The 945,373-nt window shown below is 33.4% G+C and overlaps 3 protein-coding genes and 1 non-coding gene across 8 annotated transcripts; 2 read left to right on the forward strand and 2 right to left on the reverse strand.

The window, feature by feature from the left end:
• Nucleotides 1-332,483: 332,483 nt before the first annotated feature.
• Nucleotides 332,484-337,162, reverse strand: LOC146995324 (uncharacterized). Its single transcript, XM_085823323.1, has 3 exons — nucleotides 336,894-337,162; nucleotides 336,005-336,158; nucleotides 332,484-332,937 (listed from the first exon to the last, which is right to left on the reverse strand). Exons 1-3 carry the CDS (start codon nucleotides 337,042-337,044, stop codon nucleotides 332,484-332,486), a joined length of 759 nt encoding a protein of 252 aa, XP_085679449.1. The 5' UTR covers nucleotides 337,045-337,162.
• A 111-nt stretch (nucleotides 337,163-337,273) lies between these two features.
• LOC118183159 (solute carrier organic anion transporter family member 74D-like) lies at nucleotides 337,274-368,622 on the forward strand. Its single transcript, XM_035352602.2, has 9 exons — nucleotides 337,274-338,327; nucleotides 338,439-338,525; nucleotides 347,353-347,529; nucleotides 347,663-347,827; nucleotides 350,604-350,790; nucleotides 351,306-351,453; nucleotides 352,476-352,654; nucleotides 358,304-358,368; nucleotides 367,739-368,622. Exons 1-9 carry the CDS (start codon nucleotides 337,706-337,708, stop codon nucleotides 368,029-368,031), a joined length of 1,923 nt encoding a protein of 640 aa, XP_035208493.1. The 5' UTR covers nucleotides 337,274-337,705; the 3' UTR covers nucleotides 368,032-368,622.
• A 20,550-nt stretch (nucleotides 368,623-389,172) lies between these two features.
• LOC118183158 (solute carrier organic anion transporter family member 74D-like) lies at nucleotides 389,173-890,423 on the reverse strand. 5 transcript variants are annotated; one of them, XM_085823324.1, is made up of 15 exons: nucleotides 890,011-890,423; nucleotides 779,539-779,563; nucleotides 690,971-691,026; nucleotides 598,022-598,197; nucleotides 484,534-484,626; nucleotides 414,674-415,643; nucleotides 408,759-409,016; nucleotides 407,617-407,706; nucleotides 406,492-406,797; nucleotides 404,489-404,653; nucleotides 402,294-402,483; nucleotides 401,182-401,332; nucleotides 400,104-400,264; nucleotides 399,273-399,337; nucleotides 389,173-396,770 (listed from the first exon to the last, which is right to left on the reverse strand). In XM_085823324.1, exons 6-15 carry the CDS (start codon nucleotides 415,608-415,610, stop codon nucleotides 396,478-396,480), a joined length of 2,616 nt encoding a protein of 871 aa, XP_085679450.1. In that variant the 5' UTR covers nucleotides 415,611-415,643; nucleotides 484,534-484,626; nucleotides 598,022-598,197; nucleotides 690,971-691,026; nucleotides 779,539-779,563; nucleotides 890,011-890,423; the 3' UTR covers nucleotides 389,173-396,477. The 5 variants fall into 5 exon arrangements, with proteins under 5 accessions (XP_085679450.1, XP_085679451.1, XP_035208492.1 ...); XM_085823325.1 differs by lacking the exon at nucleotides 890,011-890,423 and adding an exon at nucleotides 838,338-838,368; XM_035352601.2 differs by lacking the exons at nucleotides 598,022-598,197; nucleotides 690,971-691,026; nucleotides 779,539-779,563; nucleotides 890,011-890,423 and adding an exon at nucleotides 571,202-571,421.
• TRNAM-CAU (transfer RNA methionine (anticodon CAU)) lies at nucleotides 535,831-535,903 on the forward strand. Its single transcript has one exon. It is a non-coding gene; the product is annotated as a tRNA-Met (tRNA).
• Nucleotides 890,424-945,373: the final 54,950 nt, after the last annotated feature.

The following is a 945,373-nucleotide window of genomic DNA, read 5'->3' on the forward strand; positions in this document are numbered from 1 at the left end:
GTGAATGAAAACCTGAGCTTAAATATTGCTTAAATCTGAAATGTGGAGAGAAAGGGAAAAACTGAAAAGTGACAATTGTTATATTACTTTAAAATATCATGTAGAAATGAAGTAGTTATTTCCCTAACAAACACAAGAAGTATATCTTTAATTTAAGAGCTCTGCTTTTTTAATTCAATAAAATACTATATCTCTGTCTTTAAAAATTTCTAATGGGAATTTATGGATGTAAATCCAAAAACATATATTCAAATCTTAATTAAGATACTTATTTTTTTTCGTTGTTGTTTGAATCTCTACATGTGAAAACACAATTGGTGAGTTCCTTTTAACGTATCTTTGAGTCCATTTATATAAAGATATTTCAGAAGACCTTACAATAACCACCAAATAAACAGAAATAAAACTACGTAAAAATCCAATCACTGCGTTCAGGGAATTTCATTTTAATGGTGAATGGCACCACAGCCCCTGCTGGGCACAGGTTTAGTCGAATTATAAGAAAAATATCTGCTTGCAAATGCTATCTTCAATTTTCTTTTCTTGACCGTTGACTTCTGCACTCGTTCATACATGTTGCAGGTTGTTTGAATTTAAATTGAAATACTTAGTCAGGTAAACAAAACAACTAGGATTAGTTCCTGTTTTCAAACAACCTACTGATAGGCCTCTAAAAGTAATAAAATTTGCTCTGTTGTATCAATTTAATTTTAGATGCATAAATTCAAAATTAAAAAATTAGACAGTAACGAGCATTGAATTTTGTTACGTCCGATTCTCAGCAAAAGATTGTTGCGTACTATTTCTCAGTTATTTCTAGCGCAGAATCAAATTAATTTATCTTTAATGAGAAACTTTACTAACTTAAACTGATTTCTGTTTCAAATCCAGTATTAAAGTAGTTTATAAAACGCTTTGCTGTAAGAACTAAAAGTTAATAGCAATCACTAGAAATCTATAGTGCTAGCACAATTCTGGTGTTGTATGTCAGTTGCAAGCTAACCTTGTGGAAGCCTAGGGAGTTGTTGATCTGAATATTATTGATCTCCGAGGTTTTCTCTTTCGGTCTTATCATTCAATGAATAAATGGGGAATTGTTTTGGAGGTTTACGGCATTTTAAGTGAAAAACAGAGTTTTTAACCCCTTAATCTACAATGACAGGCATAGCCCGCGTACGATGGTCGGTCCAAACCTAACTTTCGGGGGCATAGCCCGCGTACGGTGATCAAGTCAGAAGTAAATATTACGTGGAATATTTGATACGCAATTACAGTCTGATGCAATAATTGTGGTAGACGCAAGTATTACAAAATGTTTATTTATACAAAACTCCAAAATACAAAATTAGTAATCTGTAACGGTATGATGTATTTCAAAACATCCTGGTACATGTAACGGAACTTTACACTTTTTACACTCTTGTTCTATGTGGATTTTCTTGTACTTGATCTGCATACTGATTCGTTTCGGTTACAATATTGTTACAAAATAGGTCATCAAATATTAGATTAAATATATCAAATTCTCCTCTACTTCCTCCTAATTGACATAAAGCTTCCTCTCTTATGCCAGGAGTCATCGTATAGTCCATGATTTTTGGACTACTTCTCATTTCTTTCCAAAGCCAGGAATCTGGTAGTTGATAGTCATCGGATGTATCATCAATAATTATTCGTCTATACTTTCTTCGAAAATTGCACAATTCGTCATGTTTATGATTGCCCGGATTAGCGTGTTACACAAGTCGTGCAAATGTCCCTAACGCTACGCAAGCTTGTATACAATTTCGGCCCAACATCTTCGAATCTAAATCGTAGGTTAAGGGGTTAATACAAAATAGTCATCAAATATAAAGAAAAGGAACTTTAAAAAATAGTACCGTTTAGAATGTACGTAGACAGTATTCTGTTTTATTATTTATCATCATGAAATGTGAAGTAGTACAGTAGAGCTCCAACTATCCGAGTCAACTGGGATCGAACCCAATTCGGATAATCGAAAATTCGGATAATTGGATTTTTTTCCGAAGAAAGGATCTACGTACACTTTAATTACTGTATGTTGAAATGGAAGAAAAACTATTTTTAAGGAGGTTTTAATTAAATTATATTTTTCCAAAACTTATTTGTGTGTATTTTAACGTCCATAATACTGTGTATGTTAAGGACTTTATTTCCATCATTTCATGCTGCTCATTGCGACTTAAAGCGCCACTGTACAGTTCAACTCCTATTTCTACCCATAACTAGCTTGAACAGCTGGAATTCTTTCGCCATTTATCGGTGGCGCTCCACGCTTGTTTGATGATAGGCAGATAACCTTCGAGAACTTTGGCATAATCAAATAAACCAAACCAAAACAAACATAAAGGCAATAATATAGGCATGCTTATTTCAGACGAAATTTGACAATGAAGATTACAGGTCACGACTTATGTTTAAATGACTACTGCATGGTGCGATATTATTGTAAACGTAAAGTGCAATGTTAAAAATTAAAATTGTAATGACTGTATATAATCTTTTTTACAATCTCGTATGTCAAGCTCTTGGATGAATAAGGAAATATTTCTCCTAAACCTAGAACCCTAAAGCCTTTTAAATCTCTAGCGTCTTTCTGGATATCAATCTGCTTCACTTACTAGCCTCTCAGTTTAAAATTTAGCCTTTTCATTAAGGTTAACCAGTATTAATATAATTTCTGCTCTGTTTCCTACAGACTAATTTGAAGCATATTTAGACAAAAGAGACTTAAAAGATTTTAGTAAAGGGAACATCATATTTTATCTAAATCCTTCGACGGTCTGATATTTAACTCTTTCATGGGTCACCAGCAGAGCGACTAAGTAGCCTAAGATGTCTTTTGACCACAGACAAAGATGTTACGTAAACCAGATTTTGGATTTATCCTACTACTTCTTCTTTATATGATTAGTGGCAGCATACTGTATGAGAACATGCATTTTTTAAAATGAAGAATATTAAATATTTTAATCGCAAATATAAAGAAATTGCTGAGTGAAAATGCACGTTCTTCGCAATCTACAAAAAAGAAATTCAGTGTTAAATTATTTTACTTTAGATATATGTTTAACATATTTGCAAATATTTGCATTAGAATCAAGCTTATGTACAATATCAAAATTTCTTTATTAGTAATTACTGTTAGATCAACACTAACTGAAGGATATTACAATTGGTAAATTCATTTTTAGTGTGTAAACATTAAATTCAAAAGATGTATATTTCTTAGATTATTTCTCAAGTGAATTATAACAGTTTGAGTAATTTGTTTCTGGGATTCCCACAAGAAAATACATTTTTCAATTGCTGCGTTACGTACTGCATCAATGTGTTTTCTTATTATATATTGTTTAGCTAGACAATATGCACAACTGAGATAAAAAATGTAAAGTTTAAATGTAGAATATCTTTTATGGGTTAAGCTTATGGTATGTATTTCTTAGTATCTTTTATTTCTGAGTAATCGCTACGTGGCTGCTAGTCATCAAAAATCAAGAGAACCTTTTCAAAAAAAAATTCAAGAAAGCATTGTCAAAAAAAAAAAAAAAAGAAAAACACAAATTTCAATAAAAATGTATTACATGTAAAAAAATTGCACTGAAAAAAGCAGTATCCTCTAATACAAATGTTAATTATCCTAATAAATTAACTTCTCTCGCCTTCTCTCGACAAACGCCCAGTACCCAAGAGAAACATTAAATTTAAAAACTGCACAGAATTATCGCCCTCATTTTTACGAGTGGCAACAGTGCTGATATCAGCGACAATGACAACGGTGATATATCAAAAACAATGGTTGCGTGCCATTGTTGCTGATATAATGAGGCAGAAAAAAATAAATTAAAAAATAATCTGATTAGAATTTTGAAACAAAATCGCTTCAAGGTGCCCTGGCTTTTTTCTAGATGCACCTATGTACCAAATTTCGTAGCTCTGGGTCTATTAGCTTACTCGCAGCACGAACGAAAGACACACACACAAATAGACGCTCTTCCTTTTATATATATAGATAAATGCAGACTTATCTGACAAGCAAATGAAGATAATTCATAAGTGGAGTTGCAATATCGTGGGTAGCATGTAGAATGTCTTACAAAATGATCAGTCGAAGAAAGAATGCAATATGAAAAGCAAAACTTCAGAAACCATTTTTGCAAAGTCGTTGACTGGTTTGATCGGTTGAATAGTTTTGGTAAAGAACTCTATGACAACCTATCTAAGGGCAAGGATGCCAGAGTTAAAGTATTCTAAAGGGTTCTGGATTGCATTTTTCATTATACATGAGAAAAATCACAGTAAGAAGACTAGCACGATCTTCCAAACATCTGCAACTATAAGAACCTTTTAACTTCCCAGTAATTTAGTCCTTGCAAAACGAACACAATAATCATTAACTGGTTGACAGCAAATTGGCGTATATTAAGCCCATGTTACCGTCCTCTCAGACCGAATTCTTCTCGACATGTTAAAAGCTGAGAATAGTTCTAGCTAGACTGGCATTTATCAATAATAATATGACCACTGAATCTTGATTAGAGCGTTTAGTCTAAGGACACAGGCGCCACTAGTTATTAAGTAATTCTGTAGGATATGAAAAAAAATCGTTCTAAAATAAATGGTAACCTGCTCAGCTGTTGACCATTGTATCCGTAGCAATCTACCCATTTCCAACAGCCTTAGCCATGAGCCCACAGATGTGCTTATAAAGCATAGAAAATAATGCTGAATGATATTTAAAGACAAGCAAACAAATGTTAAATCAAATAGTATAAAGTTAAGAATCCGTAATAATAAAATAAAATAGGAATAATAAATAGACAGAAAAACAATCTGAAAGGTTTCAGATATTAGCATCACGTCAGAGGTTTTGTTAAGGATTTTTTTAATCCTGTCGATGTGTATTGTAGTTTGCTAGTCCGCTGTTGGACTCACTCAGGCTAATATAACATTCTTGTCGTTTTCAGGTCTGTTATTAAGCATCGTTTTCTTCGCCATATACGATTCAACAGCAAAATTATAAAATATTTCAGGCAATCATATCTTTAGATTTCCCGATAGAGTGTTAGGGGTTGAGATGTTTTTTTTTTTTTCCGCTATATTCTTTCTGTGAAAACTAGTCGCTCGATCGGCCAGCCGTCTTAAAGTGTTGTCATAGAAAATAATAATAATGTAATTTTAATGAGTCCAGCTAATGTCATTTTCTAAAAATCCTTATCATTTCTAATTAGACATCTTGTGACTTTTAATTAAATCAATCGGATTAAAAATTAGAAAATTACTTGTAAGAACTGCATTTGTTGCTTTCCAGTCACTTTGGTTTGCTACTCGGTAACAAAAAGAGTAAATGTGAAAGTTAAATATCTTACACTTTTTCTGAATGGCAAAACGTTCGTGCGAGAAGATAATAAGTTCGTAAATTGTTGCCACTTCTCGCTTTGAAATCGCTGAGTTTGTTAACTGTGTATTAAAACTTGGGTGGCTCTTGGTGGCGTTTTGCTCTCGCAGTGCGAGAGGCCATACATACATCCATTCACACCCATACGCAGATTCTTAAGCACTTGTTTTCTGCAAATAATATATCTCGACAATATTTAGTGGCAACAAGTTGAAAAAATACTGGGACACAAAAGGAAATTTTGAGATTAGTGTAGTACCTCTGCAGCTAACAGAAAAAATTTACTTACGTTTAGTTAAACAATAAATTTATGTGTATTGATAGTAATAAAACATTAACAGTATACACATAAATTAATATTACGGAAAAGACAATTGGTATTTTTCTCTAGGAATTAGGATTTTTCAGTTATAAGCCATGAAATATTATTAGTCCTAGATGAATATAATTTACTAGCTTTTGCATTAGCAAATGTTTAATTAATTAGTTTCTTAATCGAACATTTATTCATGAGTAGGAACATTACCTGTATCATTCATCTAAAAAAATTGTATCGACGAAGGAAGCTTTAAATCCATACGAAATGAATCTAGTAACATGCAGAATCATACACTTTTTTCATTAACAAGAATTTATTCTTAAACTAACGCTTTAAGACTTAATTTTAAGACTACTGTGCACATAAATGTATTGCTGCAAGCGTACCGGATTCGCAATACATTGACTGCTCACGGTTTCGATGATTAGTTGATGACATTTATTTTTTCAAATGAAACACTTCAGAGATCTGGAACTTTCTACAAAGATAGTCGTACAACTGTTCATAATATCACAGCGTACAATCAATAGTTACAGTTAGACTACTATTAAATTTATACAACGCAATGCAAAGCGCAGCTAAAGAGAAAGCTAGTCGAAGATATCTCAATACTCCGAAATCAAGCTGAGCTAACAGCTAATAACAACTAAGAGCAGATATTATCTAAAGCCTTATATAGTTTTCACCCGGCCGCCGAGATATTTCTAGTACTTTCTGCTTCTTTAAATCTATATAAGGGTTTAAATTTTATCTGGCAATTTAAGGGTCGACAAACGGTTACAGCTAATATAGTGATCAATTACATTTATTCAATTACAATACTTAACACGGTGATGCACGGACTGGACCAAAATGTCACCAAATGGCCACCAAGTTTGGAGACATTTGGCGATTTCGCGCCAACTTTCGAGCCAAAAAGTAGTCGCTAAAACCGTTGCCAGCTTTCCGATATCTCGCCACATTACCTAGATACCGATTTACTCTATGTTAAATAGACCTATCTCTGTATTCGGCAGCTCATCTCTTTAGATTTTTCATGTTACATTATACAAAAGAAATACAATAATTTTACTCAGAATTTCACTAAAATTACCTATCTGAGTACAAAATTGGTAACAATATTTATTAAATCAAAGCTATTTTGCACCGTACTAATCAATAATTAAATAACAATCAAACTTTCAAGACTATCGATAAATTATTCCGAAACGTCAGTAATTTAGCATTTTATGTCAAACTACAGGTACTTTTATCAAGAAATATAAAAATGTATATAATTACAGCTACATTTTATTTAGAATTCCTTTCACAGCAAAACAAGTAAATAAAAAAAACATGCTATGTCTTTTTTCTATATAAAACTTAGCTTTTTCAAACAGTGATGCTTTGAGATTTGTTACATGTATACATGCTTTTGACATTACCAGGTACATTTTCCTCACATATTCTCGTACTGACACGTACGAGTTTCTTATTCCTGTTCTTATGCTGTTTGACAACTAAATCAAGGAAGTTAATTATGAAAATAATAATCTCCTACTTTGTCGTATCGGACGTCAAACTCCGTCGACCTAAGGTCTCGTATCCCCTTGGCCGAGAAGCGAACCATTTGAGAGGACGCTCGAGGGCGGGAGAGACGTAATTATTAATAATTACCGTTATTTCAAAATTAAATTATCACTTAAGTAATAATTTATAGTAAATGAGAAGAGGATCTTATCTCTTCACTTTTGTTGTCTTATGAAGAGGTTCTATTATTTTAGAAGAATATTAAGAACCGCTGAAAAGTTACATTCGTAGCGCACCGCTGAAGAACATTAAGAACCGCTGAAAGGTTAGATTACTTCTTTTTTGTAGCGCTACTGAGGTGAAGTAACATATTATGAGAATAGGGCTAGTAATTCTTTGTAAGAAATGATGATTTACATATATGCATGTGACTTTAAGAGGACATTTTAGAAGGATCCTCGCCCGCTGTGGCATAATATTTGACATAATGTGGATTCGAAAATCAGTTGTTTGGCTTAGAATGGGTAAATAATTTTTTCCCTTTAGGATTTAATTACTTCATGTATGGTTCAATAGTGATCTTGGTACGACAACTGCGTTTCTGCTCATTACAGTTAGATGTACAGCTACACATTAATTGAGATATACTGAGTAAAAATTAAAAATGAAACCTACAAATATATATTAATTTATCACTGTAAAAGATTAAGTGCTGACTCAGTTCGAAATCTGGCCTTAAAAATTCCATATCATTAAGAAATATGCTGTGAAGAACATTTTAATAAAAATGACGATTTAACTTTAATACTCAAATAGACTTCAAATATAAATCAAATTTTATCTCTTCCTCTCTTTTATATTCTCCCATGCCGCCCAACTGGGACAGAGGTCAGCGACGCTGACTGTTGTACAAAAAGGCCCGGGTTCGAATCCCGGAAAAGGAATGAATGTCTGCGTGGCATAAGGGCACTCTAAATGCCCGGCGAGGCGAAAGTCCCATCCAGAGGTTGGTGATAAGGAAAAGAAAGAGGAATAGGGAAGAGGGAAAATACTCTCGAATCCGTTCCCCCGGTGTGTTCTCCACCAATTTCGGGGGCGGAACTGAGCAAAGTCATAATGTCACCTATATGGTGCTCAAGGCTGTTGCCAACGACCTTCGCAATCTTGATCCCTTGCCACGATGAATTTCGTGGGCTTACTCTGATTTCAGAGACATGATCTGATATTACTATCGAACAGGTGGGATAAGTCACAACAACAACAGATTCTCACATATGTAATTTTACTGTAAATTATATCTCTTGACTTGGATTACTTTCTTCGCAGAATTAATTATTCTAAATCATATCAGTTTATTGTAAATCAAATTAATTGAACGTATGCAGGAAGAAGGTAGTTACTTATGCAAATTACAACAATAGCGAACAAAAAGCTACATTTTTATCAAAATATGTATATTCATATAGCGATTCTCACCAATTCCATTTTTAATGTTTTTGAATAAATTAAGAAGTTCTGTGAGCCCTTCTTTCTTTAATTACGAAAAATTAATAAAGTGGTGTTTGTTTTAGAATCGCAGTAAGATCTTAAAATGCAAATTTAATTTAAATTCAAAGCAATTTGTCTGTCATATCTTACATCTGATGTGTCATCTTTTTCTACCTCTTCTACAGTAGTATACTACTCTAGGCTTAGAAGAAGGAATTCTTGGGGCTGTATACCTTCGAACACTTTTTTTATAATTTTTAAGTTTGTGCATTTAATTTTGGATTTAAAGTAATTAATGATAAAAAAATGAAGAAACTGAGTTATTTAATGACCATTCATTTTGTATTTTTGGAATAAAGTTAGAAAACAAGCCAAAAAACAACAATATTTACAGTAAATTAGAAACACTGTGTTAAAAAAAGTATTATATATTTTCATATTTTGTAAAATGCACACCCGTCATAATAATATTCTCAAGGAGGTAGTTTATTATTTTAAAGCTAGAAAGTTATTTTAAAAAATTTTAAGCTAGAATGTGTAAAATAACAAAAAAAGCATATTTTCTCATCAAAATTCATGTTTATCACATAATAACTTTATAAAAATACATTTATCAATTAGTAAATAGTAATAAATAAATAAAGCGCTTATCAGCAATGTAAACACAGAATCAAAACATGAGAAAAAATGCGTTAGTGAATTCAGAACACACAGCTTGAAAATATGCTAGAACTTTGTTTTGTTGCCATCATAAAAATGCGTTTTGGTCTTAAAAATGCAATTAGATAAAGTTTTAAGCCCCTAAACAAACGACTATGACACACCCACTTCGGCCTTTTAAATATTTACGTCTTGTGCACTTCTGGTATGCTTTTCGAGGACAAGGTGCCAAATAAAGTATCATAACTCCGGTTTAAATGAACGTAGGAAGAAACTTCAAACAGTTTTGGAAACATAACAAATACGACTTTCATCGAGCATAAGAAAAAAAGAAGTGTTTAGACCAAAATCTCGGTTTCTAAGGTATACAGCCCCCTTTACACACATTTAAGTCGTTCAGTTTCTTGATCACAGGAAAAGGTCTTTTTCGAAGTCCCCTTCCACTGAATTCACATCGTGTTTCGTCTTCAACCTCTCAGTTGCTGTGTTGACCCTTTTCCCTGTCAAAAAGATAACAGTTTTCTAAACCTGGCTTCAGATCTTGTAAGTACTGTTCAGGCGAACAGAGTTTGTTCGGTGGTCCGTCACACGATAGACTAAAATTAAATGTCATATGCGGCGGAGAAAATCCATTGCCATCACAAGCGGCACTTCATTACGCTAATAGGAATAATGGCAGTTTGTGGTTCTGGTCCTGCTCATTCTGGGATATGAATGCAGAGATTTCGTTAAATATTGTGCAATTAAATATCTCCACCATGCCATCCGGTTGTGGATGTAATGATGAGATTTAAAATTTTTTCATACCGAGAATTCTGCATAGTCCTTTGAATATAGAAAATATGAAGTTTCTTTCTTGCTCAGAGTGATTAAAAAGATGCACTCCAAATCATTAAATCCAGTTTTCCAATAGAGCTTCTGCTACGGTTTAAGCTTTTTGATCACGGATGTCATAAACTTCCTAACATTTGCTAAAATAGTCTATAACAGAAACGATATTCTTACTCGTAACTGTACCAGGTAAAGTCCCACTATTCTTAGGAATACTGATGTAATATAGTAGCATTGTAATCATCGTCCGGTACTTGTTCGTGGATATATTTGACCACTGCGCGCGTCACAGAATTTGCACCATTTTCTTCATCACCTTTAGAACAATGTTTTTGACGTTTGTGTACAACGTTTATCTTGAAAGTACACTAGCATTCGCCTGTGAAGCTCCTTTGCGATGTCGAATTTCTATGTGATATTCCCGTAACCACTCTACCCATCTTGCCACTTTACATCCGGATTTTTTTTTAATTAAGTAACAGAATTAATGAGGCGTGGCCAGTGCCTGGCAGAAATTTTCTACCGTAAAGATATTGTTGGACATATTTTATTGACTTCTTGATGGCTAACAGCTCTTTCCTGGAGACGCAGTAATTTCTTTCTGACATTGAGAAGGTTTAACTAAATATTGCCAAAAATGTGCTCTTGGGGGAGAAATTATTGTGAAAGTACTGAATTCTTTTACTGTTAGAGTTTGCATCAAGAATAAAGTCCTATTAAGAAAACACAGGATCTGAAGTTAAAGCATTTTTAGGCAATGTAAAAGCGATATTAGGCAATCTGAAAATCATATTCCTATTCGAGCAACTGATTGAGGGTGGCACAGTAATCATACGCACGAACAGACTAGATTCTTTCAATATCTATGTCTACACCTTCAGCAGAAATAATATAACAAAGACCGCTAACTACCGGGCAAAATAATTTACATTTCGAAGAACTGATCTCTAAATTAGCTTCTCCAAGATTTTTAAGTACCTTTCTGTTATTTTATAAATGTTCTTCGGAACTGCATCCTACTTTAGAAGTGTAGTCGAGGTACACAAGGCGAGCTTCATATGACAGTTCTCCTTCAAATATCACTGGAGAGTTTCACAGTCTAAAAGGCATTACGTTAAATTGTCAGAGTGTCTGAAAACCAGTAAGCACAGTCTTCCCTCAAATTTTAGAATCTATATCCACCCGCCATTTTCCAAACCCAGAGGGAAAACCCAAATTTTCCCTGCTAGCGTTTCTAAAGGGTAATCATTTCTGCGTTAACGTACATAAATGACTTGCCCGAATTTGGGATTTGGTTTACCATTTCCTGCCTTGTAAAATTTTAACGAATTTCTCAACGATTTCAAAGCAAGTAATGGCAACAGTGTGCGGAAAAAAACATTTTTAGCTTCAGCGCGCGAGACTGCCTATGCAAAATTCTAAACATATGCTGTTTTTAAATATTTTTAGCTCATCAAGGGACATTATTCCAAATGCTCTCGAAACGTGTGAGAAAACGCCTTTTGGGCGTGATATAAAATCTGAAAGCTTTCAGATTTTTAATATTTAATCTATTTTGGGGGGAACTTTGTTTTAATAGTTAATGCTTTTAAGTGAATTTTATAATCTGCTTGATTGGCTTATTTAACTTATTCGATTCTGATTATCTCAACTCCTATTTAAACTTAAATAGCTTTTTATTTATTTATTTATTACAAATAAATTTTAGTTGAGGCATTATTTTAACATATAATCGTTTTACGATATAGTAAAAAACTTTAAGATCCCCAAAAATAGCATAAGAAAATGATGTAGCAACAATTTCACAAAATTCCATACACATAAATTTTAGTCGCATTGGAATGTCAAAAATAGGAAATTTGCGAAAAATCACATGATTCGGCAACACTGAGTGGTTGGCTTCCAGTGGAAATCTGGTGCTGTGTAACATTCATATTACCAATCTCCCTAGATAAAGCTGAAAATACATCCTTGCACTTCTCTATTAAATTATTTGCACCTTGCAACTGTTAAGCATTTAGTACTGTAGTAGCAATTAAATTTATTAATTCAGGCAGACACTGCTTCTTTTAGATGAAACTTCACAGGAAAGGAACATAAAGTAATTTCCTTTTGCTACGTAAAGTTCGAGACCTGTCACAGATTTAAGGGAGGGATGCCTTCATGGAGGACGTTTGAAGGAAATCTGGCTCGCATACACGTATACATGAGGAAAAACACGAAAACACCCTTGCAGCCTGCGCTTTGCTCCTGAAACTGGCCTTGTAGATATTTCTTCCCTCATTTCACCAGCTGTCAAGACTGTTTAGAAAACCGCATACTCTTTCTCCTACAAAACAGAAAAATTTGATTTTTGTTTTTAGTCTCTTATGTAAAAATTAGCAAAGAAATGTCTCTAAAAGCACCTTTTAAACTTCCATCGTTTTGAAAAAAATCTATGATTTTAAATGAGTAGTTTCGTTGCAATAGCAGTTGAAGGGCAGGCCTGAAGTGCACTCTTGTTTTCTAGCTTTGTAAGTGACCTTTGTGCTATCTGGATACAGCCCAGCTGTGGGGGAGATCACCAATCCTTACCAATCACCTATCGAAGAGCCTCTCTCGGGAAAAAACGGTGAAATGGTTAAACCGTGTGCATCGTTTGATGCACTACTGTACTTTTAAGTTTGGCGAATTTTTTTATTCTTACCATGAAATAAAAGGAAATTCTCTGTAATAAACTTATTGCTAATTGAAAAAATATCTTAAAATTATATAAAAAATGAAGTACTTCGATTTAAGAAATATTATTTATTTAGATTGAGTACTTTCTTTGTAAATGATAGCTTTCGAACACCTCAAAGGACTTGACAAACTGAGCGAATGAAAGTACTAAATCTGATTAGACATTTTGATTTATAAATCAAAGATGACAATTTTCAAAGCCGGTAAATTACATTCATTCGTCAGCATTGACGCTTTTTATATTAATAGTACCCTGCTAAAAATGCTCCATAGAAACCAGTAAAACTTAGGGTGCCCATAAAAGGTACCCATAAAATGTTATGGGTTTCTATTGACTCTTACTGATTTATGTTGTTCTCTGGGGTTTTTCTTACTGATTTCAAAATGCGCCATAAAATCCAGTAAAACTTACTGGTACCTATAGAATTTTTGTTAGTCTCTACTGACGTTTACTGATTTCTGTTGATCGCTGTGGGTTTTTCATACTGTTATCAATTGACAAACATGGAACCAACATCAATGTCCGAACTTTCTACTGGTTTGTACGTGTTTATATTGACTTTTACTCCGGACTTGAATATTATTTGGAGTGGCATATTTGGAGCCAAAATGGGCATATTTGGAATCCAAACTTCATTCCCGATTTCCACCTCCATCCGGAATTTCGGAATTAGAGACAGCTCTGCAGGAGGAATGGCTTAATATTCTTTTAAATATTGTCCATGTCCTTTATGCATCTATCCCACGTCGCATTCAATCTGTACTTCAGTCAAAGGGTATTCTAACCCCCTATTAATAAAGATTTTCCATTATTTCATAAGTGTTCCTATTATTTTGTCCTCCATCTGTATATGTACACATATCATTCGATGGTTGTGAATCATGACTTTGACTACAGAGATTACTATCTTTCTTTTAATTTTATTTTCAAAATTATATAAAGGGAGTAATTTTGTAAAGAGAATTCATACAAATATTGTGTAATGTGTTTATAGATATTGGCATGCATTGAGAAGGACGGGGGGCTTGTAGACTTCTAGATATCTAAAAATTTTTATTTATTCGCACTGGATTTTATTTCAAATTACTCTACATGCGTTCTCCGCCATTTAGTTCTGTGTATTTCATCAGTGCTAATTATGTACTTCTGCTGGTTTATGTTTTTATTTACTAGTTTTTATGGAAATTTGATCTACAGTTCTATTTTTTTGTATTGGTTTTTATAGGGATTTTGTATATGGATATCTGTTCTATGTACGATTCTATGTACGAATACTCCGCTATGGTATAATTCCATTGGTTTTGTTTATGGGGTTTTGTCTACTGTTTTGTGCAACGATTTTTCCAAGAGGTACCTTTATTGGTCTGTGGATTTTTGTGTGCTGGATTTTATAGGGATTTGGCCTATGGGTACCTATATAGGTGTACGTGTCTTTGTCCACTGGGTTTTACGACGCATAGATCTATGGAATATCCATTTTTTAATGGAGATATGGCCTATGGATATGCATAAAGTTTCGATTTCTGGCTATGGGTTTTTACTGGGATTTCGTTTATGGTGCCTATAGTTCTACAGGTTTCTACAGAGATTTGGCCTACTCGTATCCTTACAGTCGTACAGTCGTATAGGTTTTTACGGGTATTTGGCCTATGGATACCCGTACAGTTATACGGGTTTCTGTTTATGGGTGTTTACGGTGATTTGGCTTACGGGTACCCGTACAGCTGGACGGGTTTCTTTCTATGGGTTTTTACGGAGATTTGGCCTACGGATACCCATACAGTTGTACGGGTTTTTATCTGTGGGTTTTTACGTGGATTTGGCCTATGGGTACCCGCAGAGCTGTACGGATACACGGAGGCCAATTCCCCGTAAAAGCATTTTATGGGTTTCTACGAGGCAATTTTAGCAGGGTATACATTTAGAACTTTAAATGATTAATTTTAAATTACCGTAAAGTAATCCTGTGTTCCTATCATTATTTTCCCAGTACATATTATCCTCAGGGATGTTCAATGGTATAGTTTTATAATAGTTCATAGTTTAATATGATAGATCTGTGGTTCAATGATAAATCGACTTCTTCTTTAATGAGCATCTAAATGTAAGCCTAGAGTGTTCCATAGAAACATTTGATATGCTTCAAGAGAGGGGACAATAATTAGTTTAAATGAAGATGTTAAAAATAAGCTTGCTAAATTTACCTAGACATTATATTTGAAGTTAGTAGCTGACTGACGAAAGTGAAAGCCAAGTTTTATTTTCATTCAAAATGAACAAGAAAGCTTGAAACCCTGTGTCATCAAAAATGCGATTATCTGCCTAACTGAGATTTTAGTCCAGAAAATACTGGACTTATTTAAATTAATAAATTAATTAATTCTGAATTGTCAAATGAATGCTATAGTTAGTACAAAAATGCTGTATCAATAGGTTTGAATGATTCTAAGGTTGTACTATTTTAATCATAAACTATACTATAAATTGCAAGTGTTTATCCACTATGGCAGATCTACAGGATATATATTGTAGGAAAACGTATTTTGTATTTTGTTCTAGGATAAGTGTAGGAAGTACTTCAGCTTTAAGCTTCATCATATGGTCGCGCTTCACGTTTGAATTGCCAGTCGTTGGAGCGAATGACAAGATCTGCGCAAAAATAATGACTTCACTTTGTGTAATGACTCACTCGCAAATTAACTACTGAGTCAAATGGGTACTTGGTAAATCCAAAACTAAGTCATTCGTTAATTCACTAGATTTCACTATCAATAAAAAATAAAATAATCATAGGAAACATTCAGAGGTGGAAAATGATGTAATTTGCTTTTAAAATTTATCTTTCTGAAATTAATGTTACTTATTGATAAATGATAATTTTGATTATAAATGTTAATCTGGTTCATAGATAAAAGTTGTAAATTAAAAAAAAACTTGAAAAATATAGTTTGGATATTTAAATGATATTTGTAATGATTTTGAAAGAACCGGTTATGGCTCCTCATAATCAACGGTAAAATAAAATTTAAAAAAAAAAAAAAAAAAAAAAAAAAAAAAAACATAACTTTCCTACTTTTATCATCGAAAACATGTTTAATTTATTCACAATGTATTCTCCTTCAAAATTTGTTTCTTTTTCTTTGAGTCGACTCTAAGCTAGAAAACATCACTGACTTAATACAAATAATTATTTTTTTTAATATTTGTACATTTTTAGGAACATAATCTTTTTAGAAAAAATGTATTACCTGTTATTTATAACTCAGTATCATGCAGTTTGGCTGATTCGTAAGTCTATAAATCTAGCATTAAAATAATGAGACTAAGATAAAAAAAATAAGAATATTATTTAATTTTGAGTCAAAGCGTACCCATTTCATACCGATATAATCAACAACCGTTCTCAGATCTTCATAAAGAGTTCATCATGTTTATCATCATCATTACGAACAACGTTCGAAAGTCGTGGTTGGAACGTGTTACCTTACCAAAGGTAACACACTTTAACTTGACCATAATAAAATTAATTTCTTATTTTATTTTATCTCATCATTTAGATAAAATTTGGTACTAGATTAGCAAATCTTATCTTGACAATTATCACGTTAACTATAAGGTGCTTTATAAAAGTTATGGATAGAATCACAGGTTAGAAAATCTTTAGTTGGATTATTATATATTACTTAAAATGTATAACGTGTGTAACATTACAGACAGCCTTTTTAAATATAGGTCATTTATCAAGGAGTGGCAGAGAAAGTTTTTGCTAATTTGGAAGCATAAATTCCCAATGCTAACATGTAACTTAAGATGATAGCGAAAATCCTCTTGTCACAATATATTCCGAAACATTTTTATTTCTTTGAGCTGTTTTAAAAATGTCTTTTGCTTTCTGAATACTTTCCAATTTAAATCATGTGAGAAGATATTCAGCGCAGACTAGGAAGCAAACCTCATTTTCACTAATTCTCTATTAACATTTTGTGAATTATACCTTTATTAATTGCAAAATGATCTGCATGAATTATTACAGAGGATTTTGATGATGATGATAATCTTCTTTATCTGTTCTCTCCTAATGTATCATTAATTTTTACTGCGAAGAGAAATTGGATGTTCGAGTTTTAATTCACATCTCTTTTCACATCCGAATAGTGAAAACTAGTCAAATATCTCTACACAAAATAAATTCTATTGCAGTGCATATTTACCTTGTATCAGGGATCATATTTATTTTGTGTACATTCTTGATCGTTTTCACAGTATAAGGTATTTTAATATGATATTCGCTTGCTTTTACATCATGTCATCTTTGAAAAGTTATTTTTATTATATTTACCCATAATGATAATTTCTCAGCATGATTGACATTTTATCATACGATCTTCTAAGTCTAGAATATATCTCATAAATTACTCTAATTGGTTTGTGATTTATTCCTTAGAAATATTTAATTAAATGATTATCAGACTTCCTTTTATGTATGCCTTTGCCATTAAATTATGCACACCCACACAAGGTTTTGTGATATTTTGAATCATGAGGATATATATATATTATATCCTCATGATTCTGTCAAGAACAGCACAAGCCGTCAATGAATATCACGCCCTATATTCGCCCTATATTCTAAGCAATATTGCCATATTGCTCCTCTCTTACGACGATCCTGTATACACCGCCTAGTGAAATCTTTATTCTCTGGAAGCTGTAACATTTCATTTCATCAGACGAATTTGATATTCACTAAATTCTAAAATTATTCTGAATGGACATTAACCCATGTTTTTTGAGACAGCAACGTGCAATAGCTGCACTGAGATTCAAATGAGAATTCAAATTAGAATCAAATTTAAAATGCTAAAAGACATAAGTATACATCTACGAAACTAGATGAATATAATGATTTGTAATATTTACAAGGTATTTCTCCCGCCTTCTTAGCATACCTTCGTGGTGTAGTGGTCAGCACACTCGACGCGAATTCGAGAGGTCCGTGGTTCGGGTCCCGAAGAGGGCATTGCTAATTTTACATGGCTCCTGCTTTAAAAAAAACTGATGTCTCTACAGTGGCACCCGAACTAAAAGGTGGTGAATGATGATTCTTCACCACCAGAATTTGGCAATTGGGTCCCTTAAACTCCAGTCTCTCTTTAAAAACGGGGGAGTATTTAAGGTATTTCTCCTGCCTTCTTAGCATGCCTTCGTGGTATAGTGGTCAGCACTCTCGACGCGTATTCGAAAAGCCGTGGTTTGAGTCCCGGCGAGGGCATTGCTCATTTTTCATCTCTCTTACTTTCTGGTGCAAATTGCCACCCTCAGGACAAAAAAAGAGAGATTTTCTCTGACGGTTCAAAATTTTCAGGACGAGTAGGGTCCGCGCTCACGGTTTTTTCGAACAATGAAGAAATTTATCAAGCACAATTCCGTCTAAGCAACCATGCTTCAGTCTTCCAAACCGAGTCCTTAGCACTCAAAGAAGCAGCACTATGGTTAGGTACGCAACCAGCAGCTCACACTTCATTCTTCACAGATAGCATGAGAGTTCTGAATGCGCTGAATTCCTTTCCTCCAAACCATCCGCACACGGCAGAGATCCTCTTGGCGTTAGGCTCTTCCATACCTTTAAAGATCAACTGGATAAAAGAACATACCGGGCAGAAAGGCAACGAACGAGCGGATGAACTAGCTAAGACTGCAACTTTCAAACCAGAAATTGACAAGGAAGTTCCGCTTTTCGCAGAAGTTACAAAACGTCTCCTCAAGACAACATTTCAAGAGACATGGTCATCACGATGGCAGGAAGAAGAGACAGGAAGATTTACTTACTACATCTTTTCAATACCTTCTCTCAAGAGGCTCAAATGCAACCGACTCTTTCTCCAAGCCTGTACCAACCACGGGAAATTCCCAGCGTATTACAGACAATTCCTCAGACGGGACGTCAACTGTTCTTGCGGTTTTCGCGGGGAAGACACGGACGCACTTCATTACCTGCTATCCTGCCCTCTGACAGAGCACCTTCGACAGCAGTTCCTTCCTTCCGACTACATCACATATTCTGTGAATAGACTGTTCACGGACTATTACTGCAACAACGGCATCTTAAAGATAATGAAGCAAGTGAATGAAAATAATTATATCCAAGAAACTACAGATTAATGTAAAATGTAGAAAGGCGGCCTAACCGTCAGATTGCTAGCAACGACTAAAATGACTTCCTATGCTTGTAGTGCCATTAACTTAGTTTGGAGGAACAGGTTAAATAAAGGGACCAGAGCTGTTAGAAAGAATCTTCGGCATTTTCCGGAGTGTAACTATAGCGTGCTGATCTCTAGATGATGAAGTACCGAGTTCGTATCCTGTCTGAAAAGAGCAACATTGCAGTAACACAAAAAATTTAAGAAAGTAATTAAAATTCAAAGCTCAAACTAAATGAGCTATGTAACTACTTACGATGTTGCGTTTCATATTCTTTAACATGCATGAAGATATTTATGCAAAAAAATATGTGTCTTGATTTAAATGATAGCTAATGACTATCCTACTTCTTGCGCTTCTCATCACCCAAACTATAACTTTGTTTCTTTCTCTTACTTTTTAGCAAAGCCATTTGAGGAACATAAATAAGTAGAGTATTGTTGTTCAGGATTAATAACTAAACTGCTGTATGGAAACCTCTATGGTTCAGAGAGCAAATACAGTAAATTCACCATCAGGTCACCATCAACCGTTCAGATAATTCAGGTCTTCATGGAAGTGTTTGGACAATAAAGGTAATGATTAATTTCGATGTTTGTTTGTATTCTTAAAAACTAGTCACTTTCAGAGGGAAGTGGTCTTAGGTTAATATGATTTAGTGTGTGTGAAATAGCATTAAATTTGTAAAGGTTTACATTCAACCGCTTGCTTCCATGAAATTCTTCCATTTATCACATATATATCTCAGCTCAGTGGTTTCAAACTCGCAGCTCGCTAATACATTTTAATACGTATTTGTTGTGAACATTATGCTTATAATTTTAAAGACACAAAAGTAGGGAGGGAACTTTTGCGCATTACTGCTATTAAAAGAAAACGATTAAATGATAGGTTGGGACTTCGTCTTATATTAATGTACGCTTGTACGTCAGGACACGTTGCTAGGGTCAGGCTGAAAAATGTTCTATGATGATATAGTAAGTAAATTTAGCTTACCAGTTGGTAGGCTTGCTAGTAGCGCTTTAACATTCTGATGTTTCTTTTTTTCGGGTTTAGGTTAAAAGTGAGTTATTTAGTGGTTAGGTTAACATATTGGAATTATCTTAAATAAATGTCAATCTAAAATTTAATATTTAGCTGTGTATGTTTAATATTTAGCTTAGTCCGTTTGATTTAAAAAGTTCAACCAAAAGAAATGTTTTGCAGGTACCAACCTTCAGATTTCAGATAAAAAACAAACATATATTTGATACTTTTCCCTTTACGTTATTATTATTATTTACGTATGTTTTGAAACATATTTAAATTTAGTTTTTTAGCCCAAAGGTGTGTTAGCCCAGAACGGCTGTTATTCGCGAAACGGCATTTTACGTCTAATCACTATAAATAGCTATATCACTTTTCAAATTGTTGCCATTAAATATTATCGCCTTGTATTATAATTAAATAAATCAAATAGTTAAAAATATGCACGAATGTATGCATGTTTCTCGCACTATGAAAAAACAACGATACTTAGAGCCATCAAATTTTGAATAACTTACTCCTCCATCTGAATGTGGGCACTTGAAAGCCCGAATCTTGAATCTTCTAACCCGTCGGCTTCTTTCCGATCGTGCATGCGCCCTACTTGCAGTTTGACATTGAGTCCATTGCCTTAGCTAATAAAATTACCTCATCATGTGTAATCTGTTTCCAATTTAAGTATGATTAGCAATATTTTTGCTTTCATTTGGGCACTAACAATATTTTAGCTTACATTTACGTAATTTTTTGTTTCAACAGAAATCTTTTATCTTTATTTAATTAAGACCTATCAATATTTTTAAAAATTATATAATGCATAAGTACTGTATTTTTATAATTATTTCGGGTAAGTATCCAGTAAGTACTGTTTCAAATGCTTTTGCATGGTTAATTCACATATATAGTTAATTCACAAATGGGCGAATTACTCATTTAGAGCCTATTAAAGAGGCTAGTGCAATAAAAAAATTAATTACGTAATAAAAGTCATCAAAAGGGCTAAATGCTGGAGAAGCCAGTAGTAACCAACAAGAAACGGAAATCTTATATGTTTAGAATATGTAATAAATTTGATTCCAGTCGCTCTAGTATTTCAAATAGAAATGCTTTAACTATCATCCCTCAGGAACATTGATTTACAAAACTTTTCTTTAAAAAAAAATAATTACTTCAAATCTGTAAAATTAAGTTTAAGGATTCTGTTACAAAGCAAGAAATGAGTAGTAATTAATGGAGAAAATTAAACAAAAATTTATGCCAAAAAAGACGGAAATTCAAGACAAAAAACAAAAGTATCTATTTACGGATAATTTGTCATTAATTAATCAAGGAAGACTATGCTGCTTGTTTCTCCTGAAATTTATTTTCTCGTTTGAAAAAAAAGTGACCCAAATTTGATTTCGAAGAAAAGTACGTTGTTTCTGGTTACAAATGAGTTGGAATTCATTACAATGTGCGTGTCCTCAGCTTAGACACGGATGAACAACATTTTGTTCTTACCGCAATTACTCAAGCGTTGCTGACATTATTTGGTATGTTGAGATAATACTGACTACAAAAATGTCGAGGTCACTATTAAAAGAAAAGCACGACATTGCAACTATAGCTTCTTTTTTCGATTTAGGATTAGTTTCTGTTAATGGGTTTGATAAAATACACTCATCTAGTTCAAAAGAAAAGAGTTATAAATGTACCTGTACTCATTTTACTCAAGAAATATTTTTTCTCTCTGTTTTAATATTAATGATTCAGAACAGGTAATTTAAAATCGTACTGTGCATAAAAATAAATGATCAGAAATGCAATAAAATAGCATTGCATTACCACTCAAAATCTTAAACATTGCCTTTATTTGTAAGATTGCTCCAAGAGTTTTGAGGGTGGTCACCCTCCTCGGACGTTCACTTCTAACTGTATAGCTAGAGAGATTTATATGTATTTTACTGTTAATTTATGGCATAGATTATATATATATATATATGTGTGTGTGTGTGTGTGTGGTGAGAAAAAAAACACTAGGTTATGAAACAGAAGAAAGTCCCATTTACTTGTATTGTATTTTTAACACTGATAAATATGAGTCATTCTTATCATTCTAGTAAGGAAAGCTGATGCGTTTAGAAACGTTAACCACACCGTTAATCACTAAGGTCGATTTCATTTAAAATATATATTACACACATGATTTTCTTAATATGGAAATATAGTTTTTACACTTTTAAACTAAACTAAAACTCAGTGACGTAACAGCGCTAACGGGCCAATGCCTGCAGTGCCCCGAAATCTGCTTTCTGTACCGTGGACCCCGGGATTCGTAAGAACAAGTGGTCAGCTTGTCGCAGGACCACAGTGTTTAATCGCCAAGTGAACTTGGTACTCATTTTATCGACCCAAAGGATGAAAATTAAGGGATGCAAGGTTGAATCGGCCTTGCCCAGCCCGGTGATCGATTCCCGGACCTGCGGGGCTGCTGCGCGATGCGCTAGCCACTGCGCCACCGGGCCTTTTTACACGTTTAATTTTCCCAATTATTTCCAATTGTATGGGCTATAACGTTACATTGCATTACGGAACTATGACGTCTGTTATGCACACGGCTCTATAAGTAGTGCTATGCAAATAGGCTTAAAATCCGTAATTTAACTTTTGTGAGGTTTAGAAAATGGGGACGAAATATGCAGTATCCACAGGGCTTAGTAAGTGGTACTATTCAAATAGGTTTACGATCTTTAATTTAACTCTTTAACTTCTGTGCGGTTCGGAAACGGAGAGGAAATATATCATTATCCACAGGACATGGTAAGTGGTACCAATCAAATAGGTTTAGGATACTTAGTTTAGCTTCTTTGCTGGTTAGAAAACAGGGAGACAACCCACAGAGCTTGGTAAGTGGTACCAGTGAAATAGGTTTAGGATCCTAGTTTTACTTACTAGGTTTAATTACTAGGCTACTAAGTTTAGGTTAACTTCTGTGCTTTTTAGAAAATGCAAAGATAATATGCCAGTATCCACAGGGCTTAATAAGTGGCATATTCAAATAAGTTTAGGATCCTTAGTTTAACGGTTTGACTTCTGTGTGGTTTCGAAAATAGAGAGGCAATATATCATTACCTACAGGGCTTGGTAAGTAGAACCGATCAAATAGGTTTAGGACCCTTAGTTTAATTTCTGTGCGGTTTAGAAAATGGTAAGGTAGGTAAGGTAATATGCCACTATTCATAGGGCTTAGTAAGTGGTACTATTCAAATAGGTTTAGGATCGTTAGTTTGATTGTCTAACTTCTGTGCGGTTTCGAAAATAAAGAGGAACTATACCATTATCCACAGGGTTAGGTAAGTGGTACCAATCAAATAGGTTCAGGAAACTTAGTTTAACTTCTGTGCCATTTAGAAAATAGCGACGCAATAGGCTAGTATCCACAGAGCTTAGTAAGTGGTACCAATGAGTTAGGTTTAGTATCCTTAGTTTAACTTTTGTACTTATTATAAAATATAGAGATGATATGCCAGTATTCACAGGGTTTGGTAAATAGTGTTACTAAATTGGGGTTGTTCAAATAAAATTATTCAGACTACAGAAAGAAAGAATAACATTTTCAGAAAAGAAATAATATGCCATAATAATATCATTTTAACAGCACATCAGGAAATAATAAAAGCTCTTAAAAATGGACTTATACAATTTTATTGCCTTAATCAGCATGAAAGCGTGTAGGGTTTTTCTTAATTTGCATAACAAATTTATTTTAAGTTTTCCTGTTCTCAACTTCTCAAACTTCCCCTCACATTCTCTCACCAGGATGTAAATTTAACGTTAAGTGAAGTGCTATTTAAACGTGTGATTATCTCAGTTTATTCATAGCGTGTTTCACTAGCCTAGCGCAAGTTTCGTTGTTATTTTGCGGTCACTCGAGTAACCCTTTGGGCCTTAGTAGTTTAGTATCACACCGGTTAGATTTCTGCGAGTCCATCTCGTAGGAGTAATTTTGAAGTGTGTTCTTGCACTCATTTATTTTTCAGATTTGATTTTGTATTCTCATCTACGTTTAAGTTATCGCCGCAAGTGAACAGTGTTTTTGTAACGCACGAAAACCGGTGCTGTCTGTTATTTTAGTTTGAGTTAATAAAGAGTTATTTTGCACCCTTCTTCTGTGCTGGTATTTATTTCACGCCTGTGCGAGAATTCGCCGGATTCATTGTAGGATCTAAGTGGATGTGTAAAAGTAGAAAAAGATCTTACAAGCGATATTTATACGTTCACTGAGTGTAGAAAGAAGAACAGGTTACGTCATGTAATTTCTTGTCTTGAAACTTCAGACTGTTGTGTCTCATACAGTACGCTTAACCTAGCGCTATACAGAGAAGCATGATTTTCTTCTGAGCAGCAACGCCATATGTATACGGCCTAGAATATTTTTGTGTTTTTGTGGTATATATACGTGCATCTTGAAATATGTCCAAGAAATTAAGACAATATATTAGAAGTACATAAATACAGGTATAAAGTACCAGGGATATTTTGGCTTTAAAATAAAAAGTACCTCTTTCTCATGGTAGTTTTTGGAATTTTGGCTTTTCTTATTGACACCCCGTGCCGGTCAAAGGGTTCTTCTTCCACGTATATAGTAGGTAGAATGTTGCCGTATACAAACTGTTTCAATAGGTCTAAAAGTTACAATTTCTATAAGGTATTTCTCCCGTCTTCTTAGCGTGCCTTCGTGGTGTAGGGGTCTGCATGCTGGGCGTGTATTCCAGAGGTCAGTGGTTCGATTCCCGGCGAAGGCGTTGTTCATTTTTCATCCCTCCTGCTTCCAAAAAATACCCAATGTCTCTACAATAGCACCCAAACTAAAAGGCTGGTAGATTATGATTCTCCACACCCAGGATTTGGCGACTGGTATTTTTCCCACCTTCATAGCGTGCCTTCGTGGTGTAGTGGTTTGCATGTTGGGCACGTATTCGAGAGGTCGTGGTTCGATTCTCGACGAACGCGTTGCTCATTTTCCATCACTCCTGCTTCCAGAAAAAATACCTAATATCTCTACAATTCTTTTAACCGATATTGTACAGCGTTTAGACCTTAAAATTATTTCTGGGTTTCTTTTCTTCATCGTTTATAAACTTACACAAATTTCTAATGGTTTCTGAACAAATAATCTTTCACATTGATGCTTTATTTATTAATACGCAGAGAGCTGAAATGAATTGAGGTAATATACAACATAAGCAAAGTACTTTTTGAACAGGAAATAGCTATCTAAAATCTCAACGGCTCACTTTCGATTTCCCTTTTCCTTTTAATTATCTTTCCGAAGCCACAGGACTTGAAGAAAGTGAATTAAATGGGATCTTGCTTTATTATAAGCACTTCTTTTCGTTGCGTCTGCACGAAACATTTGTAACATTTGTTAATATAGCGCTGCACATTGCAGCACTATATTAACAAATGGGTTTCTTAGAACAGTGTCTAGAACCACAGTTTTTTCTTGCGTTTTCAGAGGAATTTACAAATAAAAAGCCGCAAACACTATCTTCATGGCCTGAATTCTTAGCCTTTGACATAATAGGAATAATGAAGCACACCAAAAGATGGAATTTAGGGCTTCTGTGGTCAGATAATTTACAGGAACTAAATAGAGTGCTCAAAAGCGCAAAAGCCATTATTATCCAGACTTAAGAACATATCACGACATGATAGTTATCTATAATGTTCTATTTGTTTATATGAAATGGGTATAATATGAAGGCGTAATCCTTATACATAGTTAACATTCCTTCATCTCTTTTTTGTTGTACTAACAGAAATATTAAATTTTTTATCAAGTATATTTTAAATTTCTATACTTAATATATTCTCTGAAATATCTTTTTATATAGTCTTCTGTTTCAATCGTCATTTTAAAATATGCAACATAATTAAGGAAAATTATGTAAACCGTATTCTAAATTTTTCTTGCTAACTGAAAATTGCGAAGAACTTAACGACTGTGATCCTATGCAAAAAATGAAATTAATATATGTAATTAATATATACATGATGTTTTTGGATGGTACGATGAGAGAAGAAAACCTCAATTAACTCCGCAAATCACGGCCGAAGAGGTGGTGGAAATGGCAAACATACTGACGGCGTCCTCTTAACTAGATAGAAGTTTGGAAAAACCACACAAATACTCGGATAATCGCAACGGAAATTTATTACTTGACGACTATCTTCTAGAGTGGGACAGCCCAATGGGTGCGATCTGCACCCTTCAATATTATATAAAACAAATTATATTTTTAGACAGCGATTAATGGGCATGCTTACGAAGCTACAGCAGGGGAAACAGAGATGCGTATTCAGTAGCTGAAGTTATTTATAGGCTCCGCTCCTTTGTTGCAATCCTTAATAGCGATTGGTCAAGAATTTACAACAATAAGGATTACTGAAGATTGGTGATACAAATTACTGCAGATTGATGATACGGATTACTGCAGACTGCTATAGACCATTTTAAATTGAAATTCATTGTTATTTTAGTTGCATTACCACGAGTTGCGGCTGTTTTGTTATCACAAGAAAGTGCATTTATTTTCTACGTTCACTTTAAATAAAAAGGTTTATTTAAACCAGGAATCTGTAGTTACTTCAGACATAGCGATAATTCGCTTTATGTCTGTTAGGGCTTCTGACTGTTTAACCTTTGTAGAGTCATTAGGTTTTTTTGAAGCTGGAGTTATGAAAATTGAGCAATGCACTTGCCGGGACTCGAACCTGGACCTCTCGAATACCCGCCGAGTGTGCTAACCGTTACACCACGAAGGCATGCAGAAAAGAGGATAAAAATATACTCCACCTTTTAAAGCAGCGATCGCCAACCGGTGGTCCACGGACCACTGGTGATCCGTGAAAATCTTTTGATGGTCCGAAGCAAAATTGGGACATTATTTATATTTTTATGAAGATTCAGTTTAAAAAATGACGAGTAACAAAAACCTATTATGAATTATGGATTATATATATTTTTTTTTAATTTTAGCTACTACTTTTAGCGAAATGCCTTCTGAATTGAGCGACTTTTTAGATACTTTTGCAGGTGTATCTAGTGACATTTGAAATTGAGAGTTGGCTTTCATGGATATGCTGCTGTTATCAATAATAGCGCGAAATGGAATCCTCTTTCCTTTTGAATTACAAACATATGCTACACAGTTTTTCTCCGTGTCAATAAACAACTAGATGGATTTAAGAACCATCTGCATTCTTGTTTATAATTGCATCACTGGATGGTTCCGTTTTTGTTTTGTCTAACTGTTGATCGATTTCGCCATTGCTGAGTAAGCGATGATTATTATCTTTACAATAATTAAAAATTGGCGGCATAACGCTTTCAGTTTATTGATATTGCTTTGCGTTGCTTTTCGTGAAGTTCCTTTTCAGTCATATGGAAATGTGAAGCTTTGTGTACAAGAAGGTAAGATTTTTGTATTTTCAATGTGAACGAAATATGTGTATCAGGGAGATATTAATAGTGTTTTAATTGTTATTCATAATCAGTGGCGTAGCCTGAATTTCCATAAAGGCATGCTGCTGAACAAATGTTTTAAAAATTATATTAACAAATGAAAATTAGAATTACATGTACTCTAAAGTTGAATATTGCTTTTACGTATTAATATGTTGTTAAATCATGTTAGTGGTCCGCCAAATATAAAATTTTATCTATAATGGTCCGTGAAGTTCTAAGGATTGACGACCGCTGTTTTAAAGGACAATTGAGAATTAGGAGACCCAATCGCCAAATCCTTCTGGTGAAGAATCATCATTTAGCACCTTTTAGTTAGAGCCCATTTGTCGAGTCATTATGTTTTTTGAAGCAGGAGCCATGGAAAGTGAGCAATGCCCTTGCTAGGACTCGAACCTGGTTCTCTCGAATACGTGTCTAGTGTGCTAACTCTTACAACACGAGGGCATGCAGAAAGAAGAGAGAAACTGCTTTATACCTTTACCATTTCAAGGAAAGCCTTAGAAAGTCGATAAATTTACAAACGCTCATTTAAACCAGCCTACAAGATTAAGAAAATTACTTTAAAAATATCAGCAAATTTTTACAAATTACATTACTACGTAAATATTTTGTCATCCTTATTTAACTTATCTCTGGCCTTTACTCTAGACACGTTTATTGTTTTCTCCTATCTTAAAGGAAGCATGCTTTCCCTACAAGACACTCAACACTCAATTTCCGACATCCAGCACTTTTTCATCCGCAATTTCTCAACAACACTCCAACATAGCTGACAACATAAGGCAGCATGGGCAATAAATAATATAAAGTACGACGACATGAAAGAAATCAGACACCCAGCTAACATACAAGTCATTCCAGGTCAGTCTCAAACACGTGACTGGCGTGGCCGACACGATACTTGTCATCAATGACGAGTGCGTGACGCGCATGTTCTTGACACGATAGTCGTCATAGAGGCTCGGGCGTTACATCACGGTTAGTTTTAAAGATGAGAGTCATGGATCAGAAGTCGAAAACCATGCAGTTTTGTAAATTTGAACAAAAGACATCAGGCAGTGAATCAATCACACATTTTACTTCAGTTACTTCAGTAATGTCACTGACCTTGTCAAAAGAAACAATTGCTGTACTCTTAACGACTTAAATCCAGATAGGCATACTCCCTGCGTGATCAAATCTAATGTCTTTGAAAATGAGAAATATTCAACTTGGCAGAGTGGTTGGCATGATTAAAGATACAAAATAATCTTTTCTCCAACATCACATTCATGCGTAAAGCTTCTGACAACAAAGAGAAGTGGTCAAACCGAAAACTATGCTTTGATTATTTTTGACTCTAATGCATATTTTAAATTCGCTAATATCTTAATACGCGTCGATATGTGCAGAGCAGATGTCTTTTGTATGTTAATAATGACGATATGAAATTTAAAACTGTAGTTCCCCCCTTATTTCAGATTTTTAGATATTAATCTCCGACATATGTGTTATGATCGTCGATATTTACATTTAAATCAGTACTTTTGGCATGGCAATTCTTGCATTTGTCGAGAATTATCCTATAGATCCGCCTCTTTTGCATGAAAACGTTTTAAAAGATAAACGAAAAATAAAACTTCATGATATTTTTATATCCGACAATAGAAAAATAATAAAAATGTTTTACATTTGTAACTTCAGATTCAATACAAATCGTAAAATCTTTTATAAAAGTATATATATATATATATATTACCTGAGGATCATAATATTAAATCAATATCATTATCATAGGAAAATTTTATGCAACCATAAAAGTACTTTAATTTATCTTCCAGGTACTTTTCAAATATGTTGTAGATTAAGAAATAGATTTTCGAATTATCTGGTTTTTTCTTCAGCCCAAAGGGGAAATTTGCCCAGAAGAGTTATTAAATTCGTTTTGGCATTTTGCTTCGTTTATTGTAAAATGACCTTTCACTTTTCCAATTGTTGAAACCAAATAGTAGAGCCTTGCATTATACTTAAAGACATTAAATAAAGAATAATCTGCATGAATGTATATATGTTTCTCGCACTGTGAAAAAACAACGGTACTTAGAGACATCAAATTTTAAATAACGTAGTCTTTCTGAGGAATATAGGCATCTGGAAACCCGAACTGGAATTTGTTTTGTTGTCTGTTTCATATTCTGTAAAATGTTAACGAAATTTCGATTAACAAATCAACAATTTGAAAAGGAACAATGGCAACACTGTACGGAAAAAAATAATTTAATGTCTAGCGTGCGTGACTGTCTATCGAAAATAATATTTGTGCTATTTTAAATATTTTTAGCCCAAAAGGACATTAGCCCAAATACTCATGAAAAAATGTATGTGTATGAATTGAAAAAGCATTCAGATTTTCTACATAGATTTTCCAAAATTTATGGATATGCCTACTAAGCTAAGGAAAGAAATAAAAGTCTACTCTAAGCTGAGGAAAAAAATCATTCATGGTAAAAGAAGGGAAGCTTTTTTAAACAAACCGCTAAAAATGATCTCAGCGTTACTTTTAAATAAAATTTTAATTATCGCTTTTAGTTTTTTACGAAATGGACTTACTTTAATCAGGCAAGGAATCTAAAGTGATCTATATCTCTATGTTTTCTCCATTATTATTTCCTCAGTCTGTGGTGAATATAACATAAAGGCCACAAACTAAAGGCTAATAATTCAAGAAAGAAAATGATAATGTGTAAATTCTTTTTTACTTACGTTTGAAACTACGTTTAATGACAACAAAAGTCATGACTAATACGAGTTTAAGGGTATATTCAAGTGTGAATTCTGAAAATAGTTAAACTGCTTTATATTCGATAAGAAAACATGACAACAGATTCAGAAAAATTCATGATTTTAAGTTGATTACATTAAATCACGGAGTTTTAATTTGACATATTTTTTTGATTTATAAAACTACTGATTTCATACTGGTTGATTTTGCAAACTGATAAATCAGAAATATTACTTTATGATTGAAGAAAAGAATGTTGTATAGTAAAAAATAAAACTCTCAGCACCATGCAAGAAATGTATATTTTCCTTTAGTGATAATGATATAAAGCAAATAATATATAGTATAAAGATATAAAGATAGTATAAAGCAAAGCAAACTGAAGCTTCACACGTTTCCGTTCTTTTTGTTTAGTTCATTCTTGTTGCTTTAGTTTATTCTTTTCATATTTCTATAGTTTATTCTTTTCATATTTTATTCTTAAAATTTTCTTAGCTCTTATTGCATCCTGGAACAACATTTAAGAGAAAGAATTGGCACTTTGTTTTGCTATGATTGTATCACAAATACTGTACGAAATATGCAAATTGTGGAAATAGAGGAAAAGTAGATTAAATCTGAAAATTATGAAACCCTCAAAGATTTTTTATTTATTAGTAACTTCTTAAAAATACGAACAAGTATAGCTCTGACCGACTTTTCTTGTTGAAAGGCTTGTTTAAAGGGCTCAGTTGCTTCATTAACATTACCTACAATTTAGGTTACAGCTAGCTTCTGAAACATCCGAAAGAAAATAACTTCACAAGCTTAATGAAAGCTCTTCTTGCTGAAAGTGGTTATTTGCTACACTGCTGCTTTCTGTCAGGAAGACAGAAGAAGCTTTACATTCTGGACATGTGCGTACCGAAGCATTTTCCTGTTCCATTCAAATAAAATTTGAAACAAGGAATGAAAGCATCCAGAAAGCGAATACTGAAGAAATCTTCATAAATGACATATATAGCAGATGCGAATGACAGATATCTTGTGTATCCTTATAGAAGTGACGACCCGCTTTTGTATCCCTGAAGGCTAATTTGTGTCCTGGAGCCATGGGCGATACAATATATCCTGAAATCATAATAAGCTCAGAATATTTCCAAGATTTTTCTAGGATTAATGTAAAATACTTTTTCATAAAGTTGTTCTTAAAATGGATAGATCTAAGAAAAGATGCGCAAATTCTAAAATCCGATCAACAATAATTATTAATTTTTAACCTATGGTCGCTAGGTGACCTTACAGAATTTCACATTTTCAAAACTGAATGGTTTATAAAATTAAAATGTTTCACTCAAAACACATTTTAAAGAGTTTTTATTAACTGTCTCTATTTGTTTTTATTTAATATGTTTTCATTAGTTGGATTTAGACTTAATTGTTCCAGATGTGAATTAAACTCACATCACCCATAGGAAACTGAGAATTTAAAAACATGAGCGTAAAGGTATTTTCTCTTTTTTTTTTCTGTAAGCCTTCGTGATGTGACGGTAGAACATTCGGTGCGTATTTGAGAGATTCAGGTTCGAGGTCCGGCGAGGGCATTGCCCGTTTTTCATACCTCCTGCTTCACAATATCCTAATCACTACAGTGGCTCCCGAACTAAAAGGTGGAAAATGATGGTTCTTCATCGCCAGAATTTGGTGATTGGGTCTCCTAATCCCCAGTCGTCATTTAAAAGGGGGAGTATATAAGGTATTTTCTCCCTCCTTTTTTCATACCTTCGTGGTGTAACGGTAACACACTCGGTGCTTATTCGAGAGGTCCAGATTCGAGTCCCAGTGAGGTTATTGCTCATTTTTCTTGTCTCCTACTTCAAAATATATCCTAATGACTCTACAAGCGATCAAGATTTCATTGCTCTCGGTTTTCTATTAATGCCCTAGTGGATAGGAAGGCCAGAAGTTCTTCTTGAGCTCATTTCTTGTTGGCAATACGGCCTAGATGCGCTAGGTTTAGTCTGCCTTATGAAACGTGAATATGAACCAGTTTCGCTTAGAAGCGCTTCCAAGAACTTCTCTTTCTAAGCGATACACGTGAGTGTTTTGCCATAAGAAATTATCTAGCTGTTTTAAATTACATAAAAGCCCACCTGAATTACAGACCAGTAAAGGGTAAATTCGCGAAGAATAATTTTGTAAAACTGGGTATTTCTCCTTTGTTTAAGGGATTCGTACACCTTAAACCTTTAAGATTTTTCGAATATGTTACTGTTGAAAGAACTGGGACAACTTATTTATTTTAAAAGCAATTACTTCCAACCTTTTACAGCTCACCACATAATAGAGCTGCTTTGGGGATCTAGTAAACATAAAGTTTGTGTTGCCACAAATATTTTTATAATTTTATCTGCTTTGTGACAAAATATTTTATGCGTTCACGTCATGTTTCCCCCTTGCGTGCATTATATTTTAAAAATGGCTAATGGTACATACTAAAATTTGATGGAATTCTTTATATGCGCACAATCTTCTAATTCAAAATTCTGATGAATATTTTAATATTATGAAATTTTATATATAAAAGCATTACAGTTTTTTTTAACAAAATACATTTATAAACTGAACTCCAAATAAAATAAGGATTTAACATGAAATTCTTAGGGGTTTTGGTTCACAGTAGTTTTCAAATGTTATAAAAGCTTTATATTAAATATGGAATTAAATTATGCATCAGAATGTTTTAAACTGTGCGCGCGTGGCAACACAAACGTTCTCGTTATTAGTTCCCAAAGCAATTATCTGTAAAAAATTGGAAGTAATTGCTTTTAAAAAAAATAAATTATCCCAATTCTTTCAACAGTAACCAATTTTAAGGTCTTAAGGGTTTTATTGTGTACAACAGTAACCAATTCGAAAATCGCAAGGGTTTTAAGGTGCAGGAGCTTCCTTAAAATCCCTTAATAAGGCAGTATAAACAATTCAAATTACTTTTTAAGTTTCGTAAAATTAGAGTGCGCTTCTAATGGCAACAAAAAACTATAATTTGTTCCAATTGTCTGATATTTTCTGTAGATAATTAGGAAAACTTCTGAGAAGTAAAGGAGGGGTAAATATATTGAGTAAACCTGTTTAATATAAAAAACTTGTCTGTCGGCTACAAAATCTCCTTTTTTGTCTTAAATGTAAGCTGACAAAAAAGGTTAAAAACTGGAAATTAATCATAGTTAAGAGTATGAGTATCGTACTTAGAATGTATTCTCTTACTGTAAAAAGCTAATCTACTCTTTTCTTTCTGGTTAAATCGTAACAGCTTCACACTCTTCAGATAAAAATTTGAGTTTCACGTACATAGGTACTTACTAATTATATAAAAGTAACATTAACTTTCTTAATCTCGACTGAAATTTTATTTTTATGGTAAAACTTGCGTCGTATTTAGTATCATTTTTATTATATATTAACCTTAGTTTGAATAAATATTTTCTATTCATATTTAAAGTTTTATGTATCAGTGTAAGTTTATGTCAAAGAATGATCTTCCAAGAAATCTGGTTTTGATTTTTAACTAAATACATATAAGTAAATAACAAATAGCTGCAAATACCTTATAAGGTATTTTCTCCCTCCATACATTATGTCTTCGTGGCGTAACGGTACCACACTCGGTGCGTATTTGAGAGATCCAGGTTCGAGTCCCGGTGAGAGAATTGCTCATTTTGTTATGTCTCCTGCTTCAAAAAGGCCTAATGACTCCAGAGACGCCCGAACTAAAATGTGGTAGACAATCATGCGTCACCATCAGGATTTGGTGATTGTTTTTAAATTATTCATAATTCTACAGTAACTGCATGCATTAACCAAAGATACAAAACCTTAACCGGAAAATAACACCAATATATGCAAGCCTTTTTAAACAAAAGATCCGTAATTTAGAAACATATAAGAATTAAAAAGAAAAAAGAATTCAAAGACCGGGTAAGAGGATTTGCATATATATATATATACGTTTGGTTAGGGCGATTGCAATAAAACATGAAGGTGAACGGCAAGATCATATACCAGACTCATACGCAAAATTTCAATGTTCTACGTGCAGTCGTTTCGTTACGCAATATAAATAGATATGTACGTTCGCATGTAAAGTCGTCACAAAAAATGCTTTCTGAATCCACTTTCAATCTATTTTACAACTAGTTTTGGAACAAAGAGTCCTTTATTTTTCCGTACTTACAGATGCCACTCAAAAAAGTCTTCTAAACGGATTCGAAAGTTGTTATAGGACGTTTTCGTTGCAGTTTGATAATCGAAATTTTTGCGATACGTTCTTTACTTCGTATAAAGTATAAAAAAGGACAGAGAATTTTAAAGGGTTCAGATTTTAACCTCACACCAGAGGATTTATTAAGGTAGTTTATACTCTTGCTGAGCATCTGAAGTTACTAATCTGCTCTTAGACTCACAATTTTTGGTCTGTTTAGATTTATTATTTCAGCTAGCTTTCTTCGTGCTTACGCCACTTAACAGCAAAATCACAAAATGTTTAAAAACAACGTTTCTTTAGAATTCCCGTTAGAGTGTTAGGTTTCGCCATAATTTATTTGTATTCGTTTATTATTTTTTTAACTAATCTTTCGAATGGCCAGCAGTCATAAGAAGTTATGATAAAAAAGAAAACATACAATGTGATTTTATCGTATCCAGCTAGTGTCATTTCGCAGAAATATTTAATTTTTCTAATTAGACATCTCATATTTAAATGTATTTTTGTTCAACTCAGAGAGAGTAGATAAGTTTTTCTTCCTTTTAATTACTCAAACAAATTAGTTAAAGTAGAAAAACATTTTTTAGAACTGCGGTTATCGCTTATCAATCACTTGGTTTGCTACTCAGTAACGGAAAGATTAAATATGAAAGTTAAATATCTTACGCTTTATTGACTGAATGGCAACACGCTGGTGAATGGAGATAATAAGTATTCTGTTTGAAGCAATGGCAACACATTGCATTCAAGCAGCCGAGTTTGTGGATTAAATTTGAAAGTTAAATGTTTTACGCTTTATTGAATGTCAACCCGCTGGTGCGGGGAGATAATAAATATTCTATTTGAGGTAGTGGCAGCACATTGCTACTAAATAGCCACATTTAGTAGATTAACATTGAAAGATACATATATTACATTTTCCAGAATGACAACTATCTAGCGCGCCAGAGATAAAAATGTTTTTATTTGAACAGTGTTGCCAATTTTCGTTTTCAAATTGCTGAGTTTGTTAAACAAAAATTCGTTTTATTTGTGCAGAACGTAAAATAAATCAAAATAAAATTTGAAATTGAAGCTTCGGGTTTCGAGATGCCATGTTCGGGTGTATAAAACGTTCGGTGATTGTAGGTGCTGTCGTTTTTCCACAAAGCGAAAAAAATATATATATGTTCTTCATTATTTATTTTTTTAATATAATTATATTTCTTCCTGGGAGGAAATCAAGTTACATGTGAACGAAGGCTGTAGAAAGATTGCTTTTTGAAATCACGATGAAAACATTTCAAAACCTCGGTCGTAATTAAAAAAGAATACTTTTCCCCCTTTTGATCTAGATTGCCCTTGGGTAGAAAGAGAATAAGATGTCTCTCTTGAGATCTTATCTGTAAGTAATATACTGCTTCTTAAGTGGATTAAACTCATGTTTTTCTAAAATATTGACTTACCTACAACGAGAAAAGTTGTGATAACGATTTTGAGCTCAAAGGGCAGTCATATCTTTTCAGGGACACTGGCGTGTACATACACGTTTAATTTCATTAATTCAAATATTAAAGATAAGAATTAAAGATAAAGATACAAAAATTTCACATTCTTAGTTACAAAAATGTTCGCTAAATGTTAATAATTATTTTAGGTAACTGAAAATGTTACGGTATAAAATACTGACTTCTTTAACATTCACAAAAATTTTTTTTGAAGAACATTTTTGTGATTTGATTAAAAAAACGCTTTTGTATAACATATGTTCATACTTTTGGTTCGAGTTTTGAATCCTGTAAAAATCATGCATATTTGTAAGTGCGTGTTATCTGTGCCACATGAAAGCACTTAAGATACCGGTTCTCTAGAGTGGTCTTGTAGCAGAGAAAAGGAATGGGCGACCGTCTTTAGAAACAGCTGCATAGTTAGTGCGGTAGACTTAGTTTTCAAATATGTGACAATTTAAAAATATGATTAGCAGCTAAAAACGTACTTTAGAAAGAATTTACAAATGTAAATTTAAATGTTATGTTTACTGATGCTATTTTATTTCAAAACAATTTTTGAAAGTCCATGGTAAAAAGATTTATATTTAAAATTAGACGAGGATTGGATCATTAATAGTTGCAGCTACTTTTTTACAACTGGCAGTAAGGAGATTGCTCTGTGAAGTCTTTACTCTTCTTTGATGTAGTCATGAGCTATGAGTACAATTCGTCACCAAGACGAAGTATACCTGTAGCAAATTCGAAAGTAGCGGTCTGCTGCCTGGAGATTCCAGAAGAGATCGGAAAAGAGTACTACCAAATATTTTCTTCATTTTTAGAACCAAAGCATAATCAGTGATACTAAAATTCATAGAGTACGCTAGAGCACATCTCCCTTACAAGCAAGATTACCATCACAGATATAAGTCCTTTGGAATCACTTTATGTCGTCTCAGCGAAGTGTCTTTGCAGATTATACTGCAAAGAGAAAACTCTATATAAATATCAGTAACGCTATTAATGCTGTTCATAACAACAGTTCGAAATCTATTGCTTACGTCGCATTCTGTGTAGAAGCGAATTCAAAAATTAACTTGCTACTATTAAGCATAATGCGTAATTGGAATTAATTTTAACGTAAATTTCTTTAATGTTATTATTTGTTTTTTTAACCACTTCATGTTAACGCCATCTAATCAAGTATCGTCTTTGAGGTTGCTCTACAGATAAATCTTCTTCATTAGTTTATGTGTCAATAACGAAGCTTAAATTTGTAAATTCAGTTTATGTCCAGTTGTAAAAATTAATTACTGTTCTTTTTGACCAAAAATTTCCATGATCGATCGATTAAAGATAAAATGAATTCGGATTAGCATATTTCTGCGATTCTGTGATGCGATCGCTAACAGAAGAAAGACGCAATTCTTAATTTCTTAGATGGAAAAATAACTTTATTCCAATAAAAATCAAATAATTGTAATAAATTACTAATGATGTATACAATGAATATCTTTATTACGAAAGAAACATTAATGTCTACATGTTGGCAAGCATGCTATTACCTAGGCCGTCTCGGCCATGGGGGTATAAAATTCACGAACGTGGCGGTTTCCATGGTCCATAGGGTGGAGCGTATCTTCAGTCGTCATGGGCCAGGAGGCAGAAATGCTCATCAACCGGGGTATTGGTAGCCAAATAGCACCTGGGCCATTTAGCGTCCAGTCACTCCTGTCCTTGGTATTCCATGTAAAGCCTAAGGAAAGTGCAGCCCGCGTAGTACTGGCAGGTACTACGAACGGCCACGAAGAACGGCCAGACATCGCTCCAAGTTCTCATGCTCACCCCACTGTGGTCTCTATTCACTGGGACTGTGGTCTTGGCTGATTAGTTCGGCGGTGGGTTTTTCAGAGGGAGCCTAAATTTGTTGGTATCTCGGGCATGTGGGACCCTAGGCCCAGCTGATGTGTCTATTCTCATCGTTAGGGTGACATTGACTGGTATTCCGTACCAGTCCCCAAATTGTGATTTACTTCACGGGTTGGGTACAAATATTAGTTAGTTTGTTAGGCGGCTTTGCCATAATCACATACACAAACCTAAATCAATACAAGAATCTGATTCTTTTGATCTCTCAACAGAAGCCACATTTAAAGCAATATCGCAGTCTACTTCAGTTCTCTGTGCGCTGACAATTTTCTGTAGAAAGAAAATTTGTAGAAAGAAATCTGTAGATCTTTCTGTAGAAAAGAATTTGAAGAAAGACATGAATTTTATGACTCTGAAAGACTCTCTCTCGTTTCCATCACATCGAACATAATTTCTGTGCATTCTGAGTGGTTGTTGTATATAGTTTGCAAATAAACCCACATCTCAAGATTCGTCGAACGAACTCACCTGACTAGCTTCCAAGCCTCCGGTCTGCTCCCAAGCCTTCAGTCTAAATGCTCAAACGTTCTTCCCCGACAAATTCATCTCATCTAGAGGATATATTTAACTGCGGATTTTACAAAGGTAACGATAATTTCTAAAGTACTGATAAGAGCAGGGAAAAATATCTCCTGCTGTAAGCCAGTATACCAATGAAAGTATCAAAGTACTTCAGTTCAGCATCTGATACTTTTAAACTTTCTTTATCTGTATTATTTACTAAATATTCTTCTAATCGTCAAAAGCTTTACGATGTACGTAGAAATACTAGTTTCCAAGATATCTGTCCCACCAGTGGTGGGTATAAGGTACAATCTTCACTTGCTACGTGTTTCAAATTTTCTGTAACAATCAGCAATCAGTATTTTGAGGATAATGATTTCATAATTTCAACTCCTATGAAGGCTACGTGAAAATGTTTGAAGCAACTGTTGTATTACTGTTTTTAAATATATATGGCAATATGGTTCTTTTTAAATGTAATGTAAGGCTGTTACGATTTTAGAGCCACCCAACCGGTAGAGTGGTTATCGTCACTGACTACGGTTCCGAAGGGTCCGAGCTCGAACCCCGGAGAAGGCATGCATGTTTGAAAGTGTATAGTGTTCGTGCGTCATGGGGGCAATCTAAATATCCGGCGAGATGATAGCCCTTTTGAGAGGTTGGTGGCCCATTTTGATAGCGGTGTGGTATTTGTTATTCCATAAAATAATGGGAATGTTTTGAAGTCAACAGCTAGAATTTATTTTCTCACGAAAATTAAACAGAGGGTTTTGTGTGATGCTGAAGTTAAGAAAGCAGAAAAGAAGAAGAAACCTGCAATTTTGACCAGTGAACTAATCTAATGCATTCTTACAATACATTCCTGTCTTACTGAATATCTTTACCTAAATGTGAGTATTAATAACTGCGTTAGTTTTATTGATTTTTCTACATTTTAAATTTAGGTTTAAATGGAATAATGAATAGGAATTACTAAAAACATGTGATGAAATACGTCTAGAAAGATACACAAAGTATATTTGCGCAGCTGAATATCGCACAGCACTTCAGCGCCCCCTTGTTTTGAACGGGTAATCTCCAAGCCTTGAGGACGACATCTGTGAAAGTGTGGCGCCCAACATGTCCGATGATGCCATCAAGGAAAGAAAAACACTTATGATCACCAGGGTATTTTTGCGGCACACCGCGAAAAGTGTCATTGCGACCTAAATCTGAGTAGAGAAAATTAGGTGATAGACTGGTGATGTCAAAATATGAAAGCATGTGGTAATAATGGAAGTAAAAGCAATATTCCATAAAAACGCAAAATTAGAATATTAGCAAAACTGCTTAAGCCTATTATTAGTAAAAATGTTTAACTCGTGTAAATCATGGTACTCGTATAAATTAAGTCCTGATTTCAATCCTGATTTCAAGCACCACATTTTCAAACCTGATTTCAAAATAAATAACAACTTTCTAAATACATAAATCAATTACTAAACCGGAGAACTCAGCTAATGAAAACTGTTTAAAGGCTCTCTTGTCACAAATACATATTATTATTACAATGAACAAACCTCGAAAAACAATTATTTAAATATCTTAAATTAATTATTTTTAGCGTACCATTATCGTTTATACAAATATTTAAAACGTTTTCAATGAGTAAATGATTTCTTATCAAAAATATAATAAATTACCTCTAAAATTCTTTCTATACTTTGGCAGTTTCACGGAATTATCTTTGAAAAAACATACGATAAAGTATTTTTATTCGTTTATGCTAATATTTGCCTCATTATGGAAGTAGATTTAATTTTACTAAATCTCACGCGATAGTCAATAATATAAAGAATTTTATGTGGTTACAACGTAGTTCTTTTAAATTTTGTTATTAAATTTCAATGTCAATATTTTAGCTACATATTTGTCAAATTTTCTTTAATTCAATCGCATTGTGATACACCTGGTCTGTTGAAGTACTTGTAAATTCTAAATTACTTCTTAAATTAGCTTCTTTAATTTTTATGCTTGTATATCTTTGTTGTTATTATATTTGGAAGACCTGAACAAGGCAAGGATAATAATATGAAATAATCTGGGGAATAATTAATGTATCATGTTCAATGTTAAAGTTTTTAATTTAGAAATTTTTAATTATTAGGTTGTCCGGAAAATAATGCAGGTTTTTGCAATTGTTTATCTTTCCTGTACATTTTTAGCAGCAAAGACATTTTGAATAACATTGGTTTATATCTCATTTTGAAGCTCCATTTTCGCTCTATATTTCTATAATAATCATTTTGTTCCAAAATTATTTTCAAAATTATTTACTACGTGTTTTTGTTTAGATGTCAAAACGGGATTTTCTGCAAATTTACTTTTATGAGTGCAAGCTAGGCCACAGCGCAGCACAGACGGCTCGAAATGTCAACGAAGTATGGGGTGAGAAAAGTGTTAATGAATTTACAGTTCAACGGTGATACCAAAAGTTTCGTCGCGGAGAATTTGACCTGGAAGATCAAGAGCATCGTGTACGCTCTTCAGCTGTTGATGACGATGATTTGAAGACTTTAGTTGAAACAAACCCGTACATAACTGTTCGAGAGCTTGGCGTAAGCAAACCGACGATTCCTGATCAATTAAATCGTATAGAAAAGTAAAAGAAGCTCGATAAGTGGATGCCTCACGAATTGAGCGAAAATTAAAAAAATCGCCGTTTTGGAGTCGTCTGCTCTTTTTCTGCGCAACAAAAACGACCTTTTCTTAATCGAATTGTTACATGCGATGAAAAGTGGATTCTCCCCAACAACTGGCGACACTCAGCTCAGTGGTTGGACCGCGGTCAGACACCACAACACTTTCAAGCCAAATTTGCACTAAAAGAAAATTATGGTGACTGTTTGGTGGTCTGAGGCCGGCCTCATCTACTACAGCTTCCTAAATCTAGGCGAAACGATTACGGCAGATAGGTACTATCAGTAAATCAACGAAATGCACCAAAATTTTAACGCATATGCTCGGCATTGGTCAACAAAAAGCAGCCATTTCTTCTCCATGACGATCGTCGGCCGCACGTCGTGCAACTGACCCTACAGAAAAATTGGACGAATTGGGATACGAGACTCTCCCTCTTCCCCCATATTCGCCTGACCTCTCGCCCACCAATTACCACTTTTTCAAACATCTGGATAACATTCTATAGAAGAAATGCTTCAGAAACCAAGACGAGGTCAAAAACACCTTTGACAGCTTTATCGCGTCCAGAACTCCAGAATTTTATTCTACCGGCATAAATAAACTTACATCCCATTGGCAAAAATACATTGATTCGGCTGCTGCTTATTTCGATTAATAAAACTGTTTTTGAGTTAAGTTATAACTCTAAAGATATAGGTTAATAACCTGCATTATTTTCCGGACAACCTTATATAAAATGTTTAATTAGGTATATGAAACCCTTTCATAAGGCTGTAGAGGTAGGTTACTTTAAATTTCTAACAGTTATTTTAAGTTTAAACATGCTTTACTGTCTATTCTCGTTTCCCATCTACTATTCCCTAGCAAAATGAGTTTTTAGTATCACGTTGCATGCAAATGAGTTAAAAGGAGTGTTTACAGAAAATTCAGCTTACTTCGAAAGAGAGAGCTTAGGAGTCCTTAGGTGTGCGTGTTGCTTGCTGTCAGGCTACTTCGTTCTTTAATCTACTACTCTCGGCCGTATTGTACATGACAGTTGATAATCGATAGCTAGGTTAAATTAAGGACCAACTACGTTAGGTATTTGTGTCTAGCTTCGGATAAGTCTATTAGTATTAGATGAGTTTATTAGCTTGATTTAAAGCCCGAGTGGAGGCTTTCCTGTAAGCCAGATAAGGGGCCACCTTTTATTATTTCTTTGAGTAAACCAAAAGAGTATTTCAACCTTTCTCCAGACTATGTTGTTATTCACGTAAACTCAGCGATAAGTAGCTCCACAGTTCATTAGGTTCCTCTACATTCAACATAAACCAAGAAATGAGGAACATTATAAGACATTACTATTATACATAGGTATAACTGTGTCTAAAAGTCAGATACACACTGGAAAATATAATCATGGTTAAAATCAATATGAGAAAGATAATGAAATAAAAAAGAAAATGAGAATGAGGGCTTTTGAGCGTGATAAAGAAGTCTGTATGGAGCATCAATTTCTCATTCTATAGATAAGCAACTTTTTCTATTATATCTAGATTTCGAGTAATAGCGCATGAATTAACTTTAATGCATATTATTATTTCTCAACTAGAGCAAAGTAGATAAATATCTAAACAAAAGTGCTTTACTGAAAAAAAATACTTCTCCAAATTATACTTAAATAGAGCTACATAATTTCGATTATAAATTAATTCTTAGATATATTGTAACTTGAAATCACGAACAAGGATACACTAAATGTATTACTTTTACTTTTTATCTCTCAGCTGAAGTAGCATTAGTCTTGCAAGAATCTAGAGCAGTTCTACCTCAAAAATTAAGACACACTTCACGCTCGTGCTTAGACGTTTAGAAGTTTAAAACAAATGTTAATCGATCACGTTCTGCATGTTACATCCTAGTTTTGAGAAGACAAGACATAAAGTTTTCTCAATGAGCTCTTTCAGCAAATAGAATTTTCAGAATTAAAAGTACAAACGGGCATTGTAGCAGTTTAAGATTCGTGCTTGCGGCGCCGTTAGTTATACACATTGAGCAGGTTGTTATTTTGTACTTTTTATAATTCCTCATACACTTTTCTGAAATGAAATGTTACCTTCCTTACCTACGGAATAAAGTTTTCTTTTATTTATAAGTTTTCTTATAGTTAAAGCTGTGTGGAGCAAAATTTTCTTGTGTTTAAAACTTTTGAAATATTTAATTAGCGTAATGTATCGAACTGCTTTAGATATAAAGAATGTCAAAAATTTTCGGTGAAGCAGTGTTTTGATTTATTCGTTAAATAAAAATAGAATTCACATTGGTGGTAAAAAATTACGTTAAGCGTAAGAAACATAATCATGTGTTAAAAAACATTGTGAGGTTCTTATGTTGATAAGCCAATCATTATGATATTGATCTTTACTATAACTTCTTCCTAATAACAAGGTGGGAGGTGCTTAACTGTATGTTATAGCAGCTCCCTAAACAAAACTTCATCTTTCTACAACTACTCGTTTTTGAATTATGTGAGATGCATACATACGTAGGTACGTACAAATGTCAAGAAGAAATCTCTTCTGAATCCAATTTACAATCCGTTTGGCAAAAATAGATTTTATTCTGTCCGTGCGTACAGATGTCATACGAAAAAATCGCTTAAATGGATTCGAGAGCCCTCGAAATGGATATTTTCGTTGAAATGTGGTACCGAAATTAAAAATCCATAATTAAATACTTTAGCTAATATCTGGTTTATTAAAATCTCCATATCAATCTTCTGTTAGAATTTTTTACAAAGAAATACTTTCGAAAATTTTCCTCGAGTGCCAAAAGCAAAGTGATTCCATTCGAATTTCCAATAGAAAAGCATTGCTAAAACTATATGTGCATCAATTTGAAGTAAACGTACAGAAACTCATAATTTTTACTTCCTTGTACGAAGTAAGAAAAGAAGTCATGTAATCGCGAAAAGTTTCATGTATCATATTTCAACTCAAATATCCATTTTCACCGCTATCAAATGCAATTTAACGATGTTTTTGAGTGACATCTGTACGTAAGGTCTGGATAAAGGACTCTTTCCCCCCAAAAAAATTGTAAGACTAATTTAAAATGAATTCTGAAGAGAATTTTTCGTGGCGTTTGTGCGTACGTACGTACGTATGTACCTCGCATAACTCAAAAACGAGTAGCCTCAGAACGTTAAAATTTTGTATATAGGGCTGCTATAACATGTAGATGTGCACCTCGGTTGCAATCAATTTTGGTCGCACCAAACGTATATAAATATATTTATATATGTAATAATAAAAGCGCAAGGAAAAATGACAGAGCAGTGTCGATGCGTGATTAGACCCATACTGAAGAAGAATTTTGATTGCGTAGTATTTAAAGAACTTGGCAGTCGAGGCAGTTTTAATTCCATTTTTATTTCCAATTGATATTTGTGGCCACAGATGACTTGGCACTCTAGTCGTGCCTTTCCACAGAAGATTTACATTTTTGATATTGTTGAGATAGAAAGCAAGCCAGCGAAATTACATCTTAGCACAGCACAGAGCAAAAGCTGAAGTGCGTAGTTATGAAAGATGGAAGCACGCGAAGAGAAAAGTTTTGGTTTACAAGGACAGTTTCAGTTCTTAATCATTACGTCATCAGAGTTGCGCGGGCCATAGAGTGATCTAGAAATGACGCAATGCAGAGAAGTTATTACGATTTTAGAATAAAGAGGAAGAATTAATGTTTTTAGTTATTCTGATTCATACATTTTTATCTTACATATTTCCCCCCTTCAAAAAAGAAAAAGGCGTAGCGACAGTGAAGCCTTTTTAAAGAGAAAGAGTTAACGCACTAGCAAATAAAAAAGAAAAACATTAATCATAAAATTTTGATTCTATAAAAGTATAATTTATAAATATAAATATCAATTTTTTTTTAATAAATTTTTAATTTTTAGAGTCCTATTGAATTTTTCAGCATTTCAGTCCAAAAGTCTTTTTGTTCGAGAGTTCACATAATCATAATTCTTCAGGGAAGGTTCTTGTTATCGCAGAATATCACAAAATAAACTTTTACATAATCATTACTTATAATTAAGTGCAATGCACATAAATATTTATGATACTTATTTCTATACTGATAAATTATATTTTAACAGCATATAATAATAGGAGTAAGCTTTTCAGAATTTATGGTTTCACCGTTATCATCTTTCATTTACAATTCCTGTATTTTACCTACTGGAAGGCCTCGCAATACTAAACAAACATATCCATAAATAGGGCTGTCCTCTTGAGCTAACCAGTGTGTTCTCTGCACTGGTGGCCCAGGGTGCCTAGACAGTTACTTGAAAAGACCTCCGTTCCTTGCATTAAGGTAACTGGCCTTTGAGAACTGCACTAATACATTCCATAATAAAAAATATAATACTAATAATAATAATATAAAAAATTTACATGCATTCATAAAATGAGAGCCTCCAACATTATCTTGCATGAAGAGGGTAAAAGGAACAACTGTATAGAGGTAATAACAGGCCTCTGTTGAAGGAACCAGTACTCCCTCGACATACACTACTTAACACACAATAACCCATAAATTTTAACATGCATTTACCATAATTTCATATTACGTATCTGTAATAATTTCACATATTTTTTACACCTACTTCATTTTTAGAATAATTATAAAATTCGTATTCAAAATTATCAACAAAATTTCAAAAACATAAAAACTTATCTTAATATCCTTCCCTATGAATAATTTAAATAGCTTAAAATTAATTACTTAATTTGCTCACACATAATTATGAAAAATTAGAAAAATTAATGAACAAGAATTTCAGATTTTCTCAAAACAAATTGCAGAAATTTTAACCAATGTTGAAATGAAAACTATAGAAATCGCAGCACATTAAATAATTTAGTTCCTGAGCTAGGTTCACACGAATGTAATAATTTTTGAGCTGTTGAAAAAGCGGAAGTTCAAATAATTTTCTGTCGCACATACTTGCAAACACTAATTCAGATCGACCTTGAACTCGCTGTAATGCTGAATTCCTAAACGGTAATTCACTGATGATTTCTTTTTCACTAGGCATTCGAACTTCTCAATTTATTGAGAGATTACTTTCAATCTGTAACCACTACGCGTGATTATTTTTTGAAGCACTTGCAAAACACCACAGCAGAAGAATGATCTGTTATTTTTTAAACACTGAAAAAACAAATTTGATGATTCACTTCTTTCACATTATCTTGGATTTATCACAAAACGATGATTTGAAGAGCTGAATTAAATTTTCCATTGAGGTTTCAGGCTGCAGGAAACTATCCTTACCGGCTTAATTGTAATAAAAAAAGCGCAAGGAAAAATGACAGAGCAGTGTCGATGCGTGATTAGACCCATACTGAAGAAGAATTTTGATTGCGTAGTATTTAAAGAACTTGGCAGTCGAGGCAGTTTTAATTCCATTTTTATTTCCAATTGATATTTGTGGCCACAGATGACTTGGCACTCTAGTCGTGCCTTTCCACAGAAGATTTACATTTTTGATATTGTTGAGATAGAAAGCAAGCCAGCGAAATTACATCTTAGCACAGCACAGAGCAAAAGCTGAAGTGCGTAGTTATGAAAGATGGAAGCACGCGAAGAGAAAAGTTTTGGTTTACAAGGACAGTTTCAGTTCTTAATCATTACGTCATCAGATTTGCGCGGGCCATAGAGTGATCTATAAATGACGCAATGCAGAGAAGTTATTACGATTTTAGAATAAAGAGGAAGAATTAATGTTTTTAGTTATTCTGATTCATACATTTTTATCTTACATATTAAGAAAAGAAGTAATGTAATCGCGAAAAGTTTCAGGTATCATATTTCAACTCAAATATCCATTTTCACCGCTATCAAATGCAATTTAACGATGTTTTTGAGTGACATCTGTACGTAAGGTCTGGATAAAGGACTCTTTCCCCCAAAAAAATTGTAAGACTAATTTAAAATGAATTCTGAAGAGAATTTTTCGTGGCGTTTGTGCGTACGCACGTACGTATGTACCTCGCATAACTCAAAAACGAGTAGCCTCAGAACGTTAAAATTTTGTATATAGGGCTGCTATAACATGTAGATGTGCACCTCGGTTGCAATCAATTTTGGTCGCACCAAACGTATATAAATATATTTATATATATATCCACTCTGTTACCCGGCTCAGTGATCTCAGTTTCTTTACTCTTATATGTTTGTAAATTGTACATTTTTTGCTTTAAAAATTATTTAATTATGTTGTTCTTATCTTTCAGTTAAGGTTTTTATGCCTTTAGTAAATCTGTATGCAATATTTTTAGAATTATCAACAATTTAAAAGTTGCTTAAGTGCCGCTAAGTCTAATATTTTTTTCCATGGCGGCCACTGATTGTTTACATTTGAAACAGCAGAATAGTAGATTTGTTGCCAATCTGGATAAAGTAAGCTTCCCAGTAACGCCTTCTTTTATTATTGTGAATTAAATCATGCTGAATCCATTCTGAAATTTATTCGAGGAAATAAGTGTTTAAGATATACTTCATAATTTTCAATACAGACATTTTGAGTTTTAATGTATTTTTGCCTTGTCGCGAAGTGAGAAATGAATTAATCGAACCAGAAATACTGAATCGTCTGTGAAAAACTGTTTCGTTTTTGTTGTTGTTCTTTGCTTAATTTCTTTTATACATCGTTTTAGATTTATTATAGTATTTGAACAGAACATGTGGCAACGATTAGATAATTCCTAGGATGATATAAATTTTGTGCATTCTGAGTTAAAAATGAAGATGCAGAAATTTTAAAATTATCTCATAACTTCTTTACGAAGTGCGGCATCATCCTGAAAATATTATTAAAAAACTCGGAAATTATGATTACACAGTAGAACAACGCCACAAAAGACCCCGGACTATTCACCACAGTAGTGAGTGGTAATTGTAGATATATTTTCGTTCTTTACTTATTTAGTCAAGTTTTATTTTATGATTATTATTACTTTTTATCTTACTGCATTACTTTACAAAGCGCTATGGACTTTGTCCCTGACAAAGCAGGTATAAACTTTGATGTGTATATAGTTTTATTTTTGTGAACAGTTTTCTACTGTGACAAACTATGATATTTCATCATATAGCCAATAATTGCTTACCTAAAGAATAGTATGAAATTTTTTCAAAAATGCCTCACAATGCAATCTACAAGAGATGACACCACCGGCACCAGCATACTAAGAATCTTTTCATTTTCAAAAAAAGATGGAGCCGCATGAGCACCTTCGTATCTTCGAAGTTTACGTATGTCTCAACAGATGTCGGCACTGGAGCCTCCATTAAAAATATGAATTCTAGCACAGTATGTGTACAAGTACTTTCCATTCTAGTGGATTCAGCCAAGAATAATATATTGGTAAAGGCCGCAATAGGACGATTACCTCTTACTCGAAGTTAAGACATAAGTTAAAAAATGCACGAAATATAACGCTGTCAAGTGAACTTAGGGCCAGACTGTCGCTATGGTAAACATATATAGTGAATTTTAAAGAGTGCATTTATTCTATTGTGGTTTATGCGCTATCGACGAAATAGATTTAATCCAATTCAATAAGTTTAATGAAATGCAAGAAAAATGGATATAATTTAATGTTCCATGCAAGGAAGTCAAGGAAGTCATGTGGTGCACACATCAGATTTTTTTATTATATCTTCCTGTAACGTACTTGTGATGCTGTTGAAAAAATAATGACAAATTGAACTTGCATTTAACGTTGACAAAACCCTTGACCTAGTGAGTGAATTATTTCGCACCTTTCAAGCCCACATTTCAACTGTCGGGGTTAAAACAAAATATGTATCCATTATTTCAACTTATAATAGAGTTAATTCAAATGTCACTTGAGAGTTACTATCATTCAACTCTTTGTTCCTTCTTTCTTCTGGCTAATGAAATACATCAAAAAATAAGAGTGCATGCTGTTTTTAAGCTCATAGTGTGGTCTTTTATTTAAAACACTGTAACTGTATTCTTCACTTTTATAAAGTTCTCATTATTTTAATACGTTAACTGTTTATTTTTGAAAAGATAGTAGAGGAAATGATTTCTAATTTTTAGGTAACATTTTGAACATACCTCAACAACGAGATAACCAATAAGAATTCCAGATTTCATTATGTTTACTTTAATGGCTTTAATGAGATTGATTTATTTTAAATATTTATTTGAATATTTTGATAAATTATGAAACAAATGCTCGTCCATCGTCATTAAAAACAATTATTTTTATTCTAATTCCCTAGCTTGATAATCTTCTATATATTTCTGATTAATGAACCAAGTTCTTGTATTCTTCCTCTTCTAATTGAGGGCAAGAATTTTCGTGACAAGTTACATAACATTTCTTATCTACTCTTGCAAAGACTTTATTTTAATTAATTGCTCTGTAAAGATTTTGCTTTGATGGAAGTTAAATCTATGAACTTTAAATTCTGTAGAGGATTACGATTGCCAATCTATCAAATCCAATATAATCCTAGCTCTAAAGTGCCTTTTCTATTTATTCGCATATTTAATAGGCCCATGTGCAAGTCAGGTGTTTTTTTCCATGGTTTAAATTGAATTCCTGTTCCTTAGGAAAGGTATATGGAACGTTTTCTTATTATAAGTTGTTGCGAATTATTAGTTTATATTTATGTGTGTGTGCTAGACACTAAAAAAAATAACTATACCAGTATTTTATTTTTTTAAATAAAAATATGTAAGATGAAGTAGTATTAGTGTTACTTTTTCCAAAAATAACTGAAGTAACATTAGTGTTACATTTCCAGAAATAGTAATTCCAAATTCCTAACTTTTTAATTTAAATCCCGAACCTTTTAATTTTAATTCCTAACTTTTTCCAAATTCGTAACTTTTTAATTTATTCTTATAAGGTCATGTTACATTTTCCGAAAATAGTAGCAAACATTCCTGATTACTTTATTTTTACATGAAAAAAAACTTCTATATTAATATAGGAAGTACATAATTACAAAATTGCTAATACAAGATTAATTTTATCTACTGTACAATTATTCGAATTCATAAAATTTACTTTATTATTACTCGGTCTTATAACGGACCTATCATCATGAGTAACGTATTAAATTAAAATGCAAAAATATTGAATTTAATGTTTACAAATTGATTGCAAAACATTATCATTATATAAGTCTATTTTGCAAAGAATGCCATCTTGATTTCTGCTCTAATTTCGTGAAAACATCATAAGCAATATAAGGAACTATCTGTCAAACGATTTACTAAAAAGGCAAACGTTTCCTTTCAATATCTTAATTAGAATTTATCTCACGTATCTTTCAAGAAAGTTTCGAAGCCTGCCTGTGACCTTTTCTTTTTTCGACACTTTTCCTAACTGCAGAACAATGGGGCGTAACATAAAAAAGACAGCATTCTTTTGTTTTTTATGATGGTTATGAATGGATGTTTTTGAAACTTTAACTAAGCAACAGCTATGTAATGTCTATGGCACAGAAAAGACAGCACTTTACATGAACCTCACCAAAGGTATTTTGTATTCACCTATTGATCTCAGAATAAAGCTCGTTACTGAATATAGGAAACTCTGAGTGAATCCAATTTGTTTCCTAACCATTATGGTTTTTAAATTAATGTATAACTTGAAAGCAAGTTACGTAGCTGCTTAACACAAATAAAGCAACTAAACAAATTATCAGCCTTTTATCTATTTAACATTTTTTTTTTATTATTATTATTTTGGTTGCAGGAGATGTGAAAGAAGTGCAATGCCCTTGTCAGGACTCGAACATGGACCTTTTCGAATGCGCGCCGAGTTTGCTTCTGTTACACCATGCAGGCATGCTGGAAGCAGAGAGAAAATTACTTACATACTCCCCCTTTTAAGAGACGAGTGAGAATTAGGGGACCCAGTCACCAAATCCTAGTGGTGACGAATTATTGCATACCACCTTTAAGTTCGGGCGCTACTGTAGAGTCATTAGGTTATTTCCTTTTTTGGATGCAGGAGACGTGAAAAATTGGCAATGCCTCTTCCAAGACTTAAACTTGGACCTCTCGAATACACGCCGAGTATGCTACCGTTACACCACGAAGACATACTAACCCATAAACTTTTAATTTCTGAAAAATTAACGAAGATAATATAGGAAAAAAATTCGGTTTATTTTATGTAATTTTAATTTTCTATTAATTTACGATTTTCATAATATGCAGAGCCCACCAGCAGCCGAGCGGTAAAGTCGCTGAACACTGGTAGTTCGGTCCGAGGTTCGAATCCCGCGAACGAGCTGGCTGCATGGGTGTTTTCGTGGTTTTCCCCATGTGTAACGTGTATACGAACCAGTTTCCCTTAGAAAGTCCTCCACGAAGGCATCCCTCCCCTTAGGCAGATAGCCTTAGTGTGCTTTGTCATAGTAAAATACACACACACACACACATAATATGCATTATTTTTTTCAATATTATTTTTCCCTGTAAAGGAGATAAGTGTAACATATAGGCTGGATGAAAAATCACTACCTATTTTGAAATACGTATTCTCCACTCAAAAAGCAAGACATTTCCCATTTTCTGGTTTTGTAATTATCTTAATTAGCCAAGTACTAAATTTACATCTGCTCCAAGTATTATTTCGTAACTATACTTCCATATTTCGTTTAAAAGATATAGATAAATTTTTATTACTTTATTATTTTTTATTTTTATTAGTTTTTATTAATTTATAATTACTTATAATATGATAAACATTACTATATTCAATTAAGAATTCAAACAGTTTGTTATCATTATTTCAGAAGAAATAAAAAGTAAAAAAAAACCTAATCTAACTGAGTGCTGATAGCAACAACAAGTGGTGGTAATAATGTAAAATACAATAAAATAAAAAATACATTTTCACAAACTGCAATAAATGGGGGGTGGCAAAATATGCCAAAACCAAAAATGAAAAATGACACGAATATAAAAATTTTGCTGCGTTGTCATCAGGGGTTAGAGCAACAAAAGAAGAAAATAAATGAAACAACTATTTCTTAAACAACACAGACACAAATTAAAGTTTAAAATTTAAAAATGATCTTAGAAAAACATCCAAAGTAATCTGTTATTTATCCGTCCAACAGGCCGAAGTAAATAATGGCAAAAACGCAAAATAATAACAACAAATACATGGACAGATTCAAAATGTTGCGAAATAATAGTCATATTTAAAACGTAATTTCATTAGGTATAGTCAGTCCAAAAACAAAACATGCAGAAAGGATAATCTAATACTTGAAGAAACAAAACCATATGCAAAATTTTAATCCAGAAATGAAAACAGGAAAACTACGTGGTAATTTTAAAAACATATAGGCGGAGTTAAAACAAAATAATAGCATAATTCAGAAACAAGATAAAAAGCTTAATAATATTTTTTAATACGAGTGGAGAGTCCAAAAACGTGTAAAACAGAAGTAATCCAATTTATACAAAAAAAATAAAAGAAATAAATGAAAATTTGATCTAAAAATATAAAATAAAATAAGAATAATAGGGGAATTCTTAAAAAATACGTAACTCTTTTTGTTAAGTTATACTTTAATTAATTCTTCCTCCTGGTTTGGGCGCTACTCCCTCTCTACTCTAAAAGTAGTAATAAAGTTTTTCGAAACTCCCGTCATATCTGAAAACTAATTTCGCAATATGCCACCTTAAACTGTAGAGACACTAAGTTATTTTGAAAGCAGGATAAATGAAAAATGAGCAATGCCCTCGTCGCGATTCGAACCACGGACCTCTCGAATACGCGCCGAGTGTGCGGAGCATTACACCACGAAGGCATGCTAAGAACGCGGGAGAAATATCTTATATACTCCCCCTTTTAAAGAACGACTTGAGATTAGCGGACAAAATCGCCAATCTTGGTGGTGGAGAATCATCATCCACCACCTTTTTTTTTTTAGTTAAGGCGCCATTGTAGCGACGTTAGATTATTTTGAAATCAGAAGAAATGAAAAATGAGCAATACCCTCGCTGGGATTCGAACCACGGACCTCTCGAATACGTGCCGAGCGTGCTGACCATTACCCCACGAAGGCCTGCTAAGAAGGCGGGAGAAATACCTTATAAGCCTTTCGCATTGAGTATAGTTCTTAACCAATCAGATTAACGAAAAGTTTTTCTGTAAATACCGTTGCAGATAGCCTTCTATGATAGTGAGATTTAATTAAATCTTTTTTGTTAATTAATGCGCCCCAACTGACCCAGCAGTGTTTTAAATGAACTGTTCGTATTTTACGAGCATTTTAAGGGGTCATTCTCTCGACTTCGGGCATACCAAGTAATTTTAAGACTGTTTATTTCTGTACTGTGATTTTTGACGTACTGGACTTTACATGCCACCGCTCAGCTAGGCAATCTCCGGCCCCAGTAGCCTGAAAAGTAACAGCCATTTCATTAACAGCTGTTCTTAAAAGAACATTTCTTCACCATGTACATAGCAATTTTTGAATATTTCTCGTAATTATTTTGAATTATGTGCATATATCCTTTCAATTAGTGCAATAGTTGGCAAGCCACTCCCCTTCATGACATTAGATTCGCTGCTTTAGGCCACGTGACCAACTAAACAGTACCTGACCACAGCCCCTTCTACAGCTCCATCCAGTCTTGGCTTTTCTCGCAGGAAGCAATGGGCTTCAAAATTTTTTCCCAACCTCAGCTTATACCTCTTCTGGAGACAACTATTTACGAACTTTCTCAGATCTTCAGACCCAATTCGGGATTCACTAAATCTGGAAAGAGCAGGGATAGGAATTTCTCGCTCCATGCCAGAATAATAACAATAGTATCAAAGTGTACGTTCTCTTTTTTCTGATTACGCTTGCTAGCTGAAGGACGTCTCTTGCTTGGCTGCTGTCATACTTCATCATCAAAATTGTGGGGTGTGGATTGTCCCTAGTGTGATATACCATGAGAGTAATCAACAAGAAATAAAGATATGTTGAGATTATAAGCTGATTATGTAATCCTTCTAAACATCCCGTCGTTTTTCACTACGTAATCGAAATTTCAGTGATCTTCTAACTTCAACTGAGGAATAATTGGAGTTTTCACAAGTCAAGCATACATTTAATATCAAATTAACTGCAACGAACAAAATTACTTCATTTCATATATATGTGTATGTGTGTGGGTATGTAATGTAAAAAATATGCAAAACAAAATTCGAGAGATAATTTGCGATAGTCTCTTAACATTATAATTTAATTTGGACATTTTCTCTTTCCATCCTTTACATTAGGATGATGACGCAGCTAATTCGTAACTGGAACAAACCTAAAACTTCCTTTGCAACTAAGCTTTCATTCTGAAATACCTCGCTTCTGCTTTCTGCTCTTCGGCCTAGCTATACTTCTGCTTGCTGCTTCTCATCTTATCCCAATATCTATAAGATGGAAAAGGTTCTGGAAGGGTTCGCTTATTGCGGGCAATTTATTTTATTTCCTTATAGAAATGTTTGTTAACGAGAAATAAAATTTAATATTATTATCGGCATGACTGCAACTTTATTCTTATATTATTCATCTACATGCCGCCAACGTTTCTGTGTTGTTATTTATATATACTTTGGACATAGTGATTTAAATAACGTGTGGGGTTCCATGCTTTTGTCTAGCAACTAAGTATATAGGAACCTCGTAAATAATTAAGCAAATAATCGCTTTAGTTCAGAAACAGAGACATAAACTCAAAAAAAAATTAATTATCCTTTATTTCTCTAAATAAGTGTTGAACACTTATTTTGAGAAATCTACCCCTTTCTCGGGGCGTACAGCAAAGCCTCCACTTGGGCTTGAACTCAAAATAATAAGAATAAGACTTAACTAATGCTTAACCAGAAAGCTATAGTCGAAGCTATCATAATTCTAAGTAGTTGGCCCCTAAATATCGAATGAGCTAGCGAAGCTATTAAGGGCCTGTAATACGGCCGAGCGTAATAACAGCTTAGAGGGAGACGTAGCCAAAAGGCGAACGCGCGCTAGTCAGAAACTCTGAGGCTTTCTTTTCGAAGTCAGTGAAACTTCGACTTAAATACCACTCTTGCTCATTTGCTTTAATTGCGATTCTGAAAACAAATTCTGGTAGGAAATTGCAATCTGAATTTAGGAAGGACAGGAAAGCAGCTTTAACTAAAATTAACTGTTAGAAACTGAGGATAAACCTTAAAAGCGTTTTATTTTGTTATCACGGGAAAACTTACACGTTCTCATATAACAGTGCAATCACCATCATGAACCTATTAGGTTTACGATAAGTCTCATTATTTAAAGTCACTTCCACAGATGCGTTTACTTTTAAAGTATGAAAGTTAACTTCATGATTCCACAGATGTGTTAATCATATGTGAACAAAATAGAATATTGAAGAGTTTGAAGAACTGCATGAAAAAATCGTAAGTACTTCTCTATGTACTGTATGAAAGCATTCTAAATGTCTGCAATAATGATATCGAAAAGCTAATGCAAGTAGTAAAATACATGAGTTCACCTTTTACTAATTAAACAACTATTACGCGATTATTTTTGAAACATGCTGTTCCGAAATGCGTCGATTTAATGTCGAATTTAGGAAAGATCAAAATCAAAATAAAATTTTATTTATTATTAACATAAATTAATTCTTGCAATAATTAACATACATAAATTAATTTAGTTAACATAAATTAATTTAACATAAATTAATTTAAGTTAAAATTAATTCTTGAAAGAGGAATGAAATCATCAAAATTGTATTCAATGTGTTGCGTGCGTAAGGGCTCTTAATGAACTGAATGCACAATGAAATTGATTGGATAAAATTGATACTGTCAGAATCGTGATTCGTGAAAAGTATGTTGTACTTGAGCTCGTTAAAAAAATTATAGACTAATCCTTTAAATTAAATATTGTTGCGTGTGTACGGGTTCCTAATAGATTGAATACACAAGTCCGGTAATAGGTTAATGAAATTTATACTGATCAAAAGAAATATCTCAGAACTCTGGAATTTTCCTCAGAGATATTCCTACAAGCGTTTACAATATCACGCAATATAATCAATAGTTATACTTCAAACTACTAAAAACGTTAAATACAACGCAATACAAAGCGCATCTAGAGAAAAAGCTAATCTCAGTTCTCGCGGAACTAAACATCTGGCAACAATAGTAACTAAGCAACTGAACTGAGAAGCCAATGCCAATGATTAAAAGTTACGGAGTACCTATGGTTCAAAACTGAACTGAGATGCTTCCTTTCTGTCTTTTTTATAGTTTTCAACCGGTCGCGAGACATTTCTAGTACCTTCTGCTTCTCGAGATTTCTGCAAATCAGTAAGAGAATGTAATTACGGTTACAGCCAGCATAGTGGTCAATTACATTTTTTTCAATTTCAATACAAATTACTGAGATATCCATTTACTCAAAGTTAAATGCACGTGCCTCCTGTATTCTTAATTTTTCGACATAGCTTAAAATTTGTCTCGCGCAGCATTGCACGAGGAAATATAACAATTTTAATTATAATTTTACTAAAATTAACTACCTAAATATAAAATTCGTAGCAGCTTAAATATAAAATAAAAGTTTACTTCTCCATAAAAAGCTTTAGAACTCGCTTAGAAAAGCTAAAAATTAATTTTAAAATTGATAAAAATTTTAAACAGGGAAAAGTAGACAATAACAAAACCACTGTAATTCATTTTATTTAAACCTTTAAATGATTGATTTAAACAATTAACATTTTTAATATTGCACAACCACAAAATGCGTATTGTGTGACACCACTACTCTAATGTGGCATAATGAATGATCGTCTAGCTGAGCCACTTACCATGATGGGATTAGTGCTCATTTCTGTGCAAGTCACATGTCCAGTTGCTGATACAGACGAATCGATACTCGCTTTGAAAATCATTCTATCTTCCTACTCTATCGTTGTTGTTGTCGTCTTGTCCATATTGCATGGAACAATGATTGTCAGAGCCTACTTCGAAGAGAGATTGGACTTCTATTTTAACCCCAATTTTGTGGTAGAGCACCTCGGGTGGATCCGGGAATCTTCCACCCCTCTCCTCTTCCACCAATCTACACGAGAGGAGTTTCGGCTCGACGCATACTTAGAGTGCCGCTATGCCGCACTGACACTATACATTTACAAACATCCATGTCTTCTCCGGGATTCGAACCCGGGTCCTTCGGTACCGTAGTAGGCTATCCTAACCACTATACCGTCTGGGCGACTCCTATTATAGCCCCAAAATGATTAATCTAAATGAAATAAAATTAGGCGGAAAAACATTTGGCAAGCATATAAATGTTTGATTTAGTCGGCATATTATATGCTAAACAGTAGTTAAATTCAGACAAAGATAAAATTATACATAGTAGAGTCCTGATTATCAAACATAAGAGGATTGAAGAAGTTTTGTTAAGCGGGAATATAGGGTATTCAGGAACTAACTAAAATTCGGTTATTCAAATTAATCCTCTTAACAATTAAAACAAAATATTGTAACTCTGCCATTAGGTCAGATAAACTAATTACTGCACATTCAAATCAGGCTGTAATTTTAATCCGATAAGCCTAATATAACATGTATACGAGCCTGTTTCCCTTAGAAAGTCGTCCACGAAGTCATCCCTCCCCTTAGGCAGTTAGCCCTCGAGGCTTTGCTATAATCACACACACACACGCAAGCTTCAATAAAACACACAGATAGATCCATCCCAATTCATCAATTACAATATGAAGATAATACAATTGAAAAGAACGTTTGATATTTATCTTTGAAAGTTTTGATAGATAATAAATGAAATGTCTGCTTCGCAAATTTCAAAAAGTCATTTTAATGAAAAGACAGGTCATATAGTGTCGAACTAAAGAAGATCACGGTTGTTTTTGTAAGAACTGTGACTAACTCAGAAACATTACGAACAATATACCATCACTATGATCACTCATTAATTATTCTCTACAATAGTAATATTAATATGTTATTATTTTTAATTGTTATTAAAATATTAATGTTATTATTATTAATAACGAATTCTAATCTCTAAGTTAAAACGTTTATACAAAGCTAGACAAAACAACAGCTAACTAGATAACTCAGATGTACATTCTGCACAAAAAAAATGGAACAGTTCTATATCTTCTGTTATACTGAGCCGATTTCGGAAATTTAACTTGCTTTTTCCATGTCTCGAAAGCGCGACTTAAGATATATATTAGATTTATATATAGCATTGTTCTAACATAGGTATTTTGACGCAAAATCTGACTTTTTCTAAAATAACATACCAATTTTTTTCCATATTTCGATTTTACGACTCAAATTATGCCAAAGTGCCAAATTTTGTAATCATCGCACGAGTAGTTTTTATTAAATTAGCTCTCAAAATTTTAGCTTCTCCATGTTAATTGCATTTGGTTCTAGTTTTTTAAATTTGCAGTAGCGTTTATCAGATTTGAAAAATTCTTTGGTAAATGAATTCTCAAATATTTTTATAATGGTTCAAGATTTCTTTTACTCGTATGTGATTTTGAAATACCTTCAATGCTCTTGAGGATTAGAAATGATAAAACGGCAAAGATTATAATACAGCATTACCACCCAACAGAAGTGTTAAAAAATCTTTTGCAACTTTACATTCTAAATAACTCAGAAATACTAATACCTCATGCAATTTTAGAAATTTCTAATACTATCACACAATACTAAAATAGCATTAAGCAGTTTAATAAATGTTTAATTTAAACTGTGTTTATCGAGACTTTAAATAAATCTCAAAACAATATAAAAGATTTCCAAAATTATTTCTTACCAAAAATTTAAATGACAAACTGAACAGTAGCAAAAGCAAAAGCTTTCTCATCTACAGATCTGAAAGTAATGCACATACATAGCACATACATTAAAGAATTATAAGTGCTGCATTGGAAAAGATAAACATAGTGTATTCTAATTTAAATATTCAAGAAAAGAATAAATACACTTTGTATTTTGGGCGGGAAAAAAACACAATATAAAATATCTTAATATGAGATACATTTAATGCTTTCACGTATTTTACCAATAATATAAACAAATAAATAGACCTTATATCATAGAATTATCTTTGAAATTTCGCAAATATTTTAAAAATGTTCACAAAGCATGCAATCCTAAGCTAGGCCAGCAGAGTAAAAATATGAGGTACTGCGTAAAATTTTTGTGGAATAGCTTGAGATAAAATTATTTTTTCTATCAATAATGTGGAACGTAATTGGTATATATTTATTAATATCTCTTTTTTTTTAATTTACTTGATTCACTCTTTCACAATTCGAATTTTATCTTTAAATAAAGTTCGAAGTTATTTTGTGATTTATTTTTTAATATGTATTTTTTAGTAATTTTTTGTAAATTTTTCTGAAATATTTTTGAATTATAACCTATACAATTTTAACCATCACCTTGAAGTAAGTGTACTTCTATGCCTACCTGCCAAAATTTAGAGTTTGTTTTCAAAAGTTTCGAAGCAGATTTTAGTGAATTTATCTAGAGGTGCGTTTTGAAATTTAGCATATTTGTTATAAGCTATAATAACACCAAATTTGGTTTACGCACGTTGTTAAAATTATTTGAAAGAATCAAAATTGAACCTTTTTTCCCCTCGTGCACAATGAAAGGGAAAGGAAAATAGGTTACCATAAATTAATAATTTCGTCAAGTTTCTCTTCTCCAGCATTCCTACCCACTTACGCCATCTCTGAATCATATGTTTCTGTATTATATTGTTATATATTTTTAATAACGTACTGTATCATTTATTGTAATATAAAAAATGTAGTATCTCTCTTGATGATAAGATTATTTATTATATATACATTTTCAAAAACTGCTTTCTTATGATCTATTACAGGTTAGTTAATTACATATTCGAACATTTCATTCATGTTGGCTTGAATAAATCTAAGTTTACAAAATGCATATTCAAACTAGAACTAATTATTAAAAATAATTTGTTGTGGTATTAATCATGATTTCAGTGCACGAAGAAAACGGTGCAAATTTTAATTGAAGATGAGATAAAGTACAGACACAGTAATTAGAAGGTTTAATTCTACTTCAGATCTATAAATAATTATGAAATCAATCAACTCATAAAATGAAAGTACTTGATAAGAAACAATTCATATATAACAAGGACCATTATCACCAACAGTCACGCTTTACTTGCGCTTCAGTGATCTAGAAGATTAAGTATTACGTGGAATGTCTGTGGACAGCAGTTGTCACCGTGTACAAGCCGAAAGTGTCACGGGTTGTCACAACAAAACTGATCAGAACGGGAAAAGACTTCAAGACGTGACGCTATGTGATCATGGTTATAAGCTGCCCTGGAAAATGTGTAGTTATGAGAAGTTAGGAAAGGGTAAAACGAGTTTTGTTGAAAGGACGTGTCGGAGAAGACTAATGTGTTTACAACATTTGTTCAAGAAAGTGAAACCCATAATTATTTGATGTTATTGTCTATTTTCTAGTTTATGGTCTTGTTATTAATTTCCTAAAAGCTAAAAACATGACAAAAATTTGATAAATAAAAAATAATGTGATTTTAAAAAATTGAGTACAAAAAAATAAAAAGAATATGAAAGGTTTCAGATTTTAGATTACGTCCAAAGAGGCGTTTTTTTAACATTTTTGTGTGTTACCTTTATTTATTAAATATTATGTTCTTCGCACTTAAACCATAAACTTCAGTTCAAGAGCAATATCGCAAAATAATTTTAAATTAAGCATATCTTTAGAATTTCCGATACACAGTCTCACGCGCTGGAGATCAAAATGTTTCTTCTGTACAACGTTGCCATTGCTCGCTTTGAAATCCTTGAGTTTGTTCATCAAAAATTCATTAAATTTTTACAAAATATGAAATCGATGATAAAACAAATTACAAATTTCAAATTTGGGCTTCCAGATGCCAATATTCGCAGTAGGATTACGTCATTCAAAATTGGATGGATCTAGATGCCATTGTTTTATCATAATGCTAGAAACATACATACATTTATGCAAATTCTTCGTTATTTAATTTCTTCAAATATAATTCAGGGCGATAATATTTGGTGGCAACAGTTTGAAAAGTGAAATGGACATTCAGAGTGATTCGACGCAAAATCGCAAAACGAAAACAATAGTCCCTCAGGTACAAAGCCCCTTTGGACTAAAAAATGTATTAAAGTGTTTTGTATTTGGAAAACTGTTATTTAATCCACCAAAAGTCGTAATATTTGCCAATTAAACGATATTGAATTTGAATAAATATATTTCTTGAAGTATTGGAAGCACATTCTCTGCTCTATCATTGGGAGAAATTGAAATTCTTGTTTTTGCTGAAACAGTACTGTCTTTGTCAATATCAGATTGTTTAACTTCTAAGTATATTATTTTGTATGGAGAGCTTAAAATTCTTTAAAATTTTTAATATAGAATCTGAACCATGGTTTTGCAAAATTGAAGAAATTTAGCTTCCATTGATTTAAACATGCGTTGCATAATATTGCTGTTGTAACCATTTTAGAGTGACGAAATTGATTTCGGTCGCTTATTACTTCACTTCAAACTTTCGTGAGGAGACTAATAAATAACGACACATTATTTTAAAGTTTCGAGACAAAGGATTTTTGCAGGGCTATGTATTTTATCTTCTATTTCTATCACCATAAAAACACGAAGATTTTTTACATTCTATCTTAAATTGCGGTTAAACCTAACATGAAAACAGACATCTCTAAATTAAATTTCAATTTGAGAATCAGTAAAATTAAATTTGAATCAACTGACATGCGTTTAAAAAACTGTTTTATTAAAAAGCAATTATTAGTCAAAAAATTGTAATTAAGTAATTAATTCTTTGAATAACTTTGTAAATCACAAATAGCAAGCTGAATTTTCTCAGTGATGAACTTGCATTTTACTTCTTTTTTTACAACTTTCTCATATACGAAGCTATGTATGCAAAATATAAGAGTACATAGAAGAAAGACTACATGTATCATGTTTCTTGATAATTAAACACTAAATCTGAGACATCTTCATTATAAAGAGAAAAAAAGCAACAAGTTAATATTACAATAAATTACAAAATAAATCCATGAAAAACTTCTATTTCTCAGTAATATAAATAGTCATATTTAATGCTTAACAGTAAACAATATAGTAAACAAGAATGGCAACTTAATATATTTTTCAAAGATTCTATATAGTTAAGGTCATTTTACAGACTCGAAAATCTAATAATTAAAAAAATGCTGTAAAACAGGGTTTCTCAAGCTTCTTTCGAGTGGGGAGAACTTTTATAAATTAGAATATTCTGCCGACCACCCTTGTTTCTTTCCAAAGCAAAAATTTAGAAAACGCTACGACTACTATATTTATATTTTTAAAATAAACGTTATAAGGTATTTTCTCCCTCCTTTCAGCATGTCTTCCTTGTGTAGCGGTAGCACACTCGGCTGTTGTCCGGGGGGTCAAGGTTCAAGTCCCGGCGAGGGCACTGCATATTTTTCACATCTGCTTCAAAATAACGTAATGACTCTAAGATTGCGCATAAACTAAAAGGTGATTGTGTGAAAAAGTGAAAAAGTGATAAATAATTCGTCACCACCAGGATTTGGCGATTGGGTCAACTAAATTGCCATCGCCCTTAAAAAGGGCCAAATATATAAGGTATTTTCTCCCTCCTTCTAGTATGGCTTAGTGGTGTAGCGGTAGCACACTCCACCGAAAGGACCAGGTTTGAGTCCCGACTAGGGCATTGCACATTTTTCACATCTCCTGCTTCAAAATAACGTAATGACTCTAAAATGGCGCATATACTAAAAGGTGATGGACAATAATTCGTCACCACCAGGATTTAGCGATTGGGTCAACTAAACTCCAGTCGCCCTTAAAAAGGGGGAAATGTGTAAGGTATTTTCTCCCTCCTTCTAGTATAGCTTTGAAACGGTAGCACACTCGATGCGTATTCGAAAGGACAAGGTTTGAGTCCCGGTTAGGGCATTACACATTTTTCACATCTCCTGCTTCAAAATAACGTAATGACTCTAAAATAGCGCATATACTAAAAGGTGGTGGACAATAATTCGTCACCACCAGCATTTAGCGATTGGGTGAACTAAACTCCAGTCGCCCTTAAAAAAGGGGAAATGTGTAAGGTATTTTCTCCCTCCTTCTAGTATAGCTTCGTGGTGAAACGGTAGCACACTCGACGCGTATTCGAAAGGACCAGGTTTGAGTCCTGGCTAGGGCATTGCACATTTTTCTCATCTCCTGCTTCAAAATAACGTAATGGCTCTACATAGTAATTAAAATATATTTAATGTTTGGTATTAATTAACAGAAGAAATGTTATACTTGCTTTTAATAATTCAGGTCTATTACATTGTGGATAATCCTTTTTTAAGGATCTAAAAATTAAATACATGTTGGTACTTAAATTAGTAACAATGGATGAGCATACTGGCTCTTGTACAGATTTTCTATATTTGGATGTATGCTTGTTAGCATAAGTTTGAAGCCAATCTGAGTCAAGTTGATTTCGGTCCTTTATTTTTCCTTGAGTTAGTGATGAAAACCCATTACAGTGATATGCGGAAGGAAACTGAATTGTAATTTTTAAAGCGTCATTGTATACCTCAGTATACTTACGTAATGAGGTCCAGAAATTAGCCATAGCTTCTGCCAGGTATTTCACTTTAAGTTCGAATAGAAAGAGAGTTCAGTAAACTATTCTCTGCCGTCCAGACAGTATAGTGTTTAGGGAAGACGACTGCGATACCGGAAAGGCCGGATTCGAAACCCGGAGAATGCATGGATGTCCCTTCCCAGGAGTTAATTGTGGCCGCCTATTAGGTGTCTCCATAATAAAATAACTACTACTTCTGGCCTTAGTAGTGGCGAAAGCCTAAAAATGGCTAGTGCCCTCCATTTAAAAAAATAAACTGCCCTCTTTCATTCAATGATAGTTTGGTATCTTCAAAATCGTAATGGATTGGATCAAGAACCCATGAAAATTCGTTATATTTATCACTTGTAAAGTAAGCTTGAATATGTAACCTCTCAGTTTGAGATGCGAGAGTACAAATAATTCTTTATCAATAGTTATACAATTTTCTACTTAAAAAAATACAGGCGAAATAGTAAAACCTTTCTCTGTTTTACACCATTAACTTAAAGCCCAAGTTGTTTCTCAAACCCGATTTATTATGGGCACTGATAACAGTCAAACATTACCTTGTAGACATTCATATCCTTTCAAAGTCGTAATAAAAGGTTTACCTTGTAGTTTTATTCATTTAGTTTTCAGACTACATCTGAAAGATATGCCAGTGTTCTTACTTTACCATACACCATCAGCCAGAAATGATGCAAATCTTGTTAAAATAAAGTGAAATCTTGTTAATTTCGCTTACAAACAACAGGAAGACTTTGCCAATTTAGGAAGATTACAAGGACAGACTTCAAGGACTTCTTGTGGTCCGCAGATCACACTTTGAGGAACCCTGTTGTAAATACTGAACCTGAATGCTTATTTTTGAAACTATAAATATTATAAAAGTTTATTATAGTTAAAATAATTTAAAAGCTATTACACTCATCATAATTTTATATAACTAATTAAAAAGATGCATCTAGTGACATAATATTATCGTATTTTCTTCAACACTTCCAATCGATAGAAATTATTTTTAAGCAAAGCAAATATTTCCAACAAATTTAAGTCAATTTTCAGTTCTATGATCTCTGAAACAAACTGATAGCATGATGTATTACTTTAAATTCCACCACAGCAATATTACATCGAGAAAAGGGGTCAGATTTTTAAGTTTTTGACCGGAATGTTTAGGGTGCGGAACATGGCTCTGGAATTTTATCAGATAATCTCGATAACAAAGATTGGAAAAAACTAAAATATTTGAAAATGGGATTGCGACAGGTAGTGTATGATCAATCACTATAAGGAAAGTTTTGTCGCAACATTGGGACGACCGATTTAAACCCCGGGTTAACGCTACATAACAACAAACGTTTTAAAATTTTTTTTCATTTTATTACGAAATGAAAGGTCGATTTGGTGTTTCTTTACCGAACATCAGGCGCCGTAGTCATTTTAAAACAGAGGAAGGTCAAAATGTCGTCATATCCTAAAGGAAACAAGGATATTTAGTCATCTGTTCTCCTCCTAGACACATCGTCAACTAGACGCCAAATATATTTCCTACAAGGGGGGTATGGCGTACAATTGTGGCGCCAGAGATTTTTGGAGAACGGAAATATTAATTCAGGGCAGTAACTCGTTATTGGAAACATCGCAGTGTGTATATCTGTTCCATCACTGTCAGAAAAGTGTAGATAAAGTATAGAAAAATAATTAGTGTTTTCCATTGGGAAGTAGTTGAGAAGATCATCATGTTTCATTATTGCATATTAAACTGTTCTCATAAATACATTAACAGTACTTGATAGCCAGAGACCAAGTTGCTGAATCTGGTCTACAGTCTTTGAATTTAAAAAAATGACGTATTTTTTAACAATTTATTCGGATTTATTCATTTTAATTTGCTCTCTGTTTTATCTCAAAAATCATACTTCAGATGCTTTGGATTGAAATTCATGATGTAACATTGATTTGATAAAAGCTCAGTTATTTATTTCCAGTGTTCGTAATCTATGGATCATCAATAAGCAAATGGTTAAAACTGCTAACAGTGCTACTCGCTTTAGGTTCAAATCCTGGTTAACGATATGGTTGCATGAGCGTTTTAACGACTTTCCTTTGTGTAACGTGAATATGAGCCAGTTTACACTAGAAAGTCCTCCCCAAAAGTCTTTCGTAGCCCTATTGTAAATTCTTTGGTCAATTATGTTTTAACCTAATCCGTAACCCACAGGTGCGTTATTTACAGGTGTTTATTTTGTATTACTTTGAATCGTTTTCATATTTCTAGATGAGTGATGTAAATACCACATACCACACATTTTTCCTAATTTCACAATCCTAATGAGCTCTACTCATATAGTAACGCACTAATGAGACCAGTCGTGTAATAGCAATCTTTTAAACAAACAAATAATTTAAATGTAAGCCTTCTAATGAAACAACCAATTAATTTTTTCCTTGAAGGCCATAAAAAAGCAAATTTAAATATTATTACTCCCAGACACTATCTGTTAAAACAAGGAAAATCAGAAACATGACATCGATTAAAACAAGTTAAATTATTTTAAAAAAAATATCTGATGTAGGCACCTCATGACTTCCTTGCACGGCCTATTAAATTATACACATTTTTGCTGTGTTTCATTTAAACTCATTCCCTTGAATTATTCTAACTTAATTAACCGATTCCTCAAGAAAAGTTGAAAATAACATCAAAAACTGCAAATTTTGAAATCAAATATCACAGTCAATTCTTGTCGTATTGGGGCCAAACTTCTTGTTATTTATATATATATAACGAGTATACAACTTTCCCAAATGTAAGTATAGGAACAGGCAGATCGCATTAAAAGATAGATTTTGTTATTTGTCCGAAATTATTGTATGTTTTAAATTTGACATTGCCAAAACATGAAAATTTTCATCATTTAAAACACTTCTATAAATAATCTGCTTAGAAAAAAAATATTCTGCTTGAAGGCAAGTTTCATGGACCCATTATATTGCAATTCTCCAAAGTCGGTCCTACTTTGAAAAACGTTTATTATGTTTTCGTACATTTTAAAAAGGAAGTTCTTCCTTATGAAGTTCAATAATAAGTAAATTATGATTTGAAAGCCAATTCCAGTCTCAGATATTAATTCTTTAATCGGATCTTCAGAAGTCTTTTGATCATAATTTAAGAATCGTTGGCTTAAAGAGAATTGGAGATACATTTTATCGTTGGCATAGAGAACTGGATCTCCTAAAGTCTGTTGATCACAATTAAAGAATCGTTGGCTCAAAAAGAATTGGAAATACATTTAATTGTTGGCTTAAAGAGAATTGAAGATACATTTGATCGTCGGCTTAGAGAAGTGAATCTCCTAAAGTATGTTGATCACAGTGGAAGATTCGTTGGCTTAAAGAGAACTGGAGATAGCATTTAATCGTTGACTTATGGAAAATATATTTAAGCGTTGGCTTAAAGAGAATTGAAGATGCACTTGATCGTTGGCTTAGAGAATTGAAGCTCCTAAAGTCTGTTGATCAGAGTTGAAGAATCGTTGGCTTAAAGAGAACAGGAGATACATTTAATCGTTGGCTTAAAGAGAATTGGACTTCCAGAAGTCTGCTGATCACTGTTTAAGAAACGTTGGCTTAAAAGGAATTGTAGACACGTTGATGGTTGATGATTACATGACTGTCATGACATTTCATAATATCTTACTTATTTAGCAATATTTTGGAAGTTTCCAGGAAATCGTTTTTTGAAAACTTAGAACCGATTTTTCGAGAATGAACTGTTTATAACATCTCTTTCCTAGTTATACTGTGAAAAGAGACAGAGAAATCGTGAGTTAGTTCAGGATTTAGCTTAACTTCTTTGCAAATTGAAATGGTATGTAATTTATTTCTTTATAATCTCAGAGATTTGTGCAATTCTTACGACCTTATTTAGCAATTGTTACCTTTCTACCTTTGTCTTGTAAATGTCGAACTTATCACAGTCTTTCCTGCCCTAAAGAGGACTAAAACATTATCTCTCCTTTTTCTTTGCACTATCTTTTGATGATCATTTTCATTTGTAAAATTTAATATTATTAAAGTTACTGTTAAGGCTCCAATTTCCCTTTTTGCTCTTCACTTAGCCTGTTTATGTAAGAAATCTGTATGAGCCGACAATATAGAAAAGTATTTATTAGCTTCAATAGTTAGTTTTGAAGATTTAAATAGTAATTAAAACTAACTTAGAGATTTTCTTTAGCTAAAAGGATGCTTAATATTTGAAACATGGTAAGTGAAGAACAAGCCCCAATCTTCGTTTGAATTACAGGAATATATGATTTCGATCAATATATGTGTAACAAATACGTTATGAGTAAAATTAATTTTTAAGAAATCCTTACATATTTTTTGTCATTAGAACTTATTAGAAATCTTATACCATTAAGAACATATTCATCTATTTATTCCAAGCAGTTAATTCTTCGTGCATTTTTGATATTATATGCAAAGTGTGAAGTAGTTTATAAAGTAATCTTGAATGCAATTAATTTTGTTTTCTAAAAATATGTTTAGCGGCACTCCCAGGTTAACTGAAAGTCAACATTTTATGGTTCAAATATAGATGCAGTTAATGGATAAAATATTTTACAGGAACATGCGTACTGCTCATATATAACGACTCCCTTTAACTTTTTTACTAGTATGAAGTTGTTCATTAACATTATCCCTATTGTTTCTGGTGTCCGTCGCCAGATATCATCCTTTCAAAAACTATGAATTTACATCGACTAAAGACATAAATAAATTTAAAGGACAGCCTACCAATTTCATAAGCATTAAGTTAGCAAAAGTACTTAAATAAAATGAATCTCTTGCTGGAGGTACTTTTAGGTTCATCTGTGGAAAGACATTTTCACATTTACTTGTTTAATTTGGGAGGTTTTCTTTTTACAAGAGGCATAAAAATGGTAGAAACTTCTTCTATGAAAAGTACTCCATAAAACCGCTTTATGGTTATCTACCGGGATACACACAAGTTCACACAAGTTCATCACTGTTCCTAATTAACCGAAGAAGGAAGATGGATTATTTAACCAAATCCTACAGTCCAACAGCTTAGCCTCAACAAATTTTAGCATCTTCTCTTGCTAAACATCGATTCGTCATCCAGGCTTTCTAACTGTCATAAAATTTTATTGTATTGATATCATTTTTTTATCGATTTCATATCCTATTTTTCACTTCATAATATTAATGTAAGTATTAGAATAGTGTAAAATATGCCCCATATTAATTCTATTCAGTTCTTGAAAACTAAATTTGTCTCAAAATCATAAAGCACTTTTTAACTAATTTACATTCATTTCTAATACATTTACATGTTATTTAAGCTTCATTTTCGAAAAAGTACGTATGAGCATACAGTTTCAATTTTTACTTTTCCCATTATTGAATGACCTAGCAGATTAGATATTCTTTCTTCATGTTTGAAAATGTCCTGTGGTAGAATAAGCATCAAATTTGATCTACCACCTTCTGCAGCATTAATCGTTGCTGAAAACCATCCCTGTGAAATGTCCTTCCGTTTTAAGGTGTGCTCCAAAAGCACCAACCTATTTTTCAAGTTCTGCAGCCAAGTCCTTTTATTTATAATCACTAACAAGTCATATTCAATGCAGAATTTATTTTCTTTGTTAAGCTCCTAGATTTTAGGACGAACCTCAGGAGATCAGACCATTCGTTCATTGTCTTCATAGTCTACAGCACATGCTATTTAACACAGCTCCGTTATCACATCTTTTTTATAAAATCATTATTTAGTTTACACTTCTTTGCTTGCTGGATGATATAAACAATGATTTTGTATATTTTCAAAGTGAAATATTGCTATTTAATATTGCTACAGGTTCAAATTTTGATCATTAAGGCTACTTAATTCTTGCTATCGGTGTCGCAGAAAACACTATGAAAGGAAATGACGTCAGAAGGCTGTCTATGATTGCAGTTATAGATATCAATATTGTCAACCACGAACCTTTATAGTCATACCTAACCACAATGAATTTCGGTACTTGGCTCTTTGGATAAAAACGTATGGAAAAACACATATTATTCTTGCTACAATTCTTATACAAATTGGTTGCTGACATCAGAGCTAACAACAGACTTACAAATCCACATGCTACATTTCAATTATCAGTGCTTCAGTCGAATTAGACAGGATTTGCTTTTACTTATCAACTCCCAATCTTCGTGTACGAGTCCAATTGCTGATCATTCCAGAGATCTTGATGACATGTTCGAAGGTCATGGGTGTTCCCTTTTTGTAAGACGAGCATGGCTGCTAGAGAGTTTAAAATAAAAGAATATAATTTCATTACCAATACATGCTCTGTAAAACTGAAATATTCACATAAATATACGTAATTAGTTTAGAACTGATTTAGAGCAAACTCCAGTATTTTAAACCTTTTACTTTCTCCCATTTAGATTCACAAAATGTTTAGGAGTACACTTAACCCTGCATATTCCCAAAGAAACAAGAAGCACTGCATAAATCTTTAAAGGTTGTATTCATTAATTATTTCCTTCGTATGCGTTTTTTTTATCCAAAACATCGAAACTCGAAATGAACGCAGAACGAAATAACGGTATTTACAGCTTTAGCTCTCCCGTTGAGGCCATGGGGTGCAGTGGCTAGCGCGTCGAGCAGCAGCACCACAGGTCCGGGGTTCGAAGATGCACAGGCACCGCGGAGCCCGCGGACTAGTAAGCATATATCAGGACACTGGTGTGGGGACTGGCCATGGTTCTCTAAGGGCTGTTTTTGCAGCCGAGTTTAGTTTAGTTTTTAGCTCTCCCGTTGTTCGTGGGTTGTAAAGTGTTTTGTCCTGCCATCTAGATCAGTGCTCCGCAACCGGTGTGCCGCGGCACACTGGTGTGCCATGAGTAGGATATAGGTGTGCCGCAATCAAATACATGTATTTGACATTTTGCAATTTTTTATCATGTATTTAATACACAATGACAATTTTTTTCCTTAATAATGCCTATTTTAAATGTTTTTATATATTTCACTGTTGTGTGGTTGTGTGTGTGATTGTAAGTGTGTCAGCATTTGAATTTTTTCGGCACTTCCTTGATAACTCGGAACTCTTTGGTGTGCCACGAAATTCCAGAAAGATTTTTTTGTGCGTCGCAGGTGAGAAAAGGTTGCGGAGCACTGATCTAGATCAAGAAATAGTTTTCCAATATCCAAGAAATAGTCCGCGACTCCCCTGTAATATGGTATCATGCGCTTTTTCATCAGTATATGATGAAAAACATGATGATGTTTATTCTAATCATTAATTCTGTATGATATCAAGTATTTTTTCATAAGCATATGATGATGTTTATTTTAATTATTTAATCACGTATTTCTATATTTTCTAAAAGTGTTATGAATGTTGGATATTAAAAGTCCATTTTTTTAACCTCCGAAGGTATAGCTATTTAAATAGTATTCAAAACCTCATTCTTCCCTTAATACATTTAGAAGTTTATTTTAAACATGTTAAAGCACGCAAATCTTAAAAATACTAGAAGGGAATATTTGACTGTATACTTAAGACAAAATGCCTATGGAACGGGAACACTACATTTCAAGTACCTTCAGAAACTTAATGAATGTTCGCAAATATTCATCAAGGGAATAAATTATGCTCATGATTGTAGATCAACTTTTTATGCATTTATGTCGGTATACATGATAAATCATAATCATTTTTGTTGGATTTCTTAAAGCTGTATTTCCTAATTTTTGCAATATTGTTGTGAAGATATTTCAGATTCCTTGATTTCAATAAAATCATTAGTATTTATAAAATTGTCTTATTGATTTTTTATTGATTATTATTTTAACTAATTGATTGATTGAACTGATTGATTGATTTTAACGAATTTTAACGAATGATTAATTTTAAAGAAAATTAAGTATTTATCCTAGTTTTTCATTCCCTTAAACACACAAAATTAGTATTCTCACAAAAAAAATTACTTTTCAGGAAAAATGACAGCATTATTACTAATTGCAAATGATTGCATAAACAAAATGATTTAAGAAGGTTTAAAAATAGCTTACGGAAAAGATTATTAAAGAATTTAATGCAAAAGACAGAGGAAAAGAAAAATATATAGCACACTCCTTTTAAATTAATGCATTGCATTTCATGTTTAAATTTGCAAAATTTAATGCTTTAACCGATCATACATAAATTTTTACCTACATAATAGTGTAAGTTTTAAAACAGTTATCTACATCTCTTATAATTCGCATATAAAAGAATTCGAGGATGCAAAAAATAAATGAATAAAAAATAAGCATGTGCTCTTATTGTTGTACTTTCTATGTAAATATACATATGTGTAATATTGCAATATATTACAAAGATAATGCCACAAAATTATATTATGAAAATTTATTACAAAAGCATTACATTTTGGTACCTTTTCAAAAACATATTCTGAAAAAAATAATTAAACGTTATTAGTAGTAGGGATGCTTATTTATTTAGCTCAGTATTAAAATGCAAAAAATCCCCATGTTAAAAGAGACATCTAAAATAATATAAAATCGTTTTGCTGTCTCTTGGTTGAATGATCCCTCATGGAAATGAGTGGAAAGCTTAAGTAATTAAAACCGTGCCTTCATCTTTAAAGAGTATACCTTCCTACTTTTTTGTTCAAATCTCAAAACTATCTCAAGCGTCAATATCTTAAAACTCAATTAAAGGCTTTATTTATTTTATTTATTAAAGAAGTTAGTCAAACGTGTATGTCGCAACATTCAGTTTTCTACTTAAAAGAATTACTGTCAATTACTCTTTACATTAATCAGGAAAAATTAAGGCAAATGCAATAGATTAAATCCTAGTTCTTTCTAATGTGATTCAGCACACATATTACTCATCTTAAGCTTAAAGCTACAGGCCTCCAGCTATTCATTCACTATGCAATTGCATTTAATAATGAATAAAAAAGCACTTTTAACAGTAAAAAATTCTGTTCAGTGATCCGCAACCATTATTAAAATACAATTTTTCTGTGCTTTTGATTTTGGAATTAATAGCGGAATTTTATCCATTATTTTTAATTTGATAAAGAAATGTTATTTCCAAGGCGACAAAGAAATAACTAATAAATTAACTAAAAAAATCTTAAATTAAAAATATTAATTTTAACACTGTTGTTGAATTAAAGTCTATTTAGAAGGCTTGTATTGAATAAAAACTTTAAGAATTTTTATTGCTCTTGGATTTATTTCATGTGTACAGGGTGTCCCGTAAACTTCTGAGGAAGGTAGGTCACATCATAAGGATTAAATTTAAATAGGAACCCATGCCCAGAAACTTCACTGTACGTCGCCAGGGATTGCGTACAGGAGGGTGCCAGTGGAAAGTGAGGATTGCCTCATTCGAGCGGTAGGTATCATACGAAGAGCATGAAACGCTATACGAACCGGGAGCACTTAATAAATGGAATAGCTGAGGATAATGAAATGGATCTCGTGGCAACAAAGAAACTCCCGGTGTGTTTGAACATCTCCGGCAATAAATGGTCCGTCGGTGTCAGGCATGTTTGGCGTCTGATGGTTCTAACTTCGAGTAGCTGTTGTAACATTCAAGCTGTCCATTGTATTCAACCATTTGTATTCTTGTATTCATGTACAATAAATGTTTCAACTTAAATCACTCTTGTTTCTTTTCCCACCTTCTACCTCTGCTACCACTTACCCCTGACATTTCCGAGCATGGATTCCTATGCAGTTCTTAATCCTTATGATGTGCATTACCTCCCTCAGTAGTTTGTTCGCAACATTTAAGGGACACCTGTATATATATACATTTATATCTTCTTCATCTTCACAAGCACGACAGTCCTTTACTGTTCTTGGTTGCCTTAAGGGGTATCAGAAACCTCAATACCGGCAATGTTAAATTGGCCATTTTCGATGTACCTTTTCTCAACATTTGCTGTAGATACAAGCTTGAAATTTTTTCTGTAATTAAAGTATACCTATCTGATTATACTGAAATGAGCTTTTGAAACATTTTGAATTTTAGAGTAAATTACAGAATATTTTGTTAGGCATAGTAAAATTTAGCACTTTTCTCACACAAAAAAATTTCAAAAAAAATTTTCTAAGTTTATTACAAAAAGCTCATTTCAGTAAATATTAGGGAACCTAATAAATAAGCCATAAAAAGTTTAGATACCTGTGAAAAGGTACATCGAGTATAAAAAAATCCCGTTTGGAGAAAAACGCGTTTTTATGTAAAAATCCTCATTGATCAAAGCAGTAGATGACAAATTAAAACTAGATTTTTTTACAGTTATAATTTTCATAGAGATTAACTTCTCTCCAATTTTTATATTTCAAAATTTTAAAATCTTTTTCAATGTCATCTAACCAACAACTTGGTTGGAATGAGTGTGAAATAAGCCGATACCCCTGAGTAGTCGATGTTATTTCATTATCTTTTCAATTGTTAATTTTAAGTAATTTTCTTTATGTGGCTTTCATTATCATTAACAATTTTTTGTCACAATTTTATGCATATCCACTACTATTGGCCATTGTTAGTAAAGCAATTTTTCCATACCGATTTAACTTTTACTATTTAATATTTGTAAATTTCTTTTTAGTTTAAAAAAAAAATAATATTACTCGAAAATTACGAATTGGTAAACTTGAATTTATTTAGACTTCAAAGTGTAATTCTTTTATTTTACTAGCTTTCTTAATTTAGTTTGAAATGTACGATTTTAATAGGATCCCTTTTATTATAATTATTATATATTGTTACGAAATGTTCAGGCGCGGTGAGATAGCTTCCCCGCAAAGAAGGTTTTTGGGTTGCCATAAAATGGCAAGGAAAGGCAGGGTTGCCACATTTTGCAAGAAATCGTTCATTTGGCGACAAAATTGGCGATATGCCATGGACGGATGACCGGCTTAGCCCAGAATGTTCTCGAACACAAGCCGAAAGCTATATAAATCCTGCTGGTCCGCAGTCAGTTAGAGTGTGTGCCTCGCATAGAGTGCAAGAGAGTTAGTATCGAGTTGGTGTCTCGTCTAGCTAGTCAATCTCTGCGGAGTCGATCGAGTTGATAGCCGGGCAGCGAGTGCCGAGTGGGTCGTCGAGTGCATAGAAAGAGTCTCGTAGTGTATCGCGGTTAGTGCATCGCCGAGAGAGCGTCTTGAGCTCCGGGAACGGCTAAACCGAAGAGTCGGGAGCTGTGATCGTGTGTCGTCGAGTGCATCGCGAGTTGTAGCTTGGAATGTCTCGAGAGTATGTGGAATTCCGAGAACGGCCAAGCAGAGTCGGGAGCTGTAATCTAGTGCTTTGCCGTGAAGCTGATAGCCTGATAACCTGGAGCTGATCTTGTCAGCGTGTTTATAGTAGTTCATCGACAACTGTAAAAACGTGTTTTGGAGCTGTCCTGACAATACTGGCCAATAAAATGTGTTTCGATACTTCATCGTCAAGTGCCGTCATTATTCACACCAAATCCGTACGAACCCCGTATATACGTAAACGTAACAATATATATAACAACGGTAGCTCACCTGTTAATATTATGTACCTCCATATTATAGTGAGCACCGCTTCTGGCCTCAGTAATAGCCAACGCCTAAAACGGTTAGATCCCGCCATTTAAAAAAAAATATGTATTTCTATATATATGTAAATACACACTAAGTTTTTTTTTAATTTACGGGTATGGTTCTGATTTTGAAACTGAACATTATTCTACATGGAATGCATTGTCATTTTTCTGAGTTTAAATGAGATGAAGCAATTAAATCCATTTTGTAATATCAGATTACTGCCACTGCAGTCTGTGTCCGCACTTACTCTTTTAATATTATTCATTAGCGCTGAAAAAGTTCATTAAAGAAAGGCCTTGTGGGTAAATACTGAAAGATAACTGCTTCGCTGCTTAAAGTAATAAAGATGACCTTTGTCATTATTGCTATGTTTTCTACACAACTTTCTGAAACAGGACAGTCGAATAATATAAGTATGAAATTATTTCGCAATTAAAAATAAGAAGCAATAATTTAGACTCTCATTAGTCATTAAATCCTCGGTCAGCTTGAAAAATATAAAAGATCTCTAAGCAAATGATTGAACAGAAATGGAATAAGTAAAAAGTAGAGAAAGGTAATTATGTTCACTTTTAGTCCTACGTCACGTTTTGGGTTAATTTCTGTTACATACAATGGTTCATAAATTTTTTAGGTTCTTGCCGTTTTGAACGTTATTTACAAAATACATCTATTAAATAATAAAAAATAAATTTTTTCCAGGTAGGGTAGTTTATCAGTTTCAGTACCCATTTGTTTTTAAGAATTATGTTCAAAACACTTTTTAAAATAAAAGAAATTTTCAAATAGTGCTGAAAATGGACTATATTTTCAAATACTTAAATAAATTCAAACATGCTTTCCCAGAGTATGCTTACCCAGAGTTACACTTAACCCAGAGTTAATATTTAACTAAAATATTTAGATAACAGAGAATTTAGCTGGTAGTCCTTGCATTTTAGTTTTTTTAAATCAGTTTCTCGAATTTATTTTTCTACGTGTGAGGATTTTATTAGCCCAAAGCCAGAACGCCTATTAATTTCGTTTTGGCATTTTGTGGCGTTTCACTATAAACGGCGTTTCAGTTTTCAAATTGTTGCCACCAAATATTATCACCCTGTATTATATTTGAGTAAATTCACTAATGAAGAATCTGAATAAATGTATATATTTTTCTCGCACTGTGATAAAACAACGGTACCTAGAGCCATCCAATTTTGAATAACGCACATCTCCACCCGAATATGAGCATCTGGAAGCCCAAATTGGGAATTGGGAATTTATTTATTAGCTATTTCATATTTTGTAAAGTATTTATGAGTTTTTGATTAAGAAACTCAACGTTTTCAAACCAAGAAACGGCAACAATATACGAAAAAAGGAAAATTTTTATCTCCAGCGCGAGACTGTGTATCGGAAATTCTAAAGATGTGCTCCTTTTAAATTATTTCGGTGACATTGCTGTTGAATTGAATTTTATTGTTTAAGTTGCAAGAACATGACACTTAATAAATAAAGGTAGCACATAAAAGGTTGAAAAATGCCCCTTTGGTTGTAATATAAAATCAGAAATCTTTCAGATTTTTGGGGGTATTTCATTTATTAATATTTAGTATGTTAAATCTAAATCAGGGCTTCTTAAAATTTTTTCAGTGGCGAAGCCTTTTTATCAATAAGATGTTTTTGCGACTCTTGGACCCCATAATATTTACGAAAATTTTGTGGGACCCCATAAGCATTGCGCAAATTCGACACAGGCATAAGTGAAACCGTCATTTTTTCAGTTGTACTGTAATATACTATTGCAAGTTTAGGTCATTAACTTTAACTTCTAATTTTAAGGCATGGAATAATATGAAAATTTTAAATAACTAACACACGAAATGACAGCGTCATGTGCAAAGCGAGTTAAATGAACGTTTATATTATAAAAAGAATGCGTCGAAACGTTTTCGTTTTTTTTAATAGATAAAGATAAGACAATAAAGATTGTCTTACCTTTATCTATTTTCAGATACATTGAGCAAAATATTCCGTACTAGCAAAATTATTTTAATAACTTAAAGATATATCATAACTGCTAAAATTTTTGGCGACCCCCTGCTGCAGGTCCCGCGACCCCTATAGGGTCGTAACCCACAATTTCAGAAACTCTGAACTATTTAGGCTTAAAATATAGTAAAACGTTATGACTATGCTACACAAAACCTCATACAAAGCAGCTATTTTACAGAAACCCAGGATGAACTTCCAATCATGTGATGGATATTTTCCTGAATATTATCCTAATACGAAAAAGCATGAAAATATATATTCATTAATATGTGAACAGTCAGTAATGTAAATAATAAATTTTTCAATCATTTGTATCATTTAAGTAAATTTATGAATCAGGTATTAACAGAAAGTCAAAATAAAACCTATTTGACAATCAATCAAAATTTAATCTACGAGAAATGTAATAAAAAAATATTTAATGACTCTGTTGTTGGTTAACGTTCTCTAATTATAGCTTATCAGTGTAGATGTCAAGGGCTTGTTCATTGTGTATTAAAACTCAGCGCAAATTATATGAGTGTAACTGAATGAAGTGTAACTCGCTGACATTCGATAAGTGTCGTTTAAATCAGCAATCGATTGCAGTTATATTCATAAATATATAAGTATACAGTTACATTTATCAATAAAAATTTATTTATAAGATGATGAATAGCTAAATTATTATTCGATACTACGAAGAACATTTATTTATATTTTATTTTATTTAGTTTATTAAAAGTGTTGATTAAATAAGATGTAAATCACATAAATTATTGTAATTTATTTGCTATGAATCGAAGAGTTATTGCTCATACTTAATAATCCATTAGAACATTACTGAACCCACTTATTGTTACTTTCTGCTTTATCAATCATAAATGCGTAATCAAGTAAATAGAGCAATAGTTGAGAAGCCAATATGTCGACATGACTGAACTTTAAGACCGCCCCTTACTGGCTTGACCAATCAGAAGGCGACTTGCTCCTGCGACATTAAAATTAGTGTTTTTACATTAATTTTTAATTAATGTAAAACGTCTTTTTATGATCACCACGGCCTTGGTCGTAATTTTCTGCAAATTTTGAGTGGTCATATGCCCATATTTATGCATATTTCACTGACTTAAATGACTTTTCCCAATTTTGGACTTTTTTTTCCAAATCGGGATATGTCCAGGTCTTGAATATGATGTCAGTAGTATCCTGATTGTGACGTCATATGTATATAGTAGCTTAGATTACTGGAACGTGTGCTTTATTTATGTGTACCTGTATTTATTTTCATCCGCGAGTTTGTTTATTTATGTATTCCAGTCCAGGCCTGTGGTATCTTGGGGTCCTCTCCTGTCACCCCTTGTTGCCTTTCTCCTTGGAGAACCATGCCTAAGGAAGCACCATAGTCATGCGCCTTAGGTCGCCACTTCAGCTGAGCTGGACAACGTCGCTGCTATTAAACGATATCCCAGCATAACAGAGGAACTTGGAACTTGGCAGGCCTCAAAGTTGTTATGGAGATCTTTAGATGTTGTTCAATTGTATGATCACCAGCATTTCAAATTTATGTAGAATTCATTTTTTTGCTGAGATTACGTGATGGACAGAAAACAATTAACGAATTCTGTAGCATTTTTGTTAAGTTTAGAATTGTCTGCTTCAAAACAAGATTTACTACAGAAAAACTTTAATTTTATCTACATAAGAATAAATTTAAGCGAGATTAGAAGAGCATTAGAATCCACAAGGAAAAAGTCTTCTGAAGATCTGAAAATGACTTTCAAAAATTAACGGAATTCTGAATAAAAACCGGGCGTGAAATTGGAGTTCCTGAAACGCCCATGTTTGGGCATTTCAGAAATAGATCACTTTTGACAGATATGCACTTGATGTATTTACTTACTTCCTATAAGAAAGTCACTTTTAAGTACTCAGTGGCTCTTACAAAGTTGCATTTCTTTCGATGGGTGGGGTACGAAATCCTTTTTTTTTTTTTTTTTTTCCTTTTAAAGTAGATAATTTTTTGTTAGATTTTAATTGTCTGTTTCATACAGCTTTACTGTATGGAGGAAACTGTTCAGTGTTTTAAATCAATAAGTTCATGTCAAATTTTTAAAACAATCAAATTTTTAAAAATTATTTTAATAATATCCTTATGATTATAAAACAGATTAACCGGAATCTATGATATATTTGGGGAATGCATGTATTCCATTGCAAATTATAGAAAGAATGTATAGTAACTTGATTTAAATAATCAAGTGAACAAGGTAAAGGTAATATATTTTTTTTTATTAGCCCAAAGAGTGTTAGCCCAGAAGGGCTATTGATTTCGTTTTGGCATGCACGTATGTTTCTAGAATTGTGAAAAAAACAATAGTACCTAGAGACATTACATTTTGAATAAGTAGTCTCCACTCGAATATGGGTATCTGGAAACCCAAATTTGGAATATGGAATTTGTTTTAGTATCTATTTCATATTTTGTAAAATTTTAACGATTTTTTCATTAACAAATTCAACGATATCAAAGCGAGCAATATCAACACTGTATGTGAAAATGAAAACATTTTTATCTCCAATGCGCGAGACTGTATGAAAAACTCTAAAGATATGCTCTCTTAAATATTTTGTGATATTGCTGTTGAACTGAATTGTATAGTTTAAGTGCGAAGAACATGATATTTAATAAATAAAGGTTACACATAAAACGTTAAAAAAGAGCCCTTTTGGTCGTAATAAAAAATCTGAAAGCTTTCAGATTTTTTTAATTATCTTTAATGGCAGATATGTTTCAGCAAAAATGTAAAGGAGACTTGGAAATCGGGCTTAAAAAATTAAAAATCCTCTAAATGAAAACAAAAATAATTCAATCACCTGCTATATTTATAAGTTACTAAAAAAATAAAACCTCAAAGATTTATTAAATGTTCTGTTTTCAAACTGTTGTTTAGAGTGCCATTTTTCACATTCTGCTATAGAACAAAAACTTTTAGAGCCTATTTTATAATTTTTATCACTCTTTTAATAGACATTTTTTCCCTTTTTTTTTAACAGGAAGTTGGATATCTTCCTCTCCCCCCCCAAAAAAAAACAGAATCAGGTTTCGATAGTTGTCTTCTCTGTGCCATTAAAGATTTCCTACACCTGCCAAAAAGTATATTACTTTCAAGATATTACCTTGACCTTTGACTTTCCTTGACATTCTCTGTAGCAATTAAAACATCAGAGCAGAAGATTCTGAAGAAGTGGGGAAAAGAATAATATGATATAAAATTATGATTAATTCATGTGTGTTCTGATGCCAAAAGTATAAAAAAAATACACAACAAATAAACAATGCAATGAAGTTCCCTCTTCCACTCATTCATTTCATCTAATTTTTCCTATTATCTAAGAGGTTTTGTAGGATCTAATAATTTAGACGTGAGGCGTATTTCTGATCTCATTCTCTGCCAATATAGCACACACTATCACAAAGTGCTTATTACAAACACATCACTTATACATTGTGAGTATTTGCACCGTAAGTGCGCAAATTATTATAAATTACTTTTTTACAGAAATTTTACATATATTGCAATTAGCATTATGTACACGCTGCACACAAAAGAGAAGGGGGGCATTTTTCTATCTCCAGTTCTATTGGGTTGATTGACGAAATTTAATTTGTGTTTTTCATGTCACGAAAGCGCGACGTAGGATATATATTAACGTTATATATATTATTGTTCCAACATAAGTATTTTGACACAAAATCGGATCTTTATCTGAACTAGCATACCGCTTTAATTCCATATTTTGATTCTACGATTCAAATTATGTTTAAATATTAAATTTTGTAAAATTTGGTGAGAAAATTACTGAGAAATTTAAAAATGTTTCCTAACTATAAGAATCTCCATATCAAAATTTCATTTTCTCGACAGTTTCGCATTGCTTTTTGGAATGCTTTCCTCCCCCCTTCCAAAAAAAAACAGAAACTTTTTTTTCTGTGCTTATTACCGTTTTATCTTTATTTACATAATAAAAAGTTTATTGTTTAACATTTAACATTTTTACAACGTTTGTTTTTAGTCCAAATTAGCAGTTTTCCCAGAAGGACTATTAATTTCGTTTTGGCATTTTGTGTTGATTCAATACAAGCGTTGTTTCACTTTTCAAATTGTTGACACCAAATATTATCGCCCTATATTATATTTAAAGAAATTAAATAATGAAGAATCTGCAAAAATGTATGTATGTTTCTCACATTGTGATAAAATAATGGTACGCACAAGCCATCCAATTGTGAAAAATGTAATCCTCCTGCGAATATGGGCATGTGGAAGCCCAAATTTAAAATTTGGAATTTGTTTTATTTTATGGATTTCATATTTTGTAAAGCTTTATTTTTTAACAAATTTTTTATTAATAAACTCAAGGATTTCAACGCGAGCAATGGTGATGTACAGGAAAACATTTTTATCTCCAGCGTGTGAAACTGTGTATCGGAAATTCTAAAGATGTGCTCAATTTAAAATTATTTTGCGATATTGCTCTTGAACTGAATTTTATGGTTTAAGTGCAAAGAAGACGATATTTAATAAATAAAGGTAACACCCAAAATGTTTTAAAAATGACCCTTAGGACATAATTTAAAATCTGAAACCTTTCAGATTTTTTTTTTTTTTTTTTTTTTTTTTTTTTTTGTGACATCTATATGTACGGACAGAATAAAGAATTCTTTTTTTCAAAATTAATTCTAATATGGATTTAAAATAGATCCAGAAAGGACTATTTTCGTGGTGTTTGTACGTACGTATCTATGTATGTATCTGGCATCAAAAACGATTAGCCGTAGAACGCTGAAATTTTGTACATGGGATTCCTATAACATCAAGTTGTGCACCTCTCTTTTATATTGCAATGAGCAATACCAAACATGTATATATACACACATCCATTCCCTCACGCTGCTTAAACGTCCTTATACAGCCTTTATTTGGTTGTACACGTCCAATTACACAAGTGGTTTTAAGTAACAAAAATAATTCATGTTTTGGCACAGTCAACTTTTAAAAACTTCTTTTTGAGAGAAATAACAAAATCTAAATTTTAATGCAATTTCTAGGTTTCTATACTTATATTTGGGAAAGTTTTATACTCGTTATGAAAAAAAATTAGAAGAAATTTGACTCTCGAACGACAAAAATTGACCGGTATATTTGATTTCAAAATATGCAATTTTTGATGTCATATTCAGTTTTTCTTGAGGCATCTGTTAATTAACTTAGAATAATTCCAAGAAATAATTTTAAATGAAGAGCAGGAAACAAAATGTTTATAATTTAATAGTCCATACAAATCATACGTGTGGTGTCCATATCTGGTGTTTCAATATTTATTAAATTTTTTTTGAATTAGCAGTGAAATGACATAAAAAAGGGTATAATTTTCTTGTCCTTTTTAATTGTTTTTTAATACTGGGACACTCATAAAAAGATATTTTATTACTTTTCTTTATTTTAGATCTGCTGCGCAATAAATTAAGTAAAATGCAAAGAAGACACCTTGAAGAGGATGAGAATATGATGAATAAAAAGAAGTAAAGTATAATATGATATTTCTTTAATATTTTAATTTTATGTATGAAATTCTTCAAGGCACAGCAAACTCCTTATATATTTAATCATTGAGATTCCTGGCGCAATTAAAGTCATACCTTTATAAATTAAGAAATAATTTTAAAAAAAAAACATTAAAGGCTGTATACTAGCAAACAAACCAATTTCCAACCACATGTCACAAAATAAATCTTGCAGAGAAACGTAATAAAGTAAATAAATCCCTGAGGGATAAAAAGTGTACTGACAAGTTTTTTTTATTTGTGATCTTTGACCCCTTTTGTTATCATTTAATTCAAGTATTTCTTCACAATACACGTGGAAGAAAATTACGTTACTGGCATAAGAAACGTTTTGCACGAAAAGGCAAGCGTGTACTATCACAACGAGAATTTAATTTAAGAAAATTATGTTTTGTAATACTACTAATAGATAACGTACGATAAACAAAAGAAAGTAAAATTCTTCCCTTTAATGAAAATAATAATTTCGTTTTATATGAAAGCAGTCAAGTTAGGCATTTAGAGTAGACCAATGAATTACTATCATGATATCCTAAAAAACTTTCCGAATTTATCCTTTTAAAGGGAAACTAAAAAAACTCGATTATTTCAGGTTACTTTTTAGTCTCAGTTTACTTTAATTTCGTTTTGGCATTTTCCGTCGTCCATTAAAAAATAGCGTTTCACTTTTCAAATTGTTACCACCAAATATTAGAGCCCTACATTATATTTAAAGAAATTAAATAATGAAGAATCTGCATGAATATGCATGTTTTTCGCATTGTGAAAAAACAATTGAACCTAGAGACATCAAATATTGAATAATGTAGTCCTACACTCAAATATGGGTATCTGGATACCCTAAATTGGAATTTGGATTCATATTTTGTAAAATTTTAACGACGTTTTGATTAACAAACTCAACTATTAAATTCTGAAGGTATGTTCTTTTTAAATATTTTGGGATATTGCTGTTTAATTGAATTTTATGGTATGAACATGATATTTAATAAATAAATAAAGGTAACATACAAAAGGTTAAAAAACGCCCCTTTGGGCATAATATAAAATATGAAAACTTTCAGATTTTTTTATTCATTTATTATTATTATATTGCTTACCTGTAATCTTAAAGTAATTAAATCGAAATTAAACCGAAATAAAATGCAAATTTAAAAAAAATCTGGAAGCTTTCAGTTTTTATATTACGCCCAAATGTGCATTTTTGTTTTAAATTTACACATACATCCACGTTTCGTGAGCATTTGGAATAATGTCCTTTGATCTAAAAATATTTAAAAACGGCATATCTTTACAATTTCCTGTAGACAATCTCTCAGCCTGAAGATAAAAATATTTTTTCTGTACAGTGTGTTGCCTCTTCTCGCTTTTAAATTGTTGAGTTTGTTAATCAAAATTTCGTTAAAGTTTTACAAAATATGAAATCGATAATAAACCAAATTTCAAATTTGGTGTTCCACATGCCCATATTACGTCAAAATTATTCATAGAATTTTGAATACGTTATTACTTCATTCAAAATTCGATGACTCTGTGTACCGTTGTTTTATCACAATGGGAGAAATATACATACATTTATGCAGATTTTTCATTACTTAATTTCTTCAAATATAATACAAGACATATGGTGGCAGTAGTTTGAAAAGTGAAACTGACGTTTATAGTGATTCAACGCAAAATCGCAAAACGAAAACAATAGTCCTTCAGGGACAAAGCCCCTTTGGACTAACAAATTCGAAAATTCAAGTTTTATAAAATATGAAATACGCAATAAAATAAATTCGAAATTCAGTATTCTTTCTTCCAGGTGCCCATATTCGGGTGGAGGATTACGTTATTCAGAATTTGATACCTCTAGGTATCGTTTTCACAACGTGACAAACATACATACATTCATGCAGATTCGTCTTTCTTTAATTTCTTTAAATATAATATAAGGCGATAATATTTGGTGGCAACAATTTGAAAAGTGATGCAGCAGTTTATAATGGTATGAAGGAAAATGCTCTTTCAACACTAATAACCTATCTGGTCTACAGCCGGTTTGGGCTAAAAGTAAAGTAATAATAAAATCTAAATAAAATAATTAAGTGATTAACTTAAAATTAAATCTCAATAAAAAAAAATTAAGTAATCAGCCATTGCTACATTATGAAGTCTGATGTTTTAATAAAAGCGTCTAGTTCAATTTCGTTATTCCTAGCTTCTCATATTGTTTCCTGATACGAAAAGAAACTGGATGCATGAACCGTAATACCTAAACTTTTTACTCTTACTTAACCGTAATTCCTGAACTCTGAAGTGTATACTTTAATTGTTTAATTTATTGTCTTTACTAACTCTTTGCTCACCGGCCAACCTTGGAGGAAGATGTCAGAGTTCAAGGAAAGTTCACACCCTGCTGAAAGCTAAGTGAATTGAAGACAATGAGTGATGTAGATACTACAGTTGTGCCCTGATAAAAAACAATTTAAAAAATACAGTCAAAATTAATAAAGTCTGAAAATTTTAAGATTTTACATTACGCTCACAGGGGTGTTTTTTAACGCTTTGTGGGTTACCTTTATTTACAAAATATCACGTTCTTTGCATTTAAACCGTAAAATTCAATTCAACAGCAATAGCGCAAAACAATTTTTTAAAATCAGCATATCTTTAGAATTTCTGATACACAGTCTTGCGCGCTGGGGATAAAAATGTTTTTTTGTTTTGTACAGCGTTCGCTTACGTACATTCCTCGCTTTGAAATCGCTGAGTTTGTTAATGAAAAATTCGTTAAAGTGTTACAAACTATGAAATCGATAATAAAACAAATTCTAAATTGGGGCTTCCAGATATCCATATTCGGTGGAGGATTACGTTATTCAGAATTTGATGGCTCTAGGTACATCTGAGTTTATCGCAATGCGAGAAACATACATACATTTATGCAATTTTTTCATTATTTATTTCCTTTAAATATAATATAGGGCTGTAATATTTGGTGGCAACAGTTTGAAGAGTGAATCAACGTAGAAAGTGAATCGACGCAAAATACCAAAACGAAATTAATAGCCCCTTCTGGGTAACGCCCTTTGGGCTAATATTTTTTTTAATTTAATTTAATTTATTTAGCTTAAAAAATGGTTATTTTTTTTTTTAATTTTAGCTTTAAGCTTAGAAAAATGGTAATGAAATGAAGCAGAATTTTAAATAGCCAGGCTAACCGTGTTCACAGTTCATTTCGATATTTGAAAACTACAGAACAATCTGGCTGCACGAGTGTTTTCGTGGTTTTCATCTTGTTTAACGTGAGCCAGTTTTCCTTAGAAAGTCCTCCATGAAGGCATCCCTCCTTTTAGGCAGATAGCCCTCAAGTGCTTTGCCATAACTAAGTATACCAAACCTCCATTTGGGTTAGATTGTTAGACATAGATTCTATGAAAGTTTGAGAGGAAAAAAAAAAAATCTGAAATTTTTCAGATTTTAAATTACGTCCAAAGGGGCGTTTTTTTAACGTTTTGAGTGTTACCTTTATTTATTAAATATCATGTTCTTTGCACTTAAACCATAAAATTCAGTTCAAGAGCAACATCGCAAAATAATGTTAAATTAAGCATATCTTTAGAATTTCCAATATACACAGTCTCGCGAGCTGGAGATAAAAGTATTTTTTTTTTTTATATATAACGTTGCCATTTCTCGCTTTTAAAGCATTGAGTTTGTAAATCAAAAATTCGTTAAAGTTTTACAAAATATAAAATCTATAATAAAACAAATTCCAAATTTGGGATTTCAGATGCCCATATTCGCAGTAGGATTTCGTCATTCAAAATTCGATGGCTCTATGTACCATTGTTTTATCACAATGCGAGAAATAGACAATCATTTATGCAGATTTTTCATTATTTAATTTCTTCAAATATAATGCAGGACTCTAACATTTTGTGGCAACAGTTTGAAAAGTGAACCGACGTTTATGAGTCCGACGCAAAATGCCAAAACGAAAGCAATAGTCCTTCGGGACTGAAATCCCTTTGGACTAAAAACGCTGAAGCTCCTTTCCAAAAGTAGAGCATAGGATGTTCAGATTATCAGATTGTAGAGATATTAGGTTATTTCGAAGCAGGAGAGATGAAAATGGAGCAATACTCTCTCCGGGACTTGAACCACGGACATCTCGAATACGCTCCGAGCGTGCTGACCATTACACCACGAAGGTATGCTAAGAACGCGGGAGAAATACATTACAAGATTAATGCGCGGAGTGTTACATTATAAGAGTATATTTGCGGAATGCAATTCATTCTTGCATTATAGTTAAAATCACTCAAAAATGACTAAAATCGTCATAGTTAAAACCACTCCTACGTTTCAAAGGCTTCCAAAAATTTTAGTTATGACACTGACGTAATTTTGCGCACGAAGATTCGTGAAATGAATATATGACGTAAAAGAAGTTTCAGCGACGTCTTTCCAAATCTTTTGAATCTTTACGTAATGCTACTGCCACCCGCACAACTTGGCAAATCGATTTGATGCAAGATCCTCTATTTATCTTCAAATTATAACTGCTCTTAACTATGTGATAGATTTGAAAGCAATAAATATATTTCCTAAAAATTTTAATTTTTATTAACATATTTATATGATAAAATTTGTAATATAAATTATAAATTATAATTATATATTATATCTAACTGATATTAGCTCTTATATTAAATAAGGAAGAATATGTAGGTATGTATATATGTTGCTGGCTTTGTGTGAAAATGTCCGCACCTATAGCCACCAACTTTTGTCAACAAATAATCCTCCATCGAACCTGTACACCTGGAAGTCTAAATATGAATTTCGAATAGGTTTTTTTTTATTTATTTTTGAGCGATCTGGATTGAAATCTTGATTAACAAACTCGACCATTTCAAAGCAGTGTATTGCACTCAGTAAACTGCAAAGTATTAATGTTTCAAATTTATTCAAAAAAAGAAAAAAAACTCAAGGATTTAAAAGAAATGTATTGCCACTCGTTGACAAATAAGATATTTGTCTTTCGAATTTAATTAACAATTCTTTGATTTCAAAAAGTGTGTTGCCACTTACTGAAAAAATAATATTTTTTATTTTCTATTAGTCAAATGTGTTTCCATTTAAAGTAAGTTATTTTTCTTTCCGATTAAAAGTAATAAATGCAGTTCTCTTTCTCTATTATTATTAATTATTAGCTGAACCTTGAAACTGCCCTAACTGAACACATTAAAATCATTATATATGTCTTTTAATATAATTAATTGCCTTATATCTTTTTTTATAAAAACTATTCGGCTGGCTGCACATGCGGCTAACTATAAAACGTTTTCACCATTACTGTAATTAATAAGAGATATTTCTAACGCCATACGTTGCATACCGTACAAAATATTTTGATGTCTTTACACAAGTTTACATTTTGCTAGACCAAAACAAAATTCGTTTTAAAAATGAACATGTAATTAGAGAAATGTTTTTATAGTAAAAAGCATTTAACATACAATTAAGAATAAGTGTAATGTTTTCAAAACTAAATACAATGAAATGCTGTCTTTAATAAAAAAATTCTAGGTCTTTTTTAATTTTTATATTTTAATTAGTATTGAAGTGGCGAAACATTTCGATTATTGTATTTAAAAAAAAAATCCATTTGAACGATGTTTTAGCGTGACCATTTGAACACACGGACAGAATAAAGAGCTTTTTTTTTGCCAGAAAGGATTATAAATTGGATTTAAAAGGATTTCAAAAGAGATTTTTTTCTTGACACGTACGTACGTATGTATGTAAGCATCTCGTGTAACTCAGGAAAGAGTAGCCGTAGAACGCTGAAATTTCCTATGTAAGACTGCTATAACATGCAGTAGTGCATCTCCCTTTTTCGTTGCAATCAGCTGCCCCAAACATATATAAATATATCTCTACGTATAATAAAAGGAAGAGTCTGTCTGTCTGTATGTGTGTGTCCTTCGCGCTGCGCGTAAGCTTATAGACCCAGGACTAAGAAAGTTGGTACATAGGTGCATCTAGGTAAGAGCCAGTGACCTCAAAGCGATATTTTGAAAAATTCGAATAAGATTTTTTTTATGGTTTTGATAAAATCGCATCAAATTCATAATTCTGTCTCATTATATCAGCAACAATGGCACGCAGCCATTATTGCTGATATAGCACTGTTGCCATTGTTGCTTATATAAGCACTGTTGCCATTCTGAAAATGAGGGCGATAATTCTGTGCAGTTTTTTAATTTAATGTTTCTCTTGGATACTGCACCATAGTCGATATATATATATATATATTCCCACTGTGTTACCTGGCTCGGTAAGTATAGCTTGTATATGTTGGTAATTATGTGGTGATTACGTGATAAAAATGATTGAATTATGTTTTTTTTTTCCCTTTAGTCAATCAGCATGCAATAGTTGTAGAATTATCAACAATTTAAAAGTTTAAAGTGGCGAGTTGTTTACACTTGAAACTCAGTAAAATAATGAATTAAGTCAGTTCCTGCACCTTCAGTATCGTTGGCTTTTGAGCCAACGATACTGAAGGTGCAGGTGAACTTTCAGTTTTGTCACCGGAAAATCTGCTTTCTTGCTCGCTGGCCGAATTGTTTATTTTTGCGCAGAAGCTCTAATTTTAATTCTAAATTGTTTTTTTAACTGTTTTAACTGTATATGATGTTATATGTTTTTAAATCTTTTACAATTTTTAATGAAGATGTTTTGAGTTTTTAAGTATTTTTGCTTTGCCGCGAAGTGAGAACTGAATTAATTAAATGAGAAATTTATCTCTAATGCAATTCGAGGAAACAAGTTTAAATTAAATGCATCAAAATATATATATACTTTAGTAGGCCATGCAAGGAAGTCAAGTGGTGTCCACACCAGATTTGTTTTTAATTTCACTTAAGCAAAAACCATTATTAAGCATTTATCTTTTCTTATTACCCTCAGCTAAGGAAAACCCACTTACTGTTCTTCTCCGACTGAAGGATGATATATGATCGTAACCACATTACAATAGCCTCTGTCTTTCTCCGATTACAAATAAAATAAGCCGTTATTGAAGCTCACACAGAAATAAGTACTTTAAGGCCACCTACAGAGACAAAGCAGTGGGAGTCTATTAGGAAAGTGGATTCACTGATGATAAATACCCTGGATCTTACTTTATATTGCCGGAGCGTTTTACTTCAGCATGAAATGTATTGTTATATTGTATTAGTGACTTATTATATTGTATCAGGAAGCAGAAAATATTTCATGTAAAAAAAGGAACAGAGTTAATGGAGTCGTGTAATAAATCATTAGTTTTTAAGATTGTATTGCATAAATAGTTGTTAAAGCAAACTATTTCCTTCTTCAGACAAGCAATTCTGAAATACTGAAATTAATGATTGTTTGTTAATTCTAAATAAATAATCTACCTTACTGAATTCTTGAACTAAAATCAGCCTGAGTTTGGGTAATATTTGTTACTTCTTCAATAAACAGCGTGTAATAATATAAAGATTTTTACTCACTATTCATCAATTAAGTTAATTTGGTCGGTAGTTATTATTTTTACATACAAAGTAAAATCTTTTTCAAGTATAAATTTATCCTTTTTCCGACAGCATACTGGAATAAGGAAATTTAATGCGTAAGCAATTAAAGATGGTCTACGGTTTCTTATAATCCACCCACAAAGAGCTGAATGTTTGATTATTTCTTTTTACATAAACCTGACAATTCTGGAAGCTAATTCTTGGAATCATAAAGAAACCTCAGACGACTGATTGTCTCGGTTTAACTTCTAAATAAAATAATACCAACTCCGATATCAGTCAAAAATACATTGGCATGCAAAAATAAAGGACGAAGGTGAAACATTTGCTTATCAGCAGAACGAAGAGGTATAGCAGACTGAAAGATCAATTACGAGATCGACTAGGGTCAGGTACGGTATCACATGCGCATATATGCAGCCAAGACCTAATGGGAGAGTGTCGCATGGGTATAAAGATGACTGGTGCTGTGAGCTCAGCATTACTCAGTAGTTTGCAAGCTCACCACGTTTCGAATTCTACAAACCTCTTCATGTGTTCCGGCTAGCTTTCCCCACCTCCCTGTCCTTCTGCAGCTGCCCCAGACAAGACTTGCTGATTACCGAAGCTCAGGGCTTCATTTCTCTATTTCTTTTAGAAGGCTATCTCAGCTGGAGAGCTTCATTTTTGGACTTTTACATACGTCAAGACCCAAAGGGGACTCATTCAGGAATCTGGAAAGAGCAGGAGTAGTGAATCTTCTGCTGCATGGCAGAACCAACAAAGTATCAAAGTATCAAAAGCTCAGCATTTCTGGGAAGTTATTGACCGGCGTATATCAGTTTAAACGACGCAGAATTGCTGCCCCAATGTAAAATGTTAAACAATCAATCTGTTAGATTATATCTGGATGATTTTACCCGAGGTCAAATGATTGGAAAGACTGAGGGAGGTCGAAAAGTAAATAAGTGTGCGTACGGAGTTCGGGATTGCACACAGCATCGTTTCATGACTTTGGAGAGCATTTGAAACTACAGGAACACCTATACAACGGTTCACCAGTGATCATCCACGAACAACCACGGCAACGGACGTTCGGTATATTCCCTTACAGGCAAGAAGGAACAGGCCGCAGACAGCGGGAGAATTCTCAAGAAACATGGAATTAGGCGTTTGGACAACCACCAATATCGTATTCTACCGTGGTGAGGAGGCTACACAATGGTGGTCTGTTTGCCTGACTGTACGGTGTACAGCATTAACGCCTACTCATCGAAAAAAATTTTTCTGTGGTGGTTTTTTTTTTTTTTTCAGTGTAAACACCAGAATTGAACAGATAATCAATGGGGTCGAGTGCTCTTTACTCTTTACGGATGAGAACAGATTTAGTCTGAGTAGAGATTATAGATACACATCTGGAGAGAGAGAGGAACACGCAGTATCTGCTACAACTTCATCAAAAGGAACCGCTTTGGAGATCGCGGATTTCTTGTTTGTAAAAGCATCATACTTGCTAATTTTGCCGACCTTCACATCTTCCAAGAAGGTTCGATCATCGGGGTCCCCTATTGTAATGAGGTTCTCCTTCCTTATGTGCAGCTTTTCAGAGATGCTACGGGTCCTCATGGACAACAATGCTCCACTTCATCGCCCAGGTCTCCGGATCTAAATCCCATGTATGGGACTTTTTAAGGAGATGCGGAGCAGAACGTAACTTGCCGCCAGTAATGATTCTGGAGCTGTGATTGGCGCTACAAGTGGAATGGGCAGCAGTGCCTCAACACCTCATTGACAATCTCATACTCTGTATGAACAAACGGATGCGAAACCTGCACAGCCAGTCAGATTAGATCATATCCCCTATTTTTCTTTCTGGACACCTGTTAGATGGATGTTCCGGCCTTCTTTAACATTGTGCCCCATGCTATGTTTTCAGTAAAGTTCCTTTTTATCCTTTTAATTTCTTTTTTTTTTGGGGGGGGGTTTGCTTACATTACCCATGTTCTTATATCTTGAGGATCTTATGATATTATCTGTGTTGATTTGGAAAGCTTTTGCATAATTTTAAATAGAAGAAGCCGTCTTGTCCTTAATTCTTGCAGAGCAGTGTATATCTGTTTATTTAGGCATGAGCCTGACACCAGGTAAAAGTAGTTTTGTTACCCAGTTATACAAGTTTACAAGCTGCAATTTTAAAAGGAAAACCTATCATTTCGCCAGTGGAAGAAAATGCTTAACGTAAAAAGCATTTTCTGTTCGTTAGACGCATAGTGTTGAATTTCTAAAAAACGAAAGCTACCGTTTTCAAAAGAGGTAAAAACGTTAAAATAGTATTCTTCTTAGACCCTTTCTAAACTATCCTATTTAAACTGCTACAGATTATAAACGTAAAATGAAAGAAAATAAACTGAAAATTAGCGACCTCTCTCGTTATCTTAAATGACTAATTTGTCTAGAACTGTTGCTAACAATTATAATAATTGCAAGTAGCAGTGTGAGAATTAAGTGATCAGTCAAGAGAAATCACAAAACATAGAAACGGCCCTCACGTATCTAAAAACAAGCTTTTTGTCTTCTATTTTTAGTCCAGACTGGAAGTATAAGTGCAAGAAAATGAAGAAACATGTCTGTTTACAGAAGAAAGTAAAAGTCTTCCGAAGAATTAAAGATAACTTTTTAAGGGAAACATTTTTCGAGATATAACATTCCATATGATAAAATTTAACATTATTAAATTAGGAAAATTTTTGAGACTATATGAAATAAAAGCTGGAAAATTTCTTAAAAAGGACTTAAATTAATTTTATTATGTATAGCTCTAGCGTTTAATAAAGCCCAGTTTAGTTAATATATAAAGACGATTCAAAAATAGAGAATTTGAAAGCTAATGTGGAAAATGTGCAGAACAGAGAATAAAACCAATTTGCTTCGAAATTAATGCAACCCTAAAAAAATCGTAAGCATGCACAAGGCATATTAGAGGAACTGAAGGCTGCATTAATAATCATAAAGGAAGTAATCTATTGCAAGAGACAAAATGCGTGCGTGATAAAAAAATCATACCCATGCAATAACTGATGGTAGAGTAATTCAAGGTTACATTACTAATCGGAAAGGAAAGTAATTTATTGCATGCAAGGTTAAAATAGTCGCTGCGTACGAAAATTGAAAAATATTTCGAAAAAGGATTAGCGAAGTGTAGTGCGGTATTGAATATCAGAAGCAGATCCGCCAATCTTGTATGATTTTCAATATTTCATGTTTACTTTGTTATTATTTTATGAAACAGACTATTCAGTGACTGAGATGTCATAATAGGCGAGTAACTGTATAAGGTATTCTCCCGCCTTCTTAGAGTGTCTTCGTAGTGTAGCGTTCAGCATGCTCGGCGCGTATTCGAGAGGTCCGTGGTTCGATTCCCGGCGACGGCACTGCTCGTTTTTTGAGTCTTCTGCTTTCAAATAATACCTAATGTCTCTACAAATGAATGGTTTAATTTTTTAGCCCAAAGGGGAGTTAAACCCAAAGGCTATTAGTCTCAAAACGGCATTTTGCGTTAATTCACTTTTCAGACTGTTGCCACCAATTATTATCGCCCTGTATTATATTTAAAGAAACTAAATATTGAAGAATCTGCATAAAGTATGTATGTTTCTCGCATTGTCAAAAAACGTCGCGTTGTCAAAAAAAATTGTCGCATTGTCAAAATACCTAGCCTAGACCCATTAACTTTTAAATAACGTTCCTCTCCACCCGAATATGGGCATCTGGATGCCCAAATTTGGAATTTAGAATTCGCTTTATTATCTACTTCATATTTTGTAAAGCATTTAAGAGTTTTTGATTAAGAAACTCAACGATTTCAAAGCGAGCAATGACAACACTGTACGAAAAGGAAAAACATTTTCATCTCCAGCGTGCGAGACTGAGTATCGGAAATTCTAAAGATAGGCCCTTTTTAAATTATTTTGTGATATTGCTGTTGAATTGAATTTTTAAGGTTTAAGTGCGAAGAACATGATATTTAATTAAATAAAGGTAACACAAAAAACGTTTAAAAAAAGACCCTTTAGATGTAATATAAAATCTGAAAACTTTAAGTTTCTATTTATATTTTTATAATTAATTGTTTGCTTTTAAAAACTTGAAGATAGTTAATTGCATTTAGGTTAGGGGCAGCAAAAATTCGTTACCTGATCGATCTTTTCAAAACTACTGAGATAAACCTTTTTTTGACTTGTCAGGATAAACCTTCGTCTACTGCTTCTTTGTAAAATTTGTGTCTCAGTTTCTAACAAAATTCCCCATCATTTATTCTGTTTCAAGCAAACTAGTCGTCAACGTTTTTTCACTCAAAGAATGTTAAAAGCGAAATTTCTTTCGGTGAAGAGAATTTTCTTTTGCTCATTTAAATATTCATCGATTTGCCTGTAGTTTTTATATGCAAAACATTATCTTTCATCGATAATAATGAATTTGCTGAGGTTGTGTGTACTGTCTGCTATTTCAATAAAAAGTATTACTATTAATTTTTAAGTGTTTAAGTCCATAACAAAAGATTTTGGATTTAAAAACTGGGACAAAATATCAGTTTTAAAGTTCCTTCTGGAAAGAAGTGATTGAAAACAAAAAGTATGAACATTGTTGCTGATCGTTGCTAGTAGCTATTATTTGACTAATTATCTGAGGCTAATTGAAAAATTCATTTATAAAATTTCACATATGCATTGCATATGATAATAAGAAACATTTAGGCAGAATAAGAATAACATAGGTTTTAAACTAAACACTTCGTTGAATTGAATTCAAATCTATTATATCTTATATAAAATATAAGTTACCGATATGAATGTGCAAGTAATCGTTTGAAGTTGATGATTTTTTAAACTCAATTTATTAGAGATTATTAACCGCTTTTAAAAGCTTGAAAAATATGTAGAAAGATGGAAGAGAAAATAAATCATCAAAAAAATATGTAAAACTGAAGGATAGCTGATTTCCTACTTAGATTTTATGTCTAAGATATGTTAAATATTTATAAATCCATCCTTAGTTTCAATGCATTTGCAAATAATGCAGTTTTACAGTTTATCATCAACAAACTACACATTCTGAAGCATTTTCCTTTTGCATGTCATTGAAAATACTCAATGAACAAGAATTAAAAAAATTGCATGTATTAATACAAGGTACTGATAATAAGGCATGGAATGAAAAAAAAAAAAAAAAAAGATATTTCAGATTCTAAACAATGCCTCAGATATAAAATACTATTGCACAAATCTAGCTACGTTTTTTTCTTTGTCTAAATAACCATGTACTGTAATTTTTTTTTCTACCAGCAAGGAAATAATAACACCTGAAAGTTCATTTATTTGCAAACGCTTGTTGCACCCATTGACTCCAGTTAATTGTTTGCACTCGTTTTCCATGAATGATTCCATCTGGCACCAAACATTTTGGCTCTCATTCAAAAGGAAATTCAGCTTTCCTGTTAAAAGTGTGTTTAAAAGCATTTTAGTTAAAAACTCTTAATAGATGCCACAAAACAAAACTGTGTGCGTATCAGGAATTTCTCGCAGTACATTTGCGCAACTTGTGACAAGTTTTCATTTCAAACAAGAGCTTGAAATTTTTTTTCTTCTGTCTTTTTAACCTGAAGCACCTGAACTTACTTCCATTATTTCGTCACATTATTTCTTGCGAGTTTTCCTGTGGTTTGTTAACACCGAGTGATTATTATTTAAAAAATCATTTTCATTATAATGGTTAGAAGTTCTGAGACAGCTATTGTTACTAACCGCTCGATTGGCTGAGAAATAATCGCCAGCGGTTTTGGCCATAATATTGCTTGTTCATCTGTGACGGATTAAGAAAGAAACAAAGAAATTGTAAACATAAAATCGAATGACTTAAGACATTCTAAAATATTTTTGAGAAATCATTTATTAGAACCGTTTTCAGTTAATATAAACTTTTTATTTTTATTTCCATACTGTTTAGCATAGAACTGTCAATCATTTGGCTGTTACGTGTCAGTATGCTGTTATAATATCAAAAACAAATCGTTTAAAATTCCTCTAAATGATATTTAATAGCTAACACCTAGCACACAGAATAGTGAAGTGTGTCAGATTATTTTATTTAAACACCATTCATTAAGCCCATTTTTTTCTTCACTTAAAAGCCTTGTTGGCTTTAAATCAGAATCTGAACTTATTTCTAAAATGCATTCTAGAGAAATGGGAGCTTTGCAAAAGGTTTCGCACTGTCTTTGTCATATGCAAGTACGTAAATCAAGTGCACCAAAAACTTATGCTTCTTGAAGTATGTGGGGGTTAGTGGTACCAGTATCTCACGCAAAAAGCTTATATAATTTTTATTCATCAGAATCTTAGCTATCGATAGAACTATGACTATATCTTGTCAAAGAAAATCTTTACCGATGGCATAATCAATAGATTAGCCTATATTATGAATGTGTTTATTTCCCTTGTATTTGTAAGAAAAAGAAAATATAGCTATTACATAGCATGTTATTCTTCTTAGCATAAGCTGTGCTCGTCTGTTCATGAGCTGAACGATTTTTAGTGCATATATTAGTATCTGTCTTACTATAGAAGGAGTTAAAGCAACAAGAATCCTCAATTATTCACAAATTTGTAGGACTAGTTTCGAAGGTTTAAATATAGACCCTCCTCCTTCAGCTGTTTTGCAGAGCTAATATGGTCTTCAGTTTCCTGCAATTATATTTGGGAAAGTTTTGTATTATGAATATATACATGCAAGATAAAAATGTATGAATCAGAATTATAATATAACTATAAACATTAATTCTTCCTCTCTATTCTAAAATCGTAATAACTTAGCTTAATATCCTCCCTATGAATAATTTAAATAGCTTAAAACTCGTTACTTAATTTGCTCACACACATTTTATGAAAAATTAGAAAAATTAATGAACAAGAATTCACAGATTTTCTCAAAACAAATTGCAAACATTTTAACCAAAGTTGAAATGAAAACTATAAAATCCGCAGCACATTAAATAATTTAGTTCCTGAGCTAGATTCACAAGAATGTAATAATTTTTGAGCTGTTGAAAAAGCGGAAGTGCAAATAATTTTCTGTCGCACATACTTGCAAACACTAACTCAGATCGACCTTGAACTCGCTGTAATGCTGAATTCCTAAACGGTAATTCACTGATGATTTAAAGCACTTTTTTTCTAAATATTGTAGACATCGGCGAAGCAAATTCAATATTCCTATTTACTAGGCATTCGAACTTCTCAATTTATCGAGAGATTACTTTCAATCTGTAAACACTACGCGTGATTATTTTTTTGAAGCACTTGCAAAACACCACAGCAGAAGAATGATCTGTTATTTTTTAAACACTGAAAAAAACACATTTGATGATTCACTTCTTTCACATTATCTTGGATTTATCACAAAACGATGATTTGAAGAGCTGAATTAAATTGTCCATTGAGGTTTCAGGCTGCAGGAAACTATCCTACCGGCTTAATTGAAGGGGGGAATATGTAAGATAAAAATGTATGAATCAGAATTATAATGTAACTATAAACATTAATTCTTCCTCTCTATTCTAAAATAGTAATAACTTATCTGCATTGCGTCATTCAAATTAATCATGCGATCTTACGTAACCGTTAATACCAGATGCCTCTTGACGACCAATCACCGAATTGTAAACCAAAACTTTTCTCTTCGCATGCTTCCATCTTTCATAACTACGCACTTCAGCTTTTACTCTCTACTGTGCTAAGATGTAATTTCGCTGGCTTGCTTTCTATCTTAACAATACCAAAAATGTAAATCTTCTGTGGAAAGGCACGACTAGAGTGCCAAGTGATTGTGGCCACAAATATCAACTGGAAATAAAAATGGAATTAAAACTGCCTCGACTGCCAAGTTCTTTAAATACTACGCAATCAAAATTCTTCTTCAATATGGATCTAATCACGCATTGACACTGCTCCGGCTTTTCCTATGTGCTTTTATTATGACATACATATATCCCTCAAATGCATTTTCTATTATTAAAGTCAAAAGTACATTAGAATTGATATAAAATAAAATAGGAAAAATACTAAAAAGAAATCTAAACTAAGTTTTTATTTCAGTTTTTGGAAAAATATTATTATACATAAAAAATATTATTATACGTAAACAGTGTGTATCCAATTGGTTACACTATGCAGTAAGGTAAAATTTGTGTTTTGATTTGGTTTACATGACTAAATATGAGTATGTTGCCAAATGGCAACTACATGCATTTAAGAGATATATATATACAGGATGTTTCAGCAATTCTGTTGCAAACTTTCAGGAAAGATAGAGTGTACCTAGAGAATGTAAAATCATATATAGTCGGAAACGCTTTCCTGTCGCGGTAGTAACGACCCAAATCACAAGAAAGGATAGACGCGAACAGGGTGAGAAAGTATGTTTATAATAGTCAATGCAGCTAAAATATTGAGATTATTACATTTTTTATACATTAAAAGCCTTGATGTGCGTTTTCATCTGAATACAATGTATCCTTAACATTGGATCGGCAGGGTTTGTCCGGGGCATTGGCCAGCAAATCGTTACATCTCACTTGTATTGACTACTTTCTCCGGGGGTAAGACACTGGTGAACGAAACCCCCTTCAACAGTGTTTAGAAGCTTGTTGCATACATCGCGGTAGCTGAAGTCTAGAGCATGCCAGGTACTTTCCAGAACATCAGATCTGGGAATGGGACTATTCGCCATGGCCGTTTCGACGTGGCTGTTTCGCCGTCGGGAGGTTTCGCCGTCAAAACATATTTTTTTTTCACGAGTGTATTATATCTTGCGTATTATATAGATTTAAATTAATAACTCTGTTTAGTAATTTAATTTAATGTAAAAATATTTTATATAAAATATTTCTGTGTGCAGTTTTATACAAATACACCATTACGCGTGTGATATTAATTTTAAGAGAGTAAGGTGCTGACAAAGATTCCAAAGTAATTCCGATTTCAATTCAGATTTCATAAAAAATGTGAATTTCCTGCTTGTATGAGTGATTTCTCTGAACTAGCCGATTAAAATTTCGATAAATTTTGACGAATCATGTAAATATTGTAACCGCACAATTTTAAAATCGATAATATAACTTTTGTTATGTCACAAGTTTAACCCCAGTTCTCTTTGATACTGATAAATTTTTCCAATTAACTATGTATAATTTCTTTATATCTCATAAATCATATAAATTAAAAGAAACCTTTATTAAAAGTATACAAAAGCTAAACAGAATTATTAAACTAAATAAATGCAATACGAATATAATACGGCAAGATAAAATACAGTCACGTAAAGCAAAATATGTCTTGACGGCAGAACAGCCAAGGCGAAACAGCCACGGCGAAACGGCCGCGGTAAAATTTCGACGACGAAAAGGTCTAGACCCTCAGATCTTCCATGCGCCAGAGATGCCAGGCCTGCATAATTGTCCGAAGTAAATTTTGATGTCGTAAAATTTAATTCTTTCTTTGATGACAGTTGTTGTCGGATTTTGTCTTCATTTGTTAGTTTCTGCTATATTAAGTATAATAAACATGTTTCCTCACCATTTTGTCTCCTTCGTTTCTTATGTTTCTGTATCGTCATTACCGTGTCAGGAAAGCGTTTCCGACCATGCATTGCTACATGATTTTCCCTCGTGTAGATGTGCTTTATGGCCATATCACTTAGTCTATCAAGAGAAAGTATGGATGTTTGTAAATATAGAGCTTCTTGGGGACACCTAAAATAGTGGCGAGCCAAAAGTCTTCTCGAGGGGCTTGCTGGTAGGGAAAAAATGGTAGAAAATGCTCGGATCCCTCTTTCGGAGTTTCTCCATAAAAATCGGGAACTCTCCATTCTCAGGAATATAAAATCGGTCACTCTCTGCGATTCTCTGTGATGCATCTTATGCAGTTCTCAATGATGAGACTATATGACTCATATAGTCTTATAGTATTAACTCATATACCGTTTAAGTCATATAGTCTTATAGTATTAACTCATATACCGTTACTCATATAGTCTTATAGTATTAACTCATACACCGTTACTCATATCATTGACCATTTAAGAAAAATGTATTGAGTTTCAAGTGTAGAGTGAGACCAACTAAAATAACCAGAATTATACAGCTTTCGTGCGTAATTTTACGAGTAGTTATATAGAGTCATTAGGATTTTTTAGAGGCAGAAAAGATGCAAAATAGCAATCGCCTTCACCGGGAATCGAACCACAGACCTCTGGAATACCGGCTCAGCGTTCAGAACACCACTACACCCCGAAAGACGCTAGGAAAGTGGAAGAAATACCTTATATACTCCCCTTTTTGAAGGGCGACTAGGGTTTTAGAGGACCTAGTCGCCAAATTCTGGATGCGGAGAATCATCATCCACAATCCTTTTAGTTCGGGCGCCACTTGTAGAGTCATTGAGATTTTTTTAGAGGCAGAAAAGATGAAAAATAGCAAACGCCTTCGCCGGGAATCGAACCACGGACCTCTGGAATACCGGCTCAGCGTGCAAAACCACTACACCACGAAGAACGATAGGAATAGGAACGATAGAAATACCTTATAGTTATTATATAGCTTTCGTGCGTATTTTTACGAGACATATAGTTATAGTTTCAGGTATCCAAAATGCATCTGTAATCTAAAGAAAGACTAGCGTCACATTCTGAAGAGACGTTTTTTGATCTCGCTATGGATTTTAACTGAAGTAAGTAAATCTTGTATAAAAGTAATACTTGTATAAAGTAAGTAAATAACTTGTATAAAGTAAGTAAATAACTTGTATAAAAGTAATACTTGTATAAAGTAAATAAATAACTTGTATAAAAGTATGTAAGTATGTATTGTAAATAAGTATGATACATAAAACTCATATAAAAGAAGATCCTGGTAAAGGATGAGATTTTATAATTAATTCAAATAATAAACTGCAAAGTACTTAATTTGAACTTCTTTATCTTTATAATAAATTTTCTTTATTTTCATTTGAAAGAAAGCTGTCGACGGTACAATAAATGAGTAAATTTAATCACATGCCATAATATAAGATGCTTAAAGATAATATTTATTTTCTTAAATGCAGATTATTATCAATTAAGATAAGAGAAATATATTACAAATATACTATACATATCTGAAAAAGCAATTACTACGTTTGATTATACTCAGGGTTTTCCCATACCCTGTTACTTTCTATTCATTAATTCTTATTTATTGACGGAAATCCCAGTGCAAAAGTTTCCGGAAATCAAATTATTAATACTATAGTCACAGTTGCTCCCAGAAAGTTTTGTCATTTAAATCTAGTAACTGCTCCGAGTTCACCTATCCTTGACCTGTCCAGTGCAATGAATACCGCTGAGGCCAAGATGCTTTCGTACTCTTTGTAACATTTCATCGGTATTCTACCATGCTTATTAGCATGAAATGAATGCTTATTACTCTGGAGCTTTTGTACCTCATGTTTAACCTCTGACTTGGATCAGGAAGAAGTTCACCCACGGTCTTTACGCCTCCACTCTTTTTATGCTCATCTAGAAAACGGGCTGTATCTTAATAGCAGAATTTATTATTCAACAAGTGTTATTTCCTACATGCGTTTTATCCAGCCTAAGCTGTTATTTTAAAAACTTAAACACAAGATTGAAGCTGTGAATAAAATCATCTTATACGGGTGTGATGAACACTATTTCACAATTAAAGCCGTAGCAACTAAAGACGTAATTTTGACCCCGATAAACACTTCAGATAGATTCGCCCACGAACGGTCTAGTTTTGTGAAATTTGGAATTAAAAATATGTCACTTGAATAAAAATTTTAAAATGAAAAGAGATTCATTTAAACAAGATTTCCTTTAAAATATGTATTTAATTTTGCTTTATGCCATTCACCCCTCTTTTTGAAGCCCAGAAACAATTTTACTATCTTTTTAACCGAGTACACCTAAGAATTCCGGACTTTATTGAAATGGTTGGTTCACAATAAAAGTTTGAATCACTTTTCAAAATATTAGAGCCATGTATTATACTTAAAGAATGAAAAATCTTCGTGAATGTACGTATGTTTTTCGCATTGTTAAAAACCAACGGTACCTAGAGACATCAAATTCTGAATAACGTAGCCCTCCACTCGAACATGGGCATCTGAAAGCCCAAATTTGGAATTAGGTTCATTATCAGTTTCATATTTTGTAAAACTTCAAAGATTTTTTTATTAACAAACTGAACGATTTCAAACCGTTCCATTAACAGCACATGCATCTTCGAGCACAGATATTTTATGCGCGAGGTTTCTTTACATTCCTTACTTGGTACTGTGTATTTCTTAGGTAGATCGGTAATATCGCTACATATCTCGTTTTGCATTGAAAAACGCAAAGAAAAGACATTTCAGGGATACAGATTGATTGCTGAATGATATCTTCTTAATATCTGAATCATTTTAAGGAATGCTTGAAAAGAAATTAACTTATTAAGACCTAAACATCAAAGATAATATATCAAGATGGGTGACTCCTGCTAGTATTATTTTCAAGGCTACTTGTTCGGTTGAGAGAACTGCAAAATAACCTCGAAAAGCATAATTGTGATATGTGTTGTAATCTCCGAGACCTTTTTTATACTATGCAAAAATATGTCCGTTCCTAATTGTATCTGCAGATGTAATTCCCTATGTCTCCAGCTAGATAAAAACATTTTTTATCAAAAGATATATCTCTTCATGTTTTCACACCATAGATTACTTAAAAGAAGTTTAAATCCTAAAGGTACTCATATTCCCAAGTACGGGAATGTCCTCTGTATATGCGTATTACTGATAAAAGCTTGCTCAAAATAGTGGACAATCAAATTTCCGGTTTTATTAAACTGTTATCTCAATATAAAAAATACTGCTTGAAGTTTCCACTCTACACATTTTAACGACATTATGGATACCTTTCTGTTAAACTAGATTCATAGACTAAGGATATATAACCAAATCCTGAAGAACAAGTTTATCATATTATTCATGTGAATCATAATCCTGGTATATTAAAATTTTTTATCAGCAGTTCAGTGGCTACTGAGATATCAGATAATCTAAGTTTAAATTACACACCTGTATTTAGCAGAATAGGCTTCAACAACACAGAAAATTACTTTGCCATAACAGATCTTTGGCTAAGATCTAATTTATAATTTAAATTGAAACAATCATTTCAATATAAGCCTTTAGAAGACTGCAAATGATACTCATCAAGCAATTTATAACTTCATTAACTCATTTGTCCAAACGTATGACATCAGCCACCATCAATCATTAAGAAGTCAAATTCTCCTGATAAATTTCCAAGGAAAGTCCTAGAACTAGTTAAAACTTGGAACAGATAGCGTGAGCAATATTATCGGAATTAGAATACAATTATCAAGCCTAGGATTAGCCATCTCAAACATTGTATCAAAGTTCTTATTGAAACTCACAAGTCCCAAGCATGGAATAGCAAAATGGATAATTTAAAATTGGATGATGGCAACCTTGGTCTTTCATCTAAAGGTTAAAGATTAAAAATGTCTTATGATAAGCCACTATGGACCCTTTACGGATGCCTTTACTCTGATAATAAATAACAAAGCAAGTTACTTTACAGAAAATTTCAAAAATCAATTTATGATAAATAATTTCCCACGTAATCTAGAATTATACTTATTTTCAAGCCCAACAAAAATGTAGTAAGGCTCACCAGTTTTATTTCTCAGCATAGGGAACATTTTAGAAAAACTAATTTGTACTAGATCGCGGAGCAGCACCACAGGTCCGGGGTTCAAATCCCGGAATGGGCAAGGTCGACTCAGCCTTTCATCCCTTGATTTCCATCCCTTGGGTCGATAAAATGAATACCAAGTTCGCCTGGGAACTAAATATTGGGGGTCCAGCGACAAGCTGACCAGTTGTTCAGGGCATATGCTTACGCACCCCAGGGCCCACGGTCAAGAAAGCAGATTTCGAGACACTGCAGGCTTTGGCCCATTAGAGTTGTTTGCGCCACTGAATTTAGTTAATTTGCACTAGAATTTCATCTAATCTGGAGTACTACCAAATGATTGCTGTGGTTTTAGAAGAAATATTTCCAGAAACAAACACGTTTTTCGTATGATATAGTATGCCAACTCAACACTTAAGGATCTCTGGAGTGTCCCTCCAGTACATGACTGGTATTCGAGAGTTCTCCCTGGAGGTGCCCTACATTTTATAGGCCATAGAAGCCAGCAAACTTGCATGCCATACTTTGCCAGTGGGCACTTGAGGAATCTTTCTATGAACAAGGGAAAAACGTTTTTAACACCTGCACCAAATGTAATGCTACTCAGGCATTACCTGATCGTAATTTATTTTGCGTTGATTTTACCTTGGAGGAGGTTTTTTCGGAACTTCTTCTCTTTATAGACTTTTTAGAGGTATTTGGACTCATGGAATTGGTTTCAAAATGTTGAACCACTTCGGGGATAAGAAACAGTAACACGTCCGCTCTATACTTCATAAACTTCAAGTAGCAATATTCGTTATATTGCGTGGCTAAGCATTTTGATCTTGTTTAGTGTAAGGGACTGATATACAAATTATCCAATTCAGCTGTGATCATCATGCTTTTTTTTCAACTATACTCTTTCATTTGCGATATTATACTTTGCCTAAGAATAGCAATCTCTGCTTTCAGCCGTTTCATATGAAAGCTAAAGTTTCCGGAGGTCTTTTTCAATTTAAACGCACAAAAAACGCAGTGTCTTTGGCGAACAAGTATTTAGTCCAAAGACTCTTTGAGCACGCTCTTCAGTCTAATTTGGATTACAGTAATTTCAAGCACACCTGGGTGCTTATCACTCAAATTCAGAGGTCTGAACAAAGTCAGAATTTTATTTGCAATAAAGTAAAAATAATTTTCATACATCTATATCACTTTCTAAGGAAAAACTCTCTTACTGGTACAATTTGGAAAAAATAAATTTGTCTTATGGTGATCAAAAGTATTCCGACTTATATATCGTCAGATTGGTGCAATATGTCTAACAAATTCTTCAAAATTTCAAACAGTGCAGAACAATGCCCTCAGAGGCGTACTGAATGCGTTTGTTAATTCTCAATAGTACCATCCATACAAATCTTATTATCCGATATATTATGAGTAGCTGTGTTGTGACTTTTCTCACGTCAGTAACACCAGAACACAGAAACACCAGAACAAGCGACAGTAACACCAGAACAAGCCCACGAATTTCATCGTGGCAAGGAGTGCAAGGTTGCGCCTGTCGTTGGTAAGAGCCTTGAGCACCATACAGGTGACAGTATGTCTTTGCTCAGTTCCGCCCACAGTTTTATTGGAAAGCATTCCGGTACTATGGGTCCGAGGGTCTCTTCTACCACCTCCTCTTCCCCGCATATTTAGAATGTCCCCATCCTGCACAGACACTAGGCATTTCCAAACATCAATGCCTTCTCCTGGATTCGAACCGGTCCCTGTGGCAGGGTAGTTAGCGTCGCTAACCACTATCCTGTTTGGGTGGCTCCAGTATATTATGAATTACATGAGTGATCGTACTAAAATGTGATGAAGTAAAACTTTTATACAAATAATGCTCACAATTACAAAAACTACATGTGTGAAATAGTGGATGTTGATTTCTTCCTAACACTTTAGATAACCCACTTCCGCAGAAATTATTTGTAATTCACATTAGATGACCTATCTCCGCAGAAATTATGTGTAATTAATTTTTTCGAGCCTGTTTGGCTGTTCTGAAATTTTTCGCTTTTCTAAACTCCCTATTAACTTTCTGGTATGTTAATGTGCTTATTGCAGCTATGGCAGACGCCTATACTGCAGTATCTTAAGCTTCATGTAAATGTCCTAGTTTCTTTGTTATGTGTTACCATAAAGTATCGCAGTGTAACAGAAATTTCGTAAATAATTACGTTTGCATATAAATATTCGAAAGAATCATCAGATAATTTATACTTACTTTTAAACTATGAAAAATATTTCTTAAAAGGATATTCGAGAAAAATCTTACTCGAGATCCAACTATCAATTGTTTCTCTATCATTTTTATGTAATGAGATATGAATTAAGCAAAATTTTAGTATACTTAATGTATTAACGACAAAATATCCGCGTTTTAACAATATGAAGATTTATTGTAATATCAAAATGAATGATATGTTTCATTCTAAACTCTGCTATCTTATTCGCAAAATGCCGCGTCTGAATAATCGTCATTCTCCCTTCGGCTCAAAAAGATATTAATGATTGTTTTCGAATGAAATATTTATTTCTAAACAAGCAAAGAGAGCGTTGAAATAATGAAAGTAACTCAGCTGTTTATACAGCACTTAAGGAAGTTTGGAGTATTATAATGATTTTATCGTGATATGTTATACATCACGAAATGGTTAAGCATTTCATGATTATATTTCTAATAGGTAAATTTTTAAATTAAAAAATGTATTTTGTTATACGCTGACAATGCAAATTTTGTCACATACACAACAGCTTATAGCAAATTTTATTAAGAAATTACGCAAAATATTGTGAGAGGCTCATAAAAAATTAAACTGCGAAGTATTTTACATAAATATGCTGCAATAAGCTGTATTTAAAACTTCTGTTCTGAATTGACCTAAAACGTGACCACAGATAAAATCGAAAACATAATTACATTTTTGTAATATTTATGTATTCAATCCGTAATTAAACGTCTGTTGCTGAAATTTATTTTATACATCTATTGATTCATAAATAATCCATAATAAAAATGCAATTTTTGAAATCAGTGTACTGAAAAATTGTATGCTTCTATTGTTTTGTTTAAAGCTGATATATGAGAAACCTTGCGAACAACAAAGTAGGGCACATTTTGCTGGAAGGTATAACACTAACATGTTGCGTTCAATTTTCTAATTGAATATCAGAATGGTTTTACAAACAAAAAACTATTTAATTGATAATGCTTGATATCAAAACGATGAATAAGGCTCTTATGTTGGCAACAGCTTGAGTTGATATCGTTTATATTATAACGAAATCTTTAGAAAAAAGGTGTTTGATTGTTTGTCCTTTATGCATTTCATCGAACATGTTTCGTAAACTTTTTCTGTACTTCATGCATTTCAGTTAATTTTTTTTATAAAGTTTTTCGGTAGTTCCTGCATTTCGACTAAATTTTTTATAAATTTTTTATGTAATTTATGCATTTTAGTGAAAACGTTTTTTTGTAAAATTATTGCTTATATTGACAAAATCGGAGGCTAAATTACAAATGAAAATTTGAACAGTGAATCCTCTCATACTAATCAACTTGTTGTTCTTGTGACATATCTCACTTGTCTGATAGCAATATCAAAACTGCGCATGTCGGTGGCAAGATCCTTGAGCACCATACAGGTTACAGCACGACTTCGATCAGTTCCGTCACCCAATTTTGATGGAGAGCACACTGGGGGACAGGGTCCAAGGGTCTCACATACCTCTTTCCCTACCACCAATCTCTCCAGAGAATTTCCAGTTTGTCATGTATTTAGTGTGCCCCCATGCCACAAAGACACTATAAAGTTACAAACATCCATGCCATCTTCGGGATTCGAGCCCGGGTCCTTCGGTAAGCAGTAGGCTCTCCTAGCCACTATACTGTCTGGGCGGCCTCCAATTTCTGCAGACTTCCATGGAATTTTTAAAGCATAAATAAGTATCAGTATTGAACATCCTCTAAAATGGCTCCCTACCCAAAAAGCAGAAATCTACTGAAACTGCCGGTGGGTATTTTAAAGAATCTCTAAGGTGTGTGTAAACAGATTTATTTTGTCTTCTAAGCAAACCATATAAGGTATTTTCTTCCTTCTTTCTTCACGCCTTTGTGGTGTAATTGGAAGCGTACTCGACGCATATTCGAGAGGTCCGGGGTTCGAATCCCAACTAGGGCACTGCTCATTATTCACGTCCCCAGTATTAATAAACCTAATGGTTACAGCCGAAAACATCGAGGAGGAAAACGTCGCTGACAAAAGAACTCAGGGCGAAAACGCAGTGGTACAAAACATCGTGGGAGAAAAGAAAGCAAAGAGAAAAACATCGCATTTCTAAAACATCGTGGTACAAAATATCGTCGTCGAAAATTAAGTGGTTCAAAAACCTCCCAGTTTAAAAATATCGTCTTCGAAAATAGCGTGGTAAAAAAAGCACCTATAAATCATCACATGAGGATAACATCGCACACATGCGTTTTTCAGGTTTTTAAAGTTGCAAATGAATATAAAGATTTGGAAGCGCATGAAGTTTTAACGATACTTTAAGAATAAACGAAAACAAAACAAGATATAGTTTTCCCCAAATAAATATCAGATTGACAAATGTGAAAGAAAGTAATCTGATAATTAACTAAGCACTTTTAATAGAGGTAACCTTATGCAGTTATGTATCTTCGTTTTTCTAAACAGTATAGGCTACATTTTTCATGAAAAATTTTGATTAAAAATTTATAGAAAATAGTAATTTATTAATGATATTTGTTAATTAACTATGTAAATTTAAAATTCTAATCAGTGCTATAAGTTGCATTAATTTTCTACTCGTATTCAATTTTTAAATGTTTATGTTTCCTTCTTACTGTTTCAGCAAAAACTTATTAATTTATTTAAAAATAAGGAATATAAAAGTAAAAATATCCCTCTTTCCTTCTTGTGCTCTCAAATCATAACGCATTTACAGCTTTGAAACTTGAAAAACGCATGTGTGCGATGTTATGTGTCGATATTTTGCACAAGATGTTTTAGAACTGCGATATTTTCGATTTGCTTTCTTTCTTCTCACGATGTTTTGTACGACGACGTTTTCTATTTGAGTTGTTTTCTCTGGGATATTTTCGTCCGCGATGTTTTCGGCGGACACCAGCCTAATGATTCTACAACCAGATTCTCTTAGATTCCCTTCGATTCAATAGATAATTCTGTATTGTAAGCATACATAAGATTCTCTCGAATACTTCTTCTAAGGGAATCCAGAGGAATGGAACTCTGTTCAATAAGTAATTCCGTACCCCTCTTTGCCAAGAGATCTGCTTTATCATTACCATGTATCTAAGCCGTATGGTATATCCTGAAAGTCTACAGTTTTACCGTTCCTATTTAGTTTCCTGATATCTCGTTTTATTTTTCACACAAGAGGAAGCTCAGAGTGGTGTTTAAAAGCTATTGCCTTTATGGCCGACTTAGAATCACCAAGAATGATGGCTTTTGTAAAAAACTCAATTCTAGATTTCAAATTAGACACAGTCATAAAGACCTCATGAATTTGTGCGTCAAAGTTTGAATATTGTTGACCCACTAAGGCATACCACTGAGCATATAATCTGGCACAATTCGCAACAGATGTAAAATCATTATTCACCAATGTCCCAGTGGAGGGTGCATTAAGATGTCTAGAAACCAGACTTCGCGAATTTCATTTCTCTTGCATCGAAATTGATGAGCTAATTTCTCTCACTCAACTCTGTTTGAAACAAACACATTTTGTTTTCCAAAATAAATATTACAAGCAAACTGAGGGATTAGCCATGGGAAGCCCCCTCAGTCCCATCCTGGCTGATATCTACATGCATTATTATGAATCAAAATTGTTTGAAACTTTAAACTTCCCGGCATGGTTCCGTTACGTAGACGATACTTTTACTCTGTTTGAAGGTAATAAAGATGATTTAAATAAAGTTCTTTCAACAATGAATTCTATTGATCCTGCTATTCAGTTCACTTTTGAACTTGAGACTTGCAATTCTCTTCCGTTTCTCGACATTCTGGTCACACGTAACACAACCAACTTCAGTACTACGGTTTACCGTAAACCTTCATCGGTTTGCCTTCCACCACACTTTAAATCATGTCATCCGACTAAACAAAAGTTAGCTTCATTTTATTCCTATGTTTTCCGTGCTCTTCAAGTTTGCTCCTCCAAACTAGCCCTTGATGAAGAACTAAATTATTTAAAAGCAATAGCTATTGACAGGGGCTTTCCACCCAACATTATTAATCAATGAATCAAGCAGTTAAAAAATTCTCATCTCAACACACTAAAAGGCACACTCTTGTTTTAGGAGATTATAAAAATTCTGTTGTCATTCCATTCTTTCCATCAATTAGCTATAAAGTTGCACATATTTTGCAGAAATTTAACTTTCGGGTTGTTTATTCTCCCATCAATAAAATTCCGAGTTCCATACTCAAGGACCCCATTCCGGATATGAATTCCTGGGGTATTTATAGGATTCCTTGCCAGTGTGGTTTAATTTACATTGGCCAAACTAAGAGAGCCTTAAAATTTCGCGTCAAGGAACATGAGGCATATGTTAGAAAAAAGAAAACACAGAAGTCTTCTGTTGCTCAACATTGTTGGTCCGAAAACCACACTTTCAGTTTTTCTGCTGCCAAAATTATTCAAAAAACATCTTCCATTGGAGAACTGGATTTTCTAGAGGCATTTCACATTCATAAAAATCTTTCTGTTCTAGTTAACGATCCTAATTCCAATCCAAATTTGCCTTCGGCCTTTAAAGAAATTATGTTTTAGTTCTGGTTTCACCAACAGATGGCGCCACTTGCTTATTCTTGTCCAGGCTTTCTTATCTTATCTAATCATTATTTCCTATCTGGTTCATTTGCGGTTTTGCAGCTGAAGATGGTGGTTCGGTAAAACCATCGAAACTAGTCCTGTGAAAATTTTGTAAATATAACGCTGATTTTTGTTGTTTGACTTCTGAATTAGTATTTATTCGGCGTGTTATTGTGCCTTAATTGTAATGGATATCTTGCAGAAGGATTCATATCGGATGAGTATGGCCAATGTTCCAATACCTCCTATAGACACCACTGGGGAAGATCCTCGATAGCTCTCGCATTATGTCATCGTACATTCTCATGGAAAATGATAAGATCTGTCACCAATACATACCGTCGCTTTCTCCTGAGGGCCGAACGTAGATTATGTGGCAGTTGAGGAATCCCATCAACTTCCATAATTGTGTGCGGTGGGATAATGCGACAGCTGGTCATGGTTCTCCTGCGAAAGTGACCATGGGAAGTACTCAACGCATGTTATTTTCATCAGATACAAACCCATGTGACTATGATCTCTTCGCCAAAATGAAAGAAGCACATAGAGAGACCCTTGACAACTGTAGAAAGGTGGTCATCCAATGCTATAGGATGATTATTCCAGAACCAACAGAAATTGATATGCTGAAGGTGCAGAACGCCTTCTAGTAACTTGGCAGAAAGTGGTAGATATGAAAGGAGATTATAGTGAGGGATTGTAAATGTTTGTATTTATGGTAATAAAATCTTTTTGAAATTGTTGATCTATTGCCACTATTTTTAATCTAAGCCTTGTAGCGTGATATTCTTTCACCTGACATTTTAAAGTTGTAGAGACATTAGGATTTTTTGGAAGCAGGAAAGACGAAAAATGAACAATCGCCTTCACCGGGAATCGAACCACGGACCTCTGAAATACCAGCCCAGCGTGCAGAACCACTACACCACGATGGCACGCTAGGAAGGTGGGAGTAATGCCTTATATACTGCCCCTTCTAAAGGACTGCTTGGGTTTTTAGTGGACCCAATCGCCAAATCCTGGGTGGGGAGAAATCAGCATCCACCAGCCTTTTAGTTCGGGCGCCACTGTAGAGACATTAGGTATTTTTGGAAGCAGGCAAGATGAAAAATTAGCAATCGCCTTTCCCGGAAATCGAACCACGGACGTGCCCAGCGTGCAGAACCACTATACCTTAAAGGTACGCTAGGAAAGTGGGAGAAATACCTTAGAAAGTTCCTGAAGAGGCATAGGCATATTTTCAAACGTTGTAAGTTTTATACTAAAAATATTGTTTCATAAATATATGTTTGTCTTTTTTGAAATAGATGCTCTATCTTATTTACGTAAATTTATTTCTTACCTTACAAAAAGAATTGTTATTCTTGAAGAGATTTTGTTATTCCCCTTTAGATAAGTATTTTGAATCGCAAATAACCCTTTTACAAACTATGAGTAACTCTGATTCATTATTTTATTTTTAATTGCCCTCTCAGAATTAACATATTAAAAGAAAACCTTGTAAGTTTTAAAACTCAATATATTGCTCTATTAATAATGCGGCGGATATTATTTTACGACCAGTGTAAATATTAGAATTACAAATTTCTCACCCAATTATCTATGGCCTTGGTAACGATGAAAAACTGATACGCAGACCAAATATGGAAAGAAATTGTGCAGAAATTTATAGTTCTGTGATAATTTACTTTTATTATTCAACTACTATGCATAGAATTAGCTTTTAAAATATTAATCATTCATAATTCATTAATATATTAAAATATTTATTCATTAATCCAGAAATTAAAGAAAATAGAATTAAGAAATAGTTGAATGATATTGAACAATAAGAATGTTAAGAACTTATGCTTCATTATTTATCCATGATGAAATTGCTTATACCAGTAAACAGTTATAATAATTCATAAGTGTAATTTGAATTTTTAAATCCTTCAAATTTAAAATATTTATTGCATTATAAAATGGAATAGTAAAAGATTCAGAGTAGTATATCTAAATTAATAAAGTATTCATAACTATAAATCTTATGCAAAAAATTAAATGTCATAATTCTGTTTTTGACTAATCGGCTATTGGTTGTATTTACAAGTTTTAAAATGTAGTTGAACTAACTGATTCATAATTCCAAACACATAAGCAGAGCGAATTATCTTTGTGAAACTGTTAAGATTTTAACTTGAGATATTTTAGCTGCTTAACATAAAATAATTGGTTATTAATTAAAAAGCAATTAATCACTTTGTGATATTTATTTATTATTTTTAACTAATAGTTAATTTTTAGTGCTTTCCTATCACTCTCTTTTCACCCACACTTTTCATGCCAGATTGTAAATAAGATAGAGAGCGTTTATTCAGATTGCGGTAGAAAGAAATGCTATTTTAAGCAGGAGTTTCAGAAGTTAGTTTTGGAGTGTGTCTACCTATTCCAAACCAAGCTGTGTCGTGATTATTAGTGATTTGATTCTGTGGCGTTGACTGCTTCTAGCCATTCAGCTTTGTTTCACCGGTTTTCTACAAACCAAAGCCTTTCCTTCATGTTAAATTATTCTGTGAGTTAAGCTAATCTACCGCATTTGAATTTGTTCAACGTTACTTATATCTGTTAAACCAGAAGTGCTTGACTTGTGTAAACCCAAGTTGGGTAATTGTTATTTTTGTGTTCGAATAAAGAGGCCTTATACACCCTTCTTCTGACTTTGTTTTGTTTCACAAGGGTAGAAGGCAATTCTTCAATAGTCTAAAGTCTATAGTGTATGCTCCCTAAGAGAATTAGACCTTTAAAAATTAGAATGCAATACACCTTATATCTCTTTCACAGCGAAAAAAATAAAAAGACATTTTTATAAATATTCATTCTATAAACATTAGTCTTAATTCCATCTCAATTTTTTCCTGCTGTTTACTTCCTGAAAAGCAAGCTTAAAATACAAAAATAGGATCAGCAGCTAGTTCATTGGGTTTTCATTGAAACTTTTTTCCTATCAATGTCCCTTTTTACTTCCTTGTATGAAATAAAGGAAGTATTGTAATCACGAAAAATTCCAGGTATCATATTTTAACGAAAATATCCATTTTGGTCGTTATCGAATTGCAATTGAACGATGTTTTTGCGGGGCATCTGCAAGTAAGGATCGAATAAAGGACTCTTTTCTGCCAAATGAATTACAAAACTGATTTAAAATGGATTAAAAAGAGATTTTTTCGCGTCGTCTGTACGTACGTACGTATCTCGCATAGCTCAAAAACGAATAGCCTCAGAATGTTGAACGTTGTACATAGGACTGCAATAACATGTAGTTGTGCACCTCCCTTTTTGGTTGCAATCGGCAGCACCAAAAATATATAAATATATACATACATATATATATATATATATATATATGTAATAATCGTACGTTTTGGCGGAAGATGAAAACAATTCACTTTTAGCCCCTTCCCTTTTTTGCCCGTACGCAGCTTTCGGGCCTTTCAATCTGATTTCTATTTCGCTTGCACTGTTTCGGCCGTATTTTTTTTCAATTTCAGTAACAAATTATTCATATAGATAGCGATGTCCAGTAAATGATAGTTTGCAGTTTATTGTCTGATTGGTTCAAAAGCACGGGTTTTTTCGCGTGTTTTGTATCAGAAGACGAATTGTTATCTTTCAGTGTATAGCTTTCTGGTTATATTTTACTAACCACCTGATAATTTTATTGATGTAAGAGTTGAATAATATATTTTTACTTTTAAATAATGGATAATTCAGAGCGTATGGAGCTTATTTCTTTTGATTCGAACTGTGACTCGGAATCAGAAACTGAATTATCTGTAAATGATAGTAGCGAAAGTTTACTAGATGACCTGTATAGTAGTGACTCTGATAGTAGTACAGATGGAATCAGTCAAGCAAGACAATTTTTTTAAATTAGTTGTGATTATCCTTCGGATCCGCCTCCTAGATTTGCTTTCACTGGAATTCCAAAAGTTAACTTGGATATCGATGAGACTAAAGGTAAACTTCAGTTCTATGATGCTTTCATAGACGATTATTTGGTTGACCTGATTGTTTTTGAAACAAATAGATATGCTGAGCAATGCATAAAAAACAGTACACTTCGGAGGCATTCCAGGAGCAAAAAATGGACACCAACATCGAATGATGAATTACACGTATTTTTTGCTTTGAATATTCTGCAAGGTATTGTAAAAAAGCCAGTTGTTGAGTAGTAGTATTGGAGCAAGAGGCATTCAACATCCACGCCATTTTTTCCAAAAGTGATGTCATATCGCCGCTTTAAATTAATTTACAGTTATTTGCATTTTTCAGATATTGTCAATTTTGACATAAATTCTCATGAGTGTCCAAAATTATCAAAAATATGGCCCGTGCTAAAGCATTTAAAAACTCGTTTCGAAGAAATGATCATCCCTGAACATGATGTTACCATAGACGATAGTCTTATGTTGTTCAAAGGAAGGTTAAGTTGGAAACAGTATATTCCTCTAAAGCGATCCCGCTTCGGAATAAAATTGTACATGCTTTGTGAGTCGAAGTCTGGATATGTATGGTCTACGATAATATACACCGGAAAAGGAACTGTGTTTGATGAAAGTTACAAACATTTGAGCAAATCTTCGCAGGTAGTTATTACATTTATGCAACCACTTTTACATAAAGGATACTGTCTGACAACTGACAAATTTTATTCATCTTCTGAAATAGCAGATATCTTCATTAGTTACTGTACAGATATGTACGGAACATTAAAACTTCAAAGAAAGGAAGTTCCTAAAGCACTGTTGACAAAAAAACTTCAAAAAGGGCAAATGCTTGCTTACCAGAGGGGAAAAGTGTGCATTATGAAATGGATGGACAAAAAAGCCGTGTCTCTCATATCTACAATACATAATCCGGAAATGGTTCAAGTATCCACTTCGACGAATGGAATTAAACGAAAACCTAAAGTAGTTATGGAGTATAATAACACAATGGGTGGTGTAGATCGAATGGACCAGAATCTAAGTAATTATCTTGCAATAAAGAAACGAGGAAAGAAATACTACAAAAAATATGTTTTCATCTTCTAGACATCTGTTTCTGGAACGCTTATGTTTTGTATAAAAAGCACGGCGGTAAAGATACGAATTTACAGTTTCGATTGGAAATTATTGATCGACTTATTGAAAGGCATGCAGCTGTAGAAGAAAGAAAAGGCCGTTCTGGATATTTACCAACTCCACTAAGACTAACAGAAAGACAATTTTTAGAGGTTATTCCACCTACAGAGAAAAAACTAAGACCCGCAAGACAGTGTTATATGTGTTCATTGAAAAACAATGACAACGGCAAAAGAATTAGAAAAGAGACAAGGTATTTTTGTCCAGACTGTGATGTTGGACTGTGCCTGTCGCCTTGCTTTAAGATATATCACACTAAATCAGATCTTTAAAAAAAGAAAGGTAAGTATGTTTTGTATCAAAACATAATAGTAAATGTAATTGAATTAAAATCGAAAATATCTGTTAAGTAATTGTACTATTTTAATTGTAAATGTAACTTCCCTGTTTTGCATTTATGTAGAGAAAAAAACAACTTGCAGGGAAAATTGATTATTTTCATTAATGAAAAAAAGTTGTAATAAATGCTTAAAAATATTAGAAATGTTAATTTTAATCGCACATCTTTACTTAAAAATGTAAAATGAACAAAAAAATGCAATAAAAAATGTTACTTTTTTTTGACCGAATTCTGGGAAAAAAATGAAACTGTCAAAGGGTTAGTCATGGCCGGAAAACTGTAGATGACTGGACAATACGGCGTAGTGGATGCTCGCATGGAATTTGCAGGAACACGACCAGCTTGATAGTTAAACATCATTTATTCTTGAATGACGAATTTCTTAATACATAACTGTAAAAGACTAGGGGTGCTAAACGCTCCCCATAATTTTAGATAAGCACTTACATTTTACATAATGACGAATAGCTACCAGAGGCTGAGCGACAAGCTGTCAGCACGCAGGCGAAGAGGCGAAAAAGAGAGACACTACGCAGTTATTAACTATTTATACAAGATAGGTGCACAAAGTACAGCTAAACTGTGATTGCTTAAATTTTGAGTTTCAATTCTATTTACATCATCAGAATTAAAATTTTTTGGAAATGACGCAGTGCAAAGAGAGGTTACTATTATTAGAATTGAGAAAAGAAATTTAAGTTGCTAATTTAATCTTTTATATATTCTTTATTCTTCTCATATATATATATATATATACAGTGGTGGCCAAAATTGTGGACACTTTTCGAAATTTTTATGTTTTTGAACTTTGTATACTTATAGAAAATGTTACGTTTCGCAAAATGCAAACTTGTATATATCATTTTAAAGAGAATTTATTACTGAATTCAATACAAAACACAAAATTCAATTATTTGCAATACAAAAAGTTATATGTACTTTAATATAAATAAAAAACACAGTTATGAAGTGGTTTGCAATGTCTAGCTTTCCTGGCCAATCACTGTTCTTGTTCTGAGAACCAATCAAATGTTAGTAACTGCCAGTAAAAGCTGACATCATGTTTACACTTGAAACAATTCATTGTTTTGCTTTGTTCTGTAGAAGGAGGACCTGTTTCTTATACACTGCAATTACAAGTGGGAATTTTTGTAAAAATTTTTAATATTTAGTCAAGAAGCAATGACATCAAATAAAAGAGTAGATTGGACACCTAGAAAGAGATGTAATATTATTGTGTTACGAGAAAGTGGTCTTTCCTATGCTGAAATTGCAAGACAGGTGGGTGGTTCAGTGACTACATCTGGAGTCTAAAAGTTTTGTTTACGATATCAGGAGACAAGTTCAATAAAAACCAAAGAAGGAAAAGGCCTAAAAAGGTGCACCGCATCTATTGATGACAGAATAATAAAAAGACTATTTCTCCAAGATAGAAAAATGTCATCAGCGGCCATCAGAAGTGATCTGAATGATGCTGGTATTTCTTTCAGTTCAAGAACAATCCGGAGAAAATGTTGGACTGAGAGGTAGAATTCCACGAAAAAAGCCTTATCTTAATTTTCAGCAACTAAAAAAAAGACCGCAGTGGGCAAAGGAACACATTAATTGGACAGATGATCTGTGGTCACAAGTTATATGGAGTGATGAAACTAAGATATCGTTATTCGGTAGTGATGGGCGAAAATATGTAAAACGTAGAATAAGAGAAGAGCTACATCCTGACTACATTCAAACAACTGTGAAGAACCCAGTTAGTGTTATGATTTGGTCATGCATATCAACAGATGGTATTGGTCGCCTTCATGTCATCCATGGGACACTGAATGCCAGAAAATACATTGACAGTATTCTAGAACCAAAACTTCTACCTTCCATCAGAGATCTCTTTCCCAACAATGCTTCGTTTATTTTTCAGCAGGATTCTGCTCCTTGCCACATGGCCAAAATATCGAAAGAGTAGTTTCGTATAAAGAGCATTAAACTTTTTTCATGGCCAGAAAACAGTCCTGACCTCAATCCTATCGAAAATTTGTGGCACCGTTTGAAAACTCTTGTCCGAATGAGGCGCCCATCAAATGAAAGGGAACTAATTGAGGCTATAATTGTTTCCTGGCATCATGTAATAACTAAAGAAGAGCTTAAAATGCTTCTCAGCTCAATGAAACGTCGATGTGAAGCTGTTATCAAAAATAAAGGGTACCCTACTAAGTACTGATAACTCACTGCAATCATCACTATCTAATGTATATCGATAACTATTATCGTTGAACTTTTTTTGTATTGCAAATAATTGAATTTTGTGTGTTGTATTGAATTCAGTAATAAATTCTCTTTAAAATGATATATACAAGTTTGCATTTTGTAAAACGTAACGTTTTCTATAAGCATACAAAGTTCAAAAACATAAAAATTTCCAAAAGTGTCCATAATTTTGGCCACCACTGTATATACTCGTACATATATGTACCCACTCTGTTACTCGGCTAAGTGAGCTCAGTTTTTTTATTCTATATGTTGGCAAATTGCGCAATTTTTGCTATAAAAATGAATCAATTATGTTATTCTAATCTTCCACTTAAGGTTTTTATGCCTTAACTTATTTAATCTTCATGCAATAGCTGTAGAATTATCAGCAATTTAAAAACTGTTTAAGTACGGCTAAGCCTAATCTTTTTTTACCATAGCAACCATATTTGTTTACATTTTGAGACTTAGCAATAGTGAATTAAGTCTTTCTGCCCCTTCAATGTCTTTTTACCAAGTGGAACAAAAACAAAACTTTTAGTTTTGGTCACCTAGCGTCTTGCTTGCTTACCGAATTGCCTGTTTTTGCTTAGAAATTGTAATTTTAATTGTAAGAAATTATTTTTTTAATTGTTTTAACTATATTTGGTGTTTTATGTTTTTCTATATCTTACAATTTATGATGAAAATATTTTGAGTTTTTATGTATTTTTGCTTTGCCGCCAAATGAGAACTGAATTAAATGAATGAGAAATATATCTCCAATGAAATTCTTGGAAATAAGTTTAAATGAAATGCGGCGGGAAATGCGTATAATTTAATATTTCGTACAAGGAAGTCATGTGGTGTACGCATCAGATTTATTTATAAAGCGATAATAATTTAAGCGAAAAAATATAAGATAACCAAATGTATATAAAATAAAAAATAACAACAAATTATATAAATTTTAAGCTAAACTGTGATTTTAAATCGATAATTAATGAATCATAAGCATAGATTTAGTAATGATTCTTATTTTTACTCCCTCTTGTAACTTTTATTATATGCATTACAAATTTGAATCACTCTTCCATGAAAATCTGCAGATTTTATTCTATCACATTAAAACCCTCGAATGCTTTGCAGTAAAAATAATTTATTTAAATCTGCTGTTGAAACTCTTTCCATCCTCATGCAATATCAAATGTCAAAAATATTACGAACTGGATCAAAGTTTAATACTCATTTATGAAGTCTAGAATATTCTGCTGCCGATAAAAAAAAATTGTGAACACTTATATAAGCATATTTTTAAAATTTTTCAACCAGATTATTACTACACTAGCTAAATATGTATTAAGGTGCACCATTTCAATCTTTATTAGAAAGAGAAGAATATTTTATAAAATATTTATCCTTTCTTGAAGATGTGAATTAATATTTTAATGATACAATTTAAGAGATTTATAAAAAGATACTAACACTATGAAAACCGAAATGTGTCGATTTGTTTTTATTCGGAAACTAGACAGAAATAATTTCATAGATTTTAATGAAAAAATAACTAAATTTCCAAACTGCCTTTTTTTATTTTTATGTTTAATTAATAGCAGGTGAGGGACTCCAGAAGTTTCTAACACTTCGAGGAGGGTTTTTTCGAACTTTCACTGTGAAAAGTCCGTATCCCGCAAAACAGAAACTTGAAAAAAAAAAAAAGAAAAAAAGTAGCATTGCAATTTGTGTGATCAAGAGAGCTGGTGAAATAGATGAGTAGCTAAGTCTTGAATAATTAGATCATTCTATTATTAAATAAGAGCACAATTTTTCGCGTGGAGGTAATTTACAATAACATAATACCATAGCCAATATTTTCCCTATCATTTATCTCTCCGGTTATACAAAAATTTATATTCTCTACCTTTAATTTCTAGGGAACTAACCCCTAGTCCCCTAGAAAGTCACTGATTTATCATAATTACTCAGTTTGAAAAGTATTTCAGGTGTTAAACTTAAGTTTTCTTACGAAAGTCAAGTAGCAGTTTCTTTTTACTCTTACTACTATTACACTTTTTTAAAACTTTTAAATACATTTTGAAACTTTTTGAAAGTGGAACGGCAAATTCTTTGAGATCTAAGTCTGAAGATCTAAGATCTGAAGATCTGAAGTTTTCATAAGGTAATATTTTTTAGTATTATTATTTACACCTAGGAAGTCTTTTCTGCATGTTGATGCTGAAAGATTTGGTACATTTATGAATATATACACAAGGCGTAATTTATTATATAAAGCAGTGAGAGTTATTTTCTATCGACTAATACATTCCAGAAGGTCGGTGTAAGAAAAATGTGCTTATGTTTATTCTAAGTTAGACAGAGGAAAATACCTCTGCAGCAATCAATTTTTTTAATGCAACTATCAATATTTTACGATGTCGTCTCCAAGATAGAAATTAAAAGATATCGTATAGAATTATATTTTATGTTATATAATTTGTAGAGATATTAGGTTATATTTTTGGAAGCAGGAAAGATGAAAAATGAGCGACCATCTCGCCGGGAATCGAACAATGGACCTCTGGAATACGCGCCATGCGTGCTGATCACTACACTACGAAGGCATGCTAAGAAGTCGGGAGAAATACCTTATATTCTCCCCCTTTTAAAGAGCGACTGGGCTTTTTAGGAAACCCAATCGCATAATCCTGGGTGAGTGAGCGCCACCAAGTGTGGAGAATCATCATCCACCACCCTTTTATTTCGGGCGCCACTGTAGAGACATTAGGTTTTTTGGGGGAAAGAGCAGAAAAAACGAAAAATGAGCAACGCTGTCGCCGGGAATCGAAACACGGACCTCTGGAATACACGCCCAGCGTGCTGACCACTACACTACGAAGGCAGGAGAAATACCTTATAGAGTGAATTTCCATCATACAACATAGAATTTAAAACCTAATGTAGAATAGTTTAATTCATAAGACATGCATCGTTGTTTATTTCATATCTTGCTCACATGTCATCATTTACACTTTTCTTTTGCCATTAAATTAGTTGTCGTCCTTCCTGCAGATGACATAATACATTCAAATCCTAACCGCACTCCAATATTTGATTAGAATAAAATAAAAAAGAAAGGAAAAAGAAGAAAGGGAAAAGAAGTGGGCAAATGATAAGAAGATTCTTTAAAAAATGGAAGTCTATCAGGAAGTAATGACGAAAAGAAGTAATTAATCAAGATTATTTAAATGCCTTTAATAAAATGATAAATTATCGCGTAGTTGATTCTGTTGTTTTAATTGCCGCGAGTTTTATTTTTTCTCATAACTTTACCTTGAAATGAAGAACTCATTTTACCATTTCCAAAAGGTTAATTAAAGCTACAAAAATATTTGAGCTTTCATTAAGTATGGAATGATTCTAAATTAGACATAATAATATCATCTCTTTCAGAAAAGCAATAAATATTTTTCTAAAACATTAAATGAAATCTAGAAGTTCTTAATTTTATTTAATAATTTTACAGCAATACTAGCCATCCAGACGATACAGTGATTAGGGGAGCCGACTGTGATACCAAAGGGCCAGGACTTGAATCCTGGTGTAGGTATGGTTGTATTTGTCCGTCCCCTTATAGGAGGCAAATGTGGCGCACCTGTTAGGTACCTCCATAATAAAGTAATCACCGCTTCTGGCCTGAGTAGCGGTCAAACGTCTGCGTCAAACAATCGGTCCAGTAAACCGGGAAATATATAACTGTCTCATTTTTTTTTTCTTTGTGTGTGTGTGTGTGTGTGTGCGTGTGTGCAATATTTGCACTTTAAAAAACATTTATCTTACACATTGAAACACCGTAAATAGCAATCTAAGGCTAAAAAAACGTATGCATGTGTTGATTTCTTCCTTCTTTCTGGGTAACAGTCATAACTAATGATGGCCATTCATCAAAAAATGTGTTATACATTTTTCTCGCGAAGCATTGAACCGTAGGTCACTGGCGATCCATTATTTTAGCATCGTTTACAAGACATACTAACAGATAGATTATTTCCGAAACCTAAGTCTAAAGAAATATCCAATGAACTTTGACCCTTCTTATTCAATTATTACTTTTTAAAGGTCAGACGTCTGAGTTTGCTAGTTATTATTCCCATTCATGATGATAACCGCAAATTGGTCTTAAATCTAACTTGTAATCTTTCTTTTTATGTATATTAGCAATTTTGGCTTATGATTTATTAATAAACTTTTCACGATTTTCTTTTTCTTGTTATTATTTCTCTGAAAGATAGCTCCGAGAACGTCAGTTCCTTCTACCAGTGCCGTGCCTAGGGACGTTTCTCCTTGAGAGAAAGAGGTAAATGCTCTCCTCATGATAGAATGCAAGGTATCCAGACACATAAATGGGGAGAACAGGAGAAAAATCAACATTTTTACCCCAGAAGGGCTGATAGCCTCGAAAGGCATTTTGCGTCGAATCACTATAAATGACTGTATCACTTTTCAAATTGTTGCCACCAAATATTATGGCCCTGTATTATATTTTAAAAAAATAAAGAAAGAAGAATCTGCATGAATATCCTATGTTTCTCGCATTGTGAAAAAACAACTATACTTTGAGTCATTAAATTTTGAATGAAATAATCCTCCACCCGAACATGGGCACCTGGAGGCCCGAACTTGGAATTTGTTTTATCGTCTATTTCAAATTTTGTAAAACTTTAACGAATTTTTCATTATAAAACTCAATACTTTCAACGTTTGTTGAACAAAACTTGTTAAATCGTAGTGTTTCGCATGCTCACTACAGATATAAAACGGTTAACATATTTCACTAAACAAGTAATACTTTCCAAATACAGACAATGATTCTTGTGATGTATTTCTATTTTAAAAATGTTAACAAGAAACACTTGAAAACATCTTAACTTTCGAGTATCAAAATTATTATATAACTTACTGATTAACACACTTGGAATAATTTATTTTATTGAAAGAATATTTTGATGATATTTAAGTCGTAACAGGCGTGTCAAAAGAGGATGAAAAATTAATACATTATGAAAAAAATTGGAATTTATTTTCAGTATTTATACCAAGATTTAAACACAGAAATTTGAAAACTAGAATGGTCCGCAAACAAGTGAGCCACTGTATATGCTTCAGAGAACGCACTGGAGAGAAAAGGGGTTTTAATTCATATACCGTGATACATAAAATAGTAGTTGTTCATATTGCGACATATATCACATACTTCCCAAATTTTTTTATTCTCACGTCTTTTATAACCTATTTAGATTCACGCATAATAAATGACAATAACATTATGAAATCTGTGACAATGTGTATTTCTCTTTTGTTTCATGAAAAAATATGTATCTATAGAAAAGTAACGAATTAGTTTAATACTTAAATTTATGGTGATAATAATATATTACTTTCTTTCAGGAACTAGGATACAATAAGTTGACAGAAACACTTTCCCTGCTTGATTGATATGTTTCTCTATAACAATAGAAGACTGTTACTCTCTTTCAAGTAGAGTTTATGAAGGAAGATACGTATGTTATGTCGTTTTCAGATTTGAAATGTTTAACTCACTCGAAAGAAATTTGAGTAATTGTTTCTTTTAGCGGATATTGTATTTTCGTATGTGAGATATTAACTGTTGCTGAAATTTAAAAGTATCCTATTTTAGAAACTTTGACTTGGGTTGTAAGGATTATGTTAATTTTATTAACAGTTAAATTTTGTTTTAAATTTCCTTTCCTATCGATTCTTAACTTCAACTTACCACTTCCGGCCAGAACGTAGTTTTAGAATCACGTCTGAATACATAATGAGGAAGAGGGGTATTTAACCGCGAAGTTCTTCGGTCTTAAGGAGGGAGTTACCACCTGTCTGCACGCGTTCGCCTTTTTAGGCTACTCTCTCATAAGCTATTATCACGCTCGGCCGTACTTTAGGCCCTTGATAGCTTCGTAGTCTATTATCGTTAAGGGGCTAACTCTGTTAGAATTTTGATAGCTTCGGCTATACCTCTTTTACTTTAAGATTAGTTTAGTTTAATTCTTAGTCTCTTAAGTTCAAGCCCAGGTGTCGGCTTTATTGTACACTCCAAGACGGAGTTTTGTTAAACTTTAGTTGGAACAGTAAAGAGCTAGTTTACCCTTCTATCTTGTCGTTTCCTGCCACACGAACTCAAGCGATTATTCGCTTATCAGTTCTTAAGATTCTTCACTTCCAACAGTAACTGAGAATTACACCGTGAGGAATACTATAAGGTGAATTCCCATCCTTTCAAAAATATATAATCTATACTATTAAAATCTGAGCTCGTCTGTCTGTTGTTTTGTTTGTTTGTGGCATTATATCCTCCGGAACGGCGGGCAGCTTTTCGTTTGCGGAATCATCTCCTCTCATCTTTTCTGTACGTTTTCTCGCTTTAAACCACGCTTGCTAGACCAAGAACATTCGTTATGGTTCTGCATTTAATCATACAACAGTACGATTTCAAATTATTATAAACAACAAGTTTTCCACCATTTTTTAGTTTTTAAAATTATAAAGTTATTGTGGATTTTTATAGGAATTACTACTTGTACTAGGTATCGCTGCTTTCTTTCACTAAAATCTGCTGGTTTGTATGCATATTTATAACAAGAATCCACTTCATTCTCGCCGTTTCTTTTTGATATTAAGGCCCACAAGCGACCGAACGGTAAAATCGCTGAACACTGGTAGTTCGGTCCGAGGTTCGAATCAATCGAACAGACTGGCGTTTTTGTGGTTTTCCACATGTATAACTTATATACGATCCAGTTTCCTTTAGAAAGTCCTTCACGATGGCATCCCTCCCCTCAAGGCTTTGCCATAATCACATAAACCAAACCAAACCTTTAGAACATTACGTTGCATATGTATTTGAAATGGTAAATTATATTAAACAAATTTAATAAAAGACATATTTTTTATATTATTTTTGAAACCTATTAATTACTCTCAAGCATATCGGTAATTTAGCCATTTTTCACTACAGCAAAAGGTACACCACGAGTGTGGTTGATATTACCCATGCAGGGAACGGAGAAGCAACTAAGACTCTCAAGGAAATCAAATGCTCACCTTGGCTTTCGTCCCTACTAAGCTTTAAAATGGTGACAATTCTTAGCAAGGTATACCGAACGAAAGGAGACCAGGGCAGGAAATACTTCTGGGACTCTATTTCATATACCAAAAAAGTTGAATTAAATTAAATTAAATTTATTTAATTGATTGAATGGTTTAATTAATTTAATGAATTAAATGTAATTTCATTTAAAATTAAACTTCTTGACACATGAGGCTTCCTATTAAGCTTAGTGACATAAACGTCTGCGCTTATAACTCGAACATGGAAAAGGTAGGAAAATTTATTCTTACATCCATGAGGTCGACCCTTAAAATGGTACAGCTTGATGTGTCAGTTTCCGATGGATAAATAGGCAGTAGAGGAGAAATTTCGTGGTTATTTCCTTGTGTGACATAAATATAATTCGTTTTCCTTCTAATGCCCTCCACGAAAGCATCTCTCCGTCTAAGATAGCTAGCAGTAATTAGACTTATCATAATTAATTGTTAAATGTTGAGAAAATAAATGAAAAATGGATATTTTTCTCTCAATGCACAGTGACTTAGAAATGAAAGGAGGATGGAAATTTAATCTTTGAAGATTTAAATCAGAATATAAGAAATTCTTCCAGAATATTACTAAGAAACCTGTCTCATTTAAAATTAGGCAAAAAGGAAACTATAGTCTGGCATAGATTTTAATAAACTGCTAATAAAGTTTGATTCAAAATCTACGCCAAGTTGCTTTACATTACATTACATTAATAACATAATTAATAACATATACTAGTACATTAATAATAATTTTAATACATTAATAATTAACATGAAATTTTGGAGACTCATAGTCATTTTAGCGGACTACAATTAATAGATAATTTGTATGCTAGTAGTTACCCTAGCTACGGATTCGGTATATAGGACAGATGCGTTAGCGTAAAAATTGATAAAAACAGCAACTGATTTACATCAACTGAAATCAGCGAACTGAATTCATTTAAAGTTCCAGAACTGCAAGGCCTTATTTTTTCCTTCCATGCGTAAGTGAATATGAGCTAGTTTTCATAAAACACCCTCCGAATTTTTATTTATTTATTAATTATTATTATTATTATTATTATTATTTCCGATCAAGAAGCTTTTGAACCTCTTTCTCCCAATGATAAAAATGATGTAAAGTTTTAAAGTTTTAGTGTTAAACTAAAATGTTACAAATGAAAAAAATAATAATAATTTTTAAAAAATAAAAGGGGAGTTGCTATATTAATGAGGAAAATATGACCTTGAAAATATGCAAATCTAATCATACTTAGAGCTGTGGCACTGCCGCCGAACCGGGATAGTGTTTAGCGACGGGCACTGCCGTACCGAAGGGCCCGGGTTCGAATTCCGGAGAAGGCATGGATGTTCGTAAATGTATAACGTCTGTGCGGCATGGGAGCACTCTAAATAAGCGGCTAGGCGATTCGAAAAGGCTGTTGAGAAGGTGATGGTAGGGGAAGAGGGGTGGGAGACTCTCGGACCGGTCCCTCCGGGATGCTCTTCATCAAAATTGGGGACGGAACTGAGCATTAATTCGGACTGTCACCTGTATGGTGCTCAAGGCTCTTGCCAACTTACAATCCTTGCCATAATGAATTTCGTAGGCTTCTTCTGATGTTACTATCAGACAAATGAGATAAGTCACAACGCAAATAGTTGCAAGATTATTTCTAAGTTTTTCTGCTAAATTTTATCGGAAAATTCGTTTGCGATAGAAAACACCCTATTTAATATTTTTTTATTACATGTAGAATATTAGCAACTGATTTTTTTCTATTGCGTACTTATAGATGAATAGATTATACCATACGTACTCAAGGATGGGGGGACAAGCTCAAGGTTGGAGGATGTACTTTGTAAGTGTATTCTGCCTTTTATGTGTCCTAGAAAGTACACTTGCAAATGTATATCCTCCAACTTTGAGCTCCAAAATATGTACAAGCACTAAAAATGTATATTTTACAAACGTATATCCTCAAGCTTTACAATTATAATACGCACTTACAAAATATATCCTCCCACTTTGAGCTTCTCCTCCATCCTTGAGTGCATGTGGTATAATTTATACATCTACAAGCACGTAATAGAAAAAAAATCAATTTTCTAATATTCTATATGTTATCCAGAAAGTTATTAAATAGGGTGATTTCTATCGCAAATGAATTTTCCCATAAAATTTAGCAGAAAATCTTGAAAATAATCTTGCGTCTTTTGCGTTGCGACTTATCTCACTTTTCTGATAGTAACATTAGAACAAGCCCACGAAATTCATCGTAGCAAGGATTGTAAGTTGGCAAGAGCTTTGAGCACCATACAGGTGTTGACAGTCCGACTTAATGCTTTTTCCTTTCTTTCTTTTTACATATTACCCAATGCAGTAATAACGAAAATATACTATTACTTATGTAACAGTATATTTATTATTACTTTCTAACTTACTATTAGTTATGTAGTAGTATATTTCCTATTTTACTGTCTATTTCTTATGTAATAGTACTATTTTACTTATGTAATTGTATTACTATTACTTATGAATAGTACTATTTTACTTACTACTTCTTATGTAATATAATATTTACTATTGTTTCTTAGTATTGGATAGTTACATGTAAAATAACAAATTGTATACCAGCGTTTATTCCCTGAGCAATGAATTTTGTAATTTTATACAATAACCCCCCCCCCCCAGTTAGGAATTTTCTTTTGCCGTTTCACTGCCTCAAACGAATATTTACTCAAAAATATTTGTTATGCTTCGAAAGAGAAAAATACTCAATTTCTATAAAATTACTAAACATCAAAGGCATTTACAAATCTGACTTCTGTAAACTCAACCATAATCAGGAATCAATAAACAATCTGCAAAGAAAATGGCAACTTTTATTATGCAGAAACACCTTTTGGATTGAAGCGTAAAAACCTCAAGGCTGAATATTTCTCGAACGTTAAAAGTATATACGAGATATATGCGGCGCGTTACGCAAGAAAATGCATTAAAAAATGACAAAATACGGCAACATTCTTTCTCGCAACGCCCTTACTGGTCGCCTCTGTGGGTGGGGAATAGCATTTTTTCTCCATGTACCTACACCCTCCGACCTCGTATGTCGACGAACTCTGACCTTTCCGCGTCGCCAGAGCTGAAAGGGAAAACCCATTACAATGTCCCTTTTAGTTAATGAGAGACCTGGAGGGTGAAACTAGCTCTACAATCCTGCAAAAAACTGGTCATGTGTCGGATTGGCTATTCTTGTTCAATATTATGGCTGAAGAGGAAGTTATGTGGGGTTAGACAAGGTCAGTTGTGTGTCAAAAACAAAAAGGGATAAAATTTTATGGGGCTTACGAGATATATTAACTTGTTACGCCTGGCTCTTAATAGACTATTACAAGGCTTAGTTCATAACTTCCATTTATTTTCGGAGGTGAAGTATTTGATAGACACATTTAGGTTAAATTTGACCGTTTTCGTAACATTGGTAAGTCCCACTTTAAACTAATCACTTAACGGTAGATTTTCTCTTTTACAGAATAATGCTTAAGAACTTTTTCTAATTTAAAAGACCTATCCAGAACTTTCATTTTGTTCCAAAATTGCAAAATGAAATTTCAGACAGATTATTACAAATGGTAAGGGAGAAAGGTTTTCCTAAACAGCTTAAATTTATAAATACATTTATAAATTTATAAATATATAATTTTGGCGTATGTTTATCAGGAAGTCATAATATTTTATCTAATATATTTTATTTTATAGATAAAATTCAAAGGAAAAAAATTTAATTGTGTAAATTTTTTTGCCTCGGAAATGTTGCCGAGGGAGTAATTTAAAGTGTGAAACATGGAGAATAATTCAATTGCCAAAACAAATATCTGGTACGAAAATAAACAGCAAAATTAGCCTTTAATGACTATTTTTAATTGAATTACAGTAAAATTAATTGCAACTAAATGAACAGGGCCAGCTCACTTTTTAGGAGATGTTATAAAATGAATTTACTGAAATAGACAATTTTAAAGGCTTCCTCTGAGATTTGAATATTATAACAAACAAAAAAAAAAAAAAAGCTAATGTCTTCCATGTACGTAATATTAAATTATACGCATATTTTCCTGCATTTCATTTAAACTTATTTCCTCGAATTTCATTAGAGATATATCTCTCATACAAGTAATTCAGTTCTCACTTTGCGGCAAGGCAAAAGTACATAAAAACTTAGAATACTTTCATTAAAAAATTGAAAGATCTAGAAAAATATAAAACACCAAATACAGTTAAAACAATTAAAAAAACACTTTTTACAATTACAGTTGCTACCCAAAAACACGCATTTCGGCAGGCAGGTAAGAAGGCAGATTTTTTGGAGCACAAAACTAAAAGTTTTCTTTTGGTCCTACTCGGTAAAAAGACATTGAAGGTGCACAAAGAATTAATTCACTATTTTGCTACGTTTCAAATGTAAATAAATAGGGCTGCTACGGTAAAAAAAAAAATTAGGCTTAGCCGCACTTAAACAACTTCTGAATTCTCTTCTAGTCTAATTCTAGTCTAACTTCTGAATTGTTGATAATTCTACAAATATTGCATGCAGATTAACTTAAGGCATAAAAACCTTAACCGGAAGATTAAGATCAACATAATTCAATCATTTTAAAGCAAAAAATGCGCAGTTTACCAACATATAAGAATAAAATAATTGAGCTGTCTGAGCCGAGTAACAGAGTGGGTATACATATATATATATATTGTTCTCCTGTCTTCAATTATATATATATATATATATACATATGTATATATACACTTTTGGTGCTGCAGCAAAAAAGGGAAGTGTACAACTGCATTTTATAGCAGTCCTATATACAAAGTTTCAACGTTCTGAGGATACTCCGTTTTGAATTATGCGAGATACATACGTACGTACGTACAGACGCCATGAAAAATTCTTTTATGAATCCATTTTAAATCAGTTTCATAATTAGTTTTGGGAACAAGAGTCCTTTATTTAGTCCTTACGTAGAGATGTCAAGCAAAAACATTGTTAAATTGCATTCGACAGCGGTCAAAATGGATATGTTCTTTGAAATATGGTACCCGGATTTTTTCGGGATTACAGTACTTCCCCTATTTCGCATAAGAAAGTTAGAAGCAATATTTTTATTTTACATTTATTTCGTACAATAAAACAGCAACTATTATTAACGTTGTACCTGGCAATATAAAACAAATAATTATTCATATTTCGGAGAATTTTGCTTGCAAAGGTGAGATTTTTGTTAATTTAATTTATCACAGCATAATACATATTTTAAAATTTTGCAGAGCAAAATTTTAATTTATATAACTGCAAAAATCTTCTGCACTTAACGCTGAATCTATTTTCCTACAATTTTGTGTTTTTATTAATTTTGGCAAACATTTAATTGGAAATACGTGTCTAAAATCAACATTAAGGAAACTAAAGTCCATTGCCATCTTTTCGGAAATTCCATAGGACAGTAAAATACACACCTGGAAGTACATGTTTAGTTAAATTATTATGGAAATAAAGCTTGTAACAACTTTTAGAATACTCTGTATGAGCACTTTTGTTAAGGCTTCCTTTGTTATATTCATATTTAAAATTAAATGTTTTCTTTAATTAAACATCAGTTAATTTAGTTTTTCTTAATTCTTTCAAAAAATACTTATTAGCCCAAAGGGGCAATTTGCTCAGAAGGGCTATTAGTTTCATTTTGATATTTTGCGTTGGTTCACTGTAAATAGCGTTTCACTTTTCAAATTGTTCCCACTAAATATTAGAGTATTTAAACAAATTAAATAATGAAGATTCTGCATGAATGTATGTATGGGTCTCGTACTGTGAAAAAACAATGGTACCTAGAGCCATCAAATTTTGAATAACGTAGTCCTCCAGTGGAATATGGGCAACTGGAAACTCAAATTTTGAATTTGGAATTAGTTTTATTATCGATTTCCTATTTTGTAACACTTTAACGCATTTTTTGATTGACAATCTCAACGATTTCAAAGCGAGTAATGACAGCAATTTACAAAAGCAAAACCATTTTTATCTCCAGATCTGAGATTGTCTATCGGAAATTCTAAAGATATACTCTTTTAAAATTATTTTATGATATTGCTGTTGAATTGAATTTAATGGTTTAAGTGCGAAGAACGTATTTAATAAATAAACAGGGTAACATACATAGGTAACATACAAAACGTTAAAAAAAAGGCTCCTTTGGCGTAATGTACAATCTAAAAGCTTTCAGATTTTTTTCTTAATTTATTCTTAATGCCCTCGAATTCTTACAAGAATACTTATCACAATTTGCCGAAAATTAAGATGTGAAGGAAAAAAGATTAAAATCTTTCACGACTTCTGCAAACCTTCAAAATCAAGATCAAAAGAGATGGGCGTTACCATTCTTCTGGTCTTTTAAAAATGGTCTTTTAAAGCTCTCATCCGGGAAGACGAAATACTGTTCAAACATGATTATCTCGCTTAAGCATGACCTATCTATCAGAACTTTGCAGTTTCACCCGAAATTGCTAAAGAAGTGGATTTATTCGAAGTTAAGTAGTTCTCCTCCTACTTCTTTTACCCACTTTCACTTAAACTTTCTATTTTTTTCTTTCTTTAAGCGCATGGAAAGGAAAATTTATAGGAATGCAATAATTTACCCTGCGAAATTTTGGTCGGGTGTCTAAGGTGGGATTACCATACTGGTATCCTTGTAAGGTCTTCAGAAATTCCATGTAGAATTGGCATTCCGAAGTGAAAGTTAGTTTTGTTACATAATTCTAGTCAGATGCAATGATTCCTTTTTACGAAAGTGGTATGACTTTCGAAAGTTTGTCATTAGAATTTATAACACGCAATAAATTCGAAAACTATGTAGGCTAACGACTAGATATTCGAATAGCTTCCCTTAACACATCCGTACGCCACCTCAAACTTCCTGAAACAACTGATTGCCTAACTTGGCAAAAAATTCTCCACAGCGCGTAACGCAAGAGGTAAAGCACTTTTTATAAGACGTATAAAAAATAGTTCAAAAGTAGATCTAAATGATAAAGAAACTTTTGTTATCTTTAACATACTTCTGTGTCAAGGATTTTCCTTATAAGAAAAGTGTATAACGGTAGGTCAAGATATTACGTTTTGCACTATTTTCAATAAATAATCATTTCTAAAGGCTCTAAGTATAGAAATGTTCGACAGAATTACATGAATTTCAGTAATAGATTAATAAATACACTCGCAGACAATGTTAACAGACTTCAAGCATTTACTTTAGTTTGTCTCTTTAGGAAAAAAATGCACATTCTTTATAATGTGATTATCATAAACCTACTAATGATTCAAATTCCAAAATCAGTAATGAAAAACAATATTGCAGCTTATTATATTGCAGTTTTTAATTTTATATTTACTTTTGTTTACATTATTTGTACATAAGTTTAGCTGATACATGAGCGTAAGACATTTAATTCTTGTGTAAAAAGGTAATATGGTGAAAAAATAAAATAAATACAGTATGGGCTTTATAAATTTCTAGATAATTTTATTAAAATATTTTTAAATGATTGCTCATTTCTCCCAGTGTGACACGTTTTCTTCCTTTTTATTAATTAATAAGGGCTATTCATTTCGTTTTGGCATTTTGCATAGATCCACTTTCTGCGTTGATTCACTTTACAAACTGTTGCCACTAAAAACTCAACTATTTCAAAGCGAGGAATGGCAACACTGTACGAGGAAAAAAATATTTCTATCTCCAGCGCGCGAGACTGTGTATCGGAAATTCTAAAGATATGCTCTTTTAAATATTGTGTTATATTGCTGTTGAATTGAATTTTATGGTTTAAGTACGAAGAACAGGATAAATAAGTGAACTGATAAGTAAAGAAAAACACACAAAACGTTAAGAAACGGCTCTTTGGGCGTGATATAAAATCTGAAAGCTTTCGGATTCTTTTTTATATTCTAATTTTATCTCTTCAGATTCGAGGGAGGAACATTACGCAATGTATATATATAGAAATACTTCTGAGGTAAAGTGTTAAAAGCATAGCAGATACATGAACAGTTATGCTAATATTATTGAATTCTAAATTACAAGGAAGCCAGTGACAATTATTATTTTCAATTCTTTCCCTTATCCCCTGAATGTACTTCGTTATCTGTACGTATCTCGTACGTTTCTAAAAAACTAATAGTTTCCAAGTGATATTAAGTTTCCAGGTGTTGAAAAAGCTAGGAGGATTTACAAAAGCGCGAGTAACATAGAAGTAATACACAGAGAATTCGAAAGTATATTAAATGCTTTTTATACTGAGCATTCTAATTCAATTTAAAATTTTTTATTTCTTTTATTTTCTTTTCTAATTTTAATTTTTCTTTTACTCAGAAGTATATTTTTATTTTATTTTCAAAGAACTATAAATATTAACCGATTGTTTTATAAATGTTTAGTTCAAAAGAACAAAGGAATAAATTAATAAAAATACTTTTTTTAAACTTTAAACGTTTTTCGGAGCCAGGGGTGCAAAAGACGATACTTTACTGGCCATGACTCTTCTCCGACTAACAATAACGCAAGAAAGAGACAATCCAAGCAAATTAAATATTTTGTTTTTTGTACTGTACAGAAATAAAAAATAAATAAAGCATTTATAACGTAGGCCTTGGCCTTTGTCTATGATAAAACGTCGATGACCCTGGTGAAATATGTAGCGACTTATGAGTTCAAAATAACTAAGACGTAGACTCGAGAAGGGTTAAAATACCCTTTTATTCACTCAAATAAGAAATACAGTTGGCTCCCTTCTTGGGCTTACAAGAAAGCCTCTACTCGGGCTTTAACTCAGAATAACAAATAAAAAACTAATCTAAAATTAACTAAACGAGACTTAACCGAAGCTAGACGCATTTATCTAACGTAGTGGGCCCTTAAACTAAACTAGCTGGCGAATATCAATAGGCACGTAAAATACGGCTGAGTGTAACAGTTTCAGGAGTGACTTAGCCAGAAGGCAAACACGCGCTACTAAGTACTCCTAGCACTCTCTAGTGAAGCTAATTGCACCTTCCTTAAATACTTTTTCTAACTCATTTACGTTCAACGCGATTCTAAACACTCATTCTGGTAGGGAATTGTAAATGGAAACAAGAATTGAAAGAAAAAATTCAAAATTATAATAACTGTTATAAAATTAAAATATACCTTACAATAATAGAGTAAGTATGTAATGAATATTTATGAATTTAAGTATGTAAAGTAATTGTTTCAGTTATGTTTCAAAGCTCAGGCATTTTGATAAATCGATTGATACCATTATCAGCTTATGCAGCCCATTATCCAAAATGCATTTATAGTAATCACAATATTAGAAAGATATTTAAAATAATTTCAGGAACACTTGTAAAGAATCATTTAGATTTAAACTAACCAGTTTTGTTCTGTTACTTATCTTTTCTATCATCCCTCGTTTTCTTTTCCTCTCAGAATAATATTTCAGTTTCTCGTGATGTACAAGGTAGAGTAGAAAGATATTATTTAAGCTGGTAATCTGAGTTACTTCAGACAGAGTGAGTTCTGCCGTTCGGGCACGTAATTTCACTGATTCAAGCTTGCTATTTTGCGGCCGTGCATATTAATTGCCGGTTTGTGTGCGTCGGTGGTAAGGCTAAGAGCCAACTCGCGTTAATTATCTCTGTGCAACTTCGGCTGATTATTAAACTTAGTTTTAACTTTATATTTCTGAGTTGAAGTCAGAGGTACTGGCTAAGTTTGTAAGCCCCAGGAGTTGCTGTCTGTGAATTCCTTCTTGACTTGAATAAAAAGACCTTTTCATCCTCCGTACGTCTTGTTATTGATACAAATTTGAACTTAACGAATAGTGGCTTCACAATTCAAGTAAAGATCTAAACAGAAAAGTAAAGATCTAGCCACCAAAGTAAAGTTAATGTAAATAGAATCTTACATACTCTATTATATTAAATGATTAAAATCTATTCAGTTTTACAGTGTAGTTATTAGTTTACAGTGTTTTACAGTGATTACTTTGCTGTAAGTATGTAAGATTCTATAGAATCTTACACACTTACAGCAAAGTAAAGTTGATTGTATAGATTGTTGATTGTAAAGTTGATTGTGTACACTCTATTATATCAAATTCTTATAAGTATATTTCTTAATCTGTTTAAAATACCACTCTTCATTCTGGGCAATCCCATTTCTCAATCCTAGATTTCAAAACTCATTCAATAGGAGTTAACACTGAAGCCATTAAATAATTCGAAAAATTAAAAGCAATGAGGGCAATTTTATATTTTATACTTCAAAAGAATACTTCCTGATGTTATAGATTAAAGAGAGAGTAACAAAAAGAAAGGGCTTCTAAGATGCACTTCAAAAGTTAAAGGTCATTTCTTAGCATAAACGTTTATAAAGGGATATCCATTAAAGCACTTACATTTGCCATGCCTTTTATTATGCATCTCAAGCAGAGACAGATTTCTCTACTTGTGATTGTAAAAAAGTTGGGAGACAGCAAGCGAACACGCCCTTTTTCACATACATTATGGCACAAACCTCGCGCGTGTAGTCTTTTCAAATCACAACCCACTTCAAGCAGTAAATGTGCCTTTAATTAAGGAGCACATGTAATCTCTACTTCCTGATGAATAATAAAAGGAGTGTCAAATTATCTTAATAATCAAAGTAGAAATATTAAGGAATAATTACCTGGACATATTGCAGTTGTACGATTTGCCACTCCTTAGGGGGAGACATATTTTATGCGAATTCATTAAATATTTAATTTTCAGGTCAAATGGCACTGCGTGAAATAATGTGTAGACTGCTTAAATCTAAGAAATGCAAAACATTTATCTAGTTTTTCATTTTCATTTCAAATATGTCATCTGAATACCAAAATCAAAAAATACAAGTACAAAATTGTTAAAAGTTACAGTTATGTGTGAAAGACATCTAAAATGAGATTTATAATCAATGTAAATTAACTCCTCTATTTTACAGTACCATCTACAAGTCTTTTTACTTCTTTGTACGAAGTGAAAAGGAAGTATTGTAATCGCGAAAAATTTCGGGTATCATATTTCAACGAAAATATCGATTTTGACCGCTATCACATACAATTTAATAATGTTTTTGCTTGACATACGCAAGTAAGGACAGAAAAAAGGACTCTTTTCTCAGAAAAAAATTATAAAACTGATTTAAAATGAATTCTAAGGAGACTTTTTCCTGGCGTCTATGCGCACGTACGTATCTCGCATAACTCAAAAACGAGTAGCCTCAGAACGTTGAAATTTTGTATGTAGGGCTGCTATAACATGTAGATGTGCACCTCGTATTTTGGCTGCAATCGGCCGCTTATATATATATATATATGTGTGTGTGTGTAAGATAAAAATGTATTAATTCTTCCTCTCTATTCTAAAATCGTAATAACTTATCTGCATTGCGTCATTCAAATTAATCATGCGATCTTACGTAACCGTTAATACCATATGCCTCTTGACGACCAATCACCGAATTGTAAACCGAAACTTTTCTCTTCGCGTGCTTGCATCTTTCATAACTACGTACTTCAGCTTTTGCTCTCTACTGTGCTAAGATGTAATTTCGCTGGCTTGCTTTCTATCCCAACAATATCAAAAATGTAAATCTTCTGTGGAAGGGCACGACTAGAGTGCCAAGTGATTGTGGCCACAAATATCAATTGGAAATAAAAATGGAATTAAAACTGCCTCGACTGCCAAGTTCTTTAAATACTCGTACTACGCAATCAAAATTCTTCTTCAATATGGATCTAATCACGCATCTACACTGCTCCGTCTTATTTCCTTGTGCTTTTATTATGACATATATATATATCCACTCTGTTACTCGGCTCAGTGAGCTCTTTCTTTATTCTTATATGTTTGTAAATTGGGCATTTTTTGCTTTGCAAATGATTGAATTATGTTGTTCTTATCTTCCGGTTAAGGTTTTTATGCCTTTAGTAAATCTGCATGCAATATTTTTAGAATTATCAACAATTTAAAAGCTGTTTAAGTGCGGTTAAGCCTAATTTTGAAATAACATGGCGGATATATTTGTTTACATTTGAAACAGCAGAATAGTAGATTTGTTGCCAATCTAGAGAGACTAAGCTTCGCAACAACAAAGATAACGCCAACAGAGATAAATTCGGGAAGTGAGAACTGAATTAATTGAATGAGAAATACTAAACCGTCTGTGAAAAACTGTTTCTTTTTTGTTTTGTTTGTTTAATTTCTTTTATACATTGTTTTAGATTTATTACAGTATTTGAATAGAACATGGGGCAATCATTAGATAATTCTTCAAATGATATAGATTTGTATGCATTCTGAGTTATAATAAGGACGAATTGTAACGCTGTTAAGGGAACCTAGCACCAGAGTGTCGCTGTGGTAAAAAATATAGTGAATTTTAAAGCGTGCATTTATTCTATTGTGGTTTATGCGCTATCGACGAAGTAGATTTAATTCAATCCAATAAGTTTAAATGAAATGCAAGAAAAAATGCGTATAATTTAATATTCCGTGGAAGGAAGTCATGTGGTGTACACATCAGATTTTTTTTCATTTTAAATTATTACGATTCCACACGAGAAAGTGATTAATGACATTGACTGCGAAAGTGATTAATGACATTGACTGCCTTACCGAAGGGCCTGGGTGCGAATTCTGGAGAAGGCATTTATGTGAATTGCTTGTCCCTTCATAGGAGACAATAGTAGTAGCCTCTCTAATAAAATGACCGCCGCTTCTGGTCTTCGCAGTGGCCAAAATGGTGGTGTTTTCAAAGCCATCCTACTAAGAAAACTGAACATTGCTATGATAAACTGAGAAAAAACTGAAAAATATATGTCAACACTTAACTCTTCATCGGGAATTCTAAAAATTTGCTTTTTTTATGAATTTGCTGTTGAATAGTATATGGGATAAGTGCTGAGAAGACGATGTTTAAAAATAAAGCTAAAAAAATAAATAAAGGGTTAGCAGGAGCGAATGCAACAGCTGACTGGTAGACTGCAAGCTCAACGAGAGCATACACTTTTGTGTGTCCCTTAAAATCTGAAAGTTTTCATATTTTTACCCCAAAAGAGCAATTTGCCCGGAAGGACTATTAATTTCGTTTCGGCATTTTGCGTAGTCCACTATAAAATGGCGTTTCACTTTTCAAATTGTTGCCACCAAATATTGTCGCCCTGTATTATATTTAAATTAATTTAAAAATGAAGAATCTGCATGAATTTATGTATTTTTCTCGCATACTTAAAAAATAACGGTAACTAGAGACACAAAAATTTGAATAACGTAATCCTCCACTCGAATATGGGCATCTGGAAACCCAAATTCGGAACTTATTATCTGTTTCATACTTTGTAAAACTTTAAAACGATTTTTTGATTAACAAACTCAACGATTTCAAAGCGAGCAATGGCAATACTGTACGAAAAAAAAAGCATTTTTATCTCTTCAGCGCGCGAGACTGTGTATCAGAAATTCTAAAGATATGCTCTTTTTAAATATTTTGGGATATTGCTGTTAAACTGAATTTTATGGTTTAAATGTGCAGAACATGATATTTCGTCAATCGGCCCAATAGAAGAGGAAATAAAGAATTCTCCTTTTTATTATTATTATTATTATTATTATTATTATTATTATTATTATTATTATTATTATTATTATTATTATTATTAGGCAGTGTACCTACAATTGCAATATTTTCCAAAACTGGTTGGTAAGTTCCTAAAAATGGAAAATCGGATTTTTCAGCTTTCGCGGAATGATAATCTCACTAAATAAGAAATTTAATGAGCTTTTAATAAGTTCAATGTAGAAATTTACGTGACTATTAATTACTAGACGTTTTGAAAGATACAAAAGAAAGATTTCATGACTTAAAATCATTTTATTGCTCTTGCCGGCCGAAATTCATTACATTTCGCAAGTTATTTTCACGATTAATAATTCCATATCGCATAATTTACAGTATTCAAACCTCTGCAAAAATGGCACTTAAAAGTTTGAATATATTTCTAGTTAATTTCTAAAGTATAATGAATATTTTATTTCATAGAATTTGTGCTTTGCGATGGTCATATGGAAATTTAGATTTTATAATGCTGGAACTTTCCTACCCACAGTGACGAAAATGCAATAAAAAATTTTTTGACTTTATTTTGAAATATTTCCTTGCTGGAAGTATATATAAAGAACTAATATTTAAAAAAAAATCTGAAAGCTTTTAGATTTTATATTATGCCCTAAAGTCGCGTTTTTTAACGTCTTTGTGTGGTACCTTTTATATATTAAATATCATGTTCTGCGCACTTAAACCATAAAATTCAGTTTAACAGAAATATCCCAAAATATTTAAAAAGAGCATATCTTTAGAATTTCTGATACACAGTCTCGCGCGCTGAAGAGATAAAAATACTTTTTTTTCGTACAGTATTGCCATTGCTCGCTTTGAAATCGTTGAGTTTGTTAATCAAAAAATCGTTTAAAAGTTTTACAAAGTATGAAACAGATAATAAGTTCCGAATTTGGGTTTGCAGATGCCCATATTCGATATATTTCCATATGACCATCGCAAAGCACAAATTCTATAAAATAAAATATTCATTATGCTTTAAAAATTAACTAGAAATATTTTCAAACTTTTACGTGCCATTTTTGCAGAGGTTTGAATACTCTAAATTATGCGATATGGAATTATTAATCGTGAAAATAACTTGCGAAATATAATGAATTTCGGCCGGCAAGAGCAATAAAATGATTTTAAGTCATGAAATCTTTCTTTTGCATCTTCTAAAATGTCTAGAAATTAATAATCACGTAAATTTCTACACTGAACTTATTAAAAGCTCATTAAATTTCTTATTTAGTGAGACTATCATTCCGCGAAAGCTGAAAAACCAGATTTTGCATTTTTAGGAACTTACCAACCAGTTTTGGAAAATATTGCAATAATTGTAGGTACACTGCCTAATAAAAAATTTAAAAAAAAAAAAAAAAAAAAGAAAGAAAGAAAAGGGAGAATTCTTTATCTCCTCTTCTACTGGGCCGATTGACGAAATTCAACTTGCGTTTTTCATGTCTCGAAAGCGCGACTTAGGATACGTATTACATTTATATATATTGTTCTAATATAAGAATTTTGACACAAAATCGAACTTTTTTCTTAAATGATATGCCAATGTTTTTCCATATTTCGATTCTACGACTCAAATTATGACTAAATATTAAATTTTGTATAATTTGGTGCGACATTTACGAAGAAATTTGAAAATTTATCTTGGCGCATTTTTTTTCAGTTTGCGCCAAGTATAATTCACTTAATGAACTTCTTAATTCATAGCAAACTATTTTCCTATCCTTTTTTTTCATTGTAAACGAGCGGGAAAAAGTCATCGTTTATTATTTCAAATATTTTTAACTAAGTGCGTAAACCAAATTTGGCGTTATTTGTCGCTTATAACAAATATGCGAAATTTCAAGACACGCTAATATGTAAATTCACGTATATCTAGGAAATTTGGAATAAAAAACTCTAATTTTTTGCAGGTATGCTTAGAAATAAATCTACTTTAAGATGATGGTAAAACCTTTACAGATTATAATTCAAAATTGTTTTCGAAAAATTTTTAAAAATTACTTTAAAATACAAATTAAAAAAATAAATCATAAAAAATGGGCGAATTTTATTTGGAATTAACGTAAATTTTGAATTCTGGAAGAAAGCGTCAAGTAAGTTTAATAAAAAAGAGATATTAGAAAATATACATCAAGTCTAATTAATATTGAGGAGCTAAAATTTTGAGAGCCAACTTTTTAAAAACTACTCGAGCGATTTTTACAAAACTTGGCAGTTTGGCATAATTTGAAAAGTAGAATCGAAATGTGGGGAAAACATAGCATGCCATTTCAGAAAAAGTCCAATTTTGTGTCAAAATACCTATATTAGAGCAAAGCTATATATAAATCTAATACATATCCGCGCTTTCGAGATATGAAAACCGCAAGTTAAATTTCATCATTCAACCCAGTAGAACGGGAGATATAATACTGTCTTTTGGGGGGGGGCGGAGTAGTGTACATTTCTAAAATTGGATTTAAAGAGGGAATGAATTGCGTTAAACTAACATCCTGAGTAAAGTGTTCATAACGTTAGAAAACTCAACTTGAAAAATTTATTATTTGAGTAAGAAACAGGATAATATTTCACGCTTAACCAATGCTATATAATAAATAAGAAAACGGCTACCGTATTATTTCGAAGTAGCTTTGGGGACCCAAAGATGCATAGACTCTTCCCTTTGCCTGAATTTTTAAAGGGGCTACTTAAAGACTACATATCTGAGAATGCAAAAGATCTAGAAGCCAATTTGTAGTTCAGAAATTAGGTGCAGTCTGAGAATATAAGAAGGTTGTAATTTAAATAGTGGCAACTTAACCTTGAAAGTCGCAGAACGGCGGGCATGCGCAAATAGGATATGTGAGCGGTGAGGTGGCGCTGTTGTCGATGTGTAGAGTGTAAAAAACAGTCCATCTGCTTAGAAGGGTAGTTGTGTGGCGTTAAAGTGAGGAGTTTTGTTTACATCGCTCTAAATCATGTTTTCAAAAGGTGATCAGCGGTCGTGGTTTAAAATCGACGTTGCCCGTGGCAAAAATTCAACAAAATGCTATCGAAGATTAGTGGAAGCCTGTGGCACAAATGCTTTACCGTATAGGACAGTAGCACGATGGGTTCAAGCATTTCCTTCGGGTCGGAATAAGACTGCGGATTTGCAACACGCATGTCGCCCCTCCATTCCTCAATAGCAGGTTAACATCCTGAGCGGTCTTCTTAGCATAGACCGCCGATGGAGTGTCTGAGAATTATCCTTAGATGTTGGTCTGAGTCATCAAACGGTGTGGCGCACAATGAAGAAACCTCTCAACATGAGGAAAATTGCTTCCCGCTGCGTTCCACATCGACTAACCGAAGTACAGAAATGGCACCGGTATGCACTGGCTGGCACCCAGTTGGAAAGATACCGCAATGAAGGAGACGCATTTCTGCAGCGTATTGTCGCCATTGATGAGACATGGCCACGAGCCTATGAGCCTGAATTAAAGCGTCAATCAAATGAATGGCGTCACCAAGGTACGCCACGTCCACAGAAATTTCGACAGGAACCCAGTCGGGTGAAGGTTATGCTGATTATGGCATACGACTGGGACGGTGTCATTCTTACACATGCTGCACCTGAAGAACAAACTGTCAACGCAGATTACTATTCCCGATTTCTACAGCAATATCTGCATCCGGCTATGCGGCGCAAACGTCCACGTTTATTGCACAACAATCTCCCTATCGTATTGCATGACAACGCTCGTTGCCATATCGAAGACGTCACTCTCCTTTTGCGATGGGCAGGGGGAAATCTTAGAACACCCTCCCTACTCACCCAACATGAGTCCTTGTGACTTTAATCTGTTTCCGAAGTTGAAGGAACCCCTCCGAGGTCACCGATTTCATGACGTTTCATCTGTACTCCACGCAGTAGGGCGCTCGGTCGCTCACATCAACAATCAACACCTTGCCACTGGTCTACAACGGCTTTTGACATTTGGCAAAAGGTTATAAGCTTTGCTGGTGATTACATAGAAGGAATGTAATGCAATTGTACTTGTAAGTTCATTAAAAATTGATTTATACCTTTGTTGCCATTACTTAATTTACAGCTCTCGTATTTTCTGTTTTTTTGCAACAAATGAGCTCTAACATTCGCTGCCACGCTTACCTTCACACCTAGCTTCGTTGGTAGTTTCAAACACTTATTCTTATATGGTGAATTCTATAGGAGGATTTCAGGAATGTTGCTATGGTAAGTAAATTTTCCTACTTAATGCGCGATAGTACAAAGTACGAATTATTGGGCAAGCAGATTTACAAGACAATTGTTGAGCACCAAAAAAAGAGGGAGGAGTTCAAGTCCTAATTGATTCAGATTCATTGAAATGATATGCAGCTACTTTTATTTTGGATTTAATTGATGATGGCAAAGTTTACTAGAATTACCTGAGTTAGAAGGGACACCTGTACAAAGAACTTTACGAAAGCGATTGAGTCGTGTTTATGTTCCATATAGAGAAAAAAGCAGAAACGTCACACAGACTGTTCACCGGGTTCGAAACTGGGATGAATAGTACTCAATGTTTTTTCCTCCACTTGACCACTTGGCCTGCTTTAGTTTTGGCGTAAATTGTCTGAGACACCCACTGACTAGGAAAAATCATTTTATTTCCACGTATTATTCTATATATAACAATTGGTTTTTGAACTGAGGATTTCGTGAATTTATGAACATTTCATAGCTTTGCTCAAATGTGATAATCGTCTGTGCTTCGTAGTTTACAACTTTTAAAATAATTTGTAACTTCCTGATACCATACCATAATTCAGTATAAAATATTTGTGCACATAGGTATAATGTATGGATGTATTATCAGGTTCAATGTTTCTTCTAACCTTCTTCGGAAACATACAATGACCTGACTAGAACAGAGAGCTTACTAAAGCTATGTTCACTAATTGTAGTAAGTAGACAGGATACAGACGAAGGGTATACAAAACCCTTTATTTTTTCTTTATATACAATGACTTCCGTACTTCGGAATACAATGACCCTCCACTCGGGGTCTAACTTAAAAGATATCAAAATAAAACTAAACTCTAATTTAACTTTAGAATAAGATTGGCCTTATAATAACAGAAAGCGTATGTAGCACAGAGACTGTGAACACTACAATACGTTTAATTTATCAAGAGGATTAAAAGCTCTGGCCTGGAAGGCAAAGTAGCAACTGCGTAACTTCTAAGGTAAGCGGCCTGCTTCGAACTCACGGCTTCCTCTCTTCTGCTTGGCAAAAAGGCCACACTTAAATACTTGGCGTTCGCCAGACAACTTTGCATAAACTCCTTCACGCTTATAATTCTGGCCGGAAGTAGAAAATAAGAAGTGATAGTAAAGATTTAAAATAAAATAAACGTTAGTAAAACTTAAGATCCTTACATACTTCCCGCCAGAGTTAATTAGTTTGAAACTGAGGTCTAAAACGACCTTGTTGAAAACTTTTAGCTCTAGAAACTAACGCGAGGCCAACCTTTTACAGTCATAACTTAGCTAGAAACTAGAAAATTTTAAAAGAAAGAAATTTGTTACAATAGCAGCTCCCGGAATATACAACAATCTTTTTTCTTTTTCATCTCTACTGCATCAAAACAGGAGCTTTATTCAATTCTGGTTCCTTCCAGAGATCTGGAAGGAAAACTAGTTTAATGAAATGTTACAGAATGACATTGTAAATAACATATAGAATATACTTTTCTTAACATTCTTATTTCATTCATGACTATTTTAATTATCTCTCCCCGTGCTCTCTGACATGTGTTGTAAAAACACCAAACACGAATGTGTTTCTGTCTATGTGTTCAACACTTCCTCCTACAATCAAAACACTAACGTGTTAAAATTCAACATACGAGACCTCTTAACACACCCTAATTTCAACTCTAGACCCTGAGGTACTATTCTGAAAGTGGCTAACTCTAAAGTGTAGCGTCAGAGAGCCTAACTACATCATTCAACCTTTAACACATATTCACCATGATTTAATCTTTACAGTCACACGAATAACAAATTTTTTTAACATTACTTTCACTTTTACCATATCACGGTATTTCTAAACATTCAAAATAACAGTTCACATGTATACAAGAACATATCAAGATGCCGTTAATTTTACACATTTGAAAACATACATTAGTAGTACATTGTTAACTTCTATTCTTTTCAAAGCAAGTGCCAATTCTTTCTACATTGAAATAATACTACATTTCAAAAAGTCTTTCAGACTAAAACTTCTTTCTTGTTAGAATGTTTTAAATAAAATTTATACAATAACTTTTTACAATATTTAAGTTCTTACACAACGCTATTATACATCAACTTTAGTTTTACGCGCGAGTAATTGAAAAACATAATAAGAAAATCGGTCACAACTCATTTCTCGCCCTTTCGGCGATAAAGGTAGACCTCGCATGGTAAAACTTCTTGAAATCTGCCACTTGCAGTAAGAATGAAAGATTAACTCAAGTTTGCAAAGTAACATAAAATTTTACTTATCTTTGTAATATTCAGACATCCTTTTCTGGGCCCAGTCTTTAAAGGTATAGCAGATAGTAGCTTGGTTGATCCTCCTTCTTGTACGGGCTCGCCCTTCAGTGCTTTCCTCTGGAAGCTTCCGTTTTTCACCACTACGGCCACCCTTGAACATCTTCCTTCTGTCCTCTGCTTGTGGTCTTGGCCGTTTGAAGGCAGCTGGTCTTGGTGGAACCGGGAAACTTCTGTCGTGATCCTGCTTGGACCTCGTTGTTGGCCGTTCAAATTTTTCTTGTACTTTTTCCTCCGCCGCTGATGGCCCTTCCGCAGTTCGGCGACTTTTGCTGCGGAGAGTTCTGTCGGATGAGTCAATCTTCCGTTTCACAGCCGGGTTATAGTTGCCGTCCTTTCTCCCGGTCTTTTCCACATACGTCGTCCTTCTCCCTTCTTCATTCTGGGGGTGTTCGTGAACTCTGTTTTTTGGACGGTGGAACGGCTTCTTTTTCTTTGTACCTTCAATTTTTCCGCGGGGCAATTTTCTTTTCACTTGCTTCTGTCTCTCATTGGCTTGCCCTTGTACTTGTCGTTTTCCCACCTCTGGAACTTGTACCTGCGGTGTCTGCCGTACGGGATCCTGCAAAAGATCTGAAAAGATTTGCATTTTATTACGGTCATAGAATGGTTTTATCTGGTCAATGTTTGCGGAACAGGTTTCACCATTTCTTGCCTTTAACACTACAACAGCGTGAGTTATTTTTTCTATAACATATGGTCCTTCAAAGCGTGGAAAAAATTTGGCAGTTTTATCTTCTGGTGCTGAAGAAAGTGAATGCTTAATTTTTAGTACTTCATCCCCTACTTTATAAGTTACTCCCCGTCGTTTCAAGTCATAATACAATTTTTGTTTTCTTTGTGCTACTTCCGTATTCTTTTTTGCTTCTTTTATTAGTTTTTCTATATCACCCATTTTAAATTCTGGGGCTCTTTGTTGCACATAAAATAGTTTATCTAACGGTGTTATAACCTTTCTGCCTAGAAATAACTCAGCAGGAGTTTTGCCCGTTGTATCATGTTTTGCGGTCCTAAGGGCGAAAGCAAATTCATTGACATAGTTATCCCAGCTTTTATGAAAATTTTTAACATAACTACGGATAATTTTCACTATATTTCTGTTGACCCGTTCCGCTATATTTGATTGCGGCCGATACGGGACCATTTTTAAATGACGTATGCCCAGTTTTTGGCACATGTCTTCAAATATATTACTTACAAATTGAGGACCATTATCCGATATAACTTTTAGGGGCGCCCCGTATTTTAAAATATATTTATTTAAAATAGAATCGGTAACTAATTTCGCGGAGGCTCGTTTTAAGGGAACAATTTCGGTCCATTTACTAAAATGATCAACTATAACAAGGAGATAGCGACTTTTGTTTAACTGACTTTTTGGGAAAGGGCCCAATAAATCGATGCCGATTATTTCATTTGGAAATTCGGATTTAATACTATTTAGAAACCCGGCCGGGCGGAAATTAATATAATTAACGGCTTGACATGTTGGGCAGGACTGGACATACGCCCTTGTTAACTTTTGCAGTTCAGGAAAGTAGACTGCCTCGCGTACGCGTTGAGTAGTTTTTCGAATACCAGCATGAGAAGCTAAAGGGCTGTCATGGAGCTCTTGCAGGATATTTAATCTAAGACTAGCTGGGATAACAGGTCGAAATTCGTTGTTGGAATTCGTAGTTTTTGTATAAAATAATAGACCATCTATTAGTTCGTAATGGGCCGCCCTATTTCTTATCGCCACAATATCTTGGTGGCTAAAATTTTCAGGATCCTTCAAATACTCATAAATACTTCCAAACTCAGGATCCTTACCCAGTTCGGTTATTACAGTTTCTCGGGAATTTATTGTACACGCTGTCAGCATTGCAACTTTTACGGTATTACCCTGTTCGTCTAATTTAATTCGTGACAGGGCATCTGCTACGATATTTTCCTTTCCGGGGGTATGCTTGATTACCAGATTATATTCTTGCAGCTTGAGTGCCCATCTTATTAACCTTGGGGATAAATTTTTTCCAGAGTACAATCTAGTATTAAGTGTGCTTGCAAATTCTTTACTATAAAAAACATCACCTTTACTTGTTCGTCCTTGATACGGATGTACAAAGGTACTTTACCTACGCACTTACATTGTTCTCCTTGCGCCGCTAATACTGTTGTATTATCCGCATTATATATGCGGTATTTGCGAAAATACTTTCTAAAAAAGACTTCTGCCACACAGGAACACTGCGCGCCGGTATCCAGGAGTGCGGTGGCCGGGATATTTTTTACCAAGACTTCAATCTTCGGAAGAGTTAAATTTTTCACCATTACTGTATTTAACTTGTAGGAAGAGGGGTTTTCGTGGCCTTCGGATTTCCGCACCCTCTCGTCAGCAGAAATCCGTTTTAGTTTAAATTATTTTTTCTTTCGGTGCTTTCCTTCTTTCTCCACTGGCCTTGAGACTTTTTTCCTGGGTTGCTATTGAACTGTCGACGTTCGCCGGCTGTTTTTGAATGCTCGGGTTTCCTTGCCCACTGATTCGCTTTTTCTCCGTAGCCATGTGCTTGAGTTTGCTGTAGTCTTGGCGTACCAAATTGGTTTCGCTGTTGATATTGGCGTCTTCTTTCGACGTCCGCCGTTCTTCTACTTTCAAACTGGATTGCTAGCTCAAATAATTTTTCCAGTGTAGTCGGATTTCTCAATTCAATAAAGTCTTGCACTTGGGGTAGTAACCTCGGCAAAATCACTTGAATTATTTCAGGATCCGGACGGTTTCCATACAAGAGCTTGAAAACGTGAATTTTTCTTAAAATAAAACTCGAGATGTTTTCCATTCTTTGTTGATATATACTGAAAAGTTCTGTTTCTAATTTCGCACGATCCCTTACAACAGGGAAGGCTTTTAGTAGGGCAGTCTTGAAATTTTCGTAGGTATAGGTGGGACTTCCTGCTTGACCCAAGAGACTTCTGCCTATACATTTGAACCAGTTAAGCGCTTGGCCCCTCAAAGCGCTGGTAGCTAAGATAACTTTTTGAAACTCGTGCACGGGGTAGAGCATGAAGTGGTCATCCAATTTTTCCAAAAAACTGGTTACCTGTGAGTTTCCATTAAACGTTGCTTCTGGTTTCATCGAAGCGCGCATGGTCTGGACAATATACCCAAATCCTTCCAGGGCGGCAGCTGGCATTTCTGGATTCTGAGCTGTTTCTGCAGGCAGCACAGGTTCTTCTTGAAACTCGGCCATGGTTATTCTTCGTCGGGCGCCACTATCAGGTTCAATGTTTCTTCTAACCTTCTTCGGAAACATACAATGACCTGACTAGAACAGAGAGCTTACTAAAGCTATGTTCACTAATTGTAGTAAGTAGACAGGATACAGACGAAGGGTATACAAAACCCTTTATTTTTTCTTTATATACAATGACTTCCGTACTTCGGAATACAATGACCCTCCACTCGGGGTCTAACTTAAAAGATATCAAAATAAAACTAAACTCTAATTTAACTTTAGAATAAGATTGGCCTTATAATAACAGAAAGCGTATGTAGCACAGAGACTGTGAACACTACAATACGTTTAATTTATCAAGAGGATTAAAACCTCTGGCCTGGAAGGCAAAGTAGCAACTGCGTAACTTCTAAGGTAAGCGGCCTGCTTCGAACTCACGGCTTCCTCTCTTCTGCTTGGCAAAAAGGCCACACTTAAATACTTGGCGTTCGCCAGACAACTTTGCATAAACTCCTTCACGCTTATAATTCTGGCCGGAAGTAGAAAATAAGAAGTGATAGTAAAGATTTAAAATAAAATAAACGTTAGTAAAACTTAAGATCCTTACAGTATTACTTACTGGATGTATATCCATACATTATATACATCAATATTCATATATAAAAAATCCATATAATATATACCTATAATATATAATTTATACACTATGTATAATTTATACATAGTGTGATGATGTATACATAGTATGAGGATTGCTTATACATCATATGGATATATAATTATGAAATCAGCATACACAAAGGCATATGGTTGTATAATTATAAAAACTCATACGACATTAAACAAAGAAATTTACTTAAAATCATGTTATGCGCCAATATGATGTAGATAAAATTAAAAAAACTTAACCAGGAGGAATTACGGTAAAAAGAAAAAAAAAGTTATCAAAACATTTGAGAAATAAAGTTACTCATAAATTCATATATGCTGCAAAAATAAACACTGATTAATATTTCCGAACTGAGCATATAAGGTATTTGTCCCGCCTTCTTGGCATGCCTTCGTGGTGTGGTGGTCCGCCATCTGGGCGCGTATCCAGAGTTCCATGGTTCGATTCCCGGCGAAGGTGTTGCTCATTTTTCCTCTCTCCTGCTTCCAAAATACCTAATGTCTCTACAAGCAAACCCAATAAACGAAATTAGTGAGTTATAACTATATAATACTTATTGTGTGAAGGTTACTAATTCAGGTCACAACATATATTGATTGATCTCCATGGTCCAGATCATGATTAGGTACCCTTTCACAACAAAGATCATGACCCTTTGACAGTAAAAGTCATGACTCTTTGATAGTAAAGGTCATGACCTTTGACCATGGCCCTTTCACAGTAAAAGTAAAATTGATAAACGAGCTCCAGTAAAGAATATTTCGTTAATGTGTGTTCTGCATTTGCTGAGGAAACGATAGATATTATCTTGCTTATTAAGCAATACATTAAGCAGCATTTCAAATTACTAAACGTTAGAAGCTGTTTGGAAAAAAAAGTATTAATCAATATTTAAAATCATCCGCAAAAATGTTTTGCTGTTGTGCATGATTATTATACATCTATACGTTGTTTCCTCTTTAATTTTGAGTAAATGTTAAAAGCAATAAAAACAAAAGCTTTCGATTGTTCTTAATTAAGCAGTTTTCTTTGGCATGGACTTTTTGTGAAGCTTTAGTTGACAGTAATTGCTGACATTGTGTAGTCCACTTTTAAGAACTTCGTGAACAAGAATAACGGGCGTAACTTTTTAACAAGAACAGCATTGAACACCCACATGTCACGTGCCAAGGGTTACTTCTACGTTTCACGAAATGTCAGATTTTAAAAAGCTTTACTATAACCAATTGTTAAAAATTGGAATAGTAAGTTCATGGAATAAAATCCTACGACTTCACTTTCTTCTTATTGGGTGGAGAATCGTAGTTCAATGCCTTAGAAATGCATTCTGAGATTTTTTTTTAATTCTTAAATTAATTTTTTAAGAGGTAGATTGCTGGCGGTAACTTACCAAATTGAAAAAGGAATTTCGGACGAGTATGAAATTTGTATGTCTATGTTTTTTATAAACTATACCAATTATTTAAGTTTTGCACAAAATACATATGTTTATGATCAAACCAGATGGAACTTTAGACTTTTAAATAAGAAAAATATACAAATTATATTTATGTCAGTGTTCATTAGATATAGATACTAGCAGTGGACTTATAAATAAGATAATGCTTTCTTGTAGTTCTAGCCTAATTCACATTAAAGAGAATGGTCCAATTAGATGTTTTTTTCGTGACTTCCCTTATGTACAAATAAATACATGTTAGTACAGTAAAGCAATTCCTTAGAGGTCTCCTTTCTGTTAGACACACAGGTTTGCGTTTTATGAAGTAAAATAATCATTACGTTTTGAAAAAATTAACTTTATGTCTCTTTATTTTTGCAAAAACTCTCGACAGCAGTTTTTAAAGTTAAGTACTCTTTAACCTACTATATATTAGATACCTGAATCTCTTATATCTAATCTTTAATGCTCAGATCAACGCTTAATGCGCTCTTCCTGAACTGAGCTGAATGGAAACTGAGCAAGTTATTTTGTTAAGCATTTAGTATTCATAAGTATCTTCCGTTCAAATTGATGATTGTTCAAATTGAAAAAAAATTCAAACATATAATGAAAACACTCCTTAAACTCAGTTGAAAAGAAAGTTTTTAAAATGTTAGAGGTTTCCACTTAAATAATGCGTATAAATACTATCAAATTTCTTAAAGAGAAATTCTAAATGAAATTTATGAAGGTATGAAATCGGACCCATTTCTCATTGCAAAGATCAGCATTAATAAGTGCTCATTAAATGTTACAAAATGAGAACAAAACGTTAATGAATCTAATATAGAAAAATGGTTAAAAATAATATTATTATTAAAATATTTTAATAACAAGCATAATGAAAGGAACGCATTTTATACAAAAAATAAGTTAGTAATTTTGTGCCTTTCCTAGTTAATAATATATCACAGAAAGAATAATAATATATCACAGAAAGAATAATAATATATTGCAGAAAGAATACTAATATATCACAGAAAGACTAATAATATATCACAGAAAAAATTATAGTATATCACAGAAAGAATAATAATGTATGACAGGAAGAAAGTACACTTAATGTGAATTAAACAACAATTATTTTAATTCCATACACGTGACCCCAAATTCAGTTATGAAGTAACTCATACAATTATTATTTATATAAACAAGAAATTCAATATCAACTCTCCGAATTAAATTTATTCTGCGGTCAAAGGTTATATGCTTTACATGGTTCTGTTCAAGTGTTTCGTAAGCTTCGTATTCTAAAACTCTGAGCGAGAGGCTTTAAAGAAACGTTGGTTTATGATTTAATAAGTTATTTTAAATTTTATTCCTTACAACAGTTTTTGGGGTGACATTTTAGAGCAAAAAATGACAGCTTCTATTATAAATGCCTTATTACTTATGATGCATTACTGTTTCGAATTTCTGCGAATAGGTCATAAATAAAACATATAAAGAATCACCTAATCGTGTGCCACTTTAGCTTAGAAAACAGAAACAAATTATGGAAGGAAACAATATTGTGATTTTCGGTTGCCTTATTTTCTCAGTTATTATTGTTACAAAGAGGCTGTTCTGTTTTTCATTACCCTTAAAAAATATTTTACCTAAACTTTTCGTGTTTTAATTGCTCTATTTCACAATCTTTATTCTTCACTATCCTTCTACACAGTAATTTTCAAGACAATCTAGCTTTTTGTAAAATCGGAAGAGGTTTTTTTTTTTTTTTTTTTTTTTTTTCATTCCTCTTGTACAACTTTCTGATGTCCAAGGAAGTCTGTAGATCGACGTCTGGACAATCCACTTTTTATCCGTCCAAAAGCGCAAAATACAACAGAAGATTTAGTAGGGATATGAGGATATGAGTGAAGGGTATGGCTTTGATACACATTTCTTGTTCCTTTTTGTTCCAGGAAATTAACAGTGGATCTTGACATGTGGTTGCTTGCTTTGCCTTGATGCAGTTCTACTGATTGATGGCAGTGTGGGTAAAGAGAACATAGTCCTAGCCTGGTAGAGCGACTAGTAGAGATAGATGGTTATTTCTAAGCAGAAGATGTGAAAAATGGACAATGATCTCACCGGGACGCGAACCTCTGTCCTTTCGAATACGCGCTGAGCGTGCTGACGATTACACCACAAAGGCATGCTAAGAAAGCGGGAGAAATAAGGGCGACTGGGGATTAGGAAACCCAATTGCCAAATTCTGGTGGTGGAGAATCCTCATCCACCCCCTTTTTTTACTTTGGCTCCACTGTAGAGACATTAAATTATTTGGAAGCAGAAGACATGAAAAATGTGCAATGCACTCGCCGGGACTCGAATCTCGGACCTCTCGATTACGCACCGAGCGTGCTGACCATTACACCAAAAAGGCATTCTAAGAAGGCGAGAGAAAAAAAAGAGAAAAAAGGCGAGAAAAATAGGCTTAAGAAATACACCTCGGGTATGATTTTTAGAGTTGTAGAGTTTTACTTTATTTGGAAGCACAAACTGTCATGAGACTTAATTTGAACTTAAGCAATTTCTCTCTATGTACAATGATCAGTAAAGAATCAATTCGACACTTCTTGTACTTACAAAACCAGCCAGCATTGATGGCGTAACCTAAAATCAATGAATACAAATTTAAACTAAGTTAAGTCTTAAGTAGCCAAAGGTTACACAGAATAAATAACACGCAAATTGTCTCAAACCTAATGCCGGCTTTACAAGCTTAATGGCGAGAACAACGTAACGTCGCAGACAGTTATCAAGAAGATCGAATTAGTAATGTGACCTTCAGCAGGCAGAACATGCTCTGATTCAATAGTCTAAAACCTTCTTTTAAATACCATCTCTTTCTACCTCATTTGAATATGCGCGAACTAGAATTAGCTTTCTCGTAGGAAAACAGAAAATGAAAAAGACAGTAAAGCTATTGAACATAAATTAACCGGTTAATAAAAATAAATAAATTCTTACAGATTAAAGGGTGCATTAGATCAAGCTGTTAAGGATATAAAACATTAACGCACAGAGTTAAAATAACAATCAATGTCAAGCCATTCTTTGAAATTAACATGTCTTTATCTTGTGAGGTTAATCTGCATAAGAAATGTATTTACTTCCGAGCAAAACAACGTATGAATTGCTTCTTTGCTTCCCCCCCCCCTTGTTTTATTTACATCTGACTAAAAGATTGCTTCATTCATAAACATGGATCTGTTTCGAATTAGTTTTGATACCAGTAGCTACAGAAATAAAAGAAACATTAATTAATTATTTTAGACATTTTGTGTTCAAAGCCCATATGATGTTCAAAATATCTGCGAATTTTGATTTTGATTTAAAGAATCTCTAACAGAATCGCATCCCAGGGTTCACCGAAACGTAATTTAAGGACCACTAATATATACGAATGTAATTAACATGCCGCGTAGAAAAAATATTTACACTTTTAAAAACGTGGTTATGAGTAATGTCAGCGTGCGTGATTGAACGCACGAGTTCATGGGAAGATCACAAGAGAATCTAGGTCGAAAATAACACACCTTGAAATTCAAGAGTGCAAATTGTTAGCTATGACGAAACACCCATAGAATGCGAAAATATTCGATTGACCGATGCGGTGGAGAAACATTCCTTCTCTTCAGAATCTTACACATCATATTATTCAGTTTTCTAAGGAATCGTCTTAAATATGAACGCATTTTTATCGTGGCATATATCTACTCTTAAACAGACTCTAGTCCGATGATGGGGAAATGAAAAGTGTTCATATAATAGATTTTAAGCAAGTTTAGAGTCTTATGCAATTTTTTTAATGATATGGAAAATTCTTTCGTCCAATTTAACAAACGGGTATGAGAAGGGGTTCATTGCTCATTTTTCACGCCTCCCGTATCAAAAATACCTAATGATTGGAGTTTTTTTTATTAACTTAACAGTTAATTTTATTTTGAAGCAATCTTTCCTAGTGCTCTTGTTTTCAAACCACGCTTTCTTGTAAGAATAAGATTGCAGTTTCGTTAAGGAAAGTAGGGTAAAAAGATACTATTTAAGCCAGACTAAGCGTGTTCTGCCTTTCGACCATGTTATTTTCCTACTATTTAAGCTTGCGATTTTATGGCCATACATATTAATTGCCAGGTAATCCGCATCGTTGATAGGGCCAAGAGCCAATTACGAGTTAAATATCTCGGTGCAGCTTTGGCTGATTGTTTGGCTTAAAGCATAGTTTTAATTTCACATTTCTGTTATGAGTTGCGCCAAAGGTGTGTGTGTGTGTGTGATTATGGCGAAGCCTCGGCGGCTATCTGCTTAAGGGGAGGGATGCCTTCGTGGAGGATTTTCTAAGGGAAACTGGCTCGTATACACGTTACACATTGGGACAAGCACGAAAACGCCCATGCAGCCAGCCCGTTCGCGGAATTCGAACCTCGGACCGAACTATCAGTGTTCAGCGACTTTACCGCTCGGCCGCTCGTGGGCTGCGCCAAAGGTACTGGCGTAGATTTGCAAGCACCAGAAGTGCCGACTGTAAATACTTTTCCTCAGTTGAATAAAAGAGTCTTTTCACCCTTTCCATGTGTTGTTACTGATACAGTTGAACTTAGCGAATAGTCGCTTCATAGTTGAAGTAAAGATTTAACCAACAAATTAACTTTAATTTGGCTAGAATCTTACAAAACAGTGCATAATTATTGCAAATAAATTTGTTGAAATTTTACATGATAGACGTGCTACTCCTGTACTAAATAATTTTAACTCTAGCTGTTAAATCCCCGTCTCTTAATACTTCTAGCACATGTCCATGTTCATGTTAGTTAACCAATCGCAGAACGAAGCAGTAGCTGACATATAATTGAACACCGAAATTTCATACCGGAGGATTATTTGAAAAACACCACATAATTAAAACTCCTAAATTATAACTTTTGAACTCTAATGAGAACAATAGTTTCCTATGTAAATATGTAAATAATTAGGAAATTGTAAAATAGTTATTTTAATCTGATTTAGACTCAATTATAAATTAATTCCACAGCTTAGCAGTCGATGTAAATAAAGTGGGAAAAGATTTAGTAATCATAATTTTTATATATCATTGCATTAAACTTAATTATATTGATCTCTGAAACTAACCATATTTAAAATTCATCATCATAATTACCATAAACCTAAATAAATATAAAACGAAAAATAAATTAGGAGCTTTATTGTTTTCATTTATAAGAGAAGATTAAAAAACAGGCCTTTCGTTAGACTGAGGTTGTATGTTACATTGTCCATACTAAGCCTATATGAGAGCCAGACTTAAGTCATTAATTAATAGTCATCGCACTGAAAATTCCCCCACACGATAGCATTGTTATAGCATACGTTAACACCGTTGTACTAAATATTCAGTTTTCTTTTTCTCACTGTGAATTTTTAGCCCAAACGGGAATTAGCTCATAAGGGCTATTAGTCTCGAAATGCCATTTTGAATCGAATCGATGTAAAAGGCTGAATCCCTTTTCAAATTGTTGCCACCAAATTTTGTTGCCCTGCATTATATTTAAAGAAAATAAATAATGAAAAATCTGCATGAATGTATGTATGTTTTCCGCATTATAAAAACATAACGGTGCCTAGACTCATCAAATTTTCAATTTGAGTCCTCCACCCGAACATGGGCACTGGAAGCCCTAATTTGGAATTTGTTTTATACTTTGTTTCCTATTTTGTAAAACTTTAACGATTTCTAGATTAAGAAACTCAACGATTTCAAAGGAGCGGTGCCAACGCACTGTGCGAAATAAAATATTTTAATCTCCAGCGCGCGAGACTGTCTGTCGGAAATTCTAAAGATATGTTGTTTTTTTTTAGGCCCAAGAGGGTGTTAGCCCGAATACTCTCGAAATGTGTATATATGTGTAAATGAAAAACAAACACTTCTTTGTGTGTAATATAAAATACGAAAGCCCTTTCAGATTTTTTTATTAATTTTTCTCTGTTTTAAAAATGCAGATACATTCATTATTTTAATTTAATTCATATTTAAATACGATACAGTCCCTAAATATTATTTGCTGCTTTAAATGAAATATTCGGGCTAATAATATATAATTTTAAATGAAGCAGAATTATTATTATACATACTATCAAAAATGTCCAATTCTCTATTTGCGTCAAAAGACAGCCACAGACATGAATGCTATAAGTTTTTTAAAGATGTCTTCTGTTGGGCAACTGGTGTAAGTTATTTGTCTGATTAGCTATAGAATGGAAATATTATCTCACAAATGCCCTATTAAAATGATTTCGAGGGAATTAAAGCAATATGTAAAGTGTTTTCTTGCGTTCCGTACAGCCATTCTCATACAAAAAAAAAAAGAAAAAAAAAAAAGAAGAAAAAAAAGAAAACATTGGGAGTATGCTGCAGAAAAAGGCAATTTACAGAAATATCTTTCCTTTCAAAGAACGAATATGGTCTGTAAATACTGAATATCATTTAAAAAAGTGTTACTCATCTAAGATTTCCGCTTATTGGTTGCCCCGCCTTATATTTCACCACAAAATATTCTCAAATTGCTATTAAAACTGCCTTATTTTTTCACTGTACGTGCTAGTACTAAGACTTTTCGGAGTAAACAATATACGTTTATCCTTTCGTCCACAAAGTAAATAGAAATGAGATTCATTGGACTTAGACCTTTTTTTCAGTCATTCAAGGTCCAGTTTTTATGCCAGGAAAGCGCTTTTGCCAGTGACCCTGATTGTTTACAATCTTTTAGGAGCGGACAGAAATTTTCAAGCCTATTTTAACAAATTTGACATAATATATAATATATGTTGTTTTCCGCCAACATTCTAGAACTGCGTTTGTGAAGCTAATAATTGCAACTAAAATAATATTGTTGTCTGAAAAGTCTTTCATCCAATTGTCTATTGACCTTTCCAAAATTAACGTAAGATATTGGTCTTTCTTATCTGGAAAATAAGAGTATTACAAAAACCAGAGCTTGGTAGACTTTGTTTACATCATTTCATTTCTTAAGCGTAATAGAAGTTATTTTTTACTTGCATCTGCATTCATCTGCGTAACCGTGGGGTAAAGTTTTTTATTTCCTCAAGGGTAAATCTTTATCTAATGAGTTTACAAAAATTCTAAGTTCTGACATTACGAATTATTAACTATGCGGATAAAAATGAAGAATATTTATGTTTCGCATCGTAATGCTTCAGTTCAGCAAATTGGTTGCATTTTGTTTAAAAGTGATCGCAGCGTTGTAATTAGCGCAATGCTTACAACATTAAAAAGCACTTCGAATCATCAGGCACTTTATCTTGCTTAAATGTCAATGACTTGAGACAGATTCACATAAAAATATACGTTGTTATCATATGTCAAAATATATTTGAATTTCAAAATAATGTTTTTGAGGTTTAATTGATTACGGCAAAAAGGGATCCTTCGTGGGGGACTTTATAAGGAAAACTTCCTCGTATACACGTCACACATGAGGAAATCTACCAAACCTCCCATGCAGCCAGCCCGTTTTCCTGGAATCGAACCCAGATTGGAACTACCAGTGTTCAGCGATTTTGCTGATGGGCTCCAAATAAAGCGGGAGTAGGATAAAATAAAAACAATTTTATCATTATACAAAGTTCTGTCATATTTAATATACTGTGCTAAATAAAAACATAAGCTTGAATAATAATTTATAACTTCATATCAAATAGATTATTTATAATTTTCAAATTTATCAAAAGGTGAAAAATGGCATGCAATTAAAAAGCAGAAAAGGTATTATCTTGCTGTTTCTAATATCAATGTATAGAATAAAGAAAAATAATAAAAATAATCTTAAAATTCAATTCAAAATTGATCCTGTATATATTATTCTAAAGGGATTTAAATCAGTAAAATATATTGTAAAATATGCGTTTATATTAATGAAGCAGTTATTTTATATTTCGTAGCTTTATTGCCACTTTTCGCTTTCCTGCCATAATTTAATTTCAGTTTGCACGTATTTAAATGAGATAGAAGAGAGAGTATTTTTTTTTAAGAAAACAAAACACAAATATCCTCGTATTCCACGCAGTATACCATGAGACTTACAGATATCAGTAAAGGATTCAAAATACAAGGAGGCACAATTCAACAACAAAACATAATATCTGGGCCTGGAGAGAGCAAAGAAAAAATATATAAAATACAAGTACTGCTATAACAAAAATTTTAAAATACACCATGAATAATTAAACTATGTTAATACTACTATAAAAAATTTAAAAACTCGTACTATAACACTAATAATACTTAAAAATAATATTGATACAAAGGAAAAATGATACATCAACAAGATGCAATACATCAACATGTAACGTAATTATACATAGACAAAACCCAAATCAATACAATGACACATAAAAGATTTAAAAGCAATAAATAATAATACTAAAAGTTCAAACAACCAAACAACAAATCAAGTCTCGCAAGACTGAAAAGGTTTGGAAACTCCTAACAAGATCAGAGAAAACAGGAGGCCAGCAAATAGAGAATTCCCTAAACCTCACTTCGAATTTACTTCTGGTACTCGCATGCAACCTATAACGCAATATATGTTCTACGTCTTCCACATCATAGCCGAAAGTAGAAAGACTACTAGTCAAGATTACTAGACACAGTATTGAAAAGAAGTAATTTCTAAAATTCCCGTGGCCGGTCAAAATCTGAGTAAGTTTATAATCCGGTTGAATATGCTTAATTAAAGTCGTTGAAAAACATTTGGGAAAAATCTCTTTGTCCATTGGACCTTCTAACATGCAAAATATTTAGCATTCCGATCAACCACATTTTTATTTTAAGCCACATGCTTCCAGTTCAGTGTAGCACGAGACATACACCGTGTTTCAATAAGAATATACGTATTACAAAGTGTTATTTTGTCCAAACTATCGATCACTCCGCCTCGGCTATTGGCGGCACGAAATAACATTGTCTAGTTTATATTAATAGCCGCTAGATGTCAGTTGTCTTCTGCTTTGCGCGGTAAGCGTAGCAAGTTTAAAATGGCTACTCCGCAATAGAAATCATTTTGCGTGCTCGAGTTTGACCCCCTGTGACTTCTTCCTGTGTGGTTTCTTGGATCTTGGATCATATCTTTACTGCTGGCTTTAGCTACTAGGAGCTCTTACCAGTATATTATCATTATACCATAGGCCATAAAGATAAAAATTTAAGAGGTGTATCTAAAAATACACCACGCTCAATCGCCTCCTTGTCCATGATATGAATGAATCCTAACTTCTAACCTAACGGTGAAAAGAATAATGAAAACATACTTATCGTGAACATCAAGAAGAGACAACAGCAACTCAGGATCAGCTTCAGTAGTGAGAGCAATGTCGTTTTCCTTTACTTCACAAAATCGCAGGAAAATGGCCTGTGTGGTTTGATTAAAGACAACGTTTATGTACCACCACTCCCACAAAACCTGGAAGAGGGGAAAAAACCGGATCCCTACTGTGCATCAGTGACGACGAATATGCTTGCCCGAGTATGCGGGGAATTTGAGTATAATGTGATATTGTTTGTGTCGCTCATGGAGGACATACTGAACATCTGTAACATCTGTAATCTGAAACATGCAGTTTATATACATGTCATACAGTTTTATAAATATACATGCATTCGAAATAGGTATATTCTTTTTGAAACACGCTAAGAGAAAGATACGCCGCAAAATTAAAAATAAAATACAGGAGCACGTGCATTTAACATTTAATAGATATCTCGTAATTTATATTTTAAATTGAAATAAATGTGATTGTCTACTATGTTGACTGTAACCGTAATTCTATTCCTTTGTATTCCACAAATCTCGAAAAGCAGATAATACTAGACACTCTCGTAACCGATTTAAAAGCTATAAAAAGCAAAACAGAGAACACCTCATCTCCGTTGTTTAGTGAACTGTTATTGTTTACGTTTATCGGATGAGCTTTCTCTGTGCTTTGCGTTCTATTTAACGTTTCTAGTGGCTTAAAGTATAGCTACTAATTATATTGCGTGATATTGTGATATTGTACGAATATCTCTAAGGAAAAATAAAGCACTCTGCTATATTTCTTGTGATAAGAATAACTTTTATTAACCTTTTATCGGACTTGTGCATTCAATCTATAAGGTATATCTCCCGCCTTCCTAGCGTGCCTTCATGGTGTAGTGGTTCTGCACGCTTCCCGGCGAGGGCTTCCCGACGGCTTCTTCGATTCCCGGCGAGGGCGGTTGCTATTTTTCATCTTTCCTGCTTCAAAAAATAAACTTAATGTCTCTACAGTGGCGCCCGAAATAAAAAGGATTGTGGATGATGACTCTCCACACCCAGGATTTGGCGATTGGGTCCCCTAAAAACCCCAGTCGCCCTTTAAAAAGGGGAGTATGTAAGGTATATCTCCCGCTTTCCTAGCGTGCGGTCGTGGTGTAGTGGTTCTGCACGCTGGGCCGGTATTACAGAGGCCCTTGGTTCAATTCCCGGCGAAAGCGTTATTAATTTTTCATCTCTCCGGCTTTTCCAATTAACCTAATGTCTCTACAAATCTACTACGAATCCGTACGAACGCAACAACATTAAAAAAAGTTTAGAAACTTTCTAAATTCAATGCAAATCTTTAAAAGAAATCTGATGTAAAACTTAGGTAAAAAAGGTAATAAGTGTTTGGATGCACTTAAAGGATTAATTCTATATTTAAGATTCATTATTCTTTTGAGCTCAAAGTTTAGAGCTTAATCGGTTATCAGTTTTACTGACAATCTGTGACAGGTAAATGATATGTTTAACTTGTTAAATAAGAAACTGCCAAAAATCAAAATTAAAAAAAAAAAACAGTACGTAGTACTATTTCTGAGCAATGCGAAATACCAAATTCTAAGGTTACATTAAAAATAAAACTCCATAAACTAATCCTCTTCAGGTATTTTAAAGATGCAATAATAATGATAACCAAACGGAAAACAATTAATTAGTCGGCACAGAAAAATAAGTAAGAACTTATTGAATAAATCCTTCATTATTTAGCAAATTCTGCAAATGCTTCTAGTCTAACATTTTAGACAGCAAGGACATTCTTTATTAAAAGAAACTCACTCAGATGTAGCCTATAAATGATAAGCTTAAAAATCGGTTAAATTGCTTTTCAAACGCATGTAACTGAAAACATTTCAATGCAATTCGTAAATTACTCCAAGGACTTTACAAATGAGGAAGTTAAATATTTTAATTGCTGCAACGAATTAAAGGATTTCTTTCGTAACTCCAATAATTTCATCAAGAACGTCTATTGATTTCTGCTGAAAATAATCTCTACATTTTTACAAAAATATTTTACCATTACATAATCCATTGTTTAAATACTGTGCGAGTAAAGGTGTGTAATTTTTAGCAACTCCAATGCAACTTATTCATCAAGATATCCGGAAATCTTTTTTTTTTTATGTATTTACTTAATAATTATTAATTATTCTGATGCCTTTCTTAACTACTTTAACAAAATTTAAAGTATTTACCTAGATTATAAGCTATTGTTATGTTCTTGTTAAACCACAGAAAAATAAACAAAAGACTAGACAGTGGAAAGAGAATATAAAGAGAAGCTTTAAAAAGGCAAAAGATTTTAAATTAACAAACTACTGCAATTAAAAATTCCTTATGGAAAGCGATTTAAAAATTCAGTAACATTCATTTTTAAATCGCTTTCCATAAAGATGTTCGCATCTAAGAAAGATTACAACTTCCGACTTAATAAAATCTGACAAGGTATTTTGCAGTTTTAACTCTAAGGCAGAAATGTTAATCATACGTTTTGAAAACGATAAGCTGTATTTCTGTTCTCAAAAAAGGGATCACCCCTTCCCTAACGTTTTCTCATTGTGTAGCTGTAAAAAAATTCATCAAACATATAGGGGAAAGATTAATTTTTTTTTAAAAATCTGAAAGCTTTTACATTTTATATTGCGCTTAAAGGGGCTTTTTTTAATGTTTTGCGTGTTCCCTTTATTTATTAAATATCATGTTCTTCGCACTTAAACCATAAAATTCAATTTAACAGCAATATCCGAAAATATTTTAAAAGACCATATCTTCAGAAACTCTGATACACAGTCTCGCGCGCTGGAGGTAAATCAACCCTTACGTACAGTGTTGCCATTGCTCGCTTTGAAGTCGTTGAGTTTGTTAATCAAGATTATAAAGTTTTACAAAATATGAAATAGATAGTAAAACAAATTCCAAATGTGGGCTTCCAGAGGTCCATATTCGGGTGGAGGACTACGTCATTCAGAATTTGATGTTTCTAGGTGCCGCTGATTTTTCACAGTGTGAGAAACATACATACATTCATACAGATTCTTCATTATTTAATTTCTTTAAACATAATGCAGGGCTGTAATATTTGGTGGCAACAATTTGAAAAGTGAAACTTCGTTTTGTAACCGACCGCGCAAAATGCCGAAACGAAATTATTATCTCTCCTGAGAAAACTTTCCTTTTGGGCTAATAATGCAAAATAAGTAATAAGTAATGAAACATTTTAATGTAGACGCTAAATTAATAATTATACAAAGTAATAAATATTCAAGACTGCTTTTAATATACCCCTTGCAGCAGCAATACTATCATAGTATCTGCAAACATTAATTAAGTAGTTGTAAAAAATTCTGGGATTTTCAAACTAAGACATATGAGAAATATATAATGTGTTTTTGCCGGGATTTGAACAATGGATCTTCCACTTGCTAGCTGGAAACACTAGCCATTACTTATAGAGAACGATGATAATTTCTTATATAATGATCATCATTTTTGTCATATATCCAGACATTCAGCATTTAAAATATATTTTTCTAGACTATATTATATTTTAGGCTGCCAGATCTTCTTTATATATATAAGCGGCTAAAGTGTGTGTCGCCGATAGTTTATTGTTGCCACTCGAAAAATGAGCGCAGAAATTAACGTTTCCGCAGTTTTTAATTAATATCTCATCCGATTAAAGTCGTACGAAGATGAGAACGGTATCGATGGATTCGGAGATTTTTTTGGAATCCAAGGATACGCGTTTCGAATTTCAAATCGGCGCCGTTCCGTAGGTATTCGAGAAAAAAGAATTTGGCACATAGCCAAATCCCCTAATAGGGGAAACCCAAGAAAGAAAGTGGAGAATGTAGGGAAAACGTAGGGGAAAATTAGTTTTTAATTAATATCTCGGCTAATTAAAGTCCCAAGAAGACGCGAATGGTCAAAATGGCGTTCCACGGACCTGCGGAATCCAACGGTGTGCTTCGCTAAGCCTGGGAGTCAGCTGTTTTGGAGGAGATGATGTTACTTCACCCCATATATATATATATGCGGCTTAAGTGTCTGTTTGTCGCCGATAGTTTATTGGTTGCTTGCGTAACTAGCCAATGGACTGAAGTTGCCACGGCACAGGGTTGCCATTTCAATTGAGACGTAAACAATTTCCTGTAAAACTCGCCTTTGCTGTGACCATCCATAAGTCTCAGGGCCAAACGCTTAAGCATGTTGGCATATTTTTAATTGAGCCTGCATTTGAACACGGTCAACTTTATGTTGCCTGTTTAAGAGTTCGTGAAAGAACGGATGTAAAATTAAAAATAATTCATGGTCTTCTGCAAGGCGAGCTGAAAAATGATGTTAAGATCTACACAAGAAATGTTGTGTACAAAGAGATCTTTGACATGTGAATTAACATTTCATTATTTACTAAATCACCTTTATTGATTGAGCTAGCGGTGGCTCTTAAGAAATGTACCGCCAGTGGTTTCCTTCGTTGCACTCTACTTTAAGCAATTAAGCAAGTAGAAGCCCCGTGGGGCAGTAAGCAAAGGGGCGTCCTCGCCGCCTGCCCTGCCCCTTAACTGAGGATATTCACATAAAATTCCCAAGAACTGACCTCCTGGCATTCCAAAGATTTTTAATTAAAGATAAACATCAATATCTAAAGTTTCAGAAAATTATGCAACGACTCTCTTCCTACGGCCTAGATCTCTGTCAAGTGTAAGTCCACATACAGTTTAAACTTAGTGAACTTTTACATGCTGTAATTATGGACAAAATGGATCCGCTCGTGAACTGAACTTTATAAACTGCAATAAACCAATATATCTGAAATAACCCATGGACACCTACCTCTTTAGCATTATTATAACAATTCATTTAACATTGTGTTGCCAGTACTAATTACAATTATCTCATTATGTTTATTTGTTTATTAATTATGTTTATCTCCTATTTTTGTTGCACCAAATCAGATGTTCAATTTATATTGTGAATCTCAAATTGTATTCCTACTATTCTGTAATATACTTATGCCCTACACCATTATTTTTAATAAATACTGGATGCGGGGCGTACTGTGGAATTGCACGATGTACCATAATAGGCAAACTTTAGACCTTTTGAAAAGCTTCAGTCTATGCAAATTCTTATAAAACTTGCAATTACCCCCCCCCCTTTTTTTTTTCTTTTTTTTTTTTTTTTTTTTTCTCTCAAAGTGTTAGTATGGGAAGGCATTACCAGTTGACCTATGGTACATCGCTGGTGTCCCCCATACTTTACCTTTACCTCGCCGCCTGCCCTGGGTAATTCAGTTTAAATTGGCAGACACCTTTGCACAAATTATTTTAATTATAATTTATAATATCTAGAACAGAGGTCATTTCGTATGACCGCCGGGCGTTCTAGTTAGTAATAAGTAAGTAATAAAAGTTTAAGCATGTTAAGGAAAAATACATAAGAACTGGACATGCAATGCATCTCAAAATAAGGAGAACTTTTAAATGTTAGGGACAAAGATAAATTAAAAAGTGATTTTCTTAAACAATTTCTTCAAATAATGGTCATAACCGGAAAATTTGCTAAGATATAAAATCATTCTGAAGTATTTCAGAAAGCAATGCAGTTTGGAAAATCTTCTATTTGTAAGTCTTAATGTTCTTTAGCTTAAGATTCTTGCAAAAAGAGCAGACGAAACATAATAGCTTAAATGAATTGATTGTTGTCACTTGAAGGAAAACAGATTTGTTCCCCTTGAAAAATCAATCAATTTCCATTCAATGCAAGAACTGAATTTTTTTTTTTTTTTTTTGTCTATTACAGTTTAATTTGATTTTTAAGTTTTGATATATTCATTTCCTATATTAATGAATTTGGCAAATATTAAAAAAAATTTACTTCACTAACAGTTAATATTACAATATTTCTTTCTCTTCCTTGAAGATAATTTTTTATTATTTTTCTTATTAATATATATATATGGAGAGAGAGAGAGAGACAGATAGATCTATGAACTCATGAACTCACTGAGAAATTCCTAAGAGTAAAAACATTAGCTGTTGATAGTCAATGATCCAAAAAGCAGAATTTTAATTGTGAAACTTTTGGCTGCCCATGGTAATTCTCTCATAAGATTTGACAAAGCTTAAAATCATCAAAATAGATCAGAATCGCCAATACACTTATAGTTTCTTTCTCCCATTCATTTAGCATTTTTTAAACTTTAACGGACTTTTAAATGCGAAAAATAATTTGCAGTATTTTAATTACTTTATCTCCAATAATTTGATTGTTTTATAGAAAATATTTCCACGAGTTTTCATCAAAACTGCATTCCGTAGTTCTATAATTACACTTATACCAATACACTTATAGTTTCTTTCTCCCATTTATTTAGCATTTTTTAAACTTTAACGGACTTTTAAATGCGAAAAATAATTTGCAGTATTTTAATTACTTTATCTCCAATAATTTGATTGTTTTATAGAAAATATTTCCACGAGTTTTCATCAAAACTGCATTCCGTACTTCTATAATTTTTAACTAATTCTGAAAGAAAAATATGCATTTCTTTTACACAGAAAGCGATTAAATAAAATTTAATTACAGAATTTCTGTAATTGAAAAAAAAATAATGAAATAAAACAGAAAAAAAATTTTCAGAAATTTCAGATTTAACAGAAGGATTTGTTAAGGTTGAGCTTGCAGTCTAGCCACACTCAGGCCTATTAACCCTTTTTTGTGTCTTTTTAGCTTTATTATAATGCGTCATTTACTTCCCACTTACGTACTATACAATTCAACAGAAAGTCACAAAAATGTTAAAAGTCGCATAGTAGTATATGTTTAGAGTTCTCGATGCAATTCATATTTTCAGATGACCATGTTCGAGTAGAGGACTGTGTTATTCAAAATTTGATGGCTCTAAAATGCTAGAAACATACATGCAATCATGAAGATTCTTCGTTATTTAATTTCTTCAAATAAAATACAGGGCGATAATATTTGGTGGCAACAATTTGAAAAGTGATGCGTCATTTATAGTAATTCGACGCAAAATGCCATTTCGAAACTAATATCCCATACGGGACCAAAGTTCCTTTTGTGTTAATAAATATTTTAGTCACCTAAGCCAAATATTCTCTGAGGATTCGCCGCGCTTTGAAAACATTTTTCCTTCGATAAGTTTAAGTCATTAAAGTAATAAGTACTCGAACACATAAGTCAATAAATACTCGCACCAATTTTGCAACTCGCAAAAAAATTTCAGTATGTCTTTTCACACTAATTACTAGCACATTTATACGCTATATTTGAGTTATCTTAGATATATTTATTTGACCGCAAACTGTTGTGGCGTTTTTAAAAGTATTTCTCTTTTTGCAATCTGAAAATAATTTTTTTAACTTTCCGTCAAACTGATTTCGACTTTAGCAATCAGTTTGACTGCAAGTTAAAATTTGAATTAGGGAGAGAATGAACTGTGTTTTTAATTCTAAATTATATCTTTATTTAGTGGCTTAAATACAAGCAATGCAATCTGAGTGGTAATTAAAGATTTTAGAACCAGGCATTTGATTTAACTGATTTATGAGATTTATGAGATTTTAAAACACTATAAAATTTCAAGAGCAGTTACCGCTAACGAAGTAATTGAAGAAGCCCTTGCTTCATCAGTGAAGAGACTGACTCTGGAAACAATTTAGATTACACATTTTAAAGTGAATTCATACATATCTAATCAGATAATAAATGCGGAAAAAAACTAAGGCTTGAATCATATATCAAGGGATTAAAAGGAAAAGGCAATAAATTTCGGTCGTAGTTTAAGACCAAAAAGAAAAAAAAATAGCTAACAATGAATCCAAATAAATTATTTAGACATATAAAAAAGTTTCAGAATTTTTATTGTTGGTAGAAAGAGCTTTAAAATGCTGATGATCGGGGAAGAAAACAGTTACAGAAACAGAAACGAGAGACTGGTTTGTTTCATGTTTCTCGTGGAAACCCGCCCCTCCCCAACACACAATAATAACAACAAACAAAAAAAAATGAAAGAAAACATGAAGTTAGCTCGTTTTGAAATTTTTGTGTGTTTAAGTTCTATATGCCTTCTCATTCTGCTCTAACAACAGTTTTTTCCCATTCTCTTAAATACTTCACGTGAACTAATTGAATCATGGAAAAGTCCCTGTTTCAGTTAGTACTATTAGACGTGTCTGCAGTTATGGAATGTTAGAACACAGCATTATTTAGAAAGAATAATTTTTTTAATTAAATCCTTTGTTTGTAAGGTATTTTACTATAATTAACCAGTTATCATGATTAAGCCTTTGCTATATAACTCCTTCTTTCCGTATTCCTTACCGGAATGCAAATTAGTTATTTTGTGCATTCAAGCTAGGAGTTTTGAAAGTTTAGATTAAAGCAACTGGCAACTGCATCTTGTTGTTAATCAATATTATGAGCAATTATGTGTTCCAGCTTCAGCGACTTGGTAACCAACGTTGTAAAATACGTGCTCATTAAATATCTCAGCCAGCTTAAATGTAGACTACTTTATGTGTACTCACCGACTACGTTGTCTATATCATAAATGTAACTTTCTGTTATTTAAATGCCCGCAAGGTAGCAGAAATTCGTATATAGCAGAAGCTGTGCCGTCCTGTTCACTTTAAGCTTAAATAAAAATGTTATTTTAACCTTCTTTTAATTTTGGGATGCATTGGTGGCGAACCTTTTTGGAGCCGCGTGCCCAAAATGGAATGGCCACGTGCCGTTCCTTTTAAGATATTAAATTAGAATTATTCATAAATTACCTCCAAATGCTTAAATTTGAAAATTGGAGTCTAACAATAAATGTATTAAAACTCACCGGCAGTCTGCAATAAATTTGAATTCCTTTAGCAAACATTAGCTGCTTCAACTTTGCCGAATTCTTTGACATGTAACAAGTAATATGATTGGCCCAAAGGATTTAAATGTCATAAATTGTGCCAATAAATATGTATATCATTTCTATGGCGATATATGAAAATCTTATATCTAGGCTTAGACTCTATGCGAGTGGCATTATGCGATAAGTAAGTAAGTGAAACGTTCAAGAACAGACTAAAATCAGTTAAATTACATAGTATCATTTTGTTGTGATTAGTAATTAAGTAATATTTTAGTCGCGTGCCGGATGATAAGGCTCCGCATGCCGACTGTGGCACGCGTGCCGTAGGTTCGCCATTACTGGTCTAGTGAGTGAGTGAGTAAGTGCGTCGTTGAGATGGCTTCTGACCATAGAGGTGAACCAAACAGAATTATGTACCATCATAGAAGGGAAATCTACGAACTCTAGAATTAATGACAAATTAATGACAATGTTGAATATTATGTACTAATAACAGTTTCTATATTTAACAAAAATCTTTCTGGTCCAAAGTTAGTTCATAGTAATACACGTTCCGAGTACCTGACACAAACGCTCATATTTATATTTCTTGCTGAATGAAAACAAGCCTCACTTTTGTATGATAAAATTACCAGTGGGATTATTTAGCTTGATAAAAGTTATCTTGATTATCTGATTTAAATTCTAATAATTTCAAACATAATATTATTCACAGTGATTTCTGCTTACTCAGTGTCTTGAGATTTTCTTCATTTTATTTAAGACTGGTTTCTTTAAGTGCCAGAGTCTTGTATTAACACAATTAAAGTAATAATGGTCCGTGTCACCTTCCTCTCCGCACAGGCAGAAGGGATTATGTCTAAGGCTGAATCTGTTGAGGTATACTGGGAATGGCCCATAACCTGTTAAGAATTGTGTGAGGCTAGCACGGTGGGCCTTGATTTCCATGTTAAATTTTTACAATAAGCGAAATGTCCTTCGTTCTACCTCTTCCTCTGACCATCTACTTTGTCAATGTTCTAGCAAGCTTATGATTGCTCTTTTAATGTAACACCTAGAATGTTTCATAGGTTGTTCTAATAATTTCAGGCCATTAGCTGCCTGCTTTGCCAGTAGGTCCACAGCTCTATTGTCTTGAAACCTTGCATGAGCGATATGTCCACCGATTCATTACCTTGAATCCTTGTACCCTTGCATGCCTATAATCTTTGTATTACTTTGAATCCTTGTATCCTCATTTTAGAGTGGGTCTTTGTAATATAGCCATAGCCAGAAGCGCTATCAGTCTAGCAAGATCTACAGGATTGTGACACAAGCTTCTAAATACTGAACAACCTTACAAGGTTAATGTGAAGCTATCATATAAGCAAGAATGGCCAGTTTTATACTTAATCAGAATGAGCTGTTGAAGTGGAAGGCTCTTCATCAGTAGAATAGTTATTTAACTAAACGAGTAAGATACACTTAGATATCCTTGAAAATTAAGAATTATTCTTTTCGTCCTTTAGAAATCTTTTTAAATTACTAACTATAGCATTTGCTTTTGAACTCATTTAGCCATTTTCCATATAATGTTCCTAGTTACTTTGTCGAGATATAACGGGGAGAATCCTGAAGAACTAAATAGCGAATTATCGCGGAGTTCCACTAATTACTGCAGAGACGGGAGAAGGGTTAAAACACCCTTTTATTCAAAGAAATAATAGCAGATGGTCCCTTCTCGGGCTTACGGGAAAGCCTCCGCTTGTGCTTCTAAATCAGGATAAAAAAAAATAAGAAACTAAGCTAATACTAAACTAAATAGATTTAGCCAAAGCTAGGTACAAATACTAACGTAGTTGGCCCTTAAATTAAACTATCCGGTGATTATCAAAAGGCATGTGCAATACGGCCGAGCATAATAGATTCGAGAACGAAGTAGCCAGAAGGCAAACACACTCCCCTAAGGACTCCTAAGCATTATCTTTCGAAGGAGCTTCGTAACTTTGGAGTTATACAGGTTTTCAACAGGCCATGTATTATTAGCTTGTTCTTGCCAATTCCTTGAAGTATTTAGCTTGAGCTAAAGCTATCCCAATTTGCTAAGTGATTTTCCCCCAAGTGTTTAAAGTCTATCCCAAGTGATCTTGAGTCTCCCAAGTCTATCCCGAGTCACCCAAGTCTCTTCCAAGTCTCCTAAGTCTATACCAAGTGATTTCTAAGTCTTCGGTTAAAGTCTATTCCAAGTTGTTCCTGACGGTTGTGATTCCGTAGAGTGATTTTTTTCCTGTAGAGGTACATGTGAATGGAGAAAGAAAGTGAAGTACCTTGCTTCTGAAAGTTAGCTGCTAGGCTGGTGTATTCGAAGAGGGAGGTACTCTTAATTGGTCCTAATTAAGTTGAACTTTCTTTAAATACTTGTTCTAAATCATTTGCATTCAACGCGATTCTAAAACTCATTCTAGTAGGGACTTGTAAGTGGGAAATAAGAAATGAAGGAAAGGGTTTCAAAATTAAAAATAACTGTTATAAAATTAAAATACACCTTACATTTTTTAAACATATTTGCTTTTTTACTATAGGTTTTTTCATAATTTTAAGGATATAAATTAATTATCGATTAACTTCTCTATTTTAATTTCATGTAGGAATCATGAAAATGAGTAACGATACGAGAAACAAAGTATAATACATCAGACTATTTTTGTTGTGCCAAAAAAAGGAAACTAAATGTTGGCTCAAATGTCTCCCCAGTAGCTGAAATAATTTTCACTGAAGTAGTAGACCTTAGCCAAAACAGAAGAAAAAGGTCGTTTAATATAAAAAAACGACTCGTGCATCGTTTTAAATGTCCTTGAGCCTTTCTGCATTCTTTGAGCTGAATGTCTAATACAAAGAAAATGCTTTTTGGTCATACTTTTCTGTTACAAAAACCAAAATTTAACTTAGATTGTTCAACTTTAAAAAACAATAAATAAGAAAGTATTTTTTTTACGTACTACAGCATGACCCACTTCGTCTGTAATTTTCTTGCAAATGGATAGTAGCTTGTGAGCTCCGTTGCAATAAAAAAATGTCCAAAGAACACTATCAAAAATAGTCAAGGACGCAATCAACTATTTTCATTTTGAACACTGAGAAACACATCTCTCCAAAAGACATTTAGTAAGCGTCATTTAAAAGGATAGATTTTATTTTAGAAGAACAAAAGCGCTCGCATATAGAAAATAAATTGCTTTTTTTGTGTTGATTTTTATTCTTTTATTTTTTATAGTAAAAGCCTATAATTATTTTTTAAAAGCAAGAAAGCGCATTAAAGCTGTTGATGAAGTGTAATAGAAATTTGTACTTAAAGAAAATGAGCTTTTTGTTATAAATAGTTTTATGATGCAGAGTTACGCTTCTCTAAGCCTTATGGTTTCACAGGTCTAACCAACCGGTTTCTGAGAATTTTGGTTCCTGTGCAAGTGGATAAGCTTAAAAACCTGCACCACTACAATGCCAGTGTTTATATTCTCAAATGTATTGTTCCGTATCAAAGGTAGTTGCGCACGGAATGTGGTCATCTCGAGAGGTTTCGCTGTAATTCAATAACAATAATTGATTCCATAAACAATGCATTGTTTGCTTTAACTGTCTGTTTAGAATATAACTTTAGATAAAACAAGTAATATAAAAAAAATGTCAAGTCAATTCCTACTTATGAGAATTTTCCCTACATAATGGGACATTACATCCGCTTCATCCAACTCTATAAAACTACAATTCTTTAATTCCATACACTTTAAAAATCTTTAGAACTCTGTATTACTGTTGCCACTTATTTTCGTTAAATATTACAATTCCAGTTATCGCAGTCATGTACTATTATTTATAAGTTGTTATAAAATTAATTTCTACAGCAAGTGAGAATTCCTAATAACGGTCATTATTTGTACGTTTTAATATGTGAAATATGTGAAATTTTAAATTTTAGTTATCTTTAATATGTGAAAAACTGTATTAACACCAAGTGTCTTCCATTACAAGTTTTTAAAAAAATGTATTTGAACTTGAGTGGATGAATAAAAAATATTTTATTAACGATTGAAAATTTGAACAAGATATAGGGAGAGTGTGAGTTAATAGTAAAAATTTTAAAAAGCAAATTAAATGTACGTTCCGAATACGTGAGAAAACTCTTTGTACGAGGGGAGAACTCTTTTCGAAATTAGTTCTGATCCAGAATTAATTGGATATAAAGTATTACCGATTTGACTGTATGTACCAGCTCGCACATATATGACAGACATTAATTTAAAACGTGTCAGTCAAATTCGGGAGTCATTAGTAGTACAGGCTTCCTTTTCTTTCAGAAAAAGTCTACAGCGGCCGAGCGGTAAAATCCCTGAACGCTGGTAGTTCAGTCCAGAGGGTTCGAATCTCGGCGAATGGGCTGGCTGCGTGGGCGTTTTCGTGGTTTACCCCATGCGCAACCAGTACAGGAGCCAGATCCCCTTTGAGAATCCTCTACGAAGTTATCCCTCCTCTTAGATAGATAGCCCTCGAGTGCTTTGTCATAATTAAATAAGCCAAACAAAGCCTCTTCGAGAAAGCTAAGCGCTCCTGTGAAATCTTTTTCCAAAGTGAAATATCTAAACCAAAGAATCTGTTAGTATTAATTTATATGGATAAAAATTTTAAGATTTCTCAGATCTTCAATAGAACCTACTTAATCAAACCATAATTTCTTAAAACCTAAATGAGAGAAACATAATTAGTGATAGGATACACAATGTAAACCAAAATAAAATATATGCGATACAATTTCAACAACTAAAACTGAAAAGAGCTAAAGCACACTTAACACTGTAAATCAGTTGGAAGTTGTAATGGGGTCTGAGCTGTCACAAAGATTCGGCTGCTTAAGAAAGAGAGAATGGTATTTATTATGTTATCATCCTTTATATTCACTTGGCCTACAGTTCTACTCTTGTATGGATCAATATCGAACGCTGAAATTTTTTGTGGTTACAATGTAAAGGAGCTTGAAGTAAGACAGCGTAGACTCCCAAGGCTGAAACATTTTCAAAACACTCTTAAACCTGTATGTTATTTCCTAGATACAACGACACATTTTCGGGTAAAATAAATGTGTAAGGTTATTGTTTAAATTGAGCAGTTATTTAAAATTTCAGACCTTAGTGTAACTTCCCCTTTTCATTTTCCTCACCAGAATGCAAATGAGATAGCCAGTATTTCAAATGATGTTTTTGGATTTTGACACAGAGCGTAATTTTGGCTTCGCGTGCACTCTATGTGTTAGTTTCCTGCCAGCCATGATAGTTGTAATTTTTTGGCTTTTCGTTATATCGCTGCTGACACTGTTATTTTGACGCTCCAATAGGGTTACTGTCCAGACTGCAGTAATATTTAATTGTGTAGTTTTTTATTACTGTTCTACGTTTGATTTAAAAATTTGACTGTTCTATTTCAGTTATATAACCGCGAGCTGTGGCTGATATTGTAGCACAAGTGAGTGAGTTTGTGTTCTGAAGTCTGTTGAGATAAAGTTATTTAAACCTTCTCACGACTTTGTAGTTACTGCAGGCATAGCAATAATACGCTTTATGTCTGTAAAGCTTTGGGGATTAATTACCGGTTACAGATCAAGTAAAGCCCCCAAAATTGTTAAACGATATTTTCGTTTTTCTTCATTTTATTCGTAAAAGAGAATTTCGTTTTCGCATGCTTTCGTGGTGTAACGTTTAGCACAATCGGCGCGTATTCTAGAGGTCCAAGTTCGAGTCCCGGTGAGGGCATTTCTAATTTTTTAAATCTCCTTCTTCAAAAAAACCTAATGTCTTTACAGTGGCGCCCAAGCTAAAATGTGGTGGATGATATTTGCGATAAAGTTATTCACCACCACGGTTTGGCAACTGGGACCCCTAATCTCCAGTCACCCTTTAAAAAGGGGAGTATATAAAGTATTTTCTCCCTCCCTTTCTGCTCGGCGCGTAGTCAAGAGGTCCAGGTTTGAGTCCCGGAGAGGGTCTCGTTTTTCACATCTCCTGCTTCAAAAAAAACCTAATGTCTGTACAGTTTAAAAATATATTGTGCCAAAGCCGTAGAAGTGAAGTGATAAAACGAAAATTCATAATTGAAAAATTTATTTGTATTGTGTTCTTGCATAAAATACTAGCTCTTGAAAATACCTTGCAATTTTTAAACGATTTTCATATAAATTTTAAATCCTGGATGTTAGCTTAATTACGCAATTTCCGCATAAACCAGTTACAAAGCAACATGTCAACCCAAATAAAAGTTGCTAAATATGTGACAGCTCTAATCAACTACGTAAGAGAGGAAGTAAAAATCAGAATAACTTGTCTGGCTTTCAGCGGTCAATAAATTTAAAATCCTTCTCTTGTTTATTTTTATCGGTTTAGCTGCCATTATTATTCACACGATTACCTAGTTTTTGACAACTCTGATATGTTGCTAACTTTCCTCAGGAAAGAAAGAGAAAACGAATGCGAAATGCCCTGTTACAACTGGGCTTAGCGCGAAAGTACTATTGAATCAAATTTAATTGCAGTACATTCATTTATACATTTCATTTCATATTTTATTATTATAATTTTCCTGCTAATGTTAGTTTTCTATCGCATTAAAATTACGTCTAATCTATGCAATATATTTTGCATATAATCTGTTTGTCAGATGGTTATAAGGTATTTCTCCCGCTTTCTGAGTGTGCCTTCGTCGTGTGGTGATCTGCACGCTGAGCGCGTATTCCAGAGGTCCACGGTTCGATTCCCGGCGAAGACGTTGCTCATTTATCATTTCCTCTGCTTCCAAAATAAATCCTAATGACTCTACCAGGTACTTTCCTGCATCCACTTTCTTTCAAAGATTTAGCTGCGATAAAGTTCGCTAGTCAGAATGCAGCTAGCATTATTCATTTGTTAGAAAGCCACGTTAGATAGAGAACACTTACCATCAACAGAAGGAATCTATGCAGAAATAATGTTTTATATTGCATTATTAGCCCAAACGGGGCATTAGTCTGGAATGGGATATTAGTCATGTCTGTGAATTAATTGTTCATTTCAACGGGTGCCTAGATCGGAGGCCGTAGCCTCGTGTAAGTGCTGGTTGGTTTTTCCAACATTAAAGGAACAATTGGTCAGGTAGAAGATTCAAAGGTCCATAGAATAATCAGATGAGAAGGTAAAGAAATTGCAGAGGCATTAGCGAGGCTTTGAGTCAACAGTGGCTACGTCGATGCTTATTTGGAAGGACTTTATCAAACTTCAATAATTGAGTCGGTAACTCGTCTTCGAGTGGGATATCAGTCTCTAGATAGCATATTGCATCGAAACACTTAGATGTGTCGTATCGCTTTTTAAATTGTTACCACCAAATATTATCTCCTTGTATTATAATTGTAGTGGCTGTTTAGGGGCTAATACACTAGTCCAATTTACAAATAACTTGAATATTTAATGGAAACATGAATAGTTGCTACAGACTGCAAAATGATTACATGTGTAGAAGGATGAATTTACATAGATGATATTTACAGATGAAGAGAATCGACCGTCTTTTACATGTAAACATCTTTCAGTCGCATCACCGTCTTAATGGTGAAATCCTCTGACTTCTATCATCGGAAAAGAAAAAGATTTATTCTCACAGCTTGTCGCGTCATCCGATTATACTGAAGGATGCCATCCCACATAATTAAAATAATAAAAAAGTAAAATCTAGAAGCTTTCAGATTACGCCCAAAGGGGCGTTTTTTTTAACGTTTGTGTGTTACGTTTATTTATTAAATACAATATTCTTTGCACTTAAAGCACATAAAAATTTAGTTCAACAGCAATATCACAAAATGTTGTGTTATGTAGAAGTGAGGGGTCCACCTAATATTTACCCTAAGTAAGCAGGTATTAGCCCCACACACTAACTAGAAAACTAACAACATTCTGGCATCATTCCTCGAGTCGTGATGGAAAATGTGACTCCAGTGAGCCCTACAAGTACTGCCACCAGCGGCAGCATCAATGGTACTCCTACCTTTCGGCGTTAAATTAGCTCAAGTAAAAGGGATTGAATTACATGATATACATTGCGAAATACATAGTTGTGCAGGTGCATATTTTGAAGATGTTATCTATTGTAGTGGGTACAGGCAACATGTTTCAGGACATTATATATTGCATTAGAAACAGGCGGGATGTTCCCACGTTACAAATCCTTTTTGTAAACATGATTTGTTTACTATTAGAATTAATTAAGAACTATAAAATTGTTTACAAAGCTTACATTTAAATTCTGTTGTAAAGTTGTGCTGAAACTTTAACAGCTCAATTTTGACGATGTGCTGTAACGTATGTTTTTGTGTTAATTGATTTTCAGAAATTACATTATTGTCTAGCAGTACATTGTTATTTGCATTGCATGTAAAAATTGATCATGACATTAATAGCAAAATTCAAAAGAAATATCTGAATTTATAACAACTTTCATCAATTAATATTTCAGGAAATCTTTAAAGTATCGTATAATATATAATTCAGGGTGTTTTAAAAGTAATCGATGACTGGCAATTTGAGTATGCATTTGCATTTGGATGTATACGTCCCTTTTGCAAACGCATATCTTCATTTACAGAATTCTCAAAAGCCTTATCCTTTTAACATTTAAATTCTTTAAAATGATATTTACAAACGAAATTATCGTAACCGCATTAGCTTTTTGAATTCTGAACAGCAATTTCTCATTGATCAAAAACATATCTAAAAACTTTCGAGTTTTTCAGCGTCCGTCTGTTGTACATTGTAATTGTTCTATTATCAAAAACCACCGTGTTACTCCAACTGTGAACAAAAAAAGAAACTGGAACTGGAACCGATGAAAACGGACGATGGAAAACAAAACTTTTCCAAGGCTGAGCAGCTGGGAAACTGATCAACTGGATTTATGCAGATAGGCAATCAAACAATGGCAACGTCCGTGACCGTTAAAATAAAAGGGAGGTACTCGGCTGTGCATATTCTTCTGAAGAGTCCACGTCTTTTACCTAAGGCCTCGCAAGGCCATTCAAGGTGATATTTATCCATTCACGCTGTGTGGTTTTTGTAATTATCACGAATAATTGTGCAGGGCTAAGTGATAAAAGTAGACGAAGGCTACTATTGCTTGGAAATGTCTCTGTTGTCCATCGAGAAAGAAGATGGCCATGAAAATTCGTGAAGTTGCAAAAATATAAATATTATTTGCTTTGGGGGATTCTTCTTGCTTCCGATATAACCTGTTTTATGTCATTAGACATTTAATCATTTGTAATTACAGCAAATGTAAGCAAATGTTAACAAAAATTTGATAAATATAACTGTTTGCAAAATGATTCGCACTGGCCATCATGTTCTATTAGATTAAACAGCAGATTAAACGTAATGAGAAGAGAGGGTATGTTGTTTCGGCTACTGAAGCAAAAATCAGATAGCTCAGTATATCATAATAGAAGGAAAAAGATAAGTGATATGCACAAATGATAAATTTATAATAGTTAAATGTAAATGTAATGTATTTTGTTCAAGGTTCTAGACAAGGTTTCATTGAAACAAAAAGGGATTACTAAGAATGTCTCAGTTTTAAATATTCTAAATTTGATCTATCTAGTTGCAATGATAAATTCTCACGAAGATTTTGATTTATTACTGTGATTATTGTTCTGATTTTTGTTGTTATTATTATTATTTTATAGATATGAGTGTGTTCTGTAAAATATTTTGCATTTTTCGAACAATAATACAAGCGGTTTTCATTATGCTTTGCAGGAAAGCACCGTGCTGTTAAATGAACATTTTAGGAGCTGTAATATAGTTTACAATTCCCCAGTTTTTGAAACTTACTAGGCGAAAGTTAAAACACTACAAAACTTCATGTAATTCTGTAAGTTTTCAGCTCCAAATTGATACAATACTTTTAACTCACATCAAATAGTATATCAGAAGTAACTGTTAAAAACATGCATTTATATTTGTTTCCTCAAAATAATGCCTGCTTAACTATTATACCACAATACAGCACAGCATCAATCCTTGTAACGTTTCAGAAAAAAGTTTGGGTTTCATGACTCTCTTCAGTACGTCACCTTGTAGAGTCATTAGGTTATTTTGAAACACGAGGCAGGAAAATGTGCAATGCCCTCCCGGGACTAACCTGGACCTCTCGAATACGCGATGAGCGTGCTACCGTTACACTACGAAGGCATGCAGAAAATATCGTATATACTCCCCCTTTTAAAGGGTGAATGGGCTATAAGGGACCCAATCGCCATATCCTGGTGATGATGAACCATAATCCACCACCTTTTAGTTCGAGCGCCACAGTAGAGCAATCAGACTTTTTTTCTGACTAATTTTTTTGTAGCAGGAGATATGAAAAATGTGCAATCCCCTCGGCTTGAACCTGGACCTCTCGAATACGCGCCAAGTGTGCTACGTTACACCACGAAGCCATGCAGAAAGGGAGGGAGAAAATACCTTATAACCCATGCTGACTTATTCATAAATCTAAAGTAGTTTGAAAAAGATGTGAGTTTAGTAGATTTCAAGGGAAATGCGGACAGCTTACTTAAATAAATCCGTTTTCACAGTGTTATTAAGAAGCCACATAGGTATCTCGATGTACTGCCTTTATCCAAATATTGTTTTAATTTTCTTCATATTGGAACTATGCCTGCCTCTAAATTGCTTTAATCTTGAAAGTTCTAAATGAAGTTTGGTTTATTTCAGCAGATCCAAAGTATTTATCACATTCTGAAATGTTTGAGTTTAGAGAGTTTATTCTGATTCTTAATGTTCTTTATATTTTGAAATTTCATCCAAAATTCTAAAACTCGAATATAAACATTTTGGAATTTTTCTGTTTTGTGAAAGTTAGAGTGATGGTAACCGCCATGAGTTTTAATTAAATAATCCTTCGGTAAAACGTTGTTAGCAACTTAATTCCAATATAAATTTATGATTCAATCATTATCTCCCTTTTACTTTCATACTAATTTTAGTGCTTATTGTATTTCGGCTGACAATTTAAGGCGCAGTCTCCAGATAAGGCACAAGAATGAGTAACGAACTGCCAGCTACATTCACTTTTCTAATTCAAGACTCCATGCGTCCATGAAAGCCTTATTATGTTCGATCTTGAATTAATTTCTATTAAATATTAAATTACTTTCCGTTTTGATGAATATAACAATAGTTCAAAAAATAGGACCCACTGTCGGAAGAGATTATCAGAGTATTTGTGATATTAGAAGTTAAAAATTGAAAATAATGTTAGGTTATTGTGAACCATTTGCTTTTTTTTTTTTTTTTTTTTGTTTTTTTGTTTTTTTTTTTTGTTTTAGGTCTACATAAGACAGCTTATATATGTTTAAACCACTTGAATTCGGAGTCCCAAATAGGTCCTGTAATACAAAATTTAATTTGTAGGCCAGAAGAGTTCCGAAATGCTTTTCTATCACGAAACCAGCATGAAGGAATTTCAAACCGAAATAGTTTCGAAATTTCTCATTGGTTTTCATAAGCATTAAATCAAATGCTATATACCTGTTGGGTCATATTTATCTTCTCAATGAATCATTAATGTAATTAAAAGTAAAAACTAGGACTTGCAGTACGAATCCTTGTTAACTCAACCCTATTCGGAACACAGCCGGAACTTCCACTTTTTCTTGCGTTTTCTAGTGACTGAATCTTTATGCCCATGGATTATTTAATCGTAGACCGTATGATATAGTATATAGCAGTCTAGTAGTAAGATGGTATATAGCATGATCTTCCTACAAAAAGGGGACATAAATTATCAAAACGTATCTTTTACCTTCAGATTCGAAACTACTTTAGAGCAAATTGTCTAATATGTGCTCTATAATATAAAAATCTAGGCATTAAGGAGTTTTCCGGAATGGGACGAAAATCGTAAACTGTGATATACATGTATTGAAAACTAAATGATTGAATGTATCGCAGGAATTGAATGTTTTATTCAGGAAATATAAATAGAACAGCAAGTCAATAATTCGTTGGTCCATTTCTGATTTTATTGTAAGCTGTTATCTGACTCGGCACTGCTACCTAGATTTGGCAAATGTCCTCCTATGAGACTGCTTACCATACACGTTCCAAATCGCGGGTTAGATCGGCACGATCCAGGAACAATCGCAGACGTCGGCTAATCAGATTTCAAACGTGCTCTTTTGGAAGTGATTTTCGCGATCCCGCTGGCCAGAGAAGTTTCGAAGAAGCACGAAGAGAAGCAGTAGAACAGCGTGCTGTGTGCGACAAGGAATTTTTCTGCTGTAATTCTAGGGTTTGTGAAAGGAAGGGCAACATTACGGGGCGTAGAATCTCGTCGGCGTACCTTGTAGTAAAAGGAATATTACCAACAAATTGGTGTTATTACCATAACCGTACCATACCAGGAGTTATTACCATAACTCCTGGCTGTTGGGCTGTAGGGCAGACGACAGTCAGGTGAGTACCCCATCTCTGTCCTGGACGTATCCAGATATGTTTTCGCTAGTCACTGGAGCTCATTTCGAAGCGGGACTCATTGCTAAAAACAGTTGTACTCTAGACCATGTGTTGTCGAGTGCGTCTTGTACCACTGCAAATGTGCTTGTAGGTGTGCAACAGTGAGGAGCAATAATCACAATGGCCTCATACCCCTTTCGCTGAGTCTTCCGTCTATGATAATGGCAGTCGCGGTTACGAATCGGATCGTTGATTAGGACGCATTAGGAACAGTGAGCGACGATCGGACGATCACTATGTCCTCACGTTCTGTAACAGCTCTCACTCGACCGCTAACTTCTTGAGTTCTGCACAATGGATCAACAATTCCTGCCAACATCGTCTGATCCAAATGCCTAGAGACCCTGCGATTTGACCACCTCTCAAATCTCACTTTCTGACTCAAGAGGGGACATCGGCTCATAATGTTCGAAAATCCTGTCTGTTTGAAGCTCTGGTACATCCATGTGGGTCGACGGAACCACATTCGCATGGAAATTATGCCTTAGCTTTGGAATTACCTATTTTTACACACTATCCAGATGTTCCGTCCAAATGCGCTGGAGATGCAGTTAGCCAGTCATTGCCAGCCAAAAGTTACTAATTTGCATATTCTATCATAAGGTATGAACATATGCAATTTCGTTCCATTTGGATAACTCCTTGTTGGTGCATCGTCTGTTATGTTATACAGCGCATTTCCTTTATTTGAACATCGAATACCTAAACTCTTACTTTTCTTTTATAAATACTAGAAAACAAATAGTATATATGAAATCTGAGTATCCTGAAAATAAATATATCTGAATGTCTTTACCATCCTTAAAAATATAGGTTTATAAATTAAAGTATTTTCTGTTAATTCTTACGTTTCTCTGCCCATAAATGTTAAGCTAATCTTTAAATTGTTTAATAGCCTCGAACTACAATAGCAAGGAAACTAGCTCAAGTTTCTAAACTGATACATATTTAATCCAGTTTCCTTTCATAAAACAATAAATGCTCTTGAATTAAATTTTCATGAGATCACTTTTAACAATAAAGGTCAGTTTCAAATCTCTTAATATGATTTATGATGTTCTGCCATTGTTTGCGTATTGTTAAATGAAATTAAACCACCTTTTTCAACGTATTTTCTCATAACAGAAGGAAAGTTTATTTTTCATTTATGTTTTACAAACCTCAGGATTATACTTTCTTTTCTACTATTTGAAATATTTCAATCCGTGCTCGTGTAGAACGTTTTTATTTTTCTATTTAACCTCAATTACGTGGATATTTGCGAAATGTACGCCTCCTCTTCTTATCAGAATTTTAAATCTCTTTCCACCCATATGAGAATCTACGTCTGCATACAAAAAATACGTCGTTTTACTGTTAATCAGTGTGCAGAGCAAAAGTATGAAACAAAAGGGTTTTTTTAATTCAGTTTGATTCGCAGTTGTACTAAAAAGTAAGTTGTTGAACATTAGCCCTGTTTAACATATAACAGCTGAGTATTGTGCTTTAAAATTCATATGGAATACAAAATTTTGGAAACAACTTCCTATATCTTTAACTCTTGATAGAATCGATATTAAATATTAGATATGTGTTATGGATTAATCGGAAGTATGAACTGTTGATAGAATCGATATTAAGTCTTAGATATATGCTATGGATTAATCGAAAGTAGGAACATAGTTCCTGTATAGTATGTGATCTATTGAATACCACTTGAAATTTTCATTTCAAAAACCGGCATCTGATTCATCAATTTAAACCATAATTGCCTCAAAATCACAACAGTGCACTTCGTGTTTCTCTATACAGTTGAAATTATTCTTATGTAAGCTAAAAGGAAGAATTTAATAACAAGAATTTCCCTCAACCATAGCCAGTTGACAATTCACCTACTAATTTCTGAATTATCTGAAAAAATGTATTTAGTAAATTTAGATTTTGATTCTACGTTTTATAATTACGTTTTTATCAAATCAATTGGTTATTATTGTTAATGGAGTTATCAAATATTGTGCTAATTTTTTATTAATTATGAATTATGCCGCCCAGATAGTATAGTGAATAGGGGGACTACTGCCATACCGAAGAACCCTGGTTCGAATCTCGGAGAAGGCATGAATGTTTGTAAATGTACAGTGTCTTGGCGGCATGGGGACACTAAATATATGGCGATCCGAAAGTCCTTTCGTGCGGTGCGGTGGTAGGGGAGAGGAATGGGAGACTCTCATATCACCCTCCAGTGTTCTATCCCTCAAAACTGGGGTGGAAGTAGAAGTCCTACCTCCTTACGGCTATGGCAACCATTCTTCCGTGAAATACATGGACATGACAACAAAGTCACAAATTATTAGAAATTATCATACAATCTGATGCGTTAATTAGCAATACTATATCAATTAATTTTATCCCCAAGCAGTTACAAAAATTAGAACTAAAAATCTCTTCAAATAATTCATTATTTATTCTGCAAATATGTATTTTTTCACAAATATTTATGAAAGTAATAGTTTAAACTTCTTGTGAGATTTTTTATGGTTGCGTAACTGCTCTATATATATGTGCATGCAAAGCTGTTACTAAACAAATGAGATTCATTCTGATCTTTTGAATCTATATGCTATCTGGTAGAGTGAAGCTTTTTGCTAATACCTTACTGATTGTTTCCTACTATTTTCTACACGTTACTGCATCCAGTTTTTAAAAGTAACACATCTATTTTATTAATTTAATCAAATTTGTTTATTTTCAGGAGGCTTTTAGGTAGAAAAGCCCTCCCTCGCTATAGTATAGCCTAACTTTGCGGGATTCATCCTAACAACTACTAATACTGCACTTTTTTTCTTTTTTCTTTTTCTATCGATCTGGTCGGTAAGCTCGACATGAGGGGAATATATGCACTGGATCATTCTGCTTTTTTTTATTATTATTATTTTCTGTACTCTTAAATGATTATGGATTTATTTTAACTTAATTATTGATGTTTGTTGCTTATTTTTATTAGTTAAATACTTTTCTTAGTTGCTTTTAGTTAAATAATTATAGTTGCTTGTTTTCATTAGTTAAACGCGTTAAGCCTAATTTAACAATGTATGCATTTTTCCATTTCCGTATTTTATTATTTAATTTTTTTTTCAAATCATTCTGGAGATTCAACATGGCACTGACGAACCTAAAACGGAGTGAAATCGCCTTTATGAATGGAGGCAAAAGCTCACACATCACTACTGATGGATGAATTTAAGAGCCTTCATCACAATAGCTAATGTTACTGTGTACATTATAACCAAATTACTGAAAACCTTCAGCAAAATAGATTTTGCATTGTAAACACCGCAGTGGATGTTTGGAGTGTGCAATTACAACTGCAGGCAAAATGTTATAAGGTATATCTCCCGCCTTCTTGGCATCCCTTCGTGGTGTGGTGGTCTGCACGCTGAGAGCTTATTCCAAAGGTCCGTGGTTCGATTCCTGGCGAAGGAGTTGCTCATTTTTTATCTTGCTTACTTCCAAAATATCTAACGTCTCTACAGTAGCACCGAACTAAAAGAGTGTTGGTTGATGATTCTTCACACCCAGGATTTGACGATTGGGTTCCCTAAAACCCGAGTCGTCCTTTAAAAGGGGGAGTATATAAGGTATTTCTTCCGCTTTCTTGGCATGCCTTCGTGGTGTGGTGGTCTGCACGCTGGGCGCGTATTTCCAGAGATCCGTGGTTGAAGTCCCGGCGAAGACGTTGCTAATTTTTCCTCTTGCCTGCTTCCAAAAATACCTAATGTCTCTGCAAAGTACAGTTGCACTTTACATCCAAGGAACGGTCCTCAAGGCTATGGATACTAATGGTTTACTAACTATTGAAAACGAATATCAGCTGATATTTAGCAGCACAGCTGTTTCAAATTAAGAGTGGCCTGAATTACTATAAAATTTAATTTATGCTAAAGTTAAGTAAAGATAATTCCGAAAGACTACTGCATTTAAACGAGGATCGCGTCAGCAAATCAGTTGGTTTCCATGTCCCAAGTAGGATCCTATTCTGTGGCAAAGCTTATTATTTTATAACAGTTGCTTGTAATAAGAAGTATGTGTCAATTCATTGCTAACTCGTCCTAATTTAAATTCGTTAAATGCAACAAAATCATGGAAAATGGTGAAAATTTCTGTACAGGAAGAAGAAAATAATGGAGATCAAATTCTTCTTCCTCCCGCCAGCAACGTGTTTTATCTTAAAATTACGAAATGTTCCTTGTTACTGTTTCCGATCGTTCCGTTTCATTCAATATCGATCCTAAGTTATTGGGAAAGAAATAAGCCAAAATGCACCAATATATCGCCGAAATGCGTGATATGGTTTCAAAAGAAAAATACAAAAGCTTTATCATTATATATCTTCCTACATATACATTTATTTCAATGACATTCATCTTCTTACAATGACTATAGAACCCTCTGAATGCCTTCATAAAACTCGACTGTTGAAAGACTCTTCTAAGAAATTAGTTCGCACATGCCAAATATGGAAAATAAAAACATTTCCACTTTTCTTTTAAAGAAACAGCTGGATGATATTTGCATTCCAAAGAGCATTAACGTCCAATAAAAAATCAAATACCTGATCGACACTTCTCTTAATCTACATGCTAAATTCCTTTAAGAATTAAGTCTTATACGGAATGCAAAGTTTGTTGTCTGCTTTTCAACTACGAATTACTTGTCAATTGCTCACTGTCAATCAAAGAAGATCACCAGCAGAGTCTACTTAAGATTTCTGAAGCGGAATTTACTGTGGACAACAGATAAATTTTCTTCTACTCGTGGAGATGATTGTCATTTTGTTCTTGTGTTATAAAAAGTAAAACACCTTCCAGTGCGTCTTAAGACTTGTTTGTTAAAAAATAAGATTACTGTCTACCATTTCAATCAGATTTTGACATGCAATAATTTAAGGGTCTTTCTTTCAGCTGTCAATACGTGGTGTACAGAAACAAGATATTTATTTTACCCTTCTAGATTTTCATAACAATTTTCAGAATATTTCCTGATGCAAGTTAGTAAGGTTGCAAGGATTGTCTAATTATTTTTAACTAATAATTAATTTTAAGTTTCAGTTCTTTCCTATCACTCTCTTTTCACCCACGCTTTCATGCTAGAATGTAAATGAGATAGCGTTTATTCAAATTAAGGTAGAAAGAAGTGCTATTTAGGCAAGAGTTTCGGAAGTTAGTTTTAGAGCGTGTCTGCCTATTCCAGGCCACGTTGTGTCGTGATTATTAGCAATCTGATTCTATGGCGTTGGATGATTCTAGCCATGCAGCTTTGTCTCGCCGGTTTTCTAAGAACCAGAGCCTTTCCTGCACTTCAAATTATTCTGTGAGCCGTTAGGGTAATCTACCACATTTGAATTTGTTCAACGTTACGTATTTCTGTTAAGCTTACTTTTGTAAAGCCGAGATGGGAATAAAAGGATCTTATGCACCCTTCTTCTGATTTTCGTTTTGTTTGGCAAGGCTTATAATTCTTCAGTAGTCTTTTTGAAAGTCTATAGTGTATGCTTCCTAAAAAACTAGACTTTATAAGGTTTTTCTCTCTCTCTTTGGTGTGTGCCTTCGTGATGAAGAAAGAAATGACTTCAAAAGATGTCCGGCTAGAATTGGAAGGTCCGCAGTTCGAGTCCCGGAAAGGGCATAGCATAATTTTAACACCTTCTGCTTCTAAATAACCAACGCTTTGTAATGGTGCATGAACTAAAAGTTCGTGGATGATAATTCGTTAAAACCAGTATTTAGCGACTGGGTCCACTCCTCCCCAGTGGCATTCTAAGTAAGTTAGTATATGTAAAGCTTTGCTTACTCCTTGCTGCATGCTTTTGTGATGTAACTGAAAAGCACGGTCGGCTAACATTCGGAAGTTCCAGATTTCAAGACTCGGTGAGGACACAACATATTTTTCACACCTCCGGGTTTGAAATACTTAACGACTCTACAAATCCGTGTCCTCTATTCGAAGATATAAGTTCAGCAGTCATTCTTGAAGTTTTCTTTTTATCATACGGTATTCCCCCCCTCCTTTCTGCGTGCCTTCGGGCTGTAACGGTAGCACAGTCAACGTGTATTCGAGAGGTCCAGGTTCAACTCCCGGCGAGGGTATTCATTTCTAACGTCTTCTGCTTCAAAATAACTTAATGACACTACGTCCGAACTAAAAGGTGTTGGATGATGATTCTTCACCACCAGGATTTGGCGATTGGGTCCCCTAATCCCCAGTCGCCATTTAAAAGGGGCAGTGTATAAGGTATTTTCACTCTCCTTTCTGCATGCCTTCACGGTGTAATGGTAGCACACTCGGCGCGTATTCGAAAGGTTCAGGTTCGAGTGCAGGCGAGGGCATTGCTCATTTTCTGAGTTTCCTTATTAAAAAACAACTAATGTCTCTACAAGCCTTTGTACTCTTTTCCTGAGTCTGTTCGTAGAAAAGAGAAATATTAAATAATGCTAATATTAGATTTTTTTCGACAACGCACATCAGAGATCTTTGCTGCAGCTATAATAACCTCAATACAAAATTGTATTGTATAGCACTGAGCAGTTTGTAATTCATAACACCATACTGAGGTACATAAAAATATAGTAAAAGTGTTAATAATTAAAGCATAATATACTGCTAACAATTAAAAATCAATTATTTGTGACGTAAGAATATTATACTCTTAGCAGTATAAGATAATTTAATAACTAAAAACAAGTATAAACTTTATCATTCGGGCATACACGCAAATTAAGTAATAGTTAAATAAGCCAGTTTTTAGGCATATTAGCCATTCTCACCACGAAAATAAAAGTTAATTCATTTGACAACAAATAAATGTCTCACTATTAAATCCTCACTGTACATTTATTTTGAACATTTACTTCGTGCCATCCATGATTAATGGACGTGTGGGTTTGGCGGACATCGTGTCATGGGCTACTCGACTTTCTAGGTCTGATGTCTCTCCTCTGATGCAATGTGTTAGAACATTATTTGTTTCAGTAAACCGATTTTAGTGCTATTATCCCAAAATTCGGCTTTCTGTTAGTTGCATCTTCTGCTTTAAGGACATTGAAGAAATGATAATCTGATTTGGATTACAGCCAACAAAGCTACACCTCCCAGTTGGTGGCAAAACGCTTCATAAACGACTATTGTACAGGGTCAGGGTGCCTTCAGCAGTAAAAAGTCAGTGGGCGTCCCTGATTTCGTTTCCGCGTTTTCGAATTTCAGCTAGTTGTTTTTCTTTGCCCTTTATTGGTAAGGGAGGAGATGATAAGATTGGTTGACATATTACATTACAAACCAGTAGGATGAAGTATTATAGGGTTATACAATGATCGCTCATTATTTCAAAACTATTTTATCTTTCGTACTCATCAACTGCGAAGTTGGGAAACATGTTTGTTATTGTGAACAACGACATATAAGAAAAAAGAAACTTAATCACTAACAATCTATCAAAGTCGCAAAATTTAAGTTGCCTTCTGGTCTAAGCGATGACGTGGGCGTACAGGTGAAGTAAGAAACGACCTTAAACTGTTTAAAAAATTTAATTTTATCTACGAAAGTCCAGAAAAATATTACCAACTGCCTTAAAATATATTAACTCAACAGCGGCCAAATAAAACTTATTTTTCAATCGGCCTTTCAGCCGATCTATTGCAACTACTGATCTGTTGCAATTATTATAGCTTCTGTCCGTACGCGTTGTCAAATCTCGTCAAGTTTTAAACACAGATATGCCTTCAGCTTTAGTATTGCAATGCAGTATTGTAACATAGTATTGTGACACTAGTATTGTGACAATATCTTCTCATCCATTAACAACCGAATGGTAAAATCGCTGGACGGTAGTAATTCCGACCTGGATTCGATTTCAGCCTGGAATGTGTTTGATATTTAATGGTTAAATATTTATTCTGATTTAATCTATATACCTGTACATGTATCTATATCCTATATATCTATATATTCTAGCCTTATTGCATTTGCATTCCCAGCGCATGCTATGATACTATAATAGCAGTGTCTCCATCTTCTATTTTCCCTCCTTGTTCAGGCTTTTCTTCGAATATTCCCCAAGGGTCCACGAGCGGTTAAGTTGCTGAACACTGCTAGCTTAACCGAGGTTTGAATCTCGACAAAGGAATTGGTTATATGAGCGTGTTTTTCCTATTATTAACGAACTAGTTTCGCTTAGAAAGTCTGAAACGAAGGCATACTTCATTTTAGGTAGATAACTCTCGTATGCTTTGCCATAATAAACTAAACGAAACCAATATTTCCCAGTCAAATCTCGGAAGACATTGCACTAAGCTCTAGTCTTTTTGTAAAAACAATTAAACTTTTATTTTATTTTGCCAGTTTTTGCACGTTATATGCTACTTGTTGACAATTTATATGCTCATATTTTTAGTGTACGTGTCTTTTACTTTATTGTTGATGTCTTCTACCTCATTGTTTGTGTATACTTTATTATTTTAATCCCAAAATGAGTAACTCAAGTAAAAGACAAAGCACATACAATTTTAATACTCGCTGTGAAGAATCATATTGTTTGTTAAAATGTATGTGTTTGCTTTGTGGCAACAATATTTCAGAGCCGAAAAACTGCAATGTTTGACGTCACTTTAAAAGTTTCCTACCACTTTTAATATGCTGTATTCACGTAAATCTAGAGTAGGAACGAAGAAAATAGATCAACTGAAATTAAACCTGTTGGGCCTAAAAGTTACAAGTAGTTTTCACTAAGCCTGTGGTTAAATACAAAAATGTCACTAAAGCTTCATTCAAAATTTCTTGGATGTTTGCAAAGACAATAAAGGATTGTGAAAGAAAGCAGTCTCAGTTGCTGCCGATTGCTTATTTGAGGATTTTTTTAATGAAAGTTATGTTATGTCAACAATACAAGACTTGTAAATTTCAGGTAACACCGCCACAAAAAGAACAGATGCCATTTTAAGTCAATACAAACTGAGTTAAACTGTAACTTGGAAATATATAAGCGTTTTTCCTGCTACAGTTTGACGAGTCTATAGATATATCAGACACGGCATAGTTAGCAGTTATAGTGAGAATGGTATTCCTTAACTTTACAGTAAAGTTAATTCTATTGCAGTAACTTTACTGTAGATCTATTGAAAATATTACCTGAGTAAAGAAGAGTGAGCATATCTATGACAAATTTACATAAACTACAAAATTGATAGCTGTGACTTTGTACAAGCTGTCGGGTATAACCATTGCTGGAGCACCAGCAATTATTCGTAATATTTTTGGATTTGCAAGAAAGATAAATCATTTCCTAAGTTTATGTGATATCCCTGCATCATCTACCTGGAGGCTTTGTGTGGTAAACTATTGCCGTTTGGGCACGTCATGAACATATTTGCAATTTTTTTTACCAATGGCGGGCTCTCAGCCGACTTCCGCTTGGCCACTACTAAGACCAGAAGTGGTGGTCATTTTATTACGGAGGTACCTAATAGGTACCCTACCTTTTCGCCTCCTCGTATTGTGTAATGTATATTACCATCCTAGCCTACCTGGAAATCACCAATTGGTGAACACAAATATGTAATTATCCTAGCTCATAAGTAGTATCTCTTCTTATATATTGAATCTATATTTAGTACTGAATTTGTATTTATTCTTCTGTATTTATCATTCTGTATTTAATATTTTGTATAGACCATCATATACACCAAGTATTCTACGTATTTACTCTTATAAATATGCAGTGTGTAATCTCTAGATATAGGTGGACGTGGAGCTACCCGGTTAAACAACAATGGTAAAGAGGATGTCCCCGTCTGTCTATTTATCTATCTATGAAGGGGCGGACAGTTATAGCCATGCCTTCTCCAGGATTCGAACCCGTGCCCTTTGGTATCGTAGTCGGCTTCCCTAACCAATATACCATTTGGGCGGCTATCTGCAAAACTAGTGAACTTTATTCAAGCAGCCACTTTGAAACACAGCCTTTTCAAAGTCCTACTAGAAAATCCTGGAGATCTAGATACTGTTCTGCATTCTGAAGTACGTTGGCTCAAAGTTCAAAAAACGAAAACAAAGGGCTTAAGCCTCGTAAATTTAATTGAAGAAATAAAACCTTATCTCAATACCAAACAAAAATCAAAATTTTATTGAGCTTTGCTGGCTGATGGAATTTGATTTTCTCACAGATATAATTGAATTGAAAGCGATAAAAAGAAGCTATATGACAAAAGTCAAATTTTAGAGGAGCAACAGAACAAACTATCCCATTCCTCTCAAGAACAAAACGCTGAATTACGTGAATCCTAGTTAAACCGATCTCATAATTTTTTGTTGTTGACATTTGAAATTCTTGTGAGAAAATGGAGTAGTTTTTTGTTGCTCCTGTAAAATATTTCTTATGTCACACAGCCCCTTTCTACACCTTTTTACATACAAAAATGTCACTAAAGCTTCATTCAAAATTTCTTGGATGTTTGCAAAGACAATAAAGGATTGTGAAAGAAAGCAGTCTCAGTTGCTGCCGATTGCTTATTTGAGGATTTTTTTAATGAAAGTTATGTTATGTCAACAATACAAGACTTGTAAATTTCAGGTAACACCGCCACAAAAAGAACAGATGCCATTTTAAGTCAATACAAACTGAGTTAAACTGTAACTTGGAAATATATAAGCGTTTTTCCTGCTACAGTTTGACGAGTCTATAGATATATCAGGCACGGCATAGTTAGCAGTTATAGTGAGAATGGTATTCCTTAACTTTACAGTAAAGTTAATTCTATTGCAGTAACTTTACTGTAGATCTAATCGAATTTAAACTTGAAGCTGCAAGGGAAAGCCAGACCTTTAATGATAAGGTCTTAAGTCGTTTAAAGCTAACCTGGTTTTATAGATATCACAACTGAAGATGAAGTCACTTCTGCCATTCCCGAATAGGAAAACAGTAATGAGGAAACTGAAATTTAATTGTTTTCGTTTGTTAGCAACCTTTAGTTACTTCAAAATTAGTTTGAAAAACGACTTCACCACTTTAACGTTATCGAGCTAATGGTTATCGTTTCTGTACATTGCCACCTTAAATATAACGGAAATTGTTAAATACATTGCATAATTTATTCAAGTAATAATAGAAAAACTGGTGCTAGATTTTTTTTTCTTCAAAATGGTTGTCCAAAAATCCAGTGTACCAGAGGAGAACTTCTGCAGTATTGTTGTTAGAAAAAGATTTCCATTTTCGAAAAGAGCATTACAGAAGGCAACATCGATTTTTGCTTCCATATAGTAGTGCAAATCATTTTCTTAACAAATGAATATCATAACATCAAAGTACAGATCTCGAACAGCAGAAGACCATCTTGATGATTGCTGTCATCATATCCTCCTAATTGTGAAAAATGACCAATGAAATGCAGTGCTAAATATCTCACTGACTTTGAGTGAAATTTTTTGTAATGTAAGAGTTGTAATTTTCCTAATGAATTTTTGTTCACCAACTAATTATAAACCATTTAATTAATTTAATTTATTTGTAAAGGAAAATGAAACTAAATATTTACCTTGCTTAAAGTCTGACTTACAACTTAGTCATTTATAAATTGGCAATTATAAATTTGTAAAAGTTAACAGTTTTACTTATTTGGTAACAGAGATAAATGATAAAAATATGTTGGCCCGAGAAATATGTAAAAGCATCATTGCTGCAAATAGATGTTTTTATGCCCTGAAGAGTTTTCTGAAATCTAGCTTTCTTAAATTAAGAACTAAATTACTTCTTTACAAAGTCTTACAACATCTGTCTTGACTTATGCATCAGAGACTTGGGCATTGACTTCTAAGGTATTTCTCCCGCTTTCCTAACGTATCTTCGTGGTGTAGTAATTCTGCACGCTGAACCGGTATTCCAGAGGTCCGTGGTTCGATTCCTGGCGAAGGCGGCTGCTCATTTTTCATCTTGCCTGCTTCCAAACATATACCTAATGTCTCTACAGGACATCTTTACGTGATGAGGAGGCTCTAGGAATTTTTGAACGAAAGATCTTGCGTTGCATTTTTAGTGGGATCCAAGTGAAGAGATCACGGAGAAGATTTAAATTAAAACTCTATAAAATTTACAAACAACCTTATATTGTAAAATTCGTCAAATTACAGAGACTTAAATGGACTGGCCATCTGGCTATAATGAATGAAGATCTTTGCTGTAAGAAAATCTTTCTGGCAAAGCCGATGCGAAATAGACCTCGGGGCAGACCCCCGCTAAGATGGATTGATTGTATCGAAAAGGATTTTAATATTTTATAGGTTAAAAAAACTGGAAAACGATTGCCAAAAGTAGAGCTGGCCAAGGCTAAGACCCACCCAGGGCTGTCGAGCCATTGAAGAAGAACTGTAAACCAAAAAATGTGTAAACTTTTGTTTGTTTGCTTATTTTACTTAGTACTTTACAATTTTTATACCTTAAAATAATTTTTATACATATTATGTGTATTACTAACTATGCCAACTTATAATTTTATCTCGAAAAAATGAATTTTCTCGTCACCCCACAAGTATTTTAGAATGTGCTCTAAGGTACAAAAACGTTTGGGATACCTGCAACAAAGGCACATATTCAAGCATTTAATATCACTTTGAATTTCTGTAGAAACACAGATATGCAAATTCAGAAATGCACAGAATACAGTTATGATTCAATGTAGATGCTAAGTCATGTTATCGTTGTGTACTTCTAACTCATTCTTCATTAGCAAACTAAGCATTCATTAAATTCAAGGTCCTTAAAAATTTCACCAAGGAATAACAAAAAAGGCGTTAAAAACTTCGTTAATTCTTTCACACTAACAAAATAAAAGTTTTTATAAGCATGCAAATGCGCCTATCAAATAAAGAAACTCGAATAGGGTCCTTTCTGAATCCTCTCCCACCCGCAAACTGACAGTAGAATAACAAATAATTCGTCACACCCACTGTGTATTTAAGCAAATTTTATACAACTTTACAATCGCTTCATTCCAAATCCACTTGAAATTTTGCCTAATCCAAATACTCAGTTTATTATTTTTGTTCTCTTCGGAGAACGTCTTGAGGAGGAGGAGGAAGATGTGAAAACCTGAAACGGAAAGTAGGTCATTTGTATCGGGAAATGAAGAGTGTGCGTGCAGGGGTGTGGTCCAAGGTCATCGGCGAGTCCAGATTCTAGATTCAAATTTTCTGCATCGTAGGCGATAGTAAGTTAGTTAATCAAGGATAGAAAGGACGCTTGAAAAATGGACAAAAACAGGAATAAAAGGAAGGATGTGAAATTCAAAATAGCGATTTGCTGTCTTAATTGTTGTTTTACTGGTGACTTTTCTTTCTGTGTCCGTTAATCGAGGAAAACCTGAACTCGTTTTTGTAGTCCTCAGACAGCGCGAATATGTAATGCATTAACAGAATTACAGCAGTTTATTTAAAAAATAAAATACTGTGTCTTATAAATTTCGTGTGAAGTAACAGAAGAACCTTTATTATCCAAGGTGGCTGGGGTCGGATACTTAAAATTTTGGTTAATATAGTGCGGAGGTTACTTTAAGTTTCTAACAGTTATTTTAATTTTTAAATATGCTTTACTGTAAATTCTCATTTCCCAAGTACTATTCTCTACGGGAATAATGCTTAGTATCGCATTACATGTAAATGAGGTAGAAAGAGTATTTAAAGGAAGGTTTCGCTTACTTCAGCAGAAGAGATTAGGAGTGTTTGGTGGCGCGTGTTTGCCGTCAGGCTACTTCGTTCTTTAAAGCTAACTACGCGCTCGGCCGTATTTTACGTGCCTGCTAATATTCGCCGGTTAATAGGTTTGGTTTGGTTTATTTAATTATGGCAAATCTCACTAGGGCTATCTGCCTAAGGGGAGGAATGCCTTCGTGGAGAACTTTTTAAGGGAAACTGGCTCGTATACACGTTGTTACACATGGGGAAAACCACGAAAACGTCCATGCAGCCAGCCCGTTCGCGGGATTCGAATCTCGGACCGAACTACCAGTGTTCAGCGACTTTACCGCTCGGCCGCCGCCGGTTAATTGAATTAAAGGCCAACTACGTTAGATACTTTTGTACAGCTTCGGCTGAGTTCGGTTTAGTTTGGCATTACATTAGTTTTTTATTTTCTTATCTTGAAGAAAATAAGAAATAAAGCGTAAAATAAAAAATTAATAAATAATTAAATAGAAAAAAAATTACTAAAATAAAAAATAAAATATTTTTTAATTTATTATTTTTTTCTATTTAATTATTTATAAATTAAATTATTTAATTATTTATTAATTAAACCTAAGTGGAGGCTTTTTTGTAAGCCCGAGAAAGGGGCCACTGTGTTTTTAGTTTGATATAATAAAGGGTGAGTTTAACCCTTCTCTGGACTTTTCATTTACATTCAACGTTGCTACATAGTTCAACAAGGTTTCTACTAAGTTAAGCATAGACACAGTAATTAAAAAAATTACAACACACTAAATTTTATATCATAACCTTTCTTTAGGCTCGAAGTCTGAACAGTTATAATAACGTAAATGTCCCCCCTCTCTGACACAAATGCATGGCCAAATACAGATTGAAGGAATATTCAATTCCAGTAAAGTACCAGCTTCATAACGTCAATGGAGATCGTCTTATAACTAAAACCTTAGACAGGCTTAGAACTGATTATCACAGATGATTGAAAGCTGACAAAGAGAGTAGATAAACCTACAGAAACTGTGGTAATTGCTAGGACACAGAATTGATATCTGTACATATTTTTGATTGTCCTGCCGTCCTTGCTGAAATTGGGGTCTTGTGTCCCAGAACGAACCTCTACAATGATAACATTGCAGATTGTCAGTACTGTTACCGTCGCCTATGGTACTGTTTGAATAGTCTTTATTATAGACACGACAAAAACAATGCTTGTATGCCAGGCTACGTTAAATCGCAATTATGAGCACCTATTAAAGTACTTTCAGAGTTAAAATGGAATTATGCAAAAAACAACTAAGACCAAATCTTCCGTTTTCCCCCTTGTGTTATTATTATTGTTGATGTATGTTTTGATAAATGTTTAGTAAGAAAATTTAGTGAGAAGCACACAGAAAAATCAGTTAGTCTATATCCTTCTATGCAAAAACTAAACTGGCATATATCGAAAATTAATCCAAGGTACATGAAACTAAAGCAAAGATCTTATGCGTGTGTAGTGACATCATGGTAATGCATTTTTGGGATTAATTCACATTACTTTGCAACAGTGTTCGTCTGTTAAAAAAGGCCGACGGGAAAGTTCGCAAGTACCCCTTAATTATATTAAACAAACGAAAAACATTGCTTATAGCTATCTCGTTCTTGAATCAGAATATTCAACTAGTCCTTGAATAAAATTATACATTTCGAATGGAATTTTCCTGGAATTTTAATCTGAACTACATTATACTGGTATTCAAGCCCTTGTTCAAAAATCAGAATTGGTGTGAATTCTTGCTATAAATGTTTAACAGAAATTTCGTAAAATTTTAATTATGGGGCGATCTTTCATGTATCGGTATTATATTGAAATTATTTAACACACTACATTAACCACTGAATAACAATTTGACAAACTTAACTATATGTTATATTATTATACATTCATTCAGGCCCCTACTGTAACCAAGTAAATAAATATCGTTGATCACCTGGGTTCGACCCTGTTTTAAATCTCAGCTACCGGGCTTACGGCATGGATGCTTTTCGTGGTTTTCCGTTGTGTCTAAAATAAAAACTAGATTTTTTTTCTAGTAAAGACTTCGACGAAGGCATTCCTCACATAAAACAGACTCTTTATACCCCTTGTGTAATATAATAATATATCAGTTATCCAGTTTCAGACAAATACTTCTACCACTAAGAGAAACTTTAAAATATTTTCATTAAATGAAAAATGATAGGAAAAGGAATATTAATAGGAAAATAAAAAGCTATCTGAATTGCTCTAAGAGAACATTTGAATATTCGAATTCAAGTAGGGGAAAAAGTCCGCTTTAAGGGTAAATTCCAGAAGAATTGGAAATACTTGAAGACGGAAAGACCCAAAAAAGTGTCTCTAACATTTGTGAAATTCATACCAAATAAAACGGAGTAAGAAACAATTCCTTAATTTATATATATAAATATATATTATTATTTACATATATGTAATATATATATATATATATATATAATTTATTTATTAAATAATATTGATTAATTGATTATATTATCTCCTAAGTTTACTTATAGTAGGATTATCTTAAAAGAGTGAATCCATACTAGTAAGTTATATTTTGAAAGATGTTTTGAAGTAACTTGAAAGTAAAATGTTAAAATGTTTTAACGTTTAAAAAATTTTAACGGTTTAAATGTTAAAATGTTTTTCGCACTAAATGAATTTAACATTATATATATATATATATATTATTACTTATATTACATCATATTATTATCTACATATATTTGATTTATATATATTATCATTTATATTACATCATATTATCCTTTATGTATTATTTATATATTTTGTTGCATGCGTACGGATTCGTAGTAGATGGAATGAATAAGTCCGATAATAGATTTATAAAAATTTATTTTTATCAAAAGAAATATTTCAGAATTCTGGAATGTTTTACAAAAATATTGTTATAAGTGTTCACACAGTACTCGTATAATCAGTAGTTACTTTACAAACTACTAAAAACGTTCAATACAATGCAATGCAAAGCTCATCTAAAGAGAAAACTAATCCGCTCTTACCCTGAACTCGCAACAATAACAACAGCAACTAACTAAACAACTAAGAGAAGATGCTGCCTCTTCGGCCTTAAATAATTTTGAACCAGCCGAGAGATATTTCTGGTACTTCTCGAAATTACTAAAAAACAATAAGGGTGTGGGATTACGGTTGCAGCTAACATAGCGGTCAATTACATTTGTTCAGTTTCAATACTTATTATCGAGATACCCACTTACTCAGTGTTAAATGCACGTGCCCCTGTACTCTTACTTCTCCGGCATGGTTTTCTCTTAAAATTTGTCTCGCGCTACATTACACAGAAAAATACAACCCTTTTACTTATAATTCTACTAAAATTACATATCTAAATACAAAATTCGTAACAATATTATTATTTGTATTACCTTACTATTTATATGATTATTTACGTTTTAAAAGATATTAAAAGGTCTTCATTTTATAACTATGTATATATTTCTTCAAAGAAAATATTTATTGATATGCCGTTTATGTATCTCAATATCCACTTTGCATGCGTTAAAGTCAATACATGTTCCATGAGAACATAAACAAACGGCTTTCAGTCTTTCAGACCTTTACAAGCAATTGAGTTATTTGAATGTAAGTCGTCCTTGGAAGCGTAAACTGCATCTCATTCTTATTTAATTAAGTCGTCATTGCAAAATGAGATTCTGTAAACCTTCACGTAATCTCTACATTAAGATAAAAAGCAGATCGTTTGTCATTTCTGGGGTTAGACAACCCTTGGCGTATTGCCACATTCTGTATTCTCATAGAAATTGAAAGTTAAGTGGCATAATTGTCGTTGATTACGATCTTTAGCTGGTGCTAACTAATTAAATACTTCTGGAATGAAAAGGAGAGAGATTTTCAAGGCAGTCAACAGATCGCAACTTCGAAATATTTTTCTAATGGTAGCAATAAAAGCCTACCAAACATACTTCAGTTGTAAAAAAAAGATGTGGGGTCTAGTTTTACCCCAAGGCCACTTTTCTATAACACGAAAGCGTTTTGTTAGAAATCTTTTCACTCAGCAATGTTTTCTTTGTTGAGATAATCGTGAATTGGACAGTCGGAGATACATTTTCCGCAATTATTTTCTAAAGAACCAGTTTGCTGAAAGAATCGGGAAAGAATACCGGCAGAGGTTATCAAACCAGATCCGAAGTCATTCTGGGATTCATTCATTTAAATCATTCTTATAAGAACGATCAAGGACATGTAGATTTCTGGGCAAACTTTCAAAATACACCGGACGTATGTAAAATTTCCTCCCATGCCTAGACGTCCTTGTTTCTAAGATGAGAGCATTTCGTAGTAACTTACTTTAACATAAATGCAAAGTAATTTTTTGATTGGAAACTTAGTATAAATATGTATAGCTAAATTTATTCATTTATTTTTACTTTGCTTATTTATAAGAGACAGAAAATATATGTTCCGGGTAGCTAGCCGGCACATCGGTTCCTGCGAAATTGTTTCGGCTAGAAAAACCTTCAGTGGTAGGAAAAGGCGAAATACCCTTCTCGGAAAAAAATTCTTCTAGTCTCACACTTTTGTTAAGCTGTGATAATCCCATTATGCGCATTATATTCACAGAACAACACCTAAGAGAAGCGGCAAAGCCTTATAATTATATGGAAACAGGAGACAGCTACTAGTAGGAGAACGGACTTTCATCATCGGATGGACAAAAGCCTCTACGGCCTACCATTAAAGCTTAAATCGTCCACTAATGGGCAGTAGGGATTAGGTTGATTATACGTGGATGAAAATCTAGAGAGACGAGCAATGCTGGTTCTTTAACAGGGGCAAGTCTATATAACACTGAGTGAACGGCTATATCGTTAATTTGGCTAGATATCGCAAAATTGGCAACGGTTTTGGCGACTAATTTTGTTGACAAGTTTGGAAAGGAATCGGCAAAATTTCCGAAACTTGGCGACATTTTGGGCCGGTACCTATATAACTACTGGACACTGTAATTGAATAACTTTAATTTATGTTATGCTTAACTATAACTGTATTCGGCCCTCATATGATTTCCAGAAATTTTGAAAAACAGAAAGTACTAGAAATATCTCAGCGGCCGGGTGAAAACTATGTAGGACCGGACAGAGCATCTAGTCTGAGTTAGTTCAGTTTGAGGGTGGAGTACTGAGATACATCCGTGTTAGCTTCGCATTTTAGGTGCGCTTTGCGTTGCTTTGTGTTTAATGTTCTTAGTAGTTTGAAGTTTAACTACGGATTATACCCAGTGATACTGTAAAGAGTTCTACAACTTTTTTAGAAAGTTCCAGAAATGGAAATTATTACTTTTGGTACATTAAATTTTATTAAGCTATCATGAATTCTGTGTGCGTTCAATCTATTACGAATCCGTACGCAAGCAACAATACGTTTATAGTAACTGTAGTTTATTTTACCACGCTGACCGGAAAGAGACTAATTGCGTCCAATCAAACTTTGGAAATTTACTTAATAAACCTGGCTCTGTTCTTTTCACCGTAATGCCCGTATTCTCCAATCTAAGAATGTGTATCAATAACGTTCAAGCACCGATCCAAGATCACCACCATTTGGAGTCTTTATTTAAAGCCGGTTCAAAGGACGTTTTTCCAACATTTTCTGCTATTCGATTTTGATATCTTCGATAAGATCAAAAGAAAGGATCTCTGATTCAAATTGTAGAGTTTCAGAGACATTTGGTAATTTTTGGAAGCAGGAAAGATAAAAAATATGCAACGCCTTCGCCGGGAATGGAACCGCGGACCTCTCAATTGTGCGCTGAGCGTGCAGACCACTACACCAAGAAGGCTCGCTAAAAAGGCGGGAGATATACCTTATAGAGCCATTTGGATATTTTTATAGCAGGAGTGATGAAAAATGAGCAACGCCCTCGCCGAGAATCGAAACACGGACCTCCCAGCGTGTTGACCAGTACACTACGAAGGCATGCTAAGAAGGCGGGAGAAATACCTTATAAACTTTGAAGAAGATCTCTCCCATATCTCTTCACTCTGATGAAGATTTCTCCAGTCTGATGATCTTGGAAAGAAATCTGATGATCATGGAGAGAGTCTCAAATCTTGGAGAGAAGATCTCTCCAATCTAATGACGAAGATCTCTTCATAATCTCGGATTCAAGTTTGAAAGAATGATTTAGGGAGCGAAATTTGCTAAACAGGGAAATGGTGGATTACTCTAAATTGAACTTTTACAGAGAATTGTTACGTCTACAGAAGCACTGTAGCTTAGTGCATTGTTCGTGGTAAAGCAACCAGTATTCACTCCCCTGCTGCTGAAATCTTTAAAGACGAATGTCCTTTCTCGGCCACCTGAAATCATGGTAGTGAAAATCATACTGATTGTTGAACATAGAGGATTGAATTCTTGGGGCAGAACTCAATGGAAATAAAAGTAAACTTCTTGCCTCCTATGTCCTTCAAATTGGAGAGAAAAATCACCATTTTTTTCTTAGCAGTTTTAAATACATATTGCAGAGTTTAGACTGAGAGCCCGTTGCATGGGTTCGTTTTTTTGCTATTCTCATTACTTCCATAGCACACTTAAATTTATCTTGCAGAGCCTAGGTTTGATTCCTTGTTTTTCAATGCCCAATGTCTTCATAGCCCAATTAAATTTAATTTGCAGTGTTTAGACTGAGAGGGATTCGTTGTTTTGCTACGTCCCATTAGTTTCATAGCACACATAAATTTATTTTGCAGAGTTAAGACTGAGAACCTGTTCCATCGATTCCTTGTTTTGCTGTGCCCCTGTAAATGACTGGAGAAGTTAGCCAGGCTGAATCTCAAAAATACCAGAGCCGTACACCGAACTTGATATGAGGAAGCGCTCAAGTCAGATAAAAAAGGAAAAAGAGCTCAAACATAAAAATGTGTGATAAATAAGCATCAATAAGAATTTCATTGGAAAATATTTAGACATCGGAATTTTTTTTGCTTGCCCCAGCTGTGCTAAAAATTCTCAGTATAGCTGCATTACGTAAATTTCAATTTAAAGACTTCCAAGCAATATTCTAGTACAAGACTGCATTTTGTATTAACAGCAGAAAAGTACATTCTTTATTTAATTTGGGTATTTTTGGGATTATTTAATTCTTCTTCCGTGGTATCCTTATTAGTCAAATATGGCTGAAAATGTGCTGCCATGTTTCAGGGTTTTAAATTGTTTAATTAGATTTTGAGATATATTTTCGTTACATTGTCCTGTTATTGCAAAGTAAATCTTGAAGACATCAAAATTTTATTAATACTTTGTAGAGTCATTAGCTTAATTGGAAGCAGGAAAGATGAAAAATATGCAGCCGCCTTCGCCGGAAATCGAACCACGGACCTCTGCAATACCGGCCCAGCGTGCTACCGTTACACCACGAAGGCACGCTAGGGAAGTGGGAGAAATACCTTATAACTTTTATTTAAAAAAATTTTATATATTGCAATATTTTAAATATAGTAACCAGAAGTGACCAGATTGGAAGCCCTTTATTAAAATATGACACAAAATTAGCCCAAAACGGATGTTAGTCCCGAATGGGATATTAGTCTCAAAACGGCATTTTGCGTCGAAACATTAAATACGTTGTATCACTTTTTAAATAGTTGGCACCAAATATTATCGCCCTTTTTATATTTAAAGTAGTTAAATTATAAAGAATCTGCATGAATGTATGTATGTTTCTCGCATTGTGAAAAAACGATGGTAGCTATAGACATAAAATTTAAATAACGTAGTCGTCCACTCAAACATGGGCAACTGGAACCCAAATTTTGAATTTCGAATTTTTCTAATTATCTATTTCATATTTTGTAAAACTCTAACGAATTTCTGAATAAAAAACTCAACGATTTCAAAGCAAACAATGGTAACACTGTACGGAATAAAAAAAAATTTATCTCCAAAACGCGAGACTGTCCATCGTAAATTCTAAAGATATGCTTAAATGTCTTTATTGTGTAGAAATTAAAGCCAAGTTCTGCTGGCTCTATAAGACTGACAAGAGAGTCATCGCTCCATCGCAAATATTATGACGAAGTCTTAATGAAGTTCTAAATAATCTTTTTTGTTGAATCTTTAAATGAATAGAAAGCACAACTTACAAGCATACATGAAATCCCCCACTTGTCGGTACTTAAATATAACAATGATGATGACCAAATTAAATTATCGTAGTTGAAGACTACAGAAGTTGGTCTACTTAAGCTAGTCAGTATTTTAGTGTGCGTGTTAGCGTTGGCTAACGAAATGGCTACAACTGTGAACGTAAACTGCAGGCGACGCTGCCAAAATCTCTATATCTAAAACATTCAAAAACCCTCGACTTAAACACTCTAATTTGCACCCTGCTGAGGACTGCGTAAAAGGAGTAGTAAAGGTTTTAAATCATAAAAATTGATTAAATAGCATAAAATACTCTACAGAATCTAATAACTGAAGTAAATATTTCCTCTGATACATTCCTTCAAATCAAATGAAGCTTCGATTTTGTTTACAAGATAAAATTCTTTTTCAGTCTGACCTGAATTAATTCTCGATCCGCAATCGGAAGACGACCGCGGCCGGTGACAAATTGGAAAAACGAAGGTCGACGTCTACAGAATGTTTGTTGAATGTAATCGAATTGATGCAACGAAAAATAGAGAAATGACATAAATTATGTCTGTCATAAGGAAGGTGTATCGAATTAATATAAGGGAATATGCATTCCACGTCGCATGCGACAAGCTTAGAAGATTTGGGGTATAAAATTTATAACTGGTTCTGCTACCTCGTCTATTTTGATGTTAGACACAGTTTTCTTGCATTCATTTCACCTTGACTGTCAACGCAGATACGCAGACGTATTTATCTTTTTCTGGTGAAATTCAAAGTTGATTTTTTTAATTAAGTACATAGAATAATTGGCTTTTTCTTATATAAGCCGTAAAGCAATCCTAGCACTAATTCGTGCAAAACTAATTCAGGACCTTAAAATAATATTCTACATTTTTATCTTAAAAACTTCTTTGATTATTTTAAAAATTGTGATAATATTCAGGAATCATTTAGGAATTAATCAAAATATTTTTCATAATTTAAACAATAAGGAATTAGAATAACGAAGAATAACGAATTAGAATAACAAATAAGCGTAATATTTTATCTCCAATTTATATTTTCATAATCTCCCTGAAGTTTAAAAATCCCAAAATTTTCTATTTTTACTTCCTTATACGAAGTAAAGACAGTAATCGCGAAAATTTTCGGGTATCATATTTCAACGAAAATATCCATTTTGACCGTAATAAGTATGTTTTGAGGGACATCTGTACGTAAGAGCAAAATAAAGGACACTTTTTCCGAAAACGGGGTGCAAAAAAGGATTTAAAATAGTTTCAAAAGAGATTTTTTTCGTGATGTATAAATGCATCTTGCATAACTTAAAAACGAATAGCCTCAGAACGTTGAAATTTTGTATACAGGACTGCTATAACATGTAGTTGTGCACCTCCCGTTTTGGTTGCAATCGGCGGCACTAAAATTATCTAAATATATATCCATTCTGTTACTCTGCTTCGTAAGCTCATTTTTTTATTCTTATATGTTGGTAAATTGTACCCTTTTTTGCTTTCAAAATGATTGAATTATGTTGTTCTTATCTTTCTGTTAATGTTTTTATGCCTTTAGTTAACCTGTATGCAACAGTTGTAGAATTATTAACAGTTTAAAAGTTCTACTTTATTTTTAGTGCTTCTAAGCCTAATTTTTTTACCACAGCTGCCATATTTGTTTACATTTGAAGCTTAGCAGAATAGTGAAGTAAGTCAGTTTCTGCACCTTCAGTATCTTTTTGCCAAGGGTGACCAAAAATAAATGTTCAGTTTTGTGTTCCGAAAAATCTGTCTTTTTACCCTTTGGCCAAATTGCTTGTGTTTGCGTACAAACTCTAGTTTTAATTTTAAATGTTGCTTTTTTAATTAATATTGTTTTAACTGTATTTGGTATTTTATATTTTTCTATATTGTTCAGTTTTTGATAAGATATTTTGCGGTTTTTATGCATATTTTTGCCTTACCGCGAAGCGAAGTGAGAGCTAAATTCATTGAATGAAAACTAATGAATTTCGAGGAAATAAATTTGAATGAAATTCAGCAAAAAATTTGTAAAATTTAATATTCCGTGTAAGGAAGTCACGTGGTGTATACATCAGATTTTTAGATACAGAAGAAATAAAAATAAAGTAGAACAGAATTGTTTTCTTATACGTAAGGCTGCTGACTTCATTAAATAAGCAAGTCGCTCATCATTGGTTTGGATACTTTTTAATCGTGTGTATAAAGGATATCCCATAAATTTAGACACTTTTCAAAAACTCTTATAAAATCATTAATCTGACATAATGCAGTTTGTACCTAAAGATTTACCGTAGAGGCTGATTGTCTTTCATGATAATAAATGCTATTTTCTTTTCTTTTCTTTTTTTTTTTTTCCCAATAGATGGAGCGACTTTAAATAGAAGAATAAAAATTAAGATGTGTTCTTTTGCATTTCTGAGCGTCCATCTTCAGCTCTCACACATTATCCTTTCAGGGATTTAAATTTACAAATTTTTGTTGTATTAATAAAACAGCAGTATTTGTCGATGAAAATTTAAACAAAAGTGTACCTTATCCCAAAATAATAATAATAATAATAATAATACAACTTTTCCTCTACCCCCCCCAAAAAAACTCAGGCTAGCTCTGAAAGGATTTATTAAGAGCACAGGAACAGTAACAAGAAAATACATATCAGAACGCGAGCATACACTAAAAGAAACACCTAACATTTATTTAGAATTAACATTTAAAATTAAAAGTTAGAAACAAAGGAGATATAAAATGCATAACCTATCTTCCTTTTGGCTAGAGGACGACTGACAGTAAGTCGTTCTCTTCGCCACTAGATGGCGTTCGATAAAATAGTTTGGTTACCGATAAATAGTCCTGTTACAATTGTAAACATTAGGTATTTTTAATAGCAGGATGGATGAAAAATCAGCAACGCCCTCGCCGTTCGATTTGGAATCGAAACACGTACCTCGGGAGTACGCGCCCAGCGTGCAGACTACTACACTACGAAGGCATGCTAAGAAGGCGGGAGAACGACCTTTTACAATAATAATAATAATTCTACCTCTGTGACAAGTCCTTATGTGCAAAACCTTACTCTCAAATGCACATTTGCGTATTTCGTGTGATTCTTTAAATATGCGTATTCGTATGTATTAGCTTGTATAAGCTATCTAACAAGCATATTTAAATTTTTATTTGTTCTAATGTGAATTAAAGAAAGCGTAATAGCAACTATCGATTCAAACGAGTCAAAAGATTAACTAGTTCTTTCAGTCTTCTTTATTTTTTTAAGTCGAATAAATTCATTTTTAATTGATGACTAATTAATATTCAAGTAAAAATAACTTTTCTATTCCTTCTTTAAACTGAAATTAAGTAATATATTTGTTAATTTCTAAAATAAAGATTTTGAACTTAGACTCTCAGATTATTCTAATATTATCTAAAGTAGCGATTTCTTTAGTTTAAATGAAAGCATTTGATATTTACTGCGATTCAGAATTTTAAAGAAATTATTAAGGTATCAGATGGAAATGGGATTATTAATGTAGACTCTAAAATGCTCTGTGGATGCTTCCATTAATATAATTCAGAACAATGGCTGAAAAATTGTACGGAAAAGGTAAGAATCTTTTCCTCCGTTTTCTCTGAATTTCAGCAGCGCTCTTTTTCTTACGCATATTAAAATTAAAATTTGAGGTCTTGTCAGATGATTCTTTATACAATATACACTTTTATACACTATGATTTGTTAAAACGGAACACGGAAAAATCGTAGACATTTTTGTGCCAGTTATAACATAAACATAAGATCCTGAGGCAGGAAACATCTAAATTCCACTGCAGTCTAACTTTGCTTTGAGCCATTTATATTCCAGTTGCTAGCTGGACATGCTAATTATTTCCGCCATGACAGCGCGCATTGAAAAATGAGATAATTCCTTATATCCATCCCCTCTTAAAGCGCGACTAGAGATAATCACAAATTCCAATCGACTAAATCCAGATGGTAACTGATAATTGTTTATCGTCGCCATTATAGAATCTATTTGGTCTTTTGGAGCCAAGTAACGTATCAATTGCGTCCTTGTCAGGATTCGAATAATTGGATCTTACAGTTGTTAACAACTAACTATTAGCAAAATCGTTAGCAATTGTAATAATGATTTTAATTTACTAAATAATATTTTTTTGGAACAAAATGCCGAAAGATTTTGCTCTTAAGTTGAAGTATTGTTGCGAAATGCCCAGCTGCGGTAAGATATCTCCCTCGCAAAACGGGTTTAGGTTAGGGTTGCCAGATTTAGCGCAAACTCATTTAGCGCAAACTAAATTGGCGATATGCCATAGACGGAGAGAGCACATTCTAGAATGTATTCTTTGCAGTTTTCCTCTAGAATGTTCTTTAGAATTTTTCAAAATTCGCCTAATACTTCTCTATTGTCATTATTTTTAATTTCTTATTTAATTTTTACTTTTACAAATTTCCAAATTTTATCTTTAAGACAATTACTATGTTACAACTTTTCATTCATTTTTATTTTTCAAAATTCATTAATAAATGTAGCGGATGGTAGATGGTTCCATCAGTTAAGCAATAAAGCTGAAAAGTCGTAACTGCGGTACGGCTGGCTTAGCTGATGGTCTCCAATCTAGAATGTTCTAGAAGGCAGGTAAAAGCTATACATACTCTGCGTGTACGTGGAGAAGAGTATCTTGAATATCTTGAGTCCAATAATAGTGCCCTGAATTAGCCTAAGAGCGACCGAACCGAGTCGGGAGTTGTACTTTAAGGCTTTTCTGTGAAGCTGTCTTTATTCTTATAGCGTTACAGTAATACCTGAAGACTGTGTTGTTTATTGTTTCAACGTGTTTGCCGTAGATTTTCGACGACTGTAAATCTGTATTTTCAACTGCCCTGAGTAATACTGGCGAATAATTGTATTTTGATTCTTCATCAAGTGTTATCATCAGTCATTCCAAATCCGCGAACCCGTGGAACGCAAGAATATAAATGTGTAATCTGCCGATAGATGGAACTGTAAAAAAGCCGCAGTCATAGGTCGTAAATATAATGGCGAGACGCAAATGCAGTGGCTTTTATATTGGCGTACAGAAAATAAATTACTCAGTAATTTATGTTTCTATATCCAATAAAATAGAGCCTAATACATATGTAGATTATAATAGATTTATAAGAGATTATGATAAGCATATTATTAGAGTAGATTTGTAATAGATTGTAATAGACTTATAATTATAATAGATTTGTGTTAAATTATAATCGACTTATAATAGATTTATTTAGGAGTTTTAAAATTACACACTAAGAAGTAAGGCTGTCAATTTAAAACACGAAGCGATATCTATGTAATAATGCCGTATAGCTTCCCTGTAAAAATGGGTTAAAGAAAGCTATCAGCAATCAATCATTAATAAACGCACTCTGAGAAAATATGCGACAAATATGTGAACAAAGGGTAATTATTAGCTTTTAGTAATTGAAAAACGTACAAAAGCATATGGAGCATTAAAAATAAAATCAAGCTGGTTTTAATCAGTTGGGTAAGATAAAAAATGAATCCATTTTAACTACCAATGTTGTTTTATTGAAGTATGATAAAAAAATGGTGTCATATACATAAGCCATTGTTCAATCTCTTGAAAAGAGAATAAATTAGACCTTATATGAAGCAAAGTAAATCTTTAGAGCTACAAAATTGTGGTCTCTAACTTGCATTTACATGTCGAACATCAAAATGCTTTTACAGAAAAATAGTTCCTTCCAACTGGTACAGTGGTTAGCATAGCTCACTGTACCAGTTGCGGTGCCGAAAGGCTGACTGCGGTGCCGGGTTCGAATCCCGGAGATGGCATGGATGTTTGTAAATGTATAGTGCCCATGCGGGATGGGGGCACTCTAAATATGCGACAAACCGAAAGTCCTCTCGAGAGATTAGTGGTATAGTAAGAGGAGTGGGAGACCCTCGAACCCGTCCCCTTGGTGTGCTCTCCATCAAAATAGGGACCGGAACTGTGCTAAATCGCACTTTCACCTGCAAGGTGCTAAAGGCTGTTGCCAACAATAGTCGTATTTTGCGCTCCTTGCCAAGAGGAATTTCGTGGGCTTGAGTTGCCTATAGGTCAGACAAATGGACATTAGTCAACAACAACAGAAAAATTGTACTATGCAGTGTAACTAACGTATAAATTGGCTGTTGTTTAGGATCATTAAGAGGAAAAAAAATCTGAAGATTATACAATCATTTTGCGCACGAAAGGAATTTGTTGAGAAGTAAATTCAATAAGTTGCTACGATTTCCTTCATTTCAATAACACAGTGAAAGGCGCACCCATTCAGAGTCACGGACAAATCAAGTTCAGGGATATTTCTCTAGATCAGCGTTTCGCCTAATTAAATTTAACTACGGATACCTTCTAAGTTTTGCACAGAAATACCTTCTAACACAACATATAAAAAAAAAATTTTTAAAAAGGAGAAAAATGTTCTTTGTTCAAGCTCAAATTCCTTCAATCTGAAAAGTGTGTTTTTCCAGAAGGAAAACAATTACAGGCTTTTTCCTTTTTTCATGTCAAAGGTGTTCATTACTTTCGTTACGTATCTGACAATTGAAAAATATTAGAGTTCTGTTTTAATTAAAAATTTATTATAGTATACAATTCTTTGTTTATTATTTGCCTCTGATATTAAATAATAAAGAATCTGTATGAAAACATGTACGTTCTCTCGCACTGTGGGAAAATGGTTGTGCCTAGAGCCGCTTCATTTAGAGCACACGTAATCCGTCAACCGAACATGTGCACCTTGAAAGCTCGAAATATAAATTTTGGTTTTGTCTTGATTTGTTTCATGTTTTGTAAGAATTTAATAAAATTTTAATCAACAAACTAAGTTACTTAAAAAAATACGTTGTCACTGCCTCAAAATATATTTTTATTTCCCACGCTCCACTGTAATCCATTTTACAAAGTGTAAGACATTTAACGTTTACATTTTGTCTGCTATTTACTAGCTAATTAATCGAATTAAAAAGAACAAAGGCAGCTCTTAGTAATAAATTTTACGTTTTGATCTAATTCATTTAAACAGAAACGCATTTAAATTATGAGATACATAATTAGTTATTTTAAAGAATTTTTTCTTGTAATTTAGAAAAGAATTCGTAACACCGTATGGTTCATACATAATGTAGTAACAAATTTTCTATAGCTAATGATAGTTGGAAATTTAAACATAATTTTTATTTTGGGTATGCAAAAATTATTCAAAAAGCTTCTTCAATTGGTGAATTGGATTTTCTAGAAGCTTTTCACATCCAGAAAGACTTATCTTGTTTAGTTAACGACTTTAAGTGCAATCCAGCCCTTCCTAATGCTTTTAAAATTTTATTAAATTATTTTTCAATTTCGTTACTATTTTTGCCGGAAGATGGCGCTACCTTCTTGATTCTTTACTGCCGTAGGGTATAAATATGACTAGCTGCACCTGTTGCTTTCCAAATGTGCACGACTTTCCTAAGTTCTCCAGTGACCACACTTTCCTGCTCGCATGCTACGCAGATGACACTGCGCTCATCCAAAAATCAAGAAAACCGGACAACGCAATCCTTCAGTTACAACGAAAAATGACAGAAATAGAAAATTCCTCATCAGCAGAAGATAAAAGCTCAGGGATACTATTAATAACTCTGTTTATCTCTTAGGAAAACAAGTTCCTTTCGTAAACACTGCCAAATATCTGGGAGTCACCTTTCATAGATCCTTCACTTGGTCAGCGCATATCAATACTCCCAGGGAAAAATTCTACGCTATCATGCGGAAACTTTATTTTCTACTCTCAGAAAACTCAGGACTCAGCATGACCAGGAAAAAGAGTATTTACACCACCATCAATCCGTCCCATCTTTTCATATGCCTCGCCTGTCTGAGCAAATGCAAAACGTAACGAAATTAGAAAACTGCAAACCATCCGAAATAAATTTGTACCACTAATTACTGGAGCACCTTACTTCATCAGGAACAAAATTCTTCACAGAGATCTGAACATCGACTACGTTAAGACCCACCTCAACAAACTGAACGAAAGTTTCTATCAAAAAGCCATTTCCATAACCACTTTGCTGATTTTTCTTACGTGCTAAACTATGATGACTACTTTGCTCGGCCTTCACAGCTGATATCTTTAATATGTTAAGTCAAAAGAGCTAAAACTATCTCATCGGACTTTGGGCGCTTTCCATACAAGTTCCTAATCTGCTTCTTAGTCACTCCATATTTTCACAAGCATCGAACATCAATAGAGTACCGAACGGATAGAGCATAGACATACAGATCGTCAGTTCAATATTCAGTGGGTAACGACTTTTGAAAGTACTGGTCTTCTCCAAGATCTCCAGCAGATTCTTCACTTCCCCAAGCCATGTTTTTTAGCCATTTTCTTTCTTTTGAATGCTGATATCTCATCTTGGGATCTACTCATGTAAACTTCATCACTATTCCCATCGTGGAAACATCTTAGGTTGCAGGGAAGTACTGCTGCCGTAGTAGAAACCCTGCATAATCACGTTTCTATCAGAGCATCAAATTTGCTTTCCAGTATCTCATGAGCCACGAAAAGCCACTAAACATTATCCTGAAACATTTCCCAGACAAAACTTCAGAAGTCTCAATTTTTGCAGATCTAGAGAGACGAAAGTTTCCTATCCTGAAAGTGAAGCAGTTTTGCAGGAGCGTCAAAAACAACTCGGAAAACCTACAAATTTGGCTTCTTGAGTTGAAGAAAAGCAAAAATGGTTATGCTATCCACAACTTAAATAACATGTTTAGCGTGAACATTGTCATCGAAAAATACAAGCCCAGAAAGAGACCGATCCATTGTTTTAGGTCTCAGGAGGGGGGGCACTCCCAGAACCTGTGCACAAACCAAGAAAGATGTTGTAGCTGTGGTCTACCTCTCGCAGCAATCTGTGCCAGATGAATAAAGAAGAAGAACCTACGTGCATTTTCTGTAAAGAAAATCACGTAAGTAGCTACAGGGGATGTGCAGTTTATAAGAAGAAATTTGACCAAGAACTCGCCCCGAAGAAATCAGCAGAATTCCAGAAGTTGCCTGAGGACTTCCCGCATCTCCCAAACGCAGAAATCGATGAAGTTAAAAAAGCCCATAAGTCACTGTTCAGCGAAAAAGTTAAAAAGAAATTCTCTGAAATCCCAAAAGAAGTAGATGAAGCCATGTCGTGGCTGAAGGATCACAAAATAAGAAACCTCCTGAGTAATATTGTTGAAAATTTAGATAGAATCCGCAAGACGAAATCTCCTGCAGAAAAGTTCTCCGCAGGCTTTAGAGCAGCTATGTATCTTATGAAGTTTGCCGAAGAAAATTAATTCATTTTTCTACGATGAACTTAGAAACTTTCATCTTTTCATTGCTAAAAGCACCTGGAACTCAAGCAGCATCGACTAGAGTCAGTTCTCGGGAGGGTGATCTCCCACGTGACCGGCCTGAACGTATCAGAGTACCTTGCTCCCTTCTACCAGCGCAGCCTCCTGATTCGCCAGCTCCTGATCCTGGCTTTCCAACCCCGGAACTTTGTTTTTCTTCTGACTACCGCCACCACCACCAGAGGGCTGCACATTCACTAACTCTTTTGGTTCTCTTTTCAGCCTTTTTATGATGTTTTCCTGCCGCAGGACACACCTGATTTCCCTTCAACATCATGTTCCTTTGGGAGTTTATCAAGATACTGGGAAGTACTGTTTTATCCAGTAGAAGTCCAGTAAACTACCTTAGGATCTTAGTTGCTTTCCAGTCTTGCAGATTTCTTTGCTCCTGAAGAAGTGGGAGCTCTCTGGTTGCCTTTGAAATCGATTGCGTTATTGACTAAATCTACGCGAAACACAAGGCTGTTGCTCTGATTTTCTCTAATCAGATAAGAAAGAACTTGGTAACTGTCTTTCCAGAGTACAAGTATGAAAATTAAAATTTTATAAGTTTTTATTAAAATGTATCATTAATTATCCCAGTATGAAAACTCGCCTTAGTTCATTAAGGTAGAACCATCGCCCCACGACCAAATAGTTAGTCTCTTGAAAACATTTTCACAAAATATTAAGCAACATTAGAAACGTCTTTGGTCAGCCACCCAGATCGTATAGTGGTTAGGGGAACCTGACAGCGATACTGAAGGGCCTGAGTTCGAATCCTGAAGAAGGCAGGGGTGTAAAATTTAATTCATAGGAGGTAACGGTGGCCCCCTACTAGGTACCTCCAGAGTAAAATGGCCCCTACCATGGCCCCTAAATCTATCTTAGGAGTTAAAAATATCAAAGTTATTCTATTTGTCATGACGTTTATTTGATTATTTTAGCGCTCAATAGCTCAGTGGGCTTAGTCTTTACTCTACTATTTCATCTAATGGGATCCTGATTTCGAACCCAGTCGATCTCGTTTTTATTTAAATTTTATAAAAATTTAATTAAAGAAAAAGAAGAATTCGAAATGATTTTACGTACGATTATTGTATAATAAGATTCGCAAATATCAATTTATTCTACAATGAATATAGCCTTGTGCTTAGACACCCTGGTGTCTCGAATACAGTTCTACTGGGAGTTTGGTCAAAAGGAATAAGGCAAAATGCACGAGAACGAAATTTTTCATTATCGTGAATTTGAAGTCATCATTATCATGCATCATTTTCTTCTGTCATTAGACAGTACTATAAAATGATTATCAGATTTGAAGCGTTAATTAAGGATAGCAGTTTAACTTCTTAAAAAGGAGAAAATAGGCAATATAATGAGTCTTTAATTATTCTTTTCTTTTCCGTACATTTCCTATTATTATTTTTTGCGGTTATATAATAATGCGCCTAATGACGTGCGAATACGTAACGAGCGTAATGGCATTGAAGAATAGTTATTATAAGACTATTAAACGGATAGAGAACAGCAAAACAGATCCTAAAAATTCTCAATTTATTATATCTATTGTCTGTTAATTAGAGACAACAGAAACAAAAATTGTGAGTATTCACGAATAATCTAGGGCGTGTCTGTTTCGAATAATTTGTTCATATATTTAACGAAATGTTAAAATAAAAGCAATGTAGTTAGTAATAATCATATACAATGCAAATGGAGTTAGTAAAGTATGCAACACGAAAGTAAAGTAAAACAAACTGGGGGAAAATGTTAAACATGTTTATAGGAATTCTTGAAAAATTCTGATCTGCAACAAAAGATGATGTTCTTGGCTGATTAAGAATCCTGTAATCGATAAGATTAATATCGGAAATTGATAATCGGAATGAAATCCATAAATCCTATCAAAACTTAGAAACCTTGCATTTATTTTAAATTATTGCTTAAGTCAGTTCCTAATGACATATAGTAGGATTCAAACTATTGCCTCAAATTCTTTATTTAAAGCATTAGCGTAGTCATGCAAAGAAACATAAAAATAATTAAAAAAAGCCATAATATGAACCCAGTTTCAATTAAATATGATCTAAATATTAAGCTAAAATATTCAGTTTGGCTCAAACTAAATATTAAACTTGAAAGATTTTTCTTTCTAATTCCTTATTATAAAGTTTTATTTCATTCCTAAAATTCTTAAAATACATGAAACGTAACTGTATGTATCTCTGATTGCAACATTATCGTTCATTCTCAGAAACGTTTTAGTGATTAAACATCAGCTTTATCTCGGTATCAAAAAGGATTTTCTTAATCACATTCACGTTTTTATAGAAAATATGCTGTTTAGATAAGCAAACAATTTCTCTTTATCTCATTTCCTCAATAACATGACAGAAGAAATTTTTTTGTATCTGTCGTGTCTAGCTTTTACATGTGTCCGAGCTTGATGGATTTCGGGTGAAAATAGTATAACATCAATATTTAAAAATTCGAAACATTATTCTGAAAAAAGGTGAAATATTTCAGATACAAATCCATTTTTAAAAAATCAGATATATTAAACTTACTTAAAATAAAAGCATAATTGTGATGTATTAAATCAAGAATTTAGTAAAAAACATTTAACTGGTTTCTTGCTAAACTCTTGACGGAATGAGATAAAAAAAATCGATGCTAAATTTTACCTAAAATATTTTATATCTTCTATAGTATTTAACCTTAAATCTACAGTTAACAAACATAATAACCCTTTTTAAGATAAAATAAAATATAAAATACTTTATGTATTATAACAAGAAGATTTTATATGTTACGACAAGAGGAGTTCAGTACTTTGCAAAGTGATTCTGGTACATATCAAGACTCAAAATCTCTTTATCAAATTTTAGTGGTAGGAAGTGGAAACGAATTATAGATCCTTTTTTTCCTAAACATATCTTAATTTTATCTGGTAATACTACTTGTTCTTTTCCATGAATAAGTATCGAAGCTATAAAAATTTTGAATGTGAGTTTTAGATATAAATCCTTGTTGTACTTTCAAAGACATCGTAAAATAATGCCTGTGTGAAAATCTATCACATATGAAATTATTTAAAATACATATTTATATTTGCTACTCTCTAGTTTTTCAATAAAAGTTGTAAATAGAGTTGCCAATTACTCTAATCATTCAAAAAACAGGAAATATTTTTCAGGTATTTTAAGATGTTTAATAAATTATTACCATAGTATATACGATATTAAAGCAGCATTTGGAACGATAATGATTTATCGATTTTATTAATGTAAATCGACTGTTTTTTTAATGGCTGGGAGCTTTATTTAATAGCCATTAGCCTTGCGCCACTTCAAGGGCCGGAAGTGATGGCCATTTCATTATTGAAGCACCTAATAGGTGGCCCCCGTCGCCTCCTATGAACAACCATGCCTTCTCCGGGACTCGAACCCGGGTCCATAGCTACGACAGTCAAGATCATTAACCACTCTACAGCCTGGAAAACATGTAAATTGACTTTAAGGGTTTATAGATGATAAAACGTTATAATTATAGAAATAAATTTGAGAAATGATACTGCGGTGGCTGATCGATTATCCGGCTTCAGATTATCCGGTTTTCGGATTATCCGTACGTGGTGGGGGCCACACACGCACACCCAAGAGAATATGTAAAAATCACACACGTGCAAATTTGAGCGCGGAGAAAGATTTTTTCGGAGAAATCGGAGATTTATCGAATTGTGCAGAAATTGAGGTAATAACTGAAGTTATTACTGTAAATTTTTTTTGTATTTTTTTAAAAAGAGTTTGACCTACAACTGAATTTATATGCCAAAAATATCTTAAATGTAAAATTCTTCAGAAAATGTCTGTGGCAAAATATCGATACTCCTCGACTGAGCCTGATTTTCAGTGCTTGAGTGGTGTGGATGACGTTTGAAATGTCTCAACAACAGTAAATGCAGAGTTTGATACTGAACATACAAGCGAAAAAAACCCTGACAATTCATTACATCAGTTCCAAGACAATAATAACATCTGTTGAAACATTATTGGTCTTCGTCGACGAAGATGATTAGAATAAAGTTCTAATATTTCGAAAAATACGCACATGTGACATCTGAGAGAGGTTTTCAAAAACAAAGTAATTACTGATTTCTGTAAGAAATAAATGCATACAATATGCATGAAAATTGATACTTGGATTATCCGTGTTTTTCAGTTATCCATAACCTGTTTCCCCGGAAGTACCTCGAATAATTCAGAGTACGTTGTATTCAGGTAATGTGTTTTCTTCTTCCATTCTTCGACTTGAAAGCTTCCTAAAACATTTATTGATGATAAAAATATAAAGAATTAGATGCAGTTTCAATCAACTTTAATTAAGCTAATTTTAGTGTCAAAATTTCAATAACATATGTATTTGCTGTAACATAAATATCTGTATTCTATTTCAAAAGCGTTTTGGAGTTTAATTTATGCGATCGTTCTTCATACAGTTTTTTCCATCATATTATAAAATAAAAATAAAGCGTTTTGAAGTTCAAAATATTCTAAACTAGTTTCTAACAAAAACATCTATTATTATTTTTTTTGAGAAGGCGAACAATGAAAGTGCATCCTTATAATTAGCTCATAAAAGATCTAATTGCGATCTGATCGCGGTCTTTTATATCATAAAAGTATTATAAACTCCTGGATGCGATAAAGTGTGAAGTCTAGACATACAATAAAAATATTTTGTTATCGGAGAAGACAGAATAGGCGTGATTTACTAAAATGAAACAATGTTACAAATCTTAAGAATCATTCTACTTCCTCCCTTGAATTGATCTATTAATCTTTTTTCCCTTTATTATTACCACTTCGAGAATTAAGATTAGTCTTTTATTATCTGTTCTTCGCTTTAAGTTGTATAATAATATAGCAGTCTTTATAGCCGTAGGATGTCCACTTATAAAACCTAAATAAATTGCAAATGCATTAAAAGTTAACATAATAATGTTTCTTTTCAAAACAATTGGAATGTGGGTTGTCCCTTGCGATTCTCCAGATTACTGTATTGTTTCGATGTTGTCACCAATGTTGGAACTGTATTCGGAAGGACGTTAAGTTGCACTCTTCTATTTAGAATAAAATTATAACATTTTTAACTAAATTTGGGCTAAAAAAAACCTTCTCGCACATTTATTAAATTCAAAATAAGACAATAAGTATCTAAAGACCCCAATTTTCAGATATTTTATTTAACAATTCTGTTATTATAAGTTAAAATATTGTTGCGTACGTACGGGCTCGTAGATTGAATGCACAAGTCCAATGAAAAGTTAATACAATTTATTCTTATCAAAAGAAATAATGGATATTTTTCCTTAGAGTAGGGGTTCTCAAACGGTGGTACGCAGGAGAAAAATAGGTGGTAGGCAAAGATGCAAAGTATTTTTAACTATTAAATTCAAAAATTAAACCCCAACATCCTGATTGAGTTTGTTTCTCTAAAACTCGTAAATTTATGCGATCTGAGCTTTGTTCAAGAGGGGTGGTGGTAGTAGTACTTTGTAGTGGTGGTACTAAAGGATTTCAGTTTTGAGATATTCATACAATTCAATAAAGGATTTCAATATTAGAGATATTCATACAATATCACAATATCGCGCAATGTAATCAGCAGCTATCCTTCAAAGAACTAAAAACGTTAGAATACAACGCAATCCACAGCGCAGAGAAAGCTAATCCCATTAACAAAATTGCAGCAACTAAGTAAACATCAACTGAGCTGAGAGGGTCTCTCTCTGGGAGGCTTTTATAGCTTTCTGCAGCGCGAGATAGGAATTTCAGGAAAGCAAAAAGAGTATAATTACGGTTACAACTAACACAGTAGTCAACTACATTTATTCAAAATTAAATATAAATTACCAAGATAAACTTTTATTCAATGTTAAATGCACGTGCTGTTGTATTTTTAGTTTTCCGGCGTAGCTTTGTCTTAAAATATGTCTCGCGCTGCACTGCACGGAGAAATAAAACAATTTTAATTGTAATTCCACTAAAATATCTAACTAAATTCAAAATTCGAAACAATATGTGCTTAAGAATACTTTTTAGTAACTAAAATTTAATTTCAATTTCAGCTAAATGTTGTCAATGACAGCATAATGATCGATGACATTTTTGAGAAAGCGTGAACAAAATAATCTTCGGTTATAAGCAAGATAAGGGCAACTACCGTTTACACAATTTTAACATATATTAAGCTTATTATGTATTTAATATTTTATTGCATATTTTAAATATCATGTTAATATCAGCCTTTTATACAGCTAAATTGCGCTTTTCTTTCGGTGGAGGATAATGAGCTGTATTATTTAGACTCTAGAAGATAATTTAAATACTACACTGTCATATAATGCCAAGAAAAAATAAAATTATGAGAAATTTAGTTTCTGACCCCCAAAAATTTCTCGATCGTCGGAGCCAAATGATAAAAAATTCAATTTGTATATGCAAGAGAACAACATAATAACAGAAATTTACACAGTGTAACAGAAATAACAGAAATTTAAATCAAAAGAATAATAGCAATATTTTAATTTTTTCTAAATTAGAAAATCTGATGGGTGCGGAAGAAAAAATTCAGCATTTAATAAATAATGATTAATTTAAAAATACAATAGAAAACATTTTTTTATTTTCCAAAGTAAATTTCTGTTTCAGTGTATCGAGTTAGTTCTCTTAGTTTAATAACACAAGTGATCAAATTTTCAGGAGTTCTTATCAAGCCCAAATAGACGGAAACTTGTTGAAATTATATGATTTTTCCCCTAAGGACAAAGGATTAGTACCAATTAACTACTTTATTCTAAAATAATTGAAATTATATGAATTCCAAAACAGAGAAAATTGAAGAAATCAGAAATGTATAATAAGTAAATAAAAACTGAAATTAAGCATACTGAGTGGTAAATTTAAAAAACAAAAACTGTATTTCATAGTCTATAATAAATACTTCAGATTTGAAACCTTTTTCTTAAGATTTAAATTTTTGTAAGTTTGAAATTATTTATTATTCAAATATTAGGTTTAAATCACAACATCAATTTCCAACAATCAGTAATACGTAATGATTTATTACAAACCATTATATTAAAGACACAAGTTATTTAATGGTTATAGTTTTTATAACCAGTTTGCTCTTATAAAAGCTATACCCTACTTAATCAATATTTTATACCTCTAGTTAAGTTAATTTAAAATGATATGACGCAAAATAAATAGAAATTTTGAAAAACATTTGTATTCATGATAACGGGCTAAGATTGTGAAAGAACTGATTTTATTGCATGTACATATATATTATCACTTAGTTATGCTCTTGTATTTTGCAATCTAGAATATCCATTTTTTGTTCCTTTTGTTTCTCATCAGGAAAATATGTATCGTAATAAATATTATCATCTTTAGCTGTTTAACACGCAGCCCTCGTTTTCATTTAGAACTCAATATTCAGTGGCCCAATGAGAAGGTCACATGTCAAAAACTTGCGATTATTTTACAGAAAAGAATAGATAAGCGAAACATCTTTTTGATTAATGACTGTATTTTTGTTAAATCCTTGCTCCACCTTTCAGCCTGGTGACCTTCGTGACATCTGAAGATATTTAGCGTAATGCTAATTATTTTTCCTCTTGAATACATGTCCAGCACATGTATTGTTTTTCTGTTAATTTCGTCGAGGATACGCTGCGTTATAATTTAAGTAAAGGTCATAACATCTTGTTATGGCATCGAAGCAACGAAAATGTAATAAAAATGTTTTCTTCATTTCCTCTACGTCAGAATTCTATGAAGTTTACCTACTGAGATTTGGATTAGTCTGGTGGTTGGTCTGATTCGGTTTATGTGATTACTGCAAAGCCTCGAGGGCTATCTGTCTAAGGATAGGGATACCTTCGTGGAGGACTTTCTAAGGGAACTGGCTAGTATACACGTTACACATGGGGAAAACTACCATGCAGCCAGTCCATTCGAGGGATTCGAACGTGGAAACAAACTACCAGTCTTCCGCTCGGCCAGTATGCTTAGAAATATATCTACTTTAAGATGATGGTAAAAATTTTACAGTTTAAAATACGAAAAGGTTTTCAAAAAAATTATAAAACATGTTTAAAAATACAAGTTTTAAAAATAAGTCATAAAAATGTGCGAATTATATTGGGATTAAGCCTAAATTTCGAATTCTGGAAGAAGGAATGAAGTAATTTTAACAAAAAAGGGATATTAATAAATATATATCAAATTCAATTAACACTGAGGAGCTAAAATGTTGAAAGCTAATTTTTGAAAAAGTACGCTAGCGGTTTTTACAAAACTTGGCAGTTTGGCATAATTTGAGACTTAGAATCGAAATACGGGCAAAAAAAGGGCATGTCATTTCAGAAAATGTCTGATTTTGTGTCGAAATACCTATATTAAAACAATGCTATTATATAAATATAATACATAGCTTAAATTGCGCTTTCGAGACATAAAAAACGCGAGCTGAATTTCGACAATCGGCTCAGTAGAACGGAAGATATAGAACTGTTCTTTTTTTCCCCGCAGTGTACACCAACACCTAGAAACAATCAACCAGATGGGAAAGACATGCATTATGCAATGGATACATGTACATACTGAAATCGATGGAAAAAAGGGCAGCCAAAGAACTGGCTAAAAGGGTGAGAGATCTCAGCAACTCAATCCCTGCCACTCTTGAAGATGCTAATGTCATTGTTAGATATAGACTGAAAGAGAAATCTATTAAGAAAGACCATCAGATATGTAAGATTGAAGCAAACAGAGAAATCACAAAGATCATTACTAGATTGAGAAGTCGCCATTTTAGAGGAATGAAAATTAATGAAGGTGGCACCAGATCGTATAGAACTTGTAGAAACTGCCCCGAAACGGAACTTTCTCCAAACCACATCTTCACCTATCCGTCAATACTTGCAGCTCTGTAAAGCTTGGGGAAATTTCCTTTTCAAGGAGAGCTATATAGTGAAAAGTTTGTGGAACTGGCAAAAGCAGCTATTTCCACGCATGGACACATGTAACTTCTCAAAGAGCACTACACCAACCAACCAACTTGGAAATAACCAAATACTGCAATACAGCCGTTTTCCAATCATACTCGGCTTTAGTGGAATATTTTTATGATTAGTGCCAGTGATTAAACTGTAGCTACATAATTTGCATCAGAGAAATAAAAAGATTTGGAGCTGCCAAATCACTTCACACGAAACTTGGTGCATATTATTCTACAGCTATCTATCTTGAATATAACACAAGTTTAACTATATGTGATTCATTTGAAATTTGTACATTTTTAATGATAAAGGCCTGATATTTTCACACCAGTGATTAGAATCTCAAAAGGTTCTGCTTAAGTTCTGTTGTATCTAACATTAACTCTTTTTACTTTTAAGTACATACAACTAGTTCTGCATTCTTCAAGCCCATCAAGGATAAGTTAAAAAATAACTACATAGTAATTATACAACTGAAAGAAAAGAAAAATTTCTAAGAGTACTTGCAGGGTAAATCGTGAATATCAAAGATAGTTTTACACCTAAAAGTTACGCTAATAATATCTCGGCCAAGGTTTTGTACTAAGGTTTCATAAACAACTACCAGCTGAGAAGCAGTAGAATTAATTTAAACAAGAATATTATTTAATAATTTTAAACAGATACTTCACATTTATAAACAGATTAAATTCTCTAAATATTATCAAAATTCTCATCACTCAGGAATTCTATACCAACTGAGATTTTTTTTTTAATTCCAAAAATTCCAATGGCCATATGCTGATGAAATTTAGCTCAAATTAAATTTTAGACTTTTATAAATCTTAAATTAGTAGTTTTTACTTTTTAAATTTTTTAAATTTTAAATTTGTAAATTTTGATAACTGGTAATTTAGTAATTTTAATAGTTACATTTTTCAAAGCTCTTAAAGGTCTCAGAGGTAAAAACATAAATGCAAATAACATTTGTCTGCATCGAAAATATCCCATTTGCGAGATCTGTTAGAATATTAACCGAATTAATTTTCGTGATTAATGAATAAAACGATTATTGTGATTTTAAAGCTTAAACTTAATTAAATGTAATCATCGTAAAACAAAGTTATCTGTAAAGCCACCATCAACGCCAATATTTGAAATCAGATGGTTACGAAATGAAACATTTAGTAGCAGCCATCACGTTGAGCGATGTGCAGGTGCAAATGCTATGTTGAAGTAAGACATCATTTCTAACAGGCAGGCATGAAGGTGAAGCTTGTTTCGTGAACCTTCGCTATCAGTTCATCTATTTTTACTGAAGATTAAAAAAAAGGAGTTGTTACATCACACGAAGTTATTGCGTCGCACATATTACAGAGATTCGCAGATAAGGTACATTGAATTTCAAGAGATCAGCTTGACGCTGCATGTTAGAGAGCCGAGAAGTATACAATTGGAAATTATTTTCTCACGAAGTGAAAATATGCATTGCTTTCTTATGGCAATACCTTCGTAATTAATACTCGTTCATTGAATCATGATGCAATAATTCCTATTGTATAGCTCTTCAAGATGTATGCAACATTACGGCTTATCCAGATTGTAGCAACCGCCTTTGATGCTTAAACAGAAATATATGTTGGGTGACAAAAAATGTCGTTTTTGTATTCTGCTTAGACAAATGCTTTGTTCTATGCATTCTCAGCAAGAAGCGGCAGGAAAAAAGAAGCAGTCAACGATTTATAAAGTATCGAACGTGGGTGCACTCTGTCCCACCTAACCAAACAAATTGGTCTTATGGTCATAACAGACACTTTATAAGGTGATCGGACCAGAACCGGTGCTTTCAGCATGGTATGGCCGTTGACACGCTTTATAAAGTATTTTCTCCCTCCTTTCTGCATGCCTTCGTGGTGTAACGGTAACACACTCGGCGAGTATTCGAGAGGTCCAGGTTCAAGTTCCGGCGAGGGCATTGCTCATTTCTCGTGTCTCCTGCTTCAAAATAACCTAATGACTAACAGTGGCGCCCGAACTAAAAACGTGGTGGATGATGATTCTTCACCACCAGGATTTGGCGACTAGGGTTCCCTAATATCTGTCGCCTTTTAAAAAAGGAAGTACATGAGATAGTTCTCCCGCCTTCTTAGCATGCCTTCGTAGTGTAGTTGTCAGCATGCTCGATGCGAATTCGAGAGGTCCGGCGAGGGCATTTCTCTTTTTTCATCTCACCTGCTTCTAAATAACCTAATGTATCTACAGTTTAAAAATATACTGTGTCAAAGACGTAGAAGTAAAGTGCATAAAACGAAAATTCGTAATTGAAAAATTTATTTGTATTGTGTGCTTGCATAAAATACTAGCTCTTGAAAATACCGTGCAATTTTTAAACGATCTTCGTATAAATTTTAATCCTCGAGTCTTGAAGATCATTTCTTCAATGCAGTTTTAAAAATAATATTTGTGAAACAATTTATGTATTTTGTATTTTTCCGCAATCCTTTTAAATCAAAGTAAATATAGAGAAAGCGGATATTTCAAAAGTTATCAAGGATAAATACCAAAATTGCGATGCAAAACTACAATTGTAGAACTCAAAATAGTTACGAATTGCTACTGGTGACTCTGCGCACTTTCTTGAACGAAGTAAAAGAAATATTGTAATCAGGAAAAATTCCGGATATCATATTTACACGAAAATATCCATTGTGACCGCTATCGAATACAATTTAACGATGTTTTTCTGTCACATATGTACGTAAGGAGTGAATAAAGGACCCTGTTTTCCCAAACTAATTATAAAATTTATTCAAAAGAGATATTTTGTCGCGTCTGTACGTACGTATGAACGTATGTATGTATGTATCTCGCTTAACTCAAAACTAAGTAGCCTCAGAAATGGTGTGTATAGGACTGCTATAACATGTAGTTGTTCACCTCCTTTTTTGGTTGCAACCAGCTGCACCAAAGATATATATGTAAGAAAAATAAATAATACGTAAAAGATTAAATTAGCAACGTAAATTTCCCTTCTCAAATCTAAAATTAGTAACCTTTCTCTGTACTGCTTCATCCTAGTCGCCAATCCTTGGTAAGGAGAATCATCATCCATGTCATATGACTCTTACATAATCCTGGTGATGTAAATGGAACTAAAATTCTAACAGCCAGTAGTAATTTTATAGCAATGTTAACTATCCAATCTAAATGCATTGAGAAGCAAAACTAACTCAGTCTGAAATAAGATTTCACCCTAAACATAATACACTTCCTTTCTACGCTTTGGCCTATCTGGACCGCTGTCATTCTGCTACTTCCTTCTTGCTGCAAAGTTATCAAAAATGTAAACCACTTGGAATAGCACAACTATTGTGCGAACTTGATTGTGCCCGCAACATGTTTGCTAAAATAAAAAATGAAGATTTAATCTGTCTTCGCCCTCCTATTCATTGCGGATCAACACTTCTACGCCATCAAAATTCCTGCTGGTCATTACGTCTGACTTTGTTTTCATCACATACATATATATATACACTGAAGTGACAAAAGTCATGGGATAGCAATATGCAAATAGAGGTATGGCAGTAGTATCGCGTAGAAAATGTATAAATGCGAAGTGCTTTGGCAGGGCTTTCATTTGTGTTCAAGTTATTTATGTGAAGAGACTTTGACGTGATTATGGCGGCAAGACGAGAATTAAGAGACTTTGACTGCGGAATGGTAGTTGGAGCTAGACGCATGGGTCATTCCATTTCGGATATTGTTAGGGAATTCAACATTCCGAGATACACAGTGTCAAGAGTGTGCCGAGAGTATCTAATTTCAGGCATAACACCCCACCATGGGCAGCGCAGTGGCCGAACACCTGCACTTAACGACCGAGACCAGCGACGTCTGCGTAGAGTTGTCAATGTTCACAGACAAGCAACACTGCGTCAAATAACCGCAGAAATCAATGTGGGACGTACGAGGGACGTGTCCGATAGGACAGTGCGGCGAAATTTGTCTTCCTTGGGCTATGCCAGCAGAAGACCGACTCAAGTGCCTTTACTGACAGCACTACATCGCCTGCAGCGACTCTCGTGGGCTCGTGAGCATATCGGTTGGTCCCTAAACGAATGGAAAACCGTGGCTTGGTCAGATGAATGACGATTTCACTTGGTAAGAGCTGATGGTAGGGTTCGAGTGTGGCGCAGACCCCACGAAGCCATGGACCCAAGTTGTCAACAAGGCACTGTTCAAGCTGGTGGTGGTTCCATAATGGTCTGGGCTGTTTTTACATGGCATGGACTCGGTCTTCTGGTGCAACTGAACCGATCATTGACTGGAAATGGATACCTTCAGCTACTTGGAGATCACTTACAGCCATTCAGGAACTTCACATACTCAAACAACGATGGGAGCCACAATTGTTCGCGATTGGTTAGAAGAACTTTCTGGACAATTCCAGCGAATGATCTAGCCACCTAGATCGCCCGATATGAATCCCATCGAAAATTTATGGGACATCATCGAGAGGTCAGTTTGTGCCCAAAACCCTGCACCGTCAACACTTTCACAATTATGGACGTCTATAGAGGCAGCATGGCTCAATATTCCTGCAGGGCACTTCCAACGACTTGTTGAGTCCATGCCACGTCGAGTTGCTGCACTTCGACGGGCAAAAGGAGGACCGACAAAATATTAGGAGGTATCCCATGACTTTTGTCACCTCAGTGTATATACACCCCCTCTATTACTCTGCTTGGTGAGCTTGTAGAGACATGAGGTTAATTGGAAGCAGGAAAGATGATAAATGAAGAACTCGCTCGCCGAGAATCTAAACACGGACCTCTGTAATACGCGCCCAGCGTGCAGGGCTGGCGCGTATTACAGAGGTTACTGGGGTTTTTTAGAGAACCCAGTCGCCAAATCCTTTGTAAGGAGAATCATCATGCATCACCCTCTTAGTTCGGACACCAGTGTAGAGATATTAGCCCCCCGGGGGGTTGACTCAGGCTAACGCCTGGGAAGTATTGGTTAGGCTCTGTATCTAGGCAGTCTCAACCACGGGGGTATATAATTTGGCTTCACAAGACTAGAACCCGAGTATTGTACTCAGGTTGGTTCAGGCTTGGCAGGGACTGTACAGGTACTGTCATGTCTGTTCCTTCGGCTGCGGTGGGGATAGATCGGAGATTGTCGACCGAATTCCCGGGGCTTTGATCCTATTCAGTTCTCGTGGCGGGGACTGACAGACTGGACAGAGCACTCACAACAACGTACATTTTAAGTTTTGCCAATGGAGTGGTGCCCGGAGGCAAGGTGACAAAGTTCTATACATATCAACGATTCGTTTTGCCCAATGCCTTGTATAAAGCCGGGCGGGGACTTCGGTGTTGCGCCCGCGAGGAAAAAGTCCCTTGGACCATAGATATCTAAACTTTGTATGGGTCCGCACGTCGGACCTGTGCCGGAGATCTATGTCGTCTGGTGTGTCTGTAGAGATATTAGGTTAATTGGAAGCAGAAAAGATGAAAAATGAGCAACGCTCCTCCCCGGGAATCGAGCAACGGAGCCCACCGTGCAGACCACCCCACCAAGAAGGCACGCTAAGAAGGCGGGAGAAATACCTTATAACCTCAGTCTTTTTTATTCCTATATGTTGCTAAATTGTGCATTTTTGCTTTAAAAATGATTGAATAGTGTTACTCATATCTTCCGGTTAAGGTTTTTATGTCTTCAGTTAATCTGCATGCAATAGTTGTAGAATTATCAACCATTTAAAAGTTGTTTGAGTGCGACTAAGCCTAATTTTTGTTTACCATAGCACCCATATTTGTTTACATTTGAAACTTAGCAGAAGAGTGAATTGAGTCAGTTTATGCACTTTCGATATTTTTTTGCCGAGTGGGACCAAAATTAAACTTTCAGTTTTGTGCACCGAAAAATCTGCCTTGTTGCCTGCTGGCCGTATTGCTTGTTTTTGCATAGACGCTCTAGTTTTAATTGTAAAAATAATTTTTTAAATTGTTTTAATTGTATTTGGTGTTTTATTTTTTTCTATATTTTTCAATTTTTAACGAAGATGTTTTGAGATTTTATGCACTTTTTCCTTGCCGCGAAGTGAGAACTGAATTAATTGAATGAGAAATCTACCTCTAGTGAAATTCTTGAAAATAAATTTAAATGAAATGGAGCAAAAACTGCGTATAATTTAATATTTCATACAAGGAAGTCATGTGGTGTACACATCAGATTTTTTTATTAATGCCTCTGTTGGCGTTGACAAAACGATATCTTACCGAAATTTGGAGTTAAAATGCTAATTGTTTTTGGTTATGATCTGAGTGATACACGAAGTTTCAAGTTTTTGAATCTCGAATTTATTTTAATTCTAGGATTCGAATGTCTTTTTTTTTATAATTATTATTTGCGAATGGAAATGCTTTAGAATATCGTATTTTATTTCAGATCTAGATAATACAATATGCCAAGACTTTAAATATTTTAAATACCTTCAACTAGTATAAAAGACAATTTAAGTCATAAGATAAAAAAGTTTCAACTGGTAGTCTGCGTTGCAGCCCATAAAAACCATTTGCACATAAAATATCCCACTGAATTCAATGGTTAAAAATTATAAGTTCATAATCCGGTTTCCTCGGTAAACATAGACATTGTTTTCTATTCTTACGAAAAAAAAAAAAACAAGCTCAGACTATAAATACCATCTTTTCTATTCTACCTTCGAAGGTCACGAGTTGAAAGGAGGAGCCGCGGAGAAATGTACCGTTAGTCGTACCTAGAGGACGACGCCTCAGCCTAAGGCAATTCGACGCAGCACGATGCAATCACATGGTCAGAAATACCTTCACGTATGATCGTTGTTCATATCCGCATTATAAGCCGAATTGGCGCCAAGATTCGTTGGGAAAGATGTTTTTTGCTCCTTTATGTGGCAGACAGACTAGGAGAAGATTTGGTTTTCCCACTTTCCATTTCTAGAAATTTATGATAGTTTTAAGCCCATTTAGAAAAGATTTAGAATGCTTAAAGTTCAGTTTTGGTCAATAAACAATCATTATGTAGAGGCGCATTGCTATAGTCAGTTGGTATATCTCCAATAAACATGCAGGTACTGAATACGATACAGCAGAAAATCTTCCTTAGGAAATTAGCATTTTTTTAATGAAAATTGCTTCACTTGTACGCTAGACAGAGGTGCTTAAGGTCGTGTCGTCGGGTGATAACTGATAATCGAATTATTGATGAAATAATTAGTGTCAATGGTTACATTTATTTGGCTATTTCTTTCTAATTTTCCTCTAAATCAAGCATTATTGCATTGGTCACAACTAGCTTATGTTCGAGTAGTTGAAGTTTTGTAAATATAAATATCGTCAATGCCAAAGATTTGTCCTTACTAGATTAATAGTTCCCATTCATTAAGTTATAAGGTATTTCTCCCACTTCCCTAGCGTGCCTTCGTGGTGTGACGGTAGCACGCTGGGCTGGTATTCCAGAGGTCGTTGGTTCGATTCCCGGCGAAGGCGTTGTTAATTTTTCAGCTGTCTGGCTTCCAAAAAATTACCTAATGACTCTACAAGTGGCGCCCGAACTAAAAGGATTGTGGATGATGATTCTCCGCACCCAGGATTTAGCGACTAAGTCCCCTAAAACCCTAGTCGCCCTTTAAAAAGGGGAGTATAAAAGGTATTTCTCCCACTTCCCTAGCGTGCCTTCGTGGTATAACGGTAGCACGCTGGGCCGGTATTCCGGAGGTCCGTGGTTCAATTCCCGGCGAAGGCGTGGTTAATTTTTCATCTGTCTGGCTCCCAAAAGAATACCTAACGACTCTACAAAGTATATAACGCTGCTACGATTAGAGGATGAGGTAATAATAATCTCAGCAAATTATATTTTCAGACACACATTTAAAAACTAAATTCCATATATACTCATCCGTTCTGCTTTTTTTATTGAAAACAACTAAATAAAATGGAACAATGTTTACATAATGTGCGCAGTTTTATGTCAGAAGCATTTTACCCAAGGAAAATGTACATATTGTTATTAATTTTTGTATATATATAAATAATTTTAGGGAAATTATGTATAAAATTGTACGTTCTTTTTTGGGGGAGCGTATGCGTGTTTGTGTATAATGTAACGAGAAAAATCTGAAGAAGCGAAGCTCTGTCAGAAAAGTAAGAATACAGGGGCAAGTCTATTTAACACTAATTAAATGTCAACTGCGCTAAACTGGCGAGATATCGCCAAGCTGGCGATGGTTTTAAGGACCAGCGACAAATCGCCAGAATTTGCAGACTTGACGACCATTTGGCGACATTTTGGTTCGGTTCTTGTGTAACTGTAATGGGTAAGTGAATAACTGCAATTGATCCAATTATGCAACTGTAACCGTGCCCAGGCCTTAGATGTAACTTTGCCCGTATATGCCTTCCAATAATTTCAAGAATTTAATAGACATTTTTCGGCGGCCGGGTGAAAACTGTATAAGACCTGAAAGGACATCTGTTCTCAATTATTGTTTAATTCAGTTCGCAGTACTGAGAGTTCGCAATACTGAGAGATCTCCGTAGGAGCTATGCCTGTTTAGATTCGTTTTGCATTTCGTTGTGTTTAACTTTCTTAATAGTTTAAAGTGTAGCTACTGATTGTGCTCTGTGTTACTGAGAAGAGCTGTATGAGCATTTTCTCGGAAAATTTCAGAACTGTAAGGTATTCCTTTTTGTAAAATAAATTCATTAAGATGTAATCGGTTCTGCATGCATTCAATTAATTACGAACCCCTTCGCACGCAACAATATTAAAAGACAAGTAATGAATTTGCAAATGAAGTAATTTAAGTAAAACTCCCGAAGGGCAGCATGGGTATTTTTCAATATCATCAAAAGTGAGGACCTGGTGGTTAAAGTGGATTTACATTTCCTCCATCTCATACATGTGCTCTGGCTCATTTCTCTGGAAAATATGGGATGTCTTCAAATGGAACAGACTCACAAACTCATGTCGCAACTACTTGAATTAACAGACTCATATTTGAACTACTTGAATTAACAGACTCATATTTGAACTACTTGAATAATCTTACAGTTGCATCGTATCTTCTTAGCCATTGATATTTTTCTAAAGTGCATAATCTTCTTAACAGAATCATGGCTTCTCTGTTTAATGTTGCCTACACTAACACTCTCAAGTCAAAGTATGAAGCCCTCGAGCAATGAATATACATTAAAACGGCACCGCTAAGGTAATTTTAGCAGTTCTGTTAAATAACTGATATACCAAAAATATGCGGAGTTCTGCTATATCTACAAGCTTGTGTCAGTGCCCTGCAGATCCTACTAGACTAGAATCAAGTTATCGCTTTAGTCTTAAACAAATTACCAAGTATTAACAAGGTTAAAATAACCTTGTATGAACCTTGAAGTATGTGCTAAAGGTGAACCTTCGCTATTTGCAGGCATTTAAATTAACATAAGATAAAAGGTAAATTCAAATGTAGGCAACATACTTTCAGACTGCTGCCCCAATGGACTACATAAGCTGGCTAAAGATAGTTAAAGACGCGTAGCTTATACGTAGACTATCGAGATGTTAAGGCTGGAATAACTTTGGCAGAGCTGGTTATAGTAAATAACAGAAAGCGAAAAATGTGAGAAGCTCTAAAAAATTCAACCGTCTACTTAAATACACAATAACTAAACTGCATTCTGTTGAGGATTACGGAAAGAAGTTATAGTAAAATTTCAACTCATAATAACTGGTTAATTAGCATAAAATCTTACATCGCATTAGCAAGACGAGTAATGTAAACAATGACAGTTATTTATTTTCGACAAAGTGGATGAGGATATATATATACTACCTAACAGCTCTTTCCACAGAATCTTCGCATAGAAATCTATTATAAAGACAATCCAATCCTCTGCTCTTAATGATACATGCATTAAGACCAGTAATCTGTATGTTCTCATGAAGTTTAGAAGTAGATCAAGTGGACATTGTGTCCCAAATCTCAAGCCCGAAAAGACTCAGGTTTCACCCAACATTTCCTTTCCTTTATCGGCTCTCGTCTACTACTTCATTACAGTAGGATGCTATTGGGATCGCCGATACTCTCGGCAATAATGCGGATGTTTTATAAAACTGGAGCGATACAAAGGTTTCTTGTTCTGCCATTTGAATATTCAGTAAGACTTGATGCACCAAAAACCAAGACTATCCATCTGGTCAGTGGTGGGCAATCTGTATCAAACATTTAGGAAAGCATAATATTTAGGAATATTTTTGAGACTCAAAATCAAGCTATGGAAAGACTCGCAATGTCATTTTAGAAAACGCTCAATTTTGTAGTAAAAATGCACATTCTCTCTATCCTATATATAAGTCTAATACAGACTCTAGTTGGTCTGGAAAAGTACTCATTTTGTTTCAACGAGATGTCATGTAAAGATTTCGTACATATATCACCGTATCACTTAGTACCCGTTAATAATGCAAGATTAATTTTGTCGATCGACTATTTTTTTTTTAATTTTGAACGCATAGAATATCCACACTTACCACAGAGCTACGTCACGGGACTAAACATTAAATAAGTACACTAAAACTAAACTAATTACGTTAACTAAAACATTAAATATTCGCATTAATAAAAATGAGCAAAAAAAACAGAGAACAACAGTCTTTGCTTCACGAAAACAAATACATTCACTGGCCAAGTGAAGCCGAACTTTTTCTGGCTTAATCGAAGGTAGGGCAGGAAAACAATGAAATTTTTGACGTTTTTTGAACACTTACACAATTATTTAATCTTAGATTCAAACGAAACAGATAACTTGCAAATTTACCATGACCAGATAAAAACCGAGATACTTGAATATTAATAGAGAAGAAAAACTCGTAATGCATTCTATGGTAAACAGAAGGAAAGATTTTTTTGTGCCCTCAGAAGGCACTAAGAAATAATATTTCTCATTCCACTTAACTAGATGCTTCTTATAATGACAGGACTTCCAACTGCTCTTTGGAATGCTATCTATGGGTAAATTTAAGACATCTTTAGCTAAGAAATCAGCTCTTTAATTTCCATAGAATCCTTTATGACTAAGCAAATAAGCGAAATGGATACCAATTTCTATATTGAGCAAACTGACAGTTAATAAATTTTCGAAGAACAAAAATACAGTTTTTTGATCTAATTTAAACGATATATTTTAGCTATAAAACTGTGCTTACTGTTACAGTATGAAACAAATAAATATATGAATTTAATTGACCAAAGACGTATGCCTGTAATATTTCTTCTATAATTGATATTAAATCCTTGCTGTCTAAGCCCACCAGCGGCCAAGCGGTAAAAGCCGCTGAATTCTTGTAGTTCGGTCCGGGGTTCGAGTCCCGGCGAGCAGGCTGGCTGCATGGGCGTTTTCATGGTTTTCCCCATCTGTAATGTGGATACGAGTCAGTTTTTCTCAAAAAGACCTCCACGGGGCATCCATCCTTTTCCGTGTAGTGCATAAGGACGAAGTACGTAGTAAGTACAAAATATCTTTGCTTTTATTTTTGGAAAGAAATTAAGACGTTTTGAACAAAACTATAAAAGAATTTCAAGAATGTAAAAAAATAGAATCTAAATTTCATAAATTATTTAAATAAAATTTGCTTTAGACAAACTAATAAATCACATAAAAAATTATTTTATTGAAAAATTCAATTAGTATTCCCACTTTCATTGAAAGAATTAATGCCGTGAAAAAATTATTCATCATGAACAAGTTGTAATTATTTACTCTTTCGGCGATTATTTTCAGTATTTCCAATAATTTCTGTTTCAACTCCAACCACTCTATTCCAACTGTTTTTTTTTTATTATTATTATTGAAAAGAAATATGTTTCTATATTATTAACTCACTAAACTAATTCGAATAAGTTTCTAAGGAATTAGCAATTTTTCTCAGGCTAATTATAATGAAATTTAAATTATATATTTTTAAGTTCTGTACATTTAAGATAAGCTGCTTTTATTTTCACCATTATAAGCATTTTAAGTAATTCAAATGTCGAATACATTTAAATCTCGAATAAAAGTTTAGAAAGGCTTAAACAAAATATGTGATATTTTTTTTTTTTTTTTTTTTTTTTTTTTTTTTTTTTTTTTTTTAGTTTTTAAATTTTTATAATCTGAAAATCGTTAAGAATTCTTTCGCTGTCTCATTTCAAAGATGTTCAGGCTGTACTCAGAAAACGCGACTGGACTACACACGTGATTACACAATTCTTCCCGCTGTGTCTAAGAACACAGAAAATGCAATTCTGAGGAGAAAGAATTTTTCAAACCGGAGATTAACTGTGTATTGCGTCCGCTGTCATTTTTTCTATACTTAAAATGATAGATCAAGTGAGCCAATTAGTATTAAGCCTGACGTTCGGCCCACCCGTAGTCAATTGTTCTGTCACTAAGGTGTCTGAGAGGGAATAAGGAGCTGCTATTGCTGTCAGTCGGAAAATGTATACTTCCTTTTCTCTCAAAACGGAAGAATTCCGAAAAACTTTTCCCCAAGGACTCTTGTCTGTATGTGGCTTATATATTGCCAAAACGTATGTGACTTGAAGTTAAGACCAATAAGTTAGCTCTCAGCAATATGGTGTCGTAAGAAAACTATAAATATACAATGTTTCTAAAGCGTTTAAGGCCAATAAAATAAGCATATTTGAAGCAATAAATTCATACAAAAGCGGTATGTAATAACTTTAAGAAATCTTTATCCTTTCAGACATTTCTTATTATATTTTACATATCTTAGTATGGTCACAGAGCTTCTGAATGTTTTCCTGGAATCCTGGGATATTCTTTTAATCTATTCTCAGGATCTTCTAAATTTTTAAATGTTGGTAAAGTTGTACCTTTGAACACAAAATCTTACATCATAGAACTTCAAATATTGCCAAGAAATCAAATCTGCCAAATAAGACAATGCTTTACAAAAAATGCTTTTATATGTGGTCAAAAGTTTAGCATAAACATTTTCTTCTGAAATGTCAAAGAAAGTCCATTTGAGATGTAAAGCTTTTAAAAGCAAATTTTCCTGGGGAATGCAAATTTTCTCCATGCCGTAATCTTATGCAAAAAACTATCACTTTTGATTTGGGTTATAAGTAAAATACAGCTTTCATCGCTATTAGCGATTTAGAAAATTTAGAATTCTAGTCTATCATTTTAAACACATAGCTATCTCTTTTTGTTTCAAACCCTTACTGCTTTTTCTGTAGAGCATAAGTATAAGTTTTGTAAAGTCATTAATTTTTTTTTTCTTTTTTTTCTTTTTAAGCAGGAGATGGGAAAAATGTGCAAGTATCCTCGACGGGACTAAACCCCTGAACCTTTCAAATACGCTATGAGTGTGCTTACTGTTGATTTTTCGATAATAATCCTATGTGTTATATCTGACTTCGAATCTAAAATTTTCTGAAGAACACAAAAACCTTGTCTAAAACTTAAAGGTTTATTTAACTGGAACTTCAACACTGATGAAAACTTAACATCACAAACAAAAACTTAACATCTTGGGTGGAAAACATTCAAAGTGCTTTAAAGTAACAGCTATGCCGGCACGGTGAAGAACACTTTCCTTTAAAAGACAGAATCCATCTAGCCCTTTCGGCGTATATCTCCATTTCGCTGAATTCAGACATCCGCTCCTACGTGTTTTGGACTTAAACAGCCAGGCTGGAACTGGAATAGTACTGGATCAGGACCGGAACAGGACTGGAACAAGACGGGAACCGGAACAGGACTGGATCCGCAACAAGACGGGAACCGGAACAGGGCGGAAACCGGAATCTCTCATCCCCTGGCTTCTCCCCGGGCAGGTCTATTCTGGCTCGAACTAAAAGGAACTGCGGTGCCACTAAGGAAAGCACCTCCTTTTATTGCCGGCGGTTGCCGTTACTACAGGCGACTTATGCAAATATTTAACATCCTTCCACCTAAGGGAAAAAAAAAAAAAAAAAAAAAGAAGGAAAAAAAAAAAGTGAACTTTCACATCAAAGTAAAACAATGCCCAAAAGCCTTAATAGGCCAGTCTGTCCGGCGGAGTTACAGTTCTACCAGATCGTGTTACAGGCCTGACAGATTTATCATCTATGTTGAGTTTAAGTTCAAACAAAGAATCTTGTTTTTCATTCTGCAGCTTCACGGGTACATCATTTTACGCTACCTCTAAAGGATACAGAGTTCGAACTGCTCTAAGCAAAATTCCATTTCGGGTCTTTACTCTTGCAAGCCGATTTATTCCATCAGGTCCTGGAAGTAGTTCTATGACACGACCAAGTTGCCAAAAAAGTCTTTTGTCACTACTACCGATCAAAACAATATCATCTAATTTAATAGTAACTTTCCTTTCAGCTCTTTTATGCGAAACCTTGAGAATTCCCAAATATTCTTTACGAAATCTATTTTTAAATGCTTCTCGTACAGTTTGAATATACTGAAATCTTCTTTGTAAATTACTTGATTTAATACCGTATTTTATATCCCGCAAACTACTAGTTCTAATTTCTTTTAAAAAGTCAGCAGGAGTTAAAGCTTTAAATTCAGAATCGGAAGGAATTACTGTCAACGGTCGGTCATTAAGAATCGCTTCACAGTCACACAGTATCGTGTACATTTCTTCATAATTTAAACAAGCATGTTTAAGAACTTTTTTAAGGACTTGCTTCATCATTCCGATCAGACGTTCCCACCAACCCCCCCCCACCATGGAGCACCAGGGGGAATAAATTTCCATGTTATCCGCTCATTGGCTGCCTGCCGATTAATTTGTTCAAAATCTATTAATTTAAATGCATTTGAAGCTCCTACAAAATTAGTTCCATTATCACTGTACACAGTTGTGAGTTTACCTCTTCGTGACACGAACCGATGAAAAGCCTGAAGAAACACTTCTGTAGATAGAGAAGTCAGCAACTCCAAATGGACCGCTCTATAAACGGCGCATGTAAAAACACAGATCCATGCCTTTTCTGTGTTTCTCAACAATAAAGGACCACAAAGGTCTATACCCGTTACTTGAAATACTGCTGAATCATTTACTCGCTCTATTGGCGGTGGGGCTGATATGTGGTCAACAGGTGCAGCAGAATATCTCTTGCAAGTAATGCATTTACTCAAAACAGAACGCACCGTTCTTCTGCCAGATAACAACCAAAACCTTTCCCTTAAGGTATTCAGTATATATTGTACACCTGCATGTCCTTTCTTTTTATGTTCTTCCATAATTAAATTCCTAACTAATGGATGTTCTCCTGGTAATATTATAGGTGTTCTAAACTCTAACGTGTCATCTCTTCGAAACGCACCAGTTTTAATTCTTACAATTCCCGCATCATAAAATGGACTAAGAATTCGTAAGCGTGCGTCTTCTATATCCTGAAACGATTCCGATTGAATCAAGCGAATAACAACCTTTTCTGCAAAATCAATTTCATCAACAGTGAGTTCACCTTTCCTTTTTTTCTTATTTCTGCAATTAAAGAAAAATCGTTGAATCCAACCAACAACTCTAACTGTTTTTCGATAGCTAGAAAATCGCTCACTCAAACTAAACCTTTCAGTAGACACTAGAGATGAAACCACTGCCTTTTTTTTCTCGCTGGCTATTTCCGCTTCATCAGTTATAAATTCGGCACTCGGCCAATTTTCTTGGGATTTTAAAAGCCAGCTCGGACCCTCCCACCATTTTGACCGGGAGAGTTGGCGAACTGAACACCCTCTACTTGGAAGATCTGCAGGGTTAAGGTGACCAGGTATATGCCTTCAATCCTTCACACGTGTCAAAAGCCTTATTTCCTGTACTCTATTTTCTACAAATGTGCCTCATTGTTCTTCCCTTTTTATCCATGCAAGGACAGTAGTTGAATCTGTCCAGAAAAATATACTTCTGGCCTCAAAGTCTTTTAGAACGTCTGCAGCAAGACGAGATGCAAAAGTTGCTGCTAACAATTCTAATCTTACAATAGTAGTTTCCTTTTTACCACAAGGGGAAACTCTAGACCTAGCCTGAAGCAACTGGACTTTAACTGATTCAGGTTCTTCTACACGAATAAAAACTACTGCCGCATACGCTGCTTGACTGGCGTCACAAAAAACATGGATTGAACACTGTTTTGGCTGATATCGTATCCACTTTGGAATTTTAATGTTTTTCAAAAGAAAAATGTCTTTTACCCATTTCAAAAACTTACTTTTAATTTCGGTGTTAACTTCTTCGTCCCATTTTACTTTTGTTTCCCATGTACGCTGTAATAACATCTTAGGTAATATAAGGACTGGACATGTTATACCGATGGGATCAAATACTTTATGGGCTATTGCCAAAATACTCCTTTTCGTAACTTTCTCGAAACAAAGATTTTGTAAATTAGCAACATTTATTTGAAGAGTATCGCCTTGTCTTTCCCATAACAAACCTAATACATTCGCAATAGTTTCTGTTTCTAAACTACAGTCGGTTTATTCCCAACCCCGTAATTCAAATTTTCGTTCTGCCATAACATCTGAAGATACTTTTATGAAGCGCTGTAATTCCTCTTCACTTCCGACACTTGTTACACAGTTATCAACATAGAAACTATTCATTAATTTAACAATAATGTTGGAAGGATATTTTTCATCTGCATCATTTTTGTCCAAAATTGAATTTAAGTGATATTGAATAACAGCTCCAAGTAAAAATGAACTACTAGTTACACCAAATACGACTCGACAATGACGAAAATGCTTCAAGCCATCTTCACCCTTTATCCAAAGAAATCGGAGGAAGTTTCTGTCACTAAAATTCAGGCCAATTTGTAGAAAGGCCTTACGAATATCAGAAATCACCCCTATTTTTTCTTGGCGAAATCTATTTAAGATTGTAGGAATAAATGAAATAAGGTTTAATCCCTTTTCAAGACAATCGTTGAGACTCGGAGAACCCTTTACTTTAGACGAAGCGTCAAATACTGGCCGTAACTTCGTAGTACTATGTTCCTTAACAACATGTCTATGTGGCAAATAATGATGGGGTAAATCTAATTCATTTACGGGTACTTCCTCTATTATGCCCTCTTTGAGCCATTCTTGGAATATATTTTCATACTCTTGGCGAAGATTATCTATTTCAAGTTGCCTAATCGTACCGTGCAACCTTTTAAGCGATAACTTAAAATTATCCGACAGGGGAGGGCGCCCTTCCAACCAAGGCAAAGACACTACAAAGCGGTCATCTTCTATTTTTACAGTATCAAGAAAATTTTGCCTGGTAGCCTCATACAATTCCAATTTAGTCTTTTGTTCGGATGGGTCCGTAATACCAAGCGAGTCGAGGGCCCATAAATCAGAAATACAAGCCTCTTTATTCAACATTGATGTAACTAAGAATGTTGAACCTTCACTATTCAACTCCCCGGTTTTTCCCATAACCGTCCATCCTAACTTTGTTTCAATAGCTACAAGACCGTTTGAAATTTGTTTACGATTTCCCGTTAATAATCGTCCTGCAACATCGGCTCCTATTAAAATTTCTATAGGTCCTTCTAAACGATCTGTTAAACTTATTCCACAGTCAGCAAGCTCTCTAAGCCATATTCCTTGTCCAATAGAAGGTATACTATTACAAATAACAGGCTGACTTAACGCATCAAAATTACAACTGTACGAGCCAGACGTACTAGATAAATGAATTTTGTAAACTTTATGTTCACATAAACTGGTCGTTGTACCGCCAAATAATGCGTGGCTAAGGTATTCCTTTACCGTATACCTGTGACCCATATCTTGAGCTGCGCTTTGCAGAATATACGACCTTTGAGAACCAGTATCAATTATAGCTCGAGCCGAACGAGATTTTTTATCTCCTTTAATTATTACTCTTATTGTTTGCAGCAAAACTTTAGGAGACCTTGAAGAAATGTTGGCGAGTGTTTCAGCCTGATTTGGAGGCTGTTCCGTTGCCCTTGTCTCACTCATTTGTGAATGGCCCTTACATAGAAAAATATGATGCCTTTTGCCGCATGTAAAACAAACTGTTTTTAATCTACACCTCCTGACAGAATGTCCAGATTTCAGACACAGATAACAAGAGCGTGTCCTTTGGACCAAAACTTCTCTTTCTGACAACGATAAGTTACGCGCCTGAAAACATTCCGCAGAACCGTGATTTATACTGGAACAAAATATGCAGCCTTTTCTAGCTTCATTAGAAGAAGTAAACAGTTCAGCTGCCGTAGGTTTTAAGTGAGGTTCTCTTATCTTTAAACCCGAATTCCCTTTCTTATTACCGTGAGCCAATTGATCGAAAACATTGAAAGATTTAGCTGCTAAAGAAATTCTTTCCTCACTTTCAACTTCACCGCGCAAGAAACATAAAAGGCGCTCAAGGTCAGATTCCCTTTCTCTTAACTGGGCCTTTTCGCCGGTTAAACTTTCTGATCCTTTACGCGAAAACCTAAGTCTCTCCCACGTTTTTAAGACTTCATTCGGCAATGCTGACTCTACCAATGGATATAATATCGCGCAATATTTGCCTCTATTTATTCCCAATATCTCCAAGGCTCTTAGATTAGATTCCAGTTCATCGTATAGTTTCCGCAAAGAGTGTGTACCTTGTTTTTGAATAACAAGGGTTAGCAAATCACGAATATAAATCTCCGTTAGTAATTCTTTGTTACCAAAACGCGTCTGCAATGCTTCGATTGCGCTCTTGTAACTATCGCCAGTTGGCGGAAAGCTTTTAACTATTTCCTCTGCAGGAGAATTCTTCTCCATAGCCTGTGCTAAATAAGCAAATTTATCATTATTATCTAATGTAGGATCTTTATCAATCTTTTGGAATTGCCCCCAAAATCCTAGCCATTTCTTCACGTTGCCGTCAAAGATAGGCAATTTAATTTTCGGATAATGCAACATTTTATTCTGAATAAAGGACGGATCAATTAAAGTTACATTCGGGGTTCCAGAAGTAAGATCTTTTACTTTACTTTCCAGAAGTCTCCACCTATCAAAATATAATTCAGATTCATCTATTTCCTTAATAAGTAAAGTCTCATCTGTAATTTCTTTAAACATTAATTCTCGTATTTTCATTTCAGTATCAAACAAAACTTTAGCTTTCTCGGAAATAACTTTTATTTTAATTAATTTTTCTTCCTGATTAAATTTAGTTTCTTCATTGTCAAATTCATTACAAGCTTTACTGAATAGTCTTCTATATTGAGTTCTTGCTAATTTTAAAGCTTCCATAATTCAAAAATAAAAAAGTCGCTTACCTTGCAGATAATATCCTGTCGCTTGATGCCAAATGTTGATTTTTCGATAATAATCCTATGTGTTATATCTGACTTCGAATCTAAAATTTTCTGAAGAACACAAAAACCTTGTCTAAAACTTAAAGGTTTATTTAACTGGAACTTCAACACTGATGAAAACTTAACATCACAAACAAAAACTTAACATCTTGGGTGGAAAACATTCAAAGTGCTTCAAAGTAACAGCTATGCCGGCACGGTGAAGAACACTTTCCTTTAAAAGACAGAATCCATCTAGCCCTTTCGGCGTATATCTCCATTTCGCTGAATTCAGACATCCGCTCCTACGTGTTTTGGACTTAAACAGCCAGGCTGGAACTGGAATAGTACTGGATCAGGACCGGAACAGGACTGGAACAAGACGGGAACCGGAACAGGACTGGATCCGCAACAAGACGGGAACCGGAACAGGGCGGAAACCGGAATCTCTCATCCCCTGGCTTCTCCCCGGGCAGGTCTATTCTGGCTCGAACTAAAAGGAACTGCAGTGCCACTAAGGAAAGCACCTCCTTTTATTGCCGGCGGTTGCCGTTACTACAGGCGACTTATGCAAATATTTAACACTTACCATTACACCGTGAAGGCATGCTGGAAGAAGGGAAAAACTACTTTACATATTCCCCGTTTTAAAAGGCGATTGGGGATTAGGGTAGCCATTCGTCAGATCCTGGTGGTGACGAATTATTATCCGCCACCTTTTAGTACGGGCGCCATTTGTAGAGCCATTAAATTATTTTTAAGCAGGAGACATAAAATATGTTCATTATTCTCGTCTGGTCACAAACCCTGGACCTCTCGAATGCGCGTCGAGTGTGCTACCGTTACATCATGATGGTATGCTGGAAGGAGAGAGAGAAAATATCCTATAGTTCGCGAATAATAATATCAAAATTTAAAAAAGCATAAATTACGAAAATATTATATTAGTTTTTAGAAACTCTAATCTTTCTTTTAATAACTAATCTCCAGAAATTCAAAATAAAAATTTTTACATCTAAAACGAGCTGTTGGAAATAGCAGTGCCAAAATTTTCTGTGATTATAGTCCATCGACCTACCAGGGCTTCGGCCTTCCTCCCCATGCTCGACAATCGCCGCTCACCAGGGGGGGGGGGTTGTTTAGTTTTTTGAAGTTCTTTTTAGTGTAAAAGGAATTTGATTACTATTTAAGTCATAAATTTGGATTTTTTCTCTAGTAACTTACACATAAAACTTGAAACAAATATTTCCAGCATGTAGAAAGGAGAAAATTTCTATTTTGGAAATCCACATAATGAAAACAAGAATACGTTTTATAGAGACATTAGGTAATTTTTGGAAGCAGAAGAGATGAAAAATTAGCAACCGCCTTCGCCGGGAATCGAACCACGGACCTCTGAAATACCGGCTCAGTGTGCTGACCACTACACCACGAAGGCACGCTAGGAGGCTGGGAGAAATACCTTACATTACTCCCCCTTTTAAAGGGCTATTGAGGTTTTTAGGGGAACCAATCGCCAAATCCTTAATGTGGAGAGTCATCATCCACAACCCTTTTTAGTTCGGACGCCACTATAGAGACATCAGATATTTTTTCGGAAGCAGGCAAGATGAAAAATTAGCAACGCCTTCGCCGGGAATCGAACCACGGACCTCTGGAATACCGGCCCAGCGTGCAGAACCACTACACCACGAAGGCACGCCTAGATGGTGGGAGAAATACCTTATATATTCCCCCTTTTAAAGGGCGACTGGGGTTTTTAGTGGACCCAGTCATTTTTAGTGGACCAGTTACCGCTTTCGCCGGAAATTGAACCACGGACCTCTGAAATTTCAGCTCAGTGTGCTGACTACTACATCCCGAAAGCACGCTAGGAGGGCGGGAGAAATAAATTACACTTTCTTTTACACCCAATGTCAAAAGTGTATTGTTTTTAATGGTGAATACTTTGAAGGCCAGTAAAGCTATTTTGCTTGTTTCTCTTGTTTCCTTTTTTTTTTTTTTTTTTTTTTTTTTTTTATTATGGTAAAATTCACCGAACGTTTCGAACACACCTTGTATGTAGTTAAGATTTGAAAGGATTTGAAACCCCACCTCTGCGATATTATTCTGATTTATGTGAGTATCTTGATATATTTATGTACCCCACTGCGTTCAACGAAATCGATAGTATAGAGGCTTTTATTCGTTTGGCAATTTTCGACCACAAAGAAATTTTAGGCCCAGTCAAACTTATTTTACATTTAATTTGAGAATAAATACAAATTTTAAATTTCCTTCATACTTGCTATTCTAAAAATTGCAATAGCAAACAAATTTAAAATTATGTTATGAGTAATACATAATTTCAAATTTGTTAGCTATTTTATTTTTCAGAATACTTCAGAATATCCTCTGGTGTTTCTATATGATTTCAAAATTTATTTCACAAAACATTATTTAGAATCTTGAACATGCAAGAGACGTTCACGAAACAAATTTTTGGCGCAGCTTTGACTTGGAAAAGAAATTTACACGTCTGTTTCCTGTCATTTGTGGAAATGGAGGCCCTCTTTCCCTTTAAGAGGTTATCACATCTGGCGACGGTCCCTGCTATACTGGACTATTCTGATAAACAACTTTCTGGTAGCACTGGTTTAAACGAGAGGATTCCTGGAAAAACAGCCCGCTGGAAGCGAAATCTCGGCTACGGAAACGATGTACTGGCTAGGCGAGATTTTTTTTTAAATTTTGTGGAAAATGTTTCGACTGGAGCTCTGTCCAGCGTAGAGATCAACCTTTCAGACAAAAGTTCTGCTTCTAAGGAATTACGGGACCCCAATCTGAGCGATAATCGATTACTGTTTAGCGTTCAAGTCTTTGTAGTAGGTGAAAATGGTAACCTAGTTACGTGGGTTTCCTGGATATGTGCGGGTTCTGAGAATTGCCCCTTTCGACGTCAAGTCCCTCTTAGCCGAAACTTAGTGTGATTGGGACCTAACAAGCTAGTTATCCTTAGAAAATCCTAAACTAGGGTTGTAGAGACATTAGGTTAATTGGAAAAGCCGGAGAGATGAAAAATTAGCAATGCCTTTACCGGGAATCGGACCACGGACATCTGGAATACCGGCCCAGCGTGCAGAACCACTACACCACGAAGGCACGCTAAGAAGGCGGGAGAAATACCTTATAGGACATCTATCCCCTTAGGCAAATGTCCTGGTATGCTTTTTCGTCACCAAGTTAACCAAAATTTTGCGTTTCGTATACTTTATAAGAGTTTTAACTGTCCATGAATTACGACAAATATGAAGCATTAATTTAAGGAATATATTTATTTAAAACATTTAATTTTTTTTCCATATGCTTTTCAAATTTAATTTATGGTAGTCGCTGCATACAGTAATGTTAATAAAAATCAAACAGACAGCTAGACAGCCAGAGTTCATTTGTGCTTTGGTATATTCAAATACCCTAACTTAATCTAAAGAGATATTTGATGCTTTAAAAAGATAGCATGTGTATTTCCAACAAATGTTACAGTTATTTACTTCGGGTATCGAGGCCTTTTTCGGGAAGAGATTTCAAAATTAAAAGCTAAATGTATCACACATTTTTTATATGAGCTGTTGTTTTGAACATTTTTTGCATCAACAACAAACATCCATCACTCTTATGAAGAACTGTTTCGAACGAAATTTCATTCAGAATGATAAGAAAGGATTTGCTATTCTTGAACTAATAATAAATTTTTATTATTTCTGCTTACAAGTTCATAACTTTTGTATTATTACTAGAAATCAAATTGTTTCTTAGATGTAAAAGTACCTTAAAATTGAAATAAGCTACATGAATTTGGCTTTCTTGTTATCCGCAATTAAAAATTCACCTTGACTTTTTTCGCAAATATTTACTTGCATTGTTGCAGCTATTTTATTAATGATGTCAATCAAAGTGAGATTCTGGCCGTAGGAGATTTAGAGAAGAAAACATCTTAAAAGCAAATTCCGCCTATTGAACAATGGTTATAACAATGGCCTATACCTTAAGGGTGATAAAAAAATAGGTACGAAAATTTGCCCCACCCTAGGTTTCTCAGGTCTTTTTTAGAAAAGAAGTAAAAATCAACAAGGGTGTGGTAAGGTGTGGCTAAAAACATAGAACTTTCGAAATTTTTTTGACATACTATTAGCCACTTGTATGATTGTTGTCATTCGGCACGATAGGATACTCCTATGCCTAAAGCGAAGTACAAACAATATCGCTCCCATCTATAGTATATTCAATTCTCAGGTCAGATTCGTCTGCTGCCTGATTTTCCATTCCATCAATGCTTTTCTAGAAAAGCTATGGCTATTTTTTCTGCAAGGTTTGTTAATGCTTCTAATAATAGCAATGCTGCTTAAACAATATCTTGCGCAAACATATTTAGCTTATAAGATAAATGCTCAAAAACTTTTTAAAAAGTTTTATGTATTTTCATCAGCAGTACATCTTTTGTTATTACTATGTATCTTCGAAACAAATAAAGAAAAATGATGATTTATGTTAGAAGATTAGCAATAGAAAGAATAGGATAAAATACTAGTAATGGTCGCAGAAATATTACAGAAAGTTAGCGTTAGGTTTTACTGCAAAATCGCTAGCATAATCTTTTCATCAAAACTGACGCCAATTTTTTTATTATTTATACTCCTTTTTTCCTGAGCAATTATTTCATCCAATATTGTTTCATATGTTAGTTTATTACTTAGCTTAAGCTAAAATTGTTTTGTGAGGGAGGTCGCGTTGAATGGTGTCATAAAAGAGTTCTTTATAGCGTAACAATAATTTATTAACAAGTTTAATTTACACACAAACATCACATTTAATTTTAAGGATATCACAGAGCAAGAGTCTGATACAACCTGACAGGTTCATCACTTGACCTTTACTGAAGTCGTTCCCTGGCTGCTCACCAGAGGGCACCTTCGTTACTAGAGTTAGTTCAACATAGTTTATATTAAAGGATTAGTTACAGTTTTTAATAATTACACTTTAGTTTAGATCTCAAAAATGGTGTTTTTTTTTTCAGTATATTCACACAGTTTTACTAGAACTAGAATACTATAACTATTAGGAGATCTTCCGACGAAACATATATAGATCAAAAATGATATTGTTTTTCCGGTTGTGGTCAATATAGTGATAAAATCAATTTAGTCGAAGTAATTTAATACGATGTCTAATGACATTGCCTGACAACGGAAGCTTGGAATGGAAACCCATAGTACGTTGAGAATTAAGCACTTCAACAAATGTTGTGGTAAATCCATTCTTCATTATTACCACTTTATACTCCAGAAGAAACTCTTATTCCCATATGAGACACTTTTATTGACAGCAACCCATCTGTTGACAGTAATTTAGTTGACATCACTATATAATACATCTGAGTATCTGATGTTCGATATCTAAAAGAGGGTAGCAGACTTGTCATTACAGAAACTTGATATACGCTGTCTGATGGAGAAAATGCCACACAATGAAAAACGATTAGAAATGGATCAAACTTTGCACTCTTTGTATTTTTACAAATCACATATAAATATACAAATCATACCATTGAAAGAAATATTTAATTTATTTGATACGTAATTCGAATCAGATTCAGGATTTTTGTCAGTCATTGTTGTATGCATATATGATTTATTAAGCATCATTTTCAAAAGCAAATGTTTACACTTATAAAGAGTAATAAAATATTAATTACTTATTTTTCTAATTAAGATACATTAATTCTGAAATAATTTCTTCAACCAAATATAATTTATAAATAATGCAGCAATAAACAATAAGAATAAAACAATGCAGCTAAATTTTGATTTCAGCCGCACAGCTTGCTCAACGATGGCCGAGCGGTAAAGTCCCCGAACACTGGTAGTTCGGTCCGAGGTACCGTGAACGGGCATAAAAGTTTCGTAGTTTTCCCAAAGTATAGCGTGTTAATACGAGCCACTTTCCTTTAGAAATCCACCATGAAGGCATATTTCCCTTCCACGTAGTACCTTAGAGCGGAACACGTAAATAATAATAAGTCACATAACTCTGCCGTAAATCCTACCTGTAGCGTTGTTGGAAACCATTCGTGAGGTAAGTAATTTTCTCTGTAAAAGCTAGCAAATGTTGTATCATATTGCCACATTAATAACTTCAGTTTATTTTCATATGATTTATAAATATGTCTGTTTGAACTAATAAAACAAGCAAATGGTAGCAAGGCTTCTATTAGAACTGAAGGAACATCACCTTAGTTTACTGATAGAAGGTTTCTTATGTCCGTAAAATTCATATATATATATAATTAATTATTATATTTTATTTGTTTCCTTTTATGTACACAAAAAAATGTTAATTCTCTTCTTAAACTGCATCAGCTTTCTAATATTTATCTTTGCATAATCACCTCAGCTCACAGAAAAAGACACATCTTCATAATCTGACAAAAAGTAGGTATTGCCTACTTCATGTCATTGCTGCATAAATTGGCTATAATTGAGTTATGCAGAATAAATTGACTATAATTGAGTTGTGCAGAATAAATTGGCTATAACTGAGTTCTCGTGGCTCGGTAAAGTTGGCAAATGCTTCAATCTTCTTTAATTAACTGTTTTTATATATATTTTGTTAGTAGGTATTATCTACATGGATAGTTAATTCCATTGTTCTTACACTTACTGTTGCAATAAATCCCTAAGTCTCCGTTCAGGCGAGGATATAAATGTCATAACTGTCTTAAGCCAAGCTTCGCTGCTAGGTAACCAGAACTTACTACATTACAAAAACTAGTTTGACTTGTGTCGAATGGAAAGAGAGTGACAGCGCGCTTTTACTCTGCATGAGATAAAAGAATGTCTGGAACAACAAAAGGATGAGAAGAAGAATTGAGATTCTAGAATAGAATATTTCACTTAGCCGCCATCAATCGGCGAAGAAAAATGTAATGAAGGAAAATAGACATGCAATGTGAAAAAAAGTTGGATCAATAAAATAGTAAGTACTTCAAATAATTAACAAAATGTTAGGTAAGAATATTCGAAGGATATTTGTGTTTTTCTCTAGGAATAGGTGAGCAAAAGGTGAGCATCGCAAAGAACTGATACAGCTGTTTGGATGTAATAGTTCAGAAAGCCAAAAATTTGTTGCAAGTTTTTTATATAATTTTGTATATTTTTCATATAATTTTGTAATTTTGTATAGGATGAAGATCTCTGTGAATATATGAATTTGGGATGAACCAGGGTGCATTAATAATATCCCGAAGGGTTTTATTTTGAATAACTTGGATCTTTTTTATGCGGCTTTTAGCGGCGTGTCCCTATACCGGACTGGCGTAAAGTAAAGTAAGTCTAAGGATGGACTTGTATAAAACAAGTTTATTGTTGATAGTCAGATTGCTATGTTTGCCGAGGAGAGGACGCATGTAGCTATTGAGATATTGAATTTCCTGACAGTTTCGTGTAAATTGTTGCTGAAAAGTGAGTTTTTTGTCAAGTGTGACTCCGAGATACTTCACTTGATCTGTCCAATGAATATCGTCGTCAAAGAATATGGAATTAGGCGTAAAGAGGTTTGTTTGTCCTTTTCTTAAAATAATGGCTTTGGTTTTGTCAATGTTAACGGCAATTCTCCACAGCGTCATCCAGTTTTCAAGAAGCTCCAAATAGTTTTGTAAAAAAATTTGTACAGTATTGATTGTTGAAGCTTGAGTTAAATTAGCGGTATCGTCGGCAAATAAGGCGATAGTAATATGAGATTCTTTTGGAATGTCTTGAGTATGAATATTGTAAAGAAAAGGAGAGAGACCGGAGCCTTGAGGGACACCTGCAGCTTTGGCAATATCTAAGAAAATTGCGCCGGTAAGAAATTTGCAATTGAATCCATCAGTAACGTAACTGATAACGCGGAGAAGCTGATGATTGGTGCTGTGCAGATGTCTGAATCCAAATTGTTCATCAGGAGTATAAGAGCTAGGAGGCATGATTCGATTAATATAAAACAGAATAACATTTTCAGCAATTTTAGAAATTTGACTAAGTAAACTGATAGGCCGATAATTTTGAAGAAAAGTAGAACTTTGATGAGGCTTAGGGAAGACAACAACAACTGCATGTTTCCATACTTTTGGGAAGTAAGAGAGCTTGATAACTGAGTTAATTATTTTAGTTAAGCACGTAATTGCATTAATTGGAAGATGCTTTAGTGCTTTGGAAGAAATGCCATCACATCCAATAGCTTTCTTAGTTTTTAAAGAGCTAATGAAACCCGCAACAATTCTCGAAGAAGCGAGAAAGTTGAAATTAAGTGGTCCAGGGTTAAATTAAGTGGTCCTATTAAGGAAAGAAGATACTGTGCTATTGACTTTGGTGATATGATCATTATTATATGGGGAAGCATTGGGAGTAAAGGTATCTTCAAGAATGTCAGCGAAAGTATTGGCTTTGTCTTCATCAGAGTAACACGCCCATTGCAACTATGAAGTGGAGAAATCTGCTTGAAATGCTTTTTGAATTCACGAGCAATGTCATAGAGAGAATTGGGGTTCAGTAGCGAGAGTGTTTAAGAAGTTGCTCCACCGCTGAGATTTAAATTCCCTGATATCTTTTTTAATGGTCCTTTGAAGAGCGTTTAGGTGAGCTTTAATTCTTGGGTCTCTAGTAGATTGCCATAATTTCCGGATGCGATTTTTATATTTAATATTTTGCCTGATGTTATTGGGAAGAGGAAGAAAATGATGATTACTGATGAATTTATTGGTAGCAGAACTTAAAACTTGTTCAACACTGTTGGTAAAATTTTGAATTCCCGTGTCTAAGGCTTCTTTACTACTAATGCAAGGATTTCCTGATGTAGTTTCAGTCAGAATTTGAGAATATTCATTCCAATTGGTAATTCTAATGCTGCGACCTAATGCAGGAAGGAAGCAGTTGATATTAATTTCAATCAAGATAGATAGGATTGCCATAATTTCTGGATGCGATTTTTATATTTAATATTTTTCCTGATTTTATTCGGAAGAGGAAGAAAATTATGATTACTGATGAATTTAGGATTATAATCAGAAGATAAAACAGGAATAACAGAAGATCAGGAGCATGTATAACATAATTTTTATCTTGGATCAAATTGAAAATTTCAGTACCTTTTCTATTGCTTGCACCAAGATTCCAACATTGATGTTTCGCATTAAAATCGCCACCTACAAGAAAGGGACAGTTAAAGTCCAAAAGATGTTAAATTTCAGCCATAATTGATCTATGATTCGGTGGAATATAAATATTGGAGATTATGAATTTATTAAATTCAATTTCAATTTCAATAGAATTACTCTCAAAAGAAGTAGATTGGTTTTGTTTAAGTTGATGCTGTATACTCCTTTTAACGAAAATAATAATTTCATCTACTCGCCCTCTGGTTCTATCAGATCTGAAAGTAGTATAATTTGCATAAAGTACTTTGTTTGCAGGTTGTAAGTGAGTCTCTTGTATTAACAGAACATCCGGTTCTAATTCAAGAACAAGATCACCCAATTCATCCTTTTTCTTCTTTAAGCCATTTGTATTCCAGGAAATAATTTTAAAGCTTCTCAGATTCACATTTTTAGGCATATTAAATGTAACTGCAGACTTTAACAATGATGCCGATTTTGTTAATAGCAGATTTTTGTTTTTTCATTTCTTTTAGGCCTTCGGTTATTGTAGTCCATATAGTTTTTAAAGATACAAGATTGAAAATTTCTGAGAGCGAATTATTTGCTTCTTGGGGTTCAGCGATGTGAGCGTTTTGATTATTTTCTGGATCTGTGTTGAGAAGAGGGAAATCTTCTTTATGCAGATTCCATGGATTTCTGATAGGAGGTGTTGACTGAGAGTAAATTTCGATCTATTTTGTTGAGGTCTTGCTGGGCATTGAAAGAAATTTGCTGGATATGGTCCTTTGCAGTGATAACACGTTGCAGGTTTATTCTTGTCAACAGGACAATTTAGGGGTTCATGTTTATCTCCACAACGTACGCAAACCCAGTCTCTAGTACACAGAAGCGAACTATGAAAACATTGCTGACATCGGTAGCACTGGGGTGGACCGGGCTTCCGTTTCAAGTATTCAGCCGAAACATTCATATGTCCGATGTGTTTTAGGTCAAAGATTTTCGTGGCAGAGTCCGTTTTCGGAATGTGAATTAAAAAGAGCGGCATTGGTTTACTTTCTTTTCTATTACGCATTAAGGTTATTTAGCTAACTTTAAATCCTTGGTTATTTAATTCTTGGACGATATAGTTAGTGTTCATCGTAGTTGGTAAACCTTGGATAACGACTTTGAGCACTTTTTCATCTGGTAGTTGGAAAGTGTGTGCTTTTAGTTTAGTTTTTTCCAATTATTTTTCGGACGTAGCGGGGAGTATCAATATCAGGGAGCTCAATATGTAATTTTTCACCTTTAAGTGTTCCCATAATCTTTTTGCCAGTTTTTTCGCTTAAATTAGAAAGAAACTCGTCAGCTTTAGTCACGTTATCCATTATAATGGATGGGACTTTATTGCTATTACGAGATTGTCTTTATGTTGATTGTTTGTTCTCTGATGATTTCTTTTTATTTATTTTGGATGTAGAAGCACTTGTACCTTGCTGACTGGTAGTTGGTTCCACATTATCCACAATTCTTCAAGTTGCATGGTATCATGGTTTGATTCCAAATGTTGAAATTTATCTTTAATTTTCAAATTACTGTCTTCATATTCGCTATCTGAAGAGTCGGTAGATCGTTTATTATGTATTTTTCTTTGTTTAGAAAAAAGCTCCTTAGGGGCTTTTCAACTTTACCCCGACTTAATAGTATAAGAGTCAACCAATCAGTGCAAACGCGTGAAACATGAAGGGTAAAACAGAGCCGAAAAGCTGTAGATACAAATCCACGCATGCGCAAATTTAGTTTCTCTAATTGGCTACGACTTATACCCTGTCTCGCATGTGTGAACCAAGAAGGTTAGAATAGCCTCCTCCTAACCTCCTTGGTGAGAACGAACTCCCGCATTTTATGCCTTAAGACTCTATGACATTTATACCACCGACTGAAAGGAGCTTAACGTGTACCAAGCATGCAGAGATTTTTTTAGCGAATATACCTATTAGCTAATTTCGGCGTATTCAAATTTGAATACGGAAAGAGAGAATGGCAGTAAAGATACTTTATATAAAATTACTGGGTAGATAAAAATAAATAAATGCTTAAAAAATCTTGATTTGAAAACAGCCGTTTTACAAATGTAAAGCGTATCTTGTACGAACTCATTTTCGAAGACTTAAAATGTGAAACTGTTTAACGATACTAATATATAGTCTTCCTTTATATTTGGGGTAGAATTGTTCATATTCAGATGAAAATTTTAGAACATTAAGATTAAATTAAAAGTTTAATGTTTATTCATGTCTGGAAAAAAACCCTGAACCTTGGAATCATCAAAGAGGAAGATTTTGCCGATGAATATTTAACACGGTGGGTTTTATTGGAATTACTGTTAATGCTCAAGATTTTGACAAATACGAAATGCAAAAGCATCTAAGATTGGATACTGAAAGACCAGAACAACTGATGTATTTTGCCAGTAATGCTTTCTTAAGCTAGTCAGAGAGAAACGGCATTTTTGCGCACTGTGTCATATCGGTACCTTTCCTTCCTCACCACCAAACCGTATGGATATATGGTTTAGTTTGGTTTATCTGATTATGGAAAAGAACACTAGGGTTATCTTCCTAAGGGAAAGGATGGCTTCGTGGAGAATATTCTCGGAGAAACTGGCTCGTAACCTTATTACATATGGGAAAAACTATTAAAACACCCATGCAGAAGCCCGCTCGTCTGGAATCGAAACCAGGTCGAAATACCAGGCTTCAGTGCCTTTACCGCTCGCTCTCTGATGGGACATATATGTATCTGCAAAAAACATATATATGTGTTATGTGTGTGTCCGTAAAAGTCCTGAAGAATTTTTTATGTTCGTAACCATTGGTTTGTAGTGATAACACAGGGACTACATCATAGCACAGAGATTCATGATAACATATAACATAAGGATAACATGGAACATAGGGACTCTCCCTTGCAGTCAACATGCTATGTGTGCATATGCTACGTACGTATCTGCTAACTCCATATTTGTAAAACCTTCCATCCTACTACCTCTATATGAGGTTTACGAAAACGTTTTCTTGTGCGGACCTTTTACCAGTTGTCTAGGAAGACTCTTTATCCATTTTACAATACGTCCAATTACAGAAATGTTATAACTGATACAAATATTTGTGTTTATCTATTTTTAAATTTAAAAAAATTACGAAATTTAATTTTTCTTATGCTCTCCTGGTTTTTTTTTTTTTTTTTTTTTTTTTCTTATTAATACTCAGGAAAATTTTATATTCGTCATAAAAATAAAACACAAAATGTTCGACTCTTGTGCGACAAAACCTGACCGAGGTATTTAATTTCAAGATTTGTAATTTTTGAAGACATTATTTTCAGCTTCCCTTGAAGGGTCAGTTAGCAAACAAATTATAATAACTTGAAGGGCATAACATTCTTTAATTTAAAATTTTGTTACGACTTGTATCCCGAAAGAATTTTTGACCAAGTAATTTATAAATTTTCAATCCCTAAAAATACGTTTTTAAAATTCTGATGAAGGTTTTACAACTTTAGAGTCATAACCAAATCAAACTTAAAAAAATTTAAATTAAACTAGAAATATTTCTTTGTTTTCCATTTATGCAAATGCGCCAATACGAAAGCCTGACAATGTTTATTAGGGTATGAACTCTATGAATAACATTTCTATTTTGAAAAAAAGAAAGTTATGCTGATCAATACTTTCTTGACAATTTGCAAAGAAACTTTCGTCACTCCACTAAGAAACCTCTTCTAAACTTACATTTTATTTTTAGTCCAAAGGGAAAATTTGCCCGGAAGGACTATTAATTTCGTTTTGGCATTTTGTGTTTAAAGCTATAAAAGGTAAATCACTTTTCAAATTGTTGCCACCAAATACTATCGCCCTGTCTTATATTTAAAGAAATTAAATAACGAAGAATCTGCATAAATGTATGTTTGTTCCTATGTAATGTATGTATGAATTTTTGAAAGTTTTTGTTTAAAATTCTAAGTTGTGCTACTTTTTTAAGACTATAGGTGAATATTATAGCATGTTTTTTATAACGGAGTTTTATTTGAATTATATTTCAAAATACATCATAGTGATAAACACTTTTAACACCTTAATAATTTTTATACTTTTTTTTTTTTTTTTTTTTTTTTTTTTTTTTTTTTTGATTGCGCGTTGTAATTCAAATATATTGAACACCTAAATATTAAATTTTTTGACAGGCACTTTTTTCAAATAATTCTAATACGTTTAATTAATAATTAAATTGATAATAATTAAATAAATTCAGTTTAATTTAAATTCAAAATGAACAAACTAAGAAAACTTTTAAGTTTTCAAAGAAAATTTACCAACTAAGGCTAATCTTGAGAAAGAACAAATGAGAACAATTCTATCTCTTTCTCTTATTTATTAAATTTTCTTCCACGCAGAAATGTAAATACGTATGTTTGTAGGTAGATAACTGTAAACTTGATTTCTTACTGCAAATTCACACTTGATGGCGTTTCGATTCTGATGAAGTTTATAGACTTGAAGATTATTAAATCTTACATTAAACAGCAATCCTTTAAAATCTGTACACAATCCATTTTTCCCTGTATACTAAAAGTCTTATTCGCGGTTATCTACACAAGTCCTGCATTAATTAACATTGATAATCGAAAGATCTGCATATTAAAAGTTTAATAATAGCATAATAAAAATTTGATGAGTAATTGTTTCTTCACCTGTCCTAGTAAAATTTATTAGCGATCGTTGTATATGTAGTCTTTTAAATATCTAAATGTGCTCTAATATAAATATGACACTGACATTTATCCCAAAATTTTCAATAAAATTTACAGTATATCGTAATTATTAAATAATTCTTATAAATATGACATCACATGGGGAAAGGAATTTCCATAACTATTAATGCATTATCTGCTACTAATATAATTCAGAAATTAATTGTATCGAATTTTCTCTGTACTTTTATCCCATCCGGTTTCAAGTTTTTTTTATCATAACCGATGCTTTCTTAGACTGTAAGATATATAAAACTTTCTTAACATATTTTTATATGAATTATGCAAGAATATACATTCTTTCCAAAGTCTAAAGAATCTAAAATTCAAAATTTTAATTAATAATTAAACTTTCATTGCCGTAACGGGAGAAAAATCCTTCCAGTGAATCATAAGTAATCCTCACATTTTTTGACAGTGCAAAGGCGTTTAGTGAAAGATTGAAGTCGAGTTAGACACTGAAATAAACATAAACATTTCGCAAATTATACTTGTAAATCTTGAAGGTGGAGTTTCTCATGTTGTCACATATATCTGAAGTCAAGCTCAGGCTTAGTTACAACGACAGCTGTTCGAATTATATCGTTTATCACAATTTACTGTCACTGGTGAAACTTCTTTCGTTGAAACGCCAGTCTGGATTATTCTTTACGTTTATGCTGACTTTACGATATATCTTTCGTGAACATACGTCAGGGTTCATATCATTTGAGATGAAGATATGAATAAGCAATATTTATGTCGTTCCATATTTACAACATGGGTTAATATTATGATGTCGTCATATAACATGAGTAGTCATTTATTATGCATCCAAATCTCTCGAGAATTGTACGCCTTAATTAGGGGGATGCCTTCGAGGAGGACTGTCTAAAGAAAACTTAATTGCTATTCATGTTATTCACGAGAAAGTCAATGAAAATTTTATACAGCTACATAAGCCAGGCCTGTTTTATGTGTTCTTTGTTGATGTATTTTGCGCTTTGTGTTTTGTGTATTATTTGTTTATGTGTATTTATGTGTTTTTATGTGTATATGTCTTATTGTATTTTTACTTTAATTATTTACCCTCTGTAACACCACAGCTTGTCTTCTCAATATGTAACACAATCCTACTAATACCCTTGTAAGGTCATGTACTTCCCTTTCACAACCTCAATAATCTCCTGGTGCAGCCTCGTGGGACTCCAGGGAGCTATTGCTGCAGTTAAAGGAGGGCGTGGGACACATGCCTGTTTACCTCTGTTAGACACCAGACGTCCCCGTCCTCCGTAACCTACCTACCTACCTACCTACATAAGACAGGCGGCAGGGAACTAAAGCTTGTTAGAATTTGCAGCGCTAAAGTCTGTTAACATATTAACTTCCTTATAAGCATTTTAAATAAATGTTTTGATCTAAATTACGCTACGGCCCACCAGCGGCCGAGTGGTAAAGTCCCTGAACACCTGTCCGAGGTTTGAATCCCGCGAACGGGCTGGCTGCATGGGCGTTTTCGTGGCTTTTCCAAAGTGTATCGAGTTAATACGAGCCAGTTTCCCTTAGAAGTCCTCCACGAAGGCATCCCTCCCTTCCGTGTAGTGCCTTAGGGCGGAACACGTAAATGATAATACTAAATTGCTCTACTATACTTCTTTTTTCGTTGGAAAAAGGCATATAAGATATTTACAAGGTTTAACATGATATTTCCCTTCAGATATAATCATTATTGAAATCTTATATTGACAGAAATTATTGATGAGGCTAAAATATAACCTGAAGAAAGCGTCTAAAATTTCACATTGCACAAACTAATTTTCAGCGTCGAATATATTTATGAGGTATGAAGCAGTATATTCTTATAGGTATCGCTTGCATTTTTATGATTTTAATGTACTTGAGTATGATAGATACTACTATCGTAATAAAACATTTTGTTTCATATTTCGTGGAAATTCAATACATTTTTTGCATTTTAAACTAGGCAACAGTACTTTTTTATTAAAGAGAGATTCCCAATAAAAAGCATCAAAAAATGAAATTCAAAAATAAAAAAAGTGAAAAATGGAAAGTGATTGAAAGTGAAACTCTCAATGAAAAGCATCAAGTTTGTCAAAATACTAATTGCTGTTATTAAGTAATATGTGTTTTGCAAAGGTTTTATAACACTGAAAAACAAAAAGAAATTATACTCAAGTAGCAAATGTTAGATAAAAGCTGAACTGTTTCTTCTTTGGAAATTTCGCGTTTTCTTTTCTAATTGACCTTTCTTTTCAGAGATTTATTGTAACGTAGCTTAATTGTGAGTAAACTCATCTTTAACGATGCTCTAGAAGTGTCCTTGAAGCAAAAGCACATCTTATCGAGATCAGAACAACTTTGCATGTCTAATTGTATTATAATTACGTCCTTCGTTTGCTCTTTCTGGTTATTAAAACATTCTACGCACCTTAAGACAAAAAGAAAAAAAATCTGAAAGCTTTCAGATTTTATATTACGTTTTATATTAAGCCAAAAGAGCGTCTTTTTAACTTTTCATGTGTTACCTTTATTGAGGAAATATCGTGTTCTTCGCACTTAAACCACATAAAATTCAATTCAATAGCAATATCACATAATATTTAAAACAGCATATTTTTTAGACTTTCCGATGCACAGTCTGCGGCGCGCTGAAGATATTTTTTTTAAATCCGGTATTGCCATTGTTCGCTTTGAAATCGTTGATTTTGTTAATCAGAAATTCGTTAAAGATTTACAAAATATTAAATAGATAATAAAACAAATTTGAAATTCAAAATTCGGGCCTCAAGTACTTATCTTCAGTTGGAGGACTACGCTATTCAGAATCTCATGACTCTAGGTACCGTTTTTTCTTCACAATGCCAGAAACATTCATGTTTTCTTGGAAATTCTTCATTATTTAGTTCTTTTAAATATAATACATGGAGATAATATTTGGTGTGCCCACAGTTTGAAAAGTGAATTGACACAAAATGACGTTTCGAAATTAAGAGCCCTTCTGGGCTAACGCCCTTCGGGCTAAAAAAAATGTATAAGTCGAAAGTTTGATGGTTTTCAATGACGAATATTCGTACTGAAAATTTATTTCGCTTTTATAGTAATTCCGTTCTTAAAATTTATTTCCGTAGATTCAATTCTGTCTCATGAATTTGAAAGACCTCGAACTATTGACAGAGAAGTTACCGGATGTATGAATGAGTTATCGGAAATATAAATGCTTTATGTTAAGATTCTCATTTACCCAACATATTAATTACCATATGTATTGTAACGTATTTTGTAGTATTTAACAAAATAACAGATGATCTTCTTAGTAGAACATAAAATTTATTTTAAGTTTACGGAGATAGATAATTTGATTACATTCCGAAAAACCACTCTCTGGGGTCCACATTCAGGCGGTTCATATTAAAATGTTTCTGATACATCACTCAGCTAAGGTTCACGTCATCGTTGTTACGTTCCCGCTGTCAATAGTAGTCATTTATGCTAAACAAAGAATTTATAATTGTTTTTTACAAAAAAATAAATATTAATATCTCTGCACAATTTCAATTTTGATATCACGTTATCCGTCTTAGTCTCATGTCGTTGTTTTTGCGTTGCACCTATCAGCTCTTGCTAAATGACATCGTGTTTGTTTACTATTTTGAACAGTGAAGAGTTTTTCAGAACAGTGGCAGCTTTAAAGCAGAATTTAAGTGCGGAATCTGTCAGTTTTTTGCGAATGTTTAAAAAAAAAGGGTGAAGAAATTGGCCACATCTGTGGTGATTTTCCGAAAGCTCATTTCCGAAAACAAGACATTACCAACAACATATTAAGATATAGGTATTATCATTTTTCACTCCGCGAGACTGAACAGCACTGTGAGACCCTTTCACCCCTTAGAACCAGGCACAGAGGTTCAACCTCCGCCCTCGCACATCGCTTTGCGAGAAGGACACATCGCTTTGCGAGACCGGTCGTTGTCTAAATTTGCTACCTGCCAGTCATTCGACCCGCCTGTCGCAGATGGACATTACTCAGCGTCCCCGGGATGCCACCCCGAGAAAAACCCGAGACGCCACCTCGGGTCAATATAGCCATCTGCTCTAGGACATGCTAGACCCCAGGCCGGTCAATAAATGTCCTTTCCAGAGCCTGCAGAACTACTAGGTTCATGACTTGTATGCCATCGTGGCCGAGACTGCCTAGGTATAGATCCTAGTCAGTAGCTTCGCAGTGCTCTATATGTCGATTCTAGAGGAAGGAATAACATATTAAGTAATAGTTCTTACTAAAACTGTTACATGGCACCGTGTCAGTTCTTACTGTTCTATAGTTTTTATTCGAGCTGGTAAAATTTTGCGCAATTCGCGTTGAACCTAAGTAAAAGGAAAGTCACTGTCTGCCTAAGATTTCGAAACTACACCCCCCATCACCCCTAAATAAAGTCTCTATGTCTGAAGTCCGCTCAATGGCAGGTAATTAATTTAAATTAATTTATTGTAGTGAAGTAAATGCCTAGGTGGTTTTTCAGGTATATTTTTTTATTTCTTTTTTTATACAATCATTCTTCCTGTGCATCCCTGCATGTGTTTAGCCCATGCAAAAGGTGAACGGACAGACACGGTTTAATGTTAATTCAAATAATCTATACATAAAAATAATGCTCTCTGTAAAATTGTCTAACGTATAAAATTTTTTATCACATACTTGGATTCAAAACAGTTTCAACTAATAATAGGTAAGATTTCTATTTTTCATTCGGTCTTGGAGAAAGGTGCTGACTCAATTCAGGTGATATCGTGTCTCATCGGACCATCTGTATATGTTCCTCATAAATTTCGTAGATACTAAGCTGAAAGACTATCAAAAGTAGAAATCAGATTTTGACTGTCCGAAATGAAATTAGAATTATGAAAAGATAATGCAATTCCATTTCCATTTTTATATTTTTATTTTTATATATCCAATCATAAAGACAATCGTTGGTCAAATCTGCTCGAAAATCGTTTCCTCAAATCATATCAGATATATGATAGAATTCTAGTTTGAATTTAACTCATTTCAATTCCTTAGATTACTAACTTTGTTTTATTTTGGTCAGCCTATACATTATGCAATTATCAGATCGCCTGACAGTGCATATGTATATCGTATTCTTACGGATCACGATAAAAATTAATCTCTTATGAAATACAGACTGTCAAAAATGACAAATATTTTCAGCATTTCTTGTAAATATATTTGTAGAAAACGAGCAATAAATTAATCAGTTTTGAAAGATTTTAATTAAAAATTTTTAACTAATTTTATCCCGCATAAAATTAATAGGTTATCATTCAGTAATGTAATTAATAAACATCAAAGTACAGCTTCGGAAAACTTGTAAAAAATTATGAATAAATTTGCATTTTTTGATAGATATAGCAATATGGATTTAAATTTAATGAGTAATTTTACATTAGTTATGTTCAACAAATACAAAAACTTTATTAACATATTTAAAGTTCTAACAGTTAATCCTATGCAATCACTATGTCAAATAATAATGTTTATTACGCCTACAAAAATGGCTTATAAGTCGTCCCCAGACATTTTCAATTGGATTAAGACCTTGGCTTCTCATGGCATCACATTTTTCTCTTCAAAGCCATTGTTTTATCTAGACCAGTGCATGTCGTGACCATGAGAAAGCCCCAGAGATTGAAATTGTTGTTGGATGCTATAGCATAGCGACATAAAAGAAAATACATGACGGAAATAAAATGAAGACTGAATTTAAATGAACTAATTAACAAATATTGTATAATTACAGGCGATGAAATAGCTAGTAAGCACTAATATGATAAATAATCCGTGGCCGCTTATAATGATGCTCTACTTTGAGATTGTTGTTGGTAAGAGTAGCAATATGTGTAATTCCAAAAGTTCTGAACTTGTGAAAAGATATTTTGTGGGCTGATGAAAATAAGATCTTTAGCTTGCTGAATGTCGAGTTCTTCTTGTAATTTTGCATTTCTTCTGAACCATCGTGCTTTGGTCACAGCTCTATGCACTATATCTTGAAAACGTGAAGTTTTCTTCTATGTATATATGACTTGGGAGCTATTGCAAAAGTAGCATTTGCATAAGAAAGAATAGGACGAATTAAAGTTACATAAAAATTGCTTTTGATATGCTGACCCAGGTTTGATTGGTATTCAGTAAGCGGGTATATATACCCATAAAAGAAGAATTTGTTTTCTGTAAAAATTCTTGGCTTATGCAAAGGTTTGCTCTTGTATAACGTCACTTACTCCTAGTATGTTCAAAAGAGACTTCATCTCTGCTTTGTGTCATCATTTCGCCCACTTCTGTGAGTAAGTAGGATGAGAGTTGGGAAGAACCTAATCTTGTTTGTCTACTGACCTTATAAGGTGTTTTCTCTCTCCTTTCTGCATGCCTTCGTGGTGTAACGGTAGCATACTCAGCGCGTATCCGAGTGATCCAAGTTAGAGTCCCGACGAGGACATTGCTCATTTTCTCATCCCCTGCTTCAAAATGACCTATGTCTCTACCCTGGCGTCCGAACTAAAAGATGGTGGATGATACCATCAGGATTTGGCGATTGGGACCCTTAATCCCCAAGTCGCCCTTTAAAAGTGCCCTTTTTGCGTGCCTTCATTGTGTAAGAATAGCACACTCGGCACGTATTGTAAAGATAGAAAGGTCCAGGTTCGAATCCTGGTGAGGGCATTGCACATTTTCCCGTCTTTTGCTTCAAAATAAATTAATGTTTCTACAACCTTGGTTTATACTAATGTTAATATTTACTGGTTGATTTTTCCGATACTTGCGGAAGAAAATGTTGCAATGTTTCGAAGCATTAGTTTCATTCTCCGGATTTCGCACCATTTCGAAATGGCTTATCTACGGTTGTTAATGTCTTAATCAAATTTTATGTATCATTTACCACTGTGTAATCAGTATATTTCGTTGTTTTTGGTATTTAAAGGATCTGGTGTATCCTTAACAAATATGTTAAAAAGTAGTGGTCCTAAAAATGAGCCCTGAGGAACTCCAGAATGTGTCTACTTCCTTTAAAACTATTCATTTTCAATTCACACTTGATAAGTATGGCATTCAAGATAAGATTTAACAATTCGATATCATTAGTTGTAAAAGTTATTTAAACTCACTTAATCAATTTATTATTATCACAACAAATATGATTAAATTTTCTCAAATTATCATGCAGTATTACAATATCTCACAGTAGTTATCTTTTAAGCTTTGCTGTCAACCGTTCTCAAACGCTTTCTCAAAATCTAAAAAGCGTGCCGCGAATGACCATTTTTTTAGTGAAATCGTCAGCTGTATATTAAAAAATGTTTAATATTTGCATAAAAGGGCTACAGTTTTTCACGAAAGCTAAATTAGTGGTTTTTAACAAGATTGTAATTCGCTAGACGGACAAAAATGCTATTCTGTGTAGCTCGTTCAAATTTGTTACCTATAAAAAACAACAGACTAATAGGTCTGCAGCCCATAGGCAGTTTAAGATCATTTTTTCCAGGTTTTAGAGAGGTCGCTAGAATGGAATGCTTTCATTGCTGGAGGAAGTTATTCCTCATGCATGTATTAAACCGATTGGTAAAACACAACATTTACTTGGAGATTCTTTCATAAATAGTTAGAAATTTGATCATGGCTCTTATTTTTTTTTATCATCCATGTTATGTTGTAGTTGTTCTTGAGTAAATAATCGCTAGTAGTACAATGAAAATGGTTTCTAAAGTTATAACCATTATATTATAGATGTTGACTTTTCAATCTTTAGATATTCTTTCTTCTTCTTTTAAGAGGTATTGACATAATTAACCTTTCACACATGAGTTTAGATTTTTTAAATGCATTCTATATGTATGGATGGATGGATTCATGTATGCAGAACCCGCATACATGGAAAAATACACGAAAAAAATAATTGCCTCATGTAAGAGAACTTATGTAAAACACAAAATTAAAGTATAATAAATTAAATATTAATGAGAAAGTGATAGAAATTTATTCAAAAAAACTTTTCATATCTGCCTATATTTTTATTATTTATCAATATAGTTTTACATGTGGGTGGACATAAAGGAAAAAAACCACTGACATCGAAATTTTACGAGACCACTTCATGTTAAAAAACTGATTGGATTAAAATGCAGACTAAAAGATTAATAATGTTCGGAGTTTTCCTGAGGAATTTGAGAAAAACTCTGAGTGCAGTATTACTGAAAGCTTTCCCGGAGAACAAATGTTGCACGTGTTTCTATTTTCTAGCATTTTTTAGCATGTATCTGCGAAGTTCATGCCGAGTAATACGGCGAAAAAATATGATGCACCTTTTTTATTCGTGTAATCAAAGAACTAGTGTAATTCGATGATTAAATTATCAATGGCTAGTAATCGTGAGATAATCTACACATTTTGATTTTGATTTCAAATATTAAATTTGTAACTGTACGTAAGCGCTAGCAGCGTTCATCTCGGTTTAGAAGGTTCGTTGCTTTTATTATTATGGAGAAAGGATTCAATAACAGTGATAATGACCAATCTGGCGAGACTTAAGGATTCAATAACAGTGATAAAGGCCAATCTGACATTTTTTTTTTTTTTTTTTTTTTTAGGGGTGGTGAAGACCACTGCTCTTTTTCGGCTTTATTTTTCAGCTGCTTATAAGCAAGTATAACTGATGATCGTGTTACGCTTAATAGTTTAGACTTTAACTGGCTGAATGCAGTCACAATGACTTTTATTGTAGAATTTTGCAATTTGAATTTTTACCGAAACAACTTTCAGTTGTTTCAATTTCTTCATGTTTATTCTTTAACCTTCGGATTACATAACTTGGAATTTTCGTTAAGTTATTCGAAACTCATTTTTCGAAAAACATCTTCAACTACTGATGTATGTTTTTTAACGTATTTTTTCTTTTCTGGTTCATTTTAATTTTTCCTTAAAAACGGATTTTAGGTCTAAAGAGGAAATAACAATGTTTATAAAAGGCATGAAATAAATTCTCTAGAAGACCCAAAAATCCGTCTAAGGGTCTTAAATGCTGTTTTTAAACATATTTGAATAACAATAAATCTAAAAACATGAATTTATATATTTTATTAAAATAAGTTACTAGATAAAGAGCATTTTGGAAATATTAATCTCATAGTTTAACGTTTTTGTAACTTTAGAGTTCCGTCTAGGAATACTTCATCAATAATTGTCATTTGTAAAAATCTTCTACGATATAATGCTGATGCGTTTCATAATTCAGAATTTAGTTCATAAAAATAATGTTGCGTGAGTAAGAGCTCGTAATAAATTGAATCCCAAACATTTCCGTTAATAGAAGGGATTAAGAACCAATACAGAGAAACAAAGAACTCATTCCGATTAAGCATTTAACTAATTCAATTTTGAGTGAAAAGCAATTTCTGCAGTAAAATTGATATAACTCGAGTAATTGTCCCCCTTTGCTCGAGCTATATCAATTTTACTGCAGAAATTGCTTTTCACTCAAAATTGAATTAGCTAAATGCTTAACCGGAATGAGTTCCTTGTTTCTCTGCATTGGTTCTTAATCCCATCTATTCACGGAAATGTTTGGCCTAGCTTGAATCGCCTTAGCTTTGGCATCGCCTTATAGCTCGAGTAAAGAACGAAACACCTTCGTATTTATTTCTTAATTATTGCTCATTGAACGGGAGTTGGTTTGTTACCCTTGAAAAGTCAACTAATTTCCGATCAATGGCAATGATTACTTGTATTTAATTTAATTACTTGCTTTTAATTTATTTATTTCTCTTTATAATTGAAATTTTGTTATTCATGGTTACTCCAAGTCCCCGTTAAACATTTTTAACAACTTACATTCAAGTTACTTTAAAACAATTTTCGAAATTGAACTTACTAACTATGGATTCACTCTTTTAAGATAATTCTACTAAATTAATCTTAGGAGATAATATAATCAATATTTCTTTAGTAAGTAAATTATTAATAACTTTGAAGCAATTGCGCAAGTAGTAGAATAACTCGATTTCACACTAAGTGAATTTAAGATCATACTATATATATATACACTAAAAGAAACATAAAAAGAGGCTAAAATTGAAAGCAAATTTTTATACACGTCCTGCGCTATAGCTGCAGGATTGAAGTAAAGTAGACTTAAAGAATCTAAAGTCAAAAGTAAATTGGAGTCAAAGCAAGGTTATTCCTCGACAATATTAATAATAGCAATCGTGTATAAGAGGCTTAACACACTATCTAAACATATCAACATTAAAATAAGAATTCATAGTAGTAAAAATCTCTGAAAAACATTAGAAATGAAAACGCAAAAGGGAGAAAAATACAAGATAATAAAAATATAAAAATAAAAATTAATGGTATTAATTTTTATTTTTATTAATCTCCTTTTACTGAAACTCCAATATAGAATTTATCAGGAGAAAAGAAATTAAAACTTATTAAAAGTCGATTAATATGTTTCGGAAACGTGTTCCGTTCTCCTGGTTCATTTGAGATCAGAAACCGAAAAAAAATCTATTAAATTTTGATTTAAGACACTAAAATTCATATAAAACCGAAATTTCGAATCTCAAATGTATCAAGACTTTTCCTGCACACCTTCGAAACAATTTCTAAAACGAATAAAACAAAACATTGTGCTAAACTGATTACTCAAAAAAAACCACAAAACTTTACATTGTGTAAAAAGATCATGCAAAAAAAATCAAATTGGTCTAAAATCATCATATGCAAATCCGAAATTCAAAATTAAATAAATGTAAAGACTAAAACAAATATACTTTAAACCAAATTGCCATATAAACGACACTCAAAAATTGAGTGATCCCCGATTGTACTAAACTAAACTTTTAATGCCAAGAAAACAAGTTGTAAGTGTTGAAAACATTATTTATAATTCTTAGTTCCAAAATAAAATCCTTTTTTGCTGATATTTTCTAAGAAGATTTTGAATATCTTCTTATCTTTCGAACCACAAAAGAAACCTGAAAAAATTATCGTCGACTTTAGGTATGCTTGATTTTCAGTAATTTCTTCTTAACAGGAGGAGTACCTCCTTCTCGTATTAGAAGAACATCTTTCAAATAATATCAAAATCAAGAAATTATTAAAACCAAATTGGTTAAAGAAGCGTTATTATGAAAAACAAGTCTTTCCAAATCCTGATAATCTTTAAGAAAAACAAAAATGAATATTTCCCCTTCGGAAACACAAACTTTCCTATACCTTAAAAATATAGGCATGAAGCTAACTCGACTACAATTTTGCAATACTAGCTGTGTCTTTTATTTTTTATCACTTATAACATTTTACTTGTCATTGTAATTTGCATAATCCTCAACTGTATAATCATACGTTCAATTCTACATATGAAAAGTGGTGAATATTGACACCCGTAAAAATCACTCAAGCTAAGATCTTTTGTATGACTTTAATAATCATGAAGGTGTACGTTGCAAGCTAGAGAAGGGAAACACCTGTCAATTTAATCTCAGATACCTTGACATTAATGAGTCAAAATAAAACATCTCAGTAACAACTGTTTAGCTTATGGGCGTTTTTTAACACGTTTCACTCATACACCCCCACTGATGATTCGCTTAATCGTGATTGAAATACCAACATGGAACTTTAAAAATGGCATCTGCGTTAAAATTATAAGGTTAGTGTACAAAAGCCACGTAGAGAAAACGTAAGCCGATTATGAAATTTCGTGTATATTTTTTTTCTCTAAAGACACAGTAGTTAGAAGAAAACAATGATATATTGTTACGGATTTTGCATTTAAATTGCTATTTTTAGTAGAACTGTAATTAAATTTGTTTTACTTCCCCGTGCAATGCAGCGCGGGACGAGTTTTACGAGAAAGCTACCCCAAAAAAGTAAAAATACATGAATAAAATTTAATAAATTCTCGTAATTTATATTTAAATTGAATAAATGTAACTGTTTGAAAGCTGTAACTGTATTCTGCTCTTTTGCTTTCCAGGAAGCTCGCGAAAATAGAAATTTCCAGAATATTCTCATGCACGATTAAAAAGCTTTAAAAAGCCGGAGAGAAACATCTCAGTTCACTTGTTTACTCAGTTGTTGTTGTTGTTGTTCACTTAGCTGCTGTAATTATAAGATCTGATTAGCTTTCTCTGTGCTTTGGATTGCGTTCTATTTGACGTATTAGTAGTTTAAAATATAAATACTGTGTGATATTGTGATATCGTACGAATACATTTGAGGAAATAAACCTAGCGTTTTGTTACATTTCTTGCGATGAGAATAAATTTTATTAACTTTTTATCGAACTTGTGCATTCAGTCTATTATGAACCCATACGCACGCAACAATATGATCAAAACATTTTCGGTAAAACAATGAAAGAAAAATTTGATTGGTGAGCATTTTTGAACTTCATCCCTTAAATAAAAAATTTCTAATATTTTAATTCATCCTTATTTCATTTCATTGCTTTATAAGATATTTAGTATTCTAAAAAAATCGAAGCATTTATGTAAGTTATGTCAAAAAGAACTCACTAAAACCAAAACTGGTAAAAGAAACATTACTAAGAAAAACAAGTTTTCCCAAATCCTGATGATCTTCAAGAAAAACAAAAATGAGTTTTTGCCTTCGAAACTTCACACTTTCATACACCTTAAAAATAATGAAATTAACTACAAGAAGATTTTGCAGTACTAGCTCTGTCTTTTAATTTTTACCACTTATAACATTTTACTTAACACTGCAATTTATATAATGTTCCTCAACGTTTTCTGTGCGTGGATTTTGCATACTTGTTAATTGGTTGTTTATTTTGCATATGTTATTACGCATTAGCTGCAATCATGAAACTTTCAGTTCTATTCAATTCATATAAAAGAAACCATTCAATGCACTTCTCTGTTGTTTCTGAAATTGTGTTGCAATACATCATTTAAACGTTTTAGAGGGCAATCATGCATGAGTTTTAATTTTTTTTCCTTTAATGAGACACAAATTAACGCTATTAAAAAAGACCTCCAGCAAGTAAAGAGTCGTAAACAGCATCTTATAACATAACAGCCCATTTATAATCTTCTTGTCATTAATGAGGCATTACTTGCCACACGTAATTTTAAAGTTTTTCCTGCCATTTACTACTCTGCTAATAGGCGAACTTGAATATCATCTTTATGCAGACTCAGCTGGAGTTTAGTTACAGCAATCTCTAGCTAATGAGCATAAAATTTCACAGTTTTTTTTAATTTTATTTTATTTTTTTATTTATTCATTTATTTTATTTGTATTACTTATAAAAAGTATCTAACTGCTTGTGGAAATCTCTTGACATAGTTTTTCCCACTTTGCTAACAAATGGTAAACGAGTTTCGTCGCTTGCAAATTTTGGGGATGTTAAATTAGTATAAGTTTTTTTTCAGTCTCCGAATAGCATTTTAGAGATTAAATATGTAGTTATTCCAAATGATTAATAACTGTGCAAAACTGCGTGTAAAATCTATCAAAATGAAACAAAATATTTTTTGCAATCGATTTAGCTTCTTGTTTTTTAGTTTCAGGTATCTAGTTTTACAGATGATAAATAGAGAATGATAGTCAAAACTACAACATTAACTTTGCAACAGTTTAGTTAGCGGCAGCGGGTTTAACAGTAAATATACAACTAAAAAAAAATGCGTTCTTACTTTATAAGGTATTTCTCCCGTCGCCTTCGCTTGCCTTCGTGGTGTGGTGGTCTATGTTGGGCGCGTATTCCAGAGGTCAGTGGTTCGATTCCCGGCGAAGGCGTTGCTCATTTTTTCTCTTGCCATTTTCCAAAAATACCTAATGTCTCTATTATTTCACCCTTTATATGCTTAAATAATTTTATTTATTACGTGTGAGTTAAAAATGGACACCGCTACTCTGAAAATTCACTGAATTACGCTTTTCAGATATTAATATTTTTTTTCCTTCAAATTCACATTTTATTGTATTAAAAATACAGAAATGCTTAAAATGTAAAAATGTAGTATGTCATTCAAAATAGAACTGTACGGCACATTTGAAGAAATGTTTTAGAGGTAAATTTATAAAATACATATTGTTGCGTTCTACGGGTTCATGGATTTGGAATGATTGATGACAACACTTGAAAAAGAATCAAAGCGCAATTTATTCGTCAGTATTACAGAAGACAATTCCAAAGATGCGTTACAGTCGTGCAAAAAACTACGACAAGCATGCTGAAACAATCAGCAACACAACCTTCAGACTATCAGGCTATAAACGGTGAAGACAACTTCATAGCAATACACAAAGTACAGCTCCCGACTCAGTCGATCGCTGTCACAGCTCAGCACACTCAAGATGCTCTTCACGATACACTGCTACTCCGAGTACAGGCAAAGTTTATATAGCTTTTGACTTGCCTTCGAGAACATTCTTGGGCAAACCGGTAAGAATTCATTGCAGAATGTTCTCGCTCCGTCTATGGCATATCGCCAATTTTATCGCCAAATGGGAGATTTCGCGCCAAATCTGACAGCCCTGCCTTTCCCTGCCATTTTCTGGCAATCCTAAACCCATTTTGCGAGGAAGTTATCTTACCGCAGCTGCGCATTTAGTAATAGTATTAAGTACTGCTTATAAACAATCATCTTAATGAACAGCATATTTGACTTTTAGCATATTTGACAAGTTTAGGAATTTAATGAAATTGAGCTAATTAAGATCGCTGTAGAACTATTTGCTAAAGAGAAGCATTTTATGATACTTACAGTATAAAATAACACGTGTTGCAAAATGCTAACATGAAATATACATAAAAGACCTTTTTTAATTATTTACATTGATACACAATGAGCACCGTACATTTAGAAAAATCTTTCAGATATAAATAAAATATTTAATACTCTGTTTTAAACTTATAATGCCTTTTTGACATGTTAAGAAGTTGCAAATAATGGAATGACTTTGAATGAGAGTCTCAAATAAAACTGTTATTTAACTGAAAATTCTGAGACCCATTAAATATTTTCAAAAGAATGAATTCAGAAACTTTAAAAATCATTCATTCCAGAAATTCTTAATCAGACCTCGATTTGATTTCCAAACATTCGAAGCATATAGTGTTCTCTCAGATAAAGCCATATTTTTTAATTCACAACAAACTCTTAATTTCTCTTAAGCATATATCAATTCAAATGAAATCAGTTGTAAAACAAACCTTATAATTCTCATGTACCTTCAGAATGTGCAGAAAATTCTTTTACAATTAAACTAACAATAAGATTCCACATATGACCTACTTGACTGGACGCTTTATGCATTAGTCATTCAAGTGACCTGAACTGTATCCTACTCCTGTAATTAAATGGGTGTCTTTTTCTGGCTTCCAGATCTTCGTCCCAGACCTATAAAAAAAGTTCCTTAATAATATATTTTCATTACGACATTAACAACCTAAATTTTTAATACTGTTGCTTCAAAAAAAAGGTTAATTTCTAGATTCTAGCAACTTTTACGCTTAAAAACGTAAGTCTGATATAAATATATTACAGAACTTTTGAGGGGGGGAAGTGTTTTATTTATTTAATTGTTTAGCTAATTTTGTTGACCGATTGCTTTTGTATCCAGCATAAAACATAGATCCAAATCCCCCCTTTTTTTCCCTATTTCTAGTTGATGTTCGTGTTATTTAGATGAATTGTTTCCTGTCTTTTTCGATTTGGCACAAAACTATAACTGCTGAACCACGGAACCAGTATTTTTTTAGGTGCTGAGTATTTTAAAACTTTAATCACTGTTTCATTTTAAAAAGTGATGTTAATGATGAAATTGTATTTTAAGGTCGTGTTCTACTTTCTGTTGTAATTATAGAATTGCTATATCATTTGAAAAGATTTACTTTATTTATTTAAGCGTTCTTTGCGATGTATCCAATCTCTTATACCCTTACAGACTTCCTCTTTTTTATCACCGAAATATAAAAAAATAATTATTATAAAACAGTTTATGATATCAAGGAGAGATAAAATCTCAGGTTAACTTTCCAAATTTTACGATAAACATTAAAAGAGTTGAGGAAATCCTTTTAAGAGAAAATATATCCTTTATATTACTACTGCTCGTTGCTACCTAACCTAAAAATTAGCCTTAATATGAGCAGTAGATATTGATGTTAAAAAGGTAAAATCTATCATTTATACTTCCAATATAAGTAGTATTATACATTGATATTAACAAGAAAAGATAAAATCTATTATTTATACTTCCAACATGCGTAGTATTATACATTGATGTTAACAACAAAAGATAAAATATATTATTTATATTTCCAGTATAAGTAATAGTATACAGTATTATACATTGATGTTAACAAGAAAAGATTAAAAATGTGTTCTTTATATTTCCAGTATAAATAATATTATACATTGATACACTATACAGTATTGTACATTGATGTTAACAAGAAAAAATTAATTATTTATATTTACAATAAGTATTATTATGCATTGATGTTAACAATAAAAGGCTAAAATCTATTATTCATATTTCCGATATAAGTAATATTTATTATACATTGATACAGTATACAGTATTATACATTGAATTAACAATAAGAGATAAAATCTATTATTTATACTTCCAACATAAGTAGTATTATACATTGATGTTAACAACAAAAGGAAAAATATATTATTTATATTACCAGTATAAGTAATATTCTACATGGATACAGTATACAGTATTATACATTGATGTTAACAAGAAAAGATAAAAATATATTTTTTATATTTCCAGTATAGGTAATATTATGCATTGATACCGTATACAGTATTATACATTGATGTTAACAATAAAAGAATAATAAACAATGATTATCAAAATAAAATTAAGCTTTTTATAAGACAATAGCAAGAATTTCTAGAAATTACTCATAAGTACTTATTATGCCATATTAATTGCTTATATGTTGAATAAATATAAAATATTACTACTATTACCAAACAATCACAAAATTAAAAAAGGGGATATTGAATCATATCCATTTTCGAAACTATAATTTAATAGGTTATATACACGGTTTCCTCTAGCAGAAATATATACATCTAGAGGACTGTACTCTAGAGGAATCAAACTCTAAAAGGATAAATCTAATTTCCTGGAAGCTGCGAAGATGAAGCTGGCGCTTCGCAATTCGTCAAACTAGGACATCCCAAACATAGGCATTAAAACTGAGGTTAGCTGAATATAGAAGTCAATCCATTCGAACAATACCTCAGCTTAAGGGCATTCATAAATCCCAGATATTTCTGGGAAGTCGAGAACTGTTATCCATGATTTAAAATTCTATGTCCACAGTACCCCTAAGCAGACTGTCTCGAGTATACAGAATATCATATGGACCTCTCTGTGCTTGCGAACTTCTATCATACATAGGAAACTTCGTACGGCATTTCTCTTCAAGTAAATCCTCAACATGAATTACTTGAATATACTGTTCTGAAATGCCCAGCTGCGGTGAGATAGCTTCCCTGCAAAGCAAGGTTAGATTTGCCAGTTTTGGCGCAAAATCGCCTATTTGGTGATAATTTTCAACTAAATTGGCGATATGCCATAGACGAAGCGAGAAATTCTAGAACGCATTCTTAGCGGTTTTCTCGGTAATACTCTCGAAGGTAGGTTAACGCTGTATATACACTGTCTATACGCGGAGAAAGTAGTGTATCTTGAGTTTAGAAGTTAGCTTGAGAGCGATCGACTGAGTTGAGAGCTGTAGTGCTTTGCCATGAAGCTGTCTTCACCGTTATAGCCTGAAATCTATGTTGCTGATTGTTTCATGTTTGTCGTAGTTTTTCGACGAGTGTGAACGTGTCTTTGGAACTGTCTTGTGTATTAGTGTTTACTGGCGAATAAATTGTGTTTCGATTCTTCATTAAATGTCATAATCAATTACTCCAAATCCACGAACTCATAGAACGCAACAATACGATAGAAGCTTAGATGTTCTAAGCTCTTCTACGTGAAAATATATTCAGAATCACTGCTTCACTTTGACTCATGCGTAAAAGAAATCTGTGCCAATCTTAGCTCCTTTGACGATTAAGACAACATCATCTTAAACGCTCTCCTCTGAAAATGATGCAGCGCAATCATCGTTACGAATAAATAAACATGCATTAAAGCAAGAGAACATCAATACTCAAGCCTAGCAAAATGATTCCCGTACATGTCAAGATGCACAATCAGTGGTGAAAAAGGGAAATGAAATACATATCTTCTTTTGTATAAAGCTCTCCTCGTTGAATCTGGTAATACCATTCGTTCTTTACCATAAATAAGTACCGAAACTGCAAAAACTTTTAAATATGCATTTTTATTAAGAACTTTCAAAGACATGGAAATATAATGCATGTATGAGGATCTATGATATCAGTGCGCTTATATATCGTTTAAAATATGTGTTTATATTTGTTACTCTCGGTTGCTTCAGTTTTAATTGTAAATAGATTTGTTAGTTTCACTAATCATTTAAAAAAAAGGGGGAAACATTTCTAAAGTATATTAATATTTTTAATAAATTATTACGTTCTATATATAAGTGGTATAGATATCAGAATATGAAAAAACGGTGATTTAACATTAAGTCGATGTGAATTTGTAGATTCATTAGGATTTTCGAAGCAGGAGACAGGAAAATTAAGCAATGCCCTTGCCGGGATTCGAACCTGAACCTCTCGAAAACGCGCTGAGTGTGCTAACCGTTACACCACGAAGGCATGCAGAAAGGAGGGAGAAAATCCCTTATCAATTGACTGTAACGATTTATCGATGATAAAATATTGTAATCACAGAAATAAATTCTAACGGAAAATTATCCTTTTCAATGCTGCGTGTTTTCTTCTTCCATTCTTCCACTAAAAGCCACATAAAACATTTGGATGATAAAACTGTGGAGACTTAAATGCAGTTTTGATCGCCTTTAATTAAGCTAATTCTAATTGCAATATATCATAACATATATATATGTTGTTATATAAGTATTTGTATTTTCTTTCCCAAAAGTATTTTGGAGTTCAATTTATGCAGTCGCTCTTCATACAGCTTCTTCTATCATATCAGAAAAAGAAACATAAAAAGTTTTTGAAATTCCAGGTCATCTAAACTAGTTACTTAACAAAGATGTCTATTATTTTTGACAGATGATGAAAGTATATTCTTGGTATTATATCAATAAAAATATCTAATCGCGGTATCTAATCACTAAATCACAAAAGCATTATGAACTACAGGATGCGATAAATTGCGAAGTCTGAGCACACAACAAAAATATCTTGTTATCAGAGAAGACAGAATAGGCGTGATTTACTAAAGTGAAACAATGTTATAAATTTTACTCATCCTACTTCCTCTCGGGAATTGATCTAATAATCTTTCTCTTTTATTATTTGAACTTTAAGAGTTAGAACTAGTCTGTTATTAAGTGTGATAATATAGTTGCCTTTGGAACAGTAGGTTGTCTACTTATCAAAACTGTATAAATTGTAAATGCATTATAAGTTAATAATGCTTCTTATCAAAATAATTGGAAAGTAGATTTTCCTTTAGGAAATTCCACAGAGTAGAGCTTTTTAAGGAATTACTCTAAGGCTTCGAAGTTTTTATTAATTTAGCTGTTCGAACTGTATTTGAAATAACGTTAAGTTGAACTCTGAGTTAAGTGAGATATTTCATTTAAATGTGAATTCAAGAAAGTTATTTTTACGTCTATAAAATTCAAAATTAAACAATCTACAATAATATAAACAGCCTAATTTTCAGTTATTTTACTCCACAATCATGTTTTATAGTATTTAAAATATATTCTTTAGAAGAGTTCTTTTAATAATAAAATTTAATCTAAAATTAAATTTCTGCTAACTATTATCAACTTAATTGACAGCATAATGAATGATGATATTTTTGCGTAAAAGTGAAGAAAATAATATCAGTTACAAGCAAGATGAGAGCAATTTTTTTTTTTTTTTTTTTTTTTTTTTTTTTTTTTTTTTTCATGATTCTAGCATAAATTAAACTTCAAAAATATCTTGAAGTTAAGTATTTTATTGCGTATTTTAAATATGAAAGTTAACGTAAGTGATTCATATTGTTAAATTATAAGGTATTTCTCCCCCTTTCCTCGCGTGCCTTCGTGGTGTAGTGGTTCTGCACGCTGGGCCGGTATTCCAGAGGTCCGTGGTTCGATTCCTGGCGAAGGCGGTTGCTATTTTTCATCTTCCCTGCTTTAAAAAAATATGCCTAATGTCTCTACAGTGGCGACCGAACTAAAAAAGGGTCGTGGATGATGAATCTCCACACCCAGGATTTGGCGATTGGGTCCCTTAAAAAATCCAGTCGCCCTTTAAAAAGAGGAGTATATAAGGTATTTCTCCCACTTTCCTAGCGTGCCTTTGTGGTATAGTGGTTCTGCACGCTGGGCCGGTATTCCAGAGGTCCGTGGTTCGATTCCTGGCGAAGGCGTTTGCTATATTTCATCTTTCCTGCTTTAAAAAATATAACTAATGTCTCTTACAAAATTACCCTTTTATTTCAACTTTCAAGCTGCATTGTTTAGATTCTGAAAGAAAACTTAGATAATACACTGCCATATACTGCACTGTATTACCTAAAGTATCTTATTATCTAGATTATCTCTTATCTTCTCATTATAATGAGAAGAAATAATAATAATAATAAATAATATTATGAAAAATTTATTTTTTAAATACGAAAAGTTCTCGTTCATAATTTAAATTTTACTATTATGCTTTTAAATGTAATAATAAGGTTTTGTGTTATTATAATTTACAAATAAATACAGAAATTCATATAATTTTGTTCCCCTATAATACATATATCTCCATAGTACATATATTGTATTGTAGAATACATTATATATATTCCGCAATACAATATATGTATTGTGGAGAGGAACAAAATTCTATGAATTTCAGTATTTATATGTAAATTATAATAACAGTAAACCTTATTATTACATCTAAAAGAATAATAGTAAAATTTTAAATAAACTTAAATCTGATAAATGGGAATATGTGTAAACATTTACAATTCACCAACTGAAAACACTTTGGAAATGCTTTCAACAGAAGAAAAATTACGCATTTAATAAATAATGAAAAAATAATAAATGTAATAGAAAACTCATTTTCTTTTCAATGTAAGTTTCGATTTCACTTTACAAAATTTTAAAGCTAATTCTCTGAGTTTAATCACACATTGCAAGAGATTAAATTTTTCATAAATTAATATCTATGTTTTTGTAGTTTAGCTATCATTTTTATCCGTAGAAAAGGCACCTTTAAATCTCTCAAGAAGGAGGTGTGTATTTTTATTATGGCAAAGCACACTAGCGCTATCTGCCTAAGGGGAGGGATGCCTTCGTGGAGGACTTTCTAAGGAAAACTTGCTCGTATACACGTTACATATGGGTAAAGCCACGAAATCACCCATGCAGCCAGCCCGTTCGCGGGATTCGAACCTCGGACCGAACTACCAGTGTTCAGCGATTTTACTGCTCGGCCGCTGGTGGGCTTTCAAGAAGGAGGAAATTCCCGTAAATATTAAACAAAAGTATGACAAATAAATCTTTATATCTCCTCTGGATAAATTAATTCATATTTATTAATTTTTCCAGCAGCTTTAAAAATCCCTTACACGTGCATTTTTGTTTAGTCGTCCTGCATTACTATTAAATAAATTCTTCGTTGAAACGATTTTAGAATTGTAAAAAAAAACATTGCAATAGTTCAAAAAGTCGAAACATACATTATTTCTTTAAATGAGGTTGTAAATTTCTTTAAATAAAAAATACCCAATAAAATTATATGTTTGTTATGAAGTATGAGATACTATAGGTGGCGCTCACGCGCCAAAAAAGTCAGTTAGGCCCTGTAACGCATCATGTGAAGACGTGTCTTGAAGCGTCAATAATGAGCGCAGTCTTGTAGAGACATTCTTTAGGTAATTTAGTCTTCCGTCCGATATAGTGTTGTGTATTGTGTTTAATCATAGTAATAAATGTTATCTGTGAACTTAGAGAATCTCTTGAAATATTCCAACACTGATCACCCTGTAACCACCCCTCTGGACATTGTGAGGTAGGCTATGCTCCCTCAATGTTATTAAAAGTAGCGTACTAAGAGAATAAATTTTCGAACAGCATCTTATATTCAAAATTTAACGACCAGCTCAAATATTTAATTTTTAGTCTGCATTTTATAATTTTTACAAAATTATATGAATAGAAGTAGAAGTACAAAATTATATGAATAGAAGAGAGTAGAGATTTAAGCAGTTAACTGGAACAGGCATTTGATCAGTTGGTCGGTCGCAGCCTGCAGTTGTTTTATGTTGGATGTCTGTTCCCGCTTGGAGTCTATAGCCATATATGGCAGCAGAGTCTGGTCATAAGCGTAGTTGATAATATTATATGATAATATTATATGATTTATAATGCTATTTCCGTCTCGAGCAATTTAATGAGGAGTGGTTTCGACTATTCGGTAATTTTGTTTTGAATGCAATTTCCGCTTATAGAATTCAATAACTGGGCAGTTATTTTTGTGTTTTCCTTTATTTAATATCATAAATTATATCGTTAAAAGATTTTGTTATAAAATATCTGGAATCAACGATGACCTTTCAAGAAAAACCAACTTTAAGGATGTTTCACTCACTAGTAATTTATAATTTCTACGTTATAAAATCATTCTTAGATGAAAATATGTTATATATATAATTTAAATAATAATTTATTGCATTTTATTAAATAAACCACTACTATATGGATTTTTTATAAACTCGATGTATGGATAAATTCAACTGTTTGCACGAAAATTTGTACAAAAATTTGTTCAAAAAAAAACTGGTAAACTCACGAAGAATTGCATAAACTTCATAAAACAATCAACTATCTCAGTAGCTTTATATTCCCACTTATTGTAAATTCGTGTTAGAATAAAAAAAGTAAATGAAATTTCTTTGCATATAAAATCTTAATTATACTGTGACAATTCACATATTGTTCTATCACTTCGAATTTAGCCACGAGCTCTTTTCCTCCACAGAGCTATGCAGATTTTGAGAAAAGAGTAGAGGTTTAAGCAGTTAACTGGAACAGGCATTTGATCAGTTGGTCGGTCGCTCATTCGGTCGCAGCCTGCAGTTGCTTTATGTTGGATGTCTGTTCCCTCCTGAGTCTATGGCAGCAGAATCTGGTCATAAGCGTGGTTGATCATAAGAAAGTAATCACCGTTCATTATGCATGCTGGAGTAAGTAAAGACGAGAAAAGTTCCTGTTCAAATCGCTAAGCTATTTGCCTAGCTCAATGAAAAGTAGTGAGTTGTGGTTACTCGTAGAATTATATTTGAAATGTGAATTTTAGTTTCCTTAAGTGCCGCTCGGATGGTAAAGTGGTTAGGGAAGCCTACTGCGGTACCTAAGGGCCCGGGCTCGATTTCCGAAGAAGGCACGGTTGTAACTATCCGTTTTTTCATAGGAGGCAAAAGTGGCTGCCTAATTAGGTGCCTACAAAATTGCTCTCATCTCGATAACTCGGAAAAGGAAACTAATGGCACTTTGGTAATTCGATTCCATAGAGCTAGTTGTATTGGTCACTTTAAGTTAAACTGCTATGGGATGCTCAGGTTAACAACAAGCTTAAAACCGTGAACCTCTAGTTGAATACTGGGACTCAATAGGAAACCGAAGGGGGGATGTAATTCTAACCCGTCTTCTCGTAGTCACTCTCGTGTAATACATAGTTACCTTTTGAAAGCCAAGAATGAACCTGTGTGTTCCCTCTGTGATAATATTCTTACACTACATCATATTTTAATTGAATGACTGTATTTTAACTCCTTATATTGAAACATTTTAATAACTCTGACTTGCTTCTTGAACCGTATAATCGGGAAAGAGGCTAATGCTAATTTATTCCCGTACCTAGAGGAGAGTGGTTTTGTTATTTAATTTGATTTTTTATTTGTCTGTGGATTTTAGTGATATAAATTTTATTGTAGAGGTTCAGTGGCGCAGTGGCTAGCGCATCGCTCAGCAGTACCATAGGTCCGGGGTTCGATTCCCGGGCTGGTCAAGGTCGACTCAGCCATTCATCCCTTGATTTCCATCACTTGGGTGAATAAAATGAGTTCCCAGTTCGCTTGGGGACTAAACACTGAGGGTACTACTACAAGCTGACCACTTGTTCAGGGCATATACTTAAGCATTCCGGGACCCACGGTCAAGAAAGCAGATTTCGCGCACTACAGCCTTTGGCTCATTAGGGCTGTTACGCCACTGAGTTTTAGCGTTTTTTTAATTTTATTGTATCTCATATTTTAGGATTTCATTCATGCATCAGATCTTATATTGTAGAGACATTAGGTATTTTGGAAGCAGGAAAGATGAAAAATATGCAACGCCTTCGCCGGGAATCGAACCGCGGATCTCTCAATTACGCGCTGAGTGTGCAGACCACTACACTAAGAAGGCTCGCTAAGAAGACGGGAGAAATACCTTACATACTCCTCCTCTTAAAGGGCGACTAAGTTTTTTTAGGGGACCCAATCGCCAAATCCTGGGTGAGGAGAATCATTATCCAACACCCTTTTAATTCGGGCGCCACTGTAGAAAAATTAGGATTTTTCGGAAGCAGGAACTATGAAAAATTAATAACGCCTTCGTCAGGAATCGAACCGTGGACCTCTCAATTACGCGCTGAGCGTGCAGACCACTACACCACGAAGGCTCGCTAAGAAGGCGGGCGAAAAACCTTATAATATCATCACCCAATTCATGAGTTACTTCATCTTAACTTTCACCATTTTTATTACATCTTTTTATTTTATAAGTCCGCTCTTGTTTTAAACTTGTGATTATATAGAATTAATGTGTGGATTGAACTGTAACTTGTTTTTAACTATAATGTGTCTGGAGCTAATAATCTAAGTTGTGCGTCATAATATTTACCATTACCACTTTAAGTTAAACGTCTCAAAAACATGTCATAATACTATACATTTTATATAAGGCAATCTCTCACTTAATGTGGTTCAGGATAGCTAAATGTTTGGACACCGCTACTCTTTAGTCTAAATATACGCTAGCTAGACAATTCGCATTCTGACATGAAGGTGAGTTGAAAACAAGAGCAATAGGAAAGTCGCTTCAACATAAAATAACTGTTAAGTAAATTAAATAAATATCCACTAATGTAATAATGTAATAAATATCCATTAAATTTCAAAAAATAAATGTATGTTTCACTTTCATTTAATACTTTGCAAGAAATCCGGTTAATCTTTATTTATTACTTAATACTTTTATTTTCATTTGCAATAGAAGTCGTAAAATGTCCGAGCCATTTATATTTTCTTTTATTTTAACAATCCAAATAATTACTTGATAATTTCTTAATGACTTTGTATAGATTAGATTTCATATGTGCAGCAGGAATGAATTTAGGAATGAAACAGCATGCGAAGAGTGTTCATGGATGAGAGTATCCCTTAAAAAGTAACATTAAATTTTTTTACTTTCACATACGTTATACATTTCTCTCTACTAGGTAGCGCTGGAATAGACAACACCCAAAAATAGGGGTAAATGAAATACTAATTATAACTCTCATTTCTGTGGTCAGGAGAGAAGGAAAATAAATTAACAAATATGAAAATATATGTTTATTTTAAAATCTAACGGTAAATCGCACGCTGTTTACTAATCGCATTTTTACGCTTTGTTCTCTAATTACACAGAATCTTTCTTCATTTTTAATAATCTTTTTTAATCTAAATTGAACTTTTCCTAAATAACTTAATCCGTTGCATTCAAGAAAAAATATAATGCGTTTAAATCAATGTATCGTAAATTTCAGAAAATAAAATTTATGTTTCACTTTCATTTAATACTTTGCAAGAAGTCCGGTTAATCTTTATTTATTACTTAATACTTTTATTTTCATTTGAAACAGAGGTCGCAAAACGTTAGAGCCGTTTAGATTTTCTTTTATTTTACCGTTGCAGGTTCAGCGTTCTGAAGACGAATGAGTAAAGATTGGGATTTTTAGCATATTTAACCTCGATCCTGCCTACAAGGCTGTATCTTGAACAATCCCACTCGTCCGACAGCGAAAATCCTCTCATGTTTGAAGCAGGTCGTCTTATTTTAACTTTCTCCGTATCGAATGTGGTATAAGAATAAAGAATGGAAAAAAAGAGCTCAGAGTAAAGATTTAGGTATAAAACAGCTATATTATTAAGATCTGTCTGTCTGTTTGTTTGTTTGTGGCATTGTCTCCTCCGGAACGGCGGGGAGTTGAGTTTCGAGAGAGGTACTCTTGAATTCTAAAAATTCGTTGGAAGCCATTTCGACCATTCTCATCTTCGTACGACTTTTATCCGAAGAGATATTAATCAAAAACGCTGAAAACGTTAATTTTTGCACTTATTTTTCCGAGTGGCAACAGTCTCGATGGAGATAAAAATGCTTTATTTAGAAAAGTGTTGCCACTGCTCGCTTTAAAAACGTAGATTTTATTGATGAAAAATTTGTAATTTTTATAACATATGAGGGAAAATAGCGTTGCCAAACATTAAACATATTATTATTATTGTATAAGATCATATTCTGATGTTGAAGGAAGCAAGCGATTGCATGTGACGTCATTGTATGTCGAAAAGTTTTCGTTAATGGCAGCATACTAAATAAATAGCTGCTATTGACAACTTTTTTGTTTCAGGTTAGGATAATAGACAGGATATGTTATTGCCACATTAGTTCTATAATTGATATTGAAGAAATGTTGTTATATTACATTAAATTTAAATCATGATGTCATACATATTATCCTGAAGTGTCAAAAGTTTTTGTTTCTGATTTGGCAATAAAAAAGTTATTTATGAATTGATTGTTGCTTGGGAAGAATGAGCTGATTTCGTTTATATTGAAATGTTTTTATTCATTTTCTTTTCAGGGGTACATAGAACTGATAAATTTTGCTTTGGATGCAACCCGCTCACCTGGTGGGCTTGCTCGCTTGTTTCTTAAATAAACTTTCGCTATACCAATTGATTTTAAATTATAATAGTTCAATCGTGTTAGTAAATAATTAAGATGAAAGCATAATATTTTATCATCAATTTTACGGAAGTGCTGTTTCTTCTAATTATTTTAACTTTCAGAATGTAACTTTCTAATGATTCCCAACTCAGTGTAGTTACCAAAACTGTACATGGTATTTATACATGGTATTGCAGTACAGTTACAGTAACAAGTATATGGGACACCACGACATCGTCATTGACAAAAATGGTATAGCCCGCATATACTAACTGATTAGAGCACTGCACCCCAGGGACACACCAGTGCCAAGCCTTTATTAGATACAATTAAAAGGTTGCATTTTGCAGAATAGGACGTCTCTACAATGTTACTTGTGCACAGAAAGATAATTTAACAGGGTTAAAGGAATTGGTTATGTAAATAAGCATAGTAATTAAATTACTTAAAAACCATAATTTGAAATACTAAGAGAGTACGAAAGACAATATGTTAATGCAAAAAGAGTATGGATTGAGAGGATTGCATATTTATGAGGTTGCTGCTTTGGTATTGGGCATGTTTATGCATATGTAGTCTAGGGTTCAAAGTTCAGTTCGTTGAAACGTGTGCACTACTGGTTCAAAATTCAAAGGTCAAGTTCAAGTCCAGTTCGTTGAAACATGTACACTTTTGTTTTATGGTTTGATTTATGGGTTCACAGTCGGTTCATTTGTATTTTAGTTGTGTATTGTAGTAGCTGAAGGCACTCCCTTGGATGGGACTTCCTTCTTTTTACTAGCGATTCGATAATTACCTTATTATTGCTGTGGATATTGTGATGCTTAATTGCTTAATGAGGAATCTTTTAAATTCAATTTCGAGTTTGGTAGGATGCTTGATATGATGGTTATAAGTCAGCGGGCAATGAAACAGGTAATGATTCTTCTCAATAATGAGCCAGTGCCCTAATTCGCTCTTCGCTCATACGATTCAAAAGTTCACCAGAAACAACAACAGAAAGTTCGTTCTCTTATGAACCAAGGGTCATAAAGACTGCAAAGGAAACAATAGAGCAAACTCCCTCGCAAAGGATGCAGCAAAAACGCAAGAACGTGACAGCATTCAAATTCCATGGCCACAATCAGACCTTAAATACAAGATTAAACAGCTGGCACTAGAAAAATGTCAGGATCAATGGCTAGACTGTCCCCAAAGAGGAAGAACATATAGCTTCCTTCAAAAAGTAGTCGAAGCACGCACCATCACTTCATATTTCTTGCCTCATCCCAGGACATGGCCCCTTTCTCACACACTTCCACGAGAGAAATCTGTCAACATGGTGTTTCAGCAAATCTGTTACCGATTTTCAGATGTGGTACAGTATACCTAGACGATAGAAAAACACAGAATAATGCATGGTCGGAAACGCTAGAGCGGTAGTAACGGCACAAAACACAAGAAATGAAGGACACGAACAGAGGTCATATGCTTATTATACTTAGTACGAGTATAATAAGAACGAAGAAACGAAGAAATACGGACAAAAACAGAGGATCGTCATCAATGAAGGTGTTCGAAATTACGTTCGAAGCGTAATCTCAAGATGGGATCCGCAGGGGCGGTTTGGTGCATTGGCCAGCAAGATCGCCAGACCTCACTTGCATTAACTTTGGGGGTACGTCAAGACACTAGTGTACGAAACCTTCGTTAGAAATTCTGAGGAACGTTTTGCACTCATCGTGGCACTGTTGGGGAAATCCGGTACACGCCCGATATTTTTCAGGACATCAGATCTTCCATGCGCCAAAGATGTGAGGCCTGCATCACGATCCGGGGTCGCAATTTCGAACACCTTCTTTGATGACAATCGTTGTCTATTTTTGTTCGTATTTCTTGATTTCTTCTGTACTAAGCATAACCCCTTTCCAGAGTATTTCTGTAAAAGGGGATTTGTTTCTTCTAACCTCTGTGTGTGCGGTGAGGCGGTGAAGCTGGTACTCCAGACCATTACATAACATCATGCCCACTCACAGAGACGTGGCACATGTGGCTACCCATTGATGATGCACCATTCATGCGCTTCTTCATTAAGCAGCCTGCTCTGCTCAAAAAACTAAAACTCATAATGGAAAAACTGCAGGCTTTGGGACAGGATCTTTGTCATGTCACCTAGTGCACTATAGATTCCTACACAGTCTTCAGTACTTACTGCCTTATTCCTGAGTGTCTCGTTGTATGGTACTAGTGCTCTTGCGCGGCATGTTACTGTGCTATTTAGTGTGTGTATAGTGGAGCCCAGTACACGAACACTCTAAAGTAACTAACCTATCTACAGCTACTATATATGTAAAATGCACCAAGGTAACTTATGTGTGTTTATTTATTTATGTATATATGTATGTATCATTGTAGAACTGGCCTGTAACCAAGAGTAAAAGGTTTAATTATTAGTGTGGAATGTTTATGTACGTGCAACAACGCACGCATGTGCAAAACAAATATTATTGTAATAATTTATTCCCAGTGTTTAAACCTAGCTGCACATAACATGCACCACGGTAATGCTTAATTATTAATGTGTAACATTTATGAAACAGCTGCAGTGTGTGCATCAGTATACAATTATTGTATTGTAAACTACAATTATTGTAAAATGTTTAAATAACAGTTTAAAATGCTCAAATTTCAATATACAATACCAACAAAAGTTTCTATTAAGCTCCTGACGCCCGCTTCTGGGGCGCCAAAGAATTATCGCGTTGTACTGTTGTGGATTCCGGACGATACCCGAATAGTCCTAGTAAGCCGCTCAGGTGTCCGGATCCGCTCTCACCTGTCACCTGTACTAAACATAATAAACATGTTTCCTCACCCTGTTATGTTCGTCCTTTCTTGTGTTTTATGTCTTCACTACCACGCCAGGAAAACTTTTTTGACCTTGCTTTGCTGTGTGATTTTCTATCATCTAGGTGTACTCTATCTCGCCTGAAAGTCTGTAACCGATTTGCTGGAACACCCTGTATATTTTATTACATTTATTATCTGATGAGCATATGTTCAGAATTCAATTGTATAATAACAGGAAGAAATGAATCGAGTATCTTACCATATCTGTTTTTAATATATGCGTAAAGATCTTGTAGACACTGAAATTTTCATAAACACATTTTTTTCGCCATTTGAAATGTAATACATTTTACAAATGCTACGCGAATGTCTGATCATATAATGCCTGGAGCCTCTTACATTTCATTAAAAAGAGAAAAAGTGATTCAAAGTGATTTATTTCAGAAGAGTGAACACCGTTCCAAAAGAGATCCTGCTTTCACTTTTGGTTTTTGAAAACGTTTAAACGCTGTAGGAAAAGTGATCGAGAAGGAAAATTTCGTAATCTCCGATGATTAAAAAGAAATACAGAGGATCTGTTTAAACGTTCAATCCTGAGGCGTAACTTAAAGACAATCGACTTCATATACCTTGAGGCATATACGATTTCAGAGTTCAAGGCTGTGCACCAACTGAAATCAGTCATGCACAAAAAGTTTTCACGCAACATGGACTATTATCTATTTTTATCAAGGCATCTTAACTGCAACTTTTTAAACCTTTTACTTTTGTGTAATTGAGCGTACTATAGCAAATTTTCCTAGAGTAATTATTGCTATTCTGTTTTAATATCGCGCCAATCCATCTTCACATAGAAAAACAGAAGTTTCTTCCATATAAATGCAAAAGATTTTACATATTCTATTATTGCAACATTAGCCATAACTATTTGATTTTTCTAAAAACAGAAATAGTTGTTAATGTACTTGAAAGTAGTGTTTCTTTCTTGAGTAACAGATTTCTTTGTTCTAAGTTATAATTCAGTGCTCTCCCCATGAAACAGAAATTTATGAAATTATAATTAGATAATGAAATTATGATTATAATTAGAAATAAATCATAATCAGATATTTTTAATTATCCACTGCATAAATACAAAACTTGTATTTGCAAACATAATAACCGAGCACCTATGAAAACTTTCGCCGAAATAAAAAAAGGACAGCATACAAATTTATTTGCTTGCAAAATAATAATATTTAATTTGTCATCTGTTACGTATTAATATTCTGGTATTTTGTAAGGAATTTTGTCTATTCTTACCGTACACTTTCGCAGAGTAACTTAAAGTACGTCCAGCAGATAATCAGAAATCCATAGCTTGAATGACGGCCCCCAAGGTATTGGTGATTTTTCATATTTCCTTCTTCGAAATAATCCGAGTGATTCTACAACTTAAGCCTCCCCAAAATTTTTAATAGGTTTTCATCTGAAATGTGCATAACGTTCTACTGGTATTATTGATGAAAAGCAAAACATTTTTGGTGGCAAATTATATTTTATTTGTGTTAGCTATGAAAAACTCCTTTCGTCGAAAGTTATTGCAGGTATCATTAAATGAATTTAAAATATAATAGCAGTATTTAGAAATGCATCGGTTAATTTATTTTCAGGTATATAATTTTAAATATGTTGAGTTTTCAACGCATAGCAAAATTGTATTTTAAAATTTTTAGTATTATTTATTAATTTCTTATAATGCAGTAATCCTTTAGAGTAGCGCTTCTAAATTTGTTGGCCACAGACCACAAGAAATCGTCGAAGCTTACCTTTGTATTCCTCCTAAATGTCTAAATGTCAAGGGAAAACAATTCAAATTAAATGCATGGCTAAAATTCTTCAGAGTCTGGAAATCACGCATAGAAATCGTCTATCACCTTTTTCTCCCAATATTCACAATTTATGAAATTTATCGATCATCCTTTGTACAGACTCCCCTAGCAACAAAACAGGGTTTTAAAAGACTATTACTGCGGCGCTTCTTACCAACATGCATCCAAGCATAGAACAACTACGCAAGAATCACCGACCTCATCCATCTCATGAAAATGAATACCAGCATTTATTTAATTTTTAGTTTATAAAATAAAGATTATTTAAATTAAAGGCTTTGAGTTATTAATAACAAAAGGAATTAACACAAAGGGCGTTAGCCCAGAAGGGCTCTTAATTTCGTTTCGGCATTTTACGTCGAATCACATTTCAAATTGTTGCCACCAAATATTATCTCCCTGTATTATATTTAAAGAAACTAAATAATGAAGAATCTGCATAAATGTAGGTATATTTCTTACATTGTGATAAAAAAAATGTACATACAGCCATCAAATTTTAAATAACGTTATGGGCATCTGGAAGTCGTAATTTGGAATTTGTTTTGTTATCTAATTCATATTTTGTAAAACTGTAACGAATTTTTGATTATCGAAATTTCAAAGCGAGCAATGGCAACACTGTACCAAAAAAAAAATTATCTCCGGCGCGCGAGGCTCTGTGTTTGAAAATTCTAAAGCTATGCTCTTTTTTAATTATTTTGTGATATTGCTCTTGACTTGAATTTTATGGTTTAACTGCGAAGAACATAATATTTAATAAATAAAGGTAACATACAAAACGCTAAAAAAAAAAAAAAGCCTCTTCGGACGTAATATAAAATCTAAAAACTTCCAGATTTTTTTTATTTCATTATTTATTACCAATACAAAATTAAATTATACAGCCCAGACGGTATAGATGTTAGGGGAGGCTACAGCAGCACCGAAGGGTTCAGGTTCGAATTTCGGAGAAGGATGTTCGTAAATGTGCACTGTCTTTGCGGCATGGGGTCACTCTAAATATACGAGCCGAAATATATACGTAAATACGTATACGAATATACGTATGTTGAGCCGAAAGTCCGCTGAAGAGGTTGTGGTAGGGAAAGAGGGGTGGGAGACCCTCTGACTCGTCCTCCGCCGGCGTGCTGTCCATCAAACTTGGAGGGGGAAGTCTCCAGGTGTTGGGAAACACTTGTTAGCAGATACCCGGACCAAAGAGGCCACATCCTGTGTAGAGCACTTGGGAAAACAACATTTCTTTCCTACCATAACGTGGGAAAAGTCCAGAGATGAGATGAAAATTCTCGTGAAAGTGCTATGCGTGAGTCTTCGTATATTTACGAGTTAGTTACTCTTGCTAAGTCGATACCTCAAAATAAGGGGGCAGAGCAACTGGTTAACTTGTCCAGTAAGAATCCTGTAAGTGCATCTGCTCGCAAATCAGGCATTGGTGTGTGGGCGGGGGTAAATTGAAATAATCATAAGAATACATGTTAAGTAAATTAAAATATATTTTGCAGTAAAAGGATCACAGGGTGGAATGATATATATATATGGCCTAAACGTTTAATAAGTGAAGATAAGAAACTAAATAAGTGAAGAGGTAATTAAAATCCATAATAATAATATTGGCAAAACACAAATTTTGACTGAAGGTGAACAACAATTTACATTTAACTTTTAAAACTTTCCCTGCTGTTATTGCAAGAAGGGTATACTTGACTACATAGATGCGTTGTTGATTTCATTAATTATCTCAAAAATATGAACATTTTATCTACTGCATCAGTTAACTCTCTCAATTTAGGCATAAAAGCTTTAAATACATTATTCACAGTTCTTATTTTGTCAATTCCAAATATATCATTAAATTCAGTTACATTCTTAACAAAGCTTAAAAATTATGAGCATTGATTATTCTCCTGCGAGGAACTGGATGCCTTATTTCCATGAATATTTTTCTTAACAGGTTGAATTAGTGCAGCAGTAGCCGAGCTAGGGGATTGAACCTTAGATTCATTGCTAGAATTCTGAGTTTGACTTTTTACCTTATCTGCGAAGGAGATTCCACTTTTTACTGCGCTATATTTTTTCTGCAAGTTGTTTCTATTTTGGGGGGAATTTCTCGCATCCACGATACGACGCGACGTGATTTTTTTTTTTTTTTTTTTTTGGCAGTTACTGCATTTGGGTTCATTTTTTTTTCTTTAATTGGACAGTCCATCGTCTTGTGTTCGAGAGCACATTTCACACATCTTGGGGTGAAGAAGCAGTTCTCCGAAGAATGGTGCCACTTCTGGCAATTATAGCACTGTGGCACCTGATTCTTGGATACGTACTTCTTCACCGTAACAGCAAACAATAGTAAATCCGTGACATAGAAAATTTGGTCAGATACATCATTTTTTCATAATCTGTACTAAGAAGAGTGGCATAGGGGCTTTCTACGTCTAGTTAATTGCGTTACTTTACTTATTGCGAAACCTTTTGCGGCTAACGCACTGGCTGTCATCAGTCTTAGTAGTATAGAACAAGCCTCTAAACACTACTTTAATAGGTCGGGCGTAATTAGCATTTGTTACATAGTGTTCTATCTTTTTCTCCTTAAATAGTGCACTAAGTATTCTGTGGTCTTCTGCAGTTCGTGGTAGAATTTTTAACAGTTCGCCATTAACTTCTCCAAGAAATTTTGCTTCAGTCATTAGCGATAAATTTTTTAGAAATTCCTCGTGTTTAAGTTTACCAGGACTAACCACAATGGGAGGAACAGTCGGCGACTGAAATGTCGGCTGCTACTGCACTGCCTGTTGGCTGGGGGTATAGTTACTATTATTTTCAACATTCTCCTTACTATTTTGGTTTAATACATTAAATTTATTAGTAGATTCAATAATTGGAGATGATTTTTTTACTCTTTGCTGTTTTGCAGTTTCAGCAGGGAGCTTAAATCCTTCATCGTCAGTTTTACTAGGATTATTAGTTAATTTGCGTTTAGCCTTAGCCTCAGTACTTTTGCTTTTTACAGTAAGTACATTTTGGAGACCAATGCCTAAAGTACAAGGAAGATTACATTTACCTCTAACATCAGCAGCCTGGGCCTTGAGCGCTTGTAGAGCCTTGCTTAGTGGTTCGGTCGTCGTGTCAGCATCCGTAACCGGGCGTAACTTTTGGCATTCCATAATAGCTATCTGCATCGAGGCAACTTTAGCTTCCAATTCCTTAAGTAGGTCAATTCAATAATTATTATCGTGATTTTCAACAATAACTATAGGTGGCAAACCCACACAGCTTTCCTTGACGGAAGGCGACTCCAAAGAGGCGCTAACATCCATCTGTAGAATCTCGTCGGCTTTAGCTTGGAGGGGGAGCTGAACGGAGTCGTACTGTCAACTGTATGGTGTTCAAGACTCTTGCCAACGACAGGTGCAACCTTGCTGTCCTTACCATGATGCATTTTGTGGACTTGTTCTGATGTTACTCTCAGAAAAATGAGATAAGTCACAACACACACAACACAAAATTAAATGAATCCTAATTAACTGTATTTAAAAAGTATTGAATATTCTAGTTGTAACTTAATGTTATTAATTAAGTAGACTGGTTGAAATGCATGCTAAAAAATCGTACACCACATGATTTCCTTGTACGGAATATTAAATTATACGCATTTTATTGCACTTCCTTTAAATTTATTGGATTGAATTAAATCTACTTCGCCGACAGCACATAAACCACACTACAAATGCATTCTTTAATATTCACTCTATTTGTTTACCATAGTGAGACTCTGGCGTTAGGTTCACTTAACAGTATTATATTTCGTTCATATTATAACTCAGAATGCACAAAATTTATATCATTTAAAGAATTATCTAATCGTGTCCACATGTTCTATTCAAATACTATAATAAAACTAGAACGATGTATAAAAGAAATTTAGCAAACAAAACAAAACAAAACAAAAAAATTAGTTTTTCACAGACGATTCAGTATTTCTTATTCAATTAATTCAGTTCTCACTTCGCGGCAACGCAAAAATACAAAAAAAAAACTCAAAATATCTGTATTAAAAATTACGAAATAAATCTTAAACACTTATTTCCTCGAAAAAATTCTAGAAAAGATTAAGCATGATTTAATTCGCAATAATAAATGAAGGCGTTTATCTTTGTTGTTGCAAGGCTAAGTTTCTCTAGATTGGCAACAAATCCACTATTCTGCTATTTCAAATGTAAACAAGCAATGCTCGCCATCAAAAAAAAGTATTAGGCTTAGCGGCACTTAAACAACTTTAAAATTGTTTGATAATTCTAAAAATATTGCATACAGATTTACTAAAAGCATAAAAACCTTAACCGGAAGATCAGAACAACATAATTCAATCATTTTTAAAGCAAAAAATTTACAATTTAAAAACATATAAAAGTAAAGAAACTGAAATCACTGAGCCGGGTAGCAGAGTGGATATATATATAAATGTATTTATATACGTTTGGGGGCGGCCGATTGCAACCAAAATACGAGGTGCACATCTACACGTTATAGCAATCCTATGTACAAAATTTCAACGCTACTCTGAGGCTACTCGTTTTTGAGTTATGCGAGATAAGTACGTACATACATTCGTACAGACGCCACGAAAAACTATCTTCAAAATTAATTTTAAAGCAGTTTTATAATTTTTTTTGGAGGAAACGAGTCTTTTAGTCTGTCCTTACGTACAGATATCACGCAAAAACATCGTTAAATTGCATTCGATAGCGGTCAAAATGGATATATTCAATAATTGCGGCAACCCTAACGCAAGAAAGGAAGTATAATAGTAAATAACTATCTATGATGGATGTTTTAATTTAGATGAAAAGTTAATTTCATATAATACTTTTTTATTATTATAATTTATATAAAAAAGGCTAAACATGACTGAATGGAAGCATAAGAGTAAATAACTATTCAGATCATTATTATAATTTAGTATACAAAAATTGCTAAACATAACTGAATGGATGCCTACATCGCTATTTCGCTACCGAGTTATCGCTAAAGCATAATGTCATCTCGTTGGTTGTTCAAATCTCATAATTTTCTATAATGAATGATGCTTTTTCTTTGAAAACATTCTCGGTAAAGTGCTCACTTATTTGTTCGCCGCTTTTTACAAGGGTAAAAACAATTGGATTTTTGTCAATTTTCTTTTACTTTTTAAGTGCCAATAGGTCGATGTGTACATAGATAATGTCAAGGGTGTGCGCAGAGCCATTTTTGTGCAATTCCGGGGTTTTTTTAAAGTGAAAATAAGTCGATGTGCACGTGGATACCGAGTATGTGCAATTCTTAAAAACGCGTCAAGCAGTGAGTGATTCTGCACTTTACCCAAAATTCTATCGCAGACTTTTCATCATGGGCAATTCCCAAATTGTTAAATCCATAGGATATCAAAAAAGGATTTAAAAATTAAACTAGTATTTAAATGGCATCTTAAGAAATATAGAACTCTATAGACTTACGCAATCTGAAATCAGCGCGTACGCTAGATTTGGCACGCTGTTAAATGGGCGTGTTTGCTATATTTGTCGCTTTTGCGCATACATTTTCTCTGCAATTTTTTTACGGCTCTCAAAACGGAATAATGCCTTATTATTTTATTAAATACTAGCAGCTTCGCTGCCAGCCTTCGTCTGGCTTTTAAATGTACCGGGAAAATGCCTGAATGGAACACCACACGTTAAATTTAAAAACTGCATAGAATTTTACTCTGTAGAACAACTTCATAAAAAAAAGTTATTACGTATAACAAAATTACAATGAAATAAGCAATATCCCTTAATACAGATATTAATTATCCTAATAAATAAATTAACCAACTTCCCTTTGCAAAATCTTAAGAACTCAAATGTTATAAAGGAGGTTAAGAACTTTGTTTCCTAAAAAAATTACTCAAACTTTTTAATAATTTAAAAACAGTGAAATGAGCAATAAATAACATAAAAGAATACAAAAAACAAAAAATTCTGAAAAGCAAAGTATAATTAATGATATTTTATCTTATATTTTCAAGAGAAAAAAATTACAATGAAATAAGCTATATCCCTTAATACAAATAGTAATTATCCTAATAAAAATAAATTAACCAACTTTCCGTTGAAGAAAAAAAATCATGCAAAACTTTTCAATATCTTACAAACAGTGAAATAAGCAAAAAATAACATGAAAGAAACTCAAAATACGTAAAATTCCGCGCAGAATTTTACTCTACAGAAAAACTTTATGAAAAAAAAAATCAATAAAAATGTATTATATATATATATATAAAAATGACAATGAAATATGCCAATCTCTTAAAAACAGTGACATAAGAAATACGATGAAAAATTGTTGCCCAACCCATATTTCTAAAAGAATGAAACTATTCAAAATGATGCGATTTCATCAAAAATCTATCAACAACAATAAGACAGGAAAATTGTTGCCAAAATCACATTTGTAAAGCTGTGGGATGTGAGAAGTGTACTCGGAAGCTTCATTTAAAAAATTTTTTAAAAATACAAAATATTATCATTTTTCCAAAATTCTTTTTGTAAAAGCAGTCGCAAGGATGAAAGTTTAACGTGTCCAAAAATCAAAGAAAATTAAAATGTACATTTTTAAACATAAACTTTTTTAGAAAAAATTCCGTTGAAAAGGTGTTAAGCTCACTTTGTTAAATAAATTCGTATTTAATCGATTTATTGAAGCACGAAATTTATTTTAAGATCGTAAAATAGCTAAGTGCCTGCGTTTCATGACGATGTGAAAATGGAGTGCGTAGAGTAAAATCTCGCTTTCCTATAGCCCATTATGTCTCAAAATGACGCGATTTCGGCACAAAACATAAAATTTAAAAAATTCGAATTCGAATTTCGAAAATATCGCTTCGAGCCGCACTGGCTCTTGTCTAGATGCACCTATGTACCAAATTTCGTAGCCGTGGGTCTATTAGCTTACGCACAGCGCGAACGAAAGACACACAGACAGACTCTTTGTTTTATTATATGTAGAGATGACAATCATATGTAGCACGATCCTGTATTATACAAATTCTTACAATAAAGATCACTTTTTATTGCACGTAAGAATTCCTGATAAACCATCATTATTTGTAAGTTATATCGAGGAAATCATAAAGAAAGTATCCTTTAATCTCGCTTGATTAACTTTTTTACTGGATGTCTACGCTATAAAGTAAGAACCGCATTCGGTGTCCGGACAATATTTCAAAATACGATTTCTGCTTCCTTCGTTTAAGCTTTAAGAAGACCTAAACTCACGGCAGTATAAAAAAGTAATAAAAGTATATTTCTTAATTGTTAGAGTCATAGAACAAATTTTCTTTTGTATGGTTTACATTTTCTTACGAATTTCTGAATTTCTACGAATTCATTACGAATTTCTTTCGATGGCTTACACTCTCAATTTTATGTACTATACTTTACTTTAAAGTTCTTTGAAATTTTCTTTAATGATTAGTTTTGTAAGGCTTTTAATCCTAGTCTAATTTTTAATTTCATCAAGTATTCATAATCTTAATTGCTTACTGAAAATAACACGTCTTTGTTTTTCCTTCATCAGAGAAAATATAGCTAGGCGCTGGACCCAAAAATTAGAGACGTAGAGTATGTGGTGCCATCTATTGAATATTCAGAGAACCACAAACTTGAATGGGTTCTTAGAATACAGTTGGCTGTTGTGAAAGACCAGTAAAGAAACAAATGCGCTGCGATCTGTTCTGGCATAAAACCTGCAAAAACTAGAAGATGAACAGGTGAATGCAGAGCCAGACAGCCGGATGTCTTTTTACAACAAATAGGCTATCGTCCGATACCCGGGCAACTATCTAGTTGAGCACACCCTCCAGCGTCCAGGGAGTTTATTGACAGTAATACTATATATACATGGCCATAACACTATATTCACAAAACGTAAATTTATAGATTTAGTTACTTGAAACAAGTGCGTATATATACTTTTGTGTGAACAGAGTAGTGGTTTTTTGTTCCACAGCGTACACTATAATTGGTCGGACACATATATATATTTATATACTTAATACATAGCACAACATATACATATCATAGCACGTACATATCATTAACATATATCCTGTTATTAAACATATACATACTATTAAATTCGATAAATGTTGGCAAAACAGATGAGGAAAAAATCATCTTCATGCCCCGAAAAATAAACACCATGACATATCCGAGCCTTACACATAGATCCAACTATTATTTAAACTCTAGCAGCTAAGCTGTCAGTCTTCGTCTGGCTTTCAAATGTACCGAGAAAATGCCTGAAGAGAACCTCAAACGTTAAATTTAAAAACTGCGCAGAATTTTACTCTGCAGAACAACTTCATAAAAAAAACCCCACAAATTAAAAAAAAATATTTTACATTTAACAAAATTACAATGAAATAAGCAATATCTCTTAATACAAATATTAATTACCTAATAAATAAATTGCTCACCAGCGGCCGAGCGGTAAAGTCGCTGAACACTGGTAGTTCGGTCCGAGGTTCGAATCCCGCAAACAGGCTGGCTGCATGGGCGTTTTCGTGGTTTTCCCCATGTGTAACATGTATGCGAGTCAGTTTCCCTTAGAAATTCCTCCACGAAGGCATCCCTTCCCTTAGGCAGATAGCCCTAGTGTGCTTTGCCGCAATTAAATTAACCAAACCAAACTAAAAAAATCTGATTCGAATTTTAAAAAAATCGCTTCGAGGTGCACTGGCTCTTGTCTATATGCACCTATATACCTGATTTAATAAATAAATTAACCAACTTCCCGTTGCCTTATTTCAACAAACGTCCAGTATCCAAGAGAAATTAAACTTAAAAACTGCACAAAATGTTTATCGCCCTCATTTTTCCAAGCGGCAGCAGTGCTGATTTTCAACAGTCAGCAGTCCAGTTTCAACCATTTAATACAGATTTTGTTTCATCTTTATCATCATTAAATTCGTATATCAAGTGACAGTCTACTTCCCTATGAGTATTAAGATATAGGTACTTTCGCCTCAGAAAGCACAAAAGTTTTTGGGACTTGTATATATTATTTTCTATTTTTACTATACTGTGTCAAATCTACGATATTGTGTAAAAGATATGCCATTGCGAAAAGATATGCCAAAGTTATGCCTGACGATATCTAATTGCTGTTATTGCTTATTCACGGAATTTAACGAATTTTTACAGGTCCTTAGGGAAATGACACTACCATGTAGCGTACCACTACGTCGTAACACTAAACATGTAGTATTAACCACTTAACGAATGATGATCTCCGAGAAACTGTTGCCAAAACCAGATTTCTAAAGGAATGAAACTGTTCAAAATGATGCGATAAAATCGAAAAGATCAAATTTTTAAAAAAAATCTGATTCGAATTTTAAAAAAAAATCGCTTCGAGGTGCACTGGCTCTTGTCTAGATGCACCTATATGCCTGGTTTAATAAATAAATTTCGGTTTAATAAATAATTTTAATATATAAATTTCGTAGCCCTGGGTCTATTAGCTTACGAGCAGCATGAACGAAAGACACACAGACTTTTTCTTTCATTATACATACTCTTAAATATGAGAAATGTTGGAACAGCATATACATACGAAAAATAAACCGATACATCCTCGTAAATGTGATAAATATTGGAAAAGCAGATACATATGAAACATCGTGTACATACCGTAACTTATACATACCATGATATTGTAATATCTTGTTATTTAATAAATAAATATAATATTTGTTGAAGTGGCAACGCCATATTTGTATAAAACCGTTACTCAGCAACGAGAGATATTATTTAAAAAAAAGAGGATTAGTATTCTGAAGATTTTGCCAGCTAGGAGTAGTGTTAAAAATTTGCCACTTAAGAATTGTATGAAATTTGTCTATCACTGTGAACTAGAAATAAAATATATGTTCTACTAAGAAGATTGTCTGTTTTGTAAATTACTGCAAAATACATTACAATACGTTAGGGCATGTGTATGATTATTCGTACATACATTTTTTTCAACAATTATCATTTTTAATTGAACGTATAGACCTAAACAATAGCAGGGCATATATATAGTATATGTTATGGTATGTATCTGATTTTTCGTATGTGTTATGGTATATATCTGATTTTTCGTACATGTTATGGTATGTAGCGGATGTATATGATTTTCCAATATTCATCGTGTTTAATAGCATGTATATGTTTAAACAATAGTAGGATATATATGTATGGCAGGTATATATTGTAATGTATTTTGCAGTAATTTACAAAACAGACAATCTTCTTAGTAGAACATATATTTTATTTCTAGTTCACAGTGATAGACAAATTTCATACAATTCTTAAGTGGCAAATTTTTAACACTACTCCTAGCTGACAAAATCTTCAGAATACTAATCCTCTTTTTTTTAAATAATATCTCTCGTTGCTGAGTAACGGTTTTATACAAATATGGCGTTGCCACTTCAACAAATATTATATTTATTTATTAAATAACAAGATATTACAACCTCTCCCCCCTCCAGATAAACTTTAATTTATATTTTTATAAATTAAAGTTTACAGTTTTTAAAACAATAATATCAGCACAACAGAGAATTAAAATACAAGCATTTAAAGGAGAATTAAACAAGAAATAACATAATAACATACACTGAAGAAGAAAGGAAGGAACAAAATATTTTTTTTTATCTATATAGAGAAACAAATTATTTAATCAGGCCAGGGAGTACGACTTAATGCGTTTACATTTTTATGGTTTTTACCACTTCGATGAACGATCGTGTAATTGTAGGGTTGTAGTACCAGTGCCCATCTCATAAGTCGTGGATTTAGACTCACATTATTTTTGAGCCAAACTAAGGGATTATGATCGGTCATGATGAGGAATTTAGTATGCCCGTCTAAATAACATTGAAGTTTCTTTACAGCAAATATTATGGCGGCGCATTCCTTTTCTGTGGTACAGTACTTTTTTTCAGTTTCTGTAAACTTCTTACTGAGGTATAATACTGGATGTTCATTGTCTCGTTCATCTTTTTGAGCTAAAATTACACCCATACCAGAGTCTGAAACATCAATTTGCAAAATAAACTCCTTATTGAAATCAGGCGAGTGTGACAAAGGCTTTTGTGGCAGTTTTGCTTCTTCAACAACTCGCTCTTGTCTGTTTAGTTTCTCTAAAAACTTCTCTTTGATTTGCATCTCAACTCCAGAACTTGGCAATTCATCTGGAACTTTTAACTGAGAATCGTTTAATTTTGTCAGTTCTTTCTTGTAAGATAGTTTTTGCTCTTTGCGAGATGAATCTCTGTTCTTATCTGCTACTTGCACTCTCATTGAATGTGGCAACTTTGAGTATCCTTTATCATGTTTGTGCCTCTTTGCTAAGTTTTCTGACGTGAACGTAGATTCTGAACATATTTTTAATTTCTTAGCTTTATAAGCACCTTCATGAGTTCTTTTATCAGAAGTTCTTTGATCTGCTGTTAACAAACTGTCAAACACATCTTTGCTTTTTGGAGAAGAAGGAACTGGGGAACTTGTAGAGGAATAATCCCACACATTATCCATAGAAGATGAATCACCAGGTAAATAAGGTGAGTCAACTTCCATATAAATAACTTCAGCTTTCTCATCAAGAGATGAGCGCTTAGATTGTTTGTCAGATTTCCGTGAAGCATTGACAGAAGCCTGACTTTTAGGAGGGTGAATACTGACCAAATTACCCTGAGTTTTAGCACTATTATTTGTTTGGTTCTGAATCAAAGTGGTGTAGTTCTGCATTTGATCCCTATATTTTTCAGGAATAACAATTACTTCATTTTCATTTCCATTTTTATCTAGTTTCTTTTTCACCAACAATCCATTTTCTTTTACTTTGAAATCATTTGTCTTGCTGGAATTTTCATTTTCAGCTTCGTTAAGCAATGACGCTAGATCTCTGCTTTGATGCTGAAATTCAATTAATTCCTTTGAATTAACATTAATCACTTTCTTAAGTTCCTTGTCTTCCTCATCAGCTTGAGGTAAAATATTTCCGTCAGTTTCAATAAACTTCAGTTCTTCTAGTTTCTCCATTTCAATTTCTCTGCTTCGATCATCTTCATGAGATCCTTTTACTTGAGATCGTATCAAAACTGCATTTATTTTTTCTAAATTTAAGAATGATTTACTTTTGAACAATTGGGCAGTTTTGTTACCCAATACATATCTGCCTGGATCATTTGTAACAACAGCTGCCTTTGTCTTTATATGACCAAGTTCGCAATTAATTTCAACTTCCGCTAACGGTAGACACACTAAATGATCATTTAAAAGATATTGTACCCAGACATGTTCTCCAGTCATTTTTGCGTTATCTATGTATTTCCTAGAAATAACATCAACAGTCGCTCCTGTGTCTCGAAGAATAGGCATTTCATGCCCATTAACTAAACCGTTAATTGTATATGTCTCTAACAATATCATCATTTGAAGATACGCAATTTACCTTTTCATTTGGTTTTAAGCGAGGACACTGAGGCTTAAAATGTTCATATGATCCACACTCGAAACAACGTGGTCGATATCTTTTGTCATATAAATTTTCTTGGTTTTTGTTTTGGAACTGATTCCTTTGCTGATGATCTTTCTTGTATTTTGAATCATCCCATCTATCAGAATGCTTAAAATGAGGCGGATGCTCTATTTTTTTCACAAAATTATCATAACGCAGTTTAAATGATCCTTTGTTAAATTTCTCAGTCTGATTGGTAGAAAATTTCGGTTTTATTGTTTTTCTCACATCTTCAAAATCTTCAATTTTCTTAACCATTTCAGTAGGTGAAATGATGGTTGTCCATTGATCCATAAAATGTTCTTTGAAATCAGGAGAAGTACGCTTTTTTATTTGATCAACCAGCATGAGATCTTTTAGCTGTTCAAAAGTTTTAATGTTTAATCCGTTAAGCCATCCTTCTAAATAATTTTTTAATTCATAGTAGAAATCATACCAAGTACTTTCAGTAGATTTTTGGTGTTTATTAAATAGTTGTCGAAATTTTTCCGCAGTCAATTTAAATCGTTGTAACAGTAAAGTTTTTACATATTCATACTTTTTCGCTTCCTCTTCTGGTTCTCTAGCAATAAGCTGAACAATGTCAGGAGGCAGTAATGAAATAAGTTGAGTCACTTGATTTTCAGCAGGTATATTCATTATTTTAGCTTGACGCTCAAATAACACCAGGAATAAACTTATTTCATCTTCTTTAGGGTTGAAACGTGGCATGACATCGTGAATTCTGATTTTTAAAGGCTGCTCAGGTAACTGCGTAGTTTCTGCCGGCTGTGCTGTGGCAGCCATTGCTTCCAGTTGAAGTTTCTGTAGCTCAAAGGCTCTAATTCGCTCTTCTCTTTCAAGCTCTTCTTTTCTTTCTTCTCTTTCGCGTTCTTCTCTTCTTTCTCTTTCTTCTCTTTCGCGTTCTTCTCTTCTTTCTCTTTCTTCCCTTTCGCGTTCTTCTCTTCTTTCTCTTTCTTCTCTTTCGCGTTCCTTTTCTCTTTCTCTTTCTTCTCTTTCGCATTCTTCTTTTCGTTCCCTTTCTTCTCTAATTGCCAGTAGTTCTCGAGTAAACTCCTCATCATAATCGGGACTTTCCGTAATCAGTTTATGCAACTGAGCAATCTTAAATTCAGGTTTCACGGTTAAACCTAACTCTTCTGCTAGTACTTTTAAATCCTGTTTTTTACTCCTAGCTAAGAATGACATGTTGATACAAGTTACTTTTAATAGGCTTCCTTTTGAAATTCAATCTAAAAGCTCGTACTTGTATTAAAAATATATAATTTCTGGCGAGATTTAATTTCTCGAATACGAAATTCACACTAACCAATTGGAGAGAATTATTTAAACAACTTTGCCAGGTTGGCACAAAATAATTTAATACTACGTCGGGTTGACGTTTTAACTCACTATTCACAAGCCTAGTTAGCTATAACTATATAAACACCTTTGCCAGTTAGGCAATACAATGGAATTTTACCAACGTCAGTTTGACGATTTTACTATCTATCTCCACGCCTGGTTGGCGATAACGAAAACAATTTTTTGCCAGTTTGGCAATACAACTTTTAGAATATACAATCTGTAATACGTCGGGATGACGTTGCTATCTACCACACGCCTGGATGGCGAGAACTAAGAAAAAAACTTTTGCCAATTCTGCAGTATAATTAAATCACACTACGTCAGTTTGACGTTATTACTGCTTGGCAACAAATTCAAAAACTCAGCTAGCAGTTCTTTTTTTTTATAAATGCCGGGATGGCTTACACATATCAATTATCAACATAAAAATTCAATACAAATAGAAGTAAAGCATAAATAATAATTTTAAAATACTTCTTTACCACAAATATCAATTATAAATTTAAGCTGAATATTCTTAGTGTCAGTTATTTTAAACAAAATCTTACACGATATACTATAATTCTGAAACAAAGTATTAAAATTCAATAAAAGCTTTTTTAAGAAAACCAAAAGTTAATCTTATCTTCAGAGATCACCAGTATCCTGTTTTTGACAATTTTTTCTCGGACGCAAGTTATAGAAGCACAGAAGATAACCTTAATGATCCGCTTCAAATCTGGATTTAAAACAGCAGACTTCTTACATCCATTTCTCCTTGAAATAAACAAACTCGGAAATTGGTATTAGCAAACTTGTTCTAAAAAATTCAGCAAATTTCTGGGATTAGGAGACCAGCACCATCAAAATTGATAATTGCACTCCTAATTTCCAGTATCTCGGTGGAACCTCCAATTTATTAATGACTGTAATGTATTTTGCAGTAATTTACAAAACAGACAATCTTCTTAGTAGAACATATATTTTATTTCTAGTTCACAGTGATAGACAAATTTCATACAATTCTTAAGTGGCAAATTTTTAACACTACTTCTAGCTGGCAAAATCTTCAGAATACTAATCCTCTTTTTTTAAAATAATATCTCTCGTTGCTGAGTAACGGTTTTATACAAATATGGCGTTGCCACTTCAACAAATATTATATTTATTTATTAAATAACAAGATATTACAGTATACATACCACGACATATACATGTCATACACATATATGGAGTAGGAATATGGGCACAAAATTTGAATATGCATGAACGACCCCTACTGTTATGTCTGCAGCGCCCCATCTCCTACAAATTAACAAGGGATATAGGACAACATCGACAGCGGCATTGCAAGTGTTAATAGGCCTTCTGCCTCTGAATCTAGCAGCAAAACGCGAGGCAGCCCTTTCATGTGTTCTCCGACTACGGCAAAATCATAAGATATGGGGTACCACTTACCTCCACCTGGATTATGAGAATAAACTTTTTGATTTTTCCAGCCACCCAGCTTCCCACGATCTGAATTCTAATATCAGCATCAATTCCTCCCTACCATGCGATAATCAGCTGGCGATCTATACGGATAGATCTCGAACGGAGTCTAGAACGATTTTTGGAATAAGTATTTTACACAACGGTAAGCACTAATTCATTGGCTGGTTCGGTGTTATGAGATAACGGCAAAGCATCAAGAGCTATCTGCCTAAGGGAATGGATGCCTTCGTGGAGGACTTTCTGGGGGAAACTGGTTCGTAAACACGTTAAACATGGGGAAAACCAAGAAAGCGCCCATGCAAGCCAGCCCGGTCACGGGATTCGAACTTCGGATCGAACTACCAGTGCTCAGCGCCTTTTACCGATCGGCCGCTGGTGAGCTAGTCTATTGGTTGGATTAACGAGGGTTGTATTTGGCGGCAGGAAACTGCTATATGAATGCATGCTGTTACGTCGAGCAAATGCGTTGGATTGGGTGAGTATTATCAATCAAAAGTAAAGATTTTGGTTCTAATTTTGTAAATTAGCTGTAACGTTTTTTCAAAAATGTTCGGTAAACCGCTTCTCGGAAATTTTTACAGTAATTCAAAATTTTTATTGCACTCCCAAATTACTGATAATAATAATTTTTAAATTCCCTTCAGTAGCTTAGGGTTTTGGAATGTTAAACAAGCAGTGGCTTTAATTTACGTCTCCCTTAACATTACCACCTCGTAAGTAACGTTAAACAATCTCTTTGCAGCTCTAAATCTTAAACCAACCCAGCAATACCACATGCGATTTCTGGGAATCACAGTACTACAGCGTAATACTGAAATAACGTTAAGCGGGATTTTACTGTAAATTGCGTCTGTTATTTGCTCTGTTAAAATCTTCAAAGATCGCTGTAATTTGTCTCAGAATTAAGTTTAATAGCAGCACTTGCATAATACAAATAAAGAATAGACCATAGTTATTTTATATGGTTTTTAGTAAATTAGACTTCTTTATGTAAATATTAGATGTAAAATTAATGTAAATATATTGTCGCGTGTTGTATTTTCCCACCGGATATATGTTACTCTTTCTTGATGAATTGATCTTACAATACAATAAGCGTTACCAGATCATGTTTTGTTATATATTTTATTTCAAAATCATAAAAAATCTGTTTCATGATTTGCTTGCCATTATGACTATTTTTAAATGACTGAGATTATCAGCCACAGAAAAACATAACTAAAAATGCTGTTTAGTAAACCCTTTTAAGGGTTAAAAATGTCTTGTAATGTAAATTTGTAATGTTAAAAATGTCTTGTAATGTCTAAAAATGTAAAAAAAATGTTGGGAAACAGAAATCTTGTCTCTGATTTTGAAGATGTTTTTGGAGTAATGGAAACCCTTAAAGCCCTTAGAAAATCCTTAATGTGAAAACTCTAGAGCTTTTGAAAGCTTATAGCTCTAGAGATCGTTATTTGTATGAAGCTATAATTAAACATCTGAGTATACATATGTATAGCTGCTAATATGGAAAGAGAAAAAGCAGCTACTATGAAAGCACATAGCTTTCAGAAAAGTTAATATGAAAATAGAAAAAAATTAATTTTGTATGGAAATAGAAATCTTAGTATATTGCTATTTGTGTGCCATGGCGGTAGATGTTCAACTCCCCCTGGTAGCATTTAACAATGTGCAGATGTACTGTGTCACGCTACATTCGTGCAGTCACGCTGCATTTCATGCAGTCACGCTACATTTCGTAGCTGCATTTAGCACGCAGTCACGCTATATTTCGTAGCTGTATCTAGCGCGCAGTCACGCTGTGTTTCGTAGTGTGCCGGAACACACATATTCGTAGCTAGGGTGTAAGATTTAGCCTAAGTTTATAACAGTTATTTTTAAGTTAAAGCTCCTTTCCTATCTCTCCTAATTTCACCTTACAATTCCTTACCAGACCTCCACTGACTTCGGTAGAGAGAATTAAATTTCCTGAATAGCGCGCGTTTGATTTTTGAATACGTCTCTCGAAGCTGTTACTACGCTCGACCGTATTACAGACCTTTGATAGCTTCGCTAGCTAATTTATTATTAGGGGCCAACTAGTTAGAAATTGTGTTAGCTTCGGCTAAATTTCTTTACTTAATCATTAGTTAATTTCTTATCACTTACATTTTTGAGTTACAAAGTCCAAGTAGAGGCTTTGTTGTACGTCCTGGGAAAGGGACCGTCTGTACAGCAATAAAGTGATAAAGGGTAATTAACCCTTCTTGAGTTTTACGTTTCGGATTCTGGACTTAAGCAATTATTTGTTTAGTAGTTCACTAGGTTCCTCCACACTTAGTTAATAGGTAAAAGGGAGGATCCCAAGGGTTTTCAGCGCCCGAGGACAAATGAAAATTTCGTGCCGGCCCCTGTTTGCTAAGAATAGAAAATATTTAATTCTATAATTTGGCATCATCAGTTTGGCTTCCCATGGATGCTGCGCCCAGAGACACATATCCCCCTTGCTACGCTCCTGGGAGCACATAAAAGTTCTGAATGTAGCAATAATTAAAAAAGAATAAGTAATAATTTAAAAATAATAAAATAATAACAATAATTTAAAAATAGTAAAGCCACCATTGTTAAAAAAGATGTTTCAGATGCCATAGTCCCCCTTACACACCAGAACATGCAGTATTTCCATATGGATCAAAATAAAACACAATAAAATAATTATGGAAGCACTGCCTAAAATGTTAATGATATAGGTTCTATTTCTGAGATTTTTAAGGCAATCAAGGAAATTTGTGCAATGTTTAAAAATTATCAAATATAATATAGAAGTTATCAAATATAATAAAGAAAATGTCCACTATAATGCCGGACTCCAAGCAGACGAAAACTCCATCGATAAACTATTTATTCATTTATCGATTTTAGAGGACATCTTCAGATGTATCACGCAGTGTTTATTACTATAAATATTTGCTTTTCGTCTTACTGAATCTCATTAATTATTGTACCTCGTAACTTTCTTTATTGTTTTTTTATGTTAGTTTGCCAGATTAAGGTACGATAATTATTTAAGTCCTAATTTTGAAGGCTGGCACGAACTTGCTTTGCACTTCTTGCTGAATTCTTTTTCCTCTCAGTTCGATTTATTTGTATTCATAAAAGGACTTAATAACTTTTATAATACCATTTGGAACAGAAAGATTCGAAAACGTTTCTTTAATTACTTACGAACTGTATGTCGTTTTGATAGTTCAGATGCCCTTTTCCAAGTTATTATCAGAATTTGATTCGCAAATTAGGAATCTTCGATAGGACTAGTGGGCAACCCACGAGTACCCTGGTGCTATACCATTCTTCTAAAACTAGGGTTTCGTTATGGTTCAGCAATTGCGTCTTCATATCCAACTTTTTATGGTAAATGGGTGTAATTTTTTGTTTTCATACATTTTTAATTTGTTTATTACTTGCTGCGCCATTTGCCACTGCACGGAAAGGAAGAGATGCCTCATGAAGGAATTTTCTAAGAGAAACTAACTTGTATCCATGTTACACATGGGAAGATATTCATACTGAGAAGAGTTGCACAAGGACTTTTATGTGAAATGTTCCAAAACAGTAAAGTATTTTTGGAAAAAATAAATTTGATCATGCTATCATCGGTTGTACGTGCACTCAACATTGCGAACCCGTACGCAGTATTACGAATACGTAACACTCTATTACTAACTCGTACGCATGTAATAATAATAACATTTGGCTAAAAACTTGTGGAATTAATCTTTTTATTTCTTTAAGTGAATAAAACAGTATTTTAACCCTTCTCTGTACTTTGTTGTTTACACACCTGGATTCAGCAATAAGTCTCTGCTGTCGAATTGTAGTCTTTGGTAGTCTTTAAGTGAATAAAAGAGTATTTTAACCCTTCTCTGGACTTTGTTGTTTACACTATCAGGTTCAATGTTTCTTCTAACCTTCTTCGGAAACATACAATGACCTGACTAGGAACAGAGAGCTTACCAAAGCTATGTTCACTAATTGTAGTAAGTAGACAGGATACAGACGAAGGGTATACAAAACCCTTTATTTTTCTTTATATACAATGACTTCCGTACTTCGGAATACAATGACCCTCCACTCGGGGTCTAACGTAAACGGTATAAAAAATAAAACTAAACTCTAATTTAACTTTAGAATAATATACGTGGAAGATTGGCCTTATAATAATAATAGGAAGCGTATGTAGCACAGAGACTGTGAACACTACAATACGTTTAATTTATCAAGAGGATTAAAACCTCTGGCCTGGAAGGCAAATAGCAACTGCGTAACTTCTAAGGTAAGCGGCCTGCTTCGAACTCACTGCTTCCTCTCTCCTGCTTGGCAAAAAGGCCACACTTAAATACTTGGCGTTCGCCAGACAACTTTGCATAAAATCCTTCACGCTTATAATTCTGGCCGGAAGTAGAAAATAAGAAGTGATAGTAAAGATTTAAAATAAAATAAACGTTAGTAAAACTTAAGATCCTTACAACACACCTGGATACAGCAATAAGTCTCTGCTTAATTGAATAAGTCCCACTAAGTTCAGCATAGACAAAGTAGTTAGGAACATTACAAGTCCATAAGGTATGTCATTTCTTTTAAATAATCAGCATTTAATTACATGTATGTTTTTTACATTAATACATGTAAAAATCTAATTTTTGTGTGCTGAATTTTCTTTATCTTTTCTATCATTTTTATATCCGGCATATAGCACGCACCGGTAAATTTCAATCTTATTTTTTGTATTAAAAGTTCGCATTATAAGCCGGAATATATTTTAAACGTCTTCCATAGCCAGAAATTCAATCGGAGTTGAATAAAATTGATCTTTTGTTACAATTTCATAAAAGACAATAAAGATTTCTCTTAATTAACCAATTTTTTAAGAGTTATATCAATTTTTACTAGAAGATCTTTACTGAATTTCCATTCTGATTAATGAAATTAATTGTATCTGTTTTCACGTAGGCAATAAATTATAGTTTCTTCATAACTTCTGAGTAATTTGCAATTTTTAATTGAGCATTTTAGCATATACTCTGTTATCAATCACAAAAGAATTAATTTAAATGTTACCTAATGATCATTCATTTCGTTAGAAATGAAGATTCATTACAAAAACTCTTAGAAAAAAATAAACAGGAAATAAATTATTAATAAATACCATTCACAGTATATTTCTCCTGGCTGTTTTTCTCAGTTTTTTTTTTCTATGATATATTATCTGACCTTGCAGTTGTCCTTTATTAAGTCCACATCTTCAACAGCAGAAAAAAAAAGAATAAGTTCAGTTCTTGCAAAAAAAACCTACACGACATTTTAAGCTATCAGTTTTATCTCCCAGGCATCATACGTGAAAAATATTACAGTGGCATGACTTTGAACAAGAGTTTAAATAAATGTGATGTGGACATCACATGACTTCCATGTACGGCTTATTAAAATCTACATATTTTTTGCTGCACTACATTTAAACTTATTTCTTCTAATTAGTCTAACTTAATTGACTTATATAAATAAGGTAAAAAAATATGAAAGCAAACTTCTAAATTTAATTGGTCTACCTCTTTTATTTTTCATTTAATTGGGGACTTCCTCTCTTTGACTTAGAAATAGCGTCATAATTCTAAACTGCGTCATTCAAATTAATCATGCGATCTTATGTAAAACTTAATGCAGATATCTCTTGCCCAATCAAAATAATCGTAAACCAAAACTAACTCGAACTGAGCCTTTTCGACTTCCTCCCTTTTCCTCCGCATTACTATACTGCGACACCCTTCCTCTTCTCGCTTACGCTTTCATCCTGTTAAAGCTGCAGCAATTTTCTATGGCAATAGTATTAAAATTGTTCTGGAAATAAGCACGATTGGAGATCCATCTAAGTGAATTGTGGCCACAAATGGGAATTTAAATAAATATAGAATTTAATCCGGCTTGACTGTTTCTTCTTCAAAATGGATGGACGTTCTAAGCATCAAGTATCTTCGCAATCAGCATTTCTACTCATCTACATCTCAGTGTTCTTACATCAGTGCTTCTAAATTTGTGTTATCATTACATATAAACGCATATATAAGTGTAAAGCTGAAGTTTAAGTATATATATATATATATATATATATATATATATGCAATTATATATAAGCAGTTTCGTTTTAAAGCTTTTACATATATGTAAGATGATTTTTATTTCCTTTTGAGTTTGATCTTTAAATGTCTAATTAACTACTTTTTATTCAACTTTGATTTAAAAGATTATATAAATTTTGATCTTCTTTTAATTTTGAATTTAACTTTTGTTAAAGAATGTATCACTTGTGTTTTTAATTTGACTTTGAGTTTGAAAGTAGAAGTGTTAGGGAATGCTTCTTCTAAAGTGAGAATCCCATTTAGTTGTGCTCTTAATGAACTTAATTTAAAAGATTATCTTACTAGTTTTATTTTGTTTATGAAAGATCTTTTGGCTAAAATCGACTAATGCCTTTCTTTTGATTTATATTGTACTTAAATTGTGATCTAGTTCTGCAAAATATTAATTGGGTCCTTACTTGAAAGAATGACGAAACACTCTCGCTTAATTTAGTTGTTGTTAATTTGTTGGTTGTTTTTACCCTCCTTGACAAGTCAATTAATCTGCAGTCAGTGACAATGGCTTCTTTTTTAATGCTTAAAATGTTTACTCTTGATTTTGGTATTTTTGCGATTCAGGGTTTTTCTTTTTACTTTTTTATGGTTTTTACTGTAATAGGTTTTAATCGAATTTCAGTTCCTTGGAGATGGCATAAAAAATTTCTAATTATATACAGTGGATGGACAAAAATATGGAATCACCTTGTGAAATGCATATTTGAAAAGAAAGATTGATTTTAATGAAATATGTAGGTGGCGCTGGCATTTTTGACTACTGACGCCACCTATACAACTTTGTAAATGTGCTAAACAGTTCAGTTGTTGTCGGAGTACTGTTATGTGAGGTTGTCATTGCATTATGTCAGAGTTAACAGACTTCGAACGTGGGCAAATTGTTGGAGCACGTATGGTAGGTGCTTCCGTAAGCAAGGTAGCCGAGGTGTTTAGTGTTTCAAGAGGTACTGTATAGAAGATTTATTCCGCATATTTGAAAAGCGGAAAAACATTATCTGCTAAATCACAGCGCGGACGAAAGTGTGTCCTGAGTGATCGTGACAGACGATCATTAAGGGCAATTGTGACGAAAAATAAGAAGACCACAGCTGCAAAAGTTACTGCTGAAATGAATGTTGTGTTACCGAACCCTGTGAGTACCAAAACAATTAGAAGGGAGCTTCATAAACAGGGAATTGCTGGCCGTGCTGCAATTGAGAAGCCACTCATCATTGATGCTAATGCATCACTGATGGATCATCACTGACGTAACAGGAAAAGGTGGTGTTTAAGTCATAAAGCCTGGACTATAGAGCAGTGGAAGCGAGTAATATGGTCTGACGAGTCTTTTTTCACATTGTTTCCCACTTCTGGCCGAGTTTACGTCTGGAGAACGCCATCTCAAGCCTATAATACAGACTGCTTGTTGCCAAGAGTGAAACACGGCAGGGGTTCTGTTATGGTTTGGGCAGCCATATCGTGGTTCTCTGCTAGCCTCATGATAACTGTGTCAGGGCACATGACTGCCAAGACTTATGTGAACATTTTGGCCGATCAAGTTCATCCCATGGTACAAACTTTGTTCCCCGATGGTGATGGTGTCTTCCAAGACGACAAAGCCCCTGTTCACACAGCTCACATTGTCTAGGACTAGTTTTCTGAGCACGAGGATGAGTTGTCCCATCTCCTCTGGCCACCACAGTCACCCGACCTGAATATTATCGAACCTTTGTGGTCTACATTGGAACGGAAAGTGCGTTCTCGTTATCCACCGCCAACATCGTTATCTGAACTTGCCACCGTTTTGCAGGAAGAATGGTATAATATTACCTTGGCAAACATACAGGAACTGTATTTATCCATTCCGAGAAGACTGCAAGCTGTTTTGGATGCCAACGGGTTTCCTACACCATATTAAGCAAAGAAACATGTTTTTTTAAAGGTGTTTCCATATTTTTGTCGAACCCCTGTATATATATGGGGGGTGACCGGAAAATGCCCATAGGAAAAATGCTCACAGGTATAAAAGCTGAAGGAAAAAAGCCCACAAGGAAACAGGCTCACATAGAAAAAAGCTCACATGGAATAATGCTCACACAGAAAAAAGCTCACATGAAATATGTTCACATGGACAAATGCTCACATTAACCTTTTCAGGGACGGTAAATAAAAGCATGAAAACTGTAGTGAAATTTTGCATGTACTGTAATATTTTATACCACTACCCTGTACGACATTTTTTTCCTTGTAACTGCCAACAATTAATTTTTGTTTTTTTATTCTATTTTTGCATACTTTTGATGTGTATCTATAGAAATTGATCTTTGAATGTCGTTATTTACGTTTGAAGCCAAAAACGTTGTAAAATTTCTGCAGAAATTTAAAATTTTAGAAATAAAATTAACATTTTTAGGCCCTTTGATGATGCCTCTCAGTTGAACATTATGAAGCAGCCTTCTAAAAATCTCCTAAAACTACAAATTGTTGCGAAGGCTTTAGTAACGCTCTAAATTCATTATTTAATTAAAGCTATTCCAGTATGTGGTTTTTGACGAACTGAAAAAAGATTTAGCCTGTCAACGTTTGTTATGAGCAGTATGTAAATACAGTATGTACTGAAATAAAAGAAAGAAAATATGAAAACTTACATTTGGTAATCGCCGAATCATGTAAGAAACTATGATGAAATCAATGATAAAATTACATATGTTACGTAATTCAAATAAAATAATCCTTTCTATTTGCTTATTCTTCTAAATGTTTATATTATAAAATGTGTAACTTATATTTATTATTATTTTATTTTTTAATGATTAAAATTGTAATAATTTTTCACTGTATATTCTGTTTCATTTTTACTTTTTTTTTTAAATTCAAAACGGCCCATTTGTTAATCTTGTATAGCAATTGAATCTACACATAAGTTATACAGTTTTTGAAATATATACCATAGATGCTTTGGTAATTTAAATAATTTTTCTTTGGAAAATTCAAGTAGGTGTAAGATGTTATTAATTATTAATTCATTAATGTAAGAATATTTCTACGTGAATTATTTATCAGTGTACTTATTGTGAGCATCCTTTCATAAGCGCTTTTTTCTTTGTGAGTATACTTATAAGTGAGTAGCCCACCAGCGGCCGAGCGGTAAAATCGCTGAACACTGGTAGTTCGATCCGAGGTTCGAATCCGGCGAACAGGCTGGCTGCATGAGCGTTTTCGTGTTTTTCCTCATGTGTAACGTGTATACGAACCAGTTTCCCTTAGAAAGTCCTCCACGAAGGCATCCTTTTTAGGCAGATAGCCCTAGTGTGCATTGTCCTATTCACAATACACAACACCTCTAAGTTAGCATTTTTCCATTCTATGTGGGCATATTTCTGTATGGGCTTTTTTTCCTGTGAGAATTTATATCTGTGAGCATTATTCCTGTGGGCGTTTTTCCTAGAACCATATGTGTGTGTGTGTGTGTGTGTTTCATAACGAGCGCAAAACTTCCCCAAATATAAGTATAGGAATCAGAAGACCATATGAAAAATTAAATTTCGTTATTTGTCAAAAAAATATTTTCTTTAATTTGACATTGCCGAAATATGAATATTTTCTTCATTTAAAACACTTCTGTAACTTGGTGAGTATGACTACGACCAACGATTGTGAAAATACAGATGTCAAGTCTGGGTAAAAACTTTTAAGCCGAATAACTGAGTGGTGTTGCATATATATGTAATATACATAAGGACTTCTAAGTCGAGTAAACGGGGGTGGGCTTATATATACAATACCCTCTTACGTGGTTTAAGAATCCTTACGCGGCCTTTATTTTTACATAAGCATATAACCACCGTCTTCCTCGGCTTATAAGTCCTTACCCAGCCTTTGTATATACATATATATATATAGGCCGAGATATTAATTTTCGACAAATAGCGAAATCTAATTTATAATATATTCTTCCGATTCCTATGCTTATATTTGGGGAAGTTTTGCAATCGTTATGAAATATATATATATGAGTGTGTGTGTTTTTGGTACTTCCGATTGCAATAAAAAAGGGAGCTGCACAAATAGATGTTACAGCAGTCTCATTTACAGAATTCCAACGTTCTACGGTTAATCATTTTTGAGTTATTCAGTATATATACATACGTATGTACGTAAGGAAGTCACGAGAAAAACCCATTTTGAATCCAGTTTTAATGCCTTTTACAATCCGTTTTGAAAAAAGAGTCCTTTATTCTGTCCTTACGTACAGATGTCATGCAAAAAAAAAAGGTCTAAATGGATTCGGGAATGGTCAAAATGGGTATTTTTGTTTAAATATGATACCCGAAGTTTTTCGCGATTGCAATACTTTCTTTAGTTCGTACAACGAAATAAAAAGAAAAATTACTTAATATGTTTTTCTGCAATTTATTATTGATTGCTATTTTTTATTTCAAAGTAAGATATATCTTATTTTAATTCTAAAATTGTTTATCTCCCAGATATAATTCCAGAAATGATTGCCCTTCATTAAGTCTAAAATTTTATGTTTCCTTTAGTATCAGAAGAAAAATATCTTGATGTATTTTAATCATTGATACTTGATTAAAATACGCTGATAATCAGAGAAATGGAAAGAATTGGATTCTCTAGAAACTGAAGTTGTTTATCATATGATATGCAGCTGTTTACTAGATCAATTGCGTGTGTAAATAATGCTTGCACACACAATGTCGGTTGAAAGCAGATCTGGCAGGTATAAAAGAGGGTCATAAAAATCGAATCCTGAATAATGCATCAAGGTAGATAAATGTCATTGCAACGCATGTGCTTGTCGTGGCCCTTTTTTCATTTCTTATTTTTATGCCATGAAAAAAATATTGAATAAAAAAAAAGTTTTAAAAATTCTTCTCCATAAATAATGCTGTCAAAAAATGAAATCTGACACCTCGATACCTTTTTATTTACCATCAATCCATTTACGTGTTTAGCATCAAGAATGTTTATGTAATTGTTTCAGCTTTGAGTCTTCGCGTACGTCCGTTTATAAAGAACATAACATCCAGTTCTGTTGCTGAAAATTTTGCATCATTGCTTTAGGACAATAATGCTAGAAAGATAGATATAGGTATAGAAATAAATATAGATATATAAATATAGATAAATACAGATATATAAATATAGATAAATACGTGAATATAGATATATAAATATAGATATAGATGTGTATTATACAACTGCGATCAAAAGGTTTCAGTTTGAAGGCTTCGTTAGATATTAGCGGGTAGCTGTTGCTTCGACACCCTGGAATATGCTGGTATATGCTTCGACACCCTGGAATATGCTGGTATATGCTTCGACACCCTGGATAAAGTGGTCTGATAGTGGGCTGATAAAACAGTGTTATCAGTAAAGCTCCATCTTTCTTCTGTAAGGACATGATTAACGATGACAAAGGCACGCAGAATGATTTTCTCGCTCTGGCTGCAAGTCCCTTTATAGGTTTCACTAATTTCCATAAGGAATTTTTGAAAATTGCAATCTGGTGGTCAAAATTTGAACTACTTTTTTATTGCAGAAATCTTTTCGCCATAGTCCATACAACGTATATACCAAATTTCATCAAAATCCGATAGACAGAATGTATTCTACAGGGATCTGAATAGAGTCACTTATTATAACCACCTTGTACCTGAAACAAAAGATATTAAGCCATCATTTAAAATAATATTATTTCACAAACCAACGATTTATATCTTACTTTAGATATTATACCTTGTCAGTATCTGCAATTAATTAAAAAGCAGTCAATAATTTCGTGTATTTTTCATAACTATTAGTTATTACACATTATTATAAATAATCAAGAAATTCTCAGAAGTCTATTTGATAAAATGTCTTTGGAAATATAAATTGTTGTGTTTGGATTATAAGCGTTTTTCTTTAAACTGTGACCATCATAATACATTTTCCTAAAATCGCATCTAAATTATCTCATATAAAATCCCCCATCACTATAAATAAATTCAACGTTGCTGTTGTTTTTATAGAAAAGCTAATTCATTTCCACCATCCTCTTCTGCATGGAACTAAGCTGTATTACGTCACGGCATACAAATTTATAAGCAGAAATATTTATATCACTGAAATTAGATGGTTATCTTCCGTTAGCTAGAAGTGGTAAATCTGCTTTCTGTATGCATTATGACGTGGATTTAGCCTTGAATACTCGGATTTGCTGTGTAATTGTATTAGCTACAATTGTGACTCTTGCTTAATAAATCGCATCATTTACACCTTTCTGTACAAGTTCAATATGTTCATTCGCTTCCTTAAAATGCTGGAAGATCAATAGTCAGGCTAAAATTACTTCTTAACAATATTTTAAATCTAAATTATTGAGCCAGCCCGAATAAAATTAATACAAAGCAAAAGATAATATTTAAAAATTTTTTTAAATATTTTTTTTTACCTGAATTCTTTTCAGATTTTATATTATGCCCAAATTTTCGGGTTTTTTTTTTTTTTTTTTTTTTTTTTTTTTTTTTCAGATACATGTTTTGAGCATTTGGACTAAAAATTCTTAAAAACTATTGTTAGAATTTCTAATAGACAGTCTCGCACGCTAGAGATAAAAATGTTTTATTTCCTACAGCATAGTCACTGTCCGCTTTGAAACTGTTGAATTTTTTAATCAAAAATTAGTTTACAAAGTTACTTATTTCAAGTTTTACAAAATATGAAATAGACAACAAAACAAATTCCAAATTTGGGCTTCCAGCCGCTCATGTTAGGGTGGAGGACTACGTTATTGAAAATTTGATGACGCTAGGTACCGTTGTTTTTTCACAATGCGAGAGACATACATAGATTCACGCAGATTCTTCATTATTTAGTTTCTTTAAATAAAATACAGGTCGGTGATATTTAGTGGCAACAATGTGAAAAGTGGTACAGCCATTTTTAGCGATTCAACACAAAATGTCGTTTCGAGATTATTAGTCCTTCTGGGCTAACTCCTCTTTGGAGTAATAATTTTATTACTTGTAATTTTTGTACATAAGAATATACGTAATGAAACTCATGGGCTAACATACGCCTCTATTTATGCTCAAATTTAAATTTCATGGAATTAATGACTATAAACAACTATTTATTTTTATTTGAAATAGGGGTAACAAAAGCTGTGCATTTCTAACACGGTTTAATTTTGATTTTATGTCTGCAGCTTACTTTCGGCCTCTATATCCATCCATTAATTTTGCTTCCATTAATTTTGATCCATCCATTAACTAATTCCATCAATTAATTAAGTAATTAGCTTCCATTAATTTTGAATAAAAGCCATCATAAACTTTAATCGTAGAATAATCCTGCAAATTATGGCAGCTGTTAAAAGCAGAAACGTCAAACGAATGTGAAAAAGAAAAGAAATATTATTGTTCAAATCTTTGAAAGAAAGCATGAATAAAAAAGAAAAGGTTGTTAAGAATATTTATTACCCAAAATAATACAAATAGAAAAGGAAATAAAACCTGCTTTGGTTATATCTCATTGCTGTCAAAAATTTACTTAAGGCTACTTCACATGCATGGATTTACAGTAAAGGAAGAGATCGCTCCGAATAAAAAACTGAAAGCAATCTCCATGATTCTGCTTGAACCATCACCACCCATAGGTCAGACGCCATTTTGATGGCTGGAGGAACCAAGTATATTTGCAATAATGATTAGGATGAGTTTTTCATTTCATCATCGGTGTTGAGTAATCTATTCATTTGTGTTTGAATACAGGGACAGAGAATATATTGCGCAAATGATACTAACTTCCAAAATTTTCTTGTTGTTTTTTTCACGCTTACGAAGAACCACTGTTATTTTGAAGTTATTTTAAATTTTCTGCTCTTATCCAGTAGCATAAAACTGCAATTTTGGTTGGTCATTAAATTCTGTAATATGTAGTGTTACTGGTCCACATTTTTCAACCAACTGAAATCTATCTTTTATCAAATGGAAGTAAATTTGTCACAGCCATATTTGTTTACATTTAAAACTTAGCAGAATAGTGAACTAAGTCAGTTTCTGCACCTTCAGTGGCTTTTTGCCGAGCGGGACCAAATGTAAACTTTTAATTTTATGCACGGAAAAATCTGCCTTTTTGCCCGCTGGCTGATTCCTTGCTTTTGCGTAGAAACTCTAATTTTAATTGTAATTTTTTTTTATTGTTCTATATGTAAATAGTGTTTTATGTTTTTCCATTATTTTTCGATTTCTAAGAAGCTATTTTGAGTTTTTATGTATTTTTGCCTTGCCTTGAAGTGAGAACTGAATTAATTGAATCAGAAATATATCTCCAATTTAATTCATGTAAATAAATGCAAATGAAATGCAGCATAAAAATGTGTCTAATTTCAAAAGGCCGTACAAAGAAGTCATGGGGTGTTTGTTGGGTACATGCGTGATATTTTATGGAATAAATATATTCTTTGCGTGCTCTGAAAAATAAATCATCCTATGAAGTCAGAAGTATTAGTATGGGTAAAAGTATTCAGAAAATACATATATTCATCGCAGTGTTTACATTGGAAAGCAATACAAGACAGTGCTCCTTCAAATACTTATTTGTTTTAGAATGGGATTGAATGGGTTGTAAATGCTATTTTAATGAATATTTGGAATTTTAGAAATATTTGGAAAAATAATGTTTTGTTATTTTAATGCTTAGCTTACCAGTTTTCAGCACTGTAGTTGAAACAAAAGGAAGAAATTTTATTAAATTACCAAAGAAATTTCTTCAGTTTAACGTGAACAATATAGTTTTTATATCTTGCTCTGCTTCGAAGCAATGAATTTCACAGAAAATTATCTTGTTCATAACTAAAATGCTTTATTTATAAACAATAGATTTAACTTCTAAACAGAAAAAATACTGTCGAAAAATTTAATTTTTTAAATTTTTATAAATAAAACTATACCTTTCTCTGATTAGATTACTATAAAACTACACAGTCCATGTGTTGGAAGTTTTCACACCATCTGTGATATATTAGTATCGTAGATGATGTGAAATGCAGTGTCATAGATGATGTGATAGTACTAATGTTTCACAGATAATAAAGTCATCTGTGATATATTAGTAATTAAATTATTATTGCAATTAACAAAACATTACCAATTGATTTATATCTGAGGAGAAAGATAAGCAAATTTTGAAAAGTAGACTTGAAAGCTAGTGGAACATATAAAAATATATATATTCTGATCTTGAAGGAATTCATTACCGGAAATTATTACGTAAACTTCTATTTTATTTCTTTTGTTAAAAACGTCAACAAGATATCATTTTAAAATAAATGCTCCTAATTACTTCTTTAACTGAATTTCGCATACGAAAGATAGAATGAGATAGATGACAGCGAAATGCTACTTTGTGTGTAATTATTTGCCAAACTATTAGAGAGCATAAAAAGCGCTATAATTCTTTTAGTGAAAGGTAAAGTTCTTTCTAACATAATCATTGTACCCCCAGATGGGAAAGTGGTTACTGACTCTGACTGCCGTACCGAAGGGTTAGATTCGAATTCTAGAGAAAGCATGGATGTAATTTCTTCCTCCCTTCACAGGAGGCAACAATGGCCCACCTATTAGGTGCATCCATAATAAAAGTACAACCGCTTCCGGCCTTAGTAGTGGCCAACGCCTATAATAGGCTACGGCCAGCCATTGGAGGGGAAGAAATCGCCATTTTTAATATACACGTATGAAGTTACGCTTGATCATGGCTTGCTCAAGTCTTGAAAATAGTTAATACCCCGAAACGTTTTCGTAGCAATGTGAAAAGATGAGGTCATTAAAAACACAGTTATAAGGTATTTTCTCCCTCCTTTCTGCATGCCTTCGTGGTGTAACGGTTAGCACATTCGACGCTTATTCGAAAGGTCCAGGTTCGAGTCCCGGAGAAAACATTGCTCATTTTTCACGTCTTTTGCTTCCAAAATATCCTAATGTCTCTACAGTAGCGCCCGAACTAGAAGGTGGTGGATGATGATTCTTCACCACCAAGATTTGGCGATTAAATCCCCTAATCCCCAGTCGCCTTTTAGAAGGGGAGTAAATTTTCCCCTCCTTTCAGCATGTCTTCGTGGTGTAACGGTTAGTACATTCGGAGCGTATTCGAGATGTTCAGGTTCGAATCCCGGGGAGGGCATTGCACATTTTTCACGCCTTTCAGCTTCAAAAAATCTTAGTATAATTAAGCAAACTGAACAGTATGAATAGAGAAAAATTTTTTATTTTAATTTTATGTTAGGTTACGTTATATTATATTATTTACAGCCGTAAAGTACTTGAAGGCCTTGAGGCCTTTGGAGAGAACTCTAAATAAAAAATTGGCTTATATTCACACTGAACACGGAGAAAGCCTCGAAAATCAGACGCACCCAACTCGTTCATTCTTCGAAAAACAAACCATAGTATACAACGAACGTTATCTGGCTACTAGAACACTAGAAGACCTTCAGTATTTATAAAGACAAACTGAAGCAGTTTTAAATTGCTCGTAAGATGTTGTAGAATGAAAAGCTGTTTTTCAATATTACAACAGTGTTAAAAAGCATTCTGTGAGAGTTATTTACTTTTAGCCTTCGGGTTGAATTAAAATACCTTCGTTGGAAAATTGTATTGAGTTGTTGAACCAGACAACGCGTTGCCTTATTTCAAACAAGTGCCCCAAAGACAGGTATTTGGAATACCGAAATCGCATTTCAAAAAAATGTTCAGTATAGCAAATAACTGCTACTTTTTGCCGTTAGAGCAAGAAAGAATGCTTCGAGGTTTTTCACTATTCACACATTATTTAATTGCCGTAGACGCATTTATCAATAATACTGATACTTAAGAATAAAAGTACGTGTGTGCTATGATTTTCTTTTACACTATTAAAATTGACGACAGCCTCCAACCGAAAAGCAGAGAAATTACTGAAACAGATTATAAGAAGTCAAAAGTGATTTCTCTTAGATGCAGACATTGAAGACTACCACCTCCTTTGAAACGTTATTTAAGAATTTTCCTGTTCATGAAAGCTTATTTCAAAATCTTTGTATACCAGATCAATAAAAGTAGCCTTCAGCATATGAGATGCCACGTGGGATCTTTGTAGCTTATACGTAACACAGACTACATTTCAAGAGACGTGTAATGAGACTAATAATCATAGGGTAACCTGTCACTACAGCACACGGTGCCCAACTGAAATTCATTGAAGCAGTTATAGTGACAAAAATGTCAGTGTCCTTTACCATTTTATAATTAGGTGTTCCTAAGATAAATATTTTCTGAAGTTATGGATGTACTTATTTTAAACACCTTTCATCTAGCCCTCCAGTACTTTTTGTATTTGCTTAAAAAGAGAACAAGAATACGCATTTTTAGCTGCTTCGTAATCTAAGAGTTTAGAAAAAATCTCCAGGTATATTTGTAACTCAAAATAAAATCTACACAACCTTAAAAACCTGTAAAAATCAAAAATTTAAAGCCCTGAAAAATAAAGACAAGTTGAAAAATGAAATAATTTTCCTCTCTTACGGATATCAGGACCCGATCCTGTCTATAGTTTTAATATGCAAAAAGTCCCTAGTTTAGTTTTCGAAGGACAAAACAATGACAAAGTTCCATTTCAAGCAGGAACAGAACAATGTATCTTGAAATGACATATCATTGGGAAGTCAGGTTGTGGGAGTAGGGTCAATGTGTGGGTCAATCATTTTCTTGCAATAAGGTAATTCAAGTCATTCGTAGGATTTATTTGCCTGTAAATATTTTATTAGGATAAAAATATAAGCTCGAAGTTCGAGATAATTTCGTTTATGCAAGAAGAGATGCATGGGATGATAAAAATTATTATGTTTTAACATTATCGTATTTTTTAATATATCCTTCTGGTAAGGAGCTTTGCATATTACTAGCGACCAAAAAAATTACAACATGCCATAAAAGGCTTCAAATTTCAGTTAGTAGGTACTTTTGCTAAGATCCCCATTTAACTTCATAGAAAGTAAATATATTCGAACACAAATAACACTCACTAGAATGTGAAAATTTTAGTCAGCATAAAATTACCAAATTGCGGTATTTTTTCAGTTCTAAGGCGCTCAGTACCACAGAAGGAAAAAATCTTTTAATCTGAAAGCTTTCAGATTTTAAACATTTTGTGTGTTACCTTTATTTATTAAATATCATGCTCTCGCACTTAAACTATAAGATTAATTCAACAGCAATATCACAAAATAATTTTAAAAGAGTATATCTTTAGAATTCCCGATACACAGTTTCGCGCGCTGGAGATAAAAAGGTTTTCTTTTCTTCCCTACAGTGTTGCCATTGCTTACTTTGAAATCGTTGAGTTAATCCAAAATTCGTTATAAAGTTTTACAAAATAGGAAATAGATAGAAAAAATCAAAATACTTTACGTTATTCAAAATTTGATGTCTCTGGATACCCCCCCCCTTTTTTTTTTCCAAGAATAGGAGAAACATGCATACATTCATGAAGATTCTTCATTATTTATTCTTTAAATGTAATACAGGGCTCTAATATTTGGTGAAAACAATTTGAAAAGTGAAACGCCGTTTATAGTGAACCAACGCAAAATACCAAAACGAAATTAAAGCCCTTCTGGGCAAATTGGCCCTTTGGACTAAAGGGATTGATTAAAAAACAGCATAAATCAAACAAAATTTTAAGCTACATCTTTTAAATGTTTTAATGACTTATTTTAACTTATCAACCTCGAATTTTCTTAACACTTGCAATAATCGAATTCGATTTAACAACAACAATATTTTTATTGAAATTTTTTATTTAGCAATATTAATCACTAAGAAATAATTAGTAATTCGGAAAATTCTGTCATTCTAAGATACCATGGATTCTAAGACACGTCCCTACCCCATTTTTAGCGACATTTGTGTCAGGAAAAAGATGTGTCTTAGAAAAATCTGTATAATAAAGAGTAAGTGCGTCCAGTATGCAGTAGTTGATATTCTCTTTGCTGAAGTCAGGCTCATATAAAATTATTTTAAAGAAATAAATATACATATAAAACACAAAATAAAAATCTTTCGTGTTTAAAGTAACACTATTAGTCATATAATATTAACAATAATCAAAAATCAAACATTTATGGAGGGGTAACAGCTATATTTAGTAGCACTTGCTCCACACAGAAAGACGTGCCTTTTATATGCACACGCAGATTGCATTAATATGCATGGATTAATATGAACTAAAAGGCAGGAATGAATTGTTTAATTATATGCAAAGATTTTACAAAGAATTCAGTATTATATGTCATATTAGTTAACAAAACAGAATACTAAATATGCTGATCCTTACTCAGACTGTCAGTTACCTCTGATACATGGATTATGTGATTCATTAGTTTACCAGTGTTTCTCTTCTTTCTAAATTTTCATAAAGACTGGGTTGCTTTTGATACGATTCGGGTTGCTTTTGACACAACTTTTGACACGATTTTTCATAAGATTTTAGTCCAAGCAACCAGGCTGACTCCACGCGTGTTTTCGTAGTCCCCCTCCCCCGATGTATAACATGAACTTGACTGGTTGCCCTAAGAAGGTCCACTCGAAGGTATCCCTTATCTTATGCAGGCAGTCTAGTGCGCCTTGCCATGCTCGGATAATCCAACCTATGCGTTCTTACAAACGATATTTCTGGAACACTGAGTCAGTTGCGAGAACACATACTTTTCTTTCGCATGCTTTCACACTGCATGTCCATATGATTTCATATATATATAGTTTTATTTATTTCTCATTTCGCCATTTTCGCATATTAGCATGACAGGAAAAATACGGCTCGCTTGAGATAGAGATATAAAATCCTACCCACTTTTCGGTAAATCAAAAACTGCTAGCATTTTGTTCAAAGAAAATCGATTAGCATACAAAGTACTTAGAGCTCTGCTAGTGAGGAGATAATTCCAAGTGATCGTAAACTGTGATATAAATTTGTAATTGCAAACTAAGTTATTCATCGTTTAGTTTTATTTAATCAGATTTTGAAGTTATCATTATCGCCAGTGCATGAAGTCTTTCCAGGCAAAGTTTTCGGATGTCCACCAGCTACATCGACACTCCCTTTTTTCAAAATAATAATAATAATAATAATAATAATTCCATAGAAAATTAGCATTTATATCAATATGTAATATGATATGTTTTAGTTTTTCGATGAATTTTGCAAATGTATTTAACGCTTCACAGACTTCACGCCAAGTGATCTTGATTAAATAGTTTTCTGCTTTGCCACTTCTATTTCTTTTGCTATTCGAGATTACATTTTTTTTTAAATTGTGACATCCTCGTTTAACTGCTCCATGATTGTTTTGTTTTATCACTTCCAATCCGTTCATAATTTCGTTTCTGAAATTGTAATCATTGGATTTATCAAAGAAAGATTTTCAGCTGTTTCCAGTAACTCAAAATATAAATACCTAAGAAACTGGTTTTTGGATCACTGTCACTGATATTTTCCACTTCTTTATTGGAAATTTGCTTCAAAGCATTTGGCTACAATTTTCATTATTCGAAGATAAAACGCTGTAGAATACTAACTAAGCATTGAGGCAGGAAGCACCTTTCTTCATACATAGGAATGCGATGAAACCGCGGATGTCGAACTGAATTCATTCCTGAAGACCGCTCATAGTCCTACATATTCCTGAACCAAAATAATTTTTTCCATAGGATTTAATGTAAAATATACCCCTTCATGGATTATAGATGATGGCTTATTTAAAACTTACAACAATACTTTGTGCGAAAATTAAAAATCCTTAAATCTGAGGCAATGAATACGGTATAAAATGTATTTCGATATAAAATTAATAAAACAGGCGAAAATTTAATTTTATTTTACATTATCTTTATAAAGACTATACAAAGTGCTGAGGAAAATAAAGAAGAGATGTGTTATTGTTCGGACAAAGCAGTGGTTGCCTCATTAGCTCCTTTCACCATTGTTAGAAGATCCTTCTCTCTTTCCTAAACTCAAAAGATACATATATATCTATTTAAATTTAGATTGCGTTTAATGCGTTTTAAATAAACAATAAAAAGTATAGAAAATATTGATAAATATCAAAACTTGAGTAAAAGTAGCTTTTACATTCATAAACTAAAACTAAATACTCAACAGGTTGCTCAACAACTGCATCCGCCTAAAACAATGAAATTCTTAGCCAAGGAGATTTCCCTCTGGTTGATAACTTGTGGGGTAAAAAATCCCCTTCCATAGAAACATCAGGTAACTATCTTCCTGAGACATCTTCTTTTATCTTTTCTTTACTTTTAACATCAATCAACTCTGCTTGAATCTTATTGGATCTCCGTTACGCTCAAAATTTGTCCGATGCGATTTGTTGTCGTCATTTAAAATATTTCTAATGTCAGACATGTTGTTATCATTGATAATGTTCTGCTGTAGCTTGCTGGTGCTGCATCAGGGTGAATTCATTAAATTAAAGTTTTCACCCTACTCCATTTTTCACAAATCTCGTGGATCAGAGAACTCAGTTTATCTTCTTCTGGCCTCTCTTTCTTTGAAGCCATTTCTCTATAATTCTTTTTACTTTTGCCTCTGAAGTTGTTTCAGTTCTCTTTTCCTGGCAATTTCATAGATGGGGGGCGGAGCAAGGGGAAGCATATGATCTGAGCGCAGCATTCATGGGGGGGGGCCAGATCGATGTTCCTCATTACATTTTGGCAAACAGAAGGGGGAGAGACATCTTCATTTGGGCCAGGACTCTGGAAACCCTAGCTACGTCACTGCTTGTTGGACTCATTTTTTGATCTTCTAATAATCCTCCTTTCTTTATTGTTAACTTCTAAGCTCGTGGTATTTCCTAGACATACAATACCAAAAAACAAAAAAGTCCTCACTGACAAACTCTTTGCCTGCAACGCAAACTGGCCATAATTTTTCAGGCAAAATTTATGGGCCTGTAAATCATTTGCTGCCATGCTTTGTTATGAGAGTTAAGACATAGAAAATATTAATATGAAGTTTCTAGAAATCTCTGAATATAAAATGAATAAAACATGTTAAATGTTATCTCAAAATATCTTTTAAAGTCAATTACAGAAAACTAAAGTGTTCATCGTCTAAGACATGGCTTTCCTGAATCCCGGAACTGTAAATGACTGGTGTTCTGTTGACTGAAGATAAAATTTACTTCCTAGGATCTGAATCTTATTTCATTATTCACATATTTGTTCATCACAGTTTCATTGTTAGCAGGATTTTACTATGTAGGATTTGCATTCTTTTTTAGTCTATACTGACTGCGAGTAAAATTTCTTATTTGCGACTAAATTCACTGTAAACAAATTTTTTAAAAATGTACTATTCGGGTGCTTCACGCTAAACGAGGAACGCAGTGGGCGAAGGTGCGGTTGTGTTTTGGAAATTCCTCTTCATTTTATTTCTTAACATACTTATTTGGAAGTTAAAACTGCTCAGAGATATATTTTCATTTACTTTATCAACACTGACTATCCTTACTATTCTCCATTAGTAGTAGAAAATGATAATCTTTTGCTTATGTCTCTTTTCCCTTCCAAGAATTTAAAATATTCTTTTATGGATATAATCTGAAATCGCATGGCCAAGGGAGGATGTTTTCCTTCCTTCTTCTTCATTTACTGCTCATCATTTATCATCTTAATATGTTTTATCCTTTTATATACATATAATTCGTTTCTATATAACGCCGTACCCACGCCATAGCACGGGACTTTATTTCTCCTCACCCCCACTCTATTGATGAGAAAAGAAGAGCTTTTTTACTTGGTAGAGACCGTAATTCGTTGATCTTCAGTATTTGCTGCAAGAGAGGGAAGAAAGAATTGTTTGCTCGTTGAAATTAATGAATTTATTAATGTTGCTTACGAACATGGGGTGATATTTTTTCTCTTTTACTCATTCATTTATTTTTGTTATAAAAATTTCAGTACTTAGGATTTAAAAATTGTATTCCGTTCGCAGGATGATTATTGCATCATGAAAATTAGAGCCGTTCCTTAAGCTGCACTTATGCATTCATGCTTTAATATTATTTTTATTTTTGCTCTATGATTGTTGAAGTTTTACTTGGAAGCGCTTAAGCTGGTTTTTCTTGATCATATTCTGTCTTTTTTTTTTTTTTTTTTTTTTTTTTTGTTGTTGTTGTTGTTGTTGTTGCTGTTGTTGTAACTACTGGGAATTTTTGTGGCTGTAAAGATCCTGGTATTTTAAAGTTATGCGATGATTTCGTGATGTTGATCATTGGCTCAAAATATTTAGTACTTTTATCTAAAGTTGACGCTTTACTGTAGGTTCTAACTTATTACTATTCACTTTGAAAGCAGCTGTGTATAGATCCCCCTTTGATATGTTACGTAAGGCGTTACGTTCGAACAATGGCTAGCTCAGAAGGGATTCGTAAGTCATCTACCCGATGAATTAACAGCTATCTTGTCATAAATGGAGTACTTCATTTAAACTTAAGCAAAAAGATTTATTTACACATAAAGACAAGTTAAAAGAATATAAAATATTTATCTAGCTACAATATCTATCTAGCCACATCATGCAAACATCGTGCTTAACTAACTAAACCGGAACTGTTCGTTTTCCTCTGGCGTCCCATGACGTCAGTCTCTATCTGGCTTTTTATTCGCTGGCGTAGTGATGCCATTCCCAACACCCTTCTCTATCTATCTCTTTCTCTTTATTTTTAGTTTAATTTTTAATTTTTTTAATGATGGGGTCTCTAACTGTGTATGAATATCTACTTTTGCCTGCTGCTGTGTTTTAAAAAATACATGGAAATCTACTTTTTTTGTCTGACGTTGTGTTTCTTTCTTGCTGTTGTGTCTCATGGTTGAATCCATGTTCAAACTTCCTCTCCTATTTTTTCTTTTCTGTCTTGGCTGAACGTGAACATCCGGACTAGATTTTAAAATGTTATCCATCCCTCTTTTCTTTTTTTCTTCAAATAACTTGAGTATATTTAAAGAGTTTTCAAAGCGCCACACTTCTGATCAGAGGGGGGGGGGCTAGCTTCGTTTATTCCTCTTATAAAAGCAAATGTTCAGGAGTGCTCAATTATTGGAATGAAACATCACAATACTTATTATCTTTATTTATATTAAGTTAATATTTTCAACTTCTTCAATTTTGACACACTGTTCATTGCCCGTTAGGATACATTCATGTTAAGGTAGTTTAGTGCTTCTCTTTCCAGTCTAGACCCCTTAGGCAAGGAGAATCTCCTTAGAGATTCTTTGCCTTAGGCTCTTTTATGGACGTTTTCTTGGTTTTTCGGATTGGAAACTTAAAAACAATCCAGCTTCCCTTAAAAAGACACAAATCACACCTCTCTTTCTATGTAGTAATTCGCAGAGTACGTAATAAATAAATAAATGGAATAAATAAAATTCCACTTCTAAAGGCCCGTTTACACTAGCGGAACTTGATCCCAAGAAACGTACGCTAACGTTAAGTTGTTACTCCCAAGGATCCCACCCGTTTACACTTGTAAGTCTCAAAGCCTAAGAATTACTACCCCCAACCAATCAAGTCGCTTTGATTTGCGCATGGGCAATATTTCCTATTTTGGGGTACAATGTCGAAAGTTTGCAGTAGAATGTCTAAAGTTAAAAAAGCTGAAGAAAGAAAGCGCGTTATGCATTTGAGAAGTAATTTAATATGTATGTATTTGCTGTACAAAAGCGTTTGCGTTCCAAGGCGGGAATGGGTTCGGTCAATATTTCAAGAGCGAGATACGTATTCCGCTCATGCAGTATTGTTTCCGTCACTGAGGCAGAAGTACCCAGAATTATTTTTCAATTATACTCGAATGACGGTAAGTTATTTTTATTTTTTAGCAAAACCTGAAAGTAAAAATTGAAGGAAAGACTGTCAAATATTTCTTTTTATATATCAGTAAATTAGTAATTTTTTTCCTTAGTAATTTATACTAAGGAAATAGGATTAATGATTACATTGCGATTTAATTACCGACAAAATGATTTTTTATATAATTATGGACTAGCATTAGTTATAACTAATTAGTTTAATTGGTTTATTAAGCGCATTATTAATGAAGGTTGTTTATAATTCGATTACCTTAATGAAACGTAATATCAGATTGAGTATAATGTAAAATTACTAGATGTGCCAGATGTTGGACAGTCAACATTTTAATGCACTATCGTGTATTAGGATATGTTCCTTTGTTAGAAAATACCCAGCATTCTGTATCCGTAGATTTTTTAATTATTACTGTCATGAATTTTATTAGTATTGCTTCACTTTGTCATGAAAATACTTTTGTAGAACCAGAAATATAAAATAATTAGGCTTTTAAATAATATATTCTAGAGAATTTGGGAGATCCATAAAAAGACTTGCTTTTAAAAGATTTTCTGCATTCCTGTTCCACCTGTGTTTTATATTTGACAAATGAGCAATAAAATTAAATCATGTAAATATTTTAAAAAATCATTTTTGGAGAATATTGTAGTAATATGATGAAAAACACTTAACCTCTAAAAGAATGTAAGAATAATTGTATCAAAATAGATTATTTAATGAAATTCTACTACCTGAAAAATTAAGCAATTGTTAGAGTATAAGAGTGAAATTGAAATGGAGAGTAATTTTCCTTTTAATCAGAATTATCATATTTTATTTTTTCAAATTTATAAGATAAATAACTGAATATTTTTCACTGATCATAATTGCAGCAACACAGTATATATTTTGGCAATATAAGTATATAGTGATGCCCCTCATGTTGAGCACCTTCAATAATCAAAAGTATTCCTGAGAATATAAACAAACATTGGTAATGACAATCACAGATAACTATATTCTCTGAAGGTTGCTATAATATCCCGTCGGTGGCTAAATAAATAAAAACACTGAACATTAATTGTTCAATACCTGATGAAAGGGTTTAGAACACAGGCATTTTGTGCATATCTGTCCAAGATATAAATGTAAATTAATTTACCTTAAAAAATCTTCCTGATAACATTAGTGTTACCATTAAGCAGGTAACCCTAGTGTGTGGTGCATAATCAAATAATCATGTTGAAAGTTATCACCTTCCCAGAAGGCTAAAATCATTTCTAATTATGGAGTTTATGTTATTTTTGTTAATAACATAAGAGTAATCGCTAAAAGTGTTAATTGTTAGAAATAGTAAGATTATACTTCAAGCAATTTTTCAAGACAACAAAATTATTTTCTCTTACTTTGGCTAATCATTTTAGCACAATATAAACTATTTTGCGTTTGTTTTTATATTAATTAGATAATTAAATACAGTTCTGATGTTCAATTTACTCATAAGTATAATATTATTGAATTTACATGTAGGGAGAACAATATGATCATCTTCTTCATTTACTGCAAGATAAACTACAGAAGCAAGAAACACGTTTTAGGAAATCAATTTCAGCGTCTGAGAGACTTGCCATCTGTTTAAGGTAAATATAAATATATACATTTGTTTTGAAAGCAGTGTCGACGCTATACAATTTACCGCCTGGTGCAAACTCCACAAATCTGAAATTCTGCCACCTGATTCCTTCCTAAATTCTAATAATTTTGTCATCTGGTGTGGTCACACTGGTTGCCTATGCTCTGGCACCAGCTCTATTTGAAAGTCTTTATTACATCTAATTCCAGTTTTGTGTAGTATATATAATTGAAAATTAATGTTCTTGTCAGAACATTTTATACTTCTGTCTAACTGAACTTTTTAAAATTCATATTTTTTTTTAAATTTGTAATGCATTTAAAAAATTATGAATAAGAACATAATTTTATCAAAATAAGTTACATAAATAAAGCATTTATTTTCTGTGGTTTAATAATAAGAAAGAAAATTGCAATCTCTTTGAAACTGAACCCCCCCCCCAAAAAAAAAGAACCTTTTTTAAAACTTGCATACTGCTACAGATTGCCCTTTGTTCATTTTTAAACATGTTTTTAAAACTGCAAAAATTTAATTATTGATTCAGAATGTTTTTGTAGATTTCTAGCATCTGGAACTAATTATACAGACCTGGCATACACTTTCCGTGTTTCTAAATCTTCAGTTTCACATATTATTCGAGAGACCTGTGATGTCATATGGCAAGTCTTACAGCCACTGGTTATGGCTATACCAGCATCACCAGATGAATGGGCTGTAATAGCAGAAGGTTTTGCATATGAATGGAATTTTCCCAACTGTGTTGGTGCAATCGATGGTATGTATTATGTCTTGCATTCCATATTTATTTGTCAGTGAGTACTTTTGAAATACAAAAACTGCATTATATTAAAATTAGGCAAATGAAGATTCTTTTCAAAGATAAATATAAAATATTACAGAATCATCTAACTTGATATATGAGCTGTCTTAAAATATCAAAAGACTGGAATTGTTTCATAATAAATAAATGAAAATGTGAAATGAAAAACAAATTTTAATATAAAAAGGAATTTTTTTGCAAGTTTCTAATTTAAGAACTTTTTTAAGAACTGAATTTATTATTGGAAAAAGTATTTATATTAATTTTTATCATTAAAGTGTATATTATTTTTCTTTAGGCAATTAATAATTATTGCTTTTTTTTTCCTTGTAGGTAAGCATATCAGAATACAAGCTCCACCGTCAGCTGGATCAACATATTATAATTATAAGGGCTATAACAGCATAGTCCTAATGGCAGTGGCAGATGCTAGTTACACTTTCCTTTATGTTGATTCAGGCAACTATGGACGCATCAGTGATGGTGGAATTTTCAGTAACTGTTCACTAGGTAAAGCTTTGGTTAGTGAAACTTTGTTTTCATTGCCAAATCCAACACCATTATTAAATAGTGATCGAGTTTTGCCTTTTGTATTTGTTGGAGATGAGGCTTTTCCACTCAGGAAAAATATTTTACGCCCTTATCCTGGCAAATTTCTGTCGAATGAAAGAAACATTTTTAATTACAGACTTTCTCGAGCAAGGAGGTGCATTGAAAATGCTTTCGGCATATTGGCGTCTAGGTGGAGAGTACTTCGTACTGAAATTGCCCTGAACCCAGAGCATGCTAATAAAGTAAGTTTTGGCATGCTGTTGCCTTCATAATTACTTAATGAAAAATGAGTTGGGAAAGGCAGCTAAGAAATACTGTCCAGTGAACTTTGCTGATTCTCTTCTTTCAAATGCCACCATTAAAGAAGGTATGTGGAGAACAAAAGAATTTACATGGCAACCTCTTGGCCGTCTAGGGGCCAATAATTCATCCCGTGCTGCATCTGCAGTTCGAGATAATTTTTGTGAATATTTTTCTGCAGAAGGAGCAGTACCATGCCAAGAAAGGAAAGCATTTCTTGTGTAAATTTATTTTTTGAAAATATTTATGAAATATGTAAATAAAACAATAAAACAACTGATTAGTGTTATGTACAAATAATTTCATTTATTTCTTGCCATAATTTGTAAAAATTGTATTTTCGTTTCCAATTTTTTTTCATCGGTCATTTTTTTCAAATCACTATGGAGACTCAATAAAAATAGTTTATCATCATCGTCATCATCATTTTCACATCGATGGTGATTTTTTAAATATTTATTTGTTTCATCAATAACAGAAAGCAATGAACTTTCAACTGTTTCTTTCTTTTTTCTTTTCTTCCCTCTAGGAATATTTTCATCATTATTATTTGAATTAGTGTTATCTAAGATTTGTCTGGAGCTTGATGCAGGTGATAAAGGTGATTCACATGAGGGCATAATGTGAATAACAGATGGCTCCACATATTCAGGTTCTGTCGAATATTCAATATTATCTGAAGACTCGGAGACAACAGATTCTACTGTGAAATTAAGCTCCTCGAATTCTTTGTTTCCTTGAAAGTTTGTCTGTGTCCTGTTTAGAAAGAAAACAAGGAAAAAAATCAAATGCATATGAAAAATATTTTTAATACATTAATGATTATTTTGTGATACAAAGTAATTAGGTAGTGAAATAAGCAAATTTAGAATCTTATTTGTTACTGCATTAAATAGCTTATTTTTTAATTTTTATTACTTATGAACTGCAGACAATTTAAATAGATCTTAAAATTTAGCATGAAAAATAATGTAAACCAAGAGTCTTCTTGCTTCAGTGTGATTACCTGAAACTAAAAAGCCTTTTTTTGTTAATTTGAATTATAACATCCCATTGGATTCTTTTCTTACATAATATTTTGTGTTAATTAATATTTGCAAGAATAATTTCTAAAAAAATACAGTTTGTTACATCCAGTTGTATGGGGTAATTCCTAGTCATTACGTTCTTGGAGCAATACTGGATCACATTTTGTTTTTAATTAAAATAATATTTTATCAAATATGGGGAGGGGTAAAATCATCATCACTCTTTGAATCTTTTGTACTGCAATATACAACCAAATTGTCATATTTACTCACTAATAATTTTATCGTACAAATATGGAGAAGGCAAAATGACATGAATAATTTATTTTTCGACGTATGGTGCAAAATAAATAAGGTGTATTAGATACATTTAATTAAATTACATACATTACTGCAATAATTTATTATATGCATTAAATTATTATTACATATATGATTATATTATTCATTGAATTATATGTACACAGCATCGAGGTTTGCCGATTTCGCCTCATGCAAAGATTTCGGATTGCAGCGTTAGAATCACTGTTGCTGTAAAATGTCAACAGCTTTTCTTTATTTTTCCGTATATCATACACAATCATGTCGCAATTCCATGCCATTCTGCTATATAGAGGAGTAGCACCTGCCTCCATCTTTTACAGAATTTGCACTTTTTGCGTTACTGTCAATGCAACGTGTTTACGTTTTTCAAAGTTGCAAGCAGTAAAATCATGAGTGTGTTTCTTATCTGTCATTGTATTAACAAGGACTGAAATTTAAAATATTCTTAATTTATCCACAAAACATCAGGATAAAAAAAAAAGGCAGCACTAAACAATCTTGTGAAAATAACAAAGCTCAGAAAATACAACAACGTGAATCATGAACTTGAACAAAGAGTGAATCGTCTGCTTTTTTACCTCGATGCAGATTAGAAGGAAAAAAACTTATCTTTTTTCTTAAACTTTTTATGTCAATAATTTGGTATTTCCATTATGACTCATTATTATTCAGTTATTATGACGTCATTATTCGGTAAGTATTTTTTCTTCGATATTTCGTACTCAATGTTGTGGTTTCCGAAACCAAGAAACTCAGAATATAAACTGAATGCTTATATTCTGAGAGGCAACGCGGATTTCAGGAGTTGGCGGATTTTCGGTATTTGCCTGTATTTGTAGACATTAAGATGAAAAAATGGAACAGATTATTGGACGTGGAATCGCATCTCAGATTAAAATTAACAACCAGGGAACAAAATTATGACAATCTGTCATCTCAGCACAAACAGTTTCATCCTTCTCATTAATCCAAATAAATGTTATTTATAATGTAACATTTATTTATATTAATGCCATAGAAAATCAAATTTATAGTAGTGAAGATGAGCGGGATTATGAGTTAAATAACATGGCTGTAAATATTACTATTGGAGGCTGCAATTTAACAGTTGTGATGACAGTAGTGTTTTTGACAGTAACAATAATGTAGTATGCCCTAAATAGAGATGACTTTAAATGACTTCATATAGTAATTATAAAGAAATCAATATTTTAGATGAAAAAGAAGAATCTCTTGCCTTCATTGAAGAAATTTTGAATATGCATACAAAGCCCTTACGTAATAAATGAAAATATTGAGCCACTAATAACTCTTATTTCTTTTTATAGAAACACAATCACAAGAGAATTTTATCAAATTTTTTGTATCTTACAGTTTAAGACAATTTTATATAATCTTGGCTTACACATTTCACATTCTATAAATAAAAAAAGATCACTATACTTTGGGGACTGTTTTGAAAAATTTCATGCCATGAAAGATTTTAACAGTTAATTCAGTAATAAAGTATTGCAACTTCATTTTTTAATTCAGTTTCAAATATACTTTTGTATTTATTTTCATTATGAATTAATGTAATAATTTAAGCACAACTCCTTGATCTGATGGTATATATTATGATAATTAATCCCAGGCTTTATGTATTAAGTGCAAAGTAACTTCATAAAATTAAAGCAGGTATGCATAATCTCAAACACTAACTTCTGAACATCAAAATGGTCAGTAACACATCAGTTTTGAACTGTGTGAGTACAGAAATAAGGGCATCAACTATAGAGGGATAAACTATAAAAAGAAATTGGCCACAAAAAGAAAAAAAAAAAAAAAAAAACATATACAGACGAGTCTTCATCAAAATATTTAGAAACTCAGCTTTCAAAGGAAAGAGCAAGTGCTTTGTTTATATTATGCATATGCTGTACTTTGTTAATAAGTTTACATTGCAAAAATATTGGCCTATTTTTAATTGGGAAGATTAAAAAAGTACAGAACAGCAAAGTTTCTACAACATTTTTTAAGGGTAAGAACTTCAGTTGGCCCAAACACGTTAGAAAAAAACTATAATGTGTAATACAGTTTTATTACAACACATTTACAAGGTGTTAAACCATTCATAACGAGTGATGAGGCAATAAATGTTAAAAAAAAAAATTGTGTAGGAGAAGTTTTTGTTTTCCAGAGCGTAAATATTTGGATAGAATTTGAGTTATGGCAAAGCATATCTGCCTAAGGGGAGGAATTTCTTAAGTAAATTGGTTTATATCCACATATGTGACTATCTAACATATTTAATAAATTTATATCAATAAAGTTACAATTTTTGATTGCTAGTCAACCTAGGATAACTCCAAATAATCCATTTATGCTTTATAATATTACAGACTACTAACAAGAAAGATTGTATTTTGTTAATATGAAAATTTATCATTTTATATTTAACATAACTAAATAATTTGGTTCTGAATATTTACCTTTGATGGCGGATACATGGATCCAAAAATGATATTTGGGGCATCAGATGCCATTGCTGCTCTGCAGACTCGGCACTAGCTCCACTTTTGCATTTTGTTTTTCTTCGGCTATATTGCTTACGCAGATTCTGCCACCGGTAAGTAACCTCTTCAACTGTGAAATTAAAAAAAAATATAGCTGAAATTTTAATTCAACCACTGTAATTAATTACTGTTTAATTATTAATATTTTATGCAAACAATTATACTAATTATATGAGATTCAAAATGTATCCATACGAAAATGAAATATGGATCTTATATATTTATATATATGGATATTTATATATTTAGGGATTTTTTATGTATTTCGGAATAAACATTTGCATGAGAAATGAAGAAAATGTATTTTTGAAAATTGAGGAGGAAAACTTTAATCAAATTTTTACTACTGTTGATCTTCACACTTACTACTTTTACTTGGTACTTCTTCTCATAAGCCTTCAGTAACATGTTGCAAAAAAGAAGAGCAAACTAATGTAAAGACAATAGCTAAAATTATGTAATCATCTGAATTGCTATAATTTGGGAAAAATTTTAAATATATATAATTGAAGGTTGCTGCATATAATTTTCATAGAACAGTGTACATTTAGATACATTTTAAAGCAGTTAATAAACTTTAATTTTAAAAAATCCATCTACTGAGCTTATTTAAATTTTATGAAACTCAGATTTTCAGAAATGTTCTAAAATGCTATAATTTAACATATGTCAACAAATTTTATCGTGTAATCGTTATTAAACCTATTTTGTACTTGAACAATTGCGTTAGTCGAAAGAGAACTAGAATAAAAGAGAGCACATTGCAATCCGAAAGGAGCAAAAAAATAAATAAATGGATACATACCATCTCGGTTCAGTCTTTCGGCAACCAGTAGCCAAGCAACGTCTTGTCCTCTTTTCATTCGATATTCTTTTTTTCTATTATCCCATAAAATCGGATGTTGTTGTACTTCTGCAATTAATTTGCAGTCAGACGTAGTCAAATCTTCCGCCATGTTTTTCGCTTAAAGCATCAACAAAACCCTCGTGATAGTTTGTAAGTCTGTGATTGGCCAAAGCTTTCATCTCATAGGTTCGGAGTTAAAATTTTCCATCTCTTGGGTTTACGTCAATTCCCTTTGAAGATTAACCGCTCGACTTAGGTTACGTTTCTTAGGACGTTAGCTTACGCTTCTTGGGACCAAAGTTCCGCTAATGTAAACGGGCCTTAAGCTGTGCTTTCCTTTCGCCCTGCGGGCAGAAAGACTTAATGAAAGCAAAACATGAAATCGGTCTAATTTTGAAATGTGCAAACATTGTGCCCATCTGTGCTCAGCAATCAATAATATAATTTTCGTCACTATGGCAAACAACAATAAAATAGCCTTTCTTAATACACTCTGAGGATTGGTTTATACGAACAAACATCAGTTATGTGTGTTTTCTTAAACCTTACGCTGATTTGATTTGTTCTGTAGATATGTTAGCAATTTCGGCATTTGCGTTGTTTCATTCTTTTGCCACATTCTAATTATGTATTCTATTTTAGAAGTATTGGTGTTAGTAACGTACTCAATCTGAAGTGTAACTTGTTGTTGTGTGAAATTATTAGCTGTTATGGTTTTCAATAACTGAAAGCAGAACTTAACCTGTAACTCGAAACTGGTTTATTTTAGAATGGATGTTATTGAACCACTATCGAATAGCGAGGAAGCGGCTAAATCCGAAGACACAAAGAATACATTATGCGGTATCTGCAACTACACTCCAAATTGGCTTCAAAGGTTTGCCACATCAAAATGTTATCTATTATTTTATTCTCTTACGGGAGTTTTGCAAGGAGCTTACGTTACTTATTTCATAGGAATTTTATCAACCTTAGAGAAACGTTTTTCGTTTGACAGCCAGGTTACAGGAATTATCATGATTGCTGACAATCTCAGTCCAATATTTTTCAGTGTGTTAAGTTATTATGCTAAAGATGTACACCAGCCTTTATTGATAGCATTTGGTATGATGCTTTCTGTTATAAGTTGTATTGTGAGTTGTCTGCCGTATTTTTTCTTTGGTTCGGAAGTAACATTATCTCATAATGCTTTTGTAAAAAAAATTCAGTTATGTAACGAAAATTTGGGACATGAGAATTGTAATTATGCTGTAGAATCTCAAAATAACTTTGCCATAATAATTTTGTTTATTGCAAATTTTTTGAATGGTTTTGCATCTATGACATATTACACATTTGGCATTGTGTATTTAGATGATAATGTGAAAAAGAAAGACTCTCCTTTATATATAGGTATTTACTGTTAATTTACGTTTTTATGTTATGTTTATTCAATTATATTTAGCTTTGCAGTTTAGTTATTTTTATTACTATTGAATGTAATATTAAAATAATTTCTTGTAGGAACAACTTACGCTATGAAAATATTTGGACCAACTTTGGGCTTTATGCTTTCCTCCTTTACACTTCAGTATTACGAAAATCCATTTAGTAAGTACTTCAAGAATGTATTAAAAAATCTTCTGTAATTTTAAGTAAATTCACTGAGATGCTTTTGTTAGATTTTAGAGCAATACAACACTATATCCTATAAAAAGTAACGGTACTATTTGGTTTCGAGGGCCGTAAAAAATCGCCAAACTATCGTTGATGCCAATGCTGCCACAAATAATTGCGGCAAGAAAGGAAGTATAATAACTATTTAAGATTGATATTTTAATTTAAATGAAGGTTAATTTCAGATAATACTTTTTTATTATTATAATATATATGAAAAAGGCTAAACATGACTGAATGGAAGCATAAGAGTAAACTATTTCAGATCATTATTATAATTTATATAAAAATTGCTAAACATAACTGAATCACTATTTCACTAGCCTGCATCACTATTTCACTACTGACTTATCGCTAAAGCATAATTTCATTTCGTTGTTTGTTCAAACGTAATTTTCTATAATGAATGATGTTTTTTCTTTGAAAATATTCTCGGTAAAGTGCAGAATTGCTCACTTATTTGTTTGCCGCTTTTTACAAGGGTAAAAAGAATTGCATTTTTGTCAATTTTCTTTTACTTTTTAAGTGAAAATAGGTCGATGTGTACATAGATAAAGTCAAGGATGTGTGCAGTGCCATTTTTATGCAATTCTAAGATTTTATTTTTAAGTGAAAATAGGTCGATGCGCACATGGATACCAAGTATGTGCAATTCTTAAAAATGCATCAAGGAGTAGGTGATTCTGCACTTTACCCAAAATTCTATTGCTGAGTTTTCTTCATGGGCAATTCCCAAATTGTTAAATCCATAGGATATCAAAAAAGGATTTAAAAATAAAATAGTATTTCAATGGCGTCTTAAGAAATATAGAACTATATAAACTTACGAGATCTGAAATCAGCGCGGACGCTAGATTTGGCGCGCTGTTAAATGGGTGTGTTTGTTAGGTTTGGCGCTTTTGCGCGTACATTTTCACTGCAATTTTTGTACGGCCCTCGAAACCAAATAGTACCAAATTAACAGTACTGTAATTTAAATGTATTAGCTTCTATATATATACACATATATGCACACACATGCATACATTCATATATTTTTTAATCTAGTCATGATAGCACAACAGTACCAAAAAAACTCAATATTTCATAAATATAAATTTCCAATTTCAAATATTTGCTTCTGAAATATTGTCAACATCAGAGGCTAACTACAGACTTCTTTACAAAATGATAAAAAAATTAGAATATGCTGCTATTCATTTAATAGTTTATTGAAATCTGTGAAGCTTCTTTTTTTAATTCATTTTTAAAGAAATTTATATATGAGAAAAATTTTTGACACAATCTGTCATTACATAAAATAAATCTCTTTGACAAGGATCTCGCAGTACTCCGTTTCACATGCGATGTACTAGGATTGTTTATTTTCATTATAAGATATACGCTATTTAGTTTAAATTTGCATTTCCTATTAATATTAAAAGTCTCAATTTGTTTTGGTGATATTCATTTTTCTTTAAAATTTCTTTATTTGTTTTATTATATGTGCTTTGCGCATTCATGTTCAATTTTTGAGTTTGTATTTATGTGCTATAATCCAAAATTAATTCATTCAACAGTTTTTGAGAAATCGGTATTTTTATGCATGTAAAGATAATTTTAAGCACCAGTCTACAGTAGAAAAATTGTATTAATTATTTAATGCAAATTATAGTCAATGATTTCTGGCTGATTAAAAACTCTATTCATTAATTAAAAAATAATTACATCGCTATTAATTTAATTTTACACATGTGGAGGTCATTTTAAAATCCAAACAAAAGAAAGATATTCATGTTATCCTAACTTCGTGCCCTCATTATTTATATTTGTCTCACGAAGTTCTGGGTGTAGGAAATAATGAAATTTTCTTCTGTTTCTATGACAGTTTCTTAGAAAATATAATGGTATTCTAATTCATTATGTTCACTTTCAGTAGACTTGCCTTCATGAGAAGTAATAAAATTAGATTTGTCTGTGACATTTAATTCTTCTTGAGCCAAACTCTTATGCTATTTAAAAACTTCATTGACCACACAGATTGAAATTATAATAGTATTTATGCACTGCCCAACATAGAAAATGCGGTAAAAATATATTTACGGATGTGTCTTGGCGAATTTTGGCGGTACATGGACACTGAGTTAGCGCAATTCTTTGACTTGTTATTACTTTGTGTAGTGTCAATTTTTGAGCCAAAAATTGCCGCTACACAAATCCAAAATAACGAGTCAAAGAATTGCACAAACTTGATAACCATGTACACATCAACCTATTTTCAGTTAAAAAAAATCAGAGAATTTCACAAAACTAGGCAATGTGCACTCCCTTGACTTTTTTAACATTGATCTATATTCACTTAAAAAATCAAAGGAGCAGCAGCCAACAAAATATATATATATCAAAAAATTACATTTTATATCAAGCAGTGAAATAACATAAAAAAAAAAAGAAATTCATCTTAGCACTACACAAAAGAAATATCCACTTACCTTATTTACAAATTTATGTATCTTCAATCAAACAAAATTCCTTAACAGCATCCAAAAACTTACTTAAATTATATGAACTAGAATCTATATACTGGCATTGCCACATAAATTCACAAAAATAAGAGTAAAAAATATCCGTCATAGTTTCAGTATCACTGACATTCGACCATATGCATTTCCTTCCTACAAACAGGACACTTAACAATGGCTACTAAGTAAACCTTCATTTACACACCAGTCAATGCTTTTTATCCTTTCGTTCTAAATCGTGCAGAAACTTTAAATTAATCTTACCACATTCGGCCATTTTACTGTGTAAACCACAAACAACGTACTTATCCAGAATGCAACACACACTTTCCAAATCTTTTCCCATGATTCAAGTTGACCACAATCATGCAACCAATTACATCATAATAGGGTTTCCGTAGCTTTCAACTATTCAGGTTACCATAAATGAAACAACAACTTAGTGATAATCCAAATCTTAAATCTACTTTAACCGAAAATGCAACTTCAAGAAGCTTCGACTGTATAACATCATGAAGCTTTGACTGTATAAATATGCAAATGTCAGAAGATATGTTATGGAACAATTTATGCAGATGATGTAAGATGCAAGTTTGTTGCATCATTATAGCACAAGATAAAAGGGAAGAAAATGGCTGACAAACCAACAGTTGTTAACCCGGAATTTCGAGAAGTTCAGCATTCTAGAAGACATTTATGAATGAAGAGATGCCTTGACAGCAATATCGTAAGCAGTTTCAGCAAACAGACGATTTTATGAAGGGTCAAATTGTAGGTTTATGTATGGCTGGTTGGTCTTGTTGCTGTATTGTTATATTATCAATGTTGTATTGTTGCTGAAATGCATGTAGATGTATCCACTGTGCATAGTATTCGGTCTAGGTGGCTCATTGAAGGAAATTTAAATAGTTGTGAAAGATAAGGTCCATCTAGACATACTACAGAATGCATAGATTGATGCATATGAAGATAAGCGACGGTAGCTCTACAACTGACTATTGTGGACATTTTGCAGAAACTGCAACTAGTTTTGGGTGCTCCAGTATCTGGGAGAACAGTTTGCTGATGTTTGGTTAAAAGCGACTTGCACAAAAGCTGCCTTTTTCAAAGACTCCCATTAATGCCAAACCAATGATGTGAAAGACTGCCATGGCATCATCAGCAATCCACTTTGACATCTGAATGGCACAGTGTGTTATTCAGTAATGAGTTTAAGTTTTGTTTGTCTGGTTTATAGTTCCCAATTAAGAGGACTTTGGGGAGCTAGAGCCAATCTGACTAGTATTGCTGAATGCCATACCGCTTTTCAGCATGGCATAATGGTATGGAGTGCCATCAACCATGATAACAGGTCATCACTGTTATGCATCAGAGACCCATTGACAGCGTGAAGGTACCTTAATAATATGGTGTAGCTAGTTGTTCTACCTTACCTTCAGTGGCTGCGAAATGGTGTTTTCCAGCAAGGCAGTGGAAATCGCACACTGCATTAGTTAGCTGACAAGCTTTACAGCATATTCTGTTGCTTCTTTGGCCTACAATGTACCCTGATCTTTCACTAATCAATCATATCTGTAATGTGATAGGTCATCATTTGTCTGCTCTGCCCCTAATAAATAAACTAGAAATGTTCAAACTGTAAAAGATAAATTCTAATAACACTTTGATGAGCTCAAAATTAAGAAACACAGATTTCCAGGCTCTTCTGTATTTTGCTGCTTTTTCTTACATGCATTCCAAAAATATTTCTGTTGCTGGTCCTGTTTTGCAAGAAAATGATCTAAAGGCTGAATCTTAGTTTTGAAAAATTTAAGGCCTCAAATCGATAACTAGAATTTTTTTTTTTTTTTTTTTTTTTTTTTTTTTCTGCACCATAACCTTTTTAAAACTATGTATGCCTCTTTCAATGTGTGAAGAAAAAGAATTATTTAATTTACTTAAATTAGATTATTTTATTGAGTTCTTTCAAGTAAAAGATCTGTTTAAAAATAAAAAAAATGTTTTGGAGGAAAAACACAAAACAAACAGCTAACTATACATTATGGATCTACTCTGTTATGCGCCCTCAAGTCGGCAAATTACTCGTCAAACATTTTTGGCGAGAAACTCCACGCTGCCATATTACTATCTAAATTTTTTGTCTAGATTTCAAACTTTAAGCCTAAAATGTCTCCAAAAATGCAAGCTAAAAATCCGAAACAAAAACAAAAAAATTAGATAGCAAAAACGTAAAGTTTCTAACCAAAAATATTTGACAAGAATCCATATACCCAGCGATATGTTTTAACTTTAAAAAAATCTACGAATTGCAAAATATAGGCAGCTAAGGAATCTACGAACTATGCACAACTCGTTTTAATAAATTAACATAACAGCATTAAATTTCAAAGAATACCACGTACACAGTATCCTGTTTAGACTTTAAAAAAAATCTACGAATTGCACAATTTAGGCAACGAACGAATCTACGAACTACTCACACCTCGCTTTAATAAATTAACACAACAACAATAAATTTCAAAGAATACCATCTACACAGCGTTCTGTTTTAACTTTAAAAAACATCTACGAATTGCACAATCTAGACACTGTGCACTAATCAACAAAATGAACTAAAATAACTAAATTAATTTCAAACAATTCAAAAAAACAACAATAACGACAGAAATTCATACTAACAAAACAATGAACATAACATTCTACAAAATAAGAACAAGAATAAAATAAAATGCACTTACCATGAATTAATGCATTTTCGAACAGCAGAAATACCAATTTCATACTGCCTTTAACATGCCGCCATGTAATCAATATCATATTTATATGACAGCCAGACACACTATCCAGAAAATTCATACTATGGTTCACAAATAAATAAAATCACAAATAATCACAAATCCCTACTTCTATCATGCACAGCCACTAAAATTAATCTCGCAGACCTTCTTTCCATTCCTTCAAACACCCACGGCTCCTCAACAGGATGGCCAGAATGATATTTCCTTTTGCCGAACTTCAATTCAACAACTTCCACCATTTTATCTTTCCCACCTATCTTCTCAGACACAGACGTGAACTAACAAGCTCCAGGGAAAAATTTTTCAACGGCAACAGGGTTGCCATACAATACGCAATCGCGCCAAAAACCAGTGCAGAACACATATCACATTTGGTGAAATTAGGGTGTATATCAGAGTTGTACCAACATTATCTTGCAATAAACTAGAATTTGGAAAGCTACTTGTAATTGTAAAAGCAAGGGATTTTTTATTTTTAAACTATATTGATCTTAAACACTCTGTATGGAAAGGAAATAAAAAATGCCGGACGACTTGTGATGTAATGTCTTGTTGGCTTACATCTTTAAATGCAAACATGTTTAACTCCTTCACATCCAATCCGCCCCACACGGCCCTACATTGAAACAACCAGAACCGCCTGAAAACGGCCGAGATTGTAATCTTGTTTTCTTCCCTCCCCCTAAGATGTGCAGTGGCAGGTGCAGTTTCCCCAAATGCATTGTATCAGTTTATTGCAGACAGCTTGTCCTAAGAAATTTCTCATCTTTTCTTCGATCGTGACATTTAGTTGTTTTTCTTTTGTGGTACAGTGTGCTTTTAATCTTTAAACAGCAGTAAAAAAGCAGTTTAAAAATTTAAGGATTATATTTATTTTTAAACAATTTATTCCTTCCTATAAAAATTACGGAAATTAACAAAATCTCAGTCGTGATCATAAGAAAGGCTTGTTGGTCTGACGTTCAGAGTAGTTTTATAAGGAACGGGGTCAAAGGCTAATGGAATCTTTGTTAGAAAGTACAAAGGATGTCATTGGAAATCTTCACACCTATTTTCTCCATTAATGGATGGGGAGGGGAGGAAATTGCAGTGAAACTGGAAAACTATTTCGGTCGTTTCGGTATTTTGAGGACACAAGTTAGCGAAGGGTCTGGATTTCAAAGAGTTAAGCAAAGAAGAAGAGTTTTGCTCTTCTGCATATATAGATAATACTGCTTCTCATCCTTCCAACGTGAAATTTAAAAATATGTATATTGTATATATTCCTAAATTTATTGTAAATAAGTTGCATGTATTCCCTATCATATTTTACATCTGTATGTCAGTCATGTGTATGTCAGTTTGTATTAATTATTTGTAACATACTATTGTTTTTACAAGAGGTAGTAGCTCTGAAAATTAGTTAAAATAACAATTATAAAAACTTTTTTTCAATTTAAAATACTCTGTTTCTCTGAATAAGAGGAACTCCAAAATTTGCAGTCATACAAATGGTCTATTATATGGAGGCTTTATTGTACTTGTGAAAAAGTCTTTCATTCTGTGTAGTACAATAAAATAAGCTAAGTTTATGAATATGATTTGTATAAGATTATAAGAAATGTGATATCAAAGTTTTTCATTGATAAGATAAAGTTGAAATTATATATCAAGCAAACATAATATTTGGCAAGTATTTATTATTAACCCTTAGGGTTGTAGAGACATTAGGTATTTTTTGAAAAGAGAGAGACTTGAAAAATGAGCCATGCCTTCGCCGGGAATCGAACCACGGACCTCTAGAACATGTGCCCAGTGTGCAGACCACCACACCAAGAAGGCGGGAGAGACACCTTATATACTCTCCCTTTTAAAGGGCGACTGGGGTTTTAGGGAACCCAATCGCTAAATCCTGAGTGTAGAGAATCATCATCCAACACCCTTTTTAGTTCGGGCACCACTGTAGAGACATTACGTATTTTTTGAAAAACAGGAGACTTGAAAAATGAGCAATGCATTCTCCGGAAAGTGAACCGTGGACCTCTAGAATACGCGCCCAGCATGCGGACCACCACACCAAAAAGGTGGGAGAAACACCTTATAGTGTATGGATTTATTTGAAAAAATTCTTCTGTTGTCTTTTCACAAACAACAGTCACTGAAGTACTGGAAGAAACTTGCTGTTATAAATGATACCAATCACTTTTGCCATGAACAAGAAAAAGCATGTTTAATTTTGTCCTAGTTTGAATGATGATTAAGATTCATTATCCATAACTTGGGCAAAACAAGTGCATGACAAATTTCAGTCATCAACTGTATGCAAAGGGCCTTATGACACTTTTTTTTTTTTTTTTTTTTTTTTTTTTTGTTCCACCAAATTCAGAAGATATATTCTGTGTAGCAGCACACTTTTTCAGCACTTCACTACATTTTCTTTATATAATAAAGTGTCATTAAATTTGCCCAAGTTAAAAGAATTGGCAGCCATATATCAACAAACCGCCTTTTAAGGAATACAATGAACTGATTCTGATTTGAGATAGAGAATAGAAAGCTTAATTGTTCGTGAACACTGTTTTTTACCAGTATGCAGAATTGGGTTTGATGTTTTCTTACTCCGAAATATTTTTGTATATTTGTAATATAAATGATCCATCTAATCAATAATTAGAATAATCTTTCATTAACTATAAAACCTCTTTATTTTAAATGTGAAAATAATTAAGGAGCAGCACTGAGAAATCTATTGGGTTGAAACATAAGTAATGGCTGTTAATGTTGTGTTTAAAATTACATGGTAAAAATAAAATGTATTGACATAATTATTTTGTGTTATTGGAAAGAGAATCTTTCCCTCTATAAGATGGCATATTTGATTTTTTTGTCTGATCTAAATTTTGTTATTTTTTAGATAATTAAAATGGAGTGTCAGGTCGACAAAAATAAGCATTTTCAACACCTTCTTCTTTTTGCGTTTAATTGAGGCACAAATGCTGCAGAAGCTGCCCAAGAGATTTGTGAAGTGTATGGAGAAGGTGCAATGCCTGAACGAACTGCAAGAAATTCATTTGCCAAATTCAAAAACAGAAATTTTGACCTCGAAGACACTGCTCATTCCAGACGACCAAATGAGTTTGATGAAGAATGTTCAAATCAACTCTGCACAAAGACATGCGTCAAACGATTTGAGAATTAGCCAAACAAATGGGTTGTAGCCAAATGACTACAATTCGATATCTTGTATCTATGGGGAAAGTTCAAAAGCTTGGATATTATTGGCTAATTTATTGTTTTTTGTTTTGTTAAAATAAAAATTTTTTAATTAAAAAAATAGTCGTTACTTATGTTTCAACCCAATATAACAGTCTTCTGTTTACCAAAACTGAATTCAATGGAAAGGGGAATTATAAACTTACTTTGCAATTTATCTTAGGTATATCTTAATATAGTTGGTGTAAATATCTTTATTTATAATTGCAGTTGATCCTGGCTTTGATAATCGTGATTCTCGGTGGATAGGTGCATGGTGGACTGGATTTCTTTTCCTTGCAGTTTCTCTTTTCCTTGTGTCATTTCCTATTGCATTTTTTCCTAAGCAACTGAGAAGAAAAGCAGCTTCTGATGCTGAAACAGTTTCTTCAAAGAAATCTGTGAGTGGTAAGATTCATTTAAATAAATTTATAATAAATAAAATATGCAAACATGAAAAGATATTAACATTTCTGTCTTATACACATTAAATAAGTATGATTCTTTTATTTTGTAATTGGTGACATTTTTATATCTTCAGATTTGCTGCTTTCTTTGAAGAATATGGTCAAAAATCCAATTTTAGTGTTTCATACATTAAGCCTTGTGTTTCAAATTAATGGAATATTTGGATATTTTCTTTTCATGCCAAAATATATGGAGAGCCAGTTTCGGAAGACTGCGTCAGCTGCTAGTTTTTTCTCCGGTATGTATGTATAAAATAAATATCATTTAATGTTTCTAAATGTTTATATTAATTATTGCTTGTGCAGAAATTTTGTATTCTCTAATAATACATTTCTAACCCTAATCATTTTTTTTTTTTTTTTTATTTCTGAATAAAATGTGCCTCTATATTTTGTATGTTATGTAGGTCTCTACTTGCATATCATACAAGTCTTGAAAGAAGATGAAATACGAAAACAAATTCGTATTCCATAGCTTAGATATGTAGTCAATGGAAAAATTGGGAAGGCATAACAGAGGGGGAAAAAATCAATAAAATGTGGTGTAGCGACAAAATAAAACTTTGTGTAATGGCGATTTTAGCTCCAAAAATCTCCGCTACACAAAAACAAAATAACAAGTCAAAGAATTGCACAAACTTGGTATCCATGTACACATTGTCCTATTTTCACTTTAAAAAAATATCATAGAATTGCACAAACTAGGCATTGCGCACTGCCTTGACTTTGTCCGTGTACACATCAATATATTTTCGCTTAAAAAGGTCAAAGGAGCACCCAATTCTACAGTAGAGGCAAACAAAAAATACATAATCTCGATAAACTGCATTTTAAACCAAACAATGAATAACATAAAAAAAAGGAAAAACCAGTACTTTTCCGTTTCGCCGGCGCAGGCAATAAAGTCGCCAATAATGGTACAACTGATGCCAAACGGAATGTCATGGTAGGTAACCTTTTACCCCTCATCTTCAAAACAAGTCGCAACCATTTCTTATCAGATTGATTGTTTCTTTCAATACTGCCATACAATTACATAGAATTTTTACCCAGATAGTTCAATTTTATGCCCTAGGGCCATTCATGGTAGCGAATCAGGGTTTTGAATCATGAAAGCATAGTAAATTCTTAAATTAAAATCTTTTTACAAATTTATGGTCTTTTTTTTATTGGCTTTTTACAAAATTTTAAACAATATTAAAATGTTTATGCCTTCAAAATAAAAAATTCTTACAACTAACATTTGTTAATATTTTTTATGTGTATACTTGTATACGGTATATTGTTGCTAATAAAGTCTGCTTGGCGTGATTTGTGCCGGTGAAATGGAAGAGTACCGGAAAACCTTTTATGCATGTAAGCACTACGCAAAGCAAATATCCACTTACCTTATTTAGGAATTTCTACATCTTCAGTCTGTGGCACACAAAATTCCTTAACAGCATTCAAAATCTTCCGAAAATTATCTGAACTTGAATCCGTGTATCAGCATTGCCACATAAATTCACAAAAATAAGAGTAAAAAATATCCTCTGTAGTTTCGGACTGTCTGGAAAATAGCTACTAAGTAAACCTTCATTTACACACCAGTCAAGTAATGCTCTTTTCCCCTTTCGTTCAAAATCATACAGAAACTTCAAATTAATCTTACTACATTCAGTCATTCTACCATCTAAACAACAAAACAAGCAATGTACTTCCTAACCACCAAACATCCCATAATTCAAAATTTACAGCAATTATGCAACCATTTACGTCATAATAGGGTTTCCATACCATTCAACTACTCAGATTACCATAAATAAAACGACAACTTGGCAATAAATGAAACAGCAACTTTGTGGTAATACAAGGAGTACCCTTCAGTCTACTCTAACCGAAAAATTAACAATATTCCCTTATCTGGGTTATTTGTTCCAGCTCACATCGCTAATAATAGCGAATGCTGTGTATCCATGTCACATTGATAAATTTGATAAAGTTTAATTCGTAAATTTGGCAGATTAAGAAAACAGAAATATTAATAAAATAATCATAAAGTGTGCTGTACACTATATCACTTCATATACTGTATTGTTAATATAATAATTCAAAACATACGCTCCAAATTTCTTTGCCTTTTTCTCTAATGGATCGGCAAATCAGCTTCTTTTAAGTGTAAAAGCACTTGTAACATCACCTATCTTATGCTTGGAAGGTGCTGTAATGTAAATAAAAAATTTCTGAATCGTTCTTTTGAAAAATTCATTCATTAATCAACATGTGCACAACAGTTGTGAAAGAATTAATACTGAAAACATGAATGAATAAACAAACGAAAAGGAAAATGATACAAGAGAAGATAAATCTCTTTATATGTTTATTTCTTTTTTCATAGTATTTATGAATAATGTTGCTTGCAACATTTTCAGTATTGTAGAAGATATTTAAAGCAAACATTTATTATATTGTGCTTGAAATAATCTTTAGCCTTCAACAATTTAATTGAATTGAATGAGGCATATGATCTCAATTAATAAAATTAAAGTTTAAAAATGATTTTTTTTTTGGATGGTAAGCAAGCACAAGCATTATGATTTTGATTTATATTTTTTATTATTAAATGCTTAAAGGTGAACTCAATTAATGTGAGTAAATTATATTGATGATAAATAATGTAGCTTTATCTTCTGATTGCTCAGATTGTATGATGCAAATAGTCTTATCTGTTCTCTGTAATGTAAATTTAGTGCTTGCTTAATAGTCTTATTCTCTCTTTAGCTTTTTATATTTGATATTTTCATATTTGTTTTTTGTTGTGTATATTACATGTTTAATAAAATTGTTTGACTTTTGATAAAATTGGTACTGTGTTGTCATTATGAAATTTATCTTAAATTGTCTTAAACTATATCTTAAATTGTCTTCTGAAAACTTAAATTTGTCTTGCGAATGAATGTGGATTCATCCTTAAATTAGTTCCCATTTTAAGTAAGTTATTAACTTTATTACCAGTTTTCATTTTCTTTTATTCAGGCATTATTATAATGTTTGGTATTGTCATTGGAATATTTCTTGGAGGAATCTGTATCAGAAAATTTAAGCCTAAGCCACGTTTTCTGACAGGATACATGCTATTTGTGGAAACTTTTGCTGGGGTAGTTCTGTTTTGTGCTTTGTTCATGGGTTGCCAGTCTAGCATATCCAACAAAACTGTTTTTGAGTAAGTAATACTTTTTAAATAATGAATTTAGTTTGTCTTTATCTACCTCTTTAGAGCTGTCTTTTTACTGGAGTTTGCTGTAAACTTTTAATATATGATAATTTTTAAGTGTGAATTAAAATGCATTGTCTATGTGATCCAAAGGTGAAAGTTTATAATCAAAGTTTTTTTTTTTAAATGGATCTCTAACTCTTAATAATTTAGCATTCTTCCTTGTCAGTCACCAGAGCTAAGTGCCACGCTTGTATGACCTTTGTTCAGACTATGGATCATAATAAACTTGAGCTTCAGTTTTGTTTTAGTTCCTGAAATTTCATTAGATGTTTCTTCCTACTATTGTTTATTATTTGCTAAACCTTACAGTGATTGAATTTTAATTTTGTACTGCCATAAATTAATGATGAAGAGGAATTTTGCTTATTATATCTTGTTTTTAACACAAGAAGGCTGATTTAAAATACTTAATTTTTACAACTATTTTTGGAATTAAGTATATTTTAATGTTATTATTTTAGGACAAATCTCATAAGCCAGGAATGTAACAAACATTGTTCATGCAATGAAAATACATTTGATCCAATCTGTGATATTAATGGTACAAATTATTATTCTCCATGCGCTGCTGGTTGCAATAGCTACAAATTTAAATCAAAAAATAATATGGTGAGTAAAAATGTTAAGTTTTGGCCATTTTTCCTCCATAAGTTGTTATTAATGATATGCTTTCATCTTTTCCATATATATATATATATTTAAAGTCATAGATTTTATTCAGTATTATAAAACTGTAAGTACTGAATTCTTCACTAATAAATCATTTTGTAATTCATTTGTAAGCATTTTGTGTAAAAATTCTGAAAATTATTTATCAATGCTTAAAATTATAATTAAAAAAAGTTCAGATTTATTTGATTAAAAAATGCATTGATAAAAAAAGACCCGAAAATTTCGATGACATTATCTATATAGTATTTGATTTTAAAATCATGGAATGCTATGTGTGTTCTAGATTTAATTCAAGATGATGGAAGTTGGTATGTTGATAGTTTATGTACAGTTTCTGTCAGAAAATCCTCAATTGGAACAACTTTCCTTTTGTCAGAAAGACATCTATAATAATTCATTTATTTAGCTTTAATTAAATTAGCTAAAAAAAGTCTATTGCCTATATCTTATATTCTTTTACAAAAAGTAAAAAATTTTGATTTTGTGTGAAATAAAAAAAAAAAACTGGGATATTATTGTACAGTTTTCATGTTTATAAAGAGTTTTTTTTAATATAAAAATGAACCAGTTTTATATTAAAGTTTTCTACTTCTACTTTAGACTTTTATTTCTTCAGATTGCTAAGGATTGTATAAAAAATTACTGCAGATTTTTATGAATTAAATAATTGAAATTAATGCTTAGTACTATTTAATGTTAAACCGATAAAGCACATATCCTAATCTTCTTATATTTTATGTTAAATTTAATTGTAGTGTCAGTTTAAATTTTCAGATTGTCTTTAATGTATTATTTTTATTTGGTCAGTGCTCAACTAATAAATTTCTGTAAGTATATGTAAGTTCTATATATGATTGAAAATATATTTATGTAGTTTGTTAAGAGTAATCAAGTTTTAAATTTATATTTTTGGCATTATGTATTTATATTTATATCTGTATATGTATTAATATTTGCAGATTTTTAACAACTGTTCATGTCTACATCAGAGTGGTAACTTATCTGGAGAAACTTATGGATTATCATATGCGTTTTGTACGAAAGAATGCATTATGTTTCTGCCATATGTGGTGCTATTAAGCTTGAGCAAAGTGTTCTCTTCAACAGGCAAAGTTGGCAATATGTTAATTTTTCTAAGGTATAAATATCTTGAACTTTACTAGCCAGAAATATTAAGCTGCTGTGTAATCTGATATCAATATTTCATCAATAACTTAATCTCCGATTCATTAGGACTTCAGCGATTCCAGATTTTGAAATTATTATTTTATATCTAGTAAGGTGAATATGTAGAAATATGAAATAGTTGTTTATGAAATAATAAAGCATCTATATCTTTAAGAAAATCAAAATTTGCACACACACACACACACACACACAAAAAAAAAAAAAAAAAAAAGCCTTAATATTTATTTGTTTCTTTATTTAATTTTACAAACATTGTTTTTGATACAAGTTGTTTAAGTTGCTTCATTTTTCATGCAGATTCTTTAATTTTGAAGATAGACAATTTCATTTTCAGTTACAAGTTCCACTGTTCAAGTCCTGTAATTGTTATGTCTAGAATACCCACTAAATTTTTAGATGACTTTTTTTTTTTCATTCTGAACAGATTTCTGCTGAAGTCATAGATAATATTATGGCTTGTCTTTATTCTTCTTAAGTTACTCAGTTCTCGTAATTTTTTGTAAGTCATCTGACATAATTTCATTTAATATTCTTTTGCTGTTCACTTTTTATCTTCATTTATTTAATTTTTGTTAATTGTGTATCTTTTGAAAACGTCTTTAACCTTTTGGAGCAGCAGCTCTTGGTAACTTTTAGGCGAGCTTTCTACAATTTTTATTTTTTATTAAGAATTGATGTAGAGCAGATATAGTGGCATCATTTTGTAAACTCAAATTGTGCAACATTACAATTATTTGTAGTATTGGCTACATACAATATCCACACACAAATAAATTCCAAGTGTTACCATGAATAGTGAAGCTGTGGATTATGATACATTATGTGTTCAAAAGTATCCAAACATTCATGGAATAGTTATGGTACATATAATACCTATATGATTTAATTCATTATGGAATTGGACCTGCTTTGGCTGTTTGACATTTACCATTGCTGCCTTCTAAATTTTGGCACTTGCCACTGAAAGACCCCTTCATTCTTTCAGAAGAGCAGTTATTTTGAGTGATTTATCAGTGATTTTGAGTGATGAGATCTGCCTTGTAAACAACAAACCAGTTGTTCTGTAGGCTTAAGATCATGGCTCTAAACCAGCGAGTCCATTTCCTTAACATGCATATTACAAAGTCATCTATTAATAAGCATATGCTTTGTACATTGTACTAAAACAGGATAGCCCCGTGTCATAGTGCTGTCACAGTATAGATAGTAATGAACTCTCTTAAATGAAATAGATTGACCTCTGTGTTCATATTTCTCTGCCAGGAACCTGAGGACTATGACCGAACTGCTAGAAATAAAATTGTATTATAATGCTTTGTCCACCCAACTTGACTTAATGGTATTCTTCAAACTTAAACGCAGACTTCTAGATAATGTTCTGGAATTCATGGTTCTACATATTAGGCTACCTTTTCTTGAAGTTTTGATTGCATCTTGTTTTACACTGTGCTGACCAATGCTTATCTAAATTTACAGCTCTCAATGAATGGTCGCTGTGCTGATATAAAAATGTATTGTGGAATTTTTCATAAATATTTTATAAAAATTCTAATCTCATGCAGTTTCATTCCACTGCTCTTACTTAGTTACACTTACATCTACAAAATGGCTGTTGTCTGTCATTCTCCATGGTGTATTTAAACTTGATTGAACAGATATAATTCCCTCAGCTTTCCACTTTGAAGTAATATCATTCACAGTTGGACATATCAGCTTTAACGTGATAAATTGCTGCAAATGGATTTTCTGCAGCAGAAACAACAAATCACCCCTCCTCTTTCCAATTCATCGAGCTGATTTTCTCACTTATTTTGCATTTAAAATATGCAGTGATTTCTGAATTCCATGTTATCTTTTTATGTCCAATTTAGTGTGTAATGCTAGGTTATTAGGCGAATCTGCTACTTCCCAGAAATCTAGCTCATGTCTTTCCTCTCATTTGCTCCATTTAATATGGCATTTGAAACTAAATTCTTATGTTTTAAACATATGAAATTTTTTAAGTCTTCAATTTTTATTTAAATGCAAGTGACAAAAATTCATTACCAAATTTATACATATTAAGTATAATCTTAAATCTTCTGGAGTTTTCAAATTTATGCAAAAATCCATATTGTCACTTTTCTGTTCCATTATTATTGATGTCGTCATCTGGAATATGTGCAAATGTTTTTCAAATCTGGCTATGAATTATACCATCTTCCTTTAAAAGTTGATAATTGTACATCTACATCCATTGAACATTTTTATATCAGCACATTAATCTTGGTCTAGAATCCAAGTATCCTCTCTAATTAATAAAAATATTTGTATTTCTAAAATTTAAAAATTCATTGCTTAGTCATCTAGAGCTATTTAACCCTCTGAGTGGCATGACCGGCTTTATCCGGTCATGAGATTCTTGGTTACGAAAATAGAGGCCAAAATAAGTAATTACATAAATTTAGCTAATAAGTGCTGCATAAATACAGGTCTTCATGACAAATCCCAAAACCTGTGTCATTCAGAGGGTTAAATTGATGATCTTTCAACTGAATTTATAGTTAATATTTCAAATGTTATTTTTTCTGAAGATCAAAAGAATGTATTAAAATTGAATTACCCCCAGCTTCCTTTAAAAGTTGCTAATTCTACATCTGTATTCAATGAACATAAATCTTCGCCTAGAATCCAAATATACTGTCAAAGCAATAAAGATTTTCTTGTTACTAACGTCCAGAAATTCATAACTAAGTCATCTAGAGCTATATAATTTGATAATCTTTCAGCTGAATTCATAGGTAGTATTTCTAATGTTATTTTATTCAGAGGGTCAAAAAATGTGTTAAAATATAATTTTATTTTTTTTCACTAACATTAAAACTTCTTTTTTCAAATTCTTGTATATATACAGAGTGTATCAGTACAGCTATGACTGACTTTCAGGAGAGATAGAGTACATCTAGACGATAGGAAATCATATAGCAATTGAATGGTTGGAAACACTTTCCTGGCATGGTACTGATGACACAGAACACAAAAAAGGAATTACACAAACAGTGAGACAAAACATGGTGATGCGAGAGAACTCTTTGCTTCAGAAACAGAACTTTAAGTTCATGACATGGGAGCAGAAAGAACAAAATGCATTTAATATAAATCTATGATAGGTTATAATACAATTCAAACAACCTTGAAGACATAGAAAAGATTATTTTCCACATTATATGATGATCTTGCTATGGCAAGAGTCTCTCTAGTCAAGTGTTTAAGAGCATTCTGAGTTCTTGCCTAGTCTGAAATAGTTATGCTGTCTTAATTTTTTAGTTGTGTTTTACATCCTGTGATTTGTTACAGTTGAAACAATATCAGAGGAGAAATGGGATCATTGCTCCATCAGCCTGCCTGAAACTGAGAGGCTTTGGTGGCAGACACAGTGCTGATTGCTGAAATCTCTTGATGCTGGCCGTGAAGTAATGATTCTTCTAATGTCAAGTGGAGCCATTAGCTGAACGAATTATTGCTGCTGCAATGTTAAAGCCTGTTGCCTTACATCTCACAACAACTTGAATACTGCGACCTATGCACACATAAGTTTCTTATCTCTGTATGGTCTGCCAAAACCTAATCAAAGATTTTGTGAATGCTATAGGCAAGAATACTCTGCTTACGTCAGATATCATTATTTAAAGCTTAGTGATGAAAAACAGAAAGAGGGAATATTCATTGGCTTGTTAATTCAGAGATTCTTAGAAGTTTAAAAAAAAAAAAAAAAAAAAAAAAAAAAAAAAAAACTCTTCCAAGAAGTTAAATCATGATAAATATACATGAGAGAGCAATAATGAAACAAATACTGACAATTACCTCAAGAATTCCTAAGGGATTACCACAAGCTGAAATGCATAACATCTCTGAAAAGTCGTTTTCTGTCTTCCTATTTGGGTTTTTGCTGTGAAATCATATAGTTGTGAGTAACAAAGGGGAACATCTTCAATATATATTTATAAATGGAGCTAATGTGTTAAGGTAGTGGAAGCATAAATTGATGGGTAATAACTGTTAATTTCTAATTAGTGAAATTGACAACCTGTGGGGAAAAAAATCAATTTAAATAATACCTGTGGGAAGTATCAATTCTTTCTTCATTACCTGTGTGTTTTCCCTTGGCATCAATATATGTATTGTGCACTATTAAATCTGCAGTTTTTTTTTTTTTTTTTTTTTTTTTTTTTTTTTTTTTTTATGATGCAAATCTATATTTTTTTTAGTATATTAAATGAAAAACCTGATAAATAATAACTTTTAAATATAGCATTTGTATTAAAAGATATATTCTGAATAATCATTTATTGTAATATGTATTACCTTTTGTGATACATGAAAGTATTATGTGACCATTTCATACTTACATTGGCATTTATTAATTATATTACTTTATAACTTACTGGCATAATTACAATTATATGTTAACAAAGTTAGAATATTTTCACTCTATGCTGGAATCCATCTCATTTGTGTCACATAAAATCATAAAATGTTATTAATTTTTTACTGTAATTTTTTGTGTTTGAAAAGATCTGCTGAATTAAAATATGCCATTCACATGAAATTTCATGTAATTAAAAATGAAATCAGAATATTTCCTTTAAAAAGAAAGTGATATAAAATAAAAGCACACGTCAATCTTCTCAAAACATAAAATGTTTGTTTTGAACATTGATCAATAAAAGTGCCCATCTTAAAAGCAAAATTGTAATTTAATCTCCTTTCCCCCCGACCAGAAAATATTTTATCTTTTCATACCTCATTCAGTTTTATTAACTCACAGCTGTTCTGTACACATGTTAGTGAGCTATATTGCTCATTGTTACAGGTCATCTTTGATTAGACCCGTTACAGTTCTGCACCCTTTGTCTTTAAGCAAAAGTCTGCCCACCAAAACTTAAATATGTCATTTAGAAACCACTACATTGCATGATGGTATGTTATAATAAATAACAACATTAACTGAGCAATTTTTTTAGGTTAGTGTAATTCTTAATTCCTCAGTTTTATTTTGAAGCCCCATAGGAGTAATATTTGTTACAAATGATTTACTATCATTTCCCCCCCCCACAATTACTAATATTTTCTTAGTTAAATATTGTTCTTGCTTTCCATATGTTTATACTTCCTACATAGGTTTCTTATAGTTTAATTTCAAAACCAGTAATGTAGAATATTTTAAACTAGATGCAATTAAGTTCCACATTATTAATAGAAAAAGGAATTTTATCTCAAGCTATTCCACAAAATTTTAAGCAGTACCACATATTTTTACTCTGTTGGCCTAGCTTAGAATTGCATGTTTTGAGAACATTTTATTCTTTAAATCCAATAGCACTTTATTTTAAAATATTTGTGAAATTTTAAAGATAATTCTATAATATAATGTCCATTTATTTGTTCATATTATTGGTAAAATACGTGAATGCATTAAATGAGTCTCGTATTAAGATATTTAATATTGTGTACCCCCAATTTTTTTTAATATTTAAATTAGAATGCACTATTTTTATCTTTTCAAATGCATTACTTATAATTCTCTAATGTATATACTAATTATGTGCATTAATTTCAGATCTGTAGATGAAAAAGAGAAAGCTTTTGCTCTTGCTACTGTTCAATTTGTCATTTCAATTTTTGGTAAGAAATCATTTTGGAAATCTTTTATGTTATTTTGACATTTATTTAAAGTCTTGATAAACACAATTTAAATTGAACATTTCTTAAACTTGTAAGTACAGATAAGACCCTGCTTAATGCTATTTCAGTATTGTGTGATAGTATTAGAAAGTTCTAAAATCACACGAGGTATCAGTTCTACTTCTACTGGGTGGTAATGCTAAAGGAGACTTTATATTATAATCATTTCTTTTTATCATTTCTAATCCTCAAGAGCATTGAAGGAATTTCAAGATCACATAATCACCAGAAACTTAGGAATCTAATAAAAAGTCTAGAACCATTACAAAAATATTTGAGAATTGATTTACAGAAGATTTTTTCCAATCTGATCAACGCTACTGTGAATTAAAAAAACTAGAACCAAAAGTTTTACTTTTGATTAATTATGGTCCGAGCCATACTACTCAACAACATGCATTCCAGTAGAAGTGGTTTTCTTACTGCCGAACATTCCTTCCTTAATTCAACCGATGAATAGGATTGTCATTTCATGTTTTAAAGCTTTTTATCTAATGTAGGCATTCCAGCATCTGATTGCTTATCAATATCTCCTATCAGTTTATCTCTTATCAGTTTTTATAACTGATAGGAGAAGAAAAACAATCCAATTGTGATTTTTGGAAAACTATGATATCATGGATACTGTAGACAGCATCAGTCTTTCTTGGAATGAGTTGACTGAGAGAGGTTTGAATGGATTATGAAAGAATCTGTGGCTGGAGCTGAGTAACAGTGTTTATTTGTGGGGGGGGGAACTAAAAATTTTATCTTTAAGGGCCTCCAGCAGTATATGTATATATATAACAAAGTCCAAAATCTGGACTCATAGGGACTTCAGAGATTTCGGATTTGGGATTTTCCGAAATATTAGATTGTCAGGTTAAATCTAGTAAAATGACCTGCAGAATTATAAAATTTAAAATATGAAATAGTGGTTTATGAAATAATGAAGTATTTATAAGGTTAAGGGAATCAAAATTTGCCAAAAAAAGAAAAAGAAAAGAAAAGAAAAAACTGAATATTTATAAGTTTTCTTTATTAAACATTTTTTCCTGTGCAAGTTGCTTCATTTTTGGTGCTAATATTTTTTCTTTTATTCTGTAGATAGATATAATTTCTTGTTCAATTAAAAGTTCTATTCTTCAGGTCGTTTAATTGCTATGTCGAAAATTCCTACTAAATCATCACTTGAAGTTTTTTTGTTATCTATTGCTTTCTTCACTATTGATAGTAATATTTTCTGAATTTAGAACCATATTACAAATTTTGCTATCTGTTAGTTTGATTGGTGATTAGGACACTTTCATCGCAACGAAAGACTTCTGTTATAGTATCTTCATTTATCACCATTCTTTATGTTGTTTTTGAAATTTTTGTTCTTTAAAAAGCCATAAGAGTTAAACATAGTATTACATGTAGAAACGAGGTTATCTGCTGCAGAAGTACAAATTGCACTAAGTTGAAAACATAAGATTTAATCAATGACTTTCTTTCAGTTTAACAAAATAGATAAGTATATCGTGTCAGACTATGACACATTAGTGAAATTATACAATGGCTAACATACGAATCTACTTGACTGATACAACATGATTTGAGTCTTCTTAACAGTTCATTATGACAGGCAGGTAATTGGCGATTTATAAAAGTTATCCAGAAGGCTTGGCTAGATTCTTATTACTATGTAGTCTTGCAGTGTGTTGTTCCATGTTAGGACTCTATCATCACATTGCTTCAAGAGAATCATGGCTACTAACCATGTCGACAAACACCTTGGATAGGTATAGCACTAAGGACAGTCTTCAGCACAATCAGAACTGGGAAGACACACAACCCTTCTCTCCGTCTTCCGCGCAGCTATATAGTTCACCTTTTCTGCTCAGCACAGTCACAGATGCTGGAGTGTAAATTTTCAACACTTCACAAATTCTATTAATTTAAAAATTTTCCTTTTTGTTTGTTGTCTGAAAACCTTCAAATTCACTATCATGCTAATGCTTAACTAGTGTCTGCTATATACTATTGTCATTGTTTCATGAGATTGGTGACTAAAGACATGTTGTTCCACTAAATTTTGTCTTGTTTCTATTGCATGCTAATGAAATTAGGCCTCAATGTATTATTTTAGGTATTTTTTATACTCATGCTATTTCCTGCATATGCCTAAGGCTTATTTGAGTTTCAAATAAATAAATTCCCACGTGTACATAAGGCTTATTCAGAACTGGTGCTAGACATTTTGCAGGCCGGTGCAGTTCCTGTGTGTCCTAAATTCTAAACATTTTGCTTCTGCTAAATTTTGTGCCCCAGTGCTTTCCCTAAATTCTAAAGATTTTGCCATCTCTAATTTTATCCTTCAGAGCTTCACTAAATTCTAAAAATTTTACCCTTAAATTCTGTCTTCCGGCTACACTAGCTATAGTGTGTCCTGTGCTTATCTGAATAACAAATCAGTTATGCTCAGTTCAGACAGCACTAATGTAATCTTTTTAGCCTGTGAGTATCATTTACAAACTCTCTCGCTCTTTTTTTTTTTTTTTTTTTTTTTTTTTTTTTTTTTCTGGATATAAAAAAAATTTTTTTTGTTAACATTTCTCCCTCTCGACACATTTTAGTGCAGTTAGCCGAAGTACGTAATCATCATCAAGATAAAAAGTTACCATGCTTGGTTTGGTATTCATTCATTGGGTGAATCATTTCTCAAACTGTCTTGTGCTGAAAGTCACACAGTGATGAAAATATATAAAAATTTGGGAGGTTGGCCTCAGGGATATTAATTATTTTGTTGGTGTAATATCAACAATGTTTTCCTGTAGGATGCTTTGGTTTGAAATACATGCCAAGCAGAAAGTCAGCTACAGAGTCAAATTATTTATCATACAGTTTTATGCTAATAAATGTGTATTTGTTCAATATGGAGATTGATTGCAAGAACCAATAGCTGCATATGTCTTAAGTTCTTAAAGGATGATTAACGTTGACGAGTGGTATCAGTTAATCTGACTCCATAATTGGATGAAACAGCACTGATATAAAAATATATTTTATTATTCACACTGGAATGAGACTTGTACCAGGAGCATTGCGTAGCGATCTTTTCACTCCGACGGCGCCAGCCAAGAAGAGGCTGTGAGGTTAGACAGATGTTGTTGCACCTCTTGCTGATTGGCTACAGAAGTGACGAAGTCACAATTACAAACTGCAATAAATATCTACAATATATACAGAAAATGATGATGTAATAGTGCAATATAGAATATGAAGTTCACTATAGTAAAAATATATTGTATGTGGTATAGATATAGTAGAAACATATGCATAATACAAAATGTTATAGTATAAGTTTCTACTCAAAGTATGGCATCTGGGGCTAAATGCCTTGGAAATCGGACTTTATGCCCACTTTTAATGGTAGATGTTTGATTAAAACATTGTGGGGAAGGAGTTGAAACTGGAGGTAGAGATGAGGTATGAGTAACGTCATCTGGCAGGAGGTAAGCGAGTTTTACGCAATCAATTGAAACTGTAGTACGTTTCCCATTTACATCAATAATAAAATTCTATTTACTGTAAACTGTATACATATGCAGATTTTAAGGTCTGGTTTATGACATCACTTGTTACTAGATCGGAAGGTAATCTTAATGGCTTGCCATAGACAAGTTGAGCAGAAGTTGCTTTGTCATCATTCTTAATAGCTGAGCATATGCCTAAGAGGACAAGTAGAAGAGTTACAGTCCATGTTGCTGTATTATGGGCTGTTTTGAGATGCCGATGGAAGCATTCGATAATTCCATTTGACTGTGGGTGATATGCAGAGGTTCTAATCCTGTTGCACCCAAGTGTGCGAGTTATATCTCTAAAAAGATTAGATTCAAAATTTTTACCCTGGTCAGATGTAATTGTAACTAAGCATCCAAATCTTGATATCCAGCCGTGTACTAAAGCACGAGCAGCTGTTTCTGCAGTCATGTCTGTTTTTGGAATAACTTCTGGCCATCTTGTGAACCAGTCTACAATAATCATGCAAAACTGTTTTCCGTCAGGTGGAAGTAGAGGGCCTATAAAATCTATATTATATATTCATATGTATGTAAAATGAGCATCGAGTTCAGCAAATGTGCCGATGGATTTGGTGTGTTTGTCGATTTTTGCTCATTGCCACTAATCACAACTCTGCACAAAAGATATTTCTTTTCTCCTTCCTGGCCATACAAAACGTTTAATGATTAAATCAATGAAGGATGAGATACCTGGATGACAGAAAAAATGTAAAGTTTTGAAAACTGTTAATCTCATAGACTGAGGAACAAAAGGATGGGGATTGTTGCGTTGAATCTACCTGAATATTATTTCATTCAGTCGATCTCACCTTTAAATTAAATCTGATTCCATTCTATAGCACTTGAAAAGAAATATTTTTAAATAAACAATTGCATTTTCTTGCTTAAGAAAGCCAAACTTTATTTGCTTATGCACATAAGGAAATCAAAACCTTATTCTCATTTTTCTTACTGTTGCCAAACTACAAAAGCAAAGCTCTGTCTAAAAAGGAACGCAACGGCTGTTGAATATCATTAACAAATATAAATCATGGAGCTCACAACAGGGATGTTTTTGTGACATGTCACAATACAGATGAATATTCTCAAGAGAAAAATAATGTTTCTCTAATTTTAGAGAGGATGAGTGTTGAAGTTCTTCATGGCTTAATTGTGCAGCAGCGAATTTTTGAAAATGGATCACAGTAGATGAAATATCATCTATCTCAATTCGGGAAAATGCATCAGTGACAATGTTATTAGAGTCTTTAGTATATTCAATATGAGTAGTAAACTGAGAGATAAAATCCAAATGTTATAATTGACGAGGACTGCATTTATTAAGATGTTGCTGGAATGCAAATTTAAGCGATTTCTGATCAGTATAAATGATAAAATTTCTCCCTTCAAACATGTGCCTGAATTTTTTTACTGAAGAATACATAGCATAGAGTTCATCGTCATAAGTGGATCAATTCCTTTGATATTTGCTTAGTTTAGCTGAATAGAAAACTATAGGTTCCCATTGTTGTTTAACAAGTAGCATGAGCGAGCCGCCGATTGCTACATCAGACGCATCGACCCATAGACTTAATTGTGCACCGGGCATGGGATGCCATAACAGGGTTGCTTTAGCGATAGCTTCCTTAGATGCTTTGAAGGTGAGTGTTGCTTCATTGCCCCATTGTAACTGCTCAGTAGAAGCTTTGGAATAAGTTTTTTTTTTTTTTTTTTTTTTTTTTTTTGTATGGCCTTCAAGGAATTTGACTAAAGGTGCTAGAATATGAACAGCTTTGGGAAAACGTCTATAAAAATTAAATAAAGTTAAGAATCGGTGTAATTGTGTGAGAGTCTGGCGCTGAGGAAAATCTAGGATGCATTTTACATGATCTGGGAGGGGTTCAATTCCTTTACCCGATAACTTAAATCCTAGAAAATCTATGATAGACTGACCAAATTTGCATTTTTCTACATTTATACATAAACCATATTCTTTAAGTTTAGAAAATATCAGGTGTTGTGAGTGTTCTTGTTCATTATTAGAAGCTATAAGAAAATCATCAATAAATGCATACATAAAAGCAAAGTGTCTAGTGACTTCATCGATAAACCTATGAGGAAGCATTACAAAGCCCAAACTCCATTCTCAAACTTTCAAACAAACCAAAAGGAGTACATATATCTTTTTTATGTATAACATCTGGATTTATGGGAATTTGGTGATACGCTTTTACGAGATCAATGTGACTAAATATTTGTTTACTATATAATTCTGAGGTAAAATCAGCTATGCAAGGAATAGGATATTTTTCTTTAAACAGTCTGTGCATTAAGAGATTGATAATCGCCAACAGGTCTCCATTCAACAGACTTTTCTTGACCCTTTCTTGGATACCATGTGCAAGGGTGATGAATAGTGGCTTTTTGAAGGTCTCATATGACCCAATTGGATTTTGCACTGAAATTCAGCTTTTGCAATTTTGAGGCAGTCAGGAGCTAAACGTCTAGGTTTAGCAGCAACTGGAGGACCTTTAGTATTTATATAATGCACAGTATTGTGCTTCAGAAGTTCATTGGGATTCGGTAAGTTAGTAATATCAGAATATTGTAACAATAATTTACCAAATCCGTTATCAACACAATATTTTACAGAAAAAATGTTACAAGTATTTAATTTGGCAGTTACTTTAAAATTTGTTGTTAAATCAATTAGACGCTTGTTACGTAAAGGAGATAAGTTAAAGTAATATAAAAAATCTGCAATTATGATTGAGCATGTAACATTAAAAATATAAAAAGAGAAAGTAAAATTGCATCTTAAACCAAAATTAACAGATATTGTTTTGCGACCATACACATCAATAGACAAAGCATTGGTAGCACGAAAAGTTTGGAGTACTGGTGCCTTCATTTCAGATTTATTTGCAACAATTAAACTGGCATCACTCCCCAAATCTATTAGAAAACACCTACCTGTTGATTGGTCACTAATGAAAAGGTGGTGCCATGTACGAGGACAGGAAGAGTCGGTCGCCTCTACTCTCCTTTTTCAAGTTTCTCTTGTAGGCACATGAAGAAACGCACTTTTTTTGCATTATCCTTGAATTTTCAATGATACCAGCACAAAATTTTGTCATGCGATTTGGAATATTTGCAACCAGCAAAATTGGTACGAGAGCAAAATTGGTAAACTCCTGGAGCAACTAAGTTCAGACATTTCTTTTCTAAGAACTTTGATTTCTTCACGAAGTTTAGCTGAAGAAGAACAGTTGGCATTTGTCAAAGAAGATTCATTGTTAAAGACGATGGCGGATATATTCATGTTGTTGGTAGCTAAAATTTGATCAGCTACTTCCGCAGCTTTGTCCGAAGTAATAAGAGAGATGGAAGCTAAAAAAATTTGAATAGGAACAAGCTTCGCTTGATTAAAGAGTTCAAATAAAAGTGAATCTTCTATGTTGTGATTCTTTGTGCGACGTTTCATCCTTGTGGAGAAATTCGCTAGGTTTTCTATCACCAAGGCTTTCGCTTGCTAGCAGCCGACGAATCTCTTGAGTCTTGGATTCCGAACATCTTTCTATAACTTTTGATTTTGGATCATCATATGTGTTGACTTTATCGGGCCAAATGATGACATCACAAACAACAGTTACAAGATTAGCTAAGTGAAGTGAAGTTGTATTTTGTCTTTTGTTCCGTTACCGGTTTGGGAGCAGCTAGTTCAAAAGTAGATTCCAACATGTGAAACCAAAGAGATGCATCAACTTGAATAAAAGATGAAATCACCACAGCAGAAGTTTTGGATTTGGCCATTTTTCAGGTGGAACACACACCAGCGGGAAAAATCAAAACCAAAAGTATCCGTTACTGTAAAGGATTTTTTGTCCTAAATTCACCATTGAAGGATGATTACCATTGACGAGTGGTATCGGTTAATCTGACTACATAATTGAATGAAACAGCATTGATATAAAAATGTATTTTATTTACACAGAAATGAGACTTGTACCAGGAGCATTGCATAGCGATCTTTTCAATTCAACTGTGCTGGTCAAAAAGAGGCTGTGAGGTAAGACAGAAGTTGTGACGTAACAGGACATACGTTGCTGCGCCTCTTGCTAATTGGCTACATTCTTTAACGATTCTATTTGAGACAAGCAGCATCTAAAATTCTACAAGTAGTGGTTTAATGATAATTTTCTATTGAAAATACCCAATCTAATTTTAAAAATGAATTTAATTGAATATCAGAAATTCTATAATCTAATCTAACTTCTCATTGGCAGTATTCAAACTGTGTCAAAACAAATCGAAAATCAAGTTCTCAAGTTCAGATTGTTGCCATTCCAAGGCAAAGAAAAGTTTCTATTTGAAATGGAACAGAAATATTTTATTTAGTGAAGTGAAACTAAAAATCAGTTCTCCACATATTTTATTATGAAAAATATTAAATTTGCATTCTTAAAGCATATAAAAAAATTGGTGTTTTAAGAAAAAAATGTTGCTGGCACCTGAAAGTCTAGTATACACTTTTATGTTTCTCAGACTTTTTAGAATTTTTCTCTAAAAATGATTTGCATTTATTTGTAGAATTGTTTTATACTTAACAGTTCTTTCTTTAATGTTGATGATATGAAGAACTTATTAATTACTTCATGATGTTCTCAATTTTTCATTTGATTTCGCTAGTCTTTTCTGTATCTGTTCCTAAAGTTTATGCAATCAAAATATATATTGTTACATAATCAACATCAACTTAAAATGCTTGAATATGTATCTTGATTGAAATGATATTAATGACAAACTGGCATCATATTTTATTATGAAATAATTGAATAGCCAGACAAGTTTCACAACTGTAGATATGTAGAAAAACAATGAGGTTTTTATGCTTAAAAGAATGAAAAATAATTTTAAAAAACATGAAAGATGTGAAATTCAAGGTCCTAGGAAGTACATTTATTAAACAGAAAATTTTGGGAGGAATACTGCTTGGGATTTAGTGAGCATTCTGGATAAATTGTCTGTAGAATTCCTGCAAAGTAAGCTGTGTGATAAAAACTGTGACTACATGCTCTGCATGTAAATTGATTAAAAGTCACTTAACCCTTTCAGTCCTTCTTCTTAAAACATCTTCTTTAAACATCTACTGGGATTTATATAACCCACTGGGACTGAAAGGGTTAAAGTTATAAAATATTTATTATGTTTTCAAGAGGCAAAATCTGTTCTCAGCTGTTCAGATTTCAGAAAATTAAAGCTTGTTTCCTTCCTTCAATCTACAAAATATTCGATATAATTAAAAATGAAATAAGAGGATTAACCTTACAGAAATGAATGTGCCGCCCACTCAGTATAGTGGTCAGGAAAGCTGACTGCGATGCTGAAGGGCCTGGGTTCGAATCCCGGAGAAGGCATTGTTGTAACTGTCCGTCCCTTTATAGGAAAGGTGATGGTGGCCCACCTATTAGGTGCCTCCATAATAAAGAGACCACCACATCTGGCCTTGTATAGATTAATGGACTGGGTTACATATGTAATTGTTCACAAACTGCCATTGGGGGGAAAAAACTTACAGAAATGATGCAAGATTATTAAATATGCATTATTATGATTTTTTGGCAATATTCGTAGGAAGAAGCAATTTTTGCTGAAATTTTTTTAAGTCTAAAATTTGAACTTAGTTACTTTTTAAAATAGTTATGGTTGTAATCATTAAGTCAATATATTATAATGAAGTTCTTTTCTGCTTATTATTCCTAATAGAATTCAATATTTTATTTTAGCTACTATTCCTTATCCTCTTATTTATGGATATGTGATAGACAAAACTTGTTTTGTATGGGAAGAAAAGTGTGGGCATAAAGGCAACTGTAAATTGTATGACGATAATATGTTTAGATACTATTTTCATAGTTTAGCTGTATGTTTTATTTTATTTGCCACCATCTGCAGTTTAGTTGTTTTTTTATTGAGTAAAAATATGAAAGATTTGTATGGGATATCAAAATCAAGGAAAATACCAGAGGAAAATATTGTATTGAATGATGATAAAGCAGAACCTTTAACTGGTTCCTAATAATATGCATTTTCTGTATGAAAAGTTTTGTTATTCATTAAAAATATTCCCTTATCTTATATCTTGTAAGTAGTATGGCTACTTTCATCTTATTGAGATTTGTTTCTAATTTAGATACAGTACATTATGTTGTTATTTGAAATATTTTGATTTTTGCTGATTTTTAATGTTTTGAAATTCATCCTCATGATCTGCTGAACATCATAAAAGCAAATAACAAAGTTATTTCTTGAACTCATCAAAGTACAATGAATAAAATAAGTGCAATGTAAATAAACTGTTTCTAAGTATGTAGCTCTAGAAAAAGCAAGTGCATAAAGGTTTAATTACATTTGTTTCATTGATCTGAAAGTACCGGTTTATATTTGTATAAAACAATGCAATTATACATAATATTTAATACTTAAAATATTTAGTTTAACAGATATTTTTGCTTAATTTATATATATATACATATATATATATATATATATATAACCTTATCTCTTGTTTTCATATATTATATTTTAGTTTTTTTAACCCTCCAAGTGGCCAAACCATATATATATGTTCAACCAAAATTGTGGTCTAAACAGCCAGCAAGCATATATATGTTCAACCAAAATCTTGCTTTAAGTGGCCAGCAAGCATATATACGCTCTCGTTAGGTTTTCTTTCCTTCAGCAATTTCGATGGGTGCGATTGCACTAATAGGACACCTGCTGGGAACTGTTTCGCTTTGGGGTTGCTGCACATAACTGTTAAGTCGCCAAAACTCTATCTATGTTTTGCTCTCATTTTTAATACTGCTATCGAATTAGCCAAGAGAACAGAAATACTTTCAACATGTATTTAAAGTAAAAATGGAATTTATTTCTTCATCCAATATCTGACATGGAGAATAAAAATAATTGAATAATAAGACTTAAGCAGCTCTTCACCTAAAATCTGGTTTGACAGTTTGAAGCCAATATTTAAATCCAGAGTACTTATTCAAAGTTCCTTTCTTTTATTTTAGAATCAAATATCCACAACATGATTAGTTGACCAGAATTATTAAAAAAAAATTCAAAATTTTAATGATTTAAAGCACCTTAACAATTAATGAAGATTTGTTTTAATAGAAGCATATCAGTATTGTATTGAAAGTTTATATATACAATAAATGTTTTCATGACAGACTTTTGATAGCATAAGATTGATATTAACGTAATAAACATAGAAACATCTTTATCTTCGGAAATACTAGAATAATAAACATGTTACAAGAATTTTTAATAATCGTAAGCTTTAAACTGATACTAGTTGAAACCAGGGCTGACATCACAGCAGGAGCGGCTGCACTGAGTGGCAGAATTAAAAGGCGGGAACATTTTTAGAATTTAGATAATACAATGGGCAGCGGTATTTAGAGGTGGCAAATGTTCTAAAATTTTGTAATACACCAGGCAGCAAAATTTAAAACCCTCAGATGTTACACTGGTCGACAAAATGTCTAGCTCCGGCCACAGTTGCAACACTTAGATGTATATTGTTATATGTTAGAGGTTCTGAACTTTATTAAGTAAGTACAATAATGAACCAAAGGATTTTTATTAAATATAAAAATAAGCGAGTAATAAAATAATTTTTTTAATATTTTTTATACAATTGTTACTTAACTTCATTTATTATAATTTTACCAATAGCTGATACTTATGGATCTTTCATTAGCTGATACTTATGGATATTTTAAAGGCGATTGATGAGTTCATCTCCCGCAGTAAAATGTAGCATAATAAACATATATTTAAATAGCTTATTGTTTTGTATATGTTTGGGAAACTAATTTTTATAGTCATTTAACTATGTTTGGACAAATTTTCATAACAGCAATCTTGCAAATAAAACGCTATTCAAATCTGAATAAAAAAATTTTACTAGTCCAAAGGGCATTAGCCCAGAAGGGCTATTAATTTTGTTTTGCAATTTTGCGTCAATTCACTTTCTCCATTCATTCACTTTTCAAACTGTTGCCACCAAATATTACAGTCCTGTATTATATTTCAAGAAATTAAATAATGAAGAATCTGCATAATGTATGTATGTCTTTCGCATTGTGATAAAACAGCGGTACCTAGAGCCATCAAATTTTGAATAACGTAATCTTCCACTGAATATGGGCATTTGGAAGCCCTAATTTGGAATTTGTTTTATTATCGATTTCATATTTTGTAACACTTTAACAAATTCTTGAGTAACAAACTCAACGATTTCAAATCGAGCAATGACAACACTGTACGTAAGGGGAGAAAATTTTTATCTCCAGTGTGTGAGACTGTGTATCGGAAATTCTGAAGATCTGCTCGTTTTCAAATTATTTTGCAATATTGCCGTTTAACTGAATTTTATGGTTTAAGTGCGGCGAACATGATGTTTAATAAATGAAGGTAACACACAAAATGTTAAAAAAAAAGGACCCTTCGGGCATAATGTAAAATCTGAAAGCTTTCAAATTTTATTTATTTTTTCCTTCTTTGTTTCTTCTGATTTAAAACTGCAGCTGTGACGTGAATACAAGCCATTTTTCTTAAAAAGACTTTCTATAAAGATGTCCACCTCAAGGTAAATAGGCTTTCTGTGCATTGCCATTTAACTTTATCAAATAAGTCTATAAACACAGGCATCTAGAGATTATCCAACTGGTATAAAAACATAGTTGTTTAGTACTTATGCATAAAAACATTTTATGCATATTTTATTACAATATATTGTAAAAACGTTGCTTAAACACTGTCATAAAACATTAAAGTGAAAAAAAGAGATTCTCGTTTTCCTTACAGCTATTAACAAGATCATTATTTTGTTTTCAAGCTAACTCAACAGACAACTAACAGAGGACGAAATATGTTGAAAGAAATTAATGGTGTTAGCACAGTTTCTGTTTACGTGATTTAAAAAATCCATACATTATGTGCAAATCTATAATAATCTCTTTCTTCTGCAGCATTCTTATTGAATGATTTTTAATACTCATTTAGAAGACAGACCTGATATTTGATCAATATGCGTTCAATTTTATCTCTTCTCGGTATTATTAGATTGAATATGGAATTCAATTCAACTTTTCCTTGAAATCATTAATTTCATGTTTTGCAATATTAAATACTAATATTATTAAAATTCCCAGCCTTAGTAAAAGGCCTATCACTTAGTCGTTTTTGTATTTTTCCCCATGCGAAATGCGAACACAGGCTAGTTGCCCTTAGAAAATCCTCCTCGTAGGCATTCTTTCCCTTAGGCAAATAGCCCTCATATGCTATATCAGGTACACTGCAAACTCATCATGGTCTTTCATCATATTGAATTAAAAAAGCAATCAAACCTAATAATAGTGTTTATGCCTGTTTCATAAATTATTCAAGACTTAATGAAACATACTACTAGTGCCATTTGTAAGCGTTACTAGAACAGAATTTTTGATAGCAAATGTTCTTAAGTGCTAAATCTTGCTTATGTTTAAATGTTCTTAACTAAGTTGCCTATATTAAAACTAAAGCAACACGCGCTAGTTTCTATGATTCACTTAGGTCTCTTAGTTTTAATAAAGGATATTATTTTAAATATTAAGTAAATTTCTAATTTCTCCTAAAACGCAATGAACTATGGAAAACAGTGTGTTGAAAATGTGAAATAGATTTCTATTGATTACTGATTACTATTTAATCCTCATTTTGCCAAAAAGTAGCCAAACTGAAAGAATGGGGCGTAGACAAGGAACATAGCCAATGGCTATTTCTGGCAATAAATGCTCAACAAGCCTCTCTTGCATCTATTGAGATGTTATTGTAATTAGGAAGAAGGAAGTCCTAGGATAGCTGAAACCTAACAGTGTAGATATTGTACAGCTTGGACAACAAAATTATTTCTGTTATTCAGAACTTTTAATAAATAAGGTAAAAATGAACAGAATAAACACTCTTACAACATTTGAATATTACAATTAGGATTATAAAACTAACTGATCTTCTGTTTATAAAAGGAAAAAACATCGTCATGCACCAAAAAAAAAATAGAGTAGGTTTTTTTTTCGTGTGTGTGTGCTTTGTCACTTTGCAAATTATTAGCTCAAAAAGCTGCTTATCTAATGGTAAGGAATCTTTATTGATAATTCTCTGATGCTTTTTGCATCATAAATAGTGGGAGGGAGGAACTTTCAAACACAGCTTTATAAAAGAACTTGAATGTCGCTAAGATTTCAGTTGCAACGACTTTTCCATGGCATAACCTGTGATTTAAATTTAGTTTCTAAATTTTTCTTTTGCTAATGAAATCTCTGAGGGCATTTCAAGTACTGATGAATCAGAATTGGAGGATGATTGCCTTACAATGGCTAGAGGGGGGTGTAAGATTGATGTCGCTAATAATCTATCACTCCCTCCAAGATTTCCTTTCATCGGAGTTCCAGGACTGAAAATCTTCATTGAAGCTAAAGCTAGCCCCTTATCCTTTTTTAATGCTCTCATGGATGATTCTATTATTCAGCATGTAACCACCGAAACAAACAAGTACGCTGAATAATATTTAGACGAAAATGAAGCCACTCCAATTTCAAGGACTCAGCTGTGAATTGAAACTCATAACAAAGAAAAAAAAAAGTTTTCCTGGGCAGCCCTATACGTACCAATGGCATAGAAACACCAAATTCATACATAACCAAGTGTTTGGATGTTATTCCTTAAAATACACTATAGGTCGAACTAGGGATTTGGTGGCCTTTTTGCATTCACGCACTGCACACTTAACAGAACTGGACCTTAATATGAGATAGATTCTGATATAAAGATGCAAATATCGACGGTTCAAAAAATTAGATTGTAGTACAGATTTATAAGAAGATAAGAAATACGGTGCTGTTCATTAAATTTCTATACCAGGAAGGAAAGCAAATAATAGAATCATATTTATTGTATGTATTGTATTTATTAATACAATGAGAGGAAGATATGATTAAATTAACAAGTGGTTTGGCGTTCATAACATGCGGAATTCAGTACACCAAGCTGACACATCTGGCAGCCAATAACATCTGTAATCCGCTTGAACATCTGATTGAACTAAGCTGATACAGGTACAGTGGAACAAAAATATGGAAACACCTTGTGAAATGCATGTTTGAAAAGAAAGATTGATTTTAATGAAATATGTAGGTGGCGCTGGCGTTTCTGACTACTGATGCCACCTATACAACTTCGTAAATGTACTAAACAGTTCAGTTGTTGTCGGAGTACTGTTATGTGAGGTTGTCATTGCATTATGTCAGAGTTAACAGACTTTGAACGTGGGCAAATTGTTGGAGCACGTATGGTAGGTGCTTCTGTAAGGAAGGTAGCGAGGTATTTAGTGTTTCAAGAGGTACTGTATCAAAGATTTATTCCGCATATTTGAAAAGCGGAAAAACATCATCTGCTAAATCACAGCACGGACGAAAGTGTGTCCTGAGTGATCGTGACAGACGATCATTAAGGGCAATTGTGACGAAAAATAAGAAGACCACAGCTGCAAAAGTTACTGCTGAAATGAATGTTTTGTTACCGAACTCTGTGAGTACCAAAACAATTAGAAGGGAGCTTCATAAACAGGGAATTGCTGGCCGTGCTGCAATTGAGAAGCCACACATCAGTGATGCGACGAGTCTTCTTTCACATTGTTTCCCACTTCTGGCCAAGTTTACGTCTCGAGAACGCCATCTCAAGCCTATAATACAGGCTGCTTGTTGCCAAGAGTGAAACATGGCGGGCGTTCTGTTATGGTTTGGGCAGCCATATCGTGGTTCTCTGCTAGCCCCATGATAACTGTGTCAGGGCACATGACTGCCAAGACTTATGTGAACATTTTGGCCGATCAAGTTCCTCGCATGGTACAAACTTTGTTCCCCGATGGTGATGGTGTCTTCCAAGACGACAAAGCCCCTGTTCACACAGCTCACATTGTCCAGGACTGGTTTTCTGACCACGAGGATGAGTTGTCCCATCTCCCCTGGCCACCACAGTCACTAGACCTGAATGTTATCGAACCTTTGTGGTCTACATTGGAATGGAAAGTGCGTTCTCGTTATCCACCGCCAACATCATTATCTGAACTTGCCACCGTTTTGCAGGAAGAATGGTATAATATTCTCTTGGCAAACATACAGGAACTGTATTTATCCATTCCGAGAAGACTGCAAGCTTTTTTGGATGCCAACGGGTTTCCTACACCATATTAAGCAAAGAAACATGTTTTTTTAAAGGTGTTTCCATATTTTTGTCCAACCCCTGTACTTCATTCCATGCAGGTTTAGTTCTATTTTCTGGCGAGTGATGGCATGGCAATCTCCCGGCAACCCATGATAAGATGTTCTCAATGAGTGAGAGGCCTGGAGAATGTGCTGATCAGGGCAACACTCGGAAACATTCTGTCTCAAAGAACTTCAGGGCAGCATAAGTTAGTGCATCATCTTGTTGAAAGATGGCGTCAAGCAGGCCTTGAAGACAGGGCACGGGTATTAAGACATCACAACTGTAACAATATTTGCCCACATTACCGGTTATGGGAACAAGAGGTGACCAGGATGAAGGTGGAATGGTACCTCATGCCAACACGCCAGGTGTGGAGCCCGTATGACTTTCACGAATGCAAGCTGGCAACGTTCATTCTCCTTTATTATTCGTAAAATTATGGCCTAGAAAAGGTATAGTTTGTTAATGAAATTCCTTCATTATGACAATAATTTAACTTACGATGAAATTGAGCATTCAGAGCCAAAGCTTTAAAAAATTTACAGCATTTCAAAAATGCTAACACATAAATTTAAAACTGCGTACACTCCTGAAAGAGACATCAGTACAGCTGAATCACTGATGCCGTATAATGTAAGACTTGGCTGGAAGCAATATATCGCTTCAAAACGAGCATGATTTGGTGTTAAGATTTTTCATTTGTGTGAATCATCTAGTGGATATGTTTGGAACACAATTATCTATACTGGCAAAGAGACTGTGTTTGATGAAAAATATCTTAATTACAACTTATCGACGAAGAGCGTAATGTCGCTTATAGATGATTTTTTGCAAAAAGGATATTTTTTGACAATTTTTATTCTTCTTCAGAATTTACACAACTATTGATTGCTGAAAAGGAGGATATATGCAGCACAGTTTGAACTACAAGAAGAGCTTTGCCCCTGCATTAACCCGTAATGCTCCGCACATTTTTGTACCACTGCCTACCAGCAACTCCAGCAAATTTTCACAGCGGAACAAGTGAAACTGAATCTTATTTTAAGTGAGAAGAATTAGATGTGCTTCTGAATGTTTTTAATTTTATTTATTCTATACATATGCACTTTCTTCTTGCAAATGAAGGATAAATTTTAAATTTTGTAATTCACAATGGTGTGATTTCTTTAAAAACAATCTCCCATGTGCATCCTGGGTTTACTTGGGTAGTGTCACATCAGTCTTCCTGCAAATCTTTATCTTCATTTTCAATAATTCTCGTTCGTTGTCTCTTTGGTAGTATCATTTTGGAACCACTACTTGAAGTGTGAGAATTATAATCAACATTGTCTTTCGCAATATCTTTTAACACTTTAAAATCGAAGACGTCTTCACTACCATTCAACTGTAAATTCTCGCCATAATAATTATTTTTCCATGTTGCTAACCATAAAAAGGTCAAAAAATGGTTTAATCATAACAGTACAGAGACTGAGCACGTTTTAACTACAGATAAAAAATGCCAACACCGACAATACCACAGCATCTTAAGCATAATCACGCTAAAAGCATTTGGCTCCGCTGCGGAGCCTACGGAACTGTGGAACAAATGCCGGATGGCTCCACAGTGGAGTCAACAGAGCGCTAAGGGTTAAAATCTGGAAAACTGAAGAAAGGAGAAATATAGCATTTGCAGTAGTAGATTACAACAATTCCATGGGAGGAATTGATAAGGCAGATCAGTGCTTATTATTACCCTGTGTATCATCATCAACAAAAGAATTATTACAAAAAAATATTCTGGCATTTGGTGAATCAAGTCGTGGAATGCTTTCATTTTGTACAAAAAATATGGCTGCAGTGCCAAATTAAATCATTTGGACATTCGCATTGAAATAAACGAATGTTTAATTGAAGAAAATTGCAGTCCAACTGCTCGTCGTCACTTTGGACAAAATTTACATATGAATGTTTACCATATGACAGGGTAGATATTTTCCAACTTTTATACCTCAGATAGGTAAGAAATCAAGCGCTGTAAGACAATTTATTGTATGTGCTCAACGTAAAAATCAAAATGGAAAGAGAACAAGGTGTGAAACTAGATACCAGTGTGAGGAATGTAATGTAGCATTATGTGTAGCACCATGTTTCAAAATATGTCACACTGATCATGAATTTTAAACATCATCTCTATTGTTTAAAATAGGAAATATGTGCATTATTCTGTTTTTAGTTATTATAGGTTTGCTTAGGTGTTAATATTGTATAATGATAATCATAAAATATTGCATATTGTTTAGTACAGTACAAAGTCCGTAATCCGGACTTTTAATAGTCCCAACGATTCCGGATTAGGGGTTCTTCCGGATTATTTAAATCTGGTAAGATGGCATGCAGAAATTATACATTTAAAAATATGAAACCGTAATTTATGAAATAAAGAGCAATTATGATCTAAAGGGTATCAAAATTTACAAAAAAAAAAAAGCTTAGTATTTATTTGTTTACTTTATTAAACATTTCTTTCAACGTAAGTTGTTTAAGTTGCTTCGTTTTTTGTGCTAATACTTTCTCTTTAATTCTATAAACAGACATAATTTCTTGTTCAGTTACAAAGTTCCACTGTTCAAGTTCTGTAATTGCTGTGTTGAGAATACCGACTAACTTGTCAATCGAAATTTCTTCATTTTCAATAACCTCTCTGTCACTTTCTTCACTATTGGAAGTGCGCATGGGTAAACGCTTTATGCGCATGCGTATCAGATGCACACATTAAAAGAGCATGCATAAGTTTGTGGCTTTCAGGTCTGGATTATAGATCATTCCGGATAATGAGCATCCGGATTACGGACTTTGTTCTGTATAAATTAGTGCATAATGATAAGTATAAAATTCTTCATATAGGTTTTTATTTTATTTTGAAATTATACTTTTATATTCATTTGTCTAGAAACAATAGGTCCTCTCCCAATATGTAAGAATGTATTCTAATTTACGCTCTGAAAATAAAAAAAAAAATAAGTATATTTTCATTTAAGTAACCTTGATTACTTAACATTTATAATAAGCACAGGGCTAAATAATGAAATTTTTTATGTTGTTTAATTCTGTCAAGCATTTTCTGATTATCATAATTATCTTTTCATCTGTTTTATTAAATTATGTTAAAGCACAGTAAGGCTATCCGTCTAAGGGAATGGATGCTTTCGTAAAGGATTTTCTAAGGAAGCCTGGCTCATATTCACTTAAAAGTCCTACATGAGGAATTTCTCATCTTAAGCAGATAGCCCTAGTAATAAGAGAACTACATTGAGAGTCTTAATGTAGCAAAGAATATTTTGTTTTTATCTAAAAGAAGTATTTATAATAACGACGAATAGAAAGCTGAGCATTAAAGTTAAGATTTGGTAGAAAAAAATGGAGAACTTTTAAAAATTGAATGTTATAGGAAAAAATTTAATTTACTATTATGTTATATAAATTCAAATTCGTTGTAATCAACATCCTTTCAGTTACTGTGTAAAGAAGCATTTTTGAAATTCAGATACATCTCAAATAGATTTGGTAATAATTCAGTCAATGTCATTTGAAAGCATTCATGTTAATACCATTCAGAAAAGGTTATTGATTAAAATATAAATTGAAGTAATTAAAGATAAAATAAGTAAAATTAGTAGTTTATTAAACTGTGTGCTAAAATAATGTATTTTATTTAGGACATAAATTACATACATTTTGTTTGTATAATGCAATGAGTAGAAAATTTTTTATAACCATATCTTTTTCTGTGGGCCTAATTATTCGTCCTATTTTTCTTTTTGCTATGTAATACAAATGAGTTATGATCCAAAAATTATGGTGCAATCGAAATATAATTTTCTATAAATTTTATGTTTAAAGAAAACTGCAATTTTTATGCAGATTTCGTGAAATATTTTATTAAAACATGGAGAAATAAAAGTAAATAATCTTCCAAATAGAAAAACACAAAGCTATATCAATTTTAAATACGTATTCATAAAATACTTATGCTGTTTGAAATCTGGTTTAGTTATGCAGCTAACAGGGTGATAACACTAAAATCTGGTATACATTCCATTAAATCTTCCTTGTCATAATAAGAACCTGCTGAACAAAAGGACAGGACAGACCTTGCTTAACAACGATCATTTCAGTGAGGGAAGGAAAGCAACTAAAGAGAGTGAAATGACTGCCACTTTTAGCATTAATCTGGATGGGCAGAAGGAACAGTAGAATTTGATTTTTTTTTTTTTCAAGACTTGAGAAGAAGAGTTTTTAGTCAAGGGTCTTGGCCACTTAGGAGGTTAATGAGCTTATTTTGTGAAATTTGTAAATGTGTAGAGATCTCATATTTAGTTGTATTCATTATCTTTCTCCACGCCCCAGTATATAATTTCTTTTCTAAATCCATCAGTATTCTTCAACATAAAATTTGCCCCAAAAAATGGGGTAGGTGGGTTTTTTTTAGTGCAATAACTGAATCTTAATTTTTAAAAAAGTTTCCTAATTCATATGTTATTTATTTATTTTTTGTATGCTATGAAAAAGCTTTTATAAAGAAAAAGTGCTATGTTGTATTTACATTAAAGAAATGTGTAGTTCTTGATTTCCAAATATTGCAATATAATTGCACTTTCGAAGTATCCTTGTAAGTACTGTTGCTGCTGTTATAGTGCATTATTGTACTGCATGAAGCACTTAATATTTTTACAATGCAATGTCACAGTGAGTAAAAATTTTAAGTTGAATATATGAAGACTGAAATGTATATTATTATTATTTAGTTATATTTCTTAAATTATATATTTTGTATGATTGATTGTTGTAAATAAAGTCTTTTTGATGTTAATTCTAACTAGCAGTCAATTAGATCTCATTATGTGAATTTTGATATACAGGTTTTTATCTATAATGTACTTTCAAAGAAATGCTAGTCATTCCCGTAATGTAATAAAAAGAAAAGACTGCCTCTTGTGCTTGTAACTGTACAGAGTACTTTAATCACATTTTAAATTAGAATAGCTATGTTTTCATCAGGTATGTCAAATTCAGTAACTTAAGTAGGCCAAATAATCATCAGTGTACAATTGTGTGGGCCACAAGGGACAATATCCATTTTCATATTTAATTATGAAGTGAATAAATAAAATAAATTGTTACTTAATATTGTAGTTAAAAAAAAAGAGCAGAAGGAACATAAGGTAATACAGATAATAGATGGACACCCATTGTTTCTTTCCAACAACTAACATCTTTGCCTGTGGTCAACTTTTGGATGTCTGGACACATGCTGATTGCACGTGACCCGGAGACATGCTGAGCAATTTTCTGAAGAGAGGTCAATTGAATTGGAAATTGGCAATTGATTGCCTCATTGGGAACTTGCTCCTTTTCATAAGCAGTACATATTGGTACCTAATTCTGAAAATGGAAATCATGTATAATGCAAATTTGCAGCTTTGTGAGAATTTTGAAGGCATATATTTGTTTATTTCATTTATTTATACAAATGCCAGATATTTAACCACTAAGCCTATTACTCTTGATCTTGCTTCCCAGTACTTAAGAACAATAGAATTAAAGGCTAATAGTGCAGTGCATTCATCAATATTCTTCTTATCCATATCTTTAAAAAGTGTTTCAAAGAGTGCTTAAGTTGAATTTTAAAGAGGGGCAATCAGACAATTGTGCCCAGTCAAAAGATGAAATAACGCGACTGCTACAGGACAAGGAAAATCTGGAGGCAAATATTTGTAAAGTGTGGGGATGCCCACTTCCTTAAATTTTTGCTTTAGAGTTGAGTCACACTAAATTTCTGTTAATGCACAAATTTCCAATGCGGCAGTCATTACGGATAGAGTAAATGCGCTGGCATTTTCTCAGGTCAGCTGAGAAATTATTGTTGTAATGACACCATTTTGAGATTCCTAATACCTGACGTTTTATATACTACATCTCGATATTTGGTGGAATTCCAATTTTGATTCTCATATTTGTAGTTATATATTTTTGTTATTTTCACTGAGTGAATGGGGGGTCACAGAAAATTAAATCAAGAGACATGAGTCTGACATGCCTGGATTACAGTATTATGAAAGTTTTATATTTTATAAGCTTATAAACATATACAAATTCTATTAAAAATATTTAGAAAATTGTCTGTTGGAATTGTTTTAACATATTTTTATACTACTGATATTGTTGTTTTTATTAGTGTAATTTCAGACAGTTTTAGTACCAATTTTAATGTAAAGATTGCATTCTACATAGTCAAATTAAAATATTAATTTCATATATTTCTTATAAATTGCTTCAGTTATCTGTAGTTATTACTATACAGAATTCTAAGTATCTAGTTCAAATTTAGATATATTTTATTTTGAATATATTGTGCATGAAACATTTAAGAACAGACTAATTAATGTACGTATCTTTTGTAATGTCTAATACTGAAATCAAGGTTAGCAATCCAGCTTAACATTAAATTAACTTAAAATTTTAATGATGCTTATGTGATATGTGTGCCTTATTCACTAATAATGATCTGATGTGTGTGTAATGCCTTATTCACTACTAATAATCTGATGCTTGTATGCACTTTAATAATCTGGTGATGATTCATTATTAATAGTCTGACATGTATTTCTTATTCACAACTTAATGTGTGTTAATAAAATTCTGAGTTTTTATGTGTTTTATCATATTTTTTATTTGCTTGTATGTATAATTGTTATTAGAAATGGCTTTTGGTTCTATCTAACCTATTATGATTCGTATTTAAAATAGCAATATACAATACCCACCACGTATTAAACTCGCTGGGTAATAAACTCAGTCACTTATTACATTATAGAGTCATTAGGTTATTTTGAAGCAGGAGATGTGAAATATGAGCAATGCCCTCATTTTGACTCGAACCTGGACCTCTGAAATATGTGCCAAACCATTATATCATGAAGGCATGTTGGAAGGGAAGAGAAAATACCTTATATTCTCCCTCTTTTAAAGGGCAACTGGGGATTAAGGAATCCAATCGTCAAATCCCAGTTGTGATGAATTATTGTCCACCATCATTTTAGTTCGAGTGCCACTGTAGAGTCATTGGGTTTTTTATAAACAGAAGGCATGAAAAATTAGCAATGCCCTCGCCGGAACTCGAATATGTGCCCTGTGTGCTACATTACACCACAAAGACATGCGGCATATTTCCTGGAACCAAACAAATATATACTGTTCAGTAGAAAAGCTGGTGTTTATTAAACTCATTTCCACCATTTATAAAACTTAAACTCACAAAAGATCTTCAGAATTAAGCTCTTTGTAACTGATAAAAGCTATTTGTAGTTCATTCATATATCTTTCATTGCTTAGTGGTTTTCCCCATGTGTAATGTGTATATGAGCTAGTTTCTTTTAGCAAGTCCTACACGAAAGCATCCCTCTCTTTAGGCAGATGCCTTCGAGGCTTTGCCATAATCACATACGCACACATACCTTCATTGCTTAAAAAAAAAAAATTGCTTTAGCAGAAATTTCGGCCAGTGTAGTTAGAACCAGACCTCCTGGGATGTTGGGTACCCTTTTCTAAGTCTTGGTCCTAGATTTACTGTATGTAAGTCTCTTTGTCTGGACTAGAGCTGAGAGTAACAGAATACCTTTATTTTACAATTAATAAAAGCATTTCTCTAGAGGCTCTGGAAACAAGTTCTTTGATTATAAATGAGTCAGTGTTTCCCAGGATTAAAGAATAGTTGGTGTTTAAGTGAACGCTGGTTCCGTTTCTCAAGCATCAGCTGATAGGGGAATACACACATTAAGTTTACAGGGCTCAGAAAACATCTAGAAGTGCTTCCTGGCATTTTCATACATTATCTGTCTTTGATTAGAAAAGATGAGTAGTAATTGTAGACTGAAGAAAAATGAAAAGACAACATTTGTTACAATAATAATCATGAAAGACTGATCGATTTGGCAGACTAAGGTGCAAATTACCCACTGGCTAAAAACGAGAATTTTAGAATTAAACAAAATACTGTAAGTTTTTTTTTTTTTTTTTTTTTTTTTTTTTGCTGTGTGCGTGAATTATAACTTGTCAAAAAGCCTGAAAGAAAATGATAAAATGTTGAAGGATTCTAATACATTTGGTAAATGAATGCAGCCAAAAAGAAGTAGCATTTAAAATGGGAATTTTCCTAAACAGCATTGTACAGTTTACTGAAACAAAAAATTTTAACTGACAGAGAACTAATGAAAAATGCAAATATCTCAAGGAAGCTCAAAAGGGATAAAAAATCAAGAGACGTTTGAACTGTTCCTCTGGAATGATTTCCAGATATGAGAAATGCTTCTATTTCTGGAGCTGTTTTGACTACAAAAGCTGTAAACTTCACTAAAATGCTAGGAGAAAATTCTGTGCCAACTGATGAATGGCTTATAAGATGAAAAAGATAAAAATAACATTGTTTGTTGGAAAGTTGATAGTAAGAAGCAAGGGAGTTCATCATTCAGCTGAGAACTGAATAAAAGGTGTTTTATCCAGGTCTCTAAAAGAATGCAAGGCCACACAACATTTTTAGCACAGATAATGGTCTGTTTTACAGAGCATTACCGGAGCACACATTAATGTTTAAATGTGAAACAGCAACTTGTTTTAAGAAATTAAAAGAAAAAGTTACTATATTATTAATGTGCAATATGGATACAATTAAGAGAACATCAATGGTTACTGGAAAAAAGCAGAAAATTTCAGTGTTTAAAAGGAGCCAAGAATTAACCTTAAACTTTCCATGATAACAAGAACCCGTGGATGACAACAGTATTTTTAACAAAGTGCTAATTCTCATGTCATATTGGCTTAACCCCTGAAAACATCTTCTCATTTCTTCAGATGTATACGATTATATTTGTCCAGTGATAAAACCATGGAGGTGTGTTTAATGGATCCTCTTCAGCTTGAGACATTTTTGTTAATTTGATACTGATTTTGTAACAAAGAATGAACAGATTACAAATACTGCATCATCCATCAACAAGCAGACTTTGTCTTCCATTCCATTTTATACTGTTGTTGTTCAAAGTCAGAGATGCTTTAAATTCACTCACCATTGTTGCTATATGATCACTGTTTGTTGCTCTGGTTTAAATGTTCATATGTAGCCAACATTCATGAAATGTAACATGACCAAAACAAAGCCATAATAATATCATTTTTCAAAGATCGCAGAATATTTTGATACAAATACCACGAAATATAATTTGCAATAGACTTAAATTTTTTAAAAAAGGAAACAAAATTTGGGTGAAAAAATGAAAGAATTCAGATTATCTGAGAACCTTTTTATCTAGTGATGAACTTGCATGCATAACTTCAGATTTTGTGTATAGTACGAGCATTTTACTTGAAGCAAAAAAAATATGATTCCCATTGGTCATTAAGTTTTTCAAGATGTCAAATTTAAATGCATTTCTGTGAGATATCTTCATACTCACATGTTAGTGCAATCATCTTAAGTAGGGAAGCCACCAAATCTTTAGAATATGTCAAACTCTGGAAACTATGCACATAACACTTCTTCAATTTCAATAGTGACATCATTATTTATTCATGCATTCTTCTGGTGTAATTTTAAGTTCCAATAAGTTTTGTAGATACATAGCTTTATTATTATTATTATTATTATTATGAACTTAATGTCAAAATACATGCTTGTAGAATTTGTCCTCTATGGAAGAAACTGCGGCAAAATGTTCGCAGGAATACAACATTTTGCTGCATAACTGTTAAAGGGAATAAAAAAGTGTCTTGAATCTGTTATTAAAACTATCACCACGAAATTTCTACCAGAACAAGAGAAACAAAAACATGGTTGTAAGTAGGTTTATTAATGGATTTCTGAGATAAATACCTAATTAAAGTATAAAATGTATATGCAATAATATGGATGCCTGTAGTAAATAATTTTTGGAATTATAAGTCATCATTTTTTCCCTGTAAAAAAATAACTGTGTCAAGGGGGTTTCATATACATATACCGTATTTGACGGCATATAAGACGCACTTTTTTTCCTAAATTTGGTCTCAGAAAAGTTACCTGTGTCTTATACATAAAGGACACGGGTTAACTTTCAATACTGAATGCTATTTTTAGCCCGGATAAAGGTCTAGATACACATAACTTTTTCTACATCTGCCATAATTATTTTGCGCATGCGCCAAAAAGCGCCATAGCTCGAAGCTGATGTCGAAGTTCGAACAGATTCGACAGTTACTATACGTCCATGGAGCCTTTCCTTCTTTACGTAGACTTTCTTTGACTCAGCCGACACACGTGTAGTTATCGGTGCTACTCTGTATAAACGTGTCGGTATCGGTGCTTAAAACTATTTGTTTTAAAAAAATACCCTGGAAAATATGACTACAGGAAACAAAAGGTTAAGCTATACAATTCAGTATAAACTAGGAGTGTTAAACTACGCCAAAGTGCATGGAAACAGAGCAGCAGAAAGGCATTTCGGTCCACCACCTACCGACAAAATGATACGTACTTGGTGACTGCAAGAAGATCAACTGAAGACTGCTAAAAAACAAAAACATAACCTTCTTGGTGATAGATAAGCGGAAATCTAGGATAAGTGTTTCAACTAAAATGATAATCAATGAGGCCAAAAGATTTACAGAAAAACATGGGAATCAGAACTTTTCAGGGTCTGAGGGCTGGTGCTACAGGTTCATGAAAAGGCAAGGCTTATCAATGCGCACAAAAACAACTATTGCACAGAAAATGCCAGCAGATTATGAAGAAAAAATACTAGCATTTCATTACAAAACGTGAGAACTAAAAGAAACCACATTTTAAGTTATTGTGGTACTGCGTGGACTATTGAAACTTTTTTCCCTTGTGTGTGGCCTTCTAAATAAGGGTGCGTCTTATATGCCATCAAATACGGTATATACCAGATACCAACCATATATATAGGTACCAACATCCCTTGAAAAAATTTATTTGGACTCATTTCTACAGCAACAGATTGTGTAAATATTCTGTTGCTAGGTATTCTTATGGTAGACATAATAATTTGATTATCCTTTGTGATCTGCATTGTGTGATTATGTATGCACTTTGGAATACAAATTTTGTTACATTCAACTTATCTAAATTATAAAATTCCATCAATTATACATCAAAATAAATTTTCGGCTGATATGCAGGAGTGCTTATACATAAATAATATGCGATGCCTATTGTATGGATGCTTTAGATCAGACAATATAGATATAATTGTGATTATGCATTAATGTTATGTGCTTTGCTTACTGTCGTATAAGAGGCTCGCATTCATCTTATACATTAAGGTTACACTTAGGTATGCACACATCTTATACACTTAGGTTTTGTACACTTTGTAACCATTTGCTCTGGAATCTCTCTCTTTACCAATGTAAGCCAATAAGAGTTTGAAATTAGTGGATATTTTGAAAATCTATGACATGAAGAGAGATGCTTCAATAATTTTTTACACTTTACTAATATTTAAAATATTTTATTACAAAATATAGTTTTGTGTATTTAAAAAAAAATAAAATTTGTTTTGCCTAATAAAAATTTTTTAAAATTATTTTTGTTCACTTTGTTCTTTTTATGCTGCTATCACACATCTGTGTATTTTGAAAGAACAACTGTTTGGAACAATTTTTCTGCTTTGTCACAACAGCTAATCACCACAGATCGCTTTGGGGTTAACACAGGGAAAATTGGTTCTCCATTACAAACAAGCTGATAGCTGATTGGTTGAAAACAAACAACTTGCAATTTTTATTGAAAGGAAGAAAAAAATTGTGCCTCTTTCTTTTAGGGGTAAACCAGGCAGAAACATTGTCCAAAACAGTTGTTTGTGTGACACAAATGCATGTGTGCTATGGACCTAACAGAAATAAAAAAGTGGTAGGGCAATTAACCAGAACTTACATCAAATAGGATTCCCCTTTAAATTCTAAAATATTGTTTCAGCTGATGAGCAGTCAGATTAAGAATTCCTAATGCTAAATTTTAATTTCAAGACATCAAAGAGGAAAGAGAGAGTCTTGGAATCCCCAAGAATCACGAAAGTGGCCATATTTTTATATGCTGTGCACTGAAAAAAAAAGCATTTTTCATGCTTCCTCAAAATAAAATTTTCTGGCTACTTAGAATTTGTGCCTTGTCTGCTTTTAGTTCTTATTTCAAATTAGAAAGTCATTGGCCAGATGTAAGGCTAATGAAGTAGCATCAATGATGCCTGACAAGAAGATTGTCAGTTGTTATTGCTGTGCAAGTGCAGGATTCAGTGTCATTTGATTTATTTATAGAACAAAATGCCCACAGGAAATATGCAGTTTTAGGTCATTTGGCATGGCATCCATTGTACAAATGTTGACTATACAGGATAATCTGCTTATGAGTGGTAGAAATATAATTGTTCCCATCAGCTAATATGCCACACTCAGAGTCTAGAAGAAAAATTTTGGGTGTGTGATATGCGAACTTAATCCTAAAATTAAATCTTCTTAGCAGTTAATACTTTAAACACTTATTCTTCTACCACAGCACAGCTATTTCCACAGTTAGTTCTTATGATTGTGACGGAAGCTATATTCTGTGGTGAAATGCTTTAAAATGGCTGTGTTATGATAAAATATCAGTTAAGTTTCAGTTGTCGTAAAAGCATTTATCTCCCTTGAATTACTGTTTGCTCATCCACGGATAAATGTCATGTTGGCATAATTCCTTATCAGATTATCTTGCAGCTTTCTGACTGGAATCTGATATCATCAGACATCTGCTAATATGCTTTTAATACTCCTTCAGTTGGGAACAAATTTGCATATGAAACCTTAGCTGACATTTTCTGGGAAAATTATGCTGCATGGGGCAAGCAGCTAAGCTATGCATCTTTTTATTGCTGATTTTAAGCATTATCATTATCATTAGGCATTGAAATGTAATCTATGTTAGTAAATATCTCTGTAGTGATCACGTGTTCAGTGAAGCTTCGGTGGTTTTCGGCGAATCTTGCTTGTGTCGCCTACCACCTTAATCCTCAAAACTACCACGTCGGACTCTGTAAAGTCATGTGCTTTCATGGCGACTCTTTGCGAGCTGCCAGCATAAATTGTTCAGATCAGATTGCTCGTGTCAACATCTGTTAATGCCAGAAAGAAATACTGCATTGTATGGCTGAGAACCAAACCTGGGTCGGTTTATTACGAGAAGAATTCTTTACCGCTAGCCCAAAAGAAATTCATTGTGCTAGTTTCAAGAATTCCAACTCTTTCAACTTTTGCGAACGTTGAGATGTTCTTGAGGTCTCTACATCTCCATGAATTTTGCACTTAAAGGAAGAATTTTTTTGCATGTTTTTTTATTGAGATATAATTAATATTTTGCTAATGAACTTTTTGATCTATGTATACCATGTAAAAAGTTAGATTGTTCACACCCTTGATGCTGAAATCACATTCGTAAAATTTTCTGCTGTTATTTTGAGGAATGCATATCCAAGATGAGTAGCATTTATGGAAATGAAGTCTTTTTATAATCATCATCTCTGTGTATGAGAAGTAGTATTTAAATAGAGGGTAGTACTGTAAATGTGGAAACTGTATTTATTATTTACTAATTTACTCCAAAAATTGCTAAAATATTATTTCAGAAAACTTAATTTTCATGTCTATTTTGGTCTTATGTGGTCTGATCTGATCTTTCAAAAATAGATTAGTTTTAAAGTCATTATAAATTATGTAAAAGTGGGATGCAATCAGTACTTTTCAAGTCATGTAAGCACTGTAATCTATTAATGCCAGAAAGAAACACTGCATTGCATGGCTGAGAACCGAACCTGGGTCGGTTTATTACAAGAAGAATTCTTTACCGCTAGCCCAAAAGAAGTTCATTGTGCTAGTTTCAAGAATTCCAACTCTTTCAACTTTTGCGAACGTTGAGATGTTCTTGAGATCGCTACATCTCCATGAATTTTGCACTTAAAGGAAGAATTTTTTTTTGCATGTTTTTTTATTGAGATATAATTAATATTTTGCTAATGAACTTTTTGATCTATGTATACCATGTAAAAAGTTAGATTGTTCACACCCTTGATGCTGAAATCACATTCGTAAAATTTTCTGCTATTATTTTGAGGAATGCATATCCTCAAAATGAGGAATGCAAAGATGAGTAGCATTTATGGAAATGAAGTCTTTTTATAATCATCATCTCTGTGTATGAGAAGTAGTATTTAAATAGAGGGTAGTACTGTAAATGTGGAAACTGTATTTATTATTTACTAATTTAATCCAAAAATTGCTAAAATATTATTTCAGAAAACTTAATTTTCATGTCTATTTTGGTCTTATGTGGTCTGATCTGATCTTTCAAAAATAGATTAGTTTTAAAGTCATTATAAATTATGTAAAAGTGGGATGCAATCAGTACTTTTCAAGTCATGTAAGCACTGTAATATAGTATTGAGATAGTGAGAAATTGGCTAATTTATAAAAAAAATTTAATTTGTATTGAAAAAATTACATCATTTATTACTACCCAGCAAGCATATTTATTTCTGAGTGTTTTTTTTAAATAAAATGTTACTTTTTATTCATTTATTGTATTTAATTCTAAAATTCTGTTATTAATTTAATTTAGAGAAATAATAGGCTGCATGAGGCACTTTTATTAAATATACATAGTCAAAATTAAATAATTTTTACCTCTATATCGGAATAATATAGAGATTGTGGTATTCCCAACTCTTATTCAGATATACTTAAAAATTTTATTTTATGTACTATTATTATTGTATGATACTTGTACTGAGACAAAGAATAATACATATGTATGCAAATGTTTTTAAAAAAACACCAAAGCCATATTTTATATTTTATTTTATAAAATAAGACAAACAATGTAATAAAAAAAGTCATGATTTTCCCTGTGTAATACAATGAGCTCTAGAATTATTATGAGAATAAATTCTTTAGCTCAGTTTATCCTAAGCAACATAATAGAAGTAAGTAAAAATTTCACATAGATGGCTTACACGTTGGCTGACATGCATCAACAACAGTAAATGTTAACTTTGGAACAAATGGACAGACATATAAAAAATTCTGTACAAGCACTAATAATTTTTTCTACTTATTTTTAAATTAACATTCAGTACTTTTTATTGTAGTAAATATTTTTAAACTTCATACATATTGATAACAATTTGATTTTTATCATCTGGATTTAAAATTTGACAGTAATAATAAAAATTTCCATTTTAATTTCCTCATTTTATTTGTTGATTTAATCAGGCTGTTAATAAAATATTCATTTATATTATATGAACTAGTTGACATGAATAATAATAAAATGACATTGTTTTTATGACACACAGCAAATTTTTAACTGATAACATAATATTGTCATGTCAACTAGTTCATATAAAATGAGAGTTATTGCAAAACCAATTTTTTTAAAAATAAAAAGAAAGTTGTTAGGAAGCTTTCATTTTTAAACTGAGAGACATGTAACATTCTTTGCGATATGAATTTAATAAATTGTTAAGATTGTAAAAATAACTTTTATTTTTTTTTATTTCATGCTTGTGTTTCAAGTGTATGTATGATACAAATAATATAAAGTCCAGAGAATGAGGGGTTATATCTGCCCAGTTACAAACTCATAAATACTAAAAACATGGTGGAAGGTACAACATCTGAGTATAAGTTGTTGCATAATCTAAATTTCAGGATTTTTTTTAAAATTGTATTTTGGTAATAGAGATGCCACTGATGTAAATCTTAGTATTCCGTAACACTAATACATTTATATTTAACAGTTTTAATTTCTGATAATATATGCCTTCATTAAGATTATCCATGGTAGATATTTTTCATTTACAGATAATATTAACATTTGAATAAGAATTTTAAACAAATTAAACTTCTTAACTCCAAACAAATTGAAATGCTCTTCAAAATACTTACTTTATCTTTGATATTATGTTTTATGTCATTACTTTTTACACTTTCACATTTATGATATGATTTCATTTCATTTTTATGATATGCTTATTTTTTGTAATTTATTATTTATACATTTAGCAGTAATATATTATTTTTCTTTATTCATCTAAATATCATATTTAATTTCTCATTATTTATTGTTTTATGTATTTGTGTTTTTACATACTTCCTGCCAGACTTTAAGGGTTTCACCATAATTTTGGAAGAAAGCCCTGAATATATATACTTATTTTTTATAGTCTCTCAATTTTGTAGTTTTATTACTGAGATATTCCTGTAATAATTTATTGATCAGTTTAGCTGTTTTAAGCATTTGAGTCAGTATTAAATCCGAACTGTTGGTTATTTAACATACAATGAGCATAAAAAATGCATGATCAGAACATAGAAATACATGCAAAATACTTTCAGAATCTGTACACTAGACATTCAAACATAAAATACACATTTCATCATATAGAACAATGCTTAAAAATTCTTTGAATTTGAATTATTCTTTAACAAAAATTCACCGTCTTCTTTGCATTTAGCCCTTTGTGGCTTTTTATGTCATTTTAAATGCATGACTGCTGGAAGCATATCGAACAGAATAAGTAAGTATTGAAATAGTTAACATTTGATATACCATAGAGCGAAATAACATTCTACGAATTGCTCCACTATATGAAAAAAAACTATGTTTGTAAGGTGAATTTAATGAGCACATGTGATGTTTTTCACATCAAGAGAAACCACTTGTTAAGTTTCTAAAAAGTACAATTTTCTTTTACCATATTTCAAAATTATGACATGCTTGTGTTCTACTGCTTAGTAACATAAAGTAAATGTTTTTATATTTTTTGCAAATGTTTAGAAATTGACAATGTTAGGATTTGACAACAAAAGATAAATTATTCAGTAGAATAATAAATGTTATGTGTGTACTGCTAGTTCATGACATTATTTTAAATACTCCACATCAATAAGGAAAACGTAAAACGTGGTGGTAAAATGTGATGAAGCTTAAGTTAATAATGTAAAATTTCTTCTATTACTTTCACTTTAGAATAGTAAAGTGCAGCATCAAAGAAACATGTCTCAGGCAGTATATAAATTCTCATCAGTCGTTGCACAAAAAATATCTGGAATTTAACAAAATAACTTATTCTATATGCTACTACTTTCAGTCCAATCTTTATTTCTTTGTATCAGTATCTTTTTATCAGATAGACTGTCTGGAAAGCAGAAAACATTTGAAACAACTTTCACAAGAATAGAATATAGTATAAGTAAAAAGTCAAATTTCTTTATTCAATTTTATTAATTCAGTTTTATTTTTAAAAAAGAATGCCTAGTTGTAGATTTTATCATCTATATTTATCTATATAAGTTTGTATGAGCAAATATAGTGCTTTTTTATTGTTTTCCAGTGAATATTTTGATCAGCATTTAAATAAATTAAAGATTTTGATGTCAATCATAGCGTATTAATTTCACTGTCTCAACAAGTACTTTGATCAATATTTAAATTATATCAAGATTCTGAATTTATTTTTATATTCCTTATGATATTTTAGGCATCTTTTCTATTTATTTACATTATATCTTTAAATAAAGTTTTATATGCTACATGCAGAATGTTTCTGTTCAAATAATCCTCTTGAGTCTTCTTTTGTTTCCCAATAAGTACTATATTTACAATAAAATAGTTTTATTGGTTATTTCACAAGTGGTTTCTTATTATGAAGTGATGAAATAATACAACAAAACATGGCACAAATACTCTTATTGAGTATAAACAAAATAAACAGATATTAAGTTCATGAAATAAACACAGAGAATGTAGAATTGATCATTCATTCTTAAACAACTATAAACTTCACATTCAACAAACACAAATGATTTAACAGGTAAAACATTCTATCACGATTTACATTTTTACTTTATAGAAGGGATTCATAAAAAAGAAAGTGATTTTTAAAATTGTGTGCAAAATCCCCAGTACAGAAACTATATAAAATACTTAAGTTTTTTAGTAATCCTTTACCATCAAACAAAATTTGGTCACATTTAACTACACCAATATATGACCTCTCAAACACTTTAACATGATGTACACTTATGAATTTTTTTACAGTGATAATATGCCTATTCATGAAATTTGTACAAAAGTCCCTATAAGCCAGTACACATAAATATCATATTAACATCCCCCTAAAAACAACATTTAAGTGCTTTTATATAATTTTCTATAATGTTTATTCTTATATAATAATAGAAACGAATATGAAGAGAAAAATATCTTTCAGAAATTATAGAAATCGCATAAGTAAGTTATATTTAAAAAGAAGTTTGAGCTAAAATATATAACTGTATCATAATTTGGAATAAAAGTACAGACTGATTTATTAAAAACTAAGTTTTGTTAAAAAATGATTTGTATTATTTAATTTACCTCACTATATAAATGAATGAATGAATAATATCCCAATTGCTGTATTGTATTTTGTTTTAATTTATGCATACAGATTTAGAAAAATAAAAATTCTAATTAATTTTTCTGATAATTTTGTTAGTTCATCATATATATGATGGTTTCAAGTGAACTCCTATTTTATAGATAAATAAATATTTAGCAGCACTTCTCTAACTTTGGTGGACACCACTAGTTATAAGGTAAGTTTATTTTTTATTAAAACCTCTGTCTCTCTTTTTTTAAACTTTCCTACAAAAATTTCATTTTTGAGTCTACAGGTTTTCAAAGCCTTTTTATGTCTATTACTAAACCATGGAGTGAATGAGTCAAATGTAAAAATATAATTTGTGAAATACAATAGTTATACGAATATGTATGTTTTCCATTTAAATAAAGCCAAAGGTAACTCATTTAAATGCATTATGAACCATTAATATGAATTCTCAATCTATTTCTCAAACTCAAATTATATATATTCATTCTAAAGAAAATACATTACTTTCTCACTATCTGCATCCACACAAAATATGTACTGATTATGATGATTTTACGAATTGGCAAAAATAATATCCATCTATGTGGGATGCACAGGCAATGACTGACTGATTACTGCATGTATGTTTGAAAATATGGCTATTCATACAAATATTAAAATTGGATTATAAATAATCAGAAAGCACAAAAACAATTCTTTGAATAAACCAGTTGGCATTCGGACAAATATGATCAATATAAAAGCATCACAATTTAATTAATTAGATTAAGCACACTTTTTGTTTTGATGTCAAAAATTCAGCAGAAACAAAATGGATAGATAAAACTTTACTGGTGTTGCAAGAGGTCATTTTGTATGTCAGTTATACATTTAGTTCATTTTGCTATATCCATTCTAAATCATTAAATTAGTAGACAGAATAATATTTGTTAAAGTTAGATGCTTAAACAACAAATCTGAATTATTTTGTTATCAATACCACTTCAGATATTAGGCAATGCAAGAATTTAGGGGGATGGCAAGTCTAATGTCATTAGCTACATACATCTATAATATGGCCTAAGGTTTGAAATGTAATGATTTTGTGATCAGATGCTTAGTTAATAATTACCAAATTACAACTTAAGAATTATGAAACACATAATTAACGGTTAAAAAAAGCACAAGCAAACCCATTAAATCTTATATCTGAAACACAAATATTATTTACAATTGTCATTGACAGCATATTTAAATTATATTTGGCCTTCTAATATTATATTATTTTGGCATATTCAAATTATATATTAAATGAGAGTATGATAGAAGAAATATAATTATCTCAAAATTTGAAAAGTGTGCAAGTTGTTTAAAATTTGTTAAAGATATTTCTGTGATGATATGTAATATGAAACAAACTGCATTTTTTATCAATCATCAAAATATTAATTGGAGAATATAGTTATGACCCAATTAGTTATCAGTAAAGCCTCTCCCCTGAGTATTTAATATAAAAAAAAATCATACCTGTTTAACTAATTGAGCCTAAGTAGGAACCATCAATTGCCAAAAAAAGGCTCTTATATTTTAAAATAATGACTTTACAAAATCACACTTATCAGAGAATCCAGGATGTTCAAAATGTTAGTTCCAGTAAAATCTAATCAACTGTAACAAATCATATCTCTTTTATATCTTAACTATTATATGGTTCACATGTAATGAAAAGTTGTACGAAACATGCTTAATTTATCAAAGCCTTTAAATTTTTCTACACATTTCTTCACTTTCATACTTTTAAACAGTAATTTCTAAAAATACAAAGAGATTGAATTTACATATCATTTTTAACATTCTTTACTTAAAATGGAGCAGTGTTGGAAATTATACAAAATCTAAACTGTCTAATCAAGAAATCGGGGAAAAACGCTACTACAACGAAAACTTGAGGACATATAAAATAAGTTTATGAAAATATTCCACAAGGATAATTTAACATGAAAAACATTATTCACTATAATTACGATTATTCACTATACCTATCATTTCTAGTAAAACAATTTTCGTAAGTCATCTAAGTTTGTTAAAAGTACATGTCAAACACACTTTTAAAAATGTTAACACTAAATATTTATTTTACTTGGGTAAAGTTTATACAATTTTTAGAACTTAACATATTTATAACTTTTACTTTTATACAGTGTTAAATAAAATGTTTCAGTCTTGTAGAGAAAGGCACAAAATTTGATTTAGCATGTTAAATACATAACATTTTTAATTTATGTTAAATTATTAAACTCTCAAATAGAACAAGAACAAATTTGGATGAAGAAATAACTTATTTTCATAAATCTCACAACTCACTTTACTTAAATATCATACATATTTCATAACTTCAATCACATAGTGGTAATAAAAATTTGCATTTCAATATAAATTTAATATTAATAGTTCTGAACATAATCTAAAATCCAATATTATAAATTACAGAAAAACGTGAATCAAACATCCTGGTTCATGATAATTACAACCAATGTGTTTATATGATGAATGTTACATCACATGACCATAATTGTTAATATATATATATGTATATATCAGTATGAATATTTATATTTATATAATTATGTACTACTATATACAAACATTTTGCAAATGCTTAGAAAAACAGCAGAGAAGTTCTTGTTCATGATTATGTTACTAAAACATATGTGGTAGTCCTTTTCTGACACATTAACCTTAGAAAAAAACTTGGAGTTGGCTTAGATATGTTAGCATTTTGCAGGCCGATGATATGAAAAAATATTAATGATCTTAAATGTATATTTGTTTATAATTCTAAAACATCAATACTTTTTAGTTTTGGCTTCACTATATCCATCATTTTATATCTCCATGACTACATTTATTAAGCACACTTCAATCAATTCATTAACATAATCCTAATTCTTTCACTGCAGTGGAATTTTTACAAGAACACTTTTTCAATCTTGCAAAAAAGTGAATGTAATCAACCAATAAAACCTTTTAAATGATTTGTTAGCCTTACAATATGTGTAATGAGAAAATATTAACTTTAGCTATTTAAAAATAAAAATTAAACAAAAAATCTCAAATATGTAAAACTATTTTTTAAAAATAGAATTTTTATTTACCTTTCATAGCAAATATTTTTCATTTCAAAAGATTTAATCTTATATTTAAAAAAATAAATTACAGAAAAGCACATGAACAACAAAGTTAAGATGGAGAATAGTGGTTTCGCAAATGCAGTGAACACAGTTGTTTTTGTTTTCATATTAACCACCAAATTTAAAAAAAAATAAATAAAAAAAAAATCTTTGAAGATGCATTTAACATGAAACAGTCATGTTGCTCAGAGTGCAACTATCTCTGAACATCAAGGAAAACACGTTGGGCATTCACTCTGTACAGGCCAGGAATAAGCAATTATTCATTGTGCATAAACAAAGCTGTAGATTTTTCATAATATTCAGCAGAGAAGCAACATCTTATAGTATGTGAAAACTTGTTTTCTCACCGAATCTAATGACATAAACAACAGTTTTTGCTGATATTTCAGCCCATAATGATAAATTAACTCTCAAAACAAGTAAAAAAGTCACACTTGTTCACATGACACTAGAAGCTGCTCATTTCATTTTCATAAAAAAAGGCTCATCCCTGTGTGCATCTTAAAATCTTTGATCATACAGTTGTGTGCTATTAAATCATACACTGCTTTCCAGCTGTGTGTTAAACTGTGTTTCATTAAAAGGAACTGCTTCCTCTGCATCTTCTATAATGTCTTCATCCTGAAACTGAATGGACTTTGCTTTGTACCAGACAATTATGTCCACAAAAAATGCCATCAGCATAATTACTGCAGTGACACCATGGAAAACAGCACGGAATTTGGACGGGTCATAGAGACGGCAGGCGCCTGGTTCTCCACAATTGTCCTCCCAGAATAAACAAGCTGAGTCCACTACAGCACCATAAATGATTGGACAAGGTACATTGCCTATAAAATTTATAAGGCTGTGTCATATAATAGCATAATATATATATGTAATCAAGTAATAATCATTAAATCAAAATTAGATCATGAAAGGGGAACTTTCTAGTAGGAAATACACATATCAAAATTAAAACAAAAGCCATACTATAAACTTAATAAAACTAATTAAAAATATATAAAAAATTACTGAAAATTCCTTGGTCTTTTTTTAAGGAGGTGACAAAGAATTTTCAGTGCAGCCACATTTTTGAATTAGATGTAGATGATTGTGATTACTGGACACATTTCAAAATAAAATGTCAATTAACATGATTTAATGAAATTAAAATAAAGTGCAACAATGTAAATTTTTATAATTTAATTAATCCCCAAGATATAACCTGCTGTGATGTGACATCTCTCCTTTTCCTCTCTCTGTATAGAGAGGAAAAGGAATTAAGAAAAATTTTTAAATATAAAAGCTATCTAAATAAAAGGAATAATTAGGAATTTAGAGCAAAAATCTACACAGTAATTAAATTATATTAAATACAAAAATTATAATCTTCCTGGAGAATACAAAAGAAAAGTTGAGAACCAGAAAAACAAAATTAGAACTATCAAAAGTGAAGTAGCCAAGGTCAAAATTTTAGAACAGTTAGATTGAACCATTTTTTGCTTTTGTCAGTGGGATGGACAAAAATAATTCAATTTCCTATTCTAATTAGTTGGTAGGACAGATCAACATTTTCTGATACAATGCAATTTTATTCTGAAAAAACAAAATAAAAGTGATTAATTCAACACAATCGCACAGTACAACCTCCTATGTTGATCTGAACAACCAAAAAAAAAAAAAAAAAAAAAAAAACTAAAGCATAAAATAAAGCACTTTCTTTCAAAATGTAGAGTATCAGTAAACTCTGAAAATGTAGTTGAAAATGCCAGATAATGATGAAATGGAATTAAAATTAAGATTTTCTAAACTACAATCAAGTCTAAAATAGAAGAAATTGGGTAAACAATGCAAATTAAGAACATGAATTACTACTCACAAGGATAAAAAATTAATTTAGTTGCATTCTTAAATATTCAAGACTATGGATATTGTAAACAAAACAAATTAATAAAACTTCATGAAAGTGAGCCTGAGGCTAAAAGAACAAAATGCAGAATAGCAAAATGCTGAAAAGTTGAAAGTAAATTAATGTAATAGTTTTGAATCATTTTAAACCCACATGATTCAGGGGGTAAGGGCTTAATTTTTTTTTTTTTTTTATCATTCACATTATGAAATCCAAGATTTCATTTTAGTTTGCTTTATAGTCAAACGTCACTTTGAAATTTAATTATAATTAAGAGTGCTTTTAAAAATAAAATATATTAGCCCTATATACATCAGAGATAATTAAATTCAAAGTGGATGAACCATATGAATAACGACGGAAAAACGAAATGTTATATATTACATATATATTTTTAAATTACAGTAAAATTTAAAGCAAATTTAAATATCATATTTAGATATGTTAACATAGAACCGGAAGAAATCAGTATAAAAAAACAATGGAAATCATTACCACATCAAACTGATAAAAGTAAAAAAAAATTTAATTAAATAATTTTGTGGTACATTTAAATAAAAAACTGAGAGTAGTTTCAAAAAACACAAGATAACTAAACCTGAGCAAAACCGAAATTTGATAAAGTGTTCACTTCAAAAAGTTATAAGTCATATATATTTTTAAATTACAGTAAAATTTAAAGCAAATTTAAATATCATATTTAGATATGTTAACATAGAACCGGAAGAAATCAGTATAAAAAAACAATGGAAATCATTACCACATCAAACTGATAAAAGTAAAAAAAAATTTAATTAAATAATTTTGTGGTACGTTAAAATAAAAAACTGAGAGTAGTTTCAAAAAACACAAGATAACTAAACCTGAGCAAAACCGAAATTTGATAAAGTGTTCACTTCAAAAAGTTCAAAATATGTGAATAAACAAAAATTTGTACACGATTAAAAGCAATTGAATTTTACATTTCCTGGGACATTATTGGAACTTTGGTGTCTTGAGAAATTTAAAATAAAAAATTACCCTGTTTCTAAGCTACCAATATAAACTTCAAAAATTTAATCAGGATAAAACAATTTAAATTGTACATAATTAACCCAGTCTTAACAAGGCCAGAATCAAAAAACATACTTGGCATAAAGGTAAAAATGCAGAATTGTCTGAAAACAAACACCTATAGTGTGAAAAAATGAAAACACTATCTAACAATAAAATACAATCAACAATAAACCAGAAATCAAAATTTTGTATTGAGGACATTAATTAATAAACTTATATAATTTCTACATTATAAGTTTTGCTTCCAGACAGACACATTTAAAAATGAAGATTTTTCTTCATACTATTTAACTAAAGCCTTTAAATTTTAAATAGCATTTCAGAAAATTACATAATAGATACCTTTTCAAATTAAATGGAATTGGAAAATGAGATTTAGACTTACCAAACAGCCCAATGGCAAATGCTATCAGTCCTAATGCCATAGCTTTATCCTTTGGTTCAACACATCTAAAATATTTTAAAATGCAGTTTAATATTATAAGTATTGAAACAAAAATACAATTCGTTACTATAATAGTAATCAGACTAAGATAGCACAAAATATGATAATGATGCAATATTTTTTTTAGAAATCCTGATATACATCAGGATCTGACTTTAATCATAGACATCAACAAAATCTGAAATTTAAATACTTTTTAATAAAAAAACTACTTTATTATTTTTTCTAAGTGTAATAATGACTAAGGTCATTTAAGCTATCACTCTTAAATTAATGATTTATGCTGTAATGGGGCAGTTTATATATTATTAGTGGAATCCATGTCCTTTATTAAAAATTTCTGTCTACTTTAATACAACAGACACTTAAGTCCATCATTTTAAATATTTTAAAGCAAAATCAAAGTTATGTGCACGTAACTTTTTTTTTTTTTTTTTTTTTTTTTTTGCATACATTTTTATCATCTACAAGCTATTTCATCTTATTTCTGTATTAGATCAGCCTATGCTTTCTTTAAAACTTTAAAAATATATAAAACTTTAGACAAAAATGAGAACCTTTCATTATGACCATCAAGGAGAGAATGTTAAAGCAGGTTAAAAGAAAACAGAAATAATTTCCAAATTATCTGAATATTAATGCATTAAAAATAATTAAACAATAACATTGCAAAAATGTTTGTAAAGAAAAGCTGATATCAATAATTTTCATATACAATGTAGTGATATTTTATTGGCAATTCAAATATGTTAGTACTTTCTAATAAAATACCTTAAAGTAAGGAGCATAGATCCAACTTCTGAAGTTGAGTGGATCAAGACAAACAAAGCAAAGACAAAAACATATGGAAGTAAACTGTCACATTGTAATGGGCAAAATCCATTGGTTGCTGTCACATTTGCACCCAAGCATAAGCAGTCTTTGTAAATGTACTAAAAATAAATAATATACATCTATTAGTCGAGGATGTCTCTCTTTAGTAAATTTAATTTCTATTACAGTGCAGAGATTACAATAAAAATGCATATTTTAGGTATAAAATACTTAATAATTGATCATTTGCAGAAAGAAATGCATCACACCAACTATGTAAAAATCACTCCATGTAAAAACCACTGATCATTACCAAATAGCAAAAGAATATAATTAAGCATTTTACAATTAAAAAATTCTGCATCATAAAAATTGTTTTTGCTCTAAATACATCAAACATGTACCAGTAACTCTGAAAAAACAATACATAAATTATTGTTCATATGAAATTACTTTTTAAGTAAGGTCCGATTTGTAATAAAAAAAGTAATTTTTTTAATTAGCATAAAATACTCTATTTTTCTACATAATTTCCTCACTGGTTTGAACATTTTATAGTAATGAACAAAGAGTCTTTGAATACCCTCTTCACAGAACTTTCCCCACCTGTGACAATAGTCCTTTATGCACAGTTATTTTCATTTCTCCATCAGTATGTTGACCTCCCTTGAATAACCTCACCCATTTTTACAATTTACTGCCACTAATTGAATTGTCACTGTATACTTCACACATCTGGCAATGAGTATCCATTGCTTTCATGTTTCTTACAGCTGGTTTAACAATATTTTACAGTTGACAGGCTACTCAATTTTCCTAACTTTACATTATGAAGTATACAGTTTCATGCCGTAAATGTAATAAGTGACATCAGATTCTGTGCACAGAATGTCAGGACCCTGTGTGCACACTTACTGTCATAGTTGCATAAATGTTAAAGGTTATTCACAAACAGACCTTACCAAAAATAACCTACATACATTTATTTTTGCTTCATGAAAATTTTATCTGATTTTTATTATTATTTATTTATTACCTCATCATAAGAAGAGCCTGATACTTCAGTACATCCTGCTAAACATGGGGATAAATACGTGACACCTTCACTAGTACAAATAGGAGCAAATTCCCCTGGTTTGCAGCCACATGTTTCATTGCATGTTAACTGAGAAGTATCTTCATATTCACTGAAAAAAAAATCACTTTATTTAGAATTATTTCATATCAGAATGAACATGCTTAGATAGATGCACAGGAAAATAAGAATAAATTACCTTAAAATTTAGTTTCTTAGTTGAAACTGCATTTTATTACAATAAATTATGTGTTTCTCCTCTCAAGTATATTTAATTTAGGAAAACTGCTCGATTGCAATTTAGGAAAATTGCAAACTTTTTTTTTTTAATGTTAAATTTGAGCTGAACACTTAATTTGTTATCATCAGGGAGTTTTATAATTTTCGCTATGATATTTGTTTATAATCAATCAAGTTCATAGCAAAATAACAGCAAATTCTGTGGAACTATACAGACATAAATTTTAGTCAGAAATACTTACAAATTAAAAATATTTTTGCTTCCAATTTTCATTTTCAAAATATTTAGTGATGTATGTTGTGTCTAAAGGCTATTAGTGATATATGTGATACCTCTAAGGGGTAGTGCCTAAGGGCTTTCAAAATATTAGTGATATACATAGTGCCCAAGGGAATATAACATATTATAATAATACCTAAGGGATTGATTATATAATAATTACAAATAATAGTGATATTTATACTATATAGCGATTATATAATGAAAGCCTTTAGTGCCTAAGGGCTTTCATTTCATAATATAAATGATGTATGTAGTACCTAAAGGCTTATTAAAACATCTGTATACCGATTCTTTAATCTGTATACAGATGTACTTATTAAAACATCTGTATACAGATGTTTTAATTATGAGTATGTTTATTAATGCAATTAATAAATTAAATCTAGATTAATATATCTAGATATATATTATAAATTCATTAATGTCCTTTAAAATAATATGTAGTTTAGTTAATCAAATGATAATTATTTTAAAAATTTGTGTTTACAAGCTTTTATAAACAGATAACATAGTTCAATATAAACATATAAAGAATCCATCAAAATATTACCTTCCAACATTTAATCCAACATAACTGTTAAGAGGGCATCCAAATATCATGAGAATCATCATTCCAACAGCATATAACAAGGCTGAAAGGGCAATCCAACGAGCCACAAATCTTGCATTAGGTTTAAATTTACGCATAAAAGTTCCACTGGCAAAAATTCCAACACCCATAACAAGTATCCCAGCGATTCCTAAACAATAATGATTGAAAATAAGAACATATGCTTAAAATTATGCCATCATAACATAATAATAAAATATGTCAAAGATGAAAGATTTAATATATCAGATTGTTTATTTAAGAACACAATCAATTTGCCAATTGTTTTACTTGTATATTTACAAATGATGAGAAATATAAATTTTCTGAAACAAAGAATGTCTAGTATATATACAAAGAACAGTCTAGGCCAGATGATGTAAATATGAAACAGTATAAAAATATTCCCATGAAAATTGGCAATAATTATATAACATACTATTAATACATTAATTAAAAGAAAAAGACTATTTTATTTACATAAATTATAAACAATTGTGGAAATGTAACACACTGTGTGTCAAAAATTCGAGCATGCAGAAAAATTGTGGGATTTTGGCAATAATGATGATAAGGTGATTGAAATGAAAAAAGGAAGAAGTTATGTTTTATTAAAAATTTAACAGCAGTTGATCTATTAATTTAACAAACGTAAATCCAGAACTATTACACGTTAGTATCACAAGCACTTACAGCGGTGAATACTCTATTTGGCGTGGACTCATGTGGAAATACTGTCCTATGGAGAATTTGCTGGGAGATTTTTCGTACTTGCTCAGCAAATTCATGCACACTGTAATTAGTACCTTATAATAATTGTCACACCTCTTTAGTTTTGGGAAAGGTCTGAGATCTGGTAAGTTGAAGAAAGCTGTGAACTACATTTGCCATATGTAGAAACATGCATTATATTGCTGAAAGGCCCCAACAGACATTATAACACTGAAAATATAACAAGTTTTGGGAAGTTGTTAATTTTCATCAGGTGCTAAAGAGATGAAAAGTATCACTAAATATGTCTATATGATGAATGTAGCCTGTCCACAAGGTATAATGTCATCAGGTGTTATGGTTGTATCTTGCTCCACAATGATGTAGGATGAGCAACATTGGAAAGACATCTACCATGCATGAATTCATTTATCTTCTAAGCCAAGTAAAATTCATTCACTTTTCCAATCCTCCATATTTCGTGTTTCACAGATGCAATACCAGAGTAAGCAATGTCAATAATCAGGTGTTGGCATATGTCACTGTGGACACCAACAGTAAAGTCCAGCATTTGCCAACCTTCTTACAATGTTACTTTATGATGCCATATATTTAGGAGACACAGGTAAGTTGTTCTTAATGGCAGGCAATGAAACTGTTGGTGTACTTAAAGCAATTCTAACTACTGCAAGATCCTTGTGAGAAGGTGTTCATCCTAGGCCTGCAGTTATTCTAATGACAGTTATGAATGCTCTGTTAGAATTACTGTTACAGCACTGCTTAATGCTCTGTTAGAATTACTGTTACAGCACTGCTTAATTCTCTCATCACTTTAACCATCATACTGAATAATTCATTAGTACAATCAGTCCTCTTCCTGAAAGCAGTACTGTGACCTATGTCAAACTGACTGGTTATATTATTGCTGGGCCTTCACTACATTCTCATTTGTTAATGCAAATGCTACAGCTTAGAAGTCTAAATTAGCACAGCAGTCAAGCAATGTACCTTTTAACTATTTCAGGATGTACATTTTTCATGGACTTCTCTATGTATTTACTCAATGGTTAATTTTTATAATTTGCATGTCTGGCTAAGAGTTACTGATGCACTGATTTTCAAATTCTTGGAGATTTTTCCAATGTGAGTGAAGTTTTGCAATACAGAGTTAATTTGGAATTCAATTTTATTAGCTAGTAACCTCTCTCAAAATATTTAAAGCACTAATTTTTGAGTATTTCAATTTAAATTTAACTTGTCTTGAATGTATTCCTAAAAAAGTATGAGCTTATAGTAATCTTTAGTAGATACTCTTAATTTAACATAATGTTCTTGATTGGAAGTCCTTTGATAATTATCATTTATTACATTCACAGATTATAAGACTTCAGAAATGAACATGTGATTTGATTCTAGTTATAATTTAAATAATATCATAATTTTACCAGATATCATATTTGCCATTGTAGCTGTAAGTTGAAACTGACTCTCCAGGTATTTGGGCAGGAATGTGTATAATCCAGCAATAGGGAGAATGTGAAGTACACTGCTTGCTGTCCGGTATAGAAGGATCTCATTCTTTAGTAACCTTCTGATGGCTGATGGGAAATCTGATTATGGGAAGAGAATAAAGTAAAATGCATGAATCACTTTTCTTGTGATATAAAAAATTAATCTATTTTAATTGAGTGTTTAATTGATGACTTGCCCTTGATTATGTATTTATTATGCTACAGAATGAGTTACTGCAGTAAGTATTGATGGATTCAGAGCGTTAATAGTTTTGCACTGCCTTATCATGTTTCTTTCTTATAGTTACATACTTCACAGTTCAACGGCTTTGAGCTTTTTATTTTATTATTTTGGTTATATTTGAGTTTTTTCCCATTCGATTTTCCTTTTGCATAATGCTTTACATTCCCAGCTTTACTTATTATTATAAACTTATGATTTAAAATATATAAAAAAATTATAATGTTTATTTTTAGATTATTGCCTTTTATCATTCAAAATTGTTAATCATTCTAAAAGAGGTAGGGCCTATACCCAGGTACCCTAGTGTCACAAACACCATTTAACTGGAGGCGAATTCTCCAAAGATATTGTTCAACAAATATTCTTTGAAAGTTTTTAACATATATAAAGAATTAAAATTTTATTAGAATTTGAAGCACATTGTACCATTATCCTTATAATATTCTTTTATTTAATCTAAAATATTTTTTTAAATATTGTCTTTACTTACATATTAAATTCTGTAGTCATACATTACAGCATTTTATTTATAAACAATTATCTATATATTTACTGTCTTTGGTTTCAATTCCTAATTAGCCTAAAAATGTACTGATGGTTTTTGCTATCACAGAAATGATAGACTATTTTATTATCAGTGCCTATAAACAGAAATATTGTGTAAAGCATTGAAAGTGAAATTGGATCACATAATTATCACAAATACCAGAAAAAGAAAAAATGTGCAATGAAATGGTTGCTAAAACAATAGTGATATGTTTTTCATTAAAAATCAGAATTATTATTAACTGCAGGCATTATTATATCAAAACCAGATTCATTTTAATATCATAATTTTATAAGTATGTTTGTATGACAAATCATTTTAAAAGGTTAAAGCAGTTTGAAAACGAGTACAGTGGTCTAGAAAGGATCTTTTAAAATCTTTTGGTAAAATATTTGAATTGCAAACTGAATTAATTTGCTATTCTTAATGAACATATTTTTGTTTAGCAAGAGAAATGAAGAAATTCAAGATATTACTGATGGGCCGGAAGAAAGAAAGGTATTTTAAACAATATTCTTTGTAATTAGAAAAAATTGCTTTCTTAATTTATCTTCTAACCCTAAGCCTTACTGACCAACTGGCACAGCCCATAAAAATTTCTTTTCCTGAAGAGATCACATTTCCGTATTGAATTTTCTCCTTAGTTGTTCAAGTTTTCCTGAAGAAGGTGAGACATGCATGTTATATTTAAAATCAATATCATTTTTATTAACTGTTTCATAGAAGACTGCAATAATAATGGGGTTTTCTATTAATATTGATATTAATATTAATATTGTGATTCAATTATACAAGAAAATACTGAATCTCATCTCATTTGCATTTAGGGTGTACACCAAAACGTAATACCAGCGACTTTTGGCGATTTCTCGCCAAATTTGGTGACTAGAATTTCACTGAAAAATTGCAAAATATTGTAGCTAGGCTTATTTGCTTCCCAGATGTTTAAACCCTGTGGTACTCCATGTGCTTAAAGCATATGAGATTTTAAAATTGAGTAAAATTTGTCTCCCCCAAAATGCATACATCCAGAATTGATGTATCAAACAATAATCATGCTTACTGTTGGCATAATAATGGTAAGGCTTTAAAAAATATTTTTTTTTAAAGTTTCAAAAAAAAAAAAAAAAAACAATTCGTTCAGACCTTTCAAACTTGGCTTCTTCAGATCCTCATTATGAGTATTATAAAATGCAGACTGTTGGCACAGGTGGCAATGATTATCTTGTAACAGGCCATTAGCATTATCATTTGATTTTGGAATATCGCCAGTACGAATATTGCGATTGACAGTTTTTACATGTCCATGGCCATGCAGACAAGGCTTGGGTAATTTCTTTGGAAAAGCCATCATTGGAAAGGATGTTAAAATTAAGGCTGCTCCGACTATGAGAACACCCAACCACCAAGCTCCAAGCCACTGTGGATTGTCCGTTGTGATTTCCGTTGTTTCTGAAATTTCATTAATTATAAAATTAATAAATGAATTAAGATATGGAAAAATACTGCAAAAAAATTAAAAAGGGAATTATGCAATATTTTCACAAATAATCCCTTTAAAAAAATGTAACTTAAAGTAATTATTTCCATGAAATTAAGCAGGAAAATTTTCATCCTTCCCCCCCTCACATATCCAGATATACACATTCATACAAGTACTAATTTTTGGATTACACAATTACGAATTTTATAAATAAAAACAATATTACATATATAGTGGATATCATGAATTAAGGTGGTGCTAAACTAAGCAGTATTTATGCCCACATGATTATGACTACATAAGTTCACAATAAAAATTCCAAATAAAGATTTTTTTCAAAAGGTCTATTGATAAATTTTTTATTATTTTTTAACCAACAAAGCAAATTTTGTCTTTAGTTATATTATATACTTTTTTCATAAAGTTTCTTGTTAGAGCACAATTATGTTATGGCTGTTGAAACCATAATATACAATTACTAATATTAAAATTAAAATTAAATAATTTACTAAAACTAGAGAATTTGACTCAGTTGGGATATGAACAACCTCCTCTTGATAACATTGAATCAGATTTTAATTGTGTTCCTCTTCCTTTTCTTTTTTATGTATTTCTGTTGTTTTCTGGGTTTCTTCTGGTTTTTGAAAGGGTTTATTTTAAATTTTTACTGAGAGATTTAGGGATTGTAAAGGTTTTATATTTCATTTCTTTCATGCCTTTGATGTTTTGGTTCTAAATTTACTACTTTTTTATCTATAATTAAATCATTATATATATATCATACATACCAAAGGGAAAGTTTACATATATGCTGGTACAGAAGGAGCCCAACAAGAATCCAAAGACTGGGCCAAAGATGCGAACTCCAATGGTGATACCTACAAGGAAGAAAGGGAATTATTTTATGCTTTTAATCACACCTTATATTTTCTCTATTAAAATTTTTCCACAAAATTTATTCCAAAAATACATCTTAGAAATCAGTCAGGAAATTATTTCTTAAATATCAAATCATGTATCACATGCGATACAACATCTGCATTCTCTCTCTTTCCAGCATGCCTTTGTGATGTAAAGGTAGCACACTCGGCGCGTATTCGAGAGTTCCAGGTTCGAGTCCTGGCGAGGACATCACACATTTTTCACAACTCCTGCTCCAAAATAACTTAATGGCTCTACAAATGGCACTCGAACTAAAACGTGGGGGGCAATAATTCGTCACCACCAGGATTTGGCGACTGGGTCCCCTGATCCCCAGTCGCGCTTTAAAAGGGGGAGTATACAAGGTTTTCAATTGTGAGGAATACGACCTGATTCCACCTGTTCTAAAAATAGACCTTATGCTCTTGTTTGAGTCCCCTCTAAGTTCAGCAAAAAGATGCAATCCAAACAAGATCATTAATAGTATGTAAGGTACCCTTTAAAAGAGGAAGTATATAAAGCATTTTCTTCCTTCTTCCAGCATGCCTTCGTGGTGTAACTGTAGCAGATTTGGCGCGTATTCGAGAGGTCCAGGTTCAAGAGAACATTGCGCTGTTTTCACATCTCCTGCTTCAAAATAACCTAATGACTCTACAGCCTCTCTAAAAAAATTAATTAATTTTAAATTAATAAATTAATTTTTTTCTCCTTTTGAAACTGCATAAATTGTTATGCCTACTAAGCAATTAAAGTAGACTTTTCGTTGTACAGTCAAAGTGAGGGGCAAAATAAGAAAAATTCTTTAACTGCATCTAAATCATTCTGCTCATTAAGTTCAAAGAAAAGACAATGAAAGACGGTGTCAAATAAATGATGAGCGAGAGGGAGGTGTCTGTTTCGAAAATAATAATCAGTGATTTTAGTAACTAAAACAGATTATGAACTACAAAGAGAATTCTGCTTTCTTTTCATTTTATTTAGTACACTTGTTGCATATCAAGAAACTTACCAAAATAAAGCGGGGATTCCCTAGTAGCTACGTTATCATCTATATATGGAATACCAAGAGTATAAACTGCAGTAGCACCAATACCGATGAGCAAAAGACTGGCAAAGAATATAACTAGCACCGTATGTGTTGTTCTTGTGTGAGTGCCTGACTGGCTTCTTTCCTCACATTCATCCCTTTTCATTATTAGCGCTTCCTTAGATGGTAGACTGATGGCTGATGAAGTTCCATTGGTATCAGATGACAGGCGAAAGTCATCTAAATAAGATATAATTGTAAAATTTCAATATAATGAGTAGTTTAATCCGATACTGAAGAAATGGACTTGTATATCACACGCCTAAGCATAAATAATCATGCAATTAAAAATAATTCTTAACAAATAATATTAAAAAAAACTGATGGCTTTCAGATTTTATATTAGGCCCAAAGAGGCGTTTTTTAACGTTTTGTGTGTTACTTTCATTTATTAAATATCATGTTCTTCGCACTTAAACCATAAAATTCAATTCAACAGCAATATCACAAAATAATTTAAAAAGAGCATATCTTTACATATATACTAAAAGATTAGCATCTAGATCAGTGTTGACAGAAATTTGTTACTAAAGTTGCACGAGAAGAATCGAAATGTCGCAAAAAGTAGCATATGACGTCACTTATCACGTGATTTGAGTGACTTCATAATTACGTGTGCTCATATGACATCCGACGTCATCAATTCTGTTTGGTCCATGTTCTGTCGTCATTAGTAAGCTACGAATAGTAATTCGGTTCGTAGAAGTTTTAATTACGTATCTTATAGTTTTGATGAAAGTTTTAAAAGTGATTCAACGTAAAATGCCGTTTTGAGACTAATAGCCCATCTGAACTATCACCCCTGTGGGCTCTTAAAAATGTAAATTAATTGAGAATTAATTAAAAGTAAAAAATGAATGTTTAAACAATGGATAATTAGCAGTACAGTGTTAAAACTTTCATCAGAAAGATAAGGAACGTATAGTTATAACTACTAAGAACCGAATTACAATCCATAGCTTACCGACGAAGACAGAATTCATGATGCCCGAGGTCATATGAACATATGTAACTATGACGTCACCCAAATCACGTGATAACTGACGACATATGCTACTTTTTGCAACTTTTCGATTCTTTCCTGCTAAGTTAGTAAAAATTTTTTGTGCCTTCTAATATCATCTAATCACTTTGAAGATTCAGAAAAATTCTATAAGATTTTTTTATAAGAGAAAACAAGGAGCTCACTAGAAATACTTCAGATTTGTTTTTAAACAAACTTGACATGATTCTACCAAATTTAACAGTAATTAAGTAATTAACGCGACGGATTTATATTTAAAGCAAAGACACGCGCATGCATAGGTAAGCGCAGTTAATCGTGTAAGCAGATAAATGAGTATAAATGTATTTGCGACTAAACTATTAAGTATGTGTTTTGCAAAGTACAATTCATATGACTTTAACTCTTCCTAAGCTGAGTCACAAAGTTTAGAGATTACTTCCTGGATATATCCAGAAAATATTCCCAACTATTCCCCTAAAGCCCTACTTCCGTAAAGATCACTTCTATATCTCTTCCTCTTTAATGTCTTTAAGCAACCTACTAAGCCAATACAAAAACCCATAAAAATACATCGCTATAATAGAAGCTAAAATTGTACACGCACTTGCCAAGGCCACAGCGAAGTGCTCAGAAAGTTTTAATGACAGACAAAGCACGCTATAGCATTACTTGATTTCTCTTTATGGCACTTAACATAGATAATAAAAGTATTTTAGTTTAACTTACCATTCAAAGTCATGTCAAAGAAACAGAATTTTTAAGTAAATGCTTTTATGAATATAAAGCTTACGTTTTTTCTTACGAAGTTTAGTTCATTATTACCCAGAAGAGCTATTAATTTCATTTTGGCATTTTGCGTTGAAAACTTGAAATGTCGGTTCACTTTTTAGAATGTTGCCACTAAATATTACAGCCCTGTATTATATTTAAAAAAATTAAATAATAAAGAATCTGCATAAATGCATTATGTTTTTCGCATTGTGATAAAACGACGGTACCTAGAGCCATCCAATTTTGAATAACGTACGTTTTCCACCCGAATATGAGCATCTGGAAACCCAAATTTGGAATTTGTCTTATTATCTGTTTCATATTTTATAAAACTTCAACGATTTTTTATAAAAAAAAAACTCAACGATTTCAAAGCGAACAATGGCAACACTGTACGAGAATTTTTTTTTTTTTTTTTTTTTTTTTTTTTTTTATCTCCAGCGAGCGAGACTGTGAATTGGAAAATTTTAAAGATGTGCTCATTTTAAAATTATTTTGCGATATTTCTGTTGAACTGAATTTTATGGTTTAAGTGCGAAGAACTTAAAATTAATAAATGATATTTAATAAATACAGGTAACTCACAAAATGTTAAAAAAATGCCCCTTTGGACATAATGTAAAATCTGTAAGCTTTCAGTTTTTTTAATGCTTTTTAATATTATCCAAAAATTAATACATATCCTAGAATGACAGCTCAAAATTTGATAGTTAAAATTCTAACATTTTATACGTGTTATTTAAAATATTACATCTAATAGTAAGGCACATAAAATAGTCAGAAAGCCTAAGAATAGTTAGTTTACTCAATACTTTTAATAGACATAGGATTTGTTTAGAACTGAGAAAAACGACCATTGAATAAATACAGCGATTCTTGGAAGAATTGACCCACCAACGGCCGAGCGGTAAAGTCACTGAACACTGGTAATTCGGCCCGAGTCATGCATGGTTTTTCCCATGTGTAAAGTGTAAAAAAGCCAGTTTCTTTTAGAAAGCCCTCCCCTTAGGCAGATAGCCCTCCAGGCTCTGCCGTAATCTCATAAACCAAACCAAACCGTTGAAGAACTGATTTGTCACAACTAAGGAAATAATTAAATCTCTCGGGACAACAAAGGAAGCAATGTCCAAAATAGTCTCAAAGGCATAAAAACTACGGAGTGTTAAAATGTAGCTACTTGATTCTTATTTGTCTAAATGTGCTATTAATAAAAGGAGACGGGAAAGAAAGACATCTATAAACAAACTGTTAACAGAATTTAATTTTAAGTTAAATGATTGTACAACTTCAGTGAATAAGAATTTATTCTTAACTAACTAATGTATATTTTTATAATATTTATTTTAATGCTTAGATCCTGAACTTATATTTCCGAAGTCTGCGAAGAGTGGTTTTCATTTACACAGTTCTGTGCGTGATTTTTAATATAATTCGCTATTTGGTGTTTGCTGAAATTTCCTACTTTTAATGTTTGCTTTTCATCATTGCTAAGCTATGAGCAGGAAAAATATTCCAAAGGCGGTGCAATGTGTTAATCCTATCACTTATCATTAGCATTGTCATATTTTGCTTTTATCTAATGTCTTTTCTGTTATTTTGTTAATTCATAATGCCAATAAAATTATAATCTGAAAATTTCATAATATAGTTTAGCATCATGAAAAGTTTAAAGTTTTAAAAAGATTTAAAATGTATAAAAGTCGTAAGATTAAGAATAAACCACAATCTAATCATGATATGCAGATTTAAATTTAACACTTAAAATAATTAAGACAGTTACGATAAACCTACTAGTTTAAAAATTAGTTCATCAGAAATTAAAGATATAGAACTTCGTAATGAGTGGTTTTAAAATGGAAAAGCGAAATCGTAGGTTAAAAAAATATATTATGCTATTATTTCATTGTAAATTAACAAAGTAGAGACTCGTTCATTTGTTTACTAAGAAACAAAAAAAAAATATTCTTCAAGATTTGTCTGTGCATTTGTTTTATTACATCTCTTGAGCATTAAACCTCCAACGAAATTCCCCTCAAGTGGCAACTGTTTCTGCTTTGTTACGACACGAATTTTGAATCGAAAACAATGAACACATCAATTTTTACTACAAGATATTTGAAAGTTTGCAGTGAATGAAAGAATAACGTAAAAAATGATCTATATAAAAAAGGTAAGATACAAAACATGAAAAATTATTAACTGCAATAGTCTAGAATTTGGAAATAGTCCAAATGTGAATTTGGCCAATAGTCCTTTTAATTCCTCATTTTAGTTTGTCTATATGCCCTTTTTGTCCGAAATTTAGAAATTGTTGATAATACTATTTATAATAACTTTCTGTACTGCATCTTTAAAAATTCATTCGTTTCAAGCTTGCTTATGTAATCCTCCTGCACTGTGGATGGCTCTTATTCAATCAGATTAAGGAAATTTTCTATTATAAATACCTCTGTAATTAAATTGCGCAGAACTTTCTTCATGCTTCGCTTATTGCATTCTCATCGCTCTGATTTGTCCATTAATGAAATGAATTTAAACTGTAGAGAATTGTGGGCTGCATAGCGCATCCAAAATGATGATGTATAAAGAAGAATCAAGTCTCCAGAAATAAACTGTGTATTGTTATATGTAGCTACGATTGCTAGTTTTTCTTCAAGTATAATCCTCCTAACTACGCAGTAAAACCTCTTCACTGCAACTATCTTCCAAATTATTTATCCCATTACATATATCTATTGAGTGTGAAGGGGGGACGTTATAGTGTGTGTTTCTAAAATTAAAATTTGGAAAATTTATGTGTGCATCACAATAAGAACGATTAATCAGAAAACAAACGGCATTTCATAATTTTGAATTTTTAAGATTCAAATATGTTTTTAATACATAATGAAAAGTTATTAGAAAATTTACAATGTGTTCTCGAAGTTTTAGTTTTAATTTAATAACCCAAGAGAAAGGGGCAGAAGAAAGAATTTCTCGGTTCTTCTTAGAACAATAATTTTAAATATAGTAGATAGGATAACGGTTATGCATTTTTGAATTAATGTTCAGCTAGAAATTATTTACAATTAATTAAAAATACATTCTTCTGATTAATGCGTTACAAACGTATCAGAAAGCATTCTTCCCACACACGAGAGAATTGAAAAGAATCCACTGAGTACCGTTATATTAATTTGTTGATTGATAAATTAAGTTTCTATTTGCTTCTTAAAAAATCTGACTCGTTGACATGGCTCAACAGGATTATTATTTTTTCTCCTTTTGTAAAAACAGTCGTAGTTAATTTTAATACCAGTAAATGGGTGATAAATTAGAATATTATGCCTATAAATAATATTATTTTCTATTGTTTTTAGAATTAATACAAGATAAATGAAAATCAGATCCCATATAAAAAAACATTCAGAGAGCTTTAACTATTTTAGACTAATCCGAAAAATTATAGCACAAATTAAATTTTTTTATTACAAATAAAAAATAATCTATGTTTTCTTATTTTAAATAAAATTCTGCGTTTCATTATTACCGGTTATGATATTAACTAATAATCTATGTTTTACTATTTGAAATAAAATTCTATGTTCATCACTATCAGTTATATATGTTAACTTCAGCGGTTTCAGAAATAAAGTGCATATTATTTTAAAACGCATAAATAACAACTTTCCATGAAACAATTTTTTACATTAATTAGCATAATATACAAAATTACGGCTTTTTGTTGTGATGGAGACAATTTTAGACATGAAAATGTCGGACATGCCTCTAACATATATCAAAAGATATTTTAAAACAAGAGAAAATATAAAAAAATTTACAATGAATTCCTAATACGACACAAAACACTTTCTGCATCAAAATATGCACATATCATCACAGGGAATATAAAATATATAATTAAATGCTAACAAAAATCTTTTGACTCAATAAAACATCAATTCTGAATTTTTGCTTTTAAAAAATTGTAGTAAACGTATTATCTAAGATTACAAATCTACATGATATGCTAACACTAAATTGATTGATACAAAAAGAATATGAAAATAGATGCAGTTACCTGTATATGCAGAACGCGAAGATCTGTTATGCATAGAAGACTTTATTCCCAGATCGTAAGTATAATTGCCGAAAGAACCAATATAAATACCGTCAGATGAGGAATTTGATGATGCAAGTGGAATGATATATCTAGCAGATTCGCTTTTGGAAATTAATTTATTATGGCATAATTTAGTTCTAAGCTCCCGCAATGCAACAGTGGATGAATTTTCCGTGTCTGAGGTAGACCGATCAGAACTTGTTAAATCACTGTACAAAAAATGAGGTGTGGCACAAAAAATGGACGCTGCAGCAAACACCAGCATACCACAAGCAATCCATTTTGGTCTATGGCCTTGTCCACCATAGTATGTTAAGAGTAAAGCACCACCTATTTGGCCGACTTCAGTTGCTGACATGATCAGACCCGTTGTCTTGCTTTGAATCTGATAAAGTTTTTCTATTGTAGTCAATACACTCACAAAATACGTATAATACATGCCCTGAAGAACACTGGTTAAACAGAATACCGCTAAGAATACTTTCTTATTCGCAAATGGTTGAAGCCACCTAGGTTTCAGAGACCATAGTCCACAAGAGTCATCTTTGTCATCAGAATTATCAATCGATTGTTTTTTGAGTGATGACTGTGATTGCTTCAAGCAACACAAACTATCTTTGACTAAGTCTAAGTGATGCCCATTCTTTTCCAAATGATGACCATTCTTGATGTGTCCATTGTTGATGTGAGGCTTAGTGATATGGCTCTTTGAGTTACCATTTTTAATTAGTATGTTACCATTGCAACCAGCAGTGAGATTTTGAGGATTCTTCAGCGGTGTGCCATGGCCGTTTGGGGTGATCATGGTGCAACAGGTTGGGAAAGCTGACCTTTCGTCGAATGGATTTAGACACGTTTTACATATGGTTCCTTGCGGAGTCTTCCACCGTTCCATTAGCGGAAAATTTCTCGGCGAATGACAGGCGATCTGAAAAGATTATACATACATATTAATAACAATTTTAAGCAAACAGAAAATTTTAAAATTTTAATATTTCTATAGAGAATTCATAATAAATTTTTAACTTCTTTTCAGATTTCAGCCTGGAAGCAAACGATTTTTACTGCTTCCAGAAAAACATTTTATGTTAATCTTAGATGACAGGAAGCTCAGAAATAAAAAGAGACTGAATGATGAAAATACTATGATTATCAGATTCAAAAAGTACCTCTCCAACGATATGATTCATTATGTCGCGTTTCATAGCAAATGAAACACAACACTCCTTGAAATCAGACCTGCTTTCTACACATCCGGACCATTCAAGAATGGCACTGTACAGATATACTTATATATTTTTATAGTATTTTACGCGCAGATTTAAACAAAAGGCATTAAAGGACATCACAATAGGATTCAAATAAATAAAGGGAAATCAAACTGACCTTAACAACACCTTATCCTACGAGTCATGAATACCAATGCGATTCACGGTCTTGTGACACAAATAGGTTAGCTCGAACGAAACTCGTTTTCGTCTCTAAAATAAATCCGTTTTACCATCAAACCAAACCCAGGTGAAAAAATAAGTAAATAAAAAAATATACATAAAAATAAAAGGAAAAGAAAAAAGTAACTTCACTTAAAATCACGCCGTCTTGCATTATAACATAGGGTGAGAAAGTGTGTCACTATGGCAAGACAATAGTCATATGCCAATTAGACTAATCCTGACCTAATAAGCTGATCAAGCTGCCAGTCAAAACCACGATCGTGTGATGGTCGAGGCCAGGGTTACCAGGTCACTTTCATAAAATTCATTGTTTTAAATCGATCCTTTTCTTCCACACCCCACCTCTACCCTAAGAGAACAAAAATTCTTAAGTACTTTATGAGGTTCTGGTATGTATCACTTGAAAAGAATATGAAGAAGAAATATTGTACAATCAAACTTCGATAAGCCGAAACTGAAGACAGCAAGGGGAAAAATTAGACTAATCGAAAACTCGCCTTATCGAGAAAAATCTGATATTGATTTTGAATTATCAGTTTCAATATTTAATTTATTATGAATTTCAGTTAATCGAAGTTTTAATATTCTTTGTATCCTTGGTTAAAATTCACGTATAAAATACTTGCTGAAACAGAATTCATCAACCTAATTTTAAAATTTAACACCGATAAATTCAAACAGCCTAATACTATATGAATTTTCACTCGTAAGAAATGCTACAAATTTATTTTCAAATTTCTAGTTAATAAAAATTCAGGGAATTAAAATGACTAACTTGATAATTTGAGTAGAAATGAAGATTTCTGTTCAATGTCTTTCTTAAGTATTAATCTATATTCTAATTTTCCTATTTTTGTTATTTTAATTTCAATTTCTATATTATTTTTTTTAATTTTAATTTTTATACAGAAATTTTATTTTAATAATTTTAGTTTTGATATACAAAATAAAATTTATTGGCAATAGCAGCAGATGCACAGGAAAAGCTAGCTTTATTTTAATAAACATCGACCTCATATACTCTTTACCAGACAGGCTTTTAGAACATGCAGTTTATTACGTGCTCCACCATTTGGCACTACACGAAAAGGGAGGGATGCCCTGTTGAGGACTTCTTAAGGGGAACTGACTCGTATCCACGTTGCACATGGCAATAACCATGAAAATGCCCATGCTTTCAGCACGCTCGCCGAGACTCAAACGCGGACCGAACTACTAGTGTTTAGCGGCTTTTACCGCTCTGTCGCTGTTGGGTATTTTCAGAGCCCCCATAGTACGGAACTGTATGGTTTGGCTTGATTTAGTTTATTATGGCAAAGTATACTAGGGCTATCTGCCAATAAGGATACCTCTCGTGGAGGACTTTTTAAAGGAAACTGGCTCGTATACATATTACGCATGGGGAAAATCACGAAAATTCCCATGAAGCCAGCCCGTTCGCCTCGAATCGAACCCAGATCGAAACTACCAGTGTTCAGCGATTTTACTGCTCGACCGCTGGTGGGATTTGCAGAATTTTGTGAAAAGAGTTTTAACAATGAGCGTGGGGAGGTCTGTAAAATACAAAGCCTAGCATTTTATATGATTCTTATAAGCATAAGAATTCAAATTAGTAAAATATTATTATGTTTTAATAAATAAAAAATGTTCCATATTTTAACGTATATCTGCATAATTAATAATTTCATGGTATCAGCTGTTAATAAATAATTTATTTTATTTTATTAAAATGGAACTATTAATCGCCTAAACAAATAACTCGTCAAAAAAATCTTCAACCTTAAATAATAAAAAGATTCGAAAAATGAGTTTAAAAAAGAATTGTCCGTAGCTTCTCCGAGAATACCTTTGTGAGTTTTGCACTTAAGGGTATGAATTTTTGGGGCACTTAAGGGCATGGAATTAACTCAATAAAGCCAATCTTCTTCTTTAGTTTTAAATTCATGGCTGAGCAATTCGTTTTTAAATAGCTGAGAATTAAGCAGATGAATTTAATCTTAATTCGCTGGAAACCATTATTCGAAGTGCGTTGCACTGCACGATAATGCGTCTTCTCAATGCTCAATAACCGGTTCGCAGAGCCGCTTTGTTCTGAAAACATATACGCGTACTCAGTCATTCCCCATATCCTCCAGATCTGTTTCCTTGCGGGGATTAGTTTCACTCTTCCGAAAACTAAACTGCCCTTTCAGAGGAAAGTTTTTTTTTTTCCGACATGGAAAAGATAAAGAAATGCGACAAACAGCCGTGCCAAAACACACCTCTACAAGCCTTCTCTTTGATTACCTGCCGTATTTGCATTACGATAGAATGCTGAATCGGTGAGCGTTCTACAGCGTTTATATTTCTTTTAATACACTGTGATTACTTAATACTAAAACTTCAATGGTAAAGTTAAAGTCGAAGTGCATATCATATCGAAACTGATACTAATTAAAAAATGGAATTTCAATATTAATTCTTTCAAGGCTCTTCATTTGTGGCTTATTGGAATTTGACTATACTTTGACTGATTCCTTGCTTTTTTCCATAAAAGGGAAAAATCCTATGCGTGATACACTATATCGTAGCGTATAGTTTCAAAAAGTATTTAACAAAATAACTAAGCTTTAAAAGTTTGATAGTTTGGGTTACATTCAATCTGTAAAAATACACGAAATGTAAATAAAATAAATGAAATGTGTAAAAATGCACGAAATATTAATTTTTATATTAATCATCTTACAAGGAACATTCCAAATATTTACTTTTTCTTTCATAATATTGAAGATAATTTTAAAGTATGTCAGTTACTGGTCTTACAAATTGTCCAATATTATATGACTTACAACGTTGCAGCCGATACTATGTGAATCCGATCCTAAATGGGACTGAATAAACGCTAGATTTGGTTGAACAGAACAGTTTGGGAGATGCTTTATTGTTCTGTTATTTGGAAGTACGTTTTAACTCGATTATTTGTTCTCTGGGATTCACTTTCAGCTTTTGCAGCTAAAATTGTAGAGACATTGGGAATTTTTGGAAGCCAAAGAGATGAAAAATGAGCAAACGCCTTCGCCGGGAATCGAACCACGGACCTCTGGAATACCGACCCAGCGTGCAGAACCACGAAGGCACGCAGGAAGGTAAAGTGAACTAGTTTGCCATAGATTTTAAAGTTCCCTAAGTGGCACAAAACCGCTAAGTGGCAAAATTCTTGGCACAAATTTAAAAAAAAAAAAAAAAAAAAAAGCGCACGAAATTACCGAATTGCTCTGTATATTTCTCACAAAAATTTGCAAAATTTGGTATTTACGTATAATTTGTGCAACAGAATCAAAATACGGTGCACTTCGGAAAAATTCCTTTTTTTTTTTTTTTTTTTTTTTGTCAAAATAGATATTTTAGAACAATGCTTTGTATAAATCTAATATGTATGATAAGTCGCGCTTTCGAGGCATGAAAAATGCAAATTGAATTTCATCAATCGGCCGAATAGAACGAGAAATGTAGATATTTCCTTTTTTTTTTTCAGCCCAGAAGGCTCAAATCGGCATTTCACGTTGAATCACTAAGCGCCGAATCACTTTTCAAATTGTTGCCACCAAATATTATTGCCCTGTATTATATTTAAAGAAATTAAATAACGAAGAATCTGCATGAATCAATGTATATTTCTCGCATTGTTGAAAAACAACGGTACCTAGAATCATTAGATTTCGAATAATGTAGTCCTCCACCCGAACGGGCTACTGGAAGTCCGAATTTGTTTTAGTGTCTACTTCATATTTGTGAAACTTTAACGAATTTTTGATTAAAAAAAATACTCAGCAATTTCAATACTCTACCAAACGAGCAGTGGCAGCACTGCAGGGAATAAAACATTTTTATCTCCAGCGCGCGAGATTGTCTATCGGAGGTTCTAAAGGTATGCTGTTTTTAAATATTTTAACACAATGTGGCGCTAGCCCATATGCTCTCAAACTGTATATGTGTTTGTATTTGAAAAAAACGCCCATTTAGGTGTAATATAAAAATCTGAAAACTTTGAGATTTTATTGTATTTATTTATTTTTCCTTTGACTCGGTGTAAATTTAAAATAATTTATTACGTTTATTTCGGCAAATAGTTTTGTCATACTGGGGAATTTAACATAAACTTTACTTTAGAACAAATATTTTGAGTTTAGCGAGCAATTAACATGCCGTTGCAACTGGCACACAGTCTTGAAATTTAGAAAAGAAGGAATTGAACAAATTTCAAATATTCTTAAAATTTTACTTCTGGAAATAGAATCTTACAGATATTAATGTTCGTAATGAAACAGAATTTTTTTTTTTATCAACAAGAAATATGTTTGAAAATGTATTTACATCTGTAAGTATTACTTCTAAATATTCTTGTAATTAAATAAATAGTAAATTTAATAAAATAATAAAAAGAGAAGAAAAGTCTATAGACGATATCTAGTCTTTTGTGATAATGACTGATCATATAAATGGGTGTTAATGCTCACTTATTTTAAATCTGCATAATCAAAGATATTTACAAAAGAATAAAAAATCTCCAATGTTTGTTTACGTGTACTGTCCGCCTAACTCTCCTGCACAAAAGTGAGAATTTAAAAAGCCTTATTTTCCCATTCCCATTCAAACAAAATACTCCAATAATACTACATCAAAATGAAAGCGTTTTATTTGCGTACTTAATGACCTAAAAATAGCCTATAAAGAAGAGAAAAGAAGAATGTATCGTAAAAAATGGAGGGAGAAGAAAAGATTAAAAAAAAAAAAATGCCGAAGATAGATAGATACAATACAAAGACATTAAGTTCTCCCCAAATAAACACAGGACTTAAATTTTTTTAGTTATTTATTTATTAAGTATTTTTGAATCTCCAAATCTAGATGTTGATATTCGTTAGTAATCTTTTTATATTGAGGCTAATTTGCTAGTAATTGTTTCGAACTTGATGCGTTTCTTGTGGAAACACACGTGAATCATTAGTCACGTGGACTATAGTTGAAAGGTAAGCAGCCGGTAAAAATCTAAGAAAGCCATGATGCTTGATCCCAAAACTGCTACGAGGTCTATTGTTAGAGATTTCGTACCTAAAAGAGGCGTCACTATCAGAGGAATATGAAACTGTGTAAGAAGGATTCAAGGTCAATACTTGACTTCAGATATGAATCATGAATATAATGAGTGCATTGTTTACAACTCGAGATAAAAACTAAATTTCACGCAACGTAGTTTATTGCAGCTTTTGTGTAAAACGGGCATCAAGACTGTAGTTAAGAAGCTCATACCAGGAAGGGTAGATATTTCTATAACAATAAATTTTTTATTAAATTTGTAATAACATACACACACACACATATGTGTATATATATATATATATATAATCAATACATTTATTATTTTATTAGTAAATTATTTTATTAGTAATAGTATATTATATTAGTGATCTAGATACCTATGTAAATTAAAATCGTAGAAAAAATGTGTTTGAATAGATTAGTATTATTTCAGATGCATATGTAACACAAAAACAATATTGTTATAAATGTATTTATTAATGAGTGTCTCTGTTTTTAGAAATGTATGTATCTGAAACTCGTCCAATGAGTAAATTGATTCTTATCAGAAATTCAGAATTTAATGTATTAGCCTTTACTATTAGCCCAAAGGGGGCGGTATTGTGGCGTTTCACTATTAAAGGCTAATCACTTTTCAAAATTGCTGCCACTAAATATTATCGCGCTGTATTATATATAAAGAAATTAAATAACGAAGAATCTGCATGAATGTATGTATGTATGTATATTTCTCGCAATGTGAAAAAACAGCGGTACCTAGAGCGGTCAAATTTTGAACAAGGTAGCCCTCCACCCGAACATGGGCACCTGGAAGCCCAAATTTCAAATTTGTTTTATTATCTATTTCGTATTTTGTAAAACTTTAACGAATTTTTGATTAACAAACTCAACGATTTCAAAGGGAGCAATGGCAATTCTGTACGGAAATAAACACTTTTATCTCCAGTGCGCGTGACTGTCTATCGGAAATTCTAAAGATATGCTGTTTTTAAATATTTTGTGATATTGCTGTTGAATTGAATTTTATTCAAAGTACGAAGAACATGATATTTAATAAATGAAGGTAACACACAAAACAATTTTTTGGCTGTTAAATTCAAAATTCATTTAGTTTAATAATATTTAAAATATTTTTAAATTTTTTTAACGTTAGTGGTAAACTTTTCGATGTTACAGTCTGTAATCTAAAGTTTTCAGATGTCATTTCTGTTTTCTTCCGAATAAATATTCTGTTATTAATTGTTTTCAACTGAATGCATTTAGTTAAAGAATCATCAATAGATGGCACCACCACCTCATCAGATTAAAACATTGTGCAAAGTTAACTATCGATATCGTACGTAAAGCCGATATTGTATAACTGTGGCCTATGTTCATTAATATTTTGACCTCAAAACATTTTTTAATTTTTAAAATAATTAGTGATAATACTTAATAACACGCAATTAATATCGATATTTAAATAAAAATCGACGAAACGAATTAACAGAAATTAATTAAAATTTCATTTTTCACGCACGGCAAATATACGTTGGCTATGAAGAAACACGTTAAATTCAGTTATGCTAAAAAAATATCAGATAATTTGATAAAAAGCAATAGTAAAATAAAATAAAATAAAATAAAATCTGTCAGTAATTATAACAGCTTATAAAAGAATATCATTTCCATTATTAAAAGATAATACATATAATTTCAAAATAGAACAAACATTTTAAACGTATTATTTATACAGCTTATCATTTTCGTATAATAACTTGTGCTTTCAATGCTAAGTAAGTAAATTTGGGTAGGAAATACGAAGTTTTAAATGTTAATAAAAACAAATAAATTTCAGCTGTATTAAATAAAATGATATTTCTATGTTGTAAGACAAAGATCATGATTTAAAAAAAAAAAAAAAATCTGCTTCTGTAAACGAGATTTGTAACGTAAGATGCCCCTCAGTGATTTAATATGAACGCAGACAAATTACTCTTCCCTCGCAATCTCCGTTGAAAGATTTCAAGGCCATGTATCACAAACCGATGCATGTCAGCAAATATTTGGAGACGAAAGAAAAAAATTTTCCGCTTTGTGGATTCCCGACGCTTCCAGTATATTTAAAAAATATTAAATATTTGAGAGGGAATAAACTAATAGAAAAAATTCTGTTCGTTTGCCATCGAATGTCTGTTTTTCCTGTTCAAAGCACCGAGGAATAGTTTCTTCAATGATTTCCGCGCTCATGCTTAAAAACGCTTCCCACATTAGTCATAACGATTCATGCGCGTAAAAAAATAGTGCGCTGCCACTACAGCTACCCTATTTTTCAATGTCATATTTTGCCACCCGTAGAATGTCAAGGATAGTGCTTACTTTTTATTTATTTATTTATTTATTTGTTCGAAAACAAAAATAAAGACGAATAAGAAGAATGTTAATATTACTGACATAATTTGACATTTTTGTTTCAGCGTTTTCAAAATTTCCTTGTTTTCTTTTTTTTTCTGCTCAATAAAATAACACAAGCGAATCGGCGACACTCGTAATGACGTGACCTTTCACTATCGATGTTCAGAGCCGATTTCAAAATATTTTTAAAACTTTCTTGCAGTTGAAGAAATTCTAAATTTATATATTGTTACCTGTTACTTTTATGCGTGTACTAGTAAATTATTGCGTGTACTGGCATTTACCAATGCGGAAAAAAAATCGATCACTGGCTTTTTGATAGATTTCCACTTTCAGATTCTCAGGAATATGGAAAACAAATTTCTGGCATGCCAGACTTCTTTCAGTCTGCTGCAAACATATTGGAAAGCAAGAGCTTTAAATTTAGAAACCACACAAATCTATCATCTGACATTTATCGGAATTAATACAACTTGAGGAATATACGCATTCCATTTAACACTTTGAAAAATTTCTTGCCAAATTACAACGAGGCGGTCCACGAAAGTTCATAAAAATGATATAAAAAGAACTTTTTGATACAAAAACCGAAACATTTCGTTCTTCAAAAACATAAAAGGCAAACATAGTTCATGTCATTATTTAGTTCAGCGATAGTTTATTCTCAGAACAATTAAAATATACTGATCTAGTCGAACAGTTGTGATAAATATATATTCACTTTGTTGTTTTGTTCATGAATTTCATGGGAGAATGGTTACCAGAGCCTCAAGGAGGTTGTACTTTTACTTCCACTCTAATTTTGAAGGAGAGCATCGCGAAGGGTGGTCCGAGGGTCTCCTACCCCTCTCCCCGTTCCCCAAACCACACGGGAGGACTTTCGGCTCGTCATAGAGTGCCCCCATGCCGCAGAGACACTAGACATTTACAAACATCCATGCCTTCTCCGGAATTCGAACCCGGGCCCTTAGGTACTGCAGTAGGCTCCTCTAACAGCTATACCGTCTAGGCCACTGTTATACATTTTAAATATATATAGTAACCGATGCGTTTAAAATATATCTATCGCAATAAATCTGCATTCATTCATTTCCTCGCAATAAAATATTACAGTAAATTAATTTATTTCATCAATATCCGGAGGAGGGGGAAGTGAAATAAAGTAAAAGACTTTACTGAAATATCAAACAGTGACTTACATTTTGCACTTTAGTTTGCAAAATGCTTTGTTATAATCGCATAGGGATAGCGAGGCTTTTAATTAGAAGATAAGACACCTATTCAGATGTCTTACGTTTTAATCAACAGTGCAGTAGATTGAAAAATTATAAATTATTCTCAATGCAAAGCTCTCAGAAAAGTGAAATGAACGATATTTTATAAATACAGTACACAACAACGAAAACAAATGAACGATATTTTATAAAGTACGCCAAAATAAAAAATTTTATAAAGTAAACCAAAACAAAAAAATAATATTTTATAAATAAAGTACACACCAACGAAAAATTTCAACGTTTCTTTAACGTAGTAAATTTTCGTTTAGAAAACGAATTTGATATTAAATTTTGCATTTGCTTCAAATAATTTACTTCAAATTATTTGCTTTTGCTTCAAATTTCTCTATTGATTTTTTGGAAAACGTAAAATACACTATGAACTATACTATGTCCCCCCCCAATCATATTTCATTAGAATTCCTTTCATCAGTTACGGTATCCGTCATCAAGAAGATGATCCACGAAACAATTATGAGTCATTTCTTTGCTCATTCTCAATATCGAACTCAGTGCTTTCTTCGTTACTATCACACTATATCCCGAAAGTGAATGAATCAGCGTCGATTGGATCTGAAAACTGATATATCTACAAAATTTCAATCATCTTCAATAGCATCTTTTTCATGATTTATCTGTGACAGATAGTTCAGTAGCTCTTATTAGATTTCAGCTAGTAATAAAATTTCTGTTTATAGACCTATTGATATCATTTCATGGCACATCATTCCAAGATTTTTTGACAACATATCGTATGAAATCATCGAGTTTAAAATGTTCTGGTCTCAAATTCCGTACTTGAATGGTTCAGATCTTTTTACGTGGCTGACCTGTCAATGGGTTACGGTTAAGATCGTTGAGCACTGGTTATTCGACCATGGCTCAAATCCTGGTGAAAGGGCTGAAGCCAGTTTAGTTTAAAAAGTCATTTACGAAGACGCACACTCAAATAATCCCTGTGTAGTTTACCTTATACGATATTTTCTCCTTCCTTCCAGTATGCCTTCATGGTGTAATGGTAGCACACTCGGCTCGTATTTGAGAGGTCCAAGTTCGAGTCCCGGCAAGAGCATTGCACATTTTTCACATCTCCGGCTTCAAAATAACCTCATGGCTCTACAGTGGCGCCCGAACTGCAAGGTGGTGGATGATGATGATTCTTCACCACCAGGATTTGGCGACTGGGTCCCCTAATCCCCAGTCGCCTTTTAAAAGGGAGAGTATATAAGGTTATAAATGAGAGGAATACGACCCGATCTACCTGGTCTGAAAATAGACCTTATGATCTTTGGGTAGCATCTCAGGCTACCCAAACAAAACAAGATCATAAGGTCTATTTTATAAGGTATATAAGGTATTTTTCCCTTCTTTCTGCAAGCCTTCGTCGTGTAACGGTAGCACACCCGTAGCATATTCGATAAGCTCAAATTCGAGTTCCGGCGAGGGCATTTCTAATTTTTTCAATGTCTCCTGCTTCAAAAACAACTTAATGACCATACAACCTTAATCAAATAATCCAGTTCAATCCAATAGTCAACAGACTATATATATTTTTTGTTCACTTGTATAATTTGGTACGGAGAAAAAAAAGCAATTTTTTTATTTAATATTTGAAACAAGAAGTGTACCGGAACATTTTATATGTAGAATGAGAATGACTACCAAATTGGTTCAATTTATAAGAGAAATTCATTTAAAATTTCAAAACAATGGAAAATATTTTCATATTTTTAATAATTTGTAAACAGAATTTGTTTTCCATAGCCTTTGTTAAAAAAAATTCTTTAAAATTATAAAATCTTGAAATCCAAACTCATTGAACTGGAGTACTACGTTACATGTTTTAAAATTAAAATATACCAACAACGAAGTTACAGTAATAATTAACATATCTGATAAAATGATTTCGTAATTCCTTTTTAGTATGTTTAATCTTTTTAACTTCAATAACAAGTATTAATGAAAGGAAAATTTGTTATGGAGGTTTCTGAGAAGACGTCGGAGATGAAAAGACTTCATTTGTTTTTGAGCTTTTAATATTTTGAATTTCAATATAAGAGAAAATATTTTCGAACAGATAAACATAATAATGACATTTTAAAGGACTATTCTATTCTTATATCCTTACAAACTCAATATGTATTCAGTCGGGAGGATTGCCGAAAGAATTTAATAACTTTTATAATTGCAAAACAGCTAAATAACTTCATAATGCAAAACGTATTTTAACAGTGCTCTCATTTTATACATAAATACACACAAAGCGTATGAATATCAATATACGGATAACGGGTTTTAATAGTGATTATAATTACGTAAATAGCCATTATAATTGCTTAATTAGTGATTATAAATACTTAATCAGTGGTTATGATTACTTAAATGGTGATTATAATTACTTGAATAAAACAACATAATAATAATTAATTATTATTGAAACGTCGAAACTAAAATGGTAAAAAACCGTAAAGAGAAACAGTTTATAATGCTGTTAACTTAATTTATTATGATCTTAAGTTCAGTTATATTAAACCTTTTCATTGCAGTTTTTTGCGTGCTTAAGAAGGTCGTTATTATTATATGTTATAAATATTTAAAATTTCTATTTTTAAATATTTATTGTGTGCAATTTGCATTTGTGCTAATTATGCAAACTATATATATATAATTATATATGAGATAACATCGAAGGTTATAAATTATTTTGTAATATTTAAAGACAAGTAGTATATATCAAGGAACTTTAACGAGACTGAATTCATATAATGTAAGAAAAAGAAAATGTACGCACAGTAAAACTTTTCATAAACACAGCATTACTATCTAGGAAATATTTTCCTTCTAAAGCCGCTAACCTTACTTAAATAGGCCTCTTTGAAAACTACAGGATCAAAAACGGGCACAGTTGCCCTTCCTCGTTCTTTTCATATCGACCTTTAATTCTTACAAAGCAGAATCCGGGAAATCCTGAATCGTTCCGGCAACGCCTTACGGATTACGATCACCATCGTGATGCTAGAGAGAAGTCGCCTGGTGCGTCTATTTTTTTTATTATTATTTTTTATTATTATTATTGTTGTTATTAGTAGTACTATTAGTTTGCAACACCTGCTGTCCTCCGGATGGTAAACGCTGGGTGCCAGTGATTTACACTTGTATTTACGAGCCTCGTTATACTCGGTTGCGTTTAAGGGTCCGACTGCAAACTGAAAAAAGTCAACTTTTACTTCGAAAAACATTTGTTAAAATTGTGCCATGATGTACTGTAAATCAGAATGGATTAAATGTAATGATATCAATTCTTATAAACTAGAAGCACTTACAGCAGCGTCTTGACATATCTAGTTGATGAATGGTAATAACAGTCGATCCTAAAAGATGTATGAATGACAGTGACAGTCGATCCCTAAAAACATGAATAATAATGACAGTCGATTCCTAAAGGCATATGAATGGCAATGATAGTCGATCCCTAAAGACATATGAATGACAATGACAATTGATGCCTAAAGACATATGAATGACAATGATAGTCGATCCCTAAAGACATATGAATGGCAATGATAGTCGACCCCTAAAGACATATGAATGATAATGACAGTGGACTCTAACAGACATACGAATGACAATGACATTCAATCCTTAAGGACTTATGAATAACAATGACAGTCGATCCTTAAAGACATCTGAATGACAATGACAGTGGATCCCAAAACACATATAAGACACGCTGTCCGCCATAAATCGCTATTAGGCTAAGAATACAGGGATAAGAAAGTGATATAACGCTTACATGCGTTACATATAACTTCGCGATACTGAGCAGAATGTCCACAAATGTTGCATACAACTTCGTTGTCATGTGCAATGAAATATATAAGACATTCTTTCTTCTTTTTATAGAAAAGCAACTGGCAGCTGGTCAGATTAAAGCATCTATTAGTAGATGAAGAAGTTCAAGGAGACAGGAAGTGTGTTAAAGGGTCATACCAGCAGCAGACCGGTCGTATTAGATGAATGTGGTTTAGAGATGTGCTGGGCATTTGTAAGGAACCCGAAAAAAAAAAATCGATTCGTGTTATTAGTTGTTAACTGGAAATGCCACGACTATCAACCAGTACGCAAAGTTCTTCACAACGTCTCTGCCTGTATGGATTTAAACTGCAAATACGAGACGAAGCCCAGAAGGTGGCAACATAAAGCGCACTGATTTTGCAATTCACATGATCAAAGTCACATTCAGGCAGATCCCGATTTTCTTTCTAAGACCCGTTTAAAGGATGAATTAATGTTCCATGTAAAGTACCCATACTAATTATGGCATACTGATTATGCTGTACAAAACTTGGAGAGTATGTCTATCTTTGACGAACAGAAGTTCTTTACTGTACCGTGTAGTTTCATTTTATACAAGTAATCACAAACTGAGTACAGCATTTGTGGATACCGTGTAGAATACCTTGTGCATACCATGTAGATCTGCTACAGCCTATAGAAGGTCAACCGCCGTTTCGTAGAGACAACTACTGCTATACATTAAGCAAGAAAGAGAATAAGACTAGACATATTATTACTAAAAGCAAACCAGAACAGTCAGCATCTTACTTTTAAAGGTAAAAAATTATTAATAAGAATATAGCAAATATAAGTTGTCAAAATGGTAGTAAAGATAAAATAAGCAATGGGGGAGGAGGAAGATTTGTAGAGTCATTAGGTTATTTTGAAGCGGGAGACGTGAAATAAATAATTTTTTTTTATTTTCTACAGTGTTGCCACTGCTAGCTTTGAAAGAGTGAGTTTTTTAATCAAAAACTCTTTAAAGTTTTACTAAATTGGAAACAGACAATAAAAAATTCCAAATTTGGGCTTCTAGGTACCCCGTTCGGGTGGAGGACTATGTTATTCAAAATTCGATGACACTAGGCACCGTTGTTTTCTCACTCTGCGAGAAACATACAAACATCCATGAAGATTCTTCATTATTTAGTTTCTTTAAATACAATACAGTGCGATAATATTTGTTGGCAACAATCTGAACAGCGATTCAGCCGTTTGTAGTGTTTCAACGCAAAATGCCATTTCGAGACTAATAGCCCTTCTGGGCTAACGTCCATTTGCGCTAATAGCAACTACATATACTACTTTAAAAATAAAATTGCTAATCTACATTTTGTTTGAATGGAAATTGAAAGACATTTCCTTTCTCCTTTATTGTTAAATTTAACGTTTTAAAAACAAAAGAACATGCATAATTTCGTTTTTGTCACCTGAAAGACCGACTAGATTCTTTCTCAATTTGCACCTCTCAACGAAGTCATATGTATTCAATAACTGTGCAGTTAATTCAGTTTCTTTTTAACCTACATAAGAGCGATGAAACTACTCATTTTATTGCAGTACGTTAGGGTCTGTATCAGTGCAATTACAAGCGCGGTCCCACTTCAGTTATTTTTCCCACTACCGCCACTTCCCCATTAACCCGTTACCATCTTCAAATAGTAACTGCTCCAACGATCTTCAGTTCCAAAAACGCAAAGATTTAACTGTTACTGATAAACGTAGTATCCCCGTCTCAAGAACATGACGTTAAACTGTCGCTAATCCTGCATAAATTTGAATCCAATTTGCATAAACACGTCTTGCGTGAATAAGCACCCAGCTGTGTCTCCCATTTTACGATGCGGAAATAAAAACATCGAAAAACCATCCCGTTAACGCAGCAGGATAAGAAGACATAAACTATTTTTTTTAATAATTTGCGCTTTTGCTAATGATTCGCTGTAAACTGTTACAGTATTAGTAATATCCCTCTGGCAACCCAGTCTCCTAATTTATTATCAACCGTATGTCGTAAATATGATGACTAACATGCCCCCCCCCAAAAACCATTCATTTTATGATAGGTAACAAAACAGGATTAAAAAATTGTAAATGATAATCTATTGTAAATTAAAATTCAAGGTTACATGCATGCTTGGAGTAAATAATTATATGTCTTAATTTATAAAGAGAAAATTTTTCATAACGTCCGAATAGTTTTTGTTCAGCGTGATCTATACTATTAAAATCTGTGCGAGTCTGTCCGTTTGCTTGTTTGTGGCATTATTTTCTCCGGAACGACAGGGGATTGAGTTTCGAAATTCGTGGGAAGACATTTTCGACCATTCTCATCTTCCTACGACTTTAATCAGCCGAGATATTAATTAAAAACTCTGAAAACGCTAATTTTCATCCTCATTTTTCCGAGTGGCAACAGTCTCGCACACTGGAGATAAAAATCTGCTTTATATCGGAAAGTGTTGCCACTACTGGCTTTCAAATCGTAGAGTTTGTTAGTAAAAAATTATAAGTTTTACAAAACATGAAATAAAAATAGCATTGCCACATAATAAACGTATTATCATTATATAAGGTCATATTTTGACGTTGAAGAAAACACGCGATTTCAATGTGACGTCATTGTATGTCGAAAATGTTTCGTTATTATCAGCATTTTAAATAAATAGCTGCTGTTGGCAACATTTTGGTTTCAGATTATGATAATTGGCAAAGTATATTATTGCAACATTAATTCTTTTAGTGATATTGAGAAAAAGTTTTTATATTCCATTAAATTTAAATCATGACGTTATACGTATGCGTATTAACCTGAAGTGTCCAAAGCTTCTGTTTCCTGGTTTGGCAATAAAAAAAAATGATTTAAGAATTGGTTTTTTTGCTTGGAAAGAATGGAATGTTCATTCACACTAAAATGTTTTTATGCACTTTCTTTTCAGGTGTAAATAGAATTCATAAATTTTACTTTGGTCGCAGATAGCAACTTTGTACAAAATACATCAAATTAATAGTTTATTTGATTTTCAGTTTTTTCAGTACATAGAACATAGAAATATATTGTTTTGGCAGTACCTCGCTCATATGGCGAGCATGCCCGCTAGTTTTGAAAATAAAATTCTCCGAAAACAGAAACCTCTTAACTGCCTATAAATTGATAATTCGAGAGATCGGTTATCAAGACTCGTTAAACAGTTTTTAACAAGTTTCTGATAACCGACCCTTCCGATTATCGTACACTTGTTTGAATAAATACCAGCAAAGATTTTAAGAAAAGATCGCGAAGCAAGATGTGGTTACAGAAATTCTTCCAAATCTCCCAATTACTCTTTTTCACTAGTTTCCCGAATTTGATTATCTTATTCCAGATTAGTTTCCTTTATACAGTCTGCTTTAATCTTTATGTGAATACAGAGCAATCTATTGCGTCGTGTTCATATAAAAAATAACAGATTTTAAAAGCAACATATCTACACTTTTCATTAATGAAAAGATAACAATTATGAATTATTTTGGGGCGATATAACATACATAATGCATGAAAAGCAGCAAACACGTTTTTTCCCTAGCTGGTTTAGCTGGCACTAGAGCATTTGGGCTAAAAATATTTAAAAAAATCATATCTTTAGAATTTCCGATAGACAGTCTAGCGCGCTGGAGATAAAATTGTTTTATTTCCTATAGTGTTGTCACTGGTCACTTCTGAATCGTTGAGTTTGTTACTCAAAAATTCATTAAGCTTTACAAAATATGAAATAAATAATAAAAAATATAAAAATCTGAATGCTTTCAGATTTTTTAGATTTTACATAACGTACAAAGGGGCGTTTTTTTAAAGTTTTGTGTGTTATTTTTATTTATTAAATATCATGTTTTTCGCTCTTAAACCATAAATTCAATTCAAGAGCAATATCGCAAAATACTTTTAAAATGAGCATACCTTTAGAATTTCCGACACACAGTCTCGCGCGCTGGAGATAAAAATGTTTTTCTTTCCGTACAATGTTGCCATTCCTCGTTTTGAAATCGTTCAGTTTGTTAATGAAAAATTCTTTAATGTCTGATAAAATATGAAACAGATAATAAAACAAATTCAAAATTAGGCCATATTCGGGTGGAGACATGTTCAAAATTTGCTGTAGGTACCGTCGTTTTATCACAATGCAAGAAACATAGATACATTTGCGCAGATTCTTCATTATTTAATTTCTTTAAATATAAGACACGGCTGTAATATTTGGTGGCAACAGTTTGAAAAGTAAGCCTACATTTAAAATTTTCAAAGCAAAGTGCCCTTCTGAAATTAATAGCCCTTCTGGGCTAATGCCTTTTGGGCTAAAAATATATATACCATCATTCTATGAAAATACTGGATATTTTTAATTAGATATATTATGAATTAAATGCATTATTATTATTTCAATCAATCCGATTCAAAAGTAAGAAACGAATATTCTTAAGAACTGCATCTAGTGCTTTCAAACACCTTAGTTTGTTAATCCATAACAGACAGATTCAATCTGAAAAACTGACTTAGGTGTGAGATCTTAAATCTTACACTTTGAGGAATGGCAACAGACGCGAATAAAAAGCGAAACGCCGCATTTATAGTGATTCAACGCGAAATCCCATTTCGAGATTTATAGTTCTTTTGGGCTAAAAGGTTGAAACTAATGTAATTCTTATCTATATAACTCTTTTAATGTATCAATGCTATTACGACAATAATAACATGCATTTTTCGCTTTTAAATATGACTTTTCTTATAAAGAATATAAAATAATACATAAAGAATATAAGATAACAAAGTAAACAACAATAATTTTTTTTAGAGTTAATAATACGGCAAAACCAATAAAGGTTTCATACCAGACTTCGGGTCTTGACAGCAGACGATCGATGTGCATTTGAAATCAGGTTTAGTTAGTTCAATTCCTTTCAAGGTAATCTTATCTAAACTAGTAATCGTCAGCCACTTACAAAGTCACTATCAGTTTTATAAAAAACTACTAGTTTAAGGACAAGGACATTTAAACAGCTAATAACCAGTTATATTGCAGTAAACCATGTGCTTCATGGTTGATAACGAAAGTTTTATTTTTTTAAACTTATTTTGGGAAACTGACAGCTCAGGCGTTCTGGAATTTTCTATTGTGGCTGTGTGTTGAAAATCCTTTAGCTCTTCTTGCCTTTCTTTTAGAAAGCATGTTATAGAAGTTTAGAAAACTGTTGTAATCGGAATAAAAGAGATGTCACATCAGTTTGTAGTTTTATCTTTTACCACGGCAAACAATACAACGCAAACAACAATGCAATAAATGTGGGTAATATAATAAATGTCTCTGCCACAAAGTTTTAACACATAGCGAGCAAATCAGCCATACCCTCGCCGGGACTCGAACTTACAACTCTCGAATACGCGCCGAGTGTGCTACCGTTACATCACGAAGGCATGCAGAAAGGAGAAAGAAAATATCTTACATACTCCCTCTTTTCAAGGGCGACTGGGATTACGGGACCCATTTCTCAAATCCTGGTGGTGTTAATCATCAGTCACCACCTTTTAGTTCGGGCGCCACTTTAGATTCATGACGTTATTTTGAAGTAGGAGATGTGAAAAATGAGCAGTGCCCTCCCCGGGTGTCGAACCTGGACATCTCGAATACGCGCCGAGTGTGCTAACCGTTAATACCACGAAGGCATGCGGAAAGGATGGAGAAAATAAAGGTGACTGGGGATTAGGGAACCCAGTCGCCAGATCCTGGTAGTGAAGAATCATCATGCGCCACCTTTTAGTTCGGGCGCCACTGTAGAATCAGTAGGATATTTTGAAGTAGGAACGAAAAATGAGCAATGCCCCGGCCTTGCCTCGAATCGTTACACCACGAAGGCATGCAGAAAGAAAGGAGAAAATACCTTATAGAGTCATAAGGTTATTTTGAAGCAGGAGACATGAAAAATGTGCAATGCCCTTGCCGGGACTCGAACCCTGGACCTCTTGAATACGCGTCGAATATGCTACCAATTACATCGCGAAAGCATGCGGAGAGGAGGGAGAAAACAATTTCTCCAATACGCGTCCAGTACGCTTCCAATTACACGACGAAGGCATGCGGAAAGGACGGAGAAAACATCTTATAATGTAAATTTCAGCATGATTTTTTGTATCAAAGTACTCTTAATATCGGATACAAAAGTAATCAGAGCACAACAAAATAATTACTCCAGCAGATGTTCATAAAACCATTCTTAAAAGATCTGCAGACACCATACAGGCAATTATATAACCTACGGCCTATATCAGGAGTTTTTATTTAGGACGCATGGTCCTAAATACGAAAAGAATGACAGGAAAATGTGCCTATATTACGCAGATAAACAAATTTGTAAATGAAACTAAAATAACTAGGACAAATTTCACTACCTGGTATTGTAGACAAATTAGCGCTTCGTTAAATCTAGTTGAATATAATAAATTAAGACAATAATAGAAGAAATATAACTAAGTGACGATCATCCTGAAAGATCGGTGCAATCATTTTCCTAACTTGCAAATTACATGAATTAACGTAAATGAAAAAAATTAACAGATATCATTTCAACATAGAATCCAAATGTATCTACAGGCTACTTATAAGAAAATGAATAAGGAAAATGCTAAATGTGCCTTCCTATCAATATATTGTAATTTATTTACTTCCTACGCAGAAGTTAGATAATAAACAATAATTAAGAAATTCATATATGGTCGTAACTTTGGCGAAATATGACAACTGTCTCTAAACTGGCCATATTTCTTAGCAATCTGCGCATGTTTATTGGTTAAAATTTTTGCTGCTACCCTACATTCATCATAAAATTTAAAAACTATGTTCAAGTAGTAGAATTGACACAAATTAAAACTATTTTAGGAAGAAAACATACAATATTTCAAACCGCACAGGAAATTTACAGAGTATTTTTGCCGACAAAGAGAGTTTGAAATCGAAGAATCAGATAAAATATTGATAATGTTTTTGTTCCACAGTGAAAGAATCAGAGAAAATACTGATAATGCTTTTATCCACAGTGGTGGAAGGATTAAAGAAAATACTGATAATGCTTTTGTTCACGGTGGAAGAATCGGAGAAAATCTTGATAATGTTTTTGTTTACACCGGAAGAACTTCTTAACTATAATAATTTTATTATTATTATTATTATTATTATTAAAAATTTATATTCAAATATGAATTATTATTGTAATATAGTATATTGATAATAATTAATGTTATAATTTATAAAACTTTGTTAAAAGTAATTCTTCTTAACTAGCAATAATTTTAATATTATTGTTATTATTATTAAAATTTTATATTCAAATATTAATTATTATTATAATAATATATTACATTGATAATAATTAATATTATAAAATATAAAATTTTGTTAAGAGTAATAGCGAAAGTTATACCATCCCCTGAGTAATTGTTATCATTGTAATATATAACAATAATCTCTGAGTAATCGTGACTAATTACTCAGGGGTTTTTGTAATATAGTGTATTGATACTAATTAATAGTTATAATTTATAATTATTTGTTAAAAGTAATTGCAGAAGTTATACCATCCCCTGAGAAAAAATTCTCTGCTCAGGTTTTTGGTCCAGTATGGCTATGAAATGTCTTTAGCAATATATGAAGGAGATGACACCAGGTTTAAAATTCATACCCTACCAGCGGCCGAGGGTAAAGTCGCTGAACACTGGTAGTTCGGTCCGAGGTTCGAATCAAGCGAACGGGCTGGCTGCATGGGCGTTTTCGTGGTTTTGCACATGTGTAACGTGTATATGAGCAAGTTTTCCTTAGAAAGGGTCTTCCACAAAGGCAACCCCGTTAGGCTGCTATCACACATCCGTTTGTTGCGAAAGAGCAACTGTTTGGAACAATTTTTCTGCTTTGTCACTTGTCACAACAGTCAATCACCACCGATCGCTTTGGGGTTAACACAGGGAAAACTGGTTCTCCATTAAAACAAGCTGATTGCATTCGAAACTGATAGCTGATTGGTTGAAAACGAACAACTTGCAATTCTTTTCGAAAGGAAGAAAAAAATGGCGCGTCTTTCTTTAAAATAGTAAACCAGGCAGAAAAATTGTCTGAAACAGTTGTTCGTGTGAAACAAATGCCTGTGTGATATGGGCCTTAGGCATCTGCCTAAGCACTCGAATGCTTTGCCGTAATCAAATAACCCAACCCAAACCTTTAAAAGTCATAAATAGCAAAACTGAAACGCCGTTTGGAACTGATTTCAAATTAACAGCCCGAATCTATTTTGATAGTGCTTATCTTTGACAACATACTACTTTCTTTATCTTTGACAACGCAACAAAACAAGTGGATGTCATGTCTTCATGAAATCACAATGAAAAAAATTTGAATTTTACCAATATTAACATTCACTTCAATAAGTAACTCTTGTATCCAAATGTTATTTTAACTACCTACGAGCTTTAAAAAAAAATTTCGAACAACTTTTATTTTCTTGTTCTTTATTAATGTGAATATTTAAATAATACTTTTACTTGAAATCAGAACTGATGGATTTTTCATTTCGGTTTCTAATATTAACGTATTCGTAAGTGGTGTTAATAACTGGTAAGTTTAAGCGAATTAGGTAAAAGCACGGACAGCTTATTTTAACTTGCAGTTAGGCTACCCAAATGTGGTTCCCAGTTTAGACAAGAAATTGAAAAATTAGAATTAAAGTTGTTAAACAAGAGTTTGGTTCATGTGATCATAGCAAAGCACTTGAGGGCTATCTGCCTAACGGGAGGAATGCCTTCCTGGAGGAATTTTTAAGGGAAACTAGTTCATATACCCGTTACACATGGAGAAAAACACGAAACGCACATGCAGTTCATCAGAATTCGAATGCTGGACCGAACTACCAGTGTTCAGGGACTTTACCGCTCGGCCGCTGGTGGGCCTTTTTAAACAAGACAAAATAATTGCCGATGATATTGATTTGAAAACTTATAATGCTTAAATCCATATTCCTCATTACCTCAGTGACATTTTAAATATCACTCAAAATTAAAATACAGATTTTATGTATTATATTTCTTTTATTTAGATATGTCACCTTTTAAACCAAAACATACCTGAAAACAATGATAATATCCCCCAATATTATGGCATAGAAGGCTTATTAAATCAAATTTAAGCCAAATCAAAAATTCAAAGCTTTCTTCGCTTTGCTTATCGTATGCTCCTGGCAAAGTAAAGACACTACGCTAATATATCTTTCAGTGTCACATTGTTTACGAAGTGAACAAGGATTACTTAAATAAAAACGTCTCATTTGCGTTCAATTTAATTTCCGATTGCTAGAAACATAAATTCGAAATTTATTTAAGATATTGACTAATTTGTTTCTTAGGCCTTGACCTACTGAGGCCAAAGATATTAATCTGAAGATACTTTTTCCGAAGAGAAATTTCTCCGGTAAACATCCTGTTCCAGGCGATAAGAATTCCCGCTCCTCCCCCACTCATTTTCTTTTACTACGAAAAACAATTTCGATGTATTCTTGGGTATCAGTTCGTCATTTCTAGGAAAGAAACTTGGATTATATTTTTTTTTACTGATAAGTTAGTTTCAGACCATTAAATTCCTAATTGATATTATCATCATTTCAGAGGTTTCTATTTTTTTCCCTTCGGAAGCTTCAAGTATTTCCAGCGTTTAAATCCTAATAATAAAAAAAAAACTTTACTCATTAATATTTTAAGAAAATGTACACGATACAAATGATGATTAATACTTCATAAGATGCATATTTAAAAAGAGCGTATCTTAAGAATTTCCGATGCACAATCTCGCGCGCTGGAGATAATTGTTTCTCGTACAGTGTTGCCATTGCTCGCTTTTAAATCTTTGTGTTTGAAAAATTCGTTTTAAAGTTCTACAAAATTTGAAACAGATAATAAAACAAATTCAAAATTCGGGCTTCCGAGTAGAGTACCAATGTTCGGTTGGAGGACTACGTTATTCAAAATCGGATGGCTCTAGGTACCGTTATTTTTTCACAATGCGAGAAACATTCATGCAGATTCTTTATTATTTAGCTTCTTTAAATATAATACATAGCGATAATATTTGGTGGCAACAGTCTGAAATAAATGTGAATCAATGCAAAAAGATGCAAAATGCCGTTTTGAGACTAAAGCTCTTTGGGTCTAACGCCCCTTTGGGCTAAAAAAGCATTATAACTAGGGAAATTTCATTTCCAATGTAACGCCGAAATGTGCTATCGGAAATTTTATTTTCAGTGTAACACTGTATATATTAATATTTTTTTTAACAGTTACGCTAATTTTAACTACTTCCTTAATGCTAAAGAAGTTAATTACATGTACACTTATTTACTGTAAAAAATATAACAATTTAATACCGGCTCGGAAAAGCGAAATTTTGTAATGTTTTCATTATTCATTTCTGCGATAGAATTTGAATTAATCATTGCCAAAATCAATGCCAAAAGCTTAACTTCGTTAAATATTCTAAAGATTTTCTGTTTGAAATTTTTTTTAGATAAATTGAAAGATTTAATTAATTTCTCAGCTAAAAAGCAATTAAAAAAAACAAATTTTAATTAAGAGAGGGACGATTTAGCTTTCACAAGCTGCGAAGTTCTGTCTTGCATCAAAAACACCGTAAAATAGAAGACAGAAAGAGAAATAAAGATGAAAATAATTTTTTTTTATTACATCTAGAAATGATATCTATCTTGCTTCAGTAAGTTTCTTTTAAAGTAATCAGCATATAAATGTAATCACTGTTTCTGTATTTTTCGAAAATGTAATTCCCTCCTTCTTATTTCATTAAATTTTGCGTTTTATATCATAAATTGCATCAACTAGTATTTTTAAGTAAAGAAAATTTCCAACTGAAGATTACAAGAAAACTTGATAAAATTCTAGTCTAAGAAGACTTATAATCGGGTGGGGGGAGACTTAGGGACATCTGATTGCAGCCAGAAAAATCCGAAAGTTAGAATTAGTGCACATACTTTTCTTCTACGTGAAGTGTTCTTGTTTTATTTTTAAATATAACAACCAACAAAGCTCCTAGTTAAGCATTTTAATTAGCAGATTAAAGCTATTTTATAACTATCGTTTATAAAAATGCAACAGATTTTCTTTTAAATAACGGCAGCACAGTAAAATTGCTTTCAGTTTTTCCAAGCATTTATATCCACTTTATTTACGCCTAAAAATGATATAATCGATAACACATTAGACAAATAAAAAATAAAAACAACTGAAAGCTTTCAGATTTTATATTACATCCAAAGGGGAGGTTTTTTTTAACGTCTTGTGTGTTACCTTCATTTATTATATATCCTGTTCTTCGCACTTAAACCATAAAATTCAATTCAACAGCAATATCACAACGCAATTTGCACTTAAACCATAAAATTTAATTCAACAGCAATATCACAACGCAATTTAAAAAAACATATCTTTAGAATTTCCGATACACAGTCTCGCGCGCTGGAGATAAAAATGCCAGCCCCGCACAGTGTTGCCGTTGCTCGCTTTGAAATCGTTGAGTTTGTTAATCAAAAATTAGTTAAAATTTTACAAAATATGAAACAGATAATAAAACAAATTCCAAATTTGGGCTTCCAGATGCCCATTCGAGTGGAGGACTACGTTATTCAAAATTGGATGGCTCTAGGTAACGTTGTTTTTCACAGTGCGAGAAACATACATACATTCATGTAGATTCTTCATTACTTAATTTCTTTAAATATAATGCAGAGCTCTAATATTTGGTGGCAGCAATTTGAAAAGCGAAACGCCGTTTTACAGCGGACGACGCAAAATGACAAAACGAAATTAATAGCCCTTCTGGGTAAATTGCCCCTTTGGGATAATAAGCTTTAGAATTGGTTAGTTTTAATATTATAATTAAAATCAGTTCATCCGAATTCAGAAATTAACTGATTATTTCAATCAATTTATTACAATTATTAACTTTCTTATTACTTATTACTACTTAAAATTTATTACATTTGTTTTTACCAGGCAATAATAATGAATTTTAAAGAATTTTAGAGAAATGGAATTGCCTACTTCATTAAATTACAAATAATCTTCTTTTCAGTTAAAGGGAAGATATCAGACATCATAATTAGGCAAGCGGTCTGCTTTTTCAGAGATTTTCAAAAATGCTTCTGGAAGTTGAGTGAAGAGAAAATTTTATTTTCAAAAAATTAAAAATAAGACTACAAAGTTTTTTTTTTTTTTTTTTTTTTTTTTTTTTTAACTTAGATATAAGTAATAATAATAACCTGTTTTTAACAAATGCAATAAACAGCAAAGACAAATATAAAATGAAACGAAAGTATGGTTTAGTTTGGTTTAATTTATTATGGCATGATTTCTTATAATTAATTCTGGTAATTTTTGATATTTTCATCCAGAACACCAGAAGAGAAGAAAAACCCTGAAATGGCATGATTTTGTTGCCATTTTCACAAAGTCTGAATTGGGAAAGCCTGAAATGGGAAAGCCTAAAATGGGACATCACGGCTACTTTAGATAGAAAGACAGGTTAAAGGAGAAAGCAAAGATATTATTAAAAATGAGTATATCAGTATTTAATACTTGTTTCTTCCTATTTTTTAAACAGTAGAAGGTAATATTAATAATGTATTCATTAAGAATATAGAGAAATAAAAAAATATATTACTAAGGAAGATAACAGAAGCGTGAGTGAATTTCTTTTGCTGACAAATTTTAAGCGTCTATGTAAATGTAAAGATAAAATGCTTTTTCATTTCATTTAAGAAAGCTAAAATGCGTTGAAAGCGATGTGTATCTCATATTAATATGGCTCATCCAAGCCTCTTAAATTTAATCACTTAAGATTCTAATGTTTGATTTCTTCGGTTGTCATCAAATTACCAGCATCGCGCTTCGCCGAATTCCAGCTAAATGCTCAAAAGGAAAATAAATGAAAGAAAATAAAACTACAAGAGCACGAATAACCAATCATGTGAGTTATCCTTTAAAGACATGAACGAAGTCTCACAGACTTGTTTCCATGGCAGCAGACAGAGTGGGCAAGGAAGTAAAAAACGAGAAAGAATGCGACACTTCATATGAATCCCCCCCTTATAACAAAAATTTATTTCAGCATTCGATGGAAATATTCAGAAATAAGCTTGTCATAAAAATAAGTCAAATTTGATAAGAAATTTTTTTTTCGCATGAAAACTTTAAAGCCAGTAAATAAGCATATTTATAGTCAAATTCACAGTTAATATCAAACTGATGTTAGAAAAGGTTTTTACCAGTTTTATATAACACACACAAAAAATAATAATAATAATAAAGAAATGCATTGGAAAGTAAGTGTAATAATATATTGTTCATTTAAAAAAACTGCAATTTATTAGCTTTAAGACGATCGTAAAGATGCATAAATTTATTTTAATATAATTTAATGTAGCTTTGAAGTATTTCGATAATAAGTATTTTTATACTTTATGTGTTACACAAATTTGCATTCACTGTCATTTTGCTGATGAGTTTTATGATGATAACATTTTTTAGCCTAATCATTTCATTTTTCATTGGCGACTGTTGCCATTCGGCAAAGTGAAAGATATTTTATTTTTCAAACTGAATCTTCTGTTGTGGATTTACAAATTAAGCTATTTGAAAGCCGTAGATGCAGTTATTAAAAATATTCGTTTTTTAATTTGACCGAGTTTTGAAACCGATTGATTAAAATAATAAAAATATTTAAAAAAATCTGAAAGCTTTCAGATTTTATATTACGCCCAAAGAAGCGTTGTTTTAAGTTTTACGTGTTACCTTTACTTACTAAATATCATGTTCTTCGCACTTAAACTATAAAATTCAACTCAATAGCAATATCACAAACTATTTAAATATCTGTAGAATTTCCCATACAAAGTCTCGCGTGCTGGAGATAAAAATGTCACCTCCCCGTACAGTGTTGCCATTGCTCACTTTAAAATCATTGAGTTTGTTAAGCAAAAATTCTTTAATGTCTGACAAAATATGAAATAGGTACTAAGCATATTCGAAATTCCAAATTAGGGCTTCAGATGCCCATATTCGGTGGAGGATTACGTTATTCAAATTTTGACGGCTCTACCTTTATCACAATACGAGAAACATACATGCAGATTCTTCATTATTTAATTTCTTTAAATAAAACACAGGGCGATAATATTTGGTGGCAAAAATTTGAAAAGTGAAACGGTCATTTAATGTTTTCAACGCAAAATGCCAAAACGAAATTAATAGCCCTTCTTGGCTATTAATTTGATTCTTAAAATAAAAGTAAATGAAGAAATTACTGAAGAAAATCAATTTACTGAAGTCAATTAAATTTACCCCCGAAATTAATAGCCCGAAGTCAATTAAATTTACCCCCGAAATTAATAGCCCGAAGTAAATTAAATTTTTCCGGGGGGCTATAAATTTTTAGCCTCTTTGAGCTAAAAATGTATTTAATTCATGATTTCTATAATTAAAAATATTTAATAATTTCACAGAATGATGTTATATATTTTTTATTATTTATTTCATATTTTGTAAAACTTTAATGAATTATTGATCAACAAACTCAACGATTCGAAAGCGACCAGGGACAGCACCGTAGGATATAAAACAATTTTATCTCCACGCTAGATTGTCTGAAAGCTGATTCATTCCTAAGGCACATGATAAAAATATGTCTACTGGCTGAGGATGTAATTATGTCTATTTAAATTTTGTGTTATTAACTTTATTTAGGTTTGTTTAAGTTAATAACTTCAACTCATTCTCTTGGAGCTAACATTTTTCACTGAAACACAAACTTATATTTTCTTTAGAAAAGTCTTTTAACATTCTTATAACTTTTATTTTTTCAAATGTAAAATTAATTATATGTATAAAATGCAAATAAACTCTCTGAATTCTAAATGAGCCTCTTTTAGTGAACATTTTGTTTCGTCTTCATTTACTTAAGGAGACGAAAACATCAAATTTATCTTTCAATGACTATCATATGTAGGACATAACTAACAATAATAACGAAATAAATTTACACTAACCAAACGTCAAACACCGGTTAAAGCGGAAATGACGCAAACAGCATTATATCTCTTGTTAAAAACGGTAAAAACAACTTTTTTCTTGAGGGTTCTGAGGGAATTACCTTCTTCCTTCAGAAAATGATGTCATTTTTTCCCACAGAAAACTTCCTCGCAGATTATGACGTAAATTTATTAGAAGTCAAGGTGCATTAAAGCGAAACATTACTATGGGAATGGAAGAAAGAATAGATCCTTGTATTCAAACCTCGTGAGTACTGACGTCTACGTTCGATTCCAGGAATTCAAATAATTTTGTCAACGTAGCCACTGTGACAACTGTAGCGACAAGAACGTCCTCTGGCTATACGGAAACGCGCTCGCAAATATTTATGAGAAGTAGAAATTCGTCTAGTTTGGGGGGTGTTTCTATTAGTTCTTTTTTTCGCATTTGCTTGTTGTTTTACGTGGAACGTTATGAATTATTTATACAGAAGTTTTCAATAGGATTCTCGAAATTGTAAATAAGTAAATAAAGTAAAAATAAATAAATAAAATCAGATTTTACATTTTACATTACGCTCAAAGGGGCGTTTTTTTAACGTTTTGTGTGTTACCTTTATTTATTAAATATCATGTTCTTCGCACTTATACCATAAAATTCAATTCAACAGCAATATCGCAAAATAATTTTAAAATGAACACATCTTTAGAATTTCCGATACACACTCTCGCGCGCTGGAGTTAATTTTTTTCCTCCCCCCCTACAGTGTTGCTATTGCTCGCTTTGAAATCATTGAGTTTGTTTAAAAAAAAAAAAAAAAAAAAAAAAAAAAAAAAAAATGTTAAAGTGTTACGAAATATGAAATCGATTATAAAACAAATTTTTAAGATGCTCATATTCGAGTGTAGACGTACGTTATTCAAAATTGGATGGCTCTAGGTACCGTTGTTTAATCACAATGCGAGAAACATACATACATTTATGCAGATTCTTCATTATTTAATTTCTTTAAATATAACACAGGGCTCTAATATTTAGTGGCAACAATTTTGAAAAGTGAACCACATTTGCAGTGAACCAATAAGATAGTTGAGCAAATCGCCAGTTTCACTTTGCTAAACGTTTTTTATTAGTTTCGTGCCTCTATGTTTATATTCATTACGGCAAGGTACTCTATCCGTCTAAAGGGAGAGATGCCTTCGTGGAGGACTTTCTAAGGGAATGGCTCGTATGCACGTTCCACATGGGGAAAACGACGAAAACGGGCATCCAGTGAGCCCGTTGGCCGGGAGTCGAACCCCGGACCAAACTACCAGTGTTCAGCTACCTTACCACTTAGCTGCAGGTGAGCCTTGTGTGTCTACGTAAATATTTTGTTAATGATGGCAGTATCTTAAAATTTTACTTTTTCATTACTGTTAAGATAAAATAGGTATAATTACTATCATACAATGACCCGCAACGATTCAATGATTATTACTGTATTTATTACATAAATTTACAAAGTTAAAATTGTTGAGAAGAGTTTTCTTTTTTCTCAAGAGCATTAGAGTATTACAATTTCATCAAAATTAGGAAAATTTAAATCCATAATATTGCCTTTTAGTGCTCACCTAGGAGGAAGAATTCCATGTTTCTCGTCTTACGTCAAAAGATACAAGTAATTAATATTAGAATGCTACAGACGCAGGCATGTCGAATAAGTTGCAAAGGTCTTGCAAAGAAAAAGCTCTGGAAAGAAATTAAAATAATTACCCCAGAGAAGAAACGATGACCAATGATTTTGTTGCTTAAAAAACTACAATCTAAATTCACGCTACAAATCCAGGCATACTGTACAGCATCTATTTTTTTGACCTCCAGGTATCTGGAATTCGAATTATACGGATTGTTTGTTTTCCCTTCTAGCATAATTAAACTTGCTGTTGATTTATTAATAGGTTTTTATAGTTCATAACTAACTTAAATGCTGTGAAAAAAATAATACATTATATTCTAAGAGCTATAATATTAATTTACACGAATATGTATGACAAAAGATTAGTCTACAAGGTTTGGTAAACATGACGCTTGCTAACATAAATGGAAAAGATTTTGTTTATTCTGGGTATCTTTGTTTAGCCATCAGACATTTTCTTTTATTAAAAACAGACTAAGCAAGCATGGGGACATAATGTTAGTTCCTCTCCCTATAAAGTAATTTTGTCTTACAATACGCAGCGAAGCTTTAGTTAGTTAAATTTTAGCACCTTTTGGGTGCAATTAAATAAAAAAAATTTCATCGCCTAATTTCATGAAAAAGAAAGTGTGCTTTCATTTTGTTTTACAATTTTCATTTTCCTTTACAGAAGAAAATTTCACTTTTTTTGGCTGTCTCACTTTTGCAAAAATGAAGTACGATAAAACAATGAACAAAATGCTCTCATTTGTACATACACATTACAAACATACTATTTAGCCTCTAGAAAAAGTACGATACAGCTATGATAGGCTATGATAGGCTGCACTCCCAATCGTCCATGATAGGCTGCACTCCCAATCATTGAAGTCGTACTCGATTTCAAACATAGATATATCACAATATCATACTTACAATAAATCACAATTAAAATCAGAAAATGGATGCATTTATATCTCAAAAGAGAAATAATTATTTCTATAACTAAAAGAAAAAACACATGCTTTTCAGCCCAAAGAATCGTTAGCCCAGAAGGGCTGTTGGTCTCGAAACAGCATTTTGCGTCGAATTACTATAAACGGCTATATCACTTGTAAGGTATTTCTCCCGCCTTCGTGGCTTAGCGAGCCTTCATGTTGTAGTGGTCAGCACACTCAGGGCGTAATTGAGAGGTCCGCGGTTCAATTCCCGGCGAAGGCGTTGCTAATTTTTCATCTAGCTTGCTTCTAAAAAATACCTAATATCTCTACACACTTTTCAAATTGTTGCCACCAAACATTATCGCCCTATGCTATATTTAAAGAAATTAAATAATGAAGAATCTGCATTAATGTATATATGTTTCTTGCACTGTGAAAAAACAACAATACCTACAACCATCAAATTTTGAATAACGTACGTTTCCACCCGAATATGGACATCTGAAAACCCAAATTTGAAATTTGGAATTTGTTTTATTATCTATTTCATATTATGTAAAACTTTAAAGAATTTGTAATTAACATGCTTAACGATTTAAAAGCGAGCAATGGCAACACTACGGAGAAAAAATATTTTTATTCCTAGCACACGAGACTGTCTATCGGAAATTCCAAAGATATGCTGTTTTTAAACATTTTTAGTCCAAAGGGGCGTTAGTCCAAATGCTCTCGACATGCATATGTATGTGTAAATGAAAAAAAAAAAAACGCCTCTTAGGTCATAATATAAAAGCTGAAACCCTTCAGATTTTTTAGCTTCTTCTTCATTTTTTAAAATTTTATATACATTTTATTTTAATTGATGTTTGAAACAAGTACAAATCACAATTAAAAAAATTAAATTTTCCATCGCGTGCAGCTTTGGAATAAGGCAATATTAACAATTATTAACTATAAATGGATCATGATCGGATCTTCCACATATTTTACTCCCCGAAATAAATTATAAATAATTTTATTCTTCTTAGGGAATATGTTTGAAAGAAGTAAGATAAAAAAAATTTCCCCAAAAATAGTTTTAGGGGATTTGCATTACAGAATAAAATCTCTCTCAGAGTTGCAAATTTCCGAATAGCTCTTACCTGATTAGGAATGTTTACGAGATATCTGAAAGCTTTGCAGACTCATCAGCTTATTTGTAACTCTGTTCAGCTGTTTTCGAGACCTGCCGTGAAATTAATTGCCTAATTGTGAAGGTAACACAAATTCGCCATCTGGGTTTCGTAACTTGCATCACTATCTCTCATAATAAAATTGCTTTCACAATATCTCTTTGCATAAAATACTTTTACATATGCGAATTAACATTGCATATGAACAAATACATGGACTAGTTGAGTAAAAATACACTGTATGTTTTAAAAAATTCAAAAATCTCCAGAAATACCTAACTTAAAATAAAAATTTAAAAGTGTTATTTCTTAAATACCTAACTTAAAATAAAAATTTAAAAGTGTTATTTTTCAAACACTTTTTACAAAAATATTAAAACGTTTAAAAAACGCCATGTTGGGTGTAATGTAAAATCTGAAAGCTTTTAGATTTTTATTTCTTTTTATTAGCCCAAAGGGGCTTTCCCTGAGGGACTATTGTTTTCGTTTTGCGATTTTGCGTCGAATCACTCTGAATGTCCGTTCCACTTTTCAAACTGTTGCCACCAAATATTATCGCCCCGTATTATATTTGAAGAAATTAAATAATGAAGAATCTGTATAAATGTATGTATATTTCTCGCATTGTGATAAAACAACGGTACCTAGAGCCATTGAATTTTGAACGACGTAATCCTACTGCGAATATAGCCCAAATTTGAAATTTGGAATATGCTTTATTATCGATTTCATATTTTGTGAAACTTTAACTGAAACCTTTCAGATTTTTTTAAAATTTATTGTTTCTTTTCTGTCAGTCTTCCACAGGATGCCGGCACTTCTAATTTTAGAAATTAAGCCTTGATCATAACCTAAAGTTTTCAGATGGTATTGTTTTCATTTAATTGCACAATTGGAGCCCTTTTTTAAAAAAAAACGCGTCGCACCTACGTATAAACACAATTCAAGAAAGAATGTCACCTTTGATCCCACATACTGGAAAGTCAGGCGGAAAGAATGAAAATTTATTGTTTACCCGTAACAAAATACATCCATATTAACTATATAAAAGTAGCTAATTGCACGACTCATTGGTATGCACATACGCAGAATATTTTAATGTATTTACATTTCTACAACTCCATTCCATTTTCACACTCCTTGTGATGGTAGAAACTTTCAAAACAAAGCACGAAGCAGCGGATTATATTTCACAATTTTGCGCAATGTGTTTTGAAAAGAAGGAAGCGAACACTACCGATATTTTGAAACAAGAGCTGTTCTTCAATAAGCACCTTTCTTTCCTTTACGGGATAAAAATTCCAACTGTGTATCGAGATGATACCTCGATTAAAAATCATCCGAAAGTTAAGTTTTGCACTAATTACGTACACTGCAGGGGGGAAAAAATGGGACAGTTCTATGTCTGTCGTTCTATTGTGACGAAATAGGATATGTATTAGATTTATATATAGCATTGTTCTAATATAGATTTTTTTGACATAAAATAGGACTTCTTCTGAAATGATATGCCAATTTTTTTCATATTTCGATTCTACGACTCAAATTATGCCAAACTGCCAAGTTTTGTATAAATCACACGAGTAGTTTTTAAAACATTGGCTCTCAAAATTTTAGCTCCTCACTGTTTGTTGAATTTGACGTATATAGAATATTGATATTTCTATAGAATATTAGTATTTCTTTTTTATTAAACTTACTTCATTCCTTCTTCCGGAATTCGAAATTTAGGCTTAATCCCAATATAATTCGCACATTTTTATGACTTATTTTTAAACATTTTGTATTTTAACCTGTAAAAGTTTTACCATCATATTAAAGCAGATGTATTTCTATGCATTCCTGCAAAAAATTAGAGTTTTTTATTAAAAATTTCCCAAGATATACGTGAATTTACGTATTGGCGCGTTTTGAAATTTGTCATATTTATTATAAGCGATAATAATGCCAAATGTGGTTTACGCACGTTGTTAAAATTATTTGAAAGTATGAACGAATTTCGTCAATCGGCCCAGTAGAACAAGAGATATAGACCTGTCCCCCCCCCTTTTTTTCTCACAGTGTACATTCATGTGTATAAAGGATAATATGTTAAGGAAAATTTTTAACACTGAGTATAGATGTAGTATTAATAAGTGTTTCCAAAGGCTTACATGATTACTAGATAGTTATAGCAAATAGGATTCAGCAAATAGGTTAAGAAGGCGAGAAAAATACCTTATACATGCCCCTTTTAAAGAGCGAATGGGGATTAGGGGACCCAATCGCCAAATCCTGGTGGCGGAGAATCATCATCCACCACCTTTTTTATTTCAGGGGCCACTGTAGAGACATTAGGTATTTTTTTTTATTATTTTTTTTTATTTTTATTTATTTATTTATTTATTTATTTTTTTATTTATTTTTATTTATTTATTTATTTTTTTTTTTTGAAAGCAGGAGACATGAAAAATAAGGAATACCCTCGCCGAGACGCGGACCTCTCGAAAATGCGATGAGCGTGCTGACCATTACACCACGAAGGCATACTAAGAAGGCGGGAGAAATGCCTTATAAGTTTACATCCCATGCCGCCTAGATGGTGATGGTATAGTGGTTAGGGGAGCCTGACTGCGATACCGGAGGGCCTGGGTTCGAATCCCGGAGAAGGCTTGATTGTAACAGTCCGTCCCTTCATAGGAGGCAATGGTAGCCCACCTATTAGGTGCCTCCATTATAAAGAGACAATCGCATCTGGCCTTAGTATAGATTAATGGACTCTGTTACAAAACTGTAACTGTCCACAATCTGTTATTGTAAAAAAAGAAGTTTACATCCCTGGCTTCTCGGTACGGCAGTCGGTGTCGCTAACAACGTTTGCGTCTGGGCTGAGATTGCAGAAAGAATTATTTTACCCAGTAATACATTTCATTTACAAAAGAAAACTAAACAAAGGAGACTTAACAGGAAATTAAACATGTTCTTCGCAAGGTATGTTTATACACATATAGTATATACTTATATATATCACATCCTATTTTAATGCTTGAGCAAAGATAATGTTGAATAATCAGCGATGAGGAAACTAAAAATAGGCCACAAAGAGAGACACTACTCGGATAAAAGTAAGATAAATCATCCATGGAATACCCTTCACGCGTTAATTTAACCTGTGCAATAATTTCAGTTATTTACCTAATCCATCTCCCGAAATGCAAACCCGGAAGATAAATTTGCAATAATGACCAACTGAACCGCAGTGCCGCAGACGCTTCTGAGCTAAAGAGTGGTATTTCACTTGACGAAACACAGAACAGTGCGCAAAAATGATCAATAACAGTGTCTGGCCATAAGCTTATGAATAGTGGCTGATGTCTAGAAGCAGGTCTGGATAACTGTAAATGAGGTTCTCCGTCTATTTCTAGTCTAGACACCAAGTAGATGCTTCTCACATCCATCAATCGTGAAAAAAAAAATCATTTGGAAGCAATTCATTACAGCTTCTCTAGGATTACACTAAACTCACTGCCAGAATAAAATAGGCATCGCAGATTAAAAGAAGCAAAACTGAGTTTCGCGTCGAATCCTTTATGTCCCTAATACTTTCAAGTCTTGAAACTTTATCCAGTCACGGAATCCTTGGAACTATGAGGTTTTTTCCGAGAACTCCATCCCACCTTTAGACGAATATGACTTTAAATAATATTTATTGTATAGCAGCATGTTATAGGTATTTTTTAGAAGACAGTCAGACAAAAGTAGTCTATTTTTATGAACAATTTTAACATATATATATATATATATATATATATATAAATCTGAAAGCTTTCAGAATTTACGGGGCGTTTTTTTTAACGTTTTGTGTGTTACCTTTTATTAGCCCAAAGGAGCTTAGGCTATTAATTTCATTTTAACATTTTGCGTCGATTCACTTTCTGTGTTGAATCACTTTTCAAACTGTTGCCACCAAATATTATCGTCCTGTGTTATATTTAAAGAAATCAAATAATGAAGAATTTGCATAAATGTATGTATGTTTCTCGCAATGTGATAAAACAACAGTACCTAGAGCCATCCAATTTCGAGTAATCATTCACCGAATATGGACATCTGGAACCTAATATGGGCTAATTTGGAATTTGTTTTATTATAGATTTCGTATTTTGTAACACTTTAACGAATTTTGATTAACAAACTGAACGATTTCAAAACGAGCAATGGCAACAGTGTTTTTTTTTTTAGTCCAAAGGGATTTGAATCCCGAAGGACTATTAGTTTCGTTTTGGCATTTTGCGTCGGGCGGATAAATGTCGGTTCACTTTTCAAACTGTTGCCATAAAATGTTAGAGTCCTGCATTATATTTGAAGAAATTAAGTAATGAAAATCTGCGTAAATGTATGTATATTTCTCACATTGTCATAAAATAACGGTACATAGAGTCATCGAATTTTGAATAACGTAATCCTCCAACGAATATGAGCATGTGGAAGACCAAATTTGAAATTTGAAATTTGTTTTATGATCGATTTCCTATTTTTTAAAACTTTGACGAATTTTTGATTAACAAACTCAAGGATTTCAAAGCGAGCAATGGCAACGTTGTGCAGAAAAAACATTTTTATCTCCAGCGCGTGAGTCTCTGTATCGGAAATTCTAAAGATATGCTCGTTTTAAAACTATTTTGCGATATTGCTGTTGCACTGGACCTTATGGTTTAAGTGCGAGGAACATGATATTTAATAAAGAAAGGTAACACACAAAATGTTAAAAAACGCCCCTTTGGACTTAATTTAAAATCTGAAACATTTCAGATTTTTTATTGTTTTTTTTTTTTTTTTTTTTTTTTTTTGTTTTGTTTTTTTAATTTCCAGCGCTTGAGACTGTATCGGAAATTCTAAAGATATGCTCATTTTAAAATTATTTTCTGAAAATGCAGTTGAACTGAATATAATGGTTTAAATGCGAAGGCAATGATATTAAATAAATAAAGGTAACACACAAAACGCTAAAAATACCCCCTTTGGGCGTAATGTAAAATCTGAAAGCTTTCAGATTTTTTAAAAAGTTTTTATAGATTTTTATCAACTATAAATTATAGTTAACAGAATGTACACAAATGCACATTCTAATATTTTAAATATTAAATATATTTCCGATTACTTATTAAATATCATGTTCTTTGCACTTAAACCATAAAATTCAGTTTAACAGGAATATCGCAAAATAATTTTAAAATGAACATATGTTTAGAATTTCCTATACACAATCTATCGCGTATTGGAGATAAAAAATATCCCCTCCCCGTACAGTTTTGCCATTCTTCGCTTTGAAATCGTTGAGTTAATTAATAAAAAATTCGTTAAAGATTTACAAGTATGAAATAGATAATAAAACAAATTCCAAATTAGGGCTTCCAGATGACCATATTTGGTGGAGGATTACTTTATTCAAATTTTGACGGCTCTAGCTTTATCACAATACGAGAAACATACATGCAGATTCTTCATTATTTAATTTCTTTAAATAAAACACAGGGCGATAATATTTGGTAGCAACAATTTGAAAAGTGAAACGGACATTTAAAGTTTTCAACGCAAAATGCCAAAACGAAATTAATAACCCTTCTGGGCCAACGCCTATCTGGGCTAAAAAAATCAATCATATATATTTGGTAACTTCAAACGCTCTACACAAGTATATGCAGTAACGAGGCCTATGACATAATAATATGAATGCAATGTCCTAGAAACTCGAGAGAAAAAAATCGACAATTAAAAAAAAAATGACGGGGGGCGGGAATGAGAGGTTCTGGGGGGGGAAGAAAACGAGTATCAATGACATCGTTTTCACGAGTGTTTGAAACAGAGAACTAGCGCGATTCATTCAATGGGAATTGCATCCATCAATCAATAACCAACATTCATACTGGCGAATCACAAGAGCGTGAAATCAAACGAAGCACATAATTGGATGCTGAAGAGACTATTCTATTCTAAAGCAGATCTTGATGAGATTAATAAATTGTTCAGTTAAGAATGACGTTAATTGAATATGTCCCTATCCACCACTTTTTTTTTTATTTTTTCTTTCTTTTTTCTTTTTTTTATTTATTTATTTATTTACTTTTTTATTTATTTTATTTTACCTCCCCATCGTTGTCATTATGACTGCGCAGATCCGGGTCGGCAAATGGTTATAGATACCTTGGAACTTTTGGGGAAAAAAAAAATTGTACGCCAAATCCGGATACTGCACCTCAAGAAACAACTTATTGGATTGGGGTCAAAAATGACAACTTTATTTTATGATGATAAGTAGGAAAGGAGTTTGGACACCTAATAAATTTTAGCACTAGAACTTATAGAAAAACAATGACTTTTTATTCTGTGTAAGTTTTTTGATGTTATCAGTTGCAAATTTCTTCAATTATTTACGCAATCTTTCTCCTTTATTTTTACATTTTTATTGCATTTTCTTTTAAATGTGAGTCTTATTACATTGTATTGCATTTTTTTTTTAAATGTGAGTTTTATTATTCTGAAATAACTTTTCGAATGCTGATCTCTTACAGTACAGTCAAAGCCCACAATAACGAATTCAGGAGACCAAAGGTTTGGCTGTCACATTTACCAAAAAAGTGAAAAAATCATATTAAGCGCTAATTACAATTGTCATTCTGTACAATCATTAAATTTGTTTTTCGTTCTTTTTCAGTTTCACTTTACGTGAACCTGATAAATTACTTAGCATAAATTTCACGGGATTCTCTTTTCTCGAAATATATGCAAACATGCAAATGCCCTACTCCAGCAACGCAAATATAAAACAAAATGCATTTATGCACCCCCTTTCCCAATTAAGAAGACAGAATTTAGACATCATTTTAAATACTGGGGAGTGGAGTGGGGTAAATAAGGAGAACAAAATTCGATTCCCTTAAGATCATCCGTACAGGCCTACGTTAATAAGAATCTATTCATTTTTTCCACAAAGAGCGAAAGTTTCAAAGTTTCCAACGTAGCACCAACATTTAACAGAACTCTGTGCAGTCTGTTTTGCATCTTAAAAGGCCAAGTGATAAAAGTGCCACCCCCCAATGGCGGACACTAGCCCTTTTAGGCGTTGGCAGCTAGCTATTAAGGGTGGAAGCGATGGTCAGTTTAATACGGAGGCACCTAATAGTTAGGCCATCGTCGCCTCCTATGATGAGACAAACAATTTAAAGCTATGCCTTCACGAGGATTCGAATCCGGTCCCTTCGGTACGGTACTCAGAATCACTAACCATTTTTCTATCTGGAGGGCCAAATGATAAAACTATTAAGGTACTTATTTATTAAGATCGATGAAAATTTGAAGAACGAAATTGTTTCAATAATTGCATCTTAGGAAAAGAAAGTGACGTGAAAAGAAACCCTGCTAAGATTTCTTGTAGAGAGGCTGGAAATTCCTAATATGACGAGGATGTAAAATATTCTTCCTCCTATGTGACATTTATCTTGGTAGCAGGACGTCAATTTCTTCTTCTTCAATGACCCGACAGTTTTAAAGTATTTTTCACCATCTCGATAACCTAAATGCGGATGATTTTAAAGGTTAGTAATTTTCCAGTTAAAATTTGCAGAAGTACGTGACAAAATTATGAAAATACAAAAATTACTATGAGTTGAAGATATACTCAAAATTTGTTATGTCCGATTTTCGTACGCTTAAAGGTTCGTACAGTCGTATAAAATTACACTAAGTGTGCAGAAAATTAGCTGCAAACTAAAAAAAGTCCTTCGTTTTTCTTGGAGTTTCGTTTGTAGAGACATTAGGATTTTTTTTTTTTTTTTTTTTTTTTTGAAAGTAAGAGAGATGAAAAATAGCAACCGCCTTCGCCGGGAATCGAACCACGGACCTCTAGAATACTGGCCCAGTGTGCAGAACCACTACACTCTGAAGACGCTAGGAAAGTGGGAGAAATACCTTATACGTTGTAGTGGGTTTTGATTGTATATGACATAATTTTATAAAAATTCACCCAAGTCTGAAAACACACAATACACAAATTCGAAAAATGCAAACCCCATTGCATTCCGGGGAAGGCATAGATGTTTGCACGCGTATAGTGTTTGAACAGTATGGGGGCACATAAAATGTTGGCGAATCTAAAGTTCTCTCGAGTGGGTTGGCGGTGGAGACCATCGGAACTGTCCCTCAAAATATTCTCCATTAAAATTTGGGTCGGTGTACAGTGGGGCTATACCTGTAGAACCAAGAAATTCTGGTGTCAGCCCAATTCTTCCTGTCCTGCTCTAATTAGAAAATGACAAAATGAGACGAGTATTACAAAGTAAAATCTAATAAGTTAATACGCTCAAAATTAGTAAAGAAATTGAAAATGAGATTTGAAAAGGTCATTTCAAGTTATCATAAATTTAATATAGTTAATAAATATTTAATAGCGAATTAGTATTTCCATCAGAATATGTGACGCATCATTGGAAGGTCATTTCTTTCCTCAGAAATGATATTTCCTTGTCTTACTTATTTTATTTAACTACTTCAATGAATAAATCGGGGCCCACCAGCGGCCGAGCAGTTGAACACTGGTAGTTCGGTTCGAGGTTCGAATCCCATGAACGAGCTGGTAGCATGGGCGTTTTCATGACCTTCCCCGTGTGTAACGTGCATACGAGCCAGTTTCTCTTAGAAAATCCTCCACGGAGGCATCCTTTCCTATAGACAGATAGCTTTTGAGTGCTTTTTCATAATCAAATAATCCAACCCAAAATATCAATGAACAAATCATTCGTGAAATTCACTTACAGGCCTGCTTTTAAATCTTCACTTCCTTATAATAAAGTAATCAATAATGTTTAATATTCCAAAAGTGGTGCTTAAATATTATAAGTAAATCCTTAAAATTATCAATGCATCTGCTTACTAATTGATAATTATCAAATGTATCAATCTTATACTATGACACTGCAATGGCAATTATTTCTGGACAATCTATCTGCGACTCAGCGAAAAAAAGTCCTCCACGAAACCATGCTACAATCAAATAAACCAAACCAAAACCAATCTGCGATTTTAATCACAGTTAATTTTCTATTTAATGCGTGCAAAGATAATTCATAAGTGAAAGGATTTACAAATTATTTGAACTGAAGAAAATACTTCAATTAATTTTCTTTATTTCCTCATACAGAATAAGATAATTTTCCAGACGGAATAAAATTATAAAAAAAATCCCCCATTTTTCGGCAAATACGGTATCGCTCTTCTTAGGCAGATAGCCCTAGTGTGCTTTACCATAATCAACGAAACCAAACTTAACTCTTCTACCGGAACAATGAGTTAAAAAAAACATAATTCTTCCCAAAGGTTTAATTCCCGTTTGGCGACAGCTCGTCTTTATTTGGCGCTATCTTGGCGACAGCACCTTATCGATTTGGCTCAGTTAGAATAGCGTGGTGAACTTGACCTCGTTTCTAAATGGGCTCTTGTTGCAGGGCCAAGGTTAACGTAACATGCGGCGCTGTTGCTTTCACTGTCAGACGGCGCTCGCGAACCGTAACTAGTGCCTTTTAATCCATTAAGCGACTGCCGATGATTATCATCTTTAGAATACGCAGAACTGCGGCAGAATTTTTTGCTGTTTGTAAGCAAAAACTGAGCTATGATGGCAACGTCGAGTACAGGACGTCATTTCTGAGAACCATTATAAATAAATAATGATAATATCAGCCGATTTTAGAGTCTGCTGAATTAATAACAAATGCATTGTTTGAAGGTACGTTCAAAATGGATATGCTATAATAATTGCTAGGATTATACGTATAATTTCTGTCAGTCAGAAACTTCTCAACCGCTTCGTGTTCGTTCTCTAGTCCTAAATGTAGATACTTAACTTTGCATGTAGCTGGAACACTTAAATTTGTTGATATTTTTATACTACACATAATATACGAATAACCTCACGCTTAAATAATTTTTATTTTTTAAATACTTACACAGAAAGTGTCACTTCCAATGTTGCTACATAAATTTTTTTAATAATATTCAATATTGAGTTCTCTTTTCTTGTGCAAATAAATTCAGTCGAAGTGATTAGAATACCATGTCTAACACACATTAGTGCGTGGGTCAGCGTGGTCTTTAAAAAAAACTTCCTCGATATATGAACCCCTTGGGATCTATCGTGGTCTGTTGTTATTTGAAGGTATGCGGTGGAGATTGTGATGATTTAAAACAACACGGTTACGGTTACAGTGAAAAAATTTCGAAATTGTCGAATGGCAACACTTAACTTTTTTTCCTACACAATTGATCAGCATACTGAAAAGCCATGTTACATACCAGATAAAATATATACACATAAACATACACTAGCCACCACATAAAATATCTACATATAAAAGTTTTTAATAAAAACGAAATGAAAAGCTATTTTGCTATTCATTAAGTTTTATTGCATGTACAGATTAATTACATTTTTTCAGTTTACAATACCATTTACAGTTAGTTATACAGGGACCACATCAAAATATCGCCAAATCGTATCCAAGTTTGGCGATTTCTGGCCAAATTTGGTGACAAAACTTAGTCGCCATCGCCAGCTAAGTGATATTTCGCCAGTTTAGCGAGATAGCCATTCACTCAATTCTCACTTTTCCGGCAAAGTATCGCCCCCTTAGATTTTCATGTACCAAAAAAAAAAAAAAAAAAAAAAAAAAAAAAAAAAAAAGGGAATTGAAAGGTTTCAGATTTTTAAATTACGTCCAAAGGGGCTTTTTTCTTTAACAGTGAGTTACCTTTATTTATTAAATATCATGTTTTTCGCACTTAAACCATAAAATTAAATTCAACAGCGATATTAAAAAATAATTTAAAAAGAGTATATCTTTAGAAATTCCAATACACAGTCTCGCGCGTTGTAGGTATTCTTTTTTTTTTTTTTTTTTTTCTCTCTTCTCGTACAGTGTTGCGTGTTGCTCGCTTTGAAATCGTTGAGTTTGTTAATCAAAAATTCATTAAAGTTTTACAAAATATGAAATAGATAATAAAACAAATTCCAAATACAGGCTTCCACATGTTCATATTCGAGTGGAGGACTACGTTATTCAAAATGTGATGTCTCTAGGTACCTTTTTTTCACAGTGCGAGAATTATGCAGACTTTTCATTATTTAATTTTTTTATAATATAATGCAGGGGTCTAATATTTAGTGGCAACAATTCGACAATTAAAACGCCGTTTATAGTGAGTGAACCAACGTAAAATACCAAAACGAAATTAATAGTCCTTCCGGGCAAATTGCCCCTTTGGGCTAAAAATCCCACAATTTCACTAAAATTATTTACATATGTACAAAATTCGTAACATTATTTTATACTGCACATCTACAATCCAAATTAAAGTATATAAAATAAACAGGAATAAAAACTAAAGCATTTTTAAAATTATTGCTTGTATAAAAATCAACTTTCAAACTCACAATAGAAGTTCAGGAACTGTAAATAACACTTTGGCTTCAGTATGCGTGCAGATGTAGATGGGAGCATGGAGAGAAAATATTGTTAAACAACAGATTCTGTCAAGGCCAAACAAGAAGTCAATGGAACAGCCTTGAGTTTCCCGAGGGTCCGTACTTAAATACTCTTCTGTTATTTTACTTTGTTTCCTGCTCTTCGCGGGCTAAAATACGGCGCACTAAATTTCTCATTTTTTGCCCACACGCAGTCCCTTTATATTTTATCACAGGAAATTTCTAGAGACACGTGGATGGAGTTAAGACTTTGTAACATGTTTTGAGCTGTTTATTGTAAGCTTTTACTTAGCTCGCTTTCGGTTTTGTCACTATGGTCAAAATTTTGATATCGCCTTTTAAACAACTTCTTCCTCGTATACTGCAGAGTTCAAATTTTGAACATACAGTGTTTGTGAATCATAAGCGATTTTTTTTTTTTTTTTTTTTTTCCCGAATTCGATTTAGATTTCTTTAAACTGAAATTATTTTTTAGCCCAAAAGGGCTATTAATTTCGCTTTGGCATTCTGTGGCATTTCACTATAAACGGCGTTTCACTTTTCAAACTGTTGCCACCAAATGTTAGAGCCCTGCATTATATTTAAAGAAATAAAACATGAAGAATCTGCATAAATACATGTATGTTTCTCGCATTGTGATAAAACAACGGTACCTAGGTGTGTGTGTGTGTGTGTGCTTATGGCAAAGCCTCGAGGGCTATCTGCCTAAAGGGAGGGATGCCTTCGTGGAGGACTTTCTAAGGGAAACTGGCTCGTATACACGTTACACATGGAGAAAACCACGAAAACGCCCATGCAGCCAGCCCGTTCGCGGGATTCGAACCTCGGACCGAACTACCAGTGTTCAGCGACTTTACCGCTCGGCCGCTGGTGAGCCCCAATGGTACCTAGAGCCATCAAATTTTGAATAACGTATTCCTCCACCCGAATATGGGCATCTAGAAGGCCTAATTTAGAATTTCTTTTATTATCTATTTCATATTTTCTAACACTGACGAATTTTTGATTAAAAAAAATCAACGAGTTCAAAGCGAGCAATGGCAATACGTAAAAAAAAAAAAAAAAAAAAAAAAAAAAACTATTACATCTCTATCACGCGAGACTGGGCATGGGAAATTCTAAAGATACGCTCTTTTTAAACTATTTTGTGATATTGCAGTGGAATTGAATTTTGTGGTTTAAGTGCGAAGAACATAATATTTAATAAATAAAGGTAACACACAAAACGTTAGAAAAAAGTCTCTTTGGGAGTAATACTCGTATATATTTACTTTTTTCTTATATATCTTCCTTTAACGAACAAAATAAAAACCTCAGAACTTTATTTTTTGCCACGTCGGAGAGAGCGGAAAGAAATCTTTTAAATGAAATTTGTATGACTTTTAACCGTTTGACTGCTACGCGGCGCAAAAACGTTCATTTGTCTCGAAAACCGCGACGCATTCAGTGAATGTCTCTGTTGCTTTATAATACGAAAAGAATTATTAAAATTTTATAATATTATATAATAATTGTAAAAATATTTGTCTAAGTGAGAGTGTTTTATTTGACAACATCAAAATATGTCCCGCAGTTTTCGTGCGTTCTTGCAAGAACTGCTTAGCAGTCAAATGGTTAATGTAATTTCTGATTTTTTGACTAATTTTCGAAAATCGCTGGATTTGATTAGACTATTTAACGTATGACTTTAAAATTTGAGCATCTAAAAATACATTGTTTACACAGTTCTGAAATTCTCCCACATTATAAAACAAACATTTTCAAAACACGAAAGATAAAGATATCATCAACTGAACGACCTTCTACATTAAAAAGTATAATTTTCTCAGTTCCAAGGTTATGATGTCATTGCAGCAGATAACTTTTTTTATTCCCTCGCTGGAATTTTTTTTCTCGACCATTTGACGCAGTAGAATTGTTGGAGGTAAAACAGCGATTATTTGATTGTTGAAAAATTATTTTCCATTTGAAAACCTTGATTGACGAAGTGCAACTGACATTTAAAAAAAAAAGATAAAAATATTTTTAAAATGAAGTTTTAAAAAAAAGATAATTTTTTTAAAATAAGTTTTCTTAAAATAAACTTTTATTTAAAACTCACAACGGCTTGGTACTACTAAGGGCAGAAGTGGTAGTCACTTTATTATGGAGGCACCTAATAAGGTGGGCCACCTTTGCCTCCTATGAAGGGACGGACTGTTACAACCGTGCTTTCTCCGGTATTCGAACCCGCGCCATTTAGTATCGCAGTCGGCTTATCTACAACGTCTACAATTTTCGAGTCATTTTTTAAACGGTAGTACGATTTTTGTATAACATTATACTGTTTACGAAATCAATTTATTTCTAACAATGCCAAGCACCTAAGTAATTCAAACTGCTCGCCATATTATAGCAGCTTTTTCGTTTGCAAAATGTTAAAGTAAATAAAAAAGTAAATGAATAATATGCTTTTAACAGTCACGAAACAAAATGGTTTCGCAATCGTAAGTTAATATATCATTACATTTTAAAAAACAAGGTTAGCAGATTTTACCTAGTAATTATACCCAGTACCTTTATATACATGAAAATGGATTATCTGGTCCGCACTTCTTAAGCAGAAGTATCACCAGAAGTACCTTTATATACAGAATAATCATCTTAAAGTGCAACAGAAACAGTAAACGTCAGAACATCTGGCACTTTACTCAAGTCTTCTACGAAATTTAAGTGCAAGCGGTTGACTTAAATAAATAGCAGCACTTTCGGAGAATATATGCAGTTCTAAACTAAATAGCATTCTAAGTAAACTTGCGACATTCCGGGTTGTACTCCTTCTACCACAGTTCTGATTATTTTAAGAAATGGAACGAATATAACTAGTTCCAAAGAGGCTGTTATACATATATCATTATTATAAAAATGGCAAAAATAAGTCAGAAATTTTGTTATTTCTAATGAATGTGAAAAACGTGAACATAACTGAAATTCATTGAAATGTGAGTGAATTGAAATGTGAATTAAAAAAAAAATGTTTATCAAGAATGTGAATTTTAGTTATTTCTGGGAATGTGAAAAACGTGAATTTCAGTTATGTTCATTGAAATGTGAGTGAATTGAAATGTGAATTTTAAAAAATGTTTATCAAGAATGTGAATTTTAGTTATTTCTGGAAAAAAATGTGAATTTTAGCCATTGCTAACGAATGTCAAAAAAATCTGAATTTTAGTTATGTTCATTAAAATGTGAATGAATTGAAATGTGAATTTTTAATGAAAACATTAAAATTGTGAATTTTAGATATTTCTAATGAATGTGAAAAATGTAAATTTTAGTTACTTGCAATGAATGTGAAAAATGTGAATTTTAGTTATGTTCATTAAAATGTGAATGAATTGAAATGCGAATTTTAATGAATACATTAAAATGTTTATTAAAATGTGAATGAAGTGAAATATGAATTTTTAATAAACACATTAAAATGTTTATTAAAAATGTGAATATGTTCCGAAACTTGATCATAATTTTAAAAAAGGGAAAGAGAAAAAAATTGCATCAGTCTGAGAGAGCTGTTACGTCTAACCTCCCTTGTCTAACAACAGAACAAGACCGCGAAATTCATCGCGGCTTAGAACTACAAGATTACGACTGACAATGGCAACAGCCTTGAGCACCATAGCAGTGGCAGTACTATCTCTTCCCCTGCCACCCATTCACACGAGAGGAATTTCGGCTCGTCATATGTTTGGAGTGCCCCCATACCGCAAGGAGGATACATTTACACATTTACCTTCTCCGCGATTCGAACCCGGGCCTTTCGGAACTATAGTCAGAGTCTCTAACCACTACCCCGTTTTTTATAGCGTCTGGGAACGTTGAATACATAATATATTTCCTAGAATAAGAGGATAAATGGCATAATTGCATAGGCTTAAAAACTAACTTAACTTTATTTACGCTCGTACCATACTTTCTTAATGATCGTGATACTGTTTTCGGTCATTAAATAAATAAATAAATAAACTATAACTACATAGACAAAACCCATCTTATCTTAGAGGCATCTGCTTTCATGCATAATACTGTTTATTTTTATTACAGAAAGCATTCGAGGGCTATCTGCCTACGGGGAGGGATGTCCTCGTGGAGGACTTTCTCAGGGAATTGGATCCTGTGCACGTTACTCATAGGAAAAACGCCCATCCAGTCAGTCCATTCGCGCGATTCGAACCTCAGATCGACCTACCAGCGTTCAGCGACTTTACCGCTCGTCCGTTGGTGAGCCGTATGCATAGTAACTATACAGAAACAAATTGTATAAATGCTAAAGAATGCATAGCATATTTTCTTTTATAAATATTTTTGAAATTTTCAGTTACATTAGTTATACCATGTCTTAATTAAAATCCAAAACGCACATATAATTATGCACTTAAAAGTTGAACTTTAATGTTACATTGAAATTCAAATATTTTTGAAAGCATACATTGTTTAATTTACATTCATATAATTTTAATCTTAGTATAATCGTTATTAAACAAATAAAGTAGGTTTAGAAAATTTTAATGCCAAAAGGACACAAATTCTAGGTACAACTATTTAAGGATAAACTCAATGAAAAAGTTCCTTCTTGGAAGCATGATTTTGTGAATACACTTCTGAAAGTAAAATCAATTACAGCTACACATTAGGAACGTCAGGATAATCTCAACCACATAATTACCTTTAGAGTGCATTACTATCCCATCCATATACAGTAATGAAATTCTCCGCAAAACTTCATTTGTGAAGTAACTCAATTAACGCGAACACCAAAATCTATAATGGAGGGTCTTGATATGCCGTAAATGCATACTAGAAATAAAATACTTACTTTAATTTGTAATTTATTTATTTATTTAGATTTACGTATTACACTTGAGAAAATACGTACGAAGGAATTCATCGCAACTAAAATTTTTATACTTTCTCCCTCACAACTGAAGTGTTACACGATATTTACTTTTTAACCAGTTTATCGCTGGAGAGAATTTACGATTTTTCTCCTAATAATTCTTGGACTTGTTGAACACAAATAATTTTCTAAATTTATTATTAAAAAAATGGCTAAAACTTGTCATCGAATTTTGTTTCAGCCTTCTCCTCGGATTTTCGAAAAAATATCGAAGACTGGTGGCGCCATCTATTTTATATCATAACAAAAACTGAATTTTTCTTTTGGATTTAAAAATGAAAATTTTCTCCCTTTCATGCAGATAAATCCAGACCACCTCCGTTACATCTGATTGAACTACTATATTAAAATCGAGAAAATGAAAATCAGTAGAAAATTCTAGAAAAAAAAAATAAAGTTGAAATCATAAAATTTCTTTCACGAAATATTGCTGCTAATAATACGTAAACACGAGACAGTTCTGACTAATTCAAGGATTTATAGTTTAGAGTTGGGCAGGAACTGAAAGTTTAGATGCATTTGTATTCGCATTTTCGTTATTATTCAGGATATAAGGTGATACTTTAAAACTGTACAAGTACAGTTAAAAATCTTGGCTGAACGTAAAAACGTTGGCATATCTCGTTTCAAAACGAATCATTCATTTAAATGTGAGAGACTAGAAAAACAATGAACTCAAACATAGAAAACTAATGAAAATATACATGAATTTTATTTACTTATCTTATAAAATTAAACCAACTTCTTTCCTTCCACACCATTTCGCTAGCCAACATTTGATGTGAAATTTAAACAAAAGTACTCCAGAAACTGAAGCTGACCCATTTTGTTTTAAAGTAAAAAATATTCTAATAGCATGCTACCAATGATACAAAACTAATATCTGAATTATTTCTGAAGAATTTTAAAAAGAATAAGAAGAAAAAAAAATTTGAAAGCCTTCAGATTTTATATTATATCCTATAAGGTTTTTCTCCCACTTTCCTAGCGTGCCTTCGTGATGTAGTGGTTCTGCACGCTGGGCCGGTATTTTCAGAGATCTGTGGTTCGATTCCCGGCAAAGGCGGTTGCTATTTTTCATTTTCCTGCTTTCAAAAAAATCCTAATGTGTCTACAGTGGCGCCCGAACTAAAAAGGGTTACGGATGATGACTCTCCACACCCAGGATTTGGCGATTGAGTTCCCTAAAAACCTCAGTCGCCCTTTAAAAAAGGGAGTATATAAGGTATTTCTCCCACTTTCCTAGCGTGCCTTCGTGGTGTAGTGGCTCTGCACGCTGGGACGGTATTTCCAGAGGTCCGTGGTTCGATTCCTAGAGAAGGCGGTTGCTATTTTTCATCTTTCCTGCTTTCAAAAAAATTCTAATGTCTTTCTTTAACGTTTTGTGTGTTACCTTTATTTATTAAATATCATGTTCTTCGCACTTAAACCACATAAAATTCGATTCAACAGCAATATCACAAAATCTTTAAAAACAGCATATCTTTAAAATTTCCGATACACAGTCTCACGCGCTGGAGATAAAATTTTTTTTTTCCGTACATTGTTGTCATTGCTCGCTTTCAAATCGCTGAGTTTGCTAATCAAAAATTCGCTACAGTTTTACAAAATCCGAAATAGATAATAAAAGAAATTCGAAATTTGGGCTTCCAAATGCCCATGTTCGGTTGGAGGACTACGTTATTCAGAATTTGATGGCTCTAGGTACCGTTGTTTTTCACAATGCGAGAAACATTCCTGCTTTCATGCAGATTCTTTATTATATAGTTTTTTTTAAATATAATACATGGCGATAATATTTGGTGGCAAGAGCTTGAAAAGTGAATTAACGCAGAAAGTGAAATGACACAAAATGCCGTTTTGTGACTAATAGCCCTTTGGGTCTAACGCCCTTTTGGCCTAAAAATGCATTACAATAACGTAATTAATTCATATTGTATAAAATATAAAATATCGTGGGGAAAATACGCTATTTTTCGCAGCAATATTTAATAATTTATGGTCTTCGCCGATGCTTAATAATAATTAAAGAATTTCATTAGACCATGATGTGAAGTATAACTGTAATAAATTTCTGACCCATGCTATTCAGAATTTTCTTAATAAGAAATAGCTGAGCATTATTGTTGTCAAATGTTCAATCTATGTGAAATAAGGATCATCAGTGTATGTAGCTACAACAACAACTTGTCTAGATAATGCAGATGTGCAACTGGCATTATCTAGAAAAGTAAATGAAGAAGTTATATTCCGCAGAGAACAACAGACAGAGAATATTAAACAGGGTAAAAATTATTTTTAGCAAATTTTAAAAAGTTAGGAATTCTTCAGGCGTAACGCGCAGGAAACATAGCTTCTATTCGCGGTCATTTATGATCAAACACCTGCCCAATGAACGTAATTTTCGTTGATTCATCCAGTCCGCCTACCGGGTAAAAATTGTAAAGAAACGCCGCCATTTTTACAGCGTTCCTGCCATTTCCAAGGTCGAGGGTTTTTTGATAGCGACTCTCTAACTGCGACATAAATACCTATAACGGCTAAATAACACGTGGCTGTTTCTCATTTAAGAACCTAGCATTTCCTCCCATTTCTCTTTTCCATGCCAAAACTGAGTAGCGGCGGAATTCAGCCAAAAGCCGGCTTGAAGTGCCGTTATTTTTAACGCTGGTGTGAGTGAAAGTTAACTAAAAAAACTTGTGGAGTCCAAAGAATAGCAGTGTATCATGAAGAGAAGTGATTGTTTGCTTTTTCGTGTCACCCAGAATTGGGTGGGGACAGAAGCCGCCCGCTTTTTAGGTAGTTCTGGGTAATCAGGCGGCCTTAATGAATTTATCAGAAGAAAAAGAGGACAGTAAACTTCAGTAGATTTCAGAGCCAGATTTAAGAAAACTGTCAAATAAAAATGGTAAATCTTAGGCCTGAAAACATTTACCATATTAATATAAACCCGAAACTACACCGGCTAGAAAAGTTCCGGCGAAGGCGTTGCACATTTTTCATAACTCCTGCTTCAAAAATATAACTTACGTCTCTACAGTGGCGCCCGAACTATAAAGAGTGGTGGATGATGATTCTCCACACCCAGGATTTAGAGATTGGGTTCCCTAAAACCCCAGTTGCCCTTTAAAAGGGAAAGTATATAAGGTATTTCTCCCGCCTTCTTAGCGTGCCTTCGTGGTGTAGTGGTCTGCACGCTGGGCGCGTATTCCAGAGGTCCGTGGTTCGATTCCCGGCGAGGGGATTGCTCATTTTTCAAGTCTCCTGCTTCCAAAAAATACCTAATGTCTCTACATCCCTTTCACAAGCCCACAGCAATAGACCGGGAAGAATCGCTGGACATTCGTATTTCGCACGCAGCTCAAATCTCTGCGAACAGGAAAGAGTCCTCGCGATTTTCACCTTGCGTAATGTGAATACGAACTCGTTTCCTGTAAAAAGTTCTCCACGAAGGTATTCCTCCCCTTCAGCAGAGGTTAAAATACCCTTTTATTTGAACTCAGTGTATTTACAGACTGTCCCTTTTGGGCGTACAGAAAGCCAACACTTTTAGCATGAACGTAAAATAGAAAACGTAGGTTACACCTGGAGCAGGAGTTAATGCTATTAATGAATAAATCACTTTAATTTTATGTCAATTTTTTTAAAAAATAAAACATGGAATATTTATAATTGTCTTTACATAAAGTACCTCTAACATATTGCAGCATATGTCCTGGGCAAGTGGTCAGCTTGTCGCAGGACCCCCGGTGTTTAGTCCCCGAGCGAACTTGGTACTCATTTTATCGATCCACTCAAGAGATGAAAACATATTGATCTACTTTAAATATTATATTAAGATATATTTTTCTGAGGGTGGTATAGGGTTCCACGAAAAAAACCTTACAGTTCTAAGGGGTTCGTGAGTCGACAAAGTTTGAAGATACATACATGATTTTATGCGCATTTCATGGTTGCTCTAGGCCAACTATGAAAAGCTTCAAAATAGTAATAACAGGAGGTTTCTAAGTCAAAGTTTATCTCATTGTAATCAAGTTAAGCTTAGTTGTACATCTTCTGAAGCTTCTTTATTTAACTAATCAACATATATCTGAAGTGGATGAGTGAAATAAGCAAGAAAGGATACGGGGGAGGGGGAGGAAAGAAAGAAACAGAGAAAAAGAATCAGTTAGCGAAATGATAAAACCACATACATTTTATATTTTACAAAATTCTATTCGCATATGAATTTATCAAACGTTGGATACTGTTGAACAGTCATCACATATATAGCAGTATATGTCCTGCCACATCGCACACGAATCTATGTAATATTCTAGTTCACTGATGAAATTTGTATCACTTTTCGTTTGTCACATATCGTACGTGTCACTTTTCGTTTGTCGTATGTATCTAAGGTGTCAATCAATCATGATGAAGACAGAAGAGAAACACTCCAAAGTAAAACATAAAATTACCACAGCAACAATTTTGTGTTTGGCAGATTTCTTTGCTCCTAATGAAGAAGGACTTCAACATGTTTGCCCTTGAAATTGATAGAATTTTAACTGCAATCTACCTGGCAGATTTCTTTGCTTCTGATAAAGAAAAATCTGTATCTGTTTGCCATTTAAATAGATAGAGTCCTGACTAAAATCTACCAGCAGATTTCCTTCCTCCTGATAAAGAGCGACCTCTATCCGTATCCTCTCGAAATCAATACAGTCTTGACTAAAATCTGTACGCAAATTTCTCTGCTCCTGATGAAGAGGAGCCTGTACCTATTTACCCACGAATTCGATAGAGTCCTGATTAAAATATGCGAGCAGATTTCTTTCCTCCTCGTACAGAGGGACCTCTACCTGTTTCCTCTCGAAATCGATATAGCCTGGATTAAAACCTATAGGAAAATTTCTCTGTTCCCGATGAAGAGGGACCTGTATCTGTTTGCCTTCGAAATCGATACAGTCTTGACTAAAATCTATTTGGCAGATTTCTTTGCTCCTGATAAAGAGGGACCTGTACCTGTTTACCCTCGAAATCGATAAAGCCCTGACTAAAATATGCCAGCAGAATTCTTTCCTCCTGGTAAAGAGGGAGCTCTACCTACTTCCTCTCGAAATCGATACAGTCTTGATTAAAATGTATAGGCAAATTTCTATGCTCCTGATGAAGAGGGACCTATATCTGTTTGCCCTCGAAATCGACAGAGTCGCGACTAAAATGTACGGCAAAGTTGTAGCTTTGTTCATTTTAAATACCATGAAAAGTGAAACATGTTTCAGCAGCTCCAAATAATAATATATTGAATCTGCTTCTGGAACTGAATTTTTCCATCGTATGTTGAGATATATAAAACTGGTAGCACAGTTACGCCGATGTAAATACTAATTAATTATTGGATTATTATTAACAAATGAAATAAAATGTTCTAACACCTCAAACATGGCAATAACTCAACGTCAGTTTTGCATCTCAAATTACGCAGCAGCTATATCAGAATTTCCCAAGATGTGAATCATAGAAGCAAAAAGATTCCTGGCAACAGCTATATACCTGAAGCAATAAAACTTTAAAATATGCGGAAACGGAAGTAGCTATGTGAAGGAATTTCCCTTTCTAAACTATAAAAAATAAACGAAACAACAGTTATAACAACTGAAGTTAACTTTCTAAAGAAACTGACAACATAAAGAGAAAAACAAGAGACCGTTATGTTTAGTTAGAACTAGTTTTCGATAACTATTCGTTCGATTGAAAGAACAAAACCGCAGACAAGCCACGAGTTCAACGTACTAACCACACAAGAAAAAGAACATGTGAAAAGATAAGTCAGTTTTCTTCTTGAAGAGATTTTGATTTAAGAACAGAATACCATACATGATTTTCTGCGCATTTTATTTTTTATTACCAGATAAAAAGCGACGTCCTTCCTACCTGTGTTTTAAGGATATATAAATAGGAAAGAAGAAATTTCTCAAAAGTAATTGTTTACAAATCTAAGTTGGCGGTCAAAAACCTTTTTACGAGAGCCATTTTCCCACCCAACTACCATATAACTGTTTCCTCGAAGAAAGTGTGAAACAAAAGGATGATTCGCTTTTATCTGCGTTTCCTCCTCAAAGATATTTCAAGGTCCGTGTAAATGCCCGAAATATAGATATGATATACATATATACACATTTCCATTTATATATAGGCATACGATATATGCATAAGAATTACAGAAAGATTGGATAATATAAACTCCAACTTCAACTTTCATTTTCATCAGGCCGCGAATATTGTGTATATTAAAACTTAATATTGGGTTGTTCCGAAAGCAATTTTGTTTTTTCCCAACAGAGGGCTTAATTGTATTTTTTTCACAACCAAATTTATATTTAAGCCATATAATTATTATATATTTTGACAGCTGATATAGCAAGGCTTCTTTGTGAAAACGTTCGACATATTTTACTTTTTTACAATCGAAAAGGTAAAAATGCTGTTCCAAGAAGAAAAAAAATTATCTAATGTGTATGGAAAAGATGTTTGAATGGAATGAATAATTCATATGCATAATCCTCGATATGATTCCGCAGAAACGAATACTATGCACTAATGTAAGTTAGTGTGATGTTTGCGTAAGTATTAACTCACTTTTATATTAAGTCCATCAAAAGGAATATCGCGAGAACGCCAGAGTCAAAGCTGGCTTGGCCCATTTTCAAATTTAACTTACATTTGCTGTCTCAAAAGAAAAGAAAGAAAATTCAAGATAAATTAATATTTAAAGTTTAATTTGAGCAATGCATTGTATAAAATGACTATAAATATACTTCTACAATTTAAAATATAAAAAATCAATTGAAAATTTTTAGATAAAAATTTAGCAAATCAATAAAAATAATTTGTCTTCCACTTTATGTCAAGTCTTGAGATTATTTTACCCCAAATTAGTTTGTAAATCTCCCTAAAGGGGGGGGGGCAGTGCATATTCAAAGTAGTTAAACTTAGCTTGACTAGTTTATCTATGTCCTTGAATATGTACTGCCCCTTTTAGACAGATTTACGAACTAATTTGGGGTAAAATAATCTCAAGGTAACGGCTTTGATATGAAATGGAAGACAAATTACTTTTATATTTATTTGTTAAAGAAAAGAAAAACTTCTGCAATTAATTTTTATCGTGAATATAACACACTAATAGTTCATATTTAAAATAATTAAACTTCTTTATTTAAAAAAATTAATTAGATTACAAAACAAAGAGGTTGAATAACATGAAACTTGAAAGGGACAAGCATTTTTGCCTAGGATCACACATTTTAAGATTCATATCTAAAACATTTCAATTGATTTTTTTTTATATTTTGGATTGTAGAAATATATTGATAGTCATCTTTATGCTATACATTACTCAAATTAAACTTTAAATATAATTTATCTTGAATTTTCTTTCTTTTCTTCTGGGACAGCACATATAAGCGAAATTTAAAAATGGGCCGTTTGCAAAATTTCGATCCAGCAATTTTGATCTTGAAGATGCACCACACTCTGAAAGGCCAATTAAAGGTAATGAAGACACAATAAGTCCCCTAATCCCCAGTCGCACTTTAAAAGGGGAAGTATATAAAGTATTTTCTCCCTCATTTCTGCATGCGTTCGTGGTATAACGGCAGCACACTCGGGCATATTCGAGAGATGCAGGTTCGAGTCCCGGCAAGGGCATTGCTCATTTTTCGTATCTTCTAGTTCAAAAATCCTAATGACGCTACAAATAAATGAAAAAATAATTTTTGCTAAGAAATCCTCATTCAATAAAAATGCAAGGGGGAGGTATATACCTTCCTGAAATACAAGTACTTCTTAAAATCATTCATTTTATCCTAGCTGAAATACTAATCAGAAAGAAATTATGCTTAAAATTTGATCATACCTGATTCATAATGAAATCATAAGTGAATTATTGATGAATATATTCCCTGAAAGGAGCTATCTTGTTATAATTAAATAAAATATCTTCTGATCTTCTGCATATAAAGGCCAAGGAACAAACATAATATCTAACAATCAATAAAACGAATTTTCAGCGGGTTGAAATGGATAATTCATATGCATAATACTCGATATGATCCCGCAGAAACGAATACTATACACTCATGTAAATTAGTGTGATGTTTGTGTAAGTATTAACTCACTTTCAATATTAACTCCGACAAAATATTGCGAGAATTCTTTTATTATAATAAGGCATTAAATTTCACCAAAGGCCATAACTATACTTAACTAAAATCTGCAAAGAAGACACTTACTTCAGAAACAGGTAGTTTGTCGACATGTCTAACAATTCATTCACATTCAAACTTAAGATTCACGTTTTAACGCTTACGCGTCTAAATGAAAAAGGCTTCATTTAATGTTAGTAATTTATTAAACAATTCTGCTATATAACTCATTTAAAATGACTCTCATTCAATACTCAGACACCACACTCATGTTATTCAACTCTTTCAATGCAACGACAATAGTGAAAAAAAAGAAAGCAGTGTTTGTAATCGCATCTTCCTAAAAGGCTGCACGTGATCGTTAACAGGTTAAACATTGAGGTTAACAGAATGAGATGCAAGGAAAAGCCTGACTCCTTGTTCTTACTTATAACGGAAAGCAGGTGAAAGTTAACTCATCATTGCAATCAATGCAGAAGTTTTTTTTTTTTTTTTTTCTTCATAAATGAAGTTTGTGTAAGAAAAGAGGTCAGAGTATTTTTTTTTTTCTTTTTTTAAACTAATTTTTGAACAGAGAGGTGAACTCATTGGATATTCAGTACAAGTTCTAATTCTTTACGCCGTGGGGAGGGGAGGAAAAAAGAATTTTATGCTTAAACTTTTCACATAATAATACCTTGTTACTAGCTTTTTTAATTAGGTTGTAAAGCAGAAAAGTAGAAAATTTTAATCCCGTAATCTTTCCTTTTTTTTTTTTTTTTTTTTTTTTTTTTAGAATCCTTACTAATAAAACGCTGTTTTTATTTATTTATTTATTTTTTATTATGCCAATTAAAGAACAAACTTCAAAATTTTAAATTCCTAGACGACATTTGAATAAAGGCAATAATAATAATAAAAAAAAGCTTTATTATCAGTTTGCTGAAGGACTTATGGCTTAAAACGTGCGTTATTATTCTGAATTACTAAATGCTGTATAAAAAACATTTTGATCCAGTAAAATGTACACTGAATTAATATTAACAAAAATATTAATTTAAAAAGTTTTAGAACATTCTTTTCGAAGATTATTTTTAATTAATAAACTTAAATTCTTGTAATCTTTAAAAACGATATTTTTCATACTCTATAAATAATTATATGATATATTGTCATTAAAGAAACTAATAGTTAAATAACATGTGTTTTTTATGCAAATAAAACCTAATAGCAACTCTTTGATACTTCTTAATACAAACTCTTTAATATAAATTTTAGAGCAATAAGAAAAATAATGTTCTGAAATTCATGACCGTAACTATGCTAACTTAATGTAACTCGTAAATAATTTCGCACATAAAGTGATCGCAAATAAGGTAATTGAATTTATAATAACCATTTCAAATTAATATAGGGAAAGAATCAAAAATAAGCTTCATAGCTGAAATAAATAGGGATATCACTATATGTGAGGCCCTCAGCGGCCGAGCGGTAACGTCGCTGAACACTGGTAGTTCAGTCTGAGGCTCGAAGCTCGCGAATGGACCGGCTAAACGGGCGTTTCGTGGTTTTCCCCATGTGTAACGTGTATACGAGCCCCTTCCCTTAGAAAGTCCTACAGGAAAGCATCTCTCCCCTTAGGCAGATAGCCTTGAAGCTTTGCCGTAATCATATAAACTGAACCAAACCAAATCACTATATGTGATGTAAAAATAAGTTAAGACTTTTCACAAATTATTTCGGCAGCTAAAATTTACATCATACTTAGAATGTTTCTGGTAATTATGTCAGATCAAAAATAAGAAATATGAACAAAGCAAAGCATGAATTGTATTAAAATGTGTTATTTTATTCTATATTTAAAAATCTTAATTTAGAAAACAATGACTGGTATTTTTCGTATTTTGACATTATTTTAATCTAGCACTAAACAGAATTTAATTAAAATATAGTAATCTGAACCCTTACACAACCCTTTCGAAATTAAAAAAAAAAAATTACCATAGAAGGAGAATGCATAAAGTCTACTACATTTTTTTTAATGTAAATTATATATTTTTCGCGGTTATGCATTTAATGCACCAAAAAATGTAAAAGGTATCTCTTTTAGGACTGACTATTGATCAGGCATCTGCTACATACAAATTATTGAGTTATACTATTTCTTTGATCAAAAGGTTGCAGCATTACTAGGTTATTACGCGCCGACTGTGCTACCGTTACACCACGAAGGCATGCAGAAAGGAGGGAGAAGGGCGACTGGGGATTTGGGGACCCAATCGCCAAATCCTGGTGGTGAAGAATCCTCATCCACCACCTTTTTAAAGTTCGGGCGCCGCTGTAGAGATGTTAGATTATTTTGAAACATGAAGGCGTGAAAAATGAGTAATGCCCTCGCCAGAACTCGAACCTCGATCTCTCGAATACACGCCGAGTGTGCTACCGTTACACCACGAAGGCATCCAGATAGCAGGGAGAAAATACCTTATAAGGTATTATTAACAATTTTATTCTCATTTAATTAACTAAAAAATCAGAAAAGTGCTTGATTTTATGTAGAATTTATTACGTAGACATCACTTACTCCCACGCAGTTACTGCGTTCATCTCATTTTTTTTTAAAATGCTATCCAAACAAATTGGCTTTCCCCCCCCCGTATTATATTTATGTATTCAGTACCAATCTAGCGATGCTCGTATTTCAAATTCAAGGGCAAGCACAAATCGAAATTCACTTAGCTTTCAAAATTCCACGATCCACACATTTTTAACAAAATTCACACACGGCCTTTAAAGATATGTTAATAAATAAAATCTGTGAAAAATCAAAATTTATTCAAAACACAAATAAACATTGAATTGGTCGTGCTCGAAGGACAAGCAATTTTTGCTCACGTTAGCATTCCTCTAGAGGACAAAATTTACTGCTTAATAAGCTTAATAATATGCCTGAAAAAATATTTGAAGCTAGCAAAAATAAATCACATATCAAAGAAGCTGCCACATCTAAACTTTATAAGTGATTAACAAGAAACCAACAGCCAGTTTATTATGCAAAACAATTTCCTTAACTAAGGAGTAGTAAGCCAAAATTAAGGTGATTTGATTAAATGTCTTTTCAAGTGAAAAATATATGCTGCTCTTCTTATGACATACTTAACAGCCATATATTTTTTAAATTGCATGCGGATTTTACTTTAGGCATTAAAGTCTCATTATCTTAAAATATTTTATATTCACTCTATAGAGTCATTAGGATTTTTAAAGCAAGAGACGTGAAAAATGAGAAATGCCCTCGCCGGGACTCGAACCTGAACCTCTCGAATCCGCGCCGAGTGTGCTAACGGTTACACCACGAAGGCATGCTGTAAAGAGGGAGCCCTTTTAAAGGGCGATTGAAGATTAGAGGACCTAATCGCCAAATCCTAGTGGTGAAAAATCATCATCCACCACCTTGTTTAGTTCGGGCGCCATTGTAGAATCATTAGGATTTTTGAAGTAAGAAACACGAAAAATGAGCAGTGCCCTCGCCTGGACTCGAACCTGGACCTCTCGAATACACGTGTGCTAACGTTACACCACGAAGACATGCTGGAAAGAGAGAGAAAATACTTTATGCCAATAGTTTACGACATTTACCTAGTAACATCGTAAATTTCTTTACGCAGCCACCAACTGCAGTTACAATTTTTAATTCAAGCAAATGATATTTGAGAACTAACTTATCTCCCGACATTTACTTTACTTGCTGCCAGGTGAATTTACTAACAGAAACTTTTCTAGTGTAATATTATTGCAGGCAAAAAATGTAAAGGCTATCAAAAGGTACCGATTCCTACGTATGTCCTAAAAATAATCTATGTAAATACTACATATTACCATACTACCACAGCTGAAAAACATGCTCTGAATATAAGCGAAACTTACTGGAAGTCTTTGACCGGATGTTATTGAGAAAGTACCACTGGTATTGTCCACGAATATGTTCACAATCCATCTGGACACCGTCTGCTTGGCAGTGGTTCAGTGACCCTTACACCTGGTCTTCTTGGGTTCCAAAAATAAGAATAGCTTACATTAAGGAGAAGACGGGTTATTGGAGGACCATTATAAAATTGCTCTTTACGAGTTCCAGAACTCACAAAAGTTTTTATATAAATACGAAATAAAAAAATTTAAATGAATTCCTCTTCATGAAAGCTCTACAGTTAGAAAACTGGATCGGCAGTGAAGAAAAAGTGTTTAATGTTAATTTTTAGTCCAAAGGGGCTTTGTCCCATAGGGACTATTGTTTTCGTTTTGCGATTTTGCGTCGAATCTCTCTGAATGTCCGTTTCACTTTTCAAACTGTTGCCACCAAATATTATCGCCCTTTATTATATTTGATGAAATGAAATAATGAAGAATCTGCATAAATGTATGTAAGTTTATCAATGAAGAGAGTTATCAATGAATAACGAAGTACGTGTATTTATTCATACAGCGTGCAGTAGATTTATTACATTATTTTATTGTTTTGAAAATTAGAAAATAATTTTCTATCTACTATACAAATAACGCATGAAGTGTGCTTTCTCAAACGGAGAAAAGAAGGCATGGAAAAAGGGGGAGGAATTTAAAGGCCTTTTTGGGTGTAAAAAAAGAGCAAATAAAAGGGAGCAGTATCCAAGGTCAATTTTGAGGATCTCTGTCAAGGTCAGTTCCTGACCGGATGTTTATGTGCATTTTCTGGTTCTCAAGTAAGTAAGGAGTTTTAAGAAGTGTACCTAGTAAATAAAAACAAAAGTTTTCGAAGCAGAACCACCTGGCACCAATTCCTACAACCTTTCTCAGAACACCTGATCGTAAAAGGTTAAAGTTTGCTATTTAAAGATTCTCTTTATTTCACTCTGTGATCGCTATACCCCTCGACATGGTGTTTGAGTTATAAAAGTAACATGAGTATATTCATGAGTATAAAAATAACGACGAAATAAGAAATTTAAAAAAAGGGGGGGGGGGGAAAGGAAAGGTTTCAGATTTTAGATTACACCCAAAGTAGCATTTTTTTCAACGTATTGTGTGTTACCTTGATTTATTAAATACCACTTAAACTACATAAAATTCAACAGCAATATCACAAAATGTTTAAAAACAGCATATCTTTAAAATTTCCGATACACAATCTCACGCGCTGGAGATTTTTTTTTTTTTTTTTTTTTTTTTTTTTTTCCGTACAGTGTTGCCATTGCTCGCTTTCAAATCATTGAGTTTGTTAATAAAAAATTCGTTAGTGTTACAAAATATGAAACAGATATTAAAACAAATTCCAAATTTGGGCTTCCAAATACCCCATATTCGGTGGAGACGTACGTTATCCAAAATTTGATGGCTCAATATACCGTTGTTTTATCACAGTGCGAGAAATATACATGCATACATTTATGCAGATTCTTCATTATTTAATTTCTTTAAATATAATACAGGGCGATAATATTTGTTTGCAATAATTTAAAAAGTGATTTCACCGTTTATAGTGAATCAACGCAAAATGCCAAAACGAAATTAATAGCCCTTCGGGGCAAATTGCCCCTTTGAGCTAAATATCTGCCACTACTATAACAGCAATTTTTGTAATCACTGTATATTCAGATTTTCATCTTTGTATGATAAAGCATCTAAGATACCTTGTAATTAGGAGGAATTTTGTGAGGAGAAACATTCAAGGAAAACTGATTTGTATTCATGTGACAAGTAAGAAAAGTCACGAAAACCTCACGCAATCAACCTGTCGAAATACAGGAACTGACCCTGGATATTATTCCCATCATGTTTTTACACATGTAACTACGTTCTATTCTTAGCCTTTTAGCCATTGCAGGAAAAAAAGGTGCAAACACGAGGTTTGACAAATACGGAAAAGAAATTGGGATAAAACTCACTACTTAGATTTTTCTAAGCATTTTATTCTTAATGCAGGATTAAAATTAAGTGTTTATGTTTATTACTTAAATTATCTACAATTATGTTACCTAATCATTTAAAAGAATAAAGCACATTAATTATATCAATTTACGAAAGAACATATTAAAAAGAGGTTTTTATGTCCGGACAGCCTTTATAACAATATGTACTGCTATCAGACCAAAACAAACTCCAATATAAGTTCTTTTGGAATTTAATATGACATTATTGTAAATAAGTTTTCTTGGATTAATTTCACTTAAAAAATCTGAAGTAATTTACTTATATTTGCACAACATAGGCAGACCTAAGTCTCATATTATCAAGCTAATATCGTTTTCTGTTTCATGACGCTACAAACTGTATTCAAAAGAATTTGAACTCTCATTAAAATAAATTACTACCTATCTGAACTATATAGATGTACTAGAGGAAGTATCCGATGCTAGTTAAGTAAGATAAGCAGTAATGTATCTAACAACAGAGAGAACGATACCGCTGTAATCCTTCTCTAATAACGATGCAAAAAATATTATTCCTACTCATACATTTTTCAGTGTGATGCGATATGGAATCCACATAAAAAATGTAGATAGAAAAATAAACTAATTCTCTCTCATTATCAGACACAATGGCACGCAGTTTTTAATGATTTTCTTCTTTCTATTCAAATGATCGCAAAAGCTCAAGTTCCATCCAATATTTCACCTATACGTCGATTAAATGTGTCAAAAAATTCATCCCAATTGATCAGAAATTAATAACGCGAACAAAACAAACAGACATTCTTCTTTATATAGAGATTTTGTAAAACTTACACATTTTTTATTAACAAACTCTGATTTGAAAGCGAGCAGTAGCAACAAAAGCATTCTTCTCTGAAATGCATGAGACTGTTGCCACTCGGAAAAATGAGTGCGAAAATTAATGTGTTCAGAGTTTTTAATTCATATCTCGGCTGATTAAAAGTCGTACGAAGATGGGAATAGTGGAAATGGCTTCCCACGAATCTTTGGAATAAGGAATAATGTATTTAATGTTTGGCAATGCTATTTTTATTTCATTGTGAAACTTAGAAATTTTTCATTAACAAACTCTACGATTTGAAAGCGAGTAGTGGCAACACTTCTCGAAATAAAGCAGATTTATATCTCCACCGTGCGAGACTGTTGCCACTCGGAAAAATGAGGGCGAAAATTATCGTTTTTTCGAGTTTTTAATTAATATCTCTGATTTTAGCTACCTTTTTTGGGGAAAAAAGTGGACGTCGACCTTTCCTAGGACCCAGAAAAGAATTGTGGGAAGTTTGGTGACGATAGCTATAGTAGTGACTGAGTTATTAGCGAACAAACACACACACAGACTTTCTTCTTTATATATATATATATATAGAGAGAGAGAGAGAGATTATTCTAGCAACCGAACATCACTCAAAATAGTTCATTATCCAAGCACAGCAATATAATCTCATTAACAGTTGCAATAAAATGTCAGTTTCTTAATTGAAATTATTAATTAGTCAGATTATAATTAAACTATAACGATATATTTTTATTCATTTATCTTTTTTTTTTTTTTTTTAATCACAACGTCACTAAATAATAAAGAAATATCTGCATCTGGCACGTTCGTGCGTAATAGACATAAACATAAACATTGCTTAATTCCAACATCATGTCTGTCACCCTGCCATAGTGACACTGTAAACTCGACATGGAACTCAAGAACATTGACCCACAATTCCCGCATCGTATCATCTATATATAGAATTACAGTATCAATAAGCTTAACAACGGGCGGCACTTTTTAACTCGGTGACAGCAGTGGTTATTTTTAGCTTCAGAAAGGATGAAGGAACACGCTAGAATAATCTGTCAAAACCTACCTTCCAATGCCCAATTTTAAGTTTTGGGGGAAAAAATCACCGTTTTTTACTTTGAAAAACACCATTTGTGTGTATTTAATTGTCTCCCATGCACCGAACCTCCTCCTGGAAACTACGCTACAAGAGCGGGGTTACACAATATCCGGTTTCGTGTTCGTCCCTCATCCCTCCGGAAGTGACGTTGGGAAGTCTCCGACCATGAGGAACCAGAGAGCGCAACAGGTGACGACGATGCTGGGGGTGGGTGGACCACAGTGGTACAGTGACCTTCAGCATAGCAACTTATAGTAAGGAAATAAGCGTTCATGGTTCCATAGCCAACAGTTCATTGCCTTCGTGGCGACAATGCGTATAAAATTACAGTTGGTCGACTCAAAAAAACATCAACGAAAAGATATTAAAAACTTAAATAAATCTACAGCTTTCCGCAGTATTTCTGTTCTAACTTTAATACAATTTTTCACTCCGTAGTTCACTACACAAGTAGAAAAAAAGAAAATGCTAAAAATATGTACAGGTAAAATCTAACATTCTACATTACTGTTTTACAGATTATAATAAAAGCTAAACATTTCACCAATCACGTACTTCTCGATCAATTTACAGGAAAATATTTAGTTTATTAAAGACAGTTGATTAAATAGTATCAAGTTTATGTCCAAAGTCCGCATGAAAATCCGAAAAAGTTAAAATAGTAATGCAGTCTTATCTCTTACGACAGAATATAGATCCAAACGGTCGAAAACACACGGGAAATGGAATACTATTGTGCATTTTTAACAATATTTTTTCCACAACTCCATGGTATATGGTTAGAAAAACTGTATTTAGTCAGTTCAATTAACAGTTTTATATTAATTTAACAACATTTTGGTAAATTAATATGTTAATCTATCGCAAATTTATTTACATTTTGTATTACAAATGGAGAAAATAATTTTGATGAGTACGTTTTCACAGAAAATTCATTGTGAAAATGTAGATGTGTCACATATTTTAATATCGATCAATGAATAGTTCCAAACTAAAAAACACGTTGGTTTACAATATATTGTTATCTATTTATTTTAAAAAGCTTTGTAAAATGTCTTGTGAATACTTTAGCAAATTATAAATGAAAAACCGTTCTAGTAAAATATAAATGTCTACCCTTGTAAAATGTCTTGTATATGTTTAGCCTTGTAAATGCCTACCCTTGTAAAATGCGTACTCTCTCAAAATGTCTTATATATATTCTAGTAAACTATAAATGTCTACACTTTTAAAATGTTTTGTAAATGTCTACCATTGTAAAATGTCTTGTAAATGTAAAATGCTTGAAACATGTTTTGTAAATGCAAAGGTCTTGTAAAATGCAAGTATCTTGTGTCTTGCAAAATGTCTAGTAAACTCTAAATAAAAACTGTTCTAGTAAAACCTAAATGTCTACCCTTGAAAAATGTCTTGTGAATGTCTACCCTTGTAAAATGTCTGGACACATTACTAGAGTAAGGTAATGAAAAGCAGTGCAAAAATACTGCCAACGACACTGAACATGATGATTAGTTAAAATTTTTCCTGTTACTTTTTATCCACCTAAAATAGTAGTATTCAAAGTAGGACCTATTGAACCTATCGAAGGCTTTGGAATTTCTAGCAAACGTTACACAGGCCCATGGGCAGTTCCCTGTCCTCTTTAAGGTGGGCAGTTTTGAACCTTGGAGGTAGCCATCCACCTAAAATAGTCGTCTTCAAAGTAGAATACACGGACCTCTCGAAGGCTTTAGAATTTCTAGCAAACGTCATACAGGCCAATGGGCCGACCCTTGAAAGTAAGCAGTTTTCGAGCTGACAAGTAATGTTACAGTAATATTATTATAAGAATTAAATATAATTTATTTAATATCTTAGTATATTTATTATAGAATAATATGACGATGCATTTCTACCCCCCTCCAATAGCATTACTTTCCGCATAATATTAGGAAGGAAAAAATTCTAATAATGTACGCCATGTATTAAAAAAACAAAGACACACACACACGCACAAAAAAAAAAAAAAAAAAAAAAAAGGCTAACAAACAAACAAAAAAAAACTATTGAATGATACTATGCACATGAAATTTTCATTAAAAAATGAAAATATGCTTCTTATTATTTGCAATGACAAATTTTTATTGGCAAAGAAATAACAAATGTTAACTTAATTAATCTTTCTTAATATAATTAATTAATTGCAATTATTTTATTAGTTCATATACATGTGTATGTTCATACACACATACATAATTTAGATACACAATTATGTATAATTTACATACACGATATAATACATAATTTACATACACAATTATTAATACATAATTCATATACACATACATGCATGCAACTATGCAAAAATGTACGGGGGTTGCAAAACGTTAGATGAAACAAGAGGGCAGTAACCTAAAAAATTTTGAGAAATACTTAGCGCGGAAAAAATTTAATGGTCGCCAAAGATACAAAACCCTGGCGACTTTTGGCGTTCTTTTTCAGGTGTCCACTGACGTAAAACACCGGCCGCTAAAAAAAAATAATAATAAGGCAACCATAGTTTACGGACAATCTTAAGTTCGCGATCTCTCTCACAGGAGTAAACTAAAAATAGCTTTCAGGATGGCAACCGCGGGCTTCTCTCAGAAAGATGAAAAAGAGGAGGAGAGGTAGAGAATCTCCTCCCAAAAAGTTAGAGGGGGGTAACCTAAGGAACCAAACGACAGAATTTGTTGTTCTCTTCGACAGAAAAATCACCTGTGATTTCCCGCGGCCCTTTGTGTTACATTTTAGAGATTTCGTTTTATTTTATTCTGAAAAGAAACTACTGTCCAGACACAGGTCTATCCATGCAGCTATTATTCAACAACTTTTATGAATTGAGGGATTTTTCTGCATTTCCGTAAAAATCCTTGAGAATTTTTGCGAGGTGCTATTATCATATGCTCACCCGGAAATCACATGGTGTGTGAATAGCTGAACAAACCGATCACTAAAGATCATTTGTGTATGATATTGTGTCTGCTGCCAGATTACGAATGCACAGAAAGCAAAGATTAATCATAATAATCCGAAAACTACCTATACTCTACACATATTACACAGCACATAAAACATTCTTTCCGCTAGCAACGATAGCCTCTGTAAATTCTCAGTCAAACTGCTTTAGATCGTAAGGTATTTCACACGAACTAAATTATCCATATGCAATATACGTTTTCACATTGAGTTTATTATTATCTTAATATACATGTGAATACCAACAAGCGAATATTTGAACCCACATTTAATGTTCATGTGCTAGCAATCAATTAATTTTGATAAAATTTTGCTAATTTTCAGGCATGAAATATTAATTTTTTTGAAAGTATATGAAAAGTGAAAGAAATCTCGAGGAAAAATTTCATTAAAATGGTTTTTAATTTTCAAACACAATTTATAAGGTATTTTTTTCCTCCTTTCTGCATGGATTGTTAAGGGTTTTTTTTTACACCAATGATGAGTTCGCAATCTACTCAGTCTTCTATTATACCCACTCCACTCTTTTTTGTCTTTTTAACTTTATTACTAAGCGGAATTTTTTTAGCACTTACACCCTATACAATTCAACAACAAAATTACAAAGTTTTAGAACCAGTATAGTAGTATACGTTTAGTTCCCGACGCAGCGTTAGGTGCTGGCATATATTTTTCCGTGCCCCCCAATCTTTTTCTCAGTTCATCATACCAATGTTCAGTTTTCGAACTAAGATGGCTTTACAAAACTTTTTTTGTCTTCTTATTATTAACGTAGTGTGTGTTTACTTCATTTATTAAATATTATAATGTATTTCTCCCGCCTTCTTAACATGCCTTCGTGGTGTAACGGTAAGCACACTCGGCACGTATATTCGAGAGGTCCAGGTTCGAGTTCCGGGAAGGGCACTGCTCATTTTTCACGTCTCCAGCATCAAAATAACCTAATTATTCTATAGTGGCGCCCGAACTAAAAAAGTTGGTGTATGATGATTCTTCACCACCAGGATTTGGCGACTGGATCCCCTAATCCCTAGTCGCTCTTTAAGAAGGGGAGTAATTTCTCCATCCTTTCTGCATACCTTCGCAGTGTAACTGGAAGCACACTCGATATGTATTCGAGAGGTTCAGGTTCGAGTCCCGACGAAGGCACTGCACATTTTTCACATCTCCTGCTTCAAAAATAACTTCTGTCTCTACAACTTAAGAGCACAATGTTTCTGATATTAATGCGTGTGAGTCATTCATAAAATGCCTCATGATAAGTTTTGTGCAGTTAATGTAGTATTATATTACATTAAATAAGCTATCGCTATTCTATAATTCCCTTTCACGGAGCTTCTGCTGCTTTGAAATAGTATATATATTTAAAGAAATTTGGCTAAGAATAACAAAGAATATTTAAGCAGTTAAAAAAAAATGCAACTTACAAGTACGTGAAGACTCTGACAGTTCTTTCAAATTTTGTTTACTTCTTGTACAGTTCTGTTGCGATATCATGACGAGAATGGAAGATTAGAAACCTATGAGATTAAAAAAAAGTGGAATTTAGATAATCGTACTGTGAGTCACAAAATATAACAAACATGCATTTAATACGTACTTGATAAACATACGTATGACAAGAATATAAAAAAATTGCGGCCTTCACTTACACTTATTCCCATTATATTTAAGGAAACTGAAACGTATATAAACTTTAACTTGAAATACAGCTGAAGGATATCATTGAGGATCGATATAAGGGAAAATTGACGATGATGGCTAATACATAACACATAAGATTTCAGTTTATTTTCAGAAATACGTAATACGTTTTCGTAAAGTTACAAGCAATATATATAATGTAATTCCTTATATCAACTGTACCCTGTTTAATCTTTTTGATTCAGCTTTACAATCATTTTAAAAATGATATTTAAACTCAACATGAATATCAAATATATAAATAAATAAATAAATAAAATCAGATTTTATATTACGTCCAAAGGGGCATTTTTTAGCCTTTTGTGTATTACCTTTATTTATTAAATATCAAGTTCTTCGCACTTAAACCGTAAAATTCAATTCAACAGCAATATCACAAAATATTTAAAAGATCATACCTTTAGAATTTCCGATACACAGTTTCGTGCGCTGAAGATTTATTAATATTTTTTTCTTTTTTCCCCTCCGGACAGCGTTGCCATTGCTCGCTTTGAAATACTACAGTTTCTTAATCAAAAACTCATAAATGCTTTACAAAATACGAAATAGGTATTAAAACAAATTCCAAATTTGGGCTTCTAGATGCCCATATGCGGGTGGAGACGTACACCATTCAAAATTGGATGGCCCTAAGTATCGTTGTTTTATCACAGTGCGAGAAACATACATACATACATTTATGCAGATTCTTCATTGTTTAATTTCTTCAAATATAATACAGGTTTCTAATATGTATTGCTTTGGCAGTACATATACTAAAATTGGAACAGGGCTCTAATATTTGGTGGCAACAATCTGAAAAGTGAAACAATGCTTATCCTGAATCGACGCAAAATGCCAAAACGAAATTAATAGCCCTTCTGGGCTAACGTCCTTTCGGCTAATAAATGGATGGAATTTCGATAATATTGGAAATCCCCGCGAAATTCAGGCATTGGATAGTTCAATGACTGTTGGTAATTTCGAGTTTCAATGAACTGTCAAAAATAAAAGTTTCTCAAATGAAATTCCCTCGTGATTTGATTTTACAATATATGACGCAATGAACCATCGCCGCATTAGGATGCCTCTTGTAGAGTAATTTAACAAGCTGCCCTATCATCAAGACATGATAGGAAAGTATAGAGAGGGGGGGGAAAACGCAACTAGCAACACTGTTGCATTTTTCCCTAAGGCAAAAAATAAATAAATAAACAAATAAATATAATAAAATATTTTTTTTAAATCCGGAAAAATTGCAGATCTCGTTACTACATGACATTGGTTAAAAAAAAAAAAAAAAAAAAAAAAAAAAAAAAAAACTTGAAAGCTTATCATTGATTTCAGGACAATGACTTCAAAGTTGGAGAATTCATTTAGACTCGAGAAGAATTTTTTCTCACACGTTCTTTAGTGAGAGAAGAAGGAAATATCACAGCCAAAATTCTTTATGTACGTACGTAATTAGACTTTCAGAAAGAAATGAAAAAGTATCAAAAAGAGGAAGACAATAATAGTTACTATGAATGCTATAGTCATGGATATATCTTTAAGGTGAGCAGCATTTGAAACAAAGGGATTAAAGGAAGGTTAACAACCTGTCGATATTTATTTTGGAACGTTATTGATGGTAGTTATTATTTTTTCCTTTTCGATTTCTAAACAGAAGACGCTCTGCTGCGTTTCGTATTAAACGAAAGCTGAGTAATTAAATCCTTATTATACTCACAATAAGTGAGTCTTGCTGTAAAAACAGCTGCAGTGAAGCATTTCCCATACTAAGCTCAACAGCTAAGAAAGCTGATACTGTAAATCTCCAGTACATGCTCAAACATCAGTACTGGCATAAAAGAAAAAAGAAATCTGTCTCCGTGTTATAAGCCATTAATAAACAGCAACTAACAAAGCAAATGAAAGAAAAATTTATTACGCACAGTATTATTATGCTAGGCTAGCCTAGCAAGAGTTCGCTACTAGAGCTAAACCAATTAATATTGGATACGCAGTCGAAATAGATTAATATCACATTAAAAAAAAAAAAAAAAAAAAAAACTGAAAGTTTTCAGATTTTACATTACACCCAAAAGGCCGTTTTCTTAACGTTTTGTGTATTACCTTTAGTTATTAAACATCATATTCTTCGCACTTAAAACAATACATAAAATTCGATTCAACAGCAATACCACAAAATATTTAAAAACAGCAAAATAGCATGTCTTTAGAATTTCTGATGCATACTCTCGCGCGCTGGATATAAATTTTTTTTACCGTACAGTGTTGCCACTGCTCGCTTTGAAATCATTGAGTTTGTTAATCAAAAAGTCGTCAAACTTTTACAAAATTTTAAATATATAATAAAACAAACTCAAAATTCGGGATTCCAAGTGCTCATGTTCGGTTGGAGAACTACGTTACTCAAAATTTGATGGTTCTAAGAAGCGTTCCATTTTCCTGCCAGAATGTAAATTTCTAGCTCGTGTGATATCCAAATGAGGTAGAAAGAAGATAGTATTTAAAGAAAGGTTTCAGAAGGTAGGATTAGAGCGTGTTCCGCCTGCTTGAAGGACAAATTGCTAGTTTGATTCTCTTGCTAGTATTCTATGGCGTTGCTTTGTTCTCGCCATTAGGCCTTGTTGCGCCCACCGACCTTACGTCAGAGCCGGCTTGCACGTTATGCTAGTTCTGCAACCGTTAGGTTAGCTTACTTGTCTTAGTTTTAGTTCATCCATTATCTTTGATTTTAAGCTACAACTGTTGGCGCTTTGTAAGCAGGAGTTGATGTCGTCTGTTAACTTTTAGTTAAGTCAAATAAAAGCGTATTTTACATCTTTTCTCTGTCTCTGTGGTACTTACAAGACGTAGCGAAAATTCGCTTGCAGTCTTCAAATTTCTCGTAGATTTGATGTCACCTACGAACACGAGACTCACGATAAAATACAGCAGAACTTTGATTTATCTTTGCCGCAACGATCGGTTCCCAGCATGTTTTGATAGCCATCTTTGTTGCTGAATAAATTTCTATGTGAATATATTATTTATTTCCGCTTCCATCGTTCCTCGAACTACCGTTTTACCGCATTAACCGTTTGCAAATCCCGTTCCCAATGCAGTATTTTCAGCACGAATCACTCGGGAAAAAATTTGAAGCAGAGTATATATTTATTGTTTTTATTATACAGTTTTAGTATTTAAATCTGGCAACAGAATAATACAGCAAGGCTTCGCATGCAGTCCTTTACTTCATGCTCGCGTTTCTAGCGTCTTTGTTGCAAACTGTGATAAATTTACTTCTGTAAAAAATGTAGGCTTAGCTTTCAGTTTCTATCTAAAAAGGGGTTTAGAGGAAGAAGACAGAGAAAGTAAAAATGAACAAGATCTGATGTGGAGTTTCGCCGAGATAAAAAAGCTTTACAAAAAATACAAATCTCTTTTATACGTTAAGTCGAAGCGAAGCGAACCGTAAAAATATTTTAATTCTTAAAAATCGCCTTTCCAACTGACGTAAAATTCCGCAAGAAGTGAAAGATAAAGAATGTCTTTTTTGTTAAAAAGTAGCATTTTTATGTAGTGCATTCGTGTTGAAAACAATAAATATTTAAAATTTGCAATCTTTACTTATTTAAAAATATATAACAGCTTCCCGGCTTAATCATTTCTTGGCTTCGATCCACTGAAAAATGATCCGCCGAAGTTCCAATTTGTCTGTGCATGTATACATATATGTGTGTGTGTGTGTGTAATACCATAGGAAAAGCTGATGGCATAGATACGAATCCGTACTGATGAGCAAATTTGGCCCCCTAATCGTGCTTATTTCAAAACTTTTACATTTTTTGACATTGTTGCGATAGGAACAAAACAGCGTGACACCTTAACGGCGAGAAAAGTAGAAGCAAAGTGCGCAGTTATCCAATATGGCAGCTTATTAAAAGAAAGGTTTTCAGTTCCTGAAATTTTAAGTTCGGAATTAGCTATGGCACATCGTCATGTAAAACTCATATAATAGGATTAATCTAGAAATGACGCAGTTTAGGAAAAGTTATTACTATTTTTAGAACTGAGAGGAGAAACACTTAAATTAAAATTAAGAATTAACGGGCTATTGCTAATTTAAATTATAATTTATATTTACATATTTTTTATCTTACACATATTTCCATTTGTGTTTTTCAATTTCCTTTAAGTTTAATATAAAAATTTGATGAAATCTTTTTACGGTTTTTGATCTTAAATGGACCAGGCGAAGAAACATATTATAATCGACATTTATGAAGCTTTAATTCATTTTCCCCTGATGAGTTCTGAATTGGAATTTCAACAAAAGGAGATTTTTTTTATTTGTATAATTTTGTACATTTTCCCTTTCGCATTTTTATTTTTTGAGATTGTTCGACTATGAATTCTTTCTTTAATTGGATTAGTTTTGATATTGTGTTAAACCTCTTATACAAGCTTGCAATTATTATATTATAGAGGAATTCCCTTGCTTTCATTCCAATTTACTAATTAATTTAGATGCTTTAAGTTTATTCTACTTTAATCCTGCAACTATAGCAAAAGACGGGTTTAAAAAAAAAAACTTTATTCGAATTTTTAGCCTATTTACATATTTCTTTATATATATATATATAGATAGATAGAAAGAGAGAGACGATTAGATACCAAATTTTATAAATATTCGTATCCCGTATTTACAAAAGAATAATAAAAAGGTTGCAAATGCTGAAATAACATTGACAAATAGCAATTTATATTCATTATTATTCTTCTTCTTCTTAACAACTACACAGTATCATTCTAAAAAAAAACATAAAGTAAAATTTTAAAATTTTCAGTTACAATTATTCTGCAAATTAAACACACATCAAATATTCTCAGACGAAGATACTGTTATAAAAATAGTGGTCTGGATTCAAAGCCGGTGCTGTAAAAGCATATTTAAAATCAAAATGTAGAATTCCATAATAATTAGCGCCATTTTTCCCCAATGAACTTAAGAACAGTGTTACTTAGTTAAAGAAAGCCTACTCTGATGAGCAAAAAAGGCGATTAAAATAAAGCAACAATTTTTCCAATCATCTAGCACTAAAGGTACTCGTCTACGGAGAGGAAATTTTGAATTTATACAAGAGAAGAATAAATATGACTGCATCTGAAAACAAATGACGGCATTTAGCTAGGGCGTTGCAAGTAAACAACTCCCTACTCAAGCAAGTTTACCATTAAGGTAAGGTGTGTTTTTTATATGTGAAATAATCACCTAAAAAGATTCTAAACAGATAGATTTTCCTTCATACGTACTAAAAGCATTTGCCTCAAACTACATTTAGACTAAATGCACATTCTTGATTAACTAACGGCCCGCAATGCAATAACATTAAATAAAATTAAAAAATATATATATATATATAAAAAGGAAAAAAAAAATCTGAAATTTTTCAGATTTTAAATTACGTCCAAAGGGGCGTTTTTTTTAACGTTTTGAGTGTTACCTTTATTTATTAAATATCATGTTCTTTGCACTTAAACCATAAAATTCAGTTCAAGAGCAATATCGCAAAATAATGTTAAATTAAGCATATCTTTAGAATTTCCGATATACACAGTCTCGCGAGCTGGAGATAAAAGTATTTTTTTTTTCTATATAACGTTGCCATTTCTCGCTTTTAAAGCATTGAGTTTGTAAATCAAAAATTCGTTAAAGTTTTACAAAATATAAAATCTATAATAAAACAAATTCCAAATTTGGGATTTCAGATGCCCACATTCGCAGTAGGATTTCGTCATTCAAAATTCGATGGCTCTATGTACCATTGTTTTATCACAATGCGAGAAATAGACAATTATTTATGCAGATTTTTCATTATTTAATTTCTACAAATATAATGCAGGACTCTAACATTTTGTGGCAACAGTTTGAAAAGTGAACCGACGTTTATGAGTCCGACGCAAAATGCCAAAACGAAAGCAATAGTCCTTCGGGACTGAAATCCCTTTGGACTAAAAAAACTTTTTTCTTTTGTTTTCTTGACGAAACACTATTTATCGACTAAATTTATTTAAAAAAAAATTCTAGATATTCGTCAGAACATACATATCGGAAGGACGGGGTGGGGATTCAAATTTATACTTATTTTCTATCTAAAATCTAAAGGTTTGCAAGAAATTTTTATTGGTCACACTTTGTAATTCAAAAGTATTGGCAGCTAACTATTAAAATTTTCAGATTGGCATTTATATTCAGATAATTGCAATATACTGAAATAACCACTAATTTACTTATTTTTAATTTAAAATAGGAAGAAATACGAGAAAACTTCCCAAGACATACAAAAATTGAGAATAAATAGTGATAACCAATTGCCTTTCTTTTACTTACAACATTTTTATATGAAGCACACACAAAAAATACATATTTGAGCCGCCTAACCGGTACAGTGGTTAGCGTAACAGACTGCTGTGCTAAAGGACCCGGGTTCGAACCCCGGAGAAGGCATGGATGTTTGTAGTCCGTGCGGCTTGGGATCATTCTAAATATGGGGTGCACCGAAAGTCCTCTCGGGTGGCTCATGGTAGGGGAAGATGGGTGAGAGATCCTCGGACACGTTCCTCCGGGATACACTCCATCAAAATTGGAGGCAGAAGAGCTAAATCGCACCTATAAGCTACCAAAGGCTGTTGCCAACGACAGGTGTAAACTTGCTCGAGGAATTTCGTGGGCTTGGACTGACTATAGGTCAGACAAGTGAGCATTAGCAACAACAACATATTTGAAACGAAAATAAGACAACTTCTTTGTTTCTTACTACATCTTTCATCTACACCTCACAGCGTTCCGATTATGGAGGAAAATTACAGAAAAGTATCGTCCTCATCTGTTTGTTTTAACCTTCAACTACCGAAAAACTGTTCACTTGTGAATGTACTCCCGAACAAATTGATTATTCGTATTGCAAAATTCTTAACTGAGGATATTTATCGTTTGACAATCACAGTGTAAATCAATTATTAGCTTCATTTCTCCGGAGCGTTACTCACGTTCCTTCTTGGAAGGAAAATGTTGTTACTAATGCTCACTTTATAAAATATTTCTCCCAATTCCCTAGCGTCCTTCGTGGTGTAGTGGTTCTGCACACTGGGCCGGTATTACAGAAGTCCGTGGTTCGATTCCCGGCGAAGGCGGTTGTTAATTTTTCATCTCTCCGGCCTTCTAAAAATTCCTAATGACTCTACACGTGGCGCCCGAACTAAAAGGATTGTGGATGATGATTCTCCTCACCCAGAATTTGGCGACTAGGTCCCATAAAACCCTATTCGCCCTTTAAAAAGGGGAGTATATAAGGTATTTCTCCCACTTCCTTCGTGGTGTAGTGGTTCTGCACACTGGGACGGTATTACAGATGTCCGTGGTTCGATTCCCGGCGAAGGCGGTTGTTTAATTTTTCATCTCTCCGACCTCCTAATGACTCTACAACTTGTCTGACCTATAGTCAGCCCAAGCCCACGAAATTCTTGTGGCAAGGAGCGCAAGTTTATGCCTGTCATTGGCAACAGCCTTGAGCACCTTACAGTTGACAGTGCGATTTATCTCAGTTTCGTCCACAATTTTGATGGAAAGCGCCCCGGGGGGAACGGGTCTCAGGGTCTCCCACCCGTCACCTCTTCCACCAAACCACACGACAGGACTTTCGGCTCGCCACATAATTAGAGTGCCGCCATGCCACACCGACACTATCCATTTACAAACATCCAATCCTTCTCCGGGATTAGAACCCGAGGACCACAGGGAAGTCAGCAAAACTAACCATTATACCGGTTGGGAGGCATGAAAATGGTGTAAAACTGTATTCGAAACCATTAAAATATTATAACTTTTTTGTCATGATTTTTTTCCATAACTTTCTATTCAAATTTAATTAATTTAATGAAAATATAGCCGCGCGCCGTATAAAATTGCTTAGGGGGCCGCCACTTTGAAACCACTCCTTATAGGATCAAAGACAGTAAAAGCCACCAGAGAATAATTCCTGTCGCAAAACAGTACACTTACGTACTGTGTGGAGGCGGTGGTGGTGGTATCGTGTCGATAAGTATAATTACGTTTTAAAAATGCCTCATGGAATTATGCAGAAGAGTATATAGTAAATATTTAAAAAGTTTCATCGGTAGCATTAAAAACACACAACGATCGCTTAAAATGAAAACGTTAAAGCATGAGCTTCTAGGAAAAACCGTCGAAAGAGTACCTTACCCAACCTGAATGGAGTTATAACATCGTTTCTAGGTAGTTCAGAAACGCGTCAACATTTGCAAAAACCAGAGAACTGCTAATCCACTGACCTTTCTACGATAATGAGAGCGGTCACGACGGTGCTCTGATATATTAAACATCTCTGCGGTTAAGGCGGTACTTATCGCAGAAAAAGAAAAAAATTAAGCAAAAAAAATGTATATATTAATGCCTTACAATATGATTCATAACCAGCGAAATATGAAAAGCAAGAGAACACACCTACGCCTGGAGAAAAAAACTGCAGAAGACTCTTAGATCCTCAGGTAACTCGAAGATCATAAATTTTACGTATTTTTTTTAAGCATATAAATATCCGATACACACGGAGAGAATAAAATATAGTGAAAATTTTACCAATACATGTCACTATCAAAGAAAGATCCGAGACATTCTTTAACAGAACAATAGACAAGAGAAAAATAGATCAATAGGGCATAAGAAATAGAACACCAAAATAAATATACAAGAATAAAAATAGGGCAATAAGGAGTATTAGGAACACATTTTCACTGACTCTGACAGACAGAATAATTTTATTCGAGTTTTTTGAATGAAATCTATTTAATTAAGAAGTGAGAGGACTTTTCTCCACCTACATGGTCATTAGAATTCCAGCGTAAAGTCAGAAATCGTACGTCAAAACGCTGTAGAAATAATAAATAACGGATATTACGTGAAACTGTGTACTAAAAGTTTAGTAACAAATAAATAGAAAAATTGCATAAAGCACTACGTATATGTAGAATTTTTAACCTAGATCTAATTCTTCGCATAATTCTTTTTCTTGCATGTAATAAATATTGAGGAAAAAGACAATTCTTAGTACAGCATTTGTGTTTTGTAGTTTTGCCAAAGCAAGATATTGTTTCTCAAAGGAAATCATGATCGAACAAAAGATAAATAAACAAAACAAAAAATATAGTACAACACTGTTATTATAAACAATACATTAGTAATACTGTAGAGACATTAGGTAATTTTGAAGCAAGAGACGTGAAAAACGAGCAATGCCCTCATCGGGACTCGAACCTGGTCCTCTCGAATACGCGCCGAGTGTGCTACCGTCACATCACGAAGGCATGCAGAAAGGAGGAAGAAAATACCTTACATGCTCCCCCTTTTACAGTGCGACTGGGGATGAGGGGATCAAACCCTGGTGGTGAAGAATCATCATATACCACCTTTTAGTTCGGGCGCCCTTGTAGAATCATTAAATAATTTTGAAGCAAGTGACATGAAAAATGAGCAATGACCTCTCGAATATGCGTGCAACCATTATACCACGAAGGCATGCAGAAAGGAGGGAGAAAATAAATACAGCAAAGCTATTTTAAACGACTCTAATAATTAAAAACAACTATCGTCATAAACGATTCTAATAATATTGTATGATATTGCTATTTGGTTCAAGACACTGCTCAGTTCATGAAGCAATAACGAAGCTGAACAATGAATTAAATCTCGTTCTTCTTTTAAAAGAAGAAAAACACAGCATCTTTTTAATAGGTATAGAAACTTGAAGGCAAGGCTTTTCTGCCGAACATTTTTGCATCTGTTGAAAAACAGCATCCGGGTTTTGAGACCTTTAAGACTTCAGACTGAAAAACCTTAGATAATGTTATAACAGGGTAACTTTACAGCATCTACTTATTTACTGTAAAAAATACAGAAACAAGGCAGCTTCTTTACTCATTGCACCTACGCTTTCAGTTCTTTGAGACTATAGCTTAATTAATGCTACAAAATAATGAGCCGCTGAACCAGTATAGTGGTTATTGTCGCTGTCTGTCCCCCCTACAGCGCTCGGGTTCGGATCCCGGAGAAGGCATGGATGTTTATAGATGTATAGTGTTCGTGTGGAACTCAGCTAAATTACAATGTCACCTGTAATGTGCTCAAGGCACATTTGTGCTCCTTGCCACGAGGCATTTCGTGGGCTAGGACTGACTGTGAAGTCCCACAAGAGTGAGGATTAACAACAGCAACAAAATAATGAATATCTTCATGACTAGTAGGCAAGATAAGAGTACAGTGCGGTTGCATATCTGCTAATATAGCAAAAAGGAGATAATATTTTTTTTTAAACCATGGCGGGCGCTCAGCAGACTTCGACTTGGCCACCACTACTAAGGCCAGAAGTGGTGGTCACTTTACTATGGAGGCATCTAATAGGTGGGTCACCTTTCCCTCCGATTATTCTAATCTTTAACATCAGAGTTCTGTAACTTTGCTGGATATGTTAAAATAGCTTCTCTTAACTATTAGTTCTTTTATGAAAATTTTTTTGTCAAAATATGTTTATTCACAAATCATGTGCTCTTTGGTTGTGGTATATATGGTAGTTCTTTAAATCAAAATTCTCGAAGTCCAAATTTTCAATAACCATGCCTAACTTTCATATCAATGCTTTTTATATTTTCCCTTCAAAACATAGTTTTCATCCCAAATCATTTTTCTTTTACTAATCGTACGAAGCACCTACTGCACAAGGCACGATAGTCTTCATAATAAAAACTTTGATTTTCTTATGACTACCGTTCAATTTACCACATCTGATCCGCCACCCACCCTTCGCTGTGGTACGCTGATAGTGATTTCTTCCTTCCGTGGGATGGCTCATCCTTTTCGTTGTACTACAGGACAGCTTAGGTCTGGAGCCGTCTCGTCGGGTAGAGCTGTGAAGGGACGGACAGTTTCAACCATGCCTTCCCCAGGATTCGAACCAGGGCCCTTTGATATCGCAGTCGGCTTCTCTAACCACTATACCATCTGGGCAGGGAGGAGAGAATTATAGAAATCAAAATATCATATGAGTGATGTATGCAAAACGTGTCACAAGATTTAAAAGCAACCCGGAAAAGGATCTACATGCCTAATGTTTTTCCTCAACGTAGCTAAAGCAAATAATTTCCTGAAGCCGGAAAGGTATCACACAGCGGCGCAATTTTACCCAGAAATTCATTTAACCAATTGCCGGCGTAAAATGCAAAACGCCTCCTGTTTTGCAAACAAGACAGGAAATAAAATTGTAACAAGTATGTAAATGCATAGTAGGTGTGGGCCCATCTTCTCTCCGTGACCTACAAAATGCAGTAGGCCAACTGACGTCACGAACCAGATGACATCCAAAGTCAATATCTCTACAAAAGGATAGGGGGAGGTAAGCAGATTGCCTATTATGCTAGTGTAATAAAAGGGTCGGTATCTTGAAAATGCTAAGCGGTACTTGACCTTGTGAGGAAGCTGAGCCAGGCTCAGAATCCTTCGAAATGCAACGTGCACGAAATTCTCACTCAGTTTAAACAGAAACAACACGTAATTTAAATCTTTGAACACAAGCAATAATTATCTAAATTACAAACTTAATTATCATGGATTATGTATCAGGAATAATCACAGAATGCCAGGCTTTTGCAGAAAACAACACTACTTAAATGTGGCACACCTTGTGAACGTTAATTGAATAAGAATATTTGACAATGCACTAAGTCTTTCAAATGGTAAGCAAGAGCTGGAATGCTAAAATGAATCGTCGAGTTAACTAATTTAGTATTACTAAATAAGTAGACTCATTTGAGTAATTAACGTTAATTTCTCGGAAAGGTTATACTCAGAAATTATACTCAGAATTATACTCAGAAAATAGTGTGTATTCATCCTCATCACTAAATTGTTTTGAAGGTAATGCGCACTTCAAAGATTCTGATTACACTTTCATAGAGAATTAACTTTCAAAAGCATATAATTACATTTACACAGAAAGCAAATACATGCATCGAAATAAATCAGCATAATAAGCACCATATCTTGTTTAAACGTTTGTTCAGCAGCTTTCTAAATTCGGCACATTTAACAAAAAGAAGTCACATAACTAATTATGTTTCCAATTTTATGTTAATGCCTGAGTTTAGTTACCACTTAAGAGGAAATTATTATTTTTTTATACAGTTTTCACCGGAAAAGTAACGTAAAACATCATTATTTATTATTATTCATTGCAAATCGTCATTTTTGGGCACTTAATGAAAATGAACGCCTTTCAAGTTTCTTGAGGTGGAAATTACTGAAAATGGAATATACATACATACATTAAGGATACAAAATTCTGAAAGCTTTCAGATTTTATGTTACGCCCAAAGGGGCGTGTATTTAACGTTTTGCGTGTTACATTTATTTATTAAATATTATGTTCTTCGCACTTAAACCATAAAATTCAATTCAACAGCAATATCGGAAAATAATTTTAAAAGGAGCATATCTTTAGAATTTACAATACAGTTTCGCGCGCTAGAGATAAAAATGTTCCCACCCCCCGTGCAGTGTTGCCGTTACCCGCTTTGAAATCGTTGAGTTTCTTAGTCAAAAATCCGTTAAAGGCGTTACAAAATATGAAACCGATAATAAAAACAAACTCCAAATTCTAAATTAGGGTTTCCAGATATTCGGTGGAGGATTACGTTATTCAGAATTTAATGGTTCCAGGTACCGTTGTTTTATCCCAATGCGAGAAACATATATACATATTTAAGTAGGTTCTTCATTATTTAATTTCTTTCAATGTAACACAAGGCGATAATATTTGGTGGCAACAATTTGAAAAGTGAAACGAACATTTAAAATTTTCGACGCAAAATGCCAAAACGAGATTAATACCCCTTCTGGGCTAACGGCATTTGGGCTAAAAATAGCTAATTGGTAATTTCTTAATAGCACTTTGATATACTACAGTTGATTTGAAGTTACAAAATTACACTCTTTGCATATATATGAATAATAAAAGATTATATTAAAGAACCGTAATATGTTTTTAAAAAATCTCACTTTTCAGCTTGTCATCTAAGGAGCCAATTTAGTGCAGAATCAAAATTTCAAATAAGAATTTCATTCATATCCTTCGATATTTATCTGGAAGTGGAACACCAGCAATATCATTACAGAACGCATCTACGGTTTTCATCTTTAAATTAATAAAAATAAACAAATAAATAAAAGTGGACGATTCAAAATGCTTTTACACGCTCCGTGTGATTTCACACAGCATTACGCTTAAAAGAAAAACAGTAGAATGTCCGTATACTTCACATCGCATCTGATGTTGCTCTTTCAATTTAATGTAAACGATAGATGTGCTCTGATTAATGTTCTGCATCGTTGATTAATGAAAGCAAATGGTGTAATATTGTGAATAAAAAATTGGGTTGTGTTTGTTGTTACAAAAATCTGGAGAAAATATAAATTTGCAAAAGAATTTAAACCGGAAATTGCCAGATCAATAAATTTTCTATAAATATATTTATGAATTAGACTGATTACTAATACACAAGATAATTTTCTACATAAGATAATTATTTTAGCCAAAAAAAAAGTAGTGCACAAAATTTTTAGCAAATTTCTACTCTGATAAGTCGATTACAAATTAGATAAGAATTAACAATTAATTCCATTCATTGAGACAGATGATTAATATAAAATTGAGAAAAAAAACACAACCGAAAATTACTAGGCATTTCTATAAATATATTTATGAATCTGCTGATTATTAAAATATAAGATAATTTTGTTTGCTTTTCAGGTTAAAAAAAAAATTAGTTCAAAACGTTTTAGCAAATTTCTACGCTGATTAAGCCGATTATAATTAACAGTTCATACAGACAGATAATTAACATAAATTAGCAAAAAAGAAAAAAAATTCAAACCGAAAATTACCAGATTAATTTATTTCTATAAATACCGTATTTATGCGAATCTAATGCGCCATCGAATCTAATGCGCATCCCCATTTTAAAACTTTAAATAATAAAAAAACTGTTTGTCGGCGAATGTAATGCGCATCAATGGTATGAGGAATTTATTGAATCTTATTTTATACAACAATGGATTTGCATATAAACTATCAATCAATGGTATGATAATTTTATTTAAATTTAAATACCATATTTTATACAACAATGGATTTATACGTAAAGTAGCAGAACATAGAATTAACCTATTAGTAGGCTATTGTTATGTGAAACAATCATTTTTAATTACCACTACCGTATATACGGTACCTATCGTAAAATATGAACATGAAATAAATCGTAATATTTCTATCTAGCTAACAGTTTCTAGAATCAGTGATTAATAGTAAACGTCTTTATTCATTAATGTTTTCATCACTGGAATCCTCGCAGCTCTCTTCGTCAGAAGCAGATTCATTTCTTCTTTCCTCATCCTCATCATCGTCATCCTCGGCGTTCCAGAGCACGTCATCTTCACTGCCATTCGATGAATTTGAAATGCAGCATTTCTTGAAAGATTTCATAATCATTGGTGCTTCGATGTTTTTCCAGGCAGCAGAAACCCAGTGTGCAACAATGTGCGGTGCAGCACGCTTATTTTTTCTGTCAGTGTCAATTCACGGTTTGGCTCACAAAACCATTTTTTGTACTCCGCCTGAACGTACCCATTAAAAGGTTTATTTATAAAAACGTCCAGGGGTTGTAACACAGACGTCATCCCTCCACGAATTATAGCAAGATCACTGCCTAGGCTGTGCATCTTCTTTTTTACGTCGTCGGTGAGATGACCACGAACTGCGTCCAGACAAAACATTGATGGTGGATTGGAGAGCCCACCGGAACGGCGTTCCCATACATTTCGGAGTCAATCAAGCATTAATGATTCCGTCATCCACCCCTTCTCTTGGTTTCGAATCAGGACATCATCTGGGAACAGCTTTTCATTCTTAGGGGTTTTAGGGATGTTTTCCGTTTGAAGATTAAGGAAAGGGAAGTTTGCACCCGTCTGCTGTTATTGCCAGCATCACTGTTACGCGTTGTTTTTCACATCCCGAAGTTTTGATGATAACTTCCTTAGTCCCCTTCTTCGTAATGGTGTAGTTACGAGCATATCAAACCAAATTGGCGTCTCGCCAGCGTTGCCAATTTGCCCCATTGAAAAATTCTTTTCCTTCCGAAGTGTGATGACATACCGCTGAAATGTTAGTAGTTTTCCCTCAAAATCTGCAGGAAGCTTTTGGCATATTGTTGTACGGCGTCTTAGAGATAAGCCCATCCGCTTCATAAACCGATCCACCCATCCACGGCTAGCCTTAAACTCTTGTTTCGGTATTCCAAGAACTTCAGCCCCCTCTTTTGCTTTATTTCTTATGGTGTCACTAGTCACAGGTTGTCCATTCTCCCTCCTTTCACGTACAAATTCCAAAACGTTTTCTTCAATTTTAGGGTTTCTTCCTTTGCGAAGGCCAGTGAATTTCTTTCTACTAGCTTTAGTTGCAAACAGTGCCAATTTCTGTTGCCGCCACAAGCGAACATTGCTCTCAGCTACGTTGAACTCTCTCCCTGCCTTTCTATTGCCATTTTTTTCAGCATAAAGAATTACTTTACATTTGAAAGTAGCGTCATGTGACATTCTTCTCTGTTTGCCCTCCATTTCTTGACTACGTACTCTGCAGTTTGTATCCTCTATGCAATAATGTGTCAACGATAAATGTAACGGTAAATGTAGTCGAGAAATACAGTAATCCTTTGTTACGATTTAAATTTGGTTGACGTCATCGGCAAACATTACACTCGAATCTAATGCGCCATCGAATCTAATGCGCACCCTAATTTTGAATACTACATTTGGCCAAAAACGATGCGCATTAGATTCGCATAAATACGGTATGATTATGAATCTGCCTGATTAATAACATATAAGATAATTTTCTTCAGTTTTCAGCTAAAAAAATATAGTGCAAAAAAATTTTAACAAATTTCTATGCTGAACAAGTCGATTATAATTAGATAGGAATTAAATACAATTAAATTCATAGAGACAGATGAATAATTAATAATAATGATGAATGAAATGAATGAAGACTTAATCAACAGACTCGTTAAAACAGGAGGATAATCGCAATCAAATTTCTTAAAAAATTTATTTGTCATTCAATGCAGAAAATTTCGGACAAACAAGAAACTTCTAAAAATTAACAGTACCTGGTTAGGTAAAAATTTAAATGTAAAATAGCATACCTAACAAGATATTTTCCTACAAGTTTGCTCTATTCTAGATACGACGAAATTTAAACAATCCATAATTAAGCCTAATAAATATTTTCAGATATAAATAACTGAATGATATTCGGGAATGCAATGAAAGGTAATATTAGGGAGTTATTAGGTTTTTTTTATATGTGCAAAAATATGTAGTGCCCTCACTGGAATTCTAACGCCGGACCTCCCAAATACGCGCCGAGTGTGCTTCCACGTACACCACGATTTGGTGTACGTGGAAGCACACTCGTTAACACTACGATGCCTTCGTGGAGAACTTTTTAACGAAAACTGGCTCGTATACACGTTACACATAGGGAAACCACGGAAACGTCCATGAAGCCAACCCGTTCGTGAGATTCGAAACTCGGACCAAACTACTAATGTTCAGCGACTTGAACGCTCGGCCCCTGGTGGGACTGTTACACCACGCAGTTATGCAGAAAGGCGGGAGAAAATACCTTTTATACCCCCCCCGTTTAATGGGCGACCGGGGATGAGGGGACCCAATCCCAAATCTTGTTGGTGACTAATTATCGTCTATCAACTTTTAGTTTGGGCGCCACTATAGTGTCATTAGGTTTTTTAATGCTGGAGAGATGAAAAAAGTGCAGTGTCATAAACCATAAAATTCAATTCAACAGCAATATCACAAATTATTTAAAAGAGCATATCTTTAGACCTTCCGATACACAGTCTCGCAAGCTGGAGATAAAAATACCCCCCCCCCGTTACAGTGTTGCCATTACTCGCCTTGAAATCGTTGAGTTTTTTTAATCAAAAACTCATAAATTCTTTACAAAATATGAAATAGATAATAAAACAAATTCCAAGTTTGAGCTTCCTGATGCCCGTATTCGGGTGGAGACGTACGTTATTCAAAATTGGATGGCTCTAGGCACCGTTGTTTTATCCCAATTCGAAAAACATATATACATTTATGCGGATTCTTCATTATTTAATTTCTTTAAATATAATACAGGGTTCTCATATTTGGTGGCAATAATTTAAAAAGTGATTCGCCGTTTATAGTGAAAATGAAAAAAAGAAATTAATAGCCCTTCTGGGCTAACGCCCTTTGGGCCAAAAACTACTTTTAAATAATATACAGACGTAGAAAAGGTTACATACAACCCACATTGTTTTTCTGCCCTATTCTCCGCACGGCGATCCTTGAACCACGTGTATATAAATCAGTTGAGATCCCACCTGATTGTGAAAGTGAAGTGTCATAACAGTTTGTCTGGCGTGGCAATCACCTATCACGACCGCATTTGCATCAGAAAACATACAAGTTTATTTTGTTAGAAAATATACTCGTTTGTTAAGAGAACGCAAACAAACACCCAACCGGAAAGAAAGAAACACTTGCTTTTAATTACCTCTTAACGGTTTTACATTATCCCCGTTAGCCATATTATTTTTGCTCAACATACTCAATAACTGTTAGTTATAGAAGAAAAAAACTCATGTTATTCGCTTTTTTAGCGTACTAGTCCAAACGGTAAAAGCGTTGAACGCTGGTAGTTCGACTCGGGTTGAAATCTCAGTGAACGGACTGGCAGCCGTTTTCATTACCTTTTCTCCAGTTTAACATGAATATAAGCTTGTTTCTTTTAAAAAGTCAATCATAAAGGCATCTTTCCGATTAGGAAGATAGTCTTTGAGTGCTTTTGCTGTAATCTAAAGCTCCGTTCAAACGGGGGTGTAAATTTCATAACTGGTTTAAGCTAAGCTTCGTTGCTAGGTAACCAGACCTTGCTACGTCACAAAAGCTGGTTTGGGGTTTTGGCATAAATTTCGAACTATCCAACTTTCTGCCGAATTGGTGCAAGAGTCGACCAATCAGAGAGAACGCGCGAAACCTGAACGGGAAAAGAGAGCGGAAAAGTTGAAGACACATGCACGCATGCGCGAATTTAGCTTCTCTAATTGGTTACGGCTTACACTCTGTCTCTCAGGTGTGAGCGGAACTCCCGCATTTTATGCCTTATGACTATGCCGCTATGACTTTTAACCACCATATGAACGAAGCCTAAGGAACAGCAATCTTTTTAATGCACAAATGACGATTTTTAGGACACATATGGCTTTTATAGCTCGCGTATTACTTTTATTTTATTCATTTAATTGTACTGTTCGAGCTGCTGGGGTATGCATTTTGGTTTTTATATATGAATGTGTTTGCGTAATACCTTTGAGCTTGCTCAGACTTCAGCCTCCATGCTTTCAGAGTAGTAATAGAACTAAGGAAGACTAACAGTTGTTAAAAATTGAGAACTTTCGACAGAATTTATGTTTCTTTATATAAAAATCTTGCTCATGCCACTGTTATAAGGAGAGTTTACAGTCAAACTCATATCATAACAATAATCGACAACAGTAATCGATTTATCGCCAGCGATTTCTTTTGGAGTTTAAGTTCCGTTCAGACAGTGGTATAAATGTCATAGAGATTTAGTCATAAGGCATAAAATGCAGGAGTTCCGTTCACACCTGCGAGATATGGTATAAGAGAAGCTGAATTTGAGCATGCGTGGATGTGTCTACGGCTTTCCCGCTCTGTTTTCCCGTGTTCGCTCTGATTGTTCGATTCTCATACCAAGTAGGCATAAAGTTGGAAACTTCGAACTTTATGCCAAAGCCCCTAAACCAGTTTTTGTGACATAGCAAGGTCTGGTAACCTAGCAACAAAGCTCGGCTTAAACAAGCTATGACATTTATACCCTCGTCTGAATGAAGCCTTAGGCTAAAAATTTACGGCTCACCCCTTTGGCAACGAATTCCCGCTACGCTTATCTCAGTAATTAGTATCCAGTTATGGTTAAAAACAAATGAGATATCCAATCCTATTTTAACCGAATAGTGTTCTATATTTGATAGTATTTAAATCCTTTTATCCTGAAATCAAAATCCAGAGATGCGACTCTGGAAAATATATCCTTGCTTACAAGCATAAATTACTTACTTCATTGTTTTCAATGTTTTCTTCCTACAATTCCATTCCGCTTCCTTTTTAAGTAAATGACAGCGCGTCAAAATGTTTTCTGTCTTCAAACGTTTACGAACTCTTTTGTTACTAAAGCTCCTTTACTTCTTTTTTGAGTGTACGAGAGTTTAATATCAAAATTCTAGTCTTCAAGATATTTAATATTTCTTTGTTGCTGAGTAATTTGTATGAAAACTGTTATTGAGTATATATACACACATCTGGATATATAAAATGCTAGGTTTCGTAGATGGAATTTAGGGAAACAATTATGTAAACAATAAAGGGCACAACCGTTTAAAAAACGAAAGAAATTACTCAAATACCAGTCATCATTTCAAGAAAAAATTATTCATCATTGCTGTTGCTTTGGTAAATAAACGGTAAAGAACTTGCCCGAGTGGAGAAAGACTTCGGTTTGCGTGCTAGTCGAAGTGTAAATCTGTATAAATAGCGCTCGATAATAAAAATAATAATTTTATAATGTACCGGAATTTGATAAGCTAAAAAAGCAAGAGATTAAAAAAAATCTTGAAGAACCTTTTTCTTTTTTTTTCTATTTTCGAAACACAGAAAATAAGAGCGAAATTAAGTCATCTTTTCATATCCATTCATGTCGTAAATCCAGCCAATGTACTTCTTTCCACAACAAATATCGCATTTTACAAAATGAAACATTCCTTTAAACCGGTACAGCTGAATCGGCTATGACGTAATTAAACAAATTCCATAGTTTCCAATCACTGCTTCCATTGCTTCCAATCATCATCAAGTTCTGTCAACAGATAAAAATAAGCAGTTTTTTTTTTTTTTTTTAACTTCGCAATTGATAGTATCGCAAATTCCTTCTCATTCCACAATTTATTTTTATTATTTATTTATTTATTGGCATTTTTTAGCTCAAAGGAGCGTTAACCCAGAATGGCTAGTAGTCTCGAAAAGGGAATTTTGCTTTGAATCACTGTAAAAGGCTGAATCAGTTTTCAAATTGTTGCCACCTAACATTATCGCCCTGTACTATTTTAACAGAAATTAAATAAAGGAGAATATACATGAATGTAGGTATGTTTCTTGCATTCTGAAAAAAAGACGGTAAAACGAGCTATCCGATTTTGAATAACGTAATCCTCCACCCGAACATGGGCACCTGAAAACCTGAATTTTGAATTTCAAATTTTTTTAATTTTGTATTTCATATTTTGTAAAATTTTAACGAATTGTTTATCAATAAACTCAACGATTTCAAAGCGAACAATGACAACACTGTACGAAAAAAAAACATTTTTATCTCCAGCGTGCGAGACTGTCTATCGGAAATCCTAAAGATACTCTGTTTTTAAATATTTCGAGCCTAAAAGAGCATTAGCCCAAATGCTCTGGAAACGCGTATGTGTATGTGAATGAGCAAACAGCCTCTTTAGGTGTAATATAAAATCTGAAAGCTCTTTCAGAAGTTTTTATTAATTAATTTTTTTAAAGTTTTTATTCCAGTCTTACTTTTTCCAGCTGGGGCATTTCTTATTGCCTTTTACAGTGCGAATTACAATTTTTAAAATTTATTCATAATATAAATTAAATTACAATTTGGAACGTTTATAAAAGAATAAAAGAAATATTTTAAAAATTAAATTATTATAAACCATTTAATAATAGAAAACAAAAGTAACATACATTATTTTACTTTCCCTCCTCGGGCAAAATTTTAATAGCGTAAAAAAAGAGGGAAAGTGGGGGGAGAGCCTGATTAAAATTACATTTCATCATAAGTACTAAGACAGCGAAGACATTTCTTCGCACCAGCTTTAGTATACCCTTTGTTCATCAAAAATCCCTTTTCTGATTCACAGTTATCTGCGGAGATTCATCGAAATTAATTCTTAAGAAGTGGTATAGTGGTATAAACATCTGTGACTGTGGCGAGTTTAGCAACCCCGATCACTACATACCTGAATATCCTTTTTTTTTTTTTTTTTTTTTTTTTATTTATTTATTTTTTTTTTTTAAGACAATCATCTCATATATTACCGGTTCCTGAATACTGGACGGCTTGGGCTTGGGCAGAGAAATACTCTCTCTAATAATGTTATACAGTTTAGGATTGAAAAGCTATTAATTACTGCGCTTTCAGACACCAGAATTTCTCATCCTCAGTAAAAACTGTGCCCTTTCAAAAGTATATATGCTCTCGCAACATTTATCTAATTTTGTGTATTTTGTATTTATATTTTCTTATATGATTTGCATATTTGTATTATTATGCATGCATTGCGTGTTATTAAGTAAGTATTTGTAGGTTATTATGTATTTTATTTCGCATGCACTTTTGTATAATTTTTTTCTTTATTTCACGTGCATTGTATCATAGTTCTTATGCACGTTCATATTTATTCTTAAGTACTCGCTGTTGAGAAAAATTGCAAAATCTATGTGTGTAATTTTTTATCTTTAAAAATCTATGTATTTATTTTTTTTATATAATGTTTCTTCTTATGTTTATATATCTTTTTATCTCCTCCAATTAAATTTTTCTCTGGGGTGACAATTAATTCTGCATGGCTCGACTTAAAACGGATGTCATCTTGGCGATGTATTATTAAAAAAGAAACATGATTGACTTTCCATGAATCTTTTCAAAGCACGAAAGATTAAAATGCCTGTGAATTTCAAAAGATGTCTGTAAGCCCACAGAAATGATTAGAGATTGTTATTCCTCAGTTGCGTTGTGTTGTTGTGTTGTGTCTTATCTCACTTGTCTGACAGTAACATCAGAACAATCCCACGAAATTCATCGTGTGAAGGAATGCAAGATGCTGCAGTGCCACGATGTAGAAGATGCATCGTGACAAGGAATGCGCCAGTCGCTGGCAATAGTCTTGAGCACCAGACAGGTAACAGTAAGCCTTCGTTCAGTTCCGAGGGTCTCCCACCTCTCTTCCCTTACCATCTACCTCTCGAGAGGACTTTCGGCTCGATGCATATTTAGATTGCCCCCATGTCGCATGGACCATATATACATTTACCAACATCCATGCCCTCTCCAAGGTTCGAACTCGGGCCCTTTGGTACCGGAGTAGGCTCGCCTAACCACCACACCGTCTGGCCGGCATTCTTCAGTTGTAGATGACATTAGAAAATGGCATATTTTGTGTTCTAATTGGAACCGGAAATTCTAGTTCATGTGTGAAAGCCCTAGAACGCTTATGATATAATTATAGAAAGCTGACCTATCGTCCGCAGAATAAACAACGTTTTTTGTGGAAGAAGTATACTAAAACTGGTGTAACAATAGAATAATTTTAAGAGTCTCAGTTTTCAATTTATAAAGACCAATATCACATGTAGTTTCATTTTGCATAAGTGCATATGCCTAAATCTGTCAATCTATTAAACGTGTGGCAACAACAATAACAATAAAAAAAATCGAAAAAAATCTGCAGGTCTCACATTTTAAATTACGCCCAAAGGGGCCTTTTTTTTTTTTTTTTTTCTTTTCTTTTCTTTTTTTCTTTTCTTCTTCTTCTTTTTTTTTTTTTTTTTTTTTTTTTTTCCGTTTTGTGTGTTACCTTTATTTACTAAATATCATGTTCTTTGCACTTAAACCATAAAATTCAGTTCAACAGCAATGTTGCAAAATAATTTTAAAATGAGCCTATCTTTAGAATTTCCGATACACAGTTCCGTGCGTTGGAGGCAAAAAGTTTACTCCCCCGTAGAGTGTTGCCATTGCTCGCTTTGAAATCCTTGAGCTTGTTAATTAAAAATTCGTTAAAGTTTTACAAAATATGAAATCCATCATAAAACAAATTCCAAATTTCAAATTTGGTCTTCCACATGCCCATATTCGTAGGAGGATTATGTCATTCAAAATTCGATGGCTCTAGGTACCGTTGTTTTATCACAATGCGAAAAATATGCATACACTTATGCAGATTTTTCAATATTTAATTTCTTCAAATATAATGCAGGACTCTTTAACATTTGGTGGCAACAGTTTGAGAAGTGAAACGGACATTTATAGTGATTCAACGCAAAACGAAAACAATAGTACTTCAGGGTCAAAACCCCTTTGGACTAATAATAATAATAAAGAAAAAGAGGAAAATTGAATGAAAGAAACAAAGGTGAGAAAAAAAAATTGAAACCTAAAGTAGAATTCTTATTCATTACATTCACCAGAAATGTTTTCGTATAACCTAAGATTATTATTCAAAAAATTAAGTACGGTTGCTTTGATAGGTGGTTAAAGTTACTCCGCACTAAAACAGCCTTCTCACTTTAAGCCGGTTTTGCACAGCTGATAAAGTCTGGCGCCATACTTGGCAGTAGCAAATATTAAGCACTTTACACTAAAAGGTGATAATGATTCTAGTAAGACAGATTGTTTGCAAACCGCGGATGAGAACCAAGCATTTATCACATAAGGGTTTAGTAGAGGCAATAAATATTTCTGGTACAGAGCTGAAGGAAAAGCTAGTGATAAGTCAAACGGCAAATGTCGTGCAATTGGGAATTTTATATGTAAAATTTGGCAAAAATCGTTTTTAGACTGTTATTCGTTTATACAAAAACCGGTGTAGTGGTTAGCGTCGCTGACTGCCGTGCCTAAAGACCCGGGTTCGAATCCCAGAAAAGGCCAGGATGTAATGGCACGTCTTAATAGCATGTAACCGTGACTCAACTATTAAACTCCTCCATAATAAAAAGACCACCGCTTCCGAGGCTTAGCACCAGCCAACGCCTATAAACGGCTAGAACCAGCCCATTGGGGGGTGGGGGTGGAGGACATTTGATTTTAGTTTGTCAGTTGATTTTAATGCTTGGTTGATTTCAGTCAAGGCAAAGCACGGAGAAGATATTTGCTAAAGGAAGGATGTCTTCGCAAAGGACTTTTTAAGAAAACTGGTTCTCATTCACGTTCCATATGGGAAAGATCAGAGAAATTTCATTAGTCACGCATGTAGCCCACCAATCAAGAAAAGAATTCAGGATGTTTAGCTGCTCAGCTAGAATTTTTACTGGATAATGTACTACTCAATTTTCGTCGCATGGAAGTCAAAGTTCTTAAATTTTTATTTTTTTCATAATGAGTGTAAAACTTTCCCAAATATAAGTTTAGGAACCGCAGACCACGTTAGAAGTTAGATTTCGCTAATTGTCAAAAAGTATTTTTTCCCCTTTAAATTTAGTATTGTCAAATCATGAATATTTTCGTCATTTAAAACACTTCTGTAATTGGAAGTGTATGACTACGACCCATGGACGATTGGAAAATAAAGGCCATGTAAAGACTTTTACGCCGGGTAAAGCGGGTGGGTATATATACTCAGAGACAGATATATTTAATACTGCCGATTGCACAGCATACAAGACTGCAACATTCTACGGTTAATAGTTTTTGAGTCATGAGAGATACGTACATGCATACGTACGTACGTAGGTAAAGACGCCACGACAAAATCACTTTTGAATACATTTTGAAAAACGAATCCTTTATTTTGTGCGTACGTACAGAACGACACGGCAAAAATAGTACAAATGGAATCGGGAACGACTAAAAAGGATATTTCCGTTGGAATGTGATACCCGACGTTTTTTGCGATTACAATACTTCCTTTATACTTCGAAAAGAAAGTAAAAATGAATGTGCTCTTATCAGGATTAAAACCTAGGATCTCCCTGTGCTGGTTGGAGGAGCGAACGCACCGGGAAATGTAATAATTCCTTACATTCTTCCCCTTTTTACACTGAAGAGATGCACGAGACTCGCACGTCCAAATCCAGACGGTAACGAATTGTTGCAGGTACACGTTTTTAGTTCCAGCACCATTCTAAAGGTATTTTGGTTTTTCTAAAAACAGGAAATATGGTTAATTGAATGCGCCCTCTCCAAGATTCGAACTGAAATTCCCAGATTTTTCCCAGAATTTCATTACTATCTGGATGTCTTCTCAACATACACAAGAACATGGAAATTCTTTGCAATATTTTATCCCAATCTCATATTTGATTATTAGCCCGAAGAGGCAATTTCCCCAGAAGGCTATTAATTTTGTTTTGGCATTTTGCGTTGATTCACTATGTTTCTGGCAGTGTGATAAAACGACGGTACCTAGAGACATCAAATTTTGAGTAACGTACGTCTCCACCCAAATATGGGCATCTAGAAGCCCAAATTTGGAATTTGTTTTATTATCTATTTCAAATTTTATAATTTCAAATTTCAACGAATTTTTGATTAACAAACTCAAAAATTTCAAAGCGAGCAATGGCAACACTGTACGGAAGAAAAAACAAAAATCTCCAGCGCGCGATACTGTGAATCGGAAATTCTAAAGCTATGATGTTAACTATTTTGTGATATTGCAGTTGAACTGAATTTTATGATTTAAGTACGAAGAACATGATATTTAATAAATAAAGGTATCACACAAAACGTTTAAAAAAAAAAAAAAACCTTTAGGCGTAATATGAAATCTGAAGGCTTTTCAGATTTTTTTTAAACATTTTTGTGGATTTAGTTTATTATATAATTCGCTGTTACTTCTGGATTACTTAACCAAAATTTATTTACTTATCTCTATTACATACATAAGCACTATTTAAATTTGGGTGAAAATTTTGTGAGCTCTAACTTTTTTTTTTTTTTTTTTATTTTACCGGTTACGTCGCGATTTACCGTACCACGTGAAAAATGCACAAATAAAAATCTATTAATTTAACTGATGGATGACTTTGTGACGAGCTAAAGAAAAGCACAAGACGATCGGCAGGTTGATCAGCCTCAATACATCGCACAAATGAAGTGCAAATATAAAAATATACCATACGCATAATTAGAAACAGTATACATCTTTATTAACCTATAATATATTCATTTACAAAATACAATTCTTTATATATATTTATTTGCAAATAATTCGTTGTCTCGTGTCACGAGAAAGGAAATACAGAGAAACTGATTTCGGGTCACTCAATCTACAGTTGAATATAGTTTTTTAAAAAAATCTTCTTTTCTCTCATTCATGCAAGATTAAAACTATGCAAAGAGAAAGCTATATTTGTTACCCAGATAGGGAGATGTGGTTACGATCCTCAAGGCTAAAAAGTGAAACGAAAACACCCGGAGGCGTTTGACATTAAAACGAGGTAATAATTTTGTAACTAGCCTACGAAGTGGGTCACGTGACGAAAGCACACTCAGTCTCTTTACTAATGCCCTAGAAAAAATTATTTAAATAAAAAAATAAATAATTAAAGTGCCACGGAAATACGGGCACTTCTTTATGCGGTTACGAACCAGACGTCTTAGAGAGCTCGTCTACTCAGCTGCAAATGTTGTTACAGCTTGTATCGAAGTTTCACGCAACGTGACGCAGAGAACGTCTTCTTCGGCTTGTAGCCATCTCTTCCGATTTGTGAAGCTCTTTTAACTTAGGACTGTGTTCCTCAATGATGGTCTCAAGGAGAAAAATATTTTAAGATGCAAAACATGTCTTAGTGGAACGTTTATATCTCAATAACCAAAAGAGCTATAGTTTTCATTTTTAGCTTATTTGATAGTTTAAGGAGACCAAGACAAAACACAAAAAAAAAATTTTTGAAAATTGGAACTGTTGTTGAATCATAATAGAGTTTCAAAGTTAGGCAAAAATAACAATATTTTGACGAAGTGCGCGCGCACGAGTTTCGTTATAACATCGTTCATTTCTATGCTGGAGTCGACGAACTGCGGTAATGGGAGTGACACACTGATTTTGTTTGTACAAAAATAAATATAAAATGTCGAAAAATAAAAGATGAATACAGCGCAAGAGATAAGCAGAAAAAATCAAAGATTTAGTCGAAGAAGATAATAAAGAACATTTAGCTGTAGAAACGAAAGAAAGCAACAAGCGATATTATGAAAATATCGAGAAGAAAATAAAATCGACAGGGAAGTTGTTAGTTTTTAAATAAAAAGGTACTTTATCTTCTACTGTTGCCATGAATAAAATGTCAAATTTGGGTGTACTTTCACCAGATTATGGCGAAAAGATTCTTCAACGATGTCTGCCAAAGAAAGAAAGAAAAAAAAAAAAAAAAAAAAGACAGCTGTATATACAATACTTTGCCAAAAATTTCAAAGATAATGAATTTGGACATGTTTGTAATGTTTGTGACAGACTGAGATTTATAAAAAGCGTAAACACAACAGCCAGTAACAATGAATTTTTTTTTATCTCTGTTGTGAACGTCGACAAGAATATATCGTTGATTATAATGGGATATTTTAATATCAATGTAACAAGAAATGAGAAAACGCTCAGTTTTATGAAATAGCACTTTAACATGGTACTAATCAATTATTTAAGTACTTTAGGCAATTCATATATAGATCTTGCAGAGAAACATCGATGCTGATCTATTAAATTATGTCTATTATTTTTCGCATCATCGACCAGTTTTACATAACGTTTTAACTACTCCACGTTGTATTCAGGAATAATGTTAAGAAATAAATAATTAATACATTATTACCAGTTTCCTTTTATTTTTCTTCAAATTTCCCTAAACATTCCTTTTTTTAATGTAACATGTAAAAAAAGAAAATCTGAAAGGTTTCAGATTTTAAATTACGTCCAAGGGACACTTCTTTTAGCATTTTACATTTATTTATTAAATATCATGTTCTTCGCACTTAAACCATAAAATTCAGTTCAACAGCAATATCGCAAAATAATTTTTAAATCAACAGAATTTCCGATGCACAGTCTCGCGCGCTGGAAATTAAAACTTTTTTTTTTTTTTTTTCCCTCTGTAAAACATTGCTATTGCTCGCTTTGAAACCGTTGAGTTTGTTAATCAAAAAATCGTTTAAAGTTTTACAAAATACGAAATCGATAATAAAACAAATTCCAAATTTGGGCTTCCAGATGCCCATACTCGAAGTAGGATTACGTCATTCAAAATTCGATGGCTCTACGTACCGTTGTTTTATCACAATGCTAGAAACACACATACATTTATGCAGATTATTTATTCTTTAATTTCTTCAAATATAATACAGGGCGATAATATTTGGTGGCAACAATTTGAAAAGTGAAACAACGCTTGTAGTGAATCAACGCAAGAATGCCAAAACGAAATTAATAGTCCTTCTGGGTAAATTGCCCCTTTGGATTAATAAACAAAAGGAACACTTGAACAATAAAATAAAAACAAAATAAAAAATCTTAGGAAATAATCCTACGCAATTAAACCCAGCGACCGGTTGAACAAATATTACAGACAACCTACCGTCAATTTTTTTTCCCAGACTCATATTATTCCTATTACAACGTGGGCATTTCGCTTGCTTCTAACCCTGTCGTTTAATACGTTCATGATGCTAATTAAATTCAACACCCTGAAAACTCACACAGAAATAATACTAATGGCGAAAATAAGTTTTTAATGACCAATGATGACGTTCCTTTAATTCTATTACACACACTAATTAACATTTAAATAAATAATTACATTCAAAATTTTGAAGCTGGTTTTATGAATCGTCGGACTTTTGCTACATTTCCGGGGGATTTCAGATATAAAAAGACCTAAAAAGGACACAATAAATATTTTTTACCGCTTACATTGTAAATTTTCTTATACAAGTTAACGTTTTAATTTTTTTAACATTTTTATCCTTTTAAAGTGCCTGGGCTGTGGAGTTCTAATCACGTATTCTACAGAAAAATGGTCCGGTAGAGAATTCTTCCTGGCAGATACTGCCTTTCCAACGCATTGAAGATGCAGTCAGAGAAATAATGAACGATTTTGACTGGCTTTTCTCAGTCTCATAAAAGTTTGAAATTTTAGCAGAATTAATAAAGAATAGTAAGCATTAAACAGTATTCACAGTACGCCTCAGGTACCGAGTGCGTTCCTCACAAGAGGGCGTAATGGTCTTTTTGAATGTTGTTAGTTGCTGCATTTCTCTGAACTACCGCTATTATATCTTAACATTTTCTCTGGATTTTGCTTCAGAAACAATATAACTTTAAGCTAAAAACTTGTTGTTCAGAATACTGCCGCTAAAAATTCTCTGATAAAGGAAAATATGAAACTGCTTTAGGCGTTTATTTTAACGTTTTATGTGTTACCTTCACATTTATCAAATAAGTTCTTCGCACTTAAATCATAAAATTCAGTTCAATAGCAATGTCGCAAAATAATTTAAAAATGAGCTTATCTTTAGAATTTCCGATACACAGTTCCGCGCAGTGGAGATAAAAAGCTTTTTTTTTTCTTTTCCCTGTAGACTGTTGCTATTGCTCGCTTCGAAATCCTGGTGTTTGTCAATAAAAAAATTCGTTAAAGTTTTACAAAAATGATTTTTTTACAAAAATTTATATGAAATCGATTACAAAACAAATTCCAAATTTCAAATTTGGTCTTCCGTATGCCCATATTCGTAGGAGGATTACGTCATTCAAAATTCGATGGCTCTATATACCGTTGTTTTATCACAATGCGAGAAATATACATATATTTAAGCAGATTTTTTTCATTATTTAATTTCTTCAAATATAATGCAGGACTCTTAACATTTGGTGGCAACAGTTTGAAAAGTGAAACGGACATTTATAGTGAACCAACGCAAAATCGCAAAACGAAAACAATAGTCCTTCAGGGACAAAAACCCTTTGGACTAATAATTTGACCATCTACCCAAAAATCACAAAAATTTCGTTTTTATCACAGGTAATAATTTAACACACAATTATCTTTCCACTTATCTGTAAATTAAATATATCTGCATACATATAAAGCACTGATTTTCACGAAAAAATATATTCCACATGCATTTGTTTATACTGACAGACGCTTCGTCAAAACCAAGACCAGCTGAAAAAATTAGATTATGCAAAATATATGCAGGAAATAACACAATTTGTTAAACTAAAGAATCAAAGAGCAATAAGATAATGGTAAGCTGTGTCATATACAGATGGCTTTGCATCACATTTTCTAGCGCAGAAATGACGCACCAAAAGAAGACTAGAAGCAACAAAAGAAGAAATGGGAGGACAATTCTTCCGACACTTCTTCCAAAAGCAATTTCCGCATCGCCAAGGCCAAGGTCTGCTAAACAAGGAAGAATTAACATTACCGAAATATAAAGGAAAACAACCCCAAACAAACATTCGATATTCGTCGACGGTATGTCTAGATGATCGTAATTAAAAACCGATCCCCAGAAAGAAAATTGTTTTCCTCCGCTGAATACGAAAGTGACAATTCCCGCAATAAATTGCATATCTGTATCTGCATCACAACACCAGTCAAGGTTAAAAATAACTCTCGTGGTAAGATTACACAATATTCAGGCTAAGTATCAAAGGGAATACGTGAGTTCGAAAAGATAACGGCAAAATCAGCAGTTTTCAAGGCTCAATTAGCATAAAATTGATCTGAAGGAAAAACGACGACTGGCTTGAATCTCGCTGTATACTGTTAAACATAGTTGTTGGAAAACAGTTATCACAGTATATCAAAAGAAACACCATGATGTTAGGGATGTTTCGATCAGTTTTAATAAACAAGACCTAAAAATGTAAAATTAATTATTGATATTAGATGTTATAAATTCTAATTAGGAAAAAACATGGTAACATAAAGGAATTCTGCTGCCACAATAAATAGTTTAGATTTGTAAAGGATTTGATGAACTACATAAAAGGCAATATTTTTTATTGTATTTCTGTTTTAATCTTTTAACTGTATTTTTGTTTGTCTGTTGTTGGGTGTGCTGCGTTCATCATGAAGCCGATTATTATCGGCCAGGGTTGCAAACAAACTCCTAAATTGCATTACATTGCGTTATAAATCTTATGCCGTAGATTCGCTAAAAGCCTTTTACTGAAGGATATAGTTCAAAATTACTTTAAAAAGAAAAGAATATTTCTTCTTTCTTTTACCTCTCAGGTAATTTGAATGCGCAGATATTCTTTTAAAATAGTTTTTATAACTTTCTGATAAATTTAGAACATACAGCATTATGCTTACAATTTATGTGTGCATTTAAAAATAAAGTTGCCAAATGTGCTTAGTGTATCTTATCCTCTACCTGATTTTTTTTCTCTTATCATTCTCTATCGAAATAAAAATTTCTGATTTATCTTTATCTTAAATTCTTTCATCAATTATAAACCATTCCAGTATTAAATAGTAAAATTCTGTTAAAATCATTAATAAAGAGATTTTTACCTGACTCATAAAATAAAAATACAATACGATAAATCAAAAAACACGTAAAAATATCTGAAAGTTTTCAGATTTTATATTACGCCCAAAGGGCCTTTTTTAACGTTTTGTGTGCTACCTTTATTTATTACACATTATATTCTTCGAACTTATACTATAAAATTCAATTCAACAGCAATATCAGAAAATAATTTAAAAAGAGCATATCTTCAGAATTTCCAATGCTCAGTCTCGTGCGCTGGAGATAAACATGTTTTTGTTTTTGTGTGTACTGTGTTGCTATTGCTCGCTTTGAAATCGTTGAGTTTGTTAATCAAAAATTCTTTAACATTTTACAAATTATAAAAGGGACAATAAAAGGAATTCCAAATTCTATTTTTTGGGCTTCCAGATTCCCATATTCGAATGGAGAACTACGTTATTCAAAATTTGATGTCTCTAGGTACCGTTGTTTTGCACAGTGCTAGAAACATACATATATTTACAGGGCGATAATACTTGGTGGCAACAATTCGAAAAGTGAAAACGCCGTTTATAGTAAAACCCCACAAAACGCCAAAACGAAATTAATAGCCCCTCTGGGCTAATAATAAGAAATAAAATGAAATAAATGAAAATTCCCACATAAACGAAATGCGACCAAAATAAAATTACATGCATGGAGAGTTGTTATTCCAACACTTTTATAGCAGCTTTTCGTATGACATATAAATTATTACTTCATTTTTCAAAAATTAATTTGTAACAATTTATCATTTTTATATTATTTCCCAAGTCGTGTAATATGAAATTAACCCGCTTGCAAAGAAAATAACTCAGAGTTGGAAGAACTTTTTTAATGATTTGTCAATGGCAAAACTTTGGATCTGCATTAGGAATTTTTACCCAAATTCCATTGTGTCCTTGAATGATTTTCGACCACCGAAATTTCATCATCGATTTGTCGACGACTCGTGATTTAAAAAATAATAATTCGAACAACATATTTGTTAAAAATATTATCAATTATAATTTATTACCTTAAAAATTATTTGAAATATTATCGAATACAAAATTGCTTTCTAAATTATTATCAAAATATAAGATTATTATATAAAAATCACTGTAAAATACAAAACTATTGAAAAATTCGATTACACGATTTTCTGTTAAGATATCGATAGATAACTTTGTAGTTAGAGACACTATATATATAAAGATCAGATCAGATTATTTCTAAGCATTCATTTATCAATTACAGTAAAGTCAATTGAATAGCAAGCAGAAAAACAAAATCATTTCAATAATGTGAAACAAATGTTATCGTTATCATTAAACATCCCATGTTTCTGAGATGTACCATCAATATATAATTATAGAAAAACAAATAACTTAATTTAACTCTTCTTCGTCAATTAATTAATGCAACTTTCAAAGTTCACTAAGTCATGGTTTTTAATGTAATTGTTTCAATTTGTTTAAATCCAGAAGCGTATATATTTATTAAATTTTCATGCAAGTATCAATAAAAGGCTTTGGGTGTGGAACACGAAATATATATAATCTGATTATCAAAAATCTAAAGTTAAGACAGTATCAAAAATATTTACTCCAGAAAAACTGAGACGCTGAAGCTAAGTCTTCATCGAAATATTAGATTAAATTTTTGATAACTTAAATGTACTTAATCAGCAATTTTCTAAGCCTGATTACTTAATCAGCAATAAAGCCCTGATTTATCTAAATATACAAAGCATCAAGGACTACAACAGAGAGAGCATAGAAAAGAGAAGATGGAGCAGGGATTGGATATTAAATTGTTTTTTTTTTTTTTTTTTTTTTTACTCATTGAAAGGAGAGAATCTTCAAGAAAACAACACACAGACACACAAAATGTAGGTCATATACTAAAAACAATACAATTTTTCAGTTATTCTATTAATAATTGTTCTCCATTTAATACAATGTTAGACCTTCAAAAGAAATGCTTTAACAACCTGTAATTATGTTACTTAAAAATAAATTTATTTCCTGTATCTAAAACTGTCTATTTCGAAGTAAAACGAGCAAAAGTAAAAATTACTAAGCACGATTTTTTCACCCATCCTGAAAGATGCACCGGTTCCTGCGGAATACATATTTTAAGGTATAAAAATCGTGCACATCTCACAATTTCAAGAATCAACTTTATAATGAATAATCATAGGTAAGGAAAGAATAAAATAAGAAATATAATACAAAACTGACATCAAATTACTTAATGTCATATAGAGTAATTTTTCCCATTCGAACGCAATACACAAAGCGGAGGATGTTGCTCATAGCAAATTACAGTGTAGCAAATTATGAAGCCACAGCAAATCACAGATATTTATTTCTTCTTGAAACATTGCCAACGGCGAACTGAAAATCAAATGCAAAGAGGAAGATTGAAACTCTTTCACTCTTTTGTTCGAATACAAACGCCAAATAAAACAGTAACTCTTGAAAGAAATATATATAAAAATAAATATTAAAAAAAAATCTACGAACCGGAAGTATGTGAGTGACCTGCGCCAAGACTTGAACCTGAATGACTACTAAAATCCACTTAGGTAGCAAACCTGTTTCGCCCAAAAACTTGTACTTTCTACAACACTTACTACGTATCACACTACGTAGTACTATCATCTAACGTGGTTATATGCCATCACTTTGCCCCGCAAAAAAGCTTCACTTCTAGTTCTCAACGGGCGTAAAGAGAAGTGGGAAGACTCGCGCGTTACCGAAACCGAAGTCGACGATTGGCGATCGCTGTCAAGTCGCGATCGCGCCAACCGTTTTCGCCAAAGTCAGCCTTTGGAAATAGCCAGAGGCTAGACAGTCGGAAAGGAAACTTTCACTTGTGGAAAAATTGTAAATCTATCTTCCAACCATACGGTTGCTTTTTTTTTTAACCTTTGCAAAAATTAATAGGGTTAATTAATTGACCAAGTCCAGTCGGCAAAGTCAAGCTACATCATTTTCTTCATTTAAATATTTTACTCTACAAATTACAACACAACTATTAATTGACTGACTATGCAAAATGTATGAGAGCTGGTGTAATATATCTGCCTTACAGCAAAATAAGCAAAACTGCCAAGCAAATTATAAGTCTACCTTACTATGAAGCCCTTTCTAAAGGAAACTGAATCGTACTTACAGGGCCGGATTTAGACTCGATAAGGCCTTCAGCTATCTGAGATATGTAGCCCTTTATAAGTCCAGATGTTATATGTCAGTGCCAAATATGATTTTCGGATACCTAGAGGGGGCCCCTAAGCTTTATCTCGTGTAGCTTATACGTAAATCCTGCACTACGTATTTATGTTGCACATAATTAGAACACCAAAATCCCATGTTGATAGCCCTATCGTCAGGTACTGAACCCGGGAAGAACTACCACTATTCAACAGTCTTATACACATGATAATCGCTCATTTCATCTGCTGATTTTTTATCTGGTGTACATAACGCAAGAGTGGACTCGTAAATCATACTTTTTGCAAAAAAGGTCTTATGCAAAATTTTGTAAAGAATAATATAGTTCTTAACGGTTAGATAAAATAACGACGCAGTGAATGCTGCAGTTTGGCAAACTTGAAGAAAACATGTGAAATAAGCGTCTGGCAGGGCAAAATTGAGTCTCCTATCTCTAGATTCATATTTTAAGAGTAGCCCATTCTTTTTGCAGATATACATTTTGTGTTTGTTTAAAAAGAAATAACACCCTTCCCCTAAAAAAAAGTCTGAAAGCTTTCAGGTTTTATGTTATTTCCAAAAGGGCGTTTTTAAACGCCCGTTTTGTATGTTACCTTTATTATTAAATATCATATATATTAATATATTTACTATTAAATATCATGTTCTTCAGACTTAAAGCATAAAATTCAATTCAACAGCAATATCACAAAATATTTAGAAAGAGCATATCTTTAGAATTTCCAATACTCAATCTCGTGCGCTGGAGATACAAATGTCTTTATTATTATTATTATTATTATTATTATTATTTCCACGTACTGTGTAGCCACTGCTGCTCGCTTTGGAATCGTTGAGTTTGTTAATCAAAAATTCCTTAAAATTTTACAAAATATGAAGTAGATAATAAAAAAATTCCAAATTCCAGATTTGGGCTTCCAGATGCCCATGTTCGGGTGGAGGATTACGTTATTCAAAATTTGATGTCTCTAAGTACCGTTATTTTTTCACAATGCACGAAACATACATACATTCATGCAGATTCTTCATTATTTAATTTCTTTAAATATAAAGTAAGGTTCTAATACTTGGTGCAAAACGAAATTAATAGCCCTTTTGGGCAAATTAACTCCTTTGGGTTAAAAATCCCAGTCTTGGACTTTTCCCATTCTCGTATTTTATCTCCTCGCAGTAAAATAATTTTTTGAAAATTTATGCAATGCTTATTTCTGGCAGGTTTTTATTTCAACCATGCATGATTAAGTCTTTTAGCACGTTAAAGCCTTGTACTTGCGGATCTTGTGAATTCACGCCAGAAATGCGCTGCGATAACAGGCAATGAAATTCCAGATGTGCTTTTATGCATAGAAATTTCCCCATTGCATATTAAAATGGGAAGCTCTGATGTAACATGTTGAGAAACATGTCTACTTTGAACATTATCATAACAGAAATATATCTGAAGCCAACAACAAAATTAACTAAATTACATGTCAACGTTTGGGTTGATGAACGACATAATTTAGCTAAGAAACACAGGTGCAAAATGATACAAACGCAGCTGGTCATCTGCGCTAACACTAGGCCCCTGTCTGAGTGAATCTGACCTTCAAATTGGCAAGGTCATCCCCCATATCCATCTTGTTTCCGGAGAGGGAAGGATTCTTCAGCTTTCCGATGACCAGCCTTTTCTATGCGTAGACCTACATATTAGTTGATATATGGACATCTGATACAGACACCTACCCCCTTTCCCTCCTCCTCCTTTTACAGTTCCAGCTGTCCAGTTAAAGTAAAGCTGGGAAAGTTTCTCGGCTTTCCTTTTTAACCATAGCTACAGATGCTTTAACTGAGAATTTCTTCACGTAGCTCAATGTTGACATATCTGTGAAGCTGATTTAAAATAAACTACGATAGAACGCCTATCCACCGGTATATCTGCTTCATAGCCACTTCAACTCGGCTCAAGTGATGGAACATTTTTTAAATCTCCAATGCTTCGAATTTTTTGGAAAAAAACAATTTTTTTCAATTACCATATTTTTGCAATTAATATATATTACAAAAACTAATGTATAAACTTTTATTAATATATCATTAAAAAAACTTTCAGCCTATTATACATATTCTCAATTTTTTTACATATTCTGGATCAACTGTTAATACCTTTTTATTAAAATATTATTCTTAGCTAACAAAAGTACAATACGATACATATTTGCATTGCTTTTATTTCTCCGCTTGTAAGCAAGCACAACAAGAAAGCTAATTCAAAAAAGAATATCTTATGCTACATTTGTTTAAACACCATCAGTGCATAAATAAAAATGCTGAAGATTTAAAACGGAAGGAATTTCTTTGTTAGAGTTCTACGAAATAAAAAGCAAACAATATATGAAAATAATTAATTGATCTTATTTAATTTCCTTTATATATGAATATTTTACTTTGCAGAACAAGTGTAAATATTTAAATAAAATATTCATTTTGTTTCGATTAAGTAATGATGTATCATTTTCGAGAAAAAACAGTTGTTTTATTGAATTTAAGCACTCTAGAGAGCATAATCATCTGATAAGCTCGTAATATATGCAGATTCTTTGGTTTTACCTTTAAAGCAGATAAGAAAGTTATCTTTCTTTCAAGGCCAATTAGTTAATTAACGAACCCGACACATAGTAAATAAATAAGATAAAACAAATTAAATGAAAGAACAACATCTAATTAAATAAATTCCTAAATATCTTCTACAAATATTTCTCTAGGAACACATGAATTAAATCTGGTGATTTTTGCCGGAATAAGATTTTAAGGTAATTCTTCTTCCTTCCAGTATGCCTTTGTGGTGTAACAGTAGCACACTCGGCGCGTATTCGATAGGTCCAGGATCGAGTCTTGACAAGGGCTCTCTGATTTTTCACGTCTCGTGCTTCAACGAAAAACCTAATGGCTCTAAAGTGGCCCCCGAACTAAAAGGTGGTGGACAATAATTCGTCACCACCAGTTTGGATCGCCTAATCTCCAGTCGCCAAATTAAAAGTTGAAGTATATAAGATATTTTCTCCATCCTTCCAACATGTCTTCCTGGTCTAATGGTAGCACACTCGATGCGTATGCGAGGAGTCCAGGTTCGAGTTCTGGCAAGCACATTGCTCATTTTCACGTCTCCTGTTTCAAAATAACCTAATCATTCTACGATGGCACCCGAACTAAAAGGTGGGGGACGTTAATTCGTTACCCCCAGGATATGGCGACTTTGTCCCGTAATCCTCAGTCGCCCTTTAAGAAAGGGGAGTATTTTCTTCCTCCTTCCAGCTCTGCTTCATGGTCTAAAGTCCCAATCACATTATGTTTCGGCTACGCGGGACTTGACGTCGAAAGGAACAATTCTCAGAACCTGTACAATTCCAGGAAACCCACGTAGCTAAGTTACCATTTTCACTTACTACAAAGACTTGAACGCCAAACACTAATCGATTATCGCTCAGATTGGGATCCTGTGAGGCTTCAGAAGCGGAACTTTCATCTGATTGGTTGTCTCTACTCGGGACTGAGACATTTTCGGTGAGGTTTAAAAAAATCCCGCGTAGCCGCAACTTTGTTTCCTTAGCTAGGCGGGACTTCGCTTCAGGCTCTTTTTTCTAGGAATCCTCGTGCTATCAGAATCTCCTTTCTCAGAAAAGTCCCGTCTAGCAGGGACTGTAGTCATATGTGATAACCTCTTACAGTAGCACGCTCGGCGCGTATTCGAGAGGTCCAGGGTCGAGTTCCAGCGAGGGCACTGCTCATTTTTCATGTCTCCTGCGATTGAAGACCGAAATGTTGAAATTTCTGGTGAAGAATACGCACACGAAAGAAAGCATAATAATAGGAAAAACTAAAAAAAAAATGTGTTTATATATATATATAAACACATTTTTTTATAAATACATTACATATTATATATATATATAATAATTTATTTCTTAAACAATATTGATTATATTATCTTCTAAGTTTAATTAAAGTAGAATTATTTTAAAAGAGTGAATCCATACTGGTTAAGTTATACTCGTATTTTGAAAGATGTTTTGAAGTAACTTGAAAGTAAAATGTTAATAACGTTTTAATGGGACCTGGAATTAAATCATCATGAAGAACAAAATTTCAATTGTAAAAGGAAAAATTAAATTAAAAGCATGTAATCATTGTCATTGATCAGAAATTAGTTGACTTTTCAAGGGGAACAAATCAACTCCCGTTCAATGAACAATAATTAATAAATAAATACGTAAATACGAAGGTGTTTCGTCTTTACTCGAGTAATAAGGTTAAGCCAAACCGGCAATTCTAGTCAGGCCAAATATTTCCGCGAATTATATATATAAACACATTTTTTAGAGTATTTTTATCATTATATATATATAAATAATGATAAAACACTTTAACCCAGTTATCATAAATACCTAGTTTCTTGCCCGCTTGCGGTGGAATTAATTGTATAGTTATAGTACTATTACACAGTTATAATACAATTGAAAAAGTCATCTAAAAATGTGAAACTGTTTGCAACGAAATGCCGGCTAAAGTAAGAGCAATCAAACACATAACGTATGTAAGCAACACTGCACAATAAGCAACGTAATCTTTATCTCCATATTTTCTTTGATAAAAAACATAGTATCCTAAGAATTACATCTAGATTACTATATACCATTTTTCTTTCCTTAGAAAGCAAATAAATAAGATTTGAATAACACGGAAGTGAACCTAAATTCTAATTTCACATCAGTCGTTGAGCAAGTTATATTAGCTTTACTTGACGTATTTCTCATAAAAGTGTTTAATGAGAAAAATCCCCTTCCTTTCAGTCAAGCATTTATAGCAATGATAACGCAGAGCGCGAAGATAAAAAAGATTCTGTGACATCAACGAAAACGTAAAGATATTGTAAACTAGGTTAAAGTTTCTTATCGTCATATTTGCCCGGAAATGGTTTACTTGTAGTACTTTGCGACGACAGTTTACTTACAGACACATCTTGATAGAATAAGTAAAACAGCTTTCATTGCTGTTCATACAAATGTATCCTTCCAGCTGGCAATGCTGTACACACATATTTACTAATACTCGTCTTCAAACTTCTAAAAAAATGTACATGTGTGCATACACCGTTAGTACCCTAAACAGAAACTCGCTTAAAGCAAACACTCGGTCAGCATGAACTAAATATCGGACCTGACGTGACCTTATAGAAAGTTTTATCGGCTAAAGCGAATTTCGGTTATCACGAATTACGAACTGTTTTCTTAGTTCGTTGCGTCATTAGATTTTTTTTCCCCTCTTAACACGAACTTTCGAAGTTATTTATACTTCATAGAATACACTGTATTCTTTAAAACACATCCAGCACGAGTTGAACTCGTGCTGGATGATTGCTCTGAAGAGCAGTTATTTCTGAATGCCTCTCTGACGCAACAGATTTCCGTTCATATGAAATAAAACTGTACGAAAACAATTCCGGATGAAATATGAGAATTTTCGGAAGAACTAATATAATTAAATTATTTAAGGTTTTAAGATTAAATTTATTTTTAAATTTTAAGATTACTTAAGATTTAATTATTTAAGATTTCAGCTGATTTTGGATGCAAAGTAACGCGAATGTTTTCCTCAGAGAAGGGATTCAAATAAATCTGATCTACCATCTCTTGATAACGTTAAATCATATTTTGATAGAATTCCTCAGCCTATTTTTATATTTTATATTTTTCCATTGTTTTCGGATAATCTTCTAGTTTGAAAACACGTAGTTGATGTTTATTATCGGGAAATTTTGGGATTTTACTGGTTTTGATTTTATTTTTTCATGTCTTTGTGAATTGGGTTCTAAATATCTTACTTTCTTTGTGTATGTATTTAGTTTTTTATCTTGTATTTTTTTTTCTCTTTGCATTTTCTTTTTTATTTTTAGAGTTTGTACTACTATGAATTCTTATTTTAATTTTGGTATGTTTGGATTTTGTGTTAAACCTGTTATAACGATTGCTCATACTAATATTGTTGAAGAATAACATTGCTTTAACTCCAATTTACTTTTAATTTTGTGTCTTATTATGTTTCTTTTTGTATATATATAGAATTGTGTGCGTGTGTGTAAGAATACTTTGGTTTCAAAATATTTTGTTGGCTAATATTTACTCAGTCGATATCCTATAATATATGTATTCAAACAAGTTTCAACAGGCAAAATCGATACTTCAAAAAATTGTCTAACAAAGTAGCATACAGCGTTACAGACGGAAAATAAAATGCTGCAAGTCATATCGCTATCTATTTATCTATTTTGAAATCATTGTCGAAAGTAGACGGCTTTTCTTATTGTCAGACTTGGATCATCACCTAATGACGTATGACTGCAAGATGAGGAACCTGTTTGACAACAACCTCTTCGAAGTTGTGTACAGTTTCTAAATATCAAATTTTGATGTTCAAAAGTTATTTCTATTTTAAACTAGTCTACCCTAATTCAAATCATTTTCATTACCGTCATACGTTTGGCATTATACATAAATAAATTGATCTCTAGCAAGTATCTTAAATTACACAAAAAAATCTTAATAATATTTGAAATATGAATTAAGATTTCCATTTTTTGTTTCATGATTACTTTCATGCTTAAAACCCTTTCGACACGACTTTTGCATGATTAAAATTTAACAATGAAAAGTAGTTTCATTAAATGTTGACATACTAAAACGGAGTGTAATAATGAGTTTAAAGTTTTTAACTATTCCCGTTTTCTGGAAATTTCCTGGGACAATATGTCCCAATCGTATTGTCAACTGGAGCTATTTGTCCCAATCATCTAGGACAGCGATTCTCAACCGGTGGTACGCAAGAGAAAAGTATATGTTAAGTAAAGAAACAAGATATTTCTTCTAAGCTACATTAGGTTAATTGAAAAAGCCGGAGAGATGAAAAATTAGCAAACGCCTTCGCCAGGAATCGAACCACGAACCTCAGGAATAGCGGCCCAGGTTGCAGAACCACTACACCACGAAGGCACGCTAGGAAGGCGGAAGAAATACCTTATATACTCACCCTTTTAAAGAGCGACTGGGGTTGTTAGGGGACCCAATCGCCAAATCGTGAGTGTGGAGAATCCTCATCCAACACTCTTTTAGTTCGGGCGCCGTTGAAGAGACATTAGGTATATTTTTGGAAGCCGGAGAGATTGAAAAATTAGCAACGCCCTCGCCGGGAATCGAACCGCGGACCTCTCAATTACGCGCTGAGTCTGCTGACTACGAAGGCTCGCTAAGAAGGCAGGAGAAATACCTTATAACTAAGTTAAAAAATCTCGTGAATTAAAAGAACAGTTGATAGAAATTTCCTGCGATCGAAATCGAACTGAAGATTTCAAAGATAACACACTTGTTAACTTTTGACTGAATCGAAAAAAAGAATTTAAAGACATCTGAAATAAAGCTATTAAATTTTTATTGCCTTTTTTCGCAACCTATTTGTGTGAACAAGGATTTTTCTTCCATGTTTTATTTGAAAAATAAATACAGAACAAAATTAAAAGTGGATCCTAATTTACGGTTAAAGTTAAGTGAAATAAAACCAGAAATAAAGAAATTGATCTCTCTTAAACAGGCCCAAATTTCACACTAAATTTTAGAATTAAAGTGTTATAAGTTAAATTTTGATAATTAAAATGGTAACCAATTTTTAATCTAGCATTTTTATGTGTGCATATTTAACACAAATAGCCAATTAGTTGCGAAAATGGCAAAATATATACTTTTTTTAATACTTCTATTGAGAAAGTGAAAAATAATGATTGTAAAATGCAGTGGTGGAACTAAAGTTTTTTAATTTTTGTTTAGATAGTACGCGTTAGTCAAAAGGTTGAGAACCGCTGGTCTAGGATGTTGTGATAATAACCTTACACTGCATGTGAATAAATAATAAAGTTAAATGAAGTGTACTGGAATATTTTATTCTTACAGTACAAGTTAAGTATGATATGACGAAAAGCAGTATTTACAAAGTGCAACCTGACACATTTGGCAAATAGGCCAGATTTCTTTAGTCATATATTTGTTCCCTAATTCCTTAAAAACACTCCAAATGTAAAAACCCATTTAAAAGTGGGTTTTATTTACCCAAAAGGGAATGAAATCTAATAATCCCTGAGACGTATGTGCCTATTAGGTCCGAAAAGGGTTAACTATTACCCAAATTTAAGGAATAAAGGAAAGATTACGTATCAGTACACAAGAATGGATTACAAAGTTAAGCTTTATTAGCTAAATAATGTTTCTAATTTTAGTTAGATATTAATGGCATCATTAAGTATGCAAATGCCACATGCAAAATCATTTGACGTCTGAAAATAAGTTTATAACCTGAATAAAGATAATACAGCAAACAACCTATAAAGATAATATAACGAACAACCCATAAAGATAAGTTAGGCAAACGCAAGAAGCGCCTATACAAGCCATCTCAAAGAAATGACTGTTTAGACATTTTTCAAAAAAATAATATAAACAAATGAGTAAAAAAAGTTTAAAAAAATTGTGAAAGCTCTCAGATTTTATATTACGCCCAAAGAGACATTTTTAGTCCAAAGGGATTTGAATCCCGAAGGACTATTAGTTTCGTTTTGGCATTTTGCGTCGGACGGATAAATGTCGGTTCACTTTTCAAACTGTTGCCATAAAATGTTAGAGTCCTGCATTATATTTGAAGAAATTAAATAATGAAAATCTGCGTGAATGTATGTATATTTCTCACATTGTCATAAAATAACGGTACATAGAGTCATCGAATTTTGAATAACGTAATCCTCCAACGAATATGAGCATGTGGAAGACCAAATTTGAAATTTGAAATTTGTTTTATGATCGATTTCCTATTTTTTAAAACTTTGACGAATTTTTGATTAACAAACTCAAGGATTTCAAAGCGAGCAATGGCAACGTTGTGCAGAAAAAACATTTTTATCTCCAGCGCGTGAGTCTCTGTATCGGAAATTCTAAAGATATGCTCGTTTTAAAACTATTTTGCGATATTGCTGTTGCACTGGATCTTATGGTTTAAGTGCGAGGAACATGATATTTAATAAAGAAAGGTAACACACAAAATGTTAAAAAACGCCCCTTTGGACGTAATTTAAAATCTGAAACATTTCAGATTTTTTTTAACGTTTTGTGTGTTACATTTATTTATTAAATATCATGTTCTTCGCATTTAAACCATAAAATTCAATTCAAGCGCAATATCACAAAAAAGAAATTTCGCGCATAAAATATCCGTGGTTGAAGAGGCACGCAATGTTAATGCTAATGTAACACGTTGAAATCGTTGAGTTTGCTAATGAAAAATTCGTTACAGTTTCACAAAATATGAAATACACTCATGTCCATAAATTAAGGATAATTAGGAGTCACGCGGAAATCGAATTCTAAAATAAATATATCACCTGTAAAATCACTACACACATCTTCAAGAATCATATGCAAATTTCAGGAAGTAACCAGATGACACCGATGGTACGTCACAATGACGAGAGTGTAAACATATAAGGAATACAGGCAAAGAAGTAAAATTGTTCGCAGATGCTTTATAAGCATTTCAGTGCAATAACCGAACAGGTATGACACAAAGGACGCATTTGGATGATTTTTTACGTGGTAGAATTATCGGCCGTCTGGAATGTGAGCGTACCCAACTGGAAGTATCAGACGAACTTGGAATTGCCCAGAGTGTCATCTCCAGTCTTTGGCAACGATTCCAAGATGATGGTAATGTGAGTAGACGTTGTAGCACAGGTCGCCCCAAAGTTACAAAGCCGAATGAGGACCGGTATTTGACAGTTACTGCCAAAAGAAACATGTCGAGCACAACCTCAGACCTGTCTCGTCAGCTCTCTTCAGCCACTTGGTACGACAATTTCAAGGCAGACCGTGTACAGACGCTTAGGGCAGATTGGTCTATATGCTCGTAGACCTGTCAGATGCGTTCCACTTACTGCAACTCACTGTCGCGTACGGTTAGCCTGGAGTAGAGAACATACATTGTGGACACCGCAACAGTGGGCTTGTGTGATGTTTTCCGACGAGTCCAGGTTTAGCTTGCAGTCTGATTCTCGCCGGACGTTCATATGGAAAGCTCCAGGTACCCGTTACCACCAAGAAAACATCATTGAACGACACCGTTACGGTGGTGCAGGAGTGCTCGTTTGGGGTGGAATTATTCTGGGTTCCAGAACTGACCTGCATGTTCAAGTTGGAACCATGACAAGTCAAATCTATCGGGACGTCATTCTGGAACAACAGGTACGTTTGTTTCGGGGCACCATGGGCGCACAGTTTGTGTTTATGGATGACAACGCCCGTCCTCACCATGCAAACATCGTAAGCGAATGCCTTCAATCGGTGGATATCACCCGTATGGACTGGCCAGCATTCTCACCGGACTTGAACCCAGTAGAGCACGTGTGGGACATGTTTGGCTGACGAGTTTCAGCCCGTCAACCTCCTCCTACAGGTCTACCGGAACTTCGGAGAGCATTGCTTTTTGAGTGGTGTAATATCCCCCAAGATCAGATCGATAATTTGATATTCAGCATGCCTAGGCGTTGTACGGACTGTATTGCATCGTCTGGGAGACATACAATGTATTAACAATCATACCAACCATGTAATATTGGTTTTCTGTAAATAGGTTTTTTTTTGTAACTTGCTCCAGGGAGAAAAAATCGCTAATTTTTTAAAAATATCAAACATATAGCATCTTTTTTTGATCTTTACCTTTTGTTTAATAAATAAGCTTTACAAATAAGTCAAATTTGTTTTGCTTCTAACTCTATTCCTTTGCCGGATTTTGCATTATTCTTAATTTATGGACATGAGTGTGAGATAATAAAACAAATTCCAGATTTGGGCTTTCTCGTGCGCTGGAGATAAAAATGTTTTTCCCTACAGTGTTGCTCGCTTTGAAATCGTTGAGTTTGTTAATCAAAAATTCGTTAAAGTTTTACAAAATGGGAGCTAGGTAATAAAACAAATTCGAAATCCAAAATTCGGGCATCCAGGTACCCATGCTCGGGTGGAGGATTACGTTATTCAAAATTTGATGGCTCAAGGTACGGTTGTTTTTTCGCAGTGCGAAAAACATACATACATTCATGCTTATTTTTCATTATTTAATTTCTTTAAATATAATACAGGGCTTTAATATTTGGGGGCAACAATTTAAAAAGCAATATGCCATTTATAGTGACATTTCGAAACTAATAGCCGTTCTGAGTTAAGGCTACTCAATGCTAATTATTACTCACAACTAGCACTTGCAACACTATTTTCTCCTACAGATACAACTGAGCTTGGCATTACCTACTAGAGACACACAGCAAAATTCATGTATTTCACAAACGTCTTCTATTTGTTCACCTGCACATTCTCAGTCAACCGATTTTATGAGTGCGCAGGACAAACGTTTTATTGAAGAAATAAATACAGCATTTAAATTATTCTTGACATTCTTATAATGCGCAAATGAAAGATTTCATTGTCTAAAAATCATTGCAAAGAAATAAATCTTTTAACACCCATCTCTCAGAAACCTAAAAGTCGCAGGGTTCAAGGTTTGTATCCTAAAACTCTTCAGGAATTCCTTGAAATATGCGCATCTGAAGAGCTTCTTCAGGATTTGTGGTTTCTTACCACACATGTGAATGACCTGTGTTCTTTCCTTCCGCATACAGGTTATCCTGGTATAAATTTTTATGAGTTTCACAAAACGCAGTGTTTAAAGAGTGATTACGAAATGGTATGCAATGTTAATTTTTTACGTCTCCACCCTGCTGCGTTAAGTGGTAGTATACACCTATACAGGCAATTTTGATATTTACACAATCGAATAGGGTTCCGGTTGTCGTTCAATAAGATACCGTACTTAACAATATTGCTCTTTTTTTTAATAGACAGAATATTTCATACGACTGTCTCAATACAACAAAGGAGACAGAAATATTAAAATTGATCTCGAAAAATGTTGATGACAACAATGGCAATGGGTTAGACGCAGTGAAGGGTAAAAAATGGCAGTGAAAAATACAATTATGACTTAGCTGTATAAGATTAGCACTGTATAATGTGTAATGTGTGTATCTGTGTAATTTGTACTCATTGCACAGTAATGGTTAAATGCTCCGTGAACAAGTATTTAAAATATTGAATTGGCTAGAAAGTAATTTCGGTTTTCCCAAATACATGTGTAGAGACATAAGTTTTTTTGTTGTTGTTGTTGTTAAGCAAGAGACAGGAAAAAGGAGCCAGAACTAGAACCTCTTGAATACGCGCCGAGCGTGCCGACCATTACACAATGAAGGCATGCTAAGAAGGTGGGAGAAATACCTCATATACTCCTCGCTTTTTAAAGGGCTGCTGGGGATTAGGGGACCCAATCGCCAAATCCTGGTGGTGAAGAATATCATCATCCACGACACTTTTAGTTCGGGCGCCACTGTAAAGACATTAGGTTTTTTGAAGTTAGAAATGTAAAAATTGAGCGATGCCCTCAACGGGACTCGAACCTCGGAAGTCTCGAATATGCGCCGAGTGTACTGACCATTACATCACGAAGGCATGCTAAGACGTTGGGAGAAATACCTTATAGATGTTCGTTTTTTATTCTTCTGTCAATCTTATATTTTTTTTCTTTTGAGATTTGGCAGCTGACACTTTTATATTGCTATGGAAACAAATTCCATGTACTTTTGTTTACAACTTTTAGTTAGTTTACGGTCAGTTTTTAACATGGGGTGCAAAACAAACATTTTCGACACATTTTACTTTTTTATTTTCATAAAGGTAAGATAGTGGCTGAGGCTCACAAAGAGATATGCGAAGCTCACAGTGTTGATTTCTTAATAGAACGAATGTGTCAGAATTGGTTTAAAAAATTTCATTCTGGAGATTTTTTACTTGAAGATGACCAACGTTCTGGCCGATCTTCTGAAGATTATGATGACAAAATTAAAGCCATAATTGAATCGAATCGTCATATAACTGCGCGAGTGATTGCAAAATGGTTACATGTATCACACACAACAGTTTAAAATCACATAGGATATCTTGGACTCGTTAAGAAGCTTGCTATTTGGGTTTCGCATGAATTCAAAGAAATTCACTTAACACAATCAGTATTTCTGATGCAGTCCAATCAAACGTTATGCAATCACCCCCTTTTTTAAACGAATTATCACTTGTGATGAAAAATAGATCGTCTACGATAACATCAAAAAGGAAAAGATCATGATTCAACGAAGATGAATCAGTACAGATCATATTGAAAACTGAGTAGCATTAGAAAAGGTTTCTGCTTCTTGAATGGGATTACAAAGGTGCTGTGTATTTTGAGCTTCTGTGTATTTTGAGTTTCTTCCAAACAACCGAATGATCAACTGGCATGTTTGATGCCAACAGCTTATAAACTAAAGAAAGCAACCAAAGAGGAAAGGCCAGAATTGGAAAATTACAAAGAGATCTTCTTCTATCACGACAATGCCTCACGAGGCCTCACACATCTTTAGCAACATGTACAAATTGTTGGATCTTGGTTGGGAAGTGAATTCGCATCCCTCATATACCCCTGACTTTGCACCATCGGTTTACCATTTATCAGGAAGTTTTCAAAACTTCTTAAATGGTAAAAATTTCAGGAACAACGATGAGCTCAAATATCGCTTGGTTGAGTTTTTTGTTGATAAAGACCAGAAGTTCTTTGAGCGCAGAATCGTGAAGTTACCAGAAAAATGACAAAAGGTCATCGAACAGAATGGAAGATATTTGGCTGATAAAAGTTTTTTTTTTTTTTTTTTTTTTTGTGTGTGTGTGTGTGTGTACAAAAATTGAGTTTATTCCCCCACAAAAACAAAAAAACAAACAAACAAACAAACAAAAAAAAAAAAAAAAAAAAAAAAAAAAAAATTATATATATATATATATAAAATAAAAATAAAAAAATAATAAAAAAAAATAAATAAATAAAATGAAATAAAAAATAATAAATAAATAAATAAATAAATAAAAAATAAATAAAAATAAAATAAAATAAAATAAAAACGAGATTACGTTTTTGACACTCCAATACAAATTTACTATTTCCCACAGATTTTCCATCTCAAGTATAAGTTATAATTAGCTTTAGTTTTCCATCTGTTTGTCCAATTTGAAAGCAAAAACCTTAAATAGAACATAACATCCTTAGAAAACTTCTTTATTGATATTAACAATTTTGTCGGTCAAAAAACTGCCTATCAGTGGCAGACGGACAAGATCATTGAACTGTAAAAGGTCATCTCGAGTTGAAGCCCCTGCGGTCGGGCAATGCTTTTGTGTCTTTGCTTTAAGGTCTGTAAGGTATGAAGGGATACAATATAAAATTCTAACAACCTTGGGCCTTTCCCACAAGTGAAGTCATGTCACTACCCTTTAAAAAGCCCTATTCGAAGGTACTTCTTCTGTGGCAGATAACACTGAAACATTTTGCCGTGATAAATTATCTATCTACCTTTGCGAAAAATAGTCTATTACTGAATTGTTTTCTTCTTTCTGCCCACGCACGTTTAGTTTTCTCCCTTTTAAGAATGAATCTAAATTCTGAACAGATAAAAATATCATAATTTCAGATTCTACTTTGCTAACCATTTAACTTTTTGTATCCAAATTAAGTTCTAGCACTTTCAAAATTTCGAAGCTTTAAATGTCTTGATACAATCTAAAATTTTTCTAAAAATTGAACACCCAAGTCCTTTATCCATTCTATTGCATATACACATTTAAGCTCGGTCTATATATTTCTGATGTAGAGAGAGAGTTTTTGTAACAGAAATTGCTGCAGGTGCAATTTTAACATACGTCGTGTCAAACACAGGGAAGAATATAATTGATTTTCCCAAACTTGACTCTAATTCTATGGCCTTGTATCGTGTTTCCTTTACTTTTAGGAAAGCTGGAGTCGGTAAGTCAGTCAAGCTTCCTCAGCCCGTTTGATTCTATATATAGGGCAACAAGCAGAACGATAGAAGAAAACTTCGAGCTGGTAAAAATTTCTCAGGTTGTATTTTACTGCACAGTTTCGTTGATTGATGTATCCTGGCTCAACAGATGCATTGCCTTTTCTGTTGAGCAACATAGTATACTTTGCTGGAGATAACAGTCTGATTTACGCGAGCTTTAACATCAAGGAGCTCAAAGTTGATCTTGTATGAAGGTCACGTATTTATTTATTTATTTATTTTTTTTTAAATTTTTTTAAACAGACTTTTCTTAGGACAACAGCATTGTCTTTTTCTAGATATACTCAGACAAAATTCAAAAAAGAAAAGGTCTTAGAAAAATACGTGAAATTAAAGTTATACAGAAAGTTTAAATGTTATGTTATTAACACTTGCGGAAGGAAAAAAAAACTTCCATTATTGTAAATTGTAGAAATAAATCTTTATGTAGGAATTTAAAATAGGATGGTATATGTGAGAAAGTTAGCTATATGTAGTGTTAATTTAAGTAAAAGCTGTTAAAAGTTGTTCTTAATTCTAAACTGCATGACCTGTCCTGTTGTTTAACATGCTTTTTAAAAATAAAAAGTCTATCCTAATGTTTAACATGCTTTTTAAAAAGAAAAATACTAAGATAGTTTCCTCGATATAAATAAAAATGTGTCACAAAACTGATTTTGAATTTATCTATATTATGCATACACAGACTTTAAAGATTTGTTTACTATGAAAATAAATTTACGATATACGTATTTTTGCTCAAAAGTAGACAGTTATACCTCAAAATTTTACTCTTTTTTTTTTTTTTTTAATTTCATTAGAATTCCTTCAGAATACATTTTATATAATCAATATTTTATTATCAATCAATTTGTCAAAACGTTAAAAACATTTTACCATATTGAAATTTAAAAGCTTTAAACAGTGTTTTCATAAAATTGAAAATAAAGTTACGTACTTCTTGTGAATAATTATGAAATGGAAATATTTGGATGGCTGACTAATTGATTTAACTACGGCAAAATGTGCAAGAGCTATTTGTGACGTGTGGTATGTCTTCTTAAGGTGTTTTATGAGAAAAACTATTAATGCTACTCATGCACAGGGGTCAAGTAATGAAAACACCTAAAAATAAGCAGCCTTATATACTTAATATAGTGTAGCAGCAGTATGTGTAACTGTATAAGGTACTATATGTAACTGTATAAGCTATTTCTCCCGCCTTCTTAGCATGTCTTCGTGGTGTAGTGGTCAGCACACTCGGCTCATATTCGAGAGGTCCATGGTTTGAGTCCTGGCGAGGGCACTGCTCATTTTTCATCTCTGCTACTTTCAAAAAATACCTAATGTCTCTACAACTGAGCAGTCAAGATCATTTAAAAAGGTTATGTATTCAACGATTTTCATACTTTCTGGTAAACTGAGAGATGAAGATACTGTAAATCACGATATAACTGCCAAAGCATAACTAAACCTGCACATGTTTTTCAGTACGAAGCGCAGCCTGGATTGCGAACGTCTGCCGGTGTGTTCTCTGCACATATCTTAGCTTGAGATGGAAAATACGGTGTACCTCGGTAAACGTCAGCTCTGAAATACATCCAGCTGGGTATCGTACATCCCATCTGGACGCGAAACTTTTGTTCGCTATACGCTATACGACACAAGTTCGATGAGTCACGACTGCGTGCATTACGCTTGTTTACCTCTTTCGCAACAATGCGAAAGAGTTCATTTAGTTCAGCCCATGAGTTGCATGGCAGCCCGTGGAGTTTTAGTAGAGTTAATGAGAAGAGTCAAGCAACGAAGAAAATTGTCAGAATCACCACGGAATTGAAAATAGAGACTGCTGAAAAGTAGGAATGTGTCATACGTATTGGCTACTGCCTACCGTATGCCGAGCACAATGGTGTCTATGATTGGGAAAAACAAAGACGCTATAAATCGGCTAACAGTGCGGAAGGAATGAAATCGATTGCTAAACAAGGACCAGAAGCGTTACGCAGCATGTTAAAAAATTGGTTTTGATCTGAACAGCAGAAGAACATTTATGTTTAGTATCACATGCAGTGTTTCATTCATTTAGTTCAGTATATATTTCACCTACTGCATTTGTATTTTAGTATTTAACATTGCTATAATAATAGCGATAGGATTTTTTTATAAGCCCAGATTAATTATTTTCTCTTTGTTTCTTTTGGCAAAAGTTCGTCCAGTACACATCCAGTTTGGTATACGTCCAAGTATCCGGAATAGAATCATGACGTATATCGCGGTACAACTACTGATCACCATTTTGTTTCATTTTCTTGTTCCTGATAGTGTAGTCTCTAGTTTGCATTCATCTGTGATGCAACAGATTTAGAGATAGCACTTCTGGTGTGAATATTGTTTCATACAGTCCCTTCGTACTGCATGAGTCGAAGCTGGGTTTTTAGATGCTCTTTCAGCTCATTTGTCACCTTTCTAGAAGCAGGTTTTCTTTTTGGGGTAGAGTTCTCTTTAACATTTTTCTGATTCTCTCAGTAAGTTTCGTTTTCCACTTACGGTTGGTTTCACAGATAATGTTCTGTCGAGAATATTGATTGTTAATATGACTTTAATAAAGAATACTGTTTGTTAATACTGTTGTTAACATAACTGTTAAACAACCGAAAATACTGTTTGTTAATATAACCTTAAACGAAGCGCTTCTTGATATCTCCAATACTTTTATTATTGAGGTTACAGATGTGTCAACAAGCCAGGCAAAAGCAACCTAACCTCTTTGCAACTTAGTCAAGTCATTCATTGTTCTCACCCACGAGTTAAGGTTTACAAACCACAACTGAAATTTGTAATTTTAACACAGTCTTGAGAGTGCATGTAAAATAATATGCGTTTAATATAAATAATATGCATTTAATATAAGTAATAGCGTAAAATAATTGCGTTGTTCATAAAATGTGAGATGCAGATTGCACCCATTATGGCGTACCAATTAAGGATATGTTTATAAGATGTAATTGACAAGATCTTTCAAGAATAAATTATATGTTGAATTCGACACATATGGCAGCAACTCTATCTTTTCATCTACTACGCAGTGGCTTCAAGCTATATCTCTGGTAAAACTATCTCGTTCATGACTAAAGTGATTATTTTTAGTCACATCTATAACATTAATGTAAATTAGTGATTATTTTTAGTCACAACTATAACATTAATGTAAATTAGTGATTATTTTTAGTCACAGCTATAACATTAATGTAAATTAGTGATTAGTTTTAGTCACAACTACTGCATTAATTAGTCACAACTACTGCATTAATGTAAATTAATTTTAGTCACAACCACTGACTTCATCTGCTATATCTTTCGCATAACTATTTCGCTCATGACTAAAGTGATTGGTTTCATCTTCCCTAGCCAACTAACAAACTCTCTACTAAATTTTAGCGATGTACCAACAAAAATATTATATGAGTATAAATACTAAGGTGATAACATCAGAAATTTAAATCGAAATGAAATTTTGCTCACTTTTTATCTCGACAAATCAAATAACTATACAACTAGAACAAAAGAACAGCTTTCTCTGATTAGCATATTGCTGACCAGTAATTAATTAAGGAACCTTACAATTGTTGCCTCTCCCATATGCAAGCAAATACTAGCCACTTCAAAACAGCAGTCCAGGGAAATCGCCTAACAGTAGTCCAGAGAATAACACCTCTGAACACACGAAGTTCGTCTAAGTATCGATTGCAAGAAGAGGGTTTACCTTGGTTATGGCAAAGCACACAAGGGCTATCTACCTAAGGAAGGGATGCCTAAGGATTTGTAAGTGAAACTGGCCCATGCTCACATTACACATGGGAAAAACCACAAAAATCAACAACGTAGCCTCGTTCGTTTTGGCTCGAACTTGGACAAATTATCAATATTCATCAGTCTTTAACAGCTCGGTCACAAGTGGAGCTCGAAGAAACGGGCTAGCTACACAGGATTTTCTCTTTGGATAACATAAATACTATTAAGTTCTCCTTGAAAAGTCTTCCACTATAGCATTTTTTTTTTTTTTTTTTTTTTTTTTGTTAAGATAGTCTTCGTATGATTTGCCTTTTCTAATCAGCCTAGTCAGTTTACATCGCTTAAATCTCAGATGAGTCTAATATGGCGATTAGCCTTAAACTTTTTAATTTCTTTTGATGTTAAATTCGTAATATGATTCCTCTCTCTCATAAAGTGATCTGAATGTGCGTGTTCTTGACAAAATTGTTACGAATTTCAAACGTTTTTGACAAAATTGTTTCTTGCAAAGATTTAAAAAATATTTTCCAGTTTCAGTTGCTGACGGATAGAAATACAATGGCAAACGAAGACGAAAAATAGTATAGGAGAACGAGCGAGAATATGCACACTTCAAGAAACAAACACGCTGATTGGTTGAAAAAGATAGACACTGTTAGCGGGGTGGTGATTGGTCCCTAAGATTCTATACTTTCATCGTCGCGGAAGCATAAGGGCGTAAAACGTTCTAGGCACACTGGAACAGGCTTGCGCATGCGCAGCCTTCCATCCTAGTAACGTTCTGGTTGTTTTTGCAGCTAGACAGCTTCGAATAACAGGCTGCAAAGGACAAATCGTGGCTTTGCGGTATTATACGTGTCTCCTATGCCAGTGGTTAGGTATAGGAAACTAAGCTTTTTAAAATTTATAGGAAAAAAGTTGTTATTAAAATAAATAATGAAATTAATTAAAAATGAATAAATATTAAATAATGAGCTGCTCAATTAAAATAATGACATATTAGATAATTAAAAAATAAAAGGAAACTGGTGTCATCCCAAACGCGTGGTTTAAGAGGTCGTTGCCATAAAATAAAACTTTGAAAAAAATATTATCGTTGCCACACAAAAAATAAAAACTCTCATTTACGACGTCATTCAAACACCTCTATGTCACTTGGCTACATCATATCCGGTTGTCAAATGATCCAAGATAGCTGAGACCACGCCCCTTTTCTATGTCGTGACTTCCACTGCAAGAGGATGGTCGCTTACTACTGATAATATTTACGCGCAAAAACATCCAAACAAAAATTTTAATGCGAATATAAATTATTATCCAGCCCGATATTTCTAGACTTTTTTTAAAGGAACAAAATTGCTATTTGCATGTAAATGTGGAAATCTTAACACATAAAATAAGTAATATGTAAAATTCTTCTATAAACTAATTTTAGTTACTTTGAAGGACTATACATGCGTGTATATGTGGACTATACATAAGGACTATACATGCGTGTATACATGCGTGTATATACAAAATAAATTCATGTATATGTAATACTTAATATACATGAATTTATTTTGCATTAGGACCACAAATGTTGTTCTTCAAAAACATACTTTTTCATGATGTATACTGAAATGATCGAACAAGCTAATAATTTATAATACCCCACATTTTCATATTAATATATTGATTTATTTTTCGCAGATTGTTAATTTTGATATCTGATTCATTTTCCTTTTATTTTCAGGTATTTTAGATTTTATACGAATACTGAAAAAGTAAATGATTATCTTGCTTTTTTTCCAACTATTTTCTAATCTGCGTTTAAGTGATAGAAATCGAAAAGCACTTTTGATATCATTATAAGTCAATGAATTAATACATGAATTCACGTAAAACTAAAGCATTACACTTTGCTTTACTTATATTCAAAAATCGTACTTTTATTGGTCCCTTTTACAACCTCGGCACTTTTTCTACTTTATCAAAAACGAATGACAGTGAAGCCACATAAATTTGAAGTCGCTTCAGAAGAAAAGAGACTATTAATTATAGACATAGCAAAGTAAAACATCCTGTAATGCCCTCAAGACAGTTTTGATCACATTTTAAAGATTTATAATCACCAAGAAGAACCTGATTCTTTGCGCATGGCCGGTTTTTATATGAAATCGCATTCCATTCTCCCCACTTATTTAAAGAACATTTAGAAGTTTTTGGACTTGGCGATAGTTCGCCAAATGTTGCGCACTTTAGGGTTACATTGTAGTTATCCCAGATACTAAATGCAGGGCAACTGATGCGGTGTTGAAGAGTGGCGAGGGCTTTCGGTGTCAGGCGCAACTGGGGCGTCCTGCCGAACGGACATTAGGCCAAGGTTTGACTTAGTGAACTTTACAAAGAAAGTTAAAAAAGAAAAAAAAAACGGTGGCAATGGTGAGGACAATAGGAAAGTTAATCTCTCTTCTAATGCTAGTTTATTATGCGTTATGTTTAGCTCACAGTAGTTAAAAAAAAGAAAGAAAGCTGGTTTAAAATAAGTGACAGTTATCATGGTTTACAAGTATGACTCTGCCATTTTTCAGAATCAACGCTTGTAGAACAATGTAAATTCATAGACACTTAAGTGAAACTTGTTATGAGTAAATAATATGCATACATAAATTAATCAGTTTTGGAAGAATCGGATTTAGTTGTGCTTGTAGTAACATCGTAATATGAATAACTATCTACGAACACTTATCTGATTATTTACAAATTGCAAAATGCTATGTATAGCACATTGGTTACTAATGATTCTGATAATAGAGAAAGAGCAATCTTATCCGGTGTTACGATATAAATCAGATACATTTAAATTTCTTGTTCTTTAATAAATTTTCAATATTTTTAGCATGATATTATATTTCTATATTTTATATTTTTAGCATTTATTTATCATTTTATATTTTTAGCATATATTTCTATATTTTTAGCATGATATGAAGTTATTTACTGATGCTCTATCTGCGCTACAGACACTCGTCCAACCAGATCATAAAAGTCGACAGATTAATGAAATAATGGACTTGTTTCAAAAGGCTGAAAGAAAACATATTGTTAAATTACACTGGGTGAAAGCACACAGTGGAATTGTCGGAAAAGAAATGGCGAACACCCTTGCTAAAATGGCGGCACTTGGGGATGGGGCGGATAATTTTGATATCCAAGATTCAAGAAATAAAACCATTGCTGAAATCGAAAACTGGATTTATATAGAATGGAGTTTTTGCTGGGAGTCGTCTAATAAGAAAAAAGAGTTAATGAAAAATATAAAGATAAAAAAGAAGATGAATATTGTAAATAATGTTGATATTAATCAGTTATTGACTAATCATGGGCGTTTCCCGCCTTATTTTAATCGGTTCTATCTACAGAATAATGATAAATGCTTAATATGTGATAAATTTGGGGACGCCAGGCACTTTATCGATGAATGTACGCTTACCCGGAGTGAAAGAGAGAAATATAGAAAGAATTTTAAGAAAGATTTTAAAAGGAACTATTCAAATTTGAAAGATTTTGCAGAGACAATAATGAAAATTATAAATACGAAAAAAGATAGAATTGGAATTCGACAATGAGACTCAGTTTTTGGACTTTTTTATTTTTTCTTATATTTGTTTTTTTCCGGCCAGTCCCGTTTTTTGATCATACGGCCGGTTTGTGCCGGCTAGGAAGATCGGCGGGCTGTGCCCTTATAATGATAATGATAATGATACCGAATTTAAATTCATATTCTTATATTATTGCACTTTGGATACTGAAGTGATCACCTTAGAAAACAAAAGTATCTTCTTTAACAATTTGTCTTAAATAATAAATTGAGCACTTGCAAGGAATATCCAGGTTACTGAGGCAAGAAAATTCTTCCATCAATTAACACGATGTTTCGTTCATTACACAAATGAACGAATCTAACAATGTTTAACGAATCCAACAATCTAATAACGCAATAGGATGTTTATAACTGTTGCAGTGTTTTTTTAAAGTATCTGATGTGAACACCACATGACTTCCTTGTACGGTCTATTAATACATACAAATTTTTTGTTGCACTCCATATATATATAAAGACAGGGACAGGGAAAAGTGGACGGAGCACCAGAACTTCGTCAGTGACTTTTACAGGTGTTGCTCCGCCGCACTACTGTACCCCGCTGGGCTTTTAGCTGGCCCGCATCGGATGCTAGCCTACCAAGACATTTACATAGTAATTTTACATTAATATTAGACTTACGTATTGAATATACAATTACAAAGACATAGTATACAATTATCGCAAAGAAATTAACCTATCAACAAAAGTTGGATTATGGCAGATTGAAATAACATAATTACTTCGAACATACATACAAACTTTCATTGTACATTGTACTTCATACAAACAATATATTTACATTAGTATATCTAGTTACATCTAATTAAAATAAACATCATTTTAAGGAGCTAATTGAAGATTTTTTTTGGGGGGGGGCATTTTATCATACTTAGTTGAATTACTAAGGCGAATTCTCTTATTAATACATTTCCTTTCATTTTTTTTAACTTGTTACACACAAATGCATCAGCACTGAAGTCTTACATTATTATTTTTGTAAATTAATGTATCATAAATACAGAAAATATACATTAGAAAATCACATAATACTTACATTTACACTAATATATCTAATAGAGTCGTATATTATTTACATTATTTTTTAATTAATGATTTAATTATTACACTAATACAGTCCAAATTCTTAATGTAACTATTTTATAAAAACTATTTATACCATATTTAGCCTGTTTCAGACACTTGCAATATTTCTGAAATCTTGCATTATTTTTGCAAGTTGTAGAATAAGAGGTATTTATACAGATGCGATAGCATCTTGACATATGTCTTCTCTTTTATATGCAAAAAGTTTCTTCATAATCAAGGAAACCTTTTGTTGTAAATGAGGTATCGTTAGCATGCATTTAATGTACTCAGGCGTAATTTGTGACCTTCCTTTGCAGTGTAGCTCTTTTGTGAGCTGGCACTTGAAAATATAGTGCTCTGGGTCTCCCTTTTCCCCACATACGCACTTGTCTGATTCGCTCAAATTTCGTGCAAAGTAGTACGTGGGGAAAGGACCATGTCCAGATAAGAATATGTTGATGAACAAGTTATAAGAGATTGGATCATATGTGGGTTTCTTGTAGAAGTTGAAAAGCCTTCTACCTACTTCTGCATTTTCCCATTCAGTTTGCCATTTTTTTAATGTAATTTTTTTCAACATATGTTTCACATACGATTTAGGGAATGGGACATTGATTGGAGGTAGAGATGGGTCTTGAGCTGCATTTTTAGCAAGCGCATCTGCCCTTTCATTTTGGGCTTGTCCAGCATGCGCTTTTACCCACTTTATTTTTACAGATGTTCTCTTGCACTGTGATAATAAATCGTAGATATCTTGCACTATTGATGATTTGTTTGTTGCATCATTGACAGCTTTAATTGCCACTTGGCTATCACTGTAGATGGTAACAAAAGATGGTATATAAAGACTGTAGATGGTATATAAAGACATAAAGTAAGACATTTAGAACTAATTTTTCGGATTTTGGGGGAAGAGTTTCAATTGATTTCAGTGTTCCTCCCTCCTGATGAAGTGGCATTGAAGTTGATTTTTTGAATTGGGGTATTGTTTGTTTGAAAAGTTTTGGTTTTAACGTTTTTTTAAATTCTTTGTAACATTTAATGGATTATTTGAAATTTATTAATTATGAATTCCAATTTTTGGTCTTTGCAAAAAATCAGTTCTAAATTTCGTATTTTATGTCTTTACTGATAATTTTTCATCAGCTTAATGCGCATAAATACTAGGCATATTTATATTTTGTTTTAAAAAATTGTTTTGCAATTATATATATATATAGATAGATATAGATATACCTTTACGAGAAAAGGGAGCCGCAATATTGTTCTACGGCTAATCGCTTTTGAGTTATGCGAGATACTTACACACACGTATATATATATATATATATATATATATATATATATATATATATATATAGGTAATTGTAAAAGTAATGAGCAGTAAATCAGAAAAAATCTGAGGTGCTAAGTACAGACGTCAGAAAAACATGCCTAATAATAGTTTATAATAATAATAATAGTTTCACAATTGCACCTGATAAAAATGTAATGGACAATGATTTGTCCCCACCTGGATTTGATCTACTGAGTCTAGTTTTCTTTTCCCAGTTGTCCTTTAAGTAGGCGAGAATATAGGGAATTTTTGCCTCCCTTCATGCGTGCTTTTGTCGTTTAACTGGTAGCCTATCCGCCTAGAAATCTGAATATCTGATGTCCTAACCCTCCCATAGATGATTTTTCACGCTTCTGGCTTAAAAAAATATTACATATCTCTGCAAACCCAGTTCGATATTTTCCCTCTCCTATATTCTGAATGTATATATATATTAATTCTAGCCTAAAAAGTATAGGTTCTTACCTTATTTCAGATTTTGAACTCCATGTACAGCATTCGAGATAGCGATGAAATTGACATTATATACTTTACAAACGAAATTACCTTTTAGAGATGATACAAAGGATGAATAACTATATTTGTCATTGACTTTCCAAAGCCTGAAATGTCCAGAGTACCCGATAGTTTTATACACAAAGTATCCATTAGCTATCAAAGAAACCGCAATTACAGCATTGTGGTTGCAAACGCGCAAGAAAACGAAAATTCGACCGCAGGCTCCTTATTAATTGACAGTGTCCGAATAGAAAGAAATTGGAAAGCGCTAACCCACATATCATTTTGCATAGATGGGGCTGTGCATGTTGCTACAGTTTTTTCGAATTGTGCGGTAAAACTGTCAGAAGTTCTCTGAATGGCCGCCTACACTTATCTGGTTCAGAAAACTTTCCCCTTCCGTCAACATCTGAAGCTTCCTCTCTCCGCAGGTTTACTTCCGCTTTGATGTAAACTATTATTGGCTTTTCACTTCCGTATGAAACATATTTGCATGAAAATTTGCTTGCAAAATAAAGATAGCCTCGATCTGGAATGTGAAGTATTAGCTTTTTGAATTTCAAGAGCATTTAGAATTTATTCAATGCACTCTATTTCGACTTTTGTTAAGATATTGAGCACGGAAAATAAATAATGGCAAGAAAATGGGTAACTGAATAAAATCTACGAAATAAAAAAAATGAAAAATATATAATATTTTAGAAATCTTAAATTATCACCAATGAAATATCCTTATATATATAAAGAAAGAAACTCATCGCAGTTTAAAATAAAGCTTAAATAAATTTTTAAAAATTAAATAAATTTAAAATAAAGTAGCTTATAACAAGCAGGCGTGATAAATAATTTTTAAAATTTGATATAAGCAAAAATGTGCTTATATTGGTCTCATTAATATTTGACTAGGGTAAAATAATCAAGAATATCTGCTTATAGAGACACTGCATTCATGAAGGTCTTTCTAGGGGAAATTGTTTCATAATGGGTTGCATTCTAGGAGGTCAAAATAAATAAATAAAAATCTGAAAGCTTTCAGATTATACATTACGCCCAAAGGGGCGTTTTTTAACGTTTTGTATAACTTTATTTACTAAATATACGGACATTTAAAGTTTTCAACACAAAATGACAAAACGAAATTAATAGACCTTCTGGGCCAATGCCCTTTGGGCTAAAAATGTAACAATTTAGAAATCTTAAATTATTATCAATGAAATATCCTTATATACAATTTTAAAAAAAGGAAGGAAAGAAACAGCTCGCAATTTAAAATAACGGATCTGAAAGTAATTGGTAACAAGCAGGTATGATAAATAATTTTTAAATTGGATATAAGACAAAAATGTGCTTACCTTGGTCTCATTAATATTTTATTAAGATAAAATAATCAAGAATATCTGCTTACGGAGACACTGCATTCATAAAGGACTTTCTAAGGGAAACTGTTTCATAATGGGTTAAAAGTTAATTTTTGGATTATGGTAATTTGGCGATTTTTGGCGAAAATTTGGCGACCAACCCTGCTACAGCAATTTGCTAGTTTTTGTTTGGACGCCATTTTGTTTTCACAAAGTAAAGGCATGTTTTTTTTTTTTTTTTTTTTTTTTTTTTTTCTTCCAACAATCTGCTAGCCGAACTACGCTTATGCTAGAATTTTTATGGAACAAAAGAGCTTAATCATGACGAAGATTAGGTGCGAAATTGGGAGAAAGTGCAGAATCGCAAACTGCTTGCCGCGTTTTTAAGAATTCCACATACACGGTATCCATGTACACGTCGACCTATTTTCACTTAAAAAAACATCTCAGAATTGCACAAAAATGGCATTGTGCACACTCTTGACTTTATTCATGTACACTGCTAAAGTCCTAGCTAGTAACCTTTATCGCCTTACCAAAATGTCACCAAACTACCTGTTACCATATTACAAAGATTAGCCGGGTTAAATTTTAGGAGACACACACACACCAAAAAAAGAAAAAGAAAAAAAAAAAAAAAAAAAAAAAAAAAAAACTCGCTTTGAAATTAATTGTTTTAGAGTCTGGTGACAGAACTAGGACGACATACAAGTATTCTACATTTTATTTAAAAATTCTTAGAGTAAATATAAGAAAATATAAGAGGAAAAAGAGCGTTACCAACAAATGACCACTTAGAGAAATAATCTTCCTTCAGAAATACCAAGGTATATATTTAAGAGAAGCTTACTTTTTATTTTCTCATATGTTTGCAAGTTTTTAATTACTATCAAGCGCTTCCTTATGTTTACAAACGGTCAAGCTTTCAGATATTTAATGACGCAGGAATAGTTTCAATAAATTTAAAAACCATGGTCATCCACTTTTTAACGCAATGAAAAATCCTGATTTTTCCAGAAAGTTTTTTCTGTTATCATTCAAGTCATAAATTTATGTTTGTTGTTTTGTTTAGTTGTTCAGTTTTTTATTTGTTCCATAAAGTGGAAGAGTAGCTCAAAACCTACTATTATGAAAGGATTATAAATCAAAAATTCTTTTCACAATACTTAATTTAATGACGGTAGTGCTATTATAAGTGTAAGGTGTTGAATGCCATAAGGGCAGAAAAAGACTGAACTAAAGAAATATAACTTTAAAAAATTTGATGTGGACACCACGTGACTTCCTTGTATGGCCTATTAAATTATACACATTTTCCCTGCATTTGATATAAGCATAACTCCTCAAATTTCATTTAGAGTTCATTGAGTTCTCCCTTCGCGGCAAGGTAAAAATACATAAAAACTCGAAACATCCTCATTAAATTTACAAAATACAGAAAAACATAAAACACCAAATACAGTTAAAAACAGCTAAGAAAACAATTGTTACAATTAAAATTAGAGTTTCTACCAAAAGCAAGCAATTCGGTTAGCGGTCAGGAGGACAGAGTTTTCGGTGCACAAAACTGAAAGTTTATTTTTTCTCCCAGTCAACAAAAAGATACTGAAGTTGATGCACAAATGAACTTAATTCACTATTTTACTAAGAGTTTCAAATGTAAACAAATGACGTTCTCTTTAGGTTTAGTACCACTTAAACGACGTTTAAATTGTTGATAATTCTACAAGTATTGCACGCAGATTAAATAAAGACATAAAAATCTTAGCCGGAACGCAAGAACAACATTATTCAATCTCTTTTAAAGCAAAAAATGCGCAATTTATCAGCATGTAAGAATATAAAAAACTGAGCTCACCGAACCGGGTAGCAGAGCGGGTATACATATACGTTTTGTGATGCCGATTGCAACCAAAAAGGAAGGTGCACAACCACATGTTATAGCAGTTTCACACAGAAAATTTCAACGCTCTGAGGCTACCCATTTTTGAGCTATGCGAGATACATACATACGTATGTACGTATGAAAAAATAAGATGTTATGAAGAAAATTTTATGAAGCCATCTAAATCCATTTTACAATCCGTTTTAGAATAAGGAGTCCTTTATTCTCTCCGTACGTACAGATGTTAAGCAAAAACGTAGTTCACTTGTATTCAAGAGTGGTCAAAATGAATATTTTCGTTGAAATATGATGCCCGAAAATTTTCGCGATTACAATAATTCCTTTACTTCACAAGGAAGTAAAAAATACAAAAATTATGCGAAATTCCAAGACATAAATGCGTAACAATCTGCAATTAAATAATGACAAATAAAATGCAAACGCATCAGCAACACATGATTTCAAATGGGTAACAAGATGTAAAAATAATCGTCAAAATACCTTCACTAATGTCATGTTTAATGTTATGTAATGCCTTGTTGATCCATTTACTATCGTCAGCTTCGAAATCAAACAACCTCGCATGATGTTGGGGAAATTAGAAATTCATTCGACGAGTTCTTAGCAATGAGAATTATGCAATGGAATGCTTGTTTAGGTCATTACGAGTACTTGCCCCAAGCATCTAAAATGCAACAGGTAATAAATCAGCCTTTTCCTAAACATATCTTTTTAGTGTTTCTCCAAATGGCTGCAATCAAATTTTCTCTCAGGCATGTGCTTGTAATATAATAATAATTTGGACTATATATAATATTATATACGTAATATATTATATATGTAATATAATAGATTCGGACTTCATACAAATCTCTGTACCTGTGGGAATGAAGGCACAATACATCATTATCTCTTTCACTGCAACCTTACTAATCATTATCACCTTAAAGCATACAATTTAACTTCTGCTTAGTTATGGTTTCAACAGTTATTAAAATGTAATATTCTAAAAATCATTTTCAAAATATAAAAATTATATCTCCGCAAACATCGATAATCTTAAAGGAACTTGAAATCATATTATTCGATGTTCATTTACCTTATTTACGCTATCCTTTTTGTTACCCCATTTTAATACGCTATCCATTTTGTTACCTCATTTTAATGCTTTCACTCAAGACCATCTTCAAGATCTCCCAAGCTCAATCAAGAATTTAAGAATATTTTCTAACTCCATCTCCTTAATATATTAATCTTAAATATATTAATAAAGTCTCAACTCAAGATTATTAGTCAAGACTTTTACTCAAGAATGACTCTCTATCAGGAATTTCCAAGAATTTTCCATTCAAGTTATCATAATTCATTCAAATACTATTTCTCATCAACTTTTATTCAATTAATGCTCTTCATTCTCCATAATTAAAAACTAAACCTTTTACAAAACTTACATTCTATGCACCTACTATTCTCATACATTATGTTGTTCATTTTCAAAATTTGCAATGATCTTCTTAAGTATTTACTTACGTATTTAGTTTCATTTACTTACATATTTATTTAGGTATTATGTATTTATATGTTTAATTTTTTTTTAATTTTTATTATATAATTCTCAAAATTCTAATACTATATTGACTTCATATATGACAACACTGTATATAACAACAATCTAATTCTTCATATATAACAACATTTATCTAATTCTAAATTTTTAATTTTTATTTATTGTATCTATTTATGCATTTATATATTTATTTCTTGATACTTAATTTTTGTTATGTAATTATGAAAATTCTCAAATTTTATTGTATTTTATATATACCAACACAGCTGGTAGATGATTCCATCAGTTAAGCATAAAAGCTGAATGTCTTAAAGGCGGTGCAGCTGCTCATCTGATGGTAAATAAATAAATAAATAAGTATAATAATAATAACAGAAGGGAAATAAGCAACATCGATAACTTGTGCTGATGGTACTGTCAGACAAGTGAGTATAAGTAACCACAACAAAATTTATTTCATTTACAGAACAGGCGAAGATTTATAATTTTGCTGCTGAAGAGAAATGCAAAGAATGCTATAGCCATACAGCATACAGGACTTACCAAATTACGTCTTACTGAATCACCTAGATTTAATTATGGAAGATTCATTTATTATTTATTATTATTAGTAAAATTTTAAAATCCATTTTTTTATTGGCGTCCAGCTTTTAAACAACAAAGGAGTACACTCCTCAGTTCTTTTGGGAAGTCATGCACTGTACACAAACACAGAAAAATAGAGCTTATTATCTTTTCCTATTTCTTTCTAAGCAATGGTATTTTTACGATCTTGCATCGCTTTCAAAAATGCAGTTGTCAAACTAATCAGGTGTTCTGATGCAGATTCTTTTCTTATTTAAATTTTCATATTATATTAAATTTTTTTGCCATATACTACCTCTTCAACGCCTTCAAGTACTGTAGCAGCAAATAACGAATAAAAGGAACAGGGAAGATTATACCCTTGGTAGAAGAAATAAACTTGCTCCTGCTCTTGTACGTGAACAGCATGCAACATCGACGATAAGGCAGGTTTCACGAGTGAATGAACCGGCCATAAGAACAATCAAGAGCCTGTTATGCAGGCAAGTGCTACACGTGGAACAATAAAAACTTAATGGTTTTTATATGGTTTAGACACTGCTATGATTTAGTGAACACGGATAAAGGTTCTCCTCCACCCCGTTCTCTTTCGTTAGCAAAGTTTTCCCAACTGAAGCAAGTATCTTTGATTGTTGTACTCCTGGAAAAATCACCTACAGGATTTGAAATAAACAGCTACACAGGTCAGGTAGAGGAAAAAATCTTATAAGATATAAAAAAAAAGAGATTATTTTGGATTCAGTGTATCAGATATACGACAAAAGATGTCTAATGCATGAGAATTATTAGCCCAGAAGGGCTATTAATTTCGTTTTGCCATTTTGCGTCGAACCAATCTGAATGTCCGTTTCACTTTTCAAGCTGTTGCCACCAAATATTACAGCCCTCTATTATATTTAAAGAAATGAAATAATGAAGATTCTGCATAAATGTATGTATGTTTCTGCACTGTGATAAAACAACGATACCTAGAGACGCATCCAATTTTGAATAACGTCCGTTTCCACCCGAATATGGACATCTGGAACCCAAATAAAGAGATAAAATATAAAGATAGAGATAAAATAGCGTGCGAGACTGTGTATCAGAAATTTAAAGATATGTCATTTTAAAATTATTTTGCGATATACTGAACTTAATTTTATGGTTTAAGTGCGAAGAACATGATATTTAATAAATAAAGGTAACACACAATACATTAAAAAAAAAAAAAAAAAAAAAAAAAAAAAAAAAAAAAAAAAACCGCCTCTTTGGGAGTAATTAAAAAGCTGAAAGTTTTGAGAATTTTTTTTTTTTTTTTAAGTTTCTTATATAAAGTAGGAGCAATTTTTATCTTGGATACATAGCTTTCCACGAAGGACGTTTTTTTAAATAGGACATGACGAATTAGGCTTCCGTCTAAAATACATGTTTAAGCTTTTACATCTATGAAAGATAAACCACAATCTTACCGTTAGTCCAGGATGTAATCAGTTTATCTCTAGAAATAACTCAATATTAATCATTAAAAATTTTTAATTAATAAACTTAATCTCATTATGGGCCACCCAGACTGTATAGTGGTTAGCGGAGCCTATTGCGAAAGCCTTTGGGTTCGAATCCCGGGGAAGACATGAATACAGTCATGCACTATACAGCAATACAGAAAAGCACAGACAGAATTTTTCAATCTTTTTGACATAAATGTATAGTGTCTTTGCGGCATGCGGTTATTTTAAATATATGGCGAACCGAAAGTCCTCTCATGTGGTTTGTTGGTAAGGGAGAGAGGTGGAAATCTCTCAGACCACCTTCGGGGTGTTCTCAATATTAGGGTGAAAGGAGAAGTTCAACCTCCTTGAGGCTCTGGCAATTATTCTTCCAAGAAATACATAAACAAGGCAACAACAACAACAACAGCTTCATTACAATCATAAAACAACTCCATTTTTTTATTAAGAGCATTAATGCAGCAACAGATAAAATAAACGAAACAAAACAACAACAAAACAAACAAAAAAAAAAAAAAACTGTTCAGAATGAATTTTTTTTTTATAAATTATGTTAAACTTGTTAATTCAAACAAGTTTTCTCATACTCAAAGATGGCATATTTCGTGGAATACTTTCTAAGAGAAAAAATTTGTTTTTATTTGTGTTCGAAAAAATGACTCAACACAAGCAGCTCTGTCAAGATTTGAAATGAATCACACTCAGTATCCAGACGTTTTATTCACACGTAACAGAATTTTGATACGATAATTTTTCCTTTTTATGCTTTATAAGGTATTCTCTCCCTCGTACCAGCATGCCCTGGTGGTGTAACGGTGACACACTCGGCTCGCATTCGAGAGGTCCAGGATTCGAGTCACATCGAGGGCGCAGCACATTTTTCACGTCTCCTGCTTCAAAACAACTCAATGAGTCTACAGTAGCGTCCGAACTCAAAGGTGGTGGACAACAGTTCGTCACCATCAGGATTTGGCTACTGGGTCTCCTAATCCCTAGTTGCCCTCTAAAAGGCGTAGTACATAAATTATTGTCTCCCTCGTTCCAACATGCTTTCGCGCTGTAACAGTAACACACTCGGCTCGTATTCGAGAGGTCCAGGATTCGAGCCCCATCGAGGGCGCAGCACATTTTTCACATCTCCTGCTTCAAAACAACCCAATGCGTCTACAGTAGCGTCCGAATTCAAAGGTGGTGGACACCAGGATTTTGAGACTGGGTCTCCTAATCCCTAGTTGCCCTCTAAAAGGCGTAGTACACAAAGTATTGTCTCCCTCGTTCCAACATGCTTTCGCAGTGTAACAGTAACACACTCGGCGAGTTTCGAGAGGTCCAGGTTTCGAGTCCCGGCGAGCACATTTTTCACGTCTCCAGCTCCAAAATAACCTAATGACTCTACATGCTTTCTATACGAAATGAAATTGCAGAGATTTTATAGGCTTTACTAATCCGAATTTATAAAATAAATTTACATAATTTTTAACGCAATCCTTAAAGCTGTAAGGAATTTCTACGTTCCTCTGTGTGTGCTTCTCGTTGTAAAAGTGACTAGCACGTTCATTTAGCAACTGAGAAATCCATACTTTAAATCCCAGAGAGAGAGAGTAGTTGACGTAGTAGTCCTGCTCTAAAAACCTTATTTACCTGGCGCTGAACTAAAATGCGATGAACAGTAACTTTATAACGGGAAGAATCTAAGGAAGCAACACATTCAGTGACTAGCATGTCCAGCGGGAGATCCGTAGTTCGAATGTAGGACAGGGTACTTATGATATTTCCCATTTCCCACTCCCTAAAGCCTAATAATCGTAATTTACCTACGTAAGGAGTGCTATATCCATGACCGACTATCTGACGAAGACTGTTTAGCATATACACTCTGTCCCAAAAACTTATAGACTCGAGTAAATTACATGTTTAAGAAAAACAGATATGTATAAAATTACCCAATTAAGATATGCTTATTTAAAACACATGTGCCTTATATCTGAGTAAATATTTAATAAAAATAGCAATTTTATCTTTTAGAAAAAATAAAAATAGAAAAAAAAATGCGTGTCCCAAAAGTTTATAGACAAATGTATTTTTATGCTAATTGGTTAGCAACAATCATGGTGCGGAACTGGTGCCTTGTATATGATGATAATGCCCACATTCAAACCTCCAATTTAAAAAAGAAAAAAAGATAATTTGAAGTGTGTTTAGCCTAAGCAACTTTCTGACATTGAAGTTAATAGGATTCTGAACTTTAAATTGCACGGTAGGTCTGTTAAAGAAATTTTGAATCTATCTGTAAGCATAGTTTATCGTGTAATGTCTCATAAAACGCTACATAAGCCAAAACCACATTCAGGAAGACACCCAGTAACGGACAGTCGCAGCTCTAGGCAAACACACCGAATGGCTTCGACACAGATAAAGCCTTTTCGGCAAATTACAAGCGCTTGTGGATTGAAAATATTCAAAAACGTTGTTCATAGGCAAATCAAATAATCTGGTTGTATGATTCAAGTAAAAATGGCTTGGTCATTAACCTCATGACATATAGGGACAAATGGATCTCTGTAATTTTCAGTGATAAAACAAGGTGGAATCTAGATGGTCCTGAAGTGTATTCATATTACTGGCCTGACTTACAAGAAGAGCCTCGGAGCTATTTCAGTAAGAACAGTGGAGGTGGATCAATTATGGTGTGGGCAGCTTTCGGTTTCAACGAGTAAGTGGGTTTCACTTTTCTAGATGGTGGGCAAAATTCCTGCTAATTACGTAGAAACACTAAGAGACCATCTTATGCCATTTGCAGAAAACATTAGATGATAGAACTGGGTGTGCCAGCATGACAAGAGTAGAGGCATGAACCCATTCATACCTCTACTACTACAAAAAATTACTTAGACATGGAAAATGTCACTGCTCTTGAGTGGCCACCAATGAGCCCCGACTTTAACAAGATCGAGAACGCGTTGGGTATTATGTCTCGCAAAGTTTATAAAAATGCAAAGCAGTTTCTTTCCATGAATGCCTTAAAAGTGGCCATCGAGACAACATGGTACAATGTGGAACCAAGTTATCAGAAAACTTCGTTTTCTCGGTGGAGAAACGTATATTCGACGTTATACGGAATAATGAGACGGCTCCGAAGTATTAAGTAATTTTAAGTAGATCGCAAGTTGTTAAAATGTTCATATTCTATAAAATTTTGGGACGTATACTCTTCTGTTTATTTATTTTTGCTAAAATACAAATTGCCATTTTAGTTGAATATTTGATGGAATGCAAGTCGCATGTGATGTAAATAAAAAGATTTTTATTTGGTGGCTGCGTTCATTTCCATTTTTATTAAAAAAACGTAATATAGATGAGTCTATAAACGTTCGGGACAGAGGTGTACTTTCTGCATAGACTATCAAAACACTTAACCGCCTGATTTGATCGACTGAGTGTCAATAAAAGGAAATAAACCATCCGTGGTTAATGCCTTATCCATATCATTTCTAAAGAACAAAAGAATAAAATTGTTAGATGAAAAAAAAATCTGAAATGTTCCAGATTTTAATTAAATTACGTCCGAAGGGGCGTTTTATAACATTTTATATGTTACATTTATTTATTAAATATCACGTTCTTCGCACTTAAACCATAAAATTCAGTTCAACAGCAGTCTCGCAAAATAGTTTTAAAATGAGCATATCCTTTAGAATTTCCGATACACAGTCTCGCGCGCTGGAGACAAAAATGTTTTTTTCTGTAATACGTTGCCATTGCTCGCTTTGAAATAGTTTAGCTTGTTAATCAAAAATTCGTTAAAGTTTTACAAGATATGAAATTGCTAATAAAACAAATTCCAAATTTCAAATTAGTGCTTCCAGATGCCCATATTCGCAGGTTCCGTTTTTTTATCACAATGCTAGAAACATACATACATTTATGCAGATTCTTCATTATTTAATTTCTTTAAATATAATACAGGGCTGTGATATTTGGTGGCAACAATTCGAAAAGTGAAACAACGCTTGTAGTGAATCAACGCAAAATGCCAAAACGAAATTCATGGTCCTTCTGGGAAAATTGTCCCTTTGGACTGGGGGAAAAAAAAAAAAAAAAAAAAAAAATCAAAAAAAATCTGAAATGTTTCAGACTTTAAATTACGTCCAAAGGGGCGTTTTTTAACATTTTGTGTGTTACCTTTCTTTATTAAATATCATGTTCCTCGCACTTAAACCATAAGATCCAGTGCAACAGCAATATCGCAAAATAGTTTTAAAACGAGCATATCTTTAGAATTTCCGATACAGAGACTCACGCGCTGGAGATAAAAATGTTTTTTCTGCACAACGTTGCCATTGCTCGCTTTGAAATCCTTGAGTTTGTTAATCAAAAATTCGTCAAAGTTTTAAAAAATAGGAAATCGATCATAAAACAAATTTCAAATTTCAAATTTGGTCTTCTCATATTCGTTGGAGGATTACGTTATTCAAAATTCGATGACTCTATGTACCGTTATTTTATGACAATGTGAGAAATATACATACATTTACGCAGATTTTCATTATTTAATTTCTTCAAATATAATGCAGGACTCTAACATTTTATGGCAACAGTTTGAAAAGTGAACCGACATTTATCCGTCCGACGCAAAATGCCAAAACGAAACTAATAGTCCTTCGGGATTCAAATCCCTTTGGACTAAAAAAAAAAAAAAAAAAAGGTAAAATTATTTATTGCTATGCAAGTGAAAATATTTTATATAAGAATGTAAAGGAATTTCAGAAGTAAAAAGAGTATGAATAATTAAACGAAAATGCTTTTGGCGTAAAGAATAATCGTAGAATATAAGAAAAGTCAATTTTAAGCAGATAAATGTGAGCTTACCGTACTGCGTAATCAGTTGAAATACGTGTTTGGCTCTTCAGCTTCAGAACTTAAACACTTATTCAGATAATGCAATCATAGGTACATCCTTTTTTTACTACCGAATCTTTCTTTTACATTTGCAACACTTTCGATGTCGAATAAACAAATGTCATTACATTTGCGAACCAAAACAGCTAGTAATTAAATGTAAAGCTACAAAATTCACTGCCTTTTCTGTGCGTTTGATCTCCAAGCGTCAACCTTTTATTATTTTTCAAATATATAGAGCAATCGGGCGTACCTTGATTCAGAAATATCATGACCAAAACATGGAGAAGCTAGGCTTAGTAACAAAAGCAAAAAGAAGTAAAAAACTAGCCAGAATCGGGTTTACTTCGGTATCCTTAGACCTAGTTCATATCAGTTGAATAGATAAATGCTTGTTCATAACTGGTTCACAGCTATGAAGGTCGAACCTTTTGACCCGAAAACATAACCGACGAATAAAATTTCAGGTTTTTTAGCATACTTGCCGATGGTCAGTAAAGTAATATTACCTGAATACCTACGTTTCATTAAATACATATTCTATACATTCTAGGCTTCCTGCATAATATATCTCTCCTCACTTTCATGAAACACATCTAATGTATACACCGCATGACTTCCTTGTACGGAACATTAAATTATACGCGCTTTTTTGCTGCATTTCATTTAAACTTATTTCCTCGAATTTCATTAGAGATATATTTCTCATTCAGTTAATTCTGTCTTCAGTTTGCGGCAAGGCAAAAATACATAAAACCTCAAAATATCTTCATTAAAAATCGAAAAATATAGAAAAGAAAAGAAAACACCAAATACAGTTAACACAATTTAAAAAAATTACAATTAAAATTAGAATTTCTTGGCAAAAACAAGCAATTCGGCCAGCAGGCAACAAGGCAGATTTTTCGGTGCGCAAAAATTAAAGTTAATTTTGGTCCCACTCGGCAAAAAGACATTGCCGGTGCAGAAACTGAATTCACTATTCTGCTAAGTTTCAAATGTAAACAAATATGGCTGCTATGGCAAACCATAATTAGGCTTAGGAGCACTTACACAACTTTTAAATTATTGATAATTCTACAATTATTGCATGCAGATTAACTAAAGGCATAAAAACCTTAACCGAAAGATAAGAACAACATAATTCAATCATTTTTAAAGCAAAAAATGCGCAATTTACCAACATATAAGAATAAAAAGAAATGAGCTCACCGAGCCGAGTAACAGAGTGGGTTTATATGTATTTATATACTTTTGGCACGGCCGATTGCAACCAAAAAGGAGAGGTGCACAACTGCATATTATAGCAGTTCTACATACAAAATTTCAATGTCCTGAGGCTACTCGTTTTTGACTTATGCGAGATACATACATACATATATATGTATATACGTACGTAGAGACGCCACAAAAAATCTCTTCTGAATCCATTTTAAATCAATTTTATAATTCGTTTTGGGAAAAAGAGTCCTTTATTCTGCCCTTACGTACAGATGTCACGCAAAAACATCGTTAGATTGCATTAGATAGCGGTCAAAATGGGTATTTTCGTTGAAATATGGTACCTGGAATTGTTCGTGATTACAATACTTCCTTTACTTCGTACAAGGAAGTAAAAAGGAGACAAAGATATCTCGCTGAAGGTTTATGAGTAATATGAATGCTTTAATTAATTGTCTTATAGAATGATGAGACCTACACTACTGTACCTGAAGTCACTGCAACGCAGTGCCATAGGGCAGTTTATGGGCCCTGGGAGTGACTATACCTCTAAACCTTAATACTGTGACTTCCTTGTACGGTTTATTAAATTATACACAGTTTTTTGCTGTAATTCATTTAAAATTATTTCCTGGAGTTGTTCTAATTTATCTAACCGATTCCTTAAAGCAAGTTAAATTTCAAAACTGCAAATTTTGAAACTAAATATCCCTGTTATTTTTTGTCGTAGGAGTGTTAAACTTCTTAGAATTTTATTTTTTCGCAAGGAGTACAAAGCTTTTCTAAATATAAGCATAGGAACCGGGTGACCGTATTAAAAGTTAGATTTCGTTATTTTTAGAAAAATAATTTTTAGCCCAAATGGGCGTCAGCCCAGAATGGCTATTAGTTTCAAAACGGCATTTTACGTCGAATCACTTTAAATGTCCGAACCTCTTTTTATATTGGGTTGCCACTAAATATTATCATATTATCGCCTTGTATATTCAGTAAGAATATTTATGTTCTCAAAATACCGATCTCCTTCAGAAATCTTTAGTGACACTTGCATTTAATTTATCTAATGTCACTTAAAAAATGCCTTTTTATCCTAAGAGCAACATAACTGAAGTTTTTCTTTCACAATCAGTTGTTATTAAGTTTATATTTTTTTCATATTTTGACTGTACTTAACTAATATATGACTATGCTCATTTAACAAATATAGAGCATACACATAGATTATTTAAAATTTAAATTATTAATAATAAGTTTTCTGTTATTAAACATAATATTGTTAGGTTCAAATAACACGCCGAACAAATATTAATTTAGAAGTCAAACAACAAAAATCATCGTTATATTTTCAAATTTTCACAGGACTAGTTTCGATGGTTTTACCGAACCACCTGACAAAGTGCAAAAGTCAGTTTCATTTGCACTTTGGCAGTTGAGGGTGATGGTTCGGTAAAACCATCGAAACTAGTCCTGTGAAAATTTGAAAATATAACGCTGATTTTTGTTGTTTAGCTTCTAAATTAATAATGATGCTATTTATGAATGATGAATTTAGGTAATATTAAATTCCCTTAGAACTAACACACAGAATGCTAACTTTTGCGATTCATATAATCATAAATATATATACAAAATTTTAGTAAAGTCTATCATATGTATCAATCTATTGATGATTATTGTTACGAAATGTCCAGGCGCGGTAAGATGGCTTCCGCGCAAAGCAGTTTTAGGGTTGCCATAAAATAGCAAGGGAAGGCAGGGTTGCCACATTTGGTGAGAAATCGCCGATTTGGGAAATTAGCCGACAAAATTGGCGTTATACCATGGACGGATGGAGAACCTTCTGGAACGAATTCTTACCGGTTTAGCCCAGAATGTTCTCGAAGGCAACCCGAAAGCTATATAAATTCTGCTGGTCCGCAATCAGAGAGTGTGCCTCATAGAGTGCGAGATAGTTAGTATCTCGTCTAGCGAGTCAGTCGATCGAGTTGACAGCCAGGCAGCGAGTGCCGAGTGGGTCGTCGAGTGCACCGAAGGAGTCTGTTAGTGTATCGCGGTTAGTGCATCGTCGAGAGAGCGTATTGAGCTCCAGGAACGACTGAACCGAAGAGTCGGGTGCTGTGCTCTGTGTGTCGTCGAGTGCATCGCGAGTTGTAGCGTGGAGAGTCTCGAGAGTACGTGGAGTTCCGAGAACGACCAAGCAGAGTCGGGAGTGTACTCTGGTGATTTGCAGTGAAGCTGTCTCCACCGTTATTGCCTGAGAGTGTGAAGGCTGTGTCGCTGATTGTTCCAGCGTGTTAATAGTAGATCTTCGACGACTGTAAAAGTGTTTTGGAGCTGTCCTGCTTGATAAATAAAGTGTGTTTCGACATTCCATCATGTGCTGTCGTCGTTTTTCACTTTAAATTCACGCGAACCCCGTACGAACGTGAAGGAGAAGAAAATAACGTAACAACTGGTGTCAAAAAAAAAAAAAAAAAAAAAAAAAAAAAAAAAAAAAAAAGGGTAACAACATCATTTGTAATCTTAAGAACAGTGATAACATGAATCACATATGTCATCATATTTTATCAGGAATAAAATGTTTGTTTTATATACTTACAAATGCGAATGATAGACTTTGGTATTTCTTACTGCCTGTGCTTAAGCTTCCAAAAGACAAGAATGCAAATTAAAACTCAAATTTAGGAACTTCTATGACGAAATCTAATTCTAAATCTTCTACTGGTCATAACCTTGTACTGGTTTCGTTAAAAACTTGCTGAACTGGAGTAAGTTCTTCAAGAAATTTGCCCTCCCCCTTTCTTGCATTTTTTAATACACTTTTTTATCTCCCTCTTAGCTATGTTAGGAATGCAAGTTTTTTTTTTTGTTGCGACGCATCATTTTCAGAATTCATTCCATTGCAGTAAGCTTCTCGGTAAAACCAGCGTTTATTATCATTTTAAAATTTCTTTTAAATGTTTATGAAAGTTATTTATATTTAATGTTTTTTTACATTTGAAATTAGCATTGAATGACCATGTTTGGCTTCAACAAATTCAGGTTTTTGTAAATTACCGTTCAGGTTTTAAGCAGACGTGCTTGGAAATAGCAAAAGGTAAGTTAATCCCACGTGATGAAAAACAGAATTGCATTTCATGCTTGTGAATCGTTCTAAAATTACGTCACAGCAATTGGAGTATTTATTAGATTGTTAAGTTAACACATTCGCTGCCGAGCGACATTTTCAAAAAACAGTTCAAACCCCGACAACAAATTTTAATTAATTAATTGTTAAATAAAAATACAAAATATGTATTCATGGGAAAGATATTGAATTCAGATAATTTTTAATTGCTTATTAATTATACGGGTTATATCGTAGTTGGGTTTTGCCGTAAAATGTTTTATGACAGCTCCAAAGTTGCCGGTTGCCTATAACAAAGATTGATTATATTTAAAACAATTACTATAAAAAAGATTATTATAAATTGCTTGATTATTTTTAAAGTTCCTGTGTCATTTACTTATATGAATTATAATAATTACTTATATCAATTATAATAAGAACTTCTATTGCACTTATATTAATTATAATAATTACCTATATTGTACTCATATTAATATAATAATTCCCTTTACGTAACCGAAAGAACAATTCCTTATATTGTAGTTATATTAATTATAATAATTACTTATATTATACTTATATTAATTATAATAATTGTATTATATTTATATCAATTATAATAATTATATTATATTTATATTAATTATAATAATTATATTATATTTATATTAATTATAATAATTATATTATATTTACATTCATTATAATAATTATTTATATTAATTACTTATATTAATTATAATAATTACTTATATTAATCTCTTGAACTGCGCCAAATTGTTGTGTTTTTTTCCCTCATCCCAAAGCCAGATACCTTCAAAAAACCTGAAAATACTACGAGTTTTATCGCATGTGGCGTAGGTAAAACAAAAACGTTCTACGAATTAACTCGTAGCTGGCGCCTAAACACAAACTTCGACCTACGAAATAACTCGTGGTTGGCAGCGAACGTGTTAAGCAAGCAAATGAACAGTTATCCCGTAGTGTTAGCTGCCTCAACAAATGACTTTCTGAACAACTTTTTGTAATGGGGTGCATCCTAAAAAATTCAGACTCCGATTGATAGAGGTGACAGATGAGGATCATGGGGACTAGCAGCGGATAAATCGAGAAAGATTTCGTCTGAAGGTGCTACTGATTAGGGAGATGAAGGATAGCAGAAGATGGATCGGCGCGATTTTGACCACAGGATGAAATGGGAAAGGACGAATCGAGAAATTTCCAGGTTTAACTGTCTTCATCCAAGTAAATTATTGCCCTTTTGTTTCAGGATTATAAGCAAAATATCAAGTTTCATCTCCACTCACAAATAGTTTGAAAAAATTCAGAATTTTCAAAAGAAAAATTCAGATTAGATCATGATATGCGGAAATTCGATCTTCTTTTTGTTCTGCAGTCAATACATGAGACTAATTTGTTATTTTTTAAAGATATTTCAAATCAGTAACTTTATTGATCTTAAGCTCATCAGCTAAGTGGCAAATAATGATTATTCAGAAGCTGCTATCAAATTTTTCAATGTTCTCTTCTATTTGAGACGGTGAAGGAAGACTGATACTTAGTTTATCATCAGTTTCTTTGCATCCATCATGAAGTCGTCCATATAGAAATAAATTATTCGATAATGTTAATGCCGGTATACTTCAAAGAACTTTTCAAAAATCTTCATTGCTGTTTTCTCGCTTTACAGTAAACGTTATTGCTATTAATTGCTCAGCTTTTGAGTTTTGAATTCATTCATATTCAAAAATATATGATTAAACCACACAGAAAATTATATCTGTAAGCACAGTAATAAATGCTGTCAAATGATAATTGATAAATAGTCCTAAAATTCTGTAGACGGACCGTGTCATAAGTAAACTCTTTTTCATTGCTCATTTTTTCACTAGGCGCTATGCATCGTAACGGGACTACCATTATTTTTCAATGCAATAATTTTATTACTGCAATTATTATTAATAATTCAGTAATTATTATTAATTTTATTATTTTATTACTTGCTTTATACTAATTAATTTCTGTGTACATTTTACCGTCTTTTTCTGCTCCAGTTTGTGATAAAAATCATTTTGTTTGGCTAGTCTATTTTAATATAGCCAGTGCTTCATAGCAGTGAAGTGTAGGAGTTCATAGGAGCTCGACTCCGATACTTCTCAATTTTTGAGACAAATCGTAATTCTAGCCGGAATGTACTGGAGGCCTAAGTAGGGAGGTTTCGGCATTCCCTTTACGTAACCGAAAGAACAATTCCTTTATTTTAACAATAAGTAAGTTTTAAAAATCGATTCTAACTATTGAATACATATTTCTCTTTTCCTGTAAATAAACCCTTTAACGGAGGTTGAGACTTTTAAGAAAAGAAAAGCTCCCACTCACATATCAAATTCTTATTCTTCAAGAAATGCAATAAATTTATGACAGCGGGTAAATTTTTCGTCTGCGAAAGTAATAGATGGCATTATCCTGGTCATGCACGTCCAACACCTAGTGACTTCCCTTGGAACGATGTAAAAAATTTGGGGGACGAAAATTGCCATGTGTACAAAACCTTATATTTGTCCTCAGCTAATAGATCAACCCCTGGAATCGGGGGGGGGATTTTTTCATTTATGACTGTCACCTTTTTAGCTAGAATTATATCGGCAAGGCAACGTGATCAGAGAATGTTCTCTCTTTGTTTTCATACCTACACATCGTTAGGGCTAATAACACCGAAGATGCGTGCTGGATAATTATAGTTGTAAAGCACTGTATTATATGTAAATAAATGTGTTAATAACAAGTGGAATGATCACTTTCTTCTGGATTTTATGCTTGCACAAAAAACTAAACCAAAGGTAATGTAGTTACAAGAATATCTCCATTAAAACTGTCTTCTACATTCTCATACTATTCTTAGCATTCTCTCTATCAATAACTATTTAGCTGTTTGCTTTTTATTTGAGTTATTTTTTAGTCCTTGAGAGATCGTGTAACTCTAGCCAGAGCCCCAAGTATGACGAGGTTCCGTATTTTATTTTGTTATTTAACTATGCATCATTAATTTAATTTATTAAAGTATTAGGTACCTTTTTAATTTTACCGAATTTTAATTACTTTAATTATTAATTATTTTGCCACCCAACTGGGATAGTGGTTAGCGACACTGACTGCCGTAACGAAGCGTCCAGGCTCGAATCCCGGAGAAGGCATGGATGTTTGTAAATGTATAGTGTCTGCGCGGCATGGGAGCACTTTAAATATGCGGCTAGCCGAAAGTCCTCTAGAGAGGTTGATGGTAAGGGAAGAGGGGGGGATATATCCGGAGCCGTACCCCCGGGGTGCTTTCCTTCAAAATTGGCGGCGGAACGAAGCAAAATCATACTGTCACCTGTCTGGTGGACTAGGTTCTTACTTTTCTTTCTCCTTCATGACGGCCTTCCAAGGGGTTTTGGAACTTCTGGTTCTTGCTTTTCTTTCTCCTTCATGACGGCCTTCCAAGGGGTTTTGGAACTTCTGGTTCTTGCTTTTCTTTCTCCTTCATGACGGCCTTCCAAGGGGTTTTGGAACTTCTGGTTTAAAAAATTCTGCGTCTTTAGCAGTTCCTTGTTATCTGACATTTTCTGTTACCCGACCCATATTCAATCGCAGTTATGACGATGTATTATACTTTGATTACGCAATTAACTTTTACTGCAATTCAAAGCATCTAGATACCTGAATTAATCATTGCTGTTTAATTATCATTCCTTCTTAAAATAAAAAATAATCTTTCCAGTTCAAATACTTATATAGCAACCAAATTTAAATTCACTCTTCTTTCGATGCATCCTTCAAACGCAGTGAACCGTGCATAATTTGAAAAATCTGTTTTTCACTCTCAATGAAAACGCGTTCTTATTGAATTAGATAACTCTCTTAAGGTCGAAATGTTTATCCAAGTCAGAGAAGAAAATAAAAGGAGAGAATAAACAGTTTTCCTGACATACTTTTTTTAATAACAATAAACAAGCTAAGATGTCTAAGCAATGCAAATATTTTGAGCTTTAATGTTAACTGCTTTTACGTTAAATTCGGTGAAATGTCATGCATCCGTAAATTTCTTTATTTTAGTTTTCTTGTTACGGCATGAAACTAGAACACTGAGAGTTTCTGTACTTTCTATTATACATATTATTATGTATTGATACACTTGGAAATTATAAAAGTGAATAATGAAGTTGTTTTTCGCACTTAAACCATAAAATTCAATTCAACAGCAATAATGCACACCTGACGAATAAAATATCCGTGCTTGAAGATGCACACCACGTTAATGTTGATAAAGCGCTTTGAAATCGCTGAGTTTGCAAACCGAAAATTCATTAAAGTTTTACGAAATATGAAACAGATAATAAAACAAATTTCCAAAATCCAAATTCGGACTTCCAGATGCGCATATTCGAGTGGAGGACTACGTTATTCAAAATTGATGTCTCTAGGTACCGTTGTTTTTTCACAGTACGAGAAACATACACACATTCATGCAGATTCATCACTATTTAATTTCTGTATTTGGTGACAACAATTTGAAAAGTAAAACGCTGTTTATAGAGAAACAACGCAAAATACCAAAGCGAAATTAATAGCCCATCTGGGCAAATTGCCCCTTTGGACTAAAAATGCAAAAATAGAAAGAACAATTCAATCAAAATGTGATTCAACATTATCAGGAGGCATTAGATCAGATTCAAATCAATCCCTCCTTCCAGAAACATCGTTGCTTTTCTGTTCATCCGAAATTTGCTGATGAACTAACTATCTTAAATAATTTAATTATAATATTTCGTCAGAAAATTATAATATTTCTTTAAATATAATGCAGGGCTTTAATATATCATGGCAACAATTTGAAATGTGATTCAGAGTTTCAGAGTGAACTCAAAATGCTAAAACGAAATTAATAGCCCTTCTGAGCTTTAAAAAAAAATGTACTGACTAAAATGACGAACTAAAAGGGTGGTGCTCAAGAATTCGTCACAAAAAGGATTTGGCGTCTGGGTTCCCTAATCATCAGTCGCTATTTAAAAGGGGGAATATTATAGGGTCAGTTTGGATTCTCCCTTCTTCCAGTATGCCTCCGCAAAATGGCAAAACGAAATTAATAGCCTTTCTAGACAAATTGCCTCTTTGGGCTAAAAAGAAAAGAAAAATACAGAAACTTCAGTTAAAAAGTCTATTAAGAAAATTCAAAACTGGAGTTTCAAAAAGCATCAGTATGAAAAAAATCAATGCAAACGGGTACATTATTCAAGTCCTAGCAAAATATAACTGCACATTTCAGACACCTCAGACATCTTAACAACTCATAAAACTCCGCAGAGGTAATGAATACATCGACCCTTTGAATCGATTTGCCTATAGCAAAGGAGATCGTTACGATATAAGTTCAAAGAACGGCTATTCTTCCTGAACAAAATGATATATCACAGCTTCTACTTATAAAGAATTAAAAAGGGCCCCGATAATCTAAAGTGTGCCGGGAAGGGTTCTTTCTATCATAGCAAGAAGCATGCTCTTTTTATATATTATCTGAAGTACAAAATGTAATAACTTCAAACAAGTGAATTTCCATTTTTCAGCTGAGTTGCATTTCCTTGTAATATTATGCCAGCTCAACTACTGCGTGATACAGATTATGCATGCAGTGTTATATTTCTTAAGTCTTTTGATACGTTCTGAAGTCTGTTGATACGGAAGACATGAAAAATGAGCAACTCCCTCGCCGGGACTCGAACCAGAACTTCTCGACTACGCACCAAGTGTACTACCTTTACACTACGAAGGCAAGCTGGAAGGAAGGAGAAAATACCTTATATACTCCCTCTTTTAAAGGGCGACGGGGAGATTAGGGAACCCAGTCGCCAAATCTTGGTGGTGAAGAATCATCATCCACCACCTTTTTTTGAGTTCGGGCGCCAATGTAGAGCAGGAAACATGAAAAATGAGCACTGCCCTCTCCAGGACTCGAGCCTGGACCTTTCGAATACGTGTCACGTATGCTACCTTTACACTACGAAGGCATGCTGGAAGATGTCTTCGTGGTGTAAAGGTAGCATACGCATAGAAGAGAAAATACCGTATTGATTCAACATGTGTTAAAGTTCATTTACAACTTAAATTTCAGACACCTTAGGAAAAAGAAATCTTCATGTAAAATGATACGAAATATTTTATCGCTATAAAGTTATCAAATGCATAATTTTACATTTTACTTAAAGATGCAATTACAAAATTAAAATCATATGCCAATTCCAACATTTGTTCGTGTAACTTATTCCTATAACTTAATAACTACTCAGAGCTGTTTGAGATGCTGTTATTCAAATAAGGAATATTTATGATCAAGGGTTTTTAAAATATTAAGAGTATCGAATATCGTTATTAGCCCCAAAGCGGCCATTAATCTCGGATTTTGCATCTGTTCACTATAAACGACGCATCAATTTTCAAATTGTTGCCAACAAATATTATTGACCTCTATTATTTTTAAAGAAATTAAATAATCTGCATGTATGTATCTATGTTCTAGCAATATGAAAAAACGATGGTATCTACAAGTCGGAAAACGTTGTCCTCCACCCGAACATGTGCATCTGGGAAACAAAATTTTGAATTTGTTTTATTTATTTTTATTTTCATATTTAGTAAAATTTTAAAGAGTTTTTGATTAACAGATTCAATAATTTGAAAGCGAGTGGTGGCAACGCAGTTAGAAATAAAACATTTATATCTCCAGCGCGGGAGACAGTCTATCGGAAATTCTAAAGATACGCTGTTTTTTTAATAAGTCATCTTATTAAGAATACTTAACAACGGTGTGTTGAACTAAAAAATGATTGAAAGGGGGGGAAAGGAAAATGTATGCACTTAAGACTGCATCGGGAATTTTAAACAACATATGCTGCTAATTAAAGTTTGTGTGATTTTGCTGTCGAATTGTATACGGCATAAGTGCGAAGAAAACAATGCTTAATAACAAAGTTATAAAGACATAAATAAGTAAATAAATGGAAGACAAAAATGAAAAAGTAAATAAATAAAAAAATCAAGTAACCATACAGAAATGATAATAATAAAAAATACAAAAAAAGTTTTATTAAGCCATCTTAGTAAGAAAATCGAACATTGATATGACGCACTGAGGGGAGGGGAGGAAAGCAAAAATATGTTATTCTAATATTTAATGCTGCACCAAGAATTCTAAACGTATACTGCTACAGTCAAAAGTCGTTAATCCGGACTCGTCGGGACTTCGGCGATTCCGGATTATCGATTTTTCCGGATTATAGATCATCAGTTTAAATCTGGTAAAATGGCATGCAGAAATTATAAAATTAAAAATATGAAACCGTAATTTACGAAATAAAGAACAATTATGATTTAAAGGGTATCAAAATTTACAAAAAAAAAAAAGCGTAATATTTATTTGTTTACTTTATTAAACATTTCTTTCAATGTAAGTTGTTTAAGTTGCTTCGTTTTTTATGTTATAATATATTCTCTTTAATTCTATAAACAGACATAATTTCTTGTTCAGTTAAAAAGTTCCGCTGTTCAAGTGATATAACTGCTGTGTCGAGAATACCGACTAATTTGTCAATCGCAATTTTTTCGTTTTCAATAACCTCTGTCACTTTCTTCGCTATCGGAAGCGAATTATAATGACGAGGCATTTGATTTAAATATCAAAGACGAGATGAAATACTACATTGAGTAAGCAATTATAAGCCAAATAAAATAAAAACATCTGCCCTTAAGATAAGGATAGTGCTGACAGATCAACTTCCAATTCAATGCACGCCGCCGCGGCGTTAAAGATAAACAAAGTTTAGATAAACAAACGTTAAAGTTTAGATAAACTTTATCCATTTTTTGCAGCAATTCCACTTTTTGTTTAATGGACTCCGAAAGATACTTTCGCTTTGTATACCCTTTACATATTAGTAAATATATATCGGAAATTCTATTTGACATAATCGAAAGTTCAAGCTTACTTTTATAAAATTGCTTTAACAGTCTGCAAAAAATAATAATCCGGATCCAATTCGAAGATTAAGGAACAATGCAATCTGCAACATTAACTGAAATAGATAATTAGATAATTTTAGCTTAGCTTATCCCGTCCGTTATACATTAAACGCGCATTCGTAAACGTATTTTGCGCACGCGCACACGCAAATTAGCAGCGGTGAAGGTCTTACGCGCATGCGTCAACGCGACGCATGCGCAGAAAGTTTGTAGCTTTGAGGTCCGGATTATAGATCATTCCGGATTATGGGTGTCCGAATTAACGACTTTTGATTGTATAGTGTTTTTAAAATTTTTGTAATTTTGTTGTTGAATTGTATATGGGATAACTGCGAAGAAAACGATGCTTAATAATAAAGTTAAATACACAATAATAAAAGGAAAAAAGTTAACAGGAGTGAGTGAAACAGTAGAATGCTTGACTGCGAACTCAGCAAGAGCTTAAAATATCTTGACAAATCCTTTTGGGCCACCTTTAACATCTGAAATCTTTCAATTTTTTTAATGTTTTCTTGGGAATGACAGTATTTATTTTTTTTTACGCTGCCTATAGTCTTTCTAGAGACATTAGATATATTTTGGAAGCAGCCAAGATGAAAAATTAGCAACCGCCTTCGCCGGGAATCGAACCACGGACCTCTGGAATACCGGCCTAGCGTGCAGAACCACTACACCCCGAAGGCACGCTAGGAAGGCGGGAGAAATACCTTATATCTTTTTATCTCTTATTTTAAAACACTAAACATAAGTGTATTTAGCATCACTAAGAACTAAAACAAACATTATTATTATTATTATTATTATTATTATTATTATTATTATAAGGACACAAGCCCGATACTCCTAGTCAGCACAAGCCGGCCGTACGATTAAAAAATGGGATTGGCCAGAAAAAAACAAATATAAGGGGGGGAAACATATAAAGTCCAAAGTCTGTGTCTCAGTGCCGAATTCCAACTCTATCTTTGTTCGTATTTATAATATTCATTATTGTCTCTGCAAAAGCTTTCAAATTTCAATAGTTCCTTTTAACATCTTCTTTAAAATTCTTTCTATATTTCTCTCTTGCCCTCCGGGTAAGCGTACATTCACAAAATATTTAAAAACAGCATATCTTTAAAATTTCCGATAGACAGTCTCTCGCCGTAAAGTTATTTTTTTTTTCCCATCCAGTGTTGCTATTGCTCGCTTTGAAATCGTTGAGTTTGTTTATCAAAAATTTCGTTAAAGTTTTAAAAAATTTGAAATGGATAATAAAACAAATTCGAAATTCAAAATTCAAGCTTCAAAGTGCCTATGTTCGGTTAGAGGACTACGCTATTCAAAATTTGATGGCTCTAGGTGCTTTGTTTTATCACAGTGCGAGAAACATTCATTCATTCATGCAGATTCTTCATTATTTAGTTTAATATAATACATGGCGAAAATATTTGATGGCAACATGTTGAAAAGTGAAACTACGCAGAAAGTGAAACGACGCAAAATACCTTTTTGAGACTGATAACCCTTTGGGTTTAACGACTGTTTGGGCTAATAAATACCTCAGATGATTTATCAGTATAAATTCTAAGTTATACTTGGTGATTTGATTCCATACTATAGTATGTTTGCGTATATTTACTATATTATTTCCGTTTTGAAAATTTATCCTTTTAGAAAACCACAAGTAATTACACAGCATCGATACACAACCACAAGTTCGTTATTAAATTATCATTAAGCGATTCCATTTAAAGTAATGGATTACTTTAAACCATACTTATGCACTATTTTAAAGCTGAAAATGCTACAAATACTTCATCATAATACGAAACGCAGCTGCGAAAACCTTTAATCCACTGCGAACTTTTCGAATTAAATATATATTTCCGTAGCTGGAAGATACGCCATGATAAAATTATTATAAAACCATATTGTATACGGAAAATAAATTGTATAAAATTACAAGAGGGAAAAAACAGCTGCATAAAAAGATTAATTAGAATATGGAATTCACGTGAAAATAACTATTCAATCTGTTTGGGACGCAATTTTTGACTGGAAAGACATTTTCCGAGTCTTAAAGATCTATGAATGGGAAAAGAATATAATCACATACCTACTGCGATGTTCTAGTTGGGCAGAATACACTTCTCCGCAAGTTCATTTCTGTTCAAGTTCTCAAACAATGACGCGTGAGCTTTCCCCGACAAGCGAAGTGACAATTAAGTTTCGGCGAGACAGATATGACAGGAGAGGATAAGACAGATATAGATGTCTTCTTGGAGAAGGAGGAGGTGAGAAAGAACGATACCTCGTAAGAACATCCGATCAGAAGGAGGCGGCTCCGGCAACTGACGGATGCCCGAGATGAAGCAACAGTGCTTGATCTTTGGGTACAGAAAACGGGAGAGGAGGTGCTCCACCCACTCGCGCATGCTCTCTGTCGTTCGGTGACACAGGTGAATCAGCGGGGGATTCAAAAATTACTGAAAGAAATGTCTCCCTTAAAAAATAAGGGGGAGAGGAATGATGGATGATTTTTTTTAAAGTGTCGGAGTTTTCATCGTAGCGAATGAATGGTATCTTATTTTTTCCGAAAGTGAAAACTGTTATTTTGCCTAAGCGCAGAATAGAATCAAAACAGGGCGCTCTATAATTTCCTGCGTTAGCAACAAAACTCAGTTTTAATTCAGATTTTAGGATAAATACAAACATGCAAGGCAAATAAAAATAATTTCTCTCTTCTTATATATAAATATATGTGTGTACACCCACACTGGGTCGTTCAAAAGGGTGCGTAAAATCTAAACAAAAGAAACAAACTAGCAAAAGAAAAATTAAGATCCCCCAAAAAACTGAAAGCTTTGAGATTTTATATTACGCAGAAATTGGCGTTTTTTAACGCTTTGTGTGTTACCTTTATTTATTAAATATCATGTTCTTCGAATTTAAACCATAAAATTCTTTTCAATAGCAATATCACAAAATATTTAAAAACAGCTTACCTTTAGAATTTCCGATACACAGTCTCTCTCGCTGGAAATGAAAACGATTTTTTTTTCCCGTACAGTGTTGCTATTGCACTTTTTGAAATCGTTGAGTTTGTTAATCAAAAATTCGTTATTTTTTACAAAAAAAGAAACAGGTAATGAAACAAATTCCAAATTTAGGCTTCCAGACGTCCAAATTCGAGTGGAGGATTACGTTGCTCAAAATTTGCTGTGTCTAAGGCACCGTTGTTTTTTCGCAATGCGAGAAATATGTATACAATCATGCAGATTCTTCAGTATTTAATTTCTTTAAATACAATGCAGGGCTCTAATATTTGGTGGCAACAATTTGACAAGTTTAACGCCGTTTTATAGTGGACGAGACGACTCAAAATGGCAATACGAAATTAATCGCCCTTATAGGTAAATTGCCCCTTTGGGCTAATAAAACAACAGCCATTACTAAAGACAATATAAATATTATAAACTATTTGAATATATCTAATACCAAAATCCGAATTAATTTCTGTGCAAGCTTTACAAACAATATATTGTGTAGAATTCCTTGAAGTTCTTGCAGTTAAAATTTCATAGTGAGAAATTCCCACGTTTTGCTTAGTAACTTAAGAATTCTGAGAAGGAAAATCAGGGAGAAATGAAAAAAGATGAGCAACGCAGTTCCTTGCGCGATATTAGATCGTATCACATGATTCCTGATTGACTACAAATTTCTCTCGAGTATCAAATCACAGCTTAAAGCTGCATGCAACTGATCTGATCAATAACCATGGTCTAGAATTTTAATAATGTGCTTAAAACTTCTCTTCCCTGTTTCAATTCGAGAAGAAGCGAATTTTCTCAAATTAAAGCAATTTTGGGTATTAGCTACAAGGACGATTTTGAAGCAAAACTAAAGGAAACAGAGAAAAAAAATAATTGGAGAAACTTGTTTCTGTGTCCAAAATGCAAGGAATTCAATTTTGTCCAAAATCAAGGAATGTTGCCTATAATTTTCCTTTACAATTAATGAATAATAGTTTCATTAATATTATTATTGTTGTTGACTAATGCTCACTTGTCTGACTATACGTCAGACAAGCCCACGAAATTCCTCGTGGCAAGAAGCGCAAGATTACGACTGTCGTTGGCAACAGCCTTGAGCATCTTACAGGTGACAGTTACAGGTTACTTAGCTGCAATTTTGATGGAGAGCACCCCGAGGTAACGGGTCTGAGAGTCTTCTACCCCATTTCCCCTACCACCAGCCTCTCGAAAGAACTTTCGGCTCGCCGCATATTTGGAGTGCCCCTATGCCGCATCATGTCTTCTCCGGTATTCGAAACCGGACCTTTCGACATGGCAGTCAGTAACGCTAACCGCTATACCTATTGGGCGGCTATTAATATTAATAGTTTTATAATTACATTTAGAACCTAAGGCAGAAATCTATTGAACTAATTTAATAATTTTCAATTATTAGATTAAGCATCCTCGAAAATAACAAAATCCTTGCGGATAATATGCATATAGCATATTTGCTCTTTGTGAAGCGATTAATTGTGTTCATTTTATGTTTTCTAAACAAATGTTCATTAGATGTTCAACTAGATTCACTTTCAGGTAAGACGAAACAAGAATTTAATAATGCAAAATTTAAAATATAATCGTTACAAAATAAAAATGCTCAGAATATACGTAGACGAACAAAATAAAATCTACTAAAAAAATTCCTCCAAATATGATAGAAATCAATCCATTAAAGTAAAAAAGGTAATATAATTAAAGCAAGAATAGTTAACGCAAGAATAATTAAAGCAAGAATTTAATACTGACATGCTCAACAAAGGGTTTCAAATGTTTCTGCAATTCCTTTTCTTAAATAAAGGCGTAACTTTTTAAATCAAATTAATTATTATAAATTAAAAAAATACACATATAAAATATATGTATAAAATGGTTTACGAGATTAAAGGCAAAAGGAGACATATTAGAAAAATTCCACTTGCATACAAAAATAATTTTTTTGACCGGGTGACCCAAAAGTGCGTTAACATTTCGAAATTCAATAATTTTACGGATTAATGTAGGTAAAGAGGTAAAAATTGACACATATGCTTAAAATGACATGGGGTTTTTATAGGGGAGGTGAGAACATGGCGCTGGGCAGCAGAATGTCAGTGACGCCACATGAGAATCATACGTGAAATGAGTTGTAGGAAGAGAGGGAATCAGTCCATTCATGACTTTGTCACTTTCTATCCTCATCGCCTCCCGGTGGTAGTCACGGTGTGATGTGGATTTATTACGTGAGTCGTGATCGGACCCGTTTTCTTCGAAGAAATGCTTGGTTCTGCTACTCAAACTCCCAGTGTGATGGGTGCGAGGTACGTACGCTGATATGTTACAGAATCGCATCATCCTAGGTCTGGCTAATAAACACCTTTTGGAAGGTATGACTTTTATGCAGGAGGCGCTTCACCCCATATTGCTATACGTGTGAAAGATCTCTTGCCCCCACCGTTTAGTGAGGATCGCGTGCTAAGCCGCCACTTCTGTCATGCTTGGCCTCTCAGATCCCCAGATCTTAATTCGTGCGATTATTGGTTGTGGGGTTACCTGAAATCACAACTTGTACCGCAGTCGTTCGATCTGACTAGTGATGCTAAAAGACAACATCCAGTGGCAATTTCTATCTACAGATATGTTGTACAGTGCTGTTCACAGCATCGCCCCCCCCCGTTTAGAGGTATTGTTGATGAATGACTGCCAACATGTTGAACATTTGTTATAAAGAACATGATGTTTGCTAAAAATAAAATGTTATGTTAATTATTGCTTTTGTTATCATATGAAGCGCCATCTGTTGACCGTTTTAAGCACGTTTTAGCTGTTTATAAAACCCCATGACTTTTCAAGCACATGTACCGGTTTTTATCTCTTTACCTACACTATTCAGTGAACTGTTGCATTTTCAGATGTTAACGGACTTTTGGGTCACCAGGTATATAATATTGCTTATCTAGATAAGAAGGGATAAGACAACACGGTTATTTATCTAAGGTAATGGATGCCTTTGTTAAGGAGTTTCTAAGGGAAATGACTCATATTCATATTATTCATAAAAATACACGAAAAAACCTAATACTACGATTTTGATATTTTACATACATGCTGAAATAGCTTTTCCAGAACCAGAAGTAGCGTAATTTTACTCAGAATAAACATTATATGTTGTACATTATAAGCCTTGAATTATTTGATATAATTATATTTATTATATTCTAGAATATATTTATTATTAATATATTATTATTAATAATAATATTAATGGACTGGAATTAATATTATTATTATTTAATTAATATTTATTATTATTCATTACTATATTATTTTATTAATCATATTTATTATTATTTATTACATTCTAGAATATATTTATTATTTATTATATTCTAGATATTATAAATTGTAATTAAAATGATTTGTGCAAAGGCTAATTCAAACTGAATTACCCAGTGCAGGCGGCAAGGACGCTTCTTTGCTTATTGCCCCACGGGGTTCCCCCTTCTACTTACTTAATTGCTTAAAGTAGAGTGCAATGAAGGAAACCACTGGCGGTACATTACTTAAGAGCTACCGCTATCTCATTAAATAAAGGTGATTTAAATAATAAAATGTTAATTCAATGTCTGTGCACAACATTTCTTGTGTAGATCTTTCCATCATTTTAAAGCTCGCCTTGCAGAGGACCATCCATTATTTTTAATTTTACGTCCGTTCTTTCACGAACTCTTGAACAAGCAACATAAAGTTGACCGTGTCCAAATGCAGGCTCAGGTAAAAAAATGCCTTAAGCGCTTGGCCCTGGGACTTATTGATGGTCATAGCAAAGGCAAGTTTTACAGGAAATTGTCTGCATTTCAATCCTGTGCCGTGGCAACTTCACCCCATTGGCTAGCACAGTTACGCAAGCGACCAATAAACTATCGGCGACAAACAGACACTTAAGCCGCATATAATAAAGATATTTATTTATTTCATTTTATTTGTTTCCTCATCGTTGCCGGTTGTATATTTCCGAATTCTATTATACATAGTTGTTAAATTTATTTACTAAATGTTAAATGTACGTACTCTTGCATTTTTAATTTTTTCGGCCTAGCTTTCTCATAATATTCGTCACGCGCTGGACTGCACGGGGAATAAAACAATTTACAGTTACGCAGGCAACCAATAAACTATCGGCGACAAACATTTAAGCCGCATATATATAAGATATGTTGTACATTATAAGCCTCGAATTATTATTATACATTATATGATATACATTATATATATAAGCATTTTATACGCTGTAATTCAGGAATTTAATGAAGATCGTGGATTGAATTTTTTCCGCGAAGTACAGTGGAAACAGTTTCTGTTCCTTCTGGACAAAACGTTTGTATAGTGAAACCTTTTCCCAACTAAAGCATGAACTGAAAGCATTTATGAAAATGCAAAATCATATAACGGTGTTATCAACTCAATTGGTAACTGCAGATTAAACTAAGAAGGAAAAAAGGCGGAGTTAAAAAGAAGATGAAAGATCACCGATCGTCAGCTCTAATTTAGCCTTGGATTTTAGAAGTATCAGAAATCTGCTGAATCAGTAAAATTCAAGAAGCTAGATAACGGTTGCTGACTGTAGCTCTAACTGCTGAATTATCTGGATATTAACTAGATATTACTGGTTTCAGAAATAAGTTTACAATTTCATCGGAAATACGAATGGTAGACAGTTTTAGAATTGTAGCTAATTGTATATGCCCATAAGCACTTTTCTTATAAGCGAAAAGATGTTTAAAAATATTTCTCTGGATTTTTAAAAAGGGAAAATGCAGTAACTGCAAAGGAGTGGTAATGAATTGATTTTCTTATCTTTAATTTTGATCGGAAAACAAATCGGTTCGATTCAATGCATAGGTTACAAGAATAGCTTTTCTAATTGCTCAGGTTTTCCTTTTGAGTTTTTATTGTCCTTGACTACTCTTCCTCATTCGTCTGTACGATGTCCAGTGCAAAGTTCGGATAGTATGGATACTGATGAAAATTCATTGTCACTATACTATCTTTTTTTTTTTTTTTTTTAGCCCAAAGGGGTAATAGACCTAAAGGGCTATTAGTTAGAAAACGGCATTTTCGTTGTTTCACTTTTTAAACTGTTGCCATCAGATATTATAGCCATGTTATTATATTTAAAGAAACTAAATAATGAAGAATCTGCATATGAATGTTTCAGGCACTGTGAAAAAACAACGGTACCTAGAGCCATCAAATTTTGAATAACATAGTTCTCCAACCAAACATAGACACTTGGAAGCCCGAATTTTGAATTTCGAATTTGTTTTATTATCGATTTCAAATATCGTGATATCTTGTGGTGTAACAGGAATTTTTGACTAGATAAATAAATAAATACTTTTAATATCAATTGAATGAAAAAAAAAATCGATGAAATTTGTTTTGCATAAAATCAGAAAAAGGTAACACATTAATTCCTGTGATGAGGAGGGGACCAAGACTCTGAATGTTCTTTAATTATAAAATATCGTACCCTTATTTGTACATTAAGATATCTTCTGATAACTTGACTCTTTTTTTATTACGATTTTTATCGAACGACAAGCAGTAGCACATTGCACCATTTTTTATGGGATCTTCTCTGTACTTTGGAGTTCAACAACTCTTCCCTATGCTCTTCTTACATACCATTTATAGTAAAAAAGAAAAAAAAAAGGAGAATAAGGAGTAAAAAACTTCCAGCACGCGACTAACTCGCGACCCGCACCCTGCACGAAAAAAAAAAAAAAAAAACTGCCCTATTTTTTTACTTTTATCGATGCAGTTTTTGGCGGGCAAGTTCTCCCCATCACACTTCACCCCCGCCTTAGGGTGCCATAAATTTACTTACACTCTATTGTTTGCCGGACTTAAGGGAAAGACGTAGGGGGACCAGAATCTAGTTCAAAGTTATTAATATGAGACTCGTGAAGGGCAACGTACTTAAATCTTGGTTTCCGGAGGGGGCAATGCGAATACACGGTGCTGTACTATATGTACCAATCCTGCGGAAGAATATACAAAGGTGATGCATGCTGTTTGAAGAAGCATGGTTGCCCACGCTGTTTGAGACACATCTGGTCTCGTGAGTTTTTCCCGCACTGGAGATCAAAATTTCCCTGGTAGGGATTTTTTATTTCAGCATCGCAAAGTTTTGTACCTGTGATGCACATGCACTTGTGGATACATTGTGAATAAAATTTTATACATGATATTTTTATATCTTGGTTTCAAAAATTAATAGTTATAATATATAAAAATGTAATTTGGAATTTTATAGATTTTAGACCAGACTGAAACAGATTCATTTAATGGAATATAATAATCCAAAGAGGTTTAATTTCGAACGGTGATAATGAAGTTCCAGTAGGAAATAACTAAAACAGAATACACATTAAAAAAAAGAACTAATTTTATAATCTAAAAATCTAATCTAAAAAGAACTAAATTTATAATCAGCAGAAAATTTTGCAGTCTCATGTTCAACAACAACAACAAAAATCTGAAAGGTTTGCGCTGGAGGATTAAAAGTCCCCCCCCCGTAGTGTGTTGCCATTGCTCGCTTTTAAATTGTTGAATTTTTTTAACCAAAAATTCGTTAAAGTTTTACACAATAGGAAACAGATAATAAAAACAAATTCCAAATTCCAAATGCCCATATTCAGATGGAAACGTACGTTATTCAAAGTTGTGGATGGCTCTAGGTACCGTTGTAGTATCACAATACGAGAAACATACATACATTTATACAGTTGATTTTTCATTATTTAATTTCTTTAAATATAATACAGGGCGATAATATTTGGTGGCAATAATTTGAAAAACGAATCGGATATGTATAGTGAACGAACGCAAAGTGCCAAAACGAAAATAATAGCCTTTCAGGGCAAATTGCTCCTTTGGACTAAAAAGAAGTCTCATATTTGGAAAAATACTATTCAGCTCCTCATCAGAATATTTTAGACATTTCATTTGCCTGCAAGATTTATTACGATTTGAGTGAAAGAGATGCTGAAATGAAAGAAATGGAGTTTTGTTTTATAAATTCATAAACTTAAGTTTCGGAGCCAAGTTCCGGCACCTTTCAGTTTTTGAGATAAATCATAAAATCACAGCTCAACGTAACGGCAGTTAAAAAGTAAAATAAACGAGAAAAAAATCTGAACGCTTTCAGAATTATATTGCATCCGAAAGGGCTTTTTTTTAACATTTTGTGTTTTATCTTTATTTATGAAATACCATTTTTGCACTTAAATCATAAAATTCAATTCAACAGTAATATCGCAAAATAAAATATTTGAAAAAGGGCATATCTTTAGAATTTCCAATAATCCGTCTCGCGCGCTGGAGATAGTTTTGTTTTCCCCCATTAAGTGCTGCCAAATACTTGCTTTGAAATTATTCAGTTTCTTAATCAAAAATTCATTAAAGTTTTCCCAAATATGAAGTAGGTAATAAAACAATGTCCAAATTCCCAATTTGGGCTTCCAGATGTCCATATTCGAATGGAAGACTACGTTATTCAGAATCTGATGTCTCTAGGTACTGTTTTTTTTTTTTTTTTTCGCAATGCGAGAAACATACGTACATTCCTGCATATTTCTCATTATTTAATTTCTTTAAATATAATACAGGTCTCCAATATTTGGTGGCAACAATTTGAAAAGTGAAACGCCGTTTTAGAGTGGACAATGCAAAATGCCAAAACGAAATTAATAGCTCTTCTGGGAAAATTGCCCCTTTGCGCTCAAAATGAAAGAAAGACATGTTTTTAAAGTAAAAGTACCAGCTTGTAAATTCAAATAACAATTTTTTGATATGCATTTAATTTACATATTTGAAAGGAATACTTTTTTTTCATCAACTATTACATAAAGAGGAAAGCTGTTAAAATATTCTGAATTCTCCTTTTTCGGCAAAATGAAAGAAAAAAGAATTACATTTTAATAATTTATATTTGGATTCACTTTTGGGATATAAATTGTACTTAGATATTAATAATTTCATAATGGGACATTTTTAGGATATAATTTATAATTACACTTTAATAATTTAAATTAGTGGACACTTTTGGGCTATAATTTGTTCTTACATTTTAATAATTTATATTGGGGGGACACTTTTGGGATATAATTTATAATTACATTAAAATAATTTACTTTAGGGGACACTTTTGGGATATAATTTATAATTACATTTTAATAATTTATATTAGGGGGACAGTTTCGCGATATAATTTATAATTTAATTAAAATAATTTACACTTTTGGGATATAATTTGTGCTTAAATTTTAATAATTTTAATTAGGGGGCACTTTTGGGATAGAATTTGTAATTACTGAAAATATGTTTTTGAGGAAGGGAAGGAGGAGAAAGGCAAAGAAAATGCTTATTTTATGTTCAGTTTAAATTTTTGCTTGGAAAAACCTCTTAAAAATAGAAAAATAATTAACAATTTTTAAACTCACAAATCAAACTGGTATCATAGTAGTCATAAAAAACCTTTCGCTGCAAATAATCTTTCTCTTTGTTTTTAATACAAAAGACAATCGTAATTTTTTACCTTGCTGACTAATAAAAATTCGAAAAGAGCGAAGCATGAGGACCTTGCACCGCAGGGAAAAACGCGCATCTTTTAAGACGAAATTAGGGAAAACGTCTCACCTGGCTTTGGCCATGTGCCATCGCACGAGGTTCTGGAATGAGTGACACACTTTTGGGAAAACCGTAAGAGTATTCTATTGGGAGTGTAAGAACGAAAGCAAATTTGGACCATGATTCCAAGCTTTTCACGGTTGAGGGTCGAAAAACTTTCTTTGAAACAGAGTGATAACATGAACTTATTCCTAGCGAATAGAAGCAAATTCAGGTTTCTTTTAACAATTATTTTAGAATTGCAGTTTTAGAACAGATTCTACTGTCAGAATAGTGATTCATGAAACGTATGCGAAGCATTTCGTAGCTGAGCTCTTAATAAAAGTACAGATTATTCCTTTTAAATTAAATATTAAATTCTTAAAGATAATTCAATTTATTTCTCTTTAACCAAACTTAGAAAATCCAAAACTTTCTTTTTAAGAAATAAATTGAGGCAAACTACTTGTTGAAAAATAAATTACAGTACAACTCGCTTATAACGAGCGCTGATTTAACGAGAACCCGGATTTAACGAGGAAATCGGAAATTGTTGGGTTATAGGAGCTAAGTTTAAATACTAAGTCTATAGGAGCATAACCCGCTTTTAACGAACAAACCCCGTTTCTGGCGAGCAATATTTTTGTGGTTCATATAAATTTGTGCTGATTTCCATCTCTCCAGCTCAGATAATGCTTTCTTGAAAAAATTCCTTTAACATTCCGAAGTCAAACGAAAGTTAGTGATGAGTTATTTAGTTACTGTGTTAGTGGTTTTGAGTTCGCAGAAAAATTCAACCTTTTTTCTATGCCAGGGATGCAAATGACGATCTTTTCCAGGCCATAAATCTTCTCCGAAGAACAATAACACAAGAAAGAGACAATAAGACAGTTCAAAGCAAATTAACCGACTTTTTTTGCACTGTACAGAAATAAAAACTAAGTAGAGTAAGTGTATATTATATAATGAGTATGTATGAATTTTTATGACTTTTTCACACACCCTTTTTTTAAAAGCACTCGGTTATTGCGAGCAAACATCATCGAGCTCAACTATTCGCGCTCGTTATAAGCGAGTTCGACGCTATTTACTTTGGAAAATGTGCCCTTATTATTAAAATTATAAGCATACGCCGCTTCATACATAAAATACCACACAGTGAAGAAAACTTTTCAAATGAGGCAAAATTTGGAAAATGGGTAAAGAAGAATGCTCAGAAAAATTAATTAATTTGATCTTGAACAATGCATGAATATATGAAAAGCTTTTGCAACCCTGGCGCAGTTCTTGATGTTGTTAAATACTATCTCCAAAATTTTGTCGCCATTAAATTCAACAATCCAGTGAGGTCACACTGGTTGCACCGGTTTTGGTGCTAGTCCATGTTCCCAGTGGCTGAAATAGTGACTTCAATAACCAGAACGGCAAACATTTTGGGTCAGAAAGGCAACCATTTTAGGTAAATCAATCGTTATCTTAGAACAGCATTTATTCAATGAGCGCTTGAATTCTGCCTCGGAATACTGTAGACCGTACGGGTTGATCGAAATTTTCAGAGACAGAGGAATGGACAGCATTCACCTTCACAAAATCCCCAAAAACCACATCCCAAAAAATTTTGATTAGCAGAAAAAACTGCATACAAGCTGAAAACCTTTTTAAGGATATGCATTGGTGTTAGCTATGCTTGCTTATGTATTATTCTACTGCAAAATACTGCAAAAGTCAGCCAACTCTTTATAGGCCTATAATTAATCCTATACTAAATTTTAAGCCCTTAGATACTTGTCGGAACAAGAAATATGAAAAATCAAGAATGCCCTCGCCAGGGATTTGAACTCTGGACCTCCTGACTGCCACCCAGATCTGTTTACAATTACACCACGAGGGCAAGTGGAAAGGGAGGTGGAAATTCTTTACTTTCTCCTCCACTTAAAGACTTAAAGAGGTACTGAGCAAGAGAAAACTCAATACCGGCATCATCAAACTGATTTATTAAATCAATTACATATTAATTTACTAAAAATTTAATTTTTTTAGCTCGAGAGTCATTTGTAGAATCGTTAGATACTTGACACAACAAGAAACGAAAAATTAACAATGCCATCACCAGGATTCTAAATTCGGTCTACCCTACAGCCAGCCTTTTACACCCAGTTTCATAACAAAGGCACGCGGAAACGAAGAGAAATTATTCTTTTTACATACTTGCCATTTCGAAAACATTATGGGTGGCTTTCCGAAGCGTTTCCTTTATCTCAGTCTTCTTATCTTTATCTTAATCTTTATTTTAACAGAGAAAACAGCAAGGAAAAATTAGTTAATTTTTTTTAACCTTTAAAAATGTATGGACATGGTGGAACGTTACCTGAACAGACTAACCTTTTCCTTTTAAGATATTTTCAAATGTTAATTCTGACCAGAAATTATAAAAATTTGCACAGTTGGTTTTTTAGACATATGCTGAAATGTGCTTTGAGCTGTGCCAAAACTTTCAAGACACTCTAAATTCTGTGAGATACAGTGTATTATTTTAGAATAAATATTTGAATAACAAATTAGATTTATTTCAAAACGAAATTTCTAATTGTATTACATTAGATATTTCTTCATGGAAAGCAAAATAAGTTGTCTGTTTTTAGGAAGTAGACTTCAGTGAAATTGTTTGTCTGCTTATGAATGTTTTCATTATTAGATGTATTGTTGAATTATATATAGCTTTCCCCAATAATATTTTTCTTTGCCCACAGAACATGTATTTACTGCCATATTCTAAAATAAAGTAATTAAATTTAAGTAAAAAGGAATAACAAATTATTTCTTTCACTCGAGGTAATGGTTTGATTATTATTCTTCACACGAGACATATTTTTTCAAATTATAAGAGACATATTTTCTCAAAATATATGAGATATATTTTGTCAAATTGTATTATTGCAGTCCAAAATATCCATTGTAGTCCAAAAAGTCTCAAAATATATTATCCTCATATGAGACATATTTTCTCAAAACCTGCTTTACAAAATATTTTTTTACGATAAATACGCTAATTACTTTTATTTAAAAAGTAGTCAACATATTTCAGCCATGTTTGAAAGTCTACTTTTTAAATCAGTCTAATAATATAAATAAACATAATTCATTTTCAACCTTTGATTTGTAAATCTGACAAAATAAATTAAACATCGCTTCGACAGCTTGTTTCTATCTACTGTTTTTAAACAATTTGTTTTGATTATTCTTCTGAGGATTACGCTAAAATCACGCTTCTTTGTATTATAAGAAATAAAAGGCGTGGTGAAATGATTAAAATTCTCACCGTTTCAACAAATTTTAATTTACTCAGCATGAATATGCCAGTAAAATCTATTAAAACAGCTACCTTCTTTCAAATAATACCAGCTTTGATTGATTTCGTTGTACTTGATTGATAGTGTTTTCGACAACACGAAGACAATAGCGTAGTTTATGATCTAAAGTAAAGGGAGTCACCCAACTCTTAAACGAACCTTCATAAAGCGAGGATGAAGTCAAAGAACTTGAGGCCACGTACCTCAGGGAGAACTTGAACTTCTTTGATTGCTGCTGGATCTGTTAGCGAGCAGGACCTTGGCGGAGTTCAAAGCATGTTTTATCTATAATGCCATATCTTAACTTCGAAAAGAGGTATATTCCAGGTTTCTCTACAGGGTGGGGTAGGGGTTTTCTAGGTTAAATTTCCTGTAAGGGTACAACAGGTGAAAACAAAGTTCAAATTAGGTCGTCGAGAGAGCGTTCTATTTTGAGGGACAAGGGTAACTATTGTGCTACACCTAACAATATGGAACCCCATCAGGCACTACGTAGTATCTGTTGCGGACATATGGTTCACGTGGAAAAAAAAAATCGTGTTTTGGAGCGTGCTGACACTAAATAATTATCTCTTTTGAATACATTCACGCGTTACAACTCCCTTTAAAGTACTTTCATCCATAAATTTAAACTACACTTAAAAATCAATCACTAAATGATTATGCCTTTTGAATACATTCACATGTTGCAGCTCACTTTAATTTCATCAGGAAATTCAAATTGTATGTAAAAATGAATCACTAAATGGTTAACCCTTTTGAATACATTCACATGTTGCAGCTCCGTTTAAAGTACTTTCATCAAGAAATTCAAACTGTATTTAAAAATCAATCACTAGATGATTATGCCTTTTGAATACATTCCCATGTAGCAGCTCACTTTAATTTCATCAAGAAATTAAAATTGTATGTAAATATAAATCACTAAATGGTTATCCCTTTTGAATACATTCACATGTTGCAGCTCCGTTTAAAGTACTTTCATCAAGAAATTCAAACTGTATTTAAAAATCAATCACTAGATGATTATGCCTTTTGAATACATTCCCATGTAGCAGCTCACTTTAATTTCATCAAGAAATTAAAATTGTATGTAAATATAAATCACTAAATGGTTATCCCTTTTGAATACATTCACATGTTGCAGCTCCGTTTAAAGTACTTTCATCAAGAAATTCAAACTGTGTTTAAAAATCAATCACTAAACGAGTGTGTTGCTGGCCATTACACCACGCAAGCATGCTAAGAAGGCGGGAGAAATACATTATAATATATATAATGTTGTATGATCTTAAATTCACTTAGTGCAAAATCGAGTTATTCTACTACTTGCGCAATTGCTGCAAAGTAAGTTATATATATATATATATATATATATATCCCCTAACCCAGCTTGAAAGTATTTACTCGGCATTTCTTTTCGCAATCACTGATCGTAGTCATACACTTCCAATAACAGAAGTCTTTTAAATGACAAATATACTCATGTTTTAAAAACGTCAATTTAGAAAGAAAAAAAAAAAAAAATTCCGCGAATAACAAAATTTTAACTGCGTATATAACAACAGTTTATATATGTAGTTAGTCTAATAATAAATATCTAACAATATTTAATAACGCATTATTGTTGCTCTAAAACAGGTTTTCTTAAACCTTTTTTAATCGCGACCCCTTTTTATCACTGAGATTCTTTCGCGACCCCCAGGACCCCATAATATTTACATAATTTCTAATTTTAAGACATAGAACAATATGAAAATTTTAAATAAGTAACAGGCGAAATGACAGCGTCACGTGCAAAGCAAGTAAAATGAACGTTTATATTATAAAAAGAAATGCGTCGAAACGTTTTCGTTTTTTCTGTGTCTATATTGTCTTATCTTTATCTATTTTCAGATACATTATATAAAAATATTTAGTAATTGTAAAACTATTATAATAAGTTAAAGAAATATCCAAAACTGCCAAAATTTTTGGCGACCCCCTGCTGCAGGTCCCGCAACTTTCTTGGGGGTCGCGACCAACTGTTTAAGAAACCTTGCTCTGAAAAGAGAAGGAATTACAAATCTATCACTATTGTTTATTCTACGTAGTTGCCGCTCTTGTTTGTATTTCCCGTGCTTTATTTTGATGGTTTTCATAGAAATGCTTTCATCGTTCCGCAATAAATAATATACGTTTTAGACAATAAATGGTTAATCAGTAGCTAAGTTAATGCAGATTTAATTGATTCTAGTTCTCTTTTTTGCTTAATTTTACTAGCAAACATCGTTTCATTAACAAGCCACTTGAATCAAATTTAATTTATCGTTTGTTTCTTGAAAAGAAAAATTCAAGTTAAAAAAAAAAAAAAAAACTACCATTTTTTTATGTTTTTTGATAGAATTTAGTTAAAGAGAGGAAAATTCAAGTTCTTTCAACTTTTTCAAAACAAAAGTTGAAGATGTAAAATATGTGGCTATATTTAGAATGACACATTGATGAAAGAAGCTAGCTTCTATTGAAACCGCCTAGAAAGAAAGACGATGAACTCTTGCCGCTATGGAAATTAAGTACGAACAATAGCGTGATTTATCTTTTTCAAATATTTATTCTTCGCTTCCTTAAAGTATTTTCGGATAATATAAAGAGAACAACAAAAAACATACATTCAAAAACATGCTTATACTATCTTCTCATCTGAGATAATTTTAAACACCGAATACTTTATTTATTGCTTCTCATTATAAACTCAATAGCTAAAATAAATAAAGAAAACTTTAAGAACTGCTATGATTTTGTGGTTCTTAGTTGGAAAAAAAAAGTATTTTAAGAATAGTTACAGAACATTTTACCTTAAATATTAACTTAAAGCACAAAAGGGCAATTTGAGAATATTGCAGAATATTATATATATTAAATGAGAATATTACAGAACCACTATCAATTCCGTTGCTCGCAATGGATATAAATTGCATACCTAAGGTATGAGAATAAAAGGCATCATGCTCATTCATGGGAGGAATTCCATCACTACTTTTGAGGGTACAAGAATTTCCATTAAGCGTAGAGCAATCGTCTGACAAGAATATTAACTAAATTATATCTCCACGAAGAAACAGAACAATGGAGGTACATTTGTTGTTGTTGACTAATGCTCACTTGTTTGACCTATAGTCAGCCCAAGCCCACGAAATTCCTCGTGGCTTAGATTACGGATGCCATTGGCCTTGAGGACCTTACAGGTGACAGCGTGACTCAGCTCAGTTCTGCCCCCAGTTTTGACGGAGAGCACCCTGTGGGAACGAGTCCGAGGGTCTCAGCCCCCCCTCTCTCCCTACCATCAACCTCTCGAGAGTACTTTCGGCTAGCCGCATATTTACAGTACCCCATACCGCACGGACGCTGTACATTTACAAACATTCTTGCCTTCTCAGGGATTCGAACCCGGGCCTTTCGGCACGGAAGTCAGCGACGCTAACCATTGTACCGGTTGGGCGGCATGGAGATGCATAAAAAAATTGAATAAAATATTAAGCCTATTTTTTATTTAATTCATAACTGCATTTTTATTTTAGAATGTTTTAATTCAAACAATGCGCTCAGGTTTGCATTTAGCGAAAAAAATATTGGGTTATAAATTTTCACTTGAACGTTATAATTTATACTATATAATATATAATAGTTTAATAATATATAACTTATAATACATAATAGATTTCTAATATACAATAGTTATAATTTTTACTTGCGGGTTATAATTTATACTATATATAATAGTTTAATAATGTAACAGCTATGATATATAATAGAGTTCTAATATATAATAGTTATAATTTTCACTTGAGGGTTATAATTTATGCTATATAATAGCTATAATATATAATAGATTTATAATATATAATTTTCACTTGAGGGTTATGCGTAAATTTTCATTTGAGGGTTATAAATTTTCACTCATTCATTTTTACTTAATCAAAAGAGTTTCTTGCAGTTCTTCTGTTTTAATGATAATCAACCTCCTCGTTTCTTCAAAAATTTACACGTATATAATTCTTTTTCTAAGAAAGAGCGGTAAAAAAGGTGCAATAATTCATCCATCAGTCCCCGTGGGAGTAAAAACGCATCTTTAACCAGTTTCCGCCCCGGAAGTGTATCCATCAGAGAAATACCGGCCAATAACACACTCTACACAAAAGCTGATCATTATCCCTCCAACTACCCCACATTTCATCTTCGAGGCATATAATTCGAATGAGGACACATAAAGTGAAACGGTAAGAGTAGTGGCCTCAATCGAACATAATGATGAGCGCTCATGGTGGCTCATCGCAGATGCGGAGGAGTTTAAATTGGACTCCTCTCATATTCTCGCTATCGCCGCTTCGTACTATGCTAATCGGGATCGGAAGGAAAATATATGCATAAAAAACACGACGATATAGGGAAATAAAAAAAAAAAAAAAATGTTTGGTGTGATCAGTAGGTAAGAAGGCCACGACCCGGAAGCAGAGTTGGGCGCTGTAAGCTTCCGGTGAAGTCCTTCTAGAAGGGACGATTTTTTTCTCCTCGTTTTTGCTTTCCTTTTTTTTTAACTTTTATTATTTTTTATTGTATATATCTATACCTATATGAAGAAACGGAAGCTTTATAAGGAAGGTAGGTAGGGATTTGGTGATCGGGGGAAGGGAATGGGCTCGAGACGACTCTTTTTTTTCCTGCCCTCCCCCTTCCTGAAGGCCGGGGGTTTCCGACCTCAAATATGGGCTCGGTCAAGTTCAGGGATAACTGCGAATACGGAAGAAGGGGGTTAGCTATATGATAGAGGTTTGATCTATTTCCTACGCTACGATGTAGATAAGCGATACGAGATATTTCAGCATTGGTTTAAATGCAGCGTATTAAGAAATAGGAATTATTTAGAATATACCGTAAACTGTTATAGGATTCCTCACTCTTTTTGGCTAAAGTGAATGTCGAGGAAGGTTAAGCGACTTATCGCTGAGTTGAAATAACTAAAGACGTAGACTCAAGAAGGGTTAACTACCCTTTATTTCACTCAAAGTAAGATGAGCAGTTGGCCCCTTTCTCGGGCTTACAACAAAGGCACCACTCGCGCTTAAACTCAGAATAAGAAATAAGAGCTAAATTATAATAGGCTAAGATAATTATAATTTAGCTCTTAATTAATATTTCACCGGCTAGTTTAAATTCAGGGCCAAGTACGTTAGATACTTGTGTTAGGTTGGCCTTTAATTTAAACTAGCAGGTGTAACAGCTGCAAGAGAGAAACATGCGCTTCTTAGAAATCCTAGCTCTCTCTCACGAAGTAAGTTGAACTTTCCTTAAATACTACTTCTAACTCAGTTGCATTCAACGCCATTCTGAAAACTCGTTCTGGTGGAGAGTTGCAAATAGAAACAAGAATCGATAGGAAAGCACTTTGAAATTAAATATCTGTTATAAAATTAAAATATACCTTACAAAGTTTTTTTAAAAAAAATTCCGCTTTGGTATGGTTGGATTCTTCCTTAAAATACTGATAGTTGTAAGTGATGGACGATAAACACGTTGATAAACTGTAAGGTCCCAGTCACATTATGTTTCGGTTACGCGGGACTTGACGTCGAAAGGGATAATTCTAAGAACCCGCACAATTCCGGGAAAAACACGTAGCTAGTTTACCATTCTCACTTACTACAGACGTGAACGCCAAACAGTAATCCATTATCGCTCAAATTGGGATCACGTGATCCTTCAGAAGCAGAACTTTCGTCTGATGGGTTGTCTCTACCCGGGATCCGAGACATTTTCAGTGAGGTTTGAAAAAATCTCGCGTAGCCGCAACATTATTTCCGTAGTTAGGCGGGACTTCGCTTCCAGCGGGGAATCATCCCATTCTAGGATTCATCCCTTTTAAACCACTGCTACCAGAACCTCGTTTCTCAGAAAAGTCCAGCCTAGCAGGGACTGTAGCCATATGTGGGTCCCAATTACATTTATGTTTCGGCTATGCGGGACTTGACGTCGAAAGGGACAATTCTCAGAACCCGCACAATTCCGGGAAACGCAGGTTATCCTAATATTAGTTGAAAAAACATTCGACAACGAGACGGAAAAAAGTCATTTTTTTTACTCGAAGAAGAGCGAAAAATGTTTGCTCTCCTGGATCAGATTTGCTCATTAATATCAACACGAAAAAAAAAAAAAAAAAAAAAAATTGGGGTGAGGTGGGGGCAGTTATTAATATTTAATTGTGTTTTAAGCAAAATGTAAGAAATGATTTTGGGTAGAGATAATATTCTTTTTTTCTCGTACCCATATCTTCGCAATAATTGCAAGGTCGTCCCGGAGTTCCTGTGTTCAATGTTTTTTCAATACAAAATGAAAACACAGCTTCACACAATAAAAATAAGTCAAAATTCAGATCACAGTTTCCAAAAATAATTCCGATGCACATGTTGCCCAAAAAATAAAATTCAAACTTTTTAAGGATCTTGAAGGATTTTCAAAACCACAGTCAGTTTTAAGCTTCGCCTCAAATAAAAATTTTTATATACATTTATGGGTATACTACAGAATTTCAATATATAAAAGCGAGAGCTAATATTTTATTTTCCTTTCATACCCTTAATAGAAGAAAAAATTTTTAAAATATTTATAAATTTTTATCATGATTATAAATGATGTAAACAATTTTTTTCCGTACGTGGCAATTTCTTGGATTGTGATAATCTCAGCGGATTTCTTTTTCTTAAGAAAAACTTGAAATCTTATTCAAAACTACGTCAGTTATCATTAATTAAAACTTTCTAATGGAAAGCGATTCATTAGGCTACTTCCGAAAAACCTGTTTACGATGTTCTGAAAAACCTACTCACTATTTCATATTTTGTAAAACTTTTAACGAATTTCTGATTAAGAAACTCAACGATTTCAAAGTGAGCAGTGGCAACACTAAAAAAAAGTTATTTCCAGCGCGCGAGACTGTGTATCGGAAATGCTAAAGATATGGTCTTTTAAAATTACTTTGTGATATTGCTGTTGAATTGAATTTTATGGTTTAAGTGCGAAAAACATGATATTTAATAAACAAAGGTAACACACAAAACGTTAAAAAAATGCCCCTTTGGGCGTAATATAAAATCGGAAAGTATTCAGTTTTTTTCCCCCTAAGTTGCCCATTTACTTTACGTAAAAAAAAAGATAGTGCTTGGCAAGAAAATTAAAGGGCGCTGCTATTACTTTGCACTTATTTAGGGTTTAAAACGGTAAAGATTCATGATTAGTTACTACAGCAACGTCGAAAAAGTTAACTCTAATCTGAAATTAGTAAACATGATAAAACTTCCAAAGTAATTCTGAAGGATATCTGAGATCGAACCATGATTGCAGAGCGACTAAGAAAGTTTTTTACGTTCATGGCGACCTTAGTTACACCTACAAAGTCACTAATGACATTCACTTCATTAGTAGTGCCTCAGTGAAGGATTAGCCAATAACGGAGCCGACAACTTCATGTCAAATTGTAGGCGCGGCACTTATTGAAACATATTGCACCTACATAGCAGACTAGAAAAGGAATTCGTGTAGGCTCAAAATCTACCTGTGGTAAGATCTGCAACGGCATGGCGTCATTTACTCTAAAATGAGTTATGTTTCATCTTCCATTCCCTCAATAATCGAAAGAAAGAAAACTTTGTGGCCACACCCTAAATAGCAGCCGATGCAAGCCTGTGCTATCCAGACCAAACTGTAGTACAAATACAACGGCTACGTACTGCGGGGGGAGGGGCAGTTCTATATCTCCCGTTCTACTAGGCCGATTGACGAAATTCAATTTGCATTTTTCATGTCATTCGCTGGAAAGCGTGACTACTGGGATATGTATTAGATTTACATATAGCATTGTTCTAATATAGGTATTCTGACACAAAATCGGACTTCTTCTGAAATGACTTGCCAATTTGTTTTTCATTTTTCGATCCTACGAGTAGTTTAAAAATAAGCTCTCAAAATTTTAGCTCCTCAATATTAATTGAATTTGGTATATATTTGTTATGTCTCCTTTTTTTAATAAATTTATTTGATTCTTCCTTTCACATTTCGTAATTTAGGTTCATTCCAAATAAAATTCGCCCATTTTTTATGATTTATTTTAAAAATTTGCATTTTTAAATAATTTTTATAAATTTTTGGAAAAACATTTTGAATTATAATCTATATTTGAATTATTTTTACCATCATCATAAAGTAGATGCATTTCTAAGCATACCTGGAAAAAATTAGAGTTTTTTTTCCATTTAAAATTTTCTAAGATATACATAAATTTATAGATTGCCTCGTTTTGAAATTCGGCATATTTGTTATAAGCGATAATAACGCCAAATGTAGTTTACTCACATTGTTAAAATTATTTGAAAGTATAAACAATGATTTATTTTTTTCCGCTCATATATAATGAAATAAAAGGAAAGAAGAATAGGTTGCCATAAATTAAGAAGTTTGCCAAGTGAATTATTTTTGGCGCGAACTTAAAAATATGCGCCAAGATACATTTTTGAATTTCTACGTAAATTTCGCACCAAATTTTACAAACTTTAATATTTATGCATAATTTGAGTCTTAGAATCGAAATATGGAAAATAATTAGCATGTCATTTCAGAAAAGTCCGATTTTGTGTCAAAATACCTATATTAGAATGATGCTATATATATTTCTAATATATATATATATATATATCTTAAGTCGCGCTCCGAGACATGAAAAACGCAATTTGAATTTCGGCAATTGGCTCTAGAGCGGAAGATATAGGAACTGTCTCATTTTTTGTCCAAAGGGGCTTTGTCTCTGAAGAAGTATTCTTTTCGTTTTGCGATTTTGCGTTGAAAACTTTAAAAGGCTGTATCACTTTTCAAATCGTTGCCACCAAATACTAACGCCCTATATTATATTTGAAGAAATTAAATAATGCAGAATCTGCCTAAATGTATGTATGTTTCTCGCATTGTGATAAAACAACGCTACCTGGAGCCATCCAATTTTGAATAACGTACGCCTCCACCGAATATGGACATCTGGAAGACCAAATTTGGAATGAATTTATTTTATTATCTATTTCATATTTTGTAAAGCATTTATAAGTTTTTTCATTAAGAAACTCAACGATTTCAAAGCGAGCAATGGCAACACAGTACGGGAAAAAAAAAAAAAAAATATCTTCAGCGCGAGAGACTGTATCGGAAATTCTAAAGATATGCGCTTTTAAATATTTTGTGATGCTACTGTTGAATTGAATTTTGTGGTTTAAATGTGAAGAATGTGGTACTTAATAAACAAAGGTAACACACAAAACGTTAAAAAAAAGCCCTTTTGGATGTAATATACAATCTGAGAGCTTTTTTTTTTTTTTTTTTTTTTTTTGCATGAGCTATGTTTTAGTTCAAATTTTCATCCACAGGTAGTGTTATCAAGATCACACAATTTGACAAAGTAAGAGTATACAAATTTATTAGCTGGAATCCATAAGCATATTACTGCGCGAAAGTAATGTGGCAATCTATTATGAACACTCACTCACCTGGGCGCCTATTGGATTTAAATGCGGGCATTTCGTAACATGAACGGTACATCGCCATCTATTGGCGAAAATCGAAACTAAAATATAATATAATATTGTACTCTCCTTAGGGGAAAAAAAAAAAAAAAAAAAAAAAAAAAAAATCTGCTGCTAAAGAACAAGCTGCGTTTTCACACTCCAGCTTTCTGATATTTATATAATTTTCTTTAAAACCACATTCAGGTTTTACGGACACTACAGGAATACGGACACTACAGGAATCGAAAGTTGTGACATCACTGTTCTTAAAATACCATGAAAATATGAATTTCATAAAATAGTTCAATCATGTCAAATTTACCGAAAAATGAATTTTTTAAAAATGAATTTTTCATCTGGTGTACCAGTTCACTCTCTAGAGCTATATGGATAAATTATTATCTAACAGCAATGAAGAACTCTGATTCCTTTTTATAGACGCATGTTCAATTTTCAGTCTTTAATCATTAAACAATAAGACAAAAGATGAATTTTATAAACCGGTTCAATCACCTCATATTTAGAGAAGAACAAATTTTTTTAAAATGCTTTTTTCATCTGGGAACCATTTCACTCGTTAGAAGTTATATGGATAAATCATTATCTACCAGCAATGATGAACTCTGATTTATTCCTTAATAGTCGCGTATTCAAATTTCAGTTTTTAATTATTAAATAATAAGACGAAGATACGTATTGAAAAAATCTGTTCAGTCATCTTATCTTTACCGAAAAATAAATTTTTTATCTGGTGAACCAGTTCCCTTGATAGAAGTTATATGGATAAAATATTATCTAGCAACAATAATGAACTCTGATTGTTCCTTCATAGTTGCATATTCAGTTTTCAGTCTTTAAATATTAAACAGTAAGACGAAATTATGAATTTCATAAACCGGTTCAGTCACCTCATATTTACCGAAAGCATTTTTCATCTGGTGAACCGCCAAGTCGCTGAACACTGGTAGTTCGGTCCGAGATTCAAATCCTGCGAACGGACTGGCTGCATGGGCGTTTTCGTCATGTGTAACGTGTATACGAGCCAGTTTCCCTTAGAAAATCCTCCACGAAGGCATCCCTCCGTTTAGGCAAATAGCCCTCGAGGCTTTGCCATAATCACATACACACACATCTGCTGAACCAGTTCACTCGCTGGACGTTATATTGATATATTATCTAGCAACAGTGATGAACTCTGATTCATTCCTCATTGATTTCTGATTGATTAATAGTTGCATATTCAAATTTCAGTCTTAAATTCTTAAACAATAAGACGAAAATATGAATGTCATAAATCGGTTTAGTCATCTCATATTTAACGAATTTAGTGAACCAGTTCACTTGATAGAAGTTATATGGATCAAATATTAGCTAGCAGCAATGATGAACTTTGATTGTTCCTTCATAGTTGCATATTCAGTTTTCGACCTTTAATCGTTAAACAATAAGACAGAAATATGAATTTCATAAACCGATTCAGTGATCTCATATTTAAAGAAGAATACCATTTTTAAAAATGCATTTTGCATCTGGGGCACCAGTTCACTCGCCGACGTTATATGAATAAATTATTATCTAGCAACAATGATTAACTCTGATTGATTTCTAATTGATTGATAGTCGCGTATTCAAATTTCAGTTTTTAATTATTAAAGATTAAAAATTGAATACGCGACTATAAAGGAATAATCAGAGTTCATCATTGCTGCTAGCTAATAATTTATTCATATAACTTCTATTAAGTGAATTGGTTCAACAGATGAAATATGCATTTTAAAAAATGTATTTTTCGGTAAAGATGAGATGACTGAACCGGTTTTTTATACACTCATGTCCATAAATTAAGGATAATTCGGAATCACGCGGAAATCGAACTCTGAAATTACACCTGTAAAATCACTACACACATCTTCAAGAATCACATGCAAATTTCAGGAAATAACCAGATGACACCGATGGTACGTCACAATGACGAGAGTGTAAGAGAGTGATATATAAGGAATACAGGCAAAGAAGTAAAATTATTCGCAGGCGCTTTATAAGCATTTCAGTGCAATAACCGAATAGTTATGACACAAAGGACGCATTTGGATGATTTTTTACCTGGTAGAATTATCGGCCGTTTGGAATGTGGACGTACCCAACTGGAAGTATCGGCAAACTTAATTGCCAAGATGGTGGTAATGTGAGTAGACGTTACAGCACAGGTCGCCCCAGAATTACAACGCCGAATGAGGACCGGTATTTGGCAATTACTGCCAAAAGAAACAGGCGGAGCACAGCCTCAGACCTGTCTCATCAGCTCTCTTCAGCCACTTGGTACGACAATTTCAAGGCAGACCGTGTACAGACGCTTAGGGCAGATTGGTCTATATGCTCGTAGACCTGTCAGATGCGTTCCACTTACTGCAACTCACTGTCGCCTGCGGTTAGCTTGGAGTAGAGAGCATGCATTGGGGACACCGCAACAGTGGGCTTGTGTGATGTTTTCCGACGAGTCCAGGTTTAGCTTGCAGTCTGATTCTCGCCGGACTTTCATATGGAGAGCTCCAGGTACCCGTTACCACCAAGAAAACATCATTGAACGACGCCGTTACGGTGTGCAGGAGTGCTTGTTTGGGGTGAAATTATTCTGGGTTCCAGAACTGACCTGCATGTTCAAATTGGAACCATGACAAGCCAAATCTATCGGGACGTCATTCTGGAACAACATGTACGTTTGTTTCGGGCCGCCATGGGCTCACAATTTGTGTTTATGTATGACAACGCCCGTCTTCACCGTGCAAACATAGTAAGCGAATGCCTTCAATTGGGGGATATTAGATATCACCCGTATGGACTCGCCAGCATTCTCACCGGACTTGAATCCAGTAGAGCACGTGTGGGACATGCTTGACCGACCAGTTGCAGCCCGTCAACCTCCTCCTACATGTCTACCGGAACTTCGGAGAGCATTGCTTTTTGAGTGGTGTAATATCCCCCAAGGTCAGATCGATAATTTGATACTCAGCATGCCTAGGCGTTGTACGGACTGTGTTGCATCCTCTGGGAGACATACAATGTATTAACAATCATACCAACCATGTAATATTGTTTTTTTGTAAATAGGTTTTTTTTTGTAATTTGCTCCAGGGAGAAAAAATCGCTAATTTTTTTAATAATATCAAACATATAGCATCTTTTTTTCCTCTTTACCTTTTGTTTAATAAATAAGCTTTACAAATAAGTCAAATTTGTTTTGCTTCTAACTCTTCCTTTGCCTGATTTTGCATTATCCTGAATTTATGGACATGAGTGTAAATGCATTTTTCATTTGGTAAATCAGTTCATTCGCTAGACGTTATATCAATAAATTACTATCAAGTAACAATGATGGATTCTCATTGTTTCCTTCATAGTCGCATATTCAGTTTTCAGTCTTTAATTATTAGACACCAAGACGTTAAATTAAGCAAAAATAAAACCTTGTGTTCGGCGTATATTTGAATCAAGACTCGATCTATTTCGAGGGTTAACAGATACAGGACCATCTTCATCACAAGCTCTTTTTCCAATCTACACCAGCACAACGTTGTTTATACTTAATTTTATGTTCTACTTAATAAAATTAATGTTCTATTTAAAGAATCAGAACACTGATTTTATTCGTGTTTCTCTTCTGTCTCATTAAGATGTTTTTATGCAATATAATTAATATTTAACAGCAACCGATATAAATACTATTACGGTACTATGATACGACTTTCATTACGTTTAATTTTGTAGCTAAAAAGTGATTTTTTTCCGTCAGAAATATTACATGTGATCTTACTCCTAATTTACGATATTTAAAGACATTTTCATTAACAAATGTGCAGCATTTGATTCAACAGAAATTTTATTAACGTATATTATTTATTTAATGTATCTGCGTATGAATGTTAATTGATGGAGGTCATTAATTATTTTATCAGGTCTTATATGAATTCAATAGTGCTTATCATATTTTCTTTAAGGAAGGTCTTGGATTTTTTAACGATATTCTGAAAATTATTTGTTTATTTATTAGAAAACATCAATTAAATTAATTAATCGTCTTGATTTTTGAAAAATATGTCTTTTTATAAACAGATGATTTTTTAAAATTACATATTTTTGATAAATCTGTATGCAGAAGTTAAGTCAGATCGTATATATATTTGAAATTTAAAAATACAGCAAATTGAAAAATTAGAATTTTTTTATGAAATATGAGATTATTAAGGTGATTTAGATGCATAAAAAATAATAAAGATGTTATTACCTCCAATTTAGAAAGGTACAGGAAACCACAAGATGCCTTTATCTTTGCTCATATAAAGAACTGCAATTCAAAACTATTTCTTTTCATTTCATGCTCTTAGATGTGAAGCATTTCATCAGATAAATGCTGTTAGAAAAGTAACTGCACTGCTTAGTGTGCCTCACATGGTAACAGCTCTAGAGGAAACAATAAAAATAAGAAATTACATATGAATGAATCGCAAAAAATTACAAGAAACTATAGAAGAGTAAAAGACTAGTTAACAATTTAATTAAGCTTAAAAGTTCTTCAAAGAGCACTTGCTCCATTTTTGGACATGATATATGTATTGACTGTACATCAATATTGCTTTTTAGCGATTAGGAACATAGATTAAATTATTAAAATTACTAAAAAAATAATTTACATTTTACAGTAAACTTGCATTCAAGATGTGTAAAAAAATCATGAATTGAATAATTATGTTTAACATGATTACATTAGTTCATCCATTTAAAAAATGTGATTTTCTAGTAATCTAGTAAGGCCTGTAAAATTGACCACATTTCTGCTACATTGCATTTACACTTATTTTCTCGAATTTCATTAGAGATATATCTCTCATTCTATTTAATACAGGTCTCACTTCGCAGCAAGGCAAAATACGTAAAACTCAAAACATCTTCATTAAAAATTGTAAAATACAGAAAACATAAACACCAGGTACAGCTAAAAGAGTTAAAATATATTTTTACAATTAAAATTGTAGAGATATTAGGTATATATTTAATGGTGCAGGAAAGATAAAGAACAGAAAACGCCTTCACCGGGAATCGAACCACGGACCACTGGAATACCGGCCCAGCGTGCAGAACCACTACACCACGACGGCACTAGGAAAGCGGGAGAAATACCTTATATACTCCCCTTTTTAAAGGGCAATTAGGGTTTTAGGGGACCTTGTCGCCAAATCCCTGGGTGTGGAGAATCATCACCCACAACCCTTTTAGTTCGGACGTCACTGTAGAGACATTAGGTATATTTTTGGATGCAGGAAAGATGAAAAATAGCAAACGCCTTCGCCGGGAATCGAACCACGGGCCTCTGGAATACCGGCCCAGCGTGCAGAACCACTACACCACGAAGGCACTAGGGAAGCGGGAGATATACCTTATAAAATTAGAATTTCTATGCAAAAACAAGCAATCGCCCAGCGAACAAGAAGGCAGATTTTTCGGCGCACAAAACTGAAAGTTTACTTTTGGTCCCACTTGGCAAAAAGACACTGAAAGTGCAGAAGACTTAATTCACTATTCTACTAACAGTTTCAAATGTAAACTATTGGAGGTTTCGTTAGGCTTAGTACCGCTTAAACAACTTTTAAATTGTGGATAATTCTACAACTATTGCATGCAGATTAACTAAAGGCATAAAACCTTAATCAGGATATAAAAACAACATAATTCAAGCATTCAGAGTACGTAGAATTTCGAGAACAACCGAGCAGAGTCGGAAGCTGTACTCTGGTGCTTTGCCGTGAAGCTGTCTTCACCGTTATAGCCTGATAATCTGAAGGCTGTGTCGCTGATTGTTTCAGCGTGTTTATAGCAGTTCTTCGACGACTGTAAACGTAATTTTGGAGCTGTCTTGTATAATACTGGCTATTAATTGCGTTTTGATACTTCATAAAGTGTCGTCGTCATTCACTCCAAATCCACGAACCGGTACGTAAGAAGAACGTAACAATATAGTTTAATTATATTTAGAGTTATTAGGAATATCTTCTCAGAGTTGGCAACAGAATTTTAACTTCAAAGCTAGACGTCAGCAGTTTTCAATAGAAAACTATAAAAAATAGTATCTATTATTTTGTATTTTGTGTGACGTATGTGTATTTGGTGTGAGTTCTGGCTCAGTAAAATGCCTTTCTAAATCAAGAAGCTCCATAGATTTAACTTCAGCCGCTTACACAGACTCTACATTATATTGCATTATGAATATAGAAAAATGGATTTGGTTTTTGACTAACAGATAGTTACATTGCCCTTAAGAATTGTGAATGATTTTGCAATAAGAATTTCAATATTTTTATATGTATCATAGGGTTATAAGAAAATATCCATTTTGGAATAAAATAATAATTAGTATTTAAGATTATACAACAGTACCAGACCGTTAATAATTATTTGCACGGATAATAATAGTGTTAAATGTAGTAGCAATGTTGCATATCATCGTAAATATTTTGACACAAAGTAATTGTTACAGAATATAAAGCACAGTTGTTAAAAAATAATCATTATTTGCAAATTCATACTTTAAATACATATGAGGTATTTCTCCCACTTTCCTAACGTGCCTTCGTGATGTAGTGGTTCTGCACGCTGGGCCGGTATTCCAGAGGTCCGTGGTTCGATTCCCGGCGAAGGCGATTGTTCGTTTTTCATCTCTCTTACTTCCAAAACATCCTAATGTCTCTACATACATAAAAATGAAAGAAGCCTAAGGGGAAGGAAGCCTTCGTGGAGGACTTTCTAAGGGATCTCAAATTTCACATGATAACGATGTTTACATATTCTACACATTTCTAGATGGGATAGATTCAATAAGGAATGCTCTAGAACAGAGATTCTCAAACTTTTGTATAATGAGTACCATCTAAACAAAAATTGTAAAATTTTATTACCATCACCACATTTTACAATAATTATTTTTCCAATTTCTCAATAGAAATATTTTGAAAAAATTGCCTTTTGCACAATCTATTGGCTATTTGTATTAAATATGCACACACAAAAAATATTACATTAAAAATTGGTTACAATTTTAATTATCAAAATTTAACTTATAACGCTTTAATTCTAAAATTTTGAGTGAAATTTGGGCCTGTCTAAGAGAGAAAAATTTTTTTATGTCTGTTCTTGTTTCACTTAACTTTAACCGTAAATTAGGATCCAATTTTAATTTGTTTCCGTTATTTATTTTTTAAATATAACATGGAAGAAAATTCTTGTTCACACAAACGGATTGTGCGAAAATAAATAAATAAATAAATAAAAATAAAAATTTGAAATGCCTTTAAATTCTTCTTCTTCTTCTTCTTCTTTTTTTTTTTTTTTCCGGTTCAGCCAAAAGTTAACGAGCGCATTATTTTTGAAATATTCAGTTCGAGTTCGATCGCAGGAAATTTCTATCAATTATCCTTTTTTTTCAGATTTCTGAATTTAATTGTTAAAAATATTTTGTTTCTTTGCTTACCGCCTATTTTTCTCTCACGTATCACCAGTGGTACGTGTACCACCGGCTGAAAACCGCTGCTCTAGAACATACGAAGAATCACGATTCGTTACTTAAAGTAACAACTTGGATCATTTCAACAGCAGTGATAGAGGCGACTTTAAGGGTAACTCCGGCTTTCGAATTTCAAAGACGGATGTCATTATACCCTTAACTTCTTTCTTTAATGTGAAAAATAAACTTCAACCAAAGACAGTTACAACAGTTCTTTTCAGGTATCCATAAAAAAAGTTATCTGAATATTGAAATATTTCATATTACTTTCATTTAAAAGTATTTGGTGTCATTTGATTAGATAATAAAGCAATGCGGAGCAGTTGCTTTGAAAACAGAGAAATGCATTTAATGAAGAACAGCCGCTAACAAGAAAGAGGTCGGGTGGCTGAAGTTGCGAAAGAGGTAACCTTTCGAGGTCTGCTCGCAGCGATTTTTTGTTCGGAGATGAAAGTACGACTTTAGTTAAAAATAAATGTTACACATCTCTATAAATTCTATATTTAAAATAAAAAGTAAAAAAAAAAAGATTCAGATTATACATTACGCCCAAAGAGGAGTTTCTTTCATATTTACACACGTACACGTTTCGAAAGACATTTGGGCAAATGTCCCTTTGGGCTAGAAATATTTAAAAACAACACATCTTTACGATTTCCGATAGACAGTCTCACGCGTTGGAGATAGTTTTTTTTTTCATTGAATGTTGCCATTGCCCGCTTTGAAACGTTCAGTTTGTTAATCAAAAATTTGTTAAAATTTTACAAAATATGAAATAGACAATAAAAAAATTCCAAATTCCAAATGCGGACTTCCAGGTGCTCATATTCGGGTGGAAAACTACGTTATTCAAACTTTACTGGTTCTAGGTACTGTTAATTTTTTACAGTGCGAGAAGCATACACACATTCATGCAAATTCTTCGTTACTTATTTTCTTTAAATATAATACAGGGATATAAAATTTCGTGGCAACAATCTGAAAAGTAATACAATGCTTTTAGTGATTCAACGCAAAATGCTGTTTCCCCCCTTCCGGGTTAATGCCTCTTTGGGCTAAAAAATTAGAGCAAGTTTAGAGAAAAAAATGAAATTAATAAAATTACATATAACACTGCTAGAAATGACTCTACAAATAAGGCAAAACTTGAAGCAAAAAACTGACAGTTTTCCTCATTTATAACACTGTATAATTGTTCTGGATTTGCTACTTTTATTTACATTACTAGTACCCGATGCCAGTTAAGTTAGATAGAGAATAATGTATCTAACAAACAGAGAGAACCACACCGCTGTAATCCTTCTCTAACAAAGATGCAAAAAGTACGATTCATAGTGTTACGTTTTTCTTCTGCCTTCACGTTCATACGGGGTTCGTAGATTCGGAATGAATAATGACGACACTTGATGATGAAGTAACGAAACACACTTTATTTAGCCAATATTAATCAGGACAGCTCCAAAGTCACTTTTACAGCCTTCGAACTGTTATAAAAACGCTGACAAGTTCAGCGACACAGCCTTCACACTGTCAGGCAATAACGGTAGAGACAGCTTCACTGCAAAGCACCAGAGTACAGCTCCCGACTCTGCTTGGTCGTTCTCGGAACTCCATGTACTCTCGAGACTCTCCACGCTACAACTCGCGATGCACTCGTTGACACACAGAGCACAGCTCCCGACTCTTCGTTTCAGTCGTTCCCGGAGCCGAACACTTTCTCTCGATACACTACGAGACTCTTTCGGTGCCCTCGACGACCCACTTGGCAATCGCTGTCCGGCTGCAAACTCGATCGACTCCTCAGGGATTGACTCACTAGACGAGACACCAACTCGATACTATCTCGCACTATATCCGAGGCACTCTCTAACTGACTGCGGACCAGCAGGATTTATATAGCTTTCGGCTTGTGTTCGAGAACATTCCGGGCTAAGCCGGTAAGAATTCGTTCCAGAAGGTTCTCCATCCGTCCATGGTATATCGCGAAATTTCGTCAAATTGGCGATTTCTCGCCAAATATGACCTTGCTATCTTATGGCAACCCTAAAACTGCTTTGCGGGGAAGTAGCTTACTACGCCTGGACATTTCGTAACAATAGGCAGAAATTTTTCAGTTTGATGCGATATGGAAACCACATGAAAAATTTCGATAGAAAAATAAACTAATTCTCTCTCATTATATCACCAACAATGGCACGCAGTTTTGAGTTATTTTCGTCTTTCTAATCAATTGGTCGTAAAAGCTCAAGTTCCATCCAATATTTCACTTATATTCAATTTTAGACGATTAAATGTGGAAAAAAAAATTGATCACAATTCATCAGAAATCAATAACGCGAACAAACAAACAAACACAAAAACAGGTATTCGTCTTTATATAGAGAGATTTTATAAACACCTACAAATTTTTGAATAACAAACTCTACGATTTGAAACTGAGTAGTAGCAACACTTTTCGAAATAAAGCACTTTATCTCTAACGCGCAAAACTGTTGCTACTCAAAAAAATGAGCGCGAAAATTAGTGTTTTCAGCGTTTTAAATTAATGTCTTGGCTGATTAAAATCGTATGAAGATGAGAATAGTCGAATAATGGAAATAATGTCTTCTCGCGAATTTTTGGAATCGGGACTAATGTATTGAATGTTTGGCAATGTTATTTTTATTTCATTGTAAAAGTTCGAAATTTTTTATTAACTAACTTGACAATGTGAAAGGAAGCAGTGGCAAAAATTCTCGAAATAAAGCAGATTTTTATCTCCAGCGTACGGGACTGTTATTACTTGGAAAAATGAGGACGAAAATTAGCGTTTTAAGTGTTTTTAATTACTATCTCTGATTTTAGTTACTTTTTTTTTCTGGAAAAAATTGGACGTCGACCTTTTCCAAGACATAGAAAAGAATTGTAGAACGTTTGGTGACGGTAGCTATACCAGTGACTGAGTTATTAGCGAACAAACAAACAGGCTTTCTTCTTGATATATATAGAGAGATTACTACACCTAACAATGTAATATATAACTAAATTTATTATTCATAAAATTTATTAATTTTGGGGCGTGTTCCACCTCAACATAATCTAGTCTGTAAGGAACTTAACCGATTCAGTCTGTGCTGATAGAACTTGATTTATATTCTGGATAAGGATAGATGTTATGGCCGTTGTGTATGTGCACTATATGAACGAGTTAAATCGTAACTCTGTCTAAGCGGATAAAACGAATGAAGAGTAAGATGAAAGAGGTACCAGAATATTATGCTTTAAAATAATAATTAATTCCCTAAAAAATTTACCTTATTGCATTTCAGAAACAAAATACAAAATTTTTGTGAGATTAGAAGGAAAAAAAATCAAAGGTCCATTGTTTCATATTCAATAATTTAATCCATATTTATATACTATATACGGTAAAGTAGAAATTTGTTTGCACAAAAAGAACTTTCAAAATTATTTCAGTGCAAAATGCTGCGGAAAAATGAATTAATTATAAATTAAAATATTTTTGAACTAGCCTAATCAAAGACTTGAAAGAAAATAAACCTAAAATTAGTTACGTTTTTTGAATGAATTGAAATTTTTTAGCAAAAATTTTTAGTTTTCGTAAATGAAAAATTTTAAATTCAGTACTTCTAAATTAGAAGAAATTTCGAAAACAAGAGAAATACATAAAAAGCGGAAAAGGAATACAATAAAAATCTCATTCAACGTACTCAAGAGGAGGTAGAACAGATTAAAAAAAAAAACAATTTCAGATGAATGATAATAATTATTTGAAGTAATTAATCAGCTAATTTTGGTTGAACAAAAACAGAGTTTTTTTCTAGAAAATGGGATTCAGTTGAAATATTATCTACCTCCTCTTGATAATTTTGAATCAGATTTTAATTGTATTCTAATGTATGTATAATGCATCTTTTATGTATTTCTAATGTTTTAAAATTTCTTCTAATTCACTAATATTTTTTATTAAAAATCTCAAAATACAATTAATTTTATAATTGTGTTTTAATTTCAAAATATAACTAATTTAATTGTAATACGTTCAATTATCTCCTTTTTATATTAGCTTACTGAATACTACATTTCCTTTTACTATTATGTATCCTGATTCCGATACGTTTTATTTTTTATAATGGATAAATACTTAGCCTGAGAAAGAAATTAAAAGCAAACATTGTTAAAAATTCTGAATGCGGTATTCGTGCTTTAGATATCGTCCACTTTAAAAAAGTATATACTAGAAGTGTATACTAGAAGTGTATAAATATACTAGAAGTGTATTAAAAATACACTTCTAGTATATTTCATTCTGCACGATACGCGACTTGGAATTTAATCTGCCCTTTCAGAAACCGCCACGTGATATGGCAATTTAATGACAATAAATAATTCAAATCATTCTGAACTTTTATGCAAGAACAAAAACACATTTCGATGCTAATAACAAAAAATATTATACAGCGCAAACTCTGCATATTTATTAGGTAATTTTCATTTTTAAGAAAGGTAAATTTACAGCTAAAGATGAGAAAAATAATCGATCGTAGCCGTAGTGAGGAAAATAAATTGCTTTATTTTGGGTCTTTTCTAAAAAGATTTTTAGCCCAAACGGCGTTAGTCCAGAAGGGCTATTAATTTCGTTTTGGCATTTTGCATTGAAAGTTTTAAATGTCCGTTTCACTTTTCAAATTGTTGCCAACAAATATTATCGACCTGCGTTATATTTAAAGAATTTAAAATAATAAAGAATCTGCATGTATGTATGTATGTTTGTTTCTCACATTGGTGATAACGCAAAGGTACCTAGAGCCATCCAATTTTGAATAACGTAATCCTCTATCGAATATGGGCATCTGGAAGCTCTAATTTGGAATTTGGAATTTGTTTTATTATCAATTTCATATTTTGTAACATTTTAACGAATTTTTTATTAAAAAACTCAACGATTTCAAAGCAAGCAACACTGTACCGGGGGGTGGGGAGATTCTATCTTCAGCGCGCGAGACTGTGTATCGGAAATTCTAAAAATATGCTGCTTTTAAATTATTTTCCGACATACTAATTGTTGAATTGAATTTTATGGTTTAACTGCAAAGAACATTTAATAAATAAAGGTAACACACAAAAGGTTAAAAAAAGTCTTTTTGGGGGTAATGTAAAATCTTAAAGCTTTCAGATTTTGTTCCCCCTCTTTTTTTTTCAGTTACTCTATTATTGTCAGCATTTCCTTGTAGACATTACCTCAAAGATCTGTTTTATTTCTTCTTTATTCTCTGCAAACATAAAAACAAACTAAGAGTCTCCCATTCCCTTATTTCGTCTACCATAAAAATTACGCAATAAAATGTATCCACTTTTGGATTTATGAAGCGCTTAACAATACTTTTGTGCCATATAAAAATGACGCAAAATTTTTATTTCATGTCACCTAGGCTGATACGTTAAAAGTAATAATCATTATATCTTCCATTTGAGATAATTAACTTGCCAGTACTTGTTAGATATAATTAGTTTCTTAAGCTCAGATTGAAAGTTTGGCTATGTTTCAAGGTTAAAAGATGCAATATTTTCCGAATCAGCGACTTTTATTGCTGTATTCCGCCCAGTTAAATTACGAACGATGTCGTATTTTTCCAGATTTCCAGTTTAGTGGGATTTATTTGAAGAACATCTGATGCTGCATAAATGTTAGGGAACTCATCTGTGTGGGCTTCACCGTCATATATGAATAATGTAAAGAATAAAATTACAGGGTTGTTATGAGTGTTCAAGGCAGGCAAGTTTAGATTTTTTTTTAAGTGCATATAAAGTTTACGTTAATATAGAGATTTCACTGCATTCGCTCGTGAGTCATGAACAAGTTTGATGAAAACCTTTACATGTAAATTCCAGGGACAGCTACGTACAATTGAAAGTTGCGCAATTGCGCAAGCTTTGTAGTTCACCTGACGATATTTAACCTAATTTTACCTCCAGGGAAAAGTGATGTGATATATCAAATAACATTGTAAGTCTGTCATTGCATGCGATACATGTTTATGATGAATGACATCAAGGATGCTGAGTGTAAATTAAACAAAACATTTTACGAAATTATAATTAATTGCTAACTGATATTAATGTTCCATTTCTTGTATAATAGTTATGCCATGTCATAAAATATTACGTAAATGTGCGTTTAAGAACAGTCAATATTGTGTAAATTGTATGAACGTGTGTTTGTATCTGTAAGTCCTCGAATCAAAGAAAGACCGTCGCAAGAGAGACGAAGCCCGTGTCTTCCCAATCATTCATTACCTTGATGCATGCTGATTTTATCTCTTTTTCTTAATGTATATTCAGAAAAAAAGGAAGAAAAAAAAAAGTTTTAAAGGCAGACAGTCGCAATGTTCACAAATAATCCTACTTACAAATTGCTCATAGTTAAGGTTTAAAAGTAAGTCATTCACGAATTGCAACAAAAAGAATTCAAAAAATAAAAAAAAAAAAAAAAAATCTGAAATGTTTCAGATTTTAAATTACGTCCAAAGGGGCGTTTTTTAACATTTTGTGTGTTACCTTTCTTTATTAAATATCATGTTCCTCGCACTTAAACCATAAGATCCAGTGCAACAGCAATATCGCAAAATAGTTTTAAAACGAGCATATCTTTAGAATTTCCGATACAGAGACTCACGCGCTGGAGATAAAAATGTTTTTTTCTGCACAACGTTGCCATTGCTCGCTTTGAAATCCTTGAGTTTGTTAATCAAAAATTCGTCAAAGTTTTAAAAAATAGGAAATCGGTCATAAAACAAATTTCAAATTTCAAATTTGGTCTTCCACATGCTCATATTCGTTGGAGGATTACGTTATTCAAAATTCGATGACTCTATGTACCGTTATTTTATGACAATGTGAGAAATATACATACATTTACGCAGATTTTCATTATTTAATTTCTTCAAATATAATGCAGGACTCTAACATTTTATGGCAACAGTTTGAAAAGTGAACCGACATTTATCCGTCCGACGCAAAATGCCAAAACGAAACTAATAGTCCTTCGGGATTCAAATCCCTTTGAACTAAAAATGGTTAAATCTTGAATGAGTGGAAAATCACAGAATCCCAGAGATTTATTTTAAAGATTTATTTAAAATATTTGTTCGAAAAGGAATTGCTGTAGATTGCCCGTTTGTAAATAATTTTATTGCATTCAGGAAGGAAGATCTTGCGGTAGAAAAAAAATCTCCCAAAAGATTTTGTTTGCATATGGGTGAATCGGCTTTGTTTTCCATAAGGCAAAGTTAAAGATTATTTCATATTTTGAATCACTGATTTTACCTTTTATACTAGAACTAACAATCCATTAAAATGATGGATTTTCGTTACTAATAGAAAGATGTCAAATAACAGTCACTAGTTCTGGTATTCAGGAAATCTGATGTCTAACGGTAACGATCGACGAAGAACTATCACAGGCATAATACTTATTCATTCAGATTTTAACGGTCACACAAAAGAGTTTGTTTAGGTTTTTTATGCTCTGAGCTCGCAATAAAAAGCTTGTTAATAAAAAGGTCGTTAAAGTTTTACAAAATATGAAACCGATAATAAAACGCATTCGTGGTTCAAAATTCGGGCTTCCAGGTGCCCATGTTTGGATGGAGGACTACGTTATTCAAAATTGGATGGCTCTAGGTACCGTTATTTTTTCAGAATGCGAGAAACATGCATACATTCATGCAGATTCTTCATTATTTAATTTCTTTAAACATAATACTCGGTGAGACTATTTGGCGGCAAAAGTCTGAAAAGTGATACAACGCAGTTAAGTGTTTCGACGCCATCCTGTTCGGGACTAACGTGTCTTTTGGGCTAAAAATTTCTAATTATACATTTTTTGCGATCTAGATATTTGAGAGCTGCGCTAACGAAAAGGAAAGACGCAACATTTAAGCATTTTTCCTAATCTTTAGTCTTTACTCTTTTTTTTTTTTTTTTTTTAATTTTTTTCTTCGATTACATATGTTACGGTGAACCACCGAAATCTAGAGAATGTCGACTTTCAACGGTGAATGTCAACATTCACATAGTCTCTTGGTGTATGTCCGAAATATTTTCCAAATACTCTTATTTCTGACTTACACCGGTCAATGTCGACATTCACCATGTTGAACATATAACAATACTATATTTTCTTCTCCGTACACACAATACATTCAAAATGAGAAAGGAAAATAATAGAAGTTAAAAACTTACTTAATTATACAGTACGTTCTAAATGAGAAAATAAAATAACAGTAATAAAAAACTTACTAAATTAGTTGATTCAAATTTTATTTATTGCAACAACTTAAACTATTATGGCACTTTATGATCTCTCTTTTCGACTTTCACCAGAGCATATCTGTGGTTGTCGACATACACCGGTGAGAGTCCGAATATACAAGAATGTAGTGAAATATTCGGCCTTTCACCGACGTATTTGGTGAATGTTGATATTCTCCGGTGAAAGTCGACATTCTCCAATTTCGGTCTTTCACGGTAACATATACACACAAAAGCCTATTCAAAAAGACGCAAATTAGCAAAGATAGATTAGGGGCGGATATAAATAGGGGAGACATTTCAGAAACAGATATAAATAAAATGGCGTTAACTGTAACTGATAATTGCGTAGTTTTAACCTGCGTCGAAATGTGTTGTTTATGTGTTTCCTGTACTCTAGACATCTCGTTGCCAATTTTAATTTAAATCAAGCCATCAATTAGAAAGGAGTAATTTCTATAAAATTTCAATAATCTTCAATTAGTTGTGATGAAGTTTTAATTAGTTATAAGTTATTTTCTTCCTACTTTCCGCATGGCTGTGGGCAGTGTAACTGGAAAAATGCTCGACGCGTATTCGAGAGGTCCAGAGTTCCAGTCCCGGGGACAGCATTGAGGACTTCTTTAATATCATGATATCAAAAAAATTTTGATTGACTCTACATAACTATTATTCATATTTAGTTCATAATTGTACTAGATGGTAATTCAACGACATGCTACAGAACCTCACGCAACTCGCAGCTATAGTAATTTAATGAGCAAAATTTAAAGATAATAAATGAAGTCATATTCTTTTCTGTACGCTATCCAGTATTTGGCCAGTGTGTAACGGATACAAGTTGGCTCAAAATAGGAATTTTGGGGTTATTAGTGAAGTATAATAATCTGTAAGAACAATTTGGGGACGTTTTGTGATTTTTCTCAATGCATAAATTGAATACGAGACAGTTTTCCTTTAAAAGCTTTTCACGAAAGCATTTTCTTTAAAAGACAGTTCTCACATGCTTTGTCACAGTTAGTTAACAAACCTACTACGAAAGACGCGTTTCTACTACTAAGACGTCTTTCTAAATAAAAACTTGTAAGTGTCATCAGTTTTTTTTTTTTTTTTTTCATTTTTGGTCCAAAGGGGCTTTGTTCCAGAAGGACTATTGTTTTCGTTTTGCCATTTTGCGTTGGTTCACTCTAAATGTCCGTTTCCCTTTTCAAACTGTTGCCACCAAATGTTAGAATCCTTTATTATATTTGAAGAAATTAAGTAATGGAAAATCAGCATAAATGTATGTCTATTTCTCGCATTGTGATAAAACAATGGTACATAGAGCTATCGAAATTTGAATGAAGTGCGAAGAACGTGATATTTCATAAATAAATGTAACACACAAAATGTTAAAAAAAAACGCCCCTTTGACGTAATTTAAAATCTGAAACCTTTCAGATTTTTAATTTTTTTTTTTTTTTTTAAATTTATGCAGTAGAAGTGAAAAATGAGCAATGCCTCAGCCAGGACTCTAAGCTGGACCTCTCAAATATGCGCCGAGTGTGCTAGAATTGCACCCCGAAGTCAGGATGGAAGGTGGGAGAAAATACCTTATACCCTATATTATTTTGAATTGAACGAATATAAAACCGATTATAAATATAAACAAAGATAGAACTGGAATTCGGTACTGAGACTCAGATTTTGGACTTTATATGTTTTTTCTTATATTTGTTTTTTTTCTGGTCAGTCCCATTTTTCCATTTTTTGATCATACGGCCGGCTTGTGCCGACTAGGAGGATCGGGGCTGTGTCCTTATAATAATAATAATAATAATAATAATAATAATAATAATAATAATAATAATAATAATAATAATAATAATAATAATAATGAAGCGGATTACTTATGTGAATAAACTGAAATTAATAACGTTACTGAAAGTTAAAGTGAAAAATATGCAGGTTTTTTCTGCATAGTCTTTCTATATAGTATTTATTTTAAATTTATTAACGATTCAATTTTTAAATATGCTAATTGGTTACTTAATTTCCACAGAATTCTAACTGCTTTTGTTAAAGAGAAAATATACGAATAATCTATTAGAAAATATATAACGAAAAAATATTATTTGCTAGGTGAAATTTAATTTCACAACAGCACTTTTATATTTCTTTTTATACCATATAACAATAATTGAACGAAAAAACATGGGAACTGTATATTTCATATACCTTGAAAACAAATGTTCAATATTTTGTTAATCAAGCAAGCTGCATTTTCAGTTAAGTATTTAGCTCATTCACTCACAAAGACAAAAATAATATTAAAAAAAAAAAAGCTAAAAGTACTATACTACCAGGTAAATAATAATGGATCCAAAAACAAAAGGATGATTTTTTTCATTGATTTTTTAATCACGATTTTAAATAAGCAGAAATGGGAAAGGTGTGTTTTACAGTATGTCAGACAAAGCGAAGCTATAACAACAGAGGGAAAGTGAAGGGATATGATTTATAGTGAATGACTGCAAGTTACCTAAATCGCCCCTCAACAGGTTGGTTTAGCCTTCAGGGTCTTTATCTCATGTTCTCAAGAACATTGCGAAATGGACGTCACGTTGAACAAGAGAGGAGTGTCCAACAGAAACAGGATACTAACCGTTGCATAATTGAAAAACTATATCTAAAAGACGCAATTTTCTTCACTTTCGCTCACTTGGGAATATTTTTATTTTCTTAAGTGCTAGAGAGGCCTGAGTTTAGTATCTCATACAAAAATAAAAATAAATATTTAACATGAATTTAAGCTATGTGATAACGACACGTGAGTCGAGACTGAAAGGTCTAGGTTCAGTGCCCGATATTACTAAAGCTGGCATACAAGACCAGTACGGAATTTCAATGGAAAATGGCAGATGTTAAAAATAAATTGCTTTATTAGTCTAGATAACTCTTGTATTAAATGAAAAATCAAAGCGATTTAAGTCTAAATACAAAAATAAAAATATAAAAGTCATTTAATAGGCTGCTTTAAGACAGAAGTCACTTCTAGTGGACTGTAAACGATAACCTCTAAAAGTAAAAATTACTTTTAGAAATATACGCATTGAACTGTCAAGGTCTGTCAAACGGGATTACTTCGAAAGATGATTAAAATCGTCTCGAAAAGTGGTCATCTCAAATAAATTTCTGTTTTTTCCTTCCCAACATCGAAAAGATGCAACGGCAAAAAGTTTTATGGTCAAATCAATCACTTGTTCAAAACAGTAAAAGTTGGCTGAAATAAATGTTCAAGTCTAATGTCCGAGAAAGGCAGGCCTGGAGGATTTTAAGACCAGTTTAATTCGAAGCATAACATAAACAGAACTAAAAACTTACAATTTAGTGAGTTAAATGTGAAGAAGTATTTGATTAGCCAATATACCAAATTTGCTAATATAAATTTTTCAAAACTGTCTTCAATGATTTTAATATTTGTTTAGATACCAAAATTAAAAGTTATCATTCCTTCATTCTTCATAACAAAGAAACCTCTATTATAAAAATGACTTTGGAATAAAATTAAATCAATTGGTAAAGATTTGTTTAAATTTTGATTAGATTTTTTTTAACCTCTTACCTTGTTTCCTCGAGTATAAGATCATTAGTTTTTGCTGCAAAAGACACTCTAGGGCTTATTTTTAGGAGATATATTATTTTTCATGCATAATAATTAATATTTGTTAACGTTCAAGAAAAACATTTCTTCAGGCTCAAGAAATACATTTATTCAGGCTTAAGAAATATATTTATTCAGGTTCATTAAACATTCGAATAGAGCAAAATCCATTATGATAGTGCAGCCATGTTATCTTCTTCTGGAACATCGTCATAAAGCTCCGCGAATTTTTTGGGACTTCCTCTAAGACCACTGTCCCTAGCCTCTCACGCTGAACGATAGAGCTCTCCTCAGAAGAACTGTCCTTGTCCCCAAGCACAGCTTCCGTTATTTTATCCCATGCATTCTTCTCCCAAGTAAAGTCTTCATAAAGTTCCTCGTTGATTTCGCTCCATTCTGTTTTTAATGTAGTCATTGATTTCTGTGTGCAGATAAATTTTATTTAAATGGCTTGTTTCTTGCAATATCAAGATTTCGGAGATTTGCTGTCATTCTTGTGAGAATCCTTATTTGATAAATTCTTCTTTCTCCCAAGAAGTTCTTCATGGTTTTAGAGAGTATCCTATAGTAGTAGCTGGCAGAATCCTACAGTAGCATACTTCTTTGGCCACCTCGCAAAACAAGTAGCAGAAATATATCGACCCACTCTCTTATTGCTTCTTTGTGCGCCATGCGTTTTAAGTCTCAAGAACGTAAATGCCTGAAAACACGTTAGATTTCCTCTGTCTTGCCGTTGGAAATGATTAGAGGAGGAGGGGTTTCTTTCCATCGAGAAGAATTGCCAAAATACATGTAGCGCATAACCATTCGAGGGAATGTATATCGCAGAGGCACATCTCTTAGCAATAGTAGTTTGAGACCCTTGACCGATAAAACACAGCAATTTCTAGAAAGGTCGATGCCATCAATGAAACACTTGAATGTAAGCACACGTTTGATCAGTACAGTACCTTCCAATTTGAACAGTGTTTTTTATCTTCTTATAGATAGTTGATATGGCTGAAGAAAACCACACATCCAATGTTGTTATGCTTTGAATTTATCTGACTCTATCCCCATTACAAGGGCAAAAGCTTAATACCAGCTCTGTGAACAACCAAACATTTTGATATTCTTCCATTCACTGTCCGTTCACTGATGATGTGTTCCAATTCTGGAAGTAAGGGTTATCGACCTAATCCAAACTTACGCTTCTTGGATGTTTCCTCGTCGACATGTTGACTGAGCTTAGTTTAACCTGATTGCCATTTTTGGACATTCATTTATCCAACTTCTTCTCTTTGCAGAAAACTGTAAGATTTTTATCCCTGGAGGTCTTTCACAATTCCTTTCTTGTACTCGATGGAATAGTTCTTTCTGCATTCATTTTATTTAAGCATCTTTATTATCCTTTCAGTTTATAATTAATCAAGTCCTAAACGTCCGTTGCGACGCGCCGAATATTGACGATTCTAATTTGTTGCAACTACTTCCGTTTGTTTCAAATGTGCATGTGCACTTGGTCTCTGGCTGACGATCTTAACTAAGTCTTATTTTAGGCGTAAGGCTTATGCTAGGAATATCCAGAAAGATCATGCTGGGGCTTATTTTTTATTTGGTTTTATTTTGGGGAAAACACGGTACTTCTTATTCTTGCTTACCTGGTATGTTTGTTCCTTTCGGCGTTCTCTCTTGAAGATACACATTAGTTTCTAAAAGCACTATGAATGATTGTTACTTATGCTAACCTTGCAATTAATAATATGGTCTGAAAGAACTACTTTCTGAAAGATTTAGTTTGGATGTAAGTTTTTTTTTTCCTTCGTATCGCTTGTCTTCTTGGTGTAAGCTGAAAGCTTGTTCAACTAGCATTAAAAGGTCTGGAGTTTCGAGTTTTGGTGAGGCTTTGCACATTTTTCACGTATCCTTTTCCATAATAAGATGTCTAGTGTCCTGCACAAAGAAATGATTTATTTTTAAAGTTACAACATTAACACAACTTCAAAAAAAGTCATGTTTAATTAATGGCAATTGGTGGCACATTCTTTCAATATAGCGGAGCACGCCATATGGTTTTTGAGCTTGTAATGGCAACAGATCGTTGTTGTGTAGCAAAATTTCCTGCAAAAGTTCTAGAAGCTCTAATGAGTAATTTGTAAGGTTTAGTGTGCTTTCCAATCATCCAAAGTGTCCAGACTTTTGGTAGACATTAAGAAAATAGCCGATAAGTCTAAAATAACAACTGAAACTCGAGAAGGATGTAAAAGATCCTTTATTTTAAACTGAATAACAACAAAAGGAACCTTTGTGCTTACCACTTAGTCAGTTTCTTATGGTGAGATAACTTAAGAGTAACAGTAAGTTCAAATCTAAAATTCAAATTGAGATAAACTAGTAGCCAAAGACGGTACAAATCAATTAACGTGAAGTCTGCTTAAAACTTAATCGGCGTCAAATTCTGCTATCGCCAACTATAAAGCAAGGCCAAAGACTGCAAATCTTATCTTATCTAGCATCCCAGTAGAGTTGCCTCAAGAGACAGAACACATTCTCTATTACAATCTAAAAACTTCGCTTTAAATACAAGCAAACTAAATTTGCATTCTGGTGAGAAACCGGAAGGTTGAAGTGATAGTAAACATCCAAAACATAAAATAATTGTTAATTAGCATAAAGAAGCCTTACAAGTTCTTCAGATGTACCCAACTATAGATTATGGTTATATCTGAATTTCAGTTGAAGTTTACCTGCTTATTTCTGTTTTTGTTAAATTCACTTTAATTTAAGTGCTGTAAAAAGAGCACCTCTCCTGGGATAGGAAGGTCTGTCAATCAAAGAGATATAAACTTGATGCGATGCTCGTTGCACAAGAATAATTCGCTTAAATCAAGGTTAATAAAACATTTAAATTTTGAATTCAGTTATTTAATATTTAGATTGTTTCTAAACGAAGAAAATTAGTGAAATTACTCTTATAACAAAATTTAAAATATAATGGATAATTCTAGATCTTAATGTCAACTGATGTGCCTCTCAAACTGTGGATTATGTGTGGAATTATGAATATGAACTGTTTGTGCAACGGATGTTAGTAGAATCTCTTATGGGGTAAAAAAACAGCTGCTAAGTTCTAACAAATATGCAGGTAGCTAATTTTGAGTTATTATTTTTTCATTTTAAGAGGCACGCAGACAGTTATTTCAAATTTCATAATATTCCAGTAAGTTGACGAATTAAATATTTTTATACACGAATTATCTTAATTATATAAAGTTGGGACTCGAACCGCGGGCCTCTCAAATACGCGCCGAGAGTGCTGATCACTACCCTACGAAGGCATGCGAAGAAGGCGCGAGAATTACCTTATAAAGTATTTAAAAATGTTAGTTTTTACAAAGTGATAACTACATTAGCTGGAAAATTTTAAGGACCAACTACAGAAAGGTGCTTTGTGTTAATTTTGCTGAGTGAAGTTTAATGAAAGGCAGTTGCTTGGTATTTCAAGGTCAACAAGTATCACGTAGTCCAAAGAGAGTCACATTTTCTGCATAGAATCATGCAGATTTTTGTGTTCATTCTCTCAGCACCTATAGAAAGGAGTGCAAGACGGTGCTACAAATTCTAAGGATTGTAAGAGTAGATGAAAAAAATTTCGAACGTAAAAGTTGGAAGATATTGTTGAGATGAAATCTGACGGATTGTAAAAAATGGCGTGCGAGTGGGGGAATAGAAGCAGGGCAAACACTGACACAGGTTTTGCAAAGACCTGAAAGTAGCCAAGAGCTTCATATCAGGAATTTGGAAACGGTTTAAAGACACTAAGTGATGTATGCTGACAACCAGGTCAAGGTCAGAAACGTGGTACAACAGGATCTTAGGACCGTTATTTGGCAACCATTACTGAAAGAAATAGATAACCGACGTCAGTTCAGTTTATAAGGGTATTCTCTGCAGGTACAGGAACTCGACCATCTAGATATATTGTGATTGACAAGCTGCATAAAAGAAGGCGTTATGCAAAGAAACCTATGATTTGTGTCCCATTGTAGTTCCAGCTGCTAAATGCGCCCAGTTGCAATCATGTAAAGATCGCTGAAATTAGAGTACTACAGACTGGACTCGAGTTTTCTTTATTGATGAGTATTGATTTTATTTGGAGAGTAATTCCAGGCGTGTTACCACCTGGAGAGAGCAAAATACACTCAGTAAGCCTGAAAATATCCATGAAAAGCATCGATACAAATGAGGTTGAATCATTGAGTATTAGAGGAGATCCTTCTGACTGGCTGCACTGAGCTACACATTTTTGCCAGTCAACTATGAATGCTAATATAAACAGAGATGAAGTTCTTGATCCTTACTTCAAGTTGTTTAGAGGTACAATCGCGTGATTTTCCTGTTGATGCTTGCCTTGATGATCTGTTTTAGTGATTGACTATCTCGAGAGTAGAGTAACCCAGGGGGATGGAATGAGACACATATTTTTTGGATTTAAATCCATTAGCATATCTGTGGGACGCACTAGGATGACGACTTTATCACCCAACTGGCACTCTTCAGGTTTATCTATCACGAATAACTCTGGTACCGAAGGAGCTCCTTGACGATCTAATACACATCATAAAAAAACGTTACAAAGTTTGTATTCTGGAATCTGAAATCCTTTAGAAATACTATGAAATCAATGCATGTTTAATTTATAGACTTTCAAGCTTCCTTTAAGCTCCAACTAACCAATTTTGAAAATGTATACAGAATTTTATTTATTACATTGTAAAGTCATTAGGTTATATCGATGCAGGAAAGCAAAAAATGCGCTATGCCCTCGCCAAGATTCGAACCCTGGACCTCTCGAACACGCGTTGAACGTGCTTCCAGTTACACCACGATGACATGCCAAAACGGGTTGAGGGTAGATAAATACCTTATAACATTTATTCATACACATAATGTTTTTCATTAAAATTTCCACTCCTTCAAATAATCTCCAAGCCTCTTTTACCTAAAAATTTACGTTTCTTGGAATGAAATAATAAGTTTTGATTTTTGCTTGGACATAAAGAAGAATATTCGAAGAAGGGAGATGTGCTATTTAAAATTTATGGACATATTCTAGCTCTCTATTTCAAACGTGCATAATATTCTCTTATCTATATTTCGTTTCACATGTAGGCGATATTTTTTTGAAGGGGAACTAAAGTTCCTAAAATAGAAAGACATAACTATCTGATCCAATAGAATGTATGTTTATGCATTAAAACTGTTAGTTATGTAGTAGATAGCAACATATAATATTCCTCACTAAAGGCTAGCATTAAAAGAGAAAAAGACACCAAAATTTGCTTACACGATGAGGCTAAAAAATAACAAAAGCGTTTAAATTAAATGTATAAGGTTTGAACACCTAGCAAGCACTAGACCACTAAATATATGAGGTTATTTTCTCCCACCTTTCTGCATGCCTTCGCGGTGTAACGGCAGCACACTCGGCGCATATTCGAGAGATCCAGGTTCGAGTCCTGGCGAGAGCACTGCTCATTTTTCACATCTCCTGCTTCAAGAAAACCTAATGACTCTACAGTGGCGCCCAAACTAAAAGGTAGTGGATGATGATTCTTCATCACCAGGATTTGGAAAGTGGTGGGTCCCCTAATCCCGAGTCGCCATTTAAAGGGGGATTATGTAAGGTATTTTCTCCCTCCTGCATGCCTTCGTGGTGTAACGGTAGCACACTCGGCGCGTATTCGGGAGGTCCAGGTACGAGTCCCAATGAGAGCATTGTTCATTTTCCTGCTTCAAGAAAACCTAATGACTCCATAAATATTATATTTTATTACTCTTTTAAGTACAAAAACAGTTTTAACTCATAAATGTCTAAAGAAATCTCTGCTTTTCTTAAGATTATAAACATTTCTTAACAGTATAACATCATTAACATTCTTAATATTTAACTTAATTTCGTTTTGATTATGCATTTTGCAAAAATTTAGTTTAATAATAATTTACTGGATTATGCAAAACTATTTATTATCTTCATGCTAAACAGAATAATTCATTCGTACGTAAATTATTACATTATTTTACAAATATTTCGGCATTAGTCACTTTTCCTTATGCCCCATATTACGCCTCTATTCATCGACCCACGTTCTTTTCAAATGCTTGAACTACCGTGCCTACTATGAGGCCCTGAACAAAACTTCATAATTAAACGGCAGACCTATAACTATTTGCTCCCATCTCACCTCCCGCGTGGACCTCATCCTTTTATCAGTAATTTCAGATACCTACTGCTGAGTTTAGAAAACGAAAGTGACTATGTTAAAGATTCAATTTTGAAAAAATCAAGGTTAAAAAACTTGAGTGTTTCCTTTTTGAGGGCAAAGGTAAATTAGAAAAGACAAATTATACAGTAACTTAAAGAACACGAGTATGCAACTATTTTATGGGATTTAAGGTGCTAGATGAACTTAACAGATGAAAAGATTTTCTTGTATGGATTGTATAAAAATAAGCCCAATGATTTTTTATACAATCATTTACAAAATCATTTACAAAATGATTTGGTGCAATTGTTTTGCTGACGTATTATGTCTAGAATTTCTCTGTATGTTTAAATACTAACTATGTAGAGACATTAGGTTAACTGGAAGCAGGAGAGATGATAAATGAGCAGCGCCTTCTTCTCCAGAAATCGAACCACGGACCTCTGGAATATGCGCCCAGCGTGCTGACCACTACACTATGAACGCATGCTAAGAAGGCGGGAGAAATACGTTATATACTCCCCCTTTTAAAGGACGACTGGGGTTTCAGGGGACCCAGTCGCCAAATCCTGGTGGTGAAGAATCACCATTCAACAGCTTTTAGTTTGGGCGCCACTGTAGAGACATTAGGTCAATTGGAAGCAGGAGAGATGAAAAATGAACAACGCCTTTGCCGGGAATCGAACCACAGACCTCTGGAATACGCACCAAGCGTGCTTACCACTACACTACGAAGGTATGCTAAGAAGGCGGGAGAAATACCTTATAACTATACCTAAAAATAATCAAATGATTTAAACAATAAAACTGAATCTCATTTACTGATAAGACAACACACTGCAATATGCTGCAGGTAAATGCATTTAGATATGAATACAAAGACTATTCCCACCTTTTTCAGACGATTTTCATTGCATTTACAGAAACATTTTCCTAAGAGTTTTGTGTTTTAAATATTCCATTTCATAACTCTTATTCTTTATTACCTTTCTACACTGTAATTTCCAAGACAATAAAGCCTTTTTTAGTAGCGTATAGAGACATTAGGTATTTTTTTTTTGGGAGAAGCAAGCAAGATGAAAAATGAGGAATCGCCTTCGCCGGGAATCGAACCACAGACCTCTGGAATACCGGCTCAGTGTGCAGAACCACTACACCACGAAGGCACGCCAAGAAGGTGGGAGAAATACCTTATATACTTCCTCTTTTAAAGGGCGACTGGGGTTTTTAAGGCACCCAAAAGCCAAATTTGAGCGCGGAGAATCATAATCCAACAACCCTTTTAGTTCGGGCGCCACTGTAGAGACATTAGGATTTTTTTGGAGGAGATCGACGTCCGGACAATTCGCTTTTTTAAAAGTCCAAAAGCTCAAAAATCCGTGGATGATACATCAGGACATTTAGCAGGGATGTAAGTGAAGAGCATGGCCTTGATGCTCGTTTCTTGGTCCAATTTGTTTTAGGAAATTAACAGTGGATTTTGACATGCGAGTGCTTGCTTCGTCTTGATGAAGTTCTAGTGATTAATGAGACTGTGGGTAAAGAGAAGGTATTTCATATTAGAAAATTGGGTATAAAATATGGTCCTGATAGTATGTGGAGTTAGTTTTAGCAGGTGTTCGCCCTCTCTTTAATTTTTATTTGTCGTTATATGAATAACCAGCAACAATCATAAATCCCTTTGAAAAACTTTCTTTAGATTCTTTGAACCATGTTCTAAGACTTTTTTCTTTTCTTTGATGATAATAAATGGGTCTCTTTATATTGCGGTCATTTAAATATACCTAAGATTCACCTATCGTAACAATATTGTTCCATTTTTGTCCGAATAATTGTTTCTCATAGGGAATGCTGCAGCATGTTCTGCTTTTGGCGATATGTCGTGGAGGCTTTACACATAATGAAAACAAGGAAAATACCCAAGCAGCCAGCCCTCTCGCCTGGAATTGAGTCCAGATCGGAACTACCAGTATACAGCGACTTTACCGCTTGACCGTTGGCTGGTCGATAGGAGATCCCGCATTAGGTTTTCGTTTTTTTGTGCAGATGCACAGTATCATAACTTGAAGTGGAAACCATATGATATTTTTTTATGAAACTTTCAAAACTCTTCGGTTAAAGCAATCGAACTGAATAGTTTTCTCTTTTCTGATCGAATGAAAAATTCCTGTTTGGAACTGAGAAAACATTTCAGAAACATAATTTGGAAGAGAAGTTTGCTGACTGTAATAACGCTGAGAGATGTCCTGATACATTTATTTTTCCACTTGTTAAATTAGAACTTAATTCAGAAAAGAGAAAGAAATTGTTTTTGTTTATGAAGAATTTTCACTAAAAGTGATTATAAAACTTGTAGAGATATTAGGTAATTTGGAATAGCCGGAGAGATAAAAAATTAGCAACCGCCTTCGCCGGGAATCGAACCACAGACCTCTGGAATGCCTGCCCCGCGTGCAGAACCACAACACCACGAAGGCAAGCTAGGAATTCGGGAGAAATACCTTATGGTTATTTACTAGTTAAAAAAAATTAATGCAGATAATAATACAGGAACATTCAGGGAAATAAATAATACGTGATCAACTATTAATCTTACGTGCCTTATGTTTCTAGATATTATCCATCTCTATAGTAACAACCCCTGGAGTCACTTCCCAAAGCTAAAGAAACTAATTTGCTCACCATTCTGTGACTACTTCACGGTATTGATAATTCTTTTTAAAGCGATTTTAAGTCAAATTTAGGCAAATCTTTCTCACTTCGCGAAAATCGTTGATAGTGCATTTTTATCAAACAGATAACTATTTTCTGTTTGTTTGTTTTTGTTGTTAAAATTACTCTAAATGAAATTATTCGGAAATCAATTCCACAGCAGCCCGAGACGGAAGATTTGACCCACATGGTATGGAAGATTTTTATGGAAGATTTGACCCACAGTTACAAGATCACGGCAAGAAAGTGATAACTTCGTTGACACTGCGCTCAAATCGCTTTTACTCGACAGAAATTTCTTCTGGTGCTCTTTGGATCGGAGCCTTCTGAACTCCATTTTGGTAGATCTCGAACTAGAAAGAGCGCGAGCTACTATTTGAGCTGCCATCTACACTTAAAACATTCAAATTCATAACAAATTTACTCAGATTATGTGTAGATAATGCAAAATGATTTTTGATACTTGAATGCAATTATCTAAATTTTACATAGCCAGTACATTTTTTTAAAGAAAAGAAATTACTTCCTTGTAAGAAGTAAAAGAAATATTGAAATCACTAAAAATTTCGCGTGTCATATTTCAACAAAAATATCCATTTTGACCGCTTTCGAATCCTTTTAGACTATTTTTGTTTGCACTGATGATTGTACGTACGGACGGAATAAAGTATTCTTTTTTCCAAAACGGATTGTAAAATGGTTTCAAAAGGGATTTTTTCGTGTACGTACGTAGAGATGTATGTATGTATGTATATATTTACCTGCTCGATAGCTTACTTTTTTAATGGATATTGTGGAAGATACAATAAAAGACCGTTTACGCCGAAAAATTATAAAAACCGGCCATCTTGTTTGTTATCAGCTTGAACATCAAAAGCCTACATTTATCATAGAGAAAAATATCATTTCAGATATATAAGACGATGTACTTTCGTAGCCTTTCAACATATGGAAGTAAAAGAATTTTTAATGAAGTCTCGTCGACCATGAAAGGCGGAGATCCCATCAGACTTGAGCCAGTAATTTTGGCAAAAGTTGAAAGAACCGAACATTCTTTATCTTACATGAGCCCGAACTTTCTTTATCTTACATTCTTTAACCGAACTTCTTATCTTACATGATCAAGGAATACAAGTTACGTTGTGGAGTTCCTCACTTTGTAAATGCTAAGCTACAGCTGAACATGAAGAATCTTAAGAACTGATGAGCGAATAATCGCTTGAGTTCGTGTGACAAAAAATAACAAGATGGAAGGGTAAATAACCCTTTATTATTCAGATAAGATTTAACAGAACTCCGTCTTGGAGTGTAAAATAAAAGCCGACACTTGGGCTTGAACTTAAGAGGCTAAGAAGTAAACTAAAACTAATCTAAACTAAAAAGAAATATAGCCGAAGCTATCAAGATTCTAACCGAGTTGGTCCCTTAACGCTAAGTGACTGCGAAGCTATCAAGGGCCTAAAGTACGGCCGAGCGTAATAATAGCTTACGAGAGAGTAGCCTAAAAAAAGGCGGACGCGTACAGACAGGATACCTGGTAACTCTCTGCCTGAGACCGAAGAACTTCGCGGTTCAATACCGCTCTTTCTCATTATGTATTCAGACGTGATTCTAAAACTACGTTCTGGCTGGAAGTAGTAAGTGGAAGTTAGGAATCGACAGGAAAGGAACCTAAAATTTAACTGTTAATAAAATTAACATAATTCTTATAACGCAGACTATAGAATATAAAGTCTTAAATACCGTTTTATTTATTTTGAACAATTACCTTTCTATTGTTTATCCGCTTCCAAAATAAAGACGCTTATTGTGCCCATAATTTCTACGTTTCTTGATGCCAAGTTTTGCAAGTATGTAAATACTCCACTGCATGTCTTCCATTTTAGGTAGGTCCTAAATTTTAATATTTTATTTCCAAAATGCGAAGGAGAAATATTAACAGCGGTTGACTTTATATAAAAAGGAATTCGTTCTTTTATATAAAAAGGAATTAGTTTATCAAGAATTAATCAGGTTTACTTAAAACCAAAACGAAAATCTTATGATTTAATTTTGACGTCATGCTTATCCATTACTGGGGCTAAATCACAATGTTTGGCAAAAAGCAGTTCTATACGTACTTTATGATGGCTTAATTTTAATTAGTATATCTTAATAAATTTAGAATTTTAAAATATAAATTCTCAAATAGAGAATTTCCAATGTGTTTGTTGCATGCCGGTTAGTCGGGGTTCTATGCTCTGCTTGTCCGTCTAAAATGATATTGCCCCCCCCCCCCGTTAACATATGTACATAAGAAATTATCTTAATTGTTATGATTAAAGAGTGTATTGTCTACAAGGAATTATTATAGTGTGCCTGAAATAAAGATGATAAATGGCGGAACTTAGTTTCGTATTAACTTCTTCCTCACGACTACAAGTTGATTCCTCCTCCGCAGTAAATTATGACATTTATACTCTTGCAAATTGCTTTATATTTTAAGTTAGTTTTCCTTTGAATGCAGTTATATTTGTTATATTAAAAATTTTCAGTATAGTTTGAAAGTTTACTTAGTACATATTTATCTTAAGAATTCTTTACTAAACATCTAATCGAAAGCCATAAAGCATTGGCCTTAAATTTGATTTTAGATTTACCCTTACCCGCTCAAGTGGGATAGCAGTTAGTGCTATCTCAGCTTCAGTAGTGGTTTGTATCGCACCGAAGGGACAGGGTTCAAATCCCGGAGAAGGCATGGATGTTTGCAAATGTATAGTGTCTGTGCGGCATGGGGGCACTCAAAATATGCGGCGAGCCAAAAGTCATCTCAAGAGGTTGGCAGTAGGAAGAGGGGTGGGAAACTTTCGGACCCGTCTCCCCAAGGTGCTCTCCTTCAAAACTGGGGAATAGATCTGAGCAAAGTCATAATGTCGCCTGTATGGTGCCAAACGACAAGTGCAATCTTGCCTCCTTCCCATGATGAATTTGTCGGCTTGTTGTGATATCGGACAAGCGAGATTAGTCTAAACGACAACAGATTTACCTTTTCTTTCAAATGCAAAGACATAAACGAACTTAGTAGCATTATGATTAAATCTTTAAGACAAGGGGAAAGAAAGCATCTATAGAATTGAATGACTCTTGAAATAGTTCCAGAAAGTGTGCCAAGCCAGACAAGCGAGTAGATCGTTATCTTAAAATCGACTTCAGCTTTTTAGGCATGGTTAATATAAAGCATTACTAGTTAGAATGCATCCAATTGTTTTATCTTACGCTAATTTGATAGGCAAACAGACGAAGCATTGAATGTAGTAAATGAAACAATTCATGCCAGATTAGTACTCTTGTACCAAAGAACTATTTTGAAGATTTAGTCTGAAATCCATTTATAGATGCTTATTTCTGTACCGCGCAATAGAAATAAAACACAGGTGAATGTCCTTAAAGTGGCCAGAAAAAAGACGGTGAAAGCTGATACGTTTCCCTTCGAAGCGTACAAAATGAAAAAGGTAACAATTAAGGGCAGTTGTATTTGTTAGTTAAGCAGATGAAGCTTAGTTCTAAGCTAGCTAACGCTGCAATACACATATTTGTTTTAACTGTTTTATTCATACAGTCTGAAAAGTACTTTTACATTTAAGCCTTAAGAAAAGTCAGCATTTTCATCAATTACTGGTATTCCTTATTAAAAAAAAATTAAATAAAGCAAATCTGAAATGGTTCAGATTTTAAATTACGTCCAAAGGAGCGTTTCTTTAACATTTTGTGTGTTACTTTTATTTATTAAATATAATGTTCTTTGCACTTAAACCATAAAATTTAGTTCAATAGCAATGTCGCAAAATAATTTTAAAATGAGTGTATCTTTAGAATTTCCGATACACAGTTCGACGCGCTGGAGATAAAAAGTTTTTTTTCCCCCGTAGAGTGTTGCCATTGCTCGCTTTTAAATCGTTGAGTTTGTTACTCAAAAATTCGTTAAAGTGTTACAAAATATGAAATTCATAATAAAACAAATTCGAAATTTCAAATTTGGGATTTCAGATTCCCATATTCGCAGTAGGATTACGTCATTCAAAACTGGATGGCTCTAGATATCGTTGTTTTATCCCAATGGGAGAAATATACATACAGTTATGTCGATTTTTCATTATTTAATTTCTTCAAATATAACGCAGGATTCTAACATTTTGTGGCAACAGTTTGAAAAGTGAACCGACATTTATAGGAGTCCGACGCAAAATGCCAAAACGAAAGTAATAGTCCTTCGGGACTCAAATCCCTTTGGACTAAAAAACCGACGTAGACATCTCACCCTTGATAATAGTCCCGGAATGCTTTGCCCGAATTAAATCCACCAATCAAACCCCAGATATTGAATAGCATTGCACATATGCCTGCTTTTGCCTAAAAGTGCTGTACATCAGTGGTTTCAAACTCAAATTACACGCGAGCTTAATGCAAGATAAGAAGAGAGCTAAAGTGTGATATTTTTTTTAATTTGAAAAAGACAAATTTTATTAGCAAAATAATAATAATAAAAAAAATCTGAAAGGTTTCAGATTTTAAATTACGTACAAAGAGGCTTTTTTTTTAACAATTTGTGTGTTACCTTTATTTATTAAGTATCATGTTCTTCGCACTTAGACATAAAATTCCGTTCAACAGCAATATCGCAAAATAATTTTAAAGATAAAAATTTTTGATATACACTCTCGCGCGCTGCAGGTAAAACATGCTTTTGCTGTACAACATTGCCATTGCTCGCTTTGAAATCTTTGAGTCTGTAATCAAAAATTAGTTAAAGTTTTACAAAATATGATATCGATAATAAAACAAATTCCACATTTCAAATTTGGGCTTCCAGATGCCCATATTCGCAGGAGGGTTACGTCATTCAAAATTGGATGGCTCTAAATAGCGTTGTTTTCTCACAATGCGAGAAATATACATACATTTATGCATATTCTTCATTATTTAATTTCTTCAAATATAATAGAGGGCGATAATATTGGGTGGCAACAGTTTGAAAAGTGAAACAGATATTCAGAGTGATTCGAAGCAAAATCGCAAAACGAAAACAATAGTTCCTCAAGAACAAAGCCCCTTCGGACTAAAAATTGTTTTAAATAAATTTAAAATTTCGCTCATTAAATATTTATCAAGGCCCACCAGCGGGCCAGCGGTAAATGCCGCTGAACACTGGTAGTTCGGTCCGGGGTTCGAGTCTCTTATGGCACAGAGTACCCCTGCATGGGCATTTCTGTGGTTTTCTCCTGTGTAACGTGGGTATAAGCCAGTTGTCCTTAAAAAGATCTCCACAGGAGGCTCTTACTTTTAATGCAATTAATTTCACTAATGACATTCTGCATTATCTTGCGCAATTTTTCAGCAATGTCTTTTGCAGCAACAACTTGTCTATGTTTCATACAATGGTTGAATGCTACATGGGGAGCAATTTTCATTATTAACCCACTCAGTCCTAAATTATTACCTATTAATGCTGGAGCATCATCAGTACAAATCGCGGCACAGTGTGTTCAGGCTAGTTTGGAAGCAAAAGATGTGAAAAATGAGCAACCCATTCGCCGCGACTCGAACGGTGGGCCTCTTCAATGCGCGTCGAGCGTGCTGACCACTACACTACAAGGTATACAAGAAGGTGGGAGAAACACCTTATAAGGTTATTTGGCTCAAAATAATATCCATTAATAATTTCAAATATTTTCTCTCTACTCGTTTTTCCTTCCAAATGTTTTCAGCATAAAAAATCTTCTACTATGTCGTCTTCAGAAACGTATCTCACATTAAAAATTAATTCAGACCTTTTAGTAATATTGGCAGTTTCATGAAGATGTGTAGCAAACAGAGGAGAGTTTTGTATTCTCTTTAACAAAATTATTTCTATATTACGTGATATGGCGGAAATTCAGCGAGAAACGATATCTTTTGATAGGGGTATTGTTTTTAAATCGTTACCATATTTGTCATTTTTATTGGGCGAAGTAAGAATGAGAGATTCTCCAATTGTATTAGGTTTTAAATTTTCGCAATTAAATATGAAACTTTTGAGAATGCCCGTAAAGACTTTTAAGGAACTGATGTATATTTTTTCAAAAATACATTGTGGCTTTTCATGCTCTCAGCAAATTCGTCACATTTACTTACTAAATCTTTACGGTTAGTTTCTAAATGTTTTTTTAACGTGGCAGGTTTCATGCTTTCATTTGCCAATTTTTCACTGCAGTTAACACATCACAGATATTCACTTCCATTGATAATGAAACATGTAAAACCGTATTTCATAAACTTTTCTTGATAATATCTCAATACTTTATTAGAAGTAGAAACAAAGCCAGTGGATTCGTTTTTGTTTGCGTTTTCATTAATAGTTTTTCAAATTTTATTAGATGTCGGTCCATCGTTCCCATTTTCATTGCCATTCTCTAGTGAGCTCTGGGTACTTATTGTTGCTTTTTGCGGATTCGTGGATTTGGAGTGAGGGAGGAAGAATCAAAACACAATTTATTCGCCTGTATTACACAGGACAGTTCAAAAGACATGCTACAGTCATCGAAAAACTACGAAAAACAAGCTGAAACAATCAGCAGCACAGCCTTCAAGCTATCACCCTATAACATTGAAAACAGCTTCACGGCAAAGCACTAACGTACAACTCCCGACTCGGTTGATTGCTCTCGAGCTAATCTCTGAACTCAAGACACTACTACTGAACTCAACATACCCTCTACTCCGCGTAAAGACAAAGTATATATACAGAGGCTGTTCACACATTCTTTAGACGATGTATATTGTATTCACAAAACTAAATTACATAAAATTCTTGTGTTTTAAATGTTCTATTTGACATCCTTTATTCCCAACTATTTTCGACACCGCAATTTCGAGGATAATAATGCCTTTTGAAGTGGTAGAAGAGGTATTCTATCCCATTCCTCCCGAACAGCTTTCCAGAGTCCTGTTAGGGTTTTGGGACAATGTTTGGATAATGCAGTTTTTAAAAGTCCGAAAGCATAAAAATCCCTAGGTGACACATCGGATGATTTATTAGGGATATCAGTGAAGGGTTATGGCCTTGATACCAGTATTTTGTTCCATTTCTTTTAGGAAATTTACAGTGGATTTTGATGTGTGACTGCTAGCTTTGTCCCAATGGAGTCTCACAGATGGATGGCACTGTGGGTAAAGCGATGGTATTTCATTCAGAAAAATTGGCGATAAAATATGTTCCTGATAGTATTTGGAGTTAATCTTGACATTTTTTTGCAGTCTCTTTATTTTTAACTTGCCATTATAAGAAAAACCAGCTACAATCATGAATCCCTTAGAAAAGCTTTCTTTCGATTCTTTGAACCATGTACTTAAATTTTTTCCTCTCCTTTTATGATAATAAATGGCTCTTTTTTTGTTACAATCATTTAAATACACCCATGCTTCATATATTGTGACAATTGTTTTCCATTTTTCTTTGCACAAATGTTTCTCATATAGAATTCTGCAGCGTGTCCTGCGTTGAGCGATATGCTTTGGAAGAAGACGATGCACATTGCGTTTTTTCGCATTCTTAAGATTTAAATCAACGTTTATCATTTTGTTTACAGTGGACACCGAACATTTTAATGATTTTGCAACTGTCCTTTGACTAGGGGGATTCTCTTTTAACATTAAACAACGTACCTTTGCAATAGTCGAAGATGTCCGTTTTTATCTTGGATATTTGTTTGGAATTTTTGTCCCACTTGAGGCTCCAATTTGACGTTTTTTTCCTTTCTTGTTGATGATATTACCTATTGACGCTTTAGATACCACAAAACCATGACTCTCACATCGTTTTTGGATAACGGAATATGCATATTTCTCTTCGGAAAAAGCGTAAATGTAGTATCGAACCACTGCTTTGTTAAATTCGCCATTTTGAATAAAAACAAAACTTTCAAGCCACAGACGATAATTTTGACTTTTAAAAACTTAGTATAATTGCAATTATTTGTTTTGCAGCAAACGAATTTTTATTACCGCTTATCAAAATCGTCTAAAAATGTGCGAACGGCCTCTGTAGCTTTTGAGAACCTTCGATAACCTTCTTGAGAAAACTGCTAAGTATTCTTTCTAGAATGTTCTCGCTCCGTCTATGGCATATCGCCAATTTTGTCGCCAAATGGGCGCTTTCGCGCCAAATTTGGCAAGCTACCTTTCTTTGCACTTTCTGACAACCCTAAATCCGCTTTGCGGAGAAGCTATCTTACCGCAGGTATTGTTAAAAATACTATTAAGTTAAAAATACTATTAAGTAAAAATACTATTAAGTATTTTTAGCAATACTTCTTCATCAAGAGCAAAATTAAAACTAAAACAGTACTGTTTTTATTACTTTTCAAGCGCATTACAGAATTATCAAATACTTAGAAAATTTTATATACTTATTTGAAAACAAACTTGGTTAGAATTAATAAACGCAGTTTTTGAACGATGTGTATTGCAATTAAAAATTGCGCGTAAGACACTAATTGAGATTAAGGAACTTCCTCGACTAGGAACGACGAAAAAAACCACAATTTTCGCAGCGCCTTTTTGCTATGAAAAGGGTAAGGAGGAGCGTATGCAACTGTTTGGAAGTTCGACTCGAGGTGCTTGGAAAATATGGAGCATAACGCGTGAATCAAGTAGAAAACTAAAAATTAAAATATTGAATTGTTAAATTTTAAATTCCTGGAGAATGTTAGAAAACAACCAGAATTCTCTTTAAAAGTTTTATATTTTTTAATGTCAAGTAAATTTCTTTGAATTTGGCGACCCCAAAAAATTTGTTCGCAACCGCCAGTTTACGCACCCACTCCTGTAATGTAATAATATCGAAATTCAAAATTATTCTGTCTGAAAAAAGCAAAAGCCAGCTATGCTAAATAAAAAGCATCGTTGCAATTTTCTATTACATTTTACGCAATGAATAAATGATACTATTCAAAATGACAAATTTATCCTACCAAGAGCGTTAGCAAAAGAAATTTGCCCAATAGTCTCTCTTTAACATAAACCAACGCATCTGCCCGGAGCGCAACAATGTAGAAAAGAGTAAGGAAAAATATACTTTTCCGACCTTGAAAATGATACAAGAAGATCGTAAATATATCTTCTCGACCACTAAAATGTCTGCATGTTTCTTTCGCAGATAAACAAGCTTTCCAATTCAAAAGAAAAATGGGTATGGAGAAATTTTCATCTCTAGTTTACAATTTCCTCTAACCACAGTACAGCCGTTTTGCACAATGAAAAGATCTTTATTCACAGTACGTTTTACGTGAGGATTTGGATACTGACACGTTATGCTTTACCATGAAAAATTATGACGATTTTTTTTCCTTGCACTTTCTTCGAATCTTTTTTTCTTTCGTATAGTTTAGCGCAACAAATAATAAAATGAAGTAAGAAGTATCACAGTATGAAAGCGAAGCATAAAAGTATTTTATCTCTTTTGGAAGCAATGAAAAAGTACCAGCAGGGATTTACTCCTTACCATTTTGTAAGCCATATGGTAAGTCAGCTTTTAGTAATATAGGAAAGAAGGTTTCTCGCACGATGAAAATATTTGACGTATAACAATAAATTCAAATATATTACGTTGTATTCTATCATCGCTCATAATTTACGGGAAATATAATGATAAATACATAAGGAAAATTTTTTCTTAATTATTGCTTACATATAAAAGACATTACTCGAAAAACATTGCTCTATTAGATACCGGAAATGAGTGATAATTATAATTACTGCTGATTGCTACTCTAGCTACAATTAGATAGTTTAATACTTCCCTAAAATGCTATACAAGTCCGATATTTCTCTAACGAGTTTTAAATGCACAGACACAAATGCTATATAGAGAATCAGTTTTCGGCAAAACAGAGCTTGATTACCCGAGCTAAGGGTTCGGACAATTGAGCTTAATGTTAAAAAAAATCCCTTTTTTAAATATAATATCCAAAATTTTTAAAGCTTTCAGAATTTATATTACGCGCAAAGGAGCATTTTTTAACGCTTTGTGTGTTACCTTTATTTATTAAATATCATGTTCTTAGCACTTAAACCATAAAATTCAATTCAAAAGCAATAACACCAAATAATTTTAGAAGAACATATCTTTAGAATTTCCGATACACAGTCTCGCGCGCTGGAGATAAAAAAAAAAAAAAAAAATTTCGTACAGTGTTATCATTGCTCGCTTCGAGTTCGTTGAGTTTCTTAATGAATTCGTTAAAGGTTTACAAAATATGAAATAGGTAATAAAAGAAATGTTAAATTCCAAATTTGGGTTTCCAGATACCCATAGTCGAGTGAAGGACTACATTTCTCAAAATTTGATGTCTCTAGATACCGCTGCTTTTTCACAGTGCGAGAAACATACATACATTCCTGCACATTCTTCATTATTTAATTTATTTAACTATAATACAGGGTGATAATATTTGGTGGCAACAATTTGAAAAGTGATTCAGACTTTTAAAGTTTTCGAAGCAAAATGACCAAACAAAATTAATAGCCCTTCTTGACAAGTTGCCCCTTTGGGCAAAACATTTCGCTTAATGAAATCTAGTAGTTTAACCGAATCGGAGAGAAATACTTTGCTTCATCATTTAGAAACAACATATTTACAGTGTATATACATTTTAGTTAATGGAATGCAAAATTAATGGGCAGAGAAATCCCAAAATACTTCCAAGAGATGATTTTTGTACGTTATGACTACATATGTTTGTTGATGTTTTATGTCAGTTGCATTTTATTAAAACACCAGTCCTGAATAGATTATTAAAACTATGAATAAAGGAATTGTTAAAGATTTCAGTAAATCATAAATATTGCAGCACACCTAACTGAAATTTTATAATTCTATAAGGAAAATTTTAAATTACTTTACATTAAAAACATAAAGGGAAATTAAAAAAAAAAGTAAAATGTATTAGAAAATTATAGTAGAAAATGAGCCGCCCGACGGGGATAGTGATTAGCGAAGCTGACTGCCGTACCGTAGGACCCGGGCTCGAATCCCGGAGACGGCATGGTTGTTTGTAAATGCATATTGTCTGTGCGATGTGGAAGCCAATATAAACATTTGAAGAGCCGAAAGCGCTCTCGAGAGGTTGTGGCAGGGGAAGAGGGGTGGGAGATATTTTCCCCGGTTTGACAAAATCTATAAATATCTCTACTTTGTGAACATATTTCGTCCATTCTGTTAATTATTCTTTTGACGCTTTTTTCTTCTACAATTGAATTCGTTTTTAAATCTTACCATTATTAGTTGGGTCTGATACAAACGACACATTATATAGGTATAGCGAACATAATCATTAGAAGGATTAAATTCGTACAAACTTGATCGAAAAGTGGCACTGAAGGGATGATATTATTTGTAAAATATACGACTTTTGCAAATTGCGTTTCGTGACTGGCATTACTCATACTTAACTGCCGCAGAAACAGACACGTCATCATCATGAAACCATAGCACTTGCCTGATGATATCATTCTAACCTGACATGACGTCATAGTCATGTGTTTCAAAAAATACCTAAAACAAATGACGTAATGTGATTTTCAGACATTAACGATAGCAGCAATCATGATTCTCGGCTCGACATTGGTGTGATATTTCATGTCAAATCTGAGAATTAGCTAGTGTCAAAAATGTGTCTTGTGTGTACATATTAATTAAATTCTTATCGAGTCAGAAAACTTTAAGAAAAGTTATTTATCTGTTTCAGTGTGTAGAGTCATTAGGTTATTTTGAATTAAAAGACGTCAAAAATATGCAATGCCCTCTCCGGGACTCGAACCTAAACCTCTTGAAGACAGCCGAGTGTGCTACCATTACACCACGAAAGCATGTTGGGAGCGTGGAGAAAATACCTTACAAGGGCTCTAATTGCTGTAGTTTAGTTTACTGTCATTTCTTCTGTCAATTATTGTTTCCACTCATACATGTACTAACAGTTGATGATGTACATGACGCAAAATGCTATTTACATGGAATCATTTTGTTGGTATGTGGATGGAACTTAGTAGAGAGTTGCTACAGAAAATGAAACCGATCACTTTTAGTCATGACTGAGAAAACTGTTGTCTACATGACGGCTGGAGAGAAAATCACAACTGTCTTCACGATTAAAACGCCATTTTTTTTTAACAGGAACAGTTCTTTAGAAATACATTTTCGCTTAACTGGTACAATACTAGAGGTACTAAACGCGTCCCATTATTTCTATACACGCAGCTTGCATTTCAGACAATAGAAAAAGAAGACAATAGACGTAACTTTCTTAAGCAAAGCAAGCCGCAAAACAGTTAATATTAAAATATTTAATATTAATAGTATTAAATATTAATACACGAAGATAAAATATTGTTATATATTATTATATTAAAGTTTAATATTTTGAATGCCGCAAGGGAAATTAATAGTTAGTATCCCTAATCATTGAGAAAAAGATTAAACAATAGGTTAGGTTAGTATTACTATTAGTTATAGCACTCTAATAACTTATGATATTATTATTACTTTAATTACTTATACTAATAATCTACTATTAATATATTACTAATACTAACAATTTACTTTTAATACATGACTAGTACTATTCTAATTTGGACCATATTCAGGTTGAACTAAAATTTGTAATTTTAAATACAATTTACACTATTTAACGTATAAAATCACCTAAGTTTTTACGTTCTTTATACGTTAGTATTAAGACTAATAATGGATTTGTATGATTGGTTATCAAATCTAAATCATTAAAAGCACATGTAAGCATAATTTGTGTATTAAACGAGTTCACATTTTCCTTAGTAAACATTCATTGCATTTACCTGTATACTGCAACACCTAACATTTAGAGTTTCTTTTACACATGTACATAAGTTTCATTTTCAGAGCAACTGTCACGTAAATTTTTCCGACATATGTTGCTATCATGTTGTTTCTAAGTAAAAGCAATTTAGATCACTTTCAGCCTCATTCAATATTTTTGTACGTCGCTATAAACTACAACGGAAATCTCCGTCCTTAAAGAGAATCACGGCAAAGTAGCATCGACTTCCCGGTATACCGAGTGTGTTCCCATATTCCCACAAGAAACGATGGTTTTTAACCTCTGCTTCGTCAACAATAACACTTCCGGTTGTAAACAAGGCGAAACGCCGCGAAGTCGAAAGTGGGGAGAGTGAAAATTTTATGCAGGGAATAACAAAGCTCGTTTTGCAAAACAATCTGCTTCAAGTCCTCTTCCCACCAAAATTTCAGCAGCTGACACTTTCCAGAGTTGACCTTGTAGGATCCTACATCAATCAAAAAACCAGCTTGGAATTAACAACATTATCCTGAAACATCTCGTTACGAGGCGGCCCATGTCGCCCATTAAAGAAAATAATACACTATTTTCAGATTTCTTTTTTCCAAGCTATAATACTTTTTTATCGGAGAAGTGTCGAAGACTGTTGCGTGCAAATGATTGCTGAAGCTTCAAGAGGAGGAGAATATGTCTGGGAAAATCGCGGTGGGGCGGAATAGAAAGGAGATAATTATATTTTTGCTTTAAATAACTGCAAAATCTTAAATAAAATCTTTGGGATTGATAATAGTATATTATTTTTATTTATGTTTCTGTTATGTCGATAATCGTGGCAAAAAAACATGCGAAGAAAAGTAAACCTAAAACACCGAGAGTATATCTATGAATATCCACAAGGGGCAATTCGGGTATATAAAAACTTTTAAATCGTTTAATATGGTTAAGATTGGGTATTGCTGGGATAAGCTAAAATATATTGAATGAAATAACTAAAACTGACTGAATGCTTAAGGGGACTTAGTACCTCAGAATCGATGAAATTACCGTTTTTTCAGATTTTTTTGCTCAAAAAATTCATTAATACCCTTACTACACTGAAGAGAAATTTTGAAATGATCTGATGATAATATATAGTATAAAAAGGAATTTAAAAAAGTTTCATAGCCCTTTAAATCACCCATCCTCTCAATGTTTATTAGTCCAAAGGGGCAATTTGCCATGAAGGACTATTAATTTCGTTTTGGCATTTTGCGTTGAAAACTATAAATGGCGAATCACGTTTAAAATTGTTGCCATCAGATATTAGAGCCCTGTATTATATTTAAAGAAATTAAATTATGAAGAATCTGCATGAATGTATGTATGTTTCTCGCCTTGTGATAAAACAACGGTACCTAGAGCCATCAAAATTTGAATAACGTTATCTTTCATAGAATATGGGCATGCGGAAGCCCTAGTTTGAATTTGAAATTTGTTTTATAATCGATTTTACATCTTGTAACACTTCAAAGAACTTTATGGCAAGACCGTACGGAAAAAAAAAATATCTCCAGCGCAAGAGACTCTGTATCGAAAATTCTAAAGATATTATTCTAAAATTATTTTGCGATATTGATGTTGAACTGAATTTTATGGTTTGAGTATGTAGAACATGATATTTAATAAATAAAGGTAACACACAAAACGTTAAAAAACGCCCCTTTGGACGTAATTTAAAATCTGAAACCTTTCAGATTTTTATTTATTTTATTTTTTACTTCTTAATTGTTTTATTAACTTCTTAAAAATCACTTTACAAGAGGAATGTAATTAAATATGATTGCAACTATCAGCAAACTCTGTTTATATGTATTCACTGATTTATTTAAATACAAAACGAAGATAAAAAAAAAAAAATCCACTTTTAAACTGGCAGGCTTATGTATATATATATATATATATATATATATTCAGCTCAGCAAATATTTCTATGCATCTTGTCAGTGAACTTTGCTATGCTTCTTCAAAAATTGAAATTATTTGTGATAAGACCCGAACAGAAAGAAGTGGCTTAATGAAAGCAATGACGTTTCTGACTGTAGCATTATTGAATAGTGCATTTGGAACAAACATTAAACGTTTTAATTAATTAAAATACATCTAAATTAATTTAATCTGCACTTTATATACAAATGGCTAAAGGAAGAGAAGAAATCACATATGCTACTCAGCAGTTTTAAATAAAATGTTTTATGTCTGGTCAAATTTCAAATTTAGCTTTTTGAAAAAAAAAATGAATAAAATGATAAATTGATATTATTGTTATTGATTATAAGTGTTTTAAAAAGTATATCATAATTAATTCATGCATTAAAATTATTTTGAACGTGTTTTAAAAAACAAAAACGGGTAAAGAAAAATTCTACTTGCATTTTATGATTTGTTCTGCAATATTTCCGGCCAAATAAGATTTCAAACAAAAGCTGTAATTTATGCTCAATATTAACAAATTGGACGAACATACTTTATGTCTATATATATATCTAGACATAAAGTAAAGGAAAATTTTTATGTCTATACATATATATATATATATACAAGTACATATCTAGACATAAAGTATGAAATTTAGAACTAATGTTTCACAAAGAAAAAAATTTTTGAGATTCATAATTAATTTCAAATAATCCTATAAATGCAACAAAGAATTTAATAAATGTAAAGACCAAAAACAAACAATACCCCAATTCAAATATATATCGACAGTTTGCATTCCTTAAACTGTGTTTTCTCAATTTACGTTTTTTTCAATAAATTAATGGGCATGTTTTTCATTTATAGACACATGAACATTTCGAGAGCACTTATTAACTCCATATTGTACTAAAAATATTTAAAAATGGCATATCTTTAGAATTTCCGATACACAGTCTCGCGCATTGAAGGTAAAAATTTTTTATTCCCTACAACGTTGCCACACCTCGCTTTGAAATTTTCGAGTTTGTAATAAAAAGTTCGTTAAAATGTTATAAAATATGAAATAAGCAATAAAACAAATTCCAAATTCCCATGTTCGACTGGAGGACCTTGTTATTCTTTTTTTCGCAATGCCAGAAACAAACATACATTCGTGTAGACTCTTTATTATTTAATTTCTTTAAATATAAATACAGAGGGATAATATTTGGTGGCAACAATCTGAATAGGGATTCATACATTTAAAATGATTTAACGCAAATTGTCGTTTTGAGACTAATAGCCTTTCTGGGCTAAAGCCTATTTGGGCTTATAAGGTATTTCTCCCGTGTTCTTAGCATGCCTTCGTGGTGTAGCGGTCAGCACACTTGGCGCGTATTCGAGAGGCCCAGGGTTCGAGTCCCGGCGAGGGCACTGCTCATTTTTCTCATCTTCTGCTTCCCAAAAAATACCTAATGTCTCTATAGTGGCAGGTGAACTAAAAAAGGTAATGGATGATGATTCTCCACCACCAGGATTTGACGAATCTCCCTTTTAAAGGGGAAGTATATAAGGTATTTCCCCCGTCTTGTTAGCATGCCTTCGTGGTGTACTGGTCAGCACACTCGACACGTATTTGAGAGGTCCCTGGTTCGAGTCCCGGCGAGGGCACTGCTGATTTTTCTCATCTCCTGTTTCCCAAAATATTCTCTACAGGCTAAGAAAGCGATTATTCTTAGCGCAAAAAATCGTAACTAAGCTTAATAATTTTTTGGCAAGTGCAAACATAAGTAAAAAAAATCTGTATCTTCAAATGTTTGACTAAGATTTATATCATATTCTATTATTTAATAAACCCCTTTATAGATTTTCTGGTGCATTATTCATGGAGAATTTAATGGAAATGATAGTAATGTAAACTCGGATTTCATGTAACTAAAAACCTTTAAATCTTTCAACAGCATAATTGAAATGTCACTGCGTGCCGCATAAAACTACTTGGCGGGATGCATGCGGTTTACAGGCCGGCAGTTCGAGACTACTGGGTTAGGCTGCTTTAGTAAAAGGAATTGAAATGCTGTTGTACAAAAGCTGATATCCATTACATGTTACCTCATGGGGGTGTTACGCAACTACTTTCCAGACGCTGAGAGCCTACACTTATAGATGTATATTTATATTTATGAGTATGCTGCTTCCCTATAGCTGCTAATGATTCACCTGTCCTTTGTTGGATTATTTTTATGGTGCTAGGCAGGAAGCATCGCACTATCAAGGTCGACAAGTATTTTTATTCGAACGAAGCTATACGTCGCATCATTATCGCCAACTCTTTAGTTGTTCTCTTCTGTTTTGTTACCGTTTTTTATTTCTTTCTGGCTATACGCCTTATTCCATGAAAATGCTTTCGCTTGGTCGCGTCTCTCGCTTCAGACCTCCTCCTGTTAGGATAATTCGGTTTGAAGCACACTATTTAGATGCATTTATACGCTAAGCCGTGATTGAAAGGCTTCGAAGTGGATGAGGGGGCGGCGTCTGGTATTGCAACACACACAGTCTGAACTTGTAGAAATGCTGTCAAACATTACTTCAGCTTCCCATGGTTCGTCCATGATAGGAACGGATGAATTTATCAGCAAGAACAAGTTTAAATGTTCTAGGGGTAAAAAAATGTTTCGAAACTTTTGAGTTTTGAATTTAATTGATGGGAGACAAATTTGATTGCGTTCTATCTTATCACACCCAAAAGGTTTTGATGGGAATGCAATCAACACGTGAAGTAGTAAGTAATCGTTCTGTATATGTTACAGCAGGGGTTCCCAAACTTTTTGTCCCTAAGAGCACATTCTATAATATCTCTTCGACGGCAGGCTCCATTTACTTTTTCTAGGTTAATTTATAGTTGAATAGAGTTAATATGCATATAGAGACATTAGGTTATTACAAAGCAGGAGACATCAAAAATGAGCAATGCCCTCGCCGGGACTCGAACCTCGGACCTCTCGAATACGCGCCGAGTGTGCTGGCCATTACACCACGAATGCATACTAAGAAGGCGGGAGAAATGCCTTGAACCTCTCGAATACATACTCCCCCTTTTAAAGGGCGACTGGGGATTAGGGGATCCAATCGCCGAATCCTGGTGGTGGAGAATCATCATCCACCACCTTTTTTAGTTCGGGTGCCATTGAAGGCTATTTTAAAGCAGGAGACATGAAAAGTCAGCAGTGCCCTCGCCAAGACTATAACTTTGGACCTCTCGAATACGCGTCGAGTGTGCTGGTCATTACACCACAAAGGCATGCTAAGGAAGGAGAGATACCTTATATGCACATAAAAAAGAGATCTGTCTTATTTCTTTTTTTGTTGGTTGAGCGCAATTTCTAGTTCATTAAAAATGAGAAAACTTTCACATAGAAGTATTGAAAACTAAAACAATTTTTTTTTTTGTGATCGCACTGCGGCGGGCACATGTTATGCGATCGGCAGAGGCCATTGTGCCCGCGGGCATAGGCTTGGGAACCCCTGTGTTACAGTATTGGCCAATAAATATAAAAATACGATTCCTCTAAAAGAATTCATAAGAAATTCATTTTTATTACTAGGTTATTACATTTTTGATACTATGATACTTTTTGATACATTTGAAGATACTTTTTGACATAACTGTTATTTTCAATGCTGTAGGTTACAGAAAAAAATTTACAAAATATTTTGTAAAAACTTACAGAATTTTTCCTCGTTTTCATTAGAAATGAACCAGAATATTCTTTCTTTGAAGGTTATCTGTATTGCATCATTGCGAGATTCATAAACGCTTTCTTTCAACATCGCAAATTACCGTTCAGCTAGAATTGCATTATAATCCATTGGTCTAAGGGTAGAAAGACTATCATAATTAACGAAATGCACAGTGGCGGAAAGATAGCTACCCCGCAAAGCGGGTTTAGGGTTGCTAGACAGTGGCAAGAAGAGGCAGGGATGCCAGATTTCGCAGAAAATCGCCGCAGTGGATGGAGTGAGAACATTCTGGAACGAATTCTTACTGGTTTGCTATAGAATGTTCTCGAAGGCAGGTCAAAAGCTATATAAACCCTGCCTGTACGCAGAGTAGCAGTGTAGAGTTTCATTGTAATGAGTATTTTGAGCTCCGAGAGCGATAGACCGAGTCGGAAGCTGTATTTAGTGTTTCACCCTGAAACTGTCTTCTCCGTCATAGCTTGATAGTCTGTGTTGTTGATTGTTTCAGCCCGTATGTCGTAGTTTTTCAACGACTGTAACCCTCTTTGGAACTGACTTCTGTAATACTGACGAATAAATTGTGTTTTAATTCTTTGTCAAGTGTTGTCATCAATCATTGCAAATGGCCTAGCGTCTTTCGTAGCACGTCTGTATCAGGATTTACAAGGCTACTACTAAGGATACTATTTCATTTTTATATTTTCATAATTTCAGGTCAGGAGCTTAAATCTGATCTGAACTTACTCATCGATCATAAACCCTCTCATTCTCTGTAACTAACAGGAAACAGTTTACAGAAAGCAACGAACATACTAGATACTGAACAGGGAGAAAAACAGCATTATTCGGCATTTGAATAGCATAAAAATAATTCTGAATTTAACTGAAAAACCAGCTATTGTCTGTCATTCTTACAGCTTTGCAAAATATTTCTTTGCAAGTGTGCAACATATTGCACTGCAGTTAAGTAACTTTGACATCTTTGGACAGTAGTTACAGGATACTATTGTTTTTAAAAGATGCACTTATACAGTTTTCAAGATTAATTCTAAGAACTATTTTGATTTTTAGTGTGAAAAGTCTGCATGGCCTTAAATTGTTGGTTCGGAAAAAGCCATTTTGAAGTTCAATACCAAATCTAATGACATTGTTCAGATGTTTTGTGCTGGTTAATGCAGAATTAATAATAAGACGAAGGTATTTACAGGAAGCTTTCGAAAATAATATCAAAGTATTCTTATATATCTTACTTTTATGAAGAACAATAATTCAAGCTTTACAGGTGCTGAAAATAAACTTTGAAAAAAGTAAAATTAATTTCTTTTTGTTTATTAGCCCAAAGGGGCGTTATACCAAATCTAATGACATTGTTCAGATGTTTTGTGCTGGTTAATGCAGAATTAATAATAAGACGAAGGTATTTACAGGAAGCTTTCGAAAATAATATCAAAGTATTCTTATATATCTTACTTTTATGAAGAACAATAATTCAAGCTTTACAGGTGCTGAAAATAAACTTTGAAAAAAGTAAAATTAATTTCTTTTTGTTTATTAGCCCAAAGGGGCGTTATACCAGAAGGGTTATTAGTCTCGGAACGGCATTTTGAATTGAATCATTTAAATACTATGTATCACCTTTCGAATTGTTGCCACCAAATTTTATCGCCCTGTATTATATTTAAAGAAACTAAATAATGAAGAACCTGCATTAATGTATGTATCTTAAAAAACAACGGTACCTACAGTCATCAAATTATGAATAACATAGTCCACATCCCGAACATGAGCACCTGGAAGCCCGAAGTTGGAATTTGTTTTATTGTCTGCTTCATAGTTTGTTAAACTTTAAAGAATTTTTATTAAAAAACTCAACGATTTCAAAGGCAGCAGTCGCAACGCTGCACGGAATAAAATATTTTTATCTCCAGCGCGCGAGACCATCTAGCGGAAATTCTAAAGATATTCCGTGTTTAAATATTTTTAGTCGAAAGTGGCGTTAGCCCAAAAATTCTTGAAACGTTTAAATAAAATAAATAAATAAATAAAAATTTAAAAAAAATTCCGTTTGGGTGTAATATAAAATGTAATATAAAATCTGAAAGTTTCCAGATTTTATTAGCCGAATAGGGCGTTAGCCCAGATGAGTTATTAATAGTATCGAAACAACATTTTGACTTGTATCATTAAAAGCTTTATATCACTTTTCAAATTGTTGCCACCGAATGTTATCGCTCTGTATTATATTTAGAAATGAAATGATTTTGTGAGACAAATTTCTCGCATTCTGAAAAAAAAAAAAAAAAAAAACTGTACCTAGAGCCGTCAAATTTTAAGTAACGTCGTCCTCCGCCCGAATATGAGCACTTGGAAGCTCGAATTTGAAATGTGTTTTATGGTTTATTTCATATTTTGTAAAACTTTAACGAATTTTCGAATAACAAACTCAACGATTTCAAAGCGAGCAGTAGCAATACTGTTTGGAGAAAGACATTTTTGCAGCGCGTGCAACTGTCTATTGGAAATTCTAAAGATATGCTGCTTTTAAATAGTTTTAGCCCTAAGGAAGCTAGTCCAAATGCTCTCGGAAAGTGTATGCGTGTGTGTAAACAAACAAACAACAAACAAACAAACAAACAAAAAAACACTCCATTTTGGGTGTAATATAAAATCTGAAAGCTTTCAGAATTATTTTTATTTTTATTTATACATTTATTTTTATTTTTTATGCACTGAAATACCCAGATGCTATAATAAAAAGACTTTGGAAGTAAACAACACGTTTCTGTCGTGATATTTTAATTAACGTGAACACGTGATATTTTTTTTTTATTCATGAAATCTGAATTTCTTCTGTATGATGAGCAAAATAAGATAGACGAGAGAATATAGATAAATAAATAAGTACAAAGGTGATGCAACGGTATTCCTTCTATTTTCTCGTGCTTGGAATTTTAGATCAAATGCAGAAAAACCCAATTATAAAATACTGTCATAATATTTTTCGAACATAAACAGAGTCAGAAAACCACTTTCCATATATACTAAATTAGATTATTATGACACGTGTTCCGTAAAAGCGAGAAGCATGCGGAAAGCGTCGCAATTTCGCAATTCTTTGCTTGCACTTATCGTCATTCCCCGTTACTTCCTCCAATCAAATTCAATTTACGAGCAAATCTAGAATAACAAAAGAAAAAATACGAACACAATGCAGACGAAACAAGAAGAGAGAAAATAGATACTAAGTTTCCTTTTCTTTTGGGAAGTTCCCACCAGATTGCCTTCGGCTGCACTGTCAATCAAGCAAAATTTACGAACGCAAAATTTCCATAATGCCATCTCATTATCCATGCACAGCCAGGACGTATGTTTATTTTCGAAAGAGCAAATAAAATAGAGTTTTCCAAGGTCTCGAACCCAGCAGGGAGTATGTGGGACGTAATAAAACTGTCTAGCCGTTCGAATTGCGGTTGCCGTTAACCAGTTAGGCAGTCGGGGGCATTGAATATTTTGTTTTTAAAAATACTTGTGCATTTAACTGTGACTGTATCTTTGATGAATTACAACTCACTGCTCCTGTTAATACGTGCAGGCAATGAATGGGATTCATTGTTAAAAGAATTAAGGATTATATTCGGAATTTAATTCAGAGATGAAAAATCGCAAAAATTAATTACTTTTTTAAATGCCTGGTATCAGGTAAAAAGAAGCAATGACCGTTATTTATATGAATTGATGCTGGGATGCATGCTATTTGCATGGTTAAAATTTCAGTAAGGAAGAGTTGATGTTTTCATTGCCTGAAAGTTTCTCCCACCTTTCGGCATGCCTTTGTGATGTAACGGTAACACACTCAGCGCGTATTCGAGGGGTGCAGGTTCTAGTCCAGGCGAGGGAACTGCATATTTTTGACGTCTCCTACTTCAAAATAATCTATCTACAGTGGCGCCCGAGCTAAAAGGTGGTGGATGAGGATTTTTTACCACCAGGATTTGGCGACTGGGTCCCCTAATCCCCAGTCGCCTTTTAAATGGAACAGTATATAAAGTTTTGCACGTCAGAACCACTACGGACCTCCACCAGAGTTTTCTCTGGCCTCGTCCTACCCGGGGATAGTTCACCATCTTTCGGGTCCCAGGAGTATAATTTTCTTCATTCTTTCTACATGTCTTCGTGGTGTAACGGTTAGCACACTCGCCCCGTATTCGAGAGATCCAGGTTCGAGTCCTGGCGAAGGCACTGCTCATTTTTCACTTCTCCTGCTATCAAAATAAGCCTAATGACTCTACATATTCATTAGAGGAGAAGGATGGTATTTTGTACTTCCTTTTGTGAGATGGACCAAGAATTATTACAGTTACAGACACTTTTGTTTTTAATGGCGACACGCAGATATAATCATGCTAAAAGGATATGAAAATTGTTGTAATCGATGTACCATTGAGCTGCAAAAATTGCAAACATTTGAGTTTCGGTCGTCAAGAATTGTTGTTGTTAAGAATGTTTTTGAAAATATTCTGACTGAATATTGTTGGCAATAATATAGTTTAAAATTCAGATTATTTTATTATAACATATTTGAAAGTAAAACTTTAATGTTACCCACAATGAAGTATAGAATAAATTGAATTAAATTATGTATATGAAGATGAAAGATTAAATGTTAACATAGGTGATTTATTCCATTTTTATTTATATTTCATATATAACTTTTAATACTATTTACACGCCGCGCAGACGGTGCAGTAGTTAGGGAAGCCAACTGCGAAACCAAAGAGCCCGGGTTCGAATCTCTGAGAAGGCATTGCTGTAACTGTCCGTGCCCTGCACAGGAGGCAAGGTGTCCCATCTATTAGGTGCCTCAATAATAAAGTGATCACCACATCTGTTCTGCAGAAGGCATGGCTGTAACTGTCCGTCCCTGCATAGGAGGCAAGGGGGCCCATGTATTAGGTGCCTCCATAATAAAGTGATCACAACTTCTGGCCTTAGTAGCGACCAAGCCGAAGTCGGCTGATTATAGTACACGGGATCAAGCTCAGAACATTATCGAACCTTCAGAGGCATCATATTATAAGGTATTTCTCCCACTTCCCTAGCAAGCCTTCATGGTGTAGTGGTTCTGCACACTGAGCCGGTATTTCAGAGGTCCGTGGTTCGATTCCCGCCGAAGGCGGTTGCACATTTTTCATCTTTTCTGCTTCCAATTAACCTAATGACTCTACAATGTTGTGGGATGGAATTTCAATGGGATATCGCACTTAGTTATGCAAGTTTATAGACAATTCTGTGACATCTGTATGGTATCGGGATGAATCAAAATATAATATAATTTACATATTATATTTTGAGACTAATAGCCGTCTAAGCCAACGCCCCCTTTGTGCTACAAAGATATTTTGCTTTAATTACGTACCATACAGCTTAGAAAAGTTTTTATAAGTTTAAAAAAAATCAAATCTTTATAAAAGTTATTAATTACATTTAATTAATCATAAGTTAAATGTATTTTAATTAAATCAAACCGATATACTGTTAAATAATCAAAACTGAGAACTACATTTATTATTTTAAATTGCTTAGTTTGTTCATTAATAACAGACGGATTAAATTTGAAAAAGCTTACGCTTACCGAAGGGCAGCACACTAGCATGTGAAAGATAAATGCACTTTTTTTCAGACATTGGCACCACATTGCTTTTAAATAGCTGAATCTGTTGATTAAATTTGAAAGATATTACTCTGAAATATTTTACACTCTGCTGAATGGGTAAGCATTAGCGCGTGGAAGATAAAAAAAAATTAGGTTGAGCAGTGGCAACACATTGCTTTCAAATCGCTGAGTTATTTTAATAAAGGATTCTTTAAATCCACACAAAACATTCACTAATTTTTTTTAATAAAAAAATTCAGGCTTCGAGGGGCATATGTTGAGATGGAGGAAATTTGTTGGTTCTTTAAGAGCTACCTTTTTCTCTAATGCGAAGAACAAGTATACATGCAGATTCTTCATTATTTAACAATAAAGAGATGGTTAACAAATGAAATGCAATTACGTTTGTTTGAATCGGGTTCTTAAACAAGAAGAACGAATACATGGAAAGAAGCATTCCTTCAAAGTACCAAAGTAAACAATCTGTATGCAGTTTATACGATTTCAAGAGCTCAGCTACAACGGCGGCGAACGAAAAGAGAATAAAGGTACACCACAAGAAAGTTATCAAAACGATAAATGAATGAAACCACATAGTTTGCGAAAAAAATTGGCAAAGGGGTACATATTAATTAAGAAATAGAAAGAGAACTCTAGAAATAAAAGGCTATGAAAATTCATAGGTTAATGTATGAGGAAAAAATGCATTTCAAAGATGCCGGGCACTCTTCAAGCACTCATAATCGATTAACATACCTTTATTTTCACTCTTGAAAAATGTTTAAACTTGAACGATTTTTATCCAGGATCCAGATTTATCCGAGGAATCATGGATCATTACGCACAGCCGAAAGTATAGTCCAATATCTAGATAACTGGAGAAATATTAGAGACTTCAGAGGACTTAAAGTTATTGAAAAACTCAAGACCTTGTCCCATTCTTCTGTCCTCCATCTACAATGGATACTATGTCATATAAATCTAAAATCTAATGATATAGCTGATAGACTAGCCAAGGAGGGTACTTCCATGCCTTTGGTTGATGATGAACTTTTGAAGTACTACCTTGAAGTATATGCGAGGAGAAAGGCTTTAATTAACAATTCTTGGAGACAGCTACCGAAACATTCATGGCGTTGTAGTACAGGTCCTAGTAATGCTATTGGTTTCAAGGGTGACAGGAAGGACCAGACGGCTTTGCCTCGGTTGACTTCAGCACATTTAAAAGATCCTTCGATATTCCCGTGATACTAAAACCTTTCTCATTTGCGCCAAATGTAAAAACCATGAAACTACTGCGCAGCGTCGATCTAGTTGTGTTGCCTGAAGACCTGCTGAAGAGGCCTAATTTCGTGTTGGAAGTTATGAAGGCGAATGAGCTTATGGATCTGATCTGATTCAGATCAGATGGATTAGTAAGAAGAAGGCTGTCATTAAAGCCATTTCACATTAGCCATAATGACAAAATTTTGTCAACCGATGCTCCTAGGATTGTAGGATTGTGTAACAGAGTCAGCAGCTCAAGTCTTAACACTGTATGTTTCTATGACACCTATGGCACTATTGGCGTTAAATAAAGTAATTAATTGTTAAAATAAAATTACTGCATGTGATTGTCCACCAAAATCTTTGAGTACTATAAGGTGCTAATTGAAACCACGCTTAAATAAATGAAGAAAAAATTATTCCTGAGAACATCTGAAGGATCTGTGGACAGCTTGTGGCAAAATCATAATGAATCATTCATCAGTAGAATTTTGCTGATGACTCGTTCATTAGTAATTTTGCTGTGAATCACTATGAATCGTTCATCAGTAATATTACTGTGTTGTATTTACAAAGGCTGACACCCAAAACGTGAATTTTCTGAAGGAAATAGGTACTTCTCTGTTATCGGGACCGGATTCAGAAATGTGTGTATGATGCATGTATGTATGTATGTGCGTGTTTGCATATACACACATATACATGCACATATATATATATATGCAATGATTTAATGCGTAGAAGGAAGCACTTGAACTCTTAACAGCCTTCGATAGCAGTCATGGCTTGTGGTTAAGGCATACAGATGATGATAACGAATTAGATTTTGATAGATCCCCAATCTTTATTTTCACACATATGATGACATATATCGAATTAGTAATTACATCATATCCAATTAGTTTGGCAGGCATTTATTTAATCATAATTAAATAGGCTAAACTACTGTGTACATTGGTTTTTTTTAAAGAAATGACGTAGGCATTTGGGAAGCAAAGCAGCGGGGATATATTAGCAGTGGCGAAGCTAGGAAAAGAATGACGTATTTTTTGTGCCAAGAGTATTTATATTAAGTACTTACATGCAGAAAGTACTCTAAGCTATGATTAGTTAATCTTAGGTTGTTACATAACATAGAAGGATCTCGAATTTGGGAGAACAGATGAATTTAGGAGGAGAGCACCAAGTCTAAAATCGTTAATTTTGAAGCCGTCAATTATTTTTAATGCAGCTATCGTATTTTCTTGTATGTTACATATTGTTACGAAATATACAGGCGCGGTGAGATAGCTTTCCCACAAAGTAGATTTAGTGTTGCAATAAAATGACAAGGGAAGGCAGAGTCACATTCGGCGAGAAATCGCACATTTGGCGACATTGGGCGACAAAATTTGAGATATACCATGGACGGATGGAGAACCTTCTGGAAAGAATTCTTACCGGTTTAGCCCAGAACGTTCTCGAACACAAGCCGAAAGCTATATAAACCCTGCTGGTCCGCAGTCAGTGAGTGCCTCGTCGAGAGGGTGAGTCAGTGTGCCTCGTCTAGCGAGCTGATAGTCAGTCATTGAGCGAGTGTCTCGAAGTTTAGCGCCGAGTTGGTCGTCGAGTGCATCGAAGAGTCTCTTAGTGTATCACGGTTAGTGCATCGTCGAGAGAGTGTGTTAAGCTCCGGGAACGACTGAACCGAAGAGTCGGGAGCTGTGCTCTCTGTGTCGTCGAATGCATCGCGAGTTGTAGCGTGGAGAGTCTCGAGAGTACGTGGAGTTCCGAGAACGACCAAGCAGAGTCGGGAGCTATACTCTGGTGTTTTGCAGTGAAGCTGTTTCCATCGTTATTGCCTCTCAGTGTGAAGCCTGTGTCGCTGATTGTTTCAGCGTGTTTATTGTAGATCTTCGACGACTGTAAAAGTGTTTTGGAATTGTCCTGATTAATATTGGTAAATAAAGTGTGTTTCAATACTTCATCAAGTGTCGTCGTTATTCACTCCAAATGCGCACGAACCCATAACGAACGTAATAAAGAAGAAAAAAAAAATACCGCAACGATATATATGCACACATACATATTATTCTGAATCCTGTTCCAACAGCACCAAAAATCATTCCTGTCCGCCCGTTCATTCCACTGCTCATCGGCAGAAGTGCACCAGTCAAGCAGTATGAAGGTTTAAAGTATCACTTGCTGTTTTATAGCATAGAAAAATCTTAACATCAAGCAGTTTAAATGTTTAACGAATGTTCGTACTAATCGATGTTTTCTTTAACTCCCTTAACAATCAATACATGTATGAAAAGACTAAAGATTGAATTATATTAAAAATATCAATAAATCGTAATAAATTGCCTAATACTTGCGCAATAGCTGCAAAGTAATAAAATAATAATTTATTTACTAATGGATAATTGATATATTATCGCCTTAGAAAACGTTAGTAGGATACTCAATAATCCATTAGTAAATAAATTATTATATAAGAATACTAAGATTTTTAGAATCCAATAAATACTTTTAATAAAGTAAAGCTAATTGCTTATTATGAAACATACGGGAAAATATATTTATGCATAAAAATAACATGGGAAAATAATTTTTTAATATTTTCCAACATAAACTATATAAAGTTATTTAATAATACATTCGGTAAATAATTTTATGCAGTATTTGATGAAAATATATTAAAAATTATATATATATTATATAAAATGATGCACAAAACAGAAAGCTGTGCGTATCTGAATCATTAATTGCTACTACTTCAGCAGAATTATTTAAGATAAGTACATAAGAGAAATAAAATTAAAAATATTATTTATTTTAACAGATAAGAGGGAACATAAGGGCCATGTACTCATTTTATACAGTTCGGATTTAGTGTTTTAGCTCTAGGCAAAGAAATATTAGCATATTAAGCATTAGAAGTTTTATTTACACAAGATAAGTGTCCTGTGATTATAGGAATGCAATTGAAATCGTTTTCTTTAATCTTTTAAATATATATTTTTTCAAAGTAGAAAGGAATCAATAAATTAAACAAATACCAATGGAAAATATCTAACTATTAGTGTACTTACTTAGACATATGAATTTCATGCGGGGAGAAAAAAGTCAAAACAAAAAATGTTATTAAAACACCCATTAGAACTTAAAAAAAAAAAAAGAAAATGTTCTCAGCAGTTAGTTTTATTACATCAGCAAAGAAAATTAAGGCTTTTCTAGATGAGTAAAGATTGACTTTTTAAGCTAGCAAATATTTTCTTTAATAACAAAATAATCTAAAGAGTGGCATAGAAATGGTCTTTTAAGTAAATTTCCCTATAAAAACTATTTTTTCTTCTTCCAGAAGCTTACAATATTCACGCACGATAGATGGCAGCACTATAGAATTATAAAGAACTTTATAATAACGATTTCTTTTTTCAAAATTTTTCAGAAATATTGGAATAACTATGTTTCTATAGATAATCCAGTTTTAAAAAAGGTTTTCTGATAGCTTTCAGATTTTATATTTTGCTCAAAAGGGAGTTTTTTTAACGTTTTGCGTCTTATCTTTATTTATTAAATATCATGTTCTTCGCAGGTAAACCACGTAAAATTCAATTCAACAGCAATATCACAAAATATTTAAAAACAGCATATCTTTAGAATTTCCGATAGACAGTCTCGCGCCCTGGAGATAAAAATGTTTTTATTTTCCGTACAGTGTTGCCACTGCTGGCTTTGAAATCGCTTATTTTTGTTAATAAAAAATGTTAAATCGCTTATTTTTGTTAATAAAAATAAATTTGATAATAAAAAATTCATTAAAGTTTTACAAAATGATAAAACAAATCCGAAATTTAAAATTCGGGCTTCCAAGTGCCCATGTTCGGTTGGAGTTATACGTTATCAAAATTTTATGGGTCTAGGTACCGTTGTTTTTTGACAATCCGAGAAACATTTATACATTTATGCAGATTCTTCATTATTTAGTTTTTTTTAAATGTAATGCATGACGATAGTAATTGGTGGCAATAGTTTAAGAAGTGAATCAACGCAGAAAGTGAAATGACCCAAAATGCCAATTTGAAATTAATAGGCCTTTGGATCTAACGCCCGTTTGGGCTAATAAGGTAACCGAGTAATTTTACAGAAATAAAATGCTGTTTTTTGTGTTTTATTAGTGAGTTTTTAGAAGCTTGTATAAGAAATAAAGTCGCCTCTATAAAATAAATATGAATTAGTGAAATACATGGTGCGTCTATAGAGCAACCGAACGATTTTTTATACGTAAGAAAAAGATTACTAACCTTCAAATTTATTTCCTTCAAAATGGTCGCCAAAGGAGTCTATACAGTTTTTCCAACTGTTCTTCAGGTCATCGAAGTATTATTTACAGGCGTTGGAACTAACTGTTCCCCAAATACGCGTAATGTTTGATTTAATATCTGAAATGTTTTCAAATCTCTGTAATTTCATGACCATCTTAAACTTGGGAAAAAGGAAAAAAATCAACTGGCGATATGTTGGGTGAATAAGGTGGATGATTTATAGTTGTAGTTGAATGCTTAGCAAGATATTGTTGTACAGACATTGTTGTATGGGGCTTAGCATTATCATATAACAGAAACCATTGTCCAGAATCAAAAAGTTTCTTAACTCGTCTTATCCTGTGTCTTAATCGAAAAAGTACCTCCTTGTAAAAATACTGATTAATTGATTGATTCTGAGGAACAAATAAACATTTTGGTGAATAAGCACTTTGTGGTAAAAAAAATGCAATCAGCATCACATTAGTCGTTGATTTCGACATCCGTACTGTGCAATTTGTCCATTAGTTCCTGGATCGTAAGGTAGACAGCAGGTCTCACCTATGACCATGATACACTTTAAGACCATGTTGTCCTGTTTCTCAGTGGTCAACAAAAATTTTAAACAAGATTTTTCTGTCTTCTTCTTCTTCTTCTTCTTCTTTTTTTTTTTTTTTTTTTTTTTTTGTCAAAATCCGAAACGGATCGAGCACTAACTTTCTTCATTCTCATTTTCAATTTAAATTAACCTAAAGCTGTCCTTGCTTATCCCAGGCATATCTGAAAGTTGCTAAGGCTATAAGCATTTCCTCCCTCCTTTCTGCATGCCTTCGTGGTGCAACGGTTAGCACACTCGGCGAGTATTCGAGAGGTCCAGGGTTCGAATTTCGGCGAGAGCATTGCTCATTTCTTCAGTATCCTGCTTTAAAAAATTCTAATGTCTCTACTGTGGCGCCCGAACTGAAAGGTGGTGGATGATGATTCTTCACAACCACGATTTGGCGATTGGGTCTCCTACTCCCCAGTCGCACTTTAAAAGAGGGAATATATAAGGTAGTTTCTCCCTTCTTTCTGCATACTTTGTGGTGTAACGGTTAGCACAGTCGCCGCGTATTCGAGAGGTCCAGAGTTCGAGTCCCGGCAAAGGCATTGCTCATTTTTCACTTTTCCAATAATCTAATGACGCTAAAACGCTGCCAATAAAAAAGCGTCAAAGCATCTTCTTTGCTTTCCAAAACCTGAAGTACAAAACTTAGATGCATTTTCTACACTCATTAAGGAAACAGGTCCGATTTTAAGCTTAGGGCATCAATTTTGGGAGACTACCCACTAATTTGTCCTGACAAGTCATAACTATATACGTATTAGCGCAACCACCTTGGCGCAGTATGGCGATTTTTTTAAAAATAAAAATGATTCGGTGAATTTTTCGGATTGCAACTTACAATGCATGGTTACCCAAAGAACTGTCATGCGCATGGTTACTAGAGTTTGGCGACTTCAACTAAGTTGGCTGCGATAATACGTAAGTATTATGCGATAATACGTAAGTAAGTATTATGAATGCATAAATTCGATAATAGGTTAATAAAAATGTATTTTTGTCAAAAGAAATATTTCAGAACACTGGAATTTTCTCCCAAAATATTCGTACAAGTGTTCTCAGTAACACACAGTATAATAAGTAGTTACACTTCAAGCTACTTCAAGAAAGTTAAACACAACGCAATGCAAAATGCATCTAAAGAGAAAGCTAACTCAGATTTATCTCTCTTCAGGCGGGACTACAACTCGCAACAACATTAACTAAGCAACTGAGAGGAGGATTACGTTTTACGGAGTGCCTATGATTCAAAACCATTTACCTCTACATCAGATAGCTAGATATGCTCTCTCTTCGATCTTAACTAGTTTTCAACCGGCCGCCGGGATATTTCTAGTATTTTCTGTTTCTCGAAATTACAGGAAAGCAATACAAGGGTGAAACTAAGGTTACAGCTAACATAGTGGTCAATTACATTTATTCAGTTACAATACTTATTACGGCGATACAGTGATCGGACCAAAATGTCGGCAAATTTGGCGACTTGGTCCACAAGTAATAGTGGACTGTGGAATGATTTCAATATTTTGGGACTTGTCAGTTAACAAAGATGTTCTGGTTATGATATGCTTAGAAAAATGTTTAAACTTTAAAACTCAAAGGTAGTTTTTTGTCGGGTGCAGCCATAAGCAGAATAATTTTTCTCTTGAAAAAGTTAAACTACATTTTATTGTTTATAACATATTTCATGTTCGGCTATATTTCAGAAACTCTGATTTTAACGTCTCTAGGTACCATTATTTTCTTCTTTCCTATAATAGCTCGTATTTTAAATTAATAATGCTTTAAATTATGCACAAAAAATCTGAAAGCTTTCAGAGTTTATATCACGACCAAAGGGACTTTTTTTAACGTTTTGTGTCTTACCTTTATTTATTAAATATCATGTTCTTTGTACTTAAACTATAAAATTCAATTCAACAGCAATATTACAAAATATTTAAGAAGATCGTATATTTCCGATACACAGTCTCGCACGCTGGAGATAAAAGCGTTTTTTTAAGTACAGTGTTCCCATTTTTCGCTTTGAAATCGTTGAGTTTGTTACTCAAAAATGCGTTAAGTTTTACAAAACATGAAAAATATAATAAAACAAATTCCAAATTTAAAATTTGGGCTTCCAAGTGAGCATCTTCGGTTGGAAAACAACGTTATTCAAAATTTGATGTCTCTACGTATCGTTATATTTTCACAATGCGAGAAACTTACATACATTCATGCAGATTCTTCATTATTTAATTTCTTTAAATATAATGCAGAACTCTAATATTTGATGGCAACAATTTGAAAAGTGAAACGTCGTTTTATAATGGACGGCCGCAAAATGCCAAAACGAAATTAATAGCCCTTTTGGGCAAATTGGCCCTTTGGGTTGAAAAGAGTAAATTGGAGATAATATTAAATAAACACAATAACTTCCTTATAGAAATAAAAGAAAAAATCATAATTAAAAAAAAATAAATGAAATAAAATAAAAAATAAATAAATAAAAGAATACTCATTGTAGGGGAAGGCAATTATTAATTCATAAATTATGTAGCATTACTCATTGAAGTTATACAGAAATCATAATACTGCGAAATAAATGCAACTTACAAGTGGTCGTAGAACATTGACTTTAGATAAAGTCTATCTGAACTAAATCTGAAAAACGCGGGTAGTAGGCTCCTTGAACGCAACTGGAATTTTCTCAGGTACATACCTCGGTTGATAAACTGTGCTTTAGAATATTTCTCCTGTTCTGATCTGTTGACATGACATCGCAGTTTCTCAATCATTTTGCTATTTAACAGTTTCTCAATCATTTTGCTATTTAATAACATTAAAAAATGTTATCAATTTTTTATCACAACAGATTAAAACATACACAATTCGCTTCTTTTTGAAACATGTTTCCAAGCTTCTGATACTATATATCGATGCTCTCATTAGCTGTTATTTCTTCCTTTAAGAATGAAGTTTATTCCACATATTTAAATATCATAGCGAACAGGACAATAAAAGGAACATAGTTAAAGTTTACGAAGTAAATGTTTCTCATAGTTTGATTAGTGACAACGTATGAGCATAAACAGTGGGCTACGAGTTTTGTTCATAGATAGATGATTTTAGTATAATTATCTGCGTGAAACTGTTGTATTTTTCTGAACTGTAAATGTAACATGAAAAATCTAGAGAGACGAGCTATGCCGGAAAAGTAAGAATACAGGGGCAAGTCTTTTTAACATTGAATAAATAGGTAACTCGGTAATTTGGCGAGGGGACTAATTTTTGGCGCCAAATTCAGCGAGAAACAGCCAAATGTGGCAATTATTTGGAGACATTTTGGTCCAGTCCCTGTATCACCTTAATAGGTAATGCAATTGAATAAATGTAATTGATCACTATATTAGCTTTAACCGTAATTCGACCCTCAAATTACCTTTCAGTAATTTCGAGAAGCAGAAAGTACTAAAATGTTTTAATTTGATTGTTCTGGAAAATATCCGGCGTGCCCTGTACTTCCACAGCAGCTTGCACGATGCGTGCAACGAATTCCTCAGCACTGTTAACGGGGCTTCATTCACCAGTGTCTTAATGTACCCCCAGAGCAGGGATGGGATAATGTACCCCCCCCCGCTACGGCCCGCTGGAAGGTTCTATCCGGCCCGCGGATACAATTTTAAATTGCTGGTCTGAGGCAAATTAAAAGAAATATATATTTATATATTATATATCCAACTCCTTTTCTATTTTGTTTAAATATTATTTTTTTCTTCCTTTTTTTTCCAAAAGACTGATGATCTTTTTACTTTCTCTATTTTTATTCTATAAAACATAAATCAACAAAAATAGCAAGCGCAGACAGTTTTCAATCGGTAAAGTGAAATTTTCGTGAATTTCAGGAAGGGCTTTTAACTTTGAAAGTGCCTATAACAAATATATGTAATTCGACCGATGGAGAACCAAATATGACAGGGAAAATATCTGGATTTCTTGGATTCTTTAATCAAAACTATCCCGGAAACAAAGTTTTTTTTTACATAATGTCAAGATGCTATGTGTAAATCTGCATTGAAAATGAAACCTGTGCTCAATGCAGCCGTGAAGCTTGTAAATACTACTCAAGCTCGTGGGCTTACTCACAGGCAATTTCGAGATTTTCTTAAGTCCATGCAATCTGAATACTCTAGTGTACGCGAAAGTAAGGTGGCTTAGTGCAGGATGTATTCTTGAGCGAGTTTGACAGCTGAAAGACGACATTGTGTCTGTCGTTCTTCCATGTGAAACAGTGTTCTGCGGAGTGCAAAATGTTAGAAGATATAGAATAGCTTTCGGATTTTGCATTTTTCACAGATCTTCTTTGTCATATGACATGCAACTTGAATGTCTATGACATGCAACTTGAATGTCTTTGTCATGCAACTTGAATGTCAAGATTCAAGGGATAAATCGATATATCGACGATATCTGAGCCCATCTCACAGCTTTTAAACTAAAACTTAATTTATTTGGTGGGCAGCTAGCTAACAACAACTTATCTCATTTCCCGAGGTTAAACTCAATACCCTCAAGAAATGAAGAGAAAGCTAAAGAATTATTAAGATGTTTCGAAAAAAAACTGCATTTTGAATTCGAACGCAAATTTCAGTCACATTCAAACAGAATTGGATATTTTTACCATGTCTTTCAAAGTAAATTGTGAAGCAGAGAGGTCAGATTTGCAGCTTGAATTAATTGAGTTGCAATCTAATAATTATCTCGAGCAGTTGCTTCTAAATATGCCAAAGTTAGAGTTTTACAAATCATTATCGAGAGTAAATTTCCCAAATTTAATACCTCACGCCCAGAAAATCAGTGCTTTGTTTGCTTCATCTTATATATGTGAACGAGTGTTTTCAATTATGTTCCTTAGAAAAAATTATTTCAGAAGTAGACTGACAAATTAGCATTTAGCTTTGTTCCTTAGAATCAGGACATCTCACTGCGAACCTCAATATAAGGAACTTTTTAAAATGAAATCGAAATTTCATTCATCTCATTAACATATTTGAATTATAATACTTGTCTATAGTTTTTAAAATTTTTAAAAAATTTATCTTGGCCCGCCAAATTTTTCTTTTTTCGATTTTTGGCCCCGCGACCGAAAACGTTTGCCCATGCCTGCCCCACAGGAAGTAGACAGTGCAAGAGATGTCTGGCGATCTTGCTGACCAATGCACCGGACCACACCTACCGATCCAATGCTGAAGATACAGTGCATTCAGGTAGAGACGGACATCAAGGTTGTACTGTGACGGGGCCCCATCATGCTGAAACCATAATAAACATGTTTTCTCAATGTGTTTTTTTCTTTCCTTTCTTGTGTTTTATATCGTTACCACCGCTCCAGAAAAGCGTTTCTGTCGCCTAGGTGTACTCTATCTCTCCTGAAGGTTTGTAACAGATTTGCTGAAACACCTTGTATATAGCCCCCACTTTGTTATATGTGACTTATTGGCGTTCTCAATATTGAAAAGGCGATTACGCGAGAAGAGTTCTCTAAAGATGATGAAGCGAAAGATGTCACACTCGGAGTTCTAAACAGAAGGCTATAAAACAGTTTATTGCACAATTTGAATTATTTATAAAAAGCTATGAAAAGTGCATCCGAATGTTGAAGAATACAAATTTAGGTGAAAACATACATGCTGGTAAAGCCATCTGATTTTAAATAAAAGAAACAGTTCTTCATACCAAATTTCGTCGTTAAGTCCACTGCGAAGAAAATTAAAATATCGCTATATTTTTGTATGTATCAAAATTATATCGCATGTTTGTATGTACAGGTAAAAATTTTATTAATCAATACAGAAACAATCGACGTTTATGACTTCTTAGACGAAAATATCACGAAAACGTTACTGGCTGAGAAGGATAAATAAAATTATGCTCACAGGGGGTAATATACCTTTAAAGCACTTTGAGTAAAAAATCGGGTCACGGCCCGTTTCCCAGCTATTACAATCGCCACGGCATCTCAAATACAGATATCTGTGTCTGTGGATCAGAAGGGTCACCAGACCATTACGTATTTGAATGTCCTTTGACGGCTGCACACCATCTTCCGCTACCTACAAATAATAGGAACGCCTATCACCGGTTCCTAATAACGCATAAAGGAGCGGTTAATTCAATCTCCAGCATCATGAATACCATCGCGGCATTGGGCACAGACCTTTGCCTACCGTGCTAAAATGACGCTCTGGTGTACTGACGATAAGCTCTAAGACTAGCCCAGTGAATTTTACAATATCTGGGCTTCACCACAACTGTGTGTTTAAGCTCCCCTGCCCACAATCTAAAGTGGCAATACTAACAATTCGCAAATATGTGGCATATCCTTAGTGAGATGTGTTATGCCTCCATAATGATACGTGTGTAATGCCTTCAACAGCATGTGAACAACATCTTCTTATGCAGTGTTAGTGAACGCTTGTGTGCCTCACGATGCACACATTGCTGGGGCACTGCCCAATAATTAGTGCTACAACATCCTCGTGCCTTTTATGTTTTTATCTATGTTCTTAGCGACGCTACAATAATCAACGCCTTAGCAATCTAACCGCACTCTTCTGCACACATGAGTATTCATGAACTCATCATTCATCATTCAAGATGTACCTGTATTTATATACAACAGAACTGCCTTACACTAACATTGTGCTCCAGCTTTCATGTGACTTCATGTACTCCATTTATCTTTTTGTGCCTTAAGTGACTATGTGTATGTACCTGATGTGACTATGTGTATGTACCTTTTGTGCTCTCTGTTTATGCATTTTACGCATTGTGCTTTGTGTATTGTTGCCTATGCATTTTTATGTCTTTTTATGCATACGTCTTATTATCCAAGTATTTTTAGTATAACTACCTACTATCTGTAACACCACAGCTTTCCTCTTCAAACTGTAATACAATCCTACTAATGCACTTATAAGGCCATGTACTTTCCTTTGACAACCTCAATAATCTCCTGGTGCAGCCTCGTGTGGTTCCAGGAAGCTTTTGCCGTAGTTAGAGGAGGGCTTGGAACACATGCCTGTTTACCTCTGTTAGACACCAGGCGTTCCAGTCCTCCGTAACCTACCTACCTACCTACCTACCACATGACTTTCTTCTATGGAATATTAAATTATACGCATTTTTTCTTGCATTTCATTTAAACTTATTGGATTGAATTAAATCTACTTCGCGGACAGCGCATAAACCACAACAGAATAAATGCATTCTTTAAAATTCTCTCTACTATTTGTTTACCATAGCGACACTCTGGCGCTAGATTCACTTAACAGTATTATATTTCGTTCATATTATAACTCATAATGCACAAAATTTATATCATTTAAAGAATAGAATTGTCTAATCGTTGCCACATGTTCTATTCAAATACTATAATAAAGCTAGAATGATGTATAAAAGAAATTAAGCAAACAAAACAAATAGGAAACAGTTTTTCATAGACAATTGAGTATTTCTCATTCAATTAATTCAGTTCTCACTTCGCGAGAAGGCAAAAATACATAAAAACTCAAAATATCTGTATTAAAAATTACGAAGTAAATCTTAAACACTTATTTCCTCGAAAACATTCCAGAAAAGATTAAGCATAATTTAATTCGCAACAATAAATGAAGGCGTTATCTTTGTTGTTGCGAAGCTAAGTTTCTCTAGATTCGCAACAAATCCACTAGTCTGCTGTTTCAAATGTAAACAATCAATGGCCGCCATAAAAAAAGGCTTAGCGGCACTTAAACAACTTTAAAATTGTTGATAATTCTAAAAATATTGCACACAGATTTACTAAAGGCATAAAAACCTTAACCGGAGGATAAAAACAACATAATTCAATCATTTTTAAAGCAAAAAATGTACAATTTACAAACATATAAGAGTAAAGAAACTGAGATCACTGAGCCGGGTAACAGAGTGGATATATATATATATATAAATATATTTATATACGTTTGGTGCGGCCGATTGCAACCAAAGTACGAGGTGCACATGTGCATGTTAAATTCTCTTCAGAATTAATTTTAAAGCAGTTTTATAATTTTTTTTGGAGGAAACGAGACTTTTATTCTGTCCTTACGTACAGATAACACCCAAAAAACATCGTTAAATTGCATTGGATAGCGGTCAAAATGGATATTTTCGTTGAAATATGCTGCCTGAAACTTTTCGCGATTACAATACTTCCTTTTTACTTCATACAAGGAAGTAAAAAGGAAATAAAACGATGCTTCTCTTTTTTCACATGCAGAAATAACTGAAATAACCTCTGTTTCGATATAGAAACAAAGATAAAATAAAGAATATAATTTCCCCATGACGTTATGAATTTATGAAATGGCAGCAATTCTTTGGCAAATGATAATCAAAGATGTAATCGGCATCTTCACACAAGAACGGCAGCGTTTCCTGTCGCAGGTCTTTTCAGTTATCCATACGCATCACTGAAGATCAAAGAAACGACGCGACACTATATCAATAATTATTTTATTTGTTTGCAGAGTCTCGTATAGAATAAAGGTATAACTACGCTTACGGCCGAGAATGAAAAACAACCAACGGTCAGTGATGCATGCAAGTTACATTTCAATACTAGTTTCAAGGTTTTAACTACTCTAAAAATTCAATGATTTACTTAATCATTGAATTAAACTGTTTCCCCCAAAGTTAAGCAATAAGGTTTCGGTGTCATAAGTTTTAAAAGAAACAAGAATGAACTTTAAAATCGTGCTTTCATGTAGCTTTCACAGTATTTTCTTGTATCTCGCATCGTTTATACATTTTTTTATGTTTGAAAAACTTATAATCTTTCTGACTTTTTATGCCTTTGTAGGGTCATTAGGATATTTAAAACAGGAAATATGAAAAAATGTGCTGTGCTCTCGCCGAGATTCGAACCTGGACCTCTCGAATATGCACCGAGTGTGCTAACAGTTACACCACAAAGGCACGCTGAAAATATGGAAAATCTCTCATATGGAAAACTCCGGGTTCCGTCGTAAAAAGAAGTTTTTCGAATTTAGCATTTTTTACAAACTCTATTATTTGTAAATGTTATTTTATTAAAAAAATGAATTTAAATTTTCCACCAAATATATGATTTGAAGAAAATATCATGTGATAAGAATACAGTTAACAGTGACATTAGTTGTCGCTGACTCTTTCATTAGCTATCGCTGATAATAACTATTACATATGTTTGTCGCTAATAGACACAAACTATATCAAGGTCTAAGAGCATGAAATAGAAAATAGAAAAAAATGTAGTTTTATTAATAAGATATAACAAAATTCAACAGTGCAATTATTAACTTTTGATTTCTTATTTCTAAAATATATGAATAGTTTTACGCTTTTGTACTTTTATAATATTTAAGGTACTTTCTCCCTCCTTTCAGCATGCCTTCGCGATGTAACGGTAGCACACTCGGCGCGTGTTGGAGCGGACCTGGTTCGAGTCCCGGCGAGGGCACTGCACATTTTTCACATCTTCTGATAAAAATAAAATAAAATAAATGACTCTACAAATGGCACCCGAACTAAAAGGTGGTAAGGTGGTAGACAATAGATCGTTACCACCAGGATTTAGCGACTGGGTCTCTTAATCCCCAGTCGTCCTTTAAAAGGGGAAGTATATAACGTATTTTTCCCCACTTCCCAGCATGCCTTCTTTCCTTTATCTCACATCGTTTATACATTTTGTTATGTTTGAAAAACTTACAAACTTTCTAACTTTTTATGTCTTTGTAGGGTCATTAGGATATGATGTAACGGTGATGTAACGGTAGCACACTCGGCGGGGATTCGAGAGGTCCATCTTTGATTCCCGACGAGGAACTGCACATTTTGACATCTTCTGCTTAAAAAAAATCTAATGACTCTACAAAAGGCGCCCAAACTAAAATGTGGTGGACAATAGTTCGTCACCACTAGGATTTGACGAATGGGTTCCCTAATCCCAGTCGCCCTTTGAAAGGGTGAAGTATATATTATATTTTCACCCTTCTTCCAGCATATCTTCGTGCTGCGGAATTATCTGCAGAGTGAAACCATCTCACCTCTGCCATGGCTTGCTAGATCACCGAACTCGAATTCCATTATGTGTGGGGCATGTTGGGATGACGGATAGCAGGGTGCAGTGTGCCGCCAGGCTCTCTCCACGAGTTGTGACATGTATTACTACAGAAATGTGCGTTACTGCCACACCATGTGATTAACGACACTATTGCCAGTGTGAATCGCCGTTGTCAAGCATACCTTTCAGCTAGAGGATATCATACCCGTTATTAGCATGATGTTTCCATTGCATATTCTTCCGATATCTGCTATGTGGTCTAATAACACGACACCAACCTCTTGGATCAATTTCAAGAATTTTCCATTAAATAATTTTTGTTCCATTCAGTATTTTGCCTTTGTTGCTTATTTTTCGAGCAGAAGTGTAAATGATAAAAGACAAATAAATAAATAAACATACGAGAATAAAATAATTAAATTTAGAGGAGTTTTAAATTAGTTTAGCTTTTTAAAAATCATTTTTACTTATATATTATTCATTGTAATGCAACCGCATACTGTGGAGTAATTTTTTTTGTGCTTAAATACGATAATATACTACATAGAAAAATTAGTATTACAAGTAGAATCTCTCTGAACCAGAGCAATGGGGCCTCGCCTTTCCAGATAAGACATTTTTTTTCCGGATTACTGAATTTCTATTTCTAAAATTTACCTATTCATATTTTGTGATGCCATCTGTAGAAAAACCCATGGCACTTGAAATCTGTCAGGCTTTATTATTTTTTGTACGACGTGTACGTAAATAACATACGTAACAATAAAAAGCTTCTGTTTATTTTATCGGTAGTAACTACTGTGTTGTAGTACAGTACAAAGTCTTTACTCCGGACGTCCATAATTCGGAATGATCTATAAACCGAACCTCAAAGCTACAAACTTTCTGCGCATGCGTAGCATTTACGCATGCGCGTATGCGTTTACGCATGTGCATAATACGTTTACGCATGCGCGTTTAATGTATAACGGACGGTATAAGCTAGGCTCAAATTATCTATTTCAATTAATGTTGCAGATTGCGTTGTTCCTTAATCTTCTAATTGGATCCGGCTTATTATTTTTTGAAGACTGTTAGAGCAGTTTTATAAAAAGTAAGCTCAAACTTTCGATTATGTCAAAAAGAGTTTTCGATTCTGGAGCTGCCAAAGTATCTGCAAAGCGAAAGCATGTTTCGATGTCCATCAAACAAAAAGTGGAATTGCTGCAAAAAATGGATAAAGGCATGAAGAAATTGACAGAGAGGTTAGTGAAAACGAAAAGATTTCGATTGACAAGTTAGTCGGTATTCTCGCACAGCATTTACAAGACTTGAACAGCGGAACTTTGTAACTGAACAAGAAACTATGTCTGTTTATAGAATTAAAGATAAAGTATTAGCACATAAAACGAAGCAACTTAAATTGAAAGAAATGTTTAATAAACAAATAAATATTAAGCTTTTTTTTGGTAAATTTTGATACCCTTTAGATCATAATTGCTCTTTATTTCATAAATTACGGTTTCATATTTTTAATTTTATAATTTCTACATGCCATCTTACCAGATTTAAATTGATGATCTGTAATCTGAAAAAACCCCTAATCCGGAATCGCCGAAGTCCCGACGAGTCCGGATTAAAGACTTTGTACTGTATAAAACAAATCGCATGACGGAAAATATAGGAGATTTTGAAGTCAGAAGAATTGGGTAAAATGCTGTTTTTAAGTAACAAGAAAAATAATGCACATAATAGTGCACACATATACACTGTACTGCAGACAGAATGCACTAAGTTAGGCTTATTAATTGTGGGAAAGTGCAGGCTAAACGCGAATTTACCTAGACCTGGTCATAACAGAATTGGCATAACAAAGCACCGTTAATCTTTCAGATATATACAGTTTCCCAGAGGAAATCAGAATATTAAATTGCCTCTAAAGATGACGATTGTTAGTTTTTAAAACGGTATTTCTTATTGAATTGAACAGTTCTCTATTTAGCTATTACTGGTGTACTTGTACATTAGGAGTAAAATATTTAAATCCCGTGTGTATAAAATATTTCTTTTATGTGCAATTTGTCAAGGGTTCCCACATGAAAATAATAGTAATGTACCACAGTTGCAGTAATAACTGAGTTGCCATAGGAATTAGTGGCGGAAAAAAGGTAATTTGAGAAATCCAAATAAGCTCCAAGGTAATAGTAAATTTATCTCACAAAGAATTACTATGAAATTTTAAGCGACTACATAAATCAAAGAAAATCAATTTTTTTTTAGCCCAAAGGAAAAATTTACCCAGAAGTGCTATTAATTTCGTTTTGGCATTTTGCGTCATCCACTGTAAAACGGCTTTTCACTTTTCAAATTGTTGCCACTAAATATTAGAGCGTTCCATTATATTTAAAGAAATTAAATAATAAAGAATCTGCATGAATGTATGTATGTTTCTCGCAATGTGAAAAAGCAACGGTACCTAGAGACATCAAATTTTGAATAACATAGTCTTCCACTCGAATAGGGGCATCTGAAAGCCCAAATTTTGAATTTGTTTTATTATCGATTTCATATTTTGTAAAACTTTAACGAATTACGAATTTTTGATTAACAAACTCAAAGATTTTAAAGCAAGCAATGGCAATATTGTATTAAAAAAAAAAAAAAAAAAAAAAAATTCTCCAGCGCGCGAGACTGGGTATCGGAAATTCTAAAGATATGCTCACTTTAAAATTATTTTGCAATATTGCTGTTGAATTGAATGTTATGGTTTAAGTGGGAAGAATATGATATTTAATAAATAAAGATAACCCACAAAACGTTAAAAATCGCCCCTTTGGGCGTAATGTAAAATATGAAAGCTATCAGATTCTGTTCCTCTAGTTTTTTAACTTTGTTTTTTTTACCTTAAGACAAGTGATTAGTTTAATATAAGCTACATGGTATCTTACATTTGCCAGGAATCCTTAAATGTGCCAGGAAAGTGTCAGAAAAACGTTTTATATCGGACCTTTCTTGTGTATTTTTAAATGATCTCTTTCATTTGTTTTCTGGACTGAAAAATAACAAAATCTTAAATGAAAATATAGAATAAGAAATGGGAAAGAACTGGAAAATAACGATAAAGCGTTTATTCAGACACTTACTATACCTTCAATTAAAATTATTAAAATATTTAATAAGAAAACCACAACGGAAAATTGGGATCGTGAAATATGCTTTGTAAGTCGATGTTTCACACTGGGCTTAAAAACTGATGTTATATAAAGATTATTTTAAATAAATTCTGGAAGAAAATATTATAACATTAACTAAAACGAAAATTAGCAAAAGCTGATTATGTTAGTACTCTCTAAATAAACCACTCAACTACAAAAGACAAATATTCGACTGACTGTCGACTAGTAGTGTATCTACAATTTAACTTCGATGGGATGCAAACACCAGCAAATGTCAAAATTATTGTTATGGAATTAATTTTTCGTATAATTTTGCCTTTTAAAATTGAATTTAGTTTAAAAATCATGTATCATCAATTATGTCAGGTTATTATTATTACGTTTTATCATCGCTCGGATATGAAGATGAGTTAAATTTAAGGTTGAATGCGTTCAGTTTCACGTTATTATTGAAATTTTGACTGATTAATAAACTTTCCCAATGAGACATCGCCGCATTACAAACCTAATCGATAATTTAAAAAAATTAAACAGCACAGGCAAATATTTCCGGTAAAAATGCGAGCTACCGAACTTGAAAGGTTTTTATATTGTTTATTAACCCATTTTCTTATTATTTTCATCTTCAGTGCATTTTACACTTCTGTCAGCTCCCTCCAGAATGCAAATTAGTTAAAGTATATAAGAGCAGATTTCTTGAAGTTAGAAAAGAGCTTTTGGTAGCAGCCACTGGCCTTCTACGGACCAGTTACGCCTGAATCGGCTTTAGCTTCCTTACATTAGCTACTGGCTAAGATCTGTACGTAGGCAGTCTCGGCTACAAGGGTATATGAATTACGAATCTGGTGGTTCTGGAGACCTCGGAAAGATCACTTATTGGTCGGCCAGTGGGCCTGACAGATCCTAGAGCTTAGGGCTCTAGTAGCCCGGGGGTAGCGTCTCGGGTTTGGTGGGTAATGTCCCTGAACGATGGGCAGCCCGAGCGACTGGTAGGTAGCAAATAGACGAACAGCGTCACAGTATGGCGGCTGGTGTGAATCATCTCCAAGGTGAGGAGGAAGATTGACATCAGCCGCCATACGGTGGCAGGTCAATCTTTCCACCCGTCAATCTTCCCTCGCACCCCAACCAGGGTTAGGGGCTCCGAGACCCTTCGGTCTCTCGGAACCGGGTTGAACCCCTGGGCCTGGTACCTGGCTGGCGGAACGTCAGATCCACATAAAACTAGTTAGCTTTCTTTCATTAACGGTGTTTCGCTCGCACGTTTAGATGGCCTGAGCCCAACCTTAAAATAGGACTTTGCCCTGAAATTGTATACCATAATTACTTAAATTTTACTTTGGCGTGTTTATTCAGTGAAATCCTGCAAGCCGCGTTGTATTGTTCTGTTAATTAATCATGTATAAGCTGTTAAGTTTTAATAAACGGTTTATTTTAAATCTCAGTTTGTAGTTACTTTCACTGGAAGTTTAAGACGCAGTGATAAGTCGCCTGACTATCTAGACGGGATCCACTAGCAGCCAAGCGGTAAAATCTCTGAACACTGGTAGTTGGGTCCAGGGCTCGAATCACGGTGAATGGACTGACTGTATGGGCGTCTTCGGAGTTTTCCTCGTGTGTAAGTGTATAAGAGGCAAGTTTGCTTTAAAGGTCCTTCACGAAGGCCTCCCTTCCCTTTGGCAGATATCCCTGAGTGCTTTGCCGCAATTAAATAAACTACAACTAGTATATACACATAGTCTTCGGAGATTTGAAGTACACCCATTCTGTATAAACTGAATTTTGATTTATTGGTCTACTGATATTATTTAAACACGTATCCATTATGAAATATTTCCTTTAAAGAAGATTACGAAGATTAAAACCTATTGCTGTCAGAGAAAGGTAATATCAGCATAAGTAACGTTACCAACGTGTTTGTAAGACTTATTAATTATAAGACGTAGTTTGTTTTTTGAATTTCCCTAGCAACTGTAGGAAAAATAAATATCAGTATAAATATTTGACCCTGAAGACAGACAGAATATTTAGCAAATGGTGCAAAATTCTCAGAAATTAGCCTCATCAAGCGGAGGCAGCAAGCCAAGTCAGATAACGCCACTTCGTTTTTCTACATACTTTTATTTTCATCAGACCCATTTTGAGTTTTACTTTCTTGTGGCTCTTTGGTAGAGCAAACTTGACATCTTCTAGAGGAGAAAAGATTGATTACCATACTTAAAATTACAGGTTTTAAAGCTTGCACTTAAAAAAGAACAACTAAATATTGCAAGTGAATCTACGAATTTGCATCTTACAGTCATAAATAAAAGCAGTTTTGTAATTTATTACAAGCGAATTGGATTACGCGAGTACGGTATATGATTTTTGCATGATAATAAGTTTTTAATTGCTGATCTGGGGTCTTACGCGGTCTGGAGAATCAGCCTTTTGCTGCGTTTCACCTTGTCCCACTTACAGAGTTTTTGAAGAATTTTTCCTTGTAACTATATAATCTGACTAAAATAAACAATTCTCTACATCTTTGTTTATTTGGAGTTACTCGATACTTCGCTTTTCAAGGCTGTGAACTTTCTCAGATAATTTTTAGATTTTACAGGAAAAGGAAAATAATAGAAACTTAAACAAACTAAAAATAATCACTAAAATAATAATTTCAATGGAATTTAAAGAAAGGAAACAGAGAAACGCTTAATATGCATATTTATTTTAAATATATCAAGTTATTGGTTTCAAAACAGAACTTCACATTTCATACAATTGTCATTTTTAAAATGAATTAAATGGTAATCATAAAAAAGAACTGATATGTTTAATTTGATTATAATAAAATTTAGCTTACATTTAAATATCAAATGAAAAAATTAAAGCATATTAGAGAATGAAACAAATAAAATAATAGATTAAAAAAACTCTGAAAGCTTTCAGATTTTACATTACACCCAAAGGGACTTTTTTTTTTAACGTTTTGTGTGTTACCTTTATTTATTAAATATCGTGTTCTATGTACTTAAACCATGAAATTCAATTCAACAGCAGTATCGCAAAATAATTTAAAAATGAGCAAATCTTTAGAATTTCCGATACACAGTCTCGCGTGCTGCAGATAAAAAAATTTTTCCGCATAGTTTCGCCATTGCTCGCTTTGAAATCGTTGATTTTGTTAATCAAAAATTCGTTGAAGTGTTACAAAAGGTGAAATCGATAATAAAACAGATTTCATATTCCAAATTAGGGCTTCCAGATGCCCATATTCGGCGGAAGATTCAAAATCTGATGGCTTTAGGTACCGTCGTTTTATCATAATGTGAGAAACATATATACATGTATGCAGATTCTTCATTATTTAATTTATTTAAGTATAACACAGGGCGATAATTTTGGGTGGCAACAATTTGAAAAGTGAACCGGTATTTAAAGTTTTCAACCAAAATGCCAAAACGGATTTAATAGCCCTTCTGGGCGAACACCCTTTGGGCTAAAATCTGTATTTACAAGAGTATCAAGTACAATTTAAATTGTCAAAGCTTATGTCATAAAAACAGTGAAAAATATAAATGAAATTCATAAAAGTGTTTTTAAAATGTTAGTTTAATTTATATTATTTGCGTCACAGAAACATTAGATCAAATCTACGAATTTTAGAGTGACGAGAAACGCAGAATCGCTGCTGTCGTTAGCCTGGGCTTTAGGTACCTATGCTGACATTACGACTTCGCCCAGTTCCATCCCAATTTTGAAGGAGGATCCTCCGGGGGACGGGTTCAACGGTTGTTCATCCATCTTCCTCTAACTTCAAGGCAGTTGAGAGAAATTTCGGCTTGTCGTGTATTTTTAGTGCCCCTATGCTGCAAAGACACTATACACTTACGAACATCTAAACCTTCTCCGTGACTTGAACCAGGGCCCAGTGATACGACAGCGTGCAGTGCTACCGATTAAGGAGCTAATTTTGAAATGTAACTTTAATATTGATGCGCTATTTTTTTCTGATCAATATCTGTTTATTTCATTTTTAACATGCGATTATATTTCTTCAATATAACACTGCATTTTTTAGTCAAAAGATATTCAAATATATAAACTGCGCTATTAAAATACATAAAATTTAAAATGCTTCAAATTACTTTACTAATGCATGTTTTGTCGATTTTACTCATCAGAAATCATTACTATCTTACTTACAATACAGTACAGCATGTTTATTTATTTATTTTTTTCTATTTACAGTTTTCTCAATCGGAATGGGATATTCGAATCTTCGAATCTATAAACTTTGAACAAACATTCGAATTTTTGAAACTCGACTATTCGCACTTTTTTCCCATCATTCGAATCTTTCGATTTCGTAAAGAAGCTTAAAAGTGTTAACTCGAAACCTTGGAAAGATTAATTTTACTGATATGCAGCAGTAACTATTGTAAAAACAAGAGCGCAGTTGCTGCAGTTTCAATACTTGAAAAACGTGACACTCACAGCCATCCAATGAGGTAACACCTGTGTATTTCCTCGCAACAGTTCTTAGTTACACATTCGTAATTTCCGGGGAGAAATTTAACATTCCATGTTACGTATTTATATGTATTAATTTTTGAAATAATTCTATTCCCTCTACACTTATGTTATTTAAAACAATTCTGGATTATTTTTAAACAACTGAACTACTGCACTATTTTTTTGGAAAACTATAACAGATAATACATCTCAAGATTAAAACATTTTTAGCCCAAAAGGGCGTTAGATCCAAAGGGCTTTTAGTCTCAAAACGGCATTTTGCGTCGTTTCACTATCTGCGTTGATTCACTTTTCAAACTGTTGTCACCAAATATTATCGCCATATATTATATTATTTAAAGAAACTAAATAATAAAGAATCTGCATGAATGCATGAATGTTTCTCCTATTGTGAAAAAACAAAGATATAAAGACATCAAAATTTGAATAACGTAGTCCTCCAATCGAACATGGACACTCGGAAGCCCGAATTTTGAATTTCGAATTTGTTTTATTATCTATTTCAAATTCTATAAAATTTTAAGGAATTTTTGATTAACGAACTCAACGATTTGAAGGCCAGCAATGGCAACACTGCACGGAAAAAAAAAAAGCATTTTTATCATCAGCGCGCGAGACTGAGTATCAGAAATTCTAAAGATACGCTGTTTTGAAATATTTTGTGATACTTCTGTTGAATTGAATTTTATGTGGTTTAAGGGCGAAGAACATGATATTTAATAAATAGAGGTGACATATGAAACGTTAAAAAAACGCCCTTTTGGGCGTAATATAAAATCTGAAAGCTTTCCGATTTCCTTTTTTTCTTTTTAATTATATATTTCTTTTGCTAAACTGGATCTGTATCCTTTTAACAAATATATATGTGTTATTAAAAATTGCATTCGTAAATTTGGTTTTCATTAAATTGAAATTTCAAATTTTGCTTCAATTAAAATTTTCATAATGAAAAATAATTTTTCCTATAAGTTAAATTAGGTTATTTGGGTATGGCAAAGCACACAAACGCCATGTGGCTAAGAGAAGTCCCAGTCTCTGTTTTTCATATATTCGCGACTTTCGCGTGGCTTTTTAGCAATGGGCACTGGGTTTATTCCAATAGTTTTAAAAATACAGTTTTAAAGATGCATCCTAGGCAGCAAAATATTGAAATTATAAAGTAAATCAGCTTAGTTACCTTTGAAATTAATGTACCTAAATGATGAAGAAATATTAAATCTATTAAAAATGTTACCGTTAAAGTTAATAGTAAAGTTGGGAATTTGGGGTTTCAGTTAAAGCTAAAATTAAGAAATTCTGAAGAAGTAAAAGCATCACGAGAAATTTCGCAAATCTAAAGGAACTGAGGTATGAGCGCAAAATTGAAAGAATGACCTTTCTTTTTACTATCCTTTAAGAAAAAACAAGCACTCAGGTTACCTGCCAAATAATTACTTCTGCTGAAAGTAAATAAGCATCATGATATAGAATTTGATGTTATTCACGTTCATTTATTAACTACAATTAACTAGTTCAAAATAAAAACAAACTAAGCATTTCAGCAAATGTTCAATGCTGGGGCCTGATACCGTGTTTCTTGAACCCATTTTGCGGTTGCTCTCAAATCCTTGACTTTTTAACCTTAATAACGAACCTCCCACGAACTCCGGCAGGGAAATGAGTGGCCTAAAATGCGGTATCATTCAAGAGCAAAGACAAATATTTAGGGCGAATACGATGTTAAACTGACCAATCTGTTTACACCAGTCAGACTGAATGCCGTCGGGATAGCTGCGAAAGCTGAAGGATTACTATTTAACTAAATAAATCACATGGCGATAAAATTATTTGGAAAGCGAGGAGAAAATCGATATACCGTACATTTCGAGGTATAACGCGCATCGGTATTTCAAACCACAATTTTTAATTTTCAGATATATTCGCCGTATAACGCGCACCCATTTCGTTACGAAGAAATCTGAAAAATAAGTTTGCAATGCTGTTATCTTTTGAAGTCTTTCATTGGAAGATTTTTCGCGGGCTTTCGAACAATAGTATATTAAATTGGCAAGCAATTAGGGGAACGATATGCGTATGGGGAAAATGCTTGAGGGAGTAAATAATTCGGCAAAAAGTGTGGACTGTATTCAATGCAAGTGTGCACAAGAATGCTATTCTAGGCTTTCGAAAGGAGAAAATAATTTGTTATACGAATGCTCTTCCTATATGAATGAATTCGTGGAATTAGGAAACAGATATTTTCTGTTTCTGTAGTCATTTGAAGCCGTGATTTTGAAGTGAACGACGAAGGCTTTAGTAAATCGCATTTGCGGTTTTGCAGCTGAGGATGGTGGTTCGGTAAAACCATCGAAACTAGTCCTGTGAAAATTTTGAAAATATTAACGCTGATTTTTGTTGTTTGACTTCTGAAATCTCATTTGCTTTAGCTGAAATAGAGTTTGTGTAGTGTTCCTTTTAGTAGTAAATATAGTTCCTGTTTGTTCATTAAAAAATAATTTTTATGTTTGGGTTCTTACTGACCTCTCACATACCAATATCGTTAGAAGATACTGATGCTCTCGAGATCAATTCTCAAATTGTGTTCATAACTATTTTAACCCACTCGAGTCGGTCTTCTGCTGGCATATAATTGTCGGTCTTCTGCTGGCATATGTTTGGCATATAGTCTGCTGGCATATTCAGCTTAGTTACCTTTGAAATTAATATACCTAAATGATGAAGAAATATTAAATCTATTAAAAATGTTGCTGTTAAAGTTAATAGCAAAGTTGGGGATTTTGGGTTTCAGTAAAAGCTAAAATTAAGAAATTCTGAAGAAGTAAAAGCATCACGAGAAATTTCGCAAATCGAAAGGAACTGAGGCATGAGCGCAAAATTGAGAGAATGACGTTTTTTTTTACTACTTTAAACAAGCACTCAGGTTACCTGCTAAATAATTACTTCTGCTGAAAGTAAATAAGCAAAGTAAATAAGCATCATGATATAGAATTTGATGTTATTCATAGAGGGAAATTTTTTTTAATATTGTTAAGTAATTGGTTTTTAATATCATACTTTTCTTTTCTTATTATTTATGCCAATAATAAGTCTATTAATATATGAGAGAAGAATTGAAAACTTTCGGATTTCCATAATTTTTCTTGCGAAGGAGATGCAAACATGCTGACAATGCTGCTGAAACCCGATGCTTGATAGAACATCTACAAAGTGACGGCGTATACAAACTTCTGGGAAGGTTAGCTTACTCAAAGATGATTAGGATTAGACAGCAATGCAGGGACGAAAACGCTTTCGTCATGTGCAACAGTGCGATGTTAGAACCCTTGCGATATTAAGAAAAGTCAATGAATGTGTTTAAATTTTTGTTTACCATTTGCAGCACAAGCTTGACAAATATGCTGTATGGAACCACCGACATTTTGAAATATGCCGGGAGTCCCTCGGACAGCCGTGGCATCCACGGTAGCTAATATCCTCCATGGCGTATCGTGCATCTGAAGAGAAGACAGGTACAACAATCGTGAAGGCCTATGATTGGGACCACCACGCCTAAGCCATTCTTGTTCAAATGTCGCTGTTAAGTGATCCCGAATGTCTCGGCTGAAATGTATTGGGGCTCAACATGTTGTAGCCGCATATCATGGCACAGCGACTGCTGGATCTGCTGGTCATTCAACATTTTATGCAAGAATTCCTCCAAAAAATTCTTATAACACCGTCTATTCAAACAAAAAAGCAAGAGATATAGTGGTCATAGGTATAGTTATACTAGTTCAAGAGATATAATTCAAACTATCCTCTTAAGTTGTCTACCAAGCACTGGCATGCCACACCAAACATTGGCAGCATACTAGTGTTACGCTGTACATATTGGTACAGCATGGGGGATCTTTAACGCTTATACATGAGACTGATCTGCATTGTAACAACCTTCCCTGGTGAAGTATGTCTCGTGTATAAAGCCGAAAACAATTGTCCTTCAGACTCTTCTGTAGATACCACTGAGCAGAAGCAACCCTCTGTGTATAATCATCATGCGGAGGTACTTATACGTGCTGCACATGACATGTGCTGTTGGTTGGAGTTCAGGATCCTCCAGATGGTAGTTTGGGGAGGAACAAAGCAAGTAACCATTTTCGTGTGTTGACACGTAGAGTGTCTTCGGCATGACGAAGCATAAGCTCTTCGATTTCAGTGGTCCATTCTGTTAGACAACAATTCATCGTACGTCTCTCGAAGAAATTCTGTGCAAATACCTGATACAGTAAACCCCCAGTTATTCGAACTCTGACTATCCGAATCTCAGATTATCCGAATCACTTTCAGAATTTAAGGAAAAAAATAAGAGTGTGGCCACATGCAACTTCTCATTGTCAAATGGATGCGCGACTTGGCTACCCGAAAACGGATGAAGACAGTCAAACAGCTTACATTGGCCGACATGTTCAGCAAGCAGCGACTTTCAGCACTTGTAAGCACACTGCAGTATGCTATATAATATGTACGTAAAAGTGTTGCCTTTTCGTTTTAATTAATTAAAACCACTCTTTCTTTAAAAATAGTTTTCTTCATTCCATTTTCAACATACAGTTAGACCCTTTCTTTGGGAAAACTATTATCCGGATTTTTGATTATCCGAATGGGGTCCGGTCTCAATTGATTCGGATAATTGGAGTTCTGCTATAATTCGGATTATGCTTCATCGAGTAGTCTTCCCGATAAAGAACATAGTTGCTCATCTTTTACAATCAGCAGTTCTATATGCTAGATGTATATATGGTAACTTGCATTTGTAAAACCGTCTATCCTACTACATCTGCGGACGATCATTTTCCTGCGTGAACATTTTACCAGTTCACTAACAATTCCTTCTACCGCGTTTCGATTGCGTTTCGCACCATGCATTTTGATTCCTATTCCTTTATGATAAACTTATTCCTGTCAGAAGTCTGTACACGCGTTAGCAGACCCCCTTGTCTGAATTCCATATATATTCCAGTTTTAACACACGACATTAATGCGGAAGTAACGGAAAAGTATAAACACCTTTAGCAGCACTATGGCACACAAATTTGTCAAATTTCCTTCTTGTAATACGTTACAGCTAATATTACATTATCAAACACGTTTAAAGATGGTTCTTTTTAAATGCTTATTGAACATATTTGTAATTGAATAACAGTATTTAGAATGAAATTAAATACATTATCCAGGGTCAAAAGTGTTATATGTTTTTATTAAATATTTTTAGCCCCGGAACATTAGTCCAAAATGCTCTTGAAACGTGTATGTATATGTAAATGAAAGAAACGTACTTTTGGGCATAATGTAAAATTTGAAAGCTTTCAGATTTTATTTATTTTTTCTTTTTAATAGCATTCGTTTAATTATTCGAAACATTCAAAATTTCAAAACCTAAAATTATATTTGAGCTTAATACACAGAAAAATATGTAAAAATACTACAGAAATGGCATTCTTCTGTTAACTTTGAGCATTTTAAAATATTAGTTCTTCGTTATCATGCAACTAGATATATTAATCTTATATGCAGTTCGGTTAGAAACGTCAGAAGCTATCAAATAATAAAAATATTGACACTTTAAAGAAAATTAATAGAGTGTGGGTCATGATTGATGAATTTCATAATGACAGGTTAAACTGCTTTTACTTTCACTCCCAACTAGTTCTACTACATGATATCAAACCTCGCGTGTGAAACATAAGAAGTAAAAATTCATCCTTGGACTGAAAAAGCTGAGCTTTTTATACTTATCAAAATCTCGTCACAACTTTTAATAATGGATGACTCATGATTTACTAAACGAGAATGTGCCAGATTTCATTTACGCTATTATGACACAAGAAGAGTAATTAAAATTTACAATGAGGAGAGAAAGAAAGTGATGATCTTATAAAGGTTTCAGAAGCTTAAATTAAGGTTAAGTCGTCAGCTAATTAGCCGAAATGAAAGCTATGCTTTTTAGACACATATTAGATGTCGTAACTGAATTTAGTTCAATACAAATCATAGAAAGTCATTTTCTGTGTAGATAGGCTCGACTATCATTATTATGCAGATGAGTTTAGCCGCAAAAAAGTTTAAACAAGATATAGTAATCTTCATTTATCTGTACCAGATCAGCTCAATGAAGATAGATAAAGCGGAACGACACAGAATACGCTTACTGTGCAAAGCAATTATTATTTTTTTTTAACGCAGCATGTCTCAGAAAAGATGCGACAGGTTTATTAAGCCATATATAGTTATAATGTATATTTCAGCCTTAAAAGAAACAAAATGCCACAGAGTTGAAATAATTTCGGTGCACCGCTGTGTTTAAGAGATATGCGATTTAATCCTCTGATGTTACTTCTAGCCAGACAAACGAAGCAACAGGCTTCCAATGTGTGGATAGTGCCAGATACTGAGGGAAACCATATAAACATAAGATAAACGGAAATTCTCTCCCCTAATGGTGGGCACTTCGGCTTGGCCACAACTAAGGCCAGAAGTAGTGGTCACTTTATTATGCAGGCACCTAATAGGTGGACCACATTTGCCTTCTATAAAGGGACGGACAGTTACAACCACGCCTTCTCCGGGATTTGAACCCGGGCCCTTTGCTATCGCAGGCGGCTCCTCTAACCACTATACTGTCTGGGCGGCTAGGTAAAGAGATGTTGTGATATCCGTTAGTACGTGCAGCAGAGGTGCGAAAACAGTGCTGTGAGCAACGGAGAAATTGCAAACATAAAATTAATGAATGATGCTCCGATATCACACAGTAAATAACGGTACATTTTTATAACGCATATTAAAAGTTGAAATATATATTTACGTTACTGAAATACGCATTCCTTTACATAACTGAATGATGCACATAAAATGCAATACCCATGAATATTGTATTTTGTATCTCGCATGCAAGGCCTCTCTCAAGCACTGAAATTGCCCATTATTGATCCCAATGTGAATAGAATTGAATCCTTGAATTATAAACTGTCTAATATTTTAAAAATGCCAGACACCGATCTAATACTTCAAAGGTTAAAATAAGCTCCTCTGTAGTGTTCAAGAGCCTCTGGTAACCATTAATTTGCCATGGTCAGCTAAGAATTCCTCGATGAGTTTGAAGCCTGACAATGAACCATCTTCAAATGACCTTAGAATTAATTTTGAAGTCCTATTTGATCGTCCTTAAACATCGTTTTGGAATAATTCATTGATGAATTGAAAAAGTACGTTTCTAAGTTTTAAACAGCACACTTCGCATGCTTTAAATGCCCTGTTTCCCCTCAAAGCTTAATCCTTGTTTATGTATAGTACGGTAACACCTCAGGAGAACAAATTCTTAATGGCCTCGAGTTTCAAAGAAAAAGTGAAGAAAATCCAGGAGGCATTTCAACAAAGCCCTCGCAAGTCCATAACTCTGACTATCTGTAAGCTTGATGCCTGTGCGTGCTTTAGTGAAGACACGCGCACGAGGGAAGTTGCAGCGTTAGAATGTAGAAGCGCTCTTTCTGAAAGCATCGCCTTCGACATTCTGGCACTTCTGCCACGAACTGCTGATGGCAACATATACATCTTTGTTGTTACTAATCACTTTCGAAACGGTCAAAGAATCATTAAAAATATGTCACGGGGTTCCTCCTTCTGTCCAGAAGTCAATACCCTCCATCCATCCAGAGTACTCTGAAGTCGCATATCTCTCAAATAAAGCAGTATACATAAATCATTCCAAAACATTGCCTTTCTTTTAACATCCTCTCTATCCATATCCTGGGTCCTGTCACGAACTATCCTGGGCCTGCCTACCTTCCTGTCACGACCTGTTGATGGCAACTAATACATACTCGTTGTCATTGATTACTTTAAGGAAGTGGTGAAAGAATCACAAGAATATGTCTATCTAGAAGTCTATATCCTCCATCGATCCACGGTACTTTGAAGGCGCATATCTCTCAAATAAAGCAGTATACTTAAATCATTCTACAACCTTTTCTTTCTTCTAACGTCCTCAAAAGGCCCCGCAATATTAGAGATAGACGAAGATTACCCAAATATCAACTCGTGGTTACGAGCTTTTGGCAATAAGTGAAATGTCGCCATGAACATAACCAACAAGGAGATATGGTATTAATACTGTTGCGAACTACGGAATCATTGATTTTTCTTTGAATAATAAATTCACATAGGCAAGCAGAAATGAAAAATTTATTAGGAAAGGAGGCACAATAAATAGTGCACACAGCACAAAAGTAGCCGGAAATAACTCAAATAGAAAACGGCTATTCAGGAATTCTTCCTTAACAAACGAATTAAATTGTTAAGTTCCTCACATAGCTCTCAAGATAAACTCTAATTGGTAATTTAGCCAACCGCTAAGTCTCGCAGCTGTTTCGCAACTGATCACAACTGAACTTTCCAACTGTCCTACCCGTATTTATACTTTTACGCATGGGTTCTGAAAACTTCTGGAAGAATTGGTCATAAGGATTTGAAAAACATGTTTCGCGAAATTTCCAGAAAGTAGCCAAGTTCGCGACAAATTGCCAGATGTCGCTAAGGCCTCTTAGGAGCGAAATTGTCTATATCATGAGTCTAAAAGAGCTATTTTTATAATTCCGAAACCATTGCACTGAGAATTAAAAGCTCTATAATTCTATGTAACAAAAACACTAGACATGTGGCCACCAAAACAAACCATAAAATTATCATTATTTCTTTGAAGACCAAAACGCCCAAGACAGCCTTACATTCAAACGACCACAACCGTCCGAAACGGCCGAAATTGGAATGTTTTTTTCTTCCCTTCCACTAAGGTATGCAGTTTCTCCAAATGCATTGTACCAGTTTATTACAGACAAAGTTTGCCCTAAAAGGATTTATTTGTGCTTCCTTATCTGTTTATTAGGAAGTAGAAATGATGCCCTTTTAAATCTTCACATTTCTTTGTGCGTTAGTGGATGGAGAGGAGAAGAAACTGTTGCGAATCTCGAAAGGCATTTCGGGCGCCTCGGTATTTCAAGAATACAGGGTAGCGAAGGCTTGGTTTTCAAAGAGTTAAAAAAGCAATTAAGAAATTGAATAAGTAAAACAATAGAAAATGTTAAAACAATACAGAAAATAAAAAATATAATGAAAAGGGTTAAACTATTTACAACAATAAATAGTTATGCTTTCTCTGGGAATAGCGATATCCCAAAGAAGGGTAGATCACAAAGTGTTTGTATTTTGCGTTGTCAGTGGTCCTAAGAACAAAAATGGCATTGTATCATTCTTGGATGTAAGCCTGAGATAATCTTCAAAACCTTGGCCCCCGGAACTCAAATTTTAAAAGTTAGCAGCATTAGTAGGATTTAACTAACTTATTACCGCAAACTTCATAATTAATCACAACCACTATTTAAACATTCAAGAGCGGGATCTAGGCATATGAATTAAAGCAATTAATTGTTAATGAATGGCACGCAAACTTAACGTATCGTAGTGCTCATTGAACTTGCACTTGACATTAATAATATATGTAAAAATTATGTTAATTATGATAATATCCGACTTAAAATTGCTGTGGCTGATTAAAATATGTCTGCGGCTTTTGTTGATAGGGCCCTTACCAATCTTGTCTAGCTCTTTGAAGAGTCACATACCTCCCAGACAGGAAGTTAGCAGGCTATTTAAAAGTATTCTTTTTCATTACTATTGATTTAACATAAAAGCGTTTTGCTTTATTAAAAAAAATTAAAATCTAACAAAAAATATCGCCAGTGCAATAAATTTGATTTGGAATTCGGTGAGAGAATTTTTTAATTCTCTTCTGGTCTTGCTATTAATTACTAGTTAGAAGTAAACTTCGGAACTAGTTGTAGCTCTATTTAAGAAATAGCTTTTATCGAATCAATGACTATTTTCTATCAATTAATTATGTCTCAATTAAATATCTTATTTAAAAGCAATTTAAAAAAGCATATACAAGACCTTGTTAAGATGCTATCTAAATTAACTTTACTTTGCTGGTTAGATCTTTACTTGAACTATAAAGCGACTGTTCACTAAGTTCAAACTGTATCAATGAGAAGACGTAGGAAGTGGGAAAAGACTCTTTTATTCAACTCAAGGAATATACAGACGACACTCCTGGTACTTACAGACTTGGCCAGTACCTTCGGCTGCAACTAAAAATAAAAATACAAAATTTAGATTAAATAATCAGCCGAAACTGGGCAGAGATAATTAACGCGAGTTGGCTCTTAGCCTAACACCGACGTAGACAACTCGGCAATTAATATGCATGGCCGGTAAAATAGCAAGCTTAAATCAACGAAACAACGTGGCTGAACGGCAGATCACGTTGTGTCTAACGTAATTCAAACACCAGCTTAAATAATATCTTTATATCCTATTTTAATTAAAATGGCAGCTATGGCTTAAAATTACGAATTAGGTTTCTCATTTTTGAAGCACTGAAACTTATTCTATAGCATTCAGATATTGCTTAATCATATATTTTCAATATTTAGTGATACTTGGAAATATGTCCCTATTCCATAGATGCTCGAAATACAGAGGGTATTTGCACATTTTTAGAATAAAGGTTGCGAATAATAATTAATACTTAGATAAAACTTGTTTAACTGATCTATTTTACAACCTTCTCATCAGCCAATCAATCTGTGCCTTGATTTCTAGAATAACAGCTCATTTTCCGAAAAATTAGCAATCGTTCCACGCCTATCATGGATTTTCTAGTCCACAAAGCATTTTACGTTTAGGAATAGAGAGAATTTCTTTGTCACTCCAAAACAGATGTCGTCTAGAATAATTTATTTCTGAAACATTCAAAGGAATATGAGGAAAAGCTGCCATTTTTGTCAGTTTTTGCGAACAGTTTAGCGATTAGATGTATGATGGCTTTATCGTAATGAAAGTATTTTTTGTTAACAGTTCTGCGGCTAAGGACAAAGAAGTGCTTGTTCAGATGCAGAAAATAAATTGTTATTTTGATAATACAATAAGTTGATTTAAAAATCGTTTTCAATATTTTTTAACACTAATTTCTCATTGTAATATAAAGAAACTAATAAAATGCTGTAAATGATGTATTTTAACTTAGTTTGAATTCTTGACATCGTGTTTTTAAGTTTCTCCCTTCATGTTTGCATGGTAACTCGATTTTTTTTATTACAGGGTGTTTAGATAAATTTATGCTCCATCAAAAGTCACAGCATACTATTCCCATTAGCCTCTGGGTTATGATTCTGAAAGAGTAAATAACATTTTCGACTTTCCGTTATATAAACAGGCAAAACTCAATGAATGCTACATTTATCAGGTTGTTTTAAGGTTTGTATGGTATTTTCTGACTCCTGTCTGCACGCCTTCATGCTGTAATGGTAGCACACTAAACGCGTATTCAAGAGGACCAGCTTCTAGCCTCGGAAGGGCATTGCACATTTTTCATGTCTCCTGCTTTAAAATGTCCTAATGTTTCTACAGGCGTGTCTTTATTTACAGTTTTGCTTTCCATTAAGACAAATATGTTCTATGATGCAGCAACTGCTCTTTGAATGGATTGTTCTTCTTTTGAGACCAACCCCCCTCGGCAGTCGTTTATGGCACTGATTAGGATCTTTACTTTGACAGTCTCCACACATGGGGGAACGAACACGACCCTGGCGGTCCAGAACCCCAAAGGCAAGATCATCCTATGCGATTGAGCCAAGAGGGGACTGGCTCTAAGTCCCTAAACTAGTGGTATCGGTAGAGGTCATGGCTTGCCGTTTGATCCGAATTCCGTGTAATTTCATTTAGGTGTTAGTAGCGGCGCAACGGCTAATCCGTTGTCCACGGAATTCTGCGTAATCTCTTCAGGCCTGCCGCATATTACTGGAAGGGCCATTTTGACTACTAGTCAAATCTTCAGGCTCATAGATCCCGCACCCATGGTGAGTCACCCATTTAGAGTCTTTGATCTGTAATTGTGGAACGGACGACGGTAAAGTGAATTTCATATACCCTCGTTGGTGGCGAGATTTGCTTGACAGACCCACCTCCTGTCTAACATGGAAGGTCCTAAGTCAGGGTTGGCCCTAGTTGTGCGTCTGTCTGAATTCGCGGTACCAGCAAGTTTGAAGACCAGAGATTTTACATTTGAAATAAATGTAATGTGTTATCGATATAAGCAACACAAATTAACTGTAAAATCGTGTCAAAATATGTTATCAATATTTCCACTGATCAAAACGCTTCACAGGAAGATTGATTGCTCATTCGAATTTTTTAAAAAATCTAGTTTCTATAAAGTAAAAAGTAGTTGATTTCAATCGAAAAGATGAGCGTAATATTTGTAAGCAAAGTAGCGCATTTGTTTAAAATCCATCTATCGTACGCAAAATGTAGTACATACGTAAAGGATGAGAAATAAGTATTAGCGAATAATACCGTAAGTAGTTTGCTAATGTTAGCATAGCATTGACTATAGCATAGTGATCACTTTAATCCACACCAGTTTCATGAATATTGACAATACAAGGCAATACTCACTGAAGAAACTGAAAATTAGTGTAATATAATTTTATCAAGAACTGGAGACGACGCTTTTAACGTGCTACTTAAAACAAAATTAAGAATATTGTAATGAATCTGAAGAGTTAATGGATTATAATTAAAGGTTTAGCGTAATCTTTTTATTTCAATCAGAAATTTTATTAGCAAAGAAGGTAAATCTGAAACCTCAATTATTGAGAAATTTAGTGAAAACTGGGTCTGTACTGTTACAATACTGCACTGAAATTTGTATCGTTCTACCAGTAAATATCTTTACATCTTGAAGAAAAGAATTCGAAAAATATATGATGCCAGAAAATTAAATATTTTCCAAGCAAATAAATCTGTTTTATTTTACATTAGTTACCTTACAAATAAAAATCAGTTCTTAGTAGAAAGACTTTAACAAACGTCATTCCTGCCCTAAAAATATGATTATTTTTTTGCAAACGAGCACTAAATGGTAAAAGAAGAAGAAAGAAACAGTGCAAGTCCGCAATGGTTCCTTTTCTAATACTCTGCTTTAGGAATAAAACGAAATACGATCAAGTTTAATATTTTCTATGAATATGTATTCTTACGTTAAATACATAAAAAAAATGTAATCTTTTCAACCTCATGCTTATAACAAAAATATCCAGAGCCACATATAGTCTAAAACTCTTCTCAAATCTCTTGAGCGAAGATCCATTCACATTTAACAGGATTCTATTGTTTTTTTACAAAGACTTTGTAACAGATTCATGATAGAAAAATTTCCTTAATTTAATGCAATAATGAAGGTAGGCCGGAAATAATTACATCTAGTTAATTTTTATATATGATTGGAAAAAATATTTAAATAGCCATGCAAGATAATATCTTTCTAACCATAATGCAATCGTATACATACCTTTATAAACCTTTACTCTAAAAAAATTTCGGAATTACGAGTTTATCTTTTGCAAATAAATGTTAAATTAAATTTTAATAAAAAAATTTAAATTATCTAAATCTTTCCACAAAACGCAAAAAACGAGTGCTTAACAACGTACTCTTGCCAAGACAGTACCATTCTGGAGTCAGTATTTGAATTAATAATTATAAATTTCTTACACATTCCGAATTTTAAATAAAGAACATTTTCGAATTTCCGTTTTACCAGTTACTCTTAAAAACAAGCTCGTATAAGCGAGGGATGTATGAAATACGAAGAACATCGAACACTACCTCAAACCTTTATTTCAGTTAAGTGCCAGATAAGTTGAGATGTTCCTTACTGCATATCGCATAATTTAAAGCTATGGATTTTAATAAAATTTATTTATTTTAAAAAACTACCGTATTTTGCCGTTATAAGGTTTTCTGCATGCCTTCGTGGTGTAATGGTAGCACATTTGGCGCGTATTCGAGAGGTTCAGGTTCGAGTCCCGACGAGGGCGTTGCTTATTTTTCACATCTCTTGCTTCAAAATAATCTAATAAATTTACGGTGGTGCCCGAACTAAAAGGTGGTAGATGATGATTCTTCACCACCAGGATTTGGCGATTGGGTCCCCTAATCCCCAGTCGCGCTTTAAAAGGGGGTTGTATATAGAGTATTTCCTCCCTCCTTTTCGCATGCCTTCATGGTGCAACGGTAGCACACTCGGCGTGTATTCGAGAGGTCCAGGTTCGAGTCCTGACGAGGGCGTTGCTCATTTTTCATGTTTTCTCCTTCAAAATAACGTAATGTCTCTGCACCATAGCGTTGTTACACAAAAAACAACTTCACAACGAGTTATCATTGACTTTTAATTTTAATCATGATATTCAATTTAAAAACTTAACCGCATTTAAAAACATCACGCAGTACCGATTTTACTGTGAATTCTGTTATTAATGGGAAAAGCAATTATCCATTTCCAATATGCTTCTCATTAATTAATTGCGCTCATTAAACCGTCTGGATTACAATACATATAATTAAAATTACTGCAAGCGGCAAAACACATATTGTCCTCAAGTAAACAACGCGATGACTTCCTATTCATTAAAATATGCTAACAGGAAAATAATCTTTTCCTCTAAAAATACCTTCCAGACGCAAATCTAGGAAAAAGCTGTCTCGCCATCCAATTATAAGATTATTATTCTCAGTGCTTGTCGAAAACGATTATGATCATCTCTGCTGTTAAACATCGATGGAGAACTTAGAACAGACATACGATATTGTGTTCTCTTCTATTACAAAGGTTCCAAGGAAACATGTTAGTGGGTATTTTGATAAAATAAGGATTCTTTCCATCTTTCAGGCGCTGTCTTATAACAAGGGGGCTTTCTGGAACAATTCAGCAAACCAAGGACGTCTGGCGAGCTTCCGTGCATGTTAGACAGTGTCTAGACATTAAGGTAAACTTCTAGAAATAAGAATGCCAGGAATTGGATCAGGAGCAAAGAGGTAATAAACATTCCACATTTAAAGATTAGGTTTTCTAACAGAGAAGTAATAAAAAGTAAAGTACCGAGACGGTAGTCCAGCATCTTTGTCTTTCTTTGTCTTCTGGGTGTCTTTTGTCTTCCAGTACAGAGCGACGTAAACGGTAAATGCTGTCACTAATTATTGTTTGCTTTTGTAAACGGCGAAAATGTGCTATTCTTAAAAAAATGGTTCTAACCCCTGCAGAGCCTTAAATTTGCCAATCTTTATACTATATACAGACAGCGTGGTACTTGCGAATCTTATTTTTATTTTAATTACCTGCTATGTACAAAAAGGCAAAGAACGATTACGAATTCATTAGAATGTTTAAGGTGAAACTGAAAGACAAGAGACTAGATAAGAGAATAAATTGCGAAAATTGTCTTCGTTATGGTTTTTGGAGATCTTTACTTTTTTATTTAAATTTTTTGTTATACAAAGGCGCAATTGGTCCAGAAGAGCTATTAATTTCGTTTTGCCATTTTACTTTGGTTCACTATTAACTTTTCAAATTGTTGCCACCAAATATTAGAGCCCTGCATTAGAAATTAAATAATGAAGAATCTGCATGAATGTATGTATGTTTGTCGCACAGTGAAAAAACAACGGTACCTAGAGACGTTAAATTTTGAACAACGTAATCCTCTACTCGAATATTGGCCGCTGGAAGCCCAAATTTGGAATTTGTTTCATTATCTGTTTGACATTTTGTAAAGCTTTAACGAATTTTTGATTAACAAACTCAATGATTTCAAAGCGAGCAATGGCAACACTCTGTGGGGAAAAAAATAAATGTAATAATTTTGTCCCGTTACGAAGTTTATCATCGGAAGCTACTGAGCAGTTATTAGGCTATTAGTCTTAACACGGGATTTTGCGTTGAATCATTATAAAAGTCTGAATCACTTTTCAAATTGTTGCCACCAAATATTATCGCCCGGTGTTATTTTAAAAGAAATTAAACAAAGGAGAATGTGCATGAATTATGTACAGGGTGCTTATAATTAAAGTCACCTTATTCAGACCATGTAAAACCATTTAAAGAAATTAAATAATGAAGATTTGCAAGAATATGTGCATCTTTTTCGCCCTATGAAATTTCGCATGGTACGTAGAGCCATCAAATTTTGAATAAGATAGTCCTCCATCCAAATATGGACACCTGGAATCCTGAATTTAGAATTCTGAATTTTTTTGTGTGTATTCCATATTTTGTAAAACTTTAATGAATTTTTTATTAACAAACTCAAGAATTTCAAAGCGAGCATGCCAATACTGTAGTAAAAAAAAATATGTCTCCAGTGCGTTAGGCTGTCAATCGGAAATTCTAAAGATAGGCTGTTTTTAAATATTTTTAGCCCAAAGGAACATTAGCCCATATGCTCTCGAAACCTGTATGTGTTGTCAATGAAAAAATCACCTCCTTAAGCGAAATATAAAATCTTAAATCTTTCAGTCTTTTAAAATTTTTCTCTGACTTTTAATTGTAACAGAGAAAACTCTGGGGTCTTATGTACAGCATTTCCTTTTTATATTTATTTAAGTATAGTATTTTCGGCAGTCTTAAGTACAGCATTTTATATAAAGTTGAAACCTCTTAAAAGTGTTTATTTTCGGTTTTATTAGTTATACATTAGTAGTTAAATATCTTTAGTTCGCGGATTTCGTGTCTTCCCTAAAAAAGTGTTGCCATTAAAGAGAAATTTTTGGGGAGAGCCTCGATATTTAATAAAAATGTAATGTAAGCGATTCCGTGAAATAAATGCATAGCAACATTTTGAATAATTAAGCCTAAGTGCACAAATCTCTACATTAATTTAAATTGGAATAAATATTGTAGCAATTCCCACCACCACCACCACTACCATTTTGTTTTTGCCATTTAACAACCTAAAACAATTTTAGATAAAAGTATTTCGGTTTTCAGTTCAAATCTGGGCATTAATAGCAGATGGCAGTTTGTGATTAATGTTATGATTTTTATATTTGTAAAAATTTTTTTGGAACTTTTGTTGTAAAGTCTTCGAGATATTAAAGGAGGAAGTTTCATCTTGTCTTTCATATATATTTTAGAGGCCAATGAAGTTTTAGCAATTTGCCCAGAAGGGCTATTTATTTCGCTTTAGTATTTTGCGCAGTCCACTATAAAACGGCATTTCATTTTTCAAACTGTTGCCACCAAATGTTAGAGTCCTGCATTATATTTAAAGAAATTAAATAATGAAGAATTTGCATGAATGTATGTATGTTTCTCGCACTGTGAAAAACCAACGGTACCTAGGGACATAAATTTTGAATAGCGCAGTCCTCAAATATGGGCATCTGAAAGCCCAAATTTGGAATAAGTTTTATTATCTATTTCATATTTTCTATAACTTTAACGAATTTTTGATTAACAAACTCAACGATTTCAGAGGGAACAATGGTAACATTGTACGGGGAAAAAATTCATCTCCAGCGAACGAGACTGTGTATAGGAAATTCTAAACACATGGGCTGTTTTTAAACATTTTGTGATATTGCTGTTGAATTGAATTTTACGGTTTAAGTGCGAAAAACATAATATTTAATAAATAAAGGTAACACAGAAAACATTTAAAAAACGCCTTTTGGGCGTAATATAAAATCTGAAAGCTTTCAGATTTTGTTTTATTTATTTATTTACTTATTTTTGTTCTTTATTCATCTCAAAATCCATCAACCATAAAAACCTTTTTTTGAAATGCAGGACAGGAAACGAACTTATTTAAAGCATAATTTCGAAGGACAGAATATTAATATTTCAATATTTAAATAAGTAACGCGAAATGATTAATAATTCATAAATTTTCGGCTTTGTCATAGGTAAAAAACCGCGCCTTATAAACTAGTATCACCAGTGACGAACCTGACTAAACATTTCAACCATTCTCTCCTCTTTCAGCAGCTACAGAGATTATGTAGTAACTTTTGAATGTCTTAGAATAAACTTTATGTAATTAATTAAAAGAAAGAAAAATAACCATTTCCAAAAAACAAAGCCCTTAGGGAAAGATTTAAATTTATATCAACATAAATGCATCTGACTGAAATTTGGATTCAGGGTCAATGTTACTGAAGTCAAATCCATGATCTAATGGCAACAAAACTTTGCACTGGATGTAGAATTTCTTTTCCAGGAATGTGCGTCTCAGTATTTCCTTTTTTTAAAATTTTTATTTCCTTGTACGAAGTAAAGGAAGTATTGTAATCACGAAAATTTTGGGTACCATATTTCAAAGAAAATATCCATTTTGACCGCTATCGAATGCAATCTAACGGTGTTTTTGCGTGACAACTGTACAGAATAAAGAACTCTTTTTTCCCAAAACCAATTATGAAATTGTTTTAAAATGGATTCAAAAGAGATTTTTCCATGGCTTCTGTACATGTATGTATTTATCTCGCATAACTAAAAAACAAGTAGTCCCAAAACGTTTAAATTTTGTATATAGGACTGCTATAATATGTAGTTGTGCACCTCCCATTTTGGTTGCAATTGGTCGCACAAAATGTATATAAATATCTTTATATATAATTAAGAAAAGAGAACAAACGATAAAAGACCTACGTGGACTCACTCTGTTACTCGCTCGGTGAGCTCAGTTTTTTTTATTCTTATATGTTGGTAAATTGCGCATTTTTTTGCGTTAAAAATGATTGAATTATGTTGTTTTTACTTCCGGTTAAGATTTTCATGCCCGTAGTTAATGCAATAATTGCAGAATTATCAACAATTTAGAAGTTGTTTAAATGGGGCTAAGCCTTATTTTTTTTTACTATAGCAGCCATATTTGTTTACATATGAAACTTAGCAGAACAATGGATTTGTTGCCAATCTAGAAAAACTAATACAAACAAAGCCCTTATACAGGAAATACTTCTTCTTTTGTTAGGGCGAATTAAATCATGCTTAATCCATTCTGGAATTAACATTTACGTTATTAAATTATACCATATATATACTCAGCATAGCGTCCACAACAAATTAAGTGAGTTTCTAAACTTTCAGTGTCTTTTTGCCGAGTGAAACCAATAGTAAACTTTCAGTTTTGTGCACAGAAAAATTTGCCTTCTTGCGCTCTGGCCGAATTGCTCGTTTTTGCGTAGAAACTCTAATTTAAATTTTAAAAAAATATAAATTGTTTTAACTGTACTTATGTTTTATATTTTTTTCAATTTTTAATAAAAATATTTCTTAGTTTTTTAAAGTATTTTTGCCTCGTTGCGAATTGAGACCTGAATTAATTGAATGAGACATGTATCTCTAATGAAATTCGAGGAAATAAGTTTAAATGAATTGCAGGAGAAAATGCGCATAATTTAGTAAGTATTACGTACAAGGAAGTTATGTTGTGTACACATCACAGTTTTTTCTTGAATTATGAAGACGTTAAACTGGTTAACTTCTAGTTGAAGCAACTTTAATCATTCCTGTTGAACAAAAAAATGGAGCAAGTTACTGTTATCTATAGTTATACAACATTAATACAAAAAGTGATTCTTTTCTATTGGTACTAAAATAATTTACAAGAATAATTTTTAAATAAAAATTTAGACTAAAAATAACTATGGAATTTGAGAATGAAATTTACCCAAAGTTTTTATTTCATATACCCCATCATCATAAATGCATTACCCGGCTTTTATTTTCTCAAACCATTGGACCGAGATATAGCATTCCAATTACAAAAATGTTTTAAGCTACGAATATATTCATTTTTGGCATTTTATGTTTAAAGCAATCAGTTTTGTGAGAATTATGGAATCTAGCGTTTTATACGTTCCCTTGGTCACTATACTTATATTTTGGGAAAATTTCATATTCATTATAAAAAGAGAAAGATGGAACAGATTCCGTACAACAAATGTTGATCGAGATATTTAATTTAAAAGTTTTCGAAATCTGACCCCATTTCTCAATTGTCTTGAAACGTCGGTTAATAAATAAATTAGTACAATTCGAGGTTTATGTTTTCTCTTTAATTCCACAGTATGATATTTTCTGAAGACGAAACATAACGTAAACTTTTTTTTTAATTGAAAATTTTAAATTCCTTGTGCAAGGCTTACAGATGTAAGTAAAAAAAAAAATACAGCAATACAACAAAAAAAAATAAAATAAACTTATAAATTCACAGATGACAGACAAATTTACAGAAGAAAGAGAGAGCTATTTTATCTTGGACAAATACGTAAAGAGGGGGATGAAATGTAATATTCACAGAGTTTTTAACCTAGAAATGAGTTCTTTGCGTCCTTCCGTGAGCTTTGAATAATAGAATAACAAATGTTCCACATTTTGCACTCGCCCGAAACTGCATGAACACAAGTATGTACTAGATAATCTAAATCTCTTCAGATATGAATGGATATTACCATGTCCAGTTAAAAATTTAGTAATTTCAAAATTGCTGAAAAAGCGACAGACTGCGACCTTAAATTATACTTCTTATTGATATATTTCTAGAAAAAACAGTTGTTTATAATTACACAATTAATAAATAAAAATCGAATGAATTCCGGGAAATTGCTGATGAAAACAGATTATTCAGATGAATTTTCTCCTTATTAACATTACTCAATCAAGCCCAGAGTAAATATCCATACAAAATACACCTTACATTATCAAAATTAAAATTTGTTTACCTATGCTAATAGATACAGGTCCAGGAATTTCATGTAAGGGGAATCAGTTTCAGCTCCTATTAAAAAAGGAAAGAAAAGGTGTATTAATTAAAAATAATTTTTATAGCAAGTAATTTAAGTTTTGTCACCAATAAGCAAGCAAAGATCAGTTTTAAAAGCAGGAAAGCAATTTCTCAAATGATTTTTAAAACAAACCTAAAGAATTACAGTTGATTAGATAGGCTTAAAAATATAATTATATTTTTCATTCGTCATAATCACCTTTTTCATGAATATCAGCTACTGAAAAGGGAATCGCAAAAGTGTTTTTCGAAACAATGTTGCAAAAATTGTTTGTTGAATACTGTAAATATTGTTCAACAACTAATATTCATTAATTTCAGAGGGAAAAGACACGGACATTTTAAATTAAATTATTAAATGCTGCTACATTGAAACTTCTCTAAAATGAAAGTTTATCAACAATACCCATACTAATAGATGAATTTCTTCGTAAATATAATACATACTTTTATAACTGAAGAATTTCTCAATTAATAATTAATAATTGCAATAATCAGATGTTTTTCGAGTTTTCAATTAATAATTGTCAGAAGATTATGTTATTTTTTACATGGTTTTATTAATTGGTTTCTCTCTTTCTTAATTTCGGGTAAACTTTTATATTAATTTCTGACTTTCTACTGACATTAATTTGTTACTTACCTAATTTTCTTGAAATTTTTCAGATATACATATTTGCAAAGGCGATGAAAAATACCACAAGAATATTTTGAAGGTTTGATTTAAATTTTCTTTTAGTTACTGTTGAACATTTCTTACATATCTTTATTTAATGGTTAAACTAGTCATCGCGAAACTTTCATCTTTACATCTTCGGATAGATCAAAAAATATTTTTTTAATTAAAGTTCCCCGAAACTTCTAGAAGAATTCACCAGATTCTGGCAACTTTTCAAAATTCGTTCGATGGTTTCAGCTATTCTAAAAGGTGCTAGTAATGATGGATTTATAAATTAAATTTTAATCTTTTATTGATAAAGGCTCATTTCTAGCAGTGATGAGGGATTTCCAGCTCAAATATACTGGAAGGAATTAAATGCCAATTTATGTCCCCAGATGGATGAAAAGATATTGTCATAGGTCCTGCATTGCTATTCTAATTCTCGATTTCAAAGGCGGTGACCTTGATTTTTCTTTTTTTCCATGTTGAATAGATTTAAAAGTATTAAAGTCTAATAAATTATTACACGACCCTTTAGCTAAAAGAAAATTTAAATTACATATTTATTGCTTAATGAGCTAAAACGTAAAAAATAATTTTTAGATATCCTAATATTGCATGCTTATGGGTTCGTAATAGATTGAATGCACACAGGTCCGATGATAGGTTAATAAACCTTATTTTATAAAAAAACGAACTCTTCAAAGTTCTGCAATTTTCCACATAAATACTCGTACAGGCCTCCACAGTATCACAGAGTACAATCTATAGTTACACTTCAAACTGGGTGGGGATAACTCCGCTTAAAAAACTATTAAAAATCTTTTTAAAAATCCTGCTGTTCGCATGGAATAAAGAATATTGTTATACCACAAACAAATTTATTGTACTTTTAGTGTCTGTTTTTATTTAATTTCAAACAGAATATGTTCTTATTACTTTACTCTCATTACATAGTATTGGGCTCTTAGAAGGGCGCCCACCAGCGGCTAAACTAGCTGAACACTGGTAGTTCGGTCCGATGTTTGAATCCCGTAGACGGGCGGACTGCATAGGCGTTTTCGTGGTTTTCCCCATGTGTAACGTGTATATGAACCAGTTGCCCTTAAAAAGTCCTCTACGAAGGCATCTGTTCCCTAAAGAGGTTATCACACATGGCTACAGTCCCTGCTAGACGGGACTTTTCTGAGAAACGAGATTCTGGTAGTACTGGTTTTAAACGGGAGGATTCCTAGAAAAAAGAGCCCCGCCTGAAGCAAAGTCCCGCCTAGCTACAGAAGCAATGCTGCGGCTACGCGGGATTTTTTCAAACCTCACCGAAAATGTCTCGAGTCCCGGGTAGAGACAACCAATCAGACGAAAGTTCTGCTTCTGAATGATCACGTGATCCCGATTTGAGCGATAATCGATTACTGTTTGGCGTTCAGGTCTTTGTAGTAAGTGAGAATGGTAACCTAGCTACGTGTGTTTCCTGGAATTGTGCGGGTTCTGAGAATTGTCCCTTTCGATGTCAAGTCCCGCGTAGCCGAAACATATTGTGATTAAGACTTTAGGCAGATAGCCCTTGAGAGCTTTATCATAATCAAACACTCCACACCTCTTAGAATGGCCCAGCTCTTGACACTGTGCCATTGTGCCAGATCGCATCCCATTGCGAAACCTAGAGTTTATCTGTCCCTGTTAGATAAGTACAAAGATGTTGGCGCATTTGTTCGTCAGTTTCGAGCCTTAGTTGATGTCATGACCATTAGGAATTGACGTCCAAACCCCTCACTCACTACGAGACCTGTAGCAAGTACTCGCAATGGTCATCCCTCAATATCCAAACAGGGCAGAATCTGCAAATTGTCCAGGAAATGTTCACCTGATGTCATCCGAAATATAAAAGAAATTTTAATGCTTGAAATAACATAATAAACGTCTTTTTTTAGTTCAAAAGTCTCGAAATAGGATTTAGCGTCGAATCAGCATCGTTTCATTTTGATATTCATAGTTTTACTTTTCAGTCGAGTCTGTTGCCATTTGGCAGAATGTAAGATATTTGTTTTCCATACTGAATCTGCCTGTTGTGGATTAACCAAATTTGAAAGCAATGGATGCAGTTCTTAAAAATATTCCTTTCTTACTTTTGAGTTGGAATGATTTAAATTATAAAAATGCATTTAATTCATGATTTATCTAATTAAAAATATTCAATATTTTCATGAAATGACGTTATATATTTTTATGACTTATATCATGTTTAGTAAAACTTAAGTAAATTTTTTGTAACAAACTCACTTCAAAACAGTTTTGAAAGCGAGCAGTGACAACGCTGTACAGAATAAAAGCTCCTTATCTCCAGCAGGCTAGACTGTCTATCAGAAATTCTAAAAATATGCTGTTTTTAAGTACACTCATGTCCATAAATTAAGGATAATTTGGAGTCACGGGGAAATCGAACTCTAAAATAAATATATCACCTGCAAAATCACTACACACATCTTCAAGAATCATATGCAAATTTCAGGAAGTAACCAGATGACACCTATGGTGCGTCACAATGACGAGAGTGTAAGAGAGTGATATATAAGGAATACAGGCAAAGAAGTAAAATTGCTCGCAGGCGCTTTATAAGCATTTCAGTGCAATAACCGAATAATTATGACACAAAAAACGCATTTGGATGATTTTTTACGTGGTAGAATTATCGGCCGTCTGGAATGTGGGCGTACCCAATTGGAAGTATCAGACGAACATGGAATTGCCCAGAGTGTCATCTCCAGGCTTTGGCAACGATTCCAAGATGATGGTAATGTGAGTAGACGTTACAGCACAGGTCGCCCCAGAGTTACAACGCCGAATGAGGACCGGTATTTGGCAGTTACTGCCAAAAGGAACAGGCGGAGCACAGCCTCAGACCTGTCTCGTCAGCTCTCTTCAGCCACTGGTACGACAATTTCAAGGCAGACCGTGTACATATGCTTAGGGCAGATTGGTCTATATGCTCGTAGACCTGTCAGATGCGTTCCACTTACTGCAACTCGCTGTCGCCTGCGGTTAGCCTGGAGTAGAGAGCATGCATAGTGGACATCGCAACAGTGGGCTTGTGTGATGTTTTCCGACGAGTCCAGGTTTAGCTTGCAGTCTGATTCTCGCCGGACTTTCATATGGAGAGCCCCAGTTACCCGTTATCACCATGAAAACATCATTGAACGACACCGTTACGGTGGTGCAGGAGTGCTCGTTTGGGGTGGAATTATTCTGGGTTCCGGAACTGACCTGCATGCTCAAATTTGAACCATGACAAGCCAAATCTATCGGGACGTCATTCTGGAACAACATGTACGTTTGTTTCGGGGCGCCATGAGCGCACAATTTGTATTTATGATGACAACGCCCGTCCTCACCGTTCAAACATCGTAAGCGAATGCCTTCAATCGGAGGATATCACCCGTATGGACTGGCCAGCATTCTCACCGGACTTGAATCCAGTAGAGCATGTGTGAGACATGCTTGGCCGACGAGTTGCAGCCCGTCAAGCTCCTCCTGCATGTCTATCGGAAATTCGGAGAGCATTGCTTTTTGAGTGGTGTAATATCCCCCAAGATCAGATCGATAATTTGATACTCAGCATGCCTAGGGGTTGTACGGACTGTATTGCATCGTCTGAGAGACATACAATGTATTAACAATCACGCTAACTATGTAATATTGGTTTTTTTGTAAATAGGTTTTTTTTTTTTTTTTTTTTTTTTTTTTTTTTTGTTGTTGTTGTTGTTGTTTGTTCTAGGGAGAAAAGAATCGCTAATTTTTTTAATAATATCAAACATATAGCATCTTTTTTTGCTCTTTACCTTTTGTTTACTAAATAAACTTTACAAATAAGTCAAATTTGTTTTGCTTCTAACTCTTCCTTTGCCTGATTTTGCATTATCCTTAATTTATGGACATGAGTGTATTTTGCCATTTTGCTGTTGAACTGTATTTTTCGTAAGTGCGAAGAATGTGATATTTAATAAATAAAATTAATGCACAAAGCGTTAACAACAAAAAGACAGAAGAAAAGTTTGTAAGCCATCTTACTAAGGAAACTGAACATTGATTTGATGAACTGAGAATAAGACTGAAAAACAATAGAAAAATGTATGTCAACACTTAACACCGCAACGCGAACTCTAAGCATATGCTGCTTTTTAAATTTTTATTATGATTTTCTGTTGAATTGTATATGGCGTAAGAGCGAAGAAAACGATGCTTAATCATAAAGTTAAAAAGACCAAATCAAAGAGGGGCGGTTAGCCAGAGTGAGTGCAATAGCAGACTGGTTTGCTTTATTTGATTATGGCAAAACACGCGAGGTCTATCTACCTAAGAGGAGGGATGCCTTCGTAGAGGACTTTCTAAGGGAAACAAAAGTTTGTAAGCTATTTTACTAAGGAAACTGAATATTGATATGATGAACTGAGAAAAGATTGGGAGGGGGGACAGAAAAATGTATGCCAACACTTGACATTGCATTGCCAATTCTAAACATATGCTGCTACTAAAATTTGTGTTGTGTGTGTGATTATGGCAAAGCCTCGAGGACTCTCTGCCTAAGGGAAGGGATGCCGTTGTTGATGACGTTCTAAGGGAAACTAGCTCGTATACACGTTACACATGGGGAAAACCCCGAAAAGGACCATGCAGCCAGCCCGTTAGCGGGGTTTGAACCTCGGACCAAACTACCAGTGTTCAGCGACTTTACCGCTAGGCCGCTGGTGGGCCAACAGCAGACTGGTAGATTGCGAGCTCGGCGACAGCGTAAGAAAACTTAACGAAGTCTTTTGGACGACTGTTAAAAATCTGAATCTTTTCAGATTTTTATCTCTCTTGAAAACAGGAAAAGATAAGGATCTTTACTACGCTGCTACCTGCATTCGATAACAGAAAGCTGAAAAGTTTAAACACCATGTGTATAACGTATTTAGATGAAAAAATGAGACCCGCAAGCGATTAGTGCAGAATGCTCTTAGAAAAAGAGTTAACGAGGCTGTATCTTCAGTTAATCCCTCCCATCAATCTGTTCACAATGTTAAAAGCTATGAAAATCTCCTTTCATTTCTGGTCAAAAGCATCTTATAGCGGGAACACAATAAACATCACTGTATAATTTGCCTTTGAATAATTTTAGTGTGAAAACAAAGACCAGAAAATAAAAGATAAAATCTTCCTAATGTTATCTTAACTGATATAAAAACGTATCTCTAGAATTTTTTTTAAAAACTAAGCGCTTTGAAACAAAACTGCGATAAACAAAATGCTCCAAAAGTACATTTTTCTAGTGTAAGTAGTTACGATTATTCAGACTTCAATCCTAGACATTTTTTTTTTTTATTTTTTATGGTACAAAGAGCATTTTTGGCACCAAGACCGCAGAATCTGGTGGCACTTGTTATATACTTACCATACACCTACAGTAACTGAGGAAAAACGCTAACCGCAAATAACATTGCTAAATGACTGCTATTTGTTTTTAGCCATCTCCCATCTGGAACACAAGTTCCCCTCCCCTCAGTCAATCTAAAATAAATACTAGTGCAAAGAAACACCGGCGAGTGATGATGTCGCTTTCAACTTGCTAACCGTGATGCCACTGAGATATAACTGATTCCCGGCGTAAGACAGAAAGCGCACGTTTGCTTGAGTCCCCATCCATTTAAAAGGATGTCATCAAAGAACAAAGAACGCATTTTCTTCTCATCAAGAAAACATTTTCCCCGCGGATTTCATGCAGAGCGAATGCGATTTCGAGCTTCTCACTCTTAAGACACGTGCACAACTCTTTCGGCGTGGAACCGCTACTGAAACCACGCCATCTGCTGGTGAGAACGAAGCTCTGAACGGAAGTAGTGAACTCTCTTCCTAGTTTCTTTTTCTCATTCTTGTTGCTGCTGCTCATTCATTTTCCGATGCTCCGCCCACTTGTGTGACATCACAGAATGGTGATAGATTGGCAAGCGAGGAAGAAAGTGGTATGCTGGCTATTTTGATTACAATAACTTAGGAACAGAAGATAACAAATAAATAAACTAATAAAAAAAACAATTTCCAGTCTGAAAAAATTCAGATTAGTCCAACACCTCAGAGAACAGTTTACGATCGAGAATTTCAAAAAGTTTAGAACCATTAAAACTTTTAAAAGTACTAGAAATTGCAAAAATAAAAAATCATTATCTGATCTTTTGTATTCAGATTCCGGTTTAACACTTGAAGCAGTTTTAAGTTAAACATTTAGATAAGCCTATTAGTTTAAACATTACAGTCATGTCTTGAATAACAAACACAATTTATTCCAGGGAAAAGTTCGTTCACTTAATCTACTACACAGTATTTCGTTCGTCGATTCCACCCATGGACATTATTCGCCTTACTCCTCACTACTTTGGACTTATTTTATTATCTGAACTACTATTTACACCTACTGATATGCTGCGTATACGTTAGGCTATTTATATTTATAAATCTGGGATAGGGCTTTGGCCCATGGAACCCATGTCTCGTGGCCTGCGACCACCTAACAACGAGAAAGTTCGTTAATCGGAATGCCATTTTCTGTAAGTTACTATGGGAACAATTTTAACTCTTTCTGAAACCGTTTCAGAAGTGGAGGGAAAAAACTTAAATTAAAAAATTCCATAGACTACTTAAAACACCACCAATGTTAGACATGCAAGGAATATATAAATTCATTATTCATAAAAATTACTCACATATATTAAAATGTATGTGCACAGTCTCTGTGGTTTCAAGAAGTTGACGAAAGTTATATTCTTCTCCCATCACAGAGTATTTCTGGGCGCTCCTGAAATTCTGTGAGGCATTATCATTGCACAGATCTGTCATTCCGTTCGCCTCAGACTGATTGGGATGCCATCGCTTAAGCTATCTATCTAAAGGTAGGCATAAACTTCTCAGTTCGCCAGAAGATTCTTAATGGTTGTAGTAGGTACTAAGTCTTTAATGTTTTCCCCCAACCCACAAAAACCTTATTTATAGTTTCCTTTGTTCTTGCTGAAGAAGGATTTGCAGTTCCTCAATGGTGAATTCATTTCAAAGATCCTTCTGCAATTCTTCCACTTTCTCTTTTTTATCCATTTCCAATGTCGTGAAAATATTCTTCTTCATCAGATTAGCATCATAAATTGCTCGCAACGGACGCCGGTACGCACAGACTCCTCCACACTGAAGTAAAAGATTCTTTAAGTGACTTCTGGACCAATCTGATAGATTCCAAAATGTCAAACCGTTTACCATTTACAGTTTATAAAAGTCTCCAGCAGTGATGAAATCAAGCTTCCGAGCTCAGCGAAAACTTTAATCGATTTGAAAGTTCGAAGATTAATGGAAGCCAACTGTACATTTGCATTACGGTGTTAAGTATCACAGCGGCATTGCAAATTCGCTGCAAGACAAGAGCCGTTATAAATAGAACCGGCTAATTGATAACGAAGTACATGGCAAAGATTTCTACCAGGCCACTGTTCGCGTGGCCACTTCTACATATAAGGAAGCGGGAATTGCGCCGCTTTTAATGAAGAAATTTAGAAAGTTTTCACTTTTTATTTTTGCATTCATTTCATTACATAAAACAACATGGATCTTTGATATAGCGTGGCGTATAATGGGTATTACGATTTAAAGAGTTAATACTCATTTTCCTCTTGTTTTGTATTTTTCAGGGGAAGAAGACGAGGACTAGCGGGCGAGCGGAGCAGACGCCGCTCGATCGCTCGTATATTATTTCATTAATTGTAATCCTAATGTAATCTATGTTTGTGAATAGTAATAAATGTGCGTTATCAACTATGGTCGTTGCCTTTCCCCACAATACTCTATTATTCTGACGCAACGAGTAAATGGCAATTACTTGGAACGGACCTAGTGCTTCAACAATTTACCGATTGGTTCAACATCTTAAGTGACAACAATTGATCTCTTTAGAAAAGAATTGAGTAATTGCCTAATTTTCCGATTTACAATTTTTAATTAGCCATTGCCGTCGCCAAATTTAACGGCCGCAGATTTTTTTTTCTTCAGGTCCACTTAAAAGGACAGTATACCAGAAGGAAAGGGATCCCAAACCTAGCATGCGTCATTATTCAGTCCAAATCCTCACGAGCTCCGTAACGGACGTACCGAAGGAAGAAAATAACGTAACAATTGGTGTCAGAAAAGACAATATAAAAGCAGATAACAATATAAAAGCAGACGTTAACGTATACCAAATCGTGTTGAAATAATGCTCCAAATGTGTATTTTTATCAGCATCTTGAATTTGATCTTTCTTGCGCGTTCAGCTTCTTTCAAAGAATTTTTAAGAATTAATAGAAGAATTAATTTTAAGAATTAAAAGAATTTTTTAGGAATTAGTTAACTAATTAATATCACACAAAAATAGGTTATATGTCAGATAAAAGCATACACATAAATCATACCACATTTCATATTTTCTTTTATTTGACTAAACAAAACCTAAATAGATGAAAAACTAAGACGGTAATATGTTTGACAGTGCCTGCTGATTCATAAAGATATTCTCAAGAATAATATTTGCTTCAGCAATATATAACGATGATTCAGCAAGAGCAAGAATCAAGTAGGGGAATCGGAAGTAAATACATCAAGAGATAACTTTATTGCTGCCGTGGTAAATTTAGCATCGCAAACAAAATTTTTATGACGTTTTTAAACACGACAAGAGCTTTCTAGACGCGTAAACAGTCGGTGTTTTTCATCTTTGCTTCTCTGATTTAACCATTTTTAGCCAAGATGGTAAGAAATATCGCAATCAAAATAACTTGTTGGCTATTTCTAAGCGATATCGTGTCTTCCAGTTGCTCTTAAAATAAAATACAGCTATCTGGATGTACAAATAAACATTTTAACCCTTTTAAGGAACTGACATTCAAATTACGATCATGAGAATCTTGTATAAGTTCTTGCACTTGTTATTTTGCTTCTTTTCATAAATATTAAATATATGCAATATATTCAGGAGCTGGAATTTTGATTGCGTAGAGTGTTGATCCATAATGACTGAAAAATTGGAGGCGAAGGCTGATTAAATCTTCAGTTTTATTTTTCAGCAACATGTTGTGGCTACACACAAGTCGGCACAAATATTTGCCTGTTCCAAAGGGCTTACATTTATGATAGATTTGCAGCAAAAAAGAAGAAGCACACAGACTGCAGTCCAGCTAAGGCAAAGCGTAGAAAGAAAGTGCGTAATGTTCAGGATGAAATCTTAAGTCAAACTGAGTTAGTTTTGGTTCTCAAAGCACTTTGATTGGATAGTTAATATTGCTGTAAAATTATTATTGGCTGCTTCAGTTTTAGTTTAATTTACATCACCAGAATTACGTAAGAGTCATATGACATAGATTTTCTCGAAATGACGCAGTGCAAATAGAGAATACTATTTTTAGAATAACAGAAGGAAAATTAATTTACGCTGCTAATTTAATCTTTTACATATTATTTACTTTTCTTACATATATATATAGTATATATATCTACTCGTATTATCTTACATACATGTCAAATAAAAATATGTAGAAGGTAAATTATAATTTAAATTAGCAGTAGCCCCATAACGCTCTATTTACACAGGAATTTTCAAATTCATTATTTGCATAATGATTAGTATAGCCTTTTCCATTTTGAGAATATTCACATAAATTTAAGAAATTATTCTTAAGATGTAATTCTGACTTACAACCTTACTTGCACTTGTCTTAAACTGATGCGCCTCATAATCAGGAACGTTCATTTGCAGTTTAAATAAGGGATCATAAGATGAAGGTAATAATAAATAATTCAAATGATAATGAAAGTTAATAAAATAAAATTTTAAATTTAAACACTTGCACCAAGTTCGATGCCTCATTTTCACTCAAAAACGAATACTGGTTGTTCAACCCAGGTGTGAACGCAGGCTTACGGTTGTTTTTGTTATTTTTACCCAAGTGTAACGTGAACACGAACAAGGTTTCCTTCCAAATTACTCTACGAAGGTGTCCTTCCTCCTAGGCAGGTAGCTTTCGAGTGTTCTGTCATATTTAAATAACATTATCTGACCTTTGGAATAATGAAAATAATGTTGCGAATTGCCCGGTTGCAGTGAGATAGCTTCCCTGCATCCAGGTCCTTAATAACGAAGAAATTATTATTTTTCATTTTAGTTCCGACTTTTCCTTTTAATATTAAATATATATAGTATCAGAAATTTTTATTTTAAAACAAATTTACCCCAGTATTATTCCAATGCAATATATACTGCTGAAAATTAATAAGTTATGGACAAAAAGTAAGAAATTTGGAATCAAATATATTAATAAGTTATGGACAAAAAGTAAGAAATTTGGAATCAAATCCACAAAGACCCGAAAGAAATGAAATTCAAAGCCAGTAAAATCCAAAATTCTTTACAAATATGTAAATATTAACCAACAGTCACCAAACCAGAAGAATTACAGATATGCGAACTAGAAAAATTACAAAAATACATTTAGGAAGAGAAATACAATCGAAATCTGATTCAACGTTATCAAGAGGAGGTAGATCAGATTCAGTTGAACTTCTTCCCCCCCCCCCCGGAAAGCTATTGCATTTCTGTTCATCCAAAGTTAGCTGATGAACCATTCCAAATTATTTAATTATTACTGTTCACTAAAATTTTTGAATTCCTCCTCCACGTAGAGGAAATCCAAAAATGAAATAAAAATATACAAAAATAAACCCACATGCAAAAGATTCTAGCGTCCAGATTTACTCTGCATTTTCGAGTGAACTGTTTTTATTAAATAATTTAGAATGATTCATCAGCTAATTTTGGATGAACAAAAACGTAGTGGTTTCCCAGGGAAGGAGGAGTTTAATTCAATCTGATCTACCTCCTCTTGATAACGCTGAATCAGATTTTGATTGCCTTCTTCTCCCTAAATATATTTTTGTATTTCCCATATCTGTAAGTTTACTGGTTTGCTGACTATTGGTTCATTTTTTACATATTTATAGGAATTTTACTGCTTTTGAATTTCATTTCTTTCGGGCCCTTGTGGATTTGGTTCTAAATGTCTTACTATAAGAAGGATTCATGCATACTATTTTTGTTTCGGTTTCGAAAGTACCAGAAATACTAAAGTATTTAAATACAATTATAAAAATCGCAGATGAAAAGGATTTCACGTTGTACAGTAAAGGAAATCACGTAATATGAAGTCCACTATTCTGCAAGGTAAAAAGGCGTCTAAGCAGAGGAATTCAATTCCTTTTCTTGCTTTCGATTAAACTCATTAACCTGAACAGAAATGACAGGACTGATTCGTGCAATGTTTTGAATCAAACTCGATTTTCACGACCAGGCCAATCGATAGTATATACAGCATTTAATTGACATAGCTGGAAGTAGTACCCGCTAAACTCTTTGAAAGTAATTATAGAATTATTTTGAAACTTATCTGCAAATAAATGTGTCTTGACGAATGTATTATTTCATTTAAAAAACAAGCTTCTGTAAAGTGAACCGTAAAACATTGAAGAGAAGTTAACAACAAGAGTCTGATAGGATTATCTTATTGCATTGAAACGGTCAGCATTTTCTGCTTGGACAGAGGGATTGTTAGAAGAAGAGCTTTTCTGGCTGAGCTTCGGAGAGGAAACCGGTTCGTATTTTTATTAAACTTGACGAAAACTGCAAAAAAATCCACCAGCCGTCTCGCTCGACGATGGACAAAAATAACCTTGACGATTTTATTCCCGATTCAGCCCGTGACATCAGAAGATGCCATCCTCCCGATGCTGTGAGCCATTTCTGTGTTAGCAGCTAAAAAGGTATAACAATGTACAAATTGGGTATATTAAATTGTTAATTTCAAAAATTAAAAAATATGTGTAGGAAAAGAAGTACATCCATACAATGAACATGCAGCTCTAGTTCTCGTCATACAAATTGTAATTTGAGAAGGAAAACAAACATTACACCACGGAAAAAACTTAGTCATGGATGAACAGGTAAAAAGCAGAGAGTTTTTTTCTCATTCTAATTACTTGAGATGAAGAACAACTTTGTCATAATTAGTGTTGTTTGTTAGCTGTCATCATGTGACGAGGAAAAAAAATCTTCCATTGCATTAAGCGACCATTGATCTTCTGTTCGAACTACTTCCGGTGGCTGAGACGTGTAAATGATCTTTCAGAAAAGACGAGAGAACACATTTGCATTCAAGTTTGGCAAGAAAAGCATTGTAACCAACTCTTAAATAGGTGAATGACACACTCGTAATGCTGCTTGGTTAGATTCATCTTTATAAGCAAAGAATGGGAATATAACACTGAGATTCAACGTACGAGAAAGTGTTTTATATACAACATTCAAGATATGACGTGCGGAAAAATAACACTGGTGATGAGAAAAAGTCTAGGGGGGGGGGAAATTTCGAAAGCTGTCCTTCTTGTTTCTTAACCACACTCTTATAGGAATAATACATTCGTTAACACACAACGTATGCGTTGTTTATTACGCACTTCTTTCTATCTTTACTCTCCTCCATATTGTCAGCCCTATGGTGATCCTAATTAAACAAATATATAATTTTAAAGTATGTAAATTCTATAATTGTATATTCTTTTTAATTCACTTGTATATTACTTTTAATTCTATAATTGTATATGACTTTTCACTTGTATATTACCATTAATTCTATAATTGTATATGACTTTTCACTTGTATATTACTTTTAATTCTATAATTGTATATTACTTTTAATTCACTTTATTACTTTTAATTCTATAATTGCATATTACTTTTAATTAACTTGTATATTACTTTTAATTCTATAATTGTATATTACTTTTAATTCACTTGTATATTACTTTTAATTCTATAATTGTATATGACTTTTCACTTGTATATTACATTTAATTCTATAATTGTATATGACTTTTCACTTGTATATTACTTTTAATTCTATAATTGTATATTACTTTTAATTCACTTTATTACTTTTAATTCTATAATTGCATATTACTTTTAATTAACTTGTATATTACTTTTAATTCTATAATTGTATATTACTTTTAATTCACTTGTATATTACTTTTAATTCTATAATTGTATATGACTTTTCACTTGTATATTACCTTTAATTCTATAATTGTATATGACTTTTCACTTGTATATTACTTTTAATTCTATAATTGTATATTACTTTTAATTCACTTTATTACTTTTAATTCTATAATTGCATATTACTTTTAATTAACTTGTATATTACTTTTAATTCTATAATTGTATATTACTTTTAATTCACTTGTATATTACTTTTAATTCACTTGTATATTACTTTTAATTCTATAATTGTATATGACTTTTCACTTGTATATTACCTTTAATTCTATAATTGTATATGACTTTTCACTTGTATATTACTTTTAATTCACTTTATTACTTTTAATTCTATAATTGCATATTACTTTTAATTAACTTGTATATTACTTTTAATTCTATAATTGTATATTACTTTTAATTCACTTGTATATTACTTTTAATTCTATAATTGTACATGACTTTTCACTTGTATATTACTATTAATTCTATAACTGTATATGACTTATCACTTGTATATTACTTTTATTTCTATAATTGTATATTACTTTTAATTCACTTTATTACTTTTAATTAACTTGTATATTACTATTAATTAACTTGTATATTACTTTTAATTCACTTGTATATTACTTTTTATTCTATAATTGTATATTACTTTAATTTCTATAATTGTATATTACTTTAATTTCTATAATTGTATATTACTTTTAATTTACTTGTATATTACTTTTAATTACAACTTAATTAATATTCTATATCACTTTTAATTGAGAAATTCTGAAACTTTGCTTTCCCATACTTATTTTTAATTAAGAAGAATAAAAAAAGTTTCGGAAGAGTATAGAATTATATTTTAAAAGATTTCAGAAATTAACGCTACAAGATACTTAAAGTTTATTTTAATTTTTAGCTTAACCCTTTCGCCGTCCTCTCCTGTCCGAGAAAATTTTCCCCCAGCGGCCGTCTGTTTTTTGTAGCGTGTAATGTTGTTTCCTCTGTACATCATAACTTTCCATACATGACTTTGATAATGGATGAATGTCAATGAATATTAAGTAAAATTCTAAGGAAATAAAGCATAATGGAAAAATAATAATATCTCTGCTTATTCCTAACAGCAGGATAATTTGATAACATCTGATCCAGGCGGTCCACTTGAACGCGCTTGAGAACGCTTGAGGCCCGTTACGGCTGCCCTGCGAAAGTTTCATTTGAACGCGCTAGACGCGTTACGGACGACGAAGATGTTAACGTTATTTTAATTTAAATTGTTTATTTGTTTATTAAAATAATACACAAAAATTGTTGGATTAACATGAATCTCTCTGCTGTTTATCAATAAGTATTTTTAACTGAATAATCTAAAAATTCTTGTTATTCAGTTTTCTAATAAAATCATTGCATTTCAAAAATCTAATAAATATAGTAGACTTTTCAATTGAAATGAAACACTAATTTATTACCACTGACAAAAATATATCATAAGCGACAAAACAGGCTTAATTCTGAAAAATAAGTTTTTTTTAAAAATTTTTCTAATCTCATTAGACTTGCATTTAAAACATTTTCTTTCTGAACATTAAAAAAACCTCTGAATAAAAAGGTTAAAATACATTAGTTTGAACAAATTAAAACTCTCTGACTGGCAAGATGACTGGGAATTACAGAGTAATTAAATACAAAAGAAAAAGTAAAAATCTTACACTTTATGAAGTGGCATTACTCTGCAAATACACTGGTTTTCAAAAATGAAGGAAAATTTACAAAAATAGTCATAACTCTATAAAGTATTTCCCCGCCTTCCTAGCATCGTGGTGTGGTGGTCTGCACGCACCGCGCGTGTAGGTCCAGGGTTCGATTCCTGGCAAAGGCGTCGTTAATTTTTCATCTTTCCTATTTTCAAAAAATACCTAATGTTTCTACAGTGGCGCCCGAACTGAAAGGGTGTTGGATGATGATTCTCCACACACAGGATTTGGCGAATGGGTCTCCTAAAACCCCCCAGTCGCTCTTTAAAAGAGGGAATATATAAGGTATTTCTCCCGCCTTCCTAGCATGCCTTCGGGGTGGGGTGGTCTGCATGCTGGGCCGGTATTCCAGAGGTCCGTGGTTCGATTTCCGTCGAAGGCGTTGCTCATTTTTCATCTGTTTTGCTTCCAAAAATACCTAATGTCTCTAACACGCTTTCAGAAATAAGCAAATCCGTATAAAATTTGAATATGTTGTGAAATAAGAATTGCTCAGTAAAACTGCAGTCTGCAAACTAGCGGCACTGCAATCAAATAGATCATCTGCGAGGAAAATTGCATAAAATTGCATTGTTTCAGAGCAAGCCTGCAAATTTCATCGTGATACTGAGATAAGAAATCTGGGATAGCAATTTGTAAAAATGACCTCCAGGCATCATTTGAAACTGCGAGAACCAAAGAACTGCGAGAGCTATTGGGACACTAGAGGCAGGACAAAGTCAGGCAGATGCGGCCAGATGGCTAAATGTGAGTCTGAGTCCTTCTGTGTTTCATAACAGAAGGACTCAGACTTTCATAACTGATGTGTTTGGTAACAATTTCTAACCACAGATTTGGCATCCAGGAGGTTCAGCAAAGAACGGCCAACCACTACGACGAGCGCTTGTTGTTATGCGTACGAAGGAATAAAACCTCAACTCAGATCCTCCCTTTTCTGCAGTCACTGGAAGATTGGTGTCAACGTCACCCGTGCTTAGAAGGTTTCACGAAGGAGGTTTGCAGGCGAGGTAACCGGAGTTTATGTGCCATTCCCGACATAGAAGGGATTCTCTTTACAGATGTGTCCAGGTTTATCCTTCAGAGCGATAATAAGTGTTATTTGATTTAGAGAGAACCTGGTACCCATTATCATCCATCAAACATCCGTGAAAGAGATGCATACGGAGAAGACAGTGCTTGTGTTTGGAGGTAGTATCTATTTGGGTGAACACACAGACCTCCACGTCTTTCCACGTGGAACCACGAATGCTGACAACTACAGAGATGACATTTTTGATGCTTATGTGCACCATCATGTTGGAATAATATGTGATAATTTCCTGCTACGGGACGCCAGCGCTGGACAGCACAGGGCGCGTACCGTGAATGATTATCTTCAGCAGCAAACAATTCAGCGCATGGAGTGGCCACCTCGACCACCGGACCTGAATCCTGCCAAGAATGTTTGGGATGCCTTAGGAGGTTATAGTATAGTTTCTCTCAATCGTCCCACGCTTGCAAATGCTTTGCAAAAGCAATGGCCCTCACTTTTACGGAACTGATAAGCTGCATACATCCGATTTGTTCATTTTATACATATGCTAATTTCTACAACGGCATAACTGTCTGCTAATTTCTTTGCATGTTATTTACAATGTGTTGTATACTGTGGGTCAGTTTCATTAAATTCTACATGTAACTTTTTGAGTATCGCTATCCTTGTGATTTTTCCTTAATTAATGATAACCAGAGTAGATAACGCATCAAAACGCACAGAAGATAAACTCAAGACCTTGTATTTGGCCCAGTGAAGAGGAGTATATGATATAAGGATGGTAGCGCAACGATAGCGTAACGTTCCTAAAATACTGAAAGTTACAAAGCTTTTAAATCAAAAGTATGTGATTCAAAATTGCATGAATATGATTAAGTTTTTTAATTATATATTTACAGCTTGACTGAAAAAATTGCATTGATTTCTGACCTATTAGCCACAGAGTATTAGTTGTTCATTACCGATTTACCGATGGTTAAATGAAAAAATCCAATGTAGAAGAGAAATTCAATACATTCATAATTGGAGAAGACTTCATTAGGAAGTCCTGCCTGCGAGGGGTGACTTTGGTTTTCTCCATGTGCAATGTGAATGAGAATTACTTCTTCATGGGAAGGTAGGATAAATAACTCTTTAAGAGTTTTAACATAATAAATTATTTGCCAATGACTTCGTAGAGTCTCATCCTCAGTACTTATTTGACTGTATTATTGATGTCTAACATATTTTCATTCAATATTTTAAAAGGCGATTAACGTACGTTCTGTGATAGGAAAAAGGAATGCAAAAACAGCTAGTTATTTATTGCCGATAGAATTATAAAACTAAACGAATATCCCTGACCAGGAATGTCGAATATCTCATTATTCTCATTACCTAGGATTCATCTTATTTAATGAACGTTCGCAGAATACCAAACAATGAGAATTATATAAATAACTGCATGCTAATTTAAAGATTTATTTGCAAAAAACTAATGTAAACAAAGAAATTAAAGAAAATATTTGATTTAAAAAAATACCAAGGTTTTTAAAACAAGTTAAAACTAAAAATGTTTAACCTTAAAACGCCAGACTAATTATTGATTTAGAAGTCTTAATTCAATATAAGGAAGTAATGTAACCACGAAAAATTTCGGGCATCATATTTCAACGAAAATATCCACTTTGACTGCTATCGAATGCAATTTAATGATGTTTTCACTTGGTACATAAGGACAAAATAAAGGGCTCTTCTTTCCAAAAAGGATTGTAAAACCTTTCGTGGCGTCTGTACGTATGTATGCATGTATCTCGGATAGCTAAAAAAATTGTAGAATTAGAACATATTTTCTATATCGGACTGTTATAACATGTAGTTGTGCACTTTCCTTTCTGGTCGCAATCGGCTGCACCACCAAAAGTATATAACTATACATATATACATACATATACCTACTCTGTTACTCGGCTCGGTGAACTCAATAATTTTTTTAATTTTAATATATTGCTAAATAGTGCATTTTTTGCTTTAAAAGTGATTGCATTATGTTGTTTGTATCTTTTGGTTAAGGTTTTCATGAATTTAGTTAATTTGCATGTAACAGTTGTAGAATTATCAATAATTTAAAAGCTGTTTAAGTGGGGCTAAGCCTAACGGAGCAGCAATTTGTTTACATTTCAAACTTAGCAGAATAATTAATTCGGTTTATGCTCCTTCAGTGTCTTTTTGCAGAGTGCGACCTTTTTGGAAACAAGCAATTTCGGCCGGCGTGCAAGAAGGCAGATTTTTCAGTGCACAAAACTTAAGATTACATGTTTTGTGCACTGAAAAATCTGCCTTCTTGCACGCCGGCCGAAATTGCTTGTTTTTGCGTAGAAACTGTAATTTTAATTGTAAAAATTGTGTTTTCATTGTTTTAACTGTATTTAGTGTTTTATATTGTTCAATGTTTTGAAATTTTTAACGAAGATGTTTTGAATTTTTATGTATTTTTACCTCGAAGTGAGAACTGAATTAATTGAATGAGAAATATATCTGTCATGAAATTCAATGAAATTTTTTTTAATGAAATGTGGCGGAAAATGTGTATAATGTAATAGGCTGTAAAAGGAAGTCATGTAATGTGCAAATCAGATTTTTATTACATCAAGTTAATATTCATCACCCGAGATCTCAGGCTATATTTTTAAACTCGTGAAGTACAAAAATGTTAATTTACCACAATACATTTCTCCAAAACAATAAACCTACTTTAGATATACGGAAGAGTAGATATGTCAAATTTTAAAACTTACATCAAACAAAATCTACAAATCAGTAACTCCAGAAAGATCAATCAAACTCATCAGTCGTGATGTTGAAAACTCTTTTCTTGATAGAAATCATTTCTACAGCTCCTTCATGAATTTAATGTTGTCAGTTCACGGAATTACTCAGCTAAGATTTGTTTTCGAGCAAGCAAGAATTTGAAGGTCAGCGTTATTTATATACGACAGAGAGTTTGCTGAATAGCCATCTAAACTCTTCAACAGTTATTATGTCATTAAATCAAGTCATCCATCATCGATACTGTGGGTGGGCTGAATTTAGGACTGAAGCATAAATGTTTTCTTAATAGTTATATTCAAAGAATGGAAGTGAATTAGCCTGATTAGAGAGATCTGTATTTCAGTGATTTCGCTAGTAGTATTACGAGCTTGCTCACTATAACAAGCTATGCACGTCATGCAAGCTTTGTTTTTGCCACTTCTATTTTCTATCCTCGTTGCCCATGAACTATAAAAGGTTGACAATTTTCAACTGCTTCAAATGTTTAATATTCAGTTTGATTATTCTTTAAGTTCTGATAACGTAAAGCATTTTATTGGGCAATAGGTTAAAATATATGGAAAAACTTTATTTTTAATACCACAAAATTAAGATCATAATGCATAATAGCAAAACTTGAACCATCTCATAATATATATATATATATATATATAATCAAAGTTGTAAGAACAATACAAAAAAGACCAATTTTGGTCAAAATTTTTTGCGCAATGTGCTGGAAAATTAAGGAAATGAGAAGAGAAATTATAGTTAGCTCGCCAAAAAGTCACCAAAAGCTGTGGCTGCAAGAAAAATCCAACATATGCATTTTCAGCAGTTTTTTACAAGTTCGAATAAAAAACTATATGTGAAATATTTTCCGTAATTTTAACAGAGTTTAAAAAAAAACTAATTAAATTGAATGAAGTGACATATTAGGCTACAAGTGAAATAAAATTTAAATTATAAAACACAGTAAAATACTAATCGATGAAATAAGTTAAAGGCAAAAAATAAAACTCAGTAAAAAACAATCGAAGGAACAAGTAAAAAATATTAAAAATTAAAAAGCGAAAATGGTAAATTAGCTTAATTCGAGGTCCACTCTGGCTTTTCAAGGGAAATTTTCTGAGCGAACATCGAACCAAGCTAACTCCATTACGCGTTTCGCCGAAATAGACAATTGAAACTTTGCGTTGCAAAAATTTTTTAATTAATAAAATAAACTGTCCCAAATTTTTTTTTAGTCTCAATCCTCTGTTCCAATTTCCCGACGCTTCCGCATAAATTCACACATTAAGGTGTAAAAATATACGTATATATATATATATATATATATATAGTTCTTTTAAGTATACTCTGTCAACGTGTTCCAAATACGTTTTGCCTACGCAGATGTGTAAAATACGCTTTTGTTCTCGTTAAAGAATGGAGTAATCATATAAGGCATTTTATCCCTCCTTCCAGCATGCCTTCATGGTGTAAAGGTAGCACACTCGGCGCGTATTCGAGAAGTCCAGGTTCGAGTCCCAACAAGAGCATTCCACATTTTTCATCTTTCATGCTTCAAAAATAACCTAATGACACTACAGTGGAGCTCGAAGTAAAAGTTGGTGGGCGATAACACCACCAAGATTTGCCGACTGGGTCCTCTAACCCCCTGTCGCCCTTTAAAAGGAGGAGTATATAAGGTATTTTCTCCCTCCTTCTAGCATGACTTCGAGGTGAAAGGTAGCGCACTCGGCACGTATTCGACAAGTCCAGGTTCGAGTTCCGGCGAAGCATTCCACATTTTTCATCTCTCCTGCTTCAAAACTAACCTAATGACTCTATAATCATAAACGCAGTATGTAACAAAAAGTTCCCAGCTTAAGTGATTATTTAGTTTCTATTTCATGACTTTTATTAGTTTGGCTTAGTTTTGTTTAGTTTATCATGGCAAAGCACACTATGGCTATCTGCCTAAGGTGAGGGATGCTTTCCTGGAGGACTTTCTAAGGGGAACAAACTTATATATACGTTACATGCGGCAAAAACAACGAATACGCCCAAGCTGCTAGCCCACTCACCTGGATTCGAACCCAAGTCGGAAATACCAGTATTCAGTGATTTTACCGCTTAGCCGCAGGTGGGTTCGAATTTTACTAGACTGTAAAGTCTTATAGAAAAGCATTGTTCTCCTTCTTTAAGTCTTATAGAAGAACATTTCTCTCCTTCTTTTATTATAGAAAAGCATTGTTCGTCTTCTTTGGTGGGGGGAAGAAAAATTACAGACATGCGGTATCTGTCGATATTGCTTCAGGATAAAAGTCTTAGCAATTACATATATGAGAAATTTAATAAAGACATATTTTTAATAAATGCTATTTCCATATTTGAAAATACCACTTGATAATTATTACACATCAAAATCCTTCAAATATCGCAGAAGAAAAGTGATAATCTTATATGAGGCCATGATAAAAATGAAGTCAGTATTCTGACGTGTGTTAACATTTTGAAGCAACAGCCAAGTTGCCGAAAGCTTATCGTTTGACTGTGGGTCTGTTTAATTTTCAGTTTTATTGGTTTGGTTTGCATAGACATGTAGGACCAAATTATTTAATTACGGTATAACACACTTGGGTTATTTACTGATGCGCTAACATCGTGGATAATTATTTATGGGGAAACTATTTCGTATTCACATTACACAAGGAGAATACCACAAAATTTACATGCAGCCAGTTCTTTATAAAAGGATTAGAGACCAGATCGAACGGCAAACATTTAGCAGGTACTTTCGCCGGTGGATATGCTTGAAACTTGCTTCAAAAATGAGATGATATTACGATGAATTATTATGAAATTCTGTTTTTATTTCGTATACTCTCTCGCTCCCAAACACTGACCGCGCCCGATGCTGCTTGACTTCGGTGTAGGTTTCTCAAGCCTTTTGAAGACAATAGTTTTCAGTCATGAATACGTCTAATGCACCCAGCGTAGACTTTCGCCACTGCAAAGGGTGAAAACGGTGGTCATTTTATTATGGAGGCACCTAATTGGCGGTTGGGGGCTAATCGCTCCTCTCTTTGTGGATAACCATAGGTAGTTAACTTCTTTGTCCATTAAAAGAAGACTTTCTTATCGATCGCTTCTACTCAACCCATCGGCTTTTCTTTCACTTTCTTTAGCGTATGTTATTTCTTATCCATATATTTTATTAACGAAGATATGAAGGTAATTGCATTTAATTGCAAAGGTACTCCGTAACAAAAACGCCTTGGTCCTTATCCTAATAGGCGGCCACCGTTACCTCCTATGAAGGAAGAGGCAATTTACATCCATGCCTTTTCCTGGATTGAAACCTGGGCTCTTTGGTATCGCAGTAGGCTTCCCTATACACTATACCGTCTGGTTGGCTAATTATACTAAATAACAGGTTCTAATTTTAGAATTACCGGGAAAACATACTGATGACATTTTTAAAGATGCTTGCATACTGATGTTTTATTAAAAAACACATTCGTTTTGCAAATATTTCAAGTGTGACAATTGTACTATGTAACGAATCCTACTTTCCTCTCGTGTGGACTGGTGGAAAGAGAGAGAGGCGGGAGACCCCTGGTTTCCCCCTTCCCAGAGCATGCATCTCCCTCAAAATTGCGGGTCCAACCTCTCTTCTGAGTAGGCTCCAGCAACCATTGTACCATGTAATATGGACAAGACAACAGCAACAACAAATCATACTTTATTTGCTTAACTTTGTATCTCATTGATAATTGTTATGAACTTATAAAAATGAAATAAAAAAATTTCATTAAAAAAATTGTCCTTGACTTTCACACTTTTTAAGGGGGGGGGGAATCGTTCGAAATGAAGAGCGAAAATAATTTTCTGATCAAATGAAAAATAATTAAGATAATAAGGAACACAATGTTTCCTAATCAAAATTTCTGATTATGATTCTAAGGTTGAAAAATTGCGCATCTTCTAAGTTTTCCAGGCACACTTGTATGACGTGATAAAGAATTTTGATATTCGGTAGCGCAATAGAAAATTTCATGAAATTGAGATAAGCTTATAAATTTAATCTATTGCACCATTAATTTTTTTAAGTATATCATGGATGGAAAATCTATTTTCAGATCATAAGCTTAAAAGCCGATGAGCAATATGCCGAAACTTGATCAGGCTATGCTACTAAAAGTGATCCTTGTTTTCTTGAAACTAAATCTAAGGATTTCATCTCAGTTCATTTCTTAAGCGAAAAAAAATTAATAGAGTGAGCTCTTTTATTTGAGAAATAAGAGTTACGCTGAAATTTTCAGAAATAAATATCTATCTAAATCAAACTTAAGTAGTCTTCTTTAATGCCATCCGTAAAAGAATTATAAAACTCAAATCCAACATCTGCTTATGAAATTTTGTGTTAGAAGAAATGGTACTTTTCTATTTGCAACATTTTGTTCAAGATGATGTTTCCTTTCCCCAGTTTTATTGTCTATTTGGCTTTGAAATGCCTATTAATTTACAACGAACAACTCTATTTAACTCGAGCCCACCAGCGACCGAGCGGTAAAGTCGCTGAACACTAGTAGTTCGGTCCGAGTTTCGAATTCCACGAACGGACTTAGATTTCAAATCCCGCGATGGGCATTTTCGTGGTTTTCTCTATGTGTAACTTGCATACGAGTCAGTTTCCCTTAGAAAGTCTTCCACGAAGGCATCCTTTTCCTTAGGCAGATAGTCGTCGAGGCTTTGCCGTAATCAGATTAAACAAGCAAAACCTCTATTTAGTTGACTCAGTTCTTGGTAGAGGTGAGCTAAGAAGTCAACTTGTATTATCATTGCTTACGTTTCGTTCATTAAAGCCCCGCTAGTGCCCGAGTGGATAAGTTAGCTGAACACTGGGAGTTTGACATAGGTTCGATCCCAGAGAATGGATTGGCTGCATAGCTGGTTTTCGTGGATTTCTCCATGTATAACCTGAATACAAACCAATTTTCCTTAAAATGTTATCCATGAAGGCATCCTTCGTCTTAGGTGCATAGCTCTCGTGTGTTTTGCCATATTCAAATAACCTTTCTCAATCCTAACCGTTCAATATATCTTAAAGTTCACATAAAGCATTCAGCTTGCTTTGGGAAAATTTATTTCAGTATAGAAGAAAAAATATTTACGGTTACTGTGTAACATATTATGTGAATATTCTCTGATTTAGAGCCCCTCTTTGAAAAATTAAACTGAATAGATCTAACTTATGAAGGAACCTCTTTCTGTGTGTAATAGGTATGCATTACTGTTACAAACTTCATTGCCTTTTACATGTCTATATCGCGCTGAATTTGAAAGGCATGACGTGCATCGAATATTTTCGCTGCCTTTTCCAGAAGATGTTTGCTGAATAAAATGCCATCTGCCTAACTGTGTTGGCCCACCTGTTGTGTAGGCATTTGCAAACTGTGTATTTTATGGTGCAAATATGCAACCTCAATATGGTATGTCTCTCTGCTATGTCCATATGCCATGCTATCTTATGTTGCAATACTATGTTTTATCTATGGTCAACTATGTTATGTCGCTATACTATGTCCATCTGTCGTGTAGGTTGCATTACGTTGTGTATTTAATGTTGTAAATAGGTTATGTCGCCATGCAATGTCCCCTGTCGTGTAGGTAACGTTACGCTGGATATTTTATGTTGTAAAACATGTTATGTCGTTATGCTATGCTCTGGATGGATGCGGGTCTCGCACTATACCCGATTAGTCTTTGAAAGCCGTCCAGGTATCCGGCCCTGCTGCCATCCGTCATCTGTGTTGGCTCACCAGCAGCCAAGCGGTAAAGTTGCTGAACACTGGTACTTCCTGCCTGGGTTCGATTTCAGGCGAACGGGCTGTCTGCCTGGGCGTTTTCATGGTTTTTCCCATGTATACCATGTATAAGAGCCAGTTTTCCGTAGAAAGTCCTCCACGAGGGTATTCCTTCCCTTAAGCAGATAGCCTAGGATGCTTTGCTGCAGTTTCAATAAACCAAACCCAAACAGCCCCAACCTGTGTTAGAAAATATCAGTTAGAGATTGTTCCCTAACTATACAAGCTCTAATTCCTTACAAAAAGTTTCAGTTTACTGATGTGCTGCCCTCTCAAATCATTACACATACTTTAGATCCCGCAGAGTTGTCATAGGTAAAAGGGATAACATCCAGTTGATTTGCCTCGCCATCAAGAAGTCTTGATATCCCAACTCTGGCAGCAGACAGCAAACATTACTAGCAGTCATGTGGGATTTTCTAGCTTATACAACTTTAAAGCTGATCTTTAGTGGTACTTCAAGGGTCCTTAGACTCTCTGAAAAATAGGCAGGTTTTTATTTGTCAGACTTTATTCTCAGTTTCTTTTTTCTTAAACAAAACTGAAATGACTTTATTACCTCAATGCTCTTTTGCAGGCTCAGCAGCTTTTCATAATCGTCTTCATTTTCCGATTATAGTCTTTGCCATTAAAGACGCCATGTTTGTTTAATTACTTATATCCATCTTGAAAAATACATAAGATAATATTTTAAAACTAAGTACTATTTGCCGATAGCACTAATACGAAGAGTAAATGGTCATGAATTTTACTTTGGAGAAAAACCAACTGCCATCTTTGCATTCTTCGATACTTTAAAAATACTATGAAAAAGAGTGCTAACTGTATAACAAGAAAAAATATGTAAGATTCTTCGAGGAGAAAGAAGCAGCTTACCAAAACTGACGAAAAAGTTTAACAGGCCAACAAAAGAAAGTTTCTGACAGCTCTCCGTATTAAATTCACCGCCATATTTATTTTTCGTTTTATTTTTCAAATTGTCACTTCAGAGGTAGCTCGCATAGATTGCATAACTTTGATCGACGTTATCTTGAGATTGTATCCAAAAAATCTAAAAAGGACACGTACCTTTTTAGATTTACTGAGAATTACAGATTTAGTACGAGCAATAACGTTTTTTTATTCAGTTTATCTTTTATTTTAATTTTGATTAAATAATGAAAAATTTAATTAATCTATTTTCATTCGTCTCTTATTTCTGAGCCACGCCCATTTTTCTCAGAAGAAACAAAAAAAAAAAAAAAAATTAGAGTAAGAGAATGAAATGCATATGAGGGTTCTTGTTATATATCCACCCTCAGGGAGCAATCCAGGTGGCGAAATTCACAAGTGCACATCAGTATTGCCACTGAGGGAGGGGTTTCAAAAATGGACCAATGAGCTTCTATTGCTCTGTGAGGCTGAATTTCTGAAACTGCGCTTGTTGTTGTTTACATTTCATTCTGCATTTGTTTCGCAGTTATACATCTATGGCGTAAAAATGCCTCTATCATTTCAGAAGAAAATCTATAAAACATTTATTTTAAATATGTTAAATAATTTTAGTAATTTTTCCTGTTATATTTATTTTACATGAGTTCTTTTGTATTACATGATACAGCTTTATATATTAATAAACAATTAGTTATTGTAACCGCTCCTGTTAATATAAACTACGGTGAACTCACTCTAGCAATGAGGGTGCCCTCTGGCGAGTAGCCAGATAAAGACTATAGTAAAGGCCAAGTGATGAACCTGTTAGGTTGCATCAGATTCTTGCTTTGTAAGATTCTTAAAATTATATGTGATGTTTGTGTGTAACTTAAACCTATTAATAAATAATTGTTATACTATAAAGGACTCATTTATGAACCCACCTAACACGACCCCCCTGTATTATAATTTTATTAACAATTTTTTTCGGTCAGTGGGATCTTGAGTATGCCGATGAATTACCGATGCATATTTGGTTATCGACCCCCAAATCGACCTTAATCATTACTGACACCCTTTAAAATTTTATCGACCCCTCAAGGGTTCAATACCAGCCCTGCTGGAAACCCCCTGTTCTAGATCTTTTTAAATTGTAAATAATTACTGGATTATTGTCGCATTATGAGTTTTTCTTTGACATTTGTATAATAACATTGACACCCTTTCACTGTGTTCTTAGCAGTTTGCGTTTTTGAGTTTCTTTGAGTTGTCACTGAACATTCATTCAGCTGTTTTACTTTATCTGTCAGCTGAAGTATAATTTACATTCGGTTTTCTAAAGATAAATTCCATTTCATAATGATGTATGTCACCTTACTGTCTTTCAGTGTTAAAAGAAAATAGTAGTAGCTATGTAAATACCTTGAAGCTTCTAATTAAAATGATTTTTGGGGACTATTTCTTCTGCGCGGGAATTAGTATTACAATTATCTAATGTTCAATAGAAGCTAAATCGATCGTTAATGCTGCGAAATAAGAAATTTCATAGCAGATGCAAAGAGTTAGAATTATTATTATTATGTTAAATTTAACCTCTGGTGAATTGTGAAATAGTACAAAAGTAATGCACATCACTTAACGAATTCTTACCAAATCATGATCCGCTATACGACAGGTAAATACTACGTTTTTATCTGTTTTTGAATTTGAAAGATAAATAAAGGTATAAACAAAGCCATGAGCTGCTTGTCGAATAGCCTGTCAATTCTAAACAGCGGAGATGAGATATTTTTAGCAGACAGTTTTCTTAAACTTGTCTTAAATAGCTTGCTTACATCCATATATTAATGCAATTTACTTGGAAAAAAAGTCACATATATAACTAACAAATAAAACTAATAAGAAAATTGTTTATACACGACTGGCATGAATAAATACTTGCATGTCTCATAACAACCTAAAAAATAAATGCGAGAGATAAGTCTACGAAAATAAATAAGAGGTTGAAAGGAAACGCGAAAAACATTTTTTAGACGTCCCTTTTTATTCTGTATTTATGAATATGTTTACCAATTTGTTCGTTTAATAAATGAGTATTATTAACGACTTTTATCAAACATTTTTCTTTATTTAAACACAACATAACTATTCCTGATCTTTTCAAAATTACAGTGGTAAAATTTATTTCAGCAGTTGCAGAAAATGATGAAAAATGGATGCATTGCCGTCTTCCAACGAACTCATACTCATAAAGTGATAAATGTTTGTTAGACATGATGTTTACCAAAGTAAAAACTAACATTCTTATAAAGGCTTAACGAAATTATTTTATGAAAAGTGCTTCTTTAACACCGTAATTGATATTTTTGAAATTTTTAATTAAATACACGGGAAAAACAAATGTTGACTAAAACTGCATAAAATTTTTCCAGAGAAGATTCTAAATTGTTAACACACAGTTTTCACAGAAAGATTTAAAATATTGTCGACTGCGTACAGTTTTGTGCAAAGTACTTAAAAATATCTATTATAAAGAATTTATAGAGATGATTAATCTAAGTCATACAAGGGCATACATTGAGTGAATGGCTATCTCGCTAATTTGTCGAGATATCGCCAAGCTGGCGACGGTTTTTGGAGACTAATTTTTATCGCCAGATGAGTGAAATTCTGCAGCTAAAAGAATCTTGGCAAAATATAAGATCTCTAGTTCAAGATTATCACTTGACTATCAGAATTTAAGTAGGTTGCAAATGCACGTGGAATGGTTTATTTTTCTGTATAATGTAACATGAAAAGCTGAAAGAAGCAATGCTCTGCCGAAAAAATAAGAATACAGGGGCAAGCCATACAGGGGCATACATTGAGTAAGTGGCTACCTCGCTAATTTGGCGAGATATCGCCAAGCTAGCAACGGCTTTGGCACCTCATTTTTGTTGCCAAATTTTGCGATAAATCGTTAAGTGTCGCCAAACTTGTCGATCATTTGGCGACATTTGGGTTCGGTCTCTGTATAATTGCAATGGATATTGTAATTAAATAACAGTAATTGATGCTCTGTAACAGTAACTGTAAATGCATTTAACCCTCATATGCTTTCCAGTAAATTGGAGAGGCAGAAAGTACTAGAAATATCTCGTTGGCCGGGTGAAAATTATATAAGACTGGAGAGAGTATTAGTTTCTCAGCTGTAGTTGTTAGTTGTCAACGTAGTTCTGAGAATTGCGATATCTCAATGTTGGCTTCACTCTTCAGATGCGCTTCGCAATGAGTTGTGTTTAATGTCCTTATTAGTGTGAAGTATAACTATTGATTGTACTGTGTGATACTGTGAAGCGCTGTACGAGTATTTTTGTGGAAAGTTCCAGAACTGTGAAGTGTTTCTTTTGGTAAAATAAATTTTTTCAAGCTATTATCGGTTCTGTGTGCATTCAATCTATTATAAATCTTTATACACGCAAACATTTTTGGTGTCAGAAGTGGGATTGAATGCTAGTGATGGAGGAGCAATAAACAGAGCTGGTGGCAGCCCAGGTTGCATTCAAAGCAGAGATGAAAGCGGCCCAAGAAGAGAGTGAAGATGGTCAAGAAGAAATGAAAACAGAAGTTACTGCTATAATAGAAAATAAATTCCTTTTCTTTTTTTCATTGCAGAAGAGCGGAAAAAAATCTTCTTTCATACTTTCAAGTAATATTAACAAAGTGCGTAAAATTAAACCACATTTGGCGTTATTATCACTCAAAAAAACTTTTAGACATATTAACATATTAGAGCGTTTTGAGTGATAAACTGGCGTTATTATCACTCAAAACGCTCTAATATGTACATTCATGTATATCTTAGAAAATTTTGAATAAAAAACTCTAATGTTTTGCAGGAGTGCCTAAAAATACATCTACTTTAAGATGATGTTAAAAATTTGATAGGTTATAATACAATTTTTTTTCGAAAAATTTATAAAAAGTATTTAAAAACATAAATTTAAAAAATAAATCATAAAAATTTGCGAATTATATTTGAATTAAGCCTAAATTTCGAATTCTGGAAGTTTAATAAAAAAAGAGATATTGATAAATATAGTAGTACATCAAATTCAATTAACGTTGAGAAGGTAAAATTTTGAGAGCTAAGTTTCTAAAAACTGCTCGTGCGATTTTTACAAAACTTGGCAGTAGAATCGAAATATGGAAAGAAAATTGGCCTGTCGTTTCATAAAAAGTTCGATTTTGTGTCAAAATACGTAAATTAGAACAGTGTTATATATATATATCTAATACATATCCTAAGTCGCGCCATCGAGACAGGAAAAACACAAGCTGAATTTCGTCAATCGGCCCAGTAGAACGGGAGATAAAGAACTCTCCCCTTTTTTTTTGCTTAGTGTACAATTTTCTGAAATGTTAAGCAGCTACATTTATCCAATTGATAAAATTGGCTAGTTGGATGTAATTTTCAGAGAACTAACAACATTAACAATAAATCAATATCATAAATACGCAAAGAAACTCATAGATAAATAAGTCCTCATTTAGTATTCACCAAAATTAATTATGCTTACGAAAATAACTTTCGAAGGTATTCGAAATCTTTCTCTTTGTATTGTTTTGAACTGTGCGGTGGCCTGATACATAATAAAAACTGAAAAAAAAAATAAATAAATAAAACCGCATAAAATGTAAGCAACTTACATAAATATACTGTATTATTAATGTCATTTGTTGCATTGATCATTTTAGTGCTTTAGGAATTTTTTTTTATACATCCCTTCGTCGGCATACATGTTACTCTCTTGCTACACGCCGACATCACACATTCATATTTCATATTAAACCCTAAGAAAAAAGTTGATGACAATTAAAAAAATAGAAAAGGGATTAAAAGGGAGGGAAACGTTTATCAAAGCGATTGGTTCATTTAATGGGAGAAAAAGAATCTTATGCGTAATGGTACACGAAGTAACGAACATACAAACAGGCAAAAGCGAAGAAGGACGCTACACGATCATTATTTATTTTTTGTTGCCCCCCCCCAGCTTTTTCCATCATAGGTCAGTGACCTACTAGCAAGTTCTCGCCCAGCAATTACTTAACTTGAATTCACTTTCACGTGGCTGCAACGCCAAACCCCCCCTTCCATTCATTCCTAAGTCGGCTCACGTGGTTGCAACACCTACCCCCCTTCCATTCCTATGTCGGCTCACGTGGTCAGCAACATCTGCGCACCTCCTGAGAAATGAAGAGAGGAGCAAGAAGTGTCATGATGTCAACAGATGTGTACATTTGTGTGAGATAAAATACGTACAATTGTCTTCGTTCACATAAGTAAAATTCTAAAGGCCGCTTTATGAAGATACGAAGTTTATAATGATGTAGTATGTTATGTTTATGATGACATAACTTCTGGTGATAATCAAAGTGCTTATTTGGAATGGGATTATTTTAACGTATGTATATATGGTTGAATGAAGAAATTTTTACAGCCAAAATCGGCTTGACTGATGATCAAACTTTTGTCTTTTCTACACCATGGCATCAACGAAGCGGGCAGAATGATTTGGGAGCATTTGTAGAAAATTATACCAAATGCTTTATGTCTAATTTAAGTAAATTATTTTAATTAGATTAATATTTTTAAGCATAACACCCTGAGCAACTGTATACGCTCGCTTCTCAATCCATAGCTTTTCGTGTACATCCAAGTGTATCATAAAAATACAGAGCATTTGAAGACGATTCAAATGATGCAATGCGTGTGATACTCGAATTTTGTCCCCGCCAACAAAAACCAAGATTGGAGGAAATAAAAAGATTAAAAAATTAAAAAATCTGAAGGGTTTCAGATTTTAAATTACGTCCAAAGGGGCTTTTTTTAAACATTTTGTGTGTTACCTTTATTTATTAAATATCACGTTCTTCGCACTTAAACCATAAAATTCAGTTCAACAGCAATATCGCAAAATAATTTTTAAAAGAGCATATCTTTAGACCTTCCGATACAGAGTCTTGCGTTAGAGATAAAACATGGTTCTCTTTTTTTTTCTTTTTTTTTTTTTCCCCGTACAGTGTTGCCGTTACTCTCTTAGAAATCCTTGAGTTTGTTACTCAAAAATTCGTTAAAGTTTTACAAAATATGAAATCGATAATAAAAAAATTCCAAATTCCACACGAGGGCTACCAGATGCCCATTTTCGGTGAGATTTACGTTGTTCAAAATTAGATGTCTCTAGGTACCGTTGTTTTATTACAATGCGGGGAAACATACGTACAATTAATGCAAATTAATGTCTTTAAATATAATACAGTGCGATAATATTTGGTGGCAGCAATTTTAGCAGTGAAACAACGCAAAACGAAATTAATAGTTCTTTTGGGCAAATTCCCCTTTTGGACTATAAAATCTGAAAGGTTTCAGATTTTAAATTGCGTCCGAAGGGGCGTTTTTTTTAAAATTTTGTGTGTTACCTATTTTTTTATTAAACATCATGTTCTTCGCACTTAAACCATAAAATTCAGTCCAAGTGCAGTATCGCAAAATAATTTTAAAAAATGAGCATATCCTTAGAGTTTAGGATACACAGTCTCTCGCGTTGGAGATAAAAATGTTTTTATTTTCGTACAGTGTTACCACTGCTCGCTTTTAAATCGTCGAGTATGGTAATCAAAAATTCGTTAAAGTTTTACAGAATATAAAATAGATAATAAAACAAATTCCAAATTAGTTCTTCCAGATGTCCATATTCGGGGGTCCATACGTTATTCAAAATTTTATGGCTCTAGGTACCGTTGTTTTATCACAGTGCGAGAAACATACATTTATGCAGATTCTTCATCATTTAAGTTTTTTAAATATAACACAGGGCTCTGATATTTGGTGGCAACAATTTGAAAAGTGAATTTGAAAAGCGTAAAATGTCAAAACGAAATTAATAGCCCTTCTGGGCTAACGCCGTTTGGGCTAATAACTCCTCATCCGGCGTCACATACATACAGTGGCTAACAAAAGTGTTCGTATGTTATGAGTTTTAGTGAAATATTGCTTTATTCATTGTAAAAATTAACATTTAGAATGAAAATTCTTTAATAATATCTATAAATTCCTCTTAGCAAAACTACATTAATTATTTTAAGAACATATTAAAACACGTTTTTGGAAAATCAGTAATAAAAAAGTAACAGAAAAGTTACCTCACAAAAGTATTCTTCGCACTGTTTAAAAAAATCTGCATATATTAATAAATATTGTACTATTTCTGTCAGTTAATTTTTTGTAGTATATCCTGCAGTATTTATGACAGCTTTCAAACGTCTGTGCATAGAGTTAACCAGTTTTGTTTTGTTTTGTAATATCTGCATCAATGGTCCTCCATTCTTCCATCGTTAATGTTTTTAGCTCAGTTTTTGTTTTAATGTTGTGTCTTTTTACACTAACCTCTAATTCTCCCCAAATGTGTTCTGTTGGGTTTAAATCTGGTTACTGAGGTGGTGTTTTCAGAACTTTCGGATAATTATAGACATCCGAAAGCATGCTAAGAAGGAGAGAGAAATACCTTATAACTTTATTTTGGATCCGATTTTCTTGTCTGGCGTTGTTTATTGCATACTGGACGATAGAATGTGATAAATTTACAAAGTTAGCAACATTCCGAATCGAATTTTCATCCTTATGATGAAAAATTATCAGTTTTCGAATGCTGTTCGTTGTTTCCTTAGGACTATGAGACATTTTTGAACATTAAATAAAATATAACGAAGTAAGCAAGCAAAAAATAAAGCCAAGCAAATTTTTAAACATCATCAAAATGCAAAAATAATAAAAATGTGGTAGACGATGATTTTATTGATGAAATTTTACGAAATTTTTCGGTATACGATCACTTTTGTGGCGTGTTTTATCTATGCCTCCTTATGTTTTCAATTGTAGAGGGGGGAAAAAAGCAAGTATTAAAAATTAAAAAGTTTGGTTTTATTCAAAATTCACATAGAGATGATATAAAAAAATATTGGGCTTTAATATTCGAATCCAATTCCGGGTTACAGTGCTTTTTATGCAAATTCTTAAAATGTGATAACACTTGTGTGAGACACTATATACTATTTTGGATTATTTATTGAGTTGGCAAGAAAGTAATTTCGATTTTTAGTGTGAAATAATTTTTTTTTCTACACAAAAAATGAACTTTAATCTCTCAAATATTTTCCATTATGTTCGATAACCTTTTGCTTTTTTGTCGAGAAAGTGATAAGACGATAACAGGTGACAATCGATGGGGCACCTGATCTTCACAGTTATAAAGTTGGTATATCCTATGCCCATTCCTACCTAAGATTTATTTAAAAATAAAAACAAATAAATTGAAAACAACGTTGCTGCCCCCCCAAAAAAACGCATAAATTTTGAATATAATTTAATATGTTTTCGTGTTTTCACCCGGCTTCAAAACCGGAAAACCGAAAACAATACAGATAGCGCCATCTAGTGAACAATAGAAGAAATACTATTCTTAACAAGTAGTTAAAATACGATGTCGTTGCTTACGATAAAAGGGAGAACACGGAAAGGTTAATTTATAATTTTGACGGGGAATGAATACACTGTTCTTTTTCGATAGATTTTTACAAATTTTTCGAATGAATGCATTTCTCATTGGATTTCGCTGAAATTTTTAAACCATAATACGTTGTTTCGTTATTTCTTTATTTTAGCACTCAAATGCGAAAAAATTCTTTCATTCTGTTTACAGAGCTAAAATATGCTCTTAAAAATTTGCATCTGAAAAAGAATTTTAAAAAAGAACAAATATTATTCAAGTTTGAGCTCATTACTATCAATGTAGTTCTTTCGGTAGTCTAAAATTACTTTCTTTGCAACAAATTATTTCAGAAACTGAAATTGGTTCATATTTATGTTGTTGTTTTATGACTGTAAGTAAAAGTATATTTAGTTGCAATTATTAAAAGATCTGCTCAATCAGTTCCAAGTTTTAGTAAAAGTCCATACCAATTTATGAACTTTATGACCAGTCTTACCAATTATATATAATTTAAATTAAAAATTTTACTACATTTATTTTATTCATATTTATCGTTTTTTCTTGATCCGTTTACTTTATTTAGCATTTTACTAAAAGAGAGAGACTTTACCTCTTTTTTCTCCCTTTTCTTTTGATACTTTATACTGGGAGGGAAGAAGAGATACAAGAACAGTTTATAAGAAATGAATGTTAATATATAAACGTGACAGCACGATACATATAAATCTGACAAGAACACTAATAAAAAAAAAAAAAAAAAAATCCCCTCTTTTTTCTCAATGTAACCAAGAAAAATTTAGTAAAATATTTCAATTAAAATTTTGTTTTCAAAACAAATCTCGTAAAATTTAATTCTGGCGGAATTCAAAAATATATTCCAATCATCTTAGCATTAAAGCCACAAGGAATGCCCAGAAATTTCTTTACTTAAGATAAAACTTTATTTTGCACAATTCAGAGACATTAAATTAGAGCTTCATTCTGAGAAAACAATAACTTTTATGAAATATTTAGTAACAATAAAATCAGATTCGTGGTAATTTATAATATTTCATTATTTTTAGCACCACGGCTGCTATTAGTCTGAAACTTACTTTTTGTCCGTATCACTTTGTGTTTGAATCACTTTTCAAACTGTTGCCACAAGATGTTATTGCCATAAATTATTTTAAAAAAATTAATAAATAATGAAGAATCTATATACGGATACGTTCCTCGCATTGTGGGAAAATAATCGCACCTAAAGCCATCGAATTCTCAACACATATTGCCCTCCAAACGAAATTAGGCACCTGGAAGCCCTAATTTTAAATTTCAAATTTCTTTTTGATTTATTTATTATTCGTAAAAGTTTAAAGAATTTTGTTTAACAGACTTAACGATTTCAAAGCGAGAAGTGATTACACTAATAAAACATTTTTATTTCCAGTGTGCTAAACTGTTGCCATTTGTCAAAATGTAATATTCATCTTTCAATTTTAATCCACAAATTTGTCTATTTGAAATCTATATGTTGCCACTGCCTCAAACAGAATACCTACTATCTTCACGCACCAAAGTATTGCCATTCAGTAAAGAGTAAGATATTTTGCCACTGCCTCAAAGAAAATACCTACTATCTTCACGCACCAAACTATTGAGATTCAGTAAAGAGTAAGATATTTTGCCACTGCTTCAAATAAAATACTATCTCTACGTACCAAAGTATTGCCGTTGAATTAAGAGTAAGCTATTTTGCCACTGCCTCGAATAAAATACCGACCATCTCCACTCACCAAAGTATTGCTATTCAGTAAAAAGTAAGATATTTTACCACTGCCTCAAATAAAATACCTATTATCTCCACGCACCAAAGTATGGCCATTGAATAAAGAGTAAGGAATTTTGCCACTGCCTCGAATAAAATACTACCTCCACTCACCAAAGTATTTCCATTCAGTAAAGAGTAAGATATTTTGCCACTGCCTCAAATAAAATACTGACTACCTCTAGTATTGCCATTGAATAAAGAGTAAGATATTTTGCCATTGCCTTGAATAAAATACTATCTCCACTCACCAAAATATTTCCATTGAGTAAGATATTTCGCCACTGCCTCAAATAAAATACTGACTATCTCTACGTATCAAAGTATTGCCAATGAATAAAGAGTAAGATATTTTGCCACAGCCTCAAATAAAATACCTACTATCTCCACGCACCAAAGTATTGCCCTTCAATAAAGAGTAAGATATTTTGCTACTGCCTCAAATAAAATACCGACTATCTCCACGCACCAAAGTATTGCCATTCAGCAAACAGTAAGATATTTAACTTTCATAGTTTACTTTCTGTTACTAAGTAGCAAACTAAGTGATTGAAAAGCAATAACCACAGTTCTTAACATTTATTCTGCTTTTTAATCTAATTGATTTAAATAAAAATGTTTTCAAACCACGAGAGGTCTAATTAAAAAAAATAAATATTTTTATGAAATGACACTAATTGGACTCATTAAAATCGTTGTATCCTATTTTCCTTTTTAAGGTAACTCTTTTAGGTGACTGGGCGCTCCAGCGACTAATTTTCAAAGGAATAATATAGCGAATACTTAAAACAAAGTATGAGAATCCCTATCACTATCAGGAATTCTAAAGATATGCTGTTTTTAAATATTATATTATGTGGCGTAAATGCGAAGAAAGCGATGCTTAGTAATAAAGTGAAAAAAGAATATATATATGTTACCTGGAGTGAGTCCAAGAGCAGACTGGTAACTTGTGATACTCAGAAAAGTACAAAACACCTTAACAAATCCTCTGGTGCGACGTTAAAATCTGAATCCTTTCAGACTTTCTTTCTTTCTTTTTTTAAAATTCAATATCTTTATTTCGTTAACCAGTGTAATTTGAATTCAGATTTAATATCATTTATTGCTTCTCGAAAATCATATAACAATTATTCTGTATTTACTTTGCAGAAAAATATAAAACGTCTACAAGAGATTCCCTTGTGAAATAATTACAATATACTGCCATAAAGTTGCTTTGCATTTTTATTCAATTTATAAAATTTTATTATTGGACAAGTTGAAGCATCAATAGCCAAAATGTAAAGTAAAAATAAATTTTTGAATAAAATCAAAACTCGAACAAAAAATAATAATAATAATAATAATAATAATAATAATAATTTAGTTCAGATAATTTAATTTGGTAGTCTGAAATTGTATTCGTATTACTTCGTATATGGTAGCTTTTAAGTATCCTGATATGTATTGCACCCATTTACATAAGTAAACTTTCTCTTTCGAAAAACCAGGAAAATGCTTAAGCAGGATATTTTTGTGAAGTTAGATTTTAAATGCTAATTTAGAAAAGTGCATGCCCCCGAAACGGTACAGTGGCTAAGGGAGCCTACTGCGGTACCGAAGGGCCCGAGTTCGAATCCCAGAGAAGGCACGGATGTTTGTAAACACATAGCGTCTTTGAGGCATGAGAGCACTCTAAATATGCGGCAAGCCGAAAGTCCTCTCGAGAGGTTGATGGTAGGGAAAGAGGGAAGACCCTCGGATCCGTCCTCCGGGGATGCTCTAAATTAAAATTGGAGGCGGTACTGAGTGAAGACGTACTGTCACCTGTATGGTGCTCAAGGCTCTTGCCAACGACAAGCGCAGTCTTTTCCTTGCCACGATGAAGTTCGTGGGCGCGCTATGATGTTATTGTCAGACAAGTGAAACACAACAAAAACAGAAAAGTGCATATTTGATTATCAGTTTATTACTATTTTACATTATTTATACTCTAATTTTAAAATTTGTATTACATTCTAGAGACATTAGGTTATTTCGAAGCAGGAGACATGAAAAATGAGCAATGCCCTCGCCACGGACCTTTCGAATACGTGTCGAGCGTGCTGACCATTATACCACGAAATCATGCCGAGAAGGTGGGAAAATACTTTATATACTGCCCTTTTAAAGGAGATTTGGTATTAGAGGACTCAATTATCAAATCCTGGTGGTGAAGAATCATCATCCACCACATTTTTTAGCTCGGGCGCCACTGTAGAGGCATTCGGTTATTTAAGCAGGAGTCTTGAAAAATGAGCAATGCCTTCGCCGGGACTCGAACCATGGTCCTCTCGAATACGCGTCGCGCGTGCTGCACCACGAACGCATGCCAAGAGGGCGGGAGAAATACCTTATAACAAAATACAAAAAATATTATTGTTAATAATGATATGAAAATAAAAGTGATAATCAGCATGCATTTTAAACAAATATTTGGCACTAATTTTTAAAAAAAAATTATATGTATTATTTGAATAGTACTAAAATTTTACTCTTACTTATACGGAGTAAATCACATCCCGATGCTATATATAATTTTTACAATATTTTTTTTCTTTAGTTAGCTAAAAAATAATAGTATTCAACCGGTTTACCGCTACGTGAAGATAAATGTTTATTATACTGCCCAAAATTTTTCTGCGTAGCTTGTAAGACAACTCTATCCAGACTGATCTCATAGGCTTTTCTGCTTACTGTCTATTCATTTCAGTAAGGATACAACGACCTCAGCTCCTATCTAACCCAGACAATCCTGTTTTTTTTTCATCAGCTTCTTTTAGAAACCGTAAGTCAAAATACAAAACATTTGAAAGGAAAGAAGTCCGCATATGGGAAAACTGTTGGATCCGCTTTAGCCTTTAGGCATGACAAACACAATACGAAGGACTACGACCCTTTTCAGCAGCATGAGAATTTTGATTAAAAAAAAGACACTAATTCAAGCTAAAAAATATTAATAAATTTTTTGCTAGCATTTTATTAGTAGTAAAATACCGTGCAAAATTTTTTAATTAATTTTTAATTAGCACCATTTAATTGCATTCATTATATTAAACAAAAAGTAATGTTAAAAAACAAAAATTTTCTACTGTATTATAGATCGAAAATAAATCTATGTAATGATTAAATGTAAAATGATTAACGCAGGAAATGTTTTATTGTACATAATCAATTAATTTTTATTATACATAATTAATTAATTTTTATTGTACATAAAGAGCATTAGCCCAGAAGGGCTGTTAATTTCGTTTTGACATTTTGTGAAAACTTTAAAAGTCATCATCAAAACATCACTTATGAAACATCACTTCTCAAGTAGTTGCCACCAAATATTATCGCCTTGTGTTATATTTAAAGAAATTAAATAATGAAGAATCTGCATGAATGTATGCATGATCCTCGCACTGTGACAAAACGACGATACATAGAGCCATCACTTTCTGAATAACGTAATCCTCCACCCGAACATGGGCATCTGGAAGTCCTAATTTGAAATTTGGAATTTATTTTATTATCTATTTCACATTTTATAAAATTTTAACGAATTTTTGTAAAGAAACGAATTTTTGATTAAGGATTTCAAAGCGAGCAATGGCAACATTGTACGGGAAAAACAAAACAAAACAAAAGACTTTTTATCTCCAGCGCGCGACACTGTGTATCGGAAATTCTAAAGCTATGATCTTTCTGTGATATTGCTGTTGAACTGAATTTTATGGTTTAAGTACGAAAAACATGATATTTAATAAATTAAATAAATAAAGGTAACATACAAAACGTTTAAAAAAAGCCCCTTTGGGCGTAATATAAAATCTGAAAACTTTCAGATTTCTTTTTTTTTTTTTTTTTTTCCCTCTTTGTTAGTTTAATTTGAGAATAGGCGAGCATGCTAATCATTTTAAGATGATTATTTTGCAGGCTTTCTATATATTGCCATGAAGTTTATCTTAAAAGTAATTTGATAACTTTCGTTCATAAAAAACGCATCTGACATGAAGTTGAGAGGAATTTAGGTTCAGACTCATTTTGATTTCGAAGTTCATTATATGTATAAATTCCATTTGACATTTAACTGAATGTCAGTGTATGTCCGCTACAGCTATTTATTTCTAATGCAGATTTTAATAGTACAGAAAAATAGAGTTACATGGTTAAGTTAAAACATTTTATGAAAAGGCGTAAAATTTGGTTACCTGCCATTAACTTTAAGCCTTAAAGTACACCTTTGAGCAGATTTATTGTTTCAGACAACTTATTTAAATAAATTTTTTTTTAAAAGTCTAAAAACTTTCAGATTTTATATCATGCTCAAAAGCGCGTTTTTTTAACGTTTTGTGTGTTACCTTTATTTTTTAAATACCATGTTCTTCGCACTTAAACCATAAAATTCAAGTCAACCGCCAATATCACAAAATAATTTAAAAAGAGCATAACTTTAGAGAATTTCTGATACACAGTTCCGCACGCTGGAGATAATTTTTTTCCCCGTGCAGTGTTGCTATTGCTCGTTTTGAAATCGTTGAGCTTGTTAATGAAAAATTCGTTAAAGTTTTACAAAATATGAAATAGATAATAAAACAAATTCCAAATTCCGTCTTCCAGATGCCTATATTCGAGTGGAGGACTACGTTATTCAAAATTTGATGTCTTTAGGTACCGTTGGATTTTCACAGTGTGCGAAGGATATATACATTCGTGCAGATTCTTCATTATTTAATTTCTTTAAATATAATGCATGGCTTTAATATTGGGTGGCAACAATTTGAACAGTGAAACTCTGTTTATAGTAAGCCAACACAAAATGCCAAAACGAAATTAAAGCCCTTCTAAGCAAATTGCCCCTTTGAGCTAGTTATTATAAAATTTTAATACAAATAAACTTTAAATATACAACCTCAATCTGAAATTTGTAAACTTAACGTACAAGAAATAAGCGTTGCAACTTGAAAAACAATTGATAGATTTCTTTTTTTACTTACACATAAAAGTACACATAAAAGTACACGTGTCTCTCGCAGAATTCTAAATTACTTCATTTCAAACTTAAACTGTCAATTAAAATAATTTAATACACAATTTAGTTTATAGCCTAAATTCCATGAATTTAAAATAATACTTACTTCACAGAATTTTAGGTGCTCTAAATTAACTAAAAGAGACTTCAGCCTACTTGACAATCAGCATCCACAGGCGTTCACAAGAAGCTTGCTCGAAAGAATTAAGAGTATGTATAATCTCACTTAAATCGACTAATTATACAAATGCCTTATTACTCTTCTGGAGCGAGCAGGTGAAATGAGGAATAGCAGAAAGGATAATGAAAAAAAAAAAAAAAAAAAAAAAAAAAAAAAAAAAAAAATCTAATTACAAGCAAAATAATAAAATCTTACAATATTCATTAGCATATTTATTCTCTTGATTCTGTTTTATTGCTAATAAATATTAATGGAGTTATCAAATTAGGAAACAAGGATATATACTCTTAGGGGAAAAAAAAAAAAAGACACACCGAGAAGGAGTTATCCGAATGGGACGAAAATCGGTAGAAGTGATGTACACTGCTCAAAAAAAAAAAAAAAAAAAAAAAAAAAAAAAAAGGGGACAGTCCTATATCTCCCGATCTACTGGGCCGATTGACAAAATTCAAATTGCGTTCTTCATGTCTCGAAAGCGCGACTTAGGATATATATTAGATTTATATATAGCACTATTCTAACATAGGTGTTTTGACACAAACTCGGACTTTTTCTGAAATAACATACCAATTGTTTTACATATTTAGATTCTACGACTCAAATTACGCCTAAATATGAAATTTTGTAAAATTTGGAGCGAAATTTACGGAGAAATTCACAAATTTATGTTGGCACTTTTTTGTCAGTTTGCGCCAAGAATACTTTACTTGGCGAACTTCTTAATATATGGCAACCTAGTTTCCTTTCCCGTGAGAGGAAAAAAAGTCACCATCGTTCCTTTTTTCCAAATAATATTCTTTATATTATATTTTTAATTATAACATTTCATTTTAAGTAATTTTTTTCTTTTTCGAATTTCATTTTAATTGTTTAAGTTGCACGCTTTTTTTTTTTTTTTTTTTTTTTTTCGAATAACTGTTTTAAAAATTTCTATTTACCTATTCGAACTGCGTAAATAAAGGTGCAGCGTTTATTTTTTTTTTTCAAATAGTTTTCTTTATATATATTTTTCGTCATAGGTAATTTTTAAATTTTTATACTTTTATTTTAATTTTTTTGTGTTCCATTGTCTCTTCAGATAATTGTTTTAAAATTTTCTATTTATTCCTTCGAACTGAGCATTTTAAATATATTGTAATATCTTGTTATTTAATAAATAAATATAATTATTGTTGAAGTGGCAACGTCATATTTGTATCAAACCGTTACTCAGCAACGAGAGATATTGTTTTAAAAAGATTTAGTATTCTGAAGATTTTACAGCTAGCAGTAGGATGAAAATTTTGCCACTTAAGAATTGTATAAAATTTGTCTATCACCGTGAACTAAAAATAAAATTTATGTTCTACTAAGAAGATTGTCTGTTTTGTAAATTACTGCAAAATACATTACAGTCTTTAATAAATTGGAGGTTCCACCGAGATACTGGAAATTAGGAGTGCAATTATCAATTTTGATGGTGCTGGTCTCCTAATCCCAGAAATTTACTGAATTTTTTACAAGTTTGCTAATACCAATTGCCAAGTTTGTTTATTTCAAGGATAAATGGATGTAAGAAGTCTGCCATTTTAAAGCCAGATTTGAAACGGATCATTCAAAGGTTATCTTCTGTGCTTCTATAACTTGCGTCCGAGCAAAAAACTGTCAAAAATAGGATACTGCTGATCTCTGAAGATAAGATTAACTTTTGGTTTTCTTGAAAAAGCTTTTATTGAATTTTAATACTTTATTTCAGAATTATAGTTTATCGTGTAAGATTTTGTTTAAAATAATTGACACTAAAAATATTCAGCTTAAATTTATAATTGATATTAGTGGTAAAGAAGTAGTTTAGAATTATTATTTATGCTTTACTTTTATTTGTATTGAATTTTTATGTTGATAAATGATATGTGTAAGCCATCCCGGCATTTATAAAAAAAAAGAACTGCTAGCTGAGTTTTTGAATTTGTTGCCAAGCAGGCGCGTGAAAATAAGTAATAACGTCAAACTGACGTAGAGTGAATTGATTATACTGCAGAATTGGCAAAGTTTAAGTTCTCGCCATCCAGGCGTGTGGTAGATAGCAACGTCATCCCGACGTATTACAGATTGTATATTCTAAAAGTTGTATTGCCAAACTGGCAAAAATTGTTTTCGTTATCGCCAACCAGGCGTGGAGATAGATAGTAAAATCGTCAAACTGACGTTGGTAAAATTCCATTGTATTGCCTAACTGGCAAAGGTGTTTATATAGTTATAGCTAACGAGGCTTGTGAATAGTGAGTTAAAACGTCAACCCGACGTAGTATTAAATTATTTTGTGCCAACCTGGCAAAGTTGTTTAAATAATTCTCTCCAATTGGTTAGTGTGAATTTCGTATTCGAGAAATTAAATCTCGCCAGAAATTATATATTTTTAATACAAGTACGAGCTTTTAGATTGAATTTCAAAAGGAATCCTATTAAAAGTAACTTGTGTCAACATGTCATTCTTAGCTAGGAGTAAAAAACAGGATTTAAAAGTACTAGCAGAAGAGTTAGGTTTAACCGTGAAACCTGAATTTAAGATTGCTCAATTGCATAAACTGATTACTGAAAGTCCCGAATATGATGAGGAGTTTACTCGAGAACTACTGGCTGCAATTAGAGAAGAAAGGGAACGAAAAGAAGAATGTGAAAGAAAAGAAAGAGAAAGAGAAAAGGAACGTGAAAGAGAAGAAAGAGAAAAAGAACGCGAAAGAGAAGAAAGAGAAAAAGAACGTGAAAGAGAAGAAAGAGAAAGAAGAGAAGAACGCGAAAGGGAAGAAAGAGAAAAAGAACGCGAAAGAGAAGAAAGAGAAAAGGAACGCGAAAGAGAAGAAAGGGAAAGAAAAGAAGAGCGTGAAAGAGAAGAGCGAATTAGAGCCTTTGAGCTACAGAAACTTCAGCTGGAAGCAATGGCTGCCACAGCACAGCCGGCAGAAACTACCTGAGCAGCCTTTAAAAATCAGAATTCATGATGTCATGCCACGTTTCAACCCTAAAGAAGATGAAATAAGTTTATTTCTGGTGTTATTTGAGCGTCAAGCTAAAATAATGAATATACCTGCTGAAAATCAAGTGACTCAACTTATTTCATTACTGCCTCCTGACATTGTTCAGCTTATTGCTAGAGAACCAGAAGAGGAAGCGAAAAAGTATGAATATGTAAACACTTTACTGTTACAACGATTTAAATTGACTGCGGAAAAATTTCGACAACTATTTAATAAACACCAAAAATCTACTGAAAGTACTTGGTATGATTTCTACTATGAATTAAAAAATTATTTAGAAGGATGGCTTAACGGATTAAACATTAAAACTTTTGAACAGCTAAAAGATCTCATGCTGGTTGATCAAATAAAAAAGCGTACTTCTCCTGATTTCAAAGAACATTTTATGGATCAATGGACAACCATCATTTCACCTACTGAAATGGTTAAGAAAATTGAAGATTTTGAAGATGTGAGAAAAACAATAAAACCGAAATTTTCTACCAATCAGACTGAGAAATTTAACAAAGGATCATTTAAACTGCGTTATGATAATTTTGTGAAAAAAATAGAGCATCCGCCTCATTTTAAGCATTCTGATAGATGGGATGATTCAAAATACAAGAAAGATCATCAGCAAAGGAATCAGTTCCAAAACAAAAACCAAGAAAATTTATATGACAAAAGATATCGACCACGTTGTTTCGAGTGTGGATCATATGAACATTTTAAGCCTCAGTGTCCTCGCTTAAAACCAAATGAAAAGGTAAATTGCGTATCTTCAAATGATGATTTGTTAGAGACATATACAATTAACGGTTTAGTGAATGGGTATGAAATGCCTATTCTTCGAGACACAGGAGCCACTGTTGATGTTATTTCTCGGAAATACATAGATAACGCAAAAATGACTGGAGAACATGTCTGGGTACAATATCTTTTAAATGACCATTTAGTATGTCTACCGTTAGCGGAAGTTGAAATTAATTGCGAGCTTGGTAATATAAAGACAAAGGCAGCTGTTGTTACAAATGATCCCGGAAGATATGTATTGGGTAGCAAAACTGCACAATTGTTCAAAAATAAATCATTCTTAAATTTAGAAAAAATAAATGCGGTTTTGACACGATCTCAAGTAAAACGATCTCGAGAAGGAGATCGAAGTAGAGACACCGAAATGGGGAAAAAAGAAGAACTGTCTGTTATTGAGTCTGACGAAGCTATTTTACCGCAAGCTGATGAGAAAGACAAGGAAATTAAGAAAATAATTAATTCTAATTCAAAGGAATTAATTGAATCTCAGCATCAAAGCAGAGATCTAGCCTCAATGCTTAGCGAAGCTAAAGGTGAAAATTTCGGAAATGATTTCAAAGTAAAGGAGAAAAAGAAATTAGATGAAAATGGAAATGAAAGGGAAGTAATTGTTATTCCTGAAAAATATAGGGATCAAATGCAGAACTACACAACTTTTATTCAGAACAAAACAAATAATAGTACTAAAACTCAAGGTAATTGGGTCAATACTCACCCTCCTAAAAGTCAAGCTCCTGTCAATGCTTCACAGAAATCTGACAAACAATCTAAGCGTTCATCTCTTCATGAGAAAACTGAAGTTATTTATATGGAAGTTGACTCGCCTTATTTACCTGCTGATTCATCTTCTGTAGATAGTGTGTGTGATTATTCCTCTACAAGTTCCCCAGTTCCTTCTTCTCCAAAAAGCAAAGACGTGTTTGACAGTTTGTTAACAGCAGATCAAAGAAATTCTTATAAAAGAACTCATGAAGGTGCTTCTAAAGCTAAGAAATTAAAAATACATTCAGAATATAAGCTCGCGTCAGAAAACTTAGCAAAGAGGCATAAACATGATAGAGGATACTCAAAGTTGCCACATTCAATGAGAATGCAAGTAACAGATAAGAACGAAAGTTCATCTCGCAACAAGCAAACACTATCTGAAAAGAAAGAACTGACAAAATTAAACGATTCTCAGTTAAAAGTTCCAGATGAATTGCCAAGTTCTGGAGTTGAGATGCAAGTCAAGGAGAAGTTTTTAAATAAACTAAACAGACAAGAGCAAGTTGTTGAAGAAGAAAAACTGCCACAAAAGCCTCTGTCACACTCACCTGATTTCAATAAGGAGTTTATTTTGCAAATTGATGTTTCAGACTCTGGTATAGGTGTAATTTTAGCTCAAAAAGATGAACGAGACAATGAACATCCAGTATTATACCTCAGTAAGAAGTTTACAGAAACTGAAAAAAAGTACTGTACCACAGAAAAGGAATGCGCCGCCATAATATTTGCTGTAAAGAAACTTCAATGTTATTTAGACGGGCATACTAAATTCCTCATCATGACCGATCATAATCCCTTAGTTTGGCTCAAAAATAATGTGAGTCTAAATCCACGACTTATGAGATGGGCACTGGTACTACAACCCTACAATTACACGATCGTTCATCGAAGTGGTAAAAACCATAAAAATGTAAACGCATTAAGTCGTACTCCCTGGCCTGATTAAATAATTTGTTTCTCTATATAGATAAAAAAAAATATTTTGTTCCTTCCTCTCTTCTTCAGTGTATGTTATTATGTTATTTCTTGTTTAATTCTCCTTTAAATGCTTGTATTTTAATTCTCTGTTGTGCTGATATTATTGTTTTAAAAACTGTAAACTTTAATTTATAAAAATATAAATTAAAGTTTATCTGGAGGGGGAGAGGTTGTAATATCTTGTTATTTAATAAATAAATATAATTATTGTTGAAGTGGCAACGTCATATTTGTATCAAACCGTTACTCAGCAACGAGAGATATTGTTTTAAAAAGATTTAGTATTCTGAAGATTTTACAGCTAGCAGTAGGATGAAAATTTTGCCACTTAAGAATTGTATAAAATTTGTCTATCACCGTGAACTAGAAATAAAATTTATGTTCTACTAAGAAGATTGTCTGTTTTGTAAATTACTGCAAAATACATTACAATATTTATTAATATCAATTTTCCAGAATTTGATTTCATTTATTTGAACTGCGTTTCTTTCGGAAGAATACTTTGTAACCCAGACTACGATGAGTTTGAAAACTGCATACTGTATTAAAAGAGAAAATACAGTAAAGCACAGTTTTACACGCCTTTCAATGTTCCGTTCAGAAAAGATATATATAAATAAGAAAGATGTATAACCGACATTTTAACTTAGGATGACTTGCATACACTGCTTTAAACAGTTTTATCATTGTGCCCATTGCTTTACACAATTTTATCCTACATTTGCTTTCTTAAAATGTTATTCATATTTTAGTCAAATATTTTATTTTTGTAATCGCAAGAATCAAATATCATAACATTGAAAAGTTTTAAATTTAAAAAAATACAAATACTAAATTTTACGAAAAAATTTATTTTTCTTCTCTTTTTCTTTAAGCATTCTGAAAGTATATTAAAAAGTATCCAACTTTTCGAAACATTTTGGTATTTCTGACAATCATTTTAAATAAAGTTATCGCCTTCCGTTTCACAAAGGCCCACAAACGGCCGAGCGGTAAAGATGCTGATCACTGGTAGTTCGGTCCGAAGTTCGAATCCCGCGAACAGGTTGGTTGCATGGGTGTTTTCGTGGTTTTCCCGATGTGTAACGTGTATACGAGCCAGTTTTTCTCAGAAAATCCTCCACGAAGGCATCCCTCCCTTTAGGCAGATAGCCCTCGTGTGCTGTGCCATAATTAAATAATCCAATCCAATCCAATCCTTAATTAAATATAATTGACTTGTAACTTCTACTAGAACTGACGTTAAGAATTGAAGTGCAAATAAATAATATCGTGTGCAATCTTGATTAATATAAAATTAAAAATATTTGCATTCAGACAGAAAGTTTTTTGAAATATTTGCAATTACTTTATAAGAAGAATTTATTAATAACCGTAATAATTACTTATTATATTACTGATGATTAGGAATCAGTTCTTCACAATTACATTCTAAATTAGAATTTTAAGAATTATTAGAATTTTAAATTAGAATAATGAAAATACGCTACGCACAAAAATACATTTTAGGATAAAAAATGAGTTGATTTTTTATGTTTTAAAACTTCTTGAATTCATTTAATAAACATCGTATCCTCGTTATTAATTGAATTCAGAATGTTGGGTGTCGTTTATATAATTATTCTTACTTGTCCACGGAATCTGCTGACTTATCCAGCGATTAAGTAGCTGCAGATCATTTCTACATAACCATTAAACTTCCATTAATTCAGTCTCTAGAGGGTTGTATATTTATATCATAATTTGACTTTTATAAAAATGATTATTCTAAATCTTATGTTTCTATAAAAATATACTGTGCTTTAAAAATATGGATGATAGTACCAGCCGCTCTTTCAGCCACTTCAAAAGCATCAGTTTGTTTAGAAATAAATTGTGCAGTTAATGTCATAAAATTCAAATAAACATCAAACGAAAATTCTCAGTTTTAGACAATTCGATTTAAACGAAGTAAAGTAGCAGACGATAAAACGCCGAAGGTAAAAATTTACTCTTACAAAAATTTACTCTTATTAAAAAAAAAAAAAAAAAGATAGAGAGAAATTAAAAAAAAATATTAAAAAATTTATTTAAAAAAATAGCTTTTCATATAGTATTAATAAATATTTATTACGCATCATTGAGGGAAAAAATGTCATATAATTAATTCTCCGTAAAATTTTACTTGAAATTTAAGGTTAAAAATAGCTGTGGCAATACAGTGTAACAAAAATCCATTTGGCGTTATTATAGCTCAAAAAAAAGATGCCAAATTTCAAAACGCGAAAATATGTAAATTTGTGTATATCTTAGAAAATTTTGAATAATTTTTTGTAGATATGCTTAAAAATATACCTACTTTAAGATGATGGTAAAAATTTTATAGGTTATTATTCAAAATTTTTTTCGAAAAATTTATAAAAATTATTTAAAAATAGAAATTTAAAAAATAAAACACAAAAAATGGGTAAATTTTATTTGGAATGAACCTAAATTTCGAAATGTGAGAGAAAAAATCAAAAAAGTTTAATAAAAAAAGAGATATAAATAAATATTTGCCAAATTCAATTAACATTGAGGAGCTAAAATTTTGAGAGCTAATATTTCAAAAACTACTCGTACGATTTTTACAAAACTTGGTATTCTGGCATAATTTGAGTCGTAGAATCGAAATATGTAAAAAAAAATGGTATGTTATTTCAGAAAAAGTCCGATTTTGTGTCAAAATACCTATGTTAGAATAGTGCTATATATAAATCTAATATATATCCTAAGTCACGCTTTCGAGACATGAAGAACGCAATTTGAATTTCGTGAATCGCCCCAGTAGAACGGGAGATATAGCACTGTCCCATTTTTTTTTTTTTTTTTGAGCAGTGTACATGTACAGAAAAACAAATGATTACAGTTTGAGAAAAATTGGATGATTTATTGAAGTGATAGAGCTTTACAAAGTGAAAAAGTCAGTAACGTGTTTGTCCTCCTCTGGTCCTTATGAAAGCAGTTATTCGGCTTGACATCGATTGATAGAGGATGCGGATGTCCTTCTGAGGGATATCGTGTCAAATTCTGTCCAACTGGCGGGTTAGATCGTCAACATCCCGAGCTGGTTGGAGAGCCCTGCCCATAATCCTCCAAACGAGCTCAATAGGAGAGAGATCCGGCGATCTTGCTGGCCAAGGTAATGTTCGGCAAACACTAAGGCAAGCAGTAGAAACATGTGCAGTGTGGGGGCGGGCATTATCTTGCTGAATTGTAAGCCCAGGGTGGCGTGAGCATGAAGGGCGACACAACGGGCCTTAGAACTTCATCGACGAACCACTGTGCTGTAAGGTTGAGACGGATGCAACCAAAGGGGTCCTACTATGAAATGAAATGGTACCCCAGACCATCACTTCTGGTTGTCGGCCTGTCTGCCGGAAGACAGTCAAGTTGGTTTCACACCGCTGTCCGGGGCGTCTCCAGACTCGCCTTCGCTGGTCATCGGGGCTCAGTTCAAAGCGGGACTCATCATTGAAGACTATTCTGCTCCAGTCAGTGACATTCCAATGCGAATGAGCCCAACACTACTGCAAACGGGCTTGACGTTGTACAGAGGTCAATGGTAGTCGGCGCAAGGGGAGCCGCGACCTCAGCCCCCTTTCTGTGAGCCGTATATGAATGGTCCTTGCGGTCACTGAAGCACTAGTTGCACGTACAATCGATGATAATGATGCATCTGGGGCTGTGAGTGCCACTCTGACGACTGTCGGTCTTCACGTTCTGTCGTTTCTTTAGGTTCTGTCGTTTGTCGTTTTTACCGCTTCCTTCTTGACGCTGTGTGCGGCCATGGTTCACCCATTCCTGCCACCATCGTCTAATAGTGGCATCGCTTCTGCACATAGTAGCAAATAGTAGCAATGTCGAGCTATTCGCCGATAAGACCAACCGGCTTCTTTGAGCCCAACTACACGATCTCTCTCAAATTCTAACAACTACGCATATCGTTCGCGCACCTGTATGCGAGGTATAGTTACTGTCTACCAGAGTACACGGAATGAAATTTGTGAAGAATTTATAACCTGGAATCGTAATTTCTCCTCTTAAATATCCTGCCAGTTGCGCACGCCAGATGCGCTGTAAGCGACAACCGTTCATTCATTGGCAGCCAAAATGTAAAATTTTGCATTTTCCGTCGAAACCTGTAACCTGGAGTGGTCAGAAAGTGATGAAATTTGTAAAAAAGACAGAGAGAGCAAGCAGCAATAGGTCATCTTTATTTCAAAATGATAGTCAGAATACAGAGCGAGAGCGGCGCGGCTCAGTAGGGTGTAGGAGCACCGCGGACAGCGATGCACGAAGAAACACGTCTAGGCATACAGTCAATAATAGTGCGGATGGTGTCCTGAGGGATGGCTCTCAATTCCCTTTCAACCATTTGCCACAGTTCGTCTGCTGAACGAGGAAGGGGCAGAGTTTGCAAACGGTGTCTAATCACATCCCACACATGTTCAGCCCCTGAAGGTAGGGGATTGCCACCGGCCGCAGTACGTTATCCAAGTATCGTTGGCCGTCATAGTGACCTGAATACGAACTAGAGGTGACCTAGAATCGTAGGCAATAGCGCCCCAAACCATTATGCCACGTTTTCGCGCGGTGGGGCGTTCCACAGTTATTGTCGGATTAGATCTGTCTCCACGCCGACGCCACACACGTATGTGGCCATACGTATGTGGCGATTGTCACTGGATAAACAGAAGCGTGACTCATCTGAGATCACGACGTTTCGCCATTCTGTCATCTACATCACTCCAGTCCGGCAACATTCTAAACGTTGGCGTCTATGCTGTGGGATCAATGGCAGTCTTCTTAACGGACGCTGTGAGTGCAGGCCGTGTTCAACCAATGACGGGAAATGGTTCTGGTCGACACGGGAACATCCAGGGTATCTCGCACATGCTGCAGAATCGCGGTACAAGTGACTTGCTGTATCGGAAATTCTAAAGATATGCTCATTTTGAAACTATTTTGCGATATTGCTGTTGAACTGAGTTTTATGGTTTAAGTGCGAAAAACGTGATATTTAATAAATAAAGGTAACAGACAAAATGTAAAAAAAAAACGCCCCTTTGGACGTAATTTAAAATCTGAAATCATTTCAGATTTTCTTTTTTTATTTATAATCATTATTTAATTAATTAATAATTACTTTATTGTTTATTAAACTAATTAAAGATCAAAGTAATTAAATCATTAAAATTAACTAAAATGTAAGGAGATGAATTAAAGTTTAATAAGCAATTTTTATATAATTTTATAGCTCAAATTAAAATTTTTCTAGCTCAAATTTCTACTGCAATAATTGTTCCGTTGCATTAAAGAAAGTGCTGGGGCTTTCTTATTTAGGGCTCCGGTGCAATTTAAGCTCTGGTCAAACCTATAAAGAGACTTGTAGCCACCGGGAGAAAATCATTCTGCGTGCCTTTTGCTTTTCTTACAAAAGAAAGATAGAGCTTCACTGGTAAAACTGTTTTATCAGACCACTGTCTTCATGCAAGATGGAGCAATTCTCCACACTAGGAAGTCAAAGAACTGCTTCTTGATAACTTTGACGAGAATCGTGCAATATCCAGAGCTTTTCCGGATGCCTGGCCTCCTCGTTCACCCGACTTAAATCCCTGTGATTTCTGGTTGTGGGGACTCCTTTATCCTTATTCTTTATCCTTTATCTTTGTGGGGACTCCTTTTATTTTTTAAAACCGCGTTTATGGAGGAGGAATTAGGACTTTACCTGAGTTGAAAGTCAGCATTACACGCCATCTTGCTGAAATCCTTCGAGAGTTACTTCGTGCTACCATTGAAGATGCTGTAATGCGCTTTCAACACGTAATTGATGTCAATGGAGCACGCATTGTGCACATTCTGTAATTGAATAAATTTTAATGATTCAGACAGATTTTTTTTGTCCTTCTTTAGGCGCCACACTTCCCTCTGGTGGTCAAAATATTATTATTATTTTTTTTTTCAGAAATCATTTCCCCGTGGTCTATATACGTAACATATATACCAAATTTCATCAAAATTAAATTAGTAGAACGGGTTCTAAAATGGTTCACATTTAATTATAACCACCTTGTATGTCTCTCGCACTGTGAAAAACAACGATACCTAAACTCATCAAATTTGAATTACATAGTTCTCCATCCGAACACGGGCATCTGTAAGCCCGAATTTGAAATTTTTTTTATTATCTATTTCATATTTTGTAAAACGTTACAAAGATTTTTTGATTAATAGATCAACAATTTCAAAGCGAGCAGTGACAACATTCTAGGAAGTAAAATATTTTAATCTCCAACGTGCGAGACTGTCTATCGGAATTCTAAATATAGGCTGTTTTTAAATATTTTTAGCTCAGTGCTCTCGAAACGTGCATGTGTCTTTAGATGAGGGGGAAAACAACATCTGTTTGGGCGTAATATAAAATACGAAAGCTTTCAGATTTCATTATTTTTATTTTATTTTGTTATGTTGTTCTAGTTTTGTTTGAGCTGATTTTTATTTTAAATATTATTTTTCTTGTTATCAAATTACCACTTTTAGTTGATTTAATTATATCAATTTTCTTTTAATTATTTCTCTCTCTATATAGTATATAAATATATGCGTGTATGTGTGTGTGGTTTGTGTAAACTATTTTATTCCCATTGTCAAAATTAATGTGCACATTTGAGTGAAGGGTTCCTATTATATTGTAAATACGGAAAGGTAGAAAAAAGTGCTCTTACGTGTAAATATTATGTAATTTTATTTAAGGTTTCCGTTTAATCCTGGTATACGGTACACACGGGATTTAACGACATTATGATGAGCAGGAAATGCGACATTTATGATGAGTAATACACGGGTCATTTTGGTGTTCGCGACAGTTTTCAAAAACACGCCAAGGCCATCCTATATACTAGGATTTTACCAGGGGTTTTGTAAACAAATAATTTATTAGTTCAAAGATACCCTAATGAAAAATTTCATTCTCAGATATTTTAACAGAAAATGCAACCATCATCTGGAAACGAGACTAAAGACAGGGATTTAATACCACAACTGTTTCTGGAAACAGGATTGAAGCCATGGATTTTGTATCATTACTGCTCCTCTTTGGTTCTTTGTCCAGCACATCCACACGTAACAAGAATATAATGATATATGACATATTAAAAAGTGAAAGATATAGAAAACCATTAAACATAAACTACAATAAAAAGAGACGTTATCTTTGGTGATGGGAAACTTAGTTTCTCTAGATTGGCAAAAAATCCACAATTCTGCTAAGTTTCAAATGTAAACAAATATGGCTGCTATGGTAAACAAATTAGGCTTAGCCGCATTTAAACAACTTTTAAATTGTTGATAATTCCATAACTATAGACATAAAAACCTTAACCGGAAGATAAGAACAACATAATTCAATCATTTTTAAAGCAAAAAATGCGCAATTTACAAACATATAAGAATATATATATATATTTATATAATTTTGGTGCGGCCGATTGCAATCGAAATTGGAGATGCATATTTACGTGTTATAGCAGTCCTATATACAAACTTTCAACTTTCTGAGGCTATTCGTTTTTGAGTTATGCGAGATAAATACATACATACATACGTACAGACGCCACACACAAAAAAAAAAAAAAAATCCCTTCTGAATTCATTTTAAATCAGTTTTATAATTCGTATGGGGAAAAAGAGTCCTTTATTCTGTCCTTACGTACACATGTCAAAAGCATCTTTAATTGCATTCGATAGTGGTCAAAATAGATATTTTCGTTGAAATATGATACCCGAAATTTTTTCTCGATTACAATACTTCCTTTTTACTCCGTGCAAGGAAGCAAAAAGGAAATGCCAAAATGATAACATTACCTGCATATTTTCTATTGATGTGAGAAAATTTTCCCAGAATCATACCAACTCTTTTGGGCAGTTTGTTTTGCAAATGTATGGAATAAACATACCTTACTTATTGTGGCTAGGACGATTAGACTGAGTTGCGTATGCATTTCTATTCACTGTACAATATTCTGCTTTTGTAAGATCATTACGCATGACAAATTGAAATCTTTCTGCTCCATACCTTATTAAAATGACCTTCGCTTTTTATGCTTCATGGGAGATCAAATAGTCATAGAATCGTTCACATCTGTGATCAGTGCCTCGACTCAGTCTATTTCTATTGGTCAAATTTTAAATTTTTGCAGATTTTTGGGGTTTATTTTAACAAATTCAATCATTACAACTGTTGGCTCACGTAGAAAGTATGGGTATTGGGTATAGCTAAAATATAGTAAGGACAATCTTAATATTCTTTTTCATAACTTCAAGACGTATTAGCAAGGCGGAATTAATTAAAATATTCAAACGTGTATTAAAATGCTTAACCGATTAAAAAGAAGTATTTATTATTACCTCAATTTAACTGTAACTGAATTCTTCAAAGTCTGTTAAACCAAAGTTGCATAATACTGCTTAAAATATAGTCTTCGAATCGTCCCCTAAAACTCAGAAAGCTTTTAACGTAGGCTTTGCACAATCCAGCCCACTCATTAAAACTAGGCTGATAATGTCGTTATGCCATTATTTTATCAGAAAAATGCTTTTAGTGACCGTTACTCTTTTCGTGTCTTCTTATGTTTTTATTGAAACCATTCGTATAGCTCTGGTAATTTCGAGAGTTAACTCAAGTATAATTACCTATTTAAAACCAGTGTCTTTCGCTGTTTAAAAAAAAGGTAAAGCCTTTCCTCCTTACACAGCAGAATAATGATGATAAGAGTACGGTTTTAAATTTCAAAGATATATGATGTCACTTTTGGCTCTTAAGAAGATTATTAAAAGAATTAGGGTCTTCATTCCTACTTAACTTTATATACTCATGTTCCATTTCTACCAGATTTATATCCATTTGGCAGGCCGCCATGGGTGCCATAACTATTAGCAATAACAGCGATTTTTAAATTTTTTTTAACGCTTAAATATCAGATTTGGTTTTCTTTCATTTTTACCTCTTTCATTTAGAAAAGTCTTGAAGCTGGAGAAATAAGCGTTTTTAGAAGTAATTTTGCTTTTTCTGGTAGATATTTAATAGCTCGTTCTAGTCAAATAATCGCAGTCTACTTACGCACTTAACGTAAAAGAATCAATTCTATATTTCAGGCTAGTAATTAATATTAATACGAAATTAAAGGAGAGATTCCACTTCTGAGAATAGCAGTCTTTCAACAGAACTCACTCAAAAAAGAAAGATCAGTTTCCTATTATTACTATTCTTAGGAATAAAAACTGAATGAAAAAACAAGCGTATTACACATTTACGGCTACTTAGCGGGGGGGAGTATGAACTCCCCCCCCAAATCTCAAAGCTTTCAGATCTTATATTACGCCCGAACGGGCATTTCCTTAACGTTTTGTGAGTTACCTTTATTTATTAAATATCATGTTCTTCACTTTTAAACAATAAAATACCAAGCAATAACAGCAATATCGCATAATAATTTTAAAAAGGCATATCTTTACAATTTCTGATACGCAGTCTCGCGCGCTGGAGATAAAAATACTTTTTTTTTTTTTTCGTACAGTGTTGCTATTGCTCGTTTTAAAATCGTTGAATTTGTTAATAAAAAATTCGTTATTTTACGAAATATGAAATGGATAATAAAACAAATTAGGCTTCATCTTGTCCAAATTCGAGTGGAGACGTACGTTATTCAAAATTTGACAGCTCTAGTTACCGTTGTTTTTTTACAATGCGGGAAACGTACATGCGTTCATGCGGATTCTTTAAATATAATGCAAGGCTCTAATATTTGGTGTCAACAATTTGAAAAGTGAAACGCCGTTTTATAGTAGGCGACGCAAAATTTCAAAACGAAATTAATAGCCCTTCTATTAATTTGTCCCTTTGGGCTTTAAAAAATAATAATTTAAAATATATGTATAAAACTGCAATCGTAAATGAAAAAAGTAAAACAATTAGTAAAGTAGGATTTCAATGTAAGTTTTATGACCAAATTCAAATTCACTTAATATGGAAACTAAATTTAAATACATATACTGTCATATTAATATCGTAAAGTTTACTAGTCCTTTTGTTAATTATTCTTACACTCACTGTACAACCGATTCAATAATTTATTAAAAAAAATTGTATTAAATAAAAGAATGAAATTCCTAAAACACTTGTGAAATTATTACTTCAGTTAGATTTTTCAACCATTGAAATCAATACTCTAAAATAAACTTACAATTAAAACTTATTCTATACATCTCATAAACATCATTTTTTTAAATAATCAGTTCTTAAAAAATAGCCCACCAGCGTCCGAGCGGTAAAGTCGCTGAACAATGGTAATTCGTTCCGGGGTAAGTCATGCCACCGTTTAATGATAAATTTATACAAAGCCATTTTCAAAACAACAGAGATTTTATAGTTCTCTGTCTTTGCAGGCATCATTCTGAGGTCATTTGTTTTCTTCTTAAACTAGGTAATTACATCTAAAGCATTGAGATTTTTAAAAAATATTTAAATACTATGATGATGACAGCTTTCTAAGTGTTCAGTGATCCAATATTACTTTTCACCATCGCTTTATGTTACGCAGATTTTACTATATATTTCTTTAAACCCTTTTAGAAACAATATTTTAGGCTGATAGGCAAGGTACTACAGAGAACATTTTGTGTTAGGCTGGGAGCAAAAACATTTCAGCAACGTGAATATATGAAGTAATACTGAAATACCACTATTTATAAACAAACAGATCATTTGTACCATTTACAAAACGTTATAGAACAACACAATTGTAAGTGCAAGCCGCACAAGCTTCAGACTGCTTAATGCTTACTGTTATAACAATGGGTGCAATAACCTAAAATAAAAGATAATTAGATCTTGCTTGGAGGACCATAATAATCCAAATTTGATTAAAATATAAACCCATATAATAGCGCCAAACTTACTTAACTTAAGTAACTTACCCATGTAAAACAAAAATGCATGTTAACAAAAAAGAGTAACATATTTCACCTTGAAATTGACATTTATTCAGAATCTTAAAACTGTTGTAGAAATTTAGCTACACATTCAATCATACAGAAAACAAAGTAAACACCAATTGGATTCTAAAAATTAAATCAAGAAATTAGAAGGACTGGACTCTGAGTGAGAACATAGCAAGTTCACACTACTTGCCTCACAGAAAAGATGCTATGTTTTGGACACAAACACAGTGTCAACGACCTACTGGCCGAAACAGCTAGCTTCTCTTCGGAAGAAGACAAATCATATCAGACATCAAGGGTAAGTTAAATATTAATACCTCAGGATTAGCCACTAACAGGAACACTAGCAAACGCAAAATTGTTACTTAGAATTCGGATGCGAGATCAAATTCGAAAGTTGATAATGAAGGTGTTAAAGTACTAACTAAAATGGCTAAACACCTTTAAGTTGAGAACCTTAAGCAGCCTCTGCTCCTTCAAAATAAATTTGATACCCTAGACAGTGGCATGTAAAATAATGATGTAACCCCAGCAGTACAAACTGCGCAGCAGCAACCGGATACAAAAAAAATCTAGGTATCCCACCGAGATGGTAAATCCAGGTCACTTATCATTTGAGGATTTTCTAAGCCAGCTATCAAAAACAACAAAAGACAAATTTCTTAGCAAACTAAACGAAGAATACCTAAAAATTCTTTTATTTTGTGAGGAAGCCGCAGAAATCTAAGAAATCTCTTTAAAGAAAAATATATAGAGCATTATGTACTAAATGCAAAATATAACAAATCAATTAAAGTTGTTAATCGTGGGCTACCCACCGACGAAACCAAAATCTCAGTTTCGCTTAATGAGCGGAGATTCTCCATCCAAAAAGTAGCACAACTAACACACAGAAAAACTAAGTCTCCAGACGGTGTTATAAATGTCATAACTGGCTTAAGCTGGCATAACTGGCATAACCAGCATAACTGGCTTAAATGTTATAACTGGCCTTCGTTGCTAAGTAATAAGAACTTGCTATGCCGCAAAAACTGGTTTAGGGGTTTTGGCAAAACGTTTGAAGCTCTCAACTCTACGCCAACTAGGTATAAGAGATGACCAGCGTGAACGCGCAAAACCTGTCGAACGGGAGAGCTGTAGACACATCCACGCACGCGCAAATTTAGCTTCTCTAACTGGCTACAGCTTAGACTCTGTCTAGCAGGTGTGAACGGATCTCAAGCCTTATGACTAGGCCTCTATGACATTTATACGACCGTCTGTCTGAACGAAGCCTAAGGCATCCATGCCCGTGTTTCTTATACATATTATTCAGAATAATGACAGAAAACAATTTATGAAATCAAATATCTTATCCTATTCTCAGTTTAGTTGAGAAATATGTAATGAAAAACCAGATACTACTGAGACGCAATTGTCAAAAGTGGCACCCCTCCTCTGTAAAATGCTTTTTTGAGCATAAGTGTGTCAAATGTAAAGTGATCGTAAATTTAAGTGCCTCAGATACCCCACCAAATACTCGACTGCCCAAATACAAGAAAACCTGAAGAGCCCAAATGTATTGATTGCAAAAATACAAGGTTTGTCCTGCTTCCTATCGTGGTTGCCCGGGCTTTCACAAATTAAAAATCAACAAAATAAAAAATAGCACTATGAAACCTGGCTCAAGCTATTCTCAAATGTTAAAAAAACCAAAAAAAAAAAATTAATATTTACATTGAAACTAGTCAAAGTGGCAATTTTGTAATCATTCCTGTTGCACACACACCAAATGAAAACTCCACAAACGCTAGTGATGCTAGCAAAGCTAAGAGTAATAAACTCAATAATCAAGGAGAGGTTTCTGATTTTTTCTCGAATTTTTCAACTATATAAACGAAATAAATCATATTTTTGGTAAAAACAAAACTGATTGCTATGAATAATGCTTTTAAAGAATTTATGCCCGAATATAGGTCATGTATTAATTCAATAGGAAAAGTGTATGCCATTTTCGAAATTATTTCTGAGTTAAATGATCATGCCAATGAGTAATTGTAGGTAGGTAGGTAGGGTATGGAGGACGGGGACGCCTGGTGTCTTAACAGAGGTAAACAGGCATGTGTCCTACGCCCTCCTCTAACTAGAGCAATAGCTCCCTGGAGCCGCACGAGGCTGCACCAGGAGATTATTGAGATTGTCAAAGGACCTTACAAGGGCATTAGAAGGACTATATTGCAGATTGAAGAGGCATTGTATTAAAGATTGAAGAGGAATGAGTAATTGTACTAAATTTTCTTGCTTGAAGCTACACATGGAAAGCAAACATTCATGAACTTCAATTACTGTAAAAGAACTTAGATTTATTGCTGGCTTAAGTATTGAATATAGGTCTATCTTTCGAATCTTTAGTGTTGAAGGCTTTTGTTATCTATGCAGACTTAATCTTTGCTTATTATGGTCGCTGTAATTATTCTTCTATTTTCTGTTATCTTTCCCCCGTTCCATTTATTTTATTTTAGGCTTTTTTTATTCTAAATTAACTATGAAATTAGTTCCATCCGCTTAACGTATCCGCTAATCCAGAGTATTATTATGCTAACTCTCTACTCTCAGCCAATAGGAAACTCCTAGTTTTGAAGTCACAGCTACGCCATCACAGCTCCTCCCACTTGGTACACTCAGCAGTTTTATGGCTGGAGCTCTCCATTTTTATCTTTTTTGCTTCGATTTCTTGAACTGACTTGGTGTTTGTTTCATCATCTGGAGTCAGTGTTTATTCCAGCATCACCTCTATCCTTATGCTAGGACTGATGTCCTGTCGTCTGCAATAGGTGGCCAGAGTACTCGCGAGTTCATCGTTGAAGAACATGACACAAAAAGAACTAAATATCTTAAAACATCATAAAAGTCATTTATTATTACGCAATGCATGTAGAACTTTATAGAACTTAGTTGAAATGAAAAATGTTCAGCTATTTTCAATCAAAATACACTACTTGGTCGACAACATGTGGATTCGCTGCTTCGTGTCTCGTAGTAAAAAAAAAAATGGCGCAAAGAACTTGCTTCTAGCGTTCTACTGAATTTACGTAAAATTTCTTCATCCTAGCAAGGTGAGCGACGATGAATACAAACTTAATGATGGCCAAATATTAAAGATGTTCAACAGGTTAGGCAAGGGAGTCATTTTTATAAAGAGACACGAAAATTTACTATTGAAAAATGTCACATAGAATCGGCGAGGAAAGAATTGCCAAACACCTCTCGCACGCCTACATTTACGAAATTTTCATCCAAGAGATAAGAAAGGTAACAAAGCGAACAACCTGAAACATATTATTTACAGCCTTTCTAGTGGCGTCCGTTGCCACACAGCCGACTTTGAACTCGGAGTGAAATATATGAGAGCTTGCCTTCACATTTACTTTAGAATGCCTTGAAGAACACAGAAAAACATCTTGGAAAAACTCTTTGTTACAGATCCTTCGTGCTAATTTTTGTACCTCGTTAAAATAGTGCAAAGGCAAGTTTAATCTGATATAAAATATGGGCCTATTAAATATTGCACAGATGACCTCAATTCAGAAAACAAGCTAATGAATATTTTGTTCGTTAGCTTGAAAAAGTGCAGTAGGTTTCCCGAACAGATTACCAAAAAGCTTTTTTAAGAATTGCAAGTAAGTTAGTAAGTTAGTGCAGTAAATTTTCTAACAAATCGCGAAAACTATTTATTTACTTTAAGAATTTCAATGAGTTTAAAGAAACGTATTTTATTTAACATAAACACAAAATTAATAAAATATTCTGCATTTAATTTTCTAAAACTAATTTTTAATATGGTTTTTCCTAAGCCATGAAACGTAAATGAACCGATAATGATATACGTTCCATAAGCCATGAAACGTATATCAGTAAACATACGTTATTAAATGAAATAAAAATTCTGAAATTTATAGCAAAAATAATAACCCGCTCAGCAGAACTCAAACGAAATTCTGTAAAATCCGAAGCAATGGTAATTTTGTAAGGATCCTAAGTTTTACTAACGTTTATTTTATTTTAAAACTGTACTATCACTTCTTATTTTCTACTTTCGGCCAGAATTAAATGCTTTAACTTGTTTATGCAAATTGTCTTGATAACGCCCAAGTGCTTAAGTTGTCGCTTTTTGCCAAGAGTTAGAGAGAAAAGGAGATTTAGGAAGCAAGCCGCTTGCCACTGGAGTTCTACGAGTTTTTACTCAGTTGCTGGTTGCCTTTAAGGCGAGAGGTTTAGCCTTCTTGATATTTGACAGGCGGTTGCTAATTTTTCATCTCTGTTGCTCAAAAAGAAAAAAAAAATGTTCAGCTGTAAGGATCCTAAGTTTTACTAACATTTATTTTATTTTAAAACTGTACTATCACATTTTATTTTCTACTTCCGGCCATAACTAAATGCTTTAACTTGTTTATGCAAGTTGTCTTGCTAACGCCCAAGTATTTAAGTTGTGGCTTTTTGTCAAGAGTTAGGGAGAGAGGAGGAGTTTTAGGAAGCAAGCCGCTTGCCACTGCAGTTTTACGAGTTTTCACTCGGTTGCTGGTTGCCTTTCAGGCCAGAGGTTTAGCCATCTTGATATTTGCAAACGTATTTTAGTTTCAGCAGCTCGGCGTACTACATACGTGCCCTTTTAAATAAAGGCCAGTCTTAGTGCTAGGCATTTGTATACTAATTCAAAGTTAGCTTTTAGTTAGAGTTTTAGTTAGTAGTTTTATATTCTTACGTTCAGACCACAAGTGGTTGGTCTCTGTATTCCTAAGTTCGGAAGTACCTGTAAAGTATTGAAAATAAAGGGTTTCGTATACCCTTCCTGCTTGTGTCATCTGTTATACACAAAGCTTGAACATAGCTTGAGTAAGCTACCTGTTCTTATTCAGGGCATACCATGTTTCCAAAGTAAATCAAGAGAAACACAAGTCCTAACACAGCAACATACCAAATCTGAAGTCCCTTTGCGGAACCGGTAATTTAAGATAGAAATCTATTGCCATAAGCTAAAGTTATGTACCCTGAAAATATTTTTCTCTTCAGATACAATATTTTAAATATAATAGTACGGAAAATATTTGTTACATCAAGCAAAGGAAAAGAAATTGAAAGAAAAGATAAATTCTTAGAAACTTCTGATTTTTCAATTTGTTTCCAAAATTGCGAAACCAAATTATTCTTACAATAGTGCATAAAATCAAATTTTTAAATTAAAATCACGATAACCTGACTGACGTGAAATCTAAAATGTGACGACAGCTAATTTTTAAGGCTATTTGCTACAAGTATAGAAATATGTATTTTTGGTACATATGAGGGAAACCGTACACTGAGGGGAGGTGAAGATAATAATAACATTCCAAGAAACAAAGCCTTTTCAAGTCGCTCAAATGAATAAATGTCGCTCAAATGAATAAATGTCTTTCATTGAAAGAACCGTTATACATAATATGCAGAATTATGAAGCTTGTCGACTTAATTTACATTGCTGGCCATTAAAATTGCAACACTAGGAAGGAATGATCTGAAAGGAAGAAGTAGTTGGGATATGCAAATGATAAGTACTTCAGAGCATTTAGACAACGCTGGAGGAAGAAACGACATCTGAAGCACAGCATAAAAGAAAAGTTGTGTAGTGGATTTCTCATTCGGAAAGTGCTTTGTAAGATTGGAGTTTGCTTAGATTATCGTGTTATGCTACGAATAAGAGGAGGAAATGCTTACTAGCAAGTTTCGAAATTCGGTAGAGGCAGGACTGTTCCCTATCGAAAGTGTAGATTATCGTTCCGTGATATCGGCGGTCACACTGATCGACATCCAACCACTGCCATGCGAATAAGAAACCAATGGTATCCTGAGGGTCATACTAAACGGCATGCAGGATCTCAACTGCAACAAATTTCTACCCCCTGTAAACCTCCAAAATTCTTACAAATTTAATCATTTTGTCTTCATGTCGTACTGTTTACCTGCAATAAATATCTGTTTTGTATTTGCTTTCCTTCATGGTTTTGCAGTTTTAATGGCCAGCAGTGTAATATAAAATCAGTATGGTTGGTTCTTTTGCTGTGCAGCTGAGACCAGACACACGTCTGGAACAGTAAAAAACTGAGAGTAGACTGTAGTAGGTGACTGAGAGTAGACATAACACTTAGGCGAGTTTAAGTCTATTTATATTCGATGACTTACAATTGGTAATTATTATGCGTTAGTATATTTCGGGTGATTCATAATTACGTAATACTTTACAACTTGTAATTGATGATTTTCCTTTATCTTGCTTCGTTGCATAGTAGATTGCTTTCCATAGAATGCCGCTAAGAAACGTTTATGAACATTTTTATTTGATCGAGTATACCTCCTTTACCGCAGATAAAAGTAATTCATCAAATCTAGGAGCGTTCATTTCGAAATAAAAGGTATGTCTATTGAATTTCCTTTGAAATCTTTATAGTTCCGTTAATTATCTCTTCCCCATGTACAATTAAAGAATAAAAGAATGTTTCTTCGAATCTTCGATCAGCTAAAATCTTCTTTTAGCAAAACTTCTAACTCAGGAACTGCAGTCCAAAGACAAAAGATCTAATTTTGATGCAAAGCGGTGATAAAAATCTTTAAACAGTAACAAGTATACAGGCTTCACCTAATAACTTATACACAAATATGCACATAATGTCAAGAATGCTAATTTCCGATTTTAAATTAATATGCACTTTAAATTATAAGCTGACAACATGCATATCGCTGTTATTCATCAATTTTTTTAAAAGGAAATACAATAAAAGAAAGCGCATAATTTCAGAGGCTATTATCCAAAGCCACTTATTAAAAACATCCGTTTGAAAAAGTCCCGTTAAAAATCTATCTAAAGAACACAAATGCCACCCAACCGGGATAGTGGTTAGTGACTCTGACTACAGGATCGAAGTGCCCGGTCTCGAATACTGGAGATACTTTGATACTTCGGTGAGTATACTGGCACTCAGCAGGGGAATAGTTACTACTCTTTCAACTTCATGATTGAGTCCCAAACTGGGACTGACTCGTGTTGAAATTTGCAGATAAATTTATCTAGGTGAGACAAATATCAGAGGAGAAAAAAGTGCTGGTGAAGGCATGGATATTTGTAAATGTGAGTGTCTGTGCGGCATGAGTACACTCAAAGTATGCGGCCAGCCAAAAGTCGTCTCTAGAGATGTAGTAGAGAAAGATGGGAGAAAGAATCTCGGACCCGTCTCCTCGGGGCGCATTCCTTCAAAATTGGGGACGGAACTTTTCAAAGTCATAATTGTCACCTGTTATGTCACCTGTTAGGCGCAATCTTGCCTCCGTGCCACAATGAATTTTGTGGACTCGTTCTGATATTAGACAAATGAGATTAGTTACAACAACAAAGAACACAAACTAATACAACAGAAATAAAAATATAAGCACAAAGCAGTTAAAAGTTTCACAATTTTGTTTTTCTCATATACATGTAATGGTGAAATAGTTTTTGTAACGAAATAGTACTTTTAAAAAGTAGGAAAGGAAGACACATGTTTTAAACTTTCAGAAAATGTTAAGAATAACGAATAAAAAATAAACAGTAAATTGCAGTAGGAACTGCTCATTAGTTAAAGTAACAAACCAAATCCCTTTATGGAGAATGATAAGTACGTAAGTATGCACAGCAAAATATGAAATATTTAAATACTTTAGATTATTAATTTCGTCATTTTTAGTCTCTTTCTTTAATTTGCTAAATTTTTCAAAATCATCTGCTTGTTTTTAGTAATTATACCCGTCCATTAACTGCTGTTTTTAAAGAATGAGACTTACTATATGTATAGCAGTGCACCTTTCACTCTGTCAAAAGAAATCTTAGATTTTTTGAGGAAGGCACTGAATACTTCGGAACAGCTTTGAGGGAGCATTTGACAATGAAATTTAAAAAAAATGTGTAAAACATGCCTGCATCAAAATCAAATATGCTGAAATAAATTGGTTGAAAAAAGTATTTCATTTATTCAATTCATAGAACTCACTCCTTGTTGAAAAATGAGAATATTCTCTTTTTATGTGAAACTGTTTTTATGTGAAAACTGTTAACTAATTGTCTGTTTTTTAACTGTGTTACACTTTAAGAACTGTTGACCGAAAATGATCAGTTTTAATTATTGGCAGTATGTTCTTGAAAAGCTTAAGTTTTCTAGATTTATTTATAACCAGATATTCATATTTCCTCTGCAATGAAGGAATAAACTGAGGACTTCGAGAATTCAGCTGGGATGTACTTTTATTTTGGACACCAAGCAGAAGAAGAATCTATATTTCAATAAATAGTCCTATAGAGGCCCTATCATTACGATAAAAAAATTTGAAGTTGCTTAAGAAAAACTGAATAATGATGCCGAAGAATCTATCGATTTATGTTACGAATTTCTCCCGGAATAATTCTAGTATAAACGCGTATAATAAGAGAAAAAAATTACAATCTGTAACGCTAGTGCTCATTGCAAGATTCCATCTTATATTCCATTGATTCTAACAACATTTAATTACAGGTTCGGTTACACATTCCGAGCCTGCGAGCACAGTGAAGCTCTCCATCCACTTAATGATCAAATTTCGAGATTACTCTGTTGATCCTCAGGCTATTTAAGAACAATTCTTCATCAACGGGCTTGGCAATACATTTACAGCCTTTATTTCGACAGAAACTTTCAGCTTTTCCCAGAGCAATGAAAGTTTATTGAGCTGAAAACAGAACTATATTTGCATTTGCTGGCTAATGAAAACCTAATTTGGATGAAATGCCTTAGAATATTTATTACCATCATCAGTTAGCAGCACATAAAGCTATACATACTTCGTATTTTGTCTTGAGTTCTAAGCATGAATAGATGCTGCCAAAGAATACCTGAATCATACATTAGAAAATAGGGAACCATGGATAATTTACAATTTTGAGGTATATGCTAATACCATGAAATGACACTTAAATATTTATTGATATTCTAAATCAATATAAGACATATAATTCTATTTTTACAATAGTGCCATTTCTTTTTTTAATCTCTTAATTTTTTAACAACGTAGTTTTCAAATGCTCTCCAAAATTTCTATGTCTTTGCATCGCTATTTAGGCCACGTTAATTTATGTAACTGCAACTGCTTACTGCGATTATATCCTTAGTTTTTCAATGTTTCTAGGTTTATCAACGTACACTTCAGATTTGAGTAGGTATTTCCACTGTTTACACTGTAAAACCAGAAACCATTCCACAAATTCCATTCATCCTCTATATGCATACAGGAGTTCTCTCATGTGGTAGGACTGCAGGCATCTAACTTTTATAGCAATAAATTTTAATGCACAGGCTTTGTGCCTAGCTATACATTTGAATTGATTGATATATAACATTTTCTCGAAAATTTCCGAATGTTTCCATACATTTCTTTGAAATCGTTGAGTTTCTGAATCAAAAAATCATAAACACTTTACAGAATATGAAATAGATAATAAAACAAATTCCAAATTCCAAATTTGGGCATCCACATATTCGGATGGAGACCTACGCTATTCGAAATTTGATGGCTCTAGGTAACGTTGTTTTATCGCAATGCGAGAAACATACATACATTTATGTAGATTCTTCATTATTTAATTTCTTTAAATATAATACAGGGCGATAATATTTGGTGGCAATAATTTGAAAAGTGATTAAGACTTTTAAAATTTTCGACGCAAAATGCCAAAACGAAATTAATAGTCCTTCTAGGCTAACGATATTTGGGCTAATAAAAATATAAATGACATCTCAATTAGCAGAGATGCATTACAGATGTAATTCTTCACCCTTTCCAAACCAGCATATTCTACTCAATCAGGAAAAAAGACCCATCAGCGGCCGAGCGGTAAAGTCGCTGAACACTGGTAGTTCGGTCCGAGGTTCGAATCCCGCGAACGGGCTGGCTGCATGGGTGTTTTCGTGGTTTTCCCCATGTGTAACGTGTATACGAGCCAGTTTCTCTTAAAAAGTCCTCCACGAAGGCATCCCTCCCCTTAGGCAGATAGCCCTAGTGTGCTTTGCCATAATTAAATACACACACACACAATACACACAATCAGGAAAAAGATATATATCTCTTTAAGTTACGGAAAAGATCATTATGCGCAAAAACTGTTGCAGAAAGCGACTTGCACATAATTAAGTAATACATCTCAATAGAAAGTGGCCAGGGTAAATAAATAATCACAATTTCAGAAACATGCAGGCAAATTATTTGAGGTTTCGGGGAAGGGAAGATGTTCGTACTTTCAAGTTTTAGTTTTGTTTTTGAAAACAATCTGATATTTATTTGCCGGTATCAGGAAGCAAGGATTTAAAAAATGGACGCAGCATGTAAGAAAATGTTTCTAAATCCAGCTTTCTGTAGGTACAATACAATAAAAATTAAATTTATGTTAGAAAAATTACTTAACAAATCCTTTACTTTCAAAAGCCCCAGAATTTCAGAAAAAAATAGCGTCTTTCTTTGCAAAACTTTGAAAAATGTAGCTGTGTTTCCTCGTTTTACGCCACATTTTGACCTGAAGATACACGGTATTTATTACTTTTGGCGTTTGAATAATCAGTCATCTTTTTTATATTTATCATTTACTTTAATTAGGTCACCAGGGTAGCATTGTCTCGTAAATCTCTCCAATAATCCTCTGCGGAAAAAACGCGTGGGAATAGTACTTAATCGTGATAATGAAAATGCCAATTTCTCTTTCACGTGTGTAGGATTAATATGAAAAAAATCTGAGCAGATATCTCAGAGGTTATCACGGTCGCTAAGACGTCTCAGGTCATGCACGTGCTGAAGGGTTCAAGTACGCGACAGAACGTAGAAAAGCGCCACCGGCCGCAGACATTGAAAGGGAAAACGGGTAAACCTTAGATTAACGTTTACTCACTCTTGTCAGTTTTCTCTGGTGTTTTTATCTTTTTTGTTGTCATAGGATGGCAAAAAACGGAGAAAATAAGTTCCGTTTTTTTCCGAAAAGGAAACCTTAAAGTTGTCTCAAGCAGTATTAAGCCGTTGTTGTGCCATTGCTCTTTAACAGACGGAAAGGAAACAAGACCTTTTTTGCTACTTGCGGTGCTCTGCTCCAATATCTAAAAGTAGAACTACAAAAGAATCCGTTTAAGAAAGAAGCCTTTGGGCGTTGTACTCATAGGAACCGAACCTTTTAACGGTAAGTTTGTTGTGCAGCAAGAGATCTTGTCATATATATTTAACTTCTTTTTTTTCGCATTATAAAATGCAGTATTTAAAAAAAAAGGTCTGAAAGGTTTCGGTTTCTAACGGTCGCCCAGAAGCATTTGTTAGGGTTTTTTACACTCCCGCTGAGCTCGCAGTCTACAAATATGCTGTTATATTCACTCCTACTAACCCATTTTTTTGTGTTTTTAGCTTTATTATTATGCATCATTTTCTTCGCATTTACGCCATATACAATTCAACAGCAAAATGACGAAAGTTTTAAAAGCAGCATAGCAGTATACGTTTAGAATTCTCAGTGCAAGTGTTGGCACACATTTTTCTGTCCCCCCCCCCCCAGTTTTTTCTCAGATCATCAAATCAATGTTCAGTTTTCTTACTAAAAGGGTTTTAGAAACTTTTTTTTTTTTTAGTTTTATTATCAAGCATCATTTTCTTCGCATTTATGCGATATGCAGTTCAACATCAAAATTACAAAATTTTAAAAGTAGCATAGCAGTATACGTGTAGAATTCTCGATGCAGCTTTAAGTGTCAGCATATATATATATATATTTTTTCCCAATCTTTTCTCAAGTCATCAAATCTATGTTCAGTTTTCTTACAAAGAGGGCTTTAGAGAACCTTTTTTTGTTTTTTCATTATTGATGTTTTGTGTGTTTAATTTATTTATTAAATATACCATTCTTGGCACTTACACCACGTAAAATTCAATTCAACAGGAAAAATCCTAAAATATTTAAAAACAGCAAAACTTCAGAAATTCCGATGGAGAGTCTCGCGCGCTGGAGATAAAAATGTTTTATTCCATACAAGTTTCGCCACTGCTGGCTTTGAAATCATTGAGTTTTAGTCACTAATTTTTCCTCATGCCTACCGTTAAATTAAACAGTTTTCAGCTTTTCATATGTAAAGGTTATTTTAATTTATATTTTACACACACAGAGAGAGAGAGAAAGAAATCCTCATTAGTGAAAATGATAATTCCAAAATTTCCAAATTCCAGTATTCCAAAATTTCATTCTATCTTTGCATTGCTTGAAAATTTAGAGATGTTCTCTTCTTGTTACTTGAATGGTGCTTTAAACAGGTTTCGTAGTATTGTAAACAACCCTATTTGGCAGTTTACAGTCACAGAGCATTTCGAAAAAGTCAACAAAAGCTTAAATCGTCCGTCCAATTTCGATACCTTACAGAGAAAAGAAATAATCCACGTACCAATAACACGAAGCAAAAAAATAGACACTATCAAGATGATATATGCACGACACCACCCGGTTGCAGTTAAGAACGGGTTGGCCGGCGAAAATAAAATTTCAATCCAGTTTGTCGAGTTCTTTATAACGTCCCTTAACGACTGGAGTTCAAGCAGGTAAGATGTTTAGAAGTTTTGTTTTTAATATCCCTAAGAGATCTTACCTTGCTCCCTCCACGGGTTGATAACCTTAGATCGTTGTGTTACGTTCTTTGCGAGGAGTGCATTTATGCAAATCAAAGCACCGAAAAGAACTCAATTTGTCAAAAGCATCCTATTATATTCTATTTTTGGGCGTGTGATGTGTTAACACATTCAAACGTGTCTAGAAGCCTATCAGAGACAGGAAATTTGATCTTTTGACGTTAAAAGTTAACGAATTCTTTTCAACATTAAAAAAAAAAAAAAAAAAACCTAATTAAATTATATCTTCCAAAAAGTTAAAACAAATCTTTCGGAATGACATCGTGATAAATAAATACATTAGTATGTTATACAAATATAGCTGCTGCCTATTACATTAATCTACTTCAGCAGGTTTCAAAAACTTGTATTAACAACAGTTTTAAATTAGTGAAAAGTGATAGATATAAATTTTGTATATTAAGCCAAATAACCATCTTATTATTAATTACGAAAAATTGAGAGCCAAAAACCGGCGAAAAATCAGACAATTATGTTAAATATAATTTGAATTGTAAATAATGAGATGTAACCAATAATTGACAAAATTCAGTTTACATATAGGAACGCGCATTGAACTAGAAAGACGGAGGCTACATGTAATAACTTTGTGATTGTGAAAATAACGGTATACTTATAGACATTTACTGTGGTATATAATACGAATAATGAAAACATCAACGAACCTTAAAGGTGAGTGAGTGAGTAAGTGCACCGCTATGATGGCTTCCGACCACGGACATGAACCAAACGGAATTATATACCATCACGGCGGGAAAGACTCCAAAGTAACAAGATTGAATATTACATACTAATAACAGTTTTTACATATTGATAACTGCAGGCACTAAGCGTTATTCTGGTTATCTGCTTTAAGTTCTGAACATTTGAAACATAATTATTCACGGTTGTATCTGCTTAGGCAGTGTCTTGAGATTTTCTCTATTTTATCAAGGGCTATTCTGTTTTTGAATGTGTTAGACGTCCACATTGCCCAGGCAAAGTCCGCTGGTTTCTTCAAGTGCCAGGTTCTTGTATGTACACAATGGAAGTAATAATGGTCCGTGTCGCCTTCCTCTCCGCATTCGCAGAAAGGAGTATCCCTAAGTCTGACTCTGTTCAGGTATACTGGGAATGGTCCATGACCTGTCAAAAACTGTGTTAGGCTAGCACAGTGGGTCTTTATTTCCATGTTAACTTTTGGCAGTAAGCGAAATGTCCTTCGTCCTACCTCTGCCTCTGTCCATCTACTTTGCCAATTTTGTAGCAGACTTGTCAAAGTTGTCCGCTTAATATGAGACCAAGGAAGTTTAGTTGGTCTTTCTAATATATCCGTGCAGTTGGCTGCCTGCTTGGTCAGTAGGTAAAGGTATTGTTTTCTAAATATCAGGCTTCTGATAGGGCGCACTGTTAGAGGTGTTCTAGTGGTTCTGATAGGACACATTATTCTAGTGCGCGAAGGTTTCCATGACGTTACAACTCATGTGAAATAATGTTGGAGCACAATTATACTAGTGTTTGCTGTTGCTCTGTCCTATTTTGTACGGAAATATATCCTCCAGCTGTATTCATGCTCATAGTTCTGATAGTTCTTGTTCCGCCAGTATATCCACTGAGCGTCTGTGGCACAGCTTGTCCTAAAAAATAATCGTCTCAGTCCACAAATGCGCCGATGAGTGGTTTATGGTATATTAATTGCCTATCTCCTAGCTCTCTACAGATGTTTTCTGAGGGTTTTATTAAAGTAACCCTACCCAGAATACTACTGCTAAGAACATATAGTGAACTAGTGTTTCAGAAAGCGGTGCTTCCTTTTACTCTGCATCTGGTGAAGATCACCGGTAAAGCAAAATGAGTAGTATGGACAAAATGAGACGAAAGTATAAGTCAAATGTCCGCCATTAGTCGACGAATAAGGTGAATTTCTGGTTGAGGGTTTAAATCTAGTCAATTCGCTGAATTTGGTGTACACGTTATGTGGACCACGGGGTAAACAGAATTGCAATAAAGAATATTTGTTAAAATTTCGATCACTAGATGGCGCTTTTCATACATTTTTTTAAAATTTCCAATAGCTAGGCAAAAAAATTACCTAAATCTTATAAATAGAGGTTACAAGCAATAGAGCTAAGAACAAAAAGGCCGAAGTCATTGCTTAAAGAGCGTTCTGGCCTCCCAGTATCTCGACTCTTCTGTAAGAACACGAAGAGTCCCACATCCAAGCAGATGGTTCCTGTCCATTTCTTCTTCAAAATCTCAAAGTGGGCAAATAGGATCGCTTGAAATGCCTTTGCGGTGCAGGTGGGCGGCAAGGCAATCATGTCGTGTAGTTTTCATGCAATGTAGAAAGAAAATTATTTAAATCAGGAACTCTTTAAAATGTCATAAAATCATACTTCACCATACCCACAACTGCATATTCAAGACCCACATCAACGCACTGCTTTTGTTGGCTGGTTTTTGGCGAGATTAGAAATTGACAATGAATGACTTTGAAACATTTTGCGATCAGACGAGGCGCATTTTGCCCTAACCGGAGCAGGGGATACTCAGAACTGTCGGACATGAGGTGCTGAAGTTCCCAGTGTTTTGCACAGGTTACAAGTATGCTGTCGGTATTAAGCAGCAAGTCGTTCTTATCTTATAAGAACGAGGGACTATAGTCTTCGTGAAAGACGCAACACCCCATACTAGCCGACAAAGAAGGAACTACTGTGCGCTCATTTTGGAGTGATGGGATAATTTCGATAAGTTTTTTCAGATGCTTTTTCTTTTTCCGAACGTGAATCTCTGTATTTTTTATTATGTAGTTCCTGAAAGATCGTGGCTACGACGAAAGCATACGCACTCAGTCTGAACTGAAAGCAAAAAAGCCTTCGAGCTACTGTTACACATAATGTGAAATACGAATGACGCAAAAATGTATGCGTAATGAAGAAACGCTATGATTGAAGACAGTTGTAGGTTTCCTATTTGTGTCTCTTGTTCTTTGTGCGCAGCTTTTTCACCTGGTTGTCAAAACTTGAACTATAATTTTTCTTGCAGTTTTCCTTTTTGTGTGGTTCATATAACATGTATAACAAATTTTAACGAAATAGGTCCATCAGAACATGCTGAATATATATTTGTGCAGAATCTAATTACAACCTCCCTGTGGATAAGACACACATGCGTATGTGCATTCCGGCGAGGGTTACTAATTAATTGATTTACACAACATGCTCCGACTGATATTACCTTAATTTAAATAAAATATATTCAATTCATTTCTAGGTGAAATTTGGCTGAAATTCCTTTCTTCTGCATCAGACTATTCTAGTATAAATTACCAAATTACATATACATTCGCGAACATAAATACACTTCAATTTATCTGTTGCTCATCATCAAAAGACAGATACTCAATATCTGGGTGCTTGAAGCAGGTGATCAATGTTTTTCAACACCCAATAAAGAACACTTCGGATAGAGGACAGGGAAAAATTATTTTTCGTAGAGATCGGCCATTTCTGGATAAATTAATAGAAATAATTAAAGCCATATTTCCTTCAGTGAAGCGTTTTGGAAAGAAAAGGCCTAATTTAAGAGTTATATTAAAGTTTCAGGTGTATATGTTGAAAAATGAGAATTGTTATGCAAGCATAAAATTATTACAGGTGCTTCCACTTGTACGTTCGCAACATGTTCTCCAAGGTTTCTGTTAAAAATGGGGTATAACGCTCTTTCAAAGAAGACTGTTGCATCTTCCGCTAATTTTGGACAATTATTATCGCTGAAGTTGAGACATCATAACTTTTCTTAGAAGCGAGGTAGCAAACACGAAACGCGACTCTCACTGCTTTTGCTGAATTCGGTTTACTTTTTGTACAGCATATCTAGATCAGTGTTTCCCAACCTTTTTTTCTTGCAAGGCCTCCCCTAAGCTTTCTAAGATTTTGATGCCCCCCTGCGTAACAAATAGACAATTTTTAATATTCAAAAATTGAATTATTCCCATTATTATTAATTGTTAGTATGGGTTTTTGAACGAAAGAATAAAATAAATAAATTAATAAATTCGAACTATTCAATATACATACTATTATAATATATTAATACACATATAATGCGAGCTCGCTTTCCAGTTGCTTCCCTTAACAATCAAATTGCCCCTTGTGCTGCCTGGGACCTACATTGGGAAGTACTGGTCTAGATAATGTGATTTTAAATTTAATAAATTATTTGGCATGATATCTAAACGCAAAAGAGTAACGTTAAACAAGAAACAGTGAAGCACTGAAGCGATTGATGCTCCAGAAGAAGACTAAGCCACTTTACGAAACATTTTTTAGCGAGAAGTATAGAGATTAGAGAATTATCAAACACAAAGAATAAATAATAAAAGCAGATCTGCGGCAGCAGCAGAAATGAAGAAACATTGAAACTGATTAAGATAAATGATACTGAGTAAATTCTCTTTTATTAGCTTCACTTTGCATTCGCAAACAATATTCCAACAAGTAGATCTTTTTGGCAGCAAAAACTACAGAAGCAACCAAAAACCGACTTCAGTATCTCCATAGAGTTCTGGATTTTTGATGTAGGCATTAAGCGCCATATAAGTCAGTGTGTAATAAGGCTAAATTGATAAATATTCAGTTGATGATGAATTGATTGAAAAAAGAAAGCTAAAGACGTTTACAATCTGAATGAAAACAGCTTCTTTTTACTAAACCACAGAATATGTTAATAATTCACTAGAGCCAAGGCTTCAGAAGGAAGATTGGCAGTATGACTTAAGTTCCTTGTTATGCAAAAGAGAGAAAACTCTATGGGTTTAAGAATTTACATTCTCATAAACTTGTTGTGCATTAAAGAAAGTAATAAAACAGTACATCCGAAATTACGACGAAATAGCTGGATGAAGGGTACTCAAAGCTGTGAAAAAAGAAATGAAAAATTTTAGCATTGGCAATGTTGAATTCCGAATATTCAAGTTAAAATGAAAAATTTAAACATGATTTCTTCAACTATTATATTGTTACGAAATGTAAAGGCGCGGTAAGATGGCTTCCCCGCAAAGCAGTTTTACGGTTGCCATAAAATGGCAAGGGAAGGTAGGGTTGCCACATTTGGCGAGAAATCGCCCATTTGGAGACAAAATTGGCGATATACCATGGACGGATGGAGAGCCTTCTGGAACGAATTCTTACCGGTTTCGCCCAGAATGTTCTCGAACACAAGTCGAAAGCTATATAAACCCTGCTGGTCCGCAGTCAGTGTGTGTGCCTCGTCTAGCGAGCTGATAGTCAGTCATTGAGCGAGTGTCTCGAAGTCTAGCGCCGAGTTGGTCGTCGAGTGCATCGAGAGAGTCTTTTAGTGCATCGTCGAGTTTTGTCTTAGACTGTGCCGAGTCGAGAGCTATTCTCTTGTGTATCGTCGAGTGCATGGCGTGGAGAGTCTTGAGAGTACGTGGAGTTCCGAGAACGACCAAGCAGAGTTAGGAGCAGTACTCGGGTGCTTTGCAGTGAAGCTTGTCTCCACCGTTATTGCCTGACAGTGTGTGAAGGCTGTGTCGCTGAACGTGTCAGCGTCTTTATAATAGTTCGATGACTGTAAAAGTGATTTTGGAGCTATCTGATTAATATTGGTAAATAAAGTGTGTTTCGATACTTCATCAAGTGTCGTCGTCATGCACTCCAAATCTACGAACCCCGTGCGAACGTGAAGGAAGAGAAAAACGCAACAACTGGTGTCAGAAGGAAGAAAATAACGTAACAATATCGATCACAGATTAAGGATTTAGGTGAAGGGATCAAATATTCAGGGTTCTGTTGCAACATTTTATATGAAAATTCCGACGTCTCCATATAGCTAAGAATCAGCAAATTCTTTGACCACTTTAGATGCAGCTTCTTTGTTTCAAAAGCTATTCAACGTGTTACCTCAAGCTACAAGCTAAAGTGTCTGAGAAAAATTATACTTACCAAAATTAGTTTAATAAAGATTAATGATAATTATAAAAGAGAATTAAAAAGAGAAAGAGATGTCTTCTTTAGTTGAAACTTTTAATTGCGAAATTAATATGGAAGAGTGTCCCCAACGGGTATAGTGGTTAGCGTGCGGGTTCGAATCCCAGAGAAATCATGGATGTTTCTAAATGTATAGTGTCCGTGCGGCATGGGAGCATTCTAAATATGCGGCGAACCGAAAGCCCTCTCGAGAAGTTCATGGTAGGGAAAGATGGGTGAGAGACCCTCGGACCCGTTCCCGTCCGGGGTGCTCTCCATCCAAACTAGAGGCGGAACTGAGTGTTTTCAACTACAGGCATAAGCGCTCCTTGCCACGAGGAATTTCGTGGGCTTGGGCTGACTGTAGGTCAGACAGCAACAACAACAATATGGAAGAGTACATGACAGCTAATGAAACTTTATGCATATAGAGTACGGGAAACAAGAAACTTCATGTAGACAAACAAAGAAGATGCAGAAGACGGAGAAACCGCTACAGCATAATATACGTATATGCTAATCTAAAGCATGTATAGAAATACATGACGGGATTTGCAAAGTATAACCTGGCTATGGGGACTCTGGTGAACTTAATATAAATCAAAAAGCAAAAGGCTGAAGGGGCAAGTTTCTGTAAAAAAAAAAAAAAAAAAAAAAGCTTTTGAGGTTATAATGACTGTTCATAAGTTTCATGTGCATTCATTTTTCTATATCTCTATCATTAAAGCAGAGAGATAAGTTATTTTTATTTGATTTGCATACTTTTTATTACATTTGTTAAAACTAAAAATTTTAATCCACGCTGTGCAGTGAGACGCCACATATTTTCAGAAGGAAAAAACAGAATGATATTTAAGACATAGAAAAACCTTCTGTTAAGCATATATATAGAGAGAGAGAGTAAAAAAAAACAAACTTTCTTACATTTTGTTTTTTGACAGCGATGTAAAACTTGGTATAATATCAAAGAATGTATAAAAACGAATGGTTTTTACATTAATCATACTGATCCGTTGAATATACACCAGATGTTACGCTTATTTTGTAAAATCTCGATTCTGCAAGCCGTTAGAAAAAAAAAAGTTACTCATCCATAAACGAAGTTCATGATGAATATTTATTCATATTACACTTCAGTCTGAGTTTTTTAAATATTTTTTGTATCTTTTTCAAGTTGTCAAAATGCTTAGACGTTCAAATGTCATTAATTATAATTAATTTACGTCGCCTCTCTAAATTAAACATATCAGTTCTAGCTTTGGAGCCATTAGCCTCACTTTGGCGTAAACCAGTTTCTTAATGAAAATTGATTATGCTTTTTAAAATTAAAAAATTAAAAGGTTATTTTAATAAAAAATATACTAATGATATGCTTTTAAAGAAACTGAAAAAATAGTTTTATTCTAAAAGAGGAAAATAACTAGCTTTGTGCATAATAGCATATCTCACTCATATCCAGGTCGAAATTTGAAATCAGAATTTCAGATTTAGTATTTCAGTAATGCGAAAAAGCCAAACAATAAAACAGAATCAGGTAAACTGAGTTTATATTGGTGAATTTTCGAAAACTAGTCAATGTTTCTAGATTATTTGATTCTATTATTTTAAAATTTCAGCATTTAAAAATTTATACATTGTAAGGTTTTGAAATATTATATTACATGTTGTGAAACAGAAATTTTCACAAATTTAAGAATTTTAAGAATTTCTCTTCGCTTTCTTTTAAAACGAAAATGTTAAAAAGATATTAACCGCTTAAGGAACGCGCCCGAGATATCTCGGAAACAAATGCCGTTTCGATTTTCCTATGAACGAGTTAACTGGAGCGCTGAAATTTTTACGGATATTTAATGCCATCGTCCGTAATATCGAATGACAATCGACTGTGGGAGGGATTCAAGCGGCGTTTCGAGCGGTAATGGCGATATTATTGTCCAGACTATGATGTGCCGCTATGTATTACACCATGTTTCATACTGTCATACATAGCGGCACTTTTGCGGTTTTGCAGCTGAGGATGGTGGTTCGGTAAAACCATCGAAACTAGTCCTGTGAAAACGTTTGTAAATATAACGCTGATTTTTGTTGTTTGACTTCTGAATTAGTGTCAATGACATTTATAGATTGTAAAATGCATTTACTAGATGTTTACTGTAGTTCTTATTACCTATTATTGCAATGCCTATTATTACAAAAGTAATACCGTTCTGTATTACTTTTGGCTAGATTGTGTGTTTTTTTTGGCTTGCTTCATTGAAACCCGAATTAACTCGCGTAATGCCATGAACCCTAATAAATATGTTTTTCCCTCGAAAAAAATGTTTTTTCGCCTTACAAAGCTACATCTAATGATATTTGTAGATAATAAAAATGGTATAAAAAATCAGGGATTTTCGGCGTAATTTTTATTATAAATTCGGTCATTAAGCGGTTAATTGGGTGATTTTTCTAGAATTTCTTTTAACTATGCAGCCATACTACTTTAAGCAGAAAGAAAATTTTCCGTTCTTCCATTCGGCATCACAGGATTTCTTTTACCAGCATGGTTTCGAAGTTATGATGACGTCATCATATCACACACTAATTTTATAAGCTTCTGTTAAACTGCTTTATATTATTTATCACTATAATCAAAAGCTTTTCTCTCAATTTTTTTTTACAACTTCAGCGGTCTCTCACTAAATGACGCTACTATTCGCAACTTCATTATGACTAATTATGGCCGTAATTGTATGGCTGATATTTATATACTATGTAGAAGGGGCCACCTAATATTTACCCTAAGTAAGTAGGTATTAGCTCCACACACTAACTAGAAAACTAACAACATTCTGGCATCATTCCTCGAGTCGTGATGGAAATTGTGACTCCAGTGAGCACTACAAGTACTGCCACCGGCCAGTGTAGGTAAATTTCGTCGGCTGTGATTTCATACACTAACGGAAACGATGCTTATGTATACTCATGTTGGGAAGTTTTGCTCACCTACTCAAATCTCCTGATTGGTGACCATAAGATTTACACACAAGATATGGCGTTTTTCAAGTTGCAGAAATACTTTCCTAAGGTAACTTATGATACTCATGATATGTATTTCCTTTAGAAATGTACGGAAAAAGAATTATAGTTAAAATGCCAAGAATTTTAGTCAGTTCCATGCTGCTACATTAGCAAATTATTACATTTTGCTTTTTGCCTCTTCTCAGTTAATAGTTCTGATGAGTTTTTCATTAGAATTTTATTTCTATGACTAGATCATACCTTGTATCAAGAATTTGTTTTTAATATACATTGTGTTTATTTCTGAAATTGAGTATTGTTGCTATGTGTAGTGCCAACGCAATACACCAAATGATTTATATTTCGTCAGTGTTTTTAAACTAAACTCGACAATTGTTTTCTGCTTTGGCGGATTTGTAAGCACCAGGTGAGCCTTCTGTTAATTTATTTTAGTTAAAATAAAGAATCTTATTCACCCTCCTTAAGTCTCTGTTGTGTTTCTAGACATAGTGATAAGTCGTTTTAAGTCTATCAAAAGTTTGGTCACAGTATCCAGTAAGTTAAAGACATTTATTTATACCTTATAAACTTTTCACAAATCAAAACCACATCTACAAAAGCTGTGGCCTCATCTTTGGATTTTTGGATATCCCCGAGATATTTATCCTATTTCAGTGAAATCTTGAATATTTAGCGGCGACGTTGTGAATAATGTTCGCTCTGTAATATAGTAAACTCATCAGCAATATCAGCAAAAGTATGTAGCTTTTTGTAACACGTAACAAAGGTAATCTCAATTCGCTCCTGAGCACTTAAAGTCACGTTGCTCTATTCAGAAGACAGGAAACCCCGAATATTTAGCAGCGCAACGTCGTGAATAATGTTGTCTCTGTTATGTATGTGGTAGATTCATCATCAATATCAGCAATAGTATGGAGCTTCTTATGGCACACAATAAAGGTGATCTCAATTCATTTCTGAACACTCAAAGACACGCTGGTTTATTTAAAATACCGGAGACCATCAATAGAGCAGCCACACCATTGTTTAGACTTTCGGCTTTTATGCTGTATTGTTGGATAGTATCTACCATCAGCCAGGCTTTTATTAGACTAAATATACAATTGCTTAAAATGAATACATGTTACATCAAGGTTACAATAAATATACAAATATGTAAAAATAGTGACATTTGAATTTATATTACATAATTAAATTTTGAAGATAGAAGCGAAGATAGAAGTGGAATGATAGTTTTAAAGTCGATTCATGTTCATAATACGAGTACTTCGTATTTGGTAGACAGAATAAGAGTTGATAGTCATATTTAATAATCAATAGTGTAGTCAATAGTCAATAGCCATTCAATAGTCGCTGGTTCACTTAGAATAAAGAAAATAACACCGTCCAAAATCCATTTATGTTAAATTCCTTGGTCACAATTTCCTTAACAAAAAGAAATATATATTAAAAAAAAAAAAAAAAAAAATGAAGTCAATTCCTACTTAGGCCAACAAAGAAAAATTTTTAAATGCCAAAATAAATAAATAAATTAAATAAATTAAAATAAATAAATAAATAACAATAAAAATTTAAAAAAGAAAATTAAAATACAAAGAAAAGTTTAGTGAAAAACTCTTTTTAAGTTAAAATTAATTTTTTATTTAATTAATTATTAATTAATTAAATAAAAACGTTTAAAGCTAATTTCTTAGGTCAACAAAGAAAAATTTTAAAAATACAATTTTTTCTTAATTACAAAAAAAATTCAATAAAAATTATAAGCATTAAAACAAAACTAATATGTGAAAAAACTATATTAACATCAAGTGTTATCCACTTCAAGTTAAAATATGTATTTGAACTTGAGTGGATGAATGAAAAGTATTTTATTAACAATTGAAAATTTGAACAAGACATATTTGTTTTTGAAACATTCCAGCTTAAATTCATGTATCACATATTTTTTCTCATTTAAGCATTTCCAGAGATATTCAAAAATCTGATTAGAATGAACATAACTCTCCAAAAAGGTATGCTTTACAGGCATTACTGACACACATTTAGTTTCGAGTTTTTTAACAGCTTAAGTTCCTTAATTTGCTGAGTTAAGAATAATGATTACATTGGTTTCAAAATGACTAGTTAAATTAATTTGCAGATTAATTAAATGAAACGAAATAGTAACATCTGAAACAGGCTTTATTTTCAGTCACTATTGTTAAAATAATTTCACATTATTCTATATTTCAACTAATTAATTTAATTATTTCAGAAGATCTTACAAAGATTTTGATTTAAAAAACGTGAATTTAAAAAATCAGGAGACTTTTTTTTTCGTAGAAACAAAGACAGGTTTACAATAAACATTTTTCATGTTGGAAACACCTTTTCCAAGATCTATAATCCTAATAAAGGGTTATTTACAAGAAGGTAATAAAAACATGCGCAGGTACCTTAAAAACAAGTTTTTTCATAAGGACATTTATTATCTCAGCTTACTTAGGATAGGAAGCAATGCTATCTGAAGACCTCAAGAAAACCTCAAGGCTTTTACAAAGTGGGATAATTACGTTGTATTATTAATGAAAGATTCATATGAAAGTATTTATTAATGGTTCAACATTCTTTTATCTTTAGCCTGTTTGAATTAATGGCAAAAACAGTATTAGCCATTAACATTAATCTACACTTAACCTTGAAAATCAATCCGTTTTCTGTCAAAGGTTACTTAACTCGGACAGTAATATTTAAGTATTAAATTCTAGTTCTATGTACACATGAATAACACCACTACATTTTATAATGATTATTTTTTCTATTTCACAACCGAAGTATTAAAACAAAATATATATATTGCCATTTGCGCAGCTTGTTCGCTATTTGAATTAAACATGCACACATTAAAATAATTTTATATTAAAAATTGGTTACCATTTTAATTATCAAAATTTAAGTTATAATCTTTAATTTTTTAAATTTAAGCCTGTTTAAGAGAGATCAAATTCTTATGATTGGTCTTGATTTCACTTAGCTTTAACCGTAAATTAAGATGCACTTTTAATTTGGTTCTGTATTTATATTTCAAACGTAACATGGAAGAAGATCCTTGTTCATACAAATGGATTGAGCAAAGAGGCAATGAAAATTTGATAGCTTTATTTGAAATGCCTTTAAAGTCCTTTTTTTTTCCGGTTCAACCAAAAGTTAACAAGAGTGTTATTTTTTAAATTTTCAGTTAGAGTTCGATCACAGGAAATTTACATCAATTGCTCTTTTTCTTCAGGAGATTTTTGAATTTAAATCTATTAAAAATACTAAATTAAAAATACTTTGTTTATTTGCGTACCACCAGTTGAGAATCGCTGAACTAGAACATAGAAGTTCTATGTACACATGAAATGAAAATGCATAAAAACATTTCAACATGAATGAAATCAATTCATTCTTTTCAAGCAACAACCAATTCGTAAATAATTTTTTTGTTGCCAAACCAAGAGACAAAAATTTTTGACACATGAGGTTAATACGCATACATATGACATCATGATTTAAATTTAATGTAATGTATAATAACGTTTTCTCAATATCAATAAAAGAATTAACGTGGCAATAAGATATCGTGACATTATCCTAACCTGAAACAAAAAAGTTGCCAACAGCAGCTATTTATTTAAAATACTGACATTAAGGAGAAAAAGTGTCGACCTACAATGACGTCACATGCAGTCGCATGCTTTCTTGAACGTCAGAATATGACTTTATATAAGCATAATAAAGTGTGGCAATGCTATTTTTATTTCATATTTTGTAAAAGTTAAAATTTTTTATTAAGAAACTGAACGATTTGAAAGCGAGCATCGAGAACGATTTTGGAAATAAAGCATATTTTTATCTCCAGTGTGCCAGACTGTTGCCACTCAGAAAAATGAGGGCGAAAATTAGCGTTTTCAGAGTTTTTAATTAACATCTCGGCTGATTAAAGTCGTAGGAAGACGCAAATGATCGAAACAGCTTCCCACAAATTTTTGGAATCCGGGCATACCTCTCTCGAAATTCAACTCCCCGCCGTTCAAGAGAAGATAATGCCAAAAACAGACAGACGCACACAGATTTTAATAGTATAGATAATCGTTTGTTGCCTTAACTTTAACTGTTTTACTTGGATGTTATTGTATGGTGTACTAAGTTATTTTTAAATTCCTACTATTAGCTCGCATTCTCCCTATATCTTGTTCAAATTTTTAATCGTTAATAAAATACTTTTTATTCATCCACTCAAGTTCAAGTACATTTTTTTAAACTTCTAGTCGATGACACTTGATGTTAATACAGTTTTTTCACATATTAAAGTCAGTTATTAAACTATTTAAACTATTTACCATAACCAATTTAATAAATTAATGTATATTTTATAATGCACATACCATAAAATGTTAATAATATTAATAAAAAGTGACTAAAATAAAATTTTTCTTTGTTGACCTAAGCAGGAAGAATTCACTTCAATTTTTTTTATATTGTAAATAATATATTATATACGAATATATTATATTTTTTATAATAGACGTTGGTAATTAATATATATATTTTCATATTATATCGATTTCATATTATTTTATATATTAATCGATTACCAATTACAGTACAAAGTCTGTAATCCGGACGCCGATTATCCGGAATGATCTATAATCCGGACCTCAAAGCCAAAGGCTTTTTTTGGTATGCTTTAAGCATGCGCGTTTAGCACAAAAAACGAAGCAACTTAAACAAATTGCATTGAAAGAAATGTTTAACTAAGTAAACAAATAAATATTAAGCCTTTTTTTTTTGTAAATTCTGATACCCTTTAGATCATAATTGCTCTTTATTTCATAAATTACGGTTTCATAATTTGAATTATATAATTTCTGCATGCCATCTTACCAGATTTAAATTGATGATCTATAATCCGGAATCACCGAAGTCCCGACGAGTCCCCCGAGTGTACTGTAATAATAAAAAATTTATGCCCCTAATTTGGACCAAATTAATTGGGCGATTAGCCAAATTTGGATTAATATAATTATCCAAATTTGGTAATTTGTTTCAAATTTAGGCCAAATTAATTGGACGATTGGCCCAATTAATTGCGTGATTGTTAATTGGGCTCGATTAATTGGCGTATTGGCAAATATATGAACAAGACATTCCATCAATCACTGGGAACTTTGGCAATAATGGTATTCACAAAAGAATCGAGCCAATATCAATGCAATTTCCCGCGAAACGCAGCTATTACAAACGAAGAATGCTACCATTAATACTATCATGGGCAACAACAGTACATAAGATACAATGTAGCACTGTAGATTATGCAGCAATATATCTAGGACGAAAACTCTTCACAGCAGGCCAAGCATATGTCGCATAGAGTCGTGTAAAATCATTAGATGAAATATTAATTGAAGAGCTAGACTACTCGAAACTCTCTGGAAAGGTTCCTTGCAATGACGAAGCTTTGCAAGAGATGGATAGAATGAGAAATTATAGACCACCATCAGCCTCATAAATTAGAAACAAAGAAATACTAATACTGTTAATACAAAGTAACTAAAATAAAATTTTTCTTTGTTGACGTAAGTAGGAATTGATTGTAAAAAAAAAAATTTCATATTAGTTGTTTTGTCTCTGTATGATATGTACAGTTTGTATCTTGGTGAATGACTACCATAGAATATAACATCCAGGAATGAAATTTCGTATCTGTTCAAATTATTATAAGTTCTAAGAATTAAATACTAATTTCTTTAATAGTTAGTGAGGGATTAACATTAAAAAAATTATGTAACATATGCCCAAGTAATTTTTAAAAACCCACGGAGTATAGAATATTAATAATTAATTAAACTTCAACTCGAAGTAAAAGTAAAAAAGATATATATATATACGAGTACAAGCTGCTTCATCAAACATTCAAATGAACAGCAAATGTTTTAATCAATAATAATGGATGCGTAGGAAATTAACAGATGATCTAGATTAACATATGACAGCTACATATTCATATCCATTCCTAAGGCATGACAAGAATAATAGTGAAGTAACGTAACTAACGGATATCTTTTTTCTTTCAGATTTCTCTTAACAGCTCATGAATAAGTTACTGTGCAATGTATCTTCGCGATTTATCATCTCATCTTCTTACAAACTCTTCACAATATTCATTGCATATTTAATTTTTATTAAATGTTCATTTTATTCCCTTCTACGAAGTAAAGGAAGAACTGTTATCGTGAAAAATTTCAGGTACCCTATTTCAACCGCTCTCGAAACTAGTTTAACGATGCTTTTTGCCTGACATCTGTACGTATGGACAGAATAAATTACCGTTTTTTGCCAAAAAGGATTGTAAAATATTTTAAAGATAGATTTAGATAATATTTTTCTCTTGATGTTTGTACGTACGTACGTATGCTCACGAATGAGTAGCCGCAGAACGTTTAAATTTTTTAGATGGGACTGCTATAACATGTAGTTCTGCACCTCCCTTTTTTGTTGCAATCGGCTGCACCAGTCATATTTATGTAATAATTTATTTACTAAAGTAATGTTGATTATATTATCTCCTAATATAATCAATATTACTTTAGTAAATAAATTATTATCTTATTTTGCAACTATTGCATAAGTATTAGGAAATTTATTTCGATTTCAATGAATTTCAGTTCATTAATTCAATACTGTATGTATATAAATATATGTAAGATATAACAAAATATAGCTGTTTTAAAAAAATAATTGGCGATCTCAAAAGTAACATTTTAAATTTGGTGATTTAAATTTATCTATTAAATTTATCTGCCTCTAAATTTATCTTTTCTCCCAGGTTCCAAATTTTTCTATGTTAAGTAAATTTTTAATTTTCTTTACATTTGAAACTCAGTTGAATAGTGAATTAAGTCAGTGTCTGCACCTTCAATGTCTTTTCGCCTAGTGGGGCAAAAGTAAACTTTCAATTTTGTGCACCAAAAAATTTGCCTTCTGACCCGCTGGTCGAATTGCTTGTTTTTGTGTAGAAACTCTAATTTTAATTGTAAAAATTGCTTTTTAACTCTTTTAGCTGTTTTTGATGTTTCATGTCTTTGTATATTTTGTACTTTTTAATGAAGATGTTTTGAATTTTTATATATTTTTGCTTTGCCGCGAAGTGTGTACTAAATTTATTGAATGAGAAATATATCTCTAATGAAATTCGAGGAAATAAGTTTAAATGAAACGCAGCAAAGAAATGTGTACATTTTAATAGCCCATACAAAAGAAGTCATGTGGTGGCCACATCAGATTATTTTCTAAAAATATTTTTGAATGCAGGCAAAAGAAAATAAATAAATAAATAAATAAATAAATAAATAAAATAAAATAAAATAAAATAAAATAAATAAAATAAACAATTAAAATAGTTAAATTTAATAAAAAATTAACGAGTTTTACCGAGATATGAATAAATCGTCAGCCGTGAATAATAAGTATCTTTCACGATAATTATATTACGAAATTCGTTCATTATCAAAGTTTTAAATAATCCTTCAATGTTTTGTAATACACTGCAGGAATAAAATTTTAATTTCAGTATAAATAAATAATTGACTTGTAATAAGTATCATAAACAAGAACGAAAAAGGAAACCTCATTAAAAATCCGAAAAACCTGTGTAATTACGCACTACTTACTTTTAATAGATTTGAAAAATAATACATAAGTATTCGTATTAATTATTATTTAATAGTAGAAATAATAATTTATTAGCACCTAAAGGTATTGATCGTTTTCCTTCTAAATTATTAAAATATTCTAAATTGCTAAAAATCTTCTAAATTATTAAAATGAATGTTTGCTAAGTCAACAGTTTGCTCTATGGAAATTATTTAAAAATTTTAATTTTATATTTTAAAAACTATCCAGCCCCAGTGCTCAAACTACTTCCATAAAATTACTTATTTTAATTGCAGAAATTTTGTAACTGGAAGGACATTCCTACGATCAATGGTTAAGAAAATATAAGTCTATAGCTATTTTTCATCAAAATTTTTTATTATAACGTAACATTATTTATTAAGAAATATATTATTTTTTAAGTACAGCATGCAGCAAAATGATTTTTACTGATATTTTCCCATTTCTTTCACCCCAGAAGAAATTCAAAAATTTGGTACCGCTATAAACATAAAAAATTTCGTTGTTAATCAAATAAGTACATAACAGCTCTGACAAAAATTTTTGTCTATATTATGATTAGTTTTTTATAGGTGTAAAGGCTAATGATCGAAAAAGGGTGCCATGAAATAAATTATCGTATTATTCTTAATCAGTGTTCTGATGAATTGAGCCAGTATATGCCAGTATATACGTTCATACAGTTAGTGTTTGATTTTGATACATTTTTAAACAAAAGAAAAAATTTCAGTGATTTATTTATTTATTTTCTAATTTGAAATTAAGCTTTATTGAAAAAATAATGTAATCAAAACTCAAAAAGATAGTTAGATTTGTGGAAAGAAGGATAATTAAATGAAACTTACTCGTTCCGTCTAATGCATAAAAAACCTGAAAAGTAATAAATTAAATTAATTAAGCAAATCACAAGGAACGTAAGAGTGCATAAACATTAAAAACACGATATGAACATTAAAAATTTTAATGTTGACCGGGAAAATTAATGCATACAGTAACAAATAAAGCAGTAAAATTCATTTTTCTAAAGCATGTGAGTTTCAGTCAAAACTTTAAATATCCGTATTTGTAAATGCAATGAAACACATTCAAACTATTCATATGAAAAATTTCCTACAAAATTTGTTCCTAATGGCTATTGATTATATTTTTATAAATAATACATATTTTCTTTCACACGTAAAATAGGTTAAGCAGTAACAAATTAAAGTAAATCTAAAAAGTCATCACTGTATTTACTTCCTTGCACGAAGTAAAGGAAGTATTGTAATCACGAAAAATTCTGAGTACCGTCAACGAAAATATCCATTTTGACAGATATCGAATGCAATTTAGCGATGTTTTTGTTTGATATCTGTACGTAAGGACAGAATAAAGCACTCTTTTTCCCGAAACGAATCATAAAATTAATTTAAAATGGATTCAGAAGACACATTTTTGTGGCGTTTGTACGTATGTACGTATGTATTTATCTCGCATAACTCAAAAACGAGTAGCCTCAGAACGCTGAAATTTTATATATAGGACTGCTATAGCATGTAGTTGTGCACCTTCCGTTTTGGTGGCAATTGTCCACAGTATATCGATATATAAATATATATTCTAATGTAAAAATGTAACATAGATTCTAAGTACTCCATCGCCTTTTTCTCTCTAAAAATGGCTTAGAAATTCAGTTCATTTATTACTTAATTTCATTGTTTAGTGGCCAACCCTATCCCTGTTATTGATTTTAAGGGCCTTTTCCTTTCAAAGACGCTCAAAAGCCCATTAGCGCGAAGAATTACGACTTTAACTAACAATTTTCTGATTTTTTTTTAAGTCAACTTGCTTTTGGCTAGATTAGCAATTTCTTTACGTTTAGCCATTTTGTTTAAGTAATCACTTTTAGACACGACTTTTTCTTAAACAAGATGCCACTTTGAAAGAGTTGCCTCCTTCCTTCACCCCTCTTAACCCCCAGCGTTTTTTCCCCACTAGCCGGGTACCATTGGCTACTGCACAATTACGTTTGCATTCTTCTACGTCATACTCACCCAACTGGTGAAATTTAGCTGTTCTTCTATTCTGGTAGCACTCATTAAGTCTACGTCATTTTCTGGCAACCTTTTTCTACATTTCTACCTAAGTTTAATTTTAGAAAGAAAAGTATAGGGCGCAGGTATGTTTGCCTTTCGTTATTTTTCTTCACAAATTCTTTGCCTTTTGGTCTTAGCAGGACCCCTTTCTGTCATCAATTTTTTCATTAGGACAATTTTTACGTTAAATTATTTTTTACGTTAAAGGGTTTTAAGGGCTAACCCTTAAAATGATGTATATGTAATACTTGCAGGTTTAACACTGTTTAATTTAATTATACATTTGCCTTCCTAGGCTACGTTGTATACGTTTTTTTTTTTTTTTTTTTTTTTTTTTTTTTTTTTTTTTTTTATCTTTTAGATGATTTTACTTTTTTGATTAAAAATTATTTTTTTTTCATTTAAGTTTATAACTTTGAACTTTTTGTTCACTTTTATATTTTAAAATATGCAGGCATGTCGGGAAAAGGGACAAAACTATTGAGACTTCGCTAGGAAAAGATAATTAATTTAATAATTTTACAAATAAAATAAACGTTTTCAGTTTCAATGGTTTTGTTAGACGAAACGTGCCTGGGTCATCAGCTTGGTTGGAGATTTCAGCCTTCATAAGATCTGTCTAAAACCTTGAACAAAGTGAATTGACCATATATTTTTAATTTTTGCATAAAATTTCTCAGTTTTTTGTAACATGTTTAGGTTTTTTAAACGAACCAATTTTGATTTTGTTGTATAGGTTTTATATAATTTTTAGTATTTTCAGTAGGTTAGTTAGCGAACCAATTTTGATTTTGTTGTATAGGTTTTTTTTAAATTTTGTAGTATTTTCAGTAGGTCTTTTAGCGTAAAATTTAACTGCTTTCGTTTAATGTAATTGTTTTAACTTGGTGTTACATGTAAACTTAGGCATGAGCTGCATCAAATGTACTCTAAGGCTTTAGCTAATTTTTAACTTTCCTTTTCTTTTCAATCTCTCTATATATATTTACTCATTCTGTTACTCGGCTTCTTGAGTTCATTTTTTAAATTCTTATATGTTGGTAAATTGTGCCCTTTTTTGCTTTAAAAATGATCGAATTATGTTGTTCTTATCTTACGGTTAAGGTTTTTATGCCTTTAGTTAACTTCCACGCAATAGTTGCAAAATTAGCAACAATTTAAAAGTTGTTTAAGTGCGGTTAAGACTAATTTTTTACCATAGCAGGCATATTTGTTTAAATTTGAAATTTAGCATAATAGTGGATTTGTTGCTAATCTAGAAAAACTAATATAAACAAAGATAACTTCTTCTTTTGTTAGTGCGAATTTTAAATCATGTTTAATCCATTCTGGAACTAACATTTAAGTTATTAAATTATACCATATATTAACTCAGCATAGCGTCCACAAAAAATTAAGTCAGTTTCTACGCCTTAGTGTTTTTTTTTTTTTTTTTTTCTTTTTTCTGAGTGAGACCAAAAGTAAACTTTCAGTTTTGTGCATCGAAAAATTTGTCTTCTTGTCGCTGGCCAAATTGCTTATTTTTGCGTAGAAATTCTAATTTTAATTGTAAAAATTGTTCTTTAAATTGTTTTAACTATATTTATGTTTTATATTTTTGTATATTTTTCAATTTTTAATAAAGATATTTAAAGGTTTTACATATTTTTGCCTTGTCGCGAAGTGATAACTTAAATAATTAATTGAATGAGAAATCTCTAATGAAATTCGAGGAAATAAGTTTAAACGAAATGCAGGAAAAAATGCGTATAATTTAATGTTCCGTACAAGGGAGTCGTGTGGTGTACACATCAGATTTTTTTAAGTACGGAACAGAGCCCCAATATAAACCGTAGACTTCGAAACCTCTCTATTTGAAGACGTCACGAACTTCTTAAATAGTATATCTGAAATTTACTATCTTTTGATTACTGAATGCATTTTCTAAACAAGCGAAAATATCGTAGAGATCATACGAAACAGCGCAGTAAAAATCAGGAAACTTTCCGAAACGTATTCTGATGAGAGACAGAGCTAGAATACGAGACTGTCTTTAAAATCCAGCGAGTTTGTTTTAACTAAAACCAAATTCCCTATAGCGTAAGTTATGTATTTCCATTACACTTCAGAAAACAAGTGATAAATCATTTTCTGAAATTACAAAAACCTCAGATTTCAACAACTTATACGTGCAACATATTTGTACGCAATATCTTTGGCATATTTGTACGCAATCCAATCCATTACAGCAACATCTACAGATAGAACCTGCGTCATCGAGAGAATTTTTCATTATTTTACTAGGTCTCCATTTTGAACGTAAAGGTAAATGACATGTAAATTGCGTGATCATGTCTTCTTCCAAGATACAGACAACTGAATCTAGCTCCCTATCCTTACATATTTTGGGGCCTCAGGCCGCGTTTTATGATCAAGGATATCATACCCAATCGGCTCTGTTTAGGGTCTCCCTATAATTACGGTATATTGATCTTAAGAAATACTTTTACGTTTCTGAATAGGTAAGAAAATGCCGCACTAATATGACGGCACATTTTTATCTTTCAACTTTGTGTTTACGTTACGCACTAGCGAAAATATCCACTCCGTGTCTTTAATTATCTGCAACAGAAACAGGCTTGCCTCTAGATGTCGTATTCATGTTTTCAATATAATGTGATTTATTTCGATTACGAACACGCCCATTTTTTATCAGGTGCTTATAACCCAGTATCTTCGATGATATAAAATTAGATGTATGAAACTGGAAGAAAATCGATAATGATTCTTATTTTTAAATAATTTATTAGTGTATGAATTAAAGAAATATTAATTTAGGCAATAAAACAATATAACAAAATTTTTAAAAAATTCGAAATCAAGCAATGATACAAAATTTTGGAAAAGAAAAGAAGAAAAGAAAAAGGAAAGAGTACTCCAAAGTTCTAAGTTAGCATAATTATACACACGATGTTTTAGAAATAATACAAGAAAAAAAAAATCGGAAAGCTTTCAGATTTTGTATTACGCCCAAAAGAGCGTTTTTTAACGTTCTAGTGTGTTACCTTTTTTTTTTTTTTTTTTTTATTAAACATCATGTTCTTCGCACTTAAGTATAAAATTGAGTTCAACAGCAGTATTACAAAATCGTTTAAAAAGAGCATATCTTTAGAATTTCTGATACACAGTCGCGTGCTGGAGATAAAACTGTTTTCTTTATCCGTACAGTGTTGCCACTGCTCATTTTGAAATCGTTGAGTTAGTTAATCAAAAATTCGTTAAAGCTTTACAAAATATGAAACAGGTAATAAATAAATTCTAAATTTCAAATATGAGCTTGCAGATTCCCATTTTCGAGTGGAGGACTACATTATTCAAAATTTTATGTCTCTAGGTGCCGCTGTTTTTTCACAGTGCGAGAAACTTGCAAACATTCCTGCAGATTCTTCATTGTTTAATTTCTTTAAATATAATGCGGGGCTCTAATATTGGGTGGCAACAATGTGAAAAGTGAAAACCCGGTTACAGTGAACGAACGCAAAATGCCAAAGCGAAATTAATAGTCCTTCTGGGTAAATTGCAAGTTTGACCTAATAATGAAATATAGAAACGTAAGATAAAAGGCGTTTTAAATTTCATAGAATTCGCGTCCTAAAATGTTTCTAGAAATTTTAAATTCCGAATTTCTCGAATCCTTCATATAATAATAAGGATAAATAAAAGAGAAAGGACTTAACAGCCTATGTTTTTAATTAAAGAGAAATTTCAAAATTGCGTTTGAAATGAAAAATAAAATTATAAGCAAAGTTTTTAAAAATATATTTCTGTTTATTAAGAAAACAGAAATTAAATTTAGTAAATGAAGTACATAATTAAAATTAATGATTATTGATATTCATTTTCTTGTGATAACTTGACAAAATAATATTTTTGTAATAATACGGTTTTTTTACATTTTCCCAGAATTTTTTAAATCAAAGCAAGTATACAGATTCAAGAGTTGACGCAGATAAAAACTAAATATGAAAGGCTAAGCTCCATAACATTAAGAGTGCGGCACTTAGAGTCGCCATGAAGTGATTTTAATGATCCAAGTCCAATGAAACTGCTGAGAATACACTCTTCAATTGAACGTCAGTAAAATTAATCTTTCCAAAGTTATGAATTAAAATTTCTAATATTTTATAAGTTAATATTCGAAAGATTAAAATGATGGTGATAGTGCGACAGTTCGGGTTTTCAGATTTCGAAGTTTTCCCAAGATTCATATGATTCGAAGATTAAAATTAGTGAAAACATATTTAATGACATAATGAAAGTTACATTCCAAAACTGATACACTTCTCTTAAATACATTCGAATTAAAGCATTTTAAATCTATTAATAAATTAGTAATATGAAGTTCATTTTCAAGTTTATTAACAATCCTGGCTAAAATTAATATTATTTGAAAAAAGGCAGCTTTCAAAATGCTTAAAAATTTCATATTAATGAGAAATAACTAGTAATTTTACATGAAATGGTGACTGCATTTTATACAGTATTTTTCTCTAACACTTGAATTTATTCATATTTATGTATATGACAGTTACAATTGCATTATCTATGAAATCAGTTCGTTGAAGGAAGATAGTTATTAAGAAATGCTGTTCATCTTTACAATAGAAATTAAAAATTCGAGCCATGATATATAATTTAATTTCTTCATCATTATTTGATATTTATGTAAATGAAATTTGAATTAAATAGTCCATGACATATAACATGTACTATTTAATTCAAATTATTTTCATTTAAAACTAAATGACTATATATGAAGTGTTCCTGAAATCGGAAAAAAGTTGCAATAAAATTAAAATAATAATTTTTATTTCAAAAATGTGCTGAAGTGTTTCTGAAATTAAAAACAGTCACTAATGGAATTAAAAGAATGATTTTTATTTTATGAAATTTTACAGAAATTTTTAAAAAAAGTCACTAATAAAATTAAAAGAATGATTTTTATTTCGAAACTGTGTTCAATATGAAATGTTCCAGAAATTTAAAAAAGTCACTAATAAAATTAAAAGAATGATTTTTATTTAAAAACTCTGAGTTCCTTTGATTTCTCATATCTTCTTTAGATATCTTTTCCATATAGAATTCAGTTCATTCCAAATTTAAGTGAAATACTTAAGTTAGGCAATATATATATATTCTAATTCAGCAGAAAAAAATCACTGAATAATAAGCAAACAGTTTAAATTGAATATAATAACTATGATATTTTGCACAACGTTTGGAAGCAATTTTGCAGTTGTGTTTGTGCCAGACTTTGACTATATATAGCAAATTTACGAATCATCAAAAATATATTAAATCACATACTTTCACTTTCTGCGTATAGCATTATGAGTCATAAAACCATTAGTTACTATGACAATATCAACAGGAAAAAAGGCGTCCATTCAAAACTATCTATGAGTCATCCAGAAATTCAAGGCTCTGAAAATGTCAATAATGTGAGAGCATTACGCCTCAACACCAAATAAATCAATAAAACGAAAGCAAAAGCCTCATTTTAATATGTACTTGTTTAGAAACTAGGTGAAGCAACATCTGCTGTAATTTATATTTAAATAAAGTATCCATATTTTTTATTTATTAACCATAATTTTCTTTAGACACTTAAGATAAAATTATTGATCAAAGAACATCATTAAAAAGTTTCGGTTTAGCAGATACAGGATATTAATCTATATGATTAAGATATTTTGAAACTTCTAAAAAATATTTAAAGAGCTATTTTGTTAAATTTTAGCTATGAATTGTTTTAGTTTTTAATTTGAAATGGCAACAAAAAGTGAAAAGCATTAAACATGAAGTTTTATTTTATCATACATAAGCATATTTTTCTCTTAACACTTCAATCACTTAACATAATTGCATTTAGTCTTAATATGTAGAGACATTAGGTATTTTTGAAAGCAAGAGAGATGAAAAATAAGCAGTTCCCTCGAACCACGGACCTCTCGAATACGCGTCGAGCGTGCTGACCACTGTACCACGAAGGCGGGAGAAATACCTTATATACTCCCTCCTCCCTTTGCGACTGGGATTTTGGGGGACCCAATCGCCAAATATTGGTGTTGAAGAATCATCATTCATCATCTTTTAGTCCTGGCGCCATTGTAGAGACATTAGGTATTTTTGAAAGCAAAAGAGATAAAAAAATAAGCAGTGCCCTCGCCGGGACACGACCCACACACCTCTCAAATACACGTCGAGCGTGCTGACCACTACACCATGAAGTCATGCTAAGAAGGTGGGAGAAATACCTTATAAATAGATAGTGAAGAAAATACATAATCCGTATGGAATGGAATCCAAATTGGAATAATAATGGTCAAGTAATCAGAAATGTCAAATGCAGCGGAATTATCGAACATCGATTCAAACAGATCCCTGAGTGAAAAGTATTTTTATTACAAACGTTGCAGAATAAAGTCCAGACATAAATATTGATCAATGAATCATTAAGCAATTCTTTTATTATATACAGTCATATCACTGCCAACAGATTTTAACAGTTAAAGCAAATACTAAAACTGCACTCCCTAAATAATTTTTTAAATATTTGTTCACATAAATACTGTTGTTGCTGTGACTTATCCGAACCGATCGAGAGTAGGGTCAGATCAGGTCTCTAATATCACAGCAAGCGCACGAAATTCATCGTGGCAAGTGGTTAAAATTGCACCTGTCTCTGGCAACAATCTTGAGCACCATACGGGTGGCAGTACAACTTTGCACAGCTCAGCCCCCAGTTTTCATAGAGAAAACCCTGAGGGGAATAGGTCTGAGTGTCTCCCGTCCCTCTTCTCCAACCACCAACCTCGCGAGAGGACTTTCGTCTTTCCACATATTTAGAGTGCCCTCCATGTTGTACAGATACTATACATTTACAAACATCTATGCCTTCTTCGAAATTCGAATGCGAGGCCTTCAGTGAGGCAGTTTAGCGTCGCTAACCAGATCCCGATTGGGCGGCTCCGGGATAGTGGTTAGCGAATAATAAATACTGTTTCATACATAAAGACTTACTTCATTATTCCAGTTTTTACTGAATTCTGTTTTCAGCCTCGTCATGCTTCTTACACCAGCAAACTCATTTTATCAAAAGGTTAAGATCTGTCCATTAGGATATGTAATACATTAGTGAAAAGCCATGCAATAGGTTTATAAAAGGACGCTGTGTTGGATATTTAAACATGCGATAATGTACTCGACGAAATTAAAAAACTGCGAATAAAAGCCCTAATGAACTGGACTTGTTTTCTCTCTGGAAGATCTTGCATTCAAGGCAAATACAGCATCCCTTTTTAGTTCACTCTTTTTTTTCTTTTTTTTCTTTTTTTTCTTTTTTTGTTTCCATTCGCTAATAATTATTTTTCCAAAGCTTAAATCAGAAGAAACATCCTGCATTGACTTAACTCTTTAAAAACTAAAGGCTTCGCTAACCTGTATTAAAGAACGTCTATGTACATATTCTTTGCCTGTATGTTAAAATACGGAAACGCCCGAAATAGTTTTCGAGAGTCACAGCAATTTCCTGCCCTCCCCAACCATTAACGCACAAAGAAAAGTGAAGATTTCAAATGGCATCCTTTCTACTCCTAACAAATAAAGATAAGAAACCACAAATAAATCCTTTAGGACAAGCTGTCTGCAATAAACTGATACAATGCATTTGGGGAAACTGCACCTGCTACTGTATAACTTAGGGGAAGAAAATAACATCGGAATTTCGGCCGTTTGGGGCGGTTGTGGTCGTTTGAATGAAAGGCCGTCTGGGGCCTTATGGTCTTCAAAGAGTTAAACATAATTTAATGTGGCAGACACTATGACTTGTCTTAGACATTAAGACTTCTACTTTTTAATAAAATATCTTTAGAATTTTTGATACACAGTCTTGCGCGCTGGAGATAAAAATGTTTTTTTTTCGTACAGTGTTGCCATTCCTCGTTTTGAAATCGTTGAGTTTCTTAATCAAAATTTCTTTAATGTTTGACAAAATATGAAATAGCTAATATAACGAAATCCATATTCTAAATCAGCTACGCATAATCCAGATGCTCATATTCGCTGAAGGATTACGTTATTCAAACTTTGATGTCTCTAGGTACCGTTGTTTTATCACAATGCGGTAGAAACATACATACCTTTATGTAGATTCTTCGTTATTTAATTTCTTTAAATATAATACAGGGCTGTAATAGTTGCTGGCAACAGCTTAAAAAGTGGATCAACGCACAAAGTGAATCGACGCAAAATGCCAAAATGAAATTAATAGCCATTCTGGGCTAACGTCCTTTGGGCTAAAAACACACACAAATTTCAATAAAAATGTATTACATATAAAAAACATAACAAGGAAATAAGCAATATCCCTTAATACCAATATTAATTATCCTTCCCGTTGCCTTCTCTGGACAAACATCCAGTATCCAAGAGAAACATTAAATTTAAAAACCGCACAGAATAATCACCCTCATTTTTCCGAGTGGCAAAAGTGCAGATATCAGCAACAGTGGTTGCGTGGTATTGTTGCTGATAGAATAAGAGAGAATTATCGATTTGATGCCATTTCATCAAAAAACATGAAATAAAAAAACTCAATTTTGAAAAAATCGCTTCGAGGTGCACTGGCTCTTGTCTAGATGCATCCTATGTACCAAATTTCGTAGCCCTGGGTCTATTAGTTTACGCGCAGCATGAACGAAGGACACATACAGACAGACTCTTCCTTTTATTATATGTAGAGATTTAAAAATAAACAGGTATGATAAATAAACAATAAACTACTAAGCGAAATTTTAAATTATCCAGTAAGGATATTATGTATCAGATTGTTTAAATGTATACTTTTGAACATGAAATGCAAGATTAATTCTTGATTTAGGTTTTTAGTATTTTAGACATGGAGAGCTCAAGTAGTAACAAGTAGGTAGGGATGTAGAAGTGAACGGATAAGTTCTTTGGAAAAATAATACTCCACAAATTTTTCATGCCACCAGTTAATTCATAGCTTCAGAAGCAGTTGCTATTTGCTGACTGACGACAGAGAACAGACAATATTGCATACAGAATTATTCTTGCAATAACGATGTCGAAAGCTATGACATAAGATTTAACATCTTCTTTTCTGTACAACTATTGTGCACTTATATGGCATTTAATTTATGTAGTCGCTGATCATACAAAAGGTGCATTTTGTCTTCGGAGTTATCAAGAAGAGGAAAAATTACCATCCAATGATATCACATATCACCAAGGATTTAAACTGATGTTTAACGGAGTTTAATTGGCGTGGTAATTGTATACTGACAGCAATCACATTTTAATTCGTTACTGACATCATAAGACAACTGATGTCACGGCACGTCACAATCGATATAAGAAAGCCTTTGCTAGACGGTTATAATTTCTATGCTCAAAATTAGAAGATCTTCTAGTTACTTAGAAGTATTATGCACTTCTACTAAGAATTGGAGGGGGAAAAAACCTACAAGTTGAGAATGCAAATTAAACGTAAAAGGTGTTCGACGCATTAGTGAATGAAATGAGAAAATGAGAAAATGATGTGATCCTGATAAATATGCAAGTAAAAAAAAAAAGAGTGATTAGGCGGATCTTCTGTGTTTGAAACTGGTGATATCAGAAAGGAATTAGAAGAGAGTGTCTTATGATAACGATTCTTTTTGGAAACGTTTAATAGTCCGTATATGCGTAGATAAGTTTATCTCAATTAAGGAACGAGTCTAATGGATCACTGAGGTAAGTATTAAGGAGAAATTTAGTGTACTTAAGTAACCTTTCAGCGAGAAAAATTGTTTTAATATACTGATCAGTACATATATTCAGAGACAATACCAATATTCTGATAAGATATCTACTTGTAACACGTGAATGTGAGATAATTAAGACAACAGTGTCGAGATATTTACATGGAAAATAAGAAATTTTTTTTAAATTAGCATGAGAAATTTTACTAATTCCGATACAAAAGATATTTCGGAAAAGTAAATGTGCGGATCTAATGATATAAATTCTGCCTTTGGCATGAGATATTTGAAATGAGATATGGCATGAGATATTCTGCCTTTCGCATGAGATATTTAGAAATACTCCCCGCAATGTATTGTAAACTTATCATGAGAATTATTTTTCCTATTGCAACACACAAATATATATTTTCTGCTTATTTTCAAATAACAGGATTCCGATTTAAAAACATTTGTTCAATTGAAAAAATTATGAAAAAACATTTAATCGATGAATCTAAAAGCAGTTGCTTTCAAATTTTTTAAAATCGCTGGTTTTTCCATTGTTCCAAACCTTCGAAAAAGATACATATTTGCAAATGAAAAAAAAAACAGTGCAAAGAAAAAATTCAAAAGACGCTAATTCATTCTTTTAAATTAAATATGCATATAACTGGATTTTTAACAAAAATGTGCAAATGTATCTTAATGTATGCCTTTGGTTAACAGCATTATGCAGTTATTTATTCCTGTCTTTAGTTTTCAAGATTAATTTACATCAGTCATTTGAAAAAGGTGTTTTTTTATCCTAACTAGCTTTTCCTAATTAGTTTAGTAAACGAGGTTCTATTGTACATTTTTACTTCCTTGTACGAAGTAACAGAAGTATTTTAATCGCGAAAAATTTCGGGTATCATATTTCAACGAAAATATCTATTTTTACCACTCTCGATTCTATTTGAAGCATGATTTTGCATGACATTTGTACGCACGGATATAATAAAGGACTCTTTTATCCGAAACGGATATGGATTTTAAATGAATTCAGAAGAGATTTTCTTGTGATGTCCGTACGTAGGTACGTACGTATGGATGTATCTGGCATAATTCAAAAACGAGTAGCCTCAGAGCGTTGAAATTTTGCGTATGGGACATCTGTAACATATAGTTGTGCACTTCTCGTTTTGGCAGCAATTGGCAGCAAGAAATGTGTGTATTATATATATGCAGACTGGGTATACAGGATGAGTCTAAACTGTTTTTACAAAATAAGAGGGGCGATAGTAGCCATGCAGGTGAGCAATAATTACCATGGGGCATACAGTCGCACTCCACTCTGAGAGGCAGAAAATAAAACAAAACAAAACAAAAATTAGAATTCCAGCAAGAACAATGTTGGGAAAGCGAATGAATGATATCAAAAGTTGCACAATGTAGTTTACCGATGAGAGAAAATCTCACAGCAAGTGCCCAAAATGGCGGCCACATATGTGGTTGCACAGTTCACACTGGCGAATGAAGGACTGACGCATCTTTTCGAAGATTCCTAGTATTGTGTTAATTTTATCTGCGGGAAGAACGATGCACACGGTGACATCTTAAGTTCACAGGCGTCTAGTAAAGATTTCATGCGTTCCCAGAATCCAGTGGGTTGATATCAGGTGAGAAAGGGCGCAAAGCCACAGGTCTGTCACGTCCGGAATATTTTGCGTCTCAGAATAGAATGCGAGCCTATTTTCCATGGTAATTATTGCCTGTATGGATGGGTACTAATCACCCTTCTTATTTTTCAAAAATAATTTATATATTATATATATACCCACTCTGTCACCCATCTTTGTGAGCTAAGTTTTGTTATTCTGTTATTTGGTAAATTTACATTTTTTACTTTTAAAGTGATCGAATTATGTTGTTCTTATGTTGCGGTTAAGGTTTCTATGCCTTTAGTTAAACTGCATGCAGTTGTAGAATTATCAATAATTTAAAAGTTGTTTAAGTGGTACGAAACCTAACGAAGCCGCCATTTGTTTACACTTGAAATTCTTAGTGGAATAGCAAATTAAGTCAGTTTGTGCACCAACTTCAAAGTTTTTTTGCCAACTGAAACCAAAAGTAAACTTTCAATTTTGTGCACCGAAAGATCTGCCTTCTTGCCCCTGGCTTCTGCTGCATAAAATTAGTAACGAATGGATATCTTCTATTAGTTGACATTCCTTAAGGATACATTCTTTAAGGTATTTAAGATACTGAACAGATATGACCATGCCACGTTTGCTTTTCTGCTAGCAACAGCCCTACATACACGATTTCTGCTTATTTTAGATGCATGATCACCGCCTGCTTGAGCAGGTAAGCTTTGCTCTGATGAACCAGGCACTGACAGAATACTCGAGATAATCCCTTTGTACACCAGAGTCCCACAAATTCGACATAATGTGGACTGAGAGACTGTCGAGATTCCGAAAAGTCGAGTTTCAGAGAATAAGTGTGGGTTTTTAAGAACACTTAATATTTAACTGTAAATTACTCTAGCACAATCTTAGACACGGAAAAGTACAGCATACAATTAAATTAATGTTGATTTTTATGTCAAATTCTAGCACAATATTCACGTTCTAGCGCTAGTTTGAGCTTATGGCTGGCTGTTACAGTCCTACATGCCAAGATTGTAACTCTCTCCTTGCTTCTTTTGTAGCCAGATGCCGATTTTTCTTCCTTGGATGCCAGTGCTTTCGGTAGCATTCGAAAATTCAGGCCGGTCTCATTACAATTATAAATTGTATCTCCAGATATAACCTCCTTTCCAATTAGTTCGTAAAAATTATCCTTGAATATTGCAGCATTTTCGAAGTTAGAAGATAGATTTTCCCCCACAAACGTTTAAGTACCTGATGCTAAACCGCTTTTTCTATCTTTCGAGCCAGTCAGTACTAGCAGTAAATCTAGGCTCTCCTTCTTGAAATTCATCATAAAATTCTAGGGCTTTCTTTTGTAAAATTGGTCCTGAAATTGGTGTTCCCTCTTCCCCTTCTGCCTGAACCACAAATAAAGCACCTCGCTCACTTCACCCCCTTTCATACTTTTCTTTCCTTTAAACGATCCGTGCATGCTTTTTTCTCACACCAAGACTAAATTTCGAACCTCTTCTTTTTCCATCCTATCAAAGTATTCCGTCCAACACCTAACGCCATTGTAATTTTGTTTACACTTTTCCCTTTGTCCAGTCTCTTTAAGGCATCTAGTTTCCTTTCCACCGCGACGTTAATTCATTTTCTTTTAATTTCAAACGACATTTTCACTTCGCAGAATATCAAAAGTTCCCCAAAATATATTAACACTTATGCGCCTGGATATGAACTGAGGAATGACACCCGCAATGAACTAGTGTAAGTTTAGTTTACAATGAGATGTAGTCACAAAACTTCAGACAAGTCTTCTAACGTTTGGCAACAACAGAAAGGAATGTGAGCCAGTGGCCAGCCGCTACCTAACTTTCTTCGTATCCTCGAAAGAAGCAAACAGTTGCCAAGTATTACAAGATATCTTGAAATTTGTTAGGCAGCTCCAAGAATTAACGGCACAATGCGAAAACGATAAATGTTGCAGAAAAAGAACACCCCGATCTTTGAATGGAACAGGGAAGACATACACATAAATAATAATTATATCTACTGTATGTAATATTTGCTCTGTTTGACCTAGAAATGTCTTAAAAAAGTTCCTAAAAGTTGTCGAGTTATACGGAATGTCGAGATATCGGGAGTCGAGTTTGCGGGATTCTACTGTACCATTATCATTGTTGCAGACAACACTTAGATTTCTGTAGCCTGTTCATATGTAGAATAACATATTTCTCTTACGAGGATACTGCATCTATGATTAGTACGGTAGACATCTATTAATTTTTGTTGACTATAATATATTTTTAGAAGTACCAGATGTTTTACATTTGGTTTCTTAACTTTTTGTTCTGCTTGATTATTAGAATTTTTCATCGTTACTGTTTATAATACTTGATTCTTTAAGCAAATAACTTAAATTTATTTCGTTTTTTACTCAAAAAACAAGATATTGGAATGTAATAAATTTTAAAAAACGTAAGTCACAAAAAGGAGATCAAAAATAAAGAATTATGAAAACTGTTAATTTAGTAACATATTGTTATGAAATGTACAGGCGCGGTGAGATAGCTTCTCCGCAAAGCAGGTTTAGGGTTGCCATAAAATGGCAAGGGAAAGTAGCATTGCCACATTTGGCGAGAAATCGCCAATTTGGCAACAAAATCGGCGATATGCCATGGACGGATGGAGACCTTTCTGGAACGAATTCTTACCGGTTTAGACCAGAATGTTCTCGAACACAAGCCGAAAGCTATATAAACCCTGCTGGTCCGCAATCAGTTAGTGTACCTCGTCTAGCGAGCTGATAGTCTGTCACTACGCGAGTATCTCGAAGTCTAGCGCCGATTTGGTCGTCGGTTGCATCGAGAGAGTCTTTTAGTGTATCGCGAGTTAGTGCATCGTCGAGTTTTGTCTTAGTTTTTAGAGTGTGCTGAGTCGAAAGCTGTACTCTTGTGTATCGTCGAGTACATCGCGAGTTGTAGCGTGGAGAGTCTCAAGTGTACGTGGAGTTCCGAGAACGACCGAGCAGAGTCGGGTGCTTTGCAGTGAAGCTTTCTCGACCGTTATAGCCTGATAGTGTAAAGGCTGTGTGCTGATTGTGTCAGCGTGTTTATAGTAGTTCTTCGACGACTGAAAAACGGGATGTTGGAGCTGTCCTGATTAATATTGGCTAAATAAAGTGTGTTTCTATACTTCCTCAAGTGTCGTCGTTATTCACTCCAAATCTACGAACCCCGTACGAACATGAAGGAAGAAAATAACCCAACAAAATAATAAAAATTTACGGTTTTATGTTTCGAAACTGGTATTAGGATAATTTAATGAAAAACGTGCAACAAGAGTTTTGTTGACAATTTTGGGATGAATACACATATATAAATCAAATGGGTTTAGCATTTTCGAGATCATTAGCTCTAGAATAAGCCGATGACACTACTTATCACATTCTAATTAGCAACTAAAAAGTATATCGATTTATTTTAAGGCACAAGAAATTAGAACAAAACGAAAGAAAACATATAAAAAGAGGCTTCATCATTAAAGGTAAAAGATCAATCAATCAAAGCAAAATTAGAATAAATAAATTTAAGGGAATTAAAGTTTTTATTTGTAAAGATTAAGAGATCTAATACTCGTAACGAGGAAATAAAGATTTTCCAAACGAAAAAATGCCAAGTATGATGTTTTTTAAAAGAAAGCGTATTTTCAAAATAATGAATTCAGATTTATCCTTTCCCTCATTCATACATGTGATTTATAGAAACCGCAGAAAAATTTCAAGTTTATATTTTTACAAATATCTGCAACATATTTATTCAATCTGCACGATTTTATACTGAAATTGGAAAAAATATTTATTACCAGATAGTTATGCTTAAAAAAAAGTGCATATCGATTAGCAACAGTTTAATTATAACACTAATTAATTAAAAATATATGAATGATTATTTTAATATGATATACAGTTTTAAATATTGAGAGCTGCATCTCTACCATAAAAGTCTTTGGCACTCACAGCAAAAATAAATAAATAAATAAGTAAAAAATAAAATAAAATAAAAAAATAAAAATAAAAATTTAAGCACAAAAGTCATATTTCCAATGGTAATGTACCATTTGGCTTTAAACCTTAGATAAAATACGACAAAAATCTGAATATATAATAAACAAAACAGATTTCCAAAGCAGATTTCAGATTAATACAGTTAAATTTCCTATATTTCCGCTGGTCTATATTTCAGTTAATTTATTTGTAAAATCCGAAATCTACAGAATTCCGCTATAGTTTCAAATCACATGTATTCAAGAGTAAATATTTTTTATCGCAGGATATTCTTCATTATGTTTATTTACATATGCACGTACATATATTTTACTTCCTTGTACGAGGTAAAAAGGAAGTATTGTAATCGCGAAAAATTTCAAGTATCATATTTCACCGAAAATATTCATTTTGATCGCTATCGAATGCAATTTAATTATGTTTTTGCGTAACATCTGTACGTAAGAACAGAATAAAGGACTCTTTTTCCCAAAACGAATTATAAAACGGATTTAAAATAAAGTCAGAAGAGATTTTTTTTCGTGGCGTCTGTACGTACGTACGTACGTATCTCACATAACTCAAAAACAAATAGCCTCAGAATGTTGAAATTTTGTATGTAGGTTTGCTATAAGATGTACTTGTGCACTTCCTTTTTTTGTTGCAACCTCCCTATCCACTCTGGTACTCAGCTCAGTGAGCTCATTTTTATTTATTCTTATATGCTGGTAAATTGTGCATTTTGCGCTTTAAAAATGATTGAATTATGTTGTTCTTAATTTTCCAGCTAAGGTTTTCATGCCTTAGTTAATTTGCATACAAAAGTTGTTGAATTTTCAACATTTAAAAGTTTTTTAAATGCGGCTAAACCTAATTTTTTACCAAAGCAGCCATATTTGTTTAATTTCAAACTTAGCAGATTAGTAAATGAAGTCAGTTTTTGCACCTTCAGTGTCCTTTTGCCGAGTGAGACCAAAAGCAGTGCACCGAAAAATCTGACCTTCTTGCCCGCTGGCCGAATTGGTTGTTTTTTGAGTAGAAACTCTTAAGTAAATTATAAAAATTGTTTTAACTGTGTTTGGTGTTTTATATTTTTCAACTTTTAATAAAGATATTTTGAGGTTTCCGAGGTTTGAGGTTGCCATGAAGTGAGAACCGAATAAAACGAGTATCTCTAATGTATAATAAACGAGTATCTAATTCGAAAATACGAGTATACCTGTAATGAATACCTGTAATGAATTTCGAGGAAATACGTTTAAATGAAATACAGCAAATAATTTAATGATCCTTACAAGGAAGATATGTAGCGTACACATCAGATTTTTTTAAAACTGTTTAATATTTCCATGTTCTGTTACAACAAAACTACCTACAAATATGAATTTATAAAAACATATTCATTACTTCATCCTTGGAGAATATTAATTGCAATATATTATTCGACAAAAATTCGAGAAATGACCTTTTTCTGGTTTGTGTGTGTCATTTCCCCCCGTCATTTTCTTTTCGTGAGAAGCAGTGGGTAAGTTTCTTTTCTTTTCTTTCTTTCTATTTATTTATTTATTTATTTTTTTTGTAATAAGTATTCGAAGCAGCAACAACCATCCCACATGCGTCTGGACAATTAAAACGCAGCTGCGTTTATTACCTGTAACTTGTGGGCAGGTACAACTCAAATCAGGAGCACACGAAACTCATTACTCAGAAAAAATAAATAAATAAATAAATAAATAAAAAGAAAAAAAAATGCCGTAAACACAGGAAAATACGCCATCTGCTTCTCTTCGACTTTAACAAGACATAAATGTTAATAATAGAGCCTGATCGTTATCAGATAGATGCTCAATGATTGGTTTATTTCCAATCACGTGTGCGCGTGTTATTGTCCGTTAGCTTACGTAACTTACACTACTAGACTCGATTATTTTGGAGGTCATTTATGGTGGCTGTTAAGAGGAAGAGCTGGTGTTGACCACTTGCCTTAATGGACCAATAAAATTTTTATATTAAAAAAAAAAAATATGAAAGCTTTTACATTTTACATTAAGTCCAAAGAGACTTTTTTTTTACGCTTTGCGTGTTAAATTTATTTATTAAATATCGTGCTCTTCGCACTTAAACCACATAAAATTCAATTCAACAGCAATATCACAAAATATTTAAAAACGAGCAACAAACAACAACAAAGTTTTCTTTTTTTTTTTCAATTTCTTTTAAATTTTATGAAAGAAAAAAAGTTATTAAAAAAGAAAAGTTTTTTTTTTTTTAAATTCATATAGGTTAACAGCTATTTTTACATGTTTAAAATACATTTTTGAACAAGGTTATTTCTATATAATTGGATCTTCATCCATAATATCTGCTGTAGGTTATTGGACTGGAGTAGGATATCCGCTTGAACGTTTCAGATGGATAACAAAATATAAGAAAGCTACATTCAGCCATGCTTGCTTAATTTGCATATATTTATGTGATGTGGGCACCTCATGACTACCTTGCAAGGCGTATTAAATTATACATATATTTTGCTGCACTTCGTTTAAATATATTTTCTCGAATTTCACTAGAGATATATTTCTCATTCAATCAACTCAATTCTCACTTTGCGGAAAGTTAAAAATGCATAAAAACTCAAAACATCTTCATCAAAAATTGAATAATGCAAAAATTGAAAACACCGGATACAGCAATTTTAATTAAAATTTTAAATTTGTACGTAAAAATAAACAATTCTATCAACGGGCAAGAAGACAAACTTTTCGGAGCACAAAATTTAAAGTTGACTTCTGACCTATTGGCAAAACAACGCTTAAGTTGGTGCAACAAATGCCCTAACTCACTATACTATTAAGAGTTTCAAACGCAGTAAAATAGCCTATGCAGATTAACTAAAGCAGTGTTTCTTAACCTTTCTAGCGAGTTGCACCCCATTGAATCTGAAGATATATCTCCGCACCCCATTGACAAATGTGTTTTAATTTTTTTAGTCTAGAAAAATATATTTTTTGCGAAACTTATTGTTTATTGAAAAACATTGCACATTTTATATAAATACAAAGCAATATTATTTTTATTAATGACTAGTCTTATACTGGAGAAGCGAGGTTCCTTTTTTGAAAGACATACGCGTAAGTCATCACTTGCATTTATGCGATTTCTCGCTTTAGTTTTTATATGCAAAAGCGATGAAAATCCCATTTCGCACAAGTATGTGGTAGCAAAGGGTAAGAGTAACTGCAGTGCTCCGTTCGCCAACTCTGGATAACGTTGTAACTGTGAACACCAGAATTGATGCAATTCTAATTGTTCGAATTCCATTTAAACATGTCCACTTGCTCGCATTTCAATAAGTTGATCTTATTTCAGATCACTAACATCCATCAAATTTAAGTCAAATAGAAATGGATCCAGTTTCCATCTCTGAGTTTTGGTAATATTTCCGGTAGAAAAATATCCATTGAATGATTCTCTCAATCGTCTCAAATGTATTACAGTGTCGGGTATAATTGTACTCTTTTCATTTTTCGCAAGATCATTTTTCACAGAATCAAGCAAGGGAAAGTTTGCAAAATTCCCCTTTTCTACTGGACGTAACCAAATTTCTAATTTTGCGATAAATGAAGATAATTTTTCACTAGATATTATTATATTTATACCAAATCCTTGCATTGATAGATTCAATTCATTTAAATGGCTAAATATGTCTGCTAAGTAGGCTAGCCTCAGCATTGCATCATTACTCTCAAAATCTTTTACTAAATAACAGCTTTGACTAGTTAGTAATTGAATAATTTATTTACGCAATTCAAAAAAACTCTGTTAAGCATGTGACCCTTAGATAACCGTCGTATTTCGGTGTGATACAGGAACACGGTATGATCAGCACCGATTTCTTCGCAAAATGCACGAAAAATGCGATGATTAAGCGCTCGCCCTCGGATGTATTTTGCTACATTTACTGCTGTAGTTAGATGTTGTTTTAGACTTTCTGGCAATGCTTTCGACGCAAGTGCATGACGATGCAACATGCAATGCGTTATTATAACTTCCTGTAATTCTCTTTTCATGTGTGAAAAAAATCCTGAATTTTTGCCTAACATTGCTGGGTCTCCATCAGTCCATATTGAGCCAATCACATTCATTGGTAATTGATATTTAGTAAAAAAATCTTTGATGCGATTGAAAACATCAATTCCTCCTCTCGTCTTCACCTCCAGTGGCTCACAAAATAGACATTCTTCTATCACCTCTTTTTTCTTCACATACCTGACAAATAACAAAAGTTGGCTACAATTATCAACATCAGTTGACTCATCCAATTGCATGCTTATTTTTAGTGGACTGATTTTTATGTCCTCAATTACTTAAAATATCTTCACTGAGATCTTGTATTAGCGATCGTATAATATCATTCGATAATGGAATCTGTTGGATTTTTTTTATGTGCTTCCGAATCTAAAACTGTTTCAGCAATAATTAAAACAGAAGGTTTAATCAACTCTTCAGCGATCGTGTGAGGTTTCTTTTTTTTTTTTTTTTCCACATAACTATGCCATTTGATATGACGCTTCTAATAAAGGTTTTTGAATTACTGGTCCGCACAATTTTAGGGTAGTTCCACTGGTATCAAACCGAGCCTTCTCTGACTTCAAGTTGTACATGCTATGCGCTTCTTCGCCACCACGCAGATTGTTGAAATGCTCTAATAACTTTGATGGTTTGAGATTGCTGTTTGAAAATATCTTGGAACACAAGATGCATTGCGGTCGTTGCGTGCCATCTTTTTCGGTTGTGCAGGTAAATCCATAACCGGCATACTTATCGTTCCATTGTCGTTTTTTTTGACATAGTGGGGTTCACTATAATCGATTTAATTATTTAGAATTAATGTAATATAATATATATAATGTTCTTACGTTTGTAATATCACTGAATCCTATTCGGCTTGAACGGGCAATTAAGAATGTATTAGTCTCAAGAGGTTTCTGGACAAGTCAGAATACACAATACACATGTCGCATACGCAATAGTTGACTCAACTTGACTCAACCTAACACAGGCGCAGAAGATGCAGATACAAATCTGTGAATCCGTAGATTCCGTTGGAGTAGCACATATTGAACTCAGCGCATGCGCAAGCTGGGATAACGTTCTCCGCTTGTATTCCCACAAGGTTTTTTTCTTTTTTCCGTCACCTAGCTACCTGTTCGCGTTCATTTGTAGCGTTTCATGCCTTTTCGTAGCGTAGTGTATACGCCCATCGGCACCGGCTCTTTCCTGTGTCTTTTGCCGATAAGTGAGCTAGGTGCTACCAATTTTTATGAGCTTCAATATTGGAGACACTATTGCAGATTTCAAATATTTTATTGTAAGAAATTTAATAAATGATATTTAATAATTTTTATGGTTAGGTAGGGGCTTCTCCCGCACCCCCAAAAATACATTCTCGCACCCCCAAAGGTGCGGGCACCCCCGGTTAAGAACCACTGAACTAAAGGCATAAAAACCTTAGCCTTAACATAAGAAAAACATCGTTTAATCACTTTGAAAGCAGAAAATGCACAATTTGCCACCATATAAGAATAAAGAAAGGGAGAGCTAGACGTTATATCAGTCCCATGCATAAATTTCAATGTCCTATGGCTAATCGTTTTTGAGTTATATGTATAACTTAAGGCATAAAGTAAGAAATTTAAAACCAATTTCGCACAAAGACCAAAAATTGAAATTCATAAGTAATAAATTTAAAAAAATCTGATAAATGTAAAAAAGAATTTGACAAATATTAAAACTAAACTACTTCAAGTAAAACTCTAGTTCAAAAAATAAAGTCTTAATTAAATAAATTAAAAATAAAATAAAGTCTTTATTAAATGAAGTCTTGGGTTAAGTCTTTTCATTAAGTATTTTATAATTTCACATACGTTTAATATTCTCTGGATAGAGAAACTATTATAATTAAAATGCATTGGAATAGTTCATCAGCTAATTCTGGATATAGAAAAGCAAGGATTTTTCTATAGAATAGAGATTTTAATTGATTTCAATGTTCCTCCTCCTGACAAAGTGGCATTGAAGTTGATTGAATTCCTCTTCATTTGTATTCTTTCAATTTAATATATTTTTTGAATTAGGATATTTACTTGTTTGAAGAATTTTAGTTTAAACATTTATCTAAGTATCTAAGCGCAGAAGTCACAAAAAAACACATTCTGAATCATTTCAAAACTATTTTACAATCCATTTTGGGGAAAATGTTTCCTTTAGCTGTCCGTACATACAGACGCTACGCAAAAAAAAAATCGTTTAAATGGATTATGAAGCTTCCAAATTGGATATTTCTATTGCAACTAATACCCAAAATTTTTCGTGATTACAATACTTGTTTTACTTCATGCAAAAAAGTAAAAGAAGGAAAAAAAATGAAAGGTTTCAGATTTTAAATTGTGTCCAAAGGGGCGTTTTTTAAATATTTTATGCGTTACCTTTATTTCTTAAATATCATGTTCTTTGCACTTAAACCATAAAATTCAGTTCAAGAAAAATATCGCAAAATAATTTTAAAATGAGCATATCTTTAGAATTTCCGATACACAGTCTCGCGCGCTGGAGATAAATATTTTTTTTTCTTCTTGCACTGTTGCCATTGTTCTCTTTCAAATCATTGAGTTTGTTAATCAAAAATTCGGTAAAGTTTTACAAAATATGAAATCGATCATAAAACAAATTCCAAATTTCAAATTTTATCTTCCACGTGCCCATGTTCGTAGGAGGATTACGTCATTCAAAATTCGATGGCTCTATGTACCGTTGTTTTATCACAATGCGAGAAATATACGTACATTTATGCAGATTTTTCATTATTTAATTTCGTAAAACATGATGCAGGGCTCTAACAGTTGGTGGCAACAGTTTGAAAAGTGAAACGGACATTTATAGTTATTCAACGCAAAATCGCAAAACGAAAGCAATAGTCCTTCAGGGACAAAGTCCCTTTAGACTAAAAAATACTGAGAATTTAGAATTGCTCAACTTCAAAATTATGATTAAAATTTTATTAGAAAACTTTGTGCTTGTAGTATTAAAATTCACACAGTAAAAAATAACCACGTATTTTAAAAGTATTGGCCGTTCAATAATTTCATAAATTTTTATTACTCTATATGGGGAAATTTTTAGATGCGCATTTATATACGTATATTGCATGCCATTTACGACTACAACTCAGTTAGAATCTAACTTAACACTCTTACATACCAAAATCAATATTCATTTATCTATTCTTATGGTTTTGAAATTATAAACCAGCTAAGATTAGATGAAGTCGTAACTGCCTCTCGCAGTAAAGTCTGGCGAAAATTCCTGTTGAATAAAATCTAGCTGTCTCTTGCAATGGCGGATGAGTAGAGCAAATAATCAGGCGTACAAAAGAGCCTTCTGCATGGCGAAAGAATTCACAATTTAGAAGCGCTTATATTTTCATGACAGGTACAAGTAATTTTTCTGCACAGTAAATGCTCAGCATGCGGCATAAGAGTATTTTGATTAAATAAAATATGCTTTTCCAATGTAAATGATTCCCTGTTCTTGGTTAGTGATAGACTATAAAAGGCGAATCTCAATCCATACGAAAAGTTATTATTTTAATGTGAATGACAGTTATGGACGTTGCGAAACAGAGACAACTGATCAAAAATGAGACTTCTAAAGTTTTTATGACTCATAAAACGTAGAGATGCAACATTCAACAAAAGAAAAAAAAGAAGTACTTTAAAAGATATAATATGCTCAACACTCACTATATCTTTACTACCCAAGTTTTATGATTTATAGGAACAGCAGCTATAAAAATATTAGCAGCCTTTTTCTCCATCAAAATTTTTTCCTCCTGAAATATTCAAAGATATGTTATCCAATGGTTAAAATCGGCTCACTTTCATTTGTTCTTCCGTCAACACAAAATATCGTAAAGTTCTGCTCGATATGTGAAAAAAATTCCAATATTTAAAAGCATGTAGATTATTTTTTAAGAAGAATGACATTGCTGTCTAATTTAGAATTTTATATACTCTATGACTCATAAAAACAAATTTAATCAGCGGTCACAAAATGAAAATTGATAACCTGAGGTAGATTTCAATGCGTAAGTATTATTTTTGCTTGAGGATTTTTATACCCCAGTGGATCCCCTTGTGACAATCATCTTTCTAGGATGACCACCTCTGAAAGCGAGCAGTATTTCTGAGAACATAAGTAAACATCCTTTATTGAGTATCATCTTTCTTACATGATTAATTCGCAGAAAATCAAAATTATCTGGAACCGGGGCTGTTCGTCTGAGAGAGAATTTATTATAATTTTAACATAAGCTACACAAGGTATTTTTAAACAACAAAAATCGTGTAAAATTTGTTTAGAAATATCAAGATTTCATAACATGTCATGTAACTATAGTAGTTACTATATTTTAAAGTTTTGTAATTATGAAGGAGGCAAACTAAATTCGCTGGTTTCAAAAATCTAAGAAAAAATCACTAAAATAACGATAACTCATTCAAAAATAAGCCAATCCGTATAAAATTTGTATATGTTGTCAAATAAGTATTGCTGAGTAAAACTGCAGCATGCAAATTATTGGCGATGCATGCGAAGTACATCATCCCCGAAGCGCACAGAATTACATGTTTCAGAGCAAGCCTGCAAATTTCGCTGTGATATCGAGATGAGAAATCTGGAATAGCCAATTTGAAACAATGACCTCCAGGCATCATTTTCCCGAAGAACTGCGATGGAGGGTTACAGCCGAAAACATTGCGGACGAAAACGTCGCGGAGAAAACAATGCAAGGCGAAAACGTCGTGCTACAAAACATCGTGGGAGAAAACATCGCAAAGGGAAAACACTGCAGCCTAAAACATCGTGGTACAAAACATCGTCGTCGAAAATAAAGCGGTTCAAAAACTTCGCAGTTTAACAACATCGTCGTCGAAAATATCGTGGTAAAAAATAAAGTATCGACAAATCATCGCATGACGATAACATCGCAGACATTCTTTTTTCAGGTTATAGTAACTGTAAATGGATATTCTCCATAATGATTTGTGACCGCAAGATGGAAAGAAAGATGATTTTTACTTTCATATTTTTCATTAAATAATGAATTTTTGCTGAGAAAATAAGAAGGTTTTGTTTGGTTTATTTAATTACGGCAAAGCACACTAGGGCTATCTGCCTAAGGGGAGGAATGCCTTCGTGGAGGACTTTCTAAAGGAAACTGGCTCGTATACACGTTACACATGGGAAAAACCACGAAAACGCCCATGCAGCCAGCCCGTTCGCGGCATTCGAACCTCGGACCGAACTACCAGTGTTCAGCGACTTTACTGCTCGGCCGCTGATGGGCACGAGAAAATAAGAAGGAAACTTAAGCATACAAAATTAATGCAACGTACAGCACTTGATAGAATTTTAAACCGACATAGTTAACTAACAATGGCCATTAATAAATAATTTTTTATAAAGTTTTTACTGGTAATTTTTCATGAAAAGTATAATCTATAAGCTGCATTTAATTTTCTATGCTTAAGTTTCCTTCTGACTTTTTCAGCAAAAATTTATTAGTTAATAAAAAAATGTGAAAGTAAAAATTATCCTTCTTTACATCTTGCGCTCACAAATCATTATGGAGAATATCCATTTACAGTTACTATAGCCTGAAAAAAGCATGGCTGCGATGTTATCGTCATGCGATGACTTGTAGATACTTTATTTTTTACCACGATATTTTCGACGACGATGTTTTTAAACTGCGAAGTTTTTGAACTGCTTTATTTTCGACGACGATGTTTTGTACCACAATGTTTTAGAACTGCGATGTTTTCTCTTTGCGATGTTTTCTCCCACGATGTTTTGTAGCACGACGTTTTGGCCTTGCGTTGTTTTCTCCGCGACGTTTTCGTCCGCGATGTTTTTGCCGCGATGTTATCGGCGGACACCGCGATGGAGAGCTATTGGGAGACTAGAGGCAGTACAAAGCCAGATAGGAGTGGCCAGATGGCTAAATATGAAACCTTCTGTCGTTCATAGAATTTGGCAACAATTTCTAACCAGATATTCTGTTTCCAGGAGGCTCAGCGAAGGCCAACCGGTACAACGAGCTCTAATGACCGACATTTGCTGCTATGTGCATGAATGAATAGAACCTGAACTCCGAGTGAAATCAAAACCTCCTTTGCTGCAGCCACTGGAAAGGCACGCTTGCAACTGCTTTTCAAGAGCAATGGGTCTCAGTTCCTACCGAACTAATAGACTGTATAATTGCCAGCTATATATAATTGTATTGATTCTAGGGAAAATCATACTCCATATTGAAGGCAGTTTTCCTATACCAAACTGACACTTCCGATTTGTTCATCTTATACATATGATAACTGATATAACACCAATTATCTGGTAATTTCTCTTCATGTTATTTTATACCGTACTATGTGTTGTATATCTTTAGGACCGTTTCATTAAATTCCACATGTAACTTTTTGAGCGATCGTCATTTTTGTGATTTTTCCTTAATTAATGATAACCAGTGTTTATCATACATATACACTGCTGACCACCGTAAATGCAACATCCTGAAGAAAGCATGCAAATAACATGAAATTTACAACATGCATTAGCGGATTTGAGGTATGCAAATGTTTAGAATTTCAGCGCAGACGCACTTCACGCGCGTCTGTGGCGCCACTTCAAAGCGCTATATAAGGCTTGGAGTTTTCGACGATTTCAAGTTCAGCAATTGTGTTTTTCTTGTGGTTTAAAAAAACGTTCAATTATGCCTCGTAGTAAACAGCGATCATCGGTTGATCAAGTATCCGATTTCGACAGAAGAAGGATAGTGGCCTACCGAGAGTGCGGATTAACTTTCAGGGAAATCGGTAGTCGTGTTGGACAAAACCAAACAACTGTAACGCGGATATATGACCGTTGAATTCAGGTGGATACGACGGACCGACGTGTTCGATCGCACCCACCTCAGTACACCACTTCACGTGATGACAGGAACATTGTGCGCATGGCAGTGACGGTTCGCTTAGTCACATCATGAACCATAGCATAGCACATTCAGTCTGTAACGCATCATCCAGTGTCTGCGCGTACCATTCGTCGCCGTTTATAGCAGAGTGGTCTGTCTGCAAGACGTCCATTGGTTCGTCTACCCTTGACACAGAACCACAGACGTCTCCCGTCAATGGTACGATGAAAGAAGGATGTGGACGGCAGAATGGAGTGAAATTGTCTTTACTGACGAGTCACGCTTCTGTCTGCAACACCAAGATGGTCGGATTCGAGTCTGAAGACACCGTGGAGAGAAGATGCTGAACAGCTGCGTTATGCACCGCCACACTGGTCTTGCACCGGGTATTATGGTATGGGGACGTATTGGATATCACTCTTGCACTCCTTTTATACGCATTGCCGGTACTTTAAACAGCCAGCGCTACATCTCCAAGGTGCTAGAGCCAGTTATCCTTCCTTATCTCCAGGGCTTGCCCACAGCCATATTTCAATAGGATAATGCGCGACCACACGTGGCACGTATTGTCCAAGGATTCTTCGTCAATCGCCAGATTGACCTGCTTCCCTGGCCGGCTCGCTCTCCGGATCTTTCGCCAATAGACAACATGTGGTCCATGGTTGCGGAACGATTGACCTAGATTACATCCCAAGATGCCACACCAGATCAACTTTGGCAACGTGTGGAAGCTGCTTGGTCTGCTGTACCCCAAGAACACATCCAAAGTCTCTTTGAATCAATGCCGAGGCGTGTGGCAGCGGTTATCTCCAACAATGGCGACTACTCTGGCTACTGATTCTGGAAGGAACCACACTTCACAGAAGTCTATAATTTTAATCATTTGATACTTGGTCAACATATTATCTACTAAATAAATTTTGTTGTGATATCTCTCGTCTTTCTTGTTGTTGCAATTTGGGTGGCCAGCAGTGTATATAAAAGCATGCACAAATCTGTAAGTGTACTTGTGGCCTAGAGTTTAAATCTACAGAACACTGGCAATACATTCCGTCTTGACTGATAGGAGAAACGGTTTGCTGATTGTTTGCTTTAAATTTTTTTCTTTACCACGTTAACCGAAGGCAATTTTCTCTTTGAAGGCTGGAGATAATCATTTATACGTACCTATGAAAGATATTTGTATAGCATTTATACCTATGGCTGGAAATATTTGCATTTATACGTACCTATGAATGTTCAGAGATGATCTCTTTCCTTAACAATTACTTTTCGTTAGCTTTAATGTAATTAATTAACCTAATTAAGCCATAAGTTATTAAGCTAACTAATCATAACTAACTACTAGCTAACGTCAACTCCATTATACTCTTCAGCTATATTTCGCAGAAAACATTTACATAAATACACATACACTACATACATATAAATGCAAATACACTACATACATATAAATGCAAAGTAAACTATAGAAGTAAAAATAATTCTGTAGTTCCAAAATTTAAATTTTAAAAAATTAATTCTGCAAAAAAGAGTTTATTAATAGATGACAAAGAAGCAGAAAATTAAATTTGCAGTCGAAAATAGTTAATACAAGTTTAATTATAAGCTCGAAAATATTTATAAGTTGGAAAATATTTATAAGTTGGTAACTTAATTGCTGAGAAAAATATTAATAGAAAATTTATTAATCTTTATGCATTAAAAATTATCCCACCATTGTAACCCTCGAAAAATAGCTTCTTAATGAAAAAACAAAGTTTACTGAATTTTCAGTCTTAGGGATAGAAGTCAGTGACCAAACACAAATTAAATAAAGCGTGTCTTTGATCCTGAGAAAGGAAATCGTCGGAGTGCATTTCCTCTAAGCCTACAGAATTAGATAATTTTTTTATTAATGGCATTTATAATCCAAAAAACAAGGGCTTGTTACTTTTAGATAAACACAGCTAATAGTAAAGTGCAAAGATTAAAGCACTATCACTCTATCTCTTAAGTAAAAAAGGATACAGAAATGTAGATAAACTCTTTTATTTAGAAGACAGCCCAGATTTATCACATGCCGAGCATTATTATTTAGAAAGAAAAGTACGTACATACTCGTGGAATGAAATGTCATGTCATATTTACTATTTAATTTCACTCATAGCATATCAAGAAAATTCGAATTATTACAAAAAAAGAACTAAGATTTAATTTTCATTATTTCCGGTCGAAAACCCTTATTTCGTTTGAGGCAATCCTGAATTCAAAAAAAAAAAAAAAAAAAAAAAAAAAAAAAAACACGTAGGCTGAAAATTCGAATTAAAACTTTTTATTTTAAAAAATTGCGAATTATTAATTGATTCAGAATCCATAAGTTCATAAAATTTATTGCATGAAAAGAAACACTTCAGAGTTCTAGAACTTCCCAGAGAAAATATCATGCAGATGTTTACAGTATCATAGGGTCAATCAGTAGTTAGAGTTCAAACTACTAAGAACATTAAACATAATGCAATGAAAAGCGCATCTAAAAGGCTGAGCTTTCAGTACTCCGAAGTCGCTCGTAACTAAGAACTCACAACTGAGAGACTGATTCTCTCTCCGATCTTATATAGTTTTCACCCGGCCGCCAAGATGTTTCCAGTATTTATTATTGATGCAGACCGAATACAATTACAGTTACACAAAACATCAATTACAATTATTCATTTACAATACCTATTACGGTAATACAGGGGTCGGACCATTATGTTGTCAAACAGTCTCCAACTTTGGCGGCTTTTGGCGATTTCTTGAGAAATTTGACGACAAAAATAAGCCGCCAAAACAGTTGCCAGCTTGGAGATAATTCGCCAGTTTAAGGAGATAGTCATTTATTCAGTGTGAAATAGACCTGTCCCTGCATTCTTATTTTTCTAGAGAAAGAGCGTTCTCCCTCTAGATTTTCATGTTACGTTATACAGAAAAATACAAGTTTTCCATACAATTGCATTAAAATCATCTACCTATGTAGAGAATTCGTGACAATATTTAGATTGAAATAGTTGCTCTCAAAAGAGAAAAACACTAAAAGATTCTATAATTGATATCCTGCTAGTCGGTTAATGTATTGATTAAGGCAAAGTATACGAAAGATATCTGGCTAAAACGCGAGAAACTTTTCGCTGAGGACTCTACAAGGAGAACCGTCTCCATTTTTAAATTACACCTGGGGAAAATCATGAATATGCTCATGAAATCTGGTTTGAAGCTGGGTTGAGTTGCCAGAGTTCAGCGATCTTACTCATTTGGCAACAGATAAGCATAAGGAAAATACCTTAACTGCCATATTCTCTTATTTGTTAAGGAAAAACTCTTTCATTGGCAGAACCGATTTTATTGAAGATTGTTTGTTTTATTGAAGATTGTTGTTGATACTGATGTATGCGAAGGCTAATGTTTTTAATCATTGCTCTTTAGAATGTGATATCTAATTATAGCTCCACAGGGAACAGTCTGAGACGTTATGACATGATGTCTCAAACGATTGTTCTGAACGCAGGACGGGCACTGTTCGTTAGCATGAACGAGCTGTTGAGTTTGTCGGTGTAGTATATGAGCATCTTATTGATACTACTGAGAAGCATCAGCTGGACGTGGTACGTAAGGGACTGATCAACACTGTGGTGACGCAGCTGCTTTCGAGTGTGAGGCGAAGACGATAGCAGAGCAGCCAATCACGCCTGTCACCAGAAAGAAGATGAAAGTTGCTGCCATATTCCTTTATTTTTCTAGTGGAAGTATCTTCTTTGTTAGAAAGTTAACGAAAAATTGTCGAAGATTCTGAGTTTTTGAAGTTCGACGATAGATGGCACTGTGAGTGAAGCTTGTTATTTATTGCTGCTCTGCTACAGTCGGAGATCCAATCCTGTATTTAATGTGGCCGTGATATGTCTTAAACGATGGAAGTTAACACATGATTTTACTTCGAATACATAGAATATCGATGCCATTTTTTTCGGCGAGCGAATTCGCTTCAGAGCCCATTCACAGCATTTTTAAAGGTATTTGCTATACAACGTATAGAAGCATAAGAAGGTCCGTTGAATATGTGGATGTGTACATCAGCATCTGGTCGACCTTGTTGTGGTGAAGAGTGTTCGATTCTAACAAACACAACATCATCGACAGTAGCGCCAGAATAACATGTCCTTTAGCTGTGTGTTCTAGATCGTTAATAGCAGTTCTAAACTCTAAGATAGTTAATAACATCTACGAAAGCCCAATAATCATTAATATATCTAGAAACGTATTAACAATCAGCATTATTTGCATGCATTCAGGCTTCTAACTGTCAGCCTATTTAAATACGTACATTAACTTCGATCTAAGAATCAATTTCGATTTTATCAGTTGCAGATTTTAGAAATTCTCTATTAATGCTAGTATCAGAGCGTTTTATGTGTACTTGTTCTAACTGGCACACTTTGCAGACCACATTAGGTACGTTTCTTTATATTTCCTGTTTAAGTCCTCTCATTCATTACTGTTGAAAGCGATATTGGAAATAACGATAGAAGAGATATAGAAACGATGGACCATGATCCCCCTGAAATCGAAATGCTTGGGTGGCAGATACATTGCAGGCCACGGATATCCAGCAACACTGATCGCTAAGTTGTGATTTTTGTAATGTCAAGTAGTGGCTTTACTGGAAAAAATATTACTTATGTTATATCAGAGTACATGTTACTTTCAACTTTTTAATGGCTCGATTCTTTGGCGTTGACTTTTAGATTACAATTTGTATGAATATATATATATATATATATATATATATATATCAACTTTTGTTTTGCGTGTTAACTTTACTTATGTAATGTTCTTCGAACTTAGTTACATAAAATTCAATTCAACAGCAATATCGCAAAATAATTTTAAAAGAGCATATCTTTAGAACTTCCGATACATAGCCTCGCGCGGAGATAATTTTTTTTCCCGTACAGTGTTGCCATTGTTCGCTTTGAAATCGTTGAATTTGTTAATAAAAAATTTCTTTCAAATTTTATAAAATTTGAAGTTTGATATTTGGGCTTCCAGGTGCACATGTTCGGGGGGAGGACAACATTACTCAAAATTTAATGGCTCTAAGTACCGTGGTTTTTTTCATAGTGCGAGGAACATGCATACATACAAGCAGATTCTTCATTATTTAATTTCTTTAGAGATAATACAGGGCGATAGTATTTGGTGGCAACAATTTGAATAGTGATACAGCCATTTATAATTAACGACGCAAAATTCCATATTCGGGCTAATGGTCTTTTGAGCGTTATAATTAACAATTAATTATAATTATAAATTAATAATAATTAATTATAATTATAAATTAATAATAATTAATAATTATTATAAATTAATAATAATTAATTATAATTATTAATTAATAATTATTAATAATTATTAATTAATTGTAAAGAATATTAATGCAATATTGTATAAGGCAAACTGACAGATGTAAAATTATATTTAAATTAGTTGTCAGTTCCTGAACTAATGAAATCTTGTAATATATTGTCAATTCTCTAAAGAAAATCAGTAAATTAACTTGTGCTAATTTTCATTAGTATATGCCAGTCTTATTTCTAAAGCTTTTTAAAATTATTTAACTTAAAACTGATTATTTTCTTTTAAAATGATGTTGGACTGAAAAAAAAAAATGGATGCGAGAAATATGATGATGCGCTGTAACTCATTATAGAAATTAATTAAACAGCAGAAGTGTAACATGCTGGAGAAACACATTTTATATGCACATCAAATATTTATATATGTAAATTATGTAATTCAATAGATTGAAACATGTGAAACTTTTAGTTCCAAGCATTGTTTTCACTAATGTTATGAAATGCCCAGCTGCGGTAAGATAGCTTCCCCGCAAGGCGGGTTTTGGGTTGCCAGAAATGGCGCGAAAGCACCCGTTTGGCGACATTTGGCAACAAAATTGGCAATATGCCATAGACGGATGGAGAACATTCTGGAAAGAATTGTTACCGGTTTGGCCCACAGTGTTTGTTCTCCAAGGCAGTCTCAAAGCTAATAAACACTGCCTGTACGCGGAGTAGCAGTATATCGATGCGCATCGTCGAGCGAATCGTGAATTAGTGCATCGCGAGTGTGTTTCATAGTACATTGAATGTGTGCATCGTTTAGGCTATCGAGTGTATCGTCGAGTGCATCGCGAATTGTAGCGTGGAGAGTCTCGAGAGCACGTTGAGTTCTGAGAACGATCGAACCGAGTCGGGAGCTGTACTCTAGCGCTTTGCCGTGAAGTTGTCTTCACCGTCATAGCATTAAGGCTGTGTTGCTGAATGTTTCAGCGCGTTTGTCGTAGTTTTTCGACAACTGAAAATGTGTTTTTGGAGGTGTCCCGAGTAACACTGGCAAATAAATTGTGTTTTGGTACTTCATCAAGCGCTGTCGTCAATTACTCTAAATACACTAACTCGTAGAAACGCGACAATACTAAACGCCATTTTGAATTTGAAAACGCAGCAGGAGGCACTTAATGTATATGAACATATTAATTTAGAAATAAAATTCTAAATAAACTGGGAATTAATTAATAGTAAAAAATTAATGCTTAAACAAACAATGGGGAATATAGCACTATAGTTTTAAAATTTTCGTCCAAACTAAGATATATAATTAAAACGACTGTAACAAATGGCGTGAGTCCTTCTTCAAACGGAGCACCTGTTCTAGGTCACGTCATGCGAAATTCACCCAAAATTAATTTACCAAAGATGTTTATACGACCCGAGAAGATATTGATATTGAAGGTTAATCGTTCCATACACCTTTACTTGAGTTACCTACAGCAAAAGATAACAGATCGCTTTTCGGAACTGAATTTTTGCGTAGAGCTGGAATTGTTTTAGACCAGGTAACTTTCAAGTAGGGAAAAAACCTACTCTCAAAGTCTAACATTATATGTCACCAGTGGCAAGCCTCCTGTGATAGTTCCAAGACATTGTATATCTTCATCAAAAAAAAAAAAAAAAAAAAAGAAAAAGAAATGGTAAGAAAGATCATGAGTACCAATGAATGTTATAACTGTGGAAGAATTTCTTACATTGCCCAAGATTGAAAAAAGTACATTCCCTGAGACTTCAAAAAGCACATGAAAACGTGTTACATATATGGAAAACCTGGTGATATATCCAGAGCCTGGCCATATCTTCCCGTACCTGCTCCAAAGTTAACTTTGTTGCCGATATGATGTCCCGACCGCTCAGTCAACGTAAAGAACACCGCGCAAGATTTGCATTAATCTCTGCTACGCATGATCGTTTTTCTTCCATAGGTGATTACCATGTATATGCTCTGCGGCCATATAAAGGGCAAAACTCTCCTTTACTCCTGATTCGAGGAAGAGGTCGAACCAAAAATGTCCCTGAACATGAAGGACGAGCTGTCCTTACCAAAAAGGCAGTTGCCAAGGACAACCCGTAAATTGAAGACAACTTATACGGCTTGAGGGCACGAATATAACAGGTGGTATGAGTCATTCTTCAAACAGAGCACCTGCTCTAGGTCACGTGTTTCGACATTCAACAAAAGACAAACATTCTTTTGTTTTACAGGTGATGTGACAAAACGAACTTTAGTTAGTTTGAACTCTTCGCGGGAACAATGCAGCTTAAAAACTCTCTCATTTTTACTGATTTTTTGTGTGTTAATTCATTAATAAATAGCTGTTCATTATACGTAATTGTCTTAATTATTAGTCCTTAGGTACTTTTAATTATATTGAGAAGAATTATGTGTTATTAAAGTGTGGCAGACCAACTACGGGGGCCGAAAATCCACAGACTAATCGTCAAAACCAAAAGTGCTGATGAAGGACAGCCCATGGATACATTAAAGATAAGTAAACTTTAATGTTTGATTATTTATAAAAAAATAAGGTCGGAACTAAAGGAAAAGTCGGAAAGTTGTAGTCGCCTTGACCTATTTTCGTTCGTCAGGATCAAGTGAATATAAGAATTCTGCTCACACCGAGCTAATTTCGTTATCGCTGATTATCCGAATCAGTTAAAAGTTCTGTTGAATTCTTTTGCATGAAGTGTGATCACCATGGTCATATCCCATGAGTTCTTTTTCATACCAGTTCCTCTATAGTGCCGAAAGGTAAATTTTGAAGTATTGCTTATATTTAAATGAGGAATTTTATGGTAGCACCCGCTACTTTAAAATTTTTAAAAAGTAATATTTGAATGAATATTTCGTATAAACTTCAAATATTTTGTTCTACGCAGGTTTCGATATGAAGCAGTGAAATATATGTCAAATATAATAAATACAAAATAAACGACTTGGTTTTGTTTTGAAAACAGAACAATAGAAAAGGTATAGATACATATAATAGTTGCAAATAGCGATATTTTGCATTAATTTAAGTTACTGAAAATTTACTATAATAGTATATGTTCTGAGAACGGCACTGTGTATTTTATGTATTATTTGGAGCAATCAACAGAAAGTGACGTAAAATGAGTTATTACTTTATTTCATGTTTTGCTTTTGAATATGTTTGATGTGTGCTAAATCCATATAAAAATATTTTAAATCCTATATATGTTGGCATAGTAAAAGTGTGGCATTCCGACAGATACTTCAACTTCTATTCATGAGGTGGCGCCACGTGTAAAATCCAGTTCTTAATCGGAGCAGCAAAGCGACGTCATTACTCACTCAGACTTCTCGTCAGACAACTGTACGCGACGGTAGCATGAACTGTGTTCCGAGCTCTGCGTTGATCTCTGCAATGTAATTTAAATTGTAATTTAGTATTTAATATATTCTTTTGTTATAGGAGATTGTCTACTCTTATTTTCTTTAATTATATCATGCATTAAGCACACACGACCATCAAAAGTGGTGACCTTTTGACTGAGCACGCTACTGACAATGGATTTTCAACGATCCTAAGCCACGTGCATCCAAGGCATTCTGAAGAGCTGATTAAAAATAACAACGAATGTGGACATTAAACGTATGCTACAACGTACCCCTTCAATTATTTCTAGATGTATTGATATATATTGCTTGTGTTTTTTTCAAAGTCGTGCATATCATTGCAAGGAGCTTCAGCAAATCATCAATGTGATCTGTTCCGTTCCGCTGACTTCGCCAGTCGTGCAATAATTCTTCGATCATTCAACTTTTGTGACAAATGTAATACAATAGTGATTTTCGCTAAATGTGCTACATCAGTAATTTTTCTGCAACGTGCTACGGCAAAATTCTTCCCTCAGTGTTCGAAAGTAGTGAATTTTTTTTTCCCATGTGCTACAGGAGTGATTTCCATTTTCCTTCGAAAGTGCCTTAGCAGTGTGAAGTAATGATTTTGTGTGTGCGCAATACAAAATGAACGCATCATTTTTTTTTCTCAAATAAGGGTTTCTTTTCAAATGCATTTCGGTAAAATAATATTTGTGTGTGTAATTGCTGACCCTGTCTTATTTGTGTGTGTATCGTTACGTAAATTTTTTCTGCATGGTTAAAATATTTATTGTTATCATGGTAAAATATCAATAGTGTATCCTCATGCTACAATATTTGTGCTGTTAAGTGTTTATTAATTAAAGTGAAAATTATCTATCAGTATGCCCGAAGATATTCCACCAGAGCCACAAATCACACGCGTTGCGGTGAAGCCACCGCCTTTCTGGAAAAATAATCCTTCATTGTGGTTCGCTCAGATCGAAGCACAATTTTCTATCGTTCGCATTAGTGAGGATTCTACAAAATTCAACCATGTAGTTGCAGCAATTGAGTCTGATATTCTGAATTCAGTGCATGACTTAATTCTCAAACCAACTGATTGCGATAAATACTCCAAACTGAAACAGCGGCTCATTGAAATCTATTCAGAAAGTGAATCTTCAAAAATACGTACTTTACTACAAGGACTTGAACTTGGAGATCAGCGACCTTCATACTTGCTGTCACGAATGCGTGATCTGGCAGGAAGCCATTTTAGTGATGACTTGTTGAAGTCACTATGGCTTTCGCGTCTCCCTAATAACATACAAATAATTCTTGCTGCTTCCAATGAAGATCTAACCCGTTTAGCAGCAATGGCTGACAAAATTAATGAACTTGTTACTCCAGCTTATGTCAGTGCTGCTAATGCTGCACCTTCCAGTTCATCCCTCGAACAACAAGTGGCTGAATTGACAAAAAAATTATCTGAACTCTCTACAAGTCTTCATGCTTCACAGAGATACAATCGATCAAATCAGGGCCCACGTAATAAATTTCGTGCCCGAAGCAGGAGTCGATCTCGTCACAATACTCGAACGCAGTACAAAGCACCCACAAGTGGCATATGTTTTTATCATATGAATTTTGGCTCTCAAGCTCGCAAGTGTGCCCCTCCATGCACTTTTGAACAAGCGGGAAACTAAATGGGCGGTCTTCTGCTGGCCAACAGAATGTCCGCCACATCGACAGAATAGTACTGGCTGATCGTTCAACTCAGTTATGTTTTCTAGTAGATACTGGAGCTGACATATCAGTGCTCCCAAGAACTAAAACAAATGCTCACCAACTTAATAAACTTGTACTGTATGCAGCCAATGGTACCCAAATTGCAACCTACGGCTGTCAACCTATATTCCTGTCAATTTTAGACGTGAAGTGTTTAATGCCTTGCACAATTTGGCACATCCTGGAATCCGTGCCACCAAAAAGCTGATCGCAGACAGATTTGTCTGGCCAGCAATGAATCAAGACATCACAGAATGGACTCGTTCATGTATTAGATGTCAACGGTGTAAAGTATCCCGTCACACTCACAGCCCCATTCAACAATTTAACCTTCCAGCAAGACGCTTTGATCATGTGCACTTAGACTTGGTTGGCCCATTGCCTCCTTCAAATGGTTACACTTACCTCCTCACTTGTATTGATCGGTACACAAGATGGCCTGAAGCCATTCCTATTGAAAATATATCGGCTGAAACTGTAGCTCGAGCATTCATCTCCCAGTGGCTTTCAAGATTTGGCATGCCTACCACCAAACTATTGACACTTGATTTAAACTTGCGCCGGACTTTCAACTGGCCTTTTATTATTGCGGATGTAACTCAAGCAATTATTGGTGTCGACTTCTTGACACATTTCCACCTTCTAGTGGATGTCAAGAATAATTGCTTAATTGATGCTACAACTCAGCTGACATCACAGGGCCAAGCTTCTCACATATCGAACGTACCTACCAACATAAGTGTTGTATCGGGCAGCACACGGTTTCATCGCTTATTAGCAGAATTCCCTGACATTTTAAACCCATCCAAATCAGGGCAGCATACTCATCAGCCAGAAGTGTATCATCACATTGAAACACATGGCCCACCTGTATTTTCCAAGCCTCGTCGTCTTTCTCCAGAGATGCTAAAAGCTGCTCGCAAAGAATTTGAATTCATGCTAGCACAGGGAACCATTCGCCCATCTAAAAGTCCATGGGCCAGTCCACTTCACATGGTTAAAAAGTCTAATGGTGACTGGAGGTCTTGTGGAGACTATCGTCGACTTAATGCCGTCACAGTCCCTGACAGATATCCAGTCCCACATATCCAAGACTGTACCCATCTTTTTCATGGAACAAACATATTTTCTACCCTCGATCTTGCCAGAGCATATCATCAGATCCCAGTGCATGCTGAAGATGTGCCCAAGACCGCAGTGACTACACCATTTGGTCTCTTTGAGTACTTATATATGCCATTTGGCCTTCGCAATGCTGGCCAAACATTTCAGCGTTTCATATACTGTCTGGCCTTGATTTCTGCATCCCATATTTTGATGATATTCTGGTTGCATCTACAGATGCGGAAGAACATTTTCAACATCTGCGTCAGATTTTCACTCGCCTTAAAGATCATGGATTAAAACTAAATCCATCCAAATGTGTACTTGGTCAACCCTCAGTTTCCTTTCTTGGATGTCTTATCACCCAGAATGGAGTCAAACCTTTACCGGAAAGAGTCAAAGCAATTAACGACCTACCTCAGCCCAAAACCATCTCTGAACTGAAGCGTTTTCTAGCAATGTTAAATTTCTACCGACGCTTTCTGCCAAATGCCGCAAAAACACAAGCCTGCCTACATGAGTTTCTGAAGAATAGCAAAAAAAAAAAAAAAAACGATCAACGAGCTGTACCTTGGACTGAATCTGCATCTGCAGCATTCGTGCAATGCAAACACGATCTGGCAAATGCAGCCACACTTTCTTATCACTCACCTAGTGATCAGCTCTCTATAATGGTAGATGCATCTGACACGGCCATAGGAGCAGTGCTTCAAGCCCATACCACTAAAGGACTTTCCCCAATGGCATTCTTCTCCAGAAAACTTACTACTGCAGAAAGGAAATACAGCACATATGACAGGGAGCTACTTGCTGTGTACTGTGCTGTTAAATACTTCCGGCACAACTTGGAAGGACACGACTTCATCATTTTCACCGATCATCGACCATTAACCTTCGCTTTTAGAAAAAACTCTGACTCATGTTCTCCTCGTCAGCTTCGACATCTGGATTTCATCGCCCAGTTTAGTACAGATATCAGATATGTCTCTGGTACTGATAATTGTGTCGCTGATGCCTTGTCTCGGGTAAACAATATCAACCTCACTACCCCAGATTTCTCTGAAATTGCAAAAGCTCAATTGCATGATGAGGAACTCAAGAACCTAATCTCAAATCCACAAACCTCCCTTCAGTTACAACCGCTGCACATTGATCCAACGCTTAAAATTTACTGTGACATAGAGAACAATAGAATACGTCCCTATATTCCTGTCAATTTTAGACGTGAAGTGTTTAATGCCTTGCACAATTTGGCACATCCTGGAATCCGTGTCACCAAAAAGCTGATCGCAGACAGATTTGTCTGGCCAGCAATGAATCAAGACATCACAGAATGGACTCGTTCATGTATTAGATGTCAACGGTGTAAAGTATCCCGTCACACTCACAGCCCCATTCAACAATTTAACCTTCCAGCAAGACGCTTTGATCATGTGCACTTAGACTTGGTTGGCCCATTGCCTCCTTCAAATGGTTACACTTACCTCCTCACTTGTATTGATCGGTACACAAGATGGCCTGAAGCCATTCCTATTGAAAATATATCGGCTGAAACTGTAGCTCGAGCATTCATCTCCCAGTGGCTTTCAAGATTTGGCATGCCTACCACCATCACTACTGACCAAGGCCGACAATTTCAATGTCACTTGTTCGCATCCCTCACCTCTCTTCTTGGCATTCGCCATATTCGCACAACACCATACCATCCATCTGGAAATGGGATGGTGGAACGCTTTCACCGATCTCTCAAACAAGGTCTGAAGTGCCACAGTAGCACACACTGGACAGAAGCCTTACCTCTAGTCTTGCTTGGTCTTCGCACAGCATTCAAAGAAGACATTGGTAGCACTTGTGCTGAAATGTTATATGGTGCAACCCTCCGTCTGCCAGGTGAATTCTTTCACCCAGAATCTACTCCAGTTATCGACCCTCCAACATTCCTTCAACGTTTACGTGAGACCATGAGCAATATCTCGCCAACCCCAGCATCTTCCCATAACCAGCCAAGCTATTTTGTACATCCTGCGCTTGAGACATCTTCGCACGTATTCGTGCGCAACGATGCAATTAAGCCAACTTTAACACCTTCATACGATGGTCCATTCAAAGTTGTCAAACGAACATCGAAACATTTCACCATCATCTGCAATGGCAAACAATCAGTGATTGGAATCGATCGTCTCAAACCAGCATTTCTAATGCAAGATCCAACAACTTCCTCATCAACATCACTCCCGGAAGAAAGCTTACATCCCGTTAAAGAGCAACCTAAAACTACTAGATCTGGAAGAAAGGTTAAATTTAACCCAAAGTACTTATAACGTACCGATGGTACTTGGGGGGGAGTACTGTGGCGTTCCGACAGATACTTCAACTTCTGTTCATGAGATGGCGCCACGTGTAAAATCCAGTTCTTAATCGGAGCAGCAAAGCGACGTCATTACTCACTCAGACTTCTCGTCAGACAACTGTACGCGACGGTAGCATGAACTGTGTTCCGAGCTCTGCGTTGATCTCTGCAATGTAATTTAAATTGTAATTTAGTATTTAATATATTCTTTTGTTATAGGAGATTGTCTACTCTTATTTTCTTTAATTATATCACTGCATTAAGGCACACACGACCCACCAAAAAAGTTATAGGGCGTATATTTTAAGGAAACTTATCAACTTTAATTTAAGCATGGCTTATTTAGCAAAAGGAAGAAACAGGTTTTAATTGAACTAGCGGAGACACTAGGTGTAGTGATAGAGGAAAATTTTTAAATTCCTGAGATAAATAATGCTATTATCACTAGTCCCACGTAAGTCGCAAAGTTTACGAAAAAAAAAAATGAACATTTTTTTTTTTTAAATTAGAGAAATTAAGGTTACAATCTGGTATTACAGCTTGTAAAGCGGAGGCTACAACGTTATATTCTTCTGTAGACACAGAAATGCTTACGTTTGAACTGAAAAAGTTAATTTCCCAATTTTGATCCTAAAACAGCCGATATGAGTCTATTTTCTGTACTTGTTTGAGAGGCAATTAACCCTTCTGAATATTTCAATTTTAAAATGCGTACTCTATCTTGTTGATCTTATGCTAACAGATGTTGCAAAACTAATTGCAAAAGAATCTTCTGATGATACTCAGGATTATCAGAAAATTAGACACATTCTCTTAAAGTGTTTCAAACTGAGTGCTGAGAAATTTCGACAACTGTTTACGCAACATGAGAAGAATCCAGAAAACACCTAGAGAGACTTTTATTTTGACTTAACTATTCGATGGGTGGCTTAAAGAATCAAAATTCACGATGTTTGAGCAGACTGGCAGATCAGATTAAGAAGAAAGTCCTTCCAGATTATGAAGAACATAACGTCTCATCAAAAGATAACGGGAAAAATGGAGATCAACCACCTGTCAGTTGCTATGCATGTGGAAAGTCAGGCTTTATTACGGCTAAATGCCCCGTCTGCTCTCCTCCCAAGAAAGCACTTGCTGATTAGATTAGAGCTCGGGCTGTCCCTGTCAAGGAACACCAGAGGACTCTTTTGAGAGTAAAAATAAACGGGTTAATCGGAATTGTATGCGCTGACACTACAGCCATACGCACTATAGCAGGAGAAACATTATATCGTCTTCTGAGAGAAAGAGCAATAGGATTTGGGAAAACCAATGTGAATGTTACCCTCACCGATGGTCTCCAGAAGGAAACAGAGGATTATACGAAGGAACAGAGGATTATACAACTCAAGGATATTTTGAAATTGAATCGTTTACGTTACCTACAGCAAAAGATAATAGAACGCTTTTAGAAACTGAATTTTTAAGTAGCACCGGACTTGTTTTAGATCATCCAAATAACAGATGGTATTTCCATGCCGATTCTAGACAGAAATTTAGCTCTAGTAATGACGTTTTCAAACCTTCAGAGAGTCCAGAAAATAATGCGTAATTCAATACTTTTCAATGTATCGATTACCCTCATGTTCTCCAGAAGGAAACAGAGGATTGATTGTACTACTCAAGTAGATTTTTGAAATTGAAGGACGATCGTTCCCAATAACTTCATTTACTTTACATAAGGTAAAAGATAACAGAACGTTTTTAGGAACTGAATTTTTACGTAGCACTGGACCTGTTTTAGACCTTGCAAATAATGGATGGTATTTCCATGACGATCCTAAACAAAAATTTAGCTTTAGTGATGACGTTTTCAAACCTTCAAAGAGTCCAGAAAATAATGCGGAATTCAATACTTTTCGATTAAGAGAAAGTGAAGAGAAACATCTGCTGGGTTCAAGTATCATTCAGGCAGGGAAAGAACCTACTCCCGAAGTCCAACATTATACTATTAACACCAGTGGCAAGCCTTCTGTCATAGTTCCAAGACATCGTATATCTCCACTAAAGAAAGAAGTGGTAAGAAAGATCATAAATTCCAGTGAATGTTAGAACTGTGGAAAAGCTGGTTACGTTGCCCAGGACTATAAAATGTACATTGCCCGAGATTGCAAAAAGCACATGAAGACGTGTTACATATATGGAAAATGTGGTGATATATCCAGAGACTGTGAGCAGTATACTCGTGCTGTGTTAAAATACATTAAAATTAATACCTTTCCGTGCCTGCTCCAAAGTTAGCTTTGTTGGCGATATCGTGTCCAAACGCTCAGTCAACGTAAAGAGTTGCAACGTAAGCGCGCAAGATTTGCATTAATTTCTGCTACTGATGATCCTTTTTCTTCCATAGGTGACTGCCATGTATCTGCCCTGTGGCCATATGAAGGGCAAAATTCTCCGTTATTCCTGATTCGAGGAAGAGGTAGAACCAGAAAAGTTCCTAAGTTCCTGAACTTGATGGATAAGTTGTCCTTACCAGAAAGCAGCGGCCAAGAGCAAGCCGTAAATTGAGGACAACTTATGCGGCATGAGGGGGAAGAGGTAACAGATGGCGGGATTTATTCTTCAAGCGGAGCACCTACTCTAGGTCACGTGATGTGGCATTCACCAAAAGACAAACATACTTTTCTTTCTACGGGTGATGTGACACAACAAACTTTAGTTAGGACTTGAACGCTTCGCGCGAGCAATGTAGCTTAAAAACTCTCCCACTCTTATTCTTTTTGTGTGTGTGTGTGTTAATTAAATTTGTGCTCATTATATTTAATTGTCTGAATTATTGGCCCCGAGATATTTTTAGTTGAGGAGAAATATGTGTTATACAACTAAGAATCTAATTACAGTCTGTAAATTACAAAAACCAATGACGACTGAATTTGTGATAATGTTAGAGATGATATGAATATGGGTAACTATGACGTCATAAAAATCATGCGATATCTTACGTCATGTGCTATATTTTATGACTTTCCTATTCTTCTCTTGCTACTTTAGCTAACACATTTCTGTCAAAAGTGACAGGGAAATTTAAGCCTATGATAAGTATAAACAGTGGTGATATAAAAAAGACATGACAGCGAGGAGAGTTTAGTCAGTAACTACAGACAATCGCTACAGCGGTAAGATTATGATCCCCGAAACGTCTCCAGCATTCATGTTCTAAAACATACGACTTGAACATTAATATTGGAGTAAAGATGTTATACCAGGACGTGGACATGAGTTAAGAAATATTAAATTAAGCGATGAAAAAACAATGTGGGTACTAGGCAAAAAAAGAAGTACGTTTTATTATACCATAATTTTTCTATTAGTGGAGCTCAATTATTGATGTTAAGTCAAGAGCAGCTCTTGACATTAAGAGTCAAATCTCATTAGAATGAACATCTCTCTAAAATTTATTTTCGGTTTCCTATTTTAGCAAATTTAATTTCTGAAAAAGATTTTTGAAAAACAAAATGGCATTTTAAATATAACCTAAAACATATAGTTTATATAGAAACTGTATTAGTCATTGAATTTAATTAATAATACCTTTATTAAAATTTATTTTAATACCTTTAAACATCATCTGTTCATCACTTAAAAATTCTTCAATAATATTTAAAACTTTTATATGAGTTTCAAATACTGTTTGATAATCTTACTCTTAAGAGCAATTGCTGATAGCAAAAATTGTAAAATGTGACAGAGTTGAAAACGATAAAGGTAATAAGAAAATACTAACATTTATAGTGGAAGCTGAAACAACAAAAGCTTTCCTGTACCCGAGGGCTCTCTACATATCCTCTCTTCATATTACTAAAGCATATCATTCCGTTAACGCTTCTCAGTCTTAGGAAAGAGAAATAAGAAATCGTTTCCACTTAGAATCCAAGAAAAATAGCCTTTATGTTCAAACTGCCAGCATCGAAGGTCAGTCTCCATACGAAGAATGGATAATATAGGCTATTCCTGAGAAAGCTGCTAGTTCTATCTATATTTAGAAAGTGAGCTTAGATTTGGAAGTGTCAGTTACCATAGAGACACATCCAAGGGCATTAGTCGATTTCTGATCTCGAAAAACAGAAATATTTGTCTCCTCTACATACCCATCAGCTTAACGACATGTTATTGAAAATGAGCTAAAAATAGTTTCTTTAAGCTCCTAATTTTCAACAAATTTACTATCTTGTGAAATCTATTTATCTTCGGTTTTCTAGTTTGAAAAGTATTCTCTAATTGGCTGGATTCTTCTTAGCTACTTATTTTTTAATATTTCAAATTTCGCAATGAAATTCGCTAAGATTAAATGCCATTTTCTGAGTTTAAGAGCGCATTTTGAGATATATCCTTTTCGAATTGAAATTATTTGCGAAGATATATTTTTCAATCCTCCTTCGGATTTTTTATCTGACATACCAGACTTTTTCTTGTGAAACATTTAGTTCTTAGAAAATTGTTTTTCCTTGTCAGACACATAAAAAGGAGATGCAATTAAGAGTTTTTGATTTCGTATGTTTTAAAGCTGAGGAATGTTTTCCCTCAAAATATAGGGAAGATTTTATTTTTGCTTTATTCTTTTTTTCCTTATTAGTATTAGCTCAGCTTTACGACTTACGACTCTTAGATAAATACCATAATTATAAGTGATCGAACTATTTTTACTATTTAAATGAAGTACTATTTTGTTAAATTCGATTGCAGTGTTAAAGCCTTCAGACAATAACTCTAATAGCTGCATTAAAAAAAAAGTAACGGTTTGGAGAGTATGTATTATAACTGAGTCATAGTCATCAGAACTTATAACTGAGTCACAGTCTTCGGAACTAGAGTTCCATCCATTTTTAAGAACGCACGTTTTCGAAGAGTTTAAGGAAATGGTTTTGAAAATGTCGTCGTGGTTAACCAATTAATAGGAAAGAAGACAATTTTTGCTACTTCGCGAAAAGTATTTTCAAGTTCTGCTTGTTGTATTACCTAATTACTGTATAAATTTATCAACAATTATTGCTCAATTATATAAACTTACTAATCTTTTACTTAGCTATGCAAATTTACCTATAATTAGCTGTTTAATATAAATGTTTGAATTTTATTATTATATTACAATTTTCTTCTATGTTATTCTTTCCTTCTATCTCTTTTTTAAGAAATTAATTACATTAATTACTGCGTTAAATAGCACCTACATGCATCTAGGTCGTGAGGCAAAAATGCTTCAGCAATACACTGGCTTCAAAAAGTTTAACCGCCTAACAGTAAAATCAACAACAATAATAAGTAAACTTTTGATTGACACCAAATTGCACATGAAAGTATTTATACATGAAAGAAAGCAAGCATTATAACAAAGATGAAAACAATATTTAATATATTTAAACTATATGATTTACATTCAGTCGCATTTGAGTCACATTGTAGAGATATTAGGTATTTTTTGGAATCAGACAAAATGAAAAATGAGCAAACGCCTTCGCCGGGAATCGAACTACGGACCTCTGAAATACCAGCCCAGCGTGCAGAAGCACTACATTATGAAGGCACGCTAGGAAAGCGGGAGAAATACCTTACATACTCCCCTTTTTAAAGGGCGACTGGGGTTTTTAGGGACCCAATCGCCAAATCCTGAGTGTGGAGAAACTTCATCCAACACCCTTTTAGTTCGGGTGCCACTGTAGAGGCATTAGGATTTTTTTGGAGGCCAGAAAGATGAAAAATGAGCAAACGCTTTCGCCGAGAATCGAACCACGGACCTCTGGAATACCGGCCCAGCGTGCAGAGCCACACCACGAAAGCACGCTAGGGAAGTGGGAGAAATACCTTATTTACTCCCCTTTTTTAAGGGGCGAAATACCTTACAACATTCATAAATTCATAAATTCTGTTCTTATGAGTCAATAACAAATTAATGGTTAAAGCTAAAACCAAACAAACAGAACTTATATTAATATAGACCACTCCAACCTTCACCCAAACTTAACAGCAATCGCCCATGTAAGGTGATCAACCATCGCAGATGCTAGCAATGACCATTCATTCCGTCATTAAGGCTCTTTTCAACTATCTGAGACTGGCTAACGGGCAGAGACAATACATTTGACAGCGTACTAAAGATTTTCAATGGAATTAAGCTCTGGAGAATATGGTGGTTCTTCCATACGAGAAATGTCCTCACACTCCAACTACTTGTTAACGATGTTGGCTCGGCGCGGGACGGACATTATCATCCATTGTGAGGAAATGAGAACCAACTGCAGGAGCGTAGTGTCTCGTAATGGGATGTAGAACGTCATCTCGATACCGCGCAGCTGTCATAGAACCCTCTTCAAATATGTGCAGGTGGATGCCACACCCTATTAAAATTCCAATTTACGCCATGATGTTGTTCTGAATGTTCGATGATGTTCTGGGCTTGATTCCATGTACAGTACAACTCCAATTATCCAAACTCCGACTATCCGAATCACTTTGAGAATTTAAGAAAAAGACAGAGGGAAGAGACAAGGAGAAGATGAGCATGACGTGTCACTAGAGGAATTAAGATACATTCTTTTGAAAATTCCTGGATGTTCAGAACTTAGTGCTGAGGATACAGCAGAATGCATGGTGTGCGATTCGTCAGAACCTGGGTTTCAAATTCTAAATGCTGATTAACTTATTGAAAGTGTGTGAGAAGAAGGTAACCTTAATGTCGAAGTTGAAGCAGACACTGGACCATCAGCTAGTGAAGCGTTTGCTGGCCTCGAAACTGCGCTAAAGAGGTCGAAGCACCAGCCCGACTGTGGTCATATGTTACTTATCATTGTCAAGCGGATGCGCGACTTTGCTGTTCGAAAACGAATGAAGACAGTCAAATAGCCTGCTTTGACCGAAATGATCAGCAAGCAATGTCTTTCAGTACTTGTATTGCACGGTAAGCTGTATAATATGTACGTAAAAGTGTTGCTTTTTCATTTTAATAAATTAAAACCTCTTTTTCTTTAAAAATAGTTTTTGTCTCTCATTTTCAACATACACTACATACAGTAATTAAATAAAGTGACGTAGACCTTTTCTTCGGAAACAAATCCAATTATCCGAATTTTTGATTATCCGAATGGAGGTTCGGTTTCAATTGATTCGGATAATTGGAGTTCTACTGTGCTTCATTCTTTCCGACCCTTGTACGCTTATCATGTCATTCCAGAACAAATCTATATTTGTCTGTGATCAGGCTTGGCGCCAATCTGACAGCCCAAATGAGATGCTGACGACACTATTTTAATCTAGCCTCTTTCGATTAGGCGGTTTGTGGAGTAAAAAAACTTGGTACTCCGATATACAGTCTCTTCATGTGAATCTTACAGCACAGTAATGGCAGCTATTGACTAACCACGTGGCGCTGCAACCATGGATGTACCAGTCGCTCGTTGATTCGCTTGGTTACTGCAGCAATATATCTATCTTCAGATAGGATAGTAAACCTTGATCGACCTGGCACAGGTCTCTGGACAACTGTTTGAGTGTTTTGGGATTTTTTCCACATTCGGCAAATTACCGAATGATCAATGCCAAAAGAAAAGAGCCACATCGTTGACTGCTTGTTCTGTTGTAATGCTTTTGATAATATCCCAGCGCACACGATCATTCATCTTTATTTAGACATAGAGCATCATCAACAAGTATCCTGCGAATCATAAACGGTTCATATCAGCTTTTAAATGAATTCCTTAACAACCTTCAGAATGCCAATCTTCAACGACTACCTAATTAGCGTATGTTCAGGTAGTTAATTTTGACTGGCTGTAACATGCGATATTTGCATACTAACGTTTGCATCCGCCCCGGTTTTCAACCGCTTAAATTTAAATACGAAGATTTTAATAATTTGCATTATGTGCTTAACTTTAGTAAACCAATGTTTTAGCATGCAGAAAAATACGTACTACGCAGTTAAGAAAAAATATGTATTACGATAGACACAATATTTTTAAATATAAACTATCAACTTGCTCGAAAAATTCTTTGCCGGACTATTTGTAGAATCGTCTTATACGTGCAAAGAAAAAATGTATTAATTTTTCAGTATTTGTCAACTTTTTGACTAAAAAAAATTTCGTTTTAGCTCAGAATATGGTACGTAGAATCAACTACTTAGCTGTCTTTATTTCAAAACACTTTCAGCACATCAAATTTATATGAGACGCAGACAAAAGCGCAAGCTGTTATTTTCCCAAGCAAAACGTCTTCAAAATGGAAGTTAGTCCTATAAATTAGGCCAACCTATATTCAGGTCTGTGAGATAATTATCAAACTGACTATATCGAGGGAATACGTATTGGAAGTTTTGTTTTTATTTAACTGTTTCGTGACTGTAACAGAGCAGGAATAGTCCGGCACATGCAAAGAAAGAGCAACAGACATTGCTATATAATTTTGTAGTTTTCCCGCTGATTACGTAATATTTAATGATGCTGCCGCGATGACCAGATGTTTAGCCCATCAGTGACGTCATTGAATGTTTAATAAATATGATGCTTGAGGCAACTGGTGGCGATAAAACTGACACAGATGACATATCCAAAATCTTCAGATCTAAACCTTCTTCAGCTATATTTCAAGCCTCCTCGATCTATAATTTCAAATTTAACTATGATTTTAATAAAGATATATTTCAAGTGCAAAACTTTCAGCACTGGAGTTTCATCAAAAGAAAGAAAAATTTGTTGCAAAAAATTTCAGAAACGCACATTCACATAAACAGAAAATAAACTGAAAATTCAAGTCATGATCAACAAATTGTGGTTTAAAATTAATTAGTATATCAGTGTTTTTAATTCATTAATATATATATCAATGAATTAAAAATCATGATATTTTTAATTCAGTTTTAATTAATTGATATATATAAATCTTTGTTTTACTCTCGTCTATTGAGTTCATTTTATATGTAAACAAATATTTTCAGAAACTTTACGTTTTAACTATAAGATTCTGCTATCCACTATTTCATTCAGGTTTGCCTACAGAACTTCAGTTTCGAGTATTTTACTTATTTCTTTAGGAAGCTTCTACTTTTCTCATTCACGTCTTTTATAATTTGTGAACATTCCAGTCTTTTTATACATGTTTTAGACTATTTATTTTTTCAGTGATTTGAGGAGAGTTTACTTCATTTCACTGAATGAACTGATTTATGTATCTTTCGCACGCTGTAAATGTTTAGAGAGCAAAAGATACAAAAATCACGCCCCTTTGGGGGTAATGTAAAATCTGAAAGCTTTTAGATTTTTCTTTCCTTCTTTTTCTTTTGTTTTTTTTTTTCTTTTAGTGGGGGACGTATTATCACACATACCTTTTCCTCTTGTTTAAAGTAGATATTAATTTAGTTTCTCAAGATGTTTTATCCTAAAAAGATCAATAAATTAAATAATATAAAATTAAATGCTGAAATAAAAATTTACTTGGATAGGAGGTGTTTAAAAGAAACATACTGTGGAATGAACGTGCTTAGCCTGATCGAAGAAAGAAACTTATCTTTGCTACCTATTCTTTTTTTTTTTAAACAAAAATAGAAAAGAAAATAAATAGACAACTTAGTAGTCTTGTCCAGTTTGTGGGATATAACTCTGTGAAAGAGAAGATAAAAATCAGAATTCGTGAGAGGTAAAATATTCGAAATAACTGTCAAAGAAATAGGATTGTTAAAGTAAAAGAATCGCATCATAGGTTTGTTTTATGAACTCAGATCAACAAGCTCTTCTTTTCATCGGTAAATATTTCATACATTTCAAGCGTAATTGGCCAAGCGTAAAGATGCAATGGTACGAAAAGAAAGTCAAAGAAGATCCTGATATGTTAACGTATTCTCACCATGTTTCATAATTTAAACAGTCCATGTTTCGAATTTTAAGCTGAGGTATTTTATTATCTTGTAATGGAAGAATAAGTATTCATAAGGCTAATAACATGAAAACGAACCAGATACAAATTCTGCGAGTGACAGCAAGTATAAAACAAATCATCTTTGTTTCACATTCTAATTAGAAGACACTGAAAAGTTCATACTTTAAGCATGCATTAAATTTACGTGCTTTTCATACTTAAAGAGGGAACTTTTTAATTTATGTTCTTCTTTTTTTCAAGACGAATTAGAAACTTTTACAATTTGAACAAAAATAATTTCTCAATAAAAAAGATTTTAGACGTATTTTATGCACAACACTATTTATTTTTTGTCTGTGATAATCGTATATTATAGCATACAAATTATCTTAAATACTTTTTAAAGGGAATGTATATATTTCCTTTAAAAAGAGCATTTAATTTTTTTATTTTATTTTAAAAATAGTTGAGCTCCATGTGCACCACACAGTATTACACAAGATTTGGAGAGGTATTAAAAAATTCCAGATTTTAACAGTAGCCCAACTGGTTTGTTAAAGTTTTCTACGCTCTTTCTGTACCAGTCTGCTTTTACACTCACTCCTGCTAACAGATTTTTTTTTTTTTTTTTTTGCCTTTTTAACTTTATCGTTAAGCATCATTTACTTCCCGCTTAAGTCGTACATAATTCAACAGCAAAATTACAAAATTTTAAAAACAGCATATCTCCAGAATTTCCGATAGACAGTATCGCAAGCTGGAGATAAAAGTATTTATTCCGTACAAGTTGCCAATGCTCTCTGTCAAATCGTTGACTTTATCATGCTGGTTAAATTAACACACAATTCCTGATGTCCAGTCCATTCGCAGTGTGATAGAACGTGGTTCTGATTGCTAATAAAACTATCTAGGTGTCCAACTCACTTACGCCTGTCCTACCATTATACCTCCCTGCCCGACAAGTTCATGGCGAAGTCCTGATGTTCACTTCATCCGCAATGCAATAGAGCATGGTTCTTATGCTAATAAAACAGTCCAGGTGTCCTACTCATTTATTCATGTCCTATCATTATATTTTCCATGATCTTCATACTAGATAACTTAAGGATGAAATCCCGATGTCCAGACAGTTAGCAGTGCTATAGAACATGGTTCTAATTGCTAATAAATCAGTCTAGGTGTCCTATTCACTTAACGCTTGTCCTTCAATCATATCTTCCATTATCTTCATACTGGCTCAAATTAATAGAGAAGTCCCGATGTCCAGTCCATTCACCCGACTCCTTGGTTCAGTCGTTCTCGAAGCTCAACACACTCTCTCGACGATGCACTAACCGCGATACACTAACAGACTCTTTCGGTTCATTCAACGACCCACTCGGCACTCGCTGACCGACTGTCAACTCGATCGATTCCGCACGGACTGACTAACTCGATACTGACTCGCTGCGTATCAGCAGGGTTTATATAGCTTTTGGCTTTTGCTCGAGAACATTCTGGGCTAAACCAGTAAGAACTCGTTCCAGAAGGTTCTCCATTTGTCTATGGCAGATCGACAATTTTGCCACCAAATGTCGCCAAATGGGCGATTTCTCGCCAAATGTGGCAACCCTGCCTTCTTTTGCCATTTTATGGCAACTCTAAAACTGCTTTGCTAGGAAGCTATCCCACCGCGCCTGGACTTTCGTAAAAATATCTTCCATTATGTTCCTGCTGGACAAATTAATGATGAAGTTCTGATGTTCAATTCTTTGGCAGTGTGAAAGAACATTGTTCTGATTGCTAATGAAACATTATCTTAATACTGGTCAAATTAATAGTGAATTCCTGATGTCCAGTCCATTCGCAATGTATTAGAACATGGTTCTGATCGCTATTAAAACAGTTCAGATGTTCCTACTCACTTTATCCCTGTCATAACATTATATCTTCATTATCTTCATATTGGACGAAGTGCAACATAGACCTACCTCCTCGTGGTGCACTCTGGGCAACGTCTTGTATGGCAAAATGATTTACAAATAAGGCATTCAGTCTGATTGTTAATGTGAATTTCTTAGAGTACTGCAACGGAACGCAAGTAGCATGTCCCAAAGCAAGAGGGAGGAGTTATTAAATACTTACCAGGGTAAAATATATTAACGTTTTTATTATTACGGAAGCAGCTTTGTCTCACGATAATACTTAATTTTACCTTTTTAAGGGATCTGTGACTTATATTATTCTCAAGGCCAGAAAATTGGCCAGTGGTATTTTAATTGGTGTGATGTCACACCTTACTGCAGAATTTAAAATTGTGAGACAGATGGGCTCCAGCAACGACAAAGCGAAATATCCCTTTTAGATGCATGGAAATCTGATAGGCATTTTAAAGTATACTCCATCTATTCTCCACACCTTCAAGTACCCCGAACTTTTCATTTCTTGATGCTACAAGGAAGACCAATGAACGCCCATTCACCAAGATGGAGTCACGGTAATTTAAATCATGTCGGCAAGGAAGTGGAGAACCTGTTAAATACAAAGCCTTTTGAACTCATTTATAATGAAGATGATGTATATGAGATCATTTGGCAAAAATCCTCTGCTGTGCGAAGGAAACAATTGCAAGAGTCTCAAGATATAAATGTTTCTGGTCAACTAATTTAATGAATCTAAAGATGAAGCGAGATAGATTCAGACATCATGCAGAAATGAGCGAACGTACGCAGGACGTTCAGGCCTGGAGACGCCAGGAAGTAGTTTAAAAAAAAAAAGAAAACTTTACTACATGGAAAATTACTACGTTTGGAGAATTCATTTTAAATCTTGATTTTCAAAGGTACGGAAAAAGAACTTTTAGCTTTTTAGCGAAGATTAGGGATGGTTACAATAAGGACTCTAAACGGCCATTTCTTTTTAAGAACAAAACTTTAGCCTCTGATAAAGAAATAGCTGATTCTTTTGCGGTTTTTTTCCTGACTCACAGAGAAAAGAACCCATAACCAGACGATAATCTAGGGTAATTATTCAAAAATTAAGATATAGAGCAAAGTTAGGGTTCTCAACATATATCAGTGTGCATATTTTCATCGCTCCCATCAGCTCAACTGAACTGAAGAGTTCGCTCAAGAGCTACAAAATACGCAAGTCCCGGATTAGGACAACGTATTCTCTGAATTCATCATGCACTTGGACCCTGGAACTCTTGAATCGATTCTTTTGCTCTTCAACAAAATCTGGATTTCAGGCTGTCTTCCCTACCTTTGGTGTAAATCTACAATTATCCTGATTTACAAAAATATAAAAACCCAGGAATTCATATCATATTCCATGTTCAAAGACTAATCACACAAATTACAGCACCAGCACAAATCAAGAGCTAAGCTATATATTTCTTTAATTATACCATTTCGGTAGCATGCTCATTCACTACATTTAAATTCGAATTTATTAGAAAGCCCAAACCTTCTTCTATTGAAGGAGTTATGCCACCAGGTTTACATAAAAGAATAAAAAGCAATCTTAGTGCTAAGTTACCACTAGAAAAAGTACAATTACAAAACAAAAATAAAATAAAAACAAAGGGGCATTTTTAACCTTTTGTGTTACCTTATTTAATAAACATTCTTTGCACTTAAACCATAAAATTCATTTCAACAGCAATATCGCAAAATAATTTTAAAATGAACATACCTTTAGAATTTCAGACACACAGTCTTGCGCGTTGGAGATAAAAATGTTTGTTTTTCCCCCATACAGTTTTGCCATTGCCCGCTTTGAAATCGTTAAGTTTGTTAATAAAAAATTTGTTGAAGTGTTACAAAATATGAAATCGATAATAAAACAAATTTCAAATTCGAAATTAAGTCTTCCACATGCCCATATTCGGTAGAAGATTACCTCATTCAAAATTTGATAGCTTTAGGTCCCGTTGCTTTAGCACAATGCAAGAAACATACACACATTTATGCAGATTCTTCATTATTTAATTTCTTTAATAATATTTGGTGGCAGCAATTAGAAATTTGAACCGTTATTTAGAGTTCTCAACGCAAAATGCCAAAATGAAATTAAAGCCCTTCTGAGCTAACGCCCTTTGAGCTAAAAAATAAAACAAATGAAATAAAATAGAATTATAAATAAAACAATTTAATATCTAAACCGAAAACAAATTTCGGAAAAGCAATTTTTTAGCCCTGCCTTAGATATTGGCAAAAGCTTTTAATGCGTTTGTAGAATCTTTGTTCCGGTAATATGACGGGGCCCACCAGCGGCCGAGCGGTAAAGACGCTGAGCACTGGTAGTTCGGTCCGAAGTTCGAATTCCATGAACGGGCTGGCTGCATGGGAGTTTTCGTGGTTTTCCCCATGTGTAACATGTATACGAGCCAGTTTCCCTTAGAAAGCCCTCCACGAAGGCATCCCTTCCTTTAGGCAGATAGCCCTCATATGCTTTGTCATAATTGAATAATCCAATTCAATCCAATGCGGTAACATGACGAATATAGCTGAGAGGAATATGGTCAACATTTTCTTCGGCACTGCCTCCGCAGCAAAGCCCATTTGGAACAAGTTTAAACTTCTTTAAATAACTTTTTAAACTGAGATGTTCAAAGGTAATATGAGAGAAATTCTCAACCTTTATTTGAGAGACCGATGGAATGTTATGGCTTCGTAGAATAGAAAAGCACGATATTTTAGATTCGTGCCTTTGAATCTGAACAGAATAGAAAAGCATGATATTTTACATTTTCAGTGCATTTTTGCAACATGTGAAATAATCCATTATATTAAAACTCTGTCGATTTTAATGTGATCATACACAGGTTTCTCTTCCTCAGAAGAAAAAAAAAAAAAAAAAAAAAAAGATTTAAAAGTGTTTTTGCTCCTGAAGAAGAAACCCGTGTTTGATCACCCTTAAAATCAATAGAATTTATTTAAAACGTACCCCAACATAATGCTGCTTTTTTATATAATTTTAAATTTTGCTTTGGCGTGCAACTATTCCATTTCATTATGATTCTATTTCTCTCTCTAAACACTTTTTTATCATTATTTTCTCTCCTCTTTAAGCAATCAAATCTACTTAATTAATTACGATTATCTAGTACTAAAGAGAGCAGAAGTCTAATTACATGAATAAGATAGCATATTTAGCGTGAACCTTGGATAAAGGACGCCTCATCTCAGGAACAAATTATGTAAATAAAAAAAGCCTCGTCTCTATTTACGAGCACAGAAATTATCAAGATATGATTTACAAGAATGTTTTGCGTTAACTTGGGCCACATAATTAATTCTCAGGGATCTCTGGAAGCACCATTTTAATATTTTCCATTGTTTTACCTCATTAATAAATCTTGGCAATATATGACTTTAGAATTCTCTATAGAGGAGACTATGGACAGATGAAATTTCAGGCAAATGGCCAGATTAGCTTGCAGAAAAACACTATGGGCAAGGAAACTATGGCCAGATTAGGTTCCATGCAAAGACTATGGGCAAGGACGCTATGGCTAGATTAGGTTGCAGGCAGAAAGAATGGGCAAGGACACTACGGGCAGATTATGCTGCAGGCAAAGTCTGTGGCCAAAGAAACTATAGCCAGATTAGGTTGCAGGCAGAGATAATGGACAAGGACACTACGGGCAGATTATGTTGCAGACAAAGACTATGGGCAAGGAAACTATGACTAGATTAGGTTGCAGGCAAAGATAATGGGCAAGGACGCTATGGCCGGATTAGGTTGCAGGCAGAGACAATGAGCTAGGATACTACAAACAAATTATGTTGCAGGCAAAGAAACTATGGCTTGATTAGGCTGCAGGCAGAGGATATACGCACCTTTACACTCACACACACTTTTTTGTTATAATGATTTTGTGTCTTTAGGCAAAAACATGAGCTAAGAAGTCAACAATGAAGACGTGGAGAAGGTAATAGAGGATCATAAAACCCATCTTGACATAATTTCAGTTCCACAATATATTTATGCAAAATATGGTAAAGCTGAAAAGTTTTCACGTACGGTGTGTGTGTGTGATTATGGCAAAGCCTCGAGGGCTATCTGCCTAAAGGGAGGGATGCCTTTCGTGGAGGACTTTCTAAGGAAAACTGGCTCGTATACACGTTACACATGGGGAAAACCACGAAAACGCCCATGCAGCCAGCCCGTTCGCGGGATTCGAACCTCGGACCGAACTACCAGTGTTCAGCTACTTTACCGCTCGGCCGCTGGTGGGCCCTTCACGTACGGAGTTCAACGAGATAAAGCAGTAGTATGATTCAGCATTAGCACTTTCAATGACAATGCCATTATCTCACTTCAGAGACGTTTCAAAACATAGGTAATAGCTAACTGCATTGGACATATTTTGAATTTGAATAGAAACTCAATCAGGACCGAATGGCGCTTAGAGACAGGAAAATGCTGAATGTTCTCTTTTACTGGTTTAATGCTGCATTTACTTTATGTATATATTGGCTGTTATGTATTTAAGACTATGGGCTTAAGGATTTGAATTGGTTTTGGATTACGAACCTTAGCACAAAGCACTGTTGTAAAGTTTAAATGAGCAGTCGTCTTATTGGAGAAGTCAAACAACAAGAATCAGCGTAATATTTGTACATTTTGCAGGACTATTTTCGATGGTTTAATTAACTATAGAATCAACTTCTTCAGCTGCCTAAGTGCAAATGCTTGAAGTTGTGCATTTGCACTTAGAAGAGGGTTCTGTAGTCAAACCACCGAAACTAGTCCTGCAAAATTTACAACTATAACGCTGATTCTTGCTGTTTGACTTCCCCAATAATCATTGTTTGGCGTCTTATTTTAACCTAAAGCAATCATCCATGCTCCAGAAACGAAATGAGTTCATTTTACATAAATTTCTGAGGGGAGAATTGCTTCGGTTTACGAACATTTCGGTTCTCGAACGGCCTTCAAAAACGAATTAAGTTTGTGATCAGAGGTTTCTCTGCATTTTAATGGATTTTAAAAGCGATCCGAACATAGCATGTGGATTTTATCATTATAATATATTTGTAAGATCATAATTTAGTCTTATTTTCTAATGAAAAATAATTTTTCATTTCTTCTAACACAAAACTTAAAAGTTAACATACGATTAATTAAGTTCGATTACATCTGCATGCTTTAGACAAAACTGTTTTCATATTATGCAAAGAGAAGATTTAGTTAAATCCACAGAGAAGGGGAAGAGGGGGAAAAATTCATCCATCTGGTTTACCTGTTGTGACTGCCACTCCCCTCCGAATGTTAGCACGCCCGGCTGGATCCTTTACTGCGCTCGTGCCCTACTGACATTGCTCTGCTTTTGTGCCCTCCTTCCCCCACATTCTTACCCCCCACATTGCCACGTGCCCGAGTTGTGAGTAGTGTGTGTGTGAGAGTAAAAGCGAAGAGCGTAACGTAAGGAAGATTGCGCATGCGCTCTTCTTCCGCTATCGATCCCAGAATGTTTCCGATGTACCCAATTTTGTGTCTTTTTCCGCAGTTTATAAAGGGAAACAAGTGAATAGATGATATCCAGAAGGGGTGAAAGAGATGATGTGAATTTTAGGAACAATTATTAGGGATACGTCAATAACAAAATAATTCGTTATTTCTGATACACTTTCAAACACATTAGTGTTATCGATCACAAATAAAGAAAGAAAATCGGAAAACGTGTCCCCTTTCAACTAATTTACAGCAGAAATTTATGTTTCCTTTAGAGCATGTTTTAACTAACAGATAGAGTTACACACCCTATCCATTTGGGATGATATGTGGATGATCAGAAAAAATCGATGGAATTCTTTATAATATCCAATAAAATTCGAGTGTTCTGTTTTGATTGGAGTAAAAGTATTCAAACTACAGATAAAATGTATCGATGAATTTGTAGAGGAATTAGGTTTTTTTGTTTTGTTTTGCTTTGTTTTGTTTTTGATGCGGGAGACGTGAAATATGAGGAATGCCCTCGCCAGAACTCGAACTTGGACCTCTCGAATACGTGGCGAGTGCGCTACCGTTACGCCATGAAGGCATTCAGAAAGGAGGGAGAAAATGCTTTATATACTCCCTCTTTTTAAAGGGCGACTGGGGATGAGGGGACTTCATCGCCAAATCCTGGTGGTGAAGAATCGTCACCCTTTAGTTTGGACTCCACTGTAGAGTCATTAGGATACTTTGAAGTAGGAGATGTGAAAAATGAGCAATACCCAAGCCGGGGCTCGAACCTGGATCTCTCGAATACGCGCCGAGTGTGCTACCGTTACACCACGATGGCATGCAGAAAAAAGGGAGAAAGTAGCTTATAAATTAAACGAAAGAAGGGACGGAAACAGCGATAGTTATAGTACTAGTCATTTGCTATAGCTATTGCAGTCAGAGATCTCGGATTCAATTCTTGATTAAAGGAAAATTTTTAGCTATAATATTCACAAGAAAACTAAAGTGCTGGACAGGCCAATTACCGAAGTTGATTCTAAGGTAACTGACAAACTAAGAAAGGAAAAAAAAAAAAAAAAAAAAAACGAAATATTCAAAACTTTTCATAGCTTGTAACAATAATCTTTTCTTTCATTAACTTCATATTCGCAATGAGCTGAATGCCCTTAGAATCATTCACACAACTCAAATGTTTATGTTTTTATCTTATGCTTTTATTTATGCCTATATAATAGAGCCGGGAAAAGGATGAGGCACTTCCTTCAGGTCAACAGCTGATGCAAGTGCCACCTAGAGGAGCGAAAAACTGGCAATGAATAGTTTAAAAAAATTATAGTTGTTTAAAAAAATACCATTATTAATTTTCAGCTTTTCAAAGATCAATAAGCACTGTTTTAAGACACCGTTTCGAAAGTAATAAAATTTATTAGCATTATTTGTGATATTTTTTAAATACTACATTCGTGTTTGTGTTACATCTTTCATTGTGCTGTGTCAAGTATTAAGCAATAAAACTTTGTTAACACCATTTACAACGATTTAAAAGCATTATAAAGCCGGTGCAAATTCTGCAACAACTACTAAATTCTGCCACCCATTTCCCCCCCCCCAAATTCTAAAATATTTGTCGCCTCTAAATTCTGTCACCCGGTACAACTGCACTGGGACTCGCCCCGGCCCTGATCAAATGCCAACTGAGGTGCTGGCTTCATTGCAAATTTTTTTTCCACCCGCTATAAATCAAATAAATCTAAAATCGAAGGGACTCGTTTCTTAAATGGCATTATAAGATTCGGTGTTTTATTTACTGCGTTAGTAAAGGACCAAGATCCAATTGTCTTTTATCACTTTAAAGTACCTATATTAACAGCTTACGAACTCGTCGACTTTCTAATATTCCCTACAGGTGTTCCAGAATAAGAATAGACCGGAATAAGAATAGAAACCGATTATATGAAGGTGAAGATGTGTCGTTAAATATATCATGATGACACGTGCAAATATACAAGACTTCAAATAGCTGTTACACTGCATCGTTCTTGTCCAAGATAGTAAATTTCATTTCATGTCAGTACACAGAGAATACATGCTTCCAGAATCTCGTCAGTCAGATAACACCTGTTCCATTTAATGCGTTAATGGCAGGACAATGAAAATTCCACACACCAAAAAACGTTTCAAATTCACTTCTCTGCTAAAATCAAGGTAACAAACCCCATTAAAGAACCAGCTATAATTTTAATGTCCAACAGTTTGATTGCTTGTTTATTTAATTAATTATAGGAAAACACACGAGGGCTATTTGTCTAAGGGTAGAGATGCTTTTATGGAGGATTCTGTCAAAGGTTCTTATAGGTTCTTTCTTTTTGGAGGTTCTTATATCAATGAAAAAAAAATCTGAAGTAGACTCCACATGACTTTTTTGTTTTAAACAGAATTCTATGCAGAAGTATATCACGTATAGAATTAATTTAATGTCACTAAAAATAATACAAATAATAAATGACTGAAATATATTTTCTTTAACGAAACCAGAGAACCAGACCCGCTATTTTTTTCCAGCTACTGTAAAACTGCTTTCATAAATTAAAACTTTTCTAGTTTTTCCCCCTTCAAAATTCATATTAAATATATACGTTATTAGAATACAGATCAAAATAATACGAATTCTGATCCGTTTGGGAGCTTGAGATAATATGGACATCTTTGTTGCAGTTTTGGTTTTACTTAAATGCAAATCTCGTAAAAACGCAGAAAAATGAAGTCAAAGATCATATTTTCATCATGCTTATCAGATAAAAGTCTGCTAAATAAAAACGATTATTTTCTTCCATTATCTTTTTTTTTCTGTCATGCCGTATAAGGCCGAGAGTGAAGGTGTTTTCAGTTTCCCTCAGAAAGTTCTCCACGAAGGCATCCCTTTCCTTAGGTAGATAGCCTATAAGGTATTTTTCCCACTTCCCTAGCGTGCCTTCGTGGTGTAACGGTAGCACGCTGGGCCGGTATTCCAGAGGTCCGTGGTTCGATTCCCGGCGAAGGCGGTTGCATATTTTTCATCTTTTCTGCTTCCAATTAACCTAATGACTCTACAAGCCCTAGTATGCTTTGTCGTAATCTCAGTAAACCTATAAACCTAAACCCCTTTAAATGTTCTATAAAAGACTATACTATTTGTGTCACGTAAAGTACTGCCCCCAAACCGAGTATAAAAAAGCATATATTAATATATTTTTACGTTCAAAGGAAATATGTACTGTAGTTTTATTCAAAATACAGCATTTGGATTGTAGAGACGTTATGTTATTTCGAAGCAGGAGACATGAAAAATGAGCAATGCCTTCGTCGAGACTCGAACCACGGACCTCTCGAATACGCGCTGAGTGGGCTGACCGCACTATACCAGGAAGGCAGAGTAAGAAGTTATATACTCCCCCTTTTAAAGGGCGACTGGGGCTTAGGGAAGCCATTCGCCAAATCCAGGTGGTTGAGAATCATTTTCCACCAGCGTTTTTAGTTCGGGCGTCACTGTAGAGACATTAAGTACCCTTTTAAAACAGGAGAGAGGAAAAATAAGCAATGCTCTCGCCAGGACTCGAACCATGGACCTCTCGAATATGCACCGAGGGTGCTGACCACTACACCACGAAGGCATGCTAAAGAGGCGGGAGAAATATCTTACAACATCATTAAATTAGCTAATTTGTACAATGTTTTCAACATACGAAGCTCATGTATACGAGGTCATCCCACATGTAAGCTTTCGTTTTCTGGCGAGATATCTTAACTAATTGCGGAATCATCTTACATGTGAGACCACGTATTTTAAGTAATACGGTATAATTTTAAAATAAGGAATATAACCCGAAATAAATATATGAGATTTTTACAGTGCAGTGTACAAAAATGTTTAATTTTTAACAGCCGGATTCAACATTAAAAGAATAGGCCTAAGCGCTGGCGAGATTGGCAAATATAACCATTTTTGCTTAAATCAACAACACTTCACTTTTAAATCATCAGGCGCAATGTGGACAGCTGTTTAAGTTACCGGAAATCTTAAATTCGCTCTTGGGAAAAGTGATGTCAGCCAGAACATTTCTGCACAGGGGGTGGCTATTCGAGGGGAAAGAAGCGGATCTGAATCTTGTTTACTCACTGGCACGAAGGATGTGGGCTGAGCTGCAGTGATTGAGCTTACGAGGTAGCTGTACATTTGGTGTTTGCAAACATCTGCAGCTCGGAGAAGTCACATATACTCGTATCATGACTCTTTGATGGGCAGATGAAATTTGCATCTGCAGCACATACATCCCCAATTCAGAAAGTCTTTCAGACAGAAATCAGATAAATATATTTATGAAAGAGCATTAACATTAAATTCAGAAAAATGATAAAAAATACTTAAATAAGTAAAATTTAAAGCAAGTTTCAAGATCGCGCCGCTAATGTATAATTTTGATGAAATCAAAATAGATGTTCAATATTAGCAATACTTAACTGTGCTAATGGAGCCTATTTCATATTTATTGCCTTTTACTTTCAAAGAAATAAATATGACTTTTATAATACACTATCAGGACTTTTATAATACATATCAAAAAATATCTTAAAACGATATGGTGAACGTCGAAACACAGTCGGATATTAATGAATGATAAATATCTACTTCATGTTGAATCCCACATATGTAAATAACTATCAAAGAACCCTGGTTAACTGTGTCGTGGGACCTAATGGCAGCTCGAAAACGGTTTGCTTAATATTTTTGTGATATATTCTAAACAGTTTATTTTATTATGGAAAACCACGCTAGGATTGTCTGTCTAATGGGAGGGATGCCTTCATGGAGGGCTTTCTAAACTGAGGTCATGCTGTAGAGTCATTAGGTCATTTTTGATGCTAGATACAGGAAAAATGAGCAGTATCCTCGCCGGGACTCGAACCTGGACCTCTCGAATACGCGACGAGTGTGTTAACCGTTACACCAAGAAGGTATGCCAGAAGGGGAGAGAAAATACCTTATATACTCCTTATCTACTAATACCTTATATATAAATTTTTTTTGTAAGCATTGTGTTTTTGTTCGCGTTTTTTTTTTTTTTTTTTTTTTTTTTTTTTTTTTTTTTTGTCTTGAACCAGGCCCTCTCTAATACGCACCGAGTGTACTAACCATCACACCAGGAAGGCATGCATAAAAGAGAGAGAAAACGCTACCAATTTCAATGACTTTATCGCTCAGCCGTTGGTGGGCTGCAGTAAATAGGTTGCAAGGGAAAAATGAATCGATTGTTAATAACGGCGAAACATATTTACACGGATATAACAAATCTAAACTCTTTATATATTGAAATAACATGGCATGACATACTGCGATTTGCAGAATGTTTTCTTAAATCTGTTTTGTACGTGAGCTACGGATTCAAATTTGGCGATCTAGCAGACCGCGGCATATGAAAAACTGTCCCATTCTATATTAATTTACTTCAACCGATAGCTGTGTTCGCGGAAGAATATCATCATCCATAAATATAAAATCGATGTCCGTTGCAACTAACTGTAAATGGATAAAAACATTCAGAACTACGTTTCGATACTGCATTGAAATTATTGATTTATCAGAAAATATGGAAGCTAAGTGCAGCTGTAGTAGTGCAGCTGCCTACCAGTAAACCATAACGATCATTCCAGAGATGTTTGTCTCAGGTTGTCAGATCCTATGCTGTCACATGTTGTCAAATCCTATCCTATGTCTGCGTAACAGATGTTATTAGAAATCATTCTTGATGTTAAATCTTTACTGTTATGTCAGTAAAAACTAGCCTACTCTTCTGTTTAGACTCTAGTTTCCATCTTCAGTATCTTAATTCAACAAGGGTCAAATCGAACAATATGACAGAATGACACAAATAGTTAGTTACCCTGTGTAAAATCTGATGCGAGACACATTTGTATCCCTGTAGAGACGGAGAAATGGCAGTCAGCGTTTGTGCTATATTTGTATTAGAGGCTTCTAGCTTGGACACAGTTAATGTCTAAGACATAAACTCACAAACAGATCCATACAGCTCACAGACAGATCCATATGTCCTGGAAACTGCTTGACTACTTTCAGAAGCCTTAATATGATGCTGCGATGTACATTAATTTGTCTCATTATTTTCAGTTTTTTTCCCATGAATACAGCATTCTTACAGGGCATTGCACATTTTTCATCTCTCCTGCTTCGAAATAACCTGATGTCTCTACAGTGGCGCCCGAACCAAAAAAAAGGTGGTGGATGATGATTCTCCACCACCAGGATTTGGGGGAAAGTATATAAGGTATTTCTCTTGCCTTCTTAGCATGCCTTCGTGGTGTAGCATAGTTCAAATAGATTGAAATAATTTACAACACAAATTTTGTTAAAAGATTGTTTAGTTTAACTAGTATCGTATTATTTATTTATATAAAGAAGAAAGTCTGTGTGTTTGTTTGTTCGCTAATAACTCAGTCACTGGCTACAGCTATCGTCACCAAACTTTCTACAGTTCTTTTCTGGGTTCTGAAAACGCTCAACGTCCTCTCCCCCCAAAAAAGTAGCAAAAAATCAGAGATAATAATTAAAAACTCGGAAAAACGATAATTTTCGCCTTCATTTTTCCGAGTGGCAACAATCTCGCAAGCTGGAGATGAAAATCTGCTTTATTTCCAAGGAGGTTAGAATAGAAGGAGGGAAGGTTCAACTCAAACGGTGAAGCTTGGCGGCCATGTTACTGTTATCACTGTGACTTGTGCAAGGAAGTTTGTAATTGTAACATTTTTTTTTTTTTTTCCTTTTCTTTTTGAAGCATTGTCTGCTTATATTGCATATGGATGCACAAATAGATTTTCGAAAAATATTCCTGGGATTACTATTCACTCGTAAGTATTTTCTTTTTTTTTTTATGTAATTTCATAAATATGTTAAAAAAATGTCACAATGTCATGTTGTTTTCTTTCCAGATGTGACAAAAAAGACTTAATAATAATCGAAACATGTTAAATACAATACATTTTAATGCTTTTGCTTACAGCTGGTATCTTCGTTCTTTAACATACAATGATATATGCTAGGATTTTATGCTTGCTGTATAATTTGAACGCTTAGATAATTCGTTTTATAATTTTCACGAAAAGTAAGAAATCAATTGTTACTATTTTTATGAATTGTAAAGGTGTTAAAAAAAGCAACGCTTTTCTTTATGTATTAATTATTATTCATTCTTAAGTTTTGTGAACTGTTACGAATATAATTTGTGCATTTGATCAAGATTAAACTGTTCTGTTGTTAAAATGTTTTTGCATAAACTTACAAATTTCTGGGCAGTATAGCGATAAACGTAAGTAAAATATTTACACAACTGAACACGTGAAAAGATATATCCAAAAATTTATATATGTATATTTCTGTAATTCAGCTTAATTCAAGGTAATTTCTTTGAAATTCATAAATATGAAACGCGCATAAACTGAAATCATTGAATTCACATAAATCTGTTTTATTTTATTAATATTTATTTTCTTGTTGATATAAGGTTGTTGATTGTGAAAATAATCTATTTAAAACTTTCATTTAAAAAAAAAGCAACATATTACCATTTTTTTAGATAATTATCTGCTATTAATTTCAGGTAAAAATGATTCTTTAATAAATTATAATAATATTGCGAATAAATCAGAAATATCACTTCTTAAAGAAACAATTGGAAAGTATACCAGAGAAGTTGCTAATAAAACCTAAACAAATTCTTGAAATTATGCAGAAACATAATTTGTAAAGGCTTTAATGTTATGCACATGCATTTAGATTTCGAAATATTTCTTAATGATTTTCTGTACTTAGTAAATTACAGATATCATCTTTATAACTTTAAAACAAAAGACTAACAATAGCGAAGCATTTCATTATAAATTTAACATATTTTTAGTGGAAAATTCATGCAGAGAACAGCTTACAAACAGGTACGTTTCACTACCGTATTGCAATGTTTTGAAGTAAAAAACATGGACGCCGCTTGTTCCGTGGAGTTTCATTCCCCGATAGTGGAGGAAACTGCGAACCCTCCCTCCTTCTATTCTAACCTCCTTGTTTATTTCCTAGAGCTGTTGCCACTGCTCGCTTTTTAATCCTAGAGTTTGTTAATAAAAAATTTTAAGTTTTACGATGAAATAAAAATAGCATTGCCAAACATTAAACACATTATTACCCGTTCGAAAAATTCTCGCAAAGCCGTTTCGACTATTCCCATCTTCGTACGACCCATAACCAGCCGAAGATATTAATTAAAATCTCTGAAAGGACTCATTTTCGCACTCATTTTTTCCGAGTGGCAACAGTCTCGGGAGTTGGAGATAAAAATGCTTTATTTCGAAATGTGTCGCTACTGAGTTTTACAATATCTATACATATAAAGAAGAATGTCTGTTTGTGTGTTTGTTTGTTTGTTCACGTTATTGATTTCTGATTGAATTATGATAAATGTTATAATCGACTACAATTGAATATATGTGAAATATTGGATGGAACTTTAACTTTTACGACCATTTGATTCGAAAGACGAAAATCATTAAAAACTGCATGCCATTGATGCTGATATAATGAGAGAGAATTAGGTTATTTTTATCGAAATTTTTTATATGAGTAAAAATATAAAAATTATTTATATAAGTTTATATAAAGTCTATATCGCATAAGACTAAAAATGTATGACTATGAATCCTATTTTTTGCATCGTTATTAGAGAAGGATTACTGTTGTTCTCTCTGTTAAATTTTCCTTAACAGCTGAAATTAGCTTTCTGAATGACATTCATGTCAATTAAAGTTTTAATTTTAGGTTCATAAGTTGCCGTATCTTTCTTCTTTTAACATTAGCAGCGTACTGGGATGTTTTAATAAGTGATAACTTCTTTACAGATAGCTTGGGGAATAATGATTATATGTTTCGGAGTCAGCCAATAACGGAATATTCACGGAGACAGTGTAGTCCAGTTTTTATTAACAAAGCCATAAATGATTTTAACTATCCACTTAATTATTCAACGGGAAGTAATTTCTAAAACTTTCGGAAAGACGATGTATTGGATTTTTTAGCAAACGTCGGAGTCAAACATTATAAAGAGGCACTTTTAAAGACCGGCTGTTACTTAAACTGAAATGTTACAAGGATTACGTTCTATACTTTATATGTAGCACATGGAACAGGTTGGTAATACAGTAAAAATTAAAGAAACAACAACAATTACCAACAATGTTTTCTAAAAGTAATTAATTTCAGAGAACATGAAATCATATGTTAGCGGTATACCACTTCTGAAAAGAGGCACTGGTACATAAGAGGAGGCCTGTAACAGGAGGTGTGATTTCATATGAAGAAGAAGTAGTCCTTATGAGAGTTGAATAAAGAAACTTTTAGTGAATTAATTTGGTATGAATGTGCGTAGATCTAATTAACGAATGAACTAAAATATCACAACACACACACACTCACAAAATGATTTAAATCTCTGCTTGTTGTGGTTTCCAAAATTAATTTAAATAAAAGAAAAAAAAATCTGAAAGGTTTTAGATTTTAAATTACGCCCAAAGAAGCGTTTTTTTAACGTTTTGTGTGTTACCTTTATTTATTAAATATCATGTTCTATGTACTCAAACTATAAAATTCAGTTCAACAGCAATATCGCAAAATAATTTTTAAATTATCCGAATACAGAATACTTAGAAATCCTTTTATTGTACACAACTCTTAGAACCATTTTCATAATATAATAACAATTTATACAGTGTAGTTAAAATAAACATAAGTCCTCAAAAACCTGCTACATTCGTATTTTTATATATGCTTGCTGTTTACAATTAAAATCTAATGATCGCCCAAAACGATTAGTTAAGGTTTTCTACGCTCTTGCTGAAGTCGCACTTACGTCATGTACAATTTAACTGCAAAATTAGAAAAAATTTAAAAGCAACATAGCAGCATATGTCTAGAATTCTCGGTGCAGTATCAAGCTTATTATTAACGTTTTCTGTGTTAACTTTATTTATCAAATATCACGTTCTTTGCACTTACGCCATACAAAATTCGATTCGGCAGGAAATCACAAAATGTTTAAAAACAACGTACCTTTAAAAATTCTGACAGACAGTGGAGAAGATAATATTTTATTTTATTAAATGTTACTACGGCTCGCTTTCAAATCATTGCGTTTGTTAATAAAAAATTCATTAAAATTTTACAAAATAGGAAATATAAAATTAAAAATTCGGGCTTCCATCTGCACATGTTCGGGTGGAGGACAATGTTATTCAAAATTTAATGACTCTTTCATTTTTTCACAGTGTCAGGACCATACATGGATACATGCAGATTCTACATTATTTAATTTGCTTTAAGGTTATACAGGACAATAGTATTTGGTGGCAACAATTTGAAAAGAGGTTCGCCGTTTACGAAATCCCATTTCGAGACTAATAGCTCGTTCAGGCCTTTTTCGGCTAATAAAAATTAAGTTCTCAGTCTTTAGAGTTATTAGGTTATTTTTTGAAGCAGTAAACATGAAAAATTAACAATGCCCTCGCCGGGAATCGAACTTGGACTTCTCAAATACGCGCCGTGTGTGCTGACCATTGCACCACCAAGGCATACCGGAGGAAGGAAGAAAATACCTTATATAACTTATAAAGATTTTAAACTTCAGAAAAAAGACAGAAATGGAAACGACGCATTTATATACTAATTCACCGAGAGTGTTTGGAATGTACGTATCTACTTTACGTTTTTTTTTTTTTTTTTTTTTTGTTATTGTTGTTTTTGTTATGCCTTTGTGGCTTGGCCTGTCCCCTCATAGCCAGATGGCAGGTTTTGCCTGCTAGGTGAGCTGGGAGTCAGTGCTTAGAATTAACTAACTAACCTTATATACTCCTCCTTTAAGGGGCGACTGGGGATTAGGGGACCCAATCGCCATATCCTTGTGGTGAAGAATCATCATTCACCACCTTTTAGTTCGTGTTCCATTGCAGAAATATTAGCTTTATTTATTTATTTATTTATTTGGAAGCAGAGAGCTTGAAAAATGAGCAATGCCTTTGCCGGGACTCGAACCTGGACCTTTCGAATACGCGATGAGTATGCTAACCGTTACACCACGAAGGCATGCTGAAAGGAGGGAGTAAAACACCTTATAAGATACCTTAAAGTTAAATGCTTTAAACATTATTTAAAGAATGAAAAAAATAATTTCATAAATTTTAAGGTAGAAGCTTAATATTGTTTTACATCTTATTTTCTAGCGTTTTCCTTGTACTTCAAAGTTATATATTAACATTAGTAGCGCAAAGAAACGTATGCATAGAAGGAAAATTAATGTGTTGCGTAAAGTAAAAATCTTCTCTAAATAAATAAGAATCCCAGACAATTTCAAAACATATCCTGGATGACAATCAATAGCAATAGTTTGTTTCGCAATTTTAAAACTGGCATTTACCGCTGTTAGTCAACAGACGAAAAGAAACTGGAGCTTGCTGGAATGAAGTACAGACAGTTCTTTGAGAAGAATAAAAGCAACGAAGGCAAGCTGAAGCTGTTTTGCTGTTTGTTTCTAAAATGTCAGGTTTAGCTGCATCACTTCAGAAGAGTCAGACACTACATTTTGCAGACAAAATAAGGAGGGGAGTTTAGGGCTTCTACTAGACGAATAGAACTTTCTAGACATCCTCATAGTATTCTGTACCAGACAAGAAGAAGTAAAAGTAAAAAACTGCATCCATTCTGCGCAAAAAAAAAGGCAGAGAAGTCCCTTTTTTGCTAAGAGTTGGTGCTTTTAGAGACAGTAAAACGGGTTCATGCGTTTTCATTATTCAATCCCCAAAAGGTTATTAAAAGGACTCCTGGCTTTCATATAAAATTAGTCAGGTTTTCCAATGTTAAAATGAAACACAAATAAAACACGACAAAAAATATTTAAAAATATATTTTTTACTTGAATCGGCTATAAATTACTACTTGAATCGGCATGTAAAAATTCTTTAAAAATCGATTACTAACATTCAGTTCATTCAGTGCATTCTTAGATGTCATTTTTCTTAGATTAAAAACTATTTCAATTTTATCTTTATGATATCTAATGTCCCAGCTGTATTTCGTAATTAGCAGTGAAATTAAATTATTTGAAGAACTGTAAAGGGTAGTTTTTCAAAATACTGTAGAATGTAAACAATTGGAGGAAAGTTTAGCTTCCAGAAACATAAAGAAAAAAAAAATAACGAAAGATCTATAATAAAAAGTTTTTAAAATATTAAAACCTTCAGATTTTATATTACGCCCGAAGGTACGTTTTTTTAACGTTTTCGGTGTTACTCTTATTTATTAAATATCATGTTTATCGCACTTAAACCACATAAAATTAAATTCAACAGCAGTGTTACAAAATATTTAAAAACAGCATATCTTTCGAATTTCCGCTACACAGTCTCACGCGCTGGATATAAAAATGCTTTTTCTGTACAACGTTGCCATTGCTGGCTTTGAAATATTTGAATCTGTTAATCAAAAATTCGTTAAAGTTTTACAAAGCATGAAATCGATTATAAAACAAATTCCAGATTTCAAATTTGGCGTTCCAGATGTCCATATTCTCAGTAGAATTATGTCATTCAAAATTGGATGACTCTAGGTAGGTTTATCACAGTGCGAGAAATATACATATATTTATGCAGATTCTTCATTATTTAATTTCATCAAATATAATACAGGACTCTAACATTTGGTAGCAACAGTTTGAAAACTGAAACGGACATTCAGAGTGATTCGACGCAAAATCGCAAAACGAAAACACTAATCATTCAGTCACACAGTTATTCTTCTGAAATAAATGTGTGATACCAGCTTAAAGGGTTTAGATGAGAAAAATCTTGTCATGTTGTTAACACTGCTATAGAATTTTGATTTGCTCTGCTGCAAACATTAGTCAATCTTCTGTTGATTAATACTGTAGATTTATTACGTAGTTATTGGAGCAGGAAACATGAAAAATCAGTAACGTCCTCGCCGGATTCTAAATGCCACCTTTCCGGACGTGCTTTCAATTACACTACAAAGGCAGTCAGTAAGAAAATGTTTCTTTCATTATTACGAGAAACCCAAATTACGATTGCACAATATTATGAGAATTATTCCCTTAGAGCTAATTTCATTCAGCCTACTCAATTTTATTAATGCAAGATAAAGTCTTAAGGAGACTCATACACCTTAAAATATGTGACTATGTGACTTCGAATATGTGACTGTTGCAAGAATTGGGATATTTTATTTATTTTAAAAGCTATTTCTTTCAACATTTTAAAGCTAACTATATAATATAGTTGCTCTGGGAATTAATAACAAAAACGTTTGTGTTGCCACAAATATTTCTATAATTTAATCCGCGTTTTGAGAAAATTTTTTATGCGTTCACGTCATGTTTCCACTTTGCGCGCAAGATATTTTAAAAATGGCTAATGTTACACACTTGAAATTTGATGGAATTCACTATCTTCTAACTGAACTAAAAATCTGATGAATATTTTAATATCAAAATTTTTATGCAAGAAAATGTTGCAGATTTTTCAAATAAAATATATTTTATAAACTCAACTCCAAATAAAATAGAAATTTAACATGAAATTCTTAGGATTTTTGACTTTTCCAAATGTTATAATAGCTATATATTAAATATGGAATTAATGTATGCAACATAATGTTTTAAACTGTGCGTGCAAGTGGAAACATGACGTGAACGCTTAAAACATTTTGTCACAAAGATTGTTTTGGCAACATCAACTTTCTGGTTACTAGTTCAGATAGCAGCTATAATATGTAGTCAGCGGTAAAAAGTTGGAAGTAATTGCTGTTAAAATAAATAAGTTATTCCAATTCTTCCAACAGTCACATATTCGAAGATCTTAAGGGTTTTAAGGTGTTTGAGTCCCTTTAATACACTCCTGTAGGTAGTGTATAATAAAAATGCAGCCAGAGCATCGACAATGAACCAGATATGTTTCCTGATGATCTAAAATCTGCTTGCTGATAATGAGCATGACTAATGTCCAATGCTTATTCATGAGAAGCTGTATCAAAAATTATTTCGAATTTCCTTTTTTTAGGCAATTTCATGTTCGTGCAATAAAACAACACGAACTTAAATAAAAAAACAATAAATTGTCCAATCAAGCAACTTGAGAACTCGAAAAATAGTTAGCAATAAGCTTTCAAGCTGCAAGAAATATTGCATTAGCTATTTTAAAATGAAAGAACAAAAATATGTAAATAAAAACCTGTAATATGTAAAAATATGTAAATAAAAAATTTTTCATATTTTCATTTTGTTACCAACATTGGGTATTCTTCTGTTATCGGGACAGGATTCAGAATTAAGCTAGAAATTAGCGCAAAGTGCTGCTAAATTTTAATTTAAGTTAAAAGTATTCATAGACCCAACTCATCAGCAATAAGACCCGAATTTTGCCAAGTTAATTAATACATGAACTACAAAAAAGCAAAAATCTAAGATACTAAGACATTGAAATGAATGAAGAAATTACAAAATCTAAGATACTAAGACATTGATGTGAACTAAGATAGAAAACAAGGGATTTAATTGTGCAAAAAATTTAATCTCCCTTGTTTGGAGCTTCATAACAGAACTTGTCAAGGGAAAAGTGTTTTGAAGCTCCATACTTGGTCGATTAATAAGAGAGCCAAGACAAATTTCGTTCTGACCTTCACTAATACACACACACACACACACACACACACACATATATATATATATACTGTGACTCAAATACAATAGCTGCATAATTTATTTAAATTCATAGAATTAAAATAAACGGAAACGTACATTCTAAGCTCCCAATCCATCTTAAAAAATCGCATTAAACATTTTATCGTTGGATTTACAGGCTATGCCGAAGATGCAGATTATTCAAAGAGGGAGGGGGAAGAATCATTTTCGTTACATGACAGATGCAGTTTGAAAAACGTCATGCTTGAAATTGAATAATAATTCAAAAGTATAATGACAGTCAGATATTTACTTTCTCTTTTGAGAAGTCAGATAATAATTTTCTTGAAAGAAAATAAAATCGGAATTCTCGAATAACTTATTATCTTTTCTGTAACACAATTACAGAGTTTTAGATCTTATCTAATGAAATGTTACTTCGCAGAGAGTACACGACGATATTGATCTGGAGACACGGGCAAATGGAGTGTTAAATCAACAAAGTAAAGTTAAATTAAAATTTGTTTAAGTTGAAATCAATATCTGGACTAAGGCTAAGAAGCAAATTCGTTAAATAAAATAAAGTTGTAAACAATAAAATAATTTTTGCAAATGTAAATAAAATCTTATTGATCAATAAAACAAATCTAATGACTGAGCAGAAACAGATTAAAAACATATCTGAACCGTGTTACGCTTTCTTGGATAAAGTAGTTGCGGAAACGACTTCATTAACCAAATCACCATGATCATTGCGCCGCCCAATCGGTATAGTGTTTAGCATGCATCGCTGACTGTGCCGAAGGACTCAGGTTCGAATCCCGGAGAAGACATGAGATATTTAAAGTTTACAAACATTTTTAATATTTGTAAATGTATAGTGTCCGTGCGGGATAGGGGCACTCTAAATATGTGGCGATCATAAAATCCTCTCGAGAGGTTGATGGTTGGTGAAGAGGGGTGGGAGACCCTCAGACCTGTCCCCCCGGGGTGCTTTCCATCAAATTGGGGGGGGGAGGAAGTGAGCTAAATCGCACTGCCACCTATGAGGTGCTGTTGCCAACGACAGGCGTAAATTTGCCCTCCTTGCAATCAGGAATTTCGTGGGCTTGGGCTGACTATAGGTCAGAACAAGTGAGCATTAGTAACAAAAGCAACAACATGATCATTGCGGTATTCTTGTAACTGGTCTTGCTGATTTTGTGCACATCTTTTTCACATCACAATGTTATGTTACACTTTATATAACCCTGAATTTTTCTATTATGCACTGTAGTGAAAAAGAAGGAGTTACAGTCACTCCAGATAGTACAGGCTAACTCCAGTAACTCTTTCGATTACACTTATTAACCAAGACACTGACTACGGAGTAATAAAATAAGGTTCTTCCTGATTAAAAACTAAAAATGATAGCACAGATGTAATGAATAAATTAAGGGGAAAATTTTATGGGCCTTCATTGCGCCAACTTAATCGAACACTCAAGCAAGAAAGCCCTCACTCACTCCAGCTCCGTATCTGCAGGAATAGCTTCTCTGGAAAAGCCACCGATAAATCTGCAATAATTAGAGCAATAGCAATAACTCTCACTTAGGTTGGTGGCAGGCTACACTCTCGATAACCTGAAATTCTAGTCTGAATATTTTGCCACCCCTCATGATTTTTTATATTTTTCAGCTTTCATACATTAGTTTTTCCTAAAAGCGACATATAAGCTGAAACTAGACAGATAAAAGAAGCTTTAACAGGAATGTAAATTACACTAGTCAACAAGAAAGAAAACAAAATCCAGTTGCTTTGAAAATTAAAGCCAGTTCTTGGATATATTTCGGACGCTGATTTTAAAAATGGCGTTCGTGTATCAGGATACTTATATAAATACCGCATATCCTTCCCAAATACTTGAATATTTAAAAATATCTTCCTAAATATACATTTATGTTCAAAATTAAGAAAATTTGAAAATATTGTCTATTTTTACGAAAAGTATTAAACTAAAGGTACTTATTATGTCACCGAAAAAATTATTCAATTCTGAATATTATGAAAATATTTAGAGTTGAATACATAATTTTATATATATTTGTATACAGAGTTGTGATTATGGAGGGATATAAAATCAGGAGGGATTTTCGAGAGGAATTAGTTTGCTGGAAATCCTTCCCGACATTCGCCGTATTTCTCGCAAGAGTTCAGTTAATTTCAAAAGGTTATAAAGTCTCACTTTCTTTGGTAGCATGAAACAGTGAGCTCCAGAAAGACTACAGAGGAATAATCCTCTTGGCTTAAACTATATACAGAAAAAGGTCGAAAGAAGGGTGTAAATAGCCCTTTTATTTTAATACAAAGAAATAACAATGACCCAACTTGGTTTACACAAGCCAACACGTCTGGCTTAACTTAAATACGTAATGTTGAACTAATTCAAACGTACTATGTTAGCCTAACGGCTCACAGGATAATTTAAGCGAACGGGAAAGGCTATGATTTGTAGAAAACCGGCGGTATAAAGCCGAATGGATAGAGGCACTCAACGCCACAGAATTAAATCTCTAATAGTCACGGTACAACATGGCCTGGAATAGGCAGACACGCTCTAAAATTAACTCGCGTAACCTTCGCTTAAATAGTACTTCTTTTTCCTTCAATATGAATAAACGCTCCACTATCTTATTTACATTTTAGCATGAAAAGCGTGGGTGAAAAGAGTGTAACAGAAAAGCGCTAACAATTAACTATTAGTTAAAAATAAACAGATACAACCTCACAGGGTGTCAGGTAAAATAAATAAATACGAACGTACGGATGAAGAAATGAAATGGAAAATTGTAGGTAGACTGAAGGCGCGGGTGGCTACAGAGCTTAATTTAAGGTCCATTGTAGTCTGCAATTTGTGGAAACAGTTTGAGGATATTGGATCCATAAGGAGAAGACCTAGAAAAGGTCGACCGAAATTCACAATGTCGAATGACGATCGTTATTATGCATTGTCAGCGTGACGATGCATGACTGCTACAGCTTCACATCTCTCACGTGAGCTGTATATACTGCGCTTTTTACATATGAACTAAACACGATCCAGCCTGAATATTGATGCTTGACGTACCTACATCTGGCGAGAGCCTGGTTTGGGCAGGCAGGCTGGACGACTGCATGTGCTTGACAAAGTTTCCCTCACTGTTATGAGTTATAGAAAGGAGATCGTAGAGCTCTATGTTTGACTTTTCAATGGCACAGTTTATTTTGGGCTCCTGTTAGTAGCTCGGGGGGGGAGCGTTCCGGGTTCGCTAGATAATGTCCCTCTGCGACGGGCAGCCGAGCGACTGGCAGGTAGCAAATAGACGAACGGCGTCGCCGTATGGCAACGCTCGTTCACCTAGCGCTTAGCTGGTTCAACGTTCTGACACCTTTTACTTCATCGCTACCTTCATCACTGCTTTTCTTCTCTGTATTGTCAAGTAGTCTATGCATATACGTAATTTTATTCTTCATCAGCGAAAAATAGAATTCATTTTCACTTAAAGTGACCTCTTCGTCATGTCCCATGCTTATTGAGCTCCGTACCTTTGAAAATACACTGACTACCAATAAGTGTTTGGACATCTGTGATAGAAAAGAAAAACTAACTTTATTCAAAATCAATAGTTGATATAGCCTCCACGAGAGGTAATTACAGCGTGGACCCTTCGGGGCATACTTTCCACAAGTTTTTGTATGACAGCTAGTGGTATTTTCTTCCACTCGGCTTGAAGAAGACATAGAAGTTTCTTCACTGACTTTGCACGGGTAGTGCATCCCTGAATTCGGCGATGCAACTCGTCCCAGAGGTTCTCGATAGGGTTCAGGTCTGGACTCTGAGCAGGCCAGTCCATTCGATGAACTCCATTGGCACCATACCAAGCATTGGTTAATGTCGAAACATGACAACTGGCATTGTCGTCCTGAAAGTAACAGGGGTCTAACCCGTAAAACTGCCACAACGTAGGAAGCACATTGTCATCCAAAATAGTGCAGTAGGCATCGGAGTTGAGCTTACCATGAATGGGGACCAAGGTTCCCAGCCCATACCAGGAGAAACAGCCCCAGACCATAATTCCACCTTCGCCGAACTTGACTCTTGGCACAATGCATTCTGGCAGGAGACGTTCTCTAGGTAGACGCCAGACCCAGACCCTGCCATTCGAACGGTAAAGGGTGAACCTTGATTCGTCACTCCAAAGAACCCGTTTCCACTGATCTACGGTTCAATTTCGATGTGCTTTGCACCACATTAACCGAGCAGCGCGGTTGGACTTTGTGATCAAAGGCTTATAGGCAGCAGCACGACCATGAAAACCAAGCAGATGTGCTTCCTTACGGATGGTATTCATTGAAACAATACTCCCGGATGCCTGTTGAAACTCCTCGCGGATGAAGGCCATCGGTTGGGTGCGGTTCTTTCGAATTTCTCTGGACAGCACTCGTCGGTCTCTATCTCCAGTTTCGTTGGTCTGCCGACTCGGGGCACATTCCGACAATCACCGCTCACCTTCCACTTCTTAATCACATAGGCCACAGTCGATTTTGGGTACTTCAAATCGCTAGATATGTCCCTTAAGGATCGGCCACATTTGTGATAACCGATAATTATACCTTTCTCGAAATCAGAGAGCTCCGAACTACGAGGCATCTTGCATGCGAGCAAAGTCGATGCTGTTTCCTACACGACCAGCGGAGTCCGTGACGTACTTTAGAACCGCATATATCGTCATTTGCATAGGTGTCCAAATCCTTATTGGTAGTCAGTGTAATTTTACCACGAATGTCGAGTTCGAATTAACGTCGAAGACGCATATAAATAAATATCGTTAATCTAAATAATCATAATCATCTAATATCAAAAATCTAAATAAATATCGTTACGGTTCAAATTATCACATCAAACCGAGTGGTGATCGAGAGTCACCTCTCGGGTTATCGCGCCAATTAAAGTGGTGACTGAGACTCACCTTACGAGGGCAAAGGTGAGATAGTGATACAGTTCATACTAAGAAATAAGAATATGATTTGTTTGAGGAAGAAAACAAATATTGTCGAACTTTTTACGAAGTATTCCAGTGTTAGCTCTTTCGTGTTTTCAGTGTTTACTTATTTTATTCAAAAACTGTGACAAAGTTCTGACTCAGTCTCAAAATCTTGCAAAGCTTAAACATCATGAAACATTGCACCTTTTTTTCTGAACGTTTTTGTCTGCCATCTTTAACATAAGATCACAGACGGCAGCAGAAACGTACTGATAAACTGCCACTTCAAATCCGTTTGTTCTCTAGTGATTTTACAAGAAAACCCAATACGTAATTGTTAGAGTTAGTTTTCTAGAATTCCTTAATTTTAGATTTCAGATGGTCCGGAAATAACTCCGGACCATTTGAAAGAGGTTGCTGCACTTAAATCATCGGAATTTGTAATTCAGTGGCAATGTTTTGAGCTGGTGGATGACAGAATACCCTTACATAAAACATTTATTGCTTTACAATGTTCTTTCACGAGCGTCAAAAATTTATTAATGTATTCCACAATTAGAAGAATATTCAGATTTCTTGATAGTGAAATATTAGCAGAAGGTAATATAAACTTGATACAAATTTCATTTCAGTGTTGAAGAATTCATAATGCAAAAAATTGATAATAAAAGCATTCCTCAACTATTTAAGTTCAAAAGATTGTCGACGCGATGTTTAGAAAATTTAACACACAAACGAATGACTTTTTCTATATGAAGATGCATTATAAAATGCATTTGTTACTTATATAAATTTGAAACAGAGAAATTAAGTGATTAGGATTTGATAACTTAATTTTTCATAAGATCAAAGTAATGACAGATTTGAATCAACAGAGTAGTACTCTGAAACTGAAGGACCAATGTATTATATTTAAAATTAGCGCAGGAATAATATTGCTGCGTCCGCTACTATTATTAGTCTTGTTAAGTATATGAAACCGATGTTCCATCTGAATTAGGTTGCTGATTAACTGCTATTTGAAACATAAACAACGAGACATAGGCAGATCGCTGCAAAACATTGAAAATTTAGCGACTTACACGGCGCATATGACCGGTCTTATATTTCGATTAATTGATGAAAGTCTTTGAGCTCAACGTGCAAGTGCTTTTTGGTATATTCAACGAATTTATTACACTCCGCAGCATATGCTTTTATAATTATTTAACATCACATGCTTTGCGATAATCTATAGTCAGATTATCGTAGTGAATGAAATTAAGAGTATAACGCTTTGTATGCTTGGCTAACATAAACTGAGCTCGACGTAAGAAGATTGTTTAGGGAATAAACACTAAATCTTAAAATACTACAAAGTCAGGAGAAAGGTGTAAAGGACCCTTTATTAAATCGAATAACGTTCACAGACGGCAACAACTCGTGCTTACAGAAGCCAACACTTTGGGCTTAACTTAAAAGATAATGAATAACTTAAAATTAAATGAAGTTACAAGTTAACTACGGCGCAAACTGGCTGTGTCTCATAAAATTGGCGTAACGAAGCCTAACGGTAAAAATAGCTCAACGACGAAGAAATCTAATCTCTAGAAAATCAACGACAGCAACTTGGTCTTCAGGCAGACAAAGCACGCTCTGGTTTCACCTTCCAAAACCTTCCCTTAAGTATTAGTTTAACTTCTTTCTACCTCATTTGAATATAATCGATTTGTATTCTGGCAAATTCTGGCAATTTTGGCAAAGTGTGAGTTGAAAGCAATAGCGATAGGACAGTCGCTTAAACATAAAAAACTATTAAGCAAATTAAATAAATCCTCACAAAAGTAAGATTGCAACAATTCCCCCCCCCCAATCTCATTAACCCAAGAAAGACATTTGAGACTCTCAAATGACACACTACCTAATTTTTCCAACGAAAAGCTTCCCTTGACTACCTCCCCCCCCAAAGGTATTAAAGAAATGATATACTCATTTGTCAGCTAATGAGACCAAGAGCCTATACTGCCTACAGAAAACTCCAGAAATAACAACCAATTACCAACTCATTTGAATCTTAAAATGAATGTAAATAAAAGACTATCCCGATATCAAGTGACAGGAGAACTGCTAGTTATTTGCATGACAAACTGTGAGGTCAGGAAAAGATTGTCGGTCAGGGGTCTTTGAATTTTTTGCACTTGAAAAATTCAACAAAATTGTAAGAAAAAAAACAAATTCTCGGAAGCTTTTGTTGGTTAATATCAGAGCAGGCTAAAAAAAAAAAAAAAAAAAAAAAGCATTTGTTTAAGGAGGGGGGTGTAAGTGCACCTCCCTGGATCCCCCTGGCTAAGCTGTATTTATAGTCTCATTTTCGCAGTAATTTTAACTCTGAATGTGTAGCAGCCAGGTTCGAGAATGCCTCTCAATATTTTAAATTACCGGAATTTTTTTTTTAGTTTTATTTTTACTACATGAGCTAGTCTTGATTTTTTGTCTTGTTAGAAATTTAGTGTTTAGACATTTAACAGAAGGAATGAAAATTATTTTTTTAAAAGTTAATTCTCTTAAAGTAAATTTCTTATATTTTACTGTAATTTACAGTTTTCATCATTTGATTTATTAATGCAAAGCAAATATTTTTCATAAGCCTATGTTGAATCATTCGACTGTGTAAAGGGTACAATTCATACAAATGCTTTATTTAGATCGTCTTTTAAAAGAAAACCTTCAACAACCACGTATAAATATTTCAGTTTGAACGAAACTGAAATATTTATACATGGTTGTTGAAAGTCTACTAAAGTTTTGAAAATCTACTAAGAAAACTTAAAATACTGTTATAAAATATGTTTAAATGAATAAAACTCACAAAAACATTTGGATGCATTTTTTTTTTCTAAGCAGAGCTCATAATTTATTCAGGATTCTATGTCTGGAAGTGGTAGTTAAAAATTATCACTCTCTTTACCTTCCCGACGCACTTTTGTAATTTTTCCCCCTTATCCTTCCCTAACATGTTTTTCTAGGTACCTGAAAAATAGAGAAAGTGTATAGATAAAGGGTTGTATGAATATTATTTTCATAGTCTATCAATTCAATTTTCATAATTATCTTTAAAAAAATATTTTTTATTCATTAAATAATCTTTTAATGTCGTATGAATTATACTTTTAACACGCACGCTTCTTTTAATTATTTATGTTACGGATAAAATGTTAGTACATTGAAATAAAGCAATAAATGAAACAATATGTAATGCTTCTTTTAATTACTTATGTTACGGATAAAATGTTAGTACATTGAAATAAAACAATAAATGAAACAATATGTAAGTTATCCAAAATTTAATGCAATCAAGCCCCACTATGACGAACTCAAATGTTTGGTTCGCTATATCCGATACGATTAAAAACAAATGGATTATCTTATGAAAAAGCGTAAAATTCAGCTGACGAAGTCAACTGAACTAGCTGCCCTTTCACAGCTACCCCCCCCCCAAAAATATATTTCTTTAATCATTTTAAGATTTAAGAAACGGGTTATTATTATTACAGTTATTATTACACGAAATTATTAAACTGTTTTTCGCTCCTTTTTCAGTTTCACGATGCGTTAATAGTTTTATTCCAGATATTACCTAACATAAAAGGACCAGCCACTCGAAATACCTCTCTCTTTCTTTAAAGTATATATTTATAACTATGAATAATGATTTAAAAAATATTAAGACGCTAAATCTACAAAAAATACAATACAAATAATAAAATCATTCATAAATTTACTTTTAACGTTTATTTAATATCTAAATGCAAAAATTATCTGTAATTTTCTGCAGACGTGATGCAATTTGCAAGAAAATTTTATCCATGTTTTGGCTCATGAATAATGAAAATAAAATGAATAAAAACTTATTAATGATATCATTGGCATTCGCTTTGGTACGGAGTTCGCTTTATATGAATTACGTTTTTTTCAACGTTTCATCAGCATCAAAAGAAGAATGCTTGACGATCGCATTTTTCATTTGAATTTCTGTCACAATATCTTCATCACTTGTATCATTACATGTCAGGACATCGTCACCACATGTTTGGAAAAGCTCCATGGTTGGAAATCACATTCTGAAAATTTTCCTTATTTCCATCATAATCTTCTTGAAAACGTGCCGAAAGCTTTTGGAAAGCTGGTTCTATATCAAGATCCCAGGGATCCAAATTTTGGATAATCTAAACCTTGCGCACTGAATTAAGAAGTGAAACATTATATGTTTGTCTTACTTCTCCAAAATGGGGATTGGGCTTCAAAATTCTGATCACTTTTTGATCCATAGACTACATGATCGAAATAGCATTCGGAGAAAAAAGCAGTCTCAGTCAGTTTTAAGTTTCCGACAACCGTGCGCAGAGCAGTTGTTAATTAAGAGTAGATTGTTTTGCTTTTTGGCCGAAAACTCTTCATTTCACTTCCATGATTCTTCAAACATTTACGATGTCATCTATCCTTTAACATCTAACCATTAACTTTGAAGCAGCAGGACAAATTTTCACAATTTTAAGCATATTGGCTTTGGAATCTCTGAAAGCCTATGTCCAGACAAGTTGTCACATACAAGAATGCATTTCTGATGATATTCCACTACTGCATCTTTGGTGTTTAAAAATTAACGTTCTGATTGACATTATCTTGTAAAACAGCCCAACTTCATCGGAGTTGAAATTGTCTTTTCATTCCAAATGAAATCATCTAGTTTGGTAAACTTTGAAGCAATTCCTGATTCTTCATCAATTTTTCCTTCCTGATCTATAACCCGCGAGCACTGGGTCCAATGGACATGCGCGATTAAACAAATCTTTCTGAGAGCAGCCCTATTTCACACAAGGTGTTGAGGCCCAGTGTAGTCGTGTCTTAGGTGGACCTCTTTATATTTTAGACCCAGCACGTTATTCGTGTTACTATTACAAAGTTGATAGTATAGAAAGCGGCAAACATGACACGTAAATTATTTTTCAAAGAAGAAATGTTGCAAAATTTGTTAGATGTGTCAGCTAGCGAAGAATGTATTCAAGAAAATGAGGATGGAAGTGATCATGAATTTTTAGTTCACATGATACTGGTTCAGACAGTGATAGAGATTCTGAAAACGAGAGTAAGAATGACATAAATTGTTTTATTGTAAAAAAATTATCGGAAACGAAAAAAAAAAAAAAAAAAGAAAAGGGAAAAAACATGCAGTGTTTGCTTAGTAAAATAGAATAGAAAAACGAAAACGCACTTCGCCGAATATGAAAAATATTTGTATTTGGAACAGACGAAAACACTTTGATCAATGCGCTCTTAACATTTGTTGTTGCATTTTTCTCTACGTCTGTAGTGCTAAGAAAGAAAATAAGAATCGATATAGAGTAAAGGTATAATATTTTTGTTTGCTATGCTAATATATAATACGATTTTCTGTTCCTTTAAGAAATTTTATTTCGTAAAAGCATTTGGAGAAATTAAAAATTTAATGTGCATACTTTTTAATTTGAACATAAAATTTATTATCGGCATCGATATAACACTTTTTCTGAAGATTTACTATATTTTCTTCAAAAAACATGAATCGTGTCTCTTGGAAACAGAGCGCGCGCTCGTGTAACTCATATGAGCGGGTTAAGCACAAAAGGTCAATTTCTCTAAAGTGTATGGTATTTTCGTTGACCTTTGAGCGTTTATCGAGATATTGGCATACTGCGATTTCTGTGAACGATGAACCATTTTAGCAACGTTTTTCTCACAATGGTCGGCGTTATGGGATTCTCTCCTCCCTCCCCCTGTTTAAATATTTTTCATGAGCAGAACAGACTCGACGCTTCCACTCTAGATTTGGATCTGCTGAGAATGCAGTTAGTTTCAAATGCTTTTGAGAAAATGTTCCAAACAACTGTATTTCTTGAAGATAACGATGCTATATCCACTTTATATTTTTCGAATGGTGCTCACTTTACCTTGAATGCGGAAATTTCAACATTTAGGGCTCGCCATGAAGATAAACTCTATATATATTTATGTAATAATTCTGGGAAGCATAGAAGAGAATCAGCTTGCAATCGTCGTGGCTGAGACTAAATGCCTACAAATGAAGATAACAAAACATGAACTTGACGAATTTCCAGTCTTTATTTTCACGCATAAAAAATCATCTCCATAGATGTTTATCCAATCACTAATGAAATCCGAGACCTTTCTATGATTCATTCATAATGAAATACGATAAATTACGATGTACATTGATTCTTAAAATTAAGACGCAGGCAGTTTCGAAGATAACAAAACATGAACTTGACGAATTTCCAGTCTTTATTTTCACGCATAAAAAATCATCTCCATAGATGTTTATCCAATCACTAATGAAATCCGAGACCTTTCTATGATTCATTCATAATGAAATACGATAAATTACGATGTACATTGATTCTTAAAATTAAGACGCAGGCAGTTTCGACGGGGAAGCAAAGCAAGGAGCTATTAGCAAGATAGAAGCTAGCAGGAGAAGTATGACGCAGAATCAATGACGTAGTTAGCCTGCCACAGGTTTTATACCAAAGTAGGTGCAATTCTAGAAACAAGCTATGATTGATCAATATTAATTTTAGTTACCTTTTTCAAGCAGTGCTATGTAACGTCAAAAGGTCTCGAATTTGGAAGAACAGATGAATTTAGGGGGAGATCACCAAATCTAAAATGTTAATTTTGAGGTCGTCAATTATTTTTTAAAGCAGCTAGTATTTTGTTGTATCTTATGTAAATGAATAGAATATTTTCATTAATTCAGAGTGATGAGAGTTAGAACAAAGAATATTGAATTTTCACTCAATGTTGGAAAAGGAAGACAGTTTTGTCTCTGATCTGTCCTATCCAATGTCCAATGATTACGCATTAATTTTCTTCAAGCTATGTAAGGCTGCAAAGCAAAGATACAACAGCCCTTAAGACGAATATCCTAAACTTTGAAAAAGGCTTAAACGTGTAAAATCCCTCATTCAGGAGACAGAACTTGAAGAGCCTAAACACTGGAAAAATACAAACTGATAAAGGTAAAAAAACTTCCATTCCCTAAAAGACGAATCACTTGTATAACTCCACGCTTATAAGAATCTGTTCAATCCTTTCTTTTTCCTTCAAAAATGAAAACTGAAAGTCATTCATTATAGCATAAGCATCTATCTTATAGCTGAATAAAAGAACTTGAACGGAATCAAGGAGCTCGATGAAGTTCTTAAGTCACATGACACATCTTATTGTCTTCTAAGATGCTCTTACTTTGTGGATGACTGCACCAGGTTCGCATAATATTTGTTTATAGCAAGAGAAAGTTTGCGAAGAAGAAGCGAAAAAAAAAAAAAAAAAAAAAAAAAAAAAAAAAACAGAAATAGAAAGGTTCTTTTCGCTATCCTAATAACTTAAACATGGGTGATTTTAAAGATTAGTAATTTACAACTATACTTCAAAAGATGCGTAATTATAAATCGATGGATTTTAATAAAAGGTTGTCCGTAACTAGTGGGAGTATCGCGAAGGTTTGGAAATCTTGTTGTTAAATATGTGTCTCAAATTTCAGGATACGCAATCAAAATTCCCACATGCCAAAAACTGTAAGCCAACATCCAAAAACATAAGTGATCGTCGTGCGAAAATTGAAATGTAATTTCAGTCAAAAATTATAAATATGTTGCTCAGTTTAAAAATTAATGAAAACAAAAGAAAGATCAGTAATTTATTGAATTCGTGATCCCAGAACTGAAGCATAGTAAAACATAAATTGTCAGGTGTAAAAAAATAACTGCTTAAGAAGCTCGAAACAGGTTTATAACCTGTTAAAAGTTTCACAAAACTTCTGTATTCAATTTTATATAGCTTTTCTTAGTCTTTTTCTTCTACCATCGTAAACTAATTTTACTGCACTTTTATATCATGCATTTTTTAATCAGAGAATCTGCTATTTAAAATATCTGCGGAATTTTGAGACAATGTATTATAAAACTGTATGCACCAAAGGTGTAAATATCATTCAAAAGGTTAAAAGGCAGATATATTCATATGAGAAAATTCCCATCAAGTCAACAGTATCGTTGTTATTTTCGAAAAGCTTGACAACACATGGCGTTCGAAAACAATTCGATTGCAGTTTGCCTTTTAGTTTAAACGTCGGATACAGCTTTAAACCTGTTTTCAACTCAAGCCAACACATTCCGTTGGAGTATTAAAAACCAAATAACGCATAAAATCTAAATAACATTCCTCAGTATCACCAACATAAAAAAGTGGACTAGGACTTTGCAAACAACTAAGCCAGAGGACAAAGAAATCTTTAAGTGCAATCTAGCGAAAAACCGATTCTTAACAACCATGTAAAATGACTCTTACTATCACCGAGGGACATCCAGAAAAGGAGAGTGGGGAAGGCAAGACGCGAAGAAGCAAAAATTCTTCCATTTTCGTGACTAACTAAGGGTTGAAAAACTTGCAAGCCGTCAGACAGCATATCAAACAGCAGAACTGAGATAAACGCGCATGTTATGCAAGGCACGCAATGTGAAAAGCGGGCTCTTCGAGTTATGATTGGTGGAAAAGGATCACTAACTACAAGAAAAATTAAATAGTGTCTGATTATTGATTCCAAAGCATTTTAAATTACCACGTCCTTGAATAAAGGCCTACATTTTTATAATTTAATTTCCCAGATAAAATTTATCAGAATGTTGTTATCTTTGTCCTTACGTAAATGCGACGTCATGCAAATAAATTCATATGAAATCAAGTTTTAACACCTGTATTAGCATAAAGGATTTTAGATTTTTTTCCTTTTAAATTGAAAAATAAAAGTATCCCATGATATACGTCACTTTCACTAAATTAAAGTTCTAAATATAAGATAAATTTCTAACATAAATGTAAAATAAAATTCTAATTAAGCTATAACTATATATAAACGTAAGATAAAATTTAGGAATATGCAAAACAAAATTTTCTAACTTTAATTAGTAATAGCGCCTTCAGTGTTATTTTTAATTTATTAATTTCCAATTTCTTTTATAAAAACATGCCTACGATAAGTCTTTCTAAAATACTTCATTTCGAAATTAATACACGTCATATGCCTTTTATATAAAGCTAATTACGAATGTAGTTACGTAATGCCTCAGCCAATAATTATTTTAAAATTTGCAAACTGAGCTTAAATTAGCCAATAGGAACAAAATCAAACCAAAACTTTATCATTTTTAACTAAACATTCATACTGCGATCCACGAATTTCTTCTCCGTTTTTCTGTCTTGCTAGCTTTCTGTAGCTTGGCTTATATAAAAAATACGAAACGCAGAAAAATTTGCTACAGAACGAGCGCATGTCTTGCGCCGGCGTAGCTATATGTGTCTGCTTTAGAAATAATTCCTGAACAATAAGAGATATCTCTCGAGTGCTTTTGCCATAATTAAATAAACCACCCCAAATCCGTAATGAAAGGATCAGTATTCTATGCGTTTAATTGCGATGCTGATTTGGTTTTACATCATCCAAATAATAATTTGTAACGGTTAGTATGCAACGAAGTTATAGCGAAGAGAAGAAATGAAAGTGTGAGCACTAGGAAGACTAGATATTGGAAGCTTCTAATGTTCCGCTGAGAACTAACTATCTATACTATTCCCAGTGATATATATAGGTAAATACATTTATTTAAACAGTGAATAATATGAGCTGTGTTAACATATCCAACAAAATCTCACTTTCGTACTTCAAATCGGAATCGGAATTTGGCCCAATTTATTATCATAAGTTTATAATTATATATGAAACATTTTCAAATATCTGCCTATATGTATAATCTCTGCTTCTACGTATATAACCTGTAAAAAGGACAAACGCCACCCAATTGGCATAGTGGTTAGCGTCGCTGACTGCCGTTCGAATCCCGGAGAAGGCAGAGATGTTTGTAAATGTATAGTGTCCGTGCGGCATTGGGGCACTCTAAATATGCAGCCAACCGAAAGTCCTCTCGAGCGGTTGGTGGTAGGGGAAGAGAAATGGCAGACCCTAAGACCCGTTAATTTAAACGGAGTGTTCTCCGTGGAAATTGGGAGCGGAACTGAGCTAAATCACACTATCACCTGTAATGTGCTTAAGGCTGTTGCCAACGACAGGCGTAAACTTGCGCTCCTAGCCACGAGAAATTCCGTGGGTTTGGGCTGACTATAGATCGGATAAGTGAGCATTAGCAACAACAACAACAGGACAAATTTGTATTTAGTATACAGTTCGCCTAGTTGCCATATAACTTTAATTTTCAACAAACAAAAAACTGGCAATAAGAACTGCTACTTGTTTCAAACCATAAAAATTTAACAAAGTATTTTATTTCCTGTTCATTGTATAAACCTCACTTTGAAGCTCACATTTATTCATCTTATATCATGTTATTCAGCTGCCGAGTAATAAAATTCAGTATAATCTTTTATAATTCCATTCGAATGATCTTAAATTTTAAGCCGCTGAGAGTATGTGGAAACCTCGTATGATTTGTATTTATGTTTTTATTAACATAAAAGTATTGCCAGACGATTCTGAAAGAAATTATTTATTACTTTCTTTCTTTAATCTTTTCGTGAAAGGAACACGCACACATTGTTTGAAACCATTCTATCGTAAATGATAAATAATGAAACTTTTCAAGGTCGTATAAATATTTCGATATCTTAAAATTGATAACTCAGTTAGTTAGCTTATAATTTTTTAAGAAAAATAAAATTTATGATTTTATTTAATAATCGTAATTAAATTAAAACTAAATTAGAAAGCTGAATAAACGTACAAAAAATGTTGAAATTTGTAAAGACAGTACAATGGCAAAGCAGAGTAAACTAATCAGAACAAAATACAAAATATTTTCAGATAGTATGTAATTCTTCTGAAATAATAACTTATTTTAGATAATACTGTAGAGTTTATTAGGCCTTTTTTGAAGGCAAGAGATGTGAAAAATGTGCAATTCCCTCGCCGGGACTCGAACCTGGATCTCTCAGATACTCTTCGAGTGTGCTACCGCTACGCAAAGGAAGAAGAAAATACCTTATAATGCAAGGCGATTTGAAAACTATACTCCAAAATTTTTGGCATGATGTTCAATCATTATTCCTTAATATTCTTTCGCAGTTTTTATTAGAATGATGAATAATCGTGTTTTAGAAATACTCAAAGTGTTTCGGAAAGCGAAGAAAAAATTTAAGAAAGAAATTTATGAGGATTATTAAATACTGAATTGTTGAATAACTAATTCAATTTTTTACTTCCTTATAGATATTTGTTTCTTAATATACAAACATTTCAAGCTTTTTTTAAATAAAAACCGCTAATCAATAATTTCATGCTAGAAATTTCCTCACATATATTATTAACTCTTTTTTGAATAACATCAAAGTATCACGTCAAAATACATTCTGCGCATATTATAACTTATTTTTTAAATAAGCAATTTTTATGGGACAAAAACATACCGTTTAATACATGTTTCTAGATATCCCCCCCCAAAAAAAGTCTATTTTATATTTAACAGCATAGTTTTAGAATTTCCGATAGACAATCTCGCGCATTGGATTTAAAAAGTTTTATCTCGTACAGTGTTGCCATTGCTCGGTTTGAAATCGTTGAGTTTGTTAAAGAAAAATTCGTTAAAATTTTACAAAATATAAAGTAGGTAATAAAAAAATTCGAAATTCAAATTCGGGTTTGTAGGTGCTCATATTCAGGTGAAAGACTACGTTATTCAAAATTTGATGGCTCTAGGTAGCGTTGTTTTTTCACAATGAGAGAAGCATACATATATTCATTCAAATTCTTCCTTATTTTATTTGTTTAAATATAATACAGGGCGATAATATTTGGTGGCAACGATTTGAAAAGTGAAATGGATACTTTTAGTGAACCGACGCAAAATGCCGTTTCGAGACTAATAGCCTTTCTGGGCTATCTCTCATTTGGGCTAAAAATGAAATCTTATAATGTCTCAAATGGTGTAAAATTCTACGATACGTCAATGACGGAATTTCTTATGATATATGAGGCGAAAATTCAAATTGGAAGCAGAAACCTCGATCTGACACATACGATTTCGAAATGCTATTTTCTTTTACATCTGTTCTCAGGATGGATTTGGCAATGAATTTGAAACACGTGAGGTTTAGTGTTTGAACATCTGCAGCTGAAACGTCGTAGAAAAAAATAGAATTTTGAAACTTCTAAAGACAATGGCTGATCGAATTTGCATCAGGGTCAAGATATTGCAGAAATAACCGAAATCAAGTACATGCTGTCTTATAACACCAAATTCAAGTTCAGCTGTCAAGAACTTGATCATTAAAACTTTATCCCTAAAGTACTGATTACTGAAGATGACAGAAAACAATGTAAATGTATTAATTTTAGCATGGAAATAAATTATGCAATTCAAAGCGAACGGCTTTCAGAAACTATGTAAATATTACGAAATAATAAGATACATAAACAATACCCTTCGTTCTTTTTTATTTACTTATTTCGTTTAATCGTAAAATTAGTTCTAAATCAGTGCCTCATAGAAAGCTTTACAGGCATCCACACAAGCAGAATATTGTTTTATCGATGACCAAAGAACCTAAAACGTGTGGGGGGGATCTGAAAGCTTTCACATTTTATATAACGCCCAAGAGGACGTTTTTATAACGTTTTATGTGTTGCATTATTTTTTATCGTACGTTCTTCAACCTTAAACCATAAAATGCAAATCAACAGCAGTATCAAAAAATAAATTAAAAAGAGCATATCTTTAGAATTTCCGATATACAGTTTCGCGCACTGGAGATAAACATGTTGTATTGTGTTGTCACTGCTTGCTTTGAAATCGTTGAGTTTGTTAATCAAAAATTCGTTAAAGTTTTACAAACTATGATAGATAATAAAACAAATTCCAATTTCTAAATTTGGATTTTCAGATCCCCATGTGGTGTAGTGGCCGAATCCGCTACACAAACCCCAAACCCCGGTTTGTGATGCAGGGTTGAAATGAACTTCAAACTCAAGTTCTAACAATAACATGGATTTTAATAAGATAAAAACATTAATAGTTGCGATTCTTGACAGTATGGGACTTGGATACATTTAGTCCTGTAATTTCCGAATTTTGTTACAGAAAAAATGCTCTATCGCATTATACACGAGGAATGATCGTTCTAGCATGCCAAGATGCTCATAGCTCCAAACAGGAAAGTTGTTCTCTCTTCTCAGGAAACCACCTTATATATCTCCCTGTGTTTACCTTGCGCTGAAATCCCGGGGGGGGAGATTCTTTCACCGATACATAACAAAGTGTCCATCTCATGACCCTGATGAAAAGACTTCTTTTACCTCTTTGTCCACTGGAGTGACCTCAGAGGCTGCAACCGGAATCGTTAACAAAGGCACAGGATTTTACCACTGATATGAAAACTATTGCACTCTGAAAACTCACCCTAGACAAAGAACCTTCGAGTGGAAGATTACGTTATTTAAAATTTAATGTCACTAGGTACCGCTGTTTTTTCACAGTGCGAGACACATACATACATTCATGCAGATTCTCCATTATTTAATTACTTTAAATATAAAGCAGGGCTCTAATATTGGGTGGCAACAATTTGAAAAGTGAAACGCCGTTTATAGTGAACCAACGCAAAATGCCAAAACGAAATTAATAGCCCTTCTGGGCAAATTGCCCGTTCGGCCTAATAACTGAGATAAGTCGCAACAACACTTTAGAACTGTAACAATTTCTGTACTTATAATGATCTAGGGAAGAATGCAAAAATGAATATAAATTATTCCAAGATTAATGCGAATCTGCGTTTTTGAAGGTTCAACTCAAGTAATTCTGAATAATTAGTATTTTAGATAATATTAAATGCTAAATAATACGAAATGCTTCCCAGTCCGAATTTTTTTAGAGGTAACTTTAAAAAAATTTTCGCGGTAAGCACCACAGTACTTGTCTGAGCAATTGATTGCACTCGCTTCAGTCTTAATGCTTCTGGGGAAAACTACAATGAAGCTGTAACGATGACTTAAAAAGAACCGACAGCTGATGCCATCACAGAGAATACAATAGAAGTACGTTTTAAACTTTTTACTACTCAGGTTGACAATAACCATTTGCACGCATGGTTTCCAATTGAACTGCGATTGCTATTTAAGAGATTAGAGAAAACTATCGGATTTGCTGATTCAATAAAGGCATAATTCGTTTAATTTTTATTTAGCTTTCTCAAACGGTAAATCCTATAAATTAGATGTTATTGTACGAGGCATAAGAGTCTCAACTTAGTGATTGATTCACTTTATGAAGGAAAGGAAATGCTGCGATACTTTGTTCATAAACAATTCATTATATAATTACGATCAATGATGTTTTTAGGAAAATGATTTCAACATCAGCATTTCATTATGTACTATATTCTTCTTTATATAAGAAATATTTTTTCTGATTTTTGAAGGTCTTTTCAAAAATAGTGATTGATTTGTATTTTCTACTTTAACGCATGAAAATATTAAAATATAAAGTTAAATGCAGCTACTTCTGAGAACCCATAATTTGAATATTTCAGTGGGCTCCCTACATTCTCAGAATAGACAGATTTGGAGAAAAGATTCGAATTTTTCGTAGTTGATCTGCATACTTAATTTTTTTAATTTATATAATTTTAGTTTAGTTTCATATGGCAAAGGTTACCTGTTTAAGGGAAGGAATGACTCCGTCGAGGTCTTTCTAAGGGAACCTGGGTCGTGTAATGTTACACATGCAGAGAAACACTGAAACGCCCATGCAGCCAGCCTGTTCGCCTGGATTCGAACCCAGGTTAGAACTACCAGTGTTCAGTGATTTTACCGCCCGGCCGCTGGTGGGCTGTTTGGATTTGTATGTAAAGGTGGCATACTAGTGTCGGGTGTTATCTTACGACATACTAACACAGGGTAATTTTATTTTTAAATATAATTTCATTCAGTTTACTAATATGTGTGAGCTGTTTACAAGTAGTGTTCAGTTTCTAAAGTAAACGAATTACAGATTTTTTAATGAAACCAGAATGTTTCTGAAATCTCGAAGAATACTTTTTCAGACAGAATCACATACGGCAATAATCACTTATATCAGAAATCTTTTTTAAATCAAAGCATTCCGTAAGCATTTGTGAGGTTTATCTATTTATTTTTAAGTAACAGTTAATTTTAAGTTGAAAGACTTTACTATTACTTTCTTTTCACCCACGCTTTTCATGCCAAAATGTAAATGAGATAGCAAAAGTCATCCAGGCTAAGGTAGAAAGAAGTGCTATTTAAGCAAGAGTTTCGGAAGTTACTTTTAAAGCGTGTCTGCCTACTCCACGCCACGCTATGCTGTGATTATTAGCGACTTGCGTTAGCAGCGTTGAGTGTTCTAACCATTCGGCTTTATCTCGCCAATTTACGACAAACCAGAGCCCTTCTTGCAAGTTAAAATATTCCGTGAGCCGTTAGGCTAATCTACCACACCTTGAAATTGTTATTGTTACGTATTTCTATTAAGCCAAAAATGCTTTGCTTATTCTAACCTAAGTTGGGTCATTTGTTAATTTTATGTTTGAATAAAAGGGTTTCATACACCCTTCTTTTGATTTCTGTTTTGTTTCACAAGGCTAGAGAATAATTCTTCAATAGTTCTTTTAATGCGTATTTTGTATGTTACCAGAGAGACATAGACTTTACATATTTATAATTTTAATATAAAAGTACGATTATATTATCAAATTGTCAACTAAGAAAATATCATATTATGGCTATAATCCTATATATACAATATTATAAACCAATAAACAGTAAAAGTCAAAAGGTATCTTTGGAAGAAGATCCTATTTGTTTCCAACTCCTGTTAAAAAACACAAAAGCGCTAAATTCGAAACTGATATATTGGTGTGTTCTTAAATGCATTTTTGGGTATGGTCTATAAATAAGGTAATAATGTTTCTAAAAATACGTCTTCAGAATTCATATATCTGTAAACCATTTGCAGGCAAATGATGAAACATTTAAGGTAGTAATTAATACTGATCAAGTGTAAGTCATTACGGTTTTGTTGAAACTCTCAAATATCAAGCTAGGGTTAATTTTTGCTAATTTTCTATTTTATATTGGCATGATTTTCTTCCTTATGTCATGTATTTAATTAGTTTTTGCAAAATAAATTCACACACGTAGGATTTTCCTTCCTGCACCCCCAGATTTAGCGTAACTTTAAAATTTTTATTTAGCGGCATAAATATTATGATTAACTCTATGAAAAGAGCTGAAATTTAAACATCTAAATTTAACATAATTCCGATTAATTAAATTATAACACTAAATTATATTTAAAATTTTTAAACCTGAATATAAAATAATTTGTTTATTCATACTGATCTAATTCGTGCTTCTAAAAGCATTATTCTACAACCGTTTAAACAGCACAGTAAAATTTACTTTAACTAATCATATTCATATATGCTACATGAGTGGTTTCAAACTCAAATCGCATGAGTTGATTTGAGCATGCTGTTCAATATGAAAACAAATGGTGATCCAGCACAATTTTTTAAGCAATTGTTTTAAAAAAATTTAGAAAAACGAAAAATTAAACAAAATTTTAAATTTAATTTTCTAAATATTTGTCAAAACATACATGAATACAAAAATATCTGAAAGCTTTCAGATTTTATATTACGCGTTTTTTAACATTTTGCGTATTGCCTTTACTTATTAAATATCATGTTCTTGGCACTCAAACCATAAAATTCAGTTCAAAAGCAAAATAAAAAAATATTTAAAAGAGCATATCTTTAGAATTTCCGATACACATTCTCGCGCGCAGGAGATAAAAATGTTTTATTTTTTGTAAAGTGTCGTCATTGCTCGCTTTGAAATCCTTGAAGTTGTTAATCAAAAATTCTTTAATGTTTGACAAAATATGAAATAAGTAATAAAACAAATTCAAAATTCAAAATTTGGACTTCCAGATGCCCATATTCGAGTGGAGGACTACGTTATTGAAAATTTGATGTCTCTAGGTACCGTTGTTTTTCACAGTGCGAAAATATACATACATTAATGCAGATTCTTTATTAATTAATTTCTTTAAATATAACACAGGGCTATAATATTTGATGGCAACAATTTGAAAAGTGAACCCACATTTATAGTGGACCAATGCAAAACGCCAAATCAAAATTAATAGGGGGCTTCTGGGCTAATTAAAACCATTGTTGTTTTCCGTTCATTTAATTAACCGTGACAGCGCAAATATTGCATTCAACATTTTATGTTTGTTATGTTACATCGGAGTTGTATCAAATTTTGTACTTCGAATCATTTTCACAGTTTTGAAGTACAAAATTATCAATCAGAAAGTTTATTCAGTCAGAAAGAGTTTATTCAATCAGAAAGAGTGAATTAAGCGCTTCTATTGCGTGAAAATATCATAATGCTATAGCGTGAGAGATTACACTAGTTTCAAAAATTTTTTCTTTAATTTTCAATTTATTTTATATTTGTAATAGAAATCTTTGTAACTTCCAACTATTGTAACATAATACCTAAGCGATATAGAAGATCAATTTACATTTTATACTTACATGCGATGTTAAGGAATATAAATTAACAAAATCAAAAGCATTTGCTGAATTAAACAACAGTTTCAATGAAATTAACACGTTGAGCGCGGTGCCGAATTTGCTGTCCTTTCCGTTCAGCCTGCAGCGAGCTAAGCCGTATTTTTGTTTAGGATGTTTCAATAACTTTCATTAAAACTAAATTTGATCACATTTCATTGAGACTATATTTATTTTTTAACTTTAATACTGTCGGTCCCATGGACCGATGCCAGCCAAACGAAAATTCCAGTGCCGGTCCCTAGGAACCAACGCCGGCCACACGGAAAGTTCACTGCCGGTCCCCAGGGACCGGCGCCACGCTCAACGCGTTAAGAAAGCTTTCTTCTTACACATATAAAATCCAGTCCTTTGAAACAGAGGCCAAAATGAAAAACGGTTACAAAAACAAACATGCTTTCATTCTAACCTTTGGGTAAAAAAGAATATACATTCCCAGAATATCAAGTTTAATAATTTTGTAGAGTCATTAGGATTTCTGAGTCAGAAGACATGAAATGTCCTCGCCGGAACTCGAGCCTAGACCTCTCAAATACGGATCGAGTGTGCTAACCATTAATGCACGCTGGAAGGAAGGAGAAAATACTGCAGAATGTCAAAAATTTTACGAATTTTATATATTCCTCCTTTTAAAGGGCGACTGGAAATTAGGGTTCCCAGTCACCAAATCCTGGTGGGGAAGAATCATTAATCACCACTTTTTACTTTGTGCGCCTTTGTAGACTCTATAAGGTTATTTTTTTAAAGTAGCACTAGTGAAAAATATGCAATGCTCTCACCGGGAGCATATTTCACAAGTGCACATCTATATAGCCACTGAGAGAGCGGCTTCTAGGATGGACCAGTAATATTCAGTAATATTTCTATCATGTCAAATAACCTTAGGAGCCCCTTAATCAAGATGGTTGAAAACATTTTGCCGCGCAATTTCCTAAGCAAAATAATTAAAGCGTCGTCGATTTTTCTGAAAATTTTCATTCTGAAGTTAGATCAAATATAAGCAATTGTGAATATTTCACTACCTGGTTGAAAGAAATACAAACACATGTTGCCGCAAAACTCCGCAAGACTTGGAATGACGAATCTCGGTTTTTGTTTTCAAGGAACTACATCTGTCAGCATGCTTCATATTGTAAAGTAAAGGTATGTACTTAAATTTCTGTAACAGTTACGTAACATTTTATATTTAAGGATAATTGACTGCAAAATGGTAATTCTAATTATTATTTAAAGTTTGTTTCACTTACAACAATTAATTCAGATGAAAAAACATATATTCCTATACATTTGGAACAAAACTTGTCTCACAATTTTCAAATACAATGAGAGAGAGTAATTTAAAAATTCTTAATAAAATTATGCAATTTCTTCTTCTTCTTCTTATTATTATTATATCTGTATTTTACATCTGCGTGAAGAAAAATCGTTTAATCTAGAATCATTTAATTATTCAGGCTTAAATATACCACTTAAAATATTATGAATGCTAATTCAGAACTCAAACAACAAAAATCAGCTTTATATTTTCAAATTTTGACAGGACTAGTTTCGACGGTTTTACCGAACCAGCATCCTCAGCTGCAAAAGCGCAAATGAAAAAAAATCTTATCTTAATTATGAATGCTTGTGTCATTATTATGTTATTTTGCAGATAGAGAAGCTATTAAAAGAAATAAAATGCAACAAATAAAAAAAAAATAAATGCAAATTTAAAATGTTACTAATATTTAAGCAGAATTATAGCTATACTAAAAATACGATCATTTTGTAAATAGAATTTTATTTTAATTAGAATTACTCATAGTCCATCATAATTAGTTTGATGTTGTGAATACTATGTAGAACTGAAAAGAATTTGAGATACATATCCACAGATCAAAATATGGTTTGTGCCTTTTAGGAATTTCATTCGTGGTGCTACAGTTGCATACTGTTATTTAAAACTTGACTTTTATAAGTAAAGTTCTCGTCTATTAAGTTCTATTAAACGATTTTAATTGAACATTAAACTACCTTTCAAAACGGTACATATTATATATATATATATATATATATATATATACATGCATCTTAAAAATTATGCTGCCGAGACTGAGAACTATAGTCTAACTTATTTTCAGATTACTAAGGTAAAAATTGCGATATTAAGTGCGCCATTAATATTCATTTGCATTCCTATACATTTAGTGTGTTAAATTTCACATTTAATAACTGTTCACTCTTCAATGCATTGTCTGCACAAGAAATACTCTTCAAACAGAATGAATTTATCTTATTCACAAAGAATGTATTTAGGTTATTTATATATAACTTTTAATGTTGCAATAGATATAATCAGATTATACGCAATATATATTTTGAATCTTACACTTTCAAAATCAAAAGAATGCAAACACTGAAATAAGAAAATATTAGATTCATTAATTCTAGTCCTTCTTAGCTCAATAAGAAAATTATACATTTGAATTCTCTTGATCCACAGGTGTTAGTAAATGCATAATATTCCAGGCTAATTGCAGCTTGAGTCATTTTTTCGATGTAAAGAGCGATAATATGCCGCGAGCATCTATCCGAATATCAATACATGATAAAAATCGCGAAAGTGAAATGTCAGCGATTACATAAACTCATGAAGCGGTTACAACCGAAAACATCGCGGCAAAAACATCGCGGACAAAAACGTCGCGGAGAAAACAACACAAGGCGAAAACGTCGTAATACAAAACATCGTGAGAGAAAACATCGCAAAGAGAAAACATCGCAAAGAGAAAACATCGCAGTTCTAAACCATCGTGGTACAAAACATAGTCGTCGAAAATAAAGCGGTTCAAAAACTTTGCAGTTTAAACATATGGCCGTCAAAAATATCGTGGTAAAAAATAAAGTATCTGCAAATCATCGCATGACGATAACATCGCAGACATGCGTTTTTCAGGCTGTAACTGTAAATGGATATTCCCATAATGATTTGTGAGAGTAAGATCGAAAGAAGGATAATTTTGACTTTCATATTTTTTATTAGCTAATAAATTTTTGCTGAGAAAATAAAAAGGAAACTTAAGCATAGAAAATTAATGCAAGTTATAGCACTTAATAGAATTTTAAAACGACATAGTTAACTAACAAAGGTCATTAATAAATAATTTTTTATAAAGTTTTTACTGGTAATTTTTCACGAAAAGTATAATCTATAAGTTGCATTTAATTTTCTATGCTTAAGTTGGTTTCTTACTTTTTCAGCAAAAATTTATTAGTTAATAAAATTTGAAAGTAAAAATTATCCCTCTTTACATCTTAGGCTCACGAATCATTATGGAAATATCCATTTACAATTATTAAAACTTGAAAAAAGCATTTCTGCGATGTTATCGTCATGCGATGATTTGTAGATACTTTCTTGTTTACCACGATATTTTTCACGACGATGTTTTAAAACTGCAAAGTTTTTGAACCGCTTTATTTTTTACGATTTGTGTTGTACCACGATGTTTTCTCTTTGCGATGTTTTCTTCCACGATATTTTGTAGCACGACGTTTTCGCCTTGCGTTGTTTTTTCCGCGACGTTATCGGCGGATACCCACTACGAGAATTTCTACTATTACGCCATACATTTGTAATTGCCAAACAAGGGTAAATTAAAACGTAAACAACATATGCTCTTATGCTTAAAGATTCACCGTCACAAGAGTAATAGGAGCTCATTGGTCCATTTTCGAAACACCTCCCTCAATGGCTACGCTGATGTGCATTTGTGAATTATGATCACCGGGACTCGAACCTGAACCTCTCGAATACGCGCCGCGTGTGCTATCGTTACACCGCGAAGGCAGAAAGGGGGAGAAAATACCTGTTAAAGGGCGACTGGGGATTAGGGGACTCAGTCGCCAAATCTGGGTGGTGAAGAATCATCATGCACCACCTTTTAGTTCGAGCGCCCCTTGTGGAAACATTAATTTATTTTGAACAGGAAACATGACAAATGATTAATGCCCTCGCCGGGACTCGAACCTGGACCTCTCGAATAAGCGCCGAGTGTGCTAACCCTTACACCACGAAAGACGGAAAAAATACCTTATATGTTCTAAATGATGATTTCCCATCTGAGAAAGTAGTTAATTCAGAAAAAAAAATGAAAGTGAATAATATACGACTGTCAACACCAATGTATTCTGAATACTGAAATGGAATTATAAAATTTTATACAAACTAATTTTAATACTGTCAACGTACTTGGAACTTGAGTAAACATTCATAAGTTGCATAACCTTGTAAAACGTAAGGAAATATCGTTAATCATATTTAGAAATACCAGAGAAAATAGTTTATATGATGCCTAACTAGCGGAAAAATTATAAATATAGGTTTTACTCTTACATGCGAATAAAATGGAAATTTCAGACGATTAGTCTGTACTACTGGCCAATGACAACTGACGATAATGATGCAGAAAAGCCATTAAAACTCAATAATCTATCCGTCTGAAAGGTTTTTATAGAAGTTTTAAAAAAAGACTGTCCATCATAAGCCGTTTATGCATTACATAATCGTTTTAACCATCTTAATATATTCGAATAAATTTTTATTTTTTAAAGCACTAAAATCAGTGTCTGTGCTATAATACACAGCTACCAAGTGTTCAGAATATATTTAATGTTAATCAATTAGAATATATCTTTACTATTATCTTATGTATAATATATGAGTTTCAGAAAAGTTATAACGGAAAACGAAAATATATTTCATGAAGACATCACATTTTTGATAGATTTCATTTGAAGGAATGATCACTTGTTTGGGAGATAATAAAAGAGAAAGATTTATATCTTTGTGTAATAAAGATATAAAGCTACACACACACACACTGAACAATAATTGAGCCCCCTATAAAATGAAATATTTCATCTGAATGGAACGTGAGTATTTAGTGAATAGTCAGAATTTGTAATCAAATGTTTATACGTTCATTTTAGGCCTTAAACACATGCATTTTAGAAGAAAATGGAGAAATCGGAAAGTTTTATGCAACAGTTAAATTTCACAAAATATCCGTTAACATATACACACATTTCATACTTCAAAGTACAGACACTGTTTGTGTATTTGTTAGACGACTTTGCTTTGCTATAAAAAATTGCTTGGAAAAGTTTTTTTTTAAACTCTGCGACTTTATTTTCGAAAGTGTAAATTATAGTCTGCTGCTTGACAATTTTATTCGAAGGAAAAACGTATTCGTATTTAGTTATTAAAAATTCTATGAAAGCCATGATTTTTCGGTATCTAAAGTAACGATAGATAATATTGTCAATAAAAAAGGAAAAAAAAGTCAGAGTTTGGCTTAGAGGAGAAAAATTGTTCAAAATATATAAAGTCTCACAAAAGTGTTAGCACATTTTAAGAATTTTCAGAAAGATATTTATGATCTGTTGTATTTCATTTACGATCATTATCATCAGCCGTACTTAATTTATGATCTATTGTACTTCTTCATTTTTAACGTCGTCATCTCCCACTTAATTTCTGTATCTTAAATAATTTTCATTTGCCAGCTAGATATTTATGATCTGTTGTATTTCATTCATGATCATTATCATCAGCTGTACTTCATTTATGATTTGCTGTAGTTCTTCATATTTAACGTCGTCATCTCCCACTTATTTTTTGTGTCTTAAATACTGGATCCACAACTGAGAAGTATCAGATATGGAAAGTCTCTCAAATCATAAATACATTGACTGCAATATCACAGTTAATGCTACCATCCAAATCTATAAACGTTACAAGCTTCCCGGCGGTAAAATACGCCATTCGCAAGCACTCTTATATTGTCTTCTCAAGACAGAGCTCACAGCCCTCCATAACTGCACAACTGCTTTACAGTTAGATGACTTCACTACACACCTGACAAAGGAACTACAGCACTGTTGCGACTTAACTCTACCCACTCGCACAGTAAAAAAACTTCAAGGTATCAGCTGGTGGACTAAGGACCTTCTAAAGCAACGGCAGAAATGCCGGGTCTTGAGACGCCGCATCACTAAGCAACAACCCCAGAAGAGAAATCTCACTATCTAACCATCTACAGGAAGGAGCGCGCCGACTACAAAAGAAGGATCCTCACGGCCAAAACAAAAACCTGGAGAAACTTCTGATTCGCTAACAAAGACCCCTTACGAAATCCTCCACAAGATTTCGATAAATTGAGTCTTCCAGCAAACCAGCTGTACCTTCAACAGCCATCTGCAGACCCAGACTCACACCAACATCAAACTCCCCCAAATCCAGAGCAAATTTCAGCGCAAACACGGTTGCCATCACACTGGACACCAGTGTCCCGACAGACGACCCACTAGCAGACACTCCTCATCAGAGAAGAATCCAAGAAGATGCAACAACTCCGACTTCCGCTGACGACATTCACTTCTGATATGAAAAGCACTACAAGAAATAGCACAAATTTTCCGAATCCTATCCAGAAAGAAAGCACCAGGACTAGATGGGCTAGACTATAATATCCTTAGAATTGCTCACAGATATCCTCCAACCTTCTTTTATCAGTACATTAACAAACTTTACAAAGCATTTAAAGTTGGCCAATTGGTCTCTTTCTCCAAAAAGTTCAAAGACGCTACAAATCCTCACTCTCTACGTCCCATCTGCCTCCTCCCCGCAATTGGCAAAATTTACGAAACATTCTTGTACAACGGCTCAAGTACAGAACCACCTTCAAGTACAGAACATCATAAGCAATAATCAATATGGATTTCGTCCTGGACTATCAACTCTTCATGCACTCAATGAAATTCGCCAAGTCATCCATCACAACAGAATCCATCATCTCCACACGGCTTTCATTTTTCTGGACTTTTAGAGTGCATTTGACACGCTCTGGTGGCCAGCGATCAAAAAAGCTGTCAGGACCGCACTTTGTTCCCAGAATATCTACTTTACTTTTTGCAGCTCCCTCCAAGACAGATCCTCATTGTTCCACATAACAGCGGTACTACAGTAAAGGTACAAGAGAGAGATTGCCCTCAAGGCTCGTGCGCCGGGCTTGTTCTGTGGAACCTTACCTTTAACAGCATCCTAGCAGCTAACTGGCCGCAACACACCCAACTGATCGCATACGCCGACGAAGTTGCATTCCTGTGTAAATGGAAAACAAGACATGACATTGAACAAAGAGACACAGATATCTGTCATCAATTCAGTTCTCTCTGACAAGTCACCAAACTCACCACCTCTTCAGGAAAGTGCACAGCTCTATTAATACCAAAGGCCGGCACCAACCCCACTCGCCGGCCCTGCATCAGACTTAAAGGCTGTAGTCTCAAATTCAATAACACCCTAAAATTTCTCGACGTCATCTGGGACCGTGGTTTAACTTGGATCTCCCATCTCCAACATCTACGCAGAAAAACAAATGCAATAGCTCTAAAATCAAGGCAATTTCAATCCACCAATTGGGTACAAAACCGGTACATTACCAAAATATTTTATCAAACAGTAGTCGAACGCATCGTTCTTTACGCTGCAGACATCTGGTCCACACCCCTGCAAGGACGCAAACAAAAGCAACTTCAGATTATACAACGTCCCTTCGCCCTCATGATGTGCAAGGGCCAACGCACTACAAATGTTGCTCCTGTCTTTGCAGGCATTTCACCTCTACACTTGCGAGGAGCAAGAGAGCGCGCTTACAAGAATTCTACAACTCCACAAGGATGAAATTTCCACGGTACTACCTACAGCCCTGCGACGTATGAATGCCCTAGCACAGCTCCTCACTTACATCCTGGTCGCAAAGGAATCGGCATGCATATCACTGTTTCTACCAGCCAACCTCTCATGATCCCCGCAAATGCCTACACATATTACACAGATGGATCCGAAACAGAAAATGGGGTCAGCAGCGCTTACGTATTCTATCACCACAGCCAAAAGATTTCAGATGGAAAGGCCAACTCCACCAACATAATAGTGTATTCCAAGCCGAAGCACTAGCCATCCACAAAGCACTAAAACAAGCTACAAGAATCACACAGCATTCCATTTACATCTGCTCCGACAGCCACTGTCCATGCCATCCTGAAATACCGCCACACATCACTTGCAATTACGGGCATACAAAGTCAACTTTATCACAGCAGATATAACAGCATTCAACTAACCTGAGTCAATGCGCACGTGGGCACAGAGGGCAACGAGGCTGCAGACGTCCTGGCAAAGGAAGCTGCCAACGGAACCGATGCCCACCAGAGAACATCCCAGCTCCGCTGTCTCATCTAAAATCAATATTGTATCAAGCAGTCCTCAGAGAGTGGCAGCATGAATGGAACACGAGTGAAACAGGTCACCGTACCTATATCTTCCTTCCAAAAGTGTCAACGGCCCGTCTCATTGCAACCCCACAACTCACAAGATGCAACCCCACAACTCACAACACTGGACGCGGCCCTTCCCTCCATATTACTTCAGACACCATATCTCCAACACGGACACCTGCACCTGCGGCGGAGAAGGAGCACCCGATCATTACATCTTTCACAGCCCACTGACAATCTTAACTCATATTAAGCATCCTAAAACAATAACTGAAGCCTTCCAGCGCTAAGCCAACAATAACACAAATCTGCAAACCCATCGATGCATTAACCTCCATGGACCAAGATGTGTGCCAGCCATACTAAACCCTCGCAACTATGTGAACTGTGCTACTGTGCAAACTATGATCTGTGTTTACCGAAACCACGAACTGTGCAAATGCGCAAACTGCGAAACTGCAAAGTATGTAAATGTGCATCCTCCCTGTACTACAGTTGCCGCTATTTGCTTCAGTAGAACCGCAGCCAACTGCACCCTCCTGTTTCTTATGTCAAAATTCTCGCAACAATCTGTGTACTGCGAGCTTATAAGCGCACGTTCGCAAACAGAGACCTCAAGCAAATGTAAACTATGTGCAAATTATGAACAACATGCGCAAACAGCGAATTATTTGCGACTATACACATGTGCAAACTGTTTACCTATGTGAACTACGCAACCGTGAACAACCGTGCACATAAGTGCAAACGTTTATGTAATCTATGCCCTACGAACTCCTAGCAAAGTACTCAACTTATTGTGCACCACAAACCAGTTGAGGTCATTATCCCAGCAGTTTAGCTTAACACATTTCTTAATTATATTTCTTTGCATGTTTTAATTTTTGCTCTTGCCTTTATTTTAAAATTCTGCAACATTTTTGTTTCCTTGCCATTTCTGTTCAGTCAAAGTCTTTCCAAATCTGTAAAACAAAACACGAGCGCCCTTGTTTGCCATGTACAACCTTTTTCATGTCTCAATAAACTCCCGACGCAGCCTCTTGGGACTCCAGGGAGTTGTTGCTGCTAGATAGGGGATGGCGTGGAATATACGTCTGTTTAACTATGTTAGACACCAGGCGTCCCCGTCCTCCGTTACCTGTAACCTGTGTCTTAAATATTTTTCAGTTGCCAGCTAGATATTTATAATCTGTTGTGTTTCTTCATTTTTTCCATTGTCATCTTTCACTTTAATAAACATAACTGCTTTCTTAGTTATGAACTTTTCGAATTTATGAATATTATTAATGTTTCGTCTGAATTTGTAAAATTCAGAATCCATTGTATTTGGCGATCCAAAATTTATTGCTCACTGCTTTTGAACAAACATATTTTCTTGTGTAATTTAATCCAATTCAAAGTGTATTTGATTGGGTAATGTCTCTTCTTCACACGTACTATTTCATATTAGTTTAGAAAAAAGGTCTGAAAGCCTTCAGATTTTATATTACGTCCAAAGGGGCGTTTTTTTAAAGTTTCGTTTGTTACCTTCCAAATTTCGTTTGTAAATTCCAAATCCGGGCTTCCAAGTGAAAATGTTCGCGTGGAGGATTAAGTTATTCAAAATTTGATAGCTCTAGGCTACATAAACGGCTACCGTCGTTTTTTCACAGTGCGAGAAATATATATTCATATAGATTTTTCATTATTTAATTTCTTTAAATATAATACAGGGCAACAATATTTGGTGGCAAAAATTTAGAAAGTGATTCGCGGTTTATAGTGAAACGCTACAAAATGCCGCTTCCAGACAAATAACCCTTCTGGGCTATCTTAGTGATTTAGGCATAAAAAACGTTAGCTTCGTTTTAATCTCGCTTTCCCTTGATATTAAATACAAGCATTTTTATTCGATACTGACTATACAACGCAAAAGAATAATTCCTTTTACTACTACCTAACGTTTTATTCATTTAAAATTAAAAATAATAGTTTCCTTGCTGAATTTATGAAAATGTAATTACACTCGGTTTATCTTTTTAGAAATAAATCTTTTATTTTTAATAAAATTCAAAAATTCTTAAAGTAAAAATACTATTGAATTTTTGCTAAACTGCTTAGTTAAAAAAAGATTTAATTGCAGGTAAGTAGGACCTTTTGCTCGGATTACCTTTCACAAAACCCTAAGAAGATTTATTGCGAAACTCTGTTCAGAAACACCGCTATTTGTATTTTAATTTAAGGACTTCAGCTTCATTTTGCATTTAATCTTATCCGACTACTTTAAAAGTACTGAAAATAATACACTAAAAAGTATTACAGCACATAAGCCAGTCTTAATACTCCACAATGCGTTAATCACATAATGGTACTCCAGTGAGTTATGAAATGTTTTGGAAAGATGGAACTGAAAGTTTGCGCTGAAAAACGAAGTTGAGAAATAAAACAACAAAACAAAAAGACTATTTTTATGGTAGTTTCTTTGAAATTTTTTAAAATTTCTTAATAGAGATATCCATATATAATTAAATTTTTCCATTTTATTAACCTAAAACATTTGTATTTAGTCCGAAGAGGCTTTGTCCCTGAGGGACTATTGTTTTCGGTTTGCGATTTTACGTCGAATCACTCTGAATGCCTGTTTCCCTTTTCAAACTGTTGCCACCAAATATTATCGCCATGTATTTGAAGAAATTAAATAATGAAGAATCTGCATAACTGTATGTATGTTTCTCGCATTGTAATAAAACAACGGTACCTAGAGCCCTCCAATTTTGAATGACGTAATCCCACTGCGAATTATGGGCATCTGGAAAACCAAATTTGAAAGTTGGAATTTGTTTTATTATCGATTTCATATTTTGTAAAACTTTAACGAATTTTTCATTAAGAAATTCAAGGGTTTGAAAGCTTGCAATGGCAACATTGTACAGAAAAACATTTTTATCTCCAGCGCACGAGACTGTGTATAGGAAATTCTAAAGATATGCTCAATTTAAAATTTTGCGATGTTTCCCTTGAACTGAATTTTATGTGTGAATATTTAAGGGCGAAGAACATATTTTATAAATAAAAGTAACAAAAATGTTAAAAAAACGCCCCTTTGTTAAAATTTGAAACCTTTCAGATTTTTTTATTAAATTTTTCAAGTCTTTTACAAAATTCATGAAAAAATCATAATTATTTTCTTTTATGAAATTAATATTCATTGTTTTTATAATTTTCTCTGGGCCGAATTTCACTCTGAGAAAGAAAATTTGTTAAATAAAAAATGAATTTCTTCGCTTGTAACTGGTTAAATCTGAAAATAAGAGTTAACTCGTAAATAATTAGAAGTAATTAGGTTAAATTTTAAAATCTGATGTACTAATCACATCATATTTTAAATTAAGTAATTTTGTGATTTATGTATTTGAAATACAGACGGTGTTAGCACAATTTTTAGACGATTTTAATTGCATTTACAGAAATATTTTACCTAATTTTTTATTATTTTTTTTTAAAAAAACCTTCTGCTTGATAACTTTTATTCTTCCCTATCTTTCTACGCCGTGATTTCCAAGACAATAAATCCTTTTGTAGTATCGGAACAGGTATTTTATCCTATTCCCCTTGAAAGCTTTCTCTAGGAGGGCTGTTGGTCTACGTTAAGTCAATCCCATTATAACCCCTTTAAGTATGCCTTGGGTGGAAACTTTGTAGAAAAACTCGATGTACATCGAAAAGAGATAATTTTAAATAAAGATAAATTTCCCTAACTTTAAATTTCAAGTTGGCAAACTCCTCTTAAATCTATTATTATCCCAATTAATTCGCAAATTTTGAGAATTCTGTTGCAGTTTCAGTTTCAAATTTGTGGCTGATAAAATCTTCGAAGAATGATTTTCGAGGGTATCGAGGTTTTCGAGGGTTTCGAGGACCCGTGCCCCGTCGAAATGCAAAGAGATTTTCGATGGAATTAAGGCCAGTTTAAAGCTGGATTTAACTTAGCTTAAACATGTGGAACGTGTATACGAGCCAGTTTCCCTTAGAAAGTCCTCCACGAAGGCATCCATCCACTTAGGCAAATAGTCCTAGTGTGCTTTGCCGTAATCACAATAAAACAACCAAACCACTTAGCTTAAAGCTGACGTAATCTCCTAAATCTGCAGTTGATGCTAATTAAACGGATTTCTTTCCATAAATTATCAAAATAAAGTATAAATGTGTTTCGTTTGAAAATTTTCTTTGGCATTTTACACAATGTTTACTTCGTATAAGTTTCCTTTTCTTAAATGACATATTTTTCAATGATAGATTACTTCTGTAATCACTCATATGGAAAAAAAATAAACAATTCTTATAAAATCTAGCAATGTTTGTTAAAATACCGGTGATTAATAAACTATAAATTTATCTTTAGTTAATAAGAAAGCTGAGGTTTACTTGTAAACCAGGCAAAATTTTAAAAGAAAGTACGTGAGGATTTTTCTTCTAACATATCAAAGGATATTAAATTAAATTATTACTTTTTCTTAGCTTCTATTTCTTTCTTTGCATAAAACATAAATTCTAAAATTTATTCTGGACATGTAATATCAATGTAATATTTTGATTTTCTTATATTAACTAAGTAATTTTTTACTGTTGTGTTAGGAATCGTTCGTAGATCTGAAAAAAAAAGTTAATTGGAAGAAAAAAAACGAAGAATTTAGGAATATAATTGTCATTAAGATACAGAGAAAAAAATTAATCCTGCTTCTAGAGAAAAATTTATTTTTTCAAAAAAACGATAATACTATGTATGAGTACAAAACAACCCCCCTTCCCTCGGAAAAAAGAACCATGTTTCATTCTTTGCAGCTGATTAAAATTTCAGAAAAGTAATTTTTCTCATTTGCTGTAACGACTTTGCTCTCGTTGAAAAATTCTTTTGCACTAAGAGATTTAAGTATTGCAATTTTAAAAATATGCAATTAAATCTTTTATCATGGATAATTTTTTATTCGAAGTGATTTTTCTTTTATTTCTCTAAGAAAATCCGATAATTTAAGATGCAGAAATAGAACAAACATCTTTTTGTGGCCAGTAAAATAAAACATAAAAAAAGTAAATTATACATTTCTGATCGATGTTTTACTTTAAGAACTAAAATAATTAATTAATCGAAAAATAATTTAAGTCTTTTCGTAACAATAACATCAAGATTAACGAATTTTAAAAGAAATAATAATAATTCTCATTTTTTATGTGATAAATTCTCTCATTAAATCGGTTGAAATGCTTTGACAATTTTAATGTCTTATTCAATTAGCCCTGAATTGAGAGAGGAGGAAGCTAAGAGAAAGGAATTTGGTACGACACAGAAAAGAAGGTGAGTTAAAATGCGAAATATATTATTCTAAAAATTCGAAAGGATTTTTAAAATTTAAATGACACTTTACATTGAGAAAGAAAAATTGGTAAACAGCATGTAATTAAATTTTTGGTGAAGATATTTTGTATTAAATAATCGTAGCAATAATTTAATTACAAATTTTAGATAAATTAAATTGGGAGACGAAAGAATTTTAATCATATAGCTTGAGTATCATATCCGGATTTAAATAGGAACGCCAGTGTTTCCTGTAAACATTTATAACAGCTAAGAGTTCGTTTTATGCTCTACTGCAATACCACCAAGTACACAAATACAAAATAAACTAACCTTTTTTTCTGTCAAATGGAAAAGCTTGTCAACGATCTGGTGATCGAATTTCGAACCATTCATTCACAAAGAAGTCAAAACATTGCTCACTTTCCTTAAGAAATAGTACATGCAGAAAGGTCCGGTACGTTCTTATCAAAATAAACGAACAGAGAATTCTGTTAAATAAACAGAAAGTAAGGTGTCTAGTCCGATAACAGATTTTTTTTCCAACAGCGAGAATCCATCTATTCAAAAGACGAAACTTTCTCCGGAACGAAACTGTAACGAATCCTTCGCTGACACCGTTTTATATGCAGCCGTAAGTAGTGCTGAAGGCGCCAAAGCAGAGACTCCAAAACATTACCTCGACCTTGGACGCAGTTGGCAGTGAAAAGCGACGCGTGCTTTGGCCGTGACACCAAACCAGCCAGAAAATAATATCAAGTTTACCTGGCTGACAGCTCGCGCGGTTTGTATTATTTACTCCGTGCACCATGCAGTCTGAAGGAGAAGCGAGCGTTCAAACTACTTCGGTTCGCTTCGAATATTCCTTTCTCTCAAATAACATGGCGGATAATAATCAGCTCATGCGGAACAGCGGGTTATGTTTTGGACATTCGATGACAAGCTCGGGACCGTCGAAAGGGGAGTGAACGCGCAAACTGTCACACGTTTATTTTGGCATTCATTCAAAGATGATTTTTGAGAAAAGCATGTACCGCCAGAGTTTAGTTGGTTGTACGAAGATTAAGCCAATGGGATAGCAGATATCGACCGGGGTTTACGCTCTGCAGTGGCGCTAGTGTACTACTGACATTGAATTTCTACTCTTATATGTCTTATTTATTATTTTGTTCGAGAACTGCAGGCTCGCATTTGTGGGACAAGAGAAGAAACGGTTTCTCTTTTCTTGATCGTCACGTGTGAAACCTGTCACCACACCTTGTTCCGGAAAGTTTAAATGATCCTTGGTTTCACGCGATGCTGGGTGGCGTTTGATGAGTGTTAAAAAATTTTATCAACTTTGTACTATTAAAATTTTTTGATCATTAAATAGATAAGTGAAAGTTCACTTACCTTCTAAATAGGGCTGCCCTGAACTGCCTGCTTTTCCTTCTTGTAGGTATCCGTCTCTATGATGAACTTCGATTCACTTCGAAACACAGCTATAAACTTTTTAAGAAATTTTAATTCGTATGAAAGATATCTACAAAATATTTACAAGTTATAATGATTACAAGCATAATTTATACGGAGACGGTCTATCGTTATACATCTGTTAGACGCGTCAGCCGTTCAACTGACTACTTTTAGTCTCTTTCGCCAGAGGGCGTCCGTGGAAGTCCGTGGAAGTAAAGTTCTAGTAAACAAACGCGATACTCCCACCTTGAGGTCCAGTATCAGCAGAGGATGGACCTCAACTGACCTGTAGTTCAAGTCTTTTGAGTTTTCGTCATACGTCGAGTTCTGTACCTCACTAGCATATCCGACTCAGGTGTAAAGTTGAGTTCAAGAGGTATGAGGTTCTTAGTAGGTCTTATAATCTCCCCTTGTGCAGTTTTCAGTTTCACTAATCTAATGTGTCCGTCGTGGGATGGAAATATTTCCACGATTCTAGCTAAGGGCCAGTTTATCCCTTTTTCGTTGTTGGACACAATTACAAGATCACCAACTTTCACAGAAGATGGTTCGCGGATGAATTTTGAGCTTTGTTTTAGTTGCCCTAAATATTCTGATCGAAATCTTTTTCGTAAATCTTTTCTCAATTTGGCTCTGTAAAGGTATCTTTTATTGATGGATTTAGAATCCAAAAGATCTAATTCAGGAACTCCAGTCTCTGGAATTTCTGTTAGAAACATTGCTGGGGTGAGAGCTCTTAAATCCTTTACGTCTTCTGACAAATACGTGAGAGGAAGGTTGTTCATAATGCTCTCGCAATCACAAATGATTGTCAACAATTCTTCGTAGTTCAGAGAAGATTTTCCTAGTACCTTTCGAAGAATTCTCTTTAGTACTTCAATTAATCTTTCCCACCACCCTCCCCACCATGGCGAGGAAGGGGGAATAAATTTCCATTCAATTTTCTTAACTGTTGCATTTTCTAAGATAGAATACCAATCTATGGTCTTAAACAAATTATTTGATCCAACAAAATTGGTTCCATTGTCGGAGTATACAGTGACAGGTCTACCCCTTCGAGCGATGAATCGCCTGAATGCGTGCAGAAAACTTTCGGTTGATAGAGATGAGACTAGCTCTAAGTGAACTGCTCTATATATTGCGCAAGTAAAAATGACGATCCATATTTTTTGGCCTCCTTTTAAAATTAAGGGACCCGTCAGATCAACACCAATAATCTCAAAAATTAAAGCATCTCTTATTCTGTCTTCAGGTAGTGGCGCTTGAGGAATCTTATATGAATCAGAGTCGAACCTTCGACATCGTACACAGTTTTGGATAACCTTGCGTACGGTCTTCCTACTCTTTATGATCCAATATTTTTCACGCAAAGCGCACATAACGAATTGTACTCCAGCGTGACTTAGCCTTTCATGTTCAGATTTGATCAGTTTTAAGACTAATGGATGTTCTGAGGGAAGTAAAACTGGTAACGAAAGTCAGCGTCATCGTCTCTCTGAAAGATACGTGTTTTCACTTTTATAAGGCCATTGCAGTCCATGATAGGTTCTAGAGCACGTATTCTTTTATCTTTCAATCCTTCGAAAGATTCTCGTTGGATGAGTCGGAAAACCACTGTTTCAGCTCCTTTTAGTTCTTCGACTGAAATTCTCCCATGAGTTCTTTCAGATGGTGGTGTTGTAGCATTTTTAATGAATCTAAAGATCCAAGATACGACCTTTATGATCTTTTCGAATTTTGAAATATTGTCAAAAAGGTTAAATTTATCTGCATTCGTGTTATTGCTGGCTGAAACCACAGTTCGTTTTCTCTCTCCATTTACTATATCGAAGTCAGGATGTTCTCCATCTGCAATAGGCCACTCTTCTGGAGGTCGATAAATCCAATCTGGTCCTTTCCACCATTCGGATTTCCTCAATTCTTTTGCAGAGCAACCGCGAGATGGCAAATCCGAAGGATTAAACTTTCCGGGAATGTGATGCCAGTGATCTGAGTTACTCAATTTTCGAATCTCATTTACTCGATTGGCTACAAAAGTGGACCAATTTTCTTTCTGTTTTATCCAAAAGAGAGCATTTGTGGAATCCGTCCAGTAAAAAACTGGAACCTCTTTTAATTTCAAGTCTTCTCTTATTGTATGAGAGAGCCTGGCTCCAATAGTGCAAGCGAGTATCTCTAGTCGATGTATGGTGAGTGCTTTTAGCGGAGCAACTCTTGCTTTAGATTGTATCAATTGACAGGTGACTCCACTCTCACCTCTGTGTCTAAGGAAAATGCAGGTCGCATACGCGTCCTTGCTTGCGTCTGAAAATACATGCAGAGTAGTACTTTCGTCTATTTTGGGAAGCAATCTAGGAATTTTGATGTCTTTCAAATATTTTAACTGAGATGACCATGTGAAAAATTTCCTTGCTAGATCATTCGGCAAATTAGTATCCCAGTTAATTTTCTGTTTCCAGCACTCTTGCAGAATCAGTTTAGGCAAGAGAGTAACTGGACTAGTAAACCCAATTGGGTCAAAGATTTTACTCAATTCGGAAAGAACAGATCTTTTGCTCAATACAGGGTTTTCTTCATATTTTACGTGACAAGACAAAGTATCGTCAAACAAGTCCCATTTCAATCCCAATACAGACACAACATCTTCATAATCTTTATCAGAAAGGTTTAGAATTGAAGTTTCATTTTTAAGTCTATTATGTTTCCAACCTCTTAGGTCAAATTTTGCAGTAGCCATGATTTCTCTAGATCCTTTGATAAATGAGTTTAATTCTTCAATTGATTCCACGCTCGCTACGCAGTTATCCACATACATGGCTTTCTTTAGCTTTGAAGCTATTTCCTGATGATGTTTTGGTACATTTTCCAAATGGTAGTTAATTGTGGCAGCGAGTAAAAAGGGACTGGCGTTTACGCCGAATACAACCCTTCGGTGCCGATATATAGTCAGTTTTTCAGACTGTCCTTTCTCCCACCATAGGAAACGGAGAAAATCTCGATCCGCTGGGTTCACACCTATCTGAAGAAATGCTCTTTTTATATCCGAAATTACTCCATACTTCCCCTCTCGAAATTTTATCAAAATTTTGGGGATCAATTCAAGATAATTAGGACCCTTTTCCAGGCAGTCGTTCAGAGATACCGAATTTTTCTCCTTTGCAGATGCGTCGAACACTGGTCGAATTTTGGTAGTCGAATTTTCTCGAAACACTGCTCTATGTGGCAGATAATGCCCTTTGATCTTTTCTGCCTCCGAAATATCGATAGGTTCAATTATTCCCTCTTATACCCAATCCTTTAAAACAGTTTCGTAGGCTTCTAAGGAATTCTTAGTCTGAAGGGTTTTCACGCAAGACTTCAGACGCTTTTCTGCAAGGATTCTATTATCCGGCAACTCAGGATGAATTTGAAGCCATGGCAGTGATACCTGATACCTTCCAGTGTCATCTCTTTCTAAAGTACGGATGAAATAATTTTCTGTAGCCTTTTCTATTTCTTGTTTTGTTTGAGAAAGAGCTGGTTCAGTTATTCCGATAGAATCAAGAGACCACAAGTCACAGATTTTTCTGTCACTAATGTGTAGTGATAAAAGAATTTCATTAAAATTCTTTCTCTTTACCTTTGTTCTCCCTAATATTGTCCAACCAAGGTGTGTATTCATCGCTACTAAACTCTCCGTTACGTGTATTATTTCCCCTGTAAAGAGTTTTCCGGCATAATCTGCTCCTACAAGCATGTGTATTTCGTTAGGGTGTTTTTCAAATAAACAAGAATTCTCATTAGTTACATCACTGGGAAAAATTTTGTAACCTCTTAGTTTCTTTAAGCATTCCCTATCCTCCAATTTTGGAATATGTGAGCATATGGTTTTTTGGCTCAAAACTTCCATTTCGCATGTGAATCCTGTTTCTGGATTATTTAACTTAATCAGATACTTGTTGTGATTTTCCCTTTTTTCTATTCCTCCAAAAAGCCCATGAGTCACACTTTCCTGACCTAAAGATTTTAGTTTTAATTTCTCCGCAAGAAATGTGCTGATATATGATCTGCTACTTCCGGTATCCAAATTATTCGTGTAAAATTGCTTTCACCATCTCCGTAAACATTGGCAATTAAAGTTTGCAAGATTACACTTTCATAGGATGAATTATTCGTTAAGGCCTTATTTTCAATTTGTTCTTCCTTAACTTCTCCGTTTTCGTTTTTAAAACACATTATAGTGGCATGTCGTTGTTTACATAATTCACACCTTATTCTAGAAGTGCAAATAAAACTAAGATGCCGTGGGCGTAAACAGCGATAACAGATCCCTTTCGCTTTGCATTTCTCCCTTTTTTTCTCAGTAGACCATAAAGATGCTTGTTTACACGTTATAGACTCGTGATCAGAAGAGTCGCAGAAAACACATGGTGTTTGTCCCCCCCGCAAACTTGCGTTCGTTAACTCCGAAGCTGTGTGTTTCGCAATAGGTCTGGGTTCACTCAGTTTGTTATGCTTTTGCGGCGCCGCCTTTGGCTGGACCGTCTGGAATGTACGTTCCCGCGCAACTAATTGCTCAGAAAGAAATTCCACTAGGTGACTCAAATCGTAATTTGATTTCCGAACTGTTTTATTATACTCCAAAACCAAATCTGGGGGCAATGTTTTAAGCAAAATAGGTGTTAATAAAGCTCCATATGTTTCTGAGGTCATATTTAATGATTCAAGACATCGAATATGTTTCTGTATATAATTGAATAACTTACGGAAATTTTGAATGTCATTACAATCTTTTAGAGGTCTTATTTTCAGTAATTTATCGATATGGGCGTTGATCAGTACATTTTTATTTCCAAATCTTTCTGTGAGGAGTTTAACTGAAGTTTCGTAATTTTCTTCGGTTAAATCGAAACTCAATGGTGTTATAAGCAGTGCCTCCCAAAAAGGATTTCAAATAATTAAATTTGCTTATAGCGTCAAGCGTTTTATTTTGGTGTATGGCTGATGAAAAAGTGTTCCAAAATGTCAGCCATTCGCAGCTCTCGCCATAAAACTTCGGAATCGTAAGTTTAGGAAGCTTCACATTATGACTTTGGATTTTAACGTTTTCTATAATACTTTCACTTAACTGTTCAGTGCTTCGTAACACATTAAATTTTTGTTGTTCTATATTAATTTCTTTCAATTTTTTGTTAGCCTTGTATTTAAATGTAGTTATTCTTTCACGATATTCGTCAACACCGTTTAATTCCTGGTCAAGATCCTTTATGTCTATTAATTTTTCTATATCGGCATCTATTTGTTTTAACTCGTTCGATTTTTCATTTAAAAGTTCTAAGGAAATTTCTAATTCCTCTGCATTCACTTCTGTTTTTGGTAATTCAGTTTCAATTCGGCCAATTAATTTTGTAACGGCAGCCCTTATGTGGCCGCGTTTCCTTTTCAATGTATCGATGAATTCCGTCATTATTTAATATTCAATAATTCAACAAGTATCAGCAATTCACTAATTATTTATGCTTATGTATTATCTATATAACTGATATCAATTTAGACAGTTTCAATAGTTAGGAAAACAGCAGTTACTGGCAGTCCCTGTTCGGGCGCCATGTTAAAAAATTTTATCAACTTTGTACTATTAAAATTTTTTGATCATTAAATAGATAAGTGAAAGTTCACTTACCTTCTAAATAGGGCTGCCCTGAACTGCCTGCTTTTCCTTCTTGTAGGTATCCGTCTCTATGATGAACTTCGATTCACTTCGAAACACAGCTATAAACTTTTTAAGAAATTTTAATTCGTATGAAAGATATCTACAAAATATTTACAAGTTATAATGATTACAAGCATAATTTATACGGAGACGGTCTATCGTTATACATCTGTTAGACGCGTCAGCCGTTCAACTGACTACTTTTAGTCTCTTTCGCCAGAGGGCGTCCGTGGAAGTCCGTGGAAGTAAAGTTCTAGTAAACAAACGCGACAATGAGTTTAATTACTAGAGTCATGACATATGAAATAACAAAATTTTACATAATAATTACTAGAGCCATGGCATATGAAAATTTTCCTTATGACGCTCTTCGTGAATTTATTTGTCCAATATCCCTGTAAAATATTATCCAAGAAAAATTTTACACGTAAGGGAAAAAAAAAAAGAAAAACAAATCTGAAATGTTTCAAATTTAAATTATGTCCAAAGGAGCTTTTTTTGGAATAATTTGTGTGTTACCTTTATTTATTAAATATCAGGTTTTTCGCACTTAAGCCATAAAATTCAGCTCAACAGCAACATCGTAAAATAATTTTAAACTGAGCATATCTTTAGAACTTCCGATACAAAGTCTCGTGTGCTGGAGATAAAAATGTTATTTTTTCGTGCAGTGTTGCCATTATTCGCTTTGAAAGCGTTGAGTTTGTTAATCAAAAATTCGTTAAAGTTTTACAAAATATGAAATCGATAATAAAACAAATTCCAAATTTCAAATTTGGGGTTCCAGATATCCATATTCGCAGGAGGATTACGTTGTGTAAATTTAATGTCATTAGGTATCATCGTTTTATCACAATGCGAGAAACATACATACATTCATGCAGATTCTTCATTATTTAATTTCTTTAAACATAATACAAGGCGATAATATTTGGTGGCAACAATTTGAAAAGTGAATCAACGCTTATAGTGAATCAGCGCAAAATGCCAAAACGAAAGTAATAGTCTCTCTGGGCAAATTTCCCCTTTGGACTAAAAATAAACTTAAACCATATGTTTTTTTCATTAAATTTAATCTTAGTTATGTATTTTCGCTTTATGTTACAGATATAACTTTTCTGAGATTAACTAAAAATAATTTTATGGGGAAGTTTAGAGAAAATGGTGTATTCAGTAAGCGTGTAGTTAAAAAAAAAAGAAAAAAGAGTTGGGTGATATTTCTTTAAATTTTATATAACCGTATCTATCTCTTCTTATACATTAAAATAGTTTTCGTACAATTTCATTTACATCTTGATAGTATCTGTCTGTTTTACTTTATATCTAACGCTTTTTTTTTAAAACGTATGTTATATTTTCCATTTATTATGCTTCAAATCAACTTGAGTGAATTTTTTTAATTCTTGAATATTTTAAAAACATTTTACTTCACTCATGAAATAGTAAAGCAATTTAATTAAAATAGTAAAACGTGATAAGTATTTTTAATACCTTAAAAACAATACCACTGTGTAAATGATGTAACCCATGTCTGTTTTATAAAATGCTAAACATGCCCCCGTACAATGATCTTATTACCTAACATTAATAAGATTATCCTGTCAGAAGATCTAACTGTTGCCATTCCGCATCTTCTAAAACCTTAATCATCGTAAACGTTACTTGTTTTTCCACTTCTGAGATTTATTATCTGAAATTATTTGTATTATTGTTTGCTTTAATTATTTTATCTTACCAGTCCAGAATCATTATAAATTCTAAGAATAATATTTGCTGTTCTTATAACCTATAGAATACCAAGAAAATAATTGTATTGTTAGGTTATAGAGTTCCTCACTTTTATTCTGTCAAATTAAGTGTCGAGGAACCTAGTGAACTACTAAGCGAATAATCGCTTAAGTCCAAGAACAGAAACGTAAACTCAAGAAGGGTTAATTACCCTTTCTTTACTCAAAATAAGATTAACAGACGGCCCCTTTCTTAAGGCGTACAACAAAGCCTCCACTTGGGTTTGAACTCAAAATGTAAGAAATAAGAACTAACTAATGACTAACTAAAAAGATTTAGCCAAAGCTAACACAATTCTAAAGTAGTTGGCCCGTGATATTAAATTAGCCAGCGAGATATCAAAAGGCACGTATTACGGCTAAGCGTAGTAACAGCTTAGAAAGCCATAGCCCAAAGGCCACTAAGGACTCTGTTAAAGTCAGTTGAACTTGACTTAAATACTATTCTCTTTCACGTTTGCATTTAACGCGATTCTAAAACTCATTCTGGTAGGGAGTTGTAAGTTGAAGCTAGGTAAGATAGGAAATATGCATTAAATTGAAATAACTGTTATAACATTAAAATGCACCTAAATTAAGGGGACATGTGACATAAAAATTTTCAAATATTCAAATTTTCAATTTTGAACTAAAAACATAAAGTAGCCTGAGACGATTCCAAAAATATATAATTTATCCATGTTTAGAAATTTTAGGACCGAAATCTTTCATTAAAAAATGTAAACAAGCACTAGCAAGCCCACCAGTTGAGAAGGGACAGATGTCTGGTGTGACAACAATAAAGCCATATCAGCTGGGAAAAATGCTCATAAACATTCTTTGTTAGAACCTGTTTTATTAGCTGAGAAGAAATCATTAGAAGTCTCTCTGACAAAAAATTACTGTAAAATTGCATTTATTGAAGAAGTAAAAACCCACTGCCCAACCAGTCTAGTGGTTAGCGATGCAGCCGTGCCGAAGGGCCCGAGATCGAATCTCGGAGAAGGCATTGATGTTTGTAAATGTATAGTGTCCGTGCGGCGTGGAAGCACCCGAAATATGCGACAAGTCGAAAGTCCTCTCGAGAGGTGGTCGCCAACGACAGGTGCTCCTTGCACTGTTATACGTCAGACAAGTGAACAACAACAACTCAAAACCCGAATGAAAGTTTTAATAATTGCATTTGTACGCACGCATACCAAAAACTGTTTTTGTGAGTGTCATCGCATTAAAATTAAGTTTATTAAATGCGGTAATATGTTTTAATAATGGTGTACAAAGTCGCAATAAATAATAGAATTATTGGGAATATAAACCAGGATTTTATACGGAACAACCAGGATTTTATACGGAGTTTTTGCGAAAATAGAATTCGTGAGGCCCATCTCATTTACCAAAAGCTTGCGATAGAATTTGTGGGGTTCATCTCGCTCACCAAAAGCTTTCTAAAATGGCCAAAAAGAAACATAAGTTAACAAAACAAAAATAACTAGATGCAGAAATGCAGTTCAAGATGATTATGGTGCAGGAAAATATTAAAATGATTTTTTTTATAAATTATTAGCGTTTAAATTGTTTTTTCAGTTTTTCTCAAAACGTGTTATTTTTAACTTTCGGTACACTTTTCTTGAAAACTATTCAGCCTAGAAGGTTTAAATTTTCCACAGTTCCTTTTCTTAACTATTTCTTTGAAACTAAGCAGGATATAAAATTTATAATCATTAGTTTTGGATATATTAAAATTTTAATACCATTTTTTATGATTTTCAAAACTTTTTACTAATTTATTTTTAATATTTCTTCTTTTTTAAGTAAAATGTAAAATATTGCTTATTATTCTTAAATGATATATTTTTAACCATCATGCAAAATTTGAAGGAGTTTGATGCAGTATTTTTTAAGAAAAATGTACCAAACTAGCACACTGTCACAGAATATTAAGGTAAGAGAAATTAAACTACTGGTTTATAAAAACAGTAAGCTTTAAATTTACACTTTATGTGTTTCATATAATCTACAAGCTGTCTATTTTAAATGAAAAAAAATAGAGTAGACGTTTATTTTGAGAAAAGTTTTACAGCAATAACCTTTGTCCCGAAATAGTTGCATTTCGCCAGTCGATATCTCACACGTCCTCTTAAAATACACCTTAAATAAAAATTCTCTTGGGGAACTCTGTAATACTTATTTTCAGCATCTATTTCAACGCAATTAAAGATATTCCATCATATGTACAATTTGAATCCACCAAAAATGCCATGGGATCCAAAATATTGCGTATTTCTGAGGATAATTTTATCCTACAAGCAAAGACTCATTATATATTCTAAGAATATTTTTTTCTGTTCTTGTAACTTATATGCTGTTTTTATAGAACACAAAAAATAATTGCATTGTTAAGTTTAAAAATCAAATCTCTTCCAACAATGGCAACACTGTACGAAAAAAAAGTTTTATCTCCAGCGCGCGAGACTGTGTATCTTTAATTCTAAAGATATGCTCATTTTAAAATAATTTTGAGATATTACTGTTGAACTGAATTTTGTGGTTGGTTTAAGTTCGAAGAACATGATATTTAATAAATAAAAGTAACCCACAAAAAGTTTAAAAAACACCCCTTTGCGCGTTAATGTAAAATCTGAAAGCTTTCAATTTTTTTCCTTATTTTATTTATTTTTTAGCTGTTAATTTCAACATACAGAATTATTTAAAATAAATATTAATTTAAAAATTTAACATTTTTCTGGTAATGCCTTTCAATTACGAATGATAACCAACAGAAATATTTTACGGATAGAAAATAAGCACAATAAATTTGAGTTCTTAGCTTTGCGTCATTATTATTGTTGTTGTGTTTATGTATGCTTTGTTAAATATTTAGTAACCGAAAATTCAAATTAAGTTAAAATGCCGTTAGTTCCTTGAAGTTTAAAAGAAAATCTGGTCCGCCAGCTACCTTCAGGTCGTACATGCAATCTGAGTTTGAGATCATTGGCGTAGATCTCGATCCACAATATTGCTATCTCGATCAACGACCCACGGTATCTCGATCCACTATATTCATTTGATATTTCGTTCAGTACTAATTTACACAGATTAAGGTCTTAAATTCAGAGTCTTGGTGTCCACTGGGAAGTCTGGAATTGAAATTATCAATCCTCCAGTCATGCTTATATGCTAAAACTTTGATGGAACAGTTCGCCATCGTTTTAAAATTTCCTGATTATACAAAGGCAAATAAAAGAACACCCCTCCCCTCCAAGAAGTGAATGCCGTTTTCCAAACGGCTGGACATTTGCAATTTTATTTATTCGTTGGTAATGACCGAAATGATTCGGTCATTTAATCATGGCATCGCTGAGAACGTTGCGCAGAGTACAGTACAAAAAGCAACAAAATTACACTACTGGGCCATTAAAATTGCAACACCAGAAAGAAATGATTCGTCGAATGTCGAAATCACTTAAAAGGAAGAAGAGGTTGGAAATTTGCAAATGATTAGTCTTTCAGCGCATTTAGACGACGAAGGAGGAAGAAATGACATCTTAAGCACTGCATAAAGGAAAAGTTGTGTAGTTGATTTCTCATTCCTAAAGAGCTTTGTAAGGTCTGAGTTTGCTCAGAATATTCTGTTATGCCTCGAATAATAAGAAGAAATACTTACCAGCAAGTGTCGGAATTCGATAGAGGTAGGATCGTTGCCTATCTAGATTATCACTTCGTGATATCGCCCGTCGCACTGGTCGACATCCAACCATTGTCATGCGAATATGGACTCAATGGGTTACTGAGGGTCATGCAGAAGACTATTCAGAATCTCAGCGCCCTTCCATGATTAAAGCTCGAGAGGACAGACATATTGTGATATCAGCCCCGCAAAACTCAACAACCATATCACGGGCCATTAATCAGGAAATGGATATGCTTGTAACACGCACAGTATCCGCTCGTACGGTACGTCGACGTTTGCAACAGGGTGAACTAAGAGCACCGCGACCATTAATTCGGCTTCCCTTGACAATCCAGCGTAGAGAGAGACGGAGACTTTGCGCCAAAAAAGCTGGATGCAGGCGTGGCACAGTGATGTTAGAAATGTACCGATCTACGTTCAAATTACCGTCGATCTGAATTAGAGATGTGCGTGTCATGTACCCAATTACGGCCCAAACCATCAGATGAATTTTTCAGATGAATCCCGGTTCTTCGTGCAGTATCCTGGTTCTCGCATACGTGTCTGGATGCTCCGAAGAGACTGCACGTTGCCTGCTTACATTCGCTATCGGCATAGGGACCCTACACCTGGTATGATGGTTTGGGCCGCCATTGGGTACATGACACGCACATCTCTAATTCAGATCGACGGTAATTTGAACGTAGATCGGTACATTTCTAACATCATGCATCAGAGTGTTTTTACCCTATATTTGAGGCCTGCCAAACGCCATCTTCCAACAAGATAACGCAAGACGACATATTGAACGTCGTGTTCTAATCTTCCTCGATACACAGAGTATTCGACTGCTGCCCTTTCCTGCACGGTCTCCAGATCTGTTCCCCATTAAAAACAACTGGTCATGGCTTGCTGAGAGACTGGTGCGCTACCCCTATACAGCTAATACGGTTGATGAAGTGTGGTATAGATTTAAATTAGTATGGAATGAGTTGCCCATTTCTGCTATCCAAGCCCAGTTCAACTCCATGCCTAACCGGCTAAGGGCCGTTTTAGATGCCAGAGGGTGGCAACTGTTTCTATCAATTTCGCACCCCTGTAAATTCCCACACTGGTTACAAATTGAATCATTTTGTCTTCATGGCATACTGTTTACGTACAATAAATATCTTTTTTGCGTTTGCTTTCGTTCATGGTGTTGCAATTTTATTGGCCAGCAGTATACAAGCTGCGTTCCAAATTTATTGGACAATTCCTGATGGGGAATAGGAAACTAAATATTTTTTACCCTTCTTGTCCTAACATCAGCCTCTCGATAGAAATTTTGGCTTGATAATTTTTTTAATGTTATCATTCCCAAATACACTTACAGAATTGCTAAACTCTTAAAAACAGTCAATGGCGGCCCAAACCATCATGCCTTCACTGGGATTTGAACCTTGTCGGCTCACCACAGTGCCAACAATGCAGCTTCTCATAACTATAAGAAGATTTAGGAAACTAAAAATTGATTGGAATATTTACTGTCTTGAAACCATTAATAAGATCTTTCATTCTGTGCATATTGTAATCCACATCTTTTTTATAAAATACTAAGCAAGCTGTAAAACACAGCGTAATTAAACACTAAGGAAACCAAAAAAAGCAATAGGAAGCCGGGATAATATGAATAAATTTATAGTACCACTAAACGTTAAACGGAATCATCTTTAATACCTGCAACTGAAGAAGATCCTGCCTAACGCGCGAAATTATATTACACCAAGTTGACTCGTGTTGCTCAGATTTCTTTTGCCTGTTATGGTTTCTTAAACCATTCGAAATTACAATAACTAGCTAGCTCTTTTTTATAACACACAGTATTTAAAAATCTATAGAGATATATTAAAAAGAGCTTAATGTAGCTCACAACAAGTTTCCTTAAAACCATCAAAACGGCCATCATTGCCTCGAACAGAATCAAATTAGCACGTGGAGTTTATAACCTCATGTTGCTTAACTATATTAGTTTTCTTCAGTTGACACGACACAGCAGGGAAAGCATCGTTTATCTGGCCACATGGTTTAATGACAATTTTGATGCTCCTGACACACTGATTGCGGCAATATCCCAAACCTTCTAAGCCGACGGTTAGCATTAAAACGTCAGCTTCTGCAAACTAGAATCTGTAGAGGGTACTGTTCCATCTGCTTCATGATGTTTAGTTATCACTGATGGTTAGATCGTCTACCTACAATGGATTCCATAATAATAGTATCAACGGGAATTAATTAGCTGATGAGTTAGCTAAAAAGGTAGCAACTTTTTACCACAAACCGGAAGCACTAAGGTCTTGCTTTGGTCAAACACATGATTGAAGCCTCAAAGCTCAAGCAAAATCAAAAGCTCAGGAGAAGAAGCGTGTCGAAGAAAGACATGAGGAGAGCTTGTTTACAAAGGGTCCCATTCCAAAGACTCTACTTAGGCTAGTCGTCGTGATAGAATTCAGGTTGCTCACGGGGCACGACTATCTCCAAAGCTCACTTGGACTATTTTTGTCATCCTGACGAAGCGCCTCATGACCGCTTCGTCAGGATGGAAGAAAAGCATCTGAAAAGCTGCAGTGAGCTTGCCAGCACGCTGACTTCGCAAGATACAGTCATGTTCAACTTTTACTGGGAAACTCGTCGCCGAATAGCAGAACTACCAAGAGCTAGAATTGGCTAAAATAAAGTAAAATAAGCTTAATGATGCTTTTTAGATTAATGATGCTATTTAAAGTAAAGTAAGTTTAACTTTGGCTTTGCTTTTAATGATGCTATTTAAAGTAAAGTAAGTTTAACTTTGGCTTTTAATGATGCTTCCTTAAGAATTATTTGGTTTGTGCTTTTAATGATGCTAAATTATGCTTATTTAAGAATAGGTATAAATTACACTATCTTTAAATTTTAGTTCTGTAAAATCAGAGTGAGAAACCTATCTAAATTTTACTATTAGTAGAGCAAGACGGCCTTTGTTTCCTAAAGCTTACACATCCGCCAGTTATATACTAATGTTTGAGTCGCAAATAATGCTGTTCTAGAGATGTTAACGTTGTTGGCACTGCTATAACAGTGCATTAAATTTTATTATTATTAATTTATATTGCCTAAAAGTGCGTCCTCGAACCAAGTCGCTAAGTCCATCATATATTTTCTCATCTCATTTTTCTTCCTTACGATTAAATGTTTTCAAAACTTAGATGCTAATTTAGTTACACAGCTTGCATTTAGTTCGGTGCTTTGTCCCAGCGTTGCTTGAACAGATTTCTTATCAAATCTATCACTAATATTTTAGGAAACATATTTATAATTTTATGTACATAAATCCAAAAATGTCCCGGAGCTTATAAAAGTATTTTTAAATTATAGTTTTCGAAGAAAAGGATAAAATTTTACTATTATTTAAAAGCGCATTAAATCAGATATGAAATACGATGCTGAAGATATACATATATCAGGAAAAAGAAATTCCCCAGAAGATTGCTTCCGCAACAAATACTGAGCATTTTTGTAAGTCAAGTTGATCAAGTGAATTCTTTTAACTTTACCAGAAAAATTCTCAGGAGACATCTTTCGTCTGATCATAAGAGCAAAATATCTGTTTGTATTGCGCTAACAGATTTCAGAAGGTATTCTGTACGTCACAAAAGCAAACTGGGTGAATATTTTACAGCAGAAAAATGTAATTCTCATGATCAACATTCCAATGTTGTAACAGCAAACTGAAACATGATAGCTTTCATGAAATATTAAGAAGAAGAATTGTAATGGAGGGAAAATATGAGATACCCCTAAATGTTTTCTTTCATGGACGCAGTCTTTCGTCTAGAAATAAGAAAAACTGCAGGCGGTGCTGAACGCTGTAATTAGAACTGGCTTTCGTTAAGGCTCTCTAAATATAGGTATAGTTCGCTAGTTAACGTTTTACTCACTTAAATCATCTTAATCCCTTACTTAGTGACATATCTCTGTGATCTGACTATTTCTGTATTCTAGTGTTTGACCTTATCTGGTGACTTTATCTTATATTTGGCGATATTATTTCAGTTTAAAACTCCAACATCATCACTCCAACATCATCAACAAGTTAGTAGCATCAACCAACTTGTTGATCACAATAGGCGATATATTTTCCATGTTTGTCGTGTACAAATGGCGTCAATTCGATAACACTATATGAATGATAGAATGAATAACGATCACCTTAAACACCGCCTACTACTCACTGAACGCATTATATTACATCGAGCAATGGTCCGTTGTAAAGGAGCTCGAATATACTTAGTTTTTAATTATTAACTTGTATGATTTTTCTGAAATTTATATCTTCACTTCATATACACTTCACTGTATCAGAATACTTAAGTCCCAGAATAATCTATAAAATTTTAATTTTTCTTAAATTTTTCAAGTACAGTCTGTTACAATCCTTACCAGGATGATGTCACAAACAAAAAAAACACAGACGAGCACTGATTTTAATAGTGAAGATTACGTGATTCATATATTTTAAATATCTTTTTGTGATGAATAGGAAAAATTGAAGTCTAATCTTTGGAATATGGTAACAGGTAGTTTGGCGACATTTTGGTAAGGCGATAAAGATTACTAGGTAGGACTATAAATAGCAATAATCTGAGAAGTACACAGTTCGAATCACAGATTATTTTGTCTCAGAGAAATGAAAGATCATGAGACATGTCATGTGACATTTTCCGGAAAATTCCGATCGTGATTTAATGATGATGATAAGTAATAAGCACTTAGAAACAATTTCGCTGCTAAAGCGCAGAATCGCCCACTTATTTGTTTGGCGTTTTTGTAAAACGTAATTGTATTTTTGTGTGTGTGTATTTAATTATAGCAAAGCACACTAGGGCTATGTGCCTTCGTGGAGGACTTTCTAAGGGAAACTGGCTCGTATACACAATTGTATTTTTGAGTAAGAAGAATTGGACTTTTGTCACTTTTCTTTCACATTTAAAGTGAAAATAGGTCGATGTGTACATGGATAAAGTCAAAAGTGTGCGCAGTGCCATTTTTGTGCAATTCTGGGATGTTTTTTTAAGTGAAAATAAGTCGACGTGTACATGGATACCGCGTATGTGCAATTCTTAAAAACGCGCGAAGCAGCGGGCGATTCTGCACTTTCTCCCAATTTCGTACCTAATCTTCGTCATGATTATGCACTTTTGTTTTATAAAAGTTCTAGCATAAGCGTAATTCGACTAGCAGATTGTTGGAAAAAATGTTGAGTAAACACACAAAAAAAAAAGCCTTTACTTCGTGAAAACAAAATGGCGTCCAAAAATAAACAAAAACAACAACAAAAAAACAAAAAAAAAAAAAAAAAAAAAAAAAAAACTAGCAGGTTGCTGCAGCAGATTTAGATTCCAGGGTTAGTCGCCGAATTTTCGCCAAAAAATCGCCAAGTTACCATAATCCGAAGATTCACCAAATTGAAATTAGGCAAAATATAAATTTTCGAGCAAAATTCGTTTTTAGATCTAGTAGAATTTATATTTCAAAAAACTACATTTTATGGTACAGGATTTTAAAATTTTACGGAGCATAATACATCTCTAACATACAATTACCTTGTGCTTGGGGTAGATTTAGACAAGAACTCAGAAGCTTCTGCAGAATTTTGTTAGAACATCCATATTTTATTTTATCTGTTAGAAATACTTAACATTACTCTGATATTTTATATAGCATATTTGAGTTGTAAAAGCTCGGAAACCTATAAATGCCTTGTGATTATCTTTCTGTAAAGCTTGAATCCCCTATTAACATGCAACTGAATCTCATTTGTGTTCCCCTCTGGCATCTGAACTGAAATTTTGATTCCCCTCTATTACGACACCGGGGCCATCCTCTGCTACATTTGCTTAACTCTTAGGTCAAAGGCCACTCTGGTATGCGACTACACTGTTTGCCCTCAAGTAATATTTCGATTCTGAGAGTTCAGTTGCATTTTAGTGTGGCTGAAATGTAGATGTATTAACAAATTATGTCAGTAAGGATTTGATGTTACTGTAGTCGATAATTTATTCTATTTCATCATAAAAGATAACTGTATCACGATGTATAGTTGTTGGAATTATCGAATTAAAAACATACAGGTGGATAAAGAACCTACGCCAGAATGAAATAATAAATATTTCAGCATTTTCAGTTTAAAATATTTAAAACTTACGGGGATGGCATATATGAAATAAAAAGATTTGTGATTGCCGAAAAAGGAGTGTTACTCAAAAAAAGGTTGAAAAACTGCTTTTCGAAAAGGAAATCAAGAAACTAAGGTTGATCAATTAGCTAAAATTAAATCAAAAAAATTTTAAAGGTGTAAAATTATACATGGTTATTATTTGAAATTTATTATAACTTTAAATTGTATTATAAATTCTGTTTTCCAAAACTGTGTATTGTTTGTATAAAATTGTTCGTGGAGATAAGTTATTAATAAATCAAATGGATTTCTAAACCAAGGGATTTCTGCTTCTGAATAATAAAACATTCGCTGATCTGCGCAGGAAATTCCCACTTGAATTTTATGCATTGAAACATAAAGTAATCTCTTCTTTAACACAAAATCGGAGAACAATAAATACGAGAACGTAATAGCATCATAAATTTTATGTTGCTTCAATAGGATGAACGTGGATTTCCAGTGTAGCATTTTGTCCCTTCTTTTGTTGCTCCGAATATCTTTTTCCCTATTTAGTGTGAATCCAAAAGATGTCTTTACGAACGAAACATAAATGTGCAATTACCAATCGATGTTGTGAGATCGAGTGGTCCAACAGAAATATATTTTCATTAGAAATAAACTTTAGTTCTATATGGATGACATGTGCTTTTGATGACACGTGTTATTTGCTTTTATGCATGGATCGTATTTTCTGCATTTATAATAGTAACACTCCAGTATGGGTCGTAAATAAATTTATTGCGCCTTATTGGAAGTAAACTCTTTCCAATCTAAGATAATGCATATATAAAAAAGAGTTTCTTTCCTACTGAAAATACATCCTAGATGTTCGGGTGTTCGGTCCCATGCTTATGATCCTAGCACAAAAGTAAAAACTAATCATTTACAATTCAAGCCTTATTAGTGACCGTGAGATTAGACAGTTCAGCATAGGAATTTATATATGTATTCATTTGCTTAAGGTCCTAGCACAAAAGCAAAAACTAATCATTTACACTCCAAGCCTTAGTGCTTTTGAGATAAGAAAGTTAAGCATAAGAATTTAGATCCGTATTCGCTTGCTTAAAATCTTTGCGCAAAAGCAAAAACTAATCAATTACACTTATTAGTGACTGGGAGGTAAGTCAATATCAGCATAGGAATTTAGATCCGCATTCATTTGCTTTTTTAAGATACTAGCACAAATGTAAAAAACTAATCATTTTCTCTCCAAGCCTTGTTAGTGACCGTGAGATAAGACAGTTCAGAATAGGGATTTAGATCCGTATTCGTTTGCTTAAGATCCTAGCGCAAAAACTAATCAATTACACTTATTAGTGATTGTGAGGTAAGAAAATTCAGCATAGGAATTTAGATGCGCATTCATTTGCTTTTTTAAGTTACTAACACAAAAGTAAAAACTAATCATTTTCACTCTAAGCCTTGTTAGTGATCGTGAGATAAGACAGTTCAGCATAGGAATTTATATCCGCATTCGTTTGCTTAAAATCCTAGCACAAAAGCAAAAACTAATCAATTACACTTATTAGTGATTGTGAGGTAAGAAAATTCAACATAGGAATTTAGATCCTCATTCATTTGCTTTTTTAAGATCCTAGCACAAAATTAAAAACTAATCATTTTCACTCCAAGCCTTATTAGTGACCTTATGAGATAAGACAATTCAGCATAGCAATTTACATTCGTATTCGTTTCTTCGCAACTGAACGGGTTGGTTATGTGGAATTTTGTTATGTTATGTTATTCATATGTAAAGTGAATTTAAGCCAGTCTTCTTCATCCCTCTGACTGCTCAATTTGTGGACCGAAATCCTTTCAAAAAGTGCATATTTTTTGCATATTTTAAATCTATATATATTGAAGAATTGAAATATGCATTTTTATATAGATTTTTATCATGATAAACTAAGCTGTCAGAAAAACCAATTTCAGATGTTATCACAAAAAGCTTTTTAATAAATTTCAATTGAATTACAGTTAATTTCTAGTTATTACACAATATGAAAAAGTAAAATGTATAAAACTTAAGAAAATGTAATGCACTGAGGAAAAAATACCTTAGGAATGTAGTTTAATATGATAGTCTGCTTAACGCTTTGCAAGTTTATTGAATCTTGATCAGATTCATTGTTATCTGAGGAGAAAAATCTATATCACTAGCACTATCAAAACTAAATTCACTTTCAGAATCTGTTAAATCATCAGGAATACATACTCTTTCAATCGCTGAACGTTCAAACATAGTGAAGTTTGAGCGGTAACTACCAAGTACCTTCAGATTCCACAATGTAGTGGACGACTAATAATATCTATTGGTCAAAACAAATCCTAAATTAAACGTCTAATACTGTATATAATTTATTTCACTGGTTAAACGGTGAAAAGGCGCGATGCGCTTTTCAATAAAGGAAGCTCGAAACGCGATTTTGCGTATTTCACTTTTTATTCAAATCTGTTGCCATTCAGCAAAATCTCAGATATTTATCTATCGTATTTAATCTTTCTGCTGTTGATAAGCAAACTAAGCTATTTAAAAGCAACATATGCAGTTCTTAAGAATAGTGTTTAAGGATAGCATTTTTTTTTTTTACTTTTGAATCGGACTCAGTTAAGTAAAAACGCATTTAATTCAGAAGTGAGCTAGTATACTATGGTCACTTCCGACCACGGATGTGAACCAAACGGAATTATATACAATCAGAGCGGAGAAATCTCCGAACTTACAAGGTTAAATATTATGTACAAATAGCAGTTTCTATATTTTACAAAGTTCTTATTGTCCAAAATTAGTTCATATCTATAATCGTTACTGAGTAATTGAAAGAATCGCTCAGATTTATACTTCTTGTTGAATTCTATGATGAACTTACCAGTAGTTCGAGGATTATTTAGCTTGATAACTGCAAACTCCAAACGTTATCCTAATGATATGCTTTAAATTATATCCATTTCAAACAAAATATTATTCACGGTGGTTTCTGCTTGCGCAGTGTCTTGAGATTTTCTCTACTTTGCCAAGGACTGCTCTGATTGTTTTAGACGCCTACTTCACCCAGGCACAGGCCACTGGCTTTTTTAAGTGCCAGGTGTTTGTATTAACACAAGGTAATAATGATACGTGTCACTTTCCTCTACGTATTCGCTGAAGGGAGTACCCTAAGTCTGAATTTATTGAGGTATACTGGGAATGGACTATGACTTGTCAAGAATTGTGTTAAACTAGCACGGTTGGTCTTGATTTCCAAGTTACCTTTTGGCAATAGGCAAAATGTCCTTAATACTACCTCTGCCTCTGACCATCTACTTTGCCTATTTTGTAGCTTGTAGCAAGCCTATCAAAGTTGTTCGTTTAATGTGAGACCAAGGGAGTTTAGTTGTTCGCTCTAGTTATTCCGTACCATTAGCAAAATGCTTGGTCACAGGGTCAGCGGCTTCATTGCCTTGAATCCCTGTATGAGCGAGAACGCATTTTAGAGTGGGTCTTTGTGAGACAAATATTGCCAGAAGCTGTTTTTGAATTCCTATACCAAGGTACTCCGGCTGTTTTGACCTGCGACAGCCGCCAGATTTGACGCCAAAAAGCTGAGTATGGAGAATTTCTGTTGCTGATATGTGTCAGCAAACCTAATTGCGGCGCTGACAGCTAGAAGATCTGCTTGGTGTACTGAATTGTTAAATCCTAGTTTCCTCTTCCACTCTAATGTTACAATGCCATTTTACAGTCTACACAAAGCTCTGCCCGTGCCGTTTTCCGTTTTGGGGCCATCTGTTAAAAGGTTATTATTGCTGCTTCGAATTCGTTTGTCGTTTATGTTGATTCTATCGAAGAGATTAAAAGCACCTGGATGAAAGTTATTGCAGACGTTTTGCTGGCCATAATCCAAGTGGGGATAACTATGACGCCATAGTGTTTAGTGTTGACGTATGACCCAGCTTAGTCACCTTTACGACAGCTGCCTACCTTTCTACCATCAGATCTAGGGAAGGAATTCCTGCCAATTGGTGTTGACGTGGAGAGATAGGCCCTGCATATTTGAAGTAGCTACTGTCTCTGAATTGAGAGAAAAGATCTCCTTGCGTGAAAGGTAAGTTCATCACCCCAGATTGCCGCTCCGTATGTGATTACTCTTTCTGTAATGGTTATGTGCTAAATCTTTAGTAGCTTAGATGAGATACCCTATTTATGAAGTCATGCATCTCATGTTGTTGCTTAGGATGCTAATTCGAGTCTTAAGATCCCTGGCATTTTTCCTATGAGTAAAGGTTTACTTTCAGTGCCGAAACCTGAGGCTTATGTGCTCTGGCCCATTGAGAGAATAGTTACTGAGATTTCATTTCGAGGCTGCTCTTTCCTGCACTAACTAACATAAAGTCGTTCGCGTAGGCTACATATGCTCTCAAACTAATGAAATGCCAAGTTTGAAACTATAATCCACGGTGCTTGTCCTAGGCCTGTCCATTGTTAGTACCCTCTAAAGACATTTTTGACGTAAATGCCACTGTCTGATGTTACTTGGACATTTCGATCTTGAAGGTACCAGCGAAGGATGGTAATAATGTCTGTGGGACAGACCATATTGTGCATCAAATATATTACACCTGGCCACCAAAGGGAGTCAAAGGCTCCCTTGATGTCAACAGTTATTAACAGTGAATGCAAGTCATTATCCTTGTTATGTCGGATAGTGGCCATTAAGTCTTTATGGCACGCTCTGTTGAGTTGCCTACTCGGAATCCATATTGGTTGGGGTACAGGGCCTTGGTCCTTTGCAGAAAGAAGTTCAGTCAGGAAAGAATTACTTTTTCCGGTACCTTAACGAGCGCTATCAGTAGACGGACTGGTCTGTAAGATGAAGGAACTGCCGGAGTTTCGCCAGATTTTGGAAATAATGCCACATCCTCCAACTTCATCATTTTAGGAAACCTGTACACTGTTCGCATTGCCCAGGAGATGCTCTTTCAATGTGATTTCTTAAAACACATTATTACTGAGGTTGAAATATAGATCTTCTCGTGGGGTTTGCAATCATGATAATCATCTGTTTGATAATGCTCTTGTTCATGAATTTTAGATGAACAGGTCAGTAATCAACATCTCCGAAAGCTCTGCATTTACCTGGTATAGATCCATGTGATTGTTGCTTATTTCCACGGTTTAAATTGTTGCCTCGCGGTTTTTATTTTTAATCTATTGATATAACGAAAAAATTCAGAGTCATGAAGGAGTTGTAAATAGACGAGAGTAGACAAGATTGTATTAGACTTGTAAATAGACAAGGCCTTGTAAATAGACATTACAAGACTTGTAAGTCTTCTAAATATTGACCAAGAAATTGAAATCTAATTTTTTGTGGAATAATCAATCTTCCGATACTTTTTTTATCACAGAAGTATTACGATTTTAATTATTATCAGCAAAATCATACCTATTATCTGTTTACAAGGTACTCTTACCTATATACGCGTGTGTGTGTGTGTACAAATTGAGCGAGGTGTACGTATATGCATGAGATAAGTAGCAAAAATAAATTATTATGAGCATATTTTAAGCATAATCTGTTATTGATCCAACCAACAAAATTATCTCAGCAATTATTCGTACACTTGAGAAAGTAACAATCATATAATATATATTTGTTATCTATGTGGTAAGAATGGTGGATGATCGAATCTACCATTTGAGTATTTCTCAAGAATTTGTTAAAATATGTAGGTAGTTATATACTATTTTAAATGCACAGATTTGATATTTATTAAGTATATATGGTTCATTTGGAATTTCCATGACATATGCATACACTGAGATACGTACACTAAGTATTTAAGTTTAATTAACTTGTACGTTTTGTTACTACTCAAGAAAGAATAACAACTTATAAAAGTACAATACTTAAAATATATCCTGAAGAGTTCTGCTGTGATTAGAAATTTAACTCAGTACCGTTTAGATCCTACTAGACTGATAAGAAAGTTATTGCTTTAGTCTGAATTAACATGACAAAGACTTAAGAAGATTAAAATAACCTTTTTATTGAACTCTTGAAATTAACATACGTCACTGCTTGTGAGGCAGAGGAAAATTTGCTGTTTTCGGGTATTTAAAAGAATATAAAAGAGAAAGTTTAAATTAAGTAACGAAGTCTGAGACTACACACAAAGTAATGTACTTTAGCTGGCTCAAGTAACTAACGGTGCATATTTGCCGTCGGCTAGCGAAGTGGCTAAAGGCGGAATACACTGGTAGAAACAAAAAGGGTTAAATTTAAACAGTTATAAAGTTTATAAAGAAAAGGAGTTATCTTTCGCTTCAGAAATTACGCAGAATGAAGAATGACGGTAATATGTTTTTAAAGGACTACTCTTTTGTCATCTAAGTATGTGTCACAGAACGAAGATTCTGATTTCTTTAGATAAAAAGCTCTATCACAATTGTTTTAGAGTAAGGTTCTTCAACCCGTGGCCTGTGGGCCATAGGTGACTCGCTAAAGGTGTTTTGGTGGCCACACATTTGAATTTGAAGAATTTTAAGAAATTTTGATTTCAAGAAAAATTGCCTTGTCAGCTTTTTGTCGTAAAAAAACTTTTTTTCTCTTATTCTTGATATTTAAAACGCTTTATTAACGTGCCTGATATTTGAGGTAACATTTTCTAAAAATGACGAACCTTTCAAAAATTTCACTTTTTGTTATGTAATTTATCTTATGTAATATTGTTCCAACTCGAATTAGAATTTATAGATTTACAATGTGATTCTGCAGTAAAATGCAAGTTTCTTGAAAATCCTACATTAATTGATTTTTATTCGAAGTATGTGACCGAAGACAAGTATCCACTAAAATTAAAACCAAGAACACGGCTGACAGACAAACATTTGGAGGAAACTTTGCGAATTGTAACAACACGGATTTAACCGGATATTGAAGCTTTAATCAAGCAAAAATAATGTCAAATTTCACATTAAAACTAAAGTAACTACCATCTCCTGCCAGTAATGTAAGTTTCTTTTTCTTTTTTTTATTACAAATGCATTTTGTAACATCGTTCTGAACTGAAATTTATACTTTTTTTCATATTTAAAAAAAAGATTTAAAACATTTTAATTCGATTTCCAGTTGACTTTTTGGAACCAGTGTATATATATATATATATACAAATCTGTAAGACTATCTCTTCGCTTAGAATCAATTGTAGTCTTGCAAAACAAACCTCCCTTTTTTATATACATTTTCTGACTACACTATTTTTTTGATAAGTATCCAAGCCCGCGGATCTCTGTGAATTTATCGATGTGGCCCTCGGCTGTGAAAAGTTGAAGACCTCTACGTTAGAGAAATACCGAAAACTTCTTACTAGACCAGGTGATATCTTTTAAATTTCCAGTGCCTTTAAAAAATAATAGACTGGCTACAGACACTTCTCTCGCCGAGATTTCGTTCTGCTACTTGAAAGACTTGAAGAGGGTATGCATGATTGTTCAACAAATTACCACTGAGGTATAAGAATGATTTAGTGCATATTGAATTAATTTTGAGGGAAACTGTCTAAGTAATATTTACAATAGCGTCATTAGAATGCGTCTAGTTTGCCAAACAATAATTCCTATAAAAAGAGACATACACAGAGGGAATAATTAAATTATTCAACAATTTATAAAATACCATTATAGACATTTATTTAAATTCAGGAAAATGTCAGCTTTAGCTTAAAATTCTCAAAATATGGCGGTTTAAATTCGGGCATACTTATAAACAAATTAAAACTTTATGCGCCTAACATATCGCCATATGTGTGAATGAGCACGTGCCTGAGAGCGCTTGTAAACATACTCTTTGTGAACATTAACCAACGGTAAATGTAGTAGTAAATAGTGCTCTGCTATCTCTAGAGTACTTCCATTTGGCTTATCAATATGCTTGTACACTCTGTGTTTTTATCTGTATGTACTTCGTGTGCCTAATTAATGAATTATGATAGAGTTAAATAACTCCTTTAATATTCGAAAGACAGATATAAGGTATTTTCTGTCTTCTTCCAGCATGCCTTTGTGTGGTAACTGGTACCACACTCGACGCGTATTCGAGAGGTCCAGGGTTCGAGTTCTGGCGAAGGCACTGTTCATTTTTCATGCTTCCTGCTTAAAACAAAATCGTAATGAGTTTAAAAATGGCGCCCGAACTGAAAGGTGGCGAACAATAATTCGTCATTACCAGGATTGGCGATTGAGCCCCCTAATCCCCTGTCGCCCTTTAAAAAAGGTTTTGAGTTCTGGCGAGGGCACTGTTCATTTTTCATGCTTCCTGTTTAAAAAAAATCGTAATGACTCTAAAAATGGCGCCCGAACTGAAAGGTGGTGAGCAATAATTCATCATTATCAGGATGGGCGGTTGAGTCCCCTAGTCCCCTGTCGCCCTTTAAAAAAGGGGGTATATAAGGTATTTTCTCCCTCTTTCCAGCATGCCTTCGTGATATAACAGTAGCACACTCAAAGTGTATTCGAGAGGTCCAGGTTCGAATACCGGCGAGGGCATTGCTCATTTTTCATGTCACCTGCTTCAAAATAAACTAATGACTCTACAAAGGTTTTGGAAATTTTAACAACCAGTTGAGTCATACACGTCCTAATACATGTACAGTAACAAAATTACTTATGCAAAAGAACCTACTATACTGAATTACGACTATCTCTTTAGCATGAAATAAATATATAAGAGTAATTATGGAGCAATTATAATTAGTAATTATGGAGTAATTATAACTAGTAACTAAGATTTTTCGAGAACGTAAGGGAAGTGAAAGATGTTTTCCATCAATTCAAATTATTCATGCTTTAATTAAATATGTTTTGAACTTATTTAATTAATAAATTCATAATGAATGAAAGAGGTATTTAACTTTAAGATATTTCTGCTTGGAGCATGACGTTTCGTTATTTTAAGGTAAAGTTAACAATTTTAATGAGTGAAATTAATTTAGTGCACGTTTTCACAATTATTCAAACTTCTGAGAGAAAATAAATACGATAATACCACTTCTGTAAAAGAAGACTTGTATTTCTCATATCTTTTTCTCAGGGATCAAAAACTACTTATTGTTTGTTCTGAAGAATGCAAAATATTTTCTAAACAATTCACAGAACTGCGCTTCGAAAAGACAAAGTAAGCAGATACCTTTGTAAACAAAAGCTCAGTGGCCAATGAACTATTACACAATTTATACATTCCATACCATGCTTTATAGTCGGCGAAAAGTTATACGGTTCAAGTAAAATTACCTTTCATTTAAACTTCATTGTCAGAATTCACTTTTCTTTTTGAGCAATTAATTTCTTTAAGCAATTCTTTGCAAATAATTGCTCAGAGGTATTAAAATTCAAGAATACATATACTAGAATTCTTTTCCCTTTTAGGTTATGAGATATTTTCTGACTCCTTTCTGCATGCCATCGGGGTGTAACGGTAGCACACTCGCCGCGTATTCGAGAGGTCCAGGCTCGAGCCCCGGAGACAACATTGCACATTTTTCACATCTCCCGCTTAAAATAACCTAATAATTCTACAGTGGCGCCCGAACTAAAAAAAGGTGGTGGATGATGATTATTCACAACAGGATTTGGCGACTGGGTTCCCTAATCTCCAATCGCCTTTTAAAAGGAGGAGTATATGAGGTATTTTCTGTCTCCTCTCTGCATGCCTTCGTGGTGCAACGGTAGCACACTCGACACATGTTCAAGAGGTCCAGGTCCAGGTTATAGAGGGCATTACACATTCTCCAAGGTTTCTAGCTTCAAAACAACCTAATGTCTATACAAGATTAAAGCTTTAAAATAGTATTAACTTGGACTACATACTATCGGATCTGCAGACACCTTTCGCACTTTCAAGTGTTTGGACAAGGAAAAAAATAATATAAATTGACCACATAAACTTTTTTCGCTGGTATTCTTTCTACTATAGAAGACGTTTGAAAAGAATACGCTTGAATAATCAAGACTCTTAAGGTATAAAGATTTTCATACTGCATATGGAACACATTCTATTGGAAAACTTTGAAATTAGTTGCTAGAGCAATTTTGTGGGAATATGGCTAAAGTAACTCTTCCCTTTCAAACGAAGATTTCGTGATAAAAAAAGTTACATGACGTAAAGTGCTGCTTTTAAGTCATGTGACAACTATTAACATAGGATTTTACAAAAATTACGGGAATATTGACTTTAATCTGGAAACATTTTAAATTCCTTCTAACGGACGATAGATGAAAACAGCAAGTAGGATAATAGAAAATATTTATAAATCTCATATAAAGGGAAGAATGATGACAAAGAAAAACTAGAGAATGTTGTGTTATGACTTATCTCACTTTTCTGACAGTAACATCAGAACAATTCCACGAAATTCATCGTGATAAGATGTGCAAGCTTGGGCCTATCGTTAACAAGCACCATACAGGTGACAGTACTACTTTTTTCAGTTCCGCTCCAGAATTTTATGGAGAGCATCCTGGTGGGGAAGGGTCGAGGGTTTTCCACCGCCCTTTCCATATCACCAACCTCTCAAGAGAACTTTCAGCTCCTCGCATATTTACATCGCCTCCATACCGCACAGACACAGTACATTTACAAACATTCGTACTTTCTCCGTGATTCCAACCCTGGCCCTACGTTACAGCAGTCAGTGAGGCAAACTACCTCCTAATTTCAATGGATTTAGCATTAAGCATAAAAACTAGAGAATTTGACGATATAACATGAAAATGTTTTTACAGTTCTATTCAATATGTACTGTGAATAAAAACTCTTTAACTAAGTGCAAATAATTATAAATTCTATCGAAACATATAGCGGCTTAAATTCACCGCCGATTTCGGAGATTTTTTTTAAAATCAAAACTTTATTTTCCTTAGTTTTATATAAAAAAAAATTTTAAGTTTTGTATCTTCCCTGAACCCCTCATTTTCCCCTCGCATTTCCTCACCAGGATGCAGATTTAAAGTGAAGTGAGTATTTAAATAGACGAATCTTGTAGTTTATTCAGAGCGTAAATTCGCTGGCTTGCGCATGTTACTAGCTTGTCCTTGCTGTTACGAGAAGTTTCTGATACGCCTTTTTGGCCATTAGTAAATACGTCGCCAGGTAGGTTGTTGGATCAGTCTAATTAAATTGTTAGTCCAATACTACTCTTTACCTTTGGAATTATTGTGTAACTACCGAAATTCGACAATGTTGTTGTAAGTACAAAGTGTCTGCATTTTGTGTTAAGAGTTTGAAGAAAGATAAAGAGTCATTTTACTCCTCTTCTATGGTGGTATTTTTTACGCCTGTGCGAGAAGTCGCCAGGTTTTCTTGTAAGATAATTTTAACCGTATTGTTACGAAATGTCCAGGCGCGGTAAGATAGCTTCCCTGCAAAGCAGTTTTAGTGTTGCGAATAAATGGCAAAGGAAGACAGGGTTGTCACATTTAGCGAGAAATCTTCCATTTGGCTACAAAATTGGCGATATGCCATAATCGGATGGGGAACCTTCTGGAACGAATTCTTATCGAATTCTTATTTAGCCCAGAATGGGATAGAGCACAAGCCAAAAGCTATATAAACCCTGCTGGTACGCAGCGAGTCAGCATCGAGTTAGTTATTCCGTGCGGAGTCGATCGAGTTGACAGTCGGTCAGCGAGTACCGAGTGGATCGTCGAGTGCACCGAAAGGGTCGCGGTTAGTGCATCGTCGAGAGAGTGTGTTGAGCTCCGACTGAACCGAGGATTCGGGAGCTGTACTCTAGTGTGTCGTCGAGTGCATCGCGAGTGCGTGGAGAGTCTCGAGAGTACGTTTAATTCCGAGAACGACCGAGCAGAGTCAGGAAGTGTACTCTGGTGCTTTGCCGTGAAGCTGTCTCCACCGTTATGGCCTGATAGTGCTGTGTCGCTAATCGTGTCAGCATTTTTATAGTAGTTCTTCGACGACTGTGAAAACGTGTTTTGGAGCTATCCTGAGAATACTAACCAATAAAGTGTGTTTCGATACTTCATCAAATAGCTATTGTCATTGTTCACTTCAAATCTGCACGAACCCCGTACGAACAAGAAGTGAAGGAAGAAAACAACTTAACATTATGATAGCAAAAAGAATGAGATCTTACAATGTTATTATTTATAATTGTTATGAATTTTAATAGTTGTATAAATCTTTTAATGAAAATTGCAATATATGCATTTATAATTAGAAAAGGTATCTGAACTGACAAATCCGGTATGATGTGTTAGTTATAACAGTAGGTATCAGATGTCTACTGTGTGAGTTGAATTGCAAATGCAAATGCAGAAATAAACTGACAGATCAGATGCTTTCAGAAATACAAAATACTTGAAATCAAATATGTTATTAAAAATGACGCAACGGAATAAAAATCTGTGTAATTTATCTTTTTGCAGTGTCATAAAAGCCATGGAAAAGGAGGCCATGGTTTGCAGACTTGGACTCGCTACAAGTCGGTACCTACGACTCTTACCGCTGAGCTATCAAAATTTCTGTTATTTTTATTGATGGATGAGGTTAAAAAAAATCAATATTGGAAACTTTTACCGAAATTAATTTAGTGTTCTTATTATATCTTATTATAATCTGATCTGATTCTACCTTTATGTTCTTATTTATTATTTTAGTGTATATCGACAAAGTCCCAAGGGCTATATTTACTATTTAAAGAAATATTTTCGCCGTGTATTCTGAATTGTGGCAAAATAAACTCGAGGTATGATTTTAAGATTACACTGGAATGTAAATTGTTTTATACTCTTCTAATAGAAAAATGCCTAGGACTTTATAATTGTTGTTGTTGTTATTTATGCTCACTTGTTTGACAGTAACATTAGCCCAAGCCCGCGAAATTTCTCGTAGCAAGGAACGCAAGATACACATGTCGTTGGAAGCAGCCATGAGCACCTTAGAGGTGACAGTGCGATTTAGCTCCTTTGCTCACCCAATTTTAATGGAGAGCACCCCGGGGGAACGGTTTCGAGGGTCTCCCACCCCTCCCCCCTTCCACCAAACCATACGAGAGGACATTCGGCTCGCAGCATATTTAGAATGCCGCCCTGCCCCATCGACACTATACATTTACAATCATTCATGCTTTCCTCAGGATTCGAACCTGGCAGTCAGCGACACTAATTACTATACCGGTTGGGTGGTAGGACTATATAGTAGCTAACAGAAGCAGTTTGCTCGCCCGCATTCAAAAATGAGCTTTTGATTCGCTCTTAAGGCTTGGCTATATGTGTTCTCCCCCTCTTGGGAGCATAATATAAATGCAGCCTGAGCAACATATTCGGTGAACGGATGGCTAAATAACCAATAAGTTGAGCTGTTCTTGATTAAAACTTTCCAAAACGAACTAGGCCATTGTGTGAAGGTCACTAAGCAAAATTAACTATTGATCTGAACTTTAAAACTCTAAATAATCATTCGAGTTCCATCTTATAACGGGTCACACAACTAAACGTTCACAATGTTCAATTCCTTTATTTTTCAATAAAATTTTAAGGTACTGCTATCTACTGTTTCTTAAAATGCTGTTTAATGTAAGAAAAAATTTGTATATTTGAGTTCAGGCATCGTCAGGTTTTGAAGTATAAGAAGACCAACTTCATAAAAGTAGTGACTTTTATTAATGTAATGTAATTTACTTTTTTTCAATATTTTTTAATATTATAAAGGAGTACTAATAGTCTCGGCACTCGTGGACCTATCGAGGACCGTTATCCTGGTAAAATTTCCTAATGTAAGTAATAAGAAGAAAGTCAGTAGGAAAGACGAAGTGCTTGGCAGCGACCTAGATTAAACGAACCAGTAGTTCCAGTCGTAGCTCTTTCAATCGCTGTGCCTACTTGGAGCTTCAGATTGTAGTTCCCCGAAAGTCAGATAGCCAGGTGTATACACAGACTCCAGATATATGACATAACTATCTGTAATCGGAAGGGATCGTCGCATGGAAACGCCGCCAAAGACCCTTTACAGAAAGCTTCCGATATTGTTCTAGGATTGGAGCAAAATGCGAGCTGCTGAATCCGGTCGTACGTCAAGTTACGAATTCAGCACCATCTGAACCAGACCCATGGAGCGACGAAGACATCAGAAAAGACAAGTTGGAAGACGTTGAAGTTAAATTCATAACTGACTATTTTTCAAATACGAAACCTATCTGGCAGAGAATTTCGATGTATAGTCCTACGAAAAACAATATTGTATTCTCTGGTTCTCGTTGCATATTCGAAACGACGCCTTTTCCAGATACTTCCAAGATCCGGGATATTCGTAAAGAACTAATCATAAAGAACAGTCCGACAGAAGGTCACTTCAGAATATTGAAGGATTTTCACAGAGTTCGAAAGCGTTATTTCTGGAGTAAAGCAAGGATTGACGTGCAGAATGGTCCAGTTTTGCTGAAGAAAGAACCAAAGAAACGCGAACGAGAAAAGCTGCAGAACTACAGTGTAGGAACGCCTTTTGAATGCATCGCTTTCGATATCTTGGGACCTCTGGCAAGATCGGCTGATAGTAACAAATAGATCCTCGTACTCATTGATTACTTTACAAAGTTTCTAGAAGCGTATTCTATCTATGATCGAGAGGCTGTCGCAATAGCGGAAGTAATGATACATCAATGAATTTACAGGTTAAGAGTGCCTCTTCAGTTGTATTCCGATCAAGGAAGGAATTTTATCTCAGCTTTAATTAAACCCTGTAAATTATTCGGCATAGACAAAACCCAAGCGACGCCTTTACATCCACAGTCAGACGAAATGTCAGAGAGCTGTAATAGAACCATCCTTAATAACCTCTTGCTAATAGCTTCTAGAAACCAACAGAACTGGGATCAGAAATTACCTTTATTCTTACTGACCTATCGCATTGCTGTCCACAAGACTACCCGTTATACACCATTTCAGATGCCTTTCGGTCGGTGACCTTCGTCTGCCTTGTGATTTGTTATTTGGTGACTCTTCGGATGCGCCTTCATTGCGTAAGAAATACATTCAGGATTTCCAGGCATGATTTGAAGTGATGCATAGGTTTTCACAAAATCGAGTCAACTTGGCGACGGAGAAGATGAAGACCCGATACGACGCGAGAGTTACAGGCTTTGATTTAAAAAAGGTGACAAAATGTGGTTATGGAATCTGATTCGATGGAAAGGATTTTCTACTAAACTATAGTCACCCTGGGACTGGGACTGTCCTTACACAGTCCAAAATGACCTTAAGCCTTATGTCGTTCATTACAACAAACTAGGCTTTTACTATGACCATGCGTAGTACCCATACTCCAGCGACCTGGGTATAGGGTATAACCAATAATGTAAATAGCCACCAGCCACCAATAATGTATTAAATAGTATACTAAGACCATGGTCCTATATGGATATAAAAAATTAAATTCATCCGTTTAATTGATTTAGTATTTTATTAGTTGTATGTTATTTATTGAAATTATTATTTTAGTACTACATTTAACATTCAGTTTCCTTACTTGTAAGTATGTCTTCCCGTCCATGGATTTCACTGCCCGGGCAGTCCTTGAAAAGAGGCAATAGTACGAATTTTAAAAACGCTTTTAGTGAAGTTATATATAAATTTTAGCATATTATAATATGTCATAAATAGTACGCAAAGCTTCAGAAAGTGAAGCATCACCGGAAAAATAGGGTTGCAGAAATAAGTCCATTTAACATTGAGGTAAATGGTAGTGCCAAATTGGTGATGGTTTTGGCAAATGTTGCACCAAATTTGGCAAGAAATTGCCAAAGATCGCCAGTTTTGCAAAATAATTATTGACATTTTGGTGAAATACTTGTGAAAATGTAGCCCCTAAGTAATTATAACTGTGTACGTCTTCCAGCATCAGTTTTCAGTTGAGTTCAGTGTATTGAGATATCTCCGTGCGAGCTTCGCTCTTAGATTCGCTTTGCATTGCGTTTTGTTCAACGTTCTTAGTAGTTTAAATGGTAACTACCGATTGTGCTCTGTCATATCGAGAAGAGCTGTACGAGTGCTTTTGTATAAAAAGTTCCAGATTTATAAAGAGATTTTTACTGTTTTGTGAAAAATTAATTTCATCAAGTTATCATCCATTCTGTGTGCATTCAATCCATTACGGACTCCTACACATATAACAGTATACATAACTTTAATCTCTTCCAATTAGGCCCGTATAATAAGGACAGTGAGTAATTAATAGATTACTCACTGTAATAGATTAATTAATAGATTTTAACAATATTTTCATTTGCTGTTGCAATCACAAATTATGAATAAAATCTATTAATAAGCTGAAGAAAGAATTCCCATTAACGCGAGTTATATATCAGCGCTGATTACGGTTACACAAAGTGAAGAAACCAGATATCCATGAAATTCGCTTTGGTAACTGTTCTTCCCTTTTCTTTTTCAAAATTATTATTCTGGTTTGCGCTTTTTTCCTTCTGTCAGGCAAATCGTTAAAACACACCAAAAGAAACAAAAATTTTCGACTCTTTATAGCGTGATATTTAATGCGCCATTTTGCGGCAGACAATACATAAAAAATAGCTTGAAAAAAAGATCCATGGAGCGTGACATTTTTATGACAGACGGAAACAAGCTTCTTAACCAAGGCGATGATCATAAAACAGCTAGAGCATGATGTATAGGCTCATGAAAATCTACATTAAAAGGTGACCTTTGCCATTTTTGTAACACTAACATAATTATTTTGTGATAGAAAAGAAGAAGGAAGGGTCTGAGCTATTGTGACCCCCATGCCTTCTGTTGTCTTCATTCCTCATCTAACAAAAAATGTCTTCATTCTGCATTCCCACCCTATAGCTTCAAAAATGTAGCTTTTGAGGTACATTGCATGATAGCCATGATTACAGCAGAAGACATCAGCTTCGAAAAACGTGACCACTATTCGTCCATTGTTGAGCAAAGTGCCAAGAATGAGCTTTAATAACTGATCAAGTAGACACATCATTTCATAAATAAGATTGCGGCTTGTCGAACATGGCATTACATTTGCAAGGTATTTCCGCTAGTGTGGTATTTTTTTTTTAAATTATTGTTATTAAGCGATTAAAATAAAACATTTTGCTTTAGTAGTTGAGAGATGATCGGTGTTGCAAATCAGTTGCAGATAGAATTTATTTTATTTATTTTTTATTGCTTTGGCTTTTCCCCTAATTAAATTATGAACAATAAGGAAAAAACGTTGACGTTGGGCACCTGATTGACAGGTATTTCACAACAGCTTAAGTGAATTCTTTTCTGTGATTTAACTGGATCTCAGCCTTTATGCTGTCTAATTCCATATAGAAGCAGAAGCATAACTCTAAGTGATAGGAATGAAGGACAAAAACAATTAAATCAACTAAATTTATGCATATTATATACAAGTCCTAAAATCCAAACATCATGAGAAAAAATGCTGATGAATATAATAAGTTTATAAGGTATTTCTTCTGCTTTCTTAGCATGCCTTCATGATGTAATGGTCAGCACACTCAGCGCGTATTCGAGAGGTCCGAGGTTTGAATCCCGGCGAGAGCATTGCTCATTTTTCACGTTTCCAGCATCGAAATAACTTCATGTCAGTGGCGCACGAAGTAAGAAACGGTGGTGAATGATGATTCTTCACCACCAGATTTGGCGATTGGGTCCTCTAATCCCCAGTCGCCCTTTAAAAGGCGGAGTATGTAAGATATTTCTCCCGCCTTCTTAGCATGCCTTCATGGTGTAGTGGTCAGCACCGTCGACACGTATTCGAGAGGTTCGGGTCAGGGCGAGGTCATTGCTGATTTGTCATCTGTCCTACTTCGAAATAACCTAATGTGTTTACAATCTCAACCCTAGTTACCACTAATGTCTGTACCTCAATGATGTACTATCAAATATGCCGCTTTATCGAATTGAAATATCATAATGGCGATTGTTTCTTTTCTCGTTACTTGAATGAGAGGCACTGTTGACGCATAAAAAATTGCACATAATAATTCTGTAAGCATTTTTAAGCTGTAAAACTTAGTAAGGACTTAGATTGTAATTTAATTATATGTAATAATTAAATTACAATTATTACATATAATTAAATTACAGTCTAAGTTTTTATTTTGAAGTCATACTACAAATGCATGAAGTCTTTCCAAATAAAATTAGAATGTTCATTTGTTTCATTGATTCCACTCCCCAACTCCCGAAAAAAAACATAACAATAATAAATGCATAGAACATGAATGTTCATTATTTCCTCGCATATTTTCCGGTTTTTCTGCGAATTTCGAGAATATATTTAATGCTACACCAACCTGACGCCAAGTGATCTTAGATGAATTTTCTTCTTTTTCTTCTTCTCCGTAGCTCTTCATTTTTTTCTCGCCTGCAAATTCAGCACACTTTGAATTCTGCCATCATCGATTAACTCTTTCTCGATTGATTCCATTTGCATCACTTTCAGTCCATTCAATATTTTCGTCTTCCGAAAGCCTGATTGAATAATTAATCAAAGGAAAACTAAGTTGTTTTCAATAACTCACAGTACTGGTTATTGGATTACCGGTACTTGGGCCTTCTAAGAAAGATTTTTGCTTCAGGACGTTTGGTCCCAACATTACTAAATTTTTAGTGGTTCGAACATTGCGTTATTGTTGTTTACACTCAATAGCACCTTAAAGTTAATTTTTTGTGTTGAACTTAACAGTCCTTGATGTAAATTTTGCACGAATTAATTCCTGTGTCACGTTTAAAGATTCCAATAACTTGATTAGTAGGTCGGATTAATATTAGCTAATTTCTGGTGAATTCCTTAAGTCGAATGTTTCTATTTTATTCCCTTATAAGCACTTTTATCAAGTTTTGAGCACATTCTAAATTAATAAAAATAAAGAAAGAATATTATATATAAACTTCGAATTTTGATCAGAAGACAACTGAAAAGAGCAGCAAGACATGAAACGTTGCCGAGTCTTTACGAATATTGCCGACTGAAAATCTTGTCTTACTTCGAATTTTATGTATCTGTAATATATGATAATATGTATCTGTAAGAACTAATAATTATTCATAAGCTTTTAAGTCACTCGCTCCAAGCACATATGACTGATGTGGAACTGAAAGATTGAATCCCGACGAGGACTGGAAGACTGAATCTCGACTAGGACTTGAAGATTAAATCTTCGGAACTGGAATATTGAATCCCGACAAAGGCACAATTGATTATTGCGTTTTCTTACTTCGAAAATCCTAATGGATCTTTACAGTGACGTCCAAAATAAGATGCGTTTGCCTATGTTTAGTCGTTTCTTAAATGGGAGAAACTGTATGGAATTATCTCATTCCTCCACGGGTGCTTTCGTATATATAGCTTACTATGTCCAAATAACGAATAGGCAGATCAGTAATTGGAATCCAATTTGCTTCGAAACTTTGGCTCACTGTTGTGTAGTTAATATTAAAATTAAAATATGTGTGGGTTTTGAAAGCTATTTCTATTCAGGTGACACAAAATATATCGAAATTGCTAACGCCAAAGTTGCATTACACCATTAATATTAAATTCAACTTTAGTTCTTCATTTATTTAGTTAAAAAAGTCCGTTACACTTCAAGATGCAAATAATTCGTCGTTTTAATACTGAAATTGAGACAATATGTGGACTACCCACGCTCTGGTCTTCTGCGGATGGGTGAAAAAACTCAATCCCTTTGTAATTAAAAACAAGTCAGTTTTCCCATTTTGTCAGAATGCATTTGTTTATTTCATATTTTGGTAAGATCTTGATGCAGTCTCTCGTTTTTTAAGTACCACACGGCCAACAATCAGACAAACAGAAAGGTAAGAATTAAAAATGCTTTTCGTAAATAATAAATAATATCGTGGGAAGGAAAATCTGAGAAATATTCCTTTCATCCCTAAAATTAGAATCGAAATTTCTCTTCCAACAAAAGCTGGATCGTCGATGGATGAACTATACTGCAATCAGTTTTCACCCATCAGATTTATTATTAAAATTGCAACACCAGGAAGGAATTATCTGATGATCGTCAAAATCACTTGAAAGTAAGAAGCCATTGGGATATGCAAACGATAAGTATTCTAGCACATTTAGACGATGCAGGAGAGAAGAATTACATCTGAAGCACTACATAAAAAAAAGCTGTGTAGTGGATTTCTCATTTGGAAAGCGCTTTGTAAGGGCAGAGTTTCCTCAGAATATGGTGTTATGCCTCGAATAATAAGAAATGCTTACTAGCATGTCGGAATTCAATACAAGCAGGATCGTTTCCTATCGAGAGTGAGGATTATCGTCCGTGATATCACTCGTCGCACTGGTCGACATCCAACCACTGTCATGCGAATATGGAATCAATGTGTTGCTAAGGGTCATACAAAACGGTATGTAGAATCTCAGCGCCCTCACTTAATAAAAAACAGAGAAGGCAGACATATTGTGAGGTCAGCCCTGAAAAACCCTACAACCATATCACCGACCATTATTCAGGAAATGACACATACCGTATGAGCGGATACTGAACATGACGCCCAGTATCTGATACGGTACGTCGAAGTTTGCAACAGCGTGGACTATCAGCACGGTGACCATTAATTCGGCTTCCCTTGATAATCCAGCATAGAGAGAGACGGCGACTCTGGTACGCTAAACGACAAAGCTGGATACAGGGCTGGCACAATGTCGCCATTTCAGACGAGTACCGGTTCTACGTGCAGTATTCTGATGGCCGTATACGAGTCTGGAGGTTTCGAGGAGACCGCACGTTGCTAGCTTGAATTCAATATCGGTATAGGAGCACTGCTCCTACTGTGATGGTTTAGACAGCCATTGGGTACACGACACGTACATCTCTAGTTTGGATCGACTGTAATTTGAATGCAGATTGGTACATTTGCGACATTCTACTCCAGTGGTTTTGCCTCATTGTCGAGGCCAGCCAAACGCCGTCTTCCAACAATATAATGCAAAACCACATGTTGCACGTCGTGTTCTGACCTTCCTCGATACGCAGGGTATTCGACTGCTCTCCAGATCTGTTACCCATTGAAAACATCTGGTCATAGACTGCTGAGAGACTGACCCGCCATCCCTCTCCATCTAATACAATAGATGAAGTGTGGCATAGACTTGAAGCAGCATGGAACGAGTTGCCCGTTTCTGGCATCCAAGCCCAGTTCGACTTCATGCTTAAACGTCTAAGGGCCGCTGCCAGGGGTAGCAGCTGCTTCTATTAATTTCGCACGCCTGTAAACCCCAAACTGCTTACAAATTTTCTCATTTTGTCTTCATTCCACATTGTTTAAACGCAATAAATGTTTTTTTATATTTGCTTCCCTTCATGGTGTTGCAATTTTAATGGCCAGCAGTGTATTTTACATTTAGTAACAGATCCATTTTAATATTTGAAAAAAAAATAAACACTATTGCTAGTTATTATAAATACTTTAACTGTGATTGTCTTGATATTATTAGCAATATGTAGGATAACCAAAGGGTTGGTAAACATTTAAAAAAGCTACATTTCCTTGAAACGAAATTAAATTTATTTTGCGAAAATATAGCTCAATAAGTAAGGAAATGCGTAGGATTACAATGTGTTAAAAGTATTCTTGGTAGAACTTCAAATAAACAGTGGCGAAGAAAACAAGGAGATCACCTTTTTCCATTAATCTACAAACAAATCAAATAAACAGCAGTTTTGTGGTAAATGTCTTCAGCCCAAAAATATGAGACGTGGCGAAATGATCGATAATCTTTGCAGGACTGAAGAAAATAAGGAATCTGCAATGGTTGAATTTTTGAAATGATCTTTTACCACCTGAATTACCAGCGGTTGTGTTTACAGTTGCAATAGAATTGAACCATCCTTTTGCGTTATCAAGCACATGAAACAGCAAGTTCTCGCACATGGAACAGGAAGTTCTCACAAGTTTCATCTCAAGCTGTCACTCCATCACTAACAGTAGGTTTTACTTAGGTCTTTTTTTTTTCTGTAAATTCAGGCTACAACCATTCTTGCCTGCAGAGCATCGTTATCCAAGTATCGCTTTTTCCTGACTTATGATCTGATGATCCCCGAAAGAACATTGTATGGTGTCATAAGGTCCGGACTTTGAAATGGTCACGGATAAAAGACCGGTGGATTTGGAGACGCATGTCCTATCCACATCTTCATGAATACATTGGGGTCAATTCTGGACATATTGCTCACGTTACAGATCAAACTCCGTTTGGGAACGTAATTGTAAATAAAGTGTTCATGATAAAGAGTTTTCGTAATTTCATGCACTTTTTAACTGATTCCATTGTAGATTGCATCTTCACTTAATTACCGAGTCACATAATGTTTCACGTCCTTAACAAAGCATACACAAAATGGAGCAAACAAAATTGAGAGCAGTAAACGTATTACATCTTTATCCATTAAAAACTTTCAACATTTCTACGAAAATATGAAATGTAACTGACAAAGTCAAGAAGCCATACAAAATAATTCGAAAATTAGGATGAAGTTTCATTTTGCCACTTGCTATTCTATCATTTTTTAATTTATAATTAACATGACCCTTGGTCTAAAATTTCCATCTTTTTCAATGACCTGAAAATAAATATACGACATTATTTGATTTCAAATGTAATAGACGAAAAGTGTTTGAAATCTGTGTTTTCAGTAGCTATCTGATGAGAAAGATAAATAAAATATAATGAAAGTAATGTTAAAATACAAATATCTATTACCAGAAAAAACATATTCTTAAAAAAATTCTAAAGTATTTACATGAACCGAACAAAGCGAAATGATACTGCACTATGAAATGTAGATTTCTTGAATAACTCGGAATTTTATTGTGATAAAATACTCGGGGTGAACGTATTTACTCTGGAATTCCTTTCACACAAGAAGCTGTAATTTGTTGTGTTATTTCTTCACTTGTAAACAAGGTCGAAGAGATCGTGAGATTCTAAGAAAGTAATTTCAGGTATTTCTGTGAAAAACTAAATGTTCCAGAGAAAGAATAATGAGCGAAAGTAATGTAAGCTCTCCGAATAATTAAGCGCTTTTAATTACACGGAAGAGCTAATTAATGGTAGTTTTTTTAAGAATTTTGCATTCAAGAATTTTACATTCATTTTTAAGAATTTCAAGCTTGGATTAATAAACAATTCAAGGCATAAAACCTGAAGAAAATGCATAACTATTTCAAAAAATGTTAGTATTGAATGAAGTAGATATGTTACGATTTTTCAGAAGCTAACATTCTAAATACAAAGTTACGATTATAAACTGTAACTGTTACTTGAATATTAGCTTACGTCACCTGAATGTTTATTACTAAATTTTTGGAGCATATATTGCTATTAATTTAGAGTTAGAAGCTTGATGATATAAGCTTGATCTCTTGAGCAAATTCATGCTCAGATTATTTCTCAACTATGGATAAGAAAAATTATGTTATATTATCCTTTTGTATTAAAAAAAATATGTAGGAGTCAATTATGAAAGCAGAAACTTAAAATTTCCGTAATATTCCGTTAGATATTCCAACAAATTAATGTTGTTCTGTTTTTAATTAAATATTCATGAAAAGACTGATGCAAAAGAAAATTATTAAATGTGTATGAATAAGCTCATTACTAAAATCGGAGTTAAGAAACTGAATTCCAAAAGATATTAAGTCAAAATTTACAAGAGTCCTTTTAACTCTTCTTAATTCAACACGCATTATAAGGTACTCATGAGGCACGAACCCCCTATCAGAATGAATTGCTTTATAGCCATATGAACGGGCCGCCTGAGCTCAAAAGGCATTATAAGGTATTTTCTCTCTTCTTTCTACATGCCTTCGTGGTGTAACGGTTATCACACTCTGCGCGTATTGGAGAGGTCCAGCTTCGAGTCCCGGCGAGGGCATTGCTCATTTTTCATGTTTCCTGCTTCAAAATAATCTAATGCCTCTACAGCATATAGTAATATATTTGCAGACATGCCTAGCTTAAAAACCAGGAAGTATTTTTAAGAAATCATTTATCGAAAAGCATTCGTATTGAAATTTAGTAAACAATAATAATGAAGAGATATGCCTGCCCACTGAAAACTGAAGAAAGTGTGAATTTCTCTCACATATATATAAACTTTTCACTTCTAATGCCTGCCTTCTTAAGTCACGCGTAATTTTCAAGGTTCTCTTTATTTCAGAAACAATTTAAAAAGTACAGGAAGTCCAGAAAATCTTTTTACATGTGCAGGTATTTCATCGTAACTCTAGTAACACTTACATTTATTTGTCCAAAACATCCGTATGGGCACCACCGTATCCCTGCAGATCTAAATATGCCTGAATTTCCTCCTGCTAATCCACTTTAGCAGCTGCGATTTTACATGCTGGAAGGCTACAACCATTCTTGCCTGCAGAGCATCGTTATCCAAGTATCGCTTTTTCCTGACTTATGATCTTATGATCCCCGAAAGAACATTGTCTGGTGTCATAAGGTCCGGACTTTGAAATGGTCACGGATAAAGGACTGGTGGATTTGTAGACGCATGTCCTATCCACCGGCCAGGGAACACTTCATTCATGCATTCACGAACAGCAAGTTCAAAGAGGGCAGGAGCTCTATCATACAGGTAAACAGACATGTCGTTGATGCCCAAATTCTGCAACTGTGGAAGAAGCCAGTCATCCAGCCTCTCCTGATAAGTAATCTGGGTTATGGAACCCTCAAAGAGGCACGGACCAAAGATGTGCTTTTCAGTCATCTCCGCCCAAAGCATGATGTGAGGAGGATTGTTCTTTATTTCTTAGTAAAAAGTACGGATTTTCCTTTGCTTTTATGAAGATGTTCCTATCCTGCAAACTCCGATAAATGGCACATTGATCAGAGAAAAAAATAACTTCTGAGAAGAAATAGTGGAGAAGGTCTGCAATAAGATGGCGCATGCTTCGGTTTAAGACATCATCCGTTAGTTCATTAATGGCCATTGGCCGAAATGTTTGTAGGCCAAGTTCGTTTTCATGTGAAATTGCAATGTGCAGTTTTCAATTTCAAGCTCTGCAGCATTTTTCTAGCCAACTAGCAGGGTGAACTAACAGGGCTTTCTAGTCAGCTAGTAGGTAGCATTACTGTCTCACTAACTTCAGCGCACGTTTCCCTTCGGATTGATAGACGACCAGAACGGAAGGCATCCAAAACACTTCCCAGGCAAAAAGCTCTCTTCTTACACGTGATCAGTGTCTAACGACTTGGGGGCTTCTTACCAAACCGTTCATAAAACCTGTCCATCACCTGTGTCATAATTTATTTATTATGCTTCCGTTTATGAACCCACACATTTGTCACTAAGGGATCCCTCGAAGTGAAGTCGCTGATATCTGCCATTTTCTTCACCAAACAGAGAAAGACGAAACAATGAACTGGTCAGCGAACAAATTTAATTTTCCTCCTGGGGCTGTTAGGCCGCAATCACGCTGAAATTCGCTTGAGGAGTACTGTTGCCATATCAGTGATCAAAATGGAAGTTCAAAACCTTAAATATCTTAGCATCTTTCACTATTACACGTATTTAGTTCACGTGTAAAGAGATTTTCTGGCCACATTGTATACGAAGCTTAGGTGGGAAAACTTTACAGTGAGCATGTGCCCATTTCATGCGCTCGTTATTTTACAATTACGTACTTTAAAGAACTAGTCTGCGAATAAACAACTATTCCAGTCATGAGCAAATACCTGTTATTAGAAACAATTTATGATCCAGAAACCTACATCAACTTCGATCTTGATAATAAATACTTTAATATGAATAACATTTATATATTAAAATAATTAAGTAATATTATTAATAAAGATAACTAGATATAATTTTATCAGAAATTACTATTTATTACCAAAGTAATAAAATGCAATGCATGTAGTGAAATATTAAATGATCTGATGCTATAATTTGAGTGATATATTGCAATGGAAAATTTCTACTTCCGCTAAAGGCGGGATTTCGCTCTTTCTAATACCATTGATAAGTATTTTAACAGACGCTTTGAAGTGAAGTAAACAAGATCTAAAGCTGGCTTTGAAATGAAATATATGAGCAATTGAAAGAGAATTTGAAGTTTAAGTATGGGCATCACTAATTGGAAGAAGGTTTGCAATTTACAGTTTAAGCTCTGTTTATGCCTCTTTGATGTTAGAAAAGTATTTTCTGTTGACAGTTAATTTTCATCAGTTAACTAAAGTCATTTTTGAAAAGACAGACTTTTCTGCGAAGAGAAGGCTTACTTGGCTAACATTTTATAGTACACTAGATATTTACAGCATCAAATGAAAATATTTGTGTAATGCGCGCATGTAGAAGCCGCTACTTAAAATGACAAGTTTATTTAAAAATCTAAAAAGGCTGACACGTTTCAAACAAACGTTTATAAGTCTTTTAGAAATTAAAGGCAATATATAAGTTTGAAATAAAATTTTTAAGTGCTTTTATTTTTATCGTGGGGTAAATTTAAATCTATCTGACGCACGTTTAGTAGTTAAATAGATATTTAGAACATCAGATGATAATATCCGCATAACACACTCAGGCAAATTCTAGTAAGTAAAACAACAAACTCATTTCAAGTTTACAAAGGATAACAGTTAAGTCTAAACAAACTATTATAAGCCTTGTAACTTTAGTTCTTAGTGTAAATTTAAATTATTTAGCCACCGAGCGACTACAATTATTGTACACAAGTAGTTTCCTCATAAATTCCGTTTCTTGGAGCTCGGTGTGGATAATATCCCATAAGTTGGCGCCAAACTATTTTGGCCTTCAAAATTTGGCGAATTTTTAATGGCGGCAATGAAAGCACTAAGATGTGATTTTTAAACGTAAACAAAATAGTAACTTTAAAGTTTTGCAGTAGTGAAACGCCGTTATTTTATGTAAACAGAATAGTAAAATGAGACAGCAGCTTTGCAAGTAAAAACATAGTCCTATCTATGTAAATCATCATAAAATAGTACAATGAACAATTTTTGTAAATAATTATTGAGTAAATAAATTTATACACTTATCAAATCAGAGCACTGCGAAGTGAGTTTTAAAAGTAAACAGAATAGCAATTTTTTTTTTTTTTTTTACAGTGGTGAACAGCGATTATTATGTGCAAACAAAATAGTAAATGAAATTGATTAAATGATGAAACAACGTCGTGGAATTCAACACACTAAACAACTTTCGTTCAAAACTTTAAATATTCCACATGTTTCGATTGCCACATGCAAGAAACATAACTAAAGAAAAATTAACTAAATAAAATTAAATGAAAACATTTATAATTTCACGTCATTTGAAATCTAAAATTCTCCCACCAACAACAACTTAATCTTCTGCAAATATTTATATAAATATAATATTAAACATATATATATATATATAATATTAAACAATAAAATTTTTAAAAATAAACACAGTATTTTAACAATTTTAAAAAAATTTTCTGACTACACTAAATTCGCTCTTACACTCTTACAATTACCGAAATAAAGCTCTAGGTTTGCCACAAGAAAACATACAGGCGGAAACCACAACCAAATCAAAATCGCGTCAAATAAAGAATTCTCGCCAAGTTTGACACTCACCCCGATTATGGAATATTAACCCTCGGTGTAGATAACATTAAATATTTCTTTAGTGGCTTCTTTCTCCTGCGTCATTAGATGATACCCAATAACTTTTAATAAGTTTTCAAGGGAAACTAGTCCTAGCCTTTTACTAAGTTTCATTGTATAAAAATAAAAAAATTATAATTAAAGAATGTGTTTAGATAATATAAAGAATAAAAACATATTGTTATGAAATGCACAGCTCGCTAAGATAGCTTCCACAAAGCGGGTCTAGGGTAGCCAGAAAACGGCAAAGGAAGGCAAAGTTGCCAGATTTGGCACGAAATCTTCCATTTGGCGACAAAACTGGCGATATGCCGTAGACGAAGTGAGAACATGCTGAAACGAATTCTTACCGGTTTGCCCCAGAATGTTCTTGAAGGCAGGCAAAAGCTATATAAACCCTGATCATCGACGATGTCATCGATCATCGATCAACGACCCTGATCATCGACGTCAGTGCATCGTCGAGTTTTATCTTGAGATGATTGAGCTCCGAGAGCGTTCGACCGACTCGGGAGATGTATTTAGTGTTTTGCCGTGAAGATGTCTTCGTTTATAGCCTCATAGCCTGAAGGCTGTGTTCCTGATTGTTTCAGCGAGTTTGTCGTAATTTTTCGACGACTGTAAACGTGTTTTTGGAGCTGTCCTGCGTAATACTGACGAATAAATTGTGTTTTGATTCTTCATCAAGTGTTGTCATCAATCGCTCTAAATCCACGAACCCGTAGAACGAAACAATACTTCTATTCTCCAACGTTTACAGCACCTAAGAAATTTCCTCTGTATGTTTCGCTATTCATTCACTACATCTAAATCATATTTACGCTTCGGACATGCATAATGCCTTTCAATCCTTTCCATGTTCCGAACAATGAAACAATTTTGTCTTTTTGCTTTATTTGAAAAAAATCTCATGAGGATAGCACATGATTCTCTTGTATGGCAAATTAAATTATACACACTTTTCCTGAGTTTCATTTAAACTAATTTACTCGAATTTCATTAGAGATATATTTCTTGTTCAATTAATTTAGTTTTCACTTCGCGGCAAAGCAAAAATACGTAAAAACTCAAAATATCTTCAATAAAAATTGCAGCATATAGAAAAACATAAAAGACCAGATACAGTTAAAACAGTTAAATAACACAACTTTTACAATTAAAAAAGTTCTATATCTCTCATTCTACTGAGCCCATTGACGAAATTCAAACTGCGTTTTGTATTGTCTCGAAAGTGCGACATATTAGATTTATATATAGCAGTGTTCTAATATAGGTATTTTGACACAACATTGGACTTTTTCTGAAATGAAATGCCAATTTTTTTCTATATTTCGGTCTACGACTCAAATTATGCCTAAATATTAAATTTTGTAAAATTTGGTGAGGAATTTACTAAGAAATTCAAACATTTATCTTAACGCATTACCCCCCCCCGTTTGCGCCAACTTGGCGAACTTCTTAATTTCTATTTTCCTTCCCCTTGTTCCTTCCTTTTTCATTGTACACGAGTATAAAAAAAGCCATCGTTCATACTTTCAAATAATTTCAACAAAGGGCGTAAACCACATTTGACGTTATTATCGCTTATAACATATATGCCAAATTTCAAAACACACCAACATGTACATTTGCGTATATTTTAAGAAATGTTGAATAAAAAACTCTAATTTATTGCAGGTAGGCTTAAAAATGCATCTACTTTAAGATGATAGTAAAACTTTTATAGGTTCTAATTCAAGCTTTTTTTCGAAAAATTTATAAAAATTATTTAAAAATACAAATTTTCAAAACAAATCATAAAAAATGGGCGACTTTAATTTGGAATGAACTAAATTTTGAAATGTGAAAAAAAGAATAAAATAAGTTTAATAAAAAAGAGAGATTAATAAATATAAACCAAATTCAATTAACATTGAGGAGCTAAAGTTTTGAGAGCTAATTTTTTAAAACTTGCTCGTGGATTTTAACAAAACTTGGCAGTTTGGCATAATTTAATTCGTAGAAAAGAAATATGGAAAAAAAATTGCCATATCATTTCAGAAAAAGTTCGATTTTGTGTCAAAATACCTACATTAGAAAAATGTTATTGTCATTAAACTTACAGCTTTTAAAGCCTTAGTTTCTGGTTTTATTTGAATTTTTTACTTCTATTTTTCACTTTTTATAATATGCATATATATATATATAGACTAAAAACAAAAAAGTCATAAGCTCATATAAAACCTAAAACTGAGTTACGAGCTAAAGCTGCAATAAATTTAGTGGAAAAATAGAAAAAAAATTTAAAGATTCATTCATTAAATGTATATTCTTTTTAGAATAGCAAGAAATATATGTAGTAGAATGAAATTGGAGATCAGATATTAAAATCAAAAATAACACTAAAATACAAAAAGTACTAAAAGTACAAAAGAGATTAAGGATTGAATAAAAAAATTAAGCAAAACATGTCTCGTAACATCTTTCTCAAAGAGCTGGTGCCACGAAAAGCCCTCTTTTGAGTTATCAAAGAAACAATATATCATTTGTCATTGGGTGTGTAGTTGGTGACTTAAAATTGTTCATTTGATGATTCAGAAGTCAAGCTAAGATTGCATTCTCGTTGCACCAGCCTCTGAAAGACATTGTTGTGAAAAATGTAGCGCAAAGTTTTGCTCAATTGTTTATTCTATTTTTACTCTATTTTGAATTCGATAGTATTTTTTGTACTTTTCAGTAATAATTTGAGTCTGTTATTTTTTATTTGACTCAATTTTTCCTCTACAATATTTTATTTCTTGCTGTTCTAGAAAGAATACAGATTTAAGGAATGAATTGAAAAAAATTCTTGCGTATAAATAAAAAGATTTAGATTAAGACAGAGATACTTGGAAGCATGTTCAGTCCCTTTATTATTGACATCATATTTTCAATTGCAGACACATTGCACGGAAAACGTTCCAGTTCTATAAATAAATTTTCACATTTTTAAGTCGGCAGGACCAAAAGCAACGGATAGCAAACTTGTAGGCTACAGAATCAGAGAATAAATATAACAAATCTGAAATGAAAACCTGATTCGGAAATAAATCAATTTTGTTTCAGTAGCATTTTGATCGGATGTAACAGGTGACAGGTGAGAGCAGGGTCCGGACACCCGGGCGGCTTTCACTGACTATTCGGGTATCGTCCGAATCCCGCAACTGTCCAGAAAAAGAATACTGCAAACAGGGGCAGATGGAGGAAAACAGGGGTATTGCGGATTCCTACAATAACAGTGCTTATGCAATAAAAAGATGCTTACATCAAAAAGTGCTGTTACTATGTTGAATTAAAACAATAGTAGTACATCGTATTACATTATACAGTGCAGTATTATAATAGTCGATGCATCGACGATAAATTAATACGTATAATAGGTAATAAAATTTTTTGAACTCTACAGACATTGCAGAGCGGTGTCAATGCGCATTGCTAAATATATTATACATTAATATTACATGCATACAATACATTAATACACAGATAACATAAAAGGTGCATTCGATATATTTATACACTATACATTAATAGAGCACTCGATCATTAATAATGCACTCGATCGGATGTAACAATTATAAAGTCGTTCGTCTATTCTCCTTGGATACTATAGCAATATACCATCTTCAAAAAGGTTGGTAACTCTTGTATCGAATGGGCGCAGGTCTCCGGACATCTGTTTTACTTGCTTGAAATTGTTTCCGCAATAAAAAAATCACTGAAACGTCAAAGGGAAGAACGACGGTCTTGCTTCAATGCGTCCGACAGCGAGCCGACACTCAGTATCCGCCAATAGTCTCTTTCAGACATAGAAACACGAATAGCACCAAAACCAATCCTACTGAAGTTATAAACATTTCGTATCAGCATTCATAAAGCTATTTAAACTCTCCAGAACGCTGTTGTCTTCAACGCCTGCCTAATTAGCATATGCTTGGACAGTGAACGATGATCGGCTGAAACATACGATATTTACATTCTGCCATTTGGCATCAGCAGAAATTTTCGGCCGTCAAATTTTACTGTGCTTTCTGAAATTACTCTTTTGCATTGCGTACTTAACTTCTGGAAGCCAGTGTAGTGTATCCATTTCTGCATGCGTACGGGTCCGTAATAGATTGAATGTACTCAGAGTCCGATGAAAGTTTGATAAAATTTATTTTACCAAGAGAAACACTTCAGTTATTGAGCCTTTCGACAAAGATACTCGTACAGTTATGCACAGTATGACAGAGTACAATTAGTAGTTACGCTTCAAACTACTAAGAACGTTAATCACAACGCAATGTGAAGTGAAGCTCACATGGAGATATCTCAATACTCCGAATATCTTCATTCAGCTGCAACAAGTTTTTATTTCGAAATAAAGAATATTTGGCATTTTTTGTAAATTCCAGAAAGGACAATGACAGAAAAGCTTGTTAAAGGGCTCTCCTTTTAAAAAAAGGGATAGTTGACAACCCTACATATACATCATAACACCTTTCAAAACAAAGTGCAAGAAGTCTCAAAACTTTAGATACGTTTTAAAAAATCATATAACATCAAGAATCTGGTTCATTATACAGCTGAAGACTTGCCACAAAGGCAGCATCTTCCTCCACCCAATAAGATACATTCTAGTTCACATTTTTTAGGATGTTGTAATAAATGTTGTACCGTCAATATCGCAAAAAGATGCAAATCTAAATCCTCTAAAAGATGCTGCGCAACTGAAAGCTCTAGGCAGACTACTACGTTAATAGCAGTATAAGCTTGGAAATTCATAAGAATAGATACCGTAAATATCTTACATATTTTTTCCATTCTATATTTTTAGTGGAACGTTTACAGCGCCATCTATCAGTGAAACTTTTAACTATATTCTTATTACTTCGCCTAAAAACCCGCCTCTGTGATAAATCTTTAGGAGCATTCTGATATGCGAATTCGTTAATTTCATATGATATTTTAAAAATGTCCAATTTATAGGACATCCCTCACTTCGTCTGTCTTCTATGTGCCACGATACTTCATTTCTGTGAATATTTCATATAGGTGTGTTATCCTGTGTTATAGAGTGCTGAGACATACAGCAGAATACACCTCCCTATTGAACGTTAAGTGCGCATTTAACTTAAACTAATGCTATATATAAAGCTTCTGCTTGTACGTTAATATACGTTCGTGAATCATCTACTTATATTTCAGCACTACTGGGGATTAGGGAACACAGTCGCCAATTCCTGGTAGTCCACAATATTTTAGTTCGGGTGCCACTAGTAGAATATTTAGATTTTTTGAAGGAGGAGATGTGAAAAATTTGCTATGCTATCGCCGGGACGCGAACCTGGACCTCACGAACACGCGCCGAGTATTCTACCGTTATACCACGAAGGCATGCTAGAAGGAAAGAAAAAATAACTTATATGTTACAAAAACCACTGAAAATGCTCATATACGTCTCAAACGTAAAACTAGAAAAGCATTTAAAGCTGAATATATTGCAAAGACAAAAAGGAATTGTGAGCAAGGACTTTTGAAACATTTTCTGTGCTGTTGCCCAGTGAAAACTGGATGGTTACATAGGCTTTTTATGATTATCTGCTTGTGGAACGCGAATATGAGTCAGTTTTCCTTACAGAGTCCTCCACTCAGTCACGCCGTCTATTAAACAGACACCTTTAAGTGCTTGCCATAACCAAATAACAGAATTTAATCCGAAGAGTAACTTGATATGCTTCACGTTATACCTCAAAAGTACACAGATGGAATAGTTTAGATTCTGTGCAGGCAGATTCCTAAACATTTCCTTGGGGTATTGTGGGTGGCTTAGAAGGACTACGTGAAATATTCCAATATTTTCAGAGAAATGATACTTATTCTACACAGTTTTAGAATTAGATTGTCGCTATACTGGCGCTGTTATCCGAATATCTTTTGGCTAATCACTGTGGTTGGAAGCCGTCTGAGCGACGGTCCGGTATTGATTCTGTAGTAGTAAAAACACCTAATAAGCAAATTACATATTGCAGTTTTTGAAAAACACCTAAATATTTATGAATTAGCTGAAAGTTACTTTCAAAGAGATACTGTGGGAAAGTTAGTACGCATTCGTAGCCAAAACTCCCCTGAATTTTCTTCAGTAGCAGGTAATGTAATAAGAAATCTTAAATGAGTTGTTTTGAAGCAATACACTGAAAACAAAACTCTACAACAAGGGACTAATTTAATTTCGGATTTCACAATAAAAGGAATAGTCCAGATGCGACGTCATTTACGTGCAAAGTTAGGATGCCCCTAATTGCTGTGATAAAAAAGAATAGTATAAAAAAGAATAATTTAGAAAAGCCGTTGTGAACCAAACAGTTAGGCGGCAAAGTCCAGTTTGATTCTAAGATTTCAAAGCACGTGCAGTGAAAGGGCTCTTTCTTCCCGATAATGGAGCTTCTCTTTTCCAATGATAGAATTGTTCAAAATATGTACCAATTGAAAACATTTTAACCCAAAGGAACGTTAGCCCAGAAGGGCTATTAGTGTCGAAACAGCATTTTGTATCGAATCACTATAAACGGCTGTATCACTTTTCAAATTGTTGTCACCAAATATTATCGCCTTGTATTATATTTAAAGAAACTAAATAATGAAGAATCGGCATGAATGTATATATGTTTCTCGCACTGTGAAAATACAACAATACATAGAGCCATCACATTTTGAATAACGTAGTCCTCAACCCGAATATGGGACCTGGAAGCCCGAATCTTGAATTTCGAATTTGTTTTATCTGTTTCATGTTTCATAAAGTAGCTAAAATGCTTAATCGGAATGAGATTTTTGGTTCTCTGCATTGGTACTTAGTCTCTTCTATTCATGGAAATGTTTGGCCTTGCTTGAATTGCCGGTTTGGCATCGCCTTATTGCTCGAGTAAAAGACGAAACACCTTCGTATTTATTTCTTAACTATTGTTCATTGAACGGGAGTTCGTTTGTTCCCCTTGAAAAGTCAACTAATTTTCGATCAATAGCAACGATTACTTGCATTTAATTTAATTACTTGCTTTTAGTTTATTTCTTTTTTACAATTGAAATTTTGTTATTCATGATTTAATTCAAGTCCCCGTTTAACATTTTTAACAATTTACATTCAAGTTACTTTAAAATATTTTTCGAAATTGAACTTACTAAGTATGGATTCACTCTTTTGATAATTCTACTAAAATTAATCTTAGGAGATAATATAATCAATATTCTTTATTAAATAAATTATTATTAACTTACTTTGCAGCAATTGCGCAAGTAGTAGAATAACTCGATTTCGCACCAAGTGAATTTAAGATCATACAACATTATATATATACATATACTATATATAATTTAAGAAAGGGTAACAAACTAAAAAAGACCTGTGCGGTCAAGAATTTTGCGCATTGAGCTACAAAATTAGAAAACAAGGTAAAAAGGAAATTCTTCATGCTATTGCTTTAACGAAAATGTGATACTTTGGTTCCCGTGAGTAATTTTTAACACTAAGTTAAAATAAATTGTAAATAAAAGTTTAAATACAAGAAAAATATAACAAGAAAACTGACATATAAAAAGTGAATGTAAAACTCATCAAATTTGAATGTTAAAAAATTTTGATTAAGGTTTAAACAATCCTAAAACATTTTAACAAAAGTTATTTAAGACACAATCAAAAGTTATTTAAGACACATAACACATAACACAAAAGTTATTTAAGACACAATCAAAAATACGAAGAAGCGTTAAATGGTTAATTAACCTAATTCGATTCTCATTACGGACTTTTCAGGGGAAATGTACAATGATCTTTGAATCCAGCTAATTCCATATCGCGTTTCGTCAAAACAGAAGAATTGAGACTGAACACGAAATAACTTTTTGACTTTTAAACCTATTAAAATGTAAGCCTCAATTTCTCTGCTTCATTTCCCGACGCGTACGCTGGTTAAAAGTAAATGAGAAACACCTTAATGATGCAAGGAAAAAAACTATACAGACTAGCCTGGTTAGGCAAATGTACAGAATTAAATAAATAACGAATTGCTATTAGTCAAATTATACAAGATTTTTAGGGAGGACCTATACCAGCTTAAAGAGTTAAAACTTTGTAAAAGAAGAAAAAACTTTTAAATTTAAACTAAAAGCGTATTAATTTGGCTCTTGCTATGACCAAAATTAAAACAAGGGAAAAAAATCTTAAACAAACCTTTGTAATTGTTTAAAAGATTGTAATCATATTTTTTCAACTTTAACGAATTTTTGATTAAAAAAACTCAGCGATTTCAAAGACAGCAGTGGCAACAAACTGTACGGAATAAAATATTTTTATCTCCAGCGCGGAAGACTGTCTATCATAAATTCTAAAGATATGCTGTTTTTAAATATTTTTAGCCCAAATTCTTTCGAAACGTGTATGTATGTATGTGTAAATGGGAAAAAAAATTGCCCTTTGAACGTAATAAAAATCTGAAAACTTTCAGATTTTTTTTTACAGTCTTTTCTCTGTTTATCGTATTAATGTTCAGCTATCTTACTAAGATGGCTTTACAAAACTTTTTTTTTTTTTTTCTGAATTTCAAATATACGTTTCTTCTTTGTTTAATCTAACCAGCCTAACTAACCGAAAATGTTTAGGAACAATGCCTGACAATATATTCTACGCTCAAAACTAAAACATGAAAATATATGTCAGTCAAAAACGTACTACTCTTGCGACAAAATGACGAATAGTGTGAACAGCAAACGCGAATTCCCGAGAAATTGAATCACAACGAACATCCTCTCACAGACGTGTTCTTTTTCAGTGACAGAACTTCCTCGAATTTTGTCTCTGTGATTTCTTTCCACACCTTTCGCCTTGTCTACCATAGATTTATCGTAGCTTCGGGGAGGGAACTTACGAATCGTCGAACGCAATACAAAACTAAAAGATTAACATATATCTTTATTCAGGTTTATATCAGTATTCAAAATACTTTTTTTCCTCGTCCTTTGATCAATTACGAATACCTCACGATTCGAAGACGAAGGAAAAAAAAAAGTAACAGCAGGACGCTGTTGTTTGATATATAGTACAATAGCGTGTTAAAGCAGTAACTAAAGGAAGGAGGGGCAATTTATGATAGAAAAGGTATTATTTTTATTAAAATTCTCTTATAGAAGAGTTTGAAGTGTTTC

This window comes from Stegodyphus dumicola, chromosome 9, assembly GCF_044657685.1.
Source record: "Stegodyphus dumicola isolate Sdum_Otavi_A_Nest chromosome 9, ASM4465768v1".
In the NCBI taxonomy this organism is placed as follows: domain Eukaryota; kingdom Metazoa; phylum Arthropoda; class Arachnida; order Araneae; family Eresidae; genus Stegodyphus; species Stegodyphus dumicola.

Bases quoted from the DNA above. Each gene is read 5' to 3' on its own strand.
- LOC146995324 (XM_085823323.1), bottom strand. From the start codon at position 337,044: ATGGCGGAAGATTTGACTACGTCTGACTGCAAATTAATTGCAGAAGTA. The intron at 336,159-336,893 runs GTATGTATCCAT...TTAATTTCACAG, and splicing joins CGAAAGACTGAACCGAGATG to TTGAAGAGGTTACTTACCGG. The intron at 332,938-336,004 runs GTAAATATTCAG...CTTTCTAAACAG, and splicing joins CCATGTATCCGCCATCAAAG to GACACAGACAAACTTTCAAG.
- LOC118183159 (XM_035352602.2), top strand. From the start codon at position 337,706: ATGGATGTTATTGAACCACTATCGAATAGCGAGGAAGCGGCTAAATCC. The intron at 338,526-347,352 runs GTAAGTACTTCA...TTATAATTGCAG, and splicing joins GTATTACGAAAATCCATTTA to TTGATCCTGGCTTTGATAAT. The intron at 347,530-347,662 runs GTAAGATTCATT...TTATATCTTCAG, and splicing joins TTCAAAGAAATCTGTGAGTG to ATTTGCTGCTTTCTTTGAAG.
- LOC118183158 (XM_085823324.1), bottom strand. From the start codon at position 415,610: ATGGAACGGTGGAAGACTCCGCAAGGAACCATATGTAAAACGTGTCTA. The intron at 409,017-414,673 runs GTAACTGCATCT...TATCTTATTTAG, and splicing joins TTCGCGTTCTGCATATACAG to ATGACTTTCGCCTGTCATCT. The intron at 399,338-400,103 runs GTATTTTATTAG...AAAATATTTTAG, and splicing joins TCTATGCTCCTTACTTTAAG to ATGTGTTGAACCAAAGGATA.